The sequence below is a fragment of the Pan paniscus genome, chromosome 6 (genome assembly GCF_029289425.2).
Source record: "Pan paniscus chromosome 6, NHGRI_mPanPan1-v2.0_pri, whole genome shotgun sequence".
Taxonomy (NCBI): Eukaryota; Metazoa; Chordata; class Mammalia; order Primates; family Hominidae; genus Pan; species Pan paniscus.
Window position 1 is genome coordinate 43,762,144 of NC_073255.2, and position 1,113,495 is coordinate 44,875,638.

At 41.3% G+C, this 1,113,495-nt stretch overlaps 11 protein-coding genes, 2 long non-coding RNA genes, 1 other non-coding gene and 2 pseudogenes across 66 annotated transcripts in view; 7 read left to right on the forward strand and 9 right to left on the reverse strand.

Moving 5' to 3' along the window:
* The window catches only part of VPS41 (VPS41 subunit of HOPS complex), a 208,104-nt gene extending 207,414 nt beyond the window's left edge, over nt 1-690 (reverse strand). Inside the window, exon 1 of the mRNA XM_055115865.1 lies at nt 668-690. The gene's annotated coding sequence lies outside the window, so the exon portion shown is untranslated. The remainder of the gene's footprint in view (nt 1-667) is intronic.
* Nucleotides 691-50,145: 49,455 nt separating this feature from the next.
* POU6F2 (POU class 6 homeobox 2) lies at nt 50,146-541,221 on the forward strand. 4 transcript variants are annotated; one of them, XM_057302850.2, is made up of 11 exons: nt 76,754-78,845; nt 158,110-158,281; nt 276,179-276,270; nt 279,341-279,569; nt 411,508-411,887; nt 478,920-479,060; nt 505,112-505,318; nt 515,559-515,708; nt 523,908-524,076; nt 533,165-533,333; nt 536,905-541,221. In XM_057302850.2, the coding sequence occupies exons 1-11, from the start codon at nt 78,828-78,830 to the stop codon at nt 537,299-537,301; spliced, it is 2,124 nt and encodes a 707-aa protein (XP_057158833.1). In that variant the 5' UTR covers nt 76,754-78,827; the 3' UTR covers nt 537,302-541,221. The 4 variants fall into 4 exon arrangements, with proteins under 4 accessions (XP_057158835.1, XP_057158833.1, XP_057158834.1 ...); XM_057302852.1 differs by lacking the exons at nt 76,754-78,845; nt 515,559-515,708 and adding an exon at nt 50,146-50,250 and having other exon boundaries at nt 536,797-541,221; XM_057302851.2 differs by lacking the exon at nt 515,559-515,708.
* Nucleotides 400,857-400,988, reverse strand: LOC112440578 (small nucleolar RNA SNORA20). The gene has a single exon (XR_003028608.1). It is a non-coding gene; the product is annotated as a small nucleolar RNA SNORA20 (small nucleolar RNA).
* On the reverse strand, nt 476,921-478,666 carry LOC130541696 (uncharacterized). Its single transcript, XR_008955784.1, has 4 exons — nt 478,654-478,666; nt 478,337-478,439; nt 477,250-477,328; nt 476,921-477,106 (listed from the first exon to the last, which is right to left on the reverse strand). It is a non-coding gene; the product is annotated as an uncharacterized LOC130541696 (long non-coding RNA).
* Nucleotides 541,222-633,906: 92,685 nt separating the features above from the next.
* On the reverse strand, nt 633,907-661,836 carry LOC117980932 (uncharacterized). The gene is made up of 3 exons (XR_004672429.3): nt 661,655-661,836; nt 635,016-635,099; nt 633,907-634,110 (listed from the first exon to the last, which is right to left on the reverse strand). It is a non-coding gene; the product is annotated as an uncharacterized LOC117980932 (long non-coding RNA).
* LOC117980929 (akirin-1-like) lies at nt 647,908-648,680 on the forward strand (annotated as a pseudogene).
* Nucleotides 661,837-662,075: 239 nt separating the features above from the next.
* Nucleotides 662,076-714,694, forward strand: LOC117980930 (DNA-directed RNA polymerase II subunit RPB11-b2). 2 transcript variants are annotated; one of them, XM_055115875.2, is made up of 7 exons: nt 662,076-662,102; nt 674,562-674,683; nt 686,277-686,386; nt 688,931-689,020; nt 690,669-690,843; nt 691,754-691,840; nt 714,568-714,694. In XM_055115875.2, exons 3-6 carry the CDS (start codon nt 686,334-686,336, stop codon nt 691,784-691,786), a joined length of 351 nt encoding a protein of 116 aa, XP_054971850.1. In that variant the 5' UTR covers nt 662,076-662,102; nt 674,562-674,683; nt 686,277-686,333; the 3' UTR covers nt 691,787-691,840; nt 714,568-714,694. The 2 variants fall into 2 exon arrangements, with proteins under 2 accessions (XP_054971850.1, XP_034819854.1); XM_034963963.3 differs by lacking the exon at nt 714,568-714,694 and having other exon boundaries at nt 690,669-692,390.
* Nucleotides 696,166-711,930, reverse strand: LOC117980931 (putative speedy protein E21). The gene is made up of 8 exons (XM_034963969.3): nt 705,399-711,930; nt 704,227-704,445; nt 702,650-702,880; nt 701,558-701,616; nt 700,241-700,326; nt 697,878-698,196; nt 697,651-697,755; nt 696,166-696,796 (listed from the first exon to the last, which is right to left on the reverse strand). Exons 1-7 carry the CDS (start codon nt 705,556-705,558, stop codon nt 697,696-697,698), a joined length of 1,134 nt encoding a protein of 377 aa, XP_034819860.2. The 5' UTR covers nt 705,559-711,930; the 3' UTR covers nt 696,166-696,796; nt 697,651-697,695.
* A 200-nt stretch (nt 714,695-714,894) lies between the features above and the next one.
* On the forward strand, nt 714,895-747,115 carry LOC100981221 (ras GTPase-activating protein 4-like). Of its 7 annotated transcripts, none has more exons than XR_010112740.1 (8): nt 714,912-715,052; nt 721,600-721,731; nt 722,034-722,128; nt 725,904-726,021; nt 726,249-726,399; nt 731,920-732,021; nt 741,673-741,722; nt 743,049-747,115. XR_010112740.1 is itself a non-coding variant. In XM_055115870.2 (8 exons), exons 2-8 carry the CDS (start codon nt 721,666-721,668, stop codon nt 743,054-743,056), a joined length of 630 nt encoding a protein of 209 aa, XP_054971845.1. In that variant the 5' UTR covers nt 714,912-715,052; nt 721,600-721,665; the 3' UTR covers nt 743,057-747,115. The 7 variants fall into 7 exon arrangements, 4 of the variants coding, with proteins under 4 accessions (XP_054971847.1, XP_054971845.1, XP_054971846.1 ...); XM_055115870.2 differs by lacking the exon at nt 731,920-732,021 and adding an exon at nt 735,331-735,472; XR_010112739.1 differs by lacking the exons at nt 741,673-741,722; nt 743,049-747,115 and adding an exon at nt 734,794-736,084 and having other exon boundaries at nt 714,901-715,052; nt 721,453-721,731.
* UBE2D4 (ubiquitin conjugating enzyme E2 D4 (putative)) lies at nt 734,417-761,514 on the reverse strand. Of its 6 annotated transcripts, none has more exons than XM_034963981.3 (8): nt 761,381-761,514; nt 749,514-749,577; nt 745,140-745,171; nt 744,966-745,043; nt 739,256-739,361; nt 737,301-737,394; nt 735,299-735,340; nt 734,417-734,885 (listed from the first exon to the last, which is right to left on the reverse strand). In XM_034963981.3, exons 1-8 carry the CDS (start codon nt 761,402-761,404, stop codon nt 734,810-734,812), a joined length of 516 nt encoding a protein of 171 aa, XP_034819872.1. In that variant the 5' UTR covers nt 761,405-761,514; the 3' UTR covers nt 734,417-734,809. The 6 variants fall into 6 exon arrangements, with proteins under 6 accessions (XP_034819872.1, XP_008965924.1, XP_034819873.1 ...); XM_008967676.6 differs by lacking the exon at nt 761,381-761,514 and adding an exon at nt 760,862-761,112; XM_034963982.3 differs by lacking the exon at nt 735,299-735,340.
* URGCP (upregulator of cell proliferation) lies at nt 761,471-812,226 on the forward strand. Of its 7 annotated transcripts, XM_055115866.2 has the most exons (7): nt 761,471-761,797; nt 777,086-777,203; nt 800,094-800,120; nt 800,425-800,495; nt 806,168-806,218; nt 806,428-806,466; nt 808,877-812,226. In XM_055115866.2, the coding sequence occupies exons 5-7, from the start codon at nt 806,185-806,187 to the stop codon at nt 811,468-811,470; spliced, it is 2,667 nt and encodes an 888-aa protein (XP_054971841.1). In that variant the 5' UTR covers nt 761,471-761,797; nt 777,086-777,203; nt 800,094-800,120; nt 800,425-800,495; nt 806,168-806,184; the 3' UTR covers nt 811,471-812,226. The 7 variants fall into 7 exon arrangements, with proteins under 7 accessions (XP_054971841.1, XP_034819863.2, XP_034819867.2 ...); XM_034963972.3 differs by lacking the exon at nt 777,086-777,203; XM_034963973.3 differs by lacking the exons at nt 761,471-761,797; nt 777,086-777,203 and adding an exon at nt 781,180-781,357 and having other exon boundaries at nt 800,099-800,120.
* Nucleotides 767,745-777,079, reverse strand: LOC100980322 (tubulin gamma-1 chain-like; annotated as a pseudogene).
* A 5,934-nt stretch (nt 812,227-818,160) lies between the features above and the next one.
* Nucleotides 818,161-821,567, forward strand: MRPS24 (mitochondrial ribosomal protein S24). The gene is made up of 4 exons (XM_003808674.5): nt 818,161-818,682; nt 818,763-818,831; nt 819,065-819,176; nt 821,143-821,567. The coding sequence occupies exons 1-4, from the start codon at nt 818,443-818,445 to the stop codon at nt 821,424-821,426; spliced, it is 705 nt and encodes a 234-aa protein (XP_003808722.2). The 5' UTR covers nt 818,161-818,442; the 3' UTR covers nt 821,427-821,567.
* A 59,346-nt stretch (nt 821,568-880,913) lies between these two features.
* Nucleotides 880,914-929,839, reverse strand: BLVRA (biliverdin reductase A). 3 transcript variants are annotated; one of them, XM_055115876.2, is made up of 9 exons: nt 929,563-929,821; nt 925,519-925,660; nt 917,111-917,143; nt 900,254-900,375; nt 896,899-897,018; nt 895,454-895,551; nt 887,693-887,800; nt 884,428-884,599; nt 880,914-881,279 (listed from the first exon to the last, which is right to left on the reverse strand). In XM_055115876.2, exons 3-9 carry the CDS (start codon nt 917,120-917,122, stop codon nt 881,021-881,023), a joined length of 891 nt encoding a protein of 296 aa, XP_054971851.1. In that variant the 5' UTR covers nt 917,123-917,143; nt 925,519-925,660; nt 929,563-929,821; the 3' UTR covers nt 880,914-881,020. The 3 variants fall into 3 exon arrangements, with proteins under 3 accessions (XP_054971851.1, XP_054971852.1, XP_034819876.1); XM_055115877.2 differs by lacking the exon at nt 925,519-925,660 and adding an exon at nt 928,181-928,274; XM_034963985.3 differs by lacking the exon at nt 925,519-925,660 and having other exon boundaries at nt 929,563-929,839.
* Nucleotides 929,840-958,390: 28,551 nt separating this feature from the next.
* Nucleotides 958,391-1,079,456, forward strand: LOC100977063 (cytochrome c oxidase assembly factor 1 homolog). Of its 30 annotated transcripts, none has more exons than XR_010112741.1 (11): nt 958,392-958,800; nt 1,022,083-1,022,147; nt 1,024,512-1,024,861; nt 1,039,161-1,039,213; nt 1,040,179-1,040,278; nt 1,042,407-1,042,555; nt 1,047,104-1,047,180; nt 1,048,072-1,048,304; nt 1,054,342-1,056,735; nt 1,063,166-1,063,460; nt 1,078,266-1,079,456. XR_010112741.1 is itself a non-coding variant. In XM_055115878.3 (8 exons), exons 4-8 carry the CDS (start codon nt 1,039,199-1,039,201, stop codon nt 1,048,169-1,048,171), a joined length of 441 nt encoding a protein of 146 aa, XP_054971853.1. In that variant the 5' UTR covers nt 958,391-958,800; nt 1,022,083-1,022,147; nt 1,024,512-1,024,861; nt 1,039,161-1,039,198; the 3' UTR covers nt 1,048,172-1,048,496. The 30 variants fall into 30 exon arrangements, 9 of the variants coding, with proteins under 9 accessions (XP_054971853.1, XP_063462284.1, XP_057158837.1 ...); XR_010112742.1 differs by lacking the exon at nt 1,024,512-1,024,861 and adding an exon at nt 1,037,101-1,037,201; XR_010112744.1 differs by lacking the exon at nt 1,024,512-1,024,861 and having other exon boundaries at nt 1,054,342-1,055,523; nt 1,055,968-1,056,735.
* Nucleotides 1,062,729-1,104,861, reverse strand: STK17A (serine/threonine kinase 17a). Its single transcript, XM_008960740.5, has 7 exons — nt 1,104,453-1,104,861; nt 1,091,742-1,091,954; nt 1,079,508-1,079,652; nt 1,068,180-1,068,306; nt 1,064,280-1,064,328; nt 1,064,012-1,064,191; nt 1,062,729-1,063,395 (listed from the first exon to the last, which is right to left on the reverse strand). The coding sequence occupies exons 1-7, from the start codon at nt 1,104,665-1,104,667 to the stop codon at nt 1,063,071-1,063,073; spliced, it is 1,254 nt and encodes a 417-aa protein (XP_008958988.2). The 5' UTR covers nt 1,104,668-1,104,861; the 3' UTR covers nt 1,062,729-1,063,070.
* Between the last annotated feature and the right edge of the window lie 8,634 nt (nt 1,104,862-1,113,495).

Here is a 1,113,495-nt window from a genome sequence, read left to right on the forward strand (position 1 = left end):
TGGGCTAGGTGGCCTCCCAAGGCCCCTTCAATCATTGGATAATTTTTCTTTGTTGTTTAATAACTATTACCCTGCATTATCATAACTTTCATTCTGGTTTAGCCATAAACATTCAACCTGCAGAGTTCAGTGGAGTTTTCCTATACTGTTTTCTGAAGGGTAAAATTTGGCATTAATTACAGATAAAAACCAGGTGCAGTGGCTCACACCTGTAGTCCTAGCTACTGGGAAGACTGAGGTGGGAGGATTACTTGAGCCCAGGAATTCAAGGCTGCAGTGAGCTGTGATGGTGCCACTGCACTCCAGCCTGAGTAACAGAGCAAGACCCTGTTTCAAAAACAAAACAAAACAAACCCCTAGAGTGAATGATGCACGTAAGAGCCTCTGAAAGAGCACTCCCTTAAACCTCCCCCCGTCCCCATTGACAAAATCCAACAGAAGTGTGGCGCGGGTCCCATCTGCTGCAGGTGCTCTTCACGGGATCTGACCCCTTCAATCATGGCCTTGCCAACCAGATAGCCACTTCCTTCATTACAGTTTCCACTCCAGTGCTGGTATCAATCCTCTCCTTTTCATAGAAATAGGCTGCCCTTCCTATTTCCTCCCTTTCTCCCCAAACTCCTTCAATAATTGGCACTAACCCAGAGACCCGAGGCCCCATACTCACCCTTGGACAGCCCTTGATTATGGAGCTACAGAGTGACTACGTCAGACGTCAAATCCTAATCTCTTCAGTTCAGCTCCACGCCACTAAGTGGTGCTTGAAAGAGACTGTTTAAGTACATGGCTTTGTGGTGTTTTTTTTTTTTTCCCCTACTTCTTCTCAGTGAATCTTTCTAAAGAAATGCATTTTGAGCTAAGAGCCTCTTCCAAAGTGAAGGGTATATTTGTAGATTTCAAGGAATTAAAAACCAGGCCGCCACCTGCCAGGGTAGTTAAAATGGAGCCGAACAGTACTCCTGGGGGAGGGGCCTGTCCTGATTAGGGAAGTGACTCAGCTTCCTAATTCATTGGAGAAATGAATTTTTCAGAAAGGAAGACATACTATTTTGAAAAGATTATGTAACATTCCAAAGACATACACTTTGAAGTAGAGAATTCTAGTTGGGTGACTGCATTACAAAATAAGTTAATAATTGAAATGACCACATCTTAATAACAAGCAAAGCATTTCCCTGAACAATAGTTTTTCTACATTCTTTTCATTCTGTGGACTCAGAGAGGTCTTTTGATGGATCATAAGCCTTTTATAAACCCATGACCCAGATTTAGAAAAGCTGTAATCACCACATGCTGACCTTTCTTAATAAGCATGCTCTATCCTTCCACGCCCCCAGCCCCAGAATGAACTCTAAAGCAGAAAATTTAGATATCAGGAACTACATGCACTAGAATTTATAACCAAAGTTTCACATAACCCTGTCACATTTTGGCAATAAATTAACTGGTGAGATGCCATATTAAGTGGAACATATTCCTGTTGATTGTCAAGGACTAGATATTGAGCTTATTTGAGTGCCTTATTGATTTATATTTGCTTTATAGCAACACCGGATGGCTCCTCTCCTTTAAGACAACAAAATTAACCTTATTCTCTTCACATATCTGGCAGCAACTTTATCACCTTAATATGTTCCAAGGTTGACACTGAAGAGAGAATATTTAAATGGGAAGGACTGGCTGTCCAGCCCTGGCTGCCTCCCTTGGCAGAGGCCATTTTTCCACATCAGTGTAGACAGTTGTCAAGCTTTCTTGGAATCCGGGTTAAAGGAAGAGATGAGTGAAAACAGGAAAGGCTGACCTGCAACCATTAATCAAGGCTCAGTTTCCAAGTTCTAATTTCCTATAGAGGAGTAGTCTTACTTTATTCCCATAGGACATTATATTAGAACACAAATGTCCAACATCAGAGTGAGAGATACAGTGTTTGGGTCTTTTCCCTGCATGATCACCGATGATAAATATAGCCATAAAAATTTCTACAAATGTATCACATTCACATATGGTTGCTTCTCAAATTCTCTTAACATCCTGTTGAGTTAGTCATGATCCTACCCCATTCCTACTTAAAATATTCTCCTAACTCCCCTTCATCCACAAGATAAAATCTAAATTCTTTGGCATGTCATTGAGGTCCCTTCAAGAAGTACAATAAAAAAAATTCAGGAACCAAGTTGCTCAGTGCTGTAACTTTTTATTTGTGTTCATTTCCCTTCTAGAGGAGTGGTCCTTAAGGGCACGGTTGTAGTCCTGTCTTGTTTCTGCCATTTTTCATTCACATGACTTGGGAGAAACAACTCAATGTTTCCACATAAGGAAACCCAGTTTTAGAAACAATTAGTTTTCCAAGGTTACACAGATGGAAAAGAGCAGAGATGAGATTGAGGCCCAATCTGTTTGACACCAGAATCAAGCGCCTCTCTGTTCCTGAGTCAAGTCACTGAAATTTACAGAAATTAGGATCTAGCTTATTGTTAGTTTTATGAGTCCCTTTCCAAACACAGCCTCCAGAGTTAAGCATCTGGCAGTGCATTGCTACATAATTAGCATCCCCATGTATCTTGATTAATGATCAGGTTAATGACTTTCATTTCTCAGATGAGAAAACTAAAATTCAGGGAAGTTACAAGGCCACACAGTTATAGGGATGAAATGCAGCAGAGCCAGGATTAGAACCCCAATCTTTTGATTCTTAGTCTAGTGTGCTGGCCATGCCATGCACTAATCATATACTTAAAATTTATAACTGGGGAGAGATATAACTGAGAATAAAAGCATGAATATTTAAATTTTCTAAAAGAAGTTTGTTTTTGTTTTGTTTTGTTTTTGAGACAGAGTCTTGCTCTTATTGCTCTGGCTGGAGTGCAGTGGTGTGATCTCGGCTCACTGCAACCTCCACCTCCTGGGTTCAAGTGATTCTCATGCCTCAGCCTCCCAATTAGCTGGGATTCTTGTGCCTCAGCCTCCCAAGCAGCTGAAATTACAGGCACATGCCACCTCACCTGGCTAATTTTTGTAGTTTTAGCAGACATGGGGTTTCGCCATGATGGCCAGGCTGGTCTCAAACTCCTGGCCTTAAGTGATCCACCCACCTCAGCCTCCCAAAGTGCTGGGATTACAGGCATGAGCCACCATGCCCTATCAGAGAAGAGATTTCTTGGAGAGAAATTCATCTTACTCCTCTATTGTCAGGATTGAAAAAATATCCATTATACTTTTAAACCCACTATCATACTTTTTAAACAGGATTTTTAAATAAAATCTATGCTTCCCTGTAGATTAGTAAAGCTAGATTTTAGCAGGTAAACTAGAAGGGGTTAGAATTTAAGACACTTAAGGTAAATATAAAGGAAATCTATGTTTATTGACTCAATCCTTAGGATATCAGAATGAAAATATATGTGTGTGCATGTTTGTGTATTATTCTCCTAGCCATTTTTCCTGCCTTCAATGCCCAGATCACCTACCTGAAAACATGGTGGGAGGTCCAGAATTTGCAGTAGATTTCTTAGTGCTTGACTTAAGTAGAATAGAGGAAAGGCACAACCTAAAAAGCCAAGTGTGCCCTTAGCAAAAGCAAATGTATTTGTTTGGTTTTTCTGCCCACTATAATTTCAGGAACTCTTACTCATCTAACACTGAAAAAAAAATATACAGCTTTAAGCTTAAAAAAAAAAAAAAGAAAGAAAGAGAAAAGAAAGAGAATTTTCTCCTCCCCAGTGCTTGTAATACCCCATTAAAAGCTTGGGAATAAAACTTCCTTCCCTATGAATGTTGTCCTTTTCCATTAAGCAAATATTGATTTCCTCTCCTTCCTTCCCCACCTCTATCCCCCTTAGATACGGGAGTCCAAATTACCATTGGCTCTTTTTGTTTACTTCCTTCTTTGTGTACTAACAAGGCTGAGTGTTTGTGTAGTGCCTGCTGCTAGGCAGCCAACAGGGGGCGCTCACTGCATATTTTGATGAGGGGAAAAACGATTGGATTCAAAATAATCTTCAGTTTTCCTTGCACTTTCAATGCAAAAGTAAAGACTATAGTTCTCACACACAAAGGTTTTGCAAATGTGTTCAGAAGCAACGTGAGGAAATGTCTAGGTCAGGGAAGGAGGCCTTAGGGAGAGCCAGTATTTATACATGGAATGGGGATTTGAAGTTCCTAGGGACTTGGGTCCCTGAATGATTTGGGTCATTGATCATCAATTACACCTAAATTTTCTGGGCTATAATGACTAAATTTATTGGGCAATTTATCAACTTCTCACTTTGTGTACTTGGACACAGACTGAATAGTCAGAATATATGTTCTAATTTTGCTTTCCCCCCGTTACTCTGGAGCGTCTCTTAGCATTTAGTTTAGGCTGCTCCATGTATAGGATGCAGAATGGAATCCTGTATTCCCACCGACAGTTTCTCCTAAGAATAAACTTCTCGGTGTCAAAATGGCAAACGAAAATAATAATGACACTTCGGGGTATATAAAATTTTAAGAACAGTCATACATTATAAGATCAAGGAAAAGCTGGGGAGGTGTTAGAATTTGAAAGTAACTCTTATCTACTTTGATTCAGATTCTATTTCAATTGAGAAAATTCCTAAAAATAAAACACCATGTAGCCTATTCAAATATTGTTTGATTTTCATGTTTAAAAGGTCAAGCTTTAAACTTGAAAGGAGTTTAAAAAGAAGTTGTTTGAGCTCCAAACAAATGCTAGCAGAAACAAGTTATTTTGAATTATTTGCTTCTAAAGACAGATAAAAAGAGATCAGACATAACAAGCTCTCATTAGAAGAAAATATAGTATATGGCAAGCTCTGTAAAATTTATCAGGATCTAACATTAAGAAATACCCAAATTCATGGGTATATATTGAGATTTTTAAAAATAGTTAATATTGCTTACTGTTGATCACACTAATAAATAAGGTTTCCTATAGAATTATTAAAGCCTTCCTTTTGATTTACACAGCAAAGACTTCAGTAACAGTGATGGCGTTGCTCATTATTCAACAAAAACCACAGGAAAAATGTGCATCTTAGAAACATATTTTGTTCTCTTTCTGAAGCCCAAACAACTTCCAGCTAAAAGACATATTTTGATTAAGATAATATTTTTCCCTAATCAATATTTTTTACCTCTGGGTTATTACTTCCTTGAAGGCTTCTCTGACTTTTTTTTTTTCTTTCTAAATTAGTCCATGTAGTTTATGAGAAATCATCAGCACTGCCATACGCTGCCGTTTACATTAAATCTTTCCCTTCATATTTACTGCTGGGTGGCAGGGCTTGTCTCTAGCCTTTATGGTTTGGCATCAAATCTTGAAATGTGTATTTTATACTTAATTGGAGTGGGGATAGGAGCACAGGAGCAGAATTAACCATTAATGAAATAAGACTCCTCTCGACCAACATTCATGCTTCCAATTTGGTTGGCAACATGCCTGAACACTGCTTGGTGTGAAACCACAACCAGTGTGGCATGCTTGTTTCAAACATGGGCCTAGAATTGTGTGGTATTAGATCTGTGTCAAATTGCTGTAAAAGTGTCTAAAGGCTTACTCTGGATTTCTGTACTTATTGCCTTACATCCGGGTGGTAAGTACTTTGCAGACCAGCACTGGTCTGTGGACCACACTCGAGGAGCCCTGGAGTGCTCCAAAAGAGCAAAGGGAAAAGTGCTTGTCCTTTGGTTTTGTGGGTCCCGCCTACCCTGCAGTGTCCTTTGTTTCCCCAAACATTCAGTGGCGGCACATCTCTACACACCTCCACCTACCTCACCCCAGCACACGTGCACGCGTGCACACACACACACACACACGGTGGTGTAAAGACTAAAATTAAGGTTCAATGTTATGTACTGCCTTGATATCTGGTAAAACTGGAACAGCTTTGAATCACTTAACCGCAAGCTTCCCTCCCCACAGAGAAGATCCCCTATTTGCCAGTAAGGTGAATCAGATGCAATTACAACACACGCACACGCGCGTACACACACACACACACACACACAGCTCCTGGAAGAAAGGGGTTTAACCTAAGCCTGCATTCTTAGGACAATGCCTTCAATCACAGTCCTGTCCATGGACTCTTGCTCTATATATGGGTATTTGCACTTTAAAATGGATCTCCAGGTTTAGAATCAGAAGATCTCAGATGAAAAGGCATAGCACCAAAAACGCCCTGGCATATTGTTAGCCTTCAAATAAATGTGCATTCTTTCCTGTTCCTGCAGCAGTATCATTGTGTGATCCAACATGATTTTGGATGTGTGTATTTTTGTAAAATGTTATATGTATATTTTTTAAAGGGAGGGTGGTTCTTAAAATTATGGTTAGCTAACAGTGACTGATTCATTCTGCCTCATTTTCCCACTGAAGTATCCATGAAATTAAACCAAACCAAACCAAACCAAACCAAACCAAAAAAACCCGAAGCACTGCAATTGCACTGTACGCAGGGAAAGGTTGGTGTCCCGGCAGGAGCAGAAGCAGAGATACTACGGGTGAGAAGAATCAGGCACATCTCTCCTGCCCTTTCATTCTACCCACCCTCATTTGTCTTCCATATATCCAATTTAAAAAAAATTGTTTAATTGTAAAATTAACCATCTTAATCACTTTTAAGAATACAATTCTGGGTAGTACACTCACATTGTGTAATCAATCTCCAGAACTCTTTATCTTGCAAAATGGAAACTCTGTACCCATTAGACAATGACTCCCCCATCCCCTCATCCTCGCCCCTGGCAAACACCATTCTATTTTTTGTCTCTATGAATTACACTATTCTAGGTACCTCATGTAAGTGGAATTGTACAGTATTTGTGTTTTTTTTTTTTTTTGGCCTGGTGTAGCATAACACCTTTATGGTTCATCCATGTTGTAGAATGTGTCATAATTTATTACCTTTGTGTGTCATAATTTCTTTCCCATTGTGTGTATATACCACACTTCATTCATTTGCCAGTGGACACGTGGCTAGCTTCCACCTTTTGGCTACTATGAATAATAATGCTTCTGTGAACATCAGTGTACAAACATCTCTTCAGATCCTGCGATCCTGCTCTCAATTCTTTTTTTTTTTTTTTTTTTTTTTTGAGTGTTGCTCTGTCACCCAGGCTGGAGTGCAGTAGCACGATCTCTACTCACTGCAACCTCTGCCTCCTGGGTTCCAGCAATTCTCCTGCCTCAGACTACCAAGTAGCTGGGATTACAGAGGCGTGCCACCATGTCCAGGTAATTTTTTGTAATTTTAGTAGAGACAGGGTTTCACCATGTTGGCCAAGCTGGTCTCGAACTTTTGACCTCAGGTTATCCACCCATCTCGGCCTCCCAAACTACTGGGATTACAGGCATGAGCCACTGAACCCAGCTAGATCCTGCTCTCAATTCTTTTGGGTATGCACCCAGAAGTGAAATTGGTAATGCTATTTAAAATTTTGCGAGGAACTGCCATGCTGTTTTTCATTGTCACTGCAAAATTTTACACTCCCACTAACCGTGCACAAAGATTCCAATTTATCCACATCCTCACCAACACCTGTTATCTTCTGGGTTTGTGTGTGTGTGTGTGTGTGTGTGTGTGTGTGTGTGATGACGGTAGCCATTCTAATGGGCGTGCGGTGGTATCTCCTCGTGATTTGATTTGCATTTCCCTAATGATGATGTTGGGCATTTTTTCATGTGGTCATTAGCCATTCGTATATCTTCCTTGGAGAAGTGTCTATTCAAGTCATCTGTCTATTTTTAAATTTGATTAGCTGTTATTTTTTGTTGTTGAGTTGTAGTTCTTTGTATATCCTGGATATTAATCCCTCATCAGATAGATGATTTGCAAATATTTTCTCCCATTCCATGAGTTGTCTTTTGACTCTGTTGATTGTATCCTTTGATGCATGAATAAGTTTTAAATTTTGATGCAGTTCAATTTATCTATTCTATTTTCTTTGCTTGTCTATGCTTCTGGTATTATATCCAAGAAATCACTGCCAAATCTGATGTCATGAAGCTTTTCTCCTATGTTTTTATCTGATAGTTTCCTTGTTTTAGCTCTATGTTTATGCCATTCATTCCTATTGAGTTAATTTTTTATATGGTATAAGATTAAGTCCATGTTGAGTATGTTAACTATTTGGAAAATGGAGAACAAAGATCTTTATCTCTTATCTAGTACAACAAAATACAATACATTACAAGTGGAGTTAAATGAAATTTTTAACATTAAAAAATTAAATGCAATACTGTACAGGTAAATGCAATTAATTAATCTTAGTATGGAGAAGGACTTTCTGATTATATATGCACATAAAAAGAGATATGATAGATTTGATAAAAAATAAAAATTATGTGCATCCAAAACTCTTTTTAAAAAATCCCAGAGATCTATCAGAAAGTGTTAATCTTTAAAAAGATCACTCACGAATTAGTAGGAAACCATTCCAAAGGAAAGGGGGAAATTCACAAAAGAGAACTTGAAATTGCCATATAAACCTACAGGAAAAAAAATGTAACATTTTGTATTCACAGAAATGTAAAGTTAAAATAACAATAAAATTGTTATATTTTGCTTGTCATGTAGGAAACGGATTTTTATCATGTGAACACCCAACACCAGAATGAATTCAGGGAAAACCCTCTTGGGTATGGCTGAGGATTAAATATTGTATAGACTTAGTTTATACTCCCAGTAGGGAAGATCAGTGGCGGAACTGCATTTTAGGTGAGGAAACAAGATAGTTAAGAGTTTGCAAACACCAGCAAGGAGCAGGGCAGTAGCAAAGAACAATGTCAGGGCATGCATGGCTGGCAGGACATGCCTCACAGTCAGGAGTCTCAAAGCAGAGAACTGCTAACTCCTCTTCATAAAACAAATCTATTCTCTAATTTATTTATCTCAAACATGTGTGAGTTAGTCATAGACTCGTGTCTCAGATTATAATGATATGAATACCTGTCCATATGAAAAATGTCAGTGGTACTTAAAAAAAGTGATAATTCTTTGATCATGGGATGAGATTATAGGTGTGGGTTTTTGTTGTTGATGTTACCTCTGCCAGTACAGGCAATTCTCTTTGTAAAGTGCCTTGCACAGCATTGGATTTAATTAGATGCTAAATACGCTTTTTAGTGAAGAGAAAATTAATGATTCTACTTAGAAAAATACATGTCTTTTTGACTAGAATATATACACAAAGGTTTCAGAAAACTTGTATATGGCAATTTCTGCACTGTGTACCAGCTGCTTTAGGACTAAAATGTAGTATCTCATGTCTTTTGAAGTCAATTTTAAGATCAGTGGAACAATTTTGTATCATCTCAAAATAAAAATCAAAAACTCTTCTGTTCAGAGACTAAAAATGACATTAAAACAACAGTAGAATTACAGCTATGCCAGTCCTCTAACCACTGATTTTCCTGTTTCCATGACATAACTGTGATTCTGGCCCATTTGTTTTGTATTTAAGACTTGGCATTGGCATCTTCCTGCCTCCCTAAATAGGCATGCCTGTGAGTATAACAAATGTGACTATTTAGGACTTATATAGCTCTAATTTGTCTACCCGTGCTCATTTACATTGTCTTTACAGAAGCCTATCAGACCAGGCTCAGTTTCTGTGACAGGTATTTCAAGATAAATTATGCAAGCAAAACACATTGGCCCAAGAGCCTGTGTTTCTTCTCCATCCAAGGCTGATTCCTCACAGAGTTGGGAATTGTGTGAGATGGAAGGGACTTTCTGAGGACAGAGAGCCTTTTGGGAAACATGTAGTAAGGTCACCTCTTTTGTTGTTGTTGTTGCTTCCATAATTATTTACTCAGTAGAGTTATCTGAATGCAGTACTTGCAAACTCAAATACCCAGAGGGGTCAGGCAGTGGACAAAAGTGAATGGTCTGTCTGGAGTCAGTCACAGTGAGAACTGGAGAGGGCTGGCCTCACTGGAAGGAGCAGTTGGTGATCAGCTTTCATCCTCAGATGCCACCCCCGCTGGAATGCAGACCCTGTGTGGCCACACAGCGTTCTTATGAGAAATGTTCTGTTATTTAGACGTGAACGACTACAAAAGTAAACAACAGAAACAAAAATTGTGGGTCTTTTGTCATTAAGATGTAGCTGGTGGCTTTCCAGTGTGTGACCCTTGCTTAAAGTCATGTCAGGGTCCCTTGGCCTGAAAAGGACACAGCAGTCTGCTTAACTGTTTTCGAGAAACGATAGTACTTGATTTCTAGAGTTTTGTTCTAGGATTTGTAGCTGCGGGGAGTTTGTGTGTGCACTTTAGTCTCCTCAGTAAAATGGGGATGTTAATACCTTCCTCCCAAATTTTTGTGAGACCTCATTCAATCCATAATGTACAGACCCGACCTGTTATTTCTCTTCTCTCTTGGTGAGTAACTTAGTCACTTAGCTTCTGCCTCACTAATTGATCACATGTTCTCATTCTCTTCACTCACTGTGGTCATTCTAATCCTCTACCTTTCCTCTTGCTGTACCCCTAGTCTAGAATGTTCACCCCATCTCTTTTACTCATTGTAAATATCCAACGAGATAGAATTCACTTCCCTTTTTGAACGAAATCTCCTTGCCATATTCCCATGCTGATTTCTATAAACTTCTTTCAGCATATCCCATACTGATTTGTATAAACTTATTTCATTAATTTTCCTTTTGTAATTTCAGTTCTGGGGATAAAGTAGCATTTATCGTAGCATTCATTCGATGGATAAAGCTTTTAAGCTCAAAACTAGACCATCTACCAACTTGACTATCTCAGAGTAACTCTTCTCTAGGTGTGCTGTGTGTCTGAATCAAATTTTTCTAACTAAATTTAAGACTTCTTATGAGTAGGGCTACAGTTTTGGTTCTTCTTTCAAATAGTCCATAAAGCTTAATGTTATGTTTTCATAATAATGAGCACTAAAAAATGTGGATGGAATAATTTAGATGTTTATATCTAAGGAGGAAAGGTCACTTAGAGCAGACCATCATCTGATATTTCTTCAAGCTTTATCATTCAGATCATCATGATTATCAAAAGTGTATACAAAGTAAAGCAGGCTGTTTGTGAAGGATCTTGTAATGAGTGTTTCCTTCCTTTGACAATCAAGGGTGATGTTTATCTGCCATTGTACCAAGATTAGGGGGTGCCAAATATGTGCTAAGTTTAGTATATCCTTACAGTATGTATAAAAAAGTAATGCAAAATTTACCCAAACTGACAATGGATCCAGGCTCACAAAATTCAATGGTAACAAGATTTAAGGTATAGCTAGGTGTGGTGGCTCACGCCTATAATCCCAGAACTTTGGGAGGCTGAGCGGGGAGGAACACGTGAGCCCAGGAATTCAAGATCAGCCTGGGCAACATAGTGAGACCTCATCTCTACAAAAAATTTTAAAAATTAGCTGGTTATGGCGGTGCATGCCTGTAGTCCCAGCTACTCTGGAGGCTGAAGTGGAAGATGGCTTGAGCCCAGGAGGTCGAGACTGTAGTGAGCTGTGATCACGCCACTGCACTCCAGCCTGGGTGACAGAGTGAGACCCCATCTCAGAAAACAAAAACAAAAAACCCAAAAAGAAACAAAAAAAAAGAAGGGGAGAGAGGGAGCCTGGCCACCAACTTTGTGCTCTATTGTCAATATTGCATCTCTAATGTAGAGATAAATAAGACAAAATCATATAATGTTTGTTAAACATTTGACTTACTAGCTCATTTGCTTAACACCCATGTTTACCAGGTAACTCTTATTTTGACTTATCTGTCCATTAACGTCTTTTTTAGAGCTTCTTTGGCCACATTGATGCTAGAATTTTGGCTCATGTTATTTTTATTTCTCATTATAAAGAAACAAATTGACAGTTCTGGTGCTTACCTCAGTTTTCAAACACTTCAGTTTTGCAAAATAGTTTCTTGGGCCCGATCACCCCTGCTTGCTGATAACAGTGTATAATTCAGGTACTCCTCTGTGAGGCCCTGTCCTGAAATAGTCAGCCTGGCTGATTTCACTTCCATTGTGTCCATATCCAAATTTCTACATGACGCACCAAAATGATGAAATGAACAAGGACAACGCATCTTCTTTTTCATTCTTATCTCCTCAGTAACCTAGTTAGATATATGATATGCCCTAGTTATTCATTCATTCTACATTTATTAAGCATGCATTATATGTCTAAACATGTAAAATGCGCTGCAGGAGCAGATGGTGACCCTACCACAGTCGAGCTCTGGCTACAAGAGAGTTTGGAACTCATCTGAATCACTTTAGTCATGTGCAACTATTAGGTTCTTTTTGGTAGATATTAGTATTCACTGAAATCAAAGCTCCTACAGAGCTTTAGCTATTCCTCCATGATCTGTTTTATTTTATTTTTATTTGTTTTTTTAGAGACGGGGTCTCGCTGTGCTGACCAAGTTGGTCTTGAACTTCTGGCCTGAAGCAATCCTCCTTCCTCAACTTCCCAAAGTGCTAGGATTATGTGCATTAGCCACTGTGCCCAATTGGATTTTTTTTTTTTTCCTTGAGACGGAGTCTCACTCAGTCACCCAGGCTGGAGGCAGTGGTGCGATCTTGGCTCAATGCAGCCTCCTCTGCCTCTCAGGTTCAAGCAATTCTCCTGCCTCAGCCTCCTGAGTAGCTGGGACTACAGGCACCCGGCACCATGTCTGGCTAATTTTTGTATCTGTAGTAGAGATGGGGTTTCACCATATTGGCCAGGCTGATCTGATACGCCTGTCCTTGTGATCTGCCTGCCTCAGCCTCCCAAAAGTGCTGGGATTACAGGCATGAGCCATCATGCCCGGCCCTGGATATGTTTTTAAAGAAATCAAGGTCTAAGAACAAATTCTGTTATGTACAATACATTTATTAGACAAACATTTTTAGCAAGCAGGCACATAAACCATCACACAACTCATTCTGTGAGTTCCAGAAAGGCCTAGGTCTCAGTTCTTTTGTGCAGCCTGCAAACATCTTGAATGGAGGGTTCACTGGAAGCAAGTATAGCAATAGTCCAAAAACAGAATTTAGTTTACCTAGTAATTGGCAACAGACAACCATTAGCCTTTAAAATTGGGACTGGAGTCATGTCCCAGGTGCCATCTCAAAGGCTTGCAGGTGCATGCAAGTGTGGCCTATATATCTAAAGTAATTTACTCAATCCACATATCTCTAGTGCCACTTGTTCAATTAATCTAACCATTTCTAACATTCTTTAGGCTAATTATCAAGTCAGTAATTTCATAAACACAAAGCCATTTCAATACTCAATATGTAAATTAGCAAAGTTTCTAGTTTTGATTGAAGATAAACATATGTAGCCCCTGGATAGCTGTGGCCTTTCTGATTAAATGCTAGCTGATCTCTCTCTCAGTATAAATTTCTAACTAGGATAAGTAACAGCCCTGAAGGTGTAGATTAAAATTAATACACACATTTATTTACATCATGCTGTCTGTGCTAAAGTATTTTTAAATGAATTATAGACATTATAACACAGAGCTGCAAAAAAATACACAGATTTGTGGGGTTTAAAAAAATTTTTCTTTTTGTTTTAAGGTCCGGGGTACATGTGCAGGATGTGCAGATTTGTGATGTGGGTAAATGAATATCTACACAGTTTTGGTAACATTTCCGTTTCTCCAAATAGTATTCACGCAAAAAAAACCTTCAGAAGAATAGAGTTTTGGCCCTTTCTCTGGAATGATCTGTGTTAAATATACTCCTTAATGACAACACTAGTGGGAATGAGAAAAATGTTCTTGTAAACCTACTTATTTATTTATTTTGTTTTTTATTTTCAGTTTAAGCTGTCAGACCTGGTGGAAAGTCCACATTCCTCTTAGGGTAAAATTTTTGGTTTTGTATGGCAAATAACCTATTTGGCACTAAAAGTCGGTAGGGCATGGCCTGAAAAGTTAAGATCAAGGCCAATGAAGTTAATTATGTTGCTTTTCAAAGTAACTGGAATTTTTTCCTCTGGGTAAAAAGAGTTTTTGGGAGAATCTAAGCTGACAGTGGAAGTGGGAGGCAGAAAGGGAGGGATGGAAAAGACGTGTCATGGATGAGGGAGGGGACCCAGGAAGATGGAAGCAAGTGAAGTTTGGAGGGAAGGACCCACAAAAAATGATCTGCAGTAGAGATGACCTTCGGATCTCAGCACAGTGATATCTAATTCTCAATTTTATGTGGTTGCCAATTCTAACCTCTCTGTATGTAATTCACTTCTGTTAGCCTAAGCCTTCAATAAAATGTCTGCTACACAGAACAGCTGTGGTTAGTGGTCCTTTGAGAAAAAGAGGGAAGAGAGGTGGGGTCGGGCATGGGGTAAGGAAGTTCAGAGAGAGGACAGCAGCCCAGGTATTGACCAATAAGTACAGTGATTGAGAATCCAGAAGGAGCATAAATCCAGAATGGGAGGTGTGCATGAACTGGTAAGGTCCCTCTGGAAATGCCCTAAAATCTTGGGGAAGGCTTGAACTTCCTGCTGTGCATGTCAGATAGACTGGTGCCATCTTATTTCACATACTAAAGGAAAGAGTGGCCCCAGGAGACTGGAAGACTTGGGGACTTCTAGACCCAGAAGCTGGTATTAAATAAAAGCAGATCCAAACCTAGAATGCATCTCTTGACATCTAGTTGATCTGTTTGTCACATTTTGTCTTAGACAACTAAGCAACTTGAACTTATAGCAGAATACTGGGAAAAGTTTCATCCAACATTGACTGTACCCAAATTCAGGAAGTTTATTCAAGGAATTTTTGTTTATTTAACCAAGAAAGTAAATTGCGTTCTTACACTGGAGGTTTACTTTTTAAAAACAGGAGCGAAATTCTTCCCATAATTAAAAATATGCTATTATTTAAAAATATTTTGATGCTAAATTACCTGATGTTTAAAGCAAGATCATAACACAAATCATAGCTGCTGAGTCTTAATGTTCTGTCCAGGACCATGGGTATGGCACTGTGTTAAAGATATACAGAGAAAAGACAGTTGCTGCCAGGACCTCTTGCTGGCAGGAAGGTAAGTACTACTGATTTTCATGGAATCTGATTAGTCTTTATTTAATATGGGCATCCTTCCAAAAGTTAGTAAGATGGTTTCGAGATCATAAAATACATCTCCCTCTAACACGTATCTCAATAAACTTCTTTGCGCCGTGGATATTCTGGTAAGGTCCAATCTTAGATTTCAATTCTGAGGAGGCCATGTTTGCCTTATAAACAAAAGTTTATTCATAACCAACCATTTTTAGGCATCTACTCCAAGGTGCTATGATTATTCTGTAGGTCATTGATCATTTCGGACTTTCCATTGATCTTAGTTGGGTTTTAACATGTCAAAAAACACTGCACTGGGGCCGGGCATGGTGGCTCACACCTGTAATCCCAGCACTTTAGGAGGCCGAGGCAGGTGGCAGGCGAATCATTTGAGGTCAGAAGTTCGAGACGAGCCTGGCCACCATGGTGAGACCCCGTCTCTACTAAAAATACAAACATTAGCTGAGAGTGGTGGCATGCCCCTGCAATCCCAGCTACTGAGGCAGGAGGCTGAGGGAGGAGAATCACTTGAACTCTGGAGATGGAGGCTGCAGTGAGCCGAGATCATGCCACTGTACTCCAGCTTGGGCAACAAAGTGGGAATTCATCTCAAAACAAAAACAAAAACACTATGCTGACTGTATTTGCTTATTTGTTTGTTTATAAAATTTGATTGTTTTTATCTTATAGGTACACTCAAGATTTGCTCCTACAAATTCAGCACCCACACAACATGAAAAAGGAGGAAACTGGGCCAGGTGCGGCAGCTCGCACCTGTTATCCCAGCACTTTGGGAGGCTGAGGTGGGTGGATCACGAGGTCAGGAGATCAAGACCACCCTGGCTAACATGGTGAAACCCTGTCTCTACTAAAAGTACAAAAAATTAGCCAGGCATGGTGGTGGGCGCCTGTGGTCCCAGCTACTCAGGAGGCTGAGGTAAGAGAATGGCATGAACCCAGGAGGCGGAGCTGGCAGTGAGCTGAGATTGGGTCACTGCACTCCAGCCTGGGTGACAGAGCAAGATTCCATCTCAAAAAAAAAAAAAAAAAAAAAAAAAGGGAGGAAACTGGAAGCTTGGTTGAGTTTCCAGGATGTGAATGATATAATCCAAATAATGCCAGGGAAAGTTATGTCCAGTGTTGGGGTGTGATGCATGGGATATGTGTCAGTTACAAGGTGTAGGACAATTTAATACACTAAATCTGAGTAAACATTTAGTGTTGTGGCTTTTAGAACAGAAGTGGGAAGACTGGAAATTTTGAAACGATATTTGTGGATGAATATTTGAGTGGGTATGTTGAGGCAGAGGATGCAGGGGAAGGTCTGCAAAGATTTCTGGGTAAAAGTGTGAAGTAGATGATTCATATTCTATTGTTCACTTATGGTTTGTTGTCTACACCATTCTTTGATGGTAATATTCTTTCTGCACCATCTGACCACCCTGGATGAATACCATTGTAGTAACAAGTGGGTTTAAGAGTCAGATTTCAGATTCAAGATCCACTGCTTCCTATGTCATCTTTGTGAAAAACATGTTACCTCTTTTAGCCTCAATTCTTTTATCAGTAAAATTATCATATCAAATTGAAAATTTTGGTTAGAATTACTCTGCTTCACAGACTCTCAGATATGATTGATTATAAGACACCCATTATTTTATGTACAACTAAGGGAAAAAAAACACTGCCAGTTGAGCTATAACACCATCAACTGTAAGATATATCCTGATTTCAGAGATGCTAAAATGTAAAATGTTTGAGTCAATGAGACACAACAAGTGAAATATTTAATGTCACTGTCTTGTAAGCCTTAAAGTACTATAGAAACATATTACTTATTATTATTTATGCATTGAAATGTATAATAAATGAACTCGATGGATACACAGAAATGATTGACTTTTGTCCAATTCTGACATATGAGAATGAGGAGCTATCCTTAGAAACTTGAGAGGGCAGTGACTTTAGGAAACATCACATTAAAATTTGCCTCATAAAATTGAAAATAGATTCAAAAGATAAACCTATTCCTACTGAGCCATTATATTCCACAATGAAAATTATGTATGTTTTAGAACATAAATATCTGAGTCCTATTACTTATAAGATCGGGTCATTCTTTTATATCTCTCCCCTAGAGGAAATGGGTGAGATTCAGAGTGCCAGATTTTGCTATCTTCACCTTGAAAGTTCATCCTGAAATAAATGGTGAAATTAGTTAGCTAGCACTCAATCTTCAGGAGTGCAAAGTAAAATTCTATGTTATTTTTCATGTCCTGGACTACTGATACAGCTTCCTGTGAGAAATATTCCACATCATTTGTTTTGCTAAGAGAAAGGGAAAACAAACTTTGGCATAGAACTAGAGAGTGTAAGTGGTAAGTGACTTTAGGGCCATTTAAGAACTTTTACTGGTGGTTAACTTTCATGTAAGGACTTTTCTTAGTCAAAATGTGGAGAGGAAAATAGCATACACAGAATTTTTAAGAAGAGGTATTTAGAAAACAGAATACTCACTAAAGAGTCCCCTGATCCCTTAAATTTATGAGTACACGGCTACTTCTTAAGTATTGGAGACATACTGATTCCATTGATAGAGTATCCAAATCTAGAATATATTTACTAACAGAGTGTAATAGAATGATACAAAGTGGTTTTTAATTTTAAAACCTCATGTACATATGCCTCTCACATATGTCAGCCAGGATATTTCTTTTATTATTATTATTAATTTTTATTTTTATTTTAAGTTCCAGGGTATGTGTGTAGGATGTGCAGGTTTGTTACATAGGTAAATGTGTGCCACTGTGGTTTGCTCCACCTATCAACTCATCACCTAGGTGTTAAGCCAGCATGAATTAGCTATTTTTCCTAAAGCTCTCCTTCCCCTGACCCGACTGCCCTACAGGCCCCAGTGTGTATTGTTCCCCTCCCCGCGTCCATGTGTTCTCATTGTTCAGCTCCCACTTATAAGTAAGGACAAGCGGTGTTTGGTTTTCTGCTCCTGCGTTAGTTTGGTCAGCCGGGATATTTCACTGGGCCTGCACATCACCAACAGCTAAAGCGTGTTCTGAAAACCAGTCACCACAAGATTGAGGAATTCTCTAGTTTCTTTTCTCTGACTTTAACTACTACAAAGCTCCCCTTTACAACCTGGTTCATGGTGGAGGGCATAGAGAATGATCACTTTGAACATCAGACCAAGATACACAGCTCAGTCTCAAACTTTCCCTGGGGTAAAACTATGGCTTGAAGGTGGGAGCTTAAGAAAGCTTTTTTAAGCCTGGATTTTTTCATCAAAATGTTAATAGCATTAGATGTGCGATGGATAAGTGGAGGAGGGTGAAGGTAGACAGGCTTTGCTATTTTGCTCTGTATTTAAAAAAAAAAATTCTTTACATTGAGAAATTACTGTTTATACAATTTCTTTAAAAATTAATCATTCCATGATGAGTTAAGTATGGAGAAAATTAGAGAAAAAATATGTGTTGATATAACAATAGTGGATGTGTATATACTTAATGGAATTTTAAAACGCACAAGAAAAAAACTTACATCATTGACAAATTCACAATTACTGATGGTAATTTAATAACCTTTTCATAAAAGCATAAGTACGTGACCATTACTACAGGACTGAGTGAAGGGGGACAAATGCAGAAATGAAAACAAAGGAAAAAGGATTCGTTTTTAAAAAAGGGGTTGGGGGCTCCTTGTTTCTAGTGAGCAAAGGCAGCCCTGAGCTTCTACAGCCCTTTGTATTTATTGGGTAGAAAGAGCAGGGAGGAGGAGGTAAGGATTGGTCAGCTGCTTGATTGATCACAGGTTCACATGATTGCTAACAAGCTTCAATTGTGCCTGTAGATAATCACAAGAAACACTGCCCCTGGGGGTTGACTGCCCTCAGCATTCCTTCTGGGTGGCAGAGGCAGTTTGTCAGTTTGCCAACAGCCTGCATTCATGAGAACAGTTTGCTGTTTGCTCATATAGCCTCCAGTGGTATACTGAGTCGGTCACGACCCTCACTCTTTCGGCCTCCAACATAAGTAGACAAAAAATTTAGGAAAGATATAAAAGATTTGAATGATACTATCAACCAACTTAACCTAATTGACATTTAAAGAACACTACACTCAATAATTGAAGAATACAATTGACCCTTGAACAACAGGGGTTTGAACTACTTGGTCCACTTATACACGGATTTTTTCAAGAAGAGTTACACTGAGTGTGCCTGCCTCTTCTGTCTCCCCTTTCACCTCTGAAACAGCAATCCCTCCTCTTCTTCTTCCTCCTCAGCTTACTCAACATGAAGTCAATGAGGATAAAGACCTTTACAATGATCCACTTCCACTTAATGAATAGTAAATACATTTTCTCTTCTTTATGATTGTCTTAATAGCATTTTCTTTCTGCTAGCATGCTTTATTGTAAGAATACAGTGTATAATACACATAACATACAAAATATGTGTAAGTTGACTATTTTATTGATAAGGCTTCTGGTCAACAGTTGACTATTAGTAGTTAAGTTTTTGGAAAGTCAAAAGTTATACACAGATTTTCAACTGTGTGAGGGATCTATGTCCCTAACCTCTGAATTATTCAAAGGTCAACTGTGCATATTACTTTCAAGTGTACATGGAATGTGTAGCAAGGTAGACTATATGCTGGACTATGAAACAAGTCTGAATACATTAAAAGACTGACATCATACAAGATATGTTCTTTAACCACAACAGAATCAAATTAGAACAGAAAAACAACCAGATATCTGAAAAATCTTTAAATATTTCGGAGTTAGGTAACATACTCCAAATAATCAATGGGTCAAGGAAGAAATGCAAGGGAAATTAGAAAACATTTTGTATGAAATTGAAAACATCAAATTTTGTGAGACGTGCAAAAAGCAGTCCTTAGAAAGTTTTTATCTCTAAATGTTTATATTGGAAAAGAAAGAAGGTTAATATCAATGATCTAAATTTCCATTTATTGAAGTTTCAAAAGAAAAGTAAAATCCAAAATAAGCAGAAAATGTGAAATAATAAAGATGATAATAATAGAATTTTTAATTAAATGGAAAATGAATAAACAATAGAAAATCTGTGAAACCAAAAGTTGGTTCTTTGAAAGGATCAAAACCCAATACATTTCTAAATAGACTCATAAAGAAAAAAAAAAAGAAAACACAAATTATCAATATCAAGAATGAAATAGAGACATGGCTACAGATCCTATAGACATTAAAAGGATCATAAGGAAATAGCATGAACATGTCAGTAAATTGGATAATTTAAATAAGTCCTTTAAAGACACAGAATACCAAATTAAAGACACAGAATACCAAAACTGACACAGGATAAAATTAATGCCGATACATTCAATCACTCGAGAGATACAAATACTGTACTCAATATAATACCTTTACTTATTCTGCAGAACTCAGCTTAAATATCTCCTCAAGAGGTCTTATTACTCCCACAATTTTAATAAAAATATTGAATGCATAAAACATTTATAAACATGTTCATGTTTATGTTAGTCTGCTCAGGCTACCATCACAAATACCACAGACTAGATGGCTTAAACAACAGACATTTATTTTTCTCAGTTCCGGAGGATAAAGGTCCATGATCAAGACTCCTGCAAATTCTATTTCTGGCAAGCACTTTCTCTCTGGCTTGTAGACAGCCAACTTCTCATTGTGTACTAACTTGGCTTTTCCTCTGTGCCTGTGCAGAGAGAGAAAGAGGCAGAGAGAGAGAGAGAGAGAGAGAAGAGAGAGAAAGAGAGAGAGAGAGAGAAACACATGTTCTGATGTCCCCTCATCTTCTTATAAGGACACCAGTTCTACAGGATTAGGGCCCCATGCTTATGACTTCATTTAACCTTAATTACCTCCATAAAGGTCTTATCTCCAAATAGAGTGACACTGGGATTGGGGCTTCAACATACGAATTTTGTGAGGACACAATTCTGTTTATAACAATAGGATATAAAGAAAAATAATATAATGAGCACCTGGAAACCACCACCAAGTTTAAGGAGGAAAGCATTACCTACCTTAACTTGAAAAACCTGCCCCTACCCTTTCAGAATCTCTTCCCTTTGTATCCCCACTCAGAGCTAGCCATTATCTTGAATTTTGAATTTATCATTGTCTTCCTTCTATGTACAATACTACCACGTTTGTGCACCTAAATAATAAGATACTATAATAAATTTTATGCAAATGGAACCATACTGTAATTTTTCTGAGACATTTCTATTGTTCAACATTATGCTCCTGAGATGCATCATTTTGTTATGTGAAACTCTAGTTAACTCATATATTTTTATTCTGTGTAACAATTTACTATTGATGGACATTTGGGTTGCTTCCAGTTTCTTGTTAAAAATAGCGTTGCCATAAATATTTTTGTAAATGTCTTCTGGTGGACAAATGCAAGAATTTCTCTAGATCAAAGGTTGGCAACCTTTTTCTGTTACAGGCCAAATAGTAAATATTTTTGGCTTGAGAGCCATATGGTCTGTGTTGCAACTACTTGACTCTGCCTGTATACTGTGAAAGCAGCCGTAGACACTACATAAACAAATGGACATGTATATATTGCAATATAACAAGACTTGGGCTAGATTGAGCCCTCAGGGCACAGCTCATTGGCCCTCAGTCCAGATTATAAACCTAGGAGTAAAATGCTGAGTCATGTTTAGTGTATATCTACTTTCTACTTGAATAAATCATGCCAAGGGGTTTTCCAAAGTTGTATCAATTTATACTCCCATCTGCTTTTCAGAAGAGTTCTAGGTACCCTACATCCTTGCAAGACTTGAAAATGTTAACATTTTTCCTTTTTGCTAATCTAAAGATGTGAAATGGCATCTGTGATTTAAAATACATTTCCTTGATTACTAATGATATTAAGCATCTTTTTGTAAGTTTTCTCTTTTGTGAATTATTTGTTGAAATAATATCCCCATTTTCTAGTGGGCTGTTTTTCTCACTGTCATTAATTTGAAAAAGTTATTTATATATTACAGATTTAAATTCTCTTCCAGTTGTAGTTCTGAAAATATATTTTCCCATTTTGTGGCTTGTCATTTTACTTTCTTACTGGTGAAGTTTGAGAAATGGAAGGTCACAATTTTGATATAGAATTTATCACTCATAACGATTGTTTTTTCTTCTTTGTGTTTAAACTGTCTAGTCTGATAATTAATGGAGACACCTCAGTTTTCTTTTGTTTATAATTTGCATAGGTTATGTTTGTCTGTGTTTTTATTTTCAAACTTATGTTTCTTATACATAACACAGAGCTGGAATTTGATCTTTTTAGCTAATCTGAAAATATTGTCTACTTTCCTGGATCATTTAGTCTGTTTTGCAGTAATTACAGTTATTTACATATATGGATATATTTCTATCATCGAATTTTATGCCTAATTTGATATCCTACCTTTTGGAGAAGAAATATTTAAGCTGAGACCCCAAGAACAGTAAGGAATTAGTCAGGCAAAGCTGAGGAGACAGCGTTCCAGGAAGAGGACGTAGTGTTTACAAAGCTCTTGCAGAAAAGGTCTTGCACATTTTAGTAATTGAGCGGAAGCCTATTCAACTGGAGATTAGTGAGCAAGAGGGAGAGCTACGAGGGAAGAGTTTTCAAAACTAGTCAGGGAAAGTTTTTGAGTAGTGAACCGTATCCTTATAAGAAAAGGAAATGAGGGTGCAGACACAGAAGGGAAGACTATATGGAGACACAGAAGACGGCCACATGCAGGCCCTGAGAAGAAACTAAACCTGCCCACATTTTGATCTTGGATTTCCAGCCTTCAGAACTATGAAAAATAAATGTCTCTACCTAGCCTGTGGTACTTTGTTATGGCAATCCTAGCAAACTAATACAGAGATGTGACAAATTGTGATTTACTTTTTAAAATTTAACTTTTATTACCTTCAGGTAATCATACCAAGATTCAAATGTGTGTCAAGTAAACTTTCCAGGAGCTACACCATGTGGAGAAGTCACTGGCAGACAGTCCAAAGTGGCTTTTTAATTCTCAAATAGAGGAGTACCAGATGAGAACATTTCCCTTTGCCCTTAATCATGGATGAGCTTGGTAGGAAAAATACACCTCTATAGCATTTAACCTCCTATGCTCTGGACTATCGGTTTAAAGTACATTTCATGAAGCAACAGTAGTTAGTAAAGTTACAGGATCAAGTGTTATATTAGGTAGCTAAGTTCTAGTTGATAACTGCGGGCTGGCTTCTGTCTACAGTATTGACTTGCTCTCATATTTAAAAAGGCATCTGTGCATCACATTCTCTCTTTTGGAGGAATGGGGCTGGGTGGCATCACAGATTTCCTTTAAATTTAATTTTAGAGGATTCTCCTGCTTCTTTTTTTGTTTGTTTGTTTTGTTTTGTTTTGTTTTGTTTTGAGATGGAGATTCGCTCTTGTCGCCCAAGCTGGAGTGCAATGGCGCGATCTCGGCTCACTGCAACATCCGCCTCCCAGGTTCAAGTGATTCTCCTGCCTCAGCCTCCCGAGTAACTAGGATTACAGGAGCACACCACCACGCCCAGCTCATTTTTTGTTTGTTTTTCTTTCTTTTTTTTTTTTTTTGAGACAGAGTCTTGCTCTATCACCCAGGCTGGTGTGCAATGGCGTGATCTCAGCTCACTGCAAGCTCCGCCGCCTGGGTTCACGCCATTCTCCTGCCTCAGCCTCCGGAGTAGCTGGGACCACAGGCACCCGCCACCATGCCCTGCTAATTTGTTGTATTTCTAGTAGAGAGGGGGTTTCACCGTGTTAGCCAGGATGGTCTCGATCTCCTGACCTCGTGATCCGCCCACCTCGGCCTCATGTAATTTTAGTACAGGTGGGGTTTCACCAGGTTGGTCAGGCTGGTCTTGAACTCCTGACCTCAGATGATCCACCTGCCTCGGCCTCCCAAAGTGTTGGGATTACAGGCATGAGCCACCACGCCCTGCCGATTCTCCTGCTTCTTAATTTACTTTTTTACCATGCCCAACATTAAGGCTAAAAGGATTTTTGAAATTGCAAATATAAGAAATATTAACCTTCAGATACTTATACATAGTTATAGACAAATGCTATTGTCCCGGTTAGCTGTTGCAAAACTAAGATTTCTTGACGTCCAATTCACTGTGTTGAACTGTTAAAATAGTCCTTCTCTTTGATGTAGTTTCAGCCTGCTGTTCACTGAGACATAATTGTGCCCATAGAGGAAGGCGCATTGGAAGTACTCATAGCAGGATATACTTAAAGGAACTCAAGTTGAATGCAATTACATTATTCAAACTGAAAATCCAGTGATAAATTGGTTTCAGGGTTCTTTAACAAGTTGGATGTCTCATTTGGAGGAAAATGTTAATGATTTGCCATGTGTCATGAACTGTGCCTTTAATATCAATAATTGAGTAAAGTAGCAAGACAAGTCTTGGATCAGAATTTTTCAGAATAGCATCAGCAACTTCAAACACAATGTTAATCATTTGCTCTGGTTGAAACACAAGAAATAATAAAATATCAAAGGTTTTATTTTGATATATGGGTTCCCTCTAGGTACTGAGAAAGCAGTAGATATTCAGGGTTCAGAAGTAGAGAGTCAAGGGATAAAGTTAAGAACGGGTAAACAGCATGAGTTTTGGAGAGTTCAGAAGAGTGTAATATATCCAAAAGCTAAAGATTTACATATCTCAAAAAAGATCCTGGTCATAACAAGAACCAAAAACAAAAGCTAACCAGCAATAAACTTAACAAAAGTTGTGAGGAAGTTAAAATAAGAAAATTACAACATTTAAAGGAAACTTAAAAAAAAAAAAGAAGTGAATTGTGTGTGGATCTTAGTGACTGAAAATGTAATAAAGGTGTCAATTATTTGAAAATTAATGTGATTCTAACAGAAATATTAGTGACAGGATTCTGATTATTTCTATTCCCTTGGTTGCGCTTTTCAGGAGATAATACATTTTTTAAAGTGAGCCTGAAAAGGGGATTAGAATTCTAATATGTTTATTTTAAGTGCTGAAATACCTTTATATGCTGAATAGCAGGATACACCTTGCGATCTGGGAGTCCATTGTCTTTGTTGGAGATTCCAGGGCCACTGTGATACACACTTCTGGAGCTCCATTCTTACAGTTTTGCGACTAACGCTTTCTGGAGTTGGACAGTGCACAACTTAAGCAGGGTGCTAGTTGGGGTGACTCTGCAGATTGAGAAATTTTTGTTCTTTTTTTTGTTTCCCAACTCCAAGGGAAGTCTCCTGTTCTTTTTCAAAAAACATATTTGTTTTGAGCAACTAATGCCTTACCTGAGAGGTCACAACATATTAAAACTTACCGAGAAGTCAAATAATCAAGATATAGAAAATTCACCAGACCAAAAACAGTGTTGCCTTAAAGCTCTGAAGGTATTTCAAAGCTCTCCACTGCATTAAAGCAAAAACAGCGCAAGAAGTCAGGACGTTTCTGAACCCCAGCCAAAACTCTGTCTAAAGGGGAATTTGAGGTTGGTGTTATTGGAAAACCAGTCATTAGCTGCCCATCACTCAGCTGACTAGGAGTAACAATGATGCCAATATTGATTACAGATTGTGCTATCCAAAGGACAGATTTCGGTTTTTAAGAAACTCACCAAACCATTGACTTTTGTGAATGAACACTCCTTTACAAGAATATACAAATAGGTAATAAAGTACAAAATATGTAACATAAGATGTGTCTAAGTCTTTAGTATTGAAACATGTAAAGTGCAAAATATGTAATATTAAATATCTAAATATATAATTAATATGCAATAAAGTACAACATTTTTGTTTTTATCTTATTAAGTTCTAAACAACATTTCATAATTCTTTCAAATAGCAACATCATTGCAACTCCTATCCACATTAAGCATACCACACAGAGTTCAATGGAGGATGGGCATGTTTTCTTTGATAGAATCAGAGTTTTAACTTAGTGAACACATTATTTCCTTGATTCTGCTGGAGGAACAGAAATGGTTAGGAAGCATGTATTACCCAGAAATATGTTTCAGTAATGTCATCATTAGAAAAATGAAAGCCTGAGTAAATGTTGTACATTAAAGGAAAAAAGAGATTTAAATCTCACATGTCAAACTTTCCTATCGAACATTTAGATTTTTAAAAAGATAAAATTATTTTTAAGAATAAGATGTTTTGGCTGATTAATTTACTAATGAAAATGATCAATTTTCAAATTATTTAAAAATCTGTATCACAAAAATATAAGTGTATAGTTAAACAGTCAATAGTAATGAGAAATAGCTCTTCCTTCCTGTCCTGCTCCCCAGAAGCAACAGATTTCAAACTCTTAGATTTTTCTCCTGCTATATCGCTTGTATTTTCTCTTACCATCCTAGAATAGTTACAAACCCTGATTTCTGGTTTAGCCAACCACAGAGTTTTATTATAATGACTGCATCGGTTAGGTTCCTCAGAAAAGCACCCACTTGGAGTATTTATGCACCCTGCCCCATGGAACAGCCACAGAGTCTTCTCGTTAGATGGTCTATTCCAAGTAAGCAACTTTTCAGATCATCTAGTTAATGAGTTAGGGTAGCACATATCTAATACCTAAAGATGCCCATCAAGTATTTTGGCTCTTTTTATGAATAGGGGATGAAAGTGGCAGCAGTTTGTTCTTTACTTTGAAGGAAACATCTTGACATACCCCAGAATATTGAACACTCAAAAACTTCCGGTCACCTCTAAGATCATGTACTTCCTGAGATTTACCCACATGTGCCAGCATGCCTGTGCGTCACTGAGTCATCTAGAGTTCCTGATCCTTTCACCAACCCAAATCTTTTCAAAAAGATGTCATTAAGATAGTGGACCAGTCTGATGTCTTTGTGTGTGTGTGTATGCGTGTGTGAGAGAGAAAGAGAGAGGGTCTTGCTCCGTCACCCAGGCTGGAGTGCAGTGACACAATCATGCCTCACTGCATCCTCAACCCCCCAGGCTCAAGTGATCCTCCCAACTCAGCCTCCCAAGTAGTGGGACTACAAGCATGTGCTGCCACACCCAGTTAATTTTATTTATTTATTTATTTATTTTATTAATTTATTTATTTATTGTAGAGATGGGGCTCTTGCTATGTTGCCTGGGCTGGTCTCAAACTCCTGGGCTCAAGCAATCCTCAGTCTGATGCGTTGTCTTGCAGGATTAAACTTGTATTTCTCTATTAATGTGAAGCATGAAATAGCACCTATATACTGTGTAGGATGATACGTGTAATATGTTTTTACTTCTTCTAAGTCTGTTGTTTTTGTTAAAATAACCAAAACTTTAAAATCCATATTATGCTTATTTCTTATCTCGTAAGTAATTACTTTTGTCATCTGTATTAACAAGCTGCAATACCGGATGTCAACTGGGTTATCATTGTCCTTTAAGATTTTGTCAGAATCTCCTCTAATCTATAGAAACTCTACAGTTTTACCAAGATTTTAAAAAATCTTCAGCAGCGTGCATTCATCCAAATACCCATGGTTATGTCTTCTGCTGAATTTTCAAAATTCATTTTACATTTCTGTCCCAGTGTTTCCCAAACATACAAAAGACTGCTTCTCCTTAATTCACCCAGCCTTCAAAGTGCCACTCACTGAGGGAGGAGTAGGTGTCATGTTTCCCGAAGTCTTGGGAGTGTAAAATTGAAAGGTGGTGGTGGGGAGGTGGGAGGTAGTGTTGGGTCCATTTCAGTGTCATAGTGGAGAACTAAAAGCATGCGCTTAAATACATGTTCTTGTGACGCTTCAGTTCTACCAGCTCAGCTCCAACTTCTCAATGAGGTGCTCAGCCTTTTTTCTTCCCTTCCCTTCCCTCCTACTGCTCTGCTCCAGTCTTCATACTTAAATTTCTACTCACTGATAAATAACAATTGCTAATCATCATCAAGTACTAGCTATATGTTCACTTAGGGTTTTCACAACCTATGAGGTAGGTACTATTGACCCCATTTCTCAAGTGAGAAAACAGAAGTAGAGAAACTGAGTAGGCCAGGCATAAAGGCTCATGCCTGTAATCCCAGCACTTTGAGAGTCTGGGGAGGGCAGATCACAAGGTCAGGAGTTCGAGACCAGCCTGAACAACATGGCGAAACCCCATCTTTACTAAAAACACAAAAATTAGTGCCCAGGCACAGTGACTCACGCCTGTAATCCCAGCACTTTGGGAGGCCAAGGCGGGCAGATCACAAGGTCAGGAGATCGAGACCATCCTGGCTAACACAGTGAAACCCCATCTCTACTAAAAATATAAAAAAGTAGCCAAGCGTAGTGGTGGGCACCTGTAGTCCCAGCTACTCGAGAGGCTGAGGCAGGAGAATGGCATGAACCCGGGAGGCTGAGCTGGCAGTGAGCAGAGATCGCGCCACTGCACTCCAGCCTGAGCGACAGAGGAAGACTCTGTCTCAAAAAAAAAAAAAAAAATTATTAGCCAGTTGTGGTGGCATGTGCCTGTAGTCCTAGCTACTCAGGAGGATGAGGCAGGAGAATCACTTGAACCTGGGAGGCAGAGGCTGCAGTGAGCCGAGATCACACCACTGCACTCCAGCAGCCTGGGCGACAGAGTGCGACTCCGTCTCAAAATAAAAACAAAAGCAAAATAAAACACTGAGTAAATTGTCAAAAAAGATATGTTTTATAATTGTCTTTACTTTCCATCTGAAACTGCTTATCAAAGCATTGTTCTAAACAAAAGTAGTTTCTACTTTAGGAGGACGTCTGGTGCTCGTTGGTAAAATATGACCGTTTAAATCATGCACCATGTCTATTTAGACAGCTCCCATATTTAAGAGGTTCCATTGATCTCTACTTCTTCTTTCGCAGCTCTTGGTGCCAATGCTTGAATTTCCTATCTTGGTTACTTTCAGTGAGTTGTAGAACATTTCTTTGGGTCATTTTTTTTTTTAATTTATTTATTTATTTATTTATTTTATTATACTTTAAGTTTTAGGGTACATGTGCACATTGTGCAGGTTAGTTACATATGTATACATGTGCCATGCTGGTGCGCTGCACCCACTAACTCGTCATCTAGCATTAGGTATATCTCCCAATGCTATCCCTCCCCCCTCCCCCCTCCCCACCACAGTCCCCAGAGTATGGTATTCCCCTTCCTGTGTCCATGTGATCTCATTGTTCAATTCCCACCTATGAGTGAGAATATGCGGTGTTTGGTTTTTTGTTCTTGCGATAGTTTACTGAGAATGATGGTTTCCAATTTCATCCCTTCCTTACACCTTATACAAAAATCAATTCAAGATGGATTAAAGATTTAAACGTTAGACCTAAAACCATAAAAACCCTAGAAGAAAACCTAGGCATTACCATTCAGGACATAGGCGTGGGCAAGGACTTCATGTCCAAAACACCAAAAGCAATGGCAACAAAAGCCAAAATTGACAAATGGGATCTAATTAAACTAAAGAGCTTCTGCACAGCAAAAGAAACTACCATCAGAGTGAATAGGCAACCTACAACATGGGAGAAAATTTTCGCAACCTACTCATCTGACAAAGGGCTAATATCCAGAATCTACAGTGAACTCAAACAAATTTACAAGAAAAAAACAAACAACCCCATCAAAAAGTGGGCGAAGGACATGAACAGACACTTCTCAAAAGAAGACATTTATGCAGCCAAAAAACACATGAAAAAATGCTCATCATCACTGGCCATCAGAGAAATGCAAATCAAAACCACTATGAGATATCATCTCACACCAGTTAGAATGGCAATCATTCAAAAGTCAGGAAACAACAGGTGCTGGAGAGGATGTGGAGAAATAGGAACACTTTTACACTGTTGGTGGGACTGTAAACTAGTTCAACCATTGTGGAAGTCAGTGTGGTGATTCCTCAGGGATCTAGAACTAGAAATACCATTTGACCCAGCCATCCCATTACTGGGTATATACCCAAATGACTATAAATCATGCTGCTATAAAGACACATGCACACGTATGTTTATTGCGGCATTATTCACAATAGCAAAGACTTGGACCCAACCCAAATGTCCAACAATGATAGACTGGATTAAGAAAATGTGGCACATATACACCATGGAATACTATGCAGCCATAAAAAATGATGAGTTCATATCCTTTGTAGGGGTCATTTTTTTTTATCACGAATATAGTAATGAAATATATCCAGACACTTTACATGTCTGAGAATATCTCTCTGTTGTTCCCAGAGAAAAACACCATGTTGACTGAATGCAGAGATGCTGCAGGCATTACTCTAATATCTTTTTTCATTTTGAATAAAAATCCGATGCCAATCTGAATTTAAAATACTTCCAAATATCTCAAAATTACTAATAAAGAGATGGAAAAATGAGAAAGAAATCAGGTATGAAAAATTAAAGAAGTTACAAGTATCCTTGAGAAGAAAAGAAAGCAAATTGATAAGAATCAAAATGTATTAGGCTTATAAAAAAATTTAGATATGAAACTGACCTAAGATAAAAGATTAAGCACATAACCATATGCTTGGAAAAATTAGCTGGGGAGGAAAAGGAAACATCCAGCTTGGAGCCCATCATCTACCCAACTGTGGGAAAAGACCTAGAAGCCACACGCTATTTTTATTTTCAATTACTTGATGAACTTCCCAAGAGAATGGTGGCAGACTGAAGAGCTGGAGAAAAAGGAAACAGAAAGGCCACAATCGGTTTTATAGATACTGGATATAATCTCCTCAGCAAAGAAAACAACGCATTAAAGAAAAGGCTAAAATGCAGTAGATCAGAAATTCCACCTAGGGGGATTTGAGCTGTGGCCGTTTTAAGTCCCAATTCTCTCCCCATATAGCCACAAACAGGTAAGTGATTAAACTCAAACACCAATATCCAGCCCCCATACTACTTTTTTTTTTTTTTTTTTTTTTTTTGAGATGGAGACTCACTGTGTCACCCAGCCTGTAGTGCAATGCTGCAATCTTGGCTCACTGCAACCTCTGCATCCCGGGTTCAAGAGATTCTCCTGTCTCGGCCTCCTGAGAAGCTGGGATTATAGGCGCCCGCCACCATGCTCAGCTAATTTTTTTTTTTTTTGTATTTTTAGAGTAGAGATGGGGTATTTCACCATGTTGGTCAGTTTGGTCTCGAACTCCAGACCTCAGGTAATCCACCCATCTCGGCCTCCCAAAGTGCTGGGATTACATGCATGAGCCACTGCACCTGGCCCACACCACTCATTTTTAAAGGAAAAGATTCAATCGGTTTACAAGAAATGCAGTGTTAAAAGGGAAATTTATAGCACTAAACACACCATCAAAAAAATTAGAAAGATCAGAAATTAACAACCTAACATCACAATTTAAAAAACTAGAGAACCAAGAGCAAACCAACCCCAAAGGTAGCAGAAGACAAGAAATAACCAAAATCAGAGTGGAACTAAAGGAGATTGAGATACAAAAAACCACTAGAGCTGGAGCTCCTCCCCAATCATTTAACGAGGCCAGCATCATCCTGATAACAAAATCTGGCAGAGACACAATAAAAAAAAAGAAAACTTCAGGCCAATATCCTTGATGAACACTGATGCAAAATTCCTAAACAAAATACTTGCAAACTGAATCCAGCAGCAGTCTACAAAGCTAATCCACTATGACCAAGTAGATTTTATCCCTGGGATGCAAGGTTAGTTTGACACATGCAAATAAGTAAATGCGATTCATCACATAAGCAGAATTAAAGACAAAAATCATGTTATTATTTTAGTAGATGCAGAATAGGCTTTTGATAAAGTTCAACATGACTTCATGATAATCACTCTCAAAAAACTAGGTGTTGAAGGAATATACTTCAAAATAATAAAAGCCATCTATAACAAACCCACAGCCAACAATATACTGAATGGACAAAAGCTGGAAGCATTTCCCTTGAAAGCCAGCACAAGACAAGAATGCCCACTCTCACCACTTCTATTCAACATAGTATTGGAAGTCCTGGCCAGAGCAATCAGGCAAGAGAAAGAAATTAAGAGCATCCAAATAGGTAAAGAGGAAGTCAAACTATCCCTGTTTGTAGATGACATGAACCTATATTTTAAAAACCCCACAGTCTTGGCCCAAAAGCTCCTTTGGCTGATAAACAACTTCAGCAAAGTTTCAGGATACAAAAATAAACATACAAAAATCACTAGCATTCCTAGACACCAAAAACAGCCTAGCTGACAGCCAAATCAGGAATGCAGTCGCATTACAATTGCCGCAAAAAGAATAAAATACCTAGGAATACAGCTAATCAAGGAGGTGAAAGATTTCTATAATTAGAATAACAAAACACTGGTCAAAGAAATCAGAGATGGCAAAAACAAATGAAAAAACATTCCATGCTCATGGATAGGAAGAATCATTATCGTTAAAATGGCCATACTGCCCAAAGCAATTTACAGATTCTGTGCTATGCCTATCAAACTACCAATGACATTCTTCACAGAACTAGAAAAAAAAAAAACCTATCTTAAAATTCATATGGAACCAAAAAAGAGCCTGAATAGCCAAGGCAATCCTAAGCAAAAAGAACAAAGCTGGAGGCATCATGTTACCCGACTTCAAACTGTACTAAAGGGGTACAGTAACTAGAATAGCATGATACGGGTACAAAAAGACACATAGACCAATGGAACAGAATAGAGAACCCAGAAATAAGGCCACACATTACAACCATCTGATCTTCAACAAAGCTGACAAAAAGAAGCAATCGGAAAAGGACTCCCTATTCAATAAATGCTGCTGGGATAACTGGCTAACTATATGCAGAAGATTGAAGCTGGACCCATTCCTTATGTCATATACAAAAATCAACTCAGGATAGATAAAAGACCTAAATGTAAGCCCCCAGACTATAAAATCCCTGGAAGACAACCTAGGCAATACCATTCTGGATATAGGAACTGCAGAGATTTCAAGATGAAGACACCAAAAGCAATAGCAACCAAAGCAAAAATTGAGAAATGAATTCCAATTAAACTAAAGTGCTTCCGCACAGCAAAAGAAACTATCAACAGAGTATACAGGCAACCTACAAAATGGGGGAAAATTTTTGTAAACTATGCATCTGACAAAGGTCTAATATCAGCATCTATAAAAAACTTAAATTTACAAAAAATAACCCCATTAAGAAGTAGGCAAAGGACATGAACACTTTTCTAAAGAAGACATACATGTGACCAACAAACATATTAAAAAAGCTCAATATCACTGATCATTAGAGAAATACAAATCAAAACCACAGTGAAATAACATCTCACACCAGTCAGAATGGCTATTATTAAAAAGTGAAAAAATAACAGATGCTGGAGAGGTTGCAGAGGAAAGGGAATGCTTATGTATAAGCATTCTCATGCTGGTGGGAATGCAAATTACTTCAATCATTGTGGAAAGCAGAGTGGTGATTCCTTAAAGCGCTAGAAACAGGACTACCATTTAACCCAGCAATCCCATTACTGGGTGTACATCCAAAGGATTATAAGTCTTTCTACTGTAAAGACACATGCTCACATGTTTGTTGCAGAACTATTCACAATAGCAAACACATGGAATCAACCTAAATGCCCATTAGTGATAGACTTGATAAAGAAAATGTGATACATATATACCATGAAATACTATGCAGCCAATAAAAAGAACAAGATCACATCCTTTGCAGAAACATGGATGGAGCTGGAGGCCATTATCCTTAGTAAACTAATGCAGGAACATAAAATCAAATACTTCATTTTTTCACTTAGAACACGTACACACAAAGAGGGGAACAACAGACACTGGGGCTTACTGGAGGGTGGATGGTGGGATGAGGGAGAGGATCAAAAAAAATCACTATTAGGTACTAGCCTTAGTACTTAGGTGATGTGATAATCTGTACAACAAACCCCTGTGAACTGAATTTACCTGTATAACAAGCCTGTGCATGTATCCTTGAACCTAAAATGAAAGTTAAAAAAAGAAAAATTTTTAAAAAAGAAATTAGAAAAGAGGCTGCAAAACATAGATTAAGAATATTTTTTGAAAAATAATTTTAGGCAGTACTAGTAACTTAAGGAATTTCAAAAGATATAAATTCCATGGAACAAAAATATCAAAGAATATGACAGAAAAGCAAGAAATGAAAATGGAACCATTAGACCTTTGAAAAATTGAAAAGAAAAATAAAATTCATTACATTTTTTGCTTCTAATGTATTTTGCACCAAAATAAATCGAACACTTTAAATACGGCTCAAACCACACCCATTCCTTTCCAATCCTTCCATACCCTAATATATCACACTATTTAATTTAATATATTTATTTTAATATATTTAATATATAATATAATATAAATTTTAATATATTTAATTTAATATATTTAATTTGATGTCATCAAATTAAATATATTTTGTTTATATTTTTAATATAATATATAAAAATATAACATATTATAATATATAATAATATATAATAAATATATTTTGTTTATATTTTTATACAACAGCATTTTAAAGTTGTTTTCAAATTCACAGGCATAAGGTGTTATAAAGTGTTATGATTCTTGCATCTCTGACACTCTTCACATTTTTATCCCCCATATTATTTGTGCTTTCTCATTTTTTACATTATCATTATTGCCCAATATTGTCTATTTTATTAGTTTTGTCAAGACAACTAAGCAGCTCTTATATGCCAGGAGAGGGACATCTCTTCCTTAGAGAATAATTATAACTAATTATATATATAATAGTGATTATATTATATAATATTATATATAAAATAGTGATTATATTATATATAATATTAAAAGAATGATAGAAGAGAAAATTACTATTTGGCAAGCACCACAGTCATAAATTAAAGACAAGAATTAACTAATGCTAAAATCAAATGGATAAAAGTATAACAATAGAGTACTTGAATAGTCTTAGAGTCTCTCCCACAAGATAATTTTTAATTACAAGATAAAAATAGTAATTTTACATTAGAGAAACCTGGCAATTATCATTTTAACTGAGTAATTAAAATCAACATCACCAGTAATGAAATGTGTTGACATAATGTACTTGCCATTATGATCCCCTGAGAAAAGCATATTTTGTTTGTGGAATTTTTGCCAAAAATATATAACTAAACTGAGATATAAGAAATGTTAAATAAATTCAAATTGAGAAACATTTTACAATATAACCAATCAGTACTTTTCATAATTGTCAGGTTTATGAAAGACAAAGAATGACAAATGTTTCAGGTTGGAGAATGCCAAGGAAACGTAACAGTTAAATCAGATGTGGAATTCTGGGGCTAGAAATAAAAACAAGAATGAGACAATTGGCAAAGTTCCAATAATGCCTATAGGTAATAGTATTGTATCCATGTTAATTTCGAAGACAGACATGGTGGCCTGTACCTGTAATTCCAGCTACTTGGGAGGCTGAGGTGGGAGGATTGCTTTGGGGTGACTTTGAGATCAGCCTGAGCAACATAGTGCAACTGTCTCTAAAAAAATGATTTTTAAAAATCAGCTGGGCATGGTAGTGCATGCCTGTAGTCCCAGCAACTCAGGAGGCTGATGGGGGAGGATTGCTTGAACGCAGAAATTCCAGGCTGCAGTGAGCTATGATCACACCACTGTACTTTCAGCCTGGAGGACGGAATGAGACCCTGTCTCTAAATCTAAAAAAATAATAAATGAGATAAAAAGTTAGTTTTGTGGTTGCAATAATTATACTATAGTTATGTAAGATGTTAACATTAGGTGAAGCAGGTGAAGGATGTAGGGAAACTGTGATATTTTTGCAACCTTTCTGTGAGTCTGAAATTATTTCAAATAAAACTTAAAAACACTCAAACCAAGTTATTTGATTTTGTTTCTCCCTTATGTCTGTCATTATCTTTATTATTTCCTTCCTTTTACTTTCTTTTGGTTTACTCTCTTCTTTCGTTTTCTTTTTGTTGTTGTTGTTTATAACTTCATCAGTTGGATATTTAGCTTATAATTTTTAATTATTTTGTTATTTCCTATAAATGCATTTGTGTTAGTTATCTATTGTTAGATAACAAATTACCCCAAACTTTATGGCTGAAAACGACATTTGGTAACCTCCCAGTTTCTGATTGTCAGGAATCTGGGCTCAGTTTAGCTGGTTTCTCAAGTTTTGTGGCTCTAAAAACCTGCAATCTGTGCCAGCCAGGGTTGCAGGCATCTCAAGTCTTGACAGGGGAAGGATCCACTTCTACACTCACTCATATGGTAATTGGGAGATTTCGGTTCTTCATGGGTTGTTGGAGTGAGGGCCTCAGCTTCTTGCTGGGTCTTTGTTGGAGGCTGTGCTCAATTCCTTACCACAGGGGCCTCTACATTGGGCAGCTCACCTCCTGGCAGCTTCAACAGAGTGGGCAAGGAAGAAGAGTTCGAGAGAGTACATGCAGGGTGGAAGTCAACATCTTTTATACCTTGGCCTCGGTGACATCTCATTATGTGCACAATATTCTATTAATTACAAAGAGGCCATCAGGTCCAGCTCACACTCAAGTGGAAGAGATTATGCAAGGACCCAAATATAAGGAGGTGGAATTCTGGGAAATCATTTTAGAAGTTGCTTACCATAATATTTAAGGTTATAAACGTTGACCTCTAAGCAATTTATATTAGTTGCATTTCACACATTGATCTTTCTCATGGTTAATGATCTCACTGTTAATTTTCAAACATTTTATAATTTCCAAAATAATTTTATCTTTGATTCATTCATACGTTATTTGATTTGTTTTAAATTTTCCAATATATGTTTATTTCTACTGTCAAACTTTCTGCTTTATGCTTACAATGCACTCCTTTCATTTTTTTTCCTTTCTTGCCTTCTATTAAATTATACTTTATTTCCTTTTATCTCTCTATTGACTCAAGAAGTTATACTATTTATTAGTGATTACCCGTAAAAATGTAACATGCATACTAGATTTCTGGAGATTATTAATATTTAAACCTTCCTTCTGAATAATAAAAGACCTTTAAATATTTTAACCCCAATCTCCATCCCTCTCATTTTACAAATTGTTGTTATTTAGTTATTAATTCCACCTTAGTTTTATACCTCATTAATGATATCTTACTTTCTCCCTCCTCCAGCCCCTGCTTATTTAGATTTATAGACATATTTGTTAATATTGTTTCAGTTTAGGTTTTTAAAAATTGTTTTCTTTTGTTTTACTTATATTGGTTCTTGTATCCTTCAGTCTGGGTTCAACTTTCTTTTTCCTGAAGTACACCCTTTAGTAGCCCTTTCAGCAAGGCTTCTCATGTATTGGACATATGTTAGACCTCTTTTGCTATGCTCCATCTTTCTTAAACTCTTTATGTAATTTCCACCCCTCTGTCTCCTTGAGCTATTCTGGTTAAAGAGTCTGAGGCTTATCTTTCAGTTCACCCACCTCTCTGCACTTCACTTTCTTTGCATAAACCCTGCTATTTAGTGATACATTGAGTTTTTATTTTAGTTATATTTTTTATTACTAAAGGATCTATTTGATTCTTTGACATTGTTCTTTTTCACTGGCTTTCTTCTTTCTTTAAGGTTTAGTACCATTTTTCATTTGTTTAATTATCATTATTATCATACTCCTTTTACAATCTTTTTAAAATCTAAAAATGTGAAGATTCTGTTTATTGTTTCTGATGACTATTCTCGTTGGCAAATTATTTTATCATTTTTTTTAATTATAAGCTCTGAGAATTCCATAGGGCAAAAATTGCAATAGTTTGCATTTGCTTCTGTCAGATGCCCCAGTAAATCCTGAACTTGGATCAATTTTCATCATACAGTGTAATTGCAATGTAAACAAACAAAAAAGTAAATTCATACTTAAAACATATACTAGGAGTAGGTTTGGGTTCCAATCAATTGAGTATATGAGCAGTATAAAGGGACTTGATTCCAATTTATATCTATGAGGACCTGGAAGCCTCCATTCCTGTCTGTGCTGGGCATTAAAATCCCAGCCTCTCTTCATTACAGATTCCTAAAATCCCATCCCCAGTGTTTTTGTATTAACTTGAGTGCTTACTTTGTTGGCTTTTCTTTAAAAAAAAAAAAATTATGTTTCCCAAACATTCACCTTTCAAATCAGACCAGGTTTGCCTTTAATATGTATTGTCAAATAATGTTATATTCCATGTGATCATACTTTTCTATGGAGTTTGAAGTGGAAACCAGCTGTCAGAATTACCTATTCAATGAAAGACCCACACATTTGCTGGGACTGGTGCTTCTCCCTTTGGCAAAAGCAACTGCACAGGTACCCCCAAGTTTTTCAGATTCTGACACCTAACTGTATCTGTTAGGCACCAAAGCACCTTGTTTATCCTCAAACCCTATAAGATCATTTGTGTTTACATAAATAATAACCTTCACAATAGGAAAGAGCTCTGTCCTGAAACACAGCTCCATAAATTGTGGGCTGGACCAAATATGCAGAAAAGCATATAGAGGAAAAGGATTCATAGATTTAAAAGATTATATGGCCAGGCGCGGCATATCACGCCTGTAATCCTAGCACTTTGGGAGGCAGAAGCAGGCGGATTATGAGGTCAGGAGTTCGAGACCAGCCTGACCAATATGGTGAAACCCCGTCTCTACTGAAAATACAAAAACTAGACATGTGTGGTGGTGTGCACCTGTAATCCCAACTACTCAGGAGGCTGAGGCAGGAGAATCGCTTCAACCTGGGAGGCGGAAGTTGCAGTGAGCCGAGATGGTGCCATTGCACTCCAGCCTGAGAGACAGAGTGAGACTCTGTCTCGAAAAAAAAAAAAAAAGAAAGAAAGAATGATTATATAATAGATGTTAAATATGTATAGAACAGAAAGAAGTTTCAAATAATACATATTTTAAATAAATGGAACAAAAAATACTCAAAGATGGAAAATGTAGCCTTCCAACAAATGAAACTTATCACAATGATTTTTATCTTGTTTTTACTGATAAATAAGTAAAACCAAGAATGATGTTTCATTTTATGAACGATTAGATTTGTAATTCTAAGTTAAAACAAGCAAATAATCATATTAATTTTATCTTGAAATTAATTATTAATCATAGGAGAAAAGAGATACCAGAGATAGAAGTACAAAATAAAGAAGTCAAGGAAAATCTGTACTCTTACATTTTGAATTGGAAATATCAGTGTGAACTTGTGGTTTTTCCTTCCTTAAAATTTTTTTTTCTGGCTTTGACCACTGAAATGACATATTATCAGTGGTTCTAAATACCATTTTTCTCTAAAAAGAACCTAGGACTGGTATAGGAAATGAGCAGAAAGATTCTGGAACATCTTGTTGGCACAAAGAGCAAGGAAGTTATCAGAGGCTAATGGGATCATGTCAAAGTACACAAGCCAGCTTGATGGGCTCCCGTGGCAAAAGATGTGACAATCTGAGCATCAATGAGAATAATGATTGCAATTGTTTAAAACTCACTGAAAATATAAAAATCTATGAGTTATTAGTGATATTAAAAAAAGAATAAAAAAGAAATAAGACATAACTCATTGTTACAATATTGGAGGTTGCTAGGGCACAAACTCATTACTGTGAAAATTGATAATGAAAGGAAAAGAACTGAGCATTTATTCTGCCTTTGCAAGCACAAACTGTGTTTCACAGGAACAAATATCCTTAGTGAGTGGGTTTTCCTGTACAAAAATCGCTAATAAATGCAGAAGGAATTATGAAAAGTCACCATTTTGTAACTTATAAAAAAAATCACTTCAGACAGTGGTCATCAATGGGCTGTAAAACTATTAGATGAAATGTCAAGGGAAATGTTTGCAATGAAGAAACAGGTTGTCAGCGCCTGAACCCCGAACATTCTTACCTCTGTAAGTGAGAACACCAGGCTTCATGTGCTTCCTAAAGTAATGCAGTGGGAAAGTAAGGCATTACTTGAGATGAAATTTAAGCAAGCCTCTAGATCTAACTTCCAGTCTACAGAAATACAGGAGACAGAGAAACAAGTTAAATCGTACTAAGAGAAAACCATCAGCAAAAGTCAGAACACGGAGTGAACTTAGTCTCTTCAATATTTAAAGCATAAAAAACTAAATGAAGTGGGGATTTTTAATATTACTTTATAAGAAACAAGAGATATAGCCTGGGCATAGTGGCTCATGCCTGTAATCCCAGCACTCTGGGAGGCCAAGGTGAGAGGATCACTTGAGCCAGGAGTTCGAGACCAGCCGGGCCAACATGGTGAAACTTCGTCCCTATTAAAAAATAAATACAAAAATTAGCCGGGCATGATGGTAGGCACCTGTAGTCCTAGCTACTCAGGAGGCTGAGCTGGGAGGATTGCTTGAACCCAGGAGGTGGAGGCTGCACTGAGCCAAGATCGTGTCACTGTGCCGAGATTGTGCAACTGCACTCCAGCCTGGGGGACAGAGTGAGACCCTGTCAACAAAACAAAACAAAACACACACACACAAACAAGAAACAAAAGGTATAAGAAAATATAAACAATGAACCTTATTTAAATCTTAATTCAACCAAACAAACAGAAAAAGACATTTTGGATAATATATCAACTTTGAGAGTTTTAATGTGGAATGAATATTATGATACTGAATATTTGATGATATTAAAATTATTAAATGATTGCTAATATTAAGTAATAATAATTATTAATTTTTATAATGGTCTGTGGTCATGTAAGAAAATGTCCTTTATGTTTTGAAATTCATATTGAAATGTTTAGTGGTAAAAGAACATGACATCTGAGATTTATTAAAGAACAGCAGCCAGGAAAGCTAGTGGGGGTAATAAAAAAACAAGTATGATAGTGTGAATGTGGTTGAGGTTGGATGGTAATTATGCAGAGGTTCATTATATTCTCTACTTTTGTGTGTTTTTGGAACACTTCCTAACAAAAAATAACAAGAGAATGATTTATCTCATGGTAAAGTCACCAAATTTCAAAAATAAAGACTAAAACTTTTCAGATATTTTAGCATGTGAAGCAGTTTACCTGCAAAAGACTTTTCCTCTGAAACATGAAATGGCAGGAGATCATGAAGAAATGGCAGGAGATCATGAAGAAATGTCCACAAAGTTGAAGGAAACCTCATGTAACCCCCAGATACTTTACATAATCAGGAATAGCTCTATAGGTAAGGCAACAGAGAACACACTTTTAAATATACAGTAATTCTGAAACTGTAATAGCCTTAAACTCTTATTTGAAAACATAATCCTGCCTAATTGAAGATTAATCAGAATCAGGAATCCATGAATGGGGAATTTATGTTATTGAACTGCACAAAAACTGCTAATAAATGCATGGACAGCCTGTGTCCATTTAACCCTAGAATAATTCTAAATAATTGTGCTAATAATTTTTATAAAACAAAACATAATTTTTAAAATGAATGATAGAAAAGGCTAATATTCTCTCATATCTCCCTATTTTCCTGTATAGTATTTATTACAACTAATAATTTATATATTTATTTGCAGGCTTATTTGTTTAAGATCTGATTCCATCATGAGACTACAAGCTTGTTGACAGCAGAGACCATGTTTTTAAAAATGTGCTTAATCTTCATCACAGAATGGACTCAACATTTAAAGCTGCATTTAGACTAACCCCTATTTGTTAAGTGTGATTTTTGTGTCTTAAGGTACATTCTTGTTATCATCAGATTAATCTTCCCCTTCACTATGGGCCCGGATGAATGCCAATCTTTTTCAGTCCTGTTATTGCACTCTCTCGTCAGCATCCCTTCTTCGGATGAATCCCACCATGTCTGGCTCCTTAGTGTCCCTACCAACAGCATCCATAAATTTGAATGCATTCACTAATGCTATAAGTGAAACAAAACAAGGACTCTTCAGTATTTTATTTCTGTTCTTATCATCTCTATTTGTCATGAGGGCTTCAAATTTGTATATGCTGAAGTATGCACAACTACATAGCCATGTCTCTACCAAGATGGCCACCCATTTTTAAATGTTGTTTTATAATTTATAATCTTCTTTCTAATTTAAGAACACCGTGCTTCAAAATTCGGCACTATTGTTTAAACTTCAAATTATATATATTATATTCTGGAGAGAAAAAGAAGGAAAGTAGAAGAAGAAGGGAATTATGATGTGTACGGATCTACTGTTATTTCATGCGCTGTAATCAGTATTCATGAACATTTTCTCTTAATACTCAAAACAACTACCAGGTCATCAACCACCAGGTCAACCTATCCTTTGAGATTTAGTTAAAACTAACTAAAAACTCTTTTATTGTGCCTCTTGCATGGATTTGCAAAATGTCTGTGAATTCTCAGGGGTTGTCGTAGTAGACTTTCTTTCCACCCAGCATTCATTCTCCCTTTCCTAAAAGCCCCTGAACACTGCTTGTAGATTCATGTATTTCCAAGGGTCCTGCATCTGCCTCCAGCTCCTGCAGTATATTACACCGTGGAAGCTAAGCCATCCAGTGTATTCTATCCCCTTGAACACAGACCGGGAGGGTTAGGGGTGTGACCTAATCTGGTCTAAACAAAGAGAATCTTTGGATTTTGTCTGGATATTTGAAATAAAGGGCTCTCTCCTGTTTTAGATGGTATGGGTTGTGGTATGGTATAAGGCCTGGAGTTGCTGCAGCCTTTCACTACCACGAGGGGAGCCAAAACCAATGGATAGATTGAAACAGAGCAAAGGGATTCATGGAGAGATGTAGCTAGAACTCTATTTACATTATTATTATTACCATTATTATTATTATTTAAAGAGACAGGGACTTGCTCTGTCATCCAGGCTGAGTGTAGTGGCACAATTGTAGCTCACTGCAGCCTCTAACTCCTGGGCTCAAGTGAAGTGATCTTCTTGTGTTAGCCTCCCAAGCAGCTAGGACTACAGGTGTGCACCACCATGCCTGGCTATTTTTATTTTTATTTTTTGATAGAGACAGCGTTCATTAGATGTTAAAAAAACCTCTAGATCAAGCCAGACCTGAGGCCCACTAACCTCTGCACTTTTTAGTTTTGTGAGCCAGGAAATTCCCTTTGTTGTCCAAGTAAGGCTGAGTTTGGTTTTGCATTCCTTGCATGATAACAGATACTATTTTATATTGTGTCACTTCTTCAGACTTCGCCAAATATTTGAACACATTACATCTCATTTTCCATAACTCTTCTCTCAGTTTGTTACTGTTGACCCAGATGTGGGATTCAGCCTTCCTTTCCCTGAAAAAATGTCCCTCACACAAGAATTTACATGTGTAGCCGATTTTGCTGAAGGTTTGGGATTCAAAGGGTATGTACAATGCAGGGAAAAATAAACAACAGTAATATATTCAATTAACATTATATATTAGCTATTCCCAGTTGTGAGACTCTCACTGCCCTCATGGGACATGGTGGGGAATTTCTCATCCACTCCTGCACACTCAGGCTCCAGCTGCCTGGTCTGTCTTGCTTTTCCTCCTCCTCCTCCTTCTTTGTTCTCCTTGACCCATAATTTTATTTCATCTAGCTACGTCGTTATTACTTTGTCTTCTTCTACCTTCCCTTTGGACCTGCCTGGCTAAGCTGTGTATCAGATATTTTCTTGAAGAAATAAAATTCCCTTTGCAAGATGATAATCTTGAATGCCATGGCTAGGTAATTAAACAATTAATATAAACTCTGTTCTCTTTAACGAATATCTTTTTTTTGCCTAGTGCTTCAACTATAGTTTTACAGTGAAATGAATGCTTAAAAATTATATATTTTAATCTTCTATGTTCTGTATAGATCTGTTTTCCAACTAACGTGGGGATTTGGTAATTACAAAATATTGTAACTGGAAGGGCATTAAAAATCCAACACCTTCATTCAGGTCCGATAGGAGTGGGTGGTAGAGATGGGAGTAGAACCAGACAGCCTTTAATTCATTTGCCTCTACTTTGTGGTATGTGATAGGGACATTTGATTTACTGGGACATAGGTTTGATGTTGATCATAGATGAGTATCCTTTAAAAAACCTTTAAAAACTTCAACAAAGTGATTTTTTTCCAACTTCCATCCAGGAGGTGTTGCATATCTCAGCTGACTCTCATATAAAATTATTGTTTTGGACATTCATCTCTAAGAACCTTTGCATTTATAATATTCAATATAATATTGCCCTCAGTGTCCTCATCTATAAAATCAGGATAAAGATCACATACTTTCTAGGGCCAGGGTGAGGATTAAATGTGTTAGTATAAGGGAAGTGCTTAGAACAGTTGCATGGCAAATTGTAAATACTCTAGGATGTCTGCAACTCTCGAACTTTTTAGTCTTAGAGTTTCTTTACACTATTACAGAATTATTTAAGACCTCAAAAAGCCTTTGTGTTGTGGGTTATGTTTACTAATATTTACTATATTAGAAATTAAAACCAATAAATTAAAAGTTTACTTACTGATTTATTTTAAATAGCTACATAACATAAATAATTTGTTTTACGAAAAAAATTATGTTTACCACAAACAAAATATCTAGTAAAAAGAGTGGCTTTGTTTTAGATTTTTGCAAATCTCTAGTAAGTGTCTGACTTACTAGAAGATGATTGGAGTCTCATGTCTGCTTCTGCATTCAATCTGCTATGAAATTACATATCATGAAGCTTTGGGAAACGCTACTGTATGCTCTTCAGAAAATGAGAGTGAAAAAGGAAAAAATCTCATTTTAGTGTTATTTTGAAAAAGTTTTGTCCTTCCAGACCCCCTGAAAGGGCCTCATGAACCCTCAAGAGTACTCAAACTACATCTTGGGATCCTCTTCTATGTTTTCCATAATTATTATTGCTGTTATTGTTATTGATGATGATGATGATTACAAAGAAATCCAGAATAGATATAGATATGGGTTTTCCAATATAAGAGCTGCAAGTTTTGAAGTTCTCTTGATGAATTTGGTTCTGTACAGTCATCCATTTAAAAACGTTTGTCTTTAAAATGGTGGAACTAGGTCTATGTGTCGTGAATCTATCAATATAAGGAATAAAAGGACAGTGGTATTTAGCTTTTTCAGGCATGTGAAGCTATAACCATGAAATAGAAAAAGTCCTCTAGTGTACTGTGGCTGTAAGGAAACAGAATGTGTGTCTCCACCATTGTGGAGAATTTTCATGAGAAGTTACGTGTTAACATTTGGGCTCAGACACAGAAACTACCCAAAGTACAGTAAAACCCAGGAGCATTTCAATGCCTTTTTCCAAGCATATTCAAGCAGAAGAAATATATTCTAGAAGATCTAGAAATGCATAACTATAGCCAAAACATTTCATGAAGAGGGCAAATGGAAATTAAGGAACTGGCTCCATGTGTTGGCTTTTTCTATTTTTATCCTGGGTAAAGTCCCCTGGTAGAAAGGATAACGAAGTTGGAGGTCTGATAATGCATTAGTATATTCACAGGTCTTCCTTGCCCAGAGTCAACAGGCTCTTGAACTTCTCAGCTGCTCATTTTAAAGGCAATATCTTGTCACTGTTTCTCAGGGGAAAACCAGTGCTCCCAAATTATGTTGTAGAAGAAAACTGTAAATCATAGGTCATCACGACTAACGGTGCCTTGGCTCAGCAAAGTCAAGCCCCTCTCAACTCTGTAGTCCCTGGGCTTGATGTGTGAGGTTTCCTCCCTTCTCCCCTTCTCTTTTAAAAATAATCAATCTGTTTTGGGTATTTTTCCTGTCCTCAACTTCCCTAGAAATATGAAAATAACAACAACAAAAGACCCCAGGGTATAGATCAGTTACACTGGTCAATGTCCTGTGGAATTAAGAGACCCCTAATGTTGCTTAAGGAAACTGATGGTGATTAAAAAGACCATTCCAGAGAAATGCTCTACAAAACTTGAAAGTAGACAAAAATGTAGTGTTGTGGGGGTGAAAATAGAAAAAGCAATGGATCATTCCAGAGGCTGATGGCAGCATATGAAATTCTAGGAAAAACTGACTTTGAAAAGAAGGGCAGAAGCAAAGCTAACTGAAGAAGGGAAAGGGCAGTCAATGAGGAGTCTTGATTGGGTATGTTGATTCTTGTCCCCCCGTCATCTGATTCCCATGTCAGCCTCAAAAATCACATGATGACACAGCTATGTGGTGAGTCATGCTGTAGAGAGTGCTCTGCCATGATGCTTAATGTAGGAAGAAGACTGGAGTCTAGTAAACTAGGGGTGGGAGATTTAAAATGAAAAATAAAACGAGGCAGAGGAATGGTAAGTTAGTCTTTTAAAAACCAGGAAATGTATGTACGCAAAAGCAAGAAGTAACAGAGAAATGAAAAAAAAAAAAAGAGTAAAACCATAAACAAAAAAGCAAACAACTACAACAAAAAGAACAGGTCTCAACAGAGAGAAAGGCATGTCATATTGATTTGTATTACATCTACATGTTATGATAGCATAAGTAGAAATATACTAAGTCTAGTAAGAGTGTCTTGATGACTTTTTGAACCATCTGTTCACTTTTTTTTTTTTTTTTTTTTGCTTTTGGTCCTTGGATTAAAGAAGCCTCCAGGTATGTTAGCTCTTCTTATCCCTAAACATTGCAAAACATTCATCAAAACAAACGAAGACAGAGATGACCAACTTCTGCACTTTATCTTGATTCCCAGTCCTCCATTTATCTATCAGTGTCCTTTGTGGTTTAAGCAATCAAGGACATCGCTATCCTGAGAAGCTAGGGACTGGGATTTTGGGCAATGGTGGGACCTCTTTTGGTTTGACTTACGGTGACCTTTTGCCATCACTGCTGCCTTGCCTACAAGAGCATCTTGGAAAAGGACATATCTAGCTGCTTTGCGATCCAGGAGGGGGCTTTAGAGGGCCAGAAAATGCACAATATTATGGAAATTTGATGGGAGGTAAGAAAACAGAGAGATGATGGTAATGGTGAACATTTCACTCAAGGAGTCTCCTTTCCTAAATGCTACTGTGGGAATGGGAATCAACATTAGTTGGCATACCCCCATTCTCTCCCATTTGTTTTCCATTTATCAAATCTTAGAAGTGTCTGCCACCCACACTGATGGAGAAACAGATGGTTTGCTCATGCTGTTCCCCTTGCCCTGAACAGGAGCTGCCCTCTGTTTATATCACAACCCAAATCTTTTCACCATCTGCATAGAGGCTTCCTCCCTTCCCCAGGAGAATTAATCTTTCCTGCCCTCCATAGACCTCCCATATGGGAAAATAACTAACACTTGCTGGGCACTTACACAGTATAGCTCAATAAGCTTTCACAAAACATTATCTCCCCAAATCCTTACACTACCCTTGAGAGATTATTATCACTGGTATAAGACACGAAATCCATGACTCAGAGAAATGGCATTTTCTCAAGGCCACGCTCTCTGAGAGGTCAGGGAAGGAGTCCATCCCAACCCGAGCCCGTGCATTATGGTGCCTAAAAAGTGTCAGCGTGTTCCACCAGCTAGCATCAAACAATTCCCCCAGATAAATCTTTTAACCATTTGGTTTATTTTTATTATGTTTCTAAAGCAATCTGTGCTGTTTTGCGCTAACACCAATACAGTACTTGGCACCTAGTACAGGTTCCATAAATATGTGTGGAAGAGTGGGTGCTTCATGTATGATAGTCACTATTGTGAATGTTACTTGACTCTGTGGTTTCATATGAAGGGGCTCCAGTTTTGGATTCAGAGCAGGTTCAAATCATATTCCTATTAATCATGAGTTGTTACCTTTTTTTTTTTTTTTTGAGCCTCATCTGCAAAATGGGAATAACCATCTCTGCCTCACTGAGTTGTTATTTCACATGTAACATACTGTGAAGTGTCTGACACAGTGCCTGGCTCAGCCTCCCATCAATGCTGGCTAGTAATAATTATAATTCATATAGGCCAGATGGTCATGTAAACAACTGGAATATAAGCAAAGAGTGTTGTCCCTACGCCAATCGGAACCACCATAATTTGTGGGACAGAGCTTCAAAGGAGGTCTTCGGCCTCATACTGCAGCTTGGCCAGCCTGTCCCACCCACCTCCACCCACACCCCCAGCCCCCAGCCCCATAGGAAGGCGCTTAAGAAGCTTAGATCCCAGGGGAAGTTGAGCCTCCGATCGGGTGGCAGCGCGTGGGGAACCCAGGCTGCACTACAGAGGACGCTGGACACCAAAACCACCCCCGGGCTCACGCCATCCGCGCACCGGCTCTGCTGCCTAAGTCCGAGGACGCAGGCGGAGGGCGCGGGGCCCCCGGGCGCCCAGGAGGGCGGTGCCGCCGGGGTGCGCTCCAGGCTTGGCTGCAAGCCCCCCAAGAATTAGAAAGCGGGGGCGGCTGTTCAGCGGCTGCTGCGGCCTGGGACTGCAGCTCGCCCCTCCTCCGCAACTTCCCACTGGTCCCGTCACCTGGCTTTCTGTCTAGTGTCCGCCCAGGCGGGGTCCCAAGAAGGCGATGCCAGGAGCAGTCGCGCCCCCTGCCCTCTGTGAGCCCGCAGGTTTCGGGCAAGTTTGGCTCAGTCCTTGTCGATGCTCCAGGCTCGGCTTCCCTGGCCTCCCCTTCCCTGGCCAAAGGAGATGATGGGACGCCTGAGGTTCTGATCTGGGATAACTGCAGAAACCCCCGGGTAGGACTTCAGCGCAGACGGGACATTTAATGATGTTGAGAAGGGCCTTTCCTCAGTTAGCCCTCAGCTCCCAGGAGGGCTACCCAGTTGGTGCACGGTCTCATTTTATTTGGGGATGCTGATTTAACTGTGTGTGTGTCTGTGTCTGTGTGTGTGTGTTTGTGTGTGTGTGCGCGCGCGCGCGCTTCGGCCCTTCATTCTTTGCTCCTAAAGATTTCTTTAACAATGTTGAAAATTGTTTTGTTTTTTTTTTCTTACTTGAAGTTCCTTTTGATTAATTTTCAAGCAGTGGATATTATGCAATAATATACATAATAGTATATATTCTGTATTAAATATTTCTCATTGCTCCCCGACCTGTCATCAGTTTAGAGCCTTGAAAAAAATCTCCATTTTAATATTAACACAAGGTTTTCCCATAAATTTGTTTTGAAAAGTTAGGGAGAGTATACTAACTAATGAACTTCAGTTAAAAAGTGGGCAAATGCGAATGTTCTTCACTGCCACAAAGCCACCAAGTTAACGGATGGTGTTTATGGGTTTGGGTTTTTGGAGAGCAACTTTACAATACCTGTAGGATTGTCTTGAAAGTCAGGTTCCGATCTTTAGCCTAAGAAGGTTAAAAAGCTGGTAAGTTATATTCTTGTCACCCTTAACAATAACTGACCCATAATGCATTAGCAATCTGTCCCTAGATTGTGAGGAATCAGATAGTTAAAATTAAATTTAGAAAGTTAAAATACTTGTCATCACATTAAAAACATATTACATCAGTTTAGATGAGCTGCAAGTAAATCATCCCCTTACCTTTCAGAAGATAAAAAGTTTAGTGACTACTATTTACACACTTTGAATATTTTATATTAGAGTGGTCATCATCATTTACACGGATTATTTTCTATGTCCACTTCCAATTCACAAATATCAGGGTGTTTGTTATGTAGCAGTTAACATTTCAAGCTTCTCTGAAAAGGCGTCCTTATATAAAACAACAGAGATAACTGCATATTATCAAAAGGTCATTTAGAGATTTTAAAAATAAAATCATTAGGGACCCCTTAAGAAAAGTAGAGCAATGAACTGTAATTTTAAAAATGTATATAATAGCACAAAAATCAAAGTCTTAATGGACACTCATTTGAGATAGTTCATTTTGTTTTTGTTTTGTTTTAAACATAGATTTCTAGAGCATTAAAAACAATCCTCATAGGTTTGTTAAACCTTTAGCGGAAGATTACAGCCCATGTTTTTGTCTTTGGTGAATAGCTGTTTGTCTCACTTTATTTACTTGGTATTGGATATTTGTCAATGTCATTTCATATCTACAGAAAATTCTTACGCTCTGTGGAGGTAGTGAATGTGTGTGTGCGTGTCTGCCGGAGGTCACATGACGGTTTCATCCTATTTGGTGGAGCAGCTTGACTTTTTTTCCCCTTGCTTTTGGTGATGGTTGTGAGTGCAGAAGTTGATTGACAGATGCATGCCAGAAACCCCCATTCTCCTTTTCAAAGACAACATATGATGGATTGCGATCTCTCAGCGCAGCAGGACACGGGGACCATGCAAGCTGTAATTGGTCAGGTATGGAGTCAGCCATTTCTCAACTCCCCTTTTTTCCACAAGGGTCTCACCATATGATTCACATAATTCATATTTACAGTACCATCTTTCTATCTGTATCTTCAGCTACCTGCCAGTGTAGTGCTGAAAGTGCGAAAGGCAAAAGGCACCCATTAAATCTGACCAGGGAAACCTCGGCTTAAAACTTCAATGCGATCCTTTTAAACAAAAACTAAAACAACAACAAAAACACTGAAGAATAAATCTAATTTATAATTTGGTCTGAATGTTTCTTAAAAATCTATTTTAGAAATTTGCTTTCTTTTTGGATTTTGATCTCTGAAAGAAAGAAAGTGCGAGAAGAGAATCAAGTGTGGTTTCCTAGGTAGTAGTTAAAATTTTTCTAATGCTGTTCAATATTTTTATTTTGACTGTGTTCTCTCCTTCTCTCTTTCTCTCCCTCTCTCCCTTTCTCCATATGGGAAATATAAATATATAAATACATGTGCCTTGACTTCTAACCCAGATAATGTGTGATTGAGCCCGGTAAATGTAGTAGTAGTCTTGGCTGCTGCAGAGGGGCAGGCTGCAAATTAAACACTGTCACAATCTGAAAGGTCCAGGTGGTCTGCTCGCGCTTCCTAATGCAATCCAGCACAGCAGCTTTAATAAACAGCTCTATTTAGTGCCTCCTCCTTGTATCTAGGGAGGTGAGCTGGTCTGGGGCTGCTGTGATGAAATGCCAGAAGAATATCTCTCAGAGGCCTCACAAGCTGATTTTTAGAGCTTTCCTGCTCTGTCGTCTTTGTCTTCCAAATGGGTCAGTGAGTCTTGCTCTTTCTGTTTGGTGCTTTCTGTGAAGTCAGTAGTTTATGTTTGTGTTAAAATGTTTGCGTTGTAAGCTAAATCAGAAGACAAAAAGGATCATTGTATTTTCATTTGCCTTCAGATAACTAAAGTGGTGGAAGGAAGGATAGTACCCTGCTGCAAAGGGAGGGTGATTTTTCTGACTATGATGGGGGTGGGGTAAGGAAAAAGGAAATATACATGGTTTCTTTTCTTTTTTGTAATGTATTTTGGACTAAATTTTTCTAAGTTATCTATGTTTACTTATGGATTGTTAACTCCTAAACCAGACTATGGTCACGAATATTTATAAACTCCTAAAAGTTTTTTTTTGTACACTCTCCAATCAAGACAAGCTGGCAAGGCAATGACATAAAATTTGTTTGCTTTATGTTAATAGCATGGTGGAAAATATATCATCTTATTCTGTTTTCAACAAAATTATAGAAAAGCACTTCAGGGTTCTGAAAGCACATGGTTTATTAATACCAGCATGCTTGCTTCATAATGTATTTTTAGATGGAAAATGTCAAATACATAATACCATGTTTTCACAGGCTCACACTGTTTTAAAAGAAGTAGATATTTGCTTCGACAGAGAAATATTTTTTAAAACTTTCAAGTTAATTTTTGTTCTATAGGCATATATAAAGTGAAGTCTCTAGGCAGGAGAAAATATATAAACTGATTTTATATACTCTTAATACCTGTTTCAATGTAAGTATTCACTGACGAGCAAATATATCAAATATAGCTAAAATAATTGTGGTGTAGGGAATGAAATAAATATCTGTTACAATAGATGACTTTTGCATATTGAAATAAAACTTGAGCCCCTGATCACTGCCTTGTCCTGTTTAATAAAACTTTTCTTAGGTTGCAGGTCCTGTCTTCTGTATGGCATAGTTATGGTTCTTAATACCGTGCAGAATTACTGTACTTCAATCTCTAATAAGAATAGGATTTCCTTTTTCTATATATTTCTGGTGAAAAATCAGGAAAGTCACTTGTAGTTTGTTATTCAGTATTGTTTATTGGAAATCAATTGTAAAGGCATATACTTTTTAAAGGCTCAGGTATATACTTAAAAAAATGAATCAGGACATATTTTTACAGATAGTAGGCTTAACTTCTAATTTGTCAGGATTTAAAATTAGTTATTATTACATAGCTCTGTATTTTGTATGTACTCTTTAGTATAAGTTTTAAAGGTTCCACATGTCTAAGAACTCTACAGGTTAATGACTTCTTATGAATACATTGTAAATAGTTGCATCAAAGTAGTCACATGCTTTCTGAAGGTGTTATTTCTCATAATTTGTTAAAAACGCCTCAAAATGCCAAGTCAGTAAATTACAAAAGCAATTGTGCTGAAGGTTGTAAACATTTCTGTGCTAAAATTTACAAACTAGAATGCTTATTTTTTATTTGAAATTGAAACAGTAAGTATTTAAAAGGAAAGAAGAATAGAATATTGTCCTATATGTATACCATAAAAGTCAGAAAGTCTATATTGAAACCATATCTAGAAATATAAAAAAGAAAGGTGGTATACATATTTGAAGTGGATTCATTTTAATAGTTACAGCACAGATAAGTGTATTTACTCAAATGATTACTTCTAACAAAAGGGAAAAGAATGTGAAAATAATTTTTATTGCTCTGCTGTCACTCAAAACCAGAAAGGGCTGGTTTATTTTTTAGCTCTTGTCTTAAATATCATCTTATATCTACTCAGCAGGTGTGAACAAGCCCATTTAATAATGCAAATGTTTGTGTTTGTTTCTGCTCAAATACGTTTTGGAATAATTATTATTTTTGTCTTTTTTTTTTCCTGTTCTGAGTGCTGTTCCTAGATGGCTTTGGGTTGGAGGAGCAAATAACCAGTTTTCAGTCAGAATATTGAAAGATTCCCATGAAGTATGAGCTTTAGGTTTTTTCATTCACTCCTAGGATGAAATATCCACAGTTGCTTCCACTGTAGGGAAGAGTAGACTTTTCTGTTTCTGGCCATGATCCAGCTCAGGACACAGCGCTGGCTTCACAGAGTAGAAATTGCTCATATATGCCTTTCCCCTAGGATTTCTCCTCCCCCAAGCAAGCAATTAAGCAGTCTAGTACTTGGAAGAACAAACTCCCTGCCTAGTATATCAAGATGAAGAAACTTGGTTCATTCACACAATTTTTGGAAATCAAATCAGATTTCTGATAGCAATTACCTGTAGTTAGCTTCCTAACCCCTTGAAGGTAGGATGGATTGTTATTCATGGGATGATTTTCAATTCAATTCAATTACACAGTTAATCAGTTTCTGATCGTTGGTTTGATTATCATTTAGAAATGAAGACTTGCATTTCCATCTCTTATGGCCATGTTTAGTGCTTCGTTTCTTTTTTTTGCAGACCTGAGCTTGTGAGTGACAGATTAGTTCATCAGTACTGCGGACCTCCTGTTTTTGTTTTTTCTCATCTCATACAGTCGGGTCACTGTGTCCAATACTCCTTCTGGCACTGCTGTCCCCAGAGGACCTAGGCAGCCCACCATCCTGATGCACAGGCCTGAGGGTCCCTGTTGGCTTCACGTCTATAGACTGACTTTTGCAAATATTGCAGAACAGAGGATATTAAATTAGTTGTTAATAAAAACAACAGATGAACCAAATTAGATGAAAATATTTATCAAGTATATCTAAGAGTTTGCTGGGAGTGAGAGAGAGACAGCTGGATAAAGTGATCATGGATGCACTTCCAGTTGACATTGCTAAAGTACTAGTAGAAGAGAGAAGAGACCACACATTCTATATTTTAATAGCATTAGAAGTGCAATAAAAAGCTGTTTACAATTTCCCTTACTGGTACAATGGGTCTTTTATTTTTCAAAGTACATTTCGACCATGTGAAGTGTTGTAAAGTTGTACATCAGAAAACTAATGCAAATGTCTCAGACAGTGCTCAGTATGTGTGCATGCATTTGGCTTAACAGTATCTCCATGTATGTTTTCTTATATGGAGATTTTAAAACACACAAATATTTCACCGTTATAGCATCAAAACAATTAATTTTACATGGAGGTTTGTTTATACCATCCCTTGTTCCAAAAAGTATTTAATGTAGATTTAATAATAATTTGCTTACCTAAAATATGCTCAAATTGATGTGTGATGCAAGTGGTCTGGGGAGAGGGGACATTGGCTCTCATAACACACCTGAAGATTGCCCTCTGTCAATTTAGACTGATATTCGTGCCTTATATATAAAAATGAAACACTGGGGCTAACCTAACCCTGTTTTACTCATGTGAAGCATAATTCCCATATACTCTTAAAAAAAGTCATTTTTGTGGGTGTGAATGCCTGTATTTTTGAAACTGACAGATTGCTTCAACAAATTTATGTATTTTGGGAGTGTGAAATTATTACTGCTTTAATTTTATTGAGAATACTTTTTCCCCAAGGTATTATGGATGAATGGTATACTAGAAAAAACACAGATTAATTAAGGATTATTCTTTCTTATAAGGTCAGTGAAGGATGTTTCTTCATTGACCTTTTCTTTGCTATGTAAACTGCATATTACCAGTTTCAAGTATTTTTCTCTTTATTGCTTACAAAAATTGGAATATAATTAACATGTCTGCAAATACTGAAAAACTTCACTTTGCAATTGCATTGTGATATTGTACAAGCTGTTACTCTTTTCTAACGCTTGATTGAGTAGAAAATAAAGTTGTGACATAAAGCGCAAACATGAAAGGATCAGACTTGAAGAAACAATGTGCAAAAAGATAAATATTGACTTTAATTTGAACGCTAAAAGAAAATCCAAATTACACAACTTCTAAATTAATTTGTAATTTATGGCCAAATCTTTACTTGGGAGATAATAGCTGCTCTATATATAATCTCAAACCTGGATTTATGTTCTTTTTCCCTTCCCTCCCTCCCTACATCCCTTTCTTCCTTTCTGCTTTTGTTCCTGCCTCCCTCCTTTTTTTTCTGTAGGTGAAATGTGTATCCAATAAAGTAAATTACCAACTCAAGTTTGCTCTGTTAGCCTATGTAAATTGCTCTGTTGAGCCATATTGTCTTAAACTGATCCAAAATTGTAATCAACATTTGTACCAGTTTTGCTTTTTACACATTTCTTCTGCATCTCAATTTGAAGAAGCGGTTGTGAGTGAAACACTATCACTACATTTCAGTAAAGATTTATTTTTCTTTTTATTATTTTCTTGTTCTTCCCAGTTCCACAATGTGAGCCATTTATGGTGAATATTGCTTAATTTTTACTGGAAAAATTCCTTCCTGGTTTTCTGTATGCTTGTGTTATTTTTCCACACCCCACTTATAAATGATCATATTATTGTTATTTCAGGGATAGCACTTCTCATAAATGTAAAACCATTGTATGTAAGTAATAGCAAAATAATTGAAAACATCTTTGATTATTTACATTAAAGGAAATTCTCTAGGTTTTAAAACACTTGTTTTTCAGGTTGGCTGGTCTTCAGAAAATAGCTTTTTGTTTTATCAGTAGCTTTAAAACCCCCATGGTATGAAAGATTCTTTCTTCAAAAGACAGACATTAGCTGTTGATACTTGGCACTGATTCTAGGTGAAATGCAACCCTATTCCTTTCAACAGCACTTTTTAAATTATAAGACAAAAAAAATTGAAGATCAACTGAGTATTCTCACTTTCACCTATTTTCAGCCTTCCCCTGACCCAGAAGGTACATTTTTCCCATGGGAAAAGGTACCCACATAATTTCCAGCACTTCCCTAGTCCTAGGGTCAAAGATGCAAATAAACGTGTTGACACCTTTAATGAAAAGGATATAGTTGCTCAAAAGTATTGCTCTGACATTTTGTTCTCCTTCTTCACTGCCATTTCTCCATCAGCTTTTCTTCTCTTTTCCACTGTGAACCAGAGTCAGTTTGATGAGTAATAAGTGAAAAGCGAAATCTTTGTGGGCTTCCCAGGCAGGAAAGGGCACTGGAAAGAGAGACAAGACCTCGAGCAAAACAAAGCAAAAAGGCAGCAGAAAACTCACCAATATACTTCCTTCTTTAGTTTATATTTCTAAGTTATTTTGTAAGCTTACCTCATCTCACCTAGCAATTCAAATCACACACAAAAAATACAGTGAAATAATACGTTAGCACAGGAAAACTAGAATTAAAAAACAAAATCTAAGAAAAGGCCTCACAGTGCTTGTGCTGTACACAAATTTCAATATTAAGGAAAACTTTTCTTTAAATCTTTAGAGCTTTTTACAAGAGGTTAGCCAGTGCTCCGATGCTGTGAAATAGTACTTATTATTTCTGGAGTTTAATATGATGTTGACCCTGCATATTTTATGACTTTGGTTTTTGATGAATAATTTAAAACTATTTTTAGAAGAAAATATTTATCTCTAACACCTAAAAACTTAGAGAAACAGGTATATTTTTAAAAGAATACATACACGTTAAATGGTGTTTTTAGCATTGATCAGAACTCAGGCAAATTCCTGTTCAAAAGAACAAAGTACAACATTTATAGGGAGCTTAGTTTTCAGTGCAGAATTCATATACAGATTTTTTTAAAGGAAGCAGGTTTTTGTTGAGAGTAAAAGGTAAATATTGTACCAAGACAGAAGCAAGGATACCAGAAGCCGTAATTGATACTGAGGAAATATGAGAAAAGTAGATATTTCTTAATTCTTCAGTTCTTTTCCTCCAAATTGGAAGGGCAGAATGGGCAAGAATGGAGCTGGACACACAATAGTAGGGACTATGGCACGCCAAACTTGCTTCAGACACAGCTAGTTAATTTTGTAAGTCTTAAATAATACTAGAAAACAAGCCTCTTTCAACCTTTTCTCCAAAAGGTTGAGAGTTAGGACAAATGTAAAATGCTGCTTAATGGGCACAAATAAAACAAGAACATCAAACTCATTTCACTTAGTGTCAGTCCTGATGATTCATCATTATGGTCAGGGCGAACTCTGGTCTTTGGGCCGAAACAATTTTATCCATTAAAAAAAAATCCAGAATGTTCCAGCTTGAATCTTATATCCTTAGGGTTACAATATTGAATTCCGAATCGGGAAACTTAATCTTGCAGCCAGATTTGACAAGATGCTGGTTGAATGGTGGGCAGAAGTGATGATTGTGGGATGAAATGCCCTAGGTCAGAATTTGAGAAAAATAAGAGATTTTGTGAAAGTTTGGCTGTGATATAAGAATGCCAAGTTTGAAAATTTCTCTCTGTTCATATCAGCAGATGGTGTTCCAGGGTCTTAAAAGTAAATCTCTGCTGTATTCATTTTCTCTGTTTCAATATTTCTTGAACAAAGTGAGTCTTTACACATTCTTAGGTGCATTTCTTGGTGTATTTCTAGAACTGCTAATACAAGAGGTGTTTGTAGTAATATTCAGAAGGTTTCTGGGAACAAAGGCTAATATGGCTCAAATCCCAAACAGTCCTACATTGTTCCTAGGTAATATATTAATCCTCAATTCAAGAACTAAAGTTGTGATTTCTTTTCTGAAAACTTTTTTCATTTGTAAACAAACCTATATCTAGATTTCTAGTGATGAAAGAATTTAGAGTAAAAATGAAAATGAGGCAGTCTAGCAATCTAATTCATTAACACACATGCACACTCACAGACATACTTTAAACATTTTGGGAATACTTGACTATTTAACCTCTAATAATCTAAAAATACTTTGTCTCTGTTTTCAATCTTAGTACCTGAAAAAATTATGACAGATGTTTACTTAAAATACTCCTCTCAACTTGGTTGAGAATGGAAAAATACTTTGCAACTTTTTTGTTTTTGTTTTGAGATGAGGTCTTGCCATGTTGCTGAGGCTGGCTGTGAACTCCTGGGCTCAAGAGACCCTCCCACCTCAGCCTCCTGAGTAGTACTTTGCAGCTGTTAAACATCAAGTTTGTGGTAAGAATTCGAGTACATAGTCGATCGGAAAACTGCAAACGTATGAATATTGCGGTTATTTCCTTCCAAAAACAGGGGGGCTCTTTGGTTTGCAATGTACTGCCATTTGTACTAGTGCTGAAACCTATCAACTGCAATTGCTTTCTCCCTTTCTACCTTTATTTATCAAATAGAATTTAAACAGCTAGTTCAGGCAGAGAGTGGAACATCTGAGTAAAAGTGACAGTACATGAACGCAATTCTTATATGCACGTGATTGAAGTGAGTTAGTTACATGGTAGACTCCTATGAGTATTTTTGAATTTTTTACTAAAAAATTATAACAGTAATGTCTGCATATGGCAAACCATTGCAATAGCACAGAATAATATAAAGTGGAAAGTAAAGTATCCTGATTCCACTCGCCACAAATAACCACTGTTAACTATTTCTTATATATCCTTCCAGAGATTTTCTATGCATGTATATGCAATCCTTACACAACCCAAGTAGAACTATACTATACATAGAGTTCTGCAACTTACTTTTACATATAAAAAATATTTTGAACCTCTTCTCATGTGACTATGAATAGATCTGCATCCTTCTCTGTAGTACTCCCTTTTATGGATATACAGTGATTTATTTAACCAGTTCTCTCTTGATCTAGCTTTTAAAAATAAGTTAGTCTCTGCAATCAGTCTAACAAGTAGAGAAGTTTCATTTCTCTTAACATAAAAGATTTCAGAATTTTCCAAATAGGATTTGTTTGAGCAGAAGAACTCATAAATAGTGTCTCCTGAGAGAAGGTTAAGTGTAATGTTAAAAGTGAAGAGTAGCTTTATGCCACAGGAAAAGATACTTATCATCTATATATTGAATACTCAAACCAATTAAAATAGCAATAAAGATCACAATATTTTATTTAGTAACAAAGAGGTAAGAATGACAGAGAATGGCGTAAGGAGCTGGTTCTCAGTCAGAAACACTGTGACTTGAAAACCTTTACGTTTGCTCCAAGCCACCAAACTCAACTGAACAAAATGCTTGTTATTTTCTTTCATGAGCATCAATGCTGTTTATTAAGATAATTGACATAGATGTATGTTTCCAATGCATGATTCAGTTAGTGTATCTAGATTAGTGAAAAAGAGACCAGAAGAAATTCATGGTAATTAATGTCAGTTAAATTTCTGTTTTCTGTATTTCATATTGTCAGACCAATCCTTCAACCCTGATTCATAAGTTAAATAATGCAGTCACAAGCAGGGCTAAATAAAAACATGTAATGAGACTTAGCTCTTGAATTCTACTAATTTAGGGTTCTGAGAAGGTAGACAAAGTGTACATTATTGAAATATTCCAGAGAATGTAAAAAGTTATGTTTTACGTTTCTTTTAGGATATGTCTCTGCTCGTTCTCTTTAATTACGTCACCTCACATATACTAAGAAGACAGTAACGTAGGTGGTAATGAAATCTTATATTTGAATAAAAGATAGGAGTGTGAGCTGACCATGCCATCTTTCCCCACACAGACTTCCAGAATTGAGCCTATGGAACTGTCCACTGGGTAGGTGTGTTCTTTTTCCCTCTTGTTTCTTCCTTCCAGATGCTAAGACAAGTATGCTTCATCTGTAGATTTAAAGGTAGCTGGCTTCTTTGCCTGGAGCTTAAAACGGGCTTTTAAGAACAAATTGCAGAGTATGGCTTTAATATTAATGATCTTCTTTGAACCCCACAGCTTTAGAAGTAAGTACAGATCATCATCCCCATTTTATAGAAGTGGAAGCTGGCTCAGAGAGGTTATGTGTCTTATTTGTAGCCATATTGCTAATGAGTGGAAGAAATGAGACTTGAACTCATATCATTTTCTAAAGTTTCACTGTTTCCCTCTGCCTGCCTTTTAGAACCACCAGGGGCAACCTTTAAAAATCTACTGATGTGAAGGACTCATTCTCAGAAATTCTGGTTCTATTTATCTGGGTGGAGCTTGGGTATTAGTATTTTTAAAAAGCTTTACAGGTGATTCTAGTGCACTCTATACACCTATGAAAATTGAACCATGTAACCCCTCCTGCCCCCCGCCAATCATAAATCAACAGCAGAAGAGGAATGGAGGGAATGTAGTCTGGTATTCATTTCATGTATCCCTGTGTGTCTGTGTGTGTTTCAGTGGGGCTGTTGTAAACTTTCTTGAATGTCTAATGTTTAATACTATTTTTCATCCAGAAAAGGGCTAAATATTTACCCATCCAAAAAACAACAGTAGTAATAATCTACCAATAAGTGAGCACTTACTAGGTGCCAGGCACTTTGCTGGTATAATTTAATCCTCATGCCAGGTCTGTAAGGTAGGTACTGTTGTTATTTCCATTTTAGCAAGTAGAAAGCTGAGGCTAAGGACGTGGTGCAAGGCCCTGCAAGACAGTAAGTGGCAAAGTTGGAATTGGTCCGGAGAATGCTGGAGACCAGGTATAAATCCTTAATCATATGCAAAATCACACAATTGAAACATGGCCGTAACATTACCTGTGGAAAGTGTCATCTCTTTATGAAAGCTGATTTCATTACAGCAACATCCCATTTACTCCCTCCCTGACTTCCTCCTTCCTTTCCTCTTTTTCCTCCTCCTACTGTTGCCATCAATAACTGTTGTACTTGGGCTCCAAATGGTGTCCTGGAAGATGATCCTTTTGTAAAATGTAAAATGGTAGACCCGTTGGGGAGTGGAAGGGTGGACGAGCAAATCGGTGCTCTTTGATAGCTTTCGTCAAAGAGCTGCTCCTAACTTTGAGGCTAGGAGCCACACTAGCCTCAAATAGTTGATGTCCCAATCCTCCATGAGCTATGCCTTTAGATGTGTCCAACTTTAAATACAGTGTCCCAAGTTATTTTCACAAATAAGTTTGTAAGTACCCCATGTCACAGTCAGATGCCTTTAGACTTACAAAGTAATCTGAGTACAGAGATGTATAAATTCTCTGAATAAATTATTCTTTTGTTAAATAATAATTATTTAATTGTTTGATAATTAAAACTATTCTTTTATTAAAATTATCACCTTTAGTAAATAGGGCAGCCATAAAACAAATAAGATCAAAAGCTAAGATGGTTTCATAAGTGACATAATAGAATAGATATTTGGGATTATAAAATAGCATTTGAGAGAAATCACACCTTTTCATGATCAGTTTTAATAATTTTTGCAATTTGCTTCACTTTGTTTCTCAAAGCTGGAAGAAATTTTTTAGGGATAAATTATTTGAGTGACTTTAAGAAGTGATTTGGAAATATCTGTTAAAAGTATTCTTTAACTCTCATTTCTGCATATGAGAGTTTACCTATTAACGCATATAGAGGTTATACAAATAAAATATATCCTGAGAAGTAAGATATATATATATATAGAAAGAGAGACAGAGAGAGAGTAGTAGGATATAGGCACTGTTCTGTGTGTGTTTGTGTGTGTGTGTGTGTGTGTTTCTGTGTGTGTGTGTGTGTGTGTGTGTGTGGAAAATTCCCATGCGTAATTTCAGGAAAGGCTTGAAAACAGGTTCATATCTTTAAAATGCTGATGGAGTCTGAACTATTTGAGATTCATAGCCTCAGGAACTCTTTTATCTTTTGATAAATTAACATTCTGTCAATCATCTATCATCTGTATATCTATCATCTTTTAACTGATTAAGATTCTTGCCTAAATTTGAAATCAAATTCCACTTATTTGCAAGATAAGTTTGTTTTCTCCATCCATTCTTCACAAAAACTCAACAAAATTCTGGCCAAATATATGTTGGCACTTCTAAATTCATTTTTATGAAATAATTGTATTGTATCATTAAGGATTATGGTGATATGAAGTCAGAGGATTCTACCAAAAAAAGTATATCTTAACTCAAATTTTGGAAAACTTAAAAAAAATCCTGTGGTATTTCTCATATTTTGAATTCAATAAAGGGCATCTTTTATCTGGCTGTTTTCAACTAACCTTTTTCCTGTCAAATGGCATTTTAAACATTGTGGCCCTGGAGATGGAGTGGGGCTGAAAAAGAGAACTTTCTTTCTACTTAGTAGTTTGAAATGTTCACAAAATGTTATCTTATTTACATTTATGTGTTATGAGTGTAAGGCCAAATAGAGTGTACTCCTAAATATCTCCTTTTGCTTTTACAAATGATTCAGCCATGCCAGACCTCATGGATATATGGTTAGAAAACAAAATGCTGATTTGGTGAAATAAATCAACATGATCTTCAACAAAGCACTTACTGCCTTGGAACATCAGAAGGGAACATAATGCTTGGTAGAGACAGCGTTGTTCTTTTTCTTTTTCTGGAGCCTGTAATATAATATATCTTATATCTTGTACCGCCACCTCTCCACACCTGCATCCCTCCTTTCAGTGATCACTCTGAATCACAGGGAGGGGACATGGTCATTGTTCAAACAGATAAGCTGAGCCTTGATACCATCTCCTGCAAGAGCCCAGCAAAGCGGGAAATTGGGTTGAATCTTTTGAGAGGGAGTAAAAGAGAGACGTGTGCTAGAATCCAACACAGTAGACAAGGATACGAGTTGGAGATTTTGTGCATTAAGACCTTGGTAGGTTTTCTCATCTATTCACATCTCCCTTCCTTCAATATTTCTTGGTGGTTTTCTTTCTTTCTAGTTGGACCAAATCTTTATAAGAAATAGAGATTTGAAGGAAATATTGAAGACAAGAGACTATGCTGCCCCCTGGTTATTTGCTTAAAGTCAGCACATTAACTTGATACCATAGCACAAATTATGGGCTCAAATTATTAATATGTTTATGAACAAATGAGCAGAAGAGTATGTCCCTAACTTAACCAATTATTATTTATGTTTAGGAAGAATTGCCATTATACATTAATAAAGAGATAAATACATGCCTCATGCACTCATTTTATTCTATTAGAGTTTCAAGGGACAATAAATAAGACCCTTTCTTTAATTTCTTAGTTTGTTTTCATTTAATACTTATAAATCTCACTGAAAACCGTGGCTTTAGACCTGCAACCAAATTGGTTTGCTAGCATCTTGTGCCCTGCATTTTGATCTTGGTACAGTCTACCAGCGGAAAGTTTGGGTCTGAGGAAGAGACCCATTTACCCAGGGTTTCTGCTTCCTACTGGGAGTGGGACAAAGAGGGAAAAGATCAAATTCACATATAGGACTAGAGGCCATGAATGTCATACTCTTGTCATGCACCAATGTAATACAGAATTGCTCCTCGCATGGGTGAAAAGTATGTTCACATGAAAACCTGAGCCCAGGGGAACAGAGTGCCTCCTCCCACCCTTCTTTATCTGGACAATTCCTTCCAGCCAATTTTTTTCAGGAAAGAGTGATATTGGTGTATTATTGAGGCCATTGCCAGACTGAAAATCCAAGCAAAGGGGCTTGAATAGAATAGAATTAACAGCTCTTTGTATTTTCAGTTTAGACTGGTGCAGAGATGTTTCTTTTCCTTTCACTTCTCTCTCTCTCTCTCCCTCTCTCTCACATCTCTATCTTTATCTGTCTTTAACTGTATAACATTTTCTCTTCTGTCTCCATACCCCCTCCTTCCCTTCTCTACAATGGAATTGGCCCATAATCATCTCAGAACAGGTGAAGAGTTGAAAGCATTGCTAGAGACCACACAGGTTGTTGTTTTCTCTTCATACTCAGCATCTTACTCCTTCCCCTTATCTCCTACTTCCCATACAACTCCTAAGTCTCTCTAGAGGTATGTCCTGGCCTGTAGCGGGAGCTCAGTGGGCACTATGGAATGACTGCTTCGTTACGACTATCACTCTCCTAATTTATACCTCAGTAGAATGCTCGTCTCAAGTGGTTTTGAAGCCTCAAGTTGCCTTTGCTCCATTTGTTCCCTCTCAACATTCCTTGTCTGGGAATTTGTTTTTTGCGCTCTGCTCCTAGCTTCATTTCAGAGTGTATAAATGAGGCTATCCTTGAAAACAGTCATTTTCTATTTTCATATGATGTCTAAAAGGAAAGGGCTTCTCAGCCATGGTTCCTTATTCAAACTGCATAACACGTTTAATTTAAGCAGCCACCACCATGGTATCCAGCAGATGCTTATTTTTAGGAAGTCATAATGTTGAATCTTAAAATGTGAAGAGGGGACACGAGGTTCTTTGTAACAGATCTTAAAAGACAAAGGGGAGTGGAGAATGAGGACACAGAGTTTGTGTTTCAGGAGTTTACACTGACTAGATTTTAAGTTACATGGGGACCAGATAAACAAGGCATGACCAAAGGAGCATGACTGAAAAACAGCTTATAAAGCCAATATCATTGTCTTCAGGGATTTCATGAAAATATTCTTCTATTTTTTTGCGGCAAAAACAAATCTGAACTAACGCTTTGCCACCTTTAAAACATAGTCTCTGAAATATTACTCCGGGTGGAAATATTGTGTTACTATTCACTTTAGCAATGTTTTATGCAGTACAAGTGACTGTGAATAATTTTCATTTTTCTACAGTCTGGAAAATGGATTATTCAAATCATGTTTTAAAACTTTTAATACAAAAGGCCACAGAAGAGTATGTTAATTGGCAGCTTCATGCGTACTTACAAATTGACAAAGTTAATGAATAATAAAATATAATGAATAAAGAGATTATTTTGGTAGTACTTGGAAACAGTGACTTGAGGTTAGGATCTACTCTAGTTGGTTCTTGAATAATATTTTCTCAAAATAATGTCTAAGTGGCCGGGCGCGGTGGCTCACGCCTGTAATCCCAGCACTTTGGGAGGCCGAGGCGGGCGGATCACGAGGTCAGGAGATCGAGACCATCCTGGCTAACACGGTGAAACCCCGTCTCTACTAAAAATACAAAAAATTAGCCGGGCGTGGTAGCGGGCGCCTGTAGTCCCAGCTACTCGGGAGGCTGAGGCAGGAGAATGGCGTGAACCCGGGAGGCGGAGCTTGCAGTGAGCCGAGATCGCGCCACTGCACTCCAGCCTGGGCGACAGAGCGAGACTCCGTCTCAAAAAAAAAAAAAAAAAAAAATGTCTAAGTAAAGTTATGTTAATGGACTATTTTTTATTTCTGTGTATAAAGATAAGCAAATAGTAATATTTGATCACTTGACATTTAATTTTTTCTTGGTTTTTCAGCTCAGTTTTCAACATAGTAGTGAAGCTTATTTATACATATACATATATTCCTATATATATTCTTTTTAATGAAATAAGTATTGCTCTTCCGTATAAGAAATTAAGGAAAAAGGAATATAGGCAAAGGTAAAAAGAAAATAAGATTTTAGACTAGATCAGTAAAAAATGCAGTGTTGATTGGTTTCATTTATTTGAATGAGTGTCATGCATAACGGTTATAATTTTCAAGTTTTAAATTAGGATTGTGTAACATTATAAAGTATAAAATGGTATCTTAAAATGTCAGAAATAATGTCTGAGACTGAAATCGGGATTTCTCAGGGGTTGCAGGTTTAAGTTTATGATTCCAGAAATAACCTAAGGGAAAATCTGTCTAGCACTTGAAGTGACACTGATCAACACTGATATTTGAATTGCAGGATTTTAAACACACACACACACACACACACACACACACACACCAGTGGTTCATATTTGTTTTTTTTAATAGTATATGGAAACCTTTTTTTTGGTCTTTTCACAAGAAGTCAAAACTTGTGAAATGTGTAAAGTACTCCAAGTTTAATGCATCAACATAGCATTCCGTGGAAGAAGAACATGCCTGGTGTTCTGAGTGCGTATTTCGGAGCACTGGCCTCTTGCTGGTCCAAAGGAGTAACATGTTCTCAGGGGCTTGAGTTTCTCCCTTTGGAGGCAAAATTTAGCTCAGTCATTCCTTAGTACCTTTCACAGCTGTGGGTAATATTCATTTTCTTATCTCTCCTAGAAGTGATTTTTCCACTTGGTTGAACAAACCTTCTGTCCACCTAGAATTCAAAAAGTCTGAGGCTGAAAAAAGGTGAACCCGTCAATTTTGTTAGTGCCAACTCTTCTTTGTTATTCTCAATTTTCCTATATTCATTGAGCTTTGGATAAATATCATGTCATCTCTTTCTAAAAAACATGGGAACTCCAAGCTGCAAGAGTGCTACATGATGTGCCCGAGTGAATAAACAACCTGGAAATTGGAAACAGACAGCAGAGTGGGATGGGATGGGTGTGAGGAGTCACTCAGTTGGTCAGGAAAGCCAGGCAGAGGTTTTGCAAAACAGTGTTGTGTCATGGTGGTATAATGACTGGTACTCGGTGGGTTTCAGAGGAGGTAAGAGGAATAGGAGGGAGGCGGGAGAAACAGGGAATTGATTCTGCAGGTCCCAGAGGAGGAAGGGAAGGATAATTCTGCATGGAAGAACTAGGAAAATCCATTTGCCAGGACAAAAGTGCAAATGAGGCTTTGGGCACAGAAAAAAAGTGTCTGCCAGTTTGTTGAACCCAGGGCATGGGGGCAGAGTAGGACTAGAGGCTGACATACATGAATGCTCCTCACCATGCCCGTGACAGGGTTGGTGAGCAGAGCTGGGGACAGGGTTGAGTCTGGAGGTGCTAATCAGTGACCCTCTGAATAAAGAAGGGTTGTGTGGTCAGAGAATCCAGCTGGCTCTGTTTTGTTTTCCCCACTACCCAGTTTTCTTTACCACTACTCTTCCCCTCCCTGGTTCCCTGGTTCAGTCCCTCCTCACTTCAGAGCTCTACTTTGCTCTCCCCACTCCTTCAGTTCCCATTCCAATTCACAATGCCCTCAATTCCAGATAAAACCTAAAAACCTGCCATTTTGTATCTTGTCATTCTGCTCACCCACCCACTAATGTGGTGAATTTAAACTCTCTACAACCTGCTGCCATCTTACTTCCCCAGTCCTTAACTTCCAAGAATCCCCATTGACAGACTGATCAACTCAGATCTTCTTATTGAAAGCTTTTCAAACATTTCCCCAGAAGAAATCCCTGGAAAGCCATGTATTGCAGAAATCCCTGGAAAGCCATGCATATTCATTATATTGACCATAGAATTTGAAACCCAATGCTTAATTTCAGAGGTGTCTTCTTCATAGCTCAATGTTCCTCCATTACTTGTGTTTTAAAAAGGGATCAAAAGTACTAAGTTGCTTTCCAGAGATTCCTTGGGAATTCATGAACATCTATCCATTCTGTGTCTTGGAGAATGATTAGAATTATACAAATCAGGACAACTTAATTAGAAAAGATATTGTTAAAGAAGCTGTCTTCCAAGAATTTGACCTCTGAAACTTGTCCTTCTCACTGGCCCACCCTCTGGCATTTGTTTCTCCTGCATCTTCAAGGCAATATTGCTAAGTGGTTAAGAGAGGACTGAAAATGACACATGTATACATATGTAACAAATCTGCACGTTGTGCACATGTACCCTAAAACTTAAAGTATAATACAAAAAATAAATAAAATAAAATTCCCTTTGTGATTAAAAAAAAGAGAGAGGACTAAAATATTTGTTTGGCTACAGAGGGAGAAATTCCCTCAGTCCTTGTAGAATTATAAGGTCCCAATGAATAATTTTTCATTAGCTACTTGAGGCAGGGGCCATATTTTCCCACAGTCTCTAGCAAAATTCTTTATGAGCATTTGAATACCAGGCCCATCACCTTTTATAGCTTTTATACCTTGCACAACTTAGCTCCTCTGTGTTTCGGTTCTTGAACAGTGAAGCAAGAGTTATAAAAATCACTACCTCAGAGGGTGGCTGTGAGAATTACACATAAGATAATTCATGTAGAGAATGAAGCACAGTGCTTGACTCACAGAAAACACTACATGTACATGAGTTAATCTGATTATTGCCACCCATTTACTTCTTGTATCTATCCTCACATTCTTGCTTCTTCAGTACTTAAACTTTCCTTGTAGAAGAAATGGAAGCGCTCATCCATCTTTGCCTTTTGTGCGAGATATTGCTGGTCATGCTTCTTGAAGCTCCTTAGTAAGGGGCTTGGCTTTTTTTTTTTTTTTTTTTTTTTTTTTTTTTTTTAGACAGAGTTTTGCTCTTGTTGCCCAGGCTGGAGTGGAATGGCGCGATCTCGGCTCACTGCAACCTCCACCTCCCTGGTTCAAGCGATTCTCCTGTCTCAGCCTCCTGAGTAGCTAGGATTACAGGCGGCCGCCACTATGCCTGGCTAATTTTTGGTATTTTTAGTAAAGATGGGGTTTCACCATGTTGGCCAGGCTGGTCTCAAACTCCCGACTTCAGGTGATCTGCCTGCCTCGGCCTCCCAAAGTGCTGGGATTACAGATGTGAGCCACTGCACCCAGCTGGGGCTTGGCTTTTTTGACCCTAACCTTCTACTCCCAGTTTTCTTACCTCTCTTCTATTTATTTAACTTGCTATTGCATCCTCCTTCTCTCCAGAAAGAGTCATTCCCAAGGTTTGCTCACAGGTTCTTCTCTTTCTTCAGTATTCCCATCAGCTTTAGTAACTCCAACTATTATTTCTATCTATTCTTTCATCCACTTGCAGCCTTGACCACTTTTTTAGAGCATTATCTACCTAGAAAACATCCATGACTTTCCCTTCACAAGCATCATGTTGGATGCTAAAGGCATCTTTCCTACAAATCCACTCCACCTGAAAGAATAACAGCACTTACTTTTTACTTTTACTGTGTGCCAGACTGTTCTAACAACTCTGCTTGTGTATCTATTTCAACATGAAAAAGTGGCAAAGTTGAGGTTCAAGTTCAAGCAGGCTTACTCTATGTTTATACCTCTTGACTTGCTTATATCCGCAAAGGCTGACAGCCTTCCATTCACTGAATCTTGGGCCCTCAGTCACCTTGACTCCCCCCACCTTTAATGAATGGACAGAGCACATGGAATCTACCTGGGTTGAAAAATCTCTTTATCCAGTCTTGCTCCACCCTCCCTTCCAGACTTTTGTTCCTCTTGCCTGAATTATTGACATAATTCCTCTCTAGTCTTCCTGTTCCTATGTTTTCTGTACATCAGTGACCTTCACACATTTCTTTTTTTCAAACAAATTTAACTTCAGAAGCCCCAAATGTAGAGCAGAGAAAGGCAGTGGGGCTCTCACTGAAACTGGGAGAAGAACCCAGATTTCCACCTGCTCCGTGTTGACTTTGTTCACTATTGAGCCAGATTCTGGATAATTTCCTTTAGACATGGCTTGGAATGCATTCTTCCCTATTCTGAAACACAAGGTCATGCAAAGCCCCATCCTGTCTTTTCCTGGTTTGCTTTTTTTTCTTTCACTCCTCCAATTCAGACTCTAAACTCTAGTCTAATTGAACTAGACTACTCACTTTTCTCAAACATCTGCAGTTTCTTTCTTCCTTATCTCTGAACTTCCACAACAATTTCTGTTTACTTAAATCTTGTCCATCCTTCCGAAGCAATAGCTCCTGCAGCAATCTTCTACCTGTCTGCCTGAACCAGCCTGGCCTCATCTGAATCCTTAGAGCACATCGTGCCTCTTTTTGGCATCCACATTCTGTTTTCTTTTAGGGGTATTATAAGCCTGTGTTCTATTTCCCCTTGATGATGACCTCTAGGGGATTACCCCCTATGTAGATATGTGTTCAGCACACAGCCTTGAACCTAGACCCACCAAACACAAACATTTGCAGATGGTGAAAAAAATTCATTCACCCCACAAATGCTTACTGAGTATTTGTTAAGCAAATTTCTTAGCCCTCCAGATACAACAAGGTCCCAGCTGTTATGGACTGATGGCACGTATGGGTATATGTAAACAAATGTGATAAGTTGCTCCTTCCCTGAAGAAGGATGAATTTCATATAGTTTTAGAATTTTTAGAGGAAAGAGATTATCAAGTCCAACTGACCCAAGACCCTTGTTTTAATTCAAAGAGATTAACTGATTTGTTCAAAGGCAGTGGCCAAACCTGGAAGAGTCCTGAGTCCTGTTCTCTGGGCACTTACGTCACAACTCTCAAGCCACTTCTGACTGGTCTCTAAGCATAAGATCTTGTTGGTTTAGAAAAATGGGAAAAACAGAGAATATTCTTTGCAAAATTCTCTTTATATGTACATTTATTTTCTCTGAAGAATTTTTAAATGATCAAGTCTTTTATCTTTCCCTCCTCTATTTATCTCTCCTCAAGCCCCTTTTCAACAGTCATGTGAACAATATATGCACTTAATTATTGCTTTACTCCTCGTTGCAGTTAATAAATTACCTGTGACATCTCCTAGACCTTGCAAGTTCCCAAGATTGGGGTGGTGGAGGGAATCTTCTCCCATGTTCTTTATCAGGTACATTCTAGTTTCAGCTGTCCTATGTGATTAAAGTGTACTTGAGTGAATTTTAACAAGTCAGGAAGATAGGGTTGCAGTGCTCAGGTCCCAGTGAAAGGAGTTTCCCAATGAGAGAAGTTTACATCACATACAATATGATCTCATTTTTAAAAATCATACCTATATGTAGACATACAAATATTTTGATATTTATTGAGATGTCATGGGATACATAAATGCCATTAGGAGATCTGAACAAATTTAAATAAGTATTGACATGTTCTGTAAAGTATTTTCAATGCAAGGAGAATTTTAGGAAAATTTAAGCAGTAAAGATATTCTTGGTGTTAACCACTTTTTTTTTTTTTTTTTTTGAGACAGTATCTCACTCTGTCACCCAGGATGGAGTGCAGTGGCATGATCTCGGCTCACTGCAAGCTCCGCCTCCGAGTTCAAACAATTCTCCTGCCTCAGCCTCCCAAGTAGCTGGGACTACAGGTGCCTGCCACCACACCCGGCTAATTTTTTTTTGTGTGTGTGTGTGTGTTTTCAGTAGAGACCAGGTTTCACCATGTTAGCGAGGATGGTCTTGATCTCCTGACTTCATGATCCGCCTGCCTCGGCCTCACAAAGTGCTGGGATTACAGGCGTGAGCCACTGCACCCAGCTGTTGTTAATCACGTTAGTTGATATAAGGGTGAGTTGGAAGAGGGCAAGGGAAGAAAGAGTAGACCAACAACTATGCTTAATGACTCAACAGTGGAGAACATAGCAATGGGCTATGTTCTTCAGGAGTCAGATGCTGGAGTTAAGTAGAAGGCATTTTGGGATAGATCCTAATAGCATCTCCCCTATAGAGGCTTCTTTACATGACATTTGAAAAATGTGGAATATACTGTTTGGCTACAGAGGGAGAAATTCCCTCAGTCCTTGTAAAATTGTAAGGTCCCAGTGGATATTTTTTTATTAGCTACTGGACGCAGGGGCCATATTTTCCCACAGCCTGTAGCACAATTCTTTACACATAGTAGGCACTCAATAAAGATTTGTCAAGTGTATGAATGCACAGGGTTTTCATAAAGGCATGATCCAAGGCTGTTCAGGTACTCCATTTTTATCACCATTCAGAACTTACAGCTCCCATAGCAACAATAACTTGTACCCCTCAAGCATATGTAGTATTTAGTATTTCTGTATGTGGTGTCAACTTTCATGTCATAATATACTATATGTGTAACTGGTTAAGTTACTGTTGTTGTGGGAACCATAGGCTTTTTCCCACCTAAAATAAGCCCTTGCTAGCCATCCTTGTCTATGCAGAGGTGACAACTGTACAATCTTTCCATGCCTAACTCGTCTCTCTGACCCTAGGCCTCCTGTTTGGTCGACACATCCAATGACAGGTTTACGTGCTTTTTGTAATGACAATGCTGTGCTTAATAGTCTTTTTTGCTAGTAACGCTGTGACATTAATATTTTGAAAGCCCACTTTTAGATTTATTATTGCTTTGTTGGGGTGTACCATTTAATTACATGTACATTTTGAAAAGGGGATCAATTCAATAATCAGTCTGGTTATGAGATGTTCCTAGGCACGATGGCACAGAACTAATATGTTGTCTTATCCTGTCTCATGCCACCAAAGATGAAATGTACTTGCTTTTTTCCCTTAAAGTAGGTACTAAAACTTTTTATTTTCTGTTCATAATGAGAGATTTTTTAGAGGGAGCTTCTTGAAACCTGGAAAAAATTACCAGCCCTCATTTTAGTTCATTTTGTAATTCATCTTTGTGAATGGCAAGATAAGGAAAGTGGACAGTGGACAGTCAGGGGTCAGTTAGGGTAACTCAAGTGGAGTTAAATGCTTCTCCTCTGCAGGTGCCAGCAAGCATGTTTGGGGGGACATTGGAGCACACTGTTTAAGCAGATTGGCCTTGAGCCAGCAGATTTCTGTTTGTGTTACTTGAAGCTTATAGATATACTCTTGGGAAAATCCTCAGAATATGTGTGCTTTTCTAAATGGGAAGCCTCTTACCGTTTAACACTGATTCACTTATAAGGCTTTTACTTCCAGCGATCACTTGGACTGTCTAGTGAAGCAAGTACAATATTTTTACCAATGTTTATTACACAACAGCCACTAATATCAGACTGCTCTCCACTGTCTATCTTCTGCTAAATGTTCTCTTCATTTCTTCTACATCTCCACCCTCTCCATTTTCTCAACATACACACACACACACACACACACACACACACCCTCCCAACTTACAATGAGATATTAATCTCTCATATGCATTCATAGCCCTGGCCTCAAGACCAATTTTTGTTTCTCCCAATGCTATAAATTGGGTCACTCAAACATATTTGTTGAAATGGAACAAAAACACTCTGACATTTTGTTTATAGAGTATCTAGAAAAGATCAGGGTCAACAGAGACTTGTCTTCCCACTCCTGTCCTTTTCGTGTCTTCTCTGCCCCATGCACAGGGTCTCCTGTGCACTGTTGGTCCTTCCTTATCAATCACGTGGCCTTTCCTTTTCCTTAGATCTCCCAACACCTTGGTCCTTGGCAAGCAAAAAATGACCTGCCCAGTGTTGTTTGTTCAAATAATCTGTAACTGAATTCATACCTAGGTATTAATATGTGAGTAAACGTGCAGTATTTATCGTTTAAAATGAGTTTCATGGCATTACAGTATATTATCCTTAAAGATAAATTTAATGGTGGAAATTTCATATTGGGAAGATGAGAGAGATGTTTTTGAGTGAATAGTTCCTTACCTCTTAACCTGTGTGACCTATCAGGTTACTTTTCTACCTTGATGTTCTTGATTGTGCCTGCATAGTTGGTAAATAGTTTAAAATGACTTATGGGTATAGCAGCATTAAATTTCCATAATGAGATGAAATATACTAGAAAGATCATTCTTTGACACAGGCCATTTTGATTTTTTTTTTTTTTTTGCATTGGGTTAGAGTTTATAAACAAACAGTTGATAATAGGTGATATATTATTTAATTCATGTGATTTTTATCGAGTACTTGTTATGGGTCAGGCATCTATCCTGGGGATAGAAGATTACTAAGATAACTGTGGTCCCTGTTCTCACCTAGCTTGCATTGTAGACAAGCAAACAGATGAGAAACAAGTAAAAAATCAAAGGAGAATCTCAATTTGTGGTATGCACCAGAAAGGAAATGAAAATTATTACTAAGCTAGTGAATTATGATTGAGGATGGGAAATCTACTTTAGTTGAGGATATGTGGGAAGACCATGTCTGAGCTCTCTCCTAAAGGTTGCATGGTCAACCTGTTGGCCACGGCTGGTGCTGCCATGGGAGAAATGGTGATAATGGTGGTGGTGATGGTGATGGTGATATGATGTTGATGGTGATGTGATGATGATATAATGGTGATGGTAATGGTGATGGTGATGTTGGTGATGGTGGTTATGTGATGGTGATAGTGATGGTGATGTAATGATGATGGTGATGGTAGTGATGTGATGATAGTCATGGTGATGTGATGATAGTCATGGTGATGTGATGATGCTGCTGATGGTGATGGGGATGATGATGTGAATGGTGATGACGATGTTGGTGATAGTGAAGATGTGGTGGTGATAGTCATGGTGATGTGATTTGTTGGTGATGTTGATGGTAATGTTGATTATAAGCCACAATGGGGTTTAAAACTAACCTGTGGTAAAAATAACAGGGCTATGTCAAATGTAACTCCTTGACATATTATCAAAGAAGATCTAGAAATAACAGACAGGATGATATTAAATAAGTTGTTTAGTCTTACCTTTGGCTTTAAACAATTTACTCTGGAATGTACACTTTGTGGCAAAGGAGCAAGCAATACTTCTAGAGTTTACACATTTTCTTTGATAGGTAATGAATTCTAGGAGAAACAAAGTGATTACTATTACTCTGCTCTTCCTTAGGCAAAATCCAGAGATTTTGAAACCAGTTTGTTAATATAAGGTTGATTTTGCCTTGAGGTTAGTGATTTACAAGTTTTGTTGTTGTTGTTGTTGTTGTTTTCGAGACAGGGTCTCACTCTGTTGCCCAAGCTGGAGTGCAGTGGCACAATCTCAGTTCACTGCAATCTTTGCCTCTAGGGTTCAAGCAATTCTCGTGCCTCAGCCTCCCAAGGGGCTGGTACTACAGGCATGTGCCACTATGCCTGGCTAATTTTTATATTTTTAGTAGAGATGGGTTTCACCATGTTGGCCAGGCTGGTCTTGAATCTGTGGCTTCATGTGACCCACCCACCTCAGCCTCCCAAAGTGCTGGGATTATGGGTGTGAGCCACCACACCCGGCCAGTGATTTACAAAGTATTAAGGAGAAAAAAAACATTTTAGAGCAATAAACTGATTACTGACTTACTGCTTTGGTAATTTATTGATTTGATCAGTTTCTTCAAGTGACTACAAGTTGTTTTTCCCCTCCGGGGAATTTTTGAATTTTTTCTGATGCATATCTTCTTCCCGGCCTTGCCCTTTCCTCTCTTCCTTTTCCTCCCTCTCCTGCCAAAATGTCCTCTGCATAGAAATATGAAGGTTTCCTTTATGATTTAGTATTAATGTTAGACTATGAAAAGAGCGTTTAAAATTTTGCTGAGTTGCTATTAGTTATACTAAGACTCATTCATAATCTGTGGGACAGCACTTGTGGAAAGCCAACACGGTTTAGTTATCTTCGTTTCCAAATCTGGAAGACTTTAATGACATGGAAAGAATCTCAGTTATTTAGTTAACCAGACAAAGCAGATTGTAGTACATTTGTACTACATGCTTCTGTTTTATAAATAATACAGAAAGATGAGATGCATATCTAAATATTTATGGATGTGTACAAAAAGCCATCAAGGACATACTAAAATGTTAATCTCTTACTTGTAGGCTATTTTGAAAACATTTTCTTTTTTTTTCCTTTTTCTAACTTCAAAATTTAAATTCTAAAGTTCAAAGGCAAAAAGACGATTTTTGAAATAAACCACAAAAATAGTAAGTTGTTTTCACCTTTGATCTAGTAATTCTACTTTTAGGAAATACTCAGCGACCTGGATAAAGAAATTATATTAGCACTCACACACGAAAAGGAAGCATCTGATGTCTTAAAAGAAGGAAGTGATTGGGCTGGTCACGGTGGCTCATGCCTGTAATCCCAGCACTTTGGGACGCCGAGGCAGGCGATCGCGAGGTCAGGAGATCGAGACCATCGGGTCTAACATGGTGAAACCCCGTCTCTACTAAAAATACAAAAAAAAAAAAAATTAGCTGGGCGTGGTGGCAGGCACCTGTAGTCCCAGCTACTCGGGAGGCTGAGGCAGGAGAATGGTGTGAACCTGGGAGGCAGAGCTTGCAGTGAGCCAAGATCGCGCCACTGAACTCCAGCCTGGGCGACAGAGGGAGACTCCGTTTCAAAAAAAAAAAAAAAAAAAAAAAAAGAAGGGAGTGATTAAGCATATTAAATCCATAAATCATGTGACATTACAATTGTTTTCAAAGAAATTGACCTGGGTATGTGCTTATGATATAATGTGTAATGTTAAGTGAAAAAAATAGCTTATGTAGTATGGTTCTAATTATGTAAATTTTAAAAGTGTAGGAAAAAAGACCATAAAGAAATAACCAAACTTTCGGCAGTGATAATTTTTAGGTTTGGGGAATCATGTTTTTTTTTAACTTTTCAATGAATAGACATTCCGTTTAAAATGAGATATACATATAAACGTTTATATATATTTTTCAAAGAATCAGAATAAAATCTCTGATAACAATTCATCTTGATGTTTTGGTAATAATAATTGGGAAGGCCTAGAACATATTCCTTTTCACTGTGTTCACCCAGTGCCTTAAGGAAACAAATAACAAATAAGAGCCTCCAATTTCTTGGACACTTCTTATATGCTGTTTAAACTTCACAGAAATATTTTTAAAAATCTCAGGCTTTAGGGAGTTGGATTATAAAAGCAGCCATAGCTTGGACATATTATTGTCAATATGAGTATTAGGCACATTTGATTATCAATACAGTCAACTCTACTCAGTTGGTCAGAACTGTTCAATCAGATTGATAGACAATAGAAGATTTTCCTGTTTCCTTGCATTCTGGACATTTTGAATGAGAATTTGTTCCACTAAATTGGTGCCTCTGTTAAGCTCCAGGACAAGCCCAGTGAATGAGCTGACTCAATTGTTTAGGCATCTTTGGACCTCTGAGTTAGAGGAAGAAAACTGTGGACTAGCAGTGCCTGTGCAGAGGAGGCCCTCAATAAATAAATGATGGGCACCTAAGGCACATTTAGTCTTGTCCGCACTTCATCCCACAGTTTAACCTGGAAAGTTGGTACTTTATATATGTATATTATTTACATGAATGACACTTGTCTGGGACTAAAAAGTAAAATAGGAGAAGTAGTTGTATTAACAGTAATAAAAATATACTGAAAATCAGGGCTGCCAATTATTGGTCCACCTGCTGTGCTCCGGGCCCTGCAAGAGATCCTGGCATTTGTCTTCTCGTTAATGTGATGCCGCCCTGATTTGCTATAGGACTTGCCCTTTCCTGAGGATTCTAACATGCGAAAAGACACAATGGCCAGGCTCTCAGCACATATGATGTCTAATGCCCTTCAACCCTTTCTTGTTTTTGGTCTGTGCCCTGATGGTTTTCCATCTCATCTGTGGCAGATGAGATTCAAGGTGAGAGAAAGAACAAACCCTATAAGGTAATTCTGTCACTCACCTCATCTTCATAATCTTCCCTGAGCTTCCTCTGCTGCTCACCCTGGTATTGATCGTGTCACTGGCTATAGCAGACCAAGGCAGGGGGCTGCAAACCTTTCCTCACAACCCTCGCCAGTGCGCCTGTTTCAGCTCCAAGAAGAAAAGCCTGCTGTGAAAACAATCAGTGCATTTGCTTTAGATCTAAGTGATTCCAACTAGGTCGATGCTTCATGCTGATGTGTTGAAAACATTTAAAAAATTTCTCAGAGTTTGATTTCCACGGGAACATTGTGGCATGTGTCTCAGTGTCTGCAGTTGTTATTTTTCACGAATGCAGCCGACAACTGCTTCCTGCCACAGCACACAAAAGCAGTAGGAAAACGGAGGCTTTTGTCTGGATGGATATTTACTATAAATGCTTTCTGGGGAAAGGGAGAAACCTCTGTGTGTGTGTGTGTGTGTGTGTGTGTTTGTGTTGTGTGTTGTGTGTTTGCGTGCGTGCGTGCAGGCACGTGTGCACGTGTATGTAGGTTGGGTTGATAGCCGCACGCTATCTTGACCTGCCGTCAAAGAGGTTTTTGTTTTAGTTTTTGTTTTTTTTCACTCCTGAAGTGAGTAAGATCCAATGTTGATAGGGTATAAATGCAAGAGAATGGACTACTGTCTGGTTTGGGTTTGAGTTTTGAGATTTCCTTTGTTTTGGCACTGACTTTCCCAGACAAATAATTCATAATAATGCCAAGAGTTGCTTTACCTTCTAAAGGATCTAACAGATCTCTGCAAGTTTATGTTTATATCCAGAAACAATTGGACCTTTTCATCATATTGTGACATGCAGCAGTAAAATGGACATTATGAAAGGGAGCTATCCTCACACAAATTCATATGTATTTAATCTCTGACAGAGATCCAGGATAATATTTAATTGTAGAATCTAAGCTAACAAGTTTTCCACCTGAAAAGTAATCTCTCTAAAGAAAAGGAATGCTGTGCCAGCATGTATGTGGTGTATTGTGGTATTGGGGGGACATGATAAGGGGTAAGGGGCCCAGTCTAAAAGTGTTGGAGTCAGGGGCATGGACAAGCGTCTTACACCTGATCACATTTTTAAATCCCCATTCTAGTTAATAATACAGTTGGGCCGGGCGCGGTGGCTCACACCTGTAATCCCAGCACTTTGGGAGGCCGAGGCAGGCAGATCACCTGAGGTCAGGAGTTCGAGGCCAGCCTGGCCAACATGGTGACACCCCATCTCTACTAAAAATACAAAAATTAGCCAGGTGTGGTGGCACACACCTGTAATCCCAGCTACTCAGGAGGGTGAGGCAGGAGAATTGCTTGAACCTGGGAGGCGGAGGTTGCAGTGAGCTGAGATTGTGCCACTGCATTCCAGCCTGGGTGACAGAGCAAGACTCAGTCTCAAAAAAATAAAAAAAAAAGTAGAGCCTAGAATTTGTTTTAAAAATATAGAACAATGTACCTACAAGCCACACCTTCAAAATTACTCCTTTATTTAGAGATAAAGTCAGAGAGCTGACATTAGGGCTTCTTATTTTCCCATGTAGCTCCACGGAAGATCTGTGGCTAAGTCAGAGTCAGAACCTAGTTGTTTAGTGTTCTGTCTGCCAAGTCCTGTAAAAAGCATGTGTGTCATTTCAGCTGAGTTTTCTTTGCAATGTCATCATTTAAATAAAATGTTGGGGTTTTCTTCTAGGCATGAACTCTCTTGGGTTGTGTTACCCTGTTTGCTGTTTACTGTCAAGATGCTGAAAGAATGTTCTTATAATGATCCAAGAGGAAGTGGCAAATGAGTGCTCTTCTTCAGGTATTTTGTTGATTTTTCAGAATGCCTACCAATAGGAAATTTCCACAAAATTATAATCTGTGAGTTTATTGTATAAAATCGGAGGGAAATAATTGTCGTGTTTCCTTGAGTCAAATGAGTGAGATTCCCTTTTGCTCTGATGTGCTGCTTCTCCAAAAGGTTAGATTTATTTTATGCCAGAATTATTCCTTAATTAATAAGCTGTATCCATGGGTGGCATTACAGTTTGTTTTACTGAACACCTACATTGACTATATCTCTCTGTCCTTACTGTTTACGTACTTGACCATTAGAGTTTATATTCTAAATACAAGCTGCACATAAATAATCTTTTATGGAATTTTATTTGCTATTTTTATATTTCATTTTAAAAATAAGGTAGATGTGGCTTTTATGGGAAAAGATACTCTAGATTTTTGAGTATTACTTTACACTTCTATTTCGAGTTATCTGCAATTAGGAGGCTTAAAGTATTTTGGGGGGATGTTGGGTCAGTAATACCCACAGTTTCCTTATGAAGAAAGTGGGAAGAAAATTTCAGTGGAATGTATTCTGTCTTGAAGGAACAGAAAACTTGAAAGGAGACCTAGGTCACTGATGATGGGTCTAGGAACAGAATTTATCTCCAGTTTTCTAATTGCTTCTTTTAAATTAGATATGTACTTTTTTTATTATTATTATACTTTAAGTTTTAGAGTACATGTGCACAATGTGCAGGTTAGTTACATATGTATACATGTGCCATGCTGGTGCGCTGCACCCACTAACTCATCATCTAGCATTAGGTATATACCCCAATGCTATCCCTCCCCACTCCCCCCACCCCACCACAGTCCCCAGAGTGTGATGTTCCCCTTCCTGTGTCCATGTGATCTCATTGTTCAGTTCCCACCTATGAGTGAGAATATGCGGTGTTTGGTTTTTTGTTCTTGCAATAGTTTACTGAGAATGATGTTTTCCAATTTCATCCATGTGCCTACAAAGGACACGAACTCATCATTTTTTATGGCTGTGTAGTATTCCATCGTGTATATGTGCCACATTTTCTTAATCCAGTCTATCATTGTTGGACATTTGGGTTGGTTCCAAGTCTTTGCTATTGTGAATAATGCCGCAATAAACATATGTGTGCATGTGTCTTTATAGCAGCATGATTTATAGTCCTTTGGGTATATACCCAGTAATGGGATGGCTGGGTCAAATGGTATTTCTAGTTCTAGATCCCTGAGGAATCGCCACACTGACTTCCACATGGTTGAACTAGTTTACAGTCCCACCAACAGTGTAAAAGTGTTCCTGTTTCTCCACATCCTCTCCAGCACCTGTTGTTTCCTGACTTTTTAATGATTGCCATTCTAACTGGTGTGAGATGGTATCTCATTGTGGTTTTGATTTGCATTTCTCTGATGGCCAGTGATGATGAGCATTTTTTCATGTGTTTTTTGGCTGCATAAATATCTTCTTTTGAGAAGTGTCTGTTCATGTCCTTTGCCCACTTTTTGATGGGGTTGTTTTTTTCTTGTAAATTTGTTTGAGTTCATTGTAGATTCTGGATATTAGCCCTTTGTCAGATGAGTAGGTTGCAGAAATTTTCTCCCATTTTGTAGGTTGCCTGTTCACTCTGATGGTAGTTTCTTTTACTGTGCAGAAGCTCTTTAGTTTAATTAGATCCCATTTGTCAATTTTGTCTTCTGTTGCCATTGCTTTTGGTGTTTTAGACATGAAGCCCTTGCCCATGCCTATGTCCTGAATGGTAATGCCTAGGTTTTCTTCTAGGGTTTTTGTGGTTTTAGGTCTAACGTTTAAGTCTTTAATCCATCTTGAATTGATTTTTGTATAAGGTGTAAGGAAGGGATCCAGTTTCAGCTTTCTACATATGGCTAGCCAGTTTTCCCAGCACCATTTATTAAATAGGGAATCCTTTCCCCATTGCTTGTTTTTCTCAGGTTTGTCAAAGATCAGATAGTTGTAGATATGCGGCGTTATTTCTGAGGGCTCTGTTCTGTTCCATTGATCTATATCTCTGTTTTGGTACCAGTACCATGCTGTTTTGGTTACTGTAGCCTTGTAGTATAGTTTGAAGTCAGGTAGTGTGATGCCTCCAGCTTTGTTCTTTTGGCATAGGATTGCCTTGACGATGCGGGCTCTTTTTTGGTTCCATATGAACTTTAAAGTAGTTTTTTCTAATTCTGTGAAGAAAGTCATTGGTAGCTTGATGGGGATGGCATTGAACCTGTAAATTACCTTGGGCAGTATGGCCATTTTCACGATATTGATTCTTCCTACCCATGAGCATGGAATGTTCTTCCATTTGTTTGTATCCTCTTTTATTTCCTTGAGCAGCGGTTTGTAGTTCTCCTTGAAGAGGTCCTTCACATCCCTTGTAAGTTGGATTCCTAAGTATTTTATTCTCTTTGAAGCAATTGTGAATGGGAGTTCACTCATGATTTGGCTCTCTGTTTGTCTGTTGTTGGTGTATAAGAATGCTTGTGATTTTTGTACATTGATTTTGTATCCTGAGACTTTGCTGAAGTTGCTTATCAGCTGAAGGAGATTTTGGGCTGAGACAATGGGGTTTTCTAGATATACAATCATGTCATCTGCAAACAGGGACAATTTGACTTCCTCTTTTCCTAATTGAATACCCTTTATTTCCTTCTCCTGCCTAATTGCCCTGGCCAGAACTTCCAACACTATGTCGAATAGGAGTGGTGACAGAGGGCATCCCTGTCTTGTGCCAGTTTTCAAAGGGAATGCTTCCAGTTTTTGCCCATTCGGTATGATATTGGCTGTGGGTTTGTCATAGACAGCTCTTATTATTTTGAAATACGTCCCATCAATACCTAATTTATTGAGAGTTTTTAGCATGAAGGGTTGTTGAATTTTGTCAAAGGCTTTTTCTGCATCTATTGAGATAATCATGTGGTTTTTGTCTTTGGTTCTGTTTATATGCTGGATTACATTTATTGATTTGCGTATATTGAACCAGCCTTGCATCCCAGGGATGAAGCCCACTTGATCATGGTGGATAAGCTTTTTGATGTGCTGCTGGATTCGGTTTGCCAGTATTTTATTGAGGATTTTTGCATCAATGTTCATCAAGGATATTAGTCTAAAATTCTCTTTTCTGGTTGTGTCTCTGCCCGGCTTTGGTATCAGAATGATGCTGGCCTCATAAAATGAGTTAGGGAGGATTCCCTCTTTTTCTATTGATTGGAATAGTTTCAGAAGGAATGGTAGCAGTTCCTCCTTGTACCTCTGGTAGAATTCGGCTGTGCACCCATCTGGTCCTGGACTCTTTTTGGTTGGTAAGCTATTGATTATTGCCACAATTTCAGCTCCTGTTATTGGTCTATTCAGAGATTCAACTTCTTCCTGGTTTAGTCTTGGGAGGGTGTATGTGTTGAGGAATTTATCCATTTCTTCTAGATTTTCTAGTTTATTTGCGTAGAGGTGTTTGTAGTATTCTCTGATGGTAGTTTGTATTTCTGTGGGATCGGTGGTGATATCCCCTTTATCATTTTTTATTGCATCTATTTGATTCTTCTCTCTTTTTTTCTTTATTAGTCTTGCTAGCGGTCTATGAATTTTGTTGATCCTTTCAAAAAACCAGCTCCTGGATTCATTAATCTTTTGAAGGGTTTTTTGTGTCTCTATTTCTTTCAGTTCTGCTCTGATTTTAGTTATTTCTTGCCTTCTGCTAGCTTTTGAATGTGTTTGCTCTTGCTTCTCTAGTTCTTTTAATTGTGATGTTAGGGTGTCAATTTTGAATCTTTCCTGCTTTCTCTTGTGGGCATTTAGTGCTATAAATTTCCCTCTACACACTGCTTTGAATGCGTCCCAGAGATTCTGGTATGTTGTGTCTTTGTTCTCGTTGGTTTCAAAGAACATCTTTATTTTTGCCTTCATTTCGTTATGTACCCAGTAGTCATTCAGGAGCAGGTTGTTCAGTTTCCATGTAGTTGAGCGGTTTTGAGTGAGATTCTTAATCCTGAGTTCTAGTTTGATTGCACTGTGGTCTGAGAGATAGTTTGTTATAATCTCTGTTCTTTTACATTTGCTGAGGAGATCTTTACTTCCCAGTATGTGGTCAATTTTGGAATAGGTGTGGTGTGGTGCTGAAAAAAATGTATATTCTGTTGATTTGGGGTGGAGAGTTCTGTAGATGTCTATTAGGTCCACTTGGTGCAGAGCTGAGTTCAATTCCTGGGTATCCTTGTTGACTTTCTGTCTCGTTGATCTGTCTAATGTTGACAGTGGGGTGTTAAAGTCTCCCATTATTAATGTGTGGGAGTCTAAGTCTCTGTGTAGGTCACTCAGGACTTGCTTTATGAATCTGGGTGCTCCTGTATTGGGTGCATATATATTTAGGATAGTTAGCTCTTCTTGTTGAATTGATCCCTTTACCATTATGTAATGGCCTTCTTTGTCTCTTTTGATCTTTGTTGGTTTAAAGCCTGTTTTATCAGAGACTAGGTTTGCAACCCCTGCCTTTTTTTGTTTTCCATTGGCTTGGTAGATCTTCCTCCATCCTTTTATTTTGAGCCTATGTGTATCTCTGCACGTGAGATGGGTTTCCTGAATACAGCACACTGATGGGTCTTGACTCTTTATCCAATTTGCCAGTCTGTGTCTTTTAATTGGAGCATTTAGTCCATTTATATTTAAAGTTAATATTGTTATGTGTGAATTCGATCCTGTCATTATGATGTTAGCTGGTGATTTTGCTCGTTAGTTGATGCAGTTTCTTCCTAGTCTTGATGGTCTTTACATTTTGGCATGATTTTGCAGCGGCTGGTACCGGTTGTTCCTTTCCATGTTTAGCGCTTCCTTCAGGAGCTCTTGTAGGGCAGGCCTGGTGGTGACAAAATCTCTCAGCATTTGCTTGTGTGTTAAGGATTTTATTTCTCCTTCACTTATGAAGCTTAGTTTGGCTGGATATGAAATTCTGGGTTGAAAATTCTTTTCTTTAAGAATGTTGAATATTGGCCCCCACTCTCTTCTGGCTTGTAGGGTTTCTGCCGAGAGATCCGCTGTTAGTCTGATGGGCTTCCCTTTGAGGGTAACCAGACCTTTCTCTCTGGCTGCCCTTAACATTTTTTCCTTCATTTCAACTTTGGTGAAACTGATAATTATGTGTCTTGGAGTTGCTCTTCTCAAGGAGTATCTTTGTGGTGTTCTCTGTATTCCCTGAATCTGAACGTTGGCCTGCCTTGCTAGATTGGGGAAGTTCTCCTGGATAATATCCTGCAGAGTGTTTTCCAACTTGGTTCCATTCTCCCCATCACTTTCAGGTACACCAATCAGACGTAGATTTGGTCTTTTCACATAGTCCCATATTTCTTGGAGGCTTTGCTCATTTCTTTTTATTCTTTTTTCTCTAGACTTCTCTTCTCACTTCATTTCATTCATTTCATCTTCCATTGCTGATACCCTTTCTTCCAGTTGATCGCATCGGCTCCTGAGGCTTCTGCATTTTTCACGTAGCTCTTGAGCCTTGGTTTTCAGCTCCATCAGCTCCTTTAAGCACTTCTCTGTATTGGTTATTCTAGTTATACATTCTTCTAAATTTTTTTCAAAGTTTTCAACTTCTTTGCCTTTGGTTTGAATGTCCTCCCGTAGCTCAGAGTAATTTGATCGTCTGAAGCCTTCTTCTCTCAGCTCATCAAAGTCATTCTCCATCCAGCTTTGTTCCGTTGCTGGTGAGGAACTGTGTTCCTTTGGAGGAGGACAGGCGCTCTGCATTTTAGAGTTTCCAGTTTTTCTGTTCTGTTTTTTCCCCACCTTTGTGGTTTTATCTACTTTTGGTCTTTGATGATGATGATGTACAGATGGGTTTTTGGTGTGGATGTCCTTTCTGTTTGTTAGTTTTCCTTCTAACAGACAGGACCCTCAGCTGCAGGTCTGTTGGAGTACCCAGCCGTGTGAGGTGTCAGTGTGCCCCTGCTGGGGGGTGCCTCCCAGTTAGGCTGCTCGGGGGTCAGGGGTCAGGGACCCACTTGAGGAGGGAGTCTGCCCGTTCTCAGATCTCCAGCTGCGTGCTGGGAGAACCACTGCTCTCTTCAAAGCTGTCAGACAGGGACATTTAAGTCTGCAGAGGTTACTACTGCTATCTTTTTGTTTGTCTGTGCCCTGCCCCCAGAGGTGGAGCCTACAGAGGCAGGCAGGACTCCTTGAGCTGTGGTGGGCTCCACCCAGTTCGAGCTTCCCGGCTGCTTTGTTTACCTCAGCAAGCCTGGGCAATGGCGGGCGCCCCTCCCCCAGCCTCGCTGCTGCCTTGCAGTTTGATCTCAGACTGCTGTGCTAGCAATCAGCGAGACTCCGTGGGCGTAGGACCCTCCGAGCCAGGTGCGGGATATAATCTCGTGGTGCAACGTTTTTTAAGCCGGTCCGAAAAGCGCAATATTCGGGTGGGAGTGACCCGATTTTCCAGGTGCGTCCGTCACCCTTTTCTTTGACTCGGAAAGGGAACTCCCTGACCCCTTGCGCTTCCCAAGTGAGGCAATGCCTCGTCCTGCTTCGGCTCGCGCACGGTGCGCGCACCCACTGACCTGCGCCCGCTGTCTGGCACTCCCTAGTGAGAAGAACCCGGTACCTCAGATGGAAATGCAGAAATCACCGTCTTCTGCGTCGCTCACGCTGGGAGCTGTGGACCGGAGCTGTTCCTATTCGGCCATCTTGGCTCCTCCCTAGATAGGTACTTTTTAAAAATGGGGTGACTATTCAGAATGTCTTGTTCTGTAGAGTTTTAGACTTTTAGAATGTTGGGGATAATATAATCAATTGATTCCGGCATGATAATGATATTTTGCAGTGTTCCATAGCATAAAGAAGGCAGCATTTATGTTAAACATGGTCCCTTCCTTTCTGTTAACGGCATTTGTCTATAAACACCAAGGGAGTGGAGCTGCTGTAAGTCAATGAGTGGAGGAAATAGTTGTAATATGTCATCTTTCCAACATCGTTTCATTCATTTTAAAAATGAACTCCTTGGGTGTGCTGTAGAAACACTATTTTACTTTAAATATACTAGCAAGAGCCCTATTCGTAAAGAATTGATGCACTTAATTTATGTACTCAGCTTGTCAGGTTACTTTGTTTCCAGATTTTTTCCCTTCAGAGGAATGAGAGAGTCCTCATGAGTTGCAGAAAGAAAAACCATAGGCTTATAATAAGCTTTTACTGGCTCATGTGTGAAGCTTAGCCTACTATAGATTTTCCAGAAAATCAAATATGGATGTGGCGGAAATATCTTTTCTGGCTAGGAGAAGCGACTCATTATGAAACAATTAACTGTACATCTCTTGGGAGTGTCTTTAAGTAGTTACTTAAAAGCCAATGTTTAGCAGCAGAACCTTCAGAGAGGCATAACCCAATGCTGGCAGTGTAGGAAAGCAGCTTTAAATGAACATTTTCCACAGGAGATTGTTTCAGACAGGGTGTGGAAATGGCAGGTGAATGAAGGTCTCTTCCAGCTAACTGGAAAAGCATGTTTTCAGCAGAGCAGATGCTATAACTATAAAAATGAAGGTGAACATACTGAAAAAGAAGGGGATAAAATTAATTTTACAGAAATGATAACATGTTAGATGTTGTTTAGCAATTTTTAATGTTAAATCTTTCTCCTACGCCTTGGGTAATACAAAGACAACATTGTTGAGTTAGTTTTAAGAACGTCTATGTGCAAGGCAAGTCTTAATTCACCTGATAAATCCTTGTGAAATATGTGTGGAATCTTATGGATTCAGAAAAAGCTGAATTTTTTTTCATTCTTTGTCAATTTATCTTTTTTCTTTTGTCACCTCCACATGTTGCTATAGCTTAGACAGCTTAGACCTGGAAAGAAAATTGCAAGATTTTTTTTTTCCTGTTTTCTCCCCACCAGACTTCCTCCTAACGTCAAAGGTCCTGCAGATCATTCTCTCACAAATAATGGAGAGCTCTTTTTCACAGTTGACTATACAAATACATCCTTGGTGTAATAAATGATGGAGCCTCCTACTTCTTAGTTTCCTTTTGGCAAAAGTGGAACCGTTTCCATGAAGCTGTGGCTTCCTTCTTGCTACTGCTGTTGACTATTCTATTAGTTGGAGACAAGAGCCTTTGGGCAGAAGGATGGTACACCATAAATGATCGTCTTCCTCCTCGTGGTCTCCATTCAGATGACCACTGAGAATATTTATCATCTTGCTTATGTATTTAAAAAAATTATGTCAGTAACTCTGTTAGAATATTCTGTTTTGTTCGGGAGCAGAATTTTAAAAATATATCAATTCCTAACAATTTCTTATTCTTAGAATTTATTTCCTTTTTTAAAAAAATGATGGCTATTAATGGTATGTGTAGGTCTGATTTTATGTATATATTATATATCTGTATTATATATATCCATATTATATCTAGAGATATGATATCTATTATATAGAGATATATCTATAAATATCTCTATATAATAATAGATATAATATATATTATTATACATAATAATAGGTATAATATATATTATTATATATAATAATAGATATGATATATATTATATATAATAATAGATATATGTTATATATAATTAGATACAATATCTATTATTATATCTAATATATATAATCTAATATATATATTAGATATAATATCTATTATTATATCTAATAATATATAATCTAATATATATTATTAGATATAATATCTATTATTATATCTAATAATATATAATCTAATATATATTATTGTATCTAATAATATATAATCTAATATCTATTATTATATCTAATAATATATAATCTAATATCTATTATTATATCTAATAATATATGATCTAATATCTATTATTATATCTAATAATATATAATCTAATATATGTTATTATATCTAATAATATATAATCTAATATATATTATTATATCTAATATATAATCTCATATATATTATATATAATAATATATAATCTATTATATATTATTATATATAGATATATTATATCTATGTTTTATATAGATCTACATTATATATAGATATATTATATCTATGTTATATATAGATATATATTATATATAGATATATTATATCTATGTTATATATAGATATATATTATATATAGATATATAACATATAGATATATTATATCTATGTTATATAGAGATATATATTATATATAGATATATTATATATTATATATAGGTATGTTATATATAGATATATTATATAGGTATATATTATGTATTATATATAGATATATATTACATATTATATATTATATATCGATATAATATATATTATATATAATATATAGATATATAATATATATTATATAGATATATCTATATTATACATTATATATCTATATTATACATTATATCTATATTATACATTATATCTATATTATATATAGATATAATGTATGTAGATACATAATATCTATATTATATATATAATGTATGTAGATACATAATATCTATATTATATATAGATATAATATGTAGATACATTATATCTATATTATATATAGATGTATATAAGATTACCTATATATAATGCAATATATACTGATTATCTATATAGAAAATACAGTATATACTATATAATAACAAATATTTATTGAATTTCCACTGTGAGCCAAGTAGGGTTCTAGTAATTTGGGATATGATATAGTAATTCCAATTCATTGGTTTAATATGTATTTATTAAGTACAGCATCCATGTGTTTGATCACTAAACTAGGACATGGGACAGAAAGGAAGACACAGTTTCTGCTCCAAAAAGCTCATAGTCCCATTAGAGAGAAAAAACAAGATGGTAAAATAAAAGCTGTAAAATCATATAAGCACAGGAGCATTTTAAAAGGTTAAAAACAATATAGCTCCCCCCCGCTTACAGTTCAGTAGAAAAGACTCTAGCTAACCAAAGTCAAATATTTATATTTACATAAATATGAAACAGTAGTAAGTGTTACCATGGGGAGATGAATGGTATGAAAGCTCATCACACGAGACTTTGACCCTATCAGGGAAATCATCAGTGAGTATATCAGGGAGGTGAGATTGAAGGAGGAGCTGGAGTTGTGTAGGTCAAGACGGCGCTAAGTGTGCTCTCTGCAGATGGAACAGCGCATGCATAGTCCCTGCAGCTGAAAGGAATGTGGCACGTCCAGTTTAAGGGACTTGAAGAAGGCCGACAGCCACTGTGGCAGAGCACAGAGAGCAAGAGGAGTGTAAAGGTGGCAGTAAGCCAGACTGTGGAGACCTTGCCGAAAATTTGGTTTGATCCAAGGAGCTCTAGGGAACCCGTGAATGTCATAAATGCCTTTGGGAGGGGAAGGCTGGAGGTGTTGCCCTCAGATGCTCCTGTATGTATAAGGTTTTACAACTTTTATTTTACCATGTTGTTTTTTCTCCCTTATGTAACTACGAGTTCCTTGGGGCAAGAACTGTGTCCTCTTCCCCATCCCATGGCCTAGCTTAGTGCCTAATAGGTGGATGCTGTACTCAATAAATACATATTAGGTCAATGATTTTATATCATTTACTTATTCTTCTTGACTTTTCTTTAGCTATTAGTAAATACAGTTTTACATAACAATGAGCAAAATATGTGCACTGGGCTGCGTGTGAACATGTTATGTAGATTTGTTAGTGATTTATGTAATCTATCTGGGATCTGTTTACTTTGTACTGCTAAATCTAATTCTACTGCTAAATCACCATCTTTAGTCGCTGTTATTGTTATGTGTATTATCACAATATTCTTCTAACTGTTCTCCTTTGTTTGCCCATGACCTATTGTCAACCCGGCAGCCGTCTTATGATAACCTAAAGCAGATTACTGTATCCCTGGCTGGAAAGCATCAGGAGGTCCCCATATCACCCAGAGTAGGACTCACTCCGTAGAGCTGCTTCTAAGTGATCTTCCCCACCTCTCTGCCTCTCCTACCTCATCTACTACAAGCCCCATTATCCACCCTGGGGTAGCCATACCGGGCGTTCCTGCAGTTCCTCAAACATTCCAAGCATGCTGTCATCTCAGAGGCTTTGAATTTTGTTTTCTAACCCAATTATTTGCATGACTCCTTTATATAAAACATTCCAAAATGTTTATTAAGCTCATTCCCAGATCGTGCATGCATGCGTGTGTGTGTGTGTGTGTGTGTGTGTGTGTGTGATTTGAGTGGATTTTTTTCAGAATTATCCTATTAGTTTTCTTAATTTATTGATTCTTCTGCATTTTCATCATATTATCTCCAAATAATGTTAATTTGTATTCTTTTCCTATTAGTTATACCTCATTTCTTTTTCCGGCCTTGCTGTATTGGCTAACATCCTCAAGTCAAATGTAGCAAACTTACGGTGATAGCAGGTATCTTTGTTTTCTTCCTAGCCTATTGAAAAGTCCTTGGGATTTGTGTTAAATATAGAATTTGTCTGAACTCTTTTAGTTGCAAATGACAGAAAGCCAGATCAATCAATGGTAATGGCTCACAGAAGTCTAGGGATAGAACTGTCTGCAGGCAGAGGTGATTTTTGATGTTCAAAACTTCTATCAGGGCCATGCCTCTCTGTCTCCATCTCTCACCATTATTTTCCTTTGTATACAATCATTCTCAGAAATGCTCTCTCCATGAAGTAGGAAGTAGGGAATGATTCTGATTGGTTTGCAGAGCATACAAGCCCACCCTCTAGTTACTGTGTCAGGTGTGAAGATTGGTTGTGCCGGAAGCCATGACCTGAACTTATTTGGTGACAAAACCTCACCTGAACTGACATGAAGTAAACCATTTACACTTTTTTTTTTTTTTGGTGCAGAAATATTAATCAGCTTAATAGTCCAGAATGTGCTGGGAGTGTTAGTTAATATGTAATCTAAGTACTGCATTATCATTGTAAAATTTATAAAATTCTGAGTTCTCATTTATGTCTTGCTCCAGTGGAATCACATAGGGGATTGTGAGCCTGTATAATTAAATTTTCCATATGTATCTGTAAATTGAATCTAAAAATTTTAAAAATCCAATGTTTCAAATAATCACTATAAAACAAAATAGAGTAACTCATAGGTTAAGACATATAACCTTGTATCATGAAAACAGTGCCACTAAAAGTAGAAATACAATGAGTAAAACTTGAAAGTGGGAGGGAATGGAGCAGAGCATTTTTCACTTTACATATTTTAATACAGTTTACCCTTTTCATGAAGAAGGTTCAGTTCTTTTACCTAGAAACTTACTACCTAGAATTCATTTGCTTCTTGGAAACACTCCTTCTGATTTCCCTGCCTCCTTCTTGTATTGCAGCCTTGGTTTTCCAGGACGATTGCATGACCAGCTTCTTGGAATTTCCTTTCATTTTGTAGCCTTATTTGGTCCATGGTTTCTTAAACCTTATATTTTCCTCATTCCTACATCCCATTTTTGTTATTGTTGTTATTTGGTGGCATCCTCAAGTAATTCTTTAAGAAAAAATCTGTAGATGGTAAATTTTATAAGCCCCCACATGCCTGAAAATGACTTTATTTTGTCTCTACTCTTGATTGATAGCTAGAATTTTAAGTTCAAAATAATTATCACTCAGAACTTTTGAAGGCACTGCTCTGATGTTTTCTGGCATCCAACATCACTTATGAAATGTCTGAAACCAATTTGGTCCTTCTTCCTTTGAAGATAAACATTGTAATCTCTTTGGAAGCTTTTAGGACCTTCTTTAGAATCCTTGTGTTCCGAAATTTTATAAGAATGTTCTTAGATTTTTTTTCCTCCATTTTTTTCTGCTCAACGCCATATGGAATCTTTCAAAATGAAGACTTACAGTATTCCATTTGTAGGCTTGTTTAAGCTTTGGGAAATTTCATTCACTACTCCTTTGATAAATTGCTCACATTCCTTTTCTTAGCTACCTCTTTCTAGAGCTACTAGGAGACAGATGTTGGCCTTCCTGGATTGATTGTGCTGAAATCTTTTGCATTTTCTTTCTTTTCTTTTCTTTTTTTTTTTTTTTAAGATTCTGGAACGTTTCCTTGACTTTTCCATGTAGTGTTTCATCAATCTTTCAAATGTCAACAATTACATTTTGAATTTTCAAAAACCTTTGCTTCTTTTATCACTGCAACCTGTTCTTGTTTTGCGGATAAAATATTTTGTCAAATCTTCTTCACATCACCAATTAAAATTATTTTATGATTCCCTTCTCTTCCCTGAATTATTTCTGTTTTCTCCAGCATCAGAGAATCAATATATTCCTTTTGATTCTTTTGGGGTTTTGTTACAATTTTTCTCAGAATCTGGTAACTGTTGGTTGTCCATTTATATGCATGAATGAAGAAGTAAGATAATTATTAAATGCAGCCATCATGGATTTCCTTCGCAGCTTGCATATGTCAGGCTTCATTCTAGGAAGTGTGGAACCAGGAGCAAGTGAGCAGGTTGGGTGCACCCTCCTAGACCCCCCAAAAAAGCTAGCTCCCAATCTGGGGTCTTATCCTTCATTCTAGAAGCCAGTGCCTTTGTAGTGAGAAAGTGTTGACAAGGATCAAAGACTTCCTCAGGCAGGCCCTGATAAAATAATGTCATCTCTTTATAATGCTGCATGATGAGCTATTTAGAATGGTCCAGGAAGGGATAAATCATTTTTATCTACTCAAGATACTCAAATATCTACTTCAAGATATTGTTATACAATAATTGTATCATTCATATTGCGTTCTCAGTCCACCACTGATGTGATTTCTTTCCTTTCCAAAGTTCATGCAGAAGTATTTATTTCCAGAATTACAGCATTGAGGACAAAGTGTGGGCTAACTGGTATTTCTTCTTTGGGGGATTTTTTGAGATGGTCATTGCATTGCAGTCTCATCCATGAGTCCTTTTCATTACTTTATGTGGAAATTTGAAAAGAATATGAATTTTACATCTGTAAGATACAATGTTTCCTCTTTTACTCTTTCTCCTCAATAAATCAAACTCCTTAATTGTGTTATTCAGCTACTGTCTATTTTTTATCTACTTGATCTGTCACACTCTGAAAGAGGTGTTATTGCTCTTAAGATTGCAGTTTCTGCCAATTTCTCATCGTATTTCTAAAAGTTCTTTGCCTAATGTATTTCTAGGTTAGATTTTTTTTTTTAATGTACAGAGTTTTTGACATATCTGTTTGGCAGAATGTACCTTTTATAAAAATGAAATATCCCATTTAATGCATTTTGCTTAAGCTATACTTTGATAGTAATATTGCCACCTGCTTTCCTTCTGTTTCCATTTGCCTATTGTATCTTCAAGCATTTTCAATTTTTCCTTATCATTTTTTAAAAAATGTTCTTTTAAACAGTCTCTGGCTGGGTTTTGTTTTTCTTCTCTTAACTCAATTTTGGATCCATTGTCTTTTAATGGAGAAATGTAATTCCTTCTGTTAATTATGTTAAATGATTTGCTTGCTCTTGGTTTTATTTTTACCATTAAAAATTATATTTTAATTGATGAATAAATATTATATATTTATGGGGTACACTGTAATGTTTGGTATATGCTTACATTGTGGAATGATTAAAACCTTATCTATTTCAATTTATATTATGTGGTTATTTTCTTTCCTTTGCTATCTTTCTTTGGAATGATCAGTTTTTATTCTTACTGCTTTGAAAGTTTTACATGTTATTTCTTTCCTACTAGCAGATAATATTAATTTTTGTAGCAAACATACTTGGCCAATTTTTTTTCTAATGGCAAGATCGAAACTCTATTTATAGCCTTACTCCATAACCCCGGACTAAGATAAGCATTTAGTATTTATTTACTCCACCCCATTTGCCATATTTTATTGAAAGTATCTGAAATGTTAGTTCCATAATGTATTAAAAAATAAAATTATCTATTTTTTCTTTCAAGAATTCTTTCTTTGTAATTGATCTAAGTTATAAAACCATATTGTTAACAATTTCTTGAGCTTAATATTCATTTTACTATTTTTTTCCCAAAATGTTTACTACAAATTCCCTCTATTCTATTATAGTTATGTTGATTCACATCTTTCTTAAATAATTTTTACAAAAGGCACATAGATATCATATTAATTCAATCCTTTCATTTTAAAATGTATAAAAAAATGATGATTTACATGGGAATAAAATTCCAGGGAATTAGTTCATCTTGCTTAAGATTTCTAGCATTTGTACTTCATTCCTTAATGTTTGTTTAGAAACTCTTGTCTTTTGTATTGGTTCCAAAAATCTAATTCTGCTAGCCCACAGTTTTAGCATTTTTCTTTGAAGATAATATTTCCTTCTTTTTTACTACACATATTTAGAATTTTATCTTTATTCTTGGAATCCAGAAATTTGTCAGGATATGTCAAGGGACAGGCCTTAAGAAATAATCTTATCTGGCTCTTAGGAAGACTTTAGGATACAGAGACTTGTGACTTTCTTTGGCTCAGGGAAAATATCTTTCATTATATCTCTGATTAATGCTTTCCTTCTTCTTCTCTTTTCTTTTATGATATTCACTATTTGTTACTTTCTGCATTCTTCTCTCTGGCCTAGTTAACTAGTTTGTCTTATTTCTCATTTGTCAATTGTTCATTTTTCATACTTGGCATCTCTTTTTTTGGATAAAATGCCTTCTCAAAATTCACTAAAATGAAACATATATATATATGTATGCTTATTTAATTTTCTTCAGTTTCCTATATTTACTTTTATCTGTAGGTGTTATTAATTCTGATTGCTCAACCTGATTATCCCCCACCCATCATTTTCTGCAATAAAACACACAGATGTGCTCTTCAGTCAGTTTTGACACTTGTGTGCACCTGTGTAACAGCTACTCTAGCCAAGACTTGGGACACTCCTATGGGCACAGAAAGCTCCCTAGTGCCTCGGAGGCAATGACTTTTTAAATTTTGTCATCATAATTTATATTTTCCTGTTCTAAAGCTTCTTGTAAGTGGAATCATGCAATATATATTCTTTTATGTCTTCATTCTTCACTCAGTGTAACATCTGTGAAATTCATTGTTTTCACATGTATTGGGACTTTTTCCCCCCTTTTTCCATCTTTTTTCTTTTTTGCTGGAGAGATAAGCCACCATGTACATCCATTCATCTCTTGTACATTTGAGTTATTTCCAGTTATGAGCTATTATGAATAGGCTGCTATGAACATTCTTTTGCATGGACATATGGTTTCATTTCTTTGGGGTAAATACCAAGAGCAGAGTTGCTAAGTGGTAGAGTAGGTATACGTCTGACATTATAAGAAACTGTCAGTTTTCCAAGCAGTTGTACCATTTTACACACTCAACAGCAGTGTATGAGAGTCTACTTGCTCCATATCTTCACCAGCACTTAGTATGGTCAGTCTTTTTACCTTTAATCATTCTCATAGGTGGGTAGTGGTATTTCATTGTGGCTTTATGTTGCATTTCGTTGATGACTAATGATGTTGAGCACTTTTTCATATATTCATTGATACTTTGTATATCTGTGTTTTAAAAGTATTATTCAAGTTTTTTGCCTAGTTTTAAGATTAGTTTTTTAAAAATAATTGTTTTGCAGGAATTTAAAAATATGTATACTAGCCTTTATTGGATATATGTGTTGTGGATATTTTTTGCCAGTCTTTAGCTTGCCTTTCCATTTTCTACACAAAGGCTTTTAAAAGAAGAAATTTTAATTTTGATAACATTCATATGCTATATTTTTCTTTTGTTGTTTGTGCTTTCAGTATCTTGGCTAAGATGCTTCCCCGTTCCCTCAGTGAACATGTGGCAATGTCTGCAACGTCTAGAGACATTTTTGTTTGCCACAACTTGGAGAGAGAAGACTAGGACCTAGCAGGTAGAGGCCAAGAATACATCTAAGCATCCTATAATGTACAGGACAGTCTCCCTACAATGTAGAATTATCCAGCCCCAAATGTCAACAGAGTCATGGTTGAGAAATCTTGGTTTAGAGTGATACACAAAAGTCCAAATACATTTTCCATTTTTCTTGTTGAAGTGTTCTTATCAGAAAAGCATTTCCATCTAATTTATACATTTGTAAAATCTAATGTCCTCCTATGTCACATTATAGCTACTGCTTATTGAACACGTAACTATGATACAGGTTCCATTTTATATATTTTCTATATTATTCCACTTAAGCCTGAGAAGTAGGCATTCTCTGCACTTTACAAATGGAGAAACTGAAGCCAGAAAGGAAAAAGGCCCAATGGTTGGTGAAAGAGCCAGGATTCCTGTTTAGGTCAGTGTGATAGTTTACTAACACTAAAACTTCTTTTGAGTTTATTTTAATATAAAACCTTTGCTTAGGATTGACTTGGAGATGTGGGCTCTTTTTTGGTTCCATATGAACTTTAAAGTCGTTTTTTCCAATTCTGTGAAGAAAGTCATTGGTAGCTTGATGGGGATGGCATTGAATCTATAAATTACCTTGGGCAGTATGGCCATTTCCACGATATTGATTCTTCCTACCCATGAGCATGGAATGTTCCTCCATTTGTTTGTATCCTCTTTTATTTCATTGAGCAGTGGTTTGTAGTTCTCCTTGAAGAGGTCCTTCACGTCCCTTGTAAGTTGGATTCCTAAGTATTTTATTCTCTTTGAAGCAATTGTGAATGGGAGTTCACTCATGATTTGGCTCTCTGTTTGTCTGTTGTTGGTGTATAAGAATGCTTGTGATTTTTGTACATTGATTTTGTATGCTGAGACTTTGCTGAAGTTGCTTATCAGCTGAAGGAGATTTTGGGCTGAGACAATGGGGTTTTCTAGATATACAATCATGTCGTCTGCAAACAGGGACAATTTGACTTCCTCTTTTCCTAATTGAATACCCTTTATTTCCTTCTCCTGCCTAATTGCCCTGGCCAGAACTTCCAACACTATGTCGAATAGGAGTGGTGACAGAGGGCATCCCTGTCTTGTGCCAGTTTTCAAAGGGAATGCTTCCAGTTTTTGCCCATTCAGTATGATATTGGCTGTGGGTTTGTCATAGATAGCTCTTATTATTTTGAGATACATCCCATCAATACCTAATTTATTGAGAGTTTTTAGCATGAAGGGTTGTTGAATTTTGTCAAAGGCCTTTTCTGCATCTATTGAGATAATCATGTGGTTTTTGTCTTTGGTTCTGTTTATATGCTGGATTACATTTATTGATTTGCTTATATTGAACCAGCCTTGCATCCCAGGGATGAAGCCCACTTGATCATGGTGGATAAGCTTTTTGATGTGCTGCTGGATTCGTTTTGCCAGTATTTTATTGAGGATTTTTGCATCAATGTTTATCAAGGATATTAGTCTAAAATTCTCTTTTTTGGTTGTGTCTCTGTCCAGCTTTGGTATCAGGATGATGCTGGCCTCATAAAATGAGTTAGGGAGGATTCCCTCTTTTTCTATTGATTGGAATACTTTCAGAAGGAATGGTACCAGTTCCTCCTTGTACCTCTGGTAGAATTTGGCTGTGAATACATCTGGTCCTGGACTCTTTTTGGTTGGTAAGCTATTGATTATTGCCACAATTTCAGCTCCTGTTATTGGTCTATTCAGAGATTCAACTTCTTCCTGGTTTAGTCTTGGGAGGGTGTATGTGTTGAGGAATTTATCCATTTCTTCTAGATTTTCTAGTTTATTTGCGTCAATCCTAAGCCAAAAGGACAAAGCTGGAGGCATCACGCTACCTGACTTCAGACTACACTACAAGGCTATAGTAACCAAAACAGCATGGTACTGGTACCAAAACAGAGATATAGATCAATGGAACAGAACAGAGCCCTCAGAAATAAAGCTGCATATCTACAACTATCTGTCTTTGACAAACCTGAGAAAAACAAGCAATGGGGAAAGGATTCCCTATTTAATAAATGGTGCTGGGAAAACTGGCTAGCCACATGCAGAAAGCTGAAACTGGATCCCTTCCTTACACCTTGTACAAAAATTAGTTCAAGATCGATTAAAGACTTAAATGTTAGACCTAAAACCATAAAAACCCTAAAAGAAAACCTAGGCATTACCATTCAGGACATAGGCATGGGCAAGGACTTCATGTCTAAAACACCAAAAGCAATGGCAACAAAAGCCAAAATTGACAAATGGGATCTAATTAAACTAAAGAGCTTCTGCACAGCAAAAGAAACTACCATCAGAGTGAACAGGCAACCTACAAAATGGGAGAAAATTTTCGCAACCTACTCATCTGGCAAAGGGCAAATATCCAGAATCTACAATGAACTCTAACAAATTTACAAGAAAAAGACAAACAACCCCATCAAACAGTGGGCAAAGGATATGAACAGACACTTCTCAAAAGAAGATATTTATGCAGCCAAAAGACACATGAAACAATGCTCGTCATCATTGGCCATCAGAGAAATGCAAATCAAAACCACAATGAGATACCATCTCACGCCAGTTAGAATGGCAATCATTAAAAAGTCAGGAAACAACAGGTGCCAGAGAGGATATGGAGAAATAGGAACACTTTTACACTGTTGGTGGGACTGTAAACTAGTTCAACCATTGTGGAAGTCAGTGTGGCGATTCCTCAGGGATCTAGAACTAGAAATACCATTTGACCCAGCCATCCCATTACTGGGTATGTACCCAAAGGACTATAAATCATGCTGCTATAAAGACACATGCACACATATGTTTATTGTGGCACTATTCACAATAGCAAAGACTTGGAACCAACCCAAATGTCTAACAATGATAGACTGGATTAAGAAAATGTGGCACATATACACCATGGAATACTATGCAGCCATAAAAAATGATGAGTTCATGTACTTTGTAGGGACATGGATGAAATTGGAAATCATCATTCTCAGTAAACTATGGCAAGGACAAAAAAACCAAACACTGCATGTTCTCAGTCATAGATGGGAATTGAACAATGAGAACACATGGACACAGGAAGGGGAACAACACACTCTGGGGACTGTTGTGGGGTGGGAGGAGTGGGGAGGGATAGCATTAGGAGATATACCTAATGCTAAATGACGAGTTAATGGGTGCAGCACACCAGCATGGCACATGTATACATATGTAACTAACCTGCACATTGTGCACATGTACCCTAAAACTTAAAGTATAATAATTTTTAAAAAAACTTTGCATTATCACTTAAATTACTTAATTTTACTTTTAACATAAAAATATTGATAGTCCCAGAAAAGATAGGCTCCATTTGTACTATGATGATGGAGTAACCTAGATTGGAATGCAGGGCAGTAAGAAGATGGATATTTTCATCTCCTCTTTAGAAATTGCCAAACTACATAGCAGAAGTCAAGTGTCTCCTCTGTTACTCAGGGATGAATTTAGGCAATTGACTGGTTTTCCCTCTGTTTTTATTTTTGTTTTCTATTTGACCATCCAACTTTCTGATGATTGAAAGTGGTATCAAGTAGGTTTTGCTTAGGATTAGTAAAAGACATAAGCAATTTTTCCTGACAGCACAGAAAACAATATAAGTAAACTACTTATGAAGATTATAGTGTACTCCCAGGGTGTTTTGAGCAATCTGAATGAGTAATAGGAAATATATTTGTATGCTTGAGACCTTTGAAGCTTCTTTCAAATACATTGGGTACCTTTGATATTGCAACTGGATATCCTTCTGGAAACCCTCACCATTACTGTACATCAAGCAGGTGTTCTTTAAAAACACTCACTAGGCTTATGCCATCATCCAATCACACTGATGTTATGTGGTGCTTCTATAATGCAGATTAGGTTGTGGCACTGCAGTGCTCAAAACCCTATTGCCCACAAGGGCTTTTAAAAACCTGTGTCCAAGCATTAGGAGCACTGTGGTATGTCCTCAGGGATCTCCATGGAAAGGGAGGAAGGGCTGTTCCCTTTTGGTCCAAGGTCCTCCAATTCCAATCAGAGCAGCTCTGCTTTTCTGTCTTTTTATATTTTTGACTTTCAATTTCAAGGAGTTCCGTGATTAAGAATTCTTGAAATATTTTGGCATGTGGGGCAATGTATAAACTTCTTAACATTGCAAAAACAACCCACTGTGAGTTGGCAGTTTGCCAATGTTGCTAATCAAATCTCCTTCTCTTCCCCCATAAACATATACCTTGTGCTCCATCTAGAAAAATGTGCAGTTCTCTGAAATATTCTGCAGGTGCATTATTATATTATACCTCCATTGCTTTGTACATTCTGGATTTTTTTAAATTTGTTTTTGCATTCCATGACATTCTTTTCTACCTGGGGTACAAGTATGCTCAAATTTAAAAGAAAATGCCAATTTGTATTTCAATTGCATATACCAATTTATATTCCTACAAAGCAATATTTAGGAATCTCCATTGATCCATATACTTTCCAAGACTTGGTATAACCCAATTCTTAATTTTTCCAAAACTAAGTAATGTAAAATTGTATCTCATAGTTCTCTAATGGGATTTCCCTAATTATTGAGGTTAATCATTTTTTTCATATATTTATTTGACATTCCTATTTTATCTCTCTGAAAAGCCTGTTCATGTCATATTTTCTATTGTTTTTGCATATTACATATTCATTGTATATTCTGAACACCAGTCTTTTGTCAGTTATGTTCATTCTAAAAATATTCTCCCTACTCATGCTTTATGTTTTTACTTTCTTTATGGTGTCTGTTGCTGGGCGGACATTTTTTAATTTTGATGCAGATGAAGTTAATTTTAAAACTATTTCATGTTTATTTCTCTTACTATCTTGCTTATGAAATCTTAACCCATTTCAACATTTAAAAGACATACTCTTTTATATTTTTTAAACATTTTAAAATATTGCTTTGCTGTCTTAATTACTACTGCCTCATAAAGGTCCTGATATCTGGTAGGACAAGTAACCTAAAAATCTAGTTGAAATTTTGTTTTGAATGTCCTTATAACTTTTAAAAATTATTTATTTACTTATATTTGTTGATATATATTAGATGTACCTTTATATCTTTTTAATAAATTTGGGAAGAATTAACACCTGTATGCTATTAAGCGTTCTAATCCATAATCATGATATATCTTCTCATTTTTACAGGTTTTCTTTAATATCTTTCCAAAATAGTTTATACATATACATAGAAAATTTGTATAGTTCTCTTTGTACAGATATTTTTCAGGCTTATTCCTATGTAACTTGGAATATTGTAAATTTTTTTCTTTTTTTTGAAACAGGGTCTTACTCTGCTACCCAGGCTGTAGTGTACTGGCACAATCACAATTCAATGCAGCCTCAACTCCCAGGCTCAAGCAATCCTCCCACCTCAGCCTCCTGAGTAGGGATATAGGCACTATACCTATAGCTGGGACTATAGGCACAAGCCACCAGGCCTGGCTATTAATAAATAAATGTGTAGAGTCTCACTATGTTGCCCAGGCTGTTCTGGAACTCCTGGGCTCAAAGGGTCTGCCTGCCTCTGCTCCCCAAAGTGCTGGGATTATAGGTATGAGCCACTGCAACTGGCTAGATTTTCTTTTTAACACAAATTTTTCAACTTTTCGTATTATTATTAAAATAGTTTTAAAAATTATCGTTGCTAGTACATAGAATTGATTTTTATATATTGATCATATACCAGTCATCTTGCCAAACTTTCTAATATTTTGTTTTATATTCTTTTGGTTTTTCTATGAAGATAATTATGTGATCTGAAAAATAACATTTTTTATTTTTCTTTCCTACTGTTGGTACTTTTACTTTTGTTTCCTATTACAGTGACTCAGATATTGAATCCAATATTTAATAAAAATAGTGATAGTGAGGTTAAGCATATTTGACTTGTTCCTCATTTTAAAGGTACTTGTCATTTTTCATTATCAAAAATAACATTTCTGGGAGGGGGGTGGATGATGAGAAATTATATAATGGATCCAATACCTGTTATTTGGGTGATGGATACCCTAAAAGCCCTGACTTCACAACACCATGCATTCTACCCGTGTAACAAAATTATACTTGTATCCTATAAAATGTATACAAATAAAAAGAAAGAACAATTATGTTTTATGTAAGTTCGTTATAGAATTCCTTTAAAATGGTAAGGATATTCTATTCCTAGTTTGTTGAAAATTTTATCTTATATTTTATAATTGTCATGAAATTATTATCAAATGCTTTTTCTGTATACATTAAAATGATCACATAATTGTTCATCTTTAAATTTAATATATTAAATGGCATTTATAGATTTGAAAATATTAAGCCACTCTTGTATTTCTGGGTTAAAAGTGACTTGGTCATGATGCATTATCATTTTTATATACACTACTAGATTCTGCTTGCTAATAGGACCTTTTGCATCTTTGCTCATGAATGACATTAGCCTAGAAGTATCTTTTGTCCTATGTCCTAGTCTGGTTTGATATGAAGGTTTTACTGTCTTCATAGCTTAGGGGAAGTATTTCTTCTTTATTCTTTAAAAGGCTTTTTAAAAATTAAAATTACTTTTTGAAAGTTTCACTTGTAGAATTATCTGAGTCAATGTGTGGTGTGTGTGTTTGTATGTGAAGTCCTAAAATCATGAATTAAATGTATATAATAATGAAGAAAGATGTTCATGCATTCTATCCCTTTCTCTGTTTTTTGGGAAAGTTTTATTTTCTAGGAAATTGCCCATTTTGATCAATATTTTGCACTCAGTAGCAAACATTTTTCATTGAATTCTTTTATCTTTTCAGTATCTGTTTTATTTGTAGTTATATTTCCATTTCAGTTTTTAATATAGTTTACTTGGGCATCCTCTCTTTTTGTCTAGATCACTCTTGCCTGAGATCTGATTATTTATTAGCTTTTTCAAAGGAACAGTTTTTGCTAATCTCCTGTACTGAACTTTCAAAAAATACTATATATATATATATGTATATATATATACACATACATATATATATGTATATATATATACACATACATATATATATGTATATATATATACACATACATATATATATGTATATATATATACACATACATATATATATGTATATATATATACACACATACATATATTCCATTGCCCGGATGTGTAACAGTTTAGCCATTCACCTACTGAAGGACAATTTGATACTTCCAAGTTCTTGCAATTATGAATAAAGCTGCAATAAACATTAGTTTTTGTGCTGGTTGTGTGGACATACATTTTCAACTCTTTGGGGAAATGCCAAGGAGTGTGACTGCTGGATCATATGAGAAGATTATGCTTAACTTTTAAAGAAATGTCAAACTGTCTTCCCAAAGGGACTGTACCATGTTGCATTCCCACCAATACATGAGAGCACTGTTGCTTCATATCCTCCTGCCCCCCCCCAAAAAAATTGAACTAAACTTTATTTTTTAAAAAATATTTATTTATTTATTTAGTTTTTGAGACAGAGTCCCGCTCTGTCACCAGGTTGGAGTGCAGTGGTGTGATCTCGGCTCACCGCAACCTCCGCCTCCCGGGTTCAAGCGATTCTCCTGCCTCAGCCTCATGAGTAGCTGGGATTACAGGTGCCCACCACCACGTCTGGCTAATTTTTGTATTTTTAGTAGAAACGGGGTTTCACCATCTTGGCCAGGCTGGTCTCGAAATCCTGACCTCGTGATCCGCCCTCCTCGGCCTCCCAAAGTGCTGGGATTACAGGCGTGAGCCACCGCGCCTGGTCAACTTTATTTTTATTAGCTCTTTCCTACTGTATTTTAGTTCATTCTGTTGTTTTTATACTAACTGTAAAGATGGATGTTTAGCTCATTAATATACTGTTATATTGATTTTAGGAAAATTATCTGTAAGCCATTTTGTTGGAAGTTTAGTACAGGACAATTATTAGGATCAGAAAAATAAATTTTTGATACTAATGCTTTTCAAATTTAGAATCCAAATTAAAACAATGTCAGTGAATACATTTCATTTTAAGGTTCCATGTGAATGTGAATATGTAACAAAACACCTACTCTATATTTCTATCCATCAGTATTTTATTTACCCACCAGCCTTCATTTCTCTTTTGAAATGTGGCTGACTTAATTCCCTCCTATCATTTAGCTTTCTTAGCATTGCACTTGCCAGCTGGGCACAGTGGCTCACACCTGTAATCCCAGCACTTTGGGAGGCCAAAGTGGGCATATTATTTGACAAGGAGTTCGAGAGCAGCCTGGTCAACATGGCAAAACCCCGTCTCTAATAAAAATAAAAAAATTTGCCAGGCATGGTGGTGCACATCTGTAGTCCCAGCTACTTGGGAGGCTGAGGTGGGAGGATATCATGAACCCGGGAGGTGGAGGCTACAGTGAGCTGAGATCATGCCACTGTACTCCAGGCTGGGCAACAGAGGGAGACTGCCTCAAAAAAAAAATTGCACGTGCCTTATAATGGGTAAGACTCAGAACTCCATGAGATTTACAAGCTCTGACTTGGAGAAATTTGCATTTTTGTATGTCAATAGTTGCGTCCCACTGAATCCAACTTATGAATCAGGAAGGATGCTACTCATTATTTCTAGATCAGTGGTCTCCTTTGGATGCTTAAAGGATGGCACCTTTCTGCAAAATGTTTACAGATGCCCAGAGGTCTTGTTTCATTTGATACGACATAGACTTTCCTGTTGCATTTTGTTTACCAGTGGGCATTGGATGTTGGACTTTTTGTAGAAATTTGACCTTATTTCTTAGGATTCTTAACATTTTCTGGTCAGAAAACATCACAAAAACCAAATGGTGGGAGGGACTATAACCATAGTGAGTCCTTCTTCATGCCAAAAGAAATTACAGCCCACTCTCTTTTGTACCTGAATGAGTCCATTATTAGCATTATTCAATTAAAAAGAGGGAAAGGAGGCATTTTATAAAATTGTTGGCATGCAGCCGCCATCCCTGATAAGATACTAGTGGATATAATTCCTATATATGTAGACATTCAGTTGAATGAGGTTTGCACACATTGATCACACCTGTTTGCTACAATTTGCCATGCCAGTTATCTTGTTTCCCTTTTTTGTCCGAGGATGTTGTACATGAAAGTAGCGCATCCTGTGGAAGAGCTTTTTCTAACCAAAGGAGCTATCCTATTGTTAATTCTGACATAAACCTGCATAAGTAGAGAGAAATGCAGATTTCAGCCTGCCATGCTGAGAATTTGCTTTGTTTGATCTGGGTATTGCAGGACACATGATGTTCAGCATGCTCTGAGGCCCCTGAAATACCTCGCTACCACACAGGCCATATTTTTTAATAACCACTTTAACACAGAGCAGGGGAAATCTCAGCCACACACAGCTCAGGATGCTATAACCAGAGAGCCTCCTGGGAGCAGTCGGTCCACTCCTAGGCTTGTTTTCTCGTGGCACACATCTTCTGTCTGAATTCTTTAGCGAGGATTCTCAGGCCTCAGCGTGGTGAGGAGTATGGACTCCCTAGCTGTGAAACAAATGGCGAATGTGTTAGTGGCCAGGGCTGGTAGTTACTCCCGTTCAGTGTCATCGAGTGTATGTGATAAAACCGGTGTCTAAAGATTTCCTTGGTCTCTGCCCAGGGGCAAAAAGAAACTTTCCTTCAAGGACTATTAACGTCACACGATTCAAAGCATATCACACCCCAGGTGTTTTTAGGCATCAAGAGAATATACACTATACATCAATGATCAGTTGCCTAAAAACAACACATGTATATTAGGCTGAGGAATACCAACAACACATCTTGTGGCTACCCGGCGAACTGATGTAGTTAGGAACATATATGTGCGTTGGGCTATAATGACATTTCCTTGTATCACATCTATCAGGTTACAAGCGATAATAATTTTCTTTTGCTAGTCACAGCCAAACATTATAATGGCACATACCATAAATCAACATCAACACGGAACATTGCTTAGCAAATATAAATGTATGTGCATTGCAGAATGATCTGAGATTACAAAAATATATCAGAAGTCAAAAGTAGCTGGTGGAGAAACGCTATGTCTTTAGTTTATTGAGATTGTTTGGAGGATCCTAATGTACTGTCACTGAAAGAATAATTTTTCCTTTACAATCTACTTAGCAAAGATTTATCGATCCTTTCCCCCTTCATAGAGAATTACTGATCCATTTTAGAAAATCAGATTTTCACACCTTTCATGAGAATGTGCCCAGCGCAGTTCTCAGGGGACTGCCCGGGAAGTTGACTTTGACGTGCAGTCCCTTGAAACTTACACACCACAGCCTAGTGTCTCATCGCTGATTTGTTGCACCAGGCAGTAAAATACTTTCATACATTTATAGAGAAATGATTGTACTGCAAGGACTTATTTTTCCACGCTAGTGGATGTATTCAGGGTACTGTTATTTGTGTAAACAGCATTTTTCAGATGTGGTGCTTTTTCTTACTCTTTTCTTCCCTGTCTTCTCAGCTGTAACGTTATGAACAGTAAGGTAAGATAAAAGTTGCTGAAAATCGTGCTGCAAAGCCATGGGATGCCGTAGAATTTTTCAGTGTGCGTAAATAACTTTCTTCAAGCCGTACATGTCTGCCCTGCTCTCATTATGGGAGTAACCTAGGTAGCTAAGCAGCCAACATGTTATATTGAAGTATGCATCATAATGAAGGTGATTTATTATAATTAAAACTGTGTGGAGAGGAGCTTTGTGTTAGACCTATTGTTTCACAGAAGAGCTTCATAAAGAGCATTATGATTAGTTATGGATTTGGGTGAGGGATGTTGTTTACTGGGAGTTACGTGAGTATTAGTCAAAGTCTGAAGTTGCTTTTTGAGTTCTTCTGAACTGGGAAGGAAGAAACGTTCAGTAAAGGAAGAATTTTTATACTGGTAGGAGGAGAGTGTGTATGTGTTTGCATGCAAGAGTAGGAGAGAGAGGGGGGAGGCAGATAGAGAAGAAAATGACGTGCACCTGAAGTGTTCTCGGCAGGAGCAGTTCTAGAATACTTTATTACATATCTGTGGAGACAATGGCATGGACTGTAAGTAGCTCCTGTCTCTTGATATAATAATGCACATAAAGTCGGGGTCAGATTGGGTTCGCTCTGGGCTTTGATGCTGCAGAAGGTCACTAGGGGAATCGATGGACCAAAATGAGTCCTGAGTTTCATGCAATCAATGCGATTTTTCTATTTAAAGTGGACACTGCTGGGTGTGAATCTTGAGCTTCAAATGCGGGTTGGCTCAGCTTTTCAGGTCAAGAGTAGATTGCATTGCAAATAGGTTGTTTATGATCATAATTGAGGTGATGTGGTGAATGCACAATAGGAGAGGCAGTTTGCAAATGCTGCTTTCAAGTTTGGCGCCCTGTTATTTTGGCAGCCACATTCATAGCCATTTGGTTGTGAGGGGATGCCTAGTTCTCTGTTTATTTTGCTATTTTTAATGAATCAAAAGTAAGGAAACTCTTTTAAAAATAGTTATTAAAAATAGAATATTTTAAAATATTTTCTATATTCTGTCTGTTCATCCATCTATCCATCTTCAGGTCTTTCTGACTGGAAGGTAGACAGAAGGATTCTCTAATGTGTGTTTATATGCACAGACACACACATATGTATTATATATGTGTGTATATATATTTTTAATATTTTTAAATAATTATATTTTTTAAAGTTTGCTCTTGTTGGAAAGTGAATGGAAGATTTTTTATTATTTGCAAAGCTAGAAGAGTTCTGATTTTGTGTTGATATCTCAAGCTCTTACTCTGCAGGGGCAAGAAGATCCCTGTTTACAAGGACAAATTATAAATGCAGTTTCCCCTCCAGCATAAAAGTTCTGGAGTTGCTGAAGGATCTTTTATGAGTTTTTATTCATCATGTCACATTGCCACTGAGATATGTTGTATGTCATTTAGGGAAACATTACAGAGGGAAGGCACTGGAGTTTTCTGTTTGGAGGAGAAGGCGAGTGAAAAAAATGGGATTTATAAAAATATTCTGGGGAAGTCTATGAAGGACTCTTCTTTTGCTGTATCCCACAGGGGAACTGGCAGCGACAAAGACAAAAGTAACTGGCAGATTCTGCATTTTACTTAGGGAAAAACTTCACTTCTTCCTGCGAATCAGGTTTCTAACCTACAGGGGAAAATAGCTGAATGGGATTCCCAGTTATTAAAGGGCCAGGAAGCTGGAGAAATTAAGGAATATTAACCTTCCATTAAGCTGAAACACATTTGCCACTGAATTGCTACTTGGTGCTTTTTTTTTTCTCCACTCTAAAAGATAACATTGCTCCCTAGCTTTTAATTTAAACTTAATTTAATTTGAACTTCAAGGGTTTTAATTTATTAAAAGAAGATGAGAGGAAATAAGTTGAAATCACCAGTTACCCATGGCAGAAGGCCAAGTTCACACTGTCCACCACAGGTCCTGGCAGCCTTTTGCATTCAAATAAACTTTTTTTTTTTTAAACAAAGAGCTAATTGAGTATATTTGTAATAACATAAGTCACAAGTACAGTTGTACAGAGATCTAAATTTATTTGCCCAAACTGGAAAAATGCCGCCCAAAGAATATGAGGCATGCGGGAGAGGAGAGGCGTGCTGAGAACAGGTGGAGCCTTTGCCTACAGGATACAGCTCATTTGCAAGGAGTACAGGCTGTCTCTCTGTCTGTGATGAAGGGTCTTTTTATGTAGGGCCCAGATGTAGCACTTTGGTTCACATTACCATCCTTATCCCTGAGTCTTCTTTTAATCATCTCTAGACTTTTGTGCAGCAGGAATGATTAGAGTTCTTAGCCAAACCATTTTGTGTTTGTTTATTTAATTGTAACAGTCCCCAAACAACTCAGAAATAAGCTACCGAAAATAGTCTTTTAGAATATGCTTCCATTGGGTAGCACCTTCAATCTCAGGAATCAGAAATACTACGTAAACACCTGCAAAGTATGGAAAGAATGATTTAATTATAATTAATTGTCATGAATGATGCCATTTACATTTATTCTACATAATACTAAATATAAAATTTAACTTTTAAGGCAGGATGTTTTTTTCTTTGCTTTACCAGTGACTCTATAAGACATATGCCATTTAAAAATAAGAGGAAGGGGAAGTTTCAAGTTTTTAGTTATGATTCTTAGTTTTCAGAATAAGTTTGTTTGTGAAAGGAATAGAATGCTTAAGTTTTATCTGACATAGATTTTTAAAAAAAAATCTTATGTCTTATACTCCAAGAAGGAATACCCAGCAAATGGAAAAATACATTTTATGCATATGAATTTATATGTCATTTTATATTTGACAATATTTCACATGAAATTTGAGCCTCTTATATTTATTATTCCATTTAATTCACAGTGTCCTAGTATTTTAACTTGTAGGTCCATGGTGAAATGAAAGAGTACCTGTTGTTATTATTATTATTATTATTATTATTTTAAACCTTTATTTTAGGTTCAAGGGTACATGTGCAGGTTTGTTATATAGGTAAATTTCGTGTCATGGGGGTTTTGTTTACAGACTATTTCATCGCCCTGATATGAAGCATACTCTTACTGATTATGATTTTGAAATCTTTCTTACATAATCCTCATTTGAAAAATGAATTTGAGAGACTCAGTTGCTGTTTAAAGACCCTGAGGCCTTTTGGGGAGGGTGAATTAAGACTTCCAGTGAGATGCTTCTTCCTACAAAATCACTTTTCCCTCAGATGAGGATACTGAGGTAATGGAAAAACCCTTAATCTCCAAAGCATCCCTGAATGTGCCACCCTGAAAATTAACCTCATTCATCCCTTTCCCCCACCTTCATTTATTTTCTTTTTTGAGACCTCAGAAAAATTGAGCACATAAATTAAAGTGTCCCCTTAGCTGCTCTAACTTATGCAACCAGCATTTACTCAGCAGCACCCTGGGTCTCGGAGACCTTGGTAACATCACAGGGGTCATATTTTTACCCAGACAAACTGCTCATGAGCCATTTTTTCAACATCTTAGACCCAAACTGGCTTTTCTTTGATTTCAGAGATGAAGGTTGTCTTCTTTTTTGTCTTAATTTTTTTTGAAAAGGCATTTATTGTGGCTATTCTGAGAAAAATCTCACTTTCTAGTAACATTTGCTTTCTCCTTTGTGTCTCCAGCAACGTATTTGGCAAATAAAGAGATACAGGATCTTACTCTGTATTTATGTTTTCATTTTTTTATTTGGAGGCACCATGTCCACGTTTCCAGTACCACAGACCAAATCATGTTTGTTGATATTTTTCAAAAACAGGTCTAGTTCTGAAGAGAGGTTTTGGTTGATTTGCTCTTGGGAGAGGTTCTTTGTGCCATCGGCCTGATTGTTTAGCACTACCATCAGTGGAGGTTAGGATACCTTTCTAGTTTTCTGAAGGTCAAGGGTCAATAAAACATCCCCCGACCATTTACCGCCCCATATTAGTTTAAGCAAGCAAGAGACATGCAATAAGCTATTTTCCAAAAATCTCTCCAAATTCAAATATATAGCAGGTTTATTTTGATGGTCTTAAAGAAAGGAGTTCTCACTGGAAACAGGTAATCCACTCAAGGGACCAGTTGAATGAATGTGTGTTGGTCACAGACCTGTTCAAGCTGTAGCTTAACTGAGCATTCAAAAATTAAGGAATAAAATGGTTTGCCAACTCTGGAGTTTCTCTCTTTTGTCATAGGATTGTTTCTTCCACTTGTAAGAACTGTCTGGAGGACTGACTCTGTCCCACCAAGATGAGGATACAAGATCACATTTTTTTTGACATACCCTTTTCTTTGGTATACTATACTTTTCCATCATTTATGTCACCTAGTTTTCATTGTATATTAAAATTTGCGTTTGTTTCAGGGGAAAATTAAGCTGACTATTTCTAAGGAATTTAAACACTCCTATGAACATTTAAGGCCTCTATTTTTAATATAAAATGGTAAATTTATTTTGCCTAAAATAAATGTATTTGAATCCCAAAAGGTTTAAGTTAGTTTTAGGAAGATAACTGATAGCAAAGACCATTTCCCAAGCACCCGCCACAACACACATACAAACAGCACTCAGATCTCTGAAAATTTAGCCTTAAGGCAATTTGAATCTTGGGGAAATATCTCCTCATTTTTCATTCTGGCTTGACTTTATTATAACCTTGGAATTAAGTGCGGTGTTTATTCTTTCTTGTGTATCCCTTTAAAAACCTCTTTAGTAATGCTGTTAAACTGCTGAAACCCTTGCCTTATCATCCATACCCACTGTAGTTCTTGCTGATATCTTAATTAACTCCTACATTCCTCTATTTAAATCTTGGCTAGTGTAGAATACGTCCCATTGGAAGTAACAGTACCTGGGCTGACTTTAGTTGTTTCTTTGTGATTTGTCTCAGGCATATGAGAGAGCTTCTTCTTACCCCAGTATCTCCTTCTGTCGACAGGGAATATTAGGTCACCACAGAGACAAAAGAAGGGGAAACTGTGGGTGTTTAATAATGAGGGAAGACAAAACTGCTTATGAAGTGCTCTTAGTTCCCAGGGAATAGGTGATATATAAATACATGGATTTAGGGCATGGATTCAAGCCAGTTTGAATTCACATAAGTTTTGTTGGACAATTGTATCACAATATTGACTCAAGTCCAGATTAGGGCCTCTAGGGTGTCCCTTTCTCTACTAATTTGTAGTTTATTGGTTCCAAGATTCCATTACTCTCTATCTGATTTTCTCGACATTTCTCTTGCTATTTTACCATGGTCAAAAGTTCTGTTTGGGAATGGCAGATACAAGAGGTTATAGAATGCTGGCTTCACATTTAATTTCCTTCATTCTTGGAGACTCACTGTGTTCTCTGTAATTTATTAAAAGAAAATGAATCAATGGTAAAAAGGGCTTATTAGTCAATTTCCATTGCAATCTGACTTTTTTTGTCATCTACATCCTCAGATGTCTACATCTTTAATTTTATGAAGTACAGGTGAGCTCCTTTATGGACGCATCAACTAATTGCATTCACTTAAAGAAAAAAAGAGACTATATTTTTTCTTCACTCTCTCACTATAGACAATCTCCATAATCGCAAAAAGAAAAGAAAGGTAAATAATGATGCCAAGTAATTCTAATTATTTCAATGGATATTGGAACTCTATCAATTACTTAAATAACTTAGGAATGGAGGTATGTTGGATTAAGAACCATCAGCATGTGAGTTGATAGTCGCAAATAAAACAAATGGTTTGAGACACACATAATATCCGGGACTCTGGTCCTGAGATACTTCTGAATCTAGTATCCCATGAAAGGTATGTCTACAAATTTGGATTTTCAGTTTTTGAGTAATGGGCAAAGGTTAGGTGGAGAGTGCATTTGGAAATCATACTGTGAAACCAGAAGTTTGATTGGGGCTCAACTTGGTGCGATATCGGATTAGGTATAGAGCTTGATGCAATGACTTCAAATCTCTGGTGAATGCAGGTGTCTGGAATCCTGGGCTTAAGTGGGTTGTACTGAATTCCCTCACCTGCTTTTTATCAGCAGCTGTATTGACAAGATTTTCATTACTTCCTAAATGTCTGCACTGGCTTGCTTTATTTTTCCTTTTAAAGTTTATATATATATATATATGTATATAATATATATATTATGTGTGTGTGTGTATATATATATGTGTGTGTGTGTATATATATATATATATATATATATATATATATAAAATCCCAGATTGACTGAGTTAATCCAGATAACTGCACTTTACTTCTATAGCAAGCTTTACAGGGCCAATAATTTTCTTGCATGTAAAATAATGCATAGGTAGTAAAATGTACAAAAAAAAATTAATTTCTTTATTTCTACTGCCATAAAAATCTATCTATATATTTTTAGAAAATCTGAGACATAAAATTTCATTACATAGAATTAACCTGAATTACATTTAATATAATGTAGTTATCCTATCTTTAAGACATATTTTGTGATCTTACCTTTAGCCAGTAATTAATGCCACTTCTAAGATAATAAACAACATTATTTCCTAAGGAAATAGTCAGAAATTGAATGAAAATTTTCTGTACAGTTAACAAATTACCCATAAAATGTAAACTTGGTTTTGAAAAAACCCAAAGCTATGTTTTCCAGAAGAAAACAACTGGAAAAAAATGTAGAAAATAGTAATTGTGGTTATTCTGAAATAGAATTCTGGGTAATTTTAATTTTCTCCCCTGTTCTTTTTTATATTTTGTATTTTTCCTATAGTAATCATTTATTATTTTTCAATGATAAAATATGTAAATCATAATTTAAGAAAACTATTCAAGCAATAATCTTCAATGAAACAAATTCAAATATTCAAGTATGTAAATTACAACATGGTACTTTGCCTCTTGTCCCACTATGATTCTGTTCTAATTTCTGTTTACCCTTCCTGACATCTTTTCTGTGCCTCTAAACTCACACAAATGCATACACTTTCACATACTTACATACTCAAACACATACAGACTTTTTTAAAAATGAAAATATACTCATACAGTGGTCTGTAGAATTTTTCAAGCCAATTATTAAAGGGTTGGTGCTTGAATCGAGCCATGGTTAGTGTTCACCTCATGGACATCAGCAAACACTACTCAAGGCTTCCTCCTTCAATGAGAGATGGATCCCAACACACCAGTGGTGTGTACTGTATGTTTTATTCAGCAGCTTGCTTTTCACTTAGTAATGTACCACAGGCCTTGTTCCAAGTCAGTACATATAGCTTTATCTGATTTTTTTTATGGTTGCGTGATCTTCTGTTGCATCGATGGAACCATCTCTCTATGGATAAACTTTTGTGCATTTTCCAATTTTTCACTTCACAAGTTATCCTGTAAAGAAGTATGATGCTTATATAATTGAGGTATTTGTGCAAGTCTTTCTGAAGTTCAGATTCTTAGAAGTGGAGGTTCATTGGTCAAAAGACATGTAAATTTAAAGTTTGACTACTATTGGTAGATTGCTCTCCAAAATCATTGTTCCAGTTTATACATCAACCAATTCTCCATCTTCTGGTGATCTTTTGATTGAAATCAATCTTCTAAATTTTCTAATTTTATAGGCAAAATGATAAGTATACTTTAATTATCTGTAAGGTTAACCACATTTTTATGTTTATTGGTCATTTGAATGTCTTTTTTATTTATTTATAGGTACCCTTTATATTATGGATACTACATTTTTGTTACACGTGTTGTAAATATTTTCTTCCAATATATTCTTTTTTATTTCCATCTTATTGATGGTTTCTTTTGTCTTATAAGAGATAAAATTTTGCCTTATGATATCTAGCTTTCATGCCAGACTTATAAAGTCTTCTCTAATCTAAGACTAGGACATTATTAGATGATATCTTTTCTTCCACATGTTTTCATGGAAAAGGAGGCTTCCATTCCCACCCAAAGACCCAAGGAGTATTGAAATGATCTCATCTGCTTCTTTACTTTTCACCATGCGAGGAGGATTGGCTAATTTGACTGGTAAGAATCACAGGCATTTATTGGGCTGGATTTACAAACGTATGGTCAGAGTGTTGAAACTGATAGTTTCCTATGACACAGCCTCTTGTCTTCTTGGATACATACTCTGAAGAATGGGCAGGAGAGCGTGTGGGAGGAACAGAGGGAAAGTTGTTTTCCATGCCTACATTTTTATAGAGGTTCCATTTCAATGCCCACTGAGACTATGTAAGTAAGACATCAAAGGAATCAGAGGAAAATGATCAATTAAAAATGTGAGTGGCCAAGCTGTAAAATAGAAAGAGCAAATTAAATGAATGGTGACTCCTGCAATGCTACTCCCCATTGTGGCATACATACTAGTGTTTACAGCTTCCTGGTTCATGGGAGGATTGTACTTCTCTGCCCTTTAGAAGTTAAGAGGAACCACTGAATGAGTTCTGGCCACTGGACTGTGGTGGAAAAGTGATGTATGTCACTGTATAGCCAGGACATTCAATTGGGACGGTGAGACTTTCTGCTGCAGTGATCATGGAAGGATGTGCTGAGATCCATGCCTCTGTCAGCAGGGTCTCTGAGTGACGAGAGTGAACAGAGCCCTGCTGCCAACCCATGTTTGACATGTAGCATGAACAAGAAAAAAATGCTGTTTTAAGATGCTGAGATTTTGAAGTGAAGTTGTTTGTTACTGCAGCCTGACCTAGCCTATGCTGACTGTCACATTCATCAACAAACAGTGTAGACCTCACCCCAGGTTTATTCCCTTTAATGTCAGCCTCTTTAGAGGGGCTTACCTTGCACTGTCAATCTCCAAGTGGTAAACGGATCTTATCAGAGCCTGCTGGAGACCCATCGAGATGCCTGTTCGTACTTTGTTTCAGCTTTTCAGTTCTATGTGGCTGGCTAAGTCGTGCCTTCAGTGCACACTGACCTGTTTTTAATTGGGGCAGGGAGAATAGAAATCTTCTCCTTTGTCTCAGGCTGTCTCTTACACTGCATCCTCCAATCAGAGGCCTTGCCTTTGGAAGATTTGGAAACACCTGCCAGGACATGAATAACATTGGCAATTTGATCCTCACTGGGCAAGTGATTCTGGAGTGTGTGTATGTTCTCTGTAAGTTGGATCCCAGAAAGGATAATGGGGGAGTGTTAGGCTTCCTAACATCCCACAAAAGACATCCTCCTTAATTTTATTCTGGTAGAAGTTTTATATTTATATCATAGGAGTACAGTTTTAACACGCTATATTTTGCACATTATTGTGTTTAACATGACACATTTAATTCAAGCATGCAATTCTCAATTCCACCACCTTTTTATGTAAAAATGGTAAGAAAATACACTGGGAAAAAGAATGGAACTCTTAGAAATTTCACTATCTGACCTAGGAATGGACACCAATACTATAAAGTAGCAAAGACTATTTACGAGAGCAATTTTTGTGACATTATTCTCTGTCTATAAATATGTCCTCAATGCAAGAAGACCAAGGAGGGGGAAACTCCCCTGTAATACTCATTTAGGGAAGTGAAGGACTGCTTTCCAAACCAAGGCAAGTGCTGTTGCAGTAATGGGGCATCAAACAGGCAAAATTGCATGTGTTGTCAATGGCTACAATGTAATTTTATTGATTTACAATGTTTAAAGTGAAGACATGATTTCTGGCTTATATAAGGTGTCACACTGGAGTAATTGCACACCAACTGGATTTTATGACCAGTGAAGAACATGTAATGCCCACACAGATTCCTCAGGCTGTCTAGCATTTACGGTTGTTCAGTAATCAAGGAGTTATTATTAGCCGTTGTCTTGCTTGAATAGTCACAGAAAGAACAGATGTTACCTGGCATGGACTTGGTTTTAGCATACTTATTTAAATCCTCCAAAGGAAAACATCCTCAAGTTGCTAGCTTGGTGTAGTCTTGATCCATTCTGCCCCCTTGGTCCTCCGTTGTCCAGGTTTTCAGGAATCCCATAATGCTCTCTGTTGCATGAAGGCTGCCATACCCCAGGCTCAAGTACAAAATTACTGGGAAATACATCTGTCTTTAAGCAATTCACCAGAGTCCTCAGAGGCAGTGATTCTCATGCCCCTTCATCAGAATCACCAGGTTTCCAGGCCCTATCTCAGATGCATTGAAGTAGAATCTCCTGGGCGTAGGGACTTGAAGAGTGCATTTTGAACAAACACCCTAGGGGATTCTTACGCACAGGAGAGTCTAGGAACCTGGAAGTGAAGAAAGAATGTACTTAAGCTGTGACCCATTAGAAAATTTTAAAGAACGTATGGGGTCGATTTTCATTATCATTTTGTTTTCCATTTATGAAATACCTTTATTCAGAGAAACTAAAAAATCCAAGTTTACATCCTTTTTCCAAATGATTTTCATGATGCTTTAAGACACATTACATTCAAGATTTGTTGTGCATAAGAATACATGTCCAGATATTTCTACTTCTACAGGGATTATAGATATATTTTATGTAAAGATTCTTTCTGGAGCTTACCCATTCCATTTTTGACAATAAAATGTTTTGAGATATTTTGAGACAATTGTGTTTAATGAAGGAGCAGATACTGTAGCATTTTGATTTAAAATTAAAAGACGTTGTTTTTCTGAGACTGATAGATTTATAAAGCGATTTTCAAAATATTGCCACCTCCGTCATGAAATAATAAATGTTTTCTGAGACTGACCAATACTGTGATGGGATTAAATTAGAAATCCACTTCTGTTCTTACAGGTTGTTGTGGTTAGCACAGGATGTCGTTTCTCACAGGCTAAAAATTGCTGACAGAGCCCATGAATAAGTTGATAAATATGAGCATTTTTTTGCAGAAAAAATATGTTCAAGTTAGCATACAGAAAGAAGAAAAGATATTTTTCCATATGATGTTTTATAAGAAGGCTGTGATTTTTTTTGTAACTGGTGATTGGCTTAGCTGGGAAACATATTAAAGGGCAATTATCAGTCCTCTTTGAAGGCACAAAAGGTGATTCCTATCTGTGGTCATTCCAGGGGCATGGTTTGGTCCCTTTCTGAACCCTCACCAGATGCAAATCTTATTTGATCAATTTTGCAATGCTTCTTGTAAAAACAGACTGGCATAAGGAGTCTGTGGCCTTCTAGGTAGTGACTTCTCTGGGTACACAGGTATCCATCTCATTACAGTAATGTTCCTTGAGATTCTTTAAGGCTGTAAACCCTGTAGTTATGATGTAGTACACTCCTCTATCAGTTTCCATTCCTCAGAGCAATAAGCATCGCGAATTTGCATCCTGTACCTATAGCTCGAACTGAGAAATCAGCACCTTAGTCAGCTTCAGGACCCACTGGGTGGGATTTTCATTCCTACCTTTACATGCCCCAAAGCATGAGAGCTTCCTATACACAAGCCTGTGGCTAACCCAGCTTCATTCATTCCAGAGTTGTGAGGGGAGGGGTTTCCAGCAAGTTATAGCTCTTTATGCTCTCTCCCTGCCAAGATTCTAGGCACATTGCCATTCGTAGACTTTATGGGATTTTCCAGTATCTGTTTGCCATAAACCTTCTTGATCTCTCTGACTTCCCTTCTAGTATTATTTGTATTCTCACATTGGGATGAGGCTCTTTAGCTTGTTTTTTTTTTTAATCTTTATTGAGGCATAATTTACATGCTGTACATTCACTCATTCAAAATGTACAATGTAATGATTTTTGTTAAATTTGTGAAGTTTCACAACCATCACTACAACCAGTTTTAGAACTCTGTCTTCATTCCAAAATGTTTCCTTATTCCCCTCTACAGCCAGTCTCCACTCCTACTCCTACCCCAGGCAACCAAAGGTCTGCTTTCTGTCACTACAAATTGGCCTTTTCCAGACATTTTACTTATCCATTTTTATTTTCCATTTTACTTTAATTTTATCACATTTTATTTACCCATTCATAGTTGACAGACACTTGGATTGTTTCCTGTCTTTTCCTATTAAGAGTAATGTGGCTATGACCAGGCAGATACAAGTATTTGTGTGGACATGTTTTCACTTTTCTTGGGTAGATTCTTAGAAGTGGAATTTGTGGGTCATATTGATATGTTTATGGTTCACTTTTTAGAAAACTGTTAAACAGTTTTCCAAATGGCTGTACCATTTTACATTAGCATCAGCAGGATATAACAGCTCAGGTTTCTCCACCTTCTTGCCAAAAATTGATATTGTCTATATTTTTTATTATAACTATTGTAATGGATTTATTGTGGTATCTCATTGTGGTTTAATTTGCATTTCTCAGATTACTAAAGAAGTGAGCATCCTTTCCCGTGTCTTTTAGCTATTTGTATATCTCATTTGGTGAAAGTATATTTAAATTTTTTTCTCATTTTTAAATTGAGTTGTTTGTCTTATTGAGCTGAAGAGTTTGTTATATATTCTGGATACAAGCACTTTGTCAGAAATCTGATTTTCAAATATTTTCCCCCAGTCTGTGGCTTGTCTTTTTATTTTCTTAATAGTTTAATTTGAAGTGCAAGAGTTATTCATCTTAATAATCTTTTTCAAAAATGGGTTGTGCTTTTATTGTCACATTAAGAATTCCTTATATAACCCAAGTCACAGAGCTTTTCTTCTAGATCAGGATTTTGCAATAACAGCATTCTTGCTATTTTCTTCTCGATCAGGATTTTGCAATAGCAGCATTCTTGATATTTTGAGCCAGATAATTCTTTGTCATGGGAGCCTGTCTTGTTCATTCCAGAATACATAGCAGCATCCATGGCTTTTATGCACTAGATCCATTAGCACTTGCCTGACCCCTTCTCACTGGTTATGACAACTGAAAATGTCTCGAGACATTATCAAATGTCCCTTGGCAAGCAAATTCATCCTGATTGAGAACCACTGTTCCAGAAGTTTTATAGTTTAAACTACTAGCATTTAGGGTTATGGTCTATTTTGAGTTTATTTGTGCATGTGGTATGAGATAAAGATCTAAGTTCTTTTTTTCTTTCATATGAATATCCACTTGTCCCAGCACCATTTGTTAACAGACTGTCATTTCCCCCATTAAATTGTCTCCACATTTTTGTCAAAAATTAATTGACCAAAATTGTAAACATTTAATTCTGGAATTTCATTTTGCTCCATTAACCTATATACGTACACTTACAGCAATGCCTCACTGCCTTGATTACTGTAGCTTTATAGTAAGTTTTGAAACCAGGTAGTTAGTGCAAATCTTCCAATTTTGTTCTTCTTTTTGGAAATTATTCAGGTTATTCCAGGCTCTCTGCATTTATGTATAAATTTTATATATTGATCAATTTGTCATTTTTCACAAAAAAGCCTGTTGAAATTTTGATAGGAATTGCCATGAATCTGTATAAATAAAATTGAGGAGAATTGCCATTTTAACACTATTAAGTTTTCCAATCCATGAAAAGGGAATATGTCTCCACTTATTTCTTTACCTCCCTTTATTTATTTCACTCAGCACTTGTAGTTTTCATTGTATAAATCTTACACTTTGTTAGATTCATCATTAGTATTTTGTTTTATGTTACTATTGTGAATGGAATTGTATTCTTGATTTGATTTTCAGATTGTTCGTTACTAGTATTTGCAACGACAATAGATTTTTTGTATATTGATCTTCTATCACGCAACCTTGTAGAAGGCGTGTGGTGTGTATGTGTATATTTCTAGAACTTTCTCCATACAAGATTATGTCATCTGCAAACAAAAAAATTGTTTTTGACCATTCTTCTTTCCCAGTGTAGATGCACTTAATATTTTTTCTGTAGACATTGAGGAAATTCTGTTTGATTCCATTTAAAATTTTTTAAAAATCATGAATGCATGTGGAATTTTGTCAACTGCCTTTTCTTTTTCTACATCTGTAAAATGGTCATGTAAGGTAATTTTTAGGTGTTAAATCAACTTTGCATTCTTAGGTAAATCCCACTTGGTTGTGGTATAAAATATGTTTAAACTGCTGATTGGTTTGGTTTGCTAATTTTTTAAAAGAATTTTTGCATCTATATTCTCAGGGACATTAATCTGCAATTTTATTTTTTTATGATGTCTTTGGCTGGCTTTGTTAAATAGGCCTCATAGAATGATTTGGAAAGACTTTACTCTTTCTCTGTTTTCTAAAAGAGCAATTGAAGGATTGGTATTTCAATAGTTGATAGAATTCATCAGTGAAGCTATCTAGAACTAGGAGTTTCTTTGTGGTAAGAGTTTTAAATTACGAATTCCATTGCTTTATTGGTTGTAGGTCTATACAAATTTTCTCTCTTTTTTAAAGCTTTTATCTTAGTTTCAGGGGTATGTGTGCAGTTTTGTTACATAGCTAAATTGTATGTTGTGGGGTTTGGTGTTCAGATTATTTCATCACCCAGGTAATAAGCATATTACCTGATAGGTAGTTTTTTTTTTATCTTCACCCACCTCTCACCCTGCACCCTCAAGTAGGCCCCAGTGTCTGTTGTTCCCCTCTTTGTGTCTATGTGTTCTAAGTGAGAAAATGCATTATTTGGTTTTCTGTTACTGTGTTAGTGTCCTAAGGATAATGGCCTCCAGCTCCATATTGCTGCAATGGACATGATCTCATTCTTTTTTACGGCTGCCTAATATTCCACGGTGTATATGTACCGCGTTTTCTTTATCCAGTCTACTGTTGATGGGCATCTAGGTTGATTCCATATCGTTGTTATTGTGAATAGTGCTGCAATGAACATACAAGTGCATGTCTTTTTGATAGAAAAATTTATATTCCTTTGTGTATATACCCAATAATGGGATTGCTGGGTTTCATGGTAGTTCTAAGTTCTTTGGGAAATTACCAAACGCTTTCCACAGTGGTTGAACTAATTTACATTCCCACCAGCAGTGTATGAGCAGTCCCTTTTTTCCGCAACTTCCCAGCATCTATTTTTTTGACTTTTTAATAATAGCCATTCTGACTGGTGTGAGATGGTATCTCATATCTATACAGATTTCCTATGTCTTCTTGAGTCAGTTTGCTCATTTCTGTCTTTCTAGAAATTTGTCATTTCATCTAATTTGTCAAATTTTGGGGAAAAAGTTGTTAATGTCCCTTTAGAATCCTTTTAATTTCTGTAGGGTTGGTACTGATGTTACCTCTTTTGCTCTTTATTTTGGCAATTTGTGCTTCTTTCTTTTTATTCTTAGTTTGGCTGAAGATTTACCAATTTTGTTGATCTTTTTAAATAATCACCTTTTGGTTTCGTTATTTTCTATGTTTTTTTCTATTTCTTTTATGTTCATGTAAATCCATATTATTTCCTTTTTCTTTTTGTTTTTGGGTTTAGGTTGCTCTTATTTTTCTAGTTAGCTAAAGAGGAAGCTTGAATTATTGACTGGAGACTATTTTTCTTTTTGTAAACTATAAACTTCCTTTTAAGCACTGTTTTAAATGCATTATATACATATTTTGATTTTTTTGTTTTTAATTAAGCTCAAAATATTTTGCAATTTTCTCTCACTCATGGGTGTTAGAAGTGTGTTGTTTAATTTCCAAATATTTGGGGATTCATCAGATCTCTTTCTTTCATTGATTTCTCACTTAATTCTGTTGTAGTCATAGAACACACTTTATATTATTTCAATCCTTTAAATTTATTGAGGCTTGCTTTATAGCCTAGCACAGAGATCAGCAAATGATAGCTTGTGGTTATGCATCTTAAGTAATTACAATTTACTTTATCATAATACCAACTTAATTCTGCTCTATTATATCTGGCAGTGTGCCCCTGAAGTAGAATTTTTATTTTAGTTATTGTACTTTTATCACCAGAATTTCCATTTGGATTTTAAAAATAATTTCTATATCTTTACTGAGGTCCTTTATTTTTTGGACTATTGTCATAATAATTTCCCTTAATTATTTACTGTTAATTTCCTCTAGTTCTTTGAACATATATATAAAACTGAGTTGAAGTTGTTATCTGCTAAATTTGGCATCTGAGGACACTCAGAGAAATGTCTATTCACTGCTATTTTCCTTCTTTAATATGAGTAACACTTTCCTGTTTCTTTGCATGTCTCATAATTTTTATTGAATGTGGACTATTTTAAGATGCCATATTATAGCAGCTCTTGATTCCAATTTTTTTTGTTCTGGAGGTTATTACCAATATTATTTTAAAAATGTGTTTATATCTTTGTTTAGTAACTTGTTTGGACTAAATTTTTGAAGTTTTTTTCATCTATAGTGTGTGGACACTACTCTCTGCTTAGCACCACTTTTCCCCCAACCCCCTTGCCACAACCTTGTTCATATTTTTAAGGCTGACTTCTTAGGAGTCCTATTTCTGCATAACCTAATGGTCAGCCAATGATTAGTGAGAGATTGGGCCCAAACACTTCAAGCCAGCAAAATCTCCCGCTGAATTGATGGGTCTCTATGTGGATTCAGGAAAAAATTTATAGTTCAGACAGTTTTTAGTTCAGGCTGTTTTGCAGTTTCTGGTATCTCCTCTGCAAAACACAGAGGTTCCTCGTAAGACAGGGATATGTGAACAGCTTGGACTTCTTCCAGTCTCCCCTGTGTGTACACATCACCTCCAGTCAACCAAGGGTATCAAGTGTCTCTATGACTGTCTCATTTCCCATATTTTCCTGCTAAACTTCTGGTTGGCCCATTAGGACCTCAACCAGGATTCAACCTCAGGTATCAAAATTTGTTGTCCTAATTCCCTTGTCTTTGATATTGTTGCTTATTGTTGACATCTCTGCTGGGGATGGGATTGTCCAACTACTGCTCCAAATCAAGTTATTTTCCTCCTACACTTAAGCTGCTATTCACCATGTGCCCTACCATCTAAGAATTACCATGAAGAAAAATCTGGGGGACAAGAAGGGGAGCAGCCCAGGCAAAAATGCCATGGATTTCCACAGTTCTCATGAAAATTCGATAGTTTTTCTTTAATAAGTGCTTATCAGTTTGCTGTAAGTGTTTGGTCAATTTCCAGGACACTGTAATGGTTGTTTCTGATACATTTGTCTAGTTTTATCATTACTGTTTGGAGAAAATATTTGGTGACTTGCTCATTCCACCAATTCATTCGCCTCTTTTTTTGTTTCCCCATAAGCTGCAGCATCTTGAATTATTCACTTAGATCCCACAGGCCACCATGCCTAGCCTATGCTGCAGAACACCTCATATAGCCTAGCCCAGTGCTCTGCAATGGGCCTTAGACATCTAGGAGAAGACAGAATTAAATATTTTTATTATTTTGTATTTTCATGCAAATGAACCTCAGATCATTGCTTAGAGTGAGTCTCTGATAGGCAGAAGTTCTACAGGCAAAGGACACCAAGGGGCAAAGCTGATCCACAACAGTGACATCACTGAACACAACCCATATTCCATTTTTTGCTTAAGAGCAAGTAGTAGAGCTGGCTAGTTTTCATGTGTCTTTTATTTTACAGTATATGTTTGAGTAGGTTTGGGTAGAAATTGCTGGTGAGGGCTAATGCTCGAAAATCTACTTGTTACTTTCTATGTACATAATATTCAGGGCACTGAGGTATGTGATAGGAAAACATCAGGACACTTGAGGAATGATTACATTTCCCTACTTAAGCTTTTCACATATACTCTACAGAAATATTAATCTTGAGTATGAAAAGCCAAAGCTCTAGGTGTAGGAATTGAACAATGTTTGAATAAGGCATTTAGTAATATTCTTTGAGACTTTTAGAGAAGATGTTTTTTACTCAGGTGTAGCTATTCCTTTTATTTTGATTGCCATCCTCTCCTGAAAAAGATAGATTATTCTGTTAAAACAGTTACTAGAGCATGTTCTCAGAAGTAATATGGATCTAGTGGGTGGAGAAGTGGACAGGAAGTTTATGAAAAAGTGTTTGACTCTAGATCCTTATTCAAACATAGTGTATCCATGAGTGTTTATTTTTCTAGAATCCATTTATTCTCTGCTTACTGAAGCTGAGGGTGTCCTTGTCATGCACAATACTGTGTGGTTGGGAGGCGTGTAAAGTAACTATACTTACCATTTGTGTGGCGATTCACCTGTCACATACTCATGAACACTGAACTGGCTAGGCCCTCTTCTACCGATCACTGGCAGGTGTTGGGGGCTGACTGCTGATTATTTGGGTGTCAGTGCTGAAACACCTTCCTATCACATAGCCTATGCAACTTTGGAGAGCCTTGGAACAACAGCAGAGAATAAGCATCACATAGTGTGTCTTTCCAGTGTGACAGGAGCCATACCTAGCCAGTTTAACAACCATTATTCTTAATCTTCAGAACAACTCCATAAAGTAGATACTGCGACTGCAATATAAATATGAGAAAAACTTGGGCCCAGAGAAATGAAATGATAGTAAAATGTCATAAGGCCAGTGTATTAGTCCGTTCTCACATGGCTATGAAGAAATACATGAGACTGGGTAATTTATTAAGAATTGAAATTTAATTGACTCACAGCTCTGCATGGCTGGAGAGGCCTCAGGAAGCTTATGATCATGGCAGAAGACACCTCTTCACAGGGCAGCAGGAGAGAGAATGAATGCAAACAGGGGAAATACCAGACACTTATAAAACCATCGGATCTCATGAGAACTCACTCACTATCACAAGAACAGCATGGGGGAAACGGCCCCCATGATCCAATTACCTTCACCTGGTCCCACCTTTGACACATGGGGATTATGGGGATTACAGATTAAGGTGATATTTGGATGGGGACACAGAGCCAAACCGTATCAGCCAGTAAGTGGAGAAGAAAGGTCTGAAATTTGATATATCTAATGGCAAAGCCTATGTTTTGATCACTATGGTGCTCTTCTTCCTTGGGCCATTCACGGAAGCATTCAGATAAAAACACTGTTATTTATTCATCCACTTGTTAATTCAGTATTTATGGGGTGCTCAGTGTGTGCCAGAACCACACTGGACCTTAGCTTTGTCCATTCTCCTAGCTCTTTCAAATCATGATTCTACTTCTAAGGTTTTCTGTTCTTTCTATTGGCTTTCAGAATTTCCTGAAGGTCAGGATCCCCAGATTAGCAGCATCAGCATCACTTGGGAACTTACTAGAAAGCACATTATCAGGCCTGCCACAGATCTACTGAATTAGAAACTTGGGCAGGGGTGTGGGGTGTATTGAAGAAGTAGAATACATTCCATTTTTTCAAAGGCCTTAGTAGAGCTAATCTATGATGAAAACCCCTTTAAGATGATGGAAGAAGAAGAACTTAGTGCTCCCTTTTCAGAAATGGTCCCAAAATGAAGAAGGGAAATCCAAGAAATTTTTGCATCACAGCTTTATCACATGGGCCATTTATGTTTGTTCCAGAAAGTAAGCATTCACTAGGAAAGTTACAGTGTATTCACTGTCAAATTGCCTTTTCTCATTGGATCCCTGGTAATTTTGCCCAATAAGGTACTTTCTAAAAGAGAATCCTGATAATTCTTGTCTTTTTCCTTCCTCCGTTCTTCTCTGTCTCTCTTTCCTTTTTGTTATCTTCTCCCTACTTTTCTCTTTTGTCATACATATATTAAATATGTATACACATTTGCCAACACCACCAACTTTTTCCCCCCAGAAGATCCCTGAGGTAAAGAGTGAGTTACTTAAAATATAAAATGTTCTTTTTTTCTGAACATATGAAATGAATATTTCATCTGTGTGTTCACATGCACATTGGCATGTATAATCTGCAAGCATATGTTACAGATAATTGCCCATTTTTTTCTATTCTTTATCATCAGTTTTACCACTTTTCTGGGGGTTTTAGAAACTTTTCCTCAGGCTGTCACGCTGTAAAAAATAGCTTTGAAGTACTAACATGTCTCTGGCCTAAGAGAAATCAGTACTGGCAAATAGAACAACAAAATGAAATTTAAAAAAAAAGTCCAGCCACAGTGGCTTATGGATGTAATCCGAGCACTTTGGGAGGCAAAGGCGGGCAGATCACTTGAGGTCAGGAGTTAGCGACCAGGCTGGTCAACATAGTGAAACCCTGTCTCTACTAAAAATACAAAAATTAGCCAGGCGTGGTGGCACGCGCCTGTAGTACTAGCTACTAGGGAGGCTGAGGCAGGAGAATTGCTTGAACCTGGAGGTGGAGGTTGCAGTGAGCCGAGATCATGCCTCTACACTCTAGCCTGGGAAACAGAGCAAGACTCCGTCTCCAAAAAAAAGAAAAAAAGAAAAAAGAAATTTAAAAAAAACTCTAGACACTTTAAAATGTTTATATATTTTTTAGTATCAAAACTACCACAAGGTACTTTCTGTGTCTTACATTCAGATATATGATTAGACCAATAACACCTTTTGAGAATAATAATTATTATTATCCTATTAATTAGTACGATCCAGTTCTTTATAAAAGGTTACAACATTTCTTATCAACCCTGATCCTCAAAACAGTCACGGGCAGCATAATTGCTCCTATTTTATAGATGAGATGAATAAGCCACAGGAAATTTAAGCAACTTACTCAAACCTCCCATACTAGGGTGACATTAAATAAAATGAAATAAGTGAAATCTAAAGGGGTTTGGCTTATCCTTGATCTTTTATGCCTTTAAAATAACCATGTTTTATTTCATTTTCTGGAATTGAGGGATGGAAAGTAAATATGAATGAATACAGGTAATGGCCCTCTAAGCATGAATACAGAGTTCGAAGAGACAAATATTAAGAGGAAGGAGTTACAATGGCTCAGAAAAGGCTTCTTTGAGGAAGGTTGCTTAAACAGACACACAAAATTTGAGTAGGAGAGAGCTGCAGCTGCAGTGGGGGTGGGGGAAGAAGGAGGAATGCTCCTACCACAGCACAGGGAAAAGATCAGAGCTTTTTGGAGAAACTTAAAAAAAAAAAAAAAGAGCAAGCAAACAAAAAACCATGTGCTCACACACTTATTCAATGAGTATGAATACGTGTGTGAGCACATGAAAAAAGCTGCAGAAGTTGAGGATAACAGGTGGAAAAGGCCAGATCATGTAATGATTACCCATTACCCTCAAGATAAGAAAAAGCCACTGAAGAGTCGTAAGCAGGGTTGGAGTCTCCGGTGGGGGAGATAATTACAGGATCATGTTTGCTATTTAAAAAGATCACTTTGGGTGCAGAGACAATAGATTGGAAAGGGGCAAAAGCTACTATCTGAAGGTGAGTTGGATTAGAAGTAGTGGATTGTAGGGACGAAGTAGACGTCAAAGTCAGAAGATAGATAGTGAGGAAAATAAATTGATTAGCCTTGGAGATTAAGTGCAGGTGGTGAGCAAGGGGAACTGGTATGTCAGTGTGTGACTCTTGATAAAGTAATAAAAGAGCTAAGCAATGCTATGATTTGTATGTCATCTTTTACAACTTTCTCTTTGGATATGAGAAAAAATGCAATGGTGGGATTTCTTCTTTCAGGGCAAGTAATTTATTATTGTAATTTAAGATAGCTCATCATTGTATTCCAGCAATCCACTAGATTAAGAACACTGCCAGACTTGATCTTATAAGTCCTGTTTGCCTGAATACTAATGGGCAGATTCCGCACTTTAAAAAATCTGCTTTTATGAGTGAGAATATTAAACAAATAATGTTAATCAGGTTACTTTAACTTCCTGTTAAAGATGTTTATCCTTAAGCTCTCCAATTAGAAGCAAATAGGAATATTTTCTTCCTTCCAATCATGATTTCTTTGTTCTTTTCATTCTTTTTTTGTCTAGTTTTTTTTTCATTTTGTGATCAGAGTCCGTATGTTTGAGCAAGAACAAAAGTACAAAGCAGGTAAGTAATGTTCTAGACATTGGTAAAAGAAAATACTGAAACTGAAAATAGTAGATTCCTTCTAGATACTTGCAAACACAGCACAGAGAGTTTTCTTTTTTTCATCTGATAACATGACTGTGTCTTGATGTTGAGCATTCTGTTTCAATTTTTTCTGGGATGGGGTGAGGCTTTGAAACTCTAGATTCAAGTCTTATTTCTAGAAAATGTTATTAAAGCATACTTTATTATTTCCTAATTTTTTGTTCTTTTCATGTTGAATCTTTTTATTTTGGTCTAGATGCCTCATCTATCAATATCTCTTTAATCTTTAAAAAAAAAAAGCCATTTGGTATTTGCTTTGTTTTATTTGCATTTAAGTTTGCTTGATTTTCCTCAATCCAGTTCTCAATATTTTCAGCAATTTTTATTTTCCCATATAAAATATGAATACAGGGCTGTCATCTGTATAAATTTTTATTTACTCTCTATTTCTCAATTCCAGAAAGTGAGATAAAACATGGTTATTGTGAAGGCATCAGAGAGCCAGGATAGATGTTGTATGCTGTTTCAATTTTGTTTTTATTTTTGTGACAATTTTTTTACTTTTTTCCCTCTGTCAACTCCTATTTTATCTCTCTGGTCTTACTGTCTTCCATGAGCTATTGAATCTTTGCTTTGTATTCTTGTTTTATAGAGGTTATTCTTTCTTTCATTAAGTTTAAAAATGTATAACAATATATTCGAATATAATGCTTTAAATTGCCTTATGGCAAACATTTTCTGGTGAATGTTCTTTTCTTGATGCATTTTCTTTTATTGTCTCCTTCTCCATCTTTTTTATAATTTTTGTATGGATAAAGTGTTGACTTCTTTATAAAAATTATTACTCTAAAAACTCAGGACTTCCCAGAATTCAGGATTAGAACTCAACAGAAGCTCTCTCCTTGTTTCTCTCTCTTTCTCTTTTTCTCTCTCTGTCTCTGTGTGTGTGTGTGTGTGTGTGTGTGTGTGTGTGTGTGTAGGTGGTGGGGATGGGGTTGCCAATGCTATGTTCTATGCCAGTAGGACATTTTTTAATAATAGAATTGTGCGTATGTGGGTATTTATTTAGACTTTGCCACTCCCAAGTCAACTGAGATCAGCACTTCCAGGTTGCTCACAAGCTGACAACACAGAATTATCTTCTTTACTCTGTCTTATCAGTGGAATGCTCCCTGAAAACATAACTTGTCTGTATGACCCTTTCTTTTCTTCTCATTGGAATCAAACGAGATTCAGAAAATATTCATTTCTCTATGAGCTGCTGCCCTCAGTTCCATTGTTAAAAAATAATGATTGTTGGTTTTGACTTGAGAATGAGCCCTTCATCTTGGAGAAGGGTGTGTTGGTAGCATTTTCTGAGCTCTGAGGTTGTGGCTTCCTCTCTCTTAAGTCTTTCCTTATCACATTAAACTTTCATTGCTTTTATGGTTCAGGGCTTCAGATATCTTCTTGTTTTGTTGAAGATGAAATTTGTGCTTCTGTTTCTCATTCTCCTTACTACTTTTGCATGCTTTTAAAAATGGTAACTGGGAAAGGCCATTTTTATACCACCATTCTAAACCAAATATAACAATTTTTTAAAAAATTATCTCTAAAATTTGAAAAGAAAAAATGGTAGATCATCATTTTTTTCTGTTTAATTTACATTTCCTTTAATGCTAGTCAGTTTAGTTTTGAAATCTTTTTCTATTTCTTTTTATGTGTTTTGTTTCTCATCTTCACACACTTTTATTGAGTCTTTTTCAATTTGCAAAGGACATTAAATCATTGTATGTCTAGTTTGTTGCAGTTATTAGTGTCAGCTTTTCATTTACCTCCTAATTGTTTAAAACGTTTTCAACATGTAAAAGTTCAATAGTTTTGTATTATTAATATTTTCCTTTTTTATTTCTTCCACTGCTGTATGCTTAAAAACTACATTCCTATTGCAAGACTAGTTAATTTTCACATTTTAATTCTATTTTTGTAGTTTTACTTTTTGTGTTTACCTCTTTATTCTGACTGGATATATTTTAGTGTTTAATGTGAGGTAAGGCTTTTCACTTGACAGTTCTCCAAGTAATCATTTTCTCCTAACATCATTAATTGGAAAATCTCTTCTGTTTCCAGTGATTTGTGATATTTCTATAGTAAGTGGTTTCTACTCGTCTATTCTTCACAGAGTGAGGCCTCACATTGGGTGTTGGTTTATTCCTCCAGAAGGAGTTCAATACTGTCTCCTGCTCTCTTTCTGTCCACCAGGCTCCTGGATGACCAGAAATGTTAACAAATAGAACCTGTCCACCTCTGGGGCCCTGCAGGTACCCAGTCTGTTAAGGTCTGATAAACTCAAATTAATGTCTCTCCTGCTCCAGCTCTTAGACTTTCTCACCATTCCATAAAGCTAGAAACAGCATCTAATTCCTCCCCCCTTGTTTAAATGTACTATCTGAAAGCAGCATATTTCAGCTTGTATCCTCTTCTCCAAGTTATCTGTAGTTCTGTCATTGACTCAGTCTCCTGGGGAACAACACACTAACATCCTGGTGAGTTCTGTACTAGGAGCCAGTCAATGCCCCCGGATGAATTTGGAGAGTGAGAGGAACCCTGATGAGGGTTGGGGATGAGATTAGGAGGGAAGAAGGGAAAGATTCCAAATGATGAACCCCTGTATATCAGAAGTAGAGTTAGGTAGAGGTATGAACCAATCAGTCTCCTGCACAGTGCAGAGGGTCCCATTTTGGGAACACATTTCGATAGTGATCCTAATTCATTACCAGTCACTGATACTGCAATTGTTATACATTTCCCCTAGAATTTGGGAAATCATCTTTTTCCCTCACTCTGCATTCTTGTCTCTAGTGTCTAGTCATTTTCAATCTCTTAATGGTTATTTTCACTAGACATTGGAGATGAAGAATCTATCACCATGGAAACATGGAATTACAAGTAATAAATTTAGAAGATCCTAATATTTGCAAAGTATTAGGAGAATAAATTATTCTTTACATGACTAGATATGTAAATGGGTTTATTTATTTATCAGTTTTGTATTGGAAATGTTCATTAACATTTTTATGTAATACAAATGATGGAGGGAACATCTACAAAATCTAAATTGTGGGTGATTTACACAGGGGCAGGGAGTTTTATTAATTTGCATACTCACAGCTGCTGACTACAAATCAACACCCAGAATCTTCATTTAAAAAATAATATTTATGAAAACAACCTGGATTGTATGAAAATCAAGTGTTTAATTTCTCAACAAGGTAAGAAATAGTCTCAAAGCCTTGGGAAAATAAAAATGTAAAAAATAAACACCTTTTAGAAAGATGCTGTCATAGCAAATAAAGGTTCTTGGAACGCTTTTATACAATATCTTTTTGGAAAGCTAACAAAACAGCATGGAAATAATGAATCAGTATAATCATTTTTATAATGACTCCTCAGAGGTGTGCCCTATCAGCTCACGTGTTCATGTAGGAACTCAGTCGTAAGCTTCAAAGAAGAGAATTTTAAAATATTATGTTTAGAGATAAGATAATTAGGAAAGGAAAGTAATGTTGAGATCTTTTAAATTAAGTTCTTAGATAAATGTATATATACTTCTAGGAGACTCAAGAGAACAAAGAAAAGAATCAAGGGGAAAGGATTGATTGAAAAGCTTTAGAAACTTGCATGTGATATTTAAAGTGAGTGACCGGATCTCATTCACAAATGTAATACTTAAAACATGCTCAGTTTCCCAAAACCACAACGAGATACCACTTCATACCCACTAAGATGTCTGTAATTAAAAAAAAAAAAAAAGGAAAATAACAAGTGCTAGCAAGGATGCGGAGAAATTGAAACCCTCATACACTGCTAGTGGGAATGTAAAATGTTGCAGCTACTGTGGAAAACAGTTTGACAGTTCCTCAACACGTTAAACCTATAGTTACCATATGATCAAGAAATGATACTCCTAAATCTATTTCTAAGAGAAGTGAAAACATAGGTTTGTATAAAAACTTGTATATAAATCTTCACAGAAGCATTATTCGTAATAGCCAAACATGGAACTAACCCAAATACCCATCTATTGATGAACAGATAAAGAAAATGCGATATAATCATACAATGAAATATTATTTAGTCATAGGAAAGAATGAAGTATTTATACATGCTACAACAGGGATGAACCTTGAAAACATTGTGCTAAGTTAAAGAAGCCAGATAGGGGCCAGGCGCGGTGGCTCAGACCTATAATCCCAACACTTTGGGAGGCCAAGGTGGTGGATCACGAGGTTAGGAGTTTGAGACCAGCCTGGCCAAGATGGTGAAACCCCGTCTCTACTAAAAATACAAAAATTAGCCGGGCGCGGTGGCGGGCGCCTGTAATCCCAGCTACTCGAGAGGCTGAGGCAGGAGAATCGCTTGAACCCAGGAGGTGGAGGTGGCAATGAGCCAAGATTGTGCCACTGCACTCTCGCCTGGGCAACAGAGCAAAACTCCGTCTCAAAAAAAAAAAAAGAAGCCAAACAGATAAACTCATATATATTATATGATTCCATTCATATGAGAGGTCCAGAATAGGTAAACCTGTAGAGACAGAAAATTAGTAGTTTCTTAGGGCTGGGGTATGAGAAGATAATGGAGTTATAACTCAAGGTATTTTTAAGGTGTTGAAATGTCGATTCTGGTGATGGCTGCACACATTGTGAATATACTAAAAACAACTGAATTATACACTTTAAAATGGTGAATTTTGTGACGTAGTTAAAAGAAAAAAGTTCTCAATTTGCACTACAAAATATGAAGTAACTAAATATATGAAAATCTACAAAATCCCCAGATAGGTCTAACAGTCCACCTGTGTATTGTCCGAGTATGAGAGAAACGTTCACTACCTTCAAGACAGATAAAATGTGGATGAAAAATGCAGCTGGTAGTCCAACAATGCTATGTAGCTAGACACAGAAAGTAGAAAGTTGTCCCTTTCTGTTGCTGGTTCAGAAACTCAAAAAACTCTGCACGAATAGAATGATGGTTCTCAAAGTGTTTGATCTCAGGATTCCATTACATTCTTCAAACTTATTGAAGACTGTTGGATATGGTGCCGCATGCCTGTAGCCCCAGTTGCTTTGGAGGCTGAGGCAGGAGGATCACTTGAACACAGGAGTTCAAGGCTGTAGGGTGCTATGATTGTGCCTGTGAATAGCCACTCCATTCCAGCCTGGGCAAAATAGACACCATCACTAAGCTTAAAAAAAAAAAAAAACTTATTGAAGACTGCAAAGAGCTTTCATTTACATGGGTAATATCTATTGATATATATTAAATTATAAATACAAAGAAATCTTACCATATTTGTATATTAGTGCATGTTAAAATAATAAACTCATGTGTTAACATAAATATTTTTATTAAAAATTATATTTTCCAAATAAAATAATTTAGAAGACTGGTATTATTTTACATTTGACATGTAAAATAGAATGACATTTTAATAGGATTTCACAGGAGACAGTTGTGGTCTTATGTCTACTTCTTTGTTTATTCTATTATGATATGTTCATTTGGTTGAGTTTTATGAAGAAAGCAAGAAACATGCAGATATGTAGTTGGAAAAGGAAGGAGTATTTTGATAGCCTCTTAGGATAATCGTGGCTAGTCTTTGATACAGTATCAAAATCTGACTAGTGATAGTTTTTTCAAGCTTAGTTTCAAAGTAGAATTAAAAACCCATGTTAATAAACTGTTTGAACTCATTTACAATAACATCCATTGACCTACTTTGCACTTTAAATGAATCTTTTACCAATTCATAATTTTGCAATATCATGCAACTGGTCATTTGGAAATTATTGGTTCACTGTGTTTTATAGCACTTCCAAGTGTTGACATATTTTATTACACAATTTAAAAAATCTTGTTTGTTAATATCACCACTTATTTTAACAGAAAAGTCTTTTTGTATTGGGAAGTTGTTAAACTTTTGGTGGTGAATATAAGTTTTCCAAAATTCTAATTTTTTTCTTTCTGAAAGCTTAAATTTTATCATCAGCAACAAATACTTTTAGTTGTTTTCTTTGAAGTGACAGGCTCGCTTCATTCATTTTTCCCCAAAAAAGTCTGCCTGTCAAATACCAAAGACTGAAAAACCAGCTTGTTGCTCTTTTCTAAAGAATGCAGCTTAAACAATTACAAGGTGCCTTGCTTTGAAACAATCATTATATTTCAGTATGCAGCTGAGGTGCTTTTGTGCACTTTCCAGTTCATCACACAAAATATTAAGAAAAAGTACACAAGGGGTGCAATTTAAAAATTTTTTATAAATTAATATTTTCACCATTACATCAAGGACTTTTTAAAGTGAAACTGGTCTTCTCTTCTTCTTTTTAATCTTAGTGTGAGTTCATGGATACTACACGTGTAGCTTGAAGCCATTATTAGGATTTATACCTAGATACCAGCAATTTGGTCCACCATTGTTTTGCATCCTGAATACAAATGTCAACACAGTGAAAAGGCAAATAATGTGTCAGTATTGTTAAAAAAAATACTTATTATAATAATATTATATTACCATGAAAATAATTTTTATCCTGCAGACCTCCTCAGAGTATCTCAGAGATCTTAGAGATTTGCAAAATCATGCTTTGAGAACTGTTGAATGAGAAAATATGATACTCATGGGGTATCATATTAGGCAGTTTGAACACGATCTACCTTCCACCCACTTCTTACCTTTTATATACAGTTAGACTTTGTTATTGCCAAAAGTGACTACATAGAAAGTAGAGAGTAGAAGGCAATTGCCCATTCCATCCTGAGCTAGGAAGGTTGCCACAACAGCACCTCGTGGGCCTGGCTGCAAGTAGAGCCCTAGAATGCACACTAGTGATTGTACTTTGTCATGTGCAACATCAGAGCGTCAGGAAGAGGGGAGGAGAAGATCCAGTTTTAGTCCAGCAAAGCCATACTAGATAAAACCTTAAAAGATATATAATCATTAGTGTGACAGTGGTCATTGGAGGGAAACACTCATAGAAGGGACAAAGAAAAAATATTAGAAGATACTGGGGGGCTGGGTTCATTGACTCATGCCTGTAATCCCAGCACTTTGGGAGGCCGAGGAAGGAGGATCGCTTGAGCCCAGGAGTTTTTTGTTTGTTTGTTTGTTTGTTTTTTACCAAAAAAGAGATGGTGGAGGAGTGGGGAGAATAAGATCAGGAATTATTTTTAACAAACTCCTGTTCACTGTGGATCTGAGAAAGAGACATGGCAATCAGCTTCAGTGAGCTTCTGGAATGGGGTCAAAGTCACTTATTAGCTAAGTAAATGATAGTCTGGATAGCTTTCTTCTGGTGGACAGATACACAGAAAAAAATAATATTGGACTCATATAAAGGTGCTACAAGACAAAAAGAAACATTATTATGAATGCTCTATAATAGCAAGCCTGTAAATATGATTTACGGTAAAAATCAGAAGGTTTTAGAAAATTCTTTGGCATCCTTAAATGTGTATATAAGAACTTAACGGATGTGGCAGCTCATGCCTGTAATCCCACCACTTGGGAGGCCAAGGCAGGAGGATTACTTGAGCCTGAGAGTTCGAGATCAGCTTGGGCAACAATTATAGCAGAAAATAGGGCTAAGAGGAAAGACAGCAGAGTGAGATGCAAAAAAGGAGTTCCTTGAGGAAAGAAAGCATTTCAGTGACAAATCGAAATTCACATTAGAAGATGAAAGTATAGGCTTCCACTGGCAAATTAAACCAATGTGTAATGAAACACGTAAAACTCTTGCAAAACAGAGACAAAGCCACAGGAGCTTAAACGGATGAGAGAGACAATGGATATGAAGGACAGAGAATGAAGAACAATGCAAGACTTCTGGAAGACTAGAAGAAAAGAATTTAAAGCAATGTTAAATGGAGGTGGGGAATCCCTGAGAAATCAAGATTGAGAGGGTTCTCTCAGTTCTAAGAAAATCAATGAAAAGAGACCCACCCTAGAGATATCTTGGTCATTTTTTTTAAATAACAAAAAGAAACAATAATTTTATAAACATGAAGCATGGAACAAAAATATTATTTGTAAAAGAACAATCAGCAGATTAGTTTCAAAACATCCCCATTTGGAAATAAATTTCAGTAGACACTTAAATAATCTCAATAGAATTTTGAGCCAAAAGTAGCAATATAACAAATTTAGTTAGTGAAGACGCCTTTAATGTGTGAAGGCAACAGAAATACATTATCAGATAAACAAGGATTCAGCTGATACACCACCCACATAATCTCTTTTAAAAAATTGCTAAAAGACAGATGAGATGAATCAAAATGAACTAAGGGAAAGGAACATCGTGAAGTAAATGGATTGCTGCTGAACTTTGAAGCCAATTAGATATGAAGCAGACTGAATAACTTAGAAATTTAGTTAAGAAATTGAATACAAATACAAAATAATATTGAAAGAAAACATTTTAGAGTATAAAATATTTTTATAATAGTAAATTTGATATAAAATTCTGTATTAAAGACTTAGAATGAGATGTGTGTTGGTGGTTGTATAAAGCTACAGAAACCCATTTTCTTAACACAAATTTCATTGAGAAAGGGTGCTTCAATGATATCATTATATTCTCAACTACGAGAGTTAAAAATGAAAAGCTAGTAAGTGTATTTAAAATAGTAGTTACCAGTTGAAGAGCTAAAAGCAGAATATAAAACTTTCAAATTTTTGGCAAAGATTAATACAAACATGCACAAATGAAACAAAAAAACAAATGAGACGCATAAAGAAACAAAAACTCCAAATGACAAATGAAGCAGAATGACAGAAAATAAAAATAAAAATTAAACTGAAAATAATAATAAAACTACAAAAACAACTGAGGTAATCAAAATAAGATCAAATATATTAATTATGGCAATAAACATGAATGTTTTAAATTTCTCTGTAAGATATGAATAGCAACTTTGCATTAAAAATATGACAGCAGACATCTTAGTTATAAGAGACACACCTAAAATAAGACATAAAACTGGTAAAAATCAGAGAAGAAGCAAATATTTGTCAGTAAAACTCAAACAAACAAAAAAACCCAAAGTAGAATTCAGGACAAAAAGTACTAAATGATAAAAATTCCATTTCTATTGATGGGAAGATGCAATTGACATCTAATTGAAACATTACACATCAAATAACAAGACTTAAAAATACATAAAGCAGAAATTCTTAGAAAGTCAATGCGAAGTTGATTAAAAACCAGCATTGTGAGAAATATTAACTCATCAGTCAACTTTAGCTAGACCAAGGGGACACAAAGTAAATAATAACTTAAAGAATTAAAACCATAATTTTAAATGTTTAATTTATATATTAGGCTCCCTTATAAGCATAGAAGATACTTTGATCTTACGTATCTGTAGATCATTTAAAAGCTGACCATAAAACAAGCCTTAATAAATTCTCCCAAAAAAGAATTCAAAAACACAGTCTCTTCCATAATCGGTTACAATTAAAAATTAATAATAGAGAACAAATTTGTAAAAACCCTCCACTAAATTTAAAACATCTCCAAAATAACTGTTGGGTCAAAGAATAAAATAACATCACAGGATGGGCTATTTATTAATTTTAAAAGTATTAAAACATGAATATGATAATTCACAAGATAGAACAAACTCATAACCTTACATTCTCTCATTATTTTTTAAACGGATAAATAAATTCACAAAAGTGTGAAAATCAAGAAGCTTAAAGACATTGGGTAGAAAGATAATGAAAATAAAAGAAGAAATCAAATTCTTTAAGTTGATCATTGTAACAGTTAGGTCTTTGAAAAAGAAAGCCAATAAAATAAATATTTGCTAAATCTAAACAACATAAAATAGGGAAAAAAAAGCATGAGTGAGATAGAAGATTTAACAATGAATATGAAGGATGTTAAAGTGATAAAATAATATAACATACAATTCCATTCGGATATACTTGAAAATCTTGTATATAGATGAATTTATAAGAAAAGATGAATGATCCAAATTGACCAATAAATAAGTAGGGTACTACTATAGTAAAATTATAAAATTATTTAAAAATCCCTCCAAGAGGAAAAAGAAAGAAAATATGTGGCTGCTAGTACAGATAATTTTACTAGTAAATAATCTCAAATTTTCAAAAGACACATATTCTTATGCTTCATAAATTATTCCAGAGATAAAAAAATATTGAAAAGGACTGGAATAATTTTATAAGCCAATTGTCTTGATATTAACCCACAACAGAGCAATTGAAAAAACTTGTAAACTAGTTTTATTTATAAAGGTATCAATGCAAAATACTCAATAAAATATTCTGAAACCCAAATTCGGCTTGACAGTTAACTCAGAATATTCCTGGATCCGAAGATGCTTTACTATTAGGAAACTTATCGGCACGATACTTTAGGTTAACTCGAAAGAAAAAAAGAAAACAACTGATAAAATACAACAGCCATTTCTGATTTAATTTTTTTGGATGAATTGGAAGTTTCTTACCTGACAAAGCTAATCTCTCTTAAACCAACACCAAATATGCTTCAAATATCTTACTTCAGTGAAATGCAAGAAGCATTCCAATTAAAATCAAGGCTAAGACAAGAATGCCTTATATCACTATTGTTAAGTATTATTTTGCTTAGTGTTATGAGATATGAAATAGCCATAAATAGTGAAAAGGGGACATCTATTTTAATTTGATAAAAATAGGAATATATATGTGTACAGTCCTAAGAGAATCAACTGAAAACTCAATAGCTTTTCTATATAAGAGCAATGACCACATATAACTTGATTATAGAAAAAGAAATTGATTTCATTCACAATATAAACAACACATAAAATATTTGGAAATTTTAAAACAAAAATGTCTGTAGTAGGTATGGAGGAAATGACAACATCTTCCTGATAATAATAAAATAAAATTTAAATAAATAGAAGAAGCAAGTGTTGATGGTAACACTGAATATTATAAAGATGACATTTATTCCCCCCCTTTTTATTTTAGAATTTGACAAAATGATTCTAAAGTTCATCTGGGAAATAAAGAGCTGAGAATATCTAAGACGTTTTTGACAAAGAAGAATAGCATATAGATGATTTTTGCCCTATTATATAGGTTATATAATATATGTAGCATATTATGCATTATATATAGTGTATTATATAATATATAATATCATATTATTATAACATTAATATAACATAATAGAAATATACCATTAAAATATATGCATTATACATCATCATATATATGCATTGTATATAATTCATATATTAATATACTTATTTATAAATCATATTTAGAAATATAAAATGTATAATGTATATGGCATATATATACACTTAACGTATACACACATATATATGGCATTATATATCATCACACTATATATGGTTCAAAAATAGACCTGGAATTTCATTAGAACTTACTTTGACTAAAAAAAAAAAAAAAAAGCAAGCATAATATGCCAGTGGATTATTCAACTAATTATGCTCTAAAATTTGATTATTTGGGAAGATGTGAGATTTGCATTTAATGCCATATAACCATTCAAATTCCAGAGACTATAGAATTATTTTTAAACTAAAATAATAGGAAATTTAAAAATGGGTGTATATGCATGTCTTTTTGTGGACAGGGAAGTGATTTCTTTTCATAAAAGTAATAAAATAAAACATAAATGTTAAATATGACTGGATAAAAATTTTAAAATCTTTTTAAAAAACTAACATTAATAAAAATCAAACGGAAATAAATTCTAGAAAAAATATTTGGGATGCATGCAATTTGGAATCAGAATTACAGCTAAATTACATTTTATTTTTCACTAATCTCAACGTCATCATCAATAAAATGGGGAAAATAACAATACCAGTCTTTGTTGTTGCAAGGTGTCAAAATCAAGTATGTATTTATAGCCCAGGCAGTGTGCAACACAATAAATATCAGTTATTACATTTTTATAATTATTGCTTTTATAAATCTATATAAAGTTCAATGAGAAAAATACTTAGACCCCCAGTGGAAAGACAGGTAAAGGATGTGAGTAATTTATAAAAGAAGAAACTTAATTAGCTAATAAACTTGAAAAATTTAACCTTGGTAATGAGATGCAAATTAAAACATTAATAAAATGTCACTTTCCATCTAATAGGTTAGAAAAAAATTTTAAGGATAATACAAAAGAGAGGCTTTCTCATACACTGAGAACATAAATTTTCCACCACCTGATCTTGAAGGCAATTTGGCAATGGTCCACGTTCTTTTAACCCGTAATTTCACTCCTGAGAATGTATTTAAAACTGTCAAAATTTTATTTTTTGTGTGACTAATTGGACACATCTTAAATCAAGAGATTGCCTGGTTTTTTGATAGCCCAGCCTTATCAATGAAAATAATTTTTACCATGCACTCTTAATATATTGATATTTATCTATGTAGTTCTTTTTATAGCATACATTTTTGCCACTAAAAAACACACACAAAATAAAATTACAAGAAGTGAAATAAGAGGAGAAATTCTAATACTTTCTCACTGTACATCAATGCCCTGTCTCGCAACATCCCCTAACGTGCACAGGCCTCATTTTAAAGACCACTGTCCAAGACCTAGTTGAAAGCACATGTTAGGCCCTTAATAAATATTTATTGAATGAAAAAGTGAATTATAAAAGCAGGATGCTAACTTGTACATGCAGTCTGATTCTAAAAACATTAAGAAAGATAACAGAGATTATATATACACCTAGTACATGCATATATATATATATATATATAATTTTCATAAATGTCTACAGTAAGTTCCATAATCCTAAACTAAAACTCAGGGAAAATATGGCTTTAAAAAATAAATGTAGACTGTCAAGTTGAAGAGCAATTTTGAAAGGTTAAATGATAGAGTCTGAAATATAAAGAATATGAAATAAATAGCTCAAGACTCCAAATTTTATAGCCCAGAGGACAGAATAACAGGAACTCATGAAAAGTTTTCTTCTATTTAGAAGTTACTACAAAGCTGTGTATTGCTGTGGCCTGCTTTCTTTGGAAATGCTGGGAAACTTGATAACTCTTCTTTTCTGATTCCTCAGAATATATCTTTAGGATAGGGGTTCCCACTCTTTAGCATTCATAAAAATTTTCCAAGGAACGTATTAAAAGCATAGATTGCTGAGCCCTGCCCTGTGAGATTCTTATTTAGCAGTTTGAGGAAGGATCCAGAAATCTATATTTAACCCCCTGACTCCCCTGGGGTTCTGATCCACAGGACCTGCGGATCACACATAAAAATTGTGGAGAGTGGACCAAGCACCTGCCTTCTGTACAGAATATAGAACCTCTGCGACATTGCCCACTGTGGGTTTGAGTGGCTTAGAATAGTTGACAATGGGTGGGGAGGATTGAAGTTGAGACTTAAAAAGCACAAGCTCCTTGCCAGTGTCACCACAGAGCTAAAAGCTGCATTGAGACAAGGGCTCTTAGAAGCAGCGGTCCCTAAACTGAGGTCAGTACAAACCATTAGCAGCTGAAAAGGGGCTTTTTATCATGTGAGACTAGGTCAAAAAGCCCAGAATGCCAGGGACTGAGTGTTAGAGAAGAGACCTGCTTGGGAAGGTGGAGCAGAGGGCTTTTCCGGGCTGATGCCCAGGCTGTGAGGAAGGGCTTTCATGCCCGGAGAGTCCCGCAGGTGATATTCATTTTCTGACGAGCTCAAGACCGTGCATGGTTTTTAAGTCCCACTGGGAAGTGACAGATTTTATTTTAGCTGAAGGAAATAAAATTGACCCTTGAGCAGCACAGGGGTTGGGGCATCAATCTCCTTGCAGTGCAAAATCCACATGCAACTTTTGACTCTCCAAAAACGTAACTGCCAATAGCCTACTGTTGACCAAAAGCCTTACCAATAACATAAACATTCGATTAACACTTATTTAGTATGTTATATGTATTATATACTGGATTATTACAATAAAGTAAGCTGGAAAAGAAAAGGTTATTAAGAAAATCTTAAGGAAAAGAAAATATATTTGCTATTTATTAAGTACAGGTGGATTATCATAAAGGTATTCATCTTTGTCCTCTTCACTTTGAGTAGGTTGAGGAGGAGGAGGAAGGGTAGAAGCCAGTTTTGCTGTTTCAGGGGTGGCAGATGCAGGAGAAAATTCACGTATCAGTGGACCCTTGTGGTGCAGACCTGTGTAATTCAAGGGTCAGCTGTATTCAGATAAGTTAAAGTGGCTTTTTTAAGACTGCGCTGGGAGCTAGTCCAGAGTCAGGAAGAACAGACTTCAGTGATGTTAGGGACTCACTCCCTTCCTCACTGGCCGCACGTGTCCAGGGAGCTTTGGTAATAATCCAATTAAGCCTGACAGGCAAGAAAGAAGCAGCCAGTACTGGTTCTGCAAAGGCAGCTAAAGCTGAGAGATGATTTATTTGATTCTCAAAAGGAATTTGGTTGATATAAAGACGGTTGTGGTAAGATAGTAAGAAAAAAATGACTTAAATTTGAATTTTCGTAAGATATGGGTTATTGAATTTTTTCCCTAGTTCTATGAGAATAACAGCTTTTTTATGGCCCAGTAAACCTTTTAAAATCTTTTATTTTTAATTCAAAATGTGTCTAGTGCTTAAACTACCAGGCATCTCCCTCCACACTTCTGCTTTTGCCTCCACACTTCTGCTTTTGCCTCCCCACAAAGCAGCCTTTTGGAAGGCACATGAGACCTTGTCATGCCTTGCCCAAAACCCTCAAGTGGTTTTCTCTCATGATTAGAATTAAATTCCACGTCCTTGCAATGGCCAAAAAATGGCCCACTAGATCTGGCCATGGGCCACTTCTCTAGCACCCATGCCCACCCACTTCTCAGCCCCACCAGCCTCCTCTCCCCAAGAGGGCACTAAACAGGCCCCCAGCGCAGGGCCTTTCCCTCCACATGGCCTTGTGATGCTCACACGCCCTTCCCCTCAGGCACTGTGGCTGTGCCCACGGGTCCCTTCACTGTGAGACCTCTCTGATCGCCTTATGTAAGTTACATACCCACACCCCTCCAGGTCACCCTATGCCCTGCTTTGTTTTTGTTCATAATACTCGTTACTACTCAACATCGTATTTACTTATTTCGCTTTTGCCTGTCTCTCCCACTGTAATTTTAGCTGCAAGAGGGCCCTGGACTTGATCTGTCTTGTTCAATGAGGTGTTCCCATCACCTAGAGGAGTGGATGGTATATAGCAGTGGTCCCCGTTTTTGGCACGAGGGACTGGTTTCATGGAAGACAATTTTTCCATAGACTGAGGACAGTTTCAGGATGATTCAAGCACATTACATATATTGTGCACTTTATTTCTTGTATTATTATTACGTTGTAATATATAATGAAATAATTATATAACTCACCATAATATAGAATCAGTGGGAGCCCTGAGCTTGTTTTCCTGCAACTAGAAGGTCCCATCTTGGGGTGATGGAAGACAGTGACAGATCATCAGGCATTAGATTCTCACAAGGAATGGGCTACCGAGATCCCTCACACATGCAGTTCAAATAGGGTTTGTGCTCCTACGAGAATCTAATGCCACCAGTGATCCGACAGGAGGCAGAGCTCAGGTGGTAATGCGAGCTATGGGGAGTGGCTATAAATACAGATGAAGTTTCACTTGCTTGCCCACCGCTCTCCTCCTGCTGTGTGGCCCAGTTCCTAACAGGCCACAGACTGGTCTGTGGCCCAAGGGTTGGGGACCCTTGGCATATAGTACTCACTCAATAAGCATGTTGGATAAATAAATAACATTAAAAACACTACCAAAGCCAGGTATGGTGACTGACACCTGTAATCCCAGCACTTTGGGAAGCTGAGGTGGGAGGATCACTTGAACCCAGGAGTTCAAGACCAGCCCAGGCAACATGGTGAAACCCCATCTCTAAAGAAACACACACACACACACACACACACACACACACACACACAATATCAAAGTTAAATGAGAAAAAATTTCTAACAGTCTTTGTGCAACAACAAATCAAAATGTTTTCCACTGGATTTTAAAAATGTATTCAGGGTTTAAAAGTCTATTGAGGTTGACTATTTTTATATCAAAATTTGGGAATTTATTTCCTCGTTTATCTTAACACTAATTCGGATTTTTCTGCTTATTTTAATTCAAAAGATGATTTCTTGCTGATTTACTTTAACGAAGTATTCAGCAGGCTTGATTAGAGTTTTGCTTGGCATACTAAGGAAATAAGTACTCACAAGATTGGAACGCCAAGGGCAAGACTTGCAGACAGAGCTCAAATCTCACAGGGCATCAGGACAGGAACCAGCTGCATGGAGAAAGGTAGATACATGGGCCCTTGTAGTTGAGGTATGAGAGAAAGTAGGAGAACCCAGCAATATTTCATCTCTCATTTGTGTTGTGGGGAAACAGAAAACTTTTCAGGCAAAGTGCATGCCCCTGTGGAGTTATAGTGCAGAAGCTCAGTGGAGTAGCGTGAAAGAGGATTGATTGTGTAATGAGGCTAAATTCCAGCCGTGGAGGATCAAGCTTTCTTGGGGCAGAGGTACATCAGTGTCATAGGAACAGACCTCGCTTACATATTAAAATTTGGGTAATTCAGTCAGCATTGAGTTGTTGTCTTTCTTCAATCTATGATGCATTTGTCCCTTAAACAATTTGTCTAAGCAAATTAATGTTAGCAAGTGGATATGGGATAAGCCCCTAAACCCACTTAACAGAGCCAATTGTTTATGAAGACTTCAGCTCACCTGTTTTTACATGCTTTTATGAAGGTGTCTTACTGACTTGTTAAAATGGGTCTGATTTTCCCCTTGACAACACGTTAGCCATTCTAGATGCTTGAGGATATTAAGTCAGCAATTCTTTACAAATACGCAGGGAGAAACAGCAACTCAGATGCTTCATCTGTTCCATCCAGCAGTGCCAATCTTGAATGGCTGTGTGGAAACCTCGTTTCACTGTGTGAGCTTCAGAGTGTGAGATGGTGGGTTGTCAGTTGCCGATTATCTCCCTAAAATGAGAAACAAAGCCTAGAAAACCAGTCAAAACTCCCTGCGTGGAGCGACATGTTTATTTATTAGCAACCATAATGAGGTCAAGACAGTGCTTCCAAGAGAGGGCGTTGTGTTTGTGTGTGCACATGCCTAATCTACATACATAGAACACATTGCTTAAACTTGATCAGGGTGCTAAGAAAATGTTATTACTGTGAAAGTAGACAGGCACAAGGAAGATGCCGAATACAATTACTCTCTTCCCTTTGCTGATGTCTACTAGATGGTGACTTTTTTTATGGTAGCTAATGTTTCTAGATCTTTACATTTCTCATTGTCCCTAGCACAACACCTGGTACTGATGAACTGTCAATAAGTATTTGTTGAATTGCATCAGTTTTGTCTTAAGTAGGCTCTGATTCAGAGCCATCCCCAATCCATGCAAACTAAAGAGGATGTAAGTAAATATTAATAAAGGCTGGCCTGGTTTTTTAATTGCCCTCAATTTCAAAGGCTAGAGATTTAAAGAAATATTTACTTAAGCCTCTGTTTATAGTTTGCATTGGAAACAAATCTGCAAAATATTTTTAATAGGGGCTAATACAGATAGCTGACGGAATGGGGAGAACCTATTAAAAAAAAAAAGAAAAAACCTTCTAGTTCATGTTTTCGTGAGCAGCCAAATCCCCAGGAATGAGAAGATTTAGCTAATCTTTCCAATCACATTCTTCCTTCCTCCCCACCCCCATCTCCTTGGAATTATGTTATCTCTGCTCGTCTTAAAAGCTCAGAAGCCTTTTGAATTGGAGTGGCATTCAAAGGACAGTCAAGGGTCACCCTTGGAATATTAAAGGAGAGTGGATTACAAGAGAGGGAGGGACGGAGCAGCTGGCGCTGGGCGCAGCCATGTACAGACCCAAGGCAGAGAACGAGAGGAAAACTCCATAGTATCTGGTGCTGGCCAAGAGAAAGCTGCCCAGACTGCTGGGAAGCACAGGAAGCAATGCTGGAGCAACCAAGCCACATTAGCAGTTCCCAGCGTGTGCTACTGCAGCTTGGGAACAGAGGGAAGGAAAACACTTATTGGTGAAATCAATTAGGCAGTGGCCTCTTGAACAGAAGTGGACGGGCTTATTTAGAGAATGTGGAGTTGTGAACCTTGTAGAATTAAAAGCCAGATACTGTTTTAATTCAGAGAGAAAATTCTACAGAATTTACAGCCTCCTGATAGTTACTTATTTCTTAAAATCATAAGATGTTAGGATTTATAGAGTTTCCTTCTCAAAAGACTTCTGAGTAATTTTATTTTTAAAAATCTAAATTGGCCGGGCATGGTGGCTTACGCCTGTAATCCTAGAACTTTAAGAGCCCATGACTGGCAGATTGCCTGAGCTCCAGAGTTCGAGACCAGCCACGGCAACACAGTGAAGCCCCATCTCTACTAAAATACAAAAAATTAGCTGGGCGTAATGGCTCACACCTGTAATCCCAGCACTTTGGGAGGCTGAGGCGGGTGGATCACCTGAGGTCAGGAGTTCGAGACCTGTCTGGCCAACATAGTGACATCCCATCTCTACTAAAATACAAAAAATTAGCTGGGTGTGGTGGCAGGCATAGTCCCAGCTACTTGGGAGGCTGAGGCAGGAGAATTGCTTGAACACGGAAGGCAGAGGTTGCAGTGAGCCGAGATCACACCACTGCACTCCAGCCTGGATGACAGAGTGAGACTTGTCCCCCCACCCCAAAAAAAAAATCTAAATTTAAAAAATGTCTTTCTTCTTTTATCTTTTATAGATATCAATTCTTATTTTTGTTTTTCAAATGAAAGCAATAGATATTAATGAGAGTTTATTATGTGCCCAGCACTGTCCTAATATTTGAAGTGTGTGGATATAAAGATAGTGTATCCTTTTTAGCAGTGGTTTCTTGTTGAATTTTTTTGGTGGGATGTGGGGTGGGGAGCAGATCAGGCAGCAGATCATGAATCCCTTTAAAATCTGATGAAGGCTAAGGAGCTTCTCCACAATAAACTACACAAACAGTCGCACTTTGTCGGAAGGGTCGCAGACAGCAGGGAGCAAGCAATATCAAAATTTCTTATTATTACTAAGCAGTCGGCCTGCTATGAGCACTGTTTGTGAATTATTTATTTAATCTGCTAACCCATCCATCCCATGAGGCATATACTGTTATTACCCCATTTTCCTCTCGGGAAAATGAAGGCTCAGAGAACTGTGCCCTTCAGTGAGTAGAAGGTGAACCCAACTACAGGCTCTTGGGCTCCAGTTCCCAAGCACCCACTCTGGCACCGTGGGACTGGGGTGTGGGGCTGTTCGAGGTCGCAGGTGAGGCTGGCCACAGACTGTCTGTTATAGGTCAAAAGGCATCTTTTTGGAGCTAGACCAGGAAGCACCTGGACACTTAATTGCCACATGACAGAAAATTGTCTTAGCAATTTTACCATCATTATAATGTGAACAACACATTCCCTGGTGTTGCAGTGCCCGGTCCAATGTCACAGCCCAAGAAAGCTAGACCAGGCTCCAAATGGGGAGGGCCTGGCACGGTGGGTTGGAGTTCTGGCCCAACTCAGAAACTACTCTGGAAACAGTCAAGTTTTGAGCTGGATTTTTAGGAATATTAGTCTGTCAGCAGGGGGCAGGATGGATTTTTGTATTTATTTATGGAAATCTGAAACCATAAAGAGCTGGATGTTTTTTGAAGAAAAAGTTTTTCTTCTCAACTTTGTCATCAGAACGGAAGGACAGGATTAGATGTATACACATATTTCATGTAATATTCATTTAAATAAATCTCTTCTTCTTCTAAGAAAAATCCTACCAAGAGAACACTAGTAGTAAAATCACGCTTCTAATACGCTGTGTGTGTTTGATGATACTGCTCCTGAAGGCCACAGGCAGGCTGGGACCACAGTTAGTGCTGTAGTGGCACTGGCAGTGGCCGGCTTCCCTCAGTGACATGAAGATGCTTCCAGCTGAACGAGGAGACAGAGCCCAAAGGCTGAGCCCTTGGGGCGTGGTCTCTGTGCACACCTGGGTTCCCCTGGGGCTCTACTGCCTTTGCTTTGTTGGACTAATCCCCGGACTAGCTTGGTAGTAGCTCTTCTCCCATTCAACTTCAGTCCTGGGGGAAAATGAGACTTTCCTTTTCCTTTCCAGTGTAGCTATGACATTCTTCCATCTTGTCCTATGTTACAAGTAATGCAGTCACACAAGCTGAACTCACTTCTGTTTCTGGAAGCAGCATATGGGTCAGTATGTATGTGTGTGCAGAGTCAGAGAGGTAAGATAGCTGGGTGAGGCCTCGGCTTCATATTATGTAGTTTCAGACACAGCTGAATGTATGCTAAAAATATCAACCAAAGCTAATCTTTGCTCTGAACTTCCCTTTTTCCTTTCCTTTCTCCCTTTTCTCCCTTCCCTTCCCTTCTCTTCCTTTCCTTTCCTCTCTCCTTCCTTCCATTCCTTCCTTTTCCTCCCTTCCATTCCCTCTCCCTTCCTTCCTTCCTTCCTATCAATCAATCAGTCAAACACACTTACTGAGAGCCTATTTTGTATCAGACATAGTGCCCAGTACTGGGAATTTCAACACATGTCTGCCTGCCAGGGACTCAAACATCTCAGCTGTAGGGTCTAACACCTAAGTGTTTTGGAAAAGTAAATCATTGATAGGTGCAGCAAACCCTCGTGACACACGTTTACCTATGTAACAAATCTGCACGTCCTGCACATGTATCCTGAAACTTAAAATAAAAATAAATTATATTTTTAAAAAGAAAAAGAAAATGGTTAGCTAACAGACAAAGTATCATGATTGTTATTGCATCTGTGATGCATTGCCAATATGCAATATGGGCAGATCTGTGGAACCTTTCCTCAAGTACACTAAAGACTCCATGTAAAATAGATGGGAGGAGCCAATATGGTCTCAAAAACTGGGAGTGGGCACTTAGGTCTTCCCCTATCTCCCTTTGAGGTCCTGGAGGCACCTCTCTAAAACCCTCAGGGCTTCTCAGAGCACAGTTTTAAAATGCTGGGACTAGAGAACAGGTCTTTCCATTCTGGAAACTATCTCACTTTTGCAAAAGGTTGCAAATGTTGAGATACACACACACACACACACACACACACACATTAATTAACAGTCTCTGCTAGAGTTTTTAAGATGCTAGAAAGTAAGCTCTTTTTAGGACAGAGACCAGATGTTCTCTCTTTGTAACTCCCAAGCAACTCTACATTCAAATTGCTAAATGTAAATTCACTTTAATCTGAGTTGTATTCTGATTAAATCCTGATAGCTATTTGAAGCTGTCAGATTATGAAGAGTGTATGAATATAGGGTATGCGTATGCAATGTCAATACTGTTGTATAACCCCATTACCAAAAGACCAGATCTAGATGAGCCTGGATTGAACTCGTATTGATGCTTTTTCACAAAGGCAGCAGAAATTGAATTGATGGTGCTATTAGGTTGTCAATACCAGTGTCTCCCTTTCTTCCCAGATAAGTATACATGGTTCATACAGTCATTTTAACCTCCTAGGGGCAAAGGAGCTGTAGAGGTTCAAGGTGAGGATTCCGAGGAGGTGTGTCCAACTGTGTGCTAGATACTTTGTAGAAGTCCAGAACTGGCAAACTCGTGTCTGATTGATTGTTATGTTGTTATTTCAATCTACAGGTTTGCATTGATGAGCGGTTTGGCTTATTTGCTTGTCTGTGTTTAAATACAGCTGTATCTGTTTTCATTATCAATTGGAGTAGGCTCTAGAGTATAAGCATAGTTAAGAGGACGTGGCATTCATGGTGGGACTTGGAGAGGGATAGAGACCCTATGTGGATACTGACAGGAGAGGAGGACACTTATCTGAGGTTCAACAAAAAGACAAGAGACCCTTAAACTGCCCATATGTGCACACTCATTGTTAGTAATGAAATAGCATCCTGTTACACCGAAGGAAATCCTATATTTGCTGCATTATTTTTTTTCTTTCAAGATGATTCTGGACATTCACCTTAACCAAATATTCCCTAGATAAAGTGTTGGGGATTAGTGGGAATAGCAAATAGTATAATTTGCCTAGGACATCCTTTTAACAGAAGCTCTAGACCTTATTTTACCGTGTAACTAGCTTGCTTGCCTCTAATGCAGTGTTCATCTGACTAGGGGTCATCACCCGGTGCAGTGGGTTGTGTTGCAGATGGCCTGGGGCAACACTTGTATGCACAACTATTAGGTTATTTTTGGTAGATAATGGTAGGCCACCAAAACTACCATTATGGTTAGAGATGAGTGAGGGTTTGCTACATCGTCCTCAAAGCCTTGCATTCTGGTTATGATGAAAACAAGCTCTCAGACCAAGAGCTGCCACACATTCAGATATTTATTAAACACGCTTTTATTGCCAATTATTTCCAAATAGTTTACTTGACTTGTCTGAAAGCTTAATGAAGTCATAGTTCTCTGTCATTTTAGATGAATCTAGCATACCTTGCATGAAGGTTCATTAAGGTAGATATGGCAAAGTTCTAGGAGCAAGATCTATAAGCACAGGCAAAAACACTTGCTAGGCCATTAATATTCTCTGCTTGCATACAAAGGTGGGGAAGGTCTCCAAAATATTTTAGCCAATACACATATTTTGAATATGACTAATTTAACCAAATGAGAACCCATTTCTAACCTCCATTAATGCTGGTCAATAAGGTACTAATTCTACCCAAATTAATATAAATGATACTAAGCAGCAAAATGCAGGGTGAAGGAGTGGTGGTCAGTGAACAGTGTTTGTAGTGGCCATGCCTGGAATGTGGCTTTTCTGATTGAACGCTAGTATTGGAGCATGAATATCAATTAAGGCAACTGATCAAACCCGGGGCGGAGCTCACGGGTCAGCAAACTTTTTCTGTAAAGAGGTAAATGGTAAATATTTCAGGCTTTGCAGGCCATAAAGCAAAATCCAGGCTGCCCCAGAGGAACAGATATGACCTTGAGAGAGGCAGCTCCTTTCAGGCAGGAGCAATTCCTGAGAAAGGACTCCTCTGCTGTGAGCCATTGAGGAGCAACATGCCTGGCTACTGGAAAATGAGTGCCTTGGTTCTAAAGGCGCCATTGCACTCCAGCCTGGCGACAGAGCAAGACTCCGTCTCAAAAAATAAAAAATAAAGGGAGGATCTGGGCAGTACCCCACAGCATCCCCTACAGCATCTATTTGAGTCTTCAACTTCAATAATTTGGTGACTCGTGCTCCAAACTGAGAGTGTGGAGAGAAAAGTAACTCCCAGTCAGTTAGATACCTTACTGTGGGAAGCGGTATTGTAGAAAATAGTCTATTTGTGTAATAGTTTTATATCTTTCAAAACATATTCATACACATTATCTGTACATTATCTCACTTGAGTCTCATAATATCTTTTTTTTTTTTTTTTTTTTTTTTTTTTCCCGAGACGGAGTCTCACCCTGTCACCCAGGCTGGAGTGCAGTGGTGCGATCTCGGCTCACTGCAACCTCCGCCTCCCAAGTTCAAGCGATTCTCCTGCCTTAGCCTCCCGAGTAGCTGGGATTACAGGCGCCCGCAACCACGCCCCACTAATTTTTTGTATGTTTAGTTCCACCATGTTGGCCAGACTGGTCTCGCAGTCCTGACCTTCTGATCCGCCCGCCTCTGCCTCCCAAAGTGCTGGGATTACAGGCGTAAGCCACCGTGCCCGGCCAAGTCTCACAATATCCTTCACGGGATATAGAAAGCCACATTGGTATGGGAACCAAGATGGAAGAGACAGCAATTCATGGTCCTGCCAGTAATTAGCGCTAAAATAGGCAATATCCATGGGGTCCCCTCTTTAGTACGCCACTGTTAAACACAGCATTTATTTTTAATTTTGAATGTCCTGCTTGATTTTCACAGAATACGTATCTTATATATTTTGGGATAGGATTAAAGAAAATTTCAGCCACACTAACTGCAAAATGGAGAGACACGGGGAAAGAGATAGCAGTTGGGAATGTTGAGTTGAGGAAGGAAGTGCATGCTGGGATCAATATTTGGCTGTGAAAATCTACTGTGGAGCAATCAAAGGTATGCATGTATAAGCTTTATAGTGAAGTGCATTATAATGGAAATTTTTGGCTGTTGAATATTTGCTGGAAATGTGGGATTTTCCACTTTTTTTCCAAAACAATTTTTGTTTGCAGCCCAAAAAGTGAAATTTAAAATAAAATAATCCGTTGTGGGTGAATTTATAATACTTTTAGCATCCTTCTTTGATCTTCCCAAATTTTCAAAATGTTCTACAATAAAGACGTATACTTACGTCAATAAAAAACACTTATAAAAATAAAATATGGTCTTATTTCAGAAAGTCAAGTAGAAGTTCTTATTTTAAAAAACTCCTGAAAAGGTAAGGAAATACTGAATGATGAAAAATTAGAAATGTTTTATAACTTTTGGGAGAAATACTCTTATATTAAATATCATATCAAGAGCTAAACTAATTAATAATATTTGGTAATTAATGAAAGAAAGTTTGTTTTTCTTCACGACTAAGGTAATGATATTCACACTTGAAGTTACCCTTTCCCCAAACCTACCAGCGCCTTGTTTCTTCCTCTTAATTCTGTTTGATTTCAATTTTTACCTCTTCTCCGTGGGAAAAACTAAACACAAAATATGACGGTGTGTTTGCACCTTAAATTGGATGTAGGTAATTTGTTTCTATCCTTTCTCCGAAGTTGAAATGTAGCATTTTGAGAGGAGGGAAAATCCAATACATTTTTTTCTTTATAATGAATGTAATTTTTCTATTGAATTCTGGGAATAAATGTGTTGTGTATTGTATAACTTTACCATACTCGAGTGCTTCACAACCAAATGAATTGTTTCCCTGGATTTTTGAAGCCTGCCTGTGTTATTTGCATTTTCCTCAAAGCTGTTCTGATGGACTGTTTCATCATTAGTTTGCATGTACGTAAAAATATGCTGGACCTCTTTCAAGCTCAGTGTAGAGAGATGTGGGTATTTCCATCATGTGGCTGCCACTGGACACGGATGCTTTGCTGAGTTAATTATCTCGCTATCTTTAGTTTCTCCGACTATAAAATGAGAATGAATATGTTTATCAAAACTCTGTTGGTTAAATTATTGAAGGTCTTTAGCCAAATTACATATTTGTTTATGTGGTATTATTTTTAGCAGCGTGGTTAAAAAAAACACAAAGCCCAAGTTGAATTCTCCTTCTTAATACAGTACCCCGTATCTACTCTTTAAAGGCTTTATGATAGAAGTACACTGGGACATCTCTATTTAAAAATTATATGAAAGTACATCAGAAGTTAGCATATAATGACAGTATATATGGTTAGTATATAGTAAATCAGATATCATATATGCTAACTACACATAAATAAACTAAGAAACATTAATTAGGTAAAAGTTGTTAGAATGTGAGAAGCACTACACAAATATGTACTTGTAGAAGTGGTTGAGTTTAGTATTATAGAATTATTAAAAATTAGTGCAGTAATTTACAGATAATCGAACCTTGCCCATTCCAGATCTATTAGATAATATAAGAGTTATAAGGCAAAGACCTCCCATGGTCAGATAATCTTGGGAAAGTGCTAGAATAAGAAAGTTAGATCGACTTCTTTCCTGGTAGACTTCCCTGCTGAGTTTTCCACATGGGTATGACTGCAGAACTCTTTCATTGTAGAGTATCTTTTGGGGCAAGTGTTTTGTGGAATGTACTTTGGGAAATATTGTTTTATTATAGCCTTTTCACTTTCTAGACAAGAAAACCAAGGCCAAAGGTGGTTAAGTGGCTTGCCATGTTTATCTAGAGGGTGAAGCTGAATGCAAGCCTGGGTATTGAACACTATCTGATGTCCTGTCTACTATACCATATTGCCCCATAGATTTCATTCAAGCAATGTCAGTCAGAGAGCTGTTTTGTTCCTACATTCTGTAGGGAAGATAATACTACACACAGTATGTCTGGGACTAGGTTATCCAGGCTTTAACACCCTTCACAGCCACTGGCTCTGGCTCATCATCCAAAATCTGGGATACCCCATGAATTACTAATTCCATAAGCCTTGAATTTTTCACTCAATGCCTACTGGGTAAAAAAGGTGCTGACTTTTGGAGATGAATTGGCCAGGGTTGAAAATGCAGCTTTACCACTTAGCTGCGTGCCTTTGGGGCAAGAAACTTAGCCCACTGAGCCTCCGTCTCTTACCCATACAATGGGGCTAATACCTTGCATAGCTGGGGTAACATTAGATCCATCTGAAGAGACTGTCTGGTAAAGACATTCAATAAGTGGGACCTATATTTATTCCTTCATAATGCTTGAAGGAGACAGATAATCACTGTGTAGTTTCTGATGGTGATTGCAATCCTCTCTTTGTAGGACAGGGTGAAAATTTTTGTTGCGATTTTGCTAATAGAAACTACTTCTGCTTCTCCTTTTTCCACCATCTGGTTCTTGGGTCTCTGATGGCCCCGTGAGTGTCCTGTATTGGCACATGCCACATCCTATTGCACACATGCAATACTGTTCCATGGTGGACTAGTCACTTTCTTCTGTCAGGGTTGATAAATGAATTGCAAAGAAGTCTCAACATCTTCTATTGTGATAGTAACAATTTCAGAGTTTCAAGTAAGAAACTTCATCAGCTCTATTTTACTTCTCACCTGCACTAGCTACTTCTGTTCCTGTTTACCGCTGCAGAGATCCTTGTACAGGTTGAAGTTGCAGGTCTCTTACATTTCTACAAGCACCTACGTAGATGCATGTTGGAAAATCCTCTCTTCACTCTGACAGAAAGGATTTCACAGACTGCTATGGCTCTTGGCAGAGAGAGAATGACTTCCAAACCGAGTGCTACTTGAAAGAGGCACTCCCCCATCACTTATAAGTCTGTACTCACTGGTTACTGCTTGTGACACATTTTCAAATGGACCCCCCAGTGGCTGCAGCTGTGATTAAAAGCTGTCTGCTCTCTGCCTCACTAGGGGTTTGCTGTTTAACCATGTCATGCACACACACACACACACACACACACAAATATATATATGGGTTAGAGCTGCATTATGGAAAATGTAAAGTGTTTTGTAAGACAAAAAAAATTAAATGAGTACTTGAATGACACACTCTTGGATTTTCAAAGCTCAAGTCGGTGAGAGGTACTAGTTGGGAACCTAGCCATGTATGAGGTATATAAAAGTAATTTAAGGAAGAAGAGCTAATGGTCAGTGAACATATACCATCTGCCAGTGCATGTTTTGCACACATCAGCCAGACAGAACATCTTAAAGATTTAAGTACACTTGAACTCAGCAGCTGCATTTCAGCTCGTCAGTGTGATTCGGGTTTCAGTTTGACCCTTCACAAATAAAGCAAGAGTAGAATATTCTTTCTTAAGTTTACCCAGATATTCACTGGCACATTAATAATCATGTCTGATTTATCATAAGACTGCTATTCTCAACATAAGTTTATCATTAACATTATCTTAAAAAATGCTCAGATGAGCAGTACAGCGACAGAGACTGGGTGTCTCAAAGGTATAGGTCACACCCCTTCCTTTAGATTAGAGAGATTGAGGATTCAACCTTTTAAAAAGTAAAAAGAGTAGACTAGAATGTAAGCCTGGGATCTTGACATCACATGACGAGTATACTTAGGAATGCCACGAGGTCAACCAACGAGCGTTGTTCCCTTCCCTACCCACCCACCCACCAACTGAATCAGAACTCGAACATGCATGCTTTCTTAGATATTTAGGAAAGAGATCCAGAGAAATCTTGAGAATTGTGTGTCTCTTTTCCCTTCTGCCTGCCTCCCCCATCTCCCCCAAGTTTCAAGCGCTCCAAATCCCAGCAACAAGACCCAGTAAACAAAATGCAAATCTATCACTAGCAAATTCAAGCTGACAATACTGTGAATCGACCACATTGATTACATTGATTATATTTCAAATATTTACAATATGGTGAGACAAGTCTAATTTCTTTTCTAAAGAGTTCAAGGTAGGTATCACCATTTCTGAGGGGGGAAAACAATGGAGAAATGTTTGTGGTTGCTATCTGCAATAATCTGGTGCTGACAGAGAGTAGTATTTTATTTAGTAATTAACAGTGTAAAGGGGAAAGGAGCTGTCATGTTGGTTCTTAAGCTGGGGAATGTGATGAAAGATGATATCTGCGATCTCATCCTTTCCACTTGTTTAGGATTGTCAGGATGAGAAATGTCAGCATTATGAAAGCTCGGCTCTGCTCTTGATATGATAAAACCCTTCAAAAGCCAGTCTTTCTCTCTCCCTCATCCCCCTCCTTTCTCGCTCTCTCTCTCTGCACTTGCTTTTTTATTTATCCTGTTTTGTTAGATGGCAGAAATATAATTCTTTTCTTTCTTCCTATTATAAGCCACCATTTTTGTTTTATTATATGTTTCACAACCCCTAATGCCCCACTGAAAATTACCTTGTTAAATGACAGTGTTTCAAAGCCATGAATCCTTTCCACCATTCCCTCAGAGGTTTGAAACAGTCAACAGACTGTAAAGAATAAATAATAAAAAAGTATTGATTATTTTGATGACTGTGAGATTCAATTAAGTATTAATTTTGCCCTCCAGTGGACCTATCAAGGTATTCAAAAGGGAGGATTCGGCTCAGCTAAATGCGTGCTGAGTGCTTCAGCCTTAAATAGGGAGAAAATGTGTTTACCTACAGTATTTGAAGAAGTGCATTGATGCACAGAGTCCAATATTTAAGTGCTGTGCAAATTAAGCCCTGGTGACAGTGACATTGTTTTCAATGGTATGAGTATTGACTAAAGAAGTGCATTTGATGACAGCTTAAACTATTTGTATTGATTAACATTTTCATAGATTATCATGTGTCATATCAAATTCACTTTTCAAGCATGAATACATTAAAAAAAAAAAAAAACACAGGCATACCGCAACCAATGCAATGGTGGGACCCGGGAGCATGCCGCCCCACCTGCTTCTGTGCTGGTCACCTGTTTCCTGCTCAGGAACCATTTAGGCATGAACTTGGCAATAAATAGCTCCCAGATCTCACAAAAAGGGCACTTCTTGCTCTCCTTTCCTTCTGCATCCGATATTGTGCCAAAACAATATTATGCATCTCAGTTTGCAAATGGAATAAAAGACTACACTTGGAAAATATTTCTGATCCTAAAATGCCCTCCTTAATGAGCTGAAGATAAAGCAGATCTAAATAATTAGGGGGTAAAGTTTGTCTTTTCTGAAGGCGATTTTTGTTTTCTTTTTCTTTAATGCTCTGGGTGTACGATGCTCTAGGTATCCGAATTATTGAACACAGTTTGTAAGTATTTTCCCAATTCCTTAAAAAAAATTTAAATCAATTTTCGTGTATTGTGTTGTGTATTATTTGCTTTAAAATGTTCATTTGATTTGGGGTCAGCTCCGGTTCCCAATCTGGGACCAGTGAAGCCAACTTCTAAGGGTGCTTATAGAATTTACATAAGAAATATCTTTTATTCCATTGAAAGCCTTTCGAGGTCTCTTTTCTCCCTATCTTTTTTTCTCTGCTCTTGGGATAGGGTTTAATTGCTTCTCCCCCGGGGAGAAGGCTTCTTAAAATAGCCCGTGGTTCCTCCATAGGGTGCTCTTCCTTTTTAGTATATTGCTGAAGTACAAGCCCAGCACTTTCTTTTTTCTTACTGCATTAAAGACAGAACAAGGTGTAAAAACATTCGCACAAAAGCATATCCCACAATTAAAGCTGTGTTGGTTAGGTTGCTTTCAAAGAAGTTTTTTTTTTTTTTTTTCCTCCGAAGCCTCCTGAATCTCTCACATGCTAGTTGAGCTTTAATAGGGTGGGGAGTAATGGAGAACTCATCGGATCTGTAATAGCTCTTCACTTGACTGCAGCCAGCAATAACAGCGGGAGCAGCCAGAGATAAGAGAGAGAGGAGAGAGGGAGAGTGTGTGTGGAAGAGAGAGAGAGAAGAGAGAGGGAGAGGGAGAGAGAGGACACGCACTCTAAAGCTGCCACTTTTTTTTTCCTCCCCTTCACTCTTTTCGCCCATCCTAGGATCCAATGATAGCTGGACAAGTCAGTAAGCCCTTGCTGTCAGTGCGGAGTGAAATGAATGCGGAGTTGAGAGGTGAGGACAAGGCTGCTACTTCAGACAGCGAGCTGAATGAGCCCCTGCTTGCGCCTGTGGAATCAAATGACAGCGAGGACACTCCCAGCAAGCTCTTCGGTAAGTCTGTCTAGGTATTTCATTTCAGTACTACCGTGTTGTCCGGAAGAGCAATCCAACCCCCCCAACCCCCCCTTTTTTTCTGTTGTTCATTCAGTTTTCCCGTTAAGTACTAAAAAGGAGCATCTTGGAGATGCTAAGCCACTGAAGCTGATTCCAGCCGGCTAGGAGGATGTCCTCCAAACTTTTACCAACAAGGAACTTATTCGCTGCCCATTTTGACTTGTCAAATATTGCTAGAGTCCCCAGGCTGGAAATTATTTGGAAAAAAATAGAAAGTGGTAATAATAATCAGGAAATCGGTTCCATTGTGAGAATTGGTTAACATTTATTGAGTAAATATCGACTCGGTTTCAGGTTGCTTCGCAGCCTTTTGTTAAGGGGAAGGTGAGTAAAGACATTATCTGTCGTCTAAAGATGGGAGAGGAGAACTGAAAAATATCAATACAAGTCGTGCTATGCCAGGTAAACAAAGGTGGACACAGGAATTGCTCTGAGAAATAACATTGTGTCATCACAATCAGAATGAATATTTCTTCTTTTTTTAAAAAGGTGATGAGGAAAGAAAACAGGTTCTCTAATTCCCTCCTCTATCCCTCTCCTTTTCCACATTGTGTTTATAGCATCATAACTAAAAGTAGAGGCAGCCCAAGACCTTTTAGGAATCTTTGTTTCATAAACAAAACAAGAACAAGCAGAGTGCCACTCCAGCAAAGACATCTGTCATTCAAACAGATGACACTCTGTAAGCCAACTCATGCAACTGTGATCTCTAATCAGAAAGGGGAGCGGGTTGTTGAGGCGCGTGCCTGAGTGATAGATGTTAATGGATGCCTCTGCTGGAGAAGCACTTTAGGGTACAGAGTGACGTTAGGTTTTCAGAACAATTGCTCCTGAAACGTTTGCTTTTAATTATTTTCAAGTGCGTGTGTGTGCACACACACATAGACATATATATACATACTAACCTGACATATATATATCAGGCAGAGTACTGCTTGGTCTCAGGTAAGAAACAGTCAAGCACCTGAACTTCAAAAAAAAAAAATCATTACATAGACTACTACTTTGTTAAGAAAGTCAGCAATTTGGCTTGAAACACAGGCTTTATTTATTAATTAATTAATTAATTAATTTATTTATTTTAACCGACAGAAAGCAAGCTGCCCTGAGAGTTTGGCAACTCTAGGCTAGCTTGCTTCAACAGACAAGCTTTTCCCTAATTTTAAATGCTTAATCAAACATTAGAGAGATGTCACAGAGCAACTCTGCTTTTCAGATCTTCTCTGGGTACAATACTGTTTTATGCTTAACAATATACTAGATTCCAATTTCAAGAAATTTTGGTAGCATCCCTTCTTTGAAAAGCAGCAATGCCACCTCTGACATGAATTTCCAAACCTGTACATTAGAGTTTTAGCATTTTCACCCTAAAGAAATTTTTTTATAGTGTAAGTTTTTATCCATATAGGAAGAATTATGTACTAAAACCTTCACTTCAATTTTAGGAGGGTAGTGAGAAAAGTCAGATAAAATGATAAATTACAGAAAGGTAAAAGCCATGCCCATGCCCCTCTAATGTTGAGTATGCTAAGTAAGCACTTTGACTTTTAAAAAGTAATCAATTTTGAGTTCAACAAGCTACAGATAATACCTTTTTGTTCCTAAACTTTGCATGCATTTAAAGTAAAAGTAAATGGATTTTGTAGACTTGAGCTTGGACCTCCAACTTGTTTTCTTTCAAGTAGTCCAGAAGAGGAGTGATTGATTTTTTTCATTTGTTTGGGGTTCCCAGTGTTGAACACTGTTATAGATTTGTTATGCTACGTCTTACTGATTTGCATGTGTAGAGAAAAAAGCTTCAAAATTCCAAGAGGGTCAAAGAGATTTGAATTAAAAGTTTAATGGCATTTACTAAGGATTCGTAGTTTAATGTTAAAATCATAATGGATTTTAGAAGGAATCCACTTTTCATTTTGAAATTCTCAACTTCTGAGTTTGTGTGAGAGAACACAGCAAAACCTACATCTTACATTCCTTTTGAATTCACTTAATTGTCTTTGGTCTCTAGACTGTTTTTCAAACACAATGTGAGTATTTCCCAGTTTCCAATTAGATCAAGAAGAAATCAGTAGATTAACAGTTTTGAGAACTTGAGAAAAAATTGGAGACAATATGAGAAAGAAAGAATAGAAAGGATCAGGAGGAAGACACTCTAATATTCTCATAAGGTTTCCTTTGCGGGGGCCTGTTTTGCTCTTACTCTTTAATATTACTGGGACTTGGCCTTAGCAATTCTAGTTTACGTAACTGACTAAAACTTTCCAGAATAATTCTGTCCCAGAATTTTTAGCAACTTTGGCAACACAATTTAGGGAACTATGATTTTCTTTGATATGCATATGTTCAAGTCTGTTTTTTGTTTTTAGATGTAGTCCTGATTGTACCCTTTACTTGATAATGAAGAATTGCATTCTGCCTGAATAGTTGACAGCATCTATGTTTTTATCTAAACAATAATTTTCTAATATACTCTCTTTCTCAAACTGTCATTCTTCTATATATATACCGTATTATTGAAAATTGGGCTTCTCTAATGAGATGGCCAGATTATGACAAATCATGTGCATCTTGATATGTTTAGTTTCATGGAGAGACATTAACCAACAACAGGAGACAAGCAGAGCTCAGGGTTTTTTTATTGTACCTGAAATTTCAGTATAAATGGATTTCTTTGAAGCCTCTTCCCCCATCTGTGTACTGTTCAAATTAGCAGTCCAGAGGACAAGTCTGTTTCCCTCACAGTATGGTACCTTCAGCCCAAAACTGCAGGAGAAAGGCTAATACTGATGCCCTCTATGGATAAACAAAGGAAATTCCAGGAACCATTGGGCCTTTTATGCCTCTCCTTAAATTGCACCTCTGCACTTAACAGCATCCAAAGGGAAACATACTGTGCAGAATGTTTCAGTGCTCTGAGCAGCTCAGAATACCAGAAGGAGAAAGGAGAAGCCATATGCCAGCCTAAGTAGAAAGTTCAGAAAAGGGCCCTTGTGTTTTATAAAGTAATTACATCAGTGGTAACGTTTTGCTTAACTTGAACAGCCATGGAAACTAAAGTACACTTAGGAGAGATGAATCCACATTTCATTGAGAAACATGTGGTTAGGTAGTTCTCTGTGATATCATTAAGTGATGCATTATTTATTCTTCTAAAGCCTGTAGGATAACTATCTCCTTTTTCAGTTCATGACTGTATTATGCTAAGCTCTGAGCTGTAAGAAACAGTATAGAGGAGAACAGGCTTGCATGTGGTTGGGGGTGGGGGATTATCAGAGAATCTGGCGCTGTGTCTCACAGGGCTTTAGCTGTGTGATCAGATGAGTGATGCTACATAGAGCCAGTCATTTAATATGTGACTAGTGATGTACATATTGGAAACCATTCTCAAAACTGGCCTTTGGCAAACAATCTTAAAGGGAAGAGGTTGCTGTGTTTCTCTAGTGACATTTATAGTACTCGTGTCAGTGTGGTGCTTCACTTTTAGTTATGCCCATCAAGAATTCAGTGTTCCACATTCAGTCAAGTTGGATGCTAAAATTCAAATGGTAGCATCAACAACTTGGTTGGGAAAATGACCGCGGAAAGGATAAAAGTAATATATATCCTTGGAAAAAATATGTGTGCTAAAGTTTTCCCATGCACTCTCAGCCGAAGAAGTGAAATCTCATAAAACATGCCCTAAATATTTTCTCCCATATATATTTGAGATTTGAAAGATGATTTATTAACAGTGTTTCTCCTGGGAAAATGTTTATTGTTTGAAGTTAAACCTCATGATTTCTTTCCTTTAAGTCCCAGCTATCTTGGGTGGCTGTGTTAGTCTCGGTGGCCGGCTTCTCAGTTGTACTACACTGTGCGTGAATTGGGCACACAGCTAAGAGCCTTGAGCTGAGATGGAACTACAAAACCATGTATAAGCATTGCATCCAAAGTAAAAAATTTGTGGTTGATTTTCTCTTCTGATATTGTGCTTTCCTAGGATAAAAGAAATTGCATGCAATGATACTTGTAAGAGTGGGTATTTTCAATGCCATTTATCTGTGAGCTGTTGAAAAAGGCCTTAAAGTTGGCTCAGGGATTCCTCCATGCTATAGAATGTACTATATTGTGTATTTCTTTTCCTTTCTGTGATCTTTCTCACAGAAACATGCATTATAAGATTTTTTTCTTTCAAATTGCCATCCAGTTTGACTTGATTAGAATTTATGGCAGTGGAGTCGCTTTCAATGACAAAAGGATAAAGGACTAAATTGTCTATCACCCCTTGAGACAGTGGTCTCTGAAGGTCAGCGTGGAGGTCATTGCAGGGCATTATGGGGACTGCATTTGGGGGTGAGGCTGCCTCATGCCCGTGCATCAGTGGAGGCCTTCATTATGGGATCACTGTCTTCATTACTTTATTTAAACGTCTCTCTCCAGGCTTCAGTACCTTGGGTATTTATAATATTCTGATTAACTATTCTGGAGCCAGTAATCAGTACCAAGAGCTTAAACCCAAGAGGCATTTAGCTTGGAGGTGATGAGGTAAATTCCCTAGAGAAATGTATTTATTTAAAATATGTATCATGCTTCTATATTTTTTAAAGTTTCTATATTATATCAATTGAAAATTTATACCCCTTTTCACCAAAGAAAGTTTTGCTAAAGAAATATTAAAAGTGTATTTTTTAAATCAACTAAATAATTTGGTAATAGATTTATGCAAAAACAGTTATTTAAAAGAAATCTGTAGAAACCTGTATTTGTGGAAGTAAGTGAGATGCATAAGGTATTTGTCAAAAATCATTTATGGTTTAATAGTCAAACAAGCCCTTGTCATGCTGCTGACTACTTGAGTGAAAAAAAAATGCACATTTGGATACAGTTCTTCCATTTAAGAAAGTCTAATGCACTGGGGTATTTTTTAAAAAATCAGTGAGAGGCTGTGTGCATTTGGACAATTTTAGTTTAGTAGATTCCCCGCCCCGCCCCAGAAAAACCACTGTAATGCTGCATTGATAAATAAATCCACTTTAAATAACATTCATTTGTAAGCTTTGAAATAAAAATAAATCCATAGAGAGAGGCACTGGTGTTCAAACTTTTCACCATATTCGTTTGTGGAGCTGCTCATTTCTAAGTGCACTTCAGTGGGGGACAGTGCACAATATGTGTCAGAATCGTCAGTGGGGACCTTCCCTTGTGCCTGCCTTTGCTAGCTCTTTGCTATGCCTGGGGTGCTCAGGCCAGGCCTCTGTTTAAAGCAGGAAGTTCAATACTGCAGTGTCCAAGGATACTCCATGGTAGCATATTAGCAAGTCAAAATACTGATATGGTTTTACTTTTTTCTCCCCTTTTATTTTGATTACTGTAATTCTTATATTTTGTTGTTGTCATTAAATGGTCCTAAAAACAACAGGAAATAAGGTATTAGAAATGACATTAATCTGTACATCATCCCTCCTTCAAATGATCCCATTTTAGTCTCTTGAATGTCTTGGATGTTTCTGACTTAAAGGTTACATGGTATTACAGTGTTTTTGTAGTTCACCCAGCCCAGTTTATGTCATAATTAATAAATAGAGGTGCATTCCAGATTCAAGCTCCCAAGGCTCAGCCCTTAAGAAGACTGCTTTCGCTCTTAATTACCTGCTTTAATTATACAGCTAGCATTCCCCTTCTCAAGAATTGACCAAATACGTTTTTCTCCCACTTCAACGTTGAGATTTCACTTGACCATTTCAAGTGGACCTTGTTTGTTATGAGACAGCCAACAGTTAATTTGTGAGAGAACTGGCACTTTCTTTGATTGACGACCTTGCTGGTTTATATTTGGGGATTAATAATACATCAGACATTCACACATTAAAAAGAAAGTAAATGTGAAGAGGAAGGGTAGAAGGTTCAGTTCTGCTACTGGGCTGCCCTGATTATTCAGGCCTTCCCTGGGAATGCAGAGGCAATCAGAGAAGCAGGCACATTTGCCCAAATATGCACCTGGCTCCATTTAACATGTTTCTTGATTTTTTATCCTAAAGAAAAAGATAGCAAAGTGTTTATACCAAACTGGCACCCTGTCAGGGGGCAATCTGTATAAAGTTTCCCGCTGTCAGGTTAATAAATTTTTAAAAAATATCCAAAGGCAGAGGTAGCTAGAGAAAGCTCATAGTAACAGTTGCCATTCTCCAGCGGATGGGTTTCTCTTTAATATCCAGCCTGGCTCTGGAATTTTCTTGTTTGTTGTCTTCCTGGGTTCTGTACTTAGCTGGCGTTTTTGTTCAGCTTTTCTTTTATTCATGCCATTTCAGTCTTACTTTTTAAATGTTTATCTTTTTAAATTTCAAATGTCTTTTCTTTGAGAAACAAGTAAGCATAATTTGTTTTAATTTTTTATATGGTATTTTGTAGTTGAACATATACTTTGTCATGCTATGACTCTGAATGAGCTTCTAAATCTATCAACACTGGGCTTTTCTTTGGGAATACCTTCAAGTAATATTTATTCATAAAGGAGTATCTGTGCTTTGACAATATGCGGGCTTCTGATGAAGTCGATTATTAAACATGTTGATCTGATTCTTAATCTTTTCAATGTAAACTTTCACCTCCTGATTGTCAAAGTCAGATTTCATAAAAATGAAACAAGGGTGGACTTGTTTGGAGACATCTCCTACTCTGTGCTGTGACACTTTATGAGCTATCAAAAATGGATTAAGCCCTTTTAGTGTGAATGCAGAGGTCAGAAAGAATAACATTAGATCTCTTGAGGCTAAAGAAAGTTTGTCATTCGCAGAGAAATGGAAATTAACTTTGTTTTATAAGTATTTCAGGATAGTTTTTTAAAACTACCTAACCAAGATGCATACCCCCGAGATCGCTTCTTAATAATTAGCTTCCACTTTAAAAAATTTCCTAGTATGTTATATGAATGTCTATATTTTATTTGAGGATGGAAAAGAAAATCCATGCCCAAACTTCTCTTATAGTTTTTCCTTCTTAAGTGATTTTAAGGTCTTATATGTAACAAGAATATATTGTGATTTTTTTTAAATTAAAAAATTAGCTACCTGGAACAATATAACTAATAGTCAAAGCAAGTCACTATTATTGGAGGACCACACTGCCATTAAAACTATTTGAAAATATAAGGGAAAAATGATCAGATTATAATTAGAGAAACTAAGTAATATAATTATACATGAACTAAATGCTTCAGAGATTTGCTATACAAAAGACCATTTGAAAATGGGACTGTATAATGAAATCTGCATTCATTAAGATGGTTGAAAATGTTCTTAGTAAATAACCAAAATAAAACCTGTTAGTTTAGCTCACGAATGAAGTAGAATATGAAGGTATTTTTAGGATACTTATGATGTCCCAATGATAGCCAACATGAAACAGTTTCACAATTTAATGAATACGTGTATCCTGCCATATATTGTTTGGCATTAAGTAGTTTTCTTAGTGTTTCATCTTTTCCTGTAAAATAATTAGTGTTTCTTGGGATTGACTGATGTACCTTCCAAATATTTTGTATTTCTTTAATTTCATCCTATTAATGAGAAAAAAAGCATAATTATGACAGAAGTTTGTGAAAGCCAAGAAATTCATATTTAAAGACTGATATTAACACAGTGTTTTAAAATAGCAATGCAAATTTATCCATTTCCTTACCACTTCCATACTTTATTTTTGTTTCCCTATATTTTCTTTCTTAGGCACTGTGAGTGCACAGTGAAAAAAGTGTAATGCTATCTGTATAAAATATTTGTGTGTGTCTATGGTCTGCTTTTCTCCATATTTTCTTCATGCACATATAATGCTTCAAATTGTCTTACTGAATCTGTGGTATGTATGTATTTTCTCTATTATAAAACTAACAAAGACTTATTTATAATAATAAGCTTTCTTTTAGTTCATGCTATCCATCCATCACTCAAATGTACTTCTCCTGTATATTTAAAAAATAGTTCCCTGATAAATTTATCAAAATTAATAGCCTACCAAAAAAGGGAAACTAATTATACTGTAGTATTGCTTCAGCTATACTTGGGCTAGAATCCAAGTTCCAGTGTCTTCTTCGATGCTGCTATTTACTGAGCACGGGAGACAAGAAGATTCCTCAGGATTTGCGCAGTTTAATTCAGTAAAGAAATCTGGGGTTTTTGGACAACTTGACTTATAGAAAATATATGTATTTTTAAAGCATACCAACTTACCCAAGCTAGGGAAGACTCTTGGGATCTAAATATTGGGAATCTAAATATTTGTCTATTTCTGGGATAGACATATATCACAATATGAATATTTATCCTTTTCTTTTTTTAAGTCAAAGGCATTTTATTCAATAGTTATTAAGCACAATTTTTTGTTACACATTCCTGTAAGGATTCTATGCACCTATATATCAAGGTAGAGTGAGTGATTGGTGTACAATAAAGAAATCATATTTTAAACATTTACTATTAATGTGGTATTATTAATCTCCTTTTGCAGTTCTTCATGACCACATATGTGGTGATTTGTCTTTTAATACCAATATGGCAAGATTTATTTTTACAAATTAATGATTTGGGGTGACTTCCTGCAGGAGGGAATCATCACTGTCAAAGCAGAAGAGAAGCTAAGGGGTTAATATGATTTAAAAATGCAAATATTTGAAGCTGTTTTAAAAGCATGAAAAATTATTATTGCACATGACTTTTTGCTCAAATTGACCCAGGGTAAAGGAGAATAAAAAGTCAAATGGAAACCCACATGTTCCTGTATTTAAAAATGTATACACATGGAAGTCATGTGGGGAGTGAAATGCACTTCATCAAAACTGGCATTTTTTTCAATATACCTACTTCATTTCCCAAAATATTGCAAAATAGAAATGTGTCAGAAAGGACGCTTGCTATTTGCAAAAGGAGAAGCATGCAAAAAATATTGCATGAAACTCCTATTTCAACAGATCCATTTAATTAAATCCATACACTATTCTATAATCTATGAATGGGTAAATATCCAGAACAAGGATCCTCTCAATTATGAGGGAAAACTTTCACAAACTTTTGGGAGGAACATATGTCACTGTTTTAAGTGTTGATTGGCTCATTTTATTCTGATTCCTAAGATGAAGGCAGGTTTTAGTCTTAAGCCTTACCCAAGAAATTGCTCCAATTTTCAGGTAGCCTAGTTGATTTCTTTGCTCTAGTTTGAATATTTACTTCTCACATTAATTATATCCTGTACTCCTAGTAATTTTCTAACAAGCCAACTGGAATCTGCAGGCCATCAGAAAAGTGTTAAAAATTATGCCTCGTGTTCTAAAAGGAATTAATGTCTACAGCTGTCTGCTTACAAAAAAAGAGCTGGTCACATTGGAGATTGCTGATGGCATCGAGGTGGTTGCAGTAGCCTAGAATGGTGGCTACACGTCTTGTCATCTGTAGTGTATCAATATGTTTTTATAATGATACAATAACCTGAACCCTGTAACGGTTTATGGTCCTTTTGAGAATTCTTATGGATTCTTAGAGTGACGGAGGTCTGAGAAAAGATCCTGAAAGCTTTCACAAAATCTGGCTGGGTGACAGAAAACTAGCAGGACTGTGATTTAGCTGCTAAGAAATCCTGTTGACCAGGAACATCGTTAAACTTTTAAGTTAAAACAAGAACCACAAAACAAATGGTAGATGCAAAGGGTAAGGGGTACCCAAAGTGGCAGCAAAAATTAAAACGTGCCGAAGATTCTTAGATAAAAGGCAAAATGCAGCAAGCCCATTGTTGATCTTGATCTCCTACTTAGAAATAAGCATTTTTTAATATACCATTCTGAATATTGCAATGTGTGTTGGAAATCTGTATTCATGCATTTCCTTTATGGAATCTGTCAGAACTGATTGTTGCTCTTTCATTTTCTCTGGCTATTTTTAGTCAATGATAAATAAAGAACTTGAATTTTGAATCTGGCACCAGTGAGATATAGAACCAGAAACAGCAGGAAATAACCACGATGAGTAACTTCACATCAGTATCTGCACGGAGAGCTCAGTCCTCTTAACATTTGTAATACTGCTAATTTCTATGGGCTTTTTAAAATACTTCCACATGAGCTCTCAAAACCCATAAAAGTGTGGCATGTAAAGTAAATTGTTTGTCACTTGCCGACGACCTGCCATATTTATTGTCAGGAGAAATGGACATTAGTTGGAAAAGCAGTTGTTAAAGGCCAAACAATTTTTAAAGATGGCAAAGATGCACGAGGGTTTTCCTTTTTCTAACAATGAGCCACCCCTTCAGACATCAAAAGACAAGATAATAAGACACTTCAAGCACAATTCAAGATTATATTCAACATCTAAAGGCTCATCTCTTGTCAGTTTGCATTTACTCTCCCAGGGATGTGATGCTTCTATCATCTTTCTGTCAAGAGGAGTCTGGCAGAAGAAGCGAGGGCTCTTATTTCACACACTTAGGGTTTTTTATCAAATAGCCCACACTCGTTCTGATTCAGCCAAAATGGGGGGATAATTTGAAGAAGGTCATGCACAAGTACAAAAATCTCATATTGATTTGTGTGATTAGAAGGCATTAAAATTGCACGTTTATGTTAGTTGCTGAGATGTTTTGTCAGTTTATCTGGTAATACACTTTTGCAGCCTAGAAAAAAAAAGACTTAAAATTTAAAAATAGATGGCTGAAAGCCAAAATGGTTTGTTTTAATGTGGCTGTGTTTGAACGTTTAGCAAGTGAACATAAAAATAATGTAAAGCTTTTAGTTTAACAATATTTGAAATTATCTTATAATGAAATACTTCATGCAACATAAAAGCAAAATAGCACAACTGTGCATATCAGGTGAAACAAATATATATGTGAAATTATTTTTTAAATACTTTAAAAATTGATTTCATATCTTTAATATATAGATAAAAAGTGATGACATTTTCAATATAAATTTAATTATGAAGCTGTTTTACAATGGTTATCAAGTTTTTAACATTTTGCACTCTTTGAAATTACAGTGTCATTATATTTGTCATTTTATGCCATTCTTAGTATATATGCCCTTTTCCAGAGAGGGTACTAAAGAATAAATAAAAGGCTTTTTATTATTATTATTATTCTCTGTCAAAATTCATCACATTTCCTTCTTTGCTCTCTGACAGTCACAAAGCCATACAAAGAAACATTCTATTTTGGTGGGGGCATGTTTATAGAAGTTAGAAGAACAATCTTTTCCTCTCAAAATAAAACAATTGATGAAAATAAAACCATGATATCCTGGGATCATTTCTATATTGAATCTTTGAAATTACTTTTCCTAGGAATTTTCATCAACTCTCTGTTGTCTCCACTTCTTATGTTTTTCTCCTTTGCTGTGAAGTGTTTTGAAACTGGATTTCTTACTTTTGTGCCACTTTCAAAACAAAGGAGAGGTACATATATACTGTGTAGTTACAGTGTAGAATAGAAGTGAAAACCCATAATTTGCCCTATTTATTAAATGAGTTTTTTCTATTCAATACAGTTTATGTGTTCAACATGGAACAGTGAATTGATCCATTCAATAAATGTTTGTTGAGCACCTGCTCTGTGGCGGGGGCTGTGCTGTGTCCTGAGGACTCAGTAGAGAAGACACCACATAGAATTGATCACCTAGCTCACCCACTGTGAGGTATACTGAAGATGCAAAACTGAACAAGACATGGGGACCCCACCCTGAAATAGCCCACAATCAGCATCATACATTGACATTCTATTTTACTTGATCATTTCTGGTAGCTTTTTAGGCAATTTTAAGTCTTCAAAACCATGCTTTTCAAGAGTTGTTTGTTGGTTAGAAACCTCATTTGAGAAAAAAACTATTATCTCCAAAAAGTAGGGAAGAAGAAAGGAGTATTAAGCAGTTTGTGACAGATGACATCAGCAAAGTTTTCCTCACAGGGTTTGGTGCATATGCCGTGGAACACAATTGCTCTTCTTTAGGGATTGTCTCTTAATCATGTCCAAAGGGAGGATGAATTAGATTATTTCTTCCTGCCTGTCTTTTCTGCCTTCATTCTCCTCCCAAAATTCTTGTTTGTCTTATATATTTTTTATTTTTTTATTTTTATTTACTTACGTTTTTACATGTGTTCTCTCAGCAGCCAATACATTTTATTTATTTATTCATTTATTTATTTATTTTATTTTTATTATTTTTTTGAGACAAGGTCTTGCTCTATCACCCAGGCTGGAGTACGGTGGTATGATCATGGCTGCAGCCTCAACCTCCTGGGCTCAAGCGATCCTCCCACCTCAGCCTCCTGAGTAGCTGGTACTACAGGCGTGTACCATCACACTCAGCTAATTTTTTTTTTTTAATTTGCAAGAGATGGGGGGGGGTCTCACTTTGTTGCTTAGGCTGGTCTTGAACTCCTGGCCTCAAGCTATCCTCCTACCTTGGTCTCTCAAACTGTTGGGATTACAGGCATGAGCCACTGCACCTGGCCATTGTCTTATACTATAAAGTAGTGCTTCAAGGCTCTGGAGTCAGGTTGTGTGGGCTTGAGTCCGGCTCTACCACTTTTTCACTGGCTGGGTAAGGTAATAACATGTTGAAGCTTCAGCTTCCCCATCTCTGCATGGAGGTATTGCTGGTACGCCACAGGGCAATCTTGAGCTTGAAGTGAAATGACACATGTAAAAGCCTATAGAGTACCTGGAATGTAACCAGAGCTCAATGAATATCACACGTTGTTAAGAGTTGAAAATGTACTTGCTATGTTTAGAAAGAATCTGATTAATTTTGGGCAGCAGATACCATAAAACCAACAAAAATTGTGGCCTTTGGAAGTAACCATGCTTCTCCATAAGGAAACATGAGCCCCCAAGGGTCCTCCTGATCAAAGAAAGGTTCTGGGGATCTTTGCTTCCTAATGGCAACACCCCTTCTTCAGTCTTTGCTTTCTCTTCAAGTCCATTCAGGAAAGAATTCAGACCATAAATGGATTGTAAGCAGGTTCTAGAGGGGACAATAGTTCACTCTCTTCATCTTATGGAGAGTACATAAGTGAGGTGGTGAGCAAGGATGGAACAGGGCAGTTACACATCTCACTCTTCTCTAAATTTAAAATGTTGGAAGGTGTGATTCTTTCAAATAATAGCGATTTTAAAAATAATGTTGGCCTTGAGAAGTGCTATGAAGCCAGATGTCTGTGGGCGGCAGCAAATGCCTTTCTTCCTGGTGGTGTGGTCAGATACCCTGGGGGCAGCCTGCCTTTGGGTGGAGTTCCTCCCAGGGGCATCCGCTGTCCCTCCCTCCCTCCAAGGGAATTTGCCAGCTCCAGGCCAAGCACTTCTATCTCTCTGCCTTGACCACACTGTTGCCCATGTTGGGAACAGAGCATTTGTCTCTAGTTAAATGTCCAGAGATCTTTCATAGGATGCTTTTGTGACCTAATCAGGGTAAACTACAGAAAATTTCAGAGAGAGAGAAACATTCCATTGAAGTGTTATGACGATTTTAGAAAAATGGTGCTGCAGAACGATGGTAACCTGGATTTGAATCACCACCCTTGACCTAGGCACAAGGCTATGAGCTTATGCCTCCGTTTCCTCTTCTGAAACATGAGTGTTAAAATACCTATCTGATGGGATGTTGAAGATTATGTAAAGGAAGGCAAATAAGATGCCTGCACATGGTGGTGTTTAATAATGAAAGCCCCTTCCCCTCACTTCTTAGCCCAATGCGTATTTTTCCAAGGTCTGAGAAGTGACTTATTCTGATGGGGGTTCTCTTGGGAGCGTGGATCAGAGATTAATGATCAGCAGGGGCTCTGAACGTTAAGATCTGTTTTCTCAACGTAGCTTTCTCCGTAAAAGCCAAAACTCAAGCTAGATGTAGAGAGCATAACCTTTGCTCTGGAAGCAAGGGATTTGACTAGATTGTGGGTCTTCTCTGTCCCAGCAGAGAGCTCTTTTCTGCCCCTAAATGGAAGTGCTTCTCTCAAAAAGTTAGTTATGTGTTAGGCATGGGAACATGCCTTCAACTAGAAATTCATGGAGTCCTCATTCCTTAAGGAATTTTCATAGCCAATGTTTAATTGGAATTTTCAAATCTTCAAGAATGAACCCTTTTCATATATTTTTCAAAAGGAACAAACCAAAAATAAGATGGCAACCTCAAAAAAATCTATCAGTGCCACACTTCCAAGGGTTTGAACATGCTGTGAATATTTAAGTAGCTTAAATTGACATTTGGAGCCATCATTGGGAGGAAACATGTTATAACCTTTGTTGGGAATATTTACACATTTTGGTTGAGATCCGTAAAACCTAGTTCCTCTTATATACACCAAAGTCATCAGGATCAGTAAAAGAACATCTTTCTGTTGTTGTTGTTGTTGCCGTGGCAACCCCACACATTTTAAATTACATATTCATGCCCTATGCTCATTTCTTAGAAATCATTGGCACTTCTAAAACCACTCATTTAACATGTGTCGATCAATGTCAATAAATATATTGTGATATTGAAAAATATTAAATCATGGTTTCAGATTGAATTAATGTACATGTTTGTGTTAATGTTAAGTAGAAGAGACAAACTCTCTTTTAAGCCAGTGGCAATGACCATCCCCTTCATATAATGTGACAGTTTTGACTTTCCTCACTGAATTTATAGCTGTATCGCCCCTTAGATGTCCCAGATGTTATTACTGTTCCCTCTGTGGTTTTGTCATTGGGTAACCAAACTTAAATCTGTCTCCACTTGGCTGCACCCCTGAGCAGTGTCAGTGTGGAAAGAATGATGTTGGGAAAACAAATACAAGGTTGGGCTACATTGTACACAGGAATGAAAATCCACATCTTCATTCTATGGCATGAATTGGGTCTAGCCTTCTTTACTGAGCCTGTCACCCAGCTCTGACCCGCCTTTCCACACCATTCATTTCCAACCACCATCTAGATCTTCCAATTTTTCATATTTTTATAAAAGTTAAGTGTATTCTTTTTTTTTTTTTTGAGATAGAGTTTTGCTCCTGTCACCCAGGCTGGAGTGCAATGGTGCGACCTTGGTTCACTGCAGCCTCCAACTCCTGGGTTCAAGCAATTCTCCTGCCTCAGCCTCCTGAGTAGCTGGGATTACAGCCGCCTGCCACCAAACCCAGCTAATTTTTGTATTTTTAGTAGAGACGGGGTTTCGCCATGTTGGCCAGGCTGGTCTCAAACTCCTGACCTCAGGTGATCTGTCCGCCTCAGCCTTCCCAAAGTGCTGGGATCATAAGTGTGAGCCACCATGCCAGGCTGTGTATTCTTTTCGTAATCAGTCCTGACTAAAAGTCAGCACTTAAGAGAAGAATTGCTTTTTCTAGGCAAGATTTTTTTTTTTTTTTTTTGGTACAGATTTCTCTTATATGTTCCATGGTTGTTCAAACATCTTCCTTCCTTGGGGTCCTTGAAATTTTTGCGGTCTTTGACATCCCTGAGAATTTGCAGGCTGTGGGATTAGGGTGGGGAAAGGGGAGATGTTGGTCAAAGGGTGGAAAGTTTCAGTTAGGAGGAATATGTTTCAGGGACTATAGTTAATAATCATGTGTTGTATATTTCAAAATTCTCAAAAGAGTATATTTTAAATGTTTGCACCACAAAGAAATAAGTATGTGGTATGATGGATGTGTTCATTTGCTTGATTTAATCATTCCACAGTGTATACATATAACAAAACATCACACTGTATTCCATAAATATATATGGTTATTATTAGTCAATTAAAAAATTTAAAACAAAATTGTAGCTTACCTTTTTAATTAAAAATATTAAAGTAGGCTTCCTCACTCTAAGGCTTTCTTTACAACAATTTGCTCATGAGAATGGCAATACTTTTACACTATCTTTTGGAAGGACACCTTATTTTTTGGTCTTCTGATCCTCCAGAGATGTATTTCTTTTTTCCTAACAGCTATCAGCCTTTATGAAAAAATCTACAGAATCATCAGAGCAGTACATTGTTAGCTGATAACACTTCAGTTTCAATTAGGTGAAAGGGCCAGGTGCAAATAACCGTTTAATATCTTGACGTGCTGTCTAAGTCGCTTATAATGAATTTATTGAGAGGTTAATTTATTCAAAAATTAACACCTATTAAGTGTGTCCCCAGTTGCTCTTCCCCCTTTCTTGTGGTCAAAATATTCTGGCTAAGCTTTTTGATTTCCAACATTACAATGACTCTTGCCTTCTGCTGCTTTCCAACTACTTTCTCATTTTTTACAGCCTCTTTTGCAGCCATTTCCACTGTTTGCCTAGTATTATCATGACTCGTGCATTTGTCTGCCTCCTTGCTGGGTAGCTAGCCCCTAGAGGACAGACAATAGATCTTGCATATATTAAGTGCCAGATAAATGTTTTTTGAATTGAACTGCTTCTGAATTCGATGTTTCTGGACATCATCCACACTTGGCCAATATTTACTGAATATTAAGGGAAAATAGACTCTACCCACAGGAGTCTACTATCCTATCTAGGGACAGAGGTAAATATATACATATGTTTATATATGTATGCATGTGCATATATATACACACACACATACATACAGTGATGTGTCACTTAATGACAAGAATACGTTTTGAGAAATGTGTTGTTAGGCAATTTCATCATTGTGTGAATGTCATAGAGTGTACTTACATAAATCTAGATGGTGGAGCCTACTACACACTTAGGTTTGTATGGTACAGCCTGTTGCTCCTAGGCTACAAACCTGTATAGCATGTTACTGTACAAATACTGTAGCCAATTGTAACATGTTGGTATTTGTGTGTTTAAGCATAGAAAACGTACAATACAAAATAAGATATAATCTTATGGGACCACCATGATATGTGCAGTCTGTTGTTGACCAAAACTTTGTTCTGTGGTGTAAACTGTATATATCAACAAATAATAACAAAACAAAGATAAAGTGCTTTTTCACATATCCAACAAATATTTATTGAGCACCTTTGTGCTAAGTATTGGACTAGGTGCTGAGACTATGGTGAGAAGTTAGACAGAATTGGTCCCTCCTCTCGTGGACTTCATAGGAAACTCAAATCTTAAGCAATGATTATCCAGAAATTTAATAATTTGTCATTGTGAGAAGTGTTCTAAAAGAGAAGTGACAGAAGCTAGAGGGGTGAATAATGAGAGCTCATGACTTTGTTGGTAGCATCGCCTGTTGTAGTGGACACTGGGTGGACAATATGTAGATGTGACTTTGGCAAATGACTCCTCTCCCATTGGAGGGAGACGGAGTCTTGGTGGGACGATCAATCAAGACACTCCATCTTCCTCTAGACAAAGAGATGTTACATGGCCCAAAGTAGACAATAAAGTGCTTTTTCCTGGGAAGCTAATTCTTGAACTGAGTGATCCAAAGACTGAAAAGCCATGAGGCTGTGTCTAGCTGGTGTTCCCCTAGAAAATGTCCACTGGTTTCTACCACCTTGACTCCTGGAAGAGGAGTTTCTCTTCAGAGAAAACTAGATCTTTAGCTTTTTCCTTGAATTCTGTGATCCATCCTAAACCCTTACCACAAATTCTTTTCTCTCTGTTTCTAGTTTTTGCTTTAGTAAGCCAGGGTAGTTTTGTGTTACTTGGAGCTGGAGAACCCCTGTACTGGCAAACCCCTGTACTGGCGAACCCCTGTACTGGTATATTCATGACCTCCAGGCTTCACTTAGATAAGACATTTTTCTAAAAGTGATATTTCAAGGCTAGAACAGAGAAGGCATCCCAGGTAGGGCAAACATCATGGACAAATATACGGAGTGAAAAGAGTTATGTCCAGCTATAATTACCTAAAGGGAAGTAAAGAATTAGGGCTTCCTTATGGGAAAAGGGGTAGGACCAGGAAGAGTGTTAATGACAAATACTGAGATCTACCTTCTGAATGAGCAAAACTGGGAAAGCTAGAGCAAAACTAGATAGGCTCGAAATTCTGGAGCTGCCGCTCATTCCCCCTGCTTAGCCTGAGACACGGTGGGAGCACCTACCACCAGCTCTATGCTCCTCTGCTAATGTGTTATTTGAAGTACAGCTGATTCTTAAAGTGCAGGTGCTCTAGTTACAATTATAGGGTTGCTCCCATTATTTATTGCTGCACTAAAACCCACTCCAGAACACAGAGGTTTACATGATGACAACATTCATTTTGCTTACAAATCTTCAATTTTGGCAAGCCTGGTAGAGATAGTGCATTTCTGTCTGACTTAGTGTTAGCTGTGGCAGGTTTTGGGTGGAGGGCTAGAATCATTTGAAGTCTTGTTCTCACACGAGTCTTGTGATTGATCTGCCCGGTGGCTGGAACCTTAGCTGGGCTTGGTGGCCAGAGTAGCTGTATGTGCTTCCTCACAATGTACCTGGGATTCTTCACAATATGGTGGCTGGGTTCCCAGGGCAAGCATGGAGAGACAGGGGAGGGGGAAGGGAAGAGGCACTACATTGACTCTGGCTTTCATAAACTAGACTTTTCTAACCTAGCCTTGGAAGTCAACAGCATCATTTCCACCACTGTCTACTTATTAGAGAGTCAAGTCATTAAGGCTGTTCCATATTTGAGAAGAGGGGAATTAAACTCTACTTTTGATAAGTACCAACAAATTAATGGACAGGTTTTATAATCACCACAAAAGTAATATTACTTCTACATATTTATTTCTTTTCTGTCTCATAAACTTAAAAGAAAGCACTTTGGAGACCATGTCTTCTTATTAGTGAAGAGATATTTGAATGGATAAGATCTTGTTTGAAGCAGAGTTAAATGGGAGATAATGTCTGCAACATTTAGTGAGCATAGCTCAATGTCTTATAGATATGTGCATGTTTAGTTCTCCTGAAGGTTACCTTTTTTATCACTTTTATTTTCCTCACAGACATTAAGAGGTTTAGTTTAAATTTTGGAATCTGGGTTTTTACTCAATAAGCATATAAAACATGAAGTCTATCTTAGGGCATCAAGAGCAGAGGGCAGATGGAATCTAGAAGTCCACCATGTCACACTTATGATAGACCTTTGGTTATAGCAGATGAAAATAGATTTCCCAAACCTAACATATTAAGCTCAATACATTTCTCTTTGGTAATAACAGACAGAAATTTCTGTTATAATAAACCATTTCCAACTCTTTATGTATACCACTAGACATTCTAAAAAACGATAGGCTGAGAAAAACAAGTTGGTGTGTTTGAAGATATTTCATGTAATTGTTATTTATAAGAAGATCATCTAAGTCATAATTTTCTATAAATATTTTTAAATTAAATAAGTTCTATGTTTTAGAATTTTTTTTAACCTCAGGTTTTTTTTTTTTCCTGGTTTTATCTAAGAGACTCGCTCTTCAAGTGTCTTGAATTCTTGTAGAAGTTGATGCCACATTTCCCCATGTGTGATAATATTTATCAAGAAGTCTCAGCACAGGCAAGAATAAGTATTCTTGGTGCTTTAGATAGAAGGATATACAAATAATTTCTGGCTCTGTTGATTAAAGTGGGGGGTGGTGCAAAAGATCCCATTAAGACTCAGAATTATCTGTAGTTATTCTAAGTATGGACTTGGTAAACTAAAATGTGCTTAATTGCTATGTGTTTTTCAAATAGTGGCCAGACTAAGAAGTTTTTATTAACAGAAAAAGTCATGAACTTAGTACTGAATTCTTTTCACTATTCTAAGAATTCTAGCCTGGAATCTTGTTTTCCTGAATCAATATCCTCCAGCCCTCCAGTACCCAGGGGATACATGGAAAGCCAAGATGGAACCTAGTTGGATGCCAGCCTTCACACACAGTACAGCCAGGGATGTTCCCAAGTGGGGAGGTGGGTAGGGTACCAGAACATGTTAAGCTCAGTGCTTGTAACCACTCTCTGTAGATCATGGTGTGTGGTGCAAAGATGCAATATGAAATGCCAGTCTGCTGAACTTTTCACAAAAGCTCTTCCTTAAATCCCAATTGTAAGAATTTCATAATAAAATAGATATCCAAGTGCATCTACACACTCGGCTTTACTGTTTCCAGATGTTTATAGTGATGATGATAATGATTGCATAGACTAGCATTTTTGAAGTTTTGTCATTTACAGAAACTCCATGAGGCAGATATTTACCAGGATCTGGCTATTAGACCTAATATAGAGTTGATACCATTATGACCATTGTTGCTCTCTACTACTTGGAGACTTATGGTGGTTTCCTGTTGAACTCAGAATAAATTTCAAACACCCACAACATCCCCTCCATGTTCCAGATGATGTGTAATAATCTACAACCTAATGCTATAACTGTGCTGTAATAATCTATAGTCATGCAGTAATAAAATGGGTTTGTAGTTTGCTTTTTTCATATTTAGTTTGTTTTTATTAAAACTATAGTATTGGACATTTTTTCTATGCAGACATATTTTGTAGCAATAGCTTAAATGATGTGAAGTATTTTGCTCATATGGGCATGCTATCATTTATTAAATTAAACTCCTATTATTGGACAGTTAGATTGTTTCCAATGTTTAAAATTGAACACTTTTGTAAATAAAACTATTTTTTCATCTTTAATCATTTTCTTAGGATAAATTAATAGAATTACTAAATCAGTAGGTATTCACATTTTAAGGCCCTTCAGAAAGGATATGCAAATTTATACAACTATGAACAGTGTTTCAAGCCTGAACAATATTTGAGACTGTCCGTTTTTTGATTCCTTCACCAAATCTGATTTTTATCAGTATTTTTGGTGTTGGAAAATTTGGTACAGGAGAAATAGTATTTCTTTTACTTTGCCTGTCTTTGATTACTAATTAGGCTTGAATGCTCTTTTTGTGATTTTTGACCATTGGTAATTCTTCTGTGAATTGCCTATTTTTCACTTCTTTTGCTGGGAAATCCACCTTTTTTCTTTCTTTCTTTCTTTCTTTTTTTTCTTTTTTTTCAAACAAGGCCTACTCTGTTGCCCAGGCTGGAGTGTAGTGTTGTGATCACAGCTCACTGCAGCCTTGACCTTCTGGGCCCAAGTAATTCTCACACCTTAGCTTCCCAAGTAGCTGGGACCACAGGCATGTGCCACTGTGCTTGGCTAATTTTTTAAATTTTTGTAGAGACAGAATCGCCCTGCATTGTCTAGGCTGGTCTCCAACTCCTGGGCTCAAATGATCCTCCCACCTCAGCCTCCCAAAGTATTGGAATTACAAGCATTAGCCACTGTGCCCACCTTCTTATTGTTTCATATGAGCTCTTCATATTAAAAAAGACACCAGTATTATTTTTTCCCATGTTTTTTCAACTTTTGTAGACTGTTAGATAAGAGCAAATAAAACATATTAACAAAAGTATGCTGAGAAAAATATTTTCTTTTGAATTGGCTAGTTATCTAAAGACCAACAATTTGTTTATACGTGGCAGAATATTATAGTATTTTTGTAGTCAGGATTCTGGCAGGAAAGAGATGGCATACTTAAACTGGGTAAATGGAAGAAAGTTTAATAATGGTACTATTTACAAAATTTTCAGTAGAATGTAGGGTAACACAAGGGATAGTGGAACCACCCCCCGCCCCCTACAACACACAAGCATAAGTAATGCAGTGTCCTTATTGCCCTTGGGCTCTTGTCCTCTCTCTTTACCCGAAAGGGACCAGGGAGAAGCAGACACCCAAACCCAGAAGGAGAGAGTCAGATGAAAAAGTTCACCTCTATTGTGGGATGCAGCCATCCCCAAGAAGACTCCACCAGAAAAGAGACAAAGGAATAAATGTTCCAATTTTATTCTCTCTCCCCTTCCTTTGACAAAACCCAAGTGGAAACAGCAGAGCAAGAAAAGCCTTTGATAGAGTCCATAGAGATCAGCCTCCCAGAACACAGAGCAAGGTGGAAAGGGTAGAGTGTAAATCTGTAGGAACAGATGGTTTCAACACAATGGACTATAACTGTGATTCTGAAATTGCTCTCAATTCTCCAGCCTGGACATTAAACTGTTATTTAACATGGGATCCTCATCTGTAACATGAGGGCGACCATAGTAACCGCCTCATCTGGTTATGCTGATAATCAAAAGAGTGAAGGGACTTGCATAGTCTTGGCATGGAGTGTCTAGATGCAGTTGTTGGGAGGAGGGAGTGTAAGGAAGTTGAAATGTTTCCCTTCAATTATTTATTTTTTTTGCTCTTTCCCTTTTTTTCTCTCCTTTAATGATCCCAATTTCTATCCTAGCCTGGGTGCTGGTTGAGATTTAACTAGGTACCAGCAGTGTAAATTACCAGGGGTCAACCCTCTTTCTTTCCTTCGACCTCAGCTGGACTGCTCATGGCAATGGCTCCCACACAGCATCCAGACAGACCTGTGTCTCTCCCTAGGGGTCTACACCTCTGATCAGTGGCCCAGGGGAGGCTCTGGGGTACCCTGTGCCACATCCCCAGAAACTTGATCATGTTCCCCCAGCCTAGGCTGGTTGTGTACACCCAGGGAATATTTCCTAGAGATATCTTCATTTGCCCAGAGAAATTATGAGATACAGTGAATGCATTCCCCAAGAGGAAGTTTTTTTTTGTTATTACACTAACCATATGAGATGAGTCTTTAGTATCTATCTACAGATTCTAGTTTTAATGTTCTCTTTCTAGATAAAGATAAAACAATCATTAACCAATGAAATAAATATGTGGAGAAGTTCGTGTATGGAGTATGCAATAACAAACAGATTTATATGCACTCTTGAGATGTTTTTAGGTTATAATTTGCAACACAAAGTATATCTTTTTATGAAACATTAGTAGAAGAATTTCCCAATCAAAACTAGAGGAAAAAGGTTAAGTATACAATTGTAAGCAAACAACAATAACAACAACAAAAACTTATTGGGAGTCTTTAGTTGTCTGTAAATTGGGTGCCCCAATTTTGCTGTTAATTATTAGTTTTTGGTTTTGCTTTTGTGTTTACTTTTTGAGACAGGGTCTCACTCTGTCACACAGGTTGGAGTGCAGTGGTGTGATCATGACTCACTGCAGCCTCAAACTGCTGGGCTCAAGTAATCCTCCTGTCTCAGCCTCCTGAGTAGCTGGGACTACAGACATGTGCTGCCACTGCATCTGGCTAATTTTTTGTAGAGACTTTGCTATGTTGCCCAGGCTGGTCTTGAACTCCTGGGCTCAAGCAAACTTCCAACCTCAGCCTCCTGAAGTGCTGGGATTATAGGTGTGAGTCACCACACTCAACCAGTTATTAATTTTGAATGAAGGAAGAATAATTCCATATACGATTATTACCATTTTAATACTCATATGAAAGCACCACAGTTGTATGTGCTGGGTATTAATCCAAGACACTGATGTCTCACCTGAGTTGGTCTTTGGAAAGGAATAAATTCTGCCTGATGAGTGGTAGCATAATGTGACCCTGCATCCAATGAGGCATCCTTCCATTTGCTTGATGGAGATTTTAGCTTATTCTCTTAAGTTAGTCCTGGTGTATGAGCTTATAATATTTTTATAGGATTGGTAAAAAGTATTGTTTAGTTTGATAGTATAATTTATACTGTAATTTATTGGTGAAATAAATATTAGAGCTGTATGTCTGGTATACTTATTACACAGTGGAAAATGTAAATCGTATAGGTAGCATTACTGATGAAGTTATATTGGCTTTAAATTTAGAGTGATAGTTCTGATTTGAATCAATGATTCCAGAGCTCAGAGAGGCGTCTGGTAGATCGAAGTAGCTCTTGAAAAATTATGTATCTCTCTAATTCTACCATGAATGGTGTCCTGGAGCCAGCTCATGCTGGCTTGTGAGAGATAATTGCTGTATTTTTAGGAATTTTGTGAGCTAATTGTTAAATATAGCTGCTATTAAGAATTAAATTATATAATTGGCTGGGCGCGGAGGCTCACGCCTGTAATCCCAGCACTTTGGGAGGCCGAGGAGGGCGGATCACCTGAGGTCAGGAGTTTGAGACCATCCTGGCCAACATGGCGAAACCCCGTCTCTACTAAAAATACAAAAATTAGCTGGGTTTGGTGGCGGGCGGCTGTAATCCCAGCTACTCAGGAGGCTGAGGCAGGAGAATCACTTGAACCTGGGAGGTGGAGGTTGCAGTGAGCTGAGATCGCATCACTGCACTCCAGCCTGGGACAGAGCGAAACTCCGTCTCAAAAAAAAAAAAAAAATGAATTAAATTATATAATCTTATAATTATATGAATTATATTAAAAACAAAGCTAAAAATATGAAAACTGATCATGTTCTAAGTATTTTACTTTATTTTATTGGTTTCTATCCTCTTGAGGTTACTCACATTTATTGCATCTGCATGGTAGGAATACTACATAATGATGTGCTATTATATGTCTTTTCCCATTCCTACATTAAATTATGTCACGTTGGTAGTTTGAAATTGGCCAGGGAGAGAGTATTTACACTATGGAAATAGGCAAATGCCTTATTTATTGTTTGGTTGATTGTCTAAACTTGAGAAAAGTGACAGAGGAAATACTAATAATATAGATGAAAGTTAAAAGTGTGTTGTCTCTATAGGTATTATACTATTAATAGCACAAAGAAATTAGAAAATACTTTTACAGTAATCAAAAGATATTATATAATTCTTCAAGGAAATCACTTACATCATTGATAAATGAGTGAAGCTCTAATATATATCTTTGTTATTTCACTTTTATCTTGTTGACATAAATGAAAATAGCAATCAACATTCACACAGAATGTTTGTCAATGGAGTGAATGACTTCTTGCTAAATCAGATAGCAATCAAACATTTATTTGAAGTCTGATTTTATAACACTATCATTGGTGATAGAATTATAAAAACTGATAGTGGATTTTGTAAGAAATAGTATGTCACAGAATTATATGTGTAAAAAATTTTAAATAAATTGTATATTTTGTTATTTTTGTAAATTGTGTTATACATTCTGTGTATCAATTTTTGATAAATGTGTATATGTGTATATATGTATACTTTTGTCCCCAGGAGGCTAGCTGTTAAAAAATTACCACCACACAATTGGTTGGATATTATTAATTCTAAAAACAATTCTGGGAATGTCTGCTACTTTGCTCCCAACATATCAGTTTTAGGTTTGTGAGGCCCCACAAGGAGATGAAGTTTTACTAATAATTTTTTGACCTCAGAAACATCATGAAGACATTTAGGCAGGATTATCATGGTAGCATCTTAGCTCCAACACCAATTTCTTTTTTTTCTTGAGAGAAGTTGTTTATGAATTATTCTTAGTATTTAGATTTCTGTGGATGGTAAAACGAAAGTGAAGAGTTTTACCTTTACTCAGATTAAGAAAAATGTGACCTTTTAGTTATATGACCAAAATATGACCAACCATTTTGGGTTTTGTTCTTTTTGCTGCTGTTGTTAATGGTTCTCTGCATAATTCATTCAACAAATATTAAAATAATGAATTTTCATATTTTATAGCTGCATCATAATTGTAGATACTTAAATACATTAGATATAGGTACAGATAAAAAATAGATATAGAGATATAGGCAGACAGACAAAATGACATTGCATGGTCTTCAGAGTGAAGAGCGTTCAGTTTGGACAGTGGAGAACTATAGTACATTCAGATGACCCTTGGAAGATAAAGGGTTTCACAATTATATCACGCAAGGACTGAACAATGAAACAGTCAACCTGCAGGAATGAACACTTAGAAAGCCATGGGAGGTATTTCCAATATCTGCAAATATTGGCAGATTTTTTTTTTAATGTTGGAGAAAGACTGGACTTATTCTGGGTGGTTTCAGAGGGCTTACCAAACCCCAATGGGTGGAAGCTTTAGGGATTTGAATTTGTCATGCTGTAAGAAGAATTATAAAATAGCTAAAATCGTTCAAAACTAAATGTGGCCTGTTGAGAAGGTGGTGATTTCTTCATCGTTAGAAGTCCTCAGGCAGGGATGATAGTTGCTATAGACGGGATTCAGATGACCTCTGTTCTTACCCTTCCAGTTCTATAGTTCTGTAAGTACCTGACTTCTTACCAGTGTATTAAACCCAAAGCAGTAGCCAGCCCTTGTCAATGTGTCTGCACAGTTGAAAACTGGCTGAACATGTTGGTTCAGAAATTTAAGGACTGAAATTAGTCTTTTAAATATGATACAGGTAACTTAAAAGTACTACTTTTAAGTGAGCGAATTCAGGTAAAATCTCATTGGAACAAATACCCTTACAAAGAAGTGCTCGCTATAACAAAATGTTTCTGTATACTGGAAATAGCACGTAGCACAAAAGCTTTATGATCTATTAACAGTACATAATATATTATTGCATGCTTATACTATTGGTACTATTGCTTGATCACAGATACCCTGTTGTCCATTCTTTTTTCAATATGCTTATAACCAAAAATAAAAGCAGGGCAGAGAAGTAACATTCAAAACTGCTGTTTAAACTGAGTTGCCACTGGCAAGCTATTTCAGTTAATATCCACATGAAATTGCTTACAGCATAAGAATTGAGTGTTTTTTTTTCTTCTACTTTTTAAAATACATCATCCCCTCTAGGGGCCAATTATAGCCCCCCAATCAGTGTTTTACTTGAGAAAGTTCATAGATCAAATGAATAAAAATGAAACTTGACTGGCACTCTGGAATATTAATTAGGCTTGGCTACGTAGCTATATAATAACTGTGTGCCGAAAGGATTTGTGTTGATTAGCAATGCTAATCAGATTTCTAAAGTTTCTGTTCCCCAGAGAAAAGATACTGCCATCTTAAGCTATTATGGATTAGATGTTTATATTTTAACCCCCTAATTAACTATTCTTGATTTTTATAAGACAGCTGAAATTTTTGAATTTTAATTGCATTTTTACAAAAAAAAATTATTTCCAGAGACCAGAAAACTCACACGAATATCTTGATTTTATCCTTGAGTCAGCTTAGAATATAAATTCCAAAGAAACACAGTATATAAAAAGAAACATGAGAAAAACTTTTGAAGTATATCATTGTCTTGAATTTAAATTCCAAAACTATGCTCAAGGAAGGGCCTCTTGGTACCCACTTTATGAGAATGTATCACCATTGCCTGTGAAAGTCCAGGAGAAAGTGCTCTGTTTTTTTCGTTTTGTTTTGTTTTATTTTTTAAGCAACAGGAAAAGAAAAGAGAAATACTCTAAGTTAAATGAATGGATAAAATTTGCTAGAACCTTAAAACACCACTGTCAGACGATCTCATCCTGGGGTCCGGGTTACTGGCTCAGAGGTTCATGGCTACAGTAATGGGACTACTACTTGGAGCAGCTCACCAAGGGAAAAACAAACTTCATGTTTTCTCCCCAAATCAAAATTAAAAGACAGAAGAATATGCAAGGAAATGACATAGTCAAGGAATTAGAACATTCTCCCTCAAGTTGCATAGACAAAACAGGAGCTAAAACAAACAGAGATAAAATCAGGGCTTCTAAAGATCTGGCCAGCAACCTAGTCAACTCGAAACAATCTGGAAATTTGAAGAAGTCGTTGTGATATTATTACATCTGTCTTCTTAGGTTTGTTTCTTTTTATTGTAAATTGGCTGTTTAGGGACTGGGCCTCAGAAATAGTTTATCTTTAGTTTCTGCAAACTAGGAAAATGTCTCATTTCCACAAAATCTACCCTGGACCAAAATAATTTGTGAACACATGGAGTTGCTTATAATGGAGATTCACGAGAGCACATTTGCTTCCAACGTGGTGCATTGCTCTTGGTCACAAGGGCTGATGGGAGGTGAGTAAGGGTGGAGAAAAGAGCAAAAAGACATGGCCATTATTTGGGGGAAAATTCAAGGAATACCCTTCTGGCTAGGTCCATAGCATACTTTTTTAATATTTAGAAGTCAGCAGAGTGTATCTCTTAAGAAATGGTTTAACTGAATGCTAATTTGGGGCGCAGCAGGATCCTAGGCTATACGGTTTATAAAAACAAACCAACCAACCATGAATCCATGCATGTACCTATAGGTAAACATCCTGAATATTGACATGGAATTGCATAGTACTGAGATTACACACATATAAATAAACATTACAAAGGAAGATAATGGGTGAATCCAAATTTCTTTGTCATTTTTATCATTGTTAACAGCCATGTGATGGTGATGGTAGTCATGATCATCACTTTTCAACTGATAGTAAAAATCTTATCCATCTCACAGTAATTTAAATAAGAGGGAAGCTCATTCATCTCTTCTGCAGGGTTAGAGTGAGTATTTGACTGTGGGAATTTAGCATTTACCCTTCATGGGTCAATGGATAGGTGAGTCTTAAAACCTCTTTAGGTGAAGATTATTTTAATAGGAACTTCCTCCAGCCCCCTGCTTTTCAAAGGCCCAAAGCAATATTCCATATTTCTTAGAAGAAAATAAGGTCACATGTGGGGAAAGTACTGATAAACAATATCATTCACATGGAAATCACCACCTGAAGTTAATAAAAAGGTGATTTTTTTTTTCTGGGTAAAAAAGAGATGAAACTGATTTTTGATGGTATTAAAGACCAGCAATTTTATTTTAAAAATTGCCATTGGTCAGGTGCTAAATTACAGTTTTTATACCATAAAAATGAAGTTGTTAAACCTTGCATGAAAAGAAGAGTATCATCTTTTAATGTTTAATAATAATTTTTGTATTGTGAGCGCTTTGCTGCTAATTGGAGAAATCATCACATGTATCTTAGCTGAAGGAGACTTTTAAATTTTATAAAAGATGCATAACATTAGTTACTCACATACACATGTGAGTACACATGCAGACAGATAGGTGAGTAGATAGACATGTGTGTGTTTGCATTATATAGGCCTATATTCCTTTGATTTACATAGGTATAAATCATAGTGGTTTAGGGAGCTAAAATGCCTATTACTAGTTAAAATATATATAATTAGCAATTTATATTCTCAGTTGTGTAAAGACAAAAGTGATCTCTCCAATGTCAGGTGGGTGTGGAAAGCAAACCTTTGAGGGTTTTGGCTTTGCCTTTCATTCAGCAGATGAGAAATAGGAGATCCAGATGGATGCCCATGATCATACAGCCAGAGAAGAGAGCCAGGCCCAGCCAGGGTCTTCTGTCCTCATCTCTCTTCCAGTGATTGTGTGGAGAGATGTCAGAGATGGGACATGTAACCATATCTTTTTTCTTAACAAACTTCCATTTCTTTTCACTCTCCCATTAAATCTCAGCTTTCTTTAAAACCTTCAAAACTTATTTATTTATTTATTTATTTTAGGTACCTTCTATTTCCATTGCTTCCTACTCCTTCTCTGCTACTTCTTTTCTGGTACTTTGGGCTCCAAACAAGGTTGACTTCTCTCAGGAGTCCCTTCTTGCTGTCCTGCCACTGTTCCCTGGGCCCAGTAGAGCCTGCTGGTCTCCTTCACATGAAGTTCCTTATGGCTTTAAAGCCAGCCCAGGTCTTGCCTACTCCATAAAGACTTCTAGGATTACATGAAAATCTTAGAAGTGAGAACAGAAACTGTATTTACTGACATATTACTGAGAGCAAAGTCAAAGAAACCCCTAACTTGGGCCAGTGTGTTGGTTTTGGGGAAAAGATGAGAATTGATCAAGTCAAAGCTTCCGGAGTTCAGTATCAGGCCTGGTATGTTTGTTTTTTGGATGCCACCATTTGAAACAGGTAGAAGAAGTACAGCATTTGGCAAAAATTAAGTGAAATAAAATCTTTTTTTTTTAAAGACATGCTCTGTTTGTATAGTATACTTATGTAGCTCTGGCAACAGCTTCTCTTTCCTGGATTACAGAAATATTTATTTGATTATAGACTGAATTCAAATTTGAGTACTTTACTCTCATTTGCAGATTATAAAGTAAGAGATTGTTCAGAGGTTAAGTAACTCATTCACTGTCCTACAGAGGATTTGGGCAAAACCTACTCAGCAGACTCGCCTCTCCATCTGGACATTATCTTTTTATTCTCCTGCACTCAGGGCAAGCTCCAGTTAAAATTATGAAGCGAGCCGGGATGGTGGCTCACATCTGTAATTCCAGCACTTTGGGAGGCCAAGGTGGAAGGATCGCTTGAGCCCAGGAGTTCAAGACCACCCTAGGCAACATAGTGAGACTCTGTCTCTACAAAAAATTTAAAAATTATCTGGGCATGGTGGCGTGCACCTGTAGTCCCAACTGCTCAGGAGACTGAGGTGGGAGGATCTCTTGAGCCTAGGAGGTCGAGGCTGCAGTAAGCCGTGATCATGCCACTGTACTCCAGCCTGAGTGACAGAGTGAGACTGTGTCTCAAAGGAAAAAAAAATCATGAAGCAAGTTATCATTATCACTCATATAATTAACTGGTGTTTATTGAATGTTTACAAGATGCCAGGTACTTTGCTAAGCATTTTTCATATGTAACCTCATTTAATCCCTTTGAAATAAATATTATCATTCCTGTTTTATAGATAAGAAAATAAACAGGGAGGCTGTTTAATATTATGCAGCCAATAAATGGAAGTGAGTTTTGAACTCAGGTCTCTCTGGCCCCCAAAGCCTTTCTCTTAACCACTAAACTATTTATCTGTGTAACCAGTTGGCTTGGGTGTTTGATGTCTTCTAATCTACCAACCTCCTTCCTCTTCTCTATGACATTTTTCTCTCTCCTCCCTCCAGTGTTAGATATCCTGATGACCTCCCTCCTTCCAAATAAAAATCTTCAGATTTTTTTTTATTTACACCAAGATTTTTATGTCTTTACACTTCCCAAGAGTAAAATTGCACATCACTTTTAAGCAAAAGAAATTTTAAAACTAAATATAGAATTTTAATCAATAAGTCAGACAGGCACTAGGAGGTTCAGGGGTGTATTAGGAGCCTATCCTGATTTCTCTGAAATGACATTATGTAGTGGCACCTTCTTGTTTGTACGGTGAGTCTGAGAGAGCTCCTTTTTTGAGGTGAATTATAGCCAGAGGGACCACCTATGCAGTTGCATTTTGATCTCATACATTTTGAAAGATAGGTATGTTTCAAATGAATTCAGCAATGCATACCCAGAAAATTACTTAATAGCAAATGAATTATTGCTTCACTTGTTACATAGTAAATCATTATGATAATAAATCTTTAGTGTGGTTGCTGAAAGCTTCAGCTTGGGGTGTCGAGCAAGGGAAGAATAAACAACTGTGCCTCACAAGGCAGTACAAACTGGAGTTACAAAATTATACTTCCTAGGGAAATCAAACCATCTCCCATATTGATACTACTAGGGGCTAGACAAAACAAATTAAAACCAAAAATGTTAGAGTGGACTCAGAGTTAAACATGGGTGATTGAAAACATGCATTTTTTTTCACTGTCTTCTGAAACCCAATAAACATAACCATAAAGGGATCTAAAAAGACATAAACCTACGAGGACAAAGAGGAGCAGGAAAGAGATGACCCTGAACAAGACAGGTCAGCAAACTTTTGGAAGAAGGAAAATGGATGAGTAATAACTGACTGGGCTGAGTAGAGAAAGGTGAGCCCTTACTGCAGGCAGGAGGAGAAGCCAACAAGAGGGAACCAGTCCTCACAGCAGAGCCACTGGTCCCCTCAGGAACTGAGGCACCTAGTACCTCTGCACAGGAAGTGTTCAGGTACAGCTGAAAGTAAGAGGACTGGTTGAAAACCTATAAAAAGCAGTCAGAGCACGAAGATCTCTCCTGCTTCTCTCTTAGAAGGTGAGCAACTCTCCCCCACCTATCGGAGACATGAGCCTTACTGTCTGGGGAAACTGAAACAGAGAGGTTCCAGTCTCAGGGACACCCAGCCTAGCATAGGAAACCCAAAGGGCCAAAAACAAAGGCTCTGAGTGAGAACTGGACCCTCACTTGGAGGGTTGGAGTTGTTGAACTCCAATGGAGTTCACCAATGGAGAAGTTGAACCCTCAGTTTCCTTCCCCTGCTCACCTTGTAGAATGCTGATAGCCATCCTTAGACTCTTATAATACCACCTTTCCCATGTCTCCAATTAGCAGAAAATTACAGGGTTCTTCTCTGGAGAAATGAGCTGGTCCACTAGAAAAGGCCTCCAGATTTTGACATTGAGTGTTCTCCAGCAAAATGACTCCTTCTCAGCCTAATAGATCCTAAGTCAATAAATCTCACCTATGCATACAGAGCATCCAGTCAGCTTTTTAGTGTCCTTCTTTTAAACAACAACTGATAGCCAAAGATTACCAGGTATTTGAGGAAAGCCTTCAATATGAAAGATAAATAATAAAGAAACAGGAATGGAAGGAGGAACTCTGGAAAAATAGAAGCAATGTATACAGCAACATAAAACTTGGAGGAAAAAAATCCCCTCAACAACATAAGATACTACAATTGTGCAGCAGGAAAAGGATGCCACAGAGAAGAGACAAAGACCAAGAAAGAGCTCTTGGAAATTAAAAAATATGATGACTGAAATTAAAAAATCAACAGAAGGTTTAGAAGAGATAGTTGAAATCTACCAGTTGTTTTCAGGCAGTACACAGAGATCAAACAGGATAGAAAAAATTAATGAGAAAATTAGAGGTAGAACCAGAAAATTCATTCTCTGGTTAACAGGAGTAACAGAAGAAGAACAGACAAATGAGAAAGGGAGGAATTATCAAATAAATAATACAAAAATAATTTCTCATAAACAAAGGCTATGAACTGCCAGATCAAAAGGGCTAAGTAACCCACACACAACGAACATAAAAAGATCACACCAAAGTAAATGACCATGACATTTTAGAAGATTCTAATCATTTTCAGAAACAAAAAAAGTGGAGTGACATCAGTTTTCTCAATAATAACTCAACAAGTTAGAAAATGATCAAGCCATGTGTCCAGCCAATCTATGCAGCAAGTCATAGTTTTCATTCACTCATGTTCAACTTTAAAAAACTGCATCTCCTATGTACTGCTTCTTGGGAAGCTCCTGGAGGATTTGCTCCAGCAAAATGAGAGGATAAACCAAGAAAGAAGGCCTGAGAGCCATACAATGAGATGGGACCCAGGAAAGAGGTGGAGGGAATTCCCAGCCACACAGGGGAGGCAAGATCTGGACAGCAACCAATCCTGTTACAAATAGAACACTGGGATGCCCCTGGGAAAAGGGCACAATTAGATGCCTGACATGTTCAACAACGTTGAGGGCAATTGGCAAAGAGTTTGAAAGAAGAAATAATGATTTACAGATAGAAAATTACTAAATAGACAATTATTAATTACCAACAAACTGTCAGAAATAATTAAATATCACTGTACACTGTGTCTTAATTGTAAAAAATAAATACATAATGGTAATATAAACATCACAAATTGATTTATTCAAAGATGGTGATATAATTTGCTTTGGGAGAGAGTCAAATGGAAGGATGGTTGGAAGAGGGGAGGGGAAACGGGGTAGAGAGAATTCAGTTCTTACCCTCCAAAAGAGAAAGCTATAAATAGTGGCTAAAATATTTAATCAAGGAATAGCATGGCAAGCCTGTTATTTAGAAATACAGGCATGGAGGGGAACTAAAGAGTGAGGAAGGATTGGGCAAGATAAACAGTTTTCTCTTTAAGTATTTTACTATTTGATTTTAAAAATGTGTTGTATTACTTTTGTAAATATTAAAAATGAATTTTAAAAACCAGACCTAAAGAATAGGTATTCTCATTTATGACCCAAAATAAATTAATAGTGGGTTTGGTTCCTTTTGCTATTTCTCCAGGTCAATAAGAATATATGTCATACCTGGTTCAAACATGAGACAATGCGTTAAAACAAAGGGCTTGCAATTCACAGAATTAGAAGGCACATATGATGAATTGATGTTCTTGGGGTTGGGGAACACAAGGCTCTCATTTGATGCTGTTTGAAATGAAATAAAATAAAATCCAAGCCAAGTCAAAGTGCCACAGGTAGGAAGTGATTATAAACCAGCACTTGTCTGTAAGAGTTTCGCAAATATCACATCACTTAATGACCAGAAGCCTGTTAATTCTCTGGGTACCAGAGTATTGTATCAAATAAATTCAGTTCTATATTATACTTCATATATCTGATTTAAAAACATTTTTTAATAGAGGTAGGGTCTCACTGTGCTGCTCAGGCTGGTCTCAAACTCCTGGGCTCAAGCAGTCCTCTTGCTTTGGCCTCTGAAAGTGCTGGGATTATAGGTGTGAGCCACCATGTCCAGCCTGTATATCTGATTATAATGCTGTATATAACTAAAATAAAAAATAATTATTTAAAGCACAGGAATAGGGCACTAACCAATGCAATGAACTATTACCTCTCTCTTTCATGAAAAGTCATACCTTTAATTAAAAGTAACCCAATACTACACATAATATATTTATTGGGAATATGTCAACCTGTTGAGCAATGAAACATACTGATTTTCATAGCTAGTCTATAATAAAACAGCTTAAGAGAAAACATAAATTTTATAATTTATTGACAACTCAACAAGGTGATCTTTGTATTAAACATGTTTCTATTCCATTCTTCTCTATTTCATGTTTAAAATCTTGATTTCCATCCAATGTCATGAAATCAATGTAGTAGGTTAATAACAGCATTTATTTTTTAAAATGAAATAAAATACAATATTTCAGAATATTCTGGAATGAATAGAATAGAGTAGTTGTGGCTGTAATTGGAAAAACACTGCACAATTCAATATTGCTTTCTTACTAGAAACCCTGTCCTTTATACTTTTCAAAAGCCTTGATCCTCATTGGAATCTGATACAGGAGTGCCAGGACTGGTGAGAATCACATAAACTGGAGAAATTGGTAAGCCAGCAGTATTCTTGGTGGCTCTTTCTAGTCAATTTGCAGGATTCTGCTAGGCCACTAAGCTAGTTTTTCAATACTTAAAAAATGCTTTCACTGTGACCCACGGTGAAAAAAATGTCAGCATATATCACATGTAAGTAAGGGTGATTACTGTTTTGTGAAACTTCTATTTTAGTTCTATATAACTGAGAGACAAATTGAGAGAGAGAGAGATGTTGGTATAAGAAAAGTTTAAAAAGTCACAAAAATATCTGTTAAGACCATAATTTTGACACATGAATCTTAGTTGCAACAGTTACAAGCTGTGTAAACTCTGAAAAGTTGCTTACTCTTAGAATCTCCATTTCCTCATCCATTAAGTGGGAATGATAATATCTTCCTCAGATGATTCTTGCCAAGATGAAATGCAATAATAATCCATGTTACATTTTTCCCAGCTCACAGTAGAGAAGGCCCTTAGTAGATGCTGGCTTTCATTACCAAATGTATTCTCCCATCCATACTTATCACTTGCCAGAATCCTTTGCCAGGTGGCACAATTAAGAATGGCAGTTTAGGAATGATTTTCCCAACTGGTTAGAAAAGATTGGTCAACATTCTCTGTCAAAGTACGTATTTCTCGTTATTATTTCTCACTCATTATCTTGTAGTAGGTACATACTATATTTGCTGTTTTCTTTTTTAATTTATTCTTTGGCCAGCATAACTTTTTTCAGAAATTTGTATATCTACCTAGGAGAAAAAGATTAATGTGTACCAACTTAGTGTATATGAGGCCATATAGAGATACTAATTATTATTTATTTATTTAGAGATGGAGTCTCACTTTGTCACCCAGGCTGGAGTGCAGTGGTGTGATCCTGGCTCACTGCAACCTCCACCTCCCGGGTTCAAGCGATTCTCCTGCCTCAGCCTCTCTAGTAGCTGAGACTAGAGGCATGTGCCATCATGCCCAGCAAACTTTTGTATTTTTAGTAGAGATGGAGTTTCACCATGCTGGCCAGGCTGGTCTCGAACTCTTGACATCAAATGATCCGCCCGCATTAGCCTACTAAAGTTCTGGGATTATAGGCATGAGCCACCACACCCAGCCTACAGATAGTATTTAATAATCAGGTGTAGGTGATGATGGTGACCATTGATAATATACCCAGAGCAAGGGATGTGATGCCATTTCCATTCTCACACCTAATTTGTAATGTAATCTTAAACCTATCTTTTGGCAAATAAGCCATTTTATGAAATGTGTATATGTATTTTACAGAAGGATTCTGTACTTCCTGAAAGATGGACTACAGATTACCTTTAAGTCGTGAGCTTAACTTGTGCATTTAGAACATGGCTAATGTGTGAAATTAGCACAATTCACACACACAGTAAGAGGAGCAGCATGACTGAGTGGAAACAGCACATGCTCTTGTGCAGCCAGGCCAGCTCTCAAAAGCTAGCTTCACCGCTCTCTGTGAAACTTGGACAAGTTAATCTCTAAAGAAACTCAATTTTCCCATCAGCTGAATGGGCATGTTCATAGGCCACTGGTGCCAAGTAGTGTGTAAAGTATTTAGCACACAGCCTTATGCAGAATAAGCAAACACAAGTATTTTAAAAGACAGCATGAAGTGTGCATATAACAGCAGAGGGGAGGCAATCTAAGGAAGAAGGAATATTGCTTTTCCCTGATGCTCCATTTTCTGTTTTGTCTTTATTTTAGATTGACTGCTATCTTAACCTGCTTACCTGCTTGCTTATTGGGGTCCAATTTAGAGTTAAACTGGGGAGGTCATAAATATGCATGCCTATTTTTTTTTTTTTTTTTGGAGATGGAATCTTGCTCTGTGGTCCAGGCTGGAGTACAGTAGCGTGATCTCAGCTCTCTGCAACCTCTGCCTCCCAGGTTCAAGTGATTCTCCTGCCTCAGTCTCCCGAGTAGCTGAGATTACAGGTGCATGCCACCATGCCCAGCTAATTTTTGTATTTTTAGTAGAGACGGGGTTTTGCCATGTTGACCAGGCTGGTCTCAAACTCCTGACCTCAGCTTCCCAAAGTGCTGGGATTACAGGCATAAGCCACCGCACCTGGTGGTATGGTTGCCTCTTAACATGCCACCAGTTACACACTGTGTGGTTTGGGCAAGTTATTTAACTTCTCTGAGCCTCAGTTTCCTCATATATAACTACTGAACCTAAACTGTGTTATTGAGCAGACTAGAGCTGATGTGTGCAAATCAGCTGTCATGATGATTGACAAATACAGTAGATCCTCAATCAATGCTAAATTTATGCAAATGAATTTTCGAGGCCATGGAAGCCATTGTTTCATTGCACTGTATGTAGTGTGCACTTGCTCTGCCTTGATTATCTTATGTTCCTATGGCAGTGAATACACATTCTCCATCCCCTAGGGAAAACTGAAAGGTTGGTTGCTTCTTCAGAGAAGTAGGACAATCCAAAACACAGACAGGAGTTAATAACCAAGGAATCAAACATTCAGAAAGTTGGTGAGAAATAGAACATGTGTTTGATTAGATACTTGTGAAAATTATATCTTCAATTTTCTTTGGTTTGTGCCTGAATTAAAACATCCTTTCCTAAAATATACTTCCTTACAGTCAAGCATGATTTTCCCAGATATTAGAGCATCAGTTGCTTGCTAATTTGGGGCATTTTAGAAACTATTCTGGAGCCATGTCTATTGTCCTTTATGGCTTGGCCAGGATTTAAAATACACTAACAGCACTTCTATTATCTCTTGCTCATTTTCAGGATGTCTTGGGTATTTTTAAGGCTTCTATTATGACTGCACTGCCTCACAGCAATGACTCCTCAGTTTCTTGGAGAGTTTTACCTTCCCTTGATCTGATCTTTTGGTTTTTTTATTCTTTATTTTATTTACAGTTATCTTTTCTGACATTTCAACAAATTCACATATGTTAAGAAGAAAAATCAAGTAACTAGTAGTAAAATCTGTAAATTCATGATAACAAAAGTATTTGTATACATATATAGAATATAAATTGCATAGATGCAATATAAATTGCATACCACTGTGACTATACATGACTAAGAAACCAAATACGTGCTTCATTCCTACATACCCTTGTTCTACCTTACTTTCCTAATCCATAGACTGGGACTTTTTTTTTTTTTTTTTTTGAGACAGAGTCTTGCTCTGTCACCCCAGCTGGAGTGCAATGGCACGATCTTGGCTCACTGCAACCTCCACCTCCCGGGTTCAAGTGATTCTCCTGCCTCAACCTCCCGAGTAGCTGGGATTACAGGCGTGCACCACCACACCTGGCTAATTTTTGTATTTTTAGTAGAAACGGGGTTTCACCATGTTGGTCAAGCTGGTCTCGAACTCCTGATCTCGTGATCCACCCGCCTTGGCCTCCCAAAGTGCTGGGATTACAGGCATAAGCCACCGCACCCAGCTGGCAATTCTATTTATCTGTGCACATCTTCAGAGATGAAATTGTCCTATGAAAAGTTGTATTTGGTGATCAACAACTATATTTTTATGAAATAGCCAAATTGTATTTTGAAATAAATAAGAATAACTTCCCAGACGGTGTGAAGACTTGCTATTGTCATTATAGCTGTTTTCGCTTAGGTGACGAGTAGTTTCTGAGATGTATGGAAGTATTGAAGAGTTTAATTATATTATTCTCCTCCTACCGGGGGCTTAAACACTCATACTGAGCCCTCCTTTCATAGAAGCAGATTCAATAACAGCAGCAATAACAACAAGCAAAACCCACCGGTGAAGACTGAGTCTTGCCACAAAACAACCACGTTTCAGGGACACAAATTATGTGCCCCACAGAACAACCCTGTTAGTGGAAGAGGTGCATCTTACAGGTTTTCCTATCTCTGTACAGCCAGCTTTTTCAGAAGTTGAGTTTGCCTTCATTTTGATTAGGACAGTTAGTTGAAGCACAGATAGATCCTTAAGCCTTTATTTTTCTCTTCTTCCGTTCTTTATATTTTCTTTGTATGTGCGTTTGTGTGTGGAGGAAGGCCAAGTTTATATTGCCTATAGGAACATTGATAAATTTGCCAAAATATGAGGCCCTTAATGTTAGATGTCCTTTAATATGTCTATGTATTATATAATTTATATAAAATATAAAATTACTACTTGGCCTTGATATAAAAATACCTACCACAATCCTTTTTTTCTTTTCCTTTTTTTAAATTGCACTTTAACTTGTATAGAAAATACTTTGATTCAGTTTGCAAATGAAACAATACGACACTGTTTGGCCTGAGATCACGGACTAGCCTGGTACTTCTCTTGAAACTTTGAACTATGTGTGTGTGAGGTAAGCATTTATGTATCTGTGGCAGTGTGTTAGCAGAAAGATTCCTATACAGCTGGAATTCAATGTTAGATGGTATTTTTAAAGCTGAAATTAGATTCTCTGCTTTGATTATTCCATTGTGGGTCCCCAGTTATATTTTAGTGTCCTTCACCCTTTCCTCCTTTATTATTTATAACCTGTACTCTTTGAGCAATGACCAGTACTAATCTGTAACCTTCTGTCCTTCTGCCTGATTCGCTGCCTTTTTTGAAACTCCAAGATTGAAGCATATATTCTCAGAGTTTCTGTTAAAAAATATATTACATTTTTTTCATATTTCTGAGCCTGAAATAAGAGTCAGTCCTGGATTTTCTAGTCTCATTCATTTTCAGTAGGCCAGCTTCAAAAAAGAGAGCAAGAAAGAGAGAGGAGGAAGCATAAAGAAAGCTCATTTTTGTATTTTTTGTATTTATTATCTTATAATATCTCTCACATGAACACACAAATATACTTTTGCATATACATTTGTTAAAAAAACATATTGATTTCTAGATTAATGCACTGGGTCTTTCTCTCTTCCCTTGCCTTGCCTTTTCAAACCTCCACCTTCCATCCACAGTAGCTGGACCTAAATAATAATCAAAACACAGAATAGCAATTCATTTGTTCTTGAGGTGCACTAAAAAGAAGTGGGGCATAAAGCAGCATTAGCAGCAAATTCCCTAAGGACCAAAGACTCCCACTGGTTCCAGTCTCCTGAATGGTGCCTGTCTCTCCCACGCAGCTAATGACTGAAATGGGATCCATTGCCACCGGGAGCTTTTAATTTCTTTACATTGTTCAGGTCCCTGTGATGCAACGCAAAGTGACAGCTTCCATTCCAGTCTTGCTCATTATCAGCTCTTACACGAGACAGCAAGGACAGATGTCTTTATCTGCATGTTAGACCTAACCTTCGTCACCATGTAAGCTGAATTCAGCCTTGGCTAAGGTATAAGGTATACAGCACTGTGGGCATGCTTATAAATCATCTCATATCCAGGGGGATAGGGAAAGGAAAAGGAAAGCGGAGGCAAACTTTGGTTTGGTTAAAAGCCACCACTTGGAGGGCAGGGAACTTCTGAGGAAGGTCCAACTGTGAGAAGGGCATGCAAATTTCAGGTGTGGATCGGGAAGTGAATGAGATGTGCCTTGGTTTGTTCTGATGTCTACTCCTGACTGTCATATTTGGCCATGAGCACTCCATCATTAAGTAGGATGTTGAGTCAGTCCCTGCTAGTTAAGTACGTGTCGTGAGTTTCTTTTACTTCTTCTAGAAATGGCTGCATGAACTACAGCAAAATTTGTAGATTTCTGCCATATTCAGTCTATGTTTAGAAATGAAAATAATTAAGACTGGCCTAAGATTTTCCTAAGCAGGCCTCAGCCAACAAAGATGGTCCAAATTCTTGGTATATTGATGATTCAGATCTATCTCCTGAAAGCTAACACTCTCTAATGCTGCATGTGAGAAAGCTAAAACCAATTGCGTATGTAATTTGTCTTAAATGCATACGGAAATCAGAGATACACATAGATATTTACAATCCATACCAACACATGCTTATCTGCAAGGTGGCTTATTGGAATCAAATGTAAGTGGAATAATTTATTAGACCAGTGGGCTAAAGAAATAGATTAAAGACTTTAAAAGCAGTGAAATATGGTTTTGACCATCACAGCCCAGTAGAAATTAAATGCAAGCCAAGTATGTAATTTTAAACTTTCTAGTAGCCACATTAAAAAAATAACTAAATACAAACAAGGAATTAATTTTAACAATATATTTTATTTAACCTCATATATAAAAATGCTATCATTTGAAGATGTAAATTAAATGTATTCATTAGATAAAAATGTAAAGATTATTAGTGAGATATTTTACATTCTCTTTTGTACTTGGTCTTTGAAATCCAGTATGTACTTTACAATGATAGCATATCACACTTGAATTTGAGACGTTTTAAGTGCTCAGTAGCCACATGTGGCTTGTGGCTGCGATAATAACACAGCATAAGACAGACATGGTGACTCATAAGAAGCCATGTTTCCTTACCAAAAACGTGTCTATTTTAGAAATGATGAAGAGGATCTTGGTAGTATCTTGGCTTAGGTAGGGAATATTTATTCATTCATTTAGTCATTCAAGCAATATTCAAAGTGTATCATGTACTAGGCACTGGAGTAAAGAATGGGGACCACGTATAGAAACGAAAAAGACGAGCAAGATCTTTTCTACCAATGAGCTGACATCCTACTGGGGAAGACAGGAAGAAAGATATAACTAATATATAATCCATCAGATGGAGACAAGGGCTATGAAGAAAAATAAAGCAGTGTGAAGAACTGGAGCGTGATGGGGGTACCATGCTAGATTAGCGGAGGCTGACAAGGTGTCACATAAGGGGACATTTGAGCTGAGCCCTGAATGAAGGGAGAGATTGAGTCACGTGGAGATGTGGGGAAAGTTTGTTTCGGGAAGCAGCTGGAAAGGCTGTGAGGCAGAAAGGTGCATTTTATATGATCCTGTAGGCCATGATTAGGATTTAAATTTACTCTAAGTAAGATGAAAAGCCAGTGGAATTTTTTTTTTTTTTTTTTTTGAGACGGAGTCTTGCTCTGTCGCCCAGGCTGGAGTGCAGTGGTGCGATCTCTGCTCACTGCAAACTCCGCCTCCCGGGTTTACGGCATTCTCCTGCCTCAGCCTCCCAAGTAGCTGGGACCACAGGCGCCCACGACCATGCCCGGCTAATTTTTTGTGTTTTAGTAGAGATGGAGTTTCACCATGTTAGCCAGGATGGTCTCGATCCCCTGACCTCGTGATCCGCCCACCTCGGCCTCCCAAAGTGCTAGGATTACAGGTGTGAGCCACTGTGCCCGGCTGCCAGTGGAAAGTTTTGAGCTAATATGTGACAAGATCTGGATGCTTCATGGAGAAGAAGCAGCTTAGAAAATATCATGTATATGTATATGCATACTTTTATTTTTTAAAAATTTATTTCCCTTTTAACTACATCATTTCTGTAAGATTAAATTCAATATTCAATTCAGTCACATTTCTGAACTCTACTAAAACAATGCTATTATTAACCAAAAAATTAATGGTGAAATCTGCCTCCCAAATATACAGGAGCTGAATCCTAGACATAAATTGCATGTTAGGGTTGTGCAGAGCTAGGCAGCTAGCCTGAGCATTAGCAAAATTTGGCACATGTGGATTATTACATATAAATGGGTTACCATAGATGCATATCTTAATTTGATGATTATCTGTGGGAAATATTCCTGAATAAGGATGTTTGGACTTTTTGGTGTGTAAATGCAGAATTCTAGTCTACTGTCAGTCTTTACAGAAAAGTCTGATTATTATCAGTGACAAATGTGCACAGGATGAAATTGGTGGTATTTTATTCTTATTCAATGTGTTTATTGCTAGGAAACAAGAAAGAAAACCAAAGATATCCAGTTGCTTGGATCTATGATCGCCATGTGTTCTCAGGCAGTCTGGCAGCCAGATAGAAACCATTTCTTATCTCCTATTAGAATCACAAGTTATTCCTGGTCTCCGATTTAAGTTTTCTGTAGAGTGAAGAAAGTACATTTACCTCTGAAAAGGAATTCAACTGAAATTCAGTGGGAGTATATTAGACTCTAAGAACAAATCTCTTGCTAGCATCCTTATTTAGTAAAAGACTCTCTTAATGCAGTTAGGATGAAATTCAGGATCAGGATAAGAGTGGATATTGCTTTTGGAATATCATGGTGAAAATAAACATACCTGAAACAACATGAATGCCCCTCAGGAGTTCAGACTGAGTAAACGGTGCTGGCAAAGGATTCAAAAGGGAGATTCTTTACCTTAGTAATTGGTCATTTCTTAGTGTGTTCAGAAAAACTGTCTTTTGAGTTGTGTCTGGCCATCATTTCTCTGCTTTCTTAGGAGAATGGCTTTCTCCTTGGGAATCTCAAGGTTAGCAACTCCAAAGATGTGAGTTCGAGTCCCAAGCTTCATGAGAATAGAAATTCTGCCTATCTTGTTCACTATTGCATTCTTATTGCCTAGAAAGGTGCTTAGCATATAGTAGATGCTCTATGAATATCAGATAAAGGAAATTTGACCTAAACTGATTTAAATATACATTGTTATGTAGGAAAACCTTAAGAAGTACAACTGATTCCTCTCTTCTCACACCCTCCCAAAGCTTTGCCCTCAGCTTAACTGACAATGGACTTTTACAATTTAATTTTGAGATGATGGGCATTCTTTGGCATTTAACCCCAATGCCTGTTTGTTAATTGTGATATTATACTCAAACTGGTAACAATTTTTTTTCATGTGTCCAGGTGGCTGAGAGACAATAGATATATAGATAGATAGATAGATAGATAGATAGATAGATAGATAGACTGATGGCTCCATACACATCATTTTTTAACACAATTTGAAGGATTTATCTTTCACTAGGCAACAGTTCAAACTTCAAAGGGCATTATTATAATTATTTAAAAAATTTTTTTCGGCCAGGCGCTGTGGCTCACGCCTGGGATCCCAGCACTTTGGGAGGCCGAGGCGGGCAGACCAAGAGGTCAGGAGATCGAAACCATCCTGGCTAACATGGTGTGAAATCCCGACTCTACTAAAAAATACAAAAAAATTAGCCGGGCGTGGTGGCAGGTGCCTGTAGTCCCAGCCACTTGGGAGGCTGAGGCAGGAGAATGGCATGAACCCGGGAGGTGGAGCTTGCAGCGAGCCGAGATCGTGCCACTGCACTCTAGCCTGGGCGACAGAGCGAGACTCCATCTCAAAAAAAAAAAAAAAAAAAAAAAAAAAAAAAAATTTCACAGCATGCACTTAAGTAAAATACCATTTTTTTTAAAGTGAAACAAAATGAATGAAGGTAATGAAATTCATATAATTACCCACCACCCGGAAGGCAGGAGAACACTGCAGTTACAGAATTAGAGACTTGCATTTTTCCTTAAGGATTTCAACTCTTTAAATACAGGATGCCTGATTTAGACGCACATGGGCCATCCAAATGACTTAGTTGACAGTACATGGAACAGCATCATAGCTGCAAAAAATTCACTTGAGAGAAGCTACGTAAGCACAAGCAACCTGCTGAGCTAAGTGTGCTCTGGCTTGGACTTTTATCTCCCTACACAAAAGGAAAATGAAACTACATACAGCAAATAAGGGAATCCTTCATAGATTGTGTTTTTCTTGAAAAAGAAGTTCTGCAAATATATGTGGAAAACTCACTGAATCATAATAGAGTTTATTACTCAGAAGAACAACTTTTAAAAATCAGGGTTTTTTTTTTCAAACAGGAGGAAAATAATTTGTTTGAAAAACATCTCTTCTGGGCCATGTCCTCAAATGTGCCTGCATTTTTGGATGCTAAGTAGAGTCTGGGTGGAATTGTCAGTCACCCCAAATGAACAAGTGGTATCTGAAAAGTCACTGTTTAATGAAAAGGGTACACTTGGATTTGGCCGCCTTGGCTGGAGGAGGAATCCGGCCTTTCGGCGTTCCCACCTGCTGCCACGGGCGCCGGGAGCCTAGTTGCTGCGTCTCACGGATGCAGGTGAACCCAGCGCTGAACCACTTTCACAGTCCAGAAAGCATGACATTCCTTGTTACCAGTGGGAGGAAAGGCTAATTGAGAAGTGTGTATAAAGGCTGTAATGAGTAGCATTTACATGTATTGATTAGAAGTAGGGCCACCGTGTCTCATTTATCACCACCAGCAGCTGTGAAATTTTCCCCACGTCGATTGGCACGGCTCAGATTCCCGCTCCTCCGGTCCTTTATTGCTTTTTTCCCCTTCCCCTCCTGAACCAGAGTGGTGATCCACCAGCTGGAATGGCCTGGTAATTACTCCAGCTCCTCCACCAGCTGCCACAATTGCCAAACTGCTGGAGTGAAAAATTCCATCCCGCATTTCCGATTTTTTACATTACCATTGCATAATCATATTTGACGAATAATTAACCTGGGTTAATACTTCAGGGAGCCATTTGCAAGTAAATTGATAAGCTGAGTGCTGTAACGGCTCACAAGGGCCGAGGACTTTGGCGGTGGCATGCTGCTGCTGGTCCTCGCTGCCATCGAGGGAGTGTTCTTTTTGACTGCCTGAACTGACCGAGGCGGCCACCCTTTAAGAAGAGCCCTTGATTCGGTCGAGTCGTAGGAGAAAAGACCCTAAATCTACGGCCATCCTGAGTGGCTGGAATCTCCTCCTTCTTAAAGAGCTAGACCCATTTTCTATATCCTGGCTGTGAAATGGGTATTTCAAGTGCCATAGCCCATGTTGAGAAATTCACTAAGTCAGGAGGTTGTGAGTTGGTATTCAGGAAATTACAACCTTTATTTTATCTTCTGATCTTTCTCCTGCACAGTGGAGAGGCTCCTTTGACTGGCTAGAGAGTGATTTGCTTCCCTTCCGATGAGAGGCATCTATTTTGTTTTTTGTTTTTTTTTAATGTTTTTAAATTTTTTAATGTTGTGGGTACATAGTAGGTGTGTATCTTTATGGGGTGCATAAGATGTTTTGATGCAGGCACACAATGCGTAATAATCACATCATGGAAGATGGGGTATCCATCCCCTCAAGCACTTATCCTTTGTGTTACAAACAATCCAATTATACTTTTTAGTCATTTTAAAATGTACAATTAAATTATTATTGACTATAGTCACCCTGTTATGCTATCAAATACTAGGCCATATGAGAGGCATCTGTTTTGGAAGCAAAGGAAGTGTGTGCCAGACAGAGGGAATGAGTGAAAGTAACGGATAATGACCATAGTTCCAGATCAAATGTAATTTGTCTGGTCATTTTGGAAAACTGTAAGACTACAGCAATAGAAGAGCATCACAGTTTAACCATCTGAATTCAAATTTGCTCATAATTCCATTTGTTGTGGCCAGTCAGAACACTGAATTTTTTTTCAGTTGCTTAGTTCTCATACCTTCTAATTTTTTATCTCTTCATCCATTCATTTCAGGCCATACTCTTGTTCAAGGCTAATCAGAGAGGCAAATGATGACCCTGCAATTTCAGAAATAATGTTTGCATCATTTGTGGTTGAGCTTTGGCATGTGAGCGAGTGTTCCTAAAGTGGAACCAGTGTGTACCAGCCCAGCACAAAGTCAGCACTCAGCATTTGTCATCGTGTGAGGTATGGCAAGGAAGAGCAGCTCCTTTCAGACTCAACTGTAGCTCTAAGTGAAATCAATGGCCGAACAATCTAACACAATTGGTCACATATTGATAGAATTAAACACCGCTGTTAACGTGGCTTGTCATTGATCTGACAAAAATGGAGTTCAGAGTAAAAGTAGCCTGAAGCCTTTGGACTCTGTGTTTATGGAGAAGAGGTGTGGGGTGAGGAAGGGGAAGGGGAAAAGAACATGAGAATTATTTTGCTCCGTCTACTTAAGATGGATTTTTTTTCTTCACTTACCATACTTCACTCTGGAACACATTTTCAGGACTGCCTTTTTTCCCCCTCATTAGTGACATGGAAATGGAGACTAGTTTAAAGTTAAGCTATGATGTCGAATTAACATCTGTCTCTATTAAGAACATCTCCTTGATGGTGTATGAGATTACCTCTTTGACAAAAGTCCTGTAGATTCTTCTGGACAATGAAACAAGTCAATCCCGCTCATAAAACATCACATTCTACTATGTCAGATAGTAAGTACTGCCTACAAGCAAGGACCTGCCTATCAAATATAAATTCTGAAAGTGTTTTCTGTCATTTGCACGCAATCAGATAATATTGCAAACTACCTGGGCCAGGAGAGCCTGGCCGTGTCATTCCTTGTGATGTCTCTGAGTGTTGTAGTCAGCTGTTGCTGGGGCTTCATCTGCCACAGGCATGCATGTGACTAATACAAGAATGTCCCTTTGTCAGAGAGAGGCAGCTTCTGCATGTATGTAGCCTGTGTGTTGTGGTGTGAGTCAAAAGCACCAACATCAATAGCTGTGATTTCTAAAGTGCTGTGTAAAAGAGAGCAGGGCTGTGTCAGTGTCTTATCTGCAATGAGTAGTCAAGAGAAGAGATGTGTTTCAAAAGTTGGGTCTCCTTCTTTACTAGATTTCAAAATGATTATGGGTTCGTTGGTGAATGTACTCAAGAATTTGGATAAGAAATGTTTTTCTGTACGATGTTGCCTGTTTAGTTTCTTTAAAGCATTCTCACAATCTATAATTATCTTCTGCATTTGTTTACCAGTTTAATGTGTGTTGCTCCCAGTAGAATGTAAACTCCATGAATACAATAACATTGTCTTGTTCTCCTTAGTGTCAACCTAACACCTACCCAGGGGCACAGCCACAGCCTATGGCTTGGTAGACTGTGCACTGTACAATTCACTGTACTATGTGATATTCACATAGATCACAATGTACAGCCTGTGTAAGCTCTACATGGCAGCCCTGAGGGGCTGGAACATAGTAGAAACTCAATAAATACCTTAGAAATAAATGCATAAATTTTTTTCTTTCTGTTTTTTTAGACCGTCTAGCCCCATTGCTCAGGCTGGAGTACAGTGGCATGATCATGGCTCACTACAGCCTTGACCTCTTGGTCTCAAGGGATCCTCCCACCTCAGCCTCCTGAGTAGCTGGGACTACAGGCGTGTACCACCATGCCCGGCTAATTTTTTATTTTTTGTAGAGATAGAGTTTCACTATATTGCTCTCAGGCTGGTTTCAAACTCCTGGGCTCTAGCAATCCTCCTGCCTTTGTCGTCCAAAATGCTGGTATTACAGGCATGAGCCACCAAGCCCAGCCAGATTTTTTCTGATGTTATTTTTCTTATGGTACAGTGGACAGAAACTATCACTTACTTTATTGCCAAATGATGAATAACTATAAGGCAGTGGTTTTTAGCATATATGAGAATCACCTGGTAGGCTTTTAAAAGCAGGACTAGTTGTGCCCCGCCCTCAGGGGTCCCTGATTCAGTAGGTCTGGAGTGGGACCAGCAACCTTCTTAGGGGATGCTGGTGCTGCTCTTCTGGAGCCACACTTTCAGAACCATTGCTGTAAGATCCACAGATCATGATAATGATAATGCTGATGAGAGATCATGCCAGTGACAGTCTTTCTCTTCCCTTCTTCATTCTGTCTTTACATTGGAGCTCAGTTACTGTCTTGAAAGTGTGGTCTAAACTTTAATCCTGCTGCCAACTTTTGATTACTCCTTGTATCTATAGCTCAAAGTCCAAATTCTTTCATGTGGTGCTTGAAGCCATCTTCCACCTTTGGAAGGCACTAGTCATTCTCCAATACCCCACTCCAAACTGTGCGCAAGCTCCAGGCAGGCTTAGACCCACGTACCCCAACTCTGGCTATATATCAGAATCACCCAAGGAGCTCTCAAAAAGTACAGATGGCTAGTCTCTGTTTCGGAGATTCTGATTTGATAGGTCCCAAATGAGTCCTGTATTTTTTAAAAGCTTCGCAAGTGCATTAAACTACCAACTTATGAGATGTGGGCAAGATACAGTCAAAGGCAAGTTCATAATTTTGTAATATTTCTTAATAAAAGAAGAATGAATAAAAATAAATGAAATAGGCAATAACCTTAAAAAGTTATGAAGAGAACAATAAAAGAAAATGTATAGACTGAAATAAAAATGAAGACAAGAGTAAAATTCAGTAACTTAGAGAACTAAAAACAAATAGAAGGAAAAATTCAATCCAGGAAGCAGCTCTTAAACTAACAAGACATGAGCTTCTGATAAATATATGAACAAAAATGTATGCCAAGACATCTGAAAATCTGGATGAAATAGACAATTTATGTGAAAGCAGTTATGAGCATTGACTCAAAAACTTCAGAAATATCAGATATATTCTATTAACTCAAATATTTATCAAGTACTTACTATATATCAGGCACTGACCTAGGCAGAGGGTCCAGCACTGGACAAATTAGGCAAAAATCTCAGCCATTGTGGCGTTTACTTTCTGTGAACCTAAGTCTGACAGCCCACATACAGAGGGCAATAACCCAATCACATATATTGGGTTGGAAAAATGTAAGCACAAGACCAGGAAACTATATTCAAAAGTACCTTAGAATGACTACTCATCCACACTCATTCCAGGGTTATGATAGTTTAATATTTTTAACAATGCATTAATACATCAAGTCAATAAGCCTACTAATTTTAAAAATGTTGATCTCGGTGGATATTCAATAAAATTGAATATCTATTCCTGATAAAAAACCTCTTGGAACACTAATAGGAGGATACATTCTCAACCTGATAAAGAAAATAGAAACTAAGGTCAACATCACATTTCAATGTGAAGGTATTTCCATTTAAAGCAGAGAAAAGAAATGAATTCTCACTGTCACCATTGTTATTTAGTATTGTCTGAAAGTTCCAGTAAATACAATAAACCATGAAAATAAGAATAACTATAGAAAAGGGAAATAAAATTATGGTTCTGTGATGACAGCATGATTAGACATACCTTGGCAATCCAGGACCACAGCTAAATAATGTTTTGAATTAATAAGCAAGTTCATCAAAAGTACAATGGCTGCAGGATAAATATACAAGAACCAATGACATTTCTATATAACAGCAATAAACATTGTAGAATATATAGTAGCAACTACAACTATGAATTACCAAAGAATGTGTGACACCTATGTGAAGAAAACCACAAAATTTTATTGAGCAATATAAAAGAATATTTGACTAAATGGAAATGTATATTGCATTCTTGAATGGGAGTACTGTAAAATAATATGATGTTACTTTTGCCCAAATTAACAATTTTCACATAATTCCAAGCAAAATATATAGGGGACTATCTGGTTGGCTTGACAAAACCTAAATAAAAAAATAAAAAAATTAAATACTGTAAAAAATTTGAAAAGTAAATTATTAGGGTGGAGGTGGAATAGAACTTACCCTACCAGATACCAAAATGTATTGTGGTGCTATAAACACTGGAACTGCAAGGTACTGTCTCAAGAACTAAACGTCAAATCAAAGAACAGTTACAGACACTTCTGAGATAGATCCTAGGATATGTGAATGTTCCAGGCAGTGTTATTAAAATAGTATGCACCAACGTCCTGGGGTAGAAAACAGTGGGAATGTTAAAGAACTGAAGGCTGATGTGGCTGGGGTGTAAATAAGTTTAGTACACATTTGTACAGGCTTTTAAGAAAGCAATTTTAATATGCTTGTAAAATAGGCAATTTTAAATATATGATAAAGAGTGCTTTTTGTCTCAATGATTGTTCCTTAAATAATCTTAGAAGGATGTAATCCATAGTGCAGATCAGCTATTAAGAATGGAGGTAGCTGGGCATGGTAGCTCACACCTGTAATCCCAGCACTTTGGGAGGCTGAGACGGGAGGATCACTTGAGCCCAAGAGTTCAAGGTCAGCCTGAGCAACATAGCAAGACCCCATCTTAAAAAAAAAAAAATAGCCAGGTGTGGTGGTGTACGACTGTAGTCCTAGCTACTCAGGAGGCTGAGATGGGTCCCAGCTATGCAGGAGGCTGAGATGGGAGGATCACTTGAGCCCAGGAGGTCAAGGCTGCAGTCAGCTGCGATTGTGCCACTGCCCTCCAGCCTGGGTGACAGAGCGAGACCCCGTCAAAAAAAAAAAAAAAAAAAAAAGTGGAGATGTTCCTTACAACATTGTTAACAGAAGCACTAAAACTCAAAATAACTTAAATGTTAACTATAATTTATTGTATATTATCAGAAAGCTAAAAGAGGATTTTAAATGTTCACCAAGCAAAGAAATGATTAATGTTTGAAATGGTGGATATGCCAATTACCCTGATTTGATAATTACACACTGTATCAAAATATCACTCTGTATTTTATAAATAAGTACAATTATTATGAGTCAACTGAAAAGAAAAAAGGAAAGTTAAGAAGCCAGGTACACACACCAAGAAATGACTTAAATGGTAAGCAACAAGGGACATGTCAAATAAATTACAGCACCTCCATACATTGGGATATTTTGAAATTATTTAAAAAGTATGATTTGAATGACCCAAACATATTGTTAAGTGAAAGGGCAGGATTCAAAACTATATTTACTATACAATTCCATCTTCCAATCAATATACACACATGAAATATCATAGAGAGAAATATAACACGTTGTTAACAGTGATTACTTAGAGGATGGTGGCCTTACAGATTCTTTTATAGTTAAAGAGCTTTCAACTTTTCAAAAATTTTAATTGGTTGTCACAAAAATAAGCTTTAACAAAGACAACATACAGAAAAATAAACATTAAACACTCCTGATGTCATTTCATGCCCAGCTCAACTATCACCTCTTCTCTAAATTCTTCAGAGATTCCCCAGTAGCATTACTCTTTAGAAACCCTATGTGCCTCTTTATAATCCCATACTTTACATTCCTGGATGAGTTACAGTTCAACCTGTGCATATTGATCTTCCCACTTACTTCCAAGCTTCTCGGGGATGCAGGCCTTAACCAGGAAGTCCCTGTGAGAAATATCACAAAACCCTGCAGAGAGATTCCTATAAGCCTACAGTCCTGTGAAGAGGCCTACACCTAACTTGAGGACTAAGTAATGTGAGCACAAATCTGGTGGGTGTCATCATGTGTATTACAGGAATTGGGGGTCTGTAAGATTTTGCTATTAAATTAGGCAACAGTACTTTTCTGCATGCTTTTTGAATAAAAAGAAACAGTATTAAGTAATAATTAGAAGAAAAGCATTCAGACATTAGACCTTAGAAAAATTAACCTTTATAAACCTCTGTTTCCTTATGAAACTATAAAATGAGAAGAGCAATATTACTTATAGGTGGATGTTGGTGAGAAATAAATTAGGTGATGCAAATTTGTAGGCGAAGTGCCTGGCCCACAGTCAGTCTGTTATATAATACATATATCACCAAGAGAATTCTATTATTTAAATAGGGGTCCCCAACCCCTGGATCATGGATCAGTACTGGTCAGTAGCCTGTTAGCAACCAGGCCTCACAGCAGGAGGTAAGCAGTGGACAAGCAAGTGAAGCTTCATCTGTATTTATAGCAACTCTTCATCACTCACATTACCACTTGAGCTCCGCCTCCTGTCAGATCAGCGGCAGCATTAGATTCTCATAGGAGCACAAACCCCATTGTGAACTGTGTGTGTGAGGGATCTAGGTTGTGCACTTCTTATGAGAATCTAATGCCTGATGATCTGTCACTGTCTCCCGTCATCCCCAGATGGGACCATCTAGTTGAAGGAAAACAAGCTCAGGGCTCCCACTGATTCTACATTACGGTGAGTTGTATAATTATTTCATTATATGTTACGATGTAATAATAATAGAAATAAAGTGCACAATAAATGTAATGTGCTTAAATCATCCCCAAACCATCCCTGCCCCCCAGGTCCATGGAAGAAATGGTCTTCCACCAAACTGGTCCCTGGGATTGCTGATTTACAGTGATCTGATTGGCACAGCTCATCTTTCCCTTTCACATCATGGAGTCATAATTTGACTCTCCCCTCCTTCACCTCCTCTTGCTTGAACCTAGTAAATTAGAATTTATCACCTGTTGGGAGAGAGAGCTATCATTCATTGCAGGGTCAGCTTCATGGGCAAGAAACCTGTGCAGTCGCTTGGCTTGTGCACAGAGGGACCTGTGTGTGGTTGAATGCTCTGTTGTCACCCTCTTGAGCTTTTTAAGAATTTTTCAACCAGGGGCCCTGCAGTTTCATTTTGCACTGGGCACTGCAAATTATGTAGCCACTTCTGTTAAGTAAGCTATCCCATCTTACTGATCCCTAGCAGTTGCTGAAAGGTATGCTCACTGATAGAAATGTAATAGTTTCTAGATTATTGAGGCATTAGAGGTGTTTGACTTGTCTAACTTTGCTCATGTATAATTTGAGAAAACAGCCTTTGCCCCAGAGAGGCAGCATCTAGGGAGACTGGGCTTAGGAGATCATTTCAGCGCTGATGGGCTGATGTTTGCTGTTGATTTTATGAGTCCCAGTTTAGATTTCTTCTGCTCTGCCTGCCCTGTCTGTTACCTGAGTTATTTATAGAAACAACCATCACTCTTGCTACAAAAGCAAACTACTATTTGTTTTATCTTAGTTTTCTAAATAAATTGCTAAAAGCCACATTGCTCCTGGTTTTGGTGGCTTTTGCTGTTTTCCAATCCTAATACTCTGGATGCTGTTTTGCAAGATTGGAACCAACTCCGGCCACGATTTGTGCTAGATTCTCCTTCTCAAGTGATGTCTATTTCAGAAGCCAGGCTGGGAAGGATTTTTGCAGCTCTTTAATGTGCAAACGGAAGAGGATTTCTTTGAATCAGGGCAGATTTCTGGGTGGTTCCACATGGCCTCTGAATCCAGACAGCGTGGACATGAGGGATGTGGCCCACCTTCCTGACTTGGTCTGACTTCTTAATTTGCAGATTGATCCTCCTGGAAAGGTATTTGAGTCTTGTTTGCACTTAACGGCTATTCTGGCTCTAGGAAAGACTCAAGAACAATCAGTAGTAGCTAGATGATTTGGACTAGGGTTGAAAAGTAGATGTCAATGGCATTTTTATAGCATTGAAGAGGCAGGAATTCACATTAGAGACAGTTAGGAGACTAATAGCTTCATTAACCAGCTACCGTGAGATCCACTCTCTGAGCCTCAGTTTTTGTCATACATAAAGAGTGATCTTGTTACTTATCCCTCCCCACATCATAGGGTTGTTGTAAGGATCAAATGGGATGGGAAAGAGCTCTTTATTAACCCTGCAAATGTATCAGAGCTGTACTCTGTGATGCCTACTTTTATAAATCTAAGCACAGAATTAAAGTTTTTTTCCATTTTCCACCCTGGTGTCCCTCCACCTCCCAATTTTAAGTGGACAGGAGTCTCTTGGCAGAGTGAATAGCATATGCTAAGGGGTGGAGGCTAAAGTGGCACCATCTGTTTAGTTCCAAAATGGCTAGGGCATAGGGGAGTGCATTAGTTTTATCTAAGGACCACCTCAAACTGGATGGTTGAAAATAACAGAAATTTATTCTTTCACAGTTTAGAGGCGAGAAGTAGAAATCAAAGTGTCAGCAGAGTTGATTCCCTCTAGGGACTCTAGGGGACAATCTGTTCCTCTTTCAGTTTCTGGTGGCTGCTGGCAGCCATTGGCTTGTGGCCACATCATCCCAGTCTCTTTTTCCATGACCTATTTCCTCATCCTTTGTGTGTGGTCAAATCTCCCTATGCCTCCCTCTTTTTAGGACCTACCTAGATAATCCAGGATAATCTTCCTATCTCAAGAGTCTTAACTTTATCACATCTGCAAAGACCCTTTTTTGCCACAACATTCAGAAGTTGCAAGGATTCAGAAGTGGCCATCTCTGTGGGGCGCTATTCTGCCTGCCATGGAGAGGGAGATGGAAAGATCTCGAAAGATCATTTAAGCCTTGCTCAGGTATTTGGAATGTATCCTGAGTGCAGTGAGGAGTCACCAGGGGTTTTAAGAGTCTGTGGAGGTGGGCTCGAGGGTCAGGAGCAGAGGCAGGATGTCTGGTTAGGACACCACTGCAGCACAGGGGCCCATGCCTACAAGTAGGAGGAAGCCTTGCGCTCCCTTTTGGGATTGTGGAGAGGCTGCAGCTTGTGGCCAGTCTTAACGTCAGAAGTTATTCCGAGCACTCCCTGAGCCTCCTGGTGCTTTGACTTAACTCACACTAGGGCCTCTAAACCTCAGTGTCAAACATTCAGGGGGTTGTGTTCTGGCAAGAGGTGCAACTGTTTTCGTGTTCTCTTCCTTTTGCTTGGAAAAGAATGAGAGCGCATAAAAGCTCTCATTATTGATAATTATTGATTATCAATGCAAAATCTCACCTTTTTCAGGAGTATTTCTGATTGAATGAGTAACATAGTCTTAGGAAAGCATCTTGGTTGGGATTTCAGATATAAGGAAGCAGTTGGAGGGAGTTTGGGGGAAATAGATTTTCCTGCCCTCTGTGGGCAAAGTCTACCCTGTTCTTTGGAGTTCTCCAAATCCCAGCTCACACCCAGACATCTGAACCTACTCAGTTTGATGAGGAAAGATGAAGAGGCCAGCCTAAAGCTCTGATTTATATTTATTCTGCAAGATATCAATGGCCTCATTTTACTAAAGTCGATTGCATTCTTTGTATGTCTTAAACACAGTTCCACAGAATTTTAATGCTTTCCACTTCAACCCTTAAAACTTATCTATAGTTCCAAAAGTGTATATCTTAATACTGCTAGGAAGGATGAAATATCATGGTCTTAAATTTCTTTTTTCAGTCTCAAAATAAACTATCAATAATAACCATAATGAATATTTGTATTATTTTTAAAAAAGATGTTTACAGATGGAAATTTAGGAATGCCACGAAAGAAGACTGAAAAAAGTATTAAAAATATTGTCACACCAGACCGGGCACAGTGGCTCACGCCTGTAATCCCAGCACTTTGGGAGGCCGAGGTGGGCGGATCATGAGGTCAGGAGATCAAGACCAGCCTGGTCAATATGGTGAAACCCCGTCTCTACCAAAAATATGAAAAATTAGCCAGGTGGGGTGGCCCACACCTGTAGTCCCACCTACTCAGGAGGCTGAGGCAGAATAATCACTTGAACTCAGGAGATGGAGATGGCAGTGAGCGGAGATCGTGCCACTGTACTCCAGCCTAGGTGACAGAGCAAGACTCGGTCTAAAGAAAAACAACAACCAAAAAAAAACAATATTGTCACACCAAACCAAGCCTTGCTCTTCTAATAAAACTCCAAAATGTCTTCTAATGTAAGGTCATCTCTTTAACTCTTTTGTGAAGAGCAAATGGTACATGCTGAAGCGTGGAGGCCTGGCTTGTGGCTGGCAGCTGCACTGTGCCTTTGCAGGAATCTCTTGGTTATTGGTCTGCTCATTGTTCTCAGAACATTATATCGTGAGCCGTAGAAAAGAATGTTCATGTGATTTGTTGTACCATTGTGTTTATATTTTCTGTAGGGCAGGAGAGGTGGGTAATGAACTGCTGAAAATTGTTTACAAGCTTGTAGATGTCCCTGTGCATTTAGCTGCAAATCTGTATTAAAGGAAGAGAAAGAATTCACTTTGGTAACTAATGAAAAAGAAAAGAAAGGTAAGAGCTGCTTTTTGGGAACAAATAAAAATATTACCTAATAAAGTTCAGCACACAATGAAATTAGGTTTTCCATGAAACTTCATAAACCTTTGATTTTCTTTCCTTATTGATATTTGTTTGTTGAATTGTAAATTCTCTTGGCTTTCAGAAATACGTTGAGTCCTGGCCATGAAAGAACTTAGTATTTGTTAAATTCCTTCTTATTTGAGCTTCTCTTTTGCTTTAATACAGTATAAAAGAAAAAAAGTTATAGCACCCTTACACCTCCTTTCCTGTAATTCATTCCCCTGAGTTAATGAATGTTAGCAGTTTTGTGTGTAATCTTCCACATGTCATATGCTTTTGAAACATTAAAAAACATGTAAATGTATATGGATCTATAAAATCATATGTACATTTATTTATCTAACAGACAGTTAAAGCAATAATTTGCTAACTAAACAGTTTTTTATGAAATTGTTGTATGTATCATCTCTGTTCTAGATGCTGGAGATACAGCATGGAACAAAACTAGTATAAACCCCTGCCTTCATTTGCATTCTAGTGGATTGTTTTTTTCTGAAGAAAATCTCAAAATCAGAAGTAGCTGTGGCATAGAGAAGTACATGCAATGAGGATATTATGAATCAAAACCACTTTAGGAAGTTCTCTCGCCTTTGGTGGTCTCCAAGCTGGTCCTCATAGTGATCAAGTTTAGCATCAGAAGAGGCTGCCAAAGGACCTAGTGAACTGATAAAATGAAATGATTACCTCATGTGTTAAGCACTATTCTCTTTGTGGGCAAGGCAAGAAACCAAGTTCTGTATACAGAGCTCACCTTCACAGGGTTTGGCCTAATTGAGGAGATAAAATGTTTACTATGGTTTCCTGAGAACTGCTGAAGGAGCATGCAGAAGAGATTGGCTGAAGCCAGGTCTAGTTGATCAGTGAAGCTGTGTGGGAAGCTCTCTGCTCATTAGAAACTTCAAAGATGATAGAGAATTCTAAATGTATTAAATAGCATTCTATGCAAAAGAGATAGCAATGTTTACCCAAACAGTGTGTGCTTTATAAGCAAGATGGCTTGACTGACCAGAGATGGACATTTGGGGAATAAGAGGCACTTAAGGAGTGAGGGAGCTGAAGGAGTGAAGACTCCCAGAGCTGAGGTTTTTGTATTAGTCTTTGAACCTCCAGGACCAACCTAGGGCAAGTTTGGGCCCATTGCAGTCACCCAGATAATTTTTAAAATAAAATAAATGGGCTGGGGTGAGGGTAAAAGGAGGAACTTTATTGAGGATCTGGACAGTTAGATTGAAGAGTTTAAACATTTATTATTTTATTCTATGTAGAAGGATTATTGAACTACATCAATTATTGAAGAAACTGAATTCCTGAGAAATCTTCAAAAGATTTCAAAAGTTGAATCAAGGAACTATGGACAAGGGAGCAAAAGAGGCTGACATATTTAGGAAGTCTAAAGAGGAGGATCACCACCACAAGCCAAATAGCACATCCCATCAAAATAGGTCTTCCTTCTTATTTCTCTTCCTCCCTCCCTTCCTTCTCTCTTTCCTTCCTTCTTCAAATATTTATAAAGTACCTATGAGGTGTCAGGCACTGAGAATACGAAATTGAACACAACTTGGGCTCTGCCTTTTAAGAATTTGCCTTTTAAAAAGAAAACTACTGTATCTCCTTGCTTCTGAATAAAGCCACAAGATAAATAATATAAAAAGCTCACTTATGATAAGAAGTATTGAGATCTTATCATCATATATAAGAAATAAAACCATGTTGGACTGGAAGAGTCTGTTATTTTAAAAAGTTTCTCATATTGCATAATTGGTTCTGAATAACTATGGATAAACCTAATAATTTCAAGGTAGTGTCCTATTTCCTATGATATGCATTATAATTTCTTTGGAGCTATATCTTAATTGTTGATGGCCTTTCAGTATGCTATAGTTTCTATCAGTTTCTTTTAGGTTTATTCTATCACAATTTTCATTCTCTATTAATCCCCTAAGTGTCTCTATAAGTAAATAACTAGATTATTTGGAAAGTTGCTGTTTAAAGAACTACTTGTAAGTTCAAGTGGCCTTTGGAGTGTGAATAAGTACCCATAATTCATCTATGATCAGGCAACACCTTTGTGAGTTTCTCTTATGGTTTGAATGGTGTTTTCTGCTTTCTAGTACCTCCACGGGAATCATCAACTATCTTTCTAAATGCTTACTTTTTACGTGAAAGATCTCAGGCAAAACTGTTATTTGGTGTAATTATTATAGCAAATCCTTTAGAATTGTCCAAGAGTATATTCTTCTTCCAGGGCGTTAGACACACTGCAGGAACACAGCTCTGGAGATTTGAAGGGTCCTCCTTGCTCCTCCTGGAGGAGTATTTGATCTATGGTAGCCTCCTTTCTCCACTGGAGTTCAAGTGGCCCAGGTCATTATTGACTCATGCGGAATTTACAATTTACAGGCAAGACATTGATGGCTTCTGCAATGAATGCTTTCATTCCTTCACATAGCAGCACATTTGGTCACTTAGAGTGGACATTTCATGCCAATTTTTTAGTGGCACCTTCTTCAGATTTCTCTCTCCACTTAAATCTGATATTTCAAGAGAAAATAAAAAAGTAAACTATTTTTTGCCACTCTAGAGTATCTCTAGTGTCTTTTTACAAAAATTCACTCAATATCAAAACAAAGAGTTTATTTCCTCCATAAGTTAAGAATTAATAAGTTCATTGAGAAATCTGCAGTGAGACAAGGTACTATGCTTACAAAAAAGTCTACTTTGAAAACAACTACATTGCCATTTTAGAACATACTTGGAATTGGTGAGCATATGATGTTTATGAGAGAGAACCAGATCACACAGTTTTGACCAGTGTATGCCATTTATTATAAGTAATCAAATAAAACCTGCCTGAGCAGAGAGAAGTAACTCCTTGGCACATTTGTTGAGCCTATTTGCAAATGTGTAGTGTTGACTGACCTGCATTGTAACCTTCTTACTTCTAACCGGCAATGGTTTTAACAGGTCCTAATGTAACTGGAATGACTCTTAAAGGGTTTTCCAAGTGTTTTTATTTGCTCCGAAATATTCTCACCCTTTGACTGCAGTTAGGTATTTGGGTCTGGGGCATTTTGAGTTCCTTGGGCAATTTGTAGGGAAAGAACAGCTCCAGTGGAAAGGTTGGTACCCCAGACTTCTCACCCCTTTCTCAGAAGCTGCTTTGTACAGTTTTAAGGGTGTGGGGTTGTGGATGATTCTTATTGTATTATGTTTTCTTTAAGAGAGAGAAAGAATAACATAACCCATCCTCTATTCATTTTTACTTATTTGCTTTTCTCATCCTGGATCCAGAAAGGGCATGAGGAAGCTTACCTGCACAGAGATCACACAAGGAAAACTGCAATTTAAAATAGGTAGAGGAGGAAATTACAAAGAGAAAATGCACTCATTTTTAAAACAAATATCTATTGAGTGCCTGCTGTGTGCACAGAATTGAGCTGAGCATTAAAGCTTCAGGATGAGCTGAACACTTCTCTTGCATGGAGCTTACAGTCTAAGGGAGAAACAAATGCTTATCAAATAACCACATGTGCTAAATGTTATGGGAGGAAGAGCACTGGAAATAATGATCTAATTTACTTCAAAGGAGGGAGGAGGCATATGATTAACTTTCCCTGAAGGCTGAATAAGGATGAACTGCTTTTGGAGGGTGGGCATGGTAGTGGTGGGAGAATGTTAATGTGGCTGTAATGGAACCATGGATGCCAAGGCCTAGGGGACACAGGACTTGATGCTTTTGAGAAACCAAAGGGTGCCTGAGGGCAGGAAGGCAGAGGGAGGCAGGGTGAGGAACTAGGCCGGAGGGTAGGTGAGGCAGCTCAGGAAACCTCTTTGTAAGAGCCATCATGGGCCATTGGAGGCAACAGCAGGAGAGTGATATGATTAGATTTGGTTTTACAATGAAAACAGGAAAGATAAAATGAAGTTCTGGGTAAGGTGAGCACACCCAAATCTAAACTGTATAGTTTGATAGCCACGTTTGATAGCCGGGATCACAGTTTAGAGAGAGAAAAGCAGGAAAGTGCTTAGCAGTGGATGGGAAGAGATGTAGCTCAGCCTGAGTTAGGAGGCCCCTTCAAGGCCCCAGGGAGGGCTGGGCTTCAAGTTGTGGGTTTCTTCAATGAAGGTGATGGTGGTGAGTTGATAGAAATTATTTTATTTCTGATTCTCATCGAGGCACAGGAAACTGAGACTCAGGAGTAGAATGAGTTGCCCAAGGTCACACTACATATTCAGCGCACAGTGGACTCTTCATCCCCAGGCAAGGGGTCTTTCCACCAGGCTGCTTTCTATGCTCCAAATAATTAGTTCATGCCATTTAAGTAATTTTATAGAGAACTTAATGGCTTGAATATTTTTAAAAATATATAATATTATCTGGAAAAATTAGGCTATAAAAATATAGGTACAAAAAAGAGCTTAACTGCATAAATACATTTCCATATATTTCTATGTGAATTTGCATATACACATAGAAAAAGTCGTAGAAGAATGTATATTAAAACATTATATTATCTGAGTGGTGGGACTACAGACAGGGTTTATCAAATTCTTTATTTTCTTTTATACTTTCTAAATGTTCTACAATAACAATGTTATTATTTAAAAAATTCTTAGGTTGTATATTCGGTTGGTACAAAAGTAATTGGGGTGTTTGCCACACTTTTAATGCCAAAAACCACAATTACTTTCTTACAAACCTAATGGATATTTTCTGTCTGATAAAATTTCCAGGAAAACTAAGTATAACATAATCAAGTGAATCCTACTGCAAGTATAGGGCATATTTATGTGTATTTACTTGTAGGAGACGTGTGAGCTGTTTGGACATGAGTGTACAGAACAAAAAGATTCTGGAAAAATACAAATTTAACCTATATGGGAGTTGAGGTCGCTTGTAAACTAATAAAGAATGAACAAGGAAACAGGTTTTCATTTGTAAACATTGATTTTTATGAGACATACTTTGAAAGGGATGGAGAAAGTCCCAGGCCAGGGTAGGTTCTCTCCAATCTCTTTCCCTTTTTTGTCTTCCATTGTAAAAACACTCCAGTGTTTTTGCATTTCTGTTCTTCTTCCAACTCTTCACATGGCAACTTAGAGAAGTGGGAAGGGTTGGATTATTGGAGGAACATGGGATGCTCTGGAAATTTCAGAGGAAATCAACTTCTCTCAAACCAGAGTACAAACAGGTAACCCTGGGATATAGCTTGTCTTAGATTGCCTGATTTGTGTCCTATACTTCATTTCAGGGAGACCTCCCTGCTGCAGGAGCCCCACACACCTAGAAGAGATGGAAATCTGCAGCCCATACTCACTTTTATGCAGTCTATGACCATACACACTCATGCACACTCTCCAAATCTTCTAAAGTAGTTTTTAAATACTTCAAATGTTTTCCAAAGGAGGCATCACTTCTTTCCACCCCTAGGCACTGCCCACAACCATGCCCTATTTAATTACTTTCACCATACATGAATATGGCAGAAGCCCTCTCAGGACAAGAGAAACCTTTTAACAACTAGGATGGGCCCTTCTGCCCATCAGCAGAAAAGCTGGCACAGAACAGAAAGGAATTTTCATCTTACCTAGGATATGGTTGACCTTTTTGCCAGTGGGCACTTTTCTGTAGACTGGTGGCTTTACAAGTTCAGGTTGGACCTTCTTGAGAATTGACAGGATTTGACCAGGGGCCAAATCTGTGACATCTAGGTTCAGAAACTAGTTCGCCTTCTGATCATGTTCTGAACTCTGGTTGCCTCTTATTTTCTACCCGCTTCTTGGGTTCAGAGTCCCACATTTTTCTTCTGAGTTTTGATACAATAATTTCTAGTTATCTCTGGCATAACCATGTGCTTGTCCCAGCATCTATTCCTTGGGTTGACACTGATTTTGGATATCCTCCCCAGGAATAGAGGAATAGTGTTAACTATGATGATAATGATGTTGATGATGATAATGATAATGGTGATGATGATAATGATAATGATGGTGATGATGATGATGATAATGATGATAATGATGGTGATGATGATGATGATGATTACCACTTCATGAATGCTGTCCATGGATATTGCTAAATGAGCTGATGTTCATGGCAACTGTATTAGAGAATATTGTTATCCTCCCATTTGCAAAAGAGAAACAATGAAAGAGGTTAAGTGACTTGTCTAAATTAACCTAGCTAGTGAAACACAGATCTGCCATTCCAAACATGTGTCTTACTCCAGAGATACTGCATTATCAAAATGGTTGTGGGAACCCTTGAGTGGCAGGAGTTGTGTAGTGATCACGAGATGATGTGGATCCTGTGGATACTGACATGTAAAAATTGTGTCAGTAAAGTGTGGAAGGACGGGGAGTTTCCTGGGAAGGATGAGGGCATACTTTTTGATAGTAGAACCTTGAGCATATTTATTTGCTGAGGAGAAAGCACTGATAGAGAAGTTGAAGATCCAGGAGGGGGGGGAAGGGGATTGTTGATGAGGGAGGACTCTGAGGAAGCAGCAGAGAAGGGGTCAAGGGGTTATCAGACTTGCTGAGGCTCTCCTGAGTTCTGGATGATGTGGTGCCTTAGTCTCACTCCATTCCTCACTGTCTCCCTCGGTACCTCAGGCAAGTCACCCCATCTCTAGACAAGATGTGGACTTTGCAATCTATTGTTGATTATGAACCTCCATTAATTAGCTTATGCAGAGGTTCAGTCTATATCCAGCCATGTACTTACTTGCAGGGAATATTATGGCAAAATCTCATCAGAATACTTCTATTTTCAAGCATAGATATCCAGTGTTTTTATTTATTTGTTAATTTTTAAAATAAATTTTATTGTGTATAATCGAAGTTTACAACTTGATGTTATGCGATACATAAAGATAGTGAAATGGCTGCTGTAGTGAAGCAGACTAACATATCTGTCATCTCACATAATTACAATTTTTGTGATAAGAGCAGCTAAAATCTATTTATTTCACAAAAATGTTTAATACAGGACAACTTTATTAACTTTAGTCCTCATGTTGTACATCAGGTCTCTGAACTTGTTCATCCTACTTATTTGCTATTTTGTATCCTTTGAACCACATCTCCCCATTTCCTCACCCTCTACCTCCTGCCGATCGTAACCACTGTTTCATTCTCTGTGTATTTGAGCCCTTTATATATATGTGTGTATATATATATATATATATATATGTGAGATCAAGCAAAATATTCCCCATATAAATGAGATCAAGCAAAACTTTTATGTTTCTGGCTTATTTCGCTTAGCATAATGCCTTTCAGTTTCATCCATTTTGTGGCAAATGGCAAGATTTCCTTTTTTTTTTTTTTTTTCTTGAGACGGAGTCTCGCTCTGTCGCCCAGGCTGGAGTGCAGTGGCACAATCTCGGCTCACTGCAAGCCCCGCCTCCCGGGTTCACGCCATTCTCCTGCCTCAGCCTCCCGAGTAGCTGGGACTACAGGGGCCCGCAACCACGCCCAGCTAATTATTTTATTTTTAGTAGAGACGGGGTTTCACCCTGTTAGCCAAGATGGTCTCAATCTCGGTCTCCTGACCTCGTGATCCGCCTGCCTCGGCCTCTTAAAGTGCTGAGATTACAGGCGTAAGCCACCGGACCCAGCCGCAAGATTTCCTTTTTTAAGGCTGAGTAATATGTCTGTGTGTGTGTGTGTGTGTGTGTGTGTGTGTGTGTGTGTGTGTGTGTGTGTGTGTGTGTAGCATCTAGGTTGTTTTCACCTATTGGCTATTGTGACTAATGCTGCAATGAACATAGGAGTGTAGATATCTTTACAAGGTGGTGATTTCATCTCCTTTGGGTAAACACCCAGAAGAAGGATTGCCAGGTCATATGATAGTTTTACTTTTATTTTCTTTGGGAACCTCCACACTGTTTTGTATAACAGCTGTACCAAGCTACATTTTTTTTTTTTTTTTTTTTTTTTTGAGACAGAGTCTCACTCTGTTTCCCAGGCTGGACTGCAGTTGTGTGATCTCGGCTCACTACAACCTCTGCCTCCCAGGTTCCAGTGATTCTCCTGCCTCAGCCTCCTGAGTAGCTGGGATTACAGGCGCCCACCACCATGCCTGGCTTATTTTTTGTATTTTTAGTAGAGATGGGGTTTCGTCATGTTGGCCAGGCTGGTCTCGAACTCCTGACCTTAGGTGATCTGCCTGCCTCAGCCTCCCAAAGTGCTGGGATTACAGGTGTGAGCCACTGCGCCCAGCCCAATCTACATTTCTATCAACAGTGTACTGGGGTTCTCTTTTCTCCATACTGTCGCAAACATCTGTAATCTTTTGACTTTTTGATAATGGCTATCCTTATGGGTATGAGATGATATCTCATAGTGGTATTAATTTGCATTTACCTGATGATGAGTGATGTTGAGCGCCTTTATATGAGGTTATTTATAGAATTGAAGAAAGATTCCTCATTCTGAAAAAAAAATTCTTCTGATAATGCAATTTATTCTTGGTGAACTATGTGGAATTGACTTTTTTCACTTTTTTTTTTTCCATAGAACTCTTTCAACCTATGGGAGGTAGGGACTTCTGCCCTCCAAGTTTTCATCGTGATTCCAAATGCACTACTGAAGTGGCATTGCTTTCTTTGCTATTAAACATGGGTTTTCTGCTTCTTCTAGAGAGTTCTTTTCCTAATGGAGGTCAGCAAACTGCAAGGCCTAGCAATGATTGATCCCAGTCCCATACAGCATTTTACACAGCCAAAGTAACAGCAGCCTGAGCCATGGCACAGTAAAAGTGGTTTTACATTTCCAATGCCTGTCCTAAAGTAGTTTTAGAGGTCAGCATTGATCAATAAATCATTCTGATCACATGTATCCTCTCTGGGGGCCCATTAGCTAGTGGTGATGACTTAGGCATCTCACCATCAGCTTCATTAGTCCAGAAGTTGCTGGGACCACAAGTTCAAATCCCTGTTGAGCTGATGTAGCTCTTGGTCTTCCTGAAGTAGATAAATTGAGCTTCACGTAGTTTGTCGTGCAGAGATTTCTATGACACATCATCTGCTCTCCGGTGGCAGTACAAGATCTATGACCCCTTTTTTTAAAATGAGACAATGCCTGATCCTACCCTAGTAACTTCTCTTTTCATCTAACTCAAATAAGGCAGATATATGGCTTCTGAAATGATTAGATTCATTAAATTCCTTAACATGCCATGTCAGGGCAATGATGCCCCTTTGCCAATAATCCCATGCCCTTAACTGTGTGAACATTCTGTGAGGGCTTGGTAGAGGGAGGCTTTCAAATCCAGTTCTTCCAAGACTCCAGCAGAGGACTGGAGTCTGGAAAAAGTAAGGAAGGGGACCGCTGGTAACCCTTTTGAATGACAGTAACAAAATGTCTGTATTTTTTCTGTTTGTGCCTTGTGACTGGTAAGATTATCAGGATGAGAGTAACATCAGCGTGGCTTATCTTCTTTCTGTAGCCAAGAGGGCTCACGATAGAGAAAAAGGTGATCTGCAGGCCAAGGACATTGTTCACACTGCATATTTATGCTTGTATACTCATGCAGTGTTGGAAAATGCAGTGAACTGTGAGTTTTAGTTGGGTAGGGCTTTGTCTGAAACTGGAGTCCAAAAGTATCATGAAGATTCTTATCATTGAGATGCTCAGGGTCCTGTAAAAACTCCTCAATAGTCAGTACCTGATTAATCCTCCTCCAAGAGTTCCTGACAAATCAACCAAGAGGCCAAATTATCTTCCAGGCTGTGGGTGGATAAGTGACCCCCCAGCTGGTTGTTAGGGACTGGCTGTGGCAGTTATTTATTTTACTGGGCTGGAAAAAACATGAGGACCTTTCTGTCCCCAAAGGTTCCTGCTTCTCCTCCTGGCCACTGGAGAGAGATACGAAGGAAGGCTGGTATTAAAGTTCTCTACCCGATCCAAACCTCTCCTCCCTCGTCCCTGTATTAAGAGGTTTCCCATACCTGTTGGCAGACCCCCATAAAAGGTGGCAAATGGGCAAAGCAGTGAGGGGTGCCAGCCCAAGAAGTCTGGTCTTCTCCCTGTGGCTGGATCGACTGAGATTCCCAAGGTCATTCAGTGATTTGCTGCCAGAGTGGAAATCACTCCCTAGGTCCCCTGACTTGGCATCCAGCTCTCCATCCATTAGACCGTGCAGCCTCTCACCACCAGCGAGACACGCTCAGGACACTTTAATTTCAGAGTTTGATTCTATGTCTATTTTTCAGCTATTTGCTGCAACATTCTGGGAAAGTAAGGTTTAAATTTCCTACAATCCAAATCATTTTCTAGTTTACTTATAAGTGATTCTGAAACAGTTGGCCCTGGAAAGCTGACAACTTGATAAAATGTATCTTTCAAATCAACCTAGTGCTGCCTTTATATATAGTTAAATCATCCAAATCCAGGGTGCCGAGTTAAGAAACGGAGATCTTCTGTTCCCAGGCTGCCTGTCACTTTGGGTAAGAAAACACACAGAGTTATGCTCGCTTATGCTTACTCAAGTGAGGTCTCTTGGGAAAGAAATAAGCACTGGCTTTTGGCAGGTTTATCTGCTTTTAGCCAATAAGAAATGGTTTCTGCGGTGATGTGCATTGGACAAAGGTGGTTTGGGGAGACTTAGTGTCAAAACTAGCAGCCAATATAATGTTGATGGAGAAAAGATTTTATATATATATATTATTATGAAGGTTGGAGGGTTGAAGAGCAATACTGAGCATTCAACACCAATGATGGCAGTTTCTATTGCTTTAAAAAAATAGATTGATCTGTATTTGAACTGATGTGGCATTTATTCATGACAACAAGCTGGGATTGATGTGACATGCCTTGCATCTCTCTACACCAACCCAGGATCTCAGACATGGTGGCTTCTCTGATTTTGCTACACACTATGATTGCATCCCACCCTTTGGGGGAAAAATGGGGTCAAGGGCATGAAAAAACTAGGGAGTCATTTCAAAACATCTACATTTATATCCAGAGATTCTAGATGTCAACAGAAGGGTTTTGATGCCTTTTTATTTCAGGGTAAATCAGTGAAATGAAATCATTATCCTCATACTACTATTGTAGTTGACAATTAATTAAAAGATTAATTAAAATAAATGAACAGATACACTGATTAAGCTGATTTTCTTTTTTATTTCAACAGCCCAGATAAAGTCGTGGTGCTACTTATTCAGTTTTTTCCCTTCATCTCTGTATGATGCTTGTTTTTCTAAAGAGTAGGAATGTAAAAATCAGTACTGTAGTTGAGTCCCTTAACATCCAGGCCAAAGAGTGCAGTACCATGAGCAGCTTTGCGGGCAAAGGGGACGCACTTGGAAAAACAGCCAGGTTGCTGGGAGGGTGAGAGATCAGATGGGTACCCTTGCCACTGGTGTAAACATGGATGACAGCTAATTTAATAAACTCTGCCACCTATAATGTTCACAAGTAAGTGGTAGGGACACATAAACATTAATAGTATCTGTTAGAAATCTGGCTGTTCACAGTGATAATTAGCTTTAAAAATGGAAGATGATTTAGATTTTGAGAAATACTGTTGTAAACACAATGAATAGCATACATTACTCATAGGTTTGTTAGTCAAACATTTCAAAGTACAAACATTAGTCTGGTTAAGTCATTTAAAATCAAGTTAAAGGGATGTGTTTCCTACTTTCCCCAGTCATTCCCACACTCTGTTGTCTGTCTCCTTGGCCAAGTAGCTGTGCTGGGCATCTAAGACAGTAGTTGCAGCATGGGCTTTGGAGTAAGGTAGACCTGGGTTTGCTTCCTGCTTCCACTTTGCTTTAGCACCCCGGTATATAAGCTCTCTTGGCCCCAGCGTGATAATGCCTGTATAAGGCATTTATAGAATTAAATGAGCAAATATACATATAGCTCTTTGCTTAGTTACTAGCACAGCAAGTGCTCCCTTAACAGCACTGTTACTGTTATGTGCTCATGTATCTGAGCATTATGTCTAAGTTCATTCACATCTAAGATCCCTAAAGGCAAGGCTTATGCCTTGGTCTTCTCTATAGTACTTCCCACATTGCTAATAGTTGATCCATTTTATTGAAATTAATTGGATTAGAAATTGCAACCGCAGGTAGAACCACTTTCTAGGGTTGATAACCCTGAATGAAACATGAATTCATGCTCTTCTTTTGTATATAGGCTGTGTGGGTGAGGGTGGGGCCTCCTAGCCAAGTTGAAAAAAAGATGACAACTGGGGAAGAAAATATCACTACTGCAATGAATGTACCGATGACTGCCCTGGCTCAAGGCATAGTAATCTTTCCCTTTGTTTACTGTGAATCTAGGCAGAACCCCAGCAAAATGGAGAAGCTGGCTGTGTTTCTGTAGTAATCCCATGGCCCGGAAATAGTAAAATAGTTCAACATGTGCTGTTCAACTGATACTATGTGCTGATTCATGCTTTCAGGTTGTAGGACAGTTGGAAATTGTTCAAGAGGGGTGGACCTGTGGAATAAAATGATCCCGGTACACAGGTTCTCCCCCTCTCATCCATAAAAGAACCACACCTGAAAGTGAAAGTTGAGTAGTGACTTTCCTCAGTGACCAGTGTGGTGGAATGAGGGATAAAGCAATCTCATATCCAAGCAGGCAAAACAAGATCAGATTAAAGAAAAAGCATTTGGGGGTTCTGAAAGGAACTGATCAACTTTTAAAAAGAAATAATTTCAAATGAATATTTCTCTTGCTATTACTGAGTTTTTTTGGGGGGTGGGGGTTGGGGGGGAGTTCACTCCTAAAGCTTTTTTTTCTTAGTAATGAGATAGAGCAACCTTATATGAGAGGAAGGAGATGAAGAGGGTGAGATGGAAAGGGTATTAAAAATCTTTTTCACTATAGCCAGGATGCCTTGCTTTCCAAACTTGTGTGAAAATTGTGAAAAGTGGTTTTATTTTTGGGAAAAGAGGGAGGAGAATAAGAGAATGATTTGTTGGAGACCAATCTGGAGGAGTATAATTCCCATTTAGAAAAACTCAACTTGCAAATGATAAGCTCTGAAGTTGCAAATACCTTTGAAAAACTTTGCTAGCAAATCTACATCAAATGTATCCTGTAGTATTTGTCTTAAACCAGGTTCATGTGTATTGAAATGTTTTACTCTCAAGACAACTACATGTTGTGTCAGAGGCTGCATAAATAAAAGGCAAACATCCAATTTTATAATTTATATTATAATTCAGTCGTCTTAATTTTTGTTCCCCAAGCTTTCTGAAAGGAAGATAGACTTGAAAGAGAGAAATTTATTTTTAAAGTTTATCTGTTATTTTAGCATGAAAGTTTTATGTATATATTTTTATATGAAATGTGTAAATAGCCATATGACAAACACTATTCAATTAGCCACCCATATTAAACAATGTAATACTACCTATTGTTGAAGCCCCTGAGGATTCCTTCTTGAGAAAATTCCCCTTCCTACTCCCAAAATGTAACTCCTATCCTGAATTTGATGGGTCACATTATTTTTCATATTAAATAGCTGTTAGTTTCCAAAAAATACATATTAAATACACATTTTGGCTGATAGAGACGTAATGACCTAAGAAAATGTCTATATCTCTCTCTAAATGACCAGGTAAAATCCAGATTGTGAGTTTCTTGCCTAACACAGGAATGTAGCACCAACAATGAAGGAATGTTTATGCTGTGTCTAAGATTAGTGGATTACAGTATGATCGTAAACATGTATTTTACAAAAGACCATATTGACTACAGACCCCCATTAGATCATTTAAGTTAGCTGAATGATCATGAAAGAATTGGGCAAGTGTTCATTGACGTTTGAGGCTTTTCCATTATTCAGTAGATATTTTGCAATTTCACGTTTTTTTCCCTTTTAACCCTGTCTCTAGTCTTCATTTCAGCTATGTAGTTTATGTCAGTACTGTGCTTTAGATTAATTGAGATAATATATAAAAAGAGTTTAGGAAACTATACAGCATGAAATGAATGCTGTTATAATTGCTCCGTTACTGAGAAAGCCAGAAATTTGAGAGATACTGCTTAAAGGGTAATGAAAAAAATCTCAGAGTGGGATTTGCAAACTAACTTTAATACATGGAGGACTTCCTTCTAGATTTTTCGAGTTTTATAGCTGGATGGAATCTTCTAGACAGTCATTCATCTTGTTTATTTAAAGATACAAAATTAAGGTATAGAGAAGTTAAACAACTCAAAAGCATGCAAGATCATTCAGGAAGATTCAAGACGAAAACCAGTGTTCCCAACCCCTTATTCATTGCTCTTCCCTTCCCTGCTTACCTCTTCAGGAAAAGGAAGCTGGGGGAGGAATGTCTAGATTTCAACCATGCACCACGTACATGCACAAATCTTCACCTAGCATCAAAGTAATGCTTTTGTGTCACTTGGCCTGGCAGGACTGAACAGAATGGTTTTCTTCATGGTCAAAACTTTAAGGGGAGTTTTCTTTTGTTTCTACTGCAAACTAAATAGTCTCTCTTTTCCTAGTGCCACCAGATATGTCTTTAGAACTTCTTTGTATTTATTGTAATCTCTGAATATTGTGTTTTACAGCCTGTAAATTAGATATAGAATTGAATACCAAGGCAGAGCACAGGCTGTTAAAATGTTCAATTCCGGCGGGGGAACCAGTGAGCGGTTAAGGCCTGGTGCATATAATGTTAATATTACATTAAGTACTATGTTATTGCATGAGATGCTTATTGTTAATGTCTGTGGGGAGGATCCGTTCCAAAGATTTCAATTTCAATAAACAGATTACGCAGTTCCACCATACACAATTAGGGAGGTGGTAATGAAATGGTTATAAAGTCCCTTGTGGATCTGTCATCTTTTTTTTTAATTTTGTAAATAACATCAGAAGCATTCTAGAGGGAAGTGCTTATGCATTTATTTATTATCGATTTTTTAAAAATACATTTAACATTACTGGTTATTGCAAATCCAATCTCAGTGAGTTAAAGAAGATAAGCTGTTTCTAGATTATTAAATGCTGAGTGTATAGGGAATTGTGAAGTGGCATCCTTCATATAAATATATTAAACATTAATGAACAGTGATTGTAAGGAATTAATTTACAGCTACATTTACTTGGCAAATAAAACCGTATTAAGGTTTTGCCCTTTTGTTGCATGCAATGCATGTTTTAAAGAAACCCCTTTGGCTAATGGTTTGGATGACTGCAAGTGATTCTGTCCTACAGCTGAAATCATGCACAACTGCAGAGAATCAAGTCGGGTTAAACATACATTCTTTCAACAGGCAACGAATTGTTGGAGGTGCAACTTCAATAAACTGACAAAGTTTTGAGGGATCCCTAAATGGTTAACTGTTATTCCTTCTGGGACCTATAATAAAGCAGTAAAAATGAATGCTGGATGGTTAGCAGCCGAAATATCTCCTTGGAGTAAGATGTTTAATATAGCAGATAAAAATTCAGGATGCTAGCCGTTCATTCAGGAAGCCATGCTACAGGCTGAAGAGCAGGGATCTGAAGCAGGCTGTCTGGATTTTTTTTCCAACTTCAGCAATTCATGTAATTTCTCTGCGCTTTAGTTTCTTCATCTGTAAAATGTGGATAACTATGTTCCATTCTTCCTAGAATGTTGTGATGGAGATTAAAGGAAACATATACAGTAAGCACAAAACATAGTATGTTGCTCATAGTACTCAATAATTATTAGTAATTTTTTAAAAGCATTCGTCATTCACTCCTGAATTCAGTAAGTGATTATTAAATATTCTAATTGGCAGGATTGAGGATACAGTGTTGAATCGCAGTCCTCAAGTTTCACAGATTTTGCAAAATTTCTAGACATGATTGGGAAATGCCAAGGAATTTAGATACAGTATTAGGTTTTTCAGAGGGACATAACCAATAGGATATAGAGAGAGATAGACATATGCGGGTGGATTTATTAGGGGGCTTGGATCATATGATTATGGAGGCTGAGAAGTCTCATTATGGGCCATCTGCAAGCGGGATAACCAGGAAGGCCAGTGGCATCACTCTTGGTCTGAGGCTGAAGGCCTGAGAACTGGGAATCAGCATGTGGAAATCCCAGAGTCCAAAGGCCAGAGAACCTGAAGTTCTCATGTCCAAGGGCAAGAGAAGGGTGCTCCAACTCCAGGAGAGGAAATTCGCCTTTCCTCTGTCTTTTTGTTCTATTCAGGCCCCCACCAATTGGATGGTGCCCACCCACATTGGATGAGGATGGATCTTCCTTACTCAGTTCACTGATTGAAATGCCGTCTTTTCTGGAAACACCCTCACAGACATCCCCAGAAATAATGCTTTACCAGCTATCTGGGTATTCCTTAATCTAGCCAAGTTGACATCAAAAAATTAACCGTTGCAGGCTGGGTGCAGTGGCTAACACCTGTAATCCCAGCACTTTGGGAGGCCAAGGCAGGTGGATCACTTGAGCTCAGGAGTTTGAGACCAGCCTTGCCAACATAATGAAACCCCGTCTATACTAAAAATTAAAAAAAAAAAAAATTAGCCAGGTGTGGTGGTGCGCGCCTGTAATCCCAGCTACTCAAGAGGCTGAGGCAGGAGAATTGCTTGAACCTGGGAGGCGGAGGTTGTAGTGAGCCGAGATGGTGCCACTTCACTCCAGCCTAGGTGACAGAGCAAGATTCTGTCTCAAAAAATAAAAAATAAAAAAATAACCATTTCAGATGCCCTCCTCCAGTGTCACATTATTGTTTTTCTATAGGATTATGTTCTTGTCTATGTTCTATGTCTTATCTTTCATTGGCAGTTTATAATTACACAAAGATATATAACCGCTTTTTCTTTCTCTGTTTCTTCCCCAATCCATTCTTCAACGCTCATCCAAGAAGAGGTATTAGACAAAAGCTCCCCTGCATCTAAGCACTGTGGAGCACCTGAATATATAATTAACCCAGTCAGAAGTTATTGTCCAAAGACTTACACTTTTATAGCTTTGACTACCACATTTAATTTCTATGTAGTCTTTTTAAAGTGTTGAAACGTACACGCATTTCTGCTGGGTAAACACATAAGCATATCTATCTCAATCCAGATAATTATTGCATACCTGCTCTGTGCAAAGCACTGCAGGAGAAAATGCATAGAACATATATTAAAATGGGCATTATACTAGGTACTGTGGTGGGAAGAGGTAACAAAAAGATGATAATAGATAGTAACAGAAGGGATGAAAAGAGGGTAGGAAGGAAAAGAAAGAAGGGAAGGAAGAAGTAAATAGGCAAACTGTGTTCTTGAACCTAAGAATTTGTCAATGAAAGAGAAGAGAAGAGGAAGAAAAGAAAAAAAGGAGAAGGGGAGTGAGGCCAGAGAAGAGAAAAATATCTACCTAAACCCGTCAGAAAGGAGAAGGTAGACCTGTGACTGTCAACAAGAAAGACACGCCTTCCCAGAATCTTTGGATGGCATGGGCAATTTAAATAAGCCAATCCTGAGATTCTGACATAACATGAGAGGGCCGCTATCTTGATTCAGTGTCTCTGATGGTGTGGACAGAAGTGGAATTAGCAAGGGAGACTGGGAAGTACGAGTTGAAGAACTATCAGCAAACATAGGAGAGGACAGCGTCCCAAGTTGAGAGAGGGTTTCTGAAGGAGGCTGTGGCCAATATGGAGCATATGTTATAGAGCTCCTAGCACACAGTGAACACTTACTGAATGCTAGTTATTAAAATAATTTATTAATTCTGTATGGAGCATCCAGTAGAGGAAGACTGAGAACAGCCAAATGGATTTTATAATTTCAGTAAACCAGTGGCGGAAGGCTTATTTCAGAGCTCTGGTAGGAGCAGTTTACAAGAAGGGTCCCTCCAGTCCGTCTTGTACTTTTCCGTCCCACAGACACTCTTCTGGTTTCTTCTACTTTAATGTCTCCAATTAGCCTTTCTGATTGGAGCCTCTGTCCCAGTCCGCACCTGTGATTCTCCTTGTTGCCACTCATCTATGACAAACACCTCAGCTATCAACAAGAGAGGGCCATTCTGTGTGTCATGAGACACTACTTCTTTATTTGTAGCTGATATTCATCTAAAACTGACCTCCTGCTTTCCTGCTTCTGGACTTTTGCTCCAGCCCATTCTCATCTCCCTTGGTAGAAACCCTGCCTCTACCATCAGCCCTATTTAAAAATCAGCTTATTTCATGAAGACTTTGTTGATTAATTCTTTCGGATTAACTTGCCTCAATATTCTTAGCACTTATAATATTATATCTTGTATGATAGTTGTGAACTTGTAAATCTCCTTGCTAGATTTAGGACTCTTAAAGGAGTGCCCACGTGTTATAATGTCCAGAGGATAATTTTTGTCAGTGACTTGCTAAGTGAGAGCATTACCTTTTTTTGGGTGCCTCTTTCAGTGCCAAACACAGTGTTTTGCACATAATAGTTACTTGTTAAATAGATGTTGAATTGAGTTCATGGCAGCCATTGATATCTTTCATTAGCCTTTTAGTTCACATTTTGTGCACAAAGTAGTAGTACATTCTGATGAAAGTTCTGGGTCAGACTATCAGAACTGTGAGAGCCCAGGAGAAGCAAATGCACAAGGGTAAAGTACCAGAGAGATTTCCTGTTTCTTAGTTATCTATTCTAATCATCACCCACTCCAGGTACCATCTATTCCTAACTACAATCTCTTGCCTTCTCTCTTTTCTCCTGTTTGCCCTTTCTTTCCTCTGCTGAGATTCATCTTCACAAATCTTTTTATAGGGAGATGGTTTAATACCTTCCACTTCATGTAGTACTTTGTCTTTTCAGAAAAACATTCACATGCATCTCATTGAAACTGATACGCTACTTGAGTCACTTCCGTCTGCCTGAAGTATATTTCTTTGTTCTAACTTAGTCTCATTTCTGCAAAGGTCAGTAGAATTGTAGTACTAGAATTTAGTATTTCTCCAGTTTTCAATCTTCCAAAGACAGCTGTATGACAGATATATTGGTGTAGGTATTAACCCTGCCAGGCAGATCCAGGCTGGTATCTTTGTTTTATAGATGAGAAAATAGGAGCCCAGAGAGGTCAAGTGATTTGCTCAAGGTAGCTGACTTCGGAACGGCCCATGTAAACTGATGAGGCATCTTTCAAATCCTCAGACCAAAGCCATATGAGTATTGCTTGGCTCATGGCTCTATTGGTCAGTGACAGGCACCTTGTCTCCCCACAATTTTATGATACAAAAGCGGTACTGTGCAAATCAGGGAAGAACATCCGGAGACAGAATAATGAAGAATAAGGGAAAAGAAAAATAGATTATGCAAAACAGGAGGTAGACTGCCCTGCATCTGTTTAAGTACATTTTGCCATGACATTTAGGGACCAAGAATTGGGTGTCTTCTCATGTGTCATCATCTTACGTGGTATACTGGCCATCTTCTCCAATGTTTATTTCACCTGCATGGTAGAGTAACGCTGTCCTTGGATCAGAAAATAAGGCACTTGACCCACCATTCATCATAACACGTGCTTTGGATGTATTTTTCTATTTGTGGGGATGCCTTTCTGCTGATCCATTTATACCCTCTCATGGAGTTTCCATGGTGACCAGGAGGCATTTTTATAGGACATGTGGTCAGGGGCTGTGGATAAGTCTGTGTCTGTAGAACACAGAGAGCCTAAGTGTATGTAGCAGGAGAGAAAAAGAAACTTGGTAAATGAAGCCATGTGATAGAAAAAGAGCTCCAGAGGGAAGATAAGAAGTGTGCAAATAAGACTTAGTGAGGAATATTTACAGTAGTTAGGATATTTTAATTTGCATTTTAATTTCTAACAACAGATGCTCTGTAGAAGAGTGGTACATGTTCAGTAAGCAGGCTTGGTTGCAATGCCAACTTGAGAAGGTTTAACTGGTAGACCTAGTTACTCTACGCCAATAAATACAACAAAGTTTTACATCTTCCAAAACGGTCTATAGTTTCAACGGAATAGGCCTTAACTTAAATTTCATTCACACAGTGACGTTTTGTTGTACCTGAATTTTGCTTTTTCCAAGATCAGATAGTCTCCATTTAGCAAGTCAGATAAATCTCCATGATGCAAGTTTGATGTGAGTCCAATGGAGCCATATTCCCCAAAGTGTGTTCCTTGGTGGACCACTTCACCAGGGTGCTCATAAGTAACGTGCCAAACTATAGTTCTGTGGACAAAGAAGTTTAGTATAAACAAAGTTAAACACTCTGGCTTTCTCAGAGCCATGATGCCATTGTGCTGGTAAATGTCTAAGTGGGGATAGTACTCAGTATTTCCCAGACATTTTAATAAATAAAACATTTCCTCTACTACCTTAGTATCATTCAGAAAACTGAGTAATTACTTGGGTAAATGCTGTTATAGAGCCTGGGTTTTCTAGGCATCTGTAACATGGTTTGTCATATCATTCTAGGGACGACTGGGGCATGAACAAAGTTAGAACATCTTAGCTGTGTGTCTCTACTATTACCCCACACTCTGGAGAATCTCTATCATTCATAGAAGCACCTTGTTTTGCTTTCTGATGTCTGGCTTTAACTCATACCAATATGAATTTAACCCCTTTCTCTTAATCAAAGACAATTTTAAATGCAATGTGTCAAAGAGTATATGATCAACTAGAATCTGACAGAGAATATCAAGCCCTGATCTACCTAAGGAAGTTTTCTGGACAATTAATTAGATAATTTCTAAAAATCAAGAAATCATATCTCCCAAGAATCATATCTAAGCCATTAGTATTGACTCAGAAAATCTGCTTTAATTCTCATGTTTGAATCTCTAGTGGAGATAAGAAGCTATCTATTGTAGCTATGAAAATTGTGGAGAAGTTTCTAGAAGTAGTTTCATGGAAGGAGTAACACAGAGAACACAGCATTATCAAGCATTATCTGTAGTGGGAAGTGTTCTGGATGGAGATTCAGAGACTTGGGGGCCTACTCCCTGCTTTGACACTTATGAGGTGATTTTGACCAAATCCCTTAAAACCTCTTTTGGGACAGCACATTTGGCATCCTGTGGATCTGTCTCTTGCGTCAATAGTGTTTGGACAGAACAGATCCAGAGACTCTCTTTCTATTAAAATAAAAAATAAATAAACCTCTCTTGGTTTCAGTTTCATCTTTAAAATTTAATGGTTAAAGCAATTTCACTACTGGATATATTTCCAGAGGAAATGAAATCAGTATGTTGAAGAGATGTCTGCACTCCCATGTTCATTGTAGCGCTATTTACAATAGATCAGAAATGGAAACAACTAGGTGTCCATCAGTGGATGAATGGATAAAGAAAATGTGGTACAGATACACAACGGAATACTATTCAGCCTTAAAAAAGCAGGAAATCTTGTCATTTGTAACAGCATGCATGAACCAGAGGGACAATATGTTAAAAGAAATAAGCCAGGTGCAGGTTACCAGAGACTGGGAGAGGGATGAAGTCTGGGGAGAAGGGGAGATGTTGTTCAAAGGATACAAAATTCCAGTTAGGCAGGAGAAGTAAGTTCAAGAGATCTACTATAAAACATGGTGACCATAGTTAATAATGATGGATTGTATACTTGAAAATTGCTAAGAGGGTAAATTTTTAAGAGCTCTTACCACAAAAAAGGTAACTATAATGTGTACATTCATTATCTTGAATTAGCCATTCCGCAATGTATACATATTTCAAAACATGTTGTATATATTTATGATATCATAAATTTTGTCAATTTAAAAATAAATAATAATAAGTTTCAAACATAGCAGTTAAACCATTGATTTTTTTTTCACCGTCTTTTCCTTCCTACATCCATGCTTTTCAAATGAAATCATTTCTATAAAGTAGATAAAAGCACTCCATAGAGTCCTGCTGGAAGGTCACAGGGAGGGACAGGGTGGCAGGGTAGGTGGAACTCTGAGCCCACTTCCATCCCAGAGTTCCACCTACTCTGCCACCCTGTCCCTCCCTGTGACCTTCCAGCAGGACTCTATGGAGCAGGGTAGGAACCCATTGTTCTGGAAGGTCCCCATTAGCAATAAGGCTCTGGGTGTGCTAAGTCACAATTTGTGCTGGGTGCAGTGTCAGATGGGAAGGGATGCTGTGGAAGCATTTGCCATCCAGAGCTGCTGGTGGTCCTTAGGGTGTGCACTGAAGCAGGGTGGAGTTCACAAAAAGAGTTGTGGCCAGCATGGGGGAAGCCAGGGATAGGGCATGCTGGCCTCACACATGTGAGCAAAGGAAGGGAATGAAGATGAGAAGGAGAAGCTAAAGTCTAATACTCCTGTAGTTAAAGGTGAATATCTGTTAAGAATTTTGTGTCTGAAAGTTATTTCTTTACGGCAGGCTTTACAAGGAGATGCTGATCCTCTCCAGTAAGCCAGATAAGTCTTTTTTGCCCTCATTCACTCCATTCCCAAGTCTGCATTAGGTACATTAGATATGGTCCCACTTTTCCTATTCATTAATATTAGCATGGTGCCACCCATTATTTTTATTTCTTTGAAGTCATCCTTGGCCTATTTATTTAAATTATGCAAAGGGTTTGTATTTCCTAAGATTACAACTCCACTAGGATCAATGATTATGTCATGCTTCCCCGGGGATTACAGCCTGCCCTGACTGGCGGCGCACTCAGTGTTTTCATAGGACTTTTCCATCCTGGTGATAATCTAATGCCCTTGATTAAAAGGCAGCTGCACTCCCCCCAGCCCCTCATAAAGTGGTGTCTCAGGTGGGACTAACCCCTCCTTCATTTGTTAACCCTTTTAAGCCAGGCTGTGGCTACCCAACATCGCTTACTCTTTGTCCTCAGTCTCAACTGAAGACCATGAATTTATTTCCACTAAAATTTGAAACGTTGAAACTAGACCAACTATGAAACTAATTGTCTAAGACAGTGATGCCTTACATGAGTCCCTGGACCCCTAGAGATTCTGAAGCCAATAGTGGCAGTTTCGTTAACTATTTTTATTGTTTCAAAAGTCGTCAAATAAGAATTTACTCATGATAAAAAAATTAACAGATCAAATTTCTTTCATTAGGCTGAAGTTATATTATTTTTGTGGCTTAATAGGCTGATCTGTAACCCTGAAGGATAGTCATATATGTTTCGATAAATTAAAAATGAGATCAGAATATTATCACCTTTAAAGAAGTTCAGTTTATTTGACATAAAAGTTTCCCAAGATCAAGATGCTTAAGATAAAACAGTAGTCAAGCTCTTGATGGAGGAAAAAACCTGGAAACTTAAGAAAAAGAAGAGGGGGGAAACAGGAGAGTTTTCTAAATAGAGGATCAAGGTGAATAAAAATCCAGAGGCAAAAAGTAATAATTAGCCAATAAATACAATAAAAATTAGGAACTGACCAGCCACACATGAGTAAAACTTTCTCAATCCCAAACTTTCCAAATCCATGTAGTACATTGCAGCTCCTAGGTGATCATTCTTGCTTTGTGGTAAGCAAATCACATCCTTCGGAGAACCTTTTCCATTCATTCCTTCTCCCTACTCTAGGACGTTTAACGTCATCCCTGTCATTGCACCTCACTACTCAGCAGCACAAATATCTATTCGTGTTCATCTTTTCCACCAGACTGTATCCTATGTCTTGACATTTTCTGTGTCCAGCATAATGTCCAACACAAACAAGATATTTCACCAATAGTGGTTGAATTAATAAATAAATGAATGAGTCTTGCTGCCAAAACCTAAGACATTTTATCACTTTTAGGTCTGGTTTTTCAAACGGATTCCACAGACAGTGTGGAAAACTTGGTTGGTTCCACAATTAAAAATAACTTTGGAAAATGCTATATCCTATAATCCCTTCTCATATTCACAGTCCATTTTACATATTAACGGGAGTTAGACTTTCTCTCCAAGTTCAATTTGGCTTGACCTCTAGTATCTCCCAACCTTATTTGATCACGTAAACTTTCTTCGCCCGCTAAATTATGGATACCAGAGAAGTAATGTTCTCTAAGACACTGATTGGGAAACAGTTCTTTGGAGAAGCAGGGTGTGTTTAGGAAGAGGTACAATGGGCATCATTTTGACAAAGCCCAAGTGTCAGCCTGACTGTTATCTGTGAAAGCCGGAGCCTGTCACTAGCCCTTAGGAAAGTCACACTTCCAAGGGACTGAGGGCTTGTCCCTACCTCTCTAACCCCTGGGGCTCTCTGGAGCTTTTTTGTTACCACTGTGATCCTTGTTTATCCTGTTTACCTTAATGGATCCTGTCCAACTGCTGAGCCTACCTGTGGAAGGTAATGCTGGAATGTTCACCTCGCCCTAGTAAGGCAGAAAGCCTCTTTCCAAGCAGGTGCACTTCTTGGGGGATAAAAGACACGTTTCATGACCAGTAGTGTCCCAAATTTGAGTGGGGTTTTCCCGTAGACTAATGTTAGCTCTGTAAGTTTTCTATATGGAAATAGACAAACTACATTTTGGGAAATTTTTGTGGGTTTGGCTATTAACTCATTTCAAAATAATACATATTCTTTGTAGCATATTCAAATAATATAGACATCTTTCCTCACACCTCACACCCCATTCTCCAGCAAACATTTAGAATAGTTTGATTTAAATTCTTTAGTACTTTGTGTATATCCAAACAAATTTCATATGCATAAAGACAGACAGATAATATGTTGTATATATAATATCTATAAGGTATATTATATAAACTCATATACCTACACTCATATGTATATGAACATAATTTGGCTAAAAAACATACTTGTCTTAGGCATGTTATTAAAAACTTTTCTTTTGTACTGCATAAAACATCATTAATATCTGCCTATAGCAGTGCTCACTGTTTAACAGCCACATAGTATCCTACATAGTACTAGTATCCTAGTATCCCATGTTAGCAATTATTCATAATTTAGTTAGTTTTCTATTGATTAATTTACCTTTGGGTCATTTGTAAAATATTTACAAATATTAATTTACCTGTACAATATTTCTATGAACATTGTATGGACATCTTTGCGTCAGGGTGACTATTACTACCAGAAGGTCATCCAGAAATGGAATTCCTGGGTATCATGCATGAAAATCTTTCACTTAAGTCGGTACTTCAAATTTTCCCTTCCCCATGACTGTAGCATTTTATACACTTCTTTAATTACTAGTGATATTAAATATCTTTTTCTTTATTAGCTACTTGTATTTCTTTTATGAATTGTTTATTCATATCTTTTACCAATTTTTTGTTAGGTTATCTTTGTATTGTTGGTGTACAGGCAATGTTATATTTTATGAATGTTAATGCTCTAAATATTATATATATAGATATATTTTATACCAATTCTTCATTGTCTTCAAAGTTCATTTGTGCCTCAGATAAGTTACATATTTTATATAGTCACATATGTTATACTTATTTTTGGCTTTTAGGTTTTGGCTTTTGTGTTATGTTAAGTAAGGCCTTTTCTAATTCAGGCCTGTAAAACTATTGCCATATTTTTTTGATACTTTCTCAAATTTATTATTTTTAAAAATAGATATTTAATCCAGCTGGAATTTATTTTTTTGTGGCTGGCATATCTAAGAATTTTCAAATTGAGAAGGATACCACAGAAAACATATCTACAATGGTAATACAATTTATTAGATCTTATAAGAGATTTTTTTGTCTTGGAGAAAACAAAATTAGGAATTTTGACCAAGCATCAATAATAGCCTATTTTTATTTCTCAAGAGCCTTCAGATGACAAAATGCGCTTTGTATTTGTGTAGCACCTTAAAATTGTCCGAACATTTTTGTATCTGGGTTCTCTATTTACAGCATCATGACAACCATATGAGGTACATGGAGCAGGGAGTATAATCTGTTTTAAGTGACTTGTCTAAGGTCTCTAATTAATGGCTGTGTTGATTCTGGAAAACAGCTCTGTTTACATTCCAGTATTCTTTCTACTAATGTAACAATCATAACCTTTCTACCAGGCGTTATTCCACACGCAGAGAAATCCCAGGGCAGAAAGTCTTGACTGTAATCAAAGTGAGAGGCTTAAATAAGTTAAGCAATACAGATTTGTTAAAATCATTGGTCACGAGCCCTTTCTCCCCACCTCTGGCCTGACATAATGGTTGTGACTGAGTTGGAAGCCTGCCGGAAAGAGTCTGGGGTGGTTGTCCGATACAGGCTTAACTGGAGTGGTGCAAATTGTGCCAGTATAATTCCTAATACAAGACAGTGGAAAATTGCTAGCACAATTGAGAGTTGTTAACACAAAAGAAAGGACGCTAAAGAAAAACCTGATGTGTCTCTCCTGCATGTTTTTTTGTCCCCACTGCCATTTTCTGAGGGGATAAAATGAGATGACATTGGGAAGAAAACTACCACACCAGAGCCAGCAGTGATTGCTGCTTTGAATGCTGCACAGCTGCGCCCATGTGGCCAGATTGATCCATTTCAAAGCAATGGTCATTAGATTGCGTTTTACTCTGAAAATGCAGTGCCTTTCTGTTTCCCAAGTTGACTGTTGTGATGGATGGTGGGATGTCCTACCTCAGTACATTATTTTATGTTTAACAATCTTGCATTGTGGAATTAACTGAGTTGTACATTTCGATAGTATTCTATGACAAATTCTGGACTATGAAGAGAATGTGAATTATGGAAGATGAACTTTGTACAGTAGGAAAGTTTTATTTTGTTCAAACAACTGTACTTTAGATCTGATTAGATCCAGCATCTAACTTTAACACCTTTATTTTAATGCCTGCTGATTTTTAGTCACAGAAGAAAATTCTTATTCTTTTAAAAAGTTGACTTGAAACTCCCTTTAATTTCTCTCCTTTACTACTTCACTATTTTAAAGCCATTATGCTTTGAGAATGAAAGTCTTTGGGAGAAGAACTGTTATGCTTGTTAAGCCTGTGCGTGAACTGCAACACACCCATAAAGTGTCTGGGCCCCTCCAAAACAACAAAAACCAACAACCAACAACGAAAACCTGTTCAAAGGGAATAGAGTTAACCTGTACACACTCATTGCAGTGAAAAAAATTCATCAAGTCATACAATGTTTAAAACTCTCAATTGTAAAAATGTAATTTCTGCATTCTTTTGGGGCCTAACGTAGACACATGATCAGACTTTAACTAAATATACCTAGAACATTCACTGTCAGATTGTGATTAAATACACCTGGAACTTCCACTACACCATTTGAAAACTGATCTGTAGTAGCCCATAGAACAACGTCCAGGATGGTACAACAATTATTGGTTGAATGATTGGATAAATTAATAAAATAAGGGTTAGTACTCAGGATAAAATATTTATACTTTTTGTAATAAAATTATTTTTCATAATGTTATGTCACATTATGTAATTATAATGTGATTTATAATCACATTTGTGATTATAAAATTGAATTAAAAGGTAAGGCTGGGCGCGGTGGCTCATGCCTGTAATCCCAGCACTTTGGGAGGCCAAGATGGGCAGATCACTTGAGGTCAGGAGTTCAAGACCAGCCTGGCCAACATGGCAAAACCCTGTTTCTACTAGCCGGGCGTTGTGGCAGGCACCTGTAATCCCAGCTACTCAGGAAGCTGAGAGGGGAGAATCGCTTGAACCTGGGAGGTGGAGGTTGCAGTGAATCGAGACTGTGCCACTGCACTCCAGCCTGGGCAACAGAGCGAGATTCTGTCTCAAAAAATAATAATAATAATAAAAATTGTATTCGTTGCTTTTGTTTAGTCTTTACATATTTCTATTGCTTACTATACTTTCTTAACTTTGCAGATTGGAGAGTTAGATTGGTAAAAATGCATATTCTTACATTTTGTCTTTTTTAAAGAGAAAAATAAAGTAAAAAGTTAGAAAATACCCAGAATCCTTTGCAAACTACATGCTGTATATTGGTTGCAATAATAATTTTATTAAAACCATTAGGTCTAGGTCTGTAGATGTATTCATATGGCTAGGACAACTAAAAATTTCCCAATTTCCCAACTTTGAACAACATAACCATGCAATATTGCAATATCATTATATATATTTAATCATAAACTAGGAACAATAGAGATATAATAGATGAAGACTCACCTAATCCTCATTTAACTAATCAAAGAAGCTGCATAATCCTATAAAATTATTAACCATTTAAAATGACTTTTAAGCAAATCTGGAACAAAAATCAGAATTAATTTTATAGTACAGTGGTAAATTATAGTTAATAATAATTTATTATATATTTCAAAGTAGCTAAAGGAGAAGAATTGTAGTGTTCCCAACGCAAAGAAAAGATAAATGTTTGAGGTGACAGGTATCCCAATTACCCTGATGTGATCATTACACATTGTATACATGTATCAAAATATCACATGTGGCCGTTCTGCCTATGAAGTAGCCATTCTTTTATTCCTTTACTTTCTTAATAAACTTGCTTTCACTTTACAAAAAAAAATCACATGTAACCCAATAATATGTGCAACTATATCAATAAAAATTAAATAACAATTTTTAAAGAATTAGAATTTAAATGTAGTTCACATATATCTTTTTTTTTTTTTTTTTTTTTTTTTTACTTTAAGTTCTGGGATACATGTGCAGAACGTGCAGGTTTGTTACATAGGCATACATATGCCATGGTGGTTTGCTGCACCTATAAACCCATCATCTAGGTTTTAAGCCCTGCATGCATTAGGTATTTGTCCTAATGTTCTCCCTCCCCTTTACCCCATCCCCCAACAGGCCCTGGTGTATGATGTTCCCGTCCCTGTGTCCATAACTTCACATATATCTTATGTGTATTTTATAATATATATTTATCCTATAAGTTCTGCTATAAAATACTGCTGCAAGTTCTGCTATAAAATTATTAATTAGAAATTAAACAATTTTCCTTAGTCAAAATGTTTTAGTAGTTATACTTAAAGGTGGAATATCCAATTTTTAAGTGTCAGAGCTCATTTTAATCAGGGAAACAATCTGTAAATGATAAGAGGTCTCTTATTTAGATTTAGATTTTTCTTAGACATTGTTAGCAAGCATCTCTCAGTATTGTCTATCTTCCCAAAATATTGAGTCAAAAAGAGAGAAACAGAAGTGGTTGGATTAAAAAGAAAAAAAGATGTTCACCTATAAAACAAAAATAATCCCTCAATTAGTTAATGGCCATCCCTGATAGACTTGTGCAAGAAATCCAAATTTCAGGGCATTTAGCCATAGGACACCCATCATTGCTCCTTTTCCTGCAGTCTCAGGTAGGAAGGGATGCTACAGTGTCCTTTGCCCTGTGTAGACAGCAGCACCATCCACTCAATCTGCTCTTTGAAAATCACTTTGGTCTTGTAACACATCTAAGTGTTAAAAAACTTTTCAAGTCAAGAGAGACCTCTGTATATTTAACTTACATCTTTCGTGCTCAACAGTTTCATGACTGTTAAGGAGTAGGGCCATCGGGCAATTTTTGTGAATTGCTTTTTTGTTTATTTGTTCTTATTGGAGTGGGGGAGGAGAACAGAGAGTCTGCAAAATGAAAAGTGGTTCGCTTTGCCAAAGCATCATTTTTACAAAAGGAACACTTGCTCCTTTTATAGAAATCAGAAAAGTGTAAAAAGATTTGTTTTTTAAAATCATCTCAAACCTCATCTTCCCCAAGAGATAGTCATTACTAATATTTGATGTACTGTCTTCCAGTTTTTCTTTGCACATTTGTGTTCACATATTTAAGATAATATTATATATTTAACATTAGATCACAAACATTTTTTAGTATCGTTGTAAACTCTTTAGTCTTTTTAACATTTTACTTAACATTCCAGCTCACTTATATCCCATAATTTACATAACCATTTCCTCCTATGAGACACTGAGGCTGTTGCATCATCCAGGTAACATCATTTTGGACCTGAACTTCTACAGAGTAATTCCTTGGTCACATAGTGGCTTATTCTATAGGATTTATTGAATTACCCTATAGAACTTAACATAGTGAAGGTGATTCTTCACTAGAATCTTGTTATTTTCAAGACATCTGTAACCCAGGAATTGTAGGAAAATTATACTTGAGAATCAGTTACTACCCACCCCACCCCCACCTTCATGTTTTAGAAAATTGAAGACAGAAATTATCAGAATTATCAGAGGCCTGACTCTTCAGGTCCGCCTCTTTTTTTTTTTTTTTTTTTTTTTGAGGCAAAGATTCATGCTGTTGCCCAGACTGGAGTGCAGTGGTGTGACCTTGACTCACTGCAACCTCGACCTCCCCAGCTCAAGTGATCTTCCCACCTTAGTTTCCCAAGTAGCTGGGACTACAGGCACGTGCCACCATGCCTGGCTAATTTTTGTATTATTTGTAGAGACGGGGTTTCTCCATGTTGCCCAGGCTGGTCTTGAACTCCTGGGCTCAAATGATCCGCCCGCCTCGGCCTCCCAAAGTGCTAGGATTACAGGCATGTGCCATCGTGCCTGGCCTCCAGGTCCCTTTTTTTTTTTAATACTTTAGAGAAGTACTGTCCAATAGAAATATGATGTGAACCACAAATGCAACCCTCAGATGTTACTTTTAAATGTTCTAGTAGCCATATGTAAAAAGTAAAAGAGGAAACTAATTTTAATAATGAGCTGAATGCAATATACCCAAAAGATTATCATTTCAATCTGCAATGATATAAAAATTACTAATGAGATATCTTATAAATCTTCTTGTAAGTGTTAGAAATGGACCTACGCATTCTATATTTAACACATATCTGTTTTCAGTCTAGCTACATTTTAAGGCTCAGTAGCTGTATGTAGCCAGCTGCTGCTACTACTTGGGATAGCACAGCTGTAGAGAGCTAGCTTAAGCGGTAGATAAGGTGGATTCCATCTGGAGTTTCAACTAGCTCTGTGCTTATTAGCTAACCTCAGGCAAGTTACTTAACTTTTCTATGCTTCAGTTTGTCTGTCTGTAAAACAGGAATAGTCATAGTAACTATTGGGTAGAGTTGCTGTAGAGTTTGATGAGATAATCCACGGAGACAGTGCTCAATAAAAGTCCTGTAAAGAAATGTTGAAAAAGTGTAGCTAGTGATCTACTCTAACTTAACCAATGACTTTCAGCATCCTATCATCTTCCCCTTTCATCTTGTCACTGTTTTTGGTAAGAATGAATTATTTGGAAGCTAATCACTGCTCTCATGCTCTGGAGAAAGGGACTAACATTTCACCCATAGCCTAGATGCCCAAAGCAATGTGGAATCAGGTACCTCTTTGTAATGTTTAATCTATGTTGATGACGGGGCTTCTCCAGGGCTCCTTTTGGTCCTCCTCTAATAGAGGCCTACACTATTTCCTCCAAGCCTGTCAGATAATATGTTCTGATCTCTTCCAAGTGGTGGTTGGGAATGTAGAGGGAACCACAGGTTCTTAGCATGGCTACATACTCTGTGGCTGTCATGGTAGTTTGCATGGGTTACTTAGTGGAAATTTAGGCCTATTCTACCTGTCTTCTCAACTTCTAATATTCCAGCCTCAGCATGGAGCTGAAACAGAAATAACTGAAAAGAGAGTTTGGCAGAGATTTCTGAGCCAGAAAACTTGCTTCTCATGCTGATCCAGGTGTATGTGCCTCAGTGGTTCTGCCATAGGACCGGAAAGATCTACCAAGTGGGGGTGTGATGGAGAAGGCTCCCTTCAGTTCACCCTGGAGGTGGGTTGGATTTCTTTAAGCAGGAAGACACCGGCTGGAATCCCAAGTCTTTTGTACTTAGAAAATGTGACCGAATCTCACAGATAATGCTGTATGAAATGCAAATGCTCTTGCTGCTGACCAACAGGCAGGCTGTCTTCAGGCACATCACAGTTAGAAAACATACCTGGAACCTCTTGTTGAATTCTTGTTGGTTGCCACTTCTCTGTATTGACTTTTGTGTCCTGATCATTGAGTGTTAGCGCACAATATTTTTATATTGTGGGTGTGATCAGGACTGTTCTTAAGGGTGACTATAATTAGAGAACAGCCATCTATACCTGATTTTCATTGTATTCATATATTACTGTGATCTCTTTATTTTCATTTAGTGCTGAAAACACCTGCAAACTTATCTGCAGTCACGTGTGTCTTTACCTCTTGTTCCAAGAGGTATCCTATCACGGCCAAAGCCCTCAATCCCATTCCTGCCCACCTCCTCCTTCCTTCACCCCATGGCTTGTCCCCTCTCTCCTCAGTCTTCACCTGATCACTCACCTGATCTCCTCAGTCCCCTCTCTCCTCAGTCTTCACCTGATCACCTCTCTTCTCAGTCTTCACCTGATCACTTGGCTCCTTCACATCTGTTCTTACAACCACTCAAGTCCTTTCTGTCTTCCTGGACTCCACATCCTCTCCAGTTGCCTGATCTCTCTCTTCTCTGTCATAGCCTGATACTTGCAAGAACTGGTCTCACTTGTGACATCCCTGCCCTGATCCCCATGTACTCCTCAAGCCCCTGTGATCTGGATTCCACCCACCATCGCAATGGCACTGTTCTCCCCAGGTCAGCCATGTGCTCCTTGTACTCTTTATTTCTCTTCTCCTGTGACCTCTCTCCAGTGTTTGATGCTGTTGTCTATTCCCTCCATCATCAAATTACTTTTTCCCTTTGGTTATGGTGCCACACTATCAGTGTATGTGTATGTGTGTGTGTGTGTGTTCACCTACCTCTTTGGTTTACTAGGTTCTCCTCCTCTATCCATCCCTTGAATGGGTGCCCTTTTCTGTCCTCTATTTTTCTTATACCTTCACTCCTTTGGCTTTAATGATATTAAACACTGATAACTCCACTCCATACTTTAACTCCAAGTCTTTCTTCTGACTTCCAACCCATACTTCCAGCTTTCTACTAGACACTTTCATTCAGACATCCCAGTAGGCACCTCAAACTAAGCATGTCCAAAATTTCGTGCATCAGTATAGGGTGACCATATATTTTGTTGTCCAAACTAGGTCAACTTTTGAGTGTGAAAAAGAAGTACTACTAGTAATTATGCCACAACAATAGGCATAGACAGATACTGTTCCAGGAAAATCAAGACAGGTGTCTAGGGCCTACTTGTCCCTTAGGCACAGCAAGCACAGTGCCCAGGCTATGGTTATGATACTTTTAGGGGCCCCTGAAAACATTTTAATTTTGTTTAAAATCAGAAAAAAAATTAATATACTACTAATAAAGTAATAATGAATCCAGCTCTGTCTTTATATCAATGCAGTCATAAAGTATAATTTTGAATTTTTTTAATGAAGAAAGGGGCCCACAAAGGCCAGTGTGCCAGAGAAACCATGAAAATCATCATGTGGCCTCATGTATGGCCACCCTTAACACCCGCTTCTCCAGATGTGCTTCCTTTCTTGATTTATCTCACAGACTAGCATCCTCACATTCACTCAAAAGACCCCACTCCAAAAACCTGGATATCATCCTTGAGTCCCCTCCACCCATCCCTTCAGCACCCACTCCACTGAGCAGAAGGATTACCTGTGACTCAACAGTTCCCTAAGCTTCTCCTTCCATCTAGGAAGACTGTCCCATGGCTGCCTTTATCTTAGGTCAATCAGCAAATCAAAGAAGCAGACTTTGGCCAAATGTTTTCTCATTTTTCTTTTTGTTTTCTTCCTTGAGTGTATTCCCCTCTTCTTCCTTTGTAACTTTCAGGTGCTTTTCTTGGCCAGCAACAAAGTGCTTAACTCCACCAAATAACCACCCCTGGCCTGCAGGCTCTTCTCCATGCAGGACCCAGTCTCCTCTACCACCTGCTGTGAATTTGTTCTTGGGCTGTGAGGAGCATCTCTCAGCATTTCAAGATTCAGGTGACGGTGCTTCTCTCTTTGTCAGAGAGAATGAGCATGACTTAACTGGCAAAGCAGCCTCATGTTTTTCTACATTATCCTTAATGCTTAAATTCGAGGAAAAATTTCATCTGATGAATTCCCATTTGCTCCACAGGTTGGACCAATGAGACAACACTAGGGGAGAAGCGTGTCTTTTCCAGAAAGATAGGGAAAGCCTTTTTCTTTCCAAAATATGCTTCCTGGATCATCGCTGCTCTACAGGTCTAACTGATCATAACTTTTACATCATGGCCTTCAAATGTTGTTTTATTCACAAATGAGTATAGAACCAAAGAAAGGTCAAAAAGAAAATGCATGCATACAAACACATACCCCATATCTTGTGTTAGCAAGAAATAACACATTTTCCAAATTCCAGAATGTTGAAGTTTTCCAAATACCGTGAAAACATCATGCTAGAAGAGTCCATAACATTAAGCATGAGAAATAAATCACAGTAGCCTTAGTCTGTTAAAAACTAGAAACACGTTGATGCCTACCAAAATAAAAGTCAATGGGCATAATGAAACCATTGGAAGGAATGGACCTTATTTAGAAACTTGCCCGTAGAAACTCACAGAATTCCTTTGCAGCTACATCTCATGACTTACTTTTCAACCAGCCTATTCCTTCTATGCTATGGCTCACTCAGTTTAAAATCTTTTTTCCACTCTTCAAACACAATGCATAGTTAACTGCATTTTCTTATAAAATAGTTTATTTTTAGAATGAAAATCAGGTCACTATAGGAGGATCCACATGCAAAACCCAGTGTCCATCATTCAATGTATTTGTCCCTAGGACACTGGCCTTTTGTCCCCTCCCCTTGCCTCCACCCTCCTTTTAAGGATTCAGAAGCTACAAGAATTTCCTTGGGACTTCCTGAGTTCTGCCTTCACACAGAGTTCAGGGCAGGGATGGAAAATCTCTTTCAACCTCTGTGCCAACTGTGATCAAGTGGGGGCACCTGTGTTAGAGGAATTCTGATGGGGCATCAGGATTCACTCCCAGTGTCTGCCATTGGCCATATGGGGGAGTGGAAGCTCAAACGCACTAAATTGCCATCTCTGGGATAAGAACACCTAGATGAGACAATCCAAGGATTGGGAAAGAAGCGAAAGAAAAATGCCTTCTGAGATGTAAAGTTTAAAATCAACACTATTTGTGTTGCATTTCATCTACATTGCCTCCTGGCTTAATCTGAAGCTGGCAGTGTCCTTCTAAGCACTTCACATGGAAGGGGCTGGTGTGGCCTGTGAACTTGGCCTGAAAGGTCCTATAGTTCTGAATGAGCTTGGACTCAGAGAGACTGATGCCACCAAATATGAAATTCCCAGTTCTAAGATTTGTAACATTCTCAAGTTAGGAGGTGTCTCATAATCAGTTCTACTTTTGATACAGCATTTTAATCTAAGAAGTTATTATATTGATGCTACATTTTAAAATTAATGATTTCCCTGAATAGGAAAAGCCCAATAGGTACTCTACTCCTCTTGCTATAAATTCACAAGCATAAGTTTATAACTGTAACTTGTATTACATATAATTATATCTGTATCAGTCTTTTTTAAGCTTTAAAACTTTCTTCAGCCGGGCGTGGTGGATCACGCCTGTAATCACAGCACTTTGGGAGGCCGAGGTGGGTGGATCACAAGGTCAGGAGTTGAAGACCAGCCTGGCCAAGACGGTGAACCACCGTCTCTACTAAAAATACAAAAATTAGCCAGGCCCGGTGACAGACACCTGTAATCCCAGCTACTCGGGAGGCCGAGGCAGGAGAATTGCTTGAACTCAGGTGGCAGAGGTTGCAGTGAGCTGAGATCATGCCACTGCACTCCAGCCTGGGCAACAGAGGGAGACTCCATCAAAAACAAAAAAAACAAAAACTTTCTTCAGATATAAACATTTTACTATTCCCCATTTTTATATGCCTCAATCTTCCCTGAATATCCCACAAGAGTTTCTCTTCTATATGCCCCTATTGAATATAGAAAGTATTCATTGAGTTTTACATTCTATAATTTGATTATAAAAGTAGTCTTTATTTTCTAAGTATTATAATATTTTATAAGTATAATACAAATTATATTAAGAGTAATAACATTAAATATGCTTTTAAAACTACCCATGCAGAAACTCTCTCAATTGGGAAGCATAGCCTACCCGGAGAGGCTGTATTATTTTTAAATTTAATTTAACAACTTGTCATTTTGGTGTCTACAAACCTTGTGATCTTCATAAAGTTGAGTCTTTTCATGAAAAATATCTCCACCCTATGAACCAAGAGAATCATAGTAATCAAGTTCAGAGACAGCAAAGCCAAAAAACAGATCTTGGATCATGGTGGCCTCATAAAAGACAGGACCACTGAGAGGGCTGCCTGGCTCTCGTGTCCTCTGTTGACTGCCAGTTTACCTTCTACTTGTTGGCTCTGGTGGAAGAAGGCTAGTCCTTTTCCAGATAGTTCCATCCCATCAGGGCATTCCTTTCCGTACCTGAGGCAAGCTGATCAAGTGTTTGTTTGGGTACAGGGCATTCTCAGCTGTGTTTTATTAGGTGAATAAAAGCTGCTTTTTTCCTCATTAAAGGGATGAGACGTGACAGTTTTTTTAATCAGCTATAGGTTCTGCTCTGGAGCTCTTCTGGAAGCCTGTGTTTCAAGGATGCTGGCCTCCAGATACCTGGAGTTTGGATTCCATAAAGATAACATGATTGTATTCCACCTTATTATAGCATTATCAGTCAGTGAAGAAAATTTAAGTCACTGCTACTGTATCAAGACGATTGTCTTAAGTGCCGTGGAATGATCCCAAAAGACCAGAGAGGATGCTCCTTCATTCTTCCGGTGAGGTGGAACAGCATAATCCTTAAGAATGTGCATGTTGGTGCCACACTGCCTGGGTTCAAATCCAATTCTGCGACTTTTAGTGGCTTAGGCAAAGTTACTTTACCTCCCAGGGCCTTGCTTTTGTTGTTTGTAACATGCAGGTTGTAGTGGTATCCTCCTCTCTCCTAGCTAGGGTTGCCGTGGGGGTTAACTGGGTTAGAATACGTCAAGCATTTAGAAGAGTCTGGCACTTGCTAAGCCCAATTGAATCTTTGCTATTATTATGCATGGGACTGAGACCGCACACGCGCACATGCGCACACACACACACACGCACACAGTCTACAGAACTGATCTTTGATATACATAGAAACCACCTGGGGATCTTAAAATGCAGATCTTGATCCACTGGATCTGGGGTGGTCTGAGGCTCTGCAGTTGCCGCCGGCTCATAGACCATGCTTTGAGTAGGAGAGATGGAGAGCAGATGTGTTTACAGAAAATATTAGCAAGAGTGACAAATCAATGTGGCTCTGGTTATAATCACTCCTTGTCTACTGGAAAGTTCCCAGAGCTGGTGGGGAGCTGGGAGGATGCGGTTCTGGCCCTGACTAGCTGCACGTTATATCACTTAAGGCCCACCACTTAAGCACGTTGTATTTCATTTCTCCCATCTTCCAAATGGGGATAATAATACTTGCTCTACCTACTTCATGGGATTGTTGTAAGGGTCAAATGAGAAAATGTATGTGAAAGCTCTTTGAAAAATTAAAAGTGCTGCCCAATAGAAAAGGGATCAATAGTAGCAGAAGGAGGGGTGGACTGGGGGACATTTGACTGGGAGTGGAGAGCTCCCCAGAAGAGTAAATTCTGAGCTGAGGTTTGAAGGAGGCTGGAGAGGCAAATTGGCTGTTATTCCAATGTAGCAGTAACTGCTAATGGAGGAAACAGCACAGAGACAGAAGCAAATACGCCCAGGTGTGTATCCATGCATTCAGAGAGCCAAAGCAAACTAGCATGCTTTCTCAGCGGAGGGTCTATTCCGAAGATTTAATGAGATATTAGATTTTTTTTAAGTAGCCAGAGAAAAAGAGCATAAAAGGGAAGGTAGAATATTCTATCTGAAATCTCAACTGAAGCCTTTTGAGTGAATGCAAAGACAATAGAGGAATTATTTTACACAGTATTTTCAATGCCACTCAATCAGCAAATGTGTCCCCCACCACTTCTTGGGCACACAGCACAGAAGAAGCCTCCCAACACCTGGCCACTAATTACTGCCTCCACCAGGCTTTGATGCTCCCAGGGATTAGCTTGTGTCTGCGCCAAAGACTTTATTCCAAAATTGTATGGGAAACTCCAGCCTCGTGTCTCCGCTATTCCCAGTCATTTGCCTTTTTGGGTCATGGCTGGCTTCATGGCTGTGTGATTCATGCAGGCGCTTAGGACCCCAAGCTCAGACGGGCTCTGTGTTTAGTTCAATGCTCTGCTGTCACTGTCCTGAAATGCTTGATATTTTTGAACAAGGGACCCAGCACATTTGTTTTTGCACTGGGCCCCATTACTGGCTTCAGTTTCCCTCTTCTCCCTACCAGCTGCCCACTGCTGACCCTCCTGACAACCTTTTCCCTTTGCCTTCCAGAGCACCTTTCCATAAGAACCCCTCCCACCCATGGTTCTCATTGACTAAGCATCAGTGTCAACTAAGGCACTTTAAATAATACTAACGTCTAAGTCCTACCCCAGACAATTAGAGCAGAATTGCTGGGGCTGTGTATTTCTGTGATGATGTGCATGTGATTCTAATGTGCCCCCATTCAGGGTAGAGAAAAATAGTCCTGTTTGCAGAAAGCATCTTCTCTTCCTGGCTTTAAGCAAAACTTTGCTGTTCTCTGTGAACATGGCTCTCTGCAGTCCTTTCAGGAAGAGACTGTTCACTCGTGTCCACCCTACACATGATGGCATCAGGAGGAGGTTGGGATTGTCACATCCCCCAGATGCCACTAACACACCATAACTCCTCCACTGTGGTCCTTTGAGAACCTTGCTCCTCTCTGATATGCCACATCTCTTGCCTCATTTCTGTCACTGAAGGCAATGTTCTTTGGCCACCTCAGCTCTGGTGGCCTTCACCTTCTCTGTGGATACGTACTCTCATTTCTAACTCTGTTATTACCCAGCACTCTTTACTCCAGAGACCATATGTGGAGCCCAGGCTTATTCTGCATCATCTCTCAGTGCTATCTTTGTTCCTACCATATCTATTCTCCCACCCCAAATAAAGGAACATTCACTTGCTTTGGCGAATAGGGAACAGATATATCTTTTGGGAGGCAATCATTCAACTCATTACACAACTTGCGCAACTTTGCAGATTGGAGCCACAGAAAATCCATGGTCTCCAACCTCTTCAACTAGTCCTGTTACTTGCTCACAAAGAGCTCCTGTTCCAACTCCTTTCAATGACTGTCTAAAAGTCACAACCACCCCTCTCCAACTCAAGCCATCCCCACCTCTCTCACAGCAGATGAGCTGGTGTCCTTCATTCCTTAGAAAATTAAAGTCATTAGGTTGCTTTTCCATCACCTCCCTCCATCCACACTCATTCTCTTTTCTTCCAGCCCCAAAGATGATGTTTCCTTCCTCTTGTTCAAAACCAACTTATCATGTGAGCTCTCAGTTCATTTCCCACCTCTTTCAGAAGCTTATTCCATCAGGAACTTCTTACATATATTTTTAACCTTTCTCTCTTAACTACCTCCTCAGATTACAATCTCTACTCCTTAAAAAAAGAAAACAGAAACAAAAACAAAATATTATACTCCATATTATCCTTTTCTGCTTTATAAATCAGAAGATTTCAATTTTTTTACTTCATCTTAAAGCACATAAGACGTTTCACATTGCTTATAATATTGACATTGTAAATGTCACATTTTAAATAATACGAATGACACATTGCAAATAACATTTATCCTTAATATGTGCTAAGCACTCAGTTATTTCTGATTTTATTCCACTTCATTCTATTTTATATTTTACTATTCTATGTTTTGTAAATGCTGGTTGCCACTCACAAACCTTTTTTCACATTCCTCAAATGGACTACAACCTATAGTTTGAAAATCATTGATCTAACCTGTTTTGCCTGTTTAAACACATTGTATATATGTCTTCACTTCCTATGCATCTCAGCCCTCACTGAAATGCAGTCTCAATTCTCATTATTCCAATGGAACTGCCCATGCTAGGGCTTATTCATACAAATAATATTTTAAGTACTTAGTACTTGTTAACATATTAACAAATCTAGTAGGCATCTTTCTCTTCTTTTCTCGATCCCTTTAAAGCATTTGGGATGACCAGCTGCACTGTCCTCTTGCAAAATCTGTGCACTGTTAACTCTCTGGATTCTTATCTCATCAAATTGAATGTTTCTCCTCGGTTTAACTCCTGGGCTCTTTTCTGCTGCAATTGTAAACCATTGTATTCCCCAGAATTGCATCCTTAAGTCATTGTTTTCTAACCCACTCTTCCTGAGAGCTCATCCATTCTGTGGTTGAAGTATCACCTGTTTGTTGATTGTCCCTGAGTCTGTCTCTTTCTTGAGCATCTTGTAGTATCAACATCACCATCAGAGTCCGATAGGCACTTTACACTTAGTATGCCCAAACTTGAAATTTTTATTCCAGCAAAAATGCAGCAAGGAAAATCATGTTTTCTGGGAACCTTGCTTGGCAACAATTGACATATCCTTTAGACTAGGTGTCCCCAACTCCCAAGCTGCAGACTGGGACCGGTTCATGGCCTGTTAGGAACTGGGCTGCACAGCAGGAGGTGAGAGGCAGGCAAGTGAGCATTACTGCTTGAGCTCCACCTCCTGTCAGATCAGCAGCTGCATTAGATTCTCATAGGAGCATGAACCCTATTGTGAACTGTGCATGCAAGGGATCTAGGCTGTGCACTCCTTATGAGAATCTAATGCCTGATGATCTGAGGTGGGAGAGTGTCATCCCGAAACCATCCCCCACCTGCTGTATTAGTCTGTTCTCACACTGCTATAAAGAACTACCTGATACTGGGTAATTTGTAAAGGAAAGAGGTTTAATTGACTCACAGTTCCACAGACTACAAAGGAAGCATGGCTGCGGAGGCCTGAGGAAACTTACAATGGTGGCAGGAGGCAAAAGGAGAGCAGACTGTTCTTACGTAACAGGAGAAGGAGGAAGAGAGAGAGAAGGGGGAGGTGCTACACACTTTTATAAACAACCAGATCTCTTGAGAACTCACTCACCATTACAAGAATAGCAAGGGGGAAACCTGCCCCCATGATCCAATCACCTCCCACCAGGTCCCTCTTCCACATTGGGGATTATAATTAGACATGACATTTGGGCAGGGATGCAGACGCTAACCAGATCACCACCCTCTTTGGTCTGTGGAAAAATTGTCTTCCACAAAACTGGTCCCTGGTAGCAAAGAGTTTGGGAACTGCTGCTCTAGACCAATAATTCTCACATTTCTTAGCCCTAATAATGCCAAGAGTTCATACAAACCACCTTTTTCTATAGCTTCCATTGCCAAAGAGTGAATTTTAAGTTTATGCAACTATTCGTTATCCACAATAACAAATATAATTCCTCATTATTATAACACAAAACACACTATGCAAATCTAGATTATTATATCATGCTCCAAGCCAAAGTACAAACATTTTCATATTTCCAACATAAAATCCACTCAGAGTCCAACATTCCAACCACCTGATTAAGGTCCGTAAGTCCAGGCTGACACCTGCATTCCCATTAAGTCTTGCAAATGCCAGGAGCCTCCCTTCCTAAGAGGCCTAGTTCTGTTTTGATAGATACTAAAGAGGGGCAAATTCATGTGTTTAGTCTATGGGAAAGGACAAGCTGGTCCATGCAAATAGGCCAATAAATTATGGATTTATTTGCACAGCAATAGAATCATCATAAAGATTACAGTGACCCAATCTGTTAATTTTTCTTTTTCTCTATTTTGGTTATCTTTCCCCCTTCAGGTGCAGGAAAAATTGAATCAGTGCCAATTTGTTTAATTGGATTTTTAAAATAACCACAAAAAATATCAAGTAGTCCTGTTAAGCTTTTTGAGTGAGCTCAACAAGGGCCAAATCAATTAAGCAAATTGCTTTAAAAAATAATCTACTAACTCCAAACAAACCTCTTCCCTATTTCAGAGATGGTATATGCCTAAATTTATGCCCAGCACATTTTTCCGGCTGAATTACCAGCTTCTCAACACTAGGGATTTAAAAGGGAAATGCTGACACAGTCTCAGCCATGGTAGCAAAATGGTGCAGCTTTAATCCAGCAGGGCTCTTTGGACAGCAACTGTGCGTCAAGGCAACAGTTTGCTGAAGCTTACTAAGCCCGTGGCTGTCACCTGATTTGTTTGTGGCTTGGGTGGGGCACTCATGCTCAAAATATCTGCACTCTGACTTACAAGATATTTTTCTCTCCTCTTTGGTTTTCTTACATAAATATATGTGAAATATGAAACACACCAAATGGGTGGGAGATTTAATGGTTTTCTTTTTCCCTTTGTCTGCCACCTCCCCCCTCACCTACAGTTTAATAAACAGTAGCATAAGAGCTGTATTTTCTTTTGAGCAGTAATATGTAACCAGAACAAACAGAGGACATAGGAAAGGTAGAGAAAAGTTAGATATATAAGCAAGAAAAAGTGAGTTATTGATTTTATTGACTGGTCTGTTAACTTCTGACATTGCAATAAAGTCTTATTTATTTGTATACGGAAGACTCAATTACATAGATACATATCATTTTAACAACTGGGTTATTTACAGGAGAATTGCAGCTTCATAAATAATATAGACCTGGAATTTCTCAAGCTGATGTTTATCCATTGTTACCTAAAGAAGTTATGATGGCTGCAAGTACAATTCAGTGTAAAGTCATTAGAACAGCATTACAATAGGATGGGTGGCGGGATGGGGGAGGGGGGTGAAGGACAATAGTGTACTAAGGACAAGAATGCTCAGTCCAGTGAAGATATACAGCAAATACTCCTGGGCTAATCAGATCCAGGACAGCGCCACTGGATTGTCCTCCCTCCCGCCATAACATGACAACCAGGAAAATTGTCAATGGAGACAGTTGGGTTCAAGCAACCAGGTTTTTAAACTTCTGTTTTAACTGTTTTTACAAACCCTGAAATATAATGCTAATGACTTAAAACCGAAGTTTATGAAGGATATGTCTAAAAACAAAGCCTATGTCTCAAAGAAGGTTTTATAAAAATAGAACCAGGTATTCCCAAACATCTTCTCTTGATGGGGCAACTGGTAGACATGTAGGGGAATATTCTAGTGCTGCCCTGCGTTCCCTGGAATTTCCTAGATCCTCTTTCAGGTGATCTCCTGAAATAATTCCTCGTTTAACCATTAGTTTAATGGTAGCTTCATTGCCAGGTTGTAGGCCCCAGAGGCTCAGGGAGCATATCTGGCCATCATTCAGTAAATATTTTTGGGAATGAGTAAATTAATTAAGTAATGAGAAGTATGACAACTTGCTATACATATATATATGTATATGTATATATGTATATATTTATATGTATATATATGTATATGTATATGTATATATTTGAGATGGAGTTTTGCTCTGTTGCCCAGGGTGGAGTGCAGCGGCACGATCTTGGCTCACTGCAATTTCCACTTCCCAGGTTCAAGGGATTCTCCCACCTCAGCCTCCCGAGTAGCTGGGATTACAGGCACTCACTACCACGCGTGGCTGGTATATTTTTTATGTATCCCTAGCATGTTGCAAAATATGTTCCACCTGGCAAGAACTTAATAAATATCATGTTGAATGAACAAATGAACAATTTTCAGATGAGGTGGCTAGAGCTCATAGTCAGTAGTGAACTTGGAACTCAGACCAGGGTCTTAGAACTGGGAATCCCCAAGCATAGCTCTCCTGCGGGGCAAGGACTGAGAGCTACTGGGAATGGAGTGCAGATAGATAAATGACAGCTGCAAGAAAATACCAGCAGAATCCAGCCTGGGCTCTGAGCAAGCGTTTGCTACTTGGTTAAGCATGCAGGCTGTCACTACCTCCCTGGTGGCTGTCTCCCTGGTCTTTGTTTATTTATATGGCCCCTATCATTACAGCCCACCTATATCTACATGTGTGCTTATGCTCCACTTAGGACCTGAGTTATTTTGGGGATGCACATTCAGACACCATCTCAGCCTTTGTATAGATTCCTCAGCACCAACCGAGCCATTTTTGCCCAAAACCATCCCTGCCAGACATTGCCCTGAAAATCATATCTTCCGCACCGGAAATATAATTCCTTTCATTCTTCTTCCACTACCGCTCATACAGGACTGCGTGGATTTCTGTCCTGAGCTCTATGTCCCTTGTGTCTGAGCCCTGAGTAGTGCCTGTCATCTCCCCTCCAGCAGATTCTTTGCAAATCACTGGGGGAGGTGCTGTCAGGGTCTGCTCCTTCCCCAGCTCTGTTTCTTCCCCTCCTGACACACCTGTGGGCTCTACCCTGCCCCCCCAGGCATTGACAATGCTTGAGGCTAATGCTCAGAATCTCAGTATCTTGTCAGATCAAACAGCTGTGACCCGGTTTCCCAGGCCTGCCGCCTGCTCTGTGTTCTGGAGCCCTGCTGGGTGACATGCCTACTAATGTGATCGCCAAGGTGGTCTCTTGTCTCCCTTCAAATATAAGGTAACAATAAGAAAGCTTACATTTATTGTGTGTTTACTATGTGCCAGAAACTGCGATTATGCAATTTATTTATTTAGCACACTTCATCCTCACTCTATGAAGGAGGTAGCATTTTTATTTCAATTTTACAGATGACAAAACTGAGACAAGAAAGATTAAGCAGCTTGCTGGAGGTCCCATGTCCATTAAGTGGTGGAGACAGGCAATCCGCCCTCAGAGCCTGTGCTCCTCGTCCTAAGGCTCTTGCTAGATCTTGCACCTGCCTGGGGCTGGTACTTAACCACTGACAGGCGTCCTGATGGAGGCTGTGTCTTTGCCTGCCTGTTCCACCCCAAACCCCAAACCCTGAATGCTCAATCTCCTGACTCAGCTGTCTGAGAGTAAGCACCAAAGTTGCAGGCATTGGCTAGGCTTCACTCCGTGGTGGCATTGACAAGTCTTTACTGCCATCAGTGGGTAGGGTGGACAAGAGACAGGACAGAGCAGAGGCATGCAGCTATGCTTGTGGTCTGCACGTCACAGAGGGTCGCTGAAGGGGCCGGGGGACAGCTACCAGCAACAGTAGCATGCAGCATTTTGGATTTGAGAGCCGCTACTTCTGGGGGTGAGGCAGAGAAACCAGGCAAAGGTAACTGAGAGATGGGCTTTTTGAGCATATGTGGATTAGAAAGATGAACATGAATGGAAATGTGAAATTAGGAGGAACCAGAGCTTTTGAGAAGAAAATGCCGAGTTTTTTTGGACCTGTGGGAGATTACGCTGTTTCGGAACACTGGATACAAGCTCAGAGGAGTTTTTAGATGTGGCCATTTCAATTTGAAACCCCCTTGTCCTCTGGTCTTCCTACCTTTTTTTCCATATGCCTGAATTAATTCTTACATATTGGCCATATGAGTCTTTGATTTTACAGATTCCACTAAAGTGTCCCCTTGTTAGAAGGCATCCTCTGTGGCCACAGTGATTTCTTCAGTGCTTCCTTCTTTCCTTCTTTATCATGATCATTTGTGATTGAACAATTGTAAGTCAATGTCACTTGTAAAAATAATTGATAATGACAGCCAACATTTGTTGAGTATTTGTTATGTTCCAGGCACAGAGCTAGGCTCTTTTTATTCAGTAATCTCTTTAACTCTCACAATTATGATGCAGGTGCTATTATTACCTCCATTTTAGAGTTGAAGAAACTAAAGATCAGGGAGGTTAAATAACTTATCAAAAATCACACAGGCAGTGCATGTGAAGCAAAAAGGAAAGCACAAGTCAGTCAGATTCTACATGGTGGTCAGAATCTTTTTTTTTAATTTTTTTTGAGACAGAGTCTCGCTCTGTTGCCCAGGCTGGAGTGCAGTGGCATAATCTTGGCTCACTACAACTTCTGCCTCCTGGGCTCAAATAAGTCTTATGCCTCAGCTTCCCAAGTAGCTGGGATTGCAGGTGCACACCACCACCCCTGGCTAATTTTTGCATTTTTAGTAGAAACAGGGTTTCGCCATGTTGCCCAAGCTGGTCACAAACTCCTGGCCTCAAGTAATCCACCCATCTTGGCCCCCCAAAGTGCTGGGAGTACAGGCATGAGCCACCATGCCGGGCCAGAATCTGATTTTTAGAGACTCTTTTTATCTTCTAAGGGTTCTGGTTATGGGATTATGTGAATGATCTTCCTGAATTTTTCAGAATCTAATTTTCTAAAGTCTAGGCACATCTGCCTCTGCCTCGCATTCCCTTTCTTGATAAACAACCCGTCTAAGGATATTCAGTCACATTATCCTAAGGATCCTATTACAGCAACGTGGCCCAGTTGTTCAGAATTAAGTCTAGACTGTGCTCCCTGAACTCTCCAGAGAGATGAAACTGTCAAACAGGTCAACCAGAAATTTATCAGATATTCTGCTTTCAGCTGACATTTCCAAGAGAAGCTCTTCATTACCAAATGTATCTCCCTGTACAAAAATTTTATAATTAGCATTAGATAGCATTATCCATACCTCCCACATGGTTTGGGGTCCATCATATACTCTCAAAATGAACCTTGTACTCTTTAACTGAGAAAGAGAAGAGCAGCCCCTAACACCTAGGACCTGGCCTGGTGCTCACAACTGAGGTCTTGGTATTGTCCCACTGAGCACAATTTCATAGAACATCAACATCAGACGAGGCCACAACATCAGACAAGGCCACTCTGACCAGGATGGACCATGGCAAAACCAGGTGCACTCCATTATCATGTCTGAAGACAGACAAAAAACCAACATTGTCCAAACCACAAAATGACCAAATAGTCACTCATTCTGACTAATATGAGTGCAAACTGTTCTTTTATCAAATACAGTTTGTTTTTGTGGTATTTTTTGTTTGTTTGTTTGTTTGTTTGTTTGAGACGGAGTCTCGCTCTGCCGCCAGGCTGGAGTGCAGTTGCATAGGCTGGAGTGCAGTTGCATAATCTCTGCTCACTGCAACCTCAGCCTCCCAAGTTCAAACTATTCTCCTGCCTCAGCCTCCCGAGTAGCTGGGACTACAGGCACGTGCCACCACGCCCAGCTAATTTTTAAAAATATTTTTAGTAGAGACAGGGTTTCACCATGTGGCCAGGATGGTCTTGATCTCCTGACCTCATGATCTGCCCTCCTTGGGCTCGCAAAGTGCTGGGATTACAGGTGTGAACCACCATGCCCGGCCAAATAGTTTTAAATTAGCTTCATTTTTCCTACCTCCTGCAGAATAATTATTATTCAGTCATAACATTGTCCCACTTTCAGAAAGCATCATCCAATCCAGAGTGAAGCTCCACTTCCGTGAACTCTTTCCAAAATCACTGAATGCAAGCTCCAATCCTATCAATCATTCCTTCTACCCCCTTCCTACTGAGATGCCCCCATGGTGTATGTATGTCGACAGGGCCTCACTCCCTCACCCAGGCTGGAGTGCAGTGGCACGATCATAGCTCACCAAAGCCCCGACCGCCCAAGCTCTGGTGATTCTCCCACCCCAGCCTCCTGAGTAGCTGGGACTACAGGCATGTGCCACCATGCCTGACTAATTTTTTTGTGTTTTTTGTAGAGATGGGGTTTTGCCATGTTGTCCAGGCTGGTCTCAATCTCCTGAGCTCAAGCGATCCTCCTGCCTTGACCTTCCAAAGTGCTGGGATTACAGGTGTGAGCCACTGCGCCTGACCCTTCCTTTCAGTGAATCTATAAATCAGAATGTGCTCCACCACCTGGTGGTCTGTGACTAAAGTACATTGACATACCTAAATACTCCTCATGATACACATTGATAGACTTGCATATAATACATAGATTTGTGTACAATGCAGCTTGGGGTTGAAAGAGCACAAAAACTTGACCAGCCTCAGGTTTGAATCCCAACTCTTCCTTTTCCTCCTCCTCCTTTTCTTAAAAAAAAAAATAAAAAGGTTTGAGTCAGTTACTTGAATTTTCTAACCCTTAATTCTAATATTCTAATATCATAGGTTTGTTATGAAGATTAAATGAGATCACAGATGCAGAATTTTCTAGATAGAATATTGCCAGATTCTAGGCTGATGCTCAAGGATTGGGTGTTTCTTTCCCTGATTCCTTCTTGTTTGAGTCAACTTCTTTTTTTTTTTTTTTTTCTGATGGAATCTCGCTCTGTCACCCAGGCTGGAGTGTAATAGCATGATCTCAGCTCACTGCAACCTCCAACTCCTGGGTTTAAGTGATCTTCCTGCCTCAGCCTCCTGAGTAGCTGGGATTACAGGCATGCACCACCATGCCTGGCTAATTTTTGTATTTTTAGCAGAGACGAGGTTTCACCATGTTGGTCAGGCTGGTCTCGAACTCCTGACCTCGTGATCTGCCTGCCTCAGCTCCCAAAGTGCTGGGATTACAGGCGTGAACCACCACGCCCAGCTGAGTCAACTTCTCCTAATAAGGCATTTTATCCAACTGCCATAGTCCAGAAAGACATTTTAACCCACCAAACCTTGAGGATCTTTAGAAATTGTACGTCAAAATCTCCAGTTTGTTTGACTTCCTATTGTCTGTGCCATAACTCACTGATATATAAAGCCCATTGAGTAATGAGTACTAATGTATTTTATTCATTCTAAGATATACGGCCTTTTAACCAACATTTTAATAAGGCATCTTAAAAGGAAGATTTGGGGATGCAAATTGGGATGTGCCTTATAATTAGTGGCATGTCATGGTTTAACTGGCAGCTTTGTTTCTTTCCTTGTGGAACAAAATATTCATGAATTTTACATCAATAACATCTTGGATTTAATAAAATATGACATCTATTTTTAAACTATTGGATACTTTTTTTTATTATTTCACCTTTTCACCATTGTATTTAGGGTCATTGTCTGTGTCTTATTTCAATTCTGACCCTAAAGTTCTAAAATCAAATGTAAACTCAAGAAGTAAATTTTTTAAGAATTTGGACTGAAAACCTGTAAGTTATAATCAGAGTCCAAGTCATGGTTAGTAGGGATATTTATATAAGATGAGCTCTGACACAGACCCAATAATAAGTTGATATAACAAATGGAAATTGCTACACAGTTGATACTATCATGTAATGGTGTTAAAATAATGATAAAAATAATCTGAACAAGTTCTGTGGAGCTTTTGTTCTATTTGACTTTAAGTGGAACATAATCTTCAGAACAAGAGGACAACAAAATAATGCTTTGCTAAAAGGATAAAAGAATATGACCTAAGTCTATTAGTAATATAACACTCTATGAATGCACTCAAGTTAATAGCATCTTTTAGCAATAGATACTTTTTCAATTATAGTAATGTGAAGAAATAGACTGAGGGAAAATGGTCAGAGACACATGAATTGGACTAATTGTTTGGCTGGTTGGTTTTTTTACAACCAACTCTTGGGAAGGAAAAAAGTCTCCAACAATCTCTTGATGAGACATTAATTTGAGTTTTCATATTCTAGATCTACTTAATCTTCATAGGAATGCAATATTTTGTTACCCCATCTTTGAAGAAGGTTTGAAACTCTTGGTAATTTGCTTGTAGTGAGTTGTGCGACATCTTTCTCTTCCTGATCAATTTTGTGGTGTTGTCTGTTATAGAAGCTCTATTACCATAAGGGTTTGCTAACTAGGTGTGATGCTACAATTTCATGCAATGTAATTCCTCTGGGGGTAGGTATTTCCTTCCTGTCCTTTACTGAGTTCTAAATGACCCTCCTTTCACCGATTTTGAGTTGCACACAAGAGTGGATTGCAAATGCTACCCTTTTGGAGTATCTGTGTAGAAATGCTGTTTTATTTCTGCTTTAAGGGATTTAAAATTTTCATTCCCCTTATTTAAAGTGGTGCTTTGGCTACTTTTGTAAAGAATGTGGTGTTCTGAGAGCAAATAACTGAAATGGATAGGCCAGACTCTTATCTTCATGGACCCTCACAAATGGAAAAGTAAAGATATGGATATGGAAGGAGAAAGTGGTCAGGAAAATTGCCATAAATAACAGAGCAATGATATTGGGCTACATTTGGCACCAGTTTTGTTGTGTTTTAAAAAGGATAAATATGGTTCCCTTTAAGAGAATATGGGAGCAGCTCTTCCTGCTGTGAACCTCTTCCTTGGGCATCCTCCCAGCAGGTTGCATGGGGTGAGAAGTGGCCCAGGTTATTACTGTGATTGAGAGCATTCCTCCAGCACATTTTCTTTCTCCACATTCTCACGCCTCCCCCTTGACTTTTGTGGGATAGGATTTAAGAGTCTACTGCAAATGTCTGATACAAGTTAGGAGTTGTTGGTGCATTCCTGCTTTTAGTACTGCCCAAATAAAAAAGAAAGGGAGGAAGAAGGAAGGAATGAAAAAGAGAGAAAGGAAACAAGAAAGGGAGAAGTGAAGGAGAAAAGGATGGAGGAAGGAAGAGAGGAAGGAAAAGGAGAAAGGGAAAGAATTATAAACTCAAACCCAGTGCTTCTTGCACTTTACCGTGGGCATTGTGCATCACCTAGGGGCTTTGTTATAATGTAGATTCTGATTTGGCGGGTCTGAGACCTGGCTGGACTGGGACCTGAGCATCTGCCTTTCTCACAAGGTCCCAGGGGATGCCAATGCTGCTGGCCCAGGGGTCACACTTGACTATGGAGACCCTAAACTAAGAATGCAGCTGCACTTAGCTCATTATTAACATTATTTTAAAGACGATTGCGGGGGGTGCTTATTTCTTAGGAATTTGGTCAAGTTTTCCTGGGGAAAAAAATGGGGCACAGGAGAAGGATATCTCTGGTGGGACCCACTCTTCCCCTTCCCCCACTTCTCTGCCATTTCCCCTCCTCCACCCACCATACTGGGAACGTAGAGTGCTCTGGGGCCAGGTTCCATTAGATGCAGAGGAAAATATCTGAAAAATGCAATTTGTATCATGATATTGGTGATTTATTGTGGTCTGTCTTTTTGAAATATTTGCATTTTATGTATAATGTAGTGTAGTCTTGAAGTCAAATGGAATTGCATTCAGGTCCCAACTCTATCACTCACTAACTGTGACCACACGTGAATTACTTAACCTGTCTAAACCTTAGTTTCCACATCTGCAAAATGGGAATGATGGTCCTGATTACACAGACCTTCTGTGAAGATTTAATGAGAAAACAGATATAAAATACTGAGTATAGTGGCTGGCACATGGTAAGTATTGAGTCGATGGCAGCTATTGTAAAATGTTTGAGCAGTAGAGAAACCTAATTGGATAAAGACGTGATCCTGCCATCAGTGAGAAAGCCCGGATACACTCATCTCTCTGCCGCTTCCTCATTGTGCCAAACAGGCAGTGAGTTAATTTCTGTCTATTTATTTAGACAGTTTATACAGTTTTGTTTCCTGTATAAATGAATGGAATAATCATAAACACCTAATAGGGTTATTGTAAGAGTTGAAGAAATAATATATACAAAGTCATTAGTGTATGACCTGGCACGTAGAAATATGTATATATGAAGGAAATTATATTTTTGTCTCTTAAAAATAAGGATTGAGGGAAGAAAGGAATTCTTTATTCAAAATTCTTTTGAATAAAGAGGAGTGTTGGCCACACATTCCTGTGCCTAGAAGAATAAAAGCAGTGAGCATGCTGTGATTCCTCAAATCCTACCTTGCTGACACGAAACACATGAAACTCCCAAACACTCCAAACAGACCAGGGTCCATCTAAGATGACACAGTCACTGGTCAAAAGGAAAGTGAAAAAGAAAGCAGGATGCTGCGAGTTTTTCATTAGGCTGAAATTATTCATTTTAAGGGATTGTCTTGAGATTGAGAACACATCCTTGGGGTGGGAGAAGGGCATTAAAAATGTCTTGTTTGATCATGATAGTGAGAGGTGAAGCCAGCTGGGCTTCTGGGTCAGGTGGGGACTTGGAGAACTTTTCTGTCTAGCTAAAGGATTGTAAATGCACCAATCAGCGCTCTGTATCTAGCTAAAGGTTTGTAAACACACCAATCAGCACTCTGTAAAAACGGACCAATCAGCACTCTGTAAAGTGGACCAATCAGCGCTCTGTAAAATGGACCAATCAGCAGGATGTGGGCTGGGCCAAAGAAAGGAATAAAAGCTGGCCACCTGAGCTAGCAGTGGTAACCCACTCCGGTCCCCTTCAACGCTGTGGGAGATTTGTTCTTTCACTCTTCACAGTAACTTTTGCTGCTGCTCACTCTTTGCTCCCGCACTACCTTTATGAGCTGTAACACTCACTGCAAAGGTCTGCAGGTTCACTCCTTAAGTCAGCGAGACCACGAACCCCCTGGGAGGAAGAAGCAATTCTGGACGTGCCACCTTTAAGAGCTTAACACTGTGAAGGTCTGCAGCTTCACTCCTGAAGCCGGCGAGACCAAGAACCCACCAGAAGGAGAAACTCCGGACACATCTGAAGGAACAAACTCTGCACACACCGTCTTTAAGAACTGTAACACTCACCACGAGGGTCCGCAGTTTCATTCTTGAAGTCAGCCAGACCAAGAACCCAGCGGAAGGAACCAATTCCTGGCCACAGTAGCACATGACAATTAAAATTTTTTTCTTGGAAAAATTAAATTTCAAGATTCATGTTCCTATTGTCCCAATTATTAATGTTCTCATTTAATTTGACTGCACTGTGAAATCTCAAAATCTGGGCAGGTCCACGGTCTGTGATCATCTAATCACCTGCCCTTTGCAGACACAAATGCAGCTACTGCCCAGGAAGAACCACTGTCTTCTGTGTTGAAGGTCTCTGAGGTCTTGTACCATGCATATTAGCAGAAGTGACTACACCCAGAGGCCATCATTTTCAATTGAAATAATGGCTTATTCTGTTGTAACTCATGCTTAAATCATATTCTGCATGACAGATTAGTACCTTCCTTGCTGCTGAAGGGTTGTGCAGCGTTCAGACTTCTGGAAGGCATCTGGGGTCTTGGAGGAGAAGAGGGGAATGAGATATCACTGTCATTCTCACGATAATTTTGGTCTGAGCCAAGCGTGCGGATTCATGTCACCACAACACAGGGATCTCTGTTCAGTCCCCATCTCCTCTTCAGGCTTCGGTTTCCAGTATCCATGTGGGGCCACTTGGTTAACAGTCTCGGTGAGTAAAAACAGTTGAAAATCTCGTAAGAAGGTGTCAGATGGGGAAGTCCTGTAGGTCTGTAAGGCTGCAAAGAGAGCCTTGCAGATATTAGAACACAAATCAGAATGTTTTAGAAGTGGGCTGAAGGGGGGGATCTTGCAAAAAGAACTACAGCGTTCTCTAGCCTTGCCATTTCCACATCACAATACTGTAATGCAGGTATCAGGTAAGAAAACATGGACTAGCTCTCCTCACTTCGCCCACATCTCCTCACCCCCAAAACGCTCTTCTCTCTCTCGCTCCTCACCTAAGCTAGTCCCACAATTTCAAAGATTATTTAACAGCTTTGGCCATTTTTCAAGCACATTTAAAGCCAGCTCTTGGTAATTCTTGCCTGTTTTACTATAGGTAGGTAAACTGAAAACAATTTAAAACTAGGCCAATCACACTGCCTTGAAGAATCTAGATCTTGTCTCCTTGTCAAGCTCCGCAGTGATTCGGCGGCCAGCCAGGAGATAAAAATCTGTGGTGGTGGTAGTGAAAGCGAAACACTGTTACAAAGGTAGATCTACAGTTGAAGAAAGGCAGGTGACACCTTTCGAATGCTTCCTTTTTTGAAGAATTCATACCTTGTCTCTCTATTATCAGCATAGATAATGAGTTAGAAAACAAAATCGTATTTTATCAATTTCCCACCAAATGATATGTTTAGGAGGTCATTCATAATGACCTGTAATAGACATGTTGATGATTTGTAGATTTGATTTCTTATTGGGGAAAAAAAGCCATGTTTAAATTCCTCTGTAGATATAAGCATTCTTAAGAATTTGCACTAATTTGGGCCGGGCGCAGTGGCTCACGCCTGTAATCCCGGCACTTTTGAGAGGCTGAGGCAGGCAGATCACCTGAGGTTAGGAGTTCCAGACCAGCCTGGCCAACATGGAAAAACCCTGTCTCTACTAAAAATACAAACATTAGCCAGGCGTGGTGGTGTATGCCTGTAATTCCAGCTACTCAGGAGGCTGAGACAGGAGAATCTCTTGAACCCAGGAGGTGGAAGTTGCAGTGAGCCGAGATCAAGCCACTACACCCTAGCCTGGGCCACAGAGCGAGACTCCATCTCAAGAAAAAAAAAAAAGAAAAAAGAATTTGCACTGATTTAGAAAAGCGACTTTCTTGAAGCAGTTTCAAGTGCAGGGACAATTTTCAAAATTTGAGGATCCTTTCTGAGGTTTTTTGAAGGAAAACTAGTAACCCAAAATTGTATGGAAACCGAGTCAGTGGAATCGGCAGCGAGCTATGGGGAGGGCTCCTTTCACGAGCAGGTGACGGCTGCAGTCTCACAGAGCCCGGCAGCCCCCAGAACCCCATGGCTGGGATTTAATGCCCTGAGGTCACCATCCTGAATTTCTTTAGAATTTGTCTGTGAATTTGTGTTTTATGAGTAAAGTCCAATGGGACATCTGAGCGTGTAGGAGGGTGGAGGGGGCTTAGAGTTTCCTCACCTCCCCAGGACAGGACGGGCTCTGGCTGCCCACTCTCTGCCCCTGCCTGCCCCTGGAAGCCTCAGTGTGGCTGTCACGTGCTCCACTCTGCCCTTCTCAGGGGGCTTGGGCTCAGGTGAGGGGAAGGTCATATGCTCAGCATGCAACTCCTCAAGGGTCTTCCTGTCCAACCCGATCCAGCTCTCCAACACATCCCAGCCGGAAGGTTACAATCCCTTGGGTTCGCCCATGTGCGATAGGTTGGGGTGGTGCCTTGGGGAAGGAGGGATTGATTTACCAGCCGCAGGCCAGGACCTGCGTTTGTGTTTTGCACTGATCCCCACAAATTATTTAACCCCATTGGCACAGGGTTGAGCAAGGACGAAGCAAGAGGGAGGCTGCTTAGATGGGCATGAAAGCCCAGAACATGTGTGGCTGCACCATCTGTGGATTCCAGAGCCCAGCTATCAGTTGTAAGGAGACTGTCCAGGGATGGAGCGCAGTGTTGAGGGTGCCTCCTAGCAATGACCTTGTCAGAGCAAGTGTGCATTTCCTGGGAGAAGTGTGTTGAAATGAGCGAGGCTTCTTAGACTTAAAAAGGCATTTTAAAAATCAGACAAACTATTTTTGAATGCTCTAAAATCTGTGTCTGACTTCGTTCCGCTGATTCTGACACACACCTCTATCATTTTAAGAATTTGAACTCACTGTGATGTACCTCAACACCACCATACACACATACATATAGAGATACATACATATGTATATTCTTACATATGAAGGCCTGGAGCTGGCCTTTGGGAGATACAAAATGAGTTAGAGACTTTTCCCTGAAAGAACTTACACTCTTGTAGAGATAGCAGTACTCAAGGAATAATCTCTACTCCCAAAGTTCTCTAACTGCCTAAAGTATGTCATGGAATTTTGCTAAAATACATTTGATGACTATCTCCTTTTTTCGTGTCTCTCTGAGAAAAAGTATTTACAGAAAATGAGACCTTTATTGGGCTGGATATCACAGGAGTTTAGCTCTGCTTTTATTAGATAGATGTGAAAACAAATGATAAAAAATTATTGGAGGAAGACTGAGGGATGTTTAGTAAATTTTGAAGAAAAAAGTCATTAAAGTCTTCTATAGCACAGACTAAATCTACATATAAAAAATGAAGCAATTATTGAGGAATTTTGGCAGAAAGTACAAAAACATCTTCAGTCCAAACAAGAGATTTGTAGAATTTCTTTTTGTAGTTTATCTAACTGTCCCAAATCTCCCTTTGGCTTTTCATGTGTAGATGCAGCCTTACAATAAAGATTTAGAACCACTTAGGACCTAGACCCCTCACCCAAAGAAAGCTGGACTTCCTTCTGCTGGAGCCAGATAAGTCACTCACTGTAAGAATAAAGAAATGCATTTTTCATATTAATGTAATCAGACAGTCTTGGTTCTCCAGGCCTCAATAGGTGAATTTACAAGTACCTGACAATGTAATTTGCAAAAACGTACAAACCGTTTTGTGGATTAATGAATATTTGATTTCCAAGCATGGCTTGTAGAATTAGCCTTAGAGTCTCAGATTCTACTAAGGGTCTGTACAGTGTTCTGTACATAAATACCTGTGTGACCAGTATCATAAAGAAATTCTAACTGGCAATAAAAAGTGGCAAACAGTGGCAGTAGGTCAGCAGAGATTTTTATAGACACCTCCACTCCCTCCTTGGCATTTAGTAATCTTGAAAAAATTGAAAGGAAAAAAGTTTAATTTAGAGGGGACTTTTGCTCTGCTTAGCTGGGATTCTCACACCCAACATGAAATAATAATGCATCCAACTGTCCGTCTTAGAATAAGTAACCTTTGTGTCACCTCCTTCACTGGTGGAAACTGCAAACAGTCGGTGAGAAAGGTATGAATACCAGAGAAAGCTGAGGGATCTCTGTGACCTTCATGTGATTATGTTTGTGCTAATGCAGAGAGCACAGAAACCCAAACTCTCTATCCAAAGAACCCAATTCATAAAAAATGCATTAGTCATTAACCAGGGAATCTTAAGCACTGTACTTTGGAGGGATCGCTGACGCATGGGAGGAAGTGGAGTTGTTTTGCTTGGGATGAGCAATTCGTATTTGCAGTTCTGTTCCTTTCTCAATCTGCCCTGGCCGTCATATCCTCTTTGCAAAGGGTAAGGCTCCAGAAAGGAGTATATACTCTCGGGATTAAAAGGAGTATATTTGTTTCTTAAAATGACTTACTTGGAAGAGTCAACTCCAAAAAGAGGGAACAATTCAAAACTCTGTGCAAGAGTGAACATCTATTTTACTTTTAGTGTAGCTGAGAGATGCTGAGACTGGTTTCCCTTGGTGAATGAAAATCTGTTGTACCAATTTTTTTTTTTTAAAGAATTGGAAAACAAAAATGAACTTGCTATGAGGAGTGCGGTGACAGTTATTGGTGACGGTTCTTCAGGGACTCAGCTTGAGCTGGGTGGAGAGAATGGAGTGTGGGAGGCTTGGTCCTCAGGAGGGCACTGAAGAAAGGAGTGTCGTGCTCAGGTGGTCACCCCCTCACCTCTGTGGGTCACAGTCCCTTCAGAGCAGAGGGATCCGCAGGCACCCTGTGGGTTTCAGATGTGAGATCAACCCTGGGACCAATGGTGTTGAGTGAACAAATGCCCTCTGACAACCAGGTCTTATAACAATTAATAATAAGTTGTATCCAAGTGTACCATCCAAACTCCTAATCAGTATTTTGATGTCTTCACCATTTATGACCTATCATTTCCATAATAGATTCAAAACAGGGTTTCTTGTATTTGCAGAGAATTAACTTCTATTATGTAGCTATTTTAAATTTTATATTATGATCCCTTTAAAATCAGTTATTATATTTTTAAAATTACCTGTGAACAAATCATAATTACAAAACAGATGTATCTGAGATGATTCCTCCCTTGCTAAGCTAGAAGTCAATCAGGATTATGATAAAAGAATGGTGCAGATAAAGAAGCTTGGAAGGCCAAGGGGATTACACTAGCTGCAGACCCATCTGCCATTTAGAAAACGGATTGCATATGGCAGTCTCAGCGCAAAGGAGATTCAGCCTTGCCTGGGTAACATCTAAGCCACTGCTGGCTCCCTGTGGTCTTCAGTCACAGGTAGAGTTTCATAAAACATTCACATGAGCTACGCTTTAGATGCTCTGTCAGTAGCCTCATGAGGGATATCAACCTCTGTGTTCAGGAAGCTCCACAAATGATTCACAGGCCTGGGTGAGAACCACTTCTATAAGCCATGGTCTGTGTAAAAATTTGGAAACTTTGCCACTATCTTTGTGCCATATTTCCTGATTATGCTACCATGGACTAAAGGAAGCAACTATATATGTAAACATCTTGCTTTGTAGGCTCTTCAGGACCCAACTATTTAGTTGAGTTCCAAACGTTCATCCAGTGGTGCCAAGGACAGAGTTAGAGTCAGTGCACAGTGGCCACCTTTAGCCAGTGTGCAAGAGAATGTGAACTCCACACAAAGGGACAGAGGGGCAGGAATATGAATTGAGTTGACTTGGGGCAGGTCACTATTATAGACAAATAATATTAAATATTATTAGATTAAATACAATCTAGGCTGGGCATTGTGGCTCATGCCTAAAATCCCAGCACTTTGGGAGGCTAATGTGGGAGGATCACTTGAGGCCAGGAGTTCAAGACCAGTATGGGCAATGGAGTGAGATGATTTCTGTACCAAAAAGAAAAAAAAAAAAGAAAGAAAAAATTAGCTGGGTGTAGTGGCTCGCTCCTGTAGTCTCAGCTACTCAGAAGGCTGAAGCAGGAGGATTGCTTGAGCCCAGGAGATCAAGGTTGCAGTGAGCAATGGTCACACCACTGCACTCTAGCCGGAGCAACAGAGTGAGATACTATCTCTCTCGAAAAAAAATACAAATTAAATATCTTTATTAAATAATAATAATCAAGAGAAATAGCACTTATATGGCAAGCATGCACTGTTTCAAGAAAGTTACGTACATATTAGTTCATTTAATCGTCACAACAGCAATGCTGTGAGAGGGGTACTATTGTTATCCCTGACTTTTACAAGGTGATGCATGAAGTTGGAAAACAAGCCAGAGTTCACATTCTCAGTTAAGTGGTAGTGCTAAATTTAAACCCAGGCAGAGTTTAAATTTTTTTAGAATTCTTGGTTTTAACTCTTACACCAAACGGCTTTTAATATCTAAATTGGAATCGAGGTAGAATTTGCCAATAAGCTAATAATTTAAAGATATTTCAAAGGTTTATGTTAAACAACAGTGAGTAGTCACGTGGATGCCAGTACCTATCTTAAAGGAATTATATCACTGCTGAATTAAAAGCCAGACCCCTATTTCTATTGAAAAAGAAATGTGAATGAAATGACAACATAAAGTGATGAACCAGCAGCACAGCCCCTGTCCCATAGAGCTCATAGTTGCTGCCTCAAAAGCATAGGCTGCTAACTTCAGAACAGACTTCAGAGAGCTTTCCTGGAATTCCTTGGTCTCAGATGTAACATGTTTCCTAGGCTCCTGGTCAGGAGGAACCCACCCAACCCATTCAAGTTTGTGTTTTCATATCTGTGCCCATGAAAATATCCAACGTCAAATACTCTGCAAACGTTCAGCTAAGTGTTGCTTCAAATCTCTCTGAAACCCTTAGCCAACGCCATTTATTCATTCTGACTTCCTGATTCCCCCTCTGGCTCTGAGAAGGCCCCTGATTCCAGAGCCGCCTTCCAACCAGACGGATTAGTTTATGGTCCTGCAAGGTTATGCGTGATACATCTGTTTGGGGAAAATGGGGATGCACACTAAGAAGAAACATTACTTTTGGATCCAGGCAGGAGAGCATACATAATCTCCTCTAGAGCCTGTGAAAGACTTCATTTTACACATGAAATTGTGTGGAATTGCCCTGGACTGCACTGAACGTGGTTTTTGAGAATTAACCAGCCTCAGAACAAGCTACTGAGCACCAGCTAGGCCTCAAAGCAACAAAGAATAAATGTAAGCAAATGTAATCTGTGTAAAGTTGAGGGGAACAAATGCACAATCTTGTTGACACGATGCCTGTGTGAGACCAATCCTAAACATTACAATGGCATGCATTAGAAACAGAGTCAAAAAGTGGGCTTGGTATGCATGAAAGAAAGAAGAGACAGAAGGGCTTGGCATGGTATGGAAATTTTTTAGAATGCAGGTATTCATTTTCTAATTGCTTAAAAGGACTTTTCTATTTTTCTGTGCATTGTAAAAACACTCTTTTCATAGTCTGGTATAAAAACCCATGCCTGGCAAGTATGGGAAAACAACCAAATTTTTAAAAAATTGTGCATTTTTAGCCATTTGAGAATTTGCCTAATCTGAATATTTGACCAAAACATCACTTTGAAACCTCATAAGCTCTTTGAAGTACATAAATTTCTGCTGAGAATTTTAGGGCAAAATTGGACTTGGGTATATAAGAAAGAACAGAGACTTGCAAGGTTTGCACTGCACAAGCCATCTCCCAGCTTAAAATGCCGTGCTTTTAAGCATAATAGGTAAATCGCATCTAAAAAATTTAGAAGAAAGGTCTTCTGCACATTATGAGGAAATGGTTGGCATCTTATGATGGGTCATCTTACCCTTGTTATTAAATGACAGCAATCATTAAAATGCCAAACATATTTTGACAGAATTCACTTTATAAAATGTCAGCACGTCTGTGTTTTTATTAGTTTGTTTCAAATCAATTTAGATATTTCAATAGAATGCTTGTAAGTATTCCCCAAGCAATGTCCATTCCTGACTTTCTGCACAAAAAATATTACAAATTAATCAGATTTTCAGATTTCTGCATAATGGCTTTGCACATTTATTGCTTAATCCTATTATAAAATGCTGTTATGATTGACACATTGTGGTAGAGATAGAAGTCAATTGAATAATATGTAGCAGTCAATTTTATTTGTAGCTTAATGTGCTGAAGTATTTTCCCCTGTTTCCATTATTTATAAGTCTGTCCCTTTGGAGAATATATAGGAGAATTTGTTTTAAATGAGCCAATAATACCTTCTTTAAAATTTATAAGTGTGACAGAGTCATATCTTTTTTTCTGGGTTGTCCGTGGCATGCCGGTAAACAGGGTTTGAATTGTCTTCCACTTGTTATTCATAGGACAAACATCAGGAAAGAGGATCTTGTTAAGGTTTGCTTGGAATTGGATTTCAGCCACCCATTAGAAAACTCCAAGGAAACAAAGCTACCAAGTAGAAATTCTCAAAAATTGCCACTGGTTTTATTTGTTTTGTTTGTTTGTTTGTGTATCTATTGTTTCTACCACTATCTTACCTGCTACAGTTTGTCCTGAAACAAAGCACAGAAACACACGTAGAGAAATGACCATGTTAAAAGGGTTTGAAGGATTTGCTCTTTGGTGGAATTTCATTTTTTCTGCTTTGCTGTCCAATAGGATTCTGGTAAGGGAAGCAAGTTGTGTTCTGTGCTTAGCATGGCGGAGCTCCCTGGAGCTATTGCGGGATTCCTACTGTTTCAATTAGCACCTGGGGCACTTGCTTAGGGAGAGCCATATTCTTTTTAGAACATTATATAAGGTGATATGGAAAAAGGCTTTGTTTTCAGGAAAGCGATGTCATAAGATTCAGTGTTCAAAGAGTACGGAAGAAGAACTTGGGAGTATGAAGGAGATGGGGAAAGCCATATTAGGGAATATGAAGGAGATGGGGAAAGCCATATTAGGGGAAATATTGATGGACTTGGTCATATCTGAGATCACATTTTGTTTAATTTTAGGAAACTAGATTAGCTGTGGCTTGCCTGTACTTAAAGGGTGCAGTTTCCCACACATACGACACACTGGCATACTCTATGCAAACTGACTGTGCTACATTCCCTGCTGTTCTATTCTTCTACCTCTTGATGAACTTGGCCATCCTGAATGTCTCTCATCATTATTTATGCAGTTGATAAGTGACTTGAGCACTGGAGATATTGATAAACCATTCTGTCGTATCATCTATGCCTTAACGTTATGTGACATCAGTTCCCAAGCTGGATCATATATTAAGGGAGTATTTCTCTTTTGAATTCCAGGGGCCAGAGGAAACCCGGCACTATCAGACCCAGGCACTCCTGACCAACACCAGGCCAGTCAGACCCACCCCCCATTTCCAGTTGGGCCACAGGTCAGTATCTCTCAGCTGCTTTCCACCTGGCTGCATTTAGGATGGTTTAACCATATAAATCACCAAATAAATAATAATGAGTTAAATCCAATTAATTCCAACAGAGCAAAGATGGTAATAAGTTTTCATATGAAAAGCTGTATGACTACATTATTTATTAAATACCACCAAGAAAATATGTGTTTGCAAAACTCTTCTCTCTTCTTAAAGGAAAGCTTGGCTTTAATCATGTGGAAACACTTTTTTTTTTTTTTTTTTAACTTAAAACCCACTACAATTGTGCTGTTGGTTACCATGCAGTTTCCTGGAAAGTAAAACTTTAATGACTGGAGTGTGAAGAAAATTAAGTTATTTCAACCTTACTATAGCCATTTTTGAAATACAAGATGTGATTTAATATAAAAAAGTTAATGCAATTTTAATGCAAGTTCAGCTTATTGGGTTTGACAATACTGTACATCACACATAGCTCTTGCATTAATAAAGAAATACAGTCATTATTTTTTAAAGTCCAATATTTGTTTTTTGCAGCCTGGTGTGGGCTATATGGAGATGTAGAACACAATTATAAAAGGCTGGGCTTTTTTTTTTTTTTTTCCTTTTTACCTCTATCATTTAGTGTGAAGCTTTCAGAGTTCATTCTGCTTTTTGGAAAGAGAAGCTGAGACTTGGGCCTTTCTCTCCCTTTTATTGTCATTATTGCTCCTGGAAGTTAATGACTTTAAGCACATTGAGGGCTCACCCAAGCTTAGAGTGAGGGTTGGCCTTGACATTCTTATTCCACTCACCACCAAGACTCCCTATGGCCTCAGATCCCGTAGTCCATCTCGGAGCACAGATCACTCCGCGCCTGTGGACAGAAAGCCTGGGAAAATGTCTGCTGGCTTATGGAAGCCTAGAGAGTTTTCCTGGGACTCTCAGGAACAGGATTTTTGGTGTCATATGCTTTATAATTTTATGCTTGTAACATCGTGTGTGTGTTCATGTAATTATGTGTGTCTGTGTGTGTGTATGTCTGCATACCTTCCTGTGAACATACTGGGGGTAACACACTCTAATGCCTTCAGGTTGGGTAGGCAGCCCCACAGGCCCAGGTCAGTGAGGAGTGGTGGCCCTTTGACAAACTGGAGAGTGCATGCCCTGCCCTGAGCCCACAAATCCTATTTTTAAAATGCTGCAGGCCAAAACCCCCAAATCTATGACCCATATATGGTCTGAGAGCTATGCATTTGCCTTCCCTCTTACCATAATATCACTATTGGCAGTGATGTAACACCTGGAATCTGAGGGCCGGCATATAATTTTGTATACATTCCCGAAGTATATTTATTTTGCTCATTAGAATAACTGTATTTTTTTAAAAAGGGAAGCACAGTTACTTGGTGTGAATTTAGCAAAGTGTACAAATACATTAGGAGCAAGGCCTGTGGGGTCTAAAGCAGCAGTTCTAAACTCAGCTGTGCAGAATCCTAGGGCTCTGCAGAGTCTCCCCTAAAGGGTCCTGAAAGGAACACTGCAGGGAATGGCCAAAGTGTGGGCTTAGCCCTCTCCACACCTCCCCTCATTCTTCAGATAAAGCAGCCCCACTTCTCTAAATCTGTTCTTTGTATCGGAGGGGATACAAGAAAGGGGTAAACGTGGGCTCTGGAGCAGCCTTCCTGGGCTTGAACTTGAACCCCCTCTCAACTAGACATGGGACTTGGGCAAGTTACTAACCTCTCTGTATCTCATTGGTAGAATAACTACAGCATTAGAATAGTGCCTGGCTATTATACATTGAGCTTAGTAGTATGCCTGTATTTAATTTCCTACCCTTCACATAAGAATTTTGCGTTGGTTCTTGTAGAAGAACAACAGATATAGGATTATTATGTTCCACATGGCTCCCACAAGGCTGCAATGAAAGTCCTGAATCAAGGACTCTAAGATCAAATGACTCTTGTGGTCATCTGCCTTGACCAGGGCAGGAATCCTTCCCATGTCATCCTGGTGAAGAGCCCACGTGCTGCACTCAAAACATGCCCAGCAGTTGCCTTTCCCTACCAGAGAAGGGCTGTTCCATCCATAGTGGATGTAAACATGTGTTTGTATAATATCATTTTAATTGGGCAAATGATGTTAGAGTAATAACAAAAGAATTATTTTCAAAGATTTTAAGTTTTATGCACATCAAATATTTTTATGTCTTACATTCTGTTTTAGATCTTGTCATTGTACATACATAATTCTACCATTTTAACAATAATCATTCAAGTTTACTTAATAGTTATCCAGCTTACTTTCTATTGTATTCTCATATTACAAACATTTTCTATTTTTCTAAAGAGGTGTCATAATGATCCATTTTAATGACTACGCAATATTTCATCTAGTTTAGTACTGTAATAAACTATTTTCAATATTTATGTATTTTGAAACAATACATGTTTTTATGCAGTTATCTTATTTCCTTTTGAATAATATCTTCAAGCTATATCGTAGGAGTATATTCTGAGTTAAAGGGGGATAAATATTTTTGCAGCTCTTGATAATCTATTTCTAAATTGCTTTCCAAAAGGATTATGCTAGTGTACATGTCCCCCAGCCACAGATCTGCATAATGGTGTCAATACAGACTTTCCAGCATTGAGTAAATTTTCTACATTATTTTTGTTAATTTAAAAGTCAAAAGTAGTATTTCGTTGCTCTTTTTGAATCAAAAAATCCCACTGATCCCAATGAGTTCTTTCTGGAACAACAGAGAATAAATTAGCTGAGAGCTTCAAATATATGAAGATAGGATCAAATGGAAATTCAATGGAAGAGTAGCATATAAACGTAAGTTATTACTTGTAAAGATATTTGAGTTCCTCAGAAGAAGTCCAAACCAAATGAAATTTTCCAAAGAAATCAATGAAATGCAACTTTGAAAATTTTTTTCTACCAATCATTTTTTTTAAATGAGATAGAGCATGTTTTTTGGTACTTCTTCGGGAACTTTCTGACCCTACTTAAATGGAAAGAAGATGTTTTTAAAACCCATGCCTTGGTTCCACAGGAAAGTGAGCTAGCTGTATCTGTTTCCTTGCAGCCACTTCTGACGGCACAGCAGTTAGCTTCTGCTGTGGCCGGCGTGATGCCGGGAGGCCCCCCAGCCCTCAACCAGCCAATCCTCATTCCCTTCAACATGGCGGGACAGCTAGGAGGCCAGCAAGGACTGGTTCTCACACTGCCAACAGCGAATCTCACCAACATCCAAGGGCTGGTGGCAGCAGCTGCAGCCGGAGGCATTATGACTCTGCCATTGCAAAATCTACAAGGTAATCCATAGTGTCCATGCGCCACGTAAGGCTCTACCCATTGGCCGGTATTCTCTGAAGTGGGCAAAAAAAAAGTGCCTAGAATGGTGAATGTGGTTCAGAGTTGCTTCTGCCCTAAATGATATGGAAGGCTTCCATAGGAAGCAAAATTTTCAGTTGTCTGTGAATCCTGAGCCTGCACAAGCCATTGGTTTTATCAATCCTCATTTCCTAACATTGGTATCAAAACTTTTCAGGTCTCCTGGAATCATTTATGAGTCATCATTGCATGACATATCAGAAACTTAAAAGTAAAATTCCTGTGTTGTTATTTGAAGACCTGAGTTATCATCTCACCAATTCTTCAATTTAGCCATGAGTAAAGAAAAGTTAGAGGTTGCTTTTTTGTGTTTGAAGTGATTGGAACATCTCAAATACAAGATATTATTTGGAATAATTTATTAATGATTATTTTGCTCTACAAAGTATGTTTTAGTTATAGTTATTAAACAAAAATTGTGTTACTTGAGCTCATATTTTGCAATGAGAAAAATAGACTTGTATGTTGAGCCTTTATACTACAGGGACGTGTAACAAGTCAGACTCTAATTTTACTTAGGAAGGGTAGTTGTCTTGATATTATGAAGGTTTTGACTTTTCTTTAAAAGATTTGGTAGCATTGACTGATAGATTGATTTACAAAAGATTCTGTCAGAGGAATAATTATTTTGGTGGAAAATGACCTGAATATAAATAGGATGCCTGCTAAAGAGAAAATGAATTTATTTTGGACTAGTCAAAGATGTTTGTTTTCTTCATATATATATAAACATTAACAATTAAATTTTTTGCAGAATGAGGGCTTGTCTGGGTAAGTTATCAGAATAGCAATTTAAAATACTTTTTTAGCTGGTCAAATGTTAGGGCTTCATATAATTTATCGGAGAATCAGTCCACAAGACTAAGAAACAGACCAAGTAAGAACTGTTAACTCTTGACCCAAACTTCTTTCCGTTCTCTATGTTCTGTTACCCCACCCATTGTTGCCACTTCTTGACTTCCATTTTAATGTTTAAAACGAAGTCTCTCTTGTACCATTAAATTGTGCCAAGAAACCTGCCATTCATAAATCATGCATGCCCAGGATACACTAATGCACAAACTTTGCTTGTTTCAAATTTGAGAGTGCCTGGGAAGCCAGATCTCAAGATTAAGCAAATAAAGCAGGAATACACAAGGTGAAAGCCGAAGCAACAAAGTGTAGGGAGAGGCGTTTTAATGTAGGTGGATGATGAAATCTTAATGAAGAAATGGGCATTATCAAAATGCAGCCTTCCGTTTGGAACATTTGTGCTTATGGGAATATTGAATATTATAAATAAACATAAGCTCGAAGAGCTCCTAGGCCACAAATTAATCCTGCTTGGTTAAGATGGATGCCAAAAATCAGAGTTTAAAAAAAAAGTAGGCTTGTTATTTCTTGATCATGGTTTGATATTCTTAAGATATTAGTACCTGTTTTTTTAAGGGTTCAAAATTAATGATTGGTCCAATGTGGACTTCTTCCACCAAGATTTTCCCTTTTGATTTTGTTTGTTGTAAATATCAAAGTTCATTATTAGCTTATAGTTTGGAGTTTGGTTCTTTGAGTCACCTCTGGTTTCAGAAAAGGAATCCCAAGCTTTGTAGCCTGATTAAGTAGGGGAAACAAAAGCACTTGCTTTTCTTATCCCTGGGCACTTCTGACACAATTTCCCTCTCAGCATCATCTTCAGAAGTGGGTTGGAGTTGACGCCCAAGCTCTTGTCTGCTACACAAGCACAAGTGAACATTTCCCCCTTTGTCTTCCTCTTTGAAATTTGACTGACGTTGGAGGGAAGGTGATGAGGTTATTAGAATAAATCACCTCCCAGTTGCAAATCAGCTGGTTATAGGAAAAGCTTTCTAATTAGTATAAGTCTCAGGTAACCCAGAAAGAGGTGGTCATCCTAACGAGAAGTTCAAGGGCAATAAGGATGGTAATCAGGAAAGTCTCATGCCTCAAAAGTGCCCAAGATAAATGTCCACCACCTAAAGGGCAAAGCCAGTGGTCACCTTGTAATCAATCCACCAGCAGCCATCCCAAAGCTGATTTTCCCACCTTTAGGTGACCTATTGCACAGCCCTTGATAATCCCTAGGCAGAATCAATGGCTTGTGGAGCTTTCCAGGTTATGTTGCAGAAGCAGTGGGACTCGGGATGGTGAGTGAATGTCTGACAGGCTGAAAGGTCATCTGCAGGGGTTCTGAGACTGAGCTAGTCATCAGGATGACCTCAAATCTCATCCTCTCTCAAAGGTAAATGACTATCTTGTAAATGGACTATCAGTACCTTAGAAGGAATCCTTACATGCATTCATGCAGTCAACAGCGAGGGGAGAAGGCTGTTTCCTTTCCCCCATCTCTTTCCTGTACAATAAATACAGTATTTATCAACCCAAGGCTTTTCAGAGTCTTTAAAAACAACTCTTAAGTCTGCTCGTCTATAATAAACACCCCACTTCTCCAGTGATTTTATAAAACAGATTTGGTGGGTCATTGTGAGGGGCAGGTTGCATACCTAGTCTGCACACCTAGTCTGAAGCACAGCCTGTTACCATGTAACATGCTTGGTCATGAATAGTGCCCTTTTCCTCATTGTGAAGTGTTAAGCTTTTATTCATGAAACAGTTCGGCCAACTGGAATTATCTCCAGCCTTCCTACCCAGCCCTCTAGCCTGTCTATTCTTCTAGCTCAAAAGTCACAAATTTGCTAGGATGAAAGGAAAAAAAAAAGTTGCTGACATCAGTCTCTTAATGGTTTGGCATTCAGGGATAAGTTTTCAAATATTTTCCTTTTTACTGAAGTGATTGAGAGCGTGTTCATTTACATCCCCTATCAAGTCACACAGAATAGCTCTCAGAGCCTTGGAGGCCATGATTTACACATGTATTTTAATGAGCACTCATGACATGCTGTTACACTGAGAGCAGCTCTTCTCGACTCTGACAGCGGGGGTCATATCACAATCTCCTCTTTAAAACATGGTCCCCAGACCAGCGGCATCAATGTCTCCTGGGAGCTTGCTGGAAATACAGGATCTCAGGCTCTGCCCGAGATACCTGAGACTCTCGGAACAGAATCTGCATTTTTAAAAGATCCCCAGATAATCCCCATGCACATTAAAGTTTAAGAAATGCTGATCTAGGGAGATTATTCAAAGTTCATTAGGCAACTCCCTGCCTTAGTCTGTTTGGGCTGCTATAACATAAAAACCATAGGTAGGGTGGTTTATAAACAACAGATTGTATTCCTCACAGTGCTGCAGCCTGGGAAGTCCAGGATCAAGGCACAGGCAGATTTGGTTCTGGTGAAGGCCCACTTCCTGGTTCATAGATGTCTGTCTTTTTACTGTGTCCTCCCACCACAGAAGGTATGAGAGAACTCTCAGGGTTCCTTTTATAAAGGCACTAATTTCGTCATGAGGGCTCCACCCTTATGACCTAATCAACTCCCAGAGGCCTCACCTGCTGATACCATCACCTTGGGGGTTAGGATTTCAACATAAGAACTTGGTGGGGTGGGAGGAACAAACACCCAGTCCATGGCATCCCCCAATATCACCAGCAGCCAGAATCAGAGACTCTTATGACAATGGATGACCCACATGAAGGCAGTGAATGTCCTTATTAATGCTCCTGCTCTCACTCACCACCCCAGGCCTCCAGATGAGAATGACAGAAAGGAATAATGTGTGGGAACATTTTTGCTTCTGTTAGGAGTTTCATATCCTCAAGACCAAGGAAAGTTCTCTTACATAGTGGAAGCCCTCTTGAAGTCCTTGCTCTGAGATTTTATCCAATGAAAGTTTTGCTTTGCTGATAAAAAGACCTTATAACTCAGCAGAAAACCTGTATGTGTGGCCTGGGGATTATTTTGTCTTTCTCTCAGATCCTTCCCAGCAAGAAAGAGATTGATTCCTGTCTCATCAGTGATGAGTTCTTATTGTAAGAAGATACACAGTTGTAAGGAGTTAGACATCTTGCAGGATCCTAGGAACAGCCCTGTAACCCAGCCTCATTGGAACCTGGAATGAATTTGGGCATTAGAGCATCCAGCAAACCACAAGGCTGCAGGCTGTATCATCCTCTCCTCTGCAGGAGGCAGGCATCTAATCCCCACACCCAGAATGACTAATGACCCATCTCCCTGTCTTCTCCTGCGCCCTCCAGGACGTTTCTCTTCTGCATTGGATGGCTTTTGGCTGAACCATAATTCTGGTTCACTCATGTTCCATTTTGTCTCCTCTAAGGTCAGGCATCTTTCCAATTCATGTACCTGTCAGGAACTCTCCATTTTTCTCTGTCTCCATCATCTTTATCCTTATCTCCATGTCTGTCTAAAATTCTGACTATCCAAGAGAGAAATTACCATGAGGCTGAGCCTTTTAATTTAAGCTATCTCATGTCACTGGCCAGACTGGAGATTGACTGCCCCCAGATTGAGATGTTCGTTTCTGTCCTCTTGGCTATGATGTGGGTGGGAAGTGGGAAGCCAGAATGATGTGGTATGGAACATGGACAAGCGAGCTTAAGAAACAAGCTGAGCCTCTCTCATCAGCAGAAGGGGTGGCAGGTAAGGCAGGCTGGACATTGGCCTTTCTCTTGGGAACAGTAAAAGCCAGTAGGGCCTCTTATGAGCAAGGACTGAAACAAATTCTGAGCTCAGGAGATGCCAATGGTGAGGTTTAGGTTCTGAGTGTTTTGAACGAAGACCTTGGAAGCTCTGGGTGGGATTCAGAAATGCTCTACTCAGAGCATTCAGATGAGATCTAGAAATGACCTATTCCTCAAAGCCCTGTGTCCGTATGTGAAATAAGTGAGTTCTGTGCCCTCTCGTACCTTGCCTTGAGTGCCCCTTTCCCCTTCCAAGTACCATCCATCATCAGCTACACTGGGTCTCTCCATCCCTGCGTCCTTTATCCCATGTTTATTGGGCTTTGGCCTCTGATGACTGTAAGCAAGCACACACCTGTGAAATAAGATGAATAATAGCCATAAACTCCAAAGAAAGAAGATAATTAAGCTTGCTCTGTCACATATTCCATAAGCTCCTTGAAAAGTCAGTGTCTTCCCTTTTACTTATTACTTTGGAACACAGATAGCTGTACTAAAGATGTGCAGTCCTAGGGTAAAAACAGAGGTTGTTAGTTGATGTAGCAAAATAAAATCCCCTTTATGGAGCTCATGCAAATGTGTTGGATCTTTTGCTTTTTTGAAACATAGGCAGGAAATGAAGATATATACAGCCTTGATGTGAGTGACAACAGGCAGCAAAAGGGTTAATGGAACGGTAGAGCTGAGTCTACTTCTGGGACAGATGGTTCAGGTTAGTGACTTGTTCTCACAGCACAGGCCAGAATGACTTACTAATCACTGTAGGCAACATAAATGGAGAATATAAATGTGCTACATAGGAGATTTATGTCAAAGTGTGAACATTCCAGTTAAGTCAAGCATAACATTTAAATTAATGACCAAAAATACATTAAAGAGTGCTGCTAAACCTGAACATGGAAAAGCAATTAGGTTCAAGGCCAGTTGAAAAATCAAGGCCAAGGATGGTTTTTCTTCCCTTCACTCTAGCAGGAAACCTGCCCCGGTTTTCTCTGACTCCCCAAATTAAAGCCTGTGGATGCTGAAGTACCTGGGAATAGTTTGGGGATTAGGGATTTCATGTGCAAGTTACATTATATTCCATTTTGTTTGTATGGTTGTTGTTTTCACTGAGGTATCCTTTACATACAAGAAAATGCATGGACCTTACTTGCTTAGTTAAATGAGTTTTGATAATTGCATCCACCCATGCAGGCTCCATCAATACAGAAAACATTTAATTATCTCTAAAAGATTCCTCTGTGTCCCTTTGCAGTCAGTCCCCTCCATCCAACCAGGTAATCTGTTTTTTTCCTGTTCTAGAACTTCACATAAATGGATTCATATCATATGTATTCTTTTGTGTCTGGCTTTTCTCATTCGGCATAATGTTTTTGAGGTTCATCCATGTTGTCGTGTATACAACAGTATAGTAGTTCCTTTCTGTTAATTTCCAAGCAGTGTTTCATCATAAAAATATCCTGCATTTTGTTTATCTATGACCATTCCAACATCCCAGTGGGCAGACATCATGGAGGTTCCTTGATTGGGTGTCTCTAGGGAAGCACCTTTGGCCACTGTTCTCTTTGGCCCTTGGCCACACCCCTGGGAGATTCTTTCCTGTCCGTTATCTTCCTTGGCCACATCTGATGAGGAAGTTGAGGAATATACCTTTCTTCGGGGAGTTTCTCAGTCCCTGTATAGCTTATAGATGCTGGAGATCTAATGGGCTGCTTGATGTTTCCAACAGATAGGGATGTGTAGCTCCTTTGAAAATGCAGTCCCTCAGAAAAGGGAATGCTTCTTTTCTTTCTGCTTCCAGTCAGTTCCCTGTGCCAAAGTTTTTTCCAAGACAGACATCTTGAATCTAATTTATTTTGCTTTCTTGTTCCCTACACCCTTCTCTTTCAATTAAATCAGCCTTGATGTGAGGGCATTCTGGCCTCCTTGGTGTTCTTTGCACGTACTCCTAGCCCAGGGCCTTTTGCACAGGCTGGTCCCTCTGCCTGAAGCACTCTGTTCCCACCCAGAAAGCATCAAGCCTTCCTTCCTCCTCCTCCCCTGCCCCAGCACTCCTGTCTCCCTTACTCGCTTTCTGCATTTTCTTTTTCCCTAACACTTAGGACCTTTTACAAAATCTCAAAAATGTTTGGTTTTCTTTATTTGGCCTTTCTGAGCATTTTGGGTGATGCCTACTGTAGCCATCGAGGGCAAGGTCAGCAGCATTGTGATGCTTGGGCCTGCTGCTGTAGAGGAGAATCTCTGTGTATGATGTATTGCTAATGTGCATCATTTATGTCTGACTCTGCCCCTAGAATGGAAGCCCTGTGACAGGCATCTTTATTTGGTTCAATAAAGTGGCCCAAGAACAGAGAAAGTGCCTAGGTTACTTGTAAAAGGTGCTCAAGTGTGAATGAGTGAATTTTAAAGACTTAGAGTCCAGTAAAGAGAAGTAAAGAGAGCATTCAGTGTAGAGAAGAAGGCATGAGGAGACCAGAGTCTACAGGTTCTATCAATAGCTCTGTCTGTTCAATGAAAATTGGGAATCCAAGGTGGCAAGAAATCAGACTATAGGAGCGGGAAGAAGGCAACACTGAGGACCTTGTATGCCTTGCCTGTGTGTGAGCGTGGCCATCATAGAGCCTGAAATGTTAGAGATGAACATACTTAAAAACAATGCAGTTATGCTGTAATTTTTCATGGATATATGTTTGCATTTACTTACTTATGCCTGGGTAATCTCAAGAATTTGAAGCAGCTTGTAATGTAAGAAGCAGGAAAGAGGCCGAAAGTGGTAGCTCATGCCTGTAATCCCAGCACTTTGGGAGGCTGAGGCAGGCCAATTACCTGAGGTCACAAGTTCAAGACCAGCCTGGCCAACATGGCAAAACCCCATCTCTACTAAAAATACAAAATTTAGCAGGACATCATGGTGGGCACCTATAGTCCCAGCTATTCAGGAGGCTGAGGCATGAGAATCGCTTGTACTTGGGAGGCGGAAGTTGCAGTGAGCTGAGATCACGCCACTGGACTCCAGCCTGGGCAACAGAGTGAGACTCCATCTCAAAAATAAATAAATAAATAAAAACAAGAAGCGAGAAAGAGCAAAATCTTTTTAATAGAAAAAGAAAAAACCTAGAGTAAGTTTTGGAACTAGAAGACAAATCAGAACTATATATCGAGTTATATAGTTTTAATTATCTGACAGTAAAAGACCACACCAGTTTGATAAGAAACAGACCTATTTATTTTTGTTTTTCTATTAAGGCAACATTTATTCATTTGTTCAATGAATATTTACTGAACTTTCAAAGCATTAGAGGTAGTGATCTGGACTTAGGACATAGCAATAAACAAAGAGTTCCTTAATGCACATATACGCTACTGGGGGAGTGAAGTAGATGGAGGTGGGGAAGCGTGGCAGGGATGGGGATGTGATGCATTTTATGCAAGGTCTTAAGTTGTGGTCTCTGCACTGCACAGAGACCCAGTGGATGAGAGGGATTAAGCTGTCCAATATCTGAAGAAAGAGTGTCCCAGGGAGAAGTCCTAAGTGCTAAGCACAAAATCTCAAAATCTCCAACAGGAAGGTGTGTTTCTTTGTTGATTTCATATTACATATGGGTCATAGGTGTGCAGTGACTCTGCTGCACATCCTTCACCTTCTAGGATCCAGGCAGAAGAAGCAGCCCCTGTCTGGGATATGTTTTTTTCATTACAAAGGGAGCAGGGAATGCCAGAACTGCAGTGGCTCTTAAAGCTTCAGCTCAGGAGCTGCTCACATCACTTCCACTCACACGCTGTTGGCCAGACAAGTCACCTGGTCAAGCCAGCTGCCAGTGGTGTGGAGGAGGAAAATAAATAACCCTAAAGGAAGAGAGGAGGAGCACAAAATTGGAAACTATATGACAAGGCGCTGTGTCCAACAGTCATTGCATTAACGATACACTACAGAAGTATTTGACTTAGGTGATTCTTTCCAACACTGAGATTCTAGAATTCTATTAGGTGAACCCATTAGATCACATGGTCTATTCATGTGGTTTTTCAGAACACACACATTAACAATTTCTAACTATAGAATTCAAATGATAAATGTAAAACTGGGTAACGAATATATGGGCCAATTGGAGACGGTTTAAAATAGCAAATTAGGGCATATGAAAGAATGAATTCATTAATGTAACATTCAGGACAAGGCAAAAGTAGAGGGATGACAAGCAGATCAGTGGTTGCTGAAGTGGGGGACAGGTGAATTTAAAGGAGTACAAGGGAATTTGGGGGCTGATGCAACTGTTCTCTGTCTAGATTGTGGTTATGGTTCACTATTTGTGTTTGTCAAATTTGTACAAAAAGGGGGAATTTTATGGTATGCAAAATATGTTTCAGTTTTTCCCCAAAAGGAGAAAATATAAGTGAATGCTCTAGGGCTTCACAAAATACCAACTTTCTTTAAAACATAAAAAAAAGTTTAAATACAAAACTGCTAATGAAATTGAAACTAGGAAAATCTTTATGGAAATGGGAGACTCAGGTTCCCCATTAAACAGTGTTGTTTGCTCAGTTTCTCAGATACAGAAGCTGACAGTAAAATAATCAAGACTTCAGATGCCTGTAATTTGATCCCAATTGTTTAAAGGAAGCCCCCTCCCCACCCACACACACACCCACAGAGAGAGGGAGGGAATGATAAAAGATAAATACTGTATATAACAAAGTATTACTGGTAGGTGCCAGACAATGAGAAATTCTTATATTAATAGGTTTTATTTTGAAATCCGAATACTTTCTATTCATTAAGGTGGAAGGCCATATCCACAACATAATTACTAGTGTTGCCAAGGTTAGGTTTATGGGTCTGCTGTCTTGACCTTCTAACCACCTTCTTTAAAAAAGCAACTCTCAACACAAAGTGCATTAATTCTCAGATTAAAAAGAATACAACCACAAAGCAATTCTATGCATTCATTATGTATGAACAGTATTTAATATTAATAAAATTGTCTTTAAATGTGCTTGATTTTGTTGATCGAAGGAGAAATTGCTGGCAGGGAGTGGGTGGGTGGGGATGGAAATATGTGCTAAACCTTCTGGTACCATTCTTGAGGAAGACAAGTAGGTGGCCAGATGCACCACTTTTTCTTGTGATTTAATTTTGTGCTATTCTAGTGATGACCACACTCAGAAAGTTGCATCTCCACTGACATCATGAACTTGACAGCAGAGATCCATTACCACTCACAGAAAAGGGCCATGCAGTACCTGCCACAAAAATGAGAAAAAAGGACTTTGGTTCTTAGTATGCAATGATACGTGGCTTGCTGTCACAAAGCTCAATATTAAAAATACCTAGTGCATAAATTCATATTCACAGTGTTATTCAGAAGAGCTCCACAAGACACACCATACAATAATACCAAATCCACCATAAAGAAGTTATGAAAAATAGTTGCAATGTGTCTTACTTTGGCAGTTTTTCAAACCTCTGTATCTCTGAGGCTTTAGACTTTTTATTTAAAATACCTGGAGAGCCTGTTCTGTAGTACATTATCCTTGAAGCGGGTGTCACTGAGGCACTGGGGCATGGATTAAACTGGAAGCACATGAATGAGGAGTATGACTAGTATACTGCGTATTTAAGAGATACTGTCAATGGAATAAAGCATTGTCAAAGGATAATGGTTTCCAGCTGCCACATAAATGTCAAAGCAAAGCCAAAGCATTTATTTTCAAAGCAAAATGCAGGAAAGTAATGTGATCCCCAGTTTGCACATAATAAGGCTGTAAATCAGGGCTTCTGATGGCATCTAGCCATGATTCTACACTAGGATGTGCAAACTAGATTAGATTCCAAGCCAGCCATCCGAGTTGGCAAAAGTAAGTAGCTCTTTTCCAAGATGGCTGCCACTAGAATGTCACTGATGCCTAAAAAAGGAAAAGACTGTGTTTGAAATTCACAATCTCACTCCATTACCATGGATGGAAGGGAAGCGGGTTTACTTGCTCACTTCTCTTCTGGAACCAAAATTCAGAGAATTTCTCCATCTGAGGGAAGTGTGGGGACAGAGAGTGGGGGGGTTATTGAAAATAAGAAAATTGGAGACAGTTCCCAATTATTCTTGGCCCACTGTTTAGAGAATGGAGAGCTAATACTCTCCAAGAAAACCGTATCTTCTCTTACGTGTGTAATTCTTGCAGGGTAGATTCCTAGTGAGAGGTCACAGCTATTATTTCTCAGCTCCCTCTCGGGAAAAGCTAAACCTCATTTCCTTCTATGAATTGTGCCCAAAGATTGGTTGATCGATTTCACAAATACTTACTAAGCATCTGCTATTTGCCAGGCACTATAGTAGGCACTCCAATCTAGTTAGGAAACCATTGCAGGAATCCAGGGAGAAGAGGTCCTGGTGGCAATGATGGAGAGCAGGGGACTGATTTAGGAGGCGTTAACAAGGTGGGTTTGATAAGACTTGGTGATGGGTTAAATGTAGAGGGATAAGAGGAAAGAGAGAGGAGATCCCTACTTTAAGCTGACCATGATTCGTTCAAATTTCCTGTAGAATATTGAGGTGGAGATACCACTAGCCAGTTAGTAATACCTAGATCTAGAACTCAGAAAAAGATTTATACTAGAGAAAACCAGTGACTGAAGAAACCGTGACTGAAGCTAGGGAGGGAAGAGATTTCTGGGGGAGAAGAGGTTAGGGAAGGAGCACCATTCTTCAAGCCCTGGAAAAGAGGAAGGGACAGGCACAATGGAGGCTAAGGAAGCGTTTTCAACTTGTCTAATCGTTGTGCACCAGGTTATGTGGGGCTCCTGTAGATACCTCTTGTGTTTGAATTCTCTTTCATGGACATAATCTCCGCATTAATGTGGGTCTTTTTGATTGTTGCTTACCCCTTATTTAGCCAGAATGCAACAAGAAGGAGCCCCCCAAAAAAGTATGTCAGTTTGCTTTTTAATCTTCTAAGGATTTGCCAGGTTTCCATGTATAAAGAAGCTATTTTAAGAGCGTCTACATAAAAGTTTCAACAGTGTTTGCTCTTTTGCTGAAAAGTAACTCAACTGAATTAAATCTATTATTTAAAAAACGTAGTTGTAGCCTTAAAATCTGAAAATGAAAATGTTTGAGTCCTTTTTTCCCTTCCTTTCTTCTTTTTAAAGAACCTTTGGGTCATGCCTGCTGTCCTCATGTAGGGCAGTGGAAACGGCACCATTATGTTTAGATCTGGTGCTATAGGGAAGGATATTTGTGCTTGTAAAAACTGTGGTTTAAATAACACAGTTTTAATTTTCTGAAACGATTTCCCTTGAAGACTATATTTTATTAATATTGTAAGCAAACGTAATCTCTGAAAAATACTTGGCTCCACGTTAACCTTTTACTTTGGTTTAGTGTTATCTCCTCCCAACTGTGCTTATCAAGTTTATAGCCAAAACTAAAAAAATAAAAAAGAACACAGTATGTTTGTCATTTGTCACTGGATTAGGATTAGCGCAAATATACAGGTCCATTAACACATTTTTATGCATCCCAGTTCCCTTGTGTGGCATTATTTTAGAAATTCTTAGCAGAACATATATATATATATACAACATTTGACATAAGATAATTTGATTTTGCTGTGCTTGGAAAATAACTCACATGGGAGAAAGTTGCATTAAATAAATAATAGAGATAAAATTTATACTTCCATATATTTCAAAGTTAATGCTGCTAACTTGCAATAGAATGGTAACATGAAGACACAGTGCTATAATTTGATTGATTTGTTTTGACAGCAGCCAAATAATTGAGAGTGAAAGGTGTCAGCACAGATGAAATATTGTATAAGCCACATTCAGAAGGCAACCCCAGCAGCAGCCGCGACTGGAATTTTATTTCCTTTGATTTGGTTCTGTTACTCACTTCCAGTTTATTGTGAAACCATGAAAGGTGTGCCACTTCCCCAACTAGGGAGACTTTTATGGAAAGAATAGAAATAGGAGTTTGTCAAATAGCTGAACAATGGATATAGACAAAAGAATCTAAGATGGCAGTAGCATACTAAGCTAAATTATATCAGTCTCTCCCTTTCTTTTGCAACTTGATGCCCTAGTACATTTTGTCTCATTGTGAAGTGATTCTGAGTCAAAGTATTTTCCAGCCCCTTGACAAGAGATGGGGGAAAAAGAGGGATGTACTTGGCACCATCTCTGGGACCAGATAAGGCATTTATGCAACCGAAAACCCGAGCACCTGGTAAGAATAAGATCTGAGATGTTTAGTTAATACAGAAGCTACATGGTCAGGAGAGGATCAGTTAGGACAAAGACTCTGTACTCAGGCAAACATGGATCATGGTAATTAATAGAGTAGCCTGTGAATCACACTGACCAGATTTACTTCCAGCCCTTCTGCTTGCTGGCTATGTAGCCTAGACACGGCACTCTGATTTCTGAGATTTGCTTTGCTTGTCTATTTTTTAGGGTTGTTTTAAAAGTTAAATGTGATACTATATGGAACATACCTAGCATGGTGCCTGATACTTAGTAAGTGCACAATGAATGATGGCTACTTTTGTTATTTAGAGTTGCAAAATCCAATATGGTAGCCATGAGCCACACATGGCTATTGGGCATTTAAAATGTGGATAATTGAAACTGAGATATGCTGTAAGTGTAAAATTCACACAAATGCAAAATATCTCATGAATATTTATATGTTGATAATGTGTTGAAATGATATTTTGGATATATTGAGTTAAATACAATATCTTATTAAAAATAATTTCAGCTTTAAATTTTTTTAAAATATGGACACCAGAAAATTTTAAATTGCATGGGTGGCTCACATTAGCAGCTTACATTATGTTTCTCTTGGGCAACACAGGCCTGGAGGATCTGCCTATACATATGGTGCTGGTTAAAAGCTATGTTCATTAAAAATAAAAATAACAGTGTACATGTAAATTGTGGACCTTCAAGCAGAAAATCACAAAGGATCCATTTTGGTAACACAAATTAGAGACAACACATTTTGTAGGCTCTCTGCTATAGTATAGGAACTACTTGGGATGCAGTTTTATGCGCAATTTCCATTGATCAGAATCTAAAATTCTCTCTTTTTTTTTTTTTTTTTTTTTTTTGAGACAGTGTCTCGCTCTGTCCTCCAGACTGGAGTGCGGTGGCATGATCTCAGCTCACTGCAACCTCCACTGCCCAGGTTCAAGCGATTCTCCTGCCTTAGCCTCCCCAGTAGCTAGGATTACAGGTGTGTGCCACCACACCTAATTTTTGTATTTTTAGTAGAGACCGGGGTTTCACCATGTTGGCCAGGCTGGTCTCGAACTCCTAACCTCAGTGATCCACTCACCTCAGCCTTCCAAAGTGCTGGGATTACAAGTGTGAGCCATCGCACCTGGCCTAAAAATGATCTTGTCTTTCTAAAAATTAGTACACTTTTTACTGTGAAATATAGAGAAATTTTGTGCTTCAACTGTATTTGTAATATTTTACAAAAACAATATAAAACAAGAAGGACAAAATGTTAGAATTTGTGAGAACAGTGTGATGAGTACACAGGCCCTCTGTATGTTATTCACTATAGTTGTCTTTATGGTTTAAATATTTTAAAATAAAAAACATTAAAACGTTTTAAAATGCTCCTTAAGAATTATCCTTCTATATCCTTAATAAATTAACAAATAAGCTATATTTTTTTCTGGGATTAAAAAAATGTCTTAACTCATTTGCAATCTCTGTTAGTTACTTATTTTCACCACCAAAAGTTAGCTGAATAAAAGCCTAGGCATCCACACAGAATTTGGTTTGTTTAAAAAGAACCGTAGGCAATGCTGTCACTAAAGAATGTTTCAGAGGGAATGCTAGACCACAACATCAGACATATTTGCAAGGGGCCTGTTGCTTTCTTTTGCTAAAAGCTTCCAATAATTCCACAAAGGGTATTTGCAGATTTCTGAAAGTTCCAGAAAAAAAATTAAATGAACTGCCAAATTTAGTTGAATGCTTGAAAATTTTAGGAGTTATCTATTTGCTAAGGATCCATTATTCAGTCTGGTCTAGTTAGAGAAGTTGACAAAAGGAAGAGAAGAGACTTTCCATGGCAAAATTGGAGTAAAATATACCTAACATAAAATTTATCATCTTAACCATTTTTAAGTGTACAGTTCTGTGGCACCAAGTACATTCACATTTCTGTGCAATCATCATCACCATCCATCTCTCTAGAACTTTTTCATCCTCCCCAGCTGAAACTCTGTACCCATTAAAACACAACTCCCCATCCCCCTCCCCCAGTCCCTGGCAACCACCATTCTACTTTCTGTCTCTATGAATTTGACCACTCTGGGTGCCTCATAGAAGTGGAATCATATAGTATTCGTCCTTTTGTAACTGGCTTGTTTTGCTTAGCATAATGTTTTCAAGGTTCATTCATGTTGTAGCATATGTCAGAATTGTCTTCTTTTTGAAGACTAAATATATTCCATTGTATGTATAGCTACTCATCTGTGGATGGACACTTGTGTTGTTTCCACTATTTGACTATTGTGGATGCTGCTGCTACAAACATGGGTGTAGAAATATCTATTTGTATCAGCTTTCAATTGTTTGGGGTATATACCCAGAAGAGGAATGCTAGATCATACGGTAATTCTACATCTAATCATTTGGCGAGTTGCCATACTATTTTCCATAGCAGCTGTGCCATTTTACATTCCCACCAACAGTGCACAAGGATGCCAGTTTCTCCACATCCTTAACAACATTTACAATTTTCTGAAGTTTTTTGGTTTGTTTTGGAGGCTTCTTGTTTTGTTTTGTTTTATAGTAGCTATCCTGTTGGGTGTGAAGTGATACCTCATTATGGTTGAAGGAGCATTTTTGAGAGAACAGTTACTTACTGACTTCTCCTAATATGGCTTAATCACATTCAAGTATGATATCAAATATTAAAATAACCTAAGGAGAAGGCACGCTTCAGAAGTTGTGTTACTTCTGCTTTGTGCCCTTCAAATTGTAAATATCATCATTACGGTATTTATATAATTGCAGTTGGATTTACACTTTAGGTATATACAACTGTGTTATATATGCAGGTGGATACTCACGTGAAAGAACATTTCTTTTTACCATGAAAGAAATTCTTGCAATGCAAATCCTCTTTTTCTACTGAACTCCAATACAGTTAAAGGCTACACTGGACAACAAATAAAATACTTAGAGATTGGAGGAAATTTTTCCTTAAAGATTTTCAAGTTGTGACTTGCTCAGTAAAATCCTGACTGTTGGAATTCAACAGAGGACCTAAACAATCATCCTGTTTTTCTTTGCAGCATTTTTCCACAACCTTGAAATCTTCCCTACCTTTGAGAGCTATCTAAATCCCTTCCTGAATCACAAGAATTTCTTCCATGCCAGAGTATTGCCTTATTTTCTGCTTTGAATGTCAAGAACGTGTCTGCCATATTCATGCTTTAGCCTAGTGGGAGCTACTCTCTCATCAGTTTGAAGTATAATACTTACTTTTCTAGTAAATTTTCTATTCTAACTCTTGTTTTACTCTAGCCTTAATTTTTGTAGTTAAAGCCTTCAAGTTATAGTAACAAAATTAAGTTGGTTCTTCACTTGAGCACTTCTATCCAATCCTATATATTTATTAGACATTTTTGGTGTATTTTGTGTTTAGAGTTTTCACATACAATAGATGATTTTGTTTAAGTCAAGTGTGATGTGCAGTTAGTAGAGCTGCACTTCACCAGCAAGCTTTTGACATTTATATCATCTGTACAGGCTGCCCCATACTCTAGCCACAAATAGAATGCAGGATAAGGTAGCCAGGTCACCTCAAAAGAAAAGAATCGGTGTACAAAAGCCCCTCAAAATCATAAAGTCACTGGTGCTCATAAAATGATATTGCATACTTTTTCAGGAGATTAATGAATGGGTCATAAAATAACATTAATTTTTTGGCCAACTTCCAGCCAGAAAGTTGTGTGTTTCCTAGGTAGTACTTTTCCAACTGCGAAAGCCTGGCTCTGAGAATATTTGCATTTCAAATCATTAATGCTCTTGCATTTCTTCACTTAAAACCAAAAAAAAAAAAAATAGGAAATAAAGCTGTTGAAACCCCAAACTGCTCCAGCATTTCTGCCCAGGTTATGTCTTGGGCAGTTATGTCTTCTTAGCTAAATTCTCCAAGTCTTTGGAAATGAGGATGAGGCAGTTGGAGCAGAATGCTACTGAGAGTTCAGTGGGTCCACGTTCAGGGGTTCCACTCCCCCAACACACATCTTAGAACCACCAATGACTGCTTTACTTTACGCCAATTAGCAAACTTGAAAATTTATTTATTGGTCAAAAGGGTGATAATATTATGAAATACAGGCAGAAAAGCAAAAACAATCACTGCTACTAGAAGAAAAACAATTACCCCACATCAGTTGATCAGCCTCATGAATGTCTGTAATGACTGACAGCACATTCATTCGCACAGTGGGTACAGAAAAAGGACATGCCTATTTCCCACCACAGCTTTTCCAAAATTCTGGAGGGCCCCTCAGCAGATGTGACTGAGTCTGTAAGTGAAAGTTTCTCACTGAAACCTGGGACAACCTTGTCAGTGCTTGCCTCCTGAATGTTCCAGAATATCATATGACCATGTGATTTACTGATTTGCAGCCAGCTGCCAACTGTTTTTTAAGATGGAGAACTCCAACCACTTCTCACTTGAAATATTTCAATATTGTGTTCACATAGAAATACCATTTATGAATGAACTAAAAAACAAAAACCTCAAACCACTTTGAATTTCATAGACTCTTGGGAGAAATCAGGAATGTTATCAAACATAAACATCTATTTAATTCAAAATAGCATTAAAATAGTAAACTTTCTTTTTTTTTGAGACAGTGTCTCACTCTGTCAACCAGGCTGGAGTGCAGTGGTGCCATCTTGGCTCACTGCAACCTCTGCCTCCCGGGTTCAAGTGTAAAATAATAAGCTTTTAATTAAGGAGCTAAAACTCGAAAAGAGGGCTGTTTTATAATACATTTTTTTTGGTACCTAACTGCCCAACTTTCCCCTAACTTAAAGTTGTTTTAATCAGGCTATGTTGAATTCTCATAACAAAAGCACAAGATTACCTTTTCTGTCTGAATATTTCTGAAAAGTTCTCAATGTACTGGGGTTGAATTTCTTCATCCCCTACCAAGGGGAAACCTGGATTTCAAAGCATGTTACCTTTTCTGTCTGAATATTTCTGAAGAATTCTCAATGTACTGGGGTTGAATTTCTTCACCCCCCACCAAAGGGAAACATGGATTTCAAAGCATGTTCCCATGAAGGGAAAAATTCCACATCCACGACATTCATAGAATTATCAGGTATAAAAGAGACTTTGTCTAAAATTTGATCAATAATTTTCTCTTAAAAACTAAATGATATAGCCACATGCTGTGTATGTAATAGATGTATGTGAATGTGCGTGTGTTCTTCAGCAAAACTGTTGTACTTCATGCAGGTATAAAATGTTGCCATATTCGTTAATTTTGTCATAACAAATGTTTGACCCCATGTGATTTCATGCCGTAAAAACACACCCACGTTTTTGGGGGAAAATAGAATGCTTCAGGTCTCATGCCAGGTTTTAATGTAGAATTAATTCCTTTTAAAAAAAAAGGTTTTTTTTAAAAAAAAAACCAACATTTTTCTAATGTACATTAAGGATGTTGGAGAATTCACTGAAGCATATGCTCTGAGCTTTCAGGAGCAATCTGTAGTCAGGCATTTTAAATGAAAATTGATTTGTGATTTACATGGTCAGTGGAAAGAAAATTAACTTATGGAAAGTTGTAATGAAATATTAGACAAGTAAAAAAGTAGATGGTGATCTAGTGGAACTAAAAGTCCCATCTGGAAGAATTCTGTGACATTTTTACATTTATCTGTGTTCTGCATGAGTTGTAATGTTAGTGGTAATTTTATGGGACTGAACTGAAATGAAAAGGGTGTTATCACAGATTGCCTACAATATAGGATTGTGTTCAGTGGAGAGGCCTGTATCCTTTTCTCCATTTTCCTATAATATGACTCATTGCACTTTTTTCAGCTACTGTTGTTGAATGCATTCAGCCTTTTACTTGAGGTTATTAGAGAAGAACATCAAATGCTCACAAATACAATCTAACCGCACATTTAAAAGCAACACGGAAGCTTCTCCTTAGTTCTTCATTGTTTAGGTAATGTCTAAGAAAGACCCTTTAAAATGTACATGAAAGAAGCAAGTGCATTGAATGTAAAGCTTTCACTTTAAACCATTTTTTGTTTGTTTCAAAAGTATGATTAACACCTCACCAAAAACCTAGAACATGTTAGCAGTATGGTAAATGTATATCTTCCTGAAAGTAGGTCATTCAGAAGTTGCCCATTTTTCTCCCTTTTTATTCCAATTTTGTAAAAGTACTCATAATTGTTTCCTTGATCAGAGAAGAGTGTTCTAGGAAAGAAAGGCCAAGACTCTTCCTTTTCTGTTTGATAAAAAATAAATACCTATCATATTTCAATAGTAATGAGCTGATGTGAATTTTGAACAGGGGAATGAGTTGCGGTCTTAATTTCACATGCTATTCTTCTTCCCTTTACATTGACTATTTTTGACAGGTGATCATGACTTTTTGAAATATATTGTTTCTAAATTATTGTGCCTTAAATATTTGATAAAATTTAAATACTTTGACCTTGTACTAAAGCATAAGCTGTGAAATTATTTGCCTTCAAATTTCAAAATCCATTTTCTGTCTCTTTTCTTTTCCCTGCTTTCATCTCTTCCTCCATGAACCACAGCTGAATATAGGTAGAACTTCTAAAAATTCTAAATATTAAGGTCTTTGGCTAAATTGTTACTTGTACTATATTTAAATAAATCCACTAAATGTGAGAAATCTTACTTTTAGGATAGATTGTTTAGAATGTCCTCTTTTATTTTCCTTTTTTTTTCCATCGAGTTTTGTTCTTTTGTGACGTTTTCTCGTCTTTATTTTTCTATTTTCTCTAATAAGAAAAGTGCTAGTCATTTCAGGAAGTTAAAATTGTATCATGTTGATTTCAACCAGAGTGGCAGCTTCCTAGCTCTGTAACTACAGCGGTGCTTCTCACGTGGGGCTGCCCATGTAGCATCACCCGGGCTTTGTAAAAAAGAGCAACTGCTAGGCCCCTTCATGGAGTTCTGATGTAATGAATCTAGGGTACCTCGTGACATTGGTACCTTTTTTTTTTTTTTTTTTGAGACGGAGTCTCGCTCTGTCACCCAGGCTGGAGTGCAGTGGCGCGATCTCAGCTCACTGCAACCTCTGCCACCCGGGTTCATGCCATTCTCCTGCCTCAGCCTCCCAAGTGGCTGGGACTACAGACGCCCACCACCACGCCTGGCTAATTTTGTTTTGTATTTTTAGTAGATACGGGGTTTCACTGTGTTAGCGAGGATGGTCTCGATCTTCTGACCTCGTGATCCGCCTGCCTTGGCCTCCCAAAGTGCTGGGATTACAGGCGTGAGCCACCGCGCCCGGCAACATTGGTACCTTTAAAAAACTCCCTGGTTGAGTGTCCTGTGCAGCCAGGGTTGAGACCACAGCTCTGTAAGAGCAGGTGGTAGGGAAACCCTTTGTGAAGTTGCTCTATTTTAGGTGAGGAAGGGAAGGAGAGAGGACGGGGTTGGTGGGCCTGGATTCATCCCTGCCTTACCAGAAGACACAACTCTACTCTTCCTCTATGCAGCTTTTACATTCTAGGAATAGTTGTTTGACTCACAATATCTGGATTTGTGTCTTTGACTTAAATACACATACACAAATAGGTTATAGGAGAATTATGCATTATTTATTTAATTGCATTTTCAAATCACCGGCTCAAAATATACTTTCAGTCCATTGTTTTTGTGTAGGTTTGATGACTTGAATTGAGATTTCTATCCCAATTTAATATAAAATATTTTAAAACTTTTTCCTGAGAGCTGGCTAGAAATGTCTGTTTTTGTAGGCAGAGGATGGCCTATTGACACCATCCTTTTGACTTGGTTTTTTGTTGTTTTCTTGAAGTAGAAAGCACATAGCCCTCCCACCAAAACGTCCTCTAACGTCAAAACCCAAGGCTGTAGCTGTGGGTGCTGACGTAGCATTTAAGCAACCATTTGACATCCATCCCTCCTGTCATTTCTGCCGCACATTCGGTTCATAACATTTCTAGGGAAAAGGTCACGGATCTGTCACCAGCAGTGTTTGTGGCACTCAGAAAATAAAGCGGGGTGGTTAATGATAGCTGGGACAGCCCATGTAATCACAGGATGCCGCCGAGGTCAATATTCCTTATTGGCTTTCCGTCCTGTCCATCTGAAACAATATACTGGAGTAAATGTAATCAGTAAGTAGTCGCAAATGAATCTTTTGGAGACATCAGCATTACAGAAACAAGAGATTCAAGAAGAGATGCTAAGTGGAACCTTTTGGGTTGTAATTGCAGCCCCGGGAATAATTACCTTAATTAATAGCTGCTAAACCTGGGACCCTTGCTCCCAGGCTCATGGATGAGTTTGCAATTGCTGTTCTGGGAATGTCTTTCGGGCTCTGCAGAAAGTGTCAATGGGGTAAACACACTCTGGGGACCAGGCTTAGGCACTGAGAGCCTCCTGGCCCCATTTTTTCCTCACCACAAGTACATCCCTGCTGATCAGATAGCCATCTCCATAGACCACAAAGTAGTGAGCGATGGTTGTGGAATTGGATGAGGAGATCCATTTCAGCACCAAGTTCCTGTTTAGTCAAGAGAGCCTTAAATGCATGCTGTTTCCAGTGGATTGATGGCTCTGGTTAGAAAACAGCAGCCCTCTTGACATTTGCCTGTGAATACATAAAGAGCTCAAGAAAGAGAAAACAATAGGGCAGCATTTGTTTGCGCATCCTCCAGCCCCACTTCAGTAGGCTGTCTTTAAGAGCTGGCAAACTTGTCTGAAGGATCAACCACAGGCAAAATTGTGGTTTGTTTCCCGACCTCGGACTTTCCTTTGCCCTCATTAGCGATGCTCCCTCTCTCCCCTTCTCATCTGGCATCAACTGTCTGGGCCATTCTGCCTTCTCTCCTTGGTCCAAACCTCCTCTAGAGAAAAGTCCCAATGCACTTGCTCATCCCGAGGTTTAATTTCCCAACAATGATTCCAGAAACACGTACAGGAAAGCAGCAGCTTGGGCCAGCCATCAGATAACTGGATTTGGGAATTATTTAGGAAAAGAGAAAAACCTCCTCCCCCTCATACCCTTATCCTATAGCCTATATGACTTCACTACTAAGATACTAGTTTGTGAGACACTGATGTTAAAGTTTTCTCAGTAATGATCCAAATATTACCTACACAAAAGATTCCATTCACATGGAAAGTGTGTTAAAGAAACAGGCAGGTATCTCTTAACAGCACTAAGTCTCTCCATTTACTTTGCAATCTTTGCCCTAAACAATGTGTGTAATCCTGGACATTGGGATTGGGAGACAAGGGGAGATACTAACTGACGTTTTGAGGATCTCAATATTCGTGTACGGACTCACATGCAGCTCACGTTTATTGAGCACATACTAAATTCTGAGCACTCTCAAAACTCGTCTCACTTACTTGCCACAGGCACCCTGTCCAGGCATTATCCTCCTCATTGTTCGTGGCAGTCAACCAAGGCACAGATGCGATTAAGAGATTTTTTCCAAAATAATAAAACTAGGAAGCAGTGGAGTCCAAGTTTGAACTTGGGCTGTCTGGCAGAGATGCCCTGTCCCTTCCATTGCTCCAGTAACCGGGAATCAGGTTTACCTCCTACTGGTTTGGAACATTTAAAGTGGCTCCCACAAGATCTACAAGAAGTTCGAGGTAGGCCGGGCATGGTGGCTCATGCCTGTAATCCCAGCATTTTGGGAGGCTGAGACAGGAGGATTCCTCGAGGCCAGAGTCCAAGACCAACCTGAGCAACATAGTGAGACCCTGTCTCTACCAAAAATTAAAAAAAAAAAATTAGCTGGGTGTAGTGGTGCATGCCTATAGTCTCAGCTATTTTGGAGACTGAGGCAAAGGACCACATGAGCCCAGGAATTCGAGGCTGCAGTGAGCTATGATCACACCACTACACTCCAGCCTGGGTGACAGCATAAGACCCTGTTTAAAAAAAAAAAAAGAGTTCAAGACAGCATGGTTTGATTACAAAATTTTGGTATGCTGAGATAGTAATACTTGCTCAATCAAACCAGATGAATTGATTAACTGGAACAACCTCATGCCTCTACATACGTCTCCTTCCCATAGCAATAGAAGAATTTGCAAGTAAATCTAGAAAGGGGGAAAATCATAAAGGGCCCAACAGAAATATCAGAATTGATACAAATAGTTTCTGCCATTCTTAAAATGAATAAGTGAAGGGAGAATGCCAGTTAGTACTGGTCAATATACTCAATATATAGACACACACTTTTCTGTGTCTGATGAATGTCATTACTAAAATTTTAATTAGAATACAAGCCCCCCCAATGCACCCCAAATAGATTTGTGTGCTAATGGGGTCAGAAGGTGCTAGACAAAGAATAAGCACAGTAGTTTTCAACTGGGGGTGAGTCTTCCCCTACTCCCCCAGGGTCACTTGGCAATGTCTGGAAACACTTTTTGTTGTTGTAATTGGTGGTGGTGGTGCTACTGGCATCTAGAGGATAGAGACCAGCGATGCAGCTAAATACCCTGTGAGGCACAGGACAACATCAAAACAAAAAATTATCTAGCCCCAAATGTCAATTGTGCTGAGATTGAGAAACCTTGGATCAAAGAACTAATGTTGAGGGTGAAAAAATAACAAAGGGTAAAGAAGCCTGATTGACTTTACAATCTGAAAGTGTAAGTGTGTTCTGGCTAGAAATTGTGATAAGAAAAGTATCTTAATATTGTTAGCATGATTGAAAAATTATTTCAGTATTCTTCACAGTCTAATGGGATTGGCCTTATAATAAATTTTAAGCAGGGATGGAATTAACTTCCAGGAAAACAGCAATGATAATAGGTAGCAGTTTTTGACCCCTACGGCATGCCAGGCATTTACTATATGCTTTATTGACATCATATTTAATCATCACAACTCTATGAAATATATATAATTATACCCTTTTATATATGATAAAAAGTTGCTATAAGAGATTAAGTGGTATGGCAGAGATATTTCTGTTCTGATCACTTCATTTCCTTTTCCTCATTGACACATAGAACATATTTTCCATCCTTTCTTAGAGTTAAGCGGGTCTCTATGACTGATCTGGCCAATAGAATGTGGGTACAATACGATATGTTCTTCCAGAACTGGCTCCTAAAAATTCCGTCTATTCAATCCCCTGCGTGTTCTCTCTTCCTTCGGATCCAGTGGTGGGCTCAGGGGTCCTAGGGAATAGCCTGGATCCCTGAATGACTGTGTGCACCCCACTGGCCCTCGCTAGGCATAGATGTGAAAGAAAAAAAAATTATTGTATTTATCTACTAAAAGTTGGGGTTGTTTCTTGGAGCAGTTGATGTGCCCTAATTAATACATGGGGCTTTAAATAAGCTGGAATTTGAATCTATGTTTTTCTAATCCCAGAGCCCCTGTCCATGATGACTACATTGTGTTACAAATAAATGATTATAAGCCATTTCAAAACAAATTATTTTAAAGAAACAGTTGTAAAAAGATGTCTATAATTTTCCCTGCGTTTCTTCTAGATAGAAAAGTCAAAGTATAAAATTATCATTGAATTTTCTCATTATAGAGATATAAATTGATACAAATATGTCCCTGAAGTATATAAATATTCAACAATTTTAGAAGCAGATAAAAATGTATGATGTTTATGATTACATGTGAATAGATGCTGTTCTTTACATGTTCTTCTAATATTAACTAGATGTTTGTTAGCTGTTCTTCTTTCCAAGCACAAAGGACAAGTAAATAGATTACAAAAGATTTTTAGGAAAAAAAAAATGGAGAGAAGATAACCAAGTGCTGCTTACCTGTTTCTATTCCAAACCAAAATAAAACACTGACTCTTGATGAATGATCAAGGTTATCAACTAGAAAGACAATCACTTTACTTCCAAGGAGGAGAACAAAGGAGGTGTCTCTAAAAAGACTATCACTCATGGTCACTAGGTTGAGAACCCTTTAATAGAAAACATCCAATTTTTTAAGAATGTGTATAGCTCCCTCCAGCATATAGACGGTATTCAAATACTTACTAAATTAATCTGAATATTTATATTATTGCAGTTAGAAGATCTAACCAGAATGAACACATACTGAATTTGTTGGTAGGTTTCCTTTAACTGCTTGCTACCAATGATTTTATTGAACTCAACATATCAAGCAAATATTATTGCAGTGGCAATCATTTAATGTTGCCATGACATGCTAAGATCAGAAGTAGTTATGGCCCATGTCATTTGCCTGAAGTAATGCACATGCTAAAGGCAAGGAATCTTCTGATGTGGGATCAACTTCCATGGCATTAAACTAAGGACTTGCCCATGAAATGAAGTTTTGTGCTCTCTCAAGGACATCTACAGAATTTGACTCTGTGTGTAATATATTTCCATTCTCTCCAGGACTATTCCTTGGTTTTTAAGCCTTTAAGCTTATTGTCAACAATATTTTAGCTTATTGTAGATCACATTGTAGCATATTATATATTTTAAATGTTTTCTGACAAATTACGTGCAATTTATTAATTAATTCATTTATTTATCAGGTGTTTTATTAACCACTTATCCTATGCTGTGCTCAGGGATACCAGTTGTCTGGAACCTCAGCCCACATTCTCAATATTATATTCTAGCGTGAGTAATACAGAGGTCATAGTTTAGTGAGGAAGGTAGACCTGAAAACAGGTGATATGCAAAATAATTTGATAGAATATTGTAAAATAAGAACTAAAGAAATAGTGGTATTGTCTGTTTTACCAAAAAAAAAAAAAAAAAATTCTGCTAAGTGGTATCCAGTCTGAATTTAGCATTTGGCTTTTCTCAACATTATCTCTAGCTGCCTTATTAATTAAGTAATCAAGGTGCCAAAAATTATCAATAATTTAATTCATAACTATTTTAGAAAGAAGATACTGCAAAGCTTCTTGCATTGCTACATTCTCATTCTCTGGGACTTGTAGGAAGGGTCCGTCCCGAGGCTGATCTACTTCCCTCCCTCCCAGCACATAGGAGGAATCCTGTCCGGAGGGCTAGAGGATGATGATTTGAGTTATGGCAAAGTGGAATTAGGACCTGGGTTTCTTCGTCTCTTCCCAGGCTCCCTCCACATGGCTGCACTACTAATGCCACTGGCCAGAGTCCTGTGATTGTTAGCGGACCCCCAGAGAAAGCCAGCATGTGAATGCCACCCCCCAACACACAATATGTACACATTACCGAACTTCCTGGTAACTCATTTTCTCCGGCATAGCAGAGTCTTTCAGAAAGTGTAAAACCCGATCACTTTAATTATATCAATCCATCTGCGTGGTTGTCCTCCCCTTGTGTTTTCCGGGCTTCTGGTTGTGAAATCAGAGCATGGGGATATTTCCTCTGAGACTTTTCATTAAATGGTATTCGGCGCAGAGAAAGGCATTGCTGAATCTTTAATGTTCTGCTGCCAATAGTCATGTGGGCCTTCTATCCTGCTTGTTTTAACATAAATTTTATGGAAACTACATCTTTGGCACACATATGCTAAGCATACAGCACCATAAGAGCCCCATTTTGTAGACAATCAGCCCAGGATATTGTAATCCCTCTGTTAGATAAAATGCATGTTTCCCTTTTAATGATAAATCAGTCTGTTCAAGTATTGAATAGGATGGTACCCTTGGGAGTCTTTATGATTAAAATTAGATTATTAAGGGAAAAAAAGGACTCTGAATGGAAATATTTTCTGGCCTCTGATTAGCACTTGGATGCTTTCAGTACTGCCTGGTTGAGCAGCTGTCACTGTATTCTTACAAAGTGACAGTCCCCTACTCTCCCCGACTCTGTCCCAGAGAACACGGTAGAAATGGTGCCTCCTGGTATTGTGCAGTGCTGAGGCCCTGAGTGCTCTTAAGCCTTAGACTCTATGAGTTTTGATGTGCAGAAGATTAATATCAATGAGTTATTGGATTTAGTGATTTTTTTTTTCAGGTGAAGACAAAATGCAGCCATGTTGCTGTGTGTTTATCTCTGGGAAGGAGACAAAGTAAAGGAACAAGATCACAGTGTGATCCTTCTGGAAACTCACCTCTCTTTTGTGTTTTGTCTGTCTATTGGCTGCTTCATATGCAATCTATCTCTAGGTGCAAAAGCATCTTTTGTTCCAATGATTCCACTGACCCCCTCTTCATAGGAGCGAACTACTATTTTATAGGGACTGTTAGAAATTCATTTTCTACTAATGTCAATTTTCTTGCCAACACACTGAATTTCTCATGCATCAATAGTACCATTGTTCCATTTTTGTTACATTCTGCTATAATGTTATTCTAGAAGTAAAACTATCCAGATAGGGCATCAAAATAATTCTTTTGCCAGACTGCTAACTGAGTGAAATTCTCTTAGGCATTCCTCCCTAGGCGTGGCTTTCTCCCTATGTTCAGAAGCCATTTCTTTCACTCTAATGCAACAGAACAAGTGCCTTCCCACTTTCAGTTTATGCGTTTGTAGCGCCTTGTAGATTCTGTCTCTGCTGTCTTTAGGATGCTAAACTCTACACTACCAAGGTGCTTTGGGGTCAGCCCCTTATGTTCCGGGATTTGCTACTTTTATCTTCTTAATTCATATTACACCATCTTTTCCCTTCCTTGCTGTGTAACTACCTGCTGCTCACATGCTCATCTTCTTAGTAGCCTGCCTTTGTCTGACCCAGATCTACAGCCACTCATTTTTAGAAAAGGAAAAGGAGGCAACAAAGGCAGCATAATAGATGTATCTGGGCAGATCATAATAAAAATAGCTCCTGAATATCAAGTACTGTGGTCAGGATTTTTCATATTATTATCTCATTTATACACATAATGATTTTATGAGGTAGTTGTTATCATCTCCATTTTGCTTGTTCAAGGTCACACACCTGGTAACTGGTGGTGCTGAGATGAAAGCCAAGGTCTCCCTGCCTTCACCACCGGGCCACCCTGCCCCTTCTCCTGCCAGTCCACTGGGCTTTCTCCCCTGAGAGTCAAAGTTTCAGCCTGTTTCCCCTCCCCTCTGAGGTCCTTGGTGTTGACAAGACCTCAGTCTAGATCAGATTGCATTTTATCCCTTTACTCTCTGTGCATTGTATCCCCTGAGCTTTTTAACATACGGGAAGCCCTTCCTTAGAATGGCTGTCACCTAGGCGTATTGTAATTTATACCTATTGACACTATGCTGCAGATAATTCACCTTTGCAAACTGTCACTTTCCACTGTCACCAGAAGTAGCTAGCAAACGGAAATCATATGCATGGTGCCCATCAACAGAGGACCTTGGTGTCACTTGATGCAAACACATGTGGGGGAAAATGAGCCTGTACCTCCTGGATCACACAGATGTCTTCTTTCCAATCAAGAGCATCATTTGATGACTTTGAAGGAGCCAGAAGATGAGATAAATAACTCCTAAGATATGATCATTATTGAAATAGAATACTGAACAGGTGCGTCTGCATTTTCTGGAACGTCTCTGGAGTAGATCTTTTATTCTTTGGTTAAGTAGCAAAATGCAATTGCAACATTTTCCCAAGAAACTGTTAATATAATACATATTGAAAACCAAACTGCACTCACCACTTCCTTTGAGGACTCAAAGGTAAGACTCAGAGGACCACGGAATTTTCTTTAAATAGAACACACTTCAGAAATTATTTGTCCCCACCTTCTACGTCACAGCTAAAGAAATTGAGGTACGGAAATATTAATGGATGCATTCAAGGTTAAACACGGTGATGAGTACTCTGAGAATATAACTAAGTGCCTCTCAAATTAATATCATAGCACTTATATACATTTCGGTACCCGTCATTTTTCTCTGCTTCCATGGTGTTGGTAATAATGGAAACGTATTCCTGCCTTCAGATTGTGTTTGCATTTTTTTTCTCATCTTTGTGGTTTGAAATAGTTAAAGCATCAGCCCCAACCAATATGCACTTGAATTTGAAATTTGCTGTATGATGCTGCTGCTTTTCATTTTTTACCATTTCACACCTTGTCCTCATCTTGAGCAAGCTTGTAAGTTTCCAGCGCATACATTTCTTGTGATGATATATTGTCCTGGTGGAAAATTTCATTTACTGGCTGTGCCCTTTGCTGAACCTGTTGCTAGTCAGGGAACATGATAAGCGTATAAGTAGCATGCTACTTCATTTATCATACATCGTTTTAGACACTCAAATATCTCATATACAATTCTGCATTCTGCACAAAGGGAAACTACCCAACTCACAGAAAAAAAAAGATCTTCAAGTAAATTGTCACTTTATGATACACAAATCTATCCTCTTAACAAAAATTAATCATAGTTTATACTAAAACTGTAAGTATCCTTTATTTTTTATAAAACTGCTAACCACATGCTATCAAACATGAATAGGAAGATCTTGGCTTTTGTGATTTGGTGTATAAGAGAATTGGAAGATATAAAGACGCTATTTTCAATAATTGGATCACATTGTGAAATAAATCAGGGTATTGGGAATCCCAGCAGTGTCTCAGGGGCTGTCTGGTGCTACACTCCTCACACACAGAAGCGCTTCAACATTTTCCTCCTTTTGCCTTGAGGGAAAACAGCCCTAAGTCAGAGCCAACACTTGCAGAAGCCTGAATGAGGCTGGAGAGAGAAGGCGCATCAGCAAATGGAAAACCAAGGAAAACAAAGCTCTAAGCGTGTGCTTGGAAAGTCTTCTTTTTAAAAGGGTTATTTTCCTAGGCTGCTCCAGGATGCTGGGCCTACCTAATTTCAGTAACTTTTCCTCTATTGATTTCTGCTTTTCCCCTGCCTGTCAATGCAATGTTTTACTAGCACCCATGTTTTATGTGTAGCATTAAAAAATCTACATTCTGTCAGAATGGGGCCCTTGAAATTTTGAAAGTGAAACTTGATTTACATTAAACACTGCTTAGACTAATTAGGACCTTTCTCGAAGGAATTGTGAACATGAAATACAGCTAACAATTACGTGTTCGCTGTCTCCCTTTCTTTATGGTCCAGGAAGTACTTTAGCTGAGTGGAACCCATAGACAGGTAGGAGCTATGGACACTTGCAGAAAGGTGTCCATAGATGAAGGCCTGGGCATTTTTATCCATATAGGACTACTGCCCCTCAGAAACAACAGTTAGTGTATTTCAACATGGTGCATTTCAGCAGCAACTCACTTCTATACCTGTAAATACGACTCAGCTAGACCCGGCCTTGCAGGGGGCACCCATACAAAAGGGAAGAGCCTCTCAAATGAAAACTCACTTTTAAACATTTTTTTTAATAAAAAAGAATGTCCCTTTCTGAAATGCGGGATTGGGATGCAGAATTTAAATGTAACATTACTTCTGGCCACTGTGAAAAAGCCCTTACTAAATATACAGCAACAAACCATTTGGTTTTCTCCATTTCTCGTGTTGATGGAACTCTCTCTAGGCCCTGGTTGGTCTTGCTCTTTGAATCGCAGTCTTTGAGATGTGAATGAAAGCTGTGGATCTTCCCTACAGAAAAAAGCGCACATCCCCTGAAAGACACAGATGTCTGCATGTAATTTCAGGGGGGTATAAATACTCTGAGGTTCGCTCACGGGTCCCTAAATGTGCATGGAAAGAGCACTGGATTCAAATCACCAGTTACAAACTGAGGCAGTTTATTAAGCCCCTCTAAACTCAGTTTGAGCATCTGTAAAATGAGCACAAAGATAGTACTCGCCAAGTGGGCTGCAGCGGAGATTAGAGACAATGAACATATAAGGACAAACGCCACCTGACACATGGTAGTTGCTTCCCAGTGTCTGTTTCCTCTCCCTTCTTAGACTAACTTACCAGAAAGCAAAGTCATCAACTAGAAAACAGGGCTTGGCAAACTTCAGTCTGCCGGCGGAATCTCATCTACCACCTGTTTTTCTAAATAAAGCTTTACTGGAATACAGCCACATCCATTTGTTTACGTATTGTTTGCGGCTGCTTTTGTGCTACAATGGCAGAGTTGAATAGTTGTAACAAAGATTATGTGGCTCGCAAAACCAAAAATATTTGCCATCTGGCCTTTTCCGGAAAAAGTTTGCCAATACTTGCTCTATAGCTCTTAATCCAAGTCAACAGCATTTGCAGGCAGTTCCCTTCCTCCTGATTGGAGGAATCTGTTTATTGCTATTGTGACCATGCCCTGTTTGGAGGTTGGATCTGAGGTAGATACAGACAGTTGTTGGCAGCAAGGTCTGATAGTGAAGATTCCAGCTCCAAATTGGAATCAATTCAAATGTCTATCAAGAGGAAAATGGTTGAATACATTGTGGTGTAGTATTTGTGCAGTCAAAGAGTACAGTAATAAAAAGAATGAGCTATTGCTACACACAGAAACGTGGGACCAGCAAAGAAAACTGAACATAGAAGGGTACATAATGTACGGCCACATTTATATGTTCTTAGAACATATAAAACTAACTCTTGATGATGCAAGTCAGAGTAGGGAGGGAAACCTCTGGGCTGTTGAAGCATTCTATACCTCCATTACTTAGCACAAGATGGTAATTACATATGTAAACATTTTTGAGCTATATATTTAAAATTAATGTACTTTCTGCACTTGGGAGGTTGTATCTGAAGTGGAATAATATGAAAGACAGAGAGAGAGAGAAGAGAATGCTCTGGGCTGAGGCTGTCAAGGGTCAGATCCTGATTTTCCACCACTGACTAGTGATAAGACTTGGGACAGCTGTCTTCATAGTGCCTCAGTTTCCTCAACTGTAGAATGGCCAAATGGTTGAGTAGGTTTAAATTTCCTTATCTACAATTCCAAAATCCAAAAAAATCTCTGAAAAGCAAAGGTGTTTTCATAACTGATTTAGCAGCACGACTGACCTTAACTTGTATCAGAATATTTATGGTTTTTATTTATCCCACTTAGTATGAAAAGTCATAGGTCTTGTTGCAGAAATATTAATGTGCTTCATTGTGGAATGCTGCTACAGATGATACTGGGAGTATTATTAATATGTGGTATATGTTTTCCATATTAATTTTCTAAAATATTAAAGATTCTGAATCCAAAATTTCTGGACCAAGATCATTAGGGAAGGGATCATGGACTTACATCTGCCTCATGGAGTTTATGAGGATTAAATAAAATTACAACTGAAGAGCACTTAGAACAATGCCTGTCTCATGCAAAGCACTTAACGAAGACTAATATTATTAATTGTGATTTCTGCTCCCACTCCAAGGAAGTGTATGACAACTGTTTTCCTTAGGGCCAGATGACACTAATTATGGAAACTATCAGGAGTCAAATTTCTAAAGACAGTAGCCTACAAACCTTCCCTTGAGCAAACTTCATGACAAAGAGGTGGAAAACTGTGACTTCATAAAGGGGGCAAAGTCCTGAATTATCACTCAGGATAACTTCACAAATGGGACTGTCTTATGAGAGGCTGTTTTCTGTCACATCTCCAAGTAGACACTTCCACTATGATGAGAAACTGCTAAGTATTCTTAAACAGAATATGAGGGTTTCTTTGAAGGACCAGAAAAGGAGTTTTATTTAGTGCTGATTCTGCCTGAGTTTTAAAAATTCTCCATTTCCAGCATTCCTGCTGGGCTGTGTGTATTTGAAGCATTCTACTGAAAGGACTCCTCTGTCTCTGACATCTTTGTTTGTACCGGAATTAAGGTGGCCATGTGCAAGGAAATTACCCCAAATCAGGACAAGGAAAGGAAAAATTAATGGGAGAAGCAAGTCACATAAATGATCCTTCAAAAGGATGTTGTGTCTAAAAATAATCTAAAGAACTTTATGGAAAGGGCAGTGGCTCTGAGTACCAAATTCTGGTTCTTACATCTGCCACTACTTGCTGGGTGACCTTAGACAAACCACAGAATCCCTTTGTGCCTCAGTTTCCTCATTTGTAAATCGAAAGGGCCTTATAAATGGAAAGTTGATTTCTAATATGCCTCTCAATTCTGTGAATTCTAACTGCCCCAATTTTGTAAGGCCAGAAACCAGTTCCTACCAATCAACTCAAACTCCTGCATAAGACCGGAGGAATCTACAGAATGAGAAACTTTACAAAATGCTTATTGATTTAAAATACAACCTTGTTTTGTTTACTGTGGCATCCCCAGTATCTAAAATAGCAACTGGCACAAAGTAGGTACTAAAAAAGTATTGCTGCATGAAAGAATGACTATTTTAATAATAGATCTGTTACTGAGACAATAATAGTTTCTTTGATAAATAAATACTAATGAAGTTTTTGTTATTTAATGACTTTTGCGAGTAAAAGATATGATATTTTCAGCCATACAGAAAATCGCAGCTCAAAATTATTTACCAGGAAAATGTCTCATCTCATATGTTAAGAATTCAAAAGGGAGACAGCATCTTTATTGGCTCATTTATTGGCATTTTTATTGGCTCAACAGTGTCACTAAAGACCTAGGTTTCTTCCTTCCTCTGCCCACCATCTTGGGCATGTTAACTTTCTTGCAGCTGACTCACCTTGTGGTTGCCAAACAGCTGCTGCATTTGCAACATCATGTAACCTTCTCCCTTCCCCGCAAGACTTCAGCAGACTTCTCACTTCTTATTGGCTGGAATTAGGTCGCATGCCTACTCTTAACCTATTCCTGGCAAGAGGTCTGGGATATGTAATTGTCTTAGATAGTTTAGGAGAAATGGGTATGTTCCCTGAACAAAATCAAGGTTTTCTTAGAAAGAAGGAGGCTGAGGAATAGATTTACATAATCAATGGATAGTGATTGCTCCAGAATTAAATATCTGTTTAATAAATAGCTGTTCAATAAGTAAAAGAAAGAATGAATGAATATAGAAACAAATGGCATCAAGATAAAAAGTCAGATGTTAAAATGCCAAATGGATGATCCAAAGATTAAGTGACAGAGGGATTTTCTGAAGATGTCACTGTGTGCTGGTGTGGTGAAGGTGTCACTCGGATAGTGGCACATGGCCTGAACTTGGATGGTCTGGATATGGGTGAAGAGCTGGTGAAGGCATTTCATTTGTGGGGAGAGTTTGATCCAATGAAGGGAAGTAGAAACATATATAACATGTATTCGTAGGAAGAGAGACACTGAATGAAGAGAGGAGAGGTCAGTAGGGGACAGTTATTAAGGATCAGTTTGGAAAAATAAATTTTTATAACTTGGCTCTTTGATTAGGCCTTATTCTATTGGTAATGGGAAGTATTTTTTTAGTTAAATGTGTTGAGCTATACTTTACATAAAGCAAAATCCACTCTTTTCAGTATACAGTTCCATGAGTTTTGACAAACACACACAGTTGGTGTAACTGTGATACAAGATAGAGACAAATTCCTCAAATATTTTCTCATCCCCTTTGTAATTAACTCTTCCTTGACCACCAGCCTGAGTGACCACTGATCTGTTTTCTGTCTCTATAGTTTTGCCTTTTTCTGAACGTCATGTGTAGCCTTTTGAGTCTAGCTGCTTTCCCTTAAAATACATATTTGAGATTCATCTATGTTGTATGTAACAGGTTAGTTCCTTTTTCTGTGAGTAAGGTTTCACTGTGTGGATATACCACAGTTTATTTATCCATTTGCCAGTTGAAGGATATTTAGATGGTTTCCCTTTTATTTTGGCAGTGATAAAGCCACTGTAAACGTTTGCATATAGGTTTTTCTGTGAACATAAATTTTTATTTATTTTGGGTAAATACTTAGGAGTGGAATTCCTGGGTTGTATGGTAAGTGTGTGTTAACTGCCAAACAGCTTTCAAAAGTGGTTGTGCTGCTTTGCAATCCCACCGGCAAGGTATGAGCATTCTAGTTCCTCCACATCCTGTCAGCACTTCATGTTGTCAGTTTTTGTTTTGCTTTTTTTTTTTTTTTCTTGTCTTTAGTTTAGCCATTGCACTAAGCATCTATTGGCTTTAACTTTCATTTCTCTAATGACTAATAATGTTGACCATTTTTCTTGTACTTATTTGTCTACTCTGTATCTTTTTCAGTAAAGTGTCTAAAAAGAAAGGCTTTTTTGGGGGGGTCATGATATGGTAAAATCAAAGCTTTAGAAAGACAAACCTGGGCTGGAATTAGGGTCTTGTTATGAAAATCAGATAGGAAGCTAATGCATAAACCAAGTCTGAGGGGATGAGAAGGGTAGTATACCTATAATTACATACCATATTTGTTCTAACAAATAGACACTGAACATAGAAAACACCTTGCACTGTGCCTGCCAGTATACTGAAAATAATAATTACTGCCATGTATGATGTACCAGATACATGCAGGCACACGTATACACAGTCACAGGTATGAAGTAACTTAATCTTCACACCACCTCCATCAGGTTCTAGTTCTCTCCTCTACCCTTCATATGAGGAAACCGAAGTACAGAGAAGAAAATCACTCACTTAAGTTCATACAGCTATTAAGAGTAAGTGACATCTGGAGGATTGGAACTCTGTAACCACCACACAATACTGTCCTCATAGAAGTACCTCCATTAATGTTTGTTGAATTAAATGAATTTTAAAACTATAAGAAATCACCAAGCATACCTATTTCATAGTTCCGTTTCTTAGAATCAAAACTGGTTTGACAAACACACTAAATGAAACTCCTCTCAATAACACATAGCACATATTATATTATTTGAACAATAATAAAATGGCAGTATTCTTCCTTACTTACCAACTGGATCAAGAGTGGTGGCCCCCAAAAGTAGCAGACTATAGGGTTCATTATCCATTTCCTGTGGTTCTTTCTCAAAACTGTCCTCCCAGTGATGGAAAGGCAAGGACCACTAAATACAGGCTACTTTGGGGACATACCTCCACTGCACCCCCTGCACCCCTTAACCAGGGCATAATTGAGCCATTTCCTCACTCAGCTGGATGCAGGCTCTTTCCACTCCACTCACCAATGGAAGACCCAGCCTCATTGCTTGGGAACAATTATGCCCTGCCAGGGTATGAGAGCATCCACCTTTGAAACCACTTCTGCAGAGCCAGAAGGATGAGAGCAAACAAAGAAAAAATATAACAAAAAGCCCTTTAATCCTTATTTCTTGGCTCAGCTCTAGGAGAGTTATTTTACTGAGTTCTCCAAGAAGAGATAAGAGGTGCTAATTGTAGTATCAGTAATTTATTCTAGGAACCAAGACAGTTCATGCTACTAGATCAAAATAAACACATTTTTAGAGGTTTTATATTGTAAGGGTGTGAAAACCCAGCTCTGTTAGGATAGTACTCTAATCCCCAGAAACGAAGTCCCCAGAATCCATCTGATTTGTCTCTTGGTCAGTTGGAAAACTCAGAATTTGCCCATTTTTTAAAACTAAGTACCAACTTTGAAGTACAGCCTATTTTTAGTGCTGGAAAGTCCTACAGGTCATTGACAGTTCCAGACCTACAGTGTTGTCTTCAAGTTCTTAAAGCTTGTTGAGAGAGGAGACTTGAAGTTTTTGATCAAAAAGGTATTCATATTTGATAACTTTCCATTAATGGTAGTCTTTCCCTGGTAATGTCCATTATAAGATTAGAGACAGGTTCTCTCAAGGGAAAAATGTTGGTTTACTGTATTTCCAGAGGAAGTGGGACTACAAAATAGAAAAAGAGAAATTCAATTAAAACTTCATATAAAAAAAAACATTTTTGTCATGAGACATTAGAATAAATTTCAAGTACTGTCATTAACTTTAGATTGTGATGTCTTTCTGAGGCATAGGCATATTTTAAGGTGCTTCTAAAAGGAAGACAGAAAACAGCATTTTGCCCCCAAACCATGCCCACGCTGCAAAAACATCTCACAACTACAGTTGGGTTCACTGTGGAAACAGTCTGATTCTGTGGCAAGAGCTGAGCCTGAGTACCACTTGTTGCCTGTGTGACCATGATGAATTTCTTTCTCTGAAACTGAATTTCCTCTTCTATAAAGCAGGAATAAGAATATTTATGTTTAGAGTCATTGTGGGGATTAAATACATCAATGTATGAGAAATAGCTGGAACTGGTATTAACTTACTGGTGGTAGTTATTGGTAGCTCCTTTTCCCTAAAATTACAATATCATGAAATCCCAAGAAATTCCATCAACTAATCATTCATTTCTGTATGTACACTCACACACATGCATTTCATACAAGCAGTGTAATGTTAATATAGAAAAATCATAGCCTGTGGTCATCTATCCCATGAAGGTCCACATTCTGAGCCAGGTGTTAAAATCATGGTTCTCATTTATACTTACCATGAACAGAATCACCATCCCCAACTCAGAGGATCTAAGCTTACCATCAGTTCTTCCTTGGCATTAACTTCACAGCTGCCCCTTACCCAGAAATGATTCTTCCATTGAAAAGGATATCATTTATAAAAATTATACATTTTAATGAACCAGAAGAATTCAGTAACAGCCACGAATACTCCAAATGGCCTTTAATATTTCCAGAGGGATATGAGAAATCTCTGAACTTCACAGCAGCCCATGAAAAAAGCTATCCTGGAGATGTCCAAAGTCTATAACCTTATAGGTATTTCACAGAAATAATGTGGGGCTTAGATAATGAATTAGCAAAGTTAAGGATTTTGTTGAGTGAGTTACCATCAAGCAAAGCTAAAGCCTACTTTGGGTCTATAAATCACAGAAATGAGTATCTTTAAAGGTTAAACCTGCTTGGAGAAAATATCTGGCCCTGCATTAAGATCTTGAGTTGAAGATAATAACAAATTAACTTATTCAAAAGTGAGCAGACAGCTTTGTAAAACTTGACCCAAGTAGAATTTTCATGAGTACTGACTAGTTCTCCTCTAGTTCTGAATTCTGAAAAGTGAAAATGACATATGATTATCTACCTTTCACTTTTACACCTAGGCATTGGGGTCTCTTCATTCTGTTTATTATTTAGACCCACTGGGAAAATATTAGCTGAGCCATTGGCCCAAGAGGTTGTCTTGATAGCAATATCTACCAGTTAGAAAGAAAATCTTATTTTATGACTTGGTTTTTTATCAACTTTTTACCTTCTTCTTAAACTTATTAAGAAGAGGCTCCTGTCTGCGTCACATCATTCAGTTTGTTGGAAAGACTGTTAGTTCTACCTGCTGGATTAGGACTGAACACTAATGCAAGTCTCTTTCCATCTAGGAGGAACTTAGTTTTTGCATGAAATCATGTTATCATCTGCAGTAAAACCTTAGAGGTCTCCAGTATATAATACATGGGACTGCACATAGTTCCAGCTAGATTCAATAGGAGCATCAGTGGGGAAAGAATCCTGAAAAAGTAGAAAGAAGACCATGTAATTTGACCAAGAAGATCATGGTTCTGATGCCTTTTGTTGCTGCCCTCACCACTATTTCCAACCCTTTTTCCACAAGCATAGTGATGGGAGCAAAGTCCAGATGGCATTTTGAGATAAGCACTAGATATATAGATGAGACACTGAAATATTATTCATGATTTAGCTACTTTGCTTTCCTCTCACTGACCATTTCAGGGAGCCATATATCAGGGAGTCTTGGGATAAATGCTCAGAGAGAAAGAAACAAGACGTTAACCAAGTTGAAAGTGAACCCAAGGCTTTTCTGTCACCTGCTACTACCTTTTAAAATTCTCTCATTGGAGAAATGTTGGTCAACCTTTAGGAGTATAATCTGTGAAATCATGTTTGACTTCCACAAGCAAATATGTTCTGAGCCCCTCCTATGTGTCAGGCATGGTGATGGGCACTGGGACGACAGGAGGAGACCAAGGAAGGCTTGGTTTCTGAGGGGACATTCTGCTGGGAGGGCTGACATTTAGCTAAAGATGTGCACAGACAGCACATAATTGCAAATTGTGATTAGTACTACCAAAGGGGAAAACAGTGTCAGGACAGAGAAAATAGAGGACACAGTGTAGATTGAGATGGTTTAAGCTGACCCCCTACTGAAAGTGACTTTTAAGGAACATTAGTGGAAGATGTGACCAAGTGGTTAAGCCAAGCTGTCTGGCATCAGGTGTCAACCCCAGCCCTCCTTTGACCTTAGGCAAGTTATTTAACCTGTGTGAGCCTTGACTCCTGTATGTAAAATTGGGATAAAAGAACAACCTAACTATCCCATGAAATTGATGGGATGACTCTGAGAATGAGCTAATTCCTCTCAATGGTTTAATAAATATCAGCTATAACCACCATCCTCATCATCCATGGTGTAATTGTCAGCAGTAATAGCAGTTGTAAACTGGGGCCCTAAGAATCTCATTCATGAACCAGGATATTTTTTTTTTCACTCACTGTTTACTTAGCCAATTAGTCTATGCCTATTTCCAGCCAAAGAGAGAGAGAGATTGATAGTCTTCTCTCTGCTGTTTTGAGACACAATCCAGCTCACCCCAAATCCAGGGTGGCTTTTTTTTTTTTTTTTTTTTTTTTGAGACAGAGTTTTGTTCTTGTTGCCCAAGCTTGAGTGCAATGGCGCGATCTCGGCTCACTGCAACCTCCACCTCCAGGGTGGCTTTGTTAGCCTGTAACCACTCTGACTGAGAAACAAATTGAAGAATGAACAAGTCTTCAGTGCTCCTGATGGTCCAAGCTCTGTGCGTGGGTGCTTCCTCCTTGAATATTACCATGTAATTTACAATGATTTGTGGTTAAGGATTATTATTTTCACTCTACAGATAAATAAATGGAGGCCAAGCATGGTGTATCATGCCTGTAATCCCAGCACTTTGGGAGGCTGAGGCAGGTGGACTGTTTGAGGCCAGGAGTTCAAGACCAGACTGGTCAACATGGCAAAACCTCATCTCTACTAAAAATACAAAAATTACATCTGTGATCCTAGCTACTCGGGAGGCTGAGACATGAGAATCGCCTAAGCCCAGTAGGCGGAGATTACAGTGAGCCAAGATCTCACCTCTGCACTCCAGCCTGGGAGACAGAGTGAGACTCTGTCTCAAAGAAAAAAGAAAGAAAGAGAGAAAGAAGAAAGAAAGAAAGAGACAAAGAGAAAGCAAGCAAGCAAACAAGTAAGCGGAGGCTCAAGAAGTTTTCTTAGTGTCATGTGGCTAATAAATGACAGAGGATTCAACCTGAGGACTCAGAACCTCAAATCCAATGCTCTTTCTGCTCTAACGTAGGCACTGAGGTATCAGCCCATTCATTGATATATGGGTACTCGTCAGCTACTATTTAATGACCAATCCCACTTTCATAAGAGACCATGAAGGAATTCCAGAAGTCACCCTATCCCCCAGGCTAGGACTTAATTCAAGCAAATCAAGAGGTCACAGACTTTTAAGTTAATGGTCAACTGTAACACAATATTCCAGGGCAGCTAATAGGTAGGACCCCTGTCAGAGCCTGGAAGTTTCTGCGGTTTTCTTAGCATCTCTACAATCTTTATTTTCCACTCTTCTTTCTGGGTAGAGGTAGTTCTTTCCTGACAATCTGGGATGGATCCTTTTCCTAAGAAATTATACAGTACATCTAATTTCTTAGTATGTATCCCAGGTGGATGCCTCAAAATACATCCAATATTAAAGACAGGATTTAGTGTGTTGATTTTGGTAGACTTCCCAGTAACTGTTCTCTTTTCCAGGAAAAAAAAAAAAAAGAAAGCACAGTGGCATTACTACTCTGGGAGAAGTGGACATATTGACTTGTTAAGAGATACTGTTGACATTTTAAGTGCCGTAAAGATATTTAACAGGATATGGGATTAAGATAGCATTTCTGGCTAATGAGCTCACTCTCAGACTAAGCATCAACAAAGGGAAAGTTGCTAAAATGGCATCTTCCTGATTAAACAAAACAAAGCCAAACAAAACAGCTTGAGAAAGAATTCTGATCAGGGAGATAATAAAATCAAAATGATGAGATGTGTTCAAGGAAGGCCAGAGAATCATCCTTGCTGCCCCCATCACCTTTCCCCTCCTCAGCCCATCACAGAACTCCTGCATGAGGCTGCTACTGGGCGTGTCCAGATGTCTGTGCCTCTCCACTACAGCGAGCGCCCAGAGATCACGGAAATCCTTTCTGCATTGAATTCTTAATCCCCAAAGGATCTTCTCTGTGCATGCATGGATAAAATTCTTAGGTGGGTAATTTTCGTGAAATACACCTACAGTATGTGCCACATCCATATTTAAATCCTTATCATCAGAATAACCATTGTGCTTCCAGTAGTTTTGGGCAATTCTGTTGTTTACTGTTGGAGTGCAAACACAAAGCAACCTTAATACCATTAATTTAGAGACTAAACTACTTGCCCTGTTGTCCCAGAGTAGTTACGTGTCACGTGGGTGGTAGAGACAGGTTAGCCCAGTTAGTCCCTATCCCCACTGAGCCGGCTTTGCCCATCTTGCTCAGTGGTTTTCAGAGTCAGAAACAATAGCATTTCTCACACTGCCCCTGGGACATTAACACAGAAGCATGCTTTTTCATGGCTCACCCCCAAGGAGCTTTCTCAGGCCACAGTTTAACTGCCAGATCCCTGTGACAATGACTCATTTTAGCCCATGAATTTTTTCTTTCTACCTGGTATATATTTGTTCCCCATGCAGGTCTCCATATTCCACCCATCCATGCCTCCTGACATCTAGGCCCCAGCGTGGCTGTAAAATCTTCATTGCAACAGGGTTTGAAGACTAAGAGAAAATCTTATCTGCATTGTTGCTGACTCCTTAATGTGCTGTCACAACATATCTTTGAGTTCCTTTCAGAATGAATTAATTGTAAGGATTGTTTTTCTGCTTCATCATTAAATGCCAACTGTAAGCCTCCCTAACCCTCCACTTAACAGATGCTATTAGCATTTTAAACCTGGGTTCGGCCCTGGTCTCTCTCCTGAGCTCTGCAGCACCCCTGGAATGTGTGCCCTTCCGGGGAACCACAGACGCTGTAATGCATCTCTCTTAAAACGTACAGCCCACCACATTTCTGCTCTTTCTCAAATCATGTCTGGGGAAACTGAGAAGCTCCTTTTGAAGGATTACATTACGCCTTTGATTTTTATTTATAAAACATAAAGGACTAATATATATCAGTTAGGACATTTTGCTTGCAAAGTGCATTGTAGCAAAATAATTGGAAGCCAGTTGCGGTGTGAAATATATGACAGCTTTACAGGACATAAAAAGCAGCTTTTTCTTTGTAATAGTGTAATTGCCTTAAACCCTACAATCATAATTGTTATCAAAAAATAATCCCAAGGAAAGGCTAATATAAGGTGAGCAGACTATTATAAGAGCTCTAATACACTCAATTCCTTGAACAGCAAATGCAGCTCTCAATCTCCCGGTGCTTTTAGTGTCAGTCAGAGAGTACTCAGTCATTTCTGTGCATCAAGCCTGCAGTATTGATTTTTCCACTGACTGAAACAGCCATATAAGCATAAATTTTGCATGAGCCTTTCACTTTGTAGACTCTCCTTTGGTCAGATGACACATGATGTGAACATGAAGACTGTATAATAACAATGCATGGTCAACCTGCAGGCATTAAAGCGTGGGCTCTCGCAGCACTGAAGGACAAAAGCTGGATGGAGAGAGGGCCGCATCGGCAGTGCCAGAGAAAACAAATATCAGCTCCATCTTGGCAGCCCGCGTGCAATTTTATTTTCTACTTCTCTCCTGCATTTTCACGTGTCTTATTCAGAAAACCCCTGCAACCCACACACACCCACTCACTTGCACGCATCTTATCATCTGCACCCACTTCAGGTAAAACTCAGCTTTATGGAAAACAGTGACCGTGATCTTGACTGTGCAGCCCACCCAAACCCTCTCATTGCACCGCCTTTGGTTTTCTCCAGGTTGTTTTTGTGTGTGTTCTGTTGGGGATGTCATTTCTTTTGTGTCGCTGGCCCTAGAGACTAAATAGTGTGTAACAACATTGGATAAGATCTGGTATCCTGATGAGAAAGCCTTATCTAAAGATGTGGCTCATTGATACACAGGTACAAGGAAAACAAACCCTTCTTAATAGCCACCTTCCATTTAACCTACTTTGGCCCTGTTTGAGATCTCCTTATTCATTAATAGTTCTTTATCTCATCTCTTTATGATAGAAAATGTTCTGTTTGAAGTGCAATCATTCTGTTCCAAGATTTTGCCAGTGGAAACGAGAGAGGAGAATATAATCCTACCCCCATGGGGCTGATAGCACCTTAATCCCAGATGGCAGAATTGCTTAGCCACCGCTACTCTGCTCAGTCACATTCACCGCGGCCATTTCATGTAATTAATTCATATTATGATATGAAGGATCCTCGAGATTAAGTTGAATTGGCCTGAGGGAAAAATTATCTTTATATAAAAGAATAAATCCCTGTTGGCCAGATAGAGTCAACCAACATTTTCTTTTCAGTAAAAAATCACGGTGCCAAGCAGGAACTCGCTATCATGAATAACTGCAAATGCGTTCATGTTTTTGCTTTGCGTCTCCATTTGGAATAACAATAATAGCATTCACCTGGAGGCCTGCTAACCTGGAGGGAGAAAGATGCTAGGCTCAAAATTAAACACTTGAAACTTCTGCAGCATCTAATTAAGGGTCTAAACTTCACACATAGGCAACATTCATTTACGTAAATCTAAACACGATTTGGTTTATTTTTAAAGCTAAGTGGTCCCACATTCATCTGGAATCTCTCCATTGCTCAGAAAAGAGATATGGGCTCTATCATTTTTAATTCTTTTCATGTTTCCCCTCTCCAGAAGAGGCTGCCTGCTTTTTGTGATCAGCCTGGTCTGTGCTGCTTGCTGTTTGAAGAGAGTTTTGAGAATTATTCTTTTTATTTCCAGTTGATGGCATCACAGGAGATATTTCCACTTAAAACCCAAGTTATTATAGTGAGCAGTGTTCTCTGAAATGAGTTTTGGCCAAAGAGAATGAACAAAATGACACTTGTGAGCCTAAGCTTGGAGAAGAGCTGGGTCTCCAGGCCAGAGTGTGAAGGAGGAAGAGCTGGTTTGTTTGTTCTTTATAGGAAACTAAAAATTTGTGGAGAAAATGCAGTAAGCCTTCTTGTTAATGCTTTGATGGCCCCTACCTTTAAAATAGGCTCAAATGCTAACTGGTTAGCATAAGGATGCATGCGTGTTTAATGTTAAGTAGAAAGAAATAAAAATAAGAAGACATCTCCCCAGCCCAGCTGAGCTCCTGTTTCTGAGACTCCTCTCCTCATGTAGCAAATGCAGTCTGAATTCTAGCATCCTGGGAGATGTTGCACAAAGACACCAGGGCCTTGGACATGCACTAAGATTGCATGCTCTGGACACCACAGTCTGCCCACCAGACCCCCAGCATGGGCACAGACGTGTTGCAGGGAGAGTTCCTCCTTTTTCATTTCTTTCTTCCCTCCTTTGACCACCCTTACAACCCCTACCCTGAAGTTTGATCATAACCAGGGGAGAAAAGTAAAGGGACTCAAAATATATGAAAGGGCTAGTAGCAGAATCTTCAGTGGTTCACATCAGTGCCTGTTGCCTCTGATCCATCCCTGTGTCTAAAAATTGTTCCTGTCCACCCAATTTCTATCTGAAATGGGAGGGCCAGCTCTACATCCCGCGAGTGTGTGGCTATCCCTGTTGTTTCTCTCATGCTCCTCAGGTCTCTGTGGAAAGATCAGCACATCATGAGAAAGAACACTAAAGGAGTTGACAGACAGGGTCTGTCCCTGCAGCTCCAGGAGGACCTCTCATCACTGGCGTCTGGCCTGTCCTCTATTTACCTGTCCTCTGTTTGAGTGTGGGTCCCCTTCCAACTGAGCCAAAGAGGACCCCGAAGATGTTGGGATAATCCTACAAACCAGTTACAAAGTTTAGATTGATAAGTTTTGCAGCCTCTCCAGAGTCACCACACACACACACATACAGACAGACACACACACACACACACACACGGAATCCTGAGCAACACTAGAAAAATATCTGAAGAAAATCTAACTAACCAACAGCTTGAAATAGAGACATCTTTGCCACTGTGAAATGAAAAGCATTAACCCAAAGCATGTTTGAGGGTTCACGCAACTTTCTCTCCTATGGAGAGGGTCCTTAACATCAAGTTATAAATGAGCTTCCTGTTTGCAGAGGTTGAACATTTGTGTTTGGAGAAACCTAACAGCCTCTGCTTTTTTGCCACACATGTTCAGAGTCTTTGTGCTTGCTGTTCCTTCCCTTGGAATGCTTTTCCCTCAGATGGGCACATGGCTTGCTGGCTCAGTCCCTCCAGAGGTCCGCTCATGGCATCTTATCAGTGAGAACTCCTTGAACCACTATGTAGAAAACAGTACCCCCAAACTCCCACCCCACAGGCACACCTTATGCCCTGACCCTGCTTTATTTTAGCTATAGCTCTTAACACTATGTGATAGACCATGTATTTCCCTGAGTATTTGTCCATTTTCTGTACCACCTCCTAGCCCCCAAAGAATGTAAGCTCCAGCAGGGCCATGACTGTGTGTGGTCTCTGCTGGCTTCCCAGCTTCAGAGACACCTCTCATAGTGGGCATTCCATGAACATTAGTGCAGGAAGGAATGCATCCATGGCTTGCTATTATCCCTTCTCCAGCACAGAGGAAAGAACCCATGCAGAGGCAGAAATATTTGTTAAATTCCTGAGCTGCTGCTCTGTGGTGTTGAGCTCAGCAGAACCGCTCCCAGGAGCTACATGGAAGGGTGGTTTGGAGGGTGGAGAATTTCCAAAAAGTTGCAGGAATTTAGATGTATCTCCTGCCTTCTTTGCCTCATGCTAGAATCTGGAATAGAGAGGACCTGTGTGCTCACAGAGGCAAGAAGCAGGGTAGTAGAAAGTTTGTTGAGTGAGGTGCTGGGGAGCACCTGGTTAACAGAGCCTCTACCCTATAAATGCACATGGTGGCTTGTGATAGACAAGCTTTATAAAATAACAGCAATAATAGCCTTTATTTAATTTTGGTATTTCTGTATTTTTTGTACATTGCCTTTGGGCAGTGTGCAGCTTTAATAAATAAACACACAGCTTCTAATGAGGGAATGAAATTACAGAATTGCTACCAATCCCAGAACAACAGCTGATCACTGCTGCCCATCGCCTAAATGAGAAGCATGTAATGTAGGTCACAATACTGAGAAGCTGAAGACCCCAGCGTCATGCAAAGTGGAGGGTCGGGTAGAGGAGGGCACAGAGCAGGGAGGAGATGAGGCGCAGTGATGCCTAGAGCAACTGCTGAAATTGGGGCACTGCAAAGAAACTTCTATTTTCTTTCTCGGCTAAGCTTCTGATGAAGTTATTTAACAGTTTGTTTCCTATTATGCTTCTTTACGATAGCCAAGCCATTATATTTTTCTCTTAGAGTTTAGTCATTATCAACATCCTGCCTCTTGGTATCTGGGCTAAACTTTATCTTGCCTAGAATGCGATACCTGACCAACTATAAGGAGTTGTCATAAGCCCATTTGAAAGTCAGGACACTCAAGGGCCATTGGAAAATCAGTACAAGTAAAGTGTCCATTGATCTCTGCTTCCTTCTGTCATTGCACATGCTACCTCATGTCATAATTTTCTCACTCTGTGCAACCTACCCAAACCCTCCCCAGAGCTCAGACAGCTCCAGAGATAGGCACTGGATTTGTGACCCTCAGCACAGATTCTTGCATATAAAAGGGCTCACAAATATTTGCAGAAAAGCTGGAAGACTGAGTAATTTGGAGGCCAATGACAGTGAGATTTGCCTCTTTCTTATTTTTTTGTTTAAACATTCGCAACAGCCTGATATCCATTAAAATACCGTCAGAAAAGAGGGCAGCTCTTGCAGTACCAAAAAGAAAATGGAAGAGTCAAGGTTTGTAGAATGGGCCCACTCCTATTTCCATGCTAGTCTGGATTTTAGTGTGAGAAGCAGAGGTTCACTTAAGCTGCTTCAAGAAAGAGGGTGTCCATTATAAATACTAATGAGGATCTCCTGGGAATCTAAAGATACTACACAGCAATGGAGTCTCAGGGAACCAACCTTGAGAAGCCACCAGGAACCAATGTCACGCTTCCAGCATCCGCAAGCTCCTTATCACAGCATCTCATCCCTTGCCCTCCTTAGCAAACTGTAGGACTCTGACTCTTCATAATTTCTCCTATATTTTTGGCTTCCATACCATTTTGGCCATCCTCAATCTGTTTTCTGGCCCCTTCCCATAACTTCAGCTTTGGTGTCTGTTGCAAAAGATCTCTCGGTACCTAATTTCAAATTTTAGAGAGAAATATGATCTGCCCTGCTCATGCATTTCAGCCGCAACACATGTATCTTCTAAGAGAGGATTAATTTTGAGCTGAAGAAAGTGGGCCCAGTTTAGGGCCGCAGCAGCAGCGTGTTTCCACAAGTGTTTCCAAATCTTGTTGTGATTCTACCGAACTCACCCGGGTCATTTGACAGCCCAAGAAAAACAATACAGATTAATCTAAGAGAATGTAAATAATGGGGTAGATTTGTAAAATGTCTAAACAACTTTTGAGTGTGAATATCCTTTTATATATATCTTTTATATATATCCTAGACAACTTTGAGTATGACTATATCCTTTTATTATAATTGAATGTACAAATAGAAAAGTTAGTTTGAAGCATTCCTAAAACAATGACACTTTGATTCTAAACAAATGATCACTTTAAAAAATCAATGTGGTTCCTCTAAATACAAGTGCCTTCTTAACGATAAACATTTACTGTTGTGAAAATTATTTGAATTGGAAATAATACGTGGTGGATCAGAAGCTCACAGCTATTATATTAGAGCTATTAAAAGATCAAAACAGGAAAATTAAAATTATGAAAGTATTCCTGCCCAGAGTAGATGAGAATATGCTCCACTAAATTCTTACATATGCCTCATGGAAAGAAGACACTTTATTCTTCGTGTTACAACTCAGGACAAAGAAGCATGCCTTTCTCATCTTTGTGTGTCTGGTGTCACATGAAGAAGCTGACATGTATTTGGTGGTCAATAAATGTTTGGGGTATTAATAATGACTGCAGTCTTAATATTTCGGGAAATGGAGCAGAATGCAAACTACTTTGGAAAGTATAAAGGTTTTAACTCAAGTTATTTAAAAATTAAGTGAGCTAAATGCCTGGTTTGGATTAATCGGTTGCCAAATAAGTCATCATAAGCCGTCTAACTTTAGAAGTGACAGTAACGACCCTGGGTGAGGAAAGGGATTTAGGGCAGTGTGTCTGAAGCTGAGGGCCTTCTGGCAGATTCCAGATGACTTCATTTTTAAAAGTCTGTGTATGTGAATTTGTCTTCTCATATCCCCTTTAAAAGCAGTACTGCCCCTCTCAAATTTCCAGCCATGAGCTCCTCCAGGTGAGCAACTGTATCTTCTGCCTTTGTAGCCTCTAGCACCTCCCTAGAAGTTTGCTGAATTAATAGATTGCTCCACACAGAAGCTACATTAAAAAATCACCTAGTAGTAAAGAATAGGGTCTCAATGTACATTTACCAATAGATTGATGGATTCAAGAAGGTTACAAGCGTGAGAATGATTTCTGCCTTTCCCGGGTACATTCCTTGAATCCCCCAGATGTTTCTCTGTTCCACATTGAGATTGTCTGATGCACTGCTTTTTTTTTTGAACCCTGCCGTTTTGCTGTTCCATAGCTTTCATTACTCTCACCTTGTTATATGTATGCATCTACTTCCTTTCATAAAGCATGTGACCTTGCACACAGCAGGCCCTCAACGAGTGCTTAGAACAAGAAGGGTGGAATCTGGTGGGGCAAAAGGACAACATGCCCATAGGCCAATAAGCATAGGAAGACCGGGGTATCAAAATCCCCAAGAGAGGATCCCATCAGGCTGGGGGAAAAAGAGGGACAGTACTAATTCTTTAGGGGGAAAGTGGTGAGCCGGGAAGATCAGAGTGGAATTAATTCCTCATTAAACTCCCTCTTCATGCAATAGGAAGAATAATGCTCCCTCACCAAAGATGTCCATATCCTAACCTCCAGAACCTGTGAATAGGTTGTTAAAAGGCAAATAAAAATTAAGGTTGTGAATGGAAATAAATCTGCTAATCTGCTCACCTTAAAGTAGAGAGATTATCCAGGATTATCGAGTGGACTCAATGTAATCACAAGGTCCTTTAAAGCAGAAGGAGGCAGAAAAAAAGTCCTAATTAAAGAAGGTGTGATGACGGCAGCAGATCAGAGTCAACCAGTGTAGAAAGACTGGCCCAGCCGCTGCTGGCTTTGAAGTTGGACGAATAGAGCCCCTTCCAAAGAACATGGGCAGTCTAGAAGCTGAAAAAGGCAAGGAAACAGATTCTCCTATAGAGCCTCCAGGAAGAAACATAGCCCAGCCGACACTTGATGTTAGCCCAGTAAAACCCATAAAACCCATTTTGCATGTTTTACTTCCAGAAATGTAAGATCACAAATTTGTGTTGTTAATAGCAGCAAATAGCAAACTAATACCGCATAGGAGTCTATTATTAACTACATAGCACATGTATACCTAAAAGTTTACCAGCTCACTTATGAGGAACTCCCGTCAACCCTCTCAATGGAAGGTTTGTTGCATCTGTTTATTGCCACAAGCTAAGCTAAGCTCACAAGCCGCATACATTTATATTTTGGGAAACAGTGCAGATACAAAGGAGCATGGTACCCAAGGGAAGGAAAAGGTGGAGACTTTGAGACTTTCCACTTTCTAGGATCCTGACTAATATACTTCCTGATACTTTGGGGAAATACATGCACTTGGAGTTAGGAGTAACAACTTCTGAAAAACCTAGAAATTATTTAGTCATTATAAAGCCTAGTTAGAATTTCAAATTATTTAATATGCCTTAGATAAAATTTTACATTTTTGAAGGGAAAAAAATATCTTCTTGTTACAGTGAACTTTTAAATTCCTATTCGTATTGGTTTTGCTTTTCCTGTTAGCACATCTGAAAATCATTGTGTGTTATCTAGAAACAAAAGCTTTAAGCTGCTTACATTGTGTCTCTGTAGGATTATACACCCACAAACCAGCTCAGGGTGGGTGTGAAAGGCACATACTCGTGCTCCATATGTACCCACCCTGCTTTGTGAAGACACATACTTGCAAAGAAAAAGTAAAACTAAGAAGGCAAGAGAACTAGGCTTAGAATGGAGCTTTCAACTACAACTCCAAGCCTAAAACATCTGAAATAAAAAGATAATACTTATGCATTTGAATCAAAATCACATACAGCATCACAAATTCCACCGAGAAAACCCACACTTCTGAAGTTTTGTGTGCCCATTGAGGCAGGGTACACACGGGGGAAATTTATACATGCATGGCACTGCCACACTTACTCTACTTTTTTCCCCGTAGACGTGTTTCATGTATATCAAAGCTTTCAGATATCTATAACTTTTATGCAGAGGGAACATAAAATTCTTAAAAGAAAGTACCAGTGCTTAATACTATTTACGTATACATTTTTGAAACTACATTGTTTGGGCCACCACTGTTTCCCCCCATTTCCTACTGATGCAAGATTACCTGGGGAGGAGAACGTGATATAAATTGAGGCTGAACATAGATTAAATACATCACAAATTCTTAGCTCTCATATCCTTGGGTAGTGGAATTAACTTTCAGATAATACCACGTAGATGACTTGGTTATGACTGTAACTCACAACAGAAACAGTAGTTACATATTTTTATTTTTTTATTGATTTGTCTCCCAAAATAAAAATAAATACCCAGAGGCAACAGCACTATACTGGACTCTGAGAGATTTGAAGGCGGCAGCTCTACCTTTTACTTTTTGAGAGCATTTACTGAGAAAAAGAGAAATATTAAAAACTGTGTTCTGGAGCCTGGGATTTTATCCAGACATTTTCACATACTGGTTTTAAAGTGTGTGTCACATTATTCTGTCCTCATTGGTAGCTGGTATAAGCCACAAGTTTCACATTTAAGAATCTTATGCCTAGACCCTGTATATGATAAATTAATCAACCCACCTTTTTCCTGGTTGCTTCATTCCATAGAGATCCTTCTATTGTGGTAACACAATTGTTGGTTGCTAATTTCTTTCTGGGCTCAAATTATGTTTAATAGCTTTTTTGACATTTCAGGTGTAAAATTCACCAATAGCCACAAATTGTTTTCTGTCTGCTTTTTGGATTTTTACTCTAGATTTAAAAAAAAAAAAAAAAAAAGAAGAAGAAGAAGAAGGTGGTAGGGGCACTGCAGAATCTGTGATATTGTAAAATGGTCCAGGTGGGCAGAAAATCACAGTGGCAGCTACAAACCACCTTGCTCATTTCACGTGACAAAGAATGCAAAGGTAAATGGAAAGGAAGGAAGCTGAAAAGAAAGGAAGCTAATTGCAGGCCATTTGTAACTGTTAGGAATGGGTAAACATATTACACTTCTCCCAGTATAACGTAGTGTTCTGGGTGAATTGCACCTAATTTTTTTCTTATTATGCCATTTGAATGACAAACTCATTCTTCACAGAAATTGCTTCAGGGCCTGAAGGCTCATGTAACTTGTTTAATCATGATTGTTATTTGATAGCATTACCTGGTAATCACTCTATCAAAAGTTGGATGATTATCTAGAAGCCACATTAAGCAAAGACATTTAAAGACTATAGATTGATAAGAGCCCAGTTCTGCCTCCATCACAATACATTTTATAAACTTAAGCGGCAGCTGATTTTTGTTTTCCAGTTTCAATGTTGTTCTCTATCGAGAAAAAAACAAAACAGTGGGCAGCTTTTTAAGCCAACTGTTTACTCAGATGTAATCCTGGGTAAGTTATTCGGCCTGACTTTGTATTGAGAAGTTTCCGGCCTTTGGAAACAGATCATCCCCCTAAAATATGCACAAACAACATAACTTGTCCTTGAACAGAGAGAAAAACAAAATGGCCTGTTGGGCCCCGAGTAGGGAGATGACTGAGGAGTCCAAAGACTGTGGGAAGTCAAAAGGCAAGCGAGAAGCAGAGAGAGCAGGACACCCAGCCCTGAGCTCCAGGAGCCACATTCCTCCTTGAGCACATTCCAAGGGCCGTGTTGCCCTCCTGGAGTCAAAGGATGATCAGGCGGTACAGGGACACACAGGGAACCTGGGCCTGTGCATTCCTAACTTTCCCGGGCGGTAAGAGCACACTTGTGTATGCACTAAAACTTTTTATCTCAGCATCCTCCCTGGGCTGCTCCAGATTCTCTCTCTGCTGGCCTCCTCGTCCTCTCCAACAGCCTCCCCTGCTCCTTCGGGAAATCTGTGGGCTGCTCCTCACAGCCCATGAGCCTACCCCAGCTGTCAGCTTTCCTAGGCACCATGCAGACAGAGCCCAGAAGCCCAGGGTCTGGCTTCTAAGTGTTGCTGCAGCCTCCGGCCTGTGGGACACTGGAGGGTGGGAGTCCTGTGTGTGTGCATGCCCTACATGTACATGCACCACACACACACATACACACACACAGTCACCACAAGCTCACACAACACATACAATACCACATACACACTACATAATCCATACACATACGATACACACACCACACGCATTCTCCATACCATGCTCACACCACACACACAATAACACACACACCACACACTCTGTACACATACACACACCACACACTCTCCATACTGTGCTCACACTACACACACAATACCACACACACACCACACACTATACACATGCAATACACACACCACACCCCCAACACACACACTCCATACCATGCACACACCACACACACACTCCATACCATGTTCACACGACACACACAATACCATGCACACACCACACACTCTATACACATACAACACACACCACACACACATTCCATACCATGCTCATACCACACACACAAACAACAGACACCACACACCAGAAACACACATATACACACGCCCCATACACATACATACCACACACATACACACCATACCACACACAAGCCACACACATATCATGCTTCACACACAACACACCACATTCCACACACATACCGTGTTCCACACACATACCACGTTCCACACACATACCACATTCCACACACATACCACATACCACACACACACCATACACACAATACAGACACCACACACCACACACACATCACATGCATACACATACCACACCATACACACCAGATACCACACATATACCACAAGCATACATACCACACACCACATATACTACACCACCCGCACACGACACACAGACACCATGCCACATACCACATATACCACACACAACACTTAAACACACATATATGACATACACACATCACATTACACATACCACAGACACACACAATGCACACACAGATACCACACCACATACCACAGACTCCACACACCATACACGCCACCTACAGATATATATCATATTATACACATCTCACACATACACACACCCTACATCCCATGCACACCACACCCACCACCATTCATATCACACACACATCACAGCACAGCACATGTATCACACATACACACTACACACATACCACACATCTACATAACACATACACACATGCACACACCCACACACACCCCACGCCACAGATCTGTCTCCTGCTTCCTTTGGTCAACAATGAAAGCTGCCACAGAGACAAAGTTAGGCAAAGGTTCTGTGACCACTAATTCCACAACTGCCAGGGCTCAGCCAGGCCGCCTCTCCTGCTCCTGCAGGAACCTGCTCCACTGGGATGCTCTTCCTGCACTGCCAGCTCTTCTCCCGACACCCAGGCATTTCCCTGAATCCTCCTTCCTCCGTCACATCTTCTCTGTTAACTCCTTAGGTCACCTTATTAAAGTAGGTCATTCCAGTGGTTGCCTCTTAGAACATATCCAAGTCGTAATATGGATTTGTCTAGTTGCTTGAAACTGACTTTCCATTTTTGGCCATCATGAAGAATCAGCTTTTCTGGCTCTCACTTTTTATAAGGCATTGTTCTCATCCATTTATTTTAAGTATCTCATTGAATCTTCCCCACAATCCTCAGGTAGGAACCGTTATCAACCCTGTTTTACAGATGAGAAAACAGGCACAGAATGTTTACGTACCTTGTTCAAGGTCACACAGCCTGTAAGTGGCAGAGGCGGGATTTGAACTTGGACCTGACCACACTACACCATGCTGTCATTTCTCATCTAAGAATGGCAAAATGGACCTCATAATTTCTAGGGCCCTTTTCATCTCCGTAGTTCTGTGATTTGTTTTCTACTATGTTGTTCAGGTAAATGAGTTTTCATTTTTGTCATGTTTATGCAGATTGCATATTTTCTGGTTTAACTAGAAAATTCCCTAGTACTTATGTCTTTAAGACATCAGAGTAGATGTAAAGGAAATGAGCCAGTAAATCTAAAACACATTCAGTATTTTCTCTCATCGTGATTTTAGGCCTGTGGGAATCAGCTGGGAGGGAGAGCTTGAAATGTGTTTTCTGAGTTGGCTGCTGCAGGAAGCAATATGGAAGGGTGGAGAAACACTGGAAAAGGGGTCTGGGAACAACAAAAAAAAGTTGCTCAATGGTGCCAGTTTGGGGAGATCTGTAAAGGTTCAAAATCTTTCACCTTAGACCAGTTTATAGCCAAAGATAAGCTTCATATATTACATCATTATGCTGAAACAGTGGTTCATAAGGTTCCTGTTTGCAGTAGGAAAACAAGGTTGTTATGAGACCTTGGTGGGACATCAAGAGGAAGAGACCTAACTGGCAACTGTCAAACATGGGGAAAGGATGGCCTTACAAAACAGGAATGAGTGGTGGATCTGAACGGCTCCAGCGAGCTTGTGCCCATAGTCACAGCGGCTGGAGATCCTGACAAGCCCAAGTCCCAACAGATGCTTACTGGAACTCAGGTTTATATCCATTTTCTTTTTCTCAGAGCCTGATTTTGTAAAAGTCCAATGATGGCATCCTCATTGGATCACTGTTCAACTCTTCATTCTACAAATGCCAAACATGCAACAACTGCTATACAACTGTGTAGAGCAATTTTGTGCTCCTTCTTTTTATAAATGACTAGGGTTTTTTAATATTTAAGAAAAGCATAATAATATACTGATCAATATCACACTGGGGAAACTTTAAAGTTATTATCTTCAAAATGAGTAGAATTACCATATCAGAACATAAGCGTCTTTACTTTCAGGTCTTGTGGTATGCATTTTATTTATAGCATAGTTGTAGTTCGTTGTTGTTGTTGTTGTTTTTTCCAACCAACATGAATCACGGAGTCGGACTTTTTTTAAAAACATAAAATGCATTGGAACCTATAACATATACTTAACAAAATTACCCAGTGCATTTTCTGTGAATAGTACCCAGTTCCCTTTCCCTTCTTTTCTGACAACAAGAGTGCTATTGCTCAGAAAATCACCATTTCCCATCGCTTTTATTTGACTGAAAACAGACGGGTTTCCTAAGGTACCATGTTCTGCTCATCTGATATAAGATCACGTTAAAGATGATTGTGGCAATTTGTTTCCTCTTGTTGTGAAACCACATGCTGTCCCCAGAAATTCAGTCCACATTTTTAGAGACCTCTTTTGTGTGCTTTTTATTATTATAAAGACACATATGCACAATTTTAAAATTCAAAAATGTAAAAAAGTATTAAAAAGAAAACTAGAAACATCCCTAATTTGTCATAAGATTAAGGAAAATGTTACTTTCTTTTTTCTCTTTTCAGTATTAAAATAAAATATGTGTTTTGAAATCACCCAGAGTTTTATAACTCAGACTTATCTACTGATAATGTTTTGGTGTTCCTCCTTTCAATATTTTATCTAATCACACGTAGTGGACCCATGTTTTTAAAAGTTTAAATCACACCTTCGATAGCAGTCAAGGTTTTTTTCTTTTAGCGTCTTATTCTGAATGTATTCCTGAAGCTGTACCTTTGGTCTGAACTTCACTAGACCTTTTAAGATCAGAGAATTGTGTCTTTGTTTAATTAAGATACACACGGTTGTATAATTTGGGTATCTTTTGGATACAATGTACTGAACGAAGAAAAATAGAAAAAGTCAAGAGGATATTATAATTTGTATTGGCTTTTGAGTTGTGAAGCCTACTGGACATGCATACAATTACGTGTGTGCATGCACGTTCACGCACACACACACGCACACACACACACAAGTCACATGCCCCACTTCACCTTTCTAATTACCCTTGTTGCAACCTGATAGAATGCAGAACAGCATTTTTTTATTGTCTATTTTCCCCCAGCCCCTATCACCATGGTCCGTGTCCAGATGTGACCTCCCTGAAGGCAGGGACTGTTTTTACTTCACTGTTGTCTCTCCAGAGCCTCTAACAGTGCCTGGCACTACAGAGGCAGCCCTTCAATAAGTGCTGATAGAATAAAGATGTGTGCATGGCCATTTCCTGTCCTGAATTCTCTCAGTTCTCCCAGCTCCTCAGTCTGACTTCCAATGTCAACTTGCTAATTTTCTGCTCAATGGCAGGAAGGACTGGCATTAGGAGGTACTTCTTGACGGTCTCAAGGCCCCTAAGACATCAAAATAGAAGTCCAGGCCTCTCAGTATGGTGGTGAGGACCATGGGCCCTAGAGCTGACTTCCAGCATCTGAGCCCAGCTTCCCCACTTCTACCTGGGCTGTGTGGGCAATTCACCCACCTCAGCTGTGGGAGCATTCAATGATTTAGTGTCCATAAAGCTCTTAGAATGAGGCCTGGCATACGGTAAGTGCTCTATTGGTGTTAACTGTTAGTGAAGGAAACCAGGGAGCAAGGAAGTAAGAATGTGGACCCGTCATTCAAATGCACTTGGACGCCCAGCCATCCAACTGGGCCCTACTGAGTTATGGCCTGGTTAGATGATTCAATCCCTGTTATAATGAAGATTTGAGGAAACCATTCTGACTGCAAGAGTGGGATTGTGGCCCCAAGATTATTTCCTGAGTGTATCATTTGGGATGGTGAGAGTCCCAGCTGGTGTCTAAACTTTGTTCATCTCTATAATTCTGCCAAACCTGGCCACTCAGTCCTCTGACAGACTAAGATCTGGTGAGGTCATCAGTTATTTACCCATCTGGCTCCCCTCCTATGGTGTGAGCCTATACTCCTGGTGCCTAGCTTAGTACCTGCCACAGGCTAAGTAGTCAATAAATGTTGAATGAATCAGTAAATAAATAAGTACATTCCATATATAATTTAGGTGTTCAGAGGATATATGTGCTAATATGCATAATATATGCATATATACATACATATATGTGTGTACAGATATATATACACATATGTATGTGTGTATGGAGACGGCTAATATATATACTCCCTACATACCACAAAGAACTGTTCTAAAGAATAAATCCAAGAAAGTACCCAAAATTGGTTGGAAAAACTGCAAATGTCTACACATCAAAAAAGTATTTGCTCTTATTGTCAGGCATGGTCAGAGAAGGATTATTAAAGGAGGTTGTTAGGCCTTGAGCTGAACTTTGAAGGAAAGGTAAAATCTGGCCAGGCAGAGAAAAGCCAGCCTGGTGAAATAAACAGAAAAGGTCAGAATGTATACCTCAGGCAGTTCTCACTTTGCTGTTTTATAGAAAAAATAAAGATACTCTCCCCTACCCCCAACACATACACACCCTAGTAAAAATTCTGGGACCCTCTGGTTCTGAATTTGGGATAGGAAATCCAAGCCTGTGTGATCCCCCAGGTCTGGGGTGAAGGTGTTTAAACTGCTCGGCCATACCCCAAGCACAGGACTACCCACCCAGGCCAGCCTGCCTGACCAGAGCTTCTGGAGCCAGATGGGCTTTGAGGAAGTCTAACAAAAAGCATTATTGTCCCTCCACCCCAACTTCCCTCAGAGAGAAAACCAGAGTTTCCCAAATCTCACACCTAACCCACATTATTATTACTTATGTTTGGCTCATTTGAAAGTATGTACTTTTCTTAATACATTTAAACGTTTACATGTGCATTTCAAGAGGGGCATGTGGTTTCAAATAAGTTATCCATAGTTTTACCGTTGAAATACTCCACATTTTAGAATGTGCTATCAAAATTAAAATAATAATTTATTTCAATCGGCCATAGTTTTTTCCCCAACCTGGTACCGCCAGAGCTGGGTTTTATGCTGGAAGGTAGCATCTCAGGCTGCCAGAAGAGATTTCCATCTCGCTTTGACTCCATTAAAGTAAGCTTCTATAAACAGACATCAATTACAACCAGTTTTAAGGGTTTTAAAATGTAATCCTACAGTGCTGCTTAACTAAATGAATCCCAGGAATAGATCTCCAGTGAATTAATAGAGCGGTGTGCAGACGACTCACTATGAGTCTGAGTTAATGACTGAAGAAGATCAAATTAATTACAAGAGTCTCCAAGGAGTTTCCAGGATGAATTCTCCTTATCAGTTAAAGTCTGTTTAACCCTTCATGTTCAAAGTCCGTACATTTTCTAATTGCTAAGATATCAATAATAACGGGAAGAGAAAGGCTGGTCTGCCTTCTCCTCGGAAGTGGAGGTTTTCAGATGTATCAAAGCGTCTCACCCACTGGGAGGGAGGCATCCCATGAACACACTGATTCACCAGGCCTTTTTCATGGATTGGAATCCAGCTGGGTTTCTGTCTGAACCATCAGGGAAGTTCCCTTGGCAAAGAGCCACAGGAGATTTTTAAAAAGTTTTTATGCTTAAAAAGTGTCCAAAAAAGATAACTTTATTGGAGGTGGAGGACATCCATGTGAACAGGATCAGATACACGTCTGCATTGACCAGGAAGAAGGGTCAGGGTCAACATCAACATCGTTTTGCACCACAAGGATGTAGTAGTTGATCAGCAAAGAGCTCCTGAATGAGCCAATTTCCCCAGGAAATCACAGAAGGGCAAAATGCTCAGGCCCTCCTTGGCAGTGTTTACGTAGCCTTATGGAATCACCCTCAACCCAGCCCAGGGATTGGTCCCTTGCATCTCCCTGTGTGGTGATTTTATTTTCTTTCTTATTGCTTTCTCTTTTTAGGGGGAATGGGGACTTGCTGTGTTGCCTAAGCTGGGGCACAATGGTGTGATCATAGCTCACCAGAGCCTTGACCTCCTGGGCTCCAGCGATCCTCCTGCTTCAGCCTCTTGAGTTGATGAGATTACAGGCATGAGCCACCGCACCTGGCCTTTTTTTTTTTTTTTTTTTTGAATTGACACATTGTAAATGCATATATTTATGGGGTACAATTTAACATTTTGATATATATCTATGTTGTATAATAGTCAAATCAGGGTAGTTAGCGTACTCATCACCTCATGCATTTATCATTTCTTTGTAGTGAGAATATTCAAAAGCCTGTCTTCTAGCTATTTTGTAATATACAATACTTTCCTGTTAACCATAGTCACCCTACTGGGCAATAGAACACCAGAACTTATTCCCCCTATGTAGTGGTAACTTTGTACCTGTTGACCAACCTCTTCCCCTGCGTAGTGATTTTGAAATGAAGATTCTATATTTTGTAAATAAGCTGCATTGCATTTTATCACTAACATGACCAAAAATTATTTTGGAGGGCTCCAGGGATGGTGTGCTTGTTTGAATAACGTAATTGGAGAAGAAAGCGGCAAAAATCTAGAAAACTAAAGAAGAGGTAAGTTAAAAATAAGGGGTGAATAGAACTACAGGAGGAGGCTGTGGAATAGGAAAGAGAACACACACACAGACGCCCATAAAATTATAGTGTAGGAAAAGCAAATGGGATTGGGCTCTTGGATTCTCTGCTCTTCAGATATACAAGTGTCATTTTCTGTAGTTTTCTTATCCTTTGAGCACCCCTTATTTTCAATCGTTCAGGAATTAATTCATTTATGTATTCAGTAAATGCTCATTGAGTGTATATTTCTAAGCCAGACATGTGCCAGGCCCTAGGGAGGCAGCACGGAGCCCCGCATCTGTTGCCTGTCACTGAATATCCTGGATAGGGCCAATTTGTGACAAACCTGACATAGGGAGAATCCCAGTGACATTTTATAATTTACATGATTCGGAATAGATATTTTTCTGCAAAGTAATACGATTAATGAATGAGTACTAGCTGTTAACTTTTCATACATTTAAAAATATTTTATTTATTTTTTTTTTTAGAGGCAAGGTCTTGCTATGTTTCCCAGTCTGGCCTCAAACTCCTACGCTCAAGGGATCCTCCCACTTCAGCCTCCTGAATAGCTGGCAGTTCAGGTGTGGGCCATTGCACCTGACTAAAATTTCTGAAGTTTAACTGAGCACACACTGTTAACCCTAATTAGCTAGTCTGCTGACACTCTTCATTCCTCATGTCGGAATTTAATTTAATTTCAGTATTTAATTTATTCATACTATGAGGTTTACCCTCCCCAAGCCGTTTGTCTATCTGTCAGTCTTTTCCTAAGGTGGGTAACACACAGCTTGCTTGTGAGGAGAGTTTGACTGGAAGGGGTTACTCAGATTGATCCTGAAGGTGCACCCCACAGCAATCCCACAGGCAAGCTTCTCCTTAAAATATACTAATTCCAGAGAAGCATTCGCTTTTGGTGACTTTGTCAATTTCAGCCCCTGAGATAATACACCATGTTTTTATGTGTTGTCTGCATAGGGAGATGTGGCAACAGAGTGTGAAAGTCACACAGTCACGTGCCCAGATTGACTGTGATTTTGTTGCTGCTGTAAAGTCCATCAAAGATAATGGAATGTAGATAAAATAAAATCACATTGCCCATTCTACACCCACCCAAGCTGGAATTTTGGTGCAGGGACACTAATTGGTGCCAGTTTAGATCTGCCTGATGTTATCTTTATGAGTGTCTGTACTTGTGGGACAATCATACAAAACATGTCAGGGTGATGGCTTACACCAGCAGAAGGATGGCAGTACATAAAGTACTGAGGTGGAAGGTGCTTGATGACTTTCAGTGGCTTTTTTTAAGCAGAGAGATAGAACTGCTGTTAAGTTGCTCAAGCAGAAGTGTCTATAGGGCACTCCAAATGGCAGTGTTTAAAAAGAGCTCCTTTGTCACTTTGTATTCCGTGGAAAAATAGGTAAGGGAAAGAGAAGCTAACATGTGGCCAGCCTTGCATATGAAGATGGATACAGCGTGGCTCTTGACTGTCCTGCCAGACACTCACGCTCATGGAAAAATCTTTCTATGATGATGTGAGCAGAGAACCTTAAGTCCACTTTATATATAAATCCAAACAATCTTTTTATACAGAATTAATACACATTACATTTTCCAGGAATGCAACCAACCTTGACATCAGGAGAGGGCTAAATTTTGTTTTATTCAGATTTGCCACCAGAGTGACTGAGAGTTTTTACCACTTTAAATAAGTCTCCACTTCAAGTGTTGCCGGGGGTATTTAAGTTGCTAATCCCATGCTCCTGGATCCCTCTGATTAATAGTTGTAATCCTCACAGGACTCTGTCTATAAGTACCAAAAGTCAGACTACTTCACTACATCTTTCAGTATAGCCATGCATGAGCATTTACAGATGGAAATACATGGTATTTTATTATAAATTAGCTTCCTTTTATTTCTTTTTTGTTATAGTTGAGGGGTTATATTGATTTTTTTAGAAAGTATGTGTGTAGATAGGTTATATTGTTTCAATTCAGGCTAGTAAGGGAGTTTTATGAAGTATGTGTTAAAAAGAAATGGTGTGGGTGTGATGTGGGTGAGAACCACTGACCCCAGGGGAGAGAAGGAAGGTTTCAGGCTGGCGCACACACAGCCTTCACCTTAAGCCAGGTGCAGCATCAGCCACTCCTGGCACATGGGTTGTCTCATTTCAGCGTGATGTTGACTCTTCCTGGACAGTTCCTCCTAGTAAAGGGGTCAGGAGAAAGGCCTTGATTCTCTTGAAATGCTGCCTGGGACCCTCCCCAGTCCTGTGACAGCCCCCCAACACCCCCGCCAGATACAGATGGTCGGCTGGGCGGCAGGGCTGGAAGCCTATCTTGGCCTCCACCAGCTGACAAGCTGGATAGTCGAGGGTAAGCTATTCCCTTTAATTTACCATGCGTCTTCTCATCCTATAAGTGGTTCTTTCTTCATCAGCTCCTATAGACTCAGGTCATAGAATCTGCCTTCCCAGGTGCCTCTTTTTTAGAGTTTGAGGCAGGACTGGGTTGCCTGGCAGGTCCTCTGCGAGCACCCCCTGAGCCTGTTGAAGTGAAGCCTGCTAGGGCTTTGTGTTCACTTCTTGGTGCAAGCCAGGAGCTTGGGAAACCCTCTTGTGTGTATTGCTTGCATGGAAAAATGTGTCATCACAGTGTGAGGGTCATATAATCATGGGCCATATTGACGTATGTGTGTTGCTATTGTGAAGACCATCCAAGATAAAGTAGACAAAATCACACCATCCCATTCCAGACTCATCAAGGCTGGAATTTCAATGTCAGGACTAAGTCAAGACGAGCTCTCAATATTTTTCAATAATAGGAAGACGTTTTATCAGTAGTATAGTTAAAACAAAAATCATGAAGAAAGGACCCATAACTGTACAGAAGAGCACTTGAGGGTGTTTCCCTGTAGATCTCGTTTATTTCTCCCTGTCTTTGGGAGACAGGGCACCATCACAGTTACAGGAATGAGCAGACTTAGCTTCAAATTCCAGCGGGGGAGACCACTGACAAGTCACATGCCTAAGGCTTGGTATCCATACATGTGGCACGTGATTAATAATGCCTGTCTTTAAGAGTCATTCTGAGGATGACATGAGGGAGCAAACACATGAAGTAGCACCATGGGTGCTTTGTAGATACAGACTGAATCTTTAGAACAATTTTATTTTACAGATGAGGAAACTGAGGCACAGAGAGGTTAAAGGATTTGCCATAGGAAGTATGTGATAGGCAACTTGAATCCAGACAGTTTGATGTCAGAGATCATGCTTTTAACACATGTGCTATATTGCCTCGAGGAAATGGATTTAGTAAATGGCAGTTGTTATTATTGTTATTGCTATTTTTAGTCTCTTCGCTTCTCTTCTCTTGCAGAGTGGAAGGTAAGGGAGGGTGCACAAGTGTTTGCAGGTAATGAAGTGTACGTGGGGCTTTTATCACCTCCACAGCCTAATTGTCATGCTAGGAAATCAAGCTACAATGGAACATTGATTTTTGCTGGTCACTATGAGGCCTGGAGGGTCATGGGGTCCCCTGGTGCACTCAAACTTTATCTTTCTATCAATTAGCATACACATCTCTAGAATGTGGATGGATAGAAACCCTCCTAGATTACAGAATCAAACCACCAATATTCTGGCCCCAATTAGTGACATAACTTCAGTTCAGCTCAGTAACTTCGAGGCTCACTTTCTTCCCCTTGGCTTCAAAAGGCTGTTTCATTCCAGTGTTCTACAAGACCCCTTCCGCCTTGAGGATTCTAGGATTCTCTGTCAGAGTCCTGGCCCAGTTAGCTTTGCCCTCACACACCCCACAGAGCACAGAGCAGTCTCTTCTCTAGCCAGGGGCCAGCTGGGTAATGTATCCCTCAATGTAGATCAGTGGTGACCCAACCACGACCAGCAGCCCAAGATCCAGGTCCCCACCTATTATTGTATACCTGTGAGCTAAGAATGGTTTTTACATTTTTAAATGGTTGAAAAAATTCAAAAGGAGAAAAGCACTCATGAGACATGAAAACTATATGAAATTCACATTTCGGTGTCCTTGGATAAAGTTTTATTGGAACCCAGTCTTGCTCATTCATTTACATATTGTGTTTGGCTGTTTGTGGACTGTTGAATATAAGTAGCAACAGGGACCAGATAACTACAAAGCCTAAAACCTTTATGATGTGGGTGCCTTACAGAAAAAGTTTGCTGACATGGACCTAAAGGCATGGCAAGAGAAAAAGTTCTAGTTTGGCTTTGTTTTATTTTGTTTTGTTTTACAAAGGAAACCCAGGTACTGTCTTGTGCTCAATCAGTGAAAAACAAAAAACAAAAAACCCTATGACCAGGGAGCAGCTCCTACAGCCAAGGAATCACAGAGTGCCCGGGCCTGGCCGTGTGCCAGCAGAAGTGGCTCTGGCAGCTGTGTGAGCCATGGGGAGCGGCAGATTATCCCAGCAGCGTGAGCTTTGCAAAATTCCCGTCTCGTGGCTGAGCAAACCTGCTCGATGTGCCACAACTTTCCGTCAGTAACATGCCTATATGCTCATTTTCAAACATTATCTCTGCCAGGAGGGATAATTTGCTGTAATATGAGGGTGAGACATCCAGGAGCCGTTCAAATAGTCATTCAACTTATTTTATTCTTTTTTTTTTTAACTAAAAAAAAAATCCTGGAAATGGAAATGTTTCCAGCAAAATCAATTTGCTGCAGAAGAAAAACTTTACAGATTTTATTTCTGATCCAGCAAAAGGCTGGGTTCCATGGGATCCATACGGTTATGAAGAGGATGAGGAGTTGGGGTGTGTGTGTGTGTGTGGGTAGGGGGGAGGGGGTTGTTGTTAGATCAGATTACAGAAAAGCTAGTGCTTCGGAAAAACATTTAGATGGTAGATTTGGAAATAAATTCAAATATTATGATTGCTACATAGAAAACTTCAGAAGGAAGTCCAGAAATAACCCAGGATCATAGGGAAGAAACCATTCAGTGGTTTTTAAGAAAACACAGCACTTAGTAGTTGCTCAGCTAGAGATAAGTCATAAATACCAAATAGAAATGTATTAAGAACTAGTCGATTCATCATCCTCCCACTACTGTAGAGAGATAGAGACTCCAGGCTAATCCCTCCTCCACTCCCATCACAGTTCAGCTGCTGGAGTCTTCCCAGTCAGCCTGATCTGGCCTCCTCCCTCTGGACCAGGGGGCCTTTCTGTCCTTCTTCCCTACCAACCAGGAAGCCCCTGGAGACCAGCATAATATTTTATTCCTCAGTGAATCCAAGGACTGCTTTCAGGGACAGAGCTGTAATAGGAGCCCAATAAATAAATGTTAGCTGAAAAAAACCAAAAACACCTATTTAGCTCAACTTTGGGAGTGGGGAGAAACGTTTTGTTGAGTTTGGAGCTCCCTGAAAATAAATATCCTAAGTATTATGGCACCAAACATTCTTGAAACTTAAATTTCCAAGATAGAGTTTCTCAAACATTGGCTAAATTCGTACCAACTGAGTCAATTTGCTAATGTGGGACTTTTGGATTCTTAAGTATATATTTTTAGGAAGACCTATTTTTAAGCAGAAAGAATAATAAAGGTGATTTATTTAGTGACAGTATAGCTCTTTTCCCAAATTATTTTCTTCTATAACAAGTAGGAGAGGACTTATCACTTAGATTATATTTACTGAATAAATAGTCACTCAACTCTAGTAAAACAGTGAGCAATGACAAAGTCAGAGCCACTGCCCTCCTTCCAGAATTCCTTGATAATGAGGATGAAAAGACAACTTTAAGCAAACTATAAACATTTTAGGGAATGAAAGAATGGGAGATGATGGGAGAAAGTATGAGAATATGATATTTTGCAGGATACTAGCCAAGAAATTCTGAAGCACTAACTTAGACAAGTCAAAGATAAGAAAAAATAAAATAAAAAAGAATTTCAGATCTTTCTTAAGGAAGAATTTCAAATAACATATAGAGATATTCCACACCCTCCAGGATGGGGAACATAATTCTGCTCTTTCCCTACCCTCCCCCTTGCCTCCAGGATGGGCTAGACTCTGTGACTTGCTTCCAAAGAACAGAGTGTAAAAATGGAAAAATACTGTACAGTGAACAAACCTAGAAAACATGACTTAACCAAATGATGAAGGTTAACATTATCAGCGATGCCATGTGGATGTCATGTACCCTCTGATAGGATGTGATGAGACAGGCACTTTGCATCTGTGGTGTTCTTTCCAAAAACTCATAACCCCGTCGAATCAAGATTAAAACATCAGGAAAACTTAGATGGAGGGGCATTCTACAGGTAACCTGGCTAGTACTCCTCAGAATTTTAAGGTCATGAAAAACCTAGAAAGACTGAGAAACTATCACAGGCCAGAGGAGACTGGGGAGACCTGACAACTAAATATAACATGGTACCCTGCATTGGATCTTGAAGCACAAAGAGGATGTCAATGGACAACTGGAAAAAGCCTGTAAGACTAGAGGTTTCTTGGTTTGTTTTTTTTTTTTAAAGAGTATCATCGGGGAACAGTGAGTACTAACTAGGTCCCTCCTCCCTTTACCTCAGTAGATTGCAATTTGTCACCTACTTTCTCAATGTAACACTTTAGTTGCTTCAGAAAAGTTAAAGGCACTGCCTTAGATAAGCCTATGTTGGCAACAAAATTATCGTGATAAAACCATGAAAAATGTAAATGAATAAAAGATTATACAGTTAGAATGCTTTTTGGAATAAACTATAAAGAGTAAAAAGAAAAATATTGAAAAAATATTTATAATAACTGCATGACTATGGCAACTTTGCTTATTTTTAACAAATTTAATTTATATAATGTAAACTAACAGTTGTATTCAAGAATTTGGTGACCTTCTCATTTCACCTTCAAACTACTTACCAAAATATTTATTCTTGTCCACTAACATTTAATTTGAATCAGTCGTATAAAAAATTCTCTTTCAAGACCGCTAGCAAGACTAATAAAGAAAAAAAGAGAGAAGAATCAAATAGACACAATAAAAAATGATAAAGGGGATATCACCACTGATCCCACAGAAATACAAACTACCATCAGAGAATACTACAAAAACCTCGATGCAAATAAATTAGAAAATCTAGAAGAAATGGATAAATTCCTCAACACATACACTCTCCCAAGACTAAACGAGGAAGAAGTTGAATCTCTGAATAGACCAATAACAGGATCTGAAATTGTGGCAATAATCAATAGCTTACCAACCAAAAAGAGTCCAGGACCAGATGGATTCACAGCCGAATTCTACCAGAGGTACAAGGAGGAACTGGTACCATTCCTTCTGAAACTATTCCAATCAATAGAAAAAGAGGGAATCCTCCCTAACTCATTTTATGAGGCCAGCATCATCCTGATACCAAAGCCGGGCAGAGACACAACCAAAAAAGAGAATTTTAGACCAGTATCCTTGATGAACATTGATGCAAAAGTCCTCAATAAAATACTGGCAAACCGAATCCAGCAGCACATCAAAAAGCTTATCCACCATGATCAAGTGGGCTTCATCCCTGGGATGCAAGGCTGGTTCAATATATGCAAATCAATAAATGTAATCCAGCATATAAACAGAACCAAAGACAAAACCACATGATTATCTCAATAGATGCAGAAGAGGCCTTTGACAAAATTCAACAACCCTTCATGCTAAAAACTCTCAATAAATTAGGTATTGATGGGACGTATCTCAAAATAATAAGAGCTATCTATGACAAACCCACAGCCAATATCATACTGAATAGGCAAAAACTGGAAGCATTCCCTTTGAAAACTGGCACAAGACAGGGATGCCCTCTCTCACCACTCCTATTCAACATAGTGTTGGAAGTTCTGGCCAGGGCAATTAGGCAGGAGAAGGAAATAAAGGGTATTCAATTAGGAAAAGAGGAAGTCAGATTGTCCCTGTTTGCAGACGACATGATTGTATATCTAGAAAACCCCATTGTCTCAGCCCAAAATCTCCTTAAGCTCTTAAGCAACTTCAGCAAAGTCTCAGGATACAAAAATCAATGTACAAAAATCACGAGCATTCTTTTACACCAATAACAGACAAACAGAGAGCCAAATCATGAGTGAACTCCCATTCACAATTTCTTCAAAGAGAATAAAATACTTAGGAATCCAACCTACAAGGGACGTGAAGGACCTCTTCAAGGAGAACTACAAACCACTGCTCAATGAAATAAAAGAGGATACAAACAAATGGAAGAACATTCCATGCTCATGGGTAGGAAGAATCAATATCGTGAAAATGGCCATACTGCCCAAGGTAATTTATAGATTCAATGTCATCCCCATCAAGCTACCAATGACTTTCTTCACTGAATTGGAAAAAACTACTTTAAAGTTCATATGGAAACAAAAAAGAGCCCACATTGCCAAGTCAATCCTAAGCCAAAAGAACAAAGCTGGAGGCATCACGCTACCTGACTTCAACTATACTACAAGGCTACAGTAACCAAAACAGCATGGTACCGGTACCAAAACAGACATATAGATCAATGGAACAGAACAGAGCCCTCAGAAATAACACCGCATATCTACAGCTATCTGATCTTTGACAAACCTGAGAAAAACAAGCAATGGGGAAAGGATTCCCTATTTAATAAATGGTGCTGGGAAAACTGGCTAGCCATATGTAGAAAGCTGAAACTGGATCCCTTCCTTACACCTTATACAAAAATTAATTCAAGATGGATTAAAGACTTAAACGTTAGACCTAAAACCATAAAAACCCTAGAAGAAAACCTAGGCATTACCATTCAGGACATAGGCATGGGCAAGAACTTCATGTCTAAAACACCAAAAGTAATGGCAACAAAAGCCAAAATTGACAAATCAGATCTAATTAAACTAAAGAGCTTCTGCACAGCAAAAGAAACTACCATCAGAGTGAACAGGCAACCAGAAAATGGGAGAAAATTTTCGCAACCTACTCATCTGACAAAGGGCTAATATCCAGAATCTACAATGAACTCAAACAAATTTACAAGAAAAAAACAAACAACCCCATCAAACAGTGGGCAAAGGATATGAACAGACACTTCTCAAAAGAAGACATTTATGCAGCCAAAAGACACATGAAAAAATGCTCACCATCACTGGCCATCAGAGAAATGCAAATCAAAACCACAATGAGATATCATCTCACACCAGTTAGAATGGCAATCATTAAAAAGTCAGGAAACAACAGGTGCCAGAGAGGATGTGGAGAAATAGGAACACTTTTACACTGTTGGTGGGACTGTAAACTAGTTCAACCATTGTGGAAGTCAGTGTGGCGATTCCTCAGGGATCTAGAACTAGAAATACCATTTGACCCAGCCATCCCATTACTGGGTATGTACCCAAAGGACTATAAATCATGCTGCTATAAAGACACATGCACACGTATGTTTATTGCGGCACTATTCACAATAGCAAAGACTTGGACCCAACCCAAATGTCTAACAATGATAGACTGGATTAAGAAAATGTGGCACATATACACCATGGAATACTATGCATCCATAAAAAATGATGAGTTCATGTCCTTTGTAGGGACATGGATGAAATTGGAAATCATCATTCTCAGTAAACTCTCACAAGGACAAAAACCAAACACTGCATGTTCTCAGTCATAGATGGGAATTGAACAATGAGAACACATGGACACAGGAAGGGGAACATCACACTCTGGGGACTGTTGTGGGGTGGGGGGAGGGGGAAGGGATAGCATTAGGAGATATACCTAATGCTAAATGACGAGTTAATGGGTGCAGCACACCAGCATGGCACATGTATACGTATGTAACTAACCTGTACATTGTGCACATGTACCCTAAAACTTAAAGTCTAATAATAATTTTTTAAAAAATTCTCTTTCAAAACATAACTCCCAGCATGTGCTTTGGGAGAAACTTTCAATTGTAAAAACAATAGCTAAGATTTAAGAAACAGTACAGTTTCAAGTAAATAAAGGTAGACAGGAAGTTCTCTGGCTCTTAAATCCTGTCACTAATAAATCAATATAATCAGAAAAACACATTTTTAAATTTAAATTTAAGTTTAAATTTTAGATTCAAGGGGTACATGTGCAGATTTGCTACATGGGTATATTGCGTGATGCTGAGGTTGGGCTTCTATTGATCCCAACATGAAGATAGTGAGCATAGTCCCCAGAGGGAAGTTTTCCAGCCCTTGCCCCCCTCCCTCCCTGCTTTCTTTTGGAGTCCCCAGCATCTATTGTTCCCATCTTTATGTCCACGTGTACCCAGGAGTTAACTCCCACTTATAAGTAAGAACATGCAATATTTGGTTTTCTATTTCCGCAAAAAGCAAGTATTATTGAGTCTCCAAGCACCAGTGCCTTGATTTCAGCCCTGGGGAAGTATGGAGTGTCTAGGATATCAGATCCTTTGTCATCATCAATTGAGCGGGGAAAGACCCAGGGAAAGGGAAAACATTGGTGCTTTGGTTAACTTTCCCTTAACAAACTTTCATGAGGGTGGGCCACCGAAGTGGTTAGGGGGAAATTTTCCTAAGGAAGCTGTTGGAGCCAAGCTGCCCTATAGAAAAAGGTGGGGGGCCAGGAGTGGTGGCTCACACCTGTAATCCCAGCACTTTGGGAGGCCAAGGCGGGCGAATCACAAGGTCAAGAGGTCGAGACCATCCTGGCCAACATGGTGAAACCACCTCTCTACTAAAAATACAAAAATTACCTGGGCGTGGTGGCACGCGCCTGTAGTCCCAGCTACTTGGGAGGCTGAGTCAGGAGAATCGCTTGAAGCTGGGAGGCAGAGGTTGCAGGGAGGCAGAGGTTGCAGTGAGCCGAGATCGGGCCACTGCACTCTAGCCTGGCGACAGAGTGAGACTCCGTTGAAAGAAAGCGAGAAAGAGAGGGAGGGAGGGAGGGAGGAAGGAAGGAAGGAAGGAAGGAAGGAAGGAAGGAAGGAAGGAAGGAAGGAATCAAAGAAGGAATCAAACGGTGGGGGATGTAGATGAGAAGCAGCTCCTCTAGACCCCACAGTGCAAGGAGAACTCTGAGGAAAAGCAGAGAAGGCGTTTCGGAAAAGCTCCTGAGATAGGATCCATGGGACACTTTGGCATCACTGTGACCAGAAACTGGAAGTAAGCTCTTTCCATAGATCCAGGCCCAGGAGACACAAACCAATGGCCTTGAGCCTGTTTATGGTCACCTTCTGCATGGTGTTGGGGGTAAGGGGAGTTGGCGCACCTGGTTTGGCTCATTCTCCGCATCGATCAGACAGAGTCCAAGTGGCCAATATTCTTCCACTCTGTTCTTCATGAAAAAAGCCCACCCTCTAATGAGGATGCCTGGCAACTTACCTTTTATAGAGGAATGCAGAGAACAAAGGGTGTTGAGTAGATTCTGAAACTGATTTCCAGACCTTCCTTGTAAGTAGAATGCAGGCAGGTGGCCCAATCTAGACACCCACCCGTGCTTGTCCCACCCCCGTGTAAGGGCTCTCCTTTCTGACAGCTGAGAAGTCCTTGGATTTCTCACCTCAAGAAAGCCCCTGTAGCCAGCAGCTCTGTGTCTGTGCCCACTCTTCACGCTGGCATACAGGGGGCTATACAGGCAGGAACAGTGGGATGTGTGCCTGTCACCAAGTCCAGCATGTAGCTCAGCTGAGAAGCATTTTTGTGCATGGCATCCTGCATATTGCAGTTCTTAGCCATCACCATCCACATGTTCCTCAGGCTGGAGAAGTGAAACTCAAACCTCCTTCTCCCTCATTAGCAACTACTTCCAACATTCTAGATTCTGTCTCCAAAACAGCACACAAACACACCTCCAGTTCCCTAACCTGACTTTTACAGCCTTAATCCCAACTCTTGTTTCTAATTGGAATTAGGACTGCCCAGTCTCCCAGGTGCGCCATGGCCCCAGTCTCTCCGGACTGCCTCGTGTGTCATGCACGGCCATTCAGAATCGGCTCCAGCCACTCTTGCCAATCTCACCTCATGCCCTTCTTTGCCACTCATCCTATACTCCAGTCACTCAGAACTTCTGATCCCCACAATCCTCTTCCTTCACCTCACCCTGGAGTGCACTCCCTTCTGCACCCAGCAGACATCTACTCAAGTTCCAAGCCCCAACACAGGTGCCACCTGTCAACCTTCCCAGGTGTCCTAAGCAGCATCTGCCTAGGGGTTGCCATGCTGCTCATATGACTTTTGATTCAGTCCTTACCTTTCTGAGCCTCAGTTTCTGCATCTGCGAAATAGGAGAAAATAATAACATCATCCCGTGGGGTGATTGTGGAAGTGAAATGAAATAATACATTGTTTTCCTAGGGCTGTCATAGCAGAGTTCCACAAACTGGGTGGCCTAAAGCAAAAGAAATTCATTGTCTCACAGTTCTGGAAGGTTGAAGTCTGAAATCAAGGTGTCAACAGGGCCACACTCCCTCTGAAACCTGTAAAGGAAGCCTCCCTTGCCTCTTCCTCACTTTCAGTGGTTTGCCAGCAATCTTTGGCATTTCCTGGCTTGTACATTGTATCACTCCAATGCTCCATCTTCATGTGGCTATCTTCCCTCTGTGTGTGTCTGTGTTTGTGTCCAAATTTTCCTTTTTATTTTATTTATTTATTTATTTTGAGATAGAGTTTCACTCTGTTGCCTGGGCTGGAATACAGTAGAGCGATCTCGGCTCACTGCAACCTCCACCTCCCGGGTTCAAGTGATTCTCCTGCCTCAGCCTCCTGAGTTGCTAGGATTACAGGCGCCTGCCACTACGCCCAGATAAGTTTTTACATTTTTAGTGAAATTGGGTTTCACTATGTTGGCCAGGCTGGTCTCGAACTCCTGACCTCATGATTAGCCTGCCTTGGCCTCCCAAAGTGCTGGGATTGTAGATGTGAGTCTCCGTGCCCAGCCCAAATTTTCCCTTTTATTAGGAAATCCGTTCATATTAGGTAAGGACCCCCTCATGACCTTATTTTAATGTGATTATCCCTGTAAAGACACTCTTTCCAAGTAAGGTCACACTCTGAGGTACTGACGTCAAGACTTCGACATATCTTTTTGGGAGTACTTAATTTAACCCGTGACATGTAATAAATGCAAAGTTTTCATATGTGCTAACCCCATGCTCCCCCAAGGTGTGTGCAGATGGCTTGCCCACTCCACTGTCAGGCACAACCCTGGCATCTATAACAGGTGACCCAAAGTGTGTGCTCAACCAAGGAAACACAGTCCATGCTGCTTCCTTTCCCTCCTTCTCTCCTGAGCATTCCCATCTGACCTTATAGGAATGCTAGAATCTTAAACTATGCCACTACATATAATACAAGTTCCAAGATTAAAGATTCAAACAGACCATGTCTCTGGAACCTACTCTCCTTTCCATTGCTTTTGAAAATTGCTGAAGAGGCAATTACAGCTGCATGTTGGTAATGGAAATAATTATGACTACTTTCTGAAATTAGTTATCTGATACATTTCTCATAGGTAATTTAAGGGGGGCAGTGAAGTGGGATAGGTGGGTTCTTTTACTGAAAGCTTCACACTCTATAATTGAACAGCATAATGGAGGAAGAAAACTAATGCAACCAAGATAATGCATAAGATAATGCAACCAAGAGAAAATAAGTTAACATAGCGATTGCTTTGGGATTTCACTAAACTGAAGCACTGGGAATAAAACATGAATGAAGACATCTTCTGCCTACAAAGTAATCATCAGATCCTATATTTGCAGTCCCTAAAAAGTGATGATGCTCACAAGTTGGCAGACACTAGCAAATTTCCAAACAGTTATGATCTTGCCAGAATCCGGAGCACCCTGGTGCAAAATCTCCTAGAGTAGCACCAAAGGACACTTTGCTAGATAAATGCATCTTTTAAAAGTTTTAGTATTTATGAATGGAAAATACCAGGGAAATAGAGAATACAAGACATATGAAAACAGGTTCATTTAGAAATCATGCCATTTTAATGTTTATTTTTTTATTTTGATAAAATGTACATAAAATTTGCCATTTCTTAATTTTGTTTTTGATTGATATATAATAACTGTATATACTTGTGGGGTATGGTGTGATGTCTTGATACATGTGTGCATTGCATCATGGTCAAATCAGGGTATTTAGCATACCTGTCGCCTCATACATTTATCATTTCTTTGTGGTAAAAACATTCAGAAGCCTCTCTTTTAGCTATTTTGAAATATACAATACAATATTGTTAACATAGTTACCCTACTGTGCAATAGAATATCAGGACTTACTCCTCCTATCTAACTGTAACTTTGTACCTGTTGGCCAATCTCTCTTATCCCTCCTCCTCCCTCCCCTTTCCAGCCTCTGGGAACCACTATTCTACTTTCTACTTCTATGAGATCAACTTTTTTAGATTCCCACATATGTGTGAGAACATGCTGTATTTGTTTTTCTGTGTCTGCTTATTTTACCTAACATAATGTCTTCCAGATTCATCCATGTTGCTGCAAATGACAGAATTTCATCCTTTTTTATGGCGGAATTAATATTCCATTGTGTGTGTATACCACATTTTCTTTATCCATTCATCAGTTGATGGACACTTAGGTTGATTCCATATCTTGACTGTTGTGAGTAGTGCTGCAGTAAACATGGTAGTACAGACATCTCTTCAACATAGTGATTGCATTTCCTTTGGCTATATACCCAGTACTTGGATTGCTGGATCATATGGTAGTGCTATTTTTAATTTTTTGAGAAAACCCCATAGTGTTTTCCAAAATGGCTATACTAATTTGCATTTACACCAACAGTGTATAAGAGTTCCCCTTTCTCCACATGATCATGAGCATTCATTATTTTTGTAGCTATTCTAATTGGGGTGAAGTGGTATCTCATTTTGGTTTTGATTTGCATTTTCCTGATGATTAGTGATGTTGAGTATTTTTTCATATACAGGTTGGCCATTTGTATGTCTTCCAAGAAATGCCTATTTGGCATTTTATTCATTTTTAAAATCAGAGTATTTGTTGCTTTGCTATTGAGTTGTTCAAGTTGCTTATATATTCCGTATGTTAACTCCTTGTTGGATGCATAGTTTGCAAATATTTTCTCCTATTCCGTAGGTTGTCTCTTCACTCTGTTGATTATTTCCTTTTCTGTGCAGAAGCTCTTTAGGTTGGTATAGTCCTATCTATCTATTTATATATTTCTGTTGCCTGTACTTTTAAGATCTTATCCAAAAAACCCTTGCCTAGACCAGTGTCATGAATCATTTCCTCTATGTTTTCTTCTATCATTTGGCATTTTACATTTAAGTCTTTAATCCAGTTTGAATTGATTTTTGTATGTGATGAGAGATAGGGGGTCTAGTTTCATCTCTCTGCATGGGGATATCTAGTTTTGTGAGACCATTTATTGAAGAGAATGTCCTTTTCCCAATATGTGTTCTTGGCACCTTTATCAAAAATCAGTTCGCTGTAAGTGTATGGATTTATTTTTGTGTTCTCTATTTCATTCTGTTGGTCTTGGGGTCTGTTTTTCTAAAAGTACCATGCTGTTTTGGTTACTATAACCTTGTAGTATATTTTGGAGTCAGGTAATGTGATGCCTCCAGTTTTGTTCTTTTTGTGCAAAATTGCTTTGGCTGTTTGGGTTGTTTTGTGGTTCTATATGAATTTTAAGATTGTTTTTCTACTTTTGTAAAGAATGTCACTGGTATTTTAATAGGGATTGCATTGAATCTATAGATCACTTGGGTAGTATGAACATTTTAATAATAATAATTCTTTCATCCCATGAACTCAGGATATCTTTCCATTTATGTGTATCCTCTTCAATTTTTTTCATCAGTGCTTAAATAGCTTTCATTGTAGAGCTCTTTCAACTCCTTGGTCAAATTTATTCTTAGGTAACTTCTTTTTTTGGAACTATTGTTAACAGGATTGCTTTCTTGACTTCTTTTTCAGATAGTTCACCATTGGCATTTAGAAATGCTACGATTTTTGAATGTTGATTTTGTGTGCTGCGACTTTACTGGATTCATTTATTAGTTTTAAAGGATTTTTGGTGGAGTCTTAAAGGTTTTTTTATATATAAGATTATGTCATCCATAAATACGGACAATTTAACTTCTTCCTTTCCAATTTGAATGCCCTTTATTTTTCTCTCTTTCCCAATTACTAATCATTTTTAAGTGTATATTTCAGTCGTACTAAGTACATTCACATTCGTAAGCAACCATCATTGCTATCCATCTCCAGAACTTTTTCATCATCCCAAACTCAAGCTCAGTACTCATTAAACAAAAACTCCCCATTCCCTCCACTCCCAAGCCCTTGACAACCACCATTCTACTTTCTGTCTCTATGAATTTGATTACTCTAGGTATCTCATGTAAATGGAATCATACAGTGTTTGTCCTTTGGTGACTGGCTTATTTCATTTAGGGTAATGTCTTCAAGTTTCATTCATGTTGTAGTATGTATCAGAATTTCCCTTTTAAGACTAATAATATTCCATTGTATGTATACACAGCATTTTCTATATCCATTCATCTGCTGATGAACACTTGGGTTGTTTCCACTTTTTGGCTATTGAGCAAATCATGACTTTTTAAGCTTACTTTATTTTAACTCATTCCCAAGACCTGCTGATTTTACCAAATGAACATGTTAAAGAAACACTGCTTCTGGATAGCTCAGCCAAAAGACACTTAACTTATTTTCCTTTCTAACTTTTTAAAAATTTAGCACCTGTACTCTCTCAAAGTGTGACACATGCATTATTAAATTATTGCAGATAATACAAAAGGATACAGATAATACAAGAGGATGCAAACGCTTAAACCATTTAAGTGATTTGCTTAAGCACACATCTAGTAAATGACAAAACCAGGATGCAAATTTCACTCTCTGCCTCCAAGGCCAAACCTTTCCCCTACACCATGAACCAAGCCTCTCCGGTATTATCAAGATCCTATGGTCTAGAGAAGGCTGGAAATCCCTTTGCCAAAGAGATTTGGTAGTAAGATAAATTTTTCTGATGTACACATGATTAAGATAGATACTTAGTCTGTATATTGGAGATCTGACTGATTCCATTTAACACATCTCAGGCTGGGCTAGTGCAACTCTTTCTGTATAAGTGCATGTTTGTAGCCCAAAGTCTTCACAGTAGGGAGCAAATTTACAAGGAAGTCATATAATAAACTCCTGTGAGCTCTGGCTTTCTGTGGATTTTGTAGCTGTGGTAGTAGCTGTTCACAAGATAAAGGGATTTGGTGGGGTTTGAAAAGGCTGCCGTTCTTACTTGTATTTTCTCCAATGAATGTGCTGGAGGAAATTTCTCCTGACAGGTTATTATAACTACTTTAATGTACGTATGACCAGCTGTCTGGAAAACAGTTCAAATTTTGAATTGTTCATAAATATACTGACATACTTGGTGACAGCACATGAACATTTAATTTGATCTTTGTTCTTTAAAATAGTAATATTGCCTTCTGAGTGGGAGTAAGATACTATATCCTTTGGAGAAATACACATCTCTTTCTCTGTGCTAGCTTTCAAATACTTTCTGTTTGGTATTTCAATGTGTTTGCCATTAAAATCATAACAGGTTTGGGCTTTTCCATGCCACTCAAGAAATAAGAAACGGCTTTTCTTCCTAATTCAAGTTAAATTCAGTCAAGGTTGGTAAGAATATGATGTTATTTCAAGGTCTGTTTCCTCCTCCTCTGACCATATAAGATGCCCAAATATCTGTAGTCCGTAACAATAAAGATGGTCTGGGTGGGTCTAGGCATCATTGCTTCTCACAGGCAAGGTCCGTAGGATCCACAAGAAGGCTGGAGGCTTCACTCCCCCTGGACCTGGGTCAGCCATGGGGATCTCCATGAAGCTCTCAAGCCCACAGCGTGCATCCCTCACAGGGGATACCATCACATCTTACAGAGAAGGAAACCTAAGCTGTTCTAGTGGCTTGGCCAGAAAGCGACAAATCCTGGATTTTATCCCCAAGTCTTCAGACTCCTAATCAACAAATTTTTTTCTAATTTGTCACAACTGTATTTGTTGGACTTTTCCTCCTGCAAGGATTGGAACTCATCTTCTATCACCTGTAATATACCCCCTCACTGCAGATAGTTCCCACTGAAAACTCTGATGCCATGTTTGGTTCCATGCATGATGCACAGATTGACAAAGGGACAAGGTATTTTTCAAGACTGCCCATAAAACCTGCAGGATGTATGGCCACCATGCTCATCGTACATCATGTATTAGTCACTCATAGTTTTCTGCCCAACTCACCCACTAGCAAAAAGGCCCTTTGAATGTGTGGTTTGTTTCCATAGCCAGTAGCAATGGTTCAGGAATTCCCATTTGTGAATATAGGGAGAGTTGCCAGCTTGTTTTAAAACATATTTGTACTGGATCCAATTGCTACATGTTTCTAAAACTTGCATGGCAATGATATGGATTTCAACATTTTGTAAAACTAAAACACTCCCCAGGTAAGGACCAAAAACCTTATGTTTTAAATCATGTGAGTTAGATTTTGAAAAAATACATATTTCAATCAGCCATAGAGGAAAGAAATCTGAAAATTATATAAAATGTTGTAAAAAGACTGGCCCTTGACTTTACACAAGATGCTGAAGTTTCTCAGTAGCATCCCCAGCAACTCCGTGTTCCCCCATCTGTCAGCTCCTCTGCTTTCTTCCCACTCCTGGTGCCTTCCTCCCCATCCTCATATCTAAACCTGTTTTCAGGATTGCATATGATCTTAGCATTTATTCCCAGAAGGGAGGAAGCATGTAGCTCTATATTCCCAGCACAGGACACACATTGATTTGCAATAAATGCTGATTGATGGAGTGAATTCGTGAACAAAAGGGTGAATAGGAGTCCATGAGCTTCTCTTCCCACGAGCATCTGTACTTAAGCCTCATCTCTACTTGTTGACCAAACAGTTTTTTCTTTTAAACTTTAGCCCCAGAGAGCAAGTGAGAGAGTTAAGCTGGGAAGTGGGAAGTGGGGAGGGAACCTCTGAAATAATGATTTATACCATCATACATCTATCCCACTTACCAACAAGATGGGGCTGGGGGCTACATTACATAGATTCAAAGACTCTAGAGCTGTTAACCAAGCCAAGGATCACAAAAGTGTTTCTGTAGCAGGATGGCTGGGGTACACACAGTTTACAAGGAGGAAACATCCTGGCTCAGCAGTGAATCCAAAATAATTTAACTACCTACAGTACTTATATAACATTATTTCCTAATGTCATTGTTTTAGAAACCACAGCATGGTTTAATCTTACTGTCAAATTAAGGGGCAGAATTAACAGGACAATGTAAAACGTTTGAGTTACCCGTTCTGTAAATGGTGTGTCTTTCCAGATGTGCTCAGATTTCTCTCAAATACAGTTTTCTAGCCTCTCCTTGAACATTCCTGGTGATGGGGAGTTTATGTTGGACAGGTCAGATTGTTAGAAAAGTTCTTTATATTACTCTGGAATCTCATTCCCTGATGTGAAACTTTCATTCCTTGGCCCTATTACGCCAGTTGACATCAGCATTTTCCAAAGTGTGTCCCAAGGATGCAAATTAGTTTCACAGAATGTTAAAAGGTATCATCATCATTGTCATCATCATCATCATTATTAGAGACAGGGTCTCGCTCTGTCTCCCAGACTGGAGTACAGTGGTATGATCCTGGCTCACTGCAGCCTCAAACTCCTGGCCTCAAGGGATCCTCCCACCTCGTCCTCCCAAAGTGCTGGGATTACAGGCATGAGCCACCATGCCCAGCTTTTTGAGGTATCTTTTTTTTTTTTTCCATAAGGCAGAGAGGGAGTTTGTAGTCGAATAAGAATGAAATTCCTAACTTAAAAGATGTCAAGTGAGTCTGCTTCCCCAGGGACTTTTCAGAGCTTTTAATAGGCTAATGGATGCTGTGAGTCTCTATGAGGAACAGGCACAAAGCCTGCTTGTGCCCACAGCATCACTTTTTACCGACACAGCATCTCTCAAGATTAATAGCCCAACAAGCAATGTTTGCAAATAGTTACCTAAATAAACATAAAATAAACCTACTTCCTTCCTCAAACCAGCTCATCAAATAACTGAAGAAAATGATAAGGAAGATAAGTTCTAAATCCAGGCTAAATATCATAGTTCCCTCAAGGCTTGTGCGCGTGATATGGCTTTTAGACCTCAAAGTCCCGGTTCCCTCCCCTGGATTCTTCTCCCTGTATGTTACCCCTGCTCTAATGCACAACGCCTTAAAGCTAACATCCAGATTTCTAGTTACTATTAGCTATTATTCACCCTCCCAGGCCTTAGCTTCTCATCAAAAAATGGGGAAAGTCATAGTCTACCAACCTCACTGAGTCATTTTGAAAATTAAATGTGTTCATGTATGCAGAGTACTATGTAAGTGTTAGCTGTGTGTCATTCTATTCAGGGCCTATTCCCTCTTAACTGTGTTTGGTTTTGCCTTTCACATTCAGATTCCAGGAGACACACACAGAAAAAAACATTTGGGTCAATCATCTGATGATCTAAAGTCTTACCTGTCCAGGGTCATTCTTTGGTTCCCAGGTGCTTTGCTACTCCAAGATCACCTGGAAGCTGGTAAGAAATGAAGAATCCCAGACCCCAGCCAAGACCCACTAAATCAGAGCCTGCATTTTCTCAAGAATGTCAGGTGATTTCTGGGCACATGAATTGAAAACCACTGGCCTTGAGGGTATACGCAGCACCCAGCCCAGGGCTCTGTATATAACAGATGCTCAGGGGGGCTTTCTGGCATCTGTGTGTATTGACTGAACCTGTATACTGTCAGTAGGGGAGATTGCTGACTGGGAAATTCTGGAGTCAAAGGCATGTAAAAGGTAAATGGGAAGGGGCTTGGTTCGTAGCAATTAACACTATTTGCCTAAATAAGATCAAAGAGCAGGTACATTTTAAACACTAAAAAATAATTAAAGACCGAGCTTTTGAATTATGTTTTCTTTTTAATTGTTTAATCTTCTTTCAATTATAATCAAAGCTCTAGCTTTTATGAGAGATAATGTTAACAATTCAGGGGACTATTTATCCTCAGAGGCAATAAGCTGCAGTGTCAAGACCACCATCTTTGCAATAAGACAGACCTGAGTTCAAAGCCCACCTCTGCCCCTCTCAGCTATGTGACATGGCAAATAACCTCACCTCTGTGAGCTTCAACTTCCTCAGCTGTCACAGGGGCATAATCATGCTCATCTCATAGGACAGAGAAGGATAAACTAATATAGAGCTTCTAGCGTAGTGACTCACAAGTAGCAGACATTCAGCAAACACTAGTTCCTTTCTTCTTCATCACATATCAGCCTTCTGTTCATGAACACCTTGGTGAAGTGAAAAATTGCAATGCTTTTTGGAGATACAACCACCTGGTCCATTGGCTTGCAATCCCATCATTTAAGCAGATCGTGCGTGAATCATCTCTCCTACAGTGCCTGTAGTCATCATAGTTTTCAACCCATTCCCTAATCGTGGTCAGTAGAGACCACATAATAAAAAAGCAGTGAATGAACGTATCATGTAGATGCTGACAACACCACTAGGTACTTCATTGAATCAGAGTGTCTGGCACATAGAAGATGCTCAATCAATGTTGGCCACCGAAACTGATAGTGACATAGAGTTGTGGAGGACGTCTATGCCAAGCCCCCATGCAATTTCAGCATCCTTCCACACCAGGTGCTCTTCAGCCTCTGCCTATTCAGCCCCACCAAGAGGTATTCAAAGATTGTCAAGACAGCACATTCCATCCTTAGAATAAAAGATTAAACCCTTATTTCATTTTGAGCCCAAAACGGTGAGTTTTCTCCAACTTCCAAACATTGCTTCTGATCTTCCCCTAAACTGGAGCTACCTAACTATAATTCCTTCTTTTCAGGAGAACATCTTGAAATATGTTAGGGTAGCACTCACACCTCCCTTTCTGCTTATTTTCCCCCCATGAACCCCTCCTCATTGGTTCCTCCTCCCAGCTGCCTCTGGAAGGCATCACTGGCAGCTCTGCCTGGCCACAGGTCCTCCTGCCCCAGCATTACCCAACACAGGCCACACATACAGGGGGCCACTCCAGCCCCAGCACTGGAAACTAGACAGCAAGACCCAGAAGGGCTGGTCCAGCCTTGCTATGAACTCCGTTCTAGCTATGAAACCACCCACCACGTGACCATTTTATTTTCAAGTCAAACTGTTAGGTTATATAATTAAATAAAGTTTTTTGTTTGTGTCATAAGCCAAGTTTTGCTGATCTTGCAGCTATACAGTTTTGTTTTGTTTTACCTAAAAGCAGGACTTCATTTTTTTTTCAGTTGATGCCCACATTAAAAATTGTCAAGGTCTTTTAGTATTCTGATTCGATTGTGAAAAATATTAGCTATCAACTTTCACTAATAGGTCTGTCTGTGATTCAGTTCCGAATTGTTTGAAATTCTAGTGTAGTTGTTGATCATTCAACAACATCAAAATTATGTTTTAAAAGAAAATGTATACAGTCAGTTTTTAACAGTTTTCTCCAATAATCTGAATTTATGGTTCAAAATAGTTGGCCTTGGTTTTGGTAGTCGATTAAAACAAATACCCTAGCCCCACAGTATAGCACGCAGGTCATTTTCAGCCAGAGATGTTACATTTCCATTATTATTTGTAGTGTGGGGCAATCCTCATGGGGCTTGTCATGTCATCTCTGGACCGTGTTCCTCCTCACAGTTGCTGTCAGTAGTGTGAGCAGTGTTGCTGTTGGACCATCTCAGCTTAGTCAGACGGACTTGGGCCTCAGTTCTCACCACCCAGTGACATTTACAAAGAATAGGCATAAGACTCAGGATGATAAAATGTAAAATCATTTCTCTTTAATTAGAAATGATAAGATAAAGCACCATCCAAAGTTAGAAGAAAAATATGACTTAAGGAAAAGTATTTTTTAACGTGTTTATGTCAGCACCTTTCTTGTACACACAGATATACAAGTTTTAAAAATCCATTTCATATTTTGGGTTGGACAACATCCTCTTTCATATTAGTCCGTCTCCTGAATTGCTCTTCACAACTCCTTCCCCAGGGCTACTTGTCCCCACCCATCCCCATTCAGAATCCAGATCTCACCGGAAACATTCTTGTTGCCACAGCCTACCTCTCCCTTGCACCTTTCGCTTGAGTAGCTCCCTGGGACAGTGCTAAAAGCTTCAGGCTGCCTAGACAAGTCTCCCCACCAAGCCACTCCCTGTACAGAATTTGTTCTTGAGCTTTGTGCTCTGATATTCTCGATTCTAAACATGGGTAGGCTATATTCCTTTTAATCAAGTTCTTCAAGCTGAACCTGGTGAATGGCTTTGCGAGTGCCATTTTTCAGGGACTGAACATATCGTGCTACAAAATCAATAGATGTTATATTCAAAGTTAATTATCATTTCTAGGTAAATTTAACTGAGAATTTCCTTGAACGTTTTTGTTTGTTGTCATCCTTATTTTTTCCTCCTTAAGAAGCAGACCATGTGTCAATCTTACAAATCCAGCTACGCCCTCTCTTTGCAACCTCCTGAGATGCTCTGCAGGACTTTATGTGGTGACTACCTGTCCTCCTTCAGGGACTGCAGGCCTGTGATTATGAAATAGAAATAAAGCAAAATTCCCCAGCTCATAAAAGACTTCACTCACACCACGTAGCTGCCAACCAATAGGAGTAAGATGGGCTAGTGAAAATTGCAAGTACTTGTGGAGAAGATTAGACGATTGATTCAAATAATGTCACTACTATAAAGAAAATTTTAATCTGGATTTATCAAGCCACTTTGGTCCAGGTCTCTGAACTAATATTTAGAGGCAAAGAGGACAGAAAAAAAAACAAAAAAAAAAGCACAATTTTACAAAACAAGGAACTCAGCATCATTGCTTAAGGTTTAAACTTTAAGTTTTTATCTGGCTGTGGATATAAATTTGGGTTACCTCTTCTAGCTGATAACGTATAGCATTTGGCAAATCTGTGCTTAAAAATTCACAAATTAATTCCCATCTAATCACCACTGTCTTTCATTTTAGAATAATTAAACATGAGCTAATTAAATGAGTCTTTTGAAGGTGAGATTATTTGATAGCATTAACCTACATTTGACCTGCTGAGGATGGCACATTAGATGCCAATGCATTATTTTAGGTTTTGCATTATGTTGTTGTGACCTGCTATAATTATAAGGGGAAAATTTTTCTCTTTATGACACATAATTTTAAATGGCTTCCAGATATTACATCTCATCTTGTTTTCCTCTTTATGAGATGCAAAGATATTGCCACCATCCAATTACACTGGATCACAAGCTTTAGACCGGCTATGATTTAATTACATTTTTGTTCATTCAAACGTTTATACCTCGTGTGTGTTTTCAAATCATTCTCACTCTAGTGGCAATTTCCCAACGTGGCTGCAGGAGAAAATGGCCTTTGAAACAGTGCTCTCTCTGCAGTGCTTTAGAGAGAGAGGCAGCACATGAAGAAGAACCTCAGAAGATGAGGGCTAGGCTTGAAGCACGGTTTCATTAATACTGGATGGCAGAAAAGGAGCCAAGTCCCAGATAATGAGGAAGGAGTTGCAATTTTTTTAAAGCTATCTGGTGACAGGGAAAACAAAAATGACATTCAGCTGACGAATGAGCGGAGTTTGACCTAGCCTTTTGACCCTTGACAATCAATCTTACCTGCTACTTCATAAAGAATTATAGCTCTGCCACTCACATTTGACTCTGTATTTTTACTATTCCCTTTACCTTTTTTTTTTTTTTGAATACATGGTCCAAGAAGATAAATGTTTATGTTGGATATAGCAGAGAGGAGGAAATATGGGATACTCAGAAGGGGGAAAAAAACTGAGAAGGAGAGGAGAGAGCAACAAGACCAACAGCCATAAAATGGTTTATACATGCAATTCAGAATTGTCAGGGATATTTTTTATGTGGCTGACCAAAATAGCAACTGGAAATAACTGATGACCCTACACACCTTCCACCAGGCGCCGAGCTAGATGTGAAACCTATAAGAGTGGGGGTGAGTCCCGAGCTCATCTTCCTGTCTGCCTCTCTGCTCCCCACCTCCACCCTCTCTAAAATGCATCCAGTGAATTTTGATGAATCCATTCCCTGTCCACAGGCTCTGATTACCATGTTCATTGTGAAAGGTTTTGGTGCCATCATTATGGGAAAGAAAGGGCAGGGCGTCCTGGCCACTGAGCTGTTTTCATTATCTGTTCAAGGCACCAATGCAAGCACTAAACAGTTTGTGCTCGGCCCACCTTTGTGTCCACCAACAGAGCGTAAATCAACAGGGGTGAAAAGTAGCTCACTGGGGAGCGAGAGGAAACACCTTAGGAATAAGAGATAAGGTCTTCGTTGGCATTTGGGATGCATTGTTTTTATATATAATTTGATGCAGTTTGTCTCAAGACACTAAAACTGAGGCTAGTCAGCAAGAGCAACTTTATGGAGCTTGCCCCGTACATAAGCTGACCATGGGGAGTTTTTCTCGCCTTTATAGAGTCGAGAATCTTTTCATGACTGTACTGGAGACTTCAGCAAAAACTCAGTCTCATAGAAGCGGAATGCAATTTTTGACCATTTAATCCATCCTGGATCACTGGGAACGTAAAGCTGTTTTCCTCATCTAGCCTCAAAGAAGATAATTGGGTTGGGGGGCTGCAGGGATGGCTGGGGTCTTGCAGTGGCTCTCAAAAACAAAAAAGAAAACATCAGAGTAGGCTGTGCGCAAATGAGCCGTTTCGTACCTCCCTTCCAAACCCCGAATCTTGCTTGGGCTCTGGCCGCCTCTGTCTTACCAAAAAGAGAAAGCATCCAGGCAAATAAAAAGAACCTAGTGATTGCGTGAAAAGCCACCAATCTAGCTTTGACACCTTTCTCGGTAAGCAGGGATTAAACTTTGCTGTTAGCCGCTTCACAAACCCAGCTGTGTGCCTGCCTCTGCCCGGCCCCAACTGTGCCAGGCTCCTCTCTGCTGCGGGTCAGCTGGCTTCTGGGGTGCCACCCTCCCTCTCCTTGGCATGGAATTCGTTACTTCCAGAATTACAAGGCTGACAAGCTGTTTATGAGGTGTTTCCGGGCTGTGTGTTCATAAAGAATCTCCCCTCAAAATAGGGCAAGCTCGTTAATGGAGGAAGTGAGGTCAGTGTGCTTCTGACAATCCTAACAAGATGACAGAATTTATGAAGCGCTGCGGTAGAAAGATGTAGTTATCTGCAGTCTATTCATATAATAAGGCCACTTGGGGCCCGTCGTTACTCCCCTTGAATTTGTTTTCCTTTCTTCATTCCTTTTTGTTGTCCGGCTCTTCCTTTGGCTTTCCTTTCGGATCTACCTAGAACCATTATCGCTTCAGACCACGTGATAGCTAAGGGAAGCAGGCCCACTTGCTCCTAAGGATGGGTGGCCCGTTCACTGGACTGTGTGTGAACCCCGGTGACAAGGGAGGGTGGAGTGGGCCAAGTCTTTGGGTCAGCTTTGTATAAAACCTAAATGTGGTACCAAATCAGCAGCACCTGAAGACCGAGTTCACATTTTAACTCAACCCAAAAAAGGAAACCCGTGACTGTTTTTAAAGTCCAACGTCTTTCTCATCCCAATGAACGAGGACATCTCTTTTTCTACAACCCTGTGAGGTGAGGTGAAATTGCACTGTCCCTGGGGAAACTGAGAGGCATGAAACCATCCTGGCCTGAGTGATCAGTGAAGACTGGATGGGGAGGTCCAGCTTGGTCTGCACAAGACTGGAGCAAAGGATGAAAAAATTTGAAAGGGAAAAAGGAAAAAAAGTAAGTTAAACCCTTTTGGTATTAAAATTGAGAGGCAATTTGTTAATAGCATTTATTAGTTGTAAAAACTAATAACCAGTTAAGTTGATTAGTAAAAGGAAATAAAGTAGTGCCTGTATTCAAACTATGAGAATCAGGTCTAGTGAGATCATTTCACTGTGGGAGAAAGGTCCCTTCAGAAACCTGAAACCATGATGGCAACAGCTGTCTCTATTTTTTACTCTGACTTGATATTTCTGGTTAGCCAGAGGAATTAGAAGTAGGTTTTTCCAGCCAATTTGTTAACAAGATGCATTCATTTGTCTAACAATAGTATTAGGTTGGCGCAAAAGTAATTGCAGTTTTTGCCATCAAAAAGTGATGACAAAAAGTGATGGCAAAAACCGCAATTACTTTTGCGCCAACCTAATACTACACAATCCACTGGGGAGAAGGAAAAATAAAAAGAGTTACTTTGGGTAAGCAAAACAAAAACATGCTACTGTTTCCTCTGCCTATCTAGACTGAAAGAGCTGTGAAGTAGCAAATGAGCCAAACTCTGTGTAAGTACAAAACAAAATTTATCTCAGTTAATGTTTTTATAAAACAGAGTCCATCTTACCTTTGAATTTTATGGACCAAAATGTTGTTTCACTAGTTGCTGTACCATTGAGGTCCACCAAATGCATCCTGATTCATTCTAGAGCTCAAGAAAGGGATGGGCCAGTCTTGGTTAAGCCAGATCACCAAGAGATGGCAGGACCTGTGCCACTCCCAGCAGGGGTGGCTAATATTTATCCAGCCTGATGGGTGTAGGGCGGCTGGGCCATTCCACCTCCCACCTCAAGACTGACTTGTATTTGACCCCAGGGAAGACCTCTTATGGGATGCTTGCTGGACTGAGCCCACAACATGAGAACATTTCAGAGTCAGGCCTGGGACTTATGTTGAAAGACACTCTGCATTGAAATCAGGGGCGGGTCCTGGGGGAATGATCATTTCATTTGGCGAGTGAAACAGGAATTCCACAATACTTCATGGATTCAGAGAAACAGATTATGAATAGATTCTCATCTTTGGGTCATGCCATGAACTACTCTAGGGTCAAAAAATTATATTTCTTAGTTTGCATTCTGGTAGTCCTAAGCAAGATTGTTTAAAATGCTTGCTTGCTTGCTTGCTTTTTTTTTTTCAAAATATTTAGTCCAAATTGTCTTTTCCACAGTTATCAGAGTCCTAAAATGAAAACCTAGGGGGTGTGCGTGATTGAGTTCTGTAAGCAACACACGAAAATCAGTCTCACTGCTTTCTTGGGACTCATGGGAGAATTGTGACGTGACAATAAGAAGTTGGATATGGGGAGGCCCGGTGCGGTGGCTCACGCCTGTAATCCCAGTACTTTGGTAGGCCGAGGCGGGCAGATCATTTGAGGTCAGGAGTTTGAGACCAGCCTGGCCAACATGGTGAAACCCAGTCTCTACTAAAAATACAAAAATTAGCCTGGCGTGGTGGCACATGCCTATAATCCCAGCTGCTGGGGAGGCTGAGGCAGGAGAATCGCTTGAACCTGGGAGGTGGAGGTTGCAGTGAGCCAAGATTGCCCCATTACACTCCAGCCTAGGAGAAGAAGTGAGACTCCGTCTCCAAAAAAGAAGTTGGATATGGGAAAGAAGAGTGGCAGCTCAAACCTAGTATTTAGATAGAGTAGTCCTGTGTGTTGTTATATCTTGATATCAAGAAGGCAATGCTACTTAAAATGATTTCTACAACCTTCATAGACAATTGTCTAAAATTCATCCACTAGAAATTTCTTCCAATATATGATTAAACATATTCTTTCAAAACACAAATAACTTGAGAGAATTAACCCAGTTTTATTTCATATCAACAACATGTACCAGACACTAGACTAGACCTGAGGAATCTTGGTACCTGCCTCTGTAAAGCTGCATTTCCCTGTTATCAGCCCTTCACACTTTAGCAGAAATTAATGAGGAGCTAGTGCTGTTATCAGACCTTTGCACCCTAATGGGAGTGCATTTATCACATAAATGTCATCTGTAATAGCTTTATGAGAGCAAAGTCACATCATAGATTTAAGGAAATTGAAACTTAGAGATATCTATTAAGCTTATAATGTTCTAGTTAATAATTTCAGAGTGGAGCCCAGTCTTCCTACATAGATTCCTGCTGTACATTCTCTGGGTTTTTATCTTTTGTGAGAACAAGAGAAAATAGAAGAGTTATTAGATGCTCATTAATTACAGAAACTCTAAAATTAATTATTTACAAGAACTCTAAAACTAATTAATCTGTTTTCCCTACCAAACAAATTTTAAATCTGAATTTTTGCCTTCCCTACTAAGTATCCTTGAGAACAAGATACAATATCTTAGTCTAACTGTAGCCCTAATACTCACATTTACCATGTATAGCATTTCAATAAGCTACCATCCCTTCTCCTCTTCCTCTCCTCACATCAATCTGTTTTCCACACTGCAACCAGAGTGATCTTCTCAAAATGCAAACTTTAGCATTTTGTACCCTTGTAGCTCTTGGGATAAAAGCCAAAATCCCTAAACACAGCCTCAAGGCCTCCTTCCCCAGGTCTCCTGACTCCCTCCCACTGCACAGTCTGTGCTGGTGTTGTTCCCTCTGCCTGGAACCTCCTTCCTCCCCACCTCATTGGCATGAACTCATCCTCAGGGAAGCCACCCTCCTGCCAGTGCCACCCCAGAGGGGAACAGATGTAACTTTACATTCATATATGTGATTATTAGCTGAACGTGTTTTCCCCTCTTGACGCTTAGCTCTATGACAATAGGTTCTACACCTGGTTTTGTTCACTATGGTTTCTCCAGTGCCTGGCCCATGTCTCTCATTGAATGCATGAATGAACGAATCAATGAATGAATGAGTTTAACTGCTTCATAAAAGCTCAGTGCATTTATTTATTCAAAGCCACAGGAGTTTTTAACATTAACATGCTCTGTAACCCCAAGGTATCAGAACAATATGTACAGCCCAGAGAGCTTTTAATTCTAAAATATATTTGAAAGCCTAGGTCTGTTTGTGCCTATGAGACAAAAGAGTTAAATTAAGCAGTAATTAAGAAGAGTTGATGATTAGAGTAAAATCTCTAATAATAATGCTTTTTAAATTGTATTCTTTAGTGTTTATGCCTAATTATTTTAATAGGGGTGTTTACAAACACACATACACATACACACACACACACACATGAATTCACATATACATGCACATTTTTTTCCTGGACTGAATTCAGCATTCGTGTATGAAGTCTGAGACTTTGTACTATGATACCATCAGCATCACGGGTTTCCTATTGGCATTTACCTTCACTATAAGACAAAAATCACTTGAAACTCACATTTAACAAGTGATGACGTGGGCCACGTTATTATAATACAAGAAAAACTTGGTTAAGTGTATAGTTGCCTCAGACCAATCTCTTATCTGACTACTACTTGAACCAAAAAGTAGGGAAACCGGAAATCTATTGCTTTAACATATATAATCATGGCCTGAATTAGTTTGCAAGACCACTGTGACATATATTGCTCCCCTCTTAAGTCCAGTCTTAAATAAAAGTATGTGTCTTGATGGATATTTCTACAATACAGCTGCTAGGCTGCCATCTGTGAAATGTCCCTGACAGTATGGGATGGGATTCAGTGTAGTCAAATTAAACTATCCTCAACAAAGCTGCAGGTATCACACTACCTGACTTCAAACTATATTACAAGGCTACAGTAACCAAAACAGCATGGTACTGGTACCAAAACAGACATGCAGATCAATGGAACAGAACAGAGACCTCAGAAATAACACCACACATCGACAACCATCTGATCTTTGACAAACTGACAAAAACAAGCAATGGAGAAAGGATCTCCTATTCAGTAAATGATGCTGGGAAAACTAGCTAGCCATATGCAGAAAACTGAAACTGGACCCCTTCCTTATACCTTATACAAAAATTATCTCAAGGTGGATTAAAGACTTAAATCCAAAATCCAAAAAAACCCAAAACCATAAAAACCCTAGAAGAAAACCTAGGCAATACCATTAAGGATGTAGGCATGAGCAAAGACTTCATGACAAAAACACAAAAAGCAATTGCAACAAAAGCCAAAAATGACAAATGGGATCTAACTAAACTAGAGAGCTTCTGTACAGCAAAAGAAACTAGCATCAAAGTAAACAGGCAACCCACAAAATGGGAGAAAATTTTTGCAATCTACCCACCTGACAAAGGTCTAATATCCAGAATTTACAAAGAACTTAAACAAATTTACAAGAAAAATATCAACCCCATCAAAATGTGGGCAAAGGATATGAACAGACACTTCTCAAAAGAAGACACTTACGTGGCCAACAAACATGAAAAAAAGCTCAACATCACTGATTATCAGAGAAATGCAAATCAAAACCACGAGATACCATCTCATGCTAGTCAGAATGGCAATAAAAAAGGCAAGAAACAATAGAATGCTGGTGAGGCTGTGGAGAAATAGGAACACTTTTACACTGTTGGTGGGAATGTAAATTAGTTCAACCACTGTGGAAGACAGTGTGGCTATTCCTCAAGGATCTAGAACCAGAAATATCATTTTACCCAGCAATCCCATTACTGGGTATATACCCAAAGGAATATAAATTATTCTACTATAAAGACACATGCACATGTAAGTTTATTGCAGCACTATTTACAATAACAAAGACATGGAACCAACCCAAATGCCCATCAGTGATAGACTGGATAAAGAAAATGTGGTACATATACACCGTGGAATACTATGATGCCATAAAAAAAGAATGAGATCATGTCCTTTGCAGGGACATGGATGAAGCTGGAAGCCAACATCCTCAGCAAATTAACACAGAAGCAGAAAACCAAACACCACATGTTCTCACTTGTAAGTGGGAGTTGAACAATGAGAACACATGGACACAGGGAGGGGAACAACACACACCAGGGCCTGTTAGGGGGTGGGGAGTAAGGGGAGGGAGAGCATTAGGACAAATACCTAATGCATGTGGGACTTAAAACCTAGATGATGGGTTGATAGGTGCAGCAAACCACCATGGCACACGTAAACCTATGTAACAAACCTGCACGTTCTGCACATGTATCCTGGAACTTAAAGTAAAATAAAATAAAACAAAAATAAAAATTAAATTAAATTTTAAAAAATTTAAACTACCCTCACCTGCTTTTGAAGTTGGGCCAGGCAGATGCTTGCAGTTTTATTTTTCATCACTACTTCACATATTTTTCTTCATCTTTTTTGAATAACCAGACAGTCTTTATCTGTTGACCCTTTTGGCTACTGCTGTGTATTTCATCTGTTTCATAAAGATCTGTTTGGGTCCACTTAGAGAGGGAACTCAAATAATTAATAAGCCCAATTCCCTGAATTGTGCCTACAGCATTTGGTACTTCCGAAAGACACTGAAATAAACAAAACAGAAACAGCTAGAAGTGTGTCAATTTCACAGCAGGCCATGAAAAAATGCTCCCTGCCCAGCAGAAAACTACTTGTAAATAGGTAATGAGGGGCTTGAGTTGTTTCAAGTTTGATATGGGCTTCATTCATAATTGAATGTTGAAATCTAAAAATCGTGAGAACTAAATAAACCGGATTTAAGGAGTATTTGGTTAGAAACTAAACAACACTCCTAGATTACCCATTTCACTGGCATTTTTGCTGTTTCTGCACGTGGGTCTTCATTCAACTCCAAAAGGGCCTTTGCTGATGTCAAGGTCCCTCAGGCAGGAAAGGCTCGGGAGAATTCTCAGCCAGGGAAAAAGTGATGAGCCACAACTTGATTAACTTAGCACGCTGGCATGTGCCCCGAGGCAGCTTCCTTCAGGCCATGCTTTTTGCTGCCAAACAGCCACTGTTGTTTCATGCCCCCAGCCAGGAGGCAGAGACTCCTTCTCAGCATCCAGCCCACTGTTTTTGTTTCCAGCAGTCCCAGTTAGGCCGCCTGACTTCCCACTGCAGAGCCACATCTCTTCCCCTCCCAAAGGCAGGCCAAGCCCACGAGGACCCACCATATACTGTATTTTCCAGTGCCAATCACCTTCAGCCACTGATGAAATCCTGAAACCCAAGCATAGGAAACTGTGTCCTTCACAAAAATGTTACAAGAGAAAAAGGTAAACAAACGTGACTTTATAGAAGTTTAAAACTTCTACATGGCAAAACTAAACATTGTGATAAATAACTAGAACTAAAGTGGAAGCCAGAATTCAGTTGTGTGGAATGGAAACCATGCAGATAATCAAGGATGTATCCAGATCCCCGAAGACCAGGAAGCGAGGGAAAGTGGGCAGAGGAGTGATAGGGACCTTAGGAAGGTGTTTCAAAGTGCTGGGGAGGGACTTACAACTCTCAGGCCAGTCCTCACGGCAAGTGACGAATGCTGGAGCTGGCCAACAGCCACCCTCTTCAGCCCTCACTTAACTTCGGCATAGTTGGCTCGGGCTGCTGTAACAAAGTACCGCAGACTGGGTGGCTAACACAACAGAAATTTATTTTCTTACAGTTCTGGAGACGCAAAGTCTGCAATCAAGATGTCAGCAGGGGTGGCTCCTTCTGAGGGCCATGGAGGAAGCATCTGTCCCAGGCCTCTCTCCTTGGCTTGCAGATGGCTGTCTTCTCCCTGAGAGGTCACATCACCTTCCCTCTGTCCACGTCCATGTCTAAATTTCCTCTTCTTATCAGGACACCAGTCACACCAGATTAGAGCCCACCCTAAGGACCTGATTTTAACCTAATGTCTGTCCTCTTTAAAGATCCTATCTCCGAACACAGTCATATTCTGAGAGTCCTGGGGGTTAGGACTTCAACAGAGAAACTTGGCAGGAGGAGACATAATTCAGCCTCTAACAACTTTACCGGGAAACTCACTACCACTTTTGCAAAGTTATTTTCCTTGAAATGCTGTCTTTCATTTTACAGGGAAAATTGTATCCCATTTGTGTTTTGAGGAAATGCCATAGAGTAACTTTGCCTTTCTTCTTCTCAGGATTTTTATATTTTGGTCCACTATGATGGCTATCCAGAAGGCTATCCAGATGCTCAAAAGTGGTTTTTCAGTGGCTATTTAATAGTTTTTCGACTCCTTTTCTTTGCGATCCTGTAAAGCTAGAATTGATGCATTTCTAGAAGTTTGGGTCATGTTTATTTCAGAGTCTTCCAGCATCAGGAAGAAATGATGAGATCTTCCCAGTGCCCTTGCAAATCATGGCATCCAGAACTGAACACAATATTCCCCTGTAAGATCTGTCAGTCCACCATGCAGAGGGGTTTTACAGCCTTTCCTCCAGGCACTGTTCCTTTATCAATCACATCAGCGCTGGCCAACAGCATCATTCTGTTGTTGAATCCACTGTAGCTCGTTGTCATCCACAACCTGTAAGGCTTTTTAACATGTGCTGCTGTTACCCGTAGATCACACACTAGCAATCTTGCAGAGGCACACGTGTGTGAGTGTGTGCGTGTGAAACCACCACAAAGATTGCCAACTGTGCCTTCATTAAACTTTATGTGGTCAGGTTTGTGTCATCATTCCACCCTGTCATGAATTTTTTGGACCCTTATTCCATCAGTCATTGCCCTGACAGTCTGTCCCTCTATGCCCTTATTCCAGTCACTAATGAAATGTTAAATAGAAAAGGGCTGAGGACAGATCTTTGAGGCAGTGCATCAGAGAGAGCTATCTGGGCTGACACTGCCCCATTAAAAAGTCCTCTAGACTTGCATGCTCAGTGATTTGTGGATTTTATGGAGCCACCAGTAGCCTATATTTTTCCAACTTAATCACACAGACATACTTTGTTGACTTTCTGCCTAAATCCACATAATGGTAGTAATTTGTCTATAGTTTCCTCCAAGTCTACAAAGCTAATGTTTCTCAGGGGAAAAAAAAAAAGAATTCTTCCTCTTTATTTGTTCATGGATAAGATGTGCCAGCTCTGTGCCATTGCCCCCTTTAAGCAGTTACAACCCACTTATTTAATACAGTTGCTGTGAGTTTTGCATGAGAATGAAGTCAATTTCTCCAGTCTATAGTTTTCAGAAACCATCTTATTCCATCTTTTGAAATTTTTTACATTTTCTCAATTTCACACCCCATTCTTCTATGCAAATTCAAAAGTTATGAGACAAGTTTTGTTCAAATAAGCTTTGAACTAAGGTAACATAAGGACTCTTAGAAAAGAGGGTAATGGACAACAGGGGGGATCTACCCCACCACAGGAATAAAGATCATAATAGATGGATCTAATACCAAAAATGCACTGTTGGGGGGTGACATTTATTTCCCTCACACTCTATGCACTTGTGAATTTTGTTCCAAAGATAAAATGTTTGGGTAAGAGTCATTTGAAGACTAATAGAGTGTAAAAGAAGAAACTCAATACTCCACATTGGTATCACTGAATTCAGTAGTTGAATCTATATTCTAACCTGGCACTGTTTATTCCCTGCATGTTTGATTGGTCTCAATGAAATTGTAAGATCCTTGAAGATAGAGGCTATGTCTTATCATTGCTTGGACTCTCTACAGTGGTTAGCACAGCACAAGACATACAGAATTTCAATAAGTACATTTGTCTTGACTTGAAAGAAACAATCAATGAGAGCCAGGAAACTAGAGTAAAATCAAAATTACTTCTTAGATAAGCAATATGCGTAACCACATCCTTTCTTCATCGCTTGAGCATCTATCATACAACCAGTTCCACTAGAGTACAATAAGTGTTTGTAGAACTGAGCACACAGTAGGCATACAACAATGACTGAGTGATGAGTGACTGAACGTCAGAGACCTAGATATGAGGTCTAATCCAGTCCAGTGGTTGTCAAATTTGAATGTGCATCAGAATCACTTGGAGGACTTTTTAAAACACAGATTCCTGGGTCCTACCCAGAGTATATCAGTTGCTCCAGGCTGGGGCCTGAAAATTTACATTTCTACTAAGTTCCAAAGTGATGCTGATGCTGTTGGCTGGGGATTCCACTTGGAGAATCATTGCTTTTGCATCTGCTTGAGAAGGCACTGGATATTGTAGCACAGACATAGCTGTCACTATAGTGTATTGCTTTATGTTTTTGTTTTTTGTTTTTTTGGTTTTTTTTTGAGACGGAGTCTCGCTCTGTCACCCAGGCTGGAGTGCAGTGGCACTCACTGCAAGCTCCGCCTCCCGGGCTCGTGCCATTCTCCTGCCTTAGCCTCCTGAGTAGCTGGGACTACAGGCACCCTCCACCGCGCCTGGCTAATTTTTTGTATTTTTAGTAGAGACGGGGTTTCACCATGTTATCCAGGATGGTCTCGATCTCCTGACCTCATGATCTGCCTGCCTCAGGCTCCCAAAGTGCTGGGATTACAGGCGTGAGACACCATGCCCAGCCCTGCTTTATGTTTTAATTCCTCTACTTGACTATTTTAATATGGATGTGTAGAAACACAACATTCTCATAATTTTTATTGTCCTCTATTTTTCACAATATGCTTATTCCCTGGATCTGTTGGAAGATTAAAAAGAAGTGATCCTCTGGTTGGATGGGATGGAATGATGCTCTGGAGGCTAGGCTGACTTCCTTCCTTCAGTCAATGTGGGAGCAAAGCTTTAGTACCAACTATGACAGGTGATGATACACACAGCACATCTAGCAATGGCCTGCAGACTTAGGAATGGACATGCAATCTATATATTTATAGGAAAGGAAAGAAGAGAGGAAGAAGTTCAATAAATTCTAAGAAATTATCTTATTAATTCTTCTCAGAGGGAAAAAACAAAGTCAAGAAATATAATACATGAAATACCACCTACTTCAGAGCTTTATAATTTCTTAACAAAATTATTAACTTCAGCCTTCTCTGTCTTCCACATCCATCCACTTCAAACTATCCCAAATATGGTATCAGACTAATTCACTGAACCACAGTTCTGATAATGTCACCCCTTTGCACCAACACTTTCAGTGATTTTTATATCATTTCAAATGGGATTAGGTGTTTCTAGAACTAAAAGCAAAACAAATCCATAAAGGAAAATTTTCAATGATTTTATATGTAAAAATGTAAAAGAACTTTATATTAAAAGCCCACCGAAATGAAAAGATAAAAAACAAACTGAGAAAAAAAGCTGCAACACGTATGATAGACTGTGAAGTACCTTTAATATATAAAGAAATCACAATCTGTAACGAAGGGGCTGTTGCATCACAGGAAAACATAGGCAAAGACATGAGAGAGAAAACAAACTACAGAAACAGTCTCTGGAGAGCTTTTGAGAATTCAAATTGACATATCTTGAGCCAACATTTGGTGTGTCTCTTGGATGTCTGAACAATTCGGTAACCTCAGACAGTTCACCATGACTAACTCCTATCAAACCTCTGCTCACTAATCTCTATAACAGAAGTATGTGTATCACAAGATCTCTCCAAAATCCTGACCCCAAATTAGAAGATTCTGTAAAACAAAGCCAATTTAAAGACAGGAGAAAAAAAAATCAAGAAATAATCTTAAATCAAGTTCCAGTGGAAACAACCCATAAATAGGGCTCGCTGGCAAAGTAAATGGAAACCATCAACTCTGGCTTAAACAGAAGTCCTCCATCCAAAGATTAAAATAAAAATAATGCCCCATGCAAGCTGAGAGTATGCACACACAGCATTCCTTTCTATTTGGAAAGCAAGTCCCTAAATTTTTTGGTATCTTGCAGAAAATGTCTAAATTCCTGGACAGTTTTACTGAATTAAGATACTTAGCTTAGGTAGTGGCTCCAAAAGTAAGCCTAAGGCTAAAAGTCCCTGAGCGATGATTAACCATAGCCACCAGAGTGTGGTAATAAATTCTAGAAAGTGGACTCATACAGAGCATGATTTAGTTGAAAGTCTTTCAGTTAAGTAAGGTTTGTTAGAAGACGCAACACATACCTTCAGGCTAATGCCTGCCCAGCTAAATTCTTAGCCTGTTTTCAAACAAACAAACAACAAACTTTCTGCAATTATGTATACTATACAAATTCACAAGTTAACATGTGTGATGCTAAAATCCAATGTGTAACTTACAGGCTAAAATCGTCATCATTACCATTGTTGGACATCTAGTGCTGAGATAGGCTCTTTAGAAACATTATTTCATTTCATCTTCACAGGCACTTTACTTAAGAAGGTATCATTTCCTCATTTTACTCTTGAAGAAGCTAAGGCTTAATTAAATCAAGTAACTCGCCCAGGGGCATACAATTAGGAATAATAATGTCTCTAATTTTGCACTTCTTACTGTATAATCAATGACAATTCCTATCTTGTTGTTTTCTAAAATGTGATTAAATCAAAATGTATGTAACTCAAAAATGCCTTCTTATAACTCTTAAACAGTATTTTTTTTAAAAAGTCAGAATGGCCCTCCAGCTTTATATTGGGTTTATTATCACAAGACCAAGAGGAGTTAGCCTACTCACAAGCATTCATGCCGCAATCATGATGTGTAGACAGATGTGCAGCAAGTGTCTGCACATTTCCTGGTGTTTGTGGTTATTTGCTGTTATAGTCCTCAGCGTTAAAATTCTGACGTTTCCAGGTATTATAATTGCATGGGAGGACTTCTGTAGAGGCTTTTCCCCTGCTGTGCAATTCCAGTGAGAACATACAGTACGACCTGAAGGAAAACAGTTGGCTTAAATTGGCAATATTATATCTCTCTGAAAATGTAAGATGGTAAACAGGCCTTTGCTAATGTTCTTCAATGTGCAGAGAACATCCTGAAGCCTGATACTTTGAATTGTCATGTATGTGATTTCCACTGAATATTTGTAAAAGAAAAAGAGAAATGAACTAAATTTACTCTTAGAAAACTTCTAAGTTGGAGTAGAATAGTAAATCCTTTAACCACTCTGAAATATGACTCAATTTCTTTTCCTTCCAGAATAGCCCTTCTTACAATTTCCTTTTCTTTCCCTTTAAAAAAAAAAAATCTATAGTTACTTAACTGTAGAGAGAAACATTCCATTTGCAAATTTAGTCTGTGAAATCCTATATCCATGAGCAATGTCTAAAATTTCCCAGCTTCTAATAAATAGAAACCAGGTTCACAAATCAAGAGAACCCAACACATTAAATCAAGAACTGCCAGCCTGTCAGTAGCCAATAAATTAGCATTGTTGAAAATAAAGTCACGCTTGCTTATAAAAGCAGCTATTATGGATGAGTCTAAGAATTTGACCTTCCAACAGCCGTGGTGGCATAAACTCACAAAGGAAATAATAGCTATCACTCATTGAATATCTTCTGGTATCCAGACACTTTACCCACAGCATTGCATTCATTCGTCCTAGCATTCTTGCAGGTGGGTATCATTAAGCTTGCTTTATGGATGAGGAAACCGAGGTTCAGGAGGTTAAGTAACATAGCCAGGGTCAGATTTAAACGTAGATCTCCAAAACCCATGCTCTCCCAGCTACACCATCCTACCACTATTACATCACTAACAAGGTGCCAGTTGGGGCTCTTCTGCCTGGTTCTACTTTCTAGAATGTATTAACCACACTCTGTCATCATTGTAATTATTGCCTTCGAGTTTTTAGGTCTAGTCTCACTTTTGGGGTCACTACCTAATCTAGATACCTAGCTAAATTCAGAAAAAGTGGCCAGGAGTGTAGGATTTCTGCAGAACACCAAAAGCCTAAGGACTTTCTTTCCAAATAAAAGATATGCTATTTGCATATGCTTTCAGCATGTCTGGAGCATGATTTTATATACTAATCCTTGGATAGGAGACCTCTGGCCAAACTGGAGTTGTTGCTTTCCATTTACTCTGCCAGAGGACCCTGTTTCCATCCACGTTAGGATTAAGATTGTTTCTTGATTTCTTTGCTCCTGTTTGTAATGGGCTTTACTATTGCAATCTTTCAGCTCTGAATTAGGATCAGAATTTTGGAGGGATCCATTAGAAGGGGTGCGGGGGATGTCACTCCACTGAAGTGTTTGAGGACATTGGATTGTTCAGATGTCCAAGAGACCCACCAAATGATGGCTTGAGAAATGTTGATTTGAATTATAAAATGCCCTCAGAAGACTGTTTCTGCAGTGACTGTTACACATTTAAAATAATTGTTGGCCAGCCACCACCTCTTAAAACATCTTTTTGCTAGGTCAATATTTAATAGGTCAGAATATTCTTTCTACAATGGCAGCTTTGGGATTGTAGATCATGAAGCATGTATAATTTTCGGAACTCTCTTTAAGAAAAAGAGTACCAAATTAAGAATACAAAATTATGTATTAAAGTTAATATTTTTTAGAATAAGAAAAAAATCACAACAAATTACAAATGTAAAAGTTGGAAAGGCCATAAACATCACAAAATTCACAAATATAATCTATCATACTCGATAATATTTCCTAAGTTTTTTGGTTAATACCTTTTACTGCCTCTTCAGATGACAAAAATTGTGCAATCTCAATTTCCATAGAGATGGTTGAAGATAATTTTGTACTTCCTCTGTCATGATTAATCTTTTTTTGAAAAATTATTCATTCTTACAAAAGTTTCTTAGAGCTTCTTGTGTTATTGGTAAGTAAAGTTTTAGGATTATTGTCAAACAAAAAAAGTCCTCAATTAAGTTACTTTCATTATAAAAGTTATAAGATTTAGACCAGGCATGGTGGCTCCCACCTGTAATCCCAGCATTTTGGGAGGCCAAGGTAGGTGGGTCAGTAGTTCAAGACCAGCGTGGTCAACATGGCAAAACCCCGTCTCTACTAAAAATACAAAAATTAGGCATGTAGTCCCAGCTACTCAGAGAGGCTGAGGCAGGAGAATCCCTTGAACCCGGGAGATGGAGGTTGCAGTGAGCAGAGATCGTGCCACTGCAATCCAGCCTGGGTGACAGAGCAAGATTCCGTTTCAAAAAAAAAAAAAAAAGAGTTGTAAGATTTAGAAGAATATTTCATAGACTAGCTTCTGGCTTTGCATATATCAACTGTTGCCTCCACTGTCCACCTACTTCCAGTGCCAGGTGCCACCGAACAAAGTCCTATGGCAGTGCATATCCATGTCCCAAAGGGGTAGAAGGACTTTCTACACCAAGATATTTCACAGTAACTCAGCTATTCATAGAAGGAACTGCAAACCATGTAAAGACATCTCAGTCTTGACAACTATTGCTGAATGTATCCCCAACTCAAGTTCCTCACAAATGCCCACAACCATTCCAAGTACCCCCAACCTAGGGCAGTGTTGGGGTGGGGGCAGGGATGGGGATCAATGTGGAAAAAGACAACAGAGGCTGCCACCTGCAGTTAAATATCTCAGTGAAACATGTGATCAGAAGGACATGGTGTGAGGGCCTCCCCCAGGTGCGTAAGCTTCCCATGAGGGGCCCTGGGACGTAAGCTTCATCAGCTTCATGGTAAAAAGGAGATTGTCAGCTCTGGCCCTACACACTTCCTAATCTAGAACCCACGGAAAGTTGGTCCTGGACTACAGATGTGAGTGAGAATTGAGCTTATGTCTCTAGGTAAAAATAACCTCAGAATTCCAACTGGAATATCAGAACATTATCCTCAGAAACAATAGGATTTAGGGTTTCCATTCTTCCTGTCCCCTCCCTCATACCAGGCAGAAGAAGCAGAACGTCATCCAGCTCAGACTGGAGGCCATTGCTCCTGGGGGCAGCCGAAAAAGGTGTATTCTGCTCCACCAAGCCAGGGCTGAGGCACGGCAGGAAGTGGACGCCCTGTGCCATGTACCCCACCCCATCCCAGGAAACATCATCTGGCTGCCCATCACTAACTCACTTCCTTCCCCCTGCGGGTGCCAGGAATTGATCCGCCTACCTTCCTACCTACTTTTCACGTCAGCCCAGGGTTCTGATGGCCATTTTGGAAAGCAGCATCTCAGAACTTCTCCCTCAGTGTCCTGTGGCGCAGCCACACGCAGAGACACACGCCACCTTTATGAGGTTTTCTACTCAGATGTTACTGCTCGCAACCGGCCATTCAAAGTCTTCTTCTGTGTCACCCACCCTCCTGTTTGTTTGCCCCCCATGTAGATAAAAATAAGGCACTCCTTGTTATAAATCAGAACGAGGGGGAGGGAGTGGGGCACAGAATATAGAGAGAACGAAAAGAGACTCAACTGCCTTTGAGGAAACTCAGGACTTGGAGAGGGTCCAAGGAATTTTCTTTAAGAAGCAACGCCGGAGCCTCCACAAGGGAGGAGGTGGTGCAAGGAATCCTACCTACCATTGTCACGCTGGGTGGACTGAGGTGGATGGAAAAACATTTGCTCTCTGTCCTCTCTCTTCCCTCTTCTACCTTCTAATCATTCAGTAGAGAAGAGGCAGGGTAGGATGGAAAAGAAACTTCCTGGAAGAAATGAAGGAGTAGAGATGGTGAAGGAAACCCTCAAATAATGGCAATGGCCCCTGGCTGGGACAGCCGATCCCCATGGCTGTCCATAAAGAAGACATGGTTAAGAAGGAGATTGCTAGCTCTAGAAACTCCACACCTTTAAAAAAATTTTTTTTTCCTCAGGTTCACAAACTGAAGGGCATTTAAAGAAAACTGAAGGGCTAGTATAATGTCAAGGTTAACATTTTAATTGCATAAAACATGGAGAAAGCCTACGCTTGTCATTTTTACAAGGTTACCTTTCCTGTACAATGGAGGCTTTTATCCAACAACTATATACGAGTTGGTGACATGACATAGAATGTGACTTACATAAATGGAAGAGCTCACACTCTTTTTTCTCTATAGCTCCTCCAGAAGGCACCAACAAGTAGCTAAATTGTGGCCTTTTAAACCTTTTCTCGCAGATAAGAAATGCACATATATGTGTCATTTTGTAGTTTTGAATGCACAGGGCCTAATTCTCCTATACTATGTCTGGCCCCTCAGTGCCCAGAGCTCCATCGACTTCAAAGAGGGTTTTGCAGGTGGAATGGCAGATAAGCGGTGGAGAATTTAGCTCTTTTGGATGATGTGATCACATAACAAAAGCCTGCTGTAACCCCGCAAGAAGGCAAAGTTAAGGTTACTATTGGAGCCTTAACTCTGAATTCCCTGAATCTAGGGCAATCCAGAGTATGTAGCCCCACAGTGCAACACTTCACAGTGCTTTACAATGAGCGGAAAAAGAGAAAGAAAAAAATCTTGTAAAGGATGGGAAGCCTTTCAGATCTGTGCATTGAATCTAATATTTTTTTGAAAAATAACTTTCCAAGGTTGAAAAGTAGCTGAAGTTTCAACACGTTATACACACTTAGGAAATAACAGCTTTATGTATAAGGCATGGAAGGGATAAGTGTCCTTATTGATTTATACACAAATATCTGTTTAAGTTTTCATTTTACGAGACTCAGGAACACAAAGGAGATTGTCCCCTAGAAGCACAGACTTTTTAATAAAAGACCCTCATTTTCCCAACCAGTGATAGATATCCAAATCCTCAAGTGTTGGTGAAAAACATTTGTCATTGGTTTCAGTATCAAAATGAAAATTTGATTCCCTTTAAACAGATTCTTCTTAAAATTAAGAAAACACCATTACGCATCAGTGTGTACTTTGTGAGGCTAACAAATAACCATTACATGATGTAAGTACAACATACTAGTTTTGTTCTCCTAGCCAGGAGGAAGGCAGAACTATTGTCATCACCTAGAACTAAAAGAAAGGATTTTGCAGAAGGAAAGGCAAGAGGGCACACCAGAGCCAAGAGCCACCAGGGGAGGCTGCGACCCAGCGACCGGGTGCTGGTGAAGTCCCCTGCCTTGCCTCAGAGCAGGGGCCCCACTGGCTGCCTGCCTTTCCCGATCCTGTGTCCAAGACAGAGGTGAAGAGCTGCTTGGGAAGGGAGGGAAGAGGCATGAAGCAGGACAATGGCGACCTCAAGCCGACTTCCTTTGTTTCCAGTGAAAGCGACTCATCCTGAATTGGGGGGACAGTTAGGAGGGTGATCCTCCAGAGAAGCAAGTCACATCCCGGTTGGATAGAGTCATCCTGGCATGCAGTTTTTAGCAATATTTCCGGAGAGCAGGGAGTGGGTTACCAAGTGGCTGTCTCCTCCTCCTCACTCTTTCAGTCAAAGAAAAGCCCCAGTCTTCAACAGAAACTCTGAGAGGCAAAGGATCCCTGATAAGGAAAAAAAAAGTTCAAGGAGAACCCATTCACACTATGCAAGGTGGTCATATTGGGTACATGTTATACAGGCAAAAAGCAGCCAGGTTCTAAAAAATAAAAATAAAAAAAAACACCAAGTCATATCACCCCTCTGCTCAAAACTCTCCTGTGGTGACCCACTGCACTTCTCATCACCCCCCCCCTTCACAGTCTTGCCCATCACACTGATCACCTTTTTACACATTACATAATGTACCTACTTATGAAGCTCATTATTTACTTTCTGTCTTCCTCCGCTAGAATGTAAGCTCCGCATTGGCAGGAATTTTTGTCTATTTTTATCGCTGATTTGTCTCAGTATCCAAAACAGTGCCCGGCCCTTACTAGGTAGTCAGTAAGTATTTGTTGAATTAATTAGTTAATTAGTGGATGGGTGGATAAATGATGTTATAGCATTAGACCAGGCAGAAATAATTCAATGATCTAGCTATGTAGGTGTAGGTATAAACATAGAGAGAGAGCAGTGGCTATAGCTATAGATAAAGCCACAGGCGAAGGCTGTGATAGATAGAGACACAAATGACAAGCTGTAAAATAAAGGGACAAAGTATGCAAATGGCAAATGAAGAATTTATCCTGAAAGTTTTTAAAAACATAAAAAATTCCTTACAAAAGAAATGAAAGAGAACATAAAATTAATTAAACAAGACCTCAAAGAGGTAATGGCAACATTGAATGAAACTTCTAAAGAAAGAATTAGGGGCTACAGAAACACATTATGAACCAGAATAACATGATTAGAGAATGGAATAATAAATTAGGAACATCAATGAACAGAATACACATAGCTGAAAACAGAATTAATAGCCCTATATTTCTATACAGTGAAAATAGAAGAAAAGGAATTGTAGATTAAAGCAACTCACAGAAGAAAAAGATACGGAGGATAGACATTGGTGATCCAACATAATATAAAGGAATTGATTTTCCAAAGAGAATGGAAGATGTAGTAGAAAAAAGAAAAAAAAAACACCTGGAAATGAAGAAAGGACTGAATCAGCGTGACAAAATAAGTTCTGGGAAAAATTAATAGTGAATCTTTGCTATAAGGCATGTATTGGTACTGTTAACTGAACTTAAAGGTTGGTTATTCAGGCATGCAGGTGTCAAAAGCAAGCTGTCTAGAAAGGACCCATAGTAAGCTGGTCTCCAGCTTTTTCACAGAAACATTCAGTGCCAGAAGACAGTGGTGCAAGCTCAATAAAGCTTCGAGAGAAAACGTGACCTAAGTATTTTGCACAAAGCCAAGCAGTCATCTAACCAGTAAAGCCACTACAGGAGTTCCCCCTTTATCTGTGGGGAACACATTCCAAGACCCCTAGCTGCCTGAAACCGCAAATAGCATCAAACCCTCTATGTACTATGTTTTCCCTTATTAAGTTGAGAACTTTCACCTTTTCACTTCAAGTGAGCACTTCACTGCTTCTCTTTGGCAAATGTGAATGGCCAGCATCACTACTCTTGCACTTCGAGGCCACTATTAAGTAAAGTAAGGGTTACTTGAACACAAGCACTGCGATACTGCAACAGTCAGTCTGACAACTAAGATTGCTGAGTGACTAACAGGTGGGGAGTGGGTACAATGTGGATCTGCTGGACAAGGGGTTGCTTCACGTCCTGCAGGGGACAGAGTGGGGCGGTGTGAGATTTCATCACGCTACTCGGAATGGCATGCAATTTAAAGTTTGTAAATGGTTTATTTCTGGAATTTTCCATTTAATATTTTCTGACCACTGCTGACCACGGGTAATTGAAAGTGCAGATAAGGGGCGACTGTTGTACTATGTGAGAGCCCAGAGAACACAGCAATATTGAAAATCCACTCAGCAAACAGAGGAGTGGAGAATCCACCTCACTCAGAGAAAACCAAAAGTTCTTTCCATGGTTTACAAGTTTCTGCCCCTTCTGGTTTCCCTTATCTTTCCAGCCCCATCCCCGACTCCATTCCCTCTTGGCCCACACTCTCCAGCCTCACTTCCCTCCTTCTGATCCCCAGACCCATCAACCCAACCACACCTCAGGCCTTGCACCATTGCCTCTGCCTCAAGGGTTCTTCACCACTTGTCTTATTCCCTCACTTATTTAATGAGACCTTCCTTGCTGCCTTACCTAAAATTCCAATACCCCCAACACCCTCTTTTTCTCTTCTCTGCTTGATTTTTCTCCTTGGCAATTATTCCCATCTAGCTTACTCTATCTTCTTTACATATTTTGTTTCTTATCTGTCTCCCCCAGACTAAAATGTAAGTTCCCTGAGGTTGCAAACTATTATCTGTTTTCTTTTTCTTTATTCCTACAATAGTGCCTGGAACACAGTAGCCATTCGAGTATTTATTTAGTGAATAAATAAATCAGGGTCTAAGTCCATTCCTTCCCCATCCATCCCCTTAACATTTTTGAACCAGAGTGAACCTAGAGGGTAATAGCAGTTAAACGGAGGGGTCTGAAAACCAAATCTTATCAGGACAATCTGACGAATACCTAGCCTTTGTGTTAATTAACCCTAAATATATTAGAAGAAATGTCAACAATGACTTTTCAGATATTGCTACAGAAACAGAATTTGAACACTTACAGAAAGGTAAATTTTTCCGTTTTTCAAGAAAATTATCTTAGCGTCAGAGCTAATGATAAAATCAGCGTCTTCATAAATGCTGAGCTTCCCTGCCAATGGAGATTGTGAAAAAGATGCCGGATGTTTGCTGTCAGGGACCCTATGGGAGAATTCCCTACCATCTAAAGGACGTTTAGTCCAGAGAGCCCCCAACTTCTTCTGCTTTGAGATTCTGTGATGCTATGCACACATGAGATTCTGTGATGCTCTGCGTGCAGCTTCGATTGTTCTATTGTGTGTGACGATGATTTGCAGACATTTACATTTGGGAACTGTGACTGTACTTCTGCCTGCAGGTCAGGTCCCTGGCTTCCTCACCCAGTTCCTACTGGCTGCACTTTGAATCACAACACTCCCGGCGTGTGGGAGTCCAGCACAGTTGGTTGACTGGCCTTTCTTGAAGAGATTTACAATTCAGCAGTAATTCCAACAGGAGGAATTCATTTGCTGTAATTGAGCAAGCAGATCATCCCCTATTTCTTTTGAAAATTGTCATTAATATGATCTTCAGGCAACTCCTCCCAGCTAGGCATGGGCCTTGGTTGAAGCAAGCTTCAGTATTTCTTTGATGTAAGGGTAAAAGACCTTATGTGAATGAGCTAAAGATTCTAAAAAGCATTGAGTTGGTTTAGGGCATTTTGATGAGAGGGCATTTTTGCTGGGAGTGGTAAGGAAGAGCATGAAACAAACATTTGTATTTGTTTGCTTTTCTGTTTTGTCACTCTTATGTTCCTAATAATCATGTTTTGTAAGGCTATTGCTGTTTCTGAGTCCAGTTGGCAAGTTATAGAATTCATAAGAACATTCCATGCCACAGTAAAAACATAAAACATTTATTCTTACATTTACAAAAACTTATTTTTTGTTGGAACCGAAATTAATCACACTTTGATTCTAAAGGATACATGAAGTAAACTCTAGCAAAGGCATTAAAGAGATCTAAAGCTCTGAATAAAAAAAGAATTGTTCCTAGTTCTTTAGAAATGTACCTGCTTAAGCCCAACTGAGGTAATTACTCTTCTGAACTTTAAAGTAGATAACTTAAAAAAAAAAAAACCTCTTAGTCATGGCACCGTGACAGTAAAGAACTTCTGAAAGATGGTCTTCAGGTGATCAAAATCAAAACATAGCAAAACTTCAACCTCTGTGGTCTTACCTGTAACACTGCACTGTTACACGTAACATTTCACAGCGTTTCCGTGACTTGAGATTTATGGTGCCGTCAGTTTCAGTATCATGTTTTATAGCATAGAAAGAAAAGTTTGTGCTTCCCATTTGTTGTTGAGTAGGGGATGGCTGCTATGTACAGCTATGTATAGGTTAGGATTTTTGAGAAAGGCTTGCTACTCTAATTCTATCAAACCTAGGAGAGAATCTTCTTTTCACTTTTAAACATTTCCTTAACATTTACAGTGTTAATTTTTCCAGGGAAGTATCCATACTCGAGGGTCACTGCAGGAAGGATTTTCCTGGCTTGGCTTGCAGCTGGTCATTAACACAAGTCCCTTAAGTCATATGTGCAAATGAAGCACCAGGGGTTTTTGCAAGGGTTAGAGGAGGTGTATTAAGTGTGACACATAATAGGTACTCAATGAATGATCCATAAACATTTTGATTGCATTAGTTTAGTTTGTGTTTTGGGGCCAGTAAATCTGTATTGTTAGAAAAATAAATGGCCACTGGTTTATGGTCAGTTCCCACTCTCCTCCATCCTCCGGCAGGCAGCCTTACTATCTGAGTGGCCCCTCATCATAGCTACTAGAGCAGGGCAGCTCTGCTTTAATCTTCTTTATTCCATTCCCCTTTCTCCTTCAAACTCTCCCACTTATCCCATGGATCTCTCCCTTAAGTCCTGGTTGGAGTCTCCAGTAGCAAGAATGGCAGTAGGTTGGGGAGAAAGAAAAGGAAAGAATGAACACGTTCAGTGTTCCGACTTCATGGGTGACACGGACCTAGGACTTTACATGCACAACTTTACTTTGGCTTTATAACACCCATGTGGAGTGACGAATTTTTTCTAATTATATAGACAAAAGATCTAAGATTTAGTTACATAATTTGTCCCCAAATTAAATGGTTTATCTTTTTGATATACTTCTCCTGTGAGAAAAATTCTGCCAGTTAAGATGAGAGAAGTTGGTTGGGAGCAGCTTGAGGAGGCCCTTCCTTGAGTTTAAGTTCGATTTAGCACTGTGTCCTGGTAGTAATATTGGTAGCAGTAGGAGTAACAGCAATGAGAGTGGTCACAGTCAGACCAGGAATAAGAATAGTAACAGTAGTAATGACAGTAGAAATCTCAGAAATAGCATGCCTCAGTCTATTGACAGGGTTCAATATTCAACTTGCTATCTTTTCAGCATTCCTGTTTTAAATGCCCAAACCATACCATTTGGGTCACCGGGCTGACAGATTTGAATTTATTTTGCTTCCAGGCAGCCTCTGAACACTGGCAGGGACTTAGTGTTTTGATTTCCTTTTTTAACTCTAACACTAACAAAGTGTAATTGTGATCTTATTCAGAGTTTCATGTGACACTCGTCCCCAACATATCCAGGGACCCACATGCGAATACCTGACAGTAAAGGGTTTGGACCTCAGGCAGTGTGGCTGAGAAATATCCTAGGAACCTAGCTTGCCCCTGAGCCCCCTGAGTTTTCACCCAGTACCCACTGATTGCAGTGTGAGTGAGTCTCACCACCACAATGTGGGGTCAAGCAGCTCTGGGGATACCCAGCAGTCCCCATGCTTGCCAAGTTCTTTGTGCTATGTTCCATGTAAGACTTATGTCTTGGGAGCCCCTAAGTTGGTGTAGCTCACAGTCCTCTGTGTATTGTCTCCTGTGAAAGACTTTAGGTTTCCTAGTTCCCTTCCTAAATGGATCTTCAGACTTTTAAAGTATTTATTTGTAAGACAAGGCAACAGGCCACTTCATCCTATTGCTGCACTTTGCTGTTGCTGGAGGAAGATGAAATGTTACAATTATTAGTTTCAGAATAGAACTTGATTTTGTTAACCACCTAATAATAAAAGAGAAATAAACTCATGTGGAGGTGAGTCTTTTTGAATATCCATTCTCTTTCAAGTCTTTCACTTGAAAAGTGAGGGGCAAAATCAGAAACATAGCCTGAGATTAACAAAAGCTTCCCAGTGACATGGGATTGTCTCAGCCTGAGAGGGAAGACTCTGATGTTCTTCCCAAGGCAAGAATCAGGAGCTCACCTTCCTTCTCAAGATAAGCCAGGTGCTTTATTCCAGAGCAGGAATTTCTTTTTCTCAAATCCCACCCTCTCCGCAGTAAGTTATCCTTTATGCTACAAGGAAGTAAGTGTCGCTGAGCTGCTTAACCTGGCCTTGCCATTGGAGGGGCAGTATCTCTCAGAGAACACCCTAGCTCAGTGGCATGTAAAACTGACTCCCCAGTCAGCTAAGCCTGCACAGAGGCTGCCGACATGATTGGAACTCGCCGATGGCTTGTAAAAAGCCAGCACACACCCAGAGGGAGCTGTGTCCTTTCTAAAGTGGATCCCTCTTTCATAGTCCATGTTGGCTTGGAAGTCATCACCGGTTGCCTGGAACATAGTAGGCTCTCAATAAATACATGGTGCCTGAACAAATGAAGATGTATTCACAACTCAGTTTTTGTGCCAAAGATATTTTTCAGTTTTAATAATTTATGGTCAAAAGCTAAGACATAATACATTACCATGGGGGTTTCTTTTCACTTACTTGTTTTATCTTAGACAAAATGGTTATTTAAAAAGAAGTTTTTGGAGGCCTTTCTAATTATATTCCTCATTGAATCACATATTTACAGGGATTTTAACTATTAGGTACAGAACTGCCTCCAGAATTCTAAGCCAATAAATGACCCACCTTGGCATAAGTGATTATTGATTCAACATATATTCAAAATGTATCAGATAAACAATCCTACCTTCTTCTCTGTGTGCACTTGAGCAAATCATTCAGGGTCTCTGGGTCTCATTTTCTTTATTTCTCAAGGGTAAAATTGGGTTTGATGAGTTCCAAGGACCCTGACATCTCTAATTCTCATACATTTGGCAGAATGCTGGCAAAGGAATCCTCAAATTACTAGTCACTCTTTCACTGTGGTGAGCCTCTTAAAGACTTCACCCTTCATTTTCCCTTTCTTCCCAGCCTGACTGTCTCACTAGTAGGAAACGTTTTTTGCTTGGCACTTACAAGGGTTTTTTTCTCTCTCTTCCCACACTAACCCTATTGCTGTCTCATGGTTTGTAAATACTTCCAAAGAAACACATGCTCAAACACGTTGATAATTTACAGGCCAGCTACATATGCCACCAAACTGTTAGATTTTTGAGGGTAAGAAATATGCCTGATTTCTTGTGATATTTAGGCACCCAGCACAGTGCCAGGAAACCAGTAGAGACCAGCACTACTCACGTATGGACCAAGGACCCCTGCACCAGAAGCTTGTTTAAAGGCTGCCAATTCCTCAGCCCACTACATGGTATGTAATCAAAATCTGCATAGGTGGGGCCCTGGAATCAGCATTTTTACAAGCACCCTTGGTGATCCCTCTGTACCCTGAGGCTTGATAGCCTCTGCAGTGCACAGTCAATAAATATGTGCTGAATACTGAATGAACATTTCCAAAGAAAGAGAAACTTACCCCTCTCCTCAACAAAGGTCCTAGACTCACAAAGACAACACCAGAGAGAAAAGGAGGAAAGGCACAGAAGAAAATACAGTGCACTTAACCCAGTAGTTCTTATGTGTCTGCTGCAAAAGAACCCTTCTGCTCTCTTAGGAAAAAAACAAAGCAAGGCTCAGTTCCTCTGAGGTTAGTGCAATCACTACATGACTTGTTCAACTCACTGTGGCCTTCAACTTATTCATTAGGGCTGGTTCTTCCCTTACCCCCAAATGACAACTCAAGGAAGTCCTGTAACATCCCAGGCTACTGCTAGGTAATATAAACACTACTTTGCTTTAATAAGTAGAACGTACAAACCCAGGTAATAGTCAAAACTCCAACTTGGGGCCGGGCGCAATGGCTCACACCTGTAATCCCAGCACTTTGGAGGGCTGAGGCGGGAGGATGGCTTGAGCCCAGGAGTTTGAGACCACCCTGGGCAACATAGTGAGACTCCATCTCTAAGAAAATTAAAAAATTAGTTGGATGTGGTGGTGCATGCAGGTACTAGAGGAGCTGAGGCAGGAAAATCACTTGAGCTTGGGATTTTGAGGCTGGAGTGAGCCATGATCACACCACTGCACCTCAATCTGGTGACAAAGGGAGACCCTGCCTCATAAACACAAAACAAAACTCCAATTTGATTTGAGGTTTCAGACCCCTTCACCTCCCACGTCCTACATGTCAACCAAATTGTAAGCAGAAAGCCTGTAACTGGGAAAGGGAATCTCTCTTTGTTCGCCACCTACAGTTTCAGCTCCTCCTCCTCTATCTTTAGTTTCTGACTCTTTCAGAGGAAAAGAAGCAGGGATGGTTTCTACTGATGGTCACTAACTACTGTTGGCTGGCTTCACGCTCACTGGACTTGGAGATATTTACAGATAACTCTTTCTGGGGGATGGTATTGTGGTTTTTGGAAACCTCCCAATCCTGGCCTCTCAAATACAGATCCTTTAATGTGGGTGATGCCCTACCTCTAAATTCTGCATGCTGAGATATATTCACCTCTGCACGGGACTCTCTCAGACACAATCTCAGTGGGCCATGCTAGGGTTTTGTCACTCATGTGACCCACATCCAGCCCCGAGGAAATTCTCATGCAAGCCTCAAGTGCCAGCCACCAGGGCCACAATCTCTCCATAGCCTCCCTGTTAGAGCAGCTAACCAGCCTGTCTTTTTACCTGTGGCATTTTCCAACAAGAGGCCAACACAGGTCTGATGTGACTCCCTACTGCAGGGACATAAACCAGCTCCATGGAAGCCCCATTTTCTTGGTATAAAATGAAGGGGAAAGAGTCCCTACTCCTTCAGAGAGTGGGACTCACAGAACACCAGTAGCTCTTTCCAAAATTACTATTTAAAATCATATTTCTGTATAATATAAACAAAGCATGAAGAGATGTCTACCTAATTCTCAGACATCCTCTATGCATCTTGTTTCAGCAATGCACTATAGTGTCTGATCTGAAGGCCCATAACAGAATGAGACTAGGCTAGACTATTTAAACATGACTTTAAGCCGGCTCAGAGGGTAACCTCCCATCAGATAATATGGCTTGCACCTTTAGCTCACTCAGAATGAACCTCCATGGGGCAGAGAGGCTTTAACTCTTCTCACCTGGGAGGTCCAGAGGCTAGATAAGAATTCTTAAGACCTGACTGAAGAGAATAAAAACCAACAAGTGGCCAGAGTTCCCTCAACCACCTGTGGCCCACCTTCCAGATTCTGAATCTCCATCAGAAGACCTACCTCTCCCCATCAATGGATGCCAGGAAGGGCCATATGTTTCAGGGACAGATGCCCTTCACCCGGACCTGTAGCCTGGTCCCCCGCAGATGCTGTCAGTCATCAGGTGGGTAGGTGTCTCTGGATGAACTTTAGAGGGGCCTGAAATTCCCTGAGAAATTATGTTAAATTTATAAGTATAAACACATCTCTCGGTAAAGGGTACATTTTTTTTTTATCAGATTCTCAAAGGGGTTCATAATCCAAAAAGTGTTTTTGCAGCCCTGGAGTTTCAGCATGGTCTGAACTAGGACAATAGTGTTCTAATGTTGGCTAACAACTATTAATATAAAAGACATACAGTAGTTGCTGCTTTTCTGAGGGAGCACATGTTCCAACACCCCCAGTGGTTACCTGAAGCTGCAGATAGTACTGAACCCTCTATATACTATGCTTTTTCCTATTTATACATACCTATAAAGTTTAACTTATAAATTAGGTATAGTAAGGGGTTAACGACAACAACAATTTTTGGCCGAGTGCAGTGGCCCATGCCTGTAATCCCAGGACTTTGGGAGGCTAAGGTGGGAAGATTGCTTGAGGCCAGGAGTTGGAGACCAGCCTGGCCAACATAGTGAGACCCCATCTCAACCAAAAATTTAAAAAATTAACCAGGCATGGTGGCATGCACCTGTAGTCCCAGCTACTTGGGAGGCTGAAGTGGGAGGATCGCTTGATCCCAGGAGGTCGAGGCTGCAGTGAGCCATGATCACACCACTGCACTCCAGCCTAGGCCACAGAGTGAGCCCTTGGTCTCAAAAATAAATAAATAACAATTCTTCTATAACATAGTACAATTATAACAATATATTGTAATAAAAGTTATGTGAATGTGGTCTCTCACTCCCTCTCTCAAAATACTGTAATCTTTTCAGACCACAGGTTACTGAAACCGAGGAAAGAAAAACCACAAGATAAGGGGGCACTACTGTGTGTACCATAACCAGGGCATCACTTCATTATACCTACTTTGTGTAAATGGGAGCAGAAGAGGCTGCCCAGAAAGAAGAGCTGAGCTTTGAAAGAAGGGTAGGATCATGACAGAGGGAAATAGAAGGAGGGGGAGCTAAGGGGTCATTTCAGAAAGCAGAACAAATCATGAGCAAAAGCCAGGTGTGAGTGTGAAATGACGTGCAGTGGGCAGCTAGAGTGTGAGGTTACACCCAGAAGAATGTTGGGAGCTAAAACCTGAAAGTGGGCTTAGAGCAGAGTCGTGAAGGGCTTTGATGTGAAGGGAGAGGATGTGTACTCTCTGGAGATGTGGGGAGACAGTGAAAATTATTAACCAAGAAGAAATATTGACATATCACCTTGTGCTTGAGCATTTGCATGTCTGTTTTCCCAGATAGGATGTGAATGAAGTGCAGGAAGGCAGAATCACAGTTGAAGTTATGTTTATAAGTTCAATTGTCTGCACATTCGCCAGCATAATGCAGGTGCTTAATAAATTTTTAGAGTAAGGAGAGAAGATGCATTGGAAGGAAGGGAGGAAAATGGAGGAGGAAGAAAGGAAGGGAGAGGGAGAAAGAGAAGTAGGGGAGGAGGGAGCTGTACTTTAAGAATAAACATTGTATATATTTATATATATAGAGAGAGAGAGAGAGACAGAGAGAGAGAGAGAAAACAGGAGACTATTACATGAGTCCAGACAAACAATGAGAGGCTTCATGAAGTAGGTACCTTATAGTTTTGAGTTGCTATCTTGCCGTAAAACTCAAATTCTCATCCTCCTCTAAATAGCTTTTCTATAAACTGTTTGAAATTAGTGTTAAATGTTCTCATTCGTTGTGAGTAGAAGGGATCTGTGTGTTGCTTTACCTGTCCTATTAGCGAATCTGTGCTCACCCATCCTATACTTTTGCCTGGTTCCCCTTAGGGACAGAGCATGCAATTGCAGATGGCCAGGAGTGGAGCGTGACCAGGGGAAGAGAAGTGAGTAACTGACCCATGGGCCTCACTCGCACCTTATGCTTTGGCCCTTCCGCCGCCTGCTCACTCAACAGGGCAACGTGTTTGTTATGCCTGGCTGACTTTTACATCCTGCCAGCCCAGACATACTAAAAACCTGACCTTCAACTCAAACCCTCTTAATCCATGTGCTCTATTATGTTTCTCTCCAGATTGAGTGGAATTTGGGTCAGCCCTTGGTTAGGATGACACTTTTCGCTCTTCTAAGATTATGATTTAATCTGTCCATCTCAGACCTACCTGCAGTACTTTTCTGTTTATCCAGATAACCTTTCAGGGCTCTCCAAGCTTGTCATTTCCTCTTTAACCACATTTCATATACATATTTCCTATTGAATTCCTATAGCACACCTTCAAATCCTGGATTCTTAGGCGGTGTTCATTCACTTCCTTTAATAACTTGCTAGTTCATAAACAAAATTATTTTACAGAATTTTTAGGATATGGCTCCAGATGCATCCAGATGGCTGCCTTGGCCTGTACAGTTATATATTTTCAAGAAAGGAACACAAGAATTTGATTTTTTAGAAAAATAAATCTATACCATTCCCCCAAATTAACTGCAGCTCCATGCAGGCTCAGAGGTCACGTGATTTATAGGTAGTCTCCTAGAACCCTGAGCAGTGGATCTTGTGAACCTCAGAAATTCTCCAGTGGTATCTCTACTTTTGTGAACTTAACCAAAGCAAGCACATGATACATGTTAGGTAGGAAGAATAAGCTGAAGTCATCAAGTGGCCAATCAAATTACAGCTCCCTACAATTATAATTCCTAATTATTTAGTGAACATCTGCTATATGCAGGTTGCTGAGAGAGAAGACAGGAAGATTTAAAAAAAAAAAAAGTCCTGCATAAAAATGGTTACCTTCTTTAGGGAGCTAGTTGGTAAAAGAACCATCCAGGGACACATTAATTGTGGTGCAATGCACAACAGGATGTCCCCTCATAGAATTTCAGGAGAGGGGGCAGTTCATTCTGGCTGCCATGGATCCCAGCAAGAGGACAGCTGCACTCAGCTCCAGTCCCCATGCAGGGTCATGTTGCCAGACCTTCTGGATGTGGGGTTGTGTTTTGTTTTGTCTTTAAGAAAAATGGACAATACATATTTTATGGAGGCTCTCCTGATTTTTTAGTCTTGTCAACCAATTCAAACTTTTTTCAAGCCCTGTTTCCATGTGTGGAAGTGGGACATCCCCGTCTGCTGGCTGTGGATGGCCATGGACCATCAGCTTCTACCTCTGGACTAGAAGTGAGGTTCTCAGAAGAGGTCAGAGTGTCTCTAGAAAAGTGGGTTGAAGTCAAAGTGCCCTCCCTCATTCTCTAATATTGGGCTGAGCACTATGGTTTAATTCCTTGGGCTGAGAGATATCATATTCCCTTCTTTAAAAAAATTAATAGGATAATCTTGTCTGTGTTTTACAAAGATAATTCTGGTGGCAGATGGGCACTTGGCAAATGGCTTGATAACATTAGTTAATTTAATAAATGAGAGAGAGAGTGAGGAAGGCAAGAGATTAGAGGTCAGTTAAAAGGCCCTTGCACTGCCAGACAAGGTGGCTCACACCTGTAATCCTAGCACTTTGGGAGGCTGAGGCAGGTGATCACCTGAGGTCAAGAATTCAAGACCAGCCTGGCCAACATGGTGAAACCTCATCTCTACTAAAAATACAAAAATTAGCCAGGCCTGGTGGCAGGTGCCTGTAATCCCAGCTACTTGGGAGGCTGAGGCAGAAGAATTGCTTGGACCCTGGATTTGGAGCTTGCAGTGAGCCAAGATAGCGCAACTGCACTCCAGCCTGGGGACAAGAGCAAAACTGCATCTCAAAAAAAAAAAAAAAGAAGAAAAAAAGGCTCTTGCAGTGATGCGGACAAGACAAAATGAGGTTAAACAAAGGGAAATGAAAATGGAAAGGAAGTGATAAATATGGAAACCATCTGAGGGGCAGAGTGAGACCTTTGTGGAGGTCACTAATGTAGTTCACCAAACTTCCCTGGCTCTCCCGCTCTCTGAGAGTTGACACTTTGGCACTTCCTGGTCTCCTTGCATTCAAGTGGTGCCACGTGACCAGTGCTGGCCAGTGAGTTTCAAGAGAAAGTGATGGGGGCTACTTCTGGCCCAGAGCATTCAATTCTCACTCTCAAAAGCTCTCTTTCCTTCTGGTAATGTTCAAGATAGTAGGTGCTCCACCAGCTTGGCCACCTAAGTGACTACAATGAGCTGAGCCCCCTGATGATTTAGGACACGTAAAGAAGTAAACTGTACTGGGATGCTGAGGTTGCTTGTTATCGCAGCATAACCTAGCCTATCCTGACTGATCCATTTCTATTTGCCCCTTTTGTCCACATTGCAGTAGACAAAGTAAAAATAATACTATTTTACTTCTCATAAGCAAGACCAACCATCCTGGCTGAAATCCATGAGACATTTGCAGAAAACATTTGTAATCATATAGATGATGCAACCATATTACATCCTAGCCCCATTAATAGTCCAGCATTGTATTGTTTTTTATGAATTTTCTTAGGATTCTATTTTTGATGACCCTTTTCTCGCAGCAGAGTGTAGAATTAATGTAATTATTTTGTTAAAACTGTCAGTTGCCTTCTTTTTAGCTTAGTACATATGAAAGCCTTTAAAATGAATGTGTGAATTGAATGACTAATTTGCACATCAATACAAAATAACCAAATTACTCACCCAGTATCTTCATAATCCTACTGAAGAATTCTATTGTAGAGATGAAAAGAGAAAATAAGAGTGAGAATAATAATAATATTTATGATATGAGTAACTTTTAGCATTAACATGAGTAACATTTTGCTATACAATTAAAATCATTTTATTGCAGGTTTCTTCTCAAAGAATCTGGAACAGAATTACAAATCTGGCAAAGGTATATTTTGAATCCTATATCTCAAAATATAAAAAGAGATGTAGCTTAAGAGACAGTATTATCATTTATTGTGTATCCCAAGCAAAGCTAGGATCCATGTGGTCCTAGAATCATGTCTTAGATTTCATCTGTAAAGTGAGGAAATATATGCTATCTCCTCTTCTTAAAAACTAAGCAAGAGCCAATGAAGTAAGATCTGGAAACCCTTTTTGGCAACCCTGAAATTGTTGTATATGAACAAAATTGAATTGCCTGTTTAGGAAGTTTAAACTTCAGCCTAGATAAGAAAGATTCATGGCGATATGAGGGAAATTAAAGAGAGAACATAGTCAGATCCTTAAAAAGAAGTCTCTTGCTATATACTCCAGCTTCCACAGCCTTCTAAAGGAATCAGCCACTGCATCTTTGTCACTTAACTTTTTTTAATCTGAACTGACAGATCACTGGAGAATAACTGTAGGGAATAATCCCCACACTGGCACAGGGGATGGATTAAATCAACCATGAAAATAAGCACTGGCCCATGTGTCTATAGTCTGAAAGAAATTTGAGTGCGCATAGTGCTGTGTTTAAACCAGGCACAGTAGCCATTGAATTGTCTGTAATATTTTCTCCTACAAATCTCCATTTGAAGGAAAAGTCAAACACTGATGCTTTGAAAGCCGGGGTGCATCTTGCTTTGCTGAATTTAAGGAATTATTTTATTAACACAGGAATATAAACTGAGCATACTTCTCCCTTACCCCATACCGGTAGCATAATTTTTAGTGAATATGGCTTATGGGTTCTCTTCTACCTTAATTTTTATAAAAGTAAAAATATCCCTGGAAAACCCATGCTCAATAAATGTTAGCTCTAATTTTAAACCTTTTAACCTCCAAGGTGGATTGGCCTTCTAAGAAGTCATCAAAGATGTAAATAGGTCTTTTTCACATTAATGGAGGAAAAATAATGGGATTGAATGTGAGCACTTTTGTGAGCTGCTTCCTATCTCACCCAAATGTATATTCTGTCCTTAAACTCATTTGGTTTCAAGAAGACAGTGAGGCATAGACAGTGAATCTCAGATTTCTAGAAAAACAACAACAACCACTTGGTTATCCGTGTATTGGAGAATTTGCAAAGCACGAAGAACCGTTATCCAAGGAGAGTCCCATTGTTTCTGCCATGTTCTTCACCAATCCTCTGCCAAACTCTGTAAGGAAAGAATACTACTAGTTCTTGTGCGAGGGCAAGATTCTCTGATGGATAAATTTGGTCCCATCTGCTGAGCAAACAGATTTCAAATCAAGAATCAATGTTTCCATAAACAGTCTATGGATTCCTTGCAGGTTATCCAAACATCAATTAAGCAAAATCAAGGAACATGTAAAATCTATCCACCAGAATTAAGTCAAAATGCCCACTCAAACCCTAGGAGTTCTAATTTGCTATTGCATTAACACCTGGAAAATACTTGAAATTTGATGGGAAAAGGCAGAAGAGGGTTATTTAAATTTTTTGTCTTAAAGAAGATCTTGTTAAAATGTTTAGTATTGATAGAACTGCATTTTCTTCTTTAACTCATGCTGTAGGCTTATTCGAGGAGCAGAATTTTCATACCAAGCTCCTCACAGCTGAAAATCCATAACAATGATGCTTTCCCAGAGCCTGGGGAGAGTTCAGCTAAGCCCCAGGTTGTCCTAGTTGGTCAGAAAAGTCCCAGCTCCAGTTTCCCACCTTTGCACACTTTAAGACCCTATTTTGTATTTCTTTCTCCTTTCCTACCAGACTATCTGAAATACTTTGCCTTCATGAAAACTGCATTTATTAAGAAATTCAGGACAGGCATGGAGGCTCACACCTATAATCCCAGCATTTTAGGAGGCTGAGGTGGGCGTATCACAAGGTCAGGAGATTGAGACCATCCTGGCTAACACTGTGAAACCCCGTCTCTACTAAAAATACAAAAAATCAGCCTGGCGTGGTGGCGGGCGCCTGTAGTCCCAGCTACCTGGGAGGCTGAGGCAGGAGAATGGTGTGAACCCAGGAGGTGGAGCTTGCAGGGAGCTGAGATCACGCCACTGCACTCCAGCCTGGGTGACAGAGGGAGACTCTGTCTCAAAAAAAAAAAAACAGAAATTCATATGCACATACCCACTTAACACATATTTATATTTTAACACCTTTATATTTTTTATCAATCAAGGATGTTTATTACCTTCAAAGTTTCTCTTCAGTGTGAATTCGCCAGTTTCATCACACTGGATAAGCTTGACATATGGATTAACACATACAATCTTATTAGGGGTAAACAAGAATATCAATAGGCAAGGTAGGTATGGTGGTATATGCCTGTAGTCCCAGCTACTCTGAGAGGATTGCTTGAGTCCAGGAGATCAAGGCCAGGCTGGGCAACATAGTGAGACTCCCCACTCTAAAAAAGAAAAAGAATTTTGTTATGTTTATTTTATATTGAAAATAGTTCATCATGTTCTCCAGAGATCCTAATATAAAATATATAAATCATATATATATAAAATTCTGTGTACATATATATATAGACATATGTATAAAATTTCTTCATTTGTAAAACAGTCATGTCTGACAACAAAGACAGTGACACCTTCAGGTTATTTCTAAGTGGACCCCCCCCCAATAATATTAGTTCCATATATGTATGCATTAGTTTGTGTCAAAAAAAAAAAAAGATGGTGTTCCAAGGTCAAATGAGTTTGGTCAGTATTGGATAGAAAATGTTAATTGGGTTTCTTTTTTTTTTTTTTTTGAGACAGAGTCTTGCTCTGTCGCCCAGGCTGGAGTGCAGTGGCATGATCTCGGCTCACTGCAACCTCCGTCTCCCAGGTTCAAGCAATTCTCCTGCCTCAGCCTTCCAGGTAGCTGGGACTACAGTCACGCACCACCACACCCAGCTAATTTTTGTATTTTTAGTAGAGATGGGGTTTCACCATGTTGGCCAGGATGGTCTCAATCTCCTGACCTCATGATCCACCCGCCTCGGCCTCCCAAAGTGCTGGGATTACAGGCGTGAGCCACCGCGCCCGGCCGAATCGGGTTTCTTTAATGCTGAAATTCTAGCCATTAATATTCTAATGCTCACTGGATTTCCAAAAGTAGGATGAAACATGCAGGATCTCCCAAATAAATTTTTTGGCCATTGGACACTTGTTTTTCATGGAACATATGTGACACTAGCATCCTGTGGAATAGTCCTAGGGAATATTTCTTAATCTATCAGGAACAAATGTCTATTGTTGACTTTTCAAGAGAAGGTTCATGCCACAGTTGGTATCATCAGTGGAGCCAAAGATGAATTTGGTCCTGTATAGGGTCTAGATCTCAGCCTATGGCAAGAAACTCAATTTAATTAGTGTCCTAGGCTGGATCAGAATATCACAATGCTGACTCAAACTGAAGAAGATAGATTATAAAACCAGAATGCCCATTTTAATTTACAAAGAGAAATATAATTGTCAAGTGGCGCTAATATTATTGCCCTTTGATCAACACCTTCTCTGCTTGTAAAGGACAATTCCATGAAAATCCTTATCTTGTCAGAAGGTTGCAAGATGAGTATAAATACAGGTCTTGACATGTCAATTTATTCAGAGATATAATGGCCACATGTGTCTACACAGTGGGATATGCCTGCCAGCTGGACCAGATAGGGCATGGCCTCCGACCACCACTCCAACCTCAGAATTGGCTTCTGTGATGCCGTCTTTCTGTACTTCCCGTAATGACTAACCTTCATCTGATAGACACTTAGTTTCTGTCAATATGTTAAAACCTTCACCAGTTCAAGGATATTTAGATATACTAGACAGAAACAATGTCTAGTCCATGCAGAAGAGATGAAAACGATTACTTCATCTCAATTTACAGTGGCTCAATATTATTTTATCCCATGTGTATAATTGCTCATATCACAGTGAGACTATAAGCAGCAAATAAATGGGAAGCCATCTGTGTCTTTAACATGGCTTGGTGTAATATATATATTATATATAACATTGTAAATCTGTATAAAATATAATTACATGGTATATATTATTGTAAATATATATAATTGTATAATATATAATAAATATAATAATATATTATTATTATATGTCTGTGTATATGAGACAGAAAGCAAGCCAAGAAGACCTGATATGATTGTGCTTTCACCAACCCATTATAAATTTGCTCCATGGAAATTCATAGCTTGCCTCTCTTGAGGGCAATTTCTACTTTCTTAAGAGTACTTTAACATGGCCTGTTACATAGTATAAACACCTCTGATAATAGTTTTAAAATATATACTTTGATTCTTAGAAGTCATTTGATTCTTAGGCACCGAAGTCACCGCCCCCTTACGGAAAGTCAAAATGTTTTGGAGTTTATGCCCCGTCCCCAGCTGGAATCAATGATTCACTGGTGTTGGGAGAAGTCAAGGGAATAGAGGGACTCTGTGAGGCAGGATAAACCTCAAGGTGTCATTTATGCTTCAGAGCTCCCTGGAATCAGGATGAGGCTGGGACTTGCCCTGAAATCCTGTCTTTGCTTGGCTTCTTGCCCTCCCATCCTGCTGTCCTCACTCCCCTCCTGGTTTTTCTTGGGAGCCCTTCTTTAAATCATTTGCACTCAAATCCTTAGATCAGAGTCTGCATCTGAGAGAGTCCAATTTAGGAGACTTACTTTATAAGGTTGTTGAGAAAACCAATGAAGAAATTAACGTCAAATACTTAAAACAGTGCCTAAAACATAGGAATTTGCTGTTATCATATAAAATGTAGCCATAGTTTTGAAACTAATTTTTGTTTAAATTTTTTATCAATGTAATACATGCATGTGGTTAAAAATCAATTCAATCCACAAGGCTTCTGAAAACATGCTAAGTTCTCAGCCATCCTCCTCTCCACCCTCAGGATTACTCCCCAGGAGAATCACATTTAACCATTTCTGGTTTTAGGCTTTATGAGTTTACCTCCGTATTTCCAAAGACTTCCAGTTTATCTCTGTCTTTTATTAACTTGATATATCATCTGTTCATTTCCTGCTATGGAGTATGAGGGTTTAGTTCACTTACAACATCTCTCACTCTCTTTTTCTCCCTGCTCCAAAGAGAAGCATAGCACTATTTTTAGTTAACTGTATAATTTTAAGTAACATGTTTAAGTCTCTATTTGTTCTGTCAACTGCAGAGCCATCTCTTTACTCTCCACGTAGTACCCCAGTCCTCCCTTCCCCTCCTCCCTCCCACCAAGCGTTCCCTTCCACATGGTCAAGGATGATAGCTTTTGTGTTCTCGTGAAATCTTTCATGCTTTGTTTATAGGTTGTTCCAAAAATTGCAAGTCAGTAAACACTCTTGACTTTAATATGGCTACCTTATTATTTCCTGCAGAGCCAAAAAAATACGCAGTGATCAAGTATTCCTCTCAGTGTGGATTTTAGTGCCACTCAAAGAAAACACCCAAGTGCATCATCCTTTCATACGCCACCAAATGCTCAAAATCACACCACGTTTTACTTTCAATTAAGTTATTTATTTTAATTGACATTGAAATTGTACATATTTATGGGTTACCATTTGATATTTCCATGCGTATCTATGTTGTATTCATTATTTCGTGCATTTATCATTTTCTCTTCTAGCTACTTTGTAATGTACAATACCTTACTGTTACCCAGTCACCCTACTGTGCAACAGAACACCAGAACTTACTCCTCCTATCTAATTTTAAGTCTGTACCCATTGACCAAGCTTTGCCTCTCCTCCCCTGACCCTTCCCCACTCTCTGGTAAACACTGTTCTACTCTCTGCTTCTATGGCTTTTCTTTTTTAGATGCCACATATGAGTGAGATCATGTGGTATTTGTCTTTTTGTGTCTGGTTTATTTCACTTAACATAATGTCCTCGGGGTTCATTTATGTTGCTGCAAATGACAGAATTTCATTCATTTTATGGCTAAACAGTATTCCGTTATGGATATGTACCACATTTTCTTTATCCATTCACAGTTGCTGGACACTTAGGTTGATTCCATATCTTGGCTGTTGTGAATAGTGCTGCAGTAAACATGAGGGTACAGATGTCTCTTTGACTATATTGATTTGTCTTTGTATATACATCTAATAGTGGGATTGCTAGATCATATAGTAGTTCCATTTTAGACTTTTTGAGGAACCTCTATGCTGTTTTCCACAAAGGCTGTCTTAGTTTGTAATCCCACCAATAGTATGTAAGTATTCCCTCTTCACGTCCTCACCAACGCTTGTTTTCTGTCTTTTAGATAATAACCATTTTAACGGAGTGAGGTGGTATCTCACTCCAGTTTTGTTTTGTTTTGTTGTTGTTGTTGTTGTTGAAATGGAGTCTCGCTCTGTCACTCTGGCTGGAGTGCAGTGGTGTGATCTCGGCTCACTGCAACCTCCACCTCCTGGGTCCAAGCGATGCCTCAACCTCCCGAGTAGCTGGGACTACAGGCACACACCACCACGCCCAGCTAATTTTTGTATATTTTTTAGTAGAGACGGGGTTTCACCATGTTGGCCAGGCTGGTCTCGAACTCCTGACCTCAAGTGACCTGGCCGCCTCGGCCTCCCAGAGTGTTGGGATTACAGGCGTGAGCCACCGTGCCCGGCCTCGCTGTGGTTTTGAAAGGCATTTCCCTGATAAGTAGTACATCACATTTTATTGCACAATTGGTTTATGTTTGTTTCTCTTATTGTTTCTTATAAAACCATGCATTTGTTTCTTATGCTGTTTGTTTGTTTTGCCAGAAATTTCTTATTGCCCTTCCTTTTGAAATCATTATTATTAGTATTATTATAAAAAGAAATGTGTATCTTCTTTAGGAAGTGGCTAGCATCTTTTCACTTCTTACTTTTTCTTCAGCATTGAATCCAACAGTTTTTCTCCTGGAAGCTCAATGACTTCTTGTTCTAATTTGGAACAGCTGCTTCATATTTGGATTGTGACTTTCCCCGACAGCTTTGATTTTTCCTGAATTTTCTTGTTTCTTTTTTCACATTCTCAGATTCTTCCAAAATCTGAGATATTTTTTCATTACTATGGAATCCCCCTTTTTTCTGCAGATTTTTCCCCTTACAGCCTCTGCCCCTATGCTCTGCTGTGGACTGGCTGCTGTCTAGAACTGCTGTACAGCTGTCGCAGTGGGGCTCCCTTGTGTTGCTCTCTTGAGTGACTTCAACGCTGTTTCCTGGGTCCTTTGTCTTCCTCTTCCTTAGTTCATAACCTTATTTTGCTGAAGTACCTATTCAACTTTGTAAGAAAAAGTATGTAAGGATAAAATTATGTAAAGAGAAGATGTCTAAGTCTTTGTAAGTTCCAAAATGGGCCTTCCTCTGTTCTGGCCCTGGCCAGACAGTTGAGCTAGCAATAGAATTCTTGGTGGGAGATAACTTTCTCTCAGAACTTTGAAGGCATTGGTCCTCTGATTTTAGCTATATAGTTTTGCTATTGAGAGGTATGATAGCAGTTTGATTTATGTTTCTTTGTATGTGGCCCTTCATTTTCTCTCCAAAATCTTTTTGGATTTTAAAAGATCTTTATCTTTGGTGTCCTGCAGTTTCATGGGGGAATAGTCTAGGTGTGGATTGTTTTTCTTTCATCTTGGTTGGCACTCAGTAGACAACTGGAAGGACTGGGAAAAGCAATGGAGAGCTCAGTGTTTTGGGGTGAGATTGTAGGCTGACTGGCTTTTTTAGGGTAAGTGAGAGGAGAAGCACTTTACTTTGGGGTACCCACATCCACATTAGAATGTTTTCTCAATTTCTTTCTCTTACTTTTTTGAGATTTTAGGCCCAGATGGGGTTATTCTGCAGGTAGAAATAGTGGGGAAGTCAGCTGTTCCATAAAGAGACCTCAGCAAGCACCCCCTGGGAACTCATGGGGGACTTGCCACCTCTGAGTGCTTAGCCCCCGCCCCCAACACTTTGCTGAGCAGGTGCAGCTCCCCTGGGGTAGTCCTGCATAGCTTCTACATTCTACTTTACATCCTTTGCTTTTTATCTTTCCTATTTAATGAGGTATCTAAAAGCTAATATTAGGTCTCAGACTTAACCTGTCCTAAAACATTCCAGTAAGGGTGTGCCCTAAAATGTCAACAAAGGCGGTAGTGGTTGGTGAATTCCCCTAATTTCCAAAACAAAAGGCACTAAAGAACACTGGGTGATTTCCAGATGTCTATTTCTTTTCTTTACAACCAATCATCTTGTTTCAATTTTTTTTTCTAATGGCAGAACAATTTGTTTAAAAGAAATAGTCTCATGCCGGGCGTGGTGGCTCACACCTATAATCCCAGCACTTTGGGAGGCTGAGGCAGGCAGATCACGAGGTCAGGAGATTGAGACCAGCCTGGCTAACATGGTGAAACCCCATCTCTACTAAAAATACAAAAAATTAGCCTGGCACAGTGGCACGCGCCTATAGTCCCAGCTACTCGGGAGGCTGAGGCAGGAGAATCGCTTGAACCCGGGAGGCAGAGGTTGCAGTGAGCCAAGATTGTGCCACTGCACTCCAGCCTGGGTGACAGAGTGAGACTTTGTCTCAAAAATAAATAAATAAATAAATAAATAAATAAATAAAAATAAAAATAGTCTCAGTGTTGGGGAGCTGCATTTGCAAGCTGATCTGGTTGAAAGTCAAGGGAAAAGTCGCACTTCCCCACTTGCTGCAGCTCCCTGTAGGGCTGCTAGGAGCCCCAAGGGTAATGGTTCCCAATCCCCTGAGGTAGGTCTTTAGAATGCAGATTTTGCCCTACTCTCTGGAATCTAATTTCCTTACAAGCTCCCTTGGTGATTCTGGTCCACAATTTGAGATAGGCTGCTAGAGTTGGCAGAAACAATCAACCTAAGAAAGAAGCTTGGGTGGCTCAGACAATACAAGGAAATGTGTAGGGATGTTTTCATTGGAAGAATTTATCTCTTTATTTTCCCCTGACATCTCAAGAGACACTTAGATCTCTGCCTTAAATGCAAAAGAAGCAAAACGACAGATTAAGGACATGTGTTGCAATACTTCTGGAGCTGATAACACTGACCATATGCAAGATGGTCACACATCATAATCTCTGAGGCAGAATTGACTTTGCTTGTTTTTGACATTGTTGCCAAGAATAAAGGCAGAATTCTGGGTACACATGAACATAAAAATAGAAATAATAGACACTGAGGACTCCAAAACAGGGAGGATTGGAGGCATATGACAGATGAAAAATTACCTCTGGAGTACAATGTTCAATATTTGAGGAATGGGTACGTTAGAAGCCAAATTACCACTATTATACACAATCGACTCACGTAACAAACATGCACATGTACTTCCTGAATCTAAAATTTGAAAAATTAAAAAAAAAAAAAGAATAAAGGCAGACCCCCCAGCAAGTTTTCACCTTCTACACTTTTTCAAAATCCCCAGTCCGCAGCCATCTACCTTTTCCCATCGACTTTGCACAACTTCCATCTGCGGGTGCAGGCTAGGGATACCCTTACTGGGGACGCCAGAAGGGGTTTCTGATTTGCATCCTTGGTTCAGCTCCCTGAGATATTCTTACCTAATGGGCATGTGTGGATGTTCCATTTACTAACTCAGATTCCTCCTTTTGGGATGTTCAAGATTCCTGTTTTTTCTTCTTCTACAGATCTTAGTGGGGAGCAAAAGCACACAATAAATACAGAGTTAGGGAGGCAAAGGCTACATCAGGGAACACAGGTTTTTCCATGGGCCCATTGATTCTTTACAACCGGGGCTGATCTGGGAGTTGCTTCCCCCAGTTAGGGACAAATCCAGCTGGGGAAATCTTAGATGCCACCCCGGAGATACTCGAGACCATATGTCACAGAGTTCTGTGGACAAGGTAAACTGATGCCTATTTACTTTCCTTAAACTGGCACCAAGCCTGAGCACAGAGCTGCTGCTGCCCTATGTCTAAGCATGGAGGAGGCATTTTCTTACCATCAAGGTAAACTAGTGGTATGAATAACATGTACCATGGCCCTTCTCCACCTCCCTTCCATTCATACCTCTCACCTCCCTTCCTGCAACCACTCTGTTGCTTATAATAACAGCCATGTTTCTCTGTTCCTTATAATAACTCATGGCTCATACTCAAATTAGCATCTTTATCTTTGAAACACACATTTACATTTCTCATCAGCAGGCTTTAAACAAATGATTTGCCTGCAGTAGGGCTGAGGTACAACTGTACACTTTCCCAGGAGCTGAACAAGCAGACCCTTCAATTTAGGCTCAATAATGAGATACCTGAGCCACCTCTTCTCACAAGCACAGCCATGGAGCGCATCTTTCTGCACGTGAGCAGTCTTCTGTGATCAAACCCTTAGGAGAAAATTGGTTGCCTCATCATTACAAATAATCCTGTCACGTAAGAGGTTTTGGGAAGTGCCCAGGGTATTCACTGGCTGTGTAAACTTGGGAAGGTCACTTAACCTTTCTGAGACTGAGTTCTATATGTATAACATGGCAATAACACCATCTATCCATACAGTTGTCTTGAAAAGCTAATTCATCATATTAAATGAAGGTATCTTCAAACTGTGAAGCACTGACTTACTTTTAACCCAAATTTCCTTGGCTGTTCTGTGCCTGCTCAGTGTCCAGCTTCCAAGTCTTCCCCAGCATTTCTCGAAGCCACTGGGGTGGGGTCTTGTGTGCACCTGAAAATGAGTCCACAGTTCCCAACGCCCTGCCCTGCCAAACCTGTGCCTTTCCAGTGGGCACAATGTGTTTCTCCCTGTGCCGGCATCCTGGCCAAGGCTCTCCTGTGGCTCCAACAGGACAGCCCTTGCTGGTGGCTGCCCTGACCCCTCAGGACCATAAAGCCATGAAGAGCAAAGGAGAAGTATGCTCTTGCCCTTTGGCTTCCCAGGGTAATGTAACTTGGTCCCCAGTGTGTGAATATAGACAAACAGCTCTTTTCTTGTAGTATGATACACATAACATACAACTTGCCACTTTAACTATTTAACACTTTATTAAATCTATTTGAACTATTAACTAAATGTATGATTCAGTGACATTAAGTATATTTTCAGTGTTGTCCAACCATTTCCACTGTCTAGTTTCAGAACTATTTCTTCACCTTAAAAGGAAACTCACACCCACTGGCATCTCCTCCCCATCCCTTCCACCTTCAGAGCCTGGCATCCACTCCTCTGCCTTCTGTCTCTATGGACTCACTTATTCTGGACGTTTCATATAAATGAAATGTGGCCAAGGCTGTCTGGCTTCTTTCGCTTAGTGTCATATTTTCAAGGTTACTCTTCTTGTTTTTCCTTGGTTTTCTTTCTCTCCTTAGGACCAGGCTTGCACCGGGGGGCTGGGATGAGGATGGGTTTGGATAAGCATTACCACAAGGCTTCTTTCCAGGATTCCTGGTCACTTTCAGTGATAAGCCCTGCTGCTTCCTGCCTCCTCAGCGTGGGTTTTTTGCCCTCTGTAAACATATCCAGATGAGTCTACTCCAGCTCCCAGACATACCCAGAGGTATGTGAACAGCAGTGAGTAATGGCTGTGCTCCTTCCTAATAGGCTTTCACACCCAATCCACCAGTTTGCCAGCCATGCCCACATTTGCCTGAGCCTGAGAAGTCCAAGTAAATGCTGAAGTGGAGATGCTGACTAGAGTGCTTATAATAGTATGATCTTATATTTTGGCATAAAGTAGGTTAGGATGTTGCTAGAAATCCTACTTTCTTTAGCATTTGAGCACCATTTTTCTTTCTGTACATTGCTAAGTATAGAACACATTTGTATTTTTCCAGAATCTTCCACAGACTTGCTTTTCAAGTGCTTTTGACTTTTCTTGTGTAAATCCCATCCGATATAATTCTGATACCTCTGATGATGTGGCTCCGTTTATGTGTAGGGGTTTACTGAGGAAACTTTTAACAAAGATTCAATATGAGAAATTGTTTACAATTTACAGCTAATATATAGAAACTGAACAAATTGAGAAATGCAGGATTCTTGGCTTCTTTGTCATATTAAATTATTTATTTGGGAAGTTTCAAGACACGGCTTTACCGTAACTCTCTCTTCTCTCTAGGAAATTTGGTTTGATGAAATTTTGTTTTGTGTTTTTTTTCAAAAATTTAAAGTAAATTTTCAGAATGTATTTCTGTGTATCCCTTTTCCTTTCATAGCTGCTGTTTCTGCAGTTAAATTTTACATTTAACATTGGCCTATGTCGTGCATAGTAACAAGACAGAGAGGAAACCATCATAAAAGGGAATAAATACCAGGGAAGAAAGTAAAGTCTTTAACCTTCCCTGCTTAGGGTCAGAATTTTACCCCAACAAGCATCATTTTATCTGCAAACATTCTTTGTAGTTCAAATATTAATACATCCTTGAACCTTCCTAACTGTACTCATCTTATTTTCTCATTCTTCTCTGTCCTATTTCACTACGCTTTACACAATGAGCCACTTCGATGCACTATATTTTCACATTTTTTAACTCTCATTTTCATGTTAGTGTGTAGGTGGCTTTGGTGTTTTTCAGACCCAAGTTACGTTCATATATGCCCCTCCTGCTTTCCTTTGCATCTGGTATATACCTGAACATATTTAATTCTGTATTATTTTTTGCTTGCAGATGTCAAATTAGTCTATGTAACTCAAAGGCTTAGGTTTATGCCTTTCCAGTCAAGCTGCTGTTATGGAAAACAAATACCCAAGCAATATGAACTTACGGATATGGAGGAAGGGAGACATATTTGGGACCAAGGCTCATTAGTAGGTTAGGGTCTGCTGCACCTACCCGTCTGCCAACATCTATCTGCCAATATTCCCAGACTTTCCTGTTTCTAAATGCTGATTTAGATAAATGCTTTTCTAACCAAAATGAAGCAGTATGGTATTTAAGTCAACCATGGAAATAAGCATTGACATATGTGCCCCCACCTGAAAGACATCAGGTTAGGTTTGATTTGAATCAGGCAGGAGGCCAGATGCAATCAAGTCCCTGAAGTCTGGAACTCCACCAGAAGAAGAGATCAGGCTCCCCTGCCCCAGGATCCTCCAGACTGCAGAAGATCTGGGGAGGTCAGAACTGAGCAGGGCTCCCAGATCTTTGATAAAATGTGATTTTGTAAACTAGAAGAAAGGGGGAAATGGCAAAAGCAGGCCTTTCTCTAAAAGGTCTAATAAACGGGATGATGCCGGGGTACTTTCCAGGCCTCCCTCATGCCATCTCTATCTCTACGATCACATCACAAGCCCCAGAGCACCCTGGCTCTACACGCAAGGCAGGCCACACACTGGACTGCTTGCATAGACCTAGAGCAGTTCAGTGGCTCAGTGAGGACTTGCTATCCCAACTGGACCAAGTTGGAAGCCCTACATGGTATGTGAGATCACGGAATTGGTATTTGATACCCCTGGAAATGGTTGCATCGTCATTTCACCAATACAGCTACACTTTCCTCTAAGGCCTGTGGGTTTGACATTGATCCTTATATATTTATTTGTTCATGGGCTTGTTAGAAAGCTTTTAGATTGAGATTTAGGCAAAAAAGAAAGTGAACTTGGTTTTTAGCTGTAAATTTCTCTAGACCATTCTTAGGTCAAACTAACCAGCTTCCTGCTGCAGAAATTGTTCAGTGCTACATGGGCATGTGAGAACAAATTTTGCGTGCTCAGTGCTAAGACACTTTCTCCCACCAACTCTACCTTTCTCATAACAAGATCTTAAAAGATGATTTCATTCCCTCAGTCCTTAGGTGCTGTCCTGTCCTTAGGTGCTGATGTCTAATCACCACACTGTTTGGTTCAGTCACCTGCTATCATCCTTCCAGTTTAGGGGTTCTGTCTCTTTAATCAGCAGGCAAAAAATTCAGACTCAGGCTTTTGACCCTGCAAAATGGAGAAGCATGTACTGCTTTTGAATTTAAAAAAAAAAAAAAAACAGTTAGAAATTTGACACTAAGACATCTAAGCAACTGGGTGGAGATCTGAAGTAGCAAGTGAAAATGATACCATTAATGATATTGATGATGGATGAAAAGGCAATTGCAAACAATTGGTTTTTTGTTCTTAACTCCAGTCAAACACTTACCAAAACAACTAAACTGGTTGGACTTCAACAATCTAAATGAAATCTTGAAGCATGAATGTATTTCCCATGCAGTATGGAAAGGAAGAGAGAGAGAAAGTAGTTAAAAAACTATCTCCATTCCTACCACACACCTTTGGCTTGCATTGTTCACCACCTTTTAAAGTAATGCCTGATGTGTTATATGCTGGTCCTCCAGAAATTCTAAACTTTCCCCAGAAGTGACCTTTGTTCTCCCAGTGCCTCACAACCCTCTTAAATACCAAAGAGCTTCAGGGGGCAAGGACAAGAATTTTCTAAAGGAAACCCTTCTCCGCTTGCACTGGACAGGCTGTCAAGACCCAGCAAGACACTTTGTCATGTTATCTCACTCCACATTCGCTTTCTCTCCTTGTAGCTACCTCATCCCTGAACTCCCAGCTCCAGCAGCTCCAGCTCCAGCTCCAGCAGCAGCAGCAGCAGCAGCAGCAGCAGCAGCAGCCTCCCCCGTCAACCAACCAGCACCCGCAGCCAGCCCCACAGGCGCCCTCGCAGTCCCAGCAGCAGCCGCTGCAGCCCACCCCACCCCAGCAGCCACCACCCGCCTCTCAGCAGCCGCCAGCTCCTACATCTCAGCTGCAACAGGCGCCTCAGCCCCAGCAGCACCAACCCCACTCCCACTCCCAGAACCAGAACCAACCATCTCCAACCCAGCAGAGCTCCAGCCCCCCGCAGAAACCCAGTCAGTCTCCAGGACATGGCCTGCCTTCACCGCTCACGCCACCCAATCCTCTACAGGTATGCTCCCCGTGCTTCCCGTCTGCCCCTAGGAGCACCAAGGACCTTTCCATGGGGTGGTGCCATCCCCAAAGGCAGAGGGACCGCAAAACTTAGCATCCAGTTCTGCAGCATCTAATTCAAATTGATCTCTTAGACATAGGGAAGAAGAAGCAACTAGAAGGCAACTGGGGATGCATGTAAACGAAACAAATAGAAGCCCATTTCTGTTGCCCTCCAAAGGATAAATGTTATCTGTTTCCTTCTGTGAGAGGCCAGCACTATAAGTGCATTTGGAGCCTGTAATAATTCCATTTTATGATACTTTTTGAAGGCAGCAAAGATAGCATCCAATTAAAATTATTACTAGCACAGTTTTGTAGCCCCATGGAGAACTGCATCTACTGTCCATGAGGCATGGTGGTTATTTCTCTATATTATGAATACAACAGTGTCTCACCTTAAGTACTTTGTGCTCTTTTGTTTCTATTTTTCTAAAGACTCTCTGGGGTTAGGAGGGCAAAGAAATTTAGCCCCAGTCTTATGTCCCAGATTCCAACCATTACTCCACAGACTAACAAGTACTCTAAATTCATGCCAAGAGCCTCAACCAATATGCATCTTTATAAAGGAATAAAACTTCTATAGGTTTACTTTATTACTGTGAGGCTGAGAGCTTCATAAATAGATATTTCAGGCTAACCATGAGAGCTCATCTATAACCTACCTATTGAGAAGGAATGGATAGGTGCATTCATATATATATATATATATATATATATGACTTTAAACTTCAGAAAACCATTTTTAACTTAGGTGTCTTTAAAATAAATTAGCTTCAAAACATAATGACTGTGATGTCATCATATCAGATCCAGAAATTAATAACTCAGCCAAGCCATCCATTCTTTGACTTGCACAATGACATTTTTCCCTGTGAGATTTCAGACAATTTCGTGTATTTGTAGTACTGTGACAAAGTTAAACAGAGTGAGCAGCCTGTGGACCTGTTTCAAGTGCCATCTCATCCCCTTGCCATAGTGGTGGGTATGAACCTCAGTCAGTCCGGCTCTCCCCAGCCTGAGAATGACAGTAGCGATGGTATCCTTGGCTCCTAAATAGAAAAGTATACAAAATAAAGACAGGTTGGTACACGGACAGAAAGGCAGGTGGATTAGAGACTTGGTATTTTAGAACTTAGTTTGTTGTCCCATAGCTTTGTCTTTTCCAATTTGGATTCTCAGTGGTGTGGCCCAAAGCATTCCTAGAAATGAACACATTTGGGAGAGATGAGTCATTGTGTTTTTCTGGGCTCTTGGGCCAGGGCTACTTTCAATTTGAACATTTTCATGAGTGGAGTTTCAAGATGTATTTATACAATTCTTAGGATGGTGAGACAACGTAACACCTTTGACCTAGGACTAAAATGAACATGGGCCAAAAACATCTTCATTGTCCACTTGACACCTACTGAAAGAGCAGGTGTCATCAAATTTACAAAAGGCATGATTACAGCAACCTTAATGTTGGCAGCATTTGGGATTCAACTTTATTATTCCAAAAAATTAATTTAATGCTTTTTAAGAACACTTACATTAGATGTACCTATATATACCATCTAATTTCTCTATTCCAGGCACCAAAATAGGTAAAATTACCAAAGAAAAATATTGCCCTTCCTTGAGGAGTGAAATTACTTAGGTGTGTCCCCAGTTGTCCTATATAGTCCAGTATTCCTTCCTATTCAGTGAAAGTTTTGAGCTCTGTGGACCTCAGCCTTCCCTGAACACTGTCAGTGTTTTATAAATTTCTGTTGGCCAGTGAGATCCCAGTGAAGACAAGCCCTGTTGAATGACTGTTGACAGGACTTTAGATGAAGTGACCACGCAGCCTCATGAAAATAAACTTAGGGGAATTTCCGAAAGTTCTCCTAACAGTTTCTCGTGGAAATCCCAGGGCTGTTTTGTTTTGTTTTTGCAACAAATGAAGGCTCAGAGCTACATTTCTTTCTTTGTAACACTGAGAGAATATTCTAATTTTTCATTTTTGAAGTTTTAACTTATAAACTTAATAAATATGTTTAGAGTACATTTAAATATAGAGGAGCTGTTACTCTAACTTCTGTGGATCTAACAGATGACCACCAAATGAGTAACTTGGTACAAATTTTTTTTAAAACATTACTGAGAAGATACAGAACTAATTTTGAACAAATCTGTGTCGGTAGGCATAAAAGGACTTTTTTCCTTTACTACAGGCATGTATAAAGGAAATAGAGAATATTTTGGTTTAAAAAAATTTTTTACACTAGCTGCAGGCTTTTTGAGTTTGTGGAACATGGAATGTTTGAACTTTTTAAAAAGAAAACTGTTTAAAAGGAATTGCAAAGATATTTAACTCTCCAAAGTAATGATCTTTATAAAGTGTTTTTGTTTGAAGATTATTAAGGGAATAAAGATCAACTAAATTCATGTATGATAGCCTAAATTTTATTTTACAATCCTTTATTTTCATATGGGCTTTATCTTTTTACATTATTCAAAAATCTGCTGGAGAGATATTAGTTTAGAACTATGCAATGTAGATTACCAGGGAAAGCCAGTCAATTAGGTTTTTTGCTTTAAAAACAAAACTTTGGAGGACAACAATTATTTCTAAAACTGTGCAGATGCTCCCATGTCTTTAGAAAAAAATAAATGTAAGTAGGTTGTGTGTTATATTTGGGTGAGGTCCTTTCCTGAGATGAAAAAAAATTAATAGTGTTGGTAGGTAGTAACACTCTAAACAAAAATTATCCAAATACCTCTTATCAGGCTTTTCTGCAATATTGCAGTGTAATTTTATTTTACTCTTTTACTGAATTCTGTGAAAAGGATTACATTTACAAAACCAAGTTGTTTTAAGATAGATAGGAGTCTAAAGTATTATCCTTTCAGAGACGCACAGGTAGGGGGATCACTTTGTTTATTAATTTTGATCACTCAGCATTATAGGAGGTCTGGTGGTCTAAAGCAGACTCTAGAAGCTGCCCCTGGAGATCTGTCTATAGATTCTCCATTGAGACTCAGGACCCACCCACCCATGGCTTTGTTCTTGCCCAGGAGGCTTGAGGAGAGAAGTTCTAGACAGGAAATGCAAGGGCAGAGGTCTTCAGGGCCTAGCAGTCCCTGTAAATAAGTAAAGTAATCTTGGTTTTAGAACCCAAAATCAAATTTATAAAAACAGTGTGTGGGACAAACAAGATGCACTGTGAGCTGAATTTAGTCCTTGGGTGCCAGGATGGAGAGCAGTCCATACTCCTTATTTTTGCTCAAACCCACAGTCCACAGGCTGTGCCTGAATCTAAAACTAAAAATATAGACTGTGTTTGATAGAAGCAGAAACATAAATGGAAGCAATCTTTTGGGGCAAAAAACATGATCTAGGTAAAAAAAAAAAAAAAAAATTCAATACGTAATTTTAATCTGGATAGAGACCCCATAAGCATAAGAATGGTGAAATAAAAGCCTCCTTTCTATGACCTTTAAGAAGAATTTTCTTGAAAAGAAAACTCCTTGGGAGTTTTTATTTGCACTGGTAAAATTTCAGACATCTTATAAAAGCCCTATTGTGCACATATTCCCTCTTGAGTGGTCTGGAGATATGCTGGGCGTGGTTGGAGCCCAGTCATGGTGTAGGTGGAAGAGGGTAACCAGAGGGCTTGAGTCCCCCTTCTAGTTCTGACCCTGCCTCCAACTAACTCATAACTTTGGATAGGTCACTTTAGCTCTCTGGACTTCATTTCCCTCATCCGTGTGGTCTGAGGTCTTTTTCAGACCTATGAATCTATAATCTCAATGTTAGTAGGCCTCTGGAATTTTATTGGCTATTGAAAACTCGATGGTCCTGAAGATTCTCTGAGTATTCTTCAAGGTCAGGTTAATTTCTTCCCACTCAGCTGGGTGGCAGAGTGAAAAGAGAGTGGAGGACAAACATAAGTGGGATAATGATAGCAGAAGCAGATTTTATCTTAGCAAGAGAGTCCAAATTAAAGTCAAGTTTTTATCCTCAGAGAGTCACTGCTATAAGCTCTGGTCCCAGATTGCTTTTCCACACCTATACATTAGAGAAGCTTAAGAAACCAAATGCTGCATTTAACCTTGGCCTCCCGCGTACCATCTTGCATGGCAGGATGCAGGATAATCTTTTCCTTTTCTTGTTCTATTGCACATTTTAATAAATAACAGAGGGAGAGAGAGATCAGTAGGAATTGGACAGTGAAAGCTATCTGTGCTTATATGAGGAATGAGGGGCACGGTCACCTCCTCGGAGGTGAAGTTGCTTGAGAGCGTGAAATGTATTCTCAACCGTGTGCATTTGCTAATGGAAAGGTCTAGTTACCACTCAGGCACAGCAGAGTAAAACTACATCGGAATCCCACCTCTGTTGCGCAGTGGGCATTGCCTTCTGGTCTTCCCATTTGAGATATTTTCCCACTGGCAAACTTAGTACTAAGTTCCAAAGTGCATACATAATGGGAGAAGGTGGTACATTATCACTTTTTAAAATAAAGAGCCCAAAGCCTTGAGAAGGAGCTAGACCTATAGGACTTTCAAGTTCTCTAAAGCAAATGGTCTCCAATCACGGGTCTGCCCTATGGAAAAGACCCAGTGTCCTAGGCCAAACCCCCTCCCCGCCAGCAATTAGTCTTAATCAGTTTACCACAATATTACTCAAGGCTCTGTGGGACTAGGTTTGTTTTTTCATCTATAAAAGGGAGGGGGTAAAATTAAATACTTTCTAGAACTCCTTCAGTTCCATTGGAGTTTTATGTTACAAACCCCTAAAACTGTGTAGAGTTGGGTGACTATGTGGGTGTATTCATATAACTCCTTTGTGTGGCCACTGTAAATATAGAACTCAGACATCTCTGTACCTACACAGGGCTAAATCACTATGCAGAATTCTCCTAGCCAGGACTGAGATGATGGTGAGGCTTGGAAGCACTCATCTCAGATGCAGAATTTAAGGGTGTACTCAAAAATTCAGATAATGTTTGAATGAAATATTTTCAGAAATCAAAATGAACGCCAAAAGTCTATGAACAACAAAATTTCAAATTTTTAAATGCAGGATCAGTAACAGTATTGAGCCATATTGGAGTCTGAGGCAAAAGAAAAAATCAGTCATATGAACATTTAGTGATCATGAATTTTTGGCATTCATTCTTAAAATATTGTAGTAAGGTCTTATTCATCTTGATTACTACGTTTCTGGACTCACCTTTAAATGTGGTTCCTGAAATGAGTGCCTCATTCATCTCACCCTCATCCCTCTCAGCTTTGCTACTGGCTGTCTAAATGATTTAGTTAGCAAAAATCCGCCAAAGTCAATGACATTCTGTCCATTGTAAATTTCGGCCAGGTCTTTGATCTCACTTTCTAGTTGAACTTGAACATTGCACCAAATTTTGCACAGTAAAAAAACAAATGCATGTTGGATAACAAATTGGGGCAAGGAAGGGGCTAGAAATCCATCTTCCTCATTGCACAGATCTAATAAAGCAATTATTTTTTATTGAACTGAAATGTTATAACAATCAAATAACTCTTTTGGCTGACATTTTTCACTGAACTAATTTATGATTTTATGAAATTAAGTAAGTTTAGTAAAAATAATGGAAGTATCACTATGTAGACAACATTCTGTCAGAGCAATCCGAGTTCTGAGGACCTTTGGAAAACTAGAAGAGTCCACATGGGGTAGGCAAGGCTTCCTCTTGGCTAAAAAGCCAAAGAAAACTTTATTACTATGGAAAAGAAAATCCATCTAAGCTCAGAGAGTTATGAAAATCAAATATAACATACTGATGAGAATGCTTTTGTATGCTATAAATTTGTTAAGCAAATGTTGATTAGCCTAAAGATATAAAAGAGTATGAATTTATTTCTGTTTATACTACCTTCCAGAAAATTGAGGGCTTCATTCATGATTCACTCATTCAGTGAGAGATCGGGTGGGAAATGAGAATCCCTTTACCCAACTGTATTAAGTACTGAATAAAATAAACATAACATATTTACCCATATACTCTGCAAGGGACAATTTTTCCTTTTATGAAAGAAAGAAAATCTCCTTAAAAAAAACTCTCAGTTCAACATTACTGGCATTTCAAAGAATTTATTACACGCATTTGAGATCCAGGAGGAACAACAAAGTTTATATTGCTTTGAGAGTGGCAGGGAAAAAATTAATTTACCAAGAATCTACTTATATACTGTAGTGCTTCTTTGTCGTTGTCTAGATTTACCATTCCTGGGTACTGCTCCGTAGATTAGTCAAATCATGTAGAAAGGGGTTTAACAAAGCAGGAAGCATGTTCACACCACTGGCTATGGAAACTCACGTCAAGTAGCGATAGATGATGAGGGTGCCAGACTCAAAGGAGGATGGGAAGATTCTTGCAGTGTTTGAACATGGCAAGTGATCACTTCTCAAAGAAAAGAGAACCACTGTGATCCTGACAGTGGGGGTAGAGCAATGGTCTGTCTGCAGCAAGCTCAGCAAAGAGCCTAAAGCCACATACACTGTCCAGTCCCTTCACTGTTGGATGGTGGTTGATAAAACTAATCCCAAAGTCTAGCTCAGAATGCTTCTGAAACAGTTTTGCCTTCATGTGCATAGATGCAGGGTCTAGTGGCAATTTGAGATGCCCAAAATGTGCCGGCTGGCACTTTGCTCTGAATGAGCAGTGCTTGGCCAGTATTTATGTGAACTTAATACAATATTCTAGTGCTTTCATGATCACAAGTTATTTCTCATCTTGTAGCTTCAATTCATTTCCCACAAGTTTGGGGTAAATTTTCCACTGGTTTTTAAATTAACTTCCAAAGCATAGACTTGCAAGTGAATATTCTCCACGTTGTAAAGAAAGCACTTTTATCATGATTTGTAAATATTTATTGAGCACCTATGCTGTGCATTGTCCTGGAGAAGGTTTGCAGAACAGACAAGATGATGCCTCAGAGAAAGTGTGATCTTGAGAAGCAGATGGGCCTGGGTTTGAATGCTCACTCTGCTGGACATTTGAGTCAAGTCAGCACATCCTTCTGAGCCTCAGTTTCCTCACTGGTCAGACAGTTGGTGTGGGGATTAAATGCAATGGCTTATGTGAGGGTATCTAATTTGGTTCCTGATAGATATCTGGCACTCAAAAAATGTTAGTATCCTGCCTACTTTTTTTCCGTCCTCGACTATAGATATTATAACCTGTTGGGGAATATGAGACAAACACATGCACTCAAAGTTGAACAAAAAGCAAATAGTCACAGGAATGTAAAAATGCATGTGCACACAATAAAATGATGCCCTGCAAACTACACAAAAACCCATAGTAGCTAGAATGAGGCCAATAATTGCATGTCAGTTTCGTAGCGTCATCCTGAGTCAGAGAGGTACAGGGCATTTCTGAGGAAAGGGGTGAGGAGCACACACAGTACAGGGCAAACCTACACTAAAGGGCATCTCAGAGCTGTGGAGCTCCAAGGGGTTTAGAACAGAAAGAAAGGACTGTAGCCATGCACTCACATAATGCTAATATTGCCTAATCGTATAATCTTAAAGACTTCCAACTTAAACCTCAGTTTCCCCATCAATATTATTATTACTATTATTATTATTCTTATTATTTGAGACAGAATCTCACTGTCACCCAGGCTGGCATACAGTGGCACAAACACAGCTCACTGCAGCCTCGACCTCCCAGGCTCAAGCCATCCTACTGCCTCAGCCTCCTGAGCATCTGGGACTACAGGCGTGTACCATCGCGCCTGGCTAATTTTTGTATTTTTTGTAGAGATGGGGTTTTGCCATGTTGCCCAGGCTGGTCTCGAACTCCTGGGCTCAAGCGATCCACCTGCCTCAGCCTTCCAAAGTGCTGGGATTATAGGTGTCAGCCACTGTGCCCAGCCCATCAATATTATTATTAAGAATGAAGAATTTTTTTATTATACTTGGTATACGATAAAGATGCCATCACAAATTAATAGGGAAATAACATATTGTGTAGTAGTCAATAGTTGGGAAAATTGGTGTACAGATATTAGGCTGGGAGAAGACAGTTGTTACATCTAAAACTTTCAATATATGAACTATACAATAAACTCTTGAGAAAACAACAAAAACAAACAAAAAAAGAACAAAGAATTATTTTTTCCTTGTAAATTCCCAAAGTTGTGGTTTTTAGTATTTGGGTAAAGAAGAAGAATCTTGATGATCTCACTTCTGCCAATAACTAGATCGCTAATTAGTGACCATGGGCAAGTCACCTAATCTCTTTAGGACTCAGTTGTGTCACTTATTACATGAAAAGTTTATATTAGATGATCTTTAAACCCTTCCTATCTCCACATTCTATTTCTGAAATAACACAAATAACGTGGTTTAAATTCTATGGAAAGAAAGAACGATATATGTACCACATCATAACATACATCACATATGCAGCACTCAAGAAATACTTCTGATTCTGTTTGGCTAATATTTGCCATCTGTTTTGAAATTTACAAAGTGCATTTTTATATACTTATTTCATGCATTGGCCTCATGAGTTCACAGTTCTAACTGGAGTAACCATGATCCTTTACCTATGTATCTTTTACTAAGTTCTTTGGTCTCTCTTTTTCTCATCACAACCCAGAAGAAGCTAAAATTGCCTTCATTCCAACCCAAAGAAACTAAGTCTCAGAAAGTTCAAGCAAATTTCTCAACATCACTAACAACGGCTGAATTGGGATTCCAGATCTAGTCTGTATGACTTCAAAGTGTCTCTATTTATATCTTACCACCTCTGCGATGTTCATTTTGGTTGTTAGTGAAATATATATTCTTATTTCCTTATTGGCTCCCAGCATTTTCCAAGTCAGCATTTCTCAAATTTTCTTCCACAAAACACTGATCCAAAGAAATTTTATTGAAAACAGATTCCATGGTGGGTAGGCAGGTAGAAAGATAGACGGGTAGATAGAAGTGCTGCATGCTATATGCTGTTCCTATATATTTTGCAAAGATTATTTGAATACTGAAGGCTAAAAGACATCCTGCAGTAGAGATGTCTAGTTAACACGATTTAACCAAGAAATTCTGAAACCTGTGAAACCTCTAGAGCCTTTTATTTCACATAATGCTAATTAATATCTCCTGTGAAAAATCCTTCAGGAACCACTGCTCTAAAGCCTCCTTAGTTGTGGGGTCAGCACAACTAAAATAACCTCCATTTCCTTATCCAGGACAGTATGTAGAAATCCACAGACTAGGTCCAATAGACTGGGCCGTGGAGAAAACCAAGTATAGAAAGGTGAGAAAAGAGGGAAGGAAAAACTTAAAACTAAGGCAAGAGACGAGAAAGCTGAAACGGTATGGTTCTGATAATTGACAGTGAGGAAAATCACTTCATAAAATACCTGGCTGGGTTGCTTCTCGTGGCAGCTGAAGTCTTGGAGACCTTCTCTTCCAGATAGTCCTCCCTTCTTCCTTCCTTTTCTTCACTGCCCATTGTCTCTACTGCTCACACAACCAGAGTCCTGCCTCCCCATGCCACAGCATGAGAATCACGGCTAGGGTGCCCCTGACCACGTAGCCCCTGCAGACCCACGGGACCGACAGAACTGGGAGAGTGCATGCCTTCTCCCCTTCTCACTTGCACCCTCCTCATCTTTTGACTGAGGAATTTCCAATGGTCAGGAGATCCGCCAGCCCCTGGCACCCTCATTCTCCACCCCTGCATTTTAAGAGGGTCTGGATTCCAAACAACAGCTCACATCAGCCTGAAATCTGTATGGTAAGCCAGGACTAAGTCATCTAGAGCACCAAGCAGTCAAAACTCCATGTCTGTGGGGCATTGTCTTAGTTACAAGGCTCCTATCCTGCTCTTTTTCTATTTCCTGTTTTTAAAAATAGACTCTCAGAATCACTGGTGTTTTCTTTCTCTTTTGTCTTCCACTGTTGAGAACTAAATTGGGCATTCTGGCTGGAAACACCAGTCCTGGGGCCCTGTGAGTGCAGAGCCAAGGCAGAGAAAGGCACCATGTTGAGGCATGCAGGACAGGTTCATGTGCCACTTGGAGTGGCTGTCTCCTGGATAGGGCAATTCTGTGTCCTTGGCCACTCAGTAGGGATGCCTTCATGGCCGCAGATGAATGCAGCAGTGGAGGGGTGCCCTGCGTTTGTATGCTGTCAGCTCTGTGCTCAGAACTAGTAGCTGTGTCTGAAGGCCCAGTTGGGCTCCGATCAATGCAACCCTTCCAGCCCGTTTTGTCTGAACTGCAGTTCGACAGGGCTCAGCCCAGCACCTCCACTTAGTTTTCTACACCAGGAGATATTTAACTGTCATAAAAAAGAAGTAAAGTTAGAGATTCCTTTTTTTTTTTTTCTCAGCTTGACTCCATATCCTCCCAGAGACTAGCTGCTCTTTCCAGACATGAGTTCTCTGTCCTTGTATTTTGATGTTGTGACTGTGGCGTTTAAAGAGAACAAAGCAACATTTAGGGGTCCGGGGAGAAGATTTAAGAGAAACCCTCTCACTTCCCCCAAGGAAAGCTCTCTGGAATCTGGTTGTCTTGGAAACTTGGTTTTTTGGGTTTTTTTTAATTAGATAAAATATAAATAATCTTGAACTCCTGTCTAAGGTTTAAAAAAGGAATATTCCTTAGAGCAGTTCTCTTCTCCAGTAGTCTGCACTCCATGGAAGGAATCTGACCAATCTAAGGCTAAAGCCAAGTGGTCTTTGGGACCAACCTGAGGCAGAAAGTTATGAAAGGCAGAAAGCAAAGATGGATGTTTTCCAAGCTCCCTGCATGCAATGATCACATTAAAGCCATTTGACACATCTTCAAGGCACAGCCTACATGTTATTTTCATTGCTAGTGAGCCTCTCAAGTGAAAAAGTGAGTATCTTCATACCAGAAAGGAAGACCTGCATGTAATCAAATATTTTCAGGGCCCCTGGGCCTTACCTGGCAGGTGACTGTCTCTCCCTCTTCTTGTCTCACCCAAGCCACACCATCTTCAAACAGCTGAGACCACGCCTGCGCTCCTACAGCCATATTTTGTTCAATTCCTTTGTATTCTTTTCCAAGAGAAGATTTTCCAAGTTTACAGCAGTGGTTCCCAATGTTGGCTGTACGCTGGGAACACCTGAGGAGTTTGTTTGCTTGTTTGTCTGTTGTTTGAAGATACCAATGCCCTGGGGCCCACCCAAGGATTCTAATGGAACCGCGGTGGGCACCAGCATTTTTTAAACTTTCCAGGAGACTCCAGTGTGCAGCCAGCTTTGAGGACAACTATGTATGATCTTGTAAATAGGCTGCCAGTTATTCATTTATAAAGAACAAAATCCTACCCTTTGTTTATGCAAAATGCTTTTTGCCCTAAGTATTGATTGCATGAGTCAGCACTGACTTTATTTTATGATATAATAAGACTGGGTCTTCATTTCCAAAAAGGATGAGCCAGCATCATTTGTGCTCTACCCCTCCCCAGATTCACAGCCCATCAGGAAAGGAAAACAACCCTGTCTGTGCTTTGTCAGCCACCTGGGCCTCTCCCAGACTCTGGAGTTGAATTATTAGCCCGATATCTGCAGAAAAAGTTCAAACCTGGTGATTCCTATTTGATATTTAAAATATAATAGGGAAAGTAAATAATCCTTTTCATAATCTTTAACATCTTCTCAAAACAAGAACAATTGCTACTGATTGAGAGCCCATTAGATGCCCCACTGCTGCTAGATGTTGTCTCATCTAGTTTATAGTAGGGCTTTTCAAACTTTTATTTGCATATGGATCCACCTGAAATGCTGGTAAATGTAGATTCTGATCCAGAGCCCACCCCAGATGCTGCATTTCTAACCAGCTCCAGGAATGCTGATGCAGCGGGTTGCTCACCTTGAATGGTAAAGCGCTACTCAATGGACCCACCACCCTCCTGCCCCAGTACCACCAGCTCCATTTCACACATGAGGACGTTAGGTGTGAGGACTTGTAAGAAGTGAGATTTAAACTCAGATCTATCTGATGTCAAAACCTCACCCACTGCGCAAATCTGCCTCTTGTTAGTCTTTTCTCATGGTGGGAGTTTCCTCCTTCTAAAGTGATGTTATTTAAATTACATGACTCCTGGAGTCATGGAGGTAGATAGCACTGTTGGAGGAAAGACTCTCATTTGCCCACCTCTCTGACCTTTCTTGTAGCTTACATCTTTCTCATAGCTCCTGATCTAAATCTTGATTGATTATTGCTCAGCAATCAGTAACTCTAAGCTTGGGGTTGAGGACAAGTCTGTTCTTTTTGTTTAGTAAATATACTAGTTTTGTTGAAGCCATTTCTACAAAATTGAAACACCAGTGCAGCGATTAAAGTGGTCTGTGGCCACTAACTAAATTAGAGCTGAGATAGCTAACAGAAACCCTGTGAGAAGTCAGAGGGTCTTATGCTAATTTGTAGGCCCCAAATCACCTTGCTATAGGACTGTGAAGATCACACATACCTGTCCCCACTGTCTTTCATGCAGCAATCACAGTGCATTTGAGATTGCCTGCCTCAGTGAGGGGAGGCGGCAGCTTCTCCTAACACCATAGCTTCAACACTCTTTTTCGAGAGCAAAACACAAGATACATGCAAAACAGTAACAAAATGATCCTTAAAATGTAGAGGCCATACACAGAATCAGACTGTGGTTCTTTTTACCTGATTTCAGATCCTGTAGTGGTGGTTCGGAGAAATTCCTTAACCTCTTAAGGGGGCAGGGGTGCAGGAGAACTGTGTACAAAATGACTTTCATAGTAAGCATACTCCAGTGATATGTTTGTTTTCAGAAATAGTCACTCCTGTTTGAATGGGGAATTTACTTTATAATAATTGGAAGTGCTGCCATCATTGCAAGAAAATGGTTTCCTTTTTTTTAAATTTCCATTTTTATTTTATATTTGGGGGTACATGTGCAGGTTTGTTACAAAGGTATATCACAAGGTGCTGAGGTTTGGGCTTCTATTGCTTCCATCACCCAGGTAATGAACATAGTGCCCAAAAAAAGGAAGTTTTGCAGCCCCTGCCCCTTCCTACCCACCCACCTTTGGAAGCCACTAGAGTCTCATATTCCCCCCATCTTTTATGTCCCTGTGTCCCCAAGATTTAGTTCCCACCTGTAAGTGAGAACATGGAATATAAAAACACGTTTTCTTGACAAAATGGAAGAAATGTCTTCAAAAACACCTGCCCTTTCAAAGGTCTTGGCCTGACTTTGCATTTCCTGCAAGGAGGCAAGTGGACCTAGGAACCCAGGCACAGCTGGACCTTTGTCCAATGTCTGCCTGCCCCAGATTGGACGGGCAGGTCCTGCTGATGGGCTTTGGGAAGAAATCTCATTCACACTTTCATCTTCAAAGAACAGAAACCTACCGGAACTTGTACAAATATCAGCCTAAGGATGCATACATGAACGCATGGGTTGACCTAAAAGAAAACAAATTGGGAAAATAAACTCTTATGTCCTGCCAACCCCCACCCAATATGTGTATAGTTGTCTCCTTGCACTAAAGGGTTAAACTATTATGTACATGTGAACGACAAATCCTCATAGTCGCATACATGTATTTTCAATATTTGTATGTATGCATACTTGCGTTTGCTTAATATATACGTATGCATGGATTTATTTAAAATGCTTTAAAATTTATTTAAAATCATCTAAGGGATTCTGTAAAGCATCCACTTATGGGGTGATCCATGTAGTTTGGGCAAATCAGTGGAATGGGGAAACATGACATTGTCTAGGGCTTTTCTTCCTTTCCTTTCCTGCCTGGGACGTTTTGAGAGAATGACTAAGCAGTGCTGGAGATTATGAATTTGCTTAAGTGTGAATGGCTGATTGCCGAGCAGGAGGCCCGGCCCTCCCCAAAGGTGATGGACTGGGGCTGCAGGTCTTCACACTTGATGCCTGGATTTGACTCGGAAAGTCTGCCAAGTCTTTTACTCGGAAATTTATCTTAATTAGATCTGAAAGACCTGCCACAGCAGAATAGTCACACCGATTAAAATGAAAAACAGGAGAAATTACTGATCAAATTAATCATAATGTCGGGTTACAGCTGTAGGTCTGATGTAATTTGCCACTCCAGTGAGTTACATCGGCCCAGGCCCGGGAAAGGAAGCTGGCTTTACGCTGATCCGTAACACCCGCCCGCTCCAGGCGGCCCGGCAGGAGGCTGATTCCATTCATTTTCCTGGCTTGCTCTGACCTCCCTGCTGCAACTGGAAACAAATCAGGCACCAAACAAATGGGAGGTGGGGGGAACAGGGAGGGTAAACAAGAAATATTTTCTTTTCCAAGAGACTGTACTATTGTACTATTTCAAAATGGTGAGCTTTTTAATCTCGGCCGGGCGGGCCTGGGGCCCTGTGCTTGTTTGGCTTTGTGCTTTTGTTTTTTCCGTTTAACCTCCTTTTAGTTTTATGTGTGGTGACCTGACATTGATTAGATGCAGAGTGGGAATCAAAAGGTCAGAGGACAAAACCTTTAGCTCTGAGCAATAGGAAAAAACCTTTAGAAAAATCTCCTTGCCAACATGGTTCTTCAACTAGGACATGGATTGAAATAATCTAAAGTGTCACAAGAGAGGAAGAAGAAACCTAGGCTGTGAGAGCTGATTGTTCCAACATAGATATGGTCCTGGTATTCTAATGTTTAGATAAACACCACTTTATACCATACCATGTGTTCAGGGTTGATGTGGACGGCGTATAGTATTTTTTAAAGAAAACACATCAGAGTCTAGATCCTTTTCATTGTATCTCCTTGAATCTGACTGTAGTTAATTCTTATCTCCCCATTAGAGATTCAAAGGAGACCCTAAAACACAAAGAAGGAGACCCAGTCTAGCCATTTCATTAGGAATTCTCAGGAGTTAGAATTTAGGAGGAATGTAAGACTTCTTGCTAACTGTTTCTGCTTTATCAGGAAACTAGATAAAGAGAGTTCAGCCTTTCCTGAAGGAAATCATCTTAAAACAGAGATTATTGGAAAGGAGCAGGGAGAGGAGGTGTTCTTCCCAATCAATAGTTATCAGTTGCCTTTGGAGCAGTAAGAGCTCTCTTCTTGACCATATGATAGGTTGCCTAAATCCCATTTATTCATCACTGGGCCAGATGTTTATACTCTCTGCCCCCAGTCTGAAAAGGCTCTCCCTCCCACCAGGAATGAATCTGGCACATTTTTAAAATGAGGATCCCTTGAACCAAGGAATAGGAAGACAGGCAGTCATGGAAACAGGCTGGCCCTGGCACTCAAGAGGCTGTGCCTTGGACCTTTCTAGGGATCCTTGTGAAGGATTAGGTGGGACCATGTGCCCAGATTGGGGAAGGGCATGGTGTTTTTCATGACATTGTGAGTGATTGCTAAATCGGTTTAGTAGTTTGTAACTAGCATTTTTAAAAGAAAATAATAAAAAGGAGTAGAAAATGCCAGAGCACAGAAAGGCTACAAATTTTTTTAAAGACACTTTCCTTTAAGTGATATACAAATGAACATATATAGTTACATGTTGAGAGATAGATCTAATTGTACATATATATTTTGTATGTATATATGTGTTGGCTTGAGATGTAAAATGTGTTTCTTCTTATGAGACAAGATCAGAAGAATTTGAAAAACCCTAGCCTGAAAGACCCAGCTTTTCAGGTAGACAGAGATGGGATTTCTTAGGTGTATAACAGGCCAGGAAGCAGGTGTATCAGTATCCCAACATATTGCATGTGATATGAGCCCCTAAACACCAAACACCCTTCCCAACAGTCAAAAAGAACGAAAAAGAAATGCCCACCACCCAGCCCCCCAGCCTTCGCCCACACACACGTATCTTCCAGGGAACTTCAAGTTTCAACATTATACCACTGCCTATGTGGTTGAAAACACACAGCAGATTAGTGGTTTAACAAGCCTATTAAAATGAGAGACTAAGTAATATATTAAAAGCTGACAAGTAGTCCCACCAAAAATGAGTAGATAATTCTAAAGAGAAAGTGAAAGGGAAAGAGAAACAGTGGGAAGGAAGCACAGAACCCCACAGGGATTAATTGGCTAATTTAGGCCCCTGGAAGCTGTGTCCCTCAGGAAGGTACAAGTCGAAGGCCAGGTCCACAGGCCCCTGGTCAGAGAAGTCAGGGGCTGTCGAGCTTCACATCCAAAGTACCTGGAACTTTTCTCACTTTTCCCACCTAGTCTGGCCCCGAGGCAGAGCTATCACCATCTTCCCTACCTTGGTCTTCCTACTTCTGTTTTCTCTCTAATCCACTTTGCAAACCACTGTCAAGTTAATCTTCCTAAAAGAACATTTAGTTTATATCACCTCCATGCTCAAACCCTCTGCTGGCCTGTTTAGCCTGGACACTCTGGCCCTACTCATCACCCCATCCTCCAACTCCCTCTGCCACATTCACCCTGGCCTCCCACCATGCCCAGATGTGCCTGACACAATCCCTCCCTCGCTTTGCTGGTCCATGCCCCTTGCCTGGAATGTCCCGTCTTCTCATCACTGACCCCTCATGGCTCACTTCACTTCCTGCTCCTTCCATGAAGTGCCCACAGTGGCCCAGCCCTCAACAATCGCTTTCCTGAACTCATATATTGGGCACTTAGCATTTGCTCTTTAAGTCTTTTTCTTTTATTTTCATCTTTTTTATGGACAATTTATTATCTCATTTGAATTATAAGCCCCTTAAGAACAGACACAATGTCTCACACCTCTGTGTATCCCAGGGCTGTCAATAATTGTTGTACGTGACGATTTCTGATTTAACAATTATTCATGTCACAAATATGTAAGTGCCTGTGATCAGACTGTCTTAAATTTCTTTGCAAAATTTCTTGACGAAGATAACGATGACTAATGAAAGAAGAGCTATTTGTTGTTATAATTAGAACCATGCTTGGCACATCATAAGAACTATAAAAGCCTTAGATGCTACGATGACTTCTTTGAAATTGTTTCAACCCCATCCTTCTCTGCATTATCTTCACAGTGGGTTTTGGGAAATGTGGGCTTGATTTAAATGCTTTAAATCAGTTTATTTTATCTGGGAAGAAATGTACATCAAAGTAAGGACCATCATTTTCTAATTAATCTGTTTCCTTTTCCCTACTATCTCAATAACACGTGGTAGTTCTTGCTATTCAGAATATAATAGGCAAAGAAGCAGGTCTTGTTAATACTTTATAGATCTGATTGATCCGTGGGTTAAATCATGTTACCCAAAGCGTAAACATATTATAAAGAAGATAGGGAGACCCAAAGAAAATGAAAATGGATCTCCTACCTTGAGTGCACCTCACACCCCACTATTGGATGCCTGGGACTCTCACATGACACAGCCTGGCTGCTTCAAACCCCACTGCAAGAGCAGGCAAACACACATGGAATCTCCCAGTATGAAAACAAGGATCCAGTTTAAAAAACAAAAACACTGCTGGGCACTTAACATATGCCAGGCACTGTCCTAGGTGTTTTGGGTATGTTTTTCTACGAATGCCATGCAATTACTTATGAAAGCAAGGAAACTAGGGTTCAGAGGAAGCTGGTAACTCATCAAAAGTCCCACAGTTTGTAAGAGGTGGAGCTGGAGTTTGAGCCCCGGTCTGACCCCAAGGGATCTTCCCACCTCCTTTTAACCGGGGTAGTCTCTGTGCAAGTCTACCATCCAGGTAATCACTAACATTTCATTCTCAGGACTGTTCTGGCTTGGAGGATAAATTATTTGGCCTTTTACCCCAAGCCCATCACCATGCCACCTCCAACATTTTTCCAAACTGCCACCTGATTTCACTTGGCTCGATGCCACAAAAGCTAAGAAGTTTGGATGACTTCTAAATTTAATAAGAAGATGGAAAAAGTAATTCTTATAAATGTATCATGTTCTCTCTAGAGCCAAAAATGCCATGTTATGAAAAGGTTTGCAGGTGGCATGGAGGGGAAGGGGCAAAGGGTTTCATAAACAAGGGTGGGGGCTTCAGAGTACGAATTGCTCTAGCGCCCCTTCTGGTGGCCTCTGAGGGTGCTTCAGAGCAGTCATGATTCCCAGATAGGCCACATATCAAAACCACCTGCAGAGATTTCTTCTCAAATGAATTTTGAGAGAAAGAGAGAGTGAGCTAGGAGAATTGGACCTGTAGATCAAAAGACACAGCACCAATCTCATTATGTGAGCCGTATTTAGATTACAATTCAAGCAAACTGTAAAAAGGAAAAAGCATGACATTTATGAGACAATTGGAAGTATGACCACTGACTGGATATCTGATGATACGAAAGAATTATTTTTAATATTTTTTGGTGTGATGGTGATATGTAGTTTTTTTTTAACAGTAGCTTTTGAAGATACCTACAGAAATACAAATGAAATGATGGCATGCCCTAGGATTTTTTTCTAAAATGATATTGAAGGAAAAAGAATAATGTGGGTGGACGTGTTTGGGTGGGGTACAGATGAAAGAATATTGGCCATGAGTTGATAATTATTGCAGCTGGCTGATGGGTCCATGTGACCAAATTATACTATTGTGTCTTATTTAGATGTATTTAAAATTCCTCATAAGAAAAAATTAAATAAAAAAGTTTTAATCAGATAGGGACTCTTTAATAACACAAATTCTCCTCACCCAACCCAGTAACTGCAAAATCAGAATGTCCTGGATGCAGCCAGTGATTTTGATGATCAGCAGGGTTTAAGAACTACTGCTCTATAAAGTTGTAAACAATTTATTAATAAAGAGATGTTATTTAAGGCTCAAGGGCAATACACAAAAAAATGGTTAATGGGTTGAGCTATAGCATTGTGAGAAACTGGGGTTTTTAACAGAAAGATTGAGTAACTGAAGATGATTGTTCATTAATATCAGTTAATATTTCCTCAGTGATTCTCTTGAAGAGTAGAGGAGTCGGATCAGGTGTGTTTTATGGTCCTGTCAGACTCTGAGATCCTCTGGCTAACCCTGAGAATAGGACAAAAGAAAGTGGAGCTGTACTTCTGTATTTAAAAAAAAAAAAAAAAAAGAGTATGACAAGAAGATGCTTTTATTGTCCCATGAATTAAACTTTGGAACAGATAATAAAGAAAAGTTAAAATGTCTTCTTGGCAGCATGTTAAACACAGGCCAAAACCTTACTGCATAGATCTGTGAGTCTTATTCACTTCTGTTTCCTTCATGCCTAATATGGAACCTAGAACATGGTACATATTTAATGTGGCTATTGAGTGCTGTGACGTTCTCAAGTTAGTTTGCTTCTTAAGGTGATTCCCTTAAGAAAATGATTTTTTTTCTGGGTTTAGTATGAGAGCAGAAAGAAGGAAAGTAATACAGAAGAGGTACCTAACAACGTGTTAGACAGTATGTAAAGGATTTGCTCATCTGTACCAAGTTTGGTTTTGCAAAGAGAGGTACCACTTCTAAGCCTCATCGTTGTTTGATCATCTCATTGGCCCCAAGGATTAGGCATGGCCAGTAGAGAGAAACACCATATAACCCAACAAGATACTCATATATTTTAAACATCCTCTGGATTTATTATAGAAAAATATTTTATTATAAAAGTTTACAGTTTGGGGTTTTCTCTACTAGAACTGTAAACAGCCTTTGTATTAAAATATTTTTATGTAAAATATATGCTCTCCTTCCTAATTTATGGAAATAGGAAAATTGGTACATTGGAGGCTTTAATTAATTAAATTATCACATTTCTAGACCAAAGAGATAGGGAGACATAGCAAAAAGCTGGAGGAATGAAGTCTCGTTTTATTTTTTAGATTCCAGATGCTTTCTGTAACAGTTGATCAGGGAGCTGTCAAATGCACTGATGAGAGGTTTCCCAAAGTTAATTTTTCTCATAATACAATAACCAAATTTGCTTTAACACTTGAAAAGGCCCATCCATACTAAAAAGAATCAGTTGCTTAATCCTAAAATTAAAGGTTATTGCATGCAAGAGAAAATAATTACATGCTCAAAGTATGGAAAAAAGAAAACTTTTTTTAATATGTAGGTATTTGTATAATTAAAGACTAATCAAGCATGAAGGACTGCTGACTAAACCAGAAAATGAGATTGTTGGCAAGCAATATTGTAATGTAAATGCCATTTTTGTTTAACTACTAAGAAGCTGGAGAAATGATATCCTGAACAGATTAAAAGCAAACAGCATTGATAATAAATATTTATCAGATTTCAAATGCAACACAGAGAATTTTTATATTTTACATGCAAGATTTGTTTGCAGTGAAGTATTCAGGTACTTTTCAACAGGGTGGCTAACATCCTTATTTAGAATTGCATTTTCAGATAGTATCTTCCTACGGTTAAGGTACATGTGAAATATTAACCAAGGGAAAGTGCTCCTTTTGAGATATACTGCCCACAATGCAGTTACCTATTAATTATGATTTTGAGAATTAATTAGTACTAGTTAACTTGGTGTCAGGCAAATACTTTCCAATGAATATACTGAATGTACTTTTAGAGGGAGAGAGATGAGATACAAGCCATACACAGTTGTTAAAACAAAGAAAATAGAAACGTTAAACGTAAAATAAATGATTTATCTAAACTTCAAGAACATGATTTAAAGTAGAAAGAGTAGAAACCTTGAAGTTACACATAAACATTCTGAGGCTTTCTACCGCTTCCCTGTAAAATATCACATAGGGCACTCGTTTTGTTACCAGAAAGGGGTCCAGATCCAGACCCCAAGAGAGGGGTTCTTGGATCTTGTGCAGGAAAGAATTCAGGGTAAGTCCATACAATAAAGTGAAAGCAAGTTTATTAAGAAAGTAAAGAATGAAAGAATGGCTACTTCCATAGGCAGAGGAGCCCTGAGGGCTGCTGGTTGCCCATTTTTATGGCTATTTCTTGATGATATGCTAAACAAGGGGTGGATTATTTATGCCTCCCCTTTTAGACCATATAGAGTAACTTCCTGACATTGCCATGGCGTTTGTAAACTGTCATGGTGCTGGTGAGAGTGTAGCAGTGAGGACAACCAGAGGTCATTCTCATGGCAATCTTGGTTTTGGTGGGTTTTGGCTGGCTTCTTCACTGCAACCTGTTTTATCAGCAAATGACCTGTACCTTGTGCCAACCTCCTATCTCATCCTATGACTTAGAATGTCTAACCATCTAGGAATGCAGCCCAGGAGGTCCCAACCTTATTTTACCCAGTCCCTATTCAAGATGAAGTTGCTCTGGTTCAAATGCCTGTGATAATTTGTTGTGAGGATTAAATAATGTATGTGAAGCACCTTTCAGCACCTAGGACATAATAGTCACTCAATCGATCTTAGTTTTGCTCCCTTTCTCCCCGCTCATCTGCTGACAGAATTCAATCTGACCACTCGTGTGTTTCCTCATGGAGCCTGTGTTGCCTCTGGAGACACTGCTTCTGCATTGTGGATATGCACAGAGAGCCTCACCAGGTGTGAACCTTGGCCTTTCTGATGCAAGAGGGGTCTGCAGAGGTGGAGAGCCTGGCTGGACCTTGTACTTGGCCTGAGGGAACTCAGGAATTCAACAGGAAAGAAAGAACATACCCCAAACAGCCAAAAGGTTTTAATCTAATGAAGCCCTCACTGTCTATTTGTAGGCGGTGATTTCCCTGTACTCAACTGTGCTCAGCCTTGATTTCTCTTATAAATCAAGATTGGCTGCATAAATGTAGCTGTGAGCTCTGCAAAGTGGACTCCTTGACCCACTGATTAAAGTATGAATGAATTAATTTAAAGTAGCTTTTAAAACTCAGGTATTGTACTCAGCAAGTATGCTGTTTTTCTCCCACCACAAAGCATAATTAAAGATAAGTTTTCAGGAGAAGAGGCAAGGCTGTCATTTTTTTAACCTTCAGAAACACTAGAAGATTCACTTTTCAGTTTCTAAATTAGAATCCGTCAGTTTGACTGCCTCTGTTTCTTTTGGATGTAATGCCTATGATATGTGATCCAGAAAGCTGAAAGCATGCAGACCTACTAAAATGCATTTGGGGATTTTCAGAAACAGATTATTGAGTGACAATATGATAGCCTTCAGGCTTGCTGCTGGAAATTATTATTTAACTTATTTTCCTCCTAATGTGTTAGTAACATGTACCTATTTTCTGAAGACTGCCGAACACATCATCAAATGACAGTTCAAAAAACATTTTTAAGTTTATTATTTTTCTTTTTATGTAACATACTTGAGAGCCAGGAAACAACATTAAAAGATGTGTTTCTCTCACCATTTCTCCTTACTCGTGCTGTTTGAAGAGGTCACAATGAAATTGCAAGTTCTTGAGTCTGAATAAAGAACACCTACAAATGTTTGAGCTCGGGTGTTTGAGAGAGTCCGAGGTTATTTGCAGAAGTGAGTGGGTTAGGCAAGGGGGAAGAGGCTACAGAGAGTGATTCTGTCTCATGGATGTAGCATGTCCTTCACAAGCGGCCAGCAGACAGGGCACCCAGCCACATAGGACAGTGCCAGGTCCCCTCTGGCTGCCATTATCTGGTGGTGATGTCTGAGAGTATACAGTGGTATTCAGTTTCCTCAGCCTCCAATGTCATGGTAGCCCTTGCTATCCCCTTGTTTAAAACTATGAAGCTGCTCTTTCAGTAAATCTAAACAAAATTATAATCTAGTCTTAAATTGCTCAAAAAGCATCTACTAAAATACATCTTGAAGTTTCTAGTCTGGACCAAAATTCAGATACTGTGCATTTAAGCAATGCCTTTTTATTTCCTCTTGAAAGCTATCAATGGCCAGAAAAAAAAAAAAAGTGGGGAGGGGAAATGCAATTTTTTATTCTAGCACATATAAGGAGAATTGAGTAGCCCAAAAAGAACCTGGAGAATCCCCTTGTTAGGACCCTCCCTTCTGGTCAAGCTTGCTTACAGTACAAGCAAGGTCAGAAGGACTCATGGAATACTAAGATTTACAGAGGATTCTATGGCAAAATGACCCAGACCTCATCCTCTAGGGAACTTTTTTCAGTTTCCTGATACCATTTTAGTAAACTTCTGATCTACAGTTCTGGTATCATTTTAGTCTTATGAGTCATTTGTTCATTTATCAACTATGTATTAAGCACTTACAGATGCCAAGCACTATTCTAGGAGCTAGGGCAGGAATCAAACATGCATACAAATATAAAAAAAAGGCAAATAAACAAACACATAGTGTATCAAACACTGATAACTTACATGGGGGGAATAATAAATGGGGTCAAGGTGAAAGAAAGTGCTAGAGTAGGGGGTTACTCTTTGATGTAGGTTAATCAGAGACGACATCTCTCCTGGGACCAGCAGAAAGGGCACACTCCAGGGAAGGGAGCAGATGGAAAGCCCTAAGATAGGAGGATGTTTGGAAGGTTCCAGGAAGCACAAGAAAGGCCAGCAAGACTGGTACAAAGTGGGCAAGGGACAGAGAGGCAGGAGATGGGGCCACAGATGAAGCAGAGGCCAGATCACGCTGGGTCTTGCAGGCCACTGTAAGAACTGTAGCTAGTACTCGGAATAAAACACGAACACCAGTAGATGCTATAAAGAGGTCAGACTGCTGAGAGTCAGGAGCGAACACAGGAAGTCCAATTAAGAGACTACTGCAGCAATCCAGACAAAGACAATCATGGTTTGTACCATGTTGTACGTGGTGGAGATGGTGAGAAGTAATCAGACTCTGAATATATTTTAAGGAAGAGCTGATAGAATTTGCTGATGGATTGGCTTTGGAGTGTAAGGAAAACAGAGGAGTCAAGGATGTCTGCAACGATTTTGACCTAAGCAACTGGTAGTATGAAGTTCCCCATTGATCGAGGTAAGGAAGACAGTGAGAAGAGAAGGTTTGTGCACGTTTTGTTCTTAACATGTTAGTTTTAGACACATCATGTTTGCAAGATCACTAAATGTTTAACAGGAAATGTTGAGGAGGCAATTGGATAATCAGGTTTTGGAAAAAGGTCCGTGCTGGAGATATAAACTTGCAAGTTCATCAGTGTACTGCTGGTATGTAAAGCCAGAGGCCTGGATAAGATTACTTTGAGAGCGAGCCTGGATGAAACAGAGGTTCAAGTACTGGACCCTGGAGCACCCCAACTTTAAGAATTTCTGAGGAGGAAGAGAAATTGGCCTACGAGATTAAGAAGAGGGCTCAGTGAGGGAGGAAAAGGGGGCTCCTAGAAGAAAAAGTAAATCAAGTGTTTCAAGGAGAGAATGATTAACTGTGTCAACCAGTTTGGGTAGGTCAAGTAAAAAGAAATCTGAGAATTAACCATTGGAGTTTTCACCTGGAAATAAGTAGTGACCTTGACAAGAGCTTCAGTGGAGCGGGAGCGATGAATTGGAGTGATCAAAGTGGATTCAAAAAGAAATAAAAGAAGAATTGGAGACATCAAGAATAGACAATTCTTTTCTGGCATTTTTCTCTGAAAGGAAGCCAACAAATGGCATAATAGCTAGAGGGGAGGTTGGGTCGAGAGAGGTTTGTTTTTTAAGATGAAAACAGAAACTTCATATTTATATCTTAGCGGTAGAGATCCCGTAGAGGGAGGAAATTGATGAAACAAATCAGGGATGTTCTTGAATAGGCAAGAGGCATGGATGCACTGAAGCAGTGGGGTTTTTCTCTAGAGAGCAGCTCAGCATTCTTATCCACAGGAACAGAACACAGACATAGTTGCTGCAGGTGAGTATTGCAGCAATGAAAGGGCGTGGAAGTTTTCTTCTGGTGGATTCTCTATTCTCTCTCTTTTTTTTTTATTTCCATAGGTTATTGGGGAACAGGTGGTGTTTGGTTACATGAGTAAATTCTTTAGTGGTGATTTGTGAGATTTTGGTGCTCCCATCACCTAAGCAGTATACACTGCACCCAATTTGTGGTCTTTTATCCCTCACCCCTTTTCCACCCTTTCCTCCTGAGTCCCCACAGTCCATTGTATCATTCTTATGCCTATGGATCCTCGTAGCTTAGCTTCCACTTATGAGCGAGAACATACAATGTTTGCTTTTCCATTCCTGAGTTACTTTACTTAGAATAATAGCCTCCAGTTTCATCCAGGTCACTGCAAATGCCATTAATTCTTTCCTTTTTATGGCTGAGTAGTATTCCATCATATATATATACCACAGTTTCTTTATCCACTCATTGATTGACGGGTATTTGGGGTGGTTCCATGTTTATGCAATCGCGAATTGTGCTACCATAAACATGCGTGTGCAAGTATCTTTTCCGTGTAATGACTTCTTTTCCTCTGGGTAGATACCCAGTAGTGGGACTGCTGGATCAAATGGTAGTTCTACTTTTAGTTCTTTAAGGAATCTCTACACTGTTTTCCATAGTGGTTGTACTGGTTTACATTCCTACCAGCAGTGTGGAAGTGTTCCCTGTTAACCACACCGATGCCAACATCTATTTTTTTTCTTATTTTTTGATTGTGGCCATTCTTGCAGGAGTAAGGTGGTGTCACACTGTGGTTTTGATTTGCATTTCCTTGATCATTAATGATGTTGAGCATTTTTTCATATGTTTGTTGGCCATTTGTATATCTTATTTTGAGAATTGTCTATTCATGCCCTTAGCCCAAATCTGGAGGCATCACATTACCTGATTTCAAACTCTACTATAAGGCCATCATTGCCAAAACAGCATGATACTGGTATAAAAACAGGCACGTAGACCAATGGAACTGAATAGAGAACTTGGAAATAAACCCAAATACTTACAGCCAAGTGATCTTTGATAAAGCAAACAAAAACATAAAGTGGGGAAGGGTCCCCTATTCAACAAATGGTGCTGGGATAATTGGCTAGCCACATGCAGGAGAATGAAACTGGATCCTCATCTCTCACCTTATGCAAAAATCAACTCAAGATGGATTAAGGACTTAAATCTAAGACCTAAAACTACAAAAATTCTAGTAGATAACATTGCAAAAACCCTTCTAGACTTAGGCAAGGATTTCATGACCAAGAACCCAAAAGCAAATGCAATAAAAACAAAGATAAATAGCTGGGACTTAATTAAACTAAAGAGTTTTGCATGGCAAAAGGAGCAATCATCAGAGTAAACAGACAACCCAGAGAGTGGGAGAAAAATCTTCACAATCCATACATCTGACAAAGGACTAATATCCAGAATCTACGATGCACTCAAACAAATTAGCAAGAAAAAAACAATCCCATCAAAAAGTAGATTGTCTATTCTCAATGGAATAAGAAGCCAGGTCAATGGCTAAGAGTGAGAATGAGAAAGGAGGTGCTAGAGGTCTGAAGAGAAGCAAGAAGATGTGAAACAGTCCTTCTAGGTGTGTGGGTAAAATGTCCTAGGATTGCTGGGTGGTGTCAGGGTGTGTCTACTTGAGGTTAATGGTTATGTATCTGAAGTCAGGTTGATCAGCACAGTTAATATGTTTTTCTCCAGCCACATTCAGCTATGTAGGTGCAGGCACAGAGCAGGTGCAAAGTTGAACAATGAAATGTTAAGCTGGGTAAAGAAGGAAGAACTCTAGGGGATGGGATGCTTATGGGGCAATAGAAAGGTGGTGGGATTTAAGTGTTATAAATTCCAGTGGGGTTAAAGAATTGTTTAACCAGTAACAAACTCCAGTTGTTTCACCATTGGAGTTTGAAGTAGTCACAGGAATGAGCTGGAAACAGGCAGGAAAGGCCAGAGAGTGGAATACTTGTACCTGAGACAAGGGAAAGGGTGTGGTCATTGACAATACCAGAGCATGACCTTGGGAGATACGGCTGAGGTAGAGCAAAGGACATCCTCCCTGAGGAGAGAAGGGCAAAGAACTGGGAGTCCACAGTATTGGAAGGAGATAAATATCACAAACACACACACACAGACGCACACACACACTTCCCCCAGCAGTCATAATTCCACAAGTCATGACAGAGAGCCAGGAGCAAAGGCTTCAAGGAATGAGGTGGGGTGACAAGGACTTTAAGGGTAACAAAGGGTAGCAAGTGGTATAGTCCCTGGGTATGAGCTTCTAAACTGTGGTCTTCAAGGAGATGGGAGAATGGTCTGAGAGCAGCAACGACCAGCAAGCAAGATCCCCTCCTACCCAGGCCCAGAGACACTAGGAGCGGGTAGGGAACAGCCACCACCTATGAGGTCTTTAGGAAAGCAGCGTCCTCAGGGGACAGCCAGACTTCTGCTGGGGCAAAAAGGTGTGGGGCATAGTCTGAGAAGATATTGAGGAGTTGGGCAACTTGGCTAGTGAAGGACCAGGAATTCCAGAGAGCCCAGAGGGAGGTCTCAGGAGTTGGGGAGGCAGGGGAGGAGATGGAGTGTACAGATGCCATATGGGAAAAGATGTGCGGATGGAGCTGGGATTCTTGGGCTTCTTGAGGTGACCAGCACAAACAGGGATACAAGATGTCAGGGCTTACTTCCGGTGGCCTCCAGGGTAGACTGTGGTGGCAGCTTTGAGAACCAGAGGAGAGAGGAGGGGTGAGTTTTTCAGGAATACAAAAAGTTTTGGGGCTCATCTTTACAAAGATAGAGGGGGAGACCTGAAGAGGGGCAATATTTTGAGAATCACAAGAAAGCTTTGGGGTCCTTTTCACCCATGGCAAACACTATTCACCACAAGTCATTTATCCAAAAAAATTGATGAATTAATCTTCATTAATTTAACCATTACCAGTAACAGTAGTTTGGGAATTATTTCCTTTCCTCGTCTCAGTCAAAATATTCATATATATTTAAATTTGAACCTTTAATTTTAAATTTAAACGTTCAAATATACAATGATCTTGGGAAGCCATTTGTCCGATAGCCACCACCCATGCTGTGAAAATAAACACAATTTTAAAATCTGTGAATAAACGTATTTCAAAAGACACAGAATGGAAGAATATCAGAATAGCACAGGAAAACCTTGGCTATCCATCACCCTCAAACAAGTAAGTTTCTCTTGATAGATGAGTTTTCCCAGAAGAGGTAAGGGTTAAACCTTTTAGTACTAGCACTATAAAAGGTGTAAAATGTAAATCTTTTAAAAGCATTTTGCTCCCATCCCCTGCCTTCTTAAACAGAGTATCATAGTAATAAAAATCTTCTATTTGTATCTTGCCTGTGGTTTATATGGTACTGTCACAAACATGATCTCATACAGGCATACCTCGTTGTATTGCACTTTGCTTTATTGCTCTTTGCAAGTAGGGCAGTTTTTACAAATTGAGGGTTTGTGGCAACCCTGCATCTAGCATGTCTATCGGCACCATTTATCCAACAGCACATGCTCACTTTGTGTCTCTGTGTCACATTTTGGTAATTCTTACAATATTACAAGTTTATTCATTATTATGAGATCTTCTATGGTGATCTGTGGGCAGTGATCTTTGATGTTACTATTGTAATTGTTTTGGGGTGCTACGTATCATACCCATAAAAGGTGGCAAATTTAATCGATAAATGTTGTGTGTATTCTGACTGCTCCACCAGCCAACCATTTCCCTGTCTCTCCCCTTCTCTTCAGGCCTCTCTATTCCCTGAGGCACTACAATGTTGAAATTAGACCAATTAATAACCCTACAATGACCTCCAAGTTTAAGTGAAAGGAAGAGTTGCATGTCTCTCACTTTTTAAATCGAAAGCTAGAAATGACTAAGTTTGGTGGGAAAGGCATTCAAAAATCAAGAAAGGCAGAAAACTAGGCCTCTTGTACCAGTTAGCCAAGTTGTGAATGCAAAGAAAAAGTTCTTGAAGGAAATTAAAAGTAAAGTGAAGCAGCCTTATTGCTGATATGGATAAAGTTTGAGTGGTCTGGATCGATCAAACCAGCCACAACACTCCCTTATGCCAAAGCTTAATCCAAACCAAGGCCCTCTCTTCAATTGTATGAAGGCTGAGAGAGATGAGGAAGCTGCAGAAGAAAAGTTGGAAGCTAGCAGAGGTTGGTTCATGAGACTTAAGGAAAGAAGCCATCTCCATAATGTAAAAGTCAAGGCGAAGCAGCAAGTGCTGATGTAGAAGCTGCAGCAAGTTTTTCAGAAAATCTAGCTAAGATCATTGATGAAGGTGGCTACACTAAACAGATTTTCAATGTAGATGAAACAGCTTTCTATTGGAAGAAGATACCATCTAAGGCTTTCATAGCTAGAAAATTCAATGCCTGACTTCAAGCTTCAAAAGACAGGCTGACTCTCCTATTAGGGGCTAATGAAGCTGATGACTTTTAAGTTAAAGCCAGTGCTCATTTACCATTCCTAGGGTAAAATCCTAGGGCCCTTAAGAATGATGCTAAATCAACTCTACCTGTGCTTTATAAATGAAACAACAAAGCCTGGATGACAGCTCATCTGGAATGAGGTGAAAATAACAACACTAAGGGGAGTTTGAAAGAAGTTGATTCCAACCTTCATGAATGACTTTGTGGGGTTCAAGACTTCAGTGAAGGAAGGAACTGAAGGTGGGGTGGAAATATAATAGCAAGAGAACTAGAATTAGAAGTGAAGCCTAAAGATGTGACAGAATCTCATGTGACTGCAATCTCATGAGAAAATTTTAAAGGATGAGGAGTTGTTTCTCAAGGATAAGTGAAGAAAGTGGTTCCTTGAGATGGAATCTACTCCTGGTGAACTACTGTGAACATTGCTGAAGTGACAACAAAGGATTTAGAATGCTACATAAACTGCTGGTTGCTAAGACAGCAGCAGAGTTTGAGAGAAGTTCTACTGTGGGTAAAATTAAAAATTTCCACAGCCAGCCCAACCTCCAGCAACCACCACCTCTGTCAGTCAGCAGCAATCAACATCGAGGCAAGACCCTCCATCAGCAAAAAGATAAACTCACTGAAGGCTCAGTGATTGTTAGCTTTTTTTTTTCTTTTTGGAGACAGAGTCTGGCTCTGTTGCCCAGGCTGGAGTGCAATGGTGTGATCTCGGCTCACTGTAACCTCGCCTCCTGGGTTTAAGGAATTCTCCCGCCTCAGCCTCCTGAGTAGCTGGGATTACAGGCACCCACAACCATGCCCAGCTAATTTTTTTTTGTATTTTTGTAGAGACAGGGTTTCACCATGTTGGCCGGGCTGGTCTTGAACTCCTGACCTCAGGGGATCTGCCCTCCTTGGCCTCCCAAAGTGCTGGGATTACAAGCATGAGCCACCATGCCCAGTCAATTGTTAGCATTTTTTAACAATAAAGTATTTTTTTCAGAGATGTGGTCTTGCTCTGTCATCCAGGCTGGGATGCAGTGGTGTGATCATAGTTCACTACAGCCTCAACCTCCCAGGCTCAAGTGATCCTCCCACCTCAACCTCCCAAGTAGCTAGGACTACAGACACACACCACCACTCGCAGCATTTTTTTTTTTTTTTTTTTTTTGGTGGAGGTGGTTAGAGGCAGGGTCTCACTATGTTGCCCAGGCTGGCGTCAAACTCCTGGGCTCAAGCAATACTCCTGTCTCAGCATCCCAAAGTACTGCCACCGCACCCAGCCTAAAGTATTTTTATACATTAGACATAATGCTGTTGAACACTTCATAGACTGAGTGTAAACATAACTTTCATACTCACTAGTAAACCAAAAAACATGTGACTTGCTTTATTGCAATATTGACTTTATTGTGGTAGTCGGGAACCTAACCCATAATATCTCCGAGGTATGCCTGCATTATCCTCCAACAACCTGGTAAAGTAGACACTTCACAGATTTGACAGATTGATGAGATTTCCCAGTGTAAATGAAAGGAAACCTAAGTGCAACTTCCTGATGACTTGGGGTCATTTTTACTGATACAGATTATTAGGATGTTTCCAGAAGGCAAGACTAACGTGCAACATAAGAGAACATAGTAAAGGATCAACGGTGTAGGAAGACAGCAGTTGCTCTCAAAGACCCAAAGAGGAGCCAACTGAGAACTGAAAGTGTCCAAGAGGACTTCCTTGAGGTTGTGGAACTTGAGCAGGGCTCTGAAGCTCTAGTATAATTTAGAAGGACAGGAAGAGCCAGAGGAAGACATTGGTGTGTGTGCTCCTGGATGTCTGAATCAGTAGTAGTTATTCAATTGGATAATTTCTCTTTTGCTGCAAATGGGTACCACTGCTTTGGCCAACTATGCCCCCTCCCCACCTCTGCCTAAATTAATTCCTGCAATGGCTAATTTATGTGTCAACTTGATTGGGCCACGTTGCCCACATAGCTCAAGTGTTATTCTGGGTGTTTTGGATAAAATTAATATTTAAATTGGTGGACTGTGAGTAAAGTAGATTGCCTCATAGAACAGAAGACTGACCTTTCCCAAGCAAAAGGGAATCCTGCAGCAGATGACCTTTGAACTTGAACTTCAACATGGGCTCTTCCTGGGTCTCCACCCTGTAGGCTCAACCTGCAGATTTTGAATTGCCAGACTCCAAAATCTTGTGAGCCAATTCCTTAAAATAAATACATCTCCTTCTCAATATATAGGTAGACAGACAGACAGAGATATCTCCTATTAGTTCTGCTTCTCTGGAGAACCCTAACTAGTACCATCCCTTTCTCATAGATTATATGAATTTTCAGAAAGATGAAAGGAATACAGTTCTCCTCTGCAGGGCATAGATCTGTGCAGTGGTGGAAGGAAGAATACTTATCTTTACAGTCAATGGAATCAAGGCTGTCTATGTGTTTTCAGGGAAAAAGAAGCCAGACTCGGAGAATGGTTGTTTTTTTTTTTTTTTTTTTTTTTGAGACAAGAGTCTCGCTCTGTCACCCAGGCTGGAGTGCAGTGGCATGATCTCGGCTCACTGCAACCTCCGCCTCCCGGGTTCAAGCGATTCTCCTGCCTCAGCTTCTTGAGTAGCTGGGACTACAGGCGCCCACCACCACACCCAGCTAATTTTTTTGTATTTTTAGTAGAGACAGATTTCACCATGTTGGTCAGGCTGGTCTCGAACTCTTGACCTCATGATCTGCCCACCTTGGCCTCCCAAAGTGCTGGGATTACAGGTGTGAGCCACCACGCCCAGCCAAGAATGGTTCTTAAAGTTCAGTCTGGGGGCCCGGAGCACTAACGGCCAGTCCTCTCTCCTCCTCCCTCCATCCTTTACCCCTGACTGCTCTAACAGTCACTGGCTATTGATCAAGTTCACTGGCTATTCTGTCACTTCTACAGATGTCCCCTTGAGCCAGCTCTGTGGCTTTCCCCAATACCACCCAAGAGGAGAGTCATGCTGGACACACTGTGGTTACCCTCTGTCATTTGACTCCACTGATAATTCTGCCCAACACCCACTCAAGGTAGACAATTAGTTAATCAAAGTAATTAACTAGTTTACATTGAACCACGGGCTCATTGCTATAGCGCAGGAGCCAGCAGACATATTATGTAAAGGACCAGATTGTATGTATCTTAGGCTTTGCAAGTTAAGGATATTCTTTTTGTTTGCCTGTTTGTTTTTTGTGTGTGTTTTGTTTTCTTCTTTTTCAAGACAGGATCTTGCTCTGTCGCCCAGGCTGGAGTGCAGTGATGCAATCATGGCTCACTTCAGCCTCCAAATTCTGGGCTCAAGCAATCCTCCTGCTTCAGCCTCCCTCCCAAGTAGCTAGGACTATAGGCACGCACTACCATGCCTGCTAATTTTTTTAAATTTTTTGTAGGAATGGGGTCTCCCTATGTTGCCCAACCTTGTCTCAATCTCCTGGTCTGAAGCAGTCCTCTGGCTTTAGCCTCCCAAAGTGCTAGAATTACAGGCTTGAGCCACTGCACCTGGCCAAGGATATTCTTTATGTACTTATATAAAGAGAGAAAACAAATTTCCACAAAATTTTTATTGATGAAACTCATAATAATAGGAATTGAGTAGAATTTTTATAATACAGATTTACTAATGAGAAGAATGGAATTCTTTTGGGGGACATGTATTAGTCAGCGTTCTCCAGAGAAAAAGGATCAATAGAATATATCTATCTATACAATTCCTTATAATGGAGGCTCTCAAGTCCAAAATCTGCAGAGCTGATATACCAGATAGAGTCTGAAGGTGAGCAGGCAGAAGAATTCCCTCTGGCTAGGGGGAAGGTCAGTCTTTTGTTCTGCACAAGCCTTCAACTGATTGGATGAGGCCCACCCACATACTGAAGAGTAATCAGCTTTATTCAGTCTACCAACTTAAATGTTCACCTCATCCAAGCATGGAAACACCCAGAATAATATTTGATCACACATCTAAGCACCCTGTGGCCCTGTCAAGTTGACACATAAAATTAACGATCACCAGGGGATAATGTATCACATCATTAGAGTACAAACTTAGTGCTTCTCATTATCAAATCAATTGTAAATGTTCATCGATAAAAATCATTCTTAGCTTATGGGCCATACCAAAACAGGCTATGGGCCAGATTCGGCCCATGAGCAGTAGTTTGCTTACCCTTGCTACTGAGTAATAGTAATGATAATAATAATAATAATGCCCCCTAAAAATAAAGATATTTAAAAAATTAAAATATAATAAGAGGCAAGATGTATAGTTAGGAGAGCAGACTGAAGCCTGACTGCTTGGGTTTGAATTCTGACTCTCGTTTAGTAGCTGTGTGATCTTAGGCAAGTTGCTTAGCCCTTTTATGCCTTCGTTTCCTTCTTTTAAAAATGCAGATTAAAGTGTCAGCGTCATAGATTTGCTATCAATCAGGATTAAATTAGTATTTGTAAAGTTCTTAGAACAATGCCTGACGCATAGTGAGTGCTATATAAGTACTAGATATGACCATAGTAGCAGTGACGTTGATGACAGAAGGTGAAAGAAGAGAGGGGTACAAAGAAGATGGGAGATAAGTTCTGATAATATTGGGACACTGAGCGGTTTCCACAGATTGTAAGTGCTAGAAGATCGACTAATTGACCTGCGAGGCTGACCAATGCTATGAGCAACTCAAATATGATAATTAGTATGCCAAGAACCAACAGTCATGGTCCTGTTCTGTAGCCCAGCAATCAAGATCATAAGTGTTTCTTTTGCTCTGAAGATCCTGCACCCAAGGAGGAGTACGGACTAAGGGAAAAAGGTGGATGGAAGAATTTGGTACTTCCCTTCAGAAATGATTCAGAACCAAGCATACAGAAAGTGGAGAACTGCCTACCTAGTCTAGCTAACTGTATGCATTTACTGGAGAAGCAATAATTTTACAAAGAGGCTGGGAACTGGTCTCCTTATTGAATAAAGAATAAGCTCCCAGATTTACATTCGTTGATTTTCTACCCAGTTGCTATCTATGTTCATCATGTTGAATTTCTTCTCAGTATCCAAAAATCAAGGTGTTGAGAGAGCAAAGGTATCTGTATCTGTGTCCTCTATAATGCCCATACTCTTTGTAAATATAGGCAACTTTTCATAGATCTTAACTCTTAATTATATTCATTCCAAAAAGAAGTTTTTTTTAAAGAAATAATGGATTTTGAAAAATAAAAAGATCTGGCCTTATTGCTTTGATAAAGATTTGCCACCTGTGACCCTTTAAATATCGAACTTGGACTATAAAAATATCACTTCTTATTGATCACATGGTTATTAAAGTCAGTCAAATGCTGAACTTATATGTCAAACACTTGTAATATTTCCTGTAAATATTGGGGCAGAGGGAGAAGATGATAATGCCACTGTGAAAAGTCGCATTAGATTTGTTCAACTTTACGTCACTGAGAAATAATACAGCTGTCATCAAGAATTTCATTATACATGCCAAGCACTTGTCAAAAACTGCTGCACATCATTTATGCATGTATATGTGTCTGTGTATGAGCCCAGAGAACGTACACAAGCTTGTGGCATGGAGGAGAATGGAATAAAAAGCAATCTGTGTACCTAACCACCTGCACTGGACCTGTACAGTATAGCTTCTGACAGCAGCTGGGATTATGTGGGCAGCCCCTGCACACAAACACATTTGGGTTCGCCTTTTCTTGAACTCCAATCTACCGTGAGATACTGACAGCTTTCTGGGTCTGGAGGAAAGCCTGGGAACTCAAGTCAACAAATTCTAATTACAGGTTTAAGGCAGATTCTTAAAGCCCCCCAGATTCTTAAAATCCCCATCTAAAGATATTCAAGAATGCTTTTAGGGAGAAGTCAGCATAGAGATCCAGAGATTTCTAGTTTCCCCACAAGACACCTTTCCATATAAGCAAATGTTTTCAAATGAGTAGCAGAAAGGAACCGTCAGTCAACCACGGGGGAGTCTTCACCAGGACTCTTGGATTGAATGGAGGAGTGGGGAGGCATTTCTAATGGCATTTTGATGTACATGCACAAAATTGATGTCGGAAGGATCATTGTAAAGTCCCAAACAGTGGAATATTGAGGACATTTTCAGGTGGCAGTCAGATTCTGGCTGGGTGAACCCAGTATATTTTCTCATGTCACAGTTGATTAGGTTCACAGGGAAGTGGAAAGAGTAAAAAATTCTCTTATTACTGCAGCAATGCCGTCTCAGCCTCTTTTCCCTTTGAATGCAACATTAGTTTTTGTCCAGAAGTCTAACTGCTTTCTACAGTTTGGGGAATTGTAAAGCAGAAACAATTTTCCCAGCCAGGCTGACCTTCACAGTAATGAGAAATGACTGGAATTTCTCTCTATTTCTCTAACATTTGGGGAGGTTTTGGGAGGGGGCTGGCGGGAAGATGAAGGAATATGCTTGTTTTACCTGATATTATGTTGTGGGCATCCATTTGGCACTTTGAGCCTAATTTTTTTCCATTCAGGGGATTACATGGACTGTTGCACCATATGACCCGGGAGCGAGACCACAAGTGTATTGAGAAACGACAGTAATGCACTTTAAACCTTTTGTTATCACAACACAGATGGCATTTTGTTTCAGCCATTAAATGAATAAATATTTTTCTCCTAGGGATGGCTATTTTCATTTACTCTCCAGCTCTTATTCAGGTGATGACCAGTGGGACTGGGAAATTCCACCTTCGTTCAGGCCATGCCGCCCAGTCCCTGAAGCCGTAGGAGTCCTCCCAGCCCCCCAACCTTCCATGGAGGCACCCCCAGAGCCAGCCATGCAGTCCTCTTTTGCGGTCCCTTCTTCCTGGCTTACTGCTCACCACTCACCTTTCCCTTTGCTGGGACACAGGGACTCGATGGCCAAGACCAATGCTTCCTCCTTGATTTTTTTTTTTCAAATATTTAAGATTCCTATTTAAAGCGGCAGCAGTGTGGAAACTCCTGGGAGGGGAGGCAGAAGATAAACTTTAACACAGTCCCCACAGGAGAAGCAGTTAGCCCTAAAGGAGACATTTAGCCCCAAGAGACATACCCAGAGCTGTCCTGTGACTAAGTGTTCAGGTTGGCAGTCAATAGCAGGAGATGCTTTGGCAGAAAGAGCAATTTGGGGGTGGAGTTTTTTTGTTGTTGTTGTTGTTTCTCTCTACTCCCAAACCCCATCCCTGCCCCTTTCAAGTAGGCAGTAGGGGATCATGACTATATTGAATTCAAATCCCACTCTGCCATTCACTAGCTGTGTGACCTTGGGCAAGCTACTTAAATTCTCAAAACCTCAGTTTCCTCATCTATCAAATGGGGCTATAATAGTACCTATTTCACTAACCTTTTCTTATTTGAAGGAAAAAAATCCCACTTAGCACAATGCTGTTGGGTGCTTTCAATAATTGTCCTCAACAATCTGTAGCTTATATTATTGACTTGATTCTGTTCATTTTCAATGTATTGCAAATTGGTGATTAATTTGCCTTATAGGGTCATACAAGACTCCACAGTTTTTCCATTCACTGATCTATACTATAGAATAGCGCTGTTGGATGCTCACTTAAGGACAGCAAAGGAGATTTGTGGCTTGAGACTGAAACTTTATTTTTTTCTGGTCTGCTAAAATTAAGTATGAAAATAAACTGTGTTGGAGGAGTGAGTAGTCAGGAGGGGTATTCATAGGAGGAGAAGCAAAGGAGAAGAGCACTGAGGCTAGGAATTGTGGAGAATAAGGTCTCCAGAAGGGAATCTTAGTGCTGGCTCCATCACCAACTCAGTGCTGTGCTTGGTGCTGAAAAAGACTCGGTCCAGTCTGGAACTGACACCTGGATAACATTCTCATGCTCTCTCATTTCACAGATAAGGAAAGTAAGACCCAGAGTATTTGAGAAACATACCTAAGGCCACATATGCCCAGTAAGTAGATGATCTCCAGGGACTCCTACAACTGTAAATTTATTATCTACTTGAATATCATTTGCTATTAAAATAGTGGCAATCACAACACTGGAAAAGCCTCCAGTTCCTAGAATAGATGTCAAACTCAAAATGATACTTTAAATATATGAATATCTGTGATGCACATAGCTTTGTTGTTTATTTTTAGAATTATTTTTGCTCTATTTTAATATTACTTTAGTATATTTTAATGTTAGTGTAGTTTAATATTTATTCAGTATTTTTATACTTATATATTTAATATTTATTTAGTATATTTTAAGTGCATATTTACATATTTCATTATAAAAATATATTTTACTTATATCGATCATATAAATATATTTGTTTAACTATATATTAAATATATAAAGTGAATTAAAATCAATTATTTAATTTATATAATTATATTTAAATTAGGTATTAAATAACTTAAATATTAAATATATTTATAATTATATATATATATTTTTGAGATGGAGTCTCATTCTGTCACCCAGTCTGGAGTGCAGTGGTGTGATCTCGGCTCACTGCAGCCTCCGCCTCGTGGGTTCAAGCGATTCTCCTGCCTCAGCCTCCCAAGTGGCTGGGATTACAGGTGCACACCACCACACCTGGCTAACTTTTGTAGTTTTAGTCGAGACAGAGTTTTGCCATGTTGGCCAGGCTGGTCTTGAACTCCTGACCTCAGGTGATCCACCCACCTCAGCCTCCCAAAGTGCCGGGATTACAGGCATGAGCCACCATGCACGGCCTATAATTATATTTCAATTACATATAAAAGAAATCATTTCCTTAGTAAATGAAAATGTTTGCCATACTTAAGAGAATGATTCAAAGGTTGTCTTCCTGGGCCCACATCTCCAAGATTTGCCAAAGCATATAGGTGTTGACAGCTTTACAGGAAGAGCTTCCAGAGCTTCATTTAGTGTTCAGATGTCAGTAACTAGCTCCCTGCTCCCCACTCGCTGTGTCAACCTTGGGGCAGAAGAATTTAAATATACTTGTTTTGCCATGTGTGTTCCAAGATGGCTTTAAGACCTGAAACATGTGGATTTAACCCCAGAAATTCCCCCAAAGAACTAGGAGTAGACTAGGGAGGGGGAACTTGCAGAAAGGTAAAGAGTTGTAAAAAAGCAAGTGAAGATACAAAAACCATATTCACTTTAAAAATTAGTTACTTTTAAAAATAACCTGCATAAGAGCCACAAAAGGTAGGTACCTCTAAGAAGAGCTGGTTCAGGAGAGGAACTTTTCCTTCTCCTCAAACTTTTCCTTCTCCCTCTTGCTTGGAGTCAAATCTCTTGACTAAGTTTCTGCCAGCAATCTGCCCCTCAAGGTATCTGCATCCCTCAGAATATTTTGTGCCACTAATTGGTCCAATGATATAAGTGGGAGTACATAGCCCATCTCTTGACCCAGGTTTTGATGGCATCTGAAGAGTGACTTACTGACCACTACCTTGGAAGACAATCCATCTCTTATAATGATGAGAATATATTTCAAGAGACCATCTCCATCCCAGGAACATCCTTGAGCAAAAAGAGTAGTTTACGGGTGCAGTCATGTTCTCTTTCTCGAATTTATTCCCTTCTCTCTGTCCCCACTGCCACCATCCTGGGTTACCCTGCAGATGTCATAGCTCTTGAGGCTCCAGCACTGACCTCCTTCCCATCCTTCCTTATCCATGCTCCCCTTAATCCCCTCCAATCCCCTCTACAGACTAAGTCAACCTTCCTGAAACTTTGGTGAAACATGTTGGTTTCATGATGTGGCATATTGGTGGCATGATGTGGCATGAGGTGGTATGATGGAGCATAGTGTGGAATGGAAGAGCATGAACCCAAGAGTCAGAAGACAGAGTTTAAGCAAGTCCTGACTCTGCCTCAAAGTCTATGCTCCGTCAATCTGTTGCTGTCACTGATTGCTAGTTTCTGCTTCTGAAAAATGAGCCCATCTACAGATCTTCTGAAAAACCCCTTCTTTCTCCAACATTGTAATATTTATCCAAGGCTACATTGGTTATCATCCTTGCAACTTGGGTTCAAAAAGTGGCAGAAACTCTTCAGATTCCAGGAACACCAATGTGAAATCCTTATTAAATTGTTTCTGATCATGTGAAAGGTGAAATCAGCCATTCTTGGCAATTCATGTGCATATAGAAGTGTCTGATGTTCATATTATAACAGAATTATGTAGTTCTTTAAGCTCTCTTGATGCTCACATTGTAACTCAATTATGTAGTTCTTTGAGATTTTCCCTTGTGGGGAAGATTGATTAAACATGAAAGATGCTAGAGGTGGATCAAGAATGACCTTGCAATAGTCCAAGGTCTAGTGGAAAAGAGGAGGACAAGCAGATGGATCCTCAAAGTCAAAATGGTAAGATAAGTCATTGATGGGACCTAGAAGTGAAGAGAGGAGCCAGGCCTGAATGACTCAGGAATCGGGTAGGAGGGCTCTGGGGGAAAGAAATTGAGTCCGTTTTGAACAAGCTGAGTTTTAGGTGCTGCGCATCATTCTCGTGGAAATACACAACAGACCTTTGGGATTTGTCTGGAGGTTAGGCCCAAGTTGGAGCTAGAACCACAGATTTTGGCATAGAATCATATGCATTAAAATCTCTTCTGGTGGAAAGATATTTTACTATATTACTCTTCCTCCAGCAATCAATCCGCTGCTTTGAGACTTACAGTCACTATTACATTTTGAAAGTCCATGTACTCAGCTAGCCACTTCCCCTTCTGTCTTCAAACCACCTCCTCTGCTCTTCACCCTGCACCCACCTGCCTGCAGAATCATTTCACCTCCCTTCCTCAAGCTCCAATCCTCCTAACTCAAATGTTAAGGGACAGGCACAAATTATTTCTTTTTCCTGTTTTGCATGACTCATTACTAAATGCCCTTTAGGTAAAATTCCACCCAGTTTTTGTGATCCTGCAGTAGAGCCAGACAGTCTACAAGCTCCGCCATTTTCCACGATGATTACTATCGTTCTCCTTTTTTCTTTTAAAAAAAAATTTTAAACACAAATCCAGGGCTGGTTTCTCCTCATCGTTTTCCCATCCTGCCTTGCCCTCCTATCACCAACACCAACTCCCCTGGTTTTCAGAGAGAACTGTTCGCTTGGGCCAGAGTGTGAGAGGATATTCCTTCTCAAAATGAAAGCCCTCGTCATTTTGAGGTAAAATGCCTTTCTAGACAGAGCTGTATGACTTTCTGAAAGAGGGCATTTATAGAACCTCAAATAGATGAATCGTTTTCTTTCAAGCAGGGAAATGTATTTTACTCTTCTTGCTTCAACTGGGATTGAGCCCATTCATTTCATTTTTTATGCTCTCCTGTTTTATTTAGAAATGATCTATTCATCCCAACCCAATTGAAGAAATATAGATAACTCAGGAAAAAAATTGCCATATTATTCACATGAGAAATATAGATGCTCCCACTGAATATTTTCATGGCTCCATTTAATTTGAGCTGTATAAACCTGGCCTAAAAAATTCTCTTTTATTTGTTATACTCTAAGAAGGCAGTGTCATCCCTGGAGTGAGTGAGACCCAGATTCTAATTGCAGCTACTCCCAGGCCTCTTGGACAAGGCATTTAACCTCAGTTTTTTCACCTGAGAATGGGAATAATAGAATCTATTTTTCAATGTGTTGTGGGATTAAGTGCGGTAATTTGTGTTGGGTATCTGGCACATACTATGTTACATGGTAAATATTATTACATGTATAAAAATCATCCTTTGCAGGAATCTTTTTGCATCTCTAATAATGTTGATGTAGGCCACTCTGCTAGCCTAGCAGAAGGATGCTCTGAAAACTCCTTATTTTCAGATTAGCACTGCTTCTATTACAAATTACAGGAGGTTTTTAAACTGTAACAAAATAAGGACAACATCAGTGTGAGAATACTAGATTCTAGCAAAAAAAGTCACCTCATTATAAATTGAAATGTCTTTTACCTATTTTGTATTATTATATTAGCACATATCCATTTCTATGATAAATATCTGTACAGAGGCAAAGTATGAAAAGCTGCCGAAGTGCTGCTCCTGCCTTTTGGCTCCTAGAAGTCTTCCCTTCTTGGTTCTCTTCACAGTGATATTTAGTAATGACTTCGCTGAGACAAGTTTCCCGACGGATCCCCAAGTCCTGCTTCCTCGTGTCGTGTGCACCAGAAATTCTACTCATGCTCACCCACTAGTTTCTCCAGTGGGCCCAGGTAGAAGCACTGTGTGGCATTCAGGAGACAGGTGGACTCAAAGTCCTTAGATTATCTCATCCCCTAAAAAAGGAGAAAACTGTGGGGCAGCCCACAGCATGGAGTGACAGGAAAATTGTGATCAACCATCCAGCCTTCTCAGCCTATTTTGGTTTTTGTTTTTGTTTTTGAGACAGAGTCTCACTCACTCTGTCGCCCAGGCTGCAGTGCAGTGATGCGATCTTAGCCCACTACAACCTCTGCCCCGCACCGGGTTCCAGTGATTCTCCTGCCTCAGCCACCTGAGTAGCTGGGATTACAGGTGTGAGCCATCATGCCCAGCTAATTTTTGTTTCTGTTTTTGTTTTTCGAGATAGAGTCTCACTCTGTTGCCCCAGCTGGAGCGCAGTAGCACGATCTTGGCTCACTGCAACCTCTGCCTCCCGGGTTCAAGCTATTCTTGTGCTTCAGCTTCTTGAGTAGCTGGGACTACAGGCACGCGCCACCACACCCAGCTAATTTTTTGTATTTTTTTTAGTAGAGATGGGGTTTCACCACGTTGCCCAGGCTGGTGTCAAACTCCTGACCTCAAATGATCTGCCCACCTCAGCCTCCCAAAGTGCTAGGATTGCAGGCATGAGCCTCCATGCCCAGCTTCATTTCTTTCCATTTTTAAAAACTTCTTTTTCCACCCCAGGCACAAGGCATTTCACCTTGGGTCACATTTCACCAACCCATCCAAAGCTACTTTCAAGAGAACCCCAATGAAGTCTTTTGCTATGAGTTGCAAAAGACTGATTTGTACATATAGGTGTTTCTCAACCTAAGGATATTTGCATGATTGCAGGGGACAATGCCCATGTTCCAATTTAAGCAGAAAAATGACCTAATTATGAAATGGATTCCTATAATCAGTTGATTAGATTCCTAGTTTCCACTTACTGACCCAGTTTCTGTCTGTAGTAAAGTTATACAAGCTCTTCTGGAACCTATTTATATCTTTAACAAATCCCTTGAGCTAATAGCTATGTAATTTCATGACAAAGTGTAAGAAAAAACATTTTTTTCACCCACAACTAGGGTAACAACTCCCCTATTAGAAATTCCTCTGTCCAGCAACTTAGCTCTTTGTAGCAGTTGAGAATCAACACACAAGCTAATAATAATAATAATAATATAAAAATGGTTAAATCTTTGTCAAAATGTCATGTACATTATTTAAAGGAGAGAAATCACTTAAGTTCTGACCCAGATCCAACCAGATTGGTTATCTGGTTGCAAAAGCATGGAAGATTGTAATTAACAAGTAACAAGAGAAAAAGGTGCTTTTAGAAGCAGACCCAAGGACACCTGAGACCCTGCCTATCAGAATGGGAAGATACAGAACAGAAACATACAACAGAGAGACAGAACAGAGGTTCAGAGAGACAGAACCTCTAGGCCTGGGAGCTTGAAGCAAAGGGTGGAGGTCATCCAATAGAAAGAGAGCACCAGCACAGAGACTCAGACCTGGGCCAGCAGGATGGGGGAAGACCTAGAGGAACCGAGGCAGGCGAGTGGACCAGGGTGAGGCAGGCAACTGGAATAGACCCCACCCCAGCCACGGATCTCAGGGAAAGAGACAGAGTGCTGGACCCAGGAATTCATGTGGTGGGCCCACTGGCCCTGGTATGCAGGATGAGGCAAGCCTTTAGGATAGAGCTGGCTGTCTTGGGAGGTTGGAAGATTAAAGGTTGGAGGAGGCTGTCAGACTGGAAGGAATTGTAGCTTGCAGGTTTTCAGGGAAAGAACTCAAGCAAGAGCAAATGTGATCATAACCCAGTTTGAAGAGGCTGGTTGCCACCTAGAGCCTTAGAATAGGGCACTAAATCAGAAAAGCTTGAATGTACTGTTTATCTGACGGGCAAAGCTCCTCAGGTGGAGATCCTCAAACACCCCAGAAACAGGACTGGGGGCAGAGAGCCAGGCAGGTCACACTATGACTAATTGATCTTCATAATAATACCCTGGAGTCATCAAGAAAATGAGGAATTTCATTAAGTATAGGAAGGCACAAAAAATTATTGGTGTGGAAAGGTAATGAATAATATATCATGTAGTTTTTAAAAAGTGAATTTAAAAATTACCTTTCCGCAAAAAGTACTTATACTGTGCTCCTATTGTTATTAATATGTGCATTGCCAAGGAGAACTGCAAGAGGACAGGTACCAAAATATTAGCATTGTAATCTCTGGGATTGATGTGGTTTTAATTTATGTTTTATTTGCTTGTCTTTAAAATTTTCTACAACAAACTTGTACTTTGTGTGTAACAAACGTAATACATGTTAAAAGAAGGAAATGTAGTTGGCAATGCATTTGGTAATATTTCCATGCACAAGATTAAAATTGTTTTTAAAGCCTCTCAGCCATTCAAAAATCCTGGTGATCTGATGTGATTCATGCCTCTAGGAACCCCAGACAGCTATTTTTTTTGTCTATGACATAAGAACCTCAGTCTGAATCACCACTAACAGAAACTTTCTATGTTCCTATTTTCTGCAATATTTTAGTTTATTCTTATAAGGAAAATGTTAAATTTCCTTTATTCAGGAGATCTAAGACCCCCAATTAGATCAATCCAGTGGTGTAAACTCTTCAGCATGAAGAGCTACATCTTTGACCTCTTTCGTCTTCACCGAGTATTAAAATCAGCACTGAGTTCATATCACTCAGAGATGCTTAACCATTGACCAAAACCCAAAAAGACTGCATGAAGGTGTCCACAATCACACAACAAACCAGTCATGTGATGCAGTGCTAGAGTGCTCGAACCAGACCTCTGAAGATGAATTACCATTTCTCTCTGTGAAAGCTACAGCCATTACCAAACCTACTGAGAAAGTACATCTTTTCCAAAGTCAGGAGTTTCTACACCTATAAGATCTGGGCAGCTTCTCTGAGCTTCTGTTTTTTCATCTCTCAATTGCCTATCTCTCAGCATTGCTGTTACATTAGATCTCATGGAAATGCTTCTTTAATTCTGCAAGGGCAGAATGATTTAACTGTATCATCTTCTCCCCAGAATGTTTAATTTGAATATGACAAATGGCAACCCAGATAGGGGTCTCAAAATATGTGGTAAACAAAACATTGAAATGTAAGGAACTCAAAGATATTTGATCCTGAAGCTGATTCAATAATCCAAAGCACTGCCCAGTTAGAGGTCAAGGAGGGGAGGATAAATCCAAACCAGCCCCAGTGGTTCTCATTTGTTCCACTAAAGTCTGGAGAAAGGAATTTTATTGGTCGTGGCTCATAAAATAATAGATACTCTGTCCTGAGAAATACTTGCAATTGGTTTGGATCAAATGCTCCAGGGCATGGACCAGACAACATGGCTGGGCTGTTTCCTTTTTGTAATAGCGGTGACAGATGACCTGTTAAAAACTATATAAAGTTTTTAAAAGTTTTAACAAAATGCACCGCAACTCAAAGCACACTCTTATCAATGATCATGTCTGAAGACTATAGAAATGTAGGGCAACAAATGAGTTAAGAACTAAAGAGTTAGTTGGAATCTGCAGTTGTTTTGTGTTTCTTTTTAACCAAAGTAAACAAATTTGCGACATGTATTGGCTATAAATTAAAATAATGAATATGCCAAAAATGACCAAAAAAAAGCCCTGCTTGTTTCTGCCTCAGGGTCTTTGCACTTGCTGCTCCCTCTCAGCACTGTTCTGCACCCAGATATTTCCATGGCTGGCTTCCTCTCATTTCTAAACTCTCAACTTCTCAGAGAGATCTCTCCTGACCACACAATTGAAAGTATCTTTTCTCTCTTCCGCAGTTAGTCCTTTTCTTTCTAGCACTTCCCACTACCTAGTATTGCCTTGTCTGTGGTTTACCCACTTGCTGTTTGTCTCTCCCACAGCTCCTCATACACACAGAATGGAAGCAAAATTATTGGGTTAAGTTGATTCAGAACACATTTGGAAGCTTTGTGTCCTCTAAATAAATCCTCATAAGTAGAGGGATAAATTTTGATCAAATAATAATATCCAAATGTTTTTGAAGCCAGGATTTAGAAAATGTTGTTTTTTGTATATATGTGATTTATAACCTGCCTGCACCCAAAAGGGATCTGAGAGAACTTATAATCAAAAACATATACTACTCATAAGCAGAGCCAGTAATACAAACACCAAAATCCATGCAGAGTGAAAAGAAAATAAGATACCAAATAGCTAGGCTTATATCATTTCTATAATTGCTAATTAAATTTAACCCTGAGCTTCCTGAGGGTTAAGTTAGAAAATGACACAATAAGTTCTGCAAATCTCAAATCTTTGCAATGGAAAGAGTATCTGTGTGTCACAAATGACTGCTTTTTCCCTCTTGTGTTTTTATTCATTCAACAAACACCCATTGCTTGCCTAACAAGGCATTGCGTTCAGCACTAGGGGCAGAGGGTGGAAGTAAAGTTGAATAAGACATGGTCTCTGCTCCTGAGTTGCACACGGTCCTGGGAAACCATCACCAGTGAGAGAGAAGTATGCTAGTCAGAGGCTTGGAGGTGTGAAAGAACATGTTGGGTTCTAGGAGCTGCCAAGTTGCTCAGAGTGGTCAGAGCATTAAGAACCCAATAATCACCCTTGTGCGACCTGCTGTGTGCCTGAGCATTGAACTTCATACCGATGTCCCAAGGTAAATGCTTTTTATCACTCCCCATTGAGACTGGAGGAACTTGAGGCTTAGAGAGGCTAGGTATGGGGATGCCGTAGTGCCCCAGGTCCCTCTTCAATGGAGAAGTGTTGCTCCAGCTGTCTGGGAGTGCTCTTGGCTCACAGCCACCTGCTGTCAGCAGCCCCTCTCAGAGGGTCTCAGCTGCAGAGTCTTCTCATCCAGAGCTTTGCCCAAGGCCATGCCCCTTTCTAGGGTGGCCTACATCCAATGACCTACTCACGTGGAGCTTTAAATAACCAACTTAGGGCAGATCACAAGGTCAGGAGATCGAGACCATCCTGGCTAACACAGTGAAACCTCATCTCTACTAAAAAAAAAAAAATACAAATAATTAGCCAGGTGTGGTGGCGGGCGCCTGTAGTCCCAGCTACTCGAGAGGCTGAGGCAGGAGAATAGTGTGAACCTGGGAGGCAGAGCTTGCAGTGAGCTGAGATCGCACCACTGCACTCCAGCCTGGGCAACAGAGCAAGACTCCGTCTCAAAAAAAAAAAAGAACCAACTTAGGCCACTTTTACAGACCATTCTGGCTCCAAAGCTTCCCCGTGGGGCTGCCAGAGATGCCAGGCCTGCACCATAGCTTGATTTCTCTCTGCTCACTCCAGCTGCCACCTGCTCTGTTCTTCAGGGGTCAATCCCAAGGTCCCTCCTCCATTAACATCCTACACACTAAACTCACAGAGTCTGCTTCTGGGTAAACACACCTGGAACTCTATCTAGGTGACAGGGTGGCAGAGCCTCCAGTAGAACCCAGACAATATGACTCCAGAGCTCCACTGTTTCTATTATAGCTCCCTCACACTTGGTGCAGAGTGCAGATGAGGTTAGAATTGTACATTTGGGGCAGTCACAGTGAGATGAGAGATGAGTTGCTCCTCTGAGGACAAGGGAGAACCAGCAAAGATTTTTAACAAGAGGGTGATCTCAGCAAATGTTTCAGGATGGCTGCTCTGGCAACAGCACAGGGACTGGACTATGATGGGAAAGGTCACCTTATCTCCATAATATTAGGCCATGTTGAGCTAGAGTCCCACTTTATTTTATTTATAATTCCTTCAATTGTCTGAAAATAATGCAAAAAAAGAGCAAGAAGAAGTTGGATCAAATAGCAGTGACATACAATTATTAGCACACTTATCCTGTGTATAAATCCCTAGATAGGTGGTTGCCTTCCAGTCTGTCTTCAACGCACACACAAAAACATCTTTAAATACACAGCCGGCAAGCCAGTTAGGAGATGATGGTAATAGTCAATGTCGTGCTCCCCTCTGCAGCTCCCCTTGTATTGGGCTCATGACATCAGCCCTGAAAGTGGGGCAGAAACAGTCTAAGCTGAAACAGCAAATGCTCAGAGAAGTTGTATCTCAGCTGGAAACACTAGCTGCCCAGGGCCATTGCAGCAGGGGACCCTGTGGTAGGTTGAACTGCCATGCGGCACCCCGTGCTGGGGGACAGGAAGACACTGGACCCAACCCGCTCATCCCCAGGAACCCAGGGTCACCCACTGGATGGTTCTGCTTGTCTCTCCACAGTGGTTGTCTCCATGACAAGACACACACAATCCTTATTTTATATTCCATCGTGCCATCTTTGAAATAGACACATATGGACACGCATGAACACACATGGCCCTGTTCCAAATCCCCACCTACCAGTACTAAGAACCATTTCATAGTTTTCCCCTCCTAAGAGTTTTTTGTCTAATACATGTGCATCCTTTCCATTGCAGTCCATCCCATTCAGACTTCTTCTTTTACAGACCACAATGGCAGAACCCAGGAAAACCTGACATTTGTTTCACAGTTTACGTAGCTGATTGAATGTACTCTCTACAGTTCCATTACGTCTCTAACAAATACACTAGTTTTTCCCTTTAGAGAATAGGGGATTATATTGGAATGTCAGGATCAAGTTAGTACGTCGGGGGCGCATTCCATCCACATGAACCTCCACAATTCGGTGGCTCCTGGCTCCACACAGCAGAACTGATATAACCATCCACATACAGTTATTCAGCTTTGTCCATTTGGATGCAGGACAATTTCTGCCAAAAGCAGTTGTTTTCATTTGCTACAGATGCTCTCGAGCTGCTGTCTTCATAGTCATGGAACATCATGCTTTAATCAATCATTGATGCAGTCCATTGGCTGTCAGGACTGAGCCTCAGGTAAAGTCACAGAATGAATCTAAGATCCAGCCATGGCCTTGAAAAGTGCACATCTAACATGTTCATGTGATTCCTGAGGCCGCTCCTAGTTCATGGAGGGAAAGCCAGACCTCCTGCCTCGAGCAGTCATCCAATCCATCAACAAGGCCACTTCATATCCTTTAATTGTAAAATAAAAATAAAGGGACACCAGCATCAGTTATATCTAGGAAATTATAAATCCTCAGGTTATGACCTTTCAAAGAAGGAGCAGAGTAAATGTTTTTCAATCTTTATAAAAAGAGAATGGAGAGGTTTTTTGGTGAAAGCAGAATTGACCATGTATCTGTTTTCATGGCCCAGTGTTTCACTGTCCTGCGACAGTGCTCACGTGGAAAACTTCACCATCACAGGAACAGAGAAGGGAACTTCAGTAGGCGTCATCACAGTCCCCATCAATCAAAATCATCTCCTTGCTTCCATTGTTTGAATGTCCTGTTGATATCCTTGTTTGATTATCAAAATGATTTTCTTTCTTTTTTTTTTTTTTTTGAGTCAGAGTCTCACTCTGTTGTCCAGGCTGGAGTGCAATGACACAATCTCAGCTCACTGCAACCTTTGCCTCCTGGATTCAAGTGATTCTCCTGCCTCAGCCTCCCAAGTAGCTGAGACTACAGGCTCCCGCCACCACTCCCAGCTGATTTTTGTAATTTTAGTAGAGACAGGGTTTCACCACGTTGGCCAGGCTGGTCTCGAACTCCTGACCTCAGGCGATCCACCCACCTCGGCCTCCCAAAGTGCTGGGATTACAGGCATGAGCCACTGCACCTGGCCCAAAATGATTTTCAAACAAAGAAAAGTTGGCTGTGGAATGATTCTCATAATGGTGAATTGAACTTCCTGGGCTTAGTCTTCTGAGAAAAACAAAAATCAAAAAGAGAGAGAAAAGTCTTTATTTTGCTGTCAAGTGCGTCTATCTATTCTGGTAAATTAACGGCTAGTACATAAACTCTATTTCATATTTGAAACCATTTCTACTTGAGATAACCTATTTTGTAATGTATTGCATGATTACTATTCGAATACTAGGTGACAAAGTTCATGAGAAAGAAACACATTAAAAATGTTTAGAAAATTATAGGATTGTTTCAAAAAGTTTTTGAAATGGAATGCAATTTTTTCTACATTTCTTGGGCTTATTTACCATAATTTTATTGTTTTATTTTGATATCTGTACACTTCAGTTTACTGGCTCCTCCTCAAGAAGATGTTTGTCACAGAGAAATATATCTGTATTGGTCATAGCGTTACTAGCAATGGCCATAAGAAACACAAGTAGTGTCATTCATTTTCAGAAATATACAGCAAGCCCCCGTGCCATTTTACTTTTCTAAACACATCAGTGAAAATTTAGGGGAAAGAGTGTAGCAACATGACTATATCATGTCTTGAATAAATGTATTTCCAAGAACAATAATTCTACATGTTTTAGTTTTATTCTGACATGCTTCAAAACAATCTTGTCACTGATGAATTCTAAAATATCAAAATGATTTATTTTAGAGCCAGGCTTTTAATTGTAATATTTTATTATAATTTATAATGACTATACTTTGGTTATATCCAAAGTTTCTCAGAAACTGGATATAAACTTCTTCAGTTCTGAAAAACTTTGGATATAACCAGACCAACAGTTGTGAGTAACTTGCCTTGACTGCAGTTGTGAAGGATAGCAATTGATCTGTAGGTGCAAATCAATCTCTCCACCAATATTTCTAAGGTTAAAAAAGAAGCTGTGGTTACAGAAGCTAAGGAAAATAGAGGACCAAATGTAAATTTGCTCCTTCACACAAAAATATTTTTTCCTAACTATAATATCCAATACATATAAAAATTTGTGTTTCTTGGTTTTATTTAATGTTGAGGTTTCAAAAACAAAAAGAGATTCTTAGTGGCCATTTTTCCCCTGTGTTTAACAATTATATTAAGGCACAAATGAATAGAAAATAATGAAAAGTATTACTCCCAAGCCAGAATTGGGCAAGTCAGCCACAGATCCAGTTCAAACCCTATGACTTTTAAAATAGACACATATGGCCACAAATGAACACAGATGGCCCTACTCCAAATCCCCACCTACTGCTGAGAACCACTTTATAGTTTTTCCCTCTTAAGAGTTTTTTGTTTAATACATGTGCTTCCTTTCCATTGCATTCCATTCCATTCAGACCTCTTCTTTTTTTGGAATGTAAAAGATGCTACATCAGGTAGGTAGTGATAGTGAGGACACCATCAGATACGATCATGCTCACTTAGTGATATTTCACTTAATAGCTGGGTGCAGTGGCTCACTCCTGGAATCCCAGCACTTTGGGAGGCTGAGGCAGGTGGATCACTTGAAGTCAGGAGTTCGAGACCAGCCTGGAAAATGTGATGAAACCCCATCTCTACTAAAAATACCAAAATTAGCTGGGCATGGTGGTGTGTGCCCATAGTCCCAGCTACTTGGGAGGCTGAGGCAGAAGATTCGCTTGAAACCGGGAGGTGGAGGCTGCAGTGAGCCGAGATAGTGCCACTGCACTCCAGCCTGGGCGGCAAATCAAGGCTCTGATAATTCTGACAAAGCAGAAATATCACTGTGATGGTCCCTTAATGATAAGGCAAGGCAGATGTGTTCATGAATTCTTAAAGCTCATGCATCTCCATGATTCTTGTTAAATCAATAAATCTTAACCAATTTGCATGAACATTAACAAAAGCACCAAAAGGAATGTTTTCCAGACCTAGATGGTTTGAGAAGCATCTAGGTTTGGAAGATAGAGTCCTTCCTTTAGCTGTAGTTGATGAGAAAAGCCAAGGTGGATTACAAATTTCTTCCATTAGTGCATTCGTTAAATCGGCGGATAACAAAGTAATACATGACCCAGCTTTTCCCAGAGTGTATAACATAGAATATAAGTTCTAAGGGATGTTAGTGGCGTTACATGAGAAGGGGGTACTATCATCAAATAATGTTGGGCAACGCAGAGTTAAACAAGCTGAACAGGGTTTTTTAGTTTTTTGTTTCTTGTTTTTTTTTTACCTGTGGACAACTTTCAGAACCATCAGTGTCCTGACATGCATTATAAATCACCAAGAGGTAGATGCTTCATGCAGTGTTCCCCAAACCTGTTTCATTCCCAAACCTTTCATTCCGGGCAAACCCTGGGACTAGGGTCCCACAAAACACACCTTGAGGATTGCTGTAATTGTCAAGTATTCTACCAAAATATCATTGCTTGCTAACATGTATAGCCACTAGCTAAAAAATACATTATTCTTAAAACATTATGAACTTCCATTTTATTTTGGTAAATTCTTGAAAAATCACATTTTCCTCTTGTTACTTGATGGCTTTTTTTCTTGAAACCTCTGATGACTATCTTGGTCAATTTGTCCAAGTTCTTAAAGCCAAAATCTTAGAAAAGTAAACATGTTTATATGTTGTGGTTTTTACTTCATTTTCTATTTTAATATTTCCTATATAATAATTATATGATCACCTCCTAAACTTGCTTATTTTCTTTTCCTCCTTTTTTTTACACTGAGCCATTTGCTTTATTTTTCCTTTAAGTATGGCAGTTGAGAAGTATAGAGGCATAATGAATAATAAGATGTGCTCTCATTTTTGAAAATGTACAAAATAAGAACTCAGTAATGTACATGTTATTCTGAAAAAAATCAAAGTATGAGTAAAACTTTCTACCACCAGGCACAAGAATATATCCCCTCAAAACCTAAATTATTCCCAAGTTTCATACCAAAGTTATCGTGATGAAAATCCCCAGCAGCTGTGTCTCTGTCAACAGCGATGGCAACCCTCTCTTGCAAAGCGACAACCAACCCTTTCTCTTCCTCCCTTCTGCAGTACTGTTCTTCAGTACACAGGCAAAACTGCTATGCCAGTTCTAAGTCTTTGCTATAACCTTGAAAGCCTTTGTCTGGTCGACTTGCAGTTACTTATCTTTTAACATTAGGTAACTAGTTGTTATTTCAAATCTATTATAGATTTAAAGTTCCATTGTTTTCCCTAGGATAGAACACTGTGATAGCTCTGATCATGTTGGAAAGGCCACTAGTCCCATTCCCAGCCCAGAGGTGTTCACCTGCCTCTTGTTGCTGCCTGTGGGCTGCTGGAAGCCAACCTAGAAGTCAATGAACAGCCCAGTTGTTTTAGAAACTTGCTAAAGCCTTGACTCACTAAATATTTATTTTTAGCCATATGTTCCTACTTGCTGAAACAGACTTAGAAAATTCTACTTAGTTAATACATTTATTTAGTAATCCCTCTAGGAGCAGGACTCAAAAAATATAGCACTGTTCCAAATTTTATTCCATTTTAGCATATCGTAGACTTTTATCATTTGAAGAACCTTAAAAAATTATCTGATTCAGGGCTTCTCAGACTTTAGCATGAATTAGCATCACCTGAAGAGTTATTAAAACCCAGATTGCTGCTCCAGCCCCCAGAGTTTCTGAGTCAGCAGGTCTAGGGTAGATGCTGAGAATTTGCATTTTTAACAGTTCACAGGTGAAGCTGATGTGATTCATTCCAGGACCACACTCAATGCCACTGTGGGAGAAAGCCCTTTCTTCCAGGTCTGCTTCGGAGAAGCTGAGCATTCGTGGAACTAGCCTTAGACCCAACACCCCACAGAACTCTGGAAGGAGGGAGCAAATCTGGCTTTCTCCCATCCTTGGAGCAACACAAGGGATGATTGATGGGTGGACCTCAGTGTGTATCAGAGGTTTTCATCAGGGAAGGCTAACTCTGTAACACACATCCCTAAAACTGCTGTGGCTTCTTTGCTGTCTGGGACTACATTTTGAGAACCACGGATGTAGTTCAACCTTCTTAATTTACAGACAGGAACATGGAGGCTCAGGCGGGGCAGGACGGCATGACCAGGGAGCTGCTGATGCAGGAAGAGAGCCCAGGTGCCCAGACTTTGAGCAATTTTACATTCTCTCCTGCACTACCAGTTACCTAGTTTCTGCTCATAAGTGCACAGCCAAACATTTCTCAATAGTCACAGGATTGCCAAAGCATTTTTTAAAATATTTTTCTCTTTGCTGACTGGGGAGATGGGTTTCTTCCATCAGTGATTCCCTGCTCTCTTCTTCCTAAATGTAGAAAATTCCCACACAGCCTTGCTTTTGCTCTTGGTGAGATTAAGCTTTATGTTTTTAAACCTATGTTCGGTTTTATTAATGGAAACTTCCCAAACAATCTATACAACAACTTTTTATATTTTCTTGGCTTACGGCTTCTACAGGTAGTGGTTCTTACTGTTAGCTTAATGTGTTTAGAACAAACTATAACCAATATATTTTGTGAGCAGAGAAGGATTTTATTTACCTCTGAGCATTCTAGTCATGTTTTCTGCTTTCCATTTCATGTACTTATCTTCCCACTTCTACACAGTCGTATTTTCTCTAATAATTTAGACCATTTGTTTTTCCTAACGACGTAGTTCTCTTTGGGGCACTTAATGCTGCAGCACCTCTGGCACGGGTGTGGCAGGTGCTCCTGGAATGTTCAGCTGCTTTTCGAATCATCTGCCAAAAGGACCCCCTGGGCTCTTTACAATGAAGAAACCTTCATGGATGTGAACCCAGGGCTGCTTACAGACACCCACTTAAGATGGGTGTGACATGACCAGAAATGGCATTTTCTTCTCCCTATAGTTAAAATGATATATCTGACCCTTATTGTGAATTCAAGAGGGTAGATGTTCTAAGGTTCAGCGGCAGACCAACAACAAATGGCTTCATTTCTACTGGTCCCCTAAAAATATATATCGTATGGCCCAAATGTAGTATTTTTTGTGAGATGGCTAGCATATCTCTGGCTAGCTTCCTTCTACAACAGCTGTTCAGTGGATACATTTTATGAGGCAAGCAAGCCATTATACATAATAATAAAATTCAGTAACAGCTTAACAAGGCTCTCCATTTGCCCATGGACTGATAAAACAAAGATATTATGCATAACATTTGTTACAAGCATATTTTAATAACCAATGTGGTTATTGGGATGAAAGGAAGAGGAGGCATATGCTTTGTTCCTTATAAGTAATTAATTGAATTAGCTGGACTTAAGAAAAGTTTCTTGGGTTTCAGTGGTACAAATAGAATCTGTAGAAAAGACACAATATTCTGGAGTAAAATACATCAGAATGCTCCAGTACTTAGTCCCCAAATAATTAAAAGACTTCCAGCTATGCTGGGCAGATTCTCAGGAATCTGAGATCTCATAATAAACTAGTACAGCCGTTCTAATTAATTTTTAACATTATCCTTTATAAAATCACAGCTCAGTCTTAACACGTGCACCCAGCCATGGGGGTTCTTCATCATCTGTCTATGTAGTTTTTTGTAACAGAGAACATTCTGTATTTTTAAAGATGATGCCTTTGGTTTTGTTATTCAAAGTTCAATTATTAATTTTTGGTCAGTCAGCAGTTTAGCGTTCCCTTTATATAAAATAAATGAAATTATTTTATAACTTGATGACTACCAATTGTTATTGTTTCCTGGGCTGCAAAGCTGTTAAAGCTAGCTCTTTAATGTTGCATGAGGATGTGAACATTGAGGTGTTTTCATAACAACAGCCTGCAGGGGAAACGCTCTGTGGGCACTCTATGCCATATGAACTCAAGCACACCACTCATACATGGGCTTCCTATTTTCCTTCTCCCACCTTCTTTCTCTGCCTTCAAAGCCCATTTCAGAAGGTTCCTGAGCTCCATCTCCTGTCTTAGGTGTGCTGTGGACATTCAGAGCATAGCCAGCTTTCTGACATCCCATAATCCCATAATTATTCTTTTTTCTATTCCAACTGTGTGTCTTTCCCATCTGCTCAGTTGGTCTGTGATTTATCCAGGATTGAGCTCCTATCAGTTCTTTTGTGAAGCATCCATGACACCCCTCCTCTTTCCCCCACTGAGCTAACCAGTTCCCCAGTATGTCCACGGCTCACTTAGCATACCCCTACACTGGCTTGTACCCATTGGCTCTTGTCTGTCTACTTATCTGTCTCTCCGATACTCTAGAAGCTTGCAGGGAGAGACCACACCACCATACCTGACACACAGTCGATGCTGTGTTTGATGAATGAATGAGTGGTGAACCATATCGTGCTTCTGTGTGCAGTTACCCCCAGCTGCACTCCCTCCCTCTGATTGCCCTATTGCTCCCAGCTACCTCCTGTTCTCCTCTGCCTCCAGTCTGACCCGTCTCCACCCAGTCCAACTCAGTCTCCAAGGTGATTATTCTAAAGTTCACATCTGATCATGTCCCTCCATCATTGCCTATGAACAAAGAGGACAAGTCCATAAAAAAATATACAAGGTCCTCCCTCTACAAGCACGTGCCTTACCCCATAATCTGCTGCTTTCCTCCTTCTACTTCATGTTCCCCAAAATATCAGAAGTGCCAAACTAGCAGCTCTCTATACACAAAATCCTATTTCTCAACACCACACCTTTGACGATGCTACTCCCAGTGGGTGAGAAGCCTGTTCCTCTCACCTTCTCACTGCCCTCACAATCAACTCTGAGCCATCCTTTAAGACTCAGTTCCAAAGCTGTCCTCCCCAAGAAATCTCCCACACTCCCCACAGCCTGATGAGGATCCCTTGTCTGGACTCCCTCTGCCCTTCTCTTAAAGCATTGGCTACGTAGGGTAGACTATATGGGCAGTGCCTCAAGGCATGAGGCTCTTGTCTTGTCCATCTCTGTGTCCCTGGGGGCTGGCACAGAGCCTGCACCCTGGTTTATTAGAAAATATCTGATAAACAACACTGTGTTGAAGCTCCAGAAAGAACCTGTGTCTCAGCTTTCTTGGAGCCCCTCATCCTTCCTGGTCTTTTTTCTGCGCTCAATAGCACCTATTGTCCCTTGTAAGAACTCAGCAAGTATTGGGAACTAAAGTAAATTAGGCACAGGTGGGTAAAGAGTGTATTGTGCTTTTCTGTAGCTAGAAACTAGAGTAACACCCTCTGCTATACCGTGGCAAAATTTATTTCTAAAAAAACTTTCATCACAAGAGTGCCCCCAATCACTTGTTTAAACTGGATGATAGAATATAAAAAAACAAAACCAGAAAGAGTAATTTTGAAATATCAACAAATTCACCTAACTAATGTGCCATGACAATAGGCAATTGGTAAGAGTAGCACTATTGTATGTAAGTAAGAAAATAGCATGAAACTCAATAAAAACATAGATTTTTCAGGTTATTAAATGGAGGACTAGACAGAAAAGGAAATGAGATGTGTAGGCTTGTAGTAATACAGTATTTGTCTACGTATAACTTGGATAAAATCTGATTTAGAGTTGGTGTGTTTCCATAATGCTGACCTCTCTACTTCAAAATCAAATCAATGTATTGGGTTAAGTTAAAAGCTAGTTTTTCCCTTCAACTCTGGGCTTGACTATTTTGTCAGTAAATTTAAAAATAAAAAGAAATGCATCCACTTGGAGAGCTTTCTAAGAGTTTGCCACCAGATCATTGTGTGTCAGCCAGACTCATTTATTTCCTTCCCCTCCCTCAAGTGCTCCCAAGCTCCCTAGGTGCAGAGCTCATCGATAACTCTGCACAACTTGGACCTGGGCCCCATGTAGGATATAGCTCTCTCTCCAGCGTACTTCTAGAATAACTCTTCAGCGTGTCCACAAGTGCTCATGAAGAGTCCCCTCTGTCCACCTGCAATGAAGTCCAGGCTTCGTGAAGCCGTCTGAGTAGAGCCTCACTTTTCACTCTGCATCCAATGACCTCCAGGAGCCACAGACCATCTCAGTGCCCAAGTGGCCTGATACCCCCGGAAATCCCACCTCCTTAACTGATGTCACTCTCCAGCGCCTGGCCTCAAAACAGCAGCACTTGTGCCTAGGGGCACATAGAATCCATCCTTATCTGGGGAAGGCAGCCTCTTCAGCTTAGGCCCATGCTGCTGTCTATGGGGCTTTGGCCTAGTTCATGAGGCAGGGGTGGGGAGATGTAGCCTCCATAGCCGGACTCTGTCTCCACCACCATAACCAATCATTAAAAAAAAAAAAAGACTTGTTCACTGCCACTTTATCCTTCAGCTCCCAAATAACCTCAAACCAAGAGATTAAGCCCTCAGCCCAGCCCAGCCCCACCCAATTCCAGGCATAGAATTTCTAGGGACATCTGGGATGCAATTTCTTGGTCCAAAATGTCCAGAGAAGAGCTAGGTCTTCACCTTTGGCTGCTGAGTTTTTATGTCCTGGAATATTCCCAACTAGTATGAAAGACTGCTCAGTGCCAATTTTGAGCTTTCAGGACTCTGCCTGTGCAACTAAGAGGAGGGCTGCATTTGTTGGTGCTAACTCACATGACAGATTGGAGCACAGGGGTTACACAGGAGCTCTCAGGACTGAGTCACCAGATGTGTGAGGCTCTGGCCAGTTGGTCCAATGTGGTGTGAGAGATAGTAAAGTATATATATTTTTTATATATATATATATAATATATATACATATATAGACAAATATATATCTAGACAAATATATATAGACAAATATATATATAGACATATATAGACAAATGCATATGTATTTATATATAAAATATAGACATATATATAGACATAGAGAGAGAGAGACATATATATATATATACACATTTTGGAGACAGAGTCTCGCTTTGTCACCAGGCTGGAGTACAATGGCACAATCTGGACTTACTGCAACCTTCGCCTCCCAGGCTCAAGTAATTCTCCTGCCTCAGGCTCCCGAGTAGCTAGGATTACAGGCACACGCCACCGCACCCAGCTAAATTTTGTATTTTTAGTAGAAACGGGGTTTTACCATGTTGCCCAGGCTGGTCTTGAACTCCTGACCTCAGGTGATCCACCCGCCTGATCCACAAGCGTGAGCCACTGCAAGTAGCCTGTAAAGCATATATATAATATGTATTTTATATATTTTGTATATATATATATATATATATATATATATATATATATATAGTAGAGACGGAGTCTTACTCTGTCACCAGGCTGGAGTGCAGTGGTGTGATCTCGGCTCACTGCACCTCCGCCTCCCGGGTTCAAGCAATTCTCCTGCCTCAGCCTCCCAAGTAGCTGGGATTACAGGCATGTGCCACCATGCCCAGCTAATTTCTTTTGTATTTTAGCAGAGATAGAGTTTCAGCATGTTGAAGCACATATTTTTTAAAAAAAACATTCAGACAAGTTTGCCTCTAAAATTTCTACTCTTTTCTGTAAATATTAAAGAGTGAAGCTCCCACCACGTTCTCAGTCAGGTAGAGAGATTTTCAACTCACTCCTTCACTCGATAAACATTTATTGAGGGCCTACTGGATGCCTGGCACTGTTGAAAGAGTCAAAGATACAGCAGTGAACCAAAATGCACTTTTAGAGAACGGGAGAAAGAGGATAAACAAGTAAGTGAATAATATAATATCAGACTCTAATAAGTTGTGAAATAAATAAGACTAGATGGAGAATTGAAGGGTTTCTTAAAAACTTTTATGATGGAAAATTGTGAGCATATATAAAAGTAAAAAAAAAAAAAGTCTAATGAGCCATATAGATCCACTATCCAGTTCCTACAATGATCAAATCAAGACCTGTCTTCCATATCCCCACCCACCCTCCCACTTTGAACTATTTTGCACCAGATCCTAGACATCATATCATTTGCTTATAAATCTTTTGGCATGAATCTCTAAAAGAAAGGGAATGCTATGTAGATAAGGTAGTCAAGGAAGGTGGCTCTAAGGAGGTGATCTGGGAGAATGGGAAAAAGAGTTCCACTGGTGGAAACAGCAAAGCAAACAGCTGAGGTAGTTGAGGATCTGCAAAAAGGCCAGTCGGACTATCCCAGAGGGAATGAGGAGGAGAGAGGACTCAATCCTAAAACAGCAATATGACCAGAAGTTCCTAGAAGGAATACAATTATTACAGCAAAACTTATATGGGGCTTATTATATGGCAGGAGCTCTTCTAGTATTTTGCCTATATTAACTCATATATTCTTCACAACAACCCTACAATGTCATTACAACTATTATAATCCCATTTTACTACAACTAAAGAAACAGACACAGAGATGTGCAGCTAACTACGGGCAGCCTCAGAATTTGAACTGAGGCAATCTAGTTCCATATTTCAAGTTCTTAATCGTTTCACTGTGCTGCTTCCACTTTCAAGGTAGAATGGTGCATTAATTGCAAGACACATTTCTGAGCAACTCTGTGCTGCCTCTTCCAGATCTCTCTAAACCACCACCCCTTCTCCCACTGACCCCTAACCCCAGATTGCCGCCCCCTCCAGGTCTGGATACTGCTTCCTGGCCAGCTTATTTTTTCCTACTTCCCTTCTCTTCCCACTCAAATCTTTTTCCCTGTTAGCTATACTCCCTATGAGGGTGGAGAACATGTCAGTCTGTCATTCGCACTGTATCCCCTCACACAATGCCCAAAACATAGTGGGTACTGAATAAATGCTTGGTCCCACAAGACTGACACCCACTTCAGCTGCCTGTTGCAAGTAGGGGGTCCCCAGATTACCCACACTTCTGTCCAACTTGGCTACAAATTGGAGATTCCCACCATTCCTTCCTCATGCACAATAATTTGCTATAATGGGTCACAGAATAGAGGGAAACATGATTATCAGTTTATTATAAAGGATACAAATGAGTGACCAAATGAAGAGACACATAAAGCAAGGTCTGGGTTGGGCCCAGTGGCTCACACCTATAATCCCAGCGCTTTGGAAGGCTGAGGCAGGAGGATCACTGGAGCCCAGGAGTTTGAGGCCAGACTGGGCAATGCAGCAAGACCCTATGGCTACAAAATCAGAAAAAGGCAGGAGAGGTGGCATGAACCTATAGTCCCACATACTTGGGAGGCTGAGGTGGGAGGATGGCTTCAGCCCCAGAGTTCGAGGCCGCAGTGAATTACGATTGGACCACAGGACTCCAGCCTGGGCAACAAAGGGAGACCCTGTCTCAAGAATGTAACAAAAAAAAAAAAAGAAAGAAAGAAAGAAAGAAAAAGAAAAGAAAGGTCTCAAGGGGTCCAGAGTGCAGGAGCTTCTGTCGCCAGGGAGTTTGGGGTGTACCACCCTCCCAGCCCATGGATACATTCACCAAACAGAAACTCTCCAAATCTGTTGTATAGGGTTCCATTATGAAGGCATGATTGCTGAAATCATTGGCCACTGGTGATTAGCTCAGTCCCCAGCCTCTCTTCCCTCTCCTTCGTTCGGGAGTGGGGCTGCAAGTTCTATCCCCGTAGTCACAGGGTTTGGCTACTCTACCAGCCAGGTCGAATTCTTCTAGAGCCACCTCATTAGCATAAACTTGGGTGTGGTTGAAAGAAGCCTTCTTAAGAATAACAAAAGATGTTTTTCCTACCCCTATTACTCAGAAATTCCAAGGGTTTAGGAGTTCTGTGTCAGGAACCAAGGATGAAGACAAAATATATATTTCTTATTATGTCACAAAATGATATGTTCCACCCAGATCCCCTGGAATCCCTCTTTTTCCATGAGTTGCCCCCACACCTTGGGCTTTCAATGACCTGCATCTGAAGGCTTTCTTCCAAGGACTCCCTCAGGCTCCAGGATCCATTTGACCCCAAGAGCAAAGAGCCAGCAGTGCCTGAGCATTGCCAACCCTCATCTTCACCCCACGGGCTGTTAACCAAGGACTGTCAGGTATAGGGTATGACAGCCCAGCTTCCTTCCCATAGGGTGGGACAATGCTGAGACCCTACAAACACTCCAGAGCCTCGCGCTGGGTCAGGTTTCCTCCCTTCCCTTTTCTGTTTCTGGGAAAACTGACCAAAAACCTTAGGTTACCTTAAAAATTCCTCTGTTAGCCAATATGGCTGTATATTGGAACACTCATAGAAAGTTACTATACTTCCAATTTTACCATTAAGTGAAAATAAAATATAATTAATTCTGAAACGATACCAAAATCATGGGATTTTACATTGGTGAGTCAAAGTGTTGTAGGACTATCTCCTTAGTTCAGCTAAAGATGAGGTCCTTGTCATACAGCCACGAAAAATTAGGACCACAGACAATTTGAAGGGTGAGATAAACAGGATTTATTGGGCAAAAAGGGAAACAGGGACTCTCTGCAAAGCCAGAGTCCCTGCTGGTGCACTTCCTGATTGAATCCCAGCTTCCACCCAGGAAGAGGAGGGGCCAGGCTCCTCCCTGCTGCAAACAGCGTGGATTTCTGTGGCTCCACCCCAGTGCACATTCTTCCCAGTGCGCAGGCTGGTTGGTGTTTCTCTGGGGACCCCTTTCCACCTGGCTGTCTCAAAAGGTATTTTAGGATGTTGCAGTGCCTCAGAGGCATCTCTCAATCTCAAGCACCCCAGCCCCAAAAATCTCTCAGCAGTGGTCAATGGAGACGGTTGGCAGAGAGTGGGAAGGTCAGCATCTAGCACATTGCCACCACTACAGGGAAGGGTGGGCAGACAGTGAGCAGCAAATCCTGGCTCAATACTGGAACTCACAAAACAGGTTTTCTAACTGTTATGAGGGTATTGTTATAACACAACAATAATGATGAGACCCGGGGGAAAAATTTAGTAGGATAAAACACACATCAAGCACGTTGTTGAGATAAATATGGTCACTCTTCCAATATTTGTCTACTGATAATTTCTTGACTTTTTAAGAGAAGACTTGAGGGTAAGATGTGGAAGTACTGATTTGGTTAGAAGAATCCCAAGGAACCAAGAGACACTTTTTCATACACATAGGAAAAGTCAAGGTCCTAATGTATGTAAATGAACTCAAAAGCTGCATTTGCCCTGCTGTTTCTAGGCATCCACAGCCGAGTCATTTCAAACCTTAAATGAGGAGTGAATAGTGATGAATGCGTTTATGAATATCCTCATTTGAAAACAATGACACCGCAGTCCCAGGGTTCTAAATTGAAAAGTTAGTAGCAAAAAAGAGCTGCTCCAAAATCCATACTCTATAAAATCCACATAGCTCATGAGAATGATAGAACTATAGATCATGGGCAATTATGCTCCAAAGAAAGGTTTTGAGGCAGCTGCATTCATAAGTCCCTCTTAGAATGAAGACATAAACATAGGAATATAATACCATAGCTAAATTGCCTCATCATGCTGCCGTATTTTTGTACATGAGATTTATAATAATAGAATCATATAATCAGCCCATTTGCATGAAAAATATTATGACTACTAATGTTCAGATTTAAGGAAACTGAATTCTTTTCAGGATACAAACTATGCATCTTTCAGAGAAAGAGAATATGGGACATGACTTAGAGAAAACTTTCTTCCATCATGTGATACTATGTATGGTGACATCCATATGACATCATCTAAGGGTGCTCCCTAGGGATACTTTATCAAAGCTTTTTTTCTCATCACCATTTAGTGTACACAGACAGCAAGGAGATGCACAAAGTATATAGATTTGGAAATATGGATTTATTCTCATTATGAGATGAGCACCAAATATCCATATTGATATGTAGACATAGAAATAAATCACTGTAAATCCTAAAGGAATTTTTTTTGTTGTTGCAAATCTTTTTCCTGCATTCCCTCACTATCAAATCAGCAACTGTGAGATGGACTCATTCACAATATTTTGACCTGAGGCAGGAATTAGACTCCAAAATGGGTGCCCTTATGGAAACCTAACGAATGTTGCAAACTAAGGATGAGGAAAACATACTATAAATAAGATAATGTCTTCTCTTGCTGTCACCTGCTGACCCTGGCTTCAGACTCTAGGCACTACTTTCTCTACAGATGAGCTAATCCCATCAAATAGGACAGGCCCAAGACAAGCAGATGAAGCCCTGTTTTAAATACTTGTTGCTTATGCTCTCTACTCTAAAATACTTTTACACATTCTTCAAGCTGATCTTTTTTTTATAAGAAAAAAAAGTAAAATAAAATTGCTCTAAAAATAGGGAATAGTTACCCTTGTTCCTATTATTTCCAAAGAAAAAAGATATTTATGGAGGTGAGTTCTAATTCCAAGTTGATTAATTCAAAATCTTCATGCACAGTATAAACCATCAGAACATTAGCTACCATTTATTAAGAAAATAATGTATGTTAGGTATTATTCTAAAACTTTTGAGTGCATTATCTCATTTAATTCTCATCCTAACCCTGTGTGTGATATTCTTTTTACACCCATTTTACCCATAAGAAAATGAAGTGTGGTTTACTTAAAGTCACAAACCAAGGCAGTCTGTTTTCAGAGCTGATGCCCTCAGCTGCATTAATGGGTGAGCAGGGGAATGTGAGGCTTGGAGCCCTTCCTCACTGGCATAAAACTACTTTAAAAAATTATTCTGTTGTTGTATTCTCTAAAATTCCAGGGATGAGAAAACTGTCTTAAGATATCAATGCTTCTCTTAGTGGGATTTAGACTCCAGAAGTAGAACTTGATGTATTCAAGGCCCAGAATCCATTTGTGTATAACATAAGAACTCTAGCCCTCTGCAAATCCTTCCTTTAGAAAGCTTCCACATTTATCAACAAGCATACACCAGAATTCATCATGTTTTTAAGCTAGTCTGTTGAAAACAAGACCTGTATTACAGTCAGACTTCATTTGGGCCATCCTTTGCTGGTTAGGTACATTGGCAGTGAAAGATCTGAAGGCATAAACTTGGCAGCAGCTTCAAAATATCCAGTTGGTCCCGGAACAATAACATGCTCATTATGTGCATTTATTGTTCCTGGGTTCCCCGCTGTCCAAATCTACCCAGAGTCTCCAATCAAGAAATATTGATAGGAGCAGTGCTAACATGATATGACTGGGGACAATACAGAGTGACATGACCCGAGGTGATGAGAAGAACACGTGTGGTTTCCTGACCACCCCCTCCACTTCACTCCCACATATTTTAATGCATATTACATCCCTGCCTTGGCAGTCACAGACAGAGAAGCCAAAAGATATGTATGTATAAAGTTACATCCATCAACACCACCAATGGTCCTCCTGGAATGCCATCAGCTTACAGATTGGCTTGCACCCACTGTCTGTGCACACCACACTCCGTGACTGTGGTTCTAGCTCTAGTTCTACAGGGACAGCAGGGCATCTCCCCAGAACCCAGACAACTTCCACAAAGACCTACTGGAATGACGGTAGGAAGTAAAAGAGTCATCTGAGTTGGCATTTGCTTCATTAAGAGGGAAAGGCAGCAAAAAGAGGACCAAATTAGATTTTAAGCTAGGACCAGAATACAGAGGAAATAAGCATTAAAAATAAGCCAAACCTATATATTTGTGGTTGCCAAGGCAGCCATCCAAAGCAGTTGAAATATACCCATTTCTGACCCCAAAACACAAAAGCTCAGAAGCCCACTTTTAAGTAGAGACTTTGTTTTGTATTCAGAATAATTGTTTATCCTTTATGCAATACCTGAATTTGCAGCAAACTGCATGGGACTATATCTGAACAACACACTAGTGTCCTAAATGTAGGAAATTCTCAATCTATGCTATTTGGTATCCAGAGAATAATTCTATAATTTCCTATATGAATTTTTGATCAACATAGATGTTAGGGAAATGCCTTGCAATTAATAAAAAATATTTTCATTTCATTAAATATAAATAATTGTCTATCTTTTTCGGAAAGCATTCTGTATGTAGATATTTAAATTGTTCACCCAAAATTCATGGACCAAATCCATAGTCAACACTAAGATCCAACTGAACATAATTTAATCATTTGTTGAGGATGAAGAAGCTTATTTTGAGATATTCCTGAAACTCAAGAATTTCATTATGATTTCAACTTGTATTGCATGAAAGAAATGCAAACATGGCAATTGATAGATGACCTAAAAATATTGTACCAATGGGCAGTGTCTGTACCGGCAGTTCGGAGACAGTATTTCCCAAGCAGTCTTCTCACTTCAGAAGTTAAAAAAAAAAAGAACACATTATGAACTCTTCTCACTTCAGGTAGTCTACAAACAAGGAGAGTTACTTCTGGATGCATAGTTACCCCATCTATCCTTTAAAGACATACTCCAAAAATCAAAATCAAGACCAACCTGAATTTTAAATCCCATGGTGGTAATCTGGGATAAGACAGGGTTTCTCTTTAGGCTGATGAGTGAGAATTTTTTTCTCCTTAAAAAGAAAATCATTATTGTCTTTTAGGAGAGAGATAAAGGCAAAAGACATAAAGTAATCAACTTAAAATGGATTCTCATTTTTTTAAAAAATGTGCTGGGTCAGCAGAATTACTGAAGAACAGTTATGTGAAATTTAGTTATAAATGAATAAAGAAACCGATAAGATAAAGATACCACATTAATGAAAATATAATTATTAAATTCCTGTCCTTTTTGATGTTTTCTCTGATAATTAATATTTCCTTCTTCATAAGATAGTATAATCTCTAGGCAAATTTCCAAAGAAATTAAGAAATAAAATATGATTTGAAGGGAAGAAGGAAAAGAGAGAGAGAAGAGAGACTGAGACAGAAAATGAAGAAAGGAAAGTTTTTAAAGTGGCATTTTTAGAAGAGCTTCCAAGACTTGAATTAGGTATGGCATTAATTTTTTTCCACCAAGTCTTAGTCATGGCAGGTTTCTGAAAAAATGCAGGAATTTCATGGATGTGGGAACTGGTGATGGAAAATGCATTCTTTCCAACACAACAATTGTTGTACTTGAGAGAAACTATATGGGAGAAAAAAAATCACCCTAGAATAAATACAAATGAAATTCATGTATCAAAACCAATACTGTGAAAATAGTTTAAATGTTTCTTGAATTTATATCTAGTCATTAACCTAAATGCAGATTTTAGTTGAAGCCACACTTCTGCCTCATGGTCAGAAGGCCTGAAAACCTGTGGCGTGGAAAATTGGCAGGAAGGAGAATATTGAATTGGTCTCCATGGAAAAACAGATTTTGGCAGCCATAACCTCCTCCCCGGCAGGTCTCTCTCCCACTCTCTCTTTCTTCCTCCCTGTTTCACTCTTGTCCCAGGAAAGAGGCTGAGGAAAGACCATATATCAGCTACAACAGCAAGCAGTTGTCAATCTGACCATTCATCGAACAACCTTTCTCATTGGCCTTGAATCCTGTGGTTTAGGTTAAAGCCCCAAAATTGTCGCAGCCCTAGACTCACCCTCTGAGAGCACAGAGGCCATAAATTCCATTTCTACTGGCTTTGATTTCCTTCTCCCCTCAAACAAGAAAGTGGGGTGGAACACCTGCCTCGCTCGATGTCCCTGAAAGAAACTGCAATTCACAAATGGAAATGATAAATTCATTCGCAGAAATCCTAAAAATCTATTCCTCTCTTTCCCCGATCCCCATCCTGTTTACTCTCCTATTCTGTCTGGTTACCTCAGGGAAAGAAGATATTTCCTGAGTTTTATTTAGTCTAGAGGGCTTCTGCGAAATCATTTCTCCACCCCAGGAGGTCCTAACAGCCCACCTCACCCCTGAAGTTCAGGCTCGTTCCCTCCTGGGCTAGCCCTAAACCCAGGCTCCATCAAGCTCCCCAACATTTTCCTTCCAGCCTCGTTTCCATCATCCCCCTACCCCAGAGCTTCCGGGGGAATGTTCGCCACACCCCTCCGGTGGGTTCCAGGCCCTTTGCATGAGCGAATTGAGGCGAGAACTACCTCCCCAGAGTCAATGTTGTGTCCGTGTGCTGTGCCTGTGCCTCTCGGTGGTTTTCATGGTGATCTTTTCTCTCTTTGCAGCTGGTTAATAATCCACTAGCAAGTCAGGCTGCAGCGGCTGCAGCAGCCATGAGCTCCATAGCAAGCTCACAGGCCTTTGGCAATGCCCTCTCCAGTCTTCAGGGGGTCACAGGTCAACTAGTTACTAATGCACAAGGACAGGTGAGTGGGAGATGGGAACAAGAGTGCATTTTTATGGCAGATTGAACTCGGAAAGGAATTGAATTTCTTTTGCATGACAGTGATATGTAACCGCATCTATTCGAGGCAACTAAATAATGTTTACTAGCAATGTCAAGAATAGGAGAAGGGTTGGGAGGTGTTTCAATATTTTAGAAGCAAGATTTTTTTCCTACCTCTAGATTGTCAAAGTTTTATTTTGTTTTTATCTCTGTACTATGACTCATGTTATGACCTTATATGAAGAAGTTACTTTGCATTACAGGGGCATTCTTTCAAAAAGAAAAAAGTTACATCTTAAAAATAAAATGTCAGTTTTGCTTTTTTTTACTTTTCACTTAAGGAAAAACTTGGATAATGAGGGAAACTGATCAGTTTCCTTCCATAATTGCTGTGAGAGAGATATCAAAATTAGTCTTAACAAAGCCAATTTTTGAATATATGGGAAGGTGATGAAGAAGTCTTGTAAAAGCAACAAAGAAAAGGGGTGAGTTAGAATGAAGCCAATTGCAAGTCAGCCCCATGGCCCCTGGCCTCCTGCCAATTCCTACGGAAGCCAGGCAACCTCTGGCATGCTTGTTGATTTACTTCAGTATGTCAGGGGTAGTAAACTTTCCTCAGGTCATGAGAGAGGGTCTGTCCCCTCACGCTGCTAATGTGCCACGTAATGTTCATACTAGATCCTGGAAGAGCTTCAGACAACCCAATAAACCCAAAAGCTGCATAAAAAGCAAACAAGATGAAGCCGTTGATGTCGGGGTACCCTCCATCTGAAGGCCTGTCTCAGAGCCCAGTGGTTAGGACACTTGGTTCTCCAGTGTGACTGATCATGAAATCCAAGGGAGAAGGAGCTAGCATTCTCACAAAGACTTTTCCCCCCAACCTTATCTATTTGCCCAGCAGTGTGTTTGCATACTCCCTGCTTGGCCTGTTCTGTGGAGAGCAGGCATTTCGATGTCTTGAACCCTGTTTTTATTTTACATAAAGAGTAAACAAAGATGCATTATAAGCTAAATCGTCTCTGTCTACATCCCAGGGAAAAAAAAGCTGACCTTGTTTTATTTCCTGGGCGGGTGCAGGATTGTCCCGTCAGAACCCCGAGGGCTGAGATGGAGCTTGTCAAAGAGAGGCCCCATGTAATGAATCATCTTATCACAGGTGCACACCGCACATATTAAAGGAGGGTTGTATGAACACTGTGCCCTCTACAGTAACCTTTCAATGTCTGCTTTAACCCTTGTTCCAATCCCTTTTCATCAAAAGATCATTTTATGCAGCCAGCTCTAAATGGAGGCTCTCAAAAGCCTATTAAGATTTCTGGAGGGATGGGGTATTGGTGTAGAGGAAAAGTTGGTTTTAATATCTATAACTCATACTCACATCAGGTCGCTGCTTCGTAGAGCTGTGCCCAGAAATAGGACACCCTGCCTCACTCCTGCCAGGGAGCTGGCCCTTGAGATGTAAATTTTAGGAGTTCAAGATAGAAACCATATCCACTGACAGATATTTCCTTCTGATTTTTTTGTTCCTACATCTAAGTAAAATACACTGATATGCTCCATCACTTGAATATTTGTGATGCAGAAAATCCATTATTATTTAGAAGGAATTATTAGGAGTTTATTCTTCTGATGATTTAAGGGCTGATTACTTTGCCAATTAAATATTCTCAGGAGCTAGAGTTACTACACTTGCTTTTTTTGGCCTTTGCCAAACCCCAGGGATAGCTTTCCCAGCCCATAAGTACCCATTAGAAAATGATCTTCCAAGTAGAAGATTGATTGGTACTGTGCATACATTGAATAAGAGTTGACTTTAAAATATCTTATTTTAGAAACTGTGGTGTGATCATTTATTTGATGTGGTACACAAACCTCTTAAAGTGGAAAAAAATTACATTCACAGAAAAATCAATAATGCCTACTCATGAAATCTTAAGTTTTAACACATGTGCCCAGTGGGGTCATGTCTTCCACCTAGTGCAGAAAGAGTTCAAGAGTTAAAATACTCAGACTTCCAGTGGATAATTGGCCATATTCATGTAGTGATATGGTTGGTTTTGTTTGTTTTTTGTTTTTTTGATGTTCAGAATATAAACCCGGTTATCTTCCCAGGAAACGGTGCATGTCCTACAACTGTTGGCACAGAGATACTTGTGTGGCCCTATGAAGTGAGGTGAACAGCCTGTGGTCAAATTACACCAAAAGAGATAGGCAAAAATTTTGTGTTTTTTGTTTGTGTGTGTGCATATTCCTTTGGCTTATGTTAACATGGCACAAAAGGTAGCAATACATTGGAACCAGATTCTTACAATTAGCCTTGCTCAAAATACCATGTAAAGTAGGATTACTCCACCCAGCCCATTTTCAATTTCTTAAAAATCTCCATAGCACTTTCCCAGAAAAGGTACAAAGAGAAAACTCTGAATATATTTAAAGATTCTTTCACTTGAGTTCTTGACATCAACTATTGTTTACATTTGGAAGTTCACCCAAGAGTAATCACATTAAAACCTAAACCTAAGTGTGGAAAGCATGTTTTACTCTACTGATAGTTTGGTGAGGTTAGGTCTGTTGAGAAGGGTGGGGTGAGATGGGGGTTCTCTTATCAGAAATGTTCTGATCCTCCCCTTCCTCTAGATTCTTTTGGCTACCCGGAAACAAAAAGCAAGATTCAGTAGTTAAGACTTTGAATTCAGACCTACCTGGGATTGAGTTTAGGCTCCACCTCTTTCTGGTTTTATGATCTTGGAGCCATGACTTAACCTACCTAAGCCATAGTTTCATTCTTAATGTTCAAATTGAACCTACATGAGGCAGCCACGAGACATACCCAGTGTCTCACAGGGCCCACAGCCTATGCCAGTGGTGCACTTTTGCAGGGCAAGCAGTCCTAAGGCTGCCTCCTCGGCTGGGCAGATGTCCACCCCACGTGGGGAGACATGCCAGAATCTTCCGTCAGGGTCTTGGCCCTTAACTCTCAACAGAAAGAAATCCCCCCTCCTGGGACTTGGCAGTTTTGCTTCCCTATCTTGGCATCTGACTCTGTTTCTGTTAACTGGATATCAGTAAATTTAAAGAGATACGAAATCTCCATATATTGAAGAATTTTATTCCTGCTCCTTTTTTTCCCCAACCAGTAGTTATTTTGAGCAAACATGGAGGAAAAACTTCAGTTGTTTTTATAACATTCTAACTCCACCCATTCGTGTGTCATTAATTCAAAGAACAGGCACTATTCAATAGAGTTATGAATTTGAACAGAAATACTGCATTCTAAGGTCATAGAGTAGAAGCCAGGCATGGTGGCTCATGCCTATAATCCCAGCACTGTGGGAGGCCAAGGCAGGTGGATCGCTTGACTCCAGGAATTTGAGACCAGCCTGGACAACACGGCGAAACTCTGCCTCTACAAAAAAATTAGCTGGGTCTGGTGGCAGGCACCTGTAGTCCCAGCTACTTGGGAGGCGGAGGTTGCAGTGAGCCAAGATTGTGCCACTGCACTCCAGCCTGGGTGACAGAGTGAGACCCTGTCTCCAAAATAAATAAATAAAATCATAAAGTACATATCTTACCCAGGGATGTTAAAGGCTCTAAAGTTATATCGTACCCAACTCCACTCTGAGGTGGGAAGGTAGCATGTGTCCTCCTGACATTAGTAGTCATGAAATTGATCATGACTATGGCATTGCTGAGAAAAACATCCTAGTTCTCTTTGTTTACTGGATCTGGAAATCATGCAAGTATGGCAGGTGGGCAATGGAACGGGTGCTAGCTGTGGACTTGTTTGAATTCCAGGTTGGCCCATAACTGGCTCTGTGACGTTGGGCAAATTACTTGAGCTCTCTGAGCCTCGGTTTTGCCAATTATAAAGTAAGGATAATAAAATCTAAGCTCCTAGGTTATGAAGATTAAATGAGATAATGTGTGGAGAAAGCCTACCACAGTGCCTGAGTACACAGGTATTCTCAATAAATGATTGCATAATTATCATCATCATCATTGTTAAGAGTTTTGACTCATAGTTTCTGGAAAGCTATATTTGATCTGGACATGCAGCAAGAGGCAGTACAGTGTACAAGCAAAAAGAAAGGGTTCTGGAGCCAGACTGCCATCCACCAGCTGTGAGACTGGGCAGTTTCCTTATTCTGTGCTTCAACTTCTTCATCTGAAAAATGGAGATGATAATAACACCAGGTCCTAGGACTAAAGTCCTGAGAATGGCATCAGGCACATAATCATCACTCAATAATGCTATCATCCAATAAATGCTACCTATTAATCAAGATGGTATGTGTTTTCAGTTCATAACTGTGCACAAAAACCCATGCTGAAGTCTGTGTATGTGTGAGGAGTTTGAGAATGTGAAAATCTTGGTAGTAGGACATTAAGTTATTTTAAGGAAATCTTACTCTTATCTTGGATAGTTCAGTAGGGAGGAGGGAAAATGTGAGTGTATATATGTGCTCTTAACACTTATTCAGTGGGTATGTTCAAGATTTGGCAAGTAGATTTACTATCGATTTGTTCAGCTATAGAATTGGCTTCCCTGGTGCCCCTGGCAATATCTCCTTATTGGCGTTATTGCAGAAAAGTAAAAGCAAATGAAATTTTATTATATACTGGTGCTAAAGAAAGCATTCTACATTTTAATTGAAGCTCAGAATGTTTCCTGATGAAATTAAGTCCTAGACCACTGTGAAATTTTCTTAAGTGGCAGCAAGTAAAGTCAAACGCGTTGGTCCTTAAAAAGCCAGTCAAGGGGGGGGAAGTCAACTAAAAATTATTATTTCAATGTATTAAAAAGAAGGAAAAGTAAAGAGACTTACCTAGTCAGGTTACTCAAGAACGCACATACTATTATATGACAGCTGAGCAGAGTTGGTTTGGTGAGATTTGGAAGGATTTTCTGGATCAGTGTAGGATAGGGGCTGCCTCCTAAAATGACCACAAGGCCATGACGAAAGAAAAGCAATCAAATGGTTCTAACAGTAGCCTATGCATTATGACTTAAAGGATATGCCTTTGATTGTACAAAACCATTGATTGCCACTCAACTCTATTCAAAAGCTCTAGGCTGGAGAGGTGTGGATGGAGAGGCAGGAACACCACCAGCATCATAGATGGACACATCAACTGGAAGGCCATCCCAATGTCATCACTTTCAAACATGGTTAAAAATACGTATCTTAGAATTGAAGCAACGTGACGTTCAGATGGAGATGTTGCTCTGGGTTGTAATAAGACAAATAACATCTCCAGAGAGCAAGAGAGTAGCTAAAAGAATGGACTTTTATTGGAACCCAAACACTGTCACTTCTTAGTTGTGTGGACCTTGGATATGTTATAAAACCTTTTTCTGGGCCTCTGTTTCCTCACCAGTAAAACAGGAATGATAGGCTTCTCACATATATTTGTTGCGGGGTTAAATGTGGTAGAAAAAGTGCTTGGCACAGTGCCTGATATATGCCATAAGCATTTAATAAATCATGGCTATTCTCTTAGGATGAAAAACCAGCAATTAACCCTGAACTGTGGGTTGCTAAAGTAATTAGCCCATCATTTAAATACATGAGAATCTTTTAAAGCAAATCACTGCAAAATAAATGAAGATAAAGTTGTAGTAAATGCAAATCTCAGCCAAAGGACTGAGATATAATGAATTTATTCAGTGAGTGTTGAGTCCCTCTCTAGGTTTTATTAGATCTGCCAAAAAGAACTAACAAAGCCATAGCTTAACACATTTGTAAAATTATTTTCAAACCCCATGGAAAAGAAATATGTGTAATTCTGACTATGTGACTAAATAAATGAGGTGCATTAGAAATATCCTGCCAAAGCCAGTTGATCAGGAGTTTAGGGAGATTCACATATATTACTTTATTTCATTTTAAACAATGAAACATGTTAAATGTATAGAAAATAATTTTTGCAAAACAATACAAAAGGCACTCTTGTTTAACCACCTAGATATTAACAATTTTTTCCATATTAGCTTCAGTTTTCTTGCTTTTTTTTTTTTTTTTTTTTTTGAGACGGAGTCTTGCTTCTTGCCCAGGCTGGAGTGCAGTGGTGTGATCTTGGCTCACTGCAAGCTCCGCCTCCCAGGTGCATGCCATTCTCCTGCCTCAGCCTCCCGAGTAGCTGGGACTACAGGTGCCTGCCACCACGCCTGGCTAATTTTTTTTTGTATTTTTTAGTAGAGACGGGGTTTCACCGTGTTAGCCAGGATGGTCTCGATCTCCTGACCTCGTGATCCGCCTGCCTTGGCCTCCCAAAGTGCTGGGATTACAGGCGTGAGCCACCGCGCCCGGCCTTCTTGCTTATTTTTAAAAGAAACAGAGGGGTAAGAGCCGCGGGAAGCAGCCACAAAAAAATAATTAATTAATTAATTTTAAAAATTTTTAAGAAAAAATAAGAAACAAAACATGACAGACACAGCTGAAACCGTAGCACCTTCTTCTCCCATTCCCAAGGTGATTACCATGATAAAATGAACACTTTCCATGCACGTTCTGCATTTTTACTCCAAAATATTCATTGAAGAAGCAAGATACGAAATAATATGTACAGAATAATACCATTTTTAAATACAAAAAAGGCAAAAGACTATATTGTTTCTATATTTTGAATAAATAAGAATCAGACATGTTTTGTTGAAAATTCAGAGTTGGTGTCTGTATGTTTTCTCACAAATATTATGAACAGAGCAATCTATTCATATCTCTTTGCTTAACTAATGGTTTTGGCCATCTTTTATAAGCCAAAAAAAAAATCTGAAAAAGCTTGTATTGTCTCATTTGCAATGTCATTGTAGGAAATTTTATTTTAAAAGGTGTAAAAATTAAGTCACGTTGTGTGAACTATATACTTCAAGTAGCATTTTTTAAAATCGAATAACATTTCTTAAATCAGCTCTTTCTAGAGACTGGGAAATATATATGTTCATGGGATTAGTAACATTATAGGAATATTACCCTGACTTCATCTGAGTTATAAAGATAAAACAATAAACAACCTCAATCTTTCTACTAACATACCAAATTTCCCCTTAGAGCCCAGTTGAGAGCTTTAGTTCCTCATTTCAGGAGAAACAGTTGCATTAATGCCGTTTTTCCCTAAATGTGCGCTTCGGGAAAATAACGAGCCCCTCAGATGCCCCACAAACGACGGTCCCCTGGTCCGAGGAGCCGGGCAGCGCCGCGCAGCCGTCTCGCGTGTGACCCACCCGCGGGCGGAGCCAGGCGGCAGGGCTGCCCCACCGAGCTTCACCCCAGCAACCCCTTTAACTTTCTTAACCCTGTTTTCCCCAACCGAACACTTCCCAGAGTTCACGCTGGCAGAGCCCACTTCAAAAAATGCTGCAGGAAGCCATTCACACTCATTCCTATCCACGTTTTTAAAAATGCGAAACAGTGATTTAAATCAGAACAGAACCTCTTCCAATGGGGATTTCCTTTGCAACCGGGGCTTCGCGGTGATTTCTGTGCTGTTTTGAGGGCACACACCTACATAACACGTTTGCAGAGATAAGGGATCTCAAACTGTTCCCAAAAGTCCCAGGGACTCGTAATATGCAAACCGAGGGCAAATGAACGTGGGACGATCCGAGGCGCTCGCTGAAGGGGCTCTCCTGCAGTGCCCGGGCAGAGGGAGAGTGGAGGGGGCGGCTGTGGAGTGAAGGGCGGAAGTGCCCTCGCCGTCCTGAGGCCTGGGACCCTCTTGAAGGTAAATGGCGCTGTTGAGCCCCGATGCGCAGGGACTCCGCGGGCGGCGGACTTGACAGGAAGCTTTGCTGCGGGGCGGCCCAGCTGCGGACACGCGGGACGTCAGAGCCCCAGCAGAAGCGCGGGGCTGTGCCTCCTTAAGACTGCGGGTGCGGACCCGCCCAAGGTCGCCCCGCCCTCCATCCTTCTACCCCGCCCCCCACCACCACATTTCTGAAATGAAAGAGTTATCAATCGCTTTAGGGTTAACTTAAAGAACTGAAAGGAAAGCCCTCTCTGAACTCTTTCTTTCTACCCTCCTTCCCCAGCAAAACTCAGCAGTGCAAGCTGCCATGTACCATAAAATGGGTGTGCGGGAATGCACAGTGAGAAATCTAGTTTGCAGGATTCTCTCTGAAGATTGAGCTAGAGAGGACCAAGTTCTCTCTCACCTAAAGCAGAACTGGGATGCTGTCACTTTTCCCACTTCTGGCTGCTGCAGCGTTTTGTTTATCTTTTTAAATTTTTTGTTTGTTTTTGTTTTTTGAGACGGAGCTTCACTCTTGTTGCCTAGGCTGGAGTGCAATGGCATAATCTCGGCTCACTGCAACCTCCACCTCCTGGGTTCAAGCGATTCTCCTGCTTCAGCCTCCCGAGTAGCTGGGATTACAGGCGCACACCACCACGCCCAGCTAATTTTTGTATTTTTAGTAGAGACGGGTTTCACCATGTTGTCCAGGCTGGTCTAGAACTTCTGACCTCAGGCGATCCACCTGCCTCAGCCTCCCAAAATGCTGGGATTACAGGCGTGAGCCACCGCTCCTGCCCCATCTCTTTAATTTTTATCCATGAGTATTTCGTTTTCCTGGGAATTGGGAAACGTTTTCTTGTGGAGGCTCCTAAATCTAGTCTGTTGGCACATCCTGTCTGTCTAAAGGATAGGAGAGGACCAATTAACTAATGAAGCTACCTAAATAACAGCTATAATTCTAAACAGGTACTACGTAACAAGATGCCATTTACAAACAGCTCCCTCAGAGCTAGTCTGACATATTAGATCTTTCTTTCATGAGCATAGTTTACATTCCAATTAGTGCCCCCTTATGGCAAAATACTATAACGAATGTTCACATGACTTCTTACTGTGTGCAAAGCTCTTTAACTGGCTTAATTCTTAGAAGAGTGCTAGGCTTTAGCTGAATGTTCCTTTGGGCCAAGTGACTTCCAGAAAAGAACAATGAAAATAATATCTCCCATGCATTAAGCCTTCACCCTGGGGCTGGTATAATCTATAATCCTAACAGAGCAGTTCATGGTAGGTTTGACTATCTCAGCTGCACAAATGAGCAAATTCTCAAGACATCAAGGGTTAAGTGACTCCCTGGGATAACATCTTCTGGAAGTGGCAGAACTGAGATTTGCGTTCCAAGTCCATTCCCATCTTTCCATATCACCCTGATTTTCTCGGGTTCAGAGTCCTGGTTCATTTCCTGGCTGTTCCGCAGACATGTCACAAACTCCAGAACCTTCATTTCTCCGTCTGCAAATGGCAATTGTAATTCTTGCTCTGTCAACCTCACAGATTTCTCTTGAAGGCATACACACACACACACACACACACACACACACACACACACTAGAAAACTGTAAAGAGGTGTAAACCTTACCGAATAATTACAGGGTATTTTGACTGGTATTTTTACTATGATTATGTTTGCTAATCAAAGAAACCGGACAGGTAGTGTCAGGGAATTGTCTAAAGCAATGAGACATTCTTGAAAAGTCTGTATCAGATCTCCACTTCTTGCCAGAGAAAATCGCCTTAAGGTGTCCATAGGTGTCCTGCCTTCCAGTGAGGCAACGTAGCAATGAGGAAAGAAATGCATGATGAGTGCTTCGTATGGGCACTCATCAAATGAGCCTTTCAGAGCTCGATAGAAAACCCTATCCCAGTGAATCTTCTGTTGGGCTGAAGATTGCAGCTGAAGATTTTGTTGTCCCACGCAGCACAGTGATGTTAGAATTGGTTGAGCTCCTAATGTGGCAAGACCCCACACATTTCTAGATCCACCCAGAATGAGGTAAACCCTTCCAAAGAAAAAGAGAAACATCGAATGCTGTATTTTAAGTCTTCTTACTCTGTGGGATTGATAGAGCAAGAATTACAAGAATTCTTTTGAGTCTAAGACACCACTGATTTTAAATTACACTTAAAGTCATACCAGTGATTTTTGGAGAGGAGGAAAGAAAATACCACATTTAACAAGTATATCAATTGTTAGAAGTAGCCTAATTTCAAAAATGTTAAAAATGTAAAAAAAAAAAAAAAAAGAAGTGATCATTGAAATGTTATAATTGAGGGGGATACTATAATTGAGGAAATATGTTATTTATATCCTGAACCAATTCCAGTATCAATAAGACCATACAATGGGCTGTTGATGATGGCTCCTTTTTAGTATTTAACAAAAAGTCAGGGATGGGAGTGGAAGCCATTTATATCTCAGCTTTTCCAACTATAGAATGAAAATTAAACTTGATTTGAGGAGAAGGAGGGCGGACAAGAAAAGGAGGAAGTGCTGAATTTTGATTTAGCATCCTAGAACAACATCAGTTCCATCTGCAGACTATGTTTATAGTTAAGATGAGCATTATCAGAGAGGAGAAAACATTAAATTCACATGTGAGTGACATCAAACTTTCAAATAAACATTCAGTATATCATTTACCACACCATATGCCCAATAATGCACCCAACTTTCTTGTTGGTCTGTGAGCTGTTACATGATGAATACTCCTAAAGATGTCATCAACTCACAGAGCCAATAAGAAAGAAATGAGAAATAAATCACAGTTAGGTAGGAATGGAAAAGTCACAACTCACAACAGTGAGAGGAGCCAGATTAAGTTCAAATGTAGGCCTTTGAATGACCCAATTGAATTTAGTGCACTAGCCATTACTCCAAATTGCCATTTATCTCATCAACTAAGCTTTCCTACCTGTATAACTAACAATATAAATAGATCCTGAGAAGATGTCATCAGGTGGAGGGTTCAGAATACTACAGTGAAGTCAAGATGTGATGCAGCTTTATATTTGTAAGTAAATGCTGTTAATCAAACAACACAAAGATACACAAACAGGAAAAAAATGTTGCACACTCCCTAGATGAGATACTTGCCAATAGATACAATAAACCAATCTCCTTAGAGTAACAGAGATGGACAGTGCAAATGTCCATGTACTCACATGAAAGGTGGCCCAGGATAAAGAACATGGACTTTCAAATCAGACAAATCTGAATCCTGACTTCATCTGCAAGCAGCTCTGCCCCCGCTGGCAAGATATTTAATCTTCCTCAGCTAAAGTTATCTCTTCCATGAAATGACACCAATATATTCCTCTCAAGTTTGTTAGGAGGATTAGTATTAATAGCAATAATAAATTAATATGTTGCTGCCACTAATTGAGCACTATTTATGTGCCAAGCAGCTATTTATGTGCCAAGCACTTGATATATTACTTGTCTTTACTACCACACACAATATGGTTTATTCCCATTATACAGATTAAGAAACTTCCAATATCACCCAACTAGAAATGGCTGGATTCAAACTCAGTTATGTCTAATAGAGATTGCTTTTAATCACTGTACTGCAATAATAATTCAGAGCATTTTGTTTTGTTCACTGCAGCTAGAACCAAGTGGCTAGAACGGCATCTGGCACATAAAGACCATAAATACAGTAATAAAATCTGTGGCCTGAATGGAGTATTTCATATATGCTAATATGCTATTCAATAAGCATTTTTGCATAAATTCATCATTTCATTTCATTCTCACAATGATTTTGCGCTATCATCTCTAATTTACAGCTGAGGAATTGAAGGCTCAGAAAAGTTAAACAGGTCAGGCACGGTGGCTCACGCCTGTAATCCCAGCATTTTGGGAGGCTGAGGCAGGCAGATCACTTCAGGTCAGGAATTCGAGACCAGCCTGGCCAACATTGTGAAACCATGTCTCTACTAGAAACACAAAAATTAGCCAGGTATAGAGGCAGGCACCTGTAGTCCCAGCTACTTGGGAAGCTGAGGCAAGAGAATCACTTGAACCCAGGAGGCGGAAGTTGCAGTGAGCTGAGATCGCACCATTGCACTCCAGCCTGGGTGACAGAGTGAGACTCTGTCTCAAAAAAAAAAAAAGAAAGAAAGAAAAAGAAAGAAAAGTTAACCAACTTTCCAGAGCCATACAGTAAATGATAGAGCCTGGATTTGAGCCCAGATCTGGCTGCTTTGAAGCCCAGCTTTCCTCTGAAGCAAAGCTGCTTTCAGCATAATGTGTGTAAGTGCCTAATACAGTGCCTACCATATAGTAGTCATTTCATAAATATAGTGCTCTCTTCATATGTGTGTGTGTATATATATATATATATATATATATTTTTTTTTTTTTTTTTTAACCCACTCAGGGTGGCTGATCTAAAGTAGAGTCTGTTTGGGTTTTTTGCTTGTTTTTTGGGACTGAATCTCACTCTGTTGCCCAGGTTGGAGTGCAGTGTCGCCATCTCTGCTCACTGCAACCTCTGCCTGCTAGGTTCAAGCGATTCTCCTGCCTCAGTCTCCTGAGTAGCTGGGATTACAGGCACGCACCATCACGGCCCACTAATTTTCGTATTTTTTAATAGAGATGGAGTTTCACCATGTTGGCTAGGCTGGTCCCAAACTCCTGACCTCAAGTGATCCGCCCACCTCAGCCTCTCAAAGTGCTGGGGTTACAGGAGTGAGCCACCGTGCCTGGCCTAAAGTAGGGTCTGTTTAATATATCGAAGTTTTATGTGGATATGCTTTTAAGTGGGTCATCCAGCATTACTGTATCTGATGAAAATGGCAATTGTTTATTTAGTTAACTCACTTCAATTGTTTTAACAGCTAACATTTTGGGGTTGTTGTAAAAAGTAAAAGTAACAAAGGATGTTAAATCCTTGGCACTCACATCTGTCTTGAAACCCATGGTCCCGCCAGCAGGCAGAGAAGACCAGTTTGATGATTTTGAGTCAGCTGCCCACACATTAGTGACCGGGTAAGCTGGACAATCTTGTTTTCTTCAGATTAGCAGCAGCAGCAGCAACAGGCTAGGTGATGCCTAGCTTGCCTCTATGACATGACTATGTGGCTGCTAGACATAATAGCATTCACTTTTCTCCATAACAAAATGTTGTAATTTATTTAATCAAAAGGCAGGGCCACAGAGATATTACCTGCTAGGCTCATTTAACAACTGTTGATTTCCTCTGATGGTCTAGAATGAAAACATTCCCATCTGCCTTCAGTAAATCTGCAAGTAATGTCAGCAAACTATCCTAGATAACCAAAAGGAAGGAGCAAATAACATGGACAAAACCAAAAATCTGTTTTAAATTCACATGGAATTTGAAGACTTTCTTGCAAGTTTAGAATGGAAGCCTTCTTAATATGAGGATCTTCTCAGTATTACTGGGTTATAAAAGAACTATTTAGGATTTTTAATACAAAGGGTTACATTACTGAAAGAAAGAATGTTTATGTTTAAAAGGTGATACACAAATTCCTTCAATGAACACAAAAGGAAATGACATAGTATGTGCTACTCCAGACTCTGAGAATTCATTTTGATTTCTGAGACTATAAAATCATACACATTTCTAAATATTTGAAAAGTAGAGTTTCTGCCCCTCTAGGCTCACATGGAGATAAGGCAGTAGAAATGGGAATAGTATCTATGGTTTTGCACATCTAGACTGGTTCCTGAAATCCAGAACCTAGGTGAATCAGAAAGTACTAAAAACTTACCATCTCAGAAACCAAATATGATACTACAAACATTGCTTAAAATGCTCCAATTTTTTTAGCAAAGTTAAATAGATTTTTTTAAATTCTGAGTTATGGATTAAGTTAATGGTTTTGTAGCTAAACATGTCAATGGATCTTTGATGTAAGTATCACTATTCCAGCTTTTCCATTACTTAATAATATATATGGCTAGTCTGTGAATGATATCATCTGGCAAGGCTGTGAGACATGTTCCTGACAAGGCTGTACTTCGAAACTAACTTTTGAGATTAAAAATGCCAAAATTCATGCTATCAGCATAAATTATAAATTATTGAGCTTAAAACAGGACAGTCAGAAAATCATTACATTTATCAATTGGTTTATTAGCAATAAGAAATCATATTTCACAAGGACCAAATTTGAAGTGCCTTGCAAATACTCTTTTTCTGAGGGACATTTAAAGTAGGAATTAGAAAACTATGAGAAACCACAATTGGAAGAGTATATCCAGCCCTCTTTGCATACATCTATCAAAAACTGCCTAATCATTAGGGATAAGGCTGCAGATTGGTCACCTATGAAAATGGGGATGCAATTTTACGAGAAAAACTCATCAGCATAATTCTTATGAGTTACAGTCTTTGTTGTGAGAAATGAGAAATTCTGTGGTCTCACCCTAAAGAACATTAAAAAAAATTACTAACAGGAAATTGAAAAAGTAATATATGTTTGAGTGATGAGGACAACTTTTTTCTGATTGAATAGATAGATAAATATTGCATGCAAGTATCAAAATACATTTAATTTTGCCACAACAATGGATATTCTCTTCACAGAAAGCATATGAATCATCTTGGACTCATGAAACTGAGTGGTGATGAACAGATGCATCTTTAATGGCACTTGGCATGCTTCGTTCCCCACCCTCTTTTTTTCTTAGAGGCTTGTTTTGTTGTTTATCCTAATTTAAATTCAGCTTTACAGCTTGTATGTGCTCACTGAGTATAAACACAGCACAAAGGGATGCTAAATTTGTACAGTATTTTCTTAAAGCAATTGCCAAACATTTTCTTCACCAATTCCTATTCCTCCAAAAAACTTGGAATATTGGAGATCACTGGTCCAAATTTAGGGTTTTGTTGTTGTTGTTTGTTTGTTTGTTTGTTTGCTACCACTGCTGTAGCTCTTTTTTTTCTCATTTGGGAAGAAAAGTAATATAAACATTTCATAGGTCCAGTGGTTTATTTAGGAATGTTTACTAAAGCTTCTAAGGACCAAAGCTGAGTGAAACTAACAGGTGTTCTCCCAAGCAATAAATAACTTTAATCTGATTTAGTCACTTAATCTGGCATCAACAGGCAGAAGCAGAAATACTTCTGCAAATTCTAGATATTTTTGCTGGTATTAAAACTTAAAGTTTTAGGCCAAGCCATATAAAGGCTCACGAAGTTGGTCTTTCTGCAAAATGATGGCTTCACCACAGTTGTGCTTCTCTTTTAAGGGGGAAAAAATGTTTTAGCAATTTGACAGTGTTGGCAGCTATCAAGAAAATGAAAAGAAACCATAGTTTAATTTGTAGTCACTGGGGAAAAAAGGAAAGAATGATGAAAAGAAATGTTTCCAGTTTATCCATAAAAATGTGTCTTTGTTTTCTAGTACCTGGAACATTCTTAAAACTTTCTAGTGGACAAATATAATCAAACGTAAAACCACTAAGAAGAATTGGAAATTGAAGCATTAGATCATATTTACAAATATTTTCATTTCCTCCCACTGAATAAGTAATATTCAAATAAATAAATAAGTGAGGAAAAAAAGAATAAGTAAGATGCTAGAAATGGAAACCAAGGTCACAGTGGCTTGAAGGAATTCATTTTTATGCGATATCTCATGTGCCCTTGTTATAAATAACTGTGGGTGGAAATGTCCATTCACTTTTATTCAAATCAGAATTCTACAGATAGGAAAATTAAAATATATCCACAGATGGGAACTTTTTGGGAGCGTGATGGAGCTGTGCCATTGTTTACAAGTAAGAAATGCATAGGATCCTTGTGATGGACTCAAGGTGTGCAGAGGTTATGACTGTGGTGTGGCCACTGAGGAGGAGAATTGTGCTATGCAAAGTTGAGGTCATTTTCCACCATGTGCCTGCCATGTCTGCTCTCCAGTGGGAAATCAGTGGCTTCAATTTATGTCCTTAGAGACCAGAAGTCCCAGTAGATCGACTTCCCACCTACCCCCCATAAAATAACTCAGTCCGGATTGTTACCTGACTTACATAGGCATTTTGGTCATTTTCCTTCCTACAGAGTGGCTTTAAAATGAAATTCAGAATAGTCAGATATTTCTCGGACTCTCAAGATCTAGAAAACTGCCTGACAGTGCCATCAACAATGGTGCAGCAACATCATCTTCCCAAAAAGTTCCCATCTATGGATATATTTTAATTTCCATATCTGTAGAATTCTAATTGGAATAAAAATGAGTAGACATTTCAATCCACAGAATAAGGTCATATTTCAACGAAGGGTGAACTCGGCTGTCCAGCAGCAAACACATCTGAGCAGGTAATTGGTCTTCAAAAGGAGAAACTTTAGGAGATCACCTAAAGTCATTGACAGTTGCAGCAGTTTCCAGGAGGAGAAAAGAACCTATTGAACTCTTGTCAACAGTGCAGGTTTCAGTTTTATGTAAATTGCTACCATCTTGACTGTCCTGCCTACAGGGAGCCTAGATTTTCTTCTCCACTGGTGGGCTGCTGGTGCCTTAAGAGAGGATTTACAGAATACTCCTGCTAATCCAAAAGAGAGTGTTTACACAAATTCAGATGGCTGGGTAACATCCTGGTCTTCTATAGTGGGAACTAATACAATGTGGTATGCCCTGCCCCCATGCCAGGCACACAGGAGGCCCTCAGAAAGGATTTGCTGAGTGAGTGAGTGAGTGAGTGAGTGATGAATTTGTACATGAGCGAATGCATGAATAAAACAACCTCTTAGTTTTGAAGCCATCACAGAATAAAGCAGGGGATTCTGCCATTGAAAATGCTGCCACTGTCTATATTGGCATACATTTAATATGTAATTATTAATATTTGTACAAACATAACCAAGCTTATATACTTAAACCTTCGAGTATATGTTAACCATAAGCAATACATTTCCCAGGAGAAGACAGGCATGAAACAAAATGGCAAGTTCTCTGTCCATTTCCAAAAAGTTGCCTGAAATTCCACTTCCCTTGCCCAAACAGAATTACATATGGTGCTGAGCATCTTGCTTATCTGGCCCTTTCTGGGAGAACTACTTTGTATCCCTAAGTATTTCCCCTTAGTTACAGAGAAGGCCAGTCAACGTTGATTCCAACATCATGCCTGTCTTGGTCTGTTCTGGCTGCTATAACAGAATATGGTAGACTGGATGGCTTACAAACAACAGAAATATATTTTTCATAGTTCTAGAGGCTGAGAAATTCAAGATCACAGTGCCAGCAGATTCAGTGTTCAGTGAGGACCCACTTCCTGGTCACAGACAGCTATCTTCTTGCTGTGTCCTTACATAGTGGTAGGGACCAGGGAACTCTCTGGGGTCTCTTTTATATGGACACCAATCCCATTTGACCTAATCACTTTCCAAAGGCCTCACTTCAAATACCATTACATTGGACGTGAGGTTTCAACATGTGAAGTTTGGGGGAACATAAATCTTCAGTCCATAGCAATGCCCAGCTGAACCTTGACAATAGCTGGAGATAACATTTTGCGCAATTGACTCCCCCATCTCCTGTTTTCATTGTCCTACTTCCTAGTTGAGTAAAAAGTATTCAGAGCAGTAGAAGGAAAAAAGTACCGTAGAGAAATCAGTTAGCCTTAAGTAATCCAGAACTTTCCAGTATGCTTTTCATTATGCCGATATATAATTCAGATATAATTTTAAAACATGTGTTCGTGGCAGGCACCTACACTGTGTTCAAAAAAATGATACATTTCCTAGACACCGATTGCTGCCCACCAATCACTCCAGGAATAGACCGAGAAGGTGGTTACAATGACTCCTCACTTAATTCTCATCTCAATGTAATATGATCTTGTGTCAATTTAATTTACTCTTTTGATTATGTTCAGGATCAAATCCTTTTTCTATCAATGTTTCCTAAAGCTCGAGTGGAAACCCAGATAAAAGAGAACATGGCAAATCTCATAATTTGTAACCCCAGATACTATGCTGCATCTTAAAATTAAAAATTTGAGGAAAAACAAGCACACACACACACAAAAAAAACACAACACCTGCCTCCAGAGTGTGGAGTGTGCTAGATTCAGTTGTAGTATTATTGTAGTAGGAACTGTCAACTGTTCAGAATGGGGCCGAGGCTGCTAACTTTATTTTGCCAAAGGACCCGAGAAATATTCAAGTCCGATAAGAATGATCATTGTATCCACTGAGTTGACTCCTACCTGGGAGACGTGTCAATTCCCTGAGATGTGGACTTTCTTCTACGAGGTTTGCTGCTCTTGGGCTGCATAACTAGGGTTCAGGCCATACTCTATACGCAAATTATTCCCATAAAGCACTTTTGGAATTGGCATTATTCATCCTGTCTTAACATCATTAAGATCTAATAGAATCTCTTCTCCCTGCTTCATCATTTGTAATTGGAAAACACAGGCAAACATACTAGATTTCTTCTTCCCCAATAACTACACAAACAAAAGACTGTTCAAGAGCATGTTTGGGAGTTTGGTGTTTAATTAAACATAATAGAGGAAATGAAGAGCCACAAAAGCACATCTTTGTTATATCTTGTAAATATTTATGGTTACTAATGGGAATAACCTTGCTAACCTAACTGTCAATGACCATGTCAAAACTTCTCCTGACTCTTCTGACCTTTTTTTAGATATCGTAACTATTGTCCCTGTTGGTAGGAATTGACTGTTCCTGTTATTAAGTTCAAGGTTTCAAAATCTTCAGAGGAACTTCAGCAACTAATGCATTCGAGTAGTATACATGTTTAAGTCAGCTGAAACTTCAACAATCAGTATTATAAATAGCAGCCGCTACCTCTCAGAAATAAACCAAATTCATAGTTTATGGGAAAATATATTCTGCTCACAATTTAAAATGCCGTACCTCTGCTAGCTTCTTAAATTATCTCTTCTCTCTTTTCCCTTGTCTCCTTCTTGCCTTCATTTCTCCTCTGTTTTTCAAGCATTCTTAGTTGACAAAGTCCTGATGCTCATTATGACTCATAAAATGTCTTTTCTGTGTATTATTGGCCTTAATATTTGAGAGCAAGGCAGCCCCTTTCAGCCTTCTCAATGGTGATGTTCCTCTGCCCTGGAATGAAAGCTCAGTGGCTTCTTGCTTCTTGACTTCTCTGGGCATCTCAGGTAACACAATCTTGTATAGCCACTTTAAATTGCAAATAAGATGTCCTGTTCCCTGACAACAGTCCCAACTGCAACCCTAACTTAAAACGCCATTAGCAGCCCCAACTGGGGCTCCTTCCTGCTGCTTGCTGCTGTGGGAAAGGGTAGCCGGCCCCTCCTGCTCTCCCTGTTGGAATGGTTCCCGTCCTGCTCCAGCTTGCTAGTGATGCTCTCGACCAGTCAGGTTGAGATGAGGAAAGGAGAGACCAGCGGATAAGAATAGCAGAGGGCTTCCTGCTCTTCGGACCAGCCATTGGCTCAGGCCAACTCTTGGGGGCACTTTCATGAGTTCTTTTGAGGCCCAGCTGGGACCTTTCATTGTTATGGGCACCATGTTTTCTTCCAGCTGCCCCTTTCCTGCTCAGAGCTTGGTTTTCTCCAGATCTACTCTTCAAAGCCCTCTCTGGTGTTGTCCCAGTGGCCATTCCCCAAGGGGTCCTCTGGGACAGGATTTTAAATCATTCAGACCCATGATATTGAGCCCAGAGAAACACTCACACATCCTTACTCCTGCTATCATGGGAGAGTAGCTAGGGTCAATGGCAGGCAGTGATCTTTCTCACTCTCTTTGTGTCTCCCTCCCTCCTCTTCCTCCCTCTTCTTCTCTCTCCCTCTCTCTCACCCTCCCTTTTTCTCTCTCCTCCCCCCTCAGCTCAAAAGCCATAGGCTCTCACCTTTTCATTCCTCAAGAATATTCCCCCCAAATTTGAGAGCACAATATTTATTCAGCCACTTTCATTATCCTTGAGGTAAGGAGAAAGCTCCCCATGCTCCACCTCTGGAAGTGAGGAAGACACAGATTTTTCAAAAATTCTGTGTCTATCCTCTTGGTCAAGGTCTGAGTTCTGGAACTGTCTAGCTGGTTTTCAGTAACCTCCTCTGTAAATCCAGCACATAGTCTAGTCCCTCCCCTGGAATGCAGCACCAGTTGGGTCTTGGTGCCCCCATGGAAACTTCCAACGTAGCATTCTATTATAAAACAGGGAAGATTAAATTATATTTCATAATAAGTTATTATCTTCTATTCATCATGGTAAACAATTTCCACTTTAAAAAATATAACATTCAGAAGAATTCAAAAGAGCTTTTGCAATTTAGTGTAAATGCCCAGGAGTTACCACACAAGCATGTAAATAAAATTAAGCTACGAATGACCATTTATTATTGAACACTTATTTGGCTGGTAAACCACAGTGTTGAGTGCTTTGCATAGATTATCTTAGTTCTCACAGTAACCTTATGAAGTGGACATTACTATTCCTATTTTACAGGTGAGTAGACTGAGATCCTAAGAGGTAAAGTAATTCACCAATGATCTCCTACTAGTTAGTGGCAAAGCCTGGCCTTAAATCCAGCCAGTGGGGAATTTTTTTTTCCTTGGTACACATCTTAAACTCTATTAAGGAGAATTACCTTTAATGGCTTTTAAGAAGCTTTTAGGGGAGAGGATTGTTTTTATTATTGTTATTGCTGTTTAAATAACATCAGTTTTCACGCAAATTATTCCTCTCTTAGTGTGACAGAAAGTGCCATTTTAAGGATCCTGACACCTCCAAGTTCTTTACTCTTGTCTGTGAGTGTGTTTCTAAAGTTGATACCAAACAGTATCAAGAATGGACAGAATGATGCTAGCGTTAACAAAAATCTCTTGACCAAAATGTGCTGAGATTGTACAAATATTTGGGAAAGAATTGTCTCTGCTGATGGATTGAAAGACCTGAGGAAGTCACCGATTTACAGCTTTGATAGGTCTCCTTTCCTTATGTATATGGGCAACAAGATTACTTGTCAATTTGACGTCTGCAATCACATTCTCCATAACAGAGTTTAACAACATATCATTGGCTATAACAATATGTGGCCTATCAGATGACTTGTCTGAATGCCCTGGGCTTCTGTGACAGAACCCTCAGACTGCTGCTGATGACATGAACCCATCAGCAGTGAAAACATTCAGGACACTTTACCCACCATCAGTCATGATTCATCTCTATTGACTACCTCAACTAGACTGAGGCACATGAGGGCAATGTAAGGATAACCTCATGACCCAAAGGTGCTCCAGAGCCCTGAATTGCTGGGGTTTGCTACAACTGCAAGCTAATCTTCATTATGGCTTAAGTTATAATAGCTGCTGAATTAGTGATAGTCACATTTGGGCATAAGTCACTCAAGTTCTTATGGAAATGGGGATCTTTCAAATATGTGTGCTAGCAAACACTAGTATTTGAATGATTTTTTTTAGTTGCTCTTATAATATGAACTTTATTCCTCTTTTGTGACTTATGCTCTTAACTCATTTAAGGAAAGAGATAGATGGACATTCACAGCAACAATCAAGTAAGTCCTGTTTCAGAGAAGCCAGAACTGTTTTAGGTCACAAATTATTATTACAATACTGGTATGGGCCTTGGCCTGGTTAAAGCATTTTTCAGAGATGAATCACCACTGGTGGAGAATCGGGGCAAAGACATAGAGGATCATTGCAAACAATGCCTGAGCTATTTGCTGTGAGATTTACAGGGCAATAACTTAACTGAAAAATTTCTAATGTTGCAACCTAGGCATAGAGTAGGCCATGCTTTTTGAATTGAAGCAAAAGTTAGTGAATCAAGCAAATCCTATGCCAAGGAGTCATTGAGGTATTTTGCTTCACACTTGGACACTACAGCAGCATCCTAGATCTACAACTGATTTCCAGATCTGTAGTTCCTCACCACTTGAGTCCATTCTGTCCACACAGTGACATTCACACGGAATAGCCCCATTTCAGCACTCCCCTACACTCCCGTCAAAACTCACTCATCAAGTTCATGTCCTTTGTAGGGATGTGGATGAAGCTGGAAACCATCATTCTGAGCAAAGTATCGCAAGGACAGAAAACCAAACACCTCATGTTCTCGTCATAGGTGGGAATTGAACAATGAGAACACTTACACACAGGGTGGGGAACATCACACACCAGGGCTTGTCGTAGGGTGGGGGGAGGGGGGAGGGATAGCATTAGGAGATATACCTAATGTAAATGATGAGTTAATGGGTGCAGCACACCAACATGGCAGATGTATACAATGTTAGAAACCTGCACATTGTGCACATGTACCCTAGAACTTAAAGTATAATAATAATAATAAAAAAACTCACTCATCGGAACCCCTTGGCTGGATGGAATTTGACCCTCCCAAGCTAACCTGTCTCAACCTTTTCTTGCATCCAACTCCCCATCCCCCATGTTTCTCACCTTTAGGCTGATCTCTTGTTTAGAATGGTTTCTCTGCCTTCCCCAAATCGTACCCAATCTCCAGACCCTGCTTAGCCCCCATTTCTTCTGTGAAGGCCTCTTGGACCATCCCCACCTTTCTTCCTCGGAAGTGACTCATTCATTCCCAATAGTCTTTTGCACAGTCACCACGTGGGTATAGAGATTTTTCTCAAAGAGTACTTGCTAACTCATTTGGTGCTCATCATTTCCACCCTTGGATTGTTGGAATCTCTGCATTCAAGGTACCTGTCTTATTTACCCCTCCCCTGCCCCAGTTACATCTTCTTGGCATCCTTCATGGCACCTGACACAGTGTTTATAGAGAGAAGCAGTATTAGGCTGCTCTGCAGGAATCCTCAGCATTTCAGGAGAACATAAATCTGTCTGGTACATTGAGTGGCTTGAACAGGAGTCACAGCCTAGTTGTCCGTGTGCTCAGTGGCAAATCCTTCCATCAGGACTTCTCCTAGCAGTAAATCTTAGCTTCTGGGAGCTGGGAAGTCAAACTCCAAAAGCATCCTCTTTCTACCTTTACTCTCAAATAAGAGATTTCCCTACAGCCTTGTCAAACCTCCATTTTCATTTCCTGATTTAGTTGAAACATATGTAGATGCAAATACTTCCCTTGAATATCAAAAGGCCTTTAATTTAAAATATGATTTCCACAGGTGAAATGGACAACTTCTCATGAGTACAGAGTCTCAGATCTTTGCCATCTCAGCTCCCCCGGTTCCATTCTTGCGACCTCTGTGAAGTCAAAGTCCATGGAGGAGTTCTGATTAGATCTGTGGCCGTGCTAAAAGGAATCAGAGCCAGCATAAGCGAAATAGGCACATCAGAGAATATTTAGATGACACAATGTGTGACCATCTTTACCCTTCAATGAATGGGAGCCAATTGAAACCAACATATTGTGATACATTCGGGAATATGACGAAATTCCCCATGATGCACTACTGAGTTTTTGACACGTTGAGATGGTGACCCCAATGCCCCTGAAAGGGGAACAAAAATAAGAAATGCATAGTGCCACCAAAGGCTTCCTGACTTTAGAACTGCTCCTGACCCCCCACCTCCACCTCCAAGGCAGACTCTCTTTGTTAAAGGCACCAATAGTCAGGTCATTACAGATTCCTCTGGCTCTGACACTACTGTTATCCTATCCTTGATAAGTGATGCTCAGGCCTAGAAAAGAAGAAAGGACAGGGTGGGGAGGAGCATAGGCAGCGCCATGTTTTAGTAATGTACTGGCACACAGTTGAAAGTGAGGTTGTGCTTAAGGAAGAGGCTGATGACTTGTTTGCATTTGCCTTTCTTCTTTCCACCCAGGAAGTAGGCAGAGTATTTCATTACTGCAGAGGCGAGCACAGGCTGGTGTCAATCTTCCCGGGACAGAATGCCTCTCTCTTCATCACAGTGTGTTCTGTAACTGTCATGTGCTGTGCTCACCCTGAACCATTCTCTCAGGCTACTTGCTCCCACTGGCTCTTAATCGCGCCGACACCCTGCCCCAAACAGGACCCACAGCCCTGCCCCGTAGATGCATCCAGCTTCCACAGGCTTTCAGCTCAGGCTGATAGGATGAAATGAGGCTGCAAAGGCCTAAGACACTGGGGAAGGCCAGAGTGGATGGGTCAGTGGCTGAGTTTTCATTGTGCATGTGTGGAAAGGGGAGTTATCCAACATAAGCTGAAGATGGGAGGCCTGTTCCTGGGCCTCTCTTACCTTGCCTGTGGGGTCACAGGAGCCAGCCTTTGAATCCTGGCTGTTTAATGCAAGACCACTCATCAACAAAGTACTTGCTATGATCTATTGATGTGGACGCCTCCTGACCTTGCCCACACTGATGGGACGTGCTCATTGCTGATGCTGCGGGCCAGGCATTGCGGGCTTGCTCAGTGAGACTGCAGCCCTGCCTCACTCCCTAGGGGACAGCTGACCACTCTCACAGTAATTACTTGACCTTTATTGGCCTCCATTGACAAATGCCATTGATACTTGACATCCGCACAGGTCCTCCATTAGTGCCATCCCACAGGGGCTTTTGTGGTGGAAGCAATGGCCTAGGGATGAGGAGGCTTTCTCCAGCACGATCTGTCACTGAATGGCATGGTCTTGCAATTCTCCTGTGGTTCCAGCTGCATCTGGAGTCCCAGTGACAGCTGAGTCTAGAAACCACTCACTCAAAAAACATTTACTGAGAAACTATGTTCAAAGCACTGCTCAGGGTATTGTGCGGGTACAAAGCAGTATCACTTACAAACCCAGCCCACCAGCAGCCTTTCATCTAGTGGGAAATTGCAAACAAGACACACAGTGTGTTTTCTAAGAGCTGGCACCCTCCAAGGTCCTCCATGCTGTGGGAGCTAGGGGGAAGGATGGAAAAGCGAGCACTTGGGGTCAGCCAGACCTGGACTGTAGCCCCAGATTGTCACTTACAAACACTTCTGTGAAGAGACTCAGCTGAGTTGCTTGGCCTCCTTGTGCCCCTGTGTCTTGTCTAGTAAGCAGAGGCATGACAAATATTACTTCACAGAGGTGTTGTAAGAATATAGAATGCAGAGGAATCATATGTGTAAAAACACTTCCTGAGATCTTATTACTGTGTCCTGGTGGCCCCCAGGCCAGGTCACCAGATTTCACCTCTGAGAGCCGGAGCCCTTGAAGGCGACCGGAAAGCAGAGCTAGGTAACCATCCTACCGTGTGTGGAGGAGAAAAGCATCCACACGGCCAGTGCCACGTCGCTTCTCAGGAGATGCCACCACAGTTGGAAATAGAGATCATGTTTTAGGTTTTTACAGATTACATCTGTCACTAACAGTGTGTCCCTAACAATATGGTCTCTATGTCCAGATTCTATGGACACCCAGTCTGTCCATTTGCTGTTTCTATTCATGGTGCCTTTCTCCTTGGCACAGTAATTGGATCTGGCCACGCCCCTCCTGCAGTCAGTCCCCACGGTCCCTCGTTGAAGCCAGAAGCCACTGGATGCAGAGAAGAGCCTCCCCTGCCACCTGCCACAGAAGCCCCAAGCCCCTCACCTTTAGGCCCTGGCTTTAAAACACATCATTTAAAAGGCACTTTCTTTCGGATTTCAGTCCTCAGTAGTCATTTCACCTCTATTTTAAGAGTTTCAAAAGCTTGTTTATAATCTCAATTCTCTCAAGCCTTCAGAAAGCTTAGGTCCCTTGACAAATGTGCCACAGTCAGTAAGTGGCACAGCTGGGAATGGAATCCTGTCACTCTGTCTCCAGAGCCCAGACTCTTCACCACTGTGAACACCAGGGTGTGTGAGGCCCCTAATCCTGCTGGGGGTATCGGGGAGCCCCTACCCCGACATTGAGAGAGGAGCTGGATGTCGGTGGAGGGAAGGAGGCAGAGGAAAGAATGTCAGAGGATACCCTGGTTCAGGAAGTGTGGAGCCCCCCGGGGTTGGGGGGTGGTGGGGATGCACTCTTCCCCGGTGGAAGAGGGCCTTGAGTGCTGTGAGAGCCCATCCTCCCTCTGGTTCTGAGAGAAAGCAGATGTCAGACCTGCCCTGGCAAAAACTGCATGTTTATACCTTAACAGATGCTTGATTTTATTTTTAAATAAGATGTTTCTCCCTTCCATCACATGAACTCAGTTCGTGTGTACTTATCTCTGCTTTAGATGCCTGCCCCTGCCACCTTCTTCCACCACGCCCCCCTCCAGAGCTGCTTGCAGATTCTGAGTCGGCTCCCAGGGAGCATCCTACAGAGACCAGGCACTGCATGGTCTTCAGTTGCATGCACAGACCCTTCTCGGAGCCAGCTCCTCACCTTTGGGCCTCTCTTGCAGATTATCGGGACCATTCCATTGATGCCTAATCCGGGGCCATCGAGCCAAGCAGCAAGCGGCACTCAGGGCTTGCAAGTGCAGCCAATCACCCCCCAGCTCCTAACAAACGCCCAGGGCCAGATCATCGCCACAGTCATTGGGAACCAGATCCTGCCCGTGATCAACACCCAGGGCATCACGCTGTCACCCATCAAGCCCGGCCAGCAGGTAAATGTTCCAGGCCAAGGCAGCCATGGCACAGGACACTGTCCTTACCCAGCTTCTCCTGTTTGGTCTCAATCAATGAAAAGTAACTTTTACATTACAAAATATTTGATCTCACTCATCTGGACATATCGATACTTATAAAATGGCATGTAACTCTTTTTCATTCTTAATGAATATGGGTGATAACTAAATACTTCTTTAATATAAAAATAATACATTAAATTACAAACAGAGAGAGTGCCCTAAAATTCAATAGGGATGTATTCTTATTAATCTGTGCTCAAGATACTTAATTTTCAGATTTTCAAAATGAGGTCAAAAAGAAACGAAGAACACTCATGCCTTAATTGTGAATGAAAAAATTATTAAATATTAAGAGATCCCAAGGTGCTGCTGCTGAAACCACTGCCTACAAATGAGGAAATGAAAAATAGGAAGTTCTGCTTGGTTGAATTTCACAAAACCATGATGATCCAGTTAATTTTTCCATTCAAATATCAATTGAGAGCTTCCTATGTGTTTGTGCTAGAGATTGGGTTCACAGCACAGAAAAAGGTGTGGTCCCTGACCTCATGGAGTGTCTGGTTAACTGGCTCCTTCAACAAACATTTTTTGATAACCTACTGTATAGCAGGCCCCTGATAAATGTGAAGAAACAGAAATAAAGGAGAGATGCTTTCTGATTTTAGGGAGCTCATCACCCTGTAGAGGACACAGATTTGTAAGCAGAATCTGTTGTGCAGTAGAGCAGAGACTGTCCTGTGACAGGGCAGGTATCACCACAGAGTTGGAAGTGACCAACTCTGCCCAGAGAGTTTTTAGTCCTCCCAGAGATAATGGCTTGGGAATGGAGTCCGGACAGTTGGGTATGAGTTAACCAAGTAAACGAAGGGTTAACAGCATTCCAAGCAGAGGGAACAGCAGGCACAAAGGCAGGGAAATGGGAAAGAGGATGGAGTGTTGAGAAACAGGAGAAAGGCTCATGTGATTGGAGCAGAGAGGAGGCAGAGGACATTCACGGAAGGGCTCTATAAACAATCTAAAAAGGATGGACTTTTTCTCTGTGGGATCTTGAACACACTACATATCATCTTTGTGCCCCTGTTACCTCATTTGTAAAGTGGGGACACACCAGTAGCTATCTCACAGGGTGGTTATGAGGATTAAATGAGTTAATATATATATGAAGTGGTCAGAATAGTGCCTGGCATACAGTAAGCACTAACGTAGTTGTGATGATAGTGATGATGATGGTGATGGTGATGATGATTGTGATGGTGATGATGATGGTGATGATTTAATCTGCAGCCAAGCCCTGGAGATCTATGAGAGGTTTGTTTTTGGGTTTTTTTTCAACTTCTTCTAAAAAAAAAAGCAAAAACAAAAAACACACAAAAAAATGAGATTCATGTGCAGAACGTGCAGGTTTGTTACATAGGTATATGTGTGCCATGGTGGTTGCTGCATTTATTGACCCATCCTCTAAGTTCCCTCCTCACATCCCACCCCCTAACAGGCCCTGCTGTGTGTTGTTCCCCTCTCTGTGTCCATCTGTTCTCAATGTTCAACTCCCCGTTATGAGTGAGAACATGAGGTGTTTGGTTTTCTTTTCCTGTGTTAGTTTGCTGAGGACGATGGCTTCCAGCTTCATCCATATCCCTGCAAAGGACATGACCTCATTCCTTTTTACGGCAGCATAGTATTCCATGGTGTATATGTACCACATTTTCCTTATCCAGTCTATCATTGATGGGCATTTGGGTTGGTTCCATGTCTTTGCTATTGTAAATAGTGCTGCAATAAATATACATGTGCATATGTGTTTACAGTAGAAAGATTTATATTCTTTTGGGTATATACCCAGTAATGGGATTGCAGGGTCAAATGATGTTCCAGGTTCTAGATTCTTGAGGAATTGCCATACTGTCTTCCACGATGGTTGAACTAATTTACATTCCCACCAACAGTGTAAACGTGTTCCTATTTCTCCACAGCCTCGTCAGCATCTATTGTTTCCTGACTTTTTAATAATCACCATTCTGATTGGCATGAGATGGTATCTCATTGTGGTTTTCATTTGCATTTCTCTGATGATCCGTGATGTTGAGCTTTTTTTCATATGTTTGTTGGCTGTGTAAATGTCTTCTTTTGAGAAGTCTGTTCATATCCTGTGCCCACTTTTTCATGGGATTGTTTTTTTCTTGTAAATTTGTTTAAGTTCCTGGTAAATTCTGGATATTAGAACTTTGTCAGATGGATAGATTGCAAAAATTTTCTCCCATTCTGTAGGTTGCCTGTTCACTCTGATGCTAGTTTCTTTTGCTGTGCAGAAGCTCTTTAGTTTAATTAGATCTCATTTGTCAATTTTGGCATTTCTTGCCATTGCTTTTGGCATTTTTGTCATGAAGTCTTTGCCCATGCCTATGTCCTGAATGGTATTGCCTAGGTTTTCTTCTAGGGTTTTTATGGTGTGGGGTTTTACATTTAAGTCTAATCCATCTTGAGTTAATTTTTATATAAGGTGTAAGGAAGGGGTCCAGTTTTAGTTTTCTGCATATGGCTAGCCACTTTTCCCAGCACCATTTATTAAATAGGGAATCCTTTCCCCTTTGTTTTGTCAGGTTTGTCCAAGATCAGATAGTTTTAGATGTGTGGTGTTATTTCTGAGGTCTCTATTGTGCTCCATTGGTCTATATATCTGTTTTGGTGCCAGTACCACGCTATTTTGGTTACTGTAGCCTTGTAGTATAGTTTGAAGTGAGGCGGAGTGATGCCTCCAGCTTTGTTCTTTTTGCTTAGGATTGTCTTGGCTATATGGGGTCTTCTTTGATTCCATATGAAATTTAAAATAGTTTTTTCTAATTCTGTGAAGAATGTCAGTGGTAGTTTGATGGGTATACCATTGAATCTATAAATTACTCTGGGCAGTATGGCCATTTTCACAATATTGATTCTTCCTATCCAAAAAGATGGAATGTTTTTCCATTTGTTTGTGTCCTCTCTTATTTCATTGAGCAGTGGTTTGTAGTTCTCCTTGAAAAGGTCCTTCATATCCCCTGTTAGCTGTATTCCTAGGTATTTTATTCTCTTTGTAGTGATTGTGAATGGGAGTTCATTCATGATTTGGCTCTCTGCTTGTCTATTGTTTGTGTAAAAGAATGCTTGTAATTTTGCACATTGATTTTGTATCCTGAGACTTTGCTCAACTTGCTTATCAGTTTAAGGAGTTTTGGGGCCGAGATGATGGAGTTTTCTAAATATAAAATCATGTCGTCTGCAAGCAGAGACAATTTGACTTCCTCTTTTCCCATTTGAATACCCTTTATTTTCCTCTCTCGCCTGATTGCCCTGGCCAGAACTTCCAATACTATGTTGAATAGGAGTGGTGAGAGAGGGCATCCTTGTCTTGTACCAGTTTTCAAAGGGAATGCTTCCAGTTTTTGCCCATTCAATATGATATTGTCTGTGGGTTTGTCATAAATAGCTCTTACTATTTTGAGATATGTTCCATCAATACCTAGTTTATTGAGAGCTTTTAACATGAAGGGATGTTGAATTTTATCAAAGGCTTTTTGTGCATCTGTTGAGATAATCATATGGTTTTTGTCTTTGATTCTCTTTATGCAATGGATTACGCTTATTCATTTGCATATGTTGAACCAGGCTTGCATCCCAGGGATGAAGCTGATTTGATCGTGGTGGATAAGTTTTGATCTGCTGCTGGATTTGGTTTGCCAGTATTTTATTGAGGATTTTTGCATCTGTGTTCATCAGGAATATTGGCCTGAAGTTTTCTTTTTGTGTTGTGTCTCTCCCCGGTTGTGGTATCAGGATGGTGCTGGCTTCATAAAATTAGTTAAGGAGGAGTCCCTCCTTTTCAACTGTTTGGAATAGTTCCAGAAGCAATGATACCAGCTCCTCTTTGTATTTCTGGTAGAATTCAGCTGTGACTCCATGTGGTCCTGGGCTTTTTTTTGTTGGTAGGCTATTAATTACTGCCTCAATTTCAGAACTTGTTATTGGTCTCTTCAGGGATTTGACTTCTTCCTGGTTTAGTCTTGGGAGGGTGTATGTGTCCAGGAATTTATTCATTTATTCTAGATTTTCTAGTTTATTTGTGTAGAGATGTTTATAGTGTTACCTGGTGGTAGTTTGTATTTCTGTGAGATCAGTGGTGATATCCCCTTTATCACTTTTTATTGTGTCTGTTTGATTCTTCTCTTTTTTCTTCTTTATTAATCTAGCTAGTGGTCTACCTATTTTGTTAATTTTTTTCAAAAAACCAGCTCCTGGATTCATTAATTTTTGAAAGGGTTTTTCTTGTCTCTATCTCCTTCAATTCTTCTCTGATCTCAGTTATTTCTTGTCTTCTGCTAGCTTTTGGATTAGTTTCCTCTTGCCTCTCTAGTTCTTTTTTTTTTTTTTTTTTTTTTTTTTTGAGACGGAGTCTCGCTCTGTCACCCAGGCTGGAGTGCAGTGGCACAGTCTCGGGTCACTGCAAGCTCCGCCTCCCGGGTTCACGCCATTCTCCTGCCTCAGCCTTTTCGAGTAGCTGGGACTACAGGCGCCCGCCACCATGCCCGGCTATTTTTTTTGTATTTTTAGTAGAGACGGGGTTTCACCGTGGTCTCAATCTCCTGACCTCGTGATCCACCCGCCTCGGCCTCCCAAAGTGCTGGGATTACAAGCGTGAGCCACCGCGCCCGGCCGCCTCTCTAGTTCTTAATTGTGATGTTAGGGTGTCGATTTGAGAACTTTCTAGCTTTCTGATGTGAGCATTTAGTGGTATAAATTTCCTTCTTAACACTGCCTTAGCTGTGTCCCAGAGATTCTGGTACGTTGTGTCTTTGTTCTCATTAGTTTCAAAGAACTTCTTGATTTCTGCCTTAATTTCCTTATTTACCCAGGAGTCATCTAGGAGAAGGTTGTTCAATTTCCATGTAATCATGTGGTTTTGAGTGAGTTTCTTTTTTTTATTATTATTATACTTTAAGTTCTAGGGTACATGTGCACAACGTGCAGGTTTGTTCCATATGTATACATGTGCCATGTTGGTGTGCTACACCCATTAACTCGTCATTTACATTAGGTATATCTCCTAACGCTATCCCTCCCCCATCCCCCTACCCCACAATAGGCCCCTGTGTGTGTTGTTCCCCTTCCTGTGTCCAGGTGTTCTCATTGTTCAATTCCCACCTATGAGTAAGAACATGTGATGTTTGGTTTTTTTGTCCTTGTGATAGTTTGCTGAGAATGATGGTTTCCAGCTTCATCCATGTCCCTACAAAGGACATGAACTCATCCTTTTTTGTGGCTGCATAGTATTCCATGGTGCATATGTGCCACATTTTCTTAATCCAGTCTATCATTGATGGACATTTGGGTTGTTCCAAGTCTTTGCTGTTGTGAGTAGTGCCGCAATAAACATACATGTGCATGTGTCTTTATAGCAGCATGATTTATAATCATTTGGGTATATACCCAGTAATGGGATGGCTGGGCCGAAATGCAAATCAAAACCACAATGAGATACCATCTCACACCAGTTAGAATGGCGATCATTAAAAAGTCAGGAAACAACAGGTGCTGGAGAGGATGTGGAGAAATAGGAACACTTTTACACTGTTGGTGGGACTGTAAACTAGTTCAACCATTGTGGAAGACAGTGTGGTGATTCCTCAAGGATCTAGAACTAGAATGAGTTTCTTAATCCTGAGTTCTAATTTGATCACACTGTGGTCTGAGAGACTGTTATGATTTCAGTTCTTTCACATTTGATGAGGAGTGTTTTACTTCCAATTATGTGGTTGATTTTAGAATAAGTGCCATGTGGCACTGAGAAGAATGTATATTCTGTTGATTTGGGGTGGAGAGTTCTGTTAGGTCTATTAGGACCACTTGATCCAGAGCTGAGTTCAAGTCCTGAATATCCTTGTTAATCTTCTGTCTCATTGATCTGTCTAATACTGACATTAGGGTGTTAAAGTCTCCCACTATTATTGTGTGGGAGTCTAAGTCTCTTTGTAGGTCTCTAAGAGCTTGTTTGATGAATCTGGGTGCTCCTGTATTGGGTACATATATGTTTAGAATAGTTAGCTCTTCTTGTTGAATTGTTCCCTTTACCATTACATAATCCCCTTCTTTGTCTTTTTTGATTTTTGCTGGTTTAAAGTCTATTTTATCAGAGACTAGGATTGCAACCCCTGGTTTTTTTTTTTTTTTTTGCTTTCCATTTGCTTGGTAAATTTTCTTCCATCCCTTTATTTTGAGCCTACGTGTGTCTTTGCACATGAGATGGGTCTCCTGAATACAACACACCGATGGGTCTTGACTCTTTATCCAATCTGCCAGTCTGTGTCTTTTAATTGGGGCATTTACCCCACTTACATTTAAGGTTAGTATTGTTATGTATGAATTTGGTTCTGTCATCATGCTGCTATTTTGTTATTTTGCACACTAGTTGATGCAGTTTCTTCATAGTGTCATTGGTCTTTATATTTTGGTGGTTTTGGTTTTGGTTTTTGTTTTGTTTTCTTGAAACGGATTTTCGCTCTTGTCACCCAGGCTGGTGTGCAAAGGCACAATCTCAGCTCACTGCAACCTCTGCCTCCTGGGTTCAACTGATTCTCCTGCCTCAGCCTCCCGAGTAGCTGGGATTACAGGCATGCACCACCACACCTGGCTATTTTTTGTATTTTTAGTAGAGACAGGGTTTCGCCATGTTGGCCAGGCTGCTCTCAAACCCTGACCTTAGGTGATCCACCTGCCTCAGCCTCCCAAAGTGCTGGGATTACAGGTGTGAGCCACCACACCTGGGCTTTTTGGTGTGTTTTTGCAGTGGCTGGTACCAGTTTTTCCTTTCCATATTTAGTGCTTCTTTCAGGAGCTCTTGCAGGGCAGGTATGGTGGTAAAAAAAATGCCTCAGCATTTTCTTGTCTGGAAATGATTTTATTTCTCCTTCGCTTATGAAGCTTAGTTTGGCTGGATATGAAATTCTAGATTGAAAATTCTTTTCTTTAAGATTGTTAAATATTGGCCCCCAATCTATTCTGGCTTGTAGAGTTTCTGCTGAGAGGTCTGCTGTTAGTGGGATGGGCTTCCCTTTGTAGGTGACCTGGCCTTTCTCTCTGGCTGCCCTTAACAGTTTTTCCTTCATTTTGCCCTTGGAGAATTTAATGATTATGTGTCTTGGGGTTGATCTTCTCATAAAATATCTTAATGGTATTCTCTGTATTTCCTGAATTTGCATGTTGGCCTTTCTTGCTAGGTTGGGGAAGTTCTCCTGGATAATATCCTGAAGTGTGTTTTCCAGCGTGTTTCCATTCTCCCTATCTCATTCTGGTACTCCAGTCAATCATAGGTTTGGTCTTTTGATGAAGTCCCGTATTTCTTGGAGTCTTTCTTCATTCCTTTTCTTTCTTTTTTTCTCTAGTCTTGTCTGCATGCCTTATTTCAGCAAGGTGGTCTTCAAACTCTGATATCCTTTCTTCCACTTGATCAATTTGGCTATTGACACTTGTGTATGCTTCACGAAGTTCTTGTGCAGTGTTTTTCAGTTCCATCTGGTCATTTATGTTCCTCTCTAAACTGGTTATGCTAGTTAGCAATTCCTCAAACCTTTTATCAAGGTTCTTAGCTTCTTTGCATTGGGTTAGAACATGCTCCTTTAGCTCATCATAGTTTTTATTACCTATCTTCTGATACTTCTGTCAATTAGTTCATCTGATCCTCCATCCAGTTCTGTGCCCTTGTTGGAGAGATGTTGTGATCATTTGGAGGAGAAGAGGCACTCTGGTCTTTTGGGTTTTCAGCATTTTTTCATTGATTCTTTCTCATCTTTGTGAGTTTGTCTAGTTTCAGTCTTTGAGGCTGCTGATCGTTGGAGGGTTTTCGTGGGGGCTTGTTGTTGTTGTTGTTGTTGATGATGATGTTGTTGTTGTTGCTTTCTGCTTGTTTTCCTTTCAATGGTCAACTCCCTCTTCTGTAGGGCTGCTGCAGTTTGCTGGGAGGTTCACTTCAGGCCCTACTCATCCGATTCACTCCCGTGCCTGGATATGTCATTCAAGAAGTCTGGAGAACAGCAAAAATGGGTGCCTCCTCCTTCTTCTGGGACCTCTGACCTCAAGGGGCACCAACCTGATGCCAGTAGGATCACTGCTATATAGGGTGTCTGACAACCCCTGTTGGAGGGACTCACCCAGTTGGGTGGCATGGGGAACAGGACCTGTTAAACGTGTAAAAGGTATTTTAAAAGCTTAGCTTTTTTTTTTTTTCAAGAAAATAACTCTGATAGCACTACAGAGGTTGAACTGAAGTAAACCATCTACTGTGAGCAAACCATTTAGGAGTCTATAGCAAAACACAAAGAAGAATTAATGAGAGCATGAACTTGGAGTTGAGTCGTGAGTACATGGGAGTCAAGTCATGAGTACATTTGTTGTAGCTGAAAACAAATGAGACACCAGAGAAAGCAAGAGGAGCAAGGGAAGAAAAAAAATCAGAAAAAATATGAGAAGCAAGGGAAGGAAGACCAAGAGTCCCTCTTGGGAAACATCAGCATTTAAGGAATGGAAGAGGAAAAATGAGAGAAGAAATGGTTGGGTAACTAAAAGAGAAACCCAGAGTGTGGTGATCTAGCATCCAAGTATTTCAAAAAAGTAGGAAGTAGACGAGCATCAAATGCTGCAGAAATAAAATTAGGTAAAGCAATGAAGAAACATCAATTCCTCTGTTTCTCTGTTACAACGTTTTAAAGTCTGGATTGTCCCTGTTTGAAACATGTTGAAATGAGCTCCTTAACTGAGTGAGTTAAGAAGTAAGAGATGGGCAAGGCTAAGACCCAGAGTTAAAGGTGGAGTGTACACTAACAAAAGAAAGATGGTGGACAGGAATGATGAAGACTAAGAGTGAGTGTATGACCGAGCACATGGCTTTATGTGAAGTCAGAAAGCTGTATAATGTAAAGCAGTTAGCAAGGAAATAAAATATAAAGAGAAGGGAAGAAGAAAGTCCCAATATTATCATTTATCTACAACAATGCAGAAATATCCTTCCAGATACCTCAGCCATTGCCTCCATTTGGCTCCTGATCCAACCACAAAAACAAGCCCATTCTTGGTGGCTCTCAGAGACTATGCTTGGAAAATCCAGTTGCTTGTTCAATGAATACAAAAAAATCTATTTAATGGAAATATTTATTGACCACCTACCATGTGTCTGGCATTGGTACCAGGAAGCTAGGCTGTGTTGGTGGGCAAGACAGATGCCATGAGCTCTTCCTTCATGGAGCTTATGGGGTAGTGAGGAAGATGTACATTCACCAAAGACTTATACAAATATGTCACTAAGACAGCAGTACGTGCCATGAGGTAGAAGTGAAGGGATCTAGTAGAGCGTTCAGCATTCAGCAAGGGAACTTCACCCAGCGAGGGAGCCAACACCAGGAGAATCCCAGCGAGGTCTGAATCTGTACACTTTCTGGAGACAGAGACTTTGTCTTCTCACTCAAAATCTAAATCTGTAGCCTGGGGAGCCACCTCTTCTTCCTCAGCTTTATCCCAAGCAGTCTCTGCCAATCTTATCATTAAGAACTTTTCTTCCCCCCATCTCTCAGCTGGTTTATTTATTTCACTATTTGCTATTTACACTATTTCTGTTTGATTCTCTACCTTCTGAGTGGTTCCTCAAATAAGGCAAGGTTCTCTATCTTTCATTGGCCTTTTAAACCCTAGTTTCATCTGGTCCAACTATGTTCAAAATTATCTCTGGGGGAAAATATGGGGAAATTGGCCTCTTTTGCTACAATCTGCTAAAAACCTTTTCTGTCAGCAAAGCCAGTTGTAAATTGCCAAAAAGATGATGAATTAGTTAGAAATCATTAACATTTAATATAAAGTAGCTCTCACTCTCACCTTGAATTTCAAAGGTGAGTGTGGGTGATAGACTACAGCTGTGACACAAAATTGCAGCTCTAGTTTGGGAGTAGTACAGTTTTGATCCAGGAGAAAGGCCTAACCAAGAAATGGCAAATAAGAGGCAGGAATGGTGCCACTCCTAACCCCTTGCTCACAGCAGATATCAGTAATCCATTTCCATAGTCTCTCTCACAGGCCCAGACACACCTCAGGAGCCTTCTCACGCAGCATCTGTCAGCCCCGGAATGAAACCTTGTTCCTACTGCAGCAACATATGGTCAGTCCTCTGCTAGTCTAACCACCACCACTGTCCTCTTCACTGCAGGATTGGAGATTAGCAACTGGAAAAAACAGCCAGCTTCTTGGGGATGTACCTTGCAAATCCAACAAAGTACACCCCAATCAACATGTCAGCTACAACCAGCATCCCAAAGAGCGGGCTCCCTTCACCAGTACACATATGTGCACCTCTCAGGTATGTGCACGCTGAGAGAACACGTGAGCACAGCGGAAAAGAGCAATGAGGGAACCATCTCAAATACCCAAGTCATGGCAGGCACCAATGGGTCTGTCCCTCTTGCTCAAGGCATGTGCCAGTGGTCTGTCCTAGTCCCAGGAATATCCAGAAAACTGATGGTGAACCTGGTCAGAAATACCAGGGAAATGGTAGAAATGAATGAATGATTTTATTTCTTGGCATTGGCTCCAGTTGAGACACCATGAGAACACGCAATCAAGCTAACAAGTTGGGCAAATTGACAGGAGATGCACAAGTGTGAGTCCCAGATGTAAAAGCTGTGATTCTGAGGCTCGCCAATCATAAAAACCCCTGAGTCAAAAAGTTAAAAGCTCAAAAGGTATAAGGATAGTGGTCTTCAATTTTTTTCTTTAAATATTACCCTTTACATTGAAGAAATATAATATGGACAACCACTGAAAAATAAAGGATTTCTGTCATACAGTAGAGAAGTTTCTCAATTTATTTTTTCATGTGATTTACGACAAATGTGTGATCTCACAAGAGCATAGTTCTGAAGGTAAAATATGTCATAAATTACAGGAACAGAGAGTTCCCTAACTCATACTCAGAAGGAAGTCCACTTTCATGAAGTAAAGTATAGGACTGTCAGACCAGATGACCTGGAATGATTTGTTTTAATTTAATAAAAGTAATGACATCTTTAATGAATTTTCACATCTGCCTACCATTAATTAAGAGCCTGAATGTTAGAATGTAGTATCCAACACACTGATGATGATTCTTTCCAATGATGAGAGAAGAACATGCAAAGTTATCATCTGAAATGTAAACAGTATTTTTTTTAAAAAACACTGGTATTTGACAGCCCTAAATATAGCTTCCACAGTATTACATCAGAAATCCTTGGTGAGCAATACCAGAAAACAAATTCAGAAAAAAACCAGATGAAGGCCGGGCGCAGTGGCTCGCGCCTGTAATCCCAGCACTTTGGGAGGCCGAGGCAGGCAGATCGCCTGAGCTCAGGAGTTCGAGACCACCCTCGGTAACATGGTGAAACCCCGTCTCTACTAAAATACAAAAAGTTAGCTGCGCATGGTGGTGCATGCCTGTAGTCCCAGCTACTTGGGAGGCTGAGGCACGAGAATCACTTGAGTCCGGGAGGCAGAGGTTGCGGTGACCCGAGATCGCACCACTGCACTCCAGCTTGGGCTACAGCGTGAGACACTGTCTCAAACAAACAAACAACCAGATGAAAGTAAGAGAGTGATGAGAATCTTTGTGTGCATGAAAGAAAAGTTACTTAATACAAAAATATTTAGTGGAGCTCAAAAGCAACCTTTTGCTTCCTCCAAGGGATTCTACAGCTGTTGTGGCATATGGTGAACACCTCCCAAAGTCAGGGTCTCTTCAGAGGCCCTGTTTTCTTTCCCCTAATTGCCCCGTGCCTATGAATTAGTAGTTTCTTCATAAGCCACACAGACATTATTTTTGTGTAGATTTATTCTCCTTTTGACTAAATCCAGACAAAAGTTAACAGGACTTTTCAGTATCATTAAGGCGGGGAGAGAAAAATGAAAGGAAAAAAAATCTGCAACTTGCAAAATCAAAGCATTAAGATTTTTCAAAAATTAAATACCATAGCTATAATACTTGGAGACTACCATCCATGAAGGCACTCAATTTTTCCTCAAAAGGTAATCTTGGTACTAACAGAAAACCAATGAGAGACAGCTTATTCAAATTAGCTCTCTTAAAATGCCATGCAATTATCAACATCCATGCATTATTTTTCAAGTAAATACAAAAATGTATTCAGTTACTAATTTTCAAAAAAATCAATGTTCCTTCCTAGCCCTGGCCTGAATCACTGATTCTCAATTATTTCTCAAGCCACCCAGAATGAGATAGAAATGAGGCATTCCCACCCACAAGGGATCTAAAATAGAGTAAGGGTTTGCCTAGATGGGTGAAATCTATATGGGTGGTCCCAATGCAGAGCAGTCCTTTGACCTTCCAGTCATGTATCTGGATAGCTAACTTCTCTGGTCTCACCTTCTCACTCCCTGCCAAGTTCGGCTGATGCAGTTCATTCATACTTTCTGTGCATTCTGTGCCCCTGGCCTGGAACCTCTTCCCACCTTCCGTGTCTGGCAAGCTCCTGCTCATCCATTCTTTGGGGTCTGGATCCACTCTCCCTACTGTGTCCTAAATCCCTCCCTCCTCTGTAAAGCCTCTCTGAATGCCAAAAGGATAACTTCCGCCTCTTTTCAAATTTTCCACAAAGAGAGCTAAAATCTCTCTTGTATCATGTTCCAGGTCCTCCAAATGCTTTAAGGTAGCTCATCCTGATGTCAACTCTAAATCTCTCAGCAAATTTAATTTGTGCTCTTGTCCTGTCCGCAGTAGAATGAACTCCTCAGTAAGACTCAGGCATTCATTATACCCTCCTAGTTAATCAAAGTTCTTATTATGTCTGGGCTCTGGCTTCTTTTGTCTAGACATAACAGATCCACTTGCTCTAACTCTTTTTCCGAGAGGAGCTCCTTCCAAAATCTGTGTGGTCCTCCAACCCACAGTAGCAGCATCACCTGAAAACTTGTTAGATATGCAAATTCTTGAGCCCCAACCCAGGCTTACTAAATTAGAAAGTCAGGGTGGAGCCCAGTGATCTGTGCTCTAACAGCCCTCCAGGTGATTCTGATGCAACTAAATCTTGAGAACCACTGATTTAATTTCTCTTCAAGCTATTCCAAGGTACACATTACTCAGAAAAATGCCAACTAGGGCAGGCAGGGAGGGCAAGTAACGATGCCCTTCCCACATACTCTGGCTTCTGAGAGACCCCTCTGGGTTGTATTCATTGCCTCCATTGCAGCACAGGGAGGGTTCAGCCTGGGGTTCACTATGGCTCTCTGACATCTTTGTTGAAGGCCAGCCCTCCTTCATTTTGCCTTTGCAGATTTAGAGAGATTTTTCCTCCCCAAGTGAGTTTCTTTATATTTAATCCCATTTGAATTTTCTGTTTATATGCATTCACTTTTCCAACTTGCCTAGTACATTCTGCATTTTAGTCCATTTTCCAAGACACTTGCCACCCCACTTATTTTAATATCAATGACACATTTAATTAGAAGATGATTTATTCCAGAAACTAAAACATTATTAAGGATATACCGCATAACACATAGAAGATACCTGGGGATCAGTGGCACAGAAAACCAAGAAAGCCTTTACAGTGTGCTGTTATTTCAATCTATTTTTGGTGAATATATTGAACACCCTGGCAGTGCCAACCAGTAAAAACAAACCAAGAGAGCAAGCCTGTGAGAGCCAGTAGGACGTAGAAGGCTTCTCAGACACTGCATCCTGTGCTCCATTTGTCATTCTGTGTGTGGGATGGACATCCGGTCCTCCTCCTCTGGAAAATGCACAGCCACAGGCTCACATGAGCTGTTCCTTTTCTCTTCTTTCTTGCAGATTCTCCATGCTCTCAGCCTATTTACACCGGGCTCACAGCTCAAAAAAGGGCAAGAAAGTCATTATGTAAACTCAGACGGAGAGAAACTCAAGCTCCTTTAGGCAGTCTACTAACAGTAGGGTGAATAAATAGAAAATACGATCATATAAACAGGATACAATACTGAGAAGAGTAAGTTTGGGGGTAGTACAGATAACCAGAATTAATTATATCAAGCAAAGAACAATCTGTAGGCAACTGCATTTGAGATGTGTCCCCAAACTGCACTAAAATCATAACATTATTTTTGGATAATCTTCTAGCCACCTGAGAGTACCATGTTTTCTTTCAAACATGGCATTTTAAATAGGGAACTGCAGACAATAATTCTTAAACCAGAAAAATATTTGAAATTTTATATTAGGGAAAAGAAACACATTGATAGATCATGATGATCTACACTATGGCTGATCAACTTGAAAGTGTAGCTCACCGTGATCTATCAGTTTGAACATACCTCATTTGTTCCCACAATTCCCAGCTCCCTGCTGTTTCCCTGACCTGTAACTGCTCATCTCCGATGATCGTGGAGTTGAGAGGCAGCGGGGCATAGTGGAAGGAGTGCTGGCTCTTGAGTCAGACTTACATGGATTGAAAGCTTACTTATACCAGCTATGTAATCCCAAGTAAGTCATTTCATCTTTTGAAGTCTCTGTTTCCTCTTCTGTAATGATATCACCAATACCTAAAAAGGAGGACTATTGCCAGGATTTTAAATAATATACACAAAAACAGGTAGGAAGCATCCAATAAACATTACTCACATATTTGGCCTTTCAAAAATTAAGACAATGTAATAAAACATCTGCCTTTATAGAAGCATCTAAGTTTCCCTTTCCCTCCAGGAAGGAAAGGAAAGAAACTTTTTCTTCTGCTTCTAATTATTCCCTAATTTCCTGCATTTTCTTTTGGTAAATTATTCCAATTTTTGTGTCCGGTTATGTTTTAATACTTAAATGTCTATTTCTTTTGCCAATAGTTATGAAATACAAGTATATGTGATTTTTACAGTTAATTCAGTGTCCAAAACAACAACATAATTAAATCAAATTAAGTAACATATTCCTAATGCTGCTTATTTAACATATATTAAATTTTTATATTGAACCCGAGAGCTGTTTCATAAAGTAGCTTAAATCTCTGCTTTGTCTTTTCTTATTTGATATATTTTAAGCATAAAATTTCTAAAGATTAATACACCAAAAACATTAAACTAAGAATCCCAATGACGTAGTGCTATATTTCATAGTTTACCTGAAAGAATTACAGTTTTAGAGATGGAATTTCACAGAAGTGGTACTTCTGAAGACCTGTTTCTAAGGAAAGACGTTATGAGGGCGAGAGGTCAGTATCTGGACTGATTTTGACATGTACAGAAGGTTATTCTATCAGAGCTTGCAAATGATTCTAGAATTAACAGATACACATTTACACTGGCAATTGGAATGAAACCTATGGGCTCCATTGAGATGCCACTGCTTATATAATCTTCTTGATCCTTGACAAGTAAGAAATTTGAAGAATTTGTATTGGTTTTTCTGAACTGTTTGGTTGAACTCTAGAGGTAAGCAGAACCCCAGTGTCCTAAAATAAATGATTATTTACTTTGGAAGAAAAATATCTTTCTTAGATTCTTAGACATCTTAGATTCCTTTTGACTCTCTTTTGACTGTATGGACATGGAACAAGTTCTTAAAGTAATTATTTTATTTTCATCTGAAATTTCTTCTCTTGCCTAGAAGCCCTAGCTTGCTCTAGTGACTCTTAATTTAAGCAAGATTGCAGCCTAGTAATTTTTTCTTTATCGTGTTGTGTCTGAGGAAGAAATATTTAAATTGGTGTCTTTTCCCGTTCCTTGATGGTTCTTTACCACACCCAGGGCCAATAAAATATTGATGCAATGGTCAAACTGAAGACAATCTAATGATTCAGTTACTCAAAACTGTAAAAAGCTTTTGCCAAGTAACAGTATTTAGAAGGACAACTCAATACGTTATAGGGGGTAGATTGACATGCAAATATCCATCACACTTTATTAAGCAAATCAAAAATAGATTTAATCTTTAATATGTGTCCCTACAGTATAAAATTTACTGGATTCAATTGTTGATTATGTGCTCAGCAGTTTGGCTAATTACCTTTGGCAGATGCTTGATGCATATTAATTTGGGATCCCATGTCAATTGTAACTGTCTTTGGTTTGTAATCTAGCCTCTACTTCGCATAGCTGAGCAACAATATGGGTGTTCACTTGAAATGCAACCGCAGGCAATTCTGTAGGAGGCACAAGGTGGTTTCCTGGGAAGATCCCTGCACTATGGGGTGGGAGCCTGGATTCTCATGTTCAGCAGCCACATAGGCTGGTTATTTACATCACATAATCCTGCCAGGCACATCTGCTGCATAGGAATGCCATGTGAGTAGGGGAGCCATTATTAATTATTACCACAGGGGACCAGAAGGGGAATAGCTCCTTAAGCACATTTCTGGAGTAGCCCCTAACTAACAGTTGTTTGAAGGAAAAATATTAATTTGATAAAAACCCTTTAGGGAATTAAAAAGCATGATGATCCTAAATGTTAGCGAGATTGTGGAGCAACTGGAATTCTCATACATTGCTGGTGGGAACATAAAATGGTACAACCACTTTGGAAATCAGTTTGAGAGGTTCTAAGAAAGTTAAACATGCATTTATAGTATTATCCAATAGTTCCACTCCTAGGTATTTACATTAGAGAAACAAAAACACAAGTAGACACACAGCCTTATTCATAAATGTTTATATAAGACCTTTATTCATCATAGCCCCAAACTGGAAACAACCCAAACACCCAACAACAGATGAATTCATGAACAATATACCATATTCATATAAGATATGGAAGGGAATACTATTCAGCAATTTAAAAAAACTGAACTACCAAGGCATGCAACAAAATGAATGAATCTCAAAAACAGTATGCCAAGCAAAAGTAGCCAGATACAAGAAGAGTATATATTGTATGATTCCGTTTCTGGACTCAGACAAATGAATCCAGAGTGACAGAAATCAGGGTAGTGGCTGTCTAGGGCAGGAAGTTGAGGGGAAATTGATGACAAAGGAGAGGAGGGAACATTGTGGAATGATGAGAAGGTTCTATATCTTGATTATCATGGTGGTTCACATGTGTACACATTTGACAAAACTCATCAAACTCTGTGTTTAAAATGGGTTTATTTTATTATGTGTAAATTATATCTCAATAAAGTTGAATGAAAAAATGAACACACACACACTGGGAAAGCAGTGACAAATATGAAGTTGAAACACCCCAGGCTGGCTCTTAGGTGCTAACAAGGTGGTAGACCTTCTCAGACTGGTGCCTGTTTTGGGGGTAGCTCTCCCTCCCACCAAAGTTGAGGTCCTGACCTAATTCTACTCACAGGCTGATTCCTTTTTACAAAAAGCCTTGCTACACCTCTGTGAGAATGACAATGGATATGAAAGCACTTTACAAACCAAAAAGTGCTACATCCAATCAACAAAGATGGCTAATGCTGAGGCTCCTTGTCTACCTGCTTGGGGTCCTGGCCTGCCCTTATGGCAGCTTTCCAGTAGAAGAAAAAAAAAATGATGGAGAGACATCCCTCCTGGGCCTCCAAGTAGACCTAGAACCTGCAAGCATTTCCCTTCCCTCTCTCGTTTCTCTCCTCAGCTGAGCTCCTCTCACTTCTCAGAGCAACAGTCCTTTGATAACCTGTAGAGGAATCATGAATAAATGGATATAAAGACAGCCTTCCTTAACACACACACAATTTTTAAAATTAAATTAATTCTTCCTTGTGGCATCATAACTAAGAGCTCGGGTCCCAGGGTCAGACTTCGTGTGTCCAGAGACCAGCTCCTCCGCACTTGCTGGCTGAACCTAGAAAATCCTTTAGCTTCTCTGTGCCTCAGCTTCCCTGTTTGTGAGAGAGGGGTGGAAATAGTACCCATACCACAGGCTGATAGGAAAATTAGTCAATGTCCTTAATACAGTGGCCGGCCCAGAGTAAGAAAGTAACAACTGAGAGCTAGAAATCCTATGGGACATTTTTGTTCTGACTCCCCATCTTCTCTCTGAATTTTCCTTAGGATATCAGACAGCATTTTATCAACTCCACAGAAACCCATCCAGACTCTAGAGTCTGTAAGAGGAGGAAGCTCCCACACACACTCAGCCTACATTGGAACTTTTCTAAAAATACCAGTTACATAGGATAAAATGGTGGGGCACAGCCACATCTTTAAGTTTTAGTTTCCCAATCTGAGTTGATGGTGTTATATTTTATCTATACTTACTTGAGAAGCCTGTCAAGTGTGCTGTAACTGTATGAATAGACAGAAAGGTCCAGCCACATGCCAGGGTCGAGAAATGTAGAAAATTGGGTGCTCTAACAAGCCAAGTAGGGAATTAATAATATATTTAGAATTACTAATAAAATGCCTGTCAAGCAAGTGGCAATATGTGCTCTACAAAAAAAAAAAAAAAAAAAAAAAAAAAATGCCTGCCTGCTGTGTAGGGTGCGCACCCTTCCTGAGAAGTATATATTCTTGGAAATAAAATGATTCACCCCCAGATGAAACTTCTGTTCCCTGGCATTTTTCCCCTAATTTTTCATTCATTTGTGTATTTTTTTTACATCCCCTCATGTAGCTCCACCAACCCTCCCAGACGTCAGTGGGTCAAGCAGCCTCCCAAGGCAACCTTCTGCACCTGGCTCACAGCCAAGCATCCATGTCTCAAAGTCCCGTCCGGCAGGCTTCCTCTTCTTCCTCCTCATCCTCCTCTTCTTCAGCTTTGAGCGTGGGCCAGTTAGTCAGCAGTAAGTATCCTTTCTGGCTCGGTTTAAATCGTGGTGGCCTTCTTGTTGCCTATTTGCAATGTCTTCCTTCTTGTCTCTCTCTCACTCTCTCTTGCTCTCTCTCTCAACCCTGCACAGGAATTTCCTGGCACTGCTAGGTCAATATTGAGATGAAGTCCGTCCCCAGGACCAGATGGTTCCTTAGGGAAGCAGGTCCCCAAAGCACACTCCCTGAATTAGTGGCTATCAAGGACCGGGTTCCATCTTAAGTAGTTGCTGATGTGCTGAGTCAGTCCTGCCACTTCAGAAGGTAGCAACTGATCAGCTTTCAGGGCATGAGCCACATAGCTCACAACTGAAATAACCAACAACAGGCACTCAGCTGGCAGGTCAAGCTGCTTTTCTGTGTGTTTGAAGTCCCCTGCCATTCTATTTGTAGGTGTCAGAGGAAATAAAAGAGAGCATGCCTGTGGGCGGGTGGGTGTGTGCGTACAATAAGCCACCTCAAGTGGCACGTGGGGGAAGCTGCATGGGCCGGAATCAGATGAGAAATCTCTGAACAACCATTCATAAAATAGGATAAGCCTGCAAGTCTGCCTCCCTAAATAGCCTATATATATGTATATATAGTTTTTAGAATGGTATTTGGCCCTAGGGATAGATAGTATATTTATCACATGCAAATAACAGCATGTTAAGATGGATGGGACAATGGTCTGATTTAATGTCAGTCACGTTTAATGCAGTTTTTACTTATATATAAAACTGCAGAACATGTGCATAGATTGCAATTCACCAGGGACCAAAAATCCAGTAGCTATGGGTGCCTGCATAGGCATCTGTGCCATAAAATGAGGACATGCGAGGATCTGTGTTTGGTCAAGTGTCATGAATGACCTGTTATATCAGGAACAGTAGGATCCTCACATATCATGGGGCAATTCTTAAAATAAAATGGATGGTTGCCATGACCTCCCCGACAAGTAATTCTCCTCAAAAAAGAAAAATAATTACATACATATATGTCTATATTCAATTATACTGATAATTAAGGCAAGAAAGATGCTTGTGGGTGAGGAAGAAAATGGAATGAGGCATTATGGAAAGATGTTAAAATGCCCAGGTAGGCCGGGCACAGTGGCTCATGCCTGTAATCCCAGCACTTTGGGAGGCCAAGGCGGGCAGATCACCTGAGGTCAGGAGTTCGAGACCAGCCTGACCAATATGATGAAAGCCGGTTTCTACTAAAATACAAAAATTAGCCGGGCGTGGTGGCATGTGCCTGTAATCCCAGCTACTCAGGGCGCTGAAACAGAAGACCCGCTTGAACCTGGGAGGCGGAGGTTGCAGTGAGCTGAGATCGCACCATTGCACTCCAGTCTGGGCAGCAAGAGCAAAACTCCATCTCAAAAAAAGAAAAAATGCCCAGGCACTTCACCAGACTAACCTGGATGCTGTTGATCTTAAAGATGGGTCAACACCAGAGTTTCAGGATACATATGCATTTTCCATCAACTGTATTTTAGGTTGTTTAGATATACAACCCTCTCCAGAAACTCTAGTCTGACTTGCATAAAGTTAAGGATAAAGTGAATTTAATTATAGCCAGATTTCCCCTAATTAAAAAAAAAAAAACTTTTCCTCGGGAAGAGTCAAACTTTGTTACAATTCAATATTCTGTATAAGTTTCTGCAAAATACTCCATTTCTAAATGGCAGCAAGATCATAAATTTAGGATAAACTGTTAAGCTTTGGTCCTGAAAGAAAAGGAACCAAAGTTAAGCATCTTACAGAGAAGAAATAAGTTAAATATGAAAAAGAAGTACAAACGACCTCCTACTAATACAGTGTTTCGCACAAGGTAAATAGTTAACATGTGTAAGATGGACAGAAAGATGAATGAGTGGATGGGCAGACAGCAGACAGTCAGATGGATGGAACTGGGTTCTCTCTAGTCACTTGTCACAGCTGGGCAGTGAAGGATTAGCCTTTTTCAGAAATCAATAACAGAGATACTTTAATGGGCCAGATAGAACTTTCATTGCACAGTAGCCAGTGGCACATATAAGTTCTAGGTTTATGATGAGTGAACCATATTACATATTCTCGGTATGAAATATATAGACTTGGGAAAGAGAGACTCTTTTACCACATGCAATTGAAGCCGGAAACTTCAAACCCATATGCAGAGACTGAATGACAGACACCATGCTAGCTCCACAGTTGTCTCTGCAGGCCAGGAGAGTCTAACAGTACCACTAGGGGTCGCACTTTGCCCTAACCCCTTGCTGGACTTGAGTTGCCACAAATTTTGAGCATGTTGTTTAGTTAAATCCCTTCTGTCTCAAAAGCAACTACAGAATGAATAGTACATGAATCATATCACTCTGGTTCCATAATTTGCTATGATGGCTCACAGAACTCAGAGAAATACATCTACTTGTTTACTATAAAGGATATGATAAAGAATACAGATGAACAGCTAGATGAAGAGGTACGCAGGGCAAGGTCTGGAAGGATTCCAAATGCAGGAGTTTCTGTCCCTGTAGAGTTGGAGTGCACCACTCTCGGAATGTGGATGTTTTCACCAACTTGGAAGCTCTCTGAATTCCATACCTTAGTGATTTTTGTGGCAGCGGCATCATGTAGACATGATTGATTACTAACTCAATCTCCAGCCCCTCTTCTCTCCCTAAAGAATGGAGGTGGGGCTAAAAGCTTCAAGCTTCTAATCATAGCTTTGTCTTTCTGATGCCAGCCACTATCATGAAGCTATCCAGGAGCCCCTAAGAGTCACCTCGTTAGAACAAAAGATGTTCCTATCATCCAGGACATTCCAAAGGATTTAGGAACTCTGTGTCAGGAAGTGGGGTCAAAGACTAAATATTAGAACAGAAGATGCTCCTGGCACCCCTATTTGTTAGGAAATTATAAGAGTCTTATGAGCTCTGTGCCAGGAACCAAGGATGAAGACCAGGGATATATATATATATTTTATATATATATATGATATATATGATATATATGATATATATGATATGATATATATGATATATATGATATGATATATATGATATATATGATATGATATATATGATATATATATGATATGATATATATGATATATATATGATATGATATATATGATATATATGATATATATGATATATATGATATATATCATATATATGATATATATATGATATATATGATATATATGATATATATGATATATATATGATATATATGATATATATATGATGATATATATGATATATAATATATAAAATAAGATATATATGATATATATATAAAATAAGATATATATATATATATCTTATTACATCACAATATCACCAAAACATTGGTCAAAACCATGGCCAATGACTCCTCCATGTCGTTGTCAAAGACTGTCATCCTAGTGTTGGCTAACCTGCCGTATGCCAGATGAACTAGAATAGGTGGATCATACAAAAGTCTTGCCAACTACAAGCAAGAGAATGCTGGGTTAATACCTTAGTAATGATACAAGATGTTCATATGCAAAGAAAGCACATCTGGGCTCAGAATTACCAAACATGCAGATTATTAGAAAATCTGCACAATACTTATTTATAGCACCTACACACCTTGCCTTGTGTTAAACCTTGCTCAGTCTCCATAATCATCAGAGGTGGACATGGTTTTTTATAAGCAGGGTTTTCAGAAAATCAGAAGAAAAGTCAAACAAGTACTTGACAAATGTCCCAATTAGGTTTAAGATTTACAGTGCACTGTTTAGAAATAGGTAGGTTTAGGGTTTTGATCACTTGCTGGATTTTTTTCCAGTATACATTTTCTAAACACCTAAGCTCTATCCTTAGACAGCAAATGACTTATAGTTAGCTCCAGAAAAAAAACAAAACTATAAAGTGAACTTAAAGTTGCATGCTGATGGCATATAGCACAGTGAAACCCCTGTTTCACAATCCATGCCATTTTCTACATCCCAAAGAGGTCACCATATTGCAAAAATACTGTTCTCCCAAATTGCATTGCAAACTCCCAAATGGCTTCCTATTTCTCAGAAATATGTGGTAAATATGCCCATTATTTGCTGTGAGAATAGCACTAAAAAGCAGACAGCTATTTACATAACATAGTTAATTAATTCATACCTTTGGAAGCTTCTTTAAAGGTGTATATTACTCTCATAACAATCCCACAAATCAGGAATCATAGAAAGATGATGTTGATGCATGGTGACTATTCAACCCATTTAGCAGCACCTTACACTGATGCCCGGGCTAAGAGTGGGAAGGAGCTAAATTTAAAAAACAAACAAACAGCAAAATAAAGCAAAACTCTGTCTGACTGATGCATCCTGAGCATTCAATTCAGTATGTGCCCAGTGACCACGCAACCAGATTCTACAAAGCAGGTTTGTTGTCACACAGTTTGCATTTAGCACCCATAAAAATCTTTTTTACTTTCAGTCCATGCATCCCAGGCTTGATTTTGGAAACATCATCATTATATTTATGAGTCACTGCCAGTTTTCAATGCCATGTTAGCCTAAGTCCCCAGGCCAGTTAATTCCTCTATAAGTTGATCAAGTGTCAGACTCAGGGTGGACCCTGGCCATCATTGCTATTACTTTCTGGCCCTGTCTTTAATATATCAGGCTCATGTAATCTGGAGCAAACTTCTATAAAAGAGGTCATTTCCTCCACCCTCCATAGAAACCCGAGATTGGGTTTCCCTAGAGCTGGTTAAAAGTGCTGGATCCACCTTGTGAGAGATCTGAGGATTTTACCTGAAGTTCCCATCAAGGTGGCCTTCAGATTCATCCTTAAAATGAACCCAACCTCCCCAGAGCCAGGAGAATAGACGACAGAAAGCCAGATTGACCTATCCCAGGACAGAATGTGAAATTCTGAGCTGAGGGAGCATTCCAGGAAGGACTCTATTTATCACAATCACCTCTTATTTCCCCTTTTCAAGCTGAAAAGTATATATTCCTTAAGGAAGGGAAACTATTCTCCCAGTGAAACAACCTCAAGAGTTTAAGACAGAAACTTTGGGATTAAAAAAAGAGCATTCGTCTTTTGATGAATTCAAAACATCTTACAGACAGCATCTAATGAATTCTCCCAAAGCGTGAAGACAAGTCCCACAGGTAGTAATCAGGGTAAAGCTAATGTTTATCTAGAAGTGGACCCCATTTTGAATGGGAAGACTTTTGTAGTCTCAGAACCCATGGAGCAAAACGGTAACAATAACATTTTGCCATCTGAGTTTTCTGGATAAGAACACTAATATAAAGAAATCTGAGTGTTCACCTCTGGAAGTCAACAAATTTTGCAGAGAGATGCTACTTTGTCCAATAGACCATCACCCTGTTTAAATTTCATAAGAATTTCTATTTTATCATGGAGCTAAGTAGAACCAGGAGAAAATACAAGAGTGGAAACTGTCAGAGGAAGAAGAAGGAATTCAGTTTCCTGGTGGAATAACTGTTTCTTGGGGGCCTCATGGAAGATACTGGGCTCAGTAGCCCAGGCTCCCATCCCTCTGAGCTTTGAAGTGAAAGTTTGATAATCCACACAACAGCATCAATGCACACAGACTAAAAGTCCACAGCTTCCTTTTCAACTCTGGTTATTGTCAGTGATCTGACAAAAAGCAGCCTGCACGATCACACATATGGATTTAGTTGATAGTCTCAAGGAACTAGTAAGGACACATAAACAATAGAGACAGCAGAGGAAGGGAAGAAAGATTAGAGGACACATTTACATAAAATGTCAGCCCAAGTCATTGGGCTGCCCAATCCTGTGCCACTGTCTGGTGGCAACACAGGCCTTGGGACTGGAGTAGACCATGGAAACCCTTCCAGATTAAAGACCTGCCCCTCACATACTGGTTAATCCAACTGAATCTCACTGATCTAGAGATGGGGCTAACAAAGGTAAAAATTTTACTTTCCCAGCCCGCTGATTCCCAGATCTTGGCCACTTGCCATAAGTAGTGACAGTGGGGTAAGGAAAGGGCCAGGGTGGGATGCCTGCTCCGGAGCCCCTCCTCAACAGACCTGTCTGGCCCGTCAGTCCTATACAGGTGAGAGAGCAAGTTTTCTGTGTAGTGAAGCCTGCTGAATAATGGTAAAGGATCAGTAAAGACAATGGCACACAGAGGGCACCACACCCAGACTTGGTCAAGCCAGGGCCACAAAGAAAGATTTCTTTCTGTAGTTGTCAGCAGATCCCCTGCATCAGAATCGCTTGTGTTACTTTTTAAAAATGCACATCCCTGGGCCCAAAGCAGTGACTCTTATACCTGCCAAATTAAGAAAATCACAGTCCTAAAAGTGATATTGTTACATGGAACGTCTCCGGCTTTCCATTTTTTCAGTTTCAAACCTCCATGCTCACATCCTTGCAAGACTAGCCAAACCCTCCTTCCCTCTCTCAGAGAGGCCAGACCCCTCTCTCACTGTACCATTCTGTACTCTCTGCTCTAAACCAGAGTTTCTCAGCTATTATTTCATTATCACCCCACTCCCCCTGCAAGCAGCATTTTTAGGTGTTTTGTTTTTATCTTAATTGCCCTCCTTCCTCCCCACCCCGCTCCCCCCATAACATTTTAATACCACAGATATATTGCACATCTGCCCTGTTGATGTACTATGGCCCTTTGGGGGACCACATCATTGTACTAAGACTTTTCCTGCCTCCCCCTCAGAACCAATATAGCCTCACTGGAAACGCATGCTTTAAACGCAGGGTCACAAAACGGGCTGAGCAGGGAGCAGGTTGGAGGCTGGGTGGTGTGAACATGAGGAGGAGCTGAAGGAGCAGCCAGATTCAGTTCCAGCCCACTGGACATTACCAAGTGCAAATGTACATCCGGGGCAGCCAAATCTTCTAACATTTCAGAAGAATTTGGGAAATGAAGATTTTCCTTTAGAAATAAATGTTTACATGTTAGCAAGTAATTTTTTTTATGTAAACACTAGGAAAGCCGGGTTTTATTTGCACACTGCTCATTTGCAACTTTTGCTCTAGGGATTTTTTTCACGGGGAAAGGAAAAAAGGGCTCGAGACTGCGACTGCCGAAGTGAGCTCCCACAATCCTTAGCGAGCCCGGAAGCAGCTCCAGGCTGATGTGCTCGTGGGGTTTGGAATCCAGAGCGCAGCCTCCACTAGGGACGACCCGAACAAATCTCATTAGCCAAGGGTTGCCTGCCTTCTGGGAGTAGTTTTGGGAGAAAAAAAACAGGATTTCCATTCATCTTAACAATCAAATCAGTTTTATAGTCACTGCCCACCCCTGCCCCGCCCGTGCTCATAGATTCTCAATGTGCTACACTGAAATACTCACTACTCCTAGCACGAACTCCTGCTTCACCCTACCAACCTTACAGGTCCCCACGGTGCCCTGCTCCTCCCTGCATTTCTGCCTGTGTGCACGCTGTCACCACTGACCAGACTATATGGCTCCTTCATTCTCTGAAAGCTGCCCATTGGGAAGACCTAGATGAATCCTCCCTCCTCTCCTCTCTCCTGTCTCTGCACACCCGGTGTGGATGTCATCCATTAGTTCTTGATTATACTCTGCCTGATACTTTTCTCTAATTGTTTCTAACGCATTAGCATTGGATGCCAACCCCCTATAGACTGTAAACTCCATAGAGGCTGGAACTGTTTCTGATATTGCCCCTCCCTCCTCTCCAGACTCCCAGAAGTTACTTTTCAAAAATATTTAGACTGATTGCAGTAGTTGTACCACTTTCCAATCTTTCTACAACAAAATTATGAGTAATGACATTCTACAGGACTTTTGTCGTTGTTGTTTTAATGTGAAGATAAAAGACAATCTATACCTGTTTTGCTGATTCTGTTGACAGAGTCCATTTTCCTTAGGCTGGAGAAGATCCCTCCCCAGTAATGAGAAAATCTGTACATGAAGCTCCAAGCTCCTCACAGATATTAACATCTTTATTTAGAAGTCCTTGAAAATGGACATTTGGCGTGCAAATGTTCTGGTTTTGTGGGTTTTGTTTTGTTTTGTTTTGTTTCACGACAACTAGAGTTTCCATAGTTCTCAGCCCAGAAGAGTAATATAGTCTGCCACAGTCCTTGGACAAGTACTCAAATTTACTGAAATTGATGGGCTATTGTGCAGAAAAAGGAAGAGAAAAACTTTTCACCTAAGTCCGAGGAATGAGGTGAAGAACAATAGAGTCAGTTCACAGGGAGAATGGCTTTGCTACAGGCAGGATTGAGTAGCACTTTGAAATCTTCCACCATCCCCAACCCATGCTGTCTCCAGCTTGGTGTACGCTTTCATTTATCCAGGGATCAGTAGCCAGGGGGGGAAAGTTTCATTCTCCAGCTGTTGTGTCATTTCCCTTGATAAGTCCTAAATTGACCGCGTTATCAGGCACCAAAGGAGCTTTCCTGTGGTAGGCATTTTTTATTATGTGCCCTTTCAGGGGACAAAGGCGTCTGTGTCAGTAAACTGCTATGGGGGGAAAAAGACAATATCATTCTCGCAGTTTCATAAGTATGCTCTTCTGAGGGACTAATGTGAACGTAAGAAATTAAGCAACATTATCATCTGTTAGCCTAGCTGTTAGCCTGACTGCTTTGGCGATCAGGTGAAGGAAAAAATACAAAATACTATTTTCTTCAAGAGCAATTTTTAGCATTAAATATACTAATTAAAACATTTCAAATGGAAACCTTTCCCTTTTTATATTTTTGCACAATATTTGAACATACTTATGGGCAAAATGGAGTCGCATCCCCATAGCAAGTGCCTCCCAGTGCTGGCTGTTATTTGTTAAGCCCTAAGGAACATGCTCTGGCATTGGGGAAGTGGCAGTGTGAACAAGCTGTGGTTTTATCTGGGACAGAAACATCTCGAAGGATGATTTGTGGAGGTGTAATGAGTTGCGGATGGAGTGTTGGGTGTCTCACCTGGGAGACAAAGCGAACATTCTCTGAGGTTGGTTTCCTCGCTGCTCTGCTGTTAAAGAGAGCCACTTTCTTATAAACCGTAATAAACAGATATTGCTCGGCTGTGTGTTGACGTATTGATCCTATTTTTAAAAACATCTCCACAGATCCTCAAACGGCAGCGGGTGAGGTGGATGGGGTTAATCTGGAGGAGATCCGAGAATTTGCCAAAGCTTTTAAAATCCGGCGCCTGTCCCTCGGCCTGACCCAGACTCAGGTGGGACAGGCTCTCAGTGCTACAGAGGGCCCCGCGTACAGCCAGTCGGCCATCTGCAGGTAACGCGCGCCTGCATGCTGTCACCTCTTCTAGCCGGCCTGGGCCTCGTTTGTCCTCGCGGTTCAGCTTTTCTTCGTCGGGTGGGCAAAGCTGGAGGGGCAGAGAGTGGGAACAAAGTTTGGGGGCAGCTATATGTTGGGATTGGTGATCTTGATGCAAACGACGCTGCTGAAGCAAATTTGGGGGTCCTGGCTTGATAACTCCTGTCAACTCACAAAGAACTTCCAAGGCAGTCTCATTGGAAATACACTACCCCGGGGTCAGGGGCCTTCCTCCTGGGCCCACACTCCTATGCAGCTGAGAGCCACCGACTTTGTCTGCACGTAGGTATTCTGAGCAAATGTGGTAAAGCTGCCATTCCTAATTTGTGTTAACGCCTTTGCTATTTCTGCCCAGAGATGGCTATCAGGATTTTCCAAGAAAACATACATTAAAAAAAAAAATAAACTATCTGGTGACCTTGAAGGTTTTAACTTGCCTTCCCAGACACAGCTTTAAAAGCACATTTATAAGAAATAAAAAATAAAAGAAAAGAAGCGGTGGCTGCTTTAAATGGCTCAGAAAAGGGTAGTGAGAATCTGGCCTAACCTTGCTCATCTCCCCCAAATTAAATAAATGAATAACAGAATCCGGCCTTGGTTGTGTTCAAGTTGATCCGGGTTAAGTGGTCAGAAGCAGGCCCCGTGCATGCATGTGTGTGTTGCACTAATCCCATGTTTATGCATGAGGTAACAAAGGCACTTCGGTAAGAGCTTTTTCCTCTTGGGCAATACCTTATGAGTCCTCCTCCAACAGGAAAAGCCAAGAAACCAACTCTAAACTCATTTAAGTGGATTTTGTTCTTGGTGATCCATGAAATGCTGTCTTTTTATCTGCTCTTTATACTTTTAATGTATTCCCCAAAGGACGGAAGTGTACTTTTCCTGCAGTTTAAGACTAAGGTTATAAATAACATCAGTATGGGGTAGTAGCTTGCAGCTCACATTTTGCTCAATGATTTTCCATAAAACCCATTGATTGTTGTTAAATACAAAAAGCACCATAGGATCCTCTCACTTCTATGGCCTCCCCTACTGTTTTTTCTTATAAGATACCTCCCTGTAGAAAATAACCTTTATTCAGTCTATACAAGGATACTACTGCTGGGAAATTTGTTTCAAGGCTTGTATATGTTATTCCAAACAACATGTACAGAAGTGTCAACACTAACAAACAGCATCCATGTTATGAATACCATTGCTCCCTGTTGGGAAACATTAATTTTGTTTCATCTTGACAGCCTTGGGATAAAGGCAGCCACAGGTTTTTAAGTTGTTGCCAATTTTCTATTGGTGCTAAATTCCTGTTTTGCTTATTTTTAGTCCGAAAACGTGATTTTCTTTTATTGATATAAGTGCTGGCTAATGTTTAACTCATACACTTAGCACTTCTTGGGCATTCCCAATAAAGTATGTTGATTTCTAAAGTCTACCCCAGAGAGAGGTCAAAAAAGCTGTGGCTGAAATGTGGAGACTTTGGGAATTCCTAGTATAATAGAACATGTCTGATGCCTTGACTTTTGGGCCTTTCTCTAGCTTCCAGTATTTCAGTGAGATCGTTTTAGGAGCTATCTACCAAGAAAAGAAAGAAAGACCGAGATCTTATATTGGAACAATTTAAGTGAATTCAAAGGGTGGTGAGGAACCTGCTTTGGAGGCTGCACACTCAGGCATCGCTTGTCCCTCATTAGCTGCAGTGACTCCTAGGAGCTGCTTTAAATCCCTCCTTTTCAGAGGCACAGAGAAAAAAGCATTACCAATACACTGATCAGCCCTATCACAACCTCTGTCCCCTCGTGCCTTGACACTGTAAAGCCTGTTGTCACGCTATCAAATATTTAAGCTTTGGGGATTTTATGGCAAACAATGGCAAAATGTGGCATGTGGCAAATTAGCACAACAATGAGAGCTTTTGAGGAGCTTGCCATAAAGGACAAGTTCATTAAATAACATTAAATGATCAGTTCACTCTGTATTGAAAGCAAATGTACTCCTTCCCTCCTTGACCAGTACTGGAAGCTGGGTTTTTCAAAAATAAACAAATAACCCTTGAGTTCTACATGGAAGGGAATGCTATGGAAATTGCATTAAAATTTGGTTCTGTTTGTGCTGCTTATCACATTATAAGAGATCTAAAATGTGCTGCCAAAAATAAGATTGTGGCACATAAAGAAAGCCTATCCTTTTCTGTCCTTTTGCAAGCATCCTTACAAAACGTATTCTGAGTAACATGGGATCAGTTTAGCTCTATAAGAACAGACCATTGAAATAAAATACACTCTGTAGTCAGAAGTTTTTCAACAGCATGGGACACTGTAAAAGGGAGAGGAGAATTCTGTGTATCCAAAGCTGTCATACTGGAGAGTTGTGAATTTGGATTTAGAATAAACAAACAAACGAATAAAAGGAATTCCTACTTTTTTTGTACTTCATTGAGAGTGAGTGTGAGTTTGGTACCAGGGCGACTTCTTAAAACACTCTATTTAATTTTGTCCAAGACGCTTCATATTTTTTAAAGTCAATGTAGCAAAGAATTGCTGATGGCAGTTGATATATAGAAGACCTCATTTACAGAAAATGATATCATTCAAGTACAGTTTGCAGATATCACACATTAAACACAGCTTGGTGCCCTGGTGCAAAAGTACACCATTACGCCGGATGGTGTTTGGAAGGCAGGAGGTGGCCTTAGCACACCCAGAGGTGGGGTGTTTTATAGTAATTACAATGTGTCCAGCTGTTTGAGCCAGAACAGGAAAGTAGCAATGGGTAATGTTTTACCTGGAAAAAGGGCATGTTGTTAACTTACATATGGTGAAAATTGTTTGTTCCCAGGGAGAGAAAAAGAGAGAAGTCAAAATGAGACACAAAAGAGAGATAAAAAGAGAGCCATAAAAAAGTCCCAATGGCCATCAGTGACTATGATAATAGCAATAACATTTTTATAACCAAGTCAATGGGGGTAATTTAAAGAAAACCAAATGTAAAACACGTAAAGAATCATTTTAAATGAATGAATGTGACAACTGTCATCTTTGATGTCACTTCCTAGCGTTAATTTTTGCCTTCAGGAGTCTGAGGACTGAGAAATGGAGCTGGTACTATTCAAATAAATGCTTAGATCTCAGAGTTTATAGGGAAAAGGCCTGTGAGTTGTTTGCGTGCCTGTGATATGTTATGATAGCTCATGCATCCTGCTGTCTCTGCTTCTCATCACCCCTGTCTGTGCGCCTGTGTGGTTTGCATGGTCTGGCATGGAGCACGCTGGGAGGGTGGGCGCTGGCTTGGGCAGGGCTGGCTACCTTGCAGCTGGCTATTAACCTGCAGTAAATTCGCCCTGCCAGGCAGTCAGGCAGGCAGGCAGGAGGCCCACCCTGGCAGAGGACTCAGTGTAAGACTGTTCTTTCTCAATTTTCCCCCCCAGACACACCATCCTGAGAAGCCACTTTTTCCTACCACAGGAAGCCCAAGAGAACACTATAGCTAGCAGTCTGACAGCCAAACTGAACCCTGGCCTTTTGTATCCTGCCAGGTTTGAAAAGCTGGACATCACCCCTAAAAGTGCCCAGAAGATCAAGCCGGTGCTTGAGCGGTGGATGGCTGAGGCTGAGGCCCGCCATCGAGCAGGTATGCAGAACCTGACCGAGTTTATCGGGAGTGAACCATCCAAAAAGCGCAAGCGGCGCACCTCCTTCACACCCCAGGCCCTTGAGATCCTCAATGCCCACTTTGAGAAGAACACACACCCTTCTGGGCAGGAAATGACCGAAATTGCTGAGAAGCTGAACTATGACCGAGAAGTAGTTAGAGTTTGGTTCTGCAATAAGAGGCAAGCCCTGAAGAACACAATTAAACGCTTAAAACAGCACGAGCCGGCCACGGCAGTCCCTTTGGAGCCCTTAACAGACTCTCTGGAAGAAAACTCCTAAAGAGATGCCCACCCATAATCAGAAGCAAAATTCACAGAAACTAAACTCCACCCTTGGGACTCCACAACAACAACAACAACAAAATTTAATTTAATTTAAAAATAGCCCCAGTCGTCATCACCCTTGTAAGTAAATGACTAAGAAAACTACCAAGTGGACAGAATGGTTTCTACATGTCCGTTGGTTTTCCAAAAAGGAAAGAAGAAAATTTTTAGAAAATTTTTAAACAAGGAATACACCACACTGAAGGTGTGTGTGGTAGGATAGTTCCCTTCCCCCACCTGTCTCCCCCAAAGCCAGTTTTTTAATGGACTTAAAGCAAACCAAATAACCACGTACTTTTTTCTGTATATTACGAAAATGTGAACACATTTTAAGGAAAAAGAAAAAAAAACTAAACCAAAAACCAACAACGAAGGAATAAAAACTTTGATCTGTTCAAAGCGAATACAAGCCTGCCACCTGGAGGAAGGACTGCACCCCTTCAGGTACTAAGTGCTGATTCACTATGAAACCTATTAACCAAAGTCAGAAACATGGCATTGCAACGCGATCGTTCGTCTACGCTTCTCCGCGCGTAAAGTTGTGTTACGAATTTTTACATTTGTACTAACAGAACAATAGGAAGCCTGATTTCTCCCATCTTTCCCATCTGTTGTCTCCACCCATGGGGTGGGTACCATTGTTGAAGCCATTCTGTGAGGCTCACTATTGGGTTTTTTTGTGGGGGTGGTGGGGAGGGTGGTCTTTTTTCTTTGTCTTTCTTTTTGACGGGAGGGCATCCTGGATCGTGTGCCAAAGCATTTGTTGCTTTTTTCTCACTATGACTTGTGGGTTTGAGAAAAGAAAATGGAGCTCGCATTTCTCTCTTTTCCTCCATTTTTCCGTCTCCCTCGCGCGTGGCTCCTGGGGTCTGCTGAAAGGCCACAGAAGTGGGGAGAAGCAGTGTCTTTTCCACTCAGATCCTAGTGAAATGCAGGAGAGACTCCAAAATAACTAGGGCTTTGCTCGATGAACTGTCAACACTGGCATAAGCTGTAATTGTGCTCACTGTCCACACCAGAGCTTGGGATTTTTCTCAGTCTGTTGGCCACGTACATGGAGAGCTGACCAAAACTAATTTTGTAATATAAACATAAGCTGCACATTTGGTTCAATACTTACATCTATGTTATGCTTCTGTGCAAAGCAATTTCTCTCAGAAGTCTGATAGCCAAAGAAATGTCTCAAGATTTCAGTCAAATACACACATGGCATGCACACACCCATAAACACACACACAAAGAAACAGGCTAAAAAGGAAGTGATAGCAACTGGATCATTAAAGGCCATCGTGTATCCTGTTAATCTCATCTTTTCTGCTACTTCTTTCATTCTAATAGCGATGGCAGACTTTTTTCAGGGGGAATAATTACTCTTCGGGATATATAAATGGAGCAGAAAGGTGGCGGGCAAATTTAAACAACTGGAATTGGGGGCCAGGTTCTTCAGGGGAAAGGAAGTTTGAAGAAGCTTTCACCAAAAGAAAAAAATATAGAAGGGGCTTATCTAACACATCAGAATAGCCTACAATATGAGAACTAGAGGATTATTTCCTTTAAAAAAAAATAACTTAAAAGATCTGTGGGCCACAATAACCTAATATGCAAGGACATGTTGGGATGTGAGGACGGCTGTGCAGGTGAGCACTTGGCACCTGCCACTGGTGTTTTCACCCAGGTACAGGCAGACGGTGTTCCATTAAAGGAGCAGGCAAAAGAGAGCTGTCAATTTGCTTGCTGTTGAAATGTAAATATTTATGCATAATTTATAATCATGCTAATGTATTATCTGGAAGTAAGTTGTGAAAGAAAAAAGAGAAACCCAATCTCAAGTTGCCCAACTGATTAGAAATGCCATCTCCTTCCCCTAATACACTCCCTCTCCCCGGGGGGTTTGAGTTTCTTCTGTTGGCTCCTTTGCTGTTTGTGTAAATGCTACAGTATAATTGTCCCCTCCAATGATTCATGCAGCAATCAAGAGACTACCAGCAAGGAAACTCTAAAAGGAATCCTGGAAGTGGAACAAGTCACTCGTAAAGGTGTTTCCATTTTACCAGTCAATGCTAACTGGACCACAGCTAACTTGATCTTCAATGCCAACATCACAGAGCCCCTTTTGCCACCTCAAAAACTGCACAAACACGGACAACCCAGAAACCCAAAACTTTATTGATTAAAACAGATTTTGGATTCTCCTAGGACCTGCTCCAAATTCCATCAAGAAAAGCTCCCTGCGAAGAGAAGTTAACAAGATAACATATGATGGATGCTAAATATTTAAATATATGCCGGCAGCGGTTACATAAGGCCTGCTCAGTTCTGAGATCTATAATTGGGAGGGTCTAACTAGGACAGGGAAAATATAAAATAAAAGTAATCTTCCAGAGTGGAACAAAAAAGAAATATATTCATCCCACAGTCGTAACACCATTCATGTGCAGTGATTTTTTTATAGTTTTATAATTTTGTATTGTTTTATAAATTATTTATAAGGTGTTGTAATGCTTCTTATATTAATTTTTTAAAGATAAATTTTTTGCTACAAGGCATAAAAAGGTGCCTGAACCAATTCTTAGGAATATAAATTATACTGTGTAACTCATAAGTCTTTGGGACCACACCTAATGCTTAATTTTATGATGACATTTCTCATGTCTACTTGTAAACAACTTCATATGCCAATAGCGTTTAAGTGTCTTTTATGTTTCCATGAACTGAAGGTTAAGGTTGCCACCCACAAAAAATAAAAGCCACTTTGGGCATATGTGATTGTATTTCAAGCTTCAGTATTTTTCTCACATAATTTTTTATTATTGTTATCTGCATTTTCATTACTTCATGAAAAAATGACAGTGGATATTACATTTTACACTTGTTTATAGATTTTCTTTCTTTTTCAACCAAGAAAATATTTTGAACAATTGAAACTTTTAATTGCATTTGCAAGGTTTTGGCTTCTTTATGTTGTCATCACACAGATGCACACACACATACACATACAACACAAAAGAGAGAACAAAAAAGCAAAAGGAGCTAGGAAAAAAACAAAACAAAACAAGTAGAGGCGTATCAAAGAACTCAAGCTATAACCAAAAAGAAATCGTAAAATGCCTTTGCTCGTTTCTCTACGCTGGACCAAAGCTCAATATTTGTAGGTATATGCACATTGTATAGATATGGCTAAATGTTGCTGACAATCTCGCAATACTAAACTGTTCCTATTTTAAGAAAAAAAAAAGAAATACAAACTGTTCATCAATGTTTTACCTCAGCACTCTACTTGTACCCAGTTAATGACCAAGCTTAAAAAAAAATTGAGATAAAGGAAATTGATTTTCATTTCAATGTTTGACTGTAAAATCTGTTTGGATAACATTTCGTAATGAGCTTTTTGTCATGTGATTTGCTTGTCTTCAACTTGAAATTATGTGAGGCACATTTGTTTATTTGTTGTTAAGAAAGTGATTTTTTTTTTTTTTTTTTTTTGTCCTATGTGCTGTGATCTAGACTGGTCACCGGGGTCACTTATGAGGCACCACAAAGAGATCTGCTTCTCCGTGCCCGGAGCAGGCAGCAGGAGGGAGGGCAGGAAACAGGACTGGGTTGCTTTGGAAAAATCATCATGACAAGAAGTTGACATGATAGACTTGTGACCAAGAAGCCAAACTGAATATTTAAAAGCTCCTTACTTGCTCTGACATTGAAACCAAAGCTGATTTTACCTGCACAGGTTGCTTAATGTTTAAAAAAAAAAAACTGTACTTAATCTAGAGCAATATCTGTATGGTCAGTAAAGCTGCACTTTGTGTATTTCTTAACAGCTTCAGATCTGTCACTTTTAATTTGTACCATTAAAAAATAAATAATTGTTTGACATGAGCTTCTAGGCTAAGTGTGTCTCACACTCAGATATGTCATTTAAGTTGTCAGCATTTTAAAAACTGTACGTTAAAACCCCAAATGTTAAGGAAAGGAAGGGGTTCAAGACAGATTGGTTAATATCATGATTATTTTAACTTTTCAAATGACATATTGCATTCATTGGGACTCTTTTGGTTGCAAGTTATAGGAATTCAACTGAAACTTGCCTACACATAAAGATACTGTGTTGTTTGACTTAATGGGAAGTTCCGTTGTGGACCTGAAGCACAGCTGGATTCAGTGGTTTCAAAGATGTCATCAGCCTGTCCTGCTTGGCTTCCTTCTCAGATGGATTCTCTAACCATTGACTCTAAGGCTTTGAATCATTGCTCCCTTCTCTAAACTAAGCACTGGTGCTGCGGGGTGGTGCACATAGATTCATGGTCACAGGCTCATTCCTGTCTGTGGGGGGAGGGCGGGGCCTCACTCTGACGACCCTGTGGGACCACAAGGATTGAAAGAGGAGTACACATAAGAACCGGAAGACAAAAAAATAGAGCCATGGTAATGAGCAGACAAAACCCAGAGCCACCACATTCTACGACTAACACCCAGCTGTGTGCCAGGTGTCGTAGAGAGTTCTGTTGGTGAAGAGTGATCTGCTAGTCTAAGTAATGTCTGTAATGGCATGTTCTGGAAAATTTGGACATTTGGCATATGTTCCTGCCTGAAGTTTAGTGTGGGTAGGAGGGGAGAGTGAATGTTGTTATATAATTCACTAATTCAAAAAATAGGATCATCTTGCTAAAATACCAGTAAAAAAAATTTAGAGTCATAATCGCCATACTTTCAGTGACCTTTAGCAAACATTTTTTATGCTACATGGAAATCTGTGTATCAACTTCATATTGTAATTGATGAGAAGTGCTTTGGAGTGAGCAACAAAACCAAAAATCCAAATGACCATGCATTATAAATGAGCCATGAAGGGGCCAGGGAGCTCCAAGCCTGACTTTAAAAGGGGCAAAAAAAAAAAAAAAAAAAAAAAAAAAAATGCTGATACTTCTGCCTTGATGGGTGGGGAAAAAACAAAAAATAAAGTCATTTTCAATGGCTTTCTTTCCATATTTAATATTCTACAAATATTATTGGCAAAGGTCCTGCCTATGATTATGCCTATTATGAAATATGTTTGACCTAGGACACTCTAAAATGTCTTCTTTAAAAAGGACAGCCATTATTTACATTTAATCATTCCATATTCCACAAATATCTGCTAAGCATTTAATATGTGTCAGAAAATCCTGTGTGCTGAGGACTCAGAAATAAACAAAAAGAATCTTTGCCTTCAGTAAACTCATATTCATTGTGCAAAAACCAGTGATATTTCTCCAGAAAGTAAAATAATTCCATGTTTCTTATAGTATAATATTTCAAAAATGAATTTCAAAACTAAAATGATAGGAAGCAATTCTGAGGCTGACTTCAAAACTGAAAATGGATGGGTAGGAACAGCCTAAGCTTAGAATACAATCACAAGTATCTTTTAAATGATTCCAAAAGCTGTTCTGATAACAATTTTCTACTAAACCAACCATATGCATACAATATATTCAGTGTAGCAGGACAATGGGTGATGAGTTTAATAAAGAATCTATGCTTGGAAAGAGTTCAGAAGCAACATGTAACAAACACCTAACCAACACCTAACAAAGACAAGTCTGAGCTCCTCATCCATTGTTCTGCACTTCGAAAGGAGTCCAACCAAATGCACCCATTTGTCTTACCTACCAGACATTGAGGAAAGCCATGGTCAAGGGAAGAAGATGACATCTAAGGAGAACTTCAGTGCACTGCATGAAAACCTTTCTAAAACATGTGAAATATTTCCCTGTTTTCTTAAAACAATTATGAACATCACTTATCCTCTTCAGGGCCTTTCTCCTATTTGCTTTATCCTTGTTAATGGCTCTATCTATCAGCCACCCAAAGCAGAAGTCTAGAAGTCATCCCAACCCCTTTATACACACACACACACACACACACACGCACACACACACCCTAAGTCACTAAAGTTCTGGCAATTCTGCCTCATGAATTCCTTTTGAATCTGTCTCCTAGTCTCCATCCCCCACTTCCACTACTTAGTTCAGACCCACCTGCCTCTCACCTGGATCACCATGATATGCTCCTCCTAGCCTCTACATCCATCATATGTTTACCCCAGAGTAGTCAAAAGGCCAGTATAAATAAATTTCTGTTTTGTTTAAAACCTTTCCTAGTTACCTTCAGAAAGAGAAACAGACTCCAGCACAGAACACAATACCTTTTGCAACCTGGTCCTTGCCTACTTCTTTAGCCTGATCTCTCATCAATTCCCAGTTCATAGAGTTATGTCCTTGCCACACCAAACTTCCTAAAATTTCTCCAATGCCCAAAGTACTTTTGATGCAATACCCTCTGCTTGGAATGTCCATCCACAGTATTGCTGACCTATCTAATTTTTACTCATTCTTTAAGGCTCAATTATGTTCAATTCCACAAATAGTTATGTGCCGGGCATTGTGCTTCCTTCATCAGAACATTTATCAAGTTTGCATGTTTATTAGCCACCTCTGAAATGTTAAAAAATGACTGCCATTGATCTCTGAGTGGCCTGTGGACTTGGCTTACGGGTAAGTGTAGTTGGCAACAAGTTCTTTTAACTAGTTGTCATTTGCATGTGACAGATCTTCCTTGTCTAATAAGAGTAACAGTCATATTTGTATCCTTTTCAAAGCTCTCTCGTATACATTATTTTATTCGCTCCTAACATAAACCCAAAGAAGTGTGGTGATTCCTGTTTTATACATGAGAACTAAGAATCATAAAAGTTAATAGTCTTCACCAAGATTCCAGAGTTCATAGATAGAGCTGGTTCTTCAATACACTAGGAACTAGAATATTCACCAAGGTGAGTATACATTGAAACACAGTAAACTCTGATACAGCCATGTCTTTGAAGTGTCAATGAAAACTACAGTATCTGATACATGGTAGCAGTTCAGGAAAGGCTTACTGCTGTGGATAATTACCAGTTATCTAATTAGCAAGTCCACTGTGATTTGGGTGAACTTAGTCTGAATGCTTACTGCTTGGCAGAAATAGTAAAGGACACATAAAGGGAAATTAGAAATGTCTATATACATTGTATCCTTTTATTATCACTGAGATTTAGGGTCTCCAGATAAGAAAACAATTCCAATGATTCCAAAGGCAAATGAGTTAAAACCAATTGAAAGTGAAAGAGAAAATCAGTGGGCCCTAGTCACTAATCCCACTAGCAAGTAAAGACCATACGATGCGTGTGGAAATAGGAAGCCGGCCTGGGACCTGGGCTGGAAGGTCCATTCCAGAACTTTCTTTGATACTCTCATGTCACTTTTAAGAGTTTTAGTTGGCTGGGAGTGGTAGCTCATGCCTGTAATCTCAGCACTTTGGGAGGCCAAGGCAGGTGGATCACCTGAGGTCAGGAGTTCGAGACCAGCCTAGCCAAAACAGTGAAACCCCGTCTCTACTAAAAATACAAAAATTAGCCAGGCGTGGTGGCGGGCTCCTGTAATCCCAGCTACTTGGGAGGCTGAGGCAGGGGAATCGCTTGAACCCCAAGAGGTAGAGGTTGCAGTGAGCCAAGATCGCGCCACTGAACTCCAGCCTGGGCAACAGAGCAAGACTCTGTCTCAAAAAAAAAAAAAAAAAAAAAAGTTTTAGCTGTGCTCCTGACCATTTGCCAGACCTGAGGGTCATTCGGAAATAAATCACACTCTTCCCATTGCCTTTTCTATATCACTGAAGTCTGGGATCTGTGTAAAAGGATCTGTATGGGTTAATGGGCTTTGTTACTGAGGTCACTGGGGCATCACCTCTAAAAGAGGGGACGTTTCCAGGGTGTTTGACTATTTGCACATATGCAATGGTAGGAGAGCCAATATAACAAAAACATCCAGAACTGAAGTAGTTCCAAACAACGAACTTCAGTCAAAGAGCAAGAAACTCATATGCAATAATAACACTCATGGTGAACTACAATATTGAACTCCTTTGCAGATGCTCTTATTAATATGCTAGATAAAAGAAGCAGAAAAGAGGCTGGCATTTCCTGGATACCTACCATATGTAGGTATTACTGTCCTCATTTTCAAATCCTGCACTATTATCTGAGATTTGAGGCCTGCTTAGATATACTTATGCTACTAATAAATGTTCTCATAAAGGAAGATTCACTAAGACTTACTTACATTTAGACTGACTAAACTCCTGAACTAATGCATCATTGAAGTGGATCACTGGACCTCAGACAATGGATTTTTGATCCATGGATCTGGTCACCACTTGGGCCACATCTGTGACTACAGATGAAGGAAAAGAGATCATTTGGGAAACAGTTTTGCTTCTTTTACCTTCCAGTTTTTGTTATTGTTGAAATCTTTTATTGTATAAGTAATCTATTTTTATTATAGAAAAATCAGAATATAAAAAGAAACAAGATATTTTCATCATAAATTATTATAATTCAGCTGTTTTTCTTTATATTGCTCTTTTAACATTCATGGGCTGCTTTAATTGTTTGTCTTGAACTTCAGAGACAGAGGGTAAATTAGAAAATCAAAAATAGAACTCACATATCTTGAAATCCCATTTCTGTGAAATGCCACAGCTATTTGGGTTGCCAAAACTCAGTCATTATTTACCCAGAATCTTAACTTGACCCACCATGCAGCTAATCCTGGAAGAAAACACAATAGCCCCCGGTTGTCTGTGGGGGAGACACAAGGCCCGAGATCATTTCCACACAGGCTTTGCTAACCAGTCAAGAGGTATGAGTGAAGAAAAGTGGATTTCAGTCATGGAAACATGCACCCCCTAGGTACTGGCAGGCTCATACTGGCTGGCATGATGATCTCTTACTTAAAGTGAGACTCTCCACTTTACATTCAAAGAATGGTTTTATCTTCATATAAGTCCAAACCGTATCAAGGCCTTCAATAGCCAATACCATGCACACAGTGAGCATTGTACACATGTCCTTTTGGGGAGCCAGTCTGTGATACAAAGGCTTGGGGAAATGACTTAAACCCATCAAAATCATTCTCTGCCATCCAATTTGATAAAACACACCCTGACATACACACACATTGAACATTTTTATTGCTTCTTTCCAACAGCACAAGCTTCACTCTTACTTTTTAACACACTCCTACTGTGTCCTGAGTGTTCAAATTCTTACTTTTGGGTTTTTTGCCGCTTTGAATAGAGGGGAAGAGTCCACACAGGCTCTTGGTTCTGTTCCTGGGAGGTCACAATGCAACCAGTCCTTGAAAAACATAATGTGTGCTCAAGCACTTGCATGTGTATTCTTTATTTCTGCTTCTAGAACCATCAGACTCCCCAGGAGGAACAAAAATCAGAAAAATTAATGTATCTGCAGTCTCCCAAGAGTATAAGAGCCTGTTTCTCCATTTTTTCTCTTCAGAGGAAGCATTCAACTCTGAAGGGGTCCATTTAAACTTCCTGAAGAGAGCAAAATACTTGGAGACACATCAGTGCCACCTGCCCGTCCCTTGGCAAAGCAACTGCCCCATCCCTTATTCTCCTCCTCCAAGTCCTTTATTTTCTGCTTCTCTCCTTTAAACTTACTTTGCCCTTATTTTCCTCAAAACTGGAAGGGTGAGAAGCATCCTCAAGTTAGCCAGACAAGACCATTCAATATTTTGTGGGTGCACCCCCTCAACTTCCTCAGCCAGGAAACTCTACTTACATTTTGTGTTCTCTTGGCCTGTTGCTCCTCCCTTTCCTGACCTCCAAACTCTGATCAGCCTCCAAGATCCAGATGAAAGGCCTAAGACCTGAAAGCATAACAGTGAAACACTGTTTAGAGTTGAGGTCAGGATGAAGATCTATCACAGGGGCTGGCAAATAGTAAGTATTTCAGACTTTGAGGACCATACTCTGCTGTTGTAGCACAAAAACAGCCATAGGCAGCGTGTAAACAAATGGTAGTAGCTGTGTTCCAATAAAACTTTAATAACAAAAACTGACAGTTGGCTGAATTTGGCCCAGAGACTATAGTTTATAGACCCCTGCTCTATTGGGCTAAGCTGGTTTGGGGCCACACAGTCCCCATAAGTCTTCCATGGACTCTGGGCATGGGCCCACCTCCTAGCCGTCCATAGTGATGCTGTCAGGGCTCCACCCAGAACCCCTAGGATTCTTTCACCCCACTTCTGTGTACCCTGCCACCTGCTTCAAAAAGGTTTGGCCCCCACACATTTTGCACCTTCTGGAGGACTTCCTCCAGCTACCAAGTCACTTTGGTCTGCAAGAGCACAGAGCCCCAGGTGCCTGGAAGTTTATGTCCCCAAATCCCTACCCCCCAGAGCTGAGAGGATGACTTCCCCGGCCCCCACAGCTCCTGGCCTGGGTACTTACTTCCAAGGCTCATGCATATTCCAGATGGAGGGACCAGGCTGCAGCCGCCCACCCTGGAAAATGACCTGGAATTGCTCCCTCACTTACCTTGCATCTCCACTCCCTTCCCAGGTTTTCCCAAAGTCCTTCCTTAATAAATCGCTTACACCCAAATCGTCATCTGTGGGGAAGCTGACCTCCAGCACCGTCTCAAAATGTTCTAAAAACCTCTTTCTTGCCTCCCTGAAGTGTTTGAAGATCCTGGAACAGATGATCAAACACATCCCTAGATTTATCCGGGGCCCAGGAACCCTGTGGGAAAGACCTCAAACCCGGCCCTCAATTGAGGTTCAAACACTTGCAGAAGGTTGAGATTAGAGTTCCCCTCAGGGACACAGATTAGAGGGAGAGGGGCTTTTGAGGGAAGATGGCTCTGACTCGGGGGATCAGCAGAGCCCTGAGCAGCCATGACTGGGAGATCCTGTGAGTGCTGAGAAGGGAAGAGGCAGGAGAGAGCTGGGGCATTCCAGATTAAATAGTTCAGCACCCTTAGAAGCAGGGCCAGGCCTGGGTGATGCAAGCAAGGCCCACAAGGGACAAAATTTTTTAAGGAGTCACTCAGATATGCATAAAATTTAAATATGACATCCTAGCACCTCTCCCTTGTCACAGCCCTTCTCCAGGGGCTGGTTCCAAAATGGGGAAGGAGACTTCCTCCTGGCCAGAGAAGAGCTCCAGAAGGTCAGCTGCCTGGCAGAAGTTGGCAGCTTGAAAGTAACAGCAAGGGCAGTGGCTCTTGGGAAAAGGCTGCTCATCTGGTTGTGCCCCTCATGGGATGCTAGTGGATTCAACCTCCTGGCTTTTCCTGGTGCCCTTCCTGGGTCATCAGCTTTTCTTGAACTGTATCCTTTGCCCAGAAAGTTCCTACTCCCTGGCCTTCTTGAAGTTTTTGCTCAAACCTCATCTTTTAAGTGGCTTACGAGGGCCACCTTAATTATTGCTATCTGCACCACCATCTCCTAGCACTTCCTAAACCTATAACCTACTCAACATTTTTATAGCACTTGTAATCATCTTATACGCTACGTAGTTTAACTATTTAATATATTTGTTGTTTATTATCTGCCTCTTCCTAATTAGAATATAACCCCCTCAAAGTCAGCAATCCTTGTTTGATTTATTTTTCATAAGCCCCAAAACAGTGCCTGGCCCAATAAACATTTGTTGCCTGAATGAATGAATGAATGAATGCAGTTTTGGAACATACTGGTGTAGGGTTGCCAGATTTAGCAAATAAAAACACTGGACACCCAGCTGAATTTGAATTTCAGATGAATATTTCATGCAATATTTCAGGCATATTTATAATAAAAATGTTTCATTGTTCATCTGAAATTCAAATATAATTGGGAATCTTGTTTTTTACCTGGCAACCCTATGCTGGTTGCAACTACAACAATAATAGTTACCATTTGTTGACTGCACAATTGCAACAGGCCAGGCACTGTGTAAAGGGTATTGCCCACATTTAATCTATAAAACAACTCCAGAAGATACTAGCTTCTTTCTTTTGCAGAAAAGGCAACTGAAGCAGAGTGAGTGTAAGTTCCTAGCCCAAAGTCTCACAGCTAGCAAGAGGGTGAATGAAGATACAAGACCAGGTCTGTCTGGGCTGCAAGGCCTAAGAGCAGTTTCTCCTGGATCTAAGTGCCTGTGGCATTGCCCAGGCACTCCTCTTGTGACACTTCTCCCTCTTTCTGGGCCAGGTGCAGTGGCTCATGCCTGTAATCCCAGGACTTTGGGAAGGACAGGTGGGCAGATCACCTGAGGTCAGGACTTCGAGACCAGCCTGGCCAACATGGTGAAACCCCATCTCTACTAAAAATACAAACATTAGCTGGGCGTGATGTTGCACATCTGTAGTCCCAGCTACTTGGGAGGCTGAGGCAGAAGAATCACTTGAACCTGTGAGGCAGAATTTTTTTTTTTTTTTTTTTTTTTTTTACCATTGGCAGTAGCATTGGAATAAAGAGGCTATGGTGATGGATAGCTTGGTTTTGGTTTTTGTTGTTGTCTGTAAATGCTGATATATTCGTTTAGGAATCAGTCTTTTTACCTCACAGTCCCAAAATGTACCACATACAACAAACCATCCTTCATGTACAAAGACAAAATAACTGCTCCTAGACGTGAACTTTTCTAAGAACAGCAACAGGTAACTTGGGGTAGGAAAGTGAGTAAAAGAAAAGTCTCTTTCACAGGGTAGTTATTGTGTTCAAATAGCTGAGTGTCCAAGCCAGCAAGAGAGAGTTTCAAGGAAAAACATCAGAATAAATAACATGGGCATGTATGCAATGAACCAAAAGGATCTACACAAAGAGGAAGACAAACTGGACTTGCAAGACAAAATTTTAAGAAGAGACAACCATAGGCATAGGATGGCAAGGAGAGGAAAGAAATGGAGCAATCAAAATGAGTCAACACAAAATCTACAAAGAAAAGCAGAATTATAGATCTTACAGCTGAAAAAAACACAACCCCCTAGGGCCATAGAAAGCCCCTGGTGAAGGCGGTACAGCTCACTGCACTAAACCCTTCCATTTTTCATCTGCTTGGCTCTGAACACCCAGAAAAGGCCTCTATCTACAAACCTCTCCACACTCCCCAGTGTTAGAAGTTGGATCCTTAGAGCTGAAAAGTTTCCCTGGGTCTGACAAGGCCCATTATCCCTTGCTGTACTTTTAACCACAGTCAATAACGTGTCCCTTTCCCTTCCGTTATTATTCCTCAGTATTTATAGATGCATCAATGGTTTCTTTCCTTCAAAATGTGCATATTCAATTCCCTCGATCCCAGCTGCCTTCAAAATGTATGATTTTGAAAAGTGTGGGAAGGAGAGAGAAACAAAGGTTATCTTTATGAAACTTTGCATATCCCCAGCCATCAATGTCTCCTCAATAATGAGAAAGGCCAACCTGGACCAGGCATTTAGTCCCCTAAGTGGGCACATCTATCAGCCTTCCCTGCACATTGATTAGTTGATTGATTTTTAAGATTTATAGAAATGCACTCACTGCCAAGTTCTCTGGGCACCTCTACGACAGTAACATTAAGCAACATAAAGAGGTGGACATTCCTTGTCCCAAAGGCTTCCTCTTACCCTTCAAGAGTTTTTTAAATGCACGTTAAAAGGTAGACTTTCTGCCATGCACCGAAGGTCATCCAAAAAAGGTTTGCTAAGGGATCAAAAGGAAAAAGTTTCCGATGTCATAACAAGCTTAGACAAAAAGCCCTCTCTCCAGCCTTCAGAAAATCAAAGAATCATGATCTTGGGAAAGACCTTAAAAACCATTACTGACAGTTCCCACTACACCCGTGGTGTAGTGACGGTTTTCACTGGTCCACCTGAAGTTAGAAAACAGAAAAAAGCCAACATAGCAAGTTTTCTTAAAAGTTAACTCAATGTAAGGAATTAATTATTATTCTGAGATAATATCCTTCCTAATTTTGGTATTAAAATATATTTTATTGCATAAAATGATGGTGATAGTAGTTGGTAGTTATTTCAAATAATATCTTTACTTAACAAAGCAACAAATTGGCAAGATATCTATGTTAATTCCCAAAATTCCCTTTGAAATGTTATTGGTCAATGAAATTCAAACTCTAGAAACCGCTAGATTTTGTAGATAGGAAAACTGAAGCTCCAGAAGGCTGAGTGACCACGAAGGTCCCCAGCCCGTTAGTAAGACGGTGTGCATGAAGAGACAGACCTCCTAACTCCCACTACTCCGTGCTGCCTCTTCCAAAGCTCCAGGGCTCTGAAAAGTCCACCTCAGCCCTCAGTAGTGGATATTTGTCATTTCTTGACACTCCAATTCAGAAATGTTTCCTCTTTGAGGAATTTCTCCTCACTGTTTAGGTCTTGGTGGGAGGTAGATTCTGACACTTCCATCTAAACCTGACACGCTCAAGATACTGGACAACTGCAGTAAGAAAGAAAGAGCTGGCATAGGCACAATAATGCAAAGGATTATGGAAAATCTAAGAAATGTGTCTAGAAAGGAATCGTGGGTATGGCAACATGGAACTGACATAAATCAACATGTGAGAAATGGACATCTCTGTGTTGCAATAAAAACTTTATTTACAAAAATAAGTGTCGGCCTGGATTTGGCACACCCGCTGTAGTTTGCTGACTCCTGAACTAGATTTTTTAAAAGCCTAGTAAGCTTTGAGGGCACCGGTACAGCCAAGGAAACCACAGTCCAGACTAGAAACGTCTGTGACTAACAATTTGAGACATAAAGCAACTCTACCTGCACTGCTGCTCCACAGAGTTCTGCTCTCATTGTGTGTTCTCTCCCTGGTGAGCTTCATCAAAGCTCCTTTGGTTGCAAGAAACAGAACCCACTTGAGCTCGATTGGATGCAAAAAGGAAGAATTAATTACAAGGACACAGGGGAATGCCCCAGAGCTCAAGAGCTAAAGGGAGTTAGGATCTTCATACATTTCTCACTCCCTCTCCCCTGGCCCTATCTCTCCCTCCCCTTCTCTCTGCACATGCTGATTCAGTTCTGCCTCTATGCAACAGCTTTCTTTGCCCTTATGTGAATATTATGGACCATGATCCTTAGGTCTGATCAGCTGTGACTGGCAAAGCACAGTCAACATGACACGAACTTGGACTCTGGGCTCTACCCTTGATGGTGAGGCAGTTTCGTGGTGGCCAGCAGGGACTGAGCTGGGTAGAAAACTGTGAACATATCCTATAATACCCCATGGCCCTTCCTGACATAGCCTTTGCCAACCTGGCCAGCCCTCCTTCCCTGCTCCTCTGCAGTCCACTACACTCCAGTCACCCTAAGCTGGCCTTGCCATCCTTTCTCTCTTACCTCAAAGACTTTACCCCAGCTGGTCCTTCTGCCTGGGAGCACACTTGCTTCCCCCTTCCCCTGGCTAACTCCTTCTTGCCTCCCAGGTCCCCATGTAGGTGCTGTCTTGGAAAAGTCAGATGCTTGTTTCCAGAAGTCTTGGAAAACTCAGGTGCTTTTCCAAGATGCATTTCCTTCAGCAGTCTTGGAAAAGTCAGATGCTTCTCTTATCTACTTCTACAGCTCCCTAGACTATTGTAGCAGTTAGCACTCTATACTATGATTTACCTACCTCTCCAACCTGCCTGCAAACGTCTCAAAGACAGTTTTCCCAGAACCTATGCCTGTGCCTGCCCAGCACATTGTCAGTGATCAATAAATACTTGCTAAACAAATGACTCTCTCAACTCCCCCACCCTCCCCTTCCTTCTCTGCACCAGCCAGCTGAGCTTCAAAATCAATCATTCCAACAACAATGTTAGAAACTTTTTCAATCCCCTCACACTCTGTATTACTATGCCTTACCAGCCCTGCTCATCCTCATCCCTGATTCAATTCAAACCTCTCTTTTCTTCCTGGGCCGCCCAACACTGCTGGACAAATTGCACACAGATGCTGGACGGTACCATTCCAATCGAAGGGCTCCAGTCTCTAAGGAGCAATGAGTGGAGTTTAGCAATTTTATAACTTTCTCTAGTCTGGTACATTTTCCATCCCCTAAGCAGTTATTCTAAAACTTTCCTAGCATAGAGTTTAACTTAAGTCTTAGTTTGCTGCTGTCATGATCCCATCTGTCTGGAAATGTTGATAGAGCTATTAAGAAAGGGTCCTCTGAAATCTGCTGATATGGTGGCTTGAATTGTGTCCATAGCTGGGGTTTAGACTGCATAGTGAGGGGAATGAGGGAATCTGCAGATCCCTTCAAGAAGAATTATTGTAAGCCACAGCGATGTTGAGCTAATAACAGAGGCTTAATCATTGGAGCATTCTCAGGGATTCCAAGAATAGCAGGTGGCTATTATCCCTAAGCCAGTCTCTGGGTGCTTGTCTGTATATAAGAGAGAAAGATGCTATGAGTAAAAACTGAAGGAACAGTTTCTCTTCATATTGCAGCCCATCAAGGCCTGGGTAACACAGCATTGGACCATGCCAACACAGAAACTCAGAGGGGCCAGGTGGCTGCAGGCCAGAAGGAGCAGTGGGAAGGACTGTGGCCCAGAGGAGCTGAATAGCATCAGAGGAGTGACCTCTGTACCTGGTCATGCAGCAGCCACCCACACAGGCCACTGGGAGAAACCCATGGTGGGTGCCCAGTGGGCTTCATGGACGCCCTGACACCAGAGGCGGAAGGGGGTATGCATGTGTCTCTAAGCATATAAAGACATTCTAGTAACCCCTGAAACACCTGTGGGGCTTTTTGAGGGGCTGATGAGCCTAGTGAAAAAGGAGATACTGAGCTAGAGTGACCTCTGTTACAGTTTACTACTTTTCTTAATCTTTGCACTGAATTTGCCTCCTACTTCACAGAGCAAATAAAGGCCATTAGATGTAGGCTTCTACAATTTCTTTTCTTTCTTTTTTTTTTTTTTTTTTTTTTTTGAGACAGAGTCTCACTCTGTTGTCCAGGTTGGAGTGCAGTGGTGTGATCTCGGCTCACTGCAATCTCCATATCCCAGGTTCAAGAAATTCTCCTGCCTCAGCCTCCCAAGTAGGTGGGATTATAGGCACCCACCACCATGCCCAGCTAATTTTTGTATTTTTAGTGGAGATGGGGTTTCACCATGTTGCCCAGGCTGGTCTCAAACTCCTGACCTCAGGTGATCCACCCGCCTTGGCCTCCCAAAGTGCTGGGATTACAGGGGTGAGCCACTGTGACGGGCCTACAATTTCTTATCTCCTCTCCAAATACCTAAGCCTAAATCCTTGCCTGCATCACTGTGACAGGAGTGATGACCATTAGGAGAGAGAGAAAGAGCACAGTGGAGCTCCCACAGGGGAGTGAGGGGCAATGCTGATGGGAAGAAGAAAAGTGTAGTGAACATGTCTGAGGCTAGGGCAGATGGTCTCAGGGAAATTCTAAAGAAAATCTAAACTTCGTTCTATAGCACCACTGAATCCGTTAAGAATAGTTCCTTCTTGAAAGGAGGAGACATGTCTTAGTAATCTTTGTATTGCCAGTGACAAATACAAGTTCTGGCACCTAGTAAAAGCAAGATGGATAAATGAATGAATAAGTAGAGGAATTAAGGAACCCCCTAACTAGGATGACTTGATGTTTCCTACACAAAAGAAATTTAAGAATAATAGCTTTCATAGCTGCAACAATCTGAATGTCCCCCAAAATTCATGTGTTGAAACTTTATTACCAATGTGACAGTATTAAGAGGTAAAGCCTTTAGGAGATAATTAAATCATGAGGGCAGAGTTCTTGTGAATGAGACTAGTGACCTTATAAAAGAGGTGCAAGGAAGCATTTGCCCCTTCACCATCCAAGGCACTGTCTTGGAAGCAGAAAGCAGCCCTTACCAGCCTCCAAATTTGCTGGTGCCTTGATCTTGGACTTCTCGGTCTTTAGAACTGTGAGAAATACATTTCTATTATTTATGAATGACCTAGTCTCTGGTATTTGATTATAGCAGCACAAACAGAGTAAGACAATAGCTAAAATAATATTCACCCAGGGACTTCATTTAGTTCTATGAATATGAATACAAGAGATACAGCCTGGTCTTCAGTGCAGAACCCCAGACTCTTGGGAAGGAAGAAAAGCTCACTCAGATCTGGACTATGTCTACATCAATACTTCACAATATTTTAAAATCATATACCCACCAGGAAAAATCTTACTTGCTACAGTCCTCCGGCATAAGGGTTGAGGGTTGGGAGGGAACGGTCTGCCAAGGGGCGGTGGGCTGGGCTTTTAAAAGTTAGTGAAAGAAGAAGAAGGAACAAAGAAAATGGAAGAAACAGCAGGCTTCACAAACACAAAACCAAGCCACCATGGCAGCTTTAGTTTGGGAGGAGGCTGAAGTCTAACTCAGGAAGGAAGAAGTGGTGCCACCCATTGTAATCTCGTCTGAATATCTTTGCCAGTGGACTGTTGCATCAAAATGCCCTCCCAGAGAATAACTTTCCCCGGCGTATAGGTAAGATGAACTAGAGTTCCTCTTATGTCACATCAAAAAAAAAAACTTAGATTGGTATGGAAAGGCAATAAACTTAAAAGCAGTATATCTGTTATGTTTTTCTCCCAAGATTGACATTTATCAATAAATATCAGCTTCTACCTGGTCCAGACATGTGATATTTAGTCATACATGTCACATTTGCAGTGAAAAAGTTCACTGACCAAAAAGATAAAATGAAATAAAGTAAATCATTTAAATTAAATATTTTCTTTATTAGATTTCATTTTCCAGCTGTTTTAACGTAATAGAATTTTTTTCCTTAATTTCAAACTACATAATGCTTTCTGACTGAACAGTGATTATCTTTCCAGCCCAATGGCCTTTTTCTGTCAATGGCAATTAAATCCACAAAGATGATTTCTTTCTAACATTTGAGATTCTTGCTTTCCCATTGTACAGCAGACGTTTAGCTCAAGTCAACCAGATTTTGTTAGGAAATTTTATTTGATAAGACAGGATCCAAAAGTCCCAAATTCAGATGCAAACATCTTAGGGGCGTGCCAATGGCAAGTGTTTTACTGTGTAATTACTACAGGTCTTTGCATATTGATAGAATGAAAACCAGATCTGCTGATATTGTATTTTCTGTTTTGTTTTCTTTAAGTGTATTTTCTGGATTCCCATCTCTCTTTGTTTCAATAAAGACATCTGCAAAATTTCCTTAAATGTTATTTACTATTGTGGGGCTACATAGTTTTTTACATGAGAATTTAAATCTCATCTCAAATGATCATTGCCTACCACTTAGTGAGCATGGGTGCGTCTTTTAGAAAAAGGTGAAAGAAATAGACCTCAAAAACAAAAAAACTCTGCATCTTATTTTCAGACCATAAAAAAATAGCCAAGTCACAATACAATATTAAGCTTTAATTCTTCCTTTTTTCCCCTTCTCTAAACTATGCAAATCAATTCTAACATGTTGATGTGCTTTAAATGGTTTTTACAGTCTCACAACTGCAGCTAGAACCCTTCACTTATTCCTCTGACAATAGATGAAACTCATTGAAACAATCCAATTGATCCTATGCTTTCATCCAGAATGTCATTTTTTTCTACCTGGTTTTTATTCAGCAATCTAAATACAATTAGATTCTACCAACGACCAATGAGCAGTATTTGATGCAGGTGTTTGGAAAGAAAAAAAAATTAAGAAAACTCTTCTAGAGTCAGATCTTTTTCCTAAATGCCCAGATAGGAAAGACAAATCAGCTCACATTTTATTAGGCCTACAGAAGGAACCTGACCAAGAGGATCTGAAGTGTTGTTTTTCCTCCATTTCGCTTTAACTGAGGATTACACCTTAGGCAATCATATTTTTTTGTTTGGATTTTTATATTCTATTTGAGTATAACATTATTTTATCTGGGCCACTATAGACATTTGAGCAAAGCTATTTAGCTTTAATAAGAATAATAACTGCCACTTATTAAGCTTCCTGCCAGGAACTGAACTAATATCACCAAAAAAATTATGTGTGTATGTATACACATGCATTTGTATGTATTTAATTTTCACAACAACCCCATGAAGGAGATCTTATTACCTCCATTATAAAGATGAGGAAAATAAAGTTTAGAAAGCTTAAATAACTTACCCAAGAAAATATCAGAGGTAGAAATTAAAGCCATGCCTGTCTGATTAGAGTTCATGACCTGAATCTCTCTGCTAAAGGCCATATGGTATTCATTGTATATTCTTCATTCCTAAAATGCTTGTCATCCAAGAACATAGGCCTCTAATCCCAGAATCACTGGTGTAAGGTCTCTAATCCACTTGAAACCCAGAGCAAAACTTCTCCAAATTTTGAGCTTTCAGAAACTTCTAGCGTTTCCAAAAATGTAGATATGCATGGGCAATGAAGATGACATATCATATGTGTTCTCTGGCAATCACTCATACCTGGTAGTCAGGGGAAAAGAAATAAAATAATAATAACCTGTGTTTATCTCCCTGCAAACTTCTCCCACCCCGTAGGCTCAGAGGAATAATTAGCTGCTCTAGCTGTTTTGAAGAGTGGTTCCAAAAGTAGCTCAAATCACAAATATAACAAAATGTTACTATCTTTTGAGAATCAGAAAGTGGTTTCACTCAAATCTAAATATCTTGATGTGCAGTAGAATCACTGATATGTTTTTTAAAGGGAGAAAGTTTGAAATTTACAATCATGAAACCTGCTATTTACCTCCATGGTACTTGCATATAATAGAGCACTTTGTAATCGTGCACAGTGAAGATCATTAAAGCACTTCACTAATGTACAGATGCACTTTGATGGAAAAAAAGAAAAAAGGTGGCACTCTTTCAACTGAACAGAAGTTTTCTTTAATTTGTAAAGAAAAAAAGAGTTCATTCTAGAATGATATCCTGCATAAAGCTGTTGAAATATGCTATTTCAATCACTGTTTCAAACACAAGGGATTTTCTTTTCCTAACAGTTCCTCCTTTTTAAAAAAAAATTATTCTCACGCCTGTAATCTCAGCACTTTGGGAGGCCAAGGCGGGTGGATCACAAGGTCAAGAGATCAAGACCATCCTGGCTAACATGGTGAAACCCCATCTCTACTAAAAATACAAAAAATTAGCCAGGCTCCCAGCTACTCAGGAGGCTGAGGCAGGAGAACGACTTGAAACCGGGTGGCGGAGCTTGCAGTAAGCCGAGATTGCACCACTGAACTCCAGCCTGGGTGACAGAGCAAGACTCCATCTCAAAAAAAAAACACACACACACACACAAAATATATATATTTTTTTCATTTTACTTTCAGTTCTGGGATACATGTGCAGAGCGTACAGGTTTGTTACATAGCTATACATGTGCCGTGGTGGTTTGCTGCACCTATCAACCCATCATCTAGGTTTTGAGCCCCACGTGCATTAGGTATTTGTCCTAATGCCCTTCCTCCCTTTGCCCGCCACAACAGGCCCTGGTGTGTGCTGTTTTCCTCCCTGAAACACAAGGGATTTTATATAGCCATTAGTTACAACTTATAGTTTAACTTTCTCAAAACCCATTCTATACTGTTCACTTGTTCAAATGACATTTGATCTGTGTTTTTAATTAAACATTTTGCTATTAAACTGAAATTTTAGAAAACAAGAGAATCAGGCATAATAATTGCAGCTTTCCCCTACAGGTGAAAAAGCCAAACAGTCTGCCACCCTGAAGGCACTAAGGAAGATGAAGATTTCCAAGAATTTTCGAAACAATAATTGATGTGTTTTGCCCATTTTTGAAAATCTGTAATTTCCAAAAAATTATTAAACATAAACTTGTATATTCATTGCTCATTTGTGGAAAATGTGGATAACTTCTTTATTTTGATGATAGAAGAAAGCAAAGAAAAAAATGAAAGTGAATTGTTAAAAAACAATCTCAATATTAGTGATGACTTTGTCCTCAACCATTTGGAGCTTTGGATTTCAAACAGGGCAAATAAACATGATCTGAAATAGCTTAAAACAAAGTCAGTTTTCATTTTTTAGCATCCACCAAAAGAGCTTTTTATATAATCACAAATGCATTCTGATTTAGTGATAAAAACCATAGATTGGTAATAATAATGTTACTGATGATTAAGAATCTACCAAAGGCCAATTACATACTAATTGTATTATAAAAATTATCTCATTTAATTCTCACTTTACATATGAAGAAACTAATGCTCATGGGGTCACAGCACCAGGCAGCAACCCAGTGTGTTGGTAAGGCCATCTTTTTGGCTTGGTTAAGATGTGTAGTTGGCCTAATGGAGTAATTTTGTGATTGTCCCCGACAATAACAACCTGATGCATGACCAATGCAGAGAAAGAAAAAAGGCTCAAATCTAAAGGGCAGGATGGTCACTCTTCAGAGTGCAGCATAGCCATGGCCAACCACATGTCATGTTTCATAAGAGCCCTTGGTCAACACGGAACGACTAATAAAGGAAAATGCTGGGAGAGTTTGCCACTCTTCCCTCCCTTAGATCTACTCCCTTCCCTTTGATGAGGACATTTGGGAATGCTTTTACAGAAACTCTTCATGAGTTTTCTTCATCAGCAACTCAGACCATTCAGCCCTTTGCTCACTTCAGTGGGATGACCTGTCTACCTCCTCTTTACCAGTCTCTTGCTCCCTCTGGGACCCAGCTCTCAGGTCTCAGAAAGCCTCCTCTGACCTGCCACTGCCCAAACTGATCACTCCTCAGTTGCCTTCTTTCCTTACTCTGTACAGTGCTTGCAATCTTCCTTCCCCGCCCACAAGTTCTTCAAGGGCCAAAATTCTACTCCCACTTCTCCTGTCTCTCCAAATGCCTACTAAATTAATGCATTAATATTAATTTTATTCTTCAACCTAATGGTTGAAGATTCAGAACCCAGAGGATACGATCTCTAAACCAAGCTAATCTGTTAGGGTGCCCATGACTCAGGGACTCACTCAGACTGCTTAATGCATTATTCAGCCAGAGTATTGATTCTGTTTTCCATCAGTAATAAATGTACATGCCCTGTTTCCAAACAATATCTCAGTAAGTATGAGATAATTCAACTTCAGTTAAAACCCGCCACTGGTTTCATGAGCTGCTTAAGTACTACTTTTTATGAGCTCAGTGCTCCTGGGTTCATCAAAATTCTTGTCTGTGAATGAGCCTTCTTAATGACATCTCTCTAGATTTTGGCGTCACTCCTCATTATGTAATCCTACCCATCTGTATTAGTTTGGCTAACCAATGCTGTGATATTAAGCAGGCCTAGATTTCTTAGGAGTTCTTTTTTGCTTTTTGTTTTTTGTTTTGAGACTGAGTTTTGCTCTTGTCACCCAGGCTGGAGTGCAATGGCACGATTTCGGCTCACTACAACCTCCGCTTCCCGGGTTCAAGCGATTCTCCTGCCTCAGCCTCCTCAGTAGCTGGGATTACAGATGCCCGCTACCGCGCCCAGCTAATTATTGTATTTTTAGTAGAGACAGGTTTAGTAGAGACAGGGTTTCTCCTGACCCCAAGTGATCTACCCACCTCAGCCTCCCAAACTGCTGGGATTACAGACACGAGCCACCACACACAGCCTTCTTAGGAGTTTTGTAGCACGAAAATTTGTTTAGCTTACGCAAAGTCCAGTTTGGACTTCGGAGAACAAGGTTGTCCTCCATCTAGTCACTGTGGCAGGGGAAGACAGCAGATGAAAGGACAACTGCTTCCACCTAAAAATGACTCCTATGTCTTCCATTCATAGTTCGTCAATTGGCCAAAGCTGGTCACATGGTCCCAACCTGCTTGCAAGGGAAATTAGGAAATGCTCCCAGTTCTCACCACCCCACTGGCTCATGCCCATGTTTTCCGTTATCTATGTTCTGTCATAGATGGAATGTGCTTGTTTTATCCATACTTTCCTAACCCTACGTTCCTTGAAGTAGGGGCTTTGTCATATCCAGCACAGCTTAAGAATGCTTATTGGGTTCACAACAATCAGAATGGATCCAAAAGTGTCTCTGAGAAAACAGAAACAAGAAAAAGAACAACATTTATTGAAATTCAAAGGCAAAAGCCTCTCTTTAGAAAACGCTTCCCCATTTTCTCATGTTTGGTGGGTACAACAAGATGGCATCACTTGAAAACATTGGCCATAACTGAACAATATATTACAGATTTGTTTAATATTGGCAGTTCTTTAAAAATGTACCTTTGAACAGAATCTCAGCAAAGCGAAGCTTTCCCTCCCAGCACTGCTTTAAAAGTTAGGAGGCAGCTTTCTGCCCATTCCAAATCACCAAAAGTAAAGTATCAAGTCATAAATGCCCCCCAGTGACTGACTGAGCTAGCCAGGCTGTTTTTTTCCCTTCTACTTCACAGAAAGAAAAGACAGTAAAAGTTCCTTCAGCAAGCTGCCAAGGTGCTCCCAGGCCATTGTGCAGAATCATTGTCAGGTTAAATTAGGGAGTACAGACTCCATGAGTGTAAAAAAATCAATACTTGATGGAAGATTGCTCCCCGGAAAATCTGTTTTGATTCCAGGATTAATTCGCGACCAAAGGCTTCTGCAAAATGACATGCCATTAGTCGGAAAATGAACACATTCTATCCTTGAAATTGGATGGAAATATGTCAGCTGATTGACCCATTCTTTCTCTTCACTCTCTGGGCAGAAAGAGTGGGTGTGGTAGCTGTGTGAATTAGTGCCCCAAACCTGGTCCATTTTCAAAACAGGATAAAAAATATATTTTTTTAAAGTCCAATGTGAATTGTGAGTAGTCTCTAGGCCATTGTTGGAGAGCTATTGCAAATGTGTTTCGTCAAGGCAAATGCATTTGTCTGGAAGGCCCAACTCTCCTGAGTTTTCTATGCCTCAGAATCAACCCTGCTAAGAATCTTAAAATAAAACAAGGATTTTCCCCCTCAAAGCAGTGACCTGCAATATTAATGACAATGCAATTTCTTTGTCATATATAAAGTAACACTCCTCACACTCCTTGTCTGTTAGGCTTCTTCAACTAAAAACTTTTTGGAAGAAGCAAGTTCCAGCTCTTCAGTTGGGCTAATGTCACAGGTCTTCAGGGCCTCTCCTTGTGCAGTGAGATGGGCAGCAGGGATGAATGTGAGTCCACAGACTTTAACACATGTAAAAGTCACTCTCTTTATCTCCTTTAAATCAAACTCAATCTGATTCTGAAGCTATCAGTCATCATTAGGAGTGTTTCTTCCTCCCCACAATAATGAAAAGGCCCCAGGAGCTTTGACAGAACAAATGGTTCAGGGACACCCTTCACCCTTCTCATTATTTACTTATTTATTTATTTTATTTATTTATTTTTTGAGACAGAGTCTCCCTCTGTCACCCAGGCTGGAGGGCAGTAGCACAATCTCAGCTCACTGCAACCTCCACCTCCTGGGTTCAAGCGATTCTCCTACCTCAGTCTCCTGAGTAGCTGGGACCAAAGGCACACACCACCATTCCCGGCTAATTTTTGTGTTTTTAGTAGACATGGGGTTTCACCATGTTGGCCAGGCTGGTCTCGAACTCCTGACCTCAAGCAATCTACCTGCCTCGGCCTCCCAAAGTGCTGGGATTACAGGCATGAGCCACTGCACCCGGCCACACACCTTCTCTTCTTCTGTCTATTCCAGTCACCACTGATGGCCTCGTGGTCCAAGCCTGCAGTCTCTTGAAGGCACGTGGTCCTACTATTTTACTCAGGCACAGAAAACCTTGTCAACCTTGGAGTTCTGGCACCTAGATTCAGACTTCTCTCTCCTCTCCACTTCCACACACCCACCAACTGCTCTAAAAGACACACATGTCTCTCTCCTGTTTCTCCTCCTCCAGTCTCCTCAATAAGCTCATCATTGCAAAAACTAACAGAAGAAAAAGAAGTTGTTTTCCAACACCAAGTTATCTGGCCTTTTTGCAAGTGAGCACAAATTCCTTGTTTGCTTTTTGGAATTTGGGAGGGGGAAATTAAAGGAAGACGAAACCCACTTAATATATTAATAATTCATATATCCACAGACACACCCTGAAAGGCGAGTTCTGCAGCATCTCCATCAAAGCTTCCCAGGCTGTCCCTGCCTCTGCCCACTGAGACACAGGCCTCATCTCCTGGGAGAAAAGGGCATTTTAATCTACTTGCTGATGTCCTCTGGGCCTGCACCATGGCTGCTAACAGTGTCAAACATGCTGAATGTGTGGAACCAGAGGGGGGTCACGACATCAGCTGTTTGTATTCATTTCGCTGGGAGAGAATTTGCCAAGGTGAAGCTCACCTCCTTCTCAGAGCCCTTTCCCTGCAAATACCCAAGACAAAGACAGAAATCACACAGCTAACAACCAGGTGGCAGAAACAGTCCCCTCAGGAGAGGACTTACGGGACTGAGCCTCATTACTCATGGTGACTTCATTAGAATCCTTCACTCGGAGTAAATGAAGATGGCAGGAGATTGTCTCAAAACCAGCATTTAAAAAAGAAAAGCTTCAGCATTACTGCAGAGGCACTGGTACTCCAGAGAACTCCTTGTTATCCCAGCTTAACAGTTGGCCCTCTGGACTATAGTCTGTGTTGACAATATTCCATGTTCAGGGGGGAAAACGAACCTTACAGAAGAAAACAGATGCCAACACCCAAAGATGGCGTATCAGCCAACATAAGGCATGTAATTTCAAGACTTCAATTTGCGAGACCAGCCTGAGCCTTTAGGCACCCGAATTAGTGGCCCCAGGGTGCAATTATAGTAGCATGAATCTTCACTCTTTAAAAATGTGTGAATTATTGTGAAATGAAATAAATAAAGTAAATGACTAAACAGTTCTATCAGAAGGTTTTCTCACAGTTGCTTCTAAATGGGAAGAAGAAAGTATCGAAGTCACATTAAACACCAATATGTTCTAGTAACACATAATAATCGTGTTTATTCTTTTGCATGGTTACTGATACGCTAGGATTATCATAAGCCAAAAATAAAACTTCTGAACAAATGGAAAGAAAACTGTCAATATCCAGTCCCCTCTAAACATGAAAAGATCAGTTTCAACTGGAATTAAGACCACATCTCTGAAACCTTTCCCAAGTAAATACAGATTGAAGAAGTTGGCATTATAATTGACTACACCATAATATTTCCCCTTTCCCACAAGGATCTTAAATATTAATGCTCAGTTGCTGAAAATCTCTCTCTCTTATTTCTATTTTTGAACATCACAATCTCATACACTAGAAACACACCCAGCCTTTGCACAGCAGAACATAGGGACTGGAATGCCAGATAAGAAATCCAGAAACTTGGCTCCTTTGGCCAAGTCTTCCATGAGCTCAGAATTTTAGGATCTTCTACAAAGTACAAGACTTTCCTAAATCATAGACAATTGGAAAGATTTTCAGATCATGTTCTCAGAACTCCTGGTATTCTCTTTTGCACACACGTTGAAGAACACACACGTGTGTGTGTGTGTGTGTGTGTGTGTGTGTACACACAAGTTGGGGATGTGGTAATTTATGCGTTGAGGAAGAAGCATTTGAAGTAAGTGCTGTGGTATCTCCAAATGTGTGAATGGTAAAATGATTACTGAAAATGATGATTAGGTCCCCTCTGACCTTTTCAACTCTAAGGCAACTTGATGCCACAATGTTTGATTGACGAATAATGTTTCATGGCAGAGCTTAAATAACAGTGACTATGCGTATCCTTTGTTTATACTCAGATAAACCTGAACCAAACCAGCCTTGAAACTCTGTTGAAAGGGAAAGAAGATATTCGAGATGCAGCTGCAACTAATTCAAAAGAGTCTCCTTAGGCTGGGTTCAGTGGCTCACACCTGTTATAGCGCACTTTTGGAGGCCGACATGGGCGGATCACCTGAGGTCAGGAGTTCAAGACCAGCCTGGCCAACATGGTGAAATCCTGTCTCTACTAAAATACAAAAATTAGCTGTGCTTGATGGCAGGCACCTGTAATCCCAGCTACTTGGGAGGCTGAGGCAGGAGAATCACTTGAACCTGGGAGGCAGAGGTTGCAGTGAGCCAAGATTGCGCCATTGCACTCCAGCCTGGGTGACAGAGCAAAACTCTGTCTCAGAAAAAAAAAAAAAAAGAGTCTCCTTAAACATTCTGAAAGCATAGAGCTCTTGGTTATTCTTCTCGCCAAACTATACAGTGAAAATGTGGAAGTTTTAGGACTGGAAGATGAAAAGATGGTTTCTAGAGAAAGGTCTTGCCCACTCTTAAGTAATATCCATATGTACCCTCTGAAAAATCACTGACTTATTTGAATCACTTGTATTCAATCTTTTGAATGACCAACTTCTGCCCAAATAACAGAATCCACAGGGAGGCAGTAAAACTTAGTAAGGCAGCCATAATCCACCAGGTGAGCCATTTTCTGGTCTGGAATGTTTTGTCCTTAGCATTGTTTAGTGAGGGGTTAAAGAGATGTAACCCCTAGAGGGTGAGCACAGGCAGAATTGCAGACGGCCCAGAGCTCCATGAGGGGAACCTGCTCTCCTGCCACCTTTTCTTTGTCCTCTGGCTTCCCGGTCACACTCAAAAGGCTGGGGGTCATGGAGGCCACTAGAGAGCTGTGAGGGGAGCTGCCACAGAGTCCACTCTAGGTGCACAAATCACTATACACACACACACACACACACACACACTCTCTCTCTCTCCCTCTCCTTCTGAGATGCTTTCTCGGCTATGGAAAGGATAGCCATGCCGTTGGCGTCAGAGCTCAGTTCAACCCCGGCTATATCGCTCCCGCCTCCACTTTGGCTCACACAGTTCTACTTTTCCTAATTAACTTGACTCAATGTCCTTTCCCTTCTTTCCACCTCAACAGCACTTACCAGGCACACAGACAAACATTGTTCCTTGACAATATTTTTTGGAGGTCTTTGCTGTAAGTTGAAGCATGAAGCATCTCAGGAGATATAAGATTTGACATCAGACTGAACCTGAATCAAGATCTGATTGGGAGACCCTTGGAAAAATTACTTAAACTTGCTCAGCTTAACTTAATGGCCCATTAGCCATCTGAGAGAGAGGCCTTTTTCCAAAGATGGTCTTTAGCACTGCTTCATAACAGGTGCTCAATGCATCTTAACCCTCCCCCTGCACTCTGGACCCTTCTCCATGTGCCTACTCCTTGTCTTTCCAACTATAGTGTGAGCAACTCCAATGGAGTGACCACTTCTGTTACCAGGCACTTCTAAGTGAGCACGGCATGGTTTGATGTTAAAGATAAATGGGTCCAGATTCCAGCTGCCATTCTCTGCCCTTCCTGTGAAAGTTGGAACGAGTTATTTGACCTCTTGAAGTACCAAATTCCTCATCAACTGGAGATGAAATAATCATCATTCAAAGGGTTGATGTGAAAAATCCATGACATGAGTACCTAGCACATTAAGGGCACTGAGTAGGTGGCCCATAAAAGAATCATCTTTTTCCTAATAAATGTTCTTTCATTTTATAAACTGTATCTAAATAATGTTTCTGGGCCAGGTGTGGTGGCTCACACCAGTAATCTCAGCACTTTGGGAGTCTGAGGTGAGTGGATCACTTGAGGTCAGGAGTTCAAGACCAGCCTGATCAACATGGTAAAACCCCATCCACTAAAAATGCAAAAGTTAGCCAGGCATGGTCATGGGCGCCTGTAGTCTCAGCTACTCAGGAGGCTGAGGCATGAGAATCGCTTGAACCTGGGAGGTGGAAGTTGCAGTGAGCCAAGATTGTGCCACTGCATTCCAGCCTCGGCAACAGAGTGAGAATCTGTCTCAAAAATGAAAGAGAGAGAGAGAGAGAGAGAGAGGGAAAGAAAGAAAAAAAGGAAGAGAAAAGAAAAGAAAAGAAAAGAAAGGAAGGAAAGAAAGAAAGAAGGAAAGGAAGGAAGGAAGGAGAGAGACAGAAAGAAAGAAAGAAAGAAAGAAAGAAAGAAAGAAAGAAAGAAAGAAAGAAAGAAAGAGAAAAAGTTAATTTCTGGCAGCCCCTCAATACCAAGAAGGATGAAATTCACTTTTGAGTTTGTGATTAAAAGTTCTCCCAAAATATGATATCTCCCCATTCCTCGATCATTGCAGGTCCCTGGCCCAGAGAAGAGCAACTGGACGAAGCATACAGCAGTCTAAACCCAATTCATTGAATCAAAAGACGGCTATTTTTAGTATTTATCTTTCACTCCAATTTCTCCCTTTCTTTTCTCCCCGGAGTCATCTTTACGGATGTAGCAAGAAGTCAACCTTAAGAAAAAGTCCATTCAGTCATTCACTGTTCTAAGTGTTGAAAGGGATATACAGATGAATTACAAAAGCAAGAAAAGAAGATTGGCTGGATTATGAAATTCCATAAAGAAAAGCTTGAGTAAATCTCACCCCCAAACTACATTTCCTCTCCAAAGCCAGACCAATGAAACTTTGGATGATAATAAGATTTCAGCTTTGAAGTTCATTTAAGGCATTTTTTAAAAGAATTAGTTTGTGAGCTTTTCTACTTTGTCTTATAAAAGACAGTGAACTTTATGTGTGACTTTCCATCAGGGTTTGCAGATGTAGCTCGTGGGAGTTAATTACTTTTTCTCTTCAATTTCACCTAGCAAGATAAAACAGAGCTGCCCAAGAGTTTTCCTATAGCAGGGTGACTGGTCAATACCTTGCTACTTGCTCTGTCAATGCCATGAAAATATTGTTTCATAATTTAGGAACAACCATGTAGTTTTCTTCCCTAGCAAGAGCAAATTAGGCACTTACTAAATAATTGACAAAAATACTTAATTCTAGGGATTTCTTGAGAATGTGCTATTATTCAAAAAGAATTTAAAATAAAATTTTCTTTCACCTATTCAACATGTTACTTTCATTTTCATGCTATTTTCATGCCTGATCATTATCTTGAAAGCTATATCCGAGTTTGTCCCCCCAGTCCTGATTTCCTTACACCAAGGTGGTCCACAAGTGAACATGTCAGGAATGCGTGTGCTGTCCTTGGTCAAGACCACTTGGAAAGGTGGCTGGGACTTAAGTGTGTTAGACAGACCCCCTCTCCTCCAGGCCTGTCCCCACCAGGGATGCAAACAGGTGCACCAAGAAGTTTGAGTCCTTAGAGTTTTAATCTCAAATCTCAAATGATGAGACATTCTCATCAGGGGTACTCAGACTTGGAACCCTTTGCCCTGGCCATCTGCCAAAGTGGCTGCTTACTCATCATCAGGCTCTTGGGCAGAGGTCTATCTGTTCAATCAGGCATTCTAAATATCCCATTTGCGGACCTTCAGACAGTTTACTTGACACTTAACTACCAAAATGCCCTGGGTACGCTTACGATGCCTAGGGCAGCATATTAACCCATGACTCTTTACAAGTTAAAAGGTTGGGGAACGAGTAGTACCAGGTCTTTCTGCCCCTATTTCAACAAGCAGTCATTTTCTAGAATGTTCTCTTCTCACTGTATTCTCCCAAAAGATCAAGTCCAATAATAATACTTTATTCAAATAAGAGCCACCTCTCTCTCTCTCTCTCTTTCTCTCCCCCTCTCCCTGTCCCTCCCTCCCTCTCTTTCCCCCCCAGTATTTCCCCCATTGACCTACGATTGGGGGAGAGCCTCAATTTGCCTCCCCAGCACCATCTATACCATCTTCCTTCTGCCTGGCTCATGAACACTGCAGTCTCCCTAGGAGATAACATTTCTTCAGTTTTCATTATGTGCTGAGTACTCTCTAGCCCCACTGGCAGCAGAGTGAGGGGCTGTTCCAGAATCCTTAGTTATAGAGACCCAAAAGCAATTCTGTATTATTCTAGGGACTACCTTTATGGAGACTGATACACAAAACCAGAATTTCAGCAGAGGACGGTGTTCTAACAAGGCCTACCTCTTGGATTGTGAAATCCAGGCTACTTTTTACATAGGGCATCATGGTCATATATACACATTACTGCAATCAAAATAATTAAAGAGTACTTTCGTCTTTTCCTGAATCTCTCAAGGAACATAAACACACCCAATAGCACTTCTTTAAAAGTGTTGTTCTTTTCCCCTCTTATTGTCACACATCTTGTGGCCCTTCAGAAGTGTTTCCTCTACAAACCTACAAACCTCCCTTTCCTAATTCCATGCCCCAGGTGTTCTTGGCATCTGCCCTGTCCAGGCAGTTTTGGTTTTTGTTCCCCTCCCCTTTTCCTTCCCCGTCTCCAATCCACCTACCCTATCACTAAAGCCTGCGAACACGGTTGACAATAAAAGTCTAGAGTGATAAATACGAAACTTGTGTTCTAGTGAAGGAACACAGACAATAAATACATAAGCAGTAAACCAGAATTATCAGATAGAATATGTTTTCTGATAGACATGGTGCCACAAAGAAAACAGAAGATGGTGAAACAAGAGAGCTGGGAGTAGGGGGACAAGGCCACTGCAGATTAGAAACAGGAAAGACATTTCTGAGGACGGGATTTGAAAGCTGACATCTACGTGACAGGAGAAGGCTAGTCTTGCAAATATCTGGGAGAAAAGTTCCCTAGGAAAAAGGAACAGCTAGGGTAATGTCCTTAAAGTAGAAATAAGCTTAGCATGATTATACTCACATAGCAGAAGAGGAGAGAGATGCCTGAAACAATTTGGTAGAACTGCCTTCTTCTTTTTTTTAGTCTTCTAAAGAGAACCTGGTTTAATATGATTAAATAAAAAAGGTGTTCAGACCTTTAGGTGAACAATTAGGACAGTCTATAATATAAGATATATTACTGGGTTTTTCCAGTTGAATGCTCTGCATGAAATGATAGGCTGGGAGCAGTGGCTCACACCTGTAATCTCAGCACTTTGGGAGACGAGGTGGGTGGATCACTTGAGGTCAGGAGTTCGAGACCAGCCTGACCTACATGGTGAAACCCTGCCTCTACTAAAAATACAAAAAAATTAACCAAATGTGGTGGTGCACGCCTGTAGTCCCAGCTACTATGGAGGCTGAGGCAAGAGAATCACTTGAACCTGGGAGGCAAAGGTTGCAGTGAGCCAAGATCGTGCCATTGCACTCCAGCCTGGGCAACAAGAGCAAAACTCCTTCAGAAAGAAAGAAAAAGAGAAAGAGAGAGAGAGAGAGAAGAGAGGAAGGAAGGGAGGGAGGGAAAGAGAGAGAAAGAGAGAGAGAAAGAAAGAAAAAGAAAGAAAGAAAGAAAGAGAAAGAAAAAGAAAAAAGGAAGGAAAGAAAGAGAGAAAAGAAAAGAGGAAAAAGAAAAGAAAGGAAAGGAAAAGAAAAATGAAAAGAGAAAGAAAGGGAGAAAGGAAGGGGGGGAGAGAAGGAAATGTGGTAGTGCTGTGTTCTTGGCTAAATTGTGGCCCCAAAAATTTACGTGTTGAAGTCCTAGCCCCCAGTAACCTCAGAATGTTACTGTATTTATAGATTTATAGATAGGGCCTTTAAAGGGGCAATTAAGGTAAAATGAGGTCATATGGGTAGGCCCTAATCCAATATGGCTGGTGTACTGGAGATTAGGACACAGACACACACAGAGGAAAGATCATGTAAGAACATAGCAAGATCGCCATCTGCAAACCAGGGCCACAGAAGAAACCAACCCTGCTGATGCCTTGATCTTGAACTTGCAGCTTCCAGAATTGTGAGAACATGAAGTTCTGTTGTTTAAGCCACCCAGTATGTGCTATTTTGTTATGGCAGTCCTAGCAGACTAATAAGTGATGTTTAATGGAATCATTCGGATCATTTAAAAATCTCTGATGGTCACTTTTCCCCTTGACAGCCAGCCTAATTCATCAGGGAAAAAGAAACGGTTTAATGCATACAATTTGTTTTCTACTACAGTGTGCTGATGTGGTGGTGGTAAAAATGATTGAGTACCAAACATAACAAGCACAACTGTATTAGTTATCTATTACCACATAATAAATTCTCTCAAAACTTGCTGGCCTAAAACAGTAATACATGATTATTTCACAGTTACTGTGGCTTAGCTGAGTGGTTCTGGCTCAGAGCCTCTCGTGAAGTTACACTCATAGTGTTGGTTCATTCATCTCAAGGCTTGACAGACTTAATGAGGGCTGGAGGGTCCTCTTCCAGGATGGTGCTTTCACTTGGCTGTTGGCAGGAGGCCTCAGTTCCTCACCACGTGGACTCTTCCCAGGGCTGCATGAGTGTTCTCATGACACGGCAGAAGTTGGCTGGCTTCCACCAGAGCAGGCAATTCAAGAGAGCAAGACAGAGTGCCTTGTATGACAGTTTTTGAAGCTAGGAGGTCCAAGGTCAAGGGGGCACATCTGGTGAGAGCCTCCTGGCTGGTAGGGACTCTCTGTGGTGTCCTGAGGAAGCAAAGGACACCACATGGTTAGAGGGCTGAGCATGCACCACTTCCCTCTTTCACCTCCTCCTGTCAATGCCCGGAAGCTGAGGTGGAGCCCACAAAGGAGGGGCTGGAGTAGACCTTACTACTCTTTACCAATGTTCTCTGCCGCACCCTACAGGGGGACTAAACTACCCACCCCACTCAACTCAGGTGCCACCATGTAACTTGTTAGGGCCAATGATGTGTAACGTGTCACTTCCAGGCAAAAGTTTTACAGTCGAATTCTGCTTCCTCATGTTCTTTCTCTTTCCCCTCTGCCAGGTCACCAGCAATGTTCCAGAAAGTGACTGCTCTATTGGACTGTGTCCTGATGTGAAGAAGGGAATGAAGTGGAACAAAGCCCTTAGCCAACCCACCATGGAAGTAATGTGAACCAGAAATAAGCCTTTGTTGTTTTAACCACTGTGTTTGGGGGTTATTTGTTATTGTGACATAACTTCGCCCAACCTGATAATACAGAGTCCTTGAGCAATACCCTAAACTGATTTTAATTCTAAATAAAAGCATTTACCCCATTGGCCCCTCAGAACTCTCGCCCTCCAGCCACAATTATCTCTGAGAGGGAATATCACATGTCGCCCATCAAGAAGTCCTGTTATGAGGCAGTTACCACACCACCCCGAACTGCACCAATTCCCCCACCCCCCAGCCCCCTTGCCGTCTCTCTCACAGACTCCCTCTACCTTCTCTCTGAGGGATGCTGCCCTCCTCGTCAGCACTGCAGCTTCTGCAGCAACGTCACTTCCCACCAGGCCCTGCACACCGGCGGCTGTTCAGGATTCTGGGACACAGGTAGGAACAATACAGCATCTTTCTCTCTCTTTTTGTGTTGTCTCTATTAGAAAGAATATGAGGCCAGTCATGGTGGCTCACGCCTATAATCCCAGCAGTTTGGGAGGCAGACGCGGGCAGATCACCTGAGGTCAGGAGTTCGAGACCAGCCTGGCCAACATGGCGAAACCCTGTCTCTACTAAAAATACAAAAATCAGCCAGGCATGGTGGTGCACACCTGTAGTTCCAGGTATTCTACTCAGGAGGCTGAGGCAGGAGCATTGCTTAAACCTGGGAGGCGGAGGTTGCAGTGAGCTGAGACTGCGCCACTGTGCTATGGCCTGAATGACAGAGTGAGACTCCATCTCAAAAAAAAGAAGAAGAATATGAAAATGCTGCTGCTTGTGTCTTCCAGGAATTTTAGATTAATCGGCTATTTTGTTTGTTACTTGTGGCTTTCTGGTCTCCTCGTTCCTCCCTGGGACTGGGCCAGGAGGCGGAGCTGAGAGCTAGGTAGGAAGCCCTACTCAGAACTGCTCCCCCATCACGAGTGTGTCTGTGTCTGGCTCATTGGGCCGGACCATCCCTTCCTTTGATGAGTTCTTCCTTAAGAGGCTCTTTAGTCCCTCCTACAAATAGTATTCTAGCAAGCCTGCTCCACTAGAAGAGTCACCCATTGGTGAAGACAACTCAGGCATCAGTTATACCTCACAGATCTTCATATAGGGAGCTTACTTAACCATAAGGACCCCAGCTGCTGTGCTTTGAAATCCTTCATGCCTTCAAGGCTATGGCCAAGGTCATACTTCCTATGGGCTTGCTATAGCCAACAACTCCATGCAACAGAAATACTAAGGTAGGCCTGTTCCTGGGAGACATGGAGCTCCCCTAACAAACAACTTTGCCTCAAAGACATCCAAACAATTGTGCTGAACATTTTCACCCTCCCTTCCTCCTTTCCTTCCCTTCTTCACACAGGATCAGACTTGCTTTGTGGTCTGATGGTTCTCCCGGCTTTATTCAGAGCCTTCTGTTTTCCCTCACACAGGTGTTTCCTCCTGATAAGTCATTACACTTTTAGTGCTTACTTCACATCTGCTTCTCAAAGCACCTTAAACTAACATGCCCTGCCACAGTACTGAATATTTAGTGACAAAAGTGGAACATCTATCAGTTGACAGAAGCATCACAATATCATTAATTTGAAATTCCCCAACTAATAAAAAATTAACCAGTAATCATTGTTTTAGAAAAACAAACACTATAAATAAGATTCATTGGATCTTATTTAATGGATGAAGCTGAAAACCATCATTCTCAGTAAACTATCACAAGGACAAAAAAACAAACATCGCGTGTTCTCACTCATAGGTGGGAACTGAACGATGAGAACACCTGGACACAGGAAGGGGGACATCACACACCGGGGCCTGTTGTGGGGGAGGGGGAGGGGGGAGGGATAGCGTTAGGAGATATACCTAATGTTAAATGACGAGTTAATGGGTGCAGCACACCAACATGGCACATGTATACATATGTAACAAACCTGCACATTGTGCACATGTACCCTAGAATTTAAAGTATAATAATAAAAAGAAATTTAAAAAAAAAAACAAAAACATGAAAGGGCAAAGAGAGAACAGTGACTGCTACCGTTAATGTATTTGGCTCTTGCAAAAATGTAACATAGCTGTATTAGTCCATTTTCACACTGCTATAAAGAACTGAGACTGGGTTATTTAAAAAGAAAATGAGGTTTAATTGACTCACAGTTCCACATGACTGGGGAAGCCTCAGGAAACTTACAGTTGTGGTGGAAGATGAAGGAGAAAGAAAGCACATCTTACATGGTGGCAGGAGAGAGAGCGTGGGCAAAGGGGGAAGTACCACACTTTAAAACCACCAGATCTTGTGAAATCTTGTGAGTGAGTGGTCTCACTCACCATTACGGGAACAGCAAGGGGGAAATCTGCCCTGTGATCCAATCACTTCCCACCAGGCCCCTCCTTCGACACATGGGGATAACAATTCAAGATAAGATTTGGATGGGGACACAGAGCCAAACCATATCAATAGCCCATGCTCCTATTATCACCAGACTCATCTAGAGACAAGGAGAAGTAAAACACAAGATTACAGGATGAGTCACCCATCGAACATCCATACATCTTCTTGGTATGCAGGCTAACTTAGAGCTAAAGGTATTTTCTTGGTCAACTTAGTGAAGTAAATGGTCAGTTAAGCAAAGTAATTAGATTTCTATTCAGAAGAATTTTGATTTCCAAACAGGAACATCATATAGAGAGTTTGTCAAGCTTACTTGATCTTGGAACAGTCTTAATAGCTTGAGAAACTCTAATGTTTGGCACAATACAATTCAGGAAACCTTGCCCTGGAGAGATTAAATTGAGATGTCGCTTCTCATACATAGTCTCTCCCTCACACCTATTCAATGCCAGCATGGGCTAAGAGCTGAAATCTCTGGCTGGTTTCATGAAGTTACATCTCCCTACCTGTTTCCAAGTTGTTTTCCTGGATGTAACCTTTCCTTTCCCCTTAGTTCCCAGCTGATTGGTCCAGCCTGGATCATCTCCATCCCTGCATAGGAGCCACTGAGCTGGCTTGTTTCGATCCATGTAGTCAAATACTCATTCAGAAGGAGCTCAGAAGTATTCTAGACAGTGCTGGTCTCCAGGCCGAACCACCGCCAAGCCACAGGCAGTCTCCTTATAGCAAAGCTCTTAAAGCTATTCCTGGATAAATGTTCCAAAATCATTTCACACTGGGCTGAAGGTTAAAAATAGAATGTGCCCATGGATAAACAGGCCATTTATAAGACTAATTAATGAATTCATTCCAAACCTCAGAGCTACACTCCAAAGGCAACTCACAACTCTGATATCCCACCCCAACCTTCTTCACCAGCCAATTCTATGTTTCCAGTGGCAACAACCTGGCAAGCCTGGAGCAGTGCTGACAAGAGAGATTATCAGAGAAGTCCCTCTAACAGAGAATGTGTCTCCATCCATTAGATAAGTTGGGCTTATCAGAACCCAAAACTTATCAGTAGAGCTTACAATCTCTATTAACCGCCATCTATAGACCTAACACTACTTGCCTTCAAAGCACCATTGTTGGCCAGCGCAGTGGTTCACACCTGTAATCCCAGCACTTTGGGGAGGCAGGTGGATCACTGGAGGTCAGGTGTTTGAGACCAGCCTGGCCAACATGGCAAAACCCCATCTCTACTAAAAATACAAAAATATATATATATATAGCAGTTATGGTGGTGGGTGCCTGTAGTCCCAGCTACTCTGGAGGCTGAAGTACAAGAATTGCTTGAAACCAGGAGCTGGAGGTTGCAGTGAGCTGAGATTGCACCACTGCTCTCTAGCCTGGGTGACAGAGCAAGACTCTGTCTCAAAAAAAAAAAAAAAAAAAAAAAAAAAACCACCACCACAAGAACAAAAACCCAAAACACCATTGTTTAATAAATAAATTTCTTGGGACACAATATTTTCTTTTTTTTTCTTGAGAAGGAGTCTCCCTCTGTCACCCAGGCTGGAGTGCAGTGGCATGATCTCCGCTCACTGCAACCTCTGCCTTCTGGGTTCAAGTGATTCTCCTGCCTCAGCCTCCTGAGTAGCTGGGATTACAGGTGCGTGCCACCATACCTGGCTAATGTTTGTATTTTTAGTAAAGACGGGTTTCACCATTTTGGTCAGGCTAGTCTCGAACTCCTGACCTCGCGATCTGCCCACCTCAGCCTCCCAAAGTGCTAGGATTACAGGCGTGAGCCACCGTGCCTGGCCGGGACACAATATTTTTAATTTTTGTTTTTGTTTGAGACAGGGTCTTGTTCTGTTGCCCAGGCTGGAGTGCAGTGGTGCAATCATAGCTCACTGCAACCTCCAACTCCACTCCAGCAGTCTTCTGGCCATGGCCTCCCAAAGTGCTGAGATTATAGGTGTGAGCCACTATACCTGGCCTATATTTTAAAATTTGAATATAGACTTTCCAGAAATATTTCACTGTGAAAGAGCATGACTATTAAGGGCCCACAATTGCTCCAGAGTGGAAATGCAATTCAGATTCTTAAGCCATAAATATTAGGGTAAGTCTTTCATCTAGTATGCTTATACTGACATTCACAAGGAAAAGCAGAAATACAGTATTTGGGTTATAATTTTGTCTAAGGTGGCTGCACAACTGAAGACTAGCAATGTAGACCAATGTCGTCATCACTAACCTGGGAAAATGACAAGCCTCTGTACCTCCATCTTCTAACCCACAAAACAGAGAGCATCACAAGCGCTCCAACCACCTTACAGGTTCTACACAGAAGAATCATACACAGGTCGGTCAAGTTTATCTGTGATTCCCCAGCCCCTAGGAGTTGTCCCAAACACAAAGTTTTTATCTGTTTGAAAGCTTTGCTAATGAGGCCAGGTACAGTGGCTCACACCTGTAATCTCAGCACTTTGGGAGGCCGAGCCGAGAGGATCACTTGGGGACAGAAGTTGGAGACCAACCTGGCCAACATAGCAAAACTCTGTCTGCTAAAAATACAAAAAATTAGCCTGTCGTGGGGTGTGTGCCTGTAATTCCAGCTACTCGGGAGGCTGAGGCATGAGAATCACTTGAACCTGGGAGGCAGAAGTGACAGTGAGCCGAGATCGCGCCACTCACTGCACTCCAGCCTGGGAAACAGTAAGACTCTGTCCCCACCCCCCCAACACAAAAAAAAAAAAAGAAGAAGAAAACAAAATAAAAAAAGTTTTGCTAATGAGGGAGAATAGTGAAAGTTAAAACGGAAGGAAATTATAAATAATAATAAATAATAAAAATAATAAAATAATAAAAAAACATCATACTTCTTATTTCCCTATCTTACCCAGAAGAATAAAATATTTAATTACTAATTTAACACCCAGACTGAGATATGTGGCTCTGAAAAGACCGCAGGTGCGTGCAAAGTCTCATTTGCTAATGAAACAGCATCTAGCAAGGGTGCCACCATGGAATTAAAGGTCCAGGGATGCTTACCTTCTGGCTGGTGTCTGAGCTGCAGAAAAGAATCTCTGCATCTCCAAAAAGAAAAAAAAAAAGAGTTACAAAAATAAAGTCACCATTACAAGAGGGCTGAACAAATATCCTAGTCGGGTACCTGCCTCTGGCTCCGAATAAAAGAATGCAATATATATCCCAGCAGTAGAAACAACTCCACAGTGCTGGCTTGGGCCCTCTCTCCCATTGCAAGTGATTATGACTACCCTTCACTTCACAGCTGCCCCAGTCCCACCCACCACACTCACACTCACACTCACACTCATACTCACACTTTCTATTCCAAAAGACCTGAGCAGGGTAGTCATTAGACCAAGCAACATTCAGAAATAGCTTCAAAATCAAGTTTAATATCTTTTTCCTTGGATCCCCCTGGCATGGCTACATAAAATACCTTATACGGATATGGAGGTGCCTGGAGAGAGCAGAACTTTCATATTTGGGTGATGATAGGTACAGTATTAAATTCAAAAAAAACAACAATCCAGATGGTTCAGCTAATAGAGTCACAGCAGTAAGCCCATATCATACCAGAGGGGACTAAGATTACTAAGAGAGAAGTAAAATGCCTCAGGATTAAGCAAAGCTCTAGTTGTTTCATTCTGCTAGGAAAATCTCAATGGAGCTGCATGTTTTAACTTCAAAAATTACTCAACAAAAACAAGTAAGGATGAAGGGAGAGAGAGTGGGGAGAGAGGGAGACAGACAGAATTTGATCACAAAAAGAGTTGGAAAAATTGTTGAAGATAGTTGCACAGAATTAGAGGCACAGGACCCATTTTTCTACCTACTAATGAAGTGCTGTTATTACCCATATATATTCAGCAATGCCAGAGCATTTGCCAATATTTTGGATAATCACAAAAGGGTGTCCCATCTTTCTCACTCTATCACGGTGGAAATTAGAAAGTTTATGTGGTATTCTAAATCATCACTTAATTTTTAATCAAGGTATGTTTACAATATAAAGTTTATTCATAAGCAGTATAAATGGGGTTTGATTCTCACGAAGAAAATGGCAATTAATCATTAAGTCTCTTTTGCTTACACAGGTGAGAACTAAGAGTGATTTTTGCATTTTGCATGCTAGCTTCACACCTCACTTTGTTATTTTCCTGTTCTCATTTTGTAAGCCCTGATTCCAATTGCTTTTTCTTTTTTTTTTTTTTTCACACTTTTTCACAAGAAGTAGAGAGAGGATCTCACTGTGGTGCCCAGGCTGGTCTTGGACTCCTGGGCTCAAGCAATCCATCCACCTCAGCCTCCCAAAGTGCTAGGATTACAGGCATAAGCCACCAAGCCTGGCCTCTAATTGCTTTTTCTAATATTATATATTGTATTTAATTTTGTTCACCACATTTAAAATAATTTTTAAAGGCTTAAACCATATGGCTTATATTTAGCTGTGGCTTAAAACATATTGCTAAATCCCTTTTGGTTAACGTTTGTTACATTCCAGAATCATACAATGCATGTCCATTTATGATATCACAGATAAAATCAACTGCCAGGGGAAGTTAAACTATAATAGCGGTTCTCAAAGTGTGGCCCCGAACTAGCAGCTCAGCCTCACTTGAAGATTTATTACAAATGCAAATTCTAAGGTCCCACCCCAGACCTACTGCTTCAGTTTTTTATCTCTGCATAACAGGTTACCACGAAACACGCACATGCATTATCTCACAGTTTCCATGGATCAGGAGTCAGGACACAGTTACTGGATCCTCTACTTGGGATGTCCTCAGGCTGAAATCAAGGTAGGGCTGCAATCTCCCCAGAGGCTTCAGGTTCTATATTCCCTGGCCATGGGAAAAACTTAGCTCCTTGTGGTTATAGGACTGAGGTCCTCACTTTCTTGCTGACTGGCAGCCAGGGCCTATTCTCAGCTCCTAGCGGCCACCTACCACTCCCGGTCACGTGGTCTTCTTCATAATCTGGCCATTTGCTCCTTCAAGGCCAGTAGGAAGTTTTTCCTGCTCTGAATCTCTCCACTCTGCTAAGATGGAGCCATAAAGTAATGTAACGTAACTTAACATAATGCTGATGCTCTTATCACCTTTGTCATATAACCTAATCAAGAAAGTGACGTCCCATCCCATTCCCAGGCCCGGCTCACCCTCAGGAGAGGAGACCACACTGGGTGTGCACACCAGGGGGTAGGAATCGTGGGGGCCATCTCAGAACTCTACCTACCACACCTACTGAATTCGAGTGACCAATCAGAGATCCCAGATGATTTCCCCATTCTTCCCAACCCTTCAGCAGAGACTGAGAAACTGAGGGAGACAGAATCATTTAAAGATTCGGTCAAATGAATGCTCACTTAGTGCTTCCAAAGAAACTTCTCCCCCCAAAAATATTCAGCCACCTTGAGTTTATGGGTACATCCTGCTCTGTGTGGGAATTCAGCCCTCCCACCCTGACAGCTGAAAGACCAGATCAATCAAGGGGTTAATTATACAGATCATTTTCCTGGCTCCCACGGGCTTAAAGGTTATAGACGGCTGCATATTTATGCAGCTGCTGTTAAAAATTCAACCGCAGCATTTATTTCAATGAACTCCTTTGACTACATGTTCAACAGATGCACTGAGGGACTACATAAAACATTACCTCTATTAGTTCAAATTTTCTGACTCCTTAAAAGCTTCTGGTAACTGAAGGAAAAATGCATCTGTAATGTGTCCCTTGCCATTACAAATACATTCATTAAAATACAAACAGCTTGACAATACTAAGTGAGCATTAAGCACGTGCGTGCATGTGCAAGCCTGCTCTCGCTCACACACATGCGCACACACACACAGACAACAGCTTGAATGTGGCAATTTTTAAATAGCACATTATGTTTAAGACTTTACAGTTATTAACAGAACCAGAGAATATATCTATCAAACTATCAAAATGCCATTTTAAATTGTAGCGATCCCTTTAATGTCTTCGATGTTTTCTAAGAACCCTTTAATCCCACATGGATGGTGCCACCTGTGCCATCCCCTGAGAACAGTAACTGCTTCCACTCTACAGGACTCTGTGCGGACAGAAGTGAGGCATGAGTTCCTGGGGGTCCTTGGGATGCCCCTGCCCAATTTCCAGCCCCACATCTCCTCCCAGATAGTGGTAGTCTATAGAACAATATTAATTCATATGGGTTGGTGCCACTCGAAATCTTTCCCAAAATCTACTCTGGGAGAAGTGCCCACAAAGATCAAGGCCCTTGTCAGAGGGGTTACTGACACAAAAGGAAGTTGCCTTTGAAAGGAGAATAAAAGACATTCCTTTCAACACTGTCTGCAGCAGCTTTGCCAAGACACGACACAAAGTCCAGATCACCTCACCTCTTCCGGAGTGCCTATGCTACCTCACCCTGGCTATTTAACCCAATAGACTTAGAGAGGGCAGCTGATCACAACCACTTCAGGACAACATACTCAGAGTGCTTTTCTGGACCTGCCGCCCTAGTGTGATGCTGTCTCTTTGTAACCATCTAATAGCAAGTTGCCTCAAAGGGAACCATTGTGCAAAAGTGTGAAGGGACTGGCTGCTAAAATAATAACCTGGCAGACACGACCACCATGAGGGAAACGGCTTCGCCTACGGTGCATTCACCGTGTGGTATGTGTACTTCTACTCATTGGAACTGAGCTGGTGTTGTCCAGTCATTCTGCTCCTCATAATAAACAAAGAGTGCCAGGGGCTCTCCAGACCCAAAGGGAAGAGCTTGCAAGCTCAGTTCCAATGAGTAGAAGTACACATACCACATGGTGAATGCAAAGTCCCCTGTCCATTAGAAAGGCTGGATCTGAGGACAGTAAGTAAGGGGCTGTCAATATAGGCAAGTGATCCCTCTTTCTCAGTGCTGACTAAGGTGGGGGCAACATCTGCCTTGCATTACATTCATTTTGCTGCTGAGAAACTGACACCCAAACCGTTTACACCACAGCACATCAGCGGCGACACCAAGACTCACGTTTGGTCTCCTAATACCATGTTCATTTTTCCATGTGATTTTCCCATCTTAAACCTATTTATACTTTAGTCTAGATGAGCCCATGTTTATAGAATCCTTTTGAGGGCTTGAATAAATGAGAACCTAGAAATGTGGAGTATGTTTTCCTGTAGAATCACTGGCTATCTGTGGGAAGAAGAGATATTCTTTAACACTTTTTTTTTTCCCTCAGACAGGGTCTCGCTTTGTCACTTAGGCCAGAGTGCAGTGACATGGTCATAGCTCACTGCAGCCTCAAACTCCTGGACTCAAGCGATTTTCCTGCCTCAACCTCCTGAGTAGCTAGGAATACAGGTGTGTGCCACCATGTCCAGATAATTTTTGCATATTTTTTCTTTCGAGAGACAGAGTCTCACTATGTTCGTTACTCCTGGCCTCAAGTGATTCTCCCACCTCAGCCTCCCAAAGCGCTGAGATTACAGGCATGAGCCATTACACCCAGCCTCATCACCACATTTCCAACCTTAGGATCAACTCTTGAAAAACTAATAATACCCCTTCTTTGATCTTACAGTTCTTACAGGCTGAATGAATTCCATTTAGCAGCAAAATGTCTTAATGGTTTCACATGAGAATGTTGAAATAAATGAAACAAACACAGAAGGCCTAGGAGGAGAAAGCCTCTCCCGGTTGGCCAAGGAACGACCTGATCTCCAGGTTACGTGAAGCAAAATGCTTAGAACTAAGCCAGAGACATTGGGACACTTAGCCATTCCCACTGCCTTCTTCTCTCCCTTGTCTCATGGAGGTCCTTGAAATAAGGAGGGAATGGAGTGGGGACAGAAGGGATAAATTGCTTCATTCTAAGCCCACAATGCAATTCCTGGTGCTACTGTACTTGGAATACTGCACTCAGGAGTTTCCATGATCAGCCTCCCTAAGACAGCAGAAAAATTCCATAAACAGGGAATGGCAGCAACATCTCGCTCTATGTGGATGCCTGGGTCAGACTGGGTTAGACTGGCTGGTGGATTGCTGACATAGGTGAATTACTTGGCCCAAACCTTGTATCACAAATGGCCCGTAGTGATGCGTATTGCAAGAGATTTATGTAAATTGAGCAAGATACTTAGCTATTGGTCTGGTTTTTTAGTAGACTTGACTTTCAGAAAAGAAAGAGCTGATGGTAGAAATTTCAGGCACTTTTTTAAACATCTTTTCTTTCTCAATCTACCTCCGAAAGTCGCTTTCCATAAAGCCTCCCTCTCAATGTCCCAGTAACTCTGCCCAAGGAAGCAGCCTCCCCTGTGCCTGACTCCTTGCAGGAACTGTTGCCATTCTTTAATTTGGCAACTTCTGTTTCCCAGGCTCCCGGGGTTTTACGTTTACTTGCAGCGAGGCTTTTTACTTCACTTTCTGCTCTTTCTTTCTCCTGCTATCCCCTTAGAAAGCCGGTGGAAGGATTTTAGTTTTATTGTTATATCTATGGTCTCCATTCTGAGATTTTATCCTCCTGGTAACAGCCAGAGAGAAAAACACTTACGAGCACATTGGAAATGTCTAGGAAAGGGGAAGTGCATTAAATAATAAACCCCAAACTGGTGGGAAGGATTTTGCACTGTCTACTCCCGAGGCAAGGAATTCTGGGAGATGTTTTCTCGTTTGGCTACCTTTGTCCAGTCTCCATTCCTGGATACCTACAAAGGTGAGAGCAAGACTAAACGCATTCCAAAAAGCAATTTCGTGTGATATTTGTTTTCACTTTTCTTTAGAAAAACCATGGGGTCTTTTGTTCACTTGAGACCACAGTAAGGTTACTGTGTCTACCTTTAGGGAGTTCAACTTTCCAGGGAGGGAAACTAGACAATGTGACAGGCGCAATCCTAGCATCTGTTCGTAACAGGGCATAGGAAGGCAAATGCTTGTCCTTCCTTCCTGTAACACAGCCATTAAACCAGGAGCATCGCCCTTCCCCGGCCCTCAGGTAAGAGGACCAAATACCGTAGCCGTTTCCAATTTCAGTCCTTTAGCGCCACCTGGTGCTAACTACTCTATCACGCTTTTATCCAATAACTACCTTTGTAAATTTCCTTTCAAAAGTTCTGGCCGGGCGCGGTGGCTCACGCTTGTAATCCCAGCACTTTGTGAGGGGTCAGGAGTTCGAGACCAGCTTGACCAACATGGTGAAACCCTGTCTCTACTAAAAATACAAAAATTAGCCGGGTGTGGTGGCGCGCGCCTGTAATCCTAGCTATTCAGGAGCCTGAGGCAGGAGGATTACTTGAACCCAGAAGGCAGAGGTTGCAGTGAGCCGAGATCATGCCGCTGCACTCCAGCCTGGGTGACAGAGCAAGACTTTGTCTCAAAAAAAAAAAAAAAAAGTCCTAACGACACAAATGTTTGATTTTAACACAGTGCCAAGTTCACATACGTAGGCAAAGTCCAGATTAAAGGACAATTTTAGCATTGAGTTCATTTAGTGAATCACAGGGCCTTGGCACACAGCAAACATGAGAGCAATCTTAGTTATTTCTATTGTCATGGCTGTTGTTACCAAAAGAATTCAAAAGAGGGGAATTTAGGAAAATTTATAGTGTTTAAGATATAGTAGCTTTTTCAAAATATCAATGAAGTGCCGTTTATGAGGCATAAGTAATATTTCCTTGAAAATCTAATAAATATAGTGTTACTTATTAAAGAGATTCTACCTTGAGTAATTAAACTGCTTGAAGAAAGGCAAGATTTCTCAACTTGAACTTTATCCATAACTCAGGGTTAACCAATATGCCCAGTTTGTTTCTTTTTATATTTTAGAATATTCCTGCCAGACATGGTGGCTCACGCCTGTAATCCCAGCACTTTGGGAGGCCAAGGCAGGTGGATCATGAGGTCAGGAGTTCGAGACCAGCCTGGCCAACATGGTGAAACTCCTTCTCTATTAAAAATACAAAAATTAGCCGGGCGTGGTAGGGCGCGCCTGTAATCCCAGCTACTCTGGAGGCTGAAGCAGGAGAATCACTTGCACCCGGAGGCAGAGGTTGCAGTGAGCCGAGATCACGCCACTGCACTCCAGCCTAGGTGACAGAGCAAGACTCTGTCTCAAAAAAAAAAAAAAAAAGAATATTCCTATAAGACAGTCAATGCCCATCCTTCCCTGAGAAAACACAATAAATAATATAACTTTTTATTGTTTCATAATTATCTAGGTGCCTTGAAGTTATCATTCTGAAAATAAAAGTATATAGTCTGAAGGGCTGCACCTATTTGAGATGTATTTGTTTTATCATTATACTTGTTCCTAAAATTAAATGAAGCGAAACATTTCTAAATTAAAGCCAAACTATGCTACACAGGAATGGACTTTGTAAGTGAATCCATATTTGTAAATTCTCACACATAATCAGTCTCCAGGCCTGAGAGAAATTACTGAAGGCTCTGATCTGAGCTGACCACTGTGAAAATAGGAAAAACTCGAAAAATAGGTTCTAGAGTGGTGTATAGTTCCAAATGGAGCAGGAAAACTAAGAGGGGATTGGTTAAACAAATATGATTATAATCAAAATAACTTTTTAGGCACTTACTATTTGCCCAGCATTGTCCTCAATGATTCACATGTGTCACTTCGTTTAATCTTCACAACTTCATGAGGCTGTTACAATGCCTGATCCTTGTTGCAAATTAGCTCATACACGGTTAGTAAACAAGGGAGTGATGTTTATAACACATCTTGTAGTTCATATTTGATTCTTCCCAGTACATTAATGTTTTAAAATGATCTCATGGCCGGGTGCAGTGTCTCATGCCTGTAATCCCAGCATTTTGGGAGGTTGAGGCGGGTGGATCACCAGAGGTCAGGAGTTCAAGACCAGCCTGGCCAACATGGTGAAACCCTGTCTCTACTTAAAAAAAAAAAAATTAGCCAGGTGTGCTGGTGGACGCCTGTAATCCCAGCCATTTGAGAGGCTGAGGCAGGATGAGGCAGGAGAATCGCCGGAACCCAGGAGGCGGAGGTTGTAGTGAGCCAAGATTGCGCCACTGCACTCCAGCCTGGGCAACAAGAGCAAAACTCCATCTCAGAAAAAAAAAAGAAAAAAAAAATCTCACAAGTTTTCTCACAATGAAAGAAGAGGCATGATAATAAATGAAGACTTAAAAAAAATTAAAAGTGCATCGAAGTACTTTTTCTTAGTGCAAGTGAAGGCTGGTTTAAAGACTTCAAGAACCACTAGGTCATGGCCAGGCATGGTGGCTCATGCCTGTAATCCCAGCATTTTGGGAGGCTGAGGCGGGCAGATCACTTGAGCCCAGGAGTTTGAGACCAGCCTGGCCAACATGGCAAGACCCTGTCTCTACTAAAAATACAAAAATTAGCTTGGGGTGGTGGTGCACACCTGTGGTCTTAGCTCTTTGGGAGGCTTAGGTGGGAGGATGGCTTGAGCCCAGCAGATCGAGGCTGCAGTGAACTCTGATGATGTCACTCCAGCCTAGGTGACAGTGAAACCCTGTTTCAAAAAAGGAAGGGAAGGGAGGGAAGGGAAGGGATGGGGAGGAAGAAAGAAAGAAAAGAAAAGAGAAAGAGGGGGGAGGGAGGGAGGGAGGGAGGCAGGAAGGAAAAGAGAACCACTGAGTTTTCTGTTATGTATATCCATTTGGCAAAGCTACAAGTGTTGATGAAAAAGCTGTGAAAAAGTTAGCTTCCTTATTAAAGTGGTAGATTAGTGATGATTAGAAGCATGCCCTCCAGCACCTTCAACTGGGGCACAAGCCCAGTGGTGAAGGCTGCAAACAGTTGATTGCCTGAGATTCCAGCTGCCAATTCCTGCATAGAACCGTGCAAGTACTTTCATTAGGAGTGTTACTGTTTCTGTGAGTACTCTGATTACACAGTTCCACAGGTTTCATGTGGTTTTCCCAGCACTATTTTTCCCATTGGTCCTGTTATTTTTAGTGCATGATGTTGCATAACACATTTTTTAAAATTATACTTTAAGTTCTAGGGTACATGTGCACAACGTGCAGGTTTGTTACATAGGTATACATGTGCCATGTTAGTTTGCTGCACCCATTAACTCGTCATTTACATTGGGTATTTCTCCTAATGCTATCCCTCCCCCAGCCCCCCACCACATGACAGGCCCCGGTGTGTGATGTTCCCCTCCCTTGTGTCCAAGTGTTCTTGTTCAATTCCCACCAATGAGTGAGAACATGCAGTGTTTGGTTTTCTGTCCTTGTGATAGTTTGCTCAGAATGATGGTTTCCAGCTTCATCCGTGTCCCTGCAAAGGACATGAACTCATCCTTTTTTATGGCTGCATAGTATTCTATGGTGTATATGTGCCACATTTTCTTAATCCAGTCCATCATTGATGGGCATTTGGGTTGGTTCCAAGTCTTTGCTATTGTGAACAGTGCCCCAATAAACATATGTGTGCATGTGTCTTTATAGCAGCATGATTTATAATCTTTTGGGTATATACCCAGTAATGGGATCACTGGGTCAAATGATATTTCTAGTTCTAGATCCTTGAGGAATCGCCACACTGTCTTCCACAACAGTTGAACTAATTTACACTCCCACCAACAGTGTAAAAGCGTTCCTATTTCTCCACATCCTCTCCAGCATCTGTTGTTTCCTGACTTTTTAATGATTGTCATTCTAACTGGTGTGAGATGGGATCTCATTGTGGTTTTGATTTGCATTTCTCTGATGACCCGTGATGATGAACATTTTTTCATGTGTCTTTTGGCTGCGTAAATGTCTTCTTTTGAGTAGTATCTGTTCATATCCTTTGCCCACTTTTTGATGGGGTTGTTTTTTTCTTGAAAACTTGTTTAAGGCAGAACACATTTTTTTCAGGGATGAATAGATGGTATATGATGTTATATATAACAGAAATGTATATCATCATCCCCATTTTACAGCTAAGAAAACAGGCACCAAGAATTAAGTGATCTTTCCAATGCTACACAGCAATTAAATAATGAAACCATAATTTTAATCCACTTTGCCTTCAGATTCTGCCTTCTAATGGACTAATATGATATTTTAAATGAATATTAACATATCTGGAAGTTTTTAAATGTGTCCACAAATGCTTTGACTCTTCTCCCTTCAAAAGGTAGATCTGCTTCCTAACATTGGCCTTAGCCATGATTTCCTGGATATGACCCCAAAAGCACAAGCAAGAAATGGAAAAATAGAACAAGTGGACTATATCAAATTTAAAAGCTTCTGCACAGCAAAGGAAACAATCAACAGAGTGAAAAGGCAACACACAGAATAAGAGAAAATATTGGCAAGCCATGTTTTTGATAAAGTGTTAATATCTGAAATATATATATATGGGACTTCTTCAGCTCAAGAACAAAAAACAAATAACTCAATTTAAAAATGAGCAAAGGACTTCTATAGATATTTCCCCCCAAAGAACCCATATAAGTGGCCAACAGGTATGTGAAAAGATGCTCAACATCACGAATCATCAGAAAAATGCAAACCTAAACCACAATGAGATATTACTTTATAATTATTGGTATGGTTTGTCTGTGTCCCCACCTAAATCTCATCCTGAATTGTAATCTCCATAATCCCCAAGTGTTGAGGGAAGTACCAGGTAGAAAGTGATTGGATCAGGGGGATGGTTTCCTCCATGCTGTTCTCATGGTACTGAGTGAGTTGTCACAAGATCTGATGGTTTTATGAGGCACTTTCCCCTGCTCTTGCTCCCTTTCCTGCTACATGTGAAGAAGGTCTCTGCTTCCCCTTCGCTTTCCATCATGATTGTAAGTTTCCTGAGGCCTCCTGGCCATGCAGAATTATAAGTCAATTAAACCTCTTTTCTTTATAAATTACCCAGTCTCTAACAGTTCTTTATAGCAGTGTGAAAATGAACTAATATACCTGTTAAGATAGCCATTATTTAAAGAAAGAAAAAGAAAAAGAAAACAGCAAGTGTTGGTGAGGATGTGGAGAAATTGGAACCCTTGTACATTATGGGCAGAATATAAAATGACACAGCTCCTATAAAAAGCAGTATGCAGGGTCCTCAAAAAATTGAAAATGGAACTACCATATGATCCAGCGATCCCACTTCTGGGTATTCAGCCAAGAGAACTGAAAACAGGATCTTGAAGAGATATTTGCACTTCCACGCTCATTGCAGCACTATTCACAGTAGCCAAGAGGTAGAAACAACCCAAATGTCCATTGACAGATGAATGGGTAAGCCAAATGTGGTATACACATTCAACAGAATATTATTCAGCCCTTAAAAAGAAGGAAATCCTGCCATTTTTGACAACATGGATGAACCTTGAGGACATGATACTAAGTGAAATAAGCCAGTCACAGAAGGACACATACTGCAAGACCCCACTTAAATGAGGTATCCAAAGCAGTCAAACTCACAGAAGCAGAAAGGAGAATGGTGGTTGCCAGAAGCTGGAGGAAGGGAGAAATAGAGAGTTTCTGTTCAATGGGTACAGAGTTTCAATCACTCAAGATGAAAAAGTTCTAGAGATCAGCTGTACAACAATGCACATGTATGATAGTTAACAATAGTGTACTGTACAGCTTAAAAGTTTGTTAACAGGGTAGATTTCCTATTATGTGTTTTGTACTATAATTTTTTTAAAAAGCAAAAAGAAATAGAGCTTAATCCTCAGTACCCCCCTTGAGTGCACGCCAAATTTAATAACTCATTCTGACAAGTAGAATAGGTAAGGAGACTGTTCCGCAGCAACAAAGAAGACAGTGTGGCTTGGGCTACATCAAAATTAGAAACATTGTTCCTGCAAACAAGAAACTACCAAGAAAGTGTAAAGCCAACACACAAATGGAATAAAATACTTGTAAATCATATATATGATAAGGAACTTGTATCCAGAATACATGAAGAACTCATACAACTCAGTAATAAAAAGACAACCCAATTTTTTAATGGGCAAAGAATTAAATAAACATTTCTCAAAATATCTACAAGGGACCAGTAAGCACATTAAAAAGTTGCTCAACATCATTAGTCACTAGGGAAATGCAAATCAAAACCACAGTGAGATTCCACTTCACTAGGATGGCTATAATCAAAAAAACAGTTAACAAGTGTTGATATAGATATGGAAAAATTGGAACCCTCATACACTACTAGTGGGAATGTAAAATGGCGCAACTCCTTTGGAAAACAGGCAGTTTCTCAAAATGTTAAACACAGAGTTACCTTACGACTGAGAAATTTTACTTTTATGTATATACCCAAGAGAAATGAAAACAAATGTCCACACAAAAACTTGTACATGAATGTTTATAAGCAGAATTATTCCTATTAGCCAAAAAGTGGAAACAACCCAAATGTCCATCAGCTGATGAATAGATAAGCAAAATGTGGTATATCCATACAATGGAATGCTGTTCAGCAACAAAAAATAAAATCAATATATGCTACAACATGGATGACCCTTGAAAACTTTAGGCTAAGTGAAAGAAGCCAGACACAAAAGGCCACATATGTGATTCCATTTATATGAAATGTCCAAAATAGGCAAATCTATAGGGACAGAAAGTAGCCAGGGGTGAAGGGAGGAGGGAATGAGGAGTGACTGCTTTGCATTTTGGAGTGACAAAAAAAATTATGGAACTATTAATAGACAGTAGTGATGGTTGTACAACCCTATGAATATACTTTAAAAAAAAAAACACTAGATTGTATACTTTCAATGGGTGAACTGCATGTCCTGTGAATCATATCTCAAAACCTGTCTGTAAAAAAAAGACAATGTGGTGTTTGCCTTGTTCCTCCTTTCTCCTAGATCACTTGCTCTGGGGGAAGCCAGCTGCCATGTTGGAATAAGTCCACATGGTGAGGAACTGAGGCCTCCAGGCAAAAGCCATGTCAGGGAACCATCTTGAAAACAGATCTGTCTTTGTCTATTTGTGTTGCTATAAAGAAATATCTGGGGAGGGAGAGCATTAGGACAAATACCTAATGCATACGGGGCTTAAAACCTAGACAATGGGTTGAGGTGCAGCAAACCACCATGGCACATGTATACCTATGCCATATATATGCACATTCTGCATATGTATTCCAGAACGTAAAGTAAAATTAAAAAAAAAAAAGAAAGAAAGAAATACCTGTGGCTGGGTAATTCCTAAAGAGAAGAGGCTTATTTGGCTGATGGTTCTGCAGGCTGTCCAAGGACCATGGCATCTGCATCTGCTTCTGGTGAGGACCTTGAGCTGCATCCACTCATGGCAAAAGGCGAAGGGTAGCAGGCATCACATGGCAAGAGAGGAAAGAAAAAAGGGAAGGGAAGGAGGTGCCAGGTTCTTTTTAACAATCAGTTCTTAAGGCAACTAATAGAGCAGAATACTCACTCATTACTGCAGGCAAGGTTCCAAGCCATTCATGAGATATCCGTTCCCATGACCCAAGCACCTCCCATCAGGCCCTACCTCCAACAATGGAGATCAAATTTCAACATGAGATTTGGAGGGAACGAATATCCAAACTACATCAAGATCCTTCCATCCCAGCCAACACTTCAGATGATTACAGTCCCAGCCAACATCTTGACTATACTGCCATGAGAGACCCTAAGCCAGAACCACCAGCTAAGCTACTCCTCGGTATTCCTGACCTTCAGACAGTGTGAGATAATAAATGTTTGTTTCTCTAAATTGCTAAGATTCAGGGTAATTTGTTTTACCACAATAGACATATTCTTAAGTAAAAAAGCACGTAGCAAAACATTATGCGCACTGATTTCTTTTTTATTTAAAATATATCTGTGCCTATGTAGAAAAAATCAGAGATATTGCTATCTCTAGGTGAAGTAACTATTTGCTTTTTTTTAACTTTATTTTTCTAATTTTCTACAATGACTTTTTTGTTTCTGTATTAAAAAGCAATTCGAGTTACTTTTAATTTTTTATAGAATAAATATAGTACAAGGTAGGGAAAGGTTTTGACAATGACTCAGGCATGAGATGAAGCCTAGCACCAGATGCAAGAACAGTGTGAAAAAAGAGAATATATGCAATGTTCTGAAAGAAAAGAAAAGAAGGAGGACTGATTGGTGACCTCATACAGGAGATGAAGAAACAGGAGGAAAAGCTGGGTCTACACAGTTCTCAGTGACTGCAGTTTAGTCACTCCATTCTATGATTTAAAAGTGTGGATTCTTGGGAGGCTGAGGTGAGGGGATCGCAAGGTCAGGAGTTCAAAACCAGCCTGGCCAAGATGGTGAAACCTCTTCTCCACTAAAAATACAAAAATTAGCCGGGTGTGGTGGAAGTCACCTGTAATCCCAGCTACTCAGGAGGCTAAGGCAGATAATTGCTTGAAGCCAGGAGGTGGAGGTTGCAGTGAGCCAAGATCATACCACTGCACTCCAGCCTGGGCGACAGAGAGAGACTCTGTTTCAAAAAAATAAAATAAATAAAATAAAATAAAGCATGGATGCACCAGATGCAGTGGCTCACGCCTGTAACCCCAGCACTTTGGGAGGCCGAGGCAGGTGGATCACTTGAGGTAGGAGTTTGAGACCAGCCTGGCCAACATGATGAAACCCCATCTCTACTAAAAATACAAAAGTTACCCAGGTGAGGTGGCGCATGCCTGTAATCCCAGCTATTCAGGAGGCTGAGGCAGGAGAATTGCTTGAACCAGGGAGGCGGAGGTTGCAGTGAGCTGAGATCACGCCATTGCACTCCAGCCTGGGTGACAGAGCCAGAATCTGTCTCAAAATAAGAAAAGTGTGGATGCATGTGCCTACTATTCAGGCAAGAATGCCCACTCTCCACTACTAAGATGTTTATCCAACCACCCTCAGGACCATGAAGAGCCTCTTCAGCCACTAGGCCAAACCTCAAAAGAAAGTTCTCTCATTTCTTAAGAAGGATGAAAGAGTACCATCCTAGGAACACTTGCCTTAACTCCTATTATCATAGCCCAGGGCCAGATGGAGGCTTCAAATATATTCCATCTGTTGCATAGCCACAGTTTATTACACAGTTTCTAGGCATCAGCACTGAGCTCCATACTTAAGTATGTTACCTCAGTTATTCCTTACAACTTTTTGTGTAAGTGCTCCTTCCGTATTTTAGAGAAGATAAAACTGGTCTTTAGAGAGGCTACATTACTGGCCAGAAGTGTCACAACTAGTTAATAGCTAAGCTTGGCCCTGAACCTACTTCTGACAAAAGAAACAGAAGAACCCCTCTAGCAGCTGGCTATATGAGCACCTCTCCCAGGAAAGGGTAGGGATGTAGAAGGCAACATGACACCTGCTCCCTTCCTGAGAAGGTTTGGGGGGCTGGATCCCACCTTCAGTACTCCAGCTGCTCCTAGTGCCACGACCCTCTGGAAGGCTTTGTCTCACTGGCAGTAGCTATCATGGCATTAATCATTCAAAGCTATGAGCACTGACAGGCTGTAAATAATTTTAAAAGTATAAACCCTGTCTATCCTTACTACCGGAAACCAGTTGGACTCAAATTCCTCCTATATTCATTAAAATGAAGAAATGTGTTTATTATAAAGGCTAAGACACAGGAAAAAAGTAATACCTCAGGTGAACATTTCTTCAGTTTGAAAACCAAATTTGCACTGTGGCCAGTGAGGTTCGAACCCAGCAGCAGAGGGTGGTGGGTTGGTTGTGGGTTTGTCATTCTGGTTTTTTTCCCCCACTTTCACTAATGTGAAGGAGGTTGGCAACTGTTTGGTGATAAAAGAGGAGGAAATTGCAGCACCTCCAAACAGCAGGTGCCAAAGTTCTATCTGTGGGAATATCCCAGAGAAGAGGAGCCTCATTAAACCATAGAAAAAAATAAAAACATTAAATAAATAATGATTTCCAGAAAAAGGAAAGCTAGAAACAGATGTTTCTCAGTGCTCGCAGGGATGTTGTACTGGAATATGAGTAAAAGAGAAGTAGAAATGTGTTCTACCAAACATCCCTCAACTGGATGAAAAGCAAAGAACAAAGGGAGGGAAGGAGAGTAGTGAGGAGGACGGAGAAGGGATGGGCAGGGAGGGAGGGACGTGGCGGGTGGGTGGAGGAGGCTAGAAAAAGCAAGAACAAAGATCAAGGAGAAAGGAAGGAGAAGAGGTGGGGAGGAAAATGAGAGAGAGCCCTTGAGTTCTTGCTGGAACTCCTGGAGAGCCCCTTCACACTGGAAGAAAGAGGGCCTTTCTCAAAGAAGCCTTTACACTTTTTCTCTAATGTCTTCATTTCCCGCAAGCGATTTCTGAGAGGGAAAAAATCTTCCAGTCTTCAATGAGCACCAAAAGTTTGAGAGGGACTCTCTTAATGAGTTTCTTAACCTCTGGAGTGAGCAGTGAGTTTTATGCTATAAGCAGCCCTCTCTCTGATCCTACACACACATATGTGCACACACGTGCCACCATGCATACACAGGTATGCACACCCACACCTGCATACGAACACATGCATATGCCCACTCACCCTCTACTTTGGGCAACCCTGGAACCCACCCCTTTAAGCACCCATGGCCCCCTGCTTTCCCTACAGTAGTCCGCCTGGAGCCTTGTCTTCCTCTGAAACTGCACCCAGTGCCTTGGAATTCCCATACCTTCCCATACCTGCCCCAGGAAAATATTTTTGTCCTGTATACTACCCCTAGAAGAGCAGTTTAAGATTCCTACCAGAAAAAAAAAAAATCAAAATGATCAATCACTTTTCAAAAAATAAAAGGAAAGAAAGCAGCGGGAAGAGAGAGTAAAAAGGAGGGAGGGAGAGAAGCACACAGCCCTCACAAAGAGCCTGCAATGGGCACCTGCTGTGCTCAGCGTTTCATGCAGGCCCTCTCATTTTTCCTCAAAACAATATAAGGAGGTGGATTTTATTATTCTCTTTTGAAAATAAGGAAACTGAGGCCCAGAATTGTTCAATAACTTGTCCCAAAGTTCACAGTTACATCAGAACCTGGATTTAAACCAGACAAACCTGCCTCTGAATATGGAGATAAGAGACTCGTGTGAGGGGAGACGGGGCCCATAGGAGCAACTGAGTTAATTTTTTCTGAATGTAGAGATTGCTGCTGAACATGGCGCTCCCTGAAAGAAGTTAGACGGGTCTGGCCTCTCTGGCACCTCGTCAAAGGGTGGCAAATTCCCAAGTCCATCCTTGCTTGTGTTTGCCTCGTTGCTGACTCCGTTTTGATCCCCTCTTGTTTTCTTCTTTCCCATGTTCCTGTGCTGTCCAGCCAAATTCCAAGTGTTCTTTTAAGCCTCCATAAATCTCCAGTTTAAAAAGCCTCCTTAGAAAAGCTACATAGAGGCCAGGTGTGGCTCACGCCTGTAATCCCAACACTTTGGGAGGCTGAGGCGGGCAGATCACTTGAAGTCAGGAGTTCGAGACCAGCCTGGCCAACATGGTGAAACCCCATCTCTATTTTGTACTAAAATGCAAACATTACAGGCGTGGTGGTGCATGCCTGTAATCTCAGCTACTCGGGAGGCTGAGGCAGGAGAATCATTTGAACCCAGGAGGCAGACGTTACGGTGAGCCGAGATCATGCCCCTGCACTCCAGCCTGACAGCACAGTGAGACTTCATCCTCCCATCCCCCAACAAAAAAGAAAAAAAAAGCCACATATAAACAAGTTAGTTTTTTTTTAAATGTGCCAACACAATATAGATTCCAAATCACCTAGGACCAGGGTGACCCAACTATAACGACAGTTGATTGTGATTTGGGTCTGACCTGCGAGAGGGGTCTTGAGTTCGGCTCCATTTCTTCACATCAAACTTACTCTGCCATTGATTTTCTGAATGAGTGTGGTCAGTTGTTACTCTGTAAAGTGTGACAATGGGATTTTCCATGAGGTGTTTTAGAAAGGTTTTTGAAGTGCTTGGGTGAAGAGAACCACAATACGATCTTTTTTTTTTAATGTCAATACCTCACACCCACTTTTCAGTAACCTTTTAAGAGCAGCTGAAGCGTGCTATGCTCTGAAGCTGCTGATCGCAGAGAGAAATCGGTCACAGCAAGTACTTCAGGCTCTTTAAAATCAGCTAACAGAGCCCATCTAAGAGCTCTCTCCTGAGTCCCAGTGAGGCCCTCAAGGCCCCAAATTTTCCTTTGCAGGATAGATTATCCTCACCCCACAATAGAAGTTTGGCCCTCAGGTCACAAACAGGCCTCCAGCCTGTTTTGAAACCTGTGTTCAAATCCTGACTTCATCACTTACTAGCTACGTGATCTTGAGCAAATTATTTCACCACTCTAATCTCTATTCCCTTGTCTGTGAAATGGAGACAATAACAGTACTCACCCCAAATTTCATCATTGTATTAAACCAGATAATGGATGTAATGTGCCCAGCAAACGTGCACTGCAACTCTCCACATTATGAGCAGCAGCTGTGCGCTGCCCTTCGGTCGTGTGCTCATCTTCTGTCTTCCACAAGACCCTTCTTAGGGCAGACACAACAGAAGATTGGATGAAGAGGGGGTTTATTTTGGACCTACAGAATGTGCTGGAAACTCAGTTTTACTGACAGAATAATGAAAGTCACCCCTTTTCACCTTTTCAAGTTACCTCTTTCCCTAGCCTCTGCCAGAGATTGGACATTATCTTCCTCAAAGCCACTACCAATTACCCTCAATACTCGTGAGGCATCCTCCATCTTCCTCCCTGTGGGGTTCAAGCAGGTCACTGTTGCATGTGGAAACCAAGAGCAAGGCTCCACTCAGCTGGAAAGTCAGGACTGTACCATCTACATCAAAGGCAGAGGAATTAAATACCCAGGACTTCCCCCTCTGCCTCTTGGTTCCTGCTCTTTATAGAATGTGAGTCCTTGTTATGGGGTTTGGGAGACCGCAGATTTAGAAGGAATTGTGGGGGAAGCAACTGCCATTTGCACAAGCGCTTGACCAGGGCTGCTCCTAGGGTGTGTGGGGCCCAGGCAAATATTTTTTTGCAAAGCCCTTATCTACATAAACAATTTGAGTCACCAAATCAGCATATCCACACCACCTGGTAGCCCAATTCCATGTGATCCTACAAAAGAAATACTAGCTGGCCAGCAGGAACTATCTGCTCTCCAGGCTGCCCCCCTGGAACTGGATTCCTAGTCCTAGTCCATGTCCGTGTCAAGACAACGTGATTGACACAAGCCTCAGTGGTCCTGGGCCATCTGGTTAACCCCAGATCCAATGGTAGAGAATGGGAGAATGCCCCAAAAGGGAGAAATGGGCACCAGGAATAACATGGGCCCTGAGACAGAGCCAAGGAATCCCACCTGGTTGGTTCTGCTAACTCCTGCCTGTCCCAGGCATTAAAGGGAAGTTATTTAATAGAAAAGTTCAAGGGAGTCACTCCAAAAAGTAGAGCCCCCTGAAGTGCAAGCCCATGCCAGGAGCCCAATTTATCCAGGTCTCAGGACAGAACTCTGATTCCAAAGCCCCCATGAAAGTGTGCCTCTCAGAGTCAGGCTAGAATTCTAAATTCTATGCCAGACAGTCTTTCTTTTCTTTTGTTACCCCAGCATCTCAAGGACTATAGCTATGGACTAAGAGGACAAGTGCTATCACTGTGAACTATTTGCTGTGAACTATTAGTGACCTGGCAGATAGAAGTAAAAGCAATTGGGGCTGAATCTAGCAAAAGCGCAAGCCAGCTCAATCTTATTAGGAACTATTTGCAAATCCAGTGTTTTTGCTTGAAAATTTCTAAGCTTGGACTCCCATTCAGGCCTACCCCTAACATTTACAGCCCTGGGGCAGTAATACAAATGGAGGCCCCTGGCCCACAACCCACCTCTCATGCCTTTCTCTCATGCCTCTTCTAGTTCTGCCCAGATCATAAAGACCTCTTCCATATACATGTGTACATCTCTGTCTCCCTGCAACCACGGTCCCTGCCAAACAACCACTTGTTGGCCACCCTCTAGGCACACAGATGGCACTATTAGCCCTCAAAAGGGCAAACCTTAGTGTTTGGGCAGGGAATCCCAATGTCCCTGACACTGAAGGATGGTCTAGAACAGCAGTGTCCAATCTTTTGGCTTCCCTGGGCCACACTGGAAGAAAAAGAACTGTCTTGAGCCACACATAAAATACACTAACACTAAAAATAGCTGATGAGCTAAAAAAAAAAAAAATCAAAAAAATCTCATAATATTTTTAGAAAGTTTACAAATTTGTATTGGACCACATTAAAAGCCATTCTGGGCCGCCTGCGGCCCGCGGGTTGGTCAAGCTTTGTCTAGAAGTAGTGGGGGCATGGGCTCCAGGTGGGCATAATCCTGGTCTCCTGAACTTCTCATCCCATGGGGAAGGCACAGCCAGAGGAGAGCCAGAGCCGGGCTCTGGAAAGCACGGGCCCAGAGCAGAGGCCCCGCCAGCCTGGGTTTAAGGATGCCACACCTCACCCGATGATTTCCAAAACCAAGTCCTGCTTTTCGGTTTCTGCATCCTCAGCCCACTCCCCAGCTGCCCCTTTTCTCTCAAGTGTAAGAATTCCTACTTCCTGGTTTTGAGCCATCCTGAATCTGACCTTGAAGCTAGTGTTATACAAGAAAGGAGATAACATATCTTTTTTAAAAGTCTACGGAACCTGAATATTTATGATGTGACACATCAAGATGTCCTGGTAAAGAAATGTAATTCTTGTCACCTATGGCTACTGAAAAATGACTTTCTGGATACACTGGTAGCACTTTTTATCTTTCACAGGCTGACAGATAATGGGACTGCGGGTTTTAAGCCATAATCTCCTCATCTATTGTGGTTTCTGGAAACAACAATAACAAAAAAATGGCAATGTAGCTAAGCTCTGTAGTGGACAGAACAGACAGGCAAATAAAATAACACTCTATGGCAAGAAGCCTCAGTCCTGTAAGAGTTCTGAGGTATTTTGCACTCTTTCCAGGGGAATTGATTTTGCTCCATTTCATGGACTGAGGATACTGATAAAGAAGCAGAAGGGTAACTATGAGATTTGCCCCATAAGTCAAACCCAGTGTTGGCAGAGTCAAAGTTCTTTACCATCACAAGATATTGCAATATGAGGACTTAACAGATGGATGTGATCTTTCTTCTCTTTGAAGCCACATGACACTTCCATTGTAACTTCCTTATGGTGGTTGGGGTGTAATAAAGAAATAAGTATTTGATCTTTACTCCTGGTTCTTGGTACACAGCTCCTACAACCTTTGGAGTCTCCAGAGTGATGAGTGTCTTTTGTGTGCTAATGAGATGACTGGTAGCTGGGCACCCCAGATAGCTTTGGGATGTGGATTGGTTGCCAGAAAGATCAAGTCTTGATTAGAAGCTTAAAGCTTTCAGTCCTACTCCCAACCTCAAGAAAAGGGAGAGGGTTGGAGATTGAGTTAATCACCAAGGGCCAGTGATTTCATCAGTCATGCCTAGATAGTAGAACCTCCAGGGTTCAGAGAACTTCTGGATTGATAAATGCATCAATGTGCCAGGAGGGTGATGCACTCTAACTCCATGGGACAGAATTGAGTTATTGAACTCCTAGCTGGTATCCAGAGAATTGGTTATTGGTGTTGAAAAACACCCCAGAGTGGTTACCTGGCGTTGGCCTATAGTACGTTCTTTTTTATCCTTGTTTTTCCCCTCCCACCCTCCTATTGGTTGTATTTTCTTTGAGGGCAAGAACCAGGTTGTACTAATCTTTGTGTTTCTTATGGCACCCAGCACAGGGCCTGGCTTATAATAAATGAGTAGTAAATGTGGCTGAACAAGTTTGTGTCCTGTTTTGACTCCTCCTTGGGTCTTCTTTATGATGGTGCATGTTTAGGAAGGCTGGGCTGGGCTGGGCTCGGCTCGTAGTCATGAGGCAATTAAGAATCATGGCATTCACCAAGGATATGTCTCCCAAACTTCTCACACAGAACAAGGAAGAAAGAACAAAAAGGGCTTCTGTAAGACGTAGAGGCTAAGCACCAGCTGGTCTGGTCTGGTCACTACATAATGGACTCTCAGGCACAACTACTCAGCAATGTTGTGATTCAAATTCATGCCTTAGCAAAGTTATGCATCTTACCTTATAGAATGGACTTCTAGTTCATGTTCAAGTGGCTGAAACTTTAAATGTTACAGTCATAAATGGCCAGAGTCTACTATGTGGGAAAATTACAGCACATCCCAATCAACTGAGAAAGTGTGACATACACTCAAGTAATGATGAGAAAACTCCCCAGGAACTCACTTATGAGTTCCCCTCAGCCTCTCAACTTGCCCAGGCCTCTGTGCTTGTCTCAGACCCAGTTCTGTAACTATATCAACAACTTGTCCCAGCTACAGCTTCAGAGACTGTCCCCGAATATATTTTTAGATCAATTGCCATTAATGAGGAGAAGAAAGAAGAATGAGCAGCAGCAGGCCTTCAACAGTTCACTCTGGAGTCTCAGAGCTGAACTTGAATGACAGATTTGGTCTGTCCTTAGGGAATTAAAACCTCCCTTCCCTGTACCACCATCAAATCCTTAACAATAGCTGTAAAACAGAGAAGACCCAGAACCCCCAGCACATCTCTGGGCATCCCAGAGCAGGAACAGGGAGGGGTTTTCCATAGCAACTCAGCAGGCTTTGCAGGGCCTGTCCACTTGTGCAATGGTTGGCAGCCCTCAGCAATTCCGTGTCTCATGTTGCCTGGTGGTCTTAAAGCCATATTCTCCTTCAAATGCCAAACCACGGTGCAGTGAGCAGCAGAGAGTAGGCACTGCAACAGGAAGACCAAGGTGACTCGTTCTCTTCCTGAGGATGGGAGAGGAGGGGGAGGGGAGAGGAGGGGGGAGATTGCACCATAAACCTGTAGAATTCTGTAAGACAGACGCTACATCTGATTAGCCTCTTAGCTGGCCAGGCCACGGGGATGCAGTCCCACCAAGGCTCATACTCTAAAGTACAATTCTTCAGTTCAGCTTGGGGAAATTCATAGTGGTTGTAGCAAAGGATTCAATAAAGCAATACCTGACTGGACTCCCAGAATCATAACCACAAAAGACCGTTTTGTGGTTTTTGTGGCTATTTTAGTTCACTCCCTGGACCAGAGTACATTTGACTCCCTGCAGGATAATCTCCAGTACATCATCCAATCTGTTCTCAAATGCCTCAAGTAGTGGGATTTTCACAGCTTCCCTTGGGAAGTTATTCTTAAAGCTGAATGGCCAGCATACTTTTCCTGATATTGAACATTCATCTTGCTTTTTCTTAGCTTCATCCCTGTTATCCTGCAGAATAAACTCCTGCCCTCAGCATTGTCTTTTTTTCTCAGTGTTTACTGATGGGTTTCCTATGCACACTTACTGTACCACTTCAGCATCCATGCACTGGAGCTGCAGAGATCAAGAAATATCTGAGAAACACAATGACAAATAAAGGCTCTGCCATCTGGCAGGCATAAACATAAATGAGATGTGAGCCCAAAATCTCAATAAAGAAGGGATCATCATCAATCCACCCTCCCCACAGAGCCCTACAACAACGGCGGAATTACTGTGCCGTGAGTGATGCTCTGCCAATGGGACCCTGTTCTCACGTTGATTCATCTTCACAACCTAATGAGTTTTCCTGCCCCCAAAACGATTTTCTGAAACGCCAAATTTATTTTATCATATGTATCTTTAATTTCATTTACCCAACTTGTTGTATTTTGTATCTTATTGCGGTACTGTGCAGAAACGGGTGCCTGGTGTCTAAATTCTCATCGTACAACCTTTTAAGAGTTGAGAGCTTGGCCGGGCGCGGTGGCTCACGCCTGTAATCCCAGCACTTTGGGAGGCCGAGGCAGGCGGATCACGAGATCAGGAGATCGAGACCATCCTGGCTAACACGGTGAAACCCCGTCTGTACTAAAAATACAAAAAATTAGCCGGGCGAGGTGGCGGGCGCCAGTAGTCCCAGCTACGCGGGAGGCTGAGGTAGGAGAATGGCGCGAACCCTGGGGGGCGGAGACTGCAGTGAGCCAAGATCGCGCCACTGCACTCCAGCCTGGGCGACAGCCAGACTCTGTCTCAAAAAAAAAAAAAAAAAAAAAGAGCTAAGAGCTTGCCAGCTCCTAACTTTAGGGGGAGGATTCAAATGGGGCTCTGAGAGTGGTGCTGCCCAAAAGGCATTTGCTTTGTTTTTATACTGATGAATGTGGCAGATTCAGCTATCTTCTCCCTACACGTAGAACCTTCTTTCATGGCCCAGAAAAAGAAAAAAAAAAAAAACTCCACTAATGAAAAATTGTGGGCCAGGCATGGTGGCTCACACCTGTAATCTCAACACTTCAAGAGTCCAAGATGGGAGGATCACTTGGTCCCCACAGCTTAAGACCAGCCTGGGCAACATGGAAAAACCCCATCTTTACAAAATTAAAATTAAAAAATCAGCCATGCATGGTGGTGCACACCTGTAGTCCCAGCTACTTGGGAGGTTGAAGTGGGAGGATCGCTTGAGCCAGGAAAGTCGAGGCTCCAGTGTGCCATATCGCACCTCCACACTCAAGCCTGGGTGAAAGAATGAGACCCTGTCTCAAAAAAAAATAATAATAATAAATAAATAAAAATTGCTATTGAACCAACTAGCTCCAGTCAAGCAATTCTCCCTTTGTCTACTGTCCACATGGCTCCAGCAACAACGCAGTCTGCTCACCCCACTCTCCTTCAGACCTCCTACTTAGACCTCTAAAATGCTCTTTCTACTCCAACAAACATGGCTTACAGAATTTTATAGTCTAGGCCGGGCACAGTGGCTCACACCTGTAATCCCAGCACTTTGGGAGGCCAAGGCAGGAGGATCACCTGAGGTCAGGAGTTCAAGACCAGCCTGACCAACATTGTGAAACCCCATCTCTACTAAAAATACAAATAAATTAGCAGGGCATTGTGACGGGTGCCTGTAATCCCAGCTACTCGGGAGGCTGAGGCAGGAGAACCACTTGAACCTGAGAGGCAGAGGTTGTGGTGAGCCAAGATCACCCCACTGTACTCCAGCTTGGGCGACAAAGCAAGATTCTGTCTCAAAAAAAAAAAAAAAAAAAGAATTTTATAGTCTACTTAATGGGGACTTTTTATTTGCCAGATGAGATAACTAGAGACCTAGAGAAAAAAGTTGGATCTGATATTTACTTCAAGGCATGTTTTTTCATTCTTTACAAAGTACATTTATTGAACACCTATTATATGAAATGGAGATAAAAGATACAGTCTCCACTTTGGGAGGCCAAGATGGGTGGATCACTTGAGGTCAGGAGTTCAAGACCAGCCTGGCCAACATGATGAAACCCCAACTCTACTAAAAATACAAAAATTAGCCGGGCGTGGTGGCAGATGCCTGTAATCCCACCTACAGGGGAGGCTAAAGCAGGAGAATCGCTTGAACCCGGGAGGCAGAGGTTTCAGTGAGCCAAGATCATACCACTGCACTCCAGCCTGGGTGACAAAGCGAGGCTCCGTCTTAAAAAAAAAAAAGAAAAGAAAAGAAGAGGCACAATCCCCACCCTCAGGGAGCTCTCAGACTGGTGGAAGCAACAGACAAGTAAACAGAAAATTGCGACCATGATTAAAAGTGCTATGCTTAAATAAGCACCAGGTGCTTCAGGAATGTGTCAGGGAGACTCCTAAGACAGAATGAGGCACCATCATTTCTTTTCACTCTTGGCTTCCCTCCAAGACATTCTCCAAGTTGTAGCCAGAGTGGTGTTTTTAAAATGTGAAGGAAATCAAGTCATTCCTCCCCTCAGAAAGCTTCAGGGACTTCCTATGCATTCAAATAAAATCCATACTTTGTATTGGGGCATACGCAGTCACACAGGAGCTAGCCTTCTGTCCTCTGCAGCTCCACTCTCTCCACAGCCCATCAATTCCAGCTCCACTAACCTGCATTCCGGTCCTACAATGCACCAGTGATTCTTCCCTGCTCAGGCCCTTTCTGTGTGCTCAGTCCCTTGGTTCCCTCTGTCCGAAATGCTCTCCCCAGCACCATCCTCTCTGCAACTTCCCACCGCATCACCTAGTTTACCTGACTAGCTATTGTCATTCTTCAGGTATCTGTTTAATTGTCACCTCCTCAGCCTCTTCCTTACAATAGACCCGTTTCCCACCCAATCCCCCATCACTACCCTTCAGCCGTTTTTGTTGTTCTCTGGTTTTTTCCTTCAAGGCACTTCCCACGATTTTTGCTATATATTTGTTTGGGTATTTTCATATCTAGTGTCTGCCCTTCCAAACATTAGCACTTACTACTAGACATAGGCTCCACAAAGACAAGGATTTTGTACGTTTTATACACAAAACACCTAGCTCACGGCCTGCAAAGTCTAGCTCAGCAAATACTTGTGGAAAGCCGGGCTTCCTGAGGAGGTGACCCTTGAGCTAAGTCCCAAGGGATAGGTAGGAGTTAACTAACAAAAGCAGAGGAGTGGCCATGATGCCATCTGGTGAAGCTTATGCAAACACCTGGAAGCATGACCATACGGGAGCCCTGAGTTCTTCCATATCGCTTGGACGTAACACACAAAAGGACGGATGGTGGGTGATGAGGCCAGAAATGCCTGTCAAAGAGTATGGACACTCTCCTGTAGAGGAATGGTTTTAAGGGAAGCAGCAATATAGTCCAATTTGTATACTCCAATTTGTATACTCCAATTTGATTTAGTGATCAATTAGATGTTGTGGGGAGTGGTGGAGAAAGAAGGAAGAATCCATGATAACACCTAGAGAAATTTCTGGCTTGGCCAGGCATGGTAGCTTACGCCTGTAATCCCAGCACTCTGGGAGGTCGAGGTGGGCAGATCACCTTAGGTCAGGAGTTCAGGCTGACCTTAGGTCAGCCTGGCCAACATGGTAAAACCCTGTCTTCACTTAAAAAAAAAATAAATAAAAAAAAATATATATATATATACACACACACACACACACGTATATATATACACATATATATGTGTATGTGTATATATATGTGTACATATATATATATGTATATATATATGCAAAAATTAGCCAGGAGTGGTGGCATGCGCCTGTAATCCCAGGTATTCGGGAGGCTGAGGCAGGAGAATCGCTTCAACCTCGGAGGTGAAGTTCGCAGCGAGATCACTCCACTCTACTCCAGCCAGGGTGACAAAAAAGGCCTGTCTAAAAAAAAAAAAAAAGATTTCTGGTTGAAGCCATAGGTGGAAGAGTTACCATGTTACCATTAATCAGAGGCCCAATCAAAGAAATAACTTGGTTCTGTTCTATTTTCTTCAAGGTCAAAACAAAGATTCACATGTTTCCTCTTACAATGATTTTCTCCTGCTCTGAACTCCTTCAGCATTTCTTTATACAAACTACACAACACTCCCAGATAGGATGGAGCTCACTCACATCCATCAGGTCCCTGCAGGAAACAGATGGCACTCTCAAAAGGGTTGAGAAGAGTTTTTTGGGGGGACTATTTACAAAGGCGTGCACAGAGTTCAGGGAACTTGACAAGGACAGTGAAACCCCACAGGGCTAGAGCTGGCAGGGAGTTGCTAACAACTACATCGGGTCTCCAACACACCCAGCCCATTCCTGCCTCATGGTCAGTGTATGTGCCGTTTTCTCTGCTTGAACTGTTCTTTCTCCAAATATCTCTATGGCTTACTCCTTCACCTCCTTCATTATTTAATAAAATATCACCTTGGCCTGACCTTATTTAAAAATTGTTAAAAAGCAAAATGAAACAAGACTTCTCCTCTCTCCCCTCCTTTGTCTCCTAAGCAGTTATCACTGACATATTATGAATTTTACATATTTACCTTACTGTCTGTATTCCCCTCTAGAGTGTAAGTTCCATGAAATTGAGGGATTTGATCTGTACACTGCTATATATCCCAGCACCTAGTACAATGCTCCACACACAGTAGGATGCTATTAAAGATTTGTTTAATGAACAGTTTCATTATGCCCACCTCAGAAGTAACTATGAAGTAGATTATATATTAACCTGATGCAAGGAATATTTTTTCAAAAGTCAAATTATAATACAAGCCAGAGACCAAAAAAACAGTCCATATTTGCTGTGTATAGCCTCATGAGTCTCTATCTACCTCCCTTGAGTTTCCATTAACTAGGTTAGCACTAGGTTGGCAAAGTTCTTGATTCTCCAATATAGTTCAAAGACCAGCAGGAGAGCTGGGTAATCCGTCAGGCTTCCATGTTCATGTGGAAATGTCATGTGAGCCCTCCAATGCCTTTACTCTGCCTCTGCACCCGTGGAACAACACTATGACCTGTAATTTCATTTTGCCCATTCATTTAAAGAATACATATTGGGCATCTACCATGTATCAAACAACCTAAGGGCCAGTGACAGATATCCTCGGACAAAAAATATAAAGCTCCTACTCTCAATCCAAAAAAAAATTAATAAATCCAGTGTCTGGACATAATGAGTACTATGGAGAAAAATAAAGCAGGGTAAAATAATAGAAAGTGGTGAGAATCCTATATTACATATGACAAAAAAAAAAAGCCTTTCTGAGAAGACAGTATTTGGTGGAACCCACATCTGCCTCTCAGCCCATCCTGATGTCATGGGTGAGTTGCAGGAGGTCAACACAGAGCTGGCCACACACCTAGAGATCCAGCAGGAGCTTCAGGAGCTGCAGGTATGCCTAGCACAAATAAAGTGAGCTCACAGGACAGAGACAACTTGTACAAGCTGTCACAGCCCTGGTCCCTTGCACCCATCTTCAGAGAGAAAAGAAAAGCACAGCTGCTACCCCAATTCTACCATCCAAATGCTGGGTAATATGTCCCTTGTGGCCAATACAGACCTAGAATTACATAGGGAAGGGACCCACCTTCAGCCTAGCTAAGTTGACACAATACAAAACTACCAACAACATGTCAAGTATTTAAATGGCACTTACCATGTGCCACACACTATTCTAAGCACTTTATATAGATGAAACTCATTTAATTCTAGCATCTGCTTTATGAAGTGCATACTATTATTGGCCCAAGGGAAGCTAACAAACTTGGCAAAGGTCACACAGCCAGTAAGTGACAAAGCTAGAATTTGATCCCAGGCAATCAGACTCCAGAGTCGTGTTCTTAACCACCACAAGAGTGTATTACACAGCTCCTGCACTCATGGAGAGACACACAAAACATAACACACATGTCAATTTATGATAGAATATCAAGTAGCAGTAAGTGCTATGAAGAGAGCGGGAGATGGGGCTAGACGATGATGGGGAGGGGCACAGTTATTTGGTAGAGAATGTAAATGAAGCCTTCTCAGGTGAAGCGATCTTGAGCAGAAACCTGAATGAGATGAGAGGGAAGGGTGCTCTGAGCTTGGGGAACAGCACAAGCAAAGGCCCTGGGGTGAGAGTAGGTATCGTATGTTCTAAAAAGCAAGGAGGTCAGCATGGGTGGTGCTGAGCGAGTAAGGGGAAGACTCATAGAAGCTGGGTAGGTGGAGGCTGGGGTAGATCTGGCCAGGCATTGAAAGATGTTGGCTTTTACTCAGAATGATAACTCCTGGAAAGGTTGTGCGCATAGGACAATTTTACATCAGGGAACCCAGTTAAGTAAAAAGCATTTGCCAGAATCAGAGCGCACATGGTGAGAGCTCGCACAAGGGGTGTGACAAGAGGTCGGAGATGTTTTGAAGGTAGCATTGACGACATTTCCTAAGATTGGATGTAAAGACATCTCAGGTTTACGTAAATCACTAAGCAACAGGGGAGAGGTGTGTCTATTCTGTGTGTTTTCCCATCACCCGCCTCCAGAAGTACTCATGTATCCAGGTGTTCTGTTCTGCACCAGCGCTCTCCAGCAGAACTTTCTGCCGTGGTGGAAGAGTTCACATCTGTGCCATTCATTGTGATAGCCACTCACCACGTGTGGCTATCAAGCATTTGCAACATGGCCAATGCAAATGAAGAATTAAACTTCTAATGTCATTTAATTTTAATTAAGTTAAAGTTAAATGTCCACATGTGACTAGTGGGTACTATTTTGGACAGTGTAAATATATATAATATCAAATATCAAATTGTTCAATAATTGAATTAATGTTTTGAAGGTCTTTTTTGTTCTTACATAAAACCTTAAAAAATATATTTCTTTTTGCTTTCCCAAATGATCTGGGTGCTCAGATAGGATTTCTCTGGGAGACTGTTCCCGCTGAGATCTTTTCCATACTTATGCTATGACACCAACCGAACTAAAGAACTGAGATAAATACCTACCTGATTCAAAAGGGAGAAGAAAAAACTTTCAACAGAATAATAACGCAAAAGTTATGCCATGACCTAATGTATCAGTCAGGGCTCTCTAGAGGGACAGGACTAATAGGATAGATGAATATATGAAGGGGAGTTTATAAGGACTATTGATTCACAAGATCACAAGGTGAAGTCCCACAGTAGACTGTCTACGAGCTGAGGAGCAAGGAAGCCAGTCCCAGTCCCAAAATCTCAAAAGTAAGGAAGCCAACAGTGCAAACTTTAGTCTGTGGCCTAAGGCCCAAGAGCCCCTGGCAAACCACTGGTGTAGGTCCAAAAGTCCAAAAGCTAAAGAACATGGAGTCTGATGTTCCAGGGCAGGAAGCATCCAGCATGGGAGAAAAATGGAGGCCAGAAGACTCAGCCAGTGTAGTCCTTCCATGTTCCCCTGCCTGCTTTTATCCTAGCTGTGCTGGCAGCTGATTAGGCAGTGCCCACCCAAATTAAGGGTGGGTCTGTCTCTGCCAGTCCACTGACTCAAATGTTAATCTCCTTGGCAACACTCTCACAGATACACCCAGGAACAATACTTTGCATCCTTTAATCCAGTCGAGTTAACACTCAGTATTAACCATCATACCTAAATTATAATCTTTTTCTTTTTCAGGTTCACAGAGCATTTTTACCCTTGCTATCTTGAAAGATCTTCCCAACAAGCCTATGAGGGGAGCAGATACTTCGGAGCAGATACTTCAGAGCAGAGAAAACTGGGGCAGAACTAAGGTGAGTGGGGTGCCCAAAGCAAATGATGATCAGATGAGTACCAAGACCTCAGCTGCTGCCTTCTGCCTCCAGGCCTCACCCTCCCTCCCCGATGACACGTGCTAGCCCTCACTTCTCTTAGCTTGTGCTAAGACCTTTCCAAATGAGTTCCTGTGTTCTTTCAAACCAACTTACTGGTTCAGTTTGAAAACTACACTTTCCTCAGCCTTTTTATTTGTTTAATTTATCGAAAGGTTATTTTTGATGAAACTTACATTTGGGAAGCTGTCAATTGGATTTTATGGGGTTCTATGCCTAGCTTCAGTGTGCCTTAACTAATAAAAGAGGGAAAATTAAACATTATTCCATAGGAAGTAAAGAATTGAAACATGAGCTGGATAATTTTAAATATCAAACTAAATTAAGTTTAAAAATAAATAAATAAAAGTGGTCTCAAAATCAGGAGCTCAATGGAGCACATCCCTTGCTAAAAATAGATTGTTCTGCACTTTCAGGAATTGATGATATCATTTCCATCGAAGGTTATTGTTCACACTTGGCAATATCTTCTTTAACCTTTCATCAGGATAAATGAACAAATTCATTCTAGATGATGAAAGGAAAGCATCTTTAGATCTTGAATGCATAATCTGGAAGAAAGGATTGGGGGTTAAGGTTAGAGATCCATACTTACACAAGCTCAACATCTAGTGAAGTGGGTCCCCTTCCAGTTCAAACTGGTTACAGCAAGTAGAGACATGGCCCACCTGTTGCCAATATTGGCCCACAGGTCTTCAATATTGTCTTCAATATTGGCCCATAGGTCTTCAATATTGAAATGTAAAGGCGAGGAAGCGAATGCAAAACCAGAAGGGACATTTAATTATTCATCAAAATAGTGAGGCATAATTCTCAAATTCCTTTTGAAAGCAAAATATAGCTATTTAATTTTGAAATTACTTGCCAGAACATTCTAAATAATTTAAAATAAGACCTACTTTTGTTACTTCTAAATTAAAAGTAAGCTTGTCTATCACATTTCCTCCTTTGGCAGACATCAATAATTCTGTGCCATCAGCCTCCTTTCTTTTTGCTTTGACTCTGAGCCTGACGTTGTCTCTGTTTGAAAGGATTCTTCACCAAAGTCATATATAAATAGGCTTTTTTTTTTTTTTTGAGACAAAGTCTCTCACTGTCACCTGGACTAGAGTGCAATGGCGCAATCTCGGCTCACTGCAACCTCCACCTCCCGGGTTCACAATATTCTCCTGCCTCAGCCTCCTGAGTAGCTGGAATTACAGGTGCACACCACCACACCCGACTAATTTTTTGTATTTTTAGTAGAGACGGGGTTTCACTATGTTGGCCAGACTGGTCTCAAACTCCTGACCTCGTGATCTGCCCACCTCGGCCTCCCAAAGTGCTGGGATTACAGGCATGAGCCACAGTGCCCGGCCACAGATAGGCTTTTTAAAAGTACACTGAGGCCAGGCACTGTGGCTCATGCCTGTAATCCCAGTACTTTGGGAGACTGAGGCAGGTAGATATTTGAGGTCAGGAGTTTGAGACCAGACTGGCCAACACAGTGAAACCCCATCTCTACTAAAAATACAAAAAAATTAGCTGGGCATGGTGGTGCATCACTGTAGTCCCAGCTACTTGGGAGGCTGAGGCAGGAGAATCACTTGAACCTGGGGGACAGAGGTTGCAGTGAGCCGAGATCGTGCCACTATACTCCAGCCTGGGCGACAGAATGAGACTCTGTCTCAAAAAAAAAAAAAAAAAAAAAATTACATTGAAAGAGTTCCCAGTCCAGTTACCTAACATTTGGCATCCATATACAACAGTTGAGATGGTGTTCTTACCACACTCCATAAATCAGCAAACTAAGGCAGGAAGAGATTAAATAACTATTGAATGACAAAATCAGAATCTGAGCCACGTCTCTCTGACTCCAACTTATGTGTGTCTGTGTTTTAAATCTCTTTGGGTATAAAAGCTGGTTTCAGCATTATTTTCCCTAACTTTAAAAATATTTCCAATGTCTCAATAATGTATAATTGCCAATAAAAATCCCCCTAAGTCTCTGTTGTTCTTTGTAGGTAATTTGATTTTTCTCTCTGGTGACTTTCAGGAGTTTCTCTTCATCCTTAATTCCCTGCCATCTCACCCTGCAGTTTCATTGTGATATGCCCTGTGGATTTTCAAATCCTACTCAGCACCCACAGGCCTTTTAAATACCTTTTTTTTCCCCTTTCTTGAAAACGCTCAGCTATTATATCTTTGAACAGTTCTTCTGCCATTCTCTTGACAATCTCACTCTGAAACTCCTATTAGACGTATATTGGAGCTTCTTATTCTATATGTTTTGCCTGTGAATTTGTCTTCCATGAAAATGTTGATCTGCAGAAGCTTTCTTCTTGAGTGCCTTAGACTGTAGAAGCCATGAGAGAGGCAGAAGGATTCTGAGTTTCCTCTGTCTGGGCCCTAGAGGATTTTTGAGACAAGATCTTGCTCTGTTACCCAGGCTAGAGTGCACTGACATGACCATGGCTCACTTCAGCCCTGACCTCCTAGACTCAATCAGTCCTCCCATCTCAGCCACCCATGTAGCTGGGACTACAAGCACACACCACCATGCCTGGCTAATTTTTGTATTTTTAGTAGAGACAGGGTTTCACCATGTTGCTCAGGCTGGTCTCAAACTCCTGGGCTCAAGCAACCTACCTGCCTCAGCCTCCCAATGTGCTGGGATTACAGGCATGAACCACTGGGCCTGGCCAGATTTGGTTTTTAATCTATCCTTCAGCTTGGGATTTCCACACTGCACCAGTGAGGACTCAGGGTTCCAATCTTTCAAATGACTTTTTCCATCCGTGTCTCAAGACAGACAGCAATCTTCTGGTCATAACTCAGTGCAGGTGGGCAGGATATTCAGATGCCTTTTCACAAAAGATAACACATTTCTGCCTCCTGGTTCCATTAGGGAAATCCACTTCTGCTCATTCTGTGCAGGCCCTATATCCTCTCTTTTGATCCTTGCCTTTGTGTTGAAACTTCAACCCCTGGGGCCTACATTTAGTCCAGGTCCCTGTGCACCTCACGGTTTCTTCTGCCATTTACTACTGTAGGCCCCTTACCCACCTCTGAAACCTAAAGACTTTCCATACTGCTTTTGCACTTCACTTTTTTTCTAGTATTTTCATTTTTTAAACATAACTCATTAACGTACCTGGAATTTATTTTAGCATATAATAGGAACTCATGATCTGTATTGATTTTTTTCCACAGAGCTAAATTTCCCAAAACCATTAATTAATCTTTCTTAATGATATGTGATATTTCCTTTATCATATGTTAAGTTTTAAAGTTTGCTTCTAGGAAATATATTCCTTTCCATTGATCTATGGATCTATTCTTGAGCCACATTAACTAATTATTGTATTCTAAATATCCCATAGAATTGGCACTTCTCCTTCCATTAATCTTCTCTTCATACTCTGCCCACTCTCTTTCCCATTTTTCTATTTTTGCAGGCAAGCTTTAGAACCAAAGGAGCAGTTCTCGACTTGCTGCCCTTTTGGGCTCTGCCTTAGTAGTAGTAGTAGTTATTTCCCCTTGACTGGAAATAAAGCCTAAACCAGGTAACCACTTGGTAGGAAGATGGGAGTGGAGAATCACTAAAAATAATTCTAAAGTTTCCTTCAATACTAGTTGTCTATTGACTCCAAGGTTCCTTCTAACTCTACAATTAGGTTCTTGGCCAGGCAAAGTGGCTCACCCCTGTAATCCCTACACTTTGGGAGGCCAAGGCAGGAGGATCACTTGAGCTCAGGAGTTCAAGACCACCCTGGCCAACACGGCAAAACTCTGTCTCTACTAAAAATACAAAAATTAGCTGGGCATGGTGGCTCATGCCTATCATCCCAGCACTTTGGGAGGCCGAGGTGCCAGATCACCTGAGGTCAGGAGTTCAAGACCAGCCTGGCCAACATAGTGAAACCCTGTCTTTACTAAAGATACAAAAATTAGCCAGGCATGGTGGCACAAGCCTGTAGTCCCAGCTACTCAGGAGGCTGAGGCAGGAGAATCACTTGAACCTGGGAGGTGAAGATTGCAGTGAACCGAGATCACGCCACTGCACTCCAGCCTGAGCAACAGAGTAAGACTCCATCTCAAAAAAAAAAAAAAAAACAAAAATTAGCCAGCCATGGTGGCTCATGCCTGTAATCCCAGATACTCAGGTGGCTGAGGCACCCAGAGAATCGCTTGAACTCAGGAGGCAGAGGTTGCAATGAGCTAAGATCGCACTGCTGCACTCCAGCCTGGGCGACAGAGTAAGTGAGACTCTGTCTCAAAAAAAAAAAAAAAAAAAAAAAAAGTGGCTGCACAGGACGATCACTTGAACCCAGGAGTTTGAGGCTACAGTGGGCTATGATCATGCCATTGCATTCCAGTCTGGGCAACAGAGTGAGACTCTGTCTCAAAATAAAATAAATAAAAGCAGAGTTCCTTGAAACATTATTACCCGCAACTATTTTGTTCTGTACTAGAGAGAGCAGAGGTTAGTGGTCAGATAGACTAATACACTGACCAATTAGTCAAATGACCTTAAGGAAGTAGTTTGACTTTTATGAACCGTACCTTCCTTATCTATAAAATGGAGAGGGTAAATCCAACCTCACAGGGCTGTCAGGAAAATTCAAAGAAATAATGGAGGTAAAGCACCCATGATGGGGCCCATACAGTGTTCTTGTTTTTTGTTTGTTTTGTTGTTTGTTTTTTTCTGAGATGGAATCTCGCTCCGTCACCCAGGCTGGAGTGCAGTTGCACGATCTCCGCTCGCTGCAACACCTACTTCCCAGGTTCAAGTGATTCTCCTGCCTCAGCCTCCCAAGTAGCTGGGATTACAGGCGCCCACCACCATACCCAGCTAATTTTCATATATTCAGTAGAGACAGGGTTTTGCCATGTTTGCCAGGCTGGTCTCAAACTCCTGACCTCAGGTGATCCACCTGCCTCGGCCTCCCAAAGCGCTGGGATTACAGGCTTGAGCCACCGCACCCAACTTGGTGTTCTTTAAATGTTATCACCCAAGCCTTTTCCCTTTCAGGCAGCTTTCAGTCCTGAACTGCATCTTTGAAGGCATTAGGGTATCTTTGCAAAATAGATTCTAAGGTTAATTCCTTGGGGCTTCAAGGGATGTCTCACTGACTGGCCTCTTTGTCCTCTGTAAGAGGAAAGGAAAAGGTTAACCTTTAGTTTTGTGGAGTCCTGAGTTGGCGTCTTTATTTGACTGTCGGGAGCATTCAGCTAAGTTTTTGCCTTCAAAGATTTCTCTGCCAGCAGCAAAGAGAAAAGTGTGAATATTTTAAATGATTCAAGCCAGCTTGTCAGCATATTCTTCAAATCTTCCTACACATATATTTACACTTTGACTGTTAACAAGATGGATCATCCTTGGCCAGGCAGAGAAAGCAATTACTCTAGATGATTATCCCAGAATTGACACTAGCTTGGACTTAGCATCACTCCAACAATAGAAATTATCTGTTAAAAAGAACAAGATAGATATATATGGTAAAGTGGTTTTCTCTCCTAACTTGCCTTCAGTTAAAGCCCAGACACCTCTAAGCAGGGCCAACATTGTGAAGTAGTCTTCAACAAAGTCACATCAACCCTGCCCCACCTCACCATCCCTGGCCTAAGTCCTCATCCTGTGCCAAAACAGCCACCAACCCATTCAACCTTGACCCAGTGTGTTATCTGTGGCTACCTTACAGCTCCATGCCGCTCCCACCACCATCACCCATGCCTGTGCTCACTGCTGTCCTCCTTGGCAAAATTGTGAAGTAAATGGTGTCTGCCTCTGTGGTATAGTAAAACATAAATACAATTGACCTTCGAACTACATGGGTCTGACCTGTGCAGGTCCACTGATACACGGATTTTCTTCCACCTCTGCCAACCCTAAGATGCAAGACCAATAAACCCCCAACCCCCGCTTCCTCCTCTTCAGCCTCCTCAATGTGAAGGGGATGAGGATGAAAACCTTTATGATGATCCACTTCCACTTAATGAAGAGTAAAGTCATTTCCTCTTCCTTATGATTTTCTTAGTAACATTTTCTTTCTCTAGCTGACTTTATTGTAAGAATGAAGCACATAATGTATTTAACATACAAAATATTGGCTGGGCGAGGTGGCTCACACCTGTAATCCCAGCACTTTGGGAGGCTGAGGCGGGTGGATCACCTGAGGTCAGGAGTCCGAGACCAGCCTGGCCAACATGGTGAAACCCTGTCTCTACTAAAAACACGAAAATTATCCAGGCGTGATGGTGCGTGCCTGTAATTCCAGCTACTCAGGAGGCTGAGGCAGGAGAATCGTTTGAACCCAGGAGGCCGAGGTTGCAGTAAGCCGAGATCACACCACTGTACTCCAGCCTGAGTGACAGAGAGACACTCTGTCTCAGAAAGAAAGAAGGAAGGAAGGAAGGAAGGAAGGAAGGAGACAAAGAAAGAAAGAAAGAAAGAAAGAAAGAAGAAAGAAAGAGAGAGAAAGAAAGGAGAAGAAAAGAAAAGAAAGAAAGAAAAGAAAAGAAAACACACACAAAAAAAATATGTTAATCAACTAATCAGGTTAATCAACCTGAAGGTCAATAGGCGCCTATTGGTCGTTAAGTTTTGGGGGAGTTAAATGTTATACTCAGATTTTTGACTGCACAAGGGGTCAGTGCTCCTAACCCTTGCATTGTTCAAGGGTAAACTGTATTTGGTCTTTATACCCTGTTCCTGGCATAGAACTCCAAAATCCCTGAAATTTATTGTCTTTCATATACTCATGAGCTGACTCACTGAAAGCTGGTCACCAGAAAAACCAGCCACATGAATGGAGGGTTAGAAATTTCAGTCTCCCTCCCCCACCTCATTCTGGGGAGTGGAGGAAGGCTGGAGATTGAGTTCGATCACCCATGGCAAATGATTTAATCAATCATGCCTATGCATTGGCAATGAAACTTCCACAAAAACCACTAAATGACAAGATTTGAGGAGCTTCCAGGTTGGTGAGCACACAGGTGTGCTGGGAGGGTAGTACCTGGAGAGGATGTGGAAGCTCTGTACCCTCCAGCCCCAAACCTTGACTTAGGGATCTCTTCCATCTGGCCCTAAGTTGTATCCTTTATAATAAACTGTAATAGTAAGTAGAGTATTTTCTTGAGTTCATTCTAACAAATTATCTAGTTACCTTGGGCCACGCTAAGGCAAGGGTGAGGATCATAGGAATCCCCAACTTTGTTGTCAGTTAGACAGAAGTGTGGTTCACTGGGGACCACACTGGTGGCTAGCAGCTGAAATAGGGGCAGTCTTTTGGGACTGAGCCCTTTAACTTGTGGGATCTGACACTAACTCCAGGTAGATAGTGTCAGAATTGAACTGAACTATTGGACACCCAGTTGGTGTCAGAGAATTGGTGTGAAAAATATTCGGTGTCAATAATAGACACACATTTGGTGTCAGAAGTGGTATCAGAAAACACTACACAGCCCCAGACTCCCTCCTCCTCCCCCTACCCCCTCCCCCCTGCCCCCAAAGTGCCATCTATCCTTATTGTGCTCCTTGGAGCCCCAAAAGTAGTTCATAAATCCCATAAGTCCTGGTTCCAAAATGGGCCTTAAACTACAGAATTGTCCCTTGCTCCTTCTCCCATCTCCTCCACCCACCACCACAAGAAATATAAACCTTCTTTGTCCACTGCTTTTTCATGTTTATGTCTTTGTCCACCTGGAAAGTGTTTGCCTTCTGTTCCTATAAAGTTAAAGTTAAGCTCAAATGCCTTCTCAAAGTCTTCTCTAATCTCTCCACCAAACCTCATTTATCCCTGTTTAGAACAGTTCATCTCTACTTCTCTTTATCTGTATGCTTTATGGCATTTCAGTTTCTATCCACATTTTACTCTCGTGTTCATAACGCATTTTCCCTACTAGACTCTAAACTCTTTGCTGGCAAGGAGGTCACAGTCAAATTAGAGAAATATGTTGTGATCCATGTTTGAATTATCTTTGTATTCACAACCTGGCATGGTATTTACAGAATGAATACATGAATGAATCAAGCAGTCCCGCTACAGTGCTATGTGAAACCTACCAACCTTAAGAGCAAAATTAATCCCTTAAGTGAACATGTGCAGAATCTGCTCAGTGAAGTAGAGCAGCTCCGTTCTTTTCTACACATGAGGTCATGGGGGAAATCGAACATATTTGACTGTGCTTACCACCCAATTTCTTGTTTTGCCCAGAATCCTCATTTCCAGGACCACAGCAACTTTTGAACTGGAATCAACCTACAAAGAATAAAAGAAATAGCTGGGGCCTTTCCTACTAATAAGATGAATATTGTTTAATACTGCTTTCCTGCCATTTGCTCCCAAACCTCAAAATCCTCAGGCTGCCAGGTGCAGTGGTTCATGCCTGTAATCCCAGTACTTTGGGATTCAGAGGTAGGAGGATTGCTTGAGCCCAGGAGTTCAAGACCAGCCTGGGCAACAAAGTGAGACCCTATTCTCTACAGAAAAAAAAAAACAAACAAACAATTAGCTGGGCATGGTGGCACATGCCTGTGGTCCCAGCTACACAGGAGGCTGAGGTGGGAAGATCACTTGGGCCTGGGAGGTAAAGGCTGCAGTGAAACGTGTTTGTTCCACTGCACTCCAGCCTGGGTGACAGAGCCAGACCCTGTCTCAAATAAATAAATACGTAAATAAATAAATAAATAAATAAACAAACAGCTTCAGGCCATTCAGAATTCTGAGAGTAATCATGAAGTGTTTTCTTGTACCTGCAAACCACAAACCAACTTGTGCAATTTAACAGCTTCCATTATCCGATATCTAATGATTTGGTAAGAAATAAAAACTTTGCCTTGCCAATATTTTGTGATTTATTCTCTCCAAAAGAAGTTGAAAATAGAAAAATGTAGGTGCTTTCAAACAATAAAACTCTTGACAAGTTCTGTTCACACCTATCATTCTTGGAGATTGAAGGTAACCACTCCCTTTCCCCACATGGAGAGCTGTTACAGCTCCAGGGAAATACTTTCCCCCAAACTCAACAGCTGATGAGAAACTAGAGATGAGAAACAAGAAAGGAACCAAAAGGAAGAATTGAGCACTGATCTCCATTAAGCTGACTCAACTAAATAAATGGCGAGGTTCCACTGTTACACTTCACTTCGCTATGCAGGCAGACGCTTCCATTTTATTGCCATAGTAAATTCAGACCAGAAAGTGGCAGAACATTGGCATTTCAATCAAGGCAGCTCCAGATAGGCACAAAGCACAGACGCAGGCTCAGGCAATCACACACTCACATACACTTTCCCTGCCCGGCCCACTCAGCTCTGTATGTTGAAAGCTTTATGAAAGAAAGGCTGGAGGATATCCAGAGATTGCTGACAAGATTCAAAGGGACAGAATTTTACAAATCCTTATAAAAGAACCAGGGCCCCTTCCTTGCCAATGGGAATTTGAAATATGTCCCTCTGCTCCTCTGGCTGTACAGAAGGAAAAAAAATCACAAACAACTTGCTGAGAATATACATTTCCACAGAATACATCACCCTCAAGCTAAATGCTCACTGTCCTCCCTTCTTCTTTAAGAACTAAGAATCAGTGATGTTACTGGGGTAATAGCAAGCTGTCTGGCACCTTCAATCATTTGGCAAATTATAAAACAGGGCTATGTCACTTCAGCAACTGAAATAAGGAGGCAGACCAACATTATCAAATAAGCACGTGCAGTACAGGGTATAAGAAACAGAGCAATATTTCAAGCACTCAGGAAATGACAAATTTTATGTTGAGCCACATCTACTGCAAAGCATCATATGATATTTCTTCAGGTACAGACATTGCACAAGGGTAACCTGTTCTGTGCACATTTGTAAAGTATTTATATTCCATCAGCTTTCTTGTCAGTAGAAAAATAATAGTGGTTCTTTGCACATATGCCAGATGAGTTTCATAATGGAAGCCATAGCTTGCTTCTAAGTAAATTATTAAATCATCAGCTCTTTAATGAAATGGAATTGTCTGCACTCATCTTTCAGATAAAAGATGCTCTTTTGTAGAAAATGACTGTCCCTAGAATAGAAAAAATAATTTAACCACAGGCTTCAGAAGATAGTGGAAAGGGAATGAAAGCAGCATTTATTGAGAAAAGCCCCAGAAACTGAGTAGGCACTTGTTATGTGATTTCACTAAATCCTAGTATTAACTCTACAAGAAAAGAACAATTATTCTCACATTAGAGATAAGCGCATTCAAAGAGGCTGGATCACTTGCCCAGCCACAAAATGCTAAGAAATGGTAAAAATAAGATCTGAAAATGTAGAGCTTACTAAAACCTGAGCTTACTTAAATATTGTATGCTAACTCTCAGTCTGGATAAAGTTGGCCTAGATAATCATGCCCTGGCTTTTCAAGCCAGAATTAAATATTCTGTTAATAAGTAAGCCAATTGGTCAACTAATATGTATTAAGATCTATATATGACTACTTGTATGTCACTCAACTATATTTCATATATATAGACTATGTGTCCTAATATAATTGCTGTTAGCAAAAAGGATTCACTAATCCCAAGCTTAGTCAGAACAACTTTTTTAAAAGAGTTAAGTAGAGTGAAAACTAAGTCATCTAATCCGTCAATCCATTAATTCATTCAACAAATATTTATTTGAGTGCCTATGTCCCATGTATTGTTCTAGACATTGGGGATACAGCAATGAACGAAACACATAGCATCTCTACTCTCATAGATTTTACATCCTAATGATGAAGACAGACAATAAATAAGCAAATGGATAATATGTCATTAGTGCAATGATAAAAAAAAATAAGGCAGGATTGAAAAGGGAGAGTGATTGGGGGTTCTACTTTATATTAAAATAGGTAAAGGTCTCTCCAATAAGGCAACATTTGAACAGAGACCTGAAGGATGTGAGGGAGCAAGCCATGGGAGGAGGGAAAAATTGTTCCACAAAGAGAGAAGTACAAAGACCCTAGGGCAAGAGTGTGCTCAATATGTTCAAAGTCAGCAAGGAGGCAAGTGTAACTGGGGAGAAGGAAGTGAGGAGGAAAGACAATAGAATAAAAGAAACTAAAAAGACATGTCAGCTCCACATGTGTGGAGTGTTTAGGTTCTAATTCAAATAGAGGTAACTGTAACACTCACCGCGAGGGTCTGCAGCTTCATTCTTGAAGTCAGTGAGACCAAGAATCCACCAATTCCGGACACTACATCGTCATACACCAGGCTAAACAGTTACGTTAATATAATAGCATTTACCAGTCATTACAAATTTTACAATGAATAAGTTAATATTACAATATAGCAGAACTTTAAAAAATACAAAATTATGTTTTAGTATAGTTTCCGCTACTAAGAAAGGACAGAAAGAAACTACACAAAGGCAAAAACTAGGTGAAAACAAACCAAGATGTTAGTTTCTAGCAGGATCCCTGGTGCATAGTTCTAATAACAGTAAGGAGCTGGAGGAAAAAGAGAGGGGAAGTAATGGTTAACGCAGGCAGTGTTTACTATATATAGGCACTATATTCTAAAAGCTTTACATATATTAATTTCTTTAATCCTCATAATAGCCCTCTCCTGCAGAGCTGCTTTTATGCCCATCTTAGAGATGAGGAAATCGAGGCACCAAGAAGGCTAAGTAATGTGTCCAGTTCGTAGCTACTAAATGGCCCACTTGAGATTTAAACCAAGGCAAGCCTGGTTCCAGAGTGTGTACTCAGGGTGGATGCTTACTAAATAATAACATGGTAGCAGTGACTGTGTTTAGTAGGGGGACTGTGAGCTATGTGTTTACTTTGCTGTTAATTTCTATTTTTCTATGAGAGGCCGAGGTGGACAGGTCACTTGAGGTCAGGAGTTCGAGACCAGCCTGGCCAACATGGCAAAAACCCATCTCTACTAAAAATACAAAAATTAGTCTTGTGTGATGGCAGGCACCTGTAATCCCAGCTACTCAGGAGGCTGAGGCAGGAGAATCGCTTGAACCCAGGAGGTGGGGGTGCAGTGAGCTGAGATCACACCACTGCACTCCAGCCTGGACAACAGAGTGAGACTCTGTCTCAAAAAAAAAAAAAATCCTGCTTTTCTGCATTTTTCAAGTCTTCCCCAGTCAGCAAGTATTATTTTTATTTTAAAAATGTATGTAATAGCCGAGCTATGTGTCTATAGCTCACACCTACAATCGCAGCACTTTGGGAGGCTGAGTTGGAAGGATCACTTGAGCCCAGGAGTTTGAGACCACACCAGCCTGGGCAACATGGCAAAAGCCTGTCGCTACCAAAATAATAATAGCCAGGCATGGTGGCATGCAACCTGTAGTCCCAGCCTCCTAGGAAGCTGAAGTGGGAGGATCACCTGAGCCCAGGAGCTTGAGGCTGCAGTGAGCTGTGATCGCACCACTGCACTCTAGCCTAGGCAACAGAGTGAGACCCTGTGTCTAAAAAAACAAAAAAAGTATAATAACCAACAGTTATAAGGAACAAAAAATTTACCAGATTTGTTTGCTATACATGTAGAAAAAGAGATGGTCCCTGCCTACTCGAGGGGAGAATATTATGTAGAAAGTGGTTTAGCACATATACTAAAGGAGAAACTAAATTCTCCTCGGACTTCTTAGACTTTCTATCCTCCAAACGGGAAGATAGTTTATGTCACTCATTTTGTGATGATGTGTCTAGCTTTTACATATTCCTATTCAACTGAAAGGAAGGGTGTTAGCTCACCACTCACATATGTGCATACTGCTGCAGATCTGCCAAAAAGAGCCAAGAGTCCTCAGTGTGTAACACTCCATTTTCTTGCCCTATAAATAGTCTGCTCTTTCCAAAAAGAAGATCAAAGTACTAATCAGAACTACCTACAGATTGAGTTCTGCGGAAGTTGAATCCTGGTGCTTTCATGCATGTGTATGCAACTCACCACTGAGAGAGGCCTTGGACCTTTGGATCCTCTTTCTTTCGAAGAAGCTGTTGAGTTAGTTCAAGGCCGCTAGGTGGTGCTCGTGCACCCTGATAAGTTAGCACGTGTTTCATTCCTTGGTAATGTGCCCTTTGCTTAGACCTCATAGTCACAAGTAAAAGAAGCTAGTGATTATCCCTAAAGCTATACCAGACAGATTGAGCCATTTGTGAAATTGGGTGGATGAGGAGGGCTTTTGGGGTATGTCGACAAATAAGAAATTAGGATCCTCCTGTTCTTGTTTAAATTCTAGGCCGAGAATTTTTCTAAATCAAAATAACTGATCATAAGAAAACCTGTTCAAAAGAAAAAAGCACCTTTTTTCCAAAGCTCTGAGGCCTAAAAGTAAACACCTAGAACCCAAAGCATGCAGCCTTCAATCAGAAGCGATGTAAAATTCTAACCTCACCTGCAGGAAGCATCTCTACTTGCCAAGCAGGACTGCACCTAAACTGTTTCAAACAACACTTGCAGTTCATCTCTTGATCTCACTCTCTCTTTTTCTCTCACACACACAAACACAACTTTTCAGGATGTAAACATAGGGAGAGACAACAACTTTGTTAACCTACTCAAATATATCACAACTCTTCTCTTTTTAGTCAACAAATCGACCACCAACTAGGTTTTCCTCTCATCAAATACAACTCTAGAATAGTTAAGCCTGTTTCCTTATTAATGACATAGTCATCGTTATCTATGTAACATGGCTTTGTTATTTATAAAAGAAGTATATGGTTCTAGATAGATTTTTAAATACAAAACAAATGAGTTGTCAAATTGCTTGTAATAATGAAATATGAGAGATTTGACAATAGTATAATGATAGCTTTTGCCAATAAAGCAAAATGACTGAAATTGGGGTATAATGTAAATAACCTGAAAATAAAATATCTTCTTTTTCTTATTTGGAGGCATTGCAAAACACCTTTCTTCCAAAATCAGATTCTGAAATAACCAAAAACTCTCTAACCTGTAATTAAAAATTATACCATGGAACAGCAAATTATTATTAACAACTAACCACCCTGGCACTGTGGCTCATGCCTATAATCCCAGCACTTTGGGAAGCTGAGACAGGTGGATCACTTGAACCCAAGAGTTCAAGACCAGCCTGGGAAACATAGGGAGACCCCATCTCTACAAAAAATACAAAATCAACCGGGCATGGTAGTGCACACCTGTGGTCCCAACTACTTGGGAAGGCTGAAGCAGAAGGATGGCTTAAGCCCAGGAGTTCAAGGCTGCAATGAGCCGTGATCCTGCCACTGCACTTCAGCCTGGGTAACAGAGTGAGACCCAGTCTCAAAAAAAAAAAAAAAAAACAAGAAAATAACCATAAAAATAGCTTTTTAAAAAGTAAAAGTTAATTTTTTTTTTTAAAGAGATGGAGTCTCACTCTGTCACTAAGGTTGGAGTGCAGTGGTACAATTACAGCTCATGGCAGCCTCAATCTCCTGGGCTCAAGCAATCCTCCTTCCTCAGCCTCCCAAGTGGCTGGGACTACAGGCACTACACCAGCTTCTGAGAACAGTGTCTGTAGGTAGTTCTGATTAGTACTTTGGTGATATTCTTTCTGGAAAGATCAGACTATTGATAGGACTATACTATGCCGGGCTAATTTTGTTGTTGTCATTTTTGTTGTTGTCGTTGTTGAGATAGGGCCTCACTATGTTGCCTGGGCTAGTCTAGAACTCCTGGGCTCAAGTGATGCTCCTCCCTCGGCCTCCCAAAGTGCTTGAATTCTAGGCATGAGCCACCATGCCCAGCCAAAAAAAAATTAATTAAAAATAGTTATTTTAACTAACCATATAATTTTAACCTATCAGCTGTTTAGAAATGACTGCAATAGAATTGAATGTAGAAGGAAAACTCATTTAATTCATTTGTAGAAGCCAATTAAAAGTATTTTCATTTAAAATCACATTGTTTTGTCATTCAGGCTGCCAAACGATATATTATTAGTCTGTGATTTTTATCTTATAGGCCAATATGAGGTCTGTATGATGTCTGAAATCTGTCACAATGTTCACTTATGACCCACCCCATTTGTCAGCTTAGAGAGCGTTTTTATTTCTGTCAGTGTGCTGGAACAAAGGATGGCCTTCATGAAAGGTAGCAGAAGCACTGAGGTCAGAGATGGGATTTCACTCAGCTACTCATCAGAGACCTTGCCTCTTTAGTGTGAACATGATACTTCTGACCTCATCACAGGTTGCTTTTGTCTCCAAGGAAGTAACCAGGGACAACTTGAGAAAGTCAGGCAAAGTAAGTTGCCATTGACAGATGGTGTTCAGCTGATAGAAAGAATGAATGGAGAAGCTGACAGAGAAAGATGCCGAAGATTGGTATAGCTTTCCATTTGGTATTGCAGAAGATGTATCAAATCAAAGCCATTTATATACATTTACCTAAAAATCCCACTTCTAGGAATTTAGTTAAAGGAATTATAAAGGTGATTTAAAAAACTTGCAGCGCAAAGCTATTGGTTGCTGCATTCAATCTAGAGTAGAGAAAAATTAGAATAACCCAAATGATCAACAATTTTCAAAATTGAGTAAATTATTATAACATCCACTCAAAGAAATGTTTTGCACCCATTAAAAGTTATCATTATGAGAACTATAGAAACAAGAAATATGTTATATTTTTAAGTGAAAGTCATATAAAATGTATACATGTGGACATACTATACAAAAATGTATATTTTGCAGATAAAACTCTGGGAGTGCCTGCTCTTAACAAAATAAAGTTCTTTATTGCATTTGTCACAATATTGCTTCTGTTTTAAAAGAGAAAGACCAGTTTACAAAACAGGGGCAACTCTTAGCCCAAATGAGTTATTTTTCATTAACTCCAGGGGAAAATCAAAATCATACTCATAAGTCACTTCTCCACAATATCCAATAAGATACTCAGGCAGGACCTCAGAAAATTCTATGAGAAGTGACTGATCTTTAACTTAACATAGATTTGAAAGAGAATATGATATTTACAGAATTTATTTGGTTCTCCACATTGATTTGATTGTGGCAATAACTTTGGCCTTCTTTGCCATTATTTTGTACATGTTAATAACAGTGTGCCTATAAGTCATGTATTTCCCAGGAGATCTGAGCCTCCTACTTTCCAAATGTGTAAGATCTATAAAATGGAGGTAATGGTAGTGACATCATTGTTTCTGTGGGGATTACGTGCAATTATGTATGTAAAGCCCTTGTTTGGTGATTGCTTTGAAGCACAGCTTCATCGTTTACAGGTCAGTTCACTTTCCTGTGCCTGTTTCTTCATCTGTCAGACCTACCTCCTAGGGTTATTGTAAAGAATCTGCATATGTGGAGCACTTAGGACACTGCCTGCTACATGTTCACAACTCACTAGACATTAGCTATTATTATTGTATTTTCTCCTGAACATCATACCTGCAATTTGAATAAATTGTAAGAATTTGAATAAGCTGCAAGAGGTTTAACTATCTTTACGCAACCGCTATCATGAAACTCTGCCATGACTCAGACACAGCCAAGCTTCCCTCTGGCAGAACTAAAGGTAATTAGCATGATTTCTCCTCACCACTCCCCACCCCATTATTATTTTAAAAGAAAACTAAGGAAGGAGGAAAAATAAGAAAACCTTTTAAACATTTGCAAAGTTCATATAAAATTATACTTTAAAGTGGTGGTGATCAATAAGAAAGTTTTTGGAAACTCTCAGGGCATATTTTTTGTTTGTTCGCCAGAGTGATGGAAAGGGGGTACTACTAGCAATAGTTATGGGGAGGAGATGCTGTATGTCCTGCAATGTCCAGGTCAATAGTGCACAAAAAAGAATTGCCCTTCATCCTTCATGACTTTCAAATGCCCCAGGAGATGTTCATATAAATGAAAAATCTGTTCATAAGTATCAAAGCCTGTAATTAACTATATTTTAAATATAAACACAGTATTTTTTCCCTTATTCTAATTTATTGCCTTTCTATATTATAAAACAATTAGGGTCTATTGTGTTGACCCCTATTGTTTCCTGTGGGGATGGCACTGTGTCCAAGAGGCCAAAGAAGAGACCTGGTGCCAGCAAACGAGATGTAGAGTTTATTGAGGACTTTTATACAGGGATGGTCCCGTGGCAGTGGGCTGGACAGGAAGACTGCTATCATTTGTAAAAAGCATGTAGTATGGTCAGGCATGGTGACTCTGGCCAGTAATCCCAGCACTATGGGAGGCCGGGTTGGGAGGATCGTTTGAGGCCAGGAGTTTGAGACCAGCATGGGCAACAAAATAAGACCCCATCTCAACAACAACAACAAAAATCATGCAATTTATATAGCATTTTCACTTAGCACCCTCCACCTCATAACCTCCACTTAGCAGCCTCCACCTAGCAACCTCCATTTAACCCAAAACAAAGTGCCTCAGTTCCTTGCATGTCCTGCATTACAGGGAATGGCCCAGAGGTTCAAATGTCCTTCATAGATAAGGAGCGAGTCTCCAGGTTGGCCACTTGCAATTTCTTATGTGGAGATTCTGACCAACACATTGTTCTTAGACCATAGAGTCTCTCAGGCTGTGCTTCAGTTATTACTATCAGGTACATCTGCCATATGGGCTTCTAGTAAAATATTTAGATATTCAGAAACATTGTAGAAAATATTATTTAGGAAAAATGAATATTTCATAATCCCATATTTTATGGACTGAATTGTGTCCTCTCAAAATCCATGTTGAAGCCCCAGTCCTCAGTACCTCAGAAGGTGACTGTATTTGGAGATAGAAGTGTGCCCTAACCCAGTCTGACCAGTATCCTTATAAGAAGAGGAAATTTGGACACACAAAGAAATACCAGGGATGCTCATATATGGAGGAAAAAACCATGTGAGAACACAGGGAAGCGGCCATCTGCAAGCCAAGGAGAGGGGCCTCAGAAAAAAACAAACCAGCTGACACCTTGATCTTGGACTTCTCGCCTCCAGAACTGTGAGAAAATAAATGTCTGTTCAACCCACCCGTTCTGTGGTACCTCGTTATTGCAGCCCTGGCAAGCTCATACACTACTCCTCCAGATTCTTCCAGATTTTTTCTATGTGCAGACTAGCAAATGGCACAACTTCCTTTTATAGAAATGTATTTCTTCAACAGATATTTATTAAATACCTACTATCTTCAGGGAATAGATACATTGGTGAATAAAAAGTTCCTACTGAAATGAAATCATACCAAATGTACAAAAACTGCTTGCTCTTTTCACTTAAAAAATATATCTTGATGGGAGCGGTGGCTCATGCCTGTAATCCCAACACTTTGGGAGGCCAAGGCAGGTGGATCACTTGAGCTCAGAAGTTCGAGACCAGCCCGGGCAAGATGGCAAAACCTCATCTCTACAAAAAAATACAAAAATTAGGCATGGTGATGTGCACCTGTGGTCCCAGCCACTTGGGAAGCCGAGATGGAAGGATCACTGTAACTTTGGAGGTCAAGGCTGCTGTAAGCCGCGATCGCACCACCGCACTCCAGCCTGGGTGACAGAGCAAGACCCTATCTCAAAGAAATATATATATCCTAGGTATCAGTCTATGTCAGTAATGATAACTACCACCTCTTTTTCTTTTTTTTTTTTTCCTCTTTTTTTTTTTTTAGAGATGGAGTCTCACTCTGTCGCCCAGGCTGGAGTGCAGTGGTGCGAACTCTGCTCACTGCAACCTCCACCTCCCGGGTTCACGCCATTCTCCGGCCTCAGCCTCCCGAGTAGCTGGGACTACAGGCGCCTGCCACCATGCCCGGCTAATTTTTTGTATTTTTAGTAGAGACGGGGTTTCACTGTGTTAGTCAGGATGGTCTCAATCTCCTGACCTCGTGATCCGCCCGCCTCGGCCTCCCAAAGTGCTGGGATTACAGGGGTGAGCCACCGCGCCCGGCCAGTAATGATAACTATCATTTCTCTCTTTCTTTCTTTTTTTTTTTTTTAAGAAGTCTTGCTCTGTCGCCCAGGCTGGAGTGCAGTGGTGCAGTCTCGGCTCACTGCAAGCTCCGCCTCCCAGGTTGATGCCATTCTGCTGCCTCAGCCTCCCAAGTAGCTGGGACTACAGGCGCCAGCCACCATGCTCAGCTATTTTTTTGTATTTTTAGTAGAGACGGGGTTTCACCGTGTTAGCCAGGATGGTCTCCATCTCCTGACCTCGTGATCCGCTCACCTCGGCCTCCCAAAGTGCTGGGATTACAGGCGTGAGCCACTGCAGTCGGCCAATAACTATGATTTCTTGAGGGCTTTGTATGTTCCAGGGACTGGGATAAACACTTTGCTTACGTTGCCTTGGAGTACTCATCTTATAGATGAGACGATAGACGTGCAAGCCCTGTGGGAACACTAAAACTCAAGTGAAATACAAAGGGGTTTCTCCCCACAGCTGCAGGTCATGGGTTCACCACCAGCCTAAAGCCTGGAAAGAGTCTTTCTTTTCTTTTCTTTCTCTTTCTCTTTCTTTCTTTTCTTTCTTTCTCTTTCTTTCTTTTTCAGATGGAATCCCACCCTGTGGCCCAGACTGGAGTGCAGTGGTGTGATCTTGGCTCACTGCAACCTCCGCCTCCCAGGTTGAAGTGATTCTCCCACCTCAGCGTCCCAAGCAGCTGTTATTACAGGCATGCACCATCACACCCAACTAATTTTTGTATTTTTAGTAGAAATGGGGTTTCGCCATGTTGCCCAGGCTGGTCTCGAATTCCTGACTTCAGGTGATCCACGCCTCTCAGCCTCCCAATGTGCTGGGATTACAGGCTGTTGCTCCAGCCTGGGCAACAGAGCGAGACTCTGGCTCAAAAAAAAAAGAAAAAGAAAAAAAGAAATCAAGTGTCCTGACTTTCAGTTAATCTTTACCAACCTTGTACTATTACACCTATATATGTATATATAATTTTAGGTACAGTTTAATATACACTGAATTTTCCAGGGATATGACTAATGTCTAAAGAGAAGGAATGTTGCACCCTGTTGTACCATGTTGTATTTGGAATTTACCAACTGACAGCAGCACTGCTCTGGGTCCTGAGTCACCCATGCAACACATCTGCCACATCCCCTGCTTTGGGCTCCTTTATGATGCCTTAATGGAGTTGTGTACAAACACTTATGTATCAAAGTACATATTATTTTGCTGTTGAGTATCTTCCTTTTATTTATTTTCTATATTACAATCAAGGCCTTATAACTTTTTAAAAATCATGTGTGTAGGTAAGTTATATTGTCTATAAACTTCACTTCAAGGCAGTACAGGGAGCATTACAATATATTCGTTATGAAAAGGGGTGCTGTGTCTAAAAACCCTGCTTTAAAGATAACTTAGAATAAAATTTAGAAAACAAAAACTTTTGTATATATCCTTACTACTTTTTAGTTTTTTAAAATCACGATTTAATCTCATTTAGTTTTCTTGGCCAATTGGCTCCAATTCATTCTTAGTCTCTGCTGGTTTCTGGGACTTGTTAATAACAGTCGCTCCCAACCCCTATATAGTTGTCACTCTGAGGTGTTAAAATTTCTCCAGTCTTCCTTTTGCTCCAGCCTAAACTTTTAATTAACATATTTCTGTGGACTATTTAGTTCTGAAAAGCTAGTATTACTTAGTCCTTCTTTGTACATGTTGTAGGCTTGAAAGCTTGACAAAGTTTAGAAGAAGGAAAAATGGGCCAGACGTGGTGGCTCACGCCTGTAATCCCAACACTTTGGGAGGCTGAGGCGGGTGGATCACCTGAGGTCAGGAGTTCAAGAACAGCCTGGCCAACATGGTGAAACCCCGTTTCTACTAAAAATACAAAAATTAGCTGGGCGTGGTGGCGTGTACCTGTAATCCCAGCTACTCAGGTGGCTGAGGCAGGAGATCGCTTGTTGCAGTGAAACCAGATCTCATCATTCATCATTGTACTCCAGCGTGGGCAACAAGAGGGAGACTCCGTCTCAAAAAAAAAAAAAAAAAAAGAATAACAAGAAGGAAAACATGGGAGCTACCCCACACACACTGCACAGCAGTCGCAGGAAACGCCACAGTGTTTCTTTCCTAATAATGGAAGTTCCGTCTCAAAGGAGAAGACTTTGATACATGTATCAAGTCTGTGGATATTTGCTTAGTACTAACGTTGTTTACATCCACTTACTTGGTCTTATTAACAGATTAAGCAAAGCTTCCTGTTTATTCCCTTGCCTGCTTCCTTCTGAGTTTTAAAGAAATCACACTTGATTTTAGAATTTACTTTAAAAATGTAAACAATATATAATTTTAGGGTTTTTTTTCTTTTTTTTTGGAGACAGAGTCTTTATCTGTCGCCCAAGCTGGAGTGCAGTGGCATGATCTTGGCTCACTGCAACCTCCGTCTTCCGGGTTCAACAATTCTCCTGCCCCAGCCTCCTGAATAGCTTGGATTACAGGCATGCATTACCATACCCGGATTAATTTTGTATTTTTAGTAGAGACAGGTTTTGCCATGTTAGCCAGGCTGGTCTCCAACTCCTGGCCTCAAGCCATCCACCTGCCTTGGCCTCCCAAAGTGCTGGGATTACAGGTGTGAGCCACCACACCTGGCTAATTTTAGTTTCAATTTAAAACAAAGGCTTTTTATTATAAAATAAGTCACATACTAACTTTAGAAATTATTCATTTACCTTACAGATTGATGAAGTTTTGAAAAACAATGTTAACAAATAAAAATTTTTACTATGTAGTTTTCTGTATAGCTATTTCAGTGCCCTCATGAACACGTGTTTTAGAATATGAACTCTAAAGTTAAAGTTTAAAAAGCTTCATTGGCTGGGTATGGTGGCTCACACCTGTTATCCCAGCACTTTAGGAGGCCGAGGTGGGCAGATTGCTTGAGCTCAGGAGTTCGAGACCAGCCTGGGCAACATGGTGAAACCCTGTCTCTACAAACATTACAAAAATGAGCTGAGCATGGTGGTGTGTAACCGTAGTTCTAGCTACTCGAGAGGCTGAGATGGGAGGACCTCTTGAGCCAGGAGGTCGAGGCTGAAGCGAGCCATGATTACACCACTGCACTCTGGCCTGGGTGACAGAGCAAGGAGACCTTGTCTCAAAAAAGAAAGGAAAAAGAAAAGGAAGCTTCATTGACTGCTTAGGCAGGATATTCTTTTCATTATCATTATTTTTCGTAGAGAGAAGATCTCACCATGTTGCCCAGGCTGGACTCGAATTCCTGTGCTTAACAGATCCTCCTGCCTTGGCCTCCCAAAGTGCTAGGATTACCAGCATGAGCTACCATGCCTGACAAACCTAGTTATTAACTGTGCAAGAAACCTTATTTTCTTCTCCATAGTTTTTAAGAATCAGCATGATCTGATTTTTCTCCCTTATCAGTACCGAACTTTTGAGGAATCCTGGTATAATCAAAGACCTCACTTTCCTACTACCTGGTTAGGCGATTGTTAGACTTCAATATTTAATAGGTAGATTTAATATTATTATAGTCTATTCCCTCTTAAAATCTTGTCAGTGATTTAGGTTATCTCCTGAATGCCACTAGGCAGACAGAAATCTAATGTCTAATAAGAGAGAAACATACCGAGTAGTTTGCTGATTGTTCAGATGGTTTTGAGAAAAAGGAGAATCCATGCAAAAATATTTGTTGGTGTATGTCCAATGCTGTCCTTCAAAACAGGTTTTCTTTAGCTAAACACTCACTCATGCTCAGGGCCTGCTATAAAATCCCACAGATTTGAACTTCTACTGACTTAATTCAGACTTTCATCAATTTTTGCCTGGCCTATTAGAATAACCCTCGTATCTTCCTTCCTTTACTTCCCATAGCTCCCCTGTCCTCCACAACATCGCCAGAAAGATTTTTCTGAAACATGAGTTTGATCATACTGTTCTTTTCCTTGTCTCTCCGTGGCTCTGAAACAACTAGTTCCAGCCTTCCTTTCCAATGTCATCTCCTGTCAGTACAACCAAACGGCCTCACACATCACTGATAGTAACACTTGCTGTTTCCTAAATACTCTATGTCCTTGTAAGTATTGGTTGCTGAGGCTTGAATGAATTTTTTCCACTATCTGTCCTTTACAGTTCAACTAAAATACCACCTTTAGGAAGCCATTACTCATTCTCCAGGTCACCACTTTCTCCTCTGTTTATCTAATATCTCCTGCATTCCCCCCCCCCACCAATGTATTACAATGATTCCTCGGTGTTGCCCCGGCAGATTGTGAGCTATTTGAGGCTTTGAACTGATTTTATTCAAATCTGGATCCTCAGCACTTAGTACAGTGGTAGACACACAGGAAGTGCTCAACATGCATGTTTTAAATGAATGGCTTTCCACAGGATAATTCTTTCAGCTCCTCTCCCATAGTCTACGTGAAGACCTCCTTAAATTCATCCAAGTCCCTTCTTTTTTTTTTTTTTTTTCTGACAGTCGTGCTCTGTCACCCAGGCTGGACTGCAATGGCATGATCTTGGCTCATTACAGCCTCCAACTCCTGGGTTCAAGTGATTCTCCTGCCTCAGCCTCTCTAGTAGCTGGGATTACAGGTGCATGCCACCACACATGGCTAATTTTTTGTATTTTTAGTAAAGACAGGGTTTCACCATGTTGGCCCGGCTGGTCTCAAAATCCTGGCCTCAAGTGATCTGCCCACTTCGGCCTCCCAAAGTGCAGGATTACAGACGTGAGCCACCATGCCCAGCCCCAAGTCCCTTTTTATCTGGATTATATGAGGATTTTATCTGGATTATATGAGGATTTTATCTGGATTATATGAGGATTTTGTATTAATGAATAAAGTGACATAAACAGTCCAAACTCCAAACTCTACCCCCTCTATGTTGGGCAGTAGCTGAAATCTTTGTTCCATTCTTTTAGCCATGTATGGGCTTCTCAGGTTCTGCCCTGCACAGGGATAGTGCAGGAATCAGCCAGATTTTCTTTTTTTTTTTTTTTTTTTTTTTTTTTTTTTTGAGACGGAGTCTCGCTCTGTCGCCCAGGCTGGAGTGCAGTGGCGCGATCTCGGCTCACTGCAAGCTCCGCCTCCCGGGTTCACGCCATTCTCCTGCCTCAGCCTCCCGAGTAGCTGGGACTACAGGCGCCCGCTACCACGCCCGGCTAATTTTTTGTATTTTTAGTAGAGACGGGGTTTCACCGTGTTAGCCAGGATGGTCTCGATCTCCTGACCTCGTGATCCGCCCGCCTCGGCCTCCCAAAGTGCTGGGATTACAGGCGTGAGCCACCGCGCCCGGCCCAGATTTTCAAGTAGATTTTATATTCACAAACTGGGGCTCCTCGTCTGTGGCTTTCTCCTTTCTAGAATCTTCTCCCTCACATTCCAGCTGTGGTTGCTCCAAACTCTGACTCTTAATACATAACCTGTATGATTATGAGTCTGTGAGTATTAGCTACCCGGTGCAAGCCTTGCTGGAGCCCACCCTCAGGTAAAGAGTCATAAGAAATGGAAAAACTCACCCAATGCCTTTCTTTTCCTCTAAATTTGATTCCTTTCCATTTTCTGCCTACTTTGGTCCCTTCTCAATGCCTTCATTTTTTTTTAATGCTTTGTTCAGAGTTTATAAGTATTACTTGTGGAATGGTTGGTCTGATACATGCTACTCTCCCATTAATGGAAGTAGAACCTCATTTTTTTTTTTTTTTTTTTTTTTTTGAGACAGTCTCACTCTTGTTGCCCAGGCTGGAGTAAAATGGTGTGACCTTGGTTCACTGCAACCTCCTGGGTTCAAGCGATTCTCCCTCCTCAGCCTTCCAAGTAGCTAGGATTACATGTGCCCGCCACCATGCCTGGCTAATTTTTTGTATTTTTAGTAGAGATGGGCTTTTACCATGTGGGCCAGGCTGATCTCAAACTTCTGAGCTCAAGCAATCCACCTGCCTTGGCCTCCCAAAGTGCTGGGATTACAGGTGTCAGCCACCGTGCCCAGCCAGAACCTCGTTTTTTTAACCAAGAAAAATCTGCTCCGTATTTAGACATTTGTATCATATTTACATATTTAAATCAACCTGATTGCTCCAGGTTATGATGTTATGCTTTGGTTTGTTTTTGTTTTTAATCTTTTAGAGATAAACTTTTTGAAAGGAGGACTATGTTCCCCCTCATGTTGTGGTGTTCTTTTCTAACTTCTCCGCTGAAAAAAGTAACCAGGCAACCTCTTCTCCAGAACCTCCACACTAATAGGACTTCTGCTTGTTCTGATTTACCCTTCAATTCTATTTCTGTGGATAAGTGAGTAGAAACATTATAGACTAGGGATTTTTTTTCCCAAGGTTAAGGACATTGCTGGGAACATTTCCAAGCATCACATTCAATTATTCTGTTTTTATTGATGAGGATTTTGTCCAGCGTTTTTCTGGAGGTTTGAACAGTAAGTTTCTGAGTTAAGGGGATTTGAGTTCACATCCAGTGTCATAATCTGAAAGGAAAAAGGATTGTCGTTCTGGGACGTATGCCAGAAGAGCTGGTAAACACTGCAGAGAGACCCAAACAGGCCACACAGTCAACTCAGTCAAGAAGGCTTTATGTGCCAAACTACGCTGGCCTAGGGGAAAAGACATTAAAGTATACTACAAATGGCTTTTAAAAAACAATTTTATTAAGATATAATTTACATATCAAATTATATATTTTCAACAATGAATAATATCTGAATGAATGAATAAAGAGCTCTGTAAACAACTCTCTCAGTAACTACTCAATTGCAGATAAAGAGGGAAATGGTGCCTTCATCTCCTCCTCCCAAGTACAATGACTGGAGATGCCCTTGTACATATTCAAACTCTGTGGTGGCATACAACATGGGTGAGTTTCAAGCCTAGAATGATGAGTTTAAAAATGAAAAGAATAGAGATTCAGCACTCAAGGAACTCATTTGGAAGCTGTCCTTCATCAAGCCTTCTTGAGATGAGAAGAAATCATCTCTGCTTTTTTTCTGGTCAAGTCTATATACAGCAGATATATACAGCAGTTATTTCTTTCTCTAACTCCAGCAGCTAAATTTCAGACCTAATCATTAATTTTCTCCATTGGCTATGCCTTTTTCTTGATATCTGGTCTTAACAATAGAGCTACAAGAGACAAAGGCAGTCACACATGGTTGAATTCTCCATCATCAAACTAATTTTATTTTAGAGTTTGCAAAAGAGAGGCATTTATCACGTGGAACAGTTGAAAAGTTACAAAATAAAATCTTACCAGATTTGGCAATCTGTAAGTCACTTATTTTTTTTTCTTTTTTTGGAGGCGGAGTCTCACTCTGTCGCTCAGGCTGGAGCGCAGTGGCGTGATCTCGGCTCACTGCAACCTCCGCCTACCAATTGAACCAATTTGGTTCAAACAATTCTCCTGCCTCAGCCTCCCAATTCTCCTGCCTCAGCCTCCCAGCCTCCCAAGTAGCTGGGATTACAGGCGCCCGTCACCACACCCAGCTAATTTTTGTATTTTTAGTAGAGACGAAGTTTCACCATGTTGGCCAGGCTGGTCTTGAACTCCTAACCTCAGCCTCAGCCTCGCCTCAGCCTCCCAAAGTGCTGGGATTACAGGCATGAGCCACCATGCCCAGCTTTAAGTCACTTCCAATAATAATTATTCCTCATTATGTAGCTTAAATGTTTACTTCTCCTTAACAACTTTCCTAACCCTGTTTACCTCACTCCCTGACTCAGGCATATTTACATTAAATTACTTATGACGTTACATGAAAAGTGCCTATTTACTTACCTCTCTTCCCCGTTAGACAATCTGCTCCTTGAGGATATGCTCTGTCTCTCACTTGACTTTGTATCTTGGCCCTTAGGTCAGTACCTAGAATAAAATAGATACTCAACACATGCTTGTTGAATAAATAAATGAATACAAGACACAACTAATATAGGAATAATAACTAACATGTTAAGTAAACAGGTCATGTCCACAAAAATTTCAAGGGAAAGATTTTAGAAGCAAATATGATTTGACATCTCTGAAACTGACTTTCTTTCTCTTGTAATTTGTGCTTGCAATTTAAATTTGTACCTGGACTTTTAAAAGACATTTCTGTGATAAGTCATGATGACTATGGCATTTGCCATCATTTAACAGATTAGAAATACAAGGCTTGTCCCTTAAAGGAAATCATTTTTGAACTGTGGCTTCTTCATAGTAAAAAAATATTCTACTAAAATCTTTAGAAATGTAAAAGAAAATATTTAGTCTAGTAACGCTTTCTCTCATTATTCATGATGTGCTACATAATCAACTCTATTCATTTCTCTCTCAGAATCTTGTCACTGATTAGAAAAGAGAGAGGTTGAGGCCAGGCACAGTGGCTCACACCTGTAATCCCAGCACTTTGGGAGGTGGAAGTGAGAGGACTGCTTGAGCCCAGGAGTTTGAGACCAGCCTGGGCAACATAGTGAGATTCCATCTCTATTAAAAAGATTTTTTTTAAAGAGGAGTTGGAATGTATGACTGGGAACCTGTTTAACTTACTATGAGGTTAATATTGGATACTTAGTTCTGATAATTCGCTGGTCTCAGTTATTACATCTCACTTTTCCTCACAGCAGTGCCATTCCTAAGTTATGTTTTGCTTTAGAGTCTGGGGAAAAATATACTTCTGATCATCTAGCAAACCTTTATCCACTGTCACCATGTCAATGTAAAACCAGTGTTAGCAGCAGGGCTGAGAAGCTGGGTTTTTAATAGTAGCGGTAGTGGTGGGGCCAATAGATACGGCCCGAAAGTAGGATTATTTTCCTTTCTGGAAAGAACTTAACCCCATCCTTTCACTTCCCAAAAGGTTTACATTTAAAAGTGAGATGCTGGTTTTTGTCCCAGAATACTAAGCCAACCACTTCCCACTCAATTTCCCAGCAGATAATTCTGTATTACCAGCATGTTCTGTGGAGGAAATTCAGTTTCTGGGTAGAAAGGGAAGTCCTCTAGGGAAATGGGGAGGAAAGAAGTGAGATAAGAAAAATTTTTCTTTTTTTTCTTTTTTCTTTTTTTTATTAAATAGGGACAGGGACTCACTATGTTGCCCAGACTGGTCTCAACCTCCTAGGCTCATGGGATCCTCCTTCCTTGGTGTCCTAAAGTCCTGGGATTACAGGCATGAGCCACCATGCCCTGCCAAGTTTGTTTGTTTGTTTGTTTGTGACAGAGCCTCACTCTGTCGCCCAGGCTGGAGTACAGTGGCACGATCTTAGCTCACTGCAACTTCCACCTCCCAGGTTCAAGCTATTCTCCTGCCTCAGCCTCCAGAGTAGCTGGAATTACATGTGCAAGCCACCATGCCAAGCTAATTTTTGTATTTTTAGTAGAGATGGGGTTTCACTATGTTGGCCAGGCTGGTCTCAAACTCCCGACCTCAAGTGATCCACCTGCCTTGCCTTCCAGAGTACTGGGATTACAGGCATGAGCCACCGCACCTGGGCCAAGTTTTTTTTTTTTTTTTTTTAAGGAAGTGTTGATGGAAGAAACAAATGAAGTTGTAAATATTGGCAAGTAAAAAAGAAAGCAACAGGCAAGGTGCAGTGGCTCACACCTATAATCCCAGCCCTTCGGTAGGCCAAGAAGGGTGGATCACTTGAGCTCAGGAGTGTGAAACCAGCCTGGGCAACATGGCAAAACTCTATCTCTACCAAAAATACAAAAATTAGCCGGGTGTGGTGGCTCATGCCTGTAGTCCCAGCTACTTGTGGGGCTAAGGCAGGAGGATCGCTTGAACCCAGGAGGTCAAGGCTGCAGTGAGCTATGACCATGCCACAGCACTCCAGCCTAGGTGACAAAGTGAGACCCTGAGGTCCTGTCTCAAAAAAAAAAGAAGAAGAAGAAGAAGGCAACAAAGAGAAGGAGAAGAAATTAGACGATAGGTATTATGTTACATAAACTGTTTAAAGATAAAGGAAAGACTTGTTTTTTCAGTTCTCCCCACCATTAGAAGATGTATAACGTAGGGATTCCATAGCAATGGTATCTAGCTCAGGTGCCATCTTAGGTTTAAATTCTCACTCTGTTGGGAGGCCAAGGCAGGCAGTTCAGTTGACAGGAGTTTGAGACCAGCCTGGCCAACATGGTGAAACCCCGTCTCTACTAAAAATACAAAAACTGGCGAGGCGTAGTGGTGCATGGCTATAATCCCAGCTCCTAGAGAGGCTGAGGCACGAAAATCACTTGAACCCGGGAGGCACAGGTTGCAGTGAGCCGAGATCATGCTATTACCCTCCAGCCTGGGTGACATAGAGACATGGTCTCAAAAAAATAATAATAATAAATAAATAAATAAATCCTCACTCAGCCACTTGCTAGGCTTCTCAGAGCCTCAGTTTCTTCATTCGTAAATGAGGTGATAATAGTAGTTTCTATGTTGAAGTGTTTTTTGGTTTTGTTTTTTTGTTTTTGTTTTTGTTTTTGTTTGAAATGGAGTCTCGCTCTGTTGCCCAGGCTGGAATGCAGTGGCGCGATCTCAGCTCACTGCAACCTCCGCCTCCCAAGTTCAAGAGATTCTCCTGCCTCAGCCTCTTGAGAGCTGGGACTATAGGCATGTGCCACCACGCCTGGCCAGTTTTTGTATTTTTAGTAGAGACGGGTTGCTCTTATATTAAGTTAGTAATTATAAGAAGTTATTACTTCTTATAATTATAGAATTATAGTAAGTTAATTAACTCTCATAGTAAGTTAGTAGAGACCAGTAGACACTGGTGTTTTTATTTTTTTTTTATTGTTTTTATTTATTTTATTTATTTTGTATTTATTTATTTATTTATTTATTTTTGGGATGGAGTCTCCCTCTGTCTTCCAGGCTGGAGTGCATGTTGGCCAGGCTGGTCTTGAACTCCTGACCTCAGGTGATCCACCCACCTCGGCCTCCCAAAGTGCTGGGATTACAGGCGTCAGCCACTGTGCCCGGCCTGAAGTGTTGTTTTAAAGATTAAATGAGATAATTTACATGATGATATTTGCATAGTATTCAACAAATATTGGCCATTATTATTGTTTTTAGGTATTCTGCCATGTGGTCCTTAAACATTGATAGTCCCCTTTTTATTTCATTTCCTTGGAAGTGAAAAGATTGTAAAGGAAGAGGCACAAATCCATGAACTGAAGTTTCTCGAGAGTAAGGACCGTATCCAATTTATTACTGTATTTCCACTACCTAGCATAGTGCTTAGCAGACAGTAAATATTTGTTAAGGAAATAGAAGAACCACTAATATAAAACATAACTTTGATTATAAGTGTTATGGTTGAATTGTGTCCCGTCAAATTCCCATGTTGAAGTTCTTGCCCCCAGTACTTCAGAATGTGACCTTGTTTGGAAATAGGGTTATTGATATAATTAAGGTAAGGTCATGCTAGAATGGGATGGGCCCCTAATCTAATATGACTGGTGTTTTTATTTATTTTATTTATTTTGTATTTATTTATTTATTTATTTTTGGGATGGAGTCTCCCTCTGTCGTCCAGGCTGGAGTGCAGTGGCATTATATCTCAGCTCACCACAACCTCCACCTCACAGGTTCAAGCGATTCTCCTGCCTCAGCCTCCTAAGTAGCTGGGATTACAGGCATGTGCTGCCACACCTGGCTAATTTTGTGTTTTTAGTAGAGACAGGGTTTCGCCATGTTGGTCAGGCTGGTCTCGAACTCCCGACCTCAGGTGATCCACCCGCCTCGGCCTCCCAAAATGTTGGGATTACAGGTGTGAGCCACCGCCCCTGGCCTGCTGTTTTTATTAAAAGGGGAAATTTGGGGACAAACATGCACACTAGGGAGAACGCCACGTGAAGATGGAGGCAGAAGGTAATGCATTTGCAAGCCAAGAAATGGGAAAGATTGTCAACAAAGCACAAGGAGCTAAGGGAGAGGCATGAAGCAAATTCTTTCTCACAGCTCTCAGAAGAAACAAACCCTGTCAATACCTTGATCTTGAACTTCTAGCCTCCAGAACTATGAGACAAACTATTTCTGTCGTTTAAGCCACCCAGTTTGTGATACTTTGTTACGGCAACCCTACCAAACTAAGACAACAAGTCAGTACTATCATCATCTTCATATGATGTGATTTTGACTGGTTTAAATCTAGTCTGAAAGAGAAGATTTTGTCTGTATTATTTTATGTAAGCAGGCATTATTCAAACCAAACAAAAGCAAGCACAAAGCGAAAATGCTCTTTGGTTAGGCACAATTCTAAAAAGATATCTAAGTAAGGTTTTTGGGGACCAGCATCATATTACTAAGTTCTGTGCCAGGAACATGCTTAATTCCTGACATATGCTAAATTGGTTGATACAGTAAGCAGACTGAGAACAACAGCAGAACAGTTTTCATTGTTTAATTTTACTCAAGTCAAAATTCTGTAACCACCTTTAATACTATTACAAAAACATTGTAAAAGGTTTACAGGGCAGCTAACACAAGTAAACAAAGCTTCTGATTATGGCAGTATTTCCTTTTAATTCTTAAGAATAACAGACTATAAATGTAACAATAAACTATAAAGGGCCGGGCATGGTGGTTCACACCTGTAATCCCAGCACTTTGGGAGGCCGAGGTGGGTGGATCACCTGAGGTCAGGAGTTCGAGATCAGCTTGGCCAACATGGTGAAACCCCATCTCTACTAAAAATACAAAAATTAGTCGGGCATGGTGGCGGGTGCCTGTAGTCCAACTGCTCGGGAGGCTGAGGCAGGAGAATCACTTGAACCCAGGAGGCAGAGGTTTCAGTGAGCCGAGATGGAGCCACTGCACTCCAGCCTGGATGACAGAGCCAGACTCCGTCTCAAAAAAAAAAAAAAAAAACTATAAAGAACAGTCCAACTTCTTTGACTTAATCCTTTTGTTGCATTGAATCGCATTTGAATTAAGCAGATGCTTGGGTAGAGCATTATATAGATTTGACATTGATATGAAATTAGAAAAGTTAAAGTATTTTCATGAATATTCTAACTTCAAGGGGCATAATGCCAAAGAGTGCCCAGCAAGTGGTTATCTATAGAAGACAGTCAATAGGTACTGAATGAATGCATGAAAAAAAAAATGAATGGATTAAGAGAGCAGATTACTTTAGAAAAAATTGTGTTACCTAGGAGTAATTAACAGGAATTTTTGTGGAGTAATAATTGTCCTGGAATCATGTTTGTTATTTCCATCCTTTTTAGGGAAAACTAGAGGACTCAAAGAGACAGCCAGTCAGAAAGAACATAAGAAACTTAAGAGAGTATCTGGTTAGAGATGCATTATTAAATTCAGCACTAATTCTATAGAGTCTATCATTGAAAAATCATCAAACTGTTAATGCTAGAAAGGTAGAATATTCCAGCCCAATGCAGCCGATAGACTGCTGAAACAAACACGGTAACACAATGTGGCTTCCTTAATATCTAAGAGACCTGCAGAGCTAGTTAGACAACAAGTTTCTGAGATTTAAAACAAGTCTTACCATGAACAGAAACTCATAATGAAATGATGGATTTCCGTGTTGTAGAACTCTTTAGCATCAGAAAAAGATTCAAAGTTTCTGAGAAGATTCACTTTGCAAATATTTTAGCACGATTACTCATTATATTAGCATTCTTGTCTATCATAGAAAAAAAATGTGTTATTTAAAACCCAGAATGACTACAGCTGCTTCATTCTTCTAAGGTGGAGTGGCTGAATTCTATCAATGGGAAAATTCCTCTCTACGTTTCTTTCCATTTGCAGAGGCAGGTAGAAGAAGAAGAAAACAGAAATTGAAATTTCAAAGTTTGGTTGTTTGTTTGTTTGTTTGTTTTGAGACAGAGTCTCACTGTGTCATCCAGGCTGGAGTGCCGTGGCGCAATCTCAGTTCACCGCAGCCTCTGCCTCCCATGTTCAAGCAATTCTCGTGCCTCGATCTCCCGAGTAGCTGGGATTACAGGCGTGCGCCACCACACCTGGCTAATTTTTGTATTTTTAATAGACATGAGGTTTCACGATGTTGGTCAAGCTGGTCTCAAGCTCCTGGCCTCAAATGATCTGCCTACCTTGGCCTTCCAAAGTGCTGGGATTACAGGCGTTAGCCACTGTGCCGGGTCTAAATTTCAGTTTCTGCCAATAATTCTGTGCCCCAGAAAAGTAAGACCCAAAGTAGATGGCCTCTAATTTAGCAGAGCATGTGATGAGTTTGTTTGTTTGTTTGTTTTTGAGACGGAGTCTCGCTCTGTCACCCAGGCTGGAGTGCAGTGGCGCGATCTCGGCTCCACCTGCAGGGTTCACGCCATTCTCCTGCGTCAGCCTCCCGAGTAGCTGGGACTACAGGCGCCCACCACCACGCTGGGCTAATTTTTTGAATTTTTTAGTAGAGACGGGTTTCACCGTGTTAGCCAGGATGGTCTCAATCTTCTGACCTCGTGATCCGCCTGCCTCGGCCTCCCAAAGTTCTGGGATTACAGGTGTGAGCCACCGCGCCCGGCTCATGTGATGAGTTTTGATATGCAAAAGTAAACCAGAGTCCCTAAGTAGGTGGAAAACTAAATTAATTAGAAAATTAAGCTGTGGGAATTGTGATGAAGTGCTTTTTCCTGAAGATATTAGCCTGGAGAATGAAACCAGAGATTGCTGACCATGGAAGGTGACCAGTAAAAAATTCCAGTAGATGGAATTGCTGAGGATGTCAAAAACAAGAATATCTAATGATTCATTTTAAGATGTTTCACCAGAGTAATATAAAATCTATTCCCTCAGTCTGAATCTTCAATAAAATTTAACACACAAAAAGTTTAGTGTGTATTATGGGAGTGGATTTTTTTTAAATAAATTGAGATAAAGAAGTCATGTTCCACAGCTGGATCTGCACAGTGTTCAAGAGTTCTGTATCAGGAAGTTGGATTTGGAGAAAGTCATTCTGAGGAAATTCAAAGAAATATCGAGAGGATATTAGATCTTCTGCCAACTGTGAGATGAGGGTTAACTCAGTTTTTGGTATGTTCAAGGGCAGAATCTATCAATTAAGATGACTTTGGTTGCAAGTAACAGAAAACCTTAATTCAACTTGACTTAAATAATAAGAGAGTTTAATATCTACATAACAGGAAGTATGGAGGAAGGGCAGGAAATATGGAGGAAGGGTTGATTGACATCAAGGAGGCAGATTCTTTCAATATGTTCCTCTGACATTTCCAGCTGAGAGCAAAGTGGCTATAGCTGTGCCTCTCAATACATCCACATAGAACATCCAGAGGAAGGAAAGAGGCCATTTATTAACACCTCCTTTTGAAAAATGTGGAAACCTTTTCAAGAAGCAACTCAACAGAGTTTCTTACACATCTAATTGGCCAGAGCTATATCACATGCCTGCCATTAAACCATTCTTTTGGCAAGAGGGATTGCTCCTATTCTGAAACACCTTAATTGTCTTAGACCAATCAGGATTTACTTCTTAGTGTCACCTTTACCTGAGTCACAAGGGGGATAAGTCGATACCTAACAAAATCAGGGTTTTAGGTATGTAGTGTGACCTCCACTGATATTTGAGTCTCAAGGAAAACAATACATTGCAGAATGATTGTGTTAATATATATGTGAAATATTGTGTATTTATCTTAGAGGAGTTTGGGAAACCATTTATGTAAACTACTTGGATTGGACAACTTGAAATAATATTAAGGCTACTTTGATTAGTAGTTATATAGTCATAAATAATGGTTTCAGTGGTTTTTTCAACAGAAAACTTCTTTCTTTATATGAAAATAAGAGAAACAGAGCCTCAAAGTTGATTTTTCCCTAGTATAAAGGAGTTAGAACACATTTAAAATGTGTTCAGTTTAAGGTATCACATTTTATGAAAACTGACAAAACCAGAATGTGTCACAGAAATCATATACTATGAGGATTAGAAAAATAAGCTGGAAATGTTTAACTTGGGAAAAAAGTGTTTGAAAGAATATAACAGAATCTTCATTTGTTTGAAGAGTTGGTGTGTGAAATAGAATATAGACTTATTCTGAGTAGTTCCAAAGGTTAGAAGAAGAACAAATGTCTGGAGATTACAGTGAGATATTCTTCAGTTCAAAATAACATAGACCTATCTAAAATAATTAAAGCTGCCCCTGAGCTTTCTCATAACATATTGATTTCCCCATTGGAAATTTCCAAGAAGACCGTATATGACCATCTAGCAGCAATGTTGTTGAGAGATTCTTGCTTTGGGTGGGAAACCAGACCAGGTCAAAGTGACTTTGTAACCATGGTCTACAACCTACTATGAGGTAGGTTGTGGTTAACCTATGAGCTGTGATGGTTAATTTTATGTGTCATCTTGGCTGAGCCATAAAGTGCCCAAATAGTTGGTTAATTATTATTCTGGGTGTGTCTGTGAGGTTGGTGCTGGATGACATTAACATTTGAATCAGAAGATTGAATAAAGCAAGTTGTCCTATCTACTATGGGTAGCCCTTGTCCAAACAGTTGAAGGCCTGAATAGAACAGAAGACTGACCCTCCCTCAAGTAAGAGGGAACTCCTGTCTGACTGCTTTGAACTGGGACATTAATCTTTCCTCTTCCAGTCTTGAATTGAAACACTGGCTGTCTTGGGGTCTTGAGCCAGCTGTTTTTCAGACTGGAACTTACACCATCAGCTCTCCTGGTTCTCAGGCTCTCAGGCTCAGACAAACTATACATTGGCTCTCCTGGGTCTCCAGCTCATTGCCTGCAGATCTCGGGAATTCTCAGCCTCAATTATTGCGTGAGCCAATCTTTTTTTCTCTCTCTCTCTGTTGGTTCTGTTTCTCTGCAGAACCCTATGACATGGGCTGAGAACTTCTCCCAAAGCAAGTTCTTTCTTCAGTTCTTTTAGGTAAACCGAGTATGTTCTCTAGATTATCGTTTTTACTTTCTGCTGGGCTTTGAGAATGACTAGAATTATGGTTCTACTTCAATTTTTATTGTTTCATTCATCATCAGAGTTCTTTGTTTTGTTTTGTTTTGTTTTGTTTTGTTTAGAAACACAGAGTTCTTTTTACTAGAAAATTGAAACAGGTAAGCTACAAGGTCTTTTGCCCTACCCCCAAGAATCATGGTAAGCAATTTTTTTTTTAGAAATTCTCTCCAGAAAACCACTTCAAAAGTCTCCTACAACTTTAAAATCTCATTATTACATTTACTTATTGCTTCCAATTGTTTTTCTTCCTTTGTGACTTCTAGCTGTATTTTTCGTGCTCAAAAAAAATAAAAAAGCTTAAGCACAAAGAGTCAGAAGTAGAATAGAAGGAACAGAGTTACAGATTGTATTTTTAAACAACAATAAAATGGTTATTTTTAATAACCATTTCAAAAATACAGAGACATTTTGGATTTTGACTTCAAGTTTCATTTAATAAAATTTAGCAAATAGAAGAATGCTAGTGTATTAAACACCTACGTGTAGTTAAATTTTTAGTTTAACATTGAGAAACCTCATGTACATTCAAAAGGAACAGATAATTCCAATCTCATTCTCTTTGACAGTGATAGTTTGTGGCTCATAGCAAGAACAAAGGAGAAAATGAAACTATTATTCTGTGCTGTATAAATCTACTCCACCCTGATGACTTCTGCTGAGCATGGAGGTGGAACCGGGTGAATGGTGGTACACAGATAACATTCCAGTTGCTATATTTGTGCACACACAAAAGGGTGTGCCCACAATTCTCTATCTAGGTTTAAGGGCAAATTAGAAGATTCCAGACTTAATACCAAAAAAGTACTAAAAAAAAATCAAAATCCAAGATAGCATTATGCAGTACTTATGAGATGCCATACAGAATGAACTATTGAATAAGTTAAAATCCAAATTTCATCAAATTGTATAACTGCAGAATATAATCATTTTGTAAACTGTATTGAGCTTTAAAAATATATACTTTCTTGTTTCAGGGTGATTTGCATAGAGTTGCCTACTGTCATTATTTTGAGTCTTTCAGGAGAAAAATAAAATTTTTATTCCTTTCTAAAATGTTGGTCTTTATACCAGTGCAAATTGACTCTAGTGGTTTGCTTGCTATCAACAATTACGTGACATATCCAAGTTCTTCTCAGCCTCATACTCTATGAAAATGTCAAGTATTCGCTACATCATGGGCTATACTGTCTTCAGTGCTTTTCTGTTATCTTCTTCATCTCCAAATTATGAGGTTTACTTAATGTCATAATTTTTCCCTTCTTTGGGATTGTCAGGATCCTCTCCTTTGTTCACTGTGGTCGATAGAATAATGTCTGTTGACCTCCCCAATGTTGTCTATGTCCTACTCCCTGGAACCTGAGACTATGTTAGATTATATAGGAAAGGAATGAATGTTGGAAATGGAATTAAGGTTGATAATCAGCTGGCTTTAAAATAGGAAGTTATCCTGGATTATCCTATAATCACAAGAACCCTTAAAAGCGGAAGAGGGAATTGGAGAACCAGAGAAACTGCAGCATGGGAAGGGCTTGGCCTGGTATTGCTGGATTTGAAAGTGAAGGAAGGAGGCCATGAGCCAAGGAAATCAGGCAGCCTCTAGGCTACACCCTGCTCACACTGATCTGAGCCCAGTAAGATCCATGTTGGACTTTTGAATTCAATAAAGAACTCTAAGATAATACACTTTTTGTTGTTTTAAGCCATTAAGTTTGTGGTAATTGATCACAGCAGCAATAGAAAACTAATATATTTGGGTTTTGTTGTTATTGTTTGTTTGTTTTTTAAGATGTAGTCTCGCCCTGTTTCCCAGGCTGGAGTGCAATGGCACAATCTTGGCTCACTGCCACCTCTGCCTCCCGGGTTCAAGCAATTCTCCTGCCTCAGCCTCCTGAGTAGCTGGGACTACAGGCGTGTGCCACCATGCCTGGCTAATTTTTGTATTTTTAGTAGAGACGGGGTTTTACCATGTTCACCAGGCTGGTCCCAAACTCCTGACCTCATGTGATCCACCTGCCTTGGCCTCCCAAAGTGTTGGGATTACAGGAGTGAGCCAGGGCACCTGGCCGTAATATATTTGTTTTGTTTTTGGCCTTTCCTCTGCACTGATTCCTTTTCTGTTGAAATCCTTAATAGCCTTCAGGCCAAATCCAAGGATCATAGAACATGTTCACCATCCCTTGACTCCTTTATTTCTGTCAAAAAAAGTAATTAAGGAAACTACTGAATAACCCTGAAATCAACAAAGGTGCCATTGTTATAAAGGTATAAAGGTATGCAACTTTTAAAAATTGACTTAGAAACAAGGACATAAGGGAAATGCCATTTGCCTATAGTTCTAAAGCCTTTCAATAATTTATTTAACGCCTATAAAATATTCAGCACAGCACCCTAGGGAAGTTAAAAATTGGGACAATACACATGGCAAAGTTCTTGGGAATACACAGAAGGCACCTGTGTTGATCAAGTGACTGCTGACAAGAGAAGACGTAGGGATTGAGAGAGACAGGAAGTGAAGAGCAGATGGAGTAGGAGATAGAGAAAGTTTAAGGGATGATTTCTGGGAAAGAAGAAAAAGAAAAGGGTAGAAAACAAAGAGAGGAAGAGAATGTGGCAAAGATAAGATCTCTCAGGAGATCTGCTCTCTTGACCATAATAAGCACCCAACAAGTATTTACAGAATGACTGATTTGAGGGACTCTGATTTCTTCCAAGAGGAAAGACAGGAAATAAGCTAGTTCTATTCAACATACATTTTAGACATGATTACAGTCTAAACAAAATTTTACATTTTCTAGGATTTCATTCTATATTACAGAAGTTTATTAATTATGTATGAATTCTCAGTAACTACTGATAAGGGATCCACCAATGCTTTCCTTCAGAAAGCATTCAGATATGGAGTGTAAACAAACGCTTTTAATTACTCTTTCACTTATTACATAAAAGACTTTGGGCTTCTAACTGAAGAAGTTATATAATTAAAACAACCAATACTCATTCTGAGTATTACTTGATTGTCAGAAATACTGAGTCAGGTTTCATTTTATACCAAAGTCAAGCCTGACATCAGCTTAATGATTAAGTCAGATTTAAAAATCCTTCCCATCACTGCAGAACATAAAGACAATTTCAGTCCAACATGTCAGAAATCTCACTTTCAGAAAAGTTGTCACCTTTTCTTTGCACTCCAGCCCGCCAGCCCCTTTAATGTGCTATCCAAGAAAGCAGTGAGGAAGAATCACAGGATAATTGTGCTGTAGACGGGAAGAATAACCAGGCCAGAGATCAGGAGGACTGGAGGCCCCCAGGGGAAGAGATGCAGGAAAAGGGAGACCCCACAGATAATATGATGAAATATTTGGAAAGCATTAGGAACATCTGGATAGAAAATTAGATAAGTGAAACAATAAGGCAGATACCAAAGCCAAACAAAAATCTTTAAAAGGAAATGCAGTCATACTTCTCTATTAAGCTGTGCAGTGAATCATATTTACATCACCATCATGTGGGAACACTGGTTATTATTTTATCAGAAAATGATGATGTTATCGAATTGGGAGAATGGGGAAAGTTGTGGGGACAGTGATAACAGAGCCAAATCTCTGTCTATCCAATTGTCTATCAAAACAGGAACTCAACGGATTGGAGCCTACTGGGCTTGAGAGCTCCGCTGAGGAGTCCGGAGGTTGAGACGCAACTACGGCCGCGTCCCCTCCCGGTCCCCGGCCACATGGCGAGCGGGGCGACACCGAAGCAGCCCACGGAGCTCGAGGCGACGCTGCTGAGCCTGGTTCCCCAAAGCGGCCGCGCCACTCCCCGCTTCCCCGCCCGGCTCCGGGCCCCAGGCCCTGGGACGCCGAGCCACCGCCGCCGTTTCAGACGCAAACCCCACCGCGACCCTGCAGCAGCCTGCCCCGCCTGGCCGCCAGAGGCACCTTCCAACTCCGAAACACATTTTTCAACACATAATAGAATCATTATCAGAGGTGGACACATTTAGAAGTTGTTCTTAATCAGAGGGCAGCTTGTGCTTAGGAAAGCCAGCCTCAGTCCTCAGCACCCAGCACCCAGTGCTGCAGGTTTCTCCTGGGTGAAGATGGACCAGCCCACCTTGGCCCTCCGGCAAGCTACAACAATATGTACACGTCTCTCAAACTATGAAGAGAAGATTTGGGAGGAGTATGAGCAAATCCTCAATACCAAACTAGCAGAGCAATACGAGTCATTTGTGAAATTCACACATGATCAGATTATGCGACCATGTGGGACAAGCCCAACAAACTATGTGTCTTGAAGCTTTTTGTTGCAGATCTCGGTACCAGGTTTGACCTCAAGGCATGGTTGCTATACATTTTTTGCAACTGTTTGATATCACATTTCAGCTCCAACTTTGCATCCTGAGAACATTCCAACGTTTCTGCAGGTCCATTTTATACGACTTGAAAGACCTTAAAACTTTCTGGTTGCCACAGGTATATCTTTCTTTTCTGTTCATCCAGTAAATAGTCATACCCTACTGTGACAGATTTTTCCAAACAAAAATACCTGGAGCAGCAGCGTAGCAAAATATGCCTTCAGTGGCACTCAACAAATGGAGTTTCCCCAAGCACAGTTCTGTAAGAAGTGTGTGTGAGAGTGTGTATGTGTCTGTACATGTACTTTAGATTATGGTTTGTATTGTGCAAATTTTTTTTATCTTGGGGATTCTGGCTGTGGATTTGATGCAGAAAATTACGGTTAAAAACTTATGGTCTACAGAAGATACTTAATGCTTTGTGACTATATAAATTGTAACAGTGGATTGTTTTATGTGTAGGTATTATTGTTAAATATGGGGACTGTTCACCAGGCACAAAATAGGAATCATAAATTAGGATGCATGCTGGGTATGGTGGCTCATGCCTGTAATCCCAGCACTTTGGGAGGAGGCCGAGCTGGGCGGATCACTTGAGGAGAGTTCGTGATCAGCCTGGCCAACGTGGAGAAACCCTGTCCCTACTAAAAATACAAAAATTAGGTGGACGTGGTGGCGAGCACCTGTAATCCCAGCTTCTCGGGAGGCTGAGGCAGGAGAATCACTTGAACCAGGGAGGCAGAGGTTGCAGTGAGCCCAGATTGTGCCACTGCACTCTAGCCTCGGTGACAGAGTAAGATTCCATCTCAAAGAAAAAAAAAAAAAAAGTGAAGATGGCCACTGGCTGTGGTTATGACAATACAGTGAAAGTCTGTTGTCTTAGATATACAAATACATAGTGAGAAATTAGAACAAACTGGAGACTGGCCTTTGACACATGGACTCTGCCTAGCTGTGTTAGAAAAATATTTAACTCCAAGCCTTAAAATTCCCAAATGGAGTTGGTGCTTACCTCATTCACACAATCCAAGAGTTCACTGGGTCCTGAACCTCTAAAGGGAAAAGGTCTCCCCTGGAGCAGGAGCATCAGAGTTTGCTCGGGGACATAAGGTAGGTGAGTGCTGGGCCGAGGCAGGCTCCCCTGGCACTGCTAATTGCAGGAGCACTTTACCTTTGTATCAGTTATTAAAAACAAAATTTGAATCCTTTGGTCAGGTTCCCCCAAATTATTTTGAGGTAGCCATGTTTAAGTGCTTGAGCTTTTGTGTTGGCAAACCCCTGCCCAAGGTTGCTAATAGGGTATTCTGCCCCTTGTTTCCACAGCTGAGGCACAGAAAGTAGCCTCTTTTGTGAGGAGTTGGGAGTTAAGTATACATTTATTTTTTTACCATGATTTGTTCAGGACCACATTTTACAAGATACCTTGTTTCCTTTATTATTGTTTCTGGAAAGTCCTATTCATATTATTTTATTTGAATATAGAATATAGTTTTTTTAAATGAGGGCTTATTTTGAAACATTCTGAGCTTAATTCAAATTTATGCCAATACCTTCCCAAATAAGGTAATAGTCAAAGACAGATGTTCTGATCAAATGGCTTAGAGATAGTCCTGGAATATTCATATTCAAAGATTCCTTATTAATGAATGTCTTTAACTTAAATCTACCCAATAATTGCAACATGGTTCTTTGTACATTTTCATTATATGGTGTTAACAAGCTTTACTGCAAACAAATAAATTACTTAAGTTATTTGTTTACCTTGTCTTCTTAAAAAAACAGAAAGTCAGCATATGATGTCTAAAATTGATAAAATAGGCTGGGTGCCACCGTGCATGCCTGCAGTCCCAGCGCTGTGGGAGGCCAAGGCAGGTGGATTGCTTGAACCCAGGAGTTTGAGACCAACCTGGGCAACATGGCTAAACTTCCTCTCTACAAAAAGTACAAAAAATTAGCCAGATGTGGCGGTGTGTGCCCGTAGTTCCAGGTACTTGGAAGGCTAGGATGGGAGGACTGCTTGAGTCCAGATGTGGAGGTTGCAGTGAGCCAAGATCACACCACTGTGCTCCATCCTGGGCAACGGAGTGAGACCGTCTCAAAAATAAAATAAAACTGGTAAAATAAGAAATGACCATGTAAGCCTATTATTGAGAACGATGAAGATAAATACTAGAAGAAACAGATACAAAAGCTAAAAATACTTGCCTTGGAGAGAGGGATTTTTCAATATTATTTGATTTTTTAATTTATGTGTGTCAATTTGATAATAATTATTTATTACAATAGGCTGAACAATGAATACCCTCACCTAAAGATGTTTATGTCCTAAGCCCCAGAGCCTGTGAATATATTACTTTAAAGGCAAAAGGATTTGGCACATGTGATTAAGTTACGGATTTTGAGATGAGGAAATTCTCCTGGATCATTTGGTAAACCCAGTGTAATCACAAGAGACCTTCTATGAGGGAGGCAGGACAGTCAGAGTTGGAAAGGAGATATGATGATGGAAGCAGAAGACGGAGTGATGAGACTGCCGGCTTTGGAGATGGAAGAGGGTCACAAGTCGAGGACTGAGCAGCCTCTAGAAGCTGGAAGAAGCAAAGAATAGTATTCTCCCCTACAGCAGTCGTTCCCAACCTTTTTGGCATCAGGAACTGGTTTTTTGGAAGAAAATTTTTCCATGGACAGGTGGCTAGCGGGGATAGTTTTCGGATGAAACTGTTCCACCTTAGATCATCAGGCATTAGTTAGATTCTCACAAGGAGTACACAACTTAGATCCCTCGCATGCCCAGTTCACGATAGGGTTTTGCTCCTATGAGAATCTAATGCCACTGCTAAAGTGATGGAAGGTGGAGCTCAGGTGGTAATACTGGCTAGCCTGCTGCTCACCTCCTGCTGTACCACCTGGTTGCTAACAAGCCATAGACTTGTACAAGTTCCTGGCCCAGGGGCTGGGGACCCCTGCCCTAGAGCCTTCAGAAGGAACACAGTCCTGCCAATCCATTTTAGACTTTGGCCTCTAGAGCTGTAAAATAAAACTTTTTTTGTTAGTTTTAAACCACTAAATTTGCATTAATTTGCTATAGCAGCAATAGGTGACATAAATTTACTTAGAAAATAAAACCACCAGTTGTAGAATGTTAAATAAGAAAAATAAAACATGGTAAGACATGAATTATAGAAAACATGCCATCTGCTGACAGAGTAATTCAAAATGAAGGAATAATCTAAATCAGAAAGGGATGACAATTTCAATATATTTATCATGGTTTTGTGAATACTCACTATGCATTAGGACAAAGTTTTGTAACTTAAAGCTAGTCTTCTATGAGTCAATGCATAGCTACATTCTAATGTTATTTACCACATGTACTTTTTCTTATTCCCACCTCCCTTTTTTTCTTTCCCATTCCTCAGTGTATCATCTCTCTTCCTGTCACCGATACTCGGTTGGGGTAGCCACCTGGCTCGCATTACAATGATTCTGTCATATCCTGGAATTGTCTCTGTATCAGTCAGAGCTCTCCAGACACAGATACATAGATATATCTATAGCTGTCTAGATTTATTTTAATGAATTGGTTCACATAATTGTGGAGACTGGCAAATCCAAAATCCATAGATCCACAGGGCAGGCTGGAAGCTCTGCAGGAGTTGACACTGCAGTCTTGAGGCAGAGTTTCTTCTTCTCCAGGAAACCTCCGTTTTTGCTTATGAGGCCTTCAACTGATGGGATGAGGTTGACCTACACTATTGTGGGTATTCTCCTTTACTTAAAGTGAACTGATTGCAGGTGTTAACCACATATACAAAATGCCTTCACGTCCATACTTAGAGTTTGATTAAATAGCTGGTTACCACAGCCCATCCAAGTTGATGCATAAAATTAACCATCACAGGTCCCTTGAGGGGTGGGTGGCAGGCACCATGGTTATGCCCCATGACTCTGTCTCCTGGCTCATAGATCACTAGTCTAATAGTGGACACATGACTCCCACCAAACCATTCAGAGTCCCAACCCAGGATTTACTAAAGAAACTGGAAAAACAAAACCGAAAGACATCTAGCCCTCTCTAGTGTCGTGGCAGCCATGAGGTATGAGGATTGGGAGATATCAGTGGCCATATGGACAGTCACTCATTCTGAAATGGAGGAGACTGAAGCAAACCTACAAAACAGAGACAAAATTTGGAGGAAGAGTCCTGGTTCCAGTTATTACTGAGGCCCAGATATACTCCCGCATTTTCAGTTGTTGAATTTTTTCAGTTTATGATCTGCTGTCTTATGATTCCCCTCCCCACCCCCTTTTGATTAACAGACAGTGTCTTGCTCCATTGCCCAGGCTGGAGTGCTGTGGTGCAATCATAGCTCACTGTAACCTTAAACTCCTGAGCTCAACCAGTCCCTCATGCCTCAGCCTCCTGAGTAGCTGGGAGTACAGCTGCGGGCCCTCATGCTCGGCTAATTTTTTTTTTTTTTTTAAATAAATGAGGCCAGGTACTGTGGCTCACACCTGTAATCCCATCACTTTAGGAGGCCAAGGTGGGAGGATCACTTGAGGTCAGGAGTTCGAGATCAGCCTGGCCAACATGATGACACCCCATCTCCACTAAAAATATGAAAATTACCTGGGCATGGTGGCATGCGCCTGTGATCCCAGCTACTCAGGAGGCTGAGGCAGGAGAATTGTTTGAACCCAGGAGGCGGAGGTTGCAGTGAGCCCAGATCGCACCACTGCACTCCAGCCTGGGTGACAGAGTGAGACTCCATCTCAAAAACAAAAACAAAACAGCATTGTGCTAAGTTGCCTAGGCTGGTCTCAAATTCCTGGCCTCAAGCAATCCTCCCACCTCAGCCTCCCAAAGTGCTGGGATTATAGGCATGAGCCGCCACACTGGTCTTTCATTCCCTTTTTAAATTTGAAGGGATATTTTTCTCATCATCCCTTAGCTAGACTGAGCTGGTTTTATGTCATCTGCAAGCAAAAGAGTCTCAGCTAAGAGGGTATGATATCATTGGGTTATATACAAATGTTTATGTTTCCCTTTCCATTCAGATATATGGTTTGATTATCCACTTTGAATAGGCATGACATGTGGCTTGCTTTGTCAATGAATTATGAGTGCAAGTATGTCACTTTAACAGCCAGTGCAAGATTTGCCATGTTCTATGTACCTGGCAGTCACCTGCAGTGACTGTGAAAACACATGTCATTTGGTGCCTCCAACAGGTAGGTTCTTAGGTAACAGCGAAAAGGAGAGAATCCTAGCAAACTGTACATGTAGCATGAGCAAGCAATAAGCTTTTGTGATGGTAAGCCACTGAGATTTTGAAGTTTTCTGCTACTGCAATATAACCTAGCTTATCTTGATTAACACACAGGGCACTTTCCTTCATAATATTTTCCCATGATTCATCTTAAAAGAATCAATATTGAGCCAATATGGGGGTGATAACAGTACACGAAACAGAGTTCTTGCCCTCCTAATAAGAAAGACAAACAAGCCATTCCAGATCATCCTAAGATTAATGGAAGTATTAAAGTAGTTTAGGCAGAGAAGTTGTATTTGCCTCCCAGATCATGATGGCTGCACAGTGAAGACTGTGTTTAGAGCAGGAAAAGTCTGAACCCATTAAATCTATACTACAATAATAGTAAGGAGGTAATAATGGCTTGGATTAGGGACGTGGTGATAGAAGCAGAGTGAAATGAATGATTTTGAGATATAATGAGGAGGAAGATTTAGCATATCCTGGTAAATGAGTGGATGTGTAAGTAGAGAGAAAATTCAAAGCAAACATTTAGATTTCTGGCTTTGATCATTTGGCTATCATCAGTCAGTTTGGACATGCCTAGTTCGAGCTGGGTACCTACAAAACACTCAAAGAGATATCAGATAGGGAATTAAATATATAGGTTTCAAGCTTAGGAGTGAGCTCACAGCTAGAAGTCACCAATATACAGAAAGTAAAGCCATGGGTGTATAAAACCATGGGTGTAGATGAGATCATCCAAAAAGAATGTGGAGACTAGACTACATTGATAAGAGCCTTACAATTCCTTGGAGTGGCAGTATTTAAGCAAAGACAGAGCATGCAAAGGACAATGAAACAGTTAGGCATGGTATCACAGAAGCCAAGAGAAAAGATTGTTTCAGAAAGGAAAAAATGGTCAATAGCTTCAAATACTATTGAAACATTAACAACTAAGATATATCTCATAATAGGAATGATGTTGGTAAGTTTATCAAGAGTAGTTTCACAGCAGTATTGGGGGTAAAAGTCTAATATATGGTTGAGAGTAACTTGGAGGTGAGGAATTGGTGATAAGCAAGCATAGACAATTTTCTCAAAAATTCTCCTTAGGGGAAAGGATAATTTGAGCAGAAGCTAGAAGGAGGATATGCATGAAGAAGACACTTTAACAAATGAGAATGCTAATGGCAAGAAACCAGTAAAGAGTGAGAGGCTGAAGACACAACAGAAAGAGAATAATTGATAGACCAAGGTCCCAACTAAACAGGAGTAGCCAAGACCTAGAATACACATTGAATGATGGCCTCTATTGTAAAAAGAATGGAGGAAGGAATGAGTATAGTTCAAAACTTGTTAATTTGATTATAAGTAGTAACTAACACACACTCATGTTATTAATTGAATTCTTATAATAAAGTATATAAGTGTAGAAATATAGAGTAATATAAATATCCTGTTTACTATTACTATTTTCTCTGACTCTCAAGACTCAAACTACCTAGATTCATGGGACCTAGCCAGCCATTTCTTGTTTTGGTAAGTGCCTTATACAATGCCTGAAATACTGCAAATATTTCACAAGTGGTAATTTAACCCCATTTCCTTGGCTGACTCTGGATTCAAATAGTTAGGGGCTTCATCACTGATGATATCTGATTCTTTTTCTAGCTTCTCCATTAGTCTGATCTACTCTACCTGCCAGATACCTCCTGAGGTTATAAATATCTTCTGTTCTGGTCTATCACTACTTCTACCTTTTTCCAGGATAAATCAATTCATTTATAATACAATAATTGTTTTTGTTTTGTTTTTTTTTTTTTTGAGACGGAGTCTCGCTTTGTTGCCCAGGCTGGAAAGCAGTGGCGCGATCACGGCTCACTGCGAGCTCCGCCTCCCGGGTTCACGCCATTCTCCTGCCTCAGCCTCCCAAGTAGTTGGGACTACAGGAGCACGCCACCATGCCCGGCTAATTTTTTGTATTTTTAGTAGGGACGGGGGTTTCACCGTGTTAGCCAGGATGGTCTTGATCCCCTGACCTCGTGATCCGTCTGCCTTGGCCTCCCAAAGTGCTGGGATTACAGGAGCCACTAGAAATTGATGCTGGGTATAGGGTAATCCCTCAAAAATAATAAAACTTATAAAACTGAATAAAAACAAAAATGGATGTCAATTTTCATAGTGACAGGGACTGACCAAAGGCATATTTTCACAGCCTTTGTCCAAATGTATCAAAGAGCATTTTAAAGTATTAAATTGGGTTCTTCACTTACTAGTAATGAAAATGCATAATTTTATTTATAATTAACAAGTGTAAAAAGTTGTTCAAGACTGAAAAACTGAAAAACTTGCAGAGAAATAAGGGAATAAAATAGAGCCACGTATATCTATTACCTCGTTAAGGGGAAATATTTCATCTGGAAGATCAATCCAAACAATAACTTCTAAAAACTAAATGCTTAATTACATACCAATAAGAATCAATTTTGGAGCTAGTTCAGTGATAGGAAGACAATGTAAAATACCTTATCTTATATGCTAAATTAGATAATATAAAAATACTACACAGCTATACATCCACAATTTTATAAGTATATCATTAACATTTTCTTAATATATCAGAAAAGATGAAAAGAAACAATATAGAAATATTTTCAGCTATACAAATTCAGGGCTTCCATGACAAATAAAGACTAAAGATTCCACCTTTATTTACATACATTTTTTTCTTCATAGAAAAAGTCGATATCCAATAAAATGTTACCTAATGTAACCCCAGGCAAAGTGAATGCCATGACTGGACAATGGAGACTTATTCGTTGAACCGTTACACCTAATTACCATGTGCCAGATACTGTTCTAAGCACTCTATGGATGTTAGCTCATTTAATCTTAAAACCATGTCATAGAATATGGTAAAAAATAAAAATGAAAAAACTAAAATTGCTACTTTTCTCCCCACCTCTTCATCCTACCCCATCATATATTGTCAGTAAATGGACAGCAGGAGTCCAATGAAAATATATTTAACTTGGACTCAAAAGATTTGAGTTAGTTTCTGGCTCTATTTAGGGTTCTGTGTGACCTTGAACAAGTTATTGAAACCAGAACTTCCCAAACCTGACTGATCATTGGAATTCAAGGGAGAGTGTTATTACAGTCACAGATGCCTTGGACTTCACCCAGTATTTTCTAATCCTAAATCTAAATATTTTCTGTTTAGAGTGGGACTTGAGAATCTGAATTGCCTTTGAAACTACACAAGTGATTGTGATAAGCAGTCACATTTGGGAACCACTGATAGAGTAGTCTTATCCTCTAATCCCTTGACAGAAAAGTATAGAAATATGTGGTCCACAAGGGTCGTCGGCATGAAGGGGAGAATTATGAAGACCCAAACTCTCATAACCCCACTCTTTACACATTCTCATTAAAGCTGTGTTTAGATATTCTAGATGACCCTTTTGTTGTGGGTCATCCGGACTATCTAAGCCCAACAAACATATCCAGAGGCATATCATACAGGTGACTGTCATCTGCATCACCTACTTAAGCCTATCTCTCCAAGGCATGACGTCATTAAAAATGAAGTGGGAAATTGAGGCAATGGTTCCACCAATTTAAAGTACAAACCCAAATAAACTATCTTCACATGAATGTGCTGAAAATGTGTACGACCTCCTAAAAAAGTTTCGGAGGTGATTGTATCAGCTTTTTTCCCGCTAATTCAACTAAACATCACAATATACATTTTACTCATCCCCACAATATTTTCTGAGTACTTATTTTGGGCACCATGAAGGATACAAAAATGAATAAAACAAAGTACCTGTCTTCAAGCTGGTAAAGATACAGCCATAAACATAAGAATTGTAGTTTTCAGTTTTAAAAACGTTAAGTTTGGCTGAATTTTGGAGATGCTGCAGGCAATCAATAATAAGCCAGAAATGTCCATATTATAAATACATTCTGGACTGTCATATCAAGCTGGTGACCCTGGTATAAAGTACTAAAAGAAACAATATATTTGAGAATCTCAAAATGTGTGTTTGGGTATGTTACTTGACAACTGTAGTGAATTTTTAAGTCTTTAAAAACTAGTCTCAGAGCACTAGTCTTTCAGCACTCTGAGCCTATTTCTTTCAACAATTTGTATCTCACAAAATTGTGAAAACAAAATGAAATAGTACAAATGTCAAGGTGTCACGGAATTTTTTTTTTCTTTTTTGAGACAGGGTTTCATTTTGTTGCCCAGGCTGCAGCACAGTGTAATGATCACAGGCACTGTAGCCTCGACCTCCTGGGTTCAAGGGATCCACCTCAGCCTACTGAGTAACTGGGACCACAGGTGAATGCCACTATGCCTGCCTAGTGTTTTTTTTTTTAATTTTTTTTTTAATAGAGATGAGGGCTCCCTATGCTGTCCAAGCTAGTCTTTAACTCCTGTATTCAAGCGATCCACATGCCTCGGCCTCCCAAAGTGCTGGGATTACAGGTGTGAGCCACCACACCCAGTCATGGTGTCATGAATCTTATAGATAATGCTCATAACTCTAATAAATAATAAAACATGACTTTGAGTTGATTTTTCACCAGTGGTGACAAATGGCTATTAACCAATTACTTTCTTATCTGGCCCTAAAACACAAAGAAGCCTTGTTTGTCATTGCTGTTCCCAGATGTATAGTTAATATACATTATATGATAATTTTATAAATTGGTATATAAGCAAGTGTATAAAAATAAATATGCACATTATGTAGTCATGAATATATTTAAATGTTTACATTATGCATACACCTCTCTAAAGGAAATACTGAAGTCACCAATTTAATGGAAAAAATTCTCATCTACTTTAGGGATAGACATTGGACAAAACTTCACAAGTCTATATATTTCATTACATGTTTGTGATTAAACAGTGATGAGAATGACAGAGTTTCACAGGAATGTTCAACTTAATTGTGTCAAACATGTAACTGTCTATAAATTCTATAGGGACTGCATTATTCTATGGGGACATGAATAATGTTTTTAATACAAAATTCCAGTTAACTGACTGGAGTAGACTAATCATTAATTCTAAAACATGCTTCTGGCAAATCCCTATCTACCCTGTATTTTCCCCCAAACCATATATTAGCTATGAGTAGCATGAATATAAAAGTTGTGGTTACCAAAACTTCTTTTTACTTCCCTCTTTCATTAACTATATTTGTTAATACACAAGGTTTGATCATAAATAGTAAAGTCAATTCACAAGTTAAGAAAAAAGATCTAAGTGTATTTCAAAACAGGATCCTTCATGTTCTTTGAGTAATCCAGGCAGCAAAGTCAGGAATGCTCATGAGTGCTACTGGATATTAGTGCTAATTACTAATAATATGTACTTACAATTATGCCCTTTCATCCAAGTACCTCAAAGAGCTTTCATAGCATTAATTTGTTATTTCCTATAATATCTTTGAGAGGCGGCTGATAGAAAGTTATTATTATCTCTATTTTACAGTCAGAGAAACTAGGGCATAGAGAGGTTAAGTAACATTGCTAGGGTCATACGGTGAACAACTGACAAAAAAGGGACTCAAGCTAATTATTCTCATTTCCTGTTCAGTATATTATCCATTATATGGTTGTTCAATACACCTAAATGCTTTTTTATCCTAGACAAATTGAGAATACTGTATTTAAATAATCTAAGACGTAAGTGAACGCGTTTCTCTTTTTTTCTGTGTTCAAAAATGCTGCTCTACAGGGATATAGAGTTAAAAACTAATAATTAGTCTTTGGTTTGCAGCTGTAGCTATTATTTATAGGGCTTTTACTATTTGTGGTTTTCTAAAGCTCTGCTCAAAATGAAGTATTCTATTTCTCACTGCTTTATGCTAGGTTAGCATAGCTGTGAGCCACCAAAAAGCAGCTGAGACAGGCTGACTAATGAATTTGAGGTTGTCTTTCATTGCGTTCCTATTGCTCACTCTTCTTGAAGTCATCCTCCTTCTAGCTCTCCATTCAGCAGATATTTGTGGAACCCACCATCCTCAATCCTCAGCCTATGGCCAGCTTAACTGTTGTCAATGATTAAATTTAAAATATTTTTATTGGAATGGACCAATTCCTACAGAATAAAAAAGAAAAAAATTAAAATATTAAAATATAAACATAGCTAATATTTCATTTTATGAGTTAATGATGCTATACTATTAATAGTTACCACTGTTACATCCAGTTTCTGCTAAACCTGACCTTTAGGGTCCTTAGAAGACCATTAAACATTAGAATATTGGTCTACGGATGGACACATATCACCATATTGGGTTTTTTAATGCAGTATTTCAGTAATTTTCCCAAGTAAAGGCAGGGAGAAAGGAGAAGTGGTTTTGCAACTGTGCTCAATGACGTAAGACTGCAGTCAGCTTGGATATGGTAATGTAAACCTGTGGTGTTTCCAACTTCAGCCCAGCTCCTCCCTAGAGCTCTAGACCCATATAGCAACCACCATTAGACAGCACCACTCTTACTTCACTCACCAACTCCAAAACTGAACTCATTTTTTTTCTGCAAAAATGTCCCCTCCCAGGACTCATCCTAACTCTTCCTTATCTTATTTAGTAAAATACACCCTTATCCTGCCCCTCCCTCAAAGCAAAACAAGGCATCATCATTGCCTCTTCCATTCTCCTATCTGGCAGCTGCCCCTAGCAACCAATTACCAGTTGATATGGCCTCTTGAATATTTTAGGAATCCATCTCCTTTGGATGCTCACTACCATTCACACAGGGTCCTTAAGTTTTCTCTTATTGGCTTCTCCAATGGCCCCCTTGTGGGCTCTCTGCTTATCCTTCTCTGCCCCCCCACCTCCACCCCCCAAGTAATCTGTTCTCTACCAACAGAAGAATAGCTTAAATTGTAATCTGTCCACTCATTGCCTCACCAAGGCATAGACGATTCGTGATTTGGCTCCTGTTTTCTTCTCCAGCCTCATCTTTTTCAGCAACCTAAGTTTGAACTTCAAGACCTGTAATTATTACTCATTCTTCTCAACACATTATTTGTCCCCGTGCTGCATCTCCTTTCTGTTCGGATCCGGATTTGCCATCCCACCCCTATTTTTGTAGTAGAAAATGCCTATTTATCTTTAAAACTCTAACCTACAGTTAGTAAAGCTATCCATTCTTTACGCTGTACATCTTGATAAACCATACTTCCAATAGCAATGATTTGCTTTCATGTATGTCTGCCCACTAGACTGGACATTCCTTGAATGGCTCATACCAGGAATATAGTTGGTACTCAATTTGTGGGGAGCAAAGAGAGATAAGCGAATAAATGTCAAGACATAAGAATCTGTAACTGCTAACTTAAATTTACGGATTTAGTGAAACTACTTCTCACAAGCTACCAAATCACAGTGCCATGGGGCCGCAAGATGATCTCAGTGCCACACCGACACCTGCAGAGTCGCAGGGGGGTCCGACACCCCTCAGAAAGAACTCGCAGACCGTCCGAGAAAGCGAATTCTCCAGGGGGTCAGCAGTTAGATGAGGCCCAGGGCAGCCACGAGACCCTCCAGCCAGGGTAGGCGGCTGACCCGCCTCCTGGGATTTGGCCCGTGACAAGCCACGTCGCCAGCTCCGCTCTGAATACCCCCGGCCACGCCACACGAGCGGCCTCAACCCTGAGACGCCCAGGGAACATGAGCTGACCCTCTAGAAGCAAGATGGCGGCCTCCGCTCTCCCCTCCTTCCCCCAAGAACCCCCTCCTGGTCCCCAAAAGAAAGACAAGGACATCGCGGCAACGACGCCGAGATCCGGGAACCTCCGCGAGGCCCGCGGCCACTCCCGAGCCCCCGGGAGATGACTTCACCTCGCGGAGCTCAGAGAGCCGGGGGTGGGGCCGTCGGAAAGACAGCGCGGACAGCCCTCAGCTTGCAGGGGGCGGAGGCCGGGCAGCCTGCGCCCTCCGAGCCATTGTTCTGCGGCCCAGGCCCATGATCACCCTCCTCTCAGCCCACGGACAGGAAGTCGCTCCCCAGCTGCCCCGCCCCGCTCCCCAGCGCCCCGGAAGTGATCTGTGGCGGCTGCTGCAGAGCCGCCAGGAGGAGGGTGGATCTCCCCAGAGCAAAGCGTCGGAGTCCTCCTCCTCCTTCTCCTCCTCCTCCAGAGCCCAGGCTCCCCCGCCACCCGTCAGACTCCTCCTTCGACCGCTCCCGGCGCTGGGCCTTCCAGGCGACAAGGACTGAGTACCCTCCGGCCGGAGCCACGCAGCCGCGGCTTCTGGAGCCCTCGGGGCGGCGGACTGGCTCGCGGTGCAGGTGAGCGATGCCCGCTCGGGCCGCCCGGGGAGGGACTGGGGCCACCCGGGCGGCGGCGGGGGTGTGTCCGGGCGGCGGCGGGCCGAGGCCCTGACGCGGGTTCGGGCTGCCGAGATTGCACATCCCACGTTCTGCCCGGGGACGAGCTGTGAGATGAGCCCGGCTGGAATCCGGGGCACCGCGTTCGCCGCTGTGGGGCGAGTGAGCCCCCGAGAGTGGGCGGCTGCGGAGAGGTCGCCTGCGCCCGGCAGCCGGTCTCAGTTGGCCTCGTCCGAAGGTCACCCCGCACCTTTCGTCCAGGGCGCCCAAGTTCCCGCCCGGGCGGTGCCCGCGACCTGGGGCAACCCGCTGCCGCCGCAGTCCCCGCGCCTCACTCCACCCCTCTCCCCTCCTTCCCTTTCTTTCCACTCCTTGCCTGTGCTAGAGCCGCTGCTTTTTAAGCATCTCCGCCAGGGTTTTTTGTTTTGTTTGTTTGTGGGGTTTTTTTTTTTTTTTTTTTTTTTTTTTTGCCAGTTAAAGGAATGGTTTTTCAGACTTAAAGTCATTAGACTCTCCGCACTGAACTGAATACCTGGCCTTGGGCGCTTGCACAGCTTTAGCCCATTTTCAGGTAATCTAGCTTCTAATATGAGGAAGAGAATACATTTTGGGAGAAAGGTGTTTCCTCTGTGGTTCGTTTCTGAAAGATTTCCAGAAGTGGAAGATGTGATTGGCATGCTTTAGCCTGGATATATGTGTTTAAGTAGACGGGGGTGACGGCACACAGGGGTGGCAGTGTTGTTTCAGGATTTAGGGAGAATTAGGGAGTTAACTGGCCTGTGCTCGGAAACCTGAATGTCCAGACTTGTAAGAGCTCATCCAAGTGTGGCTGAGGTAGTGTGCGAAGTCCCGTGCCACGCCCTACGTGTCAAGCTGAAAAGCACCTAATTTACAAATTGTGTGGTGTGTGGGGGGAACAACCTTTATAAAACATGTATCATAAGTTAATTCTTTTCCAGAAAGTAAATTGCAACTTGAATCATATTCCAGAAATTGGATAACAGATTTCATTGGTAAACTCTTACAGTATGTTTATTAATGTATTTCAGTGTGTCTTATTAGCTCATGTTTTTCTGTCTCTCGTAATACAATATTATTCTAAACCGACTCCTGTATTAAAATAATACGCTATTATTGTAAAGTATTATCTGACAACACCGTTTTTTGACCTTGGATTTCTTTAGGGCAGGAGCCATGTCCTACTTATGACTGTTTCTATGCAGTATGCCTTGAACATAGAAGCTGTTCACACATTTCTGCACTGAATGAATGAATGAGTGTATAGGTTATCTCACAGTCACCATCCAGGAGTTGCTTATTTTTGTTGGGCTAGGCTGTTTGTTTTGTTTTAGGTTCTTGCCACTTACAGACTTTACTTCGTGTTTCATTCTTCAGCAGTCAGAGTTCTTTGCCTTCCAAAACTATCCTCCTCTGAAAGGTTAAAATTATATTAAAATTGTGCTGGGCATTATAACTTGTATTCTAGTGTTAAATGCTTACTACTTGAGCATATTCAGAGTTAGTAGGAAGAGATTGCCTGGTGATACACATCAAGTTTATGTTTGGGGTTGATAACTGTACCCTATCTTAATGAAAAAGAGGAAATTAGGAGTTACCATTGTTTGGATAACGTGGTGCTTCCCAGAATGCTTATAGTGGTTCATTCTTCCCATGAATACACGCAATCCTCTGAAATCCTGATGTGACCTTGGCATGATTTACCAATAGCCTCTTTTACATTTATTTTCCAAGATCCAGATGCTGTTCTCTAGTGTGTTTGCTGAGTGTGCAATAATATGGATCATTTATTTTGAAGCAGTACTTCATTACAACACTTTCTTCACAGGGCTTTCCAAAGGAAGAAAGGGCTAATTATAGAAAAGAATCTTGTCTACCATTTGTGAGGGAATATTTTTGTCTATAGATGGTTGGATTATTTTCACATTAGGGAGGTTCAAATAAGAAGAAAGTGCTGACGTTTTCTCTCCTCTCCAAGTATGTGGTGGTGGTCCTGCACTGTTTTTCCGAGCTTAGCTTCTACAGAACATAAATAAATGTACCAGTGTCAATTCTTGTAGATATGCATATCAGTGTAATATGCATTTGTATTCTTTAGTAGATGAGTGGCAAGGACAATTACTTTTAAAATACTGGAATAAGAGGCTGTGAATGTTAATGAGGAAAAAGACTATGATTTTGAAGGAGACAGTTTATGATTTTCATTGTTTTATAAAATATTTTAACTCTTAGACACTAAGGAGAGGGAAGCCAGCAATTTCTTACCTCAGTGACATTACCACTATACAGAGGTTAGATTTTCCTTCTTTAATTCAGCAACCCTCTTGGTAATAAGAGTTCTCATGTGTTGATTGCCTGCCGAGCACTGTGATAAGAGCTTTACTTAAATTATTTCTAATCTCCACAACACTTCTGCAAGACAGGTAGTTTTCCCATACTTTATTAAGGTAAATTGAAGTTATTTGCCAGAGGCTAGGCACCTAGCTTGTGTGTAGTAGAGCCTAGATTTGAAAGTAACAATTGCTGAGAGCACTGAGTATTATTGCAGTTAATCCTAAATGGCTGTGGAAAAGGCAGTTCTGACTGAGCTGGAACTGGAGCTTCAGGAAGGTGAAGATACTGATTCCTCTCTCTTGGACATCAAGTGTGGCCTGGGGTTGCCAGCAGTCCTGGCCAGGTGGCCTCAAGCAGCAGCCATTCTTCTCTTTTATCTTCAACGTGCCTACAAATACAGTGTTATCACCGTCCATGTGTGCCATGATGAAAAAATGGTTGGGCATTGTTCCCGTGGGTGTCCTGGTAAAGTATTTGGACTCAATTCTGGTGTTTGATTAGTGCTTTTTAAAGTAACAGAATCGTCCCTATTTGAGAGGAATACCATAAATCTATTTGTAGTGACCTTTCCTTGAAATCACATTTTTTTTAGTTCGTTCTTTCACTAATGGAAATGGGGGAGAAGCTATGGGGGACAGTAGAAAGAATTGTAAAAGAAGCAGAGATGTGCTTGGTCTGTTTTTAACCGTTTGAGACCATTAATCATTTTCTCTGGGTTTAAGATGGAGACTTAAAAGTGGCAGAAGTCTTGTAAGGGTTTAGCTGCTATTCAGTGCTGGTAGAATTCTCTTCCCTCCTTCTAAGCCTGTGCACTTTTTAAAATGCACTTTTAAATAGGCTTAATTTGAAGAATGTGTCCATCTCTCTCTCTCTCTCTCTTTTTTTTTTTTTTTTAAAGATATACCCTTAAGTAAAAAACAGCTGATTGTCTGGCCCCCATAGGTAACAGCTATTCTGTTTTTTCTTTAAGACATCTTTCTTATTACCTTATTGCATTCATAAGGATTTGGGTTGCCGTATAGAAAAAAAGAAATTAAAGTTTTATGGGTTTCTAAAATATGTATGAGTAAATTTTAGGTGAGAATTTGCATCTTTGATTTAATTATACGTGAAGGTGATGACTTAGTTTCTCAAAGTCGGTAGTCTTTACAAGTCAAAAAAGGCATGCTTCCATAAAATGATACTATTCTTAAAGGCCTTCACAGCTAGGGTCCTATATTAGATGCCGTAGATGTAACACTGACATACATAGTCTCCTTAAAGTCTGGGATCCAATTTTATTGCTGAATTTACTTTTGAAACTAAATGTCAGGGTTTGGTAATGTTATTTTGGACAATAAGACATAGTTAGATTATAAAATGGCTTATACTCCCAGATTTATTGGGAAGGTGGGCAAAGATCCCCCAGTTTCCAAAAGATTATGATTATGGTCATCTAAGCCACAGGATCTGTTTTCTTACGTAGTTGAGAAGCTAACATAGTACTCCATTAAAAGTGGAGGTTGCCACACTGCGTGACCAAACACTGAGTTCAGCTGCCTTGTCTAGATATTCTGGATTACTACAGCAGCCTTCTAGCCTATGGTTGGAACCCATCTGATACTTTTCCCATTCTTGCTTAGAACAATGGTGATATTTCTCTGCTTAAAATCCTCTTGTGGCTCTTTTTTGCCCATTAATAAAATTCAAACTCCATTTATCCTTAATCTCATATACAAAACCTTCAAGATGTGCTCCTTACCTAACTCTCTTTTTTTCCCCTTTATCTTTCATATTTTTCATTTTTTTTCTTACCTAACCCTTTAGCCTTATCTCTCTTCTTGGATGATCTTTTGTTCTACCAATACCCAGCTTTTCTGGAATGCTAGTGTTTGTTTACTCAGTCCTCCATTTCCTCTTCCTGGAATTCTAGCCTCTCTTCCTTCCCCTAATCTAGTATACTCCTACTGGTCCTTCAGAACTCAGTTTAGGTTATAATTCTCCAAAAAATTACAATTAGGTTCTCTCTCTGGATCCCATCCCTCAAAAAAAAAAAAAAAAAAAAAAAAAAAAAAACCTTTAAGACTGGGCTGGTTGCTTCTCTTATGTGCTGTCATAATATCTGTTACAGCTCTTAACTACACTGGAGAGAATACTTTCATTAGCCTATTGTAAATTTTGTTGACAGCAGTCCACAGTAACCTCATAACTACACACACACACACACACACACACACACACAGACACACACACATTCTTTCTCTCTCTTAAAGACATTCTTCGTAGGCCTTTATCAGTCAAGTGCCCAAACTTTCTCAATTCATGGCACCCTTATTATCGCAGTAATTTTTTTCACAGCATCCCTAGGTCAAAAGAAACACCTAACAGTTTAATTTTTTTGTTTTTTGTTTTTTGAGACGGAGTCTCGCTCTTTCACCCATGCTGGAGTGCAGTGGCGCGATTTTGGCTCACTGCCGCCTCCACCTCCCAGGTTCAAGCAATTCTCCTGCCTCAGCCTCCCGAGTAGCTGGGATTACAGGCATGCGGCACCATGCCTGGCTAATTTTTTGTATTTTTAGTAGAGACGGGGTTTCACCATGCTGGCCAGGCTGGTCTCGAACTCCTGACCTCGTGAGCCATGTGCCTCAGCCTCCCAAAGTGCTGGGATTACAGGCGTCAGCAACCATGCCTGGCCAGTTTAATTTATTAAGTAATTAGGTCTGAACAACTTAATAAGTATGTATCTCCTAACAAGTCAGTAGCTGTGTGAAAAGATAAAATACACAAACTAAAATCAGTAACTTTCATTCTTAACTGCTATCGTGTATGTACCATAGTTTTCTCGACTAATGTCCTGTTTGAACATTTAAGTAATATCTAATATTTTGCAATTACAAATGATGTTACAGTGAAAAACTTTGTGTACATGTATCTTTGTATTGTTGGAGAGATACATCTTCAGGATAAATGCATATGTAGAGTTGTTAGGTACTGTCAAACTCCTCATCCTGTGGGGTTATACTATTTTGCATTCCTACCAGCAGTGTATGAGAGTAGAGTGCTTATTTCCTCACAGCCTCACCAGCAGTGTTTTGTCAGCTTTTGAATTTGTGCTGATCTAATAGGTAAGAAATTGTATCTCAGTGTATTTTCCATTTGTACTTCTATTACAAGTGAATTGAACATGTTTTCATATGTTTAAGGGTCATTTTAATATTTATTTTTATTGTTCATATTATTTGCTCACTTTCTTTTCTTTTCTTTTTCCTTTTTGAAACGGAGTTTCGCTCTGTCGCCCAGGCTGGAGTGCAGTGGCACGATCTCTGCTCACTGCAACCTCCGCCTCCCAGGTTCAAGCGATTCTCCTGCCTCAGCCTCCTGAGTAGCTGGGATTACAGGTGCACGCCACCACGCCTAGCTAATTTTTGTATGTGTGTATGTATTTATTTATATATTTTGAGATGGGGTCTCACTCTGCCAGGCTGGAGTGCAGTGGCGCCATCTCAGCTCACTGCAACCTCTGCCTGCTAGGTTCAAGCGATTTTCCTGCCTCAGCCTCCCGAGTAGCTGGGACTACAGGCGCGTGCCACCATGCCTGGCTAATTTTTTGTACTTTTAGTAGAGATGGGGTTTCACCGTGTTAGCCAGGATGGTCTCGATCTCCTGATCTCGTGATCCACCTGCTTCGGCCTCCAAAAGTGTTGGGATTACAGGCATGAGGCACCGTGCCTGGCCCTAATTTTGTATTTTTAGTAGAGATGGGGTTTCACCATGTTGGTCAGGCTGGTCTCAAACTCCTGACCTCGTGATCCGTCCACCTCAGCCTCCCCAAGTGCTAGGATTACAGGCGTGAGCCACCATGCCGAGCTTTCTTTTACTTTTTTTCTTTTTTTTGAGACAGAGTCTTGCTGGACCCTCCAGGCTGGAGTGCAGCGGTGCAATGGTACGATCACAGCTCACTGCAGCTTCAGCCTCCAAGACTCAAGTGATCTTCCCACCTCAGCCTCCTGAGTAGCTGGAATTATAGGTGCATGCCACCATGCCTTGCTAATTTTTTTTTTTTTTTTTGTCGAGATGGGGTTTTAACATGTTGCCCAGACTGGTCTTAAACTCCTGGGCTCAAGCAATCTGCCCACTTCAGCTTCCCAAAGTGCTGGAATTACAGGCATGAGCTATCGTGCCCGACCAATTTGCCCATTTTCTATATGACTTTCAGTCTTTTTTCCTCTCAGCTTTCAAAAGTTCTTTCTATTTAAGAATATTAACCGTTTAATTTTGACATATGTTGCAGATATTTTTGCTAGTCGTCTTTTGGCATAGCTTGTGGTGATTTTTTGCCATACAAAAGATTGTTTTTATATAGCCAAATATATAAATTTTAAATTTACTGCATCTGAAGTTTTAGTCATATTTAGGAAACTTCTTACCTTCAGGTTATAGAGAAATTCACACATGCTTTCTTCTGGTACTCATATAGTTTCATTTCTCACATTTAGTTCCATTCAGAGTTTATTTCTATGTATGATATAAGGAATGCATCTAATTTTATCCTTTTCCAAGTGGCTATCCAGTTGCCCCAATGACATTTATTTACAAAAGAAAAAAAAATTCTTGTTCCTTCTATATGCAGTTGGGTATATTTTTTTTCTATTGGATTATCTCACCATTCATGCACCAGTACCACATCATTTTATTCATAGAGGCTTTGTAGTATGCTTTAATGTTTGGTAGGGCTAGTCCCCCATTATAGCGCTTCCTCTTCATTGTTTTTCTTGCCTTCTTGTATGAATTTTAGCATCAATTTGTCTAAGTCTATGAAACAATTCATTGCTGGTTTTTTGTTTTTGTTTTTGTTTTTTTGAGACAGAGTTTCACTGTGTCACCCAGGCTGGAGTGCAGTGGTGCAATCTCAGCTCACTGTACCCTCTGCCTCCCAGGTTCAAGCGATTCTCCTGCCTCAGCCTCCCATGTAGCTGGAACCACAGGCGTGTGCCACCATGCCCAGCTTATTTTTTTATTTTTAGTAGAGACAGGGTTTCACCATATTGGCCAGGCTGGTCTCAAACTCCTGGCCTCAAGTGATCCACCTGCCTCGGCCTTCCAAAGCACTGGGATTACAGGCGTGAGCCATGGTGCCCGGCCTCATTGCTGTTTTTATTGGGATCACATTGAACTTATACTAACTTATGAAGAACTGACATCTTTTTTTTGGAGAAAGGGTCTCCCTCTGTTGCCCAGGCTAGAGTGCAGTGGTGCCATCATAGCTCACTGCAGCCTTGAACTCCTGGGCTCAAGTGATCCTCCTGCCTCAGCCACCCAAGTAGATGATAGTACAGGTGTGTGCCACCATGCCCTGCTAGATAATTGACATCTTGATGGTACTGAGACATCTTAACCTAAAACAAACAATGTCTTTTTATTTTTTACATTCTACTTTTGTGTCTTTGAGGAATGGTTTATAGTTTTCTTCATACAAGTTTTCAACATTTCTTGCTTATTCCTAAGCTATTTTATCTTTTTTGTTGCTATTATAGTTTTCTTATCATTTATGTATTTTAACTGGTTATTGTCCATTTATACGAATATTGTTGATTTCTGCATATTTTCCTGCCACCTTGCCAAATTGTTACTAAGTTGACTATGTTAGCCTCTTTTGCATTGCTATGAAAGTATACCTATGACTGGGTAATTCATAAAGGAAAGAGATTTGTTTGGCTCACGGTTCTGCAGGCTGTACTGGCATGACACCAACATCTGCTTGGCGAGTTGAGGCCTCAGGAAGTTTTTACTCATGGAAGAAGGCGAAGGGTGAGCAGGTGTGACACATGGCAAAAGAAGAGTGAGAGAGAGGAGGAGGTTCTGGGCTCTTTTAAACAACCAGCTCTCATGTGAACTAATAGAGTAAGAACTTGCTCATTACTGTGAGGACAGCACCAAGCCATTCGTGAGGAATCTGCCCTATGACGGAAACATCCCCCGACTAGGCCCGCCTCCAACCTTGGGAATTCCATTTCAACATGAAACTTGGAAGAGACACACATCCAAATCATATCAATTACTTCCATCATTGCTTCTCTCAGATTTTCCAGATATACTATCGTGTCATCTGTAAATAGTTTTTTTTCCTTCTTTTCCAGTGTTTATGCCTTTAACTATTTATCTTATCTAATTGCACTGACTAATATCTCCAGAACAAGATTAAATAGCAGTGTAACAATGTCTTTAATAGAGGTACTGATTGCTTCATTGTATTATCTTCACCATGGATATACAAATGTGTACATTTCAACGTAGATAATAGTTTGGCTATGTATATACCTTACAAGGGTTGCACACAGTCCTTCGCTGTGTCTTTAAGAGATGCTTATGGAGATTGGCTGGGTGTGGTGGCTAAGGCCTGTAATCCCAGTACTTTGGGAGGCTGAGGCTAGCAGGTAGCTTGAGCTCATGAGTTTGAGACCAGGTCGAGTAAGATGGTGAAACCCTGTCTCTACAAAAAGTACAAAAATTAGCTGAGTATGGTGGCGTGTGCTTGTGGTCCCAGCTACTAGGGAGGCTGAGGTGGGAGGATCACTTGAGCCCAGGAGGGGAGGCTTCAATGAGCTGAGATCATGCCACTGCACTCCAGCCTGGGTGACAGAGTGAGACCCCATCTCAATTTTTAAAAAATTAAATTTTAACAAAAGATACTTAAGGAGATGGATGTGGTAAGAAGCAGGAAAAGTCAACTTTCCTAGTGCATGGTAGCAAAATACGGTGTTTAGCATGATAACTGCTCCATGGTTTCTCAGTTTATACAAGCAGCCCTGAGTTTTCTTGCTTCTCTACACAGTTTTCTGGATTTCATTTTGTTTTTTACCCAGCTAGTTATAGATGCCACAGGGTGACCTCCTTTTCCCTTCTAGGCTAAAGCTGTCATAGGTCTATGAAAATCTAGGGATTCCCTTCTAGGCTTCATAGTCTTAAGTGGTGTGCGTGCGTTGCAGATGAGCAAGGCTTGTTTTGCATTGATATATTGCTGCCTTGACTTCTTGGATTTCTAGATCATATAGCAAGGTAAATGTTAGTCTGTTCTCGCACTGCTGTAAAGACATACCTGAGAATGGGTAATTTATAAAGAGAAGAGGTTTAATTAACTCACAGTTCCACATGGCTGGGGTGGCCTCAGGAAACTTAAAATCATGGCAGAAGATGAAGCGGGCGTGTCTTACATGTCAGCAGAAAAGAGAGAGAAGGGGAGAGAGAGAATGAGAATGCATGAGAGTGAGCAAGAGTGAGCATGTGCACGCAAGAGCAGGAAAAACTGCTTTACAAAACCATCAGATCTCGTGAGAACTCACTCACTGTCAAGAGAACAGCATGGAGGAAACCGCTTCCATGATCCAGTCACCTCCCACCTAGTCCCTCGCTCAACAAGTGGGGTTATGGCGATTATAATTCAAGATGAGATTTTGGTGGGGACACAGCCAAACCCTATCAGCAGGTTTGTAATTAGATGAGTTTATCCACTGGGGGGTAATCCTAGAGTACATATCTGTGGGTGGTTCTTGACAAGTGTGTAAGGCCTGGGACATCTGGCTTTGAGGCAGTTCTTTCTCCAGGTTTTATTTATGCGAATCCACTCATCTGGCAGGAATGATTTGTTGGTGTGAAATCAGGTGTTGGCCCAGCATCCCTTCTCTTCCCCAAGGAGCTTCTTACAGAACAGGTGTTCTCAGGAACACATTCGAGGAGCCCCCTGCTAATGAGAGCCAGAGAGCCCCTGGGTTTGCACACTCCAATGCTGGCCATCTGAATCCGGAGCTGTGGGTGGGAGGGGACCCTGAGCCTTGGGCACTAGAGGGATGGCATAGAGGAGCTTCTAGAAGGACTCCATACTGTGTAGTACTTTAGGTTCTAGCACCTGTGGTTCTTGAGCACTTGAAATGTGGCTTGAGGAGCTGAGGGGTTTTTTTGGTTTAATTTTTTAAAACAGGGTCTTGCTCTGTTGCCCAGGCTGGAGTGCAGTGGCATGATCATAGCTCACTGCAGCCTCCAACTCCTGGGCTCAAGCAATCCTCCTGCCTCAGCCTCTGAGTAGGCTGGCACTACCGGCATGCATCACCACACCTGGCTCATTAAAAAAATTTTTTTTTAGAGGTGGGGTCTTGCTATGTTGTTCAGGCTGGTCTTGAATTCCCAGGCTCAAGCAATCCTCCTGCCTCGGCCTCCCAAAGTGCTGAGATTGTAGGAGTGAGCCACCACATCTGGCCTGAGTTTCACATTTTTAAAAACGTTGTTTTGGCCAGGTGTGGTGGCTCACGCCTGTAATCCTAGCACTTTGGGAGGCCAAGGTAGGCGGATTGCCTGAGCTCAGGAGTTAGAGACAAGCCTAGGCAACATGGTGAAACTCCATCTCTGCTAAAATACAAAAAAAAAATTAGCCAGGCATGGCGGCGTGGGCCTGTAGTCCCAGCCACTCAGGAGGCTGAGGCAGGAGAACTGCTTGAACCTGGGAGGCAGAGGTTGCAGTAAGCCAAGATGGTGCCACTGCACTCCAGCCTGGCGACAGAGTGAGACTCCATCTCAAATAAAAAAAAAAAAAAAAACAGAAAAGAAACAAAAAATGTTGTTTTAATTTTAATTAACTCAAATAGCTTCATGTGGCTAGCTGCCGCCCTGTAGAGCAGCACAGTTCTAGAACTTTCGAGACCTTCTCCCTGTTATCCACACTTACTTTACAGAGTAGACTCAGCACTTCGAGTCCCCTGTCCTTCAGGCCAGGCCAAACCTTGGTCCCCAGAGCCCAGTGTGGCAGAGGCCATCGAAAACTGACCCACGCACTCTAGCCCAGCCCTGGATTTACAGCCAAGCACTGTATAGGGATGGGTGACTCTTTTGTTTTTGTTTTTGTTTTGAGTTGGGTCTCTCACTCTCTCACCCAGGCTGGAGTGCAGTGGCATAATCATAGCTCACTGTAGCCTTGACCTCCTGGGCTCAAGCCATCCTCCTGCCTCAGCCTCCTGCAGAACTGGGACTACAGGCACATGCCACCACACCCAGCTATTTTCTGTTTTTTTTTTGGTAGAGTCAGGGTCTCACTATGTTGCCCAGACTGGTCTTGAACTCCTGGCCTCAAGCTATCTTCCTGCCTCAGCCTCCCAAAGTGCTGGGATTACAGGTGTCAGCCACTGTGCCTGGCCTCTTGGTGACTCTTTGCAAGGTCATTGCTGGCTGGCTGATATGGCCTGCAGCCTCTGCCTGTAACCATCAGAGCGATACTCTCATTATCGGCAAGGTGGGACCCACCCTGGCCCAAGAGACAGGGCCTGTTATTCCACTGTATGGAGGAGAAGCTGAGGCTTAGGGAAGGCGGATGACTTGGCAAGGTCATAAAGACAGCAAGCTGCAGGACCAGCTCATTCTAAGGCATGAACCCCCTGTGGTGGCCCACCTCACCATGATGTTAACATTTCAGCCTGCTCCCTTCCAGGCAGACAGTCTTCCAGAAAGTTACCCGGCTCCCTGGCTGGGCGCGGTGGGTCACGCCTGTAATCTCAGCACTTTGGGAGGCCGAGACGGGCAAATCACGAGGTCAGGAGATCGAGACCATCCTGGCTAACACAGTGAAACCCCGTCTCTACTAAAAATATAAAAAATTAGCTGGGCGTGGTGGCGGGCATCTGCAGTCCCAGCTACTCAGGAGGCTGAAACAGGAGAATGGCGTGAACCTGGGAGGCAGAGCTCGCAGTGAGCCAAGATCGTGCCACTGCACTGCAGCCTGCGCGACAGAGCGAGACTCCGTCTCAAAAAAAACCAAAAGTTACCCAGCAACCCGAGTCATATCCTGATGATATCCATGCTCCTCAGTCACGCATCCCGTGGTGCAGGGGCTGACCCCAAGAGGAGCTGCTGCCCCCAGAGGGTGGGGAGCCGAGGCAGGGCCTGGGTTAGACTTACCAGGCTATGATCCCAGCCCAGCCCTCACCAGGGACCCCCGAGTGCATCTCTCTCCTCTCCAGGCCTCTGTTTCTCCATCTGTGCAACCACAGTGTTGGACATGGTAGTCCCAAGTGTCTGCTCGTAACTTTGCCCTCTCTGTGCCCCCAGGTCAGGGCTGCGATAAGACCCGGTCACGGGTGACCCTGCAGGAGTGGAATGATCCTCTTGACCATGACCTTTGAGGCCCAGCTCATCTACCGGCACCTGCTGGACGTGGAGGCCATGCTGTGGTGAGTCCCACCCAGGAGAGCCTGTGCAGCCTGGGGAACGTGCCAGGCTTGGGGCTGCTCCATGGTGTCTGGTCACCTCTCTTGTAATTGGCCACATCTGGGGAGGGCACCAGGAGTACCTCTCTGCAGCACGAGGCCAGCTCAGGTTAGGACAGGGGCCCCAAGGGTCAGGGCCATGCCTGCTTCATGCCATGTGCTGACTGAGCCCATCTTGCAACCTGCCCAGCTGTTCCCCTGGGCCCTTGGAGTACAGGCACAGCCTCAGCCAATTCCCTGAGTTCCTTGGCCATCTTGCTTCGTCCAGTGGTTCTCAGCCTTGGCAGAAGCTTAGAAAAAACAGGATGCTTTTAAAGATCAGCTTTAAAAAACAGGATGCCAAGGCCCCATCACTCAGGGTCTCTGGAGATGTGGCTGGTGCCAGGATACTTCAAGGTGATCCAGTGCTTCCCATGCGCTCAGCTTCCCCTGAGCCAACTGGAGCTGGAGCTCATTCATCTGTCACACCCCTACACTCTGCAAGGAGGAAGGGTGTGGTCCTCCCCATTCCTCATCGACTCTTCCAGGGTTTATCTCTGCCCTCAAAGCCCACGAAGGTGGGGTGCGGTGACTCATGCCTGTTATCCCAGCTCTTTGGGAGGTGGAGGCAGGCAGATTGTTGGAGATCAGGAGTTTGAAACCAGCCTGGCCAACATGGCGAAACCTCTTCTCTACTAAAAATACAAAAATTAACTGATGTGGTGGAGGGTGCCTGTAATCCCAGCTACTCAGGAGGCTGAGGCAGGAGAATTGCTTGAACCCAGGAGGTGGAAGTTGCAGTGAGCTTAGATTGCGCCACTGCACTCCAGCCTGGACCGCAGAACAAGACTCTGTCTTCAAAAACAAAACAAAACAAATGCAAAGGGCCTTCTGGTCAACCCACAGTGGGATGGGGAGGAGGAGGAGACATGGGGAGGGAGAAGGTGGAAGGTGCCCTGGTGGGCTTTGGCCCAGCCTCTTCATAGACTGAAAGAGTCAGCCCTGCCATCACCCCCAAAGCCACCTCTAGCCCAGGAGGCCCATGCTGGGCCACCCCCAGGCTTCCCACAAGGACACCAGAAGGTCTGGCAGGGAGAGTGGAGGCTGCTGGCCCCCACTCTGACCTCCCCCACAGGGAGAGGCACCGGGAGCTGAGCTGGGGCACAGAGGCAGGCACGGTGCCCACGAGCCCTGGCAAAGGTAGGTCTTGCCCACCTGGGACTTGCTCGTGGCCCGAGCCCCCTCCAGAGATGCACGGGTGGGGTCCTCGGGCTCACTCCCAGGGGCCCTCACGGCTGCCTCTGCCCACAGTCCCCGAGGACTCATTGGCCCGGCTGCTCCGGGTGCTGCAGGACCTCCGCGAGGCCCATAGCTCCAGCCCGGCCGGCTCCCCACCCTCAGAGCCCAACTGCCTCCTGGAGCTGCAGACGTGAGGCCCGCCCTACGCTCCCCTTGCTGAGTCCCCTGCCAAGCGCTCGGAGCCCCCCCAGGACACTCTGCACCCCCTCACCCCGGTCCTCCTCATTAGGGTGCAGGGCCTAGGTCTCTTCCAAGTGGGGGAGGGGGGAGAGTCAGGAATAAGGGGATCCCCAGAAGTGCAGAGCTGAGCAGGCTTGGGCCTGTCATGGCTGGCCTGAAGTGTCCCCAGCTCCCTACAGCCGCTGTAGCCATCACTGCCTCTCCAGGGACCCTCCTCTCCTGCCTAGGACAGACCCAGCCAGAACCACTGCTAGGATGGGCCACACCCAGGGGTCTGGCCTCCAGGGACCTAGAGAATGGGAGGGAGAACGGGGCCCCAGGAGACCCGGCCGCCACCCCACCCGCTACCCTTGGGTGCCACAGGGCTGTGCTGTTGCCAACAGTAAACCTGCTGTTACTGTCCAGGCTCTGGGGTCTTGTGATGAGGGTCTGGGGAGAAAGTGGGCCCGGGGGGACCCCGGAGGCTGTCGGTGGATGTGCCGATGATGGGGCTGACAGTATGGGCTCTGGGCATCCCTGTTCCCCCCTCTTTCTTCCCCCCACTCTTCTGGGGTCGGGGGTTCCTTTCCCTTCCCAGTTGCTGTCCCTGGGTCCCCTCTTTCATGTCCCACAGGCCACAGAGCCCAGTGTGTCCAACCAGCTGTTCTCTCCTCAAAGCAGCCCCCAAGCAAGTCCCTTCTCTAGGGTGTCCCTGAGGACAGCACAGAGGCGGGACTCAGAGACCCCATTCCTCTTCACGCAGCCCTTACCCCAAGCCCTCTAGCTGTGTGGCTGGCAGTGTTGGCCACGTAGGGGCTCCCATCCCCCCACCATTGTGTCACATGGGCTGCCAGGCTCAGCTCCCAGCTGCGTCCACAGTGACCTGGATCAGGGTGGGGACAAGGACTGGACCCTCCTTCTCCAGAAGGCCTTCAGCTCTTGCCTTGCCATGCAGTCACCTCCTTCCCCCTCTGACCCCAGATCCCAAAGGTGCACCGTTGCCCCAGCCCCTTTCTGGCCCCATGGGGTTTCTCTGATGCCTTCATCATAGAGGCCCGGGGCTGGTCCGATGGTTGGCAAAACTTGACTCCGGCCCAGTCCCCACTCTTGGGGACTTAGAACCCCTGGTGTCCTGGGATCTGGCCTGCCTTTCTTTGGTCAGTCCCTGTGGTCCCCCACCAGCTCCCCCTCCCATAGGGCTGCCCACCAAGCCCTGCCCCCAGCGCAAGAGGAGCCCCCACTGCCTGCGGGGCAGTGATGTCTGGCCACCGGCTCACACCAATGACTTGGTCCTGGGGTGGCAGAAGCAGCAGGTGACAGGAGCAGGGCCCCTGTCCCTCTCTTCTGGCCCTGTGGTACCCAGGCCACACGTTGTGCCCGCTCTTGGGGCTGACCAGCTGCAGGGACCACCAGCCGCTGCTACTGTGGGCCGCCCCGGGGCAGGGTGGGCAGGGCCTTTGTGGGTTATGAGGACACAGAAGTCCCTGAGGCCCCCAGACCTGGCTCAGCCAACCTCTTTCCTCCCCCGGTTGCCCCCCACTCTAAAGCCTCCTCCCTCCCAGCGTCCACTGGCTCCAGGCTCCTCACAACAGCAGCTCATAGACAGGGCGTCTCCAGGTGGTCCCAGCCCTCCAGATGTTTCTAGCTCTCCAGGTGGGCGCTGTTTTCACGTCTGCCTGCATCCATTCATTCCTTCATTCCTCACCTTTATCCTGTTATCTCTATTTTTTTAAGCTACCAGGAAGGAAAGGGAAGAAGAGATCACGAAACTGGGACCCCTAGAAGGGAGGAGTGGGCTTTGAACTTAGACATCTACCTCAGAGCTCAAATAGGTTGTTTAAAATCACATTCAATTTTCAGATGAAGGGGAACTTTATAGTTTTTTGTTTTTTTTTTTTTGAGACAGAGTCTCACTCTGTTGCCCAGGCTGGAGTGCAAATGGCTTGATCTTGGTTCACTGCAACCTCTGCCTCCCAGGTTCAAGCAATTCTCTTGCCTCAGCCTCCTGAGTAGCTGGGACTACAGGCGTGTGCCACCACGCCCAGCTAATTCTTGTATTTTTAGTAGAGACGGAGTTTCTCCCTGTTGGCCAGACTGGTCTCGAACTCCTGACCTCAGGTGATCTGACCGCCTTGGTCTCCGAAAGTGCTGAGATTACAGTTGCGAGCCACTGTGCATGGCCAGAACTTTATAATAATTAAAAGAGACTTGAAGCTGGGTGTGACGGTGCACACCTCTAGTCCCAGCTACTCGGGAGGCCAAGGCAGAAGGATCACCTTGAGGCCAGGAGTTTAAGGCCAGCCTGGGCAACATAGCAAAATCTAGTCCCTAAAATTAAAAAAAAAAAAAAAAAAAAAGGAAAATAAAGGAGACTTGAAATTTTTGAACTAAATAGTGGTGATGGCTACACATTGTGAATGTAATTAACACCACTGAGTTAAACACTTAAAATGGTTAAAATGGCAAATTGTATGTTATACCTATTTTACTACCATAAAAAGTATAAAAAAGAGGCAAGATATTTAGGTGACTTACAGCAACCAATTGCAACAAAACAAAATGTTAAGAAATGATCTTTTTATGAGGCAATTGGAAATCTGAACACTGATCAACTATAGGATGATTGGAATTATTAATTTTGTAAAGGTGTGATAAGATACTGCACTTGGCTGGGCACAGTGGCACATGCCTGTAATCCCAGCTACTTGGCAGGCTGAGGTGGGAGAATCGCTTGAGCTCAGGAGTTCGAGACCAGCCTGGGCAACGTGGCGAAATCCCCGTCTTTACAAAAACAAACAAACAAACAAAAAAGATATTGCAGTTGTGTTGTAAGCGTCCTTATCTTTCAGAGCTACATAGTGGAATGTTTATGGAATATTTAGGATAAATGATATAGGCATTTGGGATTTGCTGCAAAATGACCCAGAGTCAGGGGTCAGGGGGAGAGGTAGAGATGAGACAAGAGGTAGATGGGAGAGGTAGAGGTAGCCACGAGCTGATAATTACAGACAAGAGATGCGGAGTATGTGGGGGCTCATTATCCTGCATAGTCTATCTTTGTATATCTTTGAACTTTTCAAGAATAAAAAAGCTTAAAAAGTATACATGGCCTGGTCCTACCAGAGACTCACCCAATGCCAGCCTCCAGCCAGGGAGAGCCAAGTTTGCATTTTCACACGCATCTCACACTCCTCTGCACTCTCAACTTGGAGAGCTCCAAACAGGGAAACCCCAAGCCTTGCTGGTTTCTGCCAACCCCCTGAGCAGAAGCATGGGTCCCCCTGATCAACACCTCACCACCCTCATCCTGATCTCACTGTACACAGCAAACCCCAGTGTAATTAACAAGACTGAGGATACCTGTAATCCCGGCACTTTGGGAGGCTGAGGCCGGCAGATCACCTGAGTTCAGGAGTTCGAGACCAGCCTGGCAAACCATGGCCAACATGGCGAAGCCCAGTCTCTACTAAAAACACAGAAATTAGCCAGGTGCGGTGGTGCGCATCTGTAACCCCTACTACTTGGGAGAATCGGATTGAACCCGGGAGGCGGAGGTTGCAGTGAACTGAGATCGCACCACTGCACTCCAGCCTGGGTGACAGAGTGATTCTCCATCTCAAAAAAAAAAAAAAAAAAAAAAAAAAAACAAGACAGAGGAGAGGAGGGGCAGAGTCTTCCAGAACATCTTTTTTTTTTTTTTTTTGAGACAGAGTCTTACTGTGTTGCCCAGGCTGGAGTGGAGTGGAGTGATCATAACTCACTGCGGCCTCCAACTCCTGAGTTCAAGTGATCCTCCTGCCTCAGCCTTCTGAGTAGCTGGGACTACAGGTGTGCACCATCATGCCCAGCTAATTTTTTGTACTTTTGGTAGAGACAGGGTCTCACCATGTTGTCCAAGTTGGTCTCCAACTCCTGGGCTCAAGCCATCCTTCCACTTCAGCCTCCCAGAGTGCTGGGATTACAGGACCACCGCACCCAGCCACGAACACATTCTCAACACTCATCCAAGCAAGCTCTGAGCCTCCCCTCTTTGTCCTTAGCCTAGGACAGCCCCCAGTGTCCCAGGGCTCTGACATGACCCCTGACCTGGCTGCCCAGCTAGGTTCTGGGGCAGGGCCAGTGGGGCATCCTGTATACCTTGGCTCTTCCAGGAATAGTAGGGAAAGGCAAAGAGGGCTGGGCACGGTGGCTCATGCCTGTAATCCCAGTACTTTGGGAGGCCAAGGTGGGTGGATCACCTGAGGTCAGGAGTTAGAGACCAGCCTGGTCAACATGGTGAAACCCTGTCTCTACTAAAAATACAAAAATTAGCTGGGCATGGTGGCAGGTGCCTGTAATCACTACTTGAGAGGCTGAGGCAGGAGAATTGCTTGAATTCAGGAGGTGGAGGTTGCAGTGAGCCGAGATCGGGCCACTCCACTCCAGCCTGGGTGACAGAGAGACGCTGTCTCAAAAAAAAAAAAAAAAGGTCAAGGGGAAATTAAGATTCAAGGGGCCTGCCCTCTCCCTCTTCCCTATGGCTTTTGGGGCCATACCAACCTTTTCTCCTGGCTGTGGCCTTGGTGGATACCATTTCCCCCATAGGCAGCCCACCAGCCCGACCCCTTAGAGCTTCATAGCCTGCTGTGCTCTGCCGTCCTATGGGCTCCTAAGCCTTTTTGCTGGATTGGGTCCCTCCCCTCCCTTCCTGGCCCAAGGCCCTGGGTCCAGGGACAGCTGAGCCTGATGCAGCCCCTACCCCACCCCAAATCACCAGCACCTGGTTCTCTGGCTACTTCCTTAGGGGTACACAAAAATCCTCATGCCTGTTGGATCTCCTTGGGTTTCAAGGACCTACTCTCTAGGAAGTATGGCCTCCAGGGTCTCCTGAGCCTAAATGCAGGCAGTGAAAGGGAAGGAGCCGTGGACTTATTAGGGCTACAAGTGGAAACCTGGATCTTGAGTGCACACACACAGCCACCCTTCTGGCAGCATCCCCCATGCCTCTCCTCCCCTCCCCAGATCCTGACCACTGCAGCTGGAAGGGAAGTTAACATCAGTGCATGCCTGGCACTGCCCCCTGGTTCTCCTCTCAGGCCCTGAGCAGAGGTGCCCATAGCCCATCATGCCACATTGTTTCTGGAGGCCACCTGGAAAAGCGAGAGGAGCAGGAGAGGATATACCTTCCGTCTGTCCCACAAGTCTATACCACCCCCTCCCAGAGACTTCAAGCCCTGGCATTCAACTGGGGCCTGGGGCAGGTTCCCAGATGTTTTTTTTGTTTGTTTGTTTTTGTTTTTGTTTTTGTTTGAGACGGAATCTGGTTCTGTCACCCAGGCTGGAGGGCAGTGGTGTGATCTCAACTCACTGCAACCTCCATCTCCCAGGTTGAGGCGATTCTCCTGCCTCAGCCTCATGAGTAGCTGGGATTTACAGGCACACGCCACCACTCCCAGCTAATATTTTGTCTTTTTTTTTTTTTTGGTAGAGATGGGGTTTCATGGAGTTTCACCATATTGGCCATGCTGGTCTTGAACTCCTGACCTCAGATGATCCTTCTGCCTCAGCCTCCCAAAGTGCTGAGATTACAGGTGTAAGCCACCACACCTGGCCTATTTTTTTTTTTTTTTTTTTTTTTTGAGACAGTCTCCCTCTGTTACCCAGGCTGGAGGATAGTGGAACATTCTTGGCTCACTGCAACCTCTGCCTTCCAAGTTCAAGTGATTATCCCACCTCAGCCTCCCGAATAGCTGGAATTACAGGTGCCCATCACCACGCCTGACTAATTTTTGTATTTTTAGTAGAGATGGGGTTTCACCATGTTGGCCAGGCTGGTTTTGAACTCCTGAACTCAAGTGATCTGCCCACCTCATCCTCACAAAGTGCTGGGATTACAGGCATGAGCCACCATGCCCAGTCCCAGATGTCTTGAGGATCTGATTGGACCCCCAGGCAGATATCTGCAGCCCAGGGGGCTGGTGTTCACCACAGGGCAGGGCAGGCACCCTGGGAAGGCTTGAGTGGACCCAGCTCACCCAGTACCTGTTTCTCTCAACCTCTTAGGAAATCTGAACAGGTATGCAGCAACCACCTCTGGACAAGGCCTTTTCAAAGTATAATTTTCAAACATGTAAAAAAGATGACTCGTATATATCATGAACACATATCAAAGATCTACTACGCACCAATTCAGAAAAAGAGTGGGAACTCTGATTCATGGATCATTCTGAGAAGCTGGGTACATGTATTTCATGTATTTGTAAGCATTCTTTTGTTTTGTTTTGTTTTGTTTTTGAGACAGGGTCTCGCTCTGCCACCCAGGCTGGAATGCAGTGGTGCAGTCATAACTCACTGTAGCCTCTTCCTCCTGGGCTCAAGCAATCCTATTGCTTCAGCCTCCCAAGTAAATGGAACTACAGGCACACACTACTATGCCCTGCTGATTTTTTAAATTTTTAGTAGAGACAAGATCTTGCTATATTGCCCAGGCTAGTTTCAAACTCCTGGGCTCAGGCAATCCTCCCTCAGCCTCCCTAAGTGCTGGGACTACAGATGTGAGCCACTGTGCCTGGCCCGTAAACACTTTAAGAGAAGAATGCTAGAATAAGATTGTGATATTACATACGAAAGTGGTTAATTAATGAAGTTTTCTTTTCTTTTCTTTTCTTTGTTTTTGTTTTTTGTTTTTTTTTTTGAGACGGAGGCTCATTCTGTCGTCCAGGCTGGAGTACAGTGGTGCGATCTTGGCTCACTGCAACTTCTGCCTCCCGGGTTCAAGCAATTCTCCTGCCTCAGCCTCCCGAGTAGCTGGGATTACAGGTGCTCACTGCCACGCCCAGCTAATTTTTGTATTTTTAGTAGAGATGGGGTTTCACCATGTTGGCCAGGATGGTCTCCATCTCCTGACCTCGTGATCCGCCCACCTCGGCCTCCCAAAGTGCTGGGATTACAGGTGTGAGCCACTGCGCCCGGCCATGAAGTTTTCTTTTCTACGGGATAGAAACCCACAAGCTAATAAGTAACTTCAGTGTCTGGGCTGTAACCAAACAATAAATAGCAAAGTCAACACAGGCACAATCCCCAAGATTAGGATCAGCAAACATTTTCTGTAAAGGACCAGACATGCAGCTCTCAGTCACAACCACCATGCCATGTAGCATGAAAGCAACCACAGCCAATGTGTAACAAATTAGCATGGTATGTGTGGCCAGGGGCAGGGCTCATGCCTATAATCCCAGCACTTTGAGAGGCCAAGGCGAGAAGATTGCTTGAGGTCAGGAGTTCGAGACCAGCCTAGGCAATAAAGTTGGACCCCATCGCTACAAAAAGTAAAAAGAAAAAAACGAGCAGGGTGCCGTGGTGCCTGCCTGTGGTCCCAGGTACTGGGGAGGCTGAGGCAGGAGGACTGCTTGAGCTCAGGAGCTTGAAGCTGCAGTGAGCTATGATCTCGCCACTGCACTCCAGCCTAGACAACAGAGCCGAGATCATGCCACTGCACTCCAGCCTGGGCGACACAGCGAGATGCTATCTCAAAAGAAATAAAAAAAAAAGTGATAAGGATAATAATTCCCTGAGGATATAACCTCCACACTTCTGGGTCACCCTGGAAAAGCTTGGGTCAAGGATGCTACCCTTGGCTAGGAACAGTGGCTCACGCCTGTAATCCCAGTACTTTGGGAGGCTGAGTGCAGTGGCGCAATCTCGGCTCACTGCAACCTCCGCCTCCCGGGTTCAAGCGATTCTCCTGCCTCTGCCTCCCAAGTAGCTGGGATTACAGGTGCCCACCACCACGCCCGACTAAGTTTTTGTATTTTTAGTAGAGATGAGGTTTCACCATGTTGGCCAGGCTGGTCTCGAACTCCTGACCTCAAGTGATCCGCCTGCCTCAGCCTCTCAAAGTGCCAAAGTGCTAGGATTACAGGCGTGAGTCACCACACCCAGCCTACCCATATCACTTTCTGTTCCTCAGCAGTTAAAGAGGTGCCCACCCACTTTGCCTGGAAAGTCAGATTCTGTGTGGGGCTGTTGCAGAATGAGATTTCCTCCTGCCAGGGTGCAAGAACTCAAGTAGGAAATGGGCCTTCCCAGAAGGGGTAGATGCTCCAGATTTCCTCAGCACTGTAGCTGCTGCCCAGCCTTGGAGAAACAGCTGCCAAACTGTTAGGGCTCTGGTAGCTCCTCTGAGACCCCAGTCCCTGTTGCTTCAAACAGCTTAAGGAGGGCCTTTATGCTAAACTGTAGTCTGCAAAACAACCAAACCAAAAAGGGTAAGATACACTTATCCACCTGTAGGGTCCAGCCCCACAGGGTCGGTGGGTTTCTCTCCGTGTGCAGAGACGAGAGAGTGCAGAAATAAAGACACAAGACAGAGATAAAAGACAGCTGGGCTGGGGGGACCACTACCACCAAGATACAGAGACCGGTAGTGGCCCTGAATGCCAGGCTGCGCTGATATTTATTGGATACAAGACAAAGGGGCAGGATAAGGAGAGTGAACCATCTCCAATGATACGTAAGGCCACATGGGTCACGTGTCCACTGGACAGGGTGCCCTTCCCTGCCTGGCAGCCGAGGCAGAGAGAGAGAGGAGAAAGAGAGAGAGAGACAGCTTACACCATTATTTCTGCTTATCAGAGACCTTTAGTACTTTCACTAATTTGCTACTGCTGTCTAGAAGGCAGAGCCAGGTGTACAGGATGGAACATGAAGGTGGACTAGGAGCGTGACCACTGAAGCACAGCATCACAGGGAGACGGTTAGGCCTCCGGGTAACTGTGGGCGGGCCTGTGGAGGAGCAGAGTCTTCTCTAAACTCCCCCGGGGAAAGGGAGACTCCCTTTCCCGGTCTACTAAGTAGCAGGTGTTTTTCCTTGACACTAACGCTACCGCTAGACCAAGGTCGGCTTGGCAACAGGTGTCTTCCCAGATGCTGGCGTTACTGCTAGACCAAGGAGCCCTCTGGTGGCCCTGTCCGGGCATAACAGAAAGCTTGCACTCTTGTCTTCTGGTCACTCCTCACTGTCCCCTCAGCTCCCATCTCTGTATGGCCTGGTTTTTCCTAGGTTATGATTGTAGAGCGAGGATTATTATCATATTGGAATAAAGAATAATTACTACAAACTAATGATTAATGATTCATATATAATCATATCTAAGATCTCTATCTAGTATAACTATTCTTATTTTGTATATTTTATTATACTGGAACAGCTTGTGCCCTCGGTCTCTTGCCTCGGCACCTGGGTGGCTTGCTGCCCACATCCACCAACTGCACTTTGGGAGGCTGAGGCTGAGGCTGGAGGACTGCTGGAGGCCAGTTCTATACCAGCCTGGGCAACATAGGGAGGCCCCCCCCCCACCATCTCCAAAAAAAAAAATAGCTAGGTGTGATGGCACATGCCTGCAGTCCTAACTATCGGGAGGCTGAGGCAGGAGGATCTCTGGAGCCCAGGAGTTGGAGGCTGCATGATGGCGCCACTGTACTTCAGCCTGGGCGACAGAGGGAGACACTGTCTCTAAATAATAATAATAATAATATATAAAAAGATATACGTAACCCTACGGGCTCCCCTCTCAGTGCTGTATACACCTGCCTCCTTCTGCATCCCTCACCCAATTGTCCCTCCCGGCTAACAAGCCAGCTGCACCCCCCAGGCAGAGGTCCTGCAGCAGTCGGTATAGCAGGGGGCTTATCGTAGATCTTCCTCTGGCCACGAGATCTTCTGCTCCCACTACGGCTGCTAGCCGCAGCTGTCCACTACCCCTTAGCTTTATTCTCTCTATTCAGGGGCCTCCTGCTGCGCACTCCAAGGGGGTGCACGTTTCCAAAGAGAGATCAAGGGACGTGGGGAAAGGAGAAAGGTACAGCTTGATGTTCCCGCTCAGCCAGGACTAGGAGGCCTCTGTAGGGGCAGAACAGCCCTCCCGGCGCTCTGAGCATGCGCCGAAAAGCGCCCACGGGGGAAAGCCATGCCGGGGTGCGGGTGGGGGCGGTGTGCTCGCCACTGACGCATGCGCAGAGGCACTGGCCTCTCGGGGTTTTCTCGCGCCTGCGCAAGATCCTCCAGCCCGACAGGGGGCGATGAGCCGATCCTTGCGCGGGTTTGCCCCGCCGGAGTAATCCGGAAGAGGCCTCTTATTAGGGCTCTGGTGGCGGCGGCGGCGGACACTTGGGGTCTGGACGCAACGGCAGCGGGAGCATGAACGCCCCTCCAGCCTTCGAGTCATTCTTGCTCTTCGAGGGCGAGAAGAAGTAAGTGACGCCGGCTGCGGCAGGCCGAGGTGCGCGGGCCTGCGGCTGTCGCATTCTGGGACGTCTCCTGCCCATCTCTTGCCCCGGGAGGGAAACAGCTTTTGCTTGATCGTCCGCTCGGCCTGTGTCAGCCAAATTTAAGGCCGTTCCGCGAGGCAGTCGCGAGTGTGTCCATTTTGCAGATGAGGACACTGAGGCTTGGAGGCGAGCAAGTTGCCCCGGACACAGGAAGTGGCGGCGCTTGTATTCTATCCCAGAGTGTCTGGTTCTCCATAGCCCTTTTCCTCTGGGATCTGGCAGCTTCCTCTTTTGTCTCTCGCCCTCCACCTCCATCCTTCATCCCCTCCGATCTGTCAGCGGCCTGCGTAAAAGCCGCGGTGGCTCCTCGCTGCCTGCGGGTTGAAGGAGTCCAGGGGAGAGAGCTTGGGCTCACTCTGTATCTGTGGGCGAGTGGCTTGATCTGTCGGAGGCCCTGTTTCCTCATCTGGAAAATGAGTTTATTACTGTACTTAAACGTGGGATTCAGGCCGGGTGCGGTGGCTGACACCTGTAATCCCAGCACTTTGGGAGCCCGAGGCGGGCGGATCACCTGAGGTCGGGAGTTCAAGACCCTCTTGACCAACATGGAGAAACCCTGTCTCTACTAAAAATACAAAATTAGCTGGGCGTGGTGGCAGATGCCTGTAATCCCAGCTACTCAGAAGGCTGAGGCAGGAGAATCACTTGAACCTGGGAAGTGGAGGTTGAGGTGAGCGGAGATCACGCCATTGCACTCCAGCCTGAGCAACAAGAGCGAAACTCCGTTTCAAAAAACAAAAAAAGGGATGTGGCCAGGTGCGCTGGTTCACGCTTTTAATCCCGGCACTTTGGGAGACTCAGGTGGGAGGATTGCTTGAGCACAGGAGTTCCAGGCTGCAGTGAGCTTTGATCGCATCACTGCACTCCAGCCTGGGCGACTGAGCGCAATCCTGTCTCAAAATAAAAAGAATTGGATGAGGTAATTTGTGTAAAACTCTTGGTCCAAAGCTCAGCACCTGGAAAACCTCATAACCGTTGGCTCTTATTGTTCCCAGGTTGGCGTGCAGAGGTGTTGGTCTGGCCCTTGCCAGCCACTTCGGCCTCCTTTAGAGCAGACTCTCAACTGGGGACCATTTGGCCCCACAAGGGACATGTGGCAATAACTGAGAACATTATTGGTTGTCAAAGGGGGTTATGACTGGAATCTACTGGATAGAGGTCAGGGATGCTGCTGATGTCCTACAATGTCCACAAGACAGCACCCCACAGGAAAGAATGATGCACCCTAAAATGTGTGTGCTGTCAGCCTGGAGAAACCACCTTAGAAAAAAGGATATTCAACTTGATACTTCTCACCTGTGTGAGATTTTACTGTCAGCATAGTTGCCCTCAAATTGAGTGTGCATTAGAATCACCTGAAGGGCTTCTTAAACCGTAGATCCCTGCGCCCCACCTCCAGAGTTCTGGGTCCAGTAAGTGGGAGGTGGGAGACTCTAACAAGTTCCCAGGGGATTCTGATGCTGCTTATCTGGGAACTACACTCTGAAAACCCCTTGTCTTGGAAAATCCAGTGGAAGTTTCCTGTCTTTGTCCATCTAAGCGTTCACTAAAATCATAGTAAATGCCAGAGCATGACTTGTTTTGGGGAATGGATGGAAGGACTGCACACTCCAGCCAGGGGGATGGTTGCTTTCGGAACTCACAGGGTCAGGACCAGCCTCACCGTGTAACTTCAGGGCCTCTCTTCTTCACCTTTTGGTTGCTTCATTATGTTGGCATAAGAAAAAAGGAACAGGCCAGGCATGATGACGTGCGCCTGTGGTCCCAGCTACTCAGGAGGCTAAGGCGGGAGGATCACTTTAGCCGAGGAGTTGGAGGCTGCAGTGAGCTATGATCACACCACTGCACTCCAGCCTGGGCAGCAGGAGAGGTCATTTGAGGCGAGGAGTTCAGGACCAGCGAGGACAACAAGGCAAAACCCCATCTCTACCGGAAAAAAAAAAAGGAGGAATTCAGAAAAGGCCAAGGTTCCATAGACCTGGGGTAGCAGGAAGTAGGGGACCAGGTTGGCGAGGCCTTTATGGGATGAAGAGATTGAGAAAGGCCTTCAGGAAGAGGCAGAGCTTATCTTTCCTTTTTATTTTTATATTTTTGATACAGAGTTCCACTCTGTTGCCCAGGCTGGAGTGCAGTGGCATGATCTCAGCTCACTGCAACTCCACCTCCCAGGTTCAAGTGATTCTCCTGCCTCAGTCTCCCAAGTAGCTAGGACTACAGGCATGGATCACCACACTCAGCTAATTTTTTTTTTTTTTTTTTTGTATTTTCAGTACAGACAGGGTTTTGCCATGTTGGGCAGGCTGGTCTTGAACTTCTGACCTCAGGTCATCCATCCACCTCAGCCTCCCAAAGTGTTGGGATTACAGACACGAGCCACCACACCTGGCCGCTAGGAGACAGGGTTTAGACTCAGGGTGGGAGGAGGGGAGCCCCTGCTCCTCATCTGTGGCCTCTGTGTCTTCCTAGGATCAGCATTAACAAGGACTTCAAGGTACCCAATGCCTGTTTATTCACCATCAACAAAGAAGACCACACACTGGGAAACATCATTAAATCGTAAGTTTCCCGTCACAGGCTCTCAGGGGCTGTGTTTAATGGGCCCCTCTGGGCAAAGCACAAGTTCCAAGTCTTCCTCAGTCTCTGAGCTACAGGAAGTCCTTCTCGGGGCTTGCTCTGGGCATTTTATAATCTTGGTACCTTTTTATCAAAATGACACCGACCTCCATGTCTTCACAGAAGCCACGCTTCTGTAGTGGCTTATTCTGTAGATGAACACGTGCATTTACATTCACTGTTTTTTTGTTTGTTTGTTTTTGAGATGGAATTTTCTCTCTTTGTTGCCCAGGCTGGAGTGCAATGGCACGATCTTGCTCACTGCAACCTCCGCCTCCCGGGTTCAAGTGATTCTCCTGCTTCAGCCTTCCTAGTAGCTGGGACTACAGGCCCATGCCACGATGCCTGGCTAATTTTTGTGTTTTTAGTAGAGATGGGGATTCACTGTGTTGGCCAGGCTGGTCTCGAACTCCTGACCTCAGGTGATCCACCTGCCGGCTTCCCAAAGTGCTGGGATTACAGACGTGAGCTACTGCGCCCGGCCTTACATTCACCATTAAGTGCACATTCTGTAAATGAACGAGCAGCAGATTCCAGCACAGTAGGCCTGTGTGTTATTCATGCTGAGGGACATTGAAAAGCAGTCAAGATTAGCTCCCCTCATGCCACCCGTTTGTGACCTCAGTGCCACCTGGGCCTCTAAGATGTATGTGGCAGAGACTAGAACTTCTATTTAACAAGAGAAAGAAGTAGGAGTTCTGTGGCTATCCAGTGCCCCTAATGGGCGCCCTGCATTGGTTGGTGGGTGCTTGTTTATACCAGTGAGGTCCTAGCCAGGTGGTTGGTCAGGGATGTGTCTGCCATTCTGGCCCAGGGACTTGTCATTTTACTGTAGACTTGGCTCTTCCCTCTGGTGCCACCAGTGAAGCCAGGCTTTTCCCCGTCTGTGAGTGGGGTCTGCCCAGTCTCCTGGTGTGGTCAGGCACGGGGATGGAGGACTCCTGCCCGGAGCCCAGCCAGTGGGGCACCCAAGCTCTCCTGGGGCCCTGCTGCTCCCCTGCTCTTGAGCTCAGTGTTGCCACCTATGCACGGGTCCCCCTTGTGGTGCTCACACCACTCTGAGCCGCTCTAGAGGAGACCCCTGCGTGCCCAGGGCACAGTACGCGACGCAGCCCCATGGTACAAGGCCCAGTGTGCGTGGCCAGCCGCTGGCGGCTGTGCTGCTCAGAGGGCAGAGTTCCATTTGCATTCCACTCACTGCCGGGAGCTGGCCCTCCTTTCCTGCTGCCTTTATTTGCTGCGTGGAGGCTCTTTGTGGGCTTTTTGGGTCTGAGTCACTGAACACTGGCTGGACATTCACTGCCTGGGAGATCTCTTTGCCAGCACTGCGGTGCCCGGTGGGAAGAGGTTGCTGGAATCTGTTTCCAGCTCGGGTCCTTCAACCTCATGGATGCAGGGTGTGTGTGTGTGGCGGGGGTAGGGTGTCCCCACATGAGGTATCTTCCTAAAAGTGTTACTTTCCTTGAAGACTTTTGGGGAAAAAAGTTGGGGGGGATTTTTGGCTAGAAAGTCTGTTCTTCTGCTCTGAGCTGGCTGCTACCCAGCTTGGGCATGAGGCTAGACCCTCACACTGTCTGTCCCTGGACCTCAGACAACTCCTAAAGGACCCGCAAGTGCTATTTGCTGGCAACAAAGTCCCCCACCCCTTGGAGCGCAAGATCATCATCCGAGTGCAGACCACGCCGGACTACAGCCCCCAGGAAGCCTTTACCAACGCCATCGCCGACCTCATCAGTGAGCTGTCCCTGCTGGAGGAGCGCTTCCGGGTGAGGGCGGGGCCTGGAGGGGCAGACAGGGTGGGCTGGACACTGGCCCATGTGCCCAGGCCTGGGACAGCCCTGGCCTGTTTCTTCGGAGGTCCTGGGGGAGAGGCAGCGGTGATGGAAGAGCACGGACTTCCACCACAGGCTCCAGGACATGTGGACTGAGGGGCTGTGGAGTCTGGGCCTGTGGCTCCCGTCTGCCCCATGGGACTTCTGCAGTGCTGCAGGGTCCCTTGGGTGCTGTGGGCCAGATTGGGTCAGGGACCTACTGTCCTTTGGGGGTGCTCTTCTACGTCCCTTGTCGGTGATTGGCAAGGCCTGGTCCTTCCAGGCCTCTGGGAGGCAGCTCACCCCAGGGTGGCCCACACCTGTTCCTGGCAGGGCGCCTGGGAATCTAGAACAGTTTAGAGGGGAAAGAGCCACAGCAAAGAAAAGCCGAGGCAGGGTGATCACGAGGTCAGGAGTTCAAGACCAGCCTGGCAAACATGGTGAAGCCCTGTCTCTACTAAAAATACAAAAATTAGCTAGGCATGGTGGCATGTGCTGTAGTCCCAGCTACTCAGGAAGCTGAGGCAGGAGAATCGCTTGAACCCGGGAGGCGGAGGTTGCAGTGAGCCGAGATTGTGCCACTGCACTCCAGCCTAGGTAACAGAGCAGGACTCCATCTCAGTCAATCTCAGCGGTTGAACTACCCTTGACATGGTGCAGCTCTGTATCCACACCCAAATCTCATGTCAAATTGTAATTCCCAGTGTTGTGGGAGGGACCTGGTGGGAGGTGATTGGCTCATGGGGGCCGACTTCCCCCTTGCTGTTCTCGTGATATTGAGTGAGCGCTTGTGGGATCTGGTTGTTTAAAAGCGTGCAGCCCTCCCACTTCACACTCTCTGTCTCTCCTGCTCCAACATGGCCAGACGTGCCTGCTTCCCCTTCGCCTTCTGCCGTGATTGTCAGTTTCCTGAGGCCTCCCCAGCCACGCTTCCTGTACAGCCTGCAGAACTGTGAGTCAGTTAAACCTCTTTTCTTCATAAATTACCCAGTTTCTCATAGTTCTTTATAGCAGTGTGAAAACAGACTAATGGACCCTTCTGGTTGAAGGAATGCAGCCATTCTGCTTGTTTGACTATGTCCTTTCTATTCATCTCTATTTCCTGGGAGGTGTTTATCCAAGTGCAATAGGAGGTATTGGTGACCGCACAGTCCCCTCAGTGTTCTGCTAGTAAATAGTTGAAGGTTGATCATTGATCTCCTGCGTTTTCAGTCTGGCATGGAAAAGCCCCCGTGCAACTGGTAAAGATATCAATAAGCACCAGGAGGTATCTAAATCCACCAGGAGCCACAGGCATCACGTCGACGTCCATTTACCAGTCTTCCCTGGCAAGATTCTTGTGAATTGTGCTGCCTTGGCCAAAAGAGGTATGGGAGGGGCTGGGCGCAGTGGCTTGTGCCTGTAATCCCAACATTTTGGGAAACCAACTCAGGTGGATCATTAGAGGTCAGGGGTTCAAGACCATCCTGGCCAACATGGTGACATCCCATCTCTACTAAAAATATAATAAGTTAGCTGGGTTTGGTGTTGGGTGCCTGTAATCCCAGCTACTCGAGAGGCTGAGGCAGGATAATCGCTTGAACCTGGGAGGAGGAGGTGGCAGTGAGCTGAGATCGTGCCATCGCACTCCAGCGTGGGCAACAAGAGTGAAACGTCGTCTCAAAAAATAAAACAAAAGTCCGGGCGTGATGGCTCACACCTGTAATCCCAGCACTTTGGGAGGCCAAGACGGGTGGATCACGAGGTCAGGAGTTCAAGACCAGCCTGGCCTAGATGGTGAAACCCTGTCTCTACTAAAAATACAAATATTAGCTGGGCATGGTGGCATGCACCTGTAATCTCAGCTACTCAGAAGTCTGATGCAGGAGAATTGCCAAAACCCAGGAGGGAGAGGTTACATTGAGCCGAGATTGCACCACTGCACTCTAGCCTGGGCGACAGAGCAAGACTCCGTCTCGAAAGAAAGAAAGAAAGAAAGAACGGAAATTCCCCAGGGAAGTAGCTCGGCTGATTTCATAAACAGGTACCGAAGGAAGCAGAGGCATGTGGAGGACTTCCCCACCTCATGCAGCTATTTGGGCCGTGGCATCTGAAATTTATTATTTCAGAGTCACCCCTTTGATGACCTTAGCAGTGAACTGCAGTCATCTGTTTAGGCCTCTCCATGGCCCACGTCAATGCCGGTATTTCTGTCTGTTGCACATTTGATTTCCTTGTTGTTGGCATTTAGAAGGTCCCCCGTTTCCCAGATCACACCACGGGCATGGACCACAGAGATTGCATCTTGTGAGTCTGTAGAAATGGTCAAGGCCTTGTCCTCTCTCAGGTCCAGAGCTCAGGTTAATGCAGATTTTCCCGGCCATCTGTGCTGAAGTCCCTGTGGGGAGGCTTCTGGCTGGTTTCCTGTAGGTAGACAGCTACACGTCCTGCCCTTCATTGGCTTCTTTTCATGAAGCTCCTGCCATCTACAAAACATGTCTCCCTTCTTGAATCACATCTCTGTTATTGAAACTCTAGAAGTCGACCGGGCATGGTGGCTATGCCTATAATCCCAGCATTTTGGGATGCCAAGGCGGGTGGATCACCTGAGGTCAGGAGTTCAAGACCAGCCTGGCCAACATGGCGAAACCCCGTCTCTAATACAAATACAAAAATTAGCCAAGCATGGTGGCCACTGTACTCCAGCCTGGGCGACAGAGCAAGACTCCGTCTCAAAAAAAAAAAAAAAAAAAGAGAAAGAAAGTATCATGCTTTTCTGCATTCTGTGAATTGTTTTAGTGAGTTATCGAACTTGAGGGCATGGTGGGAACCTCCAAATTTGCAGCCAGTTGGTGAGAAGTACATGTGGTCTGAGGACACCCAAGCCTGCAGGTGTGTCTAAAGCGAGGGCAGCCTAGTGGGGGCTGGTGGCCTTAACCTGTGGCATTTGAGGTAACATCAGGGAGTTGACATCAGAATTGCATCACATAGGCTGGGCGCGGTGGCTCACGCCTGTAATCCTAGCACTTTGGGAGGCCAAGGCGGGCAGATCACGAGGTCAGGAGATCGAGACCATCCTGGCTAACACAGTGAAACCCCGTCTCTACTAAAAATACAAAAAATTAGCCAGGCATGGTGGCGGGCGCCTGTAGTCCCAGCTACTCGGGAGGCTGAGGCAGGAGAATGGCGTGAACCCAGGAGGCGGAGCTTGCATTGAGCCAAGATCACGCCACCGCACTCCAGCCTGGGTGATAGAGCGAGACTCCATCCCCCACCCCCCAAAAAAAGACAAAAAACAGAATTGTGTCACACAGGCCGGATGCAGTGGCTCATGCTTATAATCCCAGCAATTTGAAAGGCAAGGTAAGAGGATCGCTTGAGCTTGAGTCTGAGGCCGCAGTGAGCTATGACCACACCACTGCACCTCAGTCTGGCTGACAGCGCAAGACCCCAACTCCAAAAAGAAAAGAGAAAAATCACAAAGAATTGCATGGCAGAGTGCCTGTCTTTCACAGCTTTAACTGCTGCAGGAACTTTCTTTTTTTTTTTTTTTTTTTTTGAGAGGGGGTGAGGAGACACAATCTCTGCTAGTGATTCTCCTGCCTCAGCCTCCCAAATCGCTGGGATTATAGGCGTGCACCACCACGCCTGCCTAATTTTTGTATTTTTAGTAGAGACAGGGTTTCACCATGTTGGCCAGGCTGGTCTCAAACTCGTGCTGGGATCATGGGCGTGAGCCACCATGCCCGGCCACCTTTAGAGTTTTCTTACCACCTGGTTTTCCTCTCTCAATATCTTTCTCTCATTTCCTGCCTTAAAACTCTAGCTTGGCATCTGGGCGCAGTAGCTCATGCCTGTAATCCCAGCACTTTGGGAGGCCGAGGTGGGTGGATCATTTGAAGTCAGGAGTTCGAGACCAGCCTGGCCAACATGGTGAAACCTTGTCTCTACTATTTTTACAAAAGTTAGTCGGACGTACAGACAGGTGCCTGTAGTCCCAGCTACTTGGGAGGCTGAGGCAGGAGAATTTGTTTGAACCCAGAGGTGAAAGTTGCAGGGAGCCAAGGTTGTGCCACTGCACTCCAGCCTGGGAGACAGAGCAAGACTCTGTCTCCAAAACAAACAAACAAACAAAAAACCCTGTAGCTTGGGATCAGCCTTCTCTTCTATTGTTTTTCTTTAAAAAATAAAAATTAAAAATAGATGTAGATGCTATGTTGCTGAGGCTGGCCTCAAACTCCTGGCCTCAGGTGATCCTCCCGCCATGACCTGCAAAACTGCAGGGATTGTAGGTGTGAGCACTGCACCCAGCCTTATGTTTTTTTCTACATAAAAAACGGCACAGGATTATCTTCCAGAGCTAATAAATATGTTCAAATAACCACAACCCCATTAAGGAAAAATATCACTGGGCAGCAAATAATCAATCCAGACCAATATGATCACAATTTCTGTGAAGCTGAGAAAAGTTCATTTTTATTATGTTTCCCCAAGAGACGCACTCTATTGTTCTCTTGAAAACACACAGCTCATGTCCTCCTTTAGAACACACATCCTCTTTAAAGTAACATACAAACATGCCAAAACAAGGTAAAAACTTACATCTGAATTCTCACATTTCAAACATATATGAAATACCAAATAAAAATTTATTTTTACAAGAATTTAGGGGAACTACTACATAGCTATAAATGTAATATATATGTTAACTAAGTATCATAGATAAAAACCATGCTCCCTTCAGCAGCACGTGTAATAATAGATACAAAGATTGAAAGGTAAAAGATTTAGGATGAAAAGAATCCTCTCTTAAAAAGGAAAACAAAATTATATGTATGTGTATATAATAGTTATAACACCCATCACACAGCTTTATAGAAACAGCATCTATTCAAAAATACCAGTATTTCCAAAATATTTAAAATAATATTTAAAGTAATAATAGTTAAATAAATAAATATATTTAATAAATATTTCAATAAATAAAATAATATTTAAATAATTCTATACCCATGTTTTTCAAAATAAACCAATAAAATAGATAGTATATATTAGACATGTTAGTATATATATCTGAGACATGTGAAAAATCACAACTGAATTCTCACAATTCAGTCACAAACCTAAACAGCAAATAAAAATTTCTATCACCAGAATTATGTTTTTTTTCTGGTGGGGAACTACCAATAGCTATAAATAGAAGAGATTATTATGGAAGTATCATAGATAAAGAGAGTGCTCGCTTCAGGAGCACATATAATAATACAGAAACAAATTTAAAGATAATAAAATATTTAGGATAAAAAGAATTGTCTCAAACATGAAAAGAAAATTATCTTTATGTATATATAACAACTATAACTCTCATCAAAAAACTACAGGAATAGCATGTTTTTCAAAAGTACAACAATTTCCAAACTATTTGAAATAAATCTACGAATAATTCAATGGCCGACATTTTCCAAACAAACCAATAAAATGCAGAGTGTGCATGAAGCTATCTGTTACAATCTGTGGCACTGATATTTCACAAAAGAATTCTGTGCCAATCTGAGCCCCTGCATTGTGCCTTCAAATGCTCCTGGTCTGTGGCAATCAAGTCCGTAAGAAAAAGGACCTCCAGGTTCCGCCCCGGGGAGGTTGGAATTCAGCAATATAAAAAGGGTGGTGGTGCCGCAGGAAAGGGTGGAACTGGAAACACTCCTGGTTTCTTACTTTTCTCCAAGGACTCCTAGAAGGACCCCACCCCCCTCCCCCCACCCCTGCTCCTAGGAGGACAACGTGATCACTGTATTCAGCTCCATCAAGAATGGTCCAGGTTCTTCTAGATGATCTGCACAAATAGTTCCTCTCCTCCTTCCTGGTGTCTGCCATTAGCATTGGAATAAAGTTCCTGCTGAAAATCCACATCTCCCCTGGGTCCGGTGTTCTGGAAGTGAGAGAGACAAGGTCACACTTCAAGGAGGCAGCTCTCTAGACAGGAAGGTTATTCACGTCCCATGTCAAGTCTAGAGTTCAGAGCAATTGAGAAATGCAATTTTATCTGCTGCCTTTCATTCTATACCCTGCTTCTGAACCATCGTGTTCAACTGTGAAACTCACACTTTGGTGAACCACGACTCCAAAACTCACTTAATACACCCAAGGTCAGCCCCAGTGATCTGCTTCATAGCAAGGACTTTGGGTGGGTCTGCCCAGGGAGTAGGGCACCCTCAGAGAATGTGGCTTTGGACTTCATCACAGCTGGGGCCTTTTGTGTCACTTAAGATCTAAACTTGTAACCATGCTAGATGTGTTTCTAATGTGACAACATCACGAACCACGAGTCCAGAAGCCTAATCCTTAATCCTACCTCCTTATGACGAAGTCTCATGCTCTGTGCTCAACGTGGTTAGCTGCACAAGATGTAAACCAAAGCTTCACTGAACCCTCGACCCAAATCGGTAACTCAAGTGCGTCAATCATAATGAACCTCCCCAAACTCAGTATTTATGATTATTTTTGAGGCAGGGTCTCACTCTGTCGCCCAGACTGGAGTGCAGTGGCAGGATCAGGGCTCCGTGCAGCCCCGACCTTCCAGGCTCCAGCGATCCTCCCGCCTCAGCCTCCTGAGTAGTTGGGAGTAGAGATGCGTCCCACATCGCCTGGCTAATTTTTGTATTTTTGTGGAGAGGGGATCTCGCCACGTTGCCCAGGCTTGAAGCCGGATCAAGCAATTGGGTTCTTCGGATTTCCGAAATAGACCCCAATATTCTGCCTTTACCCCGGAGGATGCAGATGTACCTTCTCTCAGGCCGATGACCTCAGGCCTCCACGGTCCCTGGAGCTCTAGGAAAGGCGAGCGCGATCTCGCGCCCACACCCAGTGCTCTGGGTCATAAGCCTGGATCTGGAAAAACAAATGCCCTTTGAGAAGACGGGGACTCGCCAGGATACCCCTCTCTCCCCTCATCCAGCCTCCAGCCCACCCAATTCCTCCCCACCTCCTCCACCTCCCCAGGCCCCACTCACCTCCTCCAACTCCTCCGGGGAAACCCAAGCTCTGCCGCTCATGGAACAGAAGAAGTGGAACCGACGTTTCTGGAACAGGACTATCTGAGAGCGGCTCTTCCTGGCCCTCGGGTTCATGCAACGGCGTAACTGGAACCGACGCTTACGGAGCAAGGGTATGCGAGAGCGGTTCTTCCTGGCCCTCGGGTTCATGGAACGGCCTAACTGGAACCGACGCTTACGGAGCAAGGGTATGCGAGAGCGGTTCTTCCCATACAGGAAGTGGAAGATGTTTTGTTTGGAGTCCTCGTCGTCCTCCTCCATGTCATTGGCCAGGTAGCTGAGGACAGAAATCAGGTTGCTGCTCAGGGGCACCACCAGGAGAGGCCTCCGGCTGAGGTCAGCTTCCCAGAGAGGAAGGTAAGGGACCGTCCCTAGCTCAGGACTGGCACCCACCCTGCAGAGAGCCATGCCTTCCTCAGGAGGGCTCTGCTGGACAGAGACCTGATCAAGGGCGTCTCCCACTCCTTCAGGATGGAGACAAAAACCCAACTGGTGGCCGAGAGTGGTGGCTTACGCCTGGAATCCCAGCACATTGGGAGGCCAAAGCAGGAGGATCACTTGAGGCCAGGAGTTTGAGACGGGCCTGGGCAACATAGCAAGACCCTCGTCTCTATTAAAAATATAAGAAATATGCCAGACGCGGTGGCTCATGCCTGTAATCCCAGCACTTTAGAAGGCTGAAGCAGGTGGATCGCTTGAGACCAGGAGTTGGAGACCAGCCTGGTCAACACGGAGAAACCCCATCTCTACTAAAAATACAAAAATCAGCCTGGTGCGGTGGCACACCCGTTAGGCCTAGCTACTCAGGAGGCTGAAGCATAAGAATTGTGTGAAGCCAGGAGGCGGAGGTTGCAGTGAGTTGAGATTGGGCCACTCCATTCCAGCCTGAGAGGCAGAGCAAGACTCTTGTCTCAATAAACAAACAAACAAACAAACTGTCCAGGTGTGGTGGCACAGCCCTGTAGTCGGAGCTAATAAAGAAGCTGAGGTGGGAGGATCGCTTGAGCCCAGGATATGGAGGCTGCGGTGAGCTATGATCTCACCACTGCACTCCAGCTTGGGGGACAGGGCAAGTCTGTCTCAAAAAAATAAAAGAAATTGAATACATTGATATTTTGCCAGGACCCTGCCTTCTACAGGCATCTAGTCTAATGGGACTGGGAGTAATCAAGGCAGATGACCTAATCCCAGTGTCCAGGATGTAACTAGAGAGCTACGGGCATGCAGAAGTTGGAAGATGAGGGAAGGCATCACAGAGGCTGTGGGGTGAACTGACTTCAAGGAATGGGTCCTTCCCTTCAGAGCCACATGTGTGCGGGACACCCAGACAGAAAACACAAACACAAAGTCGAGTGGAGGGCATTTGGAAGGAGCAGTGAAGCCGAGCCAGGAAATACCAAGGTGGTGAGCCAGTGTGCTTGTAGAGATTGTAGAGAGGGTAGAATTGACACTGTGGACCCTGGCCTCGATAGAGAAAGGCATCAGCTAAGGAAGTTGTTCAGGTGGGCAGTGAGGTTGTCGTGCTTTGGAAAGTTGTTCAGGCTGCACTAGGAAGCCCCCTGGCTTGGGGAGAGACTCCAGGAGACCCCAGCGGGGAGCATTTGACAGTGGATTCGAGTGATGCGAGGGGGACCTGAACTGTGGCCTCTGTCATGGGAACCCAGAGGAGGTCGATGGCGTTTGTGGTTGATGTGGGAAGGAGAGAGAGAGAAGAACCAGAAACGTCTGCTTGCTGGAGGAAGCGGCATGTCCGCTCCTCCACTCCTTTTCTTTTCCCCTTAGGAGCGGTTTATGGTTCCTTTTGTTTTATTCTTTTATTTGTACACTGGCATTGGAGTTTGTTTTTTTGGCTTTTTTTTTTTTTTTTTTTTGAGAAAAAGTCTCACTCTGTCACCCAGGCTGGAGTGCGGTGGCTCGACCTTAGCTTACTGCAACCTCCACCTCCTGGGTTCAAAGGGTTCTCTTGCCTCAGCCTCCCGAGTAGCTGGGATTACAGATGCACACCACCATGCCCAGCTAATTTTTCTATTTTTAGTAGAGACAGGGTTTGGCCATGTTGGCCAGGCTGGTCTCGAACTGCTGACCTCAGGTGATCCGCCTGCCTCGGCCTCCCAAAGTGCTGGGATTACAGGCATATGCCACTGTGCCCAGCCTGAGTTTCTGTTTAGAAACAACAGTCTATGGTAGTATAATCCTCTCTTTTTTGTACACAGAGTAAAGAGGACAAATAGGTGAAAGAATAAATGAAAGGCTGGAATCCCACTTCCCCCGCTGTCCCAGGGCATTGGATATTGACGGATAGGAGGCAGCAAACCACTCACAGAGCCAGGAAGAAATGAATGCGTTGGTATAGCCAGGAGGGGAAGCCGGCCCGGCTGAAATACGCTATGACCATAGCCAGGAGATACTGATGGAGAGAAAGGAACACAGAGAGGGAGAGGTCACATCTTGGAAGAGGAAGATTGTGGAGAGGGGGAATGAGGGTCTGGGGAGGGGCTGCCCATCAGAGAAGGGACCTCAGTGTTGAGGTGACTGTACTCATTTGGAAATTGCGGGATGGAGGGGTATTCGAAGGTCGGATGCAAATCCGAGAAGCCAGAGGAAGGGTTTTGGGTGATGCTCCCAGGATGGTGGGCTCCGATGGGATCTTTGGAGGGGGTGTGTCTAGGTCGGCTGGTGTCAGGAGGGTCTTTTGTGTGCCAGGCAGAGAACTGTCCCGAAGAGCTGAGAGTAGAGGGGCCAGGAGCTTCAGGGCTGCGGCCAGACTGTGGCCCAGAGCTCAGATCCCAAAGGACCCATAGGAGAGGCAGGGGCCACTCATTCACTCTGCAAGAGACCAGGAGAATCCTGAGGGAGATGCTGACAAATCATAAAAAGACCAAGAATAGCCGGGAGTGGCGGCTCAAGCCTGTGATCCCAGTACTTTTTGAGAGGTGGAGACAGGAGGATCATGTGAGCCCAGCAGTTCGAGAACAACCTGGGCAACATAGTGAGACCCTGTTTCTACAAACATTTCAAAAATTAGTTGAGCATGGTGGCATGTGCCTAGTCCCAGCTCCTCAGGAGGCTGAGGAAAGAAGATTGCTTGAGCCTAGGAATTAGAGGCTGCAATGAGCTATGATCATGCCACTGCACTCCATCCTGGGGAGCAGAGCTAGACTCTGTCTCACAAAAAAAAAATTTGTGGGTGCCAAGACTCAAGACCATGGGAGCTGGTCGGGCACAGTGGCTGACGTCTATAATCTCAGCACTTTGGGAGGCCAAGGCGGGTGGATCGCCTGAGGTCAGGTGTTCAGGACCAACCTGGCCAACATGGCAAAACCCCGTTTCTACTAAAAACACAAAAATTAGCCAGGCGTGGTGGTTCATGTCTGTAATCCCAGCTGCTTGGAGGCTGAGGCAGGAGAATCGCTTGAACCCGGGAGGCATCGGCTGCAGTGAGTCAGGATCGAGACACTGCCCTCCAGCCTGGGCAACAGAGCAAGACTCTGTCTCACAAAAAAAAAAAAAAAAAAAAAAAAAAAGACTGTAGGAGCATCTGGTGGGAGGTGGTGGAGGGAGAACTGTGGGTTTGGAAGCTGCGCCCTCCCCCCAGCCATGCGTTGGAACAGGAACAGTTACATGGAGAACAACCTTACCTTGTCCGACACCCTCAGATCTTTGTCCCAGGCCAGGAATCTTTTAATGACAGGATCCTCTGTGATTAGAGAGCAGATGTCAGTGTGAGAAGCAGGACAGGGTTTCCGTGGGAGCAGCAGGGCAGCGAGGAGAAGTGTGCCTCCCGGGGGGAAGTCTCAGGATTGTGGCCGCGGGTGAGGTGGATGGGAGAGGGGAGAATGACTTTCACTGGGCAAGGGAGAGAGGCTCCTGCTCTGAGACTCCCCTGAGAAGAGGCCGAAGGAGGCCCTGGGTGTGAGAATCTACAGGATGTAGAGCTGGGAATCAGCCAGGACCCCCTCCAGCAGACACGGAGGGACCACTGCAGAGTCATAAAGGAATTCCCATCATTTCCTCATGAGACAGTCACATCAGGGTGTGACCATGGCCTTGGTATCTCCCACTATGGATGGAGACACTTAGGTTTAGAAAAGTCAGTAAGAGACATTAAGTTTCAGAGGGCACAGCTGAAACCACTTTCTTTGTTTATTGATTTTGTTTTTCTTTATTTGATTTTTATTTTTATTTATTTATTAATTTATTTTGAGACAGAGTCTTGCTCTGTGGGCCAGGCTAGAATGCAGTGGCCTGATCTTGGCTCACTGCAACCTCTGCCTCCCGGGTTTAAGCGATTCTCCTGTCTCAGCCTCCCGAGTAGCTGGGATTACATGCATGAGCTACTGTGCCCAGCGTTGGTTTTTCTTTTGAGACAGGGTTTTGCTCTGTCACCCAGGCTGGAGTGCAGTGGTGTAGTCATAGCTCACTGCAGCCTCAAAGTCCTGAGTTCAAGCAATCCTCTTGCCTCAGCCTCCCAACGTGCTGGGATCTCAGGCGGGAGCCACTGCGCCTGGCCCGAAACCAAGCTTTCTTATCCCAAGCGCTGACCTTTATCAAGTTGACCTAATCCTTTATCGTCTCCTAAGTGTCCCTCATGAGTGATCACTTCACATTCCTCCCACATGGAGCGCTCACCCACTGGGGCATATTTTTCCCATTGGAAAAGTGTGGTTATTGGAAGTTTCCTGTTTTTGGAAAGAACAGGATTGGAGGTGCTCTCTGGGGTGTCCTCCTACCAAGCAGCCTGTTGAAGGCCTCGTGGTGCTCAGGGAGCACGAGCGACACTCGCCGTCGCTTCAGCTTCATCTTGAGGCCACACAGCATCTCCGCCACCCAGATCTCCTCAGGCTCAGGGGCGAGCACCTTCCGTGGCTCCTCCTCCAACGAGTCCTCAGATTCGTCCCACCACTCCATCTTCCTTTTCCAGCAAAAGGACCTATGCAGGGGGCTGGGATCTACCCCAGGGGCTGAGTAAAGAAACCAGGCCACGGTGTAATGCTTCTGCAGTTGATCACACTAGAGCCCGACCCAAAACCCCAAACCACTCTCCATCCTCCCCAGCCTCGCAGACTGCTGGCTTCTCCAAGCCATCTTTCCTTCTGTCTGTCTCCTCTGCTGAGCTCCATGTGCCGCTCCTTCTCCTCCCCATTCTCCCGTTTCTCTGTCCTCGGAATACTTCCTCATATCCTTCCCTGGTCCCTGGCTCTCTGAGTCCCTTTTTTTTTGTTTGTTTGTTTTTGTTTTTTCTGTTTTTTTTGTTTTTTTTTTGTTGTTGTTGTTGAGAAACAGTCTTGCTTTGTGGCCTAGGCTGGAGTGTAGTGGTGCGATCTTGGCTCACTGCAACCTCCGCCTCCTGGGTTCCAGTGATTGTCCTGTCTAAGCCTCCCAAGTAGCTGGGATTACAGGTGCCCACCAGAACGCCCAGCTCATTTTTGTGCTTCTAGAAGAGACAGGGTTTCACCATGTTGGCCAGGCTGCTCTCCAACTCCTGGCCTCAAGTGATCTGCCTGCCTGGCCTCCCAAAGTGCTGGGATTACAGGTGTGAGCCACTGCACCCTGCCTCAGTACCTCCATTCTTCCCACACACCCTCCTCATGTGCTCCTTCCTGACTTCTGGGCCCTTCCTTCTTTTTTTTTTTTTTTTTTTTTTTTTTGAGACAGCGTCTCACTCACTCACCCAGAATGGAATGCAGTGGCGCTATCTTGGCTCAAAGCAACCTCTTCCACCTGGGTTCAAGCGATTATCCTGTCTCAGCCTCCCGAGTAGCTGGGATAACAGGCATGCCTGGCTAATTTTTGTATTGTTAGTATAAATGAGGTTTTGCTATATTGGTCTGGTTGGTCTCGAACAACTGACCTCAAGTGATCCGCCCATCTCAGCCTCCCAAAGTAATGGGATTACAGGCATGAGCTACCACACCCGGCCTTCGTTTTTCTTTTGACACAGGGTTTTGCTCTGTCACCCAGGCTGGAGTGCAGTGGTGCAGTCATACATAGCTCACTGCAGCCTCAAAGTCCTGAGTTCAAGCAATCCTCTTGCCTCAGCCTCCCAACGTGCTAGGATCTCAGGCGTGAGCCGCTGCACCTGGCCCGAAACCAAGCTTTCTCATCCCAAGCGCCAACCTTTATCAAGTCTAGCCTAGTCCTCTATCGTCTCCTAAGTGTCCCTCATGAGTGATCACTTCTGAGTTCTCCTGCGTGGAGAGCTCACCCACTGGGGGCGTATCTTTCCCATTGGAAAAGTGTGGTTATTGGAAGTTTCCTCTTTTTAGAAAGAACAGGATTGGAGGTGCTCTCTGGGGTGTCCTCCTACCAAGCTGACTGTTGAAGTCCTTGTGGTGCTCAGGGAGGATGGGTGACACTCGCTGTTGCTTCAGCTTCATCTTGAGCCCACACAGCGTCTCCACTCCACAGGTCTCCTCAGGCTCAGGGGTGAGCTCCTTCTCCGGCTCCTCCTCAGATTCATCTGACCACTCCTTCTTCCTTTTCCAGCCAAGGGACCTACATGGGGGGCTGGGATCTACCCCAGGGGCTGAGTAAAGAAACCAGGCCACTGTGTAATGCTTCTGCATCTGATCACCTTAGACCCCGACCCAAAACCCCAAACCACTCTCCATCCTCCCCAGACTCGCAGACTGCTGGCTTCTCTAAGCCATCTTTCTGATTTTCTCCTCTGCTCAACCCCATGTGCCGCTCCTTCCCCTCCCCATTCTCTCTCTCTGTCCTCCGAACACTGCTTCACGTCCTTCCCTGGTCCCTGGCTCTCTGAGTCCCTCCTTTTTTGTTTTGTTTTGTTTTGACACAGAATCTTGCTTTGTCACCCAGGCTGGAGTGTAGTGGTGCAATCTCAGCTCACTGCAACATCCATCTCCTGGATTCCATTTATTCTTCTGCCTCAGCCTCTCAGGTAGCTGGGATTACAGGTGCCTGCCATAATGCCCAGCTCAATTTTGTACTTTTAGTAGAGACAGGGTTTCACCATGTTGGCCAGGCTGGTCTCAAACTCCTGGCCTCAAGTGATCCGCCTGCCTTGGCCTCCCAAAGTTCTGGGATTACAGGTGTGAGCCACTGCACCCAGCCTGAATTTCTCCATTCTTCCCACACACCCTCCTCAGGTTCTCCTTCCTGACCGCTGACCCTTCTTTTCTTTTCTTTTCTTTTTTTTTTTTTTTTTTTGGAGTGCAGTAGCGTGATCTCAGCTCACTGCAACCTCTTCCTCCCGGTCTCAAGTGATTCTCCTGTCTCAGCCTCCTGAGTAGCTGGGATTACAGGTGTGCACCACTACCACTTGGCTAATTTTTATACTTTTAGTAGAGATGTGGTTTCACCATATTGGCCAGGCTGGCCTTGAATTCCTGACCTCAGGTGATCCGCCCGCCTCGGCCTCCCAAAGTGCTGGGGTTACAGGCGTGAGCCACCGCACCTGGCCCCCTTCCTTCGTCTTAGTCAATCCTATCCCACCTCTTCTTCCACCAGTCCCCTCACCTGATGGTCCCAACACTTCATCATCCACCACCTCCTGGAGGGGGTACCCCGAGGTGCTCCGCTGGGGACTCTGCTCATTCTGGGAGTGCGGTTGACGGCTGGTCGTGATCTTTCCCGTAATCTGTCCCCTCTTATGGAACCTAGTCTCCGTTCTGTCCATGGCCTTCTTCTGGACACTGTTAGGATCCAGAAGAGGATGTTATCAATTCTCAAGCCTAGGAGAAGTCAGGAGTGGAGAACAGCTCTGAGAAGATACTGTTGTCCAACTGATCTCCAGGCACCAGGGAGTCCGGTCCCTCCAATCAGGAAGGTCGGAATCTCTGATGTCATGGCTCATGCCAACCTGGCAACCAGTTTGAAAAAAAACACATGTAACTGCCATTCTGATCTCTTGTCCTGGAGATCCTGGGTGAATGGTATCTCCTGCCACTGTCCCAACCTCAGACCATTGTCCAAAAGCATCTTCAGGGACTCCACATCCCTCTTTTCCCTGTCCCAGCAGAGGCTGTGTCCTCTCCACTCAAAGCCTGAAGCATGTTGGGGTCTCTTCATCTCTGTACATGCCCATTTCAGAGTCCAGTCTGGTGGGAGAGGGAACAGAGTGGGAAAGAAAACTAGAGTAAGCAGAAACGATGAAACCTTATAAGAGTGAGATTATCATGTACAAGAGTGAGATTATCATGTACAAGAGTGAGATTATCATGTACAAGAGATCCCAGGAATACTGACTTGATGAAAAAGTCACATGAGAGCACTCAGTTTGGCAGAGCTTTTCTGCCGAATGTTTACTCACATTCACTGTCCGAGATTCTATACTGGGGGTACACACGTCCTCTGCCCTAAGGCAATTTTGAGTCCAAGAGACATTTTGAGGCCTAAAAATCATAGGAAACTGCCCCTGAGCTCACACATATTTCCAGTGGTGTCCCCAATTTCAGGGAATCCATGGATTACCTAAGCCAGCCCCTCCAGTTCGGCTAAGAAACTCTAGTCTATATATCAAGTTTTGTATCATATGTATTGCTCTGAACTCAGAAATTTCCCTTCCATTTATGGATTCTATGAATAAAATATCACATGTACAAAAAGACTAAGTCAAAAATTTCAGCTGTGCACAGTGGCTCATGCTTGTAATCCCAGCACTTTGGGTGGCCAAGGGAGGCAGATTGCCTGAGGCCAGCAGTTCAAGACCAGAATAGGCAACATAGCAAGAGCCCATCTCTAAAAAAACCAAACCAAACCAAATTAGCCAGGTGTGGTGGCTGGCACCTGTGTTCCAACTACTTGGGAGACTCATGTGACAGGAAGATCACTTGAGCCCAGGAGTTAGAAGCTGCAGTGAGCCATGATCTTGCCACTGCACTCCAGTCTGGGCAACACAGCAAGATATTGTGTCAAAAAAAATTTTTTTAATAAAAAATAAAAGAGTTACATGACATTCAGAGACCATCCAAAAAACCTGTGGGTTCCCAGCTGGGCTCAGTGGCTCATGCCTGTAATCCCAGCACTTTGGGAGGCCAAAGTGGGTGGATCACTTGAGGTCAGGCGTTTTGAGACCAGCCTGGACAACATGGTGAAACCCCATCTCTACTAAAAATACAAAAAATTAGCCAGGCATGGTGGTGGATGCCTGTAATCGCAGCTACTCAGGAGAGGGCGCTGGAGAATCACTTGAACTCATGGTGCGCAGGTTGCAGGGAGCCAAGATCGCACCATTGTGCTCCAGCCTGGGCAACAAGAGCAAAACTCCATCTCAAAAAAAAATAAAGAACCCGCGAGTGATTTCCCACACGTTTTCCTAATGGGCTGCTGCTTTCCTAGGAGTCTCTCGCTCATAGAAAAGGCACAAACTGAAAGAGGAAGCAGATCCCATTGCTGTGGAAGTCCCATTGTTAGGAAGCTCTGCTTTTCTGGAGTTCAAATTCGGATTCATGACGCTTTAAACCGTCAGAGCTGGGTGGGTCCTCCTACAACAAAATAGTTTGCTCTCTCTCTCCTAGTTAACAGGCTTTCAAATATTAGAAGATCAATGTTCTGACCCCATTAAAATTTCTCTTTTGTGGAATGAAAAGCTCTGATTTAACCCATCTTCAAGCCTGGTTTGCATATTCCTCTCTCTTCCGGCCACCTTGTCTAGACACACTACACTGAGGCCGTGCCCATCGTAAATGATGTTGATACGTTGTCAAAAAATTGGCAAACCAGGCGCGGTGGCTCATGCCTGTAATCCTACCACTTTAAGAAGCAGAGGCAGACAGATCACCAGAGGTCAGAAGTTCGAGACCAGCCTGTCCAACATGTTTAAATCCGTCTCTACTAAAAATACAGAAAAAATGAGCTGGGCGTGGGGGTGCACATCTGTAATCCCAGCTACTTGGGAGGCTGAGGCAGGAGAATCGCTTGAACCTGGAAGGCAGAGGTTGCAGTGAGCCGAGATTGCATCACTGCACTCCAGCCTGGGTGACAGAGCGAGACACCATCGCAAAAAAAAAAAAAAAAAAAAAAAATGGCTAAAATACTTTTGTTTTCTTTTTTTGGAGACAGAGTCTCACTCTGTCGCCCAGGCTGGCACGTTTATGGCTCACTGCAGCCTCAAACTCCTGCGCTCAAGTGATCCTCCCACTTCAGCCTCCCAAGTAGCTGGGAGTATAGTCATATGCCACAATGCCCAGCGGATTTTTTAATTTTTAGTAGAGACAGGTTTCTCTATGTTGCCCAGGCTGGTCTTGAACTGGGCTCAAGTGATCCTCTTCTTTAACCTCCCAGTGTTGGGATTATAGGCATGAGCCACCACGGCTGGCCTAGAATACTTTTCTAAAGATAAATTTCTATTCTCTATTTGTTTATGTAATTCATGCAGGAAAGACAGTTTCTAAAATATTGAGTAGGCTTTTAAGCAGGAGGGTATTTTGTTTTGTTACCATCATGAGCTCATGGATTTAAGCAGATAGTGAATATTTCAGTACATAGAAGTTGTGATTCTTTTTGAAAATTAAGTGGTTCCATCTTTGGCCAGACGGAATCCCTTTAAGTTGGTTTCTGAGTCCTTTTGAAATATATTTGATATATATGATAGCAAATATATACATATAATATATGTTTTTAATAGCAAATATATACATATATATTTGATAGCATTATTTTCTATTTAGCATTTTATTTTGAAATCATTTCAGATTTTCAGAAAAATTGCAAGGATTTTACAAAGAAATCCCAGATACTTCCTTTTGTTCAGATACTTCATTCTTAACATTTTCCCACATTAATCATTTATATGCCTATATACGTATGTGTATATATATATTTTTATATATATATTTTTTTTCTGAACTATTTGAGAGTGGGTGTAACGTGTCATGCCTCTTTACCCTATAAAGTTTTAGATTATAGCTCATAAAATCAAAATATTCTATTAAATACCCATAGCTCAGTAATTGAATTCAGGAAATTTATCATTGATTTAATACTTTTATCTAAACTATAGTTCATTTTCCAGTTTTGCCAATTTCCCAATAATTTCCTTTATAGCAATTTTTAATTTTTGGTAGAAGATTCAGTCTAGGACTGTTAATTGCCTTTAGTTTTCATGCTTTTTAAGTCTGTTTAATACGGATTTGTTCCGCAGTGCCATTATAACATTTGAAGAATACAGGCCAGTGATTTTATCGAAGTCTTTAAATTTAGGTTTCCCTGATCTTTCTTCATGATTAGATTTAGACTGTGAATTTTTGTCTGGAATGCTACATGGAACCTCTTAAATTTATGGCTCAGAACAGGATCTGTCTTGGGAAAATTCTGTGCATGCCTGAGAAGATGGCTTGTTCTGCTCTGGTTGGGTGGAGTGTTTGATAATGAGATCAAGTTGGTTGGTTGTGTTGTCCAGGTGTACTATATCCTTGTTGATTGTGTGCCCACTTGTATCAATTGTGGGGGAGAGGGGATTGAAATCTGCTGCAGTTGTGGTTCTGTTTCTCTTTGCAATTTTACCACTTTTTGCTTTATGTGTTATGTTAGATACATAAATGTTCAAGGTTATTACGTCCTGTTGATTAATTAACCACTTTGTAAAATGGCCTTCCTTATCCCTGCTAATATTCCAGGCTGTGAAATGTACTTTGTTATTTATGTAGCATTCTTTTGAGTAATACATGCATGGTATATCTTATTCCATCCTTTTACTTTTAACCTATTTGCATCTTTATATCTAAAGTATTATTTCTTACAGGCAGCAAAATTTGGATCTTGCTTGTATTAATCAGTCTATTTCTGTCTCATAATTGGGGATGTATAAACCGTTTACATGTAATGTGATTATTGATAAAACGAGTTAGGTTATAGTCCGTTGTCTTTGCTTTCCTTTAGTCTCATCTTCTTTGTTTCTTTTTAAAATGTCTCTGTTTGTCTTCCTTCCTTTTGATTAGTTGAGAATTTTTTATGATTCTACTTTATATCTTTTGTTGGGTTTTTAGCTATCACTGTTTTGTTATTTTAGTGAGTTAGAATTTATAGTATGCAACTTTAATTGTCATAGTTTATTCTTAAGTAATATCCATTTTTCTTAGAATAAGAGAAGCTTACAATAGGACACTTCCATTTCTCTCCTCTTGGTCTTTACACCATCGTTCATTTTATTTTTACAGGTGGTATCAGTGCCACACACTATCTATTACGTTGTTGTTAATTAAACAGTATTTATTTATTTATTTATTTATTTTGAGACAAGAGTCTCACTCTGTCCCCCAGGCTGGAGTGCAGGGGTGCTATCTTGGCCCACTGCAACCTCTGCCTCCCGGGTTCAAGTGATTCTCCTGCCTCAGCCTCCTGGGTAGCTGGGATTACAGACACCCACCATCACGCCCGGCTAATTTTTGTATTTTTAGTAGAGACGAGGTTTCGCCATGTTGGCGAGGCTGGTCTCGAACTCCTGACCTCAGGTCACCCATCTGCCTCAGCCGCCCAAAGTGCTGGGATTACAAGTGTGAGCCACCACACTTGGTCCAGGTATCTTTTAAAGAGATTTAAGTAATGAGAGAAAATACGCAGTTACCATTTCTGGTACTCTTCATTCCTTTGTGTAAATCTAAATTTTTATTTGCTGTCATTTTACTTCTGCCTGAAGGACTTTCTTTAACATTTCTTATAGTTGATGATGAATTATTATATGTCCACAAATGTCTTCATTGTGTCTTTGCTTTTAAAGGTGTTTTTGCTGGATTTTTCTCCACAGTGCTTTAAATATGTTTCTCCGTTGTCTTCCTGCTTATATTTTTTTCTAAGAGAAATCTGATCTCATACTCATGTTTGTTCCCCTATATATAACATGTCTTTTTTTCTTCCCCCCTTATTGTTTTAAACTTTTTATCACTAGTTTTGGACAATTTGATTGCAATATGTCATGGTATCATTTTTTTCATGTTTCTGTTTTGGGGATCATTGAACTTCTTGGATCTTGGGTTTATGGTGTCATCACTTGGGGAACATTTTTATCATTATCTCTTCAAGTACCCGCCACCTCCCCTCCATTGATTCTTGTTGCCTGTATATTAGGCCACTTGAAATTTTCCCACAACACATTGTTGCTCTTTATTTGCTTTTAATTCTTTTTTCTCTGTTTCATTTTATGTAACTTCTGTTGCTGTCTTTATATTCACTAATCTCTTTTTTTCCACGATGCCGTTCATCTTTTCCAGTATAATTTTCATCTCAGATATTGTACTATCTGTAGAAGGTTAGCGTGGGTCTTTTTTACATCTTGCCTGTCTTGATTTTTTTGAACATTTGGAATAGAACGATGAACTCTCTCAGTGCCCTGTGCCGGTTGTGAACTCTGTGTCAATTCTGGGCCAGTTTTGATGGACTGATTCTTTTCTTCCTTATGGGTTGTAATTTCCTGCCCATTTTCCCATCCCACAACTCTTTCTCTTCACATCTGCCTCGGTTCTTCTTCCCTGCTCCATGGCCTGGAAACGCTCAAGGCAGAAGTTGATTGGTTCACCTTGTTTATTTCCCATCACTCATAGATAACTCTACTGCCTGACAATCAGTGCCTTGAAAACCGTTGCTTCAGCCCAGGCGTGGTGGCTCATACCTGTAATCACAGCAACAACAACAACAAGGCTAAGGCGGGCGGATCACGAGGTCAGGAGTTCAAGACCAGCCTGGCCAACATGGTGAAACCCCATCCCTACTAAAAATATAAAAATTAGCCGGGCATGCTGGTGCACGCCTGTAATCCCAGCTACTCGGGAGGCTGAGGCAGAAGAATTGCTGGAACCCGGGAGACAGAGGTTGCAGTGAGCCGAGATTGTGCCATTGCACTCCAGCCTGGAAGACAAGAGCGAGACTTCATCTCAAGAAACAAAAAACAAAAAAACAAATCATTGCTTCGTATATGTTCTTGTTTTATTTTTCTTTCTGTTTTTGATTTTGTTGTTCTTTGGTGTGTGCTGTTTCAGGTTGGAGGGTATATCCAGTACTTGTTAATTTATCACACCTGAGGGCAGAAGTCCTCATGTCTCTGTCTATATGTTTTTTCTAATATATATATTTTTTTCTTTGTAGAGACAGGGTCTTGCTATGTTGCCAAGGCTGGTCTCAAGCTCCTGGCCTCAAGCAATCCTTCTGCCTCAGCTTTCCAGAGTGCTGGGATTACAGGCATGAGCCACCACACCTGGCCTGGATCCAGTTTTATCCATGTCCAAATGTTTTTTTTCCCTGAGCTGTTTTTGATTTTCTTCCACCTCATATGAACTGTAGTGTCAGCTTATCTAGTTCCAGGAAAAAGCTTTTTGGTATTTTTATTGGGATTGCATATTTATAAAGTAATTTAGGGAAACTGGTATCTCTGTATTATTAAGTTGACCTTAATAATACAACTAATTTTGTTGTTGTTTTTGGATTTTTAGTAGAGATGGGGTTTCACCATGTTGACCAGGCTGGTCTTGAACTCCTGACCTCAGGTGATCTGCCCGCCTCGGCCTTCCAAAGTGTTGGGATTACAGGCGTGAGCCACCGTGCCCAAGCACTTTTACTTTTTCTTAGTTATATTCCTCTAATTGTTTTCTCTTCTCTAATTGTAGATAATGAGCATTTTATTAATACCTTGTTCTTGATCTTAGTGGGAAGATATGTAGTTTTTCCCTGTTAAGTAAAATCCTGACTTTCGGACCGAGAAGACTGAGGCATAAGAGTGTGTGTGTGTGTGTGTGTGTGTGTGTGTGTGTGTGTGTGTCTGTGTGTGTATATACACGCAAACTGTATATATGTGCTTGTGTGTAATTGAAATACATATGTCACATATCATACGTACTATGGCATATTAGGGTGTAATATTTATATTTGTGTATATAATATTGATGTTAATGAAGTATCCATCAGTTTCTATTTTCTTTAGTTTGTTTTTTTAAATCAGCTTTTTCTGTCAAGCTTTTTCTAGTATCTTCATGGATACAAGATTTTTCTTCTTTGCTGTGTTACAGTGGCTTATCATATTAATAGATTTCCAAATATTAAACTAGTCTATATTATTGGAATAAGTCCTATTTGTCTGTTGTATATTACGTTTTTAATCTGGTACTGGATTTTGTTTGGTTATGTTTCATTTTGGATATTTGTATTGATGTAAGTGGTATTGACATGTAATTTTATGTTATTTATTGGTCGATCAGTCTTCTAACCCCTACCACCTCCTTGCCTTCTGGACTAACTTAACCCAGAAAGTTATTACTCTCTCTCGGTGATTTTATCAGCTCCTGTGGCCTGCCTGTGGATAAGCTTGGATGTTCTGCTTTAGTTTCTCAGCCCACCAGCCTAGCGGCTCTGCCTCTGCTATCTCTTGGGATCTACATGGTCCTAGCTGTATCACTGGGTTTGAACCCCTTGTTGATATGTTCTTTATAAATAACAGGATAATGCAACATGCTTACTGGGCACTTCCTTTTTCTAAACTGCAAGTTTGGGCGGGGCATGCTGGCTCAAGCCTGTAATCCCAATACTTTGGGAGGCCAAGGCAGGTGGATTGCTGGAGCCCAGGAGCTTTGCATTTTTCTTTTTTTTTTTTTTTTGAGACAAGGTCTCGCTCTGTTGCCTAGGCTGGAGTGCAGTGTTGCATTCACAGCTCACTGTAGCCTTGACCTCCCAGGCTCAAGCCATCCTCCTGCCTTAGCCTCCCAAGTAACTGGAACTACAGGCATGTGCCATGATGCCCAGCCAATTTTTTAAAAAATTTTTATTTTTAGCAGAGATAAGGTTCTTACTATGTTGCCCAACCTGGTCTCGAACTCCTGAGCTCAAACGATCTTCCCATCTCGGCCTCCCAAAGTGGTAGGATTATAGGCATGAGCCACCATGCCCAGCCCCAACCTCTTAAAAATTGAAGCTGCTTCATGTTTGCCATTGGTACTTTTACACCTCATCATATTCTTCCTCCCCTTCATCCCATAGAATACACAATTCATCTTTAAGGACTTCAAGTTAACTGAGTCTGTGAAGCCTAATCTGATGGCATAAAGTTAAAATAATTTGATCCTCTTTTGTTAAATCATTCTGCACCTTGTCTGCATTATTCTAATAACAGCTTTGGGCATTCATTCATTTAACGAATATTTATTGCTGTGAGATTGAGATGTTTGAGATAAAATCAGTCATGCAGGTGGCCAGAGGCCACTGGCTATGAGAATAAAAGAGCCAAAAGAACAAGGAGCTGAAACTAGGTGAGAGCCCCAGAGCAGTGAGTTAGGAAGAAGAAGACCAGGAACTGAGTGGTGGGCACTCCAACATGAAGAGGTCCCGGAGAAGGGGAGGGAGGGCCTGGCAGCAAAGAAGACTAAAAGAAGTGACAAGGAGTAAAATGCTTGTGTTTGTTTACATGTTTATCTCCTTATTAGGTTGTCTGCTTTCTGAGAGCAGGCATGGTGTTTCACTCATCTCATATCCCCAAAACTCAGTTCAGTTGCAAAATAGGAGCTCAGTTGTGTTTTGGGTTTTTATTTTTGTATATACATAAAGGACCCCAAAGGATATGTGTTTCCAATATGATTTCCCTTCCATAATCTGTAACATAAAATAAGGTATACAATGTTCATGGTTAACTTCACCAGTGAGCTTTGTAAAATGTTATCCCCCTATCCCTTTTCCATATCTCCCAATTCTGATCATGTTGCCATTACAGGGGCCAGTGTCATTCAAAGATGTGGCTGTGGATTTCACCCAGGAGGAGTGGCAGCAACTGGACCCTGATGAGAAGATAACATACGGGGATGTGATGTTGGAGAACTACAGCCATCTAGTTTCCTTGGGTGAGGATAGCTTGCTTTCTGAATGCTCTCAGTTGAATGGGGTTTTATGCTTGAGTTTGAAGAAATAAGCGACAACACCATTTAATTCCTTGTGGGCACTAGCTGCAGTGTTTATATTATTCTTCATTGAAAGGTTCTAACTTTGATAAGGTAAAAAATGGAGCATTTCTGTTATGCAGCTTATGAGGTGGCAACATCTTGTACTTCGGAGATTCTGAAGCCGAGCAACTTGCCCAAGTCCTTCTTCTTTTCCCATTAACAAGATATGATATCACCAAGCCAAACGTCATCATTAAGTTGGAGCAGGGAGAGGCGCTGTGGATAACGGGAGGTGAATTTCCATGTCAACATAGTCCAGGTAAGTTAGTAGAGTATCAAATGTTAAAAAATGCTCATCCCAGACCTTTGGGAGTGACTAAAGAGTTGTTTATATGTATTCGGTACCCTCAGTAACACCTCCCAACCCCCAAATATCACTTTCCTTCCCGCACACATACATGAACTCTTTTGTTTATTTTATATTTGATTTACATTGGTAGGGATTTTTTCATTCTAACCTATACTGGGGACCCATTCACTTCCTCTTCCTCCAGCATTATCGGTCACTTATTTACTCCCTCGCCATTAGAGAATTGTTGTGGGCTGTTTGTTTGTTTTTTTGTTTGGTTTTTGGAGACGGAGTCTTGTTCTGTCACCCAGGCTGGTGTGCACTGGTATGATCTCAGCTCACTGCAATCATCACGTCCCAGGTTCAAGCGATTCTCCTTCCTCAGCCTACTGAGTAGCTGGGATTTCAGGCACATGCCACCAAGCCTGGCTAATTTTTGTATTTTTAGTAGAGACAGGGTTTCACCATGTTGGCCATGCTGGTCTTGAACTCCTGGCCTCAAGTGATCCACCCACCTCAGCCTCCCCAAGTGCTGAGATTACAGTCCTGAGCCACTGCTCTCGGCCTTACAGAATTGTTTCATTTTGGGGCATTCAGAAGTCTGACATAAAAATTAACTTGAGACTTTTATGTTCATTCTTTTTATCTTCCATTTTCTTTCCTTCCTTGCTTTAAAAATACCTTGGACTTATTTTCTGCCCTCGATTTTATTTATTTCTTTAGGCATTCAGATACCAAAACCTTGTCCTCCACCTGTGCTTGTGAATTGAGTCACAGCTTGTGGTGTACCTTATTTCCCCAAGTCCATGCTCAGTTGATGTGATGATGTAGCGCTCCCTCAGCTTTCCCCTCTTTCCCCAATGCTCATTTATGACCTGCCTGTGTGTTCATTTCCCCTTCCCCATAACTGGAATCATGCTCTGTCCATAGTAGACATTCAGGAAGTGTGAATTTCATAAGTGAATGTCGGTTCCTTTTCTTGCCTTTTCAGGAGTGTCCTCTTAGAACCCATTTTTCACTTTTTTGGTTTTCTTTGTATCCCGTAAAAGAGTTTATCTAATCTCAACTTCTAAGACCTTTTTTCCTGTGTATTTTTGCAGCTTGCCTCCAAATTGATATGTCTGACACTTTTAACCTAGTTGAATATTTTACTTGACAATATAGCAGTACCAGTGAGATAGTTCACTTCCTTCTTTCTCAGAATGTCTGATGATAAACTGTGCACATTCCAAAATCATGAATTCTGTCTACCTTCCTCACCTCCCACTATTTGATTGTGCTAGTCTTCTCTCCGTGGTTTGTGTTCTTTGTCTTTTGTGCAATGCCTTGCAGATCGTCAGCACATTCTGTTTCTTTTGACATTAGTGTTCAGTATTCTCCCATACCTGGATTACAGTGGATCCATCTTCCATTCAAATGATCATTGTCCTTTTCCTTCATCTGCATTTTACTTGCTGAGATAATACATATTTTCCTTTCCTTTCTTCCTCTCTTCCCTCCCTCCCTTCCTCCCTCCCTCCCTTCCTTCCTTCCTTCCATTTTGAGATAGTGTCTCGCTCTTGTCGCCCAGGCTGGAGTGCAATGGCATGATCTCGGCTCACTGCAGCCTCCCCCTCCCAGGTTCAAGCGATTCTCCTGCCTCAGCCTCCCAAAGTAGCTGGGATTACAGGTGCACACCACCATGCCTGGCTAATTTTTATATTTTTAGTAGAGACGGGGTTTCACCATATTGGTCAGGCTGGTCTCTAACTCCTGACCTTGTGATCCACCTGCCTCGGCCTCTCAAAGTGCTAGGATTACAGGCCTGAGCCACTGTGCCCAGCCTACTTATTTATTGAGACAGAGTCTCACTCTGTCACTGAGGCTGGAGTGCAGTGGCACAATCTTGGCTCACGATAACCTCTGCCTCCCAGGTTCAAGTGATTCTTGTGCCTCAGCCTCCCGAGTAGCTGAGATTACAGGCATGCACCATCACACCCGGCCTATTTTTGTATTTTTAGTAGAGACGGGGTTTCAGTCTGTTGGCCAGGAGTTCTCTGTTGAACTCTTGGCCTTGTGATCTGCCCACCTCAGCTTCCCAAAGTGCTGGGATTACAGGCGTGAGCCACTGCACCCAGCCCCCTTCATTTAATTTTAAATTGTGGTTAAAAAAAACACGTAACATGGCCAGGCACGGTGGCTCATGCCTGTAATCCCAGCACTTTGGGAGGCCGAGGCGGGCGGATCACGAGGTCAGGAGATCGAGACCATCCTGGCAAACACGGTGAAACCCCGTCTCTACTAAAAATACAAAAAAAATTAGCCGGGCGTGGTGGCGGGCACCTGCAGTCCCAGCTACTTGGGAGGCTGAGGCAAGAGAATGGCCTGAACCCGGGAGGCAGAGCTTGCAGTGAGCGGAGATCACACCGCTGCACTCCAGCCTGGGCGACAGAGCCAGACTCCATCTCAAAAAACAAAAACGTAACATACAATTTACCGTCTTAACCATTTTTAAGTGTACGGTAATGTTAACTGTATTTGCATTGTTGAGCAATAAACTTTAGCGTTGTGCGTTGTGTGTCGGGTTTTGTCAAGCACGTGACAGCGCGTAGTAGGTGTGGAGTGTGGCTCGTCAGCAAGCGCTCTGGCAGGTCGTGCTTTCGCCATCTTCATCCCTACTTGCTGTGCTCCCGCTCCCTTGGGTCCCAGGATCCCACTCCTTCGATGAAACTCAGTCTTCCGTCTCTGCCTGGTGCTTCTGCCCTGGTTTCTGCTCAACTCGGCGCCATGTCTCTGTTCCCCAAAGTTCTGTTTCTGTTCTGTGCTGCCCCCTCCCCCTGCCCCCGTTTTGTCTTTTTTAAGAGACAAGGTCTCGGCCGGGCATGGTGGCTCACACCTGTAATCCCAGCACTTGGGGAGGCTGAGGCGGGTGGATCACTGGAGGTCAGGAGTTCCAGACCAACCTGGCCAACAGAATGAGACTACTAAAAATACAAAAATTACCTGGGCGTGGTGACACGCGCCTGTAGTCCCAGATACTTGGAGGCTGAGGCACAAGAATTGCTTGAACCCGGGAGGCGGCAGCTGTGGTGAGGAGAGAACGCACCACTGCACTCTGGTGCAGAGCCTGGGCGACAGAGCGAGACTCTGTCTTAAAGAAATAAATAAATAAAGACTCGAGGCCAGGCATGGTGGCTCATGCCTGTAATCCCGGCACTTTGGGAGACCGAGGTGGATGGATCACCTGAGGTCAGAAGTTCAAGACCAGCCTGGTCAACATGGTGAAACCCCGTCTCTACTAAATATACAAAAATTAGCTGGGCATGGTGGCAGGCGCCTGTAATCCCAGCTAGTCAGGAGGCTGAGGCAGGAGAACCGCTTGAACCTGGGAGGCGGAGGTTGCAGTGAGCTGAGATCGTGCCATTGCACTCCAGCCTGGGCAACAAGAGTGAAACTTCATTCAAAAAAAAAAAAAAAAAAAACTCTTTCTAGAGAGAGAAAGAGATGAGAGAGAGAGGGGAGAGAGAGAGAGAGAGAGAAAGAGAGAGAGAGAGACAGAGAGATCGAGATCTCCGTCCCTGTCGCCCAGGCTGGGAGTGCGGAGGTGCTATCATGGCTTACTGCAGCCTCCAACTCCTGGACTCAAGAGATCCTCCACCCCACCTTCCAAGTAGCTGGCACTACAGGTGCGCACAGCTGACCATGCCTGGCTAATTTTAAAAGTTTTAGGTAAAAATAGGGTGTCCCTATGTTGCCCAGGCTGGAGTGCTGTGGCGTGATCATAGCTCATGGCAGCTTTGAACTCCTGGGCTCAAGCAACCCTCCCACCTCAGCTTCCACATAGCTGGGACTACAGGCCTGCCCACCACGCCCAGCTAATTTTTAAAATTTTTCTATAGAAATGGAGTCTTGCTGTGTTGCTCAGGCTGGTCTCCAACTCCAGACCTCAAGCCGTCCTCCCATCTCTACCTTCCAAAGTGTTGGGATGACAGGCATGAGCCACAGCACCCGGCCTGTCTGTTCTGGACACACTTGGAGCACTTCTTGCTCTTCCACACCATCTCAATGACCAGGGTTGTCCAGATGGCTCCTAAAGGCTCCCAACAGGGCATATCATGTGAGGACTGCATTTCATCTGTTTGTAGGACAGTTGTATGTACCTTTTTCATACCTCAGACCCTGTCTAAATCTGAAGTGGTGGTATTTGCTTCCTCTCCCAGCCTTTCACCTCCTGTGCGTTCACTAAATTCACCAGTCACTAAGGCATGAAACTGACAGATTTTACTCTGAACGTCTTTTTCCTTCTGGGAGGTGCCAGGTCCTAGACAGCTGTCTCCATTTTTCTGTTCTTTGCATTCTCACTGGTCTCCCCTGGCCCCTCCTTCTGTACTTTAAGTATTAGCTTGCTTATTGCAGCAGTCTTCTCTTTGATCTTCCTGATTGCCATCTCCTTCTGTCATCGTTCAGTCTACCCATTCTCTTGAGACTAATCTTCCTAAAGCATGGATCTAAATATATAATTTAGGCCGGGCGCAGTGGCTCACACCTGTAATCCCAGCACTGTGGGAGGTGGAGGCAGGTGGATTACCTGAGGTCAGGAGTTCGAGACCACCCTGGCCAACCCGTCTCTACTAAATATAGAAAAATTAGCCAGGCGTGGTGGTGCACGCCTGTAATCCCAGCTACTCCAGAGGCTGAGGCAGGAGAATCACTTGAACCCAGGAGGCAGAGGCTGCAGTGAGCTGAGATCGCGCCACTATACTCCAGCCTGGGTGACAGAGCAAGACTGTCTCAAAATGAATAAATAAATCAATCTATCATTTACCTGCTCAAAAACTTTCAGTGGCTCCCAACTGTGGTCGGTTTAGATGCTTAGCTCATTAGAATGCCATCCAAGCTCTAGATCTGTGGCTTTCAAGCTGGGCTTTGAGACGCATCATGAGTTCAAAGGGGAGAGTGAGGGGAAGAAGCTGAATTGGGGATTTCTGGTTTTCTAGCCCGTTGTCAATCTTTGGGTTTTATTCCTTTTTCAGATTGTGCTTCCATTTAAAAAAATGAGTTCCAGTTTAAAAATATATATATATGCTGGACTGGGCATGGTGGCTTATGCCTGTAATCCCAGCACTTTGAGTGGTCGAGGTGGGCAGATCACTTGAGCCCAGGAGTTCGAGATCAGCCTGGGCAACATAGGCAGACCCCATTTCTACAAAAAAATTTAAAAATTAGCCAGAAGTGGTGGCATGCACTTGTAGTCCCAGCTATTCAGGAGGCTGAGGTGGGAGGATTGCTTGAGCCCAGGAGGTCAAGGCTGCAGTGGTCTGTGATAGTGCCACTGCACTCCAGCCTGGGTGACAGGGTGAGACCCTTTCTCAAAACAAAGAAAAAAAGTTAAATTAGCTGGGCATGGTGGCATGCACCTGTAGTCCCAGCTACTTGGGAATGTTGAGGTAAAAGAGGATTGCTTGAGCTCAGGGTTCTCAGGTTGCAGTGAGCTATGATTGTGCCACTGCACTCCAGCCTGGGCAAGAGTGATACCCTGATTCTGTAAAAAAAGAAAGAAAGAGAAGTGCTTGAAAACCATTGCAGTAAATGATCCATTCTAAACTATTTTTGGCCATGACTCCCACTGTTTACCCATCCCACGAAGTGTTCATTTCCTACTTCTATTAGAACATGTCACATTCATTCACAAAATATGTACTGATCATTAACTATTTGCCTGCCACTGTTAAGCACTGGGAATAAGACAGTGAACTGAACACGTTACCCTAATAATTATACACTTTATTGCAGGAAAAGATGGACACTAAAATATATGTGTCAAGGCCGGGCGTGGTGGCTCATGCCTGTAACCCTAGCACTTTGGGAGGCCGAGGTCAGGAGTTCGAGACCAGCCTGGGTAACATGGCGAAACCCCGTCTCTACTAAAAATACAAAAATTAGCCAGAAATTGCTTGAACCTGGGAGGCTAAGGTTGCAGTGAGCCGAGATCGTGCCACTGTCCTCCATCCTGGGCAACAGAGCAAGACACTGTCTCAAAAAGTAACAATAATAAAATAAAATATATTTGTCAAATGGTGACAATTACTGTGAGGGGAAAAAAGTTCCTTGGGAGTGGGAAGTGATTACTTTTTATAAGGTGATTGAGAAAGGACTCACTGATAAGATACTTAGAGAGCTGAAGGAGGTGGAGAGAGAGCCATGCTTACCTCCAAAGGAACAGCATTCCAGAGAGGAATATGCATGGCATGTTGAGAACAGCAGAAAAAGCCAATGAGGCTGGAGCGAAGTTCAGCAAAGGCAAAGGTGGAGAGAGTTGAGATCCAAGAGGGAGTAGGGAGTCATGTCACGCCTTGGTGAGGATCATAAGGATTGCCTTTTACTCTGGCAGGACATTTTAACCTCTGCTGTGGCAGAACCTCCAAGGCGAGGAGGCTGTGGGGAACCCAGGGGAGGTGTCTAGGGCAGCTCTGCCTTTTGCCCAGCCTGGGGAGTCCAGTGGCATCAGCCTAAGCCCCTCCCACCCTCCTCTGGGCAGATCGTGAAGAAGTCATGCTACCCACGCTGGAATGAGACGTTTGAATTTGAGCTGCAGGAGGGGGCCATGGAGGCGCTGTGCGTGGAGGCCTGGGACTGGGACCTTGTCAGCCAAAACGACTTCCTGGGCAAAGTGAGCACCACCGCCCCGCTCCCCCTCCTCCCCCGGCAGGCTGCACCTGCTGTCCCCCAGCACCTGGCTCCATTGCAGCCATCCCATCCTCAGGGACCTCCCTCCGGCTTCCCCAAAGAGGGACACTCAGGAAGCCTGGGACTACCCCCCCACCTCCACCATCTGCCAGAACCAGCAACTTCCCCCCACCACCACTGGCACTCAGGGACCCTTGGAAGGGGCCCCTCCCCACTAAGAACAGTAGTTGGCAAGGAGGAGACCCAGGTCTCCCAGCTCCAGGAAAACTGCCACTATGTCCCCAGGTGGTGATCGATGTCCAGAGACTGCGGGTGGCGCAGCAGGAGGAGGGCTGGTTCCGGCTGCAGCCCGACCAGTCCAAGAGCCGGCGGCATGACGAGTAAGTGCATGGAGCTGGGCAGCCGGCCTCAAGGGGTGGGGTGGGGGCTGACATTTGGGAATTGGCTACAGGCGGGCAGGGCAGGGCAGGGGGGCTGCTCAGGGGTGAGAGGTCAGGAGACACAGCTCCAGGGTCCCCTCAGCCCCTGCCCACCTAGCCAGCATCCTTCTCATCCCGGCTGGGCTCCACCTCCCCTTTATTTATTTATTATTTATTTATTTATTTATTTATTTATTTATTTTGAGATGGAGTCTCACTCTGTCCCCAGGCTGGAGTGCAATGGCGTGATCTCGACTCACTGCAGGCTCCGCCTCCCGGGTTCACGCCATTCTCCTGCCTCAGCCTCCCAAGTAGCTGGGACTACAGGCACCCGCCACCGCGCCTGGCTAATTTTTTGCCTTTTTAGTAGAGACAGGGTTTCACCATGTTAGCCAGGATGGTCTCGATCTCCTGACCTTGTGATCCACCCGCCTCGGCCTCCCCAAGTACTGGGATTACAGGCATGAGCCACCGCGCCTGGCCCCTCCCCTTTATTTTTCCCCACAGTTCTGCATTCAGCTCTGCTCTGTCTTCTGTCTTTTTTTTTTTTTTTTTTTTTTTTTTTGAGATGGAGTCTTGCTCTGTCACCCAGGCTGGAGTGCAGCGACACAATCTTGGCTCACTGCAACCTCCACCTCCTGGGTTCCAGTGATTCTCCTGCCTCAACCTCCTAATTAGCTGGGATTACAACTGTGTGCCACCATGCTCGGCTAATTTTTGTATTTTTAGTAGAGACAGGGTTTCACCATGTTGGCCAAGTTGGTCTCGAACACCTGACCTCAAGTGATCCACCCGCCTCAGCCTGCCAAAGTGCTAGGATTACAGGCATGGGCCACCGCAGCCGGCCAGGTCTGTCTTCTTAGCTCACAGGTTGTACAGGTCTCCTGCTTTCTGCCTCTGGAAGTTTCTGAAACAAGTACTCAGACATTTTCCCTTTGAAAATTTCCCTGCAGACCTCAGACCAGGGTTCAAGTCTCCAAGGTCAGTGTCCCTGAGCCATAGCTCCAACTCCCTATGCCAGATTCTCCAGGAATAGGGTTGTGAGATAAGATAGGACACCGTTGGCCAGGAGCGGTGGCTCATGCCTGTAATCCCAGCTCTTTGGGAGGCCAAGGTGGGAGGATCACTTGGGGCAAGGAGTTTGAGACCAACCTGGGTAAGAAAGTGAGACTCTGTCTCTACAAAGAAATAAAAATTAGGCCAGGCGCGGTGGCTCACGCTTGTAATCCCAGCACTTTGGGAGGTCGAGGTGGGCGGATCACCTGAGGTCAGGAGTTTGAGACCAGCCTGGCCAGATGGCAGGCGCCTGTAATCCCAGCTACTCGGGAGGCTGAGGCAGGCAGAATTGCTTGAACCCCGGAGGCAGAGGTTGTAGTGAGCCAAGATTGCGCCATTGCACTCTAGCCTGGGTGACAAAGCTAGACTCTGTCTCAAAAAAAAAAAAAAAGAACACCCAGTTAAAACTTAATTTCAGATAAACAGTGAATAATTTTTTTTTTCTTTTTTTTTGAGCAGAATCTCACTCTGTCACCTAGGCTGGATGGAGTGCAGTGGCACGGTCTTGGCTCACTGCAACCTCCGCCTCCCAGGTTCAAGCAATTCTCATGCCTCAGCCTCCCGAGTAGCTGGGATTGCAGGCATGCACCTGTACCACCAGTGCAGTGGTGATCATAGCTCACTGTAGCCTCCACCTCCTGGGTGCAAGCAATCCTCCCACCTCAACGTTCCAGGTAGCTAGGACCACCTCACCTGGCTAATTTTTTGTAGTTTTAGTAGAGATGGGGTTTCACCGTGATGGCCGGGCTTGATGTTGAACTCCTGACCTGTGCCCGGCTGTGAATACTTTTTTAGTATAAGAATAACCGCTGGGCGTGGTGACTCACACCTGTAATCCCAACACTTTGGGAGTTTGAGGCAGGTGGATCACTTGAGGTCAAGAGTTGGAGACCAGCCTGGCCAACATGGTGAAACACCGTCTCTACTAAAAGTACAAAAGATGGTGGTGGGCACCTGTAATCCAAGCTACTTGGGAGGCTGAAGCAGGATAATTGCTTGAACCCAGGAGACGGAGGTTGCAGTGAGCCGAGATCCCACCACTGCACTCCAGCCTCGGTGACAAGAGCGAAACTCCGTCTCAGGAAAACAGCCGGGTGCGGTGGCTCATGCCTGTAATCTCATCACTTTGGGTGGCCGAGGCGGGTGGATCATGAGATCAGGAGTTCAAGACCAGCCTGGCCAACATGGTGAAATCCTGTCTCTACTAAAAATACAAAAATTACCCGGATGTGGTGGCGGGCACCTCTAATCTCAGCTACTTGGGAGGCTGAGGATGGAGAATTGCTTGAACCTGGGAGGTGGAGGTTGCAGTGAGCCGAGATCGTGCCACTGCACTCCAGCCTGGGTGACAGAGCAGGACTCCATCTCAGCAAAAAAAAATAAACAAATAAGAAGAATGACCATGCATTATTTGAGACATACCTATACTAAAAATATTCAAATTTAGGCTGGGTATGGTGGCACATGCCTGTAATCTCAGCACTTTCGGAGGCCAAGGCAGGAGGATCACTTGAGCCCAAGAGTTCAAGACCAGCCTGGGCAACATAGCAAGACCCCATCTCTAAAAAAAATAGTTAATAAGTAAATAAAATATTCACATTTAACTGGGTGTCTTGGGTCGTTTTGCTAAATCTGGCAGCCTGTCTAGGAAGCCCTCTGGCTTGTTTGCTGTGGCCCACAGCCCTCAATGGTTCAGCTTTGTGTCTCTGTGGAAGGCCCCAGACCCCCATTCCCCCAGTTCCCATCCTTAACAGGGTAGCAGCAGGTGGACGGCTGTGTGTCCAGCACAAGGTGTTTCCATAGAACCAGCCAAGGCCCATCTTGCCATCTTATTTTTTATTTATTTATTTTTTTTGAGACAGAGTCAGGCTGGAGTGCAGTGGTGCAATCCTGGCTCACTGCAACCTCTGCTTCCTGGGTTGAAGCGCTTCTCCTGCCTCAGTCTCCCGAGTAGCTGTGATTACAGGCACCTGCCAGAATGCCTGGCTAATTTTTACATATATATTTTAATAGAGATGGGGTTTTGCCGTGTCAGCCAGGCTGGTCTTGAACTCATGACCTCAAGTGATCTGCCTGCCTTGGCCTCCCAAAGTGCTGGGATTACAGGCATGAGCCACTGCGCCAGGCCCAGGGGCCCATCTTAACACTGCTCTGTGCATGAGACTCGTGCTGAGCAGGGGCAGTGGGAGCCTTAGAAGCTCCCACTTGGTCCACACCCTCCTCTGTTCTGAACTTCCCTATCAGAACAGGGAAGCTGGGAAGCTCAATCTAATGTGGCAAGTTGCTGAACTGGCTCGGGTCTCAGTTTCCCTATTAGGTTGTTATGAGGGTTGGGGATTTGCTTCTGCTGTAAAGTGTACCCATGATGGTGCCATTATCTGGGAGTTGATAGATTCAAGGCTGGCAGCTCCACATACCCAAGCTTGGAGGTGGCAGGGAGCCACACCTCGAAGACAGATTGAGGTGCCTTGAGTGCAGAGACAGGAAGGGCTTTCCAAAAACAGAAAATAAATAGCCCGGGCAGAGCCTGGGAGGCAGAGCTGTGCAGGGCACCCGGATGGAGGGCATGAGCAGAGAGATGGGAGGCTGGCCCCAAGGGAAAAAACTGGAGGCCATGGGAGCGGTGTGGTCCAGGGTGGCCTGAGTCCCTGGTGGAGAGGTCACAGGCTGCCCATTCCAGGGGCAACCTGGGCTCCTTGCAGCTGGAGGTGTGGCTGCGGGATGAGACGGTGCTGCCCTCCAGCTACTACCAGCCACTGGTGCACCTGCTGTGCCACGAGGTCAAGCTGGGCATGCAGGTGAGGGGACCTGGGCAGGGTGGTAGGGTCCAGTGGCAGTAGGCCTGTGCGCCTGTCCTTCTAAACCCATTCTGCAGAGCAGAAACCTGAGGTCTGGGGATGTGAGGAGCTGGCCAGTGTCCAGGGCCCCATCCCCAGCCACCCCTTGGGAAAATGTCCTCTTTCCCTGGGATGCTCTGAGGTCCTCAGAGGGAAAGGTTCGGGATCCCCCGTGCCTCTCCCTGCAGGGCCCAGGGCCGCTGATCCCACTCATCGAGGAGACAACCAGCACCGAGTGTCGCCAGGACGTGGCCACGAACCTGCTCAAGCTCTTCCTGGGTCAGGGGCTGGCCAAGGACTTCCTGGACCTGCTCTTCCAGCTGGAGCTGAGTCGCACCAGTGAGGCCTGGGAAGGAGCTGGGCCCAGAACACTGGGAGGTGTTTGGGGGTGGGTGGGCTCCTCCTGTAGGAGGCAGATGGGGTCAGACAGGAGGGAGGCAAGGAACAGAGCCAAGGGCAGAGGTGGGACAGTGGGCTGGGAGGTGGCGAGGAGGCCCTTTATTGAGGGGCCAGCTTAGATCCCCCAGCCCCAAGGTCCTCTGTCCTCCCCCTCCCCCAAAAGCTTTGTCCCAGCCCCCTACCCACTTGGACCTCTGTTTGTAGTCAGACTTTGTTTGGCTACTTCCTTTGCAACCCCCACCCCCAACCTTTTTCTGCATGGTAGATGAAAAATTGAAAGTACCTCTGATTGGTCCCTTTCCACAACCAATCAGGCTGGTCATGGGCCAAGTCTTCATTTGCATAGGAGTATAACTTTGTAACTTCACTTCAGCCTTTTCCCAGTCAATCAGAGATTTGCATAGGGTGTAACTTTGAAACTTGCTTCAGCCTCTGATAGGTCCCTTCCCTCAACCAATCAGACTGATTGTGGGCACTTCATTTACAAGGGTGTACGCCAAGTAACCAATGGGAAACCTCTAGAGGATATTTAACCCCCAAAAAATTCAGTAACCAGGCTCTTGAACCACTTGCTCAAGCCACTCCCACCCTGTGAAGTGTACCTTCATTTTCAATAAATCTCTGCTTTTGTTGCCTCATTCTTTCCTTGCTTTCTTTGTGCATTTTGTCCAATTCTTTGTTCATGACACCAAGAACCTGGACACCCTTCTCGGGTAACCCACTTCCAAAATAATGGCATTAATCCATTCATGAGAGCCTCAGCACCTCCCACCTCCCACCACTCAACACCATCACACTGGAGATCAAGCCTCTAAGATATGAACTTTGGTGGATACATTTGAACCACTGCCTTGTCTTACAGGCAGAAGCTCTGACATTTCTGAGAGGAAAACAGTTACTTCATCCTGACCTGGAGAAGTCTCAAGTTCTGGCAAAATATCTCTTCTCCTCAGCAGTCCAGTCTGCAGTCTTCACCCCTCCTTTGAATTCGTCCTGGATCTTCTTTTCAATCTTTTCTCTTTTCCACAGTGCAGGTCTCCCTACTTCTCTACTTTGACTTCACTACTGTTTACATTAGAAAAAGTGAATTTACATAAATAGAGGCTCTCCAGATCTCCTAATTTTCAGTCTTTTCCCCCCTTACTTCAGTAACATCTCTGCTTGTTTTTCCTTCAGACCAGACCCTCAGGTGACTTTCTGCCCCCTCATCCCTCTGCCCCCAGTCTCCATATTCTAGAGGAGTTTGGCCATCAGTCTTATGGTACTTATACTGTCTTCTCTTTGGTGAACATATCTTTTTTTCTCTTCTTTGTCTGGGAATACTCCTATTTAATCACCTTCTAGTTGTCAGGTTCCTTCACCCATTTGGCCACCAGTCCCAGGTGGAAGCCCTAGGAGGTCTAGGAACACTTTTCAAATTTTAGTCTACCTGAGGAGAAGCTACCCTTACCTGAAACCAGGTTGTGCAGGCCAAAGAAGCAGGTCTCTGTGTTCTGGAATTAGATCAGCTCAGTGAGGTGACCAAGCTCCATGTAGAGAAGACTATAAGGAGGAGTCTCTAGTGGTGAGAAGTTTGAGGGAGCATGATACTGCTTCCTGTTGCAGTGTATGGAAACCTGTTTCAGCTTGATAGGCCAGGGAAAGCCTTAGAGGAGGTAACTAACCCTGGAGCAGAGACTGGGTTCTGAGGTAGGAGCCAGCTTAATTGGTCTGAGAAGTGGGACACAGGGAGAAGGAGAGGCCAAGGGAAGGGCTTTGGGTTTTATTCTATGTGTAATGGAAACCCTGATGGGTTTTAAAGAGGAGAGGATGTGGCCTGCCCTATGTAGACCCCCTCGCCCTTATCCCTCTCATGCTCCCATTTTTCTTGTTTAAGTTTCCTGTTGGCTGTCCTGTAACCACTCAGTGGGTTCTTCTTTCCTGTTGCTCAGATACAGCTGATCTATCAAGATCAGAGAAAGAGTATAATACACATAGAGCCAGCCAAATGGGAGACTAGAGTTTTATTATTACTCAAATCAGCCTCCCCGAAAATTTGGAGGCGAAGATTTTTAAAGAATAGTTTGGCAGGCAGGGGGCTAGGGAATGGGTGCTGCTAATTGGTTTGGGGTGCAGTCATAGGGCTGTGGAAAATGGTCTTCATGTGCTGTCTGCTTCTGGGTGGGGCCACAGGAGTCTAACTGGGGCCATCCAGTTATCAGAGATGCAAAAGCCTGAAAAGACATCTCAAAAGGCCAATCTTAGGTTCCACAATAGTGATGTTATTTACAGGAGTTATTGGGGGAAGTTGTAAATCTTGTGACCTTTGGAATAATGGCAGTAATCATTTAACTACAAATTCAGGCCCCTCTCATCCTTCTAACCTGGTGGCCTTTCATTAGTGTTACAGAGGCAGTTTAGGTTTGTGTGTTTTTTTTGTTTTTTGTTTTTTTTGAGATGGAGTTTTGCTCTGGTTGCCCAGGCTGGAGTGCAATGGCACAATCTTGGCTCACTGCAGCCTCCGCCTTCTGGGTTCAAGTGATTCTCCTGCCTCAGCCTCCTGAGTAGCTGGGATTACAGGCATGTGCCACCACACCTGACTAATTTTGTATTTTTAGTGGAGATGGGGTTTCTCTATGTTGATCAGCTGGTCTCGAACTCCTGAACTTGTGATCCGCCTGCCTTGACCTTCCAAAGTGCTGGGATTACAGGCGTGAGCCACTGCGCCCAGCACTAATTTTTTTTTTTTTTTTTTTTTTTTTTTTTGAGACAGAGTCTCATTCTGTCACCCAGGCTGGAATGCAGTGGCACAATTTTGGCTCTGCCCCCCCAAGTTCAAGCGATTCTCCTACCTCAGCCTCCCGAGTAGCTGGGATTACAGGCGCACACCACCACACCCAGCTAATTTTTGTATCTTTTTCGTTTTTTTTTTGTTTGTTTTTTTTTGAGCCAGAGTCTTGCTCTGTTGCCCAGGCTGGAGTGCAGCGGTGCAATCTTGGCTCACTGCAACCTCCGCCTCCCAGATTCAAGAGAGTCTCCTGCCTCAGCCTCCCGAGTAGCTAGGACTACAGGCACACACCACCACACCCAGCTAAATTTTTGTATTTTTAGTAGAGATGGGGTTTCAGTGTGTTGCCCAGGCTGGTGTCGAACACCTGAGCTCAGGTGATCCGCCCACTGTGGCCTCCCAAAGTGCTGGGAGCCACATGTGAGCTCCCATGCCTGGCCTGTTAATTTTTGTATTTTTAGTAGAGATGGGGGTGTTGCTATGTTGGCCAGGCTGGTCTTGAACTCATGACCTCAAGTGATCTGCCCGCCTTGGCCTCCTGAAGTGCTGGGATTACAGGTGTGAGCCACCTCACTCAGCCTCTTCTTAATTTCTTCACTGTCCCCTTGATCTTTCAGGATGGTGTTGTTTAATTTTCATGTATTTGTACAGTTTCCAGAGTTCCTTGTGTTACTTACTTCTAGTGCTTTTTGTTTTTTTAATTTAGAAAGAACAGAAATTTGTTTCTCACAGTTCTGGAGGCTGCAACATACTGCTTTTTATTCCATTGTGGTCTAATAAGATACTTGATAGGATTTTGATTCTTAAATATTTGTTGAGATTTATTTTGTGGCCTAACATATGGGCTATCCTGGAGAATGTTCCATGTGCTGATGAGAATATGTATTCTGCAGCTGTTGAATGAAGTAGTCTGTAAATGTCTCTTAGATTCATTTGGTCTATAGCGTATTTTAAGTCTCATGCCTCTATGTTGATTTTCTAGACCATAATCTGTCCAATGCTGAAAGTAGGTGCTGAAGTCCCCAACTTATTGTACTGGGGTCTATCTCTCTCTTTATCTCTAGTAATATTTATTTTATGTATCTGGGTGCTCCAGTGTTGAGTGCATATATATTTACAATTGTTATATCCTCTAGCTGAATTGATCCCTTTATCATTATATAATGACCTTTTCTCTTGTTTTTTGACTTAAAGTCTATTTTGTCTGATACAAGTATAGCTAGTCCTGCATGCTTTTAGTTTACATTTGAGTGGAATATCTTTTTTCATCCCTTCACTTAGTCTATATGCATCTTTTTAGTGAGTTCCTTATAGGCAGCATATAGCTGGATCTTGTTTTTGTTAAATTCATTTTACAAAATTTATTTTAGAGAGAAGGTCTTGTTTTGTCACACAGGTTGTAGTGCAGTGGCAATCATAACTCAGCTGCAGCCTTCAACTCCTGAACTCAAACAACCCTCATGTCTTAGCCTCCCGAGTAGCTGGGACTACAGGCACATGCCACGAGGCCCAGCTAATTTTTTTTTTTTTTTTTTTTTTTTTTTTTTAGAGCTAGTGGTCTTGCTCTGTTGCCCAGGCTGGTATTGAACTCAAGCGACATCCTCCTGCCTCAGCTTCCCAAAGCATGGGGATTACAGTTGTGAGTCACCATGCCTCGCCTGGATCTTGTTTTTCTAACCCACTCAGCAAGGGTATATGTGTGTGTGTATATATATATTTTTTTAATTGTATTTTTTTGGAGATAGAGTCTCACTCTGTCACCCAAGCTGGAGTGCAGTGGCATGATCTCGGCTCACTGCAACCTCCACCTCCCGGGTTCAAGTGATTCTCCTGCCTCAGCCTCCTTAGTAGCTGAGATTACAGGCATGTGGCACCATGCCCGGCTAAACAAGGCTATATATTTTAATTGGGAAGTTTGAACTCTTTACATTCAAGGTTGTTATTGATGAGTGAGGACTTATTCCTGTCATTTTGTTAATTGGTTTCTGATGTTTTATATGTCCTTTGTTACTTTCTTCCTCTGGAAAAAAAATTTTCCTTTCCTTTTTTTAATAAGAGACAGGGTCTCACTATGTTGCCTTGGCTGGTCTCAAACTCTTGACCTTAGGCAGTTCTCCCACCTCAGCCTTCCAAAGTGCTGGGATTACAGGGATGAGCCACCATGCCTGATCCCTTTCTTATCTTTTGCGATTTGGTGGTTTTCTGTGATGATAATGCTTGATTTGTTTCTCATTCGTGTATCTAGTTTATCAGTGACTTTTATACTTTCACATGGTTTCTGTCTATAATTCCCTTTTCCTCCTACCATATCTTGCATACCGTAAGTGGTAATCAACGCTCTGATGCCACTTAACATAACTGGAAAGTGACTGTGATGATTGGCTAGCAGCAAGTCTTTCTCAGAAGACAAGCCTTTTGAGCCATTGTGGGTGGGCTGGGGGACAGCAGGGTTGAAAGACCGGCTATAAGTGGCAGCTCTGCTGTTGCCCTCCAACGTGGAGCCCAGCTGCGCACCTGCCTTCAAGGGGAGCTCTGATGCAGGCAGCTGGATGCCTGCAAGCACACCTGTCTGGGGCAAGGGAGAAGATAAGAAGGACAGGAAGGAAGTAGATGTATTTTTAAGGAAATCGTTGACTTCTGATAGGGTGTTTTGCAGACTTTTTATAGCTTTTGTTTTTGTTTTTTTTTTTTAGAAAGTTTCTCTGTCATCAGGCAAAGACCAGGGTGGGAACAGGAAAACTAGAAAACTGGTCAAGGGAGAACAAGTCCCTTTTCCTCTCACCAGTGAACAGCAGGTGAGGAAACAGACTCTGGGAGGAACGCTGTTCAGGATGGCTTGCTGCCTGCATGGCATGAGGCTGCTGTCTTGTGGGTGCTGGCAGCCACAATCTCCATTTTTCTGAAGACCACCATTTATGGCTAGATCCAGTAGAGGTCCAGAACTTTCCCAACACTGCTGGAGAGGAAGTGTGTGTCACAGTCAGAGGAGAGGGCCATGGGGAATGGAAGCACGAGAAGAAGGGGTGGTGAGGGGAGGAGAGATGAGTGGCTCTATGCTAATCTTAGGGTTCCTTCTCTGCCCTTTTGGGTACCAGAGACAGACCCTAGGAAAGGAATTCTGCAGACAGTCTTGGAAGCACCTTCTCTGGCACTTAAGGCTTTTTCCCAAATTTCAGAGACAGAAACATACCCATCCTTGAGCAACTGCAGTGAGGCAGTGTGGAATTCTAGGGTGTTGATAGCTGTGAGCTACCAGGCCTGTTGGACATTTGCATTCTGGCATTTTAATTCCTTGTCCTAAGATTTTGACTCTTTGCCATGTTCTTGGAACTCCTGGATCTTTCTGGAGTCTGATAGCGGATCAAAATCTCAGCTCCATTCAGCAAACACAGCCGCTTCTAGGGGAGAGCTAATGGTCATTTTTTCATTATGGATCAATTGTTCAAGATCAAGCACCTTTCTGATCTCTCTTGTCCACAGAGAAAAAAACACATTACTCCACAGTTGGCTTCTCAGATTTGATGTCTAGTTGTCAACCTGAGACCTTCCTTGGAAGCATGGCTTCTGCACAAGTGGGTTACATTGACTGTACCACAGTGGCTCTTAAAACAAGGTTTTTGACCTAAGGAGCCTGTTCTCCAGGCTTACCTGAACCCCTCAAAGACATGGCAAGCAGGTGACATTTCTGCCCAGGGGATTTGCTGAGAGATCTGGAAGGTACAAAGCCACCTTAGGCTTCAATGGGTGAGTGAATTTTTACCACAAACCCCAAAGGGCTGATTTGACTTTCTCTATTATGTATATCCAACAGAGAGAGCAGGCTTGGGGAAATTTTGTCTGGACTCAGAAAATTCATCAGTTTCTTGGGAATCATCAGCTACTACACTTGAAAGACCAGAGTATGGTTATTCCCCAACACCAAGTTGGGCCTTAATTTTCCCATCTGACCTGTCTCTAACATGTGAATCAGTCCCACCTTCCCTGACCACATGAGTGAAGTGTTCTGTGATGCTTGGCTGTAGATGCAGTGTGACAACTGCCTGAAGCACATGATCTCAGGCACCAGATGGCACTGCTGCTCAGTAGAGCCATATGCTAACAGCCTTCCTAGAGGACACTGGTAACAGCATTCTCCCCAACTATTAAGCTTTATTGTTTTGTTTAAGCAAAGACCAAAGAAGCAACGAAGATACAAGAATTAAAACAGCAATCCTTGCTGGGCGCGGGGGCTCACGCCTGTAATCCCAGCACTTTGGGAGGCCAATGTGGGCGGGTCACTTGAGGCCAGGAGTTCAAGACCAGCCTGGCCAACATGGTGAAACACCGTCTCCACTAAAAATACAAAAATTAGCCCAGCATGGTGGCACATGCCTGTAATTCCGGCTACTCGGGAGGCTGAGGCAGGAGAATTGCTTGAACCTGGGAGGCAGAGGTTGCAGTGAGCCAAGATCGCACCACTGCACTCCAGCCTGGGAGACAGAGCAAGGCTCTGTGTTGAAAAAAAAAAAAAAAAAAAAAAAGGCAATCCTCAACATGGTGAGATGCAGCCACACCCAAAGGACCCCAAAAGGGGCCTTATGGTAGCAGGAGATCCTAAATGTGGACCCTCACAAAGGGAATGCAGCCCAAGTTAAAAGTGCTTCTTCCTTTGTTAAGGAAGTGATTATGTGAATAACCTCAGTATTCTCAGTGGGAAAATATCTGGCAATAAATTTGTAGCCACAACTTGGAAGTTTCTGGAAGAAATCAACCTCCCACAGCCACCTTTGGCTGACTGCTTATGTTAGGTCTGTAGACTTCCTTTCAATCAGCCGGCAAAAGCCCCATCTGGCCACTTGGTCACAGTTTTACTGCTTCTTCACCTTTTGTTCCTATTCACCTACACATCACTTCCTGGAAGTGGACCAGCTTTATAACCAACCTAGAAAGATCAGGTTGAATTTGGCTTTAGAGATCTGAAGCTCCTCAATTTTCTTCCCTCTGTGGAAGTTTTATTAGAATAATCTCTTCCCTTTGTTGTCCTCTTCCTAACTAACCTAATCTCAAGGCTCAAAGCTTTAGAGGCAAATCTTAAAATGTGCTGCATCAGAAAGCCGATCACCTAACAGGCTATTGTAATTTAAGGCTTCAAATAACTGTTAATAGTGTGTATCTTCTGTTTTGCCTAAAAGAAAGAGGCTGAAATGTCAATTATCATTTAGAGTTGTGAGTGAATTGCATTTTTATTTACATTTAAGAGTCTCTCTCCCTCCTTGTGTTCTAGTCTGTGAATGGCTCACACTTGGACTTAGTGTAGGCTCCTATGGGAGGAGCGGGCGGTAGTGAGAATCCTCATCAAATGGAGTAACATGACCCAAATCTCTAGAGGTTTCATAATTTTGCTCTTGCTTCTAAAAACATAATCATCTCTTATGGGGTGTTATGTGCTTTGTATCCTGAAATTTTCCACTTGCTGCTGCTTGGTGTGAGGCGAGAAATGCCAGCACGTGGCACTGCAGGAGGAGACTGGTGGAAGCCGCAGGGCTAGGCCTTCACTTCCCAGTGACACTGTTCCCAATTCCCTCCAGGATAAGCTGAGACTCCTCAGGATGTGGTTCTGCAGCAGATGAGGTGCGAACAAAGCCTGCTCTTCCCTGGGCACCCAGGATGGCACTGAGTTCTAAAAGGCAAAGGGTATGTGGTGAGGGGCCAGGCTGAGGCCCTGGTGTGGTACCATCATGGGCAGCAGCACCATTTGAGGCCGGGTAGGAGAGACGTGCAGGGCCTGGCCCCCCAAGAGACCAGCAGACAAACTGAGGCGGCAGAGAGAGAGATTCCAGTGTCACCAGGAAGACTGCAGATCATAACAACAATGGTTGCTGATTTGGCATCAAAGAGGTGGCACTGTCAAAGCCACAATTGCTGAAAATGGCACCAACATGCTGCAGCTGGAGAGAGTGGGTGACCAACATTTGTTTGAAGAACAGATGATGCTCTTTGAATGGCTCAGCCAACAGCCCAAAGTTTTAAGGGAAGACCTCTCTGCCAGCTTCTCTTGGACAGTGTCTCATGTAAAACCTCCAAGGCACTTACATAGCATATTTTTGTGTCCACTCTCTTGCTAGTCTGTTGTACCTGGAATAAAAAAGCAGAGGAAGTGACACCCTCACTTGAAATGGTCACTTCCCTTCAATGTGCTGCAGAGAACAGGACTGATGTGGGGAATGCTGCTGCTGCTGCTGCTTGTCAAACATCTACGGCTGATGGGTGAGTGGAATAAAGGCTTTCCCTGGAGCAGGAGCACATCAGACATGGCTGTAAACCCCCAGCTGGGTGAACCCCTCATGTGTAAACCCCAAACTGTTGATTCTCCATAACTATCTGCTGTGGAAGATTTAATAATGCAACAGACTTCCTCCCTTTCTTTCTCCTGTCCTACAATATGGATGCAGGGAGGACAGAGAAGAGACACACAAAGGTCAGTTTGTACTAGTTACAGGCCGTCCAGCACACAAACTCCAGAACAAGTGCTTGGGAATCTGCCTACTGGGGTGTGCATCAGTACAGTCCTCAGCAGCTGTTCCGCCCCTCTGTGCCCTGGCTTTTTTGATTGCCTGCCATGGGGAAAGTACCTGCCTTGTGTGCTTGTGGGGAAACTAGAGAAGTCTGTATGTAAAGCACGTGGAGCAGGCCAGGCATCCATTGAAGACTATGCAGGTGTGTGCACTTACTCTCATCATTGTAATGAGACTTGATGCTATGAGACTATAAATTAGAGAGATTTATAGTTAAAAGAGGCACTGAAAAAAAAATCACTTTTGGTATGTCTAAAATATCTTGTAAAAAGTGTTAAAATAAACAAACCCAGTCAATTAAAAATTTTGACTGTTATTGAGAAAACTCCAATGAGGGAAATAATAAGATCTATAAAGGTCTTAAGAAAAATATAATTTGAAAAAAACATGTGGCTGAGTGTGGTGGCTCACGCCTATAATCCCAGCACTTTGGGTGGCCTAGGTGGGCAGATTGCTCGAGTCCAGGAGTTTAAGACCAGCCTGGGCAACATGGCAAAACCCTGTCTCTACAAAAAATTAGCCAGGTGTGGTGGGACACGCCTGTAGTCCCAGCTACTCAGGAGGCTGAGGCAGGAGGATAGGTTGAGCCTGGAAGATCGAGGCTGCAGTAAGCTGTGATCACACCCCTGCACTTCAGACTGGGCAACAGAATGAGACCTTTTCTCAAAAAAAAAATGGGAAAAACATACTCTATTCTAATCTCTTCAGACAGAAAAGAAGTAATGAGTAATGAACTGAAGAATGCACTCACTGAAGATGTCTTTTAAAAGGGCTAGCAATACCTTCCCTGAAGGTCCACAACTGAGATTCACACCACTCACTGGACTGCGGCCCCTGCCACACCTGGGCCTCTCTCACAGTGCTGTCAGCACTCAGAGACTAACACTTGGCGATGACTCCTTGTGCCTGCCCCACCAACTACAGACACCCTCATGCTACAGTGCATGTGGTTGTGCCTGGCCTAGGGGGTCGGAATTTTACAATTCTGGGTCTGTTAATTGGTGTTTAAACAGAGAGCTGGCAATGAAGGTCTAACACTGCTGACTTCTGAGCTGAGCCAGCGAACTGACCACAGCAGTGTTTCCCACTTTGACTGCCCTCAGCCTCACCTTCGGTATAGCCAAGCAGACATCCCCTTGTCTTAGGCTATAAACCCTAGAATTTAAATCAGAATTTTTCTTCTTGTCAGATTCTTCTGAGTCTGTTCTTGGCTGACCACTGATTTTGCTGGTCTTGAGGGCAGGGCTTGGCAATGTTTTCATATACAGTAGCAGCAGCTTATGAGTTATCCAGGAGGGGAACTGCTTTTATCTCCTTTTCCCTCCTTAGACTCAAAGGACATATTAGTGAGAGATTCAGGAGTCCAAGCCCAGGGCACACCCGCTGTGCACATGGCTCAGCATGGGCAGGAAGATGTCTGTGGGAACCTGTAGCCCAGAAGCACCAGCTCAGAGCACAGGTACTGCATGGAGCTGCCTGGGGCAGCCATGGTGCAAAGGCAACCCAAAGAGGACACGTACTTCTCTCTGTCGGCCTTGTAGGTGTGGGCTATCTCTGGCACCAGGGGGTCATCGGGGTTGGGGTCGCAGAGCAGTGAGCAGATGGACAAGAGAACTAGGAAGAAAAGAAAAGGTTGGTCAGCTGTAGCCACGAAGCTGCTGGGTCACCCCTGGGTAAACTTCCCTGAACTTGCACTCTGTATTTTGACCAAGCAGTTGTCTTCCCTTCAACAGCCCAATCTAAATTGCTTGATGCACCACTTGCCCCGTCCCATGTATCAGCCGAGGTGGTCCTCACTGTGTGGCCTGAGGCATGCTGTGCTAGGATACTTCCCTCCTGGGTGCATCCTGGTTCTCATTCCCCTTCTCCACTGAAGCACCCCATCTTAGTCTCCAACTGCCCTCCCATCCTTGTCTGCAGCCTACATCATGAACCTCTGGCATTTAGTCCTAGGAGTCCTGTTTACTGTTAAGGAAACAAGAATTCAGAGCATTCAAGTAACTTGTCCAAGGTCACAGACTTGGAACACCCAATAAATGGATAAAAATGAGATTCTGGACCAGGTGTGGTGGCTCATGCCTGTAATCCCAGCACTTTGGGAGGCTGAGGCAGGCAGACCACCTGAGATCGGGAGTTCAAGACCAGCCTGACCAACATGGAGAAACCCTGTCTCTACTAAAAAAATACAAAATTAGCCAGGCATAGTGGTGCATGCTTGTAATCCCAGCTACTCAGGAGGCTGAGGCAGGAGAATCTCTTGAACCTGGGAGGTGGAGGTTGCAGTGAGCCGAGATCGCGCCATTGCACTCCACCCTGGGCAACAAGAGCAAAACTCGATCTCAAAAAAAAAATAAATAAATTCTGAACCAGGTCCTTCTAACTGCAAAGCAGATGCATCCTCCTCTGTGCCAGCACCGTCTCTAAGATGTGCACTCAGTGTGGCTCTCAGCAACCCTAGGGGAAGGGAATCACCCACTAGGGCTGTGGTGAGGAGCAGAAGGAATTGTGGTGCCTGGATTCTTGGGGTCCCAGAGAGAAATGCACACTTTCATTCCTGGCTTTGCTTTCGACTCACCATATGATTCCAAACAAACTGGATTCAGTGAGTCCATCAAAGTTCTGACCACAGGTCCCCACACATAAAGCTACAAATGACAGGGGCAGGTTTGCCTTTCTTAAGATACTTGGCTGGGCACAGTGGCTCACGCCTATAATCCCAGTGCTTTGGGAGGCCACAATGGGAGGACTGCTTGAGGCCAGGAGTTTGAGAATGGCCTGGGCAACAAAGTGAGACCCTGTCTCCTCTACAGAAAAATTTAAAATTTAGGCCAGGCTCTGTTTCTCTTGGGTTGATTTTTCACCATCCTCCCACGCTCCACCTGCCAGGATACTGCACCATCTACATTCAGGTCTCTCGTGCATACATAGCCCATGCACAGCCCATCTTAGTTCAGAAGGAATATCTGCATTTCTAAGCTTAGTTTAGACTGGTTTCTTCAACTTCAACCAAAGACATGTGCTCAACATCATTTATTTTGGGAAGGGAGGATTTCTCCACCAACTTCGAGGACCCCGGGGGCATGCCCTGTATCTTCCTTCAGGGCTGACTCACAGTCCGTTTTGTGCTTATTAGATGAATAAATGAGGGAACAGAGAAGGTAATGTAATATTTGCCTTTCTTATTTTTGGATAAAAAAATATAAGTAGAATCAGTATTTTCTTCTTGCACCCATGTGACAGTCTTGAGCACACCAGGGCAATTGACTGCTGAGAAGCGCCAGGGAGCGGGGCACAAAGTTCTGCTGGTGCTGCCTCATAGGCGTGTAAGGATATCCACTTAAGGGCACAGCAGTGGACAGGGCTATGTGACCTGGGAAAGGTGACTGCTTTCTCTGAGCTTCCATTTCCACTCAGTCAGTGCTGGGGTAAAAACATGTGTAAAAGAGCACACAGAGCATGCCATCAGCATCTCTACCTTTTGACACAGTCAACGCTGGAGACCACTGAGACCGCAGGATATCGAGGCAGATGCTGCCATTGCTGTTGATATTAGGGTGATAAATTTTGGTTGTGAAAGCAACCTGCAAAGACAAGAGATCCCCAATCAGACAAACCACAGGGACGTCTGGGAAATGAACCAAGTAAAGCAGAAGCAGCTGCTGCTGGGCTGTACCTGGGGTGTGCTGCATACCTGGCCCCACAGTGCAGGCTAAGCCAGACCCCCACTCCCAAACTCTAATGGGATATGGGAGTGAGTGATCACCCAGAAGTTCCCTGACCCATTCCCTGCTGGATTCTCATTCTGAACATAGGGGGATTGATACCATCTCCCTGAAAGCAGTATGCTCTGAGGAATAACAAGCGTGGTGGAAAGGACTCAAAAGCCCAGGAAGTTTTATGCAAAAAGCAGTGATGTTTTGTTGATGTATCAGCAGAAAAGCTCAGGCCCAAAGACTTCATGACTAAAACACCAAAAGCAATGGCAACGAAAGCCAAAATAGACAAATGGGATCTAACTAAACTAAAGAGCTTCTGCACAGCAAAAGAAACTATCATCAGAGTGAACAGGCAACCGACAGAATGGGAGAAAAATTTTGCAATCTACCCATCTGACAAAGGGCTAATATCCAGAATCTACAAAGAACTTAAACATATTTGTAAGAAAAAATCAAACAACCCCATCAAAAAGTGGGCAAAGGATATGAACAGACACTTCTCAAAAGAAGACATTTATGCAGCCAACAGACACATAAAAAATGCTCATCATCACTGGTCATCAGAGAAATGCAAATCAAAACCACAATGAGATACTATCTCACAGCAGTTAGAATGGCGATCATTAAAAATCAGGAAACAACAGATGCTGGAGAGGATGTGGAGAAATAGGAATGCTTTTACACTGGTGGTGGGAGTGTAAATTAGTTCAACCATTGTGGAAGACAGTGTGGCGATTCCTCAAGGTATTCCTCTAGTACTAGAAATGCCATTTGATTCAGTAGTGATCCCATTACTGGGTACATACCCAAAGGATTATAAATCATGCTACTATAAAGACACATGCACACGTATGTTTATTGCGGTACTATTCACAATAGCAAAGACTTGGAACCAACCCAAATGTCCATCAATGATACATTGGATTAAGAAAATGTGGCATATATACACCATGGAATACTATGCAGCCATAAAAAAGGATAAGTTCACATCCTTTGCAGAGACATGGATGAAACTGGAAACCATCATTCTCAGCAAACTATCACAAGGACAGAAAACCAAACACTGGGCCAGGCATGGTGGCTCACACCTGTAATCCCAGCACTTTGGGAGGCTGAGACAGGCGGATCACCTGAGGTCAGCAGTTCGAGACCAGCCTCAACATGGAGAAACCCTGTCTCTATTAAAAATACAAAATTAGCCGGGCATGGTGGTGCAGGCCTGTAATCCCAGCTACTCGGGAGGCTGAGGCAGGAGAATTGCTTGAACCTGGGAGGTGGATGTTGTGGTGAGCCGAGATCACGCCATTGCACTCCATCCTGGGCAACAAGAGCGAAACTCTGTCTCAAAAAAAAAAAAAAAGAAAACCAAACACTGCATGTTCTCACTCATAGATGGGAATTGAACAATGAGAACACAGGGACACAGGGCGGGGAACATCACATACCAGGGCCTGTCGGGGGGTGGGGGCTGAGGCAGGGATAGCATTAGGAGAAATACGTAATGTAAATGATGAGTTGATGGGTGCAGCAAACCAACATGGCACATGTATACCTATGTAACAAACCTGCACGTTGTGCACATGTACCCTAGAACTTAAAGTATAATAATAAAAAAAAAAAGAAAAAGAAAATCTCAGGCCGTGGACCCTCTGCCAGGCCACAAACCCTCCCCACCTTTCTATTTCACCCTTTCTAAGACCCCCCCCTTCTCAGAATTTAGCCCTAAAATACCCTTGTGCACTTCAAATATGTAAGGATAACCACTGTAACAAAAGATGTAAAACCTAAATGTCTTCAGATTGATTACTGGTTAAATTAATGTTATATATAAGCAACAGAATATTACACCTGTTTAAAAAGAATGAGGTGAATTTTTAAAACATGAATGTGATCATATGGAACAATTTCCAAGATATATTGCTATGGGAAAAGCAAGATGCAGATTCATGGAAAGGTCTGTTCCATTCATGGGAAAAACAAGGAAGCACAAACAAGTGCTTATCCAGGTTGAGATTACTCTTGGAAGAGAAATGAAAAGACAAGTAGGACTCAATGCCTTGTGGAAAAAAAAGGCGGGGGGGCCAGGTGTGGCTAGAGAGACAAAGTTTAAAGAAGGTCCTATTTTCTACTGTATACTCTCCTACATTTGACTTTTTTTTTCTTTTTTAAACCACAGCCACACATTACTTCTTCAAATGACCTTGGACCTCAGAGCCTTCACTATAAGTAGGTACATGGTACCTCTCCCAGGGATGTTGTGGGACCCATGAAGAGTCCGCTGTCTGTGATGTGCAAGGTGCTCTGAGTCAGGTGCAGCTTGTACTGCTATAGGAGCCTAAGAATCTGCCTCACCTACACTCCCTCTGGGTGAGCAGTGACCCCAACGCAGGGGCTGGGGCAAAGGAACATAGGATTTTGCCGGCTGGGCACAGTGGTCACACCTATAATCCCAGCACTTTGGGAGGTTGAGGTGGGTGGATCACAAGGTCAGGAGTTCGAGACCAGCCTGGCCAATATGGTGAAACCTCGTCTCTACTAAAAATACAAAAAAATTAGCCGGGCATGTGGCACATGCCTGTAATCCCAGCTACTTGGGAGGCTGAGGCAGGAGAATTGCTTGAATCCAGGAGGCAGAGGTTGCAGTGAGCCGAGATCACGCCACTGCACTCCAGCCTGGGTGACAGAGCGAGATTCCGTCTCAAAAAAAAAAAAAAAAAAAAAAAAGGGATTTTGCCTCCTCCGCTAGCTTTGAGAACTCACTGGTACTTCTTAGTCTAGATGGAGGATGCACAAACATCCTTTATATCATTATCTACAATTTTTTGCATGTTTGATATAGTTTTTAATATTTTTTTTAAACTTACTTTCAAATATGAGAAGAGAGTTGTGTGCATGTGAGCTTGAACATCTATAATTTTTCCCAGGAAGGGTCAAACTTCAAAATCATCGCAGACATTAAGTATCTGCCTCAATATCTCCAATAAAGATCATGCAATCTTGCCAGATTCCTCCTATTGTCAGAAAATTTGTGCCAAAACATAAATCGTTGCTCCTGTTCTCCTGTGGAAGGAGATTTTTAAAAGACAGAAGCACTTTCTTCTCTCATAGAGTGTCACTGTCACCTTTCAGCTCACATCTCTCCTTGTTAAAATAATCCCAACTCACCCACAGAGCTTACTTCTTAGTTTTTTAATAATAACCACTGTTGGCTGGGCACGGTGGCTCACGCCTGTAATCCCAGCACTTTGAGAGGCCGTGGTGGGCGGATCACCTGAGGTCAGGAGTTTGAGACCAGCCTGCCCAACATGGCAAAACCCCATCTTTACTAAAAATACAAAAAATTAGCCGGCGTGGTGGCGGGTGCCTGTAATCTCAGCTACTTAGGAGGCTGAGGCAGAAGAATCGCTTGAACCCGAGAGGCGGAGGTTGCAGTGAGCTGAGATTGTGCCACTGCACTCCATCCTGGGAGACAAGAGTGAAACCGTGTCTCAAAAATAATAATAATAATTTAAAAAATAATAATAATAATCACTGTTTCTCCTTTGTCCTTAGGCAATTAGGTATCCTGAAAATGCCCAACAGACATTCAGGACTACATTGGTATCTGTTTAAGGAAAATCCTCAGCTGCTCACACAGTAATGAAAGAGACAAGCTAGAAAATTACTACTTGATAAGACTCTGCCACAGTCTCTCCAGAGGGGAAGGGAGAAGGGGTGGATCACAGCACCATGAAGCATGCTTATGATTTTTCAACCAAACTCCCTTGAACAGCAGTTGTACTCCAATGTGGTGAAGCTATTTTAGCATCTGTCATTGCCCTGCTCAGCACACCCCACTCCCTTGCCAAAAGCTTAAAAGGTCTCTGGGATCCTAAGCATATTTAACAAAGATTTAAAATGCTCAGGCACCAGGTAGCCTCTGGTGGCGATGTCTGGACAGAGCTGCAGCTGGTGAGCACAGAAGGGGCTTCTTCACATTGACTCAGATAAACAACATGCAAAACAGCAGCTAAGCCTCTGACTCAAATTGAGGCATCAAGGCCAAGTCAAGGTAGTAAGACACAGCAATATCACAACCCCTCAGCTAAGGGGTCTGATGCAGATGCAGGACTTTCGAGTAAGTCTTGACAAAATGCACAACCTGGCCAAGCGTGGTGGCTCACACTTGGAATCCCAGCACTTTGGGAGGCGGAGGTGGGTGGATCACCTAAGGCCAGGAGTTCGAGACCAGCTTGGCCAACATTGTGAAACCCTGTCTCTACTAAAAATAACACAAAAATTAGCCACGTGTGGTGGCGAGTGCCTGTAGTCCCAGCTACTCAGGAGGCTGAAGCAGGAGAATCACTTGAACCCCAGCCTCTTCTCCACAAGGCAGCAGAGTGATTGTGTCGGTGTGGCGATCCCCACAACGGCGTGCAGACCCTACTCCTGGGGCCATCCATACCCCTCTGGCCTCCTTCCCAACTCCTCACAGGCTCACTCCCCTGGGGCAGTTTCCTGGGGACCTGTCCGCCCTCTTGCTGAGCTCCTGCAGTTCCCCTTTCTCAGGGCAATCTCTCCACCACCCTGGCTCCTGCTGCCAACCACTGCTTGTGCTCCTTCCCAGTGCTGAGTAGCTCACATGCTAAATGCCCTGTCTCCTCCACAGGACTATGAGCCTCAGGGCAGGCTCGGCCACCCATGCAGAGCCCAGGTGAGAAGGAGTATGAGGTCCAAGGGTCCAGGGAGTGAGACGACCTGCGGTGCACAAGACATGCTAGGGCAGGGTGGTCGAGGCAGCTCCCTGGGCTTCTCCTTCCCTTTGGTGGCACTGCTCTCTAAAGCTCCATTGATGGGATGGTGTGTGCATGAAGGGCAAAGGAGGCTTGCTATTCTTTTAACTTAATAAAGAAAAGTGAAGGTGTGACTCACCAGTCCTAAACCAGGGTGTGTCCACCTTGGCACTATTGACACTTGGGGCTGATCATTATCTGTCATGGGAAGGGTGGCTCTCCTGTGCACTGCAGGGAATCCCTGGAATACCCTGGCCTTTGCCGACTAGATACCAGTAGTACTCCCTCACCACAGTTTTGATAACCCAAAATATCCTAAGATGTTGCTCAAATGTCCCTGGGGCAGTAGCAAAATCACCCCAGCTGAGAACCCCTGTCCTAACTCTAAGGGACTGCAGAGAAGGGAGCCAGAGCCTGGAGACATGACCAGACTCAGCTACAGTCACAAGGAGAAGCATTCAAACTGTGGCCTCAGTAAGGCCAGCACCAGCTCACCCCACTGACCCTTGATCACAACAGGTGCTAATTCTCAAAGTCCAGTAATTAAAGTCCTGGGAAACTGTCACCACAGGGTGGAGCAGTGGGCCCTCAGAGAAACCCCACGTACAGCTCTTTTTACCTATACCTGACTTGAAGGGCCCCTTGTCACATGCTGTCCTTCATCCAAACATCAGGGGAGTTGGGAGAGGGACCTCACCTTTGGGGGCTTGAACGGGTAATCTGTAGGAAAGTGGATGGTCAGGAAGAAAACACCTCCTTGGTAAGGACTGTCATTCTGGAAGGATGAGACACAGAAAGAGATCAGTGCATGTGCTAAGCCCAAAGTGCAAGAAGCAAAACTGGAGTGGTGCACTCAGCAGCTACTACCTACCGGGCCCATGATGGTGGCCTGCCAGTGGAACACTACAAAACAAAAGAGAGACGGGCATGTAAGAGACCCCCCAAGAAACATGTCTATTCTACTGAAAACGCACTGCTAAATCACAGCGCACTGTCTACACGAGATGCACTCACTTCTGACACCAACTGCAAGACTGGGGTTCCCCAAACCACCCAAGATGCAATAACTGCCTAGGACTCCCAGAGCTCACTGAAAGTGGTTGTGCTTAAGATTGCTGGTTATCACAGGGAAACAGCATAGGTTAACATCAGGAGGGTCCAAACGCAGAGTTTCCATTCTTCTCTCTCCGTGGAGTCAGGATGTGTTACTCTCCTGGCATTGCTGTATGGCAACACACACACAACACCCAATCAGGAATGCTCACCGGAGCCTCCGTATTCAGAATTCTCATTGGAGCTCCACCCTGAGAGCATGACTGACTTATTTGAATGCCCATAGGACTGATCTCAGGCTCCAGTCTCCAGCTCCTCCAGGCATGATCCAAGCCCCCACCTTATTTTATTTTTTAGTTTTTTGAGATGGTCTCACTCTGCCACCCAGGCTGGTGGGCAGTGGCATGATTATAGCTCACTGCAGTCTCAAACTCCTGGGCTCAAGCTATCTTCTGCCTCAACCTCCTGAGGAGCTGGGACAACAGGTGTGTGCCACCACATCTGGCTAATTTTTTTACTTTTATTTTTTCATTTTTGTAGAGATGGGGTCTTGCTATGTTGCCCGGGCTAGGCTCTCACCTGAAATCACATGGCTGGTCTACTTGGTATGGCCATTCCTCACCCTAAATCACATTGTTGGTGTGCATTAAAGCTTCCAGCCAAACAAAGACATTCCTATCAGGTATGGTATCTTACAGATCGCCCCCTACGTGTTAAGGATGAAGGCCAGATCTTTTGGGGACAAGATTAAATTCTTTTTGTTGTTATTGTTTTGTAGAGATGGGGTTTTACCATGTTGCCCAGGCTGGGCTCAAGAAATCTGCTAGCCTCAGCCTCCCAAAGTGCTGGGATTACAGGCGTGAGACACTGTGCTTAGCCAAGATTAAATTCTGTACTACACAAATGCCAGTAACTACAATTCAGTCAGTTCTTTGCACAGAATTAAGCCTTGGCTAGGCTTCAGCCATTTTCCTTATTGCTCTTTATAAACCCTTCTATTCCTTGGTTCTTCTCCTGATTCATTGTGAAGCCCTCTTCAAAGAGTGTCTCTCAGGAGCCAACTGCCCGTGGCCCTGGAGCCTCAAGGGTGCTGCCTTCATCTGAGTCCTCTCCTGCCCAACCCCTGGGCAGTGCCCTGTGCTCTAGGCACTCAGTAACAAGGTCACGATGAGCCCCTCTCATGCTTCCCTTCCAGGTCACCACCATTTGGCGAGAGTTTAGAGCCCCCTCTTGCTGCACATCACACCCTCTCCAGCATCTCAGGTGACTTTCACTGCTCTACCCATTCCCAGAAAAGCTCCTGTGTATCAGCAAGGCTAGCCCAGTATGGCCCAAACACTCACATTCAAGGCTCCCAAGTCATACAAATGGTCCCAGGGATATTGACTCTAGGGCCTTGGTGGAAAATGCCTACTCACCCACAGGAGTGGGTTGCTGGGATCATCTGAAGGGCCTGTTATTACCAAGAGAATTCTGTCTCATATGGATTCATAGTGGATATGGAATTAGCCCAGAGTTTCAGACCTGGTCCTGTCCTGGGTTTCCTGTCACCTGTTTAAGTACCCCACAGGCTCTACACAACAGGAGGCCTAGGAAAGCACCAAGGTTTGGGGTGGGAGCACAAGTGCAGGGACTAAAGCAGAAGTTTCCCAAGCCCCTAGAGGTGTTCAAAAGTAGTCAAGGTGGCCCATGAGCCCTTTTCAATATTTCAAAGAAATGGTGCTGAAAAGAACACCTTTACCTGTAATAAGCCTGCCTGAGTTAATAAAAATATCACTTTTTTTTTGCTTTTGACTGTTTTTATTCCAATTCATGCTAATCGTTAGTTGAAAGTAGACATATTTTGCCTAACATTAATGTGAATGGAATTCTTTATTAAATAAAAGTGTTTTGACAATATATTTCAGAACGGAAGGTTAGAATCCTCTGGTCTTGTTCACTTTAACCCTGAGGGCTGCTGGGACACTAAGCAGTGCTTGAGAGCAGAGTCACAGGAGAAGGCCCCAAAAGCAAGAGGACGAGAAAGGATATACAGGAGGGATGCTGGAAATGGCTGTGAGCCCATGAGGCGGGTGTGAAATGGCCCCAAAGGCTAGCTTCCAGTGCTGTCCGAACCTCATCCACTGAGGTCTGACTGTGGTGGCTAGCCTTGATGCTAGCCTCTCTTAGCACTGGGCTCTGGTGCAAGGTAAATTTGAGCTGAGCTGAGCATCAAGGAGCTGCCTCTAGACAGGTAAGGCTAAACAAGAACTAGTTCAAGCTTACAGCGACCCCAGTTTAATCTGATATTATCTTAAGTGACAGGTAAGAGGGGAAGCATGCTATGGAGACCTGGGGTGCTTGTGAGGATGACATGAGGTAAACACTGATTAGTGGGGAGCAGAGTGATGAGCAGGTACCAGGAGACAGTGGAGCAGAGTCATTCTTGTTTCTTACACTCTGCATAGGCAGCTGGGAAACATTTCTGCTCTGCTCCAGAAATGAGATTTAAACTCCCACATAAAGCCTTTAGAGTCCTCCATTTTCAGTGGCTCCATCTGCCTACCGCTGGCTCCTCTAAGCTCAGTCCCCTCCCAGGACATGCAGGCACACATATGATGCCATGCCCTCCTTTTTTCCAGCTTTGTGAAATTTCTTTTTTTTTATTGTAGTTAAAAATATATAATAAAATATGCAATTTAAACAACTTTAAAGTGTACAATTCTATGGCATGAAATGCCTTCACAATGCTGTAGAACCATCCCCCCATCCATTTCTAAAGCTTTCCATCACCCCCAACAAATTCTGTATCCATGAAACAATATTTCTCCTATTTCCACCCCCCATCAGCCTCAGGTAATCGCTCGTCTACCGTCTGTCTCTATGAATTTGCCTAGTCTAGATATTTTATGTAAGTGGAATCATATATTCATTCTTTTCTTTCCGGCTTATTTCACTTGGGATGCTTTCATGTTGTAATGTGTATCAGAACCATATTTTGTTTATCTGTCATCCACTGATGGGCACTTGGGTTGTTACCAGCTTCTGAAAATCATGAGTAATGGTGCCGTGAACATTGGCATACACATTCTGTCTCACTCTGTTTTTGATTCTTTGGTATATGTACCTCTGACACCACTCTCCTTGAACACATAGTATCTCCCCTCCCCACCTATTTTCCTATGGCTGCAGTTACTGAAGCCTCACAGGGAAGGATTGGTGTCCCAGAGCCCAAGAAGCCCACAAAGTGGAGGCAAGGTGAGTGGGCAGAGGACAGACCTGGAAACCCTAGTGCTGGGCAGCTCAGCCTCGGCCAGCACCTGTGAGGGACAGCAGAGGCCTGGAACAGGCAGTGCTGCTTCTCCCTCTCTCTCCCAAGAAGCTGCCCAGAGCTGCTTCTTCAGTCTCCGCCAGGGAAGAGTGGAAGTGAGAGAAAATAATAGGGACTGCCCTTCCCCTTGGCAGAGGCAAGTGGCCACTGCCCTACCCTGCCCTGCCCCTCCTCCACTGTCCTGCTCTGCTCCCAGGAGCTGCAGCAGCACCAGGTCCTCTAGACCAACTCCAACAATATTTACACCAGCACCCAAGTTTGACTTGGTCAAGGGCACTTTCCAGCAGCTGATGTGACTCCTCAGGCCAAGCTGGCTTTCTCATGCGCCAGAAGAGGGAAGCGGTGACTATGGGACATGAGAGGCAATGCAGGTTCTACTTTGAGTATAAGCTGACCAGCCAAGCTGCTGTGAACTCATGGCCTAGACCTCAAATGAAAAAGCCATTCAAGAGAAAATGAAGGGAAAAGAATTGATTGGTTTTCTTAAATACTGCTTGGCTGATAATTTGGTTGTTTGGTTTTGTCTGTGTTTGTTTGTTTGTTTTTCAGACAGAGTCTGTTGCCCAGGCTGGAGTGCAGTGGCACGATCTCGGCTCACTGCAACCTCTGCCTCCTGGGTTCAAGCGATTCTCCTGCCTCAGCCTCCCAAGTAGCTGGGATTACAGGCATGTGCCAGCATGCCCGGCTAATTTTTGTACTTTTAGTAGAGACGGGGTTTCGCCATGTTAGCCAGGCTAGTTTCAAACTCCTGACCTCAGGTGATCCACCCACCTTGGCTTCCCAAAGTGCTGGGATTACAGGCGTGAGCCACCGCACCTGGCCTAAATTGGGGGGGTCTTAATTAAAATGCTCCTACAACTTGAAGCCCCCCAAAATACTTACAGTCATCACCGACAGGTCCTGCAGAACACTGGGCAGGAGGATCCCTCTGCAAGTCGGTTAATTCCTAGAACATGAGAGAGTGGGTCAGAGCTGCTGTATGCTGGAGATGCTGCCTCTACATACCAATCTTGGTAGCTGGAAGGAATTCTCCTGTTGGGAGGAGGCTCCTAGGCCTCAGGAGGGGGTTAGAGACACGGTGGGTCATAGGACTCTACTCCCTGCTACAAAGATACCAGAGAAGTAGGTATGATCATTTCCATTTTATACATTAGGAAACTGAATTGTAAAGTGATGAAGTTACCTACTCAAGGTACAGAGCTGGAAGAGGGCAGGGCAAGAAGTCAGTCACATGTAGCTCTGCCTTACCCCCAAGCCTAGCCTCCTACCTCCTCAGGTAGAGGACATCCCCAGGCCCCCAGGTGCTGAAGATATGGAAGAAAAGCAGCCCAGGAGAGAGTTCTGGGAGAAGGATAGGTGCCAGGTTTTACTGCTAGGCTAATGAATTAATGCATGGAAGCAGCACCAAGGAAGTGCTAATCTCTCTACTTTACCTCCCCAACCACCATCCCAATCACCCTAGTCACCACTGGTTATGTGGCAAGTCCTAGGGCTCTGAATGTGGAGACTTTGGCACGTGAGCCAAAGTTTAACACTGCACCAGTGGGGATCAGGGATTATACCATGACTAGATTCCCTTTATGGGACATCAACCCTGAACTAAGCCAAACACTGTCCTGTCTACACAAACTCTCCTGATTTCACCATATGTCTCTGGACATGCTGATCATTTCAGTAACCACATCTCTGGCCATCCTGCATTTATCCCCTTCACTTCAAATTTAATCAGCCAAGATGGAAGTATTAACATCACAGAAGCCAGCAAATGCTACAAATCAGGGCCATGTTTTCTCCCCGAGGGTTGATCTTTAAACATCTACCAGTATACCACTGGCCAATTCTTGATTAGTATCTAATATATCTGAACCCATTTCCTCAGAAGTAAAATGAATTATACTTGGCAAGCACTCAGGAAGCAGCATTAGGAGTGGCCAAAAGAGAATTTAACTTGGGGAACAACTGAGGTCATACAAGGGGACCAAGGACAGGCTCAGAAATGCAAGAGCTACAGAAATCTCTGTGGAACAGTTCCTTTTAGCTTACCTCTCTGCTATGTGCCCCTCAGCACCTCCACTATCACTGTGCAGGAGAATTGTTTATATTCATTGCTACACTGCATGGATAAATTAGCCCTATGACAGAACTGCTAAGGCAAATCCTGAAGAGGTTATATGAACAGCCAGGGGCAGGAAAAGCCAGCAGTACAGACCAATTCCCCTCCACCTCACAAGGTTTTCCCACACCTCTATGCTTTTCCACTGCCTATATGCAGAATCCATGTTCCCCCTTTAGAGGTGTGATGAACAGTTACACCAGCACTTAATGATCCCTGAAAGGCCACGTGTGGATCCCTATTGTTAGACTCCAACCAGCACCCAGGAGTTTCGAATACTAACTGGCATTTCAAGGAAGAATGGTGTGACTTGAAAGAAACTAGTCCACTCACACATCAAATTCCTGTGCTCACCTCAGGGTTAGAAGACTCAGGTCTGAGTCCAAGCTCCGTCACTGAGGAAATCACTTTCACCTCTTTGGGCCTCAGTGTAATTACCTGTTAAGTTGTAATCATACTTGCCTGCCAACTTGCCGGTACTATTGTGTGGCTACAAATTTTGCATGTAAGTTTTTAATGTATATAATGTAAGCAAGAGCACCCAGTAAATATCAAGACAATAGTGGTATAGAGAATGCTACAATTAGTATTATAAAAAGGGAGAGGAATAAGTAGAATATATATCTTTCTAGAAGAATACTTCGACACTGGTTGCCCACCCAGGAGGGGAACTGGATGGCTAGGGACAGTCTTGGGTGGGAGACTTTTCCCTGTATATCCTGTGCACATTTTGAACCATGGGAATTTATTACCAAATCATTAAATATATAAATATTTTATTAATTGTAAAGGATTAAGTAGATTAAGTTTATATAGTAATTACTATTACAAGTAACAATGATAAAAGTGAGAAGTTCCGAAAAAGAGAAAGTAAGTTAAAGTATTGAATAGTAGTAGAGAAGAGTTAAGCAAACCATGGTACACACTCAGTTATTCCTTTACGGTGTTTCGTCAACTCCAAGACTCCATCCTTTGTAAGACACAATTTTACTTTACATACAATTAGGGAAAAAAAAAACATGCTGGCAAATAAACTAACACAAATGCTTTCTTTGCACATAAACTTTAATTGTATTTAAAAATTACTTTTATCAGGCTGTGTACAGTGGTTCATGCCGGTAATCCCAGCACTTTGGGAGGCCGAGGTAGGCAGATCGCTTGATGTCAGGAGTTCGAGACCAGTTTGGCCAACATGGTGAAACCCTGTCTCTACTACAAATACAAAACTTAGCTGGGCTTGGTGGCATGTGCCTATAACCAGCTATTCAGGAGGCTGAGGCACAAGAATCGCTTTAGAGGGTGATGCCATGGGCAGGGCAGAGCATCTGGGGTCTTTTGGGAGCCTCCAATCCCCAACAGTTTCGCAGAACACTGATATCTATGGACTCTAAAATGGGCTTCATTTAAAGAAACCCACAGACCATTAATGGACAAAAACATGAATCTATATGTATTGTGACATTCCAGTCCTGGCACTGTGGGAGAGCATCAAGTACCACGTTTTTGAAGACCATGGCCTATCATCATTATACGTTCAAGATCTGAGTTTGAATAACCTCATCAAGACTTAGATCTTCTTCAAAAGCTTCAAGTCTCATCTGCATTAAAGCTCTCCATTGAACCCTCTCACAAAAGTGCAAACTTAAAGGGACTAAAATCCATTAACACATTCCATTTGATATCCCTTCTTCTGACTTCTCTTCAATTTCCTTGGCCTCTGGGGCCTTTTATATTGCTTATGTTCCTTTAGGGCCAAAGTGACAGTGCTTTCCAAAAAAAAAAATATGTATTCTGTGGCCATAAGTTTACAGAGAAGCATAAATTTAGCATGATGAATTTAGAATTAGGTCTTTTATGGTATTCTGTAAAAAGTTGAATTAATAATAAGAAAATGAGGATGAAGCAGTAAAAATATTTTGGGTTAGAATATACTCTCCAAAGCTATGTGGTTTAGAGAAAAGGGCCCCCAACCTAAAAGTTAATAGTTCTTATTCTGTCTCTGCCTTTTACTAGGTAACTGAGAAAGTCACTTAACCTCTCTGAACCTTAACTTCATTATCTATAAAGCGTAGCTGATATTTTCCCCTCCCTACCTCACAGGGTTGTTGTGAGGAACAAGTAAATGTATAATACAGACAAAGGGTCCTGTTACATACTTGGAAGTCATTCCCTCAGATCTTGGGCCTAGGAAGGTAGGTGATTTAAGCTCACTGAAAGCATGTACCATGTCCAGGCTGAATACATGGTAACAAGGCTATGTTACATTTTTTTTTTCCCTGAGTTGAGTACCTAAAATACCACACGGGCTAATTCTAAGAAGGAGCACCACTGTATATTTCCCTAAAATTATAGCTTAGCATTGTTAATGCTCTAGAGCAGTTATGCATTGTAACATATTAGTGATTTGTGAAAGATTTTTACTAAAACGTGACCAGCATTTTTCTTTAAATGAAAGAATGTAGAATATTTCACAATGCATCCCATGTGATGAGAAAAAAAATTTTTTTTAGTTATATGTACATATGCGTGTGTGTGAATGTGTGTGTGTACTTGGTCATCAAATAAAATGTACTTTTTCTTCTTGTGGGGAAAAAAAAAAAGAATTGCTTTAGCCCGGGAGGTGGAGGTTGCAGTGAGCCAAGACTGCGCCTGTGTGACAGAGTGAGATTCTGTTTCAAAAAATTAAAAAATTAAAATTACTTTTATCAAAAGAATTATTTTAGGCTTAAACATAGCTTTGTGTGTTTCTTGTTAAGTATCATTCATGAATACAAAAAAAAAAAAGGAAAAACAAGTGAAATAAATAAACTGGTTTGTTCAGGTATTCCTAAAGTTTCTTCCCATTCAGAGCCCAACACTGAGTCATTGATGTCTACACAATATCATCCTCTGTGTCTTCCAAAACAATGGTAATGTGGCAATTCTTAGAGTCCTCTACTACTCTTTCTGGAGTTTTCTTTCAAGCCATGAATACTTATTCTGCAAAGGCCCATGATACACAATCTATTTGCACGTATTCCAGAAAAAAAAAAAAATGACCCAGTCTCACCAACTTGAGGGTAGGTGGTACCTTCCTTTCTGTGGCTATGAAGAATTTGGTTGCTTGACATGGAATTAGGAAATTCCAGTCCTTCCTCCAACAACAAATATTTGCTCCATTATTATGAAATTTACTCGTCATTGTCCTGTTTCTGTGCCTGTGTTCACAAAAGCTTTTCTTTTCAGTGCTAAATCACACTATCTTTTTGAAAATATTTTTAAAACAATTAAACTCAACAAATATAGTACCAGAAATGCACTTACCTCATAATGAACTGCCATGATCCAGTTTACTCATACAGATAGTGACATCTAAGTGAAGGTAACCTGGCTGACAGCTATTGTAAGAAGCATCCCAATTTCAGAGACGTGAACATTTGAAAAAATATTCATCTTGAAGTAGATGAATATGGTATTATCTTACTTCCAAGTTCTCTTTATTTTTTATTTTTATTTTTAGAGACAGGGTCTCACTGTGTTGCCCAGACTGGAGTACACTGGCACCATCTCGGCTCACTGCAACCTCTGCCTACCGGGTTCAAGCAATTCTGGTGTCTCACCCTCCAGAGTAGCTGGGATTGATTACAGGAACGCACCACCATGCCCAGCTAATTTTTGTATTTGTAGTAGAGATGAGTTTCACCATGTTGGCCAGGCTGGTCTCAAACTCCTGACCTCAAGCGATCCTCCTGCCTCAGCCTCCCAAAGTGCTGGGATTACAGGCCTGAGCCACCACGCCCAGCCCCAAGTTTCTTTAAAGAACAATTACTACCTTTATAATCAGAAGTTAACTAAACTTTTTTTTGAGAAACTAAACCAAGTATTATGCAGCCACTGAAAATTAGTTTTTAAAGACTACAGAATAACAGGAGAAAATGTCATGATACAACATTAGAGGAAAAGGGCAAGAAAAAAGCAGAGTATAAAATTTGATGCACTACATGACAACAATCTGAAACACATACACATCAAAGGCACTGAAAAGAAATCCACAAAAATGTTAACTACAATTACATGAATAGGTAGAATATATATATATATACACCCACACATATATATGTACGTATATGTATATACACATATATAAGTATATATGTTATATATATATACACACATACATATGTGTATATATATGTGTGTGTGTGTGTATATATATATATATATATACTTTAACATTTGTTGCCCCCAGGAGGGGAACTGGATGGCACACATTCCAGCAAGAAAAAGTGACCCACTTTAGATGACTAGAGATGAGTTTTTTAAAAACTGAATTTTGGGGGCATTTTCCAAATTTTCTTTAATTTTCTTTTTTTCTATTATTATTTTTTTTATTATGTATTTTATTTTTATTATTTTTTTGAGACAGGATTTCGCTCTGTCACCCAGGCTGGAGTGCAGTGGCACCATCTTGGTTCACTGCAACCTCCATCTCCTGGGTTCAAGCGATTCTTATGCCTCAGCCTCCCGAGTAGCTGGGATTACAGGCACCTACTAATATGCCTGGCTAATGTTTGTATATTTAGGAGAGACAGGGTTTTGCCATGTTGGCCAGGCTTGTCTCAAACTCCTGGCCTCAAGTGATCCATCCGCCTCGGCCTCCCAAAGTGCTGAGATTACAGGCGTGAGCCACCCTGCTTAGCCAGGTATTTTCCAAATTTTCTTTAAAGTACATGTATTGCAAAATATATGTGTTAAATATGTATTGATATAGTTTGGATCTGTGTTCCCACACAAAACTCTTGTCAAATTGTAATCTCCAACGTTGAGGGTGGGGCCTGGTGGGAAGTGATTGGTTTAGTACAATCCACTTGGTATTATCCTCTTCTCACAAGATCTGGTTGTTTCAAAGTATGTCATGGGCCAGGCACAGTGGCTCACTTTGTGCCTGTAATCCCAGCACTTTGGGAGGCCAAGGCGGGTGGATCACGAGGTCAGGAGATCGAGACCATCCTGGCTAACATGGTGAAACCCCGTCTCTCCTAAAAATACAAAAAATTAGCTGGGTGTGGTGGCAGGTGCCTGTAGTCCCAGCTACTCGGGGAGGTTGAGGCTGGAGAATGGTGTGAACCTGGGAGGCAGAGCTTGCAGTGAGCCGAGATCGTGCCACTGCACTCCAGCCTGGGCGACAGAGCAAGACTCTGTCTCAAAAAAAAAAGTGTGTCATGGCCAGGCACAGTGGCTCATGCCTGTAATCCCAGCACTTTGGGAGGCCCAAGTGGGTGGATCGCTTGAGCTCAGGAGTTCAAGACCAGCCTGGCAACATGGCAAAACCCCGTCTCTACTAAAAATACAAAAAAAAAGTAGCCAGGCATGGTGGCACACACTACTCCAGAGGCTGACACAGGAGAATCAGTTGAACCAGAGAGACGGAGGCTGCAGTGATCAGAAATTGCACCACTGCACTCCAGCCTGGGTGACAGAGACCCTGTCTCAAAAATAAATAAATAAATAAATAAAAGTGTGGAGCACCTCCCCTTGTTCTCTCTCTTGCTCCTGTTCTGGCCATGTGACATGCCTGCTCTGCCCCCCCCCGCCCCCCCACCCCGGTTTGCCTTCCACAGTGAGTGTGAGTTTCCCCTCCTCTGAAGCAGAGCAGACACTAGTGCCATACTTCCTGTACAGCCTGCGGAACTGTGAGCCAATTAAAACTCTTCTTCCTAAATTACCTCATCTCAGGTTTTCTGTTTTGTTTGTTTGTTTGTTTTTTAAGTACGGTCTTACTCTGTCACCCAGGTTGGAGTGCAGTGGCACGATATCGGCTCACTGCAACCTCCACCTCTGTCTGGCTCAAGCGATCCTTCCACCTCAGCCACCTGAGTAGCTGGGACCATAGGCACATGCCAAGAACCATGCCTGTCTAATTTTTTCTATTTTTGGTAGAGCTGGGGTTTTGCCATGTTGCCCAGGCTGGTCTTGAACTCCTGAGCTCAGGCCATCCACCTGCCTTAGCCTCCCAAAGTGCTAGGATTATCGGCATGGGCCACCTCATCCAGCCTTCAGGTATTTCTTTTTTTCTTTTTTTTTTTTTTGAGACAGAGTCTCACTCTATCACCCAGGCTGGAGTGCAGTGGCATGATCGCTCACTGAAACCTCTGCCTCCCGGGTTCAAGCAAGTCTCCTGCCTCAGCCTTCCAAGTAGCCAGGATTACAGGCACATGCCACCATACCCAGCTAATTTTTGTATTTTTAGTGGATATGGGGTTTCACCATGTTGACCAGGACCTAACCTCAGATGATCTGCCCGCCTCAGCCTCCCAAAATGCTGGGATTACAGACATGAGCCACTGTGCCTGGCCAGGTATTTCCTAACAGCAATGCAAGAATGGACTAATACACGTTATCAAAGAGAAAAAAAAACCATTAAAAAATTGAAATGCTGCCACATATAACCCTGTCCTGGTTGAGAACAGTGGCTCACACCTGTAATCCCAGCACTTTAGGAGGCTGAGGTGGGAGGATTACATGAGCCTAGGAGTTTGAGACCAGCCTGGGCAACATGGTGAAATCCACTGTCTACAAAAATTTTTAAATTAGCCAGATGTGGTGGCAGGCACCTGTAATCCCAGCTACTGGGAAAGCTAAGTGGGAGGACTGCTTGAGCCCAGGAGGTCAAGGCTGCAGTGAGCTATGATTGAGCCACTGCACTACAGCCTAGGTAACAGAGCAAGACCCTGTCTCAAAAAACTAACTAACTAACTAACTAACTAACTAACTAAAAAGTGCATCTAAAAACATTCAATTTGAAACATTCATTTGAAAATATTTTTTTAAAGGGTTGAAGTTGGTTAGAAAGGGCTGTGGATTGGAAACTAAGGTGGCAGCTAGTAGACACCACACACCTGGCTCAGGCTTGCATTACTGCTGGCTACCTGCTCAGCACCCATCCGCCTTCCTCCTTTCTGAAGGACTGCTGTTCAGTTCTGGTCAACTCACTGTCAGCTCCAGGTCTAAGAGTAACCAGACTCCTTGCCACTCATTGGTTTCGGAATGAGCATGAGACATAATTCATAACAAGGCAAAGGGAAAAAAAGATCTGCTGGGCTTTCTGAGAACATTCTTATCAGTTCTTCTGGAAGCAGTTGTCTCTATTACTCCCAGATGTCCAGCAGGCTGTGTGTTCCAGAGCCATTCAGCCCAGAGTGACACAGGAACAGACCAGGAGAGGGGGACTGAGTTGCTCCCAAAGTCCTGCCACAGGACCTCCAATTCCATGCACAAGGGCAGCTCAGCCTCTGTCACTTGCAGCCAAGACATCCTAACTAGTGGTGGCCCAATGGTGCCATCTCACCACGGCAGGCTTGACACACTTTTAAAGTTGTATTTCCTACAATTCTGTTGTTTTTCCCCAGGACTTGCTACAGAATTTGCAGGGCCTTGTGAATGTGAAAATGTAGGGTCTCAAGTTCGATAATTATTAAGAATTTCCTGATAGTGACAGCAGAGCATAAAACCAAAGGCAGAGCCCATCCAAGCCTGGGGCCCTGTGAGAGTGAATGCGTCACACACACATGAAGCCAGCCCTGACCTTGATTCTTGTTTTGCTTTTGTTTTAAGACAGGGTCTCACTCTGGTTGCCCAGGCTGGAGTGCAGTGGTGAGGCTCACTGCAGCCTTGACCTCCTGGGCTCAGGTGATTCTCCCACCTTAGCCTCCTAAGTAGCTGGGATTACAGGTGTGTGTCACCACGCTTGGCTAATTTTTTTTTTTAATTTTTATTTACTTTTTTTTTTTTTTTTAGACAGAGTCTCGCTCTGTCACCCAGGCTGGAGTGCAGTGGCACAATCTCAGCTCACTGCAACCTCCACTCCTGGGTTCAAGCAATTCTCCTGCCTCAGCCTCCCAAGTAGCTGGAATTACAGGCATGCACCACCATGCCCAGCTAATTTTTTTGTATTTTTATTACAGAAGAGGTTTCAGTAAGTTGGCCAGGCTGGTCTCAAACTCCTGACCTTAAATGATACACCCGCCTTGGCCTCCCAAAATGCTGTGATTACAGGCATGAGCCATCTCACCCGGCCATTTTTTTATTTTTAGTAGAGATGGAATTTTGCTGTGTTGGCCAGTTGGTCTCCAACTCCTGGACTCAAGCAATCCACCTGCCTCGGCCTCCCAGAGTGCTGGGATATAGGCATGAGCCACTGCACCCAGCCTGTCCTTGATTCTTATCAAGGAAAAGTTCTCCCTGGCCTTATGATTTCAATTACCTTGGATCTATAGTTGACATTTCATGCTCAAGGCCCAAACTTGTTTTTCCAAACGCTCCCTTTTATAAATCTTATCAGCCTACACATTTGAATATGTAGGCTCAAACCTTTATTCCTTAATCTCTCCTACCCTCCTCCCTGCCTTCAAAACTTCTGATCCCCCATCCTAGACATTGACACCACCATCCACTAAGTGACCCATTTTGTACACCTCCTTGTTTCACTTTCACCACATCCTCTCCTCGAGTCCTGTCAATTCCACTTCTGCAATGTGGTCCAGGCACTGCTCTGGCCTAGCATCCATTCCATGGTCATTAATTTGGACAAAGCCTCTACTGAACCTTCACAACAGCCTCTAGTCTCCCTCTGTCCTACTTCAGGCCACACTGCTGCCAGAAAGATCTTTTTAGAACACAGATCTCAGCATGTCATTCACCTGCTTCAAAGTCCTAGGATGACAGATGACCCCTTTCAGAGAATAACTCATCAGAATTATCTCTCTTTTGGACAGCTATTTATTTAAAAAAAAAAAAGAGTCATACTCTCAGAGATCCTGTAATTCCACCTCTGGCAATCAAACCCAGTAATGTGAATTAAGGAAAAGGCTCATTGTACAATGATGGTTGATCTGGTTTGGATATTTGTCCCCCCTAAATCTCATGCTGAAATGTGATCGCCAGTGTTGGAGGTGGGGCCTAGTGGGAGGTATCTGGGTCATGGGGGTGGATTCCTCATGAATGGCTTGGTGGCCCCCCCACAATAATAAGTGAGTGCTCACTCTATTAGTTCATGTGAGATCTGGGTGTTTAAAAGAGCTGGCATCTCTCTTGCTCCCTCTCTTACCAGGTGACACGCCTGCTTCTCCTTTGCTTTCTGCCATGATTGTAAGCTTCCTGAGGCCTCACCAGAAGCAGATGCTGGCACCATGCTTCTTGTACAGCCTGCAGAACTGAGAGCCAAATAAACCTCTTTTCTTTATTAATTACCCAGCCTCAGATATTCCTTTATAGCAACACAAAACAGACTAATACAAAGTTCGTAACAGCAAATACTTAGTGAAGAATTTTGAACAATAACAGCAGCTAACTCGTATTGAGTGTTTGGTATACAGCAAGCATGTGCTAAACACATTTCATAGCATTTAATTCTCAAAACAACTCTGTAAACATGTAGGACTGGGAGGCTAGGAATGATAAAGTGCCCTGCCCAAGGTCCCACTATAAGTGACCTCACATTCTCTAACCCAGGTCTGTCTGACACCCAAGTCCATACTTTTACCTACTACAGGTTAATGACTAAATAAGTTACTAGTCATGTACTTGTGGAAAGTTAATGTTAAAAATTAGTTATAGGACTGGGCATGGTGTCTCACGTTGTAATCCCGCCACTTTAGGAGGCAGAGGCAAGAGGACCGCTTAAGCCCAGGAGTATGAGACCAGCCTGGGCAACATAGCAAGACACTGTCTCTACAAAAAATAAACAATTGGCTGACATGGTGGCATGTAGTCCCAGCTACCCAGGAAGCTGAGGAGGGAGGATCACTTGAACCTAGAAGGTTGAGGCTGCAGTGAGCCATGATTGTGCCACTGTACTCCAGCCTGGGCGATACTCCAGCCTGGGCGACAGAGCAAGACCTCAAAAAAAAAAAAAAGTTATAAATACTACTTCACAACATGCTTACATTTACTATTATGTGAATAAGTGGAATACAAAATGCAGTATAATTGTTTTAAATATAGAAAAAAAACTGAAGGTAGGTATGCTAAAATGTTAACAAATAGTAAAGTGATAGAATTAGAAATACTTCTTTCTTCTACTGTTGTGCGTTTTCCAAATTCTAGTGAATGCATTAAACCCTCATGGACTCCCTCTTACCTGCAGGATAAAAACCAGTTACTTCAGCACTGCTCCTAAGGACCACCCGAGTCCACACCATCTGCCCTTCAGCTTCCCCGCTACCCTGTCAGTCCTCCAAGCCTCGTGGTCTCCCCGTTGCAGGGAAAGCCTTTTTCCCTTTTCCCCACCTGCCGAGTTCCTACTCATCCCTTAGGACCCAGCTTCTTCCTGGATACCCTTCTGGATACCCACCCAGCCCTTCTGGATACCCTACAGGGGGAACCCGCTGTCCAGAAGCCTGCAGGTGGCCCCACGGCGCCCCGCCCGCGTGACGCAGCCCTCGTGGCCACGGCCCGGCCCCGCCCCGCGCTCGCGCAATCCCTTTCTCAGGCTGCGTTCGCTTTTCAGGCTGCGCGGGAGGCTGTTCTGCCTCCTTCCCAGGCAGGTGTATCCGCGACTCGCGGAGCCTCCGTCACCTTTCACTTCACGGCAGCGGCGCCCCGCCCACACCTCGACGCTTCGGACACCCAAAGAGTTGGAGGGTGGGAAAGTGCGTACCTTCTGGATCCGCTTTAGCGCCATCCTACCCCGCTGCCGGGGACCCGGGCGGCCCGGCCGGGGCTGCCTGAGGCGGCCCGCTGCCGGCTCAGCCGCCACCAAGCTGCACGCCGGGAGCCGCAGCCTGCGCTTGCGCGCGCGGGGCACTGTGGGGCCGTCGTCGCCGCGTGCCGAGCGTCCTGGCGCGGCCGAGGGGAAGCAGCGGGGCTGCCCGGATTACGCTGGCTACCCGCCCGTGGCTTCGACCACTAGTCAGCAAGGCCCCGGAGAGGCCAGCGAAGAGGAGGGGCTCGTTGGCTTTACGGAGACGCGCGGAGCACCCTCAAGGTGCCACACGCTCGCCTGCTCCCTGTTCCTACATCCTGGGCGTCTTCCCAGGCTGTCATATAACTCCTGAGAATAGTGGTTCTTAACTCTGTAAGTATATATACCCTCGTACGCCTTATGGCTGGATGCGTTACAGCCATTTCCATGTAGATGTCTGTGCATACGTGCACACGCAAAACTCTCCGCAGTTTTGAAGATCTCCGTGTTCAGTCGTACCTCACGTGATCTTGCACTGCCAACGTTGAGAACCCTGGCCTTAGACTATGCATCTCCCAAACTTAATTATCTGTCTCCTTCCTATTTTCCCAAGACTTGGCAGGCGTCTAGGTCAGAGTTGTTCAAACTGAGGGTTATGAACTAGTGTGTCACGAAATCAATTTAATAGGTTGCAACCAACATTTTTTTGAAAAAAAAAAAAAAAAAAGACAGACGAGGTGGCTCACGCCTATAATCCCAGCACTTTGGGAGGCCGAGGCAGGCGGATCACTTGAGGTCAGGAGTTCGAGACCAGCCTGGCCAACATGCTGAAACCCCGTCTCTACTAAAAATACAGAAATTAGCTGGGCGTAGTGACGTATGCCTGTAATCCCAGCTACTTGAGAGGCTGAGGCACGAGAATCACTTGAACCTAGGAGGCAGAGGTTGCAGTGAGCTGAGATCACACTGTTGCACTCCAGCCTGGGTGACAGAGCGAGACTCTGTCTCAAAAATAATAAAAAATAAAAATAAAAAAACAATAAAATATCAGTGCATTTCACATAGTAAAGGTAAGAATTGTGGAAGTTTTGTTGGTGTGTGTATGTAGATGATATTTAATCTTCAGACTGAGACATGTTTGAGCATGAAAGTGGCTGTTAATATAATTACTCTGGGACCAACGCTGTAATCTAGAATTGTCTCCAGCCAGCCAAGACACATGGTCACCTCTATGTTTGTACTCAGTCAGCATATAAAATGTATTATAGACATTTCAATGGTTGCCCAGCTTTGTCCCTGGCTTTCACGCTCCCATTCCCCCAATCTGTCCTCCACACAACTTCATGAACTGTCTGAAATATAAAGCTTACCACACTGCATCCTTACCCAGAACTCTTCAAGGAAGCCCCGTGGCCTACAGCATCACATTCACTGTCATCCAGGGGCCTTCAAAATCCAGGATCCTCGGCCGGGCACAGTTACTCATGCCTGTAATCCCAGCACTTTGGGAGGTTGAGGTGGGTGGATCCCTTAGTCCAGGAGTTCTCGACCATCCTGGGCAACATGGTGAAACCCTGTCTCTACAAAAATTACAAAACTTAGCTGGGCATGGTGGTGTGCACCTGTAGTCCCAGCTACTTGGGAGGCTCACTTGAGCCCAGGAGATCAAAGTTGCAGTGAGTTGTGATGGCCCCACTGCACTCCAAGCTGGGAGACAAAGCAAGACCCTGTCTCAAAAAAACAAAAACTCAAAATAAAGTATCCTCCAGCTTTACCTTCTCCTTCCTACCTCCAGCCCACCTGACTATCAAGTGTTTCCATCACCACAGCATCTACATTCCTTGACTAGAGCATTCACCTTCCAAAGCCAGCTCAAGCATCACCCATTGAACAGCCCAAGTCAAGCACTTCCCCTTGGTGTCAAACATTGACAACAGAAATTTTTGTTAGTCCATGGGCCATCCATCCTCCTACATTATTGACATGGCCTTCCCTCCCCATAAAACAAGTGATTCTAGATTTTATAAATGTTGATATATTTGTGTAAGAATATATAAATGGTTATTTATGTGCTAATAATATATATGGTGGTTTTGAAGTCTCAAATCTCAAAAATATTACTTTTGGATGGTAGGTTTACTAATGTGTTAATCTCTAAAATTTCTACAGAGAATTTGCATCATTTATATAATTCAGGAAAAAAACATAGAATAGAAAATGAAAAATTCTGTTTCTATTCCTTGTTGGTAGTTTAGTGCATAGTTTTCTAAACTTTTTAGCATGCTTATATGTAATGTTTCATTTTTAACATTGAAATAATTTTAGATGTACAGAAATGTTGCAAGAATAATACACAATTGGTCAGGTGCAGTGGCTTATGCCTGTAATCGCAGCACTTTGGGAGGTCAAGGCAGGTGGATTGCTTGAGGCCAGGAGTTTGAGCTCAGCCTGGCCAACATGGTGAGACCCCATCTCTACAAAAAATACAAAATTTAGCCAGGTGTGGTGGCATGCACCTGTAGTCCCAGCTACTTGGGAGGCTCAGGCTCAATAATTGTTTGAACCCAGGAGGCAGAGATTGCAGTGAGCTGAGATTGCACCACTGCCCTTCAACCTGGGCAACAGCGAGACTGTGTCTCAAAAAAAAAAATAATAATAATACACAAAAGATTTTTAAATGGATAAATTTGACTACATGAAAGTTTAAAACTTTTGTGCTTCAAGCAATACCAACTAGAAAACAAAAAGACAACACACAGAATGCGAGAAAATGTTTGAAATAATAATATCTCAGTACAGTCTAAGATGCAGAGTATATTAAGAACATTTAGAACTCAATAAAAAAGACAAATAACCCAATTAAAAACTGGGCAAAAGATGTGAATAGAAATTTCTTCAAAGAAGATACTCAACTGGACAATAAGCACATTTTTAAAAAATCAGGCTGGGTGTGGTGGCTCAGGCCTGTAATCTCAACACTTTGGGAAGCTGAGGTTGGAGGATTGCTTGAGGCCAGGAGTTTGAGACCAGATTGGGCAACATAGCGAACCCCTGATTCTACAGAAAAATTTAAAAGTTAGCCGGATGTGGTGGTGTGCATCTGAGGGCACAGCTATTCGGGAGGTTGAGGTATGATTATTGCTTGATTCCAGGAATTTGAGGCTGCAGGGAGCTATGATTGAGCCACTGTACTCCAGCCCAGGAGACAGAGCAAGACCCTGTCTCTTTGGGAAAAAAAAAAAAAAAATGCTGGGCACAGTGGCTCACGCCTGTAATTCCAGCACTTTGGGAGGCCGAAGAGGGCGGATCATGAGGTCAGGAGTTTGAGACCAACCTGGCCAATATGGTGAAACCCCATCTCTACTAAAAATACAAAAATCAGCTGGGCATGGTGGTGCATGCCTGTAATCTCAGCCAGTTGGGAGGCTGAAGCAGGAGAATCGCTTGAACCTGGGAGACAGAGGTTGCAATGAGCCGAGATTGTACCACTGCACTCCAGCAGCCTGGGCAACAGAGCGAGACTCCTTCTGAAAGAAAGAAAGAAAGTAAGAGAGAGAGAGAGGAGAAAGAGAGAAGGAAAGAAAGAAAGAAAGATGGAAAGAAAGAGAAAGAAAGAAAGAGAAAAAAAAATGCCTGGTGTGGTGGCTTACATCTATAATCCCAGCAGTTTGGGTGACTGTGGTGGGAGGATCACCCAATCCAGGAGTTCAGGACCAGCTTGGGCAACATGGCAAGACCCCATCTCTACAAGAAAAAAATTTTTTTTTCTTCACCAAAAGCAGATACTTGAAAAAATTTTAAGAATTAGTAGAGCACGGTGGCACATGCCTGTAGTCCCAGCTATGATTGCTTGGGCCTAGGAGGTTGAGGTTGCTGTGAGCCCCATTCACGCTACTGCATTCCAGCCTGGGAAACAGAGCAAGACCCTGTCTCAAGAAAATAATAATCATGAGTTATAAGGGACATGCAAATCAAAGCCATAATGAGATACCACTTCACACCCTCTAGGATGGCTGTAATTAAAGGGACAGACAACAAGTGTTGACAAAGATGTGGAGAAGTTGGAACCCTCACACATTCTGGTGTGACTATAAAATGGTGCAGTCATTTTTGGAAAAGAGTTTAGCAGTTCCTCAGAAAGTTAAGTGATACCAAGTATGGTGGCTCACACCTGTAATCCTAGCACTTTGGGAGGCCAAGGCAGGTGGATCACCTGAGGTCAGGAGTTCGAGACCAGCCTGGCCAACATGGTGAAACCCTGTCTCTACTAAAAATACAAAAATTATCCAAGTGTGATGGTGCACACCTGTAATCCCAGGTATTCGGGAGGCTGAGGCAGAATCGCTTGAACCCAGGAGGTCGAGGTTGCCAGGAGCCAAGATCGCGCCACTGCACTCCAGCCTGGGTGACAGTGCGAGACCCCCTCTCAAACAAACAAACAAACAAAAACGGAAATTAACTGGGCATGGTGGCCTGCACCTGTAATCCCAGCTACTTAGGAATCGAAGGCAGGAGAATAGCTTGAACCTGGGAGGTAGAGGTTGCAGTGAGCCAAGATCGTGCCACTGCATTCCAACCTGGGCGACAGAGCGAGACTCCATCTCAAAAAAAAAAAAAGAAAAAGAAAACCTCGTGCTTGTATTTCAATGCTCAATTATTTACAGAAAAACATAATACCCTTTTGAATTTAGTGTTCACACACAGAATTTCTTTTGCAAGAAACCTTCCACAACTTGTTTAAACCTTTAGCTTTATCTTATCTAATTTAAAATAATCCTTTAACCCTAGACAAAAATTTCCATGTCCATTCCTTCTTAGAACATTTTACTGAGATTATATGATTAATGATTATTTGCTAAGATTAAGAGCCTTACCGAGTCCCTTGCCAAGTCCTGGGCCTTGCCAAGTTGTAAAGTAGGCAAGTTGAACAGTTCTCAAAGTCCAAAGAAGAAGTTTATAACTGTAAAACATTTAGCAAACCTAATATCTGTCCCGTATAATTTAGACCACCTGTTCACAACATTTGCATTTTACCAGTAATCTTTAAGACTGTTTTTATTTCTCAAGGATTAAAGTCACATGAACTAAAAGGTATTACAGCTTTTATTTTCCCTTCAAAAATATCTGATCAAAGCACTTATTTTCCTTTAGGCCAGTTAATTAGACCTCTCTCTCTTTTTTTTTTTTTTTTTTTTTTTTTTTTTTGAGACGGAGTCTCGCTATTTCGCCCAGGCTGGAGTGCAGTGGCGTGATCTCAGTTCACTGCAAGCTCTGCCTCCTGGGTTCATGCCATTCTCCTGCCTCAGCCTCCTGAGTAGCTGGGACTACAGGTGCCCACCACCACGCCCGGCTAATTTTTTTGTATATTTAATAGAGACAGGGTTTCACCGTGTTAGCCAGATGGTCTCGATCTCCTGACCTCGTGATCCACCCGCCTCGGTTTTGCAAAGTGCTGGGATTACAGGTGTGGGCCACCGTGCCCGGCCTAGAGCTCTCTTTTTTATAGACATCACACACAACACATATAACTGCACAGACAAACAGAAGCAGATCCAGTAGTTACAAGATTTTCTGTTCGCCAATCTCCTAATTGGACTATTGGCCTCGAGTGGGGCCCTTTAAGAGCAGGGCTAGAAAAGCATGCAGTTTTCGGGGCCGAATACATGGTGATAGCTGGAAGACAAAAACAGATTTTGAGGGGGACCTATCTGCTTTTAATTGCTGGGTTTTCATGAGAAAAACAGAGGTTTTTCCCAAAATGGCATGCATGGCACCTTTTCTGTTCTTCTCAAGGAGTCCCAGGCCATCAGAAATTATTTTAGGGCCTCGTGCATGCATTAAGGGTAGCAAGACAAAATGGAGAAAAGGAATTCAGTCAACTGAGAAAAAAATCTTTTTCCAGAAAAACAAGATCCAAAAAGAGAAAAACATAAAGGTTTTTAAAATATCCGCTTTTTTTGTTGTTTTTGAGACAGAGTCTCGCTCTGTTGCCCAGGCCGTTGTGCAATGGTGCGATCTTGGCTCACTGCAACCTCCGCCTCCCAGGTTCAAGCAATTCACCTGCCTCAGCCTACTGAGTAGCTAGGACTACAGGCAAGTGCCACCACACCCAGCTAATTTTTTCTGTATTTTTAGAAGAGACAGGGTTTCACCATGTTGGCCAGGCTAGTCTTGAACTCATGACCTCAGGTGATCTGCCCACCTTAGCCTCCCAAAGCGCTGGGATTGCCAGTGTGTCACTGCACTCCCCCCAGATATCCACTTTTTAAAAAAAATTTATTTATATCCACTGCTTTATTAAAGATAAATAGTCTCATAAGAGGAGAAGTAATGTGTTCGCAGGCTAACAGAAAATGCATGTATATGAGAAAGAGATGTGTGAGGTCCCTGATCTGTGCTCTAAGTGAGTGGTCAGTCAGGCAGGGCCTTGGTCAACCAGTAAGGCAGATGAGGGTCCCTGTCCTGGGGGACTCACTGCTCCTGGGTGCCCCAGGAGATGTAGTCTGGCCATGTGGCCATGTGGTACTCATCCATGAGCTGCTGCACAATCTCCCTAGATGTGTCCATCTCATCAAAGTTGTCCTTGAACATGTCCTCCTTGCGGAACGGCTCCAGGAAGGCCTCCCACTTCCGCAGCTTGTCATATTGGCGACAGGTTCTCTCGAAGAGTGAGGAGATGCTGGTGTGGTTGGCCATCATGAGCCCACTGACCCGGTGGGCCAAGGGCAGGTAAGGAGACTTCCTCGACAGGGCCACCTGGATGCTGGTGGGGCCCAACAGGATGAAGTTGGCCAACTTCCGTTCCCGGATCCTCTGCAGGCTCTTGTGGACCTGGGTGGGGTCCACCTCTCCCTGGATGGTGTTGAGGATGGTGATGTAGGAGTGGTTGGTCTGGCGGTCTCAGCCTGTGGATACCATCACGTTCTTGGGCTGCAGCAGCCACCTCATGACATCCAGGACCATGGTCTTCCTCACGCTGGCCACTGATTGGTCCATAGTCAGCGGGGTGTAGCCAGTCATGAGAAAGTGGAGCCATGGGGTGGGAATGAGTGAGGCGATGAGGCCTATGAGGTCATTGTTCATGTAGCTGGGGTAGCGCAGGGTGATGGTGCTGGCCGAGATGATGGTGGACACCAGCTGGTTGGTCTGAGAGAAGGATGGGTTCTGGATGTGCAGGATCTGGTCTGTGGCAATCTGGTTCAGGGCTGTGTTGTGCAGCACCACCACACAGTCTCCGTTCTGCATCAGCCTCTTGAGTGTGAGGAGTGAATTATAAAGCTGGACCGCCACGTTGCTCATCTTGTCCTGGTTGGGAAACACTGAGTATGTCTGCACCAGCTTCTTAGGATACCTGTCATTCAGCCATTGTAAGAGGTAGGAGCCCAGGCCAGAGCCTGTCCCCCCAGCAATGAACCGACACAGCACAAAGCCATCTAGATTGTCACTACCATCTGCCTCCTGGTCTGTGATGTTAAAAATGTCCTCATGGATCTTCTCCCTCTGGGAGAATCTGCTGGCCCAGTTGTTGCCAGCTCTTCCTCCATGCTCCGACAGGTAGATGTTCTCTGGGTTGTAGAGCTTGGCACAAGGGGAGTTGAGGATGGAGTGGATCACCTGGGGCTCCAGGTCCAGCAGCACAGCCCGGGGGATGTAGTGCTCATTGTCTGCCTGGTAGAAAAAGATGTCCTTGTGGTCAGTGCCCTCAGTGGCGAACTCCTCCATGGTGCCCTTGGGGCTGATACCATGCTCAGTGCACAGCTGTTTCCAGAACTCGAACCCAATCTGATTGCTGCACTGGCCCAATTGTGGGTGATGATTTCTCTTGGCATCGCTCCTCAGGCACCAGAGTTGCAGCCGCTCCCACCCGCAATGCTGCCGCGTGCCAGCCCCCCAGATATCCACTTTTAATTAAGCTGAGCGCTCTTTAAGAAAATCCTATTTTGGGGTCTGGGTGTGGTGACTCATGTCTGTAATCCTAGCACTTTGGGAGGCCGAAGTGGGCGGATCACTTGAGGTCAGGAGTTCAAGACCAGCCTGGCCAACATGGTGAAACCCCATCTCTACTAAAAATACAAAAATTAGCTGGAAATCACTTGAACCCAGGAGGCGGAGGTTGCAGTGAGGCAAGATCATGTCACTGCACTGCAGCCTGGGCAACACAGCAAGACTCCATCTAAAAAAGAAAAGAAAGGAAAGGGAAAGGAGAAGGAAAAGGAAAGGGAAAGGAAATCCTTTTTTTCTTTCTTTCTTTTTTTTTTTTTTTTGAGCTCTATTGCCCAGGCTGGAGTGCAGCAGTGTGATCTCCACTCACTGAAACCTCTGCTTTTTGGGTTCAAGTGATTCTCCTGCATCAGCCTCCTGAGTAGCTGGGATTACAGGCACCCACCATCATGCCCAACTAATTTTTGTATTTTTAGTAGAGACAGGGTTTCGCCATGTTGCCCAGGATGGTCTAGAACTCCTGACCTCAAGTGATCCACTTGCCTCAGCCTCCCAAAGTGCTGGGATTACAGGCGTGAACCACTATGCCCAGCTGTGTTTTTTGTTTTGTTTTGTTTTGTTTTTTGAGACGGTCTTGCTCTGTCACCCAGGCTGGAATACAGGGCACAGTCATGGCTCACTGCAGCCTCAACCTCCTGGATTCAAGCAACCCTCCCTCCTCAGCTTCCTGGGTAGCTGGGACTACATGCCACCATGCCCAGCCAATTTTTTATTTTTTATAGAGACAGGGTCTCACTATGTTGCTGGAATATAGGCATGAGCCACCACACCTGGCCAAGAAAATCCTTTTAAATCGTTTATTACCCAACATTAGCCATGCCAAGCAGCCAATATTTCTGGCTTTTGAACATTACCAAAGGTAACCTCCCAGGTGTTCAGAGAAAGGAAAATTTAAGGTGGTTCATGAAGGGGAAGAGAATCAACAAATGATAAAGGTCACAAAGATATCAAGCCAGAAAGGACTCATTCCCTAAGCCAGGATTGAACCCGGGCTGCCACTGTAAAATGGCAGAAGCTAAAACAAAGCACTGCCATGTGGTTACAGGTCACGCTTCCAAGGACGTAAAACCAGATGGAGGCCTGCAGCAAAGTTTGCCACTGGCCAGTTTGCTGGGCTTGCTTCAACAGCAGGCCTATGGAGCCCTAGACCCACATCCCATCCCAAGGTACCCCTCTTTCTGACAGAACTATACGGAGAGACATGCAGAGCACACCAGCTTGGCTACAGCTTAAGACCAACCTCACAAATCCTTTTTTATTAATTAAAACTTTACAGATAATATAAACAGTGATCCTTATCATTCCCTTTCTGGTTTGTTTAGGGAGACAGAGGTCAAAATCCTGACTGGTTAAAACAAAAAACAAAAAACAAAAAAACTCCTACCCTTTTGCTGACACGTCAGGCTTCTGAGTTCCCTCCCTGCTGAGCTCAATCCCAAGCCAACCAGTTTAAGGTTTAGGAAATTAACTTCTCCCAGTTTGGAGGATACATCCCAGGAGAGCATCCCACAGCATGGGGACACAATCACCCATCTGTAAAGAGAGGACAGAGGAGGAGAAAGGAATAAGAAGGCATTTATTTAAAGGAGCCCCAGGACTCAGGATGCATTTGAAAGATGTATGCCTACTCATCTAGAAAGAGGGGAGCAAGGCGTCCCTGGTTCCCTTCTCTTCCTAGCAAATACCCGAGGTACATGAGGGAGAGAAAGCAAGGCGTCCCTCTTTCTTTTGCCCTTGTATCCCTGAGTCCCGGCAACCATGACAGGATGCCTCCCATGGGTGTCAAAGTGGCTTTCACCCATGTTATGTGGGGGTGGGTGGGTAGGGAGTGGGATTATCTGCTCTTACCCATATATGCCTTATCTTCTCTGTTGTCAATAGCCTTTGCATTCCCTAGACCTCATTTATGCCATGGATACTAGCATGACCTTTATCCATGAAATGAGGCTTGGCTTAATCCGCAGAAATAGTCATGCTTACCTGTGCTGTACCTTTTCACTTCTGTTGTCGTCTGCCTCTGGATCCCTCAGATCCAGTTTTCTTTCCTAGGGCTTCGATCCAAAGCTTGGAATTGAGTTTGGGTCAAAATAACTGCCTCAGGATGTTGCATGGACTCCTTATCAAGCTGAATGCTAAGGTCAAGCTGTGGAATTGAGTCCTTCTCCAACAAGGGAGAGAAAAGGGGTGTCTTCTGAGTTGGGATCCTGGCTGAGTAAAACGTCTTCTAAAAGGAAAAAAGCCTGTAGCGTAGAGAAGCCCCCTCTAGTTGCAGGGCCATGTTATTGGGTTGGTGCAAAAACAGTCACAGTCCTCGCCGTTATAAGTAATAGCAAAAACTGCAACTACTTTTGCGCCAACCTATTCCTGGCCTGGTGGAGAAAAGGAAAAGAAAAACAGCTTAAATGCAGGGCTTTGTTAACTGCTGACAGGATGGAGAAAAGAAAAAGATGCCCGGAGAACAAACCTTTTATTCTTATGCAAATGAGTTTCTCCAACAGGGAGAGAAACTTTTTTTTTTTAAGATGGAGTTTCACTGTTGTTGCCCAGGCTGCAGTGCAGTGGCACAATCTTGGCTCACTCCAGCCTCCACCTCCCAGGTTCAAGTGATTCTCCTGCCTCAGCCTCCCGAGTAGCTGAGATTACAGGTGCATGCCACCATGCCCGGCTAATTTTTGTATTTTTAGTAGAGACGGGGTTTCACCATGTTGGCCAGGCTAGTCTCAAACTCCTGACCTCAGGTGATCTGCCCGCCTCAGCCTCCCAAAGTGCTGGGATTACAGGCATGAGCCATTGCGCCTGGCCAAGAAACTTTTAATTGCTGTTTCTACCCTGGGGTTTGGACTGAGCTGGACCCCTCAGCAGGAGGAGGAGAAGACTCCATGGTATGTGGTGTGGAACACTGGACAGACAGCTACATGGGGCCCTTGGGCCATGAGCCCCAGCCCCAGCTGGGAGGGGCAGGGAGCCACCACTTGCCTGTCCGTACCACGCATGCATCTGCAGCCATTGGGGTGGGGGTGGAATACCCCCAATATTGTAAAAGATAAGTGCCATTACAGTCCTGCAAAAAGAAGGAAAATGCCATAGAAAAGGCTGAGTTGGACCAAGGCTGACATTCCCAGTCCCTGAGAGCAGTGGGGTGAGGGGGTGCAGTTTCCTCTATCCTCAGAAGAAGGCTGAGGACAAGAAAGCTCAAAAAGGAAAGGGAAACAGATTTTTTTGGTGTGCATTTTACTCATCCCTCCTCACGTCCCTGTATGGGCCACCAAAATGATGCAGGATTTTTTGCTCCTTAGCTCCACTAAAATCTGGGTTCTTGTCTCACAACTAGGAAAAATTAGGCACACAGACACCTGTGAAAGGTGAGGAGAGCAGAATTTATTAAAAGAAAGTTCTCATCTCAGCAAAAAAGAGAGGGTCCTGCCAACAGGCTCCCACCTCACAGATTGAATACCAGGCCAACACACATGAGCTGAAGAGGCCAGGCTCCTCTCCCAGCATAAGGCGTGAATTCCTGGTGGCTCCACCCCCATTCTTCAGTGCGCATGCGGGCCGTTAGTCTGAGCTGCTCCACATTGATTTCTCTTACTGCATATGTGTTAAGGGACAGAATTTTTCACCATGGGCATGTTTAGGGAAGTACCCTGTGCACCATGACCTGTGCGGCATATGGCCGTCTCCTATCTCTATCAGTAGTATCAGTAAAGAGATAGAAAACCTACAAAGAAACCGAAAAATAATTCTGGAGCTGAAAAGTATAATAACAAATAAAAAATGCACTGGAGGGATTCAAAACAAATTTGAACAGAGAAAAGAATCTGTGAACTTGGAGATAGAACAATGGAAATTACCAAATCTGAGGAACAAAACCATCTGGGGATGCAGTCCAGTAGGTCTCAGCCTTATTTTACTCAGCCTCTATTCAAGATGGAGTTGCGGTGATTCAAATGCCTCTAACACAAGTGAGATGAACTCAGAGAGGAGACCCACACTGACACATAATTAAACTCTTATTTTTTATTTTTTGAGACACTCTCATCCTGCCACCCAGGCTGGAGTACAGTGGTATGATCTTGGCTCACTGCAACCTCCATCTCCCAGGCTCAAGAGATGCTCTCACCTCAGGCACCCAAGTAGTTAGGACTACAGGCATGCATTAGCATACCCGGCTAAATTTTTTTTGAGGGTGGTTAGAGATGGGGTTTTACCATGTTGCCCAGGCTGGTCTCAAGCTCCTGGGCTCAAGCAATCCACCCCACCTCAGCCTCCCAAAGTGCTGGGATTACAGGTGTGAGCCACCACACCCAGCCATAATTAAACTTTCAAAAGCCACCCTGGCAAAACCTGTCTCTACAAAACATACAAAAATTAGCCAGGTGTGGTGGCAAGCACCTGTAGTACCAGCTACTTAGGGAGCTGAGGCCAAAGGATTGCTTGAGCCCAAGAAATCAGCTTGAGCTAATATCACGCCACTGCACTCCAGCCTGAGTGACAGAGCAAGATAGTCTCTATAAAAAACAAATAAAATAGGCCAGGTGCAGTGGCTCACACCTATAATACCAGGACTTTGGTAGGCCAAGGCAGGTGGATCACTTGAGGGTAGGAGTTCAAGACCAGCCTGGCCAACATGGTAAAAACCTGTTTCTACTAAAAATACAAAAATTAGCTGGGCGTGGTGATGTGCACCTGTAGTCCCAGCTACTTGGAAGGCTGAGGCAGGAGAATCACTTGAACTAGGGAGGCGGAGGTTGCAGTGAGCCAAGATCATGCCACTGCACTCCAGCCTGGGCAACAGAGCGAGATTCCATCTCAAAAATAAATAAATAAATGAAATAAAATAAAACTTTCAAAAGCCAAAAACAGAGAATCTTGAAAGTGTGAAGAGAGAAGTGATTCATCATATTTAAGGGCTCTTTAATAAGATTATCAGCAGATTTCTCATGAGAAACTTTTAAGGCTAGCAGGCAGTGGGGTGATATATTTAAAGTGCTTAAAGAAAATAACTGTCAGGGCCAGGTGCGGTGGTTCACGCCTGTAATCCCAGCACTTTGGGAGGCCGAGGCAGGCAGATCACAAGATCAGGAGATGAAGACCATCCTGGCTAACACGGTGAAACCCCGTCTCTACTAAAAATACAAAAAAAAAAAAAAAATAGCCGGGAGTGGTGGCAGGCGCCTGTAGTCCCAGCTACTCAGGAGGCTGAGGCAGGAGAATGGTGTGAACCCAGGAGGCGGAGCTTGCAGTGAGCCGAGTTCACGCCACTGCACTCCAGCCTGGACCACAGAGCGAGACTCCGTCTCAAAAAACAAACAAAAAAAAACTGTCAACCAAGAATCTTATATCTGGCAAATTGTCCTTCAAAAGTATGGGAGAGGCTGGGCAGGATGGCTCATACCTGTAATCCCAGCACTTAGGGAGGCCAAGGTGGGTGGATCACTTGAGGTCAGGAGTTGGAGACCAGTCTGGCCAACATGGTGAAACCCTGTCTCTACTAAAAATATAAAAATTAGCTGGACATGGTGGCGCATGGCTGTAATCCCAGCTACATGGGAGGCTGAGGCAGGAGAATCTCTTGAACCCGGGAGGTGGAGGTTGCAGTGAGCTGAGATCATGCCACTACATTCCAGCCTGGGCAACAGAGTGAGACTCTGTCTCAAAAAGAAAAAAAAAAAAATTGAAGGAGAAATTAAGACATTCACAGAAAAACAAAAGCTGAGGGAATTCATTACCAATAGACTGGTCCTGCAAGAAATGCTGAAGGGAGTCATACAAATTGCTACAAAATATTAAAGAATAAATACATAAAAGGAAAGACGTCCTATGTTGATGAGTTGAATTGGAAGACAGTATTGTTAAGATGTCACTATTACCCCAAGTGATCTGCAGATACAATGTAATCCCTATCAAAATCTCAATGATGGTTTTGCAGAAATAGAAAAACCCATCCTAAAGTTCATATGGAATCTGAAGGGATCCTGAACAGCCAAAACAGTTTTAAAAAGAACAAAGCTGGAGGACTTACACTTCCTGATTTCGGAGTCTTGCTCTGTTGCCCAGGCTGGAATGCAGTGGTGCAATCTCAGCTCACTGCAACCTCCATCTCCTGGGTTCAAGCGATTCTCCTGCCTTAGCCTCCCGAGTAGCTGGGACTACAGGCGTGCGCCACCACGCCTGGCTAATTTTTTGTATTTTTAGTAGAGACAGGGTTTCACCATGTTGGCCAGGCTGGTCTGGAACTCCTGACCTCAGGTAATCCAACAGCCTCGGCCTCCCAAAGTGCTGGGATTACAGACATGAGCAACCACACCCGGCCTATATTACTTTAATTTTTATTATTTCCCTCCTTTTGCTAGCTTTGGATATAGTTTGCTCTTCATTTTCTTTTTCTTTAAGGTATAGAGCTAAGTTATTGAGTTGAGATCTTTCTTTGTTTTAAATATAGGCATTAAAGTATAAATTGCCCTCTTAGAACTGACTGCACTGCATCCCATAAGTTTTGGTATATTTTATTTTTTTTCAAGGTATTTTCTAATTTCCTGTGTTTTTTTTCTTTTGGTCCATTGGTTGCTTAAGGGTGTTCTTTAATTTCCACACATTTGTCAATTTTCTAGTTTTCTTCCTGTTGTGAGGTCTAGTTTCTAGTTTCATTCCATTATGATCAAAAAAGATACTTTATATGATTTTATTATTTTATGATGTATTAAGGCTTGTTTTGTGACCTAACATATGGTCTATCTTGGAGAGTGTTCCATGTGCATTTGAGAAGAACATGTATTTTGCTGTTGTTCAGTAGTGCTGTGCATATGTCTGTTAGGTCCTATTTATTTATTTGAGACAGAGTTTCACTCTTGTTGCCCAGGATGGAGTGCAATGATGCGATCTTGGCTAACTACAACCTCCACCTCCCAGGTTCAAGCAATTTTCCTGCCTCAGCCTCCCAAGTAGCTGGGATTACAGACATCCACCGCCATGCCTGGCTAATTTTTTGTATTTTTAGTAGAGACGGGGTTTCACCATGTTGGCCAGGCTGGTCTTGAACTCCTGACCTCAGGTGATCCACCCTCCTCAGCCTCCCAAAGTGCTGGGATTACAGGCGTGAGCCACCGCGCCTGGCCCTATTTATTTATTTGAGATGGAGTCTCGCTCTGTCACCCAGGCTGGAATCAGTGGCATGATCTCAGCTCTCTGCAACCTCCACCTCCTTGGTTCACACAATACTCCTGCCTCAGCTTCCCGAGTAGCTGGGATTATAGGTGTGCGCTACCACACCCAGCTAATTTTTGTATTTTTAGTAGAGACGAGGTTTTACCATGTTGGCCATACTGGTCTCGAACTCCTGACCTCAAGTGATCCACCTGCCTTGGCTTCACAAAGTGCTGGGATTACAGGTGTGAGCTACCGCGACTGGCTGGTCCAGTTTATTTATAGTGCTGTTCAGGCTGTCTATTTTCTTATGGTTCTCCTGTCTGATTGTACTATTATTGAAAGTGGGGTATTGAAGTTTCCAACTTTTATTGTAGAAGTCTGTATTTTTTCTCTTTAATTCTGTCAATGTTAGCTTCATATTTTTGGGGGATCTTTTGTTTGGTTTATACATGTTTATCATTGTTATGTCTTCTTAGTGAATTGACTCTTATCAATATGTAATGTTCTTTTTATTTATTTATTTTTATGAGAAAGAGTCTTGCTGTGTCACCCAGGCTGGAGTGCAGTGGTGAAATCTTGGCTCACTGTGGCTTCAGCCTCCCAGGCTCAAGAGATCCTCCCATCTCAGCCTCCTGAGTAGCTGGGACTACAGGTATGCACTACCACACCTGGCTAATTGTGTTTATTATTTGTAAAGACAAGGTCTTACTATGTTTCCCAGGCTGATCTCAAACTCCTGGGCTCAAGTGATCCTCCCGCCTCAGCCTCTAAAAGTGCTGGGATTAAAGGTGTGAGCCACCATGTCAGGACTTTTTGAAAAAAAATTTTAGTGTAAATTTTTAATAAAAAGATGGGACCAGGCATGGTGGCTCACATCTGTAATACCAGCACTATGGGAGGCTGAGGCAGGTTATTGCTTCAGCCCAGAAGTTTGAGACCAGCCTGGACAACATGGGGAAATACTGTCTCTACAAAAAAAAAAAAAAAAAAAAAATTAGCCAGACATGGTGGCACATGCCTGTAGTCCCAGCTACTTAGGAGTTTGAGATGGGAGAATCACTTTGAGCTGGGAAGTTGAGGCTGCAGTGGGCCATGACTGCATCACTGCACTTCAGCCTGGGCAACAGGGTGAGACCGTGTCTCATAAATAAATAAATAAACAAATAAATAGATCAGTTCTCACCATGTTGCCCAGGCTGGTCTTGAACTCCTGGCCTCAAGTGATCTTTCTGCCTTGGCCTCCCAAAGTGCTGAGATTATAGGTGTGAGCCACAATGCCCAGCCTACAATTATCTTATATGTTTCTTGTAACAGGGTGTCTTTTATTTTTTTTGAGATAGAGTTTGGCTCTTGTTGCCCAGGCTGGAGTGCAATGGCACAATCTTGGCTCACCACAACCTCTGCCTCCTGGGTTCAAGCAATTCTCCTGCCTCAGCTTCCCGAGTAGTTGGTATTACAGGCATGCGCCACCACGCCCGGCTAATTTTGTATTTTTAGTAGAGAACAGGGTTTCTCCATGTTGGCCAGGCTGGTCTTGAACTCCTGGCCTCAAGTGATCCACCCATCTCAGCCTCCCAAAGTGCTGGGATTACAGGCGTGAGGCACAGCACTGGCCAATTTTATTTATTATTATTATTTTTAAATTATTTTTTATTTTTATTTTTGAGACAGTCTGTCACCCAGGCTAGAGTGCAGTGGCTGCAGTCACTGCAGCCTCCACCTCCTGGGTTCAAGCGATTCTCCTGCCTCAGCCTCCTTAGTAGCTGGGACTACAGGCACACGCCACCACACCCAGCTAATTTTTGTATTTTTAGTAGAGATGGAGTTTCACCATGTTGGCCAGGCTGTCTCAAACTTCTGACCTCAAGTGATCCACCCGCCTCGGCCTCCCAAAGTGCTGGGATTACAGGCATGAGCCACCGTACCTGGCCTAAAATACTGGTTTTTAACCTATGAAGTTGGCAATGATTTTGAAAAATTGTAAAAGTTATACAGTGTTTTGGAAAACTAGGAATATCAGGTGATTGTGCTGGGAAGGCAATCTGTATATATGTGTGTATATGTTGTGTATGTGTATATTTGTGTGTCTGTATATATGTGTGTAGGTATATGTATACATATGTGTGTATGTGTATTATGTAAGTATATGTATATTAGTGTGTTTGTGTATGTGTGTAGGTATACACATACACATACACAGAGTATGTTTCAGAAGAGCCTTAAAATACTGATATCCTATTGATCTAGAAATTCAACTCTTCAAAATTTGGCATAAGGAAATAATCATTGATGTTTATGGGATGTTTTGGCTATAAGGATATTTATTACTCACATTCCTTATAATAATGAAATACTGGTAGCAATATTTATGTCCAACAGTAGGGGTTGGTTAAACATGATGGTCTAACCATATAGTGGGATGCTAAAATTCATGTTAAGTGTACGGGCCACGGGAAAGTTTCTCCTTGCCCTCTGAAGATTTACTGAAAAATCAACTCACAAAAAGCAGATTAATTGAAGAAAAGGCATACAAATTTTATGAATGTGTGCACAGGGAGAATTACAGAATGATTTCCCACCACCCAACAAGGTTCAGAAGCTTGTAGACCATCTTGGCAAAACAACTTACAGGAGGGGAGAAAGAGGAATTCTTTCAAGGGGCAATAAAGGATTACTAGGGAGAAGGAATGGATCAGGGCACAGAGATTAACTTGTACGCTATCCTATGAAAGGGTCTTTTCAGGAGTGGTTACATTCTTGGTCTTACAGGGAGGGCAAGAAAAACAGTTGTTCTCCTTGGAGGGTCTGGACTTTAGGCAGATAAAGACATTTTGTGTTTTGGGAGAAACCAGTGGGGAGGGAGATCAGAGAGACCTTGAGGCTTCTTCAGTTCAGCTTGTTAAAGTGCCATATTTTGGGGTTATTGGTTTCTGAACCAGATTTTATGTCAGTAAACATGTATCCTTATGTTTAAAAGAATGCTTATTTAGGCCAGGCATGGTGGCTCACGCCTGTAACCCCAGCACTTTGGGAGGCTGAGGCAGGCAGATCACCTGAGGTTGGGAGTTTGAGACCAGCCTGACCAACATGGGGAAACCCTGTCTCTACTAAAAATAGAAGAATTAGCCAGGTGTGGTAGTGGGCGCCTGTAGTCCCAGCTACTGGGAGGCTGAGGCAGAATTGCTTGAACCCGGGAAGTGGAGGTTGCAGTGAGCCAAGATCTCGCCATTGCACTCTGGCCTGGGTGACAGGGCAAGACCCTGTCTCAGACAAAGAAAGAAAGAAAAAATTCTTTTAGTTTGATCTCCTTCATTTCATTACTCCCTTGAATCAGGCATTTAGGATTTAGGATTTCCCATTCCTCAAACTCTTCCTAACTCTGGTCCTCCTGGATTTGTCCTTATTTTGGGTGTTTCCCGTGGCTTTACCTATCAGCTCCCATTTACAGAGCATTAATGATCTTCTGAACTCAAGGTAGCAGTTATGAATTTCTTTACCGAAGAGGACAAGGAGGCTCAGAAACATTGACTGGATTCTCCCAGGAGGAAAAGAGACCATGCATCACGCAATGTTTACTAACATTTAAAAATAGTTACAAATGTTTACAAATATTAATTCATTTAATCTTCACAGAGAGGAAGGGACTTATTTTTAGCCTTATGTTTCAAATAAGGAACTGTGGCCCTGGAAAGGTTCTATCTTGCAGGGGCTCCTGGGGCTGGTAATTGGTGGAGCCCAGATTCCAACACAGGTATTCTGGCTTCAGAGCTAAGGTTTTAATCACTGCTTTGCTGTCTTGTATTCTTAATAGTAGTAAACATTTTTAAATAGTGGTTGTTAATGATATTTTACTTTTAACTTTAATTTTATTTTTAAAAATGAAACAGGGGCGGGGCGGGCAGGGGGTCATCTCAATATGTTGCCCAGGCTGATCTCAAACTCCTGGGCTCAATCGATCCTCCTGCCTCAGCCTCCCAAAGTGGTGGGATTACAGACGTGAGCCACTGCGTTCGGCCAGTGATATTTAATATAATACTAAAAATGTTATCAACAATGGTTTACATTGTCCAGAGCTTTTTATTAAGCATTTTCACTTAGATCATTTTTGGAAACTCATTTTGCAGAGAGAAGAACTGAAGCTGAAAAATCTACCTGCCTAAGGACTCATAACTTGTAAGAATAGTTGTGAAACCTCACTGGAGGAACTGCAGATTCATTATTTTTACTTAATAACACACTATAAAGAATAATAAAAGTGCTTCGCATTGCCTAGAGCTTCACAAGGCCACTTTATACACATTTTACAATGGGTACCGTCTCAGAGAGGCCAGCAACTCGTCCAACACGCACTGCAAGTTAAGAAGTAGGAAAGTTATTGTTTTGCTTAATAATAAGGCCTTACGCTTCAGGGCTAAAGAAAAGGCTTTTCTTACAGAAATTAAACTCCAATTACAGAAAGGTGTGAAGTTCAGTGAGGCCCTGGGGCAGGTTATCCTGCAGCTTTTGGCACCGCAGGCACCGCCCGGCGAGTTCCGGCCTCCAGGCACCTGGGCAGGTGGGCGTTGGGCGGGCTGCGGGCTGACCTGGGCCGCCCCGCCCCCACCCCGCCCCAGCCGTCCCCGGGCTGCTCCGAGAGGACCCCGGGCCCACTTTACCCCACCTCACCCCACCTCCACCCCTGGAGCGCGTCCCGGAGCGGGCGGGCGGCCGGCGGGCCAGGCCCCTCCCCGGCGCCGAGCCGCGGCCGCGCGGAGGAAGCGGAGGAGGCGGGAGCGGAGACCTCGCTGCGCTCATGGCGTCGCCCGGGTGAGTGCCGCCTCGCAGGCCCTGCGCCCCCGCGGCTGCCGGCAGGAACGGGAGCGGGACCCGGAGCGGCTCTGGCCTGCGGGCTCTGGTCTGGGATGCGGCCCGGACCCGGCCAGGGGCGCCCCCGCCCGCCAGGCCCACCAGGCCCACGGCCCGCTCGCGCCGACCTTGGGCGGCCGCGGCCGCGCGGGCGTGGGGGGCGGGCGGGGGCGCCGGCGGAGGACAGCGGCCCCCCGGGATGCGGGGGTCGGGGTACGCGGGCCTAGGGGATCCGGGGAGGGCGCGAGGCCCGGAGGTGCCCGGGGCGCGGCGGGAGCGAGGACCCGGCGAGCGGCTGGGGAACCGGGGTGCGGGTCCTCGCCGCGGCCCGGGGCAACCCGCGGAGGCCTGGAAATGCTTCACTCCGGCGCCTGGTATCGATGTTCCTGGGTTTTAAACTTGCTCGCGTTGGGAGTGGACGCTTGTTTGCCGCGTCGTTGAGACGTACCCAGAATGTCAGGATCCGGGCAGATGCAGACCCTTTGCTGACAGCCGGAGAGCCGCTCCGGGATCTCCTTGGTCGGGGCCATTGCCTACCGGCCTGCCTTGGGGTGGCTGCGCTTATTTTGATATTACCTCTTTTCAACTTTTTTGATTTAAATGTTATTCCTTTTAGGAAATGATGGCGACACATATAGTTTGTAATTTTTGAGAAAAAATTCTCACTTGGCAAACTAAAACCTCAGTAATTCATTATTTTTTTGTTTTTTGTTTTGATAATTTTACTAGTACTGAAATTTGGGAATGACAGTCCAACACTTTCATTTTACAAAGAAAGAAATTAGGCTCAAGGTCATCGCTTTAGTTGTTAAAATTCTTCTTTGACTGTTACCCATCATTCAGAGGGTCTTGGATCTAGTGGCTGTGATAGCCATTCAGAACAGTTCCCAAAGAGCTTTCCAGGTGTGTGTTCAGTGGTGGGGGTGGGGAGGGGACGGTGCTAAGGGGCCGGGATCATGGATTTCATGCCTCCTCCAGATGAGGCCTGAGCCATGCCCTGGGGTGATTTGGCTCAGTACAGTGGGCCTGAATGAAGCAAGCTGAATTTGAACCCCGCCTGCTGTCTTTCTAGGCTTTGGGGCAGTGGTCATTTCCGGGACCAGGCCTTTTCATTGCCAGCTGACTACCCAGCACTTTGAGCTCATGAATAGAGTAAGCAGGGAACCATCCCTGGGAAGGCCAGGCTGATTGACCTAGGGGTTCAAGGTCCTGCAGCATTCCTTTCCCCCTTATCAGGAAAGGGTGGGGCAGAGCCTCCTGGAGGCAATGTTGAGGGTGGCTGAACCTGTGTGGGGCTGCCCTGAACGAAGCTTTAAAAAAAAAAAATAGTGGTGCATTTGGTGCCCAAGTACACTACTTTGTAGACATGGGTCAGAGGTGGACTTAATGCTTCACTGGTGTTTCTGTGAGCCAATAGGGCTTAAACTGTGTCCCTGTAGTTGGTGACATTTGGTATTTGCGGTTGTGATTATTTGTGTGACCCCCATGAGTCTGCAGTTTGTAATCTATAATTTTCTGCGGGATATCCATTGCAAAAGCTGAGGTCTCAAAACCTTTAGTATACAAGTCATGCACCACAAAATGACAGCGGAGGACCACGTTATATGACAGTGGTCCCATGCACAAATACTTATCATTGTGTTAGTTGCCTACAGTATTCATACTGTAACATGCTGTACAGGTTTGTAGCCTAAGAGCAACAGGCTGTACCATATTGCCTAGGTGCATAGTACACCTTACGATGTAGGTTTGTGTGAGTTTGCCCTATGATGCTCACACAAGGACCAAATTGCCAAATGACACATTTCTCAGAATGTATCCCTGTTGTTAAGTGACTCATGACTGTTGCTTTATTTCATTTTGTGGGGTAAGCTATGCACATATTATGTACACTGGCAAACATAGCTCCTAAGTGTCCACTTCTACAGGCTTCCCTGGTAGATCAGAGTCTAGCTAGGAAGACAGTGCTTCCTGAGACCCTCAGGGCTATCTCAGTCAGCCAGCTAGCAAGCATTTAAGCTACTGCACTAGGTATCTTAGGGAGCAAGTCCACAGATAAAGGGCAGGGATGGGAAGGGACTGGTGATCTGGACTGGGCTAGTCATAGAGGAGTCTCCAAATTGATGTTTTTATTAAGTGACAATCTCCGTGAGTTGGGAAGGAAAGAAGAAACGCTGACCATTTTTGAGGACCTTATGAATATGCCAGGCATTGTGCTAAATAAAGGAAATGGCAATCAAAGGAAATGAAGGCATCAAAGGAAAAGATGTGTTTGAGAAATGCCCCATGGCCCAGTGTGTTTGGAGCTAAGTGGAGACAAGTCCAGAGGATGAGACTGGGACCAGATGATGGGACCTGGTCCCGTTTGTGGACTCACTGCCCACCACTCGCTGAAGGTAAATGACACTATTTGCATTGGTGGAGCTCTCAGAGAATCAATGTGACAGCAGTATAGAGACGGCAGAGAGGGCAGAAGACAGGGAGCAGTTCATGCTGCCATCTCCCCTCTTTCGAACAGGCCTCACTCAACAGCTCATCTCTTGTCTTTGCCCCTTGCTTGGCTGTCTCACAACTGCCCAGATCTTCCTTGTCTGCCAGCTCCTCTGCCTGCTCTTTCACTGTTGGGGTTTCCATGGGCTCTATAATCCATCTCCGCTAGTCCCAACACATGTTCTCTGCATGGTCACATCTGTTTTAGTGGCTTTAACTTTTGTCTGAATCAGAGGTTCTTAACTTAGGCTCCATGATTCATGGATGGGCTTCTGGGGGTCCCTTTGTTCTCTGAAATTGTATGCAGCATTGGGAGTAGTGTGTAATTTTCCTGGGCGCAAGGTCTGTAGCTTTCAACAGATTTTCAAAGGGGCTCTTATCCTTAACAATGTTACAACTATTCATCCTAAATTTCCAGATTTTCATTTCCAACTACACTACATACAGCTCCTCAAGTTTCTTTAACCTGGGTTGCCTGTGTGAAGTCTATATTTTTCAGATTGTTACTGATGGATAATTTGAAAAACAATAAATAAAGATCAAGTGTAATTGGCTTTACATAGACCACCGATCTTAAAATCTTAAAAAGATTTTAAATAGTCACTTATTCTTATCAGAGTGACAGCTTTACAGAAACAACTAGCATCCCTCCTCCCTCCCATCTGAGTTTGGTGGGGTACCCTGACAGATGTTTTCCTTTGCATTTACATACTAAGTTTGTTCCTTGCTCTGTTTTTACATAAATGCTATCATACTGTTCTGCAGCTTGCTTTATTTGCCCAACAATATGCCTTGAAATTCTTTCCATGCCAGAACAAGGAACAGATCCACATACATTTGTTTTTTGTTTTTGATTTACCTACATTTTTTTTTCTCTCTTTCTCTTTCTCTCTCTCTTTTTTTTTTTTAATAGCAATGGGGGTCTCATTATGTTGCCTATGTTGATCTTGAACTCCTGGGCTCAAGCCATCCTCCTGTCTCGGCCTCCCAAATTGCTGGAATTATAAGCACATTACACAGTGCCCAGTCTACCTACATTTTGACAGACATATAATATTCCATGGCATGGTTACATTATTCAGTTAAGAATGTTCCCGGTTTTCTCTAAGATAATGCTGCCCATCTGTGTCTCACTCTGGACATGTAGAGTACATGCAAAGACTTGGACTGCTTGAGCAGAGGGCCTGCTTTTGTTTTTTGTTCTTCCTGCCTGTTGTAACTTGATGCTGCCAAATGATCCTCTTAAATGATTGTACCACCTTCCCTGCCACCACCAGATTTTAAGGATTCTCTGTACCTCCCAACACATGATGACATCATACATGAAAAGTTTTGCCTGCCTGATGGAATAATTGAGTCAAGAAATAGGATGCTAATGGCATCTTCGCTTACCCGGTCTTTAAAGATAGAAACTTCATCCCTGACCTCTGTATTCCCTTAGAAAGATTCCGCTTTTTTCTTTGATCCAGTGGGTAACAGCAAGTAAGTTGATCTCCATAAGTAACTCTCACTCCTCAGCGCTTTGTTTCAGAAAATATGGTCCCTTTCTGGCCAGGAGAAATGGAGTAAGACCTGCCCTAGAAGGGAGGAGCTCGGACACAGAATGGGTGGAAGGACCTGTGGGGTCCGAGTGGGGCTGTGGAGAATGCTTAGCTGTATAGAGGTGGGACTCATGGTAGTGGATGAGGTGACTGAGTGATTGAAACCCAGGAATGTGTGGCTAATTGGGGGTAGAGGAGAAGCCATCACTGGACGACAAACCCAAGGCCAGTTGTTCCTCTGTGGACTGAGTCCTTGCCTGAGGAAGGAGGGCACACGCACCTTGGCACCTGCCCCTCTTCTTCCCCCCTCCTCCTCCCTCTCCACCATCTTCTCCTCCCCCTTCCCTTCCCCTCCTCCTCCCTCTCCTCCTCCCTTCTCTGTTCTGTCTCCGTTCCTCCCCTCCACTCCTTTTCTTTCCTCTCGCCTGCTCCTCTCTCCTCCCCTGTGACCTCCTCAGGTCCTTTCCCCAGCCCACTGTTCCTTTAAACATTCAGCTGGAGACCTCATCCACCCTCCTGGCTGCTCCTCTCAGGAACATCTCAGCTCCTGGGAATTCTCAAGGACTCATCTACCTTGGAAGCTGAAAGCACCCCCATTAACATCCATTGGCTGTCAAAAGTACCTGACTTGACTTTTAACCTTTTGTCTTTGCTGTCCAGGAAGATTCTCTCCCACCACTGTCATTTTGTGGGAAGGGAAAGGCTCAGCTTTCCCACTGGAGGCCCGGCCTGGTCTGAATGGGCCAGGCCACAGCCCTAGAGCTCACAGGCCCTCTACACTGGGTGAAAGATGGGTCCTCTGGCCACACTGGGGGAAGGGGAAAGGGGGCCCCGTAAACCACGCTGAGAAGGAAGCATTAAGAACTCAAACAAGATGTATCTTTGCTCTTGGGAGAAGTCCAGCAGGACCCTTATCTTGCTCAGTAGCTGCTGTGACTTCTGCAGAAGGGACCTAGCTTTGCCAGCAGGACTGAGACTTTGTATTGGCTCTCTGCTCACGGATGTGGGATTGCCCAAAAAGCCAGCAGCCACCCAGAGTGTTCCCTACGCTGGACGTACGGGAGAACTAGCAGGGATAGAAAAGGCCAGAAGTGTCCCTGGTTCTTTAGGACAGCTCTCCAAACTTCACTCACCTGCCCATGGGTGGCAGAGTGCACCAGGACTTCATGGGATGCAACAGCCATGCCGTTGACCTCTCCATGGGGATGGACTGAAGAGCCCACCCCAGCTCAGGGGAGAGCCTCTCATCCGGAACCACGAGTGACGGGGACTTTCCAGTCCTAGGGAATGTTCTTTTAAATTTAGATCCTGCCCACCCCCAACAAGTGTGCTGTCAGGCCCTATTCTAAATGCTGTTGCGTATATTAAGTTATTTAATCTTCACAGCAACCTATTCAATAAGTACTGTTATTTCTAGTATAGAGAGGAGGGCTCCTAGGCCTGGCTAAGCAGTTTAAGATAAAATGCAAAATGACCCAATTCAGGATGATTACAGTTGGTTTAAATTTGGTTGCTGAGGCACAAACAAAAGTGTTGGATTCTGTAGTTTTTGTTGTGATTACAGAACACATGCAGTATCTTCCAGAACCCTTTGATAAAGCTGAAGTAAGGATGGGCTCACATGGCCCACATGAGTAAGAAGCTGTGTTGACAGAGTGGACGATACCTTCAATTATGGCTTAACAAAAAATGCCTGAAAATGGAATAACTTAGAAGGAGCTCTTCCTTTAAAGGATTTAATGGCGGGTGCAGTGGCTTACGCCTGTAATCCCAGCACTTTGGGAGCCTGAGGCAGAAGATGGCTTGAGCCCAGGAGTTTGAGGCAGCAGTGAGCCATAATCATACCACTGCACTTAAGCCTGGGCAACACAATGAGACCCTGTCTCCTGTCTTTAAAAAAAAGAGACAGAGACCTACCTGTATGCTAGGAGCATCCTTCTCACTGTAGGTCAGATGTGGTGGTTCTGTTTTAAATTCGCTGAATTGTGACTTTTTTTCTTTTTCTTTTTCTTTTTTTTTTTTTTTTTTGTTTTGGTTTTTTTTGAGGCAGGGTCTCACTCTGTCGCCCAGGCTGGAGTGCAGTGGTGCGATCTCGGCTCACTTCAACCTCCACCTCCTGGGTTCAAGCGATTCTCCTGCCTCAGCCTCCTGAGTAGCTGGGATTACAGGCGTGCACCACCATGCCTGGCTAATTTTTGTATTTTTAGTAGAGATGGGGTTTCACGATGTTGCCCAGGTTGGTCTCGAACCGCTGACCTTAAGCGATCCGCCTGCCTTGGCCTCCCCAAGGCGCTGGAATTACAGGCATGAGCCACCGCGCCCGGCTGACTTTTTTTTTTTCTTTCTTTCTTTTTGAGACAGAGTTTTGCTCAGTCTCCCAGGCTGGAGTGCAATGGCAACAACATGGCTTGCTGCAGCCTCAATCTGCTGTGCTCAGGTATTCCTCCTGCCTCAGCCTCCTGAGTAGCTGGGACTACAGACGCATGCCACCACACCTGGCTATTGTGGATTTTAAGAAATTTTTTTTGTAGAGACAGGGTCTTACTATGTTGCCCAGGTTGTTCTTGAACTCTTGGGCTCCAGAGAGCCTCCCATCTCAGCCTCCCAAAGTGCTGAGATTATAGGCGTGAGCCACCACACTTAGCCTATTGTGACTTTTTAGAGTCTCTAATACTTTCTTTTAGGGCACTAAAAACTTAATCTTAGATCCAGTTGGTATTCATTTGGGTGAATGAAGTGGTAGGGACCTACCTTAATTTTTTTTCCAGGTTTTTGTGATTGACTAAGTTCCAGATACTCAAAGCGACCTAGATCAGTGATGAAATTTTTGACTGCATTTGGACCTATTTCTGGGATCTCCTTTTACTGATTTCTCTGTATATTCATGAGCAACCTTAAATTATTTTAGACTATTTAATTATTATGTTCTATTTTCTGGAAAGTTTTGTCCTTCACTGTTCTTTTTCAAAATTTTCCTGATTGTTATTTCATAAATATTTTTTCACAGAATCAACTGGTTTTGAACCTCAATTTACTTATAGGTTAATTTAGAGAGAATTGACTTTTAAAATTATATTAAAGGCCAGGCATGGTAGCTCATGCTTATAATCCTGGCATTTTGGGGGGCTGAGGCAGATGGATCACATGATCCCAGGATTTGAGACTGGCCTGGGCAACATAGTGAGATCTCATCTCTTAAAAAAAAAAAATTAAGCCTTTCTGCCTAAGATAGAATACTCCTTTAAAAATTTTTTATTATATATAAATATAAATATTTATATTTGTATTATAATAAGGCATATATTATAAATATATATTTATATAAAAATTTTATATAAATATATATATATACTTTTTGAGATGGAGCCTCACTCTGTTGCCCAGGCTGGAGTGCAGTGGTGTAGTCTTGGCTCACTGCAACCTCCGCCTCCCGGGTTCAAGCGATTGTCCTGCCTCAGCCTCCCGAGTAGCTGGGATTACAGGCATGCGCCACCATGCCTGGCTAATTTTCGTACTTTTAGTGGAAACGGTTTCACCACGTTGGCCAGGCTAGTCTCGAACTCCTGACTTCAGGTAATCTGCCTGCCTTGGCCTCCCAAGAGCTGGGATTACAGGCATGAGCCACCACACCCAGCCTTTTTTTTTTTTTTTTTAACTCTTTCCTCTCTGAAAATCCAGAAATAGATTTCTTTTAAATTAAAATAAATGTATTTATTTATTTATTTATTTTTGAGACAGGGTCGTCTTGCTCTGTCACCCAGGCTGCTGTGTACTGCAGCCTCAAACTCCTGGGCTCAAGCGATCCACCTCAGCCTCCTGAATAACTGGACTTAAGGCACATGCTCCTGGACCCAGTTAATTTTTAAATTTTCTGTAGAGTGGAGTTTCACTGTGTTGCTCAGGCTGGTCTTGAACTTCTGGCTTGGAACTCCTGACCTCAAGTGATACTCTCACCTTGGCCTCCCAAAGTCCTGGGATTATTGGCATGAGCCACTGTGCCCAGCCCATTTCAGTTCTTCAAGTCTTAATCAGATTCAGTATTTTAAAATTCTTCTCAAATAGGTGTTGCACATTTGTAACATATTATTTTTCTTGTTGCTACTACAAATCGGAGCTCTCTCCTTCCATTGTTTCTAAACTATTTGTATAATAGGAAGGCAGTTATTGATTTTAACTTTGTATGTCCCCAGCTTACTGAATTCTCTCATTGTTTATGATAGTTTTCAGGTTGATCTCTTGGGTTTTCCAGGTCTACCTGCACCATCATTTCTTTGCATTATGGAGAAAATGCAAGTTGATTCTGTCTTTGTTGTGAGTACACTGTGGTGTCAGGTGGAGGTTGTAGAGCATGTATCTTTAGGGAAGTTGCCGACAGTGGTCTCTCCTATACGCGTTGAAGGATTGCCTTTATTAGCTCTCCAAACCCCTTCCAGCTCATGTGCCGGCTTAGCATATCCAAGGGTAGGGGTCTCCGGCCAGTCTGTCAGTGCCAATTTGCTCACGATCCCCTCAAGTCTTGCTTTACCCACAGACCTCCCTATCTGAGACAGGAGCAACTGATTGAACCTGGAAAACTTGAACTTATTTTGGCTTGTGTCTGTAGACACTTTGTGCAGTCTGTTGCAGTTCTTCACAGATGCTTTTGAGAGTCCAGCCACATGCCATTGCTGCTGGTACTATTGCCCAGGTCTGAGCCTTTGTTGTTGTTTTCCTGAATATAAGGCTAGATAATTGAGCGTTTGTGATCCCTTGTCTATTCTCAGCCTGGCAGCCGGTAACATAGACAGGCCTGTCACCCTGCACCCAGGGCCCTTTCATGGCTACCCCATCCTCTAGAATAAGAACAGCCAGAACCTTTTTTTAAAAAATCTTTTTTATTTTTATTTTTTTTCTCTTCCTCTTCCTCCCCAAAGCCTTAGTTTTTTGTGGCCTATAAAGTTCAGTCTTCTCTAGCTTCTCCTGCTGCCTTCTCCTACTCACTGATCACTCTCTTGCTCAAGCCACTCGGGCCTCCCTGTTGGTCCCTGGGTACGTTAGGGCCTTTGCCCTGGCTATGCCTGCGGCAGTCTTCCCCTGGTAGTCATATAGCTCCTGCTTCACCTCCTTCCAAACCAGTACTAACACGGCCCTTTCTCCAGCCAACCTGCTCTGCCCTCCCCACCACCATTCTCAGCACACCTGACCTTGGCCTGTGCCTTGTTTTCTCTGTAGCACTTAACATCTTCTAGCATAGCCTTTTAAATTTTTATTTATTTATTTATTTAGTTATTTTGAGACAGAGTCTCATTCTGTTGCCCAGGTTGGAGTTCAGTGACAGGATCACGGCTCACTGCAGCCTCAACCTCCTGTGCTCAAGTGATCCTCCCACCTCAGCCTCCCCAGTAGCTGGGGCTACAAGTCCTACACTTCTTAAATATAGGGGATATTGTTGATTACCAATATCCCCTTGCCTCGTTGAACTGTAAACCAAGAGCAGAACCTTTGTGTCCTCATTAATGTATCCTAAATTCCTAGAAAGGTTCCTAGCAATAAATATGTGGATAAATCCAAGAGAACAATAAATATGTGGATAAATCTACGATAAATAATAAATAATAATAAGTCCACAATAAATATATAGATAAATCCAAGAGAACTTTGCTTAAGATGTATGTAAGTCTCTTTGGATCCTTGTAGCACATCTGAGGCATGTGTGTCAGGGATGATCAGCCTCATTTTATAGGTTAGTATATGTGTGTTTGTAGTGTTTTTTGTTTGTTTACTGTTTGTGCAGTGAGTGTTCCCCTCTCTCTCCAACTTAATGGTAATGTAAGCTCTTGGAGGATTAAGGCTGTGTTTTAAAGCCCTATTTTCCATTGTATGGGGAAACTTACACAGTACTAACTTTTTTATCTTCTAGTTCTTTGACACTAAGTATGTAATAAATTGTAGTTAACCATATTCACCCTACAGAATTACAGAGCACCAGATCCCATTCTCCTACCTAACTGTAATTTTGTATCTTTTTTTTTTTTTTTTTTTTGAGACAGAGTCTCTCTCTGTCGCCCAGGCTGGAGTGTCGTGGCGCAATCTCGGCTCACTGCAATCTCCGCCTCCCGAGTCAAGCAATTCTCCTACCTCAGCCTCCTAAGTAGCTGGGATTACAGGCGTGTGCCACCACGCCCAGCTAATTTTTGTATTTTTAGCAGAGACAGGGTTTCACCACATTGGTCAGGCTGGTCTCAAGCTCCTGACCACGTGAGCCACCGCGCCTGGTGTAATTTTGTATCTTAACCAACCTCTCCCTATCCTCCCCTCTCCCATGCATTCCAGTCTCTAATAACCACAATTCTACTCTATACTTCCATTCACTCAATTTTTTTCTTAGCGCCCACATGTGAATGAGAACATGCAATATTTGTCTTTTTGTTCCTGACTTAAGGTTCTCCAGGCTCATCTGTGTTGCCACACAGGATATGATTCCATTCTTTTTTATGGCTAAATAGTATTCCTATACATGTATACCACATGTTCTTTATCAGTTTGTATGTTGATAGACAGTTACATTGATTCCCTATCTTGGCTATTGTGAATAGTGCTATATTAAACATGGGTGCAGATATTCCTTTGACACACACATTTCCTTTCTTTTGGACAAATAGTAGTGGGATTGCTGAATCACATGCTAGTTTTATTTTTAGTTTTTGAGAAACCTCCATAAAGGTTTTCCATAAAGGCTGTACTAACTTACATTCCCACAGTGTATAAGAATTTCCTTTACTCCACATCCTTACCAGCATTGGTTTTTGTTTGTTTGTTTTTTGAGACAGAGTCTCACCGTGTCATCCAGGCTGGAGCACAGTGCCATGATCTCACCTCACTGCAACCTCTGCCTCCTGGGTTCAAGTGATTCTCATGCCTCAGCCTCCTGAGTAGCTGGGACTACAGGTGTGTGCCACCACGTCCAGCTAATTTTTATATTTTTATAGAGACAGGGTTTTGCCATGCTGGCAAGGCTGGTCTTGAACTCCTGGACTCAAACAATCCATCCACCTTGGCCTCCAGAAGTACTGAGATTACAGGTGTGAGCCACTGAGCCTGGCCTGGTTTTTTGATAATAGCCACTCTAACTGGGATATCATATCTTTTTTTATGATTTTGATTTGCATTTCCATGATGATTAGGGATGTTGAGCATTTTTTCGTTTATTTCTTGGCCATATATATGTCTTTTGAGAGATGCCTGTTTGATCCTTTGCCTACTTTTCAGTCAAATTATTATTATTTTTTGCTATTGAGTTGAGTTCCTTGTATACTCTAGATATCAGTTCTTATTGGATGAATAATGTACAAATATTTTCCCCCATTCTACAGGTTGTGTCTTTACTCTGTTGGCTGTTTCGTTTGCTGTGCAGAAGCCTTTTAGTTTGACATAGTCCCTTTGTCTATGTTTTTTTTGTTTAAATTTGAGACAGAGTCTTTCTCTGTCACCCAGGCTGGAGTGCAGTGGTGTGATCACAGCTTACTCAGCTTCAACCTCCCGGCCTCAAGCAATTTCCCCACCTCAGCCTCCCAAGTAGCTGGGACCACAGGCGTGAGCCACCATGGTTGGCTGATTTTTCCAATTTTTTGTAGAGTTGAAGTCTCCTTCTGTTGCCTAGGCTTGTTCTCAAACTCCTAGCTCAAGCGATCCTCCTGCCTCAGCCTTCCAAAGTGCCATAATTACATTCATGAGCCACAAAGCCTGGCCTCAAGAGTTCTCATTATTGATTTCTAGTTTTATTCCCTTGTGATCTAAGAAGACACTTGATATGATTTTGATTTTTAAAAAGTTTTTTGGCCAGGCACAGTGGCTCACGCCTGTAATTACAGCACTTTGGGAGACCAAGACAGGTAGATTGCTTGAGTCCAGGAGTTTGACATCAGCCGGGCAACATAGCAAAACCCCATCTCTAAAAAAAATAAAAAATAATAATTAGCTGGGCATGGTGGCATGCACCTGTAGTTAGTTTCAGCTACTTGGGAGGCTGAGGTGGGAGGATTGCTTGAGCCCTGGTGGTGGAGGTTACAGTGAGCTCAGATGGTACTACTGCACATCAGCCTGGGCAACAGAACGAGAGTGTCTCAAAAAATTAAATTAAAATTTAAAAAATTTGTTAATTTATTTTGTGCCACTACATGGATCTATCCTGGAGAGTGTTCTGTGTGCTGGTGAGAAGAATGTATATTTTGAAGCTTTTGGATAAAATGTTCTGTAAATGTCTGGGTCTATTTGGTCTATAGTGCAGTTAAGTCTGATGTTGCTTTGTTGATTTTCTGCCTAGGTGATTTGCGGTGCTGAAAATGGGTATTGAATTCTCCAACTATTATCGTATTGGCATTTATCTCTTTAGCTCTAATATTTGTTTTATATATCTGGGTGCTACAGTATTAGATGCATATATATTTACAATTGTTATATCCTCTTGCTGAATTGATCCCTTTATCATTATATAATGACCTTCTTTGTCTTTGTTTTTTCATGTAAAGTCTATTTTGTCTAAGTATAGCTACTCCTGCATACTTTTGGTTTCCATTTGCATGGAATATTTTTTTTTCGTCCCTTTACTTTCTTTTCTTTTTGTGTGAGATGGAGTCTCACTGTCACCCAGGCTGGAGTGCAGTGGTGCGATCTCAGCTTAGTGCAACCTCCGTCTCCCGGGTTCAAGCAATTCTCCTGCCTCGGCCTCCCAAGTAGCTGGGATTACAGGCATGTGCCATCACACCCGTCTAATTTTTGTATTTTTAGTAGAGATGGGGTTTCACCATGTTGGCCAGGCTGGTCTTGAACTCCTGACCTCAAGTGATCCTCCCACCTTGGCCTCCCAAAGTGCTGGGATTATAGGCGTGAGCCACTGCACCCAGCCTTTTTGTCCTTTTACTTTCAGTCTGTATGTCTCTTTATAGGTGAAGTGAGTTTCTTGTAGACAACATAGAGTTGGGTCTCATTTTAATCCATTTAGTTGGAGCACAATGGTACAGTCACTGCCTACTGTAGCCTGGCTGTCCCAGGCTAAAGCAATCCTCCTACCTCAGCCTCCTGAGTAGCTGGGACTACAGGTGCATGCACTATGCCCAGCTAATTTTTTTATTTTATTTTACTTTAAAAAAATACATATTTTTTTTGAGACAGAATCATTCTCTATCTCCTAGGCTCAAGTGCAACAGTGCAGTCATGGTTCACTGCAGCCTTGACCTTCCAGGGCTCAGGTGATCCTCTCACCTCAGCCTCCTGAGTAGCTGGGACTACAGCCTGCCACCACACCTGGCTTTTTTATTATTATTATTTTTGGAGAGATGACATCTTGCTATGTTGTCCAGGCCACTCTCAAACTCCTGGAATAAAGGGATCCTCCCACATTGGCCTCCCAAAGTGCTGGGATTATAGGTAGGTGTGAACCATCATACCCAGCTTTATTTTATTTTTTTGTAGAGATAGGGGTCTCGTTCACTTGCCCAGGCTGGAATGTCCGGTTTTACTTTCCTGTTTTTTCTTGGTGGCAGATACCATTTGTTTGCTTTCAGATATAACATTCCCCTAAGCACTTCTTGTAGGCCGAGTCTAGTGGTGATGCATTCCCTCAGTTTTTACTTGTCTGGGAAACACTTTATTTCTCCTTTTCTTCTTCAGGGAGTTTTAATTTTTCTTAAACATGTGGTCACTCTCTAGAGGTGGGACACCCCCACCCCATTTTTGGCTTAGATCTTCTCGTGTGTTGACTTGTGTCCCCCTAGAAGGAGTGTTGAAGTCCTAACCCACAGTACCTGTGATTGTGATCTTTTTTGGAGATAGGGTGTGATTTCTAAAAAATTATATGTGATTAGTTAAAATGAGTTCACAGTGGATTAGGGTGGGTTCACATATAATAAGACTGATATTCTTACAAGAAGTGGAGAAGAGACCCAGAGGGGAGAAAGCCATGTGAAGACAGAGGTGGAAGCTGGTGTAGCTGTCAAGCCACACATACACTGTATTAGTTTCCTGTGGTTCCTGTCAAAGGTACCACAAACTGGTGAGTTAAAAAAAAAAAAAAAAATTGGGGCTGTTCGCGGTGGCTCATGCCTGTAATCCCAGTACTTTGGGAGGCCGAGGTGGGCAGATCATGAGGTCAGGTGGCTGAGGCAGGAGAATCACTTGAACCTGGGAGGCAGAGGTTGCAGTGAGCCGAGATTGCACCACTGCACTCCAGCCTAGGCAACAGAGTGAGACTCCGTCTCAAAAAAAAAAAAAAAAAAAAAATTGGCTGGGCGCAGTGGCTCACACCTGTATTCCCCACACTTTGGGAAGCCAAGGCAGGAGGATTGCATCAGCCCAGGAGTTTGAGACCAGCCTGGGCTACATAGTGAAACCCTGTCTCTTTAAAAAATACAAAAAATAGGCAGGGCATAGTGGCTCATACCTGTAATCCCAGCACTTTGGGAGGCCAAGGCAGGCCTGATCATGAGGTCAGGAGTTTGAGACCAGCCTGGCCAACATGGTGAAACCGCATCTCTACTAAAAATACAAAAATTAGCTGGGCATGGTGGCACATGGCTGTAATCTCAGCTACTCAGGAGGCTGAGGCAGGAGAATTGCTTGAACCTGGGGGTGTAGGTTACAGTGAGCCGAGATCGCGCCACTGCACTCCAGCCTGGGAGACAGAGCAAGACTCTGTCTCGGGGGGAAAAAAATACAAAAAGTAGCCAGGTGTGGTAGCGCATGCTGTAATCCCAGCTACTTGGATGGCTGAGGCATAAGAATCACAAGTATGAAATTGCGTTGCAAGAAAGCAGTGGGCAAGTCAAAAAGAAGGGAGCTGACTGTGAGGAGACAAAGGCTTGCTGTGGATTTTATAGGATGGTGTTCGTGCTGTTTTCTGGAGAGAGCTATGTGCAGTACTGATAATGCCAAGGTTGCAGTGAGCTAATTTGCATTTTTCTATCAGCCGAGGGTCTGATGATAGCTGGGTGCAGGAAGATTGTGACTTATTTATGCAGGAGGATTATGTGTCCTGGACCATGAAGAAAGGCAGACTTACAGCTTATGTGCTTTCTCTTTGCTTTTCCTTGGTCCCACCAGCCTGACTCCTTTTCCCTAATTAGGACTCCACATTTAAAAATATATTGTTGATTATAATACAGTGAGTAATTGTACCTGTATTTGTCTGGTGCTCACCTTGTTCAGAATTGTTTTCCTATGCCATCTTGTTTTATGGGCACCATCCAGCAGAGGAACCAGTTTTGTTGCTAGAAATTAGTGATTGATCTGGAGCAAAACTTGGGTTCTGCCCACGAGGTTTGCCCTATCTATTCTAGGCATGGATGGACTGTCCAGGGAGTGCCATATTCTGAGGTAGGTCAGCAGAAAAACAAAGGTGTGACTTCCCCTAGTCGGTAATTACTTATGTGCTGAACACTCAGGTCTGCTAAATCAGAATCTCCAGGTTTTAGCAGAAAAGCTCCTAAGATAATTCTGCTGGGAAGTTAGAAAAAAAAGAAGGAAATGAAAAAGGAAAAGTGAGAAGACAAGGAAAGTTAACCCTGCACTGTCTTCTGTGGCTAGATGGTCAGCAAGACAGATGGCCTCCAGAATGAGCAATGGGCCATCAGCAGACCTGCCGGAAGTAGGGTTCAGCCACATGCCATTTATGGCATGGCTGCCCTGGTGTTGGTCAGGGGCTTGATTCTTTCTGCCAGACAACAAACCAGCCCGTCCACTGGCTAACTTAGTGAGTAGGAGCTGTGGACACCCTGGACCCTGAGGGTGGCGATCAGGTCACCCCTGCCCTGGAGAGATGTCTATGTGGGGAAGTGCCCAGAGGAGGGAAGGTGAGCAGCTGCTGCAGGTGGCCCCTAGGCAGTGTCAGACACCACACCCTGGGAGCTTAAGGACCTTGGCTATTTCCTGTGTTCTGACTGTATTCTGAATACCAAGAGAATATTTACCTTTTAAAAACTGCTTCCATGGCTGGGCGCGGTGGTTCACGCCTGTAATCCCAGCACTTTGGGAGGCTGAGGCGGGTGGATCACGAGGTCAGGAGATCGAGACCATCCTGGCTAACATGGTGAAACCCCGTCTCTACTAAAGAATACAAAAAAATTAGCCGGGCGTGGTGGTGGGCGCCTGTAGTCCCAGCTACTCGGGAGGCTGAAGCAGGAGAATGGCGTGAACCCAGGAGGCAGAGCTTGCAGTGAGTCGAGATCACGCCACTGCACTCCAGCCTGGGCAACAGAGCGAGACTCTGTCTCAAAAAAAAAAAAAAAAAAAGTTTCCAGTGGCCGGGCGTGGTGGCTCACACCTGTAATCCCAGCACTTTGGGAGGCTGAGGTGGGTGGATCACTTGAGGTCAGGAGTTCAAGACCAGCCTGACCAATATGGTGAAACCCTGTCTCTACTAAAAATACGAAAATTAGCCAGGCGTGGTGGCGCATGCCTGTAATCCCAGCTACTTGGGAGGCTGAGGCAGGAGAATTGCATGAACCCAGGAGACGGAGGTTGCAGTGAGCCAAGATCACACCACTGCACTCCAACCTGGGTGACAAAGCAAGACTCCATCTCAAAAAAAAAAAAAAAATTGCTTCCAGTAATAAAAGTAGAATGTTTTTCAGCATTGTGAAGGATATGGGGAAAGGGTCATGATTATAAGTTAATAGTGAAGTAGGGTGTGTACAGTAAATATGCTAATTAAGGGCCAGGGTGGGCCCCAGAAGAAGATGAAACTAAACAGCCATTGGTCATCAGGGAGCAAATTGGGGCGTGCGAAAGCACTACTCTTCTATCTGTTAACAGAATGGGCTAGAGCAATGGGAGTAGATTAAGAGGAGGAGAGGACAGATTAACATAGGGTATAATTTTCAAACATATGACAGGAAAGCATTTTTATGATACTTTCTTGTATTTTACATGTATCTTATTTTTGGAATCAGAAAAACATATATAGTGATATTAGTAATTTTCAAAAACTGCACTGCAGAGAGCTCCCTTGCCCCTGAGTAGGGCCGTTGGAAGTGCTGTTCTCTGCCGTCTTGGTCCGACTCCGCCTGATACACAGACAGGAAACTTAGCAAGGCTTAGAAGTGGGATGGAGCCCGAGTTGACAGATTGGCTGGTGTTATAATTTTTAAAATTACTGGCTATAGGGTACAGTGGCTCATTATTTTTTGTTGAGATGAGGTTTTGCCATGTTGCCCAGGCTAGTCTTGAACTCCTGGGCTCAAGTGATCCCCTTGCTTTGGCCTCCCAGATGCTGGAATTACAGGCATGAGTCACTGCACCCTGCTCTAAAATGATACTATTCTGACTGCAGCATCCCCCTCCACATTTCATGTTCTGATGTGAGCAAGAGAGCCTTCTCTTTCTGCCCATGTATTTATTATCCATGTGGACTCACTAATTGCTGGTTTTCAATGGTTTTAAATCAGTTACTGTGTTTATGTTTGTGCTCACATTGTCCTAGATTTGACCAGTGAGAGTTCCTCAGGCTGGCTCCTGTGCCCATCATGTTTTCGAGCATTTCCTTACTTTCTGAAATAAGATGCTCAGGCTCCTCCTGTTCTTTCCTTGCCCCAGCCATCATTCAGGATCTCCAAGGAGTCCGTTTCTTTTAGCGTGGAAGGTATTAAAGGGTGCTAGGCATGCCCATTGCCACAACAGTGTCTTTGCTTCTTGGCCCTTTCCATGGACAGTTAGGAAATAGATGCACGTGTACACTCGTATACACACAGAGATATGTGTGCACATCTACATCTACACACTTAAACACATATGCACATAAGCATGCATATAGAAATCACAGTTCACATGAGTGCCTCCAGTTCCATTGCGCCTCTGCAAGTTCTGCTGTAACTCTCCATTCTATGTTTGTATGTCCTTTCTTCAGCAGTTAGTTAGCACCCTGGCTCCTGGCAGAATCAATACATTTACTCATTTGCTCACTCTATGATACATCTAAAATAGTTTATTCTTTTTTTTTTTTTTTTTTTTTGAGATGGAGTTTTGTTCTTGTCACCCAGGCTGGAGTGCAGTGGTGCGATCTCGGCTCACTGCAACTCTGCCTCCTGTGTTCAAGTGATTCTCCTGCCTTAGCCTCCGAAGTAGCTGGGATTACAGGCGCCTGCCACCACGCCTGGCTAATTTTTATATTTTTAGTAGAGACAGGGTTTCACCATGTTGGCCAGGCTGGTCTCGAACTCCTGACCTCAAGTAATCCGCCCGCCTCAGCCTTCCAAAGTGCTGGAATTGCAGGCGTGAGCCACCACACCAGGCCTAAAATAGTTTGTTCTTAATTAGACTACACTTATCATAGCTACTTAAAATAATTCAGGATCACCCCTTCCAGACCACAGTGTTAACTTCAGATGAACATCCTTCTAGAGTTCTGTATATATACCTATAGATAAACATACACAATTTTATTAAATTGTAATCATACTGTGTATACTTTTCTGTAGCCTGACTTTCCCCCGACTAATTAATATAACAGCTTTCCCTAATATCTTATCCAGCATCTTTTTGTCCACAAAAGAAATCCATAGCGTATTTTTTAATGGCTGCAGAATTCGACCATAATTCCGTTATTGCACTTTGATTTTAAAAGGCATCAGTTTTTCGCTATTATATATAAAGCTGGCATCAACATCTTTGTAACTAAATCTTAATTATTTCCTTAGGATAGAAGTGGAATTACTGGGCAAAGGGTATGTATATTTTTCTGTCTTTCTGAATGACTGTATTTGTGCTCTGGCCAGCAGTTTTGGAGAGTGCTGGTTTTCTAGACCAGTGTTTCTCAACTGTGGGTGCATATCAGAATCATTGAGGGTACTTTTAAAAGCAGTGATACCCAGGACCAGCTCCCAGAGATTCTGGTTTCATGGATCTGGGGTGTGACCCAGGGTTTATAGTTTTTAAAAGCTCTCCAAGAGATTTTATATGCGGCCAGTTTGATAGGTGAAAGTGGTATTCCATTTTTTTAATTATAATTTTCTTCTGAAATTGTTTCAGGCATTCAGATTTGGGAGAAGTAGCCCCAGAAATAAAAGCATCAGAGAGACGAACAGCTGTGGCCATTGCAGGTAAAGTTGGATGAATTGGATGTGGGCCCACTCTGGAGCTGAAGTACTTCTCCTGTCCCCTTGGGATTCTGGGTTCCAGCCCCTCCTGGACTTGGGATTGTGCATCTCAAAAATAAATAAGTTTAAGGCTTTTATTTTTCCTTTTACAAGAAGATTCCATCTAAGGGTCTTTTAAGCATTCCTCATATATTCAAAATAGTGTTTTTTTTTTTTTTTTTTTTTTATGGGCAACACTTTATTCTAGAAAATGGAGTAAGTGTTCCCAGGATTCAGTTAAACAGGTGATTATGACACAATTTAACAGAAACACATTACCCCAATTTTAGCATAACTGCCATTGTAGGTCATAGTTAAGGTGACTGTATAGTTTATCTTCAAAAGTGGGCACTTCTGAGAGTGAAAGGGATGTAATGTTGGGAAAACAGGTATAAATTGGGATTGTCCCAGAGCACACTGGGGCTTGTAGTCTTCCTGGTTATGGTCCATACAGGCTGGTTTTTCTTTCTCTGAGGATTTGGGGGTGGGGCTGTAACGCCACCCTTTGTAAATTCACCTTTAAGGTATGGTGGCCACACTCCAGATATCTTTAGCTCTCTTACTAACTCATTTTGTTTTATATTTTCTTTTCTTTTATTATTTTATTTGATATTTTATTTTATTTTTTGAGACCAAGTTTCGCCTTTATTGCCCAGGCTGGAATGCAGTGGCGCGATCTCAGCTCACTGCAGCTTCCACCTCCTGGGTTCAAGTGATTCTGCTGCCTCAGCCTCCCAAGTAGCTGAGATTACAGGCATGCGCCACCATGCACGGCTAATTTTTTGTATTTTTAGTAGAGATGAGTTTCACCATGTTGGCCAGGCTGATCTCGAACTCCTGACCTCAGGTGATCCACCCGCGTCAGCCTCCCAAAGTATTGGGATTACAGGCGTGAGCCACCATGCCCAGCCAGTAACTCATTTTAGATATATCTTTCATAAATTAGGTTCTTCTTAAAATGAATGTGCTAAAAAAAAAACTATGTTTTAACTGCCAAAAAAAGTGTTCTATTGGATATTAATAGAGTTATGCAAAAACAAAAATCCATAAAAATATGCAAATAAGTTTTGGTTAATAAAGTTTTATTTTAGGCTGGATACAGTGGCTCACACCTGTAATCCCAGTACTTTGGGAGGCCAAGGCAAGAGGTTCGCTTGAACCCAGGAGTTTGAGACCAACCTGCGCAACATAGTGAGACACCGTCTCTATGGAAAAAATCACTATTTTATTCATTCAAACAAATATTTTTTGAGTACTTACCATGCACTAACATTGTTGTAACCATTGCGATATTGTAAACAATAGTAAATGAAAGGCTCAAAGCCCTTCATGGAACTTAAATTCTGGAAGGTAGGCACCATGGGGATTATTGGCCAGTTGGTCAAGGCTTGTAGCAGAATTGGGATCAGGCAGTAATTGCCCAAAGCCCTTTAGTTTCTCCACATCTAGAATTATGCTATTCAACACAGTAGCCACTAGGCACATTGTTTAAAATTAAACAGAATTAAAACTTCACCTCCTAAGTACTCTAGCTATATTTGCTCAGCAGCCTGCATGGTGAGTGGCTGCAGCTTGGACATTGCAGATGGAGAACTTCAGCTTGGGAGGTTCCCTTGGAGAGCGTTGTTCTAGACAAATGAGAAAGAAAGCATGGGGATGGGGCGAGGAGAGGGAATGGCCTTATTGGATGCTTATTGTGAGCTAGGTTGTCTTAATTACTTTTAACAATGACCTCTAAGATACTTATCAATCCCTGTTTCATTTGAGGAAACCAAGGCACAGAGACACCCTGGTTCTTCCCCGAACTTTGATCTCTGTGTCTCTCTCTACTGAATAAACCTCCAGTGGTTATTCTTTATAGTTCTTCTTCATGAGTTATGTGAGTTCCTCTTGAGCATATGCTTCATTTTAAAGACTTAAAGCAAGGTTTTAAGCCTATAGGATTAAAAACAAGTTGTATTAAAGTATACTATACAGGCCAGGTGCAGTGGCTCATGCCTGTTATCCCAGCACTTTGGGAGGCCGAGACAGGCAGATCACTTGAGGCCAGGAGTTTGAGACCAGCCTGACCAATGTGATGAAACCCCGTCTCTACTAAAAATACAAAAATTAGCTGGGAGGGATGGTGGGTGCCTGTAGTCTTAGCTACTCGGGAGGTTGAGGCAGGAGAATCGCTCAAACCTGGGAGGTGGAGGTTTCTGTGAGCCGGGATCGTACCACTGCACTCCAGCCTGGGCGACAGAGCAAGACTGTCTTTAAAAAAAAAAAAAATTTTATACTATACATTCAGAAAAGTACTCCAATTAATAGCTTGAGAAATATTCACAAACATGAACTTACCTATGTAAGCCAGAAACCAGATCGAGAAGGCGAAGAAAACCCATGCCCCCAAAGGTCCCTTCCAGTTACTTCACCTCTCATCTGTCATTATCTGGACTTCTAAAAGGATAGATTAGCTTTGCCTGGTTTATACTTTATGTAGTCACACGATATAATTTATTTATCTTACTCAATTCTGAAGATTGTACTTCATAGCTCATTCTATTTTTGTCTCACTCCATCACTCAAGCTGGAGTACAGTGGTGGCCATTGTAGCTCACTGCAGCCTTGACCTCCTGGCCTCAAGGGATTCTCCTGTCTCAGCCTCCCAAGTAGCTAGGACTACAGGTGTGAGCCGCTGCACCCGACTAATTTTTTAAAAAACTTTTTGTAGAGACAGGGGTCTTGCTATTGTGCCCAGGCTGGTCTCGAACTCCTGAACTCAAGTGATCCTCCTGCGTTTTCCTCCCAAATTGCTGTGGTTACAGATATGAACCACCCCACCTGGCTTGAAAATGGTTTTAATGGCCTTACTTGGAGTTCTCCAACAATGGGCTCATAACAGTTATTCCTGGGCTCACCATGGTGGTAGGGCCTGGCCTATCCTCTGTCCCTGTGTTCCATGTGAGCCCAGTACTCCCAGAGTCAGAGCTTATCTCATCCTTAGGTCGCTTCCTGCCCAATGTGAAGTATAGTGGAGACATTGGCTCATGGAGCTGAGCCCTCAGTGGCCCCCCATGTTTGCTGTTTTGTGTCTTTGCCTGGAGCCCTGCTGCTTCCTCTTCCACCTGCCCCACAATCTGCTGATGGCTGCAGAACATCAGGCTCTCTCCGAACCCTAGTCAGTGGTTTCCTTAGTTTGGTAACCCTCAGTCTTTGGCTACTTTGTGCATCCTTGACCTCATCCACCTATTAAATCCACATCAGAGCTATTTCCCACCCCTAACCAAGCAAGGCCCTATTTTCTCTGGGTCTGGAGGTTACTCCTGACTCCAGCTTAAAACTACTCTCAGAACCACCCTAACCCTATCTCTGGCATCTTTAGACTTTCCCATTCTTTTCTCTAACCATTTTCTCTCCTCACAGGGCATTTTGGGTTCCTTGGAAAATTTGTTCTGATGGCTTTTCCTCACTTGAATAATGTAATCTTTGGACTGCTTGGCATTGTGGTTGATGTGTGTGGATCTTGTGCCTTCTCTGATCTTCTCATACTTCCTGGACCCCATTTTCTTTTTCTCTTTCCTGCTTTTCACATGTCCATCTCCCAGAGATATCATCAAAGAAGACGTTTTGAAATGTTAGGTTTATCTACCTGATTACATGGAAATCATGAGAAAACATAAATCTGAAAATATCCGAATCTTGATTCATAAGCTCTTAAAAATATAAATTTTGGGGCCGGGCACGGTGGCTCATGCCTGTAATCCCAGCGCTCTGTGAGGCCAAGGCAGGTGGATCACAAGGTCAGGAGATCGAGACCATCCTGGCTAACACGGTGAAACCCTGTCTCTACTAAAAATACAAAAAAATTAGCTGGGTGTGGTGGCGGGCGCCTGTAGTCCCAGCTACTCAGGAGGCTGAGGCAGGAGAATGGTGTGAATCCGGGAGGCAGAGCTTGCACTGAGCTGAGATCGCGCCACTGTGCTCCAGTCTGGGCAACACAGCAAGACTCCATCTCAAAAAATATATTTTTATATATATATATATATATATATTTATATAAATATATATATATTTATATAAATATATATATATTTATATAAATATATATATATAAATATAAATATATATATTTATATATATATTTATATAAATATATATATATTTATATAAATATATATATATAAATATAAATATATATATATTTATATATATATTTATATAAATATATATATATTTATATATTTATATAAATATATATATATTTATATATTTATATAAATATATATATATTTATATATAAATTTTGGAACCTAGGTGTTACTTTTTCTCGGATCAAAGTCAAAATAGTCAAAACATGCACTGAGAAGTCTTGCTCCCTCCTTCCTAAGCCTCCTGTTCGCTCCTTTATATTGTGTGCTTGCAAGCAAATCTAGAGTTTTAGGTCTTTGTTCATACATAAATATCTGACTAGCACTACATTAAACACATTTTGTAATTAAGATGTTAATGTTGATGGACATTTCATGATGTTTGGAGACTTTGGACAAATAACAGTTCACTTGTAAGTCACAACTCTTCCCCACTGTCTCTCCCCCCGCACCTCACCTCTGTGTATTTGTGCTCTGATGTACATTTCAATTTAAGTGATTACAAAAATTCCTTATGCTGGAATAAAAATAACATTGACAGGTGCTGAATTTTTAAATAGTCAAGGAATTTCTGTCAACTTACATTTTAAATAGTTTCTAAAATCAAAGGTTAATCTATGTAAGTTTTATGGTTATTCATGTTTTATTTTCCAAAAGTTTAGAAAATTCTATAAAGATATATCCTAGAGCAAATCTGTGTCTTGTGTGTAGCTATTACTACCTTGTGATGTATTTTTTGCTGGCAAAACATTACATTTACATAGGAAAAACTGAAACCAATAATAGCACTAAAACATCAGCCACCATATTGTCACTTGACGTTTTTTGTTGTTGTTTGGTGTTTTTTTTTTTTTTTGAGACAGGGTCTTGCTCTGATGCCCACGCTGGAATGCAGTGGTGCAATCACAGCTCACTGCAGCCTTGACCTCCCCGGCTCAAGTAATCCTCCTGCCTCAGCTGGGACCACAGGCTCGTGGCATCATGCCCAGCTAATTTTTGTTTGTTCGTTTGTTTTTGAGATAGCCTCACTCTGTCGCCCAGGCTGGAGTGCAGTGGCATGATCTCAGCTCACTGCAACCCCCGCCTCCTGGGTTCAAGCAATTATTTTGTCTCAGCCTCCCAAGTAATTCCAAGCTGGAATTACAGGCATGCGCCACCACGCCCAGCTAATTTTTGTATTTTTAATAGAGATGGTTTTTCGCCATGTTGGCCAGGCTGGCTGGTCTCAAATTCCTGACCTCAAGTGATTTTCCTGCCTTGGGCTCCCAAAGTGCTGAGATTATAGGCATGAGCCACCATGCCTGGCCTAATTTTTTTAAAAAAGTCTTTGTAGACACAGGGTCTTGCTTTGTTGCCCAAGCTGGTCTCAAACTCCTGGACTCAAGCACTCCTCTTGTTCAGCCTCCTAAAGTGCTGGGGTTACAGGCATGAGCACTTGAAATTTTTGACAGAAAGGTTCTAACTTGCTGATGAAACTAAATGCATTTGGTTTCTTTTTTCTTCTAGATTTGGAATGGAGAGAAATGGAAGGAGATGATTGCGAGTTCCGTTATGGAGGTAGAAACTACAGGATTTGGCAACAGATTGGACTGGGGAGAGGGGGAGTGGGTAAAGTGACAGATAACCGGGATTTTATATTTAGAACAATTGGGAGAAGTTGCCATCTTGGTGAGAAAGAAGGGTTCTAGGTTTAGCTTCAATTAATTTGTGTCAGCCAAGGGTGCATTATTTGATTGACACTTCATTTTCCATTGCTTTTTCCATAGATGGTACAAATGAGGCTCAGGACAATGATTTTCCAACAGGTAAGCATTTTCTCTGCCTTTTCTCTCTGTTCTATGAAAGGGGGTTATCATCTAGGCCAGCAGTTCCCACACCTGACTGTATCAAATCACCTGGGGAGGCAGAGCACTCAGGTTTAGGATGCCCTGCTTCATTAACCCTTTATACATTGTTAACCATATTGCTAAAAAAAAAAAAAAAAAAAAAAAAAAGAAACCCTGGGAAGCTTGCTAACCACATAGAGTAACCAGCCCCCCCGCCCACCACCCAACATACTCACTGCCTGTAATAAGTTAGCACGTTTGGAGGTGAAACCCAGAGATGTTTCATTTTTTAACAAGTTCCTGAAGTGATTGATTCTAATGTACAGCCCGGTTTGGAAATGATTTATCTGGTCCAACGCCTTCATTTGCAGATCAGGATACTGGGCCCAGAGCTTCCAAACAACCTGCCAAGGGCCACACACTGGGCAGGAGTGTTTTCTTTGTCTTTTTCCCATTGCCTTTTACTACCATGCTACTTAAAAAATAAAAAGTTATTCCATGTCTGGACAAGAAAAACAATGTTCCTAGTTTCATTCAGGCAAAGCTAGGAAACCTGAGTAACACCTATTTTGGCACAATGTGACTCTTCCCATATAGTACTTTTGTTTTTGTAACAAGTTCATAGGTCCCCTAATGTTCTGTGGGGCAGTCCTGTGGCCACAATGCCTGTGGAACTCTCTGAGCAGAGTGTCCAGCACTGTGAGTCCTGCTGGTCGTATGGAAAGTGGTCTTGAATCCATCACTTGACCTTCTTGGGAAACAGGCAGAGGGCTGGGTCACCCAGTGTTTCCTTTCATGGTTTATCTAAGCATCAAAGCAGCATCATACACGTTGCTTCCTCTCTCGAGAAAGGAACTGGAAAAAAGGCTGCAGGGCAGTGGAATTTGTATTTATTTCATGCATTAACATTTAAAGTGACTCAGCACGGTGCCTCACACCCAGCACTTTGGGAGGCTGAGGCAGGCAGATCATTTGAGCCAGAGAGTTCAAGACCAGCCTGAGCAATATGGCAAAATCCCGTCTCTACAAAACATACAAAAACTAGCCAAGTGTCTTGTGCACCTGTAGTCCCAGCTCCTCAGAAGCTGAGATGAGTGGATCTCTTGAGCCTAGGAGATCAAGGCTGCAATAAGCTGTGATCACACCACTGCCTTCCAGCCTGGGTGACAGAGTGAGACACTGCTTCAAACAACAACAACAAATTTTAAGACAACTAATTAATATGCAGCATGAACATTAGTAAGGTGCTGGGCCAAGACCTGGATGGTGAATGGAATCTTCAGAGGTAGCAATACTGTTTCAAGCATCTAGCTTATAAGATTTTATATTGTATAGGGTGATATTTGAGTATCTGCGCAAGTAAGTGCTCACTTACTAACAGTCTGCACTGAATATTTTAATACATTTAAAATTTAAAACTGCATTAAAGCCAGGCACCATGGCTCACACCTGTAATCCCAGCACTTTGAGAGGGCTAGACAGGTGGATTGCTTGAGTCTGGGTTCGAGACCAGCCTGGGCAACATGGCAAAAACTCATCTCTACAAAAAAATACAAGGATGAGCTGGGTGTGGTGGCACACACCAGTAGTTCCAGCTACTTGGGAGGCAGAGGTGGGAGGATCTCTTGAGCCCAGGAGGTTGAGGCTACAGTGAACTGAAATCATGCCACTGCACTACAGCCTGGATAACAGAGTAAGACCCTGTCTAAAAAAAAAAGAAAGGGGAGAGGAAAAAAAAAAAAAAAGAAAGAAAACCTGCATTATTGATTTCAGGTTTGCAAAATGGTTGTTTAGCTATAATTGCTGACTCTTTATGCTTAGTGATTTCTTTCTAGTTCCTTTAAAATATTCTCTTATTTCTAGAGAGGAAAAAAAAACAAAAAAACATTAACTAGAAAGCCAGAGAGTGATTCAGTGATTATGACTCCTGTGGGAACTTCCCAGTGACTCTGAGTAGCCCACCGAAGCAACACAGTGGGGAGATGAGGCCTGCATTCAGCTTGTAGGAGTCATGTGCTGCTCACTGTAGCCAATTAATTTTGAGCTCAGTGTTAGATCTTACAGGTTTCTAGAAAGACCAGAAATATGGCTTTTGCAAGAACTCTTCCAGTTGTTAAATGTAGCTTCTTTATTTCTGTTCTTTCTTTTGTTTAATGTCACATATATCTGTGGTTAGGTTGGTACCTATTGTACCTTGATGTCAGGGTTCCAGCCCTGCCTTGATCTCAGGTCAGCCTTGAGCACACCCTGAGCCTCCTGTGCCTGCACTCTGCTCTCTGAAGGGGGTCGTCACTCTCCCCATCCTGCTGGGCTCTCCTTCACCAGCTCTTCCCTGGCCCCTAGCTCAGAAACACAGGGTGAGCACTTATGTCTTCATTTCTTTCCACAGTGGAGAGAAGCAGGCTTCAAGAAATGCTGTCACTTTTGGGCCTAGAGACGTACCAGGTCCAGAAACTCAGCCTCCAGGACTCTCTGCAGATCAGTTTTGACAGTATGAAGAACTGGGCCCCTCAGGTTCCCAAAGACTTGCCCTGGAATTTCCTCAGGAAGTTGCAGGCCCTCAATGCTGATGCCAGGAATACCACTATGGTGCTGGACGTGCTCCCAGACGCCAGGCCTGTGGAGAAGGAGAGCCAGATGGAAGAGGAGATCATCTACTGGGACCCAGCTGATGACCTTGCTGCCGACATTTATTCCTTTTCTGAGCTGCCCACCCCTGATACGCCAGTGAACCCCTTAGACCTTCTCTGTGCCCTGCTGCTCTCCTCAGACAGTTTCCTGCAACAAGAAATAGCGTTGAAAATGGCCCTCTGCCAGTTTGCACTCCCACTCGTGTTGCCTGACTCGGAGAACCACTACCATACATTTCTGCTGTGGGCCATGCGGGGCATTGTGAGGACATGGTGGTCCCAGCCCCCAAGGGGCATGGGGAGCTTCCGGGAAGACAGCGTGGTCTTGTCCAGGGCGCCCGCCTTCGCCTTCGTGCGCATGGACGTCAGTAGCAACTCCAAGTCCCAGCTTCTCAACGCCGTCCTCAGCCCGGGCCACAGGCAGTGGGACTGCTTCTGGCATCGGGACCTCAACTTGGGCACCAATGCCCGGGAGATTTCGGATGGGTTGGTAGAAATTTCCTGGTTTTTTCCCAGCGGAAGGGAGGACTTGGACATTTTCCCAGAACCTGTGGCCTTTCTGAACCTGAGAGGTGACATCGGGTCTCACTGGCTGCAGTTTAAGCTCTTGACAGAAATCTCCTCCGCTGTGTTTATATTGACTGACAATATCAGTAAGAAGGAATACAAATTGCTGTACTCCATGAAGGAGTCAACCACAAAATACTACTTCATCCTGAGTCCCTACCGTGGGAAGCGCAACACAAACCTGAGATTTCTGAATAAGTTAATTCCTGTGCTGAAAATAGACCACTCGCATGTCCTGGTAAAGGTCAGCAGCACTGACAGCGACAGCTTCGTGAAGAGGATCCGGGCCATCGTTGGGAATGTGCTGCGGGCACCCTGCAGGCGGGTATCTGTGGAGGACATGGCGCACGCAGCCCGCAAACTGGGCCTAAAGGTCGACGAGGACTGTGAGGAGTGTCAGAAAGCGAAAGACCGGATGGAGAGGATTACCAGGAAAATCAAAGACTCGGATGCCTACAGAAGGGACGAGCTGAGGCTGCAGGGGGACCCCTGGAGAAAGGCAGCCCAAGTGGAGAAGGAGTTCTGCCAGCTCCAGTGGGCCGTGGACCCCCCTGAGAAGCACAGGGCTGAGCTGAGGCGGCGGCTGCTAGAACTTCGAATGCAGCAGAACGGCCATGATCCCTCCTCGGGGGTGCAGGAGTTCATCTCGGGGATCAGCAGCCCCTCCTTAAGTGAGAAGCAGTACTTCCTGAGGTGGATGGAGTGGGGCCTGGCACGGGTGGCCCAGCCGCGACTGAGACAGCCTCCGGAGACGCTTCTAACCCTGAGACCAAAGCACGGGGGCACCACAGACGTGGGGGAGCCGCTCTGGCCTGAGCCCCTAGGGGTGGAACACTTCTTGCGGGAGATGGGACAGTTTTATGAGGCTGAGAGCTGTCTTGTGGAGGCAGGGAGGCTGCCGGCAGGCCAGAGGCGTTTTGCCCACTTCCCAGGCTTGGCCTCGGAGCTGCTGCTGACAGGGCTGCCTCTGGAGCTAATCGATGGGAGCACGCTGAGCATGCCCGTCCGCTGGGTCACAGGGCTCCTGAAGGAGCTGCACGTCCGACTGGAGAGACGGTCAAGGCTGGTGGTTCTGTCAACCGTCGGGGTGCCAGGCACGGGCAAGTCCACACTCCTCAACACCATGTTTGGGCTGCGGTTTGCCACAGGGAAGAGCTGCGGTCCTCGAGGGGCCTTCATGCAGCTCATCACAGTGGCTGAGGGCTTCAGCCAGGACCTGGGCTGTGACCACATCCTGGTGATAAACTCCGGGGGCTTGATAGGTGGGGCCTTGACGTCAGCTGGGGACAGGTTTGAGCTGGAGGCTTCCTTGGCCACTCTGCTCATGGGACTGAGCAATGTCACCGTGATCAGTCTAGCTGAAACCAAGGACATTCCAGCAGCTATTCTGCATGCATTTCTGAGGTTAGAAAAAACGGGGCACATGCCCAACTACCAGTTTGTATACCAGAACCTTCATGATGTATCTGTTCCCGGCCCTAGGCCCAGAGACAAGAGACAGCTCCTGGATCCACCTGGTGACCTGAGCAGGGCTGCAGCCCAGATGGAGAAACAGGGCGACGGCTTCCGGGCACTGGCAGGCCTGGCCTTCTGCGACCCTGAGAAGCAGCACATCTGGCACATCCCAGGCCTGTGGCACGGAGCACCTCCCATGGCCGCAGTGAGCTTGGCCTACAGTGAAGCCATATTTGAATTGAAGAGATGCCTACTTGAAAACATCAGGAACGGCTTGTCGAACCAAAACAAAAACATCCAGCAGCTCATTGAGCTGGTGAGACGGCTGTGAGTGTGCAGAGAAACCCAGTTCAGGTGTAGGAGGCTGCTGTGGGCAGCCCTGTCTGATGGGGCACCCGTGTGGGGCTGTGCTCTGGTGCCTGAGAATGGCTGGTGCCCAATCGACGTGAGAAGACGAGCAAAAGACAGAGGGTTTGGAGTCTCCTCAACAGTGTTAAAAGAGGAAGTGACCTCACAGACCAGCTCAGAGATGTTACCAGGAATATCACAGCCCCCAGGGTAGGGAGACAAGCAGCAGTTTGTTCTGTCTCAGCTCCTGTCAAGGATCCTGCGGGGTGGGCCCTCTGTATAGCTGCTCTCTGTCACTGGCCCCTGGAGTGGGAGCAGTGTCCTTAGTCACTGCAGGCCCAGGCGGGCAGGTGGTCCCAGGACAGAGGTGGGGAAGTTGTCCTGAGGAAGCAGAAGTAGGCCTTGCTCCCGCCCAACCCAAGGGCCTCCAGTGGACCAGCATTCGAGATGTGAATGCCCGTGGTGTGCAAGGCACTCCCATGGCACCGTATTTATTGACTGATCTGTGAAGGCTTCCCTGACCCCTGCCCAGGAAGAGTTCACTGGTCGCTCTGTTGTGCCCCACAGCACTTTGTTATACCTCTGCCACACACTTCACGCAGCGCGTTGTAACTCATGTGTTTACATGTCTGTCCCCCCAGGCTGTGAGCTCCTTGAGGGCAGGGACTGTACATTCTCCAGCTCTGTGTCCCCAGGGCCTGGCACATTGTAGACGCTTAATAAATGTCTGTTAAATGAATGAGTGCACAAGTGATGGTAATGGGCAGGTTCTGCCTCTCTGTGCCTTAATTCTCCTGTTTCTCAAAGAGGATAGCAGCATCTGTCTGAGGAGGGTGTACGGTACAGGCAGTATCTGGAATGGTAGATAGCACAGAGATGTACCACTTAAAAAAGCCATCCTGTTCCCTCTCTTTAAGGCAGGAGCCATTCTTCAGGCTGTTACTGGGGATTAAAACTAAATATCTTCACAGTAACTCTGAGGTCTTTCCACTGTCACCCCATTTCACAGTTGAGGAAAAGGAAGCCTAGAGCAGGTAATCCCCTGCCCCAGAGCTCACACCTGGGTGGGCAGAGCTGGAGCGGATGAAGGGTGGTGCTGTCACGCCCAGCCCTGCATCTCTTCCTCTCATCCTCTCCAGACTCCCATGGCTTCTGGGCTCACCCCTGGGCAGCCATGTCAGTGCCAGTGCCTCCTCTTACATCCTCCCCGACCTCATCCACAGCCCACTTGCCACCATTCGAACCAGAGGCTTGGCCAAGGACTTGGTAGTTCTGCCCTGTCAGTTTTCCCGCTGGAGTCCTTGCCTGCGCTGGCCCTTCCCAGAGGCCAGTGTCACCTCACTGGGCCTCAGAACCCCACCTGAGCCCTTTCACCAGCTCTAGGAAGCTCTGCTTGATCCTCTGGGCCTTGCTTAGACCTTGGAGCCTCTTTCTCTTCGTGTTTCTTGACTTCAGAGAAACCAGGCCCTTCCCCAAGAGCTCCTACCATGTTTCTTGTCCTCCTTTCACTAGACACAGCAAGGGAGCCTTTAGCTCTCGGGAGCTCACCAGCCTTCTAGACTGGAATCCTTTCTTGAACAAAAGGCATCCTGGTCCCTCTTCTGGAGATGCCTGGCAGCCTGCCTGCTGTGGATTTCTGGATTCCCCAGATGCTCCACCTGCTGCTCCCGGTACATCCAAACTGTTGCCTCCTGCGTTCCAGGAGCCTGGTTCTCTGCAAACCTGGTCTCTTGGTAATAAGTTTAGGAAAACCTTTCCCTTTTTCATTTTCCTGCTCTGTTGCCTGGGCTGGAATGCAGTGGCGCGATCTCACTGCAACCTCCACCTCCTGGGTTCCAGTGATTCTCAGCCTCCCAAGTAGCTGGGACTACAGGCGCCCACCATCACAAAAATACAAATAATTTTTGTATTTTTAGTACAGACAGGGTTTCACCACGTTGGCCAGGCTGGTCTCGAACTTCTGGCCTCAAGTGATCCGCCTGCCTCAGCCTCCCAAAATGCTGGGATTACAGGAGTGAGCCACCGTACCCAGCCTCCTCCCACCCTTTTTGAAGGGTTGATGTTTCAAGTCTGTGAACTGTGGATGGGCCTTGCCTTTAGCCCTCCAGTCAGTGCTGCTCTTAGGATTCCAATGAACACAACACCCAGGACTTGCCTTTCATATCTGGAGCTCAAAATGCTCACCTTCAGGTCCGAGAAGCCCCAGAACTTGCCATGGGGCTACTGGACGGTCATGTCCTTGGAGCCAAGCTGAGTAGAGAGAGAGCCACCCAGAAAGGTGGACAGGGCGGCAGGCTGCTCACCAGAGCATGGCCGTGTGCTCACAAGGGGTCCTGTTTGATGAAAGTGTCAAACCAAGCAAGTACCATCTTGGAGGAAATGGGCCTGAAGAGTGCTTGGGACAAGGAACAAGCGTGTCTTCGCCTCTCTTGTGAGATGAGGTGTAGCTTGCTTCAGCACATTGGATGTCCGGCCTGGTTTTGAACCTCAGCCTTACTTCCTACTAATTATATGACCCTTTAGCAAAGTTACTTGGCTTCTCCAAGCCTTAGTTCCCCCTACTAGGGCCTGTGTAGGAATGGAAGGTGCTTACACAGTGCCTGCCCTGTGGTGGAAAAGCCAGTCTGTGCATGAGGTAAGTGAGGCATCCATCTCTGTGTCTACACCATTCTGCACACCCATGAGGTTTGTGGAGAGGAAACTGCCTTCTGCATCAGCCTCAAACATTTTAACATGTCAGATCAGGATTCATCTTTTAATCAATCAGTGGTACCTTAAGATAATTTGCAGCCAGTTTTCCTTCTTAATGGTATGTAAAACAGCATCTTCTCATCGATATTATCTTAATTTACTGAAACAGCACCTAGCAGAACTGGTGGTGGTGTGCAGTTTATACAATATAAACCTGATCTGGTAGCTACCCCAACTCCTCAGGTGTGGTGTATTAGCCCAGTAAAAGGGAAAATCCTCTTTCTGAGTCACTAATAAAATAATTTGGCCATAAACCTATCCTGATTTCTTCTAAGACTCCAACAAAATTTCACCAGAGTGCAGCTTTATGAGCACTGATGAGTCAGGGCTGTACAAGAGCCAAGATGACCTTGGTCCTGGTCTCCTGTCATTTCCTCAACCACACCCTCGCCCCGCCACATACACACTTTGGAGGCCATGGTTTCTTCCATGCTGCTGTCTGCCTGTGGGCCCCTTCTGCCTGTCTCTGGCCCTGGTTGACTGGCAGGCACATCTCTCAGAACAGCCTCTGGTGCCAGTCGCACCTCCATTCGTGCCCACCCAAGGGTTCAGAGGCCTTTCTGTGCCCTTCTTGGTCCTTAGCACATTTTCATTGTCTCCTCATCTGAGCCCATTATATCTAGATCTAGCAGTTTCTGGGAGCCAGGGAGTGGCAGTCTCAGGGGCTGGAGCTCATGAGCCCATCCCTCGGTCTTCTCTTTCTTGAGTCCGCACCCCCTCTATCCTAAGCACCAGTTTGGCTTCTTCAGGTTCTGACTTTTAGCCCAGGGTTCTGGTGTGGCACTGGGCATTTCTAATTGCCCACAGCTCTGATAACAAGGGAGTGGATTCCTTGGGACCGCAAAGCTGATGTCAGTAATTATAGCTGGGGACCTCACCCACCAAACCCAGCCCTTGTGCCTCAACAGAAGGAGAACAGAGGTGGGGGGATGGAGCAGGAGCTCACAGGGAAAACGGCTGAGCTGTCTTGGCAATCTGGTTTGACACGCCTCTCTGCTTTACTCATAGGGTTTCAGTTGTTTGACCTATTTCTCAGAATAGAGCTGAGAGCCTCTGGGATTTTTCCTAGTGAACGAGTTATTAGGAAAAAAAGAATCACAAGGAATAATGTAAAAACCATAGGTTTACAAAGTGTAAAGTGTCAGCAGTTCTGAGTTAGGATAAGTCAGCTGTAAAGAGAACCACCATGAGTGGAGTGATATCGGCTCACCCTGCAGCCAACAGGAAGGGAGATGTCACCCCACTGCCCCCAGGCTGGATTCTGAAACTCTTCAGGCTCTGGAAGTACAAGGGGGCTGACAGCTCCCTTTTACACAGTGTCTCTCCATGGCCCAGCCAGTGCTGTATCCCCTGAGCACTCTGGGTGAGCCCATGGTGGCTGTGCTGCACCCAACTGGACAGATCATCTCAAAGAAGTCCTGACCTCCCAGCAGACCCCTCCTCCCTTCTTCTGCCCTTGTGACCAAGAGTGGTGGGCGTGGACTATGGCTATGTTCCTTAGAGAGCTGCCATAATCTTCCAGGAGCATCCAACAGCACTCTCCCCGAAAGGGGGCTCTGCAAATACACATTTTGGGAGTCTCCCAAATAAACTGAGTGAGTTCAGGACACTGGTTCTCAGCCCCGACTGCAAATTGAAATCATTTAAGGGGCATTTTAAAAGTGTGAGTGCCTGCCCTCTCCCCACAGAGGTGGTGTGGAACCCAGGGGGCTCTGTCATGCAATTGTGAATCACTGCTTTGAGAGCATAGGAGCAACTTCTGGTTCTTGGTTATTATGTACAGAACAAAGGCTCATGTCAGAGAAAAAGCAGTTTTACATCCCTGTCTCTGCATTAGGCTCCAGGAAGGGTGCAGATGGGTCTTTCACATGGGGTCGTATGCTCCTGTCCTTTCCATGTCCAGGCAGTCCTTGAGGGCCACTTGGGAGCTGTCTGCAGCAAGCCACAGAAACCCAGGCCATTCCCTGATCCTAACATGGTCTGAACCCTCACCCCCAGGAAGTGATACTGAAAGAGCACATGCTTTGGAGCAAAAAGGCCTGCTACCATTTACTACTTCTGTAACCTCAGGTGAGTCTGTGAGCCTCCATCTTCTGCTCTGTGAAGCCTGGAAATACTGCCTCCTTTATGGAATTAATAGGAGAAGGAAAGTGCATCAAAACAACAACAAATGGAAGTTACAGAAAAATAAAACATCCCCAGTTAGATTTTTCTGCTGATTATTTAAAACAATATAACATTCATACTGATGTATAAAAGTCATTTTAAGTAATTTTAATCATGTAAAGACCGACACGACCCCTTTCCCCCAATCACAGTATAAACAAAGCTAATAAAGGATAGATAACAAGATATTTGAACTCCAGAAATGTCTGCAACTGAAATGGCCATTGTGATGCTTGGAAAGATCTAGATCGGTTTGGAATTCCAGAGAGAGATCTCAGGCATAAGGGAGAATGGCTTGAACAGAGGAAAGCATAAATTTGATCATTTGATTGCCTACTGCTTTATGGGCTAAACTTGATTCCCAACCACAGCCTTCGTGATGCGGCCCCTGCCCACCTTAGGCCCCAATAGGTGTTGTGCCATTGCCACCTCTGCCTCTGATCAGCCCAAGGATCTTGTTTCCCTTTCTCCTTCCCCTTTCCTCTGATTAGGGTGGTGTTGCTATGAGTTCTCACAGAACCCTCAATAGCTGGCTCATCTCCCTAACGGGATATGTGGCTATCAGGGACTCGTTAAAAACAACAACAAAACCCACAACTGCTCTCTCCCTCTGCCAGGCACATCATACTGTACTTTTCACAACCACCATTATTGTCCCCAGTTTACAGATGAGAGAAACCGAGGCCCAGAAGGTTCAGTCACTTGTCCAAATTACACAGCCAGGAAGCATTGGGTGCAGGATTTGGACTCAGGCAATTCAGATGCCACATCCCATGTTCCTCACCACCTTGGAGCAAATTAATGAAACTTAACAATTATAAAATTATTGAACATTATGAAAACTTTAAAAAATAATTGTCAGTTGAAAAGGATTTCTTAGGAAATGTTGAAAGTTCTTACATTTGCAAAGTATGCATTGGAGGGCACCTCATCCCTGTTCTGTCCCTTTATTCAATATGCATAACAGTTGGGGGCCGCAGTTTCTAAAAAGTAAGAATAAAACATTTCTGGTGAAGTGGACATGGAAGACCTTATCCTTTTATTACGGGTTTTTTGAGAACCCACCTTCATGTAATCAGAGGAATCTTGGTCATGGGAAATGGGCTGGACTGAAGTCAAGAGACTTGTGTCTTGGTCCCTCTTTCCCTCTTCTCAGTGTGGTCATGGGCAACTCATTTCCACCGTTCTTCCATTTCCCCTTCCCATGGATCATAATCCAGTCCTCCCCCTGACAGGAAACCGCAGTAGTATGCAAGTACTGTACCATTAAGGGGAATGATGTAGACCCAGAACGGCCAAAATATTGGCAATTTCACATCACTCAACCAAACACAACCCATCATTGATTAAATATTCTCTTGATCCTAATAGCTTTATAAGGTAGTACTATTATTAAGGCCCATTTTATAGATAATAGAACTGAGTCTTAACTGTACAAAGATTGTTATACATGGGTCTGACTCCAGAGCCCGTGTTTTTTCCATGACCGTGGTGACTTCTAAAATAAAATATCCCGCGTTGCTATTTTTCCGTTTGACATTAATAATTACTGGATACCAATAATAGTGGCGACGCACTGGTTTCAGCATTACAGGCCCTGCGATATTCTCACGAATCTCCTTGCCCTCCGGCCCCTTCCCCGTACTTAAACTTTTCCTTCCTCAGGGGCCAGTCACCACTGTGGTCACATGTGGCAAACCCATTCTTGCATAACTGCGTAAGTCATCCTTGAAGAATTGGGTGACGTTTTAACCAAAATATGTTTCTTCTTTATTTGTGGATAAAAGTCTGGAGGGTTTTTCTGTTTTGTTTTTCTACGAATATTATTTGGAGGCATAACTAGGACCTGGGGAAACGCTTGGCTCCTCTTCGAGCCCCGAGGATGCACGTTGGGCAGGGCGGGCTCCGGTGGGCCGCACACCCATCACCCGTACTAGCGTGAGGTTGTCGAAGAGAAAATCTCACGTTTCGCATCCTCAAATTTCCGGATCTGAAACCCTATGCAAGCAGCAACCGCGGGAGAGCGAACAGCGGCGGGATGAGCATTCACAAGGCTGAGCATTCACAGGGCTGCGGGGAAGGCGGGAGTAACAGCTGGCAGCATACCGCGGCCCCGCCCCGCAGAGGCCCTGCCCCGCCCCCGCCAGAGTACAGAGTACGAGCTCCGACTTGGTCTCGTCCGCGGTCGTCACCACCCCTCAGCGCGCTGTGGTACGTCCCACGCTCCGCTTGGCCCAAGATGGCGGCCTCCGTGTGCAGCGGGTTGCTGGGGCCACGGGTGAGTGGGGCGACTCGGCAGGTCCCTGCGAGTCGGAGGTGGGGTCCCTAGTTTCCGCCTCACGCGCCCTCCCTCCACAGGTGCTGTCCTGGAGCCGAGAGCTGCCTTGCGCTTGGCGCGCCCTGCACACCTCCCCGGTCTGCGCCAAGGTGAGCACCGCCGGGGCGGGGGCCTGGGGGCCTGGGGGCCGGGGGGCCGGGGGCCGGGGAAGCCGTGCGGGCTGAAGGGGGCGTGTCGCTGGGGTCCGAGGCGGGGCTAGGGTCGGGGCTTAGGGATCAGGGGATTGGGGCCGGGGAACAGTGCCAGCTGACTGGGGGGACATGGCGCGAGGTAGGGGTCTGGATCGGGGATCTCGTGGAGTCACGGCCCCTTTTGCTCCTAGAACCGGGCGGCCCGAGTACGCGTAAGCAAGGGGGACAAGGCGGTGACCTACGAGGAGGCACACGCGCCGCACTACATCGCCCACCGTAAAGGCTGGCTGTCGCTGCACACAGGTGAGCGGACCCCAGGCCTCCAAAAGGAGCACTCAATCCGACTGTCATGTAAACAAAATGAACACGTGTCACAGGTTTTCTTTAACTCAGGAAATAATGCTAGGGTCAGAAATCTATGAAACCAACTCAAGGGAGACATAAAAAAGCAGAGATATATATAGATCAGGATGTTGAAACAAATTTGAAGATGGATGCAAAACTGACTTTTTCCATGGCAGGCAGGGACTCAATTGATCCTCCACTGAACAGAAATTATTTGCATGTCTACAGACAAGAATTATTTTGCATTCCTGTCAGTTATCTGTAACTTACAGAGCTGTAAAATAGCTCAGAGTCAAGGAAAGGAGTGAAACCGTTGCAGAATCTGATAACCCTGAACAGTGTGCTCTAAGGAATGCAGTTTTCCACTAAAGCACAAATTTTTCTCTGTAAATATATACAGACAACTCTCGTTATTCATGAATTCCATATTTTCAGATTCTTCTACTGACTAAAATTTATTTGTAAGCCCCAAATCAACACTCTGGGCACTCTCAAGGTCACTCTGAGATGTGGGTAGAGCTGCCACCCCAGGTGCATGTCCCGAGCTGAGGTCGACAAGGCTCTGCCTAGTTTCAGCTCTCATACTGTAAAAGGTGTCCTTTTTATGGTCTAGAATTTTTTTTTTTTAATTTGCATTTTCGTGCTTTTTGTTAGTGATTTTGCTGTTTAAAATGGCCTTGCAATGCTGAAGTGCTATCTAGTGTTCCTAAGCGGGAGAAGGCTGTGACGTGCCTTAGGGAGAACATACATGTATTAGAGAATCTTTCTTCAGTCATGAGTTGCTCTTGGCCCTGAATTCAATGTTAGTGAATCTACCATATATATTAAACAAGGTGTCTTTAAACAGAAACACAAAGGAAACTAGGTTATGTATTGATTTGTTAACAAAAATACGGTGCCCAGAGGCTGAAAGGAATCTAACCCTGTATTTCCCCTAGGAGCAATGGTTCAGTATTCACTAAGTCAGTGTTGGCAGTGACTTTATAGAATATAACTATTGTGAACAATTGATAACCAACTGTGCTTTGTTTAGTACAGGGGTTCTTGGATGTTTGAGATGCATCTAGAGAACTTACTTAAAATACAGATGCTTGCCTGGCACGGTGGCTCACGTCTGTCATCCCAGCACTTTGGGAGGCCGAGGAGGGTGGATCCTGAGGTCAGGAGTTCAATACCAACCTGGCCAAGATGGTGAAACCCCATCTCTACTAAAAATACAAAAAAATTAGCTGGGCGTAGTGGCGGGCGCCCGCAATCCCAGCTATTCAGGAGGCTGAGGCAGACAATTGTTTGAACCCAAGAGGCGGAGGTTGCAGTGAGCCGAGATCACGCCACTGCACTCCAGCCTGGGCGACAGAGTGAGACTCCATCTCAAAAAAAAAAAAAAAGAGAGAGATGCTTGTCTCCCACTCTTTCAGGTTCTGGTCTGAGGTTTGGATGTAGGTGTGCAGACTCTTAGTGGACATTGTAAGGGCTGCAGGGGATCCAGGGTTCACACTGAGGAACCCACTGGTGGAAGCCCTGGGCCTAGCTCATGTCCCTAATCTCAAAAATAGCTGGTAGCCTCATCTTTCTGGCCCATGGGATGACCAGTGTTTTTATAAGGCAGCCAAGAAAGCAGGAAAGGGGCTAGATGTGGTGGCATCATCTTGAGTTTTGTACCCTGACTCAGGCCTCCATCTTCCTTTTTGTAAAATAAGGATAATGATAATACCTACTAAACTGAATTGGCTTGGGAATTAATGACATAACATACTTTGAACTTTAAAGTGTTATTTTTCTTATTCCATTAGCAGAAGAAAAGAGAAGAGGCTGGGGGTGAAGGGTGGGATTGTGCTCAGCGCTTTTGGATGTTGACTCTGGAGTTATGGCAGGGCCCTGGGGCAGTGAGGCTGATTCTTCTGTTATGCCCTTCCCTCTTCAGGTAACCTGGATGGAGAGGACCATGCCGCAGAGCGAACGGTGGAGGATGTTTTCCTTCGCAAGTTCATGTGGGGTACCTTCCCAGGCTGCCTGGCTGACCAGCTGGTTTTAAAGCGCCGGGGTAACCAGTTGGAGATCTGTGCCCTGGTCCTGAGGCAGTTGTCTCCACACAAGTACTACTTCCTCGTGGGCTACAGTGAAACTTTGCTGTCCTACTTTTACAAATGTCCTGTGCGACTCCATCTCCAAACTGTGCCCTCAAAGGTTGTGTATAAGTACCTCTAGAACAATCCCCTTTTTTCCATCAAGCTGTAGCCTGCAGAGAATGGAAACGTGGGAAAGGAATGGTATGTGGGGGAAATGCATCCCCTCAGAGGACTGAGGCATAGTCTCTCAGCTGCTATTGAATAAAGACCTTCTATCTTGTCTTGCCTCTCTGCTTTTACTTTTGGATGAGGGAACTAGAGTAGTGTTTCTTTGACGATGCTCCAGGGTTTGCAGGAAGGCTGACGCCAGTTGTTTGAAGTTTAATTCATAGCTACAGTTTGGTGAGTACCTGTGCCAATCAATCACTCTGTCAAGCACTTTGCCTAAAGTTCTTTGTTTTTTCTCAAGATGGAAAGACCCATTCAGTGTTACTTTTTAAGAATCAAAACAGGCTGGGCGCAGTGGCTCACGCCTGTAATCCCAGCACTTTGGGAGGCCGAGATGGGCAGATCACGAGGTTAGGAGATTGAGACCATCCTGGCTAACAAGGTGAAACCCCGTCTCTATTAAAAATACAAAAAATTAGCTGGGCATGGTGGCGGGCGTCTGTAGTCCCAGCTATTCGGGAGGCTGAGGCAGGAGAATGGTGCGAACTCGAGAGGCGGAGCTTGCAGTGAGCTGAGATCGCCACTGCACTCCAGCCTGGGTGACAGAGCAAGACTCCATCTCAAAAAAAAAGAAAAAACAATATGAACATATATCAAATTGACCATGAAGCTTTCTTATAATTCCACTCCAGAGAGAACTACTATGAACAGCTTTTATATTTTATTCCCAGATGTACTTTTTTCAAGGAATACTTTTATGCACACTCATCGATACTAAACTCTTATCGAGTGCCTCCTCCGGCCCAAGCACTCTTCTAACTGCCTGGGACCCATTAGTGAGCAAAACATTTCATTTCAAGATCACTGTCTTTGTGACACTCACATCCTAGTGAAAGGGCAGGGAGCGTGAGGCAGCATTAAATGGTCCAAGCACGTGAAGGAGGAAGACATGCAGATAAATGGAGGAAGAGCATTTCAGAAAGTTGCATTCACAAAAGCCAGCACCTGGTGCTAGGAAGTAGGGCAGAGGTTGCTGATCCTGACCTTGACTCTCATCTTGATCATGTCTCTGATATCTTTAACCTGACCCTGAGCCTCAGCCCAACACACCCTTACCCTGACCTTGATAATGGCCCTAACTCTAACCGTGACCCTGTTGCTGACCTTTACCCTGACCTTGACACACAGGCTGACCTTCACCCTCACTCTCACCTAGACCCTTCCTGGTCATGTGTCTCACTCTGAGTCTGACCCTGACCTTGACTCTGATGGTCACTTTGAACTTCACTCTGAACCTGACCCTGACTCAGAACATACTAACACTACCCTGACTCTTACCATGACCGTGTTAGTCCATTTTCACGCTGCTGATAAAGACATACCTGAGACTGAGGTTTAATGGACTTAGAGTTCCACATGGCTGGGGAGGCCTCATAATCATGGTGGAAGGCAAAACGCATGTCTTACATAGCAGCAGGCAAGAGAGAATAATAACCAAGCCAAAGAGTTTTCCCCTTATAAAACCATCAGCTCTCATGTGACTTACTCACTACCACGAGAACAGTATGAGGGAAACTGCCCCCATGATTCAGTTATCTCCCACTGGGTCCCTCCCACAACATGTGGGAATTATGGGAGCTACAATTCAAGATGAGATTTGGGTGGGGACACAGCCAAACCATATTCTGTTGGGAATAGGCCCCCAAATCTGGCCATAAACTGGCCCCCAAACTGGCCATAAAATCTCTGCAGCACCGTGACATGCTCATGATGGCTATGACACCCACACTGAAGGTTGTAGGTTTACCGGAATGAGGACGAGGAACACCTGGCCCACGCAGGGCGGAAAACCGCTTAAGGCATTCCTAAGCCACAAATAATAGCATGAGCGATCTGTGCCTTAGGGACATGTTCCTGCTGGAGATAACCAGCCAGAGCCCATCCCTTTGTTTCCCGTTTTATTTAATCTATAATCTATAGAAACAATGCTTATCACTGGCTTGCTGTCAATAAATACTTTTTATTTATTGTGGGTAAAACTCTGTTCGTGGCAATCAGCTCTGAAGGCTGCCAGTCCCCTGATTTCCCACTCCACACTCTATATTTCTGTGTGTGTCTTTAATTCCTCTAACGCCACTGAGTTAGGGTCTCCATGACCGAGCTGGTCTCAGCAAGTGGTGCCCATGTGTGGGGCTCGAAACCCGTGTTGGAGGGTCGCTGGAGTGACGGTTGGAGAACGTGGAACTAAGCTGGAGGACACTTGAATACTCTTAAGCAATCCCTGTGATGAGTAAGAAGGGGAGCTCAGAAGCATCAGGGTAACAATGGGACAGGTGTGGGCTCTGGTTCATTCCACCTTGGAACCTTTTCACACTGATGATGAAGAGGAAGTAGAGTACAACGAAGTAACAGAAGAGGTGACAGAGCAGGTTTGTTTGCCAGCTAAAGTTAAAGTGGCAAAGGAGGAAGAGGTTCATCCCTACCCTTCTCCACCCCCTCATAATTTTGAAGAAAAAGAGTGGCCTGACCCTCCAGATCTTTCTTTTCCAGAGGACACTGGGTGAAAAGTAGTTGCCCCAGTGACTGTTCAAACAGCGCCTCGAGCGACCGCTCTCAGTTCTATTCAGGCAGGAATTCAGCAAGCTAGACAAGAGGGTGATATAGATGCTTGGAAGTTCCCTGTTAGAATACACCCACCTAATCAACAGGGAAATATTACACCTACGTTTGAGTCTTTTCCTTTTAAATTACTCAAAGAGTTTAAACAAGCTATCAATCAGTATGAACCAGGTCTATGCCCGAAGTGTAAAAAAGGGAAGCATTGGGCCAATCAGCGTCATTCTAAATTTGAGAAGGATGGAAACGTGATTTCGGGAAATGCCATGAGGGGCCCATCCCGGGACCCATTGCAAACCGGGGCATTTCCGGCTCAGGCCATCCCTTCACCCATGTACAATGTCTGTCCCCCGCCACAGCTGGTAGTGCTGTGGTAGATTTATGCTGCACAAAATCTGTCAGTCTTCTGCCTGGGGAACCCCTGAAAAAAGTTCCAACAGGGGTCTGTGGACCCTTGCCAGCGGGGATGATAGGATTACTTCTAGGTAGATCTAGTTTAAATATAAAAGGAGTGCAAGTACATACAGGAGTCATTGATTCAGATTACAATGGAGAAATTCAAATTGTTATATCTACTTCTGTTCCCTGGAAAGCAGAGCCAGGAGAGTGCATAGCACAGCTCCTGATTGTGCCGTATGTGAAAATGGGGAAAAGTAAAATTAAACAAACAGGAGGATTTGGAAGCAAAAATAAACAAGGCAAAGCAGCTTATTGGGTGAATCAAATTGTGATAAACGTCCTACCTGTGGAATAACTATTCAGGGAAAGAAATTTAAAGGTTTGGTAGATACAGGAGTGGACATTTCCATCATTTCTCTACAGCACTGGCCATCCGCATGGTCAATTCAAGCCACTCAATTTAATATAGTTGGAGTTGGTAAAGCCCCTGAAGTATATCAAAATAGTTATATTTTGCATTGTGAAGGGCCCGATGGACAACCTGGGACTATTCAACCAACTATAACTTCTGCACCTATAAATTTATGGGGGAGAGATTTATTACAACAATGGGGAGCACAAGTTCTAATTCCAGAGCAATTATACAGCCCTCAAAGTCAACATATGATGCATGAAATGGGGTATGTCCCTGATATGGGACTAGGAAAAAATTTGCAAGGTTTGAAGGAACTGCTTCAAGTGGAAAGGCAAAGTTCCTGCCAAGGTTTGGGATAAGATTTTTGATGGAGGCCATTGTTAAGCCTCCAGAACCTATACCTTAAAAATGGTTAACAAATAAGCCAATTTGGATAGAACAATGGCCACTAAGTAAAGAGAAACTGGAGGCTTTAGAGGACTTAGTTAATGAACAATTGGAAAAAGGACACATAGCTTCAACATTTTCCCCTTGGAATTCTCCAGTTTTCATAAGTAAGAAAAAATCAGGTAAATGGAGAATGTTAACTGACTTTAGAGCCATTAATTCAGTTATACAACCTATGGGGATATTGCAGCCAGCACTGCCTTCTCCTACTATGATTCCAAAAAATTGGCCTTTAATAGTCATAGATTTAAAAGACTGTTTCTTTGCTATTCCCTTAGCTGAGCAAGACTGTGAATAGTTTGCATTTACAATTCCTGTGTACACAACCTACAGTCTGCTAAGCGTTTTCATTGGAAAGTGTTGCCACAGGGCGTGTTAAACAGTCCAACAATTTGCCAGATGTATGTAGGGCAAGCAATTGAACCTACTTGTAAAAAATTTTCACAGTGTTACATTATTCATTATATGGGTGATATACTTTGTGCTGCCCCCACTCGAGAAATATTACTCCAATGTTATGATCACTTGCAAAATGTGATTTCTCATGCTGGTTTAATTATAGCTCCTGACAAAATTTAGACTACTACTCCTTACTCCTACTTCAGGACCTTAGTAAATGACACTACAATAGTGCCACAGAAAGTAACCATACATAGGGCTCAATTGAAAACATTAAATGACTTTCAAAAATTACTGTGGGGCATTAATTGGATGCAACCTGCTCTAGGCATTCCTACCTATGCCATGAGTAATCTATTTTCTATCCAGTGATGCCCAACTTGCCAAATGGTGCATTCCTCATCGTTTACAGGAGGAGTTAATCCTTGAGGATTGGAACCTAATTCTTTTTGGCAAATGGATGTCACACATGTTCTCTCATTCAGGAGACTAGCTTAGGTGCATGTATGTGTGGACACCTTTTCTCACTTTGTCTGGGCTACATGCCAATCAGGAGAGTCTTCTGCCTGTGTTAAACGTCACCTTTTGCAGTGTTTTGCAGTGATGGGCATTCCAGCTTCTACTAAAACAGATAATGCCCCAGGCTATACTAGCCAAGTTCTAGCTACATTTCTCTCTGTATGGAATATTAAACACATTATTGGTGTCCCATATAATTCTCAAAGACAAGCCATAGTCTTTGAAACATAGTCCCTGAAACAGCAGTTGCAAAAGCAAAAGGGGGAAAACAGGGACTACGGGACACCTCATATACAATTGAATCTAGCATTATTGACTTTAAATTTTTTGAGCCTGCCTAAAGGCCAGGTGCTATCAGCAGCTGAACAGCATCTACAGAAACCAGCTGCAAAGACAGAAGCAGAACAACTGGTTTAATGGAGAGATCTGATGACAAAAAGTTGGGAAATAGGTAAAATAATAACTTGGCATAGAGGTTATGCTTGTGTTTCTCCAGGACTGAATCAACAGCCAATTTGGATACTATCAAGACAGCTGAAACCTTATCATGAGCCAGATGCTGAGGAAGAGATTCCAAGAGGATCCCGAGGACTCCCCAGTTGCAGCCATGTCAAGACTGATGCTAAGGAGGACCCCAACTGTCACAAGCAACACCCATTGAACACAGCCACCAACCAGAGGACAGATCAAGAAACTGTCACAGATGGTGGAAGAAAACCTGAGGAAAGTGGGACAACCAGTCACAATGAGTAATTTAATGGTAGCTATGATAGCAGTGATCACCATTGCCATGAGTATTGCTTCAACAAGGGCTGACACAGAGAACAATTATACTTATTAGGCAGATTTATCAATCTTGGCTAGCAATAATGCCTGGATGTAATCACTCTATAACCCATTTACACATGCTTTCTAGTCTCAGTATTTACCATAATGAATCTGCTCCTATAATTCAGGCATACCACCCTCAAAAATCTATTTGTAAACAGAATTGGACCTGGCCAGAAATAATGAACATACTTATTTAGGAAGACTGCATTGCAGAACAGGCAGAGGTGCTGTGCAGCGATTCCTATGGAATCATTATTGATTGGTCCCCTAAGGAGATGTTTAGCTTGAATTACACCTCTTAGTCTGCATGCCACAGCCACACTATGTTCAGCTGGTCTAAACAAAACAGTCAGATGGTAGAAATGGTAAGAAATATGGCAAGAGTTCCTATTGTCTGGAAACATGGCGGTATAGTGGCACCTCAACCTCAAATGATACGGCCCGCTCTAGAAGCTAAACATAAGGATTTGTGGAAACTATTAATGGCTCTTAATAAGATCAAAATTTAAGAAAGAATTAAAAAGCATCTAGAAGGATACTCTACAAACTTCTCTTTGGATATTGCAAAATTAAAAGTACAAATATTTAAAACATCCCAGGCACACCTGACCTTAACGCCAGGAACTGGAGTACTTGAAGGAACTGCAGATGGATTAGCAGCTATTAACCCATTAAAATGGATAAAAACACTTGGAGACTCTATGATTTCAATAATGTTCAATAATGATTTCAATAAAGCCTGTGCTATTAATCTGTGTTGTTTGTCTTTGTATAGTCTGCAAATGCAGATCCCGACTCCTGTGAGAAGTGGCTCATCGTGATAAAGCCGCCTTTGCTTTTGTCATTTTGCAAAAACCAAAAGGGGGAACATGTTGGGAACAGGCCCCCAAATCTGGCCATAAACTGGCCCCAAAACTGGCCATATACAAAATCTCTGCAGCACTGTGACATGCTCGTGATGGCTATGATGCCCATGCTGAAGGTTGTGGGTTTACTGAAATGAGGACAAGGAACACCTGGCCCACCCAGGACAGAAAACCACTTAAGGCGTTCCTAAACCACAAACAATAGCATGAGTTATCTGTGCCTTAAGGACATGTTTCTGCTGCAGATAACTAGCCAGAGCCCATCCCTTTGTTTCGGCCCATCCCTTTGTTTCCCATTTTAATCTATAATCTATAGAAACAATGCTTATCATTGGCTTGCTGTCAATAAATATGTGGGTAAAACTCTGTTCATGGTTCTCAGCTCTGAAGGCTGCCAGCCCCCTGATTTCCCACTCCACACTCTATATTTCTGTGTGTGTGTCTTTAATTCCTCTAGTGCCGCTGAGTTAGGGCCTCCATGACTGAGCTGGTCTCGGCATCATTCCACCCCCAACCCCTCCCAAATCTCATGTCCTCACATTTCAAAACCAATCATGCCTTCCCAAAAGTCCCCCATAGTCTTATTTCAGCATTAACTCAAAAGTCCACAGTCCAAATTCTCAACTGAGACAAGGCAATCCCTTCCATCTATAAGCCTGTAAAATAAAAAGCAAGTTAGTTACTTCCTAGAATGTACCCCATACAATGAGGGTACAGACATTGGATAAATACAGCCATTCCAAATGGGAGAAATTGGCCAAAACACAGGGGCTAAAGACCTCATGCAAGTCCGAAATCCAGTGGGACAGTCAAATATTAAAGCTCCAGAATGATCATTGAATGCAGCTTTTCCAAGCACACAGTGCAAGATGTTGGTGCATCTACCATTCTGGGGTCTGGAGGATGGTGGCCCTCTACTCACAGCTCCACTAGGCAGTGCCCCAGTGGGGACTCTGTGTGGGGGCTCCAATCCATTTCCAATCCACACTGCCCTAGCAGAGGCTCTCCATGAAGGCACCGCCCCTGTAGCCAACTTCTGCCTGGACATCCAGTCATTTCCATATGTCCTCTGAAATCTAGGCACAGGTTCCTAAACCTCAATTCTTGACTTCTGTGTACATGCAGGCTCAATACCACATGAAAGCTGCCAAGGTTTGGAGCTTGCATGCTTTGAAGCCATGGCCCAAGATGTACCTCGGTCCCTTTTAGCCATAGCTAGAGCAGCTGGGATGCAGGGCACCAAGTCCCTATGCTGCACATAGCAGGGGGGTCCTGGGCCCGGCCCACAAAATCATTTTTTTCCCCTAGGCCTCTGGGCCTGTGATGGAAGGGGCTGCTGCAATGGTCTCTGACATGCCCTGGGGACATTTTCCCCATTGTCTTGGCAATGAACATTTAGCTCCTAGTTACTTATGCAAATTTCTGCAGCTGGTTTGAATTTCTCCTCAGAAAATGGGTTTTTCAGCTGGGCATGGTGTCTCACCCCTGTACTTTTCAGCTGGGTGTGGTGGCTCACTCCCAGCACTTTGGGAGGCCAAGGCAGGTGGATCACCTGAGGTCAGGAGTTCAAGACCAGCCTGGCCAACATGATGAAAACCCATCTGTACTAAAAATATAAAAATTAACTAGGCATGGTGGCAGGCGCCTGTAATCCCAGCTACTTGGGAGGATGAGGCAGGAGAATTGGTTGAGCCTGGGAGGCAGTGTTTGCAGTCAGCCAAGATCGCACCATTGCACTCCAGCCTGAGTGACAAGAGAGAAACTCCGCCTCAAAAAAAAAAAAAGAAAAAAAGGCCAGGCATGGTGGCTCATGCCTGTAATCCCAGCACTTTGGGAGGCTGAGGCAGGCAGATCACTTGAGGGCAGAGGTTCGGGACCGGCCTGGCCAACATGGTGAAACCCCATCTCTACTAAAAATACAAAAATTAGCTGTGTGTGGTGGCAGGCACTTGTAATTCCAGCTACTCGGGAGGCTGAGGCAGGAGAATTAATTGAACCTGGGAGGCGGAGGTTGCAATGAGCCGAGATGGTGCCACTGCACTTCATCCTGGGTGACAGAGCAAGACTCTGTCTCAAAAAAAAAAGGTGGGGGGTTATTTTCTATCCTATTACATTGTCCGGCCTCAAATTTTCTCAATTTTTATGCTCTGTTTCTCTTTTAAAATTGAATGCTTATAAAAGCACCTGAGTCACATTTGAATGCTTTGCTGCTTAGAAATTTCTTCCGCTGGGTACCCTAAATCATCTCCCTCAAGTTCAAAGTTCCACAAATCTCTAGGACAGGGACAAAATGCCTCCAGTCTCTTTGCTAAAACATAGCAAGAGTCACCTTTACTCCAGCTCCCAACAAGTTCCTCATCTCCATCTGAGACCACCTCAGCCTGGATTTCATTGTCCATATCATTATCAGCATTTTGGTCAAAGCCATTCAACAAGTCTCTATGAAGTTCCAAACTTTCTCACTTTTTCCTTTGTCTGAGTCCTCCAAACTGTTCCAACCTGTTCCTGTTACCTGGTTCCAAAGTCGTTTCCACATTTTCGGGTATCTTTACAGCAGCACTCCACTGTACTGGTACCAATGTACTATATGAGTCTGTCTTCACACTGCTGATGAAGACATACCCAAGACTGGGTAATTTATAAAGAAAAAGAGGTTTAATGGACTTACAGTTCCACGTGGCTGGGGAGGCCTCACAATCATGGTGGAAGGCAAAAGGCACGTCTTACACAGCAACAGGCAAGAGAGAATAATAACGAAGCGAAAGGGATTTCCCTTTATAAACCCATCAGATCTCGTGAGACTTATTCACTACCACGAGAACAGTATGGAGGAAACTGCCCCCATGATTCAATTATCTCCCCTGGTCCCTCCCACAACATGTGGGAATTGTGGGAGCTACAATTCAAGATGAGATTTGGCTGGGGACACAGCCAAACCATATCAATGACTAACCCTGACCTCATCCTAACTCTAGTACTGATACTCACTTTGACTCTGACCATGACTCTCACCCAGATGCCTATCATGACATTGACCATAAACCTGGAAGTCATGTAAATCTGACTCCCACTCATCCCTAACCCAGATTCTGGCCCTGATCTTGGCCCTATCTCTCACGCTGATCTAACCCTGCCCTTGACCTGATTCTCACACTCAGCAATGCTGACACTGGTTGTCATTCAGGCCCTAGGACTCCCCCTGGACCCTGACCCTGGCCTGAACAAGATTCTCAACCTGACCATAATCCATGTGTAGATCATGACTGATTTTGACTCTCAACCAGATCCTGAACTCAGCTTGACCCTGAACTCATCTCACCTTTTTCCTCACTCTCAGCTTCTGCTTAATCAGACCCTAACCTTCATGCTGACCCCAACCCTACGCACGAGTTGGTCATTAGCCTGACCCTTCTAATCTTCATCCTGACATGAATGTGTTCTGACCCTTACCCTCACTCTGACCTTGACTGTGAGCTCCACTCTATCACTGATACTGAACCTCATTAGAACTTGATCATGACCCTGACCCTCACCATGCCCCTGACTCTGATCTTGACTTTTACCTTGAACCTGATGATTTTCCTCACTCTGAATAGGACCCTTACTCTGACCCTCACTTTCTCTCCTCTCACCCTGAGCCTGACCCTCGCAATAATTCTGACCTCGATGTCAAACTGACATAATTTGACACTGACTTTGACCCTGAGCCTGACACTCACCTGGTTCTTACTTTCATACTGACCTTGACTCTCTCACATAGACACTGACCATGAACCTGAACCTGACATCAAATCGCACACCCATTCTCACCCTCTGACCCTCAACTTGAGCTTGACCCTTACCCTCACCCTGTACCTAACCTTAACCTGATTCTAACCCTAACTCTTACCCTCACCCAAATTTGTTCCTGCACTTGAAATGTGAGTTTTGTGGTTCAGAAGTCAGCCATGGGCTTCACTGGACTAAAATCAAGGGGTTGGCAGGGATGCATTCCTTTCTAGAGGCTCTAGGGGATCATCGGTTTCCTCACCATTTCCAGCTTCTAGCGGCTGCCTACATTCTTTGGTCTGTGGCCCCTGCCTCCATTTTCAAAGCCAGCAGTAGCAGGTCAAATCCTCACTTTATATCACTCTGAAGATTCTTTTCTGGCTTTTCTCTACCACTTTTAAGGATCTGGGATTTTTTTTTTTTTTTTTTTTTTTGATAGCTTTGCTCTGTTGCCCAGGCTGGAGTGCAGTGGCATGATTTTGGCTTACTGCGTCCTCTGCCTCTTGGGTTCAAACAATTCTCCTGCCTCAGCCTTCCAAGTAGCTGGGATTACAGATGCACACAACCACATCTGGCTAATTTTTGTATTTTTAGTAGGTATGGGGTTTCGCCATGTTGGCTAGGCTGGTCTTGAATTCCTGAGCTCAAGCAATTCTGCCCACCTCAGCCATCCAAAATGCTGGGATTACAGGTGTAAGCCACCATGCGTGGCCAGGATTTGGGATTATTTTGGGTCCACCTGGATAATCCAGGGCTTCTTTCTACCTCAAGGTAAAACGATTAGCAACTTAATCATTTTTGCCATGTAATGGGATGTTCACAGGTCCCAGGGATTAAGGCATAGGCATCTTTGGGGGCCATTATTCTGCCCACCACAACTCTAACTGTACCCTTGCTTTCATCTGACCTACATTCTGACACTGACCCTGACCATGAAGATCAACATGACCCTTTCTCTGATCCTAACACTGAATTTGACTGTCACCTTGTCCCTGGCTGGCACCATGAACCTAACTGAAGGTGTGACCTGACCCTCACCCTGACTCTGACCTTGACCTTGACAAGGAATAGACCTTCACCCTGACAGTCACCATGACCCTGTGCTGACCTTGATGGTGACTCTCACTGACTCTGGCCCTCATGCTGACCCTGACCCTATTCTCAACTTTACCTTTATTCTGACCCTTATCCTCACCATGACCCTGACCCTAAACCTCATCTTGACTGTGGTTGGCTGAGTAATAGCTCCCACAGATGTGCATGTTCCAATTCCCAGACCTGTGAATATGGTACTTTGCCAATATGATTAAGAGTCTTAATACAAAAAATTAGCCTGGTGTGGGCCAGGCATGGTGGCTCATGCCTGTAATCCCAACACTTTGGGAAGCCGAGGCAGGCAGATCACAAGGTCAGGAGTTTGAGATCAGCCTGGCCAATATGGTGAAACCCCGTCTCTATTAAAAATACAAAAATTAGCCAGGCGTGGTGGCAAGCGCCTGTAGTCCCAGCTACTCAGGAGGCTGAGGCAGGAGAATCGCTTGGACCCGGGAGGCGGAGGTTGCAGTGAGCCGAGATCTCGCTGCTGCACTCCAGCCTGGGTGACAGAGCAAGACTCCATCTCAAACAACAACAACAAAAAATTAGCCTGTTGTCATGGCGTGCACCTGTAGTCCCAGCTACTCAGGAGGCTGAGGTGGGAGGATTGCTTGCTTGAGCCTGGGAGGTTGAGGTTGCAGTGAGTTGCAGTGAACTGCACCCCATCCTGGGCAACAGAGTGAGACTTAATTAGGCCGGGCATGGTGGCTCACGCCTGTAATACCAGCACTTTGAGAGGCCGAGGGGGATGGATCACTTGAGCCCAGGAGTTTGAGATCAGCCTGGCCAACATGGTGAAACCCCGTCTCTACTAAAAATACAAAAATTAGCTGGGCATGGTGGTGCATGTTTGTAATCCCAGCTACTTGGGAGGCCAAGGAAGGAGGATCACTTGAACCTGGGAAGTGGAGGTTGCAGTGAGCCGAGATTGCACCACTGCACTCCAGCCTGGGTGACAGAGTGAGACTCCATCTCAAAAAAATATTTTTTAATTAAAACATTTTTAATTAAAAAAAATTTTTTTAAAAAAGAAACAGGGTCTCATTATGTTGCCCAGGCTGGTCTTGAACTCTTGAGCTCAAGTGATCCTCTTGCCCCTGCCTTGCTAGGATTACAGGCATGAGCCACCACTCCCAGCCCAAAAGAAGAGTCTTGAGATAGGGAGATTGTTCTGGATTATCTGGGTGAGCTCACTATAATCACAAGGGCCCTATATTAGTCGGGGTTCTACAGAGAATAAAAAACAAGAGGATGTGTATCTATGTACAGACTTGGAGATATACTTTAAGAAATTTGGTTAGGCTGGGTGTGGTGGCTGACCCTTGTAATCCCAGCACTTTGGGAGGCCAAGGTGGGTGGATCACCTGATGTCAGGAGTTCATGAACAGCCTGGCCAACATGGTGAAACCCCGTCTCTACTAAAAATACAAAAATTAGCCAGGTGTGGTGGCAGGTGCCTGTAATCCCAGTTACTTGGGAGGCTGAGGTAGGAGAATTGCTCAAACTCAGGAGGTGGAGGTTGCTATGAGCCAAGACCGCACCATTGCACTTCAGCCTGGGCAACAAGAGTGAAAACTGTTAAAGAAAAGAAAAGAAAAGAAAAGAAATTTGCTTACATGATTGTGGAGACTTTGTGCTTCTAAAATCTGATAGGGTAGGCTGGGGACCCAGGGAAGAGCTGCAGTTTGAGTCCAGAAACAGGCTGCCGGCAGAATTCCTTCTAGGTAGAGGAAGGTTGGTCAGTCTTTTTTATGTTCAGGCCTTCAACTGCTCACCTGAATTATGGGAAACAATTTCCTTTACTCAGAGTTCACTGATTGAATGTTATTCTAATAAAAAAAATACTTTCACAAGAAATATCCAAAATAATGTTTCTTTTTTTTCTTTCTTTCTTTCTTTCTTTTTTTTTTTTTTTTGATAGAATCTTGCTCTGTCACCAGGCTGGAGTGCAATAGTTAGTGTGATCTCCACTCACTGCAACCTCTGCCTCCCAGGTTCAAGCAATTCTCATGCCTCAGCCTCCCCAGTGGCTGGGAGTACAGGTGTGCACCACCATGCCCAGCTAATTTTTGTGTTTTTAGTAGAGACAGGGTTTCACCATGTTGGCCAGGCTGGTTTTGAACTCTTAGCCTCAAGTGATTTGCTCACTTTGGCCTCCCAAAGTGCTGGGATTGCAGGCGTGAGCCACCATGCCTGGCCAGAATAACGTTTCATGAAATATCTGGGCCCAATGGCCCAGCTAAGTTGACACATAAATATTAATCACCACAAGTCCTAAGGGAAAGAGGAGTAAGGATGATCAGAGTTAGAGAAGATGTGACTAGGATAAAAATAGTGATAAAGAGAGAGGGAGGGAATGGATGGAGGAGGAGAGAGAGGAATTTGAAGATGCTTCCCTGCTGGCATTGAAGATGGAGTAAGGGAGATGAGCCATGAAATGCAAGAGGCTTTTAGAAGCTGGAAAAGGCAAGGAAAGAAATTCTCTCCTAGGGCCTCTAGAAGGAATACAGCCCTGCTGATCCATTTTAGACCTATTTTGGGTAGTAACTATCTAGGGCTGGTGGTGCAGGAGGTAAAGGAATTTACCAGGACTGTTGTAGATAAAGACAGATTTATTAGAGAAGGTATGAAAATACTTGCAAGATTGCAACGGGCAGTACAGCAGAGAAGGGGCTGCCCGCAAAGAGGCTGGGGCTGCAAGCAAGTTTTTTTTTTTTTTTTTTTTTTTTTTTTTTGAGATGGAGTCTCACTCTGTTGCTCAGGCTGGAGAGCAGTGGCATTATCTCAGCTCACTGAAACCTCCACCTCCTGGGTTCAAGCAATTCTCCTGTGTCAGCCTCCCAAGAAGCTGGGATTACAGGCGCCTGCCACCATACGTGGCTAATTTTTGTATTTTTAGTAGAGACGTGGTTTCTCTATATTGGTAAGCCCGGTCTTGAACTCCTGACCTCAGGTGATCCACCCTCCTCAGCCACCCAAAATGCTGGGATTACAAGCATGAGCCACTGTGCGGGCCTTGGAAGGAAGTTTTATAGGGTTGTACTGGAGGGGGCTACATGCAGAATGAGGTCATTGTGCCCTGGGGACAAGGTCATTGTGCCCATGGAATGAGGTAGAGGTCACTGTAATTAGCCATCTCTCAGAGCAATTGTTTCTTGTTCTTGCCCACCTAGACCCCTGCCCAACCCAGGGCCCCTTCCTCCTGGTTGCTTACTTACCTTCTCAGGACTCCACACTTCTGATCTCCACAGCTGTAAGATAATAAATGTGTGTTGTTTAGGCCATCAAGTTTTTCACTCCTGTAGTTCAGCAAGCAGGAGGGAGTGGCACCCAGTGGCCTCTTCACTTCTGTAGCTCAGCGAGCAGAAAGGAGTGGCATCCAGCGGCCTCTTCACTTCCATAGCTCAGTGAGTGGGAGGGAATGTTACAGCTCTTTTACTCCTGCCACCCATAGCTAGGTGAGCAAGAGCATTACAGCCCTTTAGCTCCTGTGGTTCAGCAAGTTCCGGGTTCTTGTCCTGCAACCAAGAGGAATAAGGTACGGGGACACCGGAGAGTGAGTAAGGCAGAGTAGAGTTTTACTGAGCAACAGAAAGAAAGCTCTCAGCAGTGAGAGGGTACCCAAAATCAGGTTGCTGTCTGTGAGGCTGAATCTGGGGGTTTTATGAGCTTAGAATGGGAGAACGCATGCTGATTGGTCCATGGGTAGGCTTGGAAGATGAACCATTCATTTGGCTAAAAGGCATCATTAAGAAGGAACCAATCAAGAGAGAATGGGTAAGATGGAGATAGAAGCTTTCACTCTGGTTGTGGACTCTACCCAGAACTGGCAGCTCAGTTTTCAGGCTTCAGACAGTCCTTGGCCTGAAGGTTGAGTTTCACCAGGGACCTGTCCCTGTCTGCCTAGGAATTTGTCTGTCTCCTGTCACTATCAGTAATGTGCTACAGCAGCAATAGGAAAGTAATATACTACTCAACCTTTAGATGTCAACTTAAAAATCATTTCTGTTTAAATTTGTAAAACAAATGTTAACTGAGTCCCACTCAGTAACACCCACTGGGCTTATAGCAACCATGTTCTGAGATGGATCTGCATTGTCTCTGACTCCCTCCTGTGATTTCTTTGTAGCACTAATCACAAGTGCTAATGGAAGAGTGATCTGATGGCTTTCTGTTTAATATCTGTATCCCTGTGCTCCTAGACAGTAGGCTCTTTGAAGACAGTCACCATAGTCCAACTTTCCAGGAGACCTGAAGGAAGGGGCTAAATGTGGGGCTTTGGGTCCTGGGTCAGCACAAGAAAGGTGGTGGGTGAGGACTCACTTGGATTCTCATTTGTCCAGGCTCTGTCCTGGAGGGAGCAGAAGGGAAGGAGCAAGGGAAAACCTGCCCAGGCCACTAGCCCCGCTGGGCCTACGAAGTCAGTGTGGGTGTCAGTGTGTAACAACTGGCTCTCCAGGATGGGGGCAGGGAACCCATCTGCCAATTTCTGTGGTGTAAATGCTCCTGACATGGCTGATTTCCAGACACCAGTGATGTTCCTGAAAGTGGAGTTGGGAAGTTTAGAGTGTGTTCTCTGATACCAACCAATTCTTCAGATTCTCTGATACCAACTGGGTGTCCAACAATTTAAGAAATAAAAATAAAATCCTAAACTCCCCAGCCAACTGAAGGAACTCCCTCTTGGCCAAGGAGACCCCAGAGAAACCTTGAAAACAGTTCCAGGCCATGACAGGGTGGAAGGTTGGACACATCTTGTTATACTCCTCCCTAACCACAATTAGGCTTTTTCCCCTAAGGGCTAAATAGAACAATCAACCAATTGCCTGCTGCTAACCCTTGTTTTGTGGTTTTGGCACAACCACCACCAACCATGAAGTGGTTTCGGCCAGTCTACAGAGGATGTGTAGTAAGGGTTTTTATGTCCTCTGCTTCACTTTTTTATGTCAGAGCGCTGAAAAACTCAACCTTCAGATCATGCTAACACCACCATTTTTGAACATCGGTTTCTTATAAAGGCATGAAGCTCAACTGCACGTGTGCATGGTTCTACGTTCATAAATATTCATGACTCCTTCTATAGCTTATTGAATATGTATATTTGGCCACACTATTCAGCATAAATCCCTATCTCACTCTTCTACCTTCGAAGTATCTGTTTCTGGCTTCTGGACCGATGCTATGCTCCCCAGCCTCTCAGAATGGCTACCCTGGAGGCTGCAAACCTTTGTGAGAAATAAAGCTCTCCTTTCCACATTTATCAATCTCATTATTCTTCTTTGGTTGACAAATTTATTTCAATTCTGACACTAATCACCCAGATTAGCATTAGACCCCACAAGTTAAATGGCTCAGTCCCACAAAACTGCCTCCACTTCAGACACCCAGGCCACCCATATCTCTGTCTGGCTGACTACAAATTAGGGGTTCCTACAACACCCTCATTATATTTGATAATTTTCTAAAATGGCTCACAGAACTCAGGAAAACACTTTTACTTACATTTACTGGTTTATTATATTTAAAGAGTTTTTTTTTTTTTAGAGATTGGGTGTCAGGATATTGCCCAGGCTGGTCTCAAACTCCTGGCCTCAAACGATCCTCCCACCTCAGCCTCCCAAATGTTGGGATTATAGGCATGAGCCACTGTGCCTGGCCTGCAAGTTTATTATAAAGGACAGAAGTTGGTTTTGTTTTGTTTTGTTTTGTTTTTTTAGTCCCGCTGTGTGATGTTACCCAGACTGGAGTGCAATGGTGCAATCATGGCTCACTGCAGCCTCAACCTCCTGAGCACAAGTGATCCTTCCAGCTTAGCCTCCCAAGTAGCTGGGACTACAGCCACATGCCACTACACCTGGCTATTTTTTTTTTTTTTTTGTATTTTTTGTAGAGATGGGGGTCTCACCATGTTGGCCAGGCTGGTCTTGAACTCCTGGGGTCAACAGATCCTCCCATCTCAGCCTCCCAAAATGTTGTGATTACAGGCATGAACCACTGCACCCTGCCTACTAGTTTATTATAAAGGATACAACTTGGGAACAGACAAATGGAAAGCATGCATAGGGAAAGCTATGTGGGGAGGGGTATGAAGCTTCCATGCCCTGGAGGCACCACCCTCGTATCCTCAGTGTGTTTGCCAATCCAGAAGCTCTTGGAGTCTCATTGTTCAAGAGCTTTTACAGAACTCAATCTCTAGCTCCCCCTCCTCCTTCCCAGCTGTCAGTGGGTACAGCCGAAAGTTCCCACCCTCTAATCACTTGGTCTTTCTGGTGACCAGCCCCCTCCTGAGGCTATAAGTGGGGCTCATCTCATTAGCATAAACTCAGGTTATCAAAAAGGACTCATTATAAATAACAAAAGACACTCTATCACTCAGGAAATTCTAAGTGTTTTAGGAGCTCTGTGCTAGTGTACAAAGACCAAATGTATATATATTTTTGTATTACACCATAGGAAAAGATATGCTGCAGCACGTTACTGCACTATGCATGAATAAATATCCCTCAAGAAGATAGTCACATTCAAATTAAATTAAAATAATTATGGAAACTGACCAGGTGGTTGAAATGAAAAAAAATTAAATGTGATTGGTATTATTTTATTTTATTTTCTGAGACAGGGTCTCACTCTGTTGCCCAGGCTGGAGTGCAGTGGTGTGATCTCTTACTGCAACCTCCGCCATGTGGGCTCAAGCAATCCTCCCATCTCAGCCTCCCAAGTAGCTGCAACTATAGGCATCGCCATCACGCCCAGCTAACTTTTATATTTTTTATAGAGATGGGGTTTCACCATGTTGCCCAGGCTGGAGATGTGATTGGTTTTAAATAGATATTACTTTTGTTTTAAAAATAATTTAATTGCAAGTTTTACAATTTAATTGTTAATAATAGGTTAACTGCAAGAAATAAAAATAAAATTCTAAGCCCCCAACTGACTGAATGGATCCTCTCTTGCCCATGGGAACCCCAGAGAAACCTTGGAAGACAGAATTAATGGCCACAATGGGAAGGGAGATCAGAAATACCTCATTATACCCTCTCCCTTACTAATAGCTATTAGGTTTTATTCTGTAAGGACTAAACAGAAACCATCTCTTTCAAATACTACTAGCTTATCTTCCCAGGTACATAACAAAGACAAGATAAAAGTAATTCTTCATTCCTCCCCGAGCCCCCCTGCTTCATCTGTTCCCTTTAGCTTCAAATGTTCACCTTATCTTATGTAAAATGTAGATTTATTGGGTATTAACAAAAGCCTCACAAACATGTAATTATTTGTCTCACTGCTGCCTCCCCAGCCTTTTTTTTTTGTTTTGTTTTCTGAGGCAAGGTCTCACTCTGTTACCCAGGTTGTAGTGCAGTGGCTCACTGAAACCTCTGCCCCTGCAGGCTCAAGCTATTCTCCCACCTCAGCCTCCCAAGTAGCTGGTGACCACAGGTGTCCACTACCACGCCCAGCTAAGTTTCTTTCTTTTTTTTTTTTTTGTAGAGATGGAGTTCTGCTACGTTGCCTAGGCTGGTCTTGAACTCTTGGGCTCAAGTGATCAGTCCATCTCAGCCTCCTTAAGTGCTGGGATTACAGGCATGAGCCACCACTCCTGGTGCACCCCCCCAACCTTTTTAAAGGAAAATGTATAAATAATAAACCTCTTTGGGAAAATACAGTCACAGAAGCTTCTGTGACTCCTGTTTTCCCAGGCATACCCTCTACTTGGCTGAATAAACTTTGATGATTCACGACTTAGGTCTAAATCACTCATTTTGGTGGTCAACTGTCAGCTCACAACAGTCCTTAAAACTTAACAATTTCCTCTTGTGAGCCGGTATAAGCTAGCCTCAGCAGTCCACTCCACAAAATTATTTACTTTCATCATTTGTCCATATGACAAGCAATGAAATGTCTGGCAAAGATTTCCAAATATAAGCAAACATTTTATATGTATATATATATTTTAAAAGTATATTTTAATATACATTTATATACTATAATATATATTATAAATATATGTATTTATATAAATAGAATATATAATATGATATTTATATTATAAATATATATATATATATATTTTCTTTTTGAGATGGAGTCTTGCTCTGTCACCCAGGCTGGAGTGCAGTGGTACAATCTCTGCTCACTGGAACCTCCACCTTCCGGGTTCAAGCGATTCTCCTGCCTCAGTCTCCTGAGTAGCTGGGATTACAGACGTTCACCACCACGCCCAGCTAATTTTTTGTATTTTTAGTAGAGACAGAGTTTCACCATGTTGGCCAGGCTGGTCTCCAACTCCTGGGCTCAAGTGATCTGCCTGCCTCGGCCTTCCAAAGTGCTGGGATTACAGGTGTGAGACACTGCGCCTGACCACAAACACATATTTACTTTATTTTATTTATTTATTTTTTTGAGATGACTCTGTTGCCCAGGCTGGAGTGCAGTGGCACTATCTCAGCAACCCCTGCCTCCCAAGCCCAAGTGATCCTCCCACCTCAGCCTCCCAAGTAGCTGGGACTACAGTCACACATCACTGGGCCTGGCTAATTTTTGTATTTTGTGTAGAGACAGGGTTTCACCATGTTGCCCAGGATGGTCTCAAATTTCTGGACTCAAGCAATCAGCCCACATTGGCCTCCCAAAGTGTTGGGATCACAGACACAAGCCACCGTGCCCAGCCTGCAAATATATATTTAAATAGATTCTAGGCTTGTGTTTGAAAAGAGGAGTAAGAGCAGACCTCACCAGCCCATCTGGCCTCTTGTTTCCAGTGGTCAGCATCTGAGAAGTGAGCAGAGGCCTTTCTCTCATGCCTCCTCCTGGATGTCCCATGGGCACCACCTCCACATGCTAGTTTCAAGCACAGGCTACCCTGGTGAACAGACCACATTTGGAAATGCATATGTTTCTGTTTGTTTTCTGGCCCAGAGCCCATTCGGTAAGCTGAGTTTTTAGTGTCCCCATTAAGGACAGTGACAACAGTGACAGAAGCTCATTCACTGTCAGTGGCAGTCTTGACTTTAGGGCCCCAGGGGCTGTCCTCCCTTTATCCTGCCTGGCTCAGAAGATGCCCACAATGGTTTATCAGTGAGTCCAAAAGCATGGCCCCAGCCCCCAGGTGGGCTGCCTGGATCCTGCTTTGGGTCATGGGCCTATATCTTCCTACCCTCAATCTGCTGTCTTTTCACCCAGAGCACAGTTGCCAGAGCCCCAGAGGGTGTGCATGGCTCAGAGATTGGCATCCCCAGCAGGCAATGGGGTCAGGGTGGGGGCTGGCTGGTTTTGAGACAGTGGAAAGAGTTTCCAAGTCAGACTGATCTGGACGGGGGTCACTGGCCCACGAAGTCACTTTCCTTCTACAAACTATTGTGAAGATGATAATGTTATAGCTCAATGGGTTCTTCTTACCTGCTGCACAGATAAAGCCAATGCATTGAGATAGTGGCATTGGAGCAGAGAAAGAGTTTGATTATCACAAGGCAGCTGAGTGGAAAGACAGAAGGTATTTCTCAAATTGGTCTCCCTGAGAATTTGGAGGCTAGGGTTTTTAAGGACTTCTTTCACGGGCAGGGGGCCAGAGAGTGAGAAATCCTGATTGGCTGGGTCGGGGATAAAATCATAGGCACTTAATTCCTGGTGGGGGGTCAGTGGTCTTAGTGGCATCAGTTGTTCCACCGGAATGCAAAGCCTGAAAAATATCTCAAACACCAGTCTTAGGTTTTACAATAGCAATGTTATCAATAGGGGCAATTAGGTACATTACAAATTATAAATCTTGTGACCACTGGCTACATGACTCCTGAGCAGTAAGCCAGTTACAAAACATGACTAGTTGTCATTTATTTAATTTAATTTTTTTTTGTTTTGAGACAGGGTTTCACTCTGTTGCCCAGGCAAGAGTGCAATGGCACAATCATAGTTCACTGAAGCCTCGACCTTCTGGGCTCAAGCAATCCTCCCACCTCAGCCTTCTGGGTAGATGGGACTACGGGTGCATGCCACCACACCTATCTAATTTTTTGTATTTTCTGTAGAGATATGGTCTAGGCTGGTCTCAAACTCCTAGGGTCAAGCGATCCACCTGCCTTGGCCTCCCAAAGTGTTGGGATTACAGGCATACCCACCTTGCCTGGCTTGCCTAGTTATCATTTATCTATGCATAGGTCTTAGCAGAATTAAGACCCCTCCTATAATTCTAACTTTGTGGTCTTTTATTAGTTTTACAAAGGCGACATCCATCCCCAGACAAGTAGGGGGGTAGTTTTGGGAAGGGACCATTGCTATTGCTTTAAGGTTAAACTGCACACTAAATTCCTTCCATGGCAAGCTTGGCCTACACCCAGGAATGAGCAAAGACAATCAGCTTGTGAGGTTAGAAGCAAGATGGAATCAGTTACGTCTTTCACTGTCATAATTTTTGCAAGAACAATTTCAGTAAGGCCTATTCAGAGCACTTAGCTATTGGCAGCCACTCTGGTGGTGGAAATGGTGACAGTGACAGTGACAATGATGATGATGATGATGGTAGTGATGATGACAATAATGACTACAATGATGAATCGCCCCCATCCCACTGGGCAGCACTGCACTGGTGAGGGATGTCCCTCCGTCCCCACCTTTATATACAGAACCTTGTCTTTTACAACCCTCCCAACTCCAGGACAGTCTTCCTGTGGGTGAGCCTGGAGGTCATCACTGTTTCAAAGGGAAACCTTTGAGCAGAATGAGATGCAAACAGTGATGACTTCCAGGCTCACCCACAGGAAGACTGTCTTGGAGTATTATAAGGATGAATGAGTAGTAGCAGAATGAGGATGTTTCTAAGCTCTCTCCAGTCCCTGAACGAATTATTCCAGTTAGGTTGCATTGTCACTGATATCATTTGCTGTAACAGAACTTGTAGTCACAGTGTCTCTGGTATATGACTCAGTGTAGTGGCACAGAGCGGATCCAGGAGAGTCCCATCAAGCTCATTGCTCACTCAATGGATGACTCTTCACTGAGAACTTATGATGTGCCATGATCTAGCTGGTGTTCTGAGGACATTGAGAGGATCCCTCTCAGGGATGGTTACAATAAAGCTCCTGGTCTCTGGAAGAAACAGACACACATTCAAACAATTACAATGCCATGCTATGAGCAGGGACCAGCCTGGCACCAAGAGAAGAGTGGCAACTCCACCTGGAGGAGTGAGCCATCATGCCTGGCTTGTGTAGTAAATTTCTATTCAACTCCATTGGCTTATCCATTTACTTATAAACATACAGACATCCAGATAGTAACTTTAAGCTCCAATACTGCAGTCTTTTGTTTCTCAGGAATTCAGGCCTACTTTGGTGACTGGGGGCTCTTTCTATTGGCTCTTTTTTTTTTTTTTTTTTCATTTTGTGACAGAGTTTTGCTCTTGTTGTCCAGGCTGGAGTACAACGGCGCGGTCTTGGCTCACTGCAACCTCCACCTCCCAGGTTCAAGTGATTTTCCTGCCTCAGCCTCCTGAGTAGCTGAGATTACAGGTTCATGCCACCACACCCTGCTAATCTTTGAGTTTTTAGGAGAGATGGGGTTTCGCCCTGTTGGTCAGGCTGGTCTCAAACTCCTGATCTCAGGTGATCCACCCACCTTGGCCTCCCAAAGCGCTGGGATTACAGGTATGAGCCACCACGTCCAGCCACTGGCTCCTGTTTTACTTTGACTTAATGAAGCGACATTGTTCGTTTGGGGTAATACTTGAGGTTCATTGCCTCATGCTGAGGAAATCAAGGATGCGGACATATGTGGAGTGAGGTTAAGAGCAGAGGTTTAATAGGCGAAAGAAAGAGACTGGCTTGAGGAGGCGGTGTCTGATTTACATTAGGGCCCAAAGATCAGTTGGACCAGGGGTGACATTTACATAGTGCATGAAGAAGCTGGCTACCCCACCCTAATCTTCTTATTATGCAAATGGATGTTCTATTCAGCCAGCGCCATGTTGTCTGCTCCTTACTGTACATGTGGTTGGCAAGGCAAAGGGAAGATGGAGCCCCCATGTTGAACATGCTTGGTCCCCAGGTAGCCTTTTCCTATTGGCACAGCTGCCAGCATTCACCTGTGCAAGTTTCCAGCTTGCTTATCTATGTCTGCAGCTCGATTTTACAGGCTGCTATTTGTTAGAAAATAAATGATTTTGGGGCTGCTTTTCATTAAAAGGGAAACCTTACTGAGGACTTCCTTACCCTCACTATCTGCCTAAATAATTTCTTTTTAACTCCAATATCATTAATTTCATCTTTTTTTTTTCCTGAACACTTTTAAACTTTTTTTGTTTGTTATTTTTCATCCTTTTTTTAATGTCTGAAGACCACACTTTTTGATAGTTCAGGATTATCCTAGCTCATATATTTACTGTCCCAGCCCTAGTACCAGCCATTTCTTCAAACAGCCCTGATTCCTTTTATTAAAGAATGATGGCCAGGCGTGGTGGCTCATGCCTGTAATCCCAGCACTTTGGGAGGCCGAGGTGGGTAGATCACGAGGACAGGAGTTCAAGGCCAGCCAGGCCAAGATGGTGAAACCCCGTCTCTACTAAAAATACAAAAATCAGCTGGGCACAGTGGCAGGTGTCTGTAATCCCAGCTACTCGGGAGGCTGAGGCAGGAGAATCGCTTGAACCAGGGAGGCAGAGGTTGCAGTGAGCCAAGAATGTGCCACTGCACTCTAGCCTGGGCGACAGAGCAAGACTCTTTCTCAAAAAAAAAAAAAAAAAAAAGAATGATATTAGCTGGACGTAGCAGCTCATACCTGTAATCCCTGCTGAGGCAGGAGAATCACTTAAGCCCAGGAGTTCGAGACCAGCCTGGGCAATGTAGTGAGACCCTGTCTCTACAAAAACTAAAAAAAAAAAAAAAATTAGCTGAATGTGGTTGCACACACCTGTAGTACCAGCTGCTTAGAAAGCAGGAGGATTTCTTAAGCCCAGGAGTTTGAGGTTGCAGTGAGTCATGATCACACCATTGCACTTCAGTCTGGGCAACAGAGTGAGACCCTGTCTCAATAATAATAATAACAAATCTGGCTTTCCAGATTTTCTTTTTCTTTTCTTTTTTAAAAAATTAATTAGATAGAGATGGGGTCTCACTATGTTGCCCAGGCTGGTCTCAAACTCTTGGACTCAAGCAACCCTGCTTCAGCCTCCCAAAGTGTTGGGATTACAGGTGTGAGCCACCATGCCTAGCCTAATTTGTTTCTTTATATTGCTGATTAGTATTCTATTACATGAATATATCCCAATTTGCCCATGCATTTTTGAGAGCAAAACTTGCCTCTTCTAACTTTGTTCCAGTGGTTGAAGATCTGTAAGTTAACTGACAATAGACACATTAGCAGGGGACAATACTTGGCTTCTTTTCCTGCAAGTATCTTTGTAGGACATAATGCACCAAATGGCAGGATCCAGTTTTCAAAGAGGTGAAAATAGCTCAAAGACAATGAACAGGATTAGAATCTGATCCTGTGAGATTCTAAAATCTCAAGAGTGAGTTATCGTTTTCCATTGAAACATAAAATTTTTTGTACAGTCACCCTTATTTTTGATGAAATATAATCAAAGTAGAATTATTCTTGTTTGCAAAATAAGTCTAGATTAGACTTAGAGTTTGCCTGATTATTTACATAAGTTCAGTAAGAATGGTAACCATATAGGTCTTTTTAAGTTGGCTTTCCTGGAACTTTTCATAAGGAATGTTAGGTTGAGGCTGGGCATGGTGTCTCATACCTGTAATCCCAGCACTTTGGGAGGCCAAGGTCAGGGGATCTCTTGAGCCTGGGAGTTCGACCAGCCTGGCCACATAGCAAAACCTGTCTCAATTTAAAAAAAAAAAAAAAAAAAAAAGGACTATCAGGTTGGACTTTTAAAAGCCCTCTTGAGGCTAGGAAGCCAAGCCAAGGATCTACCACCAGACTTCACCTGCAGTAACTATAGATTTGGGTGAATTCTCCTCTTCTTGACCCCAAAATATCCTGTTTTCTGGTCTTTTCAGGAAGTGACCATCTCTACTTACTTGTTAGGTTTGGAACTCTGTAATTCAGGTATCAGGCTCCCTGTCACACAGAGGGTTTTGTAACCTAGAGGTTTTGGTGAACATTGGTTCTGTAAAGTCAACCTTAGTTCCTTAAAATTGTCTGGTCATATCTGATCCTATGTACATCATTCTCAAATGGGACATTACAGTCAATGCATTTGTGACATTACCAATTTTCTCAATTATGTCCTGTTATAAGGTAAAGAGATTCTTACTGAATTTATGCAAATAACTATATTGCCATGAAACTAAAAATATTCAATAAGAGTTTCTAAATTCTGGAGGGATCAGGCAGGGAGAAAAAGATAAATATTTCATTTCTGTTTATAAAAGTATAGTCTCCTAGATTGTTATAAGATATAGTTAGCATAAGAGAAAAAGTTTCTTTAAATCCAGAAAATAGAACATTAAAGAACCAGCAATAGTCGGGTGTGGTGGCGTATAATCCCAGATATACGTGGTGTGGTGGCAGCTGAGGTGGAAGGATGCTTCAACCCAAGAGTTTGAAACCAGTGTGGACAACATAGTGAGGCTCCATCTCTAATCCATCAAAAAAGAAAAAAAAAAAAAAAGCCTGGCGTGGTGGCATATGCCTGTATTTCTAGCTACTTGGGAGGCTGAGGTGGGAGGATTGCCTGAGCCCCAAAATTCCAGGCTGCAGTGAGCTATGATGATGCCACTGTACTACAGCCTGGGACACAGAGCAAGATGCTGTCTCTAAAAATAATAATCATAGGCCAGGTGCAGTGGCTCACGCTTGTAATCCCAGCACTTTGGGAGGCCCAGGTGGGCTTGCTTGAGATCAGGAGTTTGAGACCAGCCTGGCCAACATGGTGAAACCCCGTCTCTACTAAAAATACAAAAATTAGCCAGGCGTGGTGGCAGGCTTCTGTAGTCCCAGCTACTGGGGAGGCTGAGGCAGGAGAATCGCTTGAACCCAAGGGTTGGAGGTTGCAGTGAGCCCAGATTGTGCCACGGCACTCCAGCAGCCTGGGTGACAGAGTGAGGCTCCGTCTCAAAAAAAAAAAAAAAAAAAAAAAAGATATAAATTGGCTATGGTTAAGATCTAATGAAAGTTCATTACAATGCAAGGAAATTTGGTTGTTTCTGTGGCATACAACATTTAAAATACTAACTGAAATTATGACTTATAACATTACATTGGGACATATCTTGGATAGGGAGGACATTGACAAATTTCCAGGGACTTGACACAATTTCTGAAACAATAACATTTTACCCATACAAATATAACCTAGAGAAGGTTAGTATCTCTTTCTCTCTCTCTCTCTCTTTTTTGAGAGAAGGTCTCTTCCACCAAGGTGGGAGTGCAGTGGCCTAATCATGGCTTACTGCAGCCTTGACCTCCTGGGCTCAGGCGATCCTCCCACTTCAGCCTCCCTAGTAGCTGGGACTATAAGTGTGTGCCATCACACCCGGCTATGGTGTGTGTGTGTGTGTGTGTGTGAAAGCAAGTTTATTAGAGAAGTAAAGAAACAAAAGAATGGCTACTCCACAGGCAGAGCAACCTAATTTTTGTATTTTTTGTAGAGATGGGTTGGTTGCAGGGTGCAGGGGTGTCCAGGCTGGTCTCAAACTCCTGGGCTCAAGCGGTTCTCCCACCTCAGCCGCCCAAGGTGCTGGGATTAAGGTGTGAACCACTGTGCCTGGCTAAGTAGTTCTCATTTGACATTGCTTTCCATGTGATTTAATGTAACTTTAGAATTTTTATAGCTTGTATCATTATTTTTTTGAGACGGAATTTCGCTCTTGTTGCTCAGGCTGGAGTGCAATGGCGCGATCTCGGCTCACAGCAACCTCCACCTCCCAGGTTCAAGCGATTCTCCTGCCTCAGCCTCCCGAGTAGCTGGGATTACAGGCATGCGTCACCACGCCCGGCTAATTTTGTATTTTTAGTAGAGACGAGGTTTCTCCATGTTGGTCAGGCTGGTCTCGAACTCCCGACCTCAGGTGATCCGCTCGCCTCAGCCTCCCAAAGTGCTGGGATTACAGGCGTGAGCCACCGCGCCCGGCCAGCTTTGTATTTTAAATTTAAGTCAATGGACTATTTTGAATGAATTTTTGTGACACTTGTAAAGTTTGGATCTACATTTATTTCGTTCCGATTAATTATTTCTTTAACATTTTTGAGAAAGACACAGGATAGTGGGCCCCATTTTATTTTGAACGTCCGTAATCATGGCATTGAACAATCTGAATTTAATTAATTCAACCAGACAGCCAGGAGGGGGCACGCGGCCACCGCTAAACAGTGAGCGAGCGCCGAGGGCCCCGCGCTGCCCCAGATGACCAGCAGGGGGCGTGCGAGCCGCCTTGTCGGACCCCTGAGAAGCCCCCACCGCCTCCGTGCTCCTACTGCGGCCGCCAGCGCCGGGCCCGCAGTGAGGAGGAGAACCTCATTTTCCTCAGCACAGATCTAAGGGGACACCGCCTCACTTTGAGACAACTTGAGGCTGCGTCAATGGTGAGTAAAATCCTTCCTGTCACAGTCCTGACTACTGAGGAGCAGTTGGTCTTCAGAGCCCCCAGTAGAGGAAGGGCTTCATGTGGAATTTTGGAAATAAAAAACCCCGGTTTCCACCACACAGGAGGTCCTTCTCAACAGCTAAGACACAGTGGCTGCTAGTATAATACCACGCAGCAGCCTTTTAATACTAACATCACATTCAGAGGCTTACCAGGGAGACTGGTTTCCTAGCTTTGGCTGAACTGGATTTGGGTCAGGCTTAGCCTCTGGAATGAAGTTTGGTGTCACCTCTGCTTTACTGACGCGGTATTGACGTGGTTGATTGATTGATTGATTGATTTTTTTTTTTCTAGAGACAGAGCTCCCTATGTTGCCCAGGCTCCAAATCGTGACCTCAAGTGATCCGCCCGCCTCAGCCTTCCAAAGTGCTGGGATTACAGGCCTGAACCACCATGCCTTAGCCTTATTTTTCATTTTTGAGACAGAGTCTCAATCTGTCACTCAGGCTGGAGTGCAGTGGCACGATCATAGCTCACTGCAGCCTTGAACGTCTGGGCTGAAGGATCCTCCCGTTTCATCCTCCTGAGTAGCTGGGACTACAGGCATGCACCACCAAGCCTGGCTAATTTTTAATTTTATTGTAGAGAAGATGTCTATGTTGCCCAGGCTTGTCTTCAGCTCCTGGATGCAAGCGTTCCTCACGCAAGCGAACCCAGCCCACATGGTTATTTTAAAAAGTAATTACTGAGGTCAGGAGTTCAAGACCAGCCTGGCCAACATGGTAAAACCCCGTCTCTACTAAAAATACAAAAATTAGCCGAGTGTAGGGGCAGGTGCCTGTAATCCCAGCTACTCCGGAGGCTGAGGCAGGAGAATCGCTTAAACCCAGGAGGCGGAAGTTGCAGTGAGCTGAGATTGAGCCACTGCACTCCAGCCTGGGCGACAGAACAAGACTCTGTCTCAAAAAAAAAAAAGTAATTACTTTTTGAGGCTGGGCGTGGTGGCTCACGCCTGTAATCCCAGCACTTTGAGAGGCCCAGGCAGGAGGATCACTTGAACCCAGGAGTTCGAGATCAGCCTAGCCAACATGGTGAAACCCCCTCTCTACCAAAAAATACAAAAATAGCAGGGCATGGTGATGTGTACCTATAATCCCAGCTACTCGGGAGGCGGAGGCAAGAGAATCTCATGAACTTGAGAGGTGGAGGTTGCAGTGAGATTGCACATTTGCACTGCAGCCTGGGCGACAGAGGGAGACTGTCTTAAATAAATAAATAAATAAATAAATAAAAGTAATTACTTTTTGATAATTTCATTCTTATGGAAAACTTGCAATAGCAATACAAATCCCTGTCCTTTCTATCAAAGTCTCCAGTGGTTATTGCTGTACCAGATTTGTAATTTCACACAAAATACTTGTTTTTTTACCCAAAGCAGGGACACTCTCCCAGGTAACAATCACTCACCCCCTTATCAGGAAATCGACAAGAATTACAAAAATTACCTGGGTGTGGTGGCACACGCCTGTGATCCCAGCTACTCAGGAGGCTGAGGCAGGAGAATCACTGGAACCTGGGAGGTGGAGGTTGCAGTGAGCAGAGATGGACCCAGTGCACTTTAGCCTGGGGGACAGAGTGAGACTCAGTCTCAGAAAAAAAAAAAAAAAAAGAAAGAAAAAGAAAAGAAAAAGAAATTAACACAGTGTCCACATGACAATCCAGTCCTCAGACCTACTTTGCTTCACCACCTGCTCCAGTGTGGGTGGGAAAAAGATTATCTGCATTTAAAAATTTTTTTTCTAACTCCTTGAGTGGCAGATAAAGCAATTGTTATGCCAGACACTGATACTTACATTATGGCTCTGAGCTCAAGATTTTAACCTGTCTGATCTGAGAGCCTAACTTTTCTAAACATTTATGTAATTCTTCTAGACTATTAGTCTTTCAATTACCTGTTTTGTCACCATACACAATTGTTAGGCAGGCAAACCTAAATTTACATTTCCGAAAGGGACAGTTCAGGTGTCTAGGTTGTTTATCATGGAGCTGTTGTTATTTGTAAAGTCATTAATTTGAAATGGCTTTAAGTCTTTCTTTTAAAAATCTTGGCTCAAATGTCATAAGCAGTGATTTTTATCTCAACACCAGCAGAAAAGTCAGCAGATTGAAAGTAGGCAGGAAAAAAATAAAATACAGAGATAGAGAACTTCGAAGATTTTGCTTCTTAACCGCATAGTTGGTTGTAGTTTTCTTAGTGACCATCTGAGCTCTGAACTTTCCTTGATAGAATTTGCCCATCTGTTTCAAAATGTGCATGAGAATGAGCCATAATATAGTCAGCTGGAATCCTCAAAGGAAGGTTGTTTTGGCATGGCTTTAGAGTTTAGGATCTCATTCCATTTCTTTTTCTTTATTTTTATTCTTTTGTTTTTGTTTTTTTGAGACACAGTCTCACTCTGTTGCCCAGGCTGGAGTGCAGTGGTTTGACCTTGGCTCACTGCAACATCTTCTGGCTGGATTCAGGCGATTCTCCTTTCTCAGCCTCCTGAGTAGCTGGGAGTACAGGCGCCTGCCACCACGCCTGGCTAATTTTTGTATCTTTAGCAGAGATGGGATTTCACCATGTTGGCCAGGCTGGTCTTGAACTCCTGACCTCAAATGATCTGCCTACCTCAGCCTCCCAAAGTGCTGGGATTGCAGGCATGAGCCACTGTGCCCGGCTTCATTCCATTTCTTATTAATCTCTTGAGAGCAAAGAAATTCCCATAAATCTTTTCAGGGAATGTCAGGAGTTTGGACCAATATTTTACATCAATTTCAGTATGGTAACCACGTTCCTTCACCAAAGTAATACTTTTCACAACACACTGCATAAGTAACATTTGTGGAAACGTCTTTTTAAAATAGTATATAAATAACATTTCAGAAGCCTGTTTAACATGACTACAAACACTTCACTACATTCATTACTTCCTTACATGGAAGTTACACGGTTCACAACAAACTTTGTAAGTAGCATTTAAAAATTTTCTTCTACTTCTTTCCTATCTGGATGTCTGTCATGCTTTTTCTTGCTTGATTGTTGTGGCTAGGACTTCCAGTACTATATTGAATAGACATGGTGAGAGTTGGCATCTTTGTCTTGTTCCTGATCTTAGAGGAAAAAATATTTTCACAGTTAAATATAATGTTAGCTGTGGGCTTGTCAGAGATAGTCTTTGTCGTGCTGAGAAACATTACTCTTTTTTCAACATTCCTCTTTTGTTTTGGAGACAGGGTCTTGCTCTGTCACCCAGGCTGGAGTGCAGTGGTGCGATCTTGGCTCACTGCAACTTCTGCCTCCTCGGTTCAAGTGATTCTCCTGCCTCAGCCTCCCAAGTAGCTGGGATTACAAGTGTGTGCCACTGCACCCGGCTAATTTTTGTATTTTTAGTAGAAACGGGGTTTCACCATGTTGGCCATGTTTTACCATGTTGGCCATCTTGAACTCCTGACCTCAGGTGACCCGCCCACCTGGGCCTCCCAAACTGCTGGGATTACAGGCATGAGTCACTGTGCCCGGCCTCAATAGATTTTTAAATTTCTTCTTTGAGGCTGGGCACAGTGGCACACACCGGTAATCCCAGCACTTTGGGAGGCGAAGGCAGGCAGGTTGCTTAAGCCCAGAAGTTTGAGACCAGCCTGGGCAACATGGTGAAACCCCTTCTCTACAAAAAATACAAAAAGCCAGACGTGGTGGTATGTGCCTGTAGTCCCAAGCTACTGGGGAGGCTGAGGTGGGGGGATCACTTGGACCCAGGAGGTTGAGGTTGTGGTGAGCTATTGAGGGACTAAGTGGCTAAGTTGGCTGGACTTCCTGGGTCAATAGGGACTTCCCTAAGGGGACTTTTCCCTAAGCCAAAATGAGTCATAGCTGCAAGCTAAGGGATTGAAACTTCAACCAATCAAAGGGGACTTTCCCCTAAGCCAAAATGAGTCATAGCTGCAAGCTAAGGGAAACTTCAACCAATCAAAGGGGACTTTCTCCTAAGCCAAAATGAGTCATAGCTGCAAGCTAAGGGATTGAAACTTCAACCAATCATATAGGGAGTTTAAGCTCTAGCTGCAGCATGATGTTTTTAACCAATCAGGCCCACCAACCCACAAGCGGATAGAAAATAAGCTAATCCTATAGGACAGGAAAAGGAAAAGGGAAGGAGTCATAAGGGCATATAAGCATAAGACACTCAAGCCAGGGCAACCCTTCCAGGTCCCCTTCCACCACGTGGAAGCTTTACTTTCACTTTTGCTTTACATTCACTTTCGCTTTAATAAATCTTGCTGCCACACACTCTTTGGGTCCACACTTTTCTCTAATTGAGCTGTAACACTTGCCACTGTGGTCCACGGCTTCATTCCTTGAAGCCCATGAGACCACAAACTCTTCGATCAAGAAAAACCTTTGATTGGAAGAAGACTTCTCATCTCACTATCATGTCACTGCACTCCAGTATGAGTGACAGAGTGAGACCCCATCTCAAAAAAAAAAATAATTCTTTGACCCATTGGTTGTATAGGAGCATGTTGTTTAAATTCTACATATTTGTGAATTTTCTGAAATTACTCCTATTATTGATTTCTAGTTTTATACCATTGTGATCAGAAAAGATACTCGTTATGATTTCAGTTTTCTTAATTTGTTATGACTTATTTTGTGACCTGATATATACTCTATCTTGGAGAATGTTCCATGTGCACTTGAGAAGATTGTGTATTCTGAATGACATGGTTTGCAGCTGTCCATAAGATCTGAAACATTATTTAAACATGTGTCTTCAGACGCTTCACTACATGCATTACTTCCATTCACTAAAATAACACTGTTCATAACATATTGTAGCTCTGTCACCCAGGCCGGAGTGTAGTGGTATGATCACAGCTCACTGCAGCCTAGAACTGCTGGACTCAAGTGATCCTTCCACTTCAGCCTCCCAGAGTTCTGGAACTATGCCACCACACTCTGCTAATTTTAAATTTTTTGTAGAGACAGAGTATCGTTATGTTGCCTAGGCTGGTCTTGAACTCCTGGACTCAAGCAATTCTCCTGCCTCGGCCTCCCAAAGTGCTGGGATTACAGGCATGAGCCACCATGCTTGACCACTAAGTAGCTTTCAAAGAAGCATCTTTCAAACAAGTATGTTTGTCATTTATTATATGCATGAGTGTGGCAAACCACTTTCATCCACTGAGTTAACACTGTTAACAACATAGTGTGTAAGTTACATTCTTTAGAAACATCTTTTATTTTTAATTAATTAGTTAATTAATTAATTTTGTAGAGTCTCATTATGTTGTCCAGGCTGGTCTGGAACAAAAATTAGCATGGTGGCATGCACCTGTAATCCCAGCTACACGGGAGGCTGAGGCAGGAGAATTGCTTGAACCCAGGAGATGGAGGTTGCAGTGAGCCAAGATTGTGCCATCGCACTCCAGCCTGGGCGATAGAGTGAGACTCTGTCTCAAAAAAAAAAAAAAAGTTGATTCAGGTCACAGTTAATGCAAATGTTTCAAAACTGGGTTTCTGATATTTGTAAATGTCTTTGTTTATTACATAAGAGTGTATTACCATTAAAGTTGGTATTGTATTGCTTTCAAAATGAGAAGGTAGGCTGGGCACAATGCCTCACACCTGTGATCCCAGCACTTTGGTAAACCAAGACAGGAGGATCACTTGAACCCAGGAGTTAAAGACCAGCCTGGGCAACATAATGAGACCCTGTCTCTACCAAAAAAAAAAAAAAAATGGTGTGGTGGCATATGCCTGTAGTCTCAGCTACTCAGGAGGCTGAGATGGGAGGACTGCTCGTGCCTGGATGGTTGAGGCCGCAGTGAGCCACACGCCACTACCCTCCAGCCTGGGCAAGAGAAGTGAGACTGTCTCAACTGTCTCAGAAAAAAAAAGAAAAAAAAGATATATGGTCTGTAAAACTCTTAGCACCTTGCCTGGAACATAAAGCTTGCTTAATAAATGGTAGTTAATATAATTTCTAGAAGTCAGCAAAAGAGACTGTAACTGCCCAAGGGGTTCACCTTACCCACTGCCTAGACAAGAGCCAATTCATCAAGACAGGGAATTATAATAGAGAAAGAATAATTCACACAGGCCCGGCCATGGGGGAGACTGGAGTTTTATTATTACTCAAATCAGTCTCCCCCAGCATTCGCCCACCTTGGCCTCCCAAAGTGCTGGGATTACAGGCGTGAGCCACTGCACCTGGCCTGGGGAGCAGAGTTTTTAAGGATAACTTGGTGGGTGGGGGGAAGCCAGCGAGCCAGGAGTGCTGATTGGTCAGGGATGAAATCATAGGGAGTCAAAGCTGTCTGCTTGTGATGAGTCAGTTCCTGGGTGGGGGCCACAAGATCAGGTGAGCCAGTTTATTGATCTGAGTGATGCCAGCTGATCCATCAAGTACAGGGTCTGCAAAATATCTCAAGCCCTGATCTTAGGAGCAGTTTAGGGAGGGTCAGAATTTTGTAGCCTCCAGCTTCATGACTCCTAAACCATAATTTCTAATCTTGTGGCTAATGTTAGTCCTACGAAGGCAATCTAGTCCCCAGGCAAGAAGGAGGTCTGCTTTGGGAAAGGGCTGTTACCATCTTTGTTTAAACTATAAACTAAGTTTCTCCCAAAGTTAGTTCAGCCTATGCCCAGGAATGAACAAGGACAACTTGGAGGTTAGAAGCAAGATGGAGTCAGTTAAGTTAGATCCCTTTCACTGTCTCAGCCATACTTTTGCAAAGGTAGTTTCAATCCCTCCCTTTGGGTTTTATAACACCTCAATCTTAAGGTGTAGGCTATGAAGATGGGAAAAGGCTGTTGATCACTTTGGCTTCTTCCTGCTGAAAGGGGACATAGTGGGAATGAGAGTGAACCCCAAGGTGGGAAGAGTGGAACTGCTTTGCAATTGTCTGAGCATACTCATGCAGGCATGGTTGAGCTTCCAAGGCTTGCAAGGTAAAAACATTAGTATTCTCATCTATAGTTTTAGTACAGTATTTATGTGAACAGCATACTATAAGGTAAATAATGAGTCCTAGGATGAGGAGTACAATTGCCAAGTTTAAAAGCAAAGATTTGAAAGCATTAGTTTGGAGACTTCTAACCCATAAAGAATTTAGAATTTAGTCTAAACTGCAGAAAAAACCTCAAGAACAGCTAACAACAGTGTACTATAGTTTTTCTTTTGAAGCACAATTTTTCTCTCTCCAGTGCCCATTTTTATTAAAAACAAGCATGATAGAACTGATTTGCTTACAAAATAAACTTCAGTCTTAACTATACTTGGCCTGATTATTTGCATAAGGTGCAGCAAGAATAATTATTTTTCAATTAGGCTTTTAAAATTGGCTTTGATAGAACTCTCTTCCATGAAGAATCTCAGATAAGACTTTTTAAAGGCCAACCCCAGCCATGGATTTGTACCCTCAAATACCTATGAGTTGGGTGAATTCCTCTCCTCTTGAGGTCCCAAGATAACTTGGCGTTCCTGGGCCTGTTAGAAAATGACATTCTTTACTTACCACAGATCAGAAACCTTGTACAGGCACCCTGTGTGGACAAGGTATAAGGCCAGATGCCCCAATGGGCTTTAATTGGCTCTAAAAGTCCACTTTGATTCTTTAAAGGAAGCATGCCATTCAAGTCAAAGCCTTGGTAAAATAACCAATTTCTCCAGTTGTGTCCTGTTACAAAAGAAAACAGATTCTTATTGCACTTATGCAATTAACTATACCTCTGTAAGTTGAGAATACTCACAAATAGTTTCCAAATTCTGGAGAAATCAGGCAGAGAGGAACAAATATGCTCCAAGTTTTGTTCACAGGAGTATATTTTACTCACTTGTTAAAAGTTGCAAATAGCTCTAAAGAAATAAGTTATCTTGACTGAACACAAAAGGTTTAGCAATGTTTAACACATTAGCTCTCCATGAGAGTCCTAGAAGTTTGGTTTTTTTCCTCTATTCCAATAGCACATTTTTTTTTTTTCTGAGACGGAGTCTTGCTCTGTCACCCAGGCTGGAAGTGCAGTGGCATGATCTTGGCTCACTGCAACCTCCACCTCCCAGGTTCAAGCAATTCCCCTGCTTCAGCCTCCTGAGTAGCTGGGATTACAGGTGTGTGCCACCACGCCCAACTAATTTTCATATTTTTAGTAGAGACGGGGTTTCACCATGTTGGCCAGGCTGGTCTTGAACTCCTGACCTCAAGTGATCTGCCTGTCTTGGCCTTCCAAAGTGTTGGGATTACAGGCATAAGCCACCACACCTGACCAATAGCACAGTTTTTAAAGTTATCTGAGACCTGAACTCAGAGTCCTGTATCTGATTATAAACTACCTTTTGAAAAGGACTAAAGCAAGACAAAATGTCTGTGGATGACAAAAGTCTATAGCTACAATTGACTAGGAATTTTGGTTACTTCTGTGGCATACAACAATTTTACATAAAAATTATAATTATTGAGAAAGTACACTAAATTATATCAACATTATAGAAGTTTCTCATAATTTTGGAACACATACCAATAACATATTTATACAAATACAGTCCAAAGAAAACCAAACACTATTCACTCTTCTATTTGAAAGTTTTTTTTTCTATTCTAATGTCACAATCTCCTAGTTATTAATCAGAAAACTGGATTTAAGAGCACCTGTTAGGCCGGGCGCTATGGCTCACGCCTGTTATCCCAGCACTTTGGGAGGCCAAGGTAGGTGGATCACCTGAGGTCAGGAGTTCGAGACCAGGCTGGCCAACATGGCAAAACCCCGTCTCTCCTAAAAATACAAAAATTAGCCAGGTGTGGTGGCAGGTGTCTGTAATCCCAGCTACTTGGGAGGCTGAGGCAAGAGAATTGCTTGAACCCAGAAGGCGGAGGTTGCAGTGAGCCAAGATTGTGCCATCGCACTCCAGCCTAGGGGACAAGAGCGAGTGAGATGTTGTCTCCAAAAAAAAAAAAAAAAAAGAGCACCTGTTAAATTTTGTAGCTGATTATAAAATTACCTTTTAAAGAGGAGCAAAGTGAGACAACAATTATCAGCGGATGACAAAAACATTTTAGGGCAGCCACAGTTAAAGGCACAATTGACAAGGAAATTTACCTCTGTGGCACACAGTCATTTTTGGACTTTAGAGGACCTAATATCTAAAATATTAGGTTAGGAAGAGACATAATTTATAATTTGATTTTGGAAAAATTTGTCAAATATCAAAGGTTTAAAACACTGGATGTCACAAAATAGATTCTTGAACTCCTGACCTCGTGATCTGCCCACCTCAGGCTCCGAAAGTGCTGAGATTACAGATGTGAGCCACTGCGCTCGGCCGGGCACTTATTTTTCTAAGCCAAGTAATCAGAGCTCTTTTATATGTAAACACACACACATGCAACACATATACATACAGACAGACAGAAGATTCAGCACTTGTAAGATTTTTCATTTGCCAGTTTCTTAATTGGATTACTGGCTTCAGGCTGGAGCAGTTGGAGGAACAGGACCAGGAAAGCATCCATTTCTAGGGCCAAATAAGCAGCAAATAAGCAGCTGAAGGCAAAGACAGAGCCCCAGAATTAAGGGTGCCATTTTATACTGGATCCCCAAAAGGAGAAGACAGTGCAGTGCTTCTGCTCTGCATTTCACTGCAGGTAACCCAAAGCTAATCAGCCCATTTTGTAATTAGCCCATCCTTCATGGGAGTTTCATCTCCCAATGTGGGGTGGGGATATTCCCTTATCTTACAGGTGGCCAAGAGCATGCTTCCCTGATCCAAGTGTGCAAAGAGTCAAGTATCCCTCCATAAGTACTATTAGCCATCCCTTAAAGTGTATTTCCTACCTAGTGGTTACACACCAAAGCTCTCTCATAATGCAAAGTAATTTCTGATACCCCCAAAACTCAAAACCGTCAGATAACACAATGTAAAACAGAACAGAGCCTTTGATTTTGAGAGGGAGCTATCCACTTTTAATTCCTGGGGTTTTATAAGGAAAACAGAGGTTTTTCCCCAAAACGGGGTCTGTGGTACTTCCTCTGTTTTTCCCAATGAGTCCCAGGCTACCAGAAGTTATCTCAGAGCCTCTCATGTGTGCATGAAGAGTGGCAAGACAAAAAAAAAAAAAAAAATCGGAGGAAAATAATTCAGTCAACTGAGAAGAAAAAAACCTTTTTCCAGAAAAACAAGGTCCAAGAAGAGAAAAGGTTAAAGGACTTTAAAATATATCTATAGCTTGTTTATCCACTTTTAATTAAGCTGAATTTTAACCATAGTGCTCTTTAAAAAAGAAATCCGTTCAGATCTCTTATTACCCAACTTTAGCCATGCCAAGCAGCCAATATTTCTAGTTTCTGAGCTTTACCAGAGGTAAACTCCTAGGTGCTTCAAAGACATGGTAGGCAGTTTCTTTTTTATAAGATTTAGAATCTCCACAAAGTAGCTCAGAGAAAGGAAAATTCAAGAGAGGAAATTAGAAGCTATCAATCGGCGGGGGGGGGGGGGGGAACCTCAATAAATGGCAAAGTTACAGAAATAACAAACCAGAAAGGAATCATTGCAGACGCCAACAATTGAACCCAGGCCACCACTGTCAAAAGATAATGCCTTAGCTACTGAGCTATCCAGCATTGAGCAGTTTCTAGTTTTCCCCAGAAGGAGCCTAAAAAGCCAATTTCAAATTTGCAAGACTTTTAACTGTTCAAGAAAAATTTTTAGGACTATGATATGAACCCCAAAATTCCTGTCTTCTGGATGGTGGAAACCAAAAGAAAGTATCTCCACATTGTCACAAGGTTAAGCTCTTAAGCACACAAAACAAGACAGAGAAATTTCATACAGTATTGGCTTCAGGAACCCGTAGCAAAGTTTGTAACTGACCAGCCTGCTGAGCTGGCTTGAAAAGCAGGCTTATGGGGTCCTAAACCCACGTTCTATCCTGTGATACCCACTTCTCCATTGCAGAATACAGAAGGACAAATTCTTAGCACAAACTACACCAGATTTGCTACAGCCTAAGACTAGTCTCGCAAATCCTTTTTTCTACTAATCAAACCCTCGCAGAGGAGACAAATAGTTTACTATTTACCAAGACAGAGAAAGAGAGAGAGAGACCAGAAACTTGGCTAATAAGAATTTCTTACCCTTTTTGCTGGCATATCAGGTTTCCGGGTTCCCTTTCTCTGCAGCTTCCAGAAGAACAGAGTGGCTTCTGATGCCCCTGCTTGCTTGTGCTATAGATGTGGGTTTCAAGCCACTTTACAAGAGAAAATCACCCTTTATTGTTTTATGAAACCATAGACAAGATTCTTAATTTGCAAGATGCTGCCCAATGGGCTGCATGGGGAGCCGAATTAACATTTTCCAACCCAGCAAAATATACATAACAAAACAGACATTAGTTACCTCGTTCAGCACCCATAATCAACCTAGCAAAGCTCAAACTTCTTCCCGTTGGTCCCTGTTGTCTTTGATCCACTCTAGGTGGGGAGGGACGACCTCCGAATGGTAATTCACAGTTGGGGTCTCTGGGCAAGGCAAAGAAGAGATAGTCACCTGTTGAGCCTCCTTTAGGGCTCATTGAATGTGACCAGACAAATAAGGAGGGTTCTCTGAGTTGGGCCTGCTGGACTTCCATCAGCAACCCCTTCTGAGATCCCTTTCACATGTACAAACACACACAAAGATGAGATGGACAGAAGGCCTTCCAAATCAGATCCCTAACCAAGAACTCCAAGAGTATCCCTTCCAAACTGTCCTCCTATTCTCCATCTGAGAAACCTCCTTGAAATCTTCCTGATTGAGGAGAAGTCTCCCGAACCAGGACTCTTCCTACTAGTTAGAGCCAACTGAGACCCTCACAGGAGCTGAACAGACACCCCTCAATGGGGCTACAGACACAGAGACCCCATGGTGGAGCCACAAACAGATGCCCCACAATGGGGCTACAGACACCCCACCACAGGGCTACAGAACCAGTCAGGAGAAGGAAGGCAGCGTTGGCAGTGCCTAGGATACTCATCAATCCAGACACCCTGCAATGGGGCTGCAGACAGACATCCACCATGGGGCTACAGGCAGACACCTTGTGATAGGGCTACAGTTAAGGGACATCTCCCCAGGACTATTACTCCATTGCAATTAAACCCATGCACATTGGGTTGGCAGCATCCTGCCAGTAGAGAGAGTACCAGAGACAGCCCCCAGTCCAAGAGAACTAGGTAGCTGCTTGGGCTTGCTTCTGGATCCATCGCTGGAGGGGGGCCACTGAACCATGGGCAGGTAGCCACACAGGCAATGCTGGGACCGGGTGGTTTCAAGAGTTTCCTGTTTCTTAATAGCTCATTCTTATTCCACAACTTAAAAAAAAAAAAAAAAAAAAGAAAAGCTGGGTTTAGAGAATTTAAGGTACCTGTTACATTCAGGGAAAGTGCTGGCCTCAGATGTGGCTGTATGCAAGGCTTCTGCACATGCTAGTCCCTCTACCTGGACTGCTCTCCCCATCCCTTGCCCACTGGCACCTGCTGAAACTCGTCAACCTTCAGGTTTTAGCACATTCTTTAGGGAAGTCTCCTCTGACTTGCCTAAAAAAAACTCTCCCTAGCTTAAGCCTTTAAAAATCTCTTTGTAGGCCAGGCATGGTGGCTTATGCCTGTAATCTCAGCACTTTGGGATGCCAAGGTGGGACAATCACTTGAGCCCAGGAGTTTGAGACCGTCTCTATAAAAAACAATTAGCTAGGGTGGCCTATAGTCCTAGCTACTTGGGAGGCTGAGGCAGGAGGATTGCTTGAGCCCACAAATTTGAGGTTACAGTGAGCTGAGATCACTCCACTGCACTCCAGCCTGGGCAGAAGTTTAGCTGTCTTGGGCCTCTTACTCCCTTTACACCTCCATCTCCAATGTCACAACTAATTGGCTGGGTTATCGCAGGATTTTCCAAAAACAACCCTTTTCTGGAGGAACTCAGGTGTCATTGACTAAAATGTAATACTTAAAAAATTTTGACTTGATTCCTTGAGGTGGAGGATCATGAGGTATATTTTTGGGATTTCAAGGTCCCATAAGGAATATTTTTTTCTCTCCTCCCAATTTTGGAGACCAATTAAGCTATAGATGAGAGAGACAGAGAGACAGAGAGAGAGAGAGAGAGAAGAAGTTTTAAAAAATAGTTTTTTGGTAAAGTTGGTTGGGGAATGTGGGGATCTGCAGCCAAATAGGTTTGGCTCTGTCTTAGGGTAACTGTGTCATAGGGTAATGCAGAGCACCCGATCCTGTTGCTGTTCGGGGCGCCACTTGTAACCCGCAACATAAGGCTGGAAAGTCCAGAGCGAGTTTAAGGTTGTAAAAGTTCTTTAATAAATAAACAGAGTAACCTTAGCTCTCTGGGGCTAGTAAACTCAGATCGAGTGATTGAATTATGTGGTCTCTACTGGACAGCCGCTTTTCCATCTTTACCAGACCTGTCAGTAAACAGTATTAAAGCATTAAGTATTGGGGAGTGCAATGCTGCTCCAAATTGCCTTTTACTTAAAGGAATCCTGATGATATCAGGGTCATAACTTAGCAATTGACTTCATTAATCATTAAGATGGCAAGCTGAAATAAGTAACAAGAAGTTTAAAAAGAAAACCTGAAAGCATCTCTAGAAGCAGAGACTTAAATAATAAACTTTAACCATGTGCTTAAAGCCATAGGCAGAGTAGCTTAAATCTTGTAATTGAGTTTTCAGGCTGGCCAAGTTTATAGACTTTAATCTAGCAAACAGTCTTGAAAACTGTGACTCACTAGCTGGGAAACTCAATTTAGGACTCTTTTAGCGAGTACAAATCAAAGACTATCTGTAATCAGTGGGTTAAGATAGTCATTCATGCATAAGTTTTCACTACACTTAGAACTTTTCTTCACTTTCTGAGAAGGACACAACATTTTTACCTTCTAATTTAACTGTAGCAGGATGAGCTGCAGACAAAACCCCTCAGACACCGAGTTAAAGAAGGAAGGGCTTTATTCAGCCGGGAGCATTGGCAAGACTCACGTCTCAAAAACCGAGCTCCCCGAGTGAGCAATTCCTGTCCCTCTTAAGGGCTTACAACTCTAAGGGGGTCCGTTTGAGAGGGTCTTGATCGATTGAGCAAGCAGGGGGTATGTGACTTGGGGTGCATGCACCAGTAATTAGAACGGAGCAGAACAGGACAGGGATTTCACAGTGCTATTCTATACAATGTCTGGAATCTGCAGATAACATAACCAATTAGGTCAGGGGTCGATCTTTAACTACCAAGCCCAGGGTGTGGCGCCGGGCTGTCTGCCTGTGGATTTCATTTCTGCCTTTTAGTTTTTACTTCTTCTTTCTTTGGAGGCAGAAATTGGGCATAAGACAATATGAGGGGTGGTCTCCTCCCTTATAACAAATATCATTTAATTAGGTTTACAGTTCTCCTTTAAAGGGTAATGTGTGGTTTTACATGCCTAGCTTTTTATTACTCTTTAATTCATGGGCCCTCTGTAATCTCTCTCCCTTCAGAGGTTACTGTTATATTTAATTTGAATTTGGAAAGCTACATCAGGGGTAGGAGAGAGATAACAATAGTGGCCATTATTAGAAAAGAGGCTTTTCAAATTCTTACATTTTACTTAAATCTTAGTAGAGAATCATAGCCTGGGACATAACACATGAAATTTTGCTATGGGCTGCCCACAGAGCCAGAGGGCAGCGGTGCAGGTCCTGGGTGGCGGCAATGTTGTACTTGCTTAGGCTTTGCCTGTGTCTGCCCCGCTCCCTCCTTCCTTTGCTGGGGGGATGCTGCCGGCCTGGATGGACCTTGTCAGCTTGATCACTGACAACTTTTCTGCCGCTGAGCATTTTCTTCCACCCACTGCCTGCTTGGCCATGCGGTTTCAGCTTCTAATGCCTTTTTTCTTATCTTTTTATAAACATACACCTGATTGCCTTGCCGATTTTGCATTACTGAGCAGGTTAAGAGCTTTCTTTCCAATGCTGCCTGCTTAGGACAGGGACTTGTTATAAGTAAAGTTTCAGTGCCACAAAAGAAATAGCACTCGAATATAAAGTTTTCTTTTTAATTCTCAGCAAGACACCGTACTTCTGTAGAAGGGTGCACCCTTACAGATGGAGCAATGGTGAATGCACACCTGGACAAGGGAGGGGAAGGGGTTCTTATCCCTGACATATGTGGCCCCTGCTGCTGTGTCTTTCCCCTATTGGCTAGGGTTAGACCACACAGGGTAAACTAATTCTGATTGGCTAATTTAAAGAGAGTGACAGGGCGAGCGGGTTAGTGGGAAAAACGGTTATGGCAGAGCAGGAAATCGGAATGAGTCAGGGTGGAGCAGGTAATCAAAAAAGGTTGTTTTATGAAGAAGTTAAGTTTAAAAGTCAAAGGCAAAGAATTAAACATACTGGCATATTGATTCTTTGAAGAGAAATTTAGAACTCATATCTAACATTCCCTCCTCTTGCATTTCCTTACAGCTCTTTCTCTTCAAACTTCTTTAACATGCCTTGGCTTAGTTGTTCTGCTGATTTTCCAAAAGAAGAACCTTCTCTGGATAAGGCAGAGGATAGTGAAGGGAGGCTTTAGTAAGTACCACTTTTATGAGCCTCTGCACCAACCCACTGATGCATGGTGTGACACAGCACCTGACAAGAATAAGTACAACTATTACGGCTGCGAGGGAAGTAAGAATTGAGGCTATTATTGTTTTCCATTTACCGAACCACCTTTCTAGCCATCCTGTAAAGGAGTCATTTACCCCTGAGTTGTTGGCTAACTCACTGGACAGAGCAGTCGGACCTTGCAATGGCTTTGTTATAGTTCCATCAGGGGTGGTGTTGTTTGGGATGAAGGTACAACATTGAGTTTTAATCATGACACAAACTCCTCCTCTTTCTGTTAATATCATGTCTAAGGCTATTCTGTTTTCCCAAGCCATCTGGCTGGTAGCCCGTAATTGCTCAGCTGTTCCTTTAACAGCATCTCTACCATAGTTAATAAATCATTGTTGGTTGTAGTAGATGTAGGTTATCCAATCTACATTTTTATGGTCACCCACCAAAAATATTGACTCAAATCCTGTAGCTATTTTATTTTGGGCTTTAAATTGATCTGATATTCCCCAAGGGACTCCAATTGCATTTAAATGGATGTGAGAGTTGAAAGACCCATAAGGGTTTTCTCTAACTTTACCATGTCTTATTTTTCCTCCCTCTGGTTGATGAAATGCCAGGGTGAAAGGGATAGCCAACTGGACTAAAGCACAAGTGCCACTCCAATTATTTGGCAGAGTGCCCAGTAAAGGTCCACCACAATACCACACACATCCACTCAGGGATGAACAAGGGCTGACTGATAAGCTCTTGAAAATTCTTAAGCTCACTGCATCCCTTCAGGTCTCCAAGGAATGCTAAGTTTCCTCCCTGTCGTGAGAGACATGAAGTAAACTTAGTGTTGGGAGATGGAAGCTGGTTGGCACTTGGGGGCCGACATACAGGGTGCTGGACTTCGGGATATAGCAGAGAGAGAGCTTGGCACGACTTACTACTCCAGGCTGTAGAATCCTGGAAAAGACCTACCATGCAGCCCTCGCCCAGTCGACTGGAGGACCACCCTAGTGGAAAGGGGACAATCTGGGCCTCTGGCCTGCCATGTGCACAAGCATAACAATTGCTTTTGTTTAATGTGTGGATGGAATATTTGATCCATTCCAACCAGGCATTTGCATCTTGGTATTCTGTCTTAATTGCCAAAGTTTAAGTCTTTAACTTCTACAATAGCTATCTTGGTCTTGTCATTAGATGGAGGAGGAACAGTTGTTCCATTGCGAGACGTTTTGGAAAAAGGCTTAGAGGAAGGTGCAGGCAGCAGTGGATCAAAGAAATGCATTTCAAGGAATCCAATAGGGTCTGTCCCTGAAACCTCAGCCCCCATACCATAAAACCAGCTTAAAGAAGAGAACTGGCTTAGAAAAGGGGAAGAACTTCGAGGGTTTGAGATAATAACCTGTGTAGGATTGCACTGGTTTAGCTGACAGTTAGTGAAGGGCTGTCCCTCTGATAAAATAAATGTATGGTTTTAGGAAATTACAAAAACCGGTTGGGGCAGTCCATTCTTGCTCTTTAGTGGTCCACAGAATGTAGGACCAACTACGGCATAAAAGCTCTACCTCGGACGGGGCAAGACTCCTGGCTGACACTGGGGTCTTTATTGAAATCTTCCCAGATTAAATGGTCCTAATTCACTAATGCCCAGTCTGAGGAGAGTAAGGAGGGCCAGAGGTACTTTTCTGAAGTAGAGAGCTGTCTTTGACTTGGCAAGTCCCCACAGGGTATAACAAGGCAAGCATTAAATGCAATAGTTTGAGGCAAAATTGACTTGGTTATGTTAATAACTAGATGTTCAGCAATAGAGTGAGGAAAGAAGAAAGAGTAATAGAATAGGTGAAAGAGGGTTAAATTTTCCTTCGCTTTAGTTGGTAGGGTTTTCCCCTAGGACTATGGCCCACAACTCTGGAGGGGGCAGCGCTTTCTTGACTCAGGTGTGATGAGTCCTTCCCCTTTTTGCTGTACGAACAGCAGTCTCAATGGTTAGCAGCACAAGGTAGGGTCCTTCCCAGGCTGGCTCAAGTTTTCCTTCTTTCCACCCTTTGATGAGAAGGTGATCCTCAGGCTGGTGCTGGTTTACTGGAAATTCTAGGGGTGGACCTGTGCTAAAAGACTTAGTTTTGAGGGAAAGGAAAGTGGAAGATAAACCAAGTATATAATTTCTAAGAAACTGATGTTTTGTCTTAAATGTGGGGACATCAGCAGTGGACTTCATAGTCCTTGGTGCCTTCTTATTGAGAAATTTCCTTTAGCACCTATTTTTATTAGTTTTTAGACCAAAGAAAGCCAAACACCATTTTATATTTGACAATGCTTCCTGTATGATTTTATACCAGATAAGCTAAATTTCACCTTTATATTAGTGTGTTATTAATGTTAAACTAAATTTTAATAAAACCTTATAGACATATTTATACAATTTTAATGTCTCACCATAAGGTAAGATTTTTATAGACTCTTTTTAACATTTTATAATTTTTGTTAAAGAGCAGGTTAGTGCTTTTAGAAAAACCTGTTGTGCTTTTATTTTAATGTCCAGTTCACAGAAAGATTGGATGATACCCCTTTTACTTTAGCCAATATGTTTGCACACAGAATTTCTTTTACAATTAACATTTTAAAGCTTGCTTAAGCCTTTAAAACAAATTTTTAAACCTTTTAATGTAGGTAAAAATCCACATTCTTATGCCTCCTTATAATCCTTTTACCAAAAGTGTATTTTACTTTCCTTGCACACCTTGCACATAAACTGTTTCTTCAATAGTTTTACATTCAGGAGGCCTAATTACTTGTACATTATACAATATCTCTTGCATAAATTCTCTTTTATAACTTTTTTTTCATGACTTTCACAATCTTCAACATGCCTCAACTTTCTGACTTGTTGCAAACATCCCTTTCTTTAAACAACCAGTTAACTTATTTTAGGACAAGAATTTACCATGTAACATTCATTTTATATAAATTCTTCCCCCCATCCCCTTTTTTTTTCCATTCTTCTCCAAAGCGAACTTCCTTCATGTCTGTGGACTAGACTGCCTAAGGCCACGAGATTAGAAGTTAGGATAATACATGTTACACTGTTAACTTTTAGCAAATTTTACTTTTGTTGAAAACCTTGTAAGTTTGGGATTTCCATTATCCTTTGCTATTAATAAGACCTTGTTTAGTCCAAATTAACTTAGAATTGGTATAGATGGTTCCTTCCTGGTTCTCTAAGTACTTTAAGGCTTGGCTGAGTGCAAAGAGCTCACACGTTTGAGTAGGCCAATTATTAGGCAATTTCCCTAACTCTGCTTCTACAAGAGTTTCCCTATTGTTATATATAAACTTTTGGTGCCGCAAAAGGAATAGCAATTGAATATAAAATTTTCTTTTTAATTCTCAGCAAGGCAAGTTACTTCTATAGCAGGCTGCGCCTTACAGATGGAGCAATGGTGAGCACACACCTGGACAAGGGAGGGGAAGGGTTTTTTAATCCCTGATGCACGTGGCCCCTGCTGCTGTGTCGTTCCCCTATTGGCTAGGGTTAGGCCACACAGGCTAAACTAATTCCGACTGGCTAATTTAAAGAGAATGGCGGGGTGAGTGCTTTGGCGGGAGTCAGGGCAGAGCAGGTAGCAGGTAATTGGAATGAGTAGGATTGAGAAGGTAATCAAAAATGTTGCTTTACAAGGAAGTTAAGTTTAAAAGTAGAAGGCAAAGAATTGAACATACTGACATATTCTTTCAAAAGAAATTTAGAACTCATATATAACATCCCCTTCCCTTGTATTTCTTTATAGCTTTCTTTTCAAAATTTTTTTTTAACATGTCTTGGCTTAGTTGTTTTGCTTGATTTTCCAAAAGAAGCAGCTTCTCTGGATAAGGTGGAGGATAGTGAAGGGAGGTTTTAGTAAGTGACATTTTTATGAGCCTCTGCACCAACCCAGGATGCATGGTATGACACGGCACCCAACAAGAATAAGTACACCTATTACGGCTGCGAGGGAAGTAAGAATTGAGGCTATTATTCCTTTCCATTTACTGAACTACTTTTCTAGCCATCCTGTAAAGGGGTCATTTACCCCTGAGTTGCTGGCTAACTCATTGGGCAGAGCAATCAGACCTTGCAATGCCTTTGTTATACTTCCATCAGGGGTGGTGTTGTTTGGGATGAAGGTACAACATTGAGTTTTAATGATGACACAAACCCCTCCTCTTTCTGCAAATATCATGTCTAAGGGTATCCTATTTTCCCAAGCCATCTGGCTGGTAGCCCGTAATTGTTCAGCTATTCCTTTAACAGCATCTCTACTGTAGTTAATAAATTGCTGTTGGTTGTAATAGATATAGTTTATCCAATCTACATTTTTATTAATTGTCACCCACCAAAAATATTGACTCAAATCCTGCAGCTATTTGATTTTGGGCTTTAAATTGATCTGGTATTCCCCGTGGGACTCTAATTGTGTCTAAATAGACATGAGAGTCAAAAGACCCGTAAAGGGTTTCTCTCGCTTTATGATGTCTTATTTTTCCTCCCTGTGGTTGATGAAATGCCAGGGTGAAAGGGATAGCCAACTGGACTAAAGCACAAGGGCAACTCCAGTTATTTGGCAGAGTGTCCAGTAAAGATCCACCACAATACCACCACACATCTGCTCGGGGATGAACAAAGACTGATTGATTGATAAACTCTTGAAAATTGTTAAGCTCACTGCATCCCTTCAGGTCTCCAAGGAACACTAAGTTTCCTCCCTTTCGTGAGAGACATGAAGTAAACTTAGTGTTGGGAGATGGAAGCTGAATGGCCCTTGGGGGCTGACCCGCAGGGTGCCGGACTAAGGGATATAGCAGAGAGACCGCTTGGCACGACTTGTTGCTCCAGGCTGTAGAATCCTGGAAAAAAGCTACCATGCAGCCCACACCTGGTCGACTGGAGGACCACCTTAGTGGAAAGGGGACAATCTGGGCCTCTGGCCTGCCATGTGCACAAGCATAACAATTGCTTTTGTTTAACATGTGGATGGAATATTTGATCCATTCCAACCAGGCATTTGCATCTTGGTATCGTGTCTTAATTGCCAAAGTTTGTTTTAAGTCTTTAACTTCTATGATCCTTTAGTAAAATGAATGTATGTTTTTAGGAAATTACAAAAACTGGTTGGGGCTGTCCATCCTTGCTCTTTTGTGGTCCACAGAACATTGGATCAACTATGGCATAAAAGCTCTACATTGGGGGCAACAATCCTGGTTAACAATGGGGTCTTTATCAAAGTCTCCCTCGATTAAATGGTCCCAGTTCACTAATGCCCAGTCTGAGGAGAGTAAGGAGGGCCAGAGGTACTTTTCTGAAGTAGAGAGCTGTCTTTGACTTGGCAAGTCCCCACAGGGTATAACAAGGCAAGCATTAAATACAATAGTTTGAGGCAAAATTGACTTGGTTATGTTGATAACTAGATGGTCAGCAAAAAAGCTAGGAAAGACGAAAGAGTAATAGAATAGATGAAAAGAATTAAATTTTTCTTTGCTTAATTTGGTAGGGTTTTCCCCAAGGACTATGTCCTGTGACTCTGGAGGGGGTGGCACTTTCTTGACTCGGGTGTGATGAGTCCATCCTTTTTTCACTGTACGAATAGCAGTCTTGGTGGTTAGCAGCACAAGGTGGGGTCCTTCCCAGGCTGGCTGGAGTTTTCCTTCTTTCCACCCTTTGATGAGACCGTGATCTTCAGGCTGTTGCTGGTTTACCGGAAATTCTAGGGGTCGTACCTGTGCTAAAAGACTTTTAGTTTTGAGGGAAAGGAAAGTGGTAGATAAACCAAGTATATAATTTCTAAGAAATTGATCTTTTGTCTTAAATGTGGGGACATCAGCAGTGGACTTTATAGTCCTTGGTGTCTTCTTACTGAGAAATTTCCTTTAGCACCTATTTTTATTAGTTTTTAGACCAAAGAAAGCCAAACACCATTTTATGTTTGACAGTGCTTCCTGTGTGATTTTATACCAGATAAGCTAAATTTCACCTTTATATTAGTGTGTTATTAATGTTAAACTTAGTTTTCATAAAACTTTGTAGACATATTTATTCAATTTTTAATGTCTGACCATAAGATTTTTATAAACTTTTTAACCTTTTATAATTTTTGTTAAAGAGCAGGTTAGTGCTTTTAGAAAAACCTGTTGTACTTTTAAGGTCCAGTTCACAGAAAAACTGGATGATACCCCTTTAACTTTAGCCAGTATGTTTACACACAGAATTTCTTTTACAATTAACATTTCAAAAGTTGCTTAAACCCTTAAAAGAAAATATTTATTTATTTATTTAACCTTTTAATGTAGGTAAAAATCCACATTCTTATGCTTCCTTATAATCCTTTTACCAAAGGTATATTTTACTTTCCTTATACACCTTGCACATAAACTGTTTCTTCAATAGTTTTACATTCAGGAGGCCTAATTACTTTTAAATTATACAACACTTCTTGCATAAATTCCCTTTTGTAACATTTTTTTTCCCACGACTTTCACAGACAATTCTTCAACATGCCTCAACTTTCTGACTTGTTGCAAACATCCCTTTCTTTAAACAACCAGTTAATTTATTTTAGGACAAGAATTTATCATATAACATTCTTTGAACATAAATTATCCTCCCCTCCCCCTGCTTATTTTTTTTTCAAAGATGACAACCATTCTTTTCCAAAGTGAACTTCTTTCATGTCTGTGGACTAGACTGCCTGAGGCCACAAGATTATAAGTTAGGATAGTACACTTACACTGTTAACTTTTAGCACATTTTACTTTTGTTAAAAACCTTGTAAGTTTGGGATTTCAATTATTCTTTGCTATTAATAAGACCTTGTTCAGTCCAAATTAACTTAGAATTGGTATAGATGGCTCCTTCCTGATTCTGTAAGTACTTTAAGTCTTGGCTGAGTGCAAACAGCTCACACGTTTGAGCAGACCAATTTTTAGGCAATTTCCCTAACTCTGCTTTTACAAGAGTTTCCCTATCAATTACTGAATACCTATTGTGTCTTTTTCCCTCAATCACCTGGGAGGAACCACCTATCATCCTGTCCTGAAGGGAGTTCCTCCTAGGTCTGGTCAAGCCTTTGTATGGTCATTAAGATTTAGATCCCCTGTTAAGAAACTTGCTGGGTTAAGGGAATTATCAGTGGTTAATGTTAAATCATCTTTTCTAACAGAATAGCCCCATATTTTAAGATTTTTGAGTTAGTAAGCTACCTTTGTTTTCTTTTTTTACTTAGGATAGTTCTGAACTGGTGAGGTGTGCTCACAACGAGGTTTCCTCTAAAAGCTATTTTTCTACTTTCTTCTGTTAGGAAAGCAATTGCCGCTACAGATTAAATGCATTTGAGCCACCCACTACTGAGTTAAGGATTTTTTATAGGAAAGCGATGGGTTGTCAGTGGCCTCAGTGCTTTTGAGCTATGCCCTTGTTTACACTGACAACAAGGTGGTATTGGAGTGTTATGGGGTCATGGAGAAGACCTTCAATTATCAATTATAGGTTTTAAATTTACCTGGCTTTTAAAGGAATAGGGTACACTGTTTTCTCTTTACTACTTCTCTCTCTCTCTCTGACATTGTCTCTCTTTCTCTTTGACTCCCTCTTTGTCTGTGTCTCTTCCTGTCTCTCTCTGCCTTTCTTTCTCTCTCTCTGACTCCCTCTTTGTCTGTCTCTTCCTCTCTCTCTGCCTCTCTTTGCCCTCTCTCTTCACCGCCCCCCCACCTTTCCTCTCTGCTGTTCTTTCCCTGCCTCTGCCAGCCACTTACACTGCTGTTCTCTCCTCTCCTTCCCCTTCCCCTGGGGAGGGACCGGCAGGAGCGGAGCTACTCTTTCTTCCCCTGAAAAGAGGATGCCCAAGATGGACATTAACTCGACACAAGTGTACAACTGAGGTTCTAAGAATTGGTCAATATGGTCTGCCACTCTGTAAGGGTCATCTAGTAGCAGTTTAAGCTCCTTTTTAAAATTCTGGACTTCTGAACTGGTTAAGGGAGCATTTACAAAGCCAATGGCCCCCCCTCCTTGTGGTAACTCTTTCAAAGGAAAGAGCGTCGGGGCTGACCCCTTAGGTACAGAGGGAAATGGGAAATTCTGAATATCCTTTTTTACATTGTTCTATCTCACGCTGGAGTCCTTTTAGAGAGGGGTATTTAGGCTGAGAGGGAACAGGCTGTTGGGATGGTAATTCCCAAGAGTCAGGGTTATAAGGAGGAGGGATAATGTGAGTAGAGAAGGACTTTGGAACGGGATCTGAGGCAGCACTGGCTGTCTGAGGGGAAAGACTGGGGACACTGAACAGGGGAAGATAGTCTAGGGGATTCCATGTGCTGGAATTTTTAGGCATGAGAACTAGCTCCTCTGACTTTTCATTTTGAGTTGCCAGATTGGGTTCTTCCCTATTTGTTTTTAAGGGAAAAAGGAGGGCAAGTCCTTGCCTCCAACGAAGGGCATAGCCTAGTCCTTCTTGAGACACTGGACCTTTAACATATCGGATTAGAAGCTGACACATTACATCCTCATTCGACACAAACTTTGGCCAGAAGATTGAGGGTTTGAGGATGGGTCCCTGAGTCCAAATAAAACAGAAATATTTTATCATTTGTTGCTTTTTCCTATGTTTAGTCCTTTCATTATCCTTCCAGTTTTAGCATAAGACCTAGGGGGCTATCCGGGGGGATATCTTTGTTACCATCTTATTCCCCTTGCTCCCTGTCTTGCTTGGGGTATTTCCCATCTTGTTGGTTTTGGGGTAAGGTTCAAGGTTCAATTTCCCTTACTGGAAATTTCTTGTTTTTTTGGGGGTGAGGCTTGATTTCCCCACTGGAAATTTCTTGCCTTTTGAGGTGAGGCTCGATCTCTCCACTATAAATTTCTTGCCTTATGGGGTGAAGCTCAGTTTCCCCACTGGAAATTTCTTGCCTTTTGGGGTGAGGCTCAATTTCCCCACTGGAAATTTCTTGCCTTTAGGGGTGAGGCTCAATTTCCCCACTGGAAATTTCTTGCCTTTTGGGGTGAGACTCAATTTCCCCATCAGAAGTTTCTTGCCTTTTAGGGTGAGGCTCAATTTCCCCCACTGGAAATTTCTTGCCTTTTCTACTACTGGAGGTTTATGTGAGGTTCAATCCCCCCCAGTGGGGATGTCTTGCCTCTTTTTAACCTCTAAGCCACCCCGACCAAGGAGTACTTCACCACACCCCACCCCCACGGCTTTTTTACCTTGGTTCTGACCCAGGAAATACTTTACTGGCTCCCATGGCTTCTCCTTCCTTGGTCTGTGCACAGAGTCATCACCGCAGTATGTGAGGATCCTTTAAGCTAGGTTGCTGGCCAGTTTTTTTTTTCTTTTTTCCATGTTGCTGAGAGCTCAGGCTATTCCTTGCATTGGGTGGGTCTTGATTTCTCACTCCTGAGGCCACCAAAGGGGACAGGGTGCACCTCCTCATGAGAGAGAACCAGAGACCACCCCCAGAGGGGAATGTAATCAAGGGCAAGTCTCCAAATTGTTATATATAAAGATTCGGTGCTGCAAAAGAAATAGCACTCGAATATAAAATTTTCTTTTTAATTCTCAGCAAGGCAATATACTTCTATAGAAGGGTGCGCTCTTACAGATGGAGCAATAGTGAGCGCACACCTGGACAAGGGAGGGGAATGGGTTCTTATCCCTGATGCACATGGCCCCTGCTGCTTGCTGTGTTGTTCCCCTATTGGCTAGGGTTAGAAGCACAGGCTAAACTAATTCCGATTGGCTAAAGAGAATGATGAGGTGAGTGCTTTGGTGGGAGTCAGGGCAGAGCAGATAGCAGGTAATCGGAATGAGTTAGGGTGGAGCAGGTGATTGGATTGAGTCAGGGTGGAGTAGGTTAATTGGAAAAGGTTGCTTTATGAGGAAGTTTAAAAGTAGAAGGTAAAGAATTGAACATACTGACATATTAATTCTTTGAAAAGAAATTTAGAACTCATATCCAAGTCTATCAGTTACTGAATACCCATTGTGTCTTTTTCTCTCAAACACCCAGGAGGAACCATCTATCATCCTGTCCTGAAGGGAGTTCCTCCTAGGTCTGCTCAGACCTTTTTATAGTAATTAATTGAGATTTAGATACCCTGTTAGGAAATCTGCTGGGTTAAGGGAATTTTCAGTAGTTAATGTTGAATCATTTTTTTTAACCGAATAGCCTCATACTTTCTTCTGTTAGCAAAGCAGTTGTCGCTACAGATTGAATGTATTTGGGCCATCCACGGGTTACTAGGTTCAGGATTTTTGATTAGGAAGGCTATGGATTATCAGTGGCCTCAGTGCTCTTGGGCTACGCCCTTGTTTACACTGACAGAAAGGTGGTATTGGAGTGTTACAGGGTCACAGAGAAGACCTTCAATTATCAATTATAGGTTTTAAATTTACCCTGGCTTTTAAAGAAATAATGTACACTGTTTTCTCTTTACTACTTCTATCTCTCTCTTTCTCTCTTTAACTTTGTGTTTCTCTCTGAGTCTCTCTCTGTCTCTTCCTCTCTCTCTGCCTTTCTCTTTCTCTCTCTTTGACTCCCTCTTTGTCTCTTCCTCTCTCTCTCTCTGCCTCCTCTCTCTCTCTCTTTCCTCAAAACATAAGTTTTGTCTTTTGTTTCTGTTTTTCTTTGTCCCTTTTCAAGTATACTTTCTGAGCTTCCCTGAGAAACTCACTTAGGAGAGTCTTCCCAATTGTCTGTCTTTTGTAACTTTTTTGAAATGTCTGGCCAACTTTTAGTGACAAATTGGAGTTTCAACATTCCTTGCCCAAGGGGATCATCCAAATCGAGGCCTGCATATTACCTCATTTGCTCCCTCAGTCTGTCTAGGAATCTCATAGGCCCTTCATCGTTTTCCTGTTGTATATCAAATGCTTTAGAAAGATTTGGGGTTCAGGGTACTGATTCCCAAATCCCTGTTATTATCATCTCCCTTAGGTCCTGCATATTTTCCCAGTGATCTGCGTTGTTATTGTCCCACCAGGGGTTTCGAGCGGAGAATTTCTGGTCCATGGTAGGAACATTTTCAACGGGAGTGTGCTTATGTTCCCAAACTACCATAGCAGCCCTACGAATTATACTCCTTTCTTCCCCTGAAAAGAGGATGCTCAAGATGGACATTAACTCGACCCAAGTGTACAACTGAGGTTCTAAGAATTGGTCAATATGGTCTGCCACTCTGTAAGGGTCATCTAGTAGCGGTTTAAGCTCCTTTTAAAAATTCCGGACTTCTGAACTGGTTAAGGGAGCATTTACAAAGCAAGTGCCCCCCTCCCCCACCCCTCCTTGTGGTACCTCTTTCAAAGGGAAGAGGGTCGGGGCTGAACCCTTAGATACGGAGGGAAAGGGGAAATTCTGAATATCCTTTTTTACACTGTTCTACCTCACGCTGGAGTCCTTTTAGAGAGGGGTATTTAGGTTGGGAGGGAACAGGCGGGTGGGACGGTAATTCCTAAGAGTCAGGGTTTTAAGGAGGAGGGATAACGAGAGTAGAGGGGGGGATTTGGAACAGGATCTGAGGCAGCAGTGGCTGTCTGAGGGGAAAGATTGGGGACACTGAATGGGGAAAGATAGTCTAGGGGATCCCATGTGCTGGAATTTTTAGGCATGAGAACTAGCTCCTCTGACTTTTCATTTTGAGTTGCCAGATTGGGTTCTTCCCTATCTGTTTTTAAGGGAAAAAGGAGAGTAGGTCCTTGCCTGTAGCAAAGGGCATAGCCTAATTCTTGAGACACTGGACCTTTATCATTAACACGTCGGATTAGAAGCTGACACATCACATCCTTATTCGACATAAACTTTGGCCAGAAGATCAAGGATTTGAGGATGGGTCCCTGAGTCCAAATAAAACAGAAATATTTTATCATTTGTTGCTTTTTCCTATGTTTAGTCCTTTCATTATCCTTCCAGTATTTTAACATGAGACCTAGGGGGCCATCCAGGATGATATCTTTGTTACCATCTTTATTTCTCTTGCTCCCTGTCTTGCTTGGGGTATTTCCCATCTTGATGGTTTTGGGTTAAGGTTCAAGGTTCAATTTCCCTTACTGGAAATTTCTTGCCTTTTGGGGTGAGGCTCAATTTCCCCCACTGGAAATTTCTTGCCTTTTGGGGTGAGGCTCAATTTCCCCACTGGAAATCTCTTGCTTTTTGGGGTGAGCTCAATTTCCCCCCTGGAAATTTCTTGCCTTTTCTACTACTGGAGGTTTGTGTGATGTCTTGCCTCTTTTTAACCTCTATGCTACCCCGACCAAGGAGTACTTCATTGCCCCCCCGCGGCTTTCTTACCTTGGTCCCGACCACCAAGGATATACTTTACCGGCTCCCGTGGTGTCTTTTCCTCCGTCCGTGCACAGACTTGCATGGCCGTTATGGAGGCCATTATGGAGGATCCAGCTAAATTGCTGGCCAGTTTCTTTTTGCTTTGCTGAGAGCTTGGGTTATTCCTTGCAGTGGGTGGGTCCTAATTTCTCACCCCTGAGGCTGCCACAAGGGGGCGGGGCGCGCCTCCTCATGAGAGAGGACTTGAGACTACCCCTGGAGGGGAATGTAATCACAGGCGAGCCCCCAAGTTGTTTTAAGTAAAGTTTCGGTGCCGCAAAAGAAATAGCACTTGAATATAAAATTTTCTTTTTAATTCTCAGCAAGTCAATGTACTTCTATAGAAGGGTGCGCCCTTACAGATGGAGCAATGGTTGAGTGCACACCTGGACAAGGGAGGGGAAAGGGTTCTTATCCCTGATGCACATGGCCCCTGCTGCTGTGTCATTCCCCTATTGGCTAGGGTTAGACCACACAGGCCAAACTAACTCCGATTGGCTAATTTAAAGAGAGTGACAGGGTGAGTGGTTTGGCGGGAAAAATGGTTATGGCAGAGCAGGAAATCGGAATGAGTCAGGGTGGAGCAGGTAATCGAAAAAGGTTGCTTTATGAGGAAGTTAAGTTTACAAGTAGAAGGCAAAGAATTGAACATACTGACATACTGATTCTTTAAAGAGAAATTTAGAACTCATATCTAACAGACTGATGGCTGTAGCATATCCTCTGTCCTTTTTCCTATCTATTGGAGGAGGAGACTTAGGTGAGACCTCCGTTTCCTGTTATTTTGACCCAGTGATATTGGGACTGAGGGAAGAGGAGGTGATAAGGCAGGTGACATTTTCTCCTCCTTCCTCTTTTTAGGCTCTTCTGTGTGTAACTGAGCCAGGGCTGCTCTAATTAAAGCCCATAACATTAAAGATTTTACTGGGACCTGATGCCTTTGCATCTGATGTTGTTTAAGATTTCTCCCCACTTGTTCCCAGAGTTCTACATCTAGTGTTCTTTCCTCTGGGAACCATGGGCTTTCTACTCCGTTATTGACCACACTAGTTTTTAATTCCTTCAACAACTGAAATTCTAGTGGGGTGTGTTCATGAATAAACTGCTGTGGATTATTGGGATCAGGCCTTACGGAAACAGGAACAGCGCAAGGTCCTAAGGGCTCTCCAGCTATGACAGCAGAGCGTAAAATTCTTTGTATTGGGGTTTCTATTTGTGCTACCGAAGGAGGCAGTACAGATGTTTCTGCAATTGGAGGAGGCGGTATAGGCCAATTTTTATCCTCTCTGTTTTTTATTTTCAATTGGAGCTGTGGGTGGGACAACAGATTCTTTCAGATTTTTAGATTCAGGCTGTTGTCCCACAGAATAATAAGGAGATAATGGTAGAAGTACAGTACAAACTAAACTCCAAGTGGAGAAAACAGAAGAATCAACTAAGAATCAGCTAAGACCTTTTTGATGAGCCTGTTTTAATCCTTCTCCTGCTTTGTCTCAATTTTCCACATCAAGGGTGCCTGCCTGTGGGAACCATGGGTTATGCGTAATAACCTTTTGTGGCTTCTGCAGGAGGTTAGTGTCTGTGAATTAACCTAAGCTCCAGACTGTCTCAACAGAACTTTAAGCAACTGCACATAATGTTTTTCTTCAATAGATAAATTCTTCCCCTTGTTAGCCTGATTCAGAAAACTTCCTGTTCCTAGTACTTCTTTAAAGCACTGCTCCCAGTACCTCTTTACAGCACTGATCAGTACCTCTTTAGGGCACTGACCTTATATCTGCTGCTGGCAGACTCGTTTCGGGGTCCCCATTCGCCTTGTCAATTTCAGTTCCTCTGCTCCAGCGGACTTTCTTCATTCATGTCCTCGAAGTCCTGTGTTCGGATGCCACTATGCAGAGCACCCGATCCTGTTGCTGTTTGGGGTGCCACTTGTAACCTGCATGGACCTCGGGGGACTGAACAAAGTGGGGCGAATGTGGGAATAAAAGACAAGACACAAAAGAGTATATTTGGAAGAAGAGGTCAAGGGGCATCTTGCCTCTAGTGGACAAGGGCCGTGAGCTTTACACAGCCCTCTGTATTTATTAGGTGAAAGAGACAGCAAGAAAGTGGGAGGATGGTTGTCGGGTAATTGTCAGTCAGCCGTTTGGTTCACAGCGGGCTTGTGAACAATAGGCGCTAGATTTCTCAATAGATAACTTCCAGGAGCCCAGCGCCAGAGCATGATGTCCCTCAGCAAACCTTTTGGTGGCAAGGCAGTGTGAGTTTGCCCACATCCTGCATTCATGATAAACAGTTCGCTGTTTGATCATACAGCCTCCAGCGGAATGCTGAGTTGGTCACGTCCCGCAGGCCTTTGGCTCCCTGCAGGGTAACTCTGTCTTAGGGTAACTCTTAGGCTCCACCTTAGGGTAACTCTGTCTTAGGCTCTTAAACTCTTAGGGTAACTCTTAGGCTCTGTCTTAGGGTAACTGTCTTAGGCTCTGTCTTAGGGTAACTGCCCTATCTTAGGGTAACTCAATTCTTCATCACAGCTGCAGGTCACCTACTTGCAGAGGAAGAGTCTGCTTTAGTCACCTGCCACGTGGACAAGCTTGGGTGCATCCTAAGGATGTCGGTTCAGAGGGAGAAGGTGGCTGGGTGTCATGTGTTTAGTCCCTTTTCCAGCTTCACCAGACAGGCAGGTCACTGCTGCCACAGGGAGAGGGGCTGAGGGGCAAAGGGCACCTCTGTGGTCACTCTTGCCTGGAGACACAAGGCCCTCCTGAAGGACCCCTCAACACTTAGGAGCATTAGTACAGTGGGATTAAGGGCTTTTTTTTTTTTCTTCAAATTGGACAGAGGGATAGACTGCTGAGGAATACATGTGGATTCTTTCCTTCTGTGACACTCTGAAAGAATTGTGACTGGGGCATGGGGTGCCACCTTCAGAGGCAGGAGTGTTTAGGAAATGCCACAGTGGCACATGACCTGCGTGGGCTCCAGCAGCAGTAGCAACCTGCAGGGTAGATAGGGCAGCTGAGAACACAAGAGCAGAAGGGCGGTGACTCTATCATCTCAGAGGGTTCTGTTCAAACAACATTTTCTAGTATACAATGAAAAGAGACCTGGTGCCAGGCATGGTGGCTCATGCCTCTAATCCCAGCACTTTGGGAGGCCGAGGCAGGTGGATTACCTGAGGTTGGGAGTTTGAGCGAGACCAGCCTGGCCAACGTGGCGAAACCTCATCTCTACTAAAACTACAAAAATTAGCCAGGATTAGGCATGCGCCTGTAATCCTCAGCTCCTTGGGAGACTGAGGCAGGATAATTGATTGAACCCAGGAGGTGGAAGCTGCAGTGAACCGAGATGGTGCCACTACACTCCATCCTGGGTGACACAGTGAGACTCTCAAAAAAAAAAAAAAAAAAAAAAAGAGGGCTGCTAGTACTCATCTCATAGGGCTGTTAGGAGGAGTAAGTGAAATCAGACATACAAAGCATTTAGTTCAGCTCAACCAACGCTCATTCTCACCTTGTCCCCACTGCATAGCCCCTAACCCCAAATATCCCAACATAGCTCATAACAATAAGATTCTTGTTTCCCCAACATGTTTAATTTTAAGAATAGAGATAATGGTCAACTCTTGAGAAGAACCAAATGCTGGTGCCATCTTGGAAGTGCTACATCACCTCCTCCTCTTACTTCCTTGAACAGCAATATTTCTGGATTTCTTCTGCAAGCCCCAGGCAGTGCAGGATGCGTTTCTTTTCAGCAGCCAGTTCCTTCTCAGAGAACTGGCCCAAGAGTTTCTGGACAAATATATTTTGATCTTTCAGAAATATGTTCTTATTCACTCCTACATTTGGCACATTCTCCAAGGACCCAGACTTGAAATGGAAGCTTAAATATCTGTTTCGTTTTAGACCAGGTCCTTTTTCTTCAATCCATGACAGTGGACTGCAAAGACAAAAGACAAAAGAATCATGTTAGAGATTACACAAGAGCACAAGTGGGTGCTTGCTGGCACCAGACCGCCTGGTAACATGTCCTTATCAGGCACCCATCCTCCTTGCAGCCACCAGCCTCCCAGAGGCTGTGGGTGACTGTGTCAACCTCATAGCCAAACAGTCTTTAATTTAATTTTGCCATCAGGCAGGGGAATTCATTCAGTGACTTTTTTTTTTCTGGGATGGAGCCTTGCTCTGTCACCCAGGCTGGAGTGCAGTGGTGCAATCTCGACCCACTGCAACCTCTGCCTTCTGGGTTCAAGCAATTTTCCTGCCTCAGCCTCCCAAGTAGCTGGGATTACAGGCACCTGCCACCATGCCTGGCTACTTTTTTTAAAAATATTTTTAGTAGAAATGGGGTTTTGCCATGTCAGCCAGGCTAGTCTTGAATTCCTGACCTCAAGAGACCCACCTGCCTTGGCCTCCCAAACTGCTGGGATTACAGGCGTGAGCCACTGCACCTGGCCTCCCATGACTAGTTTTAAAAGCTCATAGTACAGTCTAGCAAATGTTCTGGGAGATGGCAACAAAGATTAACTTTTATTTTGGCACTGAATAAAAATAAACTTGAGGTATTCTACATAGTCTGCCTAAGAAAATTTCTCATGTCTTTTTTTTTTTTTTTTTTTTTGAGATGTTTGCTCTTGTTGCCCAGGCTGGAGTGCAGTGGTGCAATCTCGGCTCACTGCAACCTCTGCCTCCAGGTTCAAACGATTCTCCTGCCTCAGGCTCCCCAGTACCTGGGATTACAGGCACCTGCCACCACGCCTGGCTAATTTTTGTATTTTTAGTAGAGACAAGGTTTCACCATGTTGGCCAAGCTGGTCTTGAACTCTTGACTTCAGGTGATCCAACTGCCTTAGCCTCCCAAAGTGCTGGGATTACAGGCGTGAGCCACTGTGCCCGGCCTCTCATGTCCTTTTAAATAATATGGAATCTTGGGATTTGAGGGAATGCAGAATGTCAAGATCTTTCTTGTACCTCAATTTCCTCACTAGTAAAAATAAGTAATGGTAATAAGTATACAGCTTTACCTATCTTGCTGTGACATTGTGAGATAAAAGTGCAGTTTGTGGCCAGGCGTGGAGGCTGATGTGGGTGGATCGCTTGAGCCCAGGAATTTGAGACCGGCCTAGACAATATAGCAAAAACCCATCTTGCCCAAAAATACGAAAATCAGCCAGTCTCATAACCCGGTCTCAAAATAAATAAATAAATAAATAGATAAAAAAAAATTAAAAATGCAATTTGGGACACGGAAAGTACTATGATTTTAAGAAGTTACTATTATATTATATTAACTGCTGTCTGTCCCAATCCCTCATCTGATGCTTGCCTCTCCTGTGCAAAAATGAGAGTCAGGGCTGGGTGCAGTGGCTCATGTGCGTAATCTCAGCATTTTGAGAGGCCAAGGTGAGCAGACCACTTGAGGTCAGGAGTTCAAGACCATCCTGACCAACATGGTGAAACCTTGTCTCTACTAACAATACAAAAATGAGCCGGGCGTGGTGGCAGGCGCCTATAATCCCAGCTACTCGGGAGGCTGAGGCAGGACAATCACTTGAACCCGGGAGATGGAGGTTGCAGTGAGCTGAGATCACGCCACCGCACTCCAGCCTGGGTGACAGCGCGAGACTTTGTCTCATAAAAAAAAAAAAAAGAGAGACAGAGAGTCAGCCTCTGCCTCCCCAACATCTTGCTTCCTCATTGACTTCTACTCAACTTCAAGACCAAACAAGGCACCGCCTCCCATCAGAACCATGAGCTGACCTAGTCCAGGTTCCCCTTCCCTGTGCTCCTACAGCATCCTACAGTATCTTTACCTCTAATTACAGGGTGCTACAACTGTCTGTGTATAGGTCTGACCACGGCTGCAATCCTAACACTCACATGGCCACACCAGAGCCCGGGCCACCACTGTTGGTCACTCCATAGGGAGCACTGCCAAGTTCCATGTGCTTTGCTTTCATCTGCCAGGCCTCTCTGCCTTTTCCTAGCGAAGAAGAAACTCTTCAAAATGGACTAGATCAGGCTTCATTCAGGAACTCAAATTCTTTTTTCTTTTTAAAATACCCAATGTCTGCTTCTTTTACTACCAGGAGACCCACCTCTCTGCAAAGGCATCTAGAAACACTCTAAAATCCTTACTGTTCTAAATAATTTACAGAGCCCAGGTGCTTTGGGAGGAAAATTATGAATGTGCTTTTGTTAAAAAATACTTGGTATGAGAAATAAGTCAGAATGTTTTGGGAACAGTGTGACAGGGTGACGGGATGCTAAAGCTGAAACACAGACCCTCACACTCTGGCTGCACTGAGGGGTGAATGTGTGGCCCTGCGGGGAACATGTACAGTGTTAATGGCAGGGTCTAGGGAGTAGGTGGATGGGTGTTTACTGAAAAATTCTTTCAACTTCACAATATGCCCGAAAACTTTCATAAGAAAACACAGGAAAAAAATCAGGTCACAGAGTTAACATAATTTCTTTTTCTTTTCTTTTTTTTTCAAGAAGGAGTCTCGCTCTGTTGCCCAGGCTGAAATGCAGTGGCCTGATCTCAGCTCACTGCAACCTCTGCCTCCCAGGTTCAAGCAATTCTCCTGCCTCAGCCTGCCAAGGAGCTGGGACTGCAGGCATGCACCGCCACACCAGCTAATTTTTGCATTTTTAGTAGAGACGGGGTTTCACCATGTTAGCCAGGCTGGTCTCAAACTCCTGACCTCAGGTGATCCACCACCCTTGGCCTCCCCAAGTGCTGGGATTACAGGCCTGAGCCACCACGCCCAGCCAAGGTAATGTAATTTCCACTACTAATCTGCTATGAATGACTTGCATGACTTAGGCAACCTGCTGGCATTCTGTAAGCCTCTGTCTACTGACTGGCAGATGGGATTATGTTTGTCTTCTTTACCTCACAGGGCTGCTGAGAGGATGAGATGAGGCAACACAAGTGCAATCTCAGCACTCCATCTGCAGAAGCAGACAGCCCTTCTGGAGCTGGGAGTTAGGGTCTAGCCCCTCGGGGCTCCCTTTGGATCATACCTGCAAATGTACTAGGATGTCCTTAAATTTCCTCCTCCTCATGGCTTCTCATGACTTACCTTTTCTTCTCTGTCTCCAGACACACTGTCATTTTCATATACTGATCTTCCTTTCGCTCTTCCAAAGTGGCAGACACAAGAGAAAGCTCCCCAAAGAGGGAGACCAGCCAGGTCAGGCGAGAGATGCCGCTGAATGCAGGGAAGCCAAACCGCTCTTCTTCCAACGGGCCAGCTGTGGGAAATCACAAATGCTGTGGGAACTGGGAAGCAGGAATGCCAAGTGGAGAGCAGGACCGGGAGGTGGGGGTGGTGGGGGTGTGAAAAGATGTGGCCGAGTGATCAGTACAATGGGACCTTGCCTTACGTGGTAGGCAGGCAACGTGATTAATGATACTGATGAAAACTCAGGTGGCTGAACTTCAACTCTATCATAAAAGCATCTCTGTCTTTTCCTGTTTATTAAATTCAGTTTTAGTAAAACATTCTACTGGAAACAGCAGTCAATCCAGCCAAACAGGATAATAAAAAAGTTTCAGGCTTCTAATATATACATCTATGTACACATATGTAGATATACATACACACACACACACCACACACACACAACACATACCTACATATACATATATATATATCCTCTTTAGTGATTTAAAGTAGTCTGGTAAAAGTAGAAGAATCAAAGTATTTTAGCCCTGCAAGCCTGTATTCTTATAACTACCTGATGTGTAAGTGGCAATAAGGTATGAAGGTATTATAATAGCTATGGAGAAAATGGTAATACCTTTGAGCTATTTCAATATCAAGAAAATTGATACAATGTTAAATGTTTTCTTAGTCTTCCTAATCTTGTGAACAAAAAAGTACACTCAAAAGAGTATTGGGGCCAGGCGCGGTGGCTCACGCCTGTAGTCCCAGCACTTTGGGAGGCCAAGGTGGGTGGATCACTTGAGTTCGAGACTAGCCTGGCCAACATGGCAAAACCCCGTCTCTAGTAAAAAAAAATACAAAAATTACCCGGGCATAGTGATGGGCGCCTGTAACCCCAGCTACTTGGGAGGCTGAGGCAGGAGAATCACTATAGCCCAGGAGGCAGAGGTTGCAGTAAGCCTAAAAAGGCCATGTATAGTAGCTCATGCCTATAATACCAGCACTTCGGGAGGCCAAGGCTGGCAGATTGCTTGCACCCAGGAGTTCAAGACCAGCCTAGGCAACATAGCAAGACTCTGTCTCTACAAAAAAACACACAAAATTAGGCGGGTGTCGTGGTGCACACCTGCAGCCCCAGCTACTCAGGAAGCTAAGGTGGGAGGATCATCTGGGCCTGAGGAGTTCGAGGTTACAGTGAGCCATAATTGTACCACTGCATTCCAGCCTGGGTGACAGAGTGATACCCTATTTCAAAAAATATATATATATAAACATAAAAAAGAGTATTGGTGTGAGAAATCCATTTGGTCAAGATACTGCTCCCGTCTGCCTCCAGCCAAAATCTTAAACATAACCTAAGTTTAAAAGACTTCATATCTGTTACATTACATTATAAACAAAACATTTCTTATGACCTTGATATTCACTTAAAACAATGACTAATAACAATGAGTATATTCTTAAAAAGTAATAAGTTATATATAAAACCAAACAAAAATTAGAATTTTCATAGACAATATGGTTTGAAATCACTGGGGCCTAAGTATCAAACTTACAAAACAAAAAGACTTCCCCAGGGCTGGTTACTGTCTGCTCTAGTTCTTTTTTGTTTGTTTGTTTGTTTTTGAGACAGAGTCTCGTTGTCACCTAGGCTGTGCAGTGGTGCGATCTCGGCTCACTACAACCTCTGCCTCCTGGGTTAAAGCGATTTTCTTGCCTCAGCCTTTCAAGTAGCTGAGATTACAGGTGCGTGCCACCATGCCCGACTAATTTTTGTATTTTCTTTTTTAGTAGAGACGGTGTTTCACCATGTTGGCCAGACTGGTCTCAAACTCCTGACCTCAGGTGATCCACCAGCCTCAGCTTCCCCAAGTGCTGGAATTACAGGCGTGAGCCACTATGCCCAGCCTAGTTCTTTGGACAGAATACTAAGCAGCCACCCACAACAGTTCCAGCCACTTAGAGAGCTGAGCTCCAATCCAGCTCTGTCTCATGACCACTACGTTACCTCTGTGAAGCCACTCATGTCTCTGAACTTCAGTTTATCTGTATAATGGGGGTAGTGAATACCACTTTATAGGATTGTCATATGGATTAATGCACATCACATACTTAACACAGTTTCTTGTACAAATTAATGGTTTGTACTCTCATTATATTACCATTTTTAAGGATGAAGACAGATTTTGAAATGAGGTTCTACTATGTATCAGTGGCTTTACCATGCAAAAATGCCAGGCCATGTCAGGGTCTCCTTTCTGTAATGAAAGCCCTCAGGAATGGTGGCCCATGTGCCCAACGATATAGCCAGAGAAGGAGCCCATCCAAAAGTGGCCACAAGAGCAGGAGCTTCCTGCATGCCCATTTCCTATTGCTAACGGAGCTGCTCAAAGAGTGACCAACATCAAGTAAACAGCTACAAATACAGATCAGATACTGTGGTCAGCTGGGCACGGTGGCTCATGCCTGTAATCCCAGCACTTTGGAGGCCAAGACAGGCGGATCACTTGAGCCCAGGAGTTTGAGATGAGGCTGGGCAACATAGGGAGACACTGTTTACAAAAATTTTAAAATTAGCTGGGTATTGTGGCGCACATCTGTGTTTCCAGCTACTTGGAAGGCTGAGGTGGGAGGACTGCTTGAGCCTGGGAGGTTGAGGCTACAGTGAGCTATGATTGCACCACTGCACTCCAGCCTAGGCAACAGAGTAAGACCTGGGCAACAGAGTAAGAACAGAATAAGTAAATATTTATTATTTATTATAAATAAATAAATAAATAAATAAATAAATACTGTGGTCGCTGCCAATGTCCTTGTAACTTGCTAGAGGAGGAAGGGAGCTCTTCATATTATATTTGCTTTGCAAGGAAGTATAAAAATGTTCTCCTCTCCAAGCACCTCTCAGTCCTTTTAAAAGAGTTTTAATGTACAACTTCCTGTTGAAAAATAATCTCCAACTAGTTAATAGATTGGGACAGAGCACAAATATGCTTGAGATTTCTAATATACTCTTTACCCAAGGGCCACCAAGGAATTAAATCCCATCTGGGAAAATTAAGTGGCCCTGAGTCAGAGTCTTGAGCAGAAATGAATATAAGCTCCCGTCCCAGAGAGCCAGGAAAGAATCTGGCTGGTCTTTGGACTTCACATGTGACCTGTGATCCCACGTAGCACTGACCTGTGAAGAGGAGCGACCCTTTCAGCAGGTCTTTCCCCACCACTTCTTTTTTCAGGAAAGCGAATTCCTCCATCAAGAGTTCAACATGCTCCTCGTGCAAGACTTTTCCTGTAACGACAAAAATGGAATAAAAAGGGCAGTCGTCAGTTGTGTCTAGGTGTGCATCCCAGAGGGTACTCTGTCATCCCCTAACACAAGACATGAAGCACTCATAACTGCCCTGGGCACATGGCCAGGATGGCCTCCCTACCACTGTCACCCACCCCAGCTGAAGAGGCTGCTACTTCTAAGCTTACAACAGAAATGAATGAAATGAAGGCCAGGCATGGTGGCTCATGCCTGTAATCCCAGCGCTTTGGAAGGCCGAGGCTGGCAGATCACCTGAGGTCAGGAGTTCCAGACCAGCCTGGCCAACATGGTGAAACCCCACCTCTACTAAAAATACAAAAATTACCCAGGTGTGGTGGTGGGCACCTGTAAGCCCACCTTCTTGGGAGGCTGAGGCAGGAGAATCACTAGAACCTGGGAGGCAGAAATTGCAGTGGGCCAAGATTGCATCACTGCACTCCAGCCTGGGCGACAGAGTGAGACTCCGTTTCAAAAAGAAAAAGAAAAAAAGAGAAATGAATGAAACGAAAACCTGAGAAATGAAATGAAAATCTAAGAGAACAAGATGGTATCTACCTGTGTCCAAAGGCAAGATGAGATCAGGGATGCGTCTGTGGGCCAGGAGACAGTTAGCTACTGTTCTAGACAGGAGGAGGCAGTGCAGCATAAAAATCTAACAGAGTAAGAACGTGGCCAGGCTTGGTGGCTCATGCCTATAATCCCAGCACTTTGGGAGGCCAAGGCAAGTGGACTGCCTAAGCTCAGGAGTTTGAGACCAGCCTGGGCAACATGGCAAAACCTGGCCTCTACAAAAAATACAAAAAATTAGCTAGATGTGGTGGCATGCACCTGTGGTCCCAGCTACTTGGGAGGCTGAGCTGGGAAGATCACTTGAACCTGGGAGGTGGAGGTTGCAGTTAGCCAAGATCGTACCAGTGCACTCCAGCCCATCTCAAAAAATAAAAATAAAATAAAATAAAATAAATTTTGGATTATAAAAGAAAGCTGTTAACAATTTTTTTGCTATATAAAATTTTTTTCGCTCTATAAAAATTTTTTCATTTCTAGGCCAGAAGCTTCCTAAAACACCAGAACTATTTTGTGATTAAGTACAAAGTGTGGTTATGATCTACAGTTTCACTGAAACAGACAGAAATCTGGGTCAGTGGGAGATGCTCCTGGGACAGTTGCCTTTGTCTAACCCAGCATCACAGCAAATACTGCCAAATGCTCTGGGCTTGACCTGCACCTCAGGAGCAAGGAGGATGTCTGTCGCAGGAGTCTCCAGAAATGTCAGGTGTGTGGGAGGATGGGGTCCTTCCCACCCACTCCCTCAGACGTGAATGTGGCAAAAGGAACTTCTTGTGATAAGTAGAAGCTTTCTGGCACAAAATGGCTTTGCAACAACTAAATGGCACAAAATGCTTTGCAATAAGTACAAGCTTTTCTCCTCACAGGTAGTTTCGCCCACTGCCCCCCACCCCACCGTGAAACTCTGGGGAACATGTTGTATTTTCCCCAGCACTATGTAACAGTCTCTGTGTTTCCACATCCATGGTTATTAAAGAAACTATGTATTTTCCAGCTGTGTCTTTGGTTGTTTTCCTGTCGTTCACTCAATGCCTGATTGTGATAAACACACATGGTAACCACAGTACACACACACATCCGTATCCATATATTCCCAGGTCTGTTCACTGAAAGGGCTTGCAGAGATAGCCCAAAGCCATAAGCACAAGCAGTGTCCAAATCTTGCCATCAAAACGTTATTAGCCATTGGAGAACTGACTAATTCCAAGGCTGAGGCAGAGAAAGTACAAGATGAGCCTTAACCACTTTGTGCCAGAAAGCAAGAATTCAAAGAATAATGGAAACATAACAAAATGACAAGGGAGCTGGCAGGAAGAGGTTCCCCACTGAGCAAATTTGGAACAATGTGGACATCAATATGAATAATAAAAAGTAACAGCACTGAATAGAAAAACAAAGCTATGAGTTTCTACTGATATAAAATAATAAATGAATATCAGACAGTGTGATGAGAATGGATATTTAACTAGTTATAAACTACCTTCTCACAAAATAATCACTGATTACAAAGGGAAAAAAAGTAACTTTCAATGGAAAAGCCCGTCAGACACCACCTAATGAAGTGATATCATTAGTAATTAGATGAACTGATATTGGATGTTACCTGACAGAACACAATGTGAAAAACAGCATCGTTTCCTTTTTTTTTTTTTTTTTTTTTTTTTTGTGAGATGGGGAGTCTCGCTCTGTCACCCAGGCTGGAGTATAGTGGTGCGATCTCGTCTCACTGCAAACTGTGCCTCCCGGGTTCAAGAAATTCTCCTGCCTCAGCCTCCCGAGTAGCTGGAATTACAGGTGCCCACATCATGCCTGGCTAATTTTTTTGATATTTTCAGTAGAGACGGGGTTTCACAGTGTAGGCCAGGCTGGTTTTGAACTCCTGACCTCAAGTAATCTGCCCGCCTTGGCCTCCCAAAGTGCTAGGATTACAGATGTGAGCCACCATGCCTGGCCACTTGCATACTATTTCTGTGAAAGATGCATACCCCAAATCTAATCATGAAGAAACATCAGATATATTCAAATTTAGGGACATTTTACACAATAACTAACTGTAATATTCATAATTGTCAAGAAAAGATGGAGGAACTGTCCAGAATGAAGGACACTAAAAGTGACATGTCAATAAAAGATAATACATGATTTTGAACTCAGTCATTTTGCCATAAAGAATGTTATTGGGACAACTGGTGAAATTTGAATGAGGTTTGAGGATTAGATTGTTGTAATGTACCAATGCCAATTTCCAGATTTTGATGGTTGTATGCGGTTACATGCATACCTCAGAGATCCTGCAGGTTTCATTCCAGACCACCACAATAAAGTGAATATTGCAATAAAGGGAGTCACATGAATATTTTAGTTTCCCGGTTCATACACAAGTTATGTTTATACTATATTGTAGTTTAAGTATGTGATAACACTATGTTTAGGAAAACAACATACGTACCTTAATTTAAAAATACGTTATTGAGCTGGGCATGGTGGCCCATGCCTGTAATTCCAGCACTTTGGGAGGCTCAGGCAGGCGGATCACTTGAGGCCAGGAGTTCAAGACCAGCCTGGCCAACATGGCGAAACCCCATCTCTGCTAAAAATACAAAAATTAGCTGTGTGTGGTGGTGTGCACCTATAATCCCAGTTACTCAGGTGGCTGAGGCACAAGAATCACTTGAACCCAGGAGGCGGAGGTTTGCGCCACTGTGTTCAAGCCTAGGTAACAGGGCGAGAGTGTCTTAAAAAACCAAAAAACAAAAACAAACAAAAAATGCTACCATCTGATCCTCCATCTTTTTGCTGGAGGAAGGTCTTGCTTCCATGTTGATGGCTGCTGACTGATGCTGGTGGTTACTGACGGTGGCTGTGGATTTGATTTGCATTTCTATAAGGATTAGTGGTATTGAGCATCTTTTCATATGATTGTTTGCCGTCTGTATAACTTCTTCAGAAAAATGTCTATCCAAGTCCTTTGCCCATTTTAAAATCAGTTTATTTGGTTTGTTTGTTGTTGAGTTGTAGAGTTCTTTAGACATTCTGGATATTGATCTCTTATCAAAGATAAGATTTGCAGATATCTTCACCCATTACATAGACTGCTTTTTCACTCAGTTGATTGCTTCCTTTGAGGCACAGAAGGTTTTAAGTTTGATTAGTCCATTTGTCTGTTTTTTGCTTTTTTTGCCTGTGTTTTTGATGTCGTATGTAAGACATTATTGCCAAATCCAACATCTTGATGCTTTCCCATGTTTTCTTCTAACAATATTACACTTTTAGGTCTTAAATTTAGTTCTTTAATTCATTTGAGTGAATTTTTTATATGGTGTAAGGTAAGTGTCCAACTTCATTCTTTTGCATGTGGATATCCTGTTTTCCTGGGACCACTTTTTGAAGAGACTGAAACACTTGGTAGAATTCTCCAGTGAAGCCATCTGGTTTTAGGCTTTTCTTTATTGGGAGGTGTTTAATTACTGGTTCAATCTCCTTACTAGTTATAAATCTGTTCAGATTTTTGTTTCTTCATGATTCAGTCTTAGTAGGTTATATGCTACTAGGTATTTATCCCTTTCTAGATTATCCGATTGTTGGAATATAACAATTGTATAAGTGTTCATTGTAGTCTCTTATAATCCTTTTTATTTCAGCAGCATTGGTTGTAATGTCTCCTCTTTCACTTCTGACTTTAGTTTGAGTCTTTACTCTTTTTTTCTTTTCTTTTCTTTTCTTTTTTTTTTTTGTGAGACAGAGTCTCGCTCTGTTGCCCAGGATGGAGTACAGTGGTGCAATCTCGGCTCACCACAACCTCCCCTCAGCACAACCTCCACCTCCTGGGTTCAAGTGATTCTCCTGCCTCAGCCTCCCGAGTAGCTGGGACTATAGGCATGTGCCACCATGCCTGGCTAATTTTTGTATTTTTAGTAGAGATGGGGTTTCACTATTTTGGCCAGGCAGGTCTTGGACTTTTGACCTCGTGATCTGTCCTCCTTGGCCTCCCAAAGTGCTGGGATTACAGGCGTGAGCCACTGCACCCGGCCGACTCTTTTTTTTCTTAATCTGCTAAAATTCTGTCAATTTTATGGATTTTTTTCAAAAAAACTTGGTTTTGTTGATTTTTTCTATTGCTTTTCTACTCTCTATTTTATTTATGTTCTAATCTTTACTTGCTTTTTTCTGCTAATTTTCGATGGAGTTTGCTCTTCTTTTCCTAGTCCCTTGAAATGTAAAGTTAGGATGTCGATTTGAGATCTTTCTTCTTGTTTAATGTAAGCATTTACAACTACCCACTTCTCTCTTAGTACTGCTTTCATTACATCTTGTCAGTTTTGTATTGTTTTGCTTTGTTTGAGCAGAGTCTCACTCCATTGCCCAGGCTGGAGTGCAGTGGTGCGATCTCCCTCACTGCAACCTCTGCCTCCTGGGTTCAAGCAATTCTCCTGCCTCAGCCTCCCCAGTAGCTGGGACTATATGTGCGCGCCACCACACCTGGCTAATTTTTGTATTTTTAGTAGAGATGGGGTTTCACCATGTTGGCTAGGCTGGTCTTGAAATCCTGACCTCAGGTGATTCGCCCGCCTCAGCCTCCCAAAGTGCTGGGATTACAGGCACAATCTATTTTTATTATTTATTTATGTATGTATTTAATTTCTGAGATGGAGTCTCACTGTGTCGCCCAGGCTAAAGTGCAATGGCACAATCTTGGCTCACTGCAACCTCCACCTCCTGGGTTCAAGCGATTCTCGTGCCTTAGCCTCTGGAGTAGCTGGGATTACAGGCACGTGCCACCAGGCCCAGCTAATTTTTGTATTATTAGTAGAGACGGAGTTTCACCATGTTGCCCAGGCTCCTCTTGAAATCCTGACTTTAGGTGATCCACCAGCCTCGGCTTCCCAAAGTGCTGGGATGACAGGCATGAGCCACCACACCCGACTGCATAATCTATTTTAAACTGCTAACAACTTAACTCAATCACATACAAAATTCTACTCCTTTATATCTCTGACCCCCCACTTTGCTATTAATGTTACCAATTACATCTTTTTATACTATACATCCATTAACATAGTTTGTATTTTTTTGTCTTTTAAATTCTATGCCAGGATTTAAAGTGATATTTATTTATTTATTTATTTATTTATTTATTTAGAGATAGAGTTTCATGGTGTTACCCAGGCTGGAGTGCAGTGGCACCATCTCAGCTCACTGCAACCTCCGCCTCCCAGGTTCAAGCAATTCTGCTGCCTCAGCCTCCTGAGTAGCTGGGACTACAGGCAAGCGCCACCACGCCCAGCTAATTTTTTTATTTTTAGTAGAGATGGGGTTTCACCATGTTGGCCAGGATGGTCTTGAACTCCTGACCTCAAATGATCTGCTTGCCTCGGCCTCCCCAAGTCCTGGGATTACAGGCTTGAGCCACCGTGCCTGGCCTAAAGTGATTTATATGTCAACATTACAATACTACGGAAGTCTGTATTTGTCTATATATTTACCTTTACCAGAGAGCAATATTTTTGTGTTGCTGTCTAGTGTTTTCACTTTAACTTGAAAGACTTCCTTTAGCATTTCCTGTAGGGCAGGTCTAGTAGTGATCAACTCACTTGGTTTTTGTTTGTCTGGGTAGGTCTTTTAAAGAATTTTTATTTTTATTTTTGAGACAGGGTCTCACTCTGTTGCCCAGACTAGAGTGCAGTGGCCCGATCATGGTTCACTGCAGCCTCAACCTCCTAAGGTTCAGGTGAACTTCCAAGTAGCTGGGACTACCGGTATGCACCACCACACCCAGTTAATTTTTGTATTTTCAGTAGAGATGGGGTTTCACCATGTTGCCCAGGCTGGTCTCAAACTCCTGGGCTCAAATAATCTATCCATCAGAGCCTCCTAAAGTGCTGGGATTACATGTGTGAGCCACTGTGCCCAGCTGAGTCTTTTTTTTTTTTTTCTTGTAATTAAAAATTTTGTATGCCGGGCGCGGTCACTCATGCCTGTAATCCCAGCACTTTGGGAGGCCGAGGTGGGTGGATCGCGAGGTCAGGAGTTTGAGACCATTGTGTCCAACATCGTGAAACCCCATCTCTACTAAAAATACAAAAATTAGCTGGGCATGGTGGTGGGCGCCTGTAGTCCTAGCTACTCAGGAGGCTGAGGAAGGAGAATCCCTTGAACCCAGGAGGCGGAGGTTGCAGTGAGCTGAGATGGTGCCATTGAACTCCAGCCTGGGTGACACAGCAAGACTCTGTACCCCACCAAAAAAAAAAAAAAAAAAGTTGTAAAAGATTTTTGTAGAAACAGGGTCTCATTATGTTGCCCAGGGTTGTCCCGAGCTCCTTGGCCTCCCAAAGTGCTGGGCTGACAGGGCATGAGCCACTGCGTCTGGCCTGGGAAAGTCTTAATTTCTCCCTTCTGGAGGGTGGTATGGCTTAGGGGAACAAATGTGAACTTAAGAGCCCTGTAGGATTTGATTAAAATCTCTACCTCCCACTTAGTAGTCATGTTATTAGCTTTGTGACCTGGCACAAATTAACTTCTTTGAGCTATATTTTTCTATACAGCATCTAGAGAAAATATATACCTCCAAGGGATTCTAGAAGAATTAAGCAAAATAACATATGAAGTGCTTAGCAGAGTTTCCAAGTTCCTAGCATATACTAAATATTGAATAAATGGTTATTCCTGTTTAGAAACAACAAAAACTACCAACTATGCAAATAAGACAATCAGTTTCTCTGATTTGAGCATTTTTAGGATACCCCAGCATTTAGCAATATAAGTATCACATGAATAAAGCCAAAATAATATCATGACATAAGCATAGGTGAAAACTAATTCATATTTTTTCCTTAGAGTGAGTAAAATAAGCTGATAAGCTTTGACCAAAAGTTTGCAAATTCCCACCCATCCTTCTGCCCTCCACTATGTGTGTTTACAGTGTGGGGGTGAGGAGGCAGTTGGGAGCCCACAGTGCCAGTGTAGCCAGGAGGAGGAGATATCTGAAATGGGGTTAAGTTTTAAAGGCATAAAGATGATATCACAGAAATCCTGGAGGCAGAAACTCTTGGTAAGATACATTACCTTTCTGCTCAGCCAGCTCCCACAGTTCCTGAGCGGCCGCCAATGACAGTGTCATGGGGTATTCCACAAGGACGTGCTTGCCAGCATTAAGGAACTGCCTTTGGTAAACGAGACAAATACAGAGAAAGAACACTTCGAATAAGCTTCACTAAAATACTCTGCATAATAGAGAACAGAATGTTATAAAGGCATGAGAGTTTCTGTGTGTGAATGTGTCATGACTGAGGGTAGGAGTCAGTGCCACGGGATATGGAGGAAGAACTGTATCCTACATTGTTTTCTACTATCCTGTGACAGATCAACTTTCTGGTTATGTGTTAATTTGAACATTCAACCATTCATTTATTCAACTAAGTACTATTTACCAATTACTGTGGAGGAGAAATAAAGACACATTAACAAATAAATTTCCTATCACCACATGGTGGCTATAAAGGCTACAAAACCCACAGCGGCTAGCTTTGCCTGAGGCAGTCTGAAAAGATTTCACTAAGGACCTATGAACTGGGTCTCAAAGTATGAGCAGACATTTTCCAGGTGCAACATGTGAGTATATTTCACTGTCAGCAGCGTATGCAGGGGCTTGGGCATTTGTGGGGCTTTGTTCAATCGGCAAACTTCAGTGTGGCAGGGGAATGGACTACAGGCCGTGGAGGATAATAACGTTGGAAAAGTAGCTGGGGGCCTGACTGTGAAGGACCTACAATTCTGTGCTCAGCAGTTCAGATTTCATTCTGTGGATACCAGAGTACAAATATTTATAAGCATGGGACTTATGTCAGAATCACTTTTCTTAAGGAAATACACTCTGGTGCCAGAAAAGGTTAAGGAAAGCCAAGGAAAGGTATTTTTGTCTACTCTAGAGCTAGACTGATAAAGAGGAAGCATCTTACCCATGGGAAACAGCATGGTGGGAGCAGCTGTAAGAACCTAGAAGGAAGCTAGACTGAGGAAGGCAGCTGGCACTTCCCTGTTAGCTGCCAGGTCCTGAGGGTTAAAGGAACTCAACCGTTATTTTATGACATTGAAAGCACAAAGGAGAAAACGTTGGAAGCTGATCCAAACTGAGAAAGGAGTATGATAATTTGCCAAGGATGCCGGCTCCACATCCTAAACTGTCTGGTGAGAAGAAGGAGGCCACTACTGTTGAAAACTACTCTCAATGGGTTTTTACAGAGAAATAAAACACTTTAATTCTGAATGTTTCTAATGTTTCAAATTACACATACTAAATATTAATTTTACTATTTTTTCACTTCCTTATATATTTATAACCAGCAATAAGAATTTCTTAATGTTTTGACATTTCTGTGATTGGTCACAGAGCAATTGTAATTTTCTCACTGGCTCTTCTGACTCCTTTGCAGGGTGTTTTAGCTTGCTTGCTCATTTTTGCAGTACTGCACTGCTGTGTAAGGCAAGGACTGCCTGTGTGGAAAACCCACCTGATGTAGTCCTCATGGCTGGAGCTCTCACTGCAGATATAGGCGACCTCCACCTCTTGGCTGGAAAGAGCATCCTCCAAAGAAATCTGCTGGACTCCATCAACGCTCCCGAGCTCCCTTCTATTTCAGAGTAACAGAGAAATGGAACTCAATGGTAGACAGAAGAAAGGAGCACCATCCTTCTCCCCTCCTCCCGACAGGTCCTGGTGATCTGCTGCCAGAAATGAAGAAATGAGTTTCTTCTCTCCCACTTCCAGGCTATTTTCCATTGTGGAGTGAGAAAAATAGCCTCAGAGTTCAAGTCAGGGGATCTGGCATTGAGTGCCAACAGTACCATTCACAGCGTGTATGACCTGGGAGAGTCTTGAATTACTTCATCTCCAAAACAAAAGAAACAGCTGGGCGCGGTGGCTCAAGCCTATAATCCCAGCACTTTGGGAGGCCGAGGTGGGTGGATCACTTGAGGTCAGGAGTTCAAGACCAGCCTGGCCAACATGGTGAAACCCTGTATCTACAAAAAATACAAAAGTTAGCCAAATGTGGTGGTGGGCACCTGTAATCCCAGCTACCTGGGAGGCTGAGGCAGGAGAATCACTTGAATCCGGGAGATGGAGGTTGCAGTGAGCCGAGATTGCACCACAGCACTCCAGCCTGGGTGACAGAGCAAGACTCCTCAAAAATAAAATAACATAAAAATAAAAGGAACAATCTACTTTTATCTCATGAGAAGTGATCTCTATGGTCACTTCCAGTTCCAAGCACTTGGCCAAACATTGTGACTACCAAACCTAATCCAAATCCAATACGTTAACACATTTAGGGTGCAAACTGGCATGCGACTTTGAGCTACTTTATAGCTAAGCTAACGAAGCCCAGAAGTATGTACGCACACATGTTTGTGTGTGTGTGTGTCTGTGTGTGTGTCTTCCTCCCTCTGGCCAACTGAGCTCATTGGAAGGTGAGGAATTCGTTCTCCATGATTTCTCCTACAATGCCTAGCACATAATAGGCAGTGATAGCCTTGACTAACCAGGAGCAGAAGCAGGAGGGGAAGCCAAGGCCTTCTGACTCTTCTAGAGCATGGGGGAGCTGCAGTCTTCGAAGAGCCAAAGCCCCAGCAGTCCGTACACCTCCCAGTGCAGCGGCTGGGGCAGGAGAGTAGCCCTCTAAGGGTGGCAGTCATGGGGGAATGTGGGACAGCTAGCAAGCAGAAGGCCCTCAGCCCACTCAGAGCTCCAGCTGAGCTGCAGCAGGCAGAAAGCATTCAGGAAAATTTAGCTCCCAAAGAGTATTATGCTAGGTTTCTTTAATGGGGCCACCCAAACTAAATTGCTCAATTTCAGCAATACTTATTGTTTGCCTATTATGTACTAGGCGCTGTAGGAGAAATCATGGAGAACAAATTAAAATCATCACCTTTCAATGAGCTCAGTCAGCTAGAGGAAGACACACACACACACACACACACACACACACACACACACACACGTACATACCACTACCACAAGACTACCAGGAGAAATGTGGTGCTTGGAAGTAGGAGATGGAGACTCAGGGTGGGAAAGGAATACACCAGAAAAGCTTCCTGGGGAGGAGGTAGAACTTAGCAGGTAGGTCAGGAAGGGAAGGGTATGTGAAGAGGGAAACAGTGTGAGTACTGGCAGGGCTGTCATGCAGTGGTATGACCTGGCCATCCTCCCATACAACCTGGGTAGTGTAGGTGTTCCCACTGAGCTGACCCTGGAAGCCAACTGGCAGAGGACTGGGGCTTAAGGGAAAAGGAAAGGTCCCATTTCAGCCTTGCGCCCAAGTGCTGTGTGTGGTCCCAGCTCCAGATAGGGGTGCAATGGGGGTTACGGTGTTGCCTGATCTTAACTTTGCTCTCCCATTTGTGTGCAGCTCCCTTGGAATCTTATGGGGAGGAAAAGGCTGGCCAAGGGCAGATTCTAGCACTTCTGGGTCTCCCTGGTGCCTCCAAGCCCATTTTAAATCCTTAAAAGTGGGGCCACGTTTTGAGACAGGCCGGAAGAGGATGGCCCCATGAATGAAAACATGAAAAAATTTCTACATAGACCATCACAATTGTTACTTATGCTTTGTGTAAATATTTATCTGATGTCTCTAAAGCACTAGAAAAAGAGTTGCCTAACTTGCTCACGACCATGTCTTCAGGCCCAGCCCAGTGCCTGCACCTAGTCCAAAATTAATATGGATAAATGATGTTACACAGGATTAGTCTGGTGCCTGTATCTAGTTCACAATTAATATTGACAAATGATGTTATACAGGATTAGTCTGGTGAGTGGTGCGTGTGTGTGCGTGTGTGTGTGTGTGTGTGTGTGTACAGGGGTGAGTGGAAAATTTGAGCATGGGGGAAGAAGAAACAAGGTGATAAGTTTGATTTTGACTGGAGATAAATGAATCCTTAAAGAAAAGGGGGAGGCTGGGTGCACTGGCTCACGCCTATAATCTCAGCACTTTGGGAGGCCGAGGCAGGAGGATCACTTGACCCCAGGAGTTTGAGACCAGTCTAGGCAACATAGGGAGACCCTGTCTCTACAAAAAAAAAAAAAAAAAAATTATCCAGGCGTGGTGGTGTGTGTGTCTGTAGTCCCAGCTACTCAGAAGGCTGAGGCAGGAGGACCACTTGAGCTGTGGGGCAGGAGGATCACTTGAGCCCAGACGGTCAAGGCTGCAGTGCACTGTGATTGCACCATGGCGCTGCAGCTTGGGTGACAGAGTGAGACTCTGTCTCAAAAAAAAAATAATAATAATAAAAGTGAGGCTCAAAATTACCAATGGCAAAAGAACACATGGTGTTTAAAAGATGGGCTTTGGAAACAGACTTCTGCTCAACTTCAGTTCTTAGACTTTCCAGCTGTGTGACTTCAGGCAGATTACTTAAGCTTTCTGTGGTTCAGCCTCCTTGTCTGTAAACTGGGGGGTAATAACACTACGTAGAAGGAAATATCACATGTAGAGCCCAGGACCACCTAGGACGGCTGTCATGATGACTATGTCAGGATTCCCCGGTGCACACCGAAAGCCTTTCAGGCCAAAGCCCCATACATGTGTTTTCTGTGCCCCTTCTCTAACTGTCAGCCTTGAGCTCACCCTCCTGCCTCTGTCTTCCAGTCTCCCAGGCCAACCTACTGTGCATCCCAGCTGCAGGCCCAGCAAGCTTCAGTTCCCAGACCCATCCCAACCTGAGATCTTATGGGGCTGACCCTAAGCACAGTTCTCAGTTGGGAGATGGCTCTCCCTGCCCTGGGTCTGGAAAATCTCCATGTCCTGCAGTTAATCCGCCTCACTGGGCTTTCCACGAATTATGAAGCACAAAGACATTGTGAGCCACCTCGACACGAAGCCAATCAGGTTCAGGAACGCTGAGGAAGGGTGTGGATTCCGCAAGTCCCTCATTCGCACGGAGCCGGCTCGGCCAACACCAACCACCACCACGCCAAACTTCCTCTCGGGCTGAAACACAAGGGACCAAGGTGGAGTCTGAAAACACTGTACGCATCGAGCAGAAAACTACAAAACAAAGGAGCTGGCAGGGTCCCGACGAGCAAGATGGAAGCCAGCCCAAAACACACAGGAAGCCACGGCATCAGGATGGGATGAGACAGTCCCCGAAATGGAGGCTTGGAGAGAAGTCAGTCCCGCCAAAACCTGTTCTTGAAGGTGCTCCACCATGTCTTTAGGTTGAAAACCTTCCGAGCACCCACAGAAAGTGTTCCCCCAATTTGGCTCTCCACTTCTACTGCCCCATCTCCAATAATGAGGGAGCTTTCCCCATTAAGCCAGACCCAGCCCATGGCCTGACTTCTGCCCTCCCTGGGTCCCTCCTCCAGTGGACACATGAATCTGATACTACTGGGAGTCATTCAGAGGGCACAGCTTCTTCATCAGATGCTGGCAGAGGAGGCAAATGGGCAAACCATGATTGGTCACCTTACTCAGCGTGGGATCCAGAGGCTTTGACTCTTCACTACAGCCTTCTGAGTTCCACATTTAAGATACTGCAGTATCTTAAATATTATTTAAGTGCACTGCTGGAGGCTGTATGTGAACAGTATTACAGTGAAAAATCAAACTGACTTTTAAGTTATACAGCAACTCAGTATAATAAAAACTGATAAAATTTATCTCCATGCACTGGGCACGGTGGCTCATGCCTGTAATCCCAGCACTTTGGGAGGCCAAGGCAGGTGGATCACTTGAGGTCAGGAGTTCCAGACCAGCCTGGCCAACATGGAGAAACCTCGTCTCTACTAAAAATACAAAAATTAGCTGGGCCTGTTGGCAGGCGCCTGTAATCCCAGCTACTTAGGAGGCCGAGGCAGGAGAATTGCTTGAACCTGGGAGGCGGAGATTGCAGTGACCCAAGATAGCGCCACTGCACTCCAGCCTGGGTGACAGAGTGAGACTCTATCTCAAAAAAAAAAAATTATCTCCATGCATCCCTTAAACTCACTTCTTGGATGCCTCTGAGCATAGAAACATGAATGTCATCTCAGATTTGCCCCTTTTCTTCACCTCTGTACCCAGTTGTCACCACTTCCCACTGACTCTGCCCCTCTTCCTGTGCCCACTGCTCGTCTTCTTCTTCCAGGATTTCTTCCAAATGTTTGGGGATTTGCCAAATGTTTTTCTATTATTGATTTCTCATTTAATCCCACTGTGGTCAGAGAACATTCTTTAAATGAGTTGAATCCTTTTAGATTTATTGAGATATTTTATGATACGGGATGTGGTCTACCTTGGTTAATGTTCTGGGCACACTTGAAAAGAATGTGTATTCTGCTATTGTTGGGTGGAGTGTTCTATAAGTCTGTTAGATCAAGTTGGTTGATTGTGTTGTTCAGGTCTTCCGTATCCTTCCTGATTTTCTGTCTCCTTGCTCTAGCAATTATTGAGGGTAGAGAAATCTCTGAATATAATTGTATATAACTGTGTATTTCTCCTTTCAGTTCTATCAGTTTTGACCCACATATTTCAAAACTCTGTTATTAGATACATACATGTTTAGGATGGTTATGTCCTTTTTTTTAATTGACCCCTTTATCTTTCTTAAATGACCATTTTTATTCCTGGTAATATTTTTTGCCCTATAATTTATTTTGTCTGATATTAACAATCCATTCCCAATTTCTGTTGATCAGTGTTGCATAATACATTTTTTTCCCAACCTTTCACATTTAATCTATATGTGTTTTCATAGCTATAGTTAGTTTCTTATAGGCAGCATATAGTTAGGTCTTGCTTTTTTTAACTCAGTCTAACAATCTCTGCCTTTTAGTTGAAACGTTTAGACAATTTACATTGTGATTATTGATATGGTTGGGTTTCCATTCAAATTCTATAGAAATCCTGCTATTTGTTCAATCTGTTCTTTTTCCCCTCTTTTCCTGCCTTATTTTGGATTAATTAGAATATTTATTATGATTCCATTTTATCCCATTTGTTGGCTATTAGCTATAACTCTTTTTCAGAAGTTAAGGATTTTATATTATATATTTTACTTACCACAGTCTACTTTAAAGTAATATTATGCACTATTCCACATATACTATAAAGAACCTGACAACAGTACACTTCCATTTCTTTTCTCCTAGACCTTGTACTGTTGTTATACAATTCAATATTGAAGCGAGAGATTCTCCAGAACTTGCCCAGAAGCCAAGAGGTCTGGAAAGGATCTCAGCCTCTGTCAGCCTGCAGCTTAGGAAGAGTGATTCACAGAGCCTGACTGTCCACTGCTGCTAAACCGTACACTGGCCTTGGCTCACACATCTGACTGAACTGTCTCCTATGACTAACTGCCTCTCTTTCTTCAGCCTTGCAAGTTTCCTGGGAGTCCTGGGAGTGGACTTCACATATAAAAGGGGACTCTGGGAGACCTAGTTCCTGGCTTCTCTTCTGGAAGTCAGGGAAGAGTACGGGAAGGAGTGGCCACAGTGCCCAACTGACAATTGACAATTTCACCAAGTAAGTCCTTTTTGGGTTACTAGTCTTGTTTTCTTTTTTTTTTTTTTTGGTAATTTCTAATTACCAAAAAGCAGTAAGACAGCCTCTGGAGAAATCTGTACAGCCAAAACACACATTAATGATCAAATATTAATATTTGTTTCCCTTTCAATCAAGAAAAGAAGACTAGCAATCCCCTTATTAGGTTAAATATTTATGGCATTCTTAAGGTTACCGTATTACTACATTCCAGATAATAACCAGGATATGCTTCTACCAGCTTAAAAAAAAGGCACAAGGTTAAGAAACAGCTCCATTATCTATAAATAAGCCAAATTGCTTTTTAAGATTTCATTAGTTAATGATACACACAAACTTGCATACAAAACCTGGCTTGCACAGTGTGTCAGGCTAAATTATAAACTGCTTTAGGATTTGGTTTCGATATTACTGCCTTGCAAAACTGACACACAGGGACAAGATATGGGTGAAAGGCCCAGGGCAGTAGCTCATGTCTGTAAACCCAGCACTCTGGGAGGCTGAGGTGGGCGGATCACTTGAGGTCAGGAGTTTCCAGACTTGCCCGACCAACATAGTGAAACCCTGCCTCTACTAAAAATACAAAAAATTAGCCAGGTATGGTGGTGGCGGGTGCCTGTAACCCCAGCTACTTGGTAGCCTGAGGCAGGAGAATCGCTTGAACCGGGGAGGCAGGGGTTGCGGTGAGCCAAGATTGCACCACTGCACTTCAGCCTGGGCGACAGAGCAACACTCCATCTCAAAAAAAAAAAAAAAAAAAGGATATGAGTGAAGACACTGGTATCTTAATAGTCAAGCTCCTCTTAGGGGAAGAACTTTATTTTTGAGAAAAATTACTTGTTAGGCCTTTTAATGTGAGCCTCTTCATTTTACATGAGGGATCTTGAAGGTGCGTTCTGAAGGGAAACTGCAAATCAGAGATTGCTAGACCACCCTGTAGTAGCAGCTAAAACTTTGGGGCTAGGAACCAGTAGGAGGCAGAGGAAAGGGGAAAGTGCACGCAGGTTAGCAAAAGGCTGAAATCTGCAGAGAAGGAAGCCAGTGAGAAACGCCCAGTGGAGGAGGGAGCAATGGACTTCCAGAAACCAGGACATCTACAGTTCCATTTTCAGTTGTCTGCTGTGCTCTGCTATCCTGAACCTTTGGGAAAATGCCACTACAAATAGCCCTATAGAGGTGGTATTTAAGGAACAAAGAACAGGAGCAGTTTTGAGACAGCAGAAAAGGACACATAAGCACAGCAAAGTGACTAAAAAACTCACTTAGGTCCAAATCACAGTCACAGAGTGAGCTTGCGCCCCCACCCTTGGACTCAGAGAAGCTGGTGTTTGGCACTCCAGATGCAAAAATGGAGTTCATAGAGTTAGGAATGTGCTCTGCCAACTTAGAAAAAAAATTTTTTTTGAGATAAAGAGGGTAGAAGAAAATGTAAAATCACTGTAGAAAAACTTCAAGGTGAGGCATGAGGGCAGGTGCTGAAAAGGTGGAAGGAGACTCCAGGCAGTCGGACAGAACAAGCTAGTCGTTTTCATCCACTATTTGCAAGAATTTAAAAAAAGTTTGATAACACATTGGTTGGCCTGGGGAAACAGGTATGTTCATATGTTGCAGGAGGGAGAGAAGAACCTGCTTTACGGAGAGCAACTTGGAAATATTTATTACAAATTAAAATGCAAATGCCCTTTGTTCTGGTAAATCCAACTGTAAGATAATGTGTCCTATAGAGCTACACAAGTCAAGTGACTTAGGCTTACTGCAGCCTTGCTTATAACAAGCAAAAGATGGAAATAATCTATATGTCATTAATAACAGGCTGGCTATGAAAGTTATGATCGACTCGTGAAACAGAGTATTACACGGCAATATAAAAATAAAAGAACGAGGAAGCCCTTTATGTATTGAAAGGGACTGGTCTCCAAGATAGATGATCGGGTGAAAGAAGCAAAGGACAGCCTAGTGTGCACTGTGTGCTACAGTCTGTGTAGTAACAGGAGGGGTGGTAGCCAAAGGAAAAAGATACTGTCTATGTTTAGAATCTCTTTGAAAAGACAGCCCAGAAACCTGTAACACTGAAACTGGCGACATGCTCTTGCTGGGAGCAAGAAAAACAGAGTGGCTGGGAAACAGGGATAGGAGGGAAGAAGACTTCTCATAGAAAATTTTTTTTTTCTTTTTTTCTTCTTTAAAGTTTAGAATCACACAAATGTATTCACTATCTAAAATATAAACCACCACTGAAAACAGACATAAATATCAGAGGGCTGCTCCAGGAAGGTGAGAATTCTGCAGTGTATAGCGCCTTGGCTCACTCCCGCTTCCCTTCCTGGAGCTCCCTCTACAGTGCTCAGAGTCCTCTGCTGCCCCTGCCCCTGCCCTGTCCAATGACCCCAAGTGCCCCAGACTCCTCTCACCCCTCCTGGCCCTGCTGCAATTGGTTTTCACTCCCATACCTCCCTGCTTCACCGTGGGTCATCCAAGACCTTCTCATCACATTCAAGGGCTTCTTCTCAGCCACATCCTCCTGGACTTCAGACATGGGCGACCCTTACCTGGACCTTCTTCAAACTCACTCCTTCCTTTCTTCTCTTACCTCATGCTACCGAGGTTTTCTTTTCACATTTCACTTTTTTTCTTCATTTTACCCAAGATGTGCATATTTCCCAAAGCTCAGTCTTCATCCCTCTATTTTTCTCTCTCTCCCATGTCCCCAGAGTATGGGGGCCCCTCATTCTCAGGGTTTCCATGACCACCTCTATGCCAAAGACCCTAGCATCCTGAGCTGTGGGCCATCCTCTCTTCCAAGCCGCATTCCCAAGGCATTTCAACCTGGCTTTCCCACCGCGCCCTGGATCTTCACGCTGTGTGCTAAACTCCAATTATCCACCCTTCCTGACAGGTTGTACTCTGAACTTCTGGGCAAAAGCCAGTAGCTCTAGGAATCCTGGCAGCCCCCAGCTTTAAATGCTTGGAGTCATTCCTGCATTCAACAAACATCCTGGGATCAAAGCCCGACTGTGGCCGATGGTCCTTCTTCTGTCTTTCTCCCTCCAGCCAGCCTCTGGGCCACAACTCGTTTTGCTTGAAAATTTCTGTCATATGATTTCCTTCCTCTACATTTTCACTGACCCTCCCAAGCTCTGGATTGCATTAGAAGATTACTTAACAGTCTCTGAATCATCCTATCATTTAGTCAACTGATAATTAGTGAAGATAAGCTATGCATGAGGCATCAAGTCAGATGCCATGGGGATGCTAAGATGAGCGAGGCACCCCGAGAGCTACAGTCAAAGCAGGAGGGGAAGGTAACAAAAGAAAAGATACATAAAGCACAATGGAAATTCATAAGAGGGAGGTATGACTTCCCGAGAGAGGACTCTTGAGAAAACTGTGCAGTACAAAGGACTTTTGAACCAGATGGATGGGATTAGCTGGATATAGGCAAGAACAAAGGCATTCATGAGTCAAAAACATCAGGGCTTAGATCTCTGTGATGCTCCTTAACCCCCTGTGACTTACAGCAATTGACTTATTGCTGATTTTCCTCATCTACAAAATGGGTAATAATAGCATCTTGCTCCTAGGCCTTTTGTTAGGACTAAATGGATGCACATTCTGGGCTGCTGTGTAGCAGATTAACTATATATCTTTAACATACAGAAAAATGGAGAATGAGATATAAATGATATAAAATACAATTATGTACATTAAAAGTATATCAGGCTGGGCACTGTGGCTCATGCCTGTAATCCCAGCACTTTGGGAGGTCGAGAGGCATTTGGGTCACTTGAGGTCAGGAGTTCAAGACCAGCCTGGCCAACATGGCAAAACTCAGTCTCTATTAAAATTAGCTGGGTGTGGTGGCCCACTCCTATAATCCCCGCTACATGGGAGGCTGCAGCTGAAGAATTGCTTGAAACGGGAGGCAGAGGTTGCAGTGAGCTGAGATCACACCACTGCACTCCAGCCTGGGTGACAAGGGTGAGACTGTTTCAGGAAAAAAAAGTATATCACACAGGAGGTGATATATGTTGCCAGGGGTCAGTAGCAAGGGGAGGTTGTGACTATAAAGGGGCAACAGAAAAGAATGTTTTGGGGTGAGGTTCTGCATCCTGACATCCTGGGGTGATGGTTACACATATGTGTTTTAATGGGTAAACCTCTACACCAAAAAAAAAAAGAGGCAGTTTTACTGCATATAATTTTTTTTTTTTTTTTTTTTTTTTTGAGGCAGAGTCTTGCTCTGTAGCCCAGGCTGGAGTGCAATGGCACAATCTTGGCTCACTGCAACCTCTGCCTCCTGGGTTCAAGTGATTCTCCTGCTTCAGCCTCCTGAGTAGCTGGGATTACAGGCATGTGCCACTACGCCTAATTTTTGTATTTTTAGTAGAGATGGGGTTTCGCCATGTTGGCCAGGCTGGTCTTAAACTCCTGACCTCAGGTGATCCGCCTGCCTCGGCCTCCCAAAGTGTTGGGATTACAGGCATGCGCCACGGCGCCCAGCCTACTGTATATAAATTTAGAAGGTATTTGCACAAAAACAAAATGTTTCATGAACATACACAAATAAAAAAGGAAAACCATTTAATTCATTAGAATAGTTGGCTTTGGCAGGGTGAGAATGGGGATGGAGAGAAAATGAATAAAATATAAATAAGTCTGAGAGCGGGGCCTTGCACAGCGCAACAGAGGCAATGTGTCAGGAACTGGGTGTGTGGACTGTCCCTGTGCCTGAGGTCTCTTCCCCCTGCCTTCCAAAAGGGAGAGGGAATGGCCTAGAGGAGGGTGAGGAAAGCAAAGGAGAAGAAAAGAATTAGGTAAGTGAGGAAGTGATGAGGAGGCAGGAAGTAGGATAAGGAAGGGACAACTGGAAAGATATGGTGGTCCCACTTAGCGATAAGTTCCATGAGCATGAGTACCACACTTACATTTTTACCATTAGAGCCATCAAGCCAGGTCTAGAGTCTGGTACAGTATGGTGTCACATAAATATTGGTGACTACATCAAGGCAATGACAGGATTTACAGCCTTGGTCACTGGCTGCTGGCTTGTGGGAACAGAGTGAGGGGACTGGAGCGCCTGGCCCACAGATGGCCCTTTGAGGAGGAGCAGATTTGGGGCAAGTGAAAGCAGAAAGTCCAGCCTGGGTTATAACGGGCTTGGGGTCCCTGTGGCAGCTGTGACTGAGATGAGTGACAGGCATGGTGGCTCATGCCTGTAAACCCAGCACTTTGGGAGGCCGAGGTGGGAAGATCACTCGAGGTCAGGGGTTCAAGCCCAGCCTGGCCAACATAGTGAAACCCCATCTCTACTAAAAACACAAAAATTACCCAGGCGTGGTGGTGCTCCTGTAATCCCAGCTACTTGGTAGGCTGAGGTGGGAGAATCACATGAACCCGGGAGGCAGAGGTTGCAGTGAGCCAAGATCACGCCACTGTACTCCAGCTGGGTGATAGAATGGGGCTCTATCTCAAAAAAAAAAAAGAAAAAGAAAAAAATATAAAAAATATATATGTAAGGAACAGCAGAGGAGGACCCAAGTCTAGCATGTTCTTACAAGGTTAAGAGGAAAAACCATCAAAAAGGACAGAAGAGATCACTGATGACTGATGGAACTGCTCCTGGACCAGGGTGTACAAGCTTAATATTAATGCAAAGCTTCTATTGTTTCTTTAGAACTTAAAAGACCCTAAGAATTAGAGCAAGCCACAGGATGAGCCACAGGGGCCTTCAGATAAGGAGGTCAGAGGCACAAGAAAGTGGTTACCAGAAGTCAGCCCCAAGTGGGGCAGGGCTGGTCAAGATAACGTAATAGGGAGACTTACTTTTGGCTGTTTTCCATTCTGTAGCCTGAGTTTTACACTATGAACATGTGTCTACATTATTACAAAATAAATTTTTATAAAATTTACAGAGATCATCATTGACTCTGACAAGACTCATTTCAGTATATAATATGGGAAAAGAAACCAGACTGCAACAGGCTGAGAATGACCCAGGGAAGAGAAAATGGAGAAATTAACTGCAGGTATCTTTTTTGAGAAGCCTGCCTTGCAGGGGATGAGAAAGATAGGATAGTGGAGCCAAGATGGCCGAATAGGAAGAGCTCCGGTCTACAGCTCCCAGCGTGAGCAACGCAGAAGACGGGTGATTTCTGCATTTCCATCTGAGGTACCGGGTTCATCTCACTAGGGAGTGCCAGACAGTGGGTGCAGTGCACCGTGTGCAAGCCGAAGCAGGGCGAGGCATTGCCTCACTCGGGAAGCGCAAGGGGTCAGGGAGTTCCCTTTCCTAGTCAAAGAAAGGGGTGACAGATAGCACCTGGAAAATCGGGTCACTCCCACCCTACTACTGCGCTTTTCCAACAGGCTTAAAAAACAGCACAACAGGAGATTATATTCTGCACATGGCTCGGCGGGTCCTATGCCCACGGAGTCTCGCTGATTGCTAGCACAGCAGTCTGAGATCAAACTGCAAGGTGGCAGCAAGGCTGGGGGAGGGGCGCCTGCCATTGCCCAGGCTTGCTTAGGTAAACAAAGCAGCCGGGAAGCTCGAACTGGGTGGGGCCCACCACAGCTCAAGGAGGCCTGCCTGCCTCTGTAGGCTCCACCTCTGGGGGCAGGGCACAGACAAACAAAAAGACAGCAGTAACCTCTGCAGACTTAAACGTTCCTGTCTGACAGCTTTGAAGAGAGTAGTGGTTCTCCCAGCATGCAGCTGGAGATCTGAGAACAGGCAGACTGCCTCCTCAAGTGGGTCCCTGACCCCCGAGCAGCCTAACTGGGAGGCACCCCCAAGTAGGGGCAGACTGACACCTCACACAGCCAGGTACTCCTCTGAGACAAAACTTCCAGAGGACCGATCAGGCAGCAGCATTTGCGGTTCACGAAAATCCGCTGTTCTACAGCCACCGCTGTACTGCAGCCACCGCTGCTGATACCCAGGCAAACAGGGTCTGGAGTGGACGTCTAGCAAACTCCAACAGACCTGCAACTGAGGGTCCTGTCTGTTAGAAGGAAAACTAACAAACAGAAAGGACATCCACACCAAAAACCCATCTGTACATCACCATCATCAAAGACCAAAGGTAGATAAAACCACAAAGATGGTGAAAAAACAGAGCAGAAAAACTGGAAACTCTAAAAAGCAGAGCGCCTCTCCTCCTCCAAAGGAATGCAGTTCCTCACCAGCAACGGAACAAAGCTGGACGGAGAATGGCTTTGATGAGTTGAGAGAAGAAGGCTTCAGATGATCAAACTACTCCGAGCTACAGGAGGAAATTCAAACCAATGGCAAAGAAGTTAAAAACTTTGAAAAAAAATTAGATGAATGTATAACTAGAATAACCAATACAGAGAAATGCTTAAAGGAGCTGATGGAGCTGAAAGCCAAGGCTCGAGAACTACGTGAACAATGCAGAAGCCTCAGGAGCCGATGCGATCAACTGGAAGAAAGGGTATCAGTGATGGAAGATGAAATGAATGAAATGAAGCAAGAAGGGAAGTTTAGAGAAAGAAGAATAAAAAGAAATGAACAAAGTCTCCAAGAAATATGGGACTATGTGAAAAGACCAAATCTACGTCTGATTGGTGTACCTGAAAGTGATGGGGAGAATGGAACCAAGTTAGAAAACACTCTGCAGGATATTATCCAGGAGAACTTCCCCAATCTAGCAAGGCAGGCCAACATTCAGATTCAGGATATACAGAGAACACCACAAAGATACTCCTCGAGAAAAGCAACTCCAAGACATATAATTGTCAGATTCACCAAAGTTGAAATGAAGGAAAAAATGTTAAGGGCAGCCAGAGAGAAAGGTCGGGTTATCCACAAAGGGAAGCCCATCAGACTAACAGCGGATCTCTCGGCAGAAACTCTACAAGCCAGAAGAGAGTGGGGGCCAATATTCAACATTCTTGAAGAAAAGAATTTTCAACCCAGAGTTTCATATCCAGCCAAACTAAGCTTCATAAGTGAAGGAGAAATAAAATACTTTACAGAAAAGCAAATGCTGAGAGATTTTGTCACCACCAGGCCTGCCCTAAAAGAGTTCCTGAAGGAAGCACTAAACATGGAAAGGAACAACTGGTACCAGCCCCTGCAAAAACATGCCAAATTGTAAAGACCATCAAGGCTAGGAAGAAACTGCATCAACTAACGAGCAAAATAACCAGCTAACATCATAATGACAGGATCAAATTCACACATAACAATATTAACTTTAAATGTAAATGGGCTAAATGCTCCAATTAAAAGACACAGACTGGCAAATTGGATAAAGAGTCAAGACCCATCAGTGTGCTGTATTCAGGAAACCCATCTCACGTGCAGAGACACACATAGGCTCAAAATAAAGGGATGGAGGAAGATCTACCAAGCAAATGGAAAACAAAAAAAGGCAGGGGTTGCAATCCTAGTCTCTGATAAAACAGAATTTAAACCAACAAAGATCAAAAGAGACAAAGAAGGCCATTACATAATGATAAAGGGATCAATTCAACAAGAAGAGCTAACTATCCTAAATATATATGCACCCAATACAGGAGCACCCAGATTCATAAAGCAAGTCCTGAGTGACCTACAAAGAGACTTAGACTCCCACACAATAATAATGGGAGACTTTAACACCCCACTGTCAACATTAGACAAATCAATGAGACAGAAAGTTAACAAAGATACCCAGGAATTGAACTCAGCTCTGCACCAAGCAGACCTAATAGACATCTACAGAACTCTCCACCCCAAATCAACAGAATATACATTTTTTTTAGCACCACACCAGACCTATTCCAAAATTGACCACACAGTTGGAAGTAAAGCACTCCTCAGAAGATGTAAAAGAACAGAAATTATAACAAACTGTCTCTCAGACCACAGTGCAATCAAACTAGAACTCAGGATTAAGAAACTCACTCAAAACTGCTCAACTACATGGAAACTGAACAACCTGCTCCTGAATGACTACTGGGTACATAATGAAATGAAGGCAGAAATAAAGATGTTCTTTGAAACCAATGATAATAAAGACACAACATACCAGAATCTCTGGGACACATTCAAAGCAGTGTGTAGAGGGAAATTTATAGCACTAAATGCCCACAAGAGAAAGCAGGAAAGATCTAAAATTGACACCCTAACATCCCAATTAAAAGAACTAGAAAAGCAAGAGCAAACACATTCAAAAGCTAGCAGAAGGCAAGAAATAACTAAAATTAGAGCAGAATTGAAGGAAACAGAGACACAAAAAACCCTTCAAAAAAATTAATGAATCCAGGAGCTGGTTTTTTGAAAAGATCAACAAAATTGATAGACCGCTAGCAAGACTAATAAATAAGAAAAGAGAGAAGAATCAAATAGACACAATAAAAAATGATAAAGGGGATATCACCACCGATCCCACAGAAATACAAACTACCATCAGAGAATACTACAAACATCTCTATGCAAATAAACTAGAAAATCTAGAAGAAATGGATAAATTCCTCAACACATACACCCTCCCAAGACTAAACCAGGAAGAAGTTGAATCTCTGAATAGACCAATAACAGGCTCTGAAATTGTGGCAATAATCAATAGCTTATCAACCAAAAAGAGTCCAGGACGAGATGGATTCACAGCCAAATTCTACCAGAGGTACAAGGAGGAGCTGGTACCATTCCTTCTGAAACTATTCCAATCAACAGAAAAAGAGGGAATCCTCCCTAACTCATTTTATGAGGCCAGCATCATCCTGATACCAAAGCCTGGCAGAGACACAACCAAAAAAGAGAATTTTAGACCAATATCCTTGATGAACATTGATGCAAAAATCCTCAATATACTGGCAAACCGAATCCAGCAGCACATCAAAAAGCTTATCCACCATGATCAAGTGGGCTTCATACCTGGAATGCAAGGCTGGTGCAACATACGCAAATCAATAACTGTAATCCAGCATATAAACAGAACCAAAGACAAAAACCACATGATTATCTCAATAGATGCAGAAAAGGCCCTTGACAAAATTCAACAATGCTTCATGCTAAAAACTCTCAATAAATTAGGTATTGATGGGACATATCTCAAAATAATAAGAGCTATCTATGACAAACCCACAGCCAATATCATACCGAATGGGCAAAAACTGGAAGCATTCCCTTTGAAAACTGGCACAAGACAGGGATGCCCTCTCTCACCACTCCTATTCAACATAGTGTTGGAAGTTCTGGCCAGGGCAATCAGGCAGGAGAAGGAAATAAAGGGTATTCAATTAGGAAAAGAGGAAGTCAAATTGTCCCTGTTTGCAGATGACATGATTGTATATCTAGAAAACCCCATTGTCTCAGCCCAAAATCTCCTTAAGCTGCTAAGCAACTTCAGCAAAGTCTCAGGATACAAAATCAATGTACAAAAATCACAAGCATTGTTATACACCAATAACAGACAAACAGAGAGTCAAATCATGAGTGAACTCCCATTCACAATTGCTTCAAAGAGAATAAAATGGGTAGGAATCCAACTTACAAGGGACGTGAAGGACCTCTTCAAAGAGAACTACAAACCACTGCTCAATGAAATAAAAGAGGATACAAACAAATGGAAGAACATTCCATGCTCATGGGTTGGAAGAATCAATATCGTGAAAATGGCCATACTGCCCAAGGTAATTTATATATTCAATGCCATCCCCATCAAGCTACCAATGACTTTCTTCACAGAATTGGAAAAAACTACTTTAAAGTTCATATGGAACCAAAAAAGAGCCCGCATTGCCAAGTCAATCCTAAGCCAAAAGAACAAAGCCGGAGGCATCACACTACCTGACTTCTAACTATATACAAGGCTACGGTAACCAAAACAGCATGGTACTAGTACCAAAACAGAGATATAGATCAATGGAACAGAACAGAGCCCTCAGAAATAATGCCGCATATCTACAACTATCTGATCTTTGACAAACCCGACAAAAACAAGCAATGGGGAAAGGATTCCCTATTTAATAAATGGTGCTGGGAAAACTGGCTAGCCATATGTAGAAAGCTGAAACTGGATCCCTTCCTTACACCTTATACAAAAATTAATTCAAGATGGATTAAAGACTTACATGTTAGACCTAAAACCATAAAAACCCTAGAAGAAAACCTAGGCAATACCATTCAGGACATAGGCATGGGCAAGGACTTCATGTCTAAAACACCAAAAGCAATGGCAACAAAAGCCAAAATGGACAAATGGGATCTAATTAAACTAAAGAGCTTCTGCACAGCAAAAGAAACTACCATCAGAGTGAACAGGCAACCTACAAAATGGGAGAAAATTTTCCCAACCTACTCATCTGACAAAGGGCTAATATCCAGAATCTACAATGAACTCAAACAAATTTACAAGAAAAAAACAAACAACCCCATCAAAAAGTGGGCGAAGGATATGAATAGACACTTCTCAAAAGAAGACATTTATGTAGCCAAAAAACACATGAAAAAGTGCTCATCATCACTGGCCATCAGAGAAATGCAAATCAAAACCACAATAAGATGCCATCTCACACCAGTTACAATGGTGATCATTAAAAAGTCAGGAAACAACAGGTGCTGGAGAGGATGTGGAGAAACAAGAACACTTTTACACTGTTGGTGGGACTGTAAACTAGTTCAACCATTGTGGAAGTCAGTGTGGCGATTCCTCAGGGATCTAGAACTGGAAATACCATTTGACCCAGCCATCCCATTACTGGGTATATACCCAAAGGACTATAAATCATGCTGCTACAAAGACACATGCACACGTATGTTTATTGCGGCACTATTCACAAAAGCAAAGACTTGGAACCAACCCAAATGTCCAACAACGATAGACTGGATTAAGAAAATGTGGCACATATATACCATGGAATACTATGCAGCCATAAAAAATGATGAGTTCATGTCCTTTGTAGGGACATGGATGAAACTGGAAATCATCATTCTCAGCAAGCTATCGCAAGGACAAAAAACCAAACACCGCATGTTCTCACTCATAGGTGGGAATTGAACAATGAGAACACATGGACACAGGAAGGGGAACATTGAACTCCGGGGACTGTTGTGGGGTGGGGGGAGAGGGGAGGGATAGCATTAGGAGATATACCTAATGTTAAATGACAAGTTAATGAGTGCAGTACACCAACATGGCACATGTATACATATGTAACTAACCTGCACATTGTGCACATGTACCCTAAAGCTTAAAGTATAATAATAATAAATAAAATTAAATTAAATTAAATTAAAAAAAAGAAAGATAGGATAACAGTTGCTGGACAAGATGTGAGGTGTCATTTTGTTCCGAAGAAAGCATTTTGAAATATTGATGAGAAAGAGGTAGTGGGAATTAGGTTAATGATGCACATGGCAAAGGAGATAACGAAGGAGGTGGCGCAAGGTCTGAGCAGGCAGGAGTGTGCAGTTTCAGAGCAGAAGGGTATACTGTCACTAGGTGATATGGTTATACTTTGTGTCCCCACCCAAATCTCATCTTGAATTGTAATCCCCATAATCCCTGTGTGTCAAGGGAGGAGCCAGGTGGAGGTAACTGAATCACGGGGGTGGTTTCCCCCATGCCGTTCTCATGATAGTGAGTTCTCACGAGATCTGATGGTTTTATAAGGGGGTCTTCCCCCTTCGCTCAGCACTTCGCCTTCTTGCCACCTTGTGAAGAAGGTGCCTTGCTTTCCCTTTGCCTTCCACCATAATTGTTGTTTCCTGAGGCCTCCCCAGCCATGCTGAACTGTGAGTCAATTAAACCTCTTTCCTTTTTAAATTACCCAGTCTTGGGCAGTTCTTTATAGCAGCATGAAAATGGACCAGGAATGTCTCATACCAGACAGGGATACATCCCGCTTTCTTCTTTCCACACCCAGCCCTGGGGCAGGGGGGAAGCTGCTCCAGGATGGGCCTGAGTAGTTGAACCCAATCACAAAATCCCTGCTCCTCAGACACACTATGGTCCAGGACCTGATTCTGGCCAATAAGACCGAAGGAGACATTTGATGGGGCTTCAAATAAAGGCTCCCACTCCCCTGAAGGAGTTGCAGGAAGCCACTTCTTCCTGCTGATGAAAGGGAATGCAAACATATGTGGCCCCAACTGCCACTGCAGCCATCTTGCTGCCACATGGGCACCTGCCCTAGGATGCAACCAACAGCTGGATGGAGAGCAGAGAGATGAAAAGCTCCTGGATCCTTGAGGCAGTCACTGAGCTGCAGGATCGACCAGCCCTGAAGCCTGCCCTTCACCTGGACTTCCAGGAAAAAGCCACATTAAGTCAGGCTTTCTGGTGTTCACAACCTGGAACTTTCTCACTGACAAACATCCCTTGCACTGTGACAGGAGGAACAGGACAAATGGAGAGGCAGGAATTGAGGGAGATGATGTCAGATGGAATGTTTACATTTTCCTCTGTAAAATGAAAAGGGATCCTGATGCCAAGAGTGAGGGGGACCTTCGAGGAGGACAGAGCTTAGGGAGAGGGATGAAGCCTGGAGCTGGGGGTTCAGGGCACTGGCAAGGAGCTGCCTAGAGTGACAGGGGGCCTGGCGGGTGGTGCTGAGCACCAGATAAGGGTGTTGAGACATCTGCCAGCTGCAAACAGCACAAGGCTGTGCCACTCACCCAAGACCCCCCTCTTGTGGGGACGGCCTCTGTGTTTGCCATGTGGATGGACAGGACAAGTGGGAATAGCATAGTGGGCATCAGCACAGCAGTGGTTGAAGTGATGAACTCCAAGGTCTAGGCTCCACTTGGAAGGGAGTGAACAGAGGAGGGGGCTGATGGGTAAAACAAAAGGAAAAAACAAAAGGATAAGGAGCTAGACATCTCCATGCATCAAAGAGCTGGAAGTGAGAGCACCAAGGAGACAATGCAGAGAAAGTGTTTCCAGAATAACACAAAGCAGGGATCTGGGCCCAGCAACCTCCATGCCCCATTACTAGCCAGAGCTAGGGAGTGTTGTTTCAGGATTAGCTGCAGTGGGTAAGTTCGAATGAAGCCAGACAGACACAGATAAGAACTCAGAGGGGCCTAGTTCTTCCTGCATCACCCAGAACGACGTGCACTTCAGTAGGCTAGAGGGGAAGTGTTCTCAAGTTTGTGCTGATGTTTCTGAAAGGGAATGGAGACTCTGCAAAGGAGAAATGAGAGACACAATAAGAAAAGCATCCCTTAAACTGGTCTTTGTAAAGAACTCACCTCTGTATTCATCTTGGTCTCTTCCTTCGGTCACTGTAAAGACAAAAGCAGAGGTTCAGGTCCCTGGTGGCACCCGCCCAAACTCTAGGCAAACATTCCCCTTTGCCACCCCATGCTCCCCCACTGCTTCCTGTCCCATCATTCTCATGTTTCCCAAATGCCTTCACCACCTGTGCCTTCCAGCAAGGATACCCAGGCCAGTGTCTACTTTGGGGCTGGTGGTAGCTGACTTCCCTGGGATGTCACACCAGCAATGCTTCCTTAGAGAAGGGCATTTCCAAGCCCAGATCCGTCTCCTACATTGGAAGAGCAGCTGCAATCGGGATGCCTCCATGGGAAGGATGCACTTCCCAAAACTGGTGCTTGAAGAGGACAGTTTTTTATCTGGCTTTTTAAATGGGGACAAGCAAGGCAATAAGAAATATGTACTTTTTTTTCTTCCTAGCTGAGTTTCTGGAGGACTGCAATGTAATATGTTCAAAGAATAGTCCAAGAAGCCACTCCGGACCCTCAGCATTAAGATGAAGGAGGGGGCAAACAGGTGAGCAGGGGTAGCAAGGAAGGAGGGGTGACAAGAGGAGATGAGGGGAGACCAGAGAGTGAAGGAAAAGAAAGCAACAACACGGCTTAACAGGGGTCTTCAACTTTAATGTACCCCTAGGATTCTTGTTGAAAATGCGTATTTCTGGGTTTCACTCCCAGATTCTGATTTGGAAGGCCAAGAGTGGAGGGGAGGCCATGAATCTGCATTTTCACCAAGCATCCAGGTAAAGGCACACAGACGGCCAGGAGCCACACCTGGACAAACACTGGAATGACAGTAGAACAGAGGCCTGTAAAGATTAATTTTTTCTCTCACTTGTTAGAGCCACTAGAATCGCCACTGTATTTTAACTAAAACTGGGCAGGCAAGGTCAGGCAAATGGATAACCAGAGGTGATGAAAAATGCACTACAGATGCCTCTCCAGCCCTTCCACCTGCATAGGCTGTCCAGGAAGCCGATGCCGATGACCACTCCTAGCTCGCAGAGGGCAGAGGGCCTCTGAAAAGGGAAGGCTGTGGCAACCCCTGCCCTTGGACCCAGCACAGCATTTGATCTCATTCTCTTTGGTTAAGCACAGGGATGAGAACCATGAATGACAGTGAAATAACCACCCCCATTCCAAAACAAACAAAACTGACCTTGGCAACCTTAAGACTACCCGGGGAAGGGTGCATGGGTGATCGTGTAGGCTTTGTGTTGAAAATAGCCTGCTTTTGGAGCTGGGCGCAGTGGCTCACGCCTGTAATCCCAGTACTTTGGGAGGACAAGGAAGGCAGATCACCTGAGGTCAGGAGTTCCAGGCCAGCCTGGCTAACATGGCGAAACCCCGTCTCTACTAAAAATACAAAAATTAGCCGGGTGTGGTGGCGCATGCCTGTAATTCCCACCTACTCGGGAGGCTGAGGCAGAAGAATTGCTTGAACCCGGGAGGAGGAGGCTGCAGTGAGCCAAGATCGAGCCACTGCACTCCCAGACTGGGCGACAGAGTGAGACTCTGTCTCAAAGAAAAAAAAAAAAAAAAAAGAAAATAGCCTGCTTTCGGCAACTCCCCTCCCTTCTCTCTTCCCATTGCTCCTTCCTGCTTTGAGAGTGGGTCTCATGACCCAACCTGGCCAGCACACATGATGCCTTTCCTTTTGCAGTCTGGAGCCTTTTCACATCTGAAAAAAATCTGAAAAAAATCTGAAAAAGGGAGCCTACTAGAAGAAAAACTCCAAAAAGCAGAATGTGACAAAGAAAGTGGACTTTCTTCTCAGATCCTGGGGAGGCAGTATAGGTGTGATGTCTTTTTATGCATAAAATATCTCAGAAAGGCCGGGCACGGTAGCTCACACCTGTAATCCCAGCACTGTGGGAGGCCGAGGTGGGAGGATCGCTTGAGCCCAGGAGTCCGAGACCAGCTTGGGCAACATGGCAAGACCCTGTCTTTACTTAAAAAATTAAAAAATTAGCCAGGCATTGTGGCATACACCTATAGTCCTAGCTACTTGGGAGGCTGGGGCAGGAGGATTACTTGAGCCCAGGAATTTGAGGCTGCAGTGAGCTATGATCACGCCACTGCACTCCAGCCTAGAGTGATAGTGACATGAGTCACTGACATCTCACATGTCGTCACCTCTGTCACTCACAGGGTGACAGAGACCTTATCTCTTTTTTCCCCAAACTATTTTGTACCCAGATGAGAGACCCTGTCTCATTTAAAAAAAAAAAAAACTCAGAAGGATAACTAAGACACTGAGAGCTGACCCACAGGTGGTGGGGTGGGAGCGCCAGCACTAAGTGGAGGGTGCATGAAGACACAGGAGCAGAGGGTCCCCAGCAAGCACGCTCTGCTCGCCCTCCCCTGGCTACCTGGAGGCCCCACAGAGATGCCCTCCCCAACACCCTACTGTGCTTTACTTCTGTTTTTAAGAACTTTCGTTCAAGTCTGCCTTGGAGCTTGCACGTGAGTGACAGTCAGATAACAGAACAGTGACAGAACAGATAACAGATAACAGAACACCCAAATGTGAGGAGGATGAGAACAGATGTGAGCCTCTCTGGGTCAGCTAATTCATACACATTAACCCTAATCCTCAGAACCCTGGCAAAAAAAAAAGCTAGTATTAATTCCATTTTACAGACGAAGTGCCTGGAGTTCAGGGAGGGTAAAGCACCCTGCTTCACAGCCAAGGCACTGCGGCACTGCCCTGCAATTTCCAGACTTTCTGGTTCTAGACTCAAACCCAGGCTGTGCCAGAGGCCTTGACAGGTCCTGTCTTACATTCACCCAGAGAGCTTCAATGATAAACAGGAGACCTGGTGTCCAGTCCTGTCAGTCCTGAACTACCCAAGCAACAACGACGGTCAAACGGGTCATAGGCTCTAGGCTGAATGGTTGGACTTCATCTCCAAGGTCTGCTCCAGCTCTAAATTGCTCTCTGGTTCCCAGAAAAGGAAATTCAGGTAACTCTTATAACAGGCAGAATGATACCCTCAGTCATGATCACAGAATGTAAATTCTGATTATAGCAAGAAGGCCTATCTGACTGACAGATCAAAATGTTTGCCAGAGTGTGTTGGTTAAAGTGTGGTCAGGAATACACTCTGATATTATTGGGGGACTACAAGTGGGTAGCATCTCTGTGGAGGGTAGTGTAGCAATAGCTCTTAAAATTCCAATCTGACCTAGCAATTCTACTGCTTCCTATTTTTTTCTCCAGCCCCCAAACTACATTCAGAAGAAACTGCCCTGAGTCCTTTGACCTTGCAGAAATCTCACTACTACTTGCTCTCCCTTTCTTTTTTTTTTGTAATTAACATATCTATTTGTAACTAATTTAAATTTTCCAAATTCTCATTTGCAAATGAGATTCATATAGTTAAAACTGAATATACAAACAACATATTAGGAGGATCAAAATTTACACTACTCAAACATGACTCCTTAAGACTGACTTTAACATGTTCTTTCAATTTTATTCAAATCAGATGTCCCCCCTCCAGCATTTATCCTTTTAAAAAATGAATTTAATGCTATCAAAAGGTGATGTTCACTTTAATCCTGTTTGCCTTCATGTCACTGTCATGAGCCTTCATTCCAGACCACATACATAAAGAGGGCCAGCACCACATGGCCGGTGACCACGGCAACAATAGCAGCATAAAAACAGCTGTCCTTATTGGACATCCCAAGGGCGCCTCCAGATATATAAGATTTAGTTGTGAAATATAAATAACCCGATAGGAACAGTGATCATTAAAGCTGTGAAGAACAGGAGCGTCTTCAGTGTAGATGCTAATGAGCTTTCTTTTCCGAACTTAGGAGGCTGCAGTGCGTTCAGCGCCACTTTATCTGGGCGCTCCACAGTGTAGTTGTGCTGGCACAGGTGCTTGGTGGCAGGCTACTTGCTTTTCTTTTCTAATGAGATCTTAGAGGAAAGTTTTCCTATAAAAGTGGCCTACAGAACATTACTTATGAACTTTATTGTTTTCCTACATAATCTGGGGAAAGCAAAACAAAAGAAAACAAACAAACGAAAGGATGTGGAGAGATGCATATGCACGAGAAAGAAGCCTAAATGGAACTCGTACACTGGGCATCAGGGGTGTACCACCTAGAATAAGTGGCATTACTGTTTATTTGTTTATTTTTCAGGGTCAGGGTTTTGTTCTTTAACCCAGACTGGAATGCAGTGGCACGCATGATCACAGCTCACTGCAACGTCGAACTCCTGGGTTCAAGTGATCCTCCTGCCTCGGCCTCCCAAAGTTCTGAGACTGCAGGCATGAGCCACTGCACCTGGCCACATTGCTGTTTTTAAAGCACATTCAGCTGGGGTACCCCAGCTAGTTGCTCACAGAGCTGTGAGTGACTGGCAGGACCTGCCATGGTCACATAACTGTAACGGCCAGACAGATCCTTTCTGTGCTGTTTCCCCTTCTGCTTTCAACTCCCCCTTACGATAAGATGCACCGTCAGGAGAGGCAGCAATCCCAGGCCAAGCGAGATCTGGCTCCACCTTCCAACTCTCTGCCTGCCCATCACACAGCTCCCTCTCCTTTCCTCCCCATCGTCTGGCCAGGACTAGTTAAACTCTGAACAGAATCAAGGAGGAACTTTATTCTGTATTTTAATATATCTTAAAATATCTAAGACCTAATCCTGTAACAAAAAGGTTTTGGTTTGTTTAGTTTTCCTTTTTTTATTTAAATTTCAAAGGTGTAGTATTTAAATGGTCAAACACAAAAACATTCTATTTTCTAACTTTTAGTATTATGCTGAGAAATATTTTCCCAAAAGACTTATATTAAATAGATACATTTTTATTTTCTTTTAGATTTTTAACTTTTTTTTTTTTTTCCCTGAGACAGAGTTTCACTCTTGTCACTCAGGCTGGAGTGCAATGGTGGGATCTCGGCTCACTGCAACCTCTGCATCCCAGGTTCAAGCCATTCTCCCACCTCAGCCTCCTGAGTAGCTGGGATTACAGGCGCCTGCCACCACACCACCACGCTAATTATTTTTAGTAGAAATGGGGTTTCGCCATGTTGGCCAGGCTGGTCTGGAACTCCTCACCTCAGGTGATCCACCCACCTCGGCCTCCCAAAATGCTGGGATTACAGGCACGAGCTACCACGCCTTGCCTTAACTTTTCTTTATTTACATTTTTATTTTTTAATCAAATCTAAATAGTATTTTGGTATATGGCATGAGATAAGGCTCTAAATTTACATTTCTCCAAATAGTTGAGTTGTTTCTACATTATTTATCGAATATTTAATCCTTTCCCCCAGTGACTCCACATTTAAATTTTTATGAATACAGTTATTCTTTTTTTCACTTTTTTCTGCTGTACCACAGACCTCTATTCCCATGGTTATAACATGCTGTTTACATGATTGTGGCTTTACAGTGTTTCAATACCTGGTAATTCAAGTTCTCTCATTAATTTTAGAACATCTTACCAAGTTAAAAAATTCCACTGGGACTGTGACTATGATTGCATCAAATTTATACATTAAATTAGGGTGAATTAATAAGCCTTCCCATCCAGAAACATGGTATGCCTTTCTAAGAGCAGCCAATTTAAAAATAAATAAATAGGCCGGCTGTGGAGGCTCACGGCTGTAATCCTAGCACTTTGGGAGGCCGAGGCGGGCGGATCACTTGAGGCCAGGAGTTCAAGATGAGCCTGGCCAACATGGTGAAACCGTGTCTCTACTAAAATTACAAAAATTAGCAGGGGGTGGTGGCACGAGCCTGTAATACCAGTTATTCGGGAGGCTGAGACATGAGAATTGCTTGAACCCAGGAGGCAGAGGTTGCAGTGAGCCGAGATCACACCACTGCACTCCAGCTTGGGCAACAGAGCAAGACTCTGTCTCTAAATAAACAAATAATTTAAAAAGAAGAATCTTGAGTTAGTTCCTGAATTATTGCATAATGACAAATAACAGCTCAGGCTGCAGTGGCTCACTAGAAAGTTGAAAGAAAAAAGTCAACACCTTTGCAGAAACAACTTGCTTGAAGCAATTTAAAGCAGGTTTCTCCTCCCCCCATATCTACTGCAGCCGGTCTGCAAAAGTCTTGGAGTTTGAGCCTTTATTTGCTTTGACTCCAAAACACAACGGGCTCAGGTGCACACAGATGAGCTATCTCTCTAGAGGGATGAAGAGCCAGCCTGTGACTCCAGAGAACAGAGTTCTAGACCTGGCTTGGCACCCACTAGCTATGTGATCAAGAGCAGGACACGGGGTCCCTTGTGCCTTAGTTTCTGCACCTTGAAATAGAAGAGGGGGCAGATGAACTTAGATGACCCTTATGTTCTCTTTCTGTGCTAACATGATATCACTTTAACCCACTTTACTTCTTTTTTTGCGGGGGGTGGGGGGTTCTCTTTCGGTTTAACTTTCTTGGTGTCTGGCTTGGTTAACTGAAGGTTTTTAGCTTCTCTTCTGGCTCCGCAAGCAAACTAGGTTGAGGCTCAGGTTGCAGCCATCAAGGTCCCAGGCACAAAGGTTCTGTACAGATAGGGTTTTTCCTTGGTACTCTGCCAAAGAGAAGCCACTCTCTTCCCCACCCCACTTTTCCAGCCCCCATCTGCTCTATGTCCCTCCTCTACCTCCTCCTCACCACTTCAAAAGCTTCTACCTTTTACTGAAAGTGATCTTAATACAACAGGAGAGAAATGAGATGAGGTCAATTACTTTCACTAAAGTCTAGTGTATTTAAACTTGGAAGGGCATAATCACGTTTGAAAAGAGCTGCTTATTAACTCAAATAATTGTAGAACAATGTGTAACTCTATTTCAAAATAGGGTTGAGAGCAGAACTTTCTGGAGTCCCATACCTGTTCTTGGGCACTGACCACCCCCAGAAGGTCCAGATCATAACTATGTTCCCTTAGTGCTGAAAGATGATTTCTGCCCAGCCAAGTGCTACAGGAACTGCGTACACAGGCACAACTCACAAGTGCGGGGACGGGGCGGGCAGGGGAAGGAATGCAAATCTTCCACACGCCAAAATATGTGTGGGTCTAACTTTTGTTTCTAACATTTTAAAAGCTCAATAATTATGCTTTCAAAGATCTCTAGAGAGAACATCTTTCTTCAGCAGATCGAGATTTTTTACAAGCAAGATTTCACAATGTGTTATCTGCATCCTCAATATTAATTACATAAATAATTTTATTCTCTACACTGACTATATCATGTTCTTTCACTGTTTTGTTTTCCTTTAGATTTTTTAAGGCGCTCCAAGTTCTCAGATTTCAGGTGAGGAACTTCAAGGCCTTTTCAAAGTCTGAGGTTTTCTGAGTTTGTAAAAGAGAAACAGCTAAGTTACAAGAAAAATCATTACGTATAAATGTGAGTTATATAAAATATTCAACTATTCACTCAGGCATCAGCAAATATTTGTTTTAGCACAACAAACAGCACACATGAGTTGAAATATGGTGGACAGAAAACAAACCTAAAGAAATCCTGTAGCACCTAAAAAGAGAATGACACGACATTACTTCATGAAACAGAGCCAGGGGTCAAAAGCAGTAGTGGCCCACGGGTGCGCAGTATGTGCTTTGTTTTTCAAAAACATTTTTTGCCAATTTCCTTTTATTCCCACAATATCCCTAAGAAGTAGAGCGCCCCCCGCGCCCCAACCTTCATTCTGCAGAGGCAGAAAGACATTGGATCCCTTGCTGATGGTGATCCCTGGTGGTCCCTCCTCAGCAGGCAGGCTGACTGTACTCTTAGCATCCAGCTGGGTTTAGCCAGTGGAGGAGATCGGCAGGCAAGAAACAGAAAGAGAGAGGCTAGGGTACTTGTGCTCCCCCTGCCTGGTTCCCCAGGCTGCTGCTCTGGCAGTGGCTGCATTCTGTGATGGCCACAGCAGGTCTGGAAGGGAGTGGCTCCTCCAGCAGTATTCCAGCCCCCTCCTCCCAGCTCTGGTCCCCTCCCTACCCCTTCAAACCAGAGAGGGGATGGTGCCCACTGAAGCTCTTCCCTGTGTGCCTCACCATCACTTGTTGGCTCCTCCAATCCTGCCCACTCTTCTATAAAAAGTCTCCTTAAAATTCCTTTCATTTTTATGCTTTTCACTGTTGGGATTCCCAACTGATAAACTTGGCAGTATATCAGTTTGCAGCATCCCTGGCCTTTCCCCACTAGATGCCAGTGGCACATACCCTTTTCCCCCCAGCACGACAATCAGAAATGTCAGTAAGAACTACTGGGTTAAGGGCCGGGCACGGTGGCTCATGCCTGTAATCCCAGCACTTTGGGAGGCCGAGGCGGGCATGGGGCTGATCATGAGGTCAAGAGATCCAGACCATCCTGGCCAACATGGTGAAACCCCATGTCTACTAAAAATACAAAAATTACCTGGGTATGGTGGCGTGCACCTGTAGTCCCAGCTACTCGGGAGGCTGAGGCAGGAGAATTGCTTGAACCTGGGAGGCGGAGGTTGCAATGAGCCAAGATCGTCCCACTGCACTCCAGCCTGGGTGACAGAGCAAGACTCCATCTTAAAAAAAAAAAAAAAAAAAAAAGAACTACTGGGTTCATGGAAATCACTAAATTATTGCTGACAAAGCTCTAGAGTTTCACATTCCAATTTGCACGTGGGAGAGATGCAAAATCTCACAGTAAATTAATAGCACAGCCAGGACTAAACAGCTTCCTTGGCTTACATTATGTTTCCCTTTTGATTTCAGTCTCTCTCCCACATGCAAATTGGAATCTGAAACTCCAGAGCTTTGTCAGCAATAAATTAGTGATTTTCATTAACCCAGTATTTCTCACCAACATTTCTGATTGTTGTACTCGGGGGGAAAAGGGTATGTGCCATTGGCATCTAGTAGGGAAAGGCCAGGGATGCTGCAAAACATCCTGTGATGCACAGGACACCTTCCTACCCCCACTACACATACACAAAGAATTATCCAGCCCAAAATGTCAACAGTGCCAGAGTTGAAAAAGCCTGGATTACACATCATGCAGAATGAACTACAGCTGTGACCTTCCTCCTCGTTCCTCCTCAAAGGCCCTCTCAAGTACCTATTATTGCCCCAAAGCCAGGTGACTCGCAGAAGTATGGGGAAGGATTAGGGAGAGGGTGACCCTCTCAGGTGGGGCCAGCTGCCAGCCTCAGAGGTCTAAGGGTAAAGGTAAAAGCAACTCTTGCCCTGGAGGGAGTTGGATACTTTGGGATCTATTGAGAAAAATATAATAGCTACATGGGACACAAGTCTGGAAATATATACATCAAAATATTACCAGTAATTATGTCTCTAAGTGGTGAAACTTTTAGTGACTACTTTCTTTTTGCTTATCTGTATACTTTAAACTTTTCTATAAAGATTAGTTAGCATAATTATTCAAAACTCTAAAAAACATTACAAATTATGCCACTTTCACTGACTGCATCCCTCCTAGCCCCAAACTGAACAGACTTTCACAGGGCAATAACATATCAAGGTGCTCTGATAATGAAGTCCACAGAAAATTTTCCCTATAACTGAGAATCAGGAAAGGCTCTGCTTCCTTCAAGGCCATTAACATTTGGGGGATCAATGAATGAATGAATGAATGAAGTTGCCATGTATGTTTTACTTTCAAAAGACAAGAACCATGTAACTGACCAAGTTTACCTTTCTAGAAACAAATTTGGGACTCAACTACAAAAATGTAGGCCTGCACTGACCTATAAGGGAGCCGCTACACAGAGTGGCTATTGGAATATAAATTAATTAAATATAGCACATTTTCATAATCACAGAAAATTCTATTGGATAACACTGAAACACTTCATTCTTTTTTTCCCCTGGAATAGTTTCTTGTACTTATACTTTCTCTCATCTCAATTCCTGGCCATATTTATCTTCTATTTATTTGTTACTATTCTGTGATTTTGTTGCAAATGACCTTAATTCCTTTGTGGATCAATTTGGGGCATTGTACTTTGGAAATATCAGTGTGTATATATGTCACTGTTCCTGAGAGTTCAACCTTCATTTCTGACCATAAGGCAGATCTAGCAGCTCATGTAATGTAGCTATTTCCTCACAGCTCAAAGACGGAAGAAAGGCCGGGTGAAGTGGCTCACGCCTGTAATCCCAGCACTTTGGGGAGGCCATGGTGGGTGGATTACTTGAGGTCAGGAGTTCGAGACCAACCTAGCCAACATGGCAAAACCCTGTCTCTACTAAAAATATAAAAATTAGCTGGTCATGGTGGTGTGTGCCTGTAATCCCAGCTACTTAGGAAGCTGAGGAATGAGAATCACTTGAACCCAGGGGGCGGAGGTTGCAGTGAGCCAAGATGGCGCCACTGCACTCCAGCCTGGGCGACATAGTGAGACTCCATCTCAAAAAAAAAAAAAAAAGACTCAAGAGAACATTGTCAGGAACTAAGCTCCCCTGTCACAAAGGCACTATATTCAGTGTTTTTTTTTTTAAATACACAAAAAGGTATACACTGTCCATTAATGGAAAGTTTCACTATTTGATTAAAGCTTAATTTGAAGCTGAGTAATGCAATGTCTTTTTCAAAGTCCAAAATACATGGCTATCAACTTATTTCTAAAATCTTAAATATATGATTTACCACAAAAAACAAATGGCCCAACCTGTTACTACTGATAAATATATGATCATGTCATCAGAGTCCTGGATACGCCAAAGAGAATCAGAAATGAAAATGCGCGCAGCTCCTGCACAGTGGGATTCCCTGTCAGCCCACGGTTCTGATGGAGTGTCGCCTCTACATAGAAGTCAGTGCAATTTTGAGTATTTTACCAGATTTTCAGTTCTATAAAAAATGACTGGGAGTAATAAGCAGTGTAGATCAAAAACTAAATACAATTATAACAAAGATGAAAATTAATAGATGTGGCCCAAAGTGGCAAATCTTTGACTTTAATCAGATGCTAACTGGATAGGCAGGGGGTACAAAGAATAAAAAAATAAAGATCGGCCAGGCGCGGTGACTCATGCCACGCCTGTTATAATCCCAGCACTTTGGGAGGCCGAGGCGGGTGGATCACCTGAGGTCAGAAGAATTGCTTGAACCCAGCAGGTGGAAGTTGCAGTGAGCCGAGATCGCGCCACTGTACTCCAGCCTGGCGACAGGGCGAGACTCTGTCTCAAAAAAAAAAAAAAAAAAAAAAAAAAAAAAATTACATATGAAATGTGGGAAAACACACTGAGAATTATTCCTAAAAAAGTTGAAGTATAATTAGAGACCCTATTGTAATTTTTAGCTCTCTGGCTACAGAATCTCCCTTCTGATACTTTGTCTAACATTTGACTTGTTTTTCTGGAATGCATCCCGTTAAGGGAAGGATGAGCATATTTATCAATACAATCTTTTAGGAAATAATTAGCAATATACCAATACCTTTATTTCCATAATTTTAATATCTTCTTGGGAATCGTACTATAGAAATTACATTAATGATGGAAAAACTTTCAGCACAGTATTGCTTCCTTTGTAGGTGGTGATGATGACAGCTAACATTTACTGAATCCTTCCCATGCTGAAAACCCTATTGTAAGCTATTTATGTTCGCTAAGTCACTTATTCTTCAGGGCTATCCTACTAAGTAAGCATTATGATTACCCCCACTTTTACAGGTGAGAAAATCGAGGCAACAAGAGGTTGGTTAACGTGCCCAAGATCAGATCGCACAGCGGTATAATAGGATGGAAAACTCCTATCACATAATGAACGTTAAGTGAAAAAAATTAGTATCCAAAACTGTAAGTCTGATGTCTCATTCTTTTTATAATTTAAGTAGTTTATAAATACCCTATTAGCCATATTTCTGAGCACTTCATATGTAGAGTGCACTTTACAGAACACTGTCATGTAACCCTCACACCGTCTACGAAATAAGTGATAGTTTCCAGTTTCCAAAAACGAAAGCGGGGCTAGGAGAGGCCAAGTGCCTCGCGCGGCGCCTCAGGATTCGCCCCAGCGGAGCAGACCCCAGGGCATCCCAGGCGGGTCCCGGCCGAGCTAGCGGCCCTGCGGTGGCTATGCCCGGGCCCAGCCGCTCGCGCTCCTGGAGCCGCCGGACTACGCGGCACGCGGACGCCGAGCCTGCCCTCTTGGGTCTACATAAAAACCGAAACTATGGGCAGTCTTAACCGAAATGGAGACTTAATTTTTTAGACTGTCTTTTGTGTAGTTGAGAAAGCCCCTTGCCGGGACCCGCGCTGCTGGGCCTCCGACCGCGTCCTCACTCCGGGCCCGGGCGGGGCGGGGCGGGGCAGGCGGCGCCCAGGCTGCGTCCCGGCTCTGGCGGCCGCGGGCCCGGGCCTCCTGCGGGCCTGGGGCTTCGAGCTCAGGCCCTAGCATTCTATGGAAGCCGCGCGCGACCCCCGCTCCCCTGCGCGCGACCCCCGTTCCCCGCGCGCGCCTCACCTGACGCGGGCACCGCTCTCCGTGCAGCCTCCGGGCGCCACCGGCTTTGCGGACCGGGGCGGGATCCCAGCTCCGATTGGCTGCCCGGCTGGGGGGCGGGGGCCCCGAAGCGGGGTGGCGGAGACCGGGAGGGGACCGGAGGCGGTGGGGAAGGGAGTGGACGGAAGGGGAGGGAGGGTCCCGGCCTCGTGCGGTCGCGCGTGAGATCCCGGCCTCTGTGCCCTGGGTCTGGCGCCTGGGGCCGTAAGAACCGTCCGTGCGCCTGCCCTGTTCTCTGCACCCAGCTTGGTGGCGAGGGGTGGGTGGTAGGTGCCGGCCGACCGGAGGGCGTGTGGAAGTGGCTGGGCCCCCTCACGGTGTGCCTGGCCCCCTCACGGTGTGCCTGGCCCCCTCACGGTGTGCCTGGCCCCCTCACGGTGTGCCTGGCCCCCTCACGGTGTGCCTGGCCCCCTCACGGTGTGCCTGGCCCCCTCACGGTGTGCCTGGCCCCCTCACGGTGTGCCTGGCCCCCTCACGGTGTGCCTGGCCCCCTCACGGTGTGCCTGGCCCCCTCACGGTGTGCCTGGCCCCCTCACGGTGTGCCTGGCCCCGGCGTGGGGGGGGCGGGCCCGGGGGGCGTCGCATCTCTCTTATCCGCCCCCCACTCACCACGTGGAACCCACTGGATCCCATTGGTATTAGTGGCCCCGGGCCGACTGAACTGGCGCCGAGGCTTACTTGAGTCCTTCCTGTAAATGTGAGGAGCGGAGGGAATATTCCAGGAGGCCGGTGTCTGCGATGTCCTGCTCTTGGGTAGCTAGGAAGTAGTGAACGTGGTCTAGGGAACTGCCTGGGCTCTTATCCACCTGGGAATGGGTTTGTTGGGGATCCTGATGTGGGAGAAGCCAGGGAGCTTCTAGCCTAGTGGGGCTAGGGGAGAAAACAGGGAGAGGGGTGGATTAGGCTGAAGGAAAGAGATCTCTTTGATCTTAAAGGCAGCGTTCTGACGGGTAAGGTTGACTGGCATTTTCCCCAACAAAGAGTTCTAGTACTGTATTCCATGACCTGACAAGCCTGTTTAAGTGAGGTTTTGTTGAGTGCAGAGAGAGAAGGCTTGGCTTTGAATTTTTATTTCCAGGCGGGACCTGCCTCCTGAACTCCATACTCCTCTATCCAGCTGCCTCCTTAATACCTCCTCTTGGATCTCTAAAATACATTTCAATCTCAACACATCCAAATCTGTGCCCCTGATCTCTTCCCCATAGCATCACCATCTCGATGGCAACTCCATCTTCCAGTTGTCAAGGCCAGAAACCTTGCTGTTTCAGAAACCTTTCTCTCACATCCCACCTCCAGGGCCCAAAAATTCTGTTGGTTGGATCTCCCTAGCATACCCAGAGCCTGACCACTTCTTACCTCTGCCTCCATCATCTGCTACCTGGGTCATGACAGTGGTCTCTTCCCTGGTATCCCTGCAGCCTGTCCCCATAAAGCAGCCAGAGTGACTTTAAAAAAAGAAAGCCAGATCAAATTCCTCCTCTGCCCAAAACCTTCCCAGTGGTTTCCCAAACTCAGAGTAAAAGCCAAAGCCCTGCCTGATCTGCTCCTCTGTTACCCCTGCAACCTCATCTGCTACTGCCTCCCCACTGGCTCACTCTGCTCCAGTCACTCTGGCCTCCCTGCTATTTCTTATGCAAGGCAGACAGGGCTCTGCTGCAGGGTCTTTGCACAGGCTCCTGTCTGTTTGGAATGCTCGACTACTTCTCACTCTTCCTGATATTTTCTCAAATGCTGCCTCATTGAGAACTACCCTAACCACTCCATTCGAAATTGCCACCTGCCCCACTCCTGAATGACTTATTTCTTTAGCTCCTGACTGAATTTGTTTATTTAGCTTATTGTTTGTTATCTGTCTCTTCCATCCACCCCTCCGTGCTGCTGCCCCTTGGGCCATAATATGTCCTTTCTCGGAAAAATAACTGCCACTGATGAGGTACCATATTTTCACTGGCAAGGCCTAGGACATAAGCCAAACTCTGGGGTCTGATTGTGCAGTCACTTTAAATAAACCACAAGAGGAAAGAGTGATTCCCCAAAAGGACATGCTGAGTGCTGCTGCTAGGAGAAGGGATGCTGGCTAGGCAAAACCACAGATGTTCACTTGCTGAGTCAGACCAGTATACCCAGAGGAGCTTTGGGAAAGCCTGTGAGAGGGGCCCTCCATGTCCTTGAGAGCAGAATTTAAAGATGAGACCTCTAACCCCCTCACTTTCTTGTAATGATGTGTTATGAATGCATTGATTTATTTATCTTATCCTTCTAAAGTCTAGTTTTGTATTCAGTTTCTACTTTTTTGAGTAAGAGCTTCCCATTCTACAAAGTAGTGACTCTCTTCAACCTGAAGAACTTTGTGGGAGGTTGGGGGGACAGTAAGACTGCTGTAGGCCACAAGTGACAGAAACTCCACCCAAACAGATTAACAGTTAGGAGGTGTATTAAGGCTCCAGCTCCATTTCTGTGTCATTCTCTTAGCTCTTTTTCTCCTATGTGTAACAAGGAGATTTTGATTAGGACAACAAGATATACTAATGTGAAATTCTAGGAACAGATCTCCAAAGATGTAAGAAAGAATCAGGCGGGAGCCACCTGTAATCGCAACACTTTGGGAGGCCCAGGCAGGCAGGTCGCAGCCTGGGCAACATGGCAAGACCCCGTCTCTACTAAAAATACAAAAATTAGCCAGGTATGGTGGCATATGCCTATACTCCCAGCTACTCTGGGAGGGAGGCTGAGGCATGAGAATCACTTGAACCCGGGAGACAGAGGTTGCAGTGAGCCAAGATAGCACTACTGCACTACAGCCTGGGCAACAAAGTGAGACTCCATCTAAAAAAAAAAAAATTAAAAAAATAATAAAAGTAAAAAATAAAATAAAATAAATAAATAAAAAGAAGGAATTGGAGAGTGGAAGGAGGGTTTGGTGAAGAAATCTCTGACAGAGGCCGGGTGCGGTGGCTTAATGCCTGTAATCCCAGCACTTTGGGAGGCCGAGGTGGGCAGATCACCTGAGGTCAGGAGTTCAGGACCAGCCTGGCCAATGTGGTGAAACCCCGTCTCTACTAAAAATACAAAAAAAAAAAAAAAAAAAATTTAGCCAGGCATGGTGGTACGTGCCCGTAATCCCAGCTACTCGGGAGGTTGAGGCAGGAGAATTGCTTGAACCTGGGAGGCAGAGGTTGCAGTGAGCCAAGATCATGCCATTGCACTGCAGCCTGGGCGACGAGTGAGACTCCGTATCAAAGAAAAAGAAAAGGCTGGGCGCAGTGGCTCACACTTGTAATCCCAGCACTTTGGGAGGCCGAGGCGGGCAGATCACGAGATCAGGAGATCGAGACCATCCTGGCTAACACGGAGAAACCCCGTCTCTACTAAAAATACAAAAAATTAGTCAGGCGTAGTGGGGGGCGCCTGTAGTCCCAGCTACTCGGGAGGCTGAGGCAGGAGAATGGCGTGAACCCGGGAGGCGGAGCTTGCAGTGAGCTCCAGCCTGGGCAACAGAGTGAGACTCCGTCTCAAAAAAAAAAAAAAAAAAGAAAAAAGAAATCTCTGACAGAGCTTTTGCTGTGCTGTGAGTTTACTTCCTCCCCACTGAGGGAAGCTTCCGCAGCCCATTTCCTTCACTTCATGCCTACAGGCTTCCAGCCATTTGGGGAGCTTGTTAGGTATGTTGGTGCACATGGAGACTCTCTGGTCACTTACCTCCCACCTGAAAAAGGCATGCAGTGGTCGGCTGTCAGCCCACACATGCCGAGGGGTCCCAAGATGCATTTGTGTTTCCCATGGATCAGATATGGGCCATGCAGGAGACAGTGCCCTTGGATCCGGTCCAGTAAGGCTGCCTGGAAGGGCAGGAAGCTGGCGGTGAATGCCAGATATGTAGAGGTGAGGAAGAAGTCACAGTACATGTACCCACAGGGAGAACTGCTGGAGAGAGGTCTGGCATGGTCATCTCCAAAGAGCTGATGAACACTACAGTCCAAAAAATAACATCATGTATTGTCATAGTCCATTCAGGCTACTATAACAAATACCTTGGACTGGGTAATTTATAAACAGCAGAAATTTATGGCTCTTAGTTCTAGGGGCCGGGAAGTCTAAGACCAAGGTGCTAGGAGATTCAGTGTCTGGTGAGGGCTCAGTCTGTTTCAAAGATGGTGCCTTCTCATGCATCCTACATGGTGCAAGGGGCAAGCCAGCTCCCTTCAACTTTTTTTTTTTTTTTTTTTTTTTTCTGAGACGGTGTCTCACCCTGTCACCCAGGCTGGAGTGCAGTGGCTCATCTCAGCTCACTGCAGCCTCTGCCTCCCGTGGAACCTCCTGAGTAGCTAGGATTATAGGTGCGTGCCACCACACCCAGCTAATTTTTAAATTTTTTTGTAGAGACAAGGCCTTGCTATACTCCCTGCGCTAGTCTGAAACTCGTGCACTCAAGAGGTCCTCTGCCTTGACCTCCCAAAGTGCTGAGGTTACAGGGGTGAGCCACCACACCCAACCAAGATGTTGCAGTTTTGAAAGGATCTCAGGCAGAAGCAGGACAGTGCAGTATTCAGCGTGCATTAGCCTATTTATGAAATCCTCTGAGATACCACCAGGGGAGGGGGCCACTGAGTAAGGTTCTGCAAGTACAGGTAGAAATAATTATCCAGAAAAAAAAAAGGAGAATAAATCTAAATGTGAACTTATTTGTAAGTACAGGTGAGGGAGGTTTGAAAACATGGTGGCACATGCCTGTAATCCCAGGACTTGGGAGGCTGAGGCAGGAGAATTGCTTGAAACTGGGAGGTGGAGGTTGCAGTGAGCTTAGGTCGCACCATTGCACTCCAGCCTGGGCAAAAAGAGTGAAACTTTGTCTCAAAAAAAAAAAAAAAAAAAAAAGATTTGGAGGAACTCCTCCTTCCTCAGAAAAGACTGCCCAGGAAAATCTTCCTTGTTTTTGAAAAAGGAAGCAGTGATCTAAAATGCTATTTAAAATGTTTACCAGAAAAATGATTCAACTATCTGTTTCATCATTTACCTCTCCACCCCTATTGGCTTCCTCTGTAATCTGCAGTGGGTTTTTTTAATTGACTCCTTTTGTTGACCAGTATTTTATTTTTCTTCTGCAAAATGTGCTAACTCATGCGAATTACCCACAGCTTTAGGATGGCACACCCACATTTTTTCCCTCCACCTGGGTGATAGACTCACCAAGAGTCAGGGTAGTGAATGGACTACCCTGAGTGGAATTGTGTCCCCCCAAAAAAGATACATTGAAGTCCTAACCTTTAGTTCCTCAGAATGCGACTTTGTGGAGATAGGGTCGTTACAGAGGTAATCAAGTTAAAATGAGGTTATTAGGGGAGTCCTATCTAGTATGACTGGTGTCCTTACGAGAAGAGGAAAGTTGGATGCACAGACACTGTATTAGTCAGGGTTCTCTAGAGGAACTAGACCTAATAGGATATAGGAGTTTATTAAGGAATATTGACTTACATGATTACAAGGTCCCACAATGTAGGCTATCTGCAAGCTGAGGAGCAAGGAAGGCAGTCAGAGTCCCAAAGCTGAAGAACTTGGAGTCCAATGTTCTAGGGCAGGAAGCATCCAGCACAGGAGAAAGATGTAGTCTGGGAGGCTAAGCCAGTCTAGTCTTTCCATGTTCCTCTGCCTGCTTTCATTCTGGCTCCACTGGCAGGTGATTAGATTGTGCCCACCCAGATTGAAGGAGGGTCTCCCTTTCCCAGTCCACTGACTCAAATGTTAATCTCCTTTGGTAACACCCTGACAGACATACCCAGGAACGATACTTTGCATCTTTCAATCTAATCAAGTTGACAATATTAACCATCACAGACACCCACACAGAGAAAATGGCCACATGAAGACAGAGAAATGGACTGATGCATCTGCAAGCCAAGGAGTGCCAAAGACTGTCAGCAAACGACTTAAAGACGAGAAGAAGCAGTGAAAGAGCCTTCCCCTCCAGGTTGCAGATGAAGCGCAACCCTGCTGACACCTTGATTTTCAGACTTCCGGCCTCCAGAGCTGAGACAATACATTTGTGTTGCTCTAAGCCACCTAGTTTATGGAACTTTGTTGGGTGGCCCTACAAACTAATGCAGCCTATGTATGCCAATGCCAGTTATATTTTTTATTGTAATTATATAATTTAAGTAAATATATAAACTCATTAATTAATTTAAAAAGAAGTTATTCCTAAGAAAATTAAGTTGAATGCTTTGGAAAGACTTGATAGAAGAGGATCATTTAAAAAATTGCTGTTGGATTAGAAGTGGGAAAGCAACTGTAAAATGCCAGAAGGAAAAAAATGTAGGGTTCTGCACTCAAAATACTCTGAAAGTATTTTAAAGTTCTCCTTTAAATAAATATTAGAAATCTTTGATGATGCCTAGTGTGGGTCATGCAGAAACGATGATATGAAACTCTAGGCCAGGTGCCATGGCTCATGCCTGTAATCCCAGCACTTTGGGAGGCCAAGGCAGATGGATCGCTTGAGTCCAGGAGTTCAAGACCAGCTTGGGCAACATAGCAAGACCTCATCTCTATAAAACATACAAAAATTAGCCAGGTGTAGTAGTGCATATCTGTAGTCCCAGCTATTTGGGAGGCTGAGGTGGGAGGATAGCTTGAGCCTGGGAGGTTGAGGCTGTAGTGAGCTGTGATCATGCCACTCCACTCCAGCCTGGGTGACAGAGTGAGAACCTGTCACACACACACACACACACAAGCACACACACACACCCACACCAACTTCTAATCATCGGTTATATATTCAAATAAATGCTTTGAATCTATGGAAAAGATTGACAATCAAATATGTATTTATGTGTTTTAGTTTAAATTATGTGAGGTATGCATGTGTCATTTTTTAAATTTTATTTTAATAGAAAAAATAGAGACAGGGTCTCACTATGTTGCCTAGGTTGGTCTTGAACTCCTGGGCTCAAGCGATCTTCTTGCCTCAGCCTCCTAGGGTGCAGTGATTACAGGCATGAGCCACCGTGCTCGGCGTGTGTATAATTTTTTTTTTTTTTTTTAAGACAGATTCTCACTCTGTCACCCAGGCTGGAGTGCAATGGCATGATCTCGGCTCACTGCAACCTCCGCCTCCCAGGTTCAAGCAATTCTCTTGCCTCAGCCTCCCGAGTAGCTGGGACTACAGGCGCACGCCGCCACACCTGGCTAATTTTTTTTTTTTTTTTTTTGTATTTTAGTAGAGATGGGGTTTCATGTGTTGCCCAGGCTGGTCTCGAACTCCTGAGCTCAGGCAGTCCACCCACCTTGGCCTCCCAAAGTGCTAGGATTACAGGCGTGAGCCACCGTGCCCGGCCTGTGTATGAATTTTTAAGTAATTCTTCATTTTGACTTTTGTGGTTAGCTGATCATCTATGTGCAGACTAAATGGATAAGAGAGCCACTAATGTGTTGTTTTGGGGGTTTCAGAACTAGATATGAGTTTGAAAGTTCATTCAAGGAGCTGTGCATATTGTGCAAGGTACTAAATTTTTCTAAGTTTCAGTTTCCTGATTTGTATAAAATGAGAATAATACCTATGACCCACAAGTGTTGTGAAATTAAGTGACACAATGAACTTAAACGGTCTAGTAGTATTAGATGTTTTTCCACTTAAAGTGGGAGAAAACTCAATCTAACATGGCTTAAACAAAAAGAGAATAAATTGATTTGTGGCAATAATGAAATTGTAAGGGAGCATTGGCTCCAGACACAACTAGTCTGGAGTGATGTCCCAGAACCTGGTTTCTCTGTGTATATCTGTCAACTACTCCTTGTTGGCTTAATCCTTGGACACAATCTCTCTGGCAAGATGTGCACAGCAGGCATTTCCCCCCGCCTTATCTTCCTAAGTTCAAATTCAGTGGCAAAGAGTGCCTGCTAAAGCCCCTCTTGGAGCCCTGTAAAATGTTTTCTTGCATCCCCTTCTGATATGGTTTGGATCTGTGTTCCCGCCCAAATCTCATGTCGAATTGTAATCCCCAGTATTGGCGGTGGGGCCTGGTAGGAGGCGATTAGATCATGGGGGCAGATTTTCCTCTTGGTGCTGGTAATGAGATTTGGTCGTTTAAAAGTGTGCCTCACCTCCCCCCAACCTCTCTTGCTCCCGCTCTGGTCATGTAAGATGAGTCTGTTAACCCTTCTGCCAGGATTGTAAGTTTCATAATGCCTTTCCAGAAGCCAAGTAGATGTCAGCTGCCATCACGCCAGCTGCAGCAGAGGCTGCACACTCCATAGAGCTGGTGGGAGCCCCGCCCCTTCTGAGTCGCGGAGGGAGCTCCCTGGGTCCCGATGCAGCTGCCCAAACTGCAGCTGCAGACCCAGACCTCCAGCTCTATGGAGCAGGCTGGAGCCATGCCCTCCTGGGTGGGGCTGCAGCCACCCAAACCTCGGCTGTGGATCCAAGCCTCCCTGTGCTCTTGGTGGGGACTGTGAGCAGGTAGGATTTGCCCTCCCGGGTGCAGATGCAGCCTTCCAACCACAGTTGCAGACCTGGGCCTCCCACTCTAGGGAGCAGGCAGGAGCCAGGACAAATGGGACCTCCACCCCTTCCGAGTTGGTGGGGCAAGAGCTCCTGGGGCGCAGCTCCAGGCCTGTCACAGGCTCAGGAGGCCTGTGCCAGGCCTCCGTCACAGGCTCAGGATCCGGGCATCTCTGCACCCTACACCCTCAGTGGCTCAGGAAGAGCCCCCCAACTTCCATGCAGGCTAGGGGTGTCTGGCCCTGCTGCCTGGCCTCTCTCCTCTCCGGGGGCCTGCCCTGATCTAGGAGAGGGGTTGGGGCTGAGCCCCAGGGCCATGAATGGCAGCGGGAGGCAGACAGCTTCCTGGGTGGAAGGGGGCAGGTCCCTGTAAGGCCCCTCCTTCAGGCCAGGGAGGGCCTGAAGCCTGGGGGCTAGGCTGCCAGTCTTGCAGAGTGGAGTGGGGACTCGGTGCCTCTTCTGGCACCCATGGCCACCCATGGACCAATTCGCATGCATGTCTTCCCCTCTGAGGTCCATAAAAGCCCTGGGCTCAGCCAGAGGAGGGCAGAGGGTGGGGAGTACAGAGAGAGTTGATGGGACAGGACGATCAGCTGCAGAGAGGAGCTACTCTCTCTGTTGAGAGCATCAGGGACCTGCAGATATGTCGGGACTACCAGCTGCAGAGAGGAGTGACCCTCTCCAGGGCCCCCTCTCTGCTGAGAGCTGGACACTCCACGGGATGACCTCCCTACAGAGAGGAGCTATCCCCTGCTGGTCTCCTCTGAGCTCTTATAACAGTTGATAAAGCTCGTCTTCATCTTGTTTACCCTTCACTTACCTGCATACATCATTCCTCCCGGATGTAGGACAAGAACTTGGACAAGAACTTGGGCAAAGGTGCCACTGGCCACAGAGGTTTCTGGCCAGGCAGTTGACACCCCAAAGATCCCATAACACCAGCATCATGCTTCCTGTACAGCCTGTGGAACCATGAGCCAATTAAACCTCTGTTCTTTATAAATTATCCAGTCTCAGGTATTTCTTTATAGCAGTGCAAGAGAACAGACTAATACACCTTCATTCTGATTAGGCTACATAACTACCTCTAGGTTAATCAGTGTCCCAGAGGAAAGCATGATTTTATTTGGAGGGAGTAGGTCTGATGCTCCACACAAATCATGTGCACTGGGTGGGGCAAGGGAGTTCTCTCCAGAGAAACTGGAACAGTATTGAGAGCAAGGGAAATGGATTCTGGGTAGCTAAAAACACTAACTGTTCATACACTAGCTCTGAGGGTGATGTCTAGTAAGAAATCAGCATTAGCTGACTCTCTGCAGTGTCTTCCACCCCAAACCCTTAACTCCAGCTTCCCTTTTGGCTTTAGTGAGAGCACTGCCTTTGTTAGGGCAGATGCTCCTGGCATTCCCCCAACTCTGCTATTCCCTTTGGTTTTATTTTATTTTATTTTATTATTTTATTTTATTTGAGACGGAGTCTTGCCCTGTTGCAAAGGCTGGAATGCAGTGGCACGATCTCGGCTCACTGCAACCTCTGCCTCCCAGGTTCAAGCAATTCTCCTGCCTCAGCCTCCCGAGTAGGTGGGGTTACAGGCACCCGCCATCACACCAGGCTAATTTTTGTATTTTTAGTAGAGATGTGGTTTCACCATGTTGGCCAGGCTGGTTTCAAACTCCTGACCTCAGGTGATCTGCCTGCCTTGGCCTCCCAAAGTGCTAGGATTACAGGCATGAGCCACTGCACCCGGCCCCCTTTGGCTTTAAATACTCAGCTGTGAACCCAGCTCATCTGCCAGGCCAGAATGTGGTGAATCTCCCCGCATCCAGTCCTGCTCTTCCAACTGCCTGGCAATGTCCTTGGCTATTAGGGCCATTATCAGCCCATCCCTCCCACCCACCACTCCAGTTCAGTCCAATGCCTCCTTCAAGTTTCAAAGTTGCCTCTCAGTTTCAGGACATCAAGATGTGGTAAAGTATCAACTACTTCATGAATCTATACATTTAATGCTTATCCTTGATTTTTTTGTCTTTTCGAACTTAAATTTTAATTTTTGTCTAAACTACATATGGAAACTTAGCCATCTTCTATTATTTGGATTGGAAAACTCGACTTTGTCCACTTCTTTAAGTGTTTGTAGTGTAGTAGTTGTCCACCCAGTGAAGTTGGCTGTTTAATACAACACTGCCGTAAAAACAAGGAATCAACCTCAATATCTATTCTCCTGCTTTCGGTTCCCCAAATGTTGGCTGGACACATGCTGCCCAGAATAGACCATGTTACATAGCCTCCTTTGCAGCAAAATATGGTTATGAGATTAAGTTCTAATTGGAAGTATGCAAATTGATGTGACTTGTACAATTTCTAAGGCATTCCCTTAAAAGACAAGAGTGTTCCCTCAACTGCTCACGTTTCCATCCATTTTGGCTGGAATGTAGATCCAGTGGACATGGTGGCATGCTCTTTTGCCTTCGTGGAAGAGGGCGACACCCTAGAACAGGGAATGGCACATTTCTTCTGTAAAGGGCCAGATGGTAAATATTTTCAGCTTTATGGGACACCTAGGCTCTGTCACAGCTGCTAACTCTGCTGTTGTAGGGGAAAGCAACCACAGACAATATGTAAACAATGGGCATGGCTGTGTTCCAGGAAAACTTTATTTACCAAAACAGGGGGTGGCTGAATTTTCTCTGCAGGCTACAGTTGACTGACCCCAAATCTAGAACACAATAAGGCAACAATATTAAAAAAAGTGGGGCCAGGTGCAGCGGCTCACGCCTGTAATCCCAGCGATTTGGGAGGCTGAGGTGGGCCGATCACTTGAGACCAGGAGTTGGAGACCAGCCTGGGCAACGTAGCGAAACCCTGTCTCTACAAAAAAAAATATAAACATTAGCCGGGTGTGGTGGTGCATGCCTCTAGTCCCATCTACTCGGGAGACTGAGGCCAGAGGATCACTTGGGCCTGGGAGGTTGAGGTTGTAGTGAGCTGAGATCGTTCCACTGCACTCCAGCCTGGGCAACAGAGTGAGACCCTGTCTCAAAAAAGAAAAAAAGATAATAAAAAGCTTCTGTCCCCAACACTATCAAGGTATGAGGGGTAGGGGAGAGTTAACTGGTCTTCTATAGAGACATCTCTTTTGTTTAAGCGACTGTATTTTGGGGAATCATTGTTTCAGCAGCTGTATCTTAATAATGGTTTTTTTTTTTGATACCATCAAGCCAGAATCTTCTTTTTTTTTTTTCTTGAGACAGAGTCTCACTCTGTTGCCCAGGCTGGAGTGCAGTGGTGCAATCTTGGCTCACCACAACCTCCACCTCCCTGTTCAAGTGATTCTCCTGCCTCAACCTCCCGAGTAGCTGGGATTACAGGTGCCCACCAACACGTCTGGCTAATTTTTGTATTTTTAGTAGAGACAAGGTTTCACCATGTTGGCCAGGCTGGTCTCAAACTCCTGACCTCAGGTGATCCACCTGCCTTGGCCTCCCAAAGTGCTGGGATTACAGGCATGAGCCACAACACCCAGACTCTTCTTAACTTTTTGGACCACAAAGCTCAGTCCTTCTCGCTCATTCTCTCTGACTCTGTCCTCACAGGACCCTGTGAGGTTATAAACTGGCTTGACTCCTAGAAATTCTCATGGAATCTACATAGCTCTCAGGCCACTCTCCATGTTTTTTTTTCTTTTACCAACAGACTTTCCTGTGTTTCTCAGTGTATTGAAGTCTGGCTTCTACCTCTGTCCTCCACCATAACTGAAGATCCCTACTGCCAGTGTGGGCTTCCCAGGTGTCACCCTACTTAGCCTCTCCATTGCATCTGCCATGGTAACCCCCTTCTGCAGCCCCTTCTCCCCATGGCCCCCTTCCTTCCTGCTTTCATGAAGCTCTCCCCCGTTGCGTTATGCAGCACTAACCTATCCTTCCGTGTTTCTTCCTCATACATCTCTGCCTAATTCAGCTTAGCCACTTTCATTAGTTATTCTTCCTCTGCCTGGCCCTCCGTGTTGACAATATGGCCAGTTGCACCCTTGGTTCTCATTCAGTCCCCTCCTGGATTCCCACAAATTCCTCAGGCTTTCATCATGCATCATATTCTAATGACTTCTGAATATGTACCTTCAGGCTAGATTGCTCTCTGAAGCTCAAACTTGTATGCCCAACTGCCTATTTTGTTCCAGGTGATCTTCTAAATCTGTCATTCTTGGGCTTGGCACAGTGGCTCACACCTGTAGTCCCAGCATGTTGGGAGGCCAAGGTGGGCTGATCACTTGGGGTCAGGAGTTGGAGACCAGCCTGGCCAACATGGTGAAACCCCATCTCTACTAAAAATACAAAATGAGCCAGGTGTGGTGGCGCACGCCTGTAATCCCAGCTAGTCAGGAGGCTGAAGCAGGAGAATCACTTGAACCCTGGCAATGGAGGTTGGAGTGAGCCAAGATGGTGCCACTGTACTCCAGCCTGGGCAACAGAGTGAGACTGCTTCAAAAAAATAGAATAAAATAAAATAAATCTGTCATTCTCCTTTTGTTTATTAGTTGGAATTCTTCTATTCAGAAGAATTTTCCCTCATCAGCTATTTGGTTACCCTGAAATATAATATATATAGAAAATGCAGATGAATGCTTACTTGTTTTTCCTTACTTACCTATATTCAGAACACTGTTGGTGTTCTAACAACCACCAAAAAGAATCAGGAAAGTGTTTTCTGTAGTTATCACTATGAACTTATAGGTTTTCATATAGATTTAATGAATTTTGATTCAAGATAGTCATTATTTATTTTGATGCTCAAATTTGCCGCATATTTGGCCGGGTCCATGTCTGCATCCTTTTAACATGATTCCAGTAGACTTTGATAGCTTTCCTGCTTTCAGATATAACAAGATATTTCAGGTTCATTTTTCATATTTCCCGTTCCATATCTGGAGATGATAATTTCTTCAAAGAGCCCTGGTTTCTCTTGGAGAGGAATGATATTAAAGACCACAATCCGGACTGGGCGCGGTGGCTCATGCCTGTAATCCCAGCACTTTGGGAGGCCGAGGGGGGCGGATCACGAGGTCAGGAGATCGAGACCATCCTGCCTAACACAGTGAAACCCCGTCTCTATTAAAAATACAAAAAATTAGCCGGGTGTGGTGGTGGGCGCCTGTAGTCCCAGCTACTCAGGAGGCTGAGGCAGGAGAATCGCGTGAACCCGGGAGGCGGAGCTTGCAGTGAGCCGAGATTGTGCCACTGCACTCCAGCCTGGGCGACAGAATGAGACTCTGTCTCAAAAAAAAAAAAAAAAAAAAAAAAGACCACAATCCGACCACTAGGGATATTCGTTGCTAATGGGTTATCATTATTTGTAGGACTTTTTAGTAAATACGGCTAGGATATTATTTGTTTATTTGTTTGTTTGTTTGAGACAGGGTCTTATTCTGTTGTCCAAGCTAGAGTGCAATGGTGTGGCCATAGCTCGCTATAACCTCCAACTGCTGGGCTCAAGCAATCCTCCCACCTCTACCTCCCAAAGTGCTGGGATTACAGGCATGAGCCATCATGCCTGGCCTGGAAATATTTATTTCTTTGGGAGAGAAAAATAAGTTAATTCTATACTTATTACCAATACTTTTAATTCAAAATAAAGACTACTAGGTTTTTGTTCTTTGATTTTGTATTTGCATCCCATTTTCTTGTTGTGAAAATGTTGGTTCCCAGCAACACTTATATAATTATTTATTGTCTTTTATCCTAATACACACATATACATTAAATATATAAACTATTATAACATCAAAATGATAATATTACTCCAAATAGAAATGTACTGAATTCAATTTATAATTTCTTTGCAGATATTTTTGTCATGAGATGTATAGTTAAAATACAGTGCTTTAAAGTCATGATAATCATGGCTGGGCATAGTAGCTCATGCCACCTGTAATCCCAGCACTTTGGGAGGCCAAGGCAGGTGTATCACTTGAGGTCAGGAGTTTGAGACCAGCCTGGTCAACATGGAGAAATGCTGTCTCTACTAAAAATAAAAAATTAGCTGGGCGTGGTGGCACTTGGCCTGTAATCCCAGCTACTTGGGAGGCTGAGGCACGAGAATTGCTTGAACCCGGGAGGTGGAGGTTGCAGTGAGCCAAGACTGAGCCACTCCACTCACAGCCTGGGCGACAGAGTGAGACTGTGTCTCAAAAGAAGAAAAAAAAAAAGGCGGGCGTGGTGGCTCACACCTGTAATCCTAGCACTTTGGGAGGCCAAGGTGGGTAGATTGCCTGAGCTCAGGAGTTTGAGACCAGCCTGGGCAACATGGTGAAACCCCGTCTCTACTAAAATTAAAAAAAAAAAATTAGCCAGGCATGGTGGTGGGCGCCTGTAGTCTCAGCTACTCGGGAGGCTGAGGCAGGAGAATTGCTTGAACATGGGAGGCGGAAGTTGCAGTGAGCCGAGCTTGAAACATTGCACTCTAGCCTAGGTGACAGAGTGAGACTGTCTCAAAAAAAAAAAAAAAGGAAAGGAAAAAAAACCATAAATACATGATAATCTTTCTCCAAGTGTTTATACCACTACCTTTTCTTTTTTGTTTTTTTTTTTTGAGACAAAGTCTCACTCTGTAACCCAGGCAGGAGTGCAGTGGCATGATCTCGGCTCACTGCAACCTCTGCCTCCCAGATTCCAGTAATCCTCCTGCCTCGGCCTTCTGAGTAGCTGGGAATGCAGGTGTGCACCACCACACTGGGCTAATTTTTGTATTTTTAGTAGTGACAGGGTTTCACCATGTTTCCCAGGCTTGTCTCGAACTCCTGAACTCAAGCAATCCGCTTACCTTGGCTTCCCAGGTGCTGGGATTACAGGTGTTAGCCAGTGCACCTGGTCCTAACTTTATGTAGAATTAGTCTCATTTGTTTCATTTTTCCTTTGTTTTTAGAGTTTGATGTTTAAATGTATTTTTAATTTACATTTTTGTTTTAAATTATGTATAACATATATTTGGTTCCAAAATAAAAGCCACAAAACTTGGTATTTTCAGAGGATTACTTTCCATCTCTGTTTCCTTTTCTCTGTTCTTCCCCTATTTCCTATAAAATGGGAATTTAGGTTATTTCCAATGCTACGCATTAAAAACAATGCTCATGGATGTATATTTTCATATTTCATAATATACAGCTTAAAGTTGCATATTCACAGTAGATTCCCAGAAGTAGGATGGCTGTGCCAAAAAGTACCTATTAGCTTTGTTAGACATGGCCAAAATTCCCTTTCAGAAGAGTTGCACAAATTTGAAAATCCACCAGCAATGAGGTTTATTTCCCTACAGCCTCACCAACAGGATGTATTGTCATACTTTAACATTTTTGCCTAAGTGTAAAGTATTATGTCAGTTGTATTTTTCTATAGTGAATGAGTTTACACTTTTTTTCATATTTTTCATGGCCTTTATATTGTGAATTGTCAGTTCATGTCTTTTTCCAAGTTTGTATTGGATTTTTGGCTCTTTGTCCCTCAACTGACAAGATTTCTTTATAAATTAGGGATATTAGTCATTTTTACATGATATATTTATTTTTATTTTTGGAGACAGGGTCTTACTTTGTCACCCAGACTGGAGTGCAGTGATGTGATCATAGCTTACTGCAGCCTTGAATTCCTGGGCTCAAGTGATCCTCCTGCCTTGGCCTCCTTGGGACTACAGGTGCATGTCACCATGCCTGGATAATTTTTAATTCTTTTTTTTTTATAGAGAAGGGGTCACACTATGTTGCCTAGGCTGATCTTGGACTCCTGGCCTTAAATGATCCTCCCTCCTGAACCTCCCAAAGTGCCCTACAATACGTCATGTGGCTGCACCTACATCATATATTGCACCCAGCCACATAATATATTGTGCACCCAGCCAGAAGATATATTGCAAATGGAATATTTTCTTACATTTAATAGTTGTCTTTAGATTTTGTTTATGGTGCTTTTGTCATGCAAAATTTTAAAATTTAATTTTCTGTCAAATTTATCTTTTTTGTTGTTGTTGTTTGTTTTTGAGATGGAGTCTTGCTCTGTTGCCTAGGCTGGAGTGCAGTGGCATGGTCTCGGCTCACTACAACCTCTGCTTCCCAGGTTCAAGCGATTCTCCTGCCTCAGCCTCCCGAGTAGCTGGGATTACAGGTGCCTGGCACCATGCCTGGCTAATTTTTTGTATTTTTAGTAGAGATGGGATTTGACCATGTTGGCCAGGCTGGTCTCCAACTCCTGACCTCATGATCTGCCCACCTTAGCCTCCCAAAGTGCTGGGATTACAGGCATGAGCCACTGCACCTGGCCAAATTTATCCATCTTTTAATGCCTCTAGATTTGAAGTCATAGTTTTAAAAACCTTTTCCTACCCCAAAGTGTAATAGGAATTCACCTATGGTCTTTTTTTCCCCTCTTACTTGTATAGTTTTATTTTTTACATATAGATTCTTAATCCATTTGGAGTTTCTTCTCATTTATTGTGTGAAGTATGAATATGATTTTATCATTTTTCCAAGTGGCTACCTAGTTTTCTCAGAACCATTTATTAAAATGTCTACCTCAGTGATTTGAGAGATGGCTTCTATCTAAATTTCCATAGGTACAGTACTTGGGTCTATTTTTAGGCTTTCCATAATATTCCACTTATCTACTTATCTATTCATGTGCCTGTATCACTGTTTTAATTATGGCAGCTTTATAGTACGTTTTAATGTCTAATAAGGCTACCCTCACAATTTTTCTTTTTCATTGTTTTCCTGGCAACTCTGGAATCTCTGCTTTTCCATATAAACTTTTCCATATAAACTTAAGTATTGACTTGTCTAATGCTCTAAAATAGCTTGTTGGTAATTTCTTTGAGATTGCATTGAATTTATAAATTAACTTAGGGAATTTATAAATTAACTCATTATAAATCTTTATAATGTTGAGGTTTTTTTTTTTTTAATGGTGGTGTTCTAGTCTGTATTTGTATCTTTCAAGGGTGTTTTAAAATCTTTCTCATGTAGGTTTTGCATATTTCTTGATAAATTCAATCCAAGTATTTAATATTTTTTGTTGCTATCATAAATAGGGTTTTCTCTACCTTTTAGTCCTCTGTTTAATGTCTGTGTCTATGAAGGCATATATGATATGATCATCATATATTAACTTTATGGCCTGCATTTTTAATAAGTCATGTCACTGCTTGAGTTATTTTTATCATTGTTTCTCTGAGGGTTTTCAGGTTTTACTATCATATCATCTGCAAACAAAAATAGTTACGATTGAGCACAGTGGCTCACATCTGTAATCCCAGCACTTTGGGAGGCCGAGACTGGCAGATCACTTGGGGCCAGGAGTTCGAGACCAGCCTGGCCAACACGGTGAAACCCCATCTCTATCGAAAAATACAAAAATTAGTCAGGCGTGGTGGCATGTGCCTATAGTTCCAGCTACTTGGGAGGCTGAGGCACAAGAATCGCTTGAACCTGGGAGGCGACGGTTGCAGTGAGCCGAGATTGTGCCATTGTACTCCAGCCTGGGTGACAGAGTGAGAGCCTGCCTAAAAAAAAAAAAAAAAAAAGAAAAAAGAAAAAGAAAAAGAAATAGGGTTACTTATACATTATTCATTCTTCTGACTGATTGGATTTCTCTCTGTGGTGAAAAGTTACTTTGTTTCTGATCCTAATGGAAATACTTCTAGTGTTTCCCATTAAGTAAGATATTGACTTTAAAACTAAAATGTGTGTGTATATGTACGTATGTGTGTAAACATTGTCATATTAGGAAAGTCTCCTTCAATTCCTTTTTTCTTAAGAGGTTTTTTTTTTTAAAATAATGAAAAGGTATGAAAATTTATCAAAGGCTTTTTCATCATTTATGGAAAGAACCATGTGAATTTTTCCTGATATTGGACCAATGTTGCATCCTGGAATAAATCCACTAATTCATGGTGCATTGTTTTCTTAATGTGTTGTTAGATTCCATTTGCTAATATTTATGTTTCTGCATCAATATTCATGACATTGACCTGTAGTTTTCTTTCTTAGCACTGACTTTATCTGGTTTGGTATCAGTGTTATACTTGCTTTATAAAAGGAGTTAAGAAGATTTTCTTCCTTTTCAATGTTCTAGAATAATGTAGAAAACATTGGGACTATTTGGTCTTCGAAAGTTCAGTAGAATTTTTCTATGAAACTATTTGGGCCTGGTGCTTTTGGGGAGTAGTTTCTTAATAACATTCTCTACTTCTTTTATGGAAATGTTTTCTTATAACAAAGAATGTGATCAATTTTGGTAATCTTTTGTGCTTCAAAGAACACCATCAAGAAAGTGAAAAGACAACTCATAGAATAAGTTAATTTTTTTTTGCAAATTATGTATCTGATAAGGGACTTGTATCTAGAATATATAAAGAAGTATTGCAACTCATTTTTAAAAAAAGACCAAGAGACCAATTTAAAAAGGGGTAAAGGATCTACACAGGCATTTCTCCGAAGGAGATATATATATAAGCACTTGAAAAGATGCTCAACACCAGTACTCATCAAGGAAATGCAAATATAAAACACAATGAAATACCACTTTGCTTCCAGTAGAATGGTGATATAGTTTGTGTATCATCTCATGTTGAATTGTAATCCTCAGTATTGGATGTGAGGTCTGGTGGGAGGTGATTGGATCATGGGGGTGGATTCCTCATGAATGGTTTAGCACCATTCTCTTGGTGCTGTCCTCGTGATAGTTCTCAAGAGATCTGGTAGTTTAAAAGTGTGTAGCACCTCCCTCCAACTGTCTCTCTTACTCCTGCTCCTGCCATGTAAGACTCTAGCTTCCTCCTTTGCCTTCTGCCATGATTGAAAGCTCCCTGAAGCCTCCCCAGAAGCAGGTGCACTATGCTTCCTGTATAGTTTGCAGAACTGTGAGCCATTTTCTTATAAATTACCCAGTCTTGTGCGGTGGCTCACACCTGTAATCTCAGCACTTCGGGAGGCCGAGGCGGGTGGATCACCTGAGGTCAGGAGTTCGAGACCAGCCTGGACAACATGGGAAAATGCTGTCTGTACTAAAAATACAAAAATTAGCCTGTCATGGTCATGGGCACCTGTAATCCCAGCTACTCGGGAGGCTGAGGCAGGAGAATAGCTTGAACTCGGAAGATGCAGATTCCAGTGAGCCAAGATCTTGCCACTGCACTCCAGCCTGGGTGACAAAGTGAGACCCTGTCTCAAAAAAAAAAAAAAAAAAAAACAAAACCAAAGAAAAAGAAAAAAAGTAGGTAAAATCACTCACATCTGCTCATCATAGTTGTTTTGTAAGCATTGGAAAAAATCATCTTTCAGAGTAAGAGGAAGAACTGGAGAATAGAAATTTAGTGACAGTAGGTTTGCAATAACCTTGGTAAAAGTGTCTTGGATAATCTGACTACTAAATGAAGGAATTTATTAGAAGCTTTAAAAATCCAAGATGAAGATGCTACTAAGTTTCTCACAAAGTAACATTGGCTGTAATGAAAGCTGTATCGTAACTGAAAAGACAGCATACTTGCCATAAAGTTACAGAGATGAACAGATTAGTGGTTGCTAGGGCTTACAGAGAGGGTCTGGCAGGAAAGACGGGAATTGACTGTGGCTATGAAAGGGAAGTAGCAGGGATCCTTGTGATGAAATTGTTTGGAATCTTAACTGGGGTGATGGTTAGATGAATAGAAATGTGATAAAATTGCATAGAACTACACACACACACACACACACACACACACAGATGTGCATATAAGACTGGTGAAATCTGAATAAATTCTGTGGATTGTACCAATGTCAACTTCCTGGTGTTACAGGATCTCTGGGGTGTCAACTTTTCTGGTCAGAAACCTCTGTGGCCGAGGCGCCTTTGCCTGAGTTCTTGTCCTGCGTCCAGGAAGAATGAGGTATGCAGGCAAGTGAAGGGTGAAGAAGAAGAGTTTTATTTAGTGTTAGAATAGTTCAGAGGAGTGGGTAGCTCCTCTCTGTAGGCAGGTCTTCTCATTGAGTGTTCGGCTCTCAGCAGAGAGAAGGCCCTGGAGATGGTGGCTTCCCTCTGTAGGCAAGTCATTTGAATGTCTCTGCAGGTCTCTGAAGCTCTTCCAGAGAGGGTGGCTCCTCTCTGCCAGCAGATCATCTCTGCAGCTCTCAGTGGAGAGGGTACTCCTCTCTGCAGCTGGTCCTCCCACCCTCTCTCTGTCCTCTTCCTCCTCTGGCCATCCTCTACCCTGCTCTGGCTGAGCCCAGGGCTTTATGGACCTCAGAGGGGAGGAAGGGCCGGCTGAATGGTCCATGGGCAGCCATGGGCACCCGGAAGAGGCACCATGAGTCCCCACTCCAGTGGTGGGACTGGCAGCCTGGCCCCCAGTCTTTAGGCCCTCCCTGTCCTGAAGGTGGGGCCTTACTGGGGACCTGTCCTTTTCTGCCCAAGAATCAATCTGCCTCCTGCTGCCATTCATGGCCCTAGGGCTCGGCCTCAATCCCCAGTCAGAGATCAGAGCAGGTGCTGGGAGTGGAGAGAGGCCAGGTAGCAGGAGAAGACACCCCCAAGGCTGCAGGAATGTTGGGGGTTGGGGGAGGAAAGGGGGCAGCCACAGCTGCACCCGGGAGTTCCCACCCTGCCATCTTGGACGGGGCAGGGCTCCTGCTTATCCTCAGCTCCTGCCTGCTTCCTGGAGCCAGGAGGCCCACGTCTGCAGCCGTGGGCATGGGCAGCTGCAGCTGCACCTGGGAGGGCAGATCCTTCCTGTTCCTGGCTCCCCCAAGAGCACAGGGAAGCTCGGATCCACAGCTGCAGTTTGGGTGGCTGTAGCTCTGCCCAGGAGGGCAGGGTTCCTGCCTGCTCCATAGAGGAGGAGACCTGGGTCTGCAGCTGCGGTTTTGGAGCTGTCCCAACTCAGAAGGGGCAGGGGTCCCACTGGCTCCATGGCATGTGCAGTCCCAGCCATACTTCCCGGCTGCAGTCGCCATGATGGCAGCAGTCACTGCCATCACTGGTTTCAACACTGTTGTATAGCTATATAAGATGTTACCACTGCAGAATACTGGGTGAAGGGTACACAGGACTGCTCTTTACATTTTTTCTCCTAAATTTCCTGTGAATCTATAATTATTTCAAAATAAATTTTTTTTAAAAAAACAAGATACTTGGAAATCCACATAAAGTTTCAATAATTTTAGAAATTAGCTCCTCCTTTTTGTAACTCTGTGCTTTGTCTCAATATTTCCTTGGCTGGAAATGCTCTTCTTTTCCATTGCCTAAATCCTATTTTTTTAGGACATCTTCCAGGATGCTTTCCCTAATTAATTTTTTTCTTGTTCTTTTGTTGAGCTACTGATACATCTTAGATCTAATCAGACTCTCTCCAAATATTTCCCTCCCTTCCTCTCATAGGTGGATGGTGGTTGCTGCGGTGCACAGCCTAGGAATGAAATGCTCATTACCCCACTGGCTTAGGCGCTTCCTTCAGGAACTGCCTCAGTGAAAAAGAACTGTTTCATTCTTGGTCATGGTTCCCTCCTGGAGTGGCTGATATACAATGTGGGGGTGTTAAAGTTTAACCTTTTGCTTCATTTCAGGACATCTGTGAAGGTCATACCATCTTCAGAACTTTTAATGTTTGCAGGACCTGTAATAACTCCTCCTCTTTCATATCTGATATTGTTAATTTGCCCTCCCTCCCTCCCTCCTTCCTTCCTTCCTTATCTCACGCTGTTGCTCTAGCTGGAATGCAATGATGCAATCATAGCTCACTATAACCTCAAAGTCCTGGGCTCAAGCAATCCTCTCACCTCAGCCTCACATCTGTAGCTGGGACTATGGGCATGTGCCACCATGCTTGGCTATAAAAAAATTTTTTTTTTTTTAGAGATGAGGTCCTGCTATCTTGCCTAGGCTGATCTTGAACTCCTGGCTCCAAGCAATCCTCCTGCCTTGGCCTACCAAAGTGCTAGGTTTATAGGAGTGAGTCACTGTGCCTGGCCGGCCTTCAGTTTTTGAGTCTTAGATGGCTCAAAAGGTTTGACACATGTATGTTTCAGATGTCAGCCAGAAATGTGGGCAGCTCATACATACAAATAGTTTGGTTTGCCTTCTCTCTGACTTCTTTCCTTTATGGGGGATTTCCTTTCTTGGATTTCCCCCCACTTTCCAGATGCACTATGTGTCAAAAACTCTGGTTTTTGAAGCCAGTAAGATTGAGAGTAACAACTGGGGCCTGTCCTCAAGCAGAAAACCCATGACAATGGGAAACCCCCTGGGTCCCATTCCTTTCTTCCCAGCATCAACTTCCCTCTGGTATCTACCTTCTTAGGGTGTTCTCCAGTACCTTTAGGTAGTTATTTTTTGTACTTGGTCCAGAGCTTTTAGTTTTTATCTATGGGAAGATTGGTCCAATAGGAGGTACTCAGCTCTAACTAGAAACAGAACTCCTTATTTTTCTTCTAATGTCTCTACTGATCTCTACTGATTTCTCTTCTTTCATTCCTGATATTGGTAATTTGTGTTCTCTCTCTCTTTCTTTTGACTGATCAGTTTAGCTACAGGTTTACCAATTTTATTGGTCTTGTGGGCGGAGGATCACCTAGGTGACGAGGCAAGAGACTAAAGGCACAAACTGTTTCAGTATAATAAAGAAAACAGTTAGAATAAGAATAGTCATAATACAAATTAGATATAGAGATGATCATGGACAATTATCAATCATTATTATAAACATTATTAATCATTAGCTTTTAATATTATTCTTTGTTGCATTACTAATATAACCTAGGAATAACCAGCGGGTATACGCTCAGGTGCTGAAGGGACATTGTGAGAAGTGACCTAGAAGGCAAGAGGTGAGCCCTCTGTCACGCCTGCATAATGGTCGCTTGAGGGCTCCTTGGTCAAGCGGTAATGCCAGTGTCTGGGAAGGCACCTGTTACTTAGCAGACTGTGAAAGGGAGTCTCCTTTCCTTGGAGGAGTCAGGGAACACTCTGCTCCACCAGCTTCTTGTGGAAGGCTGGATATTATCCAGGCCTGCCCGCAGTCATCCGGAGGCCTAAACCCCTCCCTGTGGTGCTGTGTTTCAACGGTCATGCTCCTTGTCCACTTTGATGTTCCTCCCGTACTCTTGGTTCCTCTTTGAAGTTCGTAGTAGATAGCAGTAGAAGAAATAGTGAAAGTCTTAAAGTCTTTGATCTTTCTTATAAGTGCATAGAAGAAAACGCTGATGTATGCTGCCTTCTCTCTCTCTCTGCTTTGGCTACCTAAGAGGGAAGGGCCCCCTGTCCTATGATCATGTGACTTGCTTCACGTTGTCAACCACTTAGAAGATTCACCCTCCTTACCCTGCCCCCTTGTCTTGTATGCGATAAATATCAGCGAGCCCAGCCGTTCAGGGCCACTACCGGTCTCCGCATCTTGATGGTAGTGGTCCCCCGGGCCCAGCTGCTTTCTCTTTATCTCTTTGTCTTGTGTCTTTATTTATTACAATCTCTTGTCTCCGCACATGGGGAGAACACCTGCTAAGCCCCGTAGGGCTAGACCCTACAGGTCTTTTTAAAAAACCAGCTTTTTTAGCTGGGTGCAGTGTTGAGTGCCTGTAATCCCCAGCTACTCCAAAGACTGAGGTGGGAGGATTGCTTGAGCCCAGAAGTTTGTGACCAGCCTAGGAAACATAGCAAGACTTCATCTCAAAAATAAATAAATAAACTGAAAAAAGAACTAGCTCTTTTACTTAATTGATTTCCAAAATTATCTTTATTATTTCATTTTCTATTATTTTTAGTTTTCCCCCTAATTTCTTAAAGTGGAAGCTAAAATAATTTAACTTATACTTTTTCTTTTCTTATATTTTTATTCCTTATATTAAGCATGCAATGCTATAATTTTCCTCCCTAAAGCACTACTTTAACTGCATTCAATGCCTTTTGATATATATTTTTATTTTTATTCACTTCAAAATACGCTTGTTTCCTTTACCATTACTTCTTTGACCCATGAGTCAAAGTGTATACTTAATTTCAAAAGAAGTGTGTTACTTAATTTCAAAATATTTGGGTTTTCCAGATATCTGTTACTAATTTATAATTATGGTAAGACAAAAAACTTTATACAATTTCAATGTATTTAAGTTTATCAATGTTTATTTTATGAACTGGCATAAAAATATTCTACACACTTAAAAGGTGAATTTAGCTATTTATGGAGTGTTCTATAAATATTAAACAGGTCAAGTTGGTTAATAGTGTTGCTCCAGTTTTTTATGCACTTACTGATTTTTTCGTCTAGTTTTTCTATTAATTGCTGAGAGATGAATGTTAAAATCTCCACTACAATTTTCAATTTTTCTTTTCTTTTTTTCCTTTTTTTAGATGGAGTCTCACTCTGTCACCCAGGCTGGAGTGCAGTGCTGCGATCTCGGCTCACTGCAACCTCTACCTCCTGGGTTCAAGCAATTCTCCTGCCTCAGCCTCCTGAGTAGCTGGGATTACAGGTGCACGCCATCATGCCTGGCCGATTTTTGTATTTTTAGTAGAGACGGGGTTTCACCCTGTTGGTCAGGCTGGTCTTGAACTCCTGACCTCGCGATCCGTCCACCTTGGCCTCTCAAAGTGCTGGGACTACAGGTGTGAACCACCGCACCCAGCCTACAATTTCCAATTTTTTGAATTGTCCTGTCGGTCTTTGCTTCACATTTATTGAAGCTCTGCTATTAGTTCCAAACAATTTTTTTTATTTTGAGACGGAGTCTCGCTCTGTTGCCCAGGCTGGAGTGCAAGTGGCACGATCTCGGCTCACTGCAACCTCTGCCTCCCAGGTTCAAGCAATTCTACTGCCTCAGCTTCCTGAGTAGATGGGATTACAGATGCGCACCACGACGCCTGGCCAATTTTTGTATTTTTAGTAAAGATGGGGTTTCACTATGTTGGTCACACTGGTCTCGAACTCCTGACCTCGTGATCCGCCTGCCTTAGCCTCCCACAGTGCTGGGATTACAGGCGTGAGCCACTGCGCCTGGCCAGATTCATACAAATTTAAGACTGTTGTATCTTCTTGATGATCTAACCCAATTATTATAAAATGTCCCTTATTTTTTGCAATCAGCATATTTGAACAGCTACAATTTCCTATAACAAAATTATAGGAGGTGCACATTATTTCCTATAACAAACATGTAGAGCATGTGCTTGGAGTACATGTAAAAGCAAACACAAAAGCAAAAAACAAAAAACATGTAGAGCAAGCATTAACTTTACATTAAACAGTCCTATATTGTAAGAGATAAATAACTTTTTCAGGGTTAAAAATCAGGATATCACAGGTGAATTTCTTGTAAACAAACTAAGCAGGACTGAATTTCATGCTGGTAGTAAGATAAGCAAGAAAGGACATTCATACCAACCTAGCTAATGTTAATTTTCTCAGTGTCTTTGAGGTAAATACTGTCTAACTTTTACTTATTTTTATGACAGGACATTATGGCACGCTCAATGCTTTGTTTTCTCAAAGCTCTTATGCCAAAATTTTCTTCTTTCTCTCAATAGGTGGATAGTTCCTTAACATGATAAAAGATATCTACTTCAGTCCTTAAAACCAGCATCATGCTTAATGGGAAAATTCTAAAGATATCTCATTAAAGATAGGAATAAGACATAAAAGTCTACTGTCATTATTATTATTAAATATTTTACTGGAGATACTAGCCAAAGCAATTAGATATGAGAAAGTAGAGGTATAAAACTTGGAAAGAAGTAGGTAAAACTATTTCAATGATAAGATTGCAAACTTAGAAATTCTACCAGAATGAACTCCAAACAATAAAGCAACTTAGTAAGGCAGTGGATCACAATATTAACATGCAGGAAATGATACTTTCATGTATACATACAACTACGATGTGTAGTAACCTCATTCAGATTTGATAGTTATAGGATCCTGCTGCTCTTGAGTGAATCTCAAAGCAGCCATTTAACCACTTAACAGTAGCCCTCATACAGCATTATAGTCAGCCCCTCCTCTCTCCACCTCCTACCCCTTCCCTGGCTCCTTAGTTTAAAAGTATCAAAACAGACCCTTTCTTTAAATATTTAGAAAAAGAGAGGTAGAATGTGTATTTTGATGGGTACTTTTGGCTATAAGAAACAGAATCCCTGACTTAAGGTGAGTTAATAATAACTAAAATTTATTAAGCACTTAAAATACTTACAATATGACCAGCACTATTTTAACCCATTTAATCTTTATGGCATCTCTATCAGAAAACAGTAAGGATCCCAGCACTCTGGGAGGCCAAGGTGGGTGGATCACTGAGGTCAGGAGTTCAAGAGAAGCCTGGCCAACATGGTGAAACCCCTTCTCTACTAAAAATACAAAAATTAGCCAGGCGTGGCAGTGCATGCCTGTAGTTACAGCTACTTGGGAGGCTGAAGCAGGAGAATTGCTTGAACCCGGGAGGCAGAGGTTGCAGTGAGCTGAGATCATGCCACTGCATTCCTGCCTGGGCGACAGAGTGAGACTCAGTCTCAGAAAAACAGAAAACAAAAACAATAAGGAAACTTATCAGACATCCCTACAAGGCATTCAGATACAGGGTGAGCTCCAGGTTTGGAATGATGTCACCAAGGACATCGTTTTATAACTTGCTCAGTTGTCCTCAGCATTGGTCCATCAGTTTTATTCCTTGTGATGGGCAAGATGGCTATTAATGACAGTGTGGGATAGATGTTTCCACGTCAAGAGGACAGTATATCAGAAACTTTCTCCTGAGCATGAAATAGAGGTCCTTTCCTTCAGTCAGATTGCGCCAACCTGGGTCATATACTCGTTCCTTGATTAGCAACTATTTCCAAAAAAATTCTGTGTGATGACTGGTTTAATCAGTATCATTTTGATTCTGGGAACAGGGCAGCTATCTGAATAAAATAAGGATTTTGGTACAAAGGAGTTAGAGGAAAATGAATATTGGATAGGTAACATTATTCACTATAGAGTTTTGTTTTTAATGTAAAATTTAGATGACAAAAAAATTCTGTGTGATGACTGGTTTAATCAGTATCATTTTGATTCTGGGAACAGGGCAGCTATCTGAATAAAATAAGGATTTTGGTACAAAGGAGTTAGAGGAAAATGAATATTGGGTAGGTAACATTATTCACTACAGAGTTTTGTTTTTAATGTAAAATTTAGACGAAAACTTTAGCAGATTTAAGTCCAGTGATAGAAATGTTAAGTTCTGAGTTTTCAAGCAAATGGTCAGAAAAGCCTATTTAATGTTTTATTACTTACAAAGTAAACATATTTCTCTTTCTGGTACAGAACGGGAGCTAATTGATCTCGGGTTCATTTTCATGAACGTTGTATGAAATGCACATATACCAAACCTCATAAGCTTTTTATTAGTTGATTTATTCTTTGAAATATTAAGCTTGGTGTAAGGTATTATAACCTCAATCTCTTTGAAAATGTAAGAAGTCAATAATCAATGTTGCATCGATGAATATTACTCAGTGGATGCCTATTTTATTTATTCTTTTTCTCTAAGAACCATTTAAATAGTCCTTATGGCCGAGCACTTCACAATCTGATTAGTTTCTATTAATTCTTTGGAAAAGAAACATTCTGGGAAGTCAGAATTCAGCGGTAGGTTGCTTTGATAATGTGCTCATTTAGCTAGTGGATTCCAGAGTGATAGAATGTATGTTTGGCAACCTAATTGTTGTGGGGGAAGAAAAGAACTTCTGTTAGAAGTTTTTAAAAAAGTTTAAAAATTGTTTTTACCTCATCAAAAGTTTGATGTCTTGTGAGTTTTATAGCATGCATAATATATTAATGCCATACATGATACATGTAAATATATATATATTTTTTCTGATAGGGATGTGTGATTAAGAGTTTAAAGAAGAATGCCCCAGTCTAAAGTTAATTAGTCTTGGAGTGATGGCTTCGCAGAGGAAAGATACTGGATTTCAAGCTTGACATTAAGGTGATAATAGTGGTGACTATGGAATAATCAATATAAAAATAATAACAGCTAACAGTTACTGAGCGCCTACAAAGTGCCAGACACTATTCTAAGTGCTTCACATCCTCATAACAAATTTATGAGGTAAATGCTATTATTATCCACCAGCCTTCTGAAATTTTCTTACCCCGTTACTCCCTGGTGTTAACTGGGTACTTAATTTGTCGAATAAAATAAAATTTAGTGCTGCCAAATTTGTCAGCTGAACGGGGCGGCAGGGATTTCAGTGCTAGAGTGAGGGGCCAGACGGCCCGGGGCTTCGTGTCCTTGGAGGCCAGCGGAAGCGCCGCATACCTGTGAGGAGCAACGTGAGCCGGTGGCTTAAATTTCCTGGGCTAGTGCTACTGGACTGAATGCATTTGCAATAACCGGACGCAGAAAAAAAAAAAAAGCGGAGACCAGGGGAGGCGAAACCCTTCCCGGCGCGAGTCCGAGCGTCTGAGAAGCAGAAGCCACACGTCCCGGCGACCTAAGTTCTGGATCAGCCGGCCGGAGGACCCGTGTTAGCATTTACAATCCGAGGTGAGCTGAAGCCTCCGGTTGTCCCGGTTCGACGCTCTAGCCCTGCGAGCAGCAGACGCCGGAAGTCTCTACTGCTCCCCGCTGGTGCGCAGCACCGCGGGCCTTTACCCGTGCTTTCCCACACCTGGAAGAACTCGTCATGCTCTCTGTAGCGTGGTGCTTCTGTTGCTCACAGGTTAGTCTCCCGCGGTATAAGAGTCTCCGTCTTCCCCCCAGCAAGAAGCGTATGTTCCTGCAATTCGGGGGGCCGCCTTTGCGCGCGGGGTGCGCTGCTTCTTGGAGAGTTCCCTCACGGGTCACATCGCGGAGGTTCGCGCCGGCGCCGGGTCGCGGCCTCCCTGCGCAGCTTCTTTGGCACCTGGTAACCTTCAGTGGCTCCGTCCGCTCGGAGTTAGGAGGCTGTGTCGAGCTAACCTTGACCTTGTCCTACAGTTTTTGCTGACCATCCCCAACAGCACACTGTAAAGAGTTAGGGTCCTCTCGAAGAGTTGGGACTGGGCACTTTTGTTGGTAGTGCTAAATTTCAACACCCTGAGGAGTACGCTGCCCAAATTATTGTAGGAAAGAATTACCTGGTTTAGTGGTTATAATACTTTTTGTCCCCACCACACTTGAATAACAGAAAAACCCTCCCAACAGGGGCTGACTGCAAAAGTGATTTTCTGTGTAGGGGACATTGGATGTATTTATGTATATATCAGTGCCTATCAGTCTGTATGTGTGTTTGGGGGTGGATGCTGTGTAATTTTAAAAAATCTATGGAGATTCTGATAATTTGATAACCTGCTTCTCCGATCTTCCCCTGATTCCTCCCCATTCTCCCCGGAGGGCTATTGCTTTATTTCTGAGGTGGCTCACTTTTGGATAGAAGTAGCAACTCTCCGCTTACACCTGCACGTTTAAAACGCATATCAGATTGTGTTATTTCTGTCCTCAGAATCTTCCTGGCCTTCCCGTTGCTTTCAGGATAATACACATTTCTTAGCCTAACTTCAAGGGCCTTCAGGGTCTTGATTCTGCTGAATTTTTCAGTCTTTGCTACTTTCATGGAAAACACACCTGCAGGTCCACTCATATTATGCTCCCACCATGCCAGTCTACGGTAATTTAATAACTTTAGATATGGCAAAGTTTTATATGGTTTACTCAAGTTTTAATTTTTGTTCTAGCATTTAGCCAAAATCGATTGAATTCATAATATTGCTAGGCACTGTTTTAAAAACGGGATAAAATGAAAACAAAACAAAACAAAACAGTCTTCAGTCCTTTAAAAAAATAAAACAGCTTCCTGACACATAGTTCACCTACCGAAGAGTTCACCATTTAAAATGTAGCGGTGCCTCACGCCTGTAATCCCAGCACTTTGGGAGGCCGAGGCGGGTGGATCACGAGGTCAGGAGATCAAGACCATCCTGGCTAACACGGTGAAACCCCGTCTCCACTAAAAATACAAAAAATTAGCCGGGCGTGGTGGCGGGAGCCTGTAGTCCCAGCTACTTGGGAGGCTGAGGCAGGAGGATGGTGTGAACCCGGGAGGCGGAGCTTGCAGTGAGCCGAGATTGCGCCACTGCACTCTAGCCTGGGCGACAGAGCTAGACTCCATCTCAAAAAAAAAAAGAAAGAAAACCTAAAAGTAATTAGTACATTAGTACATTCACAAAGTTGTACAACCATCATCATAAAATATGCTGTAATCTTCTTCACCTTCATTAGTTGGTTTAATTTTCTATTTCAGACAGACTCCAATAAGTTATTCTTGTATTCTTTTGTTCATGTTTAATATGCTGCATTCAGTTTGTGAGAGCCATATTGGAACAATTGAACATTTTCATCACTCCAAAAGGAAACCCTGTACTTATTCAGCAGGCTCACCTGACTTCCCCATCCCCACTCCCCATTCTAAGCCCTAAGCAACTATGAATTGACTGACTGTATATTTGACTATTCTGGATTATTCATGTGAGTGAAATCATACAGCATGTGGTCTTTTTCAACTGGCTTCTTTTACTTAACATTCATGTTCATCTGTGTTGTATTTAATAGCAAGTGTCAGTACTTCTTTTTTTTTATTGCTGGTTAATCTTTTATGGGTATTACCACAATTTATTTTCCATTAGTTAGTGGATGTTTGGATTGTTTCCACCTTTTGGCCATTATGTGTAATGCTGCTGTGAACATTCACCTACAAGTTTTTGTGTGGACATCATGTTTTCATTTCTCTTGCGTATGTGCCTAGGAGTGAAATGGCTGGGTCATATGGTAGCTCTGTTTAACATTTTAAGAAATGGTCAGACTGTTTTCCAAAGCATCAGTGTGCATCTTTTTAACATTCTCACCAGTAGTGTATTAGGGTTTTGATTTCTCACTCCTTGCAAACACTTGTCATTATCTGTCTTTCTGATTCTAGCCATTCCAGTAGGTGTGAAGTGTGTGTCATTGTGTTTTCATTCTTTTTCGTTGACATGTAATAATTGTACATATTTAGGGACTACAGAGTGATATTTTGATAAATGTATACAATGTGTAGTGATCAAATCAGGTAATTAGTATGTCCACCACCTCAAACGTTCATCTTTTCTTTGATTTGCGACCATTAAAAATCTCCTAACTTTTTGAAAATATTATGGTTTCAAATCGTATTTCCCTGATGGCTAATGATGTTGAGCATCTTTTCAAGTGCTTATTGCCCATTTATATATCTTCTTTGGAGAAATGTCTACTCAGATCCTCTGCCCATTTTTAAATTAGGTTCTTTTTTGTAATTGAGTTGCAAGAGTTCTTTATATATTCTAGATACAAGTCATTTATCAGATATGTGATAGTCTTTTAGATTATGCTACCGTTCTTTTAAATGAAAAGCACATGAGATTAATTTTTTGTAGCCCTGGAGACCTCCTTATGGGTGTGTGGCTGTGGTTTAGAGAGTGATGGTGTTCCAACAACTACGTGGGAGGCCAGGCCCAGGAAAAATGCTGTGAAAGAACCCGTGAGGAGCATTTTAAGACTTGAAAAATGAAGCAAGGAAAAACTTTATAATTTGCCATTCCGTATGGAGTTTTGTCTTTATTGATTTTTAGGAGTTGTTTGTGTAGGGATTTAAGCCATTGACCGTTAGATATGTGGCAGATATTTTTAATTTATTTAGTTAACTTTGTTTTATATTTTTTACTATATTGTTTCACATTTTTGTGTAGTCAGGACTTTGCCTCTAAAAGCCTTCTGGCTAGTAGTTTAGGATATTGTTCTTTAATTATAGGAGTTATAGAAACTGACATAGTAGTTCCCAGTTAGTGTGACATCTGAGTCCCTGGTGGTATATTTAGCCTAAGAGTGTTCATTGTTTCAGACATTGTTGCCTCCCTGTCTCTCTGCCTTGAAAAATGTGCCATGATCTGCTTCAACTTTGTTCATTTAACTCTCTATTTTAAACAGACTCCAAGAAGTTATTCTTTTATCCTCTTGTTCATGTTCATATGCTGCATTAGATTTGTGAGAGCCATATTGGACAGTTGGTCACCAAATAGTAGGTACTTTTTTCATACTAGCAGACATTTATTTGAAGATTTAATGTATGCAGAGGTTGAGTGTAGCTATTGTGTTCTGTATTGTTTGGGGCATGTTGGAAAAAGTAGTTTTATAAAATCCTATTAACATTGTTTTGTATTTTTTTAAATTTTGTTGGTTAAAAGGCAGTAGTAGTAATATATATATTTTATATATAATATATCTGTTTTTTGAGATGGAGTTTCGCTCTTGGTACCCAGGCTGGAGTGCAATGGTGCGATCTCGGCTTACTGCAACCTCTGCCTCCTGGGTTCAAGTGATTCTCCTGCCCCAGCCTCCTGAGTAGCTGAGATTACAGGTGACTGCCACCATGCCCAGCTAATTTTTTTGTTTTATAGTAGAGACGGGGTTTCACCATGCTGGCTAGGTTGGTCTGGAACTCCTGACCTCAGGTGATCCACCACCTCGGCCTCCTAAAGTGCTGGGGTTATAGGCATGAGCCATTGCGCCCAGCCAGTAGTAAAAGTATTTTTAGAAACTGAGCATTTTGAGAATCTAAGGAAAGTGATATACAATAGCTTCCAGAAAAAAATTGCATCTCTCTGTTTACATATAATGGCCAAGATTTCATTCTTTCCCCTTGGCTTGATTCCAGTTAGAACTCTGTGTTCCTTGTTTCAGTGTTTTGTCTTTTTTAAAATTGTGATAGAATATACATAACATAAAATTGGCCATTTTAACTATTTGTAAAGATACAGTTCAGTGCCATTAAGTACTTTAACATTGTTGTGTAACCATAACCACCATCTATCTCCAGAACACTTTTTTCTTTTTCTTTTTTTTTTTTTTGAGATGGAGTTTCGTTCATGTTGCCCTGGCTGGAGTGCAGTGGCGTGTTCTCGGCTCACCGCAACCTCCACCTCCCGGGTTCAAGTGATTCTCCTGCCTCAGCCTCCCGAGTAGCTGGGATTACAGGCATGCGCCACCACGCCTAGCTAATTTTGTATTTTTAGTACAGACGGGGTTTCTCCATGTTGGTCATGCTGGTCTTGAACTCTCGACCTCAGGTGATCTGCCCACCTCAGCCTCTCAAAGTGCTGGGATTGCAGGCGTGCGCCACTGTGCCCGACCCAGAACACTTTTATCTTCACACACTGCACCCATTAAATGATAAATCTCCGTTCCTCCCTCTTTCCAGTCCCTGGCAACTACCATTATATTTTCTGTCTATGAATATGACTATTCTAGGGTCCTCATAAAAGTGGAATCATAAAATATTTGTCCTTTTGAGTCTGGTTTATTTTATTTAGCATGTCTTCAAGGTTAATTCATGTTGTGGCATGTGTTGGAATTTTCATCTTTTTAAAGACTGAATAGTATTACATTGTATTCCATAGAACACATTTTGTTTATCCATTCATTAGTCGATAGATATTTGGGTTGTTGCCACCTTTTGGCTACTGTGAATAGTGCTGCTATGAACATTGGTATACAAATGTCTGAGTTCCTGCTTTCAATTCTTTTTTTTTTTTTTCTTTGAGATGGAGTCTTGCTCTGTCTCCCAGGCTGGAGTGCAGTGGTGTGATCTTGGCTCACTGCAACCTCTGCCTCCTGGTTCAAGTGATTCTCCTGCCTCAGCCTCTCGAGTAGCTGGGACTACAGGCGTGCACCACCACGCAGGCTAATTTTTATATTTTTAGTAGAGACAGGGTTTTGCTATGTTGGCCAGGCTGGTCTTGAACTCCTGACCTCAAGGGATCCGCCCACCTCAGTGTCCCAAAGTGCTGGGATAACAGGTGTGAGCCACCGCGCCTGGCTGTGCTTTCAGTTCTTTTAGGTATACGTATCCAGAAGTGGAATTGCTGGATTGTAGGGTAATTCTGTTGATTTTTTTGAGGAACTGCCCGTATGCTTTAGTGTTTTTGTTATTTACATAAAAGATGAGATTTAAAGGAATTGTGTAATTTAGGCATGGATTATCACGTTTACCTTTCCAAAGGACTATTTCCTACTTGAAGGGGTGTAGGTGTTTTTGTATTAGGACTTGGAGATCTTTGAGTTTTAAAATTATTGCAATTCAGACTAAATAAAAAGTTTATCATGGATAGTTTTCCAAATCGTAAACATCTCTATGATCCAAGATTTTTTGGTTTTTGTTTTTTGAGACAGGGTCTCACTTTGTCACCCAGGCTGGAGTGCAGTGCCATGAACATGGCTCAGTGCAGCCTTGACCTCATGGGCTCAAGTGATCCTCCTGCTTTAGCCCCTCAAGTAGTTGGGACTACAGGCACATGCCACCACGCCGGGCTAATTTTTGTATTTTTTGTTGAGATGGGATTTTGCCATGTTGCCCAGGCTGGGCTCAAACTCCTGAGCTCAAGCGATCCGCCCGCCTCAGCCTCCCAAAGTGCTGGGATTACAGGTGTGAGCCACCTTGCCTGGCCTTTTTTTTTTCTTAATGCTTTCTGTGTTTTTAGTCTTTTTGGGGAAATTACCCATCATGACAGACTCTAAAATGGAGGTGAGTTTGCAAACTTGTATAGTTCCAAAAGTCTGTGAATTATTCCGGTATCATACTACTGCTCCATTTGGATGCTTTGGCAATTACCCTGGTGTGCTGTGACTATTGCTGCTTCTGACAGGCAAGTTTACCTCCCTCAATGCAAAGATAACCATGTCATTAGTTGAAGATTAGGAGATGACCAGCATTATTCTCTTTTACAACTGTATCATTCTTTTTTCAACTATTCTCCTGTTGTTGGAACTGCAAATTATTGTGGGTACTGCAATCCATTTGAATAGCTGTGACCTCCCAGGGATCACTGGGAAAATGTAGAAAAACAGACAACAGTGTGGCTCAACCAAAACTTAGAAAACTAAGATTGCATGTAGCTGCCAGATCCTGGGAACAGGATGGCTTAAGGGCAGCCCTAAGGGATAAAGGGTAGAGGATTATATGTGTTACACCCTTTCTACCAACCTTTCCCTCCCATTGCAACAGCTTTCATAAGGTCTCAGTTTAATATTTCATTATTACTTTACAACCCATATCATTTTATTAACAGCAAGTGTATTATCAGGAGAGATGGGAGGAACTGGTATCTTAATGTGACTTTTGCTCTTAGTTTGGGTCTCTGTCATTTGGACTCTGGTGATCTTTTATCTTGTGGGCTCTTGGTGCCTTATGACATTTGGCATTTGCAAATCTACTGGAAAGGTCCCCAGATGGATTTAGATGTTCCAGATCTCGTGGAACTTTGATGTCACTTGCATTCATAAGTGATCTAGCAAATACCAAGATTACATAGATGCTAAGCACCCAACTTTCCCTGTTTATGCACCAGCTTTTTGAGGGAGATGAAACACAATCACATAAAGAATGTACTAGCTGGGCGTGGTGGCTCATGCCTGTAATACCAGCACTTTGGGAGGCCAAGGCAGTCGGATCACTTGAGGTCAGGAGTTCCAGACCAGCCTGGCCAACATGGTGAAACCCCATCTCTACTAAAAATACAAAAATTAGCTGGGCGTGATGGCATGTGCCTGTAGTCCTAGCTACTCGCAGCTGGTACGAGGCACAAGAATCTCTTGAACCTGGGAGGCAGTGGTTGCAGGGAGCTGAGATTGTGCCATTGCACTCTAGCCTGGGCGATAGAACGAGACTCTCGTTTTGTCGTAGGGAAAAGCATTTCCTAGCCAGGCGTGATGGCTCGTGCCTGTAATCCCAGCACTTTGGGGGGCCAAGGTGGGTAGATCACTTGAGTCCAGGAGTTTGAGACCAGCTTGGGCAAAGTGGCGAAACCCCATCTCTCTACTAAAAATACAAAAGAACTAGCTGGGCATGGTGGTGCACACCTTTGGTCCCAGCTGCTCAGGAGGCTGAGGTGGGAAGATCACCTGAGTCCGGGAGGTCGAGGCTGCAGTGAGTTGCAGTGGCGCCACTGCACTCCAGCCTGTGTGACAGAGTGAGACCCTGTCTCAAAAAAAAAAAAAAAAAAAAAAGTTACCAGAATCAATGGTGAATGTCCTAACTTTTGGTTATAGATTGTTCCTCTCATTGAAATGTTCTGTGCTAGGGGCAAAGATTGACTTCTGGTGTGCAATGGTAGTCTTTAGAAACACTTCTACATCTATATTTAAGTATGTCAGCATGCAGTATTACATTAGAATCTTTCTAATGTTTTTTGGGCTTCAAGCCTTTGAGCTGTAAGTAGCAAAACTTCGAAATTTATGTGAATACTTTCACATTATAACTTATGACTTTTCCCATGGTACTGAATATTTGTATTCTCTTACCTTGTTTTTTTTTAAAATTACCGTACAGTAAAATAAACTTTTTATATTATAAATTTTAACCCATGTACTGATTTGTATAACCAACACCATAGTCAGGATACAGAATAGTTGCCTCACCTCAAAAACTCCCTAGTGCTATCTCTTCGTGGTTAAATCTTCCCCTTATCCAAATAACCAAAACCAAAAAGTAAATGCCATTTTGTGTTTTTATTGTGGGAAGCAGTTACATTGCATCCTTGCTATTCCTCTTTATTAGGGATTTAATCTAAGCATGATGGGCTAGAAAGGATAAAGTCAACAGTCTCTTCATTTTTTTTTGAGAAATTCATCAACTTTCTCATGCATTTAGTGTTTAGGAATAAAAACATTTGGCTAGTTATCTCTTCCAACAGGTGGCAGTGTTGTGCTATATAATAGGATTTACTAATAAAGATTGTGGCTTTTTGTCAGCTGGACGATAATTGCTGTACATTTTTTACGTCAGAAAATCAAGATGGTTAATTAAGAACTGACATTTAACTATTGAAATTATTTTTTAAAGTCTATTTCAAAATTCATCTTATTCTTGTAATGTTACTAGTAAAGCAGTCTATGGATAAAAGTATTCCTTAATACATTTGTATTTGTTTTCAGTGTTTGCAGAATTATGAATTAACTCTTTCCTTAAGGTTAACCTTTGTAGCAGGAATAACTCCAGTGTTGTGGATGAATCTGTGAGTAATAGAGGCTTATCAGTGTGACTTCAGATGTTTTATGTTTCAGCCTTCTCTATCACATGTAGGAATCCCTTTATAACATCTCTGGTAGTTGGTGGCATTGATCAGTAAATGGAGCAGCCATGGAAGAAAGATACAGGTTCTAATTGCCAGCATCCTGATTGTGAAGCCTTAATGGAGATGTTCAGTGAGAAATGATGAAGAGGAAGCTTGTGAGACATTTGCACTTAGGTGACTCATAGGTTTTCAAAGCTAACCCATCCAAAAAATGGATTCTCTTTTTCTTTATACTTCCAGCAACTTAATGTCTGGCAGTATATACTTCCCTAGGGACTGGGGCTGCCATTCATCCAGAGGCTCCTGAGTAATATCCAGGGTCACTTTAAGACCTCTCAGTGTTCTCTAACTTCTACCTCCTAAATATTTTCAAATATGGCCACTTCATCTTTACCTCTCTCGTTGCACAGAACAATGATTTTTCACCTAGATATACTGCTTCCTAATTGATCTGCCAGGATATATTATTACCCCTATTTTTCACACAGCAGCCATTTTTGAAAAATGTAAAATCTGATCATGTCACTCCCCGTATTTTTATTCTTAAACAAGTTTGTGAGAAAGTTTGTAAGTTTCTGAAAAAAAAAGAAAAAGGAAGGGGACCATGTTGATTTTATCCTTTCTAGTCCATCATACTTAGATAAAACGCTTAATAAAGAGGAAAGGCAGGGATGCAACATTACTGCTTCCCACAATAAAAACAGAAAATTATACTGAGCATTGGAACTCTTTTTTTCCTTTTTTTTTTTTTTTGACAGAGTTTTGCTTTGTTGCCCAGGCTGGAGTGCAGTGGTGCGATCTTGGCTCACTGCAATCTTTCCTCCCGGTTTCAAGCAATTCTCCTGCCTCAGCCTCCCGAGTAGCTGGGATTACAGGTGCCCGCCACCATGCCTGGCTAATTTTTATGATTTTAGTAGAGATGGGGTTTCACCATGTTGGCCAGGCTGGTCTTGAACTCCTGACCTCAAATGACCCGCCCACCTTGGCCTCCCAAAGTGCTGGGATTACAGGTGTGAGCCACCATGCCTGGCCTTTTACTTTTTATTTTACTTAGAATAAACCCCAAATATTTAACTTGACCCACAACATTCCTCCCTCCTCCCTGTTCTGTGATCTGGCCTCTCTTCTTTCTGTTATAGTCTCGTCTCATGCCAGTTTCCCCTTGTTCACTGTGCTCCAGCTTCTCTGGTGTTCTCTTTGCTCCTTAATTGGAGGAGGTGGGGAGAATAGATTCAAGGAAACCTGTTTGTAAGCAAACATACATTTCAGGTAATGAAAACAAGGCTTAATCCTATATTGAAATATGTGGGTCAGGGGACATTTTCATAGTAGTCACGAAGCCATCCATCCCTTTGTCACTTTTCAACTCCTCAGACTGAATCTAGAGATAAATGCACATCTGAGTACAGATTCTGTGTGTGGGGAAAGTTATGTTCTAATAGAAAAGGAAATTTAAAACTCGACAGTGATTACCTGTAATACTGTTAGTTGTGAATAATCCTTTATATTTGGTAGCTCTCGCTTAGTTTGACTTTATTTTTGTAATTTCATTCTTCTAGCATTTCATTATTTATTAACTTTGATTTTTCTGTATGACAGCCTTGCCTCACTAACCACTTGGACTATACAGCCATCTGGGGCTTAGAGGCTATTAGTGGCATCCCTAATAAGTAATAGTTGTGCAGTCTGTGCTTGAGTTTCTTGTTTCCAAGGCAGTTCATTCCTGCTGGAGATAGTTTTATTTATTAAGAAGTTCTTCTTGGCCAGGTGCGGTGGCTCACGCCTATAATCCCAGCACTTTGGGCGGCTGAGCTGGGCAGATCACTTGAGGTCAGGAGTTCGAGACCAGCCTGGCCAACATGGTGAAACCTCGTCTCTACTAAAAATACAAAAATTAGCTGGGTGTGGTGGCGCATGTAATCCCAGCTACTTGGGAGGCTGAGGCAGGAGAATTGCTTGAACCTGGGAGGTGGAGCTTGCGGTGAACTGAGATTACGCCACTGCACTCCATCCTGGGCGACAGAGTGAGACTCCATCTCAAAAAAAAAAAAAAAATGTAGATTCCTGGTGGATTGAATCTACTTCTAATCTTGCTCCCTGTTGAAACCCCATTAAAACTGCAGTAAAAACCCAATGGACCTGGAAAATAGACAACATCAACATAGTGTAGAGTACTGAAAAGCCTAAGAATGAGTCAAAATTAACTGACACCCAAGACTTATGAATCCTGAGTTGGCAGAGGGAAAAACTATGAACCAATCAGATTTATCCTCTAAATCCTCATAAAGCTCAAGAAGTAGCAAAGCCAAGTATCTCTGAAAATTGAGGTGCAAAAGACATGAAATAAGGAAGATTGGATAATTGTCGCTAAGAAACAACTCTCCCAATGCATACTATTCACCTTGGGACAGATTCTGGAGGTTCAGAGCAGATGATCTCTGGATAAAGTTGTGTTTCTGTATGGGAAGTCACTCCCAGAATTTCTCAGGAAATTTGTATGTTATTTTAAATCCCAAACCCTGAGGAAAGTTACTGGTAATTCCAAATTGGGAAAACAGAATCATTTTCATGAGAATTAAAGATCTGTGGTCAATAGTATTAGATATGATTGGTTCTTAGAGCTCCACTGATGTCAAGTGGAAAGCAAGAGCAGGACATGCTGACACTGACTAAAACCTTAAGTTGTACATCTCTGGGAGCTGAGACAAGAGCATCTAGGAGATAAGCTTGTGATCTAGACAGCCAGTCTCATAGCTGTTGCCATCTTATGAATAAATGTGTTTTTATACTCTATCTGATGCTAACAGTTATTCTTACAAATAAATAATAATACATTTGTATGCATAGTCCACTTCATATAAACGCTATTAGTGGTGTTTCAAGAAATAAAAAATTTGAAAGCAAAATAAGTCCTAAAGTTGGCAGTACAATATATTATTCTGTATGGTAGCATATTAGTCCGTTTTCACACTGCTGATAAAGACATACCTGAGACTGGGCAATTTACAAAAGAAAGAGGTTTAACTGGACTTACTGTCTCATGTGGCTGGGGAATCCTCACAGTCATGGTGGAAGGCAAGGAGGAGCAAGTCCTGTCTTACATAGATGGCAGCAGGCAAAGAGAGAATGAGAAAGATGCAAAGTGGAAACCCTTGATAAAACCATCAGATCTTGTGAGATTTATTCACTACCACAAGAAAAGTATGGGGGAAACTGCCCCCATGATTGAATTATCTCCCATTGGGTCCCTCTCACAACACATGGGAATTATAGGAGTACAATTCAAGATGAGATTTGAATAGGGACACAGAGCCAAACCATATTGTTCCCCCCCGGCCCCTGCCAAATCTCATGTCCTCACATTTCAAAACCAATCATGCCTTCCCAACAGTCCCCCAAAATCTTAACTCATTTCAGCATTAACCCAAAAGTTCACAGTTCAAAGTTTCATCTGAGACAAGGCAAGTCCCTTCTGCCTATAAGCCCGTAAAATCAAATGCAACCTAATTACTCCCTAGATAGAATGGGTTTACAGGTATTGGGTAAATACAGTCATTCCAAATAGGAGAAATTGGCCAAAACAAAGGGGTTTCAGGGCCCATGCAAGTCTGAAATCCAGCAGGGCAGTCAAATTTTAAAGCTCCAAAATGATCTCCTTTGACTCCAGGTCTCACATCTGGGTCATGCTGTTGGAGCTGCCTATGGTCTTGGGTAGCTCCACCCCTGTGGCTTTGCAGGGCATAGCCTCCCTCCAGGCTGCTTTCATAGGCTGGCGTTGAGTGTCTGTGACTTTTCCAGGTGGATGGTGCAAGCCATCAGTGGATCTGCCATTCTGGGGTCTGGAGGATGGTGGCCCTCTTCTCACCGCTTCACTAGGTAGTGCCCCAGTAGGGACTCTGTGTGGGGGCTCCAACCCCACATTTTCCTTCTGCACTGCCCTAGCAGAGGTTCTCCATGAGGGCCCTGCCCCTGCAGCAGACTTTTGCCTGGGCGTCCATACATTTCCATACATCTTCTGAAATCTAGGTGGAGGTTCCCAAACCTCAGTTCTTCTGTGTGCCTGTAGACTCACCACCATGTGGAAGCTGCCAAGGTTGGGGCTTCCACTCTCTGAAGCCACAACCCAAGCTCTACATTGGCCCCTTTCAGCCACAGCTGGAGTGGCTGGGACACAGGGCACCAAGTTCCTAGGCTGCACACAGCATGGGGACCTTGGGCCTGGACCACAAAACCACTTTTTCCTCCTGGGCCTCTTGTCCTGTGATGGGAGGGGGTGCCGTGAAAGTCTCTGACATGGCCTGTATCCATTTTCCCCATGGTCTTGGCGATTAACATTGGGCTCCCTGCTACTTTTGCAAATTTCTGCAGCCAGCTTGAATTTCTCCTCATAAAATGGGCTTTTCTTTCCTATCACATTGTCAGGCTGTAAATTTTCTGAACTTTTATGCCCTGTTTCCCTTTTAAAATGGAATGCTTTTAACAGCACCCAAGTTACCTTTTGAATGCTTTGCTCCTTAGAAATTTCTTCTGCCAGATACCCTAAAAATCATCTCTCTCAAGTTCCAAGTTCCACAAATCTCTAGGGTGGGGCAAAATGCTGCCAGTCTCTTGCTAAAACATAACAGGAGTCACCTTTGCTCCAGTTCCCAACAAGTTCCTCATCTCCATCTGAGACCACCTCAGCTTGGAACCTTACTCTTCATATCACTATCAGCATTTTTGTCAAATCCATTCAACAAGTCTCTAGGAAGTTCCAAACCTTCCCACATTTTCCTGTCTTCTTTTGAGCCCTCCAAACTGTTCCAACCTCTGCTTGTTACTCACTTCCAAAGTCACTTCCACATTTTTGGGTATCTTCAACAACACCCCACTGCTGGTACCAATTTACTTTATTAGTCCGTTTTCATGCTGTTGATAAAGACATACCTGAGACTGGGCAATTTACAAAAGAAAGAGGTTTAATTGGACTTACAGTTCCATGTGGCTGGGGAAGCCTCACAATCATGGCAGAAGGCAAGGAGGAGCAAGTCCTATCTTACATGGATGGCAGCAGGCAAAGAGAGAATGAGGAGGATGCAAAAGCGGAAACCCCTGATAAAACCATCGGATCTCTTGAGGCTATTCACTATCACGGGAACAGTATGGGGAAAACTGCCCCCATGATTCAATTATCTCCCACTGGGTCCCTCCCACAACACGTGGGAATTATGGGAGTACAATTCAGGATGAGATTTGAGTGGGGACACAGAGCCAAGTCGCATCAGGTAGTGTTATTCTTGCTATGTTGTGTATCTAAATACTACCCATGTTTGTTGGTGTTTTTGAGTTTAAATATTCACTATAGACTGTCATCCTTTGTAAATACTTTAGGAGAGGAATTACAAGAGAAAAAGATATAGTGTTTTTGTGGGATACTTCAACACGAAATGAGAACTTGATCTAAAATTAGTGAAAGCAATATTCAAAGGCAAAACAAAAATGAGAGGAGGCAGACAAAATAGTTAATCATTAAGAAGGTAAACAAGCTTATATGAAGCAACATACTCCTTTTTTTTTTTTTTTTTTTTTTTTGAGATAGAGTCTTGCTCTGTTGCCCAGGCTGGAGTGCAGTGGCACGATCTCCGCTCACTGCAACCTCTGCCTCCCGGGTTCACGCCATTCTCCTGCCTCAGCCTCCCGAGTAGCTGGGACTACAGGTGCTTGCCACCACGCCTGGCTTTTTTTTTTGTATTTTTAGTAGAGACGGAGTTTCACCAAGCAACATACTCTTAACATTCAATTTAAAGATGCTTTTTGATGCACTCAGATTAATTTGATCAATGTCAATGTTAAATGGATGAATTTTTTCCTGTATCAGGAATATTATGAAACAAAGTTCAAGACTATTGGAAAAGGCAAGTAATACTTGGTGTGTTTCAAGCTTTCATATTAAGAGTGATAACTTCTAAATACAGTATTACCTTTCAGTTTTTAGAATGATTTTTATTTGGCATTTATTTTTGTATTAAATGTTTCCTTTTTTTTTTTTTTTTTTTAGACAAGAGGCTCACTCTTTTGCCCAGGCTGGAGTGCAGTGGTGCAATCTTGGCTTACTGCAACTGCTACCTCCCGGGCTCAAGTGATCTTGTGCCTCAGCCACCTGAGTAGCTGGGATTATAGGTGTGCACCACCATGTCCAGCTAAATTTTTTGTAGTTTTAGTAGACGAGATTTCACCATGTTGGCCAGGCTGGTCTCGAACTCCTGGCTGCAAGTGATCCATCTGCATTGGTCTCCCAAAGTGCTGGGATTACAGATGTGAGCCACTGCGCCCAGCCTATTGTTTCTTTTTTAATTTCTTCTAGTATCCCGTGTCTGTGTCAGATACAAATCATTTTTATACATTTTCTCAATATATAATTTTTTTTTTTTTTGAGACGGAGTTTCGCTCTTGTAGCCCAGGCTGGAGTGCAATGGCACTATCTCAGCTCACTGCAACCTCTGCCTCCCGGGTTCAAGCAATTCTCCTGCCTCAGCCTCCCGAGTAGCTGGGATTACAGGCTTGCACCACCATACCTGGCTAATTTTTGTATTTCTTGGTAGAGATGGGGTTTCACCATGTTGGCCAGGCTAGCGTTGAACTCCTGACCTCAGGCAATCCACCCTCCTTGGCCTCCCAAAGTGCTGGGATTACAGGTATGAGCCACCACACCTAGCCTCAATATATAATTTTTATACTGTATTGGTTCATACTAGTAATAAGCCATAGGTTTATAATTGTATCTTTATTTTTTAAACAGAAAATCTTTTAAAGTTTTAGTATAACTCTATTACAAAAAGATGATTCACTATTTATTTTTATTTTTAATTTTTTTAGAGACATGGTTTTGCTCTGTCACCCAGGCTGGAGTGCGGTGGCATGATCCTACCTCATTGCAACCTGGAAGTCCCGGACTCAAGTGATCCTCCCTCCTGAGTAGCTGGGACTATCGGTGCATACCACCATGCCTGGCTAATTTTTTTTTTCTGCCATCTGTGTTTTAATATATGTTTTAAACAGAGTGCAGTGGTGTGATCTCGGCTCACTGCAACCTTTGTCTCTTTGGTTCAAGGAATTCTGCCTCAGCCTCTTGAGTAGCTGGGATTATGGGTGTGCGCCACCATGCCTGGCTAATTTTTGTATTTTTAGTAGAGACAGGCTTTCACCATGTTGGTCAGGCTGGTCTCGAACTCCTGATGTCAAATGATCTGCCCACCTTGGCCTCCCAAAGTGCTGGAATTACAGGCCTGAGCCAGTGCACCTAGCTCTAGACCCCCAGTCTTAATCATAAGCAAATACCCAAGGATTACCAGTTATTTGAGGAAAGCATCCAGCATCAAAGGTGGATGGTGGGAATTAAGCAAAACAAAAAAGCAACTTGGAAGAAATACAGACTTTGCAGGGGAAAAAAACAATTACCAACAATCTCCTACCCCAATTACAGATATATTCAGAGAGATGAGATGAAGATGAATAAAAACAGGATGCTGTATAAAGGACTAGCCATAAAACTTACCAGAGACTTGGGCAGGGAGAGGGGGAAGGTAGGTAGGGAGAGGTCGTTCAAATGAGTACAAAGTTATAGTTAGGAGGAATAAGTTCTGGTATTCTATTCCACAGAAGGGTGATTATGGTTAATAGTAAGGTATTGTAGCAAAATTGCTAGAAGAGAGGCTTTTGAGTGTTCTTACCAGAAGGAAGTGATAAGTGCGTGAGATGATGGACATGCTAAATACTCTGATTTGATCATTATATAACATATATATGTATTGAGGCTGGGCATGGTGGCTCATGCCTGTATCCCCAGCACTTTGGGAGGCCAAGGTGGGCAGATTACTTGAGGTCAGGAGTTCAAGATCAGCCTGGGCAACATGGCAAAACCCCATTTCCACTAAAAATACAAAAATTAGCCAGGCATGGTGGTGCATCCTGTCATCCCAGCTATTTGGGAGGCTGAGGCAGGAGAATCGCTTGAGCCAGGAGGCAAAGTTTGCAGTGAGCTGAGATCACGCCACTGCACTCCAGCTTGGGTGACAGAACGAGACTCTGTCTCAAATAGCAAAAGAAAACAAGACAAAAAAACCATATATATGTATTTAAACCTCAAATTGTACCCCTCAAATATATGTAATGACAATGTGTCAATAAAAAAAAAAGTCCAGCTAGAAAATGAAAAAAGTTTAAAACATGATAGTGGAAATGAAAATCTTTGGAAGGTTGTAAGATAATGGTCAGGAAATCTCCTAAGAAGTAGGCAAAAAGACAGAGGACACTTAGCTGACTGTTCCTGAGGTTCAATATTTATACAGTTGAGTTGCAGATAAAATAGGGGGAAATGAAAAGGTGAAAATAATTCAAGAAAACGACCAACAGTAGAAGATTGAAGTTTGCAGATTGAATGTGCCTGCCATGTGTTCAGTCTAATAAATATACCCACACTGGGGCCCATCATTAGGAAATTTCAGGACACCGTGTGGTAAAGAGATGATTCTGGAGTGAAAAAAACCCAGATCACATATACAGGATCAGGAATCAGAATGACTTTGGATTTCTATGTAGCACCCTGGAAGTGTGAAAGCAGTGAAGCAATGCCGCCTTCAAAATTCTGGAGGAATATGAGTGTAGTGGCTCACACCTGTAATCCCAGCACTTTGTGGGGCCGAGGCAGGTGGGTTTCCTGAGGTCAGGAGTTCGAGACCAGCCTGGCCAACATGGTAAAACCCCGTCTATACCAAAAATACAAAAATTAGCTGGGCATGGTGGCGGGCGCCTGTAGTCCCAGGTACTCTGGAGGCTGAGGCAGGAGAATCACTTGAACCCGGGAGGTGGAGGTTGCAGTGAGCCGAGATTGTGCCATTGTACTCCAGCCTGGGCGACAGAGTGAGACTCTGTCTCAAAAAAAAAAAAGTTTCTTTTTCCCTGGAGGGATAGAAGAAAAACAAAAGAAGAAAAGAAAAGCAAGGGAATGATTAAATCAGGATAATAGCTACCTCGGTGGAGGGAAGGGGATGGGATCAGGGTGTCTTAATGTCTTGGTAAAAGTCCGTGTTTTAATAGGGGTAGTGGACACTTGGGAGTTTATTGTTATTAGTTTCTCTTCGTATTCACATATATATTTTATATATTATATGTGCAGTCATGTGCCACTTAGTGACATTTCAGTCAGCAGTGAACTGCATAGATGACACTGGTCCCATAAGATTATAGTACTAAATTTGTACTGCACCTTTTCTGTGTTTAGATACACAAATGCTTATCATTGTGTTATAATTGCCTACAGTATTCAGTACAGTGACATGCTGTACCTGTTTATAGCCTAGGAGCAGTAGGCCATACCATACAGCTTAGGTGTGTTGTAGGCTGTACCATCTAGGTTTGTGTAAGTACACGCTATGATGTTCACACAATGATGAAATTGCCTAACTATACATTTCTTAGAATGTATCCTGATTGTTAGGTGACACATGACTATTTGATACATGTGAAAATACAAACTTTTTAAAAAGCAGATTCCCACCTTTTGACTCAATGGATCAGAGATTCTCTTTCTCTCTCTCTCTTTTTCATTCTTTTGACAGAGTCTCGCTCTGGCCAGAGATTTTCTAAATAATGGTCAGGAATCTGCATTGTAAGTCTTACTCTTTGGTAAGAATATTACCGTAGTTGATCTGTTGTTCTTATTGTGTTATCTAGTATTACTGATGTGGTATGATGAGCACATAATAAAGTGGGTACATTATTTCCCTACATTGAGTTAACCATGCTCTCTTATATATGTATATATGGAAATTGTTGGTCTCTGATTAGTTACACCCAGGTGTATGCTAGTGACCCTTATTTTTTCATGAGCCTTTAATACCCTCATTTTAATTTCTCTCAGAATATGTTAAGAACCAAACCACAAGATTTCTGCTGTCACTGCACTGAAATTGTAAAAAATGTGGGATGGGATATTACATGTGCTCTAACATGTATTAAGGATCCAACATCTTTTTACAAAAATGAAAAAAAAACCATCAACAAATACAGTATTGTTCTTAAAGATTGCTGGTTGGAGCAGTTATCTCAGAAGGCTCCCATGTGACTTGCTACATTTAATCACAATGAAACCCTGGCAGCTGCTTATTGTTTTAGTGTCACTTGTATATTCCCTGGTGGAAAATCTAGTTTTTCAGCTCAGTTGTGAAACAAATATCACAGATACCAGCACTGTGGTGTTTTGGAAAGGGCTTAGCACCTGAGGTTTCAGTTAAGATCTGATATCCAGTAATTTATTTTTCACTTTGGACAAGTTTACCTAACCTTTCTGAATCCTATTGTTTGTTTGTAATTTAGGTCACCAGTAATACCTACTGGAGTTGGGAGAATAAAATGAGATAGTTTATGTCAGGCACCTGCTGCACTGCCTAGTTGTTAAAGAAATATTATTTTCCTTCTGTAAACATCCTTTACTCAAGCCAGACATCTGGGAATCATCCATAAATCTTTTCTATTCTTCACCTACCAAAGAGCTATCCATTTCATCTTCTTAGTAGCTCTAGAAAGGGAATGAGACATGACCCATATTTTATAACATTGGGCTTTAGGCAGTAACTATTAATAAATCAACTCTTTAGGACATATCTTAAAATATATATATATATATATATATATATATATATATTTTTTTTTTTTTTTTTTTTTTTTTTTTTTTTTGAGACAGAGTCTTGCTCTTTCACCCAAGCTGGAATGCAGTGGTGTGATCTCAGCTCATGGCAACCTCCTCCTCCCAGGTTCAAGCGATTCTCCTGCCTCAGCCTCCCAAGTAGCTGGGATTAAGGCATGTGCCACAACGCCTGGCTGATTTTTGTATTTTTAGTAGAGGCAGGGTTTCACCATGTTGGCCAGGCTGGTCTCAAACTCCTGACCTCTAGTGATCCGCCTGCCTCTGCCTCCCAAAGTGCTGGGATTACAGGCGTGCGCCACCGCATCTGGCAACTCATAATAATTTGAGTTGGTGTTGGAATAATGGTCATTGTTATTTTTACTTTCATTTATTTTTATTTTTGGGCTTAACATTTTCATGTGTGAGTTTAGCCTTGCAGGATGTTAATAGTGAAAAAGTGTGCACTTTGCACAGAGACACTTCTAGGTTCAAATCTAAGTTTTGCAGTCTTAGGCCCTCAGGCAAGTTAGGTACCCCTTCTAGGCTGGCTTTATGATATTTTTTAAGTGTGTTAATAAGATTTAGTTACGGGCTATCACATCATTAAAAGATAAATTTATATGACAGTGCAGAAGGCCAAGAAGAGCCAAGATACTCTTCAAGAATAAAGTGGGACAATTTGTTTTATCAGATATGAAATTAAAAAAATAAAACTGGATTAACAAAGACAGTGTTATATTGGTGCAGGGATACACAACAGTCTTGGTTAGTAAAGTAGATTGGTGGGACAGAATAATACAGAAATAGACATGTGAATATGTAGATACTTAATTTATTATAAAGATAACATGCAGAACAGTGACGATATATTTCAGTAAATAGTGCTGGAGCATTTTATATATATGCATGTTCATGCGTACACACACACACACACACACACACACACACACACACACAATAAAACAAAGTGAATCAAGACCTGTATCTCATATTACACCCCAAATGAATTCTCAGTGGATTGTGGATCTACCTGTGAAAGGCAAAACAGTAAAGATTATAGGAGATAGGCCAGGCATGGTGGCTCACACCTGTAATCCCAGCACTTTGGGAGGCTGAGGCAGGTGGATAACGAGGTCAGGAGATCGAGACCATCCTGGCTAACACGGTGAAACCCCGTCTCTATTAAAAAAATACAAAAAATTAGCCAGGTGTGGTGGCAGGCGCCTGTTGTCCCGGCTACTCAGTAGGCTGAGGCAGGAGAATGGCGTGAACCCGGGAGGTGGAGCTTGCAGTGAGCCGAGATTGTGCCACTGCACTCCAGACTGGGAGAGAGAATGAGACTCCGTCTCAAAAAAAAAAAAGATTATAGGAGATAATATAGGAAAATATCCGTGTGACCTTACAGTATGAAGAGTTTTCTTAAATGGACACAAAAAAGCATTAACCATAAAAAATGATATATTGGAATTTATTAAAACCAAGAATTTCTGCTTATCAAAAATCATGTTTAAGAGAGTGAAAGGCAAGCCAAAGAGTAGGAAAAGATGGTTGCAACTCTATGACAAAGGGATTATGTATAGGATGTGGGAAGGACTACAAATCAGTGAGAAAAAGGCCAGTAGAATAATGGTAATAAAAGATAAGAGAGAAAAAGACAAGCCAATAGAATAATGGGTAAGAGAGAAAAAGACAAGTCAGTAGAATAATGGGTAAGAGACTTGAACAGGCACTTCACCAAAAAGAATATCCAAGTGGCCAGTAAAAATAAGAAAAGGTGCCAAAGACCACAAATCATTAGAGAAATGCAAATTAAAATCATAATGGCATATAACTGTTACACACCTGCCAGAATACTAAATAGAAGGATTAATAATGCAGAGGGATTGTGGGAATATGGAGCAATGGAGCAAGGAATTTTTTTTTTTTTTTAGAAAAGGTCTTGCTTTGTTACCCAGACTGGAGTGCAGTGGTACGATCTCGGCTCACTGCAGTCTTGACCTCCCAGGCTCAAGCAATCCTCTCACTTTAGCCTCCTGAGCAGTTGGGCCTACAGACATGTGCCACCACACCCAGCTAACTTTATTTATTTTTTGTAGAGATGAGTTCTCACTATGTTGCCCAGATTTGTCTTGAATTCAAGTGATCCCTCCGCCTCAGTGTTCCAAAGTGTTAGGACTTTTTTTTTGAGACGGAGTGTTGCTCTGTTGCCCAGGCTGAAGTGCGGTGGTGTGATCTTGGCTCACCGCAACCTCCGCCTCCGGGGTTCAAGCAATTCTCCTGCCTCAGGCTCCTGAGTAGCTGGGATTACAGGCGCATGCCACCATGCCTGGCTAATTTTTGTATTTTTAGTAGAGACGGGGTTTCACCATGTTGGTCAGGCTGGAAGTGTTAGGATTATAGGCATGAGCCACCATGCCCAAGGAAATTTTTTTACACTGTTGGATATAACCACTTTGGTAACCTGGCAGTGTAGAAGCAGAATGTATGCATGCTCTGTGACTTTGTAATTTTACTTCCACAGAAATGGTGGGCATGTGTGCGTTGAAGTAGTGTGTATAAGAATGTTTATAGCACCACTATTTGTACTAGCTCAAAATAGTTGTGTGGGGAGATTTCCATCAACAGTATAGTAAGTAAATAATTATACATTTCAAACGTGGACTACTGTACTGTAATGAAAATGAACAAACTCAATTTACACAATATGGATGAACCTTAAAAACATGATGTTGAACAAAACCCACACACAAAAGAATCCATACTACTGTATATGATTCCACTTAAATAGATTTTAAAATCAGACAGTACAAAACTAGAATGTTAGAAGTCAAGATGATAGTTACCTTTGGAGAGGAGGGAGGGGTTAATGATTGGAAAGAAGTGGGAAGGAACCAATGGGCTACTGGCAGTCCTCAATTTCTAGGACTCTGGTGGTTACATGGGTGCTTGCTTTGTTTTAATTCATGGGGCTGAACATTTATGTTTTGTGCACTTTTCTTTGTGTGATAGACTTTAAAAAAAAAGAACCACTCAGTTTTTAATACCCAGTAAATATTCAATGTGAGATCTTCCTCGTCCTCCATCTAATTTGTAAGTATTTGCATATGCCTTTTGCCCATTAGTCTGTTTCAGTCTTGATGTTGTATTTATTAATTTGACTGAACTCTTTAAAGATTACTAGAGACAGTTTTAGCCAGCAAGGCTTTGCCCTTGAAAATTCACTCAGGCTGGAGTGCAGTGGCGGGATCTTCGCTCACTGCAACTTCAGCCTCCTGCAACCTCAGCCTCCTGCAACCTCAGCCTCCTGGGTTCAAGAAATTCTCCTGCCTCAGCCTCCTGAGTAGCTAGCTGGGATTACAGGCACCTGCCACCATGCCCGGCTAATTTTTGTATTTTTAGAAAAGATAGGCATCTCCATGTTGGCCAGGCTGGTCTCGAACTCCTGATCTCAAGTGATCCGCCCACCTCAGCCTCCCAAAGTGCTGGGATTACAGGTGTGAGCCACCATGCCTGGCTTTTTCTTTTTCTTTTCTTTTCTTTCTTTTTTTTTTTTTTGAGACAAGGTCTTTCTCTGTTGCCCAGGCTGGAGTGCAGTGGTCCCATCACAGCTCACTGCAGCCTCAGCCTCCCAGACTCAAGCAATCCTCCCATCTCAGCCTCTCAAGTAGCTGGGACCTCAGGCATGCACCACCATGCCCAGCTAATTTTTCTATTTTTTGTGGAGACAGTCTTCCACTATGTTGTCCAGGCTGATTTTAAACTCCTGGGCTCAAGTGACCTGCTGACCTTGCCCTCCTAAAGTTCTGGGATTATAGGTGTGAGCCACTGCACCTGGCTGGGTTTTTTTTTTTTTTTTTTTTTTAAGATGTGTTCTTGCTTTGTTACCCAGGCTGGAGTACAGTGCCATGATCTCGGCTCACTGCAGCCTCCGCCTACTGGCTCAAGTGATTCTCCCACCTCAGCCTCCTGAGTAGCTGGGAACAGGTGTGTGCCACCATGTCTGGTTAATTTTTGTATTTATTTATTTATTTTTTTGTAGAGGTGGGGTTTTGCCATGTTTCTCAGGCTAGTGTTGAATTGAGCTCAAGTGATCTGCCTGCCTCAGCCTCCCAAAGTACTGGGATTACAGGCGTGAGCCACTGCGCCTGGCTTAGATTCTAATATTAATACATACTTTTTTAGCTTTTGAATCAAAATACTCTAAGTATTTGTGTAAAAGAGATTTTTTTTTCCAGTAGTGTAGGAGATGAAAACTTTACTTTTATTCAAGTTATGAAAATTGCTTTCATGCTTTATTCTTTAACAATAATTTTGGACAAATAGCAAGATGGCTATCTAGAGGCAGCTAGGAGGAGCCTCTCCCACTGAGACCAGGCCATCAAGTAGGCCAGCACACTCTGAACAGATCTTTGGAAAGAAGGCATTGAGAGTGGACAGAGGGAGGATGCAGATACCAGGCTGAAAGGGGAGGAAGCTGGAAACCCTGCACAGGGTTGCCAAGCACCATGGTTTGTCGCTGGCCCTGAGTCGCTCCTAGGGATGGGGTGAGTGAAATTGATGTGGAGTGGCCCACTCTTGCCACAGACCTCTGGGAGCCTACCTGTGGGAGACCCCATGATTCTCATGAACATCTGAGCTGGCAGGAATAACTTCCTGGAGAGTTGACAGAGATGGAACTCTAGCCTGCATGGAGCCCAGAGGGTTTGTTGTGGGAACAGTTGCAGTGGAGCATGGCTGTGGATATCCATAACACCATACTCCTCTAGGCAGCTCTAGCCTTTGTTGGCTGCCAGACCTGGACAATACAGGGCTGGCTTGCTTGTGGAATGGGACCAGTCTGATCTGAGGACCTCCCCCAACTGCCCGTTGCTGGCCTCTGTTAGGGTCCCTCCCTGCCTGGCTGTACCTGCTTGCAGCACAGCCTCAGCTTGCCAGCAGCCATCAGTATAGCTTTTTGCCATAAGACCGTATCTATCCATTGGAGTGCTTTTGCAAATGGACCCAGACCCCTGCCAATGTGCACCTGCTGGTAGCCTTCCCCTGCTGGCACGTGCCCACCTGCAGCCTTCTCCTGCCAGTGTGCATTTGCCCACAGCTTCCCCGTGCCACTCTGCAGGCATGCATGTGCGTGGGAGCCTATTGCTGCCCCACCAGAGTTCTTTTGCTGGCAGCTGCCATCGGAGTGTTGTTGCCAGTGGACTGGGAACATCTCAGCTCCTTCAGAGCAGTAGGTACTTAACCTCAAGGAGCCAGAAAACAAAGCCACAGGCCTGGTCCCAGCACCACAAGGATTAGAGCATGTAGCCCAGGAGTGCTCTGTTGAGCCTTGGCCTCCTGAAAGCATCCACAATGAAGCCAATTGACTAAACCAAACAAATATTAGTCAAACTTTCAGGAGCATCAAAGAATATAAAAAGCAAGAAGTCCCATGCAAAAAGTAACAACTTCAAAAATTACAGGATATCAGCCCACACAGGTAAGAAAGAACCAGTGCAAGAACTCTGGCAACTCTAAAAGCCAGAGTGTTTTTTTAACCTCCAAACGATTGCACTAGCTCCCCAGCAATGGTTCTTAACCAGGCTGAAAAGACTGAAATGACAGACATAGAATTCAGAATCTGGATGGCAAGGAAGCTAGTCGACATAGAAGAGAAGGTTGAAACCCAATCCAGGGAACACAGTAAGAGTGCAAGAGTTGAAAGACCACAAAGCCATTTTAAGAAAGAACCAAACTGAACTTCCAGAAATGAAAATTTACTACAGGAATTTCAGAATGCAATTGGAAGTGTTAATAACAGAATAGATCAAGCTGAGGAAGGAATCTCAGAACTTGAAGACTGCTCCTTTGAATCAATGCAGGTAGACAAAAATGAAAAAAGAGTTAAAAAATGAACAAAACCTCCAAAAAATATGGGATTATGTAAAGAGACCAAACCTATGACTCATTGGTATTCCTGAAAGAGATGGGGGGAGAGCAGTGACTTGGAAAACATAATTGAGGATATCTTCCGTGAAAATTTCTCCAACCTTGCTATAGAGGGACATGCAAATTTAGGAAGTTCAGAGAAGCCCTGTACCATACCCACATACTATACAAGATGACCTTCCCCAAGACACATAGTCACCAGGTTGTCCAAAGTCATCATGAGAGAAAATATCTTCAAGGCAGCTATATAGAAGGTGCAGGCCACATACTAAGGTAGCCCCATCCAGCTAATAGGAGGCCTTTCAGCAGAAACCTTACATGCCAGAAGGGATTATATTCAGCATCCTTAAAGAAAAGAAATTCCAAGCAAGAATTTTATGTCTGGCCAAACTAAGCTTTATAAGCGAAAGAAAAATAAAATCCTTTTCAGGCAAGCAAATGCTAAGAGAATTTGTTACCACCAGACTTACAAGAGGTCTTTAAGGGAGTGCTAAAGATGGAAATTAAATACTGGTACCTGCCACCACAAAAACACACTTAAGTACATAGCCCACTGACACAATAAAGCAAGTATATTATCTACATAACAACTAGCTAATAACATGACAGGATGAAATTCTCACATAGCAATATTAACCTTGAATGTAAATGACCTACTTAAAAGAGTGGCTAATTGGATAAAGAAGCAAGACCCAACTATATGCTGTTTTCAAGAGACTCATCTTGCATGCAGTGACATCCATAGGCTCAAAGTGAAGGGATGGAGAAAGAGCTGTCAAGTAAGCAAACAGAAAACAAACAAACAAAACAGCAGGGATTGCTATTTTTATTTCAGACAAAACCGACTTTAAACCAACAATAATAATCAAAAAGGACAAAGAAGGGCATTACATAGTGGATGATAAAAGATTCAATTCAACTAGAAGATTTAATGATCCTAAATATATATGCACCCAACACTAGAGCACCCAGATTCATAAAACAAGTTCTTAGAGACCTGCAAAGAAACTTAGATGACCACACAACAATAGTGGGAGACTTCAATACCCTGCTGACAGTGTTAGAGCATCAATGCAGAAAACTAATAAAGATATTTGGGACCTAAACTTGACACTTGACCAAATGGACCTAACAGACATCTACAGAATACTTCACCCAACAAAAACAGAATATACATTCTTCTAATTTATACATGGTACCTATGCTAATATTGACCACATGCTTGGCCATAAAGCAATTCTAAAACAGACAAAAACCGAAATCATGCTAACCACATTGTCAGACCACAGTGCAATAAAAATAGAACTCAATACCAAGAAGATCCCCAAACCATACAATTACATGGAAATTAAACAGCCTGTTCCTGAATGACTTTTGGGTAAAGAATGAAATTAAGACAGAAAAACAAATATTTGAAACTAATGAAAACAAAGACACAACATACTAGAATCCTTGGGACACAACTAAAGAAGGTTAAGAGGAAAGTTTATAGTGCTAAATGCCTACATCAAGAACTTAGAAAGATCTAAAATTAATGACCCAACACCACACCTAGAGGAACTCTAGAAAAACAAGAGCAAACCAACCTCAAAACTAGCAGAAGAAAAGCGATAACCAAAATCAGAGCTGAACTAATTGAGACATGAAAATCCATACAAAAGATCAACGAAACCAAAAGTGGGTTCTTTGAAAGAATAAATAAGATTGATAGATTGCTAGCTAGTTTGATAAAGAGAAAATCCAAATAAACACAATCAGATACGACAAAGGTGACGTTACCACCAACCCCACAGAAACACAAAAACCCTCAGAGACTATTATGAACACCCCTATGCACAGAAACTAGAAAACCTAGAATAAATGGATAAATTTCTGGAAACATACAACCCCCCAAGATTGAACCCAAAAATGGCTAAAGCAATCCTAAGCAGAAAGAACAAAGTTGGAGGCATCATATTATCCGACTTCAAACTATGCTACAAGGCTACAGTAACCAAAACAGCGTAGTACCGGTAGAAAGACAGACACATAGACCAATGGAACAGAATAGAGAGCCTGGAAATAAAGCTGCATACCTACAATCATCTGATCTTCAACAACGTTGACAACAGTAAGCAATGGGGAAAAGAGTCCCCTATTCAATAGATAGTGCTGGAATAACTGGCTTGCCATATACAGAGCAATGAAACTGGACCCCTGCCTTTCATCATATACAAAAATTAAGATGGATTAAAGACTTAAATGTAAAATCTAAAACTATAAAAACTTTAGAAGAATACCTAGGACAGTTATGTCATAGGTTTTGTCATAGGTCCAACATTCTGGACATAGGCCTTGGCAAAGATTTCTTGACAGTTTTCCAAAGCAATTGCAACAAAACAAAAATAGATAAGCGAGACCTAAAAGTAAGGAGCTTCTGCACAGTGAAAGAAACTATCAACAGAGTAAACAGACACCCTACAGAGTGGGAGAAAATATTTGCAAACTGTTCATCTGACAATGATCTAATATCCAGAATCTATAAGGAACTTAAGCAAACTTACAAGCAGAAAACAACCCCATTAAAGAGTGGGCAGGGGACATGAACAGACACTTTAAAAGAAGACATATATATGGCCAACAAACATGAAAAAATGCTCACTATCACTAATTATTAGAGAAATGCAAATGAAAACTACAATGAGATACTATCTCACACCAGTCAGAGTGGCTATTAACAACTCAAACAATAACAGATGCTGGCAAGGTTGCAGAGAAAAGGGAATGCATATACACTGCTGGTGGGAGTTAAATTTGTTCAACCATTATGGAAAGCAGTTGTGACTATTCCTCAACTAAAAACAGAACTACCAATCTCATTACTGAACCCCAAAGGAATGTAAATTGTTCTACCAAGAAGACACATACATTTGTACATTTATTGTAGCACTATTCACAATAGCAAAGATATGGGCACCCAGGTGCCCATCAGTGGTGGACTGGATAAATAAAATCTGGTACATACACACCATGGAATACTGTGTGGCCATAAAAAAGAGCAGAATCATGTCCTTTACAGCAACATGAATGCAGCTGGAGGCCATTATCCTAAGCAAATTAACACAGGAATAGAAAACCAAATACCACACATTCTCACTTATAAGTGAGAGCTAAACAGTGAATGCATGAAGACTCAAAGGGGAACAACAGACTCTGGGGCTGTTGATGGAGGATTTGAGGATGGAGAGTGGGAGGAGGGTGAGGGTTGAAAAAACTACCTATTGGGTACTATGCTTACTACCTGGGAAATGAAATCATTTGTTCACCAAACCCCAGTGACATGCAGTATACCCATGTAAAAAATCTGCACATATACCACAGACCTAAAAAGTTCAAAAAGATTTTAAAAAGTAAAAAAGATAATTTTGTGACAAGGAGGTATTTCAACTTTGTTATGAAAAAGAATCTTCAAAATATATTGCTGTAAGTCTATGTAAACTTTTTGGTTTTGTTTATAGCTTGCTTGCTTTTGTAGGAGGGAAAGCAGGTGAGATAGGCAGGATTTACCAGCATAAGCTTATTACTACTGTTGGCAAAATGCTTTGTTTATGGCATCATTGCTGTGAGTCGAGGGAGGTCTTCTGTGCTTCCAGTAACAGCCTGAGATGTACCTACTTCTTTACAGAGCACCTAGTAGGGAGGTGTTTGTTTTGGGTGCTGTGGCCAGTGTTGATATGGCTTCATTTTCTTAACTCACTACACTTGTAAACTATAAACAACATTTGCCAGTTTGTTTTTTCTTTAAAATAGGACTATTGTAAGAAAATGCAGAAAGGTTAGTGTGAGCATTGAATATTAAAGTAGCTATTTAGGTGCCTTACTCTAATATATACACACACACACACACACACGTATATATACACGTATATATGTGTACATATATACGTGTATGTATATATGTGTACATATATATACGTGTATGTGTGTATATATATATATCTGCCTACATTTTTATAAAAGCTGATTAGGGCATCTTTGTCAGTTTTTTTCTGTGATGGTAACGTATTTGAAATCTCAGGCCGGAATGAGTCAGAATATGGGTCTAGAAGAATTTTCTATGAGACAAATCAGACTACTTTCAGAGGCTTTCTTTTTTTGTTCTTTTGTTATAGAAAACTTTATGTATATACAGATTTAAAGAGCCTGTTAGATAGGTAGTGGATACCCATGTTAGCTATCATCTGTATTCAACAGCTATCAAAAGCATTAATTTGTACCGATGTTGAAATATTATTACTGATCGAGGTTTTTCCATACGTATGATTGTGGTCCATATTTTTTCTCCAACTTAAAAAATAGATTTGCCACTAGATGGTGCTAAATATTAAGAGGCCAATTTGGACAAGCTCCATTAAAGCCATTGAGCATCCCGGATTTGCTGGTACAGTCTTGATTTTTGTTTTTTTGCCGTATGAATACTTGGACTTCATGTTCTTATTTTTTAACGAGGACACTAAAGAGGTTGAAGTTAAGTCTTCACTTGTCCTTAGAGTGCTTACAAAGCGATGATAAAGATATATGTATAGTTAATAGCTACTAGATGAAAAGTCAAAGGACAAACCAAAATCATACCTAAAATAATCCCAAGCCCTTGCATTTGTGTATCTGACTTTTTTTGTAAGACTGACTCTAATCATGCCTCAAGAATTCCGCACCTCCTGCTTAATTTCTCTTTCAACATATTTCTCAAATGCCTTTGGCCATAACTTCTAAGATAGCTCTAGTTCTGAAATGATACTGTTTATGATATGCTAATTAGGTATTGGGATGTTGACAGCATTCTAAATATGCTTAGTGTCACTTTGAAGCCATCAAATAAGCTTCTGTGTAGGACATATTGAAACAAAACATTCTCTATCACAATTGTTTTACATTTGCTTCTCATGTCTGCGTGACAGTTTTGCTGTCTGTGTTAGAGAGTCAAGTGGAAATCTAATCTTTCAAGACTGGAAACTGTACTAGGAGCAAATATAAAACATACCTTTGCTAATTAGTACTTAAAACATCTTCACTTTTTAAAAAAAACAAATAGTAGGTTGGCTCTGCAAATCCCACAGTTCACTTTAAACAGACACAATTAACTCTATAATTAATAAAGTGAATAAGAACTTCTAATTAAATCATAATAACTACCTTGGTTACAGCCAGAAAGATGCATGAATTTCTCCTCTCAAAGAGTTATGAACTAGGTACTTCTTGTTGCTGTGCGCTCTGTAAAATTCACTAACTGAGGGGTATATGTGTTTTTTTTCTGGATTTAATCCAGAAAAAGTGTATTGGAGTGCAGGGTTCATTTTTAAGGGTGTGTTCTTTTACGAGTGTCTCAATTAATGTCTTTACCTCCCACTCCTGTAATTTGGTGAAGGCAGTCAAGATATAATTGTAGCTTTCCTAACCCACGCTGTTCTGAGTTTTCCCAAGCCCTAGATGTCACTTCAGTGCTAAAATAAAGTACTGAGAAATGTAAAACTTCCTGGTTGACAATTGCAAGAATATTTATGCTAATATAAGATGGTGGCAGTGAGGGCTTGTGATTTTCAAATGTTCACTTTTCAGAATGGATTTATCAGCCTTTATGCAGATGGATAATTTGTGTGGTGGAAAAATGTGTGCTTGATGGTGTAACCTTCAAGCCATATCTAATTGTTAAATGATTTAATCAGTGAGAACTGATAATGGACTTTTAAAACATATTCTAGCTTAGCTTAGTGTCCTTTAAAACTGGGAACCAAAGATCATGTGTAAGTATGGTATGCTATTTATGATTCACATCTCACAGCCACTAACAATTTATACAAATGATTAGCATAATAAAGTTGTCAGAGCTAGTTGGCTGGCGTCATTGTTGGCTCATGGCAGCCTACTGCATCAACTCTAAACCTTTACTATGGTTATGTATAGGAGGCTTTGCATTGCCTTTTGTCCTATGAGTCTCAAAGGTATTATATAAATATTAGTGGATGAGAAGTTTTCAATATCTGTGTTGAATTATAACGAGGAAACCTTGAATTACAACAAGGAAACCATGGCATTGAGAGGTTTGTCATTTATACCAATGAGCTGAGCTTATACCTCTGCATCTGTAAATTGTGTATCAGTTTTCACATTTGAGATTTAAAAAAGGTAGACTTGCCTGTAAGAACAAGTTGGTTAGCAAGCAGTGAGTTCCTGGAAAAAAAAGTGTTTAAGTTGGTTGTATTGACATCACTGAAATTAATTATCACTGAAATTAACCTTTCCGATTTACCTACTGGCTAAACGTTTGTTTTTCATATTGTCTATGATGCCATAAATGTGTTTTGACTTTGCAAAGTCAGTTTTTCTATAGGTTATGCTTTAATGTTTCTGGACTTTCATCCTGTATTAATCTAATTAATAAGTGATCTTGGTAATTTTTCTACTGATTTGAGCTAACATAGGCGCTTTCTGGTTTTGGTAAAATGTCTGAGAATGCAGAAGAGATTATCCTTCTCTTGCTGTGATTCGGAAACTCATGTCCCTAAATGAAAGAGCTGCTATCTACCTTTATATTAGTCATCCGTGGCAACTGGTGATTTTAGATGCTCACATGAGTCTTGGTGCCTTTTGCTGTGGTGTGTCTGCTTCAGATTGCATTTCCATTTCACAGCCCTTGCGTAGGGCAGTGCATTTATGTGGGAATGTTTACAGATGATTAATATTTAAATAGAAATGTGCCATGGAAGGACTTTTTAAGGAAAAGAAGCTGAGATGGAATACTGAGTGTGAGGGCAGCCAAATCTTTTCTTGTGGAATTCCAGAATTTTCAGGAAAGCCCTGACAGCTTTACCATTCATTTCAATTAGAAGAAGCTGGCAATTGTCATTTATGAAGTTTGGAAAGAAATTTTAATCAAATAAGTTTCCAGCTGGGTGCGGTGGCTCATACCTTAATCCAGCACTTTGGGAAGCCGAGGCAGGCGGATTACTTGAGGTCAGGAGTTTGAGACCAGCCTGGCCAACGTGATGAAACCCTGTCTAATACAAAAATTAGCTGGGCGTGGTGACACGTGCCCCTGTAGTCCCAGCTACTCGGGAGGCTGAGACAGGAGAATCACTTGAACCAGGGAGGCAGAGGTTGCAGTGAGTCGAGATCATGCCACTGCACTCCAGCCTGGGCCACACAGTGAGATTCTGTCTCAAAAATAAATAAGTTTCCATGTGATGTAATATGCTTATTTAAAATTATGAATATGTTAAGCATACAGAAGAATTTAGAGAATAACATAACAAATACCCACGTACCTATCATTTACTGATATCAGATTCTTATATTTTTACATATTTGCCAGGCTTTTCTTTTTTTTATTTGTTTTTTGTTTTTTGAGGTGGAGTCTCACTCTGTCGCCAGGCTGGAGTGCAGTGGCATGATCTCGACTCACTGCAGCCTGTCTCCTGGGTTCAAGCGATTCTCCTGCCTCAGCCTCCCGAGTAGCTGGGACTACAGGCGTGCGTCACCATGCCGAGTTAATTTTTTGTATTTTTAGTAGATACGGGGTTTCACCATTTTGGCCAGGATGGTCTTGATCTCTTGACCTTGTGATCCGCCTGCCTCGGCTTCCCAAAGTGCTGGGATTACAGGTATGAGCCACTGTGCCCAGCCAGGCTTTTCTTTTTTGTAAAGAAAGAAAACAAAATGGATACAGTTGAAGCACCCTGTGTAATCTTCCCTGATTCTCTTTTTCTGTCTTCCTTCCTGCTCAGAAATAACCACTGTCTATATATATACATATATATACACACACATATGTATATATAAACATTTTTATTTTTATTTTATTATATATGGATGTAGCCTACACACACACCATCATACCTTACATATCATTCTGCAGTTTGCTTTTTATTAGTTTAGCCTTGTGATTTTGAACTACAGTCATGTTGATATTTGTAGTTTGGTCATTCATTTTAGGTGCTGTGTAGTATTCCATTGTATGCTTCTATTATAGTTTATACATTTCCTGATGATAGTCAAGTTTCTGGTTAATTTGCTTTTATAGACAATGGCAGTGAATATCTGATATGGTTTGGTTCTGTGTCCCTACCCAAATCTCACCTTGAATTATAATATTCCCCATATGTCAATGGCGGGGCCAGGTGGAGATAATTGAATCATTGGGGGCGGTTCCCCCCATACTGTTCTCGTGATAGTGTGAATTCTCACAAGATCTGATGGTTTTATAAGCATCTGGCATTTCCCTTGCTGGTTCATTTTCTCTTTGCCTCTTTACCGTTCATTTCAATTAGAAGAAACTGGCGATTGTTATTTATGAAGTTTGGAAAGAAATTTTAATCAAGTAAGTCTCTGGCCGGGTGCGGTGGCTCATACCTTAATCCCAGCACTCTGGGAAGCCAAGGCAGGCTTCCATGTGAGATGTGACTTGCTCTTCCTTGTCTTCCGCCGTGATTGTGAGGCCTCCCCAGTCCTGTGGAACTGTATGTCGATTAAACCTCTTTCTTTTGTAAATTTGCCCATTCCTCGGGTATGTCTTTATCAGCAGCGTGAAAATGGACTAATACAATATTCTTGCACAAGTTTCCTTTCATATTTGTAAGGGAGTTGCTGTAGGCCCTGGGGTCTAGGATATATATGCAGAACTGCAATTGCTAGGCTGAAGGGTATATGCATTTTCAGTTTTACTAGTATTGCCAAATTGTTCTGTAAAGTATTTGGATTAATTTACATTCCCAGCAGTGGTATATAAAACTGTGTTCCAGATGTTGGTCACTCTTGGTTTTACCAGACTTAAATTTTTGGCATATGATTGGTATGTAATGACTTTTCATATTTCTCTAATTTGTATTTGCCGTAGTATTAATGAGTGTAAGCACCATTCATTCATTCATTCAACACATGAATTGAGGACTGCTCAGTGACAGGCCAAGTCCCATTTGCATACATTCTAGTGAAGGGAAATGGAAAATGAATAGATGTGAAAATGCATAGTATCTTAGATGGTAATAAATGCTGTGGATAGAGAGAGAGAGAAGAGAGCATGTGCCATGTGGATAACTGGAGGAAGAAGATTCCTGGCAGAGAGAATACCAAATAAGACCCTCATGTCTGACATGCTCATATAACTGCAAGGAGATCAGTGTGACTGGATTAGAGGGAGTAAGGAGGTAAAAAGAAGGAGATGAGGGGAGACAATAGAGAGGCCATAGTAGAGACTTCGTCTTTTACCTTGAATGTGATTCCATCTGAAATTTGAGGGTTTTGAGCAGAGGAAACAGTCTTATTTAGGCTTTAAAAGGATCACACTAGTTGCTCTGTTGAGAGGGGACTGTAAGGGAGGAAGCAGGAAGTTTATCAGGACGCTGCTGTTATGATCCAGGGAAGAGATGATGGTAACTTAGTCTAAGAGTGTGGACAATGAAGGTGGCGAAAAGTGGTCAGTCTAGATCTAGATATATTTTGAAAGTAGAATCAACAAAATAAGCTGATGTATTAGCTGGGAAGTGTGAGAGAAAAAGTACAAAGTTTTTGGCCTGGCAGATAGAAGGCTGGAGTTGCCATTCATTGAAAGGGATCTGTGGCAGAAGCAGGTTTGAGGAAGAGGGAGAAGCCTGGAGTTTAATCTTGAACAAGCAAGTTCCAGGTGCCTGCTCAGCATTCAGGTTGAGATGTGGACTACGCAGGTGATAACATGAGCCTGGAATACAAAGAGGCCTCAGAGGAATAAATGTCAGTATAGAGGAGCGGCTTAAAGCCATGAGATGGGATGAATGAGTGAGTGTAGAGAGAGAAGAGAAAGTCCAGAGTGAGCCCTGGGCTATTCCAGTGTTTAGAGTTGGGAGGATAAGGCTTACCAATAACAGAGATGGAAAAGAATTGCTCAATAAGGAGGAGAACCAAGAGTGAGTGGTGTGTCTTGGAAACCTAGTATAGATGCTGTTTCAAAGAAAGGACTGCTCAGCTGTATGGAATGCTCTAATAGATTGAGTAAAATGAGCGCTGAGAATTGACCTTTGGTTTTAACAATACGGAGGACATTAAAGACTTTCACAGGAGTTGTTTTGGTGGAGTGGTGAGGAGCTAAAAGTTAAGTTGGTGTATTTTCAAGAGAAAATGGGAAAACGGGAATTGGAGATGGCAAAAATAGACATTATTTTTGAAGAGTTTCTTTCCAAAGAGGAGTAGAGAAATGGGACCATTGCTGAAGGAAGATATGGGGTTAAGAGTGCTTTTTTTTTTTTTTAAAGATGGGAGCTATTATAGTGTTTTTGATGCTGATGTGACTAATATAGAGGGGGGAAATTGATGATTCATGAGATGGGAGAATTGCTGGAATGTGGCTGAGGAGATGAAAGGAACTGGGATCTAGTGTGCAGTGGCGGGGTTGGTCTTAGGAGCACAGAGCATGCATCCATAGAGGCAAAGGGAAAGAGTACTTTGGCAGGTGAACTGGTAGATCCTTGTTGCTGTGGTTTTCTTAGTGAATTAGGAAGCAAGATCATCTGCTGAGCCTGAGGAAAGCAGAGGAGCTGTAGAGGTAAGAAGAGGAAAAGTTGTGACCTAGTCAACCAGGAGACTAAAATGGTGTGTGATTACAAGGCTGTACCAAGGTCCACTTGGAGTCAGCTGTCATAAGTGTATAGCAAGGTCAGTCAGTAGAGTTATGTTTATTTTTTTCTTCCAGCCAAATTCACTTGTTCGGATTAGGTAGAGAGTAGGATTTATCCAGGATTGGGGTTCCTGGTGATAATGATAGAGTAAGATGAGGTACGATAGTTGAGGGTATATTCGAAGGAGGGAAACTTTGAGTCTTAACAGTGGATCTAGACTCTAAGCTGGGTGAAGGACGGTGAAAAGATGGTAGGATCAGTGGATTATGGAACTTTAAAAATTATGGACTTCAAAAATGTTGGAGTGATGATATTTGAGGAGGGGAATTGAAAAGATAAGGGATGGCAGGAGAGTGGGATGCTAGAAATTGAGATTGTGGAGGGTGTCAGCTATTGGTAATGACAAGTTCTGGGGTATGATTGTGGGAATGAACCGCCGAGGTCAAGTGGAGTACTGGATTATGGGAGGAGAGGATGAGGTCAAGGATGATCTCTACAGATATTAAAATCATTATGCATTTGACAAGAACAATGTTGGAGAGAGTGTCATAGCCAGGAGCTAAAATCTTTAAGGATTAAGGTTGGGGGTATCCTAATCCTGCCACAAGGTGGATTAGGGATGGGTGCAGTGATGATGTAAGACTTGAAGCTGGGATCTTAGGGAGGTAGATGAGATAGTGATTTGGAAATGGCAGTGAGAAACGAGAACACCTGCCCTGTGTCCAGGCCTGCTGGGAAGAGGGATGAAAGAGAGAAGACAGCTGTGGCTGAATAAGGCTGCAGTGGAGAGCCAGGTTTCAGTTGGAAGTGGCTCTCAGCCCTGGTTGTACATTAAAATGGCAGGGGAGGGCTTGTAAACGTACCATTTCCCAGTCCTAGCCCCTGGACATTCTGACTCAGTCTGAGGTGGAGCTTGGACATAGATAATTTATTTTTTAAAAACTCCCAGGTGATTATAATATGCCATTACATTTAAGTCAGGATTGTATCCCAAGCAGGAACCTTCAGAAAAGAGGTTGAGTAGTTGGGAATGATGGACATGCATTTCTGAGGATATAGGGAAAGGGGTTTGGGAGGGGTGGGGCATCTTTACAAAGTTTATTGGTCCTTTGGATTTCCTATCTTGTGAATTGCCTAGTCATACTCATGACTCTTTTTTCTGTTGGTAAATGTTTGATTTGTTGTTTATTTTGGTTTGAGCTTTTTATTGAAGTATTACGTGAATACTGAAAAATACACATCTGTACATCATGAAATGAGAACATTTCTAATAGCCAGAAGTTGCACTTGTGCCCCTTTCTGTCCACTGTCCCTTCTGCTGGGGAAGGTGGTTTTTTTTGTTGTTGTTGTTGTTGTTTTGTTTTTTAAGACAGGGTCTTGCTGTGTTGCCTAGGCTGTAGTGCAGTGACGAGATCATGGGTTGCTGTAGCCTTGACCTCCTGGGCTCAATCGATCTTCCCAGCTCAGCCTCCCAAGTAGCTGAGACCACAGGCGCTGCCATCGTGCCCGGCTAAGATTTGTATTTTTTGTAGATACATGGCTTCACCATGTTGCGTAGGCTGGTCTTGAACTCCTGGTCTTAAGTGATCTGCCTGCCTTGGCCTCTTAGAGTGTTGGGATTACAGGCATGAGCCACTGCACCTGGCCCAGGAAAGTTTGATTTTTAAAAGGAACTTTTATTAACTTGGTGATTATAAATTTCTCTCAGGATCAAATGCGGGACAGAGGCTGGCAGGCCCATCACAGAGGATCAGATGGTTGGATAATTCCCAGGCTGTGAGATATGGGGGTTATCTCTCTCTGGGTCTTTGTGTGAACCATACTAAGCTGGGGGCCACAGCTGAGGGGAGCTTGAACCAAGTTACAGGGTAACTTCCAGGTCCACTGCTGAGACTGATGTTGGTATGCAGATGAGCCTTTGCTGAGGCACAAGTGGGTGCGATTCCTCCTGGACACCTGGGCAGATGATTTTGGTTGCAGGCTCTGGGCCAAACGGCTGTAGCCAAACCCTTTGGGAATGGGGCTGTTTCTGAGTTTGAACCCGGGAGCACAGTCAGCAGGTCTGCTACCTGAGTGCTGACCTACACTTTCAGAATAGCCTTCCTAGGTCTTGGGCTCTACCTTGGTTTCATAACTGCCTACCTGAATCCTGAGGCTCTCACAGAGAGACTTTTTTCTGTGGATGGATGCAGAATTCTTGTTGTCAGAGGATAGAGCAGGTGTCCTCTTATTCTGCCATCTTGCTGAGGTCTAGTGTAATTTTTTATGTGACTGGGAGGCTTAAATTCACCCAGAGTTTGTCTCCTCAGCAGACTATATGTTAGAGCTACTAGAAGGGTAGAATTCATGATTCTGACTTTCTGCATTTGTTTACTTCTGGACAGGAAAGTGTTATATTGATGATAATTTCTTTCTTTCTTTCTTCCTTTCTTCCTTCCTCCCTTCCTCCCTTCCTCCCTTCCTCCCTTCCTTTCTTTCTTTCTTTCTTTCTTTTTTTTTTGAGTCAAGGTCTTGCTTTGTCACCCAGGCTGGAATGCAGTGGCATGATTATCGCTCACTGCAGCCCCAAACTCCTGGCCTCAGGGAGCAATCCTTCCACTGCAGCCTCCAGAGTAGCTGGACTATGTATAGGCATGTACTACTGCGCCTGGCCAATTTTCTTTCCTTTTTGTTTTTTTGTTTTTTGTTTTTTTTGTAGTGATGAGGTCTCGCTATATTGCCCAGGCTGGTCTTTAACTCCTGGCCTCAAGTGAGTCTCCTGCCTTAGCTTCCCAAAGAGCTGAGATTACAGGTGTGAGCCACCATCCCTGGCCTGATGATGAATTTCTTGATTCTCTTGTAGGGCCCTCCTTCTTGCACTGTCCATTAATTTTCCAGTTATAGGGAAGATGATATTCCATATGTTTGTAGATCTGAGAGACATTAGTCTGTGTTAGACCAGCTAATTCTTACAGGCAGTGTATCATTGAGTCTTGCTTTTTTCCCCCTTTATTCATTAGGACAATCTCTGCCTTTTAGTCATAGTGTTTAGACAATTTACATTATTTTTTTTAAATTTATTTTTCTATTTCAATAGGTTTTTGGGAACAGGTGCCTTTGCATCCTCATAACTTAGCTCCCACATATGAGTGAGGACATACAATGTTTGGTTTTCCATTCCTGAGTTACTTCACTTAGAATAATAGTCTTCAGTTCCATCCAGGTTGCTGCGAATGCAATTATTTCATTCATTTTTATGGCTGAGTAGTATTCTATGGTGTATATATGTATGTGTGTATATACATATATGTGTGTGTGTATATATATGTGTGTGTGTATATATATGTGTGTCTGTACATACATATATATGTATATACCACATTTTCTTTATCCACTCGTTGATCGGCGTTTGGGCTGGTTCCATAGTTTTGCAATTGCAAATTGTGCTGTTATAATATAAACTATGTGTGTGCAAGTATCTTTTTTGTATAAGGACCTCTTTTCCTCTGGGTAGATACCTAGTAGTGGGGTTGTGGATCAAATGGTAGGTTGCTTTTAGTTCTTTAAGGAATCTTCACACTGTTTTTCATAGTGGTTGTACTAATTTACATTCCCACCAACAGTGTAAAAGTGTTCCCTTTTCACTGCATCCACACCAACATCTATTATTATTATTTTATTTTTTGATTATGGCCATTCTTGCAGACAATTTACATTTAATTATCAATATGTTCAGGTTTAAGTCTACCATCTTCATCTTTCTTTTCTATGTGTCCCATCTGTCTTTGTTTCTCTTTTCAGTTTTTAAAAACCTTTCGAATTAGTATTTTTAGTGATTTCATTTTATCTCCATTATTGGTTTATAAGCTGTGCCTTTTGTTTTATTTTTAGTGATTACTCTAGGGTTATATGTCTCTAAGCTTATCATAGTCTACATTTAAGTAATATGCCATTACATTTAAGTAATACACTATTTCATACAAGAACCTTACAACAACATACTTCCATTCTAACCCCCTGTCCCTTGTGCTATTTGTCACATATTTTATTTCTATGTGTTATAAACCCCATAATACATTACCAGGTTTGCTTTAGTCATTAACTTTTAAAGAGCTTAAAAATGAGAAAATATGCCTTTTAACATTTATCCACATTTCTCATAGTACAAGTCTGCTTTCAGTGAATTCTCTGAGCTTTTGTTTGTCTGGAAAGTATTTATTTTGCCTTCATTTTTTGAAGGTATTTGTGGCTGGGCGTAGACCTCTGGGTTGACAGTTAAAAAAAAAATTCTAGCCAAACATTCTGCCTGCTGAGAAGTGTTTTTTTGACACAGGGACTGATTTCCTGCCCTGTGAGACCCCTCATTTCTGACCACCGAATGCCAGCAAGATTCTCCACAAACACACACATACCAGATTACAGTCAGTCTCTGCCTTGCCTTAATACACTTACATGGTTGAATGGAGAGTTCCTCCTTTGCTAATACAGCCTATATGAGCCTGAAGGAGAAGGCATGGTGCCTCCCACTCACATGACTCTTTCCATGCTTAAGCCAGTTTGTATTGCTCCTGAGTTTCTGTGCTCAAATGGAATCACTCATTTCTATCTGGGTCAAGGAGCTCAGTTAGTATGCTATTATCCAGGCAAAGGTGATGGTTGTGTGAATATAACTTCTTATTGGGTTGGTTTAGTTAAATTATGAACTGAGAAGATTTAAATACGTGGGGTTAGAGAGAAATAACACAGACTGTGAGCCAATCTCAGCTTCCCTTTTCTTCTTTTTTGTGTGATAGAATCGTAATTTGTAGCTGGGCACATTGTTGCTCTGTGAAAAAAAAGATTACATTTTTAAGTTCTTTTTGTAGCAAGATGTAGCCATATCACTATATTAAGATTAGTGAAAGTTGAAGCATTGTGAAAATTCTAGAAAGTATTATTGAAAGGACTGAGCCCTGCTTTACCTCTTTCCTACTGGCTATTATGTACATTTGATGGCAGGAGCTCAAACAGCCATTTTGGGCCTGGAAGTGGAAGGTGCATTTTGAGAATGACAGGTCATTAAGATGGAAAGAGCCCCTGACGTTATGAAACTATACACTGGACTGACTACATCTGGACTATTTTTTTTTTTTATGAGGATACATTCACTTTCTATCTTGTATAAGCCATTGCTTTTGTCTGTTTTTGTTCGTATGTGGCTGCATGCAGCTGAACCTAATCCTGACTAATGAAGAAAGTGTGATAAAGAGGTTTTTAATCCTGGAAGACTGAGCAAATAGTGATACATTTGATAAAGTTATGGAATACAGAAGAAACAAACAGGTTAGGGGCTTCTGAGGGTACATAATACTTACTATAAAACAACTATATATTATTAATAATATGGAAAAAATCTCTTCAATGAAAGTTTTTTTATCATAAAAATATTCAAGTTGTATTTGAATCTTTTGTTTTCTGAGGCATAAGCATTAATTGCATACATTAATTACTTAAGGAATTTGATGACTTAGTCTTATGTCATAGTGGAGCTCTGATATATCAAGGCTCCTTCTGCTTCATCTTCCTGTCCGTATTAGTTTGTTTTCATGCTGCTGATAAAGACATACCCAAAACTTGGAACAAAAAGAGGTTTAATTGGACTTACAGTTCCACATGGCTGGGGAGACCTCAGAATCATGGTGGGAGGTGAAAGGCACTTCTTACATGGTGATGGCAAGAGAAAAATGAGGAAGAAGCAAAAGCGGAAACCCCTGATAAACCCATCAGAGCTCGTGAGACTTATTCACTATCAAGAGAATAGCACAGCAAAGACTGGCCCCCATGATTCAGTTACCTCCCTCTGGGTCCCTCCCACAACACATGGCAATTCTGGGAGATACAATTCAAGATGAGATTTGGGTGGGGATACAGCCAAACCATATCACTGCCTGTTAATGTAAGTACAGGTTTCAGCCACCTTCTTGAATTACAAAGAATTTTTTTTTTTTTTTTTAGGTTTTGGGATGCTCAAAAGATATGTTGAAATAAAACATGGAAGAATGCATGATATGTTGGAACTATTTATAAAACACTATTTTCTTTTTGGATTAGGTCTTTTGCCTCAATCACTAACTATTGAATAACTTTTATCATGTGTTTTGAACTTTAATGTCAATTTTTGTCAAATACATGTAGGGAAAATTAATTCCACTTACTTTTTTTGCTTTATTTATCGTCATAAAACTTTCAAATGCCAGTAATTTGGGAGTGTAGATTTCACAGTCCTTTTTTATTCTTTAAGCTATTCAGAGAATTTTTAGGATGCAGGTATATGTTTATATATATTTACTCTCTCCCTCTGATCTTTCTCTCTCAGGACAAATATGGTGGATTTGTAGTGGTAGTTTTAAGCTTGAAGCTATCGAGGAAGCACTTTAAAATGTCTTAGGCAAGCTTATTTTTCCTATTTTCTTGTCTGATAGTAGTGAAAGCTGAGTGTCTCTTTTTATGCCTTTTAAAAAATGTCTTCTCTAGATGTTGGCAAACAAGTTGGAATATGAATGAACCATGAAATCGTTCATGGCAATTACTGTGGGAGGGAATAGGAAACTTCAGGGCAGATTCTGAGCTAAAGCTGATTTAATGCATCCTGGGGAAGCATCGGTCAGTACTCAGGTAGCTTTGATGAGGTAAGTTAATAGCACAGGATACTGCCAGAAACAAGCATGGATAAAGGAAGAAAAGAAATGAAAACAGTAAGACTATTGATTATAAAGTATAGGAGGGAATAGGATTTGGGGCCTCTGTGGAAATCCTTAGAGGCCAGATGCTCTAAAAGCTGGGACTGCTTCATTTTTCCTTTGATATAATAGTCATTAAAAAACAATAGTAAGGCACAGCTAGTATCAACATGGGAACTCACTATATCAATTTTTTAAATACTTGTATTATAGGGTAGTACCATATACAGAGCCTTTTTCTCGTTGACAACAAAGGCAAGCATGCTTTGAACTGAATTGACAGCTTTGTGCCTGTACAGATAAATATAACACTTTTCAGGTATTAATTCATGAATAGTCAATGAACCAGTAAAGGACAAAAAGTGACATATGGCAGCCTGGTGTGAATTAAGTGTGACTGTCACATTCCGCTCCCCACCTTCTTCCTTTCTCTAATTTATTAAAAGAAACAAAGCCAGAACACATAGCCAGAACACAGTACCTCCGGAAAAATTTACTTAAGGGAAGTCTTAATAGAAGAGAGTTTATTCATTAAATGTCTCATCTACTGTTTGGTTGTTTATGTTAATTGAAATTTTATTCAAAATGAAAATTTGACTGGAAGTCTTCAAATAAAGTTAAACTGGTAAAGCAGTTTTTGTTTTTTTAAAATTATTACTAAACCAGTATTTCCAAATAAGTAATATTTAGCCAGTTGTGTTAATTTTGCCAGAATGTTTCTCTGTAAATAAACTACAGGTGTAGCCTGTTTCTGTGCATTTTAGTACATAAACCAAAATAGAAAGCATTCTTGATTTTTTTGTATCAACCAGCATTTGTTAAAGATAGTGATTTATTATTTTTAGCAAATAATCAGATTTTATAGAAATTTCTTGGTGACTTTGAGGTGTTTACAGTAGTGTTTGGAGGAAGTCTTAATGGGGAGGTATTTGTTCACAACCCAATTAATAACCCTACCATTTAAAAAACATCAGTCTTCTTGGCTGCTAATGAAGGTTGTGGTGTTAATTTGGTGAGACAGTTTGTACCTTGCTTTTGTCTGGGTTTGTTCCAGGACTCTGATTCTGACAGATTTAACACTGGAGAGGGTCTTCATAGCCTGATTCTCCAGCTCTCTCAATTCTACTCTAGTCTTTCCAAATCATTTGAAATCAGCAGAAGAATTAGCAGTAAGTTTTGATTAAGTACTTGTGATATAATCAATTAATATTTGTTTGGAATAGCTCCCCAACTTTCCCTACCCACCCCACCGCAAACCAAAAGATTCTGGAAACTTGCTCCTAGAATTGCAGCTTTCCTTCTGATATGAGAAAATTGTTGATATATATGTAAAGCATGTAGATCTTGTGTTGTAGTTGTTTTAATGACACGTCAGAAATTAAAATCTCATTTGGGTTGGATCTGTAATATTGGACACCAGATGATGGTGAGAAGTCAAGTTTGAGAGTAGGATGTCTATAGGGCACCCCTTTGCCTCTTCCAGAGCATTTACAATGATTTTTGTGATGGAATTTGCCACTACTGGAAATGACCATGGTGGAGAGGTTATAAGAGACACACATTTTATTTATTCTTTTCCTTTTTTTTTTTTTTTTAAGAGATGGGAGTCTTGTTCTGTTGCCCAGGCTGCTGGATTATAATGGTGCAATTGTGAATCACTGCAGCCTCAAACTCCTGGGCTCAAGTGATCCTTCTGCCTCGGTTTCCCAAAGTATTGGCATTACAGGTGTGAGCCACTGCTCACTAACTAGTGAGCTAGTTTTCACTGCTAGAAAAACTAGCCTTGTTTTTCTTGGTAGAGAATCTCTCACTCTCTTCACTGATGGCTTCAGAGGGAGATGAATGTGAAGATAATAAAGTCTAAAGAAGTTTCTTCAGAGCTCAGTCTGTCTCTCTGGGGTCCCATTGCCTATTTCAGATTCTGAATGGTATTTCAGGCTACCCCAAAAGTGTCAGATCTGGTCAAGAGTGTTGTTCTTATGTACTGTAGAGTGTGCCACTTTTTGAGCAAGCAGTCAAGTATGGTAGTTAAGAGCATGCACTGTGAATCTTTGCTATAAGATGGTGGCGTGTTGTACTTTCCAGACATGTTATTTTCCACTTTCAACCCCTTGCTCTTTATAGCCTTCATTGAGAAGAGGGGTCTCTATCCTTTCCTCTTGAATTTGCACTGGCTCATGACTAGCCACAACTAGATTATGACCAATAGAATATGGTGAAAGTAATGCACGATGACTGAGGCTAAGTCAGAAAAGGCAGTGCAGCCTTCACGTTGTTTTCTGGGACACTTGCTTTTGGATCTCTGTGCTGCCATGTACGATGCTCGGCTATTCTGAAGCTGCAATGCTGTGAAGAAAGCTCAGGCTACAGAGAAAGGCTATATGTAGGACCCTAGTTCAGGGGTCCCCAATCCCATTCCCCCACTCCCGGCCGCACAGCAGGAGGTGAGCTCTGCCTCCTGTTAGATCAGCAGCTATATTGAATTCTTATAGGAGTGCGAACCCTGTTGTGAGCTGTGCATATGAGGGATGTAGTTTGAGTGTTCCTTATGAGAATCTAATGCCTGATGATCTGAGGTGGAAGGTTTTATCCCAAAACCATCCCCCTGCCTCCTCTGTGGAAAAAAAATTACCTTTCTTGAAACTGGTCCCTGGTGTCAAAATGGATGGAGACTGCTGCCCTAGTTGACAGCTCCAGTTTAGATTCTAGCTGACAGTAGCATCAACAATCGCACATGTAAGTGATTTCCTCAAATGATTCCGGTCCCATTGAGTCATCCCTAATTGTTGTGTCTTTTCAGTTGTGACCTCAAACATTGTTCCTTACCTTTGTGTTTGCTCTAAATTACTGAACCACAGAATTCATGCGTATGATAAAATTGTTTTTTCAAGTTGCATTTTGGTGACTTTCTTATGCAGCAAGAATAAAAACTTTGGCAAATTCTTGACTTTTGTGTCCCCTAGTTTCCAATCTTTAAAATGGTGATAATAATAGTACTTCTTCAGAGAAATGAGTTAGTATGTGTAAAGCACTTAAAACAGTACCTGGCACATAGTAAAGGTACTAAATTTGAACTACTTGCTGAGAGAAATTCATTAGACTATTAAATATTTTTTTTTTTGAGACAGAGTCTCGCTCTGTCGCCCAGGCTGGAGTGCAGTGGCGCAGTCTCGGCTCACTGCAAACTTCACTTCCCAGGTTCATGCCATTCTCCTGCCTCAGACTCCCGAGTAGCTGGGACTACAGGTGCCTGCCACCATGCCTGGCTAACTTTTTGTATTTTTTTAGTAGAGATGAGGTTTCACCGTGTTAGCCAGGATGGTCTTGATCTCCTGACCTCGTGATCCACCTGCCTCGGGCACCCAAAGTGCTGCGATTACAGGCGTGAGCCACCGTGCCTGGCCAACTACTAAATGTTTTTGGGAGCATAGTTATGTTAAAAATAGTGAGCTCAGGGTTACTTTACTAATGAAATGATCATTATGATATGTAAAAAGGAAAAAAAACACAACTATATGACTTTTCTTAATTTGAAGTTATTTTCCACATTTGAGGAGTTAACGATTCTGATAATTGTTCTCAAGAGTATCAGCTGGTGGCTGGGCATGGTGGTTCATGCCTGTAATCCCAGCACTTTGGGAGACCGAAGCTGGCAGATCACTTGAGGTCAAGAATTTGAGACCAGCCTGGCCAACATGGTGAAACCCCATCTCTACTAAAAACCCCATCTCTACAAAAATTAGCCAGGCGTGGCGGTGGGCACCTGTAAACCCAGCTATTCGGAGGCTGAGGCACAAGATCACTAGAATTTGGGAGGCAGAGGTTGCAGTGAGCCAAGATCGTGCCATTGCACTCCAGCCTGGGCGACAGAGCAAGACTGTGTCTCAAAAACAAACAAACAAAAAACCCCAAAAAACAAACTATCAGCTTGTATAGGTAGGCTGTCTCCTCAAAATAACCTTGGCTTTCCTTGCTTGCCTGTTTATAGCTACCTATGAATTAAATGCTTTTGAAATGCATTTGTCATTTCCTTGATTATCTAGAATGACAAATTCTGTGTTTACTCGATAGAGTAGAACTTTAAAAAAAATCATCCTAAAATGTCATGTTCAAACTTTAAGTGACGTGGAGAAGAAATCAGGGTTTATATCATTATGTATAAAATCATTATAGACATTTATACTTTTCAGATGTTTACAATAATTATGTCTCAATTTTCATCTTTCTGTTGTGAAAGAATTCGGATTATTTCACTTTCTGTAATAGTACCTGTCACCATGACATTTTAGTTGACCATGTTCAAACAGAGATCAATATCAACTTCTTTGTTTAAAAAATGTACCTATTGAAAAATATTTACTTTAGGCTAGCCATGTATGATATGCTTTCTTCCAGTTTCTTATTAAAATATGCATATAGTTCCATAATGGCATTGAGAAAAGTAGTGATCAATAATTTCTCAGTTTTAAAGTTGTTTCTACTAACTACTTACTACATTGGAGTAGACTAAGAAAGTCTTAGTGGTCTGTTTATGGTTTGACTTCTAAAACAGGAGATTAACGTGGGAAGTGGGTAGGAAGAGGCTTTGATCTTTTCCTGTTGTTCATACCTTGGAGACACGGGTTACCATGAATGACTATGGGAACTTGCACTATTTCGTTCATATTATGTATTTTATTACATATTAAAAGCCCATTAACCTCCTTAGAGATTTTTCTCTCTCCCAACTCTTCCAAACCCGCACGTTCCACACTATTTTTTATACATCTATTCAGAGACTAAATTTCCAATGTGCAATATGGAAGAGAATGAAAAGAAGGTGTTAGGATATTACATTCCAGGGATGTGATGTAGCAGTAGATGTTGTGTTAAGAAGAACCTTAAAAGGAGTGTGCTTCTGGGTTTTCAGGTTATCATTTATTTTCTGTTAAAAGACAAACTACAGAATGTTCCTGTTGATGTAGGAATGAATTCTCATAATATGAGAAGAAAGGAATAATAGATTTTAAATCAGCCCAACTTGGTTGTACTGCCTGCTTAGTACTATAAATTCAGCCATGGACTGTGTGTGTCAGCCTGTACACTTAAAACCTAACCAAATTAAGTGTGAGCAAATTTTCACCATCCACATTGATAGTGATGGGAATCAAGGGCAGTCTACAATACCCTGCCATTAAAAATTGTACCTTATTTTTGCAAGGATGATTTTCATGGGGACTATGAAAGAAATCTGTGTGAAAGATATCTTCGTAAAAGAAGGGAACCATTTCCCCAAAGATGCGGAAGAAAATCTTAAAAATAATATTGAATATGATTTGTTACGATGTACAAAAGATATTTGTGAGAAGTGTCAGATTTTATTCTTAGTAACAGAGCAAAAAATATGACCTCTAGGAAACCAAAACATAAAGTTATAACAAAAAATCAGAATGAGATTTTAAAAGGAGCTGGAATAAAGATGACCAAAAGAAAACAGTGACAACAATCTAAAAATGCAATAGCCAAAATCTGTAATGGCAGTTGCACATAGCAGAGCTGATCCTGCAGAAAATGGAGTCAATCCTCTATACGATGAATGGGTCAATCCTATAGTATTTATTTGAGATTTTTTTAGGAGGAGAAAATAATGACGGAAATGATGAGGGTAAAAATGACAGATACTGAAGACAGAGAAGTACCATACTGATGAATAAGTTCCTAATGGAGAAACCAGAATAAATGGAACAGAAGCAAAATATAAAAGCAGAAGAAAACTTTCTTGAGCTGAAAAGTCCCCCCCTCCCCAGAGACAGGGTCTCACTATATTGCTCAGGCTGGAGTGTAATGGCGCAATCTTTGCTCACTGCAACCTCTGCTTCCTGGGCTTAAACCATCTTCCCATCGACTACAGGCACACGCCACCATACTAGGCTAATTCTTTTGTATTTTTTGTAGAGATGGGGTTTTGCCATGTTGCCCAGGCTGGTCTCGAACTCCTGGGCTCAAGTGATTCTCCTGCCTCTGCCCCTCACAGTGCTGGGATTACAGGTGTGAGCCACCATGCCCAGCCACTTGAGCTAAAAAGTTCTGAAGCTGTAGTTCCACAGCATAGGCTTCGTTGTAGGCAAAATTAATGAAAATAAATCTCTGTCTGTCTCAATTCTGGTAGCATTTATAATTTTTGGAGATAAAGGGAAAAACTCATAGATTTAAAAACACATAGGCTACTCTAATGATACAGAAGTCAGTCTTACGTCATTGCAGATTTCTTTTTATTTATCCTGCAATGCATTCATTTGGCTTCTTAAATCTATGATTTGGTAATTAGTTCTGGAAAAAGCCACTAACTGATAAAGTGTTTCTTTTCTCTATTCAGTTTTTGAAACTTTAATTAAAGACGTTTTGGGCCCTCTTTTATACCCTTTACATTTCTTATGCTTTCTTCCCTACTTACTTTTTTTTTTTTTTTTTTTGTCTCCCTGTCCCAAATTCTGTATGGTAACTTCCAAGTGTGTGCTGGTGAAATGGCTCTCCGGGGAAAAAGAAGCCCTGATTTGTAGCATTTGTTGATTTCCATAGTATAAATATCCTTATCAAGGGTAGTTTCAGGCAACCAATTTGACTTTACTGATGCAGAATTAGGAAGAGCTACACATAATTGGTTCTTGAAAGCTGATTCAAACTACTTCCAGCATATCTCTAGACTTGTCTTTTGTCTTTCCATTATTATCTCTGAAGGTGAATCTAATCTGTTAAACCTTTCCATTCAGTTCTTAGTTGGAGTTATATTTTATTTTTAGTTCTAGAGTCTCTATTTTTTCTTTTAGAAATCTGTTGCTATTTATAGTGTTTAGTTCTCTGCTAAATGTTTCCAACCTGTCATTTTATTTCTTCTGTCACAGAAAACACATAGAATCTGCATCTGATAATCCACTTTCTAAGGTTCTTTCCTGACCCCTTTTCCTTTCTGCTGCTTCTTATTCCTACATTTCTTGCATACTCCACTATCCTTGACTGGGGCCTGGATATTGCATTTGAAGAATTATTTATTAGAGTAATTTTAAGTCCACAGCGTAGGTACTTAGACAGTGTGCACTTGTGTCTGACCGAAACTTGGGAGTATTCTAGTCCAGGGGATGATTACAGACCCAAGTTTGAAGTTTGAGAAAAGCAGTGTGATGTTAGACTAGATCTAGTTCATGTCATTCTCACTGTGAGGATGTGCCCCTTTAGGATTCCAGTTTATTGTGAGGAGAATCTCAGATTAGATGGCCCTTGTTGTGTGGCCCTCAGCTTTATTTCTATCTTGGTCACCCTGAGAATCTTTTAAAACATAGGTTCTAGTTTCCCATGACCAATAAAGATACTTTAGAGGAAATGTGGTTTCAGAACTTGCTTTTCATGCTGAGTTTTCATTCTCCTTGTACTTTTTTTTTTGTGGTAAAATATAACATAAAATTTAGCATTTTTTTTTTTTTTTTGAAATGGAGTTTAGCTCTTGCCCAGGCTGGAGTGCAGTGCCGTGATCCCGGCTCACTGCAACCTCCACCTCCCAAGTTCAAGTGATTCTCCTGCCTCAGCCTCCCCAGTAGCTGGGACTACAGGTGCACGCCACCACGCCCAGCTAATTTTTTGTATGGGGTTTCACCATGTTGGCCAGGCTGGTCTCGACCGACCTCCTGACCTCAAGTAATCAACCCGCCTTGGCCTTCAGAAGTGTTGGGATTACAGGCGTGAGCCACCACGCCCGGCCCTCAAGATACTTTTAAATTTTCCTTTTGATTTTTCTTTGACTTAAAGGTGGAATTGGTGGATCATATGGTAATTCTGTGTTTAATTTTTTGAGGAACTGCCATATTTTCCACAGCAGCTGCACCATGTTATATTCTCACCAGTAATGCCATAATGGTTACAATTTCTCCACATTCTAGCCAACATTTGTTATTTTCTATTTTTTTTTAAATAATTGCCATTCTAATGGGTGTGAAGTAGTGGTGTCTTATTGTGGTTTTGATTTGTGTTTTTCTGATGATGTTGAGCATCTTTTCATATGCCTATTGGCCATTTCATATCTTCTTTGAAAAAACATCTATTCAAATCCTCTTCCCATTTTTGAATTTGCCTATTTTTTGTTGTTGAATTTTAGGAGTTCTTTATATATTCTATATAGTAGTCCATTATCAGATGTGTGAGTTGCAAATATTTTTTCCAGTACTGTGGGTTGCCTTTTAACTCTGTTGATAGTGTTTTCAGTTTCGATGTAGTCCAGTTTTGTCTATTTTGTTCTTTTGCTGCTTGTGCTTTTGATATCATATCCAAGTAATCATTGCCAAATCAAATGTGACAGAATTTTCCCCATATGTTTTCTTCTAAGAGTGTTATACTTTTAGCCCTAATGTTTACGTATTTGATCCATTTTGAGTTAATTTTTGTGTATGTTGTAAGCTAAGGGTCCAACTTCATTCTTTTGCATGTGGATATTTATTTTCCCAGTGTTATTTGTTGAATTCTCTTTTTAGTTTTTACTTGGTAATTTCTTACTATCTTGTAATTTTTCAGTTCTTTTGAAAAGATGTTTTAAAATACTTTATACAAATTACTAAGTTGTTTTCAATAGGAAGTTTCATCTCTCAAACCCAACTTACTGTTATTAGTAATAGGAAAAATTTAGTGTTTCAAATCAACTTGATGAGAACACATGTGCTACCTGAATCCTCTAGGAGGGAAATTGCCTGTAGTCAGTGTTGTTAGTTTTTAAATACTGTTTGGTTGCAATTTTCATGGGAAAAAGGTACAGCTCATTAGCACATATCTGTATCTATATATGTATATATTTTGTATAACTAAATTCAGTAGGCTGAATTTCATCTTAGATTATAAACCTTTTTAAGTATTAAAAGACTTGTTAGAGGAGCAAATTACAATTTTTTTTTTTTTAGACAGAGCCTCCCTTTCTCACCCAGGCTAGAGTGCAGTGGTATATGATCTTGGCTCACTGCAACCTCCTTCTCCTAGATTCAAGCGATTCTCTTGCCTCAGCCTCCTGAGTAGCTGAGATTACAGGCATGCACCACCACACCCAGCTAATTTTTGTATTTTTAGTAGAGGTGGGGTTTCACCATGTTGGCCAGGCTGATTTCGAACCCCTGACTTGAGGTGATCCACCCTTCTTGGCCTCCCAAAGTGCTGGGATTACAGGCGTGAGCCACTGAGCCCAGCTACAGAACAAAGATACAATTTTTTGTCAAGGATATGGGAATCATTAAAGCATTCCTGTTTCTCTCTTTTATTTGGCAAACCTCTGTTTTATTATCCCAAAACTTACTAAATAATAATTTTTCCTTTTTTGGTCATTAAATAAGTTCACACACCACATATATTAAATAAACAGTGTTAGAGTTTGTCCTTCCTTTTATGTTGTTAACTGAAATGGGTTTCTTTCCCAGATGTTTTAAAAGAGCATTTGTTGAGGAATAATGTAGTTTTTAAAGACTCCACAGTTTCTTTACCAATGCTGTAAAAGTTATGTTTAGAAAGAACTGAGTATTTTTCTCTATAGTATTTCCATGAACTTTCTTCTAATATTCAACATGAGAAATCTGAAAATGCCTACAAGAAAAACATATAGAAAGCAAAGAATTCTTAAGGCCAAGAAGGTGGAACATTAAGCATTTTGATCTGTTAGGCATCGTACAAAGGATGAAGAGACCCACCCCAAGAGGACTTAACAGTTGGCAAGGACAACCATAGTATCATAAATAAATTAAGCTAGAAAAAATACTAATGCATACTGTACCTCTATTATTTTAAGAGTGTAGAGCTTTCTTACACAATTCTTAGTGATAAATTCTCTTTGCTACCATTGACCATATAGTTTAAAATTTTCAGTTATTTTTTTCAGCCAACTTTGGATGTGTTCTGAAGTTTTTTTTTTTTAAATTGACACATATTAATTGTACATATTTATGGGGTACAATGTGATATTTTGATACATGTGTACAATGTGTAATGATCAAGCCATGGTAATTAGCATATCCATCATCTAAAACACATCATTTCTTTTTGTTGGGAACATTCAGTATCCTCTTTTTTGCTGTTTGAAACTATATATTATGTTACCTATAATCATCCTACCATGCTTTAGAACACTAGAACACTAGAATCTTCTGTTCTACTTTTTACTTATATGAGATCAACTTTTTTTAGCTTCTGCACATGAGTGAAGATGTGGTGGTGAACTTTCTGTCCTAGCCTATTGCACTTAATGTCTTCTAGTTCCATCTGTGTTGCTGTGAATGACAGGATTTCATTCTTTTTTTGTGTCTGAATAGTATTCTATTGCGTATATATACCACATTTTCTTTACCCATTATTCTGTTGTTGGACACTAGGTTGATTCCATATCTTGGCTATTGTGAATAGTGCTGCAGTAAACCTTATTTCTTTTTATTGTTTGTAAGTTTTTCGCCCAGTAGGAAATCTGTAAGGCTTAGGTCTTCTATTTAAAATGTCACCTATTTAATCATGTTTAATTAGGTTGATGGAGGGGCAACTTTCCTATTTTTAAAATTTTGAAAACAAAGTGGATACTAATCGTACTTTCTTAAAATGGTATGCTGCTAACATTTTAAATTTAATGTTTTAAGTTGTATTTCTTTTACGAGATTTCTTTATTAGTAGCTACTTTGTTTATGAGGGAGCAGGGATAGGATTCCCATAAGTGAGAATAAGAAGCAGTTATCACCGATGGGTAGTAATTTTTAGGGGTCTGTTAAGGGTCTCTTAATATTAAAGGAATCAGAATAATACCATAATTCTTTTATTTAAATAGTACAAGTGAGCCATTGATTAACATCTGGCTTAGATGTTAATCTAGTGTTAGAATTAGATGTTAGATGTTAGAATTCAGTATAGGATCCCTTGATAAGATTTTTTAATGTAAGTTCTCTTGAACCAGTAGCACCTTTTTTCCCTTCAAAGTGTAATCTTGACATCTCTCTACAATTCAGAGTAGTGAATGGTCCTCAGGTGTTTAGCAGGTAATTTGTTACATGTAAAAATTAAAGTTTGTAATTAATATACCTCTATACTACAAATTAGGGTGGATTTACACTTACTCTTTTTTTATTTTATTATTATTATACTTTAAGTTTTAGGGTACATGTGCACAATGTGCAGGTTTGTTACATATGTATACATGTGCCATGTTGGTGTGCTGCACCCATTAACTCGTCATTTAGCATTAGGTATATCTCCTAATGCTATCCCTCCCCCCTGCCCCCACCCCACAACAGTCCCCAGAGTGTGATATTCCCCTTCCTGTGTGATGTTCCCCTTCCTGTGTCCATATGTTCTCATTGTTCAATTCCCACCTATGAGTGAGAACACACGATGTTTGGTTTTTTGTCCTTGGGATAGTTTGCTGAGAATGATGGTTTCCAGTTTCATCCATGTCCCTACAAAGGACATGAAGTCTTCATTTTTTATGGCTGCATAGTATTCCATGGTGTATATGTGCCACATTTTCTTAATCCAGTCTATCGTTGTTGGACATTTGGGTTGGTTCCAAGTCTTTGCTATTGCTTGAAATAGTTGTGACATGTTTCCTTGAGCAGAGGAGAAAGTGATGGTGTTACAGTGAGTGCACTTATTTATTCTATAGCCTGACAGAGTATTTGTGATTGTAAATGTCATCTATTTGTGTTGGGGAAGAACAAAAAATGAAGGGCTACTCCTGTGTTCAGGGTTTCTAAGAAAAACACAAAGTGTAATATCTGTTGAAAACAAACTTGGATGATGACTTTTAACCTTTAAAATTACCTTCAGCCAAGCACGTCTATCAACTTTACCAGCTGTTTTGAAAATACCTAATACCTGTGCCATGGTTCAGCTGTGAAGAGGACAGAGTTGGTTTGAATAAGAGTAGTTATAGGAAGTTTGTCCTTAAAAGTCCTGAAGATAAGTCTTGATGCTGAGTCATACATATTTACTCCCTCTGTGACTAACTGAATAAACTCAATTAGTCAAGGAAATTGTGTCCTTGACTCAGGTCCATTTGTCACAAATCACACCCTCCAACTTTAGGATTACATCAGACTAAAATTATGGACAAAGCAAGTTGCTATGTTAATTCTTTTCTAACACAAGGAGTGGTTTATCATCACATTGCCCACAGTAATATCATTGCAGTTTTATATGTTTAGGGTGATTTCTCGAACTCTTCCTCAAAATTATAGAGTTTTATAAAGCCATTTTCATTTTTGGAGCAAGAAGGAAGTAAGCTTTGTTGTGCATTAGATGCTTACCACTTGCCAAACGTTGTATTATATGGAACATGAGACAAGTAACACACAGTTTCTACTTGCAGGCAAACAGGACGATATAACACATGAAACAGAATGAAAGTTTACTCAAAGTTGAATTTTAAGAATAGTTTTGATTTTTATCAAAGACCATCTTAGTTATTTATATGTGTTGAAGATTTATAATCTGTAAATCTGAAGTGTTGGAGCTATTGGGTGGGGGAGAAAGAAGACTTAAACATTCTACTTAGGAAGCTATTTGTAAACTCCCTTTTTTGTTTTTAACTTTTAGGTTGAGGGGTACATGTGCAGGTTTGTTATATAGGTAGATTTTGTGTCACAGGGGTTGGATGTACAGATTATTTTGCCACCTACGTAATAAGCATAGAACCTGATAGGTAGTTTTTCTGTCCTTACCTTCCTCCCTCCCTCCCTCCACCTTTAAGTAGGTCCTGGTGTCTGTTGTGCCTTTCTTTGTGTCTATACATATCCAATGTTTAGCTCCTACTTAGAAGAGAACCTGTGGTATTTGGTTTCCTGTTCCTGTGTTAATTCACTTAGGATAATGGCCTCCAGGTCCATCTGTGTTGCTGCAAAGGACATGATCTTGTTCTTTTTTATGGCTACATATTATTCCATGGTGTATATATACCACATTTTCTTTATCCATTCCACCACTGGTGGGCATTTAGGTTGATTCCATGTCTTTGCTATTGTGAATAGGGCAGTGGTGAACATACGTGTGCATGTGTCTTTATGGAAGAGCAATTTTTATACCTTTGGGTATATACGCAATAATGAGATTGCTGGGTCAAATGGTAATTCTGCTTTGCGTTCTTTGAGAAATTGCCAAACTGCTTTCCACAATGGCTGAACTAATTTACATTCCTACTAGCAGTATGTAAGTGTTCCCTTTTCTCCGCAACCTTGCCAGCATCTGTTATTTTTTGACTTTTTAATAATAGCCATTTTCACTGCTGTGAGATGGTATCTCATTGTGGTTTTCATTTGCATTTATCTCATAATTAGTGATGTGGAACTTTTTTTCATATGCATCTTGGCCACTTACATGTCTTCTTTTGAAAAGTGTCTGTTCATGTCCTTTGCCCACTTTTTAATGGGGTTGTTTATTGATTTAAGTTGCTTATAGATTCTAGATATTAGACTGTTGTTGGATGCATAATTTGCAAATCTTTTCTTCTGTAGGTTGTCTGTTTACTCTGTTGATAGTTTCTTTGCTGCACAGAAGCTCTGAAGCTTAATTAGATCTCACTTGTCAATTTTTGCTTTGGTTACAATTGCCTTTGGCATCTTCATGAAATCTTTGCCATGTCCTATGTCCAGAATGTATTTCCTAGGTTATCTTCCAGAGTTTTTTTAGTTTTAGGTTTTACATCTAAGTCTTTAGTCCATCTTGAGTTGATTTTTGTATATGGTGTAAGGAAGGAGTCCAGTTTCAATCTTCTGCATATGGCTAGCCCATTATTTCAGCACCATTAATTGAACAGGGAGTCCTTTCCCCATTCTTTGTTTTTGTTAACTTTATCAAAGATTAGATGGTTGTAGGTGTGCGGCATTATTTCTGGGTTCCCTGTTCTGTTCCATTGGTATATGTATCTGTTTCCTTCTTTCTGTCTCTCTCTCTTTTTTTTTTTTTTTGGTTTGAGATGGAGCCTCGCTCTGTCATCAGGCTGGAGTGCAGTGGCGTGATCTTGGCTCACTGCAACCTCTGCCTCCTGGGTTCAAGCGATTCTCCTGCCTCAGCTTCCTGAGTAGCTGGGACTACAGGTGTGCACCACCATGCCCAGCTAATTTTTGTATTTTTAGTAGAGATGGGGTTTCACCATGTTGGCCAGGATGGTCTCCATCTCTTGAACTCGTGATCTGCCTGCCTTGGCCTCCCAAAGTGTTGGGATTACAGGCGTGAGCCACCGTGCCTGGCCTGTTGAGGGTTTTTAATATGAAGGGATGTTGAATTTTATTGAAAGCCTTTGAGTTTTGGGATGATCATGTGGTTTTTGTTTTTATTTCTGTTTATGTGATGAATCACATTTATTGATTTGCATATATTGAACCAACCTTGCATCCCAGGAATAAAGCCTACTGATGGTGGTGGATTAGCTTTGGATGTGCTGCTAGATTCGATTCGCTAGTATTTTATTGAGGATTTTTGCATCTGTGTTATCAGGGATCTTGGCCTGCAGTTTTCTTATTGTGTCTCTGCCAGATTTTGGTATCAGAATGATGCTGGACTCAAATAATGAGTTAGGGAGGAGTCCATCCTTCAATTTTTTCAAACAATTTCGGTAGGATTGTTCCATACTAGCTCTTCTTTGTATGGGGTTGTTTTTGCATGTTGAATTGTTTCAATTTCTTACAGATTCTGGTTATTGGACCTTTGTTGGATGCATAGTGTATTAGTCTGTTCTCATGCTGCTATGAAGAAATACCCAAAACTGGGTAATTTAATAAAGAAAAGAGGTTTCATTTACTCACAGTTCCATGTGGCTTGGGAGGCCTCAGGAAACTTAGAATCATGGCAGAAGGCACTTCTTCACAGGGCAGCAGGAGAGAGAATGAGTGCAAGCAGTGGAAATGCCAGACGCTTATAAAACCACCAGATCTCATGAGACTCACTATCACAAGAACAGCATGGGGGAAACTGCCCCGTGATCTGATTACCTCCACCTGGTCTTGCCCTTGACACATGTGGATTACAGTCCAAAATGAGGTTTTGGGTGGAGACCAGCCAAACCATATCACGTAGTTTGCAAATATTTTTTCTCGTTGTAGAAAAATATTTATCTCATGGCCTGCAGCCATGAGCATGGAGTGTTTTTCCATTTGTTTGTGTCATCTCTGATTTCTTTGAGCAGTATGTTTTGTAGTTCTCCTTGTAGAGACTTTAACCTCCTTCATTAGATATATTCCTAGATACCTTCTTTATTTTTTCGTGGCCATTATAAATGGGATTCTTTGTTCATTTTTAATTGGGTTGTCTTTTAATTATTGAGTTAACAATAGTTCTTTATATGTATTCTAGATACAAGTCCATTGCCAAATATATGATTTGCTTTTTTTTTTTTCCGTTTCTGTGGGTTATTTTCACTTTCTTCATGGTGTCACAAATATTTTTAATGTTGTTAAAGTCCAATTTATCTATTTGTTTTTTGTCACTTGTGCTTTTGGTGTTATATCAAGGAACGATTGTCTAATCCAAGCTAATGAAGACTTATTCTCATGTTTCTTCTAGGAGTTTTAGAATTTAGTGCTTACATGTAGGTCTGTGATTCATTTTCAGTCGATTTTTGTGTATGGTGTTAGGAAGGGTTCCAACTTCATTTATTATTTTGCATGTGGATATCCAGTTGTCTCAGCATCATATGTTGAAAAGACTATTCATTCTTTCTCTATTTTATTGTCTTGGTACTCCTGTTGAAAATCAAATGACCTTGGATAAAAGTGTTTACTTCTGAACTCTCATCAGATGTTTTTAAATGGCAGTTTTAATTTTAATAAATTTACTGATAATTTATTGGAGAAATGATTATGAAACACATCCTGTGAGCCAGGCACTACCTTAGCTTGCAGAGTTATGGCAGTAAACAAGAGGGAGACTCCCTTGACCTTGCAGATTACATTTTAGTGGAGAATGAAAAGATATGTGAAGAATATAAAACATTTGGGAACATTAGAGAAGGATAAAAGTATATGTTTGTGGGCATTACATTGTTTTCTTCACATAGCCCTCTATGTCTCTTTTAGTGCATTTAGCTCTTCCTGCCATGTCTATAGTTAATATTTTTATATGCATGTGTAATCTACCCGACTAGGCTAAACACTTCTTCAGGTCAAGGTCCGTCTTTGCCAGTCTATCCCATCTAGATATAGTACATGTTTAGTGGGTATGTGATGAATGAATAAATAGATTAATTACTTTTGGGGTCTGAGTTTATGATGAAATTTTTTTTTTTTTTTAGACTGAGTCTCACCCTGTTGCTCAGGCTGTAGTGCGGTGGTGCAGTCTCGGCTCACTGCAACCTCTGCCTCCCAGGTTCGGGTGATTCTTCTGCCTTAGTCTCCCAAATAGCTGGGACTACAGGTACCCACCACCACACCCAGTTAATTTTTTTCTGTATTTTTAGTAGAGATCATGTTTCACCATGTTGGCCAGGCTGGTCTTGAACTCCTGACCTCAAGTGATCCTTCTGCCTCGGCCTCCCAAAGTGCTGGGATTACAGGCATGAACCACTGTGCCTGGCCTGAATGTTTTATACACATCCATTAATATATACATAAACCTTTAAAATATCCATGTTATTCAGAGCTGTTACAGTAGTTTGGAAATAAGAGTGGAATCCTTTATATTTGTGTTACTCTAGGTTACACTTCTTTTTTTATCTAGAATCTCAAGCTAAGTCTCCCTGCTTCAGCCCAGATTTCTATTTGGTACTTAACCTCAGCCAGGGCCCCGCTTTCCTTTCCTTCCTCACTCAAGTAATTTCAGCCCTCATTCTGTCCATAATGAGTCACTGAGCACCTCTCTCATCTGTTTCCGTCAGGGAGTGAACCAATATTTTAAATTTTAACCCAAGAACAGAGACCTGGGCAAGTCCTGGGTAGGGTAAAGTTATTTGATGTGATGGTTATTTTTTAAATTTTTTTTGGTTTTAAGGAGTGAAAAGTTTAATAGGCAAGAAAGAAGGAAGGAAGAAGAAAACAGCTCCCCTGTACAAAGATAAAGGGAGGGGGCGATTCGAACAAAGAGAAAACCCTGTGTGCGTCAGAAAAGTGGCTGCTTATATGAGGAGGCTAGAGGAGGTGGTGCCTGATTTGCATAGGGCTCAGGGGATTGGTTTGACCAGGCATGTCACTCACGTAGCCCGCGGAAAAAACTGGCCCTCCCACCCTAGCTTTTTAATATGCAAATGCAGGGTGCCATGATGCTCTACACATATGGGGATATGTGGGGGCGGCCATGTTGCCAGGCACCTGTGAGGCGAGGGGAAGAAGGCGGCAGGAATCACCATGTTTGGGTGGACCCAGTTTCTAATGGCCTGTATTTGCATATCAAAGGTTGCTGACTCGGCTCTAAGAGCTGGGGCTTGCTAGACAGGAAACGTTTCTGGAGCCGCTTTAAAGGAAATGAAAACTTCCCCAAGGACCCCTTTTCCTAGCTGCCTAAAATAATTTCTTAATAAACTCCTATAACATCCCCCCATGTGGAGATGTCACCATAACTGCTCTTAAGGGGTTTTGGGTGATGACTCTTTCTGGCTATTTCCTGCTGAGAAGGGGCATCAAATGGGGAACAGCAGCTAGGGCTTCTCCTGGGGTTGATCTAAGGGTCCTTGGAAGAAAGGTGTGTCCATGTGTGGTTTAGTTTGCAGCACTATTTGGAATTTGATTGCTTCTAGGTGAGAGGAAACAATTCAAGTTATAGTATTGAGTATACAGGGTCCAAATATTAATACAAGACATAAGCTCTGTGTCCAATATTTCAGTTAGAAGGTGCTACTGTGTATAACCCTATTGCAAATAGTAGAGTGAGTATAGCAGTTCCCACAAGTGTGGTATAGTAGATAATTTTCATCTAAAATTTTACTTGCCAAGATATTTGGGGATTTATGAAGTTCCTTGGTTTTATTTCCCAAACCAAGAAACCTCAGGGTTATGGGCACCCTACTCACTTTCATTACCTGGCAGAATTTGCAGGATAATTGCCCAGAACCAGCATATTGATCCAGATTTTTATGTTATCCATCCCATTTTGTTTCTTCCAAGCTGTAGGAGATCGCCACTTGATTCACAGGAATAAGCAGGGTTAGTCTAAAATGTAGGCAAAAAGCTTAAAAACAATTAGACTAGGATTTAATGACAAATGTATGATAAGCTTTGGAGCACAATTTCTCTCTCCAGTCCTCATTTTTGGTAAAAACAAATTATGATAGGACCGTGTGTGTTGTTTGTAGAATAAATTTTAGTCTTATACTTGGCCTGATTATTTGCATAAAGTGCAGCAAGAGTGGTTATTTCTACATAGGCCTTTTGGATTGGCTTTGATGGAACTCTGTTCCACAGGAATCTCAGATAAGACCTTTAAAGCTGAGCCCAGCCATGCGCATGGGTTTGTATCCTCAAATACCTGTGAGTTGGGTGAGCTCCTCTTGAGGTCCCAAGATAAACTTGGAGCTCCTGGACCTGTTAGAAAGTGACATTCTTTACTGACGACAGGTTAAGATCTCTGTTCATGGACTGTGTAGACAAGGTATGAGGCCAGTACTCCCCAAGGGGCTTTTATTGGCTCTGCATGTCAAGCTTGATTCCTTAAAGGGAAACACACCCTTTCAGTCAAAGCCTTGGTAAAATAACCAGTTTTTCCAATTGTGTCCTGTCGACAAAGAAAAATGGATTCTTATTGCACTGATGGAAACAATTATATTGCCGTAAGTTAAGAGTACTCACAGATAGTTTCCAAATTCTGGAGGAACCAGGCAGAGAAAAAGAAACATGCTCCAAATTTTGTTCACAGGAGCATACCTTATTCAATTATTAAAGGCCATAAATAGTTAAAATAAGTTTCCTGGACTCTGAAAAACAAAACAAGGATCAGCAATATTGCAAGCGAAAGTGAAAAAGGTGGCTTTAACTTTCTGAGTCCAGTCCGTTTAATTAGCTCTTGTTTTGCTTGATATTTGTGAACATGTCAGTTCTTTGAGTCCTGTATGTTCTTCCTGTATTCCAGTGTTAACAATCTTCAAGGCTATTAAGAATCTGCATTTGAGAACATCTGTTAAAGTTCTTAATATGGCTTGATTATAAACCGTCTTTTGAGAAGGAACAAAGCAAGACAATTGTCTGTGAATGATAAAATTTCCAGGATACAGTTAAAAACATGTCAGACAAAAGTTTATTTATCTCTGTGGTTTACAATAACTTTACCCTTAATTATGATTGATAACGTATACTTAGACGTTAGAATTTTAGAAATCCCATTCAATTTGGGAACATATATTAGTATTCACCAAAATATAACTTAAAGAAGATTGGACATATTTTGGCAATCTCATGTGACTAAACATGTCAAATAATCTTTTTTACCTCTTTTCTGAATGTTTCAGGGACCTTCTGAACCATCCAAAAAGCCAGGCATCAGGAAGGACAATTTTGAAACTTGAAGTTTGATTTTGGGAGGCCTGTTAAATGTTAGAGGTTTAGAACATTTGATGTTATGAAATAGAATTCCAGATTGCCAAATGATGACTCAAAAGACTCATTAGCCTTTACCATGACATGGAAATCCTGTTCAAAGCCAAAGTTTACCCTTGCATTAATTTATTAATGTTAACCCCAATTTGTTTCTATGAAATCTTATAGATCATTGCATCTAATCATAACCAATTTGACTGTGAGGTGAAATTTTCAGAAGCCTTTTATAACCCTTTTACTAAAGAACAGATTAGTGTCTTAAGACCTGCTTGCCATGGTTTTATTTCAATGTCCAGTTTGTGAAAAGACCATATAATACACTTTTGAGTTTAATTAATGTTCACTGTTAACTTTTAGCAACTTTTATTTTTGGTGAAAAATCTGGTTAGTAAGCAGTTTTAATTATATACTAGGTGTGGATCCTAGGACCCAGAGAGAAATGCAGATAAAAGTTTGACTTTTCAGCATCCAGCTCTATATGTCCCAGCCTTACCTATCTGTAAAGCAGGCAGTATACAATCTTGGAATGTTTAGCAAACCTAGTATCTAAGTTGTATGATTTAGACCACCTATTTGCATTTTGACGACACTCGCATTTTACCAATAATTCTTAAGACTGTTTTTATTTCTTGAAGTCATGTGAACTAAAAAATATTTAAGTGCTTATTTTTCTTTAAGCCAATTAGAGCTCTTTTTATAGACATTACACACAACACATATATAGCAACACAAACATATAGAAGATTGAGCCCTTGTTAAGATTTTTCATTTGCCAGTTTCTTAATAGGGTTACTGGCTTTAGGGTGGAGCCCTTAGAGAAACAAGGCCAGGTAGCATGCATTTTTTAGGGCCTAATAAGCAGGTACAGCTGAAGGCAAAGACAGATCCCTAAAATTAAGGGTGCCATTTTATACTGGATCTTGGGTCCGTATAAACAGTGTAGTACTTCTACCATGCTCTTCATTGCGAGGTAACCCAAAGCAAATTGGCTTATTTTGTAATTAGCCCATGTGATGGTTATTTTTGTGTGTCAGCTTTAGTATAAGTATATAACTTAAAGAAGATTGAACATCTTAAGTGGCTAAAAGATGAGCTAAAAGATGTCCAGATGGCTGGTTAAACACAATTTCTGGAGGTATCTGTGAGGGTATTTTCAGAAGAGATTAGCATTTGAATCAGTAGACTGAAGATCTCCCTCACCAATGAGGTGGGTATCATGCAGCACATTGAGGGTCCCAAAAGAACAAAAAGGCAAAAGAAAGGACAAATTTACTCTGTCTGTGATATGATTTGGCTCTGTGTCCCCACCCAAATCTCATTTTGAATTGTAATCCCCACGTGTGGAGGGAGGGAGGTGATTGGATCATGGTGGCAGTTTCCTAGATGCTGTTCTTGTGATAGTGAGAGAGTTCTCAGGAGATCTGATGGTTTTATAAATGGCTTTCCTCTGGGCTTTTCACTTTCTCTCCTGCCTGCTGCCATGAAGAGGTGCCTGCTTCCCCTTCTGCCATGATTGGAAGTTTCCTGAGGCCTCCCCAGCCATGTGGAACTGTGAGTCAACTAAACTTCATTTGTTTATAATTATTCAGTCTCAGGTGGTATCTTTATAGCAGTGTGAGAATGAATTAATACACTCTGCTTGAGCTGGGTTTTGCAGAACTCTTCTTAAGTTCTGTGAAACCACACATCTGAATAGGGCACTGCTTTTGTACTTTTTCCTGAAAAGTACAGAAGAGTGATGTATGTGAATGTTTACCTAAGCAATACCTTTCCTGTTTATAGCAGAAGGAGCCATTGTATTTTCTTTAAAGCATGGAATAGTAATGATTTATTTTCCTCACAACTGCAGATCCTTGGATTAATAGTTGATTTTCTTAATTTTGACGCTCTATACTGCTCGTTAAATACTGTGTATAATTTGGGATGTTGAGCAGTATGTTTTGTGATCTCATAAGACATCAGATTTAGATTGAAAGCTCAAATCTTTTCAGGAAAATGTCTGTTTTTTTTCCCATTTTATTGAAGTTGTAGTTCACAGTAGTAATAACGGTGTTATAGTGGATGAAATTTTTTTTTCCACCAAAAGCCATTAACATGTAAAACACATTAATGTTTTTTGAAATGAGCAATTCTATTTTTCATATATTTCTTTTTTATTTTGAGACAGTTTCAAAATAATTTTGAAATGAGCAATTCACCTATTTGACTACACAGACTTCCAGTATGCTTGCATAAAAGGAAAAGTCATGTGAGAACATCTGAATTTAGAAGTACTTGAAAGTAAAAGACTGAAGACATAAAGGAAATGTAAGCAGGATGATAAATGTCAGTTGATTTAAACTGACAGGAGCTCTGTTCTGCTTTATAGCATATTCTTGTAGGGAGAGCTGATCCTAGCTGATGGCTAGCTCTGGAGCAGGCTTGTTGAAGCTGTTCATAAATGTATTTATGTTTTTAGAGACAGTATCTCACTCTGTCACCCAGACTGGAGTATGGTGGCATGATTATGGTTCACTGAAGCCTTGAACCCCTGGGCTCAAGTGACCCTCCTACTTTAGGCTCCCAAATAGCTGGCATTACAGCAGTGTGCCACCTGTTCATAAATTTAGAACAATATTTAGTGTCAAGTTAGTGATTTTTCTAAGGGTGGAACAGGGATTACTACAAGGTGAACATGCTTCTGTAATCGCCACACAGGTCAGGAAATAAAACGTTATTTATATTCTATATTTCTTTATGTGATGTCTAGACACTATCTTCATATTCCCCAGAGGTAACTACTGTCCTGATTTAAAACACCATAGATTTTATGTGATTTAAAAATATATGGACACAGTATTATTTAGCCTAAAAAAGGAAGGGAATTTGGTCACCTTGATACTATGCTAAGTGAAATAAGCCGTAACAAAAAGACAAATAATGGAGCCGGGTGTGGTGTTGCATGCCTGTAATCCCAGCCACTTGGAAGACTGAGGCAGGAGTATTGCGTGAACCTAGAAATTAGAGGCAGTAGTATGCCATGATCACAGCAGTTAATAGCTATTACAATCCAGCCTGGGCAATATAGCAAGACTCTCTCTCTCTCTCTCTCTTTCTAAAGACAAATAATAAATGATTCCATTTTTTAAAAAAAATTTATTTTTTGAGACAGGGTCTCTGTCACCCAGGCTGGAGTAAAGTGGCATGATCTTGGCTCACTGCAGCCTCTGACTCCTGGGCTTAAGGGATCATCCATTTTTCTCTTTTTAGTAGAGATGGGGTTTCACCATGTTGCCCAGACTGGTCTCAAACTCCTGAGCTCAAGCCATCTGCCTGCCTTGGCTGCCCAAAGTGTTGGGATTACAGGTGTGGCCACTGTGCCTGGCCTAAATGATTCCATTTAAATGAGGTATCTAAAGTAGTAAAATTCATAGAAGATATTAATAAAATGGTAGTTGCCGGGGCTTGGGGGATGGGGAAATGGAGAGTTAATGGTCAGTGGGTTTTAGGTTTTTTTTTGTGTGTGTGTGTGTGGTTTGTTTTTTTTTTTTTTTTGAGATAGGGTCTTTATGTCGCAGAGGCCGGAGTGGAGTGGCATGATCATGGTTCACTGTAGTCTCAAACTCTTGGGCTCAAGTGATCCTCTTGCCCTGTCTCAGCCTCCTCAGTAGCTGGGACCACAGGCACGAGCCCATAAGTTTTTGTCTTTAGTTTTTGATGTAGTAAATCTGTGTTGAAATTCAGAGTTATTGCAGATATCAAGAATTAGTATAAATCTAAATAATTAAGGCAGAGTGGTATTGTCACAAGGATTGACAAATAGATCAGTGGCATAGACTAGACTTGTATTAGGCTGTTTTTATTTTGCTATGAAGGAATACCTGAGATTGGGTAATTTATAAAGAAAAGAAGTTTAATTGGCTCATTGTTCTGCAGGCTGTACAGGTGTGGTGCCAGCATCTGCTCAGCTTCTGGCAGGGGCCTCAGGGAGCTTTTACTCATGGCAGAAGGTGAAGTGGGACCAGGTACATCATATGGCAAGAGCAGGAGCGAGAGAGAGCTGGAGGAGGTGCCACATACTTCAAACAACCAGATCTCGCAAGAACTCACTATTGTGAAGACAGCACCAAGAGGATGGTGCCAACCCATTCAAGAGAAATCCACCCCAATCATCCAGTCACCTCCCACCAAGCCCCACCTCCAACATTGGGGATTACATTTAAACATGAGATTTTGGGGGACAAATACCCAAACTATATCAAGACTTTAGAAACAGATCCATACTGGTATGGCACTTGATTTATGACAAAAATAGTAATAACAGAGCAGTTGAGATAGGCCTGAGTTTTGAGACCTTGGGTCTCTTGGTTCCTTAGAGAGGCAATTCTCAAATATTTTGGCGTCAGGGCCCCTTTACATTCTGTTGTTTATGTGGGTTTTATCTATTGCTATTACTGTATTAGAAATTAAAACTGAGAACTGAAAAAATATTTATTCATTTTGAGAAAATAAACCCAGGTAACATTAACATAAATGGCATATCTTTATGAAAATTTTAAGATTTAGTGAGAATAACATTGTTTTACATTATTTCAAAAATTCTTTAATGTCTGGCTTGATAGAAGACAGATGTACCTGCTTCTGCATTCAATCTGTTGCAGTATATTTTTATGGTTGAAATATATGAAAATAGGCCGGATGCAGTGGCTCATGCCTGTAATCCCAGCACTTTGGGAGGCTGAGGTGGATGGATCACGAGGTCAGGAGTTCAAGACCAGCTGGCCAACATAGTGAAACCCCGTCTCTACTAAAAATACAAAAAAATTTAGCTGGGCGTGGTGGCAGGTGCCTGTAGTCCCAGCTATTTGGGAGGCTGAGGCAGGAGAATTGCTTGAACCTGGGAGGCGGAGGTTGCAGTGAGCCAGGATCGCACCACTGCACTCCAGCCTGGGTGACACAGCGAGACTCTGTCTCAAAATAAAAAAGAAATACATGAAAATAATCTGTCCTCAAATAGATGCGTAGTTGGAAAAGGGAGGAGCATGTTCATAGCTTTTTCATGTTAATAGCCTTTTCAGATAATTGTAGATCTTCTTTGATACAACACCAAAACTTGGCAAGTGATAATTTCTTAAAGGTTAATTGTCGTATGTAATCTGAAGCCTGATCAGTAAACCTTTTTGTATTCTGTTACATTAAAATTAATTTCTCTTGCATGATTTTGAAATACCATGCCTTGGTCATTTAAAAAATACTGATTTTTACTAACTTATGCAGATCATTAAAATGGTAAAACATTTTATTATAAATAACAAAAATTCATATTCATTACTTTTACCATGAATCTCATTAGCCAAAGTCTTATTTATTTGGTGGTAGATACAGTTTTCCTTTTCAGGACAAGTAACATATTAGTGTTTTTTTGAAAATGGTTTTGACCTTGTGTTCACCCTGGAATGGTCTCAAGGCCCTCCAGAGGTACAAGGACCACACTCCAAGAGTGATTGAAGTTAGATAGAAACCCTGGATTGTGATCTAGGAAACTGGTATTTTCTTTCTGGAAATGTCTGTTTCTTTTTTTTTTTTTGAGATGGAGTCTCACTCTATCGCCCAGGCTGGAGTGCGGTGGCGCGATCTCGGCTCACACTGCAAGCTCCGCCTCCCGGGTTCACACCATTCTCCTGCCTCAGCCTCCCCGGTAGCTGGGACTACAGGCGCCCGCCACCACACCTGGCTAATTTTTTGTATTTTTAGTAGAGACGGGGTTTCACTGTGTTAGCCAGAATGGTTTAGATTTCCTGACCTTGTGATCCGCCCGCTTTGGCCTCCCAAAGTGCTGGGATTACAGGCGTGAGCCACTGCACCCGGCCTGGAAAGGTCTGTTTCTTAGTAGAATCCCACTCTTTACCTACCACAAATCTAGTAACATCCTGTTAGATTAATGCCACAAACATTTTATTGATCTCCTATTCTATGTGTTAGATATGAGGCATTCTAAAATGGAAAACCCAGTCCTAGCCTTAAAATAGTTAAATGTCTATTGAGAATTAGGTAATTTAACAGCCATAGCATACTAAAGTAACTATTGTGAAAGTATAGGTGAAAGAAAAATTAAGTTTGCCTTGGTAAGCCAAGGACCTCTTCTAACACTAAAATTAGCATTTGAGCTGAGACTTAAAGGGTGGTTAGGGTTGCCAGGGTGGACAGGAAGTGCCAGGGCCTGTGGCACTTACCATGTTCTGCTCAGTGTAACTCAGGAGGGTGGTTGGGATTTAAAAATGTGGTGAGGAAACTGGGCAGTAAGACCGTGTAATGCAAAGAAGCTTAGATTTTATTCTGAATAGGATGGGGAGCCATTGAAGAATGGGATACAATCAGTTTTCTGTATTAGAAGGATTCTAGAGTAGAGAGGAATGAGGCCAAAGGCAGAGCAGTCTTGATAACCCCTTGGTTGAAAGAGATACTTAGGGGCCAAATTAGGGCATTTGGAGGATAAAGACAAGGTGGAAAATATCAAAGGATATTTAGGAAACAGATCGTATGGGTTTGAGGGGGCTTGATTAGATTGGGGGTAATTTAGGTGAGGAGCATAGGCCCTGGAGTCAGGCAGACCTGGGCTCAAATCCTGACTCTGTCACTTCTTAAAGGAATGGCTCTGGACAATTAACCCAAATCTCAGCTTCTTCACCTACAAAATAGGGAGAGTAATTCCTGCTTTATAAGACCCTTAAGAAGATTTGATAAGATACATGCAAAGCTCTTTCTTGCATGTGAGTAAACACATGGAAGCCACTTTTGTTTTTATGAGGATGACTCCCAGGTATCTGATTTAGGCACCTGGGTTGGTTCCGTTCACCAAGTAGGGAATGCAGGAAGGGGAGACCTGGTGTGGAGTGGAGGAGGGTCAGGGCAGGAGCTCACATGGGGACTTGTGGAAGTATTTACTAGGAATTTCAAGTGCAGAAGGGACACCTGGCCTGGAGATAGAGATGTGGGGATTATTTTAGTAGACCTAGATTCATGCCCTTGAATGAGATGTTCTTGGGGTCGGGTAGTAGGAAAGGGTATATAGAGTGTATCAATTTGCTAGGTCCGTCATTAACAAAATAGCACAGACTGGGTGGTTTAAATGACAGGAATATATTTTCTCACAGGTGTGGAGGTAGAAGTTGAAGATGAAGGTGTCGTCAGGGTTGGTTTCTTCTGAGGCCTTTTGCCTTGGCTTGTAGATGCCACCCTCTCCTTTTGTCTTAACACAGTCTTTTCTCTGTATGTGTGTATGTCTGAGTCCAGATTTCTTATCGGATTAAGATGCACCCTGAAACTCTCATATTAATTTAATTACCTCTTTAAAGACCTTTTTTCCAGATACTGTGATGTTCTGAGGACCTGGGAATTAGGGCTTCAACATATGAATTTTGGGAGGACACAATTCAGCCCCTAATATAGAATGGGGGGCTATGTAAAACAGGCAGGGGAGGGGAGAGGACTCTCCAGAGAAATAGAAAGCAAACACCTGAGTCTGTGAGAATAAAGGGAGGACTCTAGGGCGGGAAGAGTCAACAGCAAACCTCCCAGATTCCTTTTGTAGTCACTGATACCAAATTGTTTTATTTTTATAAATGTTTTTTTCTAAAATGGAGGCTCTTAATAGGAATGCTGAAGTAAATGTTTAATAGGGTTTGCCCTACTCATATTCATTTGCAAAATGGTTATGAATCAGAGTCCATTCCATGAAGTTTTTATGCCAGAAAGTACTGAATACCTTCTTGCTGTGGTTTAAAATCTACAAGAGAATGGCCTTGAAATGTATTTGTTCAAGCAGATGTCATGACTAATGATTTAGAAATCATGGTTTTCTATTTAAAACTTTCCATCAAGACTCTTTATCATTACTAAGTTCCAACTGCATGGTAGTTTTCAATGCTCAAGTTTTTTGTAAGGAGGTTTAAGGATAATATTGATAAATTCAGAAATCACTCTGCTATGCGCCTCGTCCTTCACCCTTTCCCCAATTTCTGTTAATAATTTGTCAACAAGTCCTGTTAATTCTGCTTCATATCTCAAGTGGATTTACTTCTTTGCAGGTCTGCTGCTACCAGCTAGTCCAAGCCACCACCAGCTCTGCCATGGAGCCTTTTAATTGGACTCCCTGCTTCCATTCTTGTCCTTTCTAGAGAAATCTTTAACAAAAAGCAAGTCATATACTGTGTCATTTCCTGATTGAAACCTTCAGCATCTTCTCTTACACTTTGAGTAAAATCCAGACTCCCTACCATACCTACAAAACCTGCATGATGAAGACCCTGCCCTCTTGCCTGGCCTCCTCTTCCACACCTCATTCACGAGCCTGCCTTCTGCTTCTTGAAGATACCGAGCCTGTGGCTGCCTCAGGGCCTTGGCGTGTTTGGCGTGCCCTTCCCCTGGTTTTCAAATGATCCCTCCAGTCTCACATGTCACCTTGGCAGAGGTGCCGTTCTTCACTGCCACATTAAAATTGCGCTTCCCCCTTTCATATTCTAGTATGTCATGATATTTATTTGTTTGCTTATTTTTGAGAGTCTTCACATGGCATTTCCCACTTGAATATTTCAAGGTTTTGATAGTGAACACTGGCGAGAGGTAGGAGTGAAATTAGAGTAGATTTTAGAGGGAGAACAACCCTTACTATGTTATTTGGTCTTAAGAAAGTGCAGTTTAGAAAACAATTCGATTTCATTCAGTATTTGGGTTTTATAATTCATTATGAATATTAGCATATGTTTTATCAGGTGTTTATGTTATATCTTAGTTTCGAGAGGTTTGATTTGTTCTCAGATGACATTTTATCACATCTTTGAGCTAATTTCTTTTCAGTAGTAAATTTTTTTTTTTTGAGACAGAGTCTCGCTGTGTCGCCCAGGCTGGAGTGCAGTGGCGCAATCTCGGCTCACTGCAGGCTCTGCCTCTCAAGTTCACGCCATTCTCCTGCCTCCGCCTCCCAGTGCCCGCCACCATGCTGGGCTAATTTTTTGTATTTTTAGTAGAGACGAGGTTTCACTGTGTTAGCCAGGATGGTCTCGATCTCCTGACCCCGTGATCCACCCGCCTTGGCCTCCCAAAGTGCTGGGATTACAAGCGTGAGCCACTGCGCCGGGCCTTCAGCAGTAACTTTTTAAAAAAAAATAAATAAAATAGACTTAATTTTTTAATTTTAATTTTTATTTTTTGACACAGAGTCATACTCTGTCTCTCAGGCTGAAGTACAGTGGCAGGATCTTGGCTCACTGCAACCTCTGCCTCTCGTTGTTTTAATTTGCAATTTCCTAAGAAACATATAATGTTGAGCACCTTTCATATGCTTATTTGCCTTCTCTGTATCTTTGGTGAGATGTTTGTTCAGCATTTTTGCCCATTTTTAAATTAAGTTGTTCATTTTCTTATTGTTGAATTTTACAAGTTCTTTGCATATTTTGGGTAACAATTCTTTTATCAGATGTCTTTAGTAAATATTTTCTCCCAGTCTGTGGCTTTTCTTCTTATTTTCTTAACACCCTATTTTTTTTTAAAGTACTTATTACGAACCGAAGTGATCTTATTTGTTTACTGTTTGTCTCCTCACACTACAGCACAGGGTAAGGTCCATAAATGACCTGTCTGTTTTGTTCTCTTTTTTGTTTCTAGTGCCTAGCACGGTGCCTGGTTTTGGATGCAGTTGGCAAATATTTGTTGATTGAATGAATGGGTAACAACTGTTAACATTTTCAGTTTGTTTTATTCTCATTGAAAATGGCATCAAACTGATTTGAGTTCTTCCATCTTCTAATTTAAAACTTAAATTTCAGATTTTTACCATAATTTTCAAAATTAGGGATAATGGTTAGCCACTTGCAGTAGTATGAGAAGAGAGTTCCACTATGGTTCAGATGAAGTTGATTTAAGATATGTAATTGCTAATCTATACACTTGCTTTGCCCTCTCCAGAGTGGTTCAGATTTACTTTCCCGGAAGTAGTCACAGGACTGGGCAGTGAAAACAGGTTGGTTTATGTCAGTCCCACAAAGCTTTATGGGATGGGTGCTACCTGCTAGTGTTTACACATATATCGCTACAGATAACACATACACACATGTTGTACCTTGCAAGGTAAAAACTATATTACTCAAATTCTCTGTTCTTGACTGGTTTTTTAAATTTTTATTTTATATTTTATTTCTTTTTGAGATAGGGTCTCACTGTGTTGCCCAGGCTGGTCTTGAACTCCTGGACTCAAACAGTCCTCCTGCCTTGGACTCCCAAAGTGCTGGGATTACAGGCGTGAGCCACCGCACCCGGCCTTGACTGCTTTTTTGTTAGCTGGATTTGCTAAAACTGGAAAGCGATCTGTGGTCTCCCTCTCTAGTTCTTTTCTTTTCTTTTCTTTCTTTTCTTTTTTTTTTTTTAATATTTGTGGTAGGTGGTAGTTTTTGGCTTTATTTTGGTATAATATTTGCTATGTTATGTTAATAACTACTGTATTATTGTTTATCTTTGTCTCAAATACTTTTTGTTTTTGTTTTTGTTTTGAGATGGAATCTCGCTCTGTAGCCATGCTGGAGTGCAGCAGCGCGATTTTGGCTCACTGCAAACCTCTGCCTCTTGGGTTCAAGTGATTTCTCCTGCCTCAGCCTCCCAAGTAGCTGGGATTAGGGCTGCGCCACCATGCCCCGCCAATTTTTATATTTTTAGTAGAGACAGGGTTTCACCATGTTGGCCAGGATGGTCTCGATCTCTTGACCTCGTGATCCTCCTGCCTTGGCCTCCCAAAATGCTGGGATTACAGGCATGAGCCACCATGTCCGGCCTATGTTTTGTCTTAAATTCAACTCTTTGAATATTTCTGCCCTCCTTGTGTTTGTTTGAATGTTCCAAGTCTTCTATTTTTAAGTCTTTCTTTGCTTTTTAAATTGCTGCTCTTAAAAGTAACATATCTGAAAGAGGTTTTTAAAAATCCTTTTAGAAGATATTGTAAAAGGTATTTCCATTTTCAATGGCTGCATAACAAACCTTGTCAAAATTTAGTAGCTTACAACTAAAATAATTTTATTATCTTTCATGATTCCATAGGTTGACTTGGATCAGCTGATGGTTCTTTTGTCCCACGGATGTTCTGCTGGTACTGCAGTCATCTGGTAGCCCACTTAAACTAGAATGTCCATGACAGCTCATTCACATGGCTAGTGCCTTGGTAGGGATGACTGGGTTCAACTGGAATATTGGAACAGTGGGGCATCTTCTCCCTCCCACCCATCTTAGGCCTCTTCCTCACAAAGTGGCTTCTTACGTGGTCTTTTTATGTAGCAAGAACCCCACTAGCAGGATAACCATAATTCTTACATAGTGGCTTAGGCTTCCCAAGAGTGCCAGAGTGCAAACTGCCAAGCCTCCTTAAAGTGGAGGCATGGAACAGTTCCAACATCAATTCTGCCTCCTCCTGTTGGTTGAAGTGAGTCATACAGCCAGTTGGATTAATTGGGGGAAGATAGAACTATCAGGTGGTGTGGTTCACTGGGGCTGTCTTTACCTACATTTTATATGTTAATACTGGAGTTTTTAATTTTTTTTGAGATGGAAAATGTCTCAAAGGCTGGAGTGCAGTGGCGCAATCTCAGCTCACTGCAAACTCTGACTCCAGGATTCAAACGATTCTTCTGCCTCAGCCTCCTGAGTAGCTGGGATTACAGGTGATTACAGGGATTACACCACCATGCCCGGTTGATGTTATATTTTTAGTAGAGATGGGGGTTTCACCATGTTGGCCAGGCTGGTCTCGAACTCCTGACCTTAAGTGATCTGCCCGCCTCGGCCTCCCAAAGTGCTGGGATTACAGGCGTGAGCCACCATGCCCGGCAATATCTGGAATTTTAGGCTGTATTGTAAATTTAAATATTGTATGTCTTTTTAAAAACTATGCCACTATGCCCAGCTAATATTTTGTATTTTTAGTAGAGATGGGGTACTAGTACTTGGCAGGAGGATTACTGGAGGCTAGGAATTGAAGACCAGCCTGGGCACCATAGTGAGATTCCATCTAAAATACTAAAAATAATTAAAATAATAAAAAGTAAAATAACAAAACACTAGATGTTTCTGTTCATTTTATAAGTAAACAATTATTTGGATTAATTGGTCTCAGTGCATGCTGCTGGTCCTAATATGCCATTATTTTTAAGGAATTTGGATTTTTTTCCAATAAGTTGCAATATATTTTCAAATAATGTTTTCAGGATGTCTATATAGATTATATAATATCTTGAGTTTGTTCCAAATTTATAATGTCTTCCTCTTCACACAGTTTGGTTGGGCCTTTATTCTCAGGAATTTGTAGTTACAGAGAAGCCTAAGGCTACTCCAATATGTCATCCTTTGTTGGTATACCTTTTGGGAAAATGGTATGTAAAATTTTACCAGGAGGTGTTGGTGAACGGAACTGGAACATGTTCTACATTTTTGTCTTTTTTCAAGTTTTCTTTTAGTATCATTTTTGTTTTATCTCATCTTCCATTTACTCTAGTTATTTAACATCAGAAGCAATGACCTGTTGAACAGATCTTAGTTTCTAAATCTCCACTTGCCATTTTCTTGCTCTTCATTTTTATATTCTTGTTCTTTCATTATGCATTTGGATTTTTTTTCAATAACTTCCTGAATATGACTTCATTATGAATTTGGCTTTCTGCTATGTTAATTCTAGTTTGTGAGTTTCCTTGAAATCACTCCTTATTTGAGTTTCTTCCCTTTCCTTCTTTAGCGTGTAGTGTCCTTTGTTCCCATCATGTGTGGTTCTTAACAGGCAGTCTTTCTACAACCAATTAAGTACCCAAAGTGATATTTTTCTCCATATTCTTTTATTTCTTAGAGTGAGTTTGTTATTGCACCGCTGCCAATCCTGCCTCTCCTTACTGCTGGGTTTACTTAGGATTGTAGTCTCTGAATGGATATAGAAACAGAGTGGGGTAGGGAAATGACAATGGCTGTCTCTGGAAGCTGGACTCATACCCAGTTTGGGGCTGGCCAGCCTGTTTCCTGATTGCTACAAACCCAGAAACTTTGAGCTGGGTGTGGAGAGAGGTGAAGGGCCGAACCCTTTCCCCACAGGCTTTCTGGCCATCTGTGCCAGGGTTCATTTGTCCATGGACATGCTTCTCTTTCTCTCTTCACTTACATTGTGGTTAGTGGAAATTTCCTCAGACTTTTGCAACTTGTTACGGTTCCAAGCAGGCCCTACTTTCTGTCTTTTCTTGTGTGTATCTTTATAGGTATTTTAAATGGAATTTCTGAAGTCATATCAGGAAATGGTAGCTTGATGCCCTCTTAAACTAAATGGCATCTTCCGTCATTTTACAGTTTATTAATCTTTAAAAAAAATCATTAATCCTTCCCATTGGCACAGGGACCCTCTCTCCAGGCAGTCTTGGTCTTCATGGGATGAGTAGCAGACATCTCTGATATTAGGTTGGTGCAAAAGTAATTGTGGTTTTCGCCATTACTTTCAGTGGTGAAAACCACAATTACTTTTGCGCCAACCTGTAGAAAGGGTGTTGGACAGCCTTTTATTAACATTCTTAACTCAGCTTAACAAAGGGAGCTTGCCTCGTGATTAAGAATAAAAGGTTACGGTAAGCCTTCCCTCTACAAGCATTCAAGTTATTCCATGATTTCAGAGCCAAAATGTGGTTAAAAAGTCAGCGCTAACATTTGTATACTTAATTTTTAAAATGCTTAATTTCATAGTCTTTTACTTAAAAAAACTTTTATCATGTTTACTTGCATGCTTTTATCATTTTGCTTTTAAGTACTATCCTTTTGTCTCCCTTACCTTAAATTTGAGACATTTCATTCTTCAAAAAAGTTTAGCCTTCTTTTGTTTTGTTTTTGCCATTCATACTTTTTTTTTTTTTTTTTGAGACGGAGTGTCGCTCTGTCGCTCAGGCTGGAGTGCAGTGGCGCAATCTTGGCTCACTGCAAGCTCCACCTCCCGGGTTCACGCCATTCTCCTGCCTCAGCCTCCCGGGTAGCTGGGACTACAGGTGCCCGCCACTATGCCTGGCTAATTTTTTGTATTTTTAGTAGAGACGGGGTTTCACCACGTTAGCCAGGATGGTCTCGATCTCCTGACCTCGTGATCCACCCGCCTCGGCCTCCCAAAGTGCTGGGATTACAGGTGTGAGCCACATACTTCTTTTTCTTAAATGCCAAAGTTTTAATCTTTATTTTTGGCCTTTTGGATTTTGTTTCTTATTCTTTTTCATTTTAATTTATATTGCCTTACTTTTTTCATCTCTATTGTCTTAAGCATAATTCTCTGTACTATCTTTCCACCGTCCCCCAACCCCCTCCCACCCTGACCCTTGACAACGGTTAGATTTTTAAAGGCTGGATGATATGTAATCCCCAGAGTGATAGTAGCAGTGGGCCATGCCCATTCAACAATAGGGAAGAACCATCTCTCCATTTCCTCCCAGTAGTCTCTAAGTGATTTTGTATCTCCTTTTTTTACCTTGTTCCCTTAAATTATAACTTGGGGATATATTGATTAAAACGATTTCCCAGAGTAGCAGTGATTTGCTTCTGGCAGATGGAAATGGCTTTTGGACAGCACATCCTACCTGTGTGAGAAGCTGATTCTTCTGAAATCCATGGTCTTGGCTCAGTGGAGAGACCATGCCCTCTGGAGTCAGACAGATGCATGTAATAGTTCTGATAGGGAATAGCTGCATGACCATAAGCAAGTTTCAGAACCTTTCTTTCTTAAGGCTTTTTTTCTAGTTCAGAAAGGCAAAAATAATATCTACCTTTCATGATTGTTTTAAGAACCAGGAGTAGTGCATATAAAACATCTTGCATGGTGCCTGATCCATAGTAGTTACCCAGATGTAGGACAAGCCAGGCCAGCCATGTTACCCAGAGGAACAGAGGTGAAGTGAATAGGTTATGCTTGGCAAAGCGCTGATTTAGAGGACTCTGGGTGTTAATAGGTCTGCTGGGAATGTCACATGGCCTGTGTTCATTGCCAGGCTTTTGGCCCTGCTCCTGCTTCAGCTACCTGTAATGCTGCTTTATGTGCTTTGTTCCCAGTATACCACTGGTTCCCAAGCCCGGCTGCAGATTGCGACTACTTGAGAAGGTTAAAAACCACCATTGCCTGGGTCTTTCCGCTGTCAATTCTATTTTAATTGGTCTGGGTGTGGCCTGGACATCTGTCTTGTTTGTTTGTTTTGAAACAGGGCCTCTCTCTGTTGCCCAGGCTGGAGTGCAGGGGCATGGTCTCGGCTCATGGCAACCTCCACCTCCTGGGCTCAAGCCATCCTCCTGCCTCAGCCTCCTGAGTAGCTGGGACCACAGGTGCATGCCACTACATCTGACTGATTTTTGTATTTTTTGTAGAGTTTGGGTTCCACCAAGTTGCCCAGGCTGGTCTTGAACTCCTGGGCTTAAGTGATCTTCCTGTCTTGGCTTCCTGAAAGGTGGGGATTACAGGCGTGAGCCACCGCACCTGGCCTGTTTTTTTTTTTTTTTTTTTTTTTTTTAAGCTCTTCCTGTGATTCTGATGTGCTTCCCAGGTTGAAGTTGCACCACCTTCCTGCTTCCACCCTTGCCTTGTGGGATCCTGTCTATGGCTTGAACTCCCTGGCTGTTCTGTTGATCCCCCTGGTGATGCTTCCTCTGGTCCTGGCTGAGGGGAGGCTGACAGGAGGATCCTCCAGCCTCTGCCAGCTTGAGCAGCTGCTGCATCTGTTTAGCAGACTGTGCTTTGACTCTAGAAAGGGTTTAGTAGTTTGGAAAAGGTTTATAAACTGTTTGCCTTTGGAGGCCAAAGTCACCCCTTTGTGTATCAGAGCAGAGCTAAGACTGCTTTCCTCAGAGACCTTGGCCAGTGCTTTGTGCCACCTTCCTGTGGCTAACAAGTTCCTTGATTTTCAATACAGATGCAACCCTTGCCTTTTGGCGAACAGTTAAGCAAGTAAATCTGCCCTTATTTGGCAATGTAGTAGACTGATTGAACTTGAGTTTATTGCAGAGAATGGCACATCACATTTTTAAATTTTCACTTCTTACTAGAAGACTAGTTCTAAGAGGTAACATTCGTGCAGTTAGCCTAAAATCCATCTATTCCTCTACAGTGCCTTTTTGAATATTTGTTTTTTTGTGAGGTCGGGGGCTACCTAACACTCTTTGAAAGGCAGCTGAAGGGGCAGGTAAACTGAAGCTAGTTGAAAAGGAGCCCCTGCTGCCCCCCACTGACCCCTGAACCCATTTCCTGCCCACCACTCACACCCCAACCCCTGCTTTGACGTGGAAGGGCTCTGGGGAGACTTGGTTGATCCTCACTGCCTGAGCACTCTTGAGTCCTCACTCTTCCGGCTGCTTGTAAAATAATTCTTCTGTTTTTTTTTTTTTTTTTGGTGATGGGGGAGTATGAATGTGGCTTTCAGAGTTGGATGTTATAAAACAGTCATTTGGAAGTTGGGAACTTTTTATTTTTGTTATCTTGTTTTTAATACAGGATGTTTGCCACACCAGTCACTTGAGAGAATCTCTGAGTCCTGGCGAGGGCTTTCTGAGGCTTCGTGTATTAGCAGCTGTTGTCTTCCAACTCAGCGGCAGGTTTGCCTTTCCCCACGGACACTCTGGACCTTGTAGCTCCTCAAGCTTCCCTGTCTATTGAGCAGATAGGAAGCCGTGTCAAATATGTGGCACCTTGAGGAAATGCCTAGTGAATGACAGTATGTCCTATTGTGCTCTAACTTTATTTCAGCCTTATTTCTTTTCTGAATATTATTTTTCATTTATCTTCATTTCCTTACCTATTTTCTTTTCTTCTAAAGTATGTATCTTTGTTAGCTCCATCATCCTTTTTGGAATAAGCAAGTATAAAAATAAGTAAATAAATAAGACCCATCCTAAGTATTTTAAGAAACCACCCTTTTGCGGCACACTTGCTACCTTGGTCTTAGCTGTGGGCTTTGGTGTCCTCTGGCAGTCCTGCTGCATTGCCTTCTCTCCCCCATCTGCCCACCCCTGTCCCAGAGAGATTTTTCTGTAGCCCCTCATCTGCAGAGTCCGACAGCTCAGGATCGAGGGTCTTTCTTAGCAGTAATCACCCACTATGCTCTCACCCCTCCATTTCTGGACATGCTTCCTGTGGCTTCTCTCCTGCGCTTTACACTTCAGCAGTTCTTGTTTCTGCTCACTCTGCCTTTGTTTGTCATTTCCTGGATTTGAAGCTGTTCTCCTGCTCTTTTCACCTTTCTCTTCTCAAGGTAAACTTCCTCTGTGAAACCTCCGCTGATGCCCTGCAGCAAGGTTGACCACTTCCTGAGTGTTACTTCCTCTCTTGGTGCATATGTCTGGTTGCACTAACCAGGCTGCTGCTAGCCCAAAGGCACCTTTGTGCAAATTAGAAAAAGACAACCATCCCCATCCCTTCTTCAAGATACTTTATAGTACTTCCAACTGTTGGCAAACTGTCTTAATAAAGATACAAATCTTTGATTTCTCTAATGTGCATGGTGCCCTACAAGGGTTGTGCAGTGCATAGCCGTGCAGTTGCATGTGATAGATCTATGTTATAATTATTTGTTTAATTGTCTGTATTCCCCTCAGGACCAAGGAAAATTCCTTATATCTTGATACTGTTTTTATATTCTTACTGTCTGACCAGATCAGACCCTCAGTAACCGTTTGCTAAACAAAAGAAGGAATGAAGGTACAAATATGTATCCACCTTGTCTGGAAAAATAGCAGGAAAGGCATGCCTGCCAAGGACTTTTACACTGAACAGTAAGAATATATTTTAGCTTAGAGACACTGTTTGTTTTCACATTTCAATATTGCTTTAATTAGATATCTTAAAGCTCGTGTACCACAGTGGTTGAAAGAGCAGATGCTGGAGCCAGACTACATGAATTTGAATCCCAGTTCTACCACTTATTCACTTATTAGTGCACCTTTGGGCATGTTACTTAACCTTTCTGTGCCTCAGTTTACTCATCTGCAAAATGAGCGTGATGATAATAGTTCCTACTTCAAAGGGTTGTGAGAATTAAATGAATTATATAAAGTGCTTAGAATAGTACAAGACACATAATAGTCAGAGACAGAAGTATTAGGTATTATCAATATTGTTAAAGTCCATGTATAAGTTTACTGTACTGTTGTTTCTTTTTAACTCTGAAGTGCTGTTTTCAGTCTGTCATGTACAGCTTTTATTGCTAGCATCTTGCTTCTGCGGGTCCAGCCTCCTGTTGATTGGCCCTGTGTTTGTGCTGTGGTCAAAGCACTTGCTGTCTGCGGTTCTCCCTTGTGCACACCGGTTCTTTGGTTGCTGTAACAAAAACTACATAGGACACAGACAGGAAACCCGCAGGCTTTGTTTTTTCTTCCTAATTTGGCAGAAGGGGGAAAAACCAGGGCCTTTCACAGACAAGGCTTGTTTTAGAGTTTAAATTTAACTTCTTGTTCGTGTTCTAAAGCTTGGGTTGGTAATAAATCTTGGCTGTATGAGACTAGAGAGAACTGGGCTTTAAAAAAATGATTTTAATGTAAAATCTTTTCTAATTGCAGGACAACTTGCCTTTGATGATTTTCAAGAGAGTTGTGCTATGATGTGGCAAAAGGTAATGGAATGTTCCAGGGCCAAGTTCCCCACTAGAACCTGCCAGGGTATTCTCGAGTTAGACAATAGAAGAAAGTCACTCCCTGAATAGTTATGGGCTTCTCCTGGTCTTTAGGGTTCACTTGTGCTTTAACTTCACAGGAGGGATGGGCATTTTCTGCATTGTTTCCCGCTCTGTCTTTCTCTCGTGTCTCATGCTGGCGTTGGAAGCTGTAACACTCTGGGAACCTCTGCATAACCCAGTCTGGCTGCCTCACCCTGTTGAGCTCTCTTCAAATTAAGCAAGATCTGACTAATACATTCTTCAGAGATGCTCTGACCGTTTTCATTATGAGAACTAAATGACTTTTCCCAGATCACATTACTGTAATTAACTTTACATTCATTTTGATACTCTTACATATTATAAGAGTGGATGGATGGTATGCTGTATTTACCGAGCTGGCATCCCTCCATCTGTTCATTCAGCCTGAGTCATAACCAGAGTTTCCTCATCCCGAGGGTGGTGCATTTTTCAAAATATGAAAGGAGCCAGTGACAGCTCCAGCCCATTCGCAGGCTTACAGGACCAGCCATTGCCACAAAGGATAAGCTTCCTGTTTACCAGTTGGCCTGAGACAAAGTGGTTGTGCTTCCTGGCCATGTGGGGCTTGGCACACAGTCTGGGCTGTGTCTGTCAGGATGGTGGGCTGAATGCTCGCTCTGTGCTGGGCTGGCTGGGGGCGGCAGGGCCCCCACAGCATGGGTCCTGGACATGGGCCACTCTCAAGAGGGCACCCTCAGGAGGGCACTCAGTTTGGCTCCAGAACCAACCCTGGCATTTGGAAAGGAAGCAAATGAGGGAGGGCGGTCTGGCCTCCTTTCTGGCTTCCTTAATGCTTCTTTCCTTTAGGGGTCCAAGCTGGGCAAATCCCCTTGGCACAAAACTGGGAATCCTACAATAAATTTGTATCTTTTGTTTTTAAGTATGCAGGAAGCAGGCGGTCAATGCCTCTGGGAGCAAGGATCCTTTTCCACAGTGTGTTCTATGCCGGGGGCTTTGCCATTGTGTATTACCTCATTCAAAGTAAGTATCCTGCTAGCCGCCTGCGGCCTGACCTCCTCCTAGCCTGCTCCTGCTCCTCCATCAGAGGAAATACTTGAGATGCTTTCTTTAGATTAGAGAAAGGAGGAGAGGGTGATTTTAAAGGCTAGTCCACCATTTCATTGGCTATAGCTTCCTCTGTATCCTGTAATCTCAGTTTTTCCAGGAGCAACGAGTACAAATAAAAGGACCAGGACTAATTTGCATAAGAAGCCTAGCAAAGCACGATGGGCTTTCAGTCCAGTGCACACACAGGGGCTCCATCAAGATTCTGAGATTATATAAAGAAGGGACAGAGGGAAGGGGAATACCAGATGGTTCACAGGTGGGGAAAGCTGTGGCTGTGCGTCCAGCATTGTCAGCCTTTTTTTGCACTTTCATTCTCTGCTGTTGATTTAATGGAGGAGGGACCATGAGCAAAGAACTCTGGCAGGGGCAGAAAATAAAAGCAGAGACCACGATGGCAAAATCCCGACAGATGCCGCTTCCAGCCCCACTGCACTCAAATTTGAATTTGTAAAGACAGGCCACAATTACTGTCAGCAGCCAGGACATTTAAGGTCATTTTAATGCTACTGGTGGCAAAGCGGCAGCAGTTTTTTCTAGACTGGCTTTTTTAAGGCTCCTTTATCCCCACCCAGCTTGGCTCGTCATCCGCTCTGCAACATTTTCACTTCTTCCCAGGATGTGAGTGTCACCAGCAGACAAGCAAACAGGCTCCAGTGTCCTCTCCAGCCTTTCTGCACCATCCTGCAGAGTTGGTGGAGTTGCAGAGTCTGGAGGGGGCCTGAGATGAGCGTTCCCAGGAATGATTCAGACTGAATAATTTGGCCTCCTCTTCCCTCTGCCAAAGGGTCAGGGGCAGGACATGAGAGGGATGGGTGCACTTTTGGGTCACGGTTCAGCTTTCTGGTGTGACAGCCTTTCTCCCTTAGGAGGCTGCTAAGTCGGTGAGACCTGGGCACAGCAGCCGACTGCCTGGGTTGAATGGTTGAATCTCGGCTCCAGCTCTTGACCAGCTATGTGGCCTTATGGGGGAGTCTGTCACCTTTCTGGGCATTAGTTACCTTATTGGTGTGATGTGTGGTAATGTTAGTGCTTGTGTATGAGGTGAGAATTGAATCTCACAACACGAGAGCTGTTGAACATTGTGAGATGTGTGGAATATTGAGAACAGTGCCTAGCCATAGAAATCACTCAATAATGATTAGCTGTCTGGACACAGCTTCTGTCCCTTCTTTTCCTGTCATGGCTGGCACCGTGTTCATGCTTGTGGTATTCCCTGTATCCCTATTCCTGGGAAGCAGCCCAGGAGGGGGATTCCCTTGGCCTCTCCAGGGTCAGGTCACCTTTCCCTTCATTAGTGTGATGGGACCTTCAGAAGAGAAGCACTTTCTGCGGCCAAACTGAACACCCTGCTTGGGAAGCCTGCCTCTGCTCCCTCCTTTGGGCAGCTGATTATTAGAACTTACAGCTTCAGGGAGGTGCTGCCCGGAGTTCCCAGGTAGCCTGTGGGCTCAGAAGGATTCCTGAGACTGAGAGCAGTTTGAGTTGAAATGTTGGCTTAAATCTCGATGAATGAACATTTTCATATCCTGTTTCTTGGCCTGAGGTTTTTGTTGTTAATGTTGTGGTCTTTCTATTTTATGTCTCAACTTAGTGCAACAGGCAGTGTTTAGAAGTCAGGTATCATGGATTCTGGCCTCGGCTTTGCCATGGACCAGCTGTGTCACTTTGAATAAGTCATGGAATCATAGTAGGACTTTAGAGCAAACTTAGAGACTTGAGAGGAAACTTAAAGAGCTGACCAAACCCCTTAGGTGTCGAAATAAGGCAATGAGTGAGGGTAGAAATGAGGTGAAGCAGAAAGGGTCTGCATGAGGTCAAGGCCCAAGGTCATCTGTACATCCCTGCAAAACACTGCCTGCCTGTGCTTTGGTTTTTGAGTCTGTAAAATGGACAGTTTAGCGTAGATGGTCTTAATTATTCGTCCATCCACAGATTTCACGTTTCTGTTTCTACCCTGTACGTCAATTGTATTAATTTTCTGTGTAGTAGATTCTACCTGACCAAGTTCAATAAAGAAAATAAGTGTGTCTTTCGTCCTTAGAGTTTCATTCCAGGGGTTTATATTACAAGTTGGCAGTGGAGCAGCTGCAGAGCCATCCCGAGGCACAGGAAGCTCTGGGCCCTCCTCTCAACATCCATTATCTCAAGCTCATCGACAGGGAAAACTTCGTGGACATTGCTGATGCCAAGGTAATGTGCTTTCCCTGCGAACCGCAGGCTGGTGCCTGCTGAAGGAGAGGAGAGTCTACTGTCTCCTGGAAAGTCCTGGAGTTAAGGATTTGGGATGGGAAAATCCACTAAGTAAAGCTAGGTTTGGCACCTTTAAAAAAAGTTTTTCTATTATGGATTTTAATGTTTATATAAAATATATTTTATATTATAGATATTTCTATATATTTTTCTTCCATTCTGGGGAATTGATGTGGCAGGGAATGCAGTGGGTATGCTGATGTCGCCATCTTGAATTGAAGGTAGTAGAGAAATGACCAGTGGTGGTTTGCTGCCATGTTGGCTTTGATAGCTCTCAGCACTTTGGGAGGCTGAGGTAAGAGGATTGCTTGAGCCCTGGAGTTTGAAACCAGCCTGGGCAACACAGCAAGACCCTCTCTCTCTCTCTCTCTCTCTCTGTCTCTCTGCCTGCCTGTCTATCTATCTATTTATCTATCTATCTATCTTTAATCTATTTATCTATAATTTAGCCAGGCGTGATAGTGCACACCTATAATCCCAGCTACCCAGGAGGCTGAAGCAGGAAGATCGCTTGAACCCAGGAGTTGGAGGCTGCAATGAGTTATGATCATGTCACTGCACTCCACCCTGGGTGACAGAGTGAAATTGTCTGTAAAATTAAAAAAAGAGAGAAATGCATCTATATCCAGTCAGTGCTCATTCAAATGTACCCAACTCTTTTAAACTTTGATTTTTAAAGTGTATTTATTTACATTGCTTCCACAGAATACCAACCCATTTTTTTTAGCTATAACTTATCTTTTTGTACTTGATCACACTCACTTGCATGTAAAACACATTTGTTCTGTTTAACAAACATATTTTGAGTATATGCTCTGGTTTGGGAAATGATTCTAAGCTATGTGGGGAATAGAGGTGCAGAAGGCTTTTGGGGGTTTACAGTTGAAAATTCCTGAGTAAGACAGGGTGAGGGAAACCCTGTCACTGTTGTGCAGGCCTAGGGGAAGTGGCTCGAGGCCTGGGAGATGGCTGTGAGGACTTTGAACGGTGGAGAGGAACACCCGGCTGAGAAGCAGCATGCCTGGGAAAGTTCATCACTGTGTCCCCTGTCAGTGTGATATGGCAGTGGAGGCACAGGTGGGCGAGGTGGGTGTGGGCAGGTAGGAGGGGCTGCGGCCACCAGGGGCCACAGTGTCATCTTAGAAGGTGTGTGCTTGACTCTGGCAGCAGAAGCCCGTAAAGTATTTGGAGGATGAGTGAGGTGATCTGACCTACATTATTTTTTGTTATTTTTAGTATGTTCTTAATGGACCCAGCTCTAATGAGACTTTTTTCTAACTACAAAAGCAATTCATGCTCTGGTATTCTGATTAAAATATTCAGTTTTAAAAGAAGGTGGATTTGTGTAGATTGGTAATGCCCAGGGACTGGCTACAGGGAGCCACCTTTAGGAGAGAGATGTGGCCACACTGGTGTGCAGTGGTGAGAGCATGAACCAGAGGTGTGGCCTGGAGAAGCAAAAGACGGATGTGAAGGCATCGTGGCATCCAAGTGACAGAACTTGGTAACAGTCATGTATCAGGAGCGGGTGGGTCAGAGGTGATGGTCCAGTGTCCAGCATGGACGTGAGTGGAAGGATGGCAGCGACACTGCGTGAGAGAGGACATCCTGGAGGAGGAGCACAGGGAAGGGCTGGGCATGTGTGGAGTGCTCACTCTGTGCCAGGCCACCGGATTGCTCCCATGGTGTGGCGGAGCCTGTCTGTTGCTTCCTTGCCTTTGGTCACTTGGCTAGACCCCAGCAATCCTGAGAACTTGGAAAAGCCAGTGGGTAGGTCTGGCTGTTGCGTTTCTCTCAGCACAGAGCCCAGCTGTAGCGCTGAGGAATTGTGTGCCAAAGGCGCCTTTGCTGGGGCTGGTTGATGCAGCATCCATGATCTGGTGCTCCAGGAACCCCAGTGAGAGTAGGGTAAGGCCATGGTGGTTTTGGTGGGAGCTTTGTCCTGTCCAGCTTTCACTTTGGCCCCAGTGGTGCTGAGAGGGCGCCTTCCTGGGCTTCCCCACATCCCTGGGGCCTTGGCCATGCTGTGACTATGTTGGTTGTGGTGCTAGGTTCTGGCTTCTACTGCGGCCAAATGCTGTGACTCTGCAGTGACAGGAGTTCAGAGTCTGCTGCATCATGGCCACCTGGAGCCTCAGTGCATGCCTTCCAATTTGTGGACTATTTTTGACATTCTGTCAGGGTCCTTTCTTTATAATCAGCGGTTTGTGAGGATGCCTGTATACAGCATATGCCCTCTTATCCCAAATTCCTTTATTTGCAGTTTTTACAGTTTTTCCAGAGGTGAGATGTTTCAGTTGTTCATGAAGTAATTGTCATACATTGGGATTTTTTCCCAAGTATGTGTGTGAGATAGTCACCAGTGACCAACACTTTGCTTTACCAGAACTCCTGCTTTAATCTTTGGCAAGGTCTGGCTGGTGAAGGAACCAACCTGTAAAGTGTCACATCTACCCACGGAAGCACAGCTGCCCACAGTTCAGACATTGGCCCCTCAGAGTTTGCTCTTCTTCAGAATCCTTCTTGCTTCTGCCCATTTCTTTCTCCTTCCTTTTTAAATTTTTTTTAAAGCATCCAGAGATGCTCAGTGTATACTCTGTTGCTTAATTCTATAATTTCCAGAGAAAAGCTGTAGCTTGACTCAAACAGTGGGACCCTGAAAATTTGTTCTTTTTTAAAATTTTTTCTTGAGATGGAACCTTGCTCTGTTACCCAGACTGGAGTACAGTGGTGTGATCTTGGCACACTGCAGCCTCCACCTCCCAGGTTCAAGCGATTCTCCTGCCTCACTCTCCTGAGTAGCTGGGACTAAAGGTGTGCGCCACCATGCCCGGCTAAGTGTTTGTATTTCTAGTAGAGATGGGGTTTTGCCATATTGCCCAGCTGATCTCGAACTCCTGTCCTCAAGTGATCCACCTGCCTCAGCCTCCCAAAGTGCTGGGATTACAGGCGGAAGCCACCATACCTGGCCAAAGATTTGTTCTTGAAGTGTGACTAGGTGACTGCCTATTCACCTGAGTTATGGAGCCATGTTCCAAATCTTGTGCCTTCCTTCAGGTGTGTTTGGAAAGCACAAATGTGTACCTCAGTAGTTTCTTCTCTTGGTGGCAATTTGGAATGGGTGGGATACTCCCCGCCCCAACTCCCTCCCCTGCCCCTGCCCCGGGAGGTATCTTTGGCCATCACCGAGGACACAGGAAGGCACTCTGGGAGATGCCTGTCTCATGACGGGCTTCCTTATTAACTGTGCCTGTGTCTCCTTCGCGAGGCTCATACCTTCTTTGGTTTTCATGAGAAACCAAAAATATTGCATTCACTGTTTTTTTTCTGAATCGGAGTGTGATCAACTGCTTACGGGCTCTCAGGCTGACTCCCTGAGCATGGGCATGGCAGCACCTGGCAGCATCCCTGTGGTACGAGCCCAGCCTGTGGTGCTGGGGATGAAGGAGAAACTGAGAACTCTGTGTTGTCTTTCTCAGACAAGCCTTCATGTATTGTATTTTCTTTAAAGCCTGTTCTTTAGGGTCCAGGTCAAAATATGTACCAATTTGCTGGCAATAGGTCCCTCTTTAAAACAGTGAATTTTTTTGGGTATTTTATTATGAAAAATTTCAAACGTACAAAAAAGACAAAAGAATTTATACTGTGAGCACCTATAGCTGGTACCTGGATTCTACAATTGGATTTTGCTCTGTTTCCATGAATCTGTATTGTTATTTTGTTGGATTACAAAGTAATTTTCAAACATCATACACATAAGCACATATATCATTAAGTAGAGTTTAATATTTGTTATGGTTCCTGGTTTTTTTTTTTTTTTTGAGGTAAAATTTACATTCTGTGAAAGGCACAAATCCAAGCGTCCTATCTGATGAGTTTTAACAAATACACCCAGTTGTGTCACTCAAGCCGTTATCTAGATGTAGATTGTTCCCAGCACCTGAATTCCCTCGTGCCCTACCCAGTGGGTCCCTTCTCACATCTTCCAGCTCCACCAGAGGCAGTCACTTTTCTTTTTTTTTAAATGGTGTTTGAAAATTACTTTGTAATCCATCAAAATAACAACAGGTTTCCAGCATAGTTTAGCCTGTTCTAGAATTTAACATAAATACTTATATACTCCTCCTGTGTAAAGCCCTTTGGCTTGGTGTGTTTTTGATACTCATCCATGTTGCTGCGTGTATCAGGAGTTTGCTCCTTTTTAACAGTGGACTTTTGAGCGATCATTGGAAGTACCCAGAGCATTGACATAGGAGTCCTCCTTGCCAAATGGAAAGACTGCCATTGACCTTACCAGCCAACCAAAGAGGGGCAGGACATTTGGAAAATCAAGTGGATTCTCCAGCTGGGCTGTTAGAAAAGAACTCACTTCTGTGGAGAATCACTGGATTTTATAGGCTTAGCTCTAGAAAGCATCATTTTGTCATCTTCTGAAATGACAATAATTATCCAATTACATCTCTCCTTTCTGTCATTTTACACCCACAGTTGAAGATTCCTGTCTCTGGATCCAAGTCAGAGGGCCTTCTCTACGTCCACTCATCCAGAGGTGGCCCCTTTCAGAGGTATCCTGGGAAGGTGACGGCAGTGGGGGAGCGGGAGGAAGACTTCCTGATGAAAGCAACCCCAACTCCGTTTTCATTTGTTGTTAAATTACTGTGGGCATAGGAAGAATTATTTTTTAAGCTTGAAGCTGAAAGCTTCGTGGCCTGGGCAGCAAGCCAGTACTGCGGCTCTTAGCTGAGTCCAGTTTATCCATACAGTCTACTGAATTGCCCTCTCCTTATGCCGTTGAATTTGTAAAACTTTCCAGTTATAGTGATCTAGGTCTATCATAATTTGATGCTATGTTACAGCTTCTCACTTGACTGCCTCAATTGTTATAAATGAATAAAGGGCATGGACTCTTGTTCCAGAATTTATTCATCACATTCTTTGCATAAGCTCTCCACCCCTTAATTGGCTTTGCTTGTCTGGTTGCCAATAGCTACATCCACTCACTTCCCCCACGGGAAGCCTCTCTCATAGATGTTTGCTGTTTAGCCAGGCTGTGTTTTAATTCCCAAGGACAAAAGGAGCAGGAGGCCCCACCTAGCTCACCCTGGGCTCACTGACCTCTGAGCCTGGGATTAGTGTACAAGCTGGCTGGATTCCATGCCAGGAACTGAAGGTCACTGTGAATTAGGAAATGAGAAATAAACTGCTCCTTCTTCCTGATGTCCCTTCCATTCGCCTGTCAGTCATTGTTAAGCCTGCCTTGAAGTCGAAGCTGGTTAAATAATGAGAGCCCATGGTAGAATGTTAAAAATTGTGTTGACACAGCACTCGCACAAAATAATGTTTAAAAAAATTTAAGGCATTATTCAAAACAACTGCTTTCCGCGCCCCTTTTTTTGACTACGGCTGTTGCCTCAGCCTTCATAGATAAGAGATACTATACTTTTGGTTTCTCTCAGGTGGCACCTTGACGAGGTCTTTTTAGAGCTCAAGGATGGTCAGCAGATTCCTGTGTTCAAGCTCAGTGGGGAAAACGGTGATGAAGTGAAAAAGGAGTAGAGACGACCCAGAAGACCCAGCTTGCTTCTAGTCCATCCTTCCCTCATCTCTACCATATGGCCACTGGGGTGGTGGCCCATCTCAGTGACAGACACTCCTGCAACCCAGTTTTCCAGCCACCAGTGGGATGATGGTATGTGCCAGCACATGGTAATTTTGGTGTAATTCTAACTTGGGCACAACGAATGCTATTTGTCATTTTTAAACTGAATCCGAAAGAAACTCCTATTATAAATTTAAGATAATGTAATGTATTTGAAAGTGCTTTGTATAAAAAAGCACATGATAAAAGGAATCAGAATTAATAAAATGTTTGTTGATCTTTGCTAGTTCTCATTTCTTTCCTTTCTCTTCCTCTTCCTTTCCCCTGGAATTTTCAGTCCTCATTACAAAGCCTGAAGCTTAGTAGTACTGAAGGGATTTTTTCTAAATTATTGACCTGAGAATGATGAGGAAGACCACTTTGGTTTTTCACTCTACCTTGAATTCATGTTGTTAAGTAGCTTGTGGACATTATCTATCAATCACTTTGGAATATTTTGTTTGCTTTGCTTTTATTTATTTCTATTTCAGACACCAACCATCTGCCCAGTTGAAGATTTGCAAAATAATTGTTTTTATTCCAAACATTTTGAAAGCTTAGAAAATTTATATGTGTACATATACATATAAAGTTAACTTAGGAAAGTTAGTTTGAAGCTAACAGCGTCTGGCTGGGTGTGGTGGCCCATGCCTGTACTCCCAGCAATTTGGGAGGCCAAGGCAGGCGGATCACCTGAGGTCAGGAGTTTGAGACCAGCCTGGCCAACATGGTGAAACCTCGTCTCTACTGAAAATACAAAAAAATTAGCCGGGCGTGGTGGCGGGCGCCTGTAATCCCAGCTACCTGGGAGGCTGAGGTGGGAGAATTGCTTGAATCCAGGAGGCAGAGGCTGCAGTGAGCCAAGATTTCACCACTGCACTCCAGCCTGGGCAACAAGAGCAAAACTCTGTCTCAGAAAAAAAAAAAAAAAAAAAAAAGGAAAGAAAAAGAAGGGAAAGGGAAGGAAAGGAAAAAGAAAGCTAATAGGTTCTTATCCATCTGCTTTCCAAACAACTTAACCGCATGTTAGATAATTGTATTCTTAGGTTTTATTAGTCTTATAAGGAAACATATTATAAAGCAAAAGAACTTCCTTCTGGGCACCAGAGCCTACAAAAACAGAAATCTGGTATCTGCTTTGAAAAGGTCAGTTTAACCCTCTTAGCATTAGCAGGCTTAATGCCATTGTGGTTGTCTACAATGAAGGACAGCCATGAGCTCTCTTCCTACATTCTTAATATTCATTGAAGAGAAGCCTCTCAGAAAAAAAAAAAAAAAAAAAAGAGCTTAAACATGCTAGTAGAGCATGAGGTCTTCAGTTGTTACAAGTTATCTCTATTCTGGAGTTGTTTCTTTAAAAACATATTTGTGTGTTCTTTGAGTAGATTATACAGTGAAAAGTGTCTCCCTGAGAGCACTTTTGTCAGTGTGTTCAGATAAATATTCCAATCTCTACAGTCTTTTAAAATAAATGGCAGAGCACTGTACAGGTTTGTGCTTTTGCTCTTTAAGTTACACACTGTCCTACTGTCTATATGTTGTGAGTTTATGTGGTGCTTCCTATCTGTCTGTTCTCTGACAACTTTTACTTTATCTTAGTGTTTGAATTTTGTTTCTTTGCTATGGCCAAATTATAGAAAACCAGGGCTTAGGTTGGCCATCTGTTCTGAAGTAAAAGTAAGTGTAGAGTTTGAATTAATGGAGAGGCTTTTCTAATCCACCTGATAGGAAATAGTATTATGTAGTGAAGAGCTCCTTGATTTCTATTTGAAACCCGCTATCTTGGGTATTTTTTCTGTTCACATTTACTTCCTGTGCACTTAATGCCTTTATGGGTGATTCTGAACAGGCTGGAACTTCATCACTGCAGTAGACACTGTCTTTCCTGTTCTTTGAGGATAGCAGTGATGTACACTTGCAGTCCACTGTTTCCTGTATATCCATTCATCACTGTGACTCAGCCATCGACTCCACTAACTACCTTAATGATGTCTTGGATAATGCATCAGAGGAAAAGGTGACTTTTTGAGGAAGGGCCCCCAGTATATCCCATAAAGAGACAGGATAGCCCAGAGACCAGAGAAAGGGGTTTCCTAGAATTATACAAACTGTAGACTTGTAAAGACTGCAGGAGAGGGATCACAGCCAGCAAATGGTAGCGTGACTCCTATGTGCTTTACTGTAGAAGAGGCTGCAGGGCCTCCACCCACAAGTTCCTTACCAGCTAGTGTGCTGGGTGTATGGGCAGGGGTTGTGGAGAGTATTATAATACTGTGCCAAAAGAATTTCAAGCTGTGCTGCTGAAAATGATGTAGAAAAGAGAGATATCAGTTAGGGGGAATCTAAGAGGCTGTCCGGAGGCAGTAGTGTCCCTGTGGGCCTTGAAATCCAAGATTTTGATAAGCAGACATGATGGAGAGCACAACATGCAAGTGGAAAGCACAACATGAAAAAGGCCCCAGAGCGGGCAGAATGGGAGCTGTGCTCCAGAAATCAGAAGCCCAGTTTGGACAGCGTGTAGATGAGTGCAGGTAAAGTAAAAGAGAGGCCTGGAAAGGTAGGTTGGCCACAGTGTGTGAATGCCAGTGTTGACATTTTGCATACAATTTGTGGCCATCAAAGATTTGGGGGTAAGCACATGATTCTACTGTTAATGAAGGTTTCAGAGATTGTGCTGAATGTGTACTGACAAGACCTGTATGACTTTCAAGTAAGTCAGTCAGTCACAGAGTTTACTGTCTTTGTTCAATTTTCCTAGAATTAGCCTCCTCTTGCCTGCAAACATTCCCTATTCACCAACCCAAGGACTTGATAATACCTGATAAGGTTTTATTGCTGAGTTTAGGTAAAATTTGTATACAGGAACAGTGACACTAAAATTATATATACACAAAACAGCCAGAACTTAACAATAGTTCCTTCTGTCCTCTGGCCACCAGCAAGGCCAGGGAAATGCTCAAGAAGCGGCAGTTCTGAAGGGTTTTCCCAAAGCAAGCAGCTTTGGAAGTGGCTTTAGGCCACTTGACTCTGGCGTTTTCAGTTTGTCCATCTGAAAACTATGAATAAATATTTACCAATCACTTGCCTTACAGGTGAGACAATGTTTATACTGCTCATTGGGATGCTTGGGCAAAAGATGCTGTTTACACAGGAGGCTCAATGATGGGGGCAGTCAAGAAAGAGGTGGGAGGGTGATAGGAAAACCTCCAGTCTCCACCCACTAGAAGATTCTCACCTCCTTAGTAATGCGCTCCTGGTTCAGGCATGTTTTTTGGCAGAGTTCCTGAGTTGAAAGCACTGTCAGGAATGTGTACAGAAAAACTGCGCCCGTGTTATAATCCAGGGCAGAAAAGTAGGAAATGAAAATACTAAAAACATGCCTCTAAGACACGGGTTGGGTGCCGAAGTGAAATCTGACTTTGCAGGAGAGAGTACTTTTCATTCCTAAATTATTTTGCAAGTTTTTTTTCCCTTAGAGGAAATTTCCAAAAGGAATTTTTTTAAGGAAACTTTTTAATTGACTTATCAGATCACATGAGGTATGTTAAAAACCTATTATTAAATAATAAGCCAAGGCAGAAATTAGACCCCCTACTATACACCTAAAAGATGTAACACTTATCTTTTAACTTGAGCTACCACATCAGTCACCTTGCAGTCTTAATGACAAAAGTAATTTTTCACTTCCAAATTATTTTTATGAAACGAGAAACTATAGACCTGTCTCCCTTATGAAGGTTGATGCAAATATTCAAAATAAAATATTAGTGAACTGAATCCAGTGATATGTAGTGGTATATTGTATTATTTTTCACGAAATAGGTTGGTGCTTCTCCCTCTCAGTGCTCTTTCCTGTGGGAGGATTATACATCCCTGCCTCGTTGAACTTAGGTGTGACTGTGTGGCTTGTGAGTGGAAGTGGCATGCAGGACTTCTGAGTAAAAGTTTTAAGTGCCAGCCCTTGGTTCATGCTGTCCACTTTGCCTTCGTCCCTAAGATTGGTAATGTTCCAGATGGTGGCTACTTCAAGGGCTTGGGGGCTCGGACAGCTGACCCACAGTGGGACACGGAGCATAAGGGAGACATAAACCCTTACAAGCCCCTAAGATGGGGGGCTATTTGTTACCCCAGCTTAACCTAGTGCACCCTGCTGTTAACAGTGACTAACAGAGGTTTATTCCAGGAATGCAAAGGTGGTTCAATATCGGGAAATCCTGGAATTATTTTAACCTAAGACATGGCTTAGATCTAGGACTTAATATTCAATTGGAGAGACACACAAACCATTGATTGCAGAACATGTCCTTGGTGGTTTGACTGAGTCAATATTTATAAAATTAATTATATAAAAGTTATATTTATACGCATATATTTTATAAACTAAGCTACTTTCTAGGACCACATTGTTAGAAAATTCACTATTCAAAACAAAGTAGAAGAAACAAGAAAGAGTAGACACACTTCTCGCTATTCCTCCACTAAGTGCAGCCTGGACTTCCATAAAACAAACATCAGACTACTGTGAAAGATGAGAAGACCAAATGGCTAGGAACTTCAGTACCCAAGGAATAACACAGCATCGATTTCCCTGGGTTTTCTTTTGCCTCATATTGGGCAAATATGAGGCGCTGGAGAAACCAGTACCCCAGAAACACCAATAGGAGCCAATGGCTAAGCAAAGCCTGGTGTCTCTAGCCAAAGGATCAGGACAGGGCAACCTAGAAAGATGGAGAACTCTAAGACAGTAACTGCCCTACTCTATGCAAACACCATAGAAAAACCCGTGGCCCCAATCCCACAGCCTCATCAGCAAAAGCCAAGTGGGGAGCCTAGACCTTCTCCTTTGCCTGTTGTAATGAGGCCTCCCCATCCCCTGCTGGAGCAGTGTCAGAGCTAGCCCAGCAGAGAGCTTGGGACATCTATCCCTGCAGGATGGTAATGAGGCCAACCCCCACAGTGTCAGTGGAGGCCATGTTGGGAGCTTAGACTTTTACCCTGACCCAGGAGGAACAACTCCCCCCACTCCCATGGTATCAGTGGGACCCACGTGTTCTAGCGGGAAGCTGCACTTAGCCACCCCTCCCCCTGCCTGTATTCAAAGGGACTCAGTAGTGAGCCTGAACCATCAACCCCACCACATGCCCCCGTCACCCACTTGGGTGGTGTCAGAGTAGACCTACGAAAACATGATTCAAACAAGGTCCAGCGTCTCAAACCCAAATGGGCAGAATAGAACAGAAAGCCATGCTCTTATGCCAAGAACCAGGCAAATGTCAACCTGAATGAGAAGAGAGAGTTAACAGACACCAACACCAAGATAACACAGATTTTAGAATTATCTGACAAGGATTTTGAAGCAGCCATCATTTAAAAAAAAGATTCGGTGAGCAATCATGAACATGCTTGGAATAAATGAAAAAAATAGGACGTCTTAGAAGATGGCAGAATCAAATGGAAATTTTAGAATTGAGAAGAGTAAATGAAACAAAAATCTCACTGGATGGGTTAAACAGCAGAATGAGGAGTAAAGAGAAAACAATCACTGAATTTAAAGATGAAATAAAAATCTGAGCGGAGAAAACAGACTGCAATTGGTACCTGTGGGCCTCTAGCTAAAGACCTAACATATGAATCATGGCTCTAAGAAAGAGGAGAGGGAGGGTGGGGCTGAAAAAGTATTTGAAAAAAAAAATGGCTGAGAGTTTACAAATTTGTCAAAAACAAATGAACCTTTTATAGGCGTATATACCTAGTTTCATTGTGTTTTACTTTATTACACTTTGCAGATGCTGTGTTTTTTACAAATTGTGGGTTTGTGGCGACTGTCGAGCAAGTCTTTTGGTGCCACTTTTTCAACAGCTTGTGCTCACTTTGTGTCTGTGTCACATTTGGTAATTCTCACAATACTTCAGACTTTTAAATTACTCTGTTATGGAGAGCTGTGATCAGTGATCTTTGATGTTACTATTGTAATTGTTTTGGGCACCATGAACCTCACCCACATAAGATGGTGAACTTAATTGATAAATGTGTGTGTTCTGACTGCTCCACTAATTGGCCATTCCCTCGTCTTTCTCCCACTTTTCAGGCCTCCCTATTCCCTGAGACACAACAGTATTGAAATTGGGCCAATTAATAACCCCACAGTGGCCTCTCACTAAATGTGAGAGGTGAGGAAGCTGCAGGAGAAAATTTGAAGCTAGCAGTGTTCATGAGATGTAAGTAAAGAAGCCATCTCCATAAAAGTACAATGTGACACAGCAAATGTTGATGGAGAAGCTGTAGAAGTTACACAGAAGATCTAGCTTGGACCATCGATGAAAGTGGCTACACTAAACAACAGATTTTAAATGTAGATAAAACAGATTTTATTGGAAAAAGATGCCATCTAGGACTTTCATAGTTAGAAAAACTCAATGCCTGGATTCAAAGGACAAGCTGACTCTTGTCAGGGGCTAGTGCAGCTGTGACTTTCAGTTAAAGCCAATGCCCATGGACTATTCTGAAAATCCCAGGGCCCTTAAGATATGCTGTATAAACGCAACAACAAAGCCTGGATGACGTTGGGTCTGTTTACAGCCTGGTCTACTGAGTAAGCCCACTGTTGAGACCTAGTGCTCAGAAAAAATAGATTTCTTTCAAAATATGGCTGGGTGCAGTGGCTCACACCTGTAATCCCAGCACTTTGGGAGGCTGGAGCGGGTGGATTGCTTGACGCCAGGAGTTCAAGACCAGCCTGGGCAACATGGTGAAACCCTGTCTCAAAAAACAAATCAAAAAACCAAAATATTGCTACTCATTAACAATGCACCTGGTTACCCAAGAGCTCTGATGGAGATGTACAAGGAGATGAATACTGTTTTCATGCCTGCTAACACAGTATCCATTCTGCTGCCGATAGATCAAGGAGTACTTTTGACTTTCAAAACTTATTATTTAAGAAATACATTTTGTGGTTTCTCTGATGGTTCTGGGCAGTCAGTTCAAAACCTTCTGGAAAGGATTCACCATTCTAGATGCCATCAAGAGCATTCAATTCACGGGAGGAGGTCAAAATATCAACATTAATTGGAATTTGGAAGAAATCGATTCCAATCCTCATGGAGGACTTGGAGGGTTTCAAGACTTCAGAGGAGGAAAGAACTGTAGATGGGCTGAAAATAGCAAGAGAACTAGAAGTGGAGGGGCCTAGAGATGTGACCGAATTGCTGTAATCTCAGGATCAAACTTGTATGGATGAGAAGTTCCTTCTCATGGACGAGCAAAGAAGGTGATTTCTTGAAATGGAATCTACTCCTGGTGACGATGCTATGAACATTGTTGAAATGACAAAAGATTTAGAATATTCCATAAACTTAGCTGTGGCCAGGGTTTGAGAGGATTGACTCCTAATTTTGAAAAGTTCTACTGTGGGTAAATGCTGTCAAACAGCATTGCATGCTACAGAGGAATCTTTCATGAAAGAGTTAATAAATGCAGCAAACTTCACTGTTGTCTTACTTTAAGAAATTGCCACAGTCACTGCAGGCTTCAGCAACTTATCTTTTCCTACCCTCCTCTCGCATTTAAAAGTACTTTTAAATTAATGTATGTACATTATTTTTAGGCATAACACTGCTGCTCATTTAAAAAAACTACAGTATGAACCATGTTATATGCAGTGGAAAGCCAAAAACTTCATGTGACTTACTTGCTTGTATTTGGTTTATTGCAGTGGTCTGGAACTGAAAGTGATGGGTATTTCTGAGTTATGCCTGTATTTAAGAAGCTGAGTGAAACCCAAAGAAGTCCATGATAGGACAGACTTCTGAAAACTAAAGAGAAAAAAGCTTGAAAGCATCAAGAAAGAAGTGAAATCTTAACTAGAGGGAAAAGTAACTCAGATGACAGTGGATTTCTCTCTGGAAACCATGGAGGCCAGAAGGAAGTGAGACAAGTTCTTTTAGTGCCAGAAGAACTATCAACTTGTGGCTGGGCACGGTGGCTCACGCCTGTAATCCCAGCACTTTGGGAGACCAAGGTGGGCAGATCACTTGAAGTCAGGAGTTTGAGACCAGCCTGGCCAACATGGCAAAACCCTGTCTCTACTAAAAATACAAAAATTAGCCAGGCATGGTGGCACATGCCTGTAATCTCAGCTACTTGGGAGGCTGAGGCACGAGAATTACTTGAACCCGGGAGTGGAGGTTGCAGTGAGACAAGATCCTGCCACTGCACTCCAGCCTGGGCAACAGAGCAAGACTGCCTCAAAACAAAACTCTGTCAACTCCAAATTCCTATTTGGTGAAATGATCCTTCAGGAGTGATGGGGTAATAAAAACATTCTCGGTTGATAGGAAACTAAAAGAATTTGTTGAATGAGTCTACCCTATAGACCTTGAATAGACCAACCCTAAAGGAAGTTCTTGAACCAGAAAGGAAATGTTTAAAAAAAAAAAGTTTTGGGATGTCAGGAAGAACGATGGAAACAGCAAAAATACGGGTGAATACAATAGACTTTCCTCCTTGAGTTTTCTAAATTGGTAGTGGAAGCAAAATTGTCTGACATAGATCTCAATGTACGTAGCAGGTTATGTTTAAGACAATTATAAATGGGGGGGGAGGGGACGGGCAAGAGAGTTTTCTACATTTCACTCTAACTGGTAAAATGTAGACATCAACAGATCTTTATATAGCAGTGAAGCAGTTCCATATCTCAAATGTGTTGGTAGGAAGATAAAATGGCATAAAATGATATACATTGTGCAAATATCAATTTCCTGTAGTTATGTAAAGATGTATCTGTACTGTCTTTTCAACTCCCTGTAAGTCTGTAACTACTGCGAAATCAAAAGCTTTAAAAAGTATAGGATAAAAGTATTGAATATGCTGCTTTAAAAGGGACAGGGTACAGTTTTATTGGCTTAGAGAAAAAAAGCGGGGGCAGGGATGAGGTGACAGTCCTCCTCACCTGAATAATTCCAGCTGAGGATTAAACATATCTCTTCCCAAATACTTTGATTTATCTTCTAGGTATACTTCTCTTACAATTTATTAGAAAGCTGGTTACTTAATAGAGATAACTGAAGAGATACTAATTTTCATGCAAACCCATCAAAATGTATTGAAACAGATACTTTTCTGCTGCTAACATATTTAGGAAAAATAGTTTTATTTTTAGTAAATAAAATCTCCACTTATTTCAATAAAAATGGCAAGGAGAAAATGTCATAAGATTATCCTGCCATGTAAAATAAGCTGCTCCCCAAAGGACTGTGTCAAGATTGGTTTTAAATAGAAAATATCTATTTTAAATATATTTAGATTATAATTGCCTGGGGGTTGGCAAACTTTTTCTGTAAAGGGCCAGATACTAAATACCTTAGGCTGTACAGGCCTTCAGATCTCTGTCACAACTGTTCACCCGCGCGGTGTAGTGTGAAGGCATCCACAGACAAAATGTAAACACACAGGTGTGGCTGTTCTAATAAAACCTCACCAAACAGGCAGCACAGGCCACAGTATGCTGACCTCTGCACTAGCCTCGTCTCAGGTTAACTGTCCTCTAGTTATTAAAAAAGAAACCCAAAATTAAGTTACACAAAAGTAATTTTTAAAAACTACTTTGGATGTTAAAATGGGGCCAAAGGTAGAATCCACTGAGGTAAAAGTTCTTGACGAGCAGTCAGGAAATCTGAATGATTCTGTCCTTTGTTCTGCCCATAACCAGCTGTGAGCTCTTGGGCAAATCACATATTCCCTCTGCGATTCCATTATTGCATCTCTAATCTGAAAAAGTAGAGGAGGGATTCCATCCAATTTTGTTACTATAAATTTCAGTTCAAGCAAACTTACTCCCACTGTTAACAACAAAAGTTTCAAAAGACTCATTTAAATAATTTATAACATAGTTCTGGTTAGGCATGATGAGCTAAAAATGAGAGTTGGGGTATTAAAAGCAAACAAAAAAAGCTGAAATATGAAGACTATCCAAAAAACAGCATCAAAAACCATGAAATACACAGGGATACAGTTAAAGGATATACAGGATCTCTGCACTGAAAAATGTAAAACACTGCTGAGAAAAAATGAAGTAAATGGAAAAACATGTTTATGGATTGGATGACTACTTGACTTATAGATTCAGTGAATCCTAATAAAAATCCACAAGGCTTCTTCTGGGAGTAGTTTGGTGGAAATTGACAAAATTTATTTGGAAATGCAAAGGACCTAGAATAAACAAAGCAGTTTGCAGAAGAAGAAATTAGAACGTCTGTTTTACCTGAGATCAAGACTTACCAAGTTTTGACAAAAAGATAAACAGAATGGAACAAAACTAGATCCACAGATATATATGGTCAAATGATTTTAGACCAGGCACCAAAACAGTTTAACAGTGAAAGGAGACTCTTTGACAAGTGGTGCTGGAACCACTGAATGTTCAGTAGAATGTTCAAAGGTATTTGATGCCTACCTACTTTATGGCATATAAAAATACTAATTCAAGGTGAATCACAGACCTGAATATTCGATACAACTATCATACTCCTAAGAAAAATAAGAGTATCTTCATGAGCTTGGGTAGGCAAAGACTTCTTAAAGAGCACAAAGAAAGCATTAACTGTAAAACAAAAATTCATAAATTGGATTTCACCAAAACTAAACCCTTCTTCTCATCAACAGATACTACTGAGAACAGGCAAGCTATAGAGTGGGAAAAGATATATGTGACACATAAATCTGACAATCCTTTATGTCCAGAATGCACAAAGGAGTCCTATCCAATTAAAAGGAAAAAAGGACATGAAAAGTACTGTCCATTAGTCATCAGGGAAATGCAAACTAAACCACCATGAGATACCGCCACATATCCAGAAGCATGGCTAAAATGCAACAGGTGGACAATACCAAATGTCGGCAAGGATGTAAAAAACAATCAGAGTACAATGTGCTGGCAGGAACACAAAACAGCACAATGGTTTTAGAAAACTGTTGGGCAGTTTCTTAAAAAGTTAAATATACAGCTACCATAAGACCTAGCAATTCTACTCCTAGCTTTTTAATCCAAGAGAAATGAAAACATGTCCACAAAAATCCCTGTACAAGAATATTTATAGCACATTTATAATAGCCCTACAGAAACAGCTCAGGGGTCCATGAACAGAAGGATAGCTACATAAACTATCATGCATTCAAATAGCACGACACAACAATAAAAAGGAACAAACCAGGCTGGGCATGGTGGCTCACGCCTGTAATCCCAACACTTTGGGAGGCCGAGGTGGGTGGATCACTTGAGGTCAGGAGTTCGAGACCAGCTTGACCAACATGGTGAAACCCCATGTCTACTAAAAAAAAAATACAAAAATTAGCCGGGTGTGGTGGCGCATGCCTGTAATCCCAGCTACTTGGGGAGCTGAGGCAGGAGAATCCCTTGAACCTGGGAGGTGGAGGTTGCAGTGAGCCAAGATCCCACCATTGCACTCCAGCCTGGGCAACAAGAGCAAAACTCCAGTCTCAACAACACAACACAAAACAAAACAAAAAAAAGCAACAAACTGCTGATATAAGCATCGACATAGATGAATCTCAAAGACATCATGCTGAGTTACAGAAGCCAAATGGTGCATGCTGTATGATTCCAACTACATGAGTTTGAGGATAAGGAAAACCAGTGCAACAGAACAGGAGTGTGGTTAAAGGAGTGAGTACATTTGTCAAGCCTGATGAGACTGTATGGATTTAGATCTGTACATTTCATGATATGTAAATTATATCCCCTTCTCTCCAAAACAATAGTGATTAAGGCTCTCGAGGTTAAGATCAAGGTGTTCAATCTAGCTTTTTAAATTCTGCAACAGATAGAATGGATGAGGTGGCCAATCTTGGACAATATATATAGTACATGGCTATTTTTCATTTTTATCAGTCTAATTCAAATTGAGGTGTGAGTTTAAAATGTATTTAGGATTAGTCTGCTGATGCTAGTCATCTTTCTCCTATCTATATTCATGTATGTTGGTGTCCATGGATTGGTATTTATTTTTTCTAAACAGGTATAGGCCTCTATGGACTGAGCCACGCACCACCCCCATTACATTACTGAGGACTGTAATTCACGTTCTGTCTCACATTCTCTAAGTGATCTTTATAACCCTTTAATACATTTTTCTTCCAAACTGAGGTTAGCTGGAAAAATTTAAGAGATTCAACAATGAGCATCTGTCCTTCCTCTATACCACTACTAGAGAAAGGTATTAATTACCTCCTAGTTTTCATTTGAAAACAACAAAACACAAGATCAATCAAATATCATTTCCCAGTTGATTAAAACTTATACATTTTGTACATTTCATAAACAACGTCTCATCACACCAAAATATTGTTGAATTATAGTTAAAATTGGATTTATAAACCGAGTAAACTCAATAGTACTGTTTAGTCCTTTATAAATTTGGTGATAGAAAAAAAGAAACATTAACAGCTTTAGATAAGTGTAGAGCTAGCTGGCAGTTATTAATAGATTTTATTTGGCCTAATACTATGAGGGCTCTTCATGCCCTGTTTTTATCTTATAAACCAAAAAATGCCAATACACCTTTACAAGTATATTCTGAAGGGCTTCTTAAAAAAGCACCCTATGACTCAGTATTTAAGCACAACAGCAGCTAAAGATACGCAGCAAACTGAAGTGGCCAGCTAAAAGAAAACAGATCTTTCTCACAAATACAGCAATTATATTAAATATATTTAAGCACAACAGCAGCTAAAGATACGCAGCAAACTGAAGTGGCCAGCTAAAAGAAAACAGATCTTTCTCACAAATACAGCAATTATATTAAATATATTTATTACGAGTATAAAATGGTTTTTAAAAAGCCCAAATGATTCTGATTTTAAAACTTGATGACAGATCCATCAAGTACAAACGTGTCATTCAATAGTGGTTATTTTTTCCTGGTCACCTCCTCCCTGTTTTTTCAGAGAGATAAATATTTGCCTAATACTGTGTTTAACTTCTTCCAAGACTTACCTGAGACTCAACACTGTGGCCATGGATATTCATTAAAAACTCTATCCTTCTTCCAAGACTTACCTGAGACTCAACACTGTGGCCATGGATATTCATTAAAAACTCTATCACTGTGGCACAATTTCTTCTTCTGCATTTTGGAGCTTGTTTAGGAATGCTAGGTTCCAGGAAACTGTATAAATAAAGCCAATTTAGTGAGAAAACAGTGCAACCTGGTTGTCTGAAGTGCCTGATGAATTTCACCTAATGGTGTAAAGAGCACTCCCAGGTGCTTTGACAGGTTCACACAGCAGGACTGGGTGAGATTACTGACTTTGTATATGTCTATGACATTTACACACATTTGGGTATTTACTGTACATACTTTAAAATAGTGGTTAGGTGCTGTCATTTTCATGATTTTGACAGTTGAGAAACCATGTTAGGGAGAGAGATTTGTGCGACACCCTAATCAGACCGTGAAGGGACAGGTCTGAGTTGTTCATAGTGCAGAGCGAGGCATGGCCACGGTACACAGCACACAGGTGATAGGCAAATATTTAATGCACTGAGCCTTTTGTGTGTAAGGATAATTAGTTACTTTAAGGTATTCGGCATACACTTTTACATTTCCATATTTTAATTGGACTTTACTGGTCACTGTGGGGCATAGATACAACTGAACTGTTCAATCCTAATCAAATAAAACTATTAGTACATTCTTATACATCTTTTTGGGACAAAGTACCTCCTACTTACAGAGTATCCAATGTAAATTTTTTATGGACAAAGTAAATGTTTATAAATATTTTGGCATTTTATAACTTTTCCTAGCATAGCTTGAGGGCTAATAAGAAACTCAGCAGAAACAGGCTGTGGTTGGCATGAAGACACACACTCTCTCTCTCTCTCTCTGCTCTAGGGGATTTTACTCACTTTGGGACAAAAGCAATATAGTAGCATCTTTTCACTGACCAAGGTAACCAGAGTGTTGATCAGATCACACTGATACCTACAAGTGGCCAAAATTAAATGAGAAGCATGGGGGGAGGTGCCAGGAAGTGGCAGGGGTATAGAGTGTGAGAGAGAACAGATGCATGTGAGTGTGGTGTGATGAGGGAAGCAGCTCAAGAGCTGACACCTAAACCCAGAATAATTTCAGAGGTGAAAAATTACCACCTCTCTTACTAGTGACATTGAAGAGAAAAAAAAATTAGGGTTTTTCACTGATATGTTACTAGCATTTAGGCAAAAACACAACAGAAACCAAATCAAGTCACTATAAAGCAGTAAGAAAATATTTAAAAAAGACATTATCAAACTTTAGTGAATGTTATTCTAAGTCTCGAAAATTTAGATGTCTGTTTAGACTAAAATTTTGCCAAAAACAAATCCAAAGTGAAAAAGTAGCAATTTTAGTAGACATTAACAAACATTATGCAGATATAGATACACATATGAATAATGCAAGAGATTTACAGAAATGTAGTTTTGGCACTTTTACTTGGATTTTTTAAAGAAAGTGAATACAAATATCTTTGTACACAAATTCTCATTCTGGAGAAATAGGATGTAGAATTCAAAGGTGCCAACATCTCCCTTCTTAAAAATAACATTGAAACGGGTAACTGTACCTGTTAAATCTCCTGGTTGGCAACTTTTAAAATCTGGCTTCCACCTAACTCCACAAATTTGACAAAGTTAATTTGTTTGTGTAAGTGATACTGGTTATCCACTTCCAGTACATGTACCATTTGGCCAGAGGTCCATAAATAATATTAACATTTTCAATGTAGAAATCTTGAAGTTCTAAAGGGAAATACTGCTCAGTAGATAAATTCTCCTGGAATTTCTTGTAGCAAAGGTTCCTCAAATTTAAATCGTTTGGAAATGGCCTTTTGCTCCATTTTCTCTTTTTCAGACTGTCTGCATTGTCCTAGAGTATATGAAGTAACTACAATTAACTCTTCGGTTACAATGGATTCCTCGGTTTCTGATTTGTCGGTATCTGAATTAATTTCAGGCACAGAATGACCTTCTTGGAGGGCATTTGCTTCTTCTAGTGCCTTTTCCATCCTGAAAGAAGGCTCTTGAATACTGCTCTGTGTCAACCAGGGGTGCTTTAGACATTCTTCAGCAGTGGCTCGATCTCTGTAAAGATATACATGTTTTACAGTTAAGACATGTTAGAACTTCAATTAAAATTAGAGCATAAGGTACTGTATTTATTGCATTATATTTTGGGAAGTCTGACAAGTTGGCAAAAATCTTACTGTGATTCCTGAATAAAACTAGTAGTCTTGGAATTTGGGTGCAATTTCCCACAATGCTGAAAATTTTGTGAAAATGTTGAAATATTTTAAGTAAGTTATGTCTGAAACGCTTTCTTGAGAGACATCAAGAACAGATGGGAAGTATCTGCTAGAGATTAGCTGTCATTTCACTGTCAATTTCTACTAACCATGAATTATGAGTGCTATTTACTGCCATGACACATTTGCAATAATACAGTTTTGCTAATTAATATTTAAATCCTGTTATACTGAGGTATGGTTCACATTTTCTCAAAATATTTTCATTTTTGCCCCCTTTTCTTTCAAGTTATATTAAGCCAAGGGTTTCACCTAGATTTATGTCAACATTTTTGTGTTTCCATTATGGTGTTTTAGATGTTGAACTATTTTTGGTTGGAGGAGATTCAATAAAAAACTGTCAGTTTTTTAATATTGAATTAGTTCAATATTAAACTAATAAAAATAATACTTACTCAGGTTTCTTAACTAAAAGTGTCCTGATGAAATCAACAGCCGACTCAGACAAAACATCAAATTCTTCCTCAGAATAACTTAAATTCATCTGTGAGATGTTTAAGAATGTTTCTTGTTTATCATTGCCTAAGAAAGGTGATATTCCTGTAAGCATGACATATGTTAACACTCCAATGCTCCTAAATTAGAAAGAAAATGCAAGAGAAATTTAGTACCATACTCATTTCTTGAAACTAATTTGATCAATTTTTCATTAATAACTCTTACCACATATCTGTTGCCATGCTTATAGGATCATAACTAAGAATTTCAGGAGCTAGTATCAGAAAGAGAAGAAAACATTTAGTTTTGTGGAAAAAAATTCCTAATTTGCTCTAAGAGATAAAAAACTAAGCATTAGAAACTATAAGGCACTATCCAATGTTTGGGCTAAAATGAAAGGTTACCATAAATTAATATGAATTAATATAAAGCCTAACTAGATGTTTGTAATTAACTTGTTTACTTTTCACACTTCTACCCACCATTGTTGAGTCCCTAGTATTTTACAAAATATTTAAATATTTTAAAAACACCAAATATAAACAGACAATTTCTGTGTTATAAAGCATTGTCTCTATCAGATCATGGCTTTTAAAACTTTCTCACTGCCACTGATATTTCTGCTTCTTCATTGCCCCACCCTCACCCGTGGCACTTTCGCCTCTCACCTGGGCCTTTTCAACTACTTGTCCCACCCCTCTGATCTATTTTTCTGTTGCAGTCAGAGTGAGCTTTTAAAACATCTACCCATTAACAAAAAGTCAACAAGGTTAAAAAAAAAAATTGGGCATTCTGAGACTACAGGCATGGGACAAAGGCAACTAAGTTGCATCTATAGAATTGAGAAAAATAATATGCTTTGAGGCTGGGTACCCAGCACTTTGCAAGGCCAAGGCAGGAGGATTGCTTGAACCAGGAGTTCAAGACCAGCCTGGGCAACATAATGAGACTCTGTCTCTACAAAAAATAAACAAAAGCTAGCCGAGTGTCATGGTGCATGCCTGTAGACCCAGCTATTGGGGAGGCTGAGGTGGGAGGATCACTTGAGTCTGGGAGGTCAAGGCTGCAGTAAGCCGAGATAGTGCCAGTGCACTCCAGCCTGGGTGATAGGGTGAGACTGTGTCTCCCAAAAAAAAAAAAAAAAAAAAAAAAAAAAAGCTTTGATATAAAGTAAATTGTTGCTGCCACACATAAACACAATAGAAAGACACTGTCAAATATGCAAGGATTCAGGAAAAATATTATAAAAATGCTCCTTAAAAAATCTACTCACAATCCACTTAACTAAAGATTTTTTTTTTCAAAACTATACAAATAAGGAGGCTAAACTATTAAAATGCAGTCAATAAGTACTGTATCCACGGAAAAACAGATCAAAGACTAAAAACTGTGGTAATTACAATTAAAAAAAGGAATGAAAATGTTCTATTTCTATGAAAAAACGAAATACTCAAGGTCATGTATCTACTACTCATTTGTGACAAACCCCCATAGAATAAATGAGTGGGAGGAAGAGGTTGGAAAGGAAATGCGAGGTATGCTAATCTCCTAAATTTTGATTTCTGAAATGGTTGAGTGAGAAACAGAGGTTGTGAATGTTAAAGTTTCAAAAGAAGTGACTAGGAAATTAAAAATGAAATGCATAGCATCCAAATTACCGGGGAAGAAACAGTAAAACAGACCACATAGCAAGACTGTGGGAGGAAGGGTACAGGAAATACCAATAGCTTACTTTTTTGAGTGCTTATTACGTGCTGAATACTGGTTTAAGGGCTTTGTACAGCAAATCCAATGAAATCCTTACAAATTCCCTATGAGGTCGGTACTATTACTAGCCCCTTTTTATGGACAGAGGAATCTGAGGTATAAAGAGATTTAAGGGCCAAGGTCACATAGATGGCAAGTACAGGGCCAGAACTCACACCAGTTTCTGTGTGTATGTAAAATGACTGTGGGAGGCATAAACTCACCTTTTAAAAGGTGAGTCACAGAAGGAAAAAGAGGAGAGTCCCTTTGTTTTTCTGTATTATGTACTTTTGAATCATTTTTAGTTTTTTTCTTTTTGGATTGAGCTTGTACTTCCATTATAATGTTTTGAGATGGGGAAAGGCTCTTGATAGAAAATTTAAAATTTACTAAGGAACAGAAAGCTCTAAAACAAATCACTAGCCTGGGCAACACAGTGAGACCCATCTTTACCAAAAAAACAAACAAAAAACTGGCCCGCTGTGCTGGCACGTGCCTGTGGTCCCAGCTACTCGGGAGGCTGAGGCAGGAGGAGCTCAAGTTGGGAGCTGCAGCAAGCTATGATGGTGCCACTGCATTCCAGCCTGGGTGGCAGAGCGAGACTCTCTCAACAACAAAGAAAGCATTAAAACAAAACAAAACCCCACCTCATTCAGGGCAATAATTATTATTTTGATTTTTCAGCTCACAGACCTACATTCTGCAGTCTTGTGTATTTGAGCTTACAATGGTACCCATTAAATTTGGCTAAAACACTTGGGTTGCTGTTTTCCCTAAAGAAACACTATTAAGTCACATCCCCAAAACTTACTTAGTGGTCATGACGCATATTAGTCAGCGTACTGAAAATTAAGTATTCTGGCCCATTAAAATATATAAAAAATTTTAAAGGTTGTTTCTGTGCCTGTGGCATCTTTTATTATCTAATTAACTAAGGATCTTTTTAAAAATCTCTGAATTATTTTTTGAACTATCATTGCCATACAGGTTTGTTTTCTTCAACCCTATCGGCCCTCCTGAGTCTTTCTGTGCTCCAGATAGCTCTTTTCTTGTAACATCCTCAGTCCTTCAAGAACTACTCACTCCTTTTACCCTCTTCTCTGAAAGGAGACCCTGCTCTCTTCATTCCCCCTCTTCTAGCCTGTATTTGCTCACTTCACACTTCTACCCTCAGGCATGGAGTCTTCCCTCAGGCCCAGGCCACAGCCTTCTCCATTCCTGCCACGGCCGCCCTCCTCTTCTCCCAGGTCTGCTGGCAGCCTAGGTGACTTCCACACTGATGTCCATGACCCAGACAGCCTACCTTCACAGCTTCTTGATTTCCTGGTCTAAAAAACTGCCTTTCCAGCCTTATATCCAAGGCCTCATAATTACAAAGAGCTATTTCACCACTGAAATTTTAAATATTAATATTCTTTTTTTTTTTTTTGAGACGGAGTCTCACTCTGTCGCCCAGGCTGGAGTGCAGTGGTGGGATCTCAGCTCACTGCAAGCTCCGCCTCCCAGGTTCACGCCATTCTCCTGCCTCAGCCTCCCGAGTAGCTGGGACTACAGGTGCCCACCATCACGCCTGGCTAATTTTTGTATTTTTAGTAGAGACAGGTTTTGCCATGTTGGCCAGGCTGGTCTCACATTCCTGGCCTCAAGTGATCTGCCCACCTTGGCCTCCCAAAGTGCTGGGATTACAGGCGTGAGCCACTGCACTTGGCCTAACTATTAATAATCTAATCTCTGGTCACAACCTCTCAATTTCACAGCCTTATTCTACAGATACCTTAAAAAGACCATCAAACTATTAATCTTTCAAACTCCAATTTTCCTCAGTTTATCAAAGAAAGTAATAGTTGACTTCTTTGATGATACGCCTACACCCATGGAGTATCATCATTCAGCTGCTTTCTTGCTGCTACCTTCAATGTTTAAGCTCCTTTTTCTTTCTGCCAGAAGCACTCAACCATGGATCCAACCAAATGCCCTCTCTGCTCCACACTTCTGTGGAGCCTCAGACTTGGCAATTCCTTTGTCAATGTTTGTTATCAACCAGAACATCCTTAAAGGTCCTTACTTGTTAAATATCCTCCCACCCTCAGATAAGCTAATATCCTACTTTGTTAAGAAAATCCTCTCCTATTCCTTTTAGAAGTAATCCCTTCAAATTCTCTTAGCTCTGTAGTGAAGAGATAGTGAAGAGATCACCAATTTGGTATCTTACTCTTGAACGTTTTCCATTGTAAAATGTAATCCAAAGGAATAAATCTCTGATGGTAGAATTTCAACATAGTAGATAGCTGGCTCCACTATGAGTCATGCCACATGGACAAGTCCCCTAATGAAGGTGATGCCTGACCCCAGAACAAAACTACTTTTATGAATACTTACCCACATATTCAGGGGTACCCATAATTTCTCGGAGCTCTTCACTGTTCTTCAATATTCTTGAAAGGCCAAAATCAACAATCTTAATGTCACCCAATGGAGATTCACTTGTCAACAGAATATTCTGAGGCTAAAAGACAATATACCCCCGCAAAAATCAATACAACTATGATTAAGTACACAAAACATGCAGCCCATAAAACATATTTCACCTATGAAACTGAGACTGAGGAATTTAACAGTAAACAGTCATTTGTTAAAGAAATATTTTTACAATTTATTGCCTATGTATAAGGCAGCAGGCCTGTACTCTCTTGTATTTTCAATCTCTTCCCCTACCCTGGCTCTTCCTCAGCATATAAAAATGTTTCTATCCCTACCTTATGGAAACCATTGCCCATGATCCTGAATCTCCTTGCATGCAGCATGCTTGCTCCTACTATTCCCTCAAAGCTCAGCTTCTTGGAAGCATGGTCAAGCACAATTGGTATTGTTTTCTCAGTGCAACTAAATCTCTTTTGCCCCCTTGACTGAATCTGCCTTCATTAAGGTCACAATAACTTCAATAATCAAAGACCCACCAAATCCCGTCTGTGTCTTTCAGGGACTATTTTGCATGCAATGATTTCTGTAGCACTGGGCACTGTCAAGCATCCTTGTATTGTTGAAATTCCTCCCCATTTTCTCCACCTTGGGTCTCTTCCTTCTTCTACAGATCCCTCACAATTTTCTCAATGTTTTCCTTCTGTCCTCCTTTTAAATATTTGTGTTGTTCAGGATCTCTCGCTGCATGGCCCTCTTCTCCCACCACTCTGCATTCTATTTTGGAGCGATTTCATCTACTTCCAAAGCTTCAGCTGCCACTTACATACTGATGACTTCTACCCTAAGTTCTCTCTGGACTTGTGAGTGGGGATATGTGGGGTGAGGACATGTACAGTAATGGGAAAGAGCTCCCCAGAGCCACAGAATCAGTGAGGTTCATATCCATGGAGTCATTTTTACCCAGTGGAAAATAACCTAAGATACTTTCACATAAAAAGACAAGCAAATATATTATGGACTAGAATGTAAAATTCATTAAATTTTTAAAACACGAAATTTGAAAGGAAAGTTTGTGTTTGCATTATAAAGGGTCCTCACTTAATGTTTTCTGCCATTAAGAATATTTCCAAAGGTAAGCTGAGAAACATTGGTAAATTACAAATACTTCACTCTAACACCCAGTGTTTTAAGATTGGGCCCCTGCTTCCTTTTCAAGATTAATCTGTCACGGCTCCAAAGGCAATCTGTGCTCCAAATCAAACAGTCTGTAATCCCTAAATAACACAGCTACTCCCACATCTCATGCCTTTACACACGTACTGCCTTTGTTCAGGACACCCTCTCCCCTTTTCTCCCTGACAGATTTATTCTCATTCCTCATTCCATGCATGATGGGTCTCAATACAGAACCAATTCCTCTGTAAAGCCTGCCCTGGCCTCCCCTGCTCCTTCCAGGGAGGGCTTAATGGCTGTCCCGTCCCTGCTCCACTGCATGGTGTACACAGCATGCTTACTCCATAGTTTTGTTAGCTGTTTGTTTCTGTCTCCATCACATTGGTCCCCTAGATGTATAGAATGAATGTTCACATTTCCTTTCCTTCCATTCATATTCTGCCCCTCCATCTGACTTCTGTCCTCTCATTCCACTACAAATCACAAAATCCAGTGATATTCTTCAATGCTTTTTTCTGGACCACTCCCTTAGCAGTGTTTGACAAAGTTAACCACTCCTTCCTTGTTTATATGTTATCTTTCTCTTGGCTCCCATGACAAAACACTGTCCTGGCTTTCTTCCTATCTCTGGCTGGGTCTTCCATCTCCTCTGATGGGCCACCTTCTTTTACCTGGTCCACTGGATGCTGGGTTTCTCAAGGCTTGATCTTGAGGCCTTTCCTCTTTTTACTCCAAACTCTCAAGCTTGCATGATCTGCACCCAAGGCTTAAATATCACCTACACCTTAAGACTCACAATGTTTTTCTCTCTTTCAGACCTCTTCAACCAGCTGCTTACCTATTATCTCCCCTTTGATGTCTCAAAGGTACCTCAAATTCAACATGACCAAAAACAGACTCCTATTTTCCTTCCTAAATCATATTCTCCCTATGCCAATGACAGGCGTCTCAGTGAATGCTATGATCATCCCTCAGAATAGGAGAGAACACTAACAATCATCTTGGCCATTCCTTTCCTCCCCGCTCTTCCATTTAGCTAACCTGTCACCATAGTTGATTTTAAATACTAAATTCCAAGCATTTCTAGACTTTGCCTATTTCTCTCCATCTACGGAAAATTAAAGCTACCTTTCTTGCTCTATTGCAATGGCCTCTTCAAAGGTTTGCTAGGATCTATTTTCCCACATTGCAGCCAGAAGGTTCTTTTGTATTATATAAATTGGATCTGTTGTCCCCTTTCCTAAACCCTTCCACAGCCTCCCACTGCTCTTAGGTAACCTCCAAACTCCTTCGCATGGTGTGCATGTCCTGAAGTCCAGCTTCTGCCTAACTAGCTCTCCAGACTCATCATATGCCATGATCCCCCGGCTCCATGAAGCTGGGTCCCACGGGACACTTTCCAGTCTCATACTTGCCATGCTTCCTCTCACAAGAGTGAATTTGTATATGGTATTCCCTCAGTCTAGAACACTTTTTTCTGTTCTTCTTTGCCTAGTCTCAACTTGGTGAGAAGGCCTAAGATGGTAGTGAAGCAGATTACAACAATTTCCATAGATGAGGGGCTACAATATGAAAAACGAAATTGAGGCATAGATGGTCCCTCTTTTTTTTGAGACGGAGTCTCACTCTTTTGCCCAGGCTGGAGTGCAGTGGCGCGATCTCAGCTTCCTGCAAGCTCCACCTCCCAGGTTCAGGCCATTCTCCTGCCTCAGCCTCCCGAGTAGCTGGGACTACAGGAGCCCGCCACCACGCCCGGCTAATTTTTTGTATTTTTAGTAGAGACGGGGTTTCACCGTGTTAGCCAGGATGGTCTCGATCTCCTGACCTCGTGATCCGCCCGTCTCAGCCTCCCAAAGTGCTGGGATTACAGGCGTGAGCCACCGCGCCCGGCCAGACGGTCCCTCTTTTTAAAAAGGGTCTTACCCTCTATCCAACCATCCATCCTACTCTTTTCTATTATGAAAATGCCCGTAGGTTTATCAGTCTGAATTCAGAGAACGGGAAGAATCTACAGCTTCATGAGGACAGAAGTCACAGTACTGATTACTCTTTTGTCACTGTGATCAGTGCCTACCACACATTTATATTTGTTGGGTGAATGAATGGAAGAAACATAACTATAAAAAAATTAACAGGGTGTCTATTTTGTGTTAGGACTAGTGGTAGTATAAATATTAGCAATAAGAACGCCCTACTGTCAGAGTTTATAATCAAGAGAAAATAGATGAACCTGCCAGGCTCAAGTCACTCTTCTGTGAATTGCACCATGAGAGCAATATATACAAAGTGCTCAGGCGATAAATATATCAGAGCGATTAATTCTGCCCTGGAAAATTACAGAGGAGATATGTGAGCAGACCCTGAAGGGTAAAAAGATTTCCTCATTTTTTCAACAAATATTTATTGATTGCCTAATGAGCTAGGCCCTGGGGAAATAACAGAAAACAAGACACCAGTCCTCTCTTTTGGAGCCCTGCATCTTAATGAAGACAAATAAGTACACCTCAGGTCGCTTTAAGCACTATGGGGAACTCAAAGCAGGGTGATGGGCGAGAGTGGTTGCTTGGGGTGTGTGCATGGGCATGTTATCTTTAGGGGAGTTAGAGAAGGCCTCTCTAAGAAGGCAACCTGAGGGAGGAGAGGACGATGTTAAAAAAGAGCCAGTCACGGCTCAGTGTCCTGGAGGGGTTGGAGTACGCAGGAAGCATTCCAGGCAGAGGGAAGAGAAGTATAGAGGCCGTACTGCTGTGGAGCATCTGCAGGAAATCCTGTGTGGCTGGACGACAGCACAAGGCAAAAGGGGTATGAGTGGTGGGAGGCATGAGGTTGGAAAGGAAATGGCTAGGAGATCACAGGGCTTTGTAGGCTATTCTGGAGTAAATGGCAGAAGGCAGGCCACATTTTCTTTGTTAATTAGCTTCTAGCTAATTCTTCACGAAAAAAACACCTATGTACCATCATGACTATGAGTCCTCAGACTTTTCAAGGCAATTTTAGTTTTCGTATGTTAATAAAATACTATAGTACAACAAAAGGGCTGGGCGCAGTGGCTCACATCTGTAATTCCAGCAATTTGGGAGGCCGAGGTGAGTGGATTGTTTGAGCTTAGGAGTTCGAGACCAGCCTGGGCAACATGATGAAAACCTGTCTCCACCAAAAATACAAAAAATTAGCCAGGCATGGTGGTGTACACCTGTAGTCCCAGCTACTTGGGAGGCCGAGGTGGGAGGATCACTTGAGCCTGGGAGGCAGAGGCTGCAGTGAGCCGAGATAGTGCCACTGCACTCCAATCTGGGTAACAGAATACGACCCTATCAAAAACAAACAAACAAAAAAACAAAACAAAAACTATAGTAACCACAAAATGTCTATTATTCAGGCAAATTTGATAGGAGGGCTTTGGTTCAGTGATACATATTCATAATTGAATGTTTTGCCCTTTTGAGTACACACAAAATGCCAGGTGAAATACTGCTAGGGAAAATCTTCACCAAATCTTGAGATTTTCTTGTGATTAGTAAACATGTACATTCTATGAATGTTCTTAAATACCATTTGTTCCCTTAAAATAGTTTAAATGTTTTTCCCTTTTATGTGTTTACACTTTATATTCCCTGAGAAATGCTTTCTTTAGTTACTATGCAAAAACTAATTGGTTTGGTGGTAATGTTGTAAATCCTAAATCAGTGTGATCAAATTATTAAAATCTTATTGTATGAGAAGTCTAGGCCCTGTTACATGTATCTATGATACACCAATGTGAGAGACTTTCTAAAAATGAAGTTAAACAACTGAGAGAGAGGTTGCTAGAATAAACACATTTCTCATAAAATCAGAGCTATTTCATGGGATTTCAGTTAATATTTATTATGTGGCCTTTACCAACTAACTGTGCCCTATTTTGACCACAGGACTATTTTTAAAAATAGACTTTGCTTCTCTAAATAAAATATATGTACAATTACAGGACTATAAGCTCTGTTAGTTCTTCGATGGTGAAATATATCTACTTCCAATAAGCCGAAATACATGTCCTGAAAACAAAGCTAAGTACCTCAGCATTTACAATTTAGTTAAACTTCCTTTCTAGGGAATCCAGTTCATGATAAAGAAGTTGTGGCACACAAAATCTAGTTCTATTTAAAATATATGAATCCCAGGTAGTAAGGGAGAGAAAGAAGCAAGGTCAATCAATAGAGAGGTGATGACAGTGGAATAAGCAGAAAACCTGCAGACGGTCCGTAAATAGATGGTGGCTGTAGGGAAGTCTTTTATTTATCTTGGTATCTTCATCTTTGTACATAATCCATTTAACGTTTACTGAACAATCACCACTGGAGAAGATTTAGCGGCTAAGATCATTGTAAAGTTGAGGTTAACCTGCTCAATAAGGCTTAGGGTGTCATGGGCAGGGTTTTAAGGAACATTTTATCAGACAATTAAAGTTCTAGTACATTAACTATTAAAACCCAGGTTAGAGTAGAGAAACAGGTTAATAATCCCATCTAAATTAATTTGGGGGACTGTTTAGGAATGTTTTTATTACCCCTGCTTTCAAGTAATATACTGATGCTCAAATTTAAATCTCATATGGAAAGTCCCAGCTTCTGGCTACTTTTTTTGAAATTAATTTTTAGAAATTAATGTTTTAATAAAAAAGTTTTTGAGACAGGCTCTCACTCTGTTCCCCAGGCTGGAATGCAGGGTGCAATCATAGCCCACTGCAGCCTCGAACTCCTGAGCTCAGGCAATCCTCCCGCCTCAGCTTCCTCCGTAGCTGGGGCTAAAGATGCGTGCCACCATGGCTGGCTGATTTTTTTAATTTTTTGTGGAGACGAGGTCTCACTATGTTGCCCGGGCTGGTCTCAAACTCCTGGGCTCATGTGGTCCTTCTACCTCAGCCTCCCAAAGTGCTGGGATTACAGGTGTGAGCCACCAAACCTGGCCTTCTTCTAGTCTACTTTTAACCATGAGCATAACTGGGTGGAAAAGTTAGTGATAGAATCCTAGTATAGTTGTCCCATGGTATCGGTGGGGATTGGTTCAGGGACTCCTTGTAGATACCAAAATCTGTGATGCTCAAGTTCCTGATAGGAAATGGTACAGTATTTGCATATAACCTAAGCACATCCTCCTGTAAACTTTAAATCATCTCTAGGTTACTCAGAATAGCTATTATAATACCACACATCACCTCATTTGTGTGGATTCAATGAAATACTTGGTGGGGGGCCAATTCAAGTTTAGCTTTTTGGAACTTTGTGGAATTTTTGCGCCCTGAATATTTTCAACCTGTGGTTGGTTGAATCCATGGATGCAGAGGGCTGACTGTACTAACACTGCTGAAAGACTGAACCAGTACAACACCATTTGAAGAAAAAAGAGCAATAGATTTTAAGACCAGATTTCTTTGTGCTATTTTTAGTCAGTCCTCCCTCCCTCTGACAGGACTAAAACCAGGCCACTGTACTGAATGACTAATTCACCAAATTATTGAGACTGTTTGGGTACTTTTAGTTGGTTTTGTTCTGACTTTGCCAGGGTTGTTGTTTCTCAGATTTGCAATTTCTGCAACATTTTATATATTAAATGAATGGGTTTTCTCTTAATCATGGCTTGTCTTTTCTATTTTTGTGGCTGTATGGACTCATACTTTTACAGACTCCTAAATCTGCATCTGCTACTCCCTCCCCCACCCCAAGAACTTTCCCAGCTCTATTTAAGATATTTGGCTGACAGTCTTCAGTGAATCAGTCTTTTGGCAAATTGATCATTCAGGCTCTGCACCAAAGCTAAGCAGTGTATTTCCCATAGCATCAATTATATCCTTAATAGAAGCAACTATAACAGTTGTTTTAACTTCCAACTAACTTCTATCACAGGGACAGGAGTTTCCCATTTTAACCAGCATGGAGACTAAATAGCCTAATAATTCAAAATTACCATACATATTGGGATTATCAGTTTTTAGAGAATGAAAACATAATATATTTAGCTTTGAGGCAATGTGGGAAAATAATTTCTTAAAAAATAGCCTAGTCTTTCAAACTCTTCTAGAGACCAAGAGTCAACATTATGAGCACACACTGTCGAAGACAGAGGACAGCAGACTCACTTCATCCAGACTCACAGAGGCCAATTGGAAATGACCTTTTAGTAGAAATCACTCCCACATGCATGGTTGCCATACCAACCCCGTCTCTATCCTCTCCCTCCAGTAGTTGACTCAGAGACATGTCTGACTGCACATGGAGGGGCATGAAGGCAGAAGGAAGGTTGAGAACCCTTTGGACCACTTTGTCTTCTAGTTCCTCTGGGTCGAGGAAACATGGAGAGTCCAGTTTCTAACATCAAAGGCCCGTCATCGTCATCAAGGCCTCTACTGAATCTGGAAAGAATTCTAAACCAAGTGTATTAGAGAGAAAGGAATATGATTGATACTGAATATACTGAGGAGAAAGGGATATAATTTCCTTGTGTAAATACACACTTAAAGTTGGTATTCAAGAACTTAATATTCACCTTTGATGCTCTCAAGTAACATCAAAGATCCATGACACATGGTGCTGACAACCTGTTTGACTTGCTACTTAATTAGTTCTTGAATAGTCACAGGTTCAACTGTCATAAGCTGAAAGCTCATTTCCTATAGGTGCAATGCTATTTAAATTGGGGTTCTCTTCCTGGAAGTCCATCATAAGACTAGTAAAACATCATTAAAAAATAAAACAGATACACGATTTTGCAAAGTTAAGAGTGTAAAACCAAACATGAAAGAAGCTACAGCATAAACATTTATTTTGGGAATTCCTCTGCATGGCTAATACTTAAAGTATTAGCCCAGTGAAAGTCCGTACTGCGGAGGCCATATCTTCCTTGTAAATGTTCCCGAGGGAAGCAAGGTGGAAATTTCTTGCAGCAAGGATCTTTGAACTTCTTATGCATATGACAGACTGAAGGGGAAAAGCAATGCCCCCACCCAAGCTATGAAAGGTTTTAACTAGGTAACCTTCAGCATTAACATCAGGCCACCTCAGCATGTGGGTGTGCACATGTCCACACTTGCTTTCAAAAAACGCCACTGTGTACCATGTGGCTACTGGGTCCTGAGTGTCCATTTTAGCCATGGTATTAAAAAATTAATATCTTTGAGAAAAGATAAATGTGTATAAAATGAATTTACATTGGCATCTTTCAAAAGAGAACAAGAAAACTTCCACATTGTTTTCTTTTCCCTGTATTTTTCTGTAGGAAATGAGTAAATTTTTCTGTAGGAAACTAGTATTTAAAAAGAAACTACCTTTCCACCTAAATTCAAATGGGACATTATCAAGTTTGCTGTAGAAGTCAACCTCCAGATTACACACACTGTATCCTCTTTTTTTTGTTTTGAGACGGAGTCTTATTCTGTCAGCCAGGCTGGAGTGCAGTGGCGCAATCTCGGCTCACTGCAACCGTCACCTCCCAGGTTCAAGCGATTCTCCTGCCTCAGCCTCCCAAGTAGCTGGGATTACAGGTGCCTGCCACCACACCCGGCTAATTTTTGTATTTTTCGTAGAGATAGGGTTTCACCATGTTGGCTAGGCTGGTCTTAAACTCCTGACCTCAAGCGATCTGCCCTCCTTGACCTCCCAAAGTGCTGGGATTACAGGCATGAGCCACTGCGCCCAGCCTGTACACTCCTTCTCGAGAGTGCGCCTTCATGCAATAAAAATTAAGCAGTTATTTATATAGTATTAAATATATACATATATGAATTTATATTTATATAGTATGACTCTATCTATCTATGTAAATAAACAAAGGTATTACGGAATGTGCCATGTAGCAGTTTTTTTTTTTTTTTTTGAGACGAAGTCTCGCTCTGTTGCCTAGGTTAGAGTGCAATGGCACGATCTCAGCTCACTGAAACCTCCACCTCCCGGATTCAAGCGATTCTCCCCCCTCAGCCTCTGGAGTAGCTGGGACTATAGGCGTGCGCCACCACACTTGGCTAATTTTTTGTATTTTTAGTAGAGATGGGATTTCACCATGTTGGCCAGGCTGGTCTTGAACTCCTGACCTCAAGTGATCTGCCTGGCTCAGCCTCCCAAAGTGCTGGGATTACAGGCATGAGCCACCACACCTGGCCATATAGCAAGTCTTGGATTTTTTTTTTTTTTTTTTGAGACGGAGTCTCGCTCTGTTGCCCAGGCTGGAGTGCAGTGGCATGATCTCAGCTCACTGCAAGCTCCACCTCCTGGGTTCACGCCATTCTCCTGCCTCAGCCTCCTGAGTAGCTGGGACTACAGGCACCCACCACCATGCCTGGCTAATTTTTTTGTATTTTTACTACAGACAGGGTTTCACCATGTTAGCCAGGATGGTCTCGATCTCCTGACCTTGTGATCCGCCCACCTTGGCCTCCCAAAGTGCTGGGATTACAGGCGTGAGCCACCACGCCCGGCCCTGGCCATATAGCAATTCTTAAAGTGGCCCCTGGCCTGAAGTTTAAGCCTCGCCTTGCCCTACCCTGAATCAGAAACTTTAGGGTTGTGGCCTAGCAATTTGTATTAACAAGCCCTTCCAGGTGATTCTGATTCATGTCTGGGTCAGAGAACACTGCCATTAAGCATCTACTTTCTGCTAGAGGGGATACTACAGCAGAGGTCAAGGTAGATCAGTAGATGATCGTGGTGTGAGATGCTGCTGCAGTTCAGGATGGGAAAGTTTTTTGGGGGTGGTCCAGAGGCTTCGGCCTTCTCAGGTTACCATCCTTCCTAACCCTATTTCCTCTGGCCAGTAAGGCCATCTTTGTAAATGAAATAAACACTAGGAACTAGGGTTGCTGTGGCATGTTCTCTGTTTGAGGAATGTTTCATTTTCCCACAGTTGCACCTGGACTTGATATGAAAGTAACCATCAGAAAATCAACAGAGATCTTAAACTTGCCTACCACAGACACCTGCAGGAATATACTAAGAATCATCATAGTGGACCTTTATTGTCTCCTGAGCACCCATTCTTTGTTCTTTCAGAAACACAACTGGTTTTGAGAATCCATCCCTTCTTCACTCAGTCCACGTAAAGGTTAGGATGGTAGAAAGTGTTATACCTCTTCCTCCAGAGTTGGAGCCTATGACACTGATGACACTGGCATGGCAAGCCAAAGCCCTACACCCACCAGCACACTTACTGGTTCCAAATTGATCTACGCTGGTGTAATCAGAGTGAATCTCAGAACTTTGGACAGAGCTGTGAGCAGAGACTGACTTTCCTGCTGTCTCCAGGTAGCTGCAAGGCTGAACAGCAGCACCTATTTTATTACCATCTTACTGTCATTCAAAGAAGGCAGAGCTGAAGGCTGGAGAAAAACTGAGTACTAGCAACAGTGTTTGAACCCTGAATATTGTCATAACTGAAGCTAGAATTATCCCTGGACTTGTTTGCCACTAAAATTTCCTTGTTTTGCTTACCCTGGTTTCAGCTGGCACCCTGATCACTTGAAAGGAACATAACTGATATACTGTCCTTTGTTTTTCTTTCCTTCCTCTTCTCCGCCTTTGACGATTTTAAATTAGAAATCTACCTGCCTCTAATCTCTTTAATTTTCTCATTTATTTACTGCTGCCTATTTTCCAAAACACTGCTTCTCAAATATTCCTGGCTCAAAAATCATCTATGTCTTCATGACATATGAAACCCCTAGAATCCAGCCTTTCCCCAGCTTTTAATATCTCCTAATTGATTTCTCAATTCCAGTGAAATGATTCCATTTTATTTTTTTCCCAAACACATCACAAATATTCCTAACTCTTGTGAGCAATTTTCTCTTATTCTTCTCAACTTATCTAAATCCTAACTTTTCAAAAGATCTAGCTCAAGTTCTGTCTTGTCATATTTTGAGTTCCTTTCTTTGGCATTGTATTATTATGTATCTTTCCATGTACACATGTGTGCATTATCTCTCTGATAAAACTAACTGGCTAGAGGATAGGAGTAAAGACTCAATTCTAATATCCTTGTTACCTAATAATACACAAACGTGAAACATGTTTGAATAAATCACTGTTAAATATTTTACGTCTTGAATGTCATTCTTTAGCAATCTCAAAATTGTAATTTGAATCTTACCTTCAAATCAAGATGAACTACATCACGAGTGTGTAAAAAGTGAACACCTTCTAAAATCTGTCGCATAAGTCTTTGAACATCTTTTTCTTTAAAGGCTTCTTCTCTGTCTGCAACACACTGGTCAAAGATTTCACCCCCAGCAGCACTAGAGAAGGGCAAAATTAAAGTAATATATAACTCATAAGAAATGGCGAACACTTACACCAAAACTACAGAGTAAATTAATTACAGTCTGGCAGTAACTGTATACCTTTTTTAAAAAATGTATTTTTATTTTGAAAAATAGAGATGGGACCTCACTATGTTGCCCAGGCTGGTCTCAAACTCCTGTGCTCAAGTGATCCTCCCACCTTGGCCTCCAAAGGTGTTGGGATTACAGGTATAAGCCATTGTACCCAGCCTGTATAACTGTTAGCATGGATTTAACAACCTGAATCAAAACACGGTATAGGCTGAGCCAACTCAGTTCCAAGTAGCTCAAGATGCACCACGATGTAATGTACAGTTTACTAAGCCCTCTGCACATACAGGCCACAATTTGCTGGTAACAGAACTGTGTTCCTCAATTGAAATAAAGAACTGCATTTTGGCTGAAACAGTTTCTTAATCACAGTTTATTGTCATCTGAGTTCCTCAGCCCATTACTATCAATTTACATAAACACAAGGATTTCTTTACCTAAATTTTAAGAGCAATTAGTCTCTTTACACTATAAAGTTACCCATTCTTGCTTTTTTTTTTTTTTTGAGACGGAGTCTTGCTCTGTCACCAGGCCGGAGTGCAGTGGCGTGATCTCAGCTCACTGCAACCTCCGCCTCCTGGGTTCAATCGATTCTCCTGCCTCAGCCTCCCGAGTAGCTGGGACTACAGGCGTGGGCCACCACGCCCGGCTAATTTTTTTGTATTTTAGTAGAGACGGGGTTTCACCAGGTTGGCCAGGATGATCTCGATCTCCCTGACCTCGTGAGCCGCCCACCCTGGGCTCTCAAAGTGCTGGGATTACAGGTGTGAGCCACCACGCCCGGCCCCATTCTTGCTTTAACAAATGGTTCCTTCTTGGTGTTTTCAACAATTTAAGTAGTTTACATAAGCACAAAATATACTGCTAACTACAGTTTTGTGAAAATTTTCAAGTATGTATTTCAAATATAGACTATTATAATAAAATTGAGGCTGGGCACAGTGGCTCACACCTGTAATCCCAGCACTTTGGGAGGCTGAGGCAGGCAGATCACCTGAGATCAGGAATTCCAGACCAGCGTGACCAACATGGAGAAGCCCTGTCTCTACTAAAAATACAAAATTAGCCAGGCATGGTAGCGCATGCCTGTAATCCCAGCTACTCAGGAGGCTGAGGCAGGAGAATCACTTGAACCTGGGAGGCAGAAGTTGGGATGAACTGAGATCACACCATTGCACTCCAGCCTGGGCAACAAGAACAAAACTCCATCTCAAAAAAAAAAAAAAAAAAAAAAAAAAAAAAAATTGAAAAGCTAGATTGAGTGACCATTAAGATGACATTCATTCCTCTCAAAAAAAAAAGAGACTATATTTCTCTCGGTACAACATATAATCATATAACCCTGTTTAACTGTGGATTTTACTCATTAACTAAACTAAATGCCATATTAACTAATATCACTAAATGTGATCTCACTGAAGAACAATCTGAGATGTTAAAAGCATCTCTCAAGTATAGTAACAGAAAATATAATATTAACTATTTTACACAAAGTACTTTCCTTCACATGGAAGCTAGAGAAGCCCTATAATAGCTTTGCTTTTTCTGTCTTTAACTACAGCAACACTACTTTTTAACCAAAAAATTTTTACTGGGAAGTTAATTAAAAAACTGTTAACAAAAAAAGTTTTGTACAAAAACTACTTTTACAGAAAACATTTAGAACTTTAAAATTTCAACTTTCTAGTGGTCATTGGAAAGTTGTGAGATGATTATCTTTTGACCAACATTATTCAGAGCCATATAACTGATGTTTAGAAGCTAAGAGTAACTGAGTTTCCCTAGCTGCCTGCACCTTGGCTGTATCATAGCTTCCCGCCTCAAACCAAACACTGTTTTTTCTATCTAAACTAGCATTTCCATTTCTGTCCTGCTCTGAGGCCCAGTTTGGATCTTTACTTTCTCATTATTCAAATTCAGCAAACCATCAAATATGTTAGGCCCTATGCTCCATCCTAGAGATAGAAAGATAATTACAAATAAGTATGTCTGGTCCTTCAAGCTCTAGTGGGAAAGAGAAAAATGAAAGATATTTAAATAACAAATACATATGCATTAATATATATGTGAAATTATATATTAAATGACTTGATAACTTAGCAATTGAGCAATTAATTGGAAAGGAAGTAGAAAAAAAAAATCTTGGAAAGATGACATTTATTCTGAGCCTTGAAGGATTACTTAGAAGTCCACTAGATGAAATGGTAACAGCACATCCCAGATAGAGGGAGCACATGTGTGAGGGCACATTGTGTAAAAAATACATGGTACACTCATTAAAGGGCAAGTTTCTACTTCCCCATCCAACCAAATGGTATGGCACTTGCCCTCTGGCTATAAACAACTAGAAAATTAAAGCATATGAACCAACTATTTCAGGCATTAGAACAACAGGTATAGGACCATGAGCTGTGAGAAAAGGTAAGCTCTCCAATCTTCCTACTTGGTAACAATTTATGGACAGTGGTATAGGGTAGGGGAGGAACCCAAGCAGAAGTAGAATGCAGCAGCCATGCTAAGCTGAGAAGACAGACTGGGAGTTTGGCAAGGCTAAGACAGCTGGAATTGGCAGGTGAGTACCAGAGAGGAGGGAGCTGCACAAAGAGATCTGCTCAATAGTACTTTGAAGTCTTAGACAAAATAACTCTCGAAAATTATAAGGCTGAGAAATTCCCAGTGTTCACAAAGAACAAGGTAAGACATTTAAATTTTGTCAAGCTAGAGTAGAAAAGCCACTCTAAACACTGGGGCAACGAACAGACTTCTTTGGGAGGGCCATCCTTTATATCAAGGCTAACCTAGTTCTAGGTCTGTCCTAACCAAACTGATCTACAAGTAATTTAAATGACTGCCAAAACATACTTCACCATTCTTTAATGGGATAAAATCTACTCAACCCTGCAACATTCCAAATGTATGTCATTTTACCAAAAATTTCTAGATATCTGAAAATGCCACAAATTACAATTCACAACCAATAGGAAAAATAATAAAAGCAGACCCAGAAATGACAGAGATGATGGAATTGGCAGATAAGGACCTTAAAACAGGCATTATAAAGATGCTCAAAGATTTAAAGTAAAATATGAACATAATCATATAAGAGATGGAGGTTACAAAAAGAACCAAAAGGAACTTTCATAGGTGAAAAATACAGTATCTCAAATGAAAAACCCATTGGATAGTCTTTATAGCAGATCAGACACTGCAGAAGAATCAGTGAATTTTAAGATGCAGCAAAATAAGCTGTCAATGGAAGCACAGAGAAAGAGAGGGAGGGAAAAAAGACTGAACAAAACAAACAGGACCCCAGGGATCTATGGGACAGCATCAAGCCATTTAATACACTGTAATTCAAGGAATAAGAGAAGAGAGGTAGGGGTAGGAAAATATTAGAAAACATAATGGCTGAAAAATTTCCAAATCTGATAAAAACTATAAACAAAAAAATTTAAGTAGCTCAATGAACTCCAAGCCAGATAAATACAAATAAAACCAAGGCACCATACTCAAATTGCTAAAAACCAGTGAGAAAGAGGAAAATCTTTAAAAAGGCACATTTATAGGTGAACCAAGGTAAGAATGATCACAGACTTCTTGTTCTTGTCATAAATAATGCAGGGAAGATGACAATGGAATGACAAAAAAAGCAGTGTGCCAAGAATGTAGGGTGAGGTAGAAAAGGACTAGAAGGAGATGAGGTAGAATAGAAGTCAGGGAGAAGAGCACAGGATGAGGGGAAAACAACTAAAAAAATTCAGAGTAAGGCAATGATGGGCTAATATATACTGTGAAATGCCTCCTCCTCCAGGAAGCACTCCCTAACCTCCCAGGCAGAGTAAAGGAGCACAGTATATGGATAAAAGCAGAAGCTTTGGAATCTCACACTCCTGGACTAAATTCTGGCTCTGCTATTTGTAATATAGCACAACCTAAGGTTGATTTTTTTTTCTTATATATAAAATTGTGTTCTAAAATTTATAAACAGTGTAAATAAAGCATATAAGTAATATATATAAAGCTGGAAGACTTAGCATAGTGCCTGGCACATAGTGAATGCTTAACACATTTTGACTATTATACTCTAGTTCACACCACAACTAGTAAGAACTCCTAGTAAATCATCAACATTGCTGCAATCATTTATAGGCCGAATATCCCTTCTCTTAAATGTTTGGGACCAGAAGCATTTGGGATTTCATATTTTGAAATATTAGCATATACATAATGAGCTATATTGGGGGAGGGGACCCAAATCTAAACACAAAATACATTTATATTTCATATGCAACTTACATACATAGCCTGAAGATAATTTTATACAATGTTTTAAATAATTTTGTGCATGAAACAAAGTTTGTGTACACTGAACCATCAGAAAGTGAAGGTGTCACTCTCCGCCACCACGTGGAATCACAGCAAGTTTACACTTACACATACCTGCTGCATTAGCACAGCCCCCAGCATAGTTATTCTATCCTTAGCATCCTTAATTCCTATAAAGGTGATCTTATCAGCTGTGGTCAGCATCTTTCTGGGATAAGTTTCAAACTTTGGGACATTTCATTTCCAGGTTAAGAATGTTCAACCTCCATATCTATTTCCTTTGCTAGACTTTTAGCACCTGGAGATAAGGGGCTATGTTTTTTCACTTTTTATATGATCAGTACCTATTAGTATCTAGTGCACATAGCAGCTGCTTCAGGAATGATTGATTGATGCAGTGATCATAACTTGCCTGTTTCCATAACAACAATCTATTGATGCGGCTGAGAATTTTGATATCTCAGTATCCAGAGTATATCTCTAAGACTTCCTCTTCAAACTAAAAGTAGAACATAAAAATTTTTGGCCAATTCATACTGATTTTGGTTCTAAAAAAAACCTGATTATCAAAGAAACAGAAGCCACCAAATGTTTCTAAGCAAGGGAATAATATCACCAAATCTGTATTTTTATTACTTATCTAACAGTAGCAGGAGGGATTTCCCAGGATTGAAACCAGGGTGACCAGCTGAGAAGCTACTGGAGAGGTTTAAGCGGAAGACTTGGTAATTCATTATACTGTATAGGAGTGTTAAAGAGGAAAAAGGAATTAAGGATAACTTCGAGGTTTCTAGCTTGAGCAATGAAACAGATGGGGATACTAAACAAAAGAAAAACAGGCCTTAATAGGGCAATGCAGGAGTACTGATATTGACTGCTATTGACTGCATTGATACTGATATATTGACCAATAATGATCTGCAGTTGGACACAGGAATACGCAACAGGCAGCTGGAGCTGAAGAAAGGGGCTGAGGTTGGAAACAAAAATTCGGAAATAATCTGCATGTAAATGATAGCTGAAGCCACAAAAATAGATTGTTATCCAGGGTAAATGTATAAAACAAATGTATGACATAAGTAACGCTGATGGAACTGGGGGGAACACTTACATTTATATAGTAGAAAAGGATAAACGGCTCTGAGAGGAGGAGGAGATTTTTAAAAAATAGGGCTGTGAAAGCCAAGGAAGAACATGATTTCAAGAAAGAAGGGATAATATCAAGTGTTCAAAGAGAGCAAGAACTGGAATGAATACTAAAATGAGGAGACTAATTTTGGCACACAGGACTGGTGACCTCATCAAAGTATTAGAAGAGCAGATGGCATTAGATTAAAAAGTGAATGGGGTATTGGCCCATGAACAGATGAGTGGATCAATGAAGTAGAACAAAACTGGAAGGTGAGGAATGCTATAAATCCAGACTATTCTTTTAACAAGTATAGCAGTAAGGAAAAGAGAAAGGCAAGACATAAGAGTCAAAGCTGAGGAAGGAATTTTAGCATAGAAGAGACTGAAATATTAGAAAACAAAGGGAAAAGAACCACCACGGGAGGAGGGACTGAAACTCTAGAAGAGGTTACATAACTTAAGAAAAAACAAAACACAGGTCCTAGAAAAGAAAAGATGAGAATTAAAGAACTTAAATAAGGGTTTCGGTCTTGGAAATAATTAGCTGAATCTCTTCCATCGAACAGCAGGGAAGGGCATGAGAGCAACAAAGACAGATATTAGAGGAAGAGGGGAGGGATGCTTGGGGAGTGTGTGTCTGATGGCCTTGATTTCTCCATATGGGGGAGAAAAGGCTAGGTATCTCATGAAAGGTAGGAAGTAGGTGACACAGTAAAGATATTGATTAGCTCAGGGGGTGGGGGTGTTAAAAGGACATAAGAGATTAGGTACAGACTTGCCAAGCTATACCATGAGCCTAGCTGAGGATGGAACTCTTACACTTGTACTAAGTAGATGAAAAACGATCCAAGTCCTTCCAAGAATGTGTGGCAGCACAGGAGGAGGGACACACAGCATGCATTCTGGGTTTCAAATGGGCAAATGAGTTGCAGAGGATGACCAAGAGGAAGAGGGAAATAATGTGAGGTGCTGGTAAGAGAGGAATTGAATTAACTACTAAAGAGGAGAAGGAAAGAAAAGGGAAGAAAAAAGTCAGAAGCCGGGTGAAGACTGGAAGAACTGAAATGGGTCCCAGGATGAAAGGCTGAAGAGCAGGTTTTGCAAGAATGAGGAGATTTTGGAGAGAGAAATTTCAGGTGGTCTTTTCTGGATCAATTTCCAATTCTACCTTAATCCTATCTGTAATAAACAGAAAAAAACAAATCCTTGGTAAGCAGCGGGCTCCCATATGAGATTCCTAAACTTATTTTTTAAAAAAACTTTTAACCGTTCTGCCATTTTTGGATATTTCTCCTATCATAAATTAGAAATGCACTGTGACAAATACTTTTGTGCTTCTCATGTTCGTATTATTTCTTTAGAAGGGATTCCTACAAGTGAAATTATTGAATTAAAATATACGAACACCATGTTTTTGAATTACATTCTCAAGAGTAACATGCTTAATATTTTAGCCATCCAGACTTCACCCACTATAAACTTTTAAATAAAAACATAATGCCATACACATTATTTTGTAACATGCTTTTTTAAACTTAGTATTTTAAATCTTTGACAATATATTTATAGTTACCTTAGCTTTTTAATGACTGCCCAGTAATCCACTTTGTGACATCACTTATTTAACCAACCTTTTTTCTAACAAACATTTAGATTATTTCTACCTTTTTGCTACATGGAGAATGCCATAAGGAACATTTTGGTAACATATCTTTGCAAAACTGCCTAATATTTCCTTGTGAAAAAAATTAATAAAAGTAAAATTAGGCCATGCATGGTGGCTCACGCTTATAAGCTCAGCATTTTGGGAGGCTGAGGCAGGAGGATTGCTTGAGGCCAGGAGTTTGAGACAAGCCTGGTCAACATAGTGAGACCCCATTATGTACCATCAAAAAATTTTTTCTAAAAGTAAAAGTGCTGGGTTAAAATGTATTTTTTTAAGGCTTTTGATACATACTTCAGACTGTCCTCCAGAAAAGTTATACTAAAATGGCTCAATCAATGAATATCGCTTTTGTTTATAATCACTGCCAGTTTGATAGGTGGAAATTCACAACTTATTTTAAAATTTACATTATAAAAATAAAAATATTTTCATCTGTATATAGGCAATTTACATTCATGTTATGTCTGTGAAAATTTCTCTTCATATCACTTGTTCATGTTTTTTAAACCAGAGCTGATCATAATACTGAAAGACACAATCACAGATGCCATGATCCAGAACGTAAAAATCCCAAAAGGTCAAAATCCCGAAAGATAAAAAATCCTTAAAGTCTAAAATCCCCAAATCACAATCTTGAACAATTAAAATCTCGACTGTTGAAATCCTGAAAACCGAATTCTAGGGAGGGGATTTCCACTGTGTTTTCAGTTGTATGCAGGCTAGGTGCATCATGGTAGGTGCATCTGTTACTGTCTTTATTTGGAAATTAAGTACAGTTTAAAGGAGATGCATTATGGATGCCAAACAGACAAGGGGTGGATTTATGGTCTTAATTTCAGTTGTTGGCTTGACTGGATTAAAGAATACCTAGAAATTTGGGAAAGTATTATTTTGGGCGTGTCCGTGAGGGTGTTTCCAGAGATTAGTGTGGGAGTCCGAGTGGACTAGGTAGGAAAGAGATGCCTTCAATGTTGGCAGGTACCATGTAATTGGAGAGAAGAAATATAGAAGGCAAGCTGGTCTCTCTCTCAGAGCTGGGACCAATTTTTCTCTTGCTGCTGTGGACATCAGAACTCCAGCCTTTAAATGCCAGGACTTACACCTGACCACCCCTGCTCCCTACACTCCCACTCCCTGGGGTTCTGAGGCTTTTGGCCTGGATTGAAAGTTAATGATTGGTTTCCCTGGTTCTGAGGCCTTTGCACTTGGACTGAGCCATGTTACCAGCATCCCAGGGTGTCCAGCTTGCAGGCCTATTGTGGAACTTCTCAGTCACCATAAGCACATAAGGCAGTTTCCTAGTAAGTCCTTTCTCATATTTATACACATATCCTATTGGTTCTGTCTCTCTGGAGAAGCCTGACTAATAAAGATTTGGTACTGGGGAGGCCCAATATGATTCCTTCTCACTGTATTCCTTACAATACAATGGAAGAGACCTATGAAACTGTTCCTTCAAAAAAGGATGTGATTAAGTTAAGCATACAAGGCTACCTAATGGTTTAAAAGCTAATTATTATTGGTGCTTTGAAAGCAGAAAATAATTGAATTGCAATGGCTGAGCAATAACCAGGCTTTCAGGTGGACAACATATACTTACAAAATTTGTAGATCACAACCACTGTCCAAATACAAGTGCAGCAGGTGTTTCAAAGGTTATAGAAGTGAAAATGCAGGTGAAAAATCTAAGAACTCTTTCCTGCCAAATTATTCAATCATGTACAACTTCTGCCCCTTCACATATTGCACCAATTCACTATGCTATGCATTTCATCTTCGCATTATTTTCAGTACTGGAAGTATGAATTGGGTGAAAATTTGAGGAGAGTTCTAATTCATTTTATGAATATTTTGCAAATTTGACTCCATCAAAATATATTATCACAATGTTGATTTTGTGTACGTAAAAACATTGAGGCCAGGCCTGGTGGCTGATGCCTGTAATCCCAGCACTTTGGGAGGCCAAGGCGGGTGGATCACCTGAGGTCAAGAGTTCGAAACCAGCCTGGCCAACATGGTGACACCCTGTCTCTACTAAAATTACAAAAAAATTAGCCGGGCGTGGTGGTGTGCACCTGTAATCCCAGCTACTGAGGAGGCTGACATAGGAGAATTGCTTGAACTGGGAGGCAGAGGTTGCGGTGAGCCGAGATCATGCCACTGCACTCCAGCCTGGGTCACAGAGGGAGACTCTGTCTCAAAAAAAAAAAACCAAAAACCAAAAAAGAACAACAAAAACATTTAAACTTTCTTAATAAATGAAGAGATGTCCTTTTTGTACATCTGCATTTGTGAAAAAAAATTTCTTGAGATCTTGGCTCTTTGGGCAACTGCATATATGGTGATGACTCATTGAGGTTTTCGATCAATTTTGTCAAAAGACTTAGGTTGTTTGTCGTAGTATTTCAGAGGACCGCAGTTATCAATCGAGGTGTACAGAATTATCAACTATGGGGATATACATTTATATATTTCACTTTTTGACCTATTTCTTTTTTTTTTTTTTTTTTTGAGACGGAGTCTTGCTCTGTCACCCAGGCTGGAGTGCAGTGGCACGATCTGTGCTCACTACAAGCTCCACCTCCCAGGTTCATGCCATTCTCCTGCCTCAGCCTCCTGAGTAGCTGGGACTATAGGCGCCTGCTACCATGTCCAGCTAATTTTTTGTATATTTAGTAGAGACGAGGTTTCACTGTATTAGCCAGGATAGTCTCTATCTCCTGACCTCGTGATCCACCTGCCTTGGCCTCCCATAGTGCTGGGATTACAGGTGTGAGCCACCGCGCCTGGCCGACCATTTCTTTTATAAATATGGTTTATCTGCTCATAACCGTTACATCTGTGTGACTGTCAGTATATCTGAGTGTTATGTTTGTAAAAACATGTATGTTATTACTCTCTGTTTTAGCATGTAAATGAAGTGGCCTATGAAATGTCATGTATTAAAATTTTATTTTTAATTGACATAATAATTGGACAATTTATGGTATACAGTTATTTTTATGTTTCCTAAATAAATCCCCTTTTAAAATGTAAATAATTTTTTTTTTGTTTTTTGAGACAGGGTCTCACTCTGTCACCCAGGCTGGAGTGCAGTGGCACTATCTCGGCTCACTGTAGCCTTGACCTCAGGTGATCCTACCACCTCAGCCTCCCAAGTAGCTGGGATTACAGGCATGCACCACCACTCCCAGCTAATTTTTGTATTTTTTGTAGAGACAGGGTTTCGCTATGTTGCCCAGGGTGGTCTCCAACTCCTGGGCTCAATAAATCTTCCCACTTTGGCTGCCCAAAGTGCTGGGATTTGGCCGGGCTCACGCCTGTAAACCAGCACTTTGGAAGGGCGAGGCGGGTGGATCACCTGAGGTCAGGAGTTTGAGCAGCCTCACCAACACTGTGAAACCCCATCTCTAAAAAAAATACAAAAAATTAGCCAGGCATGAAGGTGGACGGACGCCTGTAATCCTAGCTACTTGGGGGGCTGAGGCAGGAGAATCACTTGAACCCATGAGCTGCAGTAAGCCGAGATTGTGCCAATGCACTCCAGTCTGGGCAACAAGAGTGAAAATCCATCTCAAAAAAAAAAATAACAACAAAGTGCTGGACTACAGGCATGAGCCACCGCACCAAATAAATGTCTTTTACAGAATTTTTTAGGATTATTTTTTCCATAATTATATTTTCAAGATTTTGATCTTTTGGGATTGTGATTTTTGAGATTTTAGACCTTAGGGTTTTTGATTTTTTGGAATTTCAACATTTAGGATTGCATCTTTTGGGATTACGGTCCAAACCCTTTGTAAACTGGGAGGTTCATGTGTTTGTGTGTATTTGCAAGATCTGGTTATACAGTCAAGCAACTTTAATCGCTTTGGCTAGACGAATATTAGAGGTATTTTTCCGAGTTTGTCTTTTCATTTTGTTTGGATTTATTGATGTATTAAGTCTTTTTCGTTTTTTTAAATTAATTATTTTTTAAAAGAGACAGGGTCTTTGTTATGTTGCTTAGGCTGATCTCAAACTCCTGGACTCAAGTAATCCTTCCTGCCTCGGCCTCCCAAAGTGCTGGGATTACAGGCATGAGTATTAAGGCTTTTTTTTTTTTTTTTTTTTTTTGAGATGGAGTCTCACTTTGTCGCCCAGGTTAGAGTGCAGTGGCGCAATCTCAGCTCACTGCAACCTCCACCTCCTTGGTTCCAGCAATTCCCCTGCCTCAGCCTCCTGAGTAGCTGGGATTACAGGCACATGTCACCACGCCAGGCTAATTTTTTGTATTTGTAGTAGAGACTGGGTTTCACCATGTTGGCCAGACTGGTCTTGAACTCTTGACCTCAGGTGATCCTCCTGCCTCGGCCTCTCAAAGTGCCGGGATTACAGGCATGAGTCTCCACACCTGGTCTGAAACCAGGATTTCTTAAGGAGAAAGAACAGTCCTTCATTTTTCAAAGCTGTTTTCTGTGCTGTTATCTACCTACTTAAATTGAAAACATAGTAAGAATCAAGACCACTGTTTCTAAAAGAAAGGAGATTAACTCAGACTATAAGAACATGTAAGGATTATAAAATGCCTTTTATTTTAATATTAGTTTGGTATTACTTTGTTAAGAATGCCTCTAATAAAATTGTAAGATAACCTTTTATCCATTTATGACAAGAATTTCATTAAAGAATGAAAATAAAAAAGCTAATATACATGCATCCTTGCAAATTTGGAACATGTTAAATTAATAAGAGGAACACTTGAAGATGATCTAGAAAATTCTGAGATTTCCAGAGAACCAGGCCTGGCAACATTATCACAGATGAGTGGCATTCCGTAAAGGAAGTGTAGACTACCAAACAAACTTAATCTAAGAAAGACAATACTTACTATTCCAGAACTAAGATCATTTCTGATGCAGTCTCATAAACTTCATGTAAATTAATGACCCAAGGATTGTCTTGTGCTAGTTCAAGTACAGCAATCTCATGAATTATTTCCATCCGACAATCTTGGCCTTTTCTTCTTTTTCTCATGAACTTTGCAGCAAATTCTTTCCCAGAATCTTTCTTTATACATTTTCTCACCACTGCAAATTTCCCCCTAGAATTAAACAAAAACATTCACTGTTAAAGTTGACAACTTTCCAGAGATGGCAGATTTCAATGAAATTTCCAAATACCCATTGGTAGATATTCAAATTTAGCTTATATACAATCACAAAAGTAGAAATATCATTTAGAAATTTATATAGGCTACATCTATAGATTTATAGATTTATCAAATAAAACAAAATGTATAAACCTGCACAATTCATTTTCTAAAGAATAACAAATATTAAAGTCCATTTTTTTGCAGAGTTACACATAACTTAATTTTTTGCACATTTATACATAAAATGATTTAGGTCTCTAAAAAAGCCAGTTGAAGCCAGGCATGGTGCACCTTTGTAATCTCAGCATTTTGGGAGGCTGAGGCAGGTGGCTCACTTGAGGTCAGCAGTTCTGGACCAACCTGGCCAAAATGGTGAAACCCTGTCTCTACTAAAAATAAAAAATTAGCCAGGCGTAGTAGTGTTATGCCTGTAATCCCAGCTACTCAGGAGGCTGAGGCATGGGAATCGCTTGAACCTGGGAGGTGGAGGTTGCAGCGAGCTGAGATCATGCCACTGCACTCCAGCCAGGATGACAGAGTGAGACTCTGTCTCCAGGGAAAAAAAAAAAAAGCCATTTGATTTTTTAATAGAAATTGGTCACCAGAATCCCTAATATGATGAATTTCACTGCACTAATTGACTCTAAAGAGCACTATCACTTTCTAAAGGTAAGGATCTCACTCATTTATCATTTTAACTAGAGCGTCAGCTAGAAATGTATTTTCTCATAAAGACAGATACAACAAAGTGTTATCTTGATACATTACTATTTGTCATTACACTAATAAGTGGGTAAACCGGGGACTCAGTATAGCATACTGATTAAAAGTATGAGCTCTGGAATTAAACCTATGTGGGCTTGAACCCTATAAGTGGCACTTGACAGTAACCTTAGGTGGTTTATTTAACCTCTTTTAGTTTCATTTTTCTTTTCTTTTCTTTCTTTTTTTTTAAGAGACTGGGTCTCTCTATGTTGCTCAGGCTAGTATTGAACTCCTGGCCTCAAGTGATCCTGCTAGGATTAAAGGCATGAGCCTCCATGCCCTAAGTCTCATTTTTCTAATCTGTATAATAGGGACACAAATGGCATCTACTTCACAGGGTTGTAAGAATTAAAGAATAATATATTTCAATTGCTTAGCATGGTACTTGCCACACAGTAAGTGCTCAATAAATATTACTAATCACACAAACATCATTAAGCTGTGATAGTCATCACCCGTAAACATCCACTGAATCCTTAGGTTGAAAGACAACTTAGAAATCATACAGTATTTTACCTAACACCAAATGCCAATGTCTTATTTCAAACTGTGAGGTAATCTTTTCCACTACTGGGTACATATTATCTTAATAAGGTCTTCATTACAAGCCTAAACCTGACTTCAGTTGAAGGGTTACAGTCAGGGTCCTCTGCTGAGCAGTACAGACCAGACCTCACTCTCTTTTCCACATGGCAGTCTATCAGATAGTGAACACAGCAAACACCATCTGTTAGCTGCCACTCCCTCTTCCCTTTCCCAATTTGCAATCAATCCTCATCCCCATGGGTTTTTTTTTTTTTTTTCCTTTAAGAGACAGGGTCTCACTCTGTTGCCCAGGCTGGAGTGCAGTGGCACCATCATAGCTCAATGCAGGCTTGGACTTCCGGGCTCAAGTGATCCTCCCACCTCAGCCTCCTGTATAGCTGGGATTACAGGCACGTGCCACCATGCCCACCTCCCCATAAGGTTGACTCCCTATTATGGCTCAGCAGAAAATGTACCAACCAAATCTGAAGCAACTAATCCAGGTATAATCGATCAAAGCATTACATCATTATTATTTTTGTTGCTCCTGGAACAATACAACCTAAGATTGATTGTTAAAAAACTTGACATGTTTTCATATTTCAAATTGGGCTGATAAACTACCTAGATTTTTTTCCACCTTGAATTTTTATCAAGTCAGTATCCTCATACTATATTTTAAAAATGATTGCTAAAAAATTTGGAATAATCAACAGCATAAACAGACAACCTACAGAATGGGAAAAAATATTTGCAAACTATGCCTCCAACAAAGGGTTGATATCCAGAATCTACAAGGAACTCAAAAAACGAGAAAAAAAAACAACCCCATTGTTTTTTTTTTTGATATGAACAGACATTTTTTCAAAAGAGCAGCAAACAAACACATTAAAAAATGTTCAACATCACTAATCATCAGAGAAATGCAAATTAAAATCACAATGAGGTACTGCTTTATAGCAGTTGGAATGGCTATTAGTAAAAAGTTAAAAAACAACAAATGTTGGCGAACATACAAAGAAAAGGGAACGCTTATACACTGTTGGTGGAAATGTAAATTAGTTCAGCCACTATGGAAAGTAGTTTAGAGATTTCTCAAAGAACTACCATTTGACTTGGCTATCCCATTACAGGGTATCTGCCCAAAGGAAAAGAAATTATTGTATGAAAAAGACACCTGCACTCATATGTTAATCACAGCCCTATTCATAATAGCAAAGATACCAACCTAAGTGTCCATCAATGGATGACTGGACTAAAAATATGTTGTGTATATGTATCATGGACTACTACACAGCCATAAAAATGATGTCTTCTGCAGTAACATGGATGGAACTGGATGTCATTATCCTAAATGAGATGACTCAAGCAGGAAGTAAAAAACTGCCTGTTTTCACTTTCAAGTGGGAACTAAATGGATACACAGGCATAGAGTGGAAAAACAGACCAAACAGTAAGAGAGTGGGAAGGGGGTGAGGAATTAAATACTACCTATTGGGTACAACGTACGCTATTTAGGTGATGAGCACACTAAAAGCCCAGACTTCACCATGACCCAATATATCCATGTGACACAAATGCACTTGTACCCCTGAATCTATTTTTTTAAAAAGCTTTCTAAAAAATTAAGTGCAAGGCTTTAATTGCCCTGTTAAATTCTTTTTTGTTGTTGTTTTTGAGACACAGTCTCGTTCTGTCACCCAGGCTGGAGTGCAGTGGCACGATCTCGGCTCACTGCAACCTCCGCTTCCCGGGTTCAAGCAATTCTCATGCCTCAGCCTCCCGAATAGCTGGAATTACAAGCACATACCATCATGCCCAGCTAATTTTTTGATTTTTTTTTTTTTTTTTTTTTTTTTTTTAGTACAGATGGGGTTTCGTCATGTTTGCCAGGCTGGTCTCGAACTCCTGGCCTCAAGTGATCCACCCACCTCGGCCTCCCAAAATGCTGGGATTGTAGGCATGAGCCACCATGCCTGGCCTGCCCTGTTAAATTCTAACTTCTAGGCTTTGATCTAGCATTCTAGACTACTGACATAATTTTGAGTAATTCTTCCTTCCCAGCTATTGTTAACTGCAAATATAATTTTCATGTCCTCCATGTTTTTATCATTAGTAATATAAATGTGGAATGACAAATCCTTAGGCATAGCCCTATGGCTGTTCAATTTGTTAACAACCTACCTGGCAGCACCCTTATTCAGATAAAAGTTCTTTTGTTCACAGAAATATGAAAGACTTCTACATATATGGGAGAGAGTAACTATAAATGAATTCCTCAAAGAGTAATTAATACCTTTCATTTTATCCCACAAAATCATTAGGCTAACATCTCCATCAAGTTTTAAAAGGTTGCCAATGATCTCTGCATTCTTTTAAGACAGAAAACAATTATTATTAATTTGATATTTTCATACCTACATGTCTGAAGTTTCAAGAGAAGAGAAAGTTTAATTTGTAAAAAATTCGTCTGAAATGAAGCGTCAACATATAATTGGCAGCAAACATGTTCCTGGTAAATTAGAAATGACTCAGTAGAACGGCCCTCAAACACATATCACACACACAAATGTTTACTGTTGCCACACCTGACATTCAAAGCAATAAAGTACTGTGCAGTAAGCAAAAAAACTACTTATTACATAGCCTGAAAGTCTATTTTTAAAGACTAAATGGAAAGACAGCTAATTCAGCAAACAGAATTGGAACTCAAAATTATGTCAGTAGTCTAGAATGAAAGATCAAAACCTAGAAGTTAGAATTTAACAGGGCAAATTAAACACGGACTCACACACATTGCTAACCTGTGAACTGTGGGAGCCCTGTTACAGAACAGCCATTGCTAAATTCTGGGGCCTCTTCCCCATACTTATTCATCTGCTGCTCATGCTCCTCACCCATTCCTTTAGGTGCTAGAATGCAGTTCCCATGGCTCTCCTTTCATATCAATGACTACACTGACACCACCTTTGTTTTTCTGGAAACATTCCTCACAGTTCTAGATTTATTCTTTTCTTTCCATCATATCCTGTACTATACTGGGGTCAGCAAGTTTTTCTGTAAAGGGCAAGCAAGATGGTAAATATTTTTGGCTTTGTGGACCAGAGGGTCTCTGCAGCAATGACTCAAGTCCACTGTTGTAGAACAAAAGCCGCCATACAAGAAAGGTAAATGAATGGGTATGTTTGGCTTCCAATGAACCTTTTACACTGAAATTTAATTTCATAAGCTTTTCATGTTATTAAATATTACTCTTATTCTAATTTTTTTAACTACTAAAAAATGTAAAACATAAAAAATGTAAAAACAGCTTGCAAGGCTTTCAAAAATAGGTGGCTGGCTGTAGTTTGCTGACCCCTGCCTCTATCCTATGTTGAATAAAACTCTTCCATCGTTCTAATACCACATACCACTGAAACTGACATTATGACAGCAGGTCGCAATGATTTGAGGAAGCGCTTCATCTCTAAATGACTGGTGCAATGGGAGGGGGACCCTTCAAACCACTCAAGGAGGAGTCAGAGAAGATAATAACGGATTTCTTGGAGCTGTTCTACACAGCCACATTGTATAAAGAAAACAGGAGATTCAGCATTCAAGCTGCAAAGTCCCAGTGTATATGCTCAGAATTACATTGACAGAGTTCCCTAAATTCCATACCTCAAAAGGGCTCCAACATGCATATTTTACCATGACTTTATGGTAAAAATTGTGACTGTACCTCAACCTTTAACTTTAGGTTATTGAGTCCTCTACAAAACATTTTAAAAATGATGTTTCCCTGACATTATGGGCCATGGTTATATACAGCTCTCTTGGGGCTGATGAGGTCCAAAGGGCATAAGATGTTTGTTGCACATCTACTTTTTTTGTTGACTCAAAAGCCAAACTTCTTCCTGGAATACACAGTTGCCATAATTTTCAGGTATATTTTTTCATTTCAAAAACATCTATATTTTGCTAATAGGTACAAAACTGAGAACTTAGGTTTTCATTAAATATTTTGGGATGAATATCAGAAATGAATACATTTCAGAACTACTCATTGAAAACATATTCCAGAGAGGTGGGAAAGGTAAGATACATAAACAATTATAACAAGAGGAGGTGACATTTGATTGAGACCCACCAGTCCGAGCTCCCTAAGTCCTTTGCATTATCAGTGCCTAAAAACACTGCTTAGGGAGACAGGGTGAGTATCTTTAGGTAGGTATGTTTGCTAAGGAGTTTGGGCTTCATCAGGCTTAAAACTGGAACCTATTAGAATACTGAAAATAATTGTTTAGAAAAGATAATTCTGGTTGGGCACGGTGGCTCATGCCTGTAATACCAGCACTTTCGGAGGCTGAGGTAGGCAGATTGCTTGAGCCCAGGAGTTCGAGACCAGCCTGGGCAACATGGCGAAATCTTGTCACTACAAAAAATACAAAAATTAGACAGGCGTGGTTGTGTGCACCTGTGGTCCTGGCACTTGAGATGCTGGGATGGGAGGATCAGTTGAGCCTGGGACATCTAGGCTGCCGAGATCATGCCACTGTACTCTAGCCTGGGCAACAGAATGAGACCCTGTCTCAAATAAAATAAAATAAAATTAAATTAAAATTAAAATTAAATTAAATTAAATTAAAATTATAAAATAAAATAAAACAAAACAGGTAATTATAATAGTGTTGTGAAGAGTGGATTGCCAGTGATAACTAGAAACAGAGAGGCCAATAAAATAATTCAAAGCAGTAGGTCTGCACTCAAGTACCAGCGTAGGGACTGGGAAGAGAGAATATGTTTAAAAGACACTCAAAGTCAAGATTTATTAGCACTCCCTGGCAGGTGTGAGTTGTACGCAGAGATGAGAGGAGAAAGGAAAGGTGAAAGTCATGGATGACTTTTAGATTTTTAATACAGGTACTGTGTAAATGTGGTACCAGTTATAGTACTGTGTAATGTGGTAGGAGTTACAGTTGGACAGAAGGTTGAGCTGCCTTTTTTGGTAAAGAGAATCCCATTTATTGAAGGGATTCCAAATACAAATTCAAGTGTTGGATTATAAGCAAAGGTGAAGAGATAATAGAATATATAACATTCAGGTAAACATCAGAAAATGCACATGCTAATTTGAGCAGTACAAAGGGGAAGTAAAATAATGTCCAAGGTCCTGTTTTATTCTAGGTTAAAGTGCTTTGTTTATACCTTTATTATATTTATGTCAATCTTATATATTACAACTTCTTGTACTATGTCTCCCAGCTGGACTGTGAGTTTCAGGGACCTCACTTATTCTTCATCTTTTTATCTCCATAGTGCCCTGCACATGGCAGGTGTGCAAATATAATCAGCACACCTAGTATATATACTGCTTATTATTTTGTTAAATAAAAGTTTTATGGCAACTTAACCTCATGACATTTAATATACTGGACTACTTGCCATTCTCTCTTCACTGAATTTTTCTACTGCTCCGACTTGCTGTTTTATTGACAATGGCAACTACTACTGAAATTCCATCCATTCTTTACAGCCCAACTGAAATGTTATTTCCCCCATAAGACCTTCCAGTGGCATATCATCTTGCCTATAAAGGGGACAGTGATTCATCTGTTACATTTGGGAATAGCTTCCAGAGCCTAAGGTAGTGCTTTTATGTACTTGATACATAAGTACAGTATTTGCCTAATTACACTGGAGTGATGTCTTTTTTCTTTTTTTGAGACACAGTCCCACTCTGTCACCTAGGCTGGAGTACAGTGGCACTATCTCTGCTCACCACAACCTCCGCCTCTCAAGTTCAAGGAATTCTCCCGCTTCAGCCTCCCAAGTAGCTGGGACTACAGGTGTGTGCCCGGCTAATTTTGTAATTTTAGTAGAGATGAGGTTTCACCATGTTGGCCAGGCTGCTCTCAAGCTTCTGACCTCAAGTGATCCGCCCACCTTGGCCTCCTAAAGTGCTGGGATTACAGCTGTGAGCCACCAAGCCCAGCTGGGAATGATGTCTTAAAGGCAAAGAAGTTCCATTCAGGAAAAACCTAGAATGGATTTTGTCTTCCTTATCGCTGAAAGGATCAAGGAAAAGACCCTAGGCGTAAAAATCAGTGAGTCCATTCAAATAAGACATTAGCATGCGTGATAAGAAAAGGCAGGGCCTTACAAGTCAAACTTGGTTTTAAATTCTGGCTAACAAGTGTGTAATACTGGGCAATTTATTAATCCTTTGGAACCTGGGATTCCTCATCTGTAAAATGAGATCAATGGCACTTTACCATACAGGGCAGTGAAGACTATACAAAATTACATCTTTAAAGTGTGTAGCATTCAGCAAATGACCAATAATCAGTGGCTATTTTTATTGTTTTTGGCATTAATTTCAGATCTATGATATAACCAATGATAATAATTTTAAAAAATATCAGAACAGGAGTTCTGGAGGTGAGCTATTAAGTCTACATAATGTGTAAATTCTCTCAAGAAATCTAGTTAACTTCTTACTTACCTGAAGAGGTGACTCAATGACTACAGCTACTTAGCTTTCTAATGCATTTGGTTCAATAATCATATTTTATAAAATTGTGTCATCTATGGTTTTATGAAAAGATTAAAATTCAAATTCTTAATGTATTTTAAATTAAGATTTTAACATTTGAAGCATGAACTTTTCAAAATTAAACAGCTGACTGACTTAAAGTACCTGCCTAAGAGCAGAAGCCATACTTTCCAAGTAACTTTATTGTTGAACCACAAATATGGCCAATTTTCTTTTATCCATCCAAAGTATCAGATTACCCAAAATTGTTTGTAAATAAAATTCTTCAAACTAATGACTAGCTGTCAAGAAATCTTAAATAACATCTGTGTTAAAACAAAGCAATTTCTGCATGGATATTACTTAATAAAGGTCTTTATTTCTTAAAAAATGATAACTTATGACACACGCTTAAGTTCTTGTCAGATACAAAAACTGAAGCTATTACCTACAGCCATCAATCTAGGTAAGGACACACAGTCCCCAAAATACCCACCCAGAGTCCCCTTTCAGTTTGAATATTCTCTTATTCTCTGATAAAAATCCTCTCTTTTCCCTATTACCCCTGACTGCTCTGAGGAGAATGAGATAGGACATCCCTAATTTACTTTAAGGCCCCAGTGGGAACTTAACTATTCATAAGTGTTCAGTCATAACACTGAAGCTTGGTCATGTTTGTTCCAATGTAGAACTCATTAACAGATCCTTTCCCCTGTCTCTACTAAAAATACAAAAAATTAGCCAGGCATGGTGGCAGGCGCCTATAGTCCCAGCTACTCGGGAGGCTGAGGCAGGAGAATGGCGTGAACCCAGGAGGCGGGGCTTGCGGTGAGCTGAGATCGCGCCACTGCAGTCTAGCCTGGGCGACAGAGCGAGACTCCATCTCAAAAAAAAAAAAAAAAAAAAAAAAAAAAAAACACAAAAAACAATAAAAACATATCATTTCATTAAAATGATAGGAAATTGCTTTAGTCATAAGATACAGACTACAGATTATTCTTTGAAAAACATGTGTGGTGTAATGGGAATGATTTCAAAGTCAGGAGTCCCAGTTCTGTTATCTCTCACAAGACTTTTAAATCTGTCTTTGTTTTCTCATCTGAAAAATGGGGCTTTCCAAACAGGCTTGTGGTGAGAATCAATGAGATAATGCATGTGAAAGCACTTGTAAAACTGTAAGGCCTGCACATTATAAAGTACCTGTTTCAGATGGGAACTTGTATTTGTAACTTTTTTCCTTAGGAAAATCCAACTATTAGCATGTACTAATATTTTTAAAGTGTTCTTTTGGCTTAAAATATTTTTTTTCTTAAGAAAAAATTTATCGGTATATTAAAAACATTAAAGCTGAGGACTAGATAATGAAAACAAATGTAAGGCAAATCATTTGCTATGAAACTGGTGTATCTTTAAGTTCCTTGAAACATCTTTCTGTTTCTATATTATCAATAAACTCAAGGGAAATCAACACGAAAAAATTATCAGAACCCAAGGTCATTTCTCTTGTGTGCCCCAGTAACGAAATCATTAATGTGGTTTACATTGGCATACATCCTGACTCAAAGAAAGGTAACAAGCCTTAACCAGTCAAGCTTCAAGCAATAAAAGAATGTTTTACATCATATATTTACCCTTATTTATGCTGCTATGGACTCTGCTGGAGACATGAAAGAATGCAACATTTCTTAAATGATCAACATCACATCCTGTCATTACTCTGGAATCAATGTTGACCATTTAAAAAATTCTCTTTTAACAGTCATCTCATTGAAAGTTTTAGATCTGTGATAACATAGTAGCACCTGAAAAAGAACGATTTGTTTGAACAGTTAACTCATCACACCCCTTCTGCATTTTACTAAATGAAAGGCCATAGAATAAAATGAAAAAAAAAATCTGTTTTTCTTCCCACATCATTAAACTATTAGCACGGGTATTCTCCAAGTTCTTTATCAGCATGAGATTAATTAGAGTTATATCAGAAATGCAACCAGAGTTAATTGTTGGAAAAATAGGTTTTCTATCTTATCAAAGATGAAGCAGAGACACACTTAGCTATGTTAAAACCATAAATACAGGCAAAATTTATAAACCTTAAACAAGGACTGCTTATAGCACAAACAGAACTTTTCCTTCCTGAGACTTCTGAACAGTTCCTGTGACTTCATTACTTTTGCCAGAGATAGAGGCATTTTTTGAGATTGTGCAGGTTTTCTTTTTGGGTTACATTTAAAATAATAACATTTATTGAATTACACCATGAATTACATTTATTGAGTGCTTCCCCTAAGCTAAGCACAGCCTTAAGGCTATGTGTTTTACTTAATTCTCTCACCAACCCTATGAGGCAATAAACGGTTAGGTAATGCACTCAAGTCCACATAACTAGTAAGAGCCAAGATTCAATCTCACACTGTCTGACTCCAAAGCCAATGTTCTTAAGCACTGCATTAAACTCCTATGCGATAAAAAAGGGTGCCACAAGGGAAAGAATAGATTTAATTTTATTTTTCAGTTCCAGGCTCTTACATCAAGTATTTATCTAATAACTGCATTGTTATGCTGCTTTACAATCTACTCCTTTTGTAAAGAAATTTATGTAAGAAAAGATATGTAGAAGATATCACAATCTTAAAAAAAAACCTGATCGGCAAGCTAATTTTATAATGGAGTTTAAAACAAAAGTTGAAAGAAACATTCCTGAAGGAATTGGTACCGTAACACCTGGTGGGGTGCAAATCAGTTTCCAGATTATAACATCTCCAAGACAGTGCTTGCCACCTGACGACATTTCGCTTTGTAATATTTGCACCGGTTTTCCTTGTGGAATGAAGCCAGACAACCAAATAATGGAAAAACGTAGTTTTCCTTTTTTTTTTTTTTTTTGGAGATGGAGTCTCGCTCTGTCACCCAAGCTGGAGTGCAATGGCGCGATCTTGGCTCACTGCAACCTCCGCCTCCCGGGTTCAAGTGATTCTCCTACCTCAGCCTCACGAGTAGCTGGGATTACAGGCGCCCACCACCAGGCCCAGCTAATTATTGTATTTTTGGTACAGACGGGGTTTCACCATGTTGGCCAGGCTGGTCTGGAACTCCTGACCTCAGGTGATCCACCCGCCTCAGCCTCCCAAAGGGCTGGGATTATGGGCGTGAGCCACTGCGCCCGGCCAGTTTTCCTTTTTTCAGGTAATATGGGTTACTTCAGAATGTTTGGAATGTCGACAAATTAGAATACACAGCTAAGTCACAGCTCCCTTCATCTTTTGTCACAAAATATGCACAGATCCAGTCAACTAGGGCCTAGCAGTGAAGTAAATCTTGTTCCTGAAAGGTGTTTTTCCTTTTGTTAACATTTAGGAATAAGTAAGACTTTGTTAAGGTAGGATTCCACACTCCCTACACGCCCACCCCCCCAAAAAAAACTATTTCCAAAAGTTACCTTAATATGTGTAAGGCAGTGTGTTTTTAACATTATAACCAATGTTACACTGTTTGCCTTTCCAAGACCCCAGCTGAAGGCTGTTCCAACTGTCAGGCCCTTTCCCATTACAACATGGTGCTATTTTGCAACCATGACAAATGCTGGCAATAATGCGAACATTTACTGAACGCCATGTGGCAAGCCCAGTGGTATGCGCTTGACAAGCATGGCATCTTCAGGACACCTCTGAGGTAGGTACTGTCATCATTATACTGATCTTACGGATGAGGAAAGTGAGGCTGGAGAGTCTAACCCCTCCAAAGGCAAACACAGCAAGAAGGGCACGAATATGAACTCAGGTCTGCCCCCAAAGCCAGAGTATTTAACAACTTCTTCAAACTGTTCTCAAGGAAGAGTCGCCAAACCCCACAAAAATCACTCGATCACCCCTCTTCAGCATACAAAATGTAAAGCATCCCAACAGCCTGCACCTGCAACTTTAGAGACCAAGTTGTAAGCTCTCTCTACTCCCACAAAAAAAGGGTGGGCTAGCGTGGGGTGGGGGGAGAAGGCAAGAATCGGTTCCCAGCAAAGTAAAAAGAGCGAGAAAAGGGCCAAGCGCCCAAGAAAGAAACCAATCTAAACTCGAAGCAAAGGGACCTAAATGCTTTAGAACTAAAACGGCAGAAAACCAACCAAGAAAACGAAAATGAATTCAGCAGAAGAGCGACACAAGGTAACAGAGCGCCGGTGCAAAGGAAGCGGTCACAACGGATACTGTATTTTATTAAAACCACACAGGGAGACCAAGAAAGTCGCAAGAGTTGAAGGAAAAATGCAAAGTCGGCTCCACAGACCTCTGGTTTTCAGACCCGCTGCTCGGGGTGAAAGGCAGAGCGCGGTCCGCACCTTCTCTCGTTAAATAGCCATTCGAAACGCCACAGAGGACGAAAGGGCTGAGGAGAGGAAAGTGTCCGCGCCTCCGGGACCGCCATCGAGTTACCACCACTCGCTTGCTGGGCGCGGCGCGTGGAGGCGGCGGTGGTGCGACTCGGCTGCCCTACTCGCCGTCGGCACCCAAGTTTGTGCCAAGTCACAACGCGCGTTATCGGCAGCAGCAACGCCACCTCAGCCTCGCCGCCGCGGCCCCGGCACTTATCGGCGCCCGCGTCCCGCCCCGCGCGTCCGGGAAGGTTCCGCGCCTGGCCCCGCCCGTCCTCACCTGCCCAACTCCCGGCCCGGGCACAGGCTGTAGCCGTCCTGGAAGGGCTCGGTGCGCACCACGGCGCGTATCTCTGTCAGCAGCCCGCGGGCCTGGGGCGGCGGCGGCGGCCGGCACGGCCCGCACGGCCCGCTCAGACTCCGGCCTGCCCGGCCCGAGCCTGAGGTGGCGCCTGGGGAGGAGCCGCCGCTGCCTGGCTTCTCCAAAGGGATCATGGTGTTCAGGCCCGCTTCTTTCCTGGCCGCCTGTTCGCTCCGAGCAGCCGGAGGGTCACGGACCCGCCCCCGGCTCCTAGTGCCGGTCCGCGGAGCCTTCAAACACCCGCTCTCCCCAGCGCGGCGCTCGGACTGCGGCAGGCAGACTACCGGTAGCTCGGGCCCGCCCCGCGCCCCGCGACCGGCCCCGCCCCCGTGACCGCCCCGCGCCTGCCCTACACCCTGCTTCTGGCCCCGGCCAACCCCTCCCCACGTCCGCCCCGCGCCCGACCCCGCCCCAGCCTCACTCCGTGGCCGCCCGCCCCTCGCTGAGCTCCCGCGGGGTCCTGGGCGCCCGATGCCTCACGCGCGCCCTCTGCAGCTCAGAGGGAGAAGGTGCAGCTTTCGGGACGGCCCGGAGGCTGGAGGCGACTCACAGCACCACCCTTTGGCCAGGACAGCCTACTGCGTTAGCAGAGTTGCGCACCTGTTGAGCGTCTGAGAGTCACAAAAGCTGACCTTCGGTTAATAAAAGGCATTTGAGCTGTAAGCGGGACTTCACGTGGTGAGGAGGGGAGGGGTCTGGAGGCACTTCGGTTAATAAAAGGCATTTGAGCTGTAAGCAGGACTTCACGTGGTGGGGAGGGGTGATGAGATCCTGATCTCCGTACACTGGGAGAGGGGTCTGGAGGCAGAGTTGTATAAATATTATTAACCCTGCACACCAGCCCTATGAAATAGACACTTTATATTGTCTGTAGTCGTCTCTATATTTACTTTCGAGGTCCTCTCATCCGGTCTTACGACTTTAATTACCATCTATATGCTCATGACTACAGAATTTGTATCTCTAGCTTCCAAATATTCCCTGAACTTCAGACTGGTGTATTTGACTATGCATTTGGCATCTCCACTTACATGTCAAATTAGCATCTCAGACTTAACATACACAAAAGTAAGTTGCTGATTGGTCTTCATGAATGCACTCCTACCCAGCTTTCCCCGTCTCAGTTTTCTTCATCTCCTTCCTTCTAGCTGTTCAGGCCAAAAATCTTGGGATGAGCATTGATTCCTCTCCCATGCTCATCTCCAGTTTGTCAGTAAACCCTCTTGTCTTTTCCTTCAAACTAGATGCGGCGTTTGATCACTTCTCTCTATTTCCACCTTACCACCATGGCCTGAGCCATCGTTATCTCTTAATAAGCCACCTGGATTATTGTGATAGTTTACTAACTGGACCACCTGCTTCCATCCTTCTTCCTCCCTAATGCCACATAGTTCATTTTCAAGGCAATGAGAGTGATCTTTTAAAAATCGAAACCAAATCACGCCACTGCTCTACTCAGACTGTCTCAGTGGAGTTTTGCTTCTGGCACTGATATACTAGTTTATTTGTGTTCAATATTCTCACTAAGAAAAAATAGAAAAGTTGACAAAAGTTAAAAATTTCCTCTCCCAGCAAGGACTTGGATGACTGAAATCCTGGAAAGATAGGCAGCTCAGAAAGCCACCACTTTTCCCATGAGGTATTTGATGATTTTAAAGCCATGGCTGAAAGAGTGAGAAAGTAAGCAGAGCTTTCAGTCATCTCATGGGGTTGAGGAGACAAAAAAAAATTGGAGTTTAGGACCTATTTATGATGAGGGGCTGGTAAGCAACTAGGCTTTCAGCTGGGACTCCGAAGAGCTATACCCTAGGGGTGTGGATGAATGGGAAATAGACCCAAGGGCTGAAAACCAGCTTCAAATGGCAACAGTAAATATTCTCTCTGGGGAAAAAAAGCATCATCCAGAGCAACACATTACCCATATAATATTTTATACACCATGTCTGAAACTTAATTTAAACAAAGGACACAGAATTGTCTTAAAAACTAAGGGAAAAAGAAAACAGAAATAAACACACAGAAGATCCAGATATTAAAGTTTAAAGACAGATTTTAAAATAATTCTGTTAAATATCTTCAAGAAATTAAATTGCAAGATAAAGAGTTTTCAGCAGAGAACTGGAAACTCCAAAGAAGAATACAATGGAATTTTGGAATTGGAGAAAAAAACACACTAACTAAAACTACTACAGAATTATGGGCTTAATAACAGATGAGATACAACTTAAGCAAGAATTAGTGAAGCTAATAAGCAAAACAAAATATGAAAAATGACATACAAGAGATATGAAAGAACTTTCTATAAAAGAGATAAGGTCTCAGAAAGGAGACTATGACACATGTGATATGTGGTAAAGCATTCTAACACACACGTAATTGGAATATCAGGAAGAGAGGTGAGAGAAAAAAGGAAAAGAAGCAGTATTTGAAAAGATAACAGCTGGAAATTTTTTAAAACTAATGAACAACAATTCTCAGAGTCAAGAAACATTATGAACATAGAGCAGGATTTCAAGCAAAGAAAACCATGTCTAGGCACATTGTAAACTACTGAGAAACAAAATCAAAAAGAAAAGGTTTAAAATCAGCAAAGAAAACAGAGATATAATCTGCAAATGAGCAACAATAAAATTAAAAGCTTATTCTCAAAGAACCAATGGAAGCCTAAACACCTTCAAATGTCTTCAAAGCACTAGGAGAAATTACCTATCAACCTATATTATATACCCCGTAAAAATGATCTTCAAAATTGAAAATAAAATACAGACAGTTTTATAACCAAGAAACACTAAGATCATCAGCTGATTTACATTAAAGGAAATTCCAAAAGGAGTTTTTCAGGCAGATGGAATATAATCCCAAATGAAATCATGGAGACATCTAAAGGAATGAAGAGCAATCAATCCTTTTATATATGGATAGATATAAATACATATATATATGGATAGATATAAATAAACACAATTTATATAAAACAATAAAAATAACATCATGTGAAGTTTAAATATATGTAGAATTAAAATATACACAATAGCAGCACAAAAAGTGAGATAGAGTAAATGAAAGTAAAATGTTCTAAAGTCCTAGGATTGTATAGGAATTGATAAAAGTACTTGGCTTTAATACATCAAGAATGAATATTATAATCTCTAGAATAACAGCAAAAGTAATAGAAAAAGAATGAATAACATGTAAAAAAGAGGGGAAATGAAATAATAAAAAATAAAAGAAGCAAGAAAGGGAAAAAAGGAACACAGACAAGTAGAAACAAATAGATGATCACTTTGGGAAGCCAAGGAGGGTGGATCACCTGAGGTCAGGAGTTCGAGACCAGCCTGGTCAACATAGTGAAACCCCCATCTCTATTAAAATAAAACACAAAAAACTAGCTAGGCGTGGTGGTGGGCACCTGTAGTCCCAGCTACTTGGGAGGCTGAGGCAGGAGAATGGCGTGAACCCAGGAGGCGGAGGCTGCAGTGAGCCAAGATTGTGCCACTGCACTCCAGCCTGGGCAGCAGAGTGAAACTCTGTCTCAAAAAAAAAAAAAAGGTAAATTTTTTAAAACAGGAGGGTTTTTTGGCAAGTACATTAAATATAAATGGAATCTATACTCCAATTAAAAGGCAAATGCTATGGACAGAATTAAAAATAATATCAATTATATGTTGCTTGTAAGAGACACCTCAAATAAAAGGCTACAGAAAGATTGAAAGGATGGAAAGAATTATGCCATGTAAATACAGGCATATCTCATTTTATTGCAATTTGCTTTATTGCACTTTGCAGATATTACATTTTTTACAAACTGAAGGTTTGTGGCAACCTTGCATCAAGCAAGTCTACCAGTGCCATTTTTCCAACAGTATGTGCTGTCTTCATTTCTTTCTGTCACATTTTGGTAATTCTCACAATGTTTCAAACTTTATTATTACTATTATATCTGTTATGGTGGACCGTGATCTTTGATCTTTGATGTTATTATTGTAATTGCTTTTGGGTACCATGAATTGCACTCATGCAAAGTTAATTGATAAATGTGTGTGATCTAACTGCTCCACCAATCAGCCCCCCATTTCTCTTCCTCTCCTCAGGCCTCCCTATTCTCTGAAACACAACAATATTGAAATAGGCCAATTAAAAACCCTAAAACAGCCTCTAAGTGTTCAAGTGAAAGGAAGATTCTCATGTCTTTTACTTGAAATAAAAGCTCAAAATGGTTAAGCTTAGTGAGGAAGGCATGTAGAAAGCCAAGATGGGCTGAAAGCTAGGCCTCTTGAGCCAGTTAGCCAAGTTGTGAATACAAAGGAAAAGTTCTGGAAGGGAATTAAAAATACTACCCCAGTGAACATATTAAAAATACTACCCCAGTGAACATAGGAATGATAAAAATAGTGAAACAGCCTTCTTGCTGATATGGAGAAAGTTTGAGTGGTCTGGATAGAAGATCAAACCAGCCACAAGATTCCCTTAAGCCAAAGCCTAATCCAGAGCAAGTCTTTACCTCTCTTCAATTCTCTGAAGGCTGAGAGAGGTTAGGCAGCTGCCAAAGAAAAGTTTGAAGTTAGCAGAGGTTGATTCATGAGATTTAAGGAAAGAGACTATCTGCATAACATAAAAGTTCAAGGTGAAGTAATAAGTGCTGATGTAGAAGCTGCAGGAATTTATTTAGAAGATCTAGCTCAAGTAATTGATGAAGAGAGCTATACGAAACAACAGGTTTTCAGTGTAGATGAAATGACTTTCTATTGGAAGAAGATGTCATCTAAGACTCAGAGTTAGAGAGTAAAAGTCCAGGCTTGGCTTCAAAGCTTCAAAGGACAGGCTGACTCCCCTGTTAGGGGCTAATGCAGCTCATGACTCTAAGGTGAAGCCGATGCTCTTTGACCACTCTAAAAATTCTAGGGCCTTTAAGAATTATGCCAAATCTACAGAGTCTCGCACTGTCGCCCAGGCTGGAGTGCAATGGCGCAATCTTGGCTCACTGCAACCTCCACCTCCTGGGTTCATGTGATTCTCCTGCTTCAGTAATTAAGTAGCTTGGATTACAGGCACATACCACCACACCTGGCTAATTTTTTGTATTTTTAGTAGAGGCGGGGTTTCACTATGCTGGCCAGACTGATCTGGAACTCCTGACCTCATGATCAGCCCGCCTCAGGATCCCAAAGTGCAGGGATTACAGGCGTGGGCCACCATCTTTTTACATTTCGAGCATGAGGGTGGAGGTTTTTTTCAAGTCAGCTTAGTGCTCCATCTTAATTGGAAGTCTGCTATTGTTTGCTTGTTTTTTTGTTTTGGTTTATTTTTCAGTCAATTCAGCTTTCTTTTTATGTATTTTGCTTCTGTTTCTCAGGGGTCACGTCTTCTGGCTAACTATTCAGAATGCCAATTAGAAAATACATATTTTTTTTTGAGCCAGAGTCTTGCTCTGTTGCCCAGGCTGGAGTGCAGTGGCATGATCATAGCTCACTGCAGCTTTGAACTCCCAGGCTCAAGGGATCCTCCCACCTCAGTCTCCTGAGTAGCTGGGACTATAGGTGTGTACCACCGCATCTGGCTAATTAATTATTATTATTTTTTTTTAGGAGAGATATGGTCTTGCTATGTTGCCCAGGCTGGTCTTGAACTCCTGGCCTCAAGCAGTCCTCTTGCCTTGGCCTCCCAAAGTGCTAGGACCACAGGCATGAGCCGCTGCACCTGGCCCAATTAGAAATTTTTTAATAATTTCAATTGTTGCCGGTAGTGAGTCATCTTCAGGGATGAACTCTTCCTTTGAGTCTTCAGGGTGCTGATTCTTTTTCTTGTTCTGTGATGTTTGTCATAGTTTCCAGAATTATTTGTCCTTCAGTGAGTAAATTAGACCTAGCTTTTGCTAAGGAACTGTGTCTGTGTGTGTGTGTGTGTGTGTGTGTGTGTTTTGGTTCAACCCTCTGTTCATTTGGACACCTGGACTCCTACATCTGGACAGCAGGTAGGTGAGCACAGACCAACTGGAGAATCTGGTAAGTATTCATCTAAGTGAAGCTCAGTGGAACTGAGGAAGTATTGCCTTCTACCTTTACTGCTTGCTCTTCTGAAAAACTATGAAAACTACAAGCCACCGCAGGCTTGACCAGAAATGCTTCAGTTTCAAAGGCATTTGCATTTGCTGTCGCCTTTGACCAAGCCACTCTTCCTCCAGAGAGTGTCAACGCTCATTCTCTCATCTCTTAAGATTTTGCCCAAACATCATCTTTTGTCAGCACCTTCCCTAAAAATTCTTTTTATATTTCTAATCCCTTCTATTTCAACCCTCTTCATTTCCTTTCTCTTCCTTTCCTCTCCTTTTTCCCCATCACACTTACCACCTCTCAACATACTCTATTATGTACTTACTTATTCTTTGTTTTGTTTACTGATGCAACACCAGTGCCTAAAACAATGCCCAGCACAGTGCTGATGTTCAATAAACATTTATTGATAAATTGAATGAATAAGTGCTTTGCCACTAGGGTTCTTCTTTCTCCTACCCTCCCCTACAGAATTTGTGTATGGGGGCTTCATCTTTTGGAATATGCGATACAGGATAATTTTCCTTTAGTTCCTGCTGTCTACATAGGAGTTCTAATCCAGGATAAACATAGAGTGTTACTGATGATGGGGTGGGAAGAGTATCTAAGAACAGTTTAGTGTCTGACCTGAATGAACGATGTCACCTCCAGATCCACCAGTAAGATGCAATTTTGAACCATAACTTGGGCCTTTGATATTTTAAAACTCTTGATACATATCATCAAATTATATTCAGAAAAGTTATGCCAACATGCCAATTTCTCTTTTCTCTGCAGTCTCATTATTAATTAATTAATTAATTATTATTTTTTTGAGACAAGGTCTCACTATGTTGACTAGGCTGATCTCAAGCTCCGAGCCTCAAGCAGTCCTCCTGCCTTAGCCTCCTGAGTAGTTGGGATTTGTGAGCCACCAGACTTGGCCATTGTCAATTTAAACTGAAGAGTAGCTACCATGCATAGTGAATGCTCTCCTAAGTGTAAACTGTCAGTGTTTCTTCTCAAAAGTTATCCTAAAAAGGAAAGAATGCTGAATGGTCTTTGAATCAATTATCTATTGCCACAAAAAAGTACAGTGATCACAAAATATCACTGGTGTTTAACCATGCACTTTTAGTGTTGATGTCTCCGGGGTCAGCTGGAGGTTGGCCGGGTGGCTCTAATGATCCTGGCTGGGTTTGCTCAAGTACCTGGTGGTCAGCTGGCTGTTGGTTGATCTAGCCTGGCTCGGTTTGGCCCCTGACATCTCTCATTCTCCTCTTATTCCAGGCCTGCTCTCATGGTGATAGCACAGCAACAAGAGAGAGAGGTCAAGCTCAGCCGTGCAAGTACTTTACATGCCTCTGCTTGTGTTATGCTGGGTGGGTGGTTCAGGGAATGACTCAGAATGACCAATCACAGATGGAGGTGACTGCAAAGTTACAGGGTAAAGGATGTGACTTCAGGGGGGCTGAAGAATTGAGGCCCTTTTATGTGATCCACCACAATCTTAGAAAAGAGTTATTTCCCGTTGTCATTTAATTTTTCCTACTGAAAGAATAAGGTTGGAAAAAGGGAAGAAGCTCTTTTTATGAGTGAATATAAAATTCTGGACAGGATAAAAGCCAGGACCCCATTTTTATTACATTTAAAAAGTAATAGGGATTATGTAACAACTGTGTAAGAAAAACAGAAAACTCTATAGGATGTACTCTTTGGAATAAAATGGAAAGAAATACAAGTTCTTGGGCATATATAACTTGCCCAATTATTTGAATAAATTAATTCTAATCTGAATAAGTTTTAATGCTAATTCAATCAGAAGTTCCAGACATTAAAAAGAAATCTCTTTGTAGCTGTATTCTCCCAGCTTTTAAAGATATGAAGGTTCTTAGGCTGATTGAATCACCTCTGCTCATTTCTTTGTTTACTGTTTCAGAAAAAAATGTTTCCCTCTTTCTGATATAATACATTTAAATTATTTTTCCCATTTTTATACGTGCTCAAATTCTGTCTCCGAGTTCATTCCTGCCCATGCTTCCTCACCAGCAGGTACAATTGCTCCTGTTGCCTTTTCCTGTAGCACGTTGCTTATTATTTTTCAATGGCGTCATATTGTACTCAGGAGCCAGGTTTGGCGAGCTGGGTTGGGGAGACTACTCACACTGGAATCGGGCCAAATCTCAACTGGAGGAGAATAATGCATTATTATATTGTTAGATCATGAGCTCCCTGAGGGCAAAGACTGCCACTGGCCCCTGTGTCTGGCACAAGACCCAACACGTAACAAGTATTCAATACGTGGTTACTTGAATGAGGTGGTGCGTGGTTGAGTGCTTGGGCCCTGGAGCTGGCTCCTTGTTCTCAAATCTTGGCTATGTCGTTTACTAACTGTGTGTCTTTGGGCAAGTTAGTTCACTTCTTTATACTTTTTTTCTTTTTCAGCTTAAAAGAGGGATATAAAGGTAGCTATTTCATAAGATGATACATAAAAGGCATGTCAGAATTTATGATTGTTACTATTACTGCTGGAGGCTCTTAAGGTGGCAGGAAGGAGGATGTTACAGATTGAATCATGTCCTCCAAAGAAGATATACTGGAGCCCTAACTCCACCCAGTACCTCAAATATGATTCTATTTCCTTATTTGGAGGTAAGGTCTTTACAGAACTAATCAAGTTAAAGTGAGGTCATTAGCGTTAGCCCTAATCCAATATGATGGTGTCCTCATAAAAAGGAAAAGTGTAGACACACACACACACACACACACAGTCATACAAAGATGAAGGCAGAGATCTACAAGCCAAGGAATGCCAAATACTGCAAGAAAACCACTGGAAACTAGGAGAGCGGGGTGGAATAGATGCTTTCTCACAACCCTGAGAAGGAACCAGCCCCCGACACCTTCATCTCAAACTGCTAGCCTTGTTTAAG

Bases quoted from the DNA above. Each gene is read 5' to 3' on its own strand.
- POU6F2 (XM_057302852.1), top strand. From the start codon at position 50,146: ATGCATGCCAGAAACCCCCATTCTCCTTTTCAAAGACAACATATGATG. The intron at 50,251-158,109 runs GTATGGAGTCAG...CGCCCATCCTAG, and splicing joins TGCAAGCTGTAATTGGTCAG to GATCCAATGATAGCTGGACA. The intron at 505,319-523,907 runs GTAAATGTTCCA...CCCCTCATGTAG, and splicing joins CCATCAAGCCCGGCCAGCAG to CTCCACCAACCCTCCCAGAC.
- LOC117980930 (XM_034963963.3), top strand. From the start codon at position 686,334: ATGAACGCCCCTCCAGCCTTCGAGTCATTCTTGCTCTTCGAGGGCGAG. The intron at 686,387-688,930 runs GTAAGTGACGCC...GTGTCTTCCTAG, and splicing joins CTCTTCGAGGGCGAGAAGAA to GATCAGCATTAACAAGGACT. The intron at 689,021-690,668 runs GTAAGTTTCCCG...CCTGGACCTCAG, and splicing joins CTGGGAAACATCATTAAATC to ACAACTCCTAAAGGACCCGC.
- LOC117980931 (XM_034963969.3), bottom strand. From the start codon at position 705,558: ATGGACAGAACGGAGACTAGGTTCCATAAGAGGGGACAGATTACGGGA. The intron at 702,881-704,226 runs GTAGGAGGACAC...TTCTTTACTCAG, and splicing joins GGACTTCAACAGTCAGCTTG to CCCCTGGGGTAGATCCCAGC. The intron at 697,756-697,877 runs GTGAGTGGGGCC...TTGTTTTTCCAG, and splicing joins CCCCGGAGGAGTTGGAGGAG to ATCCAGGCTTATGACCCAGA.
- LOC100981221 (XM_055115869.2), top strand. From the start codon at position 721,666: ATGGAGGCGCTGTGCGTGGAGGCCTGGGACTGGGACCTTGTCAGCCAA. The intron at 726,022-726,248 runs GTGAGGGGACCT...CTCTCCCTGCAG, and splicing joins AGGTCAAGCTGGGCATGCAG to GGCCCAGGGCCGCTGATCCC. The intron at 735,473-741,672 runs GTGAGTGGAATA...TTTAAACCACAG, and splicing joins CAAACATCTACGGCTGATGG to CCACACATTACTTCTTCAAA.
- UBE2D4 (XM_034963981.3), bottom strand. From the start codon at position 761,404: ATGGCGCTAAAGCGGATCCAGAAG. The intron at 745,172-749,513 runs GTAAGTATTTTG...TTTGTTTTGTAG, and splicing joins AGGACCTGTCGGTGATGACT to TGTTCCACTGGCAGGCCACC. The intron at 735,341-737,300 runs GTACGTGTCCTC...TTTTTATTCCAG, and splicing joins TACAAGGCCGACAGAGAGAA to GTACAACAGACTAGCAAGAG.
- URGCP (XM_034963970.4), top strand. The intron at 800,496-806,167 runs GTAAAGTTGGAT...TTTTTCTTCTAG, and splicing joins AACAGCTGTGGCCATTGCAG to ATTTGGAATGGAGAGAAATG. The intron at 806,467-808,876 runs GTAAGCATTTTC...TTCTTTCCACAG, and splicing joins GGACAATGATTTTCCAACAG to TGGAGAGAAGCAGGCTTCAA.
- MRPS24 (XM_003808674.5), top strand. From the start codon at position 818,443: ATGAGCATTCACAAGGCTGAGCATTCACAGGGCTGCGGGGAAGGCGGG. The intron at 818,683-818,762 runs GTGAGTGGGGCG...CTCCCTCCACAG, and splicing joins GCGGGTTGCTGGGGCCACGG to GTGCTGTCCTGGAGCCGAGA. The intron at 819,177-821,142 runs GTGAGCGGACCC...TTCCCTCTTCAG, and splicing joins CTGGCTGTCGCTGCACACAG to GTAACCTGGATGGAGAGGAC.
- BLVRA (XM_034963985.3), bottom strand. The intron at 897,019-900,253 runs GTGGCTCACAAT...ACTCTGAAATAG, and splicing joins CTGATTGGCTTCGTGTCGAG to AAGGGAGCTCGGGAGCGTTG. The intron at 884,600-887,692 runs GTCAGTGCTACG...GATTTCCCACAG, and splicing joins AGGGTCGCTCCTCTTCACAG to CTGGCCCGTTGGAAGAAGAG.
- LOC100977063 (XM_055115878.3), top strand. The intron at 1,042,556-1,047,103 runs GTAATGTGCTTT...TTACACCCACAG, and splicing joins TGGACATTGCTGATGCCAAG to TTGAAGATTCCTGTCTCTGG. The intron at 1,047,181-1,048,071 runs GTATCCTGGGAA...GGTTTCTCTCAG, and splicing joins AGAGGTGGCCCCTTTCAGAG to GTGGCACCTTGACGAGGTCT.
- STK17A (XM_008960740.5), bottom strand. From the start codon at position 1,104,667: ATGATCCCTTTGGAGAAGCCAGGCAGCGGCGGCTCCTCCCCAGGCGCC. The intron at 1,079,653-1,091,741 runs GTAAGTATTGTC...GCCCTTCTCTAG, and splicing joins ATGATCTTAGTTCTGGAATA to TGCTGCTGGGGGTGAAATCT. The intron at 1,068,307-1,079,507 runs GTAAGATTCAAA...ATTGTCTTTTAG, and splicing joins TAGTTCATCTTGATTTGAAG to CCTCAGAATATTCTGTTGAC.